At 42.4% G+C, this 1,153,433-nt stretch overlaps 4 protein-coding genes and 1 pseudogene across 5 annotated transcripts; 1 reads left to right on the top strand and 4 right to left on the bottom strand.

Annotated features, from left to right (window-relative positions):
* Positions 1–56,939: 56,939 nt before the first annotated feature.
* On the bottom strand, positions 56,940–183,513 carry LOC126176413 (mucin-22-like). Its single transcript, XM_049923570.1, has 3 exons — positions 183,442–183,513; positions 144,147–151,490; positions 56,940–58,349 (listed from the first exon to the last, which is right to left on the bottom strand). The coding sequence occupies exons 1-3, from the start codon at positions 183,511–183,513 to the stop codon at positions 56,940–56,942; spliced, it is 8,826 nt and encodes a 2,941-aa protein (XP_049779527.1).
* A 97,967-nt stretch (positions 183,514–281,480) lies between these two features.
* On the bottom strand, positions 281,481–322,068 carry LOC126176784 (uncharacterized). The gene is made up of 2 exons (XM_049923955.1): positions 321,995–322,068; positions 281,481–283,274 (listed from the first exon to the last, which is right to left on the bottom strand). The coding sequence occupies exons 1-2, from the start codon at positions 322,016–322,018 to the stop codon at positions 282,633–282,635; spliced, it is 666 nt and encodes a 221-aa protein (XP_049779912.1). The 5' UTR covers positions 322,019–322,068; the 3' UTR covers positions 281,481–282,632.
* Positions 322,069–390,463: 68,395 nt separating this feature from the next.
* Positions 390,464–455,684, bottom strand: LOC126175365 (TIP41-like protein). Of its 2 annotated transcripts, none has more exons than XM_049922130.1 (6): positions 455,272–455,684; positions 454,983–455,180; positions 445,563–445,742; positions 445,269–445,488; positions 396,877–397,038; positions 390,464–391,868 (listed from the first exon to the last, which is right to left on the bottom strand). In XM_049922130.1, exons 2-6 carry the CDS (start codon positions 455,147–455,149, stop codon positions 391,755–391,757), a joined length of 843 nt encoding a protein of 280 aa, XP_049778087.1. In that variant the 5' UTR covers positions 455,150–455,180; positions 455,272–455,684; the 3' UTR covers positions 390,464–391,754. The 2 variants fall into 2 exon arrangements, with proteins under 2 accessions (XP_049778087.1, XP_049778088.1); XM_049922131.1 differs by having other exon boundaries at positions 455,388–455,684.
* Positions 455,685–456,117: 433 nt separating this feature from the next.
* On the top strand, positions 456,118–945,613 carry LOC126176412 (TWiK family of potassium channels protein 7). The gene is made up of 6 exons (XM_049923569.1): positions 456,118–456,337; positions 672,384–672,669; positions 828,441–828,613; positions 848,375–848,600; positions 853,568–853,803; positions 944,550–945,613. Exons 1-6 carry the CDS (start codon positions 456,212–456,214, stop codon positions 944,670–944,672), a joined length of 1,170 nt encoding a protein of 389 aa, XP_049779526.1. The 5' UTR covers positions 456,118–456,211; the 3' UTR covers positions 944,673–945,613.
* Positions 804,050–804,167, bottom strand: LOC126177707 (5S ribosomal RNA; annotated as a pseudogene).
* Positions 945,614–1,153,433: the final 207,820 nt, after the last annotated feature.

The following is a 1,153,433-nucleotide window of genomic DNA, read 5'->3' as shown; positions in this document are numbered from 1 at the left end:
CATATAACTAGATAAAATTTTGGCTTTGCACTGACCTTACAATAGCCTAATATATAAAATACAGTAAGGAATACAAATTCTTTCATACATATGACTTTACATAATAGTTTACGGAAATATCATGTGGTTAAACAATTCAATCGATAGCGTCAGCAATGACGAACATGAGCAGGTAAGAGTCTTATAACTTTTCACAAACAGTAATACACAAAAAATCAGTTTATACAAATATTCACATAAAATGTTTTCATAACAAGTGGTTGACAGTTCCAGCAGTAGCACCCAGCAATGTTGAGTAGGTGCAGACACCATCAGGTGACATCATTTCAGTAGAAGCAGTCCATCAGTGGCACCCAGCATTGTGGAACAGGTGCAGACTCCAACAAGTGACATCATTTCAGTAGAAGCAGTCCATCAGTGGCACCCAGCATTGTGGAACAGGTGCAGACTCCAACAGGTGACATCATTTCAGTAGAAGCAGTCCATCAGTGGCACCCAGCAATGTTGAAGAGGTACAGACAGCAAGAAGTAACATCATTTCAGTAGAAGCAGTTCCATTTGTGGTACCCAGCAATTTTGAAGAGGTACAGACAGCAAGAAGTAACATCATTTCAGTAGAAGCAGTTCCATTTGTGGTACCCAGCAATGTTGAAGAGGTACAGACAGCAAGAAGTAACATCATTTCAGTAGAAGCAGTTCCATTTGTGGTACCCAGCAATGTTGAAGAGGTACACACAGCAACAAGTCACATTTCTCAGTAGAAGCAGTTCATCAATGGCACCCAGCATTGTTGAGTAGGTGCAGACATCGACAAATTACATCATTTCCATAGAAGTGGCTCCACCTGTGGCACCCAGCATTGTGGAGTAGGTGCAGACTCCAACAGGTGACATCATTTCAGTAGAAGCAGTCCATCAGTGGCACCCAGCAATGTTGAGTAGGTGCAGACTCCAACAGGTGACATCATTTCAGTAGAAGCAGTCCATCAGTGGCACCCAGCAATGTCGAGTAGGTTCAGACAGCAGTCCATAATATTCACTATCACTGATCACACAGTTCATCAGCAGAAATTAAACATGTCCTAGTGGCACCAATCATGTAGAAAAAGTACAAGTAACAGTCCATAATTTCACCATCACTAATCAGACAGTTCAAGCATGAACAATAGTTTGAATGCACATACAAATGCTTTTACAATGCTCTTACACTAAACATACAAATCATAACAAACACACAAATGATATCAGATAATTGTCATATTACTATTACAAATACACAAACATCAGTAAACCTACACTCCTGGAAATTGAAATAAGAACACCGTGAATTCATTGTCCCAGGAAGGGGAAACTTTATTGACACATTCCTGGGGTCAGATACATCACATGATCACACTGACAGAACCACAGGCACATAGACACAGGCAACAGAGCATGCACAATGTCGGCACTAGTACAGTGTATATCCACCTTTCGCAGCAATGCAGGCTGCTATTCTCCCATGGACACGATCGTAGAGATGCTGGATGTAGTCCTGTGGAACGGCTTGCCATGCCATTTCCACCTGGCGCCTCAGTTGGACCAGCGTGCGTGCTGGACGTGCAGACCGCGTGAGACGACGCTTCAACCAGTCCCAAACATGCTCAATGGGGGACAGATCCGGAGATCTTGCTGGCCAGGGTAGTTGACTTACACCTTCTAGAGCACGTTGGGTGGCACGGGATACATGCGGACGTGCATTGTCCTGTTGGAACAGCAAGTTCCCTTGCCGGTCTAGGAATGGTAGAACGATGGGTTCGATGACGGTTTGGATGTACCGTGCACTATTCAGTGTCCCCTCGACGATCACCAGTGGTGTACGGCCAGTGTAGGAGATCGCTCCCCACACCATGATGCCGGGTGTTGGCCCTGTGTGCCTCGGTCGTATGCAGTCCTGATTGTGGCGCTCACCTGCACGGCGCCAAACACGCATACGACCATCATTGGCACCAAGGCACAAGCGACTCTCATCGCTGAAGACGACACGTCTCCATTCGTCCCTCCATTCATGCCTGTCGCGACACCACTGGAGGCGGGCTGCACGATGTTGGGGCGTGAGCGGGAGACGGCCTAACGGTGTGCGGGACCGTAGCCCAGCTTCATGGAGACGGTTGCGAATGGTCCTCGCCGATACCCCAGGAGCAACAGTGTCCCTAATTTGCTGGGAAGTGGCGGTGCGGTTCCCTACGGCACTGCGTAGGATCCTACGGTCTTGGCGTGCATCCGTGCGTCGCTGCGGTCCGGTCCCAGGTCGACGGGCACGTGCACCTTCCGCCGACCACTGGCGACAACATCGATGTACTGTGGAGACCTCACGCCCCACGTGTTGAGCAATTCGGCGGTACGTCCACCCGGCCTCCTGCATGCCCACTATACGCCCTCGCTCTAAGTCTGTCAACTGCACATACGGTTCACGTCCACGCTGTCGCGGCATGCTACCAGTGTTAAAGACTGCGATGGAGCTCCGTATGCCACGGCAAACTGGCTGACACTGACGGCGGCGGTGCATAAATGCTGCGCAGCTAGCGCCATTCGACGGCCAACACCGCGGTTCCTGGTGTGTCCGCTGTGCCGTGCGTGTGATCATTGCTTGTACAGCCCTCTCACAGTGTCCGGAGCAAGTATGGTGGGTCTGACACACCGGTGTCAATGTGTTCATTTTTCCATTTCCAGGAGTGTATAATATTTATGGGTGTCAGTGCAAGCCACTACAAACAAATAAAATAATATTTAGGAGATAGGTGGGTAGGATTAGGAAAGGAAAACACACAAAACACACTCACTCATCTTTCATCCACATTAAGTACTACTGTGTAATTGAATAGTGTTAACTGTGTGAATCCACTTCTGTCAAAATTTCATGTTCATCATGTGTATCAAGAAGTAGTGACAGCAATGTATAACAGTCAATAATAGTTAAGTCAACGTCATAGTCATCATGTCAAGACCAATGTTTGCCAAGCCAGATCAAAATGTATGGTTGCTGAACAACTGTCAGTGTGCCAAGATATACAACTTCCTCTCTCCAAAAAAAAGTACATACTGCTTAGTGATTTAACAAAGTGTGTGTAGACAATCTTCCTTCCATTTTAGTGTTCTAGTCTGCTATCTTCATCCTCCTTGTTCCATATAGACCAACAACAAAAAAAAAAATATGCACCTCACTTATTTTACCTCTTATACACCATAACTCCAATCAACTTCATATAATCTCAATACCTCCATAATACCTCTTCAATACGTCGATACATATAAACCTTATTGCCAGTATCATTTCACTTCCATAACAACTCTTTCCTCTAGTCAGTCTACTCGATCGAGTACAGATAAAATCCTAATGCAAACCTCCTCATCCCATACAATCCTAAGACACACTGTCAACACACAACCTCTGTGTAATCCATCTGACCAAAATCTTCTACTCATTATGAATTACAAACAAAGAATGCATACATGACCTCTAACAGACTTAGTTCGAATAACTCTCAGTAATTAAGTACGATTACGGAGTGTGAATGATCCTAATATTTCACAGTGTGTACACCACTTCAAGAATTATGGCAAACAGAAGCAAACATGTGGAGTATTTCTTGTGTCAAGTGTCACTTCCTATTTCAATTGCTCACGAAAAATGCAGTGTAATAACTGTGTTGGTATGTCATGTCGTTAGCTTCCTTCCTATTGGCATACATTTATACAGCTTTCATAAAACCTCCAACTCATGTGACTTCTATGATGTTTCTTGTACTAAAGTCGCTCGTCGAATTACTGCAGTTCATTTTCTTATGTTAAAATATAAAGCACTGAGCGTAAGCAAAACAAGCAACAGCGAGTAAATATACCAGTAGTGAACAGAATGTCAACAAGTGGATGCAGCTCAATTTCTATAACGAGGCTTCGCCAAGCGAACAATCCGTAACCCATACCACATCGTAACCCACACTCCATGTCCGTACACTGTACATCAGCATTGCTATATACCAAATTAAAGTATAGTTATGACAACAAACGGCCTTGCTGTGCTGGTACTGCGAACGGCTGAAAGCAAGGGGAAACTACAGCCGTAATTTTTCCCGAGGACATGCAGCTCTACTGTATGATTAAATGATGATGGCGTCCTCTTGGGTAAAATATTCCGGAGGTAAAATAGTCCCCCATTCGGATCTCCGGGCGGGGACTACTCAGGAGGACGTCGTTATCAGGAGAAAGAAAACTGGCGTTCTACGGATCGGAGCGTGGAATGTCAGATCGCTTAATCGGGCAGGTAGGTTAGAAAATTTAAAAAGGAAAATGGATAGGTTAAAGTTAGATATAGTGGGAATTAGTGAAGTTCGGTGGCAGGAGGAACAAGACTTTTGGTCAGGTGATTACAGGGTTATAAATACAAAATCAAATAGGGGTAATGCAGGAGTAGGTTTAATAATGAATAAAAAAATAGGAGTGCGGGTTAGCTACTACAAACAGCATAGTGAACGCATTATTGTGGCCAAGATAGACACAAAGCCCATGCCTACTACATTAGTACAAGTTTATATGCCAACTACCTCTGCGGATGATGAAGAAATAGATGAAATGTATGACGAGATAAAAGAAATTATTCAGGTAGTGAAGGGAGACGAAAATTTAATAGTCATGGGTGACTGGAATTCGTCAGTAGGAAAAGGGAGAGATGGAAACATAGTAGGTGAATATGGATTGGGGGGAAGGAATGAAAGAGGAAGCCGCCTTGTAGAATTTTGCACAGAGCATAACTTAATCATAGCCAACACTTGGTTCAAGAATCATAAAAGAAGGTTGTATACCTGGAAGAACCTTGGAGATACAAACAGGTATCAGATAGATTATATAATGGTAAGACAGAGATTTAGGAACCAGGTTTTAAATTGTAAGACATTTCCTGGGGCAGATGTGGATTCTGACCACAATCTATTGGTTATGAACTGCAGATTGAAACTGAAGAAACTGCAAAAAGGTGGGAATTTAAGGAGATGGGACCTGGATAAACTGAAAGAACCAGAGGTTGTACAGAGTTTCAGGGAGAGCATAAGGGAACAATTGACAGGAATGGGGGAAAGAAATACAGTAGAAGAAGAATGGGTAGCTTTGAGGGATGAAGTAGTGAAGGCAGCAGAGGATCAAGTAGGTAAAAAGACGAGGGCTAATAGAAATCCTTGGGTAACAGAAGAAATATTGAATTTAATTGATGAAAGGAGAAAATATAAAAATGCAGTAAATGAAGCAGGCAAAAAGGAATACAAACGTCTCAAAAATGATATCGACAGGAAGTGCAAAATGGCTAAGCAGGGATGGCTAGAGGACAAATGTAAGGATATAGAGGCTTGTCTCACTAGGGGTAAGATAGATACTGCCTACAGGAAAATTAAAGAGACCTTTGGAGAGAAGAGAACCACTTGTATGAATATCAAGAGCTCAGATGGAAACCCAGTTCTAAGCAAAGAAGGGAAGGCAGAAAGGTGGAAGGAGTATATAGAGGGTTTATACAAGGACGATGTACTTGAGGACAATATTATGGAAATGGAAGAGGATGTAGATGAAGACGAAATTGGAGATAAGATACTGCGTGAAGAGTTTGACAGAGCACTGAAAGACCTGAGTCGAAACAAGGCCCCGGGAGTAGACAACATTCCATTTGAACTACTGATGGCCTCGGGAGAGCCAGTCCTGTCAAAACTCTACCATCTGGTGAGCATGATGTATGAGACAGGCGAAATACCCTCAGACTTCAAGAAGAATATAATAATTCCAATCCCAAAGAAAGCAGGTGTTGACAGATGTGAAAATTACCGAACTATCAGTTTAATAAGTCGCAGCTGCAAAATACTAACGCGAATTCTTTATAGACGAATGGAAAAACTGGTAGAAGCCGACCTCGGGGAAGATCAGTTTGGATTCCGTAGAAATGTTGGAACACGTGAGGCAATACTGACCTTACGACTTATCTTTGAAGAAAGATTAAGAAAAGGCAAACCTACGTTTCTAGCATTTGTAGACTTAGAAAAGCTTTTGACAATGTTGACTGGAATACTCTCTTTCAAATTCTTAAGGTGGCAGGGGTAAAATACAGGGAGCGAAAGGCTATTTACAATTTGTACAGAAACCAGATGGCAGTTATAAGAATCGAGGGGCATGAAAGGGAAGCAGTGGTTGGGAAAGGAGTAAGACAGGGTTGTAGCCTCTCCCCGATGTTATTCAATCTGTATATTGAGCAAGCAGTAAAGGAAACAAAAGAAAAATTCGGAGTAGGTATTAAAATTCATGGAGAAGAAGTAAAAACTTTGAGGTTCGCCGATGACATTGTAATTCTGTCAGAGACAGCAAAGGACTTGGAAGAGCAGTTGAACGGAATGGACAGTGTCTTGAAAGGAGGATATAAGATGAACATCAACAAAAGCAAAACGAGGATAATGGAATGTAGTCAAATTAAGTCGGGTGATGCTGAGGGAATTAGATTAGGAAATGAGACACTTAAAGTAGTAAAGGAGTTTTGCTATTTAGGGAGTAAAATAACCGATGATGGTCGAAGTAGAGAGGATATAAAATGTAGACTGGCAATGGCAAGGAAAACGTTTCTGAAGAAGAGAAATTTGTTAACATCGAGTATAGATTTAAGTGTCAGGAAGTCGTTTCTGAAAGTATTTTAATGGAGTGTAGCCATGTATGGAAGTGAAACATGGACGATAACTAGTTTGGACAAGAAGAGAATAGAAGCTTTCGAAATGTGGTGCTACAGAAGAATGCTGAAGATAAGGTGGGTAGATCACGTAACTAATGAGGAGGTATTGAATAGGATTGGGGAGAAGAGAAGTTTGTGGCACAACTTGACTAGAAGAAGGGATCGGTTGGTAGGACATGTTTTGAGGCATCAAGGGATCACAAATTTTCATTGGAGGGCAGTGTGGAGGGTAAAAATCGTAGAGGGAGACCAAGAGATGAATACACTAAGCAGATTCAGAAGGATGTAGGTTGCAGTAGATACTGGGAGATGAAGAAGCTTGCACAGGATAGAGTAGCATGGAGAGCTGCATCAAACCAGTCTCAGGACTGAAGACCACAACAACAACAACATGACAACAAGCAGAAATGTGTAAATGTGCAATCCATACGCATAGCAGTAAACATATATCTTACGTACTAAACAGGTCATTAGCATCGTATCTTAATAAGTAAACATGAAGGCGCAAGCAGATAAATCACAAAGTATAGCTTACATACCTAACCACATCAGCACAATTAATCAGGTGACAATTATAATTTAAATAAATAGGCACAGCAGGCACATAATTAAAAATATGACATCAGTGAAAAAGCAGTGCAGCCAAGCGATGCATAATATACACAAGTAACAATCCAGTTCATTAATAATCATTGTCAAAATCAGTTAACGTACGCAAGCACGTCGCTTCACAAGTAATTTCATTGAACATGTAATTAGCACAAAGTATGAATCACGTAATCGCGAGCAGCAAATTACGTCTAAAGTACGTACCTAAGTGGAAATATGTTACCTGAAAAATAAACTCAATTAATAATTACCTTTTTAGTTTATCACTTTCTTCTTCGAAATGACAGTTTTCCTGAAATTTTCTCGATAGCAAGTCGTCTTAACGTCGGACACGCACAGAATTTACCTGAAGTTCTTAAATATTTTATAGAACCGTATCCTGAAAAATACTGAATGTTAGTAACAGAATTCATCAAGTCACTATAGCTTTATACTGAATTTAGTCGGAGAAGTTAGACTGTGTATTTATTTACGGCTGTCAGTGCATTCGCACTGAGCGCTCAATCAGCTGTAGGCGCGTGACGTAGGAAGTGATTGTTTGCGGTCAACGACTGCCTTGTGCGGCGCGCAGACTTGACTGTTGCTTTGAGTATATGCCGCCGCCAAAACACAGCGCGGTATCCTTGTACTCTCCGTGTGTTTACATACAACTATTAGTTTCTCAAAAGTATGTCATTCTACAAAAATTTTTCAAAAGTATATCATTCCACAAAAATTTTAACGTTAGATATTTGATGTATTCCCTTAGAGCGTCGTGATTTAAGAGTTTCTACTTCGACAGTGTTATCATGAATAATTTTGCGAATTCTATTAACACCTTCTGACCAACTGAAAAGATTTTTAAACGACCAGGACGCTTAGCTGATTTCTCTCTTCTAGCAGCCGCAGATGTAATATTTTGTAGAGCCAGGTTGACAACTTCAGAATGCCGCAGTTTCTGTGTAGGCGGAAAAAGAACGATTTCAGAAATGCGATTTGTCTGTGCTTTGTTTTTTAATATCAGTATAGGTGGTAAAGAAGTTGAGTCGTTAGGAAGTTCATTCAGAATGTTTTGAAAAATATGAAGATACTGATCCCAAGTTCTGTGATTCTGATGACAATAAAGACGACACAATTTATTGATTTCCTTCATCCATCTCTCTGAAGCGTTAGATTGAGGGTGAAAAAGTGAAATGAAAATTGGTTTAATTTTACGACACTGTAGAGTACGAAGCCAAATTTTAGAACGAAACTGTGATCCATTATCTGATATAACCTTATCAACATGACCCACTTGTTTAAGAAAATGGTTAATGAAAGCATTAGATACTGAACGAGCTGTTGCTTTGCGTAACGGTGTAAAACACACATATTTTGATGTCAACTCCACTGCTACGAAAATGTACGCAAAACCATTAGTAGATCGAACCACTGGACCGAACAAATCAACTGCAGTCATGTCCTTTAATTTTGCTGGAATGATAGGAAACAACGGTGCTCCGAGAGAAATAGTTGGCGGCTTTTGACATAATTTGCATAAACGAGGTGTGGCCAAATTGTCCAATCTAACAAAGCGTTTAAGAAAATTGCAGACACCAAGGAAACTACGAACATCACGTTTTGTGGTAGGAACAGCATAATTACGAATAGCGTCTAATTTTTCTGGATCAGGAAGAATACCTTCTGTAGAAATAATGTGACCGAGAAATTTCACCTGAGAACGACCAAATTCAGATTTTTCTAAGTTCACTGTAATGCCATCTCTTGCAAAAATACGTAATAATGAATCCAAAATTTTGTTGTGCTCACTCCAAGAACGTTTAGCAATAAGAATATGGTCAACATATGAAGTTATATTGTCACGAAGAGAAACAGGTAAAATTTCGTTTAAACTACAAATGAATGCTGCAGAAAATATAGTAAGTCCAAACGGTAAATTCCAAAGTCACTTTTGGGTAAAACAGTCATATCCGGTTATTGTTTACACGATTTCTAGATAGATTGATAGTCGAAGAGTTGTTTCGATAGATGCAAAGAATAGTAAAAGAGTAGGCAGCGGTACAGAAAACTAAAAGAGAAATAGCACCACTACAGCTCGGGGCCCTATGCTCGCTACGGCACATATTCACTTAAGAGTAGTGAATCCCCTGAGGACTTTAATAGCTGCACATAAATTTCAGTTTGTGACTTAATGGCAAATTTGGCGGGGGTGCATACATAAATTGATCTAACCATGCACATGGATGTATGTCATTCTTAGAATTGCGGAAGATCTTAAATTTCCGAACAGTCAAAAAGTGTTTATAGTCAAAGTTTTCGCCTCGTGGCGATAAAGACCTATCGCGTCTGTCCCAGTCCCAATGCCGATTATTGTCAAGTTCGCGCGCCTGGCGCTCTCTTGTTGCATCCCGTAAATGAAACAAATTATTTTCTTCAAACCCCTCTGGTATCTGTGATTCTAAATTTCTTTTGCCGTCTTTTCCTACGATTTCGCCTTCAATTTGTTTGACTTGCTTTTTTAATGCCTCAAATTCCCTTTTCACGCGTTCATTAAATTTTCCCTGATTTTCAACATGTTTACTTATGCTCTGGTACTCTTCGGTTTCTGAAAATGGCAATGGAGCTGTGTCATCTGAATCTCTGTCCCCATTTAAACTACGATTTGTCAATTTATCTGAAATCTCCTCCACTCTTTCCGATAAGTCACCAATTTGTTCTTTCTGTTTATTTACGTCTTCCGTAAGTGTCGCGACTCGCGTTTCAGTATTAACGCATTTAGTAGTTAACTGTTCATACTGTTGTGTTAGGTTATTTAATCTGTCATTTGGTACGGATTCCTCGATTCTCTCAAATATTTCTTCCTTATCTTTTGCACATTGTAAATTTAACTCTGAAAATTTCTGTACTATCACGCGATCTCTTTCTTCCTGTTCTCTATCCTGTTCCCTTTGTCTAATCTCTACTGCACTTAATCTATTATTGTGAGAATTCAAAATCGGTTGTACTTCTTCTCTGATTTCTTTCTTTAATTCATCTTTCATATTTTTGAAACATGTCCCTATTCGTGAGTCTAACCGTGTTTCCATTGTTCCCATCTGTGTTTTTAATTCAGATTTAAACTGTGTTTCCATTGTTCCCATATCATTTTTTAATTCAGATCCCAAAGTTCCCATCTCAGTTTTTATAGTTCCTATTGAAACGTCCCCTTTGAACAATTTTACATGTGAAACGCCTACTTAGAACTATTATACAAGCCTGTGCTTAACCTGACACACAATATTATTTAGCGCAACGCAATCTGTCTTTCAATAACCCCTACAAAACAATGGCCCTGACTAACTTTAACCTATACCTTTTACAAATCACTTACCTCACAAAAATCTTCGCTACTCAAGCTACTGCAAAACAGCGAGCGCCACTACTGCCAGCTAAATAAAAGATTCAAACTACTGAAGGTACTAACTACTGATAGGGATAGTTAGCAAATGAAAGATATTAATAGAGAACAAACAATGTATTTACCTTAATATTCATAATTGACATTCACTCTTACAGATTATCAAAACTCCGCCATCTCTCTCCCCACGTCCACCACTGCTGGCGGCTCACCTCCAACTGCCCAACGCTATCTGCTGTTCACATCCAGCTATAGCAGTTCATGACAACAATGGCAGGCAACAATGCAAACTAGCCACATACTGCACACAGCACAGCCAGTGATTTTCATACAGAGAGCGCTATGTAACGTTGCCAATAAGAAAACATAAACATCAAACTTACATAAAGAAAACATAAACAGCCTACTTACATAGCCCCCATGCTCCCCACAAAAATTTTTACAAATGGTGTTGGGCACTGGCCAATACAGATTTGACAAAAATTTTTCACAATTACAGTAACAAAGATATAAAATGCACACACTTATTTATACAATGTTGGTCAACAGCTAAAATTTTCTCACAGTCCATAAAGACAGTCCAGATTGTTCATCATAATAGTAATTACAGTTTTTGTTTTTCACAAAGTCTCATTAGTAAAAGAAATTGCACATAGAAGTAGTGGATTTCCATGCAGTCTTGAAGAAGTAGTGTTGTCCTTCCAACGGAAAGACAGTGCTGACTCTTGAAATGCTGACAGGTAATGGGCCACAATGGAGCAAACCCACAGCAGAGTCATTCTAAGTTCTGACGAATATTGGTAGGTAGGTCATCACTGAGCAGACCCACTGCAGTCCTGGTAGAGAGTATGGTATTGATGGGCCACCAGAGATGCAGACCCACTGTAGTCCTTGTAGAGATGGCCAGCAGCCATCTGTTGTGACTGTGCAGGTGCACAATCACCATTGAAGAGTCTTGCGGATAATAGAGCAAGTCCATAACCACCACTTGTGCATTCACAAAGTTTTTGGGAATTGTCCTTAGAACCAGCAATGCTGTTATCCAGTCCCTTGCTGAATTATTAACACACGTGCAAACACTAACAGTCCCTACTTCTCACATATTGTCCATATACTATGACCAACAGAAATGTGTGCAGTGAAATGAATGCTTACAAGTTACTTAATTTGAGTAACTGGTGTCAATTACAATTATATAACATAAGAATACAATTACAAAGATACAAAATACATCATTAAAAACATAACAATACAGATAATATTTGTAGTGCAGGCTTTACAAAACAATAGAAATAAACATATACATCAGTGTTACAGGAATGATGACATGAGTACATACATAAAAGATCAGAATCACTTTTAAAAATTCAACTTCACACATGAGCATTAAAACAAAACAGAATAAATAAAGTCTAAGCATCTTTACAAAGAAAATAACAGAGTATTAGAAAAATTCTACAACATAGCTCTCATCAGCTAAACACATAAAGACAGGAAAACACTAATACACAAGGGTACACAAACACATAGTGGGATAACACCAAAAGGAAAGGACAGGGTTCGTTTTCAATGTAACATTTGGTACTGCAGTCCACCCCAAAGTTTCATTCCATATATGTTTCCTCGTATTTCATCCTTTGTTTCCACCAAAAAAATCCTATCTAAGCATGCTTTCTGTATTTATATGTTCACATATTGCTTACCTCATCATTTATTTACAAGAAAATCCTACCTATACCTCGTTCCTGTATTCTATTCATATTTCTTTTAAAATAATTATTTCTGATTGTACAATACTCATTGGGGCCCAAATCTTTCTTCACAATGCATTCTTTACCTATTCTCCATAGTCAGTTTCTTATATAGTCTACCCCCTCTTAAGCTAACTTAAATCTACTGAGCTCAGATATATATACCAAGGGACGAGGCAATGCAGCATCACAACAAATCAACACAAACAGAAATGACAAAAAATGCAAATTGGCAAAGCTAGCAGCATAAATTAGCAAAAGTTAAATTCAATAACACTATGCCTGGCAAACAGCAGCAACTTATACCTAAACATGACATAGCTCAAGCAGAAAAAATATTACAGTAAAAACAACAATGCAGACAAGGGAAATGCATATTCACATCTTAATGTCTATGTAATTAAAGTGGTCATCTTAATGTCTATGTAATTAAAGTGGTGCACCATAACAACTTATTGTAAAAAAAATATTACCATGTACTTGAAAAGAAAATTTTGTTTTACTGTTGCTAGTTCCTTCTTATTGTTCTTTCCTTTCCAAGTGCTCCTTTTTAAAGAATGTGGATCATAAAATAATTAATTAATAAATCTGTTGACAGAAAGAGTTCACATTAGCAAATGCATTTCATTTTATAAGAGCAATGCTGCAATACAGCTGGAAACCAGACATCAAATGAAATAAGCAACTACGAAAAGCAAAGCATAAAAATATCATTCAGTAGTCATGTGACATTTCATTTCATAAGTTAATTGCTCTCAATTCTCGTACAAAGACTCTTGTCATAATCAGGTGTGCAGATGTAAAAATATTTCTTGTCAATTCATAAGCATTTCAATAATTAGCACAAAGTGCGAGTAATCATATGTTTTTAAGTAACGAGGGTGTCGCATTAGCGATGAAAGGCACGCCCTAATGGCTTGTTCTCCAGGTGTTTGACACAGCTGTGTGCCCACAACGCATTACAAAAATCATATGTTTTCAAGTAGCGAGCGTGTCGCATTAGCGATGCCCTCTACAAGGAAATGTCATTAACAGTGGTGTAGGCCTCTCTTTGTCCTTCTCTTCCACCTGTGCCTCTGGCACACCCTAATGGCTTTCTTTTCTACCTGAGCGTCTGAAAAGGCTTGTTCTCCAGGTGTCTGACACACCTGGGTGCCCACGTCACATTATGTGCAGGTGGTCACTTAACTTTCTTACGGAAATATTTACGACAGTAGTTTCCGCTACAGTGACAGTCTCATATAAAAACATTTCACAGGTCAAGAATTTTATTGACATAAACATACCTCAACAGCATAATACACATCGTCGTCGTAAAAATAACATCATAACACCTCAGTCAAATGTCAAAAACGTCGTAGCTTCCTGCAATAATTTCAAAACCTAAAGAAAATTCTCTGCTCATTTCAGTAGTGTCATCTACCTCAAACGTACTTTAAAAATTATGATCTCATACCAAAATACATCATTCAAAGCTCTCATAGTATCACAATGGTACCAAAAAAATATGAACAGTGCAAAAGGTACAGACAAAGTACAATTTCTTAAGTGTGAAGTAATCCAACTCTGTAATTGCGTAAACATGTGTCACTGACGTAGTAAAAGGATGTTTGTTTCTCTGTTAAATGATCAGATAGGTGTGTAATTTATGTGTTAGAGAAATATGGTACCGATGTGTAAAGTTGTATAAGCAAATACCATATTAGCTAGGGCTCCTTGTGCTTGCCAAACACATGGTACACAAAGTAGGCGTGTACCCCCCTGAGGTTTGTTGTAATTATACCCTCAGGTGTTACAGATTACAGCAATGGAATGAAATGTATCACGAAAAACTTTCTTTGTAATTCAAAAATCTTTAAAAATAAATGTTTTAAGTACAAAATTAATCACTCAAATACGTGTCCAGTAGCGCTAAATATGCGTCTTGCTGTAAGATAATCTCTGGGAAGTGTCGTAGTTATTGTCCTCCGAAAGCTAAGTTCTGCAGAAGTCAATGTACTTACCTCATGATACACAAAAGTGAAATGCTTTGCGTATAGATAACTTAGTTATTATGCTTATTGTTGCGATGAAGAAATTAGTGTGCTGTAAAGTATTGTTGTGCTACGGAAAAGGCTGTCTCATTGTAGCTATACCACAAAAGTTACTACTAAAACATGTTTTACTTTCCAGAATAATTCAGAAAAACTGTGCAGATAAAAAACAGATACACCACAAAAGCATCATTGTAAATTGTCACTCATTAGTAACGTCGTGATATAATCGTGTAGCTGTCACACAAACCAACCACTGTGTCATCTGGCATTTCACAGAAAGCACCTCAAATCCAGAATCCACTCGTAAGCAAACCAAAATGTTGCATGTTAACAGTTTCTTAAGTCTGACAAATTGTACAAGTAGCGTGAAGTGAAAATTGCAAAGACTAAGTTAAAAAGCAGATTATCTGTCAATAAATGGTTTTACATGAGAAATGTGGTGTAAACCTTTACTCTTCCTAGTACGCAGAGTTTCAACTTCAACGCAATTATCATGTGGTATACGTCGGATTCTGTAAGGTCCATTGTAAACTAGAAAGAATTTGTGACTCAAGTGTTTCTTCTTGTGTGACAATGAATGAGCTTTAATGAGAACTTTCTGACCAATACATAATTTCTTTGCATTTGCTTTACCGTGTAGTTTTCTCCTTTTGTCTGCTGCAGATTTTATATTTGTAAGAGCCAAATCAATTATGTCTTTGTGTCGAAGTTTACGTGTATTCGGGAAAGGTACAAGCTCTCTGATTCTGTTCGGAGGTTCTACATTCTTCAGTACAAGAGTAGGTGGTAAAGCAGTCGAATCATGAGGCATTTCATTCAGCACATTTTGAAATAAGTGTAAATATCTGTCCCAATGCTGATGCTTTCTGTGACAATAAAGTCTGCAAAGCTTATTGATTTCTTTCATAATCCGTTCAGACGGGTTACAGTGTGGTGAATACAATGAAATAAAAACAGGTTTGATTTTATGATTCCGAAGCATGCGTGACCAAACAGCAGATCTGAATTGCGGTCCGTTATCTGAAATGACTTTACTAACGTGTCCCACTTCACGTAAGAAATTTTTAACAAAGGCGTTGGATACAGACCGTCCAGTGGCTTTACGTAACGGAGTGAAAGAAACAAATTTTGAAGTAAGTTCAACAGCGACTAGAACGTATGCAAATCCATTAGATGTTCTGACAAGCGGTCCCAAGAGATCAACAGCAGCAAATTCTTTTAATTTAGAAGGAATGATTGGAAACAACGGGGCACGATGTGAGATAGTAGATGGTTTCGCCTTTTGACAAAGTTTACAAATAGACAAGACTCTTCGAATTCTCTTTTCCATATTGTTAAAATAACAAGTCGTTCGAAGAATATGATAACATTTTCGTGGACCAAAATGTGCGTAGCTGAAATGAATGTACCAAATGAGCTTATTAACAAAATCGTCTGGAATGCAAAGTACCCATAGCTTGTCATCAACAGTGCAGCGTTTGAAGAGTATGTTGTTTCTAACCAGGTAATAATGCCGAATCTGAGTGTGTGTCTTTTCATGCCATTTACTTTTGATATCTTTCCAAATCGGATCTTTATCTTGTTCATGAGCAATGTCCTTTAAAGATGTGGTGATGAAGTTTTCAAAGGCGACTTTCTGAATGTAAAGAATACTGAAATTTTTCTCGAGGTTGCCTTCTGTGTTACTTTTCTCAAGCCCAGCCGGTGCGCGTGACAGCGCGTCCGCAACAATGTTCTCCTTGCCGGGAATGTAGACTATTGTGAAGCGGAATTCTTGCAGAAACAATGCCCAACGTTTTAACCTATCATGATTTAATTTTGAAGACATAAGAAATTGTAATGCACGATGATCACTGTATACTTTTACGTGCTTACCAGAAAGAAAGAAACGGAATTTGTTAAATGCCCAAACGATAGCTAAAGCTTCTAATTCAGTAACGGAATAATTTTTTTCAGATTTTGTTAGCACTCGGCTAGCAAAAGCAATGGTTTTCTGTATGGTAGTGTCATTTTCTATGGCTTCTTGAAATAAATGGGCACCAAGACCAACTTTGGAAGAATCCGTGCTAAGGCAGAAATCTTGTGACAGATCTGGATGGGCTAGTATTGGCGCGTGAAGTAACGCTTCTTTCAAAGAATTGAATTCCAACTGTGCTTGTTCGTCCCAGTTCCAAATAGTATTTTTTCCAGTGAGAGAACAAAGTTTTGGTGTAACTAGAATTTGCATATTCAGAAAACGACGGTAAAAATTTACGAGACCTAGAAAACTGCGGACTTGTTTTTTTGTGGATGGAACTGGAATGGCTCTAATTGCTTCTAACTTTTCAGGATCCGGCTGAATGCCTTCAGAAGAAATAATATGTCCCAAAAACTTCACCTTTGTCCTACCGAATTCAGACTTTTCCAAGTTAACTGTAATTCCAGATTCTGCAAAAATACGTAACAAACTGTTGAGTATGCGGTTATGTTGTTCCCATGAAGCTTCTGCTATTAGAATATCGTCCACATATAAGGTGATGTGACGTTTTAAGAACTCAGGTAATATGGAATTTAACCCGCGAATGAATGCTGCTGAAGAAATGTTCAAACCAAAAGGAAGTTTCCGAAACTGATAACAAACGCCGAAACAAAGGAAAGCTGTGTATTTTCTACATTCTGGATGAAGTTCGATCTGATAAAAGCTGGATCTGAGATCAATGGAAGACAACACTTTTACACCATTAAAATTTTGAAGAAGTTCTTCCATCGTCTGTGGCCTGTCTGTTTCAGGAATAATGATAGTATTGATTTGTCTCGAATCTAAGACAAGTCTGATCGATCCATTTTTCTTCTCAACAACATGTAACGGATTGTTGTATGAGCTTACTGCAGGCTCAATAATGCCCTCGTCAAGCATAGATTGTATTTCTGTTCTAACACGGTCCCTATAATGTGCTGGAATTACGTATGGTCTAACACAAAATTTAGTATGCTCACGAACACGAAATTGGTATTGAAACCCCTTGATTGTTCCTGTTTTGTGAGTAAAAACTGTGGAATGTGCTTGTAAAATCTCAAAAAGGTCCTGCCTATCAGTGTCATTACAATTCTCAATTGTCTGAATTTTATTCTGAATTAACTCATTAATTTCAAATATGCCGTCGATGTCATCCCTGTCAGTACTTGCAGAGTGATTGTTAGTGTCTAGTTCCGTAGAAAATTCCGAACTGTTGTCTAACAGAACGTAAAGCCGATTAATTTCCTCATCATGGTTTGAGAGCCAGTCTTCAAATTTCAAAGCTATTGACTTACCTTCTTTCTCTAAACTTATTTCAGCATCGTGAAAGCTTAAGATTGCTTTATATTCATTCAAAAAGTCTACTCCCAGTATAATTTCCGTCGACAATAATGGAACAATAAGGAAGTTCATAGAGAAGCTGTGGCTTTGGCAAAAGAATTCTAAATTGGTTTGTTGGCGTACATCTACACTTTTTCCAAAGATTGCACCTTGTAATTTAATCTTACGTAACGGAAGTGTGGGGCAATCGTTCGATTTGTTGCATTTGCTAAAAGCTGTTTCACTAATTACTGAAATAGGACTGCCAGAGTCAAGTACTGCCGTAAATATTACGTCATTTACAGTAATGTGGATCACAGGATATGCAATGTTGTTATGTTTTACGTCGTGTTCCTGGAGTAAGATGTCTCTAATGTCTTCCATTTTTACGTAATTACTAGCTACGGCAGCAGCGTCATCAGTTTCATAAGTACATATTGTGGCTGCCAGCAGTGTGAGTCATCGCCTATTGTCTCTTTGTTGGCGCGCGTCGTTATTGGGATTTGGAGACCTAACTTCCACAAATTCGCCTTGCCCAGAGGGCCCAGCTCTGTTTAAAACTCGCCAGTTCTGATGCAATTCAGGTCTGTCGTTACGATCATATCGTCTGTCGTCATGTCGGTAGGTTCGATAGTTTCTTTCTTGTCGGTCATGTGGTGGAGAATTTCTGCCTGAGTCGTAACTGCGTGCTGGACCGTTGCGTCTAAAGTTATTCTGTCTCCCTTGATAATAGTTATTTTGGTTCCCATATTGTCTGTTTCTCTGATTGTCTCTGTGATAGTCATTACCGCGGAAAGGTGATCTTTCCCTGTAAATATTACTCTGCCAGTGGTTATCATATGGGTGGTGTCTGTTTTGGTCACGATTTACGTTGTAAGAATAGGTTTGTCGTGGCCATTTATTGTTTCTGTCGTCACGGAATTGAGACGGATGTGACCTGTAGTGATTGTTTTCCTGTTTTCGCATCCCGCGACTGTCTGTGTCAATTTCCAGTTCTTGTAACAATCCCTGAAAAGCTTCAATGTCGTCTTTGCAACGTCCTGCCAAAATAATATGTCGTAAATGTTCAGGCAGTTTGATTAAGCAAATGCGGATGAGTTCTGAGGGGCTGTATGGGTTTGATAGGTACTGATTCTTGTGCAACATGTCTTCAAAATATTTGACAAGACTGGAAAATTCAGATTGTTCAAAGTGTTTCATCATCATGATGCTATGTTTTACGCGATCTTGTGTAGCTTGTGACCAATATGCTGAGAGGAACGCATGGTAAAATTCTCCTTCACTGTGACAATCGTGAATGACCGATCGCATTCTTACAGCTGGTTCATTTTCTAAGTAGCCACACATAAATTCTAATCTGTGTTCTAATGACCAGTTGGGAGGAAAACAATGAGAGAATTGATGGAGCCACGCTTGTGGATGAATGTCGTTGGCAGAATTCTTGAATGTTTTGAATTTACGTGTAGTAATGAACAGCTTATAGTCAAAATCATCATGTCGGCGAGTCACATATCGGTCATTGTTACGTCGTTTCGGCGGTTCCATCTCAAAATTCGGTGTACCTTGCCAATTTCTTTCATAATTACCGAAATGCCCTGTGCTATTATTTTGTGGCTTTTCCGTATTTCTAAGTTCCTCTTCCCGTGTTGGAGCGCGAGTATCCTCTGAAATATGTAATTCTTGTATTACCTGTGTCAACTGATCTTGTACTTCCCGGATTTCTCTTTTGTACTGTGTATTGATTTGATTTTGATTTTGTTTGAATTTTCTAATTTGTTCATAGTCTTCTGTGTCAGTGAAGGCTACGGGTCTTGTGTCATTCAGATCATCATCTACCTTTGTAGATAAGTTAGTGACCTGATCCGAAAGTTCGGCTACTTTCTCCGATAGTGAACACATTTCCTCAGTGTGTTTTTCTGAACCAAGTTTCAGAGTGTCCATTTGTGTTGAAATCGAATCTACTGTGTTCTTTAAGTTTTCCTGAGTTTTTGCCAGTTGCGTAACCGAATCGGTAGATGCAACTGAGTCAATTTTAGCCCACAAGGTCTCATGATTTTCATGAACAATGGTTTGCAGCTCTTTTATGGCTGCTTCGTGATTCTGTAATACATTCTCATGACGCGAAAAAATAGGTTGGAAATGCTCACAAATTTGTGTTTTTACGTCATTACAGACTTTCTGACATTTCGATTCTATTTTATGTAACTCAGTAGTTAAATCTTCACGTGTTTGTTCAAGCATATGTTCCACTGAGTCTAACTTTTGAAGCTTTTGTTCCATTGTGTCTAACTTTAGAAGATTTTGTTCCATTGTGTCTAACTTTTGAAGATTTTGTCCCATCTGTCTCTGATTTTGTTCCATTTGTTGCATTAATTGCAATAATAATGTATTAGTGTCTGGAATCTGTTTCTCTATGCTTTTTGGCAGTGCGTTTTCACCGGCAGCATTCACATTTTGACAAGCAGAAAATGTGTCTTGACTCATTTGAGAAAACGGTGAGGACGCAAAACCTGAATCTACAGTATTTGCAAAATTGTGTCCTGTCATTTCGGATTCCTGAGGCGAGCTGTTGCCGACCGATCGATCGATAATGCTTCCCTGTTCACTACCTGTTTCACTGCCTACGCCATTGTCTGACGCCCGCTCCATTTCCCTATGCACAGTTACCAAATTACTACTTTGAATATTAGTTAACTCATTACATGGTGGGGCCAACACACTGCTTTCGTCTTCACTGTCATTTCTCAGTTTACTTTGGAGTCGAGTGTTACGTTTTTCACACGCCATTATTTTCACAATATTTCACACGATAACACAGAAAAGCACAATTTGAATAGCAAAAATAAGAGAACACATTAACATAGCACTGAAAATAATATCTAGTTAATTGCAGCTGCGAAATACTTGGTGCAAATCTACATGCATGCCACAACTGTTTTACTGTGCAACAATGAAAGTCTGCAACTACCCAGGAGATTCTCTCTACAATTACGCACTAGCAATAAACAAAAGCTACATTAAATACACAAACTACAAGAAAAAATCAGAAGATTCCAGTGAGGTATCCTAGGCTAAGGGTCGACATATGAAACGTCCCCTTTGAACAATTTTACATGTGAAACGTCCACTTAGAACAATTATACAAGCCTGTGCTTAACCTGACACACAATATTATTTAGCGCAACGCAATCTGACTTTCAATAACCCCTACAAAACAATGGCCCTGACTCACTTTAACCTATACCTTTTACAAATCACTTACCTCACAAAAATCTTCGCTACTCAAGCTACTGCAAAACAGCGAGCGCCACTACTGCCAGCTAAATAAAAGATTCAAACTACTGAAGGTACTAACTACTGATAGGGATAGTTAGCAAATGAAAGATATTAATAGAGAACAAACAATGTATTTACCTTAATATTCATAATTGACATTCAGTCTTACAGATTATCAAAACTCCGCCATCTCTCTCCCCACGTCCACCACTGCTGGCGGCTCACCTCCAACTGCCCAACGCTATCTGCTGTTCACATCCAGCTATAGCAGTTCATGACAACAATGGCAGGCAACAATGCAAACTAGCCACATACTGCACACAGCACAGCCAGTGATTTTCATACAGAGAGCGCTACGTAACGTTGCCAATAAGAAAACATAAACATCAAACTTACATAAAGAAAACATAAACAGCCTACTTACACTATCTCTGTTTTTAATTCAGATCGAAACTGCTCCATTGTTCCCCTATCTGTTTTTAATTCAGATCGTAAATTTAATATTGCACTCATCAACTGCTCCAGATTAACTTGTTCGAAATTCTTTTCGCCCCTAACATTTCCCGTAAAACTAACTTCCTTCGTCATAGCAGTAAAGCTATCTGAGTTCGATACTATTCCAGAATCTTCTGTCGTTAATCTCGGATTCTGTGAATTTTCTGATTGAGAAAAATTTTGAAATGGTTCCGGACTATTTTCCCGACTTATTACATTGTTTTCCACTTCATTATCCATCATACTGTTTTCCTCTGTTGGCGAGTTCGCCATGTTAACAATTTCGTCATTCTCACTATTCATCATTTTTGCCTTTTTCATCGATCGCGTAATCATTTACAAAACATACAAAACTCGTCACTATATGAAAATTACACACAATGACTCTTTATCTTCAACAATACCATTCACACGAAATATTTCCCTCAAACACGATTAATCGAACAATTGAAATAATTGCACCAAATCGTCAAACGCGTATACAAGGCAATAAAAATTAAATTTTGAAAAATACCATTAGAAGAATGCCAATTACCAAATCTACACATGCAAAATAGACTACAATTACTAAACTACAAATTACTACAACAATACTACTGTCTACTATTTTTACAATCAGAAGAATTCCAAGGGACGATCCGAAGCAGCGGTCGCCACGTGCATGGGGGCTTATTTAAAATAAAGATATAAGAATGCAATGCAAATACTTTTTAATTTTCTGTCGCTGTATGTCCGATTACGCTGTTTCGTAAACGGCTGGCCCTGACTAGTTTTTGTACGCAATCTGACTGCATGTAACAACCACAAAGAATGAAATGAAAATTTCAGTTAATACAATTAATTAATTAAGTCCCCAGCAACTATAAAACCTACGAAACCAACAAAGCACAAGTGTAGCTGTTCTGTATGTGGTAGTATGTCTCAACGCACATCTGGCACGGTTCTTCTTCAACAAGACAAGAATTTTTAAATACCAATTATACTGACGTGATAAAAGAAAATTACAAATACTATAATTGTGCAAGAAAACCAAAATTACACTCTAATACAAGAACACACGCCAGATGCTTTGTTGACTGAACCTGTAATGACACATTATTCAGGTCACTGAAATAATGAGAAAGAAGAATAAAAATAGTTTGTTACCTTAATTTATATTGACGAAATGCACTCTGATCATTACAATGTCTCCATTAGAATAACATCTGATATCTCTCCCATCACATAGCTGCATAAAACATGGAACAAACACTCACTACTACCCCATCTCACTCCAACTTCAGCTACAAGCAGTGTCCACCACAACTTCTCGGCAAGAACTGCTTGCCGCTACGTCTCAATAATCACTGCCAGTGGAGGCGGCGGAACAATACTCTCTGGCGCGATTTCTGGCGCTGTGGCTCAGTGTAGCCACCTTTCACACCTAAGGGTACAATTACATTAATCCTCAGGGGGGTACACGCTTACTTTGTGTACCATGTGTGTGGCAAACACAAGGAGCTCTAGCTAATATGGAATTTGCTTATACAATTTGCTTACACATCGGTCCCATATTTCTGTAACACATAAATTACACAGCTATCTGGTCATTTAACTGAGAGAGACAAACATTTTTTTTGCTACATCAGTGACATGTTTACGTATTTACGCAGTTGGATAACTTCACACTTATGAAATTGTATTTTGTCTCTACTTTGTGAACTGTTCATATTTTTTCGGAACCATTGTGGTACTATGAGTGCTTTGACTGATGTATTTGGTATGGGATCATGATTTTTAAAGTACGATTGAGGTAGATGACACCATTGAAATGAGCAGAGAATTTTTTCTAGGTTTTGAAATTATTGCAGAAAGCTACGACGTTTTTGAGATTTGGCTGAGGTGTTATGATGTTATTCTTACAACGACGATGTGTATTATGCTGTTGAGGTATGTTTATGATCAATATGTGATATGAGGAATCTGATTATGCTACGTATTTATTAAGATGAAATATTGAAGTGTTGACACAAGACTGACGTGTCGGTGAATATTTACATGTGTTATGAGTATTGGTTAGGGACTGTGGTTTGTGAAAAATGATGTTGGAAACCAAGAATCGTACTTTAAGAGTTATGAAATGTGTGTACATGCGGGAATGTTTCACAATTCCGGCGAAAAGTTTTTGGACACTATTATATTTATAGGATTTTGTTTCTACACATTTGCAACGCAAATTCTCGACCCGTGAAGTTTTTTATATGAGTCTGTCACTGTAGTGCAAACTGATGTCGTAAATATTTCGGTAAGAAAGCTAAGTGACCTTGATGTAATGCGTTATGGGCGACCAGCTGTGTGAGTCGCCTGGAGAAAAAGCCATTAGGTGGAGAAAAAAAGAGACCATTAACCTCGCTATTGACATTCCTTTGTAGAAAGCATTGCAAATACGACACTCTCATTACCTGGAAACATATTGCACTTTGTGCTACTTACTGAAATGCTTATGAATTGATGGGAAATATTTTTTACATCTGCATACCTGAATATGACAAGTGTCTTTCTACGAGAGTTGAGAGAACTTCTACTGGCTTATGAAATGCCACGTAGCTATTGAATGATGTTTTTATGCTTTGTTTTGCATAATTGCTGATTTCATTTGATATCTGTTTTCCAGCTATGTTGCAGCATTGGTTTTATAAAATAAAATTAAATGTATTTGCTAATGTGAATACTTTCTGCCAACAGATCTATTAAATAATAATTTTATGATTCACATTCTTCGAAAAAGGAGCACTTGGAAAGGAAAGAACAATAAGAAGGGATTAATAACAGTAACTGCATACATAACTTTTCAACTACTTGGTAATTTTTTTGGTAGAATAAGTTGTTGTGGTGCACCACTTTAATTACATAGACATTAAGATGTGAATAGACATTTCCCTTATCTGCATTGTTGTCTTTAGTGTACTATTTTTTCTGCTTGAGCTTTTTCATGTTTAGATATAAGTTATAGTATTTGCTGCTGATGTTTGCCAGGCGTAGTGTTACTGAATTTGACTTTGTGTTACTCTTCCAGTTTTACTACTGATTTATTTTTCTTGTTGCTGCACATTGGCTCATATTAGTTGTAATGTTGCATTTGCTTTGCTAATTTAGATATACTGCTGCTTGCTTTGCCAATTTCCATTTTTTTGTCATTGCTGTTTGTGTTAATTTGTTGTGTGTTGCTGCATTGCCTTGTCACTTAGTGTATATACCTGAACTCAGTAGATTTAAGTTAGCTTAAGAGGGGGTAGGCTATATAAGGGAATGAGTTGTGAAGAATTGGAAGAAATGCATTGACAATCTATAAAAAAAAAAGTGAAATAAGAGGAAACATCTATTAAATGAAGTTTTGGGTTGGACTGCAGTACCAAATGTCACACTGAAAACAAACCCTGTCCTGTCCTTTTGTGTTATTCCACTAAGTGTCTGTGTACCTTGTGTATTTGTGTTCTTGTTGTCTTTATGTGTTTATCTGATAGGACTTATGTTGTAGAATTTTTCTAAGACTCAGCTACATTCACTATGAAGAGGAATACTGATATCCTCAAATATAATTTGCATTTATAATATGTTGTTTACTTTGTAAAGATGTTTAGACATTATTTATTCTGTTTTGTTTTAATGCTTATGTGTGAAGTTGATGTTTCGAAAGTTATTCTGACCTTTTATGTATTTACTTATGTCATAAATCCTGTAACATTGATGTATATGTTTATTTATATTCTTTTGTAAAGCCCGTATTACTACAAATGTTATCTGTATTGTTATTTTTTTAATGATGTATTTTGTACCATTGTTATTGAATTCTCATGTTATAAAATTGTGATTGACACCAGTTCATCAAAGTAAGTAACTTGTAAGCATTCATTTCACTGCATACATTTCTGTTGGTCATAGTATATGCACAATATTTGAAAAAAAAGAGGACTGTTAGTGCTCGCACATGTGTTAATAATTCAGCAAGAGACTGGTTAACAGCATTGCTGGTTCTAAGGACAATTCCAAAAACTTTGTGAGTGCACAAGTGGTGGTTATGGACTTGCTATATTGTCCGCAAGGCTCTTCTTTGGTGATTGGGTACCTGCACAGTCGCAACAGATGGCTGTTGGCCATCTCTACAAGGACTGAAGTGGGTCTGCACCTTTGATGACCCACCAATACTATTATTTCTACAAGGACTGCAGTGGGTCTGCACCTCTGGTGGCCCACCAATACTAACTCTCTACCAGGTCTACAGTGGATCTGCTCTGTGATGACCTACCTATCAATATTCTTCGAAATTTCGACTGACTCTGCTGTGGGTTTGCTCTGTTGTGGACTACAGTATTACCTGTCTGCATGTCAAGAGTCAGCATTATCTTTCTGTTGGAAGGACAACACTACTTCTTCAAGACTGCATGGAAATCCACTAATTCCATGTGCATTTTTTTTTACTGCTCAGACTTTGTGCATAAAATTGTAATTAATACTGGCATGAATGATCAGGACTGTCTTTATGGACTGTGAGAAAATTTCAGCTTTTGACCAACATTGTATCAATAAGTGTGTGCATTTGATATCTTTGTTATTGTAATTATGAAAATTTTTTTCAAATCTTTGTTGGCCAGTGCCCAAAACAATTTGGAAATTTTTTTGTGGGGAGCATGGGGGCTATGTAAGTAGGCTGTTAAGGTTTTATATTGGTAATGCCACTTAGCGCACTGTATGAAAATCACTGGATGTGCTGTGTGCAGTCTGTGGCTGGTTTGCATTGTTGGAATCTGCTATTGTAGTGTTGGGCAGTTGGCTGTTAACAGCGCATAGCATTGCGCAGTTGGAGGTGAGCCGCCAGCAGTGGTGGATGTGGGGAGAGAAATGGCGGAGTTTTGAGAGCGGATGATCTGGACGTGTGTCCATCAGAGACAGTATATTTGTAAGACTGGATGTCATCAACTGATATATATATATATATATATATATATATATATATATATATATATATATATATATATAATGACTTTTGAACACTATCAAGGTAAATACATTGTTTGTTCTCTATCAAAATCCTTCATTTGCTAACTATGCCTATCATTAGCTAGTGCCTTCAGTAGTTTGAATCTTTTATTTAACTGGCAGTAGTGGCGCTCACTGTACTGCAGTAGTTCGAGTAACGAAGATTTGTGTGAGGTGATTTGTGAAAGGTATAGTTAAATGTTAGTCGGGGCCATTCTTTTGTAGGGATTATTGAAAGATTGCGTTGCGCTAAAAATATTGTGTGTCAGTTTAGTGTTGATCAGAATAGGTAAAGAGCGAAATGTCTGAGTACATTCAGTTCTGCTCAGCTGTTTGAAAATTAAATAATGTAAGGGGTTTACCAGCACAATCATTCATAAACTTTTCAAAGGGGACGTTTCAGTCACGATGGCCAAATGTGGGATGCTGATAGGGAATTTAAACATTTTGCTACCAACGAGAAGACGAATATTGAAGAGTAGTTTTTCTGTGAGGCTGCATTGGACTGTTGTTTTGTTTCTTTGTTTCTGTTCACCGTTAGAATTGTGTATATGTGTTCTCTGTTATAGTGCGTAACTGTAAAGGAAATAAACAGTTTATGTGAAAGTCCGACTCATTGTTTTTCCTATAGCAGTTTTTTTGCAGTCATTATGGCGCAGTCACAGTAAAATGTCTGTTTATTTCGATGGCTGCAGCACCATATGCTGTATTCTTCGTTTCTATTACAATTATGACAAAAATGTTTACTGTTCTTAGATAGCAATGTCAAACTAAATTTTAAATGAAATCATAAATCTGTGTATCCTCCAGCGACGTTATAGGATCCTATTAAAGTGATTATTTTCGTTGTAATTTGCCTTTCGCTTCATAATATTTAAAGGAGTTAAATAATTAGAATTGCAGACCAATGTATCATGTTCCTCTTGGCATATATTTGACCCATTAAATTTCGGAATAGGAACTGTAATACTGAACACCTGAAACGACCATTAACGGTATATTATGTGATTAGAACTCATCTTAGGAAGACTTTTCTGTAGCTTATTTAGGAACTGTAGTATTAAGTAGCAATAAGTATATTATTTCTCACTTGCTATAACACACTTTATTTCGGAGAAGAACATATCATACTCAGATGATTCCTACAATAATATTATTAGTGGTAAGAATAATGCAAAACCATTTATTTAGCTACATGAGCAGAAATTTTAAAAACATTGTGTGTCACATACGAGCAACTTAACAGTTAACACTCGACGATGCGCTGCACTGGGTTGTGTTTTAGTCGTAAGCTGATGCCGGAGGGCACTGATAATGTATCTGATAGAATCCCCCGGATGATTTTGGTGAGCATAGGTAGTATGATTTGCAATCATCTGGATCCGCAAAACGTCCAGATTCTTCGTAAGTAAACGGCTGTGATGTTGTAGTGGCTATTGTTGAGACTGTGTTGCTTGGATTGTCAAGTAATTCTGCAGTAGAACATGTAAAAGTATCAGAACATTGTTGCGTGCTAGGATTATACAATGACTGTGGAGAACAAGAAAAGTGCATCGTGTAGAAGCCACCTGAAGACTTGGGAGAGCAGACGTAATAAAGACTGCAGTTAGCAGGATCAGAAAACCGTCCAGTCTCTGAACAAACGAACGGTTCTGCAGTAGTAGTTGGTGGTAGCGTCACTGTCGATGTAGGTAAAGCTGTTGTTGACGTTGAGGGAGGTGCTGTGGTTGTACAAGGAATATCTGTCCAGCATGGGTTTGACAATCCATACTGCAGTATGTGTTTGTAGGACATGTGAAAGCATCACCACTTGGTGGCCCTGAATCAAAACATAACTGAACCTGCGATGTGGTGATACAGTAGAATCCAAAATCATTGCATGATGGAGTAATACACGTAGCATTTTGAGAACATTTCTTAGTCACAGAATGAAACTGAGAACCATCTGGGCATGAAAACATTATGTATACAAAATCTCCTGAAGAGAGTGGTATGCAGAGGTAAAAATTGCTACAGTTCCCGAGATCCTGAAATTCTCCTGCTGATTCACATGTGAATGGCGCTTCAGTAGTTGTGGCTTCTGTTGGAACAGTTGATGTTGCCATACCGGTTGTTGTTTGCTTGGTTGTTGTTGTTGTTAATTCTGTTGAACTGCTTTCTTCTGTAGTCAATTCTGTGGTCGTCTCTGTCGTTGTTGATGTCGGCATTGTTGTAGTTGTTAGTTCTGTAGTTGTTGTTTGGCTTCTTCTGTAGTTAGTTCTGTGGTAGTCTCAGTCGTCGTTGTTGTCGGCGCTGTTTCTATTTCCGTTGTTGTCGTTCCAGTTGCTGCCGGAGCACAGTCTACATCAATCTCTGCGCAGGGGTTTATACAGCTATCATAACAGTTCAAGGGGCTACATGATTGTATAAAATCAGGGACTACATTGCCATTTAAGCAATATGCGAATGCCGTTTCATTTACACAGACATAATCCACATTAGAGACACAGGTTTGTCCTTCAGTTTGATGTAACATTGCATGGAACATCTGTAAACATACAAAACAGTGAAATTAAGTCATTTTGTTCAGCAACAGAAGTATTAAAAAACTACATCATTGATTTCTGTAACATAATAAGACATAATGGCAGTTTTACACACACACACACACTTACATACATACAAGCGCGCGCGCAAGAGACAGAGGAGTGAGAGAGAGAGAGAGAGGGAGGGAGAGAGAGAAGGGGAGGGAGAGAGATAAACAAATGGAGAGATACTCTTCGCCGCATAGTTCTACAGTCTCTCTGAAGCTACATATAGAATTATATCTAGATAGATACTCTGTAAATCATATTTAAGTGCCTGGCAGAGGGTACATCGAACCACGTTTACAATAATTGTTCAAATTCCACTGTCGAATAACTCGTGGGAAAAACTAACACCTATCTTTACTTGCGAACACTGATTTCCCTTATTTTATTATAAAGATCGTTTTTCCCATGTAAGTCGGCGTCAACAAAATATTTTCAACAAAATATTTTCGCATTCGAAGGAGAAAGCTGGTGTTCCTTATTTCGTGAGAAGATCCCGCCGCAACGAGAAACGCCGTTGTTTTAATGAGGTCCACCATAAATCATGTATCGTGTCCATGACAGTCTCTCCCCTATTTCACGATAATACAAAACGTGCTGCCCTTCTTTGAACTTTCTCGACGTACTTCGTTAATCTTATTTCGTGCAATTTTCCAGTCTTTGGGTACGCATCTTTCGACCAGCGCGCGGTTGAATGTGATTGTTAAGCATGGAGCTATTGCTGCAGCATAATCTGAAAGGAACCTAATTGCTACACAGTCTGGACCGGAAGACTTACTTTTATTAAGTGATTGAAGTTGCTTTAGCACTCTAAGGATATATATTTCTGAGTTACTTGTGTTGGCAACTGTTCTTGATTCGAGTTCTGTAGTATTTACTTCGTCCTCTTTGATGAAGGAGGTCGGAAGGCTGTGTCTAGTAACTCTGCTTCAGCAGCGCTGTCATCGCTGGTATTTCCATTGCTATCGCGCAGAGAAGGCAATGATTATGTCTTTATTTTACATACGACCAGAATCGCTTTGGATTTTCTGCCAGGTTTCGAGACAAAGTTTCGTTGTGGAAACTATTATAAGCATATCGCATTTAAATCTGCACAAAATATCGAGCTTCTGTAAAAGATCGCCTATCTTGAGGATTTTACGTTACTTTAAATTTGGCATGCTTTTTTGTTGTTTCTGCAAGAATGTTCTGATCTGTTTTGTGCACCACAGGCGATCAGATCCGTCGTTAATTTATTTGATATAAGTCTCTCAACTACTGTTTGTTCGAGTTCAAGCCAAGTCTGGTCTACACTTACAGTATTGATTTGGAACAAGTGGAATTGTCTCTCAGAAAGACGTCAAGCGAATTTTTATCTGCTTTTTTGAATATATATATTTGCCTTTTATGTTTGGAGGATTTGAAAGTTACGGTACTCTGTCTCGGTACGACAACCCTGTGTTTACTAATCCCTGCATCCGTTTTGATGCTCATGGTTAGCTCAGGATTATTTGTTATTAAGAGGTCAAGTGTGATTTCACAACCGTTTACTATTCGAGTGGGCTCATGAACAAACTGCTCGAAATAATTTTCAGAGAACGCGTTTAGCACATTTTCGGATGGTGTTTTATGCGTATGCCATGATACCTACCTACCTCAATTTCGCTGCAAAATAAAACAAACACACCATCGCCAACTGTGTTTAGCCTATCCTTAGTGAACAACGTTGGGTCCTTCGCAAAAATTTCAGCTCAGCTTATCTCCAATTTTAATCAGCTTTCAGTGCCTTTAACGATTTAAGCATCACTGCTTTCTATTAGCGCTTGGAGCTGTGATACCTACTTTCCCAACACAGCTACGACAATTTACAACTGTTATACAGATGGTTCCTAAATCTGCGTTCTTCCTGTGTCGACCTGCCCCTTTGAGACTGACGCCCTTTTTGTGTTTCCCCGAGACCCTCTAACCTAAAAAACTGTGCAGTTCATGCCACACAGATCCGGCTACCCGGGTAGTCGCCTCCTGTGTATAGTGGACTCCTGACCTGTTTAGAGGAAACCGAAACTTGAGATTTTGCCATGGAAAATGACTCTTAGTTCTCAATGCAAATAAATTGTGAAAATTGTACCTTGAGGCAAGAGCACTTCTGTGAACCCAGGATGCTGTCTCCACCGTTCCATGGTGAAAGCATAGCCTACTGCCATGGTTTGCCTACTGCGAATCCAGACAACATCAAAAAGGGATTCTCACGCGACTTCAGCATAGCACTGCTTACTTACGTTTTGCACATAACGTAAGTAACTCACGTATCTGACCCGGCTTTACAACTGTTTGTTTTTAACTACAGAGAGAATTTACTGTTCTTGCTATGGCTGAAAAGAGAAATACATGAATGGAGAAACAGCCTCTTTCATATTAACGAACTACAAAAGCACGTGATTATAATTATCATACTATTTAGATATCGTTTATACTAAGCAAGCATTTATCTGTTCATAGCTTTAACCTCAATCCAAATTTAGAGTGCTAATTGTTCAGAGCACTTCAAACTCTTGACCTTTGTTGCAGATGTTTTAACACTTTACCACTAGGATTTTAATACTCTCACCTGTGAGAGGCATTTCTTTCGAACTTACACTGATACTTTGGGGTTTCCTACAGCTATCGTTATCTGAACTAGATGGAGAGACGCCTAACCTAAAAAAACCGTTATGTGCACCCCACAAACTGTCAGCTACCTGAGTGGCAGCCTCTGTTGTGTAGTGCACACCTGACCCATTTAGGTTGACCCTACAGTTCTCAACTCCATGGCACAACTCCAAGAAGCCGCAGCCTAGCTTGTCACAGATCACTCGAAGTCTCTCGTTCGGTGCTTCCATTCGACTCAGGACCAAAAGCCCACGATCAGTTCTGGGGTCAATGCTACAAATTGTGAACTTCACTGAAAATCCATGCACAAAGCTGGTCTTCTCAACCTTCTCAGCCAGTCGCTGCAGTGACCATAGAATGACCTCATGTCCTTAATAACAGCTCTGTGTGTGACGGCTGGTGTTGCTTATGGTGCTAATTGGAACTAAACTCGCATCGATTTAGTTATGCTGTGTACGTATGTTCCAGCATGCTACCCTCTAATGCTTTCACACAACAAAGAAAATGTGGAAATAGTTAAAAGTCTCGCAGACAACATCAGTTGTTCTGTAAAATCGCCACATCACTTCTGTCTCGCATGCGATTGTAACCAATATAAACTCAGTTTCAACAATCTTAAAACTTCTGCTATACTCTGGACGGCGGAAGAAGAGGTCTGACAGTTGAAGTGGCCTTGGCGCACATGCTTCGTGCGTCCACGACGGCCAATCACATTTTGTGTACGTTACCATGGTAACGCCCCAGTGTTGCTGTTTGCTGTAGTGCTAGGCGACCCCTGCTTTGTCAGTTTTACTTGTAGAAGAACGATATATATATATATATATATATATATATATATATATATATATATATATATATATATATGCTTCTTTACGTTAATGTGTGTAGAGTACAGTGAAGGTATATACTTAGCGCCAATAACCAGTTTCGTCCAAACAAACACAAACAAACAAATTTTCCATTACAACAATGCACAACTGACATTTCATACATTCTCCTTTTTTGTGTACTTCTCTTCTGCTTTAAGTTTGCGGCATTCATTTCTAAATGAAACGAGAATTAAACGATCGTAAGTGTAGCTGGAGGTTATGGGAGAACAGTGTGGTGCACTTGCGACTGCTGGTGGTCCCGTCACGTGACACATGGGCGCCAGAGTCCTGCAGTAGGGCTATTCTGCCTCGTTCAGTTCTCCCTAGCGACAAGGATGTCTTCTGTGGCTTTAGTTCCGCCACTCTGGCCCACAGAGGAGTGCTCCCAATGGTTATTTTAGGCACTGCTCTGTTTCTTTAACAAATTTATTCCGTGTGGTTTCATACTCCTACAGAAATATATTATGTTGATTTTACACATAAATATACCGTTACAGTCATATCTATTCGTATTTAACAGTTGTTTAAATGCTTAGCAGGAGTTCGAAAGCTTGATTTCTTAAACTTGCCTCTTAATATCTCCACCAATGCTGCGTTCTTCTCAGGTTGGGTGAAGCACACCTCTCTCTTTCTGCATGTTGCGTGTAAAAGGTTCGAATACGTCCATGTTTGTATCTCTTAAGTAGTGTGACGCATTATTAAGTAAATAAAACACTGAAATATTTAAAACTCTTATAACAACACAAAAGTTACGAACTGTGATTTCAGAATCTGAGAATGTGATGTTCCTCCCCGACTGTCGGGAGGTGTATATATACACACTAGTGGCTCCAATCTCACTAGTAGGAGGTTGAGGCTGCAGACAGAAAGCGTATATAAGAAAATAGCGGCCAGTTTCAGGCAGCATCATGTTTTTAGTTGACTTGTAGCGTTACAAGGTGGAATGCAGTCACCTACCGACAATAACAGTAGACGAATGTGATAAGTGACACTAAAGCAGCACTTTTACTGTTTGAAAATAGTTTAAAGTAAACATCAGACGTGAATGGTTATACATACATATTGTAAAGAGAGAATAGGTGAAACAATCTGTCAAAAAGGAGTGTTTAAGTCCAATGGACAGTTGAGCTAGTGAATATTGGTCACACAATACACTGTTCTGGAATTCAAGAGACCGAAAAGAAAAATAGGTTTCTTTGCTTTATTTCAGAGAGACTAAGGGGATTTAAATTTGTCCTATTGTTATATTTATATATGATATTAGTAATCATTATACTTTGAAAATTTCCTGCCATCTCCGAACAATGAATGCTCGATGTATCATTTTGATTCTAATAACTTTCGTTGTCTGAGGACTTCATAAAATGTTTTCCTATATTTACATTTAGAACCATATAAGAGTGAAAAATTTACAAATCATTTTATTATGTCCATGGAAACACCTAGAAAGGTCGAAATACGATTTCATAACTCAATGTACACCTACACAGAATTAATTTTGCATGAGCTGCAGTGATTGAGAAACGATTTTAGCAATCTTTGTACTTCTAAGGTTGCAGTGTGACGGCAGTTCGGCAATGAAAATATGGAACTGTTTGTTTCGTGTCCGAAACTTAAAATTACGCACTGTAACATTACTATGTTTTTTAACAATAGATATTACGAAACATTATTGGTTATTTATTACTGGTGAATATATTGGGTCAAAATAATTACTTCATACACAAAAGAATTATTTGTTACAATTCACAAAGCGTCTTAAAGATTCTTGTCTACCCATTTCATTATTATTGCCCTCTGTTTCTGTCGTAATCTGCTGGATGCACTACCATCATGAAGTCATCTTCACTTTGTAAGCTGCACTCAATGTTCTTTCTTTCAGACTGTAAGTTCTCTCATAGGCCGCGACTTGTGCTGTAAGGTCGCTGAGTCGTTACAGAGTTAAATAAGATTTTTACTTACGTTTTGTTATGTTGTTTTCTTCAAGTTGCGTTAGTGGCGGATTTATCAGCAGGCAGGGTAGGCTGGAGACTATGGCGACAGATTTTAGGGGATACAAATTTGGGGCGAATTTTCTTTATGTCTTACAGAAATTAAAAAGTTCGTATATATGTACATAAGCGTTATTAGGTCCACACCAACAGTTCAACATGTACTCTGTTTCATCACTTACATAAATTTTTCTACAACTTTCGTAGTCACGTTCGGTTCCGGTGCGGGAACGAGTGACATGACCGTTCACAAAATGTTTCCTACCGAAGAACTGACTGCACGAGCGCGGCGCGGCCGCCGCGGGATCCGAAGCGGGGTTCTGCTGATGTAGGAATATGCTGCGTGGCGACATTGCGTTCGATAGACACTGGTACAGAGCGGCGATACAAACTGGGAAGTCCGCCAGTATTCACTCCAAAAACAAAAGAAAACCCGATTCGGTTGATTACGCCTACAATTTCTAATACATTCTAGTTACGATAACTTGACAATTTGCGCGATGATTGCTGGGAACGGCCCTACCCCAGATAAAGCTGTCGAGGGGAGAGGGCTGGTAAACGGAAGGCAGCGTCTGCTGCCTGCAACAGTGCTAACACCATTCTCTTAACAATGTGTACAGTACCACTTCGCGTGTACAGGCAACTGAACATTGGCAGCGCTCGTAGACAAATGAATAATCTTTCAACTAGTGCCGATTTTCTCTGCTTGCGTCAGCAAAACGTAATCGTCAAGTGTTTGTAGCCAGGTAATACGTATGAATGTTTCTCTGAGATATTTTTCTGGTTGCGTACTGTATTGTTTCAAAGAGTTTCGTGGATTGTTTGAATCCATGATCGGTGCGTACAAATTTATAGTAGGTAAGTAATCATAATAAATTATAATAAATCATCCATAACGTATCAGTAAGACGTAATTTAACTTCATAAATAGCTGTTTCGGTAGCTATGCAAGGAAATTTCGATATTTTGTTATATCATACTTAAATAAATTTCTTGTACTTATGTTAGGTAATATTCAATGGAGCAGAGACATGGACCATGAGAAAGAAGGAGAAAAAATACTTAGAGAGCTTTGAAATGTGGTGCTGGAGGAGAATGGAAAAGATCGACAGATCGGATATAAAATGACGTACTGCGAAGAGTAGGAGAGAAGAGACGTATTCTGCGTACAATTCTTCAGAGAAAGGCCAACTGCATTGGACATGTATTTGGAAACGAGGGACTCATACGTGATGTCATCGAAGGGAAACTCAGAGGGAAAGCAGGACGAGGAACAAGAAGAATTCAACATCTGGACGAGATGAAAGATAGAAGGAGATACAACAGACTGAAGGAAGAAGCTGAAGAAAGGGAACAGTGGAATCAGAAATTCTCCGTACGAAGACATGGACCTGCCACTAGGCAGAATACTACATAATAATAATAATATTCAGTGTCCGAAATGTGAACAAAGGATTCTGATAATTACGTAAGAGAAATAAAACTGCCAATGCAATCTTTTTCATATCAGTTCTTGGATAAAAAATTGTTACAATGAGTCATGGGAGAAAGCGATTTAGTGGCGCTCAGCATAAAAAGAAGGCCAAACTGAAAAAGAACAAGAAGAGATTATTCGTAAAACGATAAAAAATTACAGGTTTTTTTTTTTAAGCGGAAGTGAAAGCAGTGTTGGAAGACCAGAAACTCCAGCGACATGCACTGACACAATACAATTTGGTAAAGATGAAACGCATTTGAACTCTGCGGCCCTACAACAACAGTCGCCTGTTGACGAGTCTACTTTTGAAAAAACGGATATTTATGTTTTTGACGAAGAGGCGGCAGCGTCCCTGAATTAGACGTTAAGTAATGATCAAGTGCAAACAACAGTAAACCTAAACAAAGAACCAGCTTTATGAAGAATCAATGGTACGTTAAGGGAGATTATCGCAAGGTACTGCTTCGATTAAAACAAGTCTTGTGACTTCTCTAAAAGTGAAAAAATATATGCTGATCAGCATCATTTCTTGCCAGTGAGTATCTTCCGAAGAAAAACGAAAAATAATGAAGTGAATGATCGATATTGGATGGTTAATTCTGAAACTAAAAGATCTGTAAAACTGCGGGCCCTGTTTGGCTTTCGTTCCATTGGAGAATAAGACTCAGTTTGAGAACGAAGGATTTAATGACTGAAAAAATGCAGAACACAAAGTGGCTCAGCATTGATGGCCGACTCGACAATTTGCTGCATGTCAGGATTGATGAAGAAATTACTTCTTGGAGAAACGTTCTGAAGAGAGTTGTTGTCGCAGTGAATCATCTGTGTTCAAAAGGCCTCACTTTCAGAGAAAAAAATGAAAAGTTCGGTTTCTGCATAGTGGAAATAATTGTATGATTTGGGAACTGTTAGCTGAATTCGATCCTTTTTTAGCCAGTCACATTGAGCGATTTGGAAATCAAGGATCTGGAAGTACCAGTTACTTGTCAAAGACCGTTTGCGATAAATTTATTTTCTTGACGGGTCATAAAATCTTAAAACATGTTGGAGACGAGATAATAATGGCGAAATATTTTTCCTGAATTATCGATTCAACACCAGATATAACGCATTTGGAGGAGCTTACCCTCGTCGATTCTTCACGTTGCATCACGAAATCTAAGGTTCTTTTTTTTTCTAAGTTCGGCACAACTCTTGTAAAAATTAATGTCTGAAATCTAGTAAATCTGACACGTTGTTCAGGTAAAGAGGATGCATGTAGAAATTTGAGAGATTCTTGACGCTAAGTTCTTCAGAATTAATCGAAGATGATTATACCGAAAAACCTGTAATACGAATCGAAGCGACGAAAATATTTTTGAATCTAGAGAAACAGAAACGGCGGTAATGGTTGTTGTGTGGATTTTTTTTTTTTTTTGAAAGAATAAACGAACTGAATCTTCAAATTCAGGCTTCTACCGTTGATTTGGTCATTGTTGCCGATCTTGACGAACCTTTTTGCAAGTTTTTCGTAGCTCAACGAGAAAATTTTGAGCATTTGGAAGAAAAACAATGGTATTAAGCGTGTCGAAGCAGTATACAAAAGACAGCCGAAAAGGAAAGAAATTTTTGATGAAACACCCTATGCAAAAATGAGAATAACTGCGAGGGATACTTTCTGTGGTGTCACCGCCAGACACCACACTTGCTAGGTGGTAGCCTTTAAATCGGCCGCGGTCCGTTAGTATACGCCGGACCCGCGTGTCGCCACTATCAGTGACTGCAGACCGAGCGCCGCCACACGGCAGGTCTAGAGAGACTTCCTAGCACTCGCTCCAGTTGTACAGCCGACTTTGCTAGCGATGGTTCACTGACAAATTACGCTCTCATTTGCCGAGACGATAGTTAGTATAGTCTTCAGCTACGTCATTTGCTATGACCTAGCAAGGCGCCATTATCATTTGCTATTTATCTTGTGATGCATGTACCGTCAGACCGATGTTCACCAATTATGGATTAAAGTTAAGTATTCCAGCAGCAACGTACCTTATTGGCTATATTAATTACATTGTCCTGTTCCAGACCTCACGCCAGCCTGCGTGAGCTTAAACGCGTGCCTTTCGGCTACCAATCATAGTGGCTTGGCTGTCTTGCCAAGTCACAACACTTTCAGGGAAATATTTTCTTGTCCTCATTGATAGACTTGTATCAGAATTTAAAAAAACCGGCAGGAGGCTTACAACAGGTTCAATGAAAAGTTTTCATTTCTGACGAAAATGAGAGAATTGTCGTCATCAATACCTACGGAGAAAGCCCTCTTCTTGGAAAAAATGTATCATGATGATTTAGACTTAGTTCAAGAATTCGCACACTGTAAATCCCACATTACTTTTGAAAGAATTTTGGTAAAACCAAATTCTGGATCATTGAAAAGTCTATCTTCTTTCTTGCGAAAACAGGATCTGCAAAACGTTTATCCAAGCTTGGATATAGCAGTTTGCATGGCTCTGTATACACCAGCGACAAACTGTTCACTTGAGAGAAGTTTTTCTTTGTTTAGAAGTGGTGAAAAGTAAGATCTAGCTTAAGCCAAGAAAAGCTAAACACTTTAACTCTTTTTTGCACAGAGTAAGAACTAATGAACAAGATTTCATACGACGATATAATTGATTATTTTGTGAATATAAAGTCGAGCAAAAAGGTATCGTGAAACTTTCACAATTTAATTGAGTTTCATCGTCATCATCATCCGGGTTGTTAGCAGACAAGTGAATATATTGTTTTTAGACTGCAAGTAAGCGCAATAAAAATTATTGAATTATGTTTACGGAATGTACATTATTGTGTAAGTACTATGAAGCATACCTTACCCCGCCTTGTTAGTAGCACGTGATTGAGCTTTTTTTAGCTCAAAAATATACCCAAAAACTGTTTCTTGTGCAATCATAACTAAATCGTTGGGTTGCAAAAATAATCTAGGAACTGACACCTCGATACTTTGTTCACAATCATACTAGTTACGGGAAAAGGTGGTGTAATTCGGACGATAGCGCACAAATCATTAAGCTACAGTTTCATTGACAAAAAAAATGTAATTAGTATGATTTTGAAATAGGGTATCGAATTGCAGAGGTCGGTAGGGCCTGCCAAATCTGAATAGCCTGGTGGCAGCAAACGTGTAAATCCGTCACTGACTTGCGTTTTTTCCCACGTTCTGTGTCTCGCGTAGTTTCAATTTGATTAATTGTCTCTGTTGTTGCTTAATTAAATAAAAATGCTTTTACTTTGGAAAGACATCGATATTTATTAGCTGGTAGGTTGATTGCTACTCGGCATATAAATTGCATCACTTTCACCAGTGCTGCCAAACATTAAATTTTATAGAGCGTTTCACTTACGTCTGGCCACTAGCATGCAAAAATTTCAAGCGACTTTTGCTTCAGGGTGGACAAAGGTCTTTGGAAATCGTACAGTATTAAACGATCCATTACAATATTATTTTCATACAAATGTGTTTGGAAAAAAATCATTGTCGGCTTAAAATTTGGTATAGATATTACTGTTTCTTTTACGTAAATCACCTGTTATAATATCGGTGGTTAAATACGGAAATATGATTGTACATCCTTTTTTGTTAGCAGTACATGTAATTTGACTATGGTGTGATATTTTGGATTATCTCGTCAACTTTATACTTTTATTATAGTTTTCTCAAACCTTGGATGTTTCGAGTGCTATATAATTAACTTGACAGAATAAAATTATATGTGTTTTGCTCTTGACATCGAGATTCATTAGTTGCGTTTGGGAATGTGATTTATGAGTTAATATAGTTCTTACTTTTTTCGAATAACACTCAGTCTAGCTAGTTTGATGAAAACTGGGAGTCTTTCCGGGTTCTCTGTCGCCTGAGCTTTCTGGTGAGATATGAATTCCAGAAAAGGTAAATAGTTTCTGTAACAAGAAATTTCGTAAATGATATGTTTCTTGCATTTCAATGTTTCTTTCATGTTTCGGTGATTTTGAAGATTGTTTACAAGTTGTCCTTTGTAACAGACTAGATTGAGAATCATTAATTATGCAGGAACAAGAGTGATTTAGTCGCTTACTGCCCGGGCGAAGTCAGGCTTCTGCATGGGCCCTGCTGTACTCGTTCACACTAAATTGGCAACTGTCGGCAAGATGCACCGGGCCGGAAGAAATCGACCCCTGGTGGCTGCAAGTAACTTGTCGCTGGCATAACTCATCCTCTTTATCCATCTGTGTATTACATTTTATTTGTTAAATTATTTCGTAACTTACTGACGTAAAATGAACGTTTTAACGGCGCAGATTAGCTTTTATGTAACTCTAATTTCATTTTTTAAATTACTTCGTAATTTACTAAGAAGCAGCTTCCACTATCAGTTAAAAGCATGTTCGATAGAATTAGGGATTTGTCTTCTTCTATACTCTCCCCATAATCATTTTCAGATCATCAACTGTCCTACTGCCATAATTTAACGTACTAACATTCTTTTGTATGGTTTTAAACTTTGTTTTAATATGATAAGTTTTATTATGTAACTGTTCGTACAGTGGTGCCCTCTAGCAAATGCACACTTCATCTTAAATAGCAGCATCACAAAACACACCGTACTATTATGACTCAGTACTTCAATGTACAACATGTGAGTGCTATACTCCTTGTAACGATATTTTATGGTATGTTTTTTATCCCTTTCTTTTCATTCCGTATTCTAACTAGGGCAAACAGAAAGATCTTTTTTCGAACAATATTTTTTGTCTATTTTAGTTATGAAGATTGTTGTTAGCACAACCGAAATCGGTAATATTTTATGAACTATCGAGCTAGACAAATAAAAGTTGTATTAAATATCAAGATCGCTGTTCCACATTCTTGTCCATGTTAAGCTACTGTATAAAGGAAATTTAATTACACCCTGATATTGTGGAAGAAAGATAATGGAGTGTAGTCGGCTTAAATCAGGTAACGTTAAGGGAATCAGATTAGGAAACGAGACACTTAAAACAGCAGATGAGTTTTGCTATGTGATGATGGCCGATGTAGAGAGGATATAAAATGTAGATTGGCAATGGCAAGAAAATCATTTCTGAAGAAGAGATATTTGTTAACATTGAATATAGGTTTAAGTGTTAGCAAGTCTTTTCTGAAGGTATCTGCCTGGAGCATAACCGTGTATGGAAGTGAATCATGGACGATAAACAATTTAGATAAAAAGAGAATAAAAGCTTACAAAATGTCGTGCTACAGAATAATGCTGAAGATTAGATTGGTTTATCACGTAACTAATGAGGAAGTACTGAACAGAACTGGGGAGACAAGAAATTTGTGACACAACTTGATCAAAAGAAGGGATCGGTTGTCAGGACACATTCTGAGACATCATGGGTTCACCATTGTAGTATTGGAAAGAAGTAGTGGGTTTGGGGCAGGGTTGGGGGGAGGGGGTAAATATCGTAGGAGGCGAAGAGACGAATACAGTAAGCAGATTCAGAAATATGTAGGTTGCAGTAGCTATTCGGAGATGAAGACACTCGCACAGGATAGAGCAGAATGGAGAGTTGCATCAAACCAGTCTTCGGACAGAAGACCACATCAGAACATATTATAGATAACTTTCTAAAAAGTAATATCTATAGTTGGTACAGAAATAACTTACAACAGACTGAAGACCACATCAACTACATATTATGGATAACTTTCTAAAAAGTAATATCTCAACTGGGTGCAGAAATAACTTACAATAATGTCATAACATGATAATGGACGTCAAATGGATCAAAATTTTCCGGATAACCGTGGACAGATATTCACCCTTTTGCAGCTACGACTATAAAAACGTAGTAGTGTGATGAGAGTGTGAAAGTGAGTGCATTTCATAACTTACCACACACAATTCTTGTTATGCCATACAGCGCAGCTACTGGTTAAATTGGCTCTAGGTGATTGTTTAATAGCATTGACTGACTGTTCCGTCGTTATTCTAATTGTAGAATACTACACCAGTGCCGTGTGTGTTTTCATCAATAATGTGTGCCAACTTTAAGTAGCTGTCCACAGCTAATAGGCCCCCTAGACGTAATTTTTGCGTGCTGTTCACTGGTTAAGGCTTGACTGTTAAATCAGCTGTACTAAGAGTACTTTAAGGCCATTGATATTCCCAGATAGTAAGCTGCACTACAGAAAAGGCGTTGGAGAGAGACAGCCGTCATTTGGAAGTACTATTATAAGATGCCATTTTTTAACTAAGGCGTGTAAAGACCAAGAGTTTTAATTTTTCTAATCCTCATCTATAGCAGTTCACAAGAATGGTGAAAATAATGAAATAGCTAAGTTTGAGGCTTCGCTGAGCAGTGTATCAAATACTGAAGTTCAAGACGTTAGTTCGTGGTTTGTAGAAAATACATTGATGCTAAATCACAGCAAGATTCAGTTTTCACAGTTTATAACATACAGTGCAATTACAAACGGCTCTGAGCACTATTTGATTTAACTTCAGAGGTCATCAGTCGCCTAGAACTTAGAAATAATTAAACCTAACTAACCTAAGGACATCACACACATCCATGCCCGAGGCGGGATTCTAACCTGCGACCGTAGCGGTCGCTCGGCTCCAGAGTGTAGCGCCTAGAACCGCACGCCCACTCCCAGTTCAATTACAACTGACATTTTCCCAACCCAGACTTGCCACATGATTAGTTACCCTGAACAATTCAAATTTCTAGATGTTCAGATAGATACTAGACTGTCATATGAAGTCCATATTCAGGATATTTTTCTAAAACTAAATGCTGCCGTATTTCTATTGAGAACAGTGTCTGCAATAAGTGTGGGTCCAAGACGAAAATTAGTTTACTTTGCTTTTTTTCATTCGCTTCTGTCATAGAGCTTTATATTCTGGGGCAACTCTTCTCATTCATAAGGCGTATTTTTAGCTCAGAAACTGGTGGTTCGAGCGATATTTGGTGTAAATTCGCGAACCTCTTGTCGATGCCTGTTCAGGAATCTGAGAATTTTAGCACTGATCCCTCATTATTTGTTTTCTTTAATGTCGTTGTTAACAATATGAAGGAAAAATCCAATCTGTATTTGGATCGCACCTCCTTGACTGTTGTGCATAAAGGTGTGCAGTATTCTGCCCCATCAGTTTTCAATAGGCTACCACAGGAATCCAAAAATCGTAATAGTAATCCTCGCACATTAATTAAATCCAAACTGGCGAATTTCCTTATGGATCACTACTTCTATTCTGTTGAGGAGGTCCTGGGAATATTAAGCTAATTCCTGTGTTATACTGCTGACTACGTTGACTTATGCTCGCAGCTTGTCATCCACAGAGGATTCGTCACCATTATAGTTTATCTTTGTTAATATCATGCACTACCTCGTCTCGTGACTTTCTGCCTCTTAAATTGCTTCTATGGAATTAGACGTGTAATATAAAGTTTAAAAAAGTAGACAGAGAGAGGCGGAAGATCTAACGACAGAGTTGAATGCTGGTGCAAGCACGAGTGTTTAGAAGTATTTTGTTCGAAGCACATTTTAAACTTGGGGCTCGATGGCAGATGGTTCCTACGTGTTGCTATATTGACCCAATGACATCGTCAATTACTACAGTAATTGGCACAGGATCATCGAGACTGGACCGTGGATAAAATGGAAACATGTCGCCTGGTCAGGTAAACCACCTTGCTTGTTGCACCATATTGATGGTCGTTGCAGAATATTCCGTTACCCAAGCGACTGGCGCAATGAACATGGGCCGCTTCGCGAACGCAGACCGGTGATGGCAGCAGTATTGTGGTATGTGGGACAATCACCTGGGCTTGCATTAGATCTGTGGTAGTAATCGAAGCCATTGTGATAACTGAGAATTGCATGAACATTATTGCGGACCACTGGCATCTCTTGACGCTCGATGCCTTCCCCGACGGCTTCCGCATTTTCTTGCAAGATGTCCGTGTCGCAAGGCCAGAATTGTGCTTTACAGTGGTTTGAGATTCAGTACAGTGAAGTCACGTTGATATTTTGGCAACTGAATTCACTTCATATGAAAGTGATGGAAATATGTAGGACATTATCGGCTGCCAGATCCGAACCCACAAGCGATCGGCCTATTATATACTGGAAGTGTGTGACATGTGGATAGGCATCTGGTGCCACATACCTCAAGAAACCTACCAACAACTTGTCGAATCAATCCCGTGCGGAATCACTGCTGTACTGCTTGCCAAAGGTGGACCAGCATGCTATTGAGCAGATGGTCGTAATGTTTAGACTCAGCAGTGAAGCCGCTTACTTTTCGCTGAACATCCCATAACTCAAAGGAAGCTTATCTGTACAATGATTATTAGTTAAGCGTTCCACTTATACATAGGCGGAAAAAAACGCAGCACCAAAAAGTAATTAATGTACAGTAATGAAATTTCGGAAATACGTTTGGCTAGATAACGTATTTCAGTGATTAACAACGCAAGGTAACAAGTTAATGTTAGTGCAATATAAATGCTTGCAAATGTGAAATGCTGACACATTGACAACCGGTGAAACAGCCAGAATGTTGAATGCAGGCACGCAAACGTGCGTACGTGTTGCACAGGTGCTGGATGTCAGTTCGTGGGATAGAGTTCCATACTCGTTGATCCCCCGATCGGTCAATACAGAGACGCTTGACGCTCTTTGTGGATGGCGCTGGAGTTGTCGTCCGATATGTGCGCAATTGGAGACTCATCTGGTGATCGAGCAGGCCAAGGCATTATGTCGATACTCTGTAGGGCATGTTGCGTTAAAAAGGTGGTATGTGGGCGATCGTTGTCCTGTTGGAAAATCAATGCCTGAATGCTGTTCATGAATGGCAGTACAACAGATCGACGTACTAATTTGCAGTCACGGTGCGTGAGATAACCGTTAGAATGCTCTCGCTGTCATATGAAATCGCGCTGCAGACCATAACTCTAAGTGTAGGTTCAGTGCATCTGGGTCGTAGACTGAGTGAACTCTCACTTGACACCACTGAAACCACAAATGGCAGTGGTTTGGGGTCAGTGGAATGCACGCTACAGGGCGCCTGACTCAGAGCTGTCCTTGAAGTAACCGATTTGTAACAATTCGTCGTGTCACTGTGCTGCCAAATGCTGCTCAAATTGCTGCTACAGATGCAGTACGGTGCGCCAGGGCCATACGCCGAACACAAGGATCTACATCTACATCTACATTTATACTCCGCAAGCCACCCAACGGTGTGTGGCGGAGGGCACTTTACGTGCCACTGTCATTATCTCCCTTTCCTGTTCCAGTCGCGTATGGTTCGCGGGAAGAACGACTGTCTGAAAGCCTCTGTGCGCGCTCTAATCTCTCTAATTTTACATTCGTGATCTCCTCGGGAGGTATAAGTAGGGGGAAGCAATATATTCGATACCTCATCCAGAAACGCACCCTCTCGAAACTTGGCGAGCAAGCTACACCGCGATGCAGAGCGCCTCTCTTGCAGAGTCTGCCACTTGAGTTTGTTAAACATCTCCGTAACGCTATCACGGTTACCAAATAACCCTGTGACGAAACGCGCCGCTCTCCTTTGGATGTTCTCTATCTCCTCCGTCAACCCGATCTGGTACGGATCCCACACTGTCGGTCGCGTCACGTGACCGTGCAGAGACCGATCTCCTTACGACCGTACCTTACCGTGACCACCGCTGCCAGCAATCTGTACAGTGGTTACATTCGTGCCAAGTCTTTCTGCAGTATCACAGAAGTAACATCCAGCTTCTTGTAGCCCTATTACATGACCTCCCCCAAACTCAGTGAGGCGCTGACATTGGCGTCTTTGTTACTTAAAGACATTCTTGACTAACATCAGCTATTTGTTCAATCTCAAAGGTAACTAACACTCTCGAGCGCTCCAAAGAGGAGGAGGAGGAGATTGGTGTTTAACGTCCCGTCGACAACGAGGTCATTAGAGACGGAGCGCAAGCTCGGGTGAGGGAAGGATGGGGAAGGAAATCGGCCGTGCCCTTTCAAAGGAACCATCCCGGCATTTGCCTGAAGCGATTTAGGGAAATCACGGAAAACCTAAATCAGGATGGCCGGAGACGGGATTGAACCGCCGTCCTCCCGAATGCGAGTCCAGTGTGTCGAGCGCTCCAGCTTATATTTAAAGCAAACCTGATTTACACGCTCATAATGGCGCTACTAGCGCCACTCTTTGCGACTGGCGCGAAATGTGAGCAGAAGTCATCTTTCAGATGTAGAAACACGCCTACCACCTTTTATTTATGTCGCACAACTCCTTAGAGTTGATAGTTTTTTCTGCCACTATACTTGCAAAATACTAAAGAATAATGTTTCATGTAGTTAATAATGATCAACATGTAGAAGGGCGTGGAGTTGACAAAAAGTCTTTGAAATAGTAAAAACGACTGTTACGAATCTGAGGCGGTGGCCTGCTTCAAGCCCTCTACTCACATTTTTATATTATTTCCATACTGCGTTTGCAGATGACATTCTTCTTACTCCATTTATTCTCAATCCTGTTTTTATATGTTGGCATTTCACTTTCATTATGCACTGATTACATGAGTGGTTAGGACACAGCTTGTAGCAATGCAGATAACTCATCTCTCTGTACTTAATTTAACATTTGATACTTATAGTAGCTATTTTTCTTTAATGTATATGGCATGGTTTCAAGGAACCAGCCATCACTCAGAGCGCGGATTTCGCAGTAACAGATCACATAAACAGCCTGCTGGTATTCGGGACATTAGAACGGAGTGACAGTTGGAGAAGCGTCCAGCGATTTCAGTAACAGAATATGAGACCAGTAGCGGTAGGTGCGAGAAGTCTGCCTATTAGTAAACGTTCGGTGCCGACTTCAGCTGATGACTTGCCAATATCCCGCTATATTTGGACTTAAGACTCCGTCCCAAAAGCTAGATATATGACACGTGTGCATCTGTAAAATTTCCTAACTCTGCCCTTCTGTAGGAGTGCAGTGCAAAGCTAACACCAAATTTCCAGAATTTTCTACAGGCCAGTGTAGCCATAGGCCTGTGGAAGCAAGAGCTTACAAAGCTCATTGAAGGGTATATCATTAACTTGCGGTTGGGAGCTAGTGACCTAACTTACAGATACCTCATTGGAGGAGCACTTAGGCAATTTCTGGCATTGGCTAGAAAGATTGTGCGGATGGACTTTTCTAAGGCCTCGAAGGAAGGCTATGATATATTCGTGGACACTTACTCCTGGTCAGGAGGCAACTCATGATTCTCCACTCTTCCCTGTTTTCTTGACCTCGGCCTTCTGCCGAGATTTCAAACCGTAACGTTGACCTTGTAAGTAGGCTGTGTAGGTTTTATGTTGGTAACGCCACGTAGTAGAGTTGTGGCGATTCGTGAATGAGTCGTTCATTTGAACGACTCTAAGTAAAGAATCGTAATAATCGAATCGTGATACAGACGAATCGTCGTTCAAAAGAATCGTAAGAACGTTTGCATGTTTCCGAGTCGTGACGATTGCAAGTTCCAACGATTCATCGATGCTTAGTTCGCTATGCTTCGAAGGCAACTGCCAAATCATGCCGAGTCGTGCCGAATGATTAGGACCGCCAGATGGCAGTCAAGTGGAGGATGCGTGTGAACAAATGAAGCTCGGAACGAACAAATGAAGTTCGTGGGTCGTAATGTTACTCGTGAAAACAAAGCTGACACTTGGCGGTGGCTGACGGGAACGAGCGTGAAGGCATTTCCCATTTACTATCCCTACCGTCAGCCACCGCGCCGACGTCAGCTTTCATCAATTAAGGCATTACACGTATAAATCGAGAATCACACTTGTAACGTCATATGTATGTTTACTCATAAATAAACTATTTCTGGCATATCTTATCATGGTACAGTTCGATTCTAGCCCCATTGACAATTTCAGACAAGTCCTGCCATCTGTGAGTAAGATGTAGAACTTTTTGCATTCCGTAAGAATCGTGCCATCGCAGACTAGAATGAATCGTGAACGAATTGTAGGAATCGATTCGCAATGTGAGATTGAATCGTAGGAATCGAATCGGGAAAAAGAATCGTGTTGACCAACTCTACCACGTAGCGCTCTATATGAAAATCACTGACTATGCTGTGTGAAGTCTGTGGCTGGTTTGCATTGTTGGAATATTTGCTATTGTAGTGTTGGGCAGTAGGATGTGAACAGCGCGTAGCGTTGCGCAGTTGGAGGTGAGCCGCCATCAGTGGTGGATGTGGGGAGAGAGATGGCAGAATTTTGAGAGCGTACGATCTGGACGTGTGTCCATCAGAAAGAGTAAATTTGTAATATTGGATATCATGAACTGATATATACAGGGTGAGTCACCTAACATTACCGCTGGATATATTTCGTAAACCACATCAAATACTGACGAATCGATTCCACAGACCGAACGTGAGGAGATGGGCTAGTGTACTTGGTTAATACAAACCATACAAAAATGCACGGAAGTATGTTTTTTAACACAAACCTACGTTTTTTTTAAATGGAACCCCGTTAGTTTTGTTAGCACATCTGAACATATAAACAAATACGTAATCAGTTACCACTCCTCAGCTGTTCAATCGTGTGTATCGGAGAGCACCAAATTACGTAGGGATCCAAAGGGAACGGTGATGGATCTTAGGTACAGAAGAGACTGGAACAGCACATTACGTCCACATGCTAACACCTTTTTATTGGTCTTTTTCACTGACGCACATGTACACTACCATGAGGGGTGAGGTACACGCACACACGTGGCTTCCGTTTTCAATTACGGAGTGGAATAGAGCGTGTCCCGACATGTCAGGCCAATAGATGTTCATTGTGGTGGCCATCATTTGCTGCACACAATTGCAATCTCTGGCGTAATGAATGTCGTACACTTCGCAGTACATCTGGTGTAATGTCGCCGCAGACTGCCACAATACGTTGTTTCATATCCTCTGGGGTTGAAGGCACATCACGGTACACATTCTCCTTTAACGTACCCACAGAAAGAAGTCCAGAGTTGTAAGATCAGGAGAACGGGCTAGCCAATGTACGCGTCCTCCACGTCCTATGAAACGCCCGTCGAACATCCTGTCAAGGGTCAGCCTAGCGTTAATTGCGGAATGTGCAGGTGCACCATCATGCTGATACCACATACGTCGACGCGTTTCCAGTGGTACGTTTTCGAGCAACGTTGGCAGATCATTCTGTAGAAACGCGATGTATGTTGCAGCTGTTTGGGCCCCTGCAATGAAGTGAGGAACAATGAAGTGGTCGCCAATGATTCCGCACCATACATTTACAGTCCACGGTCGCTGTCGCTCTACCTGTCTGAGCCAGCGAGGATTGTCCACGGACCAGTAACGCATGTTCCGTAGATTCACTGCCCCGTGGTTTGTGAAACTCGCTTCATCGGTAAACAGGTAGAACTGCAACGCATACTCTGTTAATGCCCACTGACAGAATTGCACTCGATGATTAAAGTGATCACCATGTAATTGCTGATGTAGCGACACATGAAACGGGTGAAAGCGGTGACGATGCAGTATGCGCATGACACTACTTTGACTCAGTCCACCGGCTCTCGCAATGTCCCGTGTACTCATGTGGGTTCATGGCAACAGCAGCTAACACACCAACTGCACCCGCTTCTCCTGTGACGGGCCTGTTACGGATCCGTTTGCGTGCTACGACCATGTCTGTTGCATACAGTTAGCGGTAGATGTTTTGCAATGTGCGGCACGTTGGATGCTCTCTGTCCGGGTACCGTTCTGCATACACCCTGCAGGCTTCAGCTGCATTTCGTCGCCACTCGCCATAGATGAGTATCATCTCCGCCTTTTCAGAGTTCGAATACACCATGGTCACAGTTCCTACAACACTACACTATCACAGACGTCTGGTAACACGGTGTACAACAGTTGGTCTGCGTGCGGAGACGAATGCAGAATAACAATAGCAGCAAGCGCTACATGCGGACACTGCGACAGCTAGACCAAACCACAACAGTGCACTACAGCCACACTCGTAAACACGGTCGTCATCGTAAACATGTCCCTGCAGATGCTGCTCGCCGACCGTGGCCCGTGTTTGTTCAAAAATGGTTCAAATGGCTCTGAGCACTATGCGACTTAACTTCTGAGGTCATCAGTCGCCTAGAACTTAGAACTAATTAAACCTAACCAACCTAAGGACATCAGACACATCCATGCCCGAGGCAGGATTCGAACCTGCGACCGTAGCGGTCGCTCGGATCCAGACTGTAGCGCCTAGAACCGTACAGCCACTCAGGCCGGCGCCCGTGTTTGTTACAACACGCAACTGAACGTCGGAGGTTTCAAGCGTCAACTTTAGGTTACAATATCTCCGGATGTAATTAACATTTTACAATGCAACAAACGGCACTGATTACGTATTTGTTTATATGTTCAGATGTGCTAACAAAACTAACGTGGTTTCATTTAAAAAGACGTAGGTTTGTGTTAAAAAACATACTTTCGTGCATTTATATATGGTTTGTATTAAACAATTACACTAGCCCCTCTCCTCACGTTCGGTCTGTGGAATCAGTTCGTCAGTATTTGATGTGGTTTACGAAATATATCCAGCGGTAACGTTATGTGACTCACCCTGACCTCTTCTGCCCGTGGACACTTTCGACATCTGTCAGACAGTTCAGGAATGCAACCATATGACTGAGCAAGTTGCAACACTTCCACAAACTTTATTTTGATGTATATGAAGTCCAAGACCGATTACGTCTCAACAACGATGCTGTCAAGAACAATATTATAGACGTTGACATAAACACACCAGCACCAGCACCTCGACCATGTACACCAAATGCCTCCACTCGTCACCTCCTCCTCTCTGCCTCACACAAAACACACTAATGTAGTATCTCCGTCGCCACCAACGGAGATGCCCAAAACATCGCTTCCAGCAGTAACTACAAAGGTAATTACAGCACAGCTCACTCGCTCCCCGGCATGTTGTCGTGTGGTGTCAGACAGATTGCCATTACAAACGAAATAGCCCTTAAAAATGTGTGGCCCCCGGTGTGTCACCAACCATCCAGACTGCTACCTGACCTACTAAGTGTTGCCAGAGCATCAGTGCAGGAGTTCTCACAAATATGTTTAGTCCATGCATCTAATGGCTCCTGGGCTTCACCCATAAAACTGGTCCCAATGAAAGATGGTTCCGTCAGCTTATGTGGTGACGTAGAATTCTTAACGCTTGCACCATCATAGACAACTACCCTACTCAAAAAATGCAGGACTTCACTGTTTGGTGAATCTCTTTTTTTGTTGTTATAGATTTAAAATGGCGTGTCTACAAATACCTATACACTCTGACAGCCATAACCATGCCTTTTGGTCTATACGAAATTACGCTCATGCTGTACAAACTCAGCTCAAATTTGGCAATGCTTCATTGATAGAATACCCTTCAAGCTCCCATTTTTCTGTGTGAAATCACACAACAGCCACCTTAAACAAGTTTTCGACATCCTCACTCACAATGGTGTCATAGTGAAGAAAGACAAATGACAATTTTATTGCAAAGAACTCATCTTTCTTGGACACATCGCAAATGCATCAAGAATTAGGCCCATAAAACTATGTGTTGAGATCATCAGGGAACTGCCTCCACCGTAAGACTGTCAGGTATTATACAGATTCATATGTGTGATAAACTTCTGCAGGCGACATTTTCCGTAAGCAGCATTGTTGCAAGCATCCCTAACGCAAGCCCTGGCCGGCAAGCATACCTCTGTCAAGCTTAAACTCAGCAATGGACCAGATACAGACAGCATTTGAGCACATCGAGTGCTTCGCACATGCTGTCCTCTCGGTACTCCCCGCCCTCCCCAAAATTCACAGTTAGTCAAAACAACAGAAGTGATTGCAGTATTACGACGAGAGACAGAAAGCATACCGCTGCCGCTCCAGTTCTTCGCTCGTAAACTAACGTTATCCCAAAGCAAGTGATCGGCTTACGACACAGAGCTCATGGTGTTCTACGAGGCAGAACGATATTTCAGGCAGACGGTGATGGCCGCCCGCTTACTGTTTATCTTGATCAACACCTACTCGTTAACTCAGTCTCTAAACCACCCAAAGGTTCATGTCCGCAATGTTATCGGCACTTGAACTCTGTAGCTCAGTTCATAATGAATGTCCTCTACATCATAGGTGCAGAGAAAGTCGTGGAAGATTATTTTTCACACATCAACTTCTTGTCTTCCACTGTCATTTATGAGCAGTTCACTGATGCACAACGAAACAACTATCAATTACAAACCCTACTCACGATCTGGACACGGACCTTAGGAATGAACTTCATTATATCACTCACACTACCCTTCCCATACTATGTGATACTTCTAAAAACAGGATCTCCGCTCTCATACCTGAATGCTTTCATCGAGCCATCTTTGAAAAGCTGCACAGTCTTGCACAACCAGTCATTCTACTTACCATCTGCCTAGTCATGGACAGCTACATTTGGCCAAATATAAAAAAAAAGACTGCCAACTCTGAGCTCATGCATGCATAGCACGTCAGCAAAGTAAAGTTTCCTGCCACACACATCCACCAATAGGTTAGTCTGACATTCCTAAAGGATGCTTGCAACACATTCACATCAACCTTGTCGGTCACTGCCAACCTCTGATGGCTACGCTACATCATCTTGGTTATCGCCCGAGTCACATGACGGATCAAAACGATGCCACTTAAAGAAATTATTTATCAATCAATAGCTTGTGATCTTGAAGCTAAGAAGTCATTTATTGCAGCGTCATTTTAGAACCATAATTGGGAGAACCTGGAAAACATTTTTTGTAGATATTGGGACGAAAAACGAAATGACTACCGAAATTTGCTGTTATTTATCGAAAACTTCCAAACTTATGTTGAAAGTTAATGACGACATAGAATGTGAGTGATGTTTATGAGGAAGAGGATGCCGCCCAAATGGGTAGCGACGAAAGACTGGATTTGCTGGAAAAGATATCGAAAAAGGATTCAGATTCAGAAACAGACAATAGAAGCAAGACACAACTCTCACTACTTTCGCAGAATCAATCGAAGGTTTTTCTGTCGTGTCGTGACGTTGAGTGCGCTATGAATTCATTTAACGGCAGTGACTGATATCTAAGTAAAAAGTGAATGATAGACTTCGAGGAAACATTCTTTTTAATTGGTTGGAACCAGCTGCAATTGCTTAATTTCGCAAAAAAGATTGCTTGACAGACTGGCTAAGCTTTTTATACGGGGCTTGAAGGCACTTACATCACGGACTGCACCGAAGAAAGGTTTGAAAGATGAATTCGACGTGAAGACAAGTGCCGCAGAGATTCACAAGCTGCTGTCCAGATGGAAAAAGCGACGAGAAAAGTCTTCAGAAACATTTTCTCGCAATGAAAGAGATTGCCAGGCGTGCTAATACGGATACAGACTCATTATTCCAGTACGTGATTTACGAGACAGAGGACAATTGAGGCACAAACTGTGTGCCTTATTGCACTCGAAATGTGAAAGAGTATGAGGAAAACATGAAGCACTGTGAAAGAGCTGTGAAGTCCTTAATGAAAATAAATAACAAATTTTACAGAAAAGGACATCTAGGAAATTCCAGTAACAAAGATGCCAAGAACTCAAGTAAGAAAAACACAGTTTGGGATCCACACAGAAAGTGTTTCAACTGTGGTTCTAGTGGCCACAGGTCAAATGGTTGCAACGACGAGAGCAAGAGAAAAAGACGCTTCAATTGCAACGCGTTTGGCTGTATCCCATCTAAACGCGCGAAGAAAAAAATAATCTAAAGATGGCAATGAATGCAAACGCTACAAGGGAGAATAAATTTAAAATTTTTCGAATTAGTAACCAGGAGGTGAGGGCACTAATTGACTGTGACAGACAATTTAATTGTTACAAGATTTTTATGACACAATGGATGCTCCCAGATTGCAGAACAATTGTATGGTCTTCATGGGGATTAGGAGAAACTTGTTCCTCCTAAGGTTGTTTTACAGCTACTGTTGACTGATGATTTAAAAGTTTTAAGGAGATATTTATGCGCACCTTCTGTGTCTCCACATAGCAGACAAACCAGAGTTACATACTGAAAGCCCCCTTACCAGTGAAGGAAAATTACTATTTAAGATTTAGTGGCAAATGACATCCCCAATAAGTTCATAGATGTCCCCATAAGTTCAAATGGTTCAAATTGCTCTGAGCACTATGGGACTCAACTTCTTAGGTCATTAGTCCCCTAGAACTTAGAACTACGTAAACCTAACTAACCTAAGGACATCACACACATCCATGCCCGAGGCAGGATTCGAACCTGCGACCGTAGCGGTCTCAGGGTTCCAGACTGCAGCGCCTAGAACCGCATGGCCACTTCGGCCGGCCCCCAGAAGTTCACGGATGTCAAAATGAAGACTGTGAGAGAGGGGCAACCTCCATGTAGCATACTGAGAAGATCGTCACCAGGAGAGAAAGAAACTGTTAACAACCAAGTCCAGGCTTGCCTTGACCAAAGAATGATAGAAACAAGCTCATCTGAATAGGTCTTGCGGGCAGTAGTTGTAAAAAAGAAAAACGGAGAGTATCGCCACTCTACAGGCTACAGAAAATTAAATAAATTTATCTTTTAGATAAACTACAGAGTGCTTACGTGATTTGCTCAGTACATCTCAAGCATGGATTTTTTCACATCGACGGGAAAGTTCAAGAAAGTTCCATCCTCACTATCAGATTTGCCTCCAATGTTCCATTCCTTTATCAGCACTGTTTCTTGGACAAAATCTCAAGAGAAGAATAATGGTTAGGTGCAATTGGAAACATGCTCACAGAGAAACTCTCTGACAATTTTTAGCCAGAGATGCTATTCTTTTCAAGTTCAATGATAAAACATAGACTTTAAAGATTCCATGAAATATGCAGTGTGAAATCATCGTGCTTGTGCTTGATAAACGACAGTAGGCTCTTAAGCGAACTGAAGTCAAACAAGATTACTACATACTAGAGTTGACCGACGAGGTGAAAAATGTTTAATTGTAAATCACTAATCAGGAAAGAAGGTAGGTTTCCTTCACCCGTTATTTAAAGAGGGTAAGCTATTATCTGCTTATCATATAGATCATATTGGACCACTTAAAGCTACTCACAAAGGATACAACCACATTCTAACTATTATCGAAGCTTTTACCAAATGAACCTGACTGTATACTGTAAAGACTAGTAAACAGTGGAAGTAATTAGTAAGATGGAATTGCAGAAAACTAAATTCGGAAATCCAGTTCAAGTGATTACTAGAGAAGGACTGACTTTACTTCTCAAGAATTCAAGGTTTACTGCACGACAGAAAGCACTGAAGGCATTTTAGTGACGACAGCACATTCTAGAGACAATGGACAGACTGAGAGGATCTATTCTACCTTGGCAACGATCATCGACGAATGGTACAACCTAGTATTAACAGATCAGTATGCCATGTGTTCAACATACCGTAGAATTAATGGGAAAATACCATTTGAATTTTTGATAGGAGTTAATATGCACACACAGACTGAGCTTCGCATTACGGAATTACTAGAAGAAATTAATTCATTTGAGGAAAGACGCAATGAACTGAAGGAATGGGCTAACTACAAATCAGTAAGGGACAAGAGGAAAGTCATGCTAGTTAGAAAAGAAATAGGAAGAAAGGTTCAAGTACGAAGCTGGTGATCTTGTGCTGATAAAACGAAAACAGACTGGATCAAAAAACTGAATGTCAAAAACGTTGATCCCCACTAAGTTGAGAAGCTGAAATAAATGACACATACGATGTGTACTGAGAAGGTCCCAGGACTACAGCAAGTGCTGAATTCATGCAGCCCTGGCCAGGAGGCTATTCGTCATCCGACTCAGATGATTGTCAGAATGGCCAAATGTGGCATGCTGACGTGGAATTTAAACATTTTGCTACCAACGAGACAAGGGACGCACTAGAGAAGACGAATATTGAAGGGTAGTTTTTCTGTGAGGCTGTATTGGACTTACTGTTTTTTCGTTGTTTCCGTTCATCGTTAGAATTATTTCTTTGTGTTCTTTGTTAGAGTATGTAACTGTAAGGGAAATAAATAGTTTATGTGAAAATCAGACCCATTGTTTTTGCTATAGCAGCTGTTTTGCAGACGTTATGGTGAAGTCACAGTAAAATGTCCGTTTATTTCAATGGCTGCAGCGCTATATGCTGTGTTCTTTATTTCTCTTACAATTATAACAAAAATGTTTACTATTATCAGATAACAATATCAAACTACGTTTTAAATGAAATCTTAAATCTGTGCTTCCTCCTGCGACGTTATAGGATCCTACTGAAGTGATTATTTTCGTTGAAATTGCCTCTTGTTTCATAATACTTAAAAGAGTTAAATAATTAGAATTACAGAACAATGTATCGTATTTCTCTGGGCATATATCTGAACTATTAAATCTGGGAAAAAGGGACTGTGAATAATGAGTACCTGAAACGGCCATTTATGATATATTCTCTGATTAGGTCTCAGCTCACAAAGACTTTTCTGTACCTCATTTAGGAACTGTTGTATGAAGTAGTAGTAAGTATATTATTTCTCACTTTCTATAACACTCTTTATTTCGGAGCAGAACTTATCATAATCTGATGATTCGTACAATAATATTATTGGTGTAAAGGATAATGCAAAAACGTTTACTTAGCTACATAAGAAGGAATCTTTTCAAAAATTATGTGTCACATACGAGCAATTCAACAGTTAACACTCGACGATGCGCTGCACTGGGTTGTGTTTTGATCATAAGCTGATGTAGGAGGGCACTGGTAATGTATCTGGTAGAATCCCCCAGATGATTTTGGTGAGCATAGGTAGTATGATTTGCAGTCTTCTGGATCAGCAAAACGTCCAGATTCTTCACAGTTAAACGGCTGCGAGGTTGATGTGACTATTGTTGACACTGTGCTGCTTGAATTGTCAAGCAATTCTGTAGGAGAACATGTAAAACTAACAGAACATTGTCGCGTGTTAGGATTATACAATGATGGTGGAGGACAAGAAAAGTGCATCGTGTAGAAGCCACCTGAAGACTTGGGAGAGCAGAGATAATAAAGACTGCAGTTAGCAGGATCAGGAAACCGTCCAGTCTCTGAACAAACGAACGGTTCTGCAGTAGTAGTCGGTGGTATCGTCACTGTCGATGTAGGTAAAGCTGTTGTTGATGTTGAGGGGGATGCAGTGGTTGTACAAGGAATATCTGTCCAGCATGGGTATTGACAGTCCATACTGCAGTATGTGTTTGTAGGACATGTGAAAGCATCACCACTTGGTGGCTCTGAATCATAACATAACTGAACCTGCGACGTGCTGAGACAGTAGAATCCAAAGTCATTACATGATGGAGTAATACATGTTGCGTTTTGAGAACATTTCTTAGTCACAGAATCAAACTGAGAACCATCTGGGCATGAAAACATTATGTATACAAAGTCGCCTGAAGATAGTGGTATGCAGAGGTAAAAATTGCTACAATTTCCGAGATCCTGAAATTCTCCTGCTGATTCACATGTAAATGGCGCTTCAGTAGGTGGGGCTTCTGTTGGAGCAGTTGATGTTGCCATAGCGGTTGTTGGCTGCTTGGTTGTTGTTAATTCTGTTGAACTGGTTTCTTCTGTAGTCAGTTCTGTTATGGTCTCTGTCGTCGTTGATGTCGGCACTGTTGTAGTTGGTAATTCCGTGGTGGTTTTTTCTGTTGTACTGGTTTCTTCTGTAGTTAGTTCCGTGGTCGTCTCTGTCGTCGTTGATGTCGGCATTGCTGTAGTTGTTAATTCTGTGGTTGTTTCTATTGTACTGGTTCCGTCTGTTGTTAGTTCTGTGGTAGCCTCAGTCGTCGTTGTTGTCGGTGTTGTTGTTAATTCTGTTGTAGTTGATGACGATTCAGTTGTAGACGTTTCAGTTGCTATCGGAACACAGTATTCCTCACTCTCCGCGCACATGTTTGTACAGCCATCATAACAGTTTAAGGGGCTGATACATGTCTCTATAAAATCAGGAACTACATTGCCATTCAGACAGTATTCGAATGCCGTTTCATTTATACAACGATAACCCGCACCAGGGCTACAGGTTTGTCCTGCAGTTTGATGTAATACTGCATGGAACGTCTGTAAATATAAAAAAAATAAATAAAAGTTAGTCATTTGGTCCAGCAGCAGAAGTATTAAAAATTACATAATTACATTCCGTAACGTAGTAAGACGCATGACTGTTTTACACACACACACACACACACACACACACACACACACACACACACACGCGCGCGCGCACGCGCGCGCGCGCACGCACGCACGCACGCACGCACGCACACACACGCGCAAGAGAGAGAAAGGTAGATAGATAGATAGAGAGAGAGTGACAGAGAGAGAGAAGAGGTAAAGGGAGAGATACTCCTCGCTGAATACGTTTTCTACGATCTTTCTGAAGCTACATCTACGTCTACATGAATATTCTGAAAATCACAGTGTTCATCGATCCACCTTCACACTTATTCTCCATTACTCCACTCTCGAAAAGCACGTGGAAAAAACGAACACTTATCTTTCCGTGCGAGCTCTGATTTAGTTTATATTATTATAATGATCGTTTCTCCTTATATCGGTCGGCGTCAACAAAATAGTATCGCATTCGGAGGAGAAAGTTGTTGATTGAAATTTTGCGAGAAGATCCTGCCACAACGAGAAACGCCTTTGTTTTAATTATGTCCACCCCAAATCATGTATCATGTTCGTGACACTCTCTCCCTTATTTCTCAATAATACAAACGTGCGATCGGCTGAATATGATTGTTTAGTGTGAAGCTACTGCATCAGCATACTTTGAAAGGAACTTAATTGGTATACAGTCTGGACCGGTACACTAGCTTTTATTAAGTGACAGAACTTGCTTCAGTACTCCGAGAATATCTACTTCTAGGTTACTCATGTTGGCAGCTGTTCTTGATTCGAGTTCTGTAGTATTTACTTCATCTGCTTTGGTGAAGGAATTTCGGAAGGCTGCGTTTAGTAACTCTGCTTCAGCAGCCCTGTGATTGATAGAATTTTCATTGCTATCACGCAGAGGAGGCATTGATTGTGTATTTACTTTACATACGACCAGAATCTCTTTAGATTTTCTGCCAGGCTTCAAGACAAAGTTTCGTTGTGGAAACTACGAGAGTTGACTAAAAAGTAATGCCTCCACCTTCGTAACTCTTCAACAGTATGCAGCATTGGTATGCAGCATTGGTATGTGGCAGGTACTGGCTTGTTCCGTAGCCTGTTCTCTACAGCTCCAGTTGGCGGGAAGCCTTGGAAATGAACGGTTGTGTTGTTACAGTGTAAAGTATGGAACCCTGCGCAGACGGTCGGTCAATGCGATTTAAGCAACGTGCAGTCATTGAATTCTTGACAGAAGAAGGTGTAACCCCAAATGAGATTCATCAGAGAGTGAAAGAAGTTTATGGTGATTGTGTTGATGTGGGTACTGTGCGTCATTGTGCGACTAAGTTTAAAGATGTTGATGCGGGAACATCTGACCTGCGTGACAAAAAAAGAGTTGGCCGTCCTGTGACAGCAACCACCGAGTTTCACAAGCAAAATGTTGACAGATCAATTCAGGACGATCGTCGTATAGTTACATCACAACACTGCGAACTCTGAAACGACGGCTAACAAGGGTCCGAAAGGAAAAGGGAAATGTTTTCCTGCAGCATGACAATGCCAAACCACACCCTTCACGTGCCACCACAGCAGAACTTCAGAGACTGAATCTCACCACCCTACAGCATCCTCCATACAGTCCAGGTTTAGCACCGGCTGACTTCCATCTGTTCCCTATAATGAAAGGCGATCTGCGAAGACATCATTATGCTTCTGATGAAGACGTTGAGAGAACAGTGAGACTGTGTTGCGGAAACAGAGTGTCGACTTATTCCATGACGGGTTCAGAAAACTTGTTCATCGTTGGCAGAAATGTATGCAATTGGTTGTTGAGTATGTGGAAAAGTGAATCTTGGTAATTAAAGACCACATTCTAAGGATTATTTCTGCGTTTGATTTATTAAAATATTCCCATCCAAACCCAATTAAAGAAGGTGGAGACATTACTTTTTATTCAAACCTCGTGATATAAGTATCTCGCATTGAAGTCAGCACTAAATTTCGAGGTTCTGTAAAAGATTGCCAATCTTGAGGATTTTGCGTTCGTTTGGATTTGGTATGCTTTTTCGTTGTTTCTGCGACAGTGTTCTGATCTGTTTTGTGTACCATGGTGGATCAGCTCCGTCGTATGTTAATTTATTTGATATAAATCTCTCAATTACTGTCGATACTGTTTGCTTCAATTCAAGGCACATCTGGTCTACAATTACAGAGTTAATTTGGAACGAGTGGGGATTGTCTCTCAGGAAAATGTCAAGCGAATTTATCTATGATTTTTTAAACAGATATATTTTTCGTTTATTTTTGGAGATTTGGGAGTTACGGTATTCAGTCTCGCTACAACAACATGTATACACTAATCCCTCTATCCGTTTTGATGCTCGTTATTAGCTCAGGATTATTTGTTATGAAAGGTCAAGTGTGTTTTCACAATCGTTTACTATTTGAGTGAGTTCATGAACTAACTGCTCGAAATAATTTTCAGATAATGCGTTCAGCACAATTCCGGATGATGTTTTATCCGTACCTCCGGATTTAAATATGAATTTTCGCCAACATATTGAGGGTAAATTGAAGTCCCCACCAACTACAACTGTATGAGTCGGGTACATTTTGCAATTAGACATAAGTTTTCTTTGGACTTTTCAACAATTGTATCATCTGAGTTGGGAAGTCGGTAAAAGGATCCAAATATTATTTTATTCCGGTTGCCAAGAATGACTACCCACACTAACTCATAGGAAATACCTACTTCACTTTCGCTACAAGATAAAACAAACACATCACCGCCAAATGTATTAGGTCTAGCTTTACTGAACACCATTAGGTCCTTCGCAAACATTTCAGTTGAAATTATCTCGTCATCAAGGTTTCAGTGCCTATAACGATTTGAGCATAACTGCTTACCATTAGCACTTGGAACTATGGTACTTTCTCAACACAGTTTCGACAGTTTACGACTGTTACACCGATCGTTCCTTGATCTACGTTCTTCCTGTGTTCGACATGCACCCTTTGAGACTGGAGCTCTTTTTGTGTTTTCCAGACATCCTGCAACGTAAAAAACCGCGCTGACCACGCCACCTTGCCCTCTCTACCCTCATAGCTGCCTCATATGTGTAATCGACTCCTGACTTATTTAGCGGAACTCGAAATTTTAAATTTTGCTATTGTGGTGTGTACGAAGAGTCAGTTCAGTTAAAAACCATTTTGAGCTTTTGCCATGAAAATGACTCTTTAGTTCGTAATGTAAATGAAATGTGAAAACTGTAACATCTTGCGGCCAGAAAACTTCTGTGATTCCAGGATGCTGTCTTCACCTTCCCATCGGAAGGTCGTATGGAAAAGATATCTCTGGTGAGAGCATAGCCTACTGCTATGATTTGCCTAATGCGAATGTAGTCAGCATCAAGAAGGGATTCTCACGTAACTTCGGCATAGCACAGCTTATTTATGTTTTACACATAACGGAACCTGACCCGTCTTTGGGGACGTTTGTTTTTAACTACAGAGAGGAACCATTGTTGCTGCTGTGACTGCAAAGAGAAATACACGATTAAAAAAACAGCTTCTTTCACCTTAAAGAACTACAATGACGCGATTACAGTTATCATACTAATTAGAGATCGTTTATACTAAACAAGCGTTCATCTCTTCATAGATTTAATCTCAATCCACATTTCGAATGCAAATTGTTCAGATACAGATGACACGTGTTGGAATACCACATAATTTATGTCTAATATTCTGTAAGAAAGACAGTGGAATGTCGAATACCACTTTTTATGTGAATTTGATGTATATATTGTATAAGAGGAGACTTAGAAGTGAATGTAACTTAATCTCTATCGTACTTGATCCCTGGTATACACTTCAGGTGTCTGAAATTGATGTGAATGCGGGAACGTTTAGTCACAGTTGAGAGTCAATAAAATTAGTACAGTCAATATGGGCTACTGACCTCTCTTTTTAAAAAAATATTCCTACTCTGTGCAGCTGTGCTCGCTGCTGTTACCAACAAAAAGTATTTTTATATGAACTAATTTTAGATTGTTTTATCTATTGACCACATAAATCTTGATGTAGACAACAATTTGTTCACAATGAAAACTACACGAATGTTTTTCGGTAACACTCTACATCACTGCGAGACACCCAAAACAGTTTGTTGATTCTACCAATAAATTACAAACGAAAGTTAAAAATATCGTTATGAATACCAGAGAAATGACCCTGAGGGCTTTCTAGAGCAGGGCTTCCCAACCTTTTCTGCTGGCGGACCCCTTCTTCAGTCGAAAGTCCATGGCGGACCCCTAGTCAGTCAGGAGCATAGTAACTTTAAATTTCAGAGCGAAACCCATGGGAACTGAAAGCTTCTTAATGGAAGTGCCATGTTCCCAATGACCCCCCCCCTCCTCCCCCCCCGAAAGTATCAATAGTCTTTGGTTTAGAGATGAATGAAAACAACTTGAAATTAACGACCAAATTTGAATTCCCACTGTATCCAGACACTTACTAGTGGATTTACTCCCTTTGTTCAACACACTATAGCCTGATTAAAATTACCTGGTAATTGAAATTTCACACGATGGAGCTGTCTTCCTCCAAGAGCAATCAACTCATTCCTTTCACCTGGAAACTTCCCTTGTTGTGAAGGCGTTAGAGAAACTGCACCCTTCTTCAATGATCCTGACTGCAGCCACCGATCCATGTTAGAAGTAATAAACTGGTCAAAAATCGACTTATGAAATAGGTAGTGCACTGACAAAGCAAGTTTAATATTTAATGATGCCTGGGGCTGCATACGTGCCAGCGAGCGCTGTGATTGGTCGACAAAGCTCGCTCTGCGCATGCGTAAAAGGTTTCAGTGCATCTAGCGCCGTGAGCCGGGGCACGAACGACCCCCGTATTGTTCCATAAAAACACGGGAGAACTGCCGGATATCAGTAACTTCCTGCCACGATATTTCGGCGCAGAGTCTTCTGGCCATCTTCACGTGAATGCCACTGTAGTAGTACTGGCGAGTACGCGCTGAGCTCCGCTATTTAAAGCCTTCTGAGGTGACATTGCGCATGCGCTGCTCTGTGTGCGAGTTCATAACGACTCCGTGCGCTGCGCCTCGCGCCCTCCACTGCGAAAGCCTGGCGTATCGGTGTCAGGTCGATTTCCATCTTTATGCAGATAACTACGTCGACTACGAAGTTTCTCTATAACAGGATTCCAAGCAGAGTTCAGCTGATAACCGCTATCTCGATTGATGAGAGTCTCGTTGTCAGACAATCTTATTTCCACAGATTCATTGATAATCGAGCTCCAAAAGTTTGATGTATGGGCCAAAATTTTTGTGTCGTTGTAATTCATGGAATGGTCTGTGGAAATACAATGTTCGGCGATTGCGGACTTGGTGGGTTGGAGAAGGCGAGTATGCCGTTGGTGTTCCACAATGCGTTCCTGCACAGTTCGTGTTGTTTGCCCTATATATGATTTGCCGCATTCACAAGGAATTTTGTAAACACCTGGTTTACGCAGGCCCAGGTCGTCTTTAACGGATCCCACCAGTGATGAAATTTTGGAAGGAGGGCGAAAGATGACTCTCACTTGATACTTTCTCAATATTCTGCCTATCTGTGAAGAAATATTCCCAATAAATGGTAGATAAACAGTCGACCTGAAGGCCTCTTCCTCTTCCTTGTTCCGTCGTTTGTAGGTCTTCATCACTCTGTTCACTTGCCTAGGTGAAAAGCCATTCTTCAAAAATACTTTTTGCAGGTGTTCCAGTTCCGCTTGAATACTGTCGGCGTCAGAGATAGTATGGGCACGGTGGACCAAACACGACATCACACGACCCCCGTATTGTTGCTAAACAGTCGATCAGAGAAGCCGCATTCTCCGGCACTAAACTGCGTATACGTTCTCACTTAGGAACCGCAAAGGCTGCTTGGGGATACGACTTGAAGTAAAAGTATACTTGTTTTTCACACACAAAAAAAACAGTGATGAATTAGATTTTCACATTTTTCTTCAATAATTTTACTCATTATTTTACACGATTTGGTGAAAGGTGGCCGCGGACCCCCTAGACAGAGCCGGTGGACCCCTAAGGGGTCCGCGGACCACAGGTTGGGAAGCCCTGTTCTAGAGAGTCACTAAGTGCATATGCTGCAATAAGCTTGGATGAATGTTTTCCTTGTTCTATAAATATGCACATGTTTGTGAAGAGTGTACTCTTTTGGACTAATGATTTACTGAAAAATTTGTAGAAACAGAAGTCAGTGTAGGACGTAGTTACTCAGTGCTCGAAACAATTAAGGTACCTATCACACTGAGCAACATATGCCGTCACGAAGAACATGGAGAATAGCAGCTCAAAATTCCCAGAGAAGGAGGAAAATGACTGTTACGCCCACCTAGGCACGCCAACTAGACACACGACTAATAAATGATGGATTGCTCAAGCGTTAAGGCCTCAGGAGCTAGCATGCATGTGTTATTTTTGCCGTTGTTCTTGTAGTCATGTTTCAAGACTAGTCTGATGCAGCTGCTCAGTGTAGTCTATCTTGTGTAGGTCTTTTCATGTCTACACAATTATTGCACTCTACATCCAACTGAAACTGCTTCATGTATTTACCGTTCCCTATCTCTGTACAATTTTGACCCCCTCCCTTCCCTTCCCTACATTTCCGAATTAACCATTCCTTGATGTCTAAGGATGTGCTCCACCAACTTATATTTTCGCTTAGTCAACTTGTGCGTTATAGCTCTCTTTCTCATAATTCTGTTCAGTACCTCTTCACTAGTTACTCCATCTACCCATTTCTTCTTCAGTGTTCTTCTACAGCGTCACATTTCAAAAGCTTCTATTCTATTCTATTTTATTCTGTTCTTGTCTGTGCTATTTATTGTCCAAGTTTCACCTCCATATAAAACCACACAAGTCAGTCATAGGACATGATTACAACAACAAACAGCCCACATCAACTTCCTATATATGTATTACCTATATGTGTCAGGCTATATTCCAATAACATACTCCCAGAAAGTAAGAAATGCCCACTCATTCCGGCCACAAGGTACGTCCACCTCATGCTCCACACACCAGGCCTTGTCGTTCTAGGAATCCGGCCACTGTAATTACAATTAAATGTTCTGATTGCAACCCCGATCTAATGACATTCAACAGTGAGTGAAGTATCAGAAATACCTCCTTATGACAGCTGTAGTTCTGGAAATATCAAGAGCTATATCCCCTTTATGACTGAACATAATTTTCCATGTAAAATCCTTCACTCCCCTTACGGCTATTGGTCAAGTACGTATCTCCCTTACGACCAGACATAGTCATTTTCTTTGCAAATGTCGGAACAATGATCACAGTAACTTTACACCCCAACACAAGCCTTATAAGCCTACCAATAACAACGAATCTATCACACATCGCCTATTAAGTACAGTACTTCGCAAATAACTGAATGTTGGTGGCAGCAAACAATATTGAGCGAAAATCCTCGATGGATGGACGTGCATGATTCTGTTTCCTTATGAGTGGTACCAGTGTGTCTTAGGAAGAAAGGCATAATCGTTTTATAAGCGACCAGGTGTTAAAAGCACGATGGAAGCGCCCATGTTACTGTAACACTGCATAAAAAGTGGTCTTGGTTCTACGGTATCACTAACGATATCTACGTTAAGAACTATACATGCTTTATAAATCGAGGTATGGTATTGCTTTCTTATGAAGTGGTCTTCCACACAAATGCCACTACACTGAATATAGACAGTGATCGCGGGATGTGTATCAACAGACTGAAAGTGCGGGTGCACTTTGCTGGCAGCATAAGCTTGTAATAAAACCAACCTTATCACCGAATTTAGAAAGTGATTCAGCTAAGGAATGTGGTATTAAGCCGATATTTGTAAATCTCTCTTGTAACTGCTCGACATTTTTCACACTAAGAAGCAGTATTTGTAATGCATTTTATCTCGATACCATGTAGACACAGTTTCTGCGATATTTCCACAGGGTTATAGGCGAGGGAGGATGATGGTTGATTGAGAGTGATCACATACAGTTGAAGCTGTGTAAGGAATCAATTAAAAAATGCAACACTAGATTGAAGTCACAAGAATTGTACAAAATCCTATTACCAATACAATGGCTTTTCAGATATATAGTGTTACACTTTCTGGTATAAATGCTGTCTGCAATTTGGAAACAAGTCTCGCCATGAACCACATACTTGCATTGGTTCCTGTGGAGCTGTCTTTTAATGGTTACAGCCACTGGTGAATCATATTCGTGGCACTCTCATGTCTCTAAACGAGTCACCTTTTACGAACCTGTCTGCTAAGGACCCCATACAGCAAGACACCAGCCTTGTTTTAGACAGCCCTCTGCATCTTGTAACTGTTCCTCGGTCCCTGCCCTGACCTTCTTCCAGCTTTTTCCATGTGATCCGTCCAATTTAAGTCGGAACTGAGCAGAAGTCGGAGGACGCTATATCTAAGACATTCTGCATCCTCAGGAAAACAGGGTAAGTGGAGTTGATGCGATAGGACCGTGTTTTGACCACTCAATGGAAATGAGAACACGTTGTCATAGCTCCATCAACTATGTACAATGTGTAAGACCTGCGCTAAACAAAGCTTTCTTCTGCAACATGAGGGACCAGACAAGACAGTATGAGCAGTTCTGGGAACTGGAAGAAGATGATGATTTTGCTACTGCATTGCAGTATGTCTCCAAACTACGTACAGGTACTGCTGTCGAGAGGATATCTTCATTCCTCAGGGTGCACCCATTTCTGTCACACATACATTCTGTCTATCCTCATTATTTTGTAACATCCAACAGAGAAAAACTACAAACTATAAAAACTCCACTAACGTCATCCAGCAGAGACTTCTATAACATATTACCATGTCCCTTTCTTAAGATATATTGAAAGCAAATACCGTCTGCAATCTGACACTGAGCACATGTGGCGATCCTGTTAAATATACAGGTGTTGCTCTATTGGAGCAGGTGGGCGGTGACTAAAGTTGCTTGCAAATACCATTGTAAAGCTTAGCCACCCGTACTGTAGGAGGACCATTTCCCACAGACTATCAATCGTGAGAGAGTGTCCTTGTGTTGCTCTTTCGTAAGCAATTTGATATATTGTTTTTTTTCCTAATGTAACACATCCAAGCAATGTATGACTACAGTGTTCTACTCAACCATACATAAGTTTTTCCACCATGATTTCAAGGTCTGTGTCAGGTGCTAAACTGACATTATCATCAAACCCAAAAGAATTTTATTGGCAGTGTCACATTTCAATCCATTAGCTCTTACAGAAATCTGAACATTGCATGATGTGAACTATGCTGCTCCCACAACACAGGATGGTTGAAATAAAAGACAGAGGTGGTGTTTCTTATTGACAAAAATGTGGAAGACATCGCAAACTGGAAGCCACCTAGCTAGTCAGTTCTTGCCTGCAGCTGCAGGGGCAAGTCCCAGCAGTGGAACCCTCTGGTTGGGTGAATAGCGAACTAATACTCAGTATGCATTTGACTCCCTCTGAGACTGCGTGTGCTGTATGTATTCTCCATGGAAAATTGACTGATTCAACGTCGATCACTACATAGAATTGGCGCTGGATGGATTGATAACATTTGAATTTCTACCACTCCAATCACGATCCATGGCCAAGGTGGTTCACTTTGACATACACAAATGTCGACGACAGTGGCAGCAGCTGCAGCGGCAGTTTTCTCCAACGTCTGAGTGTTGCTGCTGGTGGTGTATAAAGAGATTGCCGTGCTGTGTGTGGACATCGAGACATTTGTGTGCAGGATGTGCAAGTGTTTCAGTGATCTCCAACATCTAGCTATGACAGTTAATGCTACTATAGATTGGATCATGGTTTAAGTATGTTGTGTTTAGTGCTTCTCAGTACATCACAGTGGACTCCGTCTTGCAGTGGTATTTACCCTTGTCTCTATTTCATCATGCAGTCGGCCCTTCCTCCTCATCCTTCAAAATGTAGTGGAGAGAACGAATTTAGGATTTCTATAGCGCTTCGAAACCCCACGCATGATGTCAAATTCCTGACTGATAGCGATCTCTGACATCTAGCCATGACAACTACTGCTACCACAAACTGGATCGTGGTTTAAGTGTATCATGTTTAGTGCTTCTCAGTACATTGCAGTGGACTCTGTCTTACAGAGGCACTTGTTATTGTTTCTATCCTATCACGCAGTTGACCCTTCTTCCTCCTTCCAGATGTCACAGATAGAACTAATTTAGGAATTCTACAGTGCTTCAAAACCCCAGTCACAACGACAAATTCCTTATACATCAGTTTATTGTTTCTGACAGTGATATTCCGAGCACACAGACCAGTTAAGCCCCTCCTGCAAATTGTTTTAGAACATTTGAGCTGCAATTTGAAATTTTCAGCTATATCCAACGTAATGGACTTACTACGAAAAATCTCCCGTAGGTTTTGGAAACTGGGCAGCTGCAGGATCGAATTCCACCAACTAATTCAGTCCTAGTATCCACCAGGAGGGTGCAAGGAAAGGCTGGCTGCATGCAAAGAGTATCAATTTAATTAATTAGTCAATCAGTTTGATAGAGTGAGAGAATATTTCCAAGACATCCACAGCCGAAGAGGTTTACCAGGTATCCACTACTTTGTTCCGTACAAATGTGGGGTTAGTGTGGCAGATGAAGGATGCAACCTACTTATTCTTGAATGTTTTTGTTCCATCTGTTACAGATTTCCATTGCAGTGGAAGCATGAAAACAAAGGGATGTACCGACTACCAATGCCAGGTCTGCATGAGTGGTGATGGGGACAGGGGAGTGGGATGCAAAGTGGGAGAGGTGGGAGGGGACATCTTGGTCTGTGTGTGTTTGCATACAATTGTTCACACAAGCAGAAGCATGCACTTCAGAAAGAGAGAGAGAGAGAGAGAGAGGGAGAGTGAGGGAGGGAGAGCATGTGTTTCAACAGAAATTTCTCAGGTATCAAATATCAAAGGGTTGCTGCCATCTGAAGCTTTTGTTGGTGGGGTTAGTGCAACATCTAGTATGTGTGCTGCACTAGATTGTTGTTGCAGGGACTGAGCATGCATAGTGCAGGAATACACACAGTGGCTGTCTCGGTGGAGCAGTCGGTGTGTGGGTGTGCAATGCCCTGTGGTCAGTGTGACAGATTTTTAATAGTGTAATTCCGTGTGGGGAGTTGTTAACAGTATTCCTCTTGTCGTCAGGAAAAAGCAATCGATTTAATGACTTCTTTTCTATGTGTTTTACAAAACCTGCAACTTCCCAAACATCAGGGAGTGATGAGCAAGAGAGATCCAACCCCTGAAAATAGAATTTTATAGTCAAACAATATACACTGTGCTATGCAATTGAAATTCCTGTTATAAGATCCTTCCTCTCAGGCACAGATCCTCCAGTTTTCAGGTGGAGGAGGATGAGGGGTGGGTAACAGGATATTCCATCAGGGGAGGGTTTAATTGACTGATTGACTTAATTAATTAGTCAATCAAATTGATAGAGTGGGAAGGGGCTATTCGAAAACTAAGGCCTGAAAGTGTACTTGTATTGTGAGTGGGATTGGAGAGGTTTGGAGATTTCCAGAGGGCTGGCATAGAAGGAAGTGGATAAAGGGGTGGGGTGGTGGGGTTTCTTGGAAGCTCAGATTATCCCCAGTGTATCATAAATCAACCACAGGGGTCACAAAACATCAGAACAATAGGTTAAGGTGAGTGGTAGGGGGTCATAAATCAATCAGCTGTCACATTTTGATTAATTTGATATCAATTTGATATAAAGTGATATATAACAATAGGTTAAGACCTGTCAATCAAAAGAGACCACTAAGTTAAGGGCTACATGGAGCAGAACAATAGGTTTGCTCCTGAATGTATGCCTGCCCATAAATGATGCAACATGCACTAAAGAAGTGGCATAGAACGCAGTTTGTCCCACTATACACAAATATGGAAGAGTATAAAACGTAGAACAACCCATATGGTGGTGACAGAGGGGTGGTGTGAACAAAAATCTGTATTGGCGATTTGATGGAGTAGGTATGTAGTTTTCTGTGTGGTCCTGCGACGGTCTGGCAGAGGCTAATCGAAATTTTGCTTCACGTTGAGGTTAAACTGCATATTGCAAACAAAATTCTTCGTCAGATTTTTCAGGGACTGTCAATTAATCACAATTCAGTGTACTTTATTTGTCATGATTTTGCTGACTCACAACGGATCTCTTGTCTGCGAGGTGGCAAGGTCAATCTTTAGTAGGCTCATTTGTAAGTGTTGTGTTAACAGTTATGACAGGGAAAATATTATCTGTTAAACGACTCACTATATGCATCAGGAAGACGACAGAAAATGACTGTTTTGAAGATACAGATACACTGTGAGATCAAAAGTATCCGGACACCCCAAAAACATACGTTTTTCATATTAGGTGCATTTTGCTGCCACCTACTGCCACGTACTCCATATAAGCGATTTCAGTAGTCATTAGACATCGTGAGAGAGCGGAATGGGTCGCTCCGCGTAACTCAAGGCCTTGGAACGTTGTCAGGTGATTGGGTGTCACTTGTGCCGTACGTCTGTATGAAATTTCCACACTCCTAAACGTCCCTAGGTCCATTGTTTCCGATGTGATAGTGAAGTGGAAATGTGAAGGGACACATACAGCACAAAAGCCTACAGGCCGATCTCGTCTGTTGACTGACAGAGACCGCCGGCAGTTGAAGAGGGTCGTAATATGTAATAGGCAGACATCTATTCAGACCATCACACAGGAATTCCAAACTGCATCAGAATCCACTGCAAGTACTATGACAGTTAGGTTGGAAGTGAGAAAACTTGGATTTCGCGGTCAAGCAGCTGCTCGTAAGCCACACATCACCCCAGTAAATGCCAAACGACGACTCACTTGGTGTAAGGAGCGTAAACATTCGACGACTGAACAGTGGAAGAACGTTGTGTGGAGTGACGAATCACAATACACAATGTGGCGATCCGATGGCAGGGTGTGGGTATGGCGAATGCCCGGTGAACATTATCTGCCGGCGTGTGTTGTGCCAACAGTGGCAGGCAGTGGTGTTATGGTGTGGTCGTGTTTTTTATGGAGAGGGCTTGCACTAATTGTTGTTTTGCGTGGCACTATCACAGCACAGGCCCACATTGATGTTTTAAGCACCTTCTTGCTTCCCACTGTTGAATAGCAATTTGGGAATGGCGATTGCATCTTTCAGCACGATCGAGCACCTGTTCATAATGTACGGCCTGTGCGCGGAGTCGTTACACGACACTAACATCCTTGTCCTGCACGGAGTCCTGACCTAATTCCTATAGAACACCTTTGGGATGTTTTCGAACGCCGACTTCGTGGCAGGCTTCAGCGACCGACATAGATACCTCTCCTCAAAGCAGCACTTCGTGAAGAATGGGCTGCCATTTCCCAAGAAACCTTCCAGCACCAGATTGAACGTATGCCTGCGAGATTGGAAGCTGTCATCAAAGCTAAGGGTGGGTCAACACCATACTGAATTCCAGCATTACCGATTGAGGTTGTGATGAATCTGTAAGTCATTTTCAGCCAGGTGTCCAGATACTTGCGATCACATAGTGCATGAACCTTCCATGGAATGTATTACGCTTCACAAAACGGACATAAACAAAATTCAAGAAATGTTCAAAACAAACCATTAACTCGAACCACGAAGTCCAAATGAAAAGTGGTGCGCCACAGTGGTCACAAAGGTTCCCACCATCATGATGAATGCGAACCCCTTGGGAGCTACAAATCGTGCGGGACGTTCAGCTAGGTATCCACTGTTAAAGAATGCATACAGAATCATATTCATATAACAGGGTGATGAGAACAGATGAACTGAGATGCCATGCAGTCAAATGCGGTAACAACCTGTCATGGAGCAGCTTATCATGAAATTGGCTATCCTTTAAGGAGTAGCTGCAGATAGTGGGACAATATATTTTATAGGCACGGAAAAAACAAGCATCCAGAGGCGGAATTTGTCCAGTGGTTCCAGATGGTATGAACTGTGATGTCACACACATTTCAGGAGGGTTAGTTTGTTCTAATGGACTATGAGTTTTATTTGCAGACTAGAAATCAAGCAAAAGCAAGCTATTTTGACCAGCTATTGGCCGCAAGCAGTGCTCTCTCACGCCCATTTCCCCACTCATGCTTGCTGTGGCGTAAATACTCCCTAGAGCTCTTGCAAGTTTACGTACATGAGAAAGAATAGTAGGCTGGCAGAGCATCTTCAACTTCTGGCAGCGCAATAAATAACTTTCTAGCAATTTACCATCTAGATTAACAGTCGGAATAATTGTCTAAATGCGTTAAAGTATTTATGTTAGTTGGCCTCGATACAACTACCTTGGTACCCCTAATCTCCAGAGCTCCATTTACTTGCATTTACTCTTTTCGGCACTCAAGAATATCCGTAGCTTTTCTTTGGAACTACACGGTCATATTGCTGTAGACTTACTCTAAATATGTTCGTAACTTTTTTTTACTATGTTGAGGATGATCTATGTATGTACGAATAATTTTGTTCAGTACCCGTTCCTTGGACAACAACTGTCCTTCACTACGTTTCGCTGGAGATGGGATTTGTGGCTCCCTGTCCGACAAGGATGGTGAACTACACGTGTTTCAGCATCGCTTACACCTTTTAACCATGTATCATCATCAATGTACTCCTCATGTACATTGTCCGCACAGTTGGGCGTATACAACACCACGTATTTCACCGACTCATCTTGCAGAAGCACTAATATTTCATCTACCGCTTCTTTCTCATTGTGCAAAATTTCTTGGGTTGCTTTCTGAATACTTTGACAACTGTTGTTGTAGGGGTAATGCAATGTTTGCTTTGTTTATCGTTGCGATTGTTCTGTTGCACTGTTGTAAGCTGCTCATCGACTAAGCAGTTCAACTACGCTCCCTAGCCTCATGCAGTGCTTTCCATTGGATATCTCACGTCCTGCCCCCCTGAAGCCATTAGCAGTCGATATTGTGACCGCGTGGGGCCTAAAATGCTGTAAAAATCATTGGCCTTTTACGACCTTGCATGCATAGGGTTCCATGTCAGGAGGCGGTGTTGCAAATAGTACTTTGGTTCTGATGCATAGCATTAGCAATCCAATTTGGCTCCCCCACTGGTACCAGACTCCCATCATATGAACCCACCATTCTACACCATTTGAGAAAGTAGGATGCACACTAGTGATGGTGGTTACATGATACGTAAGAAGTTTACGTTGTGGTAATACCATGGTACACTGGTTTCTGTAGGATGAGTTTGTGACAATGCCATCCCCTTGCAGAATATGCGATTCAAACAAAGTTGCACTACTTTCTATTGAACGCTCACAAAAACGTTTTAGGATAGTGCATTATGGAAAACATGAAAATGACAGTCAAGGAAGCTGTCGGTGTAAAGTGTATAGCGGCAAACACGAAGTAGATCATGAAGAGGACCACCATCTTGCAGACACTAGTGCACTGCCTAAAAGAAGCATTACTGAGACCCTTGTCGCAATGTAGAGAACCACCAACGCCACCACTACTGCCATTACCACCACTACCACGACCACTATCAATGCTTCGGCTGTCTATGCATTGTTGTCAATCTTTATGTGTCGGGGAGGGCTGTGGCAGCTGTCTGGAGGCAGTTATGTATTACATGTTGAACCCTCTTAGATTACGGTCGACATGTTAACAACGTAACTTATACAACCTCGTCAGGGAAAAATTTAGCAGTCCCCTTAACCCTGTGGTACGCATGGTCACTGGAGTGGACAGCTGTCAATGGTCGTTTCTTTGACGTTTTCAGCAAGTTCTGAACTGCACATGCACGCAGGATACAATACTATCAGGGAGGGTACACTAGAGTGGACTGCGTGCGTTCGCAGTCTCATGACTGACTGAAAACGCCGAACAAGCTATATTAACAGCTGCCGTTAGTAAAGTAGTCTGCCGCTGTTGTGGTCTCGCGGTAGTGTTTTCGCTTCCCGAGCATAGGGTCCTGGGTTCGATTCCCGGTGGGGTCAGGGATTTTACCTGCCCTAAGATAACTAGGTGTTTTTATGTCGTCTTCGTCATCACCATTCATCCCCATTACGGTCGGAGGAAGGCAACGGCAAACCACCTGCACTATGACCTTGCCTAATACAGTGGTGTGGGTCTCCCGCATCGTTCCCCTATGCTCTGTCAAGAAGCATGGATTTCATTTCCACTGCAGTTGAATTGGTACCAAGCGGTCAGGCGATCCTCTACTGCTGACGTAATGCAAGGCAGTGATGTGGTGTGTGTGTGCCAGCCGGTTGTATGGGATCAGCGCAGTAAGATGAGTCGAGACGTGACTGAATGACAGAAAGAAGCAGTCGGGTCTGGAGGTGCTCATGACCACAACATGAATGAAGTTGTCGAATTATTTAGGTGTATCAACGCGAACTGCTCAACAGCCTCGCATCCTTGCAACGCCGCATAAGAACAGTAGTCATGGAAAGATCCTAACCGACAGGGGCCAGAGACGTAAAGTGAGGCATTTAATCGGTAGTATATAGTGTGTAGGGCAGAGGTGGCTCTCTGATGTTTTGGGGTTGATTTTAGTTCTATGATTTGGACCTACGCATTCATATTAGTTTGAACATGAAACATGACGTTAATTACAGCGTTCACGGTGACCAATTGTTGCCCTTTCTTCTACATCTCTTTCATGAGTATTATATTTACAATCATGGCTTCCAGAATTGCAGCAGCCATGTTCACAGCGCAGCGACACATACATCCTTTTTGACGAACATTCAGATACTCCATCGCACAGCGAAAGGCCCGCTAAATCGTCCGATCTTAACCTCCTAGACCAGTTATGGGACTCTTTGGAACAGAGGGTGAAACGTAGCAATAAAATATTCCCGTAAGACGATGGCTTGCGGGCAGGAAGCACAGAGCGCGACCCGCCATTAACTTGATAGCGGCACGCTCCTCACCGATCATTCTTGTAATTTTTTTAAACACATCTTTAATACCCTCCCAAAAAGGAGGGGGCGGACCCTTGTACAACTTAGTTTGTTTTGAGCCACGCCAGCCTAGCTAGTATTAGGGCATAGATACCAAAATTTGGAATAATACCTTCCCTCATAGCAATTAAAATCACTCCACTCCATGACTACCGCAGTGGCACTAATGCACCAACCGTAATACAGTATATCTTTAGAACAGAAAAAAAAACAGTCTTGTTTGCACAAGATAGCTTTAATTAATCTTAACATATGACGCGTTTCACCTGTTCTAGAAATCAGCAGACAACCTGGGAAATTACAAACTGATATAAGTATAAATTGCTATTAAAGGCAGTTTACACTTTGTAATTTCCCCAGACTGCCTGATGGTGCCTAGAATATGAGAAACCGTCACATTTGAAGATTAAATAAACCTATCTTGTGCAAATAAGACTTGTTACTCTGTTCTAAGTTGTCTCACAGCACGTTATTTTTTATCTTAACGCAACAATTAGGAATGGCGGTTATCGCTGAAACAACCTGTTTTCGGCTATATATTTTTATTTTTCAACGCTAGTTTAATCTGAACGTTAAAACCACTCAAAATAACTGGTTTTTGAAACAACTGATTTTCGATTTTTAATCCTTTTATTTCCTGTAATAAACGTAGTAATAAAGAAAGATTGAAAAATTTTAACTCCCTGTGTTTCAAGATGCAAAGAATCGAAACATTAAATTAAATAGACAAAAGAAAACTTCGTGCGTTCAGCGTTTTTTGCTTATTTCGGAAAGTGATAAGTGGTTAAATGACACAAAAAAACTCCAGTATTTATCTACTGATGCTAAATTTTTGAAACTGTGCTCAAAAATTGTGTTGTAATCAAGGATCATACCATCATCTATGCAGTATGAATAGTCAGTGTTGAAGGGTGAAACCTGAGTATGGAGAACTCTACTTTTCTTTTTTTTTCTACTCCGATTTCCAAGGGCTGTAAGTAAATAAAGGCATATTATGTAGACACAATCAAGAGATCAGCTACTTATTATTTTTATTGTTAGCTATTGGTGAATTGTTAAGCTCTCTCCTTCTATGATGTCGTAATTTTATTCTGGCTCCCCCCATTCTTATTTTTTTTAAAGCAAATGAAGCGTTGTACTTCACTGACACTGCACTTCGAACAATACTTCCACAGTAGGAATGGTGCTACTTTGTAACACAAAATTCAAATGGTTCAAATGGCTCTGAGCACTATGGGACTTAACATCTGAGGTCATCAGTCCCCTAGAACTTAGAACTACTTAAACCTAACTAACCTAAGTACATCACTCACATCCATGCCCGAGGCAGGATTCGAACCTGCGACCGTAGCGGTCGCGCGGTTCCAGACTGAAGCGCCTAGAACCGCTCGGCCACTCCGGCCGGCACTCTGTACCACAACTGATGTAAAATATGCTAGTCGCAAGACATAGTCAATGCCTTCTCTGCGCGATAGCAATGGAATTACTATCGACGATTGTGCTCCGAAAGCGGATTTACAAAACACAGCCTTCGGATATTTATTCACCAAAGAAAATGAAGTAGATATCCAGAATTCGAACCAAGAACAGCTGCCAAGGTAAGTAACTTAAAAGTAGATACAAAGTGGTTAAAAAGGCTCTGAGCACTAGGGGACTTAACTTCTGAGGTCATCAGAACCCTAGAACTTAGAACTACTTAAACCTAACTAACCTAAGGACAGCACACACATCCATGCCCGAGGCGGGATTCGAACCTGCGACCGTAGCGGTCGCGCGGTTCCAGACTGTAGCGCCTAGAACCGCTCGGTCACCCCAGCCGGCCAAGTTGATATCATCGGAGTGGTTAAGCAACTAAAATTATTGAATAAAAGCAAATCCTCTGGTCCAGACTGTATACCAATTAGGTTCGTCTCATAGTAAGCTAATTCAATAGCTCGATACGTAACAACCATATACGACGAAAGACTCGTACTGGAAAGTTGCACAGGTCGCACCAGTATTCAAGAAAAGTAGTACGAGTAATCCACTAAATTACAGACCCATGTCACTAACGTCGATATGCAGCAAGGATTTCGGAATATATATTGTGTTCGACCGTTATGAATAACCTCGATGAGAACGGCCTGTTGACACACAGTCAACACGGATTTAGAAAACATCGTTCTTGTGAAACACAACTAGCTCTTTACACACTAAGCGTCGAGTGATATTGAGAAGGAATTGCAAATTGATTCCATATTCCTAGATTTCCAGAAGGCTTTTGACACTGAACCACACAAGCGACTTGTAGTGAAATTGCGTGCTTATGGAATATCGTCTCAATTATTTGACTGGATTCGTGATTCTTGTCAGAGAGGTCACAGTTCGTAGTAAGCAACAGAAAGTCGTCGAGTAAAACGAAAGTGATATCTGGTATTCCCGGAGATGGCTGTTCCTTTTTTATATAAACGATTTATTAGGAAATCTGAGCAGCCATGTTAGGTTGGTGCAGATGATGCTGTCATTTATCGTTAAGTAAACTCATGAGAAGACCAAACCAAATTGCAAAACTATTTAGACAAGATATCTGAATGGTGTGAAAATTGGCAAGTGGCCCTAAATAACAAAAAGTGTGAGGTCATCCACATGAGTGCTAAAAGGAATCCGTTAAACTTCGGTTACACGATAAATCAGGCTAATCTAAGGGCCGTAAATTCAACTAAATACTTAGGAATTACAATTACGAACAATTTAAATAGGAAAGAACACATAGAAAATATTATGGGGAAGGCAAACCAAAGACCGCGTTTTATTGGCAGTACACATAGAAAATGTAACAAAACTACTAAGGAGACTGTCTACATTACGCTTGTCCGTCCTCTTTTAGAGTACTGCTGCGCGGTGTGCGATCCTTACTATATAGGGTTAACAGAGTACATCGAGAAAGTTCAAAGAAGACCAGCACGTTTTGTATTATCGCGAAATGGGTGAGATAGTATCTCGGGCATGATACAGGATTTGGGAAGGACACCATTAAAACAAAGGCGTTTTTCGCTGCGGTGGGATCTTCTCACGAAATTTCAATCACCAACTTTCTCCTGCGAATGCGAAAATATTTTGTTGTCGCCGAGCTACATAGGAGAAACGATCATCGTAACAAAATAAGGGAAGTCAGAACTCGCACGGAAAGACATTGGCGTTCGTTTTTTCCGCGCGCTGTTCGAAAGTAGAATAACAGAGAATTTTTGTGAAAAGTGTGATTTGCAGAGTATCCATGCAGATGATATCTGGTGACAGCAGTGGAAAATTACCATATAAACCAAATATGGCGTGCGTACCAGCCAATAGGCCACACCACATGACATAAGGTACATAACTGTCTCAGCAGTGCTCTTCAAATTATTATCTCATGTGTTCGTTGCCCGTTTCTGTCGATATTGTTGTCAAAATAACACTGATTGCTTTCCCCATTTTATATAATAACTCAGTATTTCAGGCAATGGAGATTTTACGGATAAAAACTGATCCTTTTTTAAAAATGGTTTATTTAAAAACAAAAAATTTTAGCACTGCTGCTATGGCTAATTGATATTTGCCCGGTTATTAGTAAAAAATAAACATTTGCTACAACCGTGACCAATCAAATACCGAACAATAGCGGTTATCCAGAGCTAAGACATCGGTATCGGTTTTAATCGTCGGTTATAGTTATTTCCCACCCCTAGCAACAACGCGGTCACGGCAACAACAGCTGCACGTGGCCTGCAACGAACATTATTTAGTCGTCAGTGGTCCGTTTACCCTACAGTACACAACTTGCTTCAGCGAGCTTCGCCAGCCTACTCACTGGTTCGTTGAACTTTTGCGACGAAGGTAAGTAACAATGTTATGTATTTGTGTGAACCCTGAAGAATTTCACCAGTTAATAATAATACAAGAAATTTTTTACAGCAAACATTTTTTCTTTCTTTTTGTATGCAAACATTTTACTTTTTCTGTCCATAGACGTTGTTGCGAGGACTCAATACCACAACTTGGAGAAAGTCTAAAATCAATCCCTAGAACGATTAAAGCAAGCCCAAGTACATCAACGTCTACGTGATTACTCTGCAACTCACAGTTAGGGCCGCCGGCCAGAGTGGCCGAGCCGTTCTAGGCGCTTCAGGCTGGAACCGCGCGATCGCCACGGTTGCAGGTTCGAATCCTGCCTCGGGCATGGATGTGTGTGATGTCCTTAGGTTAGTTAGGTTTAAATAGTTCTAAGTTCTAGGGGCTGATGACCTCCGCTGTTAAGTCCCATAGTGCTCAGAGCCATTTGAACCATCTGAGCCACTCCAACTTAAGTTATTCTTAATTGTTATTTTTTAGTGATTTATCGTGTAACCGAAAATCAGAGGATTCCTTTTAGTATGCATATGGACGACTCCACACTTTTCATGCTTTAGCACCAATTGCCAATTTTTCACCATACAGAGAGCGTGTCTAAACCGTTTTGCAATTTGTTTTGATCATCTGAAACTTCATAAGACGGTAAATAAAAAAAATGGTTCAAATGGCTCTGGGTACTATGGGACTTAACATCTGAGGTCATAAGTCCCCTAGAACTTAGAACTACTTAAACATAACTAACCTAAGGACATCACACACATCCATGCCCCAGGCAGGATTCGAACCTGCGCGCGTAGCAGTCGCGCGGTTCCGCGCCTAGAACAGCTTGGCCACCGCGGCCGGCAAGACGGTACATAACCGTGTCATCTGCAAAACAGTCTAGGAGTGCTACTCAAATTACCTCCTAAATCGTTTACTTAGATCAGGAACAGCAGGACCTATAACACTTTCTTCGGGAGCGTCAGATGTTACTTCCGTTTTACTTCATGACTTTCCGTCAAATACTACGAACTGTTACCTTTCTGACAGGAAATCACGAATACAGTTGCACAAGTGAGACGAATCCATAAGCACACAATTTGATTAGAAGTCGCCTGTAAGGGACGATGTCAGAAGCCTTCTGGAAATCTAAAAATATGGAATCAATATGAGATCCCTTGTCAATAGCACTTATTATGTCGTGAGAATAGAGAGTTAGCTGTGTTTCACAAGAACGATATTTTCTCAGTTCGTATTGGCTATTTGTCAATAAATAGCTTTTTTTCGAGGTAATTCACCATATTCGAACACAGTACATGTTCCGAAATTCTACTGCAAATCGACGCCAACGATATGGGTCTGTAATTTAGCAGATTACTCCTACGTCCTCTTTTGGTTATTTGTGGGACTTGTGCAATTTTCCAGTCATTGGGTACGGATCTTTCAACGAGCGATCGGTTGTACATGATTTTTAAATATGGACCTACTCTATCAGCATACTCTGAGAGGAACCTCACTGGCATACAATAATGACTGGAGGCATTGCCATTATTAAGTGATTTCAGCTGCTCTGCTCCACCGAGGATGTCTACGTCTAAGTTGCTCATATTGGCAGCTGTTCTTGTTTCCAATTCTAGAATATTTACTTACGACGCACAAATTATGGGACGAGAAGCCGCAGTTTCGGGTTAGCTGTACCGAAAATTACTTTTTTTGTGCAGTCGCTGATTAATGTCATTTTCTTATTTGCCAAGTGTTGTAGCCGTCAAAGAGTAATATAACTTAAGGAGACATAAAGAAAGTTTGCATCTGCATTTTCTAAACTGCCAGAAGAACTAAGTATATAGTAAATTTGTACCGTGAAACGAGAACTGATATGTCACCAAGTGATGTTCCGAAACCTGTTAAACACTCAGAAAAATTCAACAGAAATATGTTTTTCTGCCTTATAGCAAAAAGCTGCTGGTCATTTAAGGATGGAGATTATTCAGAAATTTTTCGAGGTTTCTGCTAAAAAGATTTGTCCGGAGTCAGTTAAGCATTTTGAGGAAATTCAGTTAAATGGATGACTGTGCAGAGGAGAATTATTATAATGGCGGCAGATGTAAATCACCAGTTTAAAACTTGCTCTTTGGCTATTGATGCATCAACTGAAATCACCGCCATATCCCAACTGTATTTCAGTGTGGGATAACGCATAAGTCTGAAGTTTGTGAGGAGATGATTGGAGTGAATTCACTGTTGGAGCAAAGTAGAAGTGATATGGTCACTGGGCTCTTAGAACACTGTTTGAACATGGATTTAGATCTGACTAATTTAGCAGGAACTACGACTGACAAAGCGATTTCCATGGTAGGAATTAAGTCTAGATGGTACCATTACTAAAACATTATTTAGGATTGCACTCTGATGATTCGATATAACGCTGTACAGTCAACCAGGAGACTTTATGCCCAAAGAAAATACTTTTTGAAGATGTCATAAAAGTTGCGGTTGTAACAATTTATTTCACAAAACTTCATGGTCTCAACCACAAACTCCTTAACACTTTCCCTTGAAGACACTGTCAGCAAATACGGTGATCTGATATTTTACAGAAGAATAAGATGGATAAATCGATGTGAAACATTGAGTGGTACCTGAATTTAAGTGATAAAATTGAAATTTTCATCACTGGAAGGAACAGAAATATTTCTGAACTTAAATACAAATTAGTCACGTAACGTAGTATTTTTGACTAACAGGCCAATCATTTAAACACTTTAAATCAGGAGCGCGCCGCCCATGTGTGCGGCGCACACAGGGGCCAACTACACAGGGTCGCCTCGAGGCGTGCCGGACAGTGATTAGGTAAACCTGTCGGCACCTTTTAATGAAATGAAATATTTGAAAATGGCATAAGTCGCCTAGGGGCATTATGAATCATTACTCAAATGTATACGATATAAAGCTGAGAAACATGCAATTTTTCAATATGCATGAAATGCAAAAATAGTTGTCTAGAGGGCCGTAGTGCGGTTTAGTTGCATATCGGTTCCTTGCAGGGGCCCATTTCTGTATCATTCATACCGATCGGTACAGTAGGTTAGCTTCAGTAGTGACGTCATTTTCGGTTCTTTATCCGAAGTTCCTATTCAGTAAGCTTCTGAGACCTGTTACCGATCGGTTCTCCTGTCGATTTTTCGACAACTGTACCGAGAGATTTCGGATTTCGGTATGGCCCTCTAGTTCGGTTCGGTGTGGTTTATTTACACCTAGAATTCATTATTTTAAACATATTGAGAGGTTTTAGCTTCGGATTTAGTGATTGTGTTACTGAAGAATCAAAAAGACATCTGGGTGGAAAATGAGTTCATAACAGACTATTTTCCTTTGTTATAAATATGGTTTGTATTGTTGTTACTGTGAATCATTATAACATTTAAAAAAACAGTTTCTGTCAATATTCTCACAAAATACCTGTAATTTTTACGTAATTAAGAGTTTAAAAATCATTTAACTTCGGAAGGTCGACCCTGCTTACGTATATCATGAGTGTTAGCAAAAATTACTAGTGACTTCACTACTGTTTTCCGCAAATGGTTCATTTATTAACTATCGAAACGCATTTAAATCTTTTAAGTAAGAATGCAGAGGTATTTTGTGAAGCCTGACAGAGGAAACCTCTCAAAATCAGATACATTTACAGCTCTAGCCTACATCATTCGGCAACGAAGTCAGCCTGCGACTCTCTCGAGTGGAATTATGTGGAATAAATCGCTGAAGCACCGGCACGGTAACTCAGCGTGTTCGGTCCGAGAGTTAACTGCCCTCTGTAATAAAAGAAACCTGAGTGTATGGATCACTCATGACCTTGAAAAAGCTTCACGGGACGTCCGCCTCCAACAAACATGACGGCCAATGACGATCAAATTGAGATTTAACAAAAAAATAAATTAAAAAAAATTGGTAAGGCAACGAAGTGCCGTATTGTAGGACCTAAGTTCGCATACCACTGGTATGAATTTTTTTTTTTTTTGTTCTTCTTCGTGTTTGTAACATACTGTGGGACTCTGTTAACCGTCAAAGTTAAGCATTTTTACACGTAAGATCGCGCTTTCTCAGTAACGAGTATCTTCGATTTCGTGACTTCCATATGTTTAAGAAATGTAAGATGAATTTGATGTGCGTGAGACAACGCACAGTGATGTTTATACTTTTTCTTGTCACAAATAATTTACCATTTTTTTTCTGAATACGTAACGATTTCCGGGAGTGTGGTCAGACAGATCTAAGAGCACAAATTACTGCGAATGAAACTAGCAGTAATCGTCTATATATTCTAGTTTGTCACGATTATTTATCTGCGATCGAGTCCTTAACAACAGTAGACGGAGATGAAAGATCCCCGCCACAATATTTTCAGACTATACCACCATATATAAAACATTTTGATTCATCAGATGCATCTTATAAATTAAAATGAACTTCTACAGTTGCACTCGCCAGACGCTCTCGAAAAGTCGTTTTTTTTTTAATTTTGTTTTTATGAACCAAATCGTTGATGTATCATATAGGGAAGTAGGCTACTTCATCATTTGGATCTCTAGGAGCGAGTTACAACCACATTCTATGCATTTCCATATTTCTGACACTCTTTGAAACAATTTTCCAGGTTCCTAGAGATGTGTTCCGTCTATGCAACTAATTGAAAGGAGTGAAGATGCTTCATAAATCAAAGAAGCGAAACGCGTATGGCAATCTTCACAAATAAAAGAAGCGAAACACATATGGCAATAAACAAACTGCCTTCAATTAGTTGCATAGATGGAACGTACCACCATGAATTTTGAAGCAACTAAGGAACGACGGATAAGAGAAAAAAAATGACAAATTTTTCGGGTGTTTCTATAGATGTATTTGTTCAGTGTGGTACTACGCTTCATTCCTAACTCATATTCTGAAACGTAAAATCCAAAACAAGACGTCGATATGAATGAGAATAAAATGACATGATGTGACATTTATGACAGTTTCCAGATCACAGTCAACATTCTATCGTTGTCAAAATGGTTCAAAAGACTCTAAGCACTATGGGACTCAACATCTGAGGTCATCGGACCCCTAGACTTAGAACTACTTAAACCTAACTAACCTAAGGACATCAAAAATGGTTCAAATGGCTCTGAGCACTATGGGACTCAACTGCTGAGGTCATTAGTCCCCTAGAACTTAGAACTAGTTAAACCTAACTAACCTAAGGACATCACAAACATCCATGTCCGAGGCAGGATTCGAACCTGCGACCGTAGCGGTCTTGCGGTTCCAGACTGCAGCGCCTTTAACCGCACGGCCACTTCGGCCGGCCCCTAAGGACATCACACACATCAATGCCTGAGGCAGGATTCGAACCTGCGACTGCAGCAGCAACGCGGCTCCGGACTGATGAAGCTCCTAGAACCGCTCGGCCATAGCGGCCGGCGTAAGGCGAGTTACATTTCCATGAGTTTCACTTAGATATGGTACTTCTTTGGTTTTAAACGAAAAAATGTAGTTGGCATACGACGAGTTACATGTAAATAGTAGTTCAGCAACCATAGTTTTTAATTTCAAACCAAAAAATTCTCAACCTAAATCGCGGAGATGTAACTCGCCATGCCCCTATCGATATATATCGCTCTGACCACCCCCCTACGTCTCAGTTCACAATCACCAAAATTTGATTAAACGAACACTTATTCTTGAGTTAGTCTCAAAGCAATGCCTTGTTCAGTTTTGGTTTAATACTTTTCTTGTGGTGCCTGTGCAAACAAACAATCAGACAAATAAAAATTCCAAAAAGTCAATGATTTCGCTTCTGTTGATGTCATAAGAATTGCTACTGTGATTTTGCTCAATTAAACGTAGAAACAAGGGCACTATACAGTTTTATTATATGTGCGGTACAGATGAGGTCTTTTTTTTTTACTATCGAAAACTGGAAAAATAAGTTGTATCTGTTAGTTTGTTATTGTATGTGGTATATGACTGGTTAGTTATTTACTATTTCCTGACAGATGCGATATTATAACAGTATGGTGAAGTCTTGATACAGTAGGTACACGTACCAAACGCTGGAACATTTTATATTATTTTTGACTTGAGCATAGCTGCTCTAAAATCGGATCATTGCGTTTTCGCAATGTAGTTTTACGTAAGTAACATTTGTAATTCATGAAAATTGTCACCTTGGTAAATGTGTTTTTGTCACATTAAATTTTTATAATTTTATCATTTTATTTCATTCTGACGAAGACACCCTTAGTAGGTGTCGAAACCTAGATCAATGTATCAAACAGTAATCTGCAATCGGTTGGTTGTAATACCCTAAGTTGAAGTCTGTACGTCAGTTGAGAAATAAATCAATAGCATATAAGTAATACACCTGAATACGAACGATCTATAAAGCGCTTTCATAAAACCTTGTTACTTGTGTGCAGTTTATACTATAGCTGCTGGTCTACTGCGCCTTAATGCAGCATTATTTGAGAAACCGACAAAACATAACCTTCGACAAATCATTCTTCCTATCAAGTTCCCACACTTCGCAACAGCCTGACACTTTTAACAATAGGTAGCCGGGGACTTTTTCCTCGCGAAAATTCCACACATTCTTAACTTACAACATTTCAACCATCAGTACCATAATCACAATGGCAGATATCTTTAAATTAGTTGCAAAATTTTGAAGAGGAGAGCTCGAAGTTGAATCGGATTAGCAATTCTGGTTTCATAAAATTCAGAGTACCTGTCACATTATAGCAAATAAAATTCATTTTTTGAAAATACGCGCTCAACACAGCAGTTAGATGTTAGTATTCTTCGTATGAAGGGTACTACTGCAAAGAAGATTTCTGTGTGTTTCTTTAGAAATAACTTTAAGATCTGCTACAATTACTGTAATGATGGTGTTGTGTCAGACTTTCGTGCCATTGCGTCCATTGAAGACTTCAACAAGCTGAATTCCTTGTTTAACATCAATCGAAACTTTTATGAAATCAATCAGGAAAAGCATTCTCAGCGTCTCGAAACTCTCTTTTCCAAATTTATCAAGAATCAAATGTCGCCCACTTCCCTGTGCAAATCCATTGTTGGATTATTATTTCAGCATGTCAGTATACACTTCTCAGGCAACACCGATTTACATTGTCGCACATATTAATGTTGGAAAACTCGAAGTGCGTTACACTACAAACATTTCATTCTGTTGCACGTAGTAAGCTGTATTCATATAAAAATATCATTAGATTAAGGCAATGGGAGATATGAAAGCAAGACATCTTTGAGGAATGATAATGCTAATAAAATACTATAAAGTTTTGTCTGCGTGTTTGAGGAGGGAGGGAGGGACGCTTGAAATTACCGCATGGGGATGAAAAATCGCCTCGAACCGGCTCTTCATGTCGGCACCATTCGGAGCGCTTCAAATAGACTAGGTATCTTCTGTTTACGATTGTTACCAGACACTGCGATCACTAGTGCCCATATTTCTCATACTTACTGTCTTGTTCAGCAGACTTAATTTAGTTTCGCATCCTCCGCTACAAACGAGAACCAAACTTGAACGTGATCAGGTCTACAAAGGACATTTGCAAATCTATGTTACCGACTGAAATTTGTACCACAGCAGTTGATCTGTAACGCACGCCTGTTAGTTAAAGAGTGCTGAGCAAGAAACACCTAACAATTTGTGCGTTTACGTCTCCCCCCCCCCCCCCCTCCCCAGCGGGTAAACTATGTTAAAACCACATCCCGCCTATCCCTTCATGTAATCAGCCTACTTTTCACGTTCTTACAACACTTGTTCGGGATAAATCTGCTTTGTATTTGTGTACTTTATGATTAAAGCTTTAAACTATCGACTATCGTTCCCTTTGTGCACGAGGGCGTTTTAACTCCCAAAATTATTCAAATTCATCAAGTCATCTGCAAAGCAACAAAAAAGATTTCTTTCTGAAAGTTTTAAACTGCATTTAAAGAGCTAGTAGGACACTATCGCTTACAAATTAGCCTATACGCCGCACTGCGTGTACTAATGCCTAATATCGAAGTTCGTACATTGGGGTTTGTGAGAGAAAAAAAGTGAGAGATTTTGAAACAATTTCTTCATAAAATAATAAATATTATAACAGATGAACTGTCTGAGCTAAACACACAGGAGACTACGATAAAAACCACATTCAAGCTTTCATAAAAATAACGTTTCTAATTTTTGAGAAAATGGTATCTATAGAGGAATAGATTTTTATGATTCATATTTATTAAGTAATTATTTTTTATATTTTGAATTTCAAACCCTAGAACTTCGAAAACTTACATCAATGTTGCTTGAGATATTCATTAAAGTGCGCTGAGAACTTCAAGAGGTACAACAATGTATGTTCCGAACTGCAAGTGCTAACATGTGTATCACACCCGGTTACCTTGTACGACATTATTTTAGAGACTAAAAAATCTTCTGTTTGATGTTGAAAGCTAATTATTTGCAGCTGAATTGTTAAAAACTGTAATGGAGTATATAATACATAGTATCCTGTGCACGCTAACGGAACAAAGGTAGGAAGGAAGTTTTACGTTCGGTTGACAGCTAAGGTAATTGGAAATACAGCTTTGTTTATTGAAAGAGAGGGAAGGGAATGTGCATAGGCGTTTCATTGACTCGTTCCGGTATTTGTCTAAAGTGGTAGAGAAAATCAGGAAAACCCAAATATGGTGGCTGGTCCAGGGATTGAACCCAGGTCCCTCAAGTGCGAGTTTAGCCCCTTTGCCACAGTACCAACCTTAGTCGGTTACTCATACACGTATAAGTGTGGCTGCGGCTTTACGTTCTCTTTATCTTTCTTAAAATACTCGCTAATAATACAAGTAAAACTTAATTAATATCGCCGTATTAAATTTCAAATATGAGCTAGAGCGGCTTTTTCGTAAATTATATCAAAATGTTTTGTGCCAAATGGTGCTAGGACATGCTTTTCTCGTCCTATCAGTTTCAGCATAGTGAATTATTTAAAAAGTAAAGAGAAAAATTGTTTTTCAATTTTGCAGATTTCTTGACTACTGACGAAGATAAGTCAGAAGTCGACACCGTTGAAATGATGTCTGCGGCTTGTATAAGTATACAAAAGCTGTCAAGACAACTGTCTCCAAGGATACTAAGTATTTCTAAAGATGAGACTGGACTTTAGCCTGCAGTTTTAAATTCTGAAGTGGTTCGGTATTTGATAAAAAATCCACCCAGACACATCAGAAAGCGTGTTTATCAGCGTGACATTTCAAATCGAATTTTTTAAACCTACTATAATAAAAGGTATTTAAAAAGGCAAGAAGTGTCGCAAAGAATGGCTACTCTATTAAGATTCGAAAAATGCTGTTTTCAGCTAGTGTAGTAAGCACTTCGAAACAAAACATAACAAGTATTGTGGGGGAATCAGTGGCGGATACAGAAAAACCTGAAGGAGGGGGCGCTAAAGATATCTCGAGCTCCCTTTACTTTTACCGTAATAAAAAATAATCAAGTCATATGCCAAATTTTTAGGAATCTTTCCGAAAGTCACTATTAGCGGAGATATACGCATCAATAGTTTCCATGAAGCTTGCAATACGATGGCCGAACCCCGAAGGGGATAGCCCGGCCAATAAATGCCATACGATCATTTCATTTACCATCCTATTACGAGTTAGGTATGGGGAAACTATTGTTACGTTATTATTAAAAATATTGTTACGCGTCTCGTAATAATATTTTTACTAAGAAATTACTATGAATTACTATTACTAATACTTCACAATCAGCTGATCACTCTCACTATTGACTAATCTTCACACTTGCATTTGCTACAACTAGGACTTCTTCCTTATTCATTCTTCAGTCTTAATATTTCTGCTTCTGAATGTGAACTAGTTTCCTATTCGGCGAATAGCCTGTATTTATAACGCTACGTATAGAAGGTTCTCTGCACAAGAACACAGTAGGATATTCGTATTCGCGACTTTTCTCGAACAAATGTCAGATAGAATAACGTATCGTCATCACTTCAATGGCCGCGACTTTTCTAGGTGGTATGTAATTTTTCCCGAGGGCATGCAGCTTCACTGTATGATTAAATGATGATGGCATCCTCTTGGGTAAAATATTCCGGAGGTAAAATAGTCCCCCATACTGATCTCCAGTCGGGGACTACTCAAGAGGACGTCGTTATCAGGAGAAAGAAAATTGGCGTTCTACGGAACGGAGCGTGGAATGTCAGATCCCTTAATCAGGGAGGTAGGTTAGAATATTTAAAAAGGGAAATGTATAAGTTAAAGTCAGATATAGTGGGAATTAGTGAAGTTCGGTGGCAAGAGGAACAAGACTTTTGGTCAGGTGAATACAGAGTAATAAATACAAAATCAAATAGGAGTAATGTAGGAGTAGGTTTAATAATGAATAGGAAAATAGGATTGCGGGCAAGCTACTACAAACAGCATAGTGAACGCATTATTGTCGCCAAGATAGACACAAAGCCCACGCCTACTACAGTAGTACAAGTTTATATGCCAACTACCTCTGCAGGTGATGAAGAAATTGACGAAATGTTGTTGTTGTTCTGGTCTTCAGTCCCGAGACTGATTTGATGCAGCTCTCCATGCAACTCTATCCTGCGCAAGGTTCTTCATCTCCCAGTACCTACTGCAACCTACATCCTTCTGAATCTGCTTAATGTATTCATCTCTTGGCCTTCCCCTACGATTTTTACCCCCCACGCTGCCCTCCAATACTAAATTGGTGATCCCTTGATGCCTCAGAACATGTCCTACCAACCGATCCCTCCTTCTAGTCAAGTTGTGCCACAAGCTCCTCTTCTCCCCAATCCTATTCAATACTTCTTCATTAGTTATGTGATCTACCCACCTAATCTTCAGCATTCTTCTGTAGCACCACATTTCGAAAGCTTCTATTCTCTTCTTGTCCAAACTATTTACCATCCATGTTTCACTTCCATACGTGGCTACACTACATACAAATACTTTCAGAAATGACTTCCTGACACTTAAATCTATACTCGATGTTAACAAATTCTTCAGAAACGCTTTCCTTGCCATTGCCAGTCTACATTTTATATCCTCTCTACTTCGACCATCATCAGTTATTTTGCTCCCCAAATAGCAAAACTCCTTTACTACTTTAAGTGTCTCATTTCCTAATCTAATACCCTCAACATCACCCGAATTAATTCGACTACATTCCATTATCTTCGTTTTGCTTTTGTTGATGTTCATCTTATATCCTCCCTTCAAGACACCACCCCTTCCGTTCAACTGCTCTTCCAAGTCCTTTGCTGTCTCTGACAGAATTACAATGTCATCGGCGAACCTCAAAGTTTTTATTTCTTCTCCATGGATTTTAATACCTACTCCGAATTTTTCTTTTGTTTCCTTTACTGCTTGCTCAATATACAGATTGAATAACATCGGGGAGAGGCTACAATCGTGTCTTACTCCCTTCCCAACCACTGCTTCCCTTTCATGTACCTCGACTCTTATAACTGCCATCTGGATTCTGTACAAATTGTAAATAGCCTATCGCTCCCTGTATTTTACCCCTGCCACCTTTAGAATTTGAAAGAGAGTATTCCAGTCAACATTGTCAAAAGCTTTCTCTAACTCTACAAATGCTAGAAACGTAGGTTTGCCTTTCCTTAATCTTTCTTCTAAGATAAGTCGTAAGGTCAGTATTGCCTCACGTGTTCCAGTATTCCTACGGAATCCAAACTGATCTTCCCCGAGGTCGGCTTCTACTAGTTTTTCCATTCGTCTGTAAAGAATTCGTGTTAGTATTTTGCAGCTCTGGCTTATTAAACTGATTGTTCGGTAATTTTCAAATCTGTCAACACCTGCTTTCTTTGGGATTGGAATTATTATGTTCTTCTTGAAGTCTGAGGGTATTTCGCCTGTCTCATACATCTTGCTCACCAGATGGTAGAGTTTTGTCAGGACTGGCTCTCCCAAGGCCGTCAGTAGTTCCAATGGAATGTTGTCTACTCCCGGGGCCTTGTTTCGACTCAGGTCTTTCAGTGCTCTGTCAAACTCTTCACGCAGTATCGTATCTCCCATTTCATCTTCATCTACATCCTCTTCCATTTCCATAATATTGTCCTCACGTACATCGCCCTTGTATAGACCCTCTATATACTCCTTCCACCTTTCTGCTTTCCCTTCTTTGCTTAGAACTGGGTTTCCATCTGAGCTCTTGATGTTCATACACGTGTTTCTCTTATCTCCAAAGGTCTCTTTAATTTTCCTGTAGGCAGTATCTATCTTACCCCTATTGAGATAAGCTTCTACATCCTTACATTTGTCCTCTAGACATTCCTGCTTAGCCATTTTGCACTTCCTGTCGATCTCATTTTTGAGACTTTTGTATTCCTTTTTGCCTGCTTCATTTACTGCATTTTTATATTTTCTCCTTTCATAAATTAAATTCAATATTTCTTCTGTTACCCAAGGATTTCTACTAGCCCTCGTCTTTTTACCTACTTGATCCTCTGCTGCCTTCACTACTTTATCCCTCAAAGCCACCCATTCTTCTTCTACTGTATTTCTTTCCCCCATTCCTGTCAATTGTTCTCTTATGCTCTCCCTGAAACTCTGTACAACCTCTGGTTCTTTCAGTTTATCCAGGTCCCATCTCCTTAAACTCCCACCTTTTTGCAGTTTCTTCAGTTTTTATCTACAGGTTATAACCAATAGATTGTGGTCAGAGTCCACATCTTCCCCTGGAAATGTCTTACAATTTAAAACCTGGTTCCTAAATCTCTGTCTTACCTTTATATAATCTATCTGATACCTTTTAGTATCTCCAGGGTTCTTCCATGTATACAACCTTCTATCATGATTCTTAAACCAAGTGTTAGCTATGATTAAGTTGTGTTCTGTGCAAAATTCTACCAGGCGGCTTCCTCTTTCATTTCTTACCCCCAATCCATATTCACCTACTACGTTTCCTTCTCTCCCTTTTCCTACACTCGAATTCCAGTCACACATTACTATTAAAATTTTGTCTCCCTTCACTATCTGAATAATTTCTTTTATTTCATCATACATTTCTCCAATTTCTTCGTCATCTGCAGAGCTAGTTGGCATATAACTTGTACTACTGTAGTAGGATGTGGGGGATTCGTATCTAACTTGGCCACAATAATGCGTTCACTATGCTGTTTGTAGTAGCTTACCCCATTCCTATTTTTCTATTCGTTATTAAACCTACTCCTGCATTACCCCTATTTGACTTTGTGTTTATAACCCTGTAGTCACCTGACCAGAAGTCTTGTTCCTCCTGCCACCGAACTTCACTAATTCCCACTATATCTAATTTTAACCTATCCATTTCCCTTTTTAAATTTTCTAACCTACCTGCCCGATTAAGGGATCTGACATTCCACGCTCCGATCCGTAGAACGCCAGTTTTCTTTCTCCTGATAACGACATCTTCTTGAGTAGTCCCCGCCCGGAGATCCGAATGGGGGACTATTTTACCTCCGGAATATTTTACCCAAGAGGACACCATCATCATTTAATCATACAGTAAAGCTGCATGCCCTCGGGAAAAATTACGGCCGTAGTTTCCCCTTGCTTTCAGCCGTTCGCAGTACCAGCACAGCAATGCCGTTTTGGTTATTGTTACAAGGCCAGATCAGTCAATCATCCAGACTGTTGCCCTTGCAACTACTGAAAAGGCTGCTGCCCCTCTTCAGGAACCACACGTTTGTCTGGCCTCTTAATAGATACCCTTCCGTTGTGGTTGTACCTACGGTACGGCTATCTGTATCGCTGAGGGACGCAAGCCTCCCCACCAACGGCAAGGACCATGGTTCATGGGGGGGGGGGGGGTGATGAAATGTATGATGAGATAAAAGAAATTATTCAGGTAGTGAAGGGAGACAATATATTTAATAGTCATGGGTGACTAGAATTCAACAGTAGGAAAAGGAAGAGAAGGAAACTTAGTAGGAGAATATGGATTAGGGATAAGAAATGAAAGAGGAAGCCGCCTGGTAGAATTTTGCACAGAGTATAACTTAATCATAGCTATCACTTGGTTCAAGAATCATGAAAGGAGGTTGTATACATGGAAGAACCCTGGAGATACTAGAAGGTTTCAGATAGATTATATAATGGTAAGACAGAGATTTAGGAACCAGGTTTTAAATTGTAAGACATTTCCAGGGGCAGATGTGGACTCTGACCACAATCTATTGGTTATGAACCGTAGATTAAAACTGAAGAAACTGCAAAATGGTGGGAATTTGAGGAGATTGGACCTGGATGAACTGAAAGAACCAGAGGCTGTACAGAGTTTCAGGGAGAGCATAAGGGAACAATTGACAGGAATGGGGGAAAGAAATACAGTAGAAGAAGAATGGGTAGCTTTGAGGGATGAAATAGTGAAGGCAGCAGAGAATCAAGTAGGTAAAAAGAGCAGGACTAGTAGAAATCCTTGGGTAACAGAAGAGATATTAAATTTAATTGATGAAAGGAGAAAATACAAAAATGCAGAAAATGAAGCAGGCAAAAAGGAATACAACCGTCTCAAAAATTAGATCGACAGGAAGTGCAAAATGGCCAAGCAGGAATGTCTAGAGGACAAATGTAAGGATGTAGAGGCTTATCTCAATAGGGGTAAGATAGATACTGCCTACAGGAAAATTAAAGAGACCTTTGGAGATAAGAGAAACACGTGTATGAACATCAAGAGCTCAGATGGAAACCCAGTTCTAAGCAAAGAAGGGAAAGCAGAAAGGTGGAAGGAGTATATAGAGGGTCTATACAAGGGCGATGTACTTGAGGACAATATTATGGAAATGGAAGAGGATGTAGATGAAGATGAAATGGGAGATACGATACTGCGTGAAGAGTTTGACAGAGCACTGAAAGACCTGAGTCGAAACAAGGCCCCGGGAGTAGACAACATTCCATTAGAACTACTGACGGCCTTGGGAGAGCCAGTCCTGACAGAACTCTACCATCTGGTGAGCAAGATGTATGAGACAGGCGAAATATCCTCAGACTTCAAGAAGAACATAATAATTCCAATCCCAAAGAAAGCAGGTGTTGACGGATGTGAAAATTACCGAACTATCAGTTTAATAAGTCACTGCTGCAAAATACTAACACGAATTCTGTACAGACGAATGGAAAAACTGGTAGAAGCCGACCTCGGGGAAGATCAGTTTGGATTCCGTAGAAATGCTGGAACACGTGAGGCAATACTGACCCTACAACTTATCTTAGAAGAAAGATTAAGGAAAGGCAAACCTACGTTTCTAGCATTTGTAGAGTTAGAGAAAGCTTTTGACAATGTTGATTGGAATACTCTTTTTCAAATTCTTAAGGTGGCAGGGGTAAAATACAGGGAGCGAAAGGCTATTTACAATTTGTACAGAAACCAGATGGCAGTTATAAGAGTCGGGGGACATGAAAGGGAAGCAGTGGTTGGGAAGGGAGTGAGACAGGGCTGTAGCCTATCCCCGATGTTATACAATCTGTATATTGAGCAAGCAGTAAAGGAAACAAAAGAAAAGTTCGGAGAAGGTATTAAAATCCATGGAGAAGAAATAAAAACTTTGAGGTTCGCCGATGACATTGTAATTCTGTCAGAGACAGCAAAGGACTTGGAAGAGCAGTTGAACGGAATGGACAGTGTCTTGAAAGGAGCGTATAAGACGAACGTCAACAAAAGCAAAACAAGAATAATGGAATGTATTCGAATTAAGTCGGGTGATGCTTAGGAATTGGATTAGGAAATGAAACCCTTAAAGTAGTAAAGGAGTTTTGCTATTTGGGGAGCAAAATAACTGATGATGGTCGAAGTAGAGAAGATATAAAATGTAGACTGGCAATGGCAAGGAAGGTGTTTCTGAAGAAGAGAAATTTGTTAACATCGAGTATAGATTTAAGTGTCAGGAAGTCTTTTCTGAAAGTATTTGTATGGAGTGTAGCCATGTATGGAAGTGATACATGGACGATAAATAGTTTAGACAAGAAGAGAATAGAAGCTTTCGAAATGTGGTGCTACAGAAGAATGCTGAAGATTAGATGGGTAGACCACATAACTAATGAGGAGGTATTGAATAGAATTGGGGAGAAGAGGAGCTTGTGGCACAACTTGACTAGAAGGAGGGATCGGTTGGTAGGACATGTTCTGAGGCATCAAGGGATCACCAATTTAGTACTGGAGGACAGCTTGGAGAGTAAAAAACGTAGAGGGAGACCAAGAGATGAATACACTAAGCAGATTCAGAAGATGTAGGCTGTAGTAGGTACTGGGAGATAAAGAACCTTGCACAGGATAGAGCAGTATGGAGAGCAGCATCGAACCAGTTTCAGGACTGAAGACCACAACAACAATATGTCTTAGCTGTCCATGTTTCAGACAGAAACGAACAAAATACGAGGACGCGGACGCGCGTGCTACATAGGAAAGTGCAACTACTCGATAACTCGATTCAGTCGAGTCGACTGACAAAAGAAACGAACGAATGGTGTGCGGGCTGACTGGCGAGGACGGCGCGGGTGCCAATGCGGGCGCCCCGCAAGGGGCATATATGTCCGCCACTGGGGGGGAATCAGTGACAGGCAGCATTCAGCTTTATATCAAAACAGATACGAGGAAAGTCCTGTACATTGCAACAATTATAAGAAATTGATTTAGGTGAATAAGTCTGTAAAAAACAAAACAACTATTGACAGTGCGTATCAAAGACTTGGAGATGCTGGAAGGAGGCTCTCGTACAATGGTATTAAAAGGATTATGTATGTGGTTCAGTTTTTGAGTTTACAAAACATGGCGTTTCGTGGAAAGAGCTGAAAGTAATATGACTGGAACAGTGCTAATTTTTTGAAATGCACTGAAATGTTAGTAAATCTCGATCCAAGTATTACAGAAAACATAACACGTGTGATGAATGATACAGGATGACACCGGAGAATGGGAACATTTCCACAATCCAATAAAACTAGGAGTGACGAAGGAAAGAAATTGCATTCATAGTAACTGAAACCTTACGACTTTTTCATTTACGAAACACTGACGGCATTTATTTTTTTTTAAAATTGCATCCTTTAGATGGCGCCCTCCTGTACGAATATAATCGTGAAATCTGTTATTGAGATTCCTCATTGACCGTTGCAACATCTCAATTGGGATACTGTGAACTACATCCCGAATTTTCTCTTTTAACTCATCCAGGGTTCATGCTCGAGTCGTGTGGACTTTGCCCTTGAGGTAGCCCCACAAGAAAAAATCACAAACGAATAAATCTCCGATCTATGAGGCCAGGGAATGTTACGGAATCGTGAGATGACACGGTTGCCAAACAATTCTCGCATATATGTCATTGATTGCCGTGCAGTGTGTGATGTCGCTCCGTCCTGTTGAACCCAGGCTTCTTAAACTTTTGGAAAGTTGTTCAATGCACGTGTATCGAAAGCTCGTAACATCTCCAAGTAACGATAGGCATTGACAGTTATCGTGTTTCCCTGTTCATTTGCGAAAAAACACGGTCCGATAATCCCGTGTGATGAAACACCACACCGTACTGTCACTTTACTAGCGTGTAAAGGGCGCTCAAGAACGTTGTTAGGATTTGTGTTTGCCCAGTAGCAGTAGTTCTGTTTATTCACATTACCTGTGAGATGAAAATGTGCCTCATCTGACATCCACAACTTGTTTAGAAATTCATCGTCATTGTTTATTTTTGTTATCATTTGTTGACATAATACTAATCGTAACCGTTAATCGTTCTCCTTCAATTGTTGCACCATCTGTAGTTTTACGGATGAAGTTTAAAATCAAGATGAATAATTCTGCGAACACTCTCTCGGAACATTCCAACCCCTGCTGCTTGCTTACGAATTGAATGCCATGGGCTCTGTAAGACAGACTCTCGTACATCAATGTTCGCTGGAGAACGCACACTTCTTGGTCGTACAGTTGGTTGCTTCTTGAGAGCAGATCCAGTCTCTTCAAAGTTATTAATCCAATATTTTATCGCGTGTTTCGACGGAACGGCATCATGACGTCCTAAATTATAAAAACGTCGAAACTCCTGCGCCGCTACCAAACTGTCATTATTTTTATAAAACATTTTTATGTCTAACGCACGCAGTTGTTCGTTCCACTGATCCATGGTTACTGAAATGGCAGACTGTTTACTCGCTAACTGTCATGAACCCGCAGTGCTGTCGCCTGTCCGTGGCTGTCACTACTCATTTCAAATATTCCTGTTATTCTGTGTCACCCTGTACAAGTTTCACGAATATGCCGACATATCTCGGAGACAAAACTGAAAATTAAATAATTTCTGTATTTTCAACCCATATCCAAAGTCATATTTTAAATATATGCTGAACTAATAAATTTCCCGATTATTCTACATGTGGAACAAATTAGTATTATTATTAGATTCATTAATTTAAAAAAAACCACTTATGACAGTTGGAAACAAGAGAGCACTTCTTAGCTTCCTGCCCAATTTTTGATGCCAATGGCGCCGGTTTGACTTCTCCCTTATTACAGAAGACCTATAAAAACGTAATTTGGATATAACTAATTTAAGGGGGCAAGGCTACGACAATGGTTCAAACAAGGGTGGCAAAACAGTGGTTTGCAAAAGTGATTGTTGACCCACGGGCTTTTTATGTACCATGTGCTGCCTGTAGTTTAAATTTAACTGTTAGTGTCACAGCTAATTTAAATTACTACACTACATGTTTTTTCAGTATAGTGCAAGAGGTGTACAGTTATTTGTTATTGTCCACAAAAAATGAGATTTATTACAAAACCACATTACTGTTTTTAAAACAATTGTCCGGGACAAGATGGACAAGTAGAATAAATGCCGTAAGACAGTTTGATAATAATGTACTAGAGATTTATGATGTTTTGTACAAAATAACCATCATTTGTTCTTTTGACCAAAAAGTATGCTATGACATGGAATGTCTAGCAGACAAAAATATGTACGTTTTCATTCATGTGCTCAATATCCGTGTGGAATGATGTACTGACAAAAGTAAACTTTGTTAGGAAAATTCTTCACTCTATTGATGTGAATATGCAGATTGCTTTAGACGCTTTACGAGGTGTAAAAAACTTTTTGAGCGACTGTCGAACTGACCCAAAATTTGAAATAGCTGTAAATCAGGCTGTGTAATTAGGAACAGAAACTTCGTTTGAAACTTGCAGACTTCTACAGCACCGAGAAACTCCAAAAAATTTTGATTATGGGCACGAAGACCAGGCATCTCAAATGGACTCGAAAACCTCTTTCGAAGTTAAGGTCCGCTTTCACATTTTAAACCGGGATTTGACGTCAGTAAAAGAAAGATTTGATTTATTACTTAGTCACAGCAACATAATTAGTTTTTTGTTTAAACTCAGCGGTGTTAAGGGTAAAAAACAATTTAAGATTATTTTCAATAATTTAAAATAAGGATTTTTGTAAACGATGCTGGAGATTTGTGCAAAGAAATTATTTCGTGTCGGTCCCTTTTTAGAGATTTACACAACGACATAACAAAAATTCTGCAATTTATACTTTTAAATAATTTAACAGCATATGCTCTAATCTCACAGTTTCACTGTGAATTTTAATAACGATGCCAGTCATAGCAGCAAACGCAGAAAGATCCTTTGCAAAACTCAAATTTTAAAAAAAAAAATACTTGGACTCAACAATGAGTCAGGAAGGACTGAATCATCTAACTATGTTTAGATTTTCTAACTGCATCAGATTTTTCAATTTTAGTTTTTAACTTTCGAAGTTAAGGTCCGCTTTCACATTTTAAACCGGGATTTGACGTCAGTAAAAGAAAGATTTGATTTATTACTTAGTCACAGCAACATAATTAGTTTTTTGTTTAAACTCAGCGGTGTTAAGGGTAAAAAAAATTTAAGATTATTTTCAATAATTTAAAATAAGGATTTTTGTAAACGATGCTGGAGATTTGTGCAAAGAAATTATTTCGTGTCGGTCCCTTTTTAGAGATTTACACAACGACATAACAAAAATTCTGCAATTTATACTTTTAAATAATTTAACAGCATATGCTCTAATCTCACAGTTTCACTGTGAATTTTAATAACGATGCCAGTCATAGCAGCAAACGCAGAAAGATCCTTTGCAAAACTCAAATTTAAAAAAAAAAATACTTGGACTCAACAATGAGTCAGGAAGGACTGAATCATCTAACTATGTTTAGATTTTCTAACTGCATCAGATTTTTCAATTTTAGTTTTTAACTTATATTAAATATTAAACTCTATATACACGGTGATAACTGACAAGGTAAAAACAGGGGAAACAGCTAGAAACATTTTGCTGTTTACACATAATGACATAACTTTTTTATTATTTTCTATTAAAAAACGGTTGAGAGGTGTAATATTTGTCATGACCCTATAAATATATATAACGTTGTGAAACGTTATGGCTAAAAAACCGTGTCCAACAAATATTCAAAAATCCTTAATCTCGTTCAATTTGTGGTTAAGATATTTTAGCAGGTAAATAATAAATACTTGTTATGTAATATGGGTTTTCTTTTTGCCATCTTTATCCAAATGGTAATAAACTGGTTCAATCATTTACAAAACTGAAGGGCGCTTCCTTGGTTTCGCACACAGGCACTGACTGTGGTCGGTGCGCCACTGATTTAAAATACACAACTTCATGGCCATATTACATGTTTTCAATGTAAGTTAAACTTGTTTCAAAGCCATCTGAAGTTGGTCACTTACACTCATTTTCCTAATTACAAGAAACTGTCAGGAAAGTTAGAAGAGAACTTTAACAGCAAGTACGATAGAAAAATTGGTAATTTGATACCAGTATTCTACATTCCTTTCACTGATTATCACAAGGTGAAGCTTTTCCTAGATTTGTTTAGCAACCCTTTTGCCATTTCGCCTGAAAATGCACCAGAAGTTTTGCAGCTGGAACTCATCGACATGTAAAAAGATGAGAAACTGCAAATTAAATTCGATGAAAGAAAACTGTTGAATTTCTATCACTGTGTCGATAGAAACGATTATGAGTTATTGCTGTATAATGCATTAAAGTACGCTAGCCTCTTTGGGTCAACATATATATGTAAACAAATGCTTTCCATAACGAACATTAGATGCTTGCAGATTGGGGATTTTGCTCTGTCACACTGGTTCGAGAGCGCCGCTCTCGAGAATGTCTTATTGGAATAAGAAGGCTGGGAGTGGGCAGGTTGTGGTCAAACGAGTCGCTCTGACTTTGTGTCTCGCCGCTCTGATGTCTACATCTACATCCTGCAAACCAGCGTGATGTGCATGGCAGAGAGTACGTCCCACTGTACGAGTTATTTGGGGTTCAATATGTTCCTTTCACATACGGAGTGCTGGAAGAATGGTTATTTGAATGTCTCTGTGCGAGCAGTAATTATTCTAATCTTTTCCTCACAATCCCTATGTGAACGATAAGTAGGGAGCTGTAGTACATTCCTGGAGTAATCATGTAAAGCCGGTTTTGAAAATTTGTTAATAGCCTTTCTCGTGATAGTTTGTCTATCTTCATGAGTCTTCAAGTTCAGTTCCTTCAGTATCTCTATGACACCCTCAAACATATTAAATAAACCTGTGGCCATTCGTGCTGCCCTTCTCTGTATACGTTCAGACTCCCATGTTAGTCCTGCCTGGTATGTGTCCCACACACTTTAGTAATATTCTAGAACCGGTCGTATGAGTGATTTGTAAGCAATCTCCTTTGTAGATTGATTGCACCAATAAACCGAAGTCTACCCACCACTAAATATATGTGACCATTCCATTTCATATCCCTACAAAGTTTTACACCGGGGTATTAATATGAGTAGACCGATTCCAGCAGTGACACACTGAGATTATAATCATAGAATACTACGTTTTTTTCGTTGTGTGAAGTGCAAAATTTTACATTTCCGAACACTTAAGGCAAGTTGCCAATCTCTGCAACACTTTGAAATCTTATCAAGATCTGACTGAATATTTATGCAGCTTTCTTTCAGATAGACAACAGCATCATCTGCAAAAAGCCTGATGTTACTATTAAAATTGTCTGCAAGGTCATTATATACAACATAAACAGCAAGGATTCCAACATAATTCCCTGGGGCACACCCAACGTTACTTCTGCATCTGACGGTGACTCTTCATCCAAGATAACACGCTTTGCCCTCCCAACCAATAAGTCCTCAGTCCAGTCACAAATTTCACTTGGTACCCCATATGGTCATACTTTTCACAACAAGCGTAGATATGTAGGTATGGTACTGAGTCAAATGCTTTTCGCAAATCAATAAATACAGCATTTATCTGATTGTCTTGATCCAAAGCTTCTAGTATGTCATGTGAGAAAAGTGCGGGTTGGGTTTCACGTGACCGATGTTTTCAAAATCCATACTGGTTGGCATTGAGGAGGTCATTCTGTTTAAGATACCTCGTCGTGTTTGTGCTCAGAATATGTTCTAACATTCTTCAACAAATTGATATCAAGATATTGGAAGGTAGTTTTGTGAATCAACTCAACTATCCTTCTTGTAGACGGGTGTGACTTGTCTCTTTTTCGAAAAACTGGGCACGGTTTTTTGCTCCAGAGAGATACGTTAGATTATGATTAGAAGAGGGGCTAATTTAGCTCCAAATTCAGTATAGAATATGACAGGGATTCCATCGGGCTGTGGAGCTTCGTTCAGTTTTACGATTTGAGCTGACTCTGAACACCACTGACACTAATACTTATTTCATTCATCTTTTCAGAGATACGAGGATTAAATTGGCACAATTATCCTGGGTTTTCCTCTGTAAAGGAGCATTTGAAAATGGAGTTAAGCATTTCAGCTTTCCCTTTGCTACCCTCAGTTTCAGGTCCTGTCTCATTCACTTTGGTCCCACTAACAGCCTTTACATGTGACCAAAATTTATTTGGCTTCAGTGAAAGTTCACTTGGCAATATTCTGCTACAACAGTTACTGAAGGCATCACGCATTGCTCTCTTGACAGCCAAACGCGTTTTATTTAGCATCCATCTATCTATTGACCTAAGCTTTGTTTTACACTTTTTATTCAATAATCTCTGTTTCTTTAGAAGTTTATTTACAGTGACTGTATCCATCCCATTACGGACTATTCTACTGGGTACATATCTGCCCATTGCATGGTCAACTTTTCTATTAAACTTGAGCCATAGTTCCTTTATATGATCCTGCCCTGTGCTGAAAGTTTCAAGTTCCCCATTGAGATGTGACCTATTGATTTTTTATCTAGGTTACTGAACATATGTATCTTTCTGCTTATTTTAGTTGTCCTTTGTACTTTAGTTATAATTGTTACCACAACCTCGTCATGATCACTGATCCCAGTTCTGATGTGGACATTCTCAAAGATGTCAGGGTTGTTTGTTGCCATTAGATCCAGTACATTTCCGTCATGTGCGGGGTTCTTAAATATCTGTTCTAGGTAGTTTCAGAGAAGGCATGTAGTAAAGTCTTCCAGAATGTCTTACCATGCCCAGCATTAACAAAACTGTAATTTTCCCAATTAATTGTTGGATGATTAAAGTCTCCAACGATGATTACAGTATGATTGGAGAACTTACGTACGAGCGAACTGAGAATTTCTCTAAAGTTTCTGTTGCATCGGGAGATGAGTATGGTGGGCGACAGAAGGATGCAAGTATCATTTTGTGCCCACCCCCGATATCGAGTCTTGCCCAAAAACTCTCACATGCAGCTTCAATTTCTACCTCGATTGATTTTAGTTTCTTGTTTACTGGGACAAATACACCACTTTCATTTCCCATTTGCCTATGCTTTCGATATACACTTAAATTTTCCCCAAAAATCTCACTGCTTTTCATGAGCACTTCAAACTCTTGCCCTTTGTTGCATATGTTTCAACAGTTTACAATTAGGATTTTAGTACTATCACCTGTGAAAGACATTCTTTCGAATTTACACTGATACTTTGAGGTTTCCTAGAGCTATCGTTACCTGAGCTGGATGGAGAGTCGCCTAACCTGAAAAACCGTTGTGTGCACCCCACAGACAGTCAGCTACCTGAGCAGCAGCCTCTGTTGTGTAGTGCACACGTGACCCATTCAGGTTGACCCTACAGTTCTCAACTCCATGGCGCACCTCCAAGAAGCCGCAGCCTAGCTTGTCACAGAACCTTCGAAGTCTCTGGTTCAGTCCTTCCACTCGACTCAGAACCAAAGAGCCACGATCAGTTCTGTGGTCAATGCTGCAAATTGTGAGCTTCACTGAAAATCCATGCACGAAGCTTGTCTTCTCAACCTTCTCAGCCAGTCGCTGGAATGACACAAGAATGACCTCATGTCCGCAATAGCAGCTCTATGTGTGACGGCTGTTGTTGCTTCTGGTATGTTCCCACCAGCTAATGGAACGAAACTAGCATCGATTTAGTTATGCTGTGCACATATGTTCCAGCATGCTTCCGTCTAATGCTTCACACAACAAAGAAAATTTGAAAACAGTTAAAAGTATCGCAGAGCACATCAGTTGTTCTGTAAAACCGCCACGTCACTCCTGTCTCGCATGCTATTGTAACCAATATAAACTGTTTCAACCATCTTTAAACGTTTGCTATACTCTGCACGGCGGAAGAAGAGGCCTTGGTGCACATGCTTCGTGCATCCACGACGGCCAATCAGATTTTGTGTACGTTACCATGGTAACGCCCCAGTGTTGCTGTAGTGCTAGGCGACCCCTGCTTTGTCAGAGATGGCGCGTGCTTCGGTCAAGTTTGTGTGGGTACGAGTGCATTCTGCTAATTGTGTCAGTTTCTTGCTGCGTGTGTGGAAAATGGCTTCCAGTACTGCAGAGAATAGGATTTTTGGAAAAAGAGCTACACTGAAATCACAAGCACATGAATTTGTATTCAGATTATGTGTTTACTTTGAAAGGGAACTTGAGAATGGTGAGCCTTTGATACCATTGAGTAAAGTGACTGTCAGGGCGGCACAAGAATTGAATATCTCTACAGCGACCGTTAAGAGAGTCACAAGGATAAAGATACTGCCAATTCAGCTGGGACACCTGTTATTGTGACGCCTAGAAAGTCAAAGAACAGATAGTGTCGTGAGACTGAAACAGCCAACTTTGACTAAAGTGCTATCAGGCAACGTACCGTGTACGAGATCTGTTAGAAAAATTCCAGAACATTCGTAATTTCGCGCCAGTGGCGTGTTAGAGCAAAGTGCGGTTGCCATTCCTGTACACTCCCGTGTTTAATGTGTAACTGCTGAGAGTTTCATTGTTCTATATCTGTTAGTTAGTGTTCAGTGCTGTATTGGGTAGAACATTGTCACACAGTTTGCGAATTTCGCGTCTGTATTAAATTTTGCGCGAAACTCAAGAAAATCTTCGCACAGACACGCCAAATGATGCAGGAAGCTTAAGCCGTACTCGGTGTTAAGAATCGTTCACACGATTTAAAAACGGCCGGACGGATGTTAAAGGTGACCGTTCAGGACGCCCTTCGACATCTACCAACGACTCTCATCTCAGGAACGTCAATCGAGGACTGACAGTCCGAGAGATTGTAGAAGAATGTAAAATTTCAGTAGGACCATGTCATGAAATGCTGACACAGCATCTTGAAATGCATTGTGTTGCAGCCAAGTTCATCGCATAGGTCATGAGTCAAGACGAGAAAGACTTTCGTCTCGCAGTATGTGAAGAGGCTTTTGGATCGCGCAAATGACAGCGAGATATCCTTTAAGAGAATCATAACTGGCGATGAGACGTGGGTATATGGCTATGATGGTAACACCAAGGTTCAGTCTTCACAATGGGCCGGGAAAAGTTCTCCAAGACCAAAAAAATCTCGTCGGCTCAGATCAAATGTCAAAGCCATGCTGATAGTTCTCTTTGACTTTGAAGGATTAGTTCATCATGAATTCGTGCCACAGGGACAAACTGTTTGTTAATCGAGGGTACTATCGGGACCTGTTGCGACGCCTGCGAGAAAACGTGGGAAGGAAACGGCGTGAAATGTGGCGAGACAAATCATGGCTCTTGCATGACGATAATGCACCCGCACATTCATCCCTGTTGGAGTGTGACTATTGCACAAAAAACGAAATCACTGTGCTGCTTCATCCTCTGTAGTTAAATAATGCACCAATGGCTGCTGCAAGGAGAGATGAAATAATCAGTTGGTTGATAGATGACAAAATAGGCTTTGAACAGAATATGTGACAAGCAGAACCTCTGGAATTAGCGAAATCTTGCAGAGCACAATAGACGACGTAATATGGAATTGATACGTTAGCAGAAAACCACGGCCACAAAGTCATACGTCTTCCACAGTAGCACTGCCATCACACCATCTAACTTGTCTGGGCTAAAATAAAAGCAGATGTCCAGCAGCGAAATAAACCTTTATGTTAGGAGACACAGAGGGCCAGGTAAATGAGGTTGTCATATTAATAACGTCAGAAAATTGGAAAAACGTCGTGAGTCATATGCGGAAAGAGATTACAAGGTGGACTGTAGAAGAAAGCATAAGAGAAGAAACCATAGAAAATACCGTAATTTCCTTTTCAGATGAAGAGGACGTCAGTAGCGAAGACACCGAAGCCTGGTCGTGACGAAAGGTATTCAATCGGATGACGATGATCTTGGGGTTTCCATTCTCCCACACGAAAAATGAAGGTAACTTTTCCATTCGATATTTTACACTTAACATTTGTGCATGTTGCTGTACCTTGTTAGTGTCGAAAATCTACTTGTGTGTGTTCGTGCATGAGTAAGACCGACACTGCTAGCGCATGAGGAAAAGCATTTGATCAAGGAACACGTGGCTCAGTAAAATGCTACCAACAATAATGCTGCAATGAATAGTGCGCCATTGTTAGGCTCTGTATCCTGTGGCTACTAGAGGTGGGCTGGGGGGGGGGGGGGATGGGGCGAATAAGGTTCTTCTCCCCACTCCCCACCCTGCCAGTCACAGCGCTGGCCCACTGCACTTCCACGTCGAATACTGGCAACGGCGCTGAAAGATGTCGGAGCTCTTCTCTCGCTCTAGCCATTTTTTCATACATTTTCTGAGTTTACGAATAGCTCCTCTGCAGTGTGACGTGTTAAGGATAATCTTAGCTTTTAGAAAATCTTTATCTTTAATAGCTACTATTTTTCGTCGTTTTGAAATTAACCTGAAAGTTACGTGGTATTAGTGGCTATCAAGTATGGGCTAAATTTGGGCTATAGCCAGATTTTGCACCATTTTATCAGTATGACTAATCTGTAACGTTTTCATTCTAGAACACCGAAAAGAAAGCCAAAATATATCCCACTAGGAAAAAGGAAGAAATAGAACAAAACAAATATGACAAAGGTGACTCATGCAGTCATAAATAAAACTATGTGGAAATTGACCATTGCTAAAAAATTTTATGTGCCACAATCGATACTACAGGCATTTAGCAAAGCTGAAGTTTCCCCTTAAATATTAATTTCACAGAATACTTATACTACATGGAGAAATGGAAAAGAGCTAGTGTCTTATCTGCTTCACATAGAAGAGAATGTTATGGCTTCACAAGCTGTAACCAACATCGAATGGCTTACCAGTTATGGAAATGGACTGGTCTAAAACATCCACTTGAGAAAGGAGAGGCAGGAAGAGCTTGGGTGGATCTATTTTTGCAACATCATAAGAAATAAACAAGAATTAATCGCTTTTATGATATAACCTGTAGGCTACTGTAAGACTGTCACGATGATTCTTCAGTGTAACTGGTTGTTGCTGAGCGAAAAATTCATATATATTTGGCACACGATGATTAAAATTACATAAAGAGCCTGATACTAGCCCTGCATTGATTATGAGGTATATCAAAGCTAATATCTTAGGATGCTGGTTCTCATGTAGTCAACCTCCTGATGTGATATTGCCTCATTGCCTCAGATGAATGTATGTTGCCTTTTTAATTAGATGCCAAATAAGGTGATTGAGGTTACCTAATTTTTTATTGATCGATGCATAGGTCATTTACTTTCTAGCTTTTCATGAATTGGTTAATTACACTACATGACTGCCCAAAAGTCAATTACTATATAATGGCAATATCTTTATATTTTCACTTAGCAAACTGTATTTGTACTCCAATTTAGTAATTTTTTTGTGATAATGGTATTGTTAGTAAGGCACTCTTGACATAAGCACTTACGACTATTGTCATAAGTTCTTACTTATGATCATGTGACTGTATACTTTTTGCTAATTTGTTTGCCATTATTGTATCACTTCTGAAGGATTACAATCCTAATTATACCACTGGATAGCTCCATAATGGCTCATACCTGTTATTATCGTTTCACTTGATTGTTACTATGATAATTTCCAATACTCTTTGCTAAAGATATGTCAGATATGGCGTTTAATAATTATTTTGTTATTGGAAAGTACTTTTTTTGTAAAAAAAATCTGTAACTTGTGTTAGTACCTTTTAGCTGTGTATGTTAGCATCAATCAGATGTTTGCAGTATGGTATTTATCCCATTCTGAGAACTTTGTTGTATTTTATTGTAAAGATGTTACGTTTTAGTCTTTTTGGCATCAAAGGATGTTATTATCATAGAATAAGTGTGTTGAAACCCTTATTTAATGTAATTTATATGTTTATTACTTTATTTTCTTGAAAATGTTTGGTTTGAATACAATTTTGGCACAAGATGAATGATAACTGTTATCTTCACCCTGGCTACGAATGTAATACCTTCACAGTACTTGATCTTCGAACTGCTTGCTATGAGTTCTGGCCCTGCAATGCCAGTATGTCTCATGTTGGTTCTCTTCAGTTAATTGCACTTCACGAAGACACCATACTTGTTATGTTCGAAATGAACTATACTTATAATTTTGAGCTGTAATATTAGCTGTAGATTATTTTTCGATGCAAGTAATTTTTCTGGTGTTACATTCGAAATAATTTTGTGACCTTGAAGATCGTTTCACTTCTGCGTTTTGACGTGATTTTTGTTTTGTATTTTGTGCAGAACTGTGAACATGATTTATGAACGAAACTGGTCGGAATAAAATATAAATAAAGTCAGCATTTGTGTGTCATGAATTTTATTAAAAAAGTGATAGAAAATTATTTAACAAACACTAACAAAAGTCGAAGCAGGATTTAATAGGTCATTCTTTTCCCACATAGCTTTAATTATCTGTGAGCTGCTGTGCTTTATGCAGTAAATGAGAAGTGATGGAAACAAACTGTGCACTACTAAGAGAACAGTGTGACAACTGTTTGGCAATAAAAATATGGAATTGTTGTTTTCCTCTTACCAACACTTCACTGTAACACAAATAGGATCTTTAACAACACTTACTACGAAATACTACTGGTTGAACGTTACTGATGCTAGGTAGCCGGGGACTTTTTCCTCGCGAAAATTCCACACATTCTTAACTTACAACATTTCAACCATCAGTACCATAATCACAATGGCAGATATCTTTAAATTAGTTGCAAAATTTTGAAGAGGAGAGCTCGAAGTTGAATCGGATTAGCAATTCTGGTTTCATAAAATTCAGAGTACCTGTCACATTATAGCAAATAAAATTCATTTTTTGAAAATACGCGCTCAACACAGCAGTTAGATGTTAGTATTCTTCGTATGAAGGGTACTACTGCAAAGAAGATTTCTGTGTGTTTCTTTAGAAATAACTTTAAGATCTGCTACAATTACTGTAATGATGGTGTTGTGTCAGACTTTCGTGCCATTGCGTCCATTGAAGACTTCAACAAGCTGAATTCCTTGTTTAACATCAATCGAAACTTTTATGAAATCAATCAGGAAAAGCATTCTCAGCGTCTCGAAACTCTCTTTTCCAAATTTATCAAGAATCAAATGTCGCCCACTTCCCTGTGCAAATCCATTGTTGGATTATTATTTCAGCATGTCAGTATACACTTCTCAGGCAACACCGATTTACATTGTCGCACATATTAATGTTGGAAAACTCGAAGTGCGTTACACTACAAACATTTCATTCTGTTGCACGTAGTAAGCTGTATTCATATAAAAATATCATTAGATTAAGGCAATGGGAGATATGAAAGCAAGACATCTTTGAGGAATGATAATGCTAATAAAATACTATAAAGTTTTGTCTGCGTGTTTGAGGAGGGAGGGAGGGACGCTTGAAATTACCGCATGGGGATGAAAAATCGCCTCGAACCGGCTCTTCATGTCGGCACCATTCGGAGCGCTTCAAATAGACTAGGTATCTTCTGTTTACGATTGTTACCAGACACTGCGATCACTAGTGCCCATATTTCTCATACTTACTGTCTTGTTCAGCAGACTTAATTTAGTTTCGCATCCTCCGCTACAAACGAGAACCAAACTTGAACGTGATCAGGTCTACAAAGGACATTTGCAAATCTATGTTACCGACTGAAATTTGTACCACAGCAGTTGATCTGTAACGCACGCCTGTTAGTTAAAGAGTGCTGAGCAAGAAACACCTAACAATTTGTGCGTTTACGTCTCCCCCCCCCCCCCCCTCCCCAGCGGGTAAACTATGTTAAAACCACATCCCGCCTATCCCTTCATGTAATCAGCCTACTTTTCACGTTCTTACAACACTTGTTCGGGATAAATCTGCTTTGTATTTGTGTACTTTATGATTAAAGCTTTAAACTATCGACTATCGTTCCCTTTGTGCACGAGGGCGTTTTAACTCCCAAAATTATTCAAATTCATCAAGTCATCTGCAAAGCAACAAAAAAGATTTCTTTCTGAAAGTTTTAAACTGCATTTAAAGAGCTAGTAGGACACTATCGCTTACAAATTAGCCTATACGCCGCACTGCGTGTACTAATGCCTAATATCGAAGTTCGTACATTGGGGTTTGTGAGAGAAAAAAAGTGAGAGATTTTGAAACAATTTCTTCATAAAATAATAAATATTATAACAGATGAACTGTCTGAGCTAAACACACAGGAGACTACGATAAAAACCACATTCAAGCTTTCATAAAAATAACGTTTCTAATTTTTGAGAAAATGGTATCTATAGAGGAATAGATTTTTATGATTCATATTTATTAAGTAATTATTTTTTATATTTTGAATTTCAAACCCTAGAACTTCGAAAACTTACATCAATGTTGCTTGAGATATTCATTAAAGTGCGCTGAGAACTTCAAGAGGTACAACAATGTATGTTCCGAACTGCAAGTGCTAACATGTGTATCACACCCGGTTACCTTGTACGACATTATTTTAGAGACTAAAAAATCTTCTGTTTGATGTTGAAAGCTAATTATTTGCAGCTGAATTGTTAAAAACTGTAATGGAGTATATAATACATAGTATCCTGTGCACGCTAACGGAACAAAGGTAGGAAGGAAGTTTTACGTTCGGTTGACAGCTAAGGTAATTGGAAATACAGCTTTGTTTATTGAAAGAGAGGGAAGGGAATGTGCATAGGCGTTTCATTGACTCGTTCCGGTATTTGTCTAAAGTGGTAGAGAAAATCAGGAAAACCCAAATATGGTGGCTGGTCCAGGGATTGAACCCAGGTCCCTCAAGTGCGAGTTTAGCCCCTTTGCCACAGTACCAACCTTAGTCGGTTACTCATACACGTATAAGTGTGGCTGCGGCTTTACGTTCTCTTTATCTTTCTTAAAATACTCGCTAATAATACAAGTAAAACTTAATTAATATCGCCGTATTAAATTTCAAATATGAGCTAGAGCGGCTTTTTCGTAAATTATATCAAAATGTTTTGTGCCAAATGGTGCTAGGACATGCTTTTCTCGTCCTATCAGTTTCAGCATAGTGAATTATTTAAAAAGTAAAGAGAAAAATTGTTTTTCAATTTTGCAGATTTCTTGACTACTGACGAAGATAAGTCAGAAGTCGACACCGTTGAAATGATGTCTGCGGCTTGTATAAGTATACAAAAGCTGTCAAGACAACTGTCTCCAAGGATACTAAGTATTTCTAAAGATGAGACTGGACTTTAGCCTGCAGTTTTAAATTCTGAAGTGGTTCGGTATTTGATAAAAAATCCACCCAGACACATCAGAAAGCGTGTTTATCAGCGTGACATTTCAAATCGAATTTTTTAAACCTACTATAATAAAAGGTATTTAAAAAGGCAAGAAGTGTCGCAAAGAATGGCTACTCTATTAAGATTCGAAAAATGCTGTTTTCAGCTAGTGTAGTAAGCACTTCGAAACAAAACATAACAAGTATTGTGGGGGAATCAGTGGCGGATACAGAAAAACCTGAAGGAGGGGGCGCTAAAGATATCTCGAGCTCCCTTTACTTTTACCGTAATAAAAAATAATCAAGTCATATGCCAAATTTTTAGGAATCTTTCCGAAAGTCACTATTAGCGGAGATATACGCATCAATAGTTTCCATGAAGCTTGCAATACGATGGCCGAACCCCGAAGGGGATAGCCCGGCCAATAAATGCCATACGATCATTTCATTTACCATCCTATTACGAGTTAGGTATGGGGAAACTATTGTTACGTTATTATTAAAAATATTGTTACGCGTCTCGTAATAATATTTTTACTAAGAAATTACTATGAATTACTATTACTAATACTTCACAATCAGCTGATCACTCTCACTATTGACTAATCTTCACACTTGCATTTGCTACAACTAGGACTTCTTCCTTATTCATTCTTCAGTCTTAATATTTCTGCTTCTGAATGTGAACTAGTTTCCTATTCGGCGAATAGCCTGTATTTATAACGCTACGTATAGAAGGTTCTCTGCACAAGAACACAGTAGGATATTCGTATTCGCGACTTTTCTCGAACAAATGTCAGATAGAATAACGTATCGTCATCACTTCAATGGCCGCGACTTTTCTAGGTGGTATGTAATTTTTCCCGAGGGCATGCAGCTTCACTGTATGATTAAATGATGATGGCATCCTCTTGGGTAAAATATTCCGGAGGTAAAATAGTCCCCCATACTGATCTCCAGTCGGGGACTACTCAAGAGGACGTCGTTATCAGGAGAAAGAAAATTGGCGTTCTACGGAACGGAGCGTGGAATGTCAGATCCCTTAATCAGGGAGGTAGGTTAGAATATTTAAAAAGGGAAATGTATAAGTTAAAGTCAGATATAGTGGGAATTAGTGAAGTTCGGTGGCAAGAGGAACAAGACTTTTGGTCAGGTGAATACAGAGTAATAAATACAAAATCAAATAGGAGTAATGTAGGAGTAGGTTTAATAATGAATAGGAAAATAGGATTGCGGGCAAGCTACTACAAACAGCATAGTGAACGCATTATTGTCGCCAAGATAGACACAAAGCCCACGCCTACTACAGTAGTACAAGTTTATATGCCAACTACCTCTGCAGGTGATGAAGAAATTGACGAAATGTTGTTGTTGTTCTGGTCTTCAGTCCCGAGACTGATTTGATGCAGCTCTCCATGCAACTCTATCCTGCGCAAGGTTCTTCATCTCCCAGTACCTACTGCAACCTACATCCTTCTGAATCTGCTTAATGTATTCATCTCTTGGCCTTCCCCTACGATTTTTACCCCCCACGCTGCCCTCCAATACTAAATTGGTGATCCCTTGATGCCTCAGAACATGTCCTACCAACCGATCCCTCCTTCTAGTCAAGTTGTGCCACAAGCTCCTCTTCTCCCCAATCCTATTCAATACTTCTTCATTAGTTATGTGATCTACCCACCTAATCTTCAGCATTCTTCTGTAGCACCACATTTCGAAAGCTTCTATTCTCTTCTTGTCCAAACTATTTACCATCCATGTTTCACTTCCATACGTGGCTACACTACATACAAATACTTTCAGAAATGACTTCCTGACACTTAAATCTATACTCGATGTTAACAAATTCTTCAGAAACGCTTTCCTTGCCATTGCCAGTCTACATTTTATATCCTCTCTACTTCGACCATCATCAGTTATTTTGCTCCCCAAATAGCAAAACTCCTTTACTACTTTAAGTGTCTCATTTCCTAATCTAATACCCTCAACATCACCCGAATTAATTCGACTACATTCCATTATCTTCGTTTTGCTTTTGTTGATGTTCATCTTATATCCTCCCTTCAAGACACCACCCCTTCCGTTCAACTGCTCTTCCAAGTCCTTTGCTGTCTCTGACAGAATTACAATGTCATCGGCGAACCTCAAAGTTTTTATTTCTTCTCCATGGATTTTAATACCTACTCCGAATTTTTCTTTTGTTTCCTTTACTGCTTGCTCAATATACAGATTGAATAACATCGGGGAGAGGCTACAATCGTGTCTTACTCCCTTCCCAACCACTGCTTCCCTTTCATGTACCTCGACTCTTATAACTGCCATCTGGATTCTGTACAAATTGTAAATAGCCTATCGCTCCCTGTATTTTACCCCTGCCACCTTTAGAATTTGAAAGAGAGTATTCCAGTCAACATTGTCAAAAGCTTTCTCTAACTCTACAAATGCTAGAAACGTAGGTTTGCCTTTCCTTAATCTTTCTTCTAAGATAAGTCGTAAGGTCAGTATTGCCTCACGTGTTCCAGTATTCCTACGGAATCCAAACTGATCTTCCCCGAGGTCGGCTTCTACTAGTTTTTCCATTCGTCTGTAAAGAATTCGTGTTAGTATTTTGCAGCTCTGGCTTATTAAACTGATTGTTCGGTAATTTTCAAATCTGTCAACACCTGCTTTCTTTGGGATTGGAATTATTATGTTCTTCTTGAAGTCTGAGGGTATTTCGCCTGTCTCATACATCTTGCTCACCAGATGGTAGAGTTTTGTCAGGACTGGCTCTCCCAAGGCCGTCAGTAGTTCCAATGGAATGTTGTCTACTCCCGGGGCCTTGTTTCGACTCAGGTCTTTCAGTGCTCTGTCAAACTCTTCACGCAGTATCGTATCTCCCATTTCATCTTCATCTACATCCTCTTCCATTTCCATAATATTGTCCTCACGTACATCGCCCTTGTATAGACCCTCTATATACTCCTTCCACCTTTCTGCTTTCCCTTCTTTGCTTAGAACTGGGTTTCCATCTGAGCTCTTGATGTTCATACACGTGTTTCTCTTATCTCCAAAGGTCTCTTTAATTTTCCTGTAGGCAGTATCTATCTTACCCCTATTGAGATAAGCTTCTACATCCTTACATTTGTCCTCTAGACATTCCTGCTTAGCCATTTTGCACTTCCTGTCGATCTCATTTTTGAGACTTTTGTATTCCTTTTTGCCTGCTTCATTTACTGCATTTTTATATTTTCTCCTTTCATAAATTAAATTCAATATTTCTTCTGTTACCCAAGGATTTCTACTAGCCCTCGTCTTTTTACCTACTTGATCCTCTGCTGCCTTCACTACTTTATCCCTCAAAGCCACCCATTCTTCTTCTACTGTATTTCTTTCCCCCATTCCTGTCAATTGTTCTCTTATGCTCTCCCTGAAACTCTGTACAACCTCTGGTTCTTTCAGTTTATCCAGGTCCCATCTCCTTAAACTCCCACCTTTTTGCAGTTTCTTCAGTTTTTATCTACAGGTTATAACCAATAGATTGTGGTCAGAGTCCACATCTTCCCCTGGAAATGTCTTACAATTTAAAACCTGGTTCCTAAATCTCTGTCTTACCTTTATATAATCTATCTGATACCTTTTAGTATCTCCAGGGTTCTTCCATGTATACAACCTTCTATCATGATTCTTAAACCAAGTGTTAGCTATGATTAAGTTGTGTTCTGTGCAAAATTCTACCAGGCGGCTTCCTCTTTCATTTCTTACCCCCAATCCATATTCACCTACTACGTTTCCTTCTCTCCCTTTTCCTACACTCGAATTCCAGTCACACATTACTATTAAAATTTTGTCTCCCTTCACTATCTGAATAATTTCTTTTATTTCATCATACATTTCTCCAATTTCTTCGTCATCTGCAGAGCTAGTTGGCATATAACTTGTACTACTGTAGTAGGATGTGGGGGATTCGTATCTAACTTGGCCACAATAATGCGTTCACTATGCTGTTTGTAGTAGCTTACCCCATTCCTATTTTTCTATTCGTTATTAAACCTACTCCTGCATTACCCCTATTTGACTTTGTGTTTATAACCCTGTAGTCACCTGACCAGAAGTCTTGTTCCTCCTGCCACCGAACTTCACTAATTCCCACTATATCTAATTTTAACCTATCCATTTCCCTTTTTAAATTTTCTAACCTACCTGCCCGATTAAGGGATCTGACATTCCACGCTCCGATCCGTAGAACGCCAGTTTTCTTTCTCCTGATAACGACATCTTCTTGAGTAGTCCCCGCCCGGAGATCCGAATGGGGGACTATTTTACCTCCGGAATATTTTACCCAAGAGGACACCATCATCATTTAATCATACAGTAAAGCTGCATGCCCTCGGGAAAAATTACGGCCGTAGTTTCCCCTTGCTTTCAGCCGTTCGCAGTACCAGCACAGCAATGCCGTTTTGGTTATTGTTACAAGGCCAGATCAGTCAATCATCCAGACTGTTGCCCTTGCAACTACTGAAAAGGCTGCTGCCCCTCTTCAGGAACCACACGTTTGTCTGGCCTCTTAATAGATACCCTTCCGTTGTGGTTGTACCTACGGTACGGCTATCTGTATCGCTGAGGGACGCAAGCCTCCCCACCAACGGCAAGGACCATGGTTCATGGGGGGGGGGGGGGTGATGAAATGTATGATGAGATAAAAGAAATTATTCAGGTAGTGAAGGGAGACAATATATTTAATAGTCATGGGTGACTAGAATTCAACAGTAGGAAAAGGAAGAGAAGGAAACTTAGTAGGAGAATATGGATTAGGGATAAGAAATGAAAGAGGAAGCCGCCTGGTAGAATTTTGCACAGAGTATAACTTAATCATAGCTATCACTTGGTTCAAGAATCATGAAAGGAGGTTGTATACATGGAAGAACCCTGGAGATACTAGAAGGTTTCAGATAGATTATATAATGGTAAGACAGAGATTTAGGAACCAGGTTTTAAATTGTAAGACATTTCCAGGGGCAGATGTGGACTCTGACCACAATCTATTGGTTATGAACCGTAGATTAAAACTGAAGAAACTGCAAAATGGTGGGAATTTGAGGAGATTGGACCTGGATGAACTGAAAGAACCAGAGGCTGTACAGAGTTTCAGGGAGAGCATAAGGGAACAATTGACAGGAATGGGGGAAAGAAATACAGTAGAAGAAGAATGGGTAGCTTTGAGGGATGAAATAGTGAAGGCAGCAGAGAATCAAGTAGGTAAAAAGAGCAGGACTAGTAGAAATCCTTGGGTAACAGAAGAGATATTAAATTTAATTGATGAAAGGAGAAAATACAAAAATGCAGAAAATGAAGCAGGCAAAAAGGAATACAACCGTCTCAAAAATTAGATCGACAGGAAGTGCAAAATGGCCAAGCAGGAATGTCTAGAGGACAAATGTAAGGATGTAGAGGCTTATCTCAATAGGGGTAAGATAGATACTGCCTACAGGAAAATTAAAGAGACCTTTGGAGATAAGAGAAACACGTGTATGAACATCAAGAGCTCAGATGGAAACCCAGTTCTAAGCAAAGAAGGGAAAGCAGAAAGGTGGAAGGAGTATATAGAGGGTCTATACAAGGGCGATGTACTTGAGGACAATATTATGGAAATGGAAGAGGATGTAGATGAAGATGAAATGGGAGATACGATACTGCGTGAAGAGTTTGACAGAGCACTGAAAGACCTGAGTCGAAACAAGGCCCCGGGAGTAGACAACATTCCATTAGAACTACTGACGGCCTTGGGAGAGCCAGTCCTGACAGAACTCTACCATCTGGTGAGCAAGATGTATGAGACAGGCGAAATATCCTCAGACTTCAAGAAGAACATAATAATTCCAATCCCAAAGAAAGCAGGTGTTGACGGATGTGAAAATTACCGAACTATCAGTTTAATAAGTCACTGCTGCAAAATACTAACACGAATTCTGTACAGACGAATGGAAAAACTGGTAGAAGCCGACCTCGGGGAAGATCAGTTTGGATTCCGTAGAAATGCTGGAACACGTGAGGCAATACTGACCCTACAACTTATCTTAGAAGAAAGATTAAGGAAAGGCAAACCTACGTTTCTAGCATTTGTAGAGTTAGAGAAAGCTTTTGACAATGTTGATTGGAATACTCTTTTTCAAATTCTTAAGGTGGCAGGGGTAAAATACAGGGAGCGAAAGGCTATTTACAATTTGTACAGAAACCAGATGGCAGTTATAAGAGTCGGGGGACATGAAAGGGAAGCAGTGGTTGGGAAGGGAGTGAGACAGGGCTGTAGCCTATCCCCGATGTTATACAATCTGTATATTGAGCAAGCAGTAAAGGAAACAAAAGAAAAGTTCGGAGAAGGTATTAAAATCCATGGAGAAGAAATAAAAACTTTGAGGTTCGCCGATGACATTGTAATTCTGTCAGAGACAGCAAAGGACTTGGAAGAGCAGTTGAACGGAATGGACAGTGTCTTGAAAGGAGCGTATAAGACGAACGTCAACAAAAGCAAAACAAGAATAATGGAATGTATTCGAATTAAGTCGGGTGATGCTTAGGAATTGGATTAGGAAATGAAACCCTTAAAGTAGTAAAGGAGTTTTGCTATTTGGGGAGCAAAATAACTGATGATGGTCGAAGTAGAGAAGATATAAAATGTAGACTGGCAATGGCAAGGAAGGTGTTTCTGAAGAAGAGAAATTTGTTAACATCGAGTATAGATTTAAGTGTCAGGAAGTCTTTTCTGAAAGTATTTGTATGGAGTGTAGCCATGTATGGAAGTGATACATGGACGATAAATAGTTTAGACAAGAAGAGAATAGAAGCTTTCGAAATGTGGTGCTACAGAAGAATGCTGAAGATTAGATGGGTAGACCACATAACTAATGAGGAGGTATTGAATAGAATTGGGGAGAAGAGGAGCTTGTGGCACAACTTGACTAGAAGGAGGGATCGGTTGGTAGGACATGTTCTGAGGCATCAAGGGATCACCAATTTAGTACTGGAGGACAGCTTGGAGAGTAAAAAACGTAGAGGGAGACCAAGAGATGAATACACTAAGCAGATTCAGAAGATGTAGGCTGTAGTAGGTACTGGGAGATAAAGAACCTTGCACAGGATAGAGCAGTATGGAGAGCAGCATCGAACCAGTTTCAGGACTGAAGACCACAACAACAATATGTCTTAGCTGTCCATGTTTCAGACAGAAACGAACAAAATACGAGGACGCGGACGCGCGTGCTACATAGGAAAGTGCAACTACTCGATAACTCGATTCAGTCGAGTCGACTGACAAAAGAAACGAACGAATGGTGTGCGGGCTGACTGGCGAGGACGGCGCGGGTGCCAATGCGGGCGCCCCGCAAGGGGCATATATGTCCGCCACTGGGGGGGAATCAGTGACAGGCAGCATTCAGCTTTATATCAAAACAGATACGAGGAAAGTCCTGTACATTGCAACAATTATAAGAAATTGATTTAGGTGAATAAGTCTGTAAAAAACAAAACAACTATTGACAGTGCGTATCAAAGACTTGGAGATGCTGGAAGGAGGCTCTCGTACAATGGTATTAAAAGGATTATGTATGTGGTTCAGTTTTTGAGTTTACAAAACATGGCGTTTCGTGGAAAGAGCTGAAAGTAATATGACTGGAACAGTGCTAATTTTTTGAAATGCACTGAAATGTTAGTAAATCTCGATCCAAGTATTACAGAAAACATAACACGTGTGATGAATGATACAGGATGACACCGGAGAATGGGAACATTTCCACAATCCAATAAAACTAGGAGTGACGAAGGAAAGAAATTGCATTCATAGTAACTGAAACCTTACGACTTTTTCATTTACGAAACACTGACGGCATTTATTTTTTTTTAAAATTGCATCCTTTAGATGGCGCCCTCCTGTACGAATATAATCGTGAAATCTGTTATTGAGATTCCTCATTGACCGTTGCAACATCTCAATTGGGATACTGTGAACTACATCCCGAATTTTCTCTTTTAACTCATCCAGGGTTCATGCTCGAGTCGTGTGGACTTTGCCCTTGAGGTAGCCCCACAAGAAAAAATCACAAACGAATAAATCTCCGATCTATGAGGCCAGGGAATGTTACGGAATCGTGAGATGACACGGTTGCCAAACAATTCTCGCATATATGTCATTGATTGCCGTGCAGTGTGTGATGTCGCTCCGTCCTGTTGAACCCAGGCTTCTTAAACTTTTGGAAAGTTGTTCAATGCACGTGTATCGAAAGCTCGTAACATCTCCAAGTAACGATAGGCATTGACAGTTATCGTGTTTCCCTGTTCATTTGCGAAAAAACACGGTCCGATAATCCCGTGTGATGAAACACCACACCGTACTGTCACTTTACTAGCGTGTAAAGGGCGCTCAAGAACGTTGTTAGGATTTGTGTTTGCCCAGTAGCAGTAGTTCTGTTTATTCACATTACCTGTGAGATGAAAATGTGCCTCATCTGACATCCACAACTTGTTTAGAAATTCATCGTCATTGTTTATTTTTGTTATCATTTGTTGACATAATACTAATCGTAACCGTTAATCGTTCTCCTTCAATTGTTGCACCATCTGTAGTTTTACGGATGAAGTTTAAAATCAAGATGAATAATTCTGCGAACACTCTCTCGGAACATTCCAACCCCTGCTGCTTGCTTACGAATTGAATGCCATGGGCTCTGTAAGACAGACTCTCGTACATCAATGTTCGCTGGAGAACGCACACTTCTTGGTCGTACAGTTGGTTGCTTCTTGAGAGCAGATCCAGTCTCTTCAAAGTTATTAATCCAATATTTTATCGCGTGTTTCGACGGAACGGCATCATGACGTCCTAAATTATAAAAACGTCGAAACTCCTGCGCCGCTACCAAACTGTCATTATTTTTATAAAACATTTTTATGTCTAACGCACGCAGTTGTTCGTTCCACTGATCCATGGTTACTGAAATGGCAGACTGTTTACTCGCTAACTGTCATGAACCCGCAGTGCTGTCGCCTGTCCGTGGCTGTCACTACTCATTTCAAATATTCCTGTTATTCTGTGTCACCCTGTACAAGTTTCACGAATATGCCGACATATCTCGGAGACAAAACTGAAAATTAAATAATTTCTGTATTTTCAACCCATATCCAAAGTCATATTTTAAATATATGCTGAACTAATAAATTTCCCGATTATTCTACATGTGGAACAAATTAGTATTATTATTAGATTCATTAATTTAAAAAAAACCACTTATGACAGTTGGAAACAAGAGAGCACTTCTTAGCTTCCTGCCCAATTTTTGATGCCAATGGCGCCGGTTTGACTTCTCCCTTATTACAGAAGACCTATAAAAACGTAATTTGGATATAACTAATTTAAGGGGGCAAGGCTACGACAATGGTTCAAACAAGGGTGGCAAAACAGTGGTTTGCAAAAGTGATTGTTGACCCACGGGCTTTTTATGTACCATGTGCTGCCTGTAGTTTAAATTTAACTGTTAGTGTCACAGCTAATTTAAATTACTACACTACATGTTTTTTCAGTATAGTGCAAGAGGTGTACAGTTATTTGTTATTGTCCACAAAAAATGAGATTTATTACAAAACCACATTACTGTTTTTAAAACAATTGTCCGGGACAAGATGGACAAGTAGAATAAATGCCGTAAGACAGTTTGATAATAATGTACTAGAGATTTATGATGTTTTGTACAAAATAACCATCATTTGTTCTTTTGACCAAAAAGTATGCTATGACATGGAATGTCTAGCAGACAAAAATATGTACGTTTTCATTCATGTGCTCAATATCCGTGTGGAATGATGTACTGACAAAAGTAAACTTTGTTAGGAAAATTCTTCACTCTATTGATGTGAATATGCAGATTGCTTTAGACGCTTTACGAGGTGTAAAAAACTTTTTGAGCGACTGTCGAACTGACCCAAAATTTGAAATAGCTGTAAATCAGGCTGTGTAATTAGGAACAGAAACTTCGTTTGAAACTTGCAGACTTCTACAGCACCGAGAAACTCCAAAAAATTTTGATTATGGGCACGAAGACCAGGCATCTCAAATGGACTCGAAAACCTCTTTCGAAGTTAAGGTCCGCTTTCACATTTTAAACCGGGATTTGACGTCAGTAAAAGAAAGATTTGATTTATTACTTAGTCACAGCAACATAATTAGTTTTTTGTTTAAACTCAGCGGTGTTAAGGGTAAAAAACAATTTAAGATTATTTTCAATAATTTAAAATAAGGATTTTTGTAAACGATGCTGGAGATTTGTGCAAAGAAATTATTTCGTGTCGGTCCCTTTTTAGAGATTTACACAACGACATAACAAAAATTCTGCAATTTATACTTTTAAATAATTTAACAGCATATGCTCTAATCTCACAGTTTCACTGTGAATTTTAATAACGATGCCAGTCATAGCAGCAAACGCAGAAAGATCCTTTGCAAAACTCAAATTTAAAAAAAAAAAATACTTGGACTCAACAATGAGTCAGGAAGGACTGAATCATCTAACTATGTTTAGATTTTCTAACTGCATCAGATTTTTCAATTTTAGTTTTTAACTTTCGAAGTTAAGGTCCGCTTTCACATTTTAAACCGGGATTTGACGTCAGTAAAAGAAAGATTTGATTTATTACTTAGTCACAGCAACATAATTAGTTTTTTGTTTAAACTCAGCGGTGTTAAGGGTAAAAAAAATTTAAGATTATTTTCAATAATTTAAAATAAGGATTTTTGTAAACGATGCTGGAGATTTGTGCAAAGAAATTATTTCGTGTCGGTCCCTTTTTAGAGATTTACACAACGACATAACAAAAATTCTGCAATTTATACTTTTAAATAATTTAACAGCATATGCTCTAATCTCACAGTTTCACTGTGAATTTTAATAACGATGCCAGTCATAGCAGCAAACGCAGAAAGATCCTTTGCAAAACTCAAATTTAAAAAAAAAAATACTTGGACTCAACAATGAGTCAGGAAGGACTGAATCATCTAACTATGTTTAGATTTTCTAACTGCATCAGATTTTTCAATTTTAGTTTTTAACTTATATTAAATATTAAACTCTATATACACGGTGATAACTGACAAGGTAAAAACAGGGGAAACAGCTAGAAACATTTTGCTGTTTACACATAATGACATAACTTTTTTATTATTTTCTATTAAAAAACGGTTGAGAGGTGTAATATTTGTCATGACCCTATAAATATATATAACGTTGTGAAACGTTATGGCTAAAAAACCGTGTCCAACAAATATTCAAAAATCCTTAATCTCGTTCAATTTGTGGTTAAGATATTTTAGCAGGTAAATAATAAATACTTGTTATGTAATATGGGTTTTCTTTTTGCCATCTTTATCCAAATGGTAATAAACTGGTTCAATCATTTACAAAACTGAAGGGCGCTTCCTTGGTTTCGCACACAGGCACTGACTGTGGTCGGTGCGCCACTGATTTAAAATACACAACTTCATGGCCATATTACATGTTTTCAATGTAAGTTAAACTTGTTTCAAAGCCATCTGAAGTTGGTCACTTACACTCATTTTCCTAATTACAAGAAACTGTCAGGAAAGTTAGAAGAGAACTTTAACAGCAAGTACGATAGAAAAATTGGTAATTTGATACCAGTATTCTACATTCCTTTCACTGATTATCACAAGGTGAAGCTTTTCCTAGATTTGTTTAGCAACCCTTTTGCCATTTCGCCTGAAAATGCACCAGAAGTTTTGCAGCTGGAACTCATCGACATGTAAAAAGATGAGAAACTGCAAATTAAATTCGATGAAAGAAAACTGTTGAATTTCTATCACTGTGTCGATAGAAACGATTATGAGTTATTGCTGTATAATGCATTAAAGTACGCTAGCCTCTTTGGGTCAACATATATATGTAAACAAATGCTTTCCATAACGAACATTAGATGCTTGCAGATTGGGGATTTTGCTCTGTCACACTGGTTCGAGAGCGCCGCTCTCGAGAATGTCTTATTGGAATAAGAAGGCTGGGAGTGGGCAGGTTGTGGTCAAACGAGTCGCTCTGACTTTGTGTCTCGCCGCTCTGATGTCTACATCTACATCCTGCAAACCAGCGTGATGTGCATGGCAGAGAGTACGTCCCACTGTACGAGTTATTTGGGGTTCAATATGTTCCTTTCACATACGGAGTGCTGGAAGAATGGTTATTTGAATGTCTCTGTGCGAGCAGTAATTATTCTAATCTTTTCCTCACAATCCCTATGTGAACGATAAGTAGGGAGCTGTAGTACATTCCTGGAGTAATCATGTAAAGCCGGTTTTGAAAATTTGTTAATAGCCTTTCTCGTGATAGTTTGTCTATCTTCATGAGTCTTCAAGTTCAGTTCCTTCAGTATCTCTATGACACCCTCAAACATATTAAATAAACCTGTGGCCATTCGTGCTGCCCTTCTCTGTATACGTTCAGACTCCCATGTTAGTCCTGCCTGGTATGTGTCCCACACACTTTAGTAATATTCTAGAACCGGTCGTATGAGTGATTTGTAAGCAATCTCCTTTGTAGATTGATTGCACCAATAAACCGAAGTCTACCCACCACTAAATATATGTGACCATTCCATTTCATATCCCTACAAAGTTTTACACCGGGGTATTAATATGAGTAGACCGATTCCAGCAGTGACACACTGAGATTATAATCATAGAATACTACGTTTTTTTCGTTGTGTGAAGTGCAAAATTTTACATTTCCGAACACTTAAGGCAAGTTGCCAATCTCTGCAACACTTTGAAATCTTATCAAGATCTGACTGAATATTTATGCAGCTTTCTTTCAGATAGACAACAGCATCATCTGCAAAAAGCCTGATGTTACTATTAAAATTGTCTGCAAGGTCATTATATACAACATAAACAGCAAGGATTCCAACATAATTCCCTGGGGCACACCCAACGTTACTTCTGCATCTGACGGTGACTCTTCATCCAAGATAACACGCTTTGCCCTCCCAACCAATAAGTCCTCAGTCCAGTCACAAATTTCACTTGGTACCCCATATGGTCATACTTTTCACAACAAGCGTAGATATGTAGGTATGGTACTGAGTCAAATGCTTTTCGCAAATCAATAAATACAGCATTTATCTGATTGTCTTGATCCAAAGCTTCTAGTATGTCATGTGAGAAAAGTGCGGGTTGGGTTTCACGTGACCGATGTTTTCAAAATCCATACTGGTTGGCATTGAGGAGGTCATTCTGTTTAAGATACCTCGTCGTGTTTGTGCTCAGAATATGTTCTAACATTCTTCAACAAATTGATATCAAGATATTGGAAGGTAGTTTTGTGAATCAACTCAACTATCCTTCTTGTAGACGGGTGTGACTTGTCTCTTTTTCGAAAAACTGGGCACGGTTTTTTGCTCCAGAGAGATACGTTAGATTATGATTAGAAGAGGGGCTAATTTAGCTCCAAATTCAGTATAGAATATGACAGGGATTCCATCGGGCTGTGGAGCTTCGTTCAGTTTTACGATTTGAGCTGACTCTGAACACCACTGACACTAATACTTATTTCATTCATCTTTTCAGAGATACGAGGATTAAATTGGCACAATTATCCTGGGTTTTCCTCTGTAAAGGAGCATTTGAAAATGGAGTTAAGCATTTCAGCTTTCCCTTTGCTACCCTCAGTTTCAGGTCCTGTCTCATTCACTTTGGTCCCACTAACAGCCTTTACATGTGACCAAAATTTATTTGGCTTCAGTGAAAGTTCACTTGGCAATATTCTGCTACAACAGTTACTGAAGGCATCACGCATTGCTCTCTTGACAGCCAAACGCGTTTTATTTAGCATCCATCTATCTATTGACCTAAGCTTTGTTTTACACTTTTTATTCAATAATCTCTGTTTCTTTAGAAGTTTATTTACAGTGACTGTATCCATCCCATTACGGACTATTCTACTGGGTACATATCTGCCCATTGCATGGTCAACTTTTCTATTAAACTTGAGCCATAGTTCCTTTATATGATCCTGCCCTGTGCTGAAAGTTTCAAGTTCCCCATTGAGATGTGACCTATTGATTTTTTATCTAGGTTACTGAACATATGTATCTTTCTGCTTATTTTAGTTGTCCTTTGTACTTTAGTTATAATTGTTACCACAACCTCGTCATGATCACTGATCCCAGTTCTGATGTGGACATTCTCAAAGATGTCAGGGTTGTTTGTTGCCATTAGATCCAGTACATTTCCGTCATGTGCGGGGTTCTTAAATATCTGTTCTAGGTAGTTTCAGAGAAGGCATGTAGTAAAGTCTTCCAGAATGTCTTACCATGCCCAGCATTAACAAAACTGTAATTTTCCCAATTAATTGTTGGATGATTAAAGTCTCCAACGATGATTACAGTATGATTGGAGAACTTACGTACGAGCGAACTGAGAATTTCTCTAAAGTTTCTGTTGCATCGGGAGATGAGTATGGTGGGCGACAGAAGGATGCAAGTATCATTTTGTGCCCACCCCCGATATCGAGTCTTGCCCAAAAACTCTCACATGCAGCTTCAATTTCTACCTCGATTGATTTTAGTTTCTTGTTTACTGGGACAAATACACCACTTTCATTTCCCATTTGCCTATGCTTTCGATATACACTTAAATTTTCCCCAAAAATCTCACTGCTTTTCATGAGCACTTCAAACTCTTGCCCTTTGTTGCATATGTTTCAACAGTTTACAATTAGGATTTTAGTACTATCACCTGTGAAAGACATTCTTTCGAATTTACACTGATACTTTGAGGTTTCCTAGAGCTATCGTTACCTGAGCTGGATGGAGAGTCGCCTAACCTGAAAAACCGTTGTGTGCACCCCACAGACAGTCAGCTACCTGAGCAGCAGCCTCTGTTGTGTAGTGCACACGTGACCCATTCAGGTTGACCCTACAGTTCTCAACTCCATGGCGCACCTCCAAGAAGCCGCAGCCTAGCTTGTCACAGAACCTTCGAAGTCTCTGGTTCAGTCCTTCCACTCGACTCAGAACCAAAGAGCCACGATCAGTTCTGTGGTCAATGCTGCAAATTGTGAGCTTCACTGAAAATCCATGCACGAAGCTTGTCTTCTCAACCTTCTCAGCCAGTCGCTGGAATGACACAAGAATGACCTCATGTCCGCAATAGCAGCTCTATGTGTGACGGCTGTTGTTGCTTCTGGTATGTTCCCACCAGCTAATGGAACGAAACTAGCATCGATTTAGTTATGCTGTGCACATATGTTCCAGCATGCTTCCGTCTAATGCTTCACACAACAAAGAAAATTTGAAAACAGTTAAAAGTATCGCAGAGCACATCAGTTGTTCTGTAAAACCGCCACGTCACTCCTGTCTCGCATGCTATTGTAACCAATATAAACTGTTTCAACCATCTTTAAACGTTTGCTATACTCTGCACGGCGGAAGAAGAGGCCTTGGTGCACATGCTTCGTGCATCCACGACGGCCAATCAGATTTTGTGTACGTTACCATGGTAACGCCCCAGTGTTGCTGTAGTGCTAGGCGACCCCTGCTTTGTCAGAGATGGCGCGTGCTTCGGTCAAGTTTGTGTGGGTACGAGTGCATTCTGCTAATTGTGTCAGTTTCTTGCTGCGTGTGTGGAAAATGGCTTCCAGTACTGCAGAGAATAGGATTTTTGGAAAAAGAGCTACACTGAAATCACAAGCACATGAATTTGTATTCAGATTATGTGTTTACTTTGAAAGGGAACTTGAGAATGGTGAGCCTTTGATACCATTGAGTAAAGTGACTGTCAGGGCGGCACAAGAATTGAATATCTCTACAGCGACCGTTAAGAGAGTCACAAGGATAAAGATACTGCCAATTCAGCTGGGACACCTGTTATTGTGACGCCTAGAAAGTCAAAGAACAGATAGTGTCGTGAGACTGAAACAGCCAACTTTGACTAAAGTGCTATCAGGCAACGTACCGTGTACGAGATCTGTTAGAAAAATTCCAGAACATTCGTAATTTCGCGCCAGTGGCGTGTTAGAGCAAAGTGCGGTTGCCATTCCTGTACACTCCCGTGTTTAATGTGTAACTGCTGAGAGTTTCATTGTTCTATATCTGTTAGTTAGTGTTCAGTGCTGTATTGGGTAGAACATTGTCACACAGTTTGCGAATTTCGCGTCTGTATTAAATTTTGCGCGAAACTCAAGAAAATCTTCGCACAGACACGCCAAATGATGCAGGAAGCTTAAGCCGTACTCGGTGTTAAGAATCGTTCACACGATTTAAAAACGGCCGGACGGATGTTAAAGGTGACCGTTCAGGACGCCCTTCGACATCTACCAACGACTCTCATCTCAGGAACGTCAATCGAGGACTGACAGTCCGAGAGATTGTAGAAGAATGTAAAATTTCAGTAGGACCATGTCATGAAATGCTGACACAGCATCTTGAAATGCATTGTGTTGCAGCCAAGTTCATCGCATAGGTCATGAGTCAAGACGAGAAAGACTTTCGTCTCGCAGTATGTGAAGAGGCTTTTGGATCGCGCAAATGACAGCGAGATATCCTTTAAGAGAATCATAACTGGCGATGAGACGTGGGTATATGGCTATGATGGTAACACCAAGGTTCAGTCTTCACAATGGGCCGGGAAAAGTTCTCCAAGACCAAAAAAATCTCGTCGGCTCAGATCAAATGTCAAAGCCATGCTGATAGTTCTCTTTGACTTTGAAGGATTAGTTCATCATGAATTCGTGCCACAGGGACAAACTGTTTGTTAATCGAGGGTACTATCGGGACCTGTTGCGACGCCTGCGAGAAAACGTGGGAAGGAAACGGCGTGAAATGTGGCGAGACAAATCATGGCTCTTGCATGACGATAATGCACCCGCACATTCATCCCTGTTGGAGTGTGACTATTGCACAAAAAACGAAATCACTGTGCTGCTTCATCCTCTGTAGTTAAATAATGCACCAATGGCTGCTGCAAGGAGAGATGAAATAATCAGTTGGTTGATAGATGACAAAATAGGCTTTGAACAGAATATGTGACAAGCAGAACCTCTGGAATTAGCGAAATCTTGCAGAGCACAATAGACGACGTAATATGGAATTGATACGTTAGCAGAAAACCACGGCCACAAAGTCATACGTCTTCCACAGTAGCACTGCCATCACACCATCTAACTTGTCTGGGCTAAAATAAAAGCAGATGTCCAGCAGCGAAATAAACCTTTATGTTAGGAGACACAGAGGGCCAGGTAAATGAGGTTGTCATATTAATAACGTCAGAAAATTGGAAAAACGTCGTGAGTCATATGCGGAAAGAGATTACAAGGTGGACTGTAGAAGAAAGCATAAGAGAAGAAACCATAGAAAATACCGTAATTTCCTTTTCAGATGAAGAGGACGTCAGTAGCGAAGACACCGAAGCCTGGTCGTGACGAAAGGTATTCAATCGGATGACGATGATCTTGGGGTTTCCATTCTCCCACACGAAAAATGAAGGTAACTTTTCCATTCGATATTTTACACTTAACATTTGTGCATGTTGCTGTACCTTGTTAGTGTCGAAAATCTACTTGTGTGTGTTCGTGCATGAGTAAGACCGACACTGCTAGCGCATGAGGAAAAGCATTTGATCAAGGAACACGTGGCTCAGTAAAATGCTACCAACAATAATGCTGCAATGAATAGTGCGCCATTGTTAGGCTCTGTATCCTGTGGCTACTAGAGGTGGGCTGGGGGGGGGGGGGGGATGGGGCGAATAAGGTTCTTCTCCCCACTCCCCACCCTGCCAGTCACAGCGCTGGCCCACTGCACTTCCACGTCGAATACTGGCAACGGCGCTGAAAGATGTCGGAGCTCTTCTCTCGCTCTAGCCATTTTTTCATACATTTTCTGAGTTTACGAATAGCTCCTCTGCAGTGTGACGTGTTAAGGATAATCTTAGCTTTTAGAAAATCTTTATCTTTAATAGCTACTATTTTTCGTCGTTTTGAAATTAACCTGAAAGTTACGTGGTATTAGTGGCTATCAAGTATGGGCTAAATTTGGGCTATAGCCAGATTTTGCACCATTTTATCAGTATGACTAATCTGTAACGTTTTCATTCTAGAACACCGAAAAGAAAGCCAAAATATATCCCACTAGGAAAAAGGAAGAAATAGAACAAAACAAATATGACAAAGGTGACTCATGCAGTCATAAATAAAACTATGTGGAAATTGACCATTGCTAAAAAATTTTATGTGCCACAATCGATACTACAGGCATTTAGCAAAGCTGAAGTTTCCCCTTAAATATTAATTTCACAGAATACTTATACTACATGGAGAAATGGAAAAGAGCTAGTGTCTTATCTGCTTCACATAGAAGAGAATGTTATGGCTTCACAAGCTGTAACCAACATCGAATGGCTTACCAGTTATGGAAATGGACTGGTCTAAAACATCCACTTGAGAAAGGAGAGGCAGGAAGAGCTTGGGTGGATCTATTTTTGCAACATCATAAGAAATAAACAAGAATTAATCGCTTTTATGATATAACCTGTAGACTACTGTAAGACTGTCACGATGATTCTTCAGTGTAACTGGTTGTTGCTGAGCGAAAAATTCATATATATTTGGCACACGATGATTAAAATTACATAAAGAGCCTGATACTAGCCCTGCATTGATTATGAGGTATATCAAAGCTAATATCTTAGGATGCTGGTTCTCATGTAGTCAACCTCCTGATGTGATATTGCCTCATTGCCTCAGATGAATGTATGTTGCCTTTTTAATTAGATGCCAAATAAGGTGATTGAGGTTACCTAATTTTTTATTGATCGATGCATAGGTCATTTACTTTCTAGCTTTTCATGAATTGGTTAATTACACTACATGACTGCCCAAAAGTCAATTACTATATAATGGCAATATCTTTATATTTTCACTTAGCAAACTGTATTTGTACTCCAATTTAGTAATTTTTTTGTGATAATGGTATTGTTAGTAAGGCACTCTTGACATAAGCACTTACGACTATTGTCATAAGTTCTTACTTATGATCATGTGACTGTATACTTTTTGCTAATTTGTTTGCCATTATTGTATCACTTCTGAAGGATTACAATCCTAATTATACCACTGGATAGCTCCATAATGGCTCATACCTGTTATTATCGTTTCACTTGATTGTTACTATGATAATTTCCAATACTCTTTGCTAAAGATATGTCAGATATGGCGTTTAATAATTATTTTGTTATTGGAAAGTACTTTTTTTGTAAAAAAAATCTGTAACTTGTGTTAGTACCTTTTAGCTGTGTATGTTAGCATCAATCAGATGTTTGCAGTATGGTATTTATCCCATTCTGAGAACTTTGTTGTATTTTATTGTAAAGATGTTACGTTTTAGTCTTTTTGGCATCAAAGGATGTTATTATCATAGAATAAGTGTGTTGAAACCCTTATTTAATGTAATTTATATGTTTATTACTTTATTTTCTTGAAAATGTTTGGTTTGAATACAATTTTGGCACAAGATGAATGATAACTGTTATCTTCACCCTGGCTACGAATGTAATACCTTCACAGTACTTGATCTTCGAACTGCTTGCTATGAGTTCTGGCCCTGCAATGCCAGTATGTCTCATGTTGGTTCTCTTCAGTTAATTGCACTTCACGAAGACACCATACTTGTTATGTTCGAAATGAACTATACTTATAATTTTGAGCTGTAATATTAGCTGTAGATTATTTTTCGATGCAAGTAATTTTTCTGGTGTTACATTCGAAATAATTTTGTGACCTTGAAGATCGTTTCACTTCTGCGTTTTGACGTGATTTTTGTTTTGTATTTTGTGCAGAACTGTGAACATGATTTATGAACGAAACTGGTCGGAATAAAATATAAATAAAGTCAGCATTTGTGTGTCATGAATTTTATTAAAAAAGTGATAGAAAATTATTTAACAAACACTAACAAAAGTCGAAGCAGGATTTAATAGGTCATTCTTTTCCCACATAGCTTTAATTATCTGTGAGCTGCTGTGCTTTATGCAGTAAATGAGAAGTGATGGAAACAAACTGTGCACTACTAAGAGAACAGTGTGACAACTGTTTGGCAATAAAAATATGGAATTGTTGTTTTCCTCTTACCAACACTTCACTGTAACACAAATAGGATCTTTAACAACACTTACTACGAAATACTACTGGTTGAACGTTACTGATGCTATATCACTGGACAAATAATTGCTCCAAGTACTGTACAAAGGCATTACTTGTCGGCGTCTGCAGTAAGACTTCACGATTTCTGGTGAGCCGACTGATTACTGTTATACAATGGTTCGATCCGTATTTGGTATTAACACTTCCACTTTAACAGCCAACAGAGGAAGGACCTAGCATGGTTCTAGATTGTCGTTCACAATTATTTAAATCACACCAAATGTAATCACTAAACCACCTTCAGCGAAAATCTAGCCTATGAAAACTTCAGTGAAAATCTAATTCTCATACTACGCCACTGGCCCAATTTACAGTGTTTATCAATGTAAGCCCCTCCATGAATCATGGACCTTCCCATGGTGGAGTTGCTTGCGTGCCTCAACCATACAGATAGTTGTACCATAGGTACAGCCACAACAGAGGGGTTCGGAGGCGAAACAAACGTGTGGTTCCTGACTAGGGGCAGCAGTCTTTTCAGCTGGTGCAGGGGCAACAGCCAGCGTTGACAGATCTGGTCTTGTATCATCAGACAACACGGCCCTGCTGTGTTGGTTCTACAAACGGCTGAAAGAAATTGGAAACTACAGCTCTAATTTTCCTGAGAGCATACAGCTCCGCTGTGTGGTTAAATGATGATGGCGTCCTCTAGGGATAAGAAAAATTCATTTCTTAGAAATGACAATGTGTAGAAGTTCACTATATAGGACATATGTGAAAGAGAATATTTAACTGAATGTGATGCAAAAACTGTGCTGGTTATGCTTAATAACACTTTAATTTCGTCACAAGCAATGTATATAATATTTTCACTGAACTTCCCTCACCACAGTTCCTATAATTTCGCTTGTTGGGTTACACTCACTATTTACATACTGAAACATATTAGCCCAGTTGCAATGTACAAATAATTATTCAGAATAAAGCACCAAATTTGAAAGTGACTGGCTTCACAAAATAAAAACTTAACTTTGCTTAATGGCTTCCTGAGAACCTGTACACTGATTCACAACACATATGATAAAAAAATACTTAAGTCTGTAGTTACATCGGTGAGCAGTTAATTTGTGTTTACCTCCCATTTCCTTAACATTTTACTTTCTTGGTCCACTAGCAGTTGTCACAGGTCCTACATGTGAGTCCTTTCCATTTAATGTGTATCAAATAGAAACAAGAATAGGGCTTCACTTTCCATCAACTGATGAGGTCATCAGAGACAAGATTTGAGAAGGATAGCACAGAAAATCGGCTTTGCCCTTTTCGAAGGAACCGTTTCGGCATTTACTGTAATCGATTTAGAAAACCACAAAAAACTTAAGTCTGGATGGATGGCCGAGGATTTGAAGCGTCATCGTGTTGGATACGAGAAAGGTACTTTGCCCTACAACACCACATTTTGTTGTAACTAGCAGAACGACAGATGGCACTAGCAATAATCAATAAAAGTTCCTGTCCAGTAACGAAAAGGAAATATCGTTTACAGAAACTGCAAGTGGTTCTCTGCATATGATGGCTTCTTCGATTTTCAAAATGGCGATATTGACTTCTTTGCAGTAGTGGGCCCCATGCCATTGGTAAATAAGGTATGTAGTGAGTACTAACAAAATGGAGAATTTCACAAAATCGTAGCTTGTGCACGTGCATGAAATCTTGAAAACTTAGTGACTATGTTCAGTAAAGCTGGCACTTCGTTTCGCAGCAAATCCTAGAGACAAGCAATGAAGATAACACACTTTATCAACCTACTTTCGGTTACTACTTACTGAATAATATTCTGGATCAAATCAAGCACAAAAAAGAGAGCTTACTACGAAAAAAGATATCATGTTAAACCAAAAATACACAGACTTACAAAAAAAAAGAAGCATCCAAAAGACGCTGTCAGATGTTGTGTAGCTTCGAACACTGATCTGTAAATGATTTAGAGTTGTAATTTTCTGTGACAGGCAGAACGATCACCAGAATGTATTAGCTTTGTTCATGTTTGGTGTTACGTAAGAAGCGAGAACAGCGTCATATGTTGAGTAATCATTCTGAAAAGCGCAAAGATACCGTGAGACCACTTTGTCAGCACCTGACAGTGTTTGAAAGGGGCTTCACTGCAGGCCTCCATTAGGTTGGCTAGATGAATCGTGCACTACACAGATTTGATGCGCATTCGTATGTGACAGTGGTCCAGCGTTGGACTATATGAAGTTCCACCACGAGGGGGGATCTGCGTATTATGCACCAAGCACGTCATAACCCATTTGCACCTGTGTCTGCCATTCGAGAACAAGAAGCAGAGTGCACGCAACATACTTCATCCCTAAACATTAGTCCGAAACTAGCAGAATCTGAACAAGGGAATTACCGTCTCATGTGTTGGTTGCTGTGAAAGCTCCAAGAGGACAATACACGTCCATATACATGGCAATTGTCTCTATGAACTGTCTGCATGATGCTGAGAACCTCCGGTGGCCAGGGAGATCTAAATTATTGAGACTTCCATGGCGACTTGTTCCGATCTGCCTGGCGGCATCTGTTTCAGGTTCTTTGGCCGACGTCTGTTCAATGATTTTTCTGACGTTTCACAGGCCCGAGTGGCTGGCAATACCCAAGCTTCACCCTCTATTCCCATCAGCAATGGAAGCTGAAGGTTTAACAATGCCATCCATTTGAGCTTGCGAAACGTCAGAAAATCATCAGCAAACGCTGGGCAAAGAACACTAGACATAAGCCGAGAGGCAGTTTATCCCCAGATCTGTACATGGTAGAATATGTGTTGGACCAGCTCGGATGCATATTCCTTCCCAGTAACAGTATCCAGGACATCAAGGACCTCTTAAGACAGTTACCCTTACCCACCGAATTAGTGCATGTATCCACACCAGAGGGATCCATAATTTTGACTCTATTTCATAACTGCAGAAATAACACTTATTCTGTATCATTAACCCCTTTCAGGTGCTTCACTTTTTATGTACTATAAATGCCTTTTTAATATGGCATTCCCCACGTCTTGAATGCGTATATATATATATATATATATATATATATATATATATATATACACTCCTGGAAATTGAAATAAGAACACCGTGAATTCATTGTCCCAGGAAGGGGAAACTTTATTGACACATTCCTGGGGTCAGATACATCACATGATCACACTGACAGAACCACAGGCACATAGACACAGGCAACAGAGCATGCACAATGTCGGCACTAGTACAGTGTATATCCACCTTTCGCAGCAATGCAGGCTGCTATTCTCCCATGGAGACGATCGTAGAGATGCTGGATGTAGTCCTGTGGAACGGCTTGCCATGCCATTTCCACCTGGCGCCTCAGTTGGACCAGCGTTCGTGCTGGACGTGCAGACCGCGTGAGACGACGCTTCATCCAGTCCCAAACATGCTCAATGGGGGACAGATCCGGAGATCTTGCTGGCCAGGGTAGTTGACTTACACCTTCTAGAGCACGTTGGGTGGCACGGGATACATGCGGACGTGCATTGTCCTGTTGGAACAGCAAGTTCCCTTGCCGGTCTAGGAATGGTAGAACGATGGGTTCGATGACGGTTTGGATGTACCGTGCACTGTTCAGTGTCCCCTCGACGATCACCAGTGGTGTACGGCCAGTGTAGGAGATCGCTCCCCACACCATGATGCCGGGTGTTGGCCCTGTGTGCCTCGGTCGTATGCAGTCCTGATTGTGGCGCTCACCTGCACGGCGCCAAACACGCATACGACCATCATTGGCACCAAGGCAGAAGCGACTCTCATCGCTGAAGACGACACGTCTCCATTCGTCCCTCCATTCACGCCTGTCGCGACACCACTGGAGGCGGGCTGCACGATGTTGGGGCGTGAGCGGAAGGCGGCCTAACGGTGTGCGGGACCGTAGCCCAGCTTCATGGAGATGGTTGCGAATGGTCCTTGCCGATACCCCAGGAGCAACAGTGTCCCTAATTTGCTGGGAAGTGGCGGTGCGGTCCCCTACGGCACTGCGTAGGATCCTACGGTCTTGGCGTGCATCCGTGCGTCGCTGCGGTCCGGTCCCAGGTCGACGGGCACGTGCACCTTCCGCCGACCACTGGCGACAACATCGATGTACTGTGGAGACCTCACGCCCCACGTGTTGAGCAATTCGGCAGTACGTCCACCCGGCCTCCCGCATGCCCACTATACGCCCTCGCTCAAAGTCCGTCAACTGCACATACGGTTCACGTCCACGCTGTCGCGGCATGCTACCAGTGTTAAAGACTGCGATGGAGCTCCGTATGCCACGGCAAACTGGCTGACACTGACGGCGGCGGTGCACAAATGCTGCGCAGCTAGCGCCATTCGACGGCCAACACCGCGGTTCCTGGTGTGTCCGCTGTGCCGTGCGTGTGATCATTGCTTGTACAGCCCTCTCGCAGTGTCCGGAGCAAGTATGGTGGGTCTGACACACCGGTGTCAATGTGTTCTTTTTTCCATTTCCAGGAGTGTATATATATATATATATATATATATATATATATATATATATATATATATATATATATATAATGAAGTCGTGACAGGATAAGGGTTCAAAAATTGCTATATAACCACATGCACAGTTCTGGAGTTAAGGCCCTACAACGGCAGCCAGTCAACGACGAGTTAACTTAGCTCAGGTAGTACTTGTCATGCTATGGAGCGTAGTTATTGGTTAAATAAGTTCAAGGTAGTTTTAGGATTCCGTGCTGCAATCGGTAAAAGGGAACCCCTTTAGGATCACTTTGTTATCCGTCTGCCTGTCTGTTTGTCTGTCCAGATATTGAAAACCCATTTGCTCAGGATCGGGTAGACGTCTCAAGTTGAAATTTATGCCATATGCTAATGTCTATAATCTTTTGGCGGTGTAAAAAAACTGAAGCGTCTGAGTCAGTGCAATCAAACGATACGGCCATTTATGTCACATATTTTAATACTCGAAAGTTCACTCATCAAAATCTTCCCGTTGACCTAGCATCATGAAATTTGGCAAAAAGGAAGGTTCCAAAGTACAAACAAAAGAAAAATCCAAAAACTGTACATCTATAATTATGTTGTTGTTGTGGTCTTCAGTCCTGAGACTGGTATGATGCAGCTCTCCATGCTACCCTATCCCGTGCAAGTTTCTTCATCTCCCAGTACCTACTGCAGCCTACATCCTTCTGAATCTGCTTAGTGTATTCATCTCTTGGTCTCCCTCTAGGACTTTTACCCTCCACGCTGCCCTCCAATACTAAAGTGGTGATCCCTCGATGTCTCAGAACATGTCCTACCAACTGATCCCTTCTTCTAGTCAAGTTGTGCCACAAGCTCCTCTTCTCCCCAATTCTATTCAATACCTCCTCATTAGTTATGTGATCTACCCACCTAATCTTCAGCATTCTTCTGTAGCACCATATTTCGAAAGCTTCTATTCTCTTCTTGTCTAAGCTGTTTATCGTCCACGTTTCACTTCCATACATGGCTACACTCCATACAAATACTTTCAGAAAAGACTTCCTGACATTTAAATATATACTCGATGTTAACAAATTTCTCTTCTTCAGAAACGCTTTTCTTGCCATTGCCAGTCTACGTTTTATATCCTCTCTACTTCGACCATCATCAGTTATTTTGCTCCTATTTTAGCAAAACTCCTTTAATACTTTAAGTGTCTCATTTCCTAATCCAATTCCTAAGTATCACCCGACTTAATTCGAATACATTCCATTATTCTCGTTTTGCTGTTCTTATACCCTCCTTTCAAGACACTGTCCATTCCCATCAACTGCTCTTCCAAGTCCTTTGCTGTCTCTGACAGAATTACAATGTCATCGGCGAACCTCAAAGTTTTTTTTTCTTCTCCATGGATTTTAATACCTACTCCGAACTTTTCTATTGTTTCCTTTATTGCTTGCTCAATATACAGATTGAATAACATCGGGGATAGGCTACAATCCTGTCTCACTCCCTTCCCAACCACTGCTTCCCTTTCATACCCCTCGACTCTTATAACTGCCATCTGGTTTCTGTACAAATTGTAAATAGCCTTTCGCTCCCTGTATTTTACCCCTGCCACCTTCAGAATTTGAAAAAGAGTATTCCAATCAACATTGTCAAAAGCTTTCTCTAAGTCTACAAATGCTAGAAACGTAGGTTTGCCTTTCCTTAATCTTTCTCCTAAGATACGTCGTAGGGTCAGTATTGCCTCACGTGTTCCAACCTTTCTACGGAATCCAAACTGATCTTCCCCGAGGTCGGCTTCTACCAGTTTTCCCATTCGTCTGTAAAGAATTCGTGTTAGTATTTTGTAGCTGTGACTTATTAAACTGATAGTTCGGTAATTTTCACATCTGTCTACACCTGCTTTCTTTGGGATTGGAATTATTATATTCTTCTTGAAGTCTGAGGGTATTTCGCCTGTCTCATACATCTTACTCACCAGATGGTAGATTTTTTTCAGGACTGGCTCTCCCAAGGCTGTCAGTAGTTCTAATGCAATGTGGGCTACTCCCGGGGCCCTGTTTCGACTCAGGTCTTTCAGTGCTCTGTCAAACTCTTCACACAATATCATATCTCCTATTTCATCTTCATCTACATCTTTCCATTTCCATAATATTGTCCTCAAGTACATCGCCCTTGTATAGACCCTCTATATACTCCTTCCACCTTTCTGCTTTCCCTTCTTTGCTTAGAACTTTGGTTTCCATCAAAGCTCTTGATATTCTTGCAAGTGGTTCTCCTTCCTCCAAAGGCCTCTTTAATTTTCTTGTAGGCAGTATCTATCTTACCCCTAGTGAGATAAGCCTCTACATCCTTACATTTGTCCTCTAGCCATCCCTGTTTAGCCATTTTGCACTTCCTGTCGATATCATTTTTGAGACGTTTGTATTCCTTTTTGCCTGCTTCATTTACTGCATTTTTATATTTTCTCCTTTCATCAATTAAATTCAATATTTCTTCTGTTAGCCAAGGGTTTCTACTAGCCCTCGTCTTTTTACCTATTTGATCCTCTGCTGCCTTCACTATTTCATCCCTCTAAGCTACCCATTCTTCTTCTACTGCATTTCGTTCCCCCATTCCGGTCAATTGTTCCCTTATGCTCTCCCTGAAACTCTGTACAACCTCTGGTTCTTTCATTTTATCCAGGTCCCATCTCCTTAAATTCCCAAACTATATCATACGAAGTTTTTTCCCATTGTTTATCTGTCTGCCTGTCCGTCCGCTTGTTAAGATCTCTTTTTCTCGGGAGCGGGTAGACACATCACGTTGAAATTTGTGTCTCGTATAGAGGTCTACGGTTCCTAGGCGATGTAAAATGACGCTTTTAAGTCAACGAATTGAACGATATGGCTGCTAAAGTCACAAATTTTAATAAGCACCAGCCCATTCATCAAAACCTATAGGGCTCTTTCCGTTGGCATAGAATCATGAAGTTTGGCAAAAAGAAAGGTTTCACATTGCAATCAAAGGCAAAAGCCGAAAATTGTAAAACTGTAACTATACCGCATGAAAATAATATTTATTTTATCATTTGTTATCCGACGTCAAACTTGAAACTAAGTCAGTAGTTCTGCATTCAGACTGACTGGGTCATAATGGTGAACGTCAAATATCAGGCAAGGAATGATTTTATTGCTCATACGACGTGTTTCGGAATTTATCCATCATCAGATATCCACGAGCGATTACTGCACTACGAATGTTTGTTTCGAATACAACTTGAAACACCATATCTACGTGCAGCAATTGCTCCTGGTATCTGATGGATAAATTCCTAAATACATCATATGAACAGTAAGGTCATTCCTTGCCTGAAGTCTGACTTTTGCCTGTGCGATACAGTCAGCCTGAATGGAGAACTACTGATTGTTGTAATAATGGCCGCCTACCTCCTGAATGACTTTATGTCACATTTATATTATTGCAGTTAAAACGTTCTTGAAAATCTTGGAATCCCTGGAACAGATATCTTGCCAGTATCAATATCGACAGCAGAAAAATGTGGTCGAGATTCTCGGTACCCGGAATGGATGAAATGCCTATAAAGGGTGTTACAAAAATGTACGGCCAAACTTTCAGGAAGCATTCCTCACACACAAATAAAGAAAAGATGTTATGTGGACATGTGTCCGGAAACGCTTAATTTCCATGTTAGAGCTCATTTTAGTTTCTTCCACCTACGCTCAATGGAGCACGTTATCATGATTTCATATAGGATACTCTACTTGTGCTGCTAGAACATGTGCCTTTACAAGTACGACACAACATGTGGTTCATGCACGATGGAGCTCCTGCAGATTTCAGTCGAAGTGTTCGTACGCTTCTGAACAACAGATTCGGTGACCGATGGATTGGTAGAGGCGGACCAATTCCATGGTCTCCACGCTCTCCTGACAACCCTCTTGACTTTCATTTATGGGGGCATTTGAAAGCTCTTGTCTACGCAACCCCGGTACCAAATGTAGAGACTCTTCGTTCTCGTATTGTGAACAGCTGTGATACAATACGCAATTCTCCGGGGCTGCATCAGCGCATCAGGGATTCCATGCGGCGGAGGGTGGATGCATGTATCCTCGCTAACGGAGGACATTTTGAACATTTCCTGTAACAAAGTGTTTGAAGTCACGCTGGTGTTTTCTGTTGCTGTGTGTTTCCATTTCATGATTAATGTAATTTGAAGAGAAGTAATAAAATGAGCTCTAACATGGAAAGTAAGCATTTCCGGACACATGTCCACATAACATATTTTCTTTCTTTGTGTGTGAGGAATGTTTCCTGAAAGTTTGGCCGTACCTTTTTGTAACACCCTGTGTATATAGTGAAGTTTGTACAATACCATATGTGCACGACTCTTACTCGCATCTAGGACAATTGTTTTTAAGTTTAAGAGCCTAAGAAATGCATTCATTAGGTTCGTACCCACAGCTAAAATCACTAGATGTGATTTTCCTGGGACGTCTACTCGTCAAGGTTCAACTATCGTATCAACTGCACTAGGAATAGTGCAAAATCATTAGTTTGTTAGAGTAATAAGCTGTACTACAGCATTGGAGTAGAGTAGCCGACCATATGGTACTATGAAGTGCAAATTTTGGTTCAAATGGTTCAAATGGCCCTGAGCACTATGGGAGTTAACTTCTGAGGTCATCAGTCCCCCAGAACGTAGAACTACTTAAACCTAACTAACCTAAGGACATCAGACATATCCATGCCCGAGGCAGGATTCGAACCTGCGACCGTAGAGGTCGCGCGGTTCCAGACTGTATCGCCTAGAACCCCTCGGCCACTTCGGCCAGCTTGCAAATTTTGTTTATGAAATATAAAGACCACGTGTTTTTATTTTTAGTAATGGACGTCAATATCAAAAGGATAATGAATGGCAAGGAACATGAAATAACTACATTTGAAGCTTGGCTAAAGTTGGTAAAAGACTGTCCCCCAAACTACGATTGTGGGACAGTGCAGATGTTGTAGTGCTCATCTAGATTGCGAACAGCCAGTGAAATGCGACGAGGGCTGCTAACCAAGATTACTCCTACATTTGAAAGACAGGAACAGCTTACAACGTGTAAACAGACCATCGAGAGTGTTATGTACAATAATAATAATCCCCTACGTTTGGCTGTTCATTCGCAGTATGTCGTGTCTTCCTAGGTATTTCTTGTGTTCAGATTTAATAGCACAAATTAAATTACTGAGACTGAAACGAGCTGCAATGATATTTGCTTTCATTGTTATCACTTGCATTTGGCACTTCTTTCGGAATACACATACGTCCCAGTTCCGTTAGGACTGTGGCTATGAAAAATAACTTATGAATTAATTCATAAAATTACGGTATTTATTCAAAACAACCTACCACGGAATCAGTATACACCTGAAACCGTTTTAAGCGTTTTGAAGCGGTCACTGTAATCCTTTTTAGGAAATGCATTTAGTAGTGAAGTGCAATTTTCTTGGATGCCCTTAACCGCGTCATAGCAGTGTCCTTTCATTGCTAACTTCAGTTTGAAGAACGATCAGAAGTTGGCTGGGGCCAAATCTGGCAAATATGGCGGGTGGCCTACGACTGCGATCTGTTTGCTGGCGAAAACCTCAAGCACGATCTTCACTTTATGGGCTGGGGTGTTGTCATAGAGGAGAGACTAGAAACCTGCCTCTCGGCATTTGGGCCAAATTCGATGAATTCTTGCCCACAAGCACAGAACTTAACATAAATCTGGACTTTGCCGAGCTGCTCCACGCCATTATCCGACGAGTGTCAGACACATCCTGTTGCATTCGTGGCCAGGACGCCTGCTGTAGCTTAAACCTTCTAGACGGCTGTTGTTGAAACTTCGAGGATCGTAATGTCACAACTCGCCAAGAAATAGTGTTGCAGTTTGGAATTTCACGCAAGTAGACGTAACAAAACTGGGACACTGTGTATGGAGCATGCTTTTCTGACAGAAATCGCTGGTGGCGTACGGCGGACAAATTTTTCACAGCTAATACACGGTGTCACTCCTAAGAGTCGTCAGGCGCATTTTCTCTGGCTTGTCCGCAGATATTTGCAATTGTCTGTCTGTAATATGTTTTTAGAATCAGCCCAAACAAATAAAGCTCATCACATCTTTTATACGACGCCCATTGTCGAAGGAAAGCGTCGTTTTGCTTTCCGTCACAAGCGAAATGAATTTTAAACTGGAATTTTACGTGCCATTATGGTCCCAAATTAGTATAGTGTGATAACTGTTTTAGCCACATTAATTAACAGGAACAATGAAACATGGAAGAATAAAGAAACCGACGCTTCTCTACGACAGTAGGCATCGCATGAAAGATGTGGTGAACATTATTTTTTCGCCTGATTCCAGTTACACGTTACAAAAGCTAAATTTCAAACATCTACCGAAACGTCAAAGAAAACGATTATGTGGACACTTATGTTTCATGCAACCTCCAGTGTCAACGGAAAGCGTCAGTTTGTTTCCTCTTACAAACAAAATTACTTTTAAAGCGGACAGACAGAGCGGTTCCAAATTAGTCTAGTGTGATACCCATTTCATCGGTATGTATTCCCAATGATAGTAAAGCAGGGAGAATAAGCAGTACTCCAACAACGACTGAGTAGCCCCCTTCGTGGTGGTAGCAGTCAATGCGAGCCATCGTGTTACATGAATCTCTGTTGATTTACTCGTTTTTCTTTGTGTCTTGTAGTTCCTGTAAATCGTTAAAGCAACAGCAAATCCTGTTGTAATTCCTTATACGTTTCACACGTTTAAAATGTGGGTGACAATTAGCCCAGCATCAGCCAAGCTTCAGGCTGTGTTTAGTACAGCAACTGAGGCTGCAGATTCAGCTTGGAAGCAGAGACGGTATGTACTTGTGCACCAGGCAAGAAGGGAGGTGGTCTCCATCGACAGTTTTTTTTCATTGAACATTAAGAAACGTTTACCTATCAAAGCAGAGACGAAGAATACAGGCATAAAGAAGCAGGATAAAAGTATTATGCAGTTAATAATCTACCGCTGCATATCCCAACTTGTTTCGCAGAGTTTAGCTAACCTTGAAACTCAGAGTATCGACTATCTTCTTTGATTTGGGTCTGAGATTTTCATGAAGTTATTCAATAAAAGATTCTAAATAAAAGGCTTATTTCGTTTTCTCCACAAACATGTGAAACCTACAATAAAGTGGGAATTGTATTAAAATAAACAGTATTTCTGTAGTTATTACAAGTAACATTTGTAACAAAAGCAAATTTAAAAAAGTAGGTTGTCCGAAATAATTTAGTTTCATGTGATTCTAAAACTCAAGTTCTAAAACTCTTAGTGACGGTAAAATTTTCATTTGCATTTGCAGTTGTGGTTCATGACGTGTTACGTCTCTGCTATACCATATGTGGTATTCCTTCTACCTCTCATAAATATAATAAAATGACACTCTATATTTAAGTGAATATTAACTTCAGACGTAGATTTTCAGTTGTGGCGTGACTGGACTGCACTGAAGTGATCATAATCATTGTAATTCAGTATGTTAGCTTCTTGATTCACAAATGTAACAAGAGTTAAATACTTCCAGAATGAGATTTTCACTCTGCAGCGGAGTGTGCGCTGATATGAAACTTCCTGGCAGATTAAAACTGAGTGCCCGACCGAGACTCGAACTCGGGACCTTAGCACTGGAAACCACAGTATCTCATACCTCTAGGAATTTATTTAAAATATTACATCTTGGAATCCAGACGGTGACTGCTGAATACCTTAAATAGCCATTTATAGTTTTTTTGTGATTACCTCTCAGCTCACGAAGATATTGTTCAGAGCATTTGCGAACTGAAACGTTAAAGTAGTAGTAAAGAAATATCTCTTACTTCCTGCAAAACTCTTTAATTCTGAACAGAACATAACACACTCTCATGATTCACACAATAATATTATCAGTAGAATCATGAAAAAACATGTTATGTCGTTATGTAAATAGGAATTAAATACAACAGTCAATATCAATAAAACATTTCATGTGTCATTAATAAGCAGCTCCACAGTTAACACTCGATGCTGTGGTACACTGGCTTGTATTTTTATTGTAAGCTGTTGATGGAGGACACTGATAATGCATTGTATAGAATCCCCCAGACGATTTTGGCGAGCATAGATAGTATGATTTGCAGTCTTCTGGATCAGCAAAACGTCCAGACACTTCACAAGTAAACGGACGTGATGTTGACGTGACTATTGTTGGCACGGTGCTATCAACCAACTCTGTGGTAGAACATGTAAAATTATTAATACATCGCTGTGTGCTAGGATTATACAGCGATGATGGAGGACAAGAGAAATGCAGTGTATAGAAGCCACCTGAAGACTTGGGAGAGCAGATATAATAGAGACTGCAGTTAGCGGGGTCAGGAAACCTTCCAGCCTCTGAACAGACGAATGGTGCTGCAGTAGTAGTTTGCGGTAACGTCACTGGCAATGTTGGGGAAACTGTTGTGGATGTTGAGGGAAATTCGCTGGTAGATGGAGGCAGTGTAACTGTTGTTGCTGCTAAAGCTGTTGTAGACGCTGAGGGGGACTCAATAGTGGTTGGTGGTAACGTTGTGGACATTGCAGGAGATTCAGTAGTCACTATACATGTAAAACTGTCAGAACATTGTCGCATGAGAGGATTGTACAACAATGGTGGAGGACAAGAAAAGTGCATCGTGTAGAAGCCACCTGAAGATTTGGGAGAGCAGACATAATAAAGACTGCAGTTAGCAGGATCAGGAAACCGTCCAGTCTCTGAACAGACGAATGGTGCTGCAGTAGTAGTTTGCGGTAACGTCACTGTCAATGTTGGGGAAACTGTTGTGGATGTTGAGGGAAATTCGCTGGTAGATGGAGGCAGTGTAACTGTTGTTGCTGCTAAAGCTGTTGTAGACGCTGAGGGGGACTCAATAGTGGTTGGTGGTAACGTTGTGGACATTGCAGGAGATTCAGTAGTCACTATACATGTAAAACTGTCAGAACATTGTCGCATGAGAGGATTGTACAATAATGGTGGAGGACAAGAAAAGTGCATCGTGTAGAAGCCACCTGAAGATTTGGGAGAGCAGACATAATAAAGACTGCAGTTAGCAGGATCAGGAAACCGTCCAGTCTCTGAACAAACGAACGGTTCTGTAGTAGTAGTTGGTGGTAGCGTCACTGTCGATGTAGGTAAAACTGTTGTTGATGGTGAGGGGGATGCAGTGGTCGTACAAGGAATATCTGCCCAGCATGGGTACTGACAGTCCATACTGCAGTATGTGTTTGCAGGACATGTGAAAGCATCACCACTTGGTGCTTTTGAATCATAACATAACTGGACTTGTGAAGTGCTGAGACAGTAGAATCCAAAGTCATTACATGATGGGGCAATACACGTTGCATTCTGAGAGCATTTCTTAGTCACAGAATCAAACTGTGACCCATCTGGGCATGAAAATATTATGTACACGAACTCCCCTGATGACAGTGGTATGCAGAGGTAAAAATTGCTGCAGTTCCCGAGATCTTGAAACTCTCCAGCTGATTCACATGTAAATGGCGCTTCAGTAGGTGGAGCATTTGTTGGGGCAGTTGATGTTGCCATACTGGTTGTAGCGGCAGTTGGAAGCCTTGTTGTTGTCTGCTTGGTTGTTATCCTTGTTGTTAATTCCATTGTACTGCTTTCTACCGTAGTTGGTTCATTCGTATTCTTAGTTGTTGGCCTTGATGTAGTTGTTAACTCTATTGTGCTGATTTCTCCTGTATGTAACTGTGAGGAAGTCTCTGTTGGTAGCACTGTTGTACTTTCCAATTCTGTAGTAGTTTTACTGGTTTCTTCTGTGGGAGAATCTGTAGTAGTCTCAGTACTCATTGTTGCCATTGTAGAAGTTCTTAATTCTGTAGTTGTTGTTTCTAAGGTCAGCTCTGTGGTAGCTTCTGTTTTCATTGTTGGCACTGATGTAATTGTTGTTAATGTTGTACTGCTTTCATCTGCTGTTAATTCTGTGGTAGATTCTGTTTTTGTTGTTGTCAGTACTGTTTCAGATGGTAATCCTGTTGTTCTTTCGGTTGTACTGGTTTCTCCTGTAGCTATGCTTGTGGTTGTCTCGGCTGTTGTTGCTGGCAATGAATTTGTTGTTTCTGTTGTACTGGTATCTTCTGCAGTTAATTTTGTGGTAATCTCTGCTGTCGTCGTTGTCATTGCTGTACTTACTAAATTTGAAGTTGTTAACTCTGCTGTACTAGTTGCTTGTGTACTGTGTTCAGTTGTAGACTGTGTTGCCATTGTAGGTATTGATGTAGTTGTTAACTGTGTAGTTATTTCCATAGCCAGCTCCGTGGTACCTTCAGTTGTAATTGCTTGCACTGATGTAGTTGCTGTTTCTGATGTAGTGGTTTCTTCTGTACTCAGTCCTGTGCTCATCTCTGTTACCTTTGTTGTCAGCTCTGTTGTAGTTGGTAATTTTGTAGTAGTTGCTATGGCAGTGCTGATTTCTCCTGTAGGTTGTCCTGTGGTAGTCTCTGTAGTCATTGTTGTTACCAATGATGTTGTTGTTGTTTCAGTTGTACTGGTTTCTTCAGCAGTTAACGGTGTGGTACTCTCTGTTGTTGTCACTTGCATTGTTGTAGTTACTAACTTCGTAGTTGTTGTTTCTGTTGTACTGCTTTCTTCAGCAGTTAGATCTGTGGTAGTCTGTGTTGGGATAGTTGGAGTTGTTACTTCTGTAGTTGTAGTATTCATAATTATCTCTGAGGTAGTATCTGTTGTCACTTCTGTTGGTACTGATGTAACTATTGTTTCTGTTATACTACTGGTTTCTTCGGTAGTAAGTTCTGTTGCGGATCCTGTTGACGTTATTGCCAGCACTGTTGTAGTTGGTAACTCTGTAACTGTTGTTTCAGCTATGCTGGTTTCTCCTGTAGGTTGTTTTGTTGTAGTTTCTGCTGTTGTTGTTGGCAATGGTGTAGTTGCATCAGCTGTGCTGCTTTCTTCAGTACTTAATTCGGTGGTATTCTCTGCTGTTGTTGTTGTTGGCATGGTTGTAGTTACTACTTTCATAGTTGTTATTTCTGTTGTGCTGCTTTCTCCAGTACTTAATTCTGTGGTAGTCTCTGTTGGCACTGTAGTAGTTGCTAATTCTGTAGTTGTTTTTTCCGTATTTAGCTCTGTGGGAGTGTCAGTTGCCATTGTTGTTACCAATGCTGTAGCTGTAGTTTCTGCTGTACTGATATTTTCTGTAGTCAGTGCTGGTGTAATCTCTGTTGTCGAAGTTGCCAGCATTGTTGAAGTTGGTAATTCTGAAGTTGTTATTTCCATACTTATCTCTGTTGTAGTCTCTGGCGCCATAGATGAAGTTGTTAATTCTATAGTCGTTGTTTCCCTACTTAGCTCTGCTGTAGTCTCTGTTGTCATGGTTGTCAGCACTGTTGAAGTTGGTAGTTCTGTAGTTGTTGTTTTGGTTGTACTGGTTTCTCCTGTGGTTAGGCCTGTGGTTGCCTCACCTGTTGTTGACAATGAAGTTGTTGTTTCTGCAGTACTGGTTTCTTCTGCAATTAATTCTGTGGTAGTCTCTGTTGTCGTCATTGGCGTTGTTGTACTTACTAAATTTGAAGTTGTTGATTCTGTTGTACTGCTTGCTTGTGTACTAAATTCTGTTGTAGACTGTGTTGCCATTGTAGGTATTGTAGTAGTTGCGAATTGCGTGGTTGTTAGTTCCACTGTCATCTCTGTGGTTCCTTCAGTTGTAATTGTGTGCACTGATGTAGTTGCTGTTTCTGTTGGAGTGGTTTCTTCTGTAGTCAGTTCTGTACTCATCTCTGTTACCTTTGTTGTTAGCTCTGTTGTAGTTGGTAATTCTGTAGTGCTTGCTTTGGCTGGGCTGGTTTCTTCTGTAGGTTGCCCTGTGGTAGCCTCTGTTGTCATTGTTGTTGTCAGTGATGTTACTGTTGTTTCAGTTGTACTGGTTTCTTCAGCATTTAATGTTGTGGTACTCTCTGTTGTTGTCACTGGCACTGTTGTAGTTACAAAATTCATAGTTGTTGTTTCTGTAGTACTGCTTCCTTCAGCAGTTAAATCTGTGGTAGTCTGTGTTGGCATCGTTGCAGTTGTTCCATCTGTAGTTGTTGTATCCATACTGATCTGTGTGGTAGTCTCTGTTGTAGTTTTTGTTGGAATTGGTGTAGTTGTAGTTTCTGTTATACTTCCAGTTTCTTCTGTAGTCAGTCCAGTTGTACTCTGTGTTGTCGTTATTGTGAGTACTGTTGTAGATGGTATCTCTGTAATTGTTGTTTCAGTTGTGCTGATTTCTCCTGTAGATTGCCTTGTGGTAGTTCCTGCTGTTGTTGTTGACAATTGTATCATTGTTTCTGTTGTGCTGCTTTCTTCAGTTCTTAAATCTGTGGTAGTCTCTGTTGGCACTGTAGTAGTTACTAATTCTGTAGTTGTTTTCTCCGTATTTAGCTCTGTGGGAGTGTCAGTTGCCATTGTTGTTACCACTGATGTAGCTGTAGTTTCTGCTGTACTGATATTTTCTGTAGTCAGTTCTGGTGTAATCTCTGTTGTCGAAGTTGCCAGCATTGTTGAAGTTGGTAATTCTGAAGTTGTTATTTCCATACTTATATCTGTTGTAGTCTCTGGCGGCATAGATGAAGTTGTTAATTCTATAGTCGTTGTTTCCCTACTTAGCTCTGTTGTAGTCTCTGTTGTCATGGTTGTCAGCACTGTTGAAGTTGGTAGTTCTGTAGTTGTTGTTTTGGTTGTACTGGTTTCTCCTGTGGTTGCCTTGGCTGTTGTTGACAATGAAGTTGTTGTTTCCGTTCCACTGGTTTCTTCTGCAGTTAATTCTGTGGTAATCTCTGTTGCCGTCATTGGCATTGTTGTACTTACTAAATTTGAAGTTGTTGATTCTGTTGTACTGCTTGCTTGTGTACTAAATTCTGTTGTAGACTGTGTTGCCATTGTAGGTATTGTAGTAGTTGCGAATTGCGTGGTTGTTAGTTCCACTGTCGTCTCTGTGGTTCCTTCAGTTGTAATTGTGTGCACTGATGTAGTTGCTGTTTCTGTTGGAGTGGTTTCTTCTGTAGTCAGTTCTGTACTCATCTCTGTTACCTTTGTTGTTAGCTCTGTTGTAGTTGGTAATTCTGTAGTGCTTGCTTTGGCTGTGCTGGTTTCTTCTGTAGGTTGCCCTGTGGTAGCCTCTGTTGGCATTGTTGTTGTCGTCAGTGATGTTATTGTTGTTTCAGTTGTACTGGTTTCTTCAGCATTTAATGTTGTGGTACTCTCTGTTGCTGTCACTGGCACTGTTGTAGTTACAAAATTAATAGTTGTTGTTTCTGTTGTACTGCTTCCTCCAGCAGTTAAATCTATGGTAGTCTGCGTTGGCATCGTTGCAGTTGTTCCATCTGTAGTCGATCTGTCCATACCGATCTGTGTGGTAGTCTCTGTTGTAGTTTTTGTTAGAATTGATGTAGTTGTAGTTTCTGTTATACTTCCAGTTTCTTCTGTAGTCAGTCCAGTTGTACCCTGTGTTGTTGTTATTGTGAGTACTGTTGTAGATGGTATCTCTGTAATTGTTGTTTCAGTTGTGCTGATTTCTCCTGTAGGTTGCCTTGTTGTAGTTTCTGCTGTTGCTGTTGACAACTGTATCGTTGTTTCTGTTGTGCTGCTTTCTTCAGTACTTAATTCTGTGGTAGTCTCTGTTGGCACTGTAGTAGTTACTAATTCTGTAGTTGTTTTTTCTGTATTTAGCTCTGTGGGAGTGTCAGTTGCCATTGTTGTTACCACTGCTGTAGCTGTAGTTTCTACTGTACTGATATTTTCTGTAGTCAGTGCTGGTGTAATCTGTGTTGTCGAAGTTGCCAGCATTGTTGAAGTTGGTAATTCTGAAGTTGTTATTTCCATACTTATCTCTGTTGTAGTCTCTGGTGGCATAGATGATGTTGTTAATTCTATAGTCGTTGTTTCCCTACCTAGCTCTGTTGTAGTCTCTGTTGTCATGGTTGTCAGCACTGTTGAAGTTGGTAGTTCTGTAGTTGTTGTTTTGGTTGTACTGGTTTCTCCTGTGGTTGCCTTGGCTGTTGTTGACAATGAAGTTGTTGTTTCCGTTCCACTGGTTTCTTCTGCAGTTAATTCTGTGGTAATCTCTGTTGCCGTCATTGGCATTGTTGTACTTACTAAATTTGAAGTTGTTGATTCTGTTGTACTGCTTGCTTGTGTACTAAATTCTGTTGTAGACTGTGTTGCCATTGTAGGTATTGTAGTAGTTGCGAATTGTGTGGTTGTTAGTTCCACTGTCATCTCTGTGGTTCCTTCAGTTGTAATTGTGTGCACTGATGTAGTTGCTGTTTCTGTTGGAGTGGTTTCTTCTGTAGTCAGTTCTGTACTCATCTCTGTTACCTTTGTTGTTAGCTCTGTTGTAGTTGGTAATTCTGTAGTGCTTGCTTTGGCTGTGCTGGTTTCTTCTGTAGGTTGCCCTGTGGTAGCCTCTGTTGGCATTGTTGTTGTCGTCAGTGATGTTATTGTTGTTTCAGTTGTACTGGTTTCTTCAGCATTTAATGTTGTGGTACTCTCTGTTGTTGTCACTGGCACTGTTGTAGTTACAAAATTAATAGTTGTTGTTTCTGTTGTACTGCTTCCTCCAGCAGTTAAATCTATGGTAGTCTGCGTTGGCATCGTTGCAGTTGTTCCATCTGTAGTCGATCTGTCCATACCGATCTGTGTGGTAGTCTCTGTTGTAGTTTTTGTTAGAATTGATGTAGTTGTAGTTTCTGTTATACTTCCAGTTTCTTCTGTAGTCAGTCCAGTTGTACCCTGTGTTGTCGTTATTGTGAGTACTGTTGTAGATGGTATCTCTGTAATTGTTGTTTCAGTTGTGCTGATTTCTTCTGTAGATTGCCTTGTGGTAGTTTCTGCTGTTGTTGTTGACAACTGTATCGTTGTTTCTGTTGTGCTGCTTTCTTCAGTACTTAATTCTGTGGTAGTCTCTGTTTCCACTGTACTAGTTGCTAATTCTGTAGTTGTTTCTTTTATACTAAGCTCTGTGGTAGCGCCAGGTGTCATTGTTATTAACACTGATGTAGCTGTAGTTGTTTCTGTGGTACTAGCTTCTTCTGTAGTTAGTTCTGTGGTAGTCTCTGCTGTCAGCATGGTTGCTACTTTTGTTGTAGTCGTTCGACTTGGTGCTGTGACACAGACAGTGTTAAGCTCCACACAGAAATTTTCACAGCCGTCGTAACAGTATAAAGGGCCACATGACTGTGCTGGAAAATTAGGTACTACACTGCCGTTCAAACAGTATTCAAATGCCGTTTCGTTCACACAACGATAGTCCAAATCAGGCTCACATGTTTGTCCACGAGTTTGAAGTAATAATGCAAGAAATGTCTGTAAACACGCAAACAATAAAAGTAAGTGCATTTGTTCAGCAGAGGAAATGTAAATAGATTACATTTATTTGGATTCCGTAACATACGACTGTGTTAGCAATAAAAGTTTCTAATCGCCTACCGGTTTCAACATAATTATGATTTGCAATGTAGAGAAATAATTTTACTTTATGAAACTTATAAATTATAGATTCAGCAAGATAAATGTATAATAATAATTTATTAGCAAATATTTTATGTCAAAATTTTATGAACAGCCAATGAAAATGTGTTAAAAACCCCTACCGCCTGCTGTGAAAGCTGCGACACCCACTAGTGAGCGGTAATGATCACGCTGGCTACCACTGCGTTAGACTGTACCATCGGACTGTAGTAGAGTCATCTCTGATGAAAGCATTGCGTACTGTCGATCTGACTTCTGCGGACTTAGTCGACATCAAGCTGCGATTGTCACGTGATTTCGACAGAGCGCCGCTTTTTTACCTTTTCTACATACCGAAAATTAAGTATGTCTGGTATCTGAGCCGGTTTTCCGTATGTTTGTTTCTAACAGTGGTGATGAATGACTATCGCTGCTATGACTGCAGAGATATTTAGGGCTGAGTGAATGAAAAAACAGTCTCTCTGGATGTTACGCTACTGCAAAAGTCTGATTGTAGTTACCATATTAGTTAGCGTCTCTTTATATAAAACAAGAGAAATTGTCGTGCATCTATCTCTTCAAAGCTTTAAGCTAAGTACGATCCAAATATCGAACGCAAATTGTTCGTGTACAAAATTCACATAATTTGTGTCTGATCTTCTGTACACAAGGCAGTGTAATGTCGTAATTCGCTTGTTCAATGAATACGGTATAAGTCGCTTTGGATAAGAGGATGAAAAAATATCGACAAGGCTCTTAATCCAGACTGTGACTGCTCATCGATATGCAGTCCTAGGCTCTGAAAACATTGTAAAAATCTGAACTGTCAGTCATAGTTGAGAGTGAATAAAAACATTTAGAACAGCCACTATTGAACAGTAGCTTCTTTTTTAAAAAGTATTTTTGGTCTACAGAGCTGTGCCCAAGCCGCTGCTGGAAACACTAATAACCCCGTCGTGTTTTGATGTTATCACCAACAAGTGTCTTTGAAATGAACATCGCAATAGACTAAAGACAGACCACTATCTAAATTTACGACTTTAAGTTTCACAATGAGAACCACAAGAACATTTCCCGATGACATTCTGCATCATTATGAGATACCCCAGACGCAGTTTTTGTTGATTCCACCAATACATCAGAAACGAAACTCGAAACTTTGTTAGAAAAACCAGAAAAATGGCACCAGAGTGCTTTTGAGAGAAACACTAAGTACATATGCTGCAGTGCGCTTGGCAGAACGCGTTTCCTTGTATAATAAGGTAACACGAGTTTGTTAAAGATTAAATCCTTCGGAGTAATTATTTGGCTGGTGGAAAATTTAAAAAAACTATAGCCAAAGAGAAGGACATTCTGTCATTCATTGCTCAAAACAATTAGGCTATCATCCTGAGCAAAATTTACAGTCTGCGTGGAGTGTAGAAGCTCAAAATTCCCGCTGAAGGAATAAAATCACTGTTACGCTCACCTAGACACGACAACTGGACACGTGACAAACAAACTAGGGATTGCTGAAGTATTAGAGCTTCAGGAACACTCGTTGATGTGTGTTTTTTGTTGTTATCATTACAGTCGTGTTTGGTGACTAGTTTGATGCATCTGTCCGCAGACGTCTGTCTTGTGCAGCTCTTTCCATATCTGCATGACTATTACACCCGACATCCAAATGGATCTACTTGCTGTGTGTGCACCTTGCCGTTTCTATGCCCGTTTAAACTACACTGGACACACAAAATATTATGACCACTTCCCACCGCTACGCTGGATACCCCCTGGTGAAATTGCGGCCAATGACGCAGTAACAAAAGTATGTAAGCAGAGCAGACACGGACGGGGATCACCGTAGCGAAGATATGGGCTGCAAATAGGGAAATCCGCTGAGATAAGCGACGTTAACAAACGGCAAATTATTATTATGCAGAGCCTGTTAACGAGTACATCGATAACGACGAAGCTAGTCGAATGTTCACGAGCTTCTGTCGTGAGCATCTATGGAAAGAGGCAGGACAGTGAGACTACCACTTGGCGCTAAATGGTTGGATATCCATCACTCTTCACAGAACGTGGGGATCGGAATATTGCCTGCTCTGTAAAGTAGGATGGATTGTGATCTGTGCATCTCTGCCGAAAGAGCACAATGCTGGTGCACGCACAAGCGTTTCACGGGACACCAGTTCATGGTACATGGTTGAACACGGAGCTCTGCAGCAGACCAGCCATGCGTGTTCACATGTTGACCCAACGACATCGTCAATTACGACTGCAGTGGGCTCGCGACCAACGGGATTTGGCCGTCGATCAACGGAAACGTGTCGGCTCTTCCGGTGAATCGCATTTTTGTTCCACTAGGTCAATGGTCGTCTCCACAATTGCCGTCATCGAGGTGAACGGCGGTTCAAAACGTGCAGCGCGCCACGGACGCAGGTTGGTGGAAGCAGTATTATGCTGTGGGAGACATCCTCCTGCGAGTGCTTGCATGCGACCTGCGGTAGTAATCGAAGGCACGCTGACAGCTGCGAAGCACCTGTATCCCTTCATGCTAGATATCTTCTCCGGCGGCGATGTTATCTTGTAGCAGTATAATTGTCCGTGTGTCGGAGCTAGAACCGTACTAAAATGGTTTGAGAAGCATTGTAGTGAACTCACTTTGATGTCTCGGCGACCAAATTCACCTAATGTAAATCCTATGGTACCCATCTGGGTCGGTATCGGCCGCTGTCACCGCCTACGCACGCTATTAAGCGGCCCGTTATTTACACGAATTAGATGACCTGTGAGTAGACATCTAATAGCACATATATCCACAAACCTACCAACAAAGTGTCGAATCCCTGATACGCAGAGTCGATTATGTATCTCGTTCCAAAGACGGACAAACAAGTTATTAACCAGATGGTCACAATGTTTCGGCTCATGAGTGCATCTTCCACTTCCCTCTGTTGCCAGATTAACCATTCCTTAATGACTAATGATGTGCCCTATTAACCTACCCTTCTCTTTAGTTGAGTTGTGTCATAAACTTATTCCTCTCCCCAACTCCATCAGTACCTCTTCATTAGTCACTCGATTTCAAAAGCTTCTGGTCTCGTCTGTGCTGTAAGGCTACATTACAATTAAATACTGCCAGGAAAATCTTCTTGATACATAAATTGTAATAAAGGTTGTACAGTAGCTCAGCAACGCTAGTTACTAGAATGATAGGCAAGTACGAAGGAAACTAGTCAGTCATTGTGTGAGGTATTAGATACCAGACGAATTTTCCTAGGTATAGTACCTCCATTATAGCGTTGCATTCAAGCATTGCAAGGTATACAAAGCAAATCAGGGATAAGTCATCCAAGACCAAATACCTCCTGACATGCTCGTTACCTCTTGCACACAGCCTCCTGCAATGTGCGACAGACTGCATCTCAATTGCAGTGAATCGAAGCCATCGCTTCTCGTTCAAGTATTTCCTCACCTGTCTTCGCAAATTTCGATATTTTTTTTACAGTTTTTTATGGATGTGACAATTCACCATACGAACACACGGCTAATTTACAGCCACCTACATTAAAATTTTCTACCGCTGTGGTTACATGGTGTTGAGAAAGACAGATGATATCAGTTTCTTTCTAACTACTAAGATCTTGCCAACAACTTAACAACTCATTTACTTTGCTTTATACCCCCTAATATTCTGATGAAGTAAGTTGATTACACTTTTACCTACATTATTGTAATATGAACTGGGAGTCTTTGTCACATTATATTCCTTTAACACTGTCTGTCTCTCTGTCACACCTAAATTCGTTGTCTCCCATGACCTCAGTAACCACGGAATTTTTTTTTTTTTTTTTTTTTTTTTGTATATTGACGGACCGCCTTATGTTTTCAGCTAATACGCTGATAACCTTGCCGTTGAGCGTCCATAAGTTCCTTTTCTGCTGTATTTTTGTTAACTTGTCTCTACTCCTCCTGTTCAGGTTTACAATGAGCCTAATTCTAGCTCTCAAATCGATATATTTCTTAATAATATTTTTTGAATAAAACCGTCTAGATCGCTAAATAATATCTCTTTATTTACTCGTGCCACCCAGTTTCTTCTAGTGTCACCATCTGATACCAAAAAGCGTACAATTTCCAAAACAAGTATCAGTGCCAGTATTAAAAACCTGTGCCTAATACGAGAATTGACGCTGACACTGACCTTGTTTTGACAGTTCTAAGCTTTTTGATATCTGATGGCGTAATAAAGAAAGGAATTTACTAAGCGGTCTAGACGGTGTTATTCACAAAATATTCACAACGATCACGGACACATGTAGGAACTCCAGCTACTTCACTAATTTCTTAATGAATGTGTGTGGGAATTTCTAAGGGACGAAACTGCTGAGGTCCCTAGACTTACACACTACTTAAACTAACCTATGCTAAGAACAACACACACACGCATGCCAGAGGGAGGACTCGAACCTCCGGCGGGAGGGGCCGCGCAGTCAGTGACATGGTGCCTCTAACCGCTCTTAATGAATTTTTGTCCATTTTTGAGACTGGTTTCCTTAAGAAGATAATTAAATGTGATGGTGGATAGTCATTAAAAAACACTTGTCTCAGTACAAGTATCAGGGTATAGTGACAACGAAACAGGGAGTATGAACAGTAATGATCCAGCAATATATTCAGCCAGCCGATGAAGGCCGAGCGGTTCTAGGCGCTTCACTTTGGAACCACGCGACCGCTACGGTCGCAGGTTCGAATCCTGCTCGGGCATGGATGTGTGTGATGTCCTTAGGTTAGTTAGGTCTAAGTAGTTCTAAGTTCTAGGGGACTGATGACCTCAGATGTTAAGTCCCATAGTGCTCAGAGCCATTTGAACCATTTTGAACCAATATTTTCATATTATACACAGTAACGTAACGCATTAAGAAAGTTGTAAACATCCAGACGTGCGTACTTCTTGTATCAAACTGACAAACCAGAAATTGAGATGAAGTTAATATGTAATTCTTAAAATTAAGTGAGAAAATTGGTACCAATACCTCAGAAACAAAAGTAGAACAGTATAACAGTATACTGCAGAAGCAGTTCAGAGGACATTGAGTGAAATAAAAATTAATCTCGCAAACCTATCTGAAATAAGGAAGATAATGATGAACAAAAGTTCGTATTGCATGAATAATATCTTTAATGAGAACCTATAAAGGTGTGGCTCTGCAAGAACTACTGTTCTTAGTCACTTAAGTAGCGCATCAGCAATTCAGCTAGAATGAAATACGCCATTTTTAGGTCTCTCTATAGAAAGGGCGTCTCCACAGATGTCAATAACTACTGCTCAGTGTTGCTCCTTACATCATTTTTCCAAAATTTTTGAGACGATCAAGCATTCCAAGCATGTGACTCACCTGTATAATAATGGGGTACCAATTCACTCACAGTTTAGACTTCAAAAGGATCACTACACTCAGTCAGCTATTTATACAGAGGACTTACAACATGAGTCCCGCAGTGTTCGATCACTGTCCCACTATTATTCTTCGCTTCATGTTAATTTTTCGCCGTTTTATTGGAGTTAGGAGGCAGAATTAGTGCTGCAGTGAAGCCGAGAAAATAGTAAACTATGTTTTTGTAAAAGTCAGTGTCTGTATGTGTGTTAATTCCTAAGGGACCAAACTGCTTAGGTCATCGGTCCCTAGACCTACACACTACTTACACTAACTTATGCTAAGAGCAACACACACACCCATGCCCGAGGGAGGACTCGAACCTCCGGCGGGAGGGGCTGCGCAGTCAATGACATGACGCCTCAAACCGAGCGGCCACTCCGCGCGGCTAAAGTCAGTGTCTGGTTTGTACATATGGGCTAACATGAAACCATGGAACACAAAATAAATCCAGTTTTGTGCTGTCAGAAATATCCCATCTCAAAAAATGGTTCAAATGGCTCTGAGCATTATGGGACTTAATTTCTGAGGTCATCAGTCCCCTAGAACTTATAACTACTTAAACCTAACTAACCTAAGGACATCACACACATCCATGCCCGAGGCACGATTCGAACCTGCGACAGTAGCGGTCGCGTGGTTCCAGACTGTAGCGCCTAGAACCCCTCGGCCACTCCGGCCGGCTATCCCATCTCCAGTTAACCTAGCAATTCAAAAAGAAATAATAAACGGGGTTAAAACTGCTAAGTTCTTAGATGTACGTATTGATAAAAACTTAAAGAAAAAAAAGAACAGACTTGGTGAAACGTGTAGATTCGGCTTTTTTGCCATACGAGTTATTGTCAACTTTGAGGATATATAACTTTGTGAGACAATATACTTTGTACATTTTTATATACTGATTATCTTATTTTTATAATTATTGAAGGAAATGCGCACAATGTGCAAATACAAAACTGAGTTACATTCCTCTAGTTCTAGTTTTATTCATTACCATATCTCTTTTTCTGAAGTTTTTGTCTGAAATCTTTCGCAGTGTTCATTGCACAGTTCTCACACGTGGTTTTCATTCGACTGCTGGAATCTCTTGTTTTTTTCCAGAACTTCTAGTGGAAACCACGTGTTGCCTATCCTATTAGTATGTGAAGGTAATCGCAGTTCGCCTGTTTCCATTCCTCCGTCATTATGGCGTCGGTTGAGTAGAAGTCGTTGCAGAGAGAGCTGTGTTTTTCTATGAGCATTTGTCGTGTGATTTCGTATGCTTTGGTGTTCAGCAGGAACATCTGCAGTCTGATTTCTTCCATAAAGAAGGTTTCTTAAGTTGAGATATAACCAGTCTTGAATACACTGTCTTCCTAATGGCCAGCATTCGTTTCATAAAGCGGGAGCTGACTTTCTCTAATGTTACGAAGTCGTTGACTTTTAATTTGTCCCAAATTATGGGGATTCCGTAAGCTGCTGTTGGTGCTATGACTGTTTTACACAGTGCCGTTCCATGAGAGTTTTAAGACTGTTTGATGTAGTAAATTGCGTTTTTTTTTACTGCTGTTGCTCTTTCTTTCACATTTGTCTTAAACGATATTAGCGTTGTTTGCAGAGCAACTCCAAGATAATTCTATTTGATGCCACTTATTGTGGTTTATTTTTAAAGGCCAGCATGTCTTTCAGTGTTAGTTTACCTCCTGTTCTGAAATCATCTGTTTGATTTCGCAGCGATATATTTGTAAGTCATTTTCCACAGCAAAAGCTGTGAAACTGTTTAGCATCTTTTGAAACTCTTCTTCATCTTCTGAACCTATTATTATGTTGTCTCACTTGGGCAAAAAGTATTCATTGGAAAAAAATAAACAATTAGAATTGTCTGTTGGGTTCACAAATTTACATCTTTCAGGAATCTCTTTAAGCAGCTGATAACTTTAACCTCAGCCTCACAGTACATTTATTCATTTATGAAATTTTCTAACAGCAGTCAGTCTCAGTTTGAGGGTAATACAGGTATTCATAAATAGAGCACTAGAAGGGAAAAATGACCTGCATTATCCTTCTATAAAACTAAATTTGGTTCAGAAAGGGTTATGTATACAGCTGTAAAACTCTTTGACACTTTACGCTCTGAAATAAAACGTCTGACTGATGGCAGAATTGCTGTTTTCAAATGTATAATGAAGACATTTTTACTTAATGACTTCTTTTAACCATAGACGAACCAGTGCCGGATTAGCCACGCAGTAGGAGTTAGCAAATGCTAGGGGCCCCGCGCCTGCGTGTAGCAAAAATAAATAAATAACTAAATAAATAAATAACTAAATAAATAAAAAACTATCAAGTTAGGTGTGAATAGCATTCTGCCTACCGTCCAATGGAAAGACGACGGTGTCAAAATCTTCGAGTAGCAACGATTTTGGCTCATTCCTAATAGCGAGCTCTGGCCACACCATACATTATGTGTCGTAAGTTGACAACACCGCAAAACTAACCTTCTCTGAGTTAGTCGTGGTAAGCCAATCAATTAGAATATGGTTCTACTGATTACTAATACGAAAGTAATACAGGGATACTGTTTTCACTTTTGTAAGTCTCCTATTACAGTCATCTATTCCCCTACGGTGTATTTACTTTTCTTACAGTACTTTTGATACAAGCCACCTAGAGCGAAGGTTGCTTTCTTGTTGGTAGTTTATTCTTGCAGTTTCGCGCTTCCTGCGTTTCTTTTGTGTCGTTTTTCCTTCGTCTGTCGTAGTGGACTTATAGGATATATTTAATGGTTAACAGCAGCAGAAGATATTAAATGAGCGAAATATAATTTTATGTAATGATTGCGATATTTGGCGACAGGAAAACAAGAAGCAATGAAGGAAAAAGTAAGCTTACTTGTCTCGTTTACAGAAGCTACGAAGTTAAAAAGAATAAAAAAAAGTGCCACGTATAGATTTCAGTTATCGGCGTTTGATCTGATAATAAAATGTTACTGTTTTAATTAATTTACTTCCAAATACACTGAAAATCTATTTGCCGCTGAGTCATCATGAGGTGGGACTGATTTTTTTAATACCAACCACACAGTGGTGTAGAACTGGGTGCAAGGTTTTACACTGTGCAGCCACCCATCCTGGTGGACCCTAGATGGTGACAATGTGACGAAAATTATTCCTCGTAAGACACTAAACCATTAACAAGAAGATAAGCTTTCCCTGTAGCTCAGTAGAATAACGGCTAAGACTCTAGGCGCCTAAGCTAAATGTCGCGTGTTCAGTATTTTTTTTTTTAAATTGTTGTCGAAATGATTGTCATCTTTATTTTCAGTTATTTAGTTTTAAATATAATTATTTTCTTAAATTTAATTTCTGATCCTTGAATGTCTCATTTCAATCACTGTATTAAGTTTATTATTTTTTTACAAATTTAATGAAGTGAACTGTATTTTTTTTAAAAAAATGAGATTGCAGTAAGGTATTGTTTATGTTTTCTCATGGCGCTAAAGGAATTTTTGTTTTAAATGTTTGTATGACGATATCCAAGGAAATGTGCATACCATTTTGGAACCATAATGTAGTGCTGTTTTATTTTATATCGTAAAGTTTGAGGCCTAAATTAAACGAAGGACTCCTCTTAGCATTTGTTACGGGCCCCTGCGCTAGTTTAATCCGGTATCGAGAGAACCCCTTTAATAGAAATAGTAATTTTGACAGAAAAATCCTGCAAGGAGCCAGCATGAGGGCATGTAGGCCCTGGCCTAATGTAGCAGCGCAACACAGTCGTTGCTAGAGCACTCGTTATTGTTGTTGTTGATAATGTATCGATAACATGAATATCACAGTAGACTACTTTGCGACCGCTCTATGGAACGGGCAGTTGTGTGTAAAGGGAAACAAACAGCAGACGGTTTCCGTCAGCGCTGGGCGTCGCATGAAAAGACGTGATGAGGAGTGTTTTTTTTTTTTTTTTTTTTAATGGGTCCAACTACACATTGCAAAAAAGAAATTACAAATATCTGCAAATATCTGCCAAAACACTGGAGAAAATGCGTCTAGCGACTCTCACGAGGGATACTCTATATGTACGTATATTCTGTGTTGTTCTGTTGGCACGTTGCACATCATGACGTTTATTGTGAATATGATCCGTGGAACAAGTAGCTAACTAACAGACTAACCACGCACCACGTTCCCGTCCTCCCCCTAAGTAAAGTGAGGTCAGGTTTTCCGTACAACGCACATACACGCTGAATCCTGACCTGCAGAGACAGGTGCACCAAACGCAACTGTTTGTCACTCTCTGGAATGTGCAATTATGAGCATACTCTTGAGTTCGAATACAAAACATTTCCTTCAGAATAAAATGTATCTGGCCGCAAACCAACACGGGTTTAGAAAACATCGGTAGTATGAAACTTAGCTCACTATTTCTCGCACGATATCCTGGATTTCGAGAAAGCGCTTCATACCCTGCCACACTATAGATTGATAACGACAATCTGAGCGTGCAAAATAGTTTCCCAGATTTGTGAGTGACTAGAAGACTTTTTGATTAATAGGGCGCAGTACGTTGCCCTGGATGGGAAGTGTTCATCGGAGACAAATGTGTCATCAGATGTGTGATAGGACCGTTCTTGTTCCCTATGTACATAAGCTATTTGAGCGGATAGGGTACGCAGCAACCTCCGACTGGTAGCTGGTGTTACGGGGAAGTGTCGCCGTTGAGTGACTGTAGGAGGACACAGGATGACTTGGACAGAGTTTCTGTTTGCTTTGATGAATGGCAGCTTAATCTTAACGTGAAAAGATGTAAGCTAGTGCAAACGTGTGGGGAAAACAATCCTATAATGTTCGAACACAGCGTTAGTAGTGTACTGCGTGACACAGTCACGCCGATTAAATGCTTAAAACAACGTTGACTGGAATACTCTCTTTCAAATTCTGAAGGTGGCAGGGGTAAAATACAGGGAGCGAAAGACTATTTACAATTTGTACAGAAACAAGATGGCAGTTATAAGAGTCGAGGGGCATGAAAGAGAAGCAGTGATTGGGAAGGGAGTGACACAGGGTTGTATCCTCTCCCCGACGTTATTCAATCTGTATATTGAGCAAGCAGTAAAGGAAACAAAAGAAAAATTCGGAGTAGGTCTTAAAATCCATGGAGAAGAAATAAAAACTTTGAGGTTCGCCGATGACATTGTAATTCTGTCAGAGACAGCAAAGGACCTGGGAGAGCAGTTGAACGGAGTGGACAGTGTCTTGAAAGGAGGATATAAGATGTACAGCAACAAAAGCAAAACGAGAATAATGGAATGTAGTCGAATTGAGTCTGGCGATGCTGAGGGAATTAGATTAGGAAATGAGAAACTTAAAGTAGTAAAGGAGTTTTGCTATTTGGGGAGCAAAATAACTGATGATGGTCGAAGTAGAGAGGATATGAAATGTAGACTGGCAATGGCAAGGAAAGCGTTTCTGAAGAAGAGAAATTTGTTAACATTGAGTATAGATTTAAGTGTCAGCAAGTCATTTCTGAAAGTATTTGTATCGAGTGTAGCCATGTATGGAAGTGAAACATGGATGGTAAATAGTTTGGACAAGAAGCTTTCGAAATGTGGTGCTACAGAAGAATGCTGAAGATTAGACGGGTAGATCACATAACTAATGTGGAGGTATTGAAAAGGCTTGGGGAGAAGAGGAGTTTGTGGCACAACTTGACTAGAAGAAGGGATCGGTTGGTAGGACATGTTCTAAGGCATCAAGGGATCACCAGTATAGTATTGGACGGAGGATAAAAATCGCAGAGGGAGACCAAGAGATGAATACACTAAGCGGATTCAGAAGGATGTAGGTTGCAGTAGGTACTGGGAGATGAAGAAGGTTTCACAGGATAGAGTAGCATGGAGAGCTGCATCAAACCAGTCTCAGGACTGAAGACCACAACAACAACAATGTTGTAAAGCAATATGTAATGAAACGAGCGTGTAAGATCGGTTGCAGGGAAGACAAATGGTCGACTTCGGCTTTTTATTGGGACTATTCTAGGAAAACATAGTTCAGCTATAAAGAAGACCGCGTACAGAAAACTTGTGTGACCTGTTCTTGACTACCACGCGAGTGATTGGGATCTCCACCATGACGGATTAAAGGAAGACATCGATTTAATTCAAAGGTATGTTACTATATCTGTCACCGGTAGGCTGATCAAAACGTCTCCCAGCCGGCGCATGGGTATCTCCCCCCTACCCTTCCCTCCCTTTACCGCTCCACCAAACTGCCTTATTGGCGGGAATTTCGAATTTTGGGCAGAACTTCGAATTTTGGCGGGGACTTCAAAACGGTGAGGCTTTAAAAAGTGGCGGGAATTTCTTTGCCCCAAGGCTTTGTTGACATCTACCCCACCACAGACCTGGGAACTGACAGGAAATTCAAAATGGCAGTGCCCTTTCCGGGACTTGAACCCCACTCCTTCTGGGTGGCAGCCCAAGTGCACAACCCCACAGAAGGAAACTGTCCAGATTCAGAGAGGAATGATAGGGTAGTGTACTTTATTTAGGTTAGGTGAGAAACTGAAGTAAAGATCGCTCTTAATTTCTTAATTAATCATAAAAATCGAGTCCAATTGCACATCTACATGCATAGTGCTACGTAAGGAGTGCCTAATATTGCAATATAGCTCAAAAATTGACGCTGTCATACAGCTGGTGTTATCCTGCTCGAAATTACTGGCAGATATACTCACACTCTACACAGGATGATCCCTTCGGCTACGAGCTGGCGGGAAATAGGTTGGAATCCATTCAATGACGAGATGTTGGTGTTAGTCAGAGAGAAGTTTAAGAAGTGTATTACCTGTAAGCATACAGCTGAGGACCGTGTCTATCTCCGTTTGATGTTGAAGTTATTCAGGAAGACCAATATGTACTACCACAACTGATGGAATTTGCTTCGCTGTTCTTATTACACATCGAAATTGACATGAAAAAACCAGCACTCGCAAACATGTCATAATGCAACACATGTACTGGGGATTGAGAAAATCATCGTAATAACGCAACTACTGCAAAAACGTGGCCCCAAAACATTGCACCAGGATAGACGGACAGCAGTTGCATGTGTCCTCCTGTGTGGTCACAGACTAACCAACTTACAACCAGTCTTACCACCCCTGCCACCCCTCATCCCTCTCGCTCCTCACTGTAGGCAGGGGTACAAGCCTATTCTATCCTGTCGCTGATGGTGCACAAGGAGATCCAACGGGTGAGGCAGTGTTGTAATGTATCTGGTCTGTGGAAATCAGTCACAGATAGATAAAAGACATCACAGCAGGATGCTTCCTGCACGCCATTAAAAAAATTCTTATTAAGGACTGGACCTCCCTTCGAACAGAAACGAAATTTCAGAGAACTATCCAGAACAGTTTTTCAAGCATCTGCTGCTTGGGAAACAGGCAGCTGCTACTGCTTTTGCATGCAGCCGTGCAACCAGCCCCTGCTGGCAGGCGCGGTCGGCCGTAGCTGGAGGCCCAGATGGTTGAGGTGGTCAGCGCTATCGATGCCAACGTACACAGTACGCCACGACGCCTGTGGGCCATAGAACAAAGCTTGATAAATGAGGGATACTCTGACCGCGAGTTGCTTGTTTAAAACTGCAGCTGTGACAGCATCTAAGACACGTCCCCACATCGCCAGCAGCCATCCCCACAAGCGCACGCCGTTCTGAGAGGGAAAACACTTCAATGTAACAATTATGTTTAATTACAACGCACCTCTTATAAGCGAGCATCTATTGAAAAACAGCACAATCGCAACGACAACAAAAAACAGTATTGTATCAGTGACAATAGGTGCAGTCCATTTTGTTTTAGACCTATGAGTGAAATAAGTATAGTTTGAGAGCATTCATCATGTTCAAATTACGTATTGCTGTGCACGAGGGCATTACATTCTTTTCAGATGATGGAATTATCAATATAGAACGACATCTAAAAGGCCATTCTTTTACGTCTGACTGTAGGATTAAGTTCAAATCTCTCTCTCCCTCCCCCCTTGCCCACTCCCCCTTCTGTAATTTTGTGACATTCAGAAAAGTAAAAGAAAAAATTACAACAATGCCTCTGGTTACAGACGACCAAACTGCAGAGGACGGAGCTCGATAGTGTTACATCTGACAGATGTATTAACTTAACCTCACATCCCCTACCGATGTACACTCTGCATAAAAACGTAAAAACTTCCACTATTTCGCTGCGAAAACTACCGGCAACTGCAGAATGCCCTTATCATTTCAAATCTTTCATCAGAGTAAATAAAAAGCGAGAATTTAAGCTCCGAAATCAAAATATTTCTTAAGTGAGTTCTTTCGGTTTGGAGGACAAAATTACATGGCTTGAGAGAATTCCTGCTATTCGAATCAGCGTCTGTAAATCAATTGTTATGTATGAGTGTATTACAAATATTTCAGACACGTGAAATAATATTACAGAATACAGCCTTTCATACCATTTGCTCACATGTCGGAAGAAACACCAGCATTTTAAGTACGGCAACAACACGCTATAATTCAAGAAAACATTATTGTTTTTTCCACTATGGCAGGTCCCGTGTTTCCAATGAAAAGCTATATCATACTGGCATTTATGAAAAGTTAAAAACAAATTGTGAGAGCATGCCTTGTAATAGAACCTCCTAACGGCACCCAGTAGAGAACCCTATGAGTCCACCGATACAGCGAAAACGAGTACCGTATGTGTGCTGACATCTGACAATTTTTCTGCCTAACTCGTCTCTAGCAACCCGTGAGTAAAATCTCTGTCACCCAGCAGACCATCATTCGCAATAGCACCGGATTCTTGTGTTGTAGTTTCGAAAGCAATTTGGTCATCACAGAGCAGCCTGTTTCACACAATCTAGTAGTAATAGTAGCAGTAGCTTTATTCATCCATAGATCTCTTTTCACAAGGATATAAGACATATCAGAGTATTTACAAGTTAAGACCAATTTAAAATAAGCTAATTCATACACACCAACATTTACAGACTTCTAGTTAAACCCAATCATTAGATTTACTCCTGGTACACATTACTTTTTTTACAAATTACTTATTGAATAATGTGATGCCACACTGTTCACTCATATCTCACCATCAGTCACTGCACACACTATACACTCATTTTTTCATAACACTTCACTCACTACACACACAAACACACACACACTGATGATCTCTACCCCATTTTCTGTACCACTACTTCCCATTTGCTATCCTGAAAAACTGAGTCACCGTCCCTCTATAAAGAGTGAGATGTTGAGCTCAGAAAGAGGAAGAGGTGTTAGTATAGTGCAATGCATTGCTTCGGGCTAAGTTTCTCTAGAAAAGGAAAAAGAAGGAAAAGAAACATAGTGTGAAGATGTTATATGGAATGTTGGATGTTTTATAATCATTATTATTATTATTATTTATTTGTATAACCTTTTTTTTACCAAACCCCTACTCTGTTTTATCTAAGTAAATCCTCAATGAATAAAATGAATTGAATAACAGGTACTTTTAGCTGCCTTTTTAAATAAATGTATTTTTGCAATTTCTTTTATTTCTTTTGGTAATTTACTGTACAGTTTTATTCCTTGCTAGAAAATACTGTTTTGAGTTTTATGTTTATTTCTTCTTGGCAAATGTAAGTTAAAATCCTCAGTGTTTTGAACAGATCTTTACAGTGAGCTCAACTACCATTTTTGGTTATGATTCTTATGGCTCTTTTCTGGAGTTTGAAAACTGTGTTCATATTTTGAGCATTTGTTTCCCAAAAAAGAATGCCGTAGCTAAGAACTGAGTGTACATATGAATAGTATGTAACTAAAAGACACTGCATGTTACACACTGATGATAAGATTCTAAGGGCATAACATGCTGACATTCTGTTTGAAAGTACCTTTGTGTGTTCACACCACTTCAACTGGGAATCAATATTCATTTCCAGAAATGTAGCATTTGTTACAGTCTGTAGAGGTGCCATTTTCCCTCTTCGAACTGAAATTCATGGCATTAGTTCTCTTTATGTTCAATGACGTTTTGTTGCTTATTGACCAATCATAAACTTCCTTGAGAGCTTCATTTGCTTTCTCTGCAAGAAGTTCTCTTGTTTTCTCAGTGACTATAATATTAGTGTCATCAGCAAAGAGAATTCTTTCACCATGAGAAACACTATTGGGAAAGTCATTGATGTATATCAGGAATAGTATTGGTCCTAATATGCTACCTTGCAGAACCCCTACATTGATGTATTTTGGTTCTGATAAATGTTTTACTAAATGCTCAGATCTATTTGAAGTATGTGTTATCTCCACTCCTTGGACCATATCTGCTAGGTATGATCGAAACCAGTCATTAGCTACCCCTCTTATTCCTAATGTTTTTAATTTAGTTCCAAAAATACCTAATGCTTCTAATTTAGATCCAAAAATATGCCTGTGACACCCTCATCTTTGTCAAGAGCATCAAGTACAATCTTTGAGAATTCTACTATGGCTGACTCAATATTTTTGCACTTCGGAAACCAAACTGTGATTCGCTTAAAAATTGTATTTATTCAGGTAATTCATTAATCTGTCTTTCATTATTGCTTCAGTTATTTTTGAGAATGGTGACAGCAGGGAAATGGGCCAGTAATTTTCTATGTCTTCTGCATTACCTTTCTTAAGCAAAGGTACAACTCTTGCCTGTTTTAACTGCTCTGGAAATGTCCCTGATGTGAAGGAGTCATTTATTGTATTTGTTAAAGGGCCTTGTATAATCTCTATGCATTGTTTCAGGACACACATTGGTACTTCATCTAAGACTACTGACTTTTTTGAACAGTTTTATTGACTTCATTTTCTGTGGTTGGAAGTAAATCATTGTATTTGGTGCAACATTATTTACAGGTGTTGTATTTGTTTTGGGGACGTTTTGCTGTAACTTCTCTGCAATACTTGAAAAATGCCCATTTACATAGTTTGCTAAGTGTTGTGGATCATTTATTCCCTTATCCCCTTCCCTTAGCAGTATGTTATTCTGGATTTTTTTGCCTCTCCCTGTTTCCTTTTTTATAACATGGCAGACTGCTTTGCTTTTATTCTCTGTATTATATATTATTTTGTCATTTAATGACTTTTTTGCAGTAATCAACGCCTTCCTATAGATCTTTTTGTATCTGTGATAGAAATTTAAGAATTCTAGATCACTGTGACTCTTTCTCATGGAAAGGACTTCTTAATACCTCCTGTTATCCATTTGTCTTTGCAAGTTGTTGATACAGACAAGTATACTTTTGGAAATTCTTTTTCAAAGTTCAGTTTAAATAATGTGGAGAATTTTGAGAATTTCATGTTCACATTGGTTTCCTTATACACTTCATCCCAACTTTGTTTTGCTAGTTCCTTTGAAAAAATTTAATTTTGATTTCTGATAGATGTCATTTGTAGGCTTGTAGATTAGGGAGTGATTCGATGCCTGATTTTACTGTTGCTATTTGACAGAGATGGTCTGATAGTCCGAGATCTTTTACAGCTACATCACATTTTCCCTGCCCATATTTGCTGCCAAATGGTCAATTACTGATGCAGTTTTTGTACTAACCTTTGTTGCACTATTGACCAATAGGAACATGCCAAAACTTTGAAGGATACTTATGAGGGTGCTGCTGGATTCATTTATGATATTAGTGTTGAAGGTAATGTCCTCACACAGAATTATGTTGAACTATGTATCTGAGACTTTATATAGAAATTTCGTTAATTTATTGAAAAAAGTGTCCACTCTACCACTGGGAGATCGATACACACATAAAATGATTAATTTCTTGGTGATATCAAGGCCTGTGAATTCTACAGCTGATACTTCAAAGTGTTTGTCTTCACTTGCTGTATTGAGGTCATGTCTTGATTTGAACTGTACTCCTTTTCTGATATAATTGCATGATCCTCCACTTCTTGAAGCAGTTCGGCAGTAAGAGTTTGCCCTTTCATACAATGATAACAATACATGTTGGATTTCTGTCTCTCCACATCAGTGCTCAGTAACACAAACTACTGTGCATTTCGAAGACTGGAGCTCAACTTCTAATAGTTGTATTCTATTGTTTATTTATTTCATTTTTTGAAGGAGGATTGTTAAGTCTGTGAAATGCCTCATGTTACTCTTTCGAATTGTTTGTTTTTATTTGTGACATCTGGTATCTTTGACATTTGGGGTGTTAAAATCTGTCTTGTGAATGATTGTTTCAGTGTTTTTTTAAAGTGCTGGAGATATTATTTAGGCAGCGGAACCTGTTGTCTGGATTTATCCGAAAAAAGACTTACTTTACCTACCAATGACAACAGGTATTTGACCATGTGTGGCCCAAGATCCACCCCGTATTCTTTCATGAACCAGATGTACCAATCTCCCCTTCCCAGTCCTGTTTAGGTGTAGGCCATGCCTGGTGAAACCCCATCTGTTGATAGGCCCAACGAGCACCAGAGAAACATGAGCAAAGTTGGCTGCCCTCAGAGCCGTCCCTAACAACACATTGATTTGCCTAACAGCTCCAACAAGGTGTGGCCGATCATGACGCTGGAACAGCTCAACAAAGTGTATGTTGGTGGCATGCATCAGGGAAGCTATCTTGTTCAGGTCACCACCTATGTCACATGCCACATCCCTGTCCAAACTGTTTCCCATCCCACCCACTTTTTTGTAAAGTCCTTACATAAAGACCCTAAGTCCTCGATCACATACTTAGCTCTGCATTTGGCTTGAAGATACTGGTGGCCTGATATGCTGCCCCTAAACTTTCCTGTAACTGATGGCCTACACCTCGCCCATGGCTACTGTCTAGCAGCATCACTTTTTTCTTCCTAATACTTTGTACACTCCTAGGCTTCTTGGCCTCGGTTGAAGTGTGCTGCACATTTTCTGATTAGATTAGATTAGATTATATTGGTACTTGTTCCATAGTTCATGAATACGACACTTCGTAATGATGTGGAACATGTCAGGTTAATAAAAGGTGTCTATACAAGATATTACATTAGACAAAATATTACATGACACTCAATATTTTTTTGTGGAGGTTGGGAAATTACCCACTTACTATATCCAAAAATTCATCTAATGTGTAGAAGGAGTTGCCATTAAGAAATTCTTTTAATTTCCTTTTAAATGCTATATGGCTATCTGTCAGACTTTTGATGCTATTAGGTAAGTGACCAAAGACTTTTGTGGCAGCATAATTTACCCCCTTCTGAGCCAAAGTTAGATTTAACCTTGAGTAGTGTTGTAGCCATGTACACTGCTATTACTTTTGAACTCGTTCAGACTGTTAATAACAAATTTCATAAGTGAGTATATATACTGTGAGGCTACAGTGAAGATTTCTAGCTCTTGAAATAAGTGTTTGCAGGATGATCTTGGATGAGCTCCAGCAATTATTCTGATTACACGCTTTTGTGCAATGAACACTCTTTTAATCAATGATGAGTTACCCTAGAATATGATGCCATACGAAAGCAGAGAATGAAAATAGGCGTGGTAAACTAATTTACTCAGATGTATATCGCCAAAATTTGCAATGACCCTAATAGCATAAGTAGCTGAACTCAAACGTTTCAGCAGATCCTCAGTGTGCTTTTTCCAGTTGAACCCCTCATCAATGAATACACCTAGAAATTTTGAATATTCTACCTTAGCTACCGATTTCTGAACGAAGTCTATATTTATTAATGGGGTCATTCCATTTACTGTGTGGAACTGTATATACTCTGTTTTGTCAAAGTTTAATGAGAGGCCATTTGCAGAGAACCACTTAATGATTTTCTGCTTCTCGTTGTACCTGAGGCTCTTCTCCACTTAACTCTGGCAGTGGTAGATACCTGTTTTTGGTGTTGATGATGAAACTGTCAGATCGCGTTCTCTTTCTTCCTATCCTCCTAACAGCTGCCAGTTCCCAACCACCCTCCTCACCCCGACCTCCCTTGATCCTTCTCAGTTCCTTCCTTACTTCCAGATTTTCCTTCCCTGTTCACCAGTCAAAATGTTCCTACTGCATACACTGGAGTTCCAGGAGAGATCCTCTTCTGTTCTCCCAACATTCTCCCCACTGCATTCCCCCCAGAGAAAATATTTCCTTCGAGATTGGCAACAAATCCCTCTAATCACTACCCTAGAACAGCTCCCACATTTCTCACTCATGATCAGTTTCGAAAGAACAGTTATGTTTTTATTAGGTTTTAAATTTGTCAAGGACTAGTTACATGTCAGGAAAAACACTCTCGTTCCTAGGTTCCACAACGAGCTATAATTCAAATGATGGCTACGTTACAGTTACAGATTATAAAGTTCGAAGTAACACAGGACTTGTGGTAATACGTATTTTTAAATACACAATCGTTATGATAATAATAAAAGCAGTCATGATTCCACGAGAATAGACGTATTCTATTTCTATTACTTTTATAAGCGAAATCGATGTACACTGATGCTCATAAATTAAGGTTAACTGCAGAATGTGGTGCCACACAACGTGGCACCACACAAAACAGGCGCTAATAGCATAGACACACACATAGGGAACACACACGACACAGATCTGTAAGTCCACAGTATTGGTGACAAGGTGAGAAAACTGTCCCGAAATACATGTGCTACAAAACGCCATTGTTTCCTGAGTATGTACCTCGACATCAATATGGGATATGATCACCATGCACACGTACACAGGCCACACAGCGGGTTGGCATATTCTGGATCAAGTGGTTGAGCAGCTGCTGGGGTATAGCCTCCCATTCTTGCACCAGTCCCTGTCGGAGCTCCTGAAGTGTCCTAGGGGTTTGAAGACGTGCAGCGATACGTCGACCGAGACCATCCCAGATGTGCTCGGTGGGGTTTAGATCTGGAGAACAGTCAGGCCACTCCATTCGCCAGATACTTTCTGTTTCAAGGTACTCCTCCACGATGGCAGCTCGGTGGGGCCGTGCGTTATCATCCATCAGGAGGAAGGTGGAACTCACTGCATCCCTGAAAAGGCGGACATACTGGTGCAAAATGACGTCCCGATACGTCTGACCTGTTACAGTTCCTCTATCAAAGACATGCAGGAGTGTTCGTGCACCAATCATAATCCTACCCCACACCATCGAACCACGACCTCCATACAGGTCCCTTTCAAAGACATTAAGGGGCTGGTGTCTGGTTCCTGGTTTACGCCAGATGAAAACCCGGCGAGAGTCACTGTTCAGACTATACCTGGACTCGTCCGTGAACATAACTTGGGACCACTGTTCCAATGAGCATATACTGTGTTCTTGATACCAGGCTTTACAGGCTCTCCTGTGACCAGGGATCAGTGGAATGCACCTTGCAGGTCTCCGGGTGAATAAACCATGACTGCTCAGTCGTCTGTAGGTGTGTGTATGGAGACAACTATTCCAGTGGCTGCGATAAGGTCCCGAGCAAGGCTACCTGCAGTACTCCGTGGCCATCTGCGGGAACTGATGGTGAGATATTGGTCTTCTTGTAGTATTGTACACTGTGGACGTCCCGTACTGTAGCTCCTGGACACGTTTCCTGTCTGCTGCAGTCATTGCCATAATCTTGAGATCACACTTTGTGGCACAGAGAGGGCCTGTGCTACGACCTGCTGTGTTTGACTAGCATCAAGTCGCCCTTGTATTCTACCCCTCATAACCTCATCAATTTGTGTTCTTTGAGCCATTTTCAACATACAGTCACCATTAGCACGTCTGAAAACGTCTGCACACTTACTCGCTGTACCGTACTCTGACATACACCAATATACCTCTGCGTATGTGGATTGCTGCCAGCGCCAACGTGTGACGACCTCAGGTCAAATGCACCGCATGGTCATACCCCGTGGTGATTTAAACTCGCAAACCACCCACCAGAGCGTTTTTCACCATGTATCAGCATTATCCTTAATTTATGAGCATGAGTGAAGTTTGTGAGCGTTTCGCATGTTAAAATTACAAATTGTCATGCACGAGAGCTTTACATTCATTTCAGACATATGAAATACTGATACAGTTCAGCATCTACACAGACATTTATAACATTCAAAAGCACTTGTCATCGTTATTTTGTAACACCCAAAGTAGGTAAAAAACTATGAACTATCTGCACCGAAATTTTAACCAGTCGTACCACTCCTTGTAATAGAACCTCCTCTAACATCACCCTATAACATTTTACGACATCCGCCTATTCTAATATATCGAAAAACAAATACTGTCTATGTGTTGACATCGAGAATATTACATATAAATGTATTCGTCCATAGACACACCTGACCAGTGATCCAAGTCACTTGCGCAGACCTGTGTAAAGTTCTGTCATCTTTACACCATCGAGTGTCAGTCACAATAGAGGGTTTCTGTGTTGCTTTTTCATAAGCAGCTAGATACATTCTTTTTCAGTTGTAACACATCAATGAAGTGTTTGACCACTGGCTTGTACATCACCATGCATTTTGTTTTTCTACCTTGACTTCGAGGTCTGTGTCAGGTGCTAAGCCGAGATTAACACGTTTTGATCCATTGGCTCTCACAGAAAGCTGGACATCGCATGACGTAAGCCTTGCTGCTCCCACAACACACAGGATGGTGGAAATAAAAAAAAAAAAAACAGAAGTGATATTTCTTACTGACAAAAATGTGGAAGACATGGAAACATATGAAAACTGCAAGAGTTTGCAGCATCGGAACCTTTCCAAACAGCTGTCCGAGGGCAATAATATATTCATTTAATCTCATCTTCCACGATGACAGAGTAACAGATGTGCCGGTGTTCCGTTTCGAAGAGCATTGTTTCCTGATTTTGTAGTTAGGTACAGGATCACTGCTCCAGTGTTGCCTATCTCTGGAAGGGATGCATGGGATAGTAGAAAAAAAAAAGAATTACTGTTATCTTATTTGTGAAAAAAAAGTGTGGAGGGCACCGCAGTGTATGGAAAGAGGATGAGTCTGCAACACTGAGGAACATCACCGAACAACTGTCTGAAGGTGATGACCTCTACATTTAATCCCATTTTCCACAGTGACAAGTAGCAGATATCCATCATTCCATCAAGGCTCTCTCCATCTCAAGCAAGTGGTGTCAATCACTCATTATGTGGTAATCAACAGCGTACCAGTGGAAGAATTGGATGTAAAAGGCACCGTCGATATGGCACGATGTACTGTAAACACCGCAGTTGATAGCGCTATCAGTTTTAACAATTTTACCAGTTGTCCTGTAATTTCAACGCCAGCCAGTGACACATGAGAACGCTTACCAATTTCTGCATCATCGCTAAACCACTCCTCCACTACTTTGTGAGTACCATATACTAGACAGTGAATGCCGGTAGACGACAGTTCAGTTCATCCATTTGGTCACATAAACCAAAGTATGCCAGACAGCGCCCTATACTGGTGCAGGTGGTTATCTACATATTTCTAGGATATCAATTATAGTGCGAAATTTACGATTACGACTGGCCATTTTTCCCTATATGGATGAGAGTCACAGGGTATTCTTGCATTCGTAAGTTAAAGCCGGAGATTGAAAGATCTCTTCGTGTTGTCCTTGACCAACCCCCCCCCCCCCCCCTCCCCTGCAACACGGTTGCCGATTTAATCTACAACTAACCAGAAGCAGAAGGGTACTATAACCATTACATTCCACATCTCCTGAAGAAACAGAGCGAGCTGAGTGCATATCTGCTGTTCAACGAAGACTGTTCTGCCCCAGTCTTACTCACGGCAGCCATCCAAGTACAAAATATATCTTCAGATGCGTGCATGTCAAGGAGGTTAGCACCTCTTATCAGTGTACAGTACACATGAGAACGTTGTGGTGATATAAGAGACGGCCAAGAAGAAATGCGTGGTTTATGCAAGACCGGACTCTAGGCGAATGGAGTTTGAAACATTTTATGTAAACCAACTATGCTATCAATTCTGGAGTGTTATTTCAATGTTTGTAGTCGTTACCTTGAAGGTACCGGAGAGAGAGTAATGATCGTAAAACATAAACATGTACTCTCCTAAGGCTAACGTATCTGCAAATGAAAACGATATATTGTTAACGCCATTGGTTTCCAAAGTATCTGTTGTGCAGAATGCAATGCTGGTAACTCTCTAATGCAGGACATATGTATCCATCATCTGCTATACAACTACCTTGCATGTTTCCTACCCCAGTCACTGCGGTGACAAACTTTAAGATGATAAAACTTCTTCCTTCTACACTATTCTGATGTCCTAGGTGACCTAACTGTTCCTCGCTATGAAGGTACTGTCGGTTTATATCTGCTGCTCGAACTGCTTATAAACCAACTAGAATGAAGTCAGGAACAACTGTTTTGTCTCTTAGGAAAGTGACGGATTTTATACGTCTTTTTAAGTCGGAAATGTATGTACCTCAATAACATTTCCCACGTCAGTAGTGCTTATTATTGTTAGTGGTAGTAGTAGTAGTAGTAGTAGTAGTGGTTTCTACGGACATGGCTATGCCTCATTGGGAAATAGAATGAGGAAAAACGACATGAATATTTTCGATAGCTGATGCATTGAATTACCACCCACACCGTGATGCACGAAAGTGCACATGAAGAAACAGTGATTTCTTAAGAGGAAGTAAGCACCACGAACAGTAGCCAAAGGAGATGAAAAGTCTTATTGCTCCTTACAGCAGCGTACCCACAGCCCTGGTAGCATTCCTCTCGCACACAGGAGTCATGATCTGATGTTAGATAGTTTTGCTTGCATGTAGGATAATTTAACAATTTCGTCCTTACGCCACGTCTCTAGAGTACACCCTCCTCACAATATTATTATTATACATGTGGTATCCACGTTCCTACAGAATTTCAGTTAATTTACGTAATTTTGCAGATTTTCGCGATTTTACGTATTTCGTCTTATTTCCCTCAATTTTACGTATTTCCCATCAGTTTTTCGTAATTATTTTTACCGATTTTATGTCATTTTTCGTATTTTGTCGATAGTTTCCCGTATGTCTATCGTCATATCACTAGCATGTCATGCTAATAAAAAATCCTAAGAATTCCCCTCTTGGCAATGATCTACAAGCAAATATTTTGGATAGGACGATTATGAAAATTATAATAACACTCGCTTCTTACCTAGATGAGACTCAACGAGTGGTGCAGACTGGGAAACAATTCCGTGTACGACACATCAGAGAGCTTGTCTGCGGACTCATGTAGTGATGCACTTCATGGAAACTCAGTGTCTAGAAACATTTCTACAGATTTGCTGCTGCTCTGATATTTTTCCCATAATATATGCTCTTAAGGCTTACCAAATGGGCTTAGTTACTTTTGTTTACACTGTCAAGGATTTCTTTTGGTGAGAGGACTGGAACGGGGTGCACTCAGCATCATGTGGCCAAATGAGGAGCTACTTGACGAAGAAATAGCGAGACGAGGCCACGAAAACTGATAACGGCTGGAAGAGCGTTGCTGATCTCACGCCCCTCAATATCGCTTCCAATGGAGTCGCTGGGAGAGGCTGACATGGCGGTCGGTCGGTTACGATTCACCCGCCAGGGTCTGTGGGTGGAGTTTGCATTAGGTTACAGATTAACGATCAGGGAAAAGAAATGAACAAATAGGAAAACTAATTAAGAACTGAGGATACGAAATAAAAAACTTTAAATTGCAGTTGATTCAAAGAAAATGACTTTCTTGCATGCTGCACATCGAAATTTTTATTTTTATTTATGCATATGATTGTGTGGGTGTGGGTGTGTGAGGGAAGGCATATAGGACAAACCAGCAGAACATTTGACCCCCCAGTACAAAGAAGATATCAGAGCATGGAAATACGGAATGAGCCACTGAACTTTTGCAGAATATTTGAGAGAAAATAACCACAAACCTACTACAAGAGAAAATGATATGAAAATAATTAGAATAAACAATGAAAGACATCTCCTAAAATTACAGGAAAATTATCATCTATACAAAACAAAGGCTGAAAAGAAACAACTACTAAATGAACAAATAAATATGACTAACAACCCACTGTTTACAATGATTGAATATACAGGGTGATTCAAAAAGAATACCACAACTTTAGGAATTTAAAACTCTGCAACGACAAAAGGCAGAGCTAAGCACTATCTGTCGGCGAATTAAGGGAGCTATAAAGTTTCATTTAGTTGTACATTTGTTCGCTTGAGGCGCTGTTGACTAGGCGTCAGCGTCAGTTGATGCTAAGATGGCGACCGCTCAACAGAAAGCTTTTTGTGTTATTGAGTACGGCAGAAGTGAATCGACGACAGTTGTTCAGTGTGCATTTCGAACGAAGTATGGTGTTAAACCTCCTGATAGGTGGTGTATTAAACGTTGGTATAAACAGTTTACAGAGAATGGGTGTTTGTGCAAAGGGAAAAGTTCTGGACGGCCGAGAACGAGTGATGAGCACTTCATCACTGGCCTCCAAGAAGCCCTGATCTTACCCCCTGCGATTTTTTCTTATGGGGGTATGTTAAGGATATGGTGTTTCGGCCACCTCTCCCAGCCACCATTGATGATTTGAAACGAGAAATAACAGCAGCTATCCAAACTGTTACGCCTGATATGCTACAGAGAGTGTGGAACGAGTTGGAGTATCGGGTTGATATTGCTCGAGTGTCTGGAGGGGGCCATATTGAACATCTTTGAACTTGTTTTTGAGTGAAAAAAAACCTTTTTAAACACTCTTTGTAATGATGTATAACAGAAGGTTATATTATGTTTCTTTCATTAAATACACATTTTTAAAGTTGTGGTATTCTTTTTGAATCACCCTGTATAATAGACAGAAATCCCAACAAATGATTACACATCTGATTCCTCTCATAAGTATATACAGGGAAATATAATAATAATAATAATTATTATTATTTTTAAGAATAAATAAATGAATAAAAATAGTAATAACAATAAAATAAATAATTTTTATTTTATTAAAAAAAAGAAATCTCTCTCCCCTCTCTAATTGACACACATACACACACACACACACACACACACACACACACACATTCACAAAACAGTTGAATGCAGAAAACTGAGAATGTTGGTAACACTTAGAAAAACAAGTGAAACTCTGTATCAAAAAGATCGCAATTACGGTGATGTGTAACATAAACAGTGAACTGAAAGTGAAATGTAAGATGTCCACCGGGTTGCCAGATGAGAAAAAGCCGTTTGCTTCGATGCAATGAACTAGAAGTTACCTGTAAATACCTTTTCATGTCATAAAAAAAGTTAAAGAACTGTTTTTAAATGTATAACCTAGATGTGAAACCATAACCTATGTGTAAAAATGGATAAATCATTTAATATTTCATGACGCTCACTGAAGATGCCTTGTAAAAAAGGCGAAACGCATCTGGGTGCATAAATAAAAATAAAAATTTCGATGTGCAGCATGCAAAAAGGCATTTTCTTTGAAAGAACTGCGATTTATATACAGCTGCTTCGAAAATGGACACTACAAGAAACGTGTTAAAAAAACTTTAAGGTTTGCCAATGACGTTCTAATTTTGTCAGAGAAGGTCTTGAAAGACCAGTTGAACGGAAAGTATTGTATATTCAATTGAGATTATAAAATGAACATCAATAAAGTAAAAGAATGTTAATGGAGTGTACCTGTAGTTGAATCAAATCAAGAGCAACGTAGGTAGTTACGTTAAGAAATGAAACGCTAAAATTAAGAGACAGTATTTTCTACTTGAGCAGCAAAATAACTGAAGAAGGTAGTAGTAACGAGGATATTAAATGCAGCATGGATTTAGCAAGAAAAGTATATCTGAAAAAGATAAATATGTTAACACCGAATTTAAAATTGAGTTTTTGTGAGACTTGTCTGATAGTATTCGTATGGAGTGTAGCCGTACGTGGAAGTGAGACATGGATAATAAACACTGAAGACTAGAATAGAAGACAAGCTTTTTAAATGTAATGCAGCAGCAGCACTTTGAAGATCAAATAGGTAGATCGCCTAACTGATAAAGAAGTACTGAAATGATAACGAAAGAAAAGAAATTTATGGCTCAAATTGAGTAGAAGAAAGGATCAGTTAATAGAACACATCCCGAGGCCTCAAGCAATAATTAATTTCGTAATGGAGGGACATATGGGAGTAAAAATTGTACAGGGAGACACAGGCTTTATTTTGTGCTAGGCTGAAGTACAGCGTCACCGGGGGATCTCGGTCTTACTGTCTTTGTGTGAAGGTAAAATTGTTCTATCGTGCAATGATGTCATTCCAAGGACGTCACTGGAGTGGACGCTGAAGGTGTGGCGGTGCGGCCTGAAGTCCGATATCACTCTCCGACGGTGGAAGTTCAACCGCTGGCTTGACCAAAGTAAGCAAATACAAAGGTGCATACACTGAAGAGTCAAAACATTATGGCCAACTGATTGATACCGCGTTTATCCAGCTTTGCTATGCAATACGACTGCGATTTTCCGTGGCATATATATAACAATTCCTAGGTAGGTTTCTGGAGGCATGTGGTACCAGATGCCTACGCTCAGGTCACACAATTTCCATAAATTACAGGTCGGCGGATACGAGTCGACAGATACGAGTTTCATCGGCTACAAATCACGAGAATTTTGTAGCCAAGACATCAACCTTAATTCACTATCATGCTGCTCAGACCATTGTAGCACAGTTCGGTCTTGTAAAATGTTATCTTGATGGAATTTGCAAGCACTGTCTGGGAACACATCAAGCATGAAGCTATGCAGGTTGTCCAAAATAACATTCAAGAATCCACATTTGTCATGGTGTCCCCATTTACCATCACTGGCCCCATAGAAACTCCCCATAGCAGATCACTGCCCCAACTGGCCTGTGTCAGTGGTGAGTAGCACATTTCGCTTTAATGAGAGAGCATCTGGACGCCGCCGTCGACCTGGCATAACAAGAAAAGTGATTCATTCGACCAGACCACACATTTACATTGATCCACAGTCCAATCTCGATGATCCCCTGCCCACTGCAGTTGGTTGGTTGATTTGGGGGAGGGGACAAACATAGAGGTCATCGGATTAGGAAAGGATGGAGAAGGAAGTCGGCAGTGCCGTTTAAAGGGTATCATCCTGCATTTGCCTGAAGCGATTTTGGGAAATCACAGAAAACCTAAATCAGGATGGTCGTTCGCAGGTTTGAACCATCGTCCTCCCAAGTGCGAGTCCAGTGTGTTAACCACTGCGCCACCTCGTTCAGTCCCACTGCAGTTATAATTAACAATGTCACACGGTCAACATGGGAATCCAAAGGACTCCCTGCTGCAAAGCCCCATGTTCAGCAATGTGCTCTGAATGATGAGGTCCAAAAGATTCTTTTGCGCCCAGCAGTATTGTACTCTGTTGCCTGATCTGCCACAAATCGCTGCCTGTCCAGCTTTACAGAGCGTGCAAGCTTCAGATGTCCACATTCTGTGACAACATATGGACGTGTACACCCTGTCACGTATTTTTTGTTTCACCATCCGTTAACCACTTTCCATTGATGTTCATGATAATAGCAAGCGAATAGCCAAGCACCTCACCGTTTCTGAGATGCTTGCTCACTGGTCTCAGACCATTAATACCTGGCCTCTGTCAAAGTCGCTTATGTCAGTGGATTTTCCCATTTTCGCCCCGTATCTCGTTAGAGTGATTTCTCATTCGACTCTGCTCCACGTATACACAATGATCAGAAACAGCCTGAAAAGCTTGTAAGGGTGTTACTGGGTGGGTTCTGCTGAGAAATAATTGTTAAGAAAAAATTCGATACGTTGCACCATTTCCGAGTTAATTAGCATTGAAATTAGCCAATCAGGTCCTTGCGCACGTAAATTCAAGCAGCCCGCCAGAGACGGTGTCGCCAGACATGTTCTTCGTTTAGTTTTCTAAAACCGAACAACAGCGCGATATAAAAATTGGACATGGTACGATGGTAAGGATCGAGCTCAAGCAAAGACTGAGCACCGTCGTGCGCTGTCATCTACGTTTTCAGAACAAATGACACTAATTGCACCTGGCGGGCCGCTTGAGGTTGCGTGCACAATGGCCTGATTTGCTAACTTAGATGCTAATTAACTCAAAAACGGCACAGTGTATCGCCTTTTTTCCTTTGCGATTATTTCTCAGCACAACCTACCTTGCAACACCCTTAAAAGCTTTACAGACTGTTTCTGACCAGTCTGAATGCTTTTCTTACCACCACCAAGTGGCATTCAGTCTCGCGGTGGGCAGTTATATTTATTTATTTATTTATTTATTTATGCATTTATTTTACCTGGCAAGATTAGGGCCTTCAGGCCCTCTCTTACACCTAACCAGGCATATTCAGATTCAACAAATTTCAGTTTCTACAGAACATTAAGGACATATAACATGTTATACAGTATTAATGTTACAGAAAAATTAGAGATTATAAAAGTACTACAATGATAATTATAACAATCAAAAAGTAATTATAATGATCAAGAATAATAATAATAGTAATGACTATGTATAGGAAAGTGAACATATTTTTTCTTTTATGAATGTCAGTCCTATTGCTAGTTGGGAATTTTCTCGTTATATTCTTGCAGCTTGTGAGTTATTCTCATCAAGCAGAGACATAAGACGATAGAATGGGGTGAAAGAGATATAGAAAAGGTAGATAAGTTAGAGGAGGAGAAATAGAATGGTAAAATTCGAAGCTATGATGGAGAGGAGAAAGAAAAAGATGAAAGGGGCACGACAATGGTGGCTATACCGTCCCTAATATGTAAGTCTTGAGTTCCCTCTTGAATGTTAAGTGGTTCTGGATAAGACGCAGATCACAGGGGAGCGCGTTCCATAGTCGTATGGCTGAGATGGAGAATGACACAGAGAAAGATTTTGTGTTATGTAAAGGTACAGCCAAGATGCTAGCTGTATCCGATCTGGTATTGCGGTTGTGGAATGATGATAGGTGTTTAATGTGAGAAGATAAGTATTGGGGGCACCAGTGGCTAAGAAATCGTTGAAGTAAGCACATCGTGTCGAGATCGCGTGCCTTATGTGGGTGTATCCAACCTAGCTGGGAGTATGAAGGACTGATATGATCATACAACCGTATATTGCATACGTATCTAACGCAAGCATTCATCACTAGCTCGAGGCATCTCGAATTTTCACTATTTGTGCCGTGTTGAACTACATCACAGTAGTAAAGATTAGGCAAGACTAGTGTTTGGACTAATTTTTGTTTAACATGGGTTGGAAATATTTTTCTAAATTTTTGAATTGCATGTAGGGAGGAGAGCGATTTCCGGCAAGCTGTGACTGTTTGTTCTTCCCAGTTTAGGTGTTCATCCAAGATTATTCCAAGGTCTTTTACTGTTTTTTGGTATGGTAGTTGGGTACCATTGAGGAGTATTTGAGGGACTGTTTCGCGAAAGTACCGACTGATTAACTTTGGATGAGATATAAGTATGACCTGGGATTTCTTGGGGTTTAGTTTCAGACCTAGGTTCTGTGCCCATCGAGAAACAGAGCAAAGATCTGCGTTCATACTCGCTACTGCGTCAGCAATGTTCTTGGGGCTTGCACTTATGTACAGTTGGATGTCGTCGGCATATAGATGGTAGTTGCAGGAGTGAATCACTGAAGAAATATCATTAATGTACAGTGAGAAGAGTAATGGACCAAGGACGGAGCCTTGGGGAACTCCAGAGCGCACGTTTTTCCATGATGACTTTTCCGACCCACAAATGACTTGTTGACTTCTGTTTTTGAGGTAGCTGTCGAACCAGTGTATAGCGCTGTTTGAGAAATTCAGCTGTTTCATTTTAATTAGTAATATATCAAAGTCAACTGTATCAAAAGCCTTGCTAAAGTCAAGCAGTGTTAGGATGGTAGCTTCACGTCTGTCCATAGCATGTTTAATGTCATCAGTTACTTTGATTAATGCAGTTGCTGTACTATGGTGCTTTCGACAGCCTGACTGATATTTGTTGTGGATGTTATGAGTTTTGAGGTAATCCGTCAGCTGTTCATGGACGATGTATTCTAGGGCTTTAGATATTGCAGGTAGTATGCTGATCGGCCTGTAATCACCTGGCGACTTAGGGTTGTCAGTCTTGGGTATAGGTTGAATTAAACTTTGCTTCCACTCAGTAGGATATGTACTACTGACAAGAGACAGGTTGAAGATGTCTGTTATATCGTTTTGGCTCAACATTGTAGAATGTAGCAATTATTCCGAGATGAGGAAATTAGCTTAGGATAAATAAATGTGGAGAGCTTCATTAAATCAATCTTCGAAGTGAGGACTACAATAACAGATATAAGTCAACTTTGTAATTCCCTCAGCAATGATAACTTACTTGTCTGCAATATACCATTATAGCACTCCTACATCAACATCAGCTACTGTTGCCAGATATTCAATCAGACCACTCTTATCTACTCTCTTGAAGACAGTGCACATTTTCACTTAATAGAAATCAGGAAGAATTTTTTTAAGTAACGAATCATTCGAATCGTTAGTCATTAAGAGATTATGATTTGAAATATTTACAGCCTTGTAACAGTCGAAATATATCGCAAATGACGCCAAACAAATATTATGACGAGTATGCTAGGCCTAAAAAGTTCATTCGCGCGAAACACAGCGAAAATGTGTTTGAAGTGCCATTAAATAAACGTTTTCAGTGTTCCAGCGGCAAACAAAGGTAGAGAAAAATATGTGCAAATGAAATCACAGACAAAGGTGCGCCTTCAAATATGACGTGAAAGACAGGAAAGAAATCTTTCAATATAAACATACACTCAAATATTCACGGACATACATTCGCGAAAATCTTACTTGAGGAACATAGTGCAAACGCTTGTAGTTACGGGAAACCAACTGCACCTATGTATCAAATCGCAATAAACATAAAAGCCGGATCTCCGTCAAATACAAACGATTGTGCAGTGGGGGACACCTACGATGTTCACAGGAATAAATTGACAACTGTGGTCCAAAACTTGAATGTAGTATTGGACATAAATATGAGCAAAACTATGGTCGTCATTGGTATACCATATAGACATGACTTTACAAGTGACTCATGTGTAAATATAGAAATGATTAAAGCCGGCAAACAGTTCGAGAAGATCTGCAAAATGTATCAGTTTTCACCTGTTGACTACCTGCTGAGAGACAGTTTCACATGAATTGCACCAAAACCGAAAGGGCAAGAGATTTCTCAGTTATAAAATTCTGGAAATGTGGCTAAAATGACTTTAGCTTGCCAACCACAAACAATAGGACAGCAACCACCACTGTCTCCAGAAGTACAACCATCAAAAATTACTGCAAATGTCCAGCTATCGGTAGTGGAACCACTACAATTATCAGTAGCAGAACCATCAGAATCACCTGCTACAGCAGAGTCATCACCAGTGGCGGCACGACTAGTATCAACTGATGCAAAACCATTATTATCATAAGCATCAGCCACAACAGAATCAGCAACATAATTATTCCAGGCAGCAGCAGAACCACCAGCAACAATAACAGTAGCAGAGCCACCTCTACAAATAACACCAGCATCAATATCTCCAGAATCAGAACCATTATCATCAGAAACACAAGCAACACGGGAACAAGCAACTGCAACAATAGAAGAAGCAACATCAATAATGGAAGAACCAATAGGATCCATTTGTCCTCTTAACAAGAGAAGAATTTCACTATCATACCAACTGAAGTATTTTTAATGGAAATTGGTATCAAGGAAATACTGAGCTAAGAAATCTGGTTCACTTCAAACGGTCTGTCACTCAATGTGAACAAGACTCGATTCATTCAACTTCAAACAACAAATAAAATACCGGAAAATATTGAAATAAATTTTGATAACAAAGAAATATTGACAGTTAAGCCTTCCAGATTCCTGGGGTTACACATAAACAACAATCTAACCTGGTCAGTGCACATCAAAGACCTATGTAAAGGACTGAATTCACCAGCTTTGCCATTTGCTCAATTTCATCTGTTTGTGGCTTGAAAACAATTAAAGCTACATACCTAGGATATTTCAATTCACTTTTGACATATGGCATCATATTTTGGGGTAGCCAGACATGAGCAAACAAAGTTTTTGTTGCACAGAAAAGATTCATCAGAATTATGGCTAGAGTGCACCCCTTTCGAACAGCTTGAGATTCTCAACATGGCACCTCAGTATATTTCTTCACTAATGTGCTTTGTGGACAATAAACATACAAACAGTGAATATCATGATCATGATACAAGAAATAAACATGTTCTTCGCAAAGATATAAAAAAATCTCAGCATGGTACAAAAAGTATTCATGGATAAAAGTATACAACAAACTTCCATTTCATGTTAAATCAGTCATTGGGGATGTGACTAAATTCAAAAAAACACCTTAAACTTTATCTTTTGGATAATTCTTTCTAATCATTATAGCAATTTTTGACAGTGTGTAACAATTGGTACAATGTGTTTAATTTGAAGCATTCTTATAAGAACTAACTATGTAGCACTGGCATATCAATTGATGACATAATGCTTTGCATATGTATTAGAATGTAAGACATTTAATTTCTTTGTTTAATCATTATTACTACTATAACCTGTGTTGTTTAAACACTTGAATGACATGTATCTGTTTACATATGATTTAGTTGTAAGCCTAATGACCATTTAGATATGGTTATTACTGTAATAATCTGACACGTTCTACATCCTAGCATTACACTCGAATCAAAGGATCTATTGAACACGAAAATAAATAAATAAATAAATACGAAAAGCTGTGCTTAGGCCGATAAACAAAAATGAAAAAAATTACTTAATGCACTAAAATATAAATGGTATGGAGGCAAGTGGAACCAAAATAAAAAGTAAAACACATCAAAATCATCTGTTTAAATGGACGTTGGTTAGCTAGTGACTGTATAAAAAATTTAAATAAAGTGGAATATTTCAATGTAGCTAGCAGATTTTGCAGGAAAGAGAAGTACCGTGGAGGCCTGCTTAAAATATGAGACATAAACTGATTTTAATAACTCAGATGTGGAGAGCTCTTTTGAAAGTTGCATTGAACTAAAAGAGATGAATACAATAGTCACTTTACAGGATCCCAGAAAGCACTCTAACTAAAAGTTCCTGTACAAACTCCAGCAACCATGTTTACATGCGACATATCTTGAGGAAGACGAAAATCGAATTATGGTAACCGTTTTCAGATGTCGTGTTTACACTTCAAGGTATGAAGTATTTACATGTCAAGGTATGAAGCGGATTTGCTAGCCCAGTCTAATATGACGTCTGGAAGACAGTTATTCCAGTTTCTGATTTAGTCGGCACAATCACTATTTCTCTTCATTTAAATTCTAGAAGTAGACAGCTTCGTGTCCCATGTAGTATTTCTACTTCTTCTTCATGTGTAAAAAGTCAGTCCATACATATCAGCCGAAATTTTTTAAAACAAGTCGTAACCTGATATCCCAAGCACGTTTCAAATACGGTTGTGTCTTTGCACGGTAGCGAAAATCGATTGTGGAAGTGGAAAACAGGCATCAAGAAGCGGATTTCCAGAATAGATTTTGGAGTATTTACATGACCAACCAAAAGCGGTATTGGGAAATCGGTTTACGAAATCCGGTTTTGAGAGCCCATCTAAATATAGTCTCCTAGATAAACTTTGGAAAGACAGGAAGAAAATTATTATCATACCAGCTGATTTGAATGTAAATGTGAAAAGTCATGACAATAGTTCATTGACCTAATTCAGAACTCTGATTTTAAACTAAACTTACTTGAACTCACTAGAGAAAATGCCCATTCAACTACTTATGTAGACAGTGTTTTAACAAATTATGTGATTGACACTGAAAACAAGTTACACTTAGGCTTAGGAGTTTCTGAACATTCTGCATTGTTTTATTCAGCTGCCAGAAATATTAAACCAATTGGTAAGAGAGGTTATAACAAAAAGAGCAAAAATAACTCGAACATGTTCTGTGACAAGACAGATGCACCAAAGTAGCCCTTAGATTACTGTGTGTCAGGTAATGATAACTTTGATAAATTTCTAAGAAATTTTCTACAGGTGTTCAGTGAGCCATTACCACTTAGGATTTGGCACCAAATGGTCAAAAGTAAACTAAACTAGATTATTCCAGCCTTAAACATATCTAGTGCAAGAAAACAATAGCTACATAAAGAGCTGAAACCCAACAAAAACTCTGGCTTCATTAACTATGTGACATGTTATGAAGCTATATTTAAAAATATTGTTAATACTACTAAACGAATGTCAAATATTTTGTTCAGTTTAGGACATAGGAATAAGTGTAAGGCAGTATGGTCTGTTTAGGTACAACAGTTATCCACCAGGAAATTTCAAAAATTAAACAAAACAAAAACACTACAATGAACCCTGTTCAGATATCTCAATGCTTCGATAAGTTTCTCATAAATGTAGATGTGATTACTCATCAAAACGGTGTAAATTTCTTTGGCCTGGACCAGATAGTGGCCCCCTTGTGACATTTATTGAAGTTTCATCTGAAGATGTGATAACTATGTAAGTCACCACGTGCGGATGTGCGTTTGTTGCACTCTTATGTTTCACATTGTTTTTGTGAGATATACTCAAGGAAGTCGGAACAGGATATGCTCTAGCTGCGGTATTCGTCTTCGGCACACTAGGGTAAATGGGAATGCAAAATCAACAAAGTGGCAAAATCTGTGCTATTCGCACATTTATTTACTTATGTGTATAAGCCGACTCCTGGGATTTCCTTTGTCTTTGAGTAAAATCACGTACCCTAATTTCGAAAAACTACGTAAAATAGCTTGACATAAAGTTTAAAAGTAATTTTCATGTCGATTTTATCGAAACAATTTAAATGTATTTTTCATGTTGATGTTATCAAAGCCTGTGTGGGTGTAGTGACATATTTTGTAGTATTAAATCGTCAATTGTAAACATAACCTGTTTACAGTTGACGATTTTCAGGAATGTGATATACTGTGTAGTATTACATTGTCAACGGGAAATTTAACATTTTAGAAACTTGGTCACAGTATCCTCCTTCACAACTAACAATTCCCAAATTTTAATATATTATATTCGCGCATTAGTTAGTAGCGTTTTAGTTTTGCATGTTCGTATTCCTGTTGCTATAAATTTATCGACAGTCTGTTTTTATTTATAGTTCACTGTTGGTATTTGAGTTTACATATTGTCATTTTGTCATTTGGGGATAGTGAGTGGAGCTGTGCCGCTAGAAAATGGAGTACCAGTCGGAGAAATCGGACCATTCCGACACATTCTTCTGTTCAGTAGAGGCCTGACAGCAGTGGAGACAGCCAGAAACATTGGCGCCGTGTATGTGGGCACTGCCTTTGGACAGAGCGCGGCAACAAAATGGTTTTCTCATTATAAGTAGAATCGTTTTGGCAAGCTCTAAGTCAAAATCACAAAGATCAGTGGGTGGCTATATGTGTATAACTACTTGCCCGTCATCAGTTGGTTCATGGGCAACACCGACCATTCCTATCCTGTATCGTTAGCAGTGACGAGAGAAGGTTTCTTTATACTAACATGAAGAAAAGAAAAGAATAGTTGAGCTCACACAAAGCAGCAACTCCCCGAAAAAGAACTTGCATGCTTTTACAAAAGATAATGTTATGCTTGCGGTTGAACAGTGGGAGCGTGGTGTACTATGAATTACATTACTGGCTATTAAAATTGCTACACCAAGAAGAAATGCAGATGATAAACAGGTATTCATTGAACAAACATATGATACTAGAACTGACATGTGATTACATTTTCACGCAATTTGAGAGCATAGATCCTGAGAAATCAGTACCCAGAACAACCACCTCTGGCCGTAATAATGGCCTTGATACGCCTGGGCATTGAGTCAAACAAAGCTTGGATGGCGTGTACAAGTACAGCTGCGCATGCAGCACGATATCACAGTTCATCAAGAGTAGTGACTGGCGTATTGTGACGAGCCAGTTGCTCGGCCACCATTGACCAGACGTTTTCAATTGGTGAGAGATCTGGAGAATGTGCTGGCCAGGGCAGCAGTCCAACATTTTCTGTATCCAGAAAGGCCCATACAGGACCTGCAACATGCGGTCGTGCATTATCCTTCTGAAATGTAGGGTTTCGCCGGGGTCGAATAACGGGTAGAGCCACGGGTCGTAACACATCTGAAATGTAACGTCCACAGTTCAAAGTGCCGTCAATGCGAACAAGAGGTGACCGACACGTGTAACCAATGGCACCCCATACCATCACGCCGGGTTATACGCCAGTATGGCGATGACGAGTACACGCTTCCAATGTGCGTTCACCGCGATGTCGCCAAACACGGATGCGAACATCATGATGTTGTAAGCAGAGCCTGGATTCATCCGAGAAAACGACGTTTTGCCATTCCTGCGCCCAGGGTCGTCCTTGAGTACACCATCGCAGGCGCTCCTGTCTGAGATGCAGCGTCAAGGGTAACCGCAGCCATGGTCTACATTTACATCTACCTTTATACTCCGCAAGCCACCCAACGGTGTGTGGCGGAGGGCACTTTACGTGCCACTGTCATTACCTCCCTTTTCTGTTCCAGTCGCGTATGGTTCGCGGGAAGAACGACTGTCTGAAAGCCTCCGTGCGCGCTCGAATCTCTCTAATTTTACATTCGTGATCTCCTCGGGAGGTATAAATAAGGGGAAGTAATATATTCGATACCTCATCCAGAAACGCACCCTCTCGAAACCTGGCGAGCAAGCTACACCGCGATGCAGAGCGCCTCTCTTGCAGAGTTTGCCACTTGAGTTTGCTAAACATCTCCGTAACACTATCACGGTTACCAAATAACCCTGTGACGAAACGCGCCGCTCTTCTTTGGATCTTCTCTATCTCCTCGGTCACCCCGATCTGGTACGGATCCCACACTGATGAGCAATACTCAAGTATAGGTCGACGAGTGTTTTGTAAGCCACCTCCTTTGTTGATGGACTACATTTTCTAAGTACTCTCCCAATTAATCTCAACCTGGTACCCGCCTTACCAACAATTAATTTTGTATGATCATTCCACTTCAAAACATTCCGCACGCATACTCCCAGATATTTTACAGAAGTAACTGCTACCAGCGTTTATTCCGCTATCATATAATCATACAATAAAGGATCCATCTTTCTATGTATTCGCAATACATTACATTTGTCTATGTTAAGGGTTAGTTGCCACTCCCTGTACCAAGCGCCTATCCGCTGAAGATCTTCCTGCATGTCGCTACAATTTTCTAATGCTGCAACTTCTCTGTATACTACACTATCATCCGCGAAAAACCACATGGAACTTCCGACACTATCTACTAGGTCATTTATATATATATTGTGAAAAGCAATGGTCCCATAACACTCCCCTATGGCACGCCAGAAGTTACTCTAACGTCTGTAGACGTCTCTCCATTGATAACATGCTGTGTTCTGTTTGCTAAAAACTCTTCAATCCAGCCACACAGCTGGTCTGATATTCTGTAGGCTCTTACTTTGTTTATCAGGTGACAGTGCGGAACTGTATCGAACGCCTTCCGGAAGTCAAGGAAAATAGCATCTACCTGGGAGCCTGTATCTAATATTTTCTGGGTCTCATGAACAAATAAAGCGAGTTGGGTCTCACACGATCGCTGTTTCCGGAATCCATGTTGATTCCTACAGAGTGGATTCTGGGTTTCCAAAAACGATATGATACTCGAGCACAAAACATGTTCTAAAATTCTACAACAGATCGAAGTCAGAGATATAGGTCTATAGTTTTACGCATCCGCTCGACGACCCTTCTTGAAGACTGGGACTACCTGTGCTCTTTTCCAATCATTTGGAACCTTCCGTTCCTCTAGAGACTTGCGGTACACGGCTGTTAGAAGGGGGGCAAGTTCTTTCGCGTACTCTGTGTAGAATAGAATTGGTATCCCGCCAGGTCCAGTGGACTTTCCTCTGTTGAGTGATTCCAGTTGCTTTTCTATTCCTTAGACACTTATTTCGATGTCAGCCATTTTTTCGTTTGTGCGAGGATTTAGAGAAGGAACTGCAGTGCGGTCTTCCTTTGTGAAACAGCTTTGGAAAAAGGTGTTTAGTATTTCAGCTTTACGCGTGTCATCCTCTGTTTCAATGCCATCATCATCCCGGAGTGTCTGGATATGCTGTTTCGAGCCACTTACTGATTTAACGTAAGACCAGAACTTCCTAGGATTTTCTGTCAAGTCGGTACATAGAATTTTACTTTCGAATTCACCGAGCGAGGTGGCGCAGTGGTTAGCACACTGGACCCGCATTCGGGAGGACGACGGTTCAATCCCGTCTCCGGCCATCCTGATTTAGGTTTTCCGTGATTTCCCTAAATCGTTTCAGGCAAATGCCGGGATGGTTCCTTTGAAAGGGCACGGCCGATTTCCTTCCCAATCCTTCCCTAACCCGAGCTTGCGCTCCGTCTCTAATGACCTCGTTGTCGATGGGACGTTAAACACTAACCACCACCACCACCACCACCACCACTTTCGAATTCACTGAACGCTTCACGCATAGTCCTCCTTACGCTAACTTTGACATCGTTTAGCTTCTGTTTGTCTGAGATGTTTTGGCTGCGTTTAAACTTGGAGTGAAGCTCTCTTTGTTTTCGCAGTAGTTTCCTAACTTTTTTGTTGAACCACGGTGGGTTTTTCCCGTCCCTCACAGTTTTACTCGGCACGTATCTGTCTAAAACGCATTTTACGATTGCCTTGAACTTTTTCCATAAACACTCAACATTGTCAGTGTCGGAACAGAAATTTTCGTTTTGATCTGTTAGGTAGTCTGAAATCTGCCTTCTATTACTCTTGCTAAGCAGATAAAACTTCCTTCCTTTTTTATATTCCTATTAACTTCCATATTCAGGGATGCTGCAACGGCCTTATGATCACTGATTCCCTGTTCTGCACTTACAGAGTCGAAAAGTTCGGGTATGTTTGTTATCAGTAGGTCCAAGATGTTATCTCCACGAGTCGGTTCTCTGTTTAATTGCTCGAGGTAATTTTCGGATAGTGCACTCAGTATAATGTCACTCGATGCTCTGTCCCTACCTCGGAATCGATAGTGCATGCTGCTGCAAACATCGTCGAACTCTTCGTGCAGATGGTTGTTGTCTTTCAAACGTCCCCATCTGTTGACGCAAGGATCGAGACGTGGCTGCACGATCCGTTACAGCCATGCGGGTAAGATGCCTGTCATCTCGACTGCTAGTGTAACGAGGCCGTTGGGATCCAGCACGGCGTTCCGTATTAACCGCCTGAACCCACCGATTCAATATTCTGCTAACAGTCATTGGATCTCGACCAACGCGAGCAGCAGTGTCGCGTTACGATAAACCGCAATCGCGATAGGCTACAATCCGACCTTTATCAAAGTCGGTAACGTGATGGTACGCATTTCTCCTCCTTACATTAGGCATCACAACAACGTTTCACTAGGCAGCGCCTGTCTACTGCTGTTTATGTATGAGAAATCGGTTGGTAACTTTCCTCATCTCAGCACGTTGTAGGTGTCGCCACTGGCGCCATCCTTGTGTGGATGCTCTGGAAAGCTAATCATTTACATATCACAGCATCTTCTTCCTGTCGGTTAAATTTCGCGTCTGTAGCACGTCATCTTCGTGGTGTAGCAATTTTAATGGCCAGTAGTGTACTTCCCCAAGTGCAACTATCACTGCTGACATTTGTTGTCAACAATTGAGGTGTGTTTCAGGCGCAATCCAAGCACAACGACCGCGAAGACTGCGTGAAGTGATGTCATGCCACGATAACGGCCACATGCATTCCGGTACACTGACAAAAAACGCTACACAGGAGTTGAACTGGGAAGTCATTGCGAACCCATCTTATTCATCTCCTGCGAACCTTGCAGAACTGGTGAGTTCTGCAAGGTTCGCAGGAGAGCTTCTGTTAAGTTTGGAAGGTAGGAGACGAGATACTGGCAGAAGTACAGCTGTGGGGACCGGGCGTGAGTCGTGCTTCGGTAGCTCAGATGGTAGAGCACTTGCCCGCGAAAGGCAAAGGTCCCGAGTTCGAGCCTCGGTCGGGCACACATTTTTAATCTGCCAGGAAGTTTCATATCAGCGCACACTCCGCTGCAGAGTGAAAATCTCATTCTGTCGGGAAGTCGTTTCTGAAAGTATTTGTATGGAGTGTAGCCATGTATGGAAGTGAAACATGGACGATAACTAGTTTGGACAAGAAGAGAATAGAAGCTTTAGAAATGTAATGCTACAGAAGAATGCTGAAGATTAGATGGGTAGATCACGTAACTAATGAGGAGGTATTGAATAGGATTGGGGAGAAGAGAAGTTTGTGGCACAACTTGATTAGAGGAAGGGATCAGTTGGTAGGACATGTTCTGAGTCATCAAGAGATCACCAATATAGTATTGGAGGGCAGCGTGGAGGGTAAAACTCGTAGAGGGAGACCAAGAGATGAATACACTAAGCAGATTCAGAAGGATGTAGGTTGCAATAGGTACTGGGAGATGAAGAAGCTTGCACAGGATAGAGTAGCATGGAGAGCTGCATCAAACCAGTCTCAGGACTGAAGACCACAACAACAACAGACCTCCATGCGTTGTGGACGTTTACGCCAGTCGCAGGTTCTGTCAGCCGCAGACCACATGGGTTGACTACAACGTGCGCTCCCTACCAACACGTTTACGAATTTTAACAGGTGTCAACTGTTCACTCTGCCCTGTCGTGTCTGCGAATTAACAGCGCCCTGTGAGACGAGAGGTAATTTGCGCATTCAGCCAGACACCCATTCTTTGTGTCTCTGCAACCAGGAGACCATACTATGTGCTCAATCACTGAGGAGTGTGCATCCTTTGGGATCAGTGATAGAGCTATTTACCGCAGTCACGTGACCCCTGTATGTGAACTTTTCAGACAGTACCTCTGCAAGTTTTTAGTGTACTGACCACTGTCAATAAATGTACTCTTATGTAAATATGTTCTTGGTCACCACATGAAAGACTTGGAAGTGGTAAAAACCACTTGCTTCCTGCTTCACTGGTGACCCCGGTGTGATCTGTAGGCAAAAAACGTGTTGATAGACTTGATCAGCGGATGTGTCACGGAACCTCGAGTGGACATCTGGACAAACGTTTCTATGTTTGCCAGTAGCCATGAGTGCGCATGGTTTGAATGTTGAACGTTTATTCTTTTTGTGTACGTGTCTTCTTAGTGCGTGTTGCATTACCCTATGTATGTGTTTTCCCCTGTGCATGAAGGCTTAGTGCATTATGATGACTATGGAGGAACGCTAAAAGGCGATAGAAGAGCTCTTGGCGTGCAATTGGCTCCTGGGTAGCAAGCTACAGACACAGCCTGCATGCACAGACCAGGCTCACTTGGAGCCAGCTCATTAAAATGTGCCCACGCAAAAAAGCGTTACACCGACATCACCTAACATCACCAGGGTGACGACTAGTGCAGAACATGTATTGGTTAGGCTGCTCTCTTTCAGCCTCATCACCCGCTTATGAGGTTTAGCCAAGCTGAGGCGGTTTTAAGTAACAACGTCACTCGCGAGTTCACACAAATTTGGGTATGTCATGAGCCAATTTTATCAAAACTACACAGCTCAAGTGTGGGACATAATCACCACCCCACTGACACAGCCTTTTTACAAACAGGAAGGAGAAATTGATTGGACACATTTCGTTGTCCAAAGAACAATGGGTGCACCAGCTGCTGCTCCAAGAACAATATGGCGACCAGAGACCTCAGTCTCTGTGCCACCTGCGAAGCCTCACACAGTCTGACATGGTCCGGACTCACTGTTGTGCACTATCTCAGTGCTCAGCCTCCCCACACAGGTGCAAGCGGCAATATCCACACAGACAGATATGCAGCTGGATGCCAATGCAATCTTGGCCCATCAGGTACATAAGGCACTGGCAACGGTATCTAGTACCACGGCTGCAGCAGCCTATGACACAATATTCCCAACTCCACGGCTGCACCACCCCCTCAGACTCTGATTTGCACCAACTAGTGCAGAACTTGACCACCCAGATGGCAGAATTAACCACACAAGTAAATCAGGTCAGAGGACAGCAGGCATCGCAGAAGCAGATCTGGTTACAGGTGATCCAGATCACACAATTGGGAACACAGAAACAGCCATTCTAATGGTACCCTGCCAACAGCAGAACCAACTCTGAGTGGTTACTGTTGGTACCATGCCCATATCAGCAATGAAGCGACCAAGTGTCATTCGTCATACTCCAACTGCCAGTTGCAAACTGGCGTAGCAACACACACTGGCAGTGCAGTATCAAAGTGTCTGTTCATATCAGAATGGGATGGAGGCATGAGATATCTGGTCGACACTGGTTTAGATTTAGCCATTTTCCATTGGATGACATAGTACTACTAAGTGAATCAAAGCACAAGTTGAAAGGAATGTACCAGAAAATGGACAATTATGCACAGAAGGTAGTGCTCAAAGTGAATCAAAACAAAACAGAGTTCATGCAATTAGGAAGAAGACAACAGCAGGAAGAATTTCTTGAGATAGATGGCAAGAGGTTCAAGAGAGGGCATCAGTTCAAATACTTCATGCAATTAGGAAGAAGACAACAGCAGGAAGAATTTCTTGAGATAGATGGCAAGAGGTTCAAGAGAGGGCATCAGTTCAAATACTTAGGATCTTAGTTTACCACGGACAACAACATAAAAATGGACATCAAGGAAAGAATAGCAGTGGGAATGAAATGCATGCAATCCCTCAGAGAGACGCACGGCTCTAAATCGATCTCAGTGAACACTAAGATGAAAATCTACAAAACAGTAATATGCCTAGCAGTAATGTACGGTTAAGAAACATGGAGCACGACAAAGTGAGAAAAGGAAAAACTATTAATATTTGAAAGAAGATTAATGAGGAAGATATGGGGCCAGTTTTAGATAATGGAGAATGGAGGAGGAGGAAAAACGAGGAAATCTACCTTCTGATGCGATAACCAGCTAACCTACAGAAGCAAAAGAGCAAAAGAATACAATGGGTGGGCCATGTGTCCCCTATGCCAGATGGAAGACAGGAGAAGATGGCACTGAAGGGGAATCCAAACACCAAACGCCCCATTGGACGACCAAGGCAGCGCTGGATGGACGACCTAGCGAAAGGCCTAGCAGCCCTGGGAACTGAAAACACCTGGAGGAACCAGGCACAAAACAGGAAGGGATGGAGGCAGTTTGTGGAAACAGCATGTGGTCTGCAGGGCCTGTGATCGCTGGATATCTATCTATACCTGATGTTAAGAGACCATATGAAGGCGGAAACTCTGTGTCTCAAGGTGGCAAACAACTCTGCCATGAAAATTTACGGCACTCATCGCTGGAGTGTGAACCTCAGACTGTACCACACATTCATGAGGAGGTTCACAGCAGCCAATGTCAACGAACTGAACCTGGGTGTAGATTTCCTCATCCACTACAAGATGCTTTCTAACATCGCAATCGCCCAACTGATCAACCCTACAATGAGTTTGAGGATAGATAGAGAGCAACAGCAGGCAGTGTTCTTCAGCGTACACCCATGGCATGCTCAAGATCGTATGTAAACATGTTGGAGAAATTTTCAGAGCTTACTCACCCATCTGAGGTACTGAGGGAAGGCAAACAGGCGACGCTCCACCACATTATCATGACGCCCAGCTCTCCAACCTCATGCTGCCAATTTCGCCTCATGCCTGATAGGCTCGCAGTGGCAAAGGCTGAGTTTTTGGCCATGCTGCGAGAAGGCACCGTGCGACAATCGAGCAGTCTGTGGTCTTCTACATTACATTTAGTACCGAAAAAGGACAATTCATGGCGCCCATGTGGAGACTACTGCACACTCAATCAAGGGTGCTGCCCGACAGACCCCAGTGCTGCATCTGCTGGATTTTAGCTATGCCTTGGTGGGCTCAACTGTATTCAGACAGATCAACTGCGATACCCATACCACCAGAAGATATTCAAAAAACAGCGATCATCACCCGCTATGGGCTCTTTGAGAGCAAAAACATGACCTTCAGTCTTTGGAATGCAGCTCCGACTTTGCAGAGTTTTCAGAATGGTGCTTTATGAGCTTTTCAGGTTTTGCATACCTTGATGAGATCCTTGTGTTCTTGAAGTTGCCCAAGGTTCACCACAGCCACCTAACGACCGTCTTTCGGCGTCTCAGCGAGGTTGGCATCCTTATAAACACACTGAAAGCGCATTCAGGGTAACGGATATCAAATTTATAGGGTATTTTATCACCCCTACCAGATCCAAGCCTTTACCAGACAAGGTGTGGTCTGTCTTGAACATGCTAAGCCCACAGATCCACAAAGGCCTCCGCCAATATCTCAGCATGATCAACTTCTAATGGCAACATATGCATAATGCTGCTACCTCTGACTGTGGAACCATGCGTCCCCACTGACAAAGAAAGTGCTCCTGTTACCTGGCTGGACAGACACAATGGAACAAAACTTTGCCGAGTTCAACAAGAGCCTCACCAAAGTGACGCTGCTCACCCACTCAATACATAACATGGAGTTAGCCATAGTTGTGGACACCACTCAGGCCGCTATGGGCACAGCACTCCTTCAACACATTGGCAGCAGCTGGCAGCCACTCGGTTTCTTTTCATGCAGATTATCAGTGTCGCAACACTCTTGGAATGTGTACAATGGCAAGTTGTTTGAGGTGTACCAGGTGATGCAATACTTCTATTTGTCAATAGAAGCCCACACTTTCATTATTTTCACCAACCACAAGCTGACAGCTCATGTGTTTCGGAGCAACAACATCAACTGTACACTGCATCAATTACAGCAGCTGGAGTACATATTACAGTTCACAACGGATATTTGCCAAATTTCTGGAATGGACAGCATCATCGCCAACTGTTTGTAGCACGATTGTGCTGATATCTCCTCTTCCTTAAACTCTGAGGATGTCACCTAAGAACAGGAGAGTGGTGAACAAATGGACAGCTTCTGCCACAGCACCTCCAGTCACCTATGCTGGAACTAGTTCGTATTCCTGGTTCCCACCACAAGATTTGCTGTTGCATTTCAATAGGTGCACATTGCCCATTTCTCACAGAGAAATTCTGGCACAGTGAATTTGATTGCATCTGTGGGCTATCACATGCTAGTGTAAACACCACTGTGATGCTCACAGCCATGCATTTCATCTGGACAGGACTCCAGAAAGACTACTGGCAATGGGCACGCACCTGCACTGCTTGTCAGCACGCCAAATTCAGAAGACATATCCATGCCCTCATCAGCACCCTCCCTGATGCCACACACCATTTCACACATCTCCACAGGGACTTTGTGGGCCCCCTTCCTCTGTCCAAAGGCAAGTGGTATCCATTGCCAATGATGGGCCATTTCACACACTGGCCAGAGGCAACATCAATTTGGAACATCACTGCCAAGATCATCAACACCACCTTCATCGACACCTGGGTGACGTACTTTGGTTGCCCCAGTCACATAACAACAGACTGTGGCCACTAGTTCGACAGTACACTGTTTATGCACATCATGTGACAGTGTGGCATGTGGTTACTTCAAACGACCTGCTACCACTCAGCGTCTAACAGCATGGTTGAACGGCTCCATTGGACGCCGAAAACGTCCCTGACATGTCATGACATTACCTGAATGGAGACACTCCTCCCTTGCTACTTAGCTTTCGAGTAGCACAGAAGGACGAAATCGGAGTTTCACCTGCAGACTTTGTCTATGGTTAATCGCATGCCTCCTCCAGTGAACTCATGCAGGAGGAACCACCGCCATATGACACCTCAGCCCCATCTACTGGCAGAACGTCTGTCCAGTCACATGCCCAGCCTCTGACTGCATGCGCTCACACAGCATGGCACTGGCAGAGTATTTGTTCATGCTGATTTACTGTGCTGTATGCATGTTATGTTGCACATAGATGCAGTACAGCACCACCTAGGCCACCGTACTTGGGACTGTGCTGCATGATCACCTATGACAAGAAGACTCAGCAGATCAAATGTAGTGGCAAGCTGACTGTAGTCTTGATCGACTGAGTCAAGCTGGCTTATGTCTTGACTGCTGCAGCCACCATTCAGTTCTTTGACCCAGTGGAGGACCTATCGATGGACAATGCTCCCCATTCAGTGGTCAAGAAGGGCTTGTTCCAATAGCTGCTGGTGGTGCATGGTTGCTGCCACCTGTCACCACACAGTCACATGTACCCCAGCCTGTCCCCACCCTGCCCTGGCAGCCACCCAAACCACAGCTCACACAGGCACACCAGCCACCCCCACCACAGCAGCCAGTGGATTACATCACATGAGCTGGCCACTGCGTCCATTTAAAACACATGTGCTGTGTCACAATGACGTCATGCCACATGATGCAGCCAGCACACACCCCACCTGCTTCCTGCTGTTGAGACACCTCACCAGCTGAAAGCTTATCTCCAGTCAAGCCCCAGACATCACCTCCCATCTCCCCAGCTGTTTCTCTGTCGTAGCTCCTGGACCCACTGTCATATCTCTGTGCCTCCAATGAGTCAGGCATTGAGGCCAGCCAGACTCTCGCACCAGTCTCCTCATCATGTCCTTGTTGGACTCTGGCCACCACCTGCCACACCTCTGGGCTTGTCCATCACTGTTCCATGAGCCACATTCAAATGTCAGCAACACAATGTTCACGTGAATCTAGACTCTATGCAATTTCCGCATCCCTTGCTGCAGTGTGCACTGAAGCTGTATCGAGTGCCACACTGTGTTTCCCTGTCAGATCACTCAACAACTCAGTAAATAAATATTTACAACCATACATCACCACGGACAGCTCCCAGACAGCGCTCCCTATCACTACTGTCACTAACAAGCTGTGCGAGAACACATCCATTGCACTCCAGACTAGCCATGCATGACATCATGCCCCACCTCCCAATCACTGCTGACCAACCTGCCATCATTGAGCTCACACTGATGTCAGCACGAAGTGTGCAAGGCCCATATGTATGTTGGCAGCAGGCAGATCACTTTCGCTTCTCTAGGCTGTGGACAGCGGCATGCCAGTATCCACCTGTAAGTGCAGATTTTGTGGTTAGGTCAACCTTTGACAATAGTGCTGTGTCCATCGGTCCAGAAGAGACAAAATCAAAAACCAGTGAGAGCAAGCCCTCCATGCCCTGTGGACGTTTATGCTGATCGCAGGTTCTGGCAACCACAGACCACGTGGGTCAAGTATAATGCTTGCTCCCCATGGACACATTTGCAAATTTGAACAGATGCTGATCCTTTGCTTCATCCCATTGTGTCTGCAAATAAACAGCACCCTTTGAGACGAGAGATAATTTGCATATTCAGCTGGACGTGCATTCTTTTTCTACCTGCAGCTATGAGAGCATACTATGTGCTCAATCACTGAGGACTGTGCACCCTCCAGGATCAGTGGTCGAGCTTTTTACCATAGTCATGCGATTGCAGTGTGTGAACATTTCAAACGGTAACTCTGCAAGGTTTTTTTGTATACCAACCATTTTCAGTAAATGTATTATTAAGTAATCACATGCTTGGTCAATTACTGTCACCTGAGCCTACCCCCTGAACTTAGTGTCTGGGCGTGGTAGTAAAAGCCAGCTTATTGCACGATGGACTTGACAGCAGCAAAAACCACCTATTTCCTGTTTCAAGGTCTAATGGCAACAAACGAAACTGACCTCTTTGAGGAAGTACCCATCAAAACTGGTATCAATGACCATGAGGCAGTTACAGCAATAATGAATACCAAAACACAAAGGGCAACTAAAACAAGCAGAAACATTTGCATGTTTAGCAAACTCAACAGAGAAACAATAGTGTCATGCCTCAATGAGGAACATGCTCAGAACAGCAGCATGTAGAGCAACTATTGCTCAAGTTTAAATGAATAGCTCACTATGTACTGGACAGATATGTACCCAGTAGGATAGTTCATAATGGGGAAGATCCTCATGCTATACAGTTGCTGTAAAGAAACTTCTAAAGGAACAGAGTACTGCATAATAGGTGTAAAGCAATGCATATGCCCATTGATCGAGAGAGATGCTGTCTGGCATTCAAGAGAGCAACGCTAAAGCTTTTAGTGACTACTGTAGCAGGATACTGTCAAATGATCTTTCACGAAACCCAAAGAAATTCTGATCATATGTAAAGGCTGCTAGTAGCACCAGTTAGTGTACAGTCAGTCACGAACGAGACCGGCTCTGAAGTTGAGAGTAGAAAAGCAAAAGCAGAAATGCTTAAGTATCTTTTCAAATTTCCTCTACAAAGGGAAACCCAGGAGTATTGCACCAGCTTAAGGTGACCACACCCTGCCTATCTAACCCATGTTAATTTAGGCAAGTATTTGACCCATTTCTGAAACAACTATTTGATGCAGGAGTTTAATATTTTTACTGTTTGTTACATGATGCTAATAGAGTCAACTGTACTAAAATCTACTTCATCCATTTTAAAGTTTTGAAGAAATAATTTTTTAAATTTATTAACAAAAAATATTAAGTATTTCTGCACAAAATATTTTTGTGAACTTCCTAATGGGGAAATATTAATGAATGTAGTACAAGAGGTGGATTTTTATGTTATGCTGAGTCTCTGAAAATTTCATTCATTTATCTATGATAGTTTCTGATAAAATGGGGCATATGTACTGAAAATTTTAGTTTGCATGAAATTAACTTTAAAGAAAAAAATTTTGAAATTTGTTACTTATAGTTAATTAAAACTGTCCTGCTGCACATGATAGCCCTTCTTTGGCCTTTAGCAGGTCTTCCAGCTTCTTTTTCACCTTCCTGGATATCTGTCTTGCTTCCTTGGCTATATTAGATGCAGACCTGTCTGCATAGGCTATCCTCATTTTATCGCAATGTTGCATCCCAGCGATCATATTTTCACCAGGATTAATTCCCAACGTTTTCAGTACCCAACACTTTCCAGTATTACCACAACTGAATGTAATAATAACATCATGAACTCATAGTTTCATTGTATGCTTGCCTACAAATACAGTTTTAGGAAGGCGGTTCCTAATTATGCTGTTGAAATATTCATTTGGGCTCTGTGTCTGCCCATGCAGACATTTCCTTAGAAGGTCAGGATGAGCCAAGTCTCTAAAAACAGGTTTAATTGCCCTAATAACAGAAGTAGGAAGAGAATGCTGGTGAGAATAAGATTCTCCAGTTGCCTGAGTCCTATTGTATCTGCACCACGAATTTTCACCTGATGGACACAATCCATGCCATGGCTTATCATCAGTAGAGGACTTATGGAAGAATATGTCCCAAACATCTCTCTTGATTGCCTCCAGATTTTCTTTATTTCTCCTAATTGCCTACACGTAGTATACCTGCAAGGTTTCTATTTCAGTTTTAGTTAACCGACCCTGTCCAGTCCACAATTTTCCATCATCTAATTTTTTTCCTCTCATATCAACAGTTAGTTTTCTCAGCCTTGTTCCCAGACGTTTATGAACATGGCCTACACATTCTATTTTGCTAATAATGGCATTTCCATATGGTTTAGAATTCACAACATGGTTTATGCCTTATTGTCACCATCCCCCAAATATTTGGTGTACTGTACGTCCCTTGTTTCTACAGAGCGATGAAATATTTGTTGTACTCCATGGACTTCCATACCACCACTTGTTCTTCTAAATTAGCCACACAGTTGTGTTCTTCATGTTCATTGACTTCACAACTTTTGCAATATTTAGACATTATCTCCACATCTAACACTTTACCGGAGTCTGCACTCGTGGCATTCACTACTCCATTCAGAGAAGTATGTCCTCTTTTCTGCCAACTTCCATCACGTGCCACTGCAATAGCCACACATCCATCATTTTCTTCCACTGCTTTCCTAGCAGCCAGTTTCATACTTTCCTCACTGACCTTACATACAGCTTTCTCTAATATTGCAGTCAGTTTTTCAAATTTATTTGGTGGTTGATGCAAGTTCATCAGTGAACAAAATGTTCTCCGTGCAGCCATGCCCTTGCCAATGGATCGTAAGGCATAAACTAATCTAGTATTGATTTCATAAGGGCCACGTGCACCTGGTTTTTAAGAACTCATAAATGAAATCACAGCTGAGCATTTAGTGCAAACCAAATCCAAAGCATTTGCTAGGCCTTTTCTCTCACTGGCACTCTCGCAAATTTTCACACTCTGAGACTCACCACACTGTCTACAATGTACAAATTTAGAAATTACATCTGATAATATTCTCAAATTTATAATAATGTTACTGCACCCCTTGTAACTTACTGTAAATTCGTTGTAACTCTCTTGAAACGGTGAGAGCTTCTTTGATGATGCACTAGTTGAAGAATTACAATTAGAAACATCGTTGCCAGGTGACATAACCTCTTGTACAGAAAGCTTTCTAAACTTGTTTCCTCCAAATTGTAGTTTCTTGAAAATGCCTTTAAGTTTCGTCATCTTCAATAAACTAAACAAAACCCACGTAAACAAGCACTGCAAACGTAAGTATAACAACCACTTGCAATCACACTTGAACAAAACTAACCGCGTGTTTGAAAGCGTGTTGTTTGCAAATAGCGCCGGCCTTGGTGGCCGAGCGGTTCTAGGCGCTACAGTCTGGAACCGAGCGACCACTACGGTCGCAGGTTCGAATCCTGCCTCGGGCATGGATGTGTGTGATGTCCTTAGGTTAGTTGGGTTTAAGTAGTTCTAAGTTCTAGGGGACTGATGACCTCAGAAGTTAAGTCCCATAGTGCTCAGAGCCATTTGAACCATTTTGCAAACAGCAGAAACAAAAGAATACCAACCGTTGCATGCCAAGGATAGGCAACACACTCTGGAGTAAAAAAAGTCCCTAACGTGCAATGTAGGGGATATAAAGATCTAAAACATATGCACGAAAGTGGGTGACAGAAAAGTGGGCGTAGCACGTACACGTGGTAGGAAAATGCTCTTTAAATGCTCGAAAAAAAAAATTCTGCAAAATCCTTTTCAGAGTACTTAAATAAAACCTTAATCTATTGAAATATGATGAAAACCGAAAATCGATTTTTTTCGACCTTAACCACTGTGTGGTCCCCTTAATTCTAATACCACTGAAAAGGTGAGTGAAATAGATATTATTGTCAGTGATATTGAGAAGCAGCTAAAATCATTAAGATGCCCCAGGGTCTTATAGAATCCCTGTCAGATTCTATACTCAATTCACAGCTGAGTTAGCCCCTCTGTTAACTATAATCTGTCATAGAATCCCAGAACAAAAAACTGTGCTCATTAGTTGGAAGCAATGAGAGGTCACACCTACCTGCAAGAAGGATAGCAGAAGTGGTCCACAGAACTACTGTCAAAGATCCTTGACATCTATTTGTTGTAGAATCTTAAAATAAATTCTGAGATGAAACATAATGAGGTATCTTGAGCAGACAACCCCCTCCATGCCAAACAGCATGGATTTCTGTATATCGAAAACATAGATCATATGAAACCCACCTCGCATTTTCTCACATGACTTCCTGAAAGCCACGGATCAAGGCAGTCAGGTGGACTCAGTGATTCACGATTTCAAAAACCTTTGACTTGGTAACAGATCTACACTTATTATTAAAAGTATGATCATATGGGGCATCAGATGAAATATGTGACTGGATTGACGATTGTTTGGTAGGGAGGATGCAGCATGTTATTTTGGATGGACAGTCATCAACACATGTAGAAATAACTTCAGGTGTTCTACAGAGAAGTGTGTGGGGTCTCTTGGTGCTCGTATTGTATATTAATAATCTTTTGGGCAATATTAATAGTAATCCCAGACTTTGATAGATGATGCAGTTATTTAAAATGAGGTACAGTCTCAAAGACTCTGTAGGAACATTGATACAGACATTGATAATATTTCAAAGTGGTGCAATGACTAATGGCTTCCTTTAAATGTTAAAAAATATAGAACCATGTACTTCATAAAACAAAATAACATAATATTCTATGAATATAATATTAACGAATCACAGCTTGAATCTATAAACTCAAACAAATACTTGATTGTAACACTTAGTAGGGACAAGAATGGGAGTGAATACATAGGCTCAGTCACAGGTAAAGAAGGTAGTAGACCTCGGTTTATTGACAGAATGTTAGAGAAATACAATCAGCCTGCAGAGGAGATTGCTTACAAATCACTTTTGTGACCCACATTAGAATTCTGCTTTAATATGTAGGATCTGTACCAAATAGAGCAACAGGGGATATTGTAGTTGTAGTGAGAGGGCAGCACGAGTGGTCACAGATTTGTCTGACTCGCAGAAGAGTGTCAGTGGGAAGTTGAAAGAGCTGAACTGGCAGACTCTTGGAGGTAGATAGAAACTATACTAACAAAGTCTGCCATCAAAGTGTGCTGGCGCACACCTTCGCCAGCACATCTGCGGCACTAGATAACACTGTACAGCAGGCGCTGAACTAGGCGCGCCTATGACAAGAGAAGACCAAGACACACCCCCAGGCTACGCGCCGATAACGCCCCCTGGACGGCGTGCATATAGGCCGCCGCCGACCGAGCTTCGCCTCAATCTCAAAATCTCACAAGGGGAAGGCCTCAGACACGGCCAACCGATTCGGCTCCAATTTGGCAGGTCGCTTGTGTAAACCTAAAACGAAGGAATCTAAGATATTTAGGGTCAACACCCCCGCGTTTTTGAGAAAATCACCCCTAAAGGTTATGACGAGCAATCGACTCAAAATTGGAGGGATCGATAGATAATTGTAAATAGAGCATTTTTCATCATCAGGTACGGGGTCCGAAAACGCATACTTTTCCAGAAATCGAGGAAAGAAACTTTTACAACTGCCGCTTCTGTACCCACATGGTAAATGCTCGTCGCCAACAGCACCGACAACGCAACGGCCAAGGTAAACCGGCACGGTAGCTCAGCGTGTTCGGTCAGAAAGCTTTGTTGGCCTCTGTAATAAAAAAACTGAGTGAAAGGATCATCAACGAACTTGAAAGGATGTCATGTGAGTCATGTGACGTCCGCAACGACCAAACACAACGATCAACGACGAAAGAAAAAAAAACAACAACACTGTAACTGGCTGGAAATAGGAGAACCCGGGTTCGAATCTCGAAGAAACCTAGCGGCTGTTCTTCTTTTCGCTTGTATTTTTTCATATTGATAGGGATAGGAGGGTTAATAAGGTAAGTAAATCAATAAGGAATGATAATAATAAGGTATGCAAATACATTTCTCAAACCTCTTGGGATAGTAAACAACTAAAATGTTACTCCAGGTCACTTTACAATGGCTCTTCCAGTCACTGTTACGTGTCCTCACTTTTCTTCGAACAACTAGATGGATGGTACTTGTCATATAAACATTCGAAACAAACATATTCACGGCACCAAGAACATGTAATGAATACAGTCTTTTGACAACCACACTGTTCCTTCCGAAGAGTCAGCGGAAAACAAACTTGGTTTACATTTAAAAATATGTCTTTTTGGGGAATTAATTTTGATGCGTACCACGCATACGACATCGTTGCCTGAAAAATCGGTGCTGAAACTTGGTTATGGAATAGTTATTGCATCCGTGCGTTTGTGCAATTCCCGCTGGGTTTCCAGAAGCACACTGCAATTCTTAAGCCTGGAAATAAAGTTTTTACCCTGGCGATAGAAATAAACATCCCACGGCTGGCACACAGATGTGCAGTATGGCGGTATTTTACTGTGCACGTCGGCTGACCCTCACCATCTATTAACATTGTGTCATCTATTGTAGTATTAATTTGTCCACTCCATGAATCCAATATTAGACAAAACTTGTTATCAGAAACGTATGGTTTGAAAACATTCTCAAGAAATATTCTGTAAATCGCATTCATCAGTTTTCCCGGATTTGGAGCAGGTAATGTAAACATTTTTCAACGAGTCGGTTAAGCGATTGACCTCTTCCACTACCCGAGGACCAAATGCAACATTCGTTTCCTGTAAACACAGGAAAACCTTAGGCAACACATTTCCAGAGGCTGTGATGGCATATTGCGCCGTGTACGAAAGTGTTAGTTTGTTTTTACTACTAACTGCGACAAGGGTTCGTTTCTCTCCCTTATGCGATAACGTGCGTAGAATGTTCACCCGATACTCACACCCTGTTTGATCGGTGTTGATCACGTAATCACGATTAAAACCGGTCATAAGTTACGCCGTTTGCGTGCTGAAAAGAGCCGCCACTTTTTGTATATCTTCTATATTTTGTACCTCCTTACGAGAGACGTATTTAGTGACGTGCCGTTGATGAATTTTATACTCCGATTTGAAATTTCTTGCCCAAGGTAATGATGCAGCAAACGTAAAATCCATGTTGGCCGTATATTGAAGCGCTGCACCTGCAGCCCACTCCTGAAGTATTCTCGTTGTTACATTCTCGTTATGACAACGAGATTCGACAAATCGGTCGTATGTCCACTTATTTCAAAAAATGGCTCTGAGCACTGTGGGACTTAACATCTATGGTCATCAGTCCCCTAGAACTTAGAACTACTGAAATCTAACTAACCTAAGGACATCACATACATTCATGCCCGAGGCAGGATTCGAACCTGCGACCGTAGCGGTCACGCGGTTCCAGAATGAAGCGCCTAGAACCGCATGGCCACACCGGCCGGCTCCACTTATTTATCGCCTGATATTTGTCGTATCTTGTTTCTCCTTTAACGATATCACTTTCCTAAAATTTCAAGTCCTCCTTCCTTTTCAGGGCTGTTGTTGCTCCAGTCTTTTGCAGTATTTGTTTTAAGTTCCAATTTGGATGATTCCTGGCTAGCGCTATCGCCTTCACTTTTACTTCAAGGGGTATAGCGCTGTAGTTCCATCGTTTAGTAACCGGTTCGTAATACTCATCGGGAACAGATGAAGCACATATTCCCAGTGACGTGCAGATTTCCGAAGTGTTATGACCATTTTCACTAGTCGGGATGTCTTCCACTGAATCACCTTCTGCTTCGTCTTCATGGTATAGTACTCAGTATCAGCAAAAGTCATTTCGTTCGTCAGCTCCAAAAATCGCTCGACAATAGCCGCTCCTACCAATCTGGAACGCCGAGAACCAGAACTGCCTGCTTCCGGTAGTCTATTGATAATGCATCTGTCTTGCAACACTTTTGCCGGCCGCGGTGGTCTCGCGGTTCTAGGCGCGCAGTCCGGAACCGCGCGACTGCTACGGTCGCAGGTTCGAATCCTGCCTCGGGCATGGATGTGTGTGATGTCCTTAGGTTAGTTAGGTTTAAGTAGTTCTACGTTCTAGGGGACTGATGACCACAGCTGATAAGTATCATAGAGCTCAGAGCCATTTGAACCACTTTTTTGCAACACTTTTAAAAACCAAAACACACCGACGGTAGCTTCCCTGTTGCCATCGTCTGTGACAGGCTCCCAACTATATATTACAGCGCTAGTCGAAGGGTGTACATCTTCCATTATTCAGATTATGCACCCGAAAGATATGACACGACAAACACTAATTAGTTATTACGGCATAAACAGGCGAGCTAATTACTACAAACTACTTACAGTACTCGTCATATGTTACTTACGGAAGAACACTGTATTCATTCACAAAACGTATTCCATTCGGCGCATTAACGATGAAAAAATCACTACATGTATCCGCGAGGTTCGCGGCAGCCTAATGACGGAAAAATACTCTTTCTATTGACTTCTATAAGGCCCCTGCTGGACACCTTCACTCTACCAGGTTCTACGTAACTCTCACCACGTGCATTTCGTCCCGTGCCTCGCTGTAAACAAGCGTCGCTCGGTTGTCTATCTGTGATCCCTCGTGAGGAATTCGCAGCACTCTTACTCGGAGTTGTTTTCATGTGACAAGACTTAAAAGTTTAATACTTAACTAACTCACGGCGTTTGGGAAATTAGTTTGCCTACCTTATTATTATCATTCCTTATTGATTTACTTACCTTATTAACCCTCCTATCCCTATGAACTGAGATATGGAAAAATGCAAACGAAAAGAATAACATCCGCTAGGTTTCTTCGAGATTCGAACCGGGTTTTTTTTAATTCCCAGCCAGTTACCTTGGCCGTTGCGCTATCGGCGCTGTTGGTGACAAGCGTTTACCATGTGGGTACAGAAGCGGCAGTTGTAAAAGTTTCTTTCCTCGATTTCTGGAAAAGTATGCGTTTTCGGACCCCGTACCTGATGATGAAAAATGCTCTATTTACAATTATCCATCGATCCCTCCAATTTTGAGTCGATTGCTCGTCATAACCTTTAGGGGTGATTTTCTCAAAAACGCGGGGGTGTTGACCCAAAATATCTTCGAGTCCTTCGTTTTAGGCTGTACACAAGCGACCTGCCAAATTTAAGCCGAATTGGTTGGCCGTGTCTGAGGCCTTCCCCTTGTCAGTACCTCAGTACGTCGCATCGGGACTCAGTTCGCATTACACCTCAGGACGTGGTACTGTGCTCTATTCTTCCACAGTGATAGTCATCGCCTATTTCCAGCGACTGCCCCACTTAGCCGCCACAACGAGCGCGCACGCAGGCGTGCAGACAGCCTAGTAAACAAGTAGCCAGGCCTGTAAATCTGGCGGAGCTTTGCCCTCCCTGTTTTGCTCGCCATAAGCGGCAAGATTGCCTGTCGCGCAACGCGACATGTTACGGATGTGGAAAGAAAGACCACGTCGAGGCAGTTTGCTTACAACGGCAAAAGAACGACAATTCTGCCCGCTCTCGCAACAACAGGTCTCAAGCACATTCTGTGAAGGCAGTGTTTTCAAAACCGACTAGATTCTAGCATTAATTCAAGTAATGTTGTGCCCTCAATGTGACGCCATTCCAAAAAACTATTTGTAACCCCACAAATTGATGGCCGTCGTGTGGACTTTCAATTGGACGCAGGTGCTTCTGTAACATTGCTTAATCATGCCACGTACGCACAGCAAGACTGACCAAGCCTGTCAAAGTCTAGCACGCACCTCACTGCATACAACGGATAGGAAAGCCCAGCAGTTAAACAGCGTTGTTTGCCTGCCAGTTACAAATCTCACACAAGGACAGTAAAATTTACTGTGTTGCAATCAAGAAACAGTGAAAATATTGTTGGCTTAGATTCGTTTGACTTGTTGCTAAGCATCCACGACAATGTACTTTCAGTGACTGTTTTTAATCCAAAAGACAGTGTAGCTAATTTGCTTAAGGAATTTCCTGAACTCTTTTCTGATTGTCTTTGAAAAGCTAATAATTTTGTAGCGCATTTTACCCTGAAAGACAATGCCCAGCCAAAGTTTTTCCGGCCACGCCCCGTCCCCATTGCATTACGAGACAAAGTAGCCAGTGAATTAAAGGAATTGCAAGACAATGGTGTGATTGCTGCAGTACAAGCTAGTCAGTGGGCAAGTCCATTGGTTTTGATGCCCAATCCTTCTGGTCGCATTCACATTTGTGTTGACTTCAAAACTAGTCGGTCTAAAGACAATAATTGACACTTATCCATTGCCTTGCCCTGGGGAACTTGTGGACAGGCTTGGCGTACGCCGTTACTTTTCTAAGACAGATTTGCGTGATGCTTATTTGCAAATAGCACTACATGAAAAATCACAGGACGTTTTTGTTGTTAATACACACTTAGGCCTTTTCAAGTATTTGCGTTTGCCAAGCAGCAGTGCCTCCGCGCCAGCCATTTTTCAATGTTACTTGGAACAGCTGACTGCTCAAGTGCACTTCTATTCGAACTACCTTGACGATATTGCCATCTCAGGTCGTACGCCAGAGGAACACATTGCCAGTTTGCGTACTCTTTTTCGAGTGTTGTCAGATGCAAGACTTAAGTCTCGTCTCGAAAAGTGTGACTTTTTTGAGACGGAACTACAGTATTCAGCTCGTGTGATAAACAGTCAGGGCATACACTCCCTCCAGTCCCATTTGCTTGCAATCCGTGACCTTCCTGTTCCTCGCAATGCATCTGACTGCAGTCAGTGCTAGGTAAGTTGACATACTATATTCATTTCATTCCGAACGCTTCACAGTTCGCGTTTCCATTGCATTGCTTGTGTCGGAAAAATTGCCTTTCGTGTGGACCAAAGAGTGTCACGACGCATTTCAGAAACTCAAAAATGCCTTGCTCAGTGACAGATGTTTAGTACATTTTGACGCTGCCAAACCAGTGATTTCGCAAGTAGATGCTCCCTCTTACGGAATCGATGCTGTGCTTTCGAACAGAATTGGTGTACAAGAGAAACCTATTGCTTTTCCCTCAAAGTTGTTAATTATTCGCATATTGAAAAAGAAGCTCTCGCTATTGTGCATGGTGTGACAAAATTCCATCGCTATCTGTCTGGTTGCAAGTTCTATTTAGTTACAGATCACAAGCGTTTTCAGTCCTTGTTTCATCCATCAGAGCCGATTCCTACACGTACTGCTCAAAAATTGCAACGTTGGGCTTTGTTTCTATCCTAGTATCAGTACGAAGTTGTGTACAGGCCTACGGCACAACATGGCAATGCTGGCGCCATTTCTCACCGTCCGATCGGCCCCGACTCATTTTGATTCATCTGACGCATCTTGTTCGTAGATCGATGTGCAGGACCCTGAATAGCTGCAATCTGTTCCACTGAATTGCAGAAAAGTTGCACAGGCCACAGCGGCGGACCCTGATCTGAAGATTTTGTTGCATTACATTCACACGTCTTGGCCTCTCTCATTGAAAAGTATTCAGAACTCCGTAGTGTGCCGATACTTTGTTCGTCGGCATAACCTTTCCGTACAACAAGGTTTGATCTTAGGACCATCTGACAGTGGACAATCGCGTGTGCCCATTCCTAGAGTGATGCAAATGGTTGTATTACAACTGCTTCACCAAGGACATTGGGAAATTTTTCACATTAAACAGTTAGGGTGCCGGCACTGTACTTGGCAGAGCATGGACGCCCACACTAAACAGATGACGTCACAGTGTCGCGCATTCACGGACAACCAATCAGCTCCATCACAGTCATTCGCAGCTTGGCCGAAGACTCAACGAGTGCACAGTTCATTTTCTGTGGTAGACTCTTTTAGCAAGTTTCCATTTGCGGTGCCTATGAACTCTTCCACATCACATAGCGTGATTCGAGTGTCGTCATCAATTTTCTGCATTAAAGGATTGCCTGAAGTCATTGTTACAGGCAATGGAGTTCAGTTCATGTGACCCGACTTTAAACAGTTTTGTGAACAAAGTGGCATTTGTCATCTAAAAAGTGCTTCGTTTTTCCCCAAATCCAATGGAGAAGCAGAACGCTTCGCACGCACTTTGAAACAACAGACGGCCAAGCTTTGCACCTCCTACACACAGCAACAGGCACTGCAACTCTTTCTCGCCTCCTATCGCTCCCACCCACGTGACGGACCACCACCGGCGAAACTTCTGCATGGTCGCCGCCGTCGGACACTGCTTCACTTGTTGCACCCACCACAGCATTTGCCACCACCGATGGTCTGCAAGTATCACTTTCCACCAGTGATCTTGATTTTAGCCTGACGTCAGTGCTGGGAACGAGGTGAGATCCAGAAAAGCACTGCCACATGTATATATCTAATTGCAGGTCCCAATGGTTTGCAGTGCCGTCACCAGAATCAAATTTGCATTTGTTGTTTGCCCTGTGATTCTGCTGTTTTTCTTCCCCCAAATTCACGGCCTCACAGGACCACGCGACCTTCGCAGCCACTTGCTGGTGCCGCCACGGCACCTCAGGACGAGCCAATGGACGTCACGCCCTGGGGCCCTATTCTGTATCGTTCATACCGATCGGTGTGGTAGGTTAGAATCGGTAGTGACGTCATTTTCGGTTCTATATCGAAATATCCTATTCAGTAAGCTTCTGAGACTTGTTACCGAACGGTCCTCTACCGATTTTACGACAATTGTACCGAGAGGTTTTGGATTTCGGTCTGGCCTTGTCGATCGGTGAGCTGTGGTTTATGTACACCTATAATTTGTTATTTTAAACATATTTATCGGTTTTAGCTTTGGATTTAGTGATTGTGTTAGTAAAGAATCACCAGAGGACGCATCCAGTTGGAAAGTGAGTTTGCACTAGACTATTTTCCTTTGCTAGAAATTTGGTTAGGTTAGGTCGTTACGGTGAATGATTACATAAAAAAAGTTTTCGGTCAATATTCTCTCAAAATACGTGTTATTTTTATGCAAATAAGAGTTTAAAGATCATTAAATATCAAGACATCGGCTCTGCTTACGTATATTACATGAGTGTGAACTGACGTTATTAGTGCCTTTGTGTACTTTTTCCCACAAGTATGTTGGTTAGTAATTATCGAAACGTGTTTACAACTTTCAAGTAACAATGGAAAGCAATTATGTGATGCCTGATATTGGAAACCTTCCAAACTATCACGCATTTATGACTTACGCAGCACTGTTTGGCAACAAAGTCAGCCTACGTTTCTCTACACAATACTACAACAAATGAGCACTGTGTGTCTATTGTTTGGCGTGGCCAAGTGGTTGCCGGCACGGTAGCTGAGCGTGTTTGGTCAGAGGGTTTAGCTACCCTCTGTAATAAAACGACTGAGTGAACGGATTAAAGACCACCTGGACGAGTGTCCTCGAACGTCCGCCACGAAGAAATTCAACGAACAATATAGAACAAATTGAAATCTAAAAAAAAAAAAAAAAAAAAACAAAAACAAAAAAAAGTGGTTAGCGCGTGCGAATGCGATACCTAAGGTCGCAGGTTCGCACATGGGTGGAGGTTAAAAAATTTTTTTTTCCTCTTCATATATGCAACACGTTCTGAGACATTGTTATTCGTGTAAGTTAAGATTTTTCTGCAATATTCGTTATTACTTACACGTAAGAGCGAACTTCCTCAGTAATGATTTCGTGATTTCTGTATGTTTAAAATACGAAACATGAAATTGTTGGAGATGAAATTGTTGTGAGTGAAAGAACCGACAGTGACCTTTATACTTTTTCTTGTCAGAAATAATTCATTTTTTCCTAATATGTAGCAATTTCCGAGTATGTTGTTAGGCAGGAATCTAAGAGCAGAACTTAAATTACTGGGAATGTAACTAGCAGCAGTCATCTTCATAATCTTGCTTGTCACAAGTATTTATCTGCGATCAAATCCTCAACCACTGTAGACAGGGATGAAAGATCTCTGCCGTAATATTTTTGGATTAAGCACCATATACGAATCATTTTCATTCATGAAATGCATGTTATAAACTTCGACGAACTGCAAGAGCTTTCGAAAATGCGTTTTTTCTTCAATTTTTGTTTTTAAGACCCAAATTGTTGACGCATCATATAGGGAAGTGGGCTACTTATTCATTTGGATCTCTAGGAGCGTGTTATAACGACATTCTGTTTATGTTCTTATTCTTTGAAACTCTCAGAATCAATTTTTCGGGTGTTTTTATAGCTGTATTAGTACAACGTGGTACTACACACTATTCCTAACTCATTTTCCGAAACGTAAAATCCAAAACACGATGTCAGTGTGAATGGGAATAAGATGACATAATGCGGCATTTACGACAATCTGCAGAATACAGTCAAATACGCTATCGTTATTATGCATGCATGGAAACATGTGGTCAGAGAAACTGTAAAAATTTTTATGCATTTCAGCTGAGAATTGTGGAAATGGATATACTGCGCCTGATACTCTTAAGGAGGAGCAAGGGCGATGAAGGCGGGCACGTCAGCTCGATGGAATGCGGCGTCATGCGTTATGACAACGTTAACACAATTTTCGGTACTTGGAAGGATAGCGCGCCTGTGTTCGTGGCGCTGTGCGCGCTGCAGTGCGCATGCGCCGATTTGCGGCCGCTTGCTTTTGATTGGCTTGCGCGACACGAACCGACAACAGCGCTTCGGTTCTCTAGACCCAAACAGTATTGCTACCGAAATGCATACCGAATAACGTTGAGACTCTAATTCGAGTACTAGACCGTTCAGTGCTATTGAGTACCGAAAAGATCGGCACAATGGCGGAAAGGTACAGAATTGGCTCCCTGCCCTGGTCTTCGCCGTCGCCACTCTCTGGTTCGATGGACCTCTAAATTTCCCGGCTCACCTCTATGTCCAGCTTTCTGCCTCCCCCCCCCCCCCCATCTCCATTGTTGTTCGAATCTCCAGTACACGACAATGGTGTGGCGTTTTGGAGGAGAGGAATATGCTGTCATATGCCTTTGCCAGTACACCGGTCGGCACTAGGAAGCATTATTTAGCAGACACTGGACTAGGAGCGCCATGACAAGAGAAGACCAAGACAGCCCCCCCCCCCCCCCAGGTTATGTGCCAATAACACCCTCGGGCAGTGTGCATACAGGCCACTGCCTCCGACCAAACTGCCTCAATCTCTAAATCTCAGTACCTCAGTACAGTACATCGGGAGTCAGTTCGCATTGCATTTCAATACATCACACTGTGCTCTGATCTTCCACAGTGACAGCTTTCAACACGCATCTTTCCTAGTTGTGAGGAAACATTAGTCATTGTGTATATTTGTGATATGGACATGGACAATGGTCAAGATTAGTACATGTTATTTGATTGTGCTTAACCACACAACTTCAGATAGGACATCACTGCAGTTAAGTGCTCAATTGGTTCCTGTAATAAATTTTAACTGTCTGTGCAATTTGTGTTGTAGTGAAGGAGACAGGTCATCCATCTAGGGACCACAAAACATTACAAGAGGGCACAGCCATAACACAAAGTTTCAACAATTGGCTCTGAGTGATGACTCTAGGAATATACTGCAACCTGTCACATATGGATCATGAGGATAAGGTTTGATTAGTTAAAGCATGTACAAAGGCATTTAAATACACATTTTCCCCATGTGCCATATGTGAATAGAATGGGAGCAAGCCCATATAACTAAAGCACGTGTCATCACCTCACAGTGGTTCACGGAATATAGAAGTAGGTGCTGATGTAGATCATTTGCTTCAGGATCATAAAGTCTGTAGCATATTGTAGTGTTGGTGTATCCCACTAAGACATCTATTATGACTTCTTATCCCATTTTATCCCATTAACTTTTGTAATACGCATCATGACCTAGCTTGCATCCTGAGTTGACTAATGTTTGATTTCTTGTCAGTCCACAGTACATAGGGTATTATATTTTCCAAGCTCAAACTTATCATCCTATTTCACAAATATATTGCACTATTAACAGCTCCAGTGCAAGTCTACCTTCAGATAGCATACATATTGCCTTTTCCATCACAGTTCTGTCCAACTTTTCTGCGGAACCATTTTGTTATGGTGTTAGTCAGTTAATGTACATCCTATGATTTTTCAGCACACTGCCAAAACTTACACAACAGAATACTTTTACAGTACCTGTCCTCAGTGTGTTACTTTTCCTCTCTTGCTGATTTTCTACCTTTTTTTTATATTCTCAAAACATTTCACAATTCTCGTCCTTTGTGCTTAGGAAAGATGCAGATACCATTTCACTATAATCATCTTCAAAGATGAAAAACTAATTTACACTATCTAATAACATAACGTCCATTGGTCCACAAAGATGTGCATGAATAATTTCAAATGGTTTAGTAGTTCTAAAACCTTCATGTGGAAAAGTCTCACTTGTTCATTTGCCTTCATTTTGTACCATAATATTTTGTGTACTGGCACCTTCACACACCATCTCTTCAACAGCACCATTTTTTTTATAAGATCCTATGCATTTAAATGACAATTAGATGCAGTAGTTACTTTCAAAAAATTACTTCTTCTATCAATGTTCTGTAAACATAGTTAATAAGAGCTTCTGTTACAGTTAATTCATGATTCTCGTTGAAAATGTTACACTTCTCACTATCAAACTCAACTGAGTTTCCAAGTTCAGTTAATCTGCACATACACAGTACTTTTTTTTAAGTTCTGGAGTCCACACAACCTTTTCTACTGCGATACAGAAACCCTTTTCCCACTACAGCTGTTACATCACCTTCCTCAGATCATAACAGCGGAATTTCAGTCTGATTTGCTGCCACAATTTTTTTCTTTTTTTTGCATGTTAACATTGTTCGCTATGTATTTCATCCTATTTTATTGGTTGTGAGATGTGCACTACGACCCAAATTAACATACCAGTCATTTCTATTAAAAGATCCACTTAAAACACTGCACTGAAGGCATCCCACATTTTGTTTTATTTGAAATAACTATTTCCAAAGTTAGGTCACTTACTTTTAAAGTGTCCTTAATTTTTACACTTACAGCAAATAACTTCTGTTTTGTTTTGAGGTTGACAACTCACATGATTTGACAGTATAGGTTGTGTGTTATTTTTCAAAGACAACCTTCCCATTTCTGTGAAAAAACTGTTGTTTGCTTTACCAGCTTTTCATTCTAAAAGCACTCTCAGGTGTAATCTCTTCTTGACTGTCGAGAAGCTTCCTAGGACTTGGATCTATTGTAATAGGATTTTCTGAATGTTCAGTGACCATAATCCTCAAAGAGTATTTTTTCTGGTAATCCTCCTAAAAATAACAACCCAATCCATTCATCATCAATTGCAAAATCGGTTTGATATAATTTTTGACCAGTGTCTATTACTTGATGTACATAGCTTGTGATTGAATCACATTTGTCTGGACAAGTTGATATTCATGTTCTCAATAAGTTTATTTTTCTCGCAAAACTGTAGTCATCAAGCAATTACTTCAGTTTTTTCAAGTTTTCCCACTGGATCGAATATCCCAGATGCTTTCCCAAAAACTAATGGAATTATTTCAGTTTCTGCCGTAAGTCCTCTATCATTTCTGCTTCTTTTATATACACATATACCTTGTCAGACGTCCTTTTGCCCAATGTAGCACAGAAACTTGATCTGGTATGGACTCAAAAAGTCATTGAAAGTTCTCTGCAGAAGTATAGAACCATGCTGCCTTTATAGCTGTCTGTGATTGCTATAATTGTGAAAGCGTTGCTGATGCAGGATTTTGGGCACAAACAAACCCCTTAATTATGTCCCATAAATGTTCAATTGGATTCATGTCAGGCAATATGAGTGACCAAACCATGTATATGAATTGTCCAGAACGTTCTTCAGACCAGCTGTGAACAATTATGGCCCAGTGATATGATACATTGCCATCCATAAAAATTCCATCATTGTTTGGGGAGTATGAAGTCCATGAATGGCTGCCAATGGTCTCCAAGTACCCAAACAGAACAATTTCCAGTCAATGATCTCTACAGTTGCACCAGAGGACCCAGTCCATTCCATGTAAATGCAGCCCACATGACGCTGGAGCCACCACCAGCTTGCACCGTACCTTGTTGACAACTACTGTCCATTGGCATCGTGGGGTCTGTGCCACACTCGAACCTTACCAACAGCTCTTACCAATTCAAATTGGGACTCATCTGCCCAGGTCATGGTTTTCCAGTTGTCTTTGATCCAACTGAAATGACCAAGAGCCAAGGAGAGGCGCTGTAGTTGATGTGCTGTTAGCAAAGATGCTCATGTTGGTCATCTGCTGTCAGAATCCATTAATCCCAGATTTCACTGCACTGTCCTAATGGATACATTCATCGTACATCCCACATTGTTTTCTGTTGTTATTTCATGTAGCGTTGCTTCTCTGTTAACACTGACAACTCTATGCAAACGCCACTGCTCTTGGTCATTAAGTGAAGGCCATCAGCCACTGTGGTGTCTATGGTGAGAGGTAATGCCTGAAATCTGGTATTCCCAGCACACTCTTGATACTGCGGATCTCAAAATATTGAATTCTCTAACCATTTATGAGATGGAATGTCCCAAGTGTCTAGGTCCAACTACCATTCCACATTCAAAGCCTGTTACGTTCTGTAGTGCAGCCATAATCACACTATCACACTGCAAATCTTTTCATGTGAATCACCAGAATACAAATGAGAATCCCACCAACACGCTGATTGCCCTTTTATACCTTGTATACTAGACACTACTGCCATCTGCATGTTTGCATAATACTATCCCATGAGTTTTGTAACCTCAGTGTAAAGCTCGATAGTAAGAACTATATATTTTTGCTTTGGTCTTGAAATCTTCTGTTTCACACAGTTTTGTAGACTTTCAAAAAAAAAAAAAAAAAAAAAAAAAAAAGCACATTATTGACTGCAAATCTCTAATCTTCATAGCTAACATTTCCTCTCATCTATAGCACGTTAAACAAATAGTTTGTTATCACATTTGTTCATTAAAACAATTCTTCTTTTGGACAACAATATGTTTTGGTCTTCAAATAATGACACATTATTCCTAATCTTTTAAGTGATGGTTGCCTGAGTACCTGGCCCCAAATCCTGTTGAGAGTTCTGTTACATTTTGAGGATTCCACTGCTATCTAGTCATACTGAGAACACTTTTGGACATATTACTTAACACTTTATTAGAACACCTCATGTGAAAAATAACTCACACATCTTACAGCTCTGCATGATGTGCAACAAATGTTTCATGCTTGCCACAAGCAAAAATAAGAATGTACACATTAAACGAAACAGGACATACAAAATCATGGCTCACAGCATATTCAATGGCATCACAGAATTCATTAAAATGCATTGACCAAGCTTAACAGAATCTTATATAACTTATTATAGCTGTCACTTGATTTTTTAGGTACCAACATCCTCATCATCAGACTGTTATTTCACATATTAAAGGAAAAATAAGATACAATGGGGCCTCCCTTAATGAGCACCTCCCCAAAACAAACAATTCGCACCCAATGAGCAAAACAAATTGTAAAAAAAAAGACTTGCTTAACGAGTGGAATTTCGCATAACAAGTGATGACGATTTAGTGTGATGTCACCAGCCATTTGCTCACAGCAGGGAAAATATTCAACAATGTGAGTAGAGGGACAACTTATGTGTCAACCCACTCTGCATTGTTGCCAAATTTATTCAATATGGCAGCGATGACGTCATCCAAAATGGCCGCTTCTGGTGGGAAAATAGGCCAATTGTGCTACGTCCACTAACCTAACCTCCAGAAAAAAATGGCGGGAATTTTGAATTTTGGCATGAAAATAGACCAATTGTGCTATGTCCACTAACCTAAGCCTCCAGAAGAAAAAATGGCGGCAAGTTTGGATTCCAACAGGATAATGCATGCAAAACTGTACTTGTCTTTATTATTATTCATTATCATTTATTATTATTATTTATTGGTCTATTTAAACAATAATAATAATTGGTCTATTTAAATAATAATAAATTGTTGGACTTCAAACTTGCCGCCATTTTTTCTTCTGGAGGCTTAGGTTAGTGAACGTAGCACAGTTGGCCTATTTTCCCGCCAGAAGCCGCCATCTTGAATGACATCATGCACTGTTGCCAACTCTACATGCCGCCATATTGGATGACGTCATCGCCGCCATCTTGAATAAATTTGGCAACAATGCAGAGTGCGCTGACACATAGGTTGTCCCTCTACTAATGTGAACACCTTTCATTGTTGGCAGTGGCCCGTGAACAATGTCATTAGTACAGACTGCAGTCTTGGTTTAGTGCTCTTTCTGCTACAATCTTAGTTCAGTTTGTGATCACATATTTTTCTAAACTTGCTTGCAAACTTTAATAACCCTCGCAGAAATAGCCTCGAAGATAAAGCTGCAACAAGACGACCATAAGAGAAAGAAAATAACCTTAGAAATGAAACATAAAGTCACTGAAACATGTGACTGTGGTGTGAGCATTGCTGATTTAGCATGGATGTACAGTCGGTCTACATCAACTATTTGCACTATCCTCAAGAACAAGGACAAGATTAAGGAGATACATGCTTCAAGCATCTAAACAATAGATTTGTATTCTGGATGATGTCAACAGGATGCTTCTTTTAAGAATAAATGAAAATCAATTGCAAGGGGAGATTATTAATGAGATATCATTTGTGAGAAGAAAAGAATGAGTTTCGCTGATCTCATTAAGAAGACGCCCATGATCATCAGTGGCCGAAAAAGTGTTTAAGGGAAGCCTAAGGTGGTTCAAGAAGTTTAAGAGAAGAACTGGCATGCACACCAGTGTGAGGCACAGCGAAGCAGCCAGCTCTGACACAAAGGCAGCAAAGATCTTCATCAGCGACTTCAAGATATTTGTAGATTCTGAGGGTTATATGCCGCAGCAGGTTTTTAATTGTGACAAGATGCGTGTATTCTGAAAAAAAGATGCTGAAGCATACCATTACAACAGCAGAGGAGAATGCATTGTCCAGCCACAAGCCAATGAAAGATCATCTCACACTGCTGTTGTGTGCCAATTCGAAGGGATTTAAAAATTCAATCACTGCTTGTTTACCATTCAGAAACTCCATGAGCCTTCAAGAAGTAAAAAGTCCAGAATAAGTTAAATAAGACGTGGAGGTTCAGTATCAAGGCTTGGGTTACACATGACCTTTTTTGTGCTAGGAGCAATGAAGTGTTTGGTCCTTTAGTGAAAAAATATTTGCTTGAGATGAATCTGTTGCTCCATGTCTTGCTTTTTGTGGACAATGCTCCTACCCATTTTCCATGCCTACAAGACCACCTCCTTGAATAATTTCAATTCATGAAGATCCAACTTCTGTCTCCCAACACCACTCCATTACTTCAGCTTATGGATCAGCAGATTATTTCTAACTTTAAGAAAAGGGGTTACCAAGAGAACTATCACTTCTACTTGAAACAAGCTTTGGTCAGTGCGTATTGTTAAATGTGACTCTAAGTAAGTACCTGTGGAGTCTGTATTCAATGAGATTGTGTCTTAGGCCAAGAGTGTGGAACTTGAAGTGGATAACAATGATATCAATGAGCTTGTGGGAGATCACGGCCAAGAAATTACCATCGATGAATTTATGGAGTTGCAGTGTGTTTCACAGTAGGAAGTTATGGAGAGGAGTTTCTCAGAGGAGGAGGAGGAAGAGGAGCAGGCAGTAACATTAAAACAGAAATCTTCTGGTGCAATAACAGAAATGCTGAAAACATGGGAATCAGTTGCACTGTACATTGAAAATCATCACCCCAATAAAGAAGTGGCTATCCATGCTGCAAAGTTTTTGACAGTAATGTTGTCTTGCTTTTTCACCAAGTGTTGAAGCGTCAACAGAAACAAATGACTATAGGTAACTTCCTAGTAAAAAAGAATTAGTTATGTATCGTGAATAAAAAAGTGTATAAAATGTATGTATAATTTTCTTTGAATAAAGAGCATGAATAAGATAAAACTTTTAGTACTTTTTCTGCATGGAATACATTATCTTATTTTACATGAATTTATATGGAATAATTTTTTTCACTTAACTGTTGTTTCGCATTATGAGTAAGATTCTGGAACGAATTATGCTCGCTATGCGAGGTTCCACTTAGTTTTAAATGTTGAAAAACCTTATAATTCTGTGTGAGTCACAAAAATTATTTTTATATACCAAACGTTTCGATTGTTAACAATCATCGTCAGATAGAACGTGTCTCCCACGTGGCTGTAGGTAATGAAAAGCACTGGTGATTTTGTACTGTAGCTTATAAGGTGACTACGAGGCTATGTTGTGATTTGCAAGAGCAAGTAAAGCAATATTTCTGCAAAATTGCATTTGCTTCCACTGTACATCAGTCACAAAATATTGTTTGTGTATAGGAAAGTTGTCACATTTTTAACCAAAAATGTAAATTCACAAAAATCTATTCTTATTACAAATTTAAGTCTCTCACAACATTTTTCGTTTTGTATGTAAAGGCTAATCTTGGGAATTACTGTAGGGGTTTTGATGTAGTTTTCACTGGGAGCTGCCTGTAATTATATTTTCCTAAAAATCACAGACCAGAAGCAACTCTGAGTCAGTTAACAAAACACTCTTATTAGAACCAAAGTTTCCATAATCACGATGACAAAGCACTCAGGAAGCAGTTTTATACATTGACCACAACATCTCAGCTCAGAAGTTTTAACTGAAGAAGATGCCAGGCATGAAAGCCTACGTTGTCTGATTAAACAGCTTTATGAGGAGGCTGTGTCAATTTTGGTTCGGTGACTGGAGGGACTGCACAAGGAGAAAGCTCAACAACTGCATGTGCTCACTAGTAGGCAGAAGAGGAAGTTTGATGGCTTACAGAGAGGCAGACATAAAACATCAGTAGCTGACAAATTTGAATGGTTATTAATTTGTCTGAGAAGGAGTTAAGCAAAGAAGAAAGTTCAGTTCTATCAAAAGAAGGTAATTAAGCAGTGACGCCATTAAAGATTCCCACAGAGGACATTATAGCATATGTGCCTTGTTGTTGTTGTTGTGGTCTTCAGTCCTGAGACTGGTTTGATGCAGCTCTCCATGCTACTCTATCCTGTGCAAGCTTCTTCATCTCCCAGTATCTACTGCAACCTACATCCTTCTGAATCTGCTTAGTGTATTCATCTCTTGGTCTCCCTCTACGATTTTTACCCTCCACACTGCCCTCCAATGCTAAATTTGTGATCCCTTTATGCCTCAAAACATGTCCTACCAACCGATCCCTTCTTCTAGTCAAGTTATGCCACAAACTTCTCTTCTCCCCAATCCTATTCAATACCTCCTCATTAGTTACGTGATCTACCCACCTTATCTTCAGCATTCTTCTGTAGCACCACATTTCGAAAGCTTCTATTCTCTTCTTGTCCAAACTAGTTATCGTCCATGTTTCACTTCCATACATGGCTACACTCCACACAAATACTTTCAGAAACGACTTCCTGACACTTAAATCTATACTCGATGTTAACAAATTCCTCTTCTTGAGAAACGCTTTCCTTGCCATTGCCAGTCTACATTTTATGTCCTCTCTACTTCGACCATCATCGGTTATTTTACTCCCTAAATAGCAAAACTCCTTTACTACTTTAAGTGTCTCATTTCCTAATCTAATTCCCTCAGCATCACCCGACTTAATTTGACTACATTCCATTATCCTCGTTTTGCTTTTGTTGATGTTCATCTTATATCCTCCTTTCAAGACACTGTCCATTCCGTTCAACTGCTCTTCCAAGTCCTTTGCTGTCTCTGACAGAATTACAATGTCATCGGCGAACCTCAAAGTTTTTACTTCTTCTCCATGAATTTTAATACCTACTCCGAATTTTTCTTTTGTTTCCTTTACTGCTTGCTCAATATACAGATTGAATAACATCGGGGAGAGGCTACAACCCTGTCTTACTCCTTTCCCAACCACTGCTTCCCTTTCATGCCCCTCGACTCTTATAACTGCCATCTGGTTTCTGTACAAACTGTAAATAGCCTTTCGCTCCCTGTATTTTACCCCTGCCACCTTCAGAATTTGAAAGAGAGTATTCCAGTTAACATTGTCAAAAGCTTTCTCTAAGTCTACAAATGCTAGAAATGTAGGTTTGCCTTTTCTTAATCTTTCTTCTAAGATAAGTCGTAAGGTCAGTATTGCCTCACGTGTTCCAACATTTCTACGGAATCCAAACTGATCTTCCCCGAGGTCAGCTTCTACCAGTTTTTCCATTCGTCTGTAAAGAATTCGCGTTAGTATTTTGCAGCTGTGACTTATTAAACTGATAGTTCGGTAATTTTCACATCTGTCAACACCTGCTTTCTTTGGGATTGGAATTATTATATTCTTCTTGAAGTCTGAGGGTATTTCGCCTGTCTCATACATCGTGCTCACTAGATGGTAGAGTTTTGTCATGACTGGCTCTCCCGAGGCCATCAGTAGTTCAAATGGAATGTTGTCTACTCCCGGGGCCTTGTTTCGACTCAGGTCTTTCAGTGCTCTGTCAAACTCTTCACGCAGTATCTTATCTCCCATTTCGTCTTCATCTACATCCTCTTCCATTTCCATAATATTGTCCTCAAGTACATCGCCCTTGTATAAACCCTCTATATACTCCTTCCACCTTTCTGCCTTCCCTTCTTTGCTTAGAATTGGGTTGCCATCTGAGCTCTTGATATTCATACAAGTGGTTCTCTTCTCTCCAAAGGTCTCTTTAATTTTCCTGTAGGCAGTATCTATCTTACCCCTAGTGAGACAAGCCTCTACATCCTTACATTTGTCCTCTAGCCATCCCTGCTTAGCCATTTTGCACTTCCTGTCGATATCATTTTTGAGACGTCTGTATTCCTTTTTGCCTGCTTCATTTCCTGCATTTTTGTATTTTCTCCTTTCATCAATTAAATTCAATATTTCTTCTGTTACCCAAGGATTTCTATTAGCCCTCGTCTTTTTACCTACTTGATCCTCTGCTGCCTTCACTACTTCATCCCTCAGAGCTACCCATTCTTCTTCTACTGTATTTCTTTCCCCCATTCCTGTCAATTGTTCCCTTATGCTCTCCCTGAAACTCTCTACAACCTCTGGTTCTTTCAGTTTATCCAGGTCCCATCTCCTTAAATTCCCACCTTTTTGCAGTTTCTTCAGTTTATATGTGCCTTACCACGACTTATTTCCATTGCATCAATGGATTTTATGAACAAATCAATGGTGTGGCTATTGACAGCCCTCTTCGTCCAGCTAGTGCCAATTTATTTACGGAGTTCTTTGAACGGAGTGTACTACTGAGGGCCAGTAAAAGAGCAGCTAGGTATTACGGCTACGCGAACGATACCCTTGTAGTTTGGAATCACAATGAAAAGGGACTCGATGTCTTCTTGGTGCAACTCAATGACGTTAACGAAAAAATACAGTTTACAATGGAGAAAGAGAACAATGGTCATCTTCATTTTCTGGATGTGTCTGTAACTAAACAGACGGACGGTAGTATGGGCCGAAGGCATATAGAAACGGCAGACATACACAGTGGCGGATTTACATACAGGCCCTCTAGGCACGGGTCTTGGGACGACACCTTAAGGGGGGAGGCATTTTTTGCTTTATACTCATTTTAACCTTTTACATTTCAAAATAACTGCACTTACAAACGACAAAATTTTTTAATATTGTTAAACAACTTGCTAGCTTAAATAAGCCTTGAGAACGAAATTCGACAATACAAGCTTGGAAATATACATAGTTTACTTGATGACTGAATGAAAATTTAACGTTGGGTTTCTGTCAGGTATCATCTTCATGACTGTTCAAAATATTTTGAAGTAAGCTGTCAGGAAGGCAATCTACAATAGTGTTCGAAACGCTATTATTCCGAGAATGTTGTCGGCTTCTACTGAACCCTACCATATTTTCCCTGTGAAAATACCGGGACCCCTGAAAAGCTGTGATACGCTAATCAACCGTCTCTGAAATACTGAACATGTGTGGACCTCTGTATGTAAAACCCGACTCCACTTATTTTCTTGTAGAAATTACGGGGAAGTATCAAGTCAACCCTCCATTACTGTAATTAATCTGTAAGCTCTGTGGTCTACAGTAGAGATTGGTCGTTCGCGAACTAACGGGTCAAAAAGGAAGAGTTCATCAAGGTAAACGGAAAGAGCGATGAACGAACTCTAAGGAACGATCTTTCATAGTTCAGTTCGGTCGCCGCTTTCCACTTATAGTTCCCGGGAATGGGAAACGGTAGGTCTCGTTCCCGCAACTGCACGTCGGCCGGTCTCGTTCCAGCCTCGGTCCTGTTCCCATCTGCCTCGGTCTCGCTGAGCCAGACTCGTCCTTCTCCGCGTGGACACTCGTGGCAGCTTTATTCTATGTTCCTTGGCAGTTCCACTGCCGACTGCTCATAGTTAGTTCAATATAGAGTTGTTCGTTTCGTCCGCTGCGCACGCTCATTCTAGATCTGTTTCAAACTTTTTTTTTAACTCTGAACTTCTGATTCTTTTCGTATTTTATTCAGCGTCCATGACCGGTAGTTAAAATGTATTTTATAATTACTAAATCACATAAAATTACGTGGTATGTAATACATACATCCTTTTAGGTAACAAAACGGCATATCAGTTTACTTCACTATTTCGATAAACAGCAGAACAAATGCTTGTAAAAAGGCAATATTTTTTGTTATTACACATGCGAAGGAAGTCGGCACGGCACACACGAGTGACATATTTTTTTTTTTTTTTTATCCAAGGTAAAAGAGCATGTTCATAGTTATGGATGGCAGACCGACTTACAACCAAATGAATTGAGCGTCTGGTGTCACACTTTGTAAAGAGAATATGATAACTTCAACCATATCATTTCAGTGGTACAGGGTGGCGCAGAAAAATCGGCCCCGAGTACTAGACTGCTCATTGTCGCCTACCAATCGTCATCTATTGTTTCGAAGTTCTTCTTTGCATTAGTTTATTTTTTATTTCTTCACTACCTAATTATTGCATGTTTATCTATTCTGCTCGTAGCAGTCGACAAATCTTGCGTGATTGGTGAGCAGTCTGTACTCGGGGCCGGTTTTTCGTGCGCCGCCTTATGTTATTTCACTGCGATCAGCCACATAACGCTACAGTTGGCTAAACGAGAGATTTTGCAGAATCAGTAAAATTACTTCTACAAGTGTGTGAAAATTCTGTTATGAATAAAACATCCGTACTCCAGGGCTGAGGCGAGTGCCCCCTCTTGGCGCCTTCCATCTTCAGTCACCTATGCTACTAATTTTCAGTTTTTCATAAGAACCGTATACCAAGCGCAAATGAACGGTGAACGAATAAAAATGAACGGTTTCCAAAAAAGAGCGATCACCAGTGAACTAGTTCCCAAGGACTGAACGAGTTTGCGCATCTCTAGTCTTCAGTATCAGAGCTTTGATTTAATGACACCCGTTTAACAAAACATGTTGATACTGGGAAAGTTTTACATTTTTAAACACATGTTTATACGAAAAGAACATAAGCATAATATCTAATATTGTGTGAAATACACTTCACAACAGTTTAAAAATTTTATTTATTTATTTACTTAGTTACTTTTTCTGGCGAAAAAAGAAGAAACCAACTTTAGTTTGCCTCATTTATTGTGCTGCAGCCTGCATGTTATCAAAGTTCCCACTCTGTGCAGTCGAATAGTACCTGGCGCTACAAATTTTACATTAAAATTTTTAACTAAACTTTTTTTCTTTGAGGAAAGGTTATTTTTATTTTATGTTGGAACAAAAGGTGCACTTGAGTGTAGACATAACAGCAGTGTTTACGCAAATGACAACACATCACATCAACTGCCATCAAGACTACGTAAACTTTGTAGTCTATCTTCTCTGCCCACAGGAACCGCTAAAATGTTAAAAGAATATGTGGGATAAGAGTCGATCCAGCACACCTCACTGCAAGAAATTGCAAAAATCATTTGTTTTTAAATTAGAAAGACAGTGTCAAGAATATTCAGAACATATTTGGATCCCAGTTAAAATTCCGGCGACGCGGGAAACAGAAGCCAGGAGAGCGACTCTCCCGTTTTCTCTACGAGACAAATGCCAGCCAGCATGTGTGCTTCTACTGTTCACTGACAACAGAAACAAACGAAATGAAATTAAACTATTCTGCATTGTTGTTCTTTCGTAGCACAGTTACGTCGAGTAATCCGAGTTGGTCAGTTCATCGCTCCGTGTTTAAAGGAACCTTTTATAATTTTTTTCTTTTGTTTTGACTGTTGGTTGGCAGTTTTGTAAGCGCCTTGACATGAATAACAATGAAAAGCGTGCAAAATTAAGTGGGGGCGGCATTTAGGAAATTATCGAAGGAAAGGCGAGAATGAGAAGTCACTCTTCTAAAAACGCTTGGCAGAGTAGGTAAAATTTTCGCAAAAAATGTTGCTGGTTCCACTTCAAGTAGTACGCATGATATTTCTGCCATTGCAGCTGTTGTAAAAGAAGTAAATACAGACGAAATAAAAGTTAAAAATGAAGAAAAGCAAATTATTTCTGATTTCGAGTTTCACGAAAAACTACGCGTCGAGTCAGACATTACAAAAAGAAATAACCTCGTTAATGATGATCCTTCAGAATGGTGTCAGTGAATCAACAATCGACATTCTCATGCAATGTAGGCTATTTAAACACTGCCTGACGACAGCTTATTTCCAGCACAGCAACGAGTTTTACGAACAGATCGACGGGGTGGCGATGGGAAGCCCTCTCAGACGAGCTGTTGCCAATTCGAACAGCGAGCGCTGCAGACCGCCAATAAAAACCCAGGTAAATGGTACCGCTCTGTTGGTGACACATTTGTAGTGTGGACTCATGGTGAAGAAGAGCTGGATGTCTTCTTGGTGCATCTGAACAGTATTAATCCGATGATACAGTTTACGATGGAGAAAGAGAGCAACCGTCGAGTCAATTTCCTGGATGTGTCGGTAATTAAACGGGTGGATGGGACGCTGGGCCAAAGTTATATAGAAAGAGCCCGCATCTCGTGGTCGTGCGGTAGCGTTCTCGCTTCCCACGCCCGGGTTCCCGGGTTCGACTCCCGGCGGGGTCAGGGATTTTCTCTGCCTCGTGATGGCTGGGTGTTGTGTCATGTCCTTAGGTTAGTTAGGTTTAAGTAGTTCTAAGTTCTAGGGGACTGATGACCATAGATGTTAAGTCCCATAGTGCTCAGAGCCATTTGAACCATTTATATAGAAAGAACACTCACACGGATCGATACCTCTACAAGGAATCAAACCATCATCCTACTCAAAAAAGAGATGTCATGAAAACCTTGGTGGACAGAGCCAACAAAATCTACGAACCGGCTTACTTGCCTTAATGAAAAACGGATATACCAGCAAGGAAATTGATCGAGCCCTCCATCAAAGAAAAAAAGAAGCCAGAACTCAAGAGCAACAACGGTCACCTACTGGAAAAGTTTTCCTGCCGTTCATTAATAAAGTCACGGACCGTATCGAGAAAGTTCTGGCCAGGTATGGGATCGAAACAATCTTCAGACCCACCAAGAAGATTAAGAAATATTTAAGAACTACAAAAGTCACCCGTCTACCCCCTAGCAACATCTGGGGTGTACAAAAATCCATGCAGTTGTGGACAAGTATATATTGGAACAACGTAAAGAAGTGTAAAAACCCGCTTAGCCGAACATAAAAGAAACTGTCGCTTAGGACATATCGAAAAATCGGCCGTAGCTGAGCATGTTTTCGAGATGGGAACCACGAAATTAAATTTAATGAGACAAGCGTCCTAGCACAAACATCCCATTATCCTGCGCACATGTATAGAGAAGCAATAGGGTTTCACAAACACCATAATAATTCTAATAGAAAAGAGGAAGTTTTAAAGTTGGACAAAATATGGATGTCGACGTTGCGCCAGCAGAATTACAATCGATTACTCTTAACCGAGAATGATGACGCCTTCCAAAGATAGGCATACCGTCGGCATCAGGTTTCGAATGGTGGTGCCCTCTATGCGATCTATAAATGCGAGAGTACCTGGAGCCTCAGTGGCATTAGCCAGACGACCTCAGAAGATGTCTCCCGCAGATGTAGACGAAACGTTAGGTGGAAATTTTAAACATAGACCACGGCCTCTCAGCCCGGAAGTTTCAACTGAAGAATCGATATTCTCTTACAACGTGGTATTAATGAAAATTGGAACGGTGACTTTTCTAATTCAAGAAGAACAGTAGGCGATAAAACCAGATATTTGAATAAAAATGTGTTTTACTGTAAACTTTTAAATGGTGAATCAACTTTGCGTGATTTAATAGTATACTGCTGTAGCACCGGTCCTGTTTTACGTGCCCCATGTAAATTGACTGAGGTAAAGCTGCGATTGCAACTAATGGTATTGCAATTTGGAAAAATGTTTCTAATATTTTATCTCATCATGAGAATTCACTTGAACACAAAAATTGTGAGTTATCACTTTTAGCAAGAAAAAAGTCACTTGGAAAAATAGATAACCATTTCGTATCTTATGTTGAGACAGAAAAATGTACTGGTGCAGTATGTTGAAAAGGTTGTTTGCGGTAGTGAAGAAATTAACAAGTCGTGAACTTCCCCTACGTGTACATGTTGAAAGATTCCATTCATTACATAATGGTCAATTTATGATGTCTCTTGAACTTATAGCCGGGTTTGATCCTTTTCTTGCAAAGCACATTGAGCAATATGGAAATCCGGGCAGGGACATACAAGTTATCTTTCAACAATCTGTGGTGAAATAATAGTTTCTTTATGAACAAATAAAAAGAATTATCATAAGTGAAATAAAGCAGGCCAAATATTTCTCTGTAATAGTAGATTTTACTGCGGACATTTCACATATTGATCAATTATCTTTCATATTAAGATATGTGAACGAGAATGGTGAACCTGTTGAATGTTTCCTTATGTTTTTACCAAACCCGGAACACAAGTCCGAAAAGTTAGCTGAGGCCATACTAAAAGTCCTGTCTACAAATTCCAATGATATTACTGACTGTAGAGATCTGTCATATGACAATGCAAGCAATATGCCAGGAACCTACCTAATATGTTTGCAGGCACGCATTAAAGAACGAAATCCGAAAGCGCATTATGTGCCTTGTGCAGCACATTCTTTGAATTTAGTCGGCACTAGTGCTGCAAGTTGTGCCCGGAAGTATGTTCATTTTTCAATGTAGTACAAAACCTTTATAAGTTATTTCTCTGCTTCTACACAGTGCTGGGATAAACTTCCTTATATTTTCATGAAACCAGGAAGCAAAACGGCAGAAGTTTATAAAAAAAACACTTTGGTGAGCAAGAGATGAAGCATGTGTAAGTCTAGATGAAAACTGGGAGGGCGTTATCATTGGCCTCACACATATTGCCAATAATATATTTGAGAAACCATTTGTGCGAAATGAGGCTTTATTGAGTCAACTCAGCAGACTAGAAACAGGATTCATGATGACAGTTTGGAAGGACATACTCCAGAGATGCAATAGTGTAAATCTGAAATTACAAAGTGTAAATATAGATACTAAACTAGTGCATGAATTATGTGAATCACTTGTAGGATTTACTGCATCTATTCATGGCATGTTCGACTATTATGAAAATAAATCCATGGAGATTGTGACTGATATAGACTATGAATGCACCTATAAAAGATCACGAAAACGCAGACTTCATGATGACGAAGAAGCGGACTCTGAAGAAGTTTTTCTGACTGGAAGGGAAAAATTTAGAGTCGAAACATTTCTCCCAATACTCGATAACTTGTACACCGAATTAGTGAGGAGGAAGGAAAGCTATAGAACACTGTTGGATTCCTTCACAGTTTTTAGTAACCTTAAAAACAGTCCACCTGACGATATTGCTGAACGTGCAGCGAAACTTCAAGCGTCATATGACACAGCTTTAGAGCCTTCCTTCCCTAGTGAATGTGTACATTTCGCGGAACATTTGAAATCGTCTGAGATTAGTGATATACCAGTCGAAATGAGTAAATTTTTACAAAAAGAGAGGTTACAGTCCGTGTTTCCGAATGTTGACATAGCTCTTAGAATATTTCTTTGTATGCCAATTATGAAATGTTCAGCAGAACGCTCGTTTTCGGCTCTTAAAAGACTGAAGTCTTACCTATGTTCTACGTTATCAGAGGATAGATTGAACGCCTTGTCCATTCTTCACATCGAAGCCGACCTCCTAACTGATAACCGTGTGCACTATGAAGATATGTTAACGACTTTTCTACCGTCATAGCCAGACGCAAACTTTGCTGACTGGTGAGTTTTTTTTTCATAGACTATTAGTTTTAAAAATCTAAGATTATAATGCGATTTTTATTATAACGTAGAGCACATTCATTGGATTTACAAACAACGTATTACCCGTTTATTTTACAATTGCCGATGGCAGAGCGCGGAACTAAACCTTGTTTACGTGCAGACGTGATCGAAGGCATCCGACTAGACTTGGTCACTGTTTCACTGTTTCTATGTTTCGATACAGTGTATCGGTACGTGGAACTGTTTCAGTGTTTCGGAACGGCTGTGGTTCACTGTTTCGAAACAGTGGTGTTTCATTCTGCCCCTGTCTCGGATAACCGCACCAGATTCGATCTCGAGCCAAACACAGAAACTGTATCGTTGTTTCAAAATAAGACTGTTTCAGTCCACCTGCGCTTGGAACGGACTAATTGTATCGAAACAGTGATGTTTCATTCCGCTCTGTGTCGTACGAGATTCGGGCTCGGCACAGATACTGAAACACAACACTTCATGAAACACTTTCAAGAGTGTCGAAATCTTTTTGACAAGCAATAGAATGAAGCTTAAGGTATCCGAAAATAAAGCTTCGTTTCTAGCTGACTGTCCTATTACGAAATGGCGTAACATCTGCTTTATAAACACTAACCAAACAATGAAACAAAGCATACTATTCACATTCAAAATAATAAATATGTGAAAATCATTCGATTAAATTACACTTTTTTTTTATAACATACACTTCTCTTTCGTGTACAGTAATGGTGTTAAGAAACGCAAGTAAGACTTCAACATTTTGAATAAAAAAAGGTGTAGAGTGACAGTTATTAGACATATACATAAATTTGATCTAGGTATAGTTGCAGGCAATCTGTTTGACATATCACTGATAGTGTAATGGTGAACGGGAAGGGCTGGGAAGCATGATGACTTTATAGTAACGGTTCGAAACACCTTGAAAGACAAATTTTTTTCTGTTATATTTTGTTTTTTATTCGAATTATTTGGCGTTATTTGTGAGTCTATAGTCACTGTGCCTATTGTCCACAATGATTCCCTTTGTGTGCATCGAAATTAGCAAGATGGGTATGTTACCCATACTAACGGAATGTGGGAATCCCAGTACCATATCCGTTGTTTCTGCAGATTGCTCATACCTCCAGTTCCGTTCGTGGTGGTTCTTCTGTCTTCAGCTATGGCTGTCCTCAGCCAAGTGAAAAGTAAGAAAGTCACACCACACGAAAGCAGCGCATTTGCTGCAGGAAATACGAAACTGCCAAGACGCCCAAGTGACTGTTTCATACTTTCTGCGAAATGATAAGCGCTCTCGCGCCTCATTTGTGTTTATATGGACATACTTATAAAGAAGACATTCAAGATTATAAAATGTGTAGGTGTATTAGATTACAAAACACAAACTGTTTCACTGTTTCGAAACAGCGTATCGAAACATTACATTGTACTGTTGCATTTGTTTCGAAACGGTTAAGTGTTTCAGTTTGCCCATCTCTACATCGGACAATACTAAACAATCCCCGAACGACCCAGGCCGCTCGGCGCTGTACAGTCAAGTCATACTGATACTGTTGTATATTATAACTGAGGCGTATTCTTGGCGTCTGTTGAAATGTATAGCCCGCATCTCGTGGTCGTGCGGTAGCGTTCTCGCTTCCCACGCCCGGGTTTCCGGGTTCAAATGGCTCTGAGCACTATGGGACTTATCTGTGGACAGCAGTCCCCTAGAACTTAGAACTACTTAAACCTAACTAACCTAAGGACATTACACACATCCATGCCCGAGGCAGGATTCGAACCTGCGACCGTAGCGATCACGCGGTTCCAGACTGATGCGCTTAGAACCGCACGGCCACAACGGCCGGCTTCCCGGGTTCGATTCCCGGCGGGGTCAGGGATTTTCTCTGCCTCGTGATGGCTGGGTGTTGTGTGCTGTCCTTAGGTTAGTTAGGTTTAAGTAGTTCTAAGTTCTAGGGGACTGATGACCATAGATGTTAAGTCCCATAGTGCTCAGAGCCATTTGAACCATTTGAAATGTATAGTTATCGCGGAAATATACATTATCGGTGAGTACCCTCAGATGAAAAAAATGTTAATAAATAACGTCGTTCAGTTCTGTCGATAAATACGTAAAAACTTTGCTAATACCGTTAGAAAGAGCTATGGTGAGAGCAGTAGCTGCAGTACAAAACTGTTCAGCCCTTACATGGATTAACGGTATTGCGTACACTTATTACGCAGCTTCTAGCTACCCAGACCCTAATGCTTTACACTTTAACTATCATATTATAAAACCAATTTGATTTTTCCGCACTAGTTTGTAAAATTATGTAATAGCAAATCCAGTTCTGTGTTTGTTCGTCTGTATTTACAGTAGTTATAGCATGTAGTTATTAGTTCGTGCACCAAAATCTCTATTTCATTTTCATTTCTTACGTTTTCCTTCACGCATTAATGCCGAACGTGGTCTTTTTTTTAAAAATCTGTTATACATTCAAGTTGTTAGATCGTAAAACCACAGTTTAATTTTAATTTTGAACTCATTTCTGTAAAAGTACGTTTTAATTTCTAATGTATGACACGTTCGCTTCAATTTTTAGATCGTAACACAACTTTTTATATTCATTTTTAACGGTTTCGTGTAAAAGAACATATTAAAAGTGAATGTATAACAAAAATCTGTTGTCTCCTACACGCTCTGCTGAATTTTTAGGCCATAAAAGAAAAGTTACTTTCCTTGTTTTGGTTTATGTTGACTTTCGACAAAAGAATGTGTTAACACAATGCAGTTTTAAGTTTGTTTTATACGCTGCCGTACACCAAGTACAGTTCAAGAAGCATATCACATTTTGATTGAGCGCGACTAGACCGCATACGCATCCTTCAGAGCAACGAATAGCAGAGCACTGAAACAGCTCACAGCGCTCCAACCCAAAATGGCAATTGTGAAGTGATCGGGTAATAATTATTATTTAAAACAGGTTTTTTCTGGAGGGGGGGGGGGGCGGGGGGCATACAATATGGTGTGCCTAGGGGCGCAAAATTTTTAAATCCGCCACTGCACATAGCCTACACTGATCGATACCTCCACATGGAATCAAACCATCATCCTAGACAAAAAAGAGGTGTCATTAAAACCTTGGTGGACACAGCCAACAAAATCTGTGAGCTGGTTTATTTACAGGATGAATAAAATCACTTATGGTCAGCCATCAAGAAAAATGGATTTGCGATTGCCGAGCAGACCATCAATGAAGAGAAGAACGTTTTCCCCCTATTCATTAATAAAATTACATATCACATCAGGAAAATTTTGGTGAAGTATGTGGTTGAAACAATCTTTAGACCCACCAAGAAGATGAGCGAATATTTAAGAATGGCAGAAGATGCACGACACCCTCTAGAAACACTTGGGGCATATAAAATTCCATGCACTTGCAAACAAGACTATATTGGAACCACAGAAAGAAGTGTCAAACCTGCATAGCCAAACACAAAAGGAACTGTCATCTGGAGTGTACTGAAAAATCAGCCATAGCAGTACATGTTTTTCGAGATGGGAAAACTCAGTAAGATGAGCATTTTAGCAAGGATAGTGGGTTACCATGCTCCCATGTATAGAGAAGCAATAGAGATTCATAAACACCATAGTACCTTAAAAGAAAAGAATAAGGTTTGAAGAACTTGATAAAATAGGGTGTCGACTTTGCGTCAGCTGAATGACAGCCTTTTTTTTAAAGTGAGAATGATGACACCATCAAGAGATAGTTACGTAGTCAGCATCACATGATCTATGTTGGAGCCCCAATGAACTCTCTAAATGTGAGAGCCCTTCAAGCCATGGTGGCAGTAGCTGTTTTACCGCAGAAAAAGTATCTCGCATTTGGAGACAAAATGTCAGGGAGCAGTTTTATATATCAAGCATGGCATCTCAGCCTGGGAATTTTAACTCTATTTTCAAATGTTGCTTTACAAATGAAAATTTAGAGTATTGTCCCCATGTGTTTATTGTATCAGGCAAAAAATTACTGACAGTGGAGAAACAGCTGAAATCATTAAAATTGAGCAAACTCAAGGGCTTGATGGACTTCCTATCAGTTTATATACCAAATTTTTGACTCAGTTAGACCCTCTTTTAACTATAAAGCATCATAGATCCCTTGAACAAAACAAACTTGGAAAAAAGTATAGGTGACACCCATCTACAAAAAGGGCAGCAGAACTGGTTCAGAAAACTACCACCCAGTACCCATGACATCCATTTGTTGTAAAATCTTAGAATGTATCCTGAGCACAAATATAATGAGGTATCTTGAACAGAATAACCTCCTCCGTGCCAACACGCATAGATTCCAAAAACACTGATCATATGAAACCTAACTCGCATTTTTCCCACATTGTTGTTGTTGTTGTGGTCTTCAGTCCTGAGACTGGTTTGATGCAGCTCTCCATGCTACTCTATCCTGTGCAAGCTTCTTCATCTCCTAGTACCTACTGCAACCTACATCCTTCTGAATCTGCTTAGTGTATTCATCTCTTGGCCTCCCCCTACGATTTTACCCTCCACGCTGCCCTCCAGTACTAAATTGGTGATCCCTTGATGCCTCAGAAAATGTCCTACCAGCCGATCCCTTCTGCTGGTCAAGTTGTGCCACAAACTTCTCTTCTCCCCAATCCTATTCAATACTTCCTCATTAATTATGTGATCTACTCATCTAATCTTCAGCATTCTTCTGTAGCACCACATTTCGAAAGCTTCTATTCTCTTCTTGTCCAAACTATTTACCGTCCATGTTTCACTTCCATACATGGCTACACTCCATACAAATACTTTCAGAAATGACTTCCTGACACTTAAATCTATACTCGATGTTAACAAATTTCTCTTCTTCAGAAATGCTTTCCTTGCCATTGCAAGTCTACATTGTATATCTTCCCTACTTCGACCATCATCAGTTATTTTGTTCCCCAAATAGCAAAACTCCTTTACTACTTTAAGTGTCTCATTTCCTAATCTAATACCCTCAACATCACCCGACTTAATTCGACTACATTCCATTATCCTCGTTTTGCTTTTGTTGATGTTCATCTTATATCCTCCCTTCAAGACACCATCCATTCCGTTCAACTGCTCTTCCAAGTCCTTTGCTGTCTCTGACAGAATTACAATGTCATCGGCGAACCTCAAAGTTTTTATTTCTTCTCCATGGATTTTAATACCTACTCCAAATTTTTCTTTTGTTTCCTTTACTGCTTGCTCAATATACAGATTGAATAACATCGGGGAGAGGCTACTACCCTGTCTTACTCCCTTCCCAACCACTGCTTCCATTTTATGTCCCTCGACTCTTATAACTGCCATCTGGTTTCTGTACAAATTGTAAATAGCCTTTCGCTCCCTGTATTTTACCCTTGCCACCTTTAGAATTTGAAAGAGAGTATTCCAGTCAACATTGTCAAAAGCTTTCTCTAAGTCTACAAATGTTAGAAACATAGGTTTGCCTTTCCTTAATCTTTCTTCTAAGATTAGTCGTAAGGTCAGTATTGCCTCACGTGTTCCAGTATTTCTACGGAATCCAAACTGATCTTCCCCGAGGTCGGCTTCTACTAGTTTTTCCATTCGTCTGTAAAGAATACGCGTTAGTATTTTGCAGCTGTGGCTTATTAAACTGATTGTTCGGTAATTTTCACATCTGTCAACACCTGCTTTCTTTGGAATTGGAATTATTATATTCTTCTTGAAGTCTGAGGGTATTTCGCCTGTTTCATACATTTTGCTCACCAGATGGTAGAGTTTTGTCAGGACTGGCTCTCCCAAGGCCGTCAGTAGTTCCAATGGAATGTTGTCTACTCCGGGAGACTTGTTTCGGCTCAGGTCTTTCAGTGCTCTTTCAAACTCTTCACGCAGTATCGTATCTTCCATTTCATCTTCATCTACATCCTCTTCCATTTCCATAATATTGTCCTCAAGTACATCACCCTTGTATAGACCCTCTATATACTACTCCCACCTTTCTGCTTTCCCTTCTTTGCTTAGAACTGGGTTTCCATCTGAGCTCTTGATGTTCATACAAGTGGTTCTCTTATTTCCAAAGGTCTCTTTAATTTTCCTGTAGGCAGTATCTATCTTACCCCTAGTGAGATAAGCCTCTACATCCTTACATTTGTCCTCTAGCCATCCCTGCTTAGCCATATTGCACTTCCTGTCAATCTCATTTTTGAGACGTTTGTATTCCTTTTTGCCTGCTTCATTTACTGCATTTTTCTATTTTCTCCTTTCATCAATTAAATTCAATATTTCTTCTGTTACCCAAGGATTTCTACTAGCCCTCGTCTTTTTAACTACTTGATCCTCTGCTGCCTTCACTACTTCATCCCTCAAAGCTACCCATTCTTCTTCTACTGTATTTCTTTCCTCCATTCCTGTCAATTGTTCCCTTATGCTCTCCCTGAAACTCTGTACAACCTCTGGTTCTTTCAGTTTATCCAGGTCCCATCTCCTTAAATTCCCACCTTTTTGCAGTTTCTTCAGTTTTAATCTACAGGTCATAACCAATAGATTGTGGTCAGAGTCCACATCTGCCCCTGGAAATGTCTTACAATTTAAAACCTGGTTCCTAAATCTCTGTCTTACCATTATATAATCTATCTGATACCTTTTAGTATCTCCAGGGTTCTTCCATGTATACAACCTTCTATCATGATTCTTAAACCAAGTGTTAGCTACGATTAAGTTGTGCTCTGTGCAAAATTCTACCAGGCGGCTTCCTCTTTCATTTCTTAGCCCCAATCCATATTCACCTACTACGTTTCCTTCTCTCCCTTTTCCTACACTCGAATTCCAGTCACCCATGACTATTAAATTTTCGTCTCCCTTCACTATCTCAATAATTTCTTTTATTTTATCATACATTTCTTCAATTTCTTCGTCATCTGCAGAGCTAGTTGGCATATAAACTTGTACTACTGTAGTAGGTGTGGGCTTTGTATCTATCTTGGCCACAATAATGTGTTCACTATGCTGTTTGTAGTAGCTTACCCGCATTCCTATTTTCCTATTCATTATTAAACCTACTCCTGCATTACCCCTATTTGACTTTGTGTTTATAACCCTGTAGTCACCTGACCAGAAGTCTTGTTCCTCCTGCCATCGAACTTCACTAATTCCCACTATATCTAACTTTAACCTATCCATTTCCCTTTTTAAATTATCTAACCTACCTGCCCGATTAAGGGATCTGACATTCCACGCTCCGATCCGTAGAACACCAGTTTTGTTTCTCCTGATAACGACATCCTCTTGAGTAGTCCCTGCCCGGAGATCTGAATGGGGAACTATTTTACCTCCGGAATATTTTACCCAAGAGGACGCCATCATCATTTAATCATACAGTAAAGCTGCATGCCCTCGGGAAAAATTACGGCCATAGTTTCCCCTTGCTTTCAGCTGTTCACTGTACCAGCACAGCAAGGCCGATTTGGTTAGTGTTAACAAGGCCAGATCAGTCAATCATCCAGACTGTTGCCCTTGCAACTACTGAAAAGGCTGCTGCCCCTCTTCAGGAACCACACGTTTGTCTGGCCTCTCAACAGATACCCCTCCATTATGGTTGTACCTACGGTACGGCTATCTGTATCGCTGAGGCATGCAAGCCTCCCCACCAACGGCAAGTTCCATGGTCCGGGGGGGGGGGTTTCCATATGACATCCTGAAAGCCATGCATAAAGGCAGTCAGGTACAGGCAGTATTTCTTGATTCCTGAAAAGATTTTGACTCAGTACTACATCTATGCTTATTATTAAAAGTAAGATCATAAAAATTTGTGTGCTGAGGATTTTTTGGTAGGGAGAATGCACCATGCTATTCTGAATGGCCAGTAACTGACACACTTCGAAGTAACTTTGCGATGAGTCCCGGGGATCCTTGCTGTTCATGTTGTGTATTAATGACCTTGCAGTAAACATTAATAGTAATTTCGGAGTTCTCACAGATGGTACAGTTATCTATAAAGAAGTACTGTCTGAAAAAAGCTGCACAAATGTTTAAGTAGCGTTTAATTACATAATAAAATGGTACAAAGGATGACAACATGCTTCAAATGTTCAAAAATGTAAAACTGTACAGTTCAAAAAGTGAAAAAGTATAATATCATATGATTACAATGTGAACGAGATACAATTGAGCTATATCAACTAACACAAATACCTGGGTATAACACTTTATAGTGATATGAAATGGAACAATCATATAAGCTATGTCATAGGTAAATCAGGTGACAGACTTTGGTTTATTGGTAGAATACTAAAGAAATTCAATTAGTCTATAAAGGAGATAGCTTACAAATCACTCATGCAGCTCATCTCAAAATATTGTTCAACTGTGTGGGACCTGTATAAAATGGGACTAACAGGGGGTAGTGAATGTGCACAGAGAATGCCAGCACAAGAAGTCACAGGTTTGTTTGACTCTGTGCGTTTCACAGAGATTCTGAACTAACTGAACTGGTAGACACTTGAAGATAGAAGCCAACTATCATGAGAAAGTCTACTTACAAAGTTTCAAGAACCAGCTTTAAATGATGACTCTGGGAATATATTACAACCTACTACATATCACTCCCTTAGGGATTGTGAGGGTCTGATTAAGTTATTTACAGCATCCACAGAAATTTTGAAACAGTCACTCTTCCTGCAGTCCATATGTGAATGGAATAGGAAAAAGCTTAAGTAACTGGTACAATGGTAAGTACCCGGTGATGAACGCCATGTATTTCACATTGGTTGCAGAGTATGGTTGTAGATAGGAACTGAACGAACTGAAATGTCTGGGCATTGTTAAGGGTTTTAGAGGAAGTATTAGGCAATGATTGATGGAAGCATTGTTAAGGTTCTTAACAGAAGATGACAGGGTAGCATTGAGACATGGCCGTAACGTACTGTATTTAACTGACAAAACAAAGAATTCATGAAACACAGCAAATGAAGTAGTGAAAGGGAATACAGATGGTTTAAAATTGAGATATACGGAAAGTGAAAATGGCAAAGCGGAAATGACTGGAGGGCAAATGCAAAGCTGTAGAAGCTTGCATGACTATGGGAAACACAGATGTTGCCTATTGGAATACTGAAGAAACCTTTGGAGAAAACAGAAGTGCCCATGTGTAATTTAAGAGCTCAGATGGAAACCTGGGACAAAACAAAAAAGGGAAGGTGGAAGGAATATACAAACGACTATATGAAGGAAATGAACTAAAACACAATGTTATGAAAAGAGAAGATGAAGTGGATAAAAAAGACATAAGTTAAAACAAGACAATCAGAGTAGACAATATTCAATCTGAGTTATTGAGATCCATGGGAGAACATACAATGATGAAACATTACTGCCTGATAACATATGCAAAATGTATGACACAGGTGAAACATCTCCAAACTTCAAGAAGACTGTAATAATTCCAGTTGTAAGGAAGACAGGTGTTTACATGTGTTAATATTAGCAAAACCCTTAGTTTATAAAGGTCATGGTCACAAAAAACTGACATGAACTATTTACAGGAGAATGGATAGACCAGGAGAAGCTGACTTGGATTCCAGGGAAACATAGGAATATGCATCGCAGTATTGCCACTACAACTTATCAACAAAGGCAGGTTGAAAAGAGACAAACATATGCTTAGATGAAACTTCCTGGCAGATTAAAACTGTGTGCCCGACCGAGACTCGAACTCGGGACCTTTGCCTTTCGCGGGCAAGTGCTCTACCAACTGAGCTACCGAAGCACGACTCACGTCCGGTACTCACAGCTTTACTTCTGCCAGTACCTCGTCTCCTACCTTCTTTATCTCATTCTTTATCTCTTTATCTCATTCTGGAAACATCCCCCAGGCTGTGGCTAAGCCATGTCTCCGCAATATCCTTTCTTTCAGGAGTGCTAGTTCTGCAAGGTTCGCAGGAGAGCTTCTGTAAAGTTTGGAAGGTAGGAGACGAGGTACTGGCAGAAGTAAAGCTGTGAGTACCGGACGTGAGTCGTGCTTCGGTAGCTCAGTTGGTAGAGCACTTGCCCACGAAAGGCAAAGGTCCCGAGTTCGAGTCTCGGTCGGGCACACAGTTTTAATCTGCCAGGAAGTTTCATATCAGCGCACACTCCGCTGCAGAGTGAAAATCTCATTCTGGAAATATGCTTAGATAATTTGTAGGCTTAAAGAAAGATTTTGACAATGTTGGCTGTAATACACAAAAATTCTGGAGATGACAAGGATAAAATACAAGAAGGGAGAGATTCTTTATAACTTCACTTAAACCATACTGCAGTTATAAGAGTCAAAGGATAAGAAAAAGACCAGCAGTTGACAGGGGAGTGAGGCAGGGCTGTAGCCTATCCCTCTAGTTATTCAATCTGCAGATTGAGCAAGAAATAGAGGAAATCAAAGAAAAATTTGTAGACAGAATTAAAGTTCAGAGAGAAGAAATTAAAACTGTAAGGTTTTCTGATGACATTATAATTCAGTTATAGACAGCAAAGGACCTGGAAAAGTAGTTGCTTAGGATGGATAGTGTCTTACAAGGTGGTTACAAGATGAATATGAACAAAAGTGAAACAGTTCCATAGAATGTAGTCAAATTACATCAGATAAGCTGGAGGAATCAGATTGGGAAATGAGACATTTAAAGTAATAGATGAATATTGTACCTTGGCAGCAAAATAACTCATGATGGTAGAAGCAGAAGGGGTATAAACTGCATACTGACAATAGTAAGGAAAGCATTTTTGGAAGAGAAAAAAGCATTAACATCAAATACAGATTTAAATATTAGGAAATATTCTCTGAATATATGATTCTGGAGTGTAGCCTTGTACAGAAGTGAAATGTAAATGATGAACCATTCATACAGAAGAATGCTGAAGATTTGATAGGCAAGTTGCTTAAGTGATAAGGAGGTACTAATTGAATTTGGGAGGAAAGAAATTTGTGGCATAACTTGTTTAAAATAAGGGATTGGTTGATATGGCACACTCTGAAGTGTCAAGCAATTGTCAACTTAGTTATAGAAGGAAGTGTGGAGGGTAAAAATTGTAGAGGGAGACAAGGCTTGGATACAGTAAACAGGTTCACATGGATGTAGTTTGTAGTATGTATATACAGTTGAAGAAGCTCGCACAGGGTAAACTAGCTTGGAGAGCCTCATCAAACAAGTCTTCAGATTGATAACCACAACAATAATAACATACATAGAATGTAGATGGCATTTCCTGTACATATTTTGTGTAGTTGTGCTGAAATAGCAACCATTTGCATCTCCAAGCACAGATTATATTTCATGGAAATTTTTTTGTTTCTTGCATACCTTATTTGTGATGTAATTTTAATGCCTAGCTGTGTACTTACAGCTGTGCTGAGCAAAGTGGTACAGTGAAAACACTGGACTTGCATCCTTTTTAAGATTGGTTTCTGACAGAGGGAAACAATCGGTATTTGACTGGCAATAGCATGATTCTGGCTCAAGTGCTAACACCAGAAACATTCATATCATCTGATCACTCACCAGAAGCACAAATAATTATTGTCTTGATTGATATACAAATAACAGCATCAACAGAAGAGGAGCAGTAACAAGAACTTTGTAATCATCAAGTATGGCACATACTATTTGTGCGGGAAACAAAAAGTAATGGGAGCATGTCTTGCCATTGAGAAATGCCATCATAAAGCTGGGATTTATATCTTTAACCATTTTAAATGTCAAGTATTATTGTTGCTCTTCACAGGATAGCATTACATTGAAATCACTATTTTAGAGAATCATCTGTGCATTTTTGCTTCCAGGTGTAAGATGTAAAATACATATAAATTCTTTATCAAGATAAATTCTCATTTCAAGAATCACCACACACAGAGAGTTATTACTGATTTTAATCATAATATTATTGTTTTGAATTGTGAATCTGGTGATCAGTATATCTATATTGCATGAATGAGAAATAAAGTGTCTCTCATACCTGGTGCAAACCTACTGTTGCCTTTATTATTGGTAGATATGGATGGGGTTGTAACCCTGATTTCATACTGATCAGTGGTAACATTATGAGCAATTGTTGTTGTTGTTGTAGTGGCCTTTGGTGGAAGAGCACTTTGATGCAGCCCTTCATGCCAGACTAACCTGTGCAGTGCCTTTGTTTCAGCAGATCTACTATACCCTACATCCTCTTGAGCCTTTTTACTATAGTCAAGTTTTTATCTTCCAATACAATTTTTACACCATTTCTCTCCTTCCATTAACAAATGAACTATTCTTTGATGTCTCACATCATATCCCAACTTGTTATTACTTTCAGGCAAATGAATCCACAACTCTTTCTCCCCAATTTGATTCAGTACCTCTTCATTAGTAATCCAGTCTACCATTTAATCTCCAGCATTCTTCTGTAGCACCACATTTGAAAAACTACTGTTATACTGGTTGTCTGTACTGCTTGTAAGTCATATTTTGCTTCCTTTTAAGACTGCACATTAAACATATACTTTCAAAATGACTTCCTAACAAACTTATATTAGAAGTTAACATATTTATCTTGTAAGATTTTTCTTTTTTTTTGCTAATGTGCATATTAAATCATCTTTCTTCTGTCAGTTACATTGTTGCCCAAGTGGCAAAAGTTGTATGATACTTTTAGTGTCTCATTTCTGAAACTGATGTATTTTCATGTATTTTCTTCTACATTTACATCTACATCTATACTCTGCAAACCACCATGGGGTGCACAGCAGAAATTATGTCCCATTGTAACAGTTACTAGGGTTTCTTCCTGTTCCATTCACATATGGAGCACAGGAAGAATGATTGTTTGAATGCCTCTGTGCATGCAGTAATTATTATAATCTTATCCTCACGATCTCTATGCGAGTGGTACATAGGGAGTTGTAGTATATTCCTAGAGTAATCATTTAGAACCAGGTCTTGAAACTTTGTTTATAGACTTTCTTGGGATAGTGTACATCTATCTTCACAAGTCCTCCACTTCAGTTCCTTCAGTATCTCTGTAACACTCTCCCATGGATTAAACAAACCTGTGATTGTTTGTGCTGCCCTTCTCTGTATATGTTCAATATCCCCTGTTAGTCCTATCTGCCATGGGTTCCACACACTTGGTAAACATTCTAGAAGCAGTTGCTGAATGATTTGTAAGCAATCTCTTTTGTAGACTGATTTCACTTCCCCAGTATTCTACCAATAAACCAAAGTCTACCAGCTGCTTTACCCATGACTGAACCTATGAGATCATTCCATTTCATGTTCCTACAAAGTTTTACACCGAGATAATTGTATGAGTTGGCTGATTTCAGCAGCAGTTCATTAATATTATAGTCATAGGACACTACGTTTCTTTTCATTTTGTGAAGGGAAAAATTTTATGTTTCTGAAAATTTAGAGCAAGTTTCCAGACTCTGCACCACTTTCAAATTTTAAGATCTGACTGAAAATTTATGCAGCTTCTCTCAGACAGTACTTCATTATAGATAACTGCATCATCTCCAGAAAGCCTGATTTTACTATTAATATTGTCTGCAAGGTCATTAATATATAGCATGAACAGCAAGGGTCCCAACACACTTCCTTAGTGCATACCAGACGTTACTTCCACCTCTGATGATGACTCTCCATGAAAGGTAACATGCTGTATCCTCCCTACCAAAAAAGTTTTCAATCCAGTCACAAATTTCACTTGATACCCTATATGGCCATACTTTTGGCAATAAGCATGGGAGTGGTACTGAGTCAAATGCTTCTTGGAAATCAAGAAATACTGCATCTACCTGGTTGCCTTGACCCAAAGTTTTCAGTATGTCGCCACAAAATAATCATTCTTTCCTATGTTTATCTGAACATTGGCTTAAGCCAAAACAGAATACTATGAACCAGAAGGTTATAAAAATGTAAACAATAATTGCAGATGTCAATACTGTAGTGGTGGTACTGTTATCTATGTTTCAAATGAAATAGGGTTTAGAGCACTACATCTCAGTTGGGCATGTGTAGAGAAACACTTTGAAATTACTGGAATCATATGTGATGTAATGAAGCTTATCTTAGTATGTATTTACCATTCCCCTGACTCGTGAAAAAAAAACCTTTTTAGATAATTTAGATAGTGTACTTTGCTACAATACAAAGTGGAAGCAACAGGTAACTGTAATTGGGTGAGACTTTAATTCAAGCTTTGATGTAACATGCAACAAAGCCAGTGTAAATAAGGTACTGAATAAGCAAAGGCAGCACAACTTCCATCACGTAAATTCTGAACTGACAAGACTAAAAGCATGCTTAGATAATGCTTTTGTCAACTGTGCTCATCATATGTGCTCCACCAGTATAAAGGAATTTCATTTCTTAGATTACTTCATGTTAACAGGAGAGTTAAGACATTTTATAAAAGGGGATGAGAACAAGGTTTTACAAAAGGTATCCAAATCTAATACCTTAACACTAATAAAAAAATATTTCAGAAAACTAATAAACCAGCTGAGCATAACTAACCGAGGACAAATTATTTCAAAGATGTGATTCCAATGCCCAAACAATTTATGCAGCATTCCACAACTACTTAATAGGTATGTTAAAAGCTCATCTTCTTCCAAAGAAATATCATAAAACAAGAAAGGTAAATTGTGGTACACCAAAGAGTTGGAGAATTTAAAAAATAAGCTGCTGCTGTTAAAGTGTCTTGGCAAAGTAAATAATTCTAATGAAATTAAAGACCTCCAAATAACCACTAATAAACTGTATAAGAAAGATCTACAATTGGCTAAAGAAAGATACAACACTAATCTCATAAAATAGTAAAAACACAGTGCAAAACAACCTGTTCAGTAATTAATATTGTTAAAGGTGAAATCAGAAATTTTGAAGACACTCCCAATACTGGCAGATGTGTTCAACAAATATTTTGTAAGCTGTGCTGCTGAAATGAAAAAGTTGGTCAGTAAGCCCAATGTAACATACAAATTATTTCAAGGGCACAAAATTAAATCAAAATCAGGCCAGACTTCCATTGGCACACTTCAAAGAGGCTTGCCAAGATGAAGTTCTTAAAACTGTCAAAGAAATGAAAACTTCACATAGTAAAGATATTTTTAATATGTCAAACAGTCTACTGAAAGAAATAATACATTACATTGCAGCACCATTAACATATTCTATAAACTTGTGTCTCATAGAAGGCTTTTTGCCTGATCCTCTCAACCTATCCAAAGTGACTCCTTTAAGTAGGGTAGCAAATCTGATCCAGCAAATTACAGACCAATTTAACTAATTCCAGTACTAGCCAAAGTCTTTGAAGGGATAATGTATGAGAACTAAATGATGTGCTAAGTACATCAGAGTTCGGTTACAGAAAAGAAAATTCAACTATACATGCCATAGAACTCTTAGTGCGAGACAGTTTAGCAGCATTTGAGGACTATGTTCACATACAGATAATCTTATGCTGTCTGAGCAAGGCCTTTGACTGTGTTGAACATTCGCTGTCTAAACTTGAGTACTACGGAATATATGACAAAAGTTTAAAACTCTTCAAATCATACATTAATAAAAAAAAAGGAAGCAAGTGGTGAGTTCAGGAAGTCATCTGTCAAACACAGTTGAGGCTCAACACGAAGTGCCACTGGGATCTAAATTAGGACGACTTCTATTTCTTGTGCATATAAACAACTTGCTGTGAAACATAGACGTAAAGACATATATGTTTGCAGGTGGTATAACTTTTCCTCTGTAAACCATGTATTTGATAACCTTGTTAGTAGTCTGAATTTGGCAAAAAAGTGCAATATCGTGGTTTAAGGAGAATGGTCTACTATTAAATGAAAAAAAGACTTAGAGTATGTTGTTCAGTCTCTCAGAGACTGTAAAAATAGAAAAACAATATGCCAAATTTTTAGGTATCATACTTGACAGTAAACTAACATGGAACTCTCATGTTGAACACATAGTGGTTAGGCAGACGACTTACATATCTGCTAAAGAGACAGATGCGCAGTGTGACAGTGGAATATGTAAGGACAGTGTACTTTGCTTTTTTTCAGTCTCTTTTAAGGTATGGGTTAATACTCTGGGAAAGAGAAAAAAATGGATGATCCAGAAGTAATTAGAGTAATGACAAAGGTAGATAATAGGACACATTGTAAACAATTGTTCATTAAATGTAGAATATTAACAGTTATTAATCTATATACTCTTGATAGTGTTAACTATATACTTGCTGAACTTCCAAATTTTGGTGTAATGGATCACAGGCACAACTACAATACAAGAATCTCTGCTCTTGCCACAAAATAGATTGGCAAAAATTAGCAATAGTCACAAGTACATCGCAATTAAAATATATAACATGCCTCAAGCATGCCAATCAAAGTATTTAAGGAAAAGTTACATGACTTCTTGTCAACTAACCGTTTTCATTCATTAGAAGAACTTTTAGAGATGCTCAATATAAACTTAAATATATAAAAATGTATTTTATAAAATTAATAGGTTAAGTGGTCTGACAAAGCCTATTGCATGTAATAATGCTGAATGACTCATATAAAATATGAATCTGATGTTGGACAGTGGTTTTGTGGATCACTTCTACTACCCTTCTTCTAGAAGAATGTGGCATATGCCTTTTTTCCAAGAACTTGGCACAGTTTTTGGTCCAAGGGGTTGTGATGGGTTATAGAAGAGGGGCTAACTCAGCTGCATATTAAATATAGAACCTGGGAGGGATTCCAGCATGCCCCAGAGCTTTGTTCAATTTTAACGATTTCAGCTGTTTCTCAACACCCTTGACAATAATACTTATTTCATTTATCTATTCAGTGGTATGAGGATTAAATTGGGGAAATTCTCCTGGGTTTTTCTTTGTAGAGGTTCATTTGAGATTGGAGTTAAGCTTTTCAGCTTTTGCTTTGCTACCCTCAATTTCAGTTCCTGTCTTATTTGTTAGGGACTGGACACTAACTTTAGTGCTACTAACAGCCTTTACATATGACCAGAATTTCTTTGGGTTCTGTGGAAGATCACTTGACAATATTCTGCTATTGTAATCAAGGAAGGCATCACATATTGCTCTCTTGACAGCCGAACACGTTTCATTCAGCATCTCTCTATCTACAGTCCTACACTTTCTTTTTTACCTCTTATGCAGTAATCTCTGTTTCTTTAGAGCTTTTTTTACAGTGACTGTTTACCATGGAGGTTCCCTCCCATTTGAACTATTCTACTGGGTACATATCTATCCAGTGAATGGTCAACTATTCTTTTTAGCTTGAGCCAGAGTTCCTCTAGATGCTCCTGACCTGTGCTGATTATTTCAAATTCCTCGCTGATGTATGACAATACTGATTTTTTTATCTAATTTACTGACATATATATCTTCCTGCTTGCTTTTGTTGTCCTTTGTACTTTGGTAATCATTTTTGTCACAGCTGTGTCATGGCCACTGACACCAGTTTCGATGTGGACGTATAACATTTGTTGTGGGTGCTAATTTGAGTATTATTTGAAGCTAAATTTATCTGGATGTGGCACAGAAGTATAAATCTGCAATCTTTTAGAGCATTCTAGAAGCTGTGAGATATATGGATTTGTATTTCTAGTGAACTGTGCAGTCCAGATACACTGAACACTGCATCCTGTGGAACACATCTTGAAAGTTGCGAGCAAATTTGCCCCAGATTCACAAAATATTTTATTCATGTATTCCATTGAGTTCAAAATGAAGAGCCCACAGTCATATGTAGTGCTATAGACAATGGACTTGATTGAAATTTCATGGCTCAGAAGAGACATAATTGACAAATTGGTAAAACGATGAAAGAAATAATAATAGTAATGACAATAATAGTAATAATAATAAAACACTGCTGAATAAACTTAAGTAAAATTCAAGTCAATCATATCTGGTTTAAGTATTCTATTAAGAAGTATGCTTCAGTCAGAAGCTGATAGACAAAGAAGGTGAGGAGGACAAGGTAGCAGAGATTATTAGAGAATAGCTCCAAAAAAGCACAACTTAATAAGCTATGTGGAATGAATTAGTAAAAGTTTTTTTAAAATCTGGAAGAGATATAGTAAATATGAAGGAATCTATGTGCTGTAACAGTTGCAAGAGTAATGCCCTTTCATTGTGATGCTGCATTTTGAGTACAATGTTTGCAAGAGAATTTTAAAATTGAATAGTTGGCTTATACTCAGAAAAATAGAATTTCAATATATACTAATTTTAATTCTCTAATATGAACAAGAAAAAGAGTTAGGTGGTAAAAATTTGTATGTTTGTTGAAAGACTGATAGGGTGAAACATCACAAAAGAGATTTTATCATGTGGACTGAGAGTTATCATGCTACAGCTATGAAATCAAATTGAAAATATAAAGAAGGCCAGTTATAACAAATTACAAATTAATTATCTTTACAGAATTAATGGGTGATCTCTATTAAGTATTGAGCTGATAGGAACAAACAAGGCAGTTACCACATAAGCATTGGTGTAGATTGTTATAAACTTCAGAATTAATTCTAATAGTATGTAATAATATTATGATGACAATTATATTTTTGTCAAATTTGGCAGCTATAATTGTCCAACAGTATTACTGTTGGGTACTAGATAGCAAAAGTCTGAATAAGCTATACTGTGTACTTAAATATTACTTGACATTATTAAAAAATAGTGCCATGTTCATTTACTTACCAATACTAAGAAAATAAAATATGATATAGACGGCATTCCTGTTAATTAACAACAGCTACCTTACATCTAAAATTGAAAGACACTGTGAGGATTTATGCATTTTAGCTCCGGGAAGGAACTCTTATCATCTTATCTTTCATCCTGACCTTGTGATGAATTTAAGTATGCTCTGAAAGAAGCTTTAAGACTTTGTGAGATTATGAGTGAGAAGGAAAGCTGTGCGTAGGTGAAAAAAATGTTTTCTTTTGTGTGCAAAGCATGTGATCCAAACACTGTCTTACTGAAGTATCTGTTATCACCTTTTAATGAAGGACCAATGGATACATATGAATGGAATCATTAGTGTCAGGATCTAGGGGTATGATTGAAACAGAGCATTTCAGACAAGGAAAAATGAGCTGCATGTGATGTACTGAGCTCAACCACTTCAAATAAAACTGGAAAGAATAAACTAAAGTGAATAAAAACACCATTATAATCACTTGTTGGATATGTTTAAATGTACTTGAAGGATTAATGAAGAAATTGAAAGTGTCATTAGTAATTATGACAATGTGGCAACTGGTATGCATTTTGCCAGAAGACAATGTTTGTGCTACACAGAAACATTTCTTTATTCCTTCCTCACAGCCTCTTCCTCTGTCTCCCTCTGTCACAGTTTTTTTTCTTTGTTAAAAAAAGAAAAGAAATTTTATGCCTTTTGGCACTTGTGACTATGTCATTGTATAGTTAAGGAATGGATTGCACCAAAATTGTGACAGATAAATCATCTTTGGTTAATCACAAAACTATTGCCAGTATTTTCATACAAATGAAACAGTTGAGACACTTCTGCAGCTAGTATGTGGGCAACAGCCTACTGACAAAATTTCCAAGGAAAATGTAGAAACAAACACACTTTCAGTAAATTATGTTAAGGTATGAGAGTCAACATCAATGACAAACAGGCTCATGAGCTTAAGTAGACTTGTTGTTTCATGGCTCATAGTAGTGGAGCTGAAGTGATCTATTACATAAGTGGCTGACTACAGTCACACAAACTGTTACCATGAACAACACATTGAATGTTGTGCTGCTGTAGTGAAATTGTAAGCATAGTCATGTAAAGTTTCATTTTTATTCATCCCATGGATCAAATTATTACAATACTGTGTAAAGTTGAAAATAGCTCATCCTGAAGAAGCTCTTCAAAAATATTGGAATTATTAATATACTTCCCAGAGTATTTACTCTTTAATGATACTTTTTGCTAAGAACAAACAATAACTAAGTTCACACCATGCCATTTACCAGTTAATACAGCACAAGATTTGCTTGGCAATAAACCAAAACATTTTATGTCAATAATACACACTTTCAGATGACTGCAATGTAATTTGTACCAGGAGATGGCTAATAATGCTGGAAAATTAGTCCTCTTATCAGTTTCCATCCATGGATGTATCTCCTGTGATCCATCATCTCATCATTATCATGCTTACAGACACTAATTAAAATCATTCTGTACAGAGTAAGACAGTCATACTGTACCCTCTTCCAATATGTAACCAAGGCACACTTTAAAAGATTTAAGTACAGTTTGTATAGGATCTTTACACACATGTCGCTCTACGTCCATGCATCTGAAATTATAAAATGTTTGAAATCAGTTATATAAAATACCTTAACTAAGACTCATCATCATTTATAACATATTTTTACAATAAATCAGACAACTTAATCACTTCACTACAAAGCATTGTCCTCATAACAATTTTTCTTAAAGTTATTACCATAATTACACAGAGCCTGGGCATCAGCTTTCTTCCAAGTACAACCTACGAAGGAAATTGTTTGTGGCTAAATATCTAACTGGTGTGGTTAAACTTAATGACTGTATGGGTGGAATTTTACTTATAATAGGTATGTAGAATACAACAAATAAGGAATAGAACACCACTGTATTCAGAATGTTCACAGTTCTTGAAAAGTGCAAAGAAAAGGTCTGTTTGCAATCAGAGATACGGGGAAAGTGGACAGATATGTTAAGAAAGTAGACGTATTATTTAACAAAGAAATCTGAGTTGACCTTGAAAGGTGTGACAGAATTTAATACTGGATGTAATGTAAAGTGTAGGTTCTTAGTCTTTACTTGAAATGAGAAAATTCATCACATTGTATTTTAAAAGGTTTTAAACAAACAATACCATCCTCTTAGTGGGACAAAAGTAAAATTAGTTTTGTTATTGATCTTCTTGAAAGTGATCACACACTGTGGGAAATTTTGCGATCTGATAGTTTTGATTGAGGAGAGCCAAAAAGGAATGACATATCAAACTACTTGGAAGAAAATCCTATAGTCCTCATTGGTGAGTTAATGCGATTCTGATATCAGATAGCAATGTGATGTATTGATTTTTTCACATAACAGTGCATTAGGTTGCAGTGTAAAACCATAGTCATTATGGCTTATTCATTTATAGGGGCAGCATGTGTAATGGCACTTAATATGCAAATGAATAAATTTTCGAATGCGTGATTTTCATGCCAACAAAATACCTATACCTACAATCTGCAAAGCCAGCTTATAGTATGCCAAACGGTACTTTGTATTCAGTGGCCACTTACCTCCTTTCCTGTTCGAGTTGCCAAAGGTATGCTGGAATAATGATTATTGGTAAGCCTCCGTGTGAGGTCAGGTCTCTCCAATTTTATTTTCAGTTCTTCGTATGAGACATGCATAGGAGGAAGCAATACACTGATCGATTCTTCTAGGACTTATGCTCTCTGAATTTTAACAGTAAAACCACATCATGGTACATAAAACTTCTCTTGTAGCATCTCTCACCGTATATGGATGAGTGTCTCTGTGATGCTCCCACACTTATGAAATGAACCTGTCACAAAATATGCTTCTCTTCTTTGGGTCTGATCTCTTTCCTCTATCAGTCGCCCCCAGGGGCTCAGCATTGATTTGCTGGGTACGGGCTTGACGACCCCAGGGTTCCTGAGCTGGGGACTGGTAAGCACCGCTCAAGGTGTGCTGCACGCCGATGAGATGCATGGCTGTTGAGGTGGAACGGTCGTTAGCGGGCAACCTCTGGGGAACCTGCCGCACCTCAGTTGTATAAGGCTTACCTAGGCACGTGGGGCTCTGTCTAGGTGGACTTCTAGTTCCCTAGCTGCTCGTGGGACCGAGATGGAGCCCTCGAACTTTTGTTCTTCTCCTCCCAGTGGAAAGGGTGGGCCGCTGGTAGGTTCCAACACCCAATCCAACAAGAGGGCTCATGTAGCCAGTCCTCCTGATTCAGTTATTGGTAACAGAATGCAAACTGCTTCGCAGAATGTGTTTCTTATAATTAAAAGGAAAGAGGGGAGTTTCGATAAAGTTTCACCATTTTATATACAGAAAGGCTTAGAAGGCATTGCTGACACCTTAAAATCTGTCAAGCACTTGCGAAATGGAACCTTGTTGGTTGAAACATCTAGCTTCCAGCAAGTCAGGAACCTTCAGAAGGCACAATTTCTTAAGAAGTTTGCGATAGAGACTGAATTTCACAACACCTTGAACTACAGCAAAGGTGTTGTAACTTGCAGAGATCTTGTTGACATTCCCCAAGACGAACTGAAGGCTGAATGGTCCCAGGAAGGAATTGTCAACGTGCAACACGTTATGAAATGGGTGGATGGTGCTCTCATGAAGTCCGACTCATTTATCCTTACTTTTAACGGCACCAAATTTCCAGAGCATGTGAAGGCAGGTTTCCTATGTCTCAGTGTACGGCCTTATTACCCCAACCCCATGCAGTGTTTTAAATGCCAACACTTTGGACACACTACTCTCAGCTGTAGAGGGGAAGCCACTTGTGGGAAATGTGGTAAAGTCGCCCATAAGGGAGTTGGTTGCTCCTCTCCTCCCAAGTGTGTCAACTGCTCTGGGTATCACCCTGAATGCAGAGTTTTCCTTGAGGAATGGAAGATCCAGGAACTTAAAACCACAAAACACATCCCGTATGGTGAGGCAAAGAAAATATACAAGTCCATGCAGCCGCCCATGTTCGCTGCCTCTCTTTCTTCCATTCTGAAACAGCTAGTCTTGACAACTGATGCCGCTACACAAATGGAGGTTGCTACTGTGAGCACTAGCACCTGTGTTTGTCAATGTACATGTGCTGCTGCAGTTCCTGTGAAGCCTGCTGCTCCCCCCCCCCCCCCCCCCCCCCGCCCCCCGGCCTTCTGACCAGGCTGTGGTAGCTGACATCATGGACCTTCCTGCCCCTTCCCGGGTCCAGTCTTGTGCACTGCCCAGCGTTGCTACACCCTCTACTGCTTCTGAGGTTTTGGCTCCAATGTCACCTCAGACCAAAACATCTAAGCCAAAGCCAAAGGTAAAGACTCGCACACTGAAGGAGACTGAAGTTATATAGTGCACCCGACGTCCAGAACGGGTCGTCCTCGTCGGAGGAGGAGGAGGAACAACGTCAGGAGGTGGATGTTGTGCTGCGTTGGGCGGCGGATGTTGAAGAGCCGGCGCCGGAGATGTGGCGTCAGTGTCTGGAACAGCGGTAGGTGAATGCCCGCGACGAGGTGCCGCTAGTGGGGTGTCAGGAAAAACATACGCAGGTTTAACCCGATTCAACGCGACATTCGTAGCTTTGCCGTTCACTAGGATATCCATGGTGTGGGCACCGCGCCGTAGCACTTCATATGGACCAGAATAAGGAGCTTGTAGAGGCGGTTTGACGCCCTCAGTGCGGAGCATGACGTGACGACATTGTTCCAGGTCCTGGTGCACGAAAGTGGGCGGCTTGCCATGACGTGTGGCTTTCGGAGGGCGAATCTTTGATACATGGTCCCTCAATCGTCGCAAGAAATCCGGCTGGCCAGTAGACACTGTCTCTGTGGCATCAGCGTCTACAAAGTCACCAGGAAGGCGCAGTGTTTCTCCACAAACCAGTTCTGCCGCTGACGACCCCAGGTCTGGTTTGAAAGTCGTCCGTAAGCCTAACAAGACCACCGGTAGTGCGGTTGTCCAGGTTTCTTCGTGGCACATCAGCGCGGCCTTCAAACAACGGTGCCAGCGTTCGATCATTCCGTTGCTTGCTGGGTGATAACTTGTGGTCTTATGGTGGGTGTAACCACAAAACTTGGCCAGCTGTGAGAACAGGTCTGATTCAAATTGCCGTCCGCGGTCAGTGGTAATATGTAGTGGGCATCCAAATCTTGCCAACCAAGTCATTGCAAAAGCGGAAGCTAATGTGTCTGCTGTGATATTATCCACCGGCACTGCTTCCGGCCAACGTGTAAAACGGTCGATCATTGTAAACAGATATCTTTGCCCGTTCGAAGGTGGAAGTGGTCCGACTACATCTAAATGAACGTGGGCAAAGCGGGCGGTGGTATCCGGAAAATCGCCGATCGGTGCGTGTACATGGCGGTTAATCTTGCAGCGTTGGCACTGAAGACAAGATTGGACCCACTCGCGGCAGTCTTTTTGCATGCCTGGCCACACAGAACGTTGCGATACTAGGCGGAATGTCGGGCGTACCCCGGGATGGCACAATCCATGTACTATATCAAAGGCTTGTCTTCTAAAAGCCGGCGTCAGAAAGGGACGAGGTCGGCCGCGAGAAACGTCGCAGTATAGCTGTGTATCTTCCCCCGGAACATCAACGAGTTTCAGTTGCACTGCGGAAGCCGTGTCTTTGACATAGGCAAGGAGTTCTTCGTCGTCTCTCTGTGCCTGTGCCAGTGCAGGAAAGTCTATGGTACTGGAAACACTGCTGATCCGTGAAAGGCAATCCGCAGCAATGTTGTCGATCCCAGAAATATGTCTAATGTCGGTAGTAAACTGGGCCACGAACTCAAGGTGACGAAATTGACGGGGAGAGCAGTTGACACTATTCCGACGGAAGGCGAACGTGAGTGGCTTGTGGTCTGTATATATCGTGAAAGTTCGCGCTTCCACCTGGGGGCGAAAATATTTCACTGCCTGGTATACTGCCAGGAGCTCACGGTCATATGTGCTCCATTTTGTCTGTGCAGGCGAAAGCTTGTGGGAATAATATGCCAGTGGCTGCCATGCGTTGTCGGACCATTGTTGTAACGCGGCACCGATCGCCGTCTGGCTCGCATCTACAACAATTGCTAATGGCGCGTCGAACCGTGGGTGTGCGAGAAGCGCCGCGTCGGCCATGCTCCTCTTTGTTGCCTCAAACGCAGAACACATGTCCTCTGTCCACTGTATCAGAGACTTGCTATTTACTTTAGGGCCCGATAATGCCGCCGTCAAAGGTTCCTGCAGCTCCGCAGCGTGAGGAAGGTGTCGTCGATAAAAATTGAGCATCCCCAAAAAACGACGTAATTCTTTGATCGTAGTTGGTCGGGGTAGCTGCAAGATAGTGTCCACCTTCTCGGACAGAGGAAGAGAGCCTTCAGCAGAAATCTTATGGCCAAGAAATGTCACCTCTGACTGCCCAAAAACACACTTGTCCACGTTCAAGACGACACCGTAACGCTCCAACCGCTCGAAAATCTCTCGCAGATGTTGTCGGTGTCGATCGTGGTCAGCAGAGAACACTAACACATCGTCCAGGTAGGCGAAACAGAACGGCAGCCCCTGGAGAACCGAGTCTATAAACCTTTGCCAGGTCTGAGCGGCATTGCGTAAACCGAAAGTCATAAATTTGCTTTTGAACAAACCGAAAGGCGTTATTATTGCAGTCTTTGGAATGTCGTCATTGGCCACCGGAATCTGTGTATACGCTTTAGCGCAGTCCAGAACTGTGAACACCGTGGCACCATGTAGAGCGTGATTATAATCCCTCAGTAACGGAACGGGATATCTGTCCGGCACTGTTCGCGCGTTAAGCGCACGGTAGTCACCGCATGGGCGCCAAGCTCCACCCTTCTTCGGAACAAGATGTAATGCGGAGGACCACGGGCTCTTAGATGGCCGCATTATGCCCTCGCGAATCATAGCGTCAAATTCTGCCTTCGCTATCTTCAATCGGTCCGGAGCGAGACGCCTAGGTCGGCATGCTACTGGGGGACCGTCCGTCGTTTGAATGTGATGCACCGTGTCATGTGGTATGAACCTGGGAGCGCCGGGCGGCCTGGTCAAGTTCGGATAGTTAAGCAGTAATTCAGTGTACTCACCCTCCGTAGCATGGACCAACTTGGCACTGTGCGTGGCGGTGTCGCGACGGAAACCCGTGACTGCTAAGCCAGTGACGCTGTCCACCAAGCGTGCGTTCGCGACGTCCGGCAGCAGGTGGTAGTGTGCGAGAAGATCAGCCCCGACGATCGCCTCCGTGACGTCAGCCACTGTAAAATTCCACCCGTACGCGCGACGTAGGCCGAGATTAAGCCCCATCCTCTGTGTGCCATATGTTGCGATGGAAGAATTGTTGGCAGCCGTCAGACGGAAGGCAGTTGGCGGCCGGCAACGATGTATGGCTGTTCGTGGTATGATACTCAGGTCCGACCCCGTGTCTATTAAAAACTTAACGACGGAACTCCTATCGGTAACGAACAGGCGCTTGGAGGATAACTGGCAGCCGGTTGCACCTATTGTCGACCGCCGGTGGCGTTTGGGTGCGAGCATGGCGATGTGCACTTCCTTGCCTGATCGTCGAATCGTCGGTGGTACCAGCACAACGGTACCTCGCCTTGCGGAGTGGTAGTACCGCCGGAAGATCTGCTTCTCGAACGCCGCCGTCTGTATCGGCTTCTTCTATTATTGTCGTCGTCACGTGCCAGCAGCGCACTGACCTGGGTGCACAAAAGCTCAACCTTGGCAGCGAGAGAATCATGGTCGGCTCGTGCTACAGACGCGGTACTGTTTGCACCGTAGTCCAACGCCGCGACTGCGCTGACCGGAGCCGGTGTGATCGCATCCTGTATCCGGTCTGCTAGCTGTGCCACGTCATCCAGCGGCATGTCCGTTTGTGAGGCGATTATGGCTTTTATTTGCGGCGGCAACCAACTGCTCCACAGTGTTCTGAGCAGACTGTCTGGCACAGTAACGGTGTCAACTTTGCTGCGTAGATGTCGCAGGTATTGAGAAGGCTTCCTGTCGCCAATTTCTTCCTGTGTCAGAACCTGATGTATCCGGTCCTCTTGTGACGCGGCCACCCGTCGAATCATCTCTGATTTTAGCCTGGCATAAGCTCCAGCCTCGGGCGGTGCTGTGATTATGTCCTGCACCTCGGCTGCATAACGTTGGTCGAGTTGGCTCACAACCAGCGCAAATTTAGTTGCTTCGACCGTTATTCCAGCGCAGCTAAAACTTGCCTCTGCCTGCGCGAACCAGAGTACCGGATTGTCGGGCCAGAACGGCGGCAAATGGACTGCAATCCGGGAGACGGCCTGCTGTTCGGTCATTATGTGCTCGTTACTTACGTAGCTCACGGCTGCTTCTCCTTAATCACGTCGGTCTCTGCTTGTATCACGTCGGGGTCACCACTTGTCGGGTACAGCTATACTGGTGGCTGTCCGACCTTTGCTTAACGTGATTCAGAAGAATGAAGACCTTCAGTTGAGTCACAATAACTTTATTGCGAACGCGTATCTTGCGACGCCCGGCATGTATGGACAGATCGGAGCTATAAAATTTGCTTCCGGACTAAGCAGAGTATCCTTAATCCTCGGAAAACTTCCGTAATTAGGAGAGGAAACAGTACTCGTCCACACAAGTCAGGAGGCAAGGAACTACTAATTACTCAATAAAACAAGGAATAATAACAATAAACCGAACGTATATAAAAGATAGAAAACACAGCGCCTCTAGAGGCTGGGCGCGGAACTACACCAACGTCGCGTAGAGTAATTGCTACAGCACCACTGCACTGACACACGCGCACAGCACACACACACACGGCGAGCTTGAATTAGCGCGCTGCAGCGTCGCTACAACTCCACCAATGCACAAAAGTGAAAGAATCTCACTTGCACTACACTCTGTAAAATGCTTTTCACAAACTAGTGTTCAAAATTACAGAAAATACACAAAACTCTATCCAGCTCAAATAAACCTTAACTGATCTTTACAAAATTTATCTGTAGTGTTGCTCGGTAATAAATATGCAAAACAAACTGTTTTGCTCTAATGACATAGAGTGTATAATTATTTCAACTGTTGTATCACAGATCTTGAAAGTAAGTATTAAGTCAAAGCCTATAATCAAAATTTTGATCTGTATATGGTTGCAAAACAAAACTTTATCTGACTGTAAAACTCAGCAGACTACCACATAATTATGTATCCTTGCAGGAAAGGTTAATAGGTGAAAGTTTCTTATATATTTAAACTTGTGTTCATAAGTGTCAAGTTGGTATCAGGGAGATGCATAATAAATAGTTTTGATACCAAAATATGGAAATCTCAGTGCAGGGCAATAGACCTATGTGAAAATTTATCTTTGAATGGAGACATATGGAACTCATGTTACACAATGCAAAACCCAGACCATCCGGCACACCAAACAGAACATGGCGGAAAAGCAATCCACCATCAACAAAACCTACATAGTCCATCCAACTGCAAAGGAAAAGGAATCATTTCAAAATATTTGCCTGGAATATTGCCAATCCCCAGTCCTAGTCTTGCAAACAATCACTTCACCAGAACTGTTACTGCAACTACACAGCAAATGTAAATAAAAATGAACACATCTGACTTTCTGATAATCAACAATGTAGGAAAAAATAGACTGCAACTTACTGTAAAGAAGACACATCAAACTGTAGACAGGCATGATTAAAAGGCTCTCACTTGTAGCTTTCAGACACAGCCTTTGTCAGTAAAGAGAGACATACACGCAACACACACACACACACACACACACACACACACACACACACACACACACACACACACACACACACACACAATCATGCATACCTCACGCACACATGACTGCCAACTCCAGCATCTCAGGCCAGAATGCAGCATCACATGGGATGCAAACAGCAATCTGGAGGGGGTAGGAAAGGGGAAGGGGAAGGCATAGTAGTGTACTCATGGGGAGATTCATTTCTTGGGATCCTGCCCCTCCTTTCACAATGGCCTACATATTTTAAGATTCTGCCAATCCCTGGCCCTCACAAATCTGGTAATTGTAAAAACACTTCTCCATGGCACAGGCATCCCAGAACCACCTCTGCTCCCTACACAAGATACTATTACTCTGCCATCCCTACTCCATACATCACATCTCCCAAATTGAATCCCTTGCCCTCCAGCACCTGGAGAAGCATTCCAGTCACCTCCATAAATTATCCAACCTGCTGACAACCTACTGCCACCTCGGGGCATGGCTATCCAACTCCCATTGTACCTACGGTGTTCCTCCTTGTCCACCACTCACAGCAGCTAAGCACTGCCTAGCTAACCTTTTCAATTTGCCACCTCCCCCAAAATTCTCTACCACTCCTCCACCAAATCCAGAGCCAAAACATTCCTGTAACTCTGTTGTTAACCTTTCCACCAAAACCCTCAGCTTCACAGAAGTTACAGTCCTATCCAAAGGCCTCACCTTTAGCCCCGTACCCAAATTTAACTGTGATGGACTTGTCAAAGATCTACTCTCCTTCTCCTGATCCCTGCAATGGAAGCACTTCTTTGCCACCAATCCCTCCAACCAAAACCACTCTAATTCCAACATTGAACCCTGCCCGTTCCAGTTTGTGCCACCATCCAACCGTGATCCTTCCCCCTCCCACCTAACCACCCACAGGTCACCTTCCAGGAATTCCTTACCTTCAACTTAGCCTCACCGTCTTTCCCCAGGTCCCTTCCTCAGAACACCAGGCTTTCAGTAGAATGAAGAACAGCCATACACAACCTCAAAACAAATCCTGACCTAATCATCCAATGTGCAGACAAAGGATCCACCATTGTTGTGATGAATCACAGTGACTACCTGGCAGAAGGTCCCCACCAATTGTCTTGATTCCTCCACCTATTAACTTTGCCAGAGTGATCCCGTCCCACAAGTCCAACAAAAGCTCCAATCCCTGCTCAAGGCCTTAGGCCCTTCCCAGAACATCTCCCCTGAATCTGCTTCCCTCCTCATCCCTATGACACTCTGTACACCTATCTTCTACATGCTCTCCAAAATCCACAAACCCAACAATCTTGGATGCCCCATTATGGCTGGTTATTGTGCCCCCACTAAAAGAATTTCAGCACTCATTGACCAACACCTCCAACCAATTGCCCATAATCTAGCCTCCCACATCAAAAACACCAACCACCTTCTTCCCTGACTCTCCATCATCCCCATCCCTTTACCTCCTGCATCCCTACTCGTCACTGATGTTGCCATCTTCCTATAAACCAACACCCCTCATGCCCATGGTCTTACCGCTTTTGAACGCTTCCTTCGCCCGGGGGGCTGATGTAGCGACACTGCAGCGCGCTAATTCAAGCTCGCCGTGTGTGTGTGTGTGCTGTGCGCGTGTGTCAGTGCAGTGGTGCTGTAGCAATTACTCTACGCGACGTTGGTGTAGTTCCGCGCCCAGCCTCTAGAGGCGCTGTGTTTTCTATCTTTTATATACGTTCGGTTTATTGTTATTATTCCTTGTTTTATTGAGTAATTAGTAGTTCCTTGCCTCCTGACTTGTGTGGACGAGTACTGTTTCCTCTCCTAATTACGGAAGTTTTCCGAGGATTAAGGATACTCTGCTTAGTCCGGAAGCAAATTTTATAGCTCCGATCTGTCCATACATGCCGGGCGTCGCAAGATACGCGTTCGCAATAAAGTTATTGTGACTCAACTGAAGGTCTTCATTCTTCCGAATCACGTTAAGCAAAGGTCGGACAGCCACCAGTTTAGCTGTACCCGACAGAGTTATGTATTTGCTTAGAATAAGTGATTCTGACATTCATCTGTTATTTTGCTGATGATATATTCCCATTTAAAAGTGTTCTTGTTAACTGAAACTTTAAGTATTATTTGGTCACACAGACAGTGTTCTTTACTGATATATAGCCATTTTACTGTAAAGTGATACTATCAAAAGCTTAACTTGCATCTACAGAGTAAACTCTATCAGTAGTAACTTAAATATTTTCTCACTTTAAATGATATTTATAGGAAGTGTTTTTGGTAGTTACTTGTGTAGTGTAGATTTTCAGTGTGTGTGAGTTTTTCCTTTTGTTTAATGTGTTACTGTAATTTGATTAAAATGTCAAAAACCACCAGAGCTATGTCAAATGCCAGGGCTGCAGCTGATGTAACTTTTGGTAATTCTGTAAACAGAGAATGGACAGTTGACCATGGATCCTTCCGCGATACTGGTTTAACTCAAACAGATAGGACTATGTCTGACCAGACTGATCAGGATAATTTTTTGGTATCAAACATGGAACGAGGAAGTGTAGTTTGAGATTATGCTTTAGACAGCAAGTCTGTAGGATGTAATTTGTTGCAACAGCGAACTCTTGTTGATCAAGATTCAGGTTTTTCACCCATACAAACTCAGCCAGTCTCTCCTCATTTTGGTAGTAATGCCAAAGCATGGATAACAACCTTTTACAGCTAGCGTACTACGATCAGATTTTAAAAGTGTTAAAGAAGACAATAAAAGTTTTAGAGAAGAAATTAAAAGATGTGTCAGGCAAGAGATTAAGTGCTTCAAGGATGAGATGAAACAGATTAGGCAAAATGTACATGAAGAGTTCACCCTTGTAATGAATGAGTCATGTCTGGCAAAAAGACACATTTGTTGATACAGAGAATTCCTCCATTCATACCATAAAAATCATACATTGTGAACCCATTTGTGAACAAAATTAACAGTGTGAGCCTATTAGAAATCAAAATGAGGAACAAATGTTAGATGAAACTGACCATAATCCTGTTAATATGGAGATTGTTGAGGACAAATAACTAACACAAGGGGAATCAGTGTCTTTGATGGGGTAACTGATTTCATGCCTTGGTCAGTTGATGATGGTGAAAGTGAAACAGATGTACAGCCACAAGCAATAGGGAATGTGACTAATGATATGGTAGTGGATTTTGATGACACTTCCATAGGAGAAAACTTCTGTAACATGGATTCAGAGGAGAGACGAATAAATTTTGTCCAGTTTGGTAATATTAGAGACACCTTTTTGAAAGAGAAGGAAGACAATCAGAACATCTTACTCCATCCCATAGTGTCAGTTTATGGTGGACAGGTATCTTTAAGAGCTGTATTAGACTTTGGTAGTCCTGTTTCAGACTTGGGTAGTCCTGTTTCAGTTATCAGTGAGGCAGAATTCAGTAAATTTCAGGGGTCAACTGTTTTAGAGGTCAGAAACCAAATATGTTTGGATTTCATTTGTCAAGATCATCAGTGCTCTGCTAACTTCTTAATAGTGCCTCTTCTTACAACACAAATGGTACTGGGTGTCAATTTCTAGACTGAATACAAGACCATGGTCAATTTTCATGATGCTCAGGCAAATACTGTCATCAGTGGCAAGTTAATACATTTGCAGCTTGGAAGATTGGATTATTAAAAAAAAGGGAAACATCAGCTGTTTCAAATTTTGACCTTCATTGAAATCACAACCTTCCACTGAAAATAGGAAATAAATCAAATACTTCTCAGAAAATGGAACAATTTTTTGATATCTCTGAATTGTACCTGATAAAGTATACAGTGTAGAGGACCCTTCTGAGTAACATAGGCAAGAGTTATTTGATATCTGATAGTCACATTCTGAAATGTTTGTCAACAAACCTGGAACCATACAAAATATTCTGAATGAACTTAAAGTCAAGGAATATACAAAGTTTATGCTATTACATTGGTATACAGGGAAAAAGTAAAGAATGAGACCCAGTCCATCTTAGCTGAATGTGTCATTAAATCTATCATAAGTTTGTCCAACCATCCACTTCGTGCTGTTGAAAAATGAGTACATGAGTACAGTATGTAGAGCATCCATATCTCTGATGGGTACATCTACTGGCAACTGATGTCTCCTTAAGCTGCGTGTTACTATGTCTAATAAGTGTAAATAACTCTCCTACTCTCCTAGTGCAGATACACTGAAGCAGTTCTGAGACTGGTTGACTGTTCACTACAAGAAATTATTTTCCTAACTGCAGATAAATCTAATTTGCTATGAATTTTTGGTAATTTGTGAATGATGTTCTAGAAGTCTACTGTATTGATCCTCAGCTATTGACTACTTGCAATACAGAGAAATAACCTTTCAGCTTTGAATGAATATTTATATTGCGCAAAACTGAATGCAATGTAAAGAATGACAGAGAAATTGTATTGAACGTCATTTGTGTAAAACAAATATTTACACCAAAAGGTAAGAAATGATGTGCTTATGTTGTAGCTGTATTTGTGTGATGAAATAAGATGTAGACATTATGCAATAGCATAAATGGTACTTGTGCTAAGCAGTAATGAAAGAATAATGTATATTGAATTATTATGGGCATCTACGTGAGGAGACATTTTTAAGAATAAGCCAATGAGGAGGAGAAGATGTTATTTCAATAATGATGATGTATGTGGATGCCTTTATGGATTATCATTGCATATAGCCAATGAGGAGTACAGGAAGATTTTTGTCACGGCAATGATGTCATATGTGGTTTGATATTAACTTTACAGGTACACCGGGTAGCAGTGGAAAAAAGAGCCAAAATACATTTAACATGCACATTTTCTTTCAGAACTGTACTCTGTATATACACTGAAGTGCCAAAGAAACTGGTAAAGGCATGCGTATTCAAATATGGAGATATGTAAACAAACAGAATAAAGTGCTGTGGTCGGCAATGTCCATATAAGACAACAAGTGTCTGGTGCAGTTGTTAGATTGGTTACTGCTGCTACAATGGTAGGTTATCAAGATTTAAATGAGTTTGAAAGTGGTGTTATAGTTGGTGCATGGGTGTTGAGACACAGCTTCTCTAAGGTAACCATGAAGTGGAGATTTTCCCATACAATCATTTCACAAGTGTACCATGAATATCAGGAATCCAGTAAAGCATCAAATCTCTGACATCACTGGAGCTGGAAAAAGATCCTGCAAGAATGGAACCAACAACAACTGAAGAGAATCATTCAACACGGTAGAAGTGCAAACCTTCTGCAAATTGCTGCAGATTTCAATGCTGGGCCATCAACAAGTGTCAGTGTACATATCATTCAACAAAACATTGGACTGTTGGTGACTAGAAATATGTTGCCTGGTCAGACGAGTCTCGTTTCAAATTGTATAGAGAGGATAGATGTGTGCACATTTGGAGATAACCTCATGAACCTATGGACCCTGCATGTCAGCAGAGGAATGTTCAAGCTGGTGGATGCTTTGTAATGGTGTGGGGCATGTGCAGTTTGAGTGATATGGGACCCCTGAAATGTCTAAATATGACTCTGACAGGTGAAATATATGTAAGCATCCTGTCTGATCACCTGCATCCATTCATGTCCATTGTGCATTCCGATGGACTAGAGCAATTCCAGCAGGACCACACAACACCCCACATCTCCAGAAATGCTACAAAGTGGCTCCAGAAACACTATTCTGTGTTGAAACACTTCTGCTGGCCACCAAACTCCCCAGAGATGAACATTATTAAGCATATCTGGGATGCCTTGCAATGTGCTGTGCAGAAGAGATCTCCACCCCCTCATACTCTTATGGATTAGAGATAGCCCTGCAGGATTTATGGTGTAGTTTCTCTCCAGCACTACTTCAGACATTAGTCAAGTCCATGCCACATTGTGTTGTGACACATCTGCATGTGGGGGGGGGGGGGGGGGCTCCTACATGATATTAGGCAGTTATACCAGTTTATTTGGCTCCTCAATGTATATGTCTACAAGGAATTTATTCAACAGATAATAGAGCTATTTTGTGGGTCACACCTGATTTTTGAATTTTCAGGAACTTGCAGCTTTTTAATGAAATTATATAATTAACATGTTACTCTTTCATCATCAGAAATGACAATGGTTTTGTAGTCATAATGATACCAGTGAGTTTGACCAATGCTAAGATGATGTTACAACAAAGATATTTGCTACAATAATATAAGATGTTCACTGATGCATCACTGACAGTAATAGTAGTCTAATAAGGTTTTCTATTGTAAGTGTGTGTATACAATAGTTACTTACTTTTGTGATCACCGTTCTTATTTCTGATCTTATTTTACGTGAGGTATGTGGTACTTACCACTCTGGCCAGATAGACAATTGTATGTAACTTAAGAAACTGGATACAACTCTTTTTATTTATGTGGAGTACTTTAAAAATGGAGATACTCATTCAAGACTGACATTTGATACCAAGTTGATAATTTTTACTTTTTTAAGCAATTGGTTGCAATGACATCAGAACTTCACTTTTCAGTAAAGCCTTATATGCAATTTATATGAGGCCCATGTTATAAAAACAACCATTTCTACTGCAGATAAGGATTTTTGAATGAGGGACATGCACAGCAAATTACCATATTTATCACAGCAGTTCATTTAGACACTAAAATGTATGTATTACATTTTCATGCAATTTGGGTGCATAAATCCTGAGAAATCAGTACCCAGAACAACCACTTCTGGGTGTAATAATGGCCTTAATACACCTGGGCATTGAGTCAAACAGAGCTTGGATGCCATGTACAGGTACAGCTGCCCATGCAGCTTCAACACGATACCACAGTTCATCAAGAGTAGTGACTGGCGTATTGTGATGAGCCAGTTGCTCGGCCACCATTGACCAGACATTTTCAATTGGTGAGAGATTTGGAGAATATGCTGGCCAGGGCAGCAGTCGAACATTTTCTGTATCAAGGAAGGCCCATACAGGACCTGCAACATGCAGTCTTGCATTATCCTGCTGAAATGTAGGGTTTCACAGGGATTGAATGAAGGGTAGAGCCACAGGTTGTAACACATCTGAAATGTAACGTCCACTGTTCAAAGTGCCGTCAATCCGAACAAGAGGTGACTGAGACGTGTAACCAATGACACCCCATACCATCACGCCGGGTGATATGCCAGTATGACGACGACGAATACACGCTTCCAATGTGCGTTCTCCGCGATGTCACCAAACATGGATGCGACCATCATGATGCTGTAAACAGAACCTGGATTCATCCGAAAAAATGACGTTTTGCCATTCGTGCACCCAGGTTCGTCATTGAGTACACCATCGCAAGCACTCCTGTCTGTGATGCAGCATCAAGGCTAACCACAGCCACGGTCTCTGAGCTGATAGTCCATGCTGCTGCAAACGTTGTCGAACTGTTTGTGCAGATGGTTGTTGTCTTGCAAACATGCCCATCTGTTGATTCAGGGATCGTGGCGTGGCTGCACGATCCGTTGCAGCCATGCGGATAAGATGCCTGTCATCTCGACTGCTAGTGATACGAGGCCATTGGGATCCAGCACGGTGTTCTGTATTGCCCTCCTGAACCCACCGATTCCATATTCTGCTAACAGTCATTGGATCTCGACCAACATGAACAGCAGTGTCACGATACGATAAACCGCAATCGCTATAGGCTACAATCCGACCTTTATCAAAGTCGGAAATGTGAAGGTATGCTTTCCTCCTCCTTACACGAAGCATCACAACACCATTTCACCAGGAAACGCTGGTCAACTGCTGTTTGTGTATGAGAAATCGGTTGGAAACTTTCCTCATGTCAGCACGTTGTAGGTGTCGCCACCGGCGCCGACCTTGTGTGAATGCTCTGGAAAGCTAATCATTTGCATATCCTAGCATCTTCTTCCTGTCAGTTAAATTTTGCATCTGTAGCATGCCATTTTTGTGGTATATATATATATATATATATATATATATATATATATATATATATATATATATATATATATATATATATACCTAAAAACAAAGATGATGTGACTTACCAAATGAAAGTGCTGGCAGGTCGACAGATACACAAACGAACACAAACATACACACAAAATTCAAGCTTTCGCAACAAACTGTTGCCTCATCAGGAAAGAGGGAAGGAGAGGGAAAGACGAAAGGATGTGGGTTTTAAGGGAGAGGGTAAGGAGTCATTCCAGTCCCAGGAGCGGAAAGACTTACCTTAGGGGGAAAAAAGGACGGGTATACACTCGCACACACACACATATCCATCCACACATATACAGACACAAGCAGACATATTTAAAGACAAAGAGTTTGGGCAGAGATGTCAGTTGAGGCAGAAGTGCAGAGGCAAAGATGTTGTTGAATGACAGGTGAGGTATGAGTGGCGGCAACTTGAAATTAGTGGAGATTGAGGCCTGGTGGATAACGGGAAGAGAGGATATATTGAAGAGCAAGTTCCCATCTCCGGATTTCGGATAGGTTGGTGTTAGTGGGAAGTATCCAGATAACCCGGATGGTGTAACACTGCGCCAAGATGTGCTGGCCGTGCACCAAGGCATGTTTAGCCACAGGGTGATCCTCATTACCAACAAACACTGTCTGCCTGTGTCCATTCATGCAAATGGACAGTTTGTTGCTGGTCATTCCCACATAGAATGCATCACAGTGTAGGCAGGTCAGTTGGTAGATCACATGGGTGCTTTCACACATGGCTCTGCCTTTTATTGTGTACACCTTCCGGGTTACAGTACTGGAGTAGGTGGTGGTGGGAGGGTGCATGGGACAGGTTTTACACTGGGGGTGGTTACAAGGGTAGGAGCCAGAGGGTAGGGAAGGTGGTTTGGGGATTTCATAGGGATGAACTAAGAGGTTACGAAGGTTAGGTGGATGGCGGAAAGACACTCTTGGTGGAGTGGGGAGGATTTCATGAAGGATGGATCTCATTTCAGGGCAGGATTTGAGGAAGTCGTTCCCTGCTGGAGAGCCACATTTAGAGTCTGATCCAGTCCCGGAAAGTATCCTGTCACAAGTGGGGCACTTTTGTGGTTCTTCTGTGGGAGGTTTTGGGTTTGAGAAGATGAGGAAGTGGCTCTGGTTATTTGCTTCTGTACCAGGTCAGGAGGGTAGTTGCGGGATGCGAAAGCTGTTGTCAGGTTGTTGGTGTAATGCCTCAGGGATTCCGGACTGGTGCAGATTCGTTTGCCACGAAGACCTAGGCTGTAGGGAAGGGACCGTTTGATGTGGAATGGGTGGCAGCTGTCGTAATGGAGGTACTGTTGCTTGTTGGTGGGTTTGGTGTGGACGGACGTGTGAAGCTGGCCATTGGACAGGTGAAGGTCAACATCAAGGAAAGTGGCATGGGATTTGGAGTAGGACCAGGTGAATCTGATGGAACCAAAGGAGTTGAGGTTGGAGAGGAAATCCTGGAGTTCTTCTTCACTGTGAGTGCAGATCATGAAGATGTCATCAATAAATCTGTACCAAGCTTTGGGTTGGCAGGCCTGGGTAACCAAGAAGGCTTCGTCTAAGCGACCCATGAACAGGTTGGCATACGAAGGGGCCATCCTGGTACCCATGGCTGTTCCCTTTAATTGTTGGTATGTCTGGTCTTCAAAAGAGAAGAAGTTGTGGGTCAGGATGAAGCTGGCTAAGGTAATGAGGAAAGAGGTTTTAGGTAGTGTGGCAGGTGATCGGCGTGAAAGGAAGTGCTCCATCGCAGCGAGGCCCTGGACGTGCGGGATATTTGTGTATAAGGAAGTGGCATCAATGGTTACAAGGATGGTTTCTGGGGGTAACGGATTGGGTAAGGATTTCAGGTGTTCGAGAAAGTGGTTGGCGTCTTTGATGAAGGATGGGAGACTGCATGTAATGGGTTGAAGATGTTGATCTACGTAGGCAGAGATACGTTCTGTGGGGGCTTGGTAACCAGCTACAATGGGGCGGCCGGGATGATTGGATTTGTGAATTTTAGGAAGAAGGTAGAAGGTAGAGGTGCGGGGTGTCGGTGGGGTCAGGAGGTTGATGGAGTCAGGTGAAAGGTTTTGTAGGGGGCCTAAGGTTCTGAGGATTCCTTGAAGCTCTGCCTGGACATCAGGAATGGGATTACCTTGGCAGGTAATATATATATATATATATACCTAAAAACAAAGATGATGTGACTTACCAAATGAAAGTGCTGGCAGGTCGACAGACACACAAACGAACACAAACATACACACAAAATTCAAGCTTTCGCAACAAACTGTTGCCTCATCAGGAAAGAGGGAAGGAGAGGGAAAGACGAAAGGATGTGGGTTTTAAGGGAGAGGGTAAGGAGTCATTCCAGTCCCGGGAGCGGAAAGACTTACCTTAGGGGGAAAAAAGGACGGGTATACACTCGCACACACACACATATCCATCCACACATATACAGACACAAGCCTAGTCTTTCTGCTCCCGGGACTGGAATGACTCCTTACCCTCTCCCTTAAAACCCACATCCTTTCGTCTTTCCCTCTCCTTCCCTCTTTCCTGATGAGGCAACAGTTTGTTGCAAAAGCTTGAATTTTGTGTGTATGTTTGTGTTCGTTTGTGTGTCTGTCGACCTGCCAGCACTTTCATTTGGTAAGTCACATCATCTTTGTTTTTAGGTATATTTTTCCTTCGTGGAATGTTTCCTTCTATTATACACCTAAAAACAAAGATGATGTGACTTACCAAATGAAAGTGCTGGCAGGTCGACAGACACACAAACACAAACGAACACAAACATACACACAAAATTCAAGCTTTCGCAACAAACTGTTGCCTCATCAGGAAAGAGGGAAGAAGAGGGAAAGACGAAAGGATGTGGGTTTTAAGGGAGAGGGTAAGGAGTCATTCCATTTATATATATATAAAAACAAAGATGATGTGACTTACCGAACGAAAGTGCTGGCAGGTCGATAGACACACAAACAAACACAAACATACACACAAAATTCAAGCTTTTGCAACCAACGGTTGATTTGTGAGGAAAGAGGGAAGGAGAGGGAAAGACGAAAGGATGTGGGTTTTAAGGGAGAGGGTAAGGAGTCATTCCAATCCCGGGAGTGGAAAGACTTACCTTAAGGGGAAAAAAGGACAGGTATACACTCGCACACACACACACACACACACACACACACACACATATATCCATCTGCACAGACACATCTGTCTGCTTGTGTCTGTGTATGTGCGGATGGATATGTGTGTGTGTGTGTGTGTGTGTGTGTGTGTGTGTGTGTGTGTGTGTGTGTGCGAGTGTATACCTGTCCTTTTTTCCCCCTAAGGTAAGTCTTTCCGTTCCCGGGACTGGAATGACTCCTTACCCTCTCCCTTAAAACCCACATCCTTTTGTCTTTCCCTCTCCTTCCCTCTTTCCTGATAAAGCAACTGCTGGTTGCGAAAGCTTGAATTTTGTGTGTATGTTTGTGTTTGCTTGTGTTTCTATCTACCTGCCAGCACTTTCGTTCGGTAAGTCACATCATCTTTGTTTTTAGATATATTTTTCTCACGTGGAATATAAACACACACACACAGAAAACTTGATGGAAAGAGTTATGCTAGATGGCTTCATGCTATTTGCTGTGGCACTGTGGCACTTAGTTGAATGTTGCACCATGTCTCAGCTTATGAGAGATGGACCTATGGAAACACTGCTCATTGTGGCAATTCTACAGCAATGATTGTAGCTCTTCACATTCTGGGTTGTCAGTGGAGGTTGTGGCAAGACAATTAATCCTCCATGAGTTTGCCTGGATAACAGAGCTCTGAGCTCTGTAGTTTGTCAGTGGAGAAACTGAAGGCAAAGTGTTATGCTCTCTGACTCTGCCCCAGCAATGTGTTCATTCTACCATCTTGCTTCAACTGTGATAAGTGTGTATGTGTGTGACAAAACAGTAATGAATGTGACATTTTGTTGTGACATTTTTTCCTCCCATTGCATGATGTTGTCCTCATAGGTTTTCTCAATAATTTTGAACAGACAGTTGTTAGCATTTTTGTACCATACCGTAAATGTGTGTATCTTTCTTGTTTTATTTGAACTGACAAGAATATTCATGTGTCTTCATAAGATTTTCTTATACATTTGTACAAACAATTACAACTGCTTTGCAAAGTTTTGTACCATGTTGCATGAAGAGTGTTTATCTTCCTTACTTCATTTGAATTGAGAGGAATTCTTACTTATAGTTACAGGTTTTTTAAAACATTTGTACAGCTAATTGTAAAGACTTTGCAATGCTTTGTACATAAGTGTAAAACTGTATGTATTTACATCACTCTATCTGACTGAACTAGATTACTGATTTACCACAGCAAACATGTTGTTATGACATGTACTTTGTATCCTCACAGTGACTTAGTACTGGAAGCTCTGTACATTTGTTTGAATGTATGCACTGTTATTACTAATGCAACTCATGTACCATATTTGTATCACTTTGTATATGTTAACATACATTGTCACCCAGGGCCAGGTGTTTGTCACCACACATTTTGTACCATGCTTTTGTGATTGTTTCCATTGTGGAATTTTTTGAGCACCTCCTATTATTGTATCAGCTGAAAACATTCTGCAGATTCTTGTTTAATCGGTATGGTGTGATGAAAGAGGGCTGTCCTATTTGCCATGGTGATTTTCAGGAAGTTTCGGCCACAAATGTAAAAGAAGTTGTGAATCTGATAAACGTCCTCAACCTCTGTAATATCAATATAACCATTTTCTTTGTAAGACTGTGGTTGAGACCAGAAATGTTGGTCAGAGAGATTAACTTTGCCTTATCAGAGTAAGTCAGAGAGTAGCAGTAGCAGAGTGTGCTGGACACTCTATCAATGTACTTGGTTTAAAAAGAATGGTAGCTGGCCTGCTGTGTAAAGTAGGCAGCATTGTTTAAAAAGGATTTTGTAATAAAATGTTTTGAGAAAACATAATAATGATAAGAGCCAAGTTTTAACGCAATCTACAAGGTGTACAACTTTGCTTCCACTGTTTTTTCCCCAACATTTTAGGCTTTAATGAAACAAATTCCTTACACATGTATCATTAAAAGTATTTTCCATCACTGGCCACTACTTTCTCCCATCTTTCGGGCAGTGTACAAATCCCGAGTTGAAAAAATTGTTCATCTTTTGAAGCAACCCACGAATTGATCCAATTTGTGACTTCTTCATAAGATCGGAAGTGTTGGTCAGCCAGTCCAGGCGCTATTGATCTAAACATATGATAGTCAGAGAGAGCAATGTCTGGAGAATACGGCGGGTGGGGTAGGACTTCCCATTTTAATGTTTCCAAGTATGTTTTGACCTCTTTTGCAACGTGGGGTCGAGGGCTGTTGTGCTGCAAAATCACATTATCATGCCTCTCGCTGTATTGCAGCCATTTGTCTTTTAATGCTCTGTTCAAACACATTAATTGCATTTGATAATGAGCACCTGTGATTGTTTCATTTGGTTTTAACACCTCATAGTACAGGATACCAAGCTGGTCCCACCAGATGCAGAGCATGATCTTGGAACCATGAATATTCAGTTTGGCTGTCAACACGAAAGCATGGCGGGATATCCCCATGGTTTTTTTGTGTTTAGGGTTATTGTAATGAACCAATTTTTTGTCTCCGGTCACAATGCAATGCAGAAATCCCTTCCATTTTTGCCTCTGAAGGACCTGTTCACAAACACACAAACGCTGTTCAATGTCTCTTGGTTTCAGCTCACATGGAACCCAAGTTCCTTCTTTATGAATCACACTCATAACCTTGAGACATTTTGAAATGGCTTGCTGTGTCACTCCCACTAATCATGCCAATTCTTCTTGAGTTTGATGCGAGTCTTCACTTAGCAATGTCTCCAATTCTGCATCTTTGAAAACATTCTCCCTTCCACCACTATGCTGGTCTATGACGTTAAAATCACCATTCTTGAAGCACTGAAACCGCTCATAACATGTTCTTTCACTAGTAGCGTCCTTACCATATGTACTTTGGAGCATTCGATGAGATTCAGCTGCTGTTTTCTTCATATTGAAACAAAACAGTAACACCTCCCACAAATGACAAGAATTAGGCTCGTAAACTGACATTTTCAATCAAGAACAGCTTTATGATGCAGACACAAATCGACTAATGTTTGAATGAGGTTATGTTGACGGAGGTCCAAGCTAACTGCCTGACATCTGCGATCTGTTTCTTTTGACTGCTATTTACTGTTGTCGCCACCTATCGGCAAACGGCGGAAACAAAGTTGTACACCTTGTAGTTTTCTATGTTTGTAACTGTGTAGCTACTCATTGTTAGAACATTGCATACAGTTGTAGTTTACTGTAGAAATTTTGTAATGAAGCATATGGTATGCCTTATAGTTGAAACAAGTGTCAAGTGTGGCAATTGTACACTGGAGAGCTATTAAGAGATATTTTGCCAACTTGTCTAGGTGTGAGAACTATTTGAAAAGGTGTATTGTTGTTATGAGTTAATGAAGCGCAGTTAAACGTGGAGCTTTCTTCTTGTTTATCAGTCAATAGGACTAGTTCCTCATTTTCATTTACTTTCATGCCTCTGTCTGTACACTCGCTTTGCACATAGTGAGTTGTGTACTGAGAAGATATCATCTTGCATTGCACATCACAGGTGTTGCAACTGAACTTTGATTTTTTGACAGTCATCATTATTCCTAATAACAACAAGTTACAAAGCAGATGAGCATTCCATGCACACAAGTATGCCAATAAATTTAATTACCATCAAAGTTCATGTCCATTGTAAGGCACAGTGATTGGCAGAGTGTATCTGTGAAAATAATATCAGTACCAGTTCAAAGGCTTAATACCAGTAAAAAAATTCAGTAAAGACCTATATTGTGAGTTTTCAAGCAGTTTTATGAGAAATTTAGATGTGTTCATTATTATGTGAATTTGCTGTGTTGTTGCAATAACGGTTGTGGTATAGTGATTGCAAGACTAGGGCTAGAGATTGGCAATATTCAGGGTGAACATTTTGAAATGAGTCATTTTGTTTTGCAGTTGGATGGCATTTGCAGGTTTCATGAGGGCAGAGTGCTTTCTCAGATACAAGTTGTTTGATGTGCTGGCTGGTCTGGATTTTGCATTGTATAGCGTGAGCTCCACATGTTTCCGTTAAAAGATAAATTTTCACATAGTTCTGTTGCCCTTCACTGAAATTTCTATATTTCAGTATCAAAAATATGTTTTACACATTTCTCAGACACTAACATGATACTTATAAACATGAGTTTAAATATTTTAGAAACTTTCTAAAGTTTCACAAGACACCAAGACAAGTGATACGGAAGGTGATAGTCACATGCCTTTGGTGTAGTGTAGTGTATAAGGAGATGTATTAGTTGAAGGAAGCAGGATTGTATCACACAATATAATAACTGGTTTATTTACTTTTCATCTTGATGTCTTTAACTAATTCTCAGACTTTCTTAGGATTGTAGCACAAGTATGTTTTCCAATATTCAATGTTATATACATATAAAAGTATGATGTGTGAGGAATGAGTTACTTTTTTCTTCCTTATTAGAAAACAAATGATGAAATAAATATTTTGCTCTTTAATTCTGAATATGTGATGGTTTCTGATTGAGTGTTTAGGTGGGAGCCTAAAAATTCACATTTTTCCTTGTCAAAAATATATTTCTCTTTTTTTCCAAAACCAAAGATTGTTAAGAGACAGATACTTCACATGTTACACACACATCAATGAAAATAACCAATTTTTGAAAACATAATGTAGTTGGATAGATGAAAAATCTTCTCACCAATTGGTGGCAGGAGAACGCACATATAAAAGGTATTACATATGCAATGTTTTGGAGCCTGTGGCTCCTTCTTCTTGCAGTAGGGTTGAAGGGGAAGGAGGAGGGGTAAAGAAAAGGGAATGTGAGGTTAATAAAAAAGGGTAGAGTTCAGAAACATCACCCAGAACCTGGGTTAGGGGAGACTTACTAGATGGGATGAGAAGGAAACACTGATTATTGGGGACTGCATAGGCAATATTTGAAAACCTGAGAATGTCTCCGTCAGTTGCTGGAATGACCCAAGTATGACCTCAGAGCCCAGATGGCAGGCATCATTTGATGCAATGTGCACCACAATCTGCAGTTGGTTGTACCCTGTTCCTTCAATGGTTGCTAGAGTAGCCTCTTCACGCATCCACAATGAGTGCACCTGGTGTCTTTTTCTTTCTCTTGGTGTTACTTCCTTAAGGGGCACCATCATTCGACATACATTTGAACTGCTGATGATTAATAGAACCCTACCCATTTGCATTTCCCTCCTCTTGACACCAGACAAAACGGGTTTGCCTAAAACAGCTGCAGTGAGTCCCACTGGCTTAGTTTCAGTTTCAGTGAAAGTGTACTTGTTGGTTACTGGGATTGGTACTACAGCATGAGTCCTCCCTGGTCCCTGTCCAACCTGTGAAGGATGCCTAGATCTACCACTGACAATCCACTCACAGTCAAGTGAATGTGTAATGACAGATCTTGTACTTTCTGCAGAGGAAACTGGATTCACAAGGGGGGATAGCACCTGAGGTACCTCTGGTACAGGTATCACAGGTAAGTGACTCTCAGGACCTCATCCAACACACCGATTCACAGCAGCTGCCAATCACTTGACGGTAGTCAGAATGATTTCCAGCTGCTTATGAATGTCAACAGATTTTTCCCATGTTTGAAGACAGCATTCACAGTGGGGCTGCATTATGGCTGGTGCAATGAGTTACAAGGCAGCGAACAAATAACTTCAAATTAAGCCCACTGATTATCTTTTAATCTGTTAAGCTAAAAAGTGTCTAATTCCCTTTAAGAATTGAAGCAAATACATGAACGTGATTTCTGTTAAGACAGCAAAACCCTGTGGTAAAGATTATCAGTTTCCTAAAACGTTTTGAGGTTAATTATAATTGTTAACAAACTCAAAAACAGAGTTAATTTATGATAAATAAAGATAATATATAAGATACTCCTCTTTAAGAGAAAACTAGATGTAACACTATATGGTGGAAAATCTGCTACAGTAACTAAATCACAAATGCCGATGTACTACAGATTGTTCTAATATTATGCAAAGGACAATGGTAGCTTCCAAAAACTCTCAAAAACACACATTTCTTTGTGTTGATATACAATGAAATTCAGGGATGATGTATTCTTTGGCAGAACTGCAAACCACAAACGCTGATTTGCAATTAAATCCAAAACTTTCGTACTGGTAATTTATGAAAATGCAGTACTGTAAGTGTCCAAAAACTCTCAAAAATAAACTATTTCTCACGTAATTGCACAATTAAATCAGAGAACAATTGTTTTGAATGAGGTTAGGCCTATTGTTCTCAAAAATTTTAAAAGAGCACCATTAAGTTTTAGCCTACAATTGACAATAATGTATGAGTTTATTGTGGCACTCCTGAATGTTCAAAATTTTGGAATATATCACAATACAAATGAGTATTGATACAATCAATGAAAGATCATGCAGAAGTGACACAAATGGTAAAATATGTGAATTCAGAACTTCAAATCAGGACATGGATCTTGTACACGCAGTCTCACACAAATGAAATTCTGAAGTCGGCTTTTATATACAAATAAACATTCGTATTATACAGATTTTTCACTTTGTTGATTCTGTGCACACTTCTGCTCTGGTGTGTTGAAGAGGAACACTGCCGCATGAGTTTATCTTGGTCAAAATTGCTAAAATGTGCAGCACCAATGCAGCACGTCTTCTGCCTGTTGGAGCTATTAAACAACATGACTGTTAAACAGGACGTTACTAATGCAGTATCTGAACATTATGGGTTCATTTTTCCTACTCATCCACATTAACTTACATTTCTCTACATTCAGAGCCAAACTTCCATTCATCACACCAACTAGAAATTTTGTCTAAGTCATCTCTAGTTACTCATCTTTGACACCTTTCTGTGCATCACAGTGCATCGCAGTGACTTTGTCAAGCACAAACACAGGTGGCAAGGTTGCAGTATCTGTCCAGACCAGTTCTCACCACAAAGGAAGAGAGAGTAATAAAATTAATCCTTTATTCAGAACACAGATTCAAACTCCAAACAAAATTACAACTAAACTGATATCTAACTCAGACCAGTCAACTAATTAATTAACATTTCAACAAACTTAATTACTGAAATGATGCTACTAAATTAATTTCTTAAGTCCACATTCACTACTGAGGCATTGTATGCGTAGAGGCCCATTGGCTGGACAGGAAGAACAAATTTAACATTTCCAATTTAATTAATATAGAAAATGCTCAAGATGGTTAAATTTTGCTTGGTTTTCTGGTCATTATTTTAGATTGTCATTGAAGCCATGTAAAGGCAGAGGCATACACTTTTCTTCAGTGTTCTGAGAATTCACGCCAGTTCAGGTCACCCAACTTGAGGGCCAGAACTCAGCCACTCCAGGCAGCCAGGAAGCAGGAACTGTTCCACCTCTCACCTCTTTTAGGTTGCCTACAAAGACCTTTTCGTGTACCATTGAGGTGCACTATAGCTCTCCGACAGAGTCTTTAAGTCAATAGAGGATCAGTTCTCCAGCCTATTCCATTGCAGTTTGTAGAGGTGCCAGGTTTAGTGAGCACCCCGTCACTGCCAATTAGTGGCTAGTGCTTCCCATTATCTTGGGAACAGCCTAGGTTAGTCATCTGTGAACCAATCATGATGTTCAGAGTTATTAAGCCCATTGCAATTACAGTAGTAGTGACTGTATTACCACTATGCCTCTGCCGCAAGATATTGGCACTGCAGGTTGACATGTGGCTTGGTAAGTTGTTTTGGCTGAACCCTGTTCCTGTCATCATAAATGTGAATGATGGTTTGTTTATTCTATTGTGGTGGTACATGTTATTTAATTTCTGTGCTCTCTCAGGGAACTAGTCTATATTCTGAAGACGGGTTTGTTGTGTGAACTTGTGTACTTTCAAGTTGTTCAATAGCAAGTCTATTGCTTGCCAGCAGCTACATTCTTTGAGTGATAATTTATGGAAACTCGTAGCAGGGTTATATATGTGTTTATTTCTGAATATATGGTTTTCCAGATTATCCCCACTTTCATTGTCTGTAGCTTCTCCACTGCCCCTTTTGTAAATCAGATTTTTACCGTACTATGAAGGACATGTCATAAGGAATGAAGTCCAGTACCTAGATAAAGAGGTGAGTGATCTGCTAGGGAACAATGTAAGTCAGTGCTTCTTTGCTAATTTGCTACAGTTACATCCACCGATACCCAAAGGTTCAACAGCACCAGGAGCAAACAACTGCAATTGCTGGTCACCCTGTCTGCCAGATAACTTACGTATATAGAAAATAACAGCAGTTACATCACACTTGCCTGTGGCACTCCTGACAATAACCTTGTCTCTAATGATCACTTGCCATGAAGAACAACACGCTGGGTTCTGTTGCTTAAGAAGTCTTTGAGCCGCTCACATATTTGGGAACCTATTCTGTATGCTCAAACCTTCATTCACAGTCTGCATTGTGGCATCATGTCAAATGCTTTTTGGAAACCTAAAAATATGTAATCTGTCTGTTAACCTTCATATATAGTTTGCAGTTTATCATGTGAGAAAAGGGCAAGCTGAGTTTCACCTGAGCAATGCTTTCTAAAACTGTGCTGATTCATCGACATTAGCTTTTCAGTCTCTAGCAAATTTATTATATTCAAACTCAGAATATGTTATAATATTGTAGAACCCTGCAGTAAACCAATGGTAAGGATACCAATTTGTCCTTTTTTGTACAGGAGTCACCTGCACTTATTTCCAGTTGCTTGGGACTTTGCACTGGGCAAGAGATTTGTGGTAACTGCAAGTCAAATAGGATCACCAATGACTCTTAATTCCTGGACCTTCTATTTTTTGTAATTATCAGAAATTTAAAAAATTTTGTATGATTATAGTTGTTCAGTTTACATACCTCATACTGCGTTGTGATTGCAGAAATAGGTTTTTCAAGAAAAGATTGTGCTCCAATGTCATTTTTATTGTGTGGAATCTACAGTTCTTTGAAACAATACTCTTAAGAATGAAAAAATTAACGCTATCATCAACTAGGGTATCATTACCCATGATGTAATGAAAACTCTGGCTGCCACTTCTACTGACTGTCAATCACTACCTATCACCACTCAGAGTCTTAGTTTTTTTTTCTGCCTCACATGTTTCTGGCCAATTGGAGGGACAAATATGCCTTGTGTCTGCAAACTAACTTTCCACACTACAACAAGTAACAAAAACAACATACATTTTAATACAGTCGCTTCAGCCAGTTTTACATAGAATTACAAGGAGGTGGATCATTCCCAATTAAAATGAACATCATTTTTAAGATATGGATGGCTTATATTTACTTCAGACAGCTTTGAGAATTTGTGACTTTGCAACTGTTATGTCTTTTTAGTTGGTTTCAGATACAGCACATCATTTCCTGTCATTGTGACAATCTGAGGTACAATACATTATTTAAATGGCTGATGTAAAAGCTAACATGCCATTCAACCATTATCCAACTGTGTTTATGGAAATGTGAATTATGTTTTATAATTTTTCATAACCTTTCTGTTCATTTTACAGATATGTCAGAAATTCAAAATACAATAAACACTTTTGATGTTTTGTGAATAGTTAAGAAATTGAAAGTATTTGGATAAGTGACCACAATAAAAGGACAATAATTTTTTGTTCATTTTATTCAACATTATTTGAGAATTATGTCCTCCAGAATACAAGGAGAGTTCAATCTTTAAAAAGCAGAAACCTATGCCTCGCTCTTTCCTCAAAACCATGTATTTTATGCTAACTGAATGTATGATTTAAAAATTTAAAGACTTACATGAAATTCAGACTTATCACTACTATACTAAGAATAAAATAGAAATGCAAGCGTTAACCCATCTTATTGGATAACATGCAGATACTATGTAATATACTGGAATGAATCTGCAAAACCAAATTTTTTTAGGTATAAAATCTCACAGGTTTTCAGTAACTCATGTGAAATGGTTATATGGTGCATCACGGTACACATTATTGTATACATTTTCATCATGGTAACTGAATGAAATGTATTCCACATACATTACAAATTCAATCATTAACATAAATAACACGTGTACAATACCAATTTCTAACTTTTGTTCATAAACTAGGTTTGTGCCACAAATAAAACTGAACTAATACATTAAAAATACACTTCATACTTAAATTTTGATCTACTAAGTATATTACCTTACATGACCTTAGTAATTATACAATTTTTAATGTAACAATAAGTGCTTTTCTACACACAAGTGGTGGAAGCTGTGCACTGACTGGTTGCTGAGTTAAAGGCTGCTCCTTGTGGGCAGTCATATAAATATTGGTAGAAAGTACCATTTGCACTGAGGGAACACATATAATATTGAAAGCAATCAAGTGGGTTTATAAATCGGCCTACACTTGTGCAGGCAAAAGGTGCAACAGTAGTTGTTAGAGTTCCAGTTGGATCAGTTACTGTAGGTGATACAGAGGTGCTTGATGTACCACATGTAACATTTGTGGAAAGTGTACAAAGTCTTCTCACTGAGTCAAAAAGAGAGCCACCAGGGCAGTTATACAGGTATTGGTAAAATCCACCAGTAGATATAGGAGAGCACATATAATAATTAGAGCAATTTGTTGGATCAGGGAACCTTCCAGTTGAAGTGCACACAAAGGGTTGTTCTGTTGTAGGGGAAATGGTTGTTGTTACACATGGAACTGTTTCCAGACACTCTAGGGAACAGTCAGCACTGCAGTAAGTTCCTGTTGGGCATACATTGACAACAGGAGTTGCTGGAGGTGTGCCATCTATGCAGGTAACACTTGCAGTATCATTTACACAGTAAAAGCCATCAGCATTACAGACTTGTCCTTCCACTGGGCAGTACAATGCTACAGCAACCTGAAAAATAGTTACATTTCATACAGAAAAGATTCTTCTGTTGTAATGGCCAATGTTAAATATGTATTGTATTGTCACCACCCAGTTTTAGTGAAATTAGTAAGCAGTGGTAAGAAAGCCGCACGATGTATTGCAGTAGCAACTACAGGATGGTAGGCACAGTATGGTAACACGGGGATCGGAATAACATGTACACAGAAGGATTGCATGTCAGGCTAGCCACACTCAGTGGGAAGTGTAACCTTTGGTGGTAATAGTTGTAGCAGACAGGATGATGTAACCACACCAGGGCAAGAGACTTGTTGTGAGTCATGTGACTGGGTCCAGGTTTCTGTGTAACTGAAGTGCATCAGAACCATACAAATAGGTCTGAATTTTAAAGCAGATTCATTTGAAGCCCAGCAGCCATGCCAAATGAGAAGACAAATGTGGTCCATGGGCTGGTGGCTGTCATTCAGCCTGCCATCAGCATCACAGGTAGCCTATGCAAGCATCTCTTTGCTCGGGCAGAAGCAGCTATTTGTGAGCAGCGCAGGCTAGAGGGACCAGAGTGAGGCATATTTGTTTCACCTAGCTACTGATGCATTCTGTATTTAAAGTCAAATAAAGCATTTCTTTTAGTCAGCAATACATCCACTGGGCCTTCCAGCCCATCATCACCACCACTCCTCTACTGGGTGCTGTTGCACTCAAAGGAGTGGTACTAGAAGTGGGATCTTCAAGCCTGTGACTACACTATTTTGTGACAGCAGGGGGAGTAAACAGCACCTGCATTGACACAGGGTGAGGTGAGTGTAGCCTTTTTGTTTTCGTTTCATTTGGTGGAGAGGTCATAGCAAGTCAGTGGTTTTGCCAGGTGGTACTGTGCTTGTGAGTTCAGTATGAGACAGAACAAATTTTTTGAAAAGGTGTAAATATGCCTTAGCTTCCACCTGGTTGCTATGGGCAATATGGGTGTCATGAATAAGAGTTGTGGCTTATTGTCTAGTAGTATATAATATGTTAAGTATGAGTAGTGATTCAGAAAATCATTATTTTCATTTGTAGTAATAATTATTAGCAGATGCTCAGGCAAGTGCAATAAAGTTATAGTAAAGAGTAATATGATAGTGTTACAGTTAAGTATTCTCTGCTCTCCAAGTGGCAGCAAGAGAACACACATACAAAAGATATTACAGTTTGCAAGCTTTTGAAGTCAGTGACTACTTCTTCTGGCAGAAGGGTTGAAGGGGAAGGAAGAAGGATGGAGGAAACGTACCAGTGAAGTTTAGGAAAAGGGGTAGACTTCAGTAAAGTTGCTCAGAAGCCCAGGTCAGGGGATGCTTACTGGATGGGATGAGAAGGTTATTTTTGCTGAGTTAAGTGTTCTCATAATTTGATTTTGTTTTGTGCAGAGCAAGGAAAATAGCTTGGGTTTAAAGCATGTAAGGTAGTGAAAAGTGTTTTCAGTTATGATTTTTTAACTGATAAGAAGTAATCATGGTGTCGTCAGTACCACCAGGAGGAGGAGTTTTGATATGACACAGAGCTACCAGAGAGGAACTGTTTAAAATTTAAGGAGTAAAGTAGATAAGTTGCTAGTAGAAAAGATAGAGCTCTCTAAGGGGTTACAAGCAGTTGATGATGAGATGAAGGAAACAACTTATGGCAAAACTCCAGAGTACAGGGAGAACTTATGGAGAGAGCACAAAGACTGGTTAATGGAAAACATGCCTCATGATGTGAGGAATATATTTATTATGCATTTGATGGAAAAAAGTGAAAGAGAGGAAGCAGGATGGCAAACTGCCATTAATGTAGTTAAACTTGTCAATCGTGAGAAAAGTATGACTGAGTGTCCTGATTGGTTTGATGAACTTTTTTGTGGGAAGATTAAATTAGTCATAGATGGTGTCTTAATTCAAGTTCCTGGGAATTTAAGGAGGGCACAGTGTAACAATATTGTTGAATGTAAGGAGATTAATGTAGAAGTACCAGCTCCAATACCAAGTAGAATTGTGGAGTCTGATGTAGCAGGAATGAGTGTGGGACATACCAAAGTGATTAAGTGTGGGGATAGTGACTTAGGTGATTTAAGTGCAGTAGTATCTACCCCACTGGGTGATGATGGGTGTTGTGTTGCGGCTGGAGAACCTGAGCCAGATGCAGAGGGAAGTGCATGTGTCAATTATTTATGCATTGTGCAGAGTGGAAGTGCAGACGATTTTGTTGTTTTAGATACTACATGTAATGCACAAGAAATTGCTGATAGTTGTGTTGCAGATGTTTTGACAGTAATGGTACAAGCACATATATTTCTCATAAGCAGAGCAAACAAAGCAAAAGGAAGAGAAAATGACTTCGTAGATTGGATAATCAGATCAACAGGGCTGAATCTGTGTATGTGTATGCCAGAGGTTCAGAATGTACCATGAGTGTAAGTACTGGGTCACAGTCTTGCAGGGCAAACAGTTGATGTACAGACATGCTATTTACTGCACAGTCACAGTCTGATACATGTCAAGTGTGAAGTGGGTGAAGGATACAATGCAAGGCTAAAAGTAAACGTTCTAACTGAACATCATGCCAAAGTTAAACTTCAGTGATAGAAAGTTGTTGCCAGTGTGGAGCTGTCATGAAGTACCTCTGTTGTACAAACAAACCAGTTAAACCATATACAAATACACCATGGTGCAAATCATGTGGTATAGTGCCACCAGGCAGTAGGAAGTTGTTTTGGGTAAACAGGAGTAGCAGAAAACCCAGCATTTTGAGAGGAATTCAGTCCTTAATGATTGCTACAGTGGGAGGAATAAGTGAGACTACTTGTCAACATATTGTGAATGATAGTAGTGTATGTGGTTTTCTTGTGACAGTAGTTTTGGGAGTATGTGTGCTGGGAAAGTGTAGGGGGAACTGTTATCGCAAGGACAAAGTTCCCAAAGTTATTCCAAAACAAGTAGTTAAAAAACCACCAGATAGACAGATGAGATGCAACAAAGCATAAGGATTCACTGGAGCCAGACCATGTTGTGTTGAAGCTGATATGTTAAGGGTAATTGATCAAGAGAGAAAGAGTGTCATTTTCAGCTTGTAAGTTTGGAATGTAGAGTTAGAGGTTTTTGTTGCATAAATGTGGGAAGAGGTCTAGCAGTGAAATATGTTTCATAGTATCTGAATCAATGTACATGGAAAAGGTCCCTTGAGAGATGTTGGAAGATTAAACAATACAATTGAGAAATGAGAAATAAATTTACGGAATGCAAGGAAGACAGAGTGCAGTCATAAGAATTAGGGTAGTAGTTTTGTGGCATTTAAGAATAGCCAGTCTAGTAGCATGTACTTATTCTGTGGATTAAGGTTGCAAGAAGTTACAATTGAAAACTGGGCCTGAGCAAGACCTAAGGGGCTAGATCTTCCCCGTGCAGGGAGTAATGTAGTGTCACTACCCATTTTTACTGAAATTAATAAGAAGTGGTAAGAAAGCCACAGGAAGTATAGAAGTAACAACTGTGGCCTGGTAGGAATAGTACGGCAGCATGTGAGTCAGGATATCATGTACACAAAGGAGTGCATGTCAGTCTACCTGTGCTCAGTGGAAAACTAGACAGTGAAGCAGTAATAGTCAGACTGGGTGGGACAATGTCACCACAGCAGAACAAGACTCTTGTTGTGAGCTATGTGATTGGGGGTCACATTTTGATGTAACAAATGTGCCTCAGAAGTGTATAAAAAGATCTGAATTTTGAGACAGGTTCATTCAGAGTCCAGCATTACCTCCATGATGCCAGAGTCATGCCAGATCATGAAACATCTGAGCATCACCTGTTGCAGCCGTGGGTTCAAGACCAGTCAGGTCAGCCACCACCAGCACTGAGTTCCTTCTGGGATTTGGTGCCACAGCACTGCTGACTTACCGTTTAACCTGCTGCCATCTGACTCCAGCCACAGGGCAGTGAGTGAGGTCCCATGCACAGCAATCTCTATGTGGCACCACAGTGAATGCATGCAGGACTGAATCATCAGAGTGGGCATTCCATGGGGGGACGTTGTCACAGGAGAAGTAGTGTGCTGCTGATTTTGGGGGCTGTGATCTAGTGACAGGCTGTTGCCCATCATTCAGCCTATTGTCAGCATTAACCATTGACCTACATGAGCATCTCCTGACTCGTATGGAAGCAGCCGCTGAAGAGCCAGTGCTGGCCAAGGTCACCAGGGTGAGACAAGTTTGCCTCACCTAGCTAATAATGTGATGTGTATTTATAGTTGAATAAAGCATTTCTTGGCGTCATCAGTGTATCCACTGGGCCTTCTAGCCTGTCACCACCACCACCATTAATTCTCCCAAGTGCTGATGACATGTGACTGACATATTCACTGTCTTTTATTTTCCATTTAGACCTCTGTCCATCAATCCATCCACCTGTATCTAACTAGGTTATGCAGGAAGCCAGTCAGTTCTCTGTTGCATTCAGTCAAATCTTTTGTCATATAACCCAACAGTTGTATTGTCCAGCTTCCCCCCTGCCATATGTTAGTTGCAATAGATACTAGCTACCTAACGGGTGAGCAAGGGCATAAATATTTGACACAATTTTTTATTTAAATGAGAAAGCAGCTCATTTGAAAGGTCAGAAAATATATTACACTGCTTGGTTTAGTCTGTTTGCTTCAGATTACATATTTATTAGACAATCTGTACTTGTTGAAATGGGTCCTACACATTTGAGCAGTATTCTAGGATGGGTCACATGAGTGATTTGTATGTGATCTCCCTTGAAGACTGACTGAATTTCCCTAGTGTTCTATCAATGAAGGACAGTCTACAACATGCTTCACCAATGACAGAGCCTAAGTGACTGCCCCATTTCATATCCCTTCAAGCTGTAAAAATGTGGTATTTGTATGAGCTGAGGGATTCCAGTTGTGACTCTCTGGTATTGTAATCATAGGACACTACTTTTTTTTTTTTTTAACATTTGTGCAGCTTTTCTCAGACAGCACTTTATTATAGGTAACTGCATAATCTGTGAAAAGTCAGAGGTTACTATTAGTATTGTCCACCAGGTCATTAATATACAACATGAATAGTAACACATTGTCCTAGGGCATATCTGAAGTTACTTCTATATCTATTGATGAGTCTCTTTCCAAGATAATCACCTGTGCGTCCCGTACCGTAAAGTCCTCTATTCAGTGACAAATTTCCCTTGATGCCCCATGTGATCATACTTTTGGTAACAGGCATAGATGTGATGTTGAGTCAAATGCTTGCCAGAAATTGAGAAATACTGCATATACTTGACTGCCTTGAACAATGGCTTCAAGTATGTCATGTGAGAAAAGTGCAAGATGGTTTCTTGTGACTGATGTTTCCAGAAGCGTTATAAGGGGAAAGGAGAGGAATGAAGGGAAAGAACTGGAGAGGTTTAGGACAATGGGTAAAGTTCGGAAAAGTCACCCAGGACCCCAGATCAGGGGGACTAACCGGATGGGATGAGAAGGAAAGATTGATTGTTGGGGACTGCACTGGATGAGATTTGACAACCTGAGAGCTTAAAAGTGGAAGACACAGTTATATACAAGACCATGACTTTCTAAAATCATGCCCCAAAATGAGGTCCATTCTGTCTGAAATTTTGCCCACCACACCTAGAATAGCTTTTCATCATCCTTCCGATCTCCACAAATCCTTGTCAGGCTCTATGCTACTTCTGCACCCATCTCCCTACCCTATGGTTCCTACGACTGAGATCATACATATTGCAAGACTTGCCCTATGCACCCTCCTGCCACCACCTATACCATCCCTGTTACTGGCAACATATATACTGCCAGAAGGAGAGCCACCTGTGGAATGACACGTAATATACCAGCTGTTATGTAAACACTGTTTGGCCTTTTACATCAGCATGACTACCACTGAGTTATCAGTTAGGATGAATGGGATAGGTAGAGGGTGGATACCAGCAACACACAGTATCCAGTTGCAGAGCATGCTTTACAACATGACAGTCATGACCATGGTGCCTGTTTCACCATATACGCAATCTGGATTATTCCCCCAGACAACAGTTTCTCAGAACTCTACAGGTGGGAACTAGCGCTGCAACATGTCCCTAGTTCTGGACACCCACCAGGACTTAATTTACATTACTTTCTTCTGTCTCAGAATTTCTTCACAGTAACTACTGCTTTCTTCACTCCATTTTAGTTTTATATATCTTTCATTTTCAGATCTGTCTATTTTCTTTTGCCCTCTCCCAGCTCTGTTACATACAATGCACTTAACTTTTCACTCTTATTAACTCATACATGGTGTTTTAGCAGTAATCTCAGTCTTGCACATTACCCTGTCTTACACCTTTAAGCTCTCAGGTTTTCAAATCTTGTCCCGAGCAGTCCCTGACAATCAGTCTTTCTTTCTCATCCCATCTGGTAAGTCTTCTCTGACCTGGGGTTCTGTGTGACTTTTCTGGACTCAACTCCTTTCCAAAAACTCTCCAGTTCCTTTGCTTTCACCCCTCTTTCTTCCCCTGCAAGCCTTCTGTCAGAAGAAGGCACCACCGACTCCGACAGCTAGCATAACTAAAACATTTTCTTCTATGTGTGTTCTCCTGCTGCCACTTGGTGAGTGGGTTTTTTATGTATCCAATTACATTATATTGTGAAAACTTGATTATTTTCATTGTGTGTGTGTGTGTGTGTGTGTGTGTGTGTGTGTGTGTGTGTGAAGGTCATTCTGCTCAAGGTACCTTATTATGTTTGAGCTCTGATTATCTTCTAAGATTCTACAACTACTAGATGTCAAGATTATTGCAAGGTGGTTTTGTGAATCACTTCTGCTACCATTCTTGTAGAAGGGTATGACCTGTGCTTTCTTCCACCTTTTGGACACTGTTTTTGTTCAAGTGACCCATGATAAATTAAAGTTAAAAGAGGGGCTAACTCAATTACATTCAGTACTGATTCTGATAGGGACTCCATCAGGTTATGGAGCTTTGTTTAATTTAATGATTTCAACAGATTCTCAAAACCACTTATGTTAATACTTGTTTGACTCATCTGACCAGACATGTGCACTGTAGCAGTAATTGAAAAAATGTCATGATAATCTCTCCAAAGGCAGAAGATTCTGGATTAGTTACCATTCAGATCTCTGCGAGGGAACTGCCAAGGAGATAACCATGAGAAAAAGATTGATTAAAAATGGAAAGGGCAAAATTTTATGAATCAAATTGTGAAATGTCAGAAGTCTGGATGTGCTAAGGAAGCTAAATCATCTGAAAAGGGAAATACAAAGCCTCATTTAGATACAGAGGCAGCCAGTAAAGTGAAAAAAAAGATAAAGATTTCTGGAAAGATGAATATATGGTAACATCAACATCAGCAGAAAATTGTGTTGGAAATATGATTTTTCCCAAATAATAAGGTAGAGCAGTGATAGGACTATTCTCATCAGAATCAGCACAAAGAAAGTACCAGCAACAGTAACTTAGGTATTCATGCTGGTATCACTTGCAGAAGATGAAGAGATAGAAAAGGTTTATGAAATATTTGAAATATTTATTTATTCCATGTGATCTGATGGTACACAGTGTGTTGCAGATGTCAGAAAATATCATTTCACATTGTTAACATATATTAACATAGTCCTATAGTGTCCTAATGTATTATATTGCTCAATGTTTTCAATTTAACACAAACAGCAAGATTACTGTTTTAAGTATTCATTTACAGAGTAAAAACAGTGACACAACAAATATGACTTCACGGCTTTGCTAAATTTTATGTTGTCTTCGATGGACTTAATACTAGTGGGAAGATTGTTGAACAGTTGGAGGCCCATGTGGAAAGCTCCCTTTTTACACAGTTGAGTGTTTGTACATATAACATGCAGGTTTGCGTTTTTCCTGGTGTTGTGTTCATGTATTTCATTATTTTTTATGACTCTGGGGTCAGTTTGCACTATGTGGTTTCAGAAAAATTTTAGAGTCTCAAGAATGTAGAGGCAAGGCAGTGTAAGGATTTACAACTTTCTGAAGATGGGTTTGCAGGAGTCTCTGGGTTTGCTCCTAGTAATAATCCTCATTGCTCTCTTCTGGATTCTGAATGTGCTTATGTTTTGTAGCATGGTGCTTTAGCAGGCCACCTATGCCATCATAAGGCCTCTTCCCACAGCCAGTAGCACTGTATACCCACTCAGTTGGCACAAGTGACTTACTCAATTCAAACAGCTGGTAACGATTTTTAAAATGACTAGGAGCACCATCAGAAATAATGATGATCTTCTTTGCCCCTGTTTACAGTTGGAGAATTTTGATCATTGTACTTCTTATGCAAGAATTACAGACTAGTTCTTAGCAAAAACACAGTGAATCACTTAACATAGCTCTTCAGCCTGTACACACCCTTTCACTTCTACAATGTGTTGTTGTTGCAATTTCTTCAGATGCTTGCATGTTACTGCTTTCACTGAACATGTACCAAGTTCATCAATGAAACTGTCAAAGGTAACAGTTTTCTTAATTATTTTACTTCCTATGTTGCATATGTAATTTCTGAAGAGTTATCTGCTATGTACTCCAGGACAAGAGTCTGTAAAGACAGGTCTCCCTTTCCAGAGCAGTCCACATTCTTGAAACAAACAAGTCTCTCACTTTACATCACAGACGACTAACGACTTCACATGCCCAAACAAGGTGTCATATGTCACGTGCTCCAGTAAGTTCTTTAAATTTACCACACAAAGTTCAAAATCCATGCAGTACACACATGAACAGACATCTCTAGGTGGATGTGAAGTGCATAAAATTTTGATCTTCCAATATGTAAAGTTGTGTAGTTGTTCTTATAAATTCCAAAATTTTCTTTAATATTGCAAGTCATGTACCTCTTCACTTTCACAATTTTAATCTGCCAGGAAGTTTCATATCAGCACACACTTTGCTGCAGAATGAATATTTCTTTCTGGAAACATCCCCCTGGCTGTGGCAAAGCCATGTCTCCACAATATCCTTTCTTCCAGGAGTGATAGTTCTGCATGGTTTGCAGGAGAGCTTCTGTGAAGTTTGGAAGGTAGGAGGTGTGGTACTGGTGGAAGTGACGCTGTGAGGGTGGGTCATGAGTCTTGCTTGGGCAGCTCAGATAGTAGAGCACTTCCCTGTGAAAGGCAAAGGTCCCAAGTTTGAGTCTTGGTCCGGCACACAGTTTTAATCTGCCAGGAAGTTTCATATCAGCATGCACTCCACTGCAGAGTAAAGATTTCATTCTGGAAGCTGAATTGATATTTGTGAAAAATTTGTGAACAAGAAGTGCAAGAGTGTTTTGTTTAATTTCCTTCTCAAGATAGAATTTCTACTTTGAAGAGTGAGGTCAGTTTTTCTGTAGTATATTCACCCATAGCTTTAGTAATTTCTCTGTACTTTCTTGATGCGTAGAGCTTATGACTCAACTTCACTGGCGGCAGTTTTTTAACAGGACTAACACCTACCTCTGTACTTGACTGATTCAGGGTATTTAATTCTGCCTCTATTGATGCAAGATCTGCATCATCTGCACCATGGGAGGCTTCACCTTGTTGAAATACTATCATTGTTGTTATTCTATCAAAACTTTTAGAACACAAAAAATCGTCACTTGAAACATCTTCACATTGAAACAGAGTCTTCAAATGAGAAACATTATTCCCAACATGAACAAAGTGTGTTTTTTGCTTATTTGTCTTAAATATCACTCTTTTATGGATAGTCAAACAGTCAGCATACTTCACTCTCTTGTGGCCCCAGTCAGAAGACATTTCAAACAGTCCTTTTCACAAAACACACTGCAACTGTGTCAATTGGCAAATTTCTCAAAAAACACAGAACTCACTGGATGGTCTCAGATTTCTTAGAAGCCTCTTCAGTAAACAAATTAATGCTGATAAACTACAGTACAGAAACCTGCAACAGACAACCGTGACAAAGAAACTGACAAGAAACTACAACAAAGTGTAAGAAATATCTGCAACAATGACAGTGAAAAAAAGTAACTGCAACAAAGAAAGTGATAAAAAATAATTACAGCAAAGAAAATAGAAATAAACACCGTAACAAAGCAATTAGTAAGAAACAACTTCAGTTAAGACATAAATTACTCTTGATAGTTAAAAAAAAAGATTTTTTAAAATAAAACCTGTCCAACTTAAAAGTGGAAGCTCTCCTTTACAGAGAACATAGTAAGTACTACAGAAAATTTAACTTTTCTGGATTGGCATTTTTGAAAAAAAAATTTCTGTAAATTATAAAAAAATCCAAAAGGCGAAAGTAAATTAAGTTTGACAGATATGTCCAAACAGAGGATACTATTGTAATGATAAAGCAATTATCTTTCAAATAAAAAAATCTAACAAAATATCTATAACTGTTATAGAGATACAGCATTTTAAAAAATTTTCCGAAATTCGCATCTTCAGAATGGTGTTCACAGAGTCACCTTCGGAGGCCTGTATCGCGGGGCAGAAATGTTTTTGTAGAAAACAGAAAAATATGTGTTTCTTACTTACTCCTGAATTGCATATGCTAAATTCAATAACGTCTGAGACTATGAAGGTAATCCCCTGCCTGAGGTGATATGGATTATGCCCATTCTAAAGTTAATTTCAACTCTTAACAGAAAATACACTGTTCAAAATTCACGAGAGGGCTAAGTATATTTGGTAAAAGCCTGTAGACACAGGAAGATTGCAGGTAGATTACATCATGGTCAGACAGAGATTATGATATTAGATATTGGATTTTAAGGGGTATGCAGAATCTGATATAGGCTCTGTTAACAATTTGGTAATGGTGAGGAGTAGAGTGAAGGGTAAGAGAATCATTCAAAAAAATCAAGATGGAAAGAAATGGATACTTAAGTACTGAGGAATGATGTATTGTATTTGAAGGCTGTTGATACTCTGATAATGAGCACCATTTGAAAAGGTATGAAATTTCTAAAAAAAGGGGAGGCAAAGAAGCTGACCTGAAAATTATATGTATGAGGAAGGTAATGCAAAGAAACTATGGATAATTGAAGAAATTCTTCACTTGATCAATGAAAGAAAGAAGTAATTACAAAAAGGTTTAGTAAATGGCAAGAATACAGAAATATGAGTAAGTCACTTGGGAATGAGATAAATAAAAAGTACCGGGAAGCCAAGGCAAAATGGCTACAGAAGTAGTGTAAAAAAAAATATATCTGAAGGGCTGATTCAATGTATGGGGAAGTCAAAACAACCTCTGGTGAAATTAAAAGCAAGACTATCATCATGAAGAGAGCAATGGAATCGACCTGAACACTACAATGGTAATCCCATTGTTAAATGTAGAAGAGAGAGCAGATGGTGCAAAGTGTACGCTGAAGGCTTCTACAAGGGGAGGAACTGTCTGATGATGTAATAGAAGAAAAAATGAGAATCAAATGGATGAATATGGGACTCAATATTAGAGTCCATATTTCACAGAAATTTGCATGACTTGCAATCAAATAAGGCAAATGCATAGATAACATACCTTCAGAACTTCTGAAATCATCGAGAAATGTGATGAGGACATAAAAAGCAGTCTGCCATTGGCAAAGAGGACAAATTCTCTGCAGAACTGATTAGAAGATTAACATCTAAAAACAATGGGAAGAAGAAGGGACAGAATGGTAAAACATTTACTAAAATATCAAGAAATAACTTTTTCTATTTACAGAACAGAAGATGGAGGAAAGAAGGATGTACTAACACTGAGATAATCTAGTATAGAAGAATTCATGAGACTTGTGGTTTCTACACTCTACAATACTGTAGATGGTAAAAACTGCACAGAAGTGAAATATATCCTACAAGTAATTGAGAATAGTGGCTGCAAGAGTTACTTTGAACATAGGTTGGCACAGGAGAGGAGTATGTGGTGGGTCTAATCAAACCATTCGAGAAGATATATTGGTGACTGGCAAGGGGGGAGAAGGTAATGTTCGGTTAAGTAAACCACATCAGAAGTTGTGCAGGCACTTATGCCTGGCAGTTTGAACACTATTGCCTCTGTCATTGCCCCGTTCTTGCTTTTATCAAGTTATTGTTCCTCTTAAGCATTCTTTCTCACAGTTTTTGACTGTTTTCATGATGTACTAACCCATTTTGTGTAATTTTTTTGTTTTGGTAGTTTTGTTGGTCTTTTATAATCTGAGAGTTATTTCCTTCTAGAGTGTATGTCATTATCTCTCGCAGCAATGTGGTACATATTACTCCATAATTATGAGACATATATAGTGTGACAAGCAGTGGAGTCAAGGAAGCAGACAACGTACTTAGAAATACTGTTGTCACAAACCCCACTTTTGCTGCTATCCAATTTATTGCTGACATGACTAAAATTCTGTTTGTAGATGATTTTAATCTCTGAATGACTTTCTACTTACATAAGAGAAGATGGAGGAAAGAAGGATGCACTAACACTGAGATCATCTCGTATAGAAGAATTCATGAGAATTTTGGTTTCTACACTCTACAATACAATTGACATGAGACCAATGTATTTTCTCCCCTTTTCCAGTAAGTATTTGCAGAGAAATTTTGTTTTTCACTTAAAAAGAGGTGGATTTGTTTTAAAGAATGCAAAGACAGACTCTGTTTAAGAAATCAAGTTACTGTCAGTTCAATGAGACATTTAAAATATAGGCTGCTTCTGCACTTTTTACTCATGTGAGTACTTGCAGTATAGGCATCCCCATATTCTTGTCTTTGCCTCATGAAGTGTGATTTCTTGATGCCTAGTGCTTTTGTTGGTTCTGGTACCCGTGTTTGTGCTTAGCTGAATTAGGTGCTACATGTCTGCTGAATCACTGAAGCAATCTCGTTGGATTTGAAGATTTCCACTGCCATTCTTAGGCTTTTGAAATATGGACAGACACACTTACGGTGTTTGTAGTGCAACATTCAATGCCAGCAGCAACTTGCCAAGACATATTAATCACAAACATCTGAAGAATGGGATTTTGAATTTTAAATGTAATATTTGTAATTAAAACACTTATATATGACAAGTTCAGGAGGCATAATTCTGAATGCTAAAAGGCTTTGCGGGTGACATTTTCTGTCCAGAGTGTAAATACAAATGTGCAGAATGATATGTAAAGCACCCACATACTCTGTTCACCATGAGACACTCACGGTACACAAAAATCTTGAATTTTCCAACACAAATAAATGAGAAATGTGAAAATTTAGAGTGAAAAGGGAACCAATGAATCAGTCCATGCACAGTATAGAGCAGTCTTTTAGAATCACAGGTAAAAGTACCAAATTATTCTTTCTCTGTTATAATGTTGTTTACAAACCTAGAGAAGCATACAGGCATCACTAGAAGCTGTTAGATAGTAACAATGTGGAGGCTACTGCCTAACTAACATGGAAGCTATTTATCATTCCACTGGTATTATTATTTTTTTATTTGATCCATGTGATCAGATATTACACAGGGTGCTATATACTCACCCTGCATCGAAGATGCTGAGTCGCCAATAGGCACAACAAAAAGACTGTCACAATACAAACTTTTGGCCACACATGGCCTTTGTTGAAAACAGACTACACACAAAATGCAAATGCAATTCACACATTCACGATTGCAGTCATGTTTGTGTGTGTGTGTGTGTGTGTGTGTGTGTGTGTGTGTGTGTGTGTGTGTGTGTGTGTATGCTGTCTTTCGTGTATTTTCAGCAAAGGCATTGTTGGCCCTAAATGTGTATTGTGACGATTTTTTGTTGTGCCTATCTGTAACCCAGCATCTCCGCTATATGGTGAGCAGCAACTTTCCTTTTTATAATATTGTTAAATTCCATTCTGGATTTTCCAGTGTGCTGTAGAGTCACACAAGATGTATTAGTATTTGCAATCATATTTCACCTACAATACTTTTTGTAGGTTTATATAAGGTTTGCTTCACTCAGTGGTTCATGTTGTACATTTAAACACAACTTGTAAATTTATTGTTCTATGAAGACTTTTATAGAGTAAAAAAAAAGTGACACAGAAAATAAGGCTTCATAACTCTACAGAACTGTGTTTTGTGATTCACAGAATTTAGACTTGAGAGCAGCTTATCTAACAGCTGGGGGCCCATGTGTAATGCTCCCATTCGACAGAGTTGTGTGTTAGCTTGTAACATATGCAGATTTGAGTCTGGTGTAGTGTGATGTTTGAAAATTTCACTGTTTGTCTTAAGTCTGCATTCTGATAGAATTAGGAGCTTTTTTTAAGAATGTATAAGTAAGGCTATGCTAGGATCTCCAGCTTCCTGAAAATGGGTTTGCGAGAGTTTCTACTTTTTCTTCCATTAATGATCATCTTGGTTCTCTTTTGGTGTCTAGAAGTGGGAAAATTTCACCAGATTATCACACCATATCTCAGGTGATCCTGCATGTATGTGCAGTATGCAGTTATTACTGTTACATGCTAGTGACTGCATGCAGCACACTCAGTGAATAGCAGTCTGACTTATTCTACCATTTATCTGCTCATATGTTTATTACATTTAAGGTCAACTTATAACAGATCCAGGAATTTGAGAATTCACTGTTAGCCTTTATTAGCTGATTATTTACTATTACAAGTGGTTAGCAGGGATTTGTATTTTGTGTGATCTGGAAGGTCATTGAAACTGTTGTTTCAGCGTGGATGGTTAATTTGACTGTCTGCTGCCAAGTTGTTATGTCGTTCTATAGCCAAATTCATAGCCTTCTGTTCTGTCTCTGTGTTTTCCCCTTTGAGGAGCACAGTTGTGTCATCTGAAAAAATAATAGTTCTGTCAGCACTAACTTTCAAACAGAAATTATTGATAAGCAAGAGGAATAGCAGAGGTCTCAGTACTGAACCCTGAGGCACACCTAGTAGTGTGGAGTGCGGGGGATAGGGGTGCATCAATGAGTGCAGAGAAGAGTCAAGTAGGCCATGTTGCTATCTTCTGGTACAAGTAAGATAGAACGTTTAGGATTCTTGTCTGGCCGTGAGGAGATAGGTCACATGGGAAGGTGGACCACTGCTTGGCATCCTGTGGAAGGCAGTAGTAGTAGTATTAGGATGATGTAGTGTCTAAGCCAAGATGGAGGTAGAAGGGATTGAGCAGTGCAGGAGAGAGGCGTGGCAGAGGTATCGTGGTGTGGAGATGGCCATTGGTCAACAGTGTGGCCAAAACATCATCCTCACTGGCATTGGGTGGCAGTTTGAAAGACCAAATGAAGATGATATGGATGATTGGTGAGCTGTCCTGTGAAGGCTGCAGGGTAGTGCACACAAGGAGAGTGCTGTTGCAGAGTTGTAGAGAAAGGTCTTCAGGGTATAAATCTGACATGTCAACCATGGACATGGCGCTGTTGATGTCTGTAGAGGGAGGAGAAGATGTTGAGTATTTGCACTAACTTGGCTCATCTACCATTGATGGTTGAACATTCATATAGGGCGCTTCATGGCACACCATGGATGGGAGAGGAGGATCACTATCACATGGGAGAGAGGTGTGGTGTGAAGAGCCTCTGTCTGCACCCAGGAAGGAAACAAGGTGAAGTATCCTGGTCGATTTAACCCTATAGAATGAAAGTCTTTGTAGCTTACCATTAAGGAGGATGTTGATGGTGTTATCACTTTGCGAGAATATCTTGTAAGGACCAAGTAGGGGGGCTAAACAGCCAATTTGATGTGTCATACCATAACATCACTAAGTCACAAGAGGTCAGTTCTTCATGGATAAACATGTGCAGTAGCAAGTGTGGTCATAGAAGAGGGGTGTGCAAGTTTGAGATGTGAGTGTCAACCTACTTGACTAGTACCAGGAGTTCATCCTGACATGAGAGTGCAAAATCTTCAGTGAACTCAGCTGGTAGTACTAATAGCTCACTCTACAGGATCTCTGCTAGAGAAGCATTCGGATCCTCCTTGTATGCAAAGTGAATGGCAAGTAAGACCCACAGCAGGGTCTCGGACAACAAACTGCAGTGACATATCAGCACCACCTTGAATGTGCGGTGCCAGGGCTCCATGAGCCCTTTACTTTGCAGGTGATAAGTAGTAGTATGGAACTTATCCAGAACACTCATGGTACACAATATGGCAAAGAGGGAGGACTCAAACTGGCTTCCCTGATCAGTCATTATTGAAGAGGGGCACCCAAAGTGTGTGACCCATGTGACAACAGAGGCATGGGTGGCAGCATCAGCTGTGGTGTCCGTCAGTAATAAGGTTTCATTCAATTTGTCATACAATCAACAGCTGAAAGTATACAGGGTGGTCCATTGATCGTGACCGGGCCATATATCTCACGAAATAAGCATCAAATGAAAAAACTACAAAGAACGAAACTTATCTAGCTTGAAGGGTAAAACCAGATGGCGCTATGGTTGGCCTGCTAGATGGTGCTGCCATAGGTCAAATGGATGTCAACTGCATTTTTTAAATAGGAACCCCCATTTTTTATTACATATTCATGTAATGTAAAGAAATATGAGTGTTTTAGTTGGACCACTTTTTTTGCTTTGTGATAGATGGCTGGGGTTGCATATGGCATCCCGACACTTGTGGTGTGCTGGAGATGCCAGGAGTAAGTCACTTACTCCATAGGGTCATAGAGATGGCTCACAAGACAGACAAATGTGGCATTGTTGGTCATTATCTAGTGAATGTCCAAGTTTTGGGATTGTCTCTCTGAAGTTGAGGTAACCATGGAAACTTGAACAGTGAGACATACTGCATCATGGTAGGCAGCATGAGTTGGGGTTGAATCACAGGCTGAGGCATAGCAGACAGGGCCTTGTCCATGGTATCTTGACTGAGTGATATGGACATCAGGTCGTAGGGAAGTGACATTTCACCTGAGGTCATCGTGCCTTGGACGAAGTGGTAGCTGCAGTTGGTACATGATGCAGTAACCACTGATACAGTCTAGACCAGCATGGAAGGGGTGACAATGATCATTGGGTAGTTGTACAACACATATGTGAAGGGCAAAATGTTTGGCCAAATGGAAGCTGTCGACATGATCTGTGCATAACTCTCCATTTACTGATGTGGTTGAATAGCCACTGGGAACACAGTATGAATGGCTGAGGAGTGTCAGAGAGTAACCCTGCTTCAAATGAAGTGGGCTACAGTCCTGTGCAAAAGAGAACACTCAGTTATAAGAAAGTCTTCGAGTATGCATTGCTCACGTCATGTACATTTTACACCACTGCAAACCGGTAGAGGTTAAGTTAGCTGTTAGTGGTGTGGTCGAATGCAAGTGCATATTTTCACATTCACTCACACACTCTGTCATTGCCAGAATCTGTGCTTCACAGTCAAATGTCAGTGGGTGACTAGAAAACACATAATGAGAATTATCTAGTGCCAGATGCTCCACTGTTGACATTACTGTACACACAAAGGACAACATGTGTTTGCTTACCAGAAGGCTCAAAATGGTTCAAATGGCTCTGAGCACTATGGGATTTAACTTCTGGGGTCATCAGTCCCCTAGAACTTAGAACTACTTAAACCTAACTAACCTAAGGACATCACACACATCCATGCCTGAGGTAGAACTCAAACCTGCGACTGTAGCAGTCATGCAGTTCCAGACTGTAGCGCCTAGAACCGCTCGGCCACCCCTGTTGGCCGAAGGCTGAAAGACTTGGGGTCAACAAAGTGGGTTTTGCTCCTAATGTGATGATGAAAACCAATACAGTATTTCAATACACATATTTTTTGATACGTTCATGCAGTATCAAGCTACATACCAAGTAAACAGTGGAATAGAACTACGCAAGTTAAGGTACTTAGTCTCACAAAGTGTAAAGTTCATTTTCTTGGATTTATAGTCATCACAAGTTACTGAATTGAGTTTTTTGTAATTGTACTTCAATCTGACCTTCTGTGTGTGATTACATGGGAATAATCCAATTCATCTGTTTGCAAGTACTCCGATACTGTACTGCTATATTTTTATTAGAAGTATTTTTTAATCCACTGTTGTCAAAAGCTTTGATAGATGAAGAAATATGCCTGTAGTGGATTGTTTTATATCTAATAGATCTCACATCATATTAATGCAGTAATATGAAGTTGTTTTTGTAGATCTGTTCTTTCTAAACCTGTTTTAATATATACTCAGTATACTTTATTGGTCAATGAAGCCCATAAGTTTTTTTATGCACAACCTTTTCATATACTTTAGAGGAGCAGGATAAAGTTGTGGTAAGCCCATAGTTTTTGATGTCTTTAATATCAACTTTATTGGAAATAGGAATTACTTTTCAGATTTTCAGTGACTCTTGGAAGGTACCTTCCTGGAAAGGACAGTCACAGAAGTGATTGTGGTTCAGCAATAGTCTAGGCACAATTTTTGATTATTGTTACTGGAATTACATCAATGCCAAATGAACAGGAATTTTTTAAACCTCTGACTGGTTTTACATCTTTAGTGACTGTAATAATGGAGACTGAATGTGTGCATGCGTGAGTTTATCATTTCATTCTTGTGTTTAGTGTAAATTACATTGTTTTCCCCTCTTCCCCTTTTTATAAAATTCAACATTGCTTTTACTTTGTTGTTGGATTTGTCAATGTTCTCATCATAGGGCATCCTTTTATTTGAGTCTTATCACTATTCTCAGAATATATGAGTAGTTTGAATAGCATTTAAGTGGTTTAAGGATGTCATCAATTTGTTTAAATTACTGTATCAATCTGCAAGTCAAATGTCAGCTGTCAGTCAGACTTAGGTCATTTAAAGCTTTCAAGAGATAAGAGAGAGGAAATCACTTAAAAAATTGAATGTAAATTCTTTTTGATGATGTCCTCAATTCTGTGAGGGACTCTATTACAAATAATGAACTGTAATATTGTCACTTGTGTCAAGAAAAGGTCCTTACTATGCATCATGGACTGTGACCTCAAGATTGAAGCAGTGAGACATACAAATGACTGCACTAGAGTGGAAATATGGGTGCAATATATACTAGAAGTGGATTCTATAGAGAAAATCTACAAAGCTCAGGAGTCAAACTCACAAATGTATCCACAGTTGCCATGTGACAATTTCGTGGTAATACTAATGGGTGAGGCCCAGATAAAAATGTTGCCATTACTAACGTGTGCGGTTACAAACTTATACTTCCAAAGAATGCACCGAGACCTAAGTAACTTCTCGGTTAAGATGTTACTTTCCTTCTCCCTAGTGGAGATAGCCCAGCTGTGTATTAATAGGAAAGGAAATTTCTTTATGAAAAAGGTAGTTCCACACTGAAATTCTGTGTCAGTTCTATGCTAATTGCATGTCGCACTCCGAGAAGTGGCCTCCGAATTTTCATACTACGTATAGCAAAACACATATACTTAAATGGAATGTTCATTGATAAGGCAAAATATTATGACCACTGCCCACCGTGATGTTGGATGCTGCTTGGTGGCATTGCAGGCACATGACATGGTAACAAAAGTATGTAAGCAGAGCAGACACAGATAGGGGATCGCCCTAGCAAAGATATGGGCTGCAAATGGGTAAATCCTTTGAGATAAGTGACTTTGACAAAGGGCAGATTATTATATGCAAAGCTTGTGAATGAATATCTTGAAAATGGTTAAGCTGGTTGAATTTTCATGTGCTACTGTCATGAGTATCTAGGAAATGGGTGGAAGGACAGCGAAACAACCAGTAGGTACTAAATGGTAGGATGTTCATGACTCTTCACATAACATGGGGTTTGGAGGCTTGTGTGCTCTGTAAAGTAGGACAGATCGTGATCTGTGGCATCTCTGCTGAAAGAGCACAATGTTGGTGCATGCACATGTGTTTTCTAGCACACCGTTCATCGTGCATTGTTGAACATGGAGCTCTGAAGCAGATCACCCCTACTTGTTCACATGTTGACCCAACGACATAGTCAATTACAATTGCAGTGGGCATGGGACCATAGGGATTCGACCACTGATCAATGAATAAATGTCAGCTCTTTGAGTGAATCACATTTTTGCTACACTGGGTCAATGGTTGTCTCCACAAACGCCATCACTGAGGTGAACTGTGGCTCAAAATGTGAACCACGCAACTGATGCAGGCTAGTGGGAGCACTATTATGCTGTTGGAGACATTCTGCTGTGCTTGCATGGGACCTGTGATGGCAACTGAAGACATGCTGCCAGCTGCAAACCAGCTGCACCCCTTCATGCTTGGTGTCTACCCTGACAGCGATGTCATGTTTCACCAGTATAATTGTTCATGTCTCAGAGCCAGAACAGTGCTACAGTGGTTTGAGGAGCATTATAGTGTACTCATGTTGATGTCTCAGTGGCCAAATTCACCTGATCTAAATCCTACAGAACCCATCTGGGTCACTAATGGGTGCTGTCACTGCATACACAAGTCAGTGGTCCATTATTTATATGAATTACATGATCTGTGCATAGACATCTAATGACACATATCTCCATAAACCTACCAACAAACTGCCAGATCACTGATATACAGAATCAGAGATGTTTGATTCCAAAGACTCACAAACAAGCTGTTAAGCAGGTGGTCATATGTTTCAGCTCATTCACACACTGTTACTGTACTGATGACACAAACTGCATGATTAATTAATATATATTAAATTATAGCATAATAACATCAATGCTTTCAGTTATAGGGTGGCATCACTGACTGTCTTTATAATTTATTTTTAGAGATGTGGTACCAGTATGTGAAAATGATGTAAGGAAGCCATGACCACTGACATAAGTGATGTAATGCTGCACACATAGTCTTCACACGCATGGTGAAACAAATTTCAACTGGCATGTAAATAGCATCATGTTGCTCTTGTAGTAGTAGTAGCAGTAGTAGTAATAGCAGTTGTAGCAGAAGCAGCAACAGGAGTAGTGATATTAGCAGTGGATCAAATTATTCATATTATCAGCTATCACTCAAAGATTAATATCATTGCATAATATATGTATCAATTAGGCTAATCAGTGGAACACATGGATCTATCTATGGACATGGCAGTAACTGGGTGTGGGTCAAGTACAGGGTGACACATATTGAACTATATGAAATAAAATCATCATAACTTCTGAACGGTTTGCATTAGGATGTTTAAACTGCACAGATGGCCATGGGACACAATGGGAATTAGTACATGCATGTGCACACCCCTTGTTGTTGGCCATTTGCACATGAAAATGTCACGGTACAGTATGCCTGAGTATATAGTGCTTGTGAAGGCCTACTATGGAGCAACAACAGCCCAACTGTGACTCAAAGGAAGTTTGTGACCGAGTTCAAGCTGAAGACATCTGGTCATAGTGTGCTAACAATCAAGAATTTGATTCACAAGTTTGAGATAATGGGCAGTGTTCATGAGGGCAGTGGTGGCAATGTTGGTCTTTACCAAAAAGGGTGAAAATGCCTGAAAACATTGAGAAGACACGTGCTTTGCTTGAATCCAGCCCCAGGACATCGATCAGACAAGCTGCACAACAGGTGGAAATCAACCAGGAGACACTGCGACATTGTTGTTGAAGATCTCCATCACTTCCCATACAAAATTCAAACCCTCAGCCATTAAGCACCAGGGCCATGGAACAGTGGTTGTGTTTCACCAACAATATTGTAAACAGAATTGGACTTTGGTGTGAATATGGTTTGGTTTAGCGATGAAACACACTTTTATTTGGATGGGTTTGTCAATACGCAAAATTGGCATGTTTGGGGGTCTGAGGATCCACGTTTCATGATCAAAAAGTCTCTTCAGCCTCAATAGGTGACTGTGTGGTGTGCCATATCTAGCTGCAGAATAATGTGTGTGATATTCCTTGATGGTACGGTGACTACTGAATGTACAGGTGAAGGTTTTGGAAGATAATTTCATACCCATTATCCAAAGTGACCCTGATTTCAACAAGATGTGGTTCATGCAAGATGGAGATCGACCCCATCGAAGCAGGAGAGTGTTTGATGTCCTGGAGGAGCACCTTGGGGGCTGCATTTTGGCTCTAGGGTACTCACTGGGGTGCCACTGGCACGGGGTTCAATTGACCACTATATTCTCCAGACCTGAACAGATGTGACTCCTTTTTGTGGTGCTGTATTAAAGACAAGGTGTACAGCAATAGCCCCAAAACCATTGCTGAGCTGAAAACAGTCATTCAGGAGCTCATCGGCAGCATCAATGTTCTGACACTTCAGCAGGTCATGCAGAATTTTGCTATTTGTCTGCACCACATCATTGCCAAGGACGGCAGGCATATCGAACATTTCATAACCTAAATCTGAATATCTGTAGTGACATTTACATGCTGAATGAAGTGTGCAAGCTGTAGTTTGCAACTAATTTATATTTTTTTCATATAGTTCAATAATTGTCACCCTGAATGTAGCTGATTTTGAAAATATAATGAGCTCATTAGTGCACGAATCCTCTTGATGTACACCTGATGAAATTCTGTTGGGGGAAAAGTCTAAAACGTTGGTGGGGGGGGGGGGGGGGGGAGGATAAATTTTGAGTTCACACTTAGTACACAATGTGACTTGGGTTTTACAAATATGGGTGAGTAACTCAGTAGAGGCTGGAGTTAGACAACAAAATGAAAAGCTTAATCTTCAACAGTCATGAAGGTGCTCAGAGCAGCAAAAGCAGTACTCAGCTGCATGGAGCTGCTAAGGTAGGCTATCAGCCTGTCGCCACAGGCAGCACATCACCTGGCAGCATGTGACACCTAGTGAAGTGATGGGACTCAAGGTACAAGTGACAGCCTGGGCTAACATCTGCACAGAAGGATTCCTCTAGATGGCCCATGAATAGGTTAGCATAGAATGATCCATATCAAACCTACTAACCACCAGCAATACCTCCACTTTGACAGCTGCCACCCATTCCATACCAAGAAGTCCCTTCCATAACACCTAGCCACCCACGGTCATTACATCTGCTGTGATGAGCAGTCCCTCTCTAAATATACCGACGGTCTCACTGAAGCCTTCACTGACCGTAATTATCCTCACATCCTGTACAAAAACAAATCTCTCATGCCTTATCTTTCCTGTCTCCTACCACCTCTCAAAGTCCCACAGTCTGGTCAGAGAGGAGCATTCCCCTCGTAACTCAGTACCATCCAGGACTGGAGCAACTGAATTACATTCTCCGTCAGGTTTTTTATTACCTCTCGTCATTCCCTGAAATGAGAAATGTCCTACCCACTATCCTTTCCACCCCTCCTACCATGGTATTCCACCATCCACCAAACCTACACAATATACTCGTCCATTCTTACACAACCCCTGCTCCCAATCCTTTACCTCATGGCTCATACCCCTGTAATAGACCTAGATGGAAGACCTGACCCACACATCCTCCTACCACCACCTACTCCAGTCTGATCACTAACACCACCTATCTCATCAAAGGCAAGGCTACACACAATGTAACAATTTAGAATAGAATAACATTCAATTTAATGACGCCAGAGCTGACCACTGTTGAATGTGGTGTTCACTTGTGAGATGGATTATTATAAAGACAACTTTCATATTTCTCATTTCAAAAAGGGGAAACTAATTCAAATAGCTGCTTGTTATGGAGTAAATGTTTGAAACTTCAAATAACTGTATGAATAAGACTAGATCTTAAACAATGGAAACTCAACATTAACAGTATTAGGGAAAAATCAAACAATAGAAAGTCCAGGATGGAATGTAACTGCATCAATACAGAAAAGTTTCCTTATCCCTAGTCAGAACCCAGTCCCACGTACTGTTCCTGTGTTGTTGCTTGGCTAGTGGAATCCCCCCCAAATGGCCTTACCATCGAATTAACCATCCTCAGCTGCCACCCCTCCTTCCACAATGACCTCCGTCTGTTCAGGTTCTGCCAATACTTAGCCCTCACCAACATAGTCCTGCAAAACCATATCAACCAAGCCCAAACCTCCTTGCAGTACCTTCTCTCCCTCTGCAGAATTCTCCTGCTATGCAATCCAAATGCCTGGAACCCCTAACACACATTGAAACTCTTGCCCTCTATGAACTAGAGCAACATGCACAATGCCACCTCAAAAAGCTCTCCACCCAGCTCACTTCCTACTCCACCTTGGAGTACCACTGTCCACCATCTCTGCAACAACCTCCAAACCTACTCCCTGTCCCCTCATAGCTGACAAACCTTTCTCACTGACCTACTAAATTTACTCCACCTTCCAAAACTCCCACCACCACACAGAATCCAGAACCTAAACAGACCCTAAACACTGTCATGAACCTTTCCTACAGAAGCCTTAGCCCCACAGAAACATCAGACTTTTCCAAAGGCCTTACCTTTTGCTCCACCCCCAAATTCAACCATGACTTGTTAAAGACCTTCTCTCCTTCTCCTGGTTGCTACAGTGGAAAGACTTTTTCACCACCAACCCACCAACCAGACTCAACCAAAGATCAATGTTGAACCCTGCCTAACTGAGCTCACTCATGAATCCAACTGTGATCCGCTGCCACTGCCACCAAATCCCTGAACATGCAAACTAACCTTACATCTACAAAAAGATTCACATTCCACCATCTAAAAACTGATCGTGCCTTATAATCATACCTGCAGACATAGGCTCCACCACTGTTGTCTTGAACCACAAGGATTACCTGGCAGAAGGACTCCACCAGCTGTTAGATACATCCACCCACAAATGTCACAGTGGCCCCATTCCAGAAATCCAGCAGGATCTCGAGTCACTCCCCAGATCCTAGGCCCATCCCAGAACATCTACCCGGAGTCCACCTCTCTGCTCACTCCTACCACTCCCCACACTCCTACCTTCTACATGCCTCCTAAAGTCCGTAAACCCAACTATCCAGGATGCTCCCCATTGTGGCCGGTTACTGTGCCCCTACTGAGAGAATCTCTGCTCTAGTAGATCAACACCTTCAACCTATTACCCAGAACCTACTCTCCTGTATATAAGATACCAACCATTTCCTCCACTGACTCTCCACAGTTCCTGTCCCTTTACTAAACAGTGCCCTGCTCATCACTATTGATGCCACCTGCCTTTAATCAACATCCATGATGGCCATGGTCTTATTGCTATTGAACACTACCTTTCCCAGTGCCCGACAGATTCCAAACAGACAAGCTCCTTCCTAATAGCCATGATTAACTATATCCTCACCCACAATTACTTATACTTTGAAGGCATTATCTACAAACAAATCCCAGGTATGGCTATGGGGACCCACATGGCACCATCCTATGCCAACCTATTCATGGGCCATCTAGAGGAATCCTTCCTATACATCCAGAATCCTGAACCACTCACCTGGTTCAGATTCATTAATGACATCTTTGAAATCTGGATTGAGGGTGAGGACACCCTATCCACATTCCTCCAGAACCTCAACAACTTTTCCCCCATTTGCTTCACCTGGTCCTACTCAACCCAACAAGCCACCTTCCTAGATGTTGACCACCACCTGAAAAATGGCTCTCAGTAGCTCCGTCCATATCAAACCTAGTAAACACCAGAATTACCTCCACTTTGACAACTGTCACATATTCCATACCAAGAAGTCCCCTCCATACAGCCTAGCCACCCGTGATCATTGCTTTTGCAGTGACAAGCAGTCCCTCTCAAAATATACTGAGGGGCTCACTGGAACCTTCACCAGACCTTAATTATCCTCCCAAGCTTGTGACTTATCTTTTCAGTCTCCCAGCACATCCCAAAGCGCCACCATCCAGTCTCAGACCATTCCCCTTGTAACTCAGTACCACCCAGGACTGGAGCAACTGAATTACATTCTCTGCCAGGGTTTCAACTACCTCTCGTCATGTCCTGAAATGAGAAATGTCCTGTCCAGTATCCTTCCCCCCCCCCCGTGTGTGAAGCTAGTCCTGTGATCTACAAGTTAAGCTGCAACCACTGTGCTGCATTCTATGAGGGCATGACAACCAGCAAGCTGTCTGTCCACATGAATGGGCATCAACAAACTGTGGCCAAGAAACAAGTGGACCACCCAGTTGCTAAGCACACTGCCAAATATGAAATCATTCATTTCAATGACTGCTTCACATCCTGTGTCATATGGATCCTTCCCACCAACATCAGCTTTTCCAAAATGCATAGGTGGGACCTTTCCCTGCAATATATTCTACGTTCCCGTAACCCTCCTTGCCTCGACCTTTGTTAGTCATTGTCCTCACCTATCTAGCTCCATGTTCCCATTCCAGCACTATACAGCCCTCATTCCACCATCACACTCAGCATTTTTACTTCTCTCCTTTCCCATTATCCCCCCCCCCCCCCCCCCCTCCCAAAAAAAAATCTCTCTCCTGCCCTCCGCCTAACCTCCCAACGGCACATAGCTGCCCTACCCTCTCTCCATCTCGACTCTAGGCACTCCCCAGCAGCACTGCACTGTCCGCCACACCTATCCTACTATCCCTCCCCCTCCATGCCCCAGCCTCCTTCTTACCACTGCCCACTTGCCACTTCCATCATGCACTGGTGCTGCTGCTTGCAGTGTGGCTACAGTTGTCTGAGACTGCAATTATGTGTGTGTGAGTTGTGTTTTGAGTGTGTGTGTGTGTGTGTGTGTGTGTGTGTGTGTGTGTGTGTGTGTGTGTGTGTGTTTTGTCTGCTTTGGAGAAGGCCTTCTGGCCCAAAGCTTAAGTGTTTAATAGCATTTTTGTCGTGCCTACCTTTGACTCGGCATTCCTGTTATATGATGAGTAGCAATCTATCATTATCACAATATTTTTGAAAAAGGTAGATTACTGCTCACCATAAAATGACCATTGAGTTGCAGAAAGGCACAAAAAAAACCATTGTTACACATTATAGCTTTTAGCCAAAGCCTTCTTCAGCAAAGAAAACACACACACTTTCACATAAGAAAGCACATTTCACTGACACATGGCCACTACCACCACCAGCTCCAACTGGAACACAACTGTCACGTGATCAGCAGTCTGAAGTGGGCTGGGGAATGGGGATGGATAGCAGAATATGGGTGGGGGAGAGTAGAACACTGTCTGGTGGGTCATGCACGGACTAGAGACTGCCAGGCACAGCTTTGGGAGGTGGGCTGTGGAGAAAAAATGGGGAGTGGAAAAGGAGAGAAGCAGGGAAGGAAAGGACAAGTGGATACATTGCCAGAGTGAGGCACACAAAGAGGGTTGGGGAATGTGAAAAGGAAGGAGGGACAAATAGGGGCAAACTGTTACTGGACGATGTGGGAAAGTGGGTTACCATAGGTTGAGGCTGGAATAATTTTGGGAGCGGAGAATGTGTTGTAAGGATAACTCCCATTTGCACAGTTCAGAAAAGCTGGTGGTGGAGGATAGCATTCAGATGGTCTGGGTTGTGAAACAACCATTCAAATAAACCACATTATGTTCAGCTGTGTGTTGTGCAACAGGGTGGCCTACTTTGCTCTCGGTCACAGTTCAGTGGTGGCATTCATTCTGGTGGGCAATTGGCTGGTAGCCATACCAATATAAAAGGCTGTGGAATGGTTGCAGCAGAGCTGGTATACAACAGGGCTGTATTCACAGGTGGCCTGACCTTTGATGGAGTACAAAAAGCCTGTGACAGGACTGGAATAGGAAGTGCTGGGTGGGCGGATAGGGCAGGTCTTGTACCTGGGATCCTTGTGGCAAGGGGGTTGGGATTGGGAGTAACACAGGGATGGAATAGGGTGTTGTGGAGGTTGGGTGGGTGATGGGACACCACTTTAGGAGGGGTGGAAATGATCTCGAGTACTATATTCCTCATTTCAGGGAATAATGATAGATAATCAAAGTCCTAGTGATTGGTGTGGTTAAGTTGTTCCAGTCTGGGTTGGTATTGGGTGACAAAGGGGGCACTCTTTTGTAGCTGGCTCTTGAGGGTGGTTGGAGGGTTTGGGGTGTGTAGGGAAATGGCCCTGGAAATCTGTTTGCATACAAGATCTGTTTGACAGTGCCTTTCTGTGAAGGCCTTGGTGAGACCTTCAGCATGCTGGGAAACAGAGTTCTTGTTACTGTACATATGCCATCCCCATGTGGCATGGCTGTGTGGGAGGAATTTTTTGGTATTGAAGGGATGGGTAGTTGATGTGGACAGAGGTGTGGATGGAGCCATCAGAGAGGAGGAAGCCAACATCTTGGAAGGAGGGCAGGAAAACCATGTGAAGCAGATGGGAGAGAAGGTGTTGAGGTTGTGAAAGAATGAGGGTAGGGTGTCTTGGCCATGAGTCCAGATCATGATGATACCATCAATGAAACTGAACCAAACCAGTGATTTGGGGTTTTAGGAGGCAGGTTTTCCCTAGATGGCCCATAAACAGGTTGGCATAGGAGGGTCCCATGCAGTTGCCCATGGCAGTGCCAAGAATTTGTTTGTATTGTTGAGTGGTACTTAAGTAAATAAATTAGTGAAATCAAAGTGAAGTAGAAATTAGAATATAAATGAAAAACTTGGTTTACTTTAGAGAGTTACATACTGGCATTCAGCGGGCAGAACAGCAGAACAGAAGAGACAATGACCATGAAGTCAGCAAGTTCCACATAAGCGGGCGCTGTCGATTCAACCGTCAGGGCATCGCCCGACTGGCTCACGTGTTTCTCAGTTATCACATGTGAGCAAAGGCCCTTGCCTACATCCCAAGAGCCAATGACCAATGTTAAGAAGATTCTTCGAGAAGCTTTTCAACGTGACAGAAGAGGCAATGGCCATGAAGTCGTTCACCTCCAGTGAACTGAAGTGAATAAATACACGAGACGCGGTGGGCCCGACAGAGGAAGACGAGACGAAGACGGAGACGAGAGACGGAGACGAGAGACGAAGAAGACGAAGAAGTGAAGAAGCGCAGCAGTTGTTTTCAGTCAGTTTTGGTGCTGAAGACCGTCATGCAAGAGGAGACTGCATCATGCACAGACGCACCAAGTCTGCCGCTGTAATGGAATAGCAAGCAGCAGCCTCGGCACCAGAAGACAGAAGTTAAAAGGTATTTGAAGTCTGATTTTTACGTACCCGGGTGACTCGTGAGGACAGGAAGGAGACGGCCTCACATCAGCAGTCACCTGTGAGCTGGGATGAAGACCTGACAGCCAAAGACTGGCAAGCGGGAGTCCGTGGTTCAAGTCCGGGACACTGGCCTTCCCCCGCCGCAATGCTCCGCTGGCTGACGCACATCACACGCGGCCGCTTAGAGAAGAGAAACACTGAGACTCCACATCCAAGGTATCACCATCCGATGCACGACTTTGCTCGCAATAATTAAACGGGCCACCTCGTGCTGCGCGTCTCCAGTCAGCTGCGCGAGACGGTGACACGAGATACACACCGCTACGCGTAATCAGACGCCGCCGCCGCTGCCGCAGCAGAAGGCTATGCAAACGACACGGCTGCCGCTCTCCGAACCAGAACATCCAGTAAGATACAGTTGTATTAAACTTTCAATAAAAGTTATCTTATGTAAAAATGCTGTTTCACTCTACCTCATACCCGAGCCAAGGAAGAACCCACCCCTGCCCACATGTTGGTAAGAGAGAAAAGTTAATTTATTTGATATTTCCACCCTGACAGAATGCTTTAGAATGCTCATCCTGACAACTGACAGCATCAAAAGAGAAAACCCAGTTACATTTAGTGATAGAAGTGTTACATTTAGTGTCACAACTGTTACATTTGGTATCAGCGAAAAACCCTTGGCTCAATATGAGGTGTGAATGACAGTCGCTAAAGGTCCACAGTTAGTATTGTTTAATGTGTGAAAGGATAGAGGTTTGCATAGCAGTCGTAATATTTTCTTTATTTAGAAGTGTATTTTCTCTCATGATTTTAAGAGTTTGTCGAAAATATTTAAACATCTTTTGCATTCAGTGTAGTAAGATTGTGTAACTAACAGTTTGTAAAATGATGACACGAAATCGTACAAAGTCAGAGTCAGCACCACAAGCAGTTTCTACTGATGAAGCTATTCAGAGCTTAGTTAATCAAATAGCACAGCTTAAAAATGATAATAATGCATTATTTAAACAGTTGTGTGAGGTTAGGCAAACCAGTTCAATCCCTCCCACCCTATATTCCTCAGCAGCAGCCTTGGTAACTCCTTTTTCAGGTAAACCTGGCGAAGACATAACAGCCTTTTTTGATGATTTAGTAGCAGCTGCAAAGTTAGGATCATGGTCAGATGAACAGCTCTTGCAAATGACAAAGTTAAGATTGCTAGGAGAGACAAAAGCACACGTATTATACCATGAAGAATTACGGAATGCTACAACATTTGAGGAATTGAAGAAAGGATTACTTAAACGTTTTCAAAAACAGAACAGCTGTAGATTTTATAGGGAACAGTTAAACACTATCAGTCAGAGGCAAAACGAGTCGTTAGAAAGCTTTGTAGATAGGATTAGAAAAGTTAATATTAACACGTATCAGTTGACAACTAGTGATGAAGCAAATAAATTTATTTTACAAGAGGCAGAAAATAGAGCTCTGGATACATTTTTACGTGGGTTGCCTCCTGAAACGTCCCGTCGTGTCAGGGCAGAGTTTCCTAAAATTTAGCGGAAGCTGTATCTGTGGTGACGGCTTTTGAAGAAATTGACATTGCCACCAGATACAAGGAGAAGCGAAATGTATTTTCTGCAGGAGTACGATGTTTTAGGTGCGATTGACAGGGACATATAGCAAAAAATTGCAGACAACGTAAATGCATTAATTGTCAAAGATTAGGTCACACATTCAAGGAATGCAGGTCTAAGAAAGTTTTTGGAAATAGAAATCAGTTAAACTCAAACGGGAATGTCGGAGCCGCCGCCAGGCATTCCCAATAAAATTTCATGCCATTAAGGCGAATGTGAAGGTGGAATGCTGGTTATCTGCTACCATACAGGATAAAGAGGCAAGGATACTGGTGGATACAGGCACAAACGTATCAATGGTGAGTAATGAATGCATTGGAGAAAAGAAATATGACCCTCCCAGGTATAGATTGAGTGTAGTAGGAGGAGGTACAGTGAATTCATTAGGATGTACATAATTGATTTTCTATATTCACGGTGTACAATTTCAAGAAGATGTAGAAATGGTAACAAAGGTAACTGATGGGTACGACGTGATCCTAGGGTTGGATTTCCTGAATAAACATCACGCTAAAATCGACCTCAGACAGCAAATTGTAGAACTTAGCGGAATAGTGTTTCAGCTAGGTGACACCGCTGCAAACGGCCCGCTGCCGCAAGATTTCCCTAACCGGAAGGTGAAATCAACTACACTGCGTGCAACATCCTTGAAGGTTGATTCGCGGGATCAGATACCATCTGGCTCAGGAAAACTTCTCTGGATGACCGTTGACCCCGAGGTACCTACAGATACAGTGTGTCTAATAGAGCCATTAGAGGAAAATGAGGAATTAGACGTATCACATTGTTTTGTACATAGGAGTGTTGTACGGGTTCAAGACATTGAGGGAGAAAGAAAAGTACCGGTACATATTGACAATTTCGGAGTGGAGGACAAAGAGTTGCATAAGGGAATATTAGTAGCTACAGTCAGTACTTTTGAAGAAGAAGATTTCATTTGGTCAGATATTGCTGATGGTCAGAAACCAGACATCTATAAAACCGCATTACGCCAGAAGATTGAGCATTTGAAAGGAAATGATAGAGACATGATAGAAGCAGTTTTAGTTGAGTTCCAAGATTTATTTAATGCAGAAGGTCCACTACCAGCAACAGATATCACACAGCATAGGATCCCAACAGGAAATAGCCCCCCAGTTTATAGGAAGCCTTATAGAGTTCTGCATCACTTACAGCCAGTACTGGATGAATTTTTAGAACAGCATATAAAAGATGGAATTATAGAATATTCTGATTTGCCTTATAATTCAAATATCGTAATTATTCCAAAGAAGTCTCCCAACGGTACGAAACGATATAGATTTTGTTGTGACTACAGACACCTTAACAAACAAACTATCTCAGATGTTTATCCTCTTCCAAACATTACAGATATCATTGACAGTTTGGGTAACAGTAAACACTTTTCAACAATCGATTTACATAGCGGATATCATCAATTGGAAGTTGCACCTGAAAATAGGCATAAAACAGCATTTTCTACCCCTGGAGGCCACTGGCAATTTAAAAGAATGCCTTTCAGTTTGAAAAATGCACCAGCAACTTTTCAAAGACTACTCGATGGAGTATTGCGAGGATTCAAAACTTAGCAATGTTGTGTATATCTAGACGATATCATTGTATTCTCCAAAGACATTAATGAACATGCTGTGTGTCTGCGTAATGTTTTTCAGAGACTTAGAACAGCTAAATTAACATTAAATATGGAAAAATGTAGTTTTGCGTTGACAGAGGTTACATACCTAGGGCATGTCATTAGTGAAAAAGGAATTAGAACAAATCCTCGATTAATTTCGGCAGTTAAGGACTTCCCAACACCACAACGCGTTAAGGAAGTACAAAGTTTCATTGGTCTCGCATCGTATTACCGAAAATATGTTCAAAATTTTGCTGAAATTGCCCGACCCTTAACCCAATTATTGAAAAAGGGTGCAAAATTTCATTGGTCTGAAGATTGTGAATCTGCATTTCAAATCCTTAAAGATAAGTTAACACACAGTCCAGTATTAGCCTACCCAGATTATAATAAAGAATTTATTTTATCCTGTGACGCAAGTGGTTATTCAGTAGGAGTTGTTTTGAGTCAGAATATTAATGGCGCGGAACACCCCATAGCCTACGCTTCGAGACAACTAACAACAGCAGAAATAAATTATTCCACAACGGAGAAAGAATTGTTAAGTGTTATTTATGGTATCAAATACTTTAAATGCTACTTGTATGGTAGGAAATTCAAGGTCATTACAGACCACGCAGCTTTAAAATGGTTGCTTGGGTTAAAGGATCCATCTAGTTGTCTCACGCGTTGGGCCCTAGGTCTTTCCGAAATGGATTTCGAAGTTATCCATAAACCAGGCAAAAAACACATGAATGCAGATTGCCTAAGTCGGAAAATAGCACTTTTGGAAGCAACAGGCCGAGATACTGAGGACTGGAGAAAGGCACAAGATGAGGATACAGAATGCAAAAAATACACAACTCAAAAAAAATTTTGCTTTGAAGATGGTGTATTATGCCGTAAAACAAAACTTGGACTGCGAATTGTTGTTCCCCAACACCTTAGACATGAAATAATGGCAGAGGCCCACAATCATATCCTTGCAGGACACGGTGGACAATGGACAACCAAAAGACGTGTAGCAGAGCAATTTTGATGGCAAACCAGAAAGCAGGATGTTGCGCAGTACGTTCGTAATTGCATTGCGTGCGCACAACGAGCTGAACTTTCTCGTTCAAAAATACCCTTACAGAGGCTCCCCGAGGCTTCATGTCCATTTCAAATCTGTGGAGTGGATCTCTATGGGTCATTTCATAAAACTCCTGCTGGTAATAAATATGTTCTTACGATTATAGATCACTTTTCATGCTATCTAGCTATGGTGAGTCTCCCAGATCAGCAAGCAAATACAGTTGCCCAAGCTTTAGTTAACAACTGGATACTTAAATTTGGCATACCTGAAGCTATTATCACAGATCAGGGATCTAATTTTATGTCTGAACTAATGAAACAGCTATGCCACTTACTAAAAATACGCAAATCACGCACAACTCCGTTACACCCTCAGTGCAACGGACGCACAGAAAGAGTTCATCGGACAATTGGCAATATGCTTAGTTATTATATTAACGAACAAAATTCTAATTGGGATACATATTTACCAATAATCGTGTCGGTATACAACGCCAAAACGCATGAAGCAACTGGCATGTCACCTTATGAAGTAGTCTATGGGAGAAAAATGCCGTCCCCTTTTGATGTAATTAAGCAGAAAAACGGAAAAGCCGGAGAAACAGTAAGAGATTTCAGTCGAATGATGAAAGATGTATGGAAAAAGGTTCAAAAATCTAATACAAAAGCTTTGGAACGACAGGAAAGGTTAGGTAATACCCAAGCTAAATATCCAAATTACAAAATCGGACAGTGGGTGATGCTGCAACTCCATATGTTGCGAAAGGAAAAACGAAGAAATTTGTAACAAACTACAGAGGTCCTTATCAAACTATTGAGATCACGTCACCAGTCAATGTTAAATTGCAACTGCCCACCCGAACTACTATTGTCCATGCAAGTCGGTTAAAACCTTTTAAGGGCGCTCCAGATGTAATTCCTTCAACAATAGTGTCTGCTTTTCCGAAGGGTGGAGGAAGTTCCCGAAAAGGAAAAAGAGTGGCCACGCCAGCACAACATACAGACGTGGCACCATACAATCTTCGACCAAGAGTGCGAATGTCCTAGTGGAATCTCAGTAGACTGTGGATAGTGTACATATGTAAATAATTAATAAATGATAATGGTTTATTTTTTAAGAAAAAAAAGTTGAATGTAGAAACAGGTAGATCTTGTAGTTAACAATGTATTCCTTCTTTTCTTTGTTTTTGTTTTTACTGGGTTGGTAGGCCCATAACCATGTTGTTTGCTTTTTTCAGAAAACGCCATGCAAAGCATTTCCTACACAAAACCTATCCTACCTCAATGACTCCCTTGACAGTTCCCTTCTGAAGTCATTCGATATGTTCGATAAACTCGCAGCAAGGCTAAATTGATGCCAATGTTATGATGCAACATGTCTTAAAATTAAAAGGTGAACACAAAACTAAAATTATAATGCTAGGAACGGGTATATCTGGAACCTTTGTGTTGGTGTTTCTGCTTTGTACAGTTTTCTTTTATTTAAGACAAAAAAATAAGCCAAATAATAATATACCACTTCATCAAATCCCTGTTAACTGGATACCACACTCTTAACTGGTGTACTTCAATGGTTACTTTTCGGCATTAGTGTATTAATTTTGTTTATTGCACTTCAGTCTTTACTAAACAGTCTTATGTTAAAGTAAACAATACTGTAGAATAGATATTCTTGCATTAATACAGGGTAGATTAAACAGGTGTTGCTATGTAATTTTCTAAGTGAAAAATCTATTTTTGTTTATTCATTGTCATCAAGATTTGTTACACTTATTACAACGATTTATGTGTGAACTACGTGATTCATGAGCGTACAGTGCTTTTGTAAAGTGATAAAGTATTTTCAACATACTTAATGTGAAGCATGTGTAATCTTCTAAGTCGAGAGTTTTCATTGCTTGTGTTAGTGCTTTTGCCGTGTGAAGAGTGGAGGAATGTTGAGTGGTAAATTCGAGGGCGAATTTCTCCGAAGGGTGGAGGAAAGTTGAGTGGTACTTAAGTAAATAAATTAGTGAAATCAAAGTGAAGTAGAAATTAGAATATAAATGAAAAACTTGGTTTAGTTTAGAGAGTTACATACTGGCATTCAGCGAGCAGAACAGAAGAGACAATGACCGTGAAGTCAGCAAGTTCCACATAAGCGGGCGCTGTCGATTCAGCCGTCAGGGCATCGCCCGACCGGCTCACGTGTTTCTCAGTTGTCGCATGTGAGCAAAGGCCCTCACCTACATCCCAAGAGCCAATGACCGACGTTAAGAAGATTCTTCGAGAAGCTTTTCAACATGACAGAAGAGGCAATGACCGGCTCACGTGTTTCTCAGTTGTCACATGTGAGCAAAGGCCCTCGCCACATCCCAAGAGCCAATGACCAACGTTAAGAAGATTCTTCGAGAAGCTTTTCAACGTGACAGAAGAGGCAATGGCCGTGAAGTCGTTCACCTCCAGTGAACTGAAGTGAATAAATACGCGAGACGCGGGGGGCCCGACACAGGAAGACGAGATGAAGATGGAGACGAGAGACAGAGACGAGAGACGAAGAAGTGAAGAAGCGTATCAGTCAGTTTCGGTGCTGAAGACCATCATGCAGGAGGAGACTGCATCATGCACAGACGCACCAAGTCCGCTGCTGTAATGGAATAGCAAGCAGCAGCCTCGGCGCCAGAAGACAGAAGTTAAAAGGTATTTGAAGTCTGATTTTTACGTACCCGGGTGACTTGTGAGGACGGGAAGGAGACGGCCTCACATCAGCAGTCACCTGTGAGCTGGGATGAAGACCTGACAGCCAAAGACTGGCAAGTGGGAGTCCATGGTTTGAGTCCGGGACACTGGCCTTCCCCCGCCGCACCGCTCCGCTGGCTGACGCACAATACACGCGGCCGCTTAGAGAAGAGAAACACTGGGACTCCACATCCTAGGTATCACCATTCGATGCATGACTTCGCTCACAATAATTAAACGGGCCACCTTGCACTGCGTGTCTCCAGTCAGCTGCGCGAGACGGCAACACGAGATACACACCGCTACGCGTAATCAGACGCCGCCGCCGCCGCCGCCACCGCTGCCACAGCAGAGGGCTATGCAAACGACACGGCTGCTGCTCTCCGAACCAGAACATCCAGTAAGATACAGTTGTACGAAACTTTCAATAAAAGTTATCTTATGTAAAAATGCTGTTTCACTCTACCTCATACCCGAGCCAAGGAAGAACCCACCCTGCCCACATGTTGTTAAGAGAGAAAAGTTAATTTATTTAATATTTTCACCCTGACAGAATGCTTTAGAATGCTCATCCTGACAATTGACAGCATCAAAAGAGAAAACCCAGTTACATTTAGTGACAGAAGTGTTACATTTATTACCTAAACTGTTACAGTATATCTTCCCTTCTGAGGAGAAGAAGTTATGTGCTAGGATATATGGGTGGGTTTAGTGACTGGAGGACATTGGAAAAGGTAGTGTTCAGTTGTGGCAAGACCATGAACATGAGGGATGTTGCTGTTCAGGGAAGTGGCATTGACAGTGACCAGTAGGGAACCAGGAGGAAAAGGGGTGGAAATGGTGGAGAGTCAATGAAGAAAATGGCTGGTATCTCTGATGTGGGAAGCTGGATTATAGACAATCTGTTGGAAGTGTTCGTCAATGAAGGCCAAAATCGTTTCAATGCGGGAACAATAACCAGCTATAATGGTAGTTGAGTTTGCCTGAATTTTGGGGAGTATATGGAAGTTGGGTGTGCAGGTGTCATAGAGATGTAGAGGGAAATGGATTCATGGAAGAGGTTCAGCGATGAGCCTCAGACTTTAATAAGGGACTGAAGATTTTGTTGGACTCTAGGATAGAATCACAAGGCAGAGTTTATAGGTGGACGAGTCGAACAACTGGCAGAGGCCTGCTGCCAAGTAGTCTCTGTGACTCACCATACAGTGATGAAGCCTTTGTCTGCAGGGAGAATAATTAGGTCAGGATCTGTTTCTGAACTGTGTATGGCTGTCATTTACTCTCCTGAAAGGTTGGGGTTCATAGTAAGGGACCTGGGGTGCTTATTTGAGTGAATGTTTGTGTGCTTTATTTACTGGAGAAGGCTTTTGCTGAAGCTGTAGTGTTTAACAGTATTTTTGTTGTGCTTGTTTGCAATTCAATCTTTATGGTGAGTAGCAGTCTATGCTTTTCTTTATATTGTTGAGGCTAGAACTTCATAGGAGCATACCAGTTGTCTTACCCAACCTAAAAAATCTATCATCAGTTATGTCTAAATTTAGTTTGTTGGAGACAAGTTGTTTACACACTACATTTTCTTAGGTAAATAAAGGTTATGACCTGATTTTAAGGTGCCCCCCCTCCCCCCCTGCCTTTTTGTTAAAATTATCACTGCCCTTCTAAACAGTTAGCAAACTTAATACTAGAAAGAGAAGAGGAAAATTAGAAGTTGACTCTACACATGTTACACATCCACAGTAAGAAAGACACCATGAGACATAAAGCAACAGAAAAAATATGGGTGACTGTTAGGCAGTGACAACAATAAGGCTGTATGTGTGGGCAAAACTGAACTGTGAAGGGAACAGGTAATATGAAATATGAAGAAACTACACAATTTGACATAGAATAAGTGACAGAAAAAAGATTTACAGTGCTTCTGTGTACATTATCAGTTTATTAATTCTGTAGATCTCAGAGTGAAGGAGAACCTCCAGGAATATTGAATATATCAAGAAATATTTTCACAAAGTTGAACTCTTTTAGAATTGCATTAATAATTACTGATAAACTGCTGTAGGTGTTGTGTTCACTCAGGTTATACTTGACACAGGAAAATATCTAGAATGCTGCTACTTCTGCTTCTTCCTCAGTTACATTCTATGGACATTTTTCACCTCATATTGTTAGCTAAATATCTACATGAGTACATTTACATTTCTATTAGAACAGCATTTATCTATGAGTTAATGAAACAATGACATGTAAACAATAATAACTGCTACTTGTCATGCAGTTAATAGAAATCTCCAATCCATTGTAGAAAGCACAGATAATCATGTACTAATTTCAATTTCTTTTGAATTTGTATGATATATCAAATTTCTTGGCGGATGTCAGAGACTTGCTGAAGTTCTTTGTGTCATGTTCATTTTTTTAAGTATGCTTTATTTACTATACCTGTATTCCCACACTAGATGGGTCATTAAAGCAGCAGGAAGTGAAACAGTACAAACCACCATATTAATCTTTAAGTGATTTGGAGTTTTATGCAAATTAAGTGATTAAACCTGTTTTAGTTAGAGGTGTTAACAGGGACACAATGTATTTATTGCATTAACAAGATACTCTTTTCATTACATGTGTGAAACTACTGAGTTACAGGGGAATGAAAGAGTGTAAATGACTTTCAAATAAGCTAATACTTGATAGTAATTACCAAAGAAACAACTGTCCAAAGCATATTGGAAAACAAGCTGGCCCTATTTCACACTACAGCTGCACACAAAACATCTGATAGACTACTGAGTGAATAAATAGCCCCTCTCATACCTTTTTGCAAATTGAGGACACACACACACACAGACACACACAGACACACACACACACACACACACACACACACACACACACACACACACACACACACACACACACACACACACTCATACATATAGATAAGAAGTGTTTAATCAGGAAATCCAGTTACATAATGTGATGAATATATGATGAACATAAATATTTCATGATGCCCTAGAATAAGGAAATATACAGCTGTGAGTGCAAAATAAGATTGCACGACAAGGCATTATCTATAAGCAATACTATCAGCAAATTATTTCCATCATTTGAGGACAGCAAGAATTGTCAGTGTAGGCAAAGAATGAAAATATATAATTCTTCTTGATCATTATTCTAAAGGAGGATAAAACAGGTGTCACAACTTTCAGAAATATGTTTCTAATTATTAATTCTTGTCTGTAATACAACCTGTAAGATTTAATGTCCATTCTGTTTTCATTGAAACTTATTTTACAAAAAGTGTAGCATATGTGTTATTTCTTTTTTATATTAGAAGCATTATTTTTCCTTTGTAGATCATATCACTTTCAGTATAAATGTAAGTGCAAATAATGTATGAAAAACTAACTTTATAAAACTTCAAATTTATATTTCAAAAATGTTTATCCTTTCAACATAAAGCTAAGCAAAGGTAATTAATTTGTATGAAATCAATCAAGGACAGAACCTCGTAATATTGACAGTTCCTTATAGTGAGAGGGTTATATCACTGGTAATAAACAGTTTGTGTGGTTACATTGGCCAACAACAAAACTGCAGTAAGTCTGATACCGAATGAAATAAAAATGCCATGTAATCCTGATTCAGGTTGATGACAGAAAATTAATAGAAATAACAGGGAAAATATGTTTTCAAACCAGCTCAATTAAACTTCTTATTCCATCTTCAGTATTTTATTGAGATTTTGTAACTAGTATACTTTTAGACAACTGAATTTGAAGGTACAAAGGGAGAAGCATGATAAACATTTGAGATCAAAATATTGAAGAATAGGAAAAATAGGACTTCAGTTATTTATAATTACTGTCATCAGACAAGATTTGAAACCATGCTAGATAAATAATACAAAAAAATAGTAATGTCTGATATAAAAAGTCAGGCACAATAACACATATGATCTGGAGTGTTATTATTTACTTGCCTTTATTTATTCAAGGATCATCTCACAATGATATAGGCTTTGTCAAGGTAAGACAGTGTCAATCAATATATAAAACACAGCATATATAACATGCTTTAAGAGGATTGGACTGGTAACCTATGGGTACAGAGCAGGTGTTCAGCCTTAGTGATCCATGAAAACCATGGAAAACTCAAGTCAGGATGGCTGGACAGAGCAGCTTCACTCTTCTGAATATGTCAGTGTGTTGATAGCTGCACTACCTCATCTGGTAATTCTCTACTGTAAATGTTCCTTCATTTACAAACAAATTGTTTCATATAACTTACTAAATGAAACATAGTTTCCTTCCTCACTGCCTGTAAAACATAATTCCACTTTCCATAGTGGCTCACACTCGGACACTCACCAATGACTCCTGGGGTAAGAAGATGCTGCTGTGCTCTTCTCTTGATTCTCAATGCCACATTCAACTGCCCGCTCAAAAAACTATGCCAATAGACATTTCTGCCATGCAATATGCATCTTGACATATGATCCTTGTGAAAGCAACAGGAAACAATTGTGACACAAATGATATCCATTACATTAACAGTCTGTGAGTTAAACGAAAACAGACAGATGTCATCAAATGTAAACTAAAACAAATTCTTCCCAATAGTAGTAATGCCTAAAGATTTCAAATTAAAGTATACAGTTCCAGAGATCTTTTCCAGACTCAAACATCTATGATGCACATATGCAGACTAAAGTGACGAATGAAAATTTGTACAAAGCCTAGAATTTGGACCTGGACCTCTCACCCAGTTTGCAGATGCACTAATCACTATGCCATTCTGGTACAGTGGCTTTGCACAACCAAACAGAGCAGCCTAGCACACCTACCTCCACAGTCCAAATTCCCATTAAACCCTCAGCCCACTTGGTATTTCTGTTCAGGTTTATGGGAAATATCTAGTGGGCTGAGGTGTGAATGGCAATTTGGATTGAGGAGGGAGGCATGCTAAGATAGTCCATGCAGTTGTGCAAAGCCACAGTGCCAGGGGGGAGTAGTGGTTAGTGCATACGCCTAATTAGCAGTAGACCCAGGTTTGATCTCTTGCATTGGTGCAAATTTTCACTTATTGCTTCGCTCTGAATATATACAGCCTAAAGATTTACTACAAAACAAAGGTGTATTGTATGAACTCAGACTGATGTGACTTCCACCGTGAAGGGATATTTGTTCCAAGAATCCACTAGAGACTTAACAAACATCACTAAATATAAGAGCCCATATGATTACTTTTATTGCAAGAGGGCTAAGAAAAGAACTTAACTTACTGTAGGCTGCAATGTACAAAATGCTGAAATTCACAAAAAGTAATGGATAAAGGTTGATGATCATCAATTAAGTAACTATATCTACATCTAAATCTACACTCTGAAAACCATTGTGAAGTTCATGACAGAGTGTATTTCCCACTGTAATAATATTTGGGTTTCTTTCCATCCCATTACATGTGAAGCATGGGAAAAACAATTGCTTTTACACCTCTGTAAGCAATATAATCAGTCTAATCTTTTCCTCATGAAAACCTACAGGACCAATTAAATGGCACTGTGGAGTATTCCTAAATTCCTCAGTCAAAGCTTGTTCTTGAAACTTAGTAAGAAAGCTTACATGCATCCACACAGACAAAGGTCAATGACCGGGTAGGCTTTAACTATATAAGAAGATAGTAACTGTTCTCGAAAGAACAGATACCATTGATGACCATGTAGTGTCTCTAGAATAAATGGTAATTAATTGAAACCCTCAGCTGTCAACACGTGTTGTTGATATACCTTGATGGGGACAGCTGAAAATGTGTGCCCCGACTGGGACTCGAACCCTGGATCTCCTGCTTACATGTCAGATGCTCTATCCATCTGAGCCACTGAGGACACAGATGAATAGCATGACTGCAGGGACTTATCCCTTGCATGTCTCCTGTGAGACCCACATTCCCAACTGTGCACAATCTACATACCTAATGTTCCTAATAGATATTTTGCCCATCCATGCGCACAGGTTGCCTGAACTCTTACGGGAACCGTCACCTTAGTGTGTGCCGGTAATGAGTGGATGGGCAAAATATCAATTAGGAACATTACATATGTAGGTTGTGGACAGCTGGGAATGTGGGTCTCATGGGAGGTGCGCAAGGGATAAGTCCCTGCAGTCGCACTAGTGATCTGCGTCCTTGGTGGCTCAGATGGATAGAGCATCTACCATGTAAGCAGGACATCCAGGGTTCGAGTCCCAGTCGGGGCACACATTGTCAGCTGTCCCCATTGAGGTACATCAACAACACCTGTCGGCAGCTTAGGATTTCAGTTAATTAGCATTTATTCTAGAGAAGCTGCAGTCATCAATAGCATCTGTTCTTTCAAGAACAGTTACTATCTTCTTATATAGTTAAAGCCTACCCGGCCATTGACCTTTGTCTGTGCAAATGCGTATAAGCTTTCTTAATAAGTTTCAAGAACAAGCTTTGACTGAGGAATCCAGGAATACTCTACAGTGCCGTATAATTGGTACTGTAGGTTTTCATGAGGAAAAGATTAGACTAATTATATTGCATAGAGATGTGTAAAAGCAATTGTTTTTCCCATGCTTCACAGAAAACAAGTATCCCTCTCTTTGGTGGACCTATATAGGTCAACTGAAGGACAGGACATTAATGCCAGTGGGTGGGGTGGGGGGGTTGGGGGGGGGGGGGGGGGGGGAACATACGTAACACTGTGATCAATTGCCTCAGTTGACATACACACAAATTTTACTTATGTCAGTTTTTTCGCCTTCACTTGTACTAGAATCGACTGAACAATAGGATACTAGTACTAGCAAAGGCAAAGAAGTGACAAACATAAGATTTTATGTGAGTGCCTGCTTTCTCAGCGAATTTCATATATGAAGTCTTCACTGGTTGTCAGCCGAGTAGCGTCATCATTGTCTCATAGCGTTTCGATGGAATGCATCTCCATTATCTACATGTAAAGTGTCGGTATATCATCAGTCATGGGCTGATATCTCACAGCGCCATAATGAACACATCAGGCATGTACACTTGGGTCAGACCAATAAATCTGCTGTGGCAGAACATAGTATCGATGAGAAGCACACCTTAAATTTTGAGGACACAAAGAAAATATGAAGTACAAATGGATTTTGGAACTCAGTAACCAAAGAGTAAATAGAAATACGGTTACACAACAACCTGATCAACTGTGACAGTGGCTACCATCTCAGCACAGCCTGGGAGCCTGCAATCAGGAAAATCAGCCGGCTGACAACCCATGAAGACTTCATACATAAAAACCATATGATTTGTATCCTGTACTTCAGTTGACCTATGTAGACTAGTACTAGTGAAGATGAAGAAAAAACACTAACGTAAAATCTGTGTCCTTTACTTCAGCTGAACTATATAGGTCAACTGAAGAACAGGATACAGCCTTCAGAGGTCATGTGAGGTACAGAATGCCAGTTTTACATACGTCATTTGTTTTGCTTTCACTAGTGCTAGTACTAGTATCATATTCTTCAGTTGATCTACATAGTACATGATAGGAATCAATTGCATGGGTAACAGCAGCTGGAACAACTTACTATCAGGTGAAGGTATAATTAAAAACATGTACACAAATGATTTAAAATTACCACAAGCGACAAAAAGTGTACACAATATCTGTCTATTCATAACACATTCATTTATTTCTATTTACGTTTATGATGCCTTGTCACAGAAGACAACAGATTAATTATCTATGGCTCAAAAATAAACAGATTAATAACTTTGATTAAAATATGACGTCATTAATCAAAGCTGATGAGTTGTATCCCATTCTTCAGTTGACCCTTAAAAGCAAGAACACAATAAGAAATCACAACCAGAAGGTAAGGATCAACTGCAATCAATCTGGCTTCTCCAGAATGAGATTTTCACTCTGCAGCAGAATGTGCACTAATATGAAACTTTCTGGCAGATTAAAACTGTGTGCCGGACCAAGACTCAAACTCGGGAACTTTGCCTTTTGCCGGCAAGTGCTCTACTGTCTGAGCTACCCAAGCATGACTCACACCTTATCCTCAGAGCTTTACTTCCACCAGTACCTCATCTCCTACCTTCCAAACTTTACAGAAGCTCTCCTGCAAACCTTCCAGGACTAGCACTCCTGAAAGAAAGGATATTGCGGAGACATGGCTTAGCCATAGCCTGGGGGATGTTTCCAGAATGAGATTGTCACTCTGCAGCAGAGTGTGGGCTGATATGAAACTTCCTGGCAGGTACTGGTGTAAGTAAAGCTGTGAGGACGGGGCGTGAGTCTTGCTTGGGTAGCTCAGACGGTAGGGCACTTGCCCGCGAAAGCCAAAGGTCTCGAGTTCGAGTCTCAGTCTGGCACACAGACACAGGGGTGGCAAATGCTTTGATGAACATCTTGTTGCAAGAGAGTTTGCTCAAGTATTGTCAATTTCGGATGTACCTCCCAGACAAGAAAGGGGGTCAACACCCCACTGTTTTCAAGAAGAGCTTCAGGATACTACCCTGAGCCTGGGCACCCACCTAAAGAATATAATTTGTTGCCTCACTTGTACAAGGTGAAGGTGCACTGTGGGCATCAGAAATTATAGTGAAATGCAAAACATATGTACAATTGAAAAGAGCATTTTTATCAAAGTACTGGTCTCTAGGCCAGCAGGAGAGATTAAGAAAAGAAGTGTACTTACCTGAAGTTTACAACAGTAAACAACGTACTCTGCACAAGTACTTTGAAAAATAGTATATCAAAAAGAGAAGATACTAAAATGAGTCTGTATCAGTGAAAGATTTTATACAAATTTTAAAGGCATTTATGACAAACTCACATAATGAAAGACTTTTAAATGAAAACAAAACTACTGGTATATGATAAAAGACTCTTGTTGTTGTTGTGGTCTTCAGTCCAGAGACTGGTTCGATGCACCTCTCTCTGGTACTCTATCCTGTGTAAGCTTCTTCATCTCCAAGTAACTACTGCAATCTACGTCCTTCTGAATCTGTTTAGCGTACTCATGCCTTGGTCTCCCTCTACAATTTTTACCCTCTGCACTTCCCCTCAATACTAAATTGATGATCCCTTGATGCCTCAGAACATGTCCTACCAACCGATCACTTCTTCCAGTCAAGTTGTGCCACACATTCTTCTTCTCCCCAATTCTGTTCAGTACCTCCTCATTAGTTATGCAATCTACATATTTAATCTTCAGCATTCTTCTGTAGCACCATATTTTGAAAGCTTCTATTCTCTTCTTGTCTAAACTATTTATCATCTGTGTTTCACTTACATGAAAGAATTGTTAAAAAACTGAACATTTTATGTAACAAACCTGTTTGACGTGTTATCATGAACATTTTATGGACTTCAGAATTTAATGTGTTTTCAAAATGACATGACAAAATGCCTATGAATTTGTGCAATATTTGTACTGTCTTGTAACATGTAAAATATCTTAGTACTTTGCTATCCAAATATTCAGATAATTTTCAATCAAGAAATAGACTCAGGACTGTATGTCCATTCCTTGGTTTTTTACCTTGTTTTCCTTAGGACCCCACCCGAATAGGTGGACAAGTAATTACAGTCAGAGTACTAGTAAGAACACAGGCCTCAGTCAAAAAACAAAGGCAACAGTAAAATGTAAATGTAAATGTAAATGTAAATGTAAATGTAAATGTACTCAGATAATCGCCTTTTTTCTGAAATGAAAGAAAAGGTATTCATGTAACCTGCAAAACTATTAACTATGTAAAAACAAATGAAGTGACTTTAGTTAAATATTGATATCCAGCAGCCAAAGCAGTATGATCTCAACATCAAGGGGTCATTCTGGCACTGCCCTCTTTTGTTCTGCTCTTTTGCTCTCCTGCTTTTGCTCTTTATGCTCTTGCCGTTGCGCTTGACTCTCTTGGTTAGCTTGTGTAATGTTACACAATTAACCCTGCAGATTTAATGAAAGTTGTCAAAGGAGATCTTTCTTGGGCTGTTACTTAATTATTTGCAACTGTAACTGTTATTAGTAATCAGAATATCAAGTGCGTACATTTGAATATTCCACATTTCATGGAGATCTTTTGTTTTAAATATTAGGCATCAAATGTGTGCTGTGTTTTATATCTTGAAAATATACGTTAAAGTTTAACCATATTTCATTTACAAATCTATCCTTCCTTTACAGATTCATAATTTTGAGTGTTTTCTTAAATACGGAAGCATTATTGTATCTCACAGAACATTAGCTTGATGAGGACAAGTTACATATTGTGTCCCCATCTAACTTTGTACTATGTGGTTATTTCTGTAGAAAAATTCTTAAACATGGTGGCAGTTGTATAAAGTTTGTAAATATAAAATTTTCTGTTGAAATAATGAAGGAAAAAGGCGTGGGGTATCAGGATTTGTAGTGGTGGACACTAAAGTAGCCATTATTCGTTTATACGGAGCTCCAACTGGTGACGTAAATACTTTCCTAAAAAGTCTGGAATACAAATTTGTCAGACTAATACAAGGAAACAGAAGAGGTATTATATGTGGTGATTTTAATATAGGCTTTGCAAAGGACACAAAAGAAAAGAATGAATTATTGAATTTCCTGCAAACTTTTAACATGAAATCTATCACAGAAATAGCAACTCTCCTTTAGTTCTACGTTTCCAAGCTTGGCAATAATGTTGCACAAAGTATGTTTTTTGTTTGCATGTATCTGCAAATATGTTGTTTTGTTTCCATTTACAAAGAGATTGTTTTCCTGAAATAATTGTTTCCACTTTTCATATTTAGCAAAGCCTCCTCTTGTAGATTATCCTTTGTAGAACCGGTAACAATAAATGAAGTGTCATCTGCATACATGCTACACTATCACATACTGTTTTTGTCATATCATTGACATACATAATGAAAAGTAGTGAGGAATGCCCATATTTTGCAATTTCAAAATTTGAAAAGACAATTGTAATATTATTTTTCACTTTTAGCTTTATTGCTACACACTGCTTTCTATTTTCAAAAACAATTTAAATTTTCCCCCTTATACTGTAACAATGAAGCTTTTCTAATAGGATGTCATGGTGTACACAATCAAATGCTTTAAATAAGTCCAGGAACATACTGCAGACTTTCTTCTGTTCACCAAGCACTTTAGTTACAAGTGTTACAAATTCAGTTATTGCTGTTTGGATACATTTGCCCTTTCTAAACCCATGTTGTTCATTGTTGACAATATTGCATGTTCATATAAAATGTAACATTCTGCCTTTTATTATGGTTTCTGTTATTTTAGAGAGTATGGATGTAATAGTTATAGGTCTGTACTTTCCTACATCTTTTTGCAACCTCCTTTATGTATAGGGATTCCTTCACTCTTTTTCAGACACATTGTGGAAATTACTCTTTATTGCTTGTACATATTTTGTAAATGTTCATTCACTTTTTTCTTCTTATTAGTTTACTTCTTTTATTTTTGAATTACCGAAGTGGGACATAAACTTGTCAGTTGTGACATACTGAATTCAGATCAGGTTTTTTGTGTAATGTTTATTGTGAAATTTTATGTTAAAAGAACTTTTTAGAAGTGGGGGGGGGGGGACAGAGAAGTTATCTATATAAAAAAGATATAACTGATGTCATAGGTAAACTTATCATTTTGATTTGCAATGTCATGTCCCATTGAGCAAGTAAACAGCTAAATGAAAACTTTTTCTACTGTTTCCAAGAAATGCAGAAGTTAATTTCAGAGTCAGTACTCATAATGTCACACTGCTTGATAATTGCTAGGGACCAACTGACACTCGCTTAGGAACAACTGCCAGTTGCTGTGGAACAACCGACGATTGCTATGGAACACCCAACCAGGGTTAGTAAAAAGAAATGTATAGGGTGGGACATGTTAACTGCAGCGAAGCCTGTGCAGAAATGCTGTATATTTATTGGATAGTTCATGCAGTATGATGTTTGATGAAAATGATTAGTTGCAACATTCTGTGTTGTATGGCAATATATCTGAAAGACACTGTTTGAATGCTTACAATCGAGGAGTTGGATGACTTGAGGCTGGTCAAAGTGTTGCTATTGTGGGCATAGTAATAGGTATGTCAGAGCATCATCTCATGATCAAAAATGGCTGATAAAGTTGGAAATGCTATGTGAAAGCATGCCCGTGGTCATAAACGAATCACCACACTGCAAGAGGTTTGATATGTAGCCCTAGTGGTGAAAAGGCAGATTGCTGCAGTCCATTTGCAGCCACTAATGGTACAAGTGTATATGCCAGAACCATTTCATGCTGATTAAATCAGGCTGATTTGTATGCTCGGAGGCCTTTTAAATGCATACTACTTCAACCATGCCATCATTGAGAAAGAGTTCATTGGTGAAGGGAGCATGTTGATAGGGATCAGCAACAATGGTGCAGAATGATGTTCTCTGACAAATCCTGCTTCCGTGGGGCAAGTGCTTCTGGTCACCAGTTAGTGTGGAGAGACAGAGAGAGGGGAAATCTTACATACCACAGAATGTTCAGCAATGTCATTGGGATGGCTTAGGCATTATATTGGAGTCAGGCATTATGCACAATGGCCGAACATCACTGCATATCTTAGCACGAGGTACTATTACAGCACAGAAGTATTGCAGAGAAATTATTCTGGATCATGGCCATCTATATAATGGAACAGTAGGTCCCAACTTTCTGTTTATGGGTGACAGTGCCCACCATCACAGGACCACTGTTGTGTCAGACACACTGGAAAGTGAAGATATTGAAGGTACATGATGGCCTGTGTTCCTAGAATGTTCTTGGTAGATGTGATTCTCAAAGAAAACCCCTTCCCCAAACCACACAAGAATTGGAAACTGCCTTGAGAGAGCAATGGGAAAGGACTCCTCAAAAGTTTGGTAGCTAGAATGAATAACAGATGAAAAATGTGCATTAGTGGCTGAGGAGGGGATGTTTTTCATTATAAAAATACCACTCCACCACTATTATGTATGTACTGTGTTTCATATTGTACACCATTACCTGTGGTTATTCCTATTTAACCATGTCTCTGTTCCTTAGCATTTGTCAAACAGTGTAAATTCACTACCTTATGAGAAGTTTTTTTACTTTTTTTGAAAGATATAAAAGCTATTTGAATCATAAATCCTAACTTTTTACCATCGTTCTCTGTAGAAGAGAAAATGACCTAATCTGATTACAAATAACACCATTGCTACGTTGAAAATGATCTAGGTTGTGTAATTTTTCTGCTTTTCAGAGCAAAATTCTTTTAGGTGTTGTATATTGTGGTAAATAGGTAGGATAACTTCTCTGACCTGCAGATTGAAATGCCTCTCTTCAAATAAGAATATCACTAATAGGATAAAAGTGTTATGGGTTGTACAACCATTTTGCTTTTCACAGTGAAATTCCTCAACAAAGGTAAAAAGAAATATTGTAAGAGTATTATCTAACTTTCTGCTAAATTTGATATTATATTTGTGTATTTAAACTTCTGTTTTGTATTCATATGTGAAAATCTTAGTAGTGGACTCTATGTACATTTTTCTATGTTAATTTAGTCACCCTCTGGAATGCCAGTTGCACTAAAATTTAAAATATTCATTACAAATGCATGTCAGTACTCAGCTATTGGCTGTAAAAACAAACTGTTCCAGACATGTATGGATTCAAGTTTGAAGAAAAGACAAGACAGTCAGCCAGACAATGACTTAAAAGAAGCAAAAATCACACTAATCCAAAAATTATACACACAGAAAAGAAAATTTCTTTTATGAAGGGATATGGAATGAAATTTTTACACTCAAACAAACTTTTTATACAAAGTATATCTAAAAACAAAGATGATGAGACTTACCAAACAAAAGCGCTGGCAGGTCGATAAACACACAAACAAACACAAACATACACACAAAATTCAAGCTTTCGCAACAAACGGTTGCTTCGTCAGGAAAGAGGGAAGGAGAGGGAAAGACGAAAGGATGTGGGTTTTAAGGGAGAGGGTAAGGAGTCATTCCAATCCCAGGAGCAGAAAGACTTACCTTGGGGGAAAATATCATTATATTTTTATACAAAGTAACTTATTTGCATAAAAACTGTTTATGAAATACAAATCATTAAATTTCTGTCAAATATGCTTCATTATTTGTAAATTTTGTGAGTTTGCTTATTGTGGAGAGTAGAGAACTGAATGTAACATCTTTCAAGTGTGCCCGATTATTAGTTAATTTTGTCAGTAGTTGATTATTGTGGTAAATGGTGAATTTAGTGTTATTTCCTTGTAATGGATTTATTAAGTAGTTAGTCTGTCATTTCATTTAAGTTTTCCTGTAACAATTAATGTCATGCTGCGAATTAGTTAGAATCATCTTTGGAAAAGATGATTCTATAATGATGGCACTATGTGACAGTTTAGTCAGTGTACAAGCAATATGTCTGCTTGTGTCTATTATGTGCGGATGGATATGTGTGTGTGTGTGTGCGAGTGTATACCTGTCCCTTTCCCCCCCCCCCCCCCTTTTTCCACTCCTGGGAATGGAATGACTCCTTACCCTCTCCCTTAAAACCCACATCCTTTCGTCTTTCCCTCTCCTTCCCTCTTTCCTGATGATGAAGCAACCGTCGGTTGCGAAAGCTTGAAAGTTGTGTGTGTGTTTGTGTTTGTTATTGTTTCTATCAACATACCAACGCTTTTGTTTGGTAAGTTACAGAATCTTTGTTTTTACATATATTTTTCCCACGTGGAAAAGGTTAACTACTGAATTAGGGTGTTGTGGTTCCAGATTGTGTTGATTGGAATTTTGAGGTTTTGGAGGGAGTGGAGCTGGAAGTGGGAGATTGAGTAGATGGGAGAGGCTGGGTTTGTGTGCAATGAGAGGAGGTAGAGGATTGTTGGAAAGGTTGTGAAGGGTGAGTGAGTTGCCTTTCCGGAGGTGGGAAACCAGGAGATTGGATAGTTTTTTGAGGTGGAGGGTGGCATGCTGTTCTAATTTGCAGTTGGCCTGTAGGAGGATGCTCTGAACAGCCGGTGTCGATGTGGGAGAGGAAAGACTGTGGACTTTTATTTAGGATAGGAGTTGATGGTTGTGTTCGTTGGCTGAGTTGATGTTTAGGTGAACGATTAGGTGGGTGAGGGCAATGGATTGTTCAGTTTGGAATTGGTATAGGGACTGATGGAAAGAAGGGTTGCAGCCAGAGATGGGAACTTTAAGTGTGAGGCCTTTGGGGGTAATGCCAATGTCAGACAAGCCTGGGAAAATAAAATATCCCCTCAAGCCCAGAACCACCCACAGAAGAACCACAAAAGTGCCCCACTTGTGACAGGATACTTTCCGGGACTGGATCAGACTCTGAATGTGGCTCTCCAGCAGGGAACGACTTCCTCAAATCCTGCCCTGAAATGAGATCCATCCTTCATGAAATCCTCCCCACTCCACCAAGAGTGTCTTTCCGCCGTCCACCTAACCATCGTAACCTCTTAGTTCATCCCTATGAAATCCCCAAACCACCTTCCCTACCCTCTGCCTCCTACCCCTGTAACTGCCCCCGGTGTAAAACCTGTCCCATACACCCTCCCACCACCACCTCCTCCAGTCCTGTAACCTGGAAGGTATACACGATCAAAGGCAGAGCCATGTGTGAAAGCACCCACGTGATTTACCAACTGACCTGCCTACACTGTGAAGCTTTCTATGTGGGAATGTCCAGCAACAAACTGTCCATTCACATGAATGGACACAGGCAGACAGTGTTTGTTGGTAATGAGGATCACCCTGTGGCTAAACATGCCTTGGTGCACAGCCAGCACATCTTGGCACAGTGTTACACCGTCCGGGTTATCTGGATACTTCCCACTAACACCAACCTGTCAGAACTCCGGAGATGGGAACTTGCCCTTCAGTATATCCTCTCTTCTCATTATCCACCAGGCCTCAACCTCCACTAATTTCAAGTTGCCGCCGCTCGTACCTCACCTGTCTTTCAACAACATCTTTGCCTCTGTACTTCTGCCTCGACTGACATCTCTGCCGAAACCCTTTGCCTTTACAAATGTCTGCTTGTGTCTGTGTATGTGCGGTTGGATATGGGTGTGTGTGCGAGTGTATACCTGTCCTTTTTTCCCCCTAAGGTAAGTCTTTCCACTCCCAGGATTGGAATGACTCCTTACCCTCTTCCTTAAAACCCAAATCCTTTTGTCTTTCCCTCTCCTTCCCTCTTTCCTGACGAGGCGACCGTTGGTTGCGAAAGCTAGAATTTTGTGTGTATGTTTGTGTTTGTTTGTGTGTCTATTGACCTGCCAGCGCTTTTGTTTGGTAAGTCTCATCATCTTTCTTTTTAAATATATTTTTCCCACGTGGAATGTTTCCCTCTATTATATACATATACATATATATATATATATATATATATATATATATATATATATATATTTATATATATATATATATATATACACACACACACTCCTGGAAATGGAAAAAAGAACACATTGACACCGGTGTGTCAGACCCACCATACTTGCTCTGGACACTGCGAGAGGGCTGTACAAGCAATGATCACACGCACGGCACAGCGGACACACCAGGAACCGCGGTGTTGGCCGTCGAATGGCGCTAGCTGCGCAGCATTTGTGCACCGCCGCCGTCAGTGTCAACCAGTTTGCCGTGGCATACGGATCTCCATTGCAGTCTTTAACACTGGTAGCATGCCGCGACAGCGCGGACGTGAACCGTATGTGCAGTTGACGGACTTTGAGCGAGGGCGTATAGTGGGCATGCGGGAGGCCGGGTGGACGTACCGCCGAATGGCTCAACACGTGGGGCGTGAGGTCTCCACAGTACATCGATGTTGTCGCCAGTGGTCGGCGGAAGGTGCACGTGCCCGTCGACCTGGGACCGGACCGCAGCGACGCACGGATGCACGCCAAGACCGTAGGATCCTACGCAGTGCCGTAGGGGACCGCACCGCCACTTCCCAGCAAATTAGGGACACTGTTGCTCCTGGGGTATCGGCGAGGACCATTTGCAACCGTCTCCATGAAGCTGGGCTACAGTCCCGCACACCGTTAGGCCATCTTCCGCTCACGCCCCAACATCGTGCAGCCCGCCTCCAGTGGTGTCGCGACAGGTGTGAATGGAGGGACGAATGGAGACGTGTCGTCTTCAGCGACGAGAGTCGCTTCTGCCTTGGTGCCAATGATGGTCGTATGTGTGTTTGGCGCCGTGCAGGTGAGCGCCACAATCAGGACTGCATACGACCGAGGCACACAGGGCCAACACCCGGCATCATGGTGTGGGGAGCGATCTCCTACACTGGCCGTACACCACTGGTGATTGTCGAGGGGACACTGAATAGTGCACGGTACATCCAAACCGTCATCGAACCCATCGTTCTACCATTCCTAGACCGGCAAGGGAACTTGCTGTTCCAACAGGACAATGCACGTCCGCATGTATCCCGTGCCACCCAACGTGCTCTAGAAGAAGTAAGTCAACTATCCTGGCCAGCAAGATCTCCGGATCTGTCCCCCATTGAGCATGTTTGGGACTGGATGAAGCGTCGTCTCACGCGGTCTGCACGTCCAGCACGAACGCTGGTCCAACTGAGGCGCCAGGTGGAAATGGCATGGCAAGCCGTTCCACAGGACTACATCCAGCATCTCTACGATCGTCTCCATGGGAGAATAGCAGCCTGCATTGCTGCGAAAGGTGGATATACACTGTACTAGTGCCGACATTGTGCATGCTCTGTTGCCTGTGTCTATGTGCCTGTGGTTCTGTCAGTGTGATCATGTGATGTATCTGACCCCAGGAATGTGTCAATAAAGTTTCCCCTTCCTGGGACAATGAATTCACGGTGTGCTTATTTCAATTTCCAGGAGTGTGTGTGTATATATATATATAAAAACTAGAATGATTTCACATCGAGTGTGCATAAAAAAGAAGGATGAGTAAGGAAAGAGAACATAAGCCAGAGATATCAGTTTAACAAATATTCTGATGAACTGTAGGATGATAGTGGGAGTCTTATAGCTTGAGTAAAATATATTGAATAAATTATATAGGCATGGTTAGAAGTTGTTGAGTTAAAGAGGACTCTAGGGTATGAAATGAGGTATTAAGAAGCAAGTGTAGAGTGTAAAGTAGATTTATAATTTTACCAGAGAATATTTATTTATAGAGTACATAAAGATGTATACTAGGGCAAGGAATCATGAGTATAAGGGGGGTATAAGGGGGTGCACCCTACATTTATTGTACATAGAAGGCAGATAGGCAGACCTAAGAAAGGCTGACCTATACTGTGTGGACAGGGGCACCAAGAAGGGGATTGACCTGTACCATAGGAGAATAGGAATTAAGAGGGGCATACCTACCAAAATGGAAGGAGGAAGGGCACTCATAGGGTCAACCCATGTGTAAGGTATAGATGCTGATACAAGGGGAAAAGGACAGTATCGTGACAGAAGTCACACATTTTGTAGGAATTATTCTGGTAAGTTTGGATTCTATATACCACTAGCATTATTGGGTTTTATGAATGTTGGAAAGAACATGTTAATTTTTCCCTGTGTCCCTACAGATTGCAGACGGTGATAAATAATGATACTAGTTGATACTGAGAAAAAAATAGTACAAAAAATTAGAATAAAGAATGAAATATTTAAGACTGGAGCTGAGAGAGAGATTCCTCACCATTTATAAGTACGAGTAATGTGGAATGAAATCATAAACAGAGGCTTATGTTCTAAAAACAAAGTAAGGTAAGAATGAGTGGAAAGCCAACATTCGGAACCTGCTCTATAGAGTACAAGGATTTATGGGAAAAAAAGGAAATGGTGTATATAAATTTATGTAGTAAATGATTACTTTTGAAATGTGGATTGTTACTAGGTACAATATTAATGTACATAATGGTTATGTATAAAATACCGCGTGTTAAAAAATCTAAGGGGAAAGATATGTAGTGCTTCAAGAATTTACATATAAATTCTGGAACCACTCAACCTTCTGCCACCTTGAACATGTGATATTTTAAAGATAAGTGTGAGAGAGAGCCTATTTACTGTGCAACACATGTCTGTGTGTGCAGGATGGACGTTAGTCATGGGAGGACAGGAGCTGCGTCAGACGAGCAACACCGACAAGTGTTTGCCGCTTGCGCCGTGGAACCTGTATGGAAAGTACAAGGCATAATTACATGTTATTCCTTGATGGTTGAATAATTGTAATTGTTATAGATAATTGAAATATTATTCGTCTAGAGACTCTTACTTAATCTTGGTGTTAGACTTGCTAGAAGCAAGACCTGTCTTTGAACTTCTGGTGGTTATTAAACCCACCATTTTTGTAATTATATTTAATAGTATCTAATGGTTAACAATGCAGTTGACTTGCAAGAGTTTGTATGCTTATGTGAAACTTGTGGAAATGAAAATATACCTGAAGAGAACTGAAAGTATTATGAGGATACCGAGTTATTTCAAGAGAGAGAGTCTTTTTTAGTTCTTCTAACCAGCATTATTTCTTCAGAGAAGAAGTTGTGGAGACTGACACAGCCACATATCCAGGGGAGAGGATTGGCTAAATGTTTCAAATAAGTCAACTGTAGTGAGAGAAGTGTGAAGTTCACAATCCAGTTTTGAATTGCTTCTCTTGTCACTGAAACTGTTAGACACTCATATATTGACACATCTCAACACCCCTTCAGAATATTGCAGATGGGGAAAAGATATGATAATCTGTCAAAAATTAATCTTCAATCAATTGCCAGAAACGTAGCATAAAATTTCCCAAAAGCACAACAGCACAACATGAAGTTGACTTCAGATATCTGTAAACATTATATGTAACGGTGAGTGTAGCAGATCAAAATATGCAATAACTATGAGTTTGTACACAAAGCATAGCTTGGCAAAATGATCCAGATTTTAACCATACGTATTTCCACATTATTTGAAAAAGAAATAAAAAATTGTCTTCAGTAACTTCTGCAAATACATACAATTGCCTTTTGTTCACTATTCACCACTCCAACACACACAACATATTGTAGAAAGAAACAGAACACAGAAACAATTATACATGAATATACATTGGCTAGTTTCTACTCTGTGCTGGAGCATCCAGGACATAGATTCACTACAGTATTGTAGTCATGGAATCAAGTGTTATTGTTATGAATGCCATCAATCTCAACGATCAACTCATGACAGTTCTGGAGAGCTGGAGCATTTAAAGGAGCTAGCATGAAGCAATGATGAAAAGCTCAGTTCATACTGACCACATGTATCCTTATTCTGCTACATTCACTTAACAGACTGTTAACAGCTGTATTGGTTTCTCACTAAGTACTCTTATGAAATAGATACAGTATCGTGCAACATACCCTACATGCTAGTGAATATTCTTGTCTTGTTTCCTTTGGTTTTCCATCCTCTTTTGTGGTGCATACTTATTCATTACTTGGCAGTCAGTATCATTGACCTGACCCACTTGCAATATAATGGCTCACTTGTTGCTCCCACTTCTGTCTCTGGCTTGGCTTTTGTGTGTGCGTGTGTTTTTTTTTTTTTTTTTTTTTTTTTTTTTTCCTCCTCAGTAGATGGTGCTGTAGGCACAAAATATGCAAAATAAAAGACATGGGGTACATGGCTGTTCCTCAGTTTGTGTCTGAGATGTTTCGCAAGATTGTCTCAATGCATGTTCAGGTGCTGTTGGTAAAACTCTTGTACAAGAATGGTGAGTGTGTGCCAGTAGCTCTGCAGAAGTTGCAGTCATTCAAGGGCATGCAAAGGAGATTTGGTCCTACATCTTCCAAGGCTCTGGAAAAAAGGCAGGTTCTTTTGCTTTGCATTGTGGCAGAGAAAGGAAAACAATTGAGCCAATGTCAGCAGAAGATACGGCCACAGCACTGCAGGAAGGGTCAAGCAGGTGGCAGGCAAACATGCAGTGCATGGGAAATTGCCCACAGTTTGAACATGCTCATGAGCATGGTGCATTAAATTCCATAAAACATCTTGCATTGTTACCATTGTTCAGGAGATGTTTCATGTTAACCTGCCAGTAAGACAAGCACTAATGTGAGATTTTCTCGCTCACATGTAAGTAGAGAATGAATAGCCTGGAAACATTCTGTGTACAGACAAAGCCCATTTCCATCTCCAAGGACACGTCAATGCAAAGAATTGCAAAATATGGGCAATGGGGCAACAGAAGATACACTCACGTAACAACTGGTGCTGCTTGACTCTGCAAAGGTAACTATGTGGCGTGGGTTGACAGAATCGTTTCTTGCAGGGCTACATTTTTTTCAAGGAGATGGATCCCACAGATCCTGTTACATATGTCTTTGGTGCACCAATGTCATTCCAATCCCTCAACAATGTGGACATGTGGGAAGGATCATTTTTATGCAAGATTGTGTTCCTTGGCACATTGCACAGCCAGTGAAGCAGCTCCAGCAGAGGCATTTTGGAACTGCTACAATTATCAGCTGTCATTTCCCAACAGCTTGGCCATACAGACCACTTAATCTTAATCCATGTGCTGACTGTGGGGTTGTTCGAAAAATGCTGTATCCAGTGCTCTGATTACAAAGGAAGTTGAACTGAAGGCATACATTGCACAACACATTCTGAACTTGACTTCTGAGATGCTCTATGATCTGTTGTGGAACATGCTGTTTCTCAGTTTCAAAATGGTGGACAGCATACTGAACATGACTTGTGCCATTCTCATGGCTAAAACAGATTTGCTTTTTGACTAATGGAAACCAGTACATTACACAGGTCAGTGAATATCCCACCAAAATGGAAGGTATATTGGGTGTGCTCCAAGGAAATGTAATAGGACCGGGATTGTTGTCAGTACATTTGAACAATTTATTAGATAGGATCATGAGCAGGAATGTATCATTGTTGGATGATCATAAGGATCTGCAGAAAGATTTGGACAGAATTTGCACTTGGTAATGAATGGCAGCTCTTATACTGTGGGTAAATGTGACATAATGCTTATAGCAAAGACACAGAATCTGATAGTATCTGATTACAAGAGTGGTGGTGAATAGCTTGAGCACATCACACTGCTTAATTATATAGGAGTAATATTACGATATGATGTGAAATGAGATGATCACATAAGATCAGTATTAGAGAAGCTGAATGGAAGACTGACATTTGTTGGAAGGGCTCTGGGGAAGTGTGATGCCTACATGAAGGAAATTGCAAAGAAGGTGCTAGGATGACCTATTCTGGAATACTGTTCCAGTTTTTAGAATCCTTATTAAGTAGGTCTAGTGTTATACTTTGAATGAATTCAGATATACACAGCTGAGATCATAACAGGTCCGTATAACCCATATGAAAGTGTAACAGAAATGCTTGGGGGAATCAAATGGAAATTCTTGGAAGAATTCTTGGAAGTCCTCACAGACCCCTGTTAGTTAATTTTTAAAAAATCTGTATTTGAGGAAGACTGTTGACAATTATGCTGGCACCAACATATGTATTGCATAGAGATCTACACCTACAACTACATGCGTACTCCACAAGCCACTGAACAGGGCATATCTGAAAGTACCTGATACCACTACTAGTCATTCCCTTTTCTGTTATACTCACTAATGGAACAAAGAAGAAAAATTTGTTTGTATGCCTCTGCATAAGCTATAATTTCTCCCATCTTGATTTCGCAGTCAGTACACAAAATATATATTGACAACAGTAGAATTGTTCTGCAGTCACCTGCTTATGGCAGTTCTCTAAATTTTGTCAATAGTGTTTTGAGAAAGAATGCCATCTTCCCTCCAGGGATTCTCTCTTGACTTCATGAAGCATTTCTGTAATACCCACATGTTGACTGAACCCACAGGTAACAAATGTACCAGCCCACCTCTGAATTGCTTTGCTGTCTTTAGTAGTTCTCAAGAACAGGTGACCTAGTGTTCTATATATGACCTCCTTTACAGATGAAGCACACCTTCTTAATTCTGCCAGTAAACTGACAGCAACCATTTGCCTCCCTTGCTAACATCTTTCATGCTTGTTCCATTTCATATAGTTTTGCAGCATAATGCTGAGATACAAGTACTTAATTAATGTGTCTGTGACAAGCAGCAAACTAATAATGCTGTATTACGGGGTTGTTTTTCCTACTCATATCTATTAATTTATATTTTTCTGCATTTAGAGCAATCTGCCCAACTAGAAATTTTGTGTACGTCATCTTGTATCCTCCTACAGTAACCTGATGACACCACCTTCCCATACACCATGGCATCATCAGCAAACAGCCACGACACCCTTGTCTCTGATGAAATCTCCCCTTTGAGGAGAACTTACTGGGTACTATTACTTAAAAAGTCTCCAAGCCATACACATATCTGAGAACCTGTTCCATATGCTCATATCTTCATTAAAAGTCTGCTGTGGGGCACTGTGTTAAATATTTTCTGGATATCTAGGAATACAGAATCTCTTTGTCAACCTTTATCCATGGTTTGCAGGATATTGTGTGAGAAAAGGGCAAGTTGAGTTTTGCAAGAATGATGATTTCTAAATCTGTGCTGATTTTTGCACAGAAGCTTTTGTGCATGAGAAATTTGTCATATTCAACCCAGAATTTGCTCAAATATTCTGCAGCAAACCAATGTTAAGGATATTGGCCTGTAACTTTGCAGGTTTATTCATTTACTCTTCTGATGCAGGGTATCCCAGAAGGAATGGTCAGTATTCAGGGATAAGACAGGAATGATCATTTGAAGCAAAAAATATCATATGGACTCTACTCTGAATGGTTTTCAATACAGAATGCATTCCATGTATGTTGTTATTTATTTTCTGTATTATTCAAAATGCTGTCAGGTTCACCCATGTACAATGGTTAGTAAACATAACAACATGCATTTTGCAAAGTATCAGTTGAAAAATATATATTTTTAACACATGTACCTCATCTCCAAGCATTATCGAAAACATCAAATTACAGCTGCAGTACAGTGTTCACCTTTTGTTTTAGACTTCATCCAACCCACAAACAAAAATGTTATTGCATTTGGTCTGACGACCTTGGTGGCCAGTTAATTGTACTACAATGACCAACACATCTATTATGGTTAGAACACACATGTGCACAAAACCCAAAAATAAATGTACATTAAATGTGTTCTATCTCAGAATCCTTCCATAATAGGACATATACCCTATGAGCATTCCTGTCATATCTCTGAATACTGACTATTCCTACTGTGACATCCTGGATACAGGAATTAACTGAACTTTTTTCCAGTCACTTGGGACATTTTACTAGGAAAGAGATTCATGATATATGCAAGCTAAGTAAGGGGCCAATGTTGAAGAGTACTGAGATTCCTTCCAGAACTGGCAGCTTATCTGTTTTCAATTTTTTAGTTACTTCTCAATGCCAGAGATGCCTATTTCTATATCCTCCACATGGGAGTCATTGTTACAGTCAAATGATGGTACATCTGTCTGATCACCCTGCATGGATGATTTTTAAACACGAATTTAAAACTTCAGATCCCCTTTTGCTGCCTTCTATTGCCATACCTGAATGGTCAACAAGGGTTTAGATAGAGTCCTTCAACCCACTTAGCGATTTTACATAGGACCAGAATTTTCTAGGGTTCTCAGCAAGATCTTTCACTCAGGTATGACAATGTAAGCTGTTGTATGCTTTGTGCATTTATCATTTTATAGGTGCACGAATTTATTTTGGATTGAGAGTGGAACAATCTCTTCTTCCTCAGGATAAACCATGACAGTCCTATCCCATCTGAAACCCACTTACTTGGCATATATTTCTCTAGAGTGAGATTTACAATTAGTTTAAACTTTGCCCATAATTCCTCAATGCCTCTCTATGTGGAACTAAATAATTCTCCATTGTTGTCTAAGCAGGATGCTAACAGCTGCTTTTCTGCTCTTTCCAGCTCAAAAGCTCTCCTAACGTTCTTGATGAATTAATCAATTTGACTAACTATCACCGATATGATGGCATCATGATGACTAATTCCTGTCTCTACAGTGATACTGTGATAAGGTGATGCCTGTTTGTAGCTAGAAGATCTAAAATATTTCCATCTCATGTGGGTTGTCGAACTAACTGCTCAAGGCAGTTCTTGGAAAATATGTTCAGAACTACTTCATAAAATTGACTGTCCATACCACTTGCAATCAATCCCTAGCTGTTCCAGTCTATACTTGATATGTTAAAGTCACTTTCATGTAATACTGCATGATCGGGTACTTCTGTGCTACTGTGTGTAGGCTTTCTTTCAATGATTGTACAACTGTTACAGCTGAATCAGGCAGCTGGTAAAAACTTTCAATAACTGTGTTCAACTATGGCAATCACATCTGTCTAGGCAACTTCACAGTAAGATTCAATTTTGACCTTGATGGACATAATATTTTTGTTGATAGCAATGAACAATCCCTGTCTTCTTAATGTACATTAAATGGCTTGCCAAATATTTTGGATGTTGCTACTTTTGCTTTCACCCATCTCTTGGTTCCAAGTGTAATTTGAGCATGATAGCTTTACTGGAGGGTGGTAATTTCAGGAACTCTCTTAAGAATGCTTCAGCAATTTACTGTTACAATTTTTACAATCAAAGAGTCTTTACTTTGCATGAGATCTGATTTCACTCTTTTTACATATCAACTGATAAGCATTTGCCATAGGACTTCAAACAATTGCTTAGCCCAATGAAAGCCCACATGCACTTCACAAGCACTCTGCTACTCAAGTAGCTGCTTCCTCTACGTAGAGCACCCCTAACCAACAAGGGGAGTCCTATAATCTCCAGCCCATAATACAGATCCAGATATCTGGAACCAAGACTGTCACATGATTGATGGGGCCTTTGGTTGAGACACTCTACTTGACTCTAAACCAAAGGACTCCAGTCATTATGGATACAATACTGCAAACTGTAAGCTGTGATTGTACCCTCTGGGTGAGATGAACAGTCTCCACCATTTCTGCCAGCTGCCCATTTTAACTGACAATGGCCTCAGAACTGAAATGACAGGCATCACCCAAGTGGCAGAACAACTGAGAGAAAATTTGGAATACATTTCACATAAATTTTCTCAGCATGTTATAGTCTTAGGTGGAGATTTCAATTTACCAGATATAGACTGGGACACTCAGATGTTTAGGACGAGTGGTAGGGACAGAGCGTCGAGTGACATTATACTGAGTGCACTATCCGAAAATTACCTTGAGGAATTAAACAGAGAACCGACTCATGGAGATAACATCTTGGACCTACTGATAACAAACAGACCCAACCTTTTCGACTCTGTAAGTGCAGAACAGGAAATCAGTGATCATAAGGCCGTTGCAGCATCCCTGAATATGGAAGTTAATAGGAATATAAAAAAAAGGGTGGAATGTTTATCTGTTTAGAAAGACTAATAGAAGGCAGATTTCAGACTACCTAACAGATCAAAATGAAAATTTCTGTTCTGACAGTGACAATGTTGAGTGTTTATGGAAAAAGTTCAAGGCAAACATAAAATGCGTTTTAGACAGGTACGTGCCGAGTAAAACTGTGAGGGACGGGAGAAACCCACCGTGGTTCAACAACAAAGTTAGGAAACTCCTGTGAAAGCAAAGAGAGCTTCACTCCAAGTTTAAACGCAGCCAAAACCTCTCAGACAAACAGAAGCTATATGATGTCAAAGTTAGCGTAAGGAGGGCTATACGTGAAGCGAAAGTAAAATTCTATGTACCGACTTGACAGAAAATCCTAGGAAGTTCTGGTCTTATGTTAAATCAGTAAGTGGCTAGAAACAGCATATCCAGACACTCCGGGATGATGATGGCACTGAAACAGAGGATGACACGCGTAAAGCTGAAATAGTAAACACCTTTTTCCAAAGCTGTTTCACAGAGGAAGACCGCACTGCAGTTTCTTCTCTAAATCCTCGCACAAATGAAAAAGTGGCTGACATCGAAATAAGAGTCCAAGGAATAGAAAAGCGACTTGAATCACTCAACAGAGGAAAGTCCACTGGACCTGACAGGATACCAATTCGATTCTACACAGAGTACGTGAAAGAACTTGCCCCCCTTCTAACAGCTGTGTACCGCAAGTCTCTAGAGGAACAGAAGGTTCCAAATGATTGGAAAAGAGCACAGGTAGTCCCAGTCTTCAAGAAGGGTCATCGAGCAGATGTGCAAATCTATAGACCTATATCTCTGATGTTGATCTGTTGTAGAATTTTAGAACATGTTTTTGGCTCGAGTATCATGTCGTTTTTGGAAACCCAGAATCTACTCTGTAGGAATCAACATTGATTCTGGAAACAGTGATCATGTGAGACCCAACTCACTTTATTTGTTCATGAGACCCAAAAAATATTAGATACGTTCGATACAGTTCCGCACTGTTGCCTGATAAACAAAGTAAGAGCCTACAGAATATGAGACCAGCTGTGTGGCTGGATTGAAGAGTTTTTAGCAAACAGAACACAGCATGTTGTTATGAATGGAGAGATGTCTACAGATGTTAAAGTAACCTCTGGCGTGCCACAGGAGAGTGTTATGGGACCATTGCTTTTCACAATATATATAAATGACTTAGTAGATAGTGTCAGAAGATCCATGCGGCTTTTCGTGGATGATGCTGTAGTATACAGAGAAGTTGCAGCATTAGAAAATTGTAGCGAAATGCAGGAAGATCTGCAGCGGATAGGCACTTGGTGCAGGGAGTGGCAACTGACCCTTAACATAGACAAATGTAATGTATTGTGAATACACAGAAAGAAGGATCCTTTATTGTATGATTATATGATAGCGGAACAAACACTGGTAGCAGTTACTTCTGTAAAATATCTGGGAGTAAGCGTGCGGATCGATTTGAAGTGCAATGATCATATAAAATTAGTTGTTGGTAAGGCGGGTACCAGGTTGAGATTCATTGGGAGAGTCCTTAGAAAATGTAGTCCATCAACAATGGAGGTGGCTTACAAAACACTCGTTCGACCAATTATACTTCAGTATTGCTCATCAGTGTGGGATCCGTACCAGATCGGGTTGCGGAGGAGATAGAGAAGATCCAAAGAAGAGCGGCGCGTTTTGTCACAGGGTTATTTGGTAAACGTGATAGCATTACGGAGATGTTTAGGAAATTCACGTGGCAGACTCTGCAAGAGAGGCGCTCTGCATCGCGGAGTACGCCAGGTTTTGAGAGAGTGCGTTTCTGGATGAGGTATCAAATATATTGCTTCCCCCTACTTATATCTCCCGAGGAGATCACAAATGCAAAATTAGAGAGATTCAAGCACGCACGGAGGCTTTCAGACAGTCGTTCTTCCCACGAACCATACGCGACTGGAACAGAAAAGGTAGGTAATGACAGTGGCACATAAAGTGCCCTCCGCCACACACCGTTGGGTGGCTTTCAGAGTATAAATGTAGATGTAGATGTAGATGCATCTTGTATGGGGACCCACAGTAGTCATACCAAGTGCATATTAGACTTCCTTGGAGCCATGGACAGTATTTCTGTAAAGGGCTTCATAATGTACCTTACATTGGAGCACCAGTAAGTAGCAAACCTCTTCCCCTGTGTGCTTGCTTGGACCCTGCTAAAGGAGTGGCCACTTGTTCACTCACAGGGAGAATGGGCGAGGCCAGATGGCCAGTTCTCACACTGACTTTCAGCCTCCTCATGTCCCATGGAACATGTTAGTTTCTCTGCCACTGCTGCACCCTAAGGCCTGCAGATTGCTGACTGCGGCCAACAACACCTTCAGGTGTTTGCAAACTGTGGCCAGCTCCTCCAGTGTCTGCACACAGCATGTACACACCCTGTCCATCCAACTACTAAAATTTTAACAAAAGTGGGTAAAAAATAAGAGAGAAAAATAAACCTTGACATCTTTCAGACAAGAATTTGCACTATCAGACTTCTTAAAAACACAAAAACAAGTTACTTGATAACACTGAGCCTGTCACTGACATTAATTCACTGCTTGCCAGCAGATATAAATAAATAAGAGAGGTTAGGGAGCATGCAGAGACACACAGACATTCAATGTTCCATAGCTCAATACGCAAATTGAATAGGACACAAAGTCAGTAACATAGGAATGATATACCCTCTGCCTCTGCATTGCACTTGCAGATTATATATGTAGATGCAGTAGCCACATACACACACCAACACTAAAACTACCAACTGATAACTAACCATTTACTATTGAATTATTGGTGACCAATTAATGCCCTTTTCCACATCTCTTAATTACTGTGGGACTGTAGAAATGATAATTAAAAGTTTATGAAACAAGGGCACTACTTCATTACATCATTCGTTATCTCACAATGGAGACCTATGAAAGGGGACTTCCCTATGACTACATTGTTCCTAGCACCTCCCATGCTATGGAAGGGCAACATACATGACAAAGTTTTAAGAACATTCTGGAAATACTGTACACAACTTGTCACACATCCATTATGTGATCTAACTTCTGGCTACATGCCTACTTGAAAAACTCAGTAAAGAAACAAGAAAAAAGATAGTAATAGCTGCTGACTTCAATATTAATATCATAGCTGAAACCAATGACATGTCTAAATTCACTGACTTAATAAAAAACTTTGGCTTCAGAATAAACTTCATGCAACCCACTAGAGCAAATGTACAGTCAGCTATCTGTATTGATAGTATTCTAACAAATTATGTATTTGAAGATGTTTATAAATCTTGCATGGATTTAGGAATCTCTGACCACTCTGCTTTGTTCATTGAACTACTAAAACTTAAGAGAGAAATTTCATGTAACAAAGGTATATGAAAAGGAACTTCAATGAAAAAAATTCAATTACACTTAGAAATAAGTTAAGAGGGGTTGAATGGCATTGCAACAGCTGTATTTTGAGTAATAGTAACTTTAAGAATTTTAAGTAGCTTTCTTGAAATATTTAATGAAACTTTTCTGTTTAGGACTGCATGCAACAAAATGATTAATAAACTTAAATGGATAAACCAGGGTATAAAAATTTCTAGTAACAGGAAGAGGAAATTCCACAATGAACTGAAATATAATAAAAACAGACATTTGCTGAGTATGCTCATCATTATAAAGTTATATTTAAAAAAAATTGTGAAGGCAGCCAAACAAGTGGCAAACAAGAAGTTCATTGTTCAACATAAAAGGAAAACAAAAGCAGTGTGGCCTGTTGTCAAACCAGTGTCAGGTGTTGGAGTTAGCAGTAATGAAGTATCTACGATTGAAGTAGATGATAGCTTTATTGTAAACCTGGCTCAAATATCAGAGTGTTTAAATGACTTCTTCATAAATGAAGCAAAGTCAGATGTTGATGTAGCAGAGTATCAGAGTAAAGTAAAACCCTTTGGAATCCATCAAGGAGCTGAGTAAATTACAGACGTTAAAAAAGCCACAATAAAGGATATGGAAAATGTTGTATTATCAATAAAAAAGAAAAACTCTACTGGGTGGGATGGAATACCCACTAAAGTGATTAAAACAGCATGTGGCATAATAGCACCTCCCCTAACTAAAATATTCAACCAGTATTTTGAACAGGGCAGTTTTCCCAATGTTTTGAAGTATGCCAAAGTCAGACCTCTGTTCAAGAAAGGCTCGAGGGAAGACATGGGAAACTATTGACCTATTTCTATTCTTTCAGTCAGAATACTGAAATTGAAAAAGAAAAATGTCCACTACATGTGTACTGCACAGCAAACAGAGTCTTGTCACACAATATCTGCAAATCCTAACTGTTCCTTTCATATACATTTATGAAATGATAATCTACCTACACAGAAGACAAAAACTGTTTGAGGAGAATCATTTTAAGCATACATGTAACACAAGAAATAAAAATAATTTTATGCTACCCACACACCAGTTGAAATTATATGCACAGACTCCACAGTATATGGTGTTGACAATATACAAAAAGTTAATGGACAAAAACATATTTAATATGAAGCCAGAAATTTTAAAAATGAGCCTACGCAGATTCTGTGGGATAAATGCTACTATTCAACAGAAGAACTCATATAGGGTGAAATGATCATCATAAGAGCAGCGCCGTACGTCACACTTCCTGCTGATAAATAAGCAGCCAACTGGGCATGGCAGGAAGTAGCGCGCTGATAAACCGCAATGGCAGCATCGGAAGGGACTTTTCCAGGGGATCGTACTAAGTTAAAACTTAGCGTGATCCTCCGCGGCGCCTCGTACAGCGGCTAAGTCCCGTTCAAGGTCACCCGCCTTGATTAAGCTGTAGCAGTGTTGCCAACACAGCCATGCATGAATACCCACCCACCTCCCCAGGAGTCGGAACTCCCGCACCCATCGATATGTTCTGATTAATAAATAATTAATAAATAGATCTAAAAGATAAGATTTTTAAATGGGCCTAGATATATACTTAAAAAAAAAAAAAAAGCTCACGAGATAGATAAGGATGCTTCGCAACTTTAAATTGAACAATAAAATAAAGGCTAAATTTAAAATTATAAACAATTAAAAAAAACATGATTATGTACAATAGAGATAATCTCAGACTGGCAGACAGAGCATCCCAGAGTGCCCCAGAGAGCATCCCAGAGAGCTAAAACACCTAGAAGAATTGCTTCTCGGCTTTTGGCAAGATTAATGTGTAGTAGTATGTATTAAATCATAAACTAATGCATGGCTGTGTTGCCAACACTGCTACAGCTTACTCAAGGCGGGTGACCTTGAACGGGACTTAGCCGCTGTATGAGGCGCCGCAGAGGATCGCGCTAAGTTAAAACTTAGCGCGATCCGCTGGAAAAGTCCCTTCTGGTGCCGCCATTGCTGTTTATCAGCATGCTACTTCCTGCCGCGCCCAGCTGTCTGCTTATTTATCAGCAGGAAGTGTGACATATGGCGCTGCTCTTATCAGTACTTGCAGGCAGCTACAGCATGTTTGGAGGACTTGTAGTGCTCATATATAACGAAGCTGCAGCACTTGATTTAACTCGAGGCAACTGCATGTTTTACACAGCCATGCAATGTTGTTGTTTATTATTAATGATTATAATTATATCTTTGTCTATCTTATTGTTGCAGGAGTTCTGACTCCTGGGGAGGTGGGTGGGTTATTAGTATTTGAGTTTATGATTTAATACATACTACTACTACACATTGATCTTGCCAAAAGCCGAGAAGCGATTCTTCTTGGTGTTTTAGCTCTCTGGGGCACTCTGGGGTGCTCTCTGGGGCACTCTGGCATGCTCTGTCTGCCAGTCTGAGATTATCTCTATCGTATATAATCATGTTTTTTTTTTTTTAAATTGTTTATAATTTTAAATTTAGCCTTTATTTTATTGTTCAATTTAAAGTTGCGAAGCATCCTTATCTATCTCGTGAGATTTTTTTTTTTAAGTATATATCTAGGCCCATTTAAAAATCTTATCTTTTAGATCTATTTATTAATTATTTATTAATCAGAACGTACCGATGGGTGCGGGAGTTCTGACTCCTGGGGAGGTGGATGGGTATTCATGCATGGCTGTGTTGGCAACATTGCTACAGCTTACTCAAGGCGGGTGACCTTGAACGGGACTTAGCCACTGTACGAGGCTTGGTATTTTAGTTTATGATTTAATACATACTACTACACATTGATCTTGCCAAAAGCCGAGAAGCGATTCTTCTTGGTGTTTTAGCTTTCTGGGGCACTCTGGGATGCTCTCTCTGCCAGTCTGAGATTATCTCTATCATATATAATCATGTTTTTTTAAATTGTTTATAATTTTAAATTTAGCCTTTATTTTATTGTTCAATTTAAAGTTGTGAAGCATCCTTATCTATCTCATATCTAGAATATGTTTTCGTATGTTTGCCATTGGAGTAATACCTAACAGGAATTATGGTACTTGTGTAGTAACCACAGACAAGCCATTTTCACTGTACACAAGGAACAGGAGGAAGATCAATGCTAATGAGAGACTAAATGTATGGTGCAAGATTAGTGGTGTTCTTACAAAATATATTGTTCTACACGGAGACATTACTTTGTATTATCATTCCTAATAAACGAACCATCCTTATCTATCCCGTGAGCTCAGCAAGTTTAATTTAGCTTGCATATCAGTCAGCCTTTGAGCTAATAAAACTATGTTGTCTGCAAACTCCAAATCCTGTAGACGTTCATGGATCCCCCACTGGATTCCTCAGCTCCTGCCTGCTGTGACTCTAGGCTACAGCTCATTTAAAAGCCAACATTCTCCACTTTTAAGTAAATGTTTTACTTTTTCCAGGAACTTCATGTTTCAAAAGTTGTTAGTACTCAAAATGTTCCAACTTTGAAATGTAATTATTTCAAAACAGATCAGTACCTTGCTTTTGTAGATCTGATTTTTCTGTTTCCAAGAATGAATACTTTCATTTAATTCATTGTCAGTTTGTTAATTATTCCTCTTAGAAACTTCACTTTCTCGAAACTTTTTAGTGGACTAAGTGAAACCTCTTTCACGTTAAACTGATCTTCCATAAAATAGTACAAATAATTTTGTCATTTAACAATTAGACAGATATTGCTTAACCTCACTTGACTGTGTATTATATCTTTGTGTCTTTTAATTTTACTCCCTTTTACACAGGGTGGGCCATAAGTCAGTAGTAAAAAATGTGTTTGTTGCAGTAATACTAAACAAATGAAAACATAGATTTATTGTCAACACAGAAATACATGTGGAGCTCAATGAACCTAAAAAAAGATGCTTGAATTGGTATCTATGCTGTTATAAGCAAACACTGCATGTTTACAGAATGAGATTTTCACACTGCAGCGGAGTGTGTGCTGATATGAAACTTCCTGGCAGATTAAAACAGTGTGCTGGACCGAGACTTGAACTCGGGACCTTTGCCTTTCACAGGCAAAGCTGTGACGATGGGGTGTGAGTCATGCTTGGGTAGCTCAGTTGGTAGAGCTCTTGCCCGTGAAAGGCAAAGATCCTGAGTTCGAGTCTTGGTCCGGCAAACAGTTTTAATCTGCCAGGAAGTTTCATATCAGCGCACACTCCACTGCAGAGTGAAAATCTCATTCTGGAAACATTCCACAGGCTGTGGCTAAGCCATGTCTCCGCAATATCCTTTCTTTCAGGAGTGCTAGTTCTGCAAGGTTCGCAATAGAGCTTCTGTAAAGTTTGGAAGGTAGGAGACAAGATACTGGCAGAAGTAAAGCTGTGACGACAGGGTGTGAGTTGTGCTTGGGTAGCTCAGTTTGTAGAGCACTTGCCCGTGAAAGGCAAAGGTCCCAAGTTCGAGTCTCAGTCCGGCACACAGTTTTAATCTGCCAGCAAGTTTCATATCAGTGCACACTCTGCTGCAGAGTGAAAATCTCATTCTGGATACATCCCCCAGGATATGGCTAAGCCATGTCTCCACAATATTCTTTCTTTCAGGAGTGCTAGTTCTGCAAGGTTCGCAATAGAGCTTCTGTAAAGTTTGGAAGGTAGGAGACAAGATACTGGCAGAAGTAAAGCTGTGACGACAGGGTGTGAGTTGTGCTTGGGTAGCTCAGTTTGTAGAGCACTTGCCCGTGAAAGGCAAAGGTCCCAAGTTCGAGTCTCAGTCCGGCACACAGTTTTAATCTGCCAGCAAGTTTCATATCAGTGCACACTCTGCTGCAGAGTGAAAATCTCATTCTGGATACATCCCCCAGGATATGGCTAAGCCATGTCTCCACAATATTCTTTCTTTCAGGAGTGCTAGTTCTGCAAGGTTCGCAATAGAGCTTCTGTAAAGTTTGGAAGGTAGGAGACAAGATACTGGCAGAAGTAAAGCTGTGACGACAGGGTGTGAGTTGTGCTTGGGTAGCTCAGTTTGTAGAGCACTTGCCTGTGAAAGGCAAAGGTCCCAAGTTCGAGTCTCAGTCCGGCACACAGTTTTAATCTGCCAGCAAGTTTCCTATCAGTGCACACTCTGCTGCAGAGTGAAAATCTCATTCTGGATACATCCCCCAGGATATGGCTAAGCCATGTCTCCACAATATTCTTTCTTTCAGGAGTGCTAGTTCTGCAAGGTTTGCAATAGAGCTTCTGTAAAGTTTGGAAGGTAGGAGACGAAATACTGGCAGAAGTAAAGCTGTGATGATGGGGCATGAGTCGTGCTTGGGTAGCTGAATTGGTAGAGCACTTGCCCGCAAATGGCAAAGGTCCCGAGTTCGAGTCTCAGTCCGGCACACAGTTTTAATCTCCCAGGAAGTTTCGTATCAGTGCACACTCCACTGCAGAGTGAAAACTCATTCTGGATACATCCCCCAGGCTGTGGCTAAGCCATCTTTCCACAATATCCTTTCTTTCAGGAGTGCTAGTTCTGCAAGTTTTGCAGGAGAGCTTCTGTAAAGTTTGGAAGGTAAGAGATGAGATACTAGCAGAAGTAAAGCTGTGGCGATGGGGTGTGAGTCATGCTTGGGTAGCTCAGTTGGTAGAACACTTGCCCGCGAAAGGCAAAGGTCCGAGTTTGAGCCTCGATACGGCACACAGTTTTAATCTGCCAGGAAGTTTCAAACACTGCATGTTTTCAACACTGATTTACAAATTTTTTCACAGATCTTCTGGGACTGTAGGTTTTCAAATACTGATTGCGATTGTTCCTTCGAATCCTCATTTTTTAGTACATCCAAGACTGAAAAATCCATGGGTGTGATATCTGGAGATCGTGGAAGTCACTCAGTACTACCCATTCTGCCAGACAATTTATCAAAATTTACATTTAAAAATATGTGTGGGTGCTCAATCTTTCTACCATATCAGCTTTTCCTTAACTGACAGCAGATGTTAAGAAAGTGGACTATTTTCCAGGTGTAAAACCACTTCTTGGCACATATTTAGATAATTTATAGAACTGATGGTACCATTAAAAAAAATAATGTCCAATTAGCCCCCTGCTAAGAATCGTAGCCCATATGCTCACACCAACAGAATCTCATTCTGTCTCCATCACCACTTAGGGATTCATAGAATCTCAGTACAGATCTGTCTGTCTGCTCACTCTGCCATTCAGTTTAAAAGTCACTTCATCACTCCAAATAATGTTTTTGTAAAACTTGACATTCCCTTCTGTATACAACACACAGAATTACATAGGCCTGCCAACAGCAACTTCTTTTAGGCCTTGAAGTAAAGTAGGCCTATATGTTCTCAATTTCATTTTTTTCTGAATCCTTTGTAGGCTTGTTCTTGCCATTCCATACTCCTTGGACTCTTTTCTTTGAGACATAGTTGGTGATTGCATGAGACACTGTGCAACCACCTTACGATTGTCTTCTGTAGTAACAGACTTTTTCCCTATATGAATAATCAAGCTCTGTTTCTGACCCAATGCTTGCAAATCTTAAATTTAATACGCAAATTATATGTCAAGACAGAGGTTGGATGTCTGGAAAATGTTCCAAAAACACTTCACAATCATTACTGTAATTAGCATATGATCATATTTCTGCCATGTTTGGTAAACAAATACCAGTATACCCTGTTCTATAGTTGACTCTATTACTTATTTCTCAGATAACAACAAACAACAGAACTTTAAACTGTTAGTGTGAAGTGAAAAATGGTTCAAATGGCTCTAAGCACTATGGGACTTAACATCTGAGGTCATCAGTCCCCTAGACTTAGGACTACTTAAACCTAACTAACCTATGGACATTACACACTTCAATGCCCAAGGCAGGATTCGAACCTGCGAGCGTAACAGCAGCGTGGTTCTGGACTGAAGCACCTAGAACCATTCGTCCACAGTGGCCGGCAGTGTGAAATGACTTACAGGTGTTATGCACTATTCATGTTGACAACTGATTACCATTGTAGTAGGTAAATAAAGCCTAATGATCACTAGTGACAACTGATTTATGGTTCATGCTATATTATTATTATTATTATTATTGTTGTTTCTTTCCTTTTTCAGACATTATGTCTGGTTAAAAATGGAAAGTGACACGGACCTTGATCAAGCATGACTTCCTTTTAACAGTATGGTATATGTTACATTGTATTTAGGAACTTTCGGGTAATTGAACATGTATCAATAATTACAGATTTCTGCAGTTGTATATATACGTTTGGATGTAGCTGTATTGCGTTGTTGTGCTGGTGGATATTGTGTGGTATGACTCCTGTAGTTGATAGTATAATTGGTATAATGACAACTTTATCCTGATGCCACATGTCCTTGACTTCCTCATCCAGTTGGATGTATTTTTCAATTTTTTCTCCTGTTTTCTTCTGTATATTTGTTGTATTGGGTATGGATATTTCGATTAGTTGTGTTAATTTCTTCTTTTTATTGGTGAGTATGATGTCAGGTTTGTTATGTGGTGTTTGTTTTATCTGTTATAATGGTTCTGTTCCAGTATAATTTGTATTCATCATTCTCCACTACTTTTTGTGGTGCATACTTGTATATGGGAACACGTTGTTTTATTATTTTATGTTGTATGGTAAGTTGTTGATGTATTATTTTTGCTACATTGTCATGTCTTCTGGGGTATTCTGTATTTGCTAGTATTGTACATCCACTTGTGATGTGATCTACTGTTTCTATTTGTTGTTTGCAAAGTCTGCATTTATCTGTTGTGGTATTGGGATCTTTAATAATATGCTTGCTGTAATATCTGGTGTTTATTGTTTGATCCTGTATTGCAATCATGAATCCTTCTGTCTCACTGTATATATTGCCTTTTCTTAGCCATGTGTTGGATACGTCTTGATTGATGTGTGGCTGTGATAGACGATAAGGATGCTTGCCATGTAATGTTTTCTTTTTCCAATTTACTTTCTTCGTATCTGCTGATGTTATGTGATCTAAAGGGTTGTAGAAGTGGTTATGAAATTGCAATGTTGTAGCCGATGTGTTTATATGAGTGATTGCTTTGTGTATTTTGCTGGTTTCTGCTCATTCTATAAAGAATTTCCTTAAATTGTCTACCTGTCCATAATGTAGGTTTTTTTATGTCGATAAATCCCCTTCCTCCTTCCTTTCTGATTAATGTGAATCTTTCTGTTGCTGAATGTATGTGATGTATTCTATATTTGTGGCATTGTGATTGTGTAAGTGTATTGAGTGCTTCTAGGTCTGTGTTACTCCATTTCACTACTCGAAATGAGTAGGTCAATATTAGTATAGCACAAGTATTTATAGCTTTTGTCTTGTTTCTTGCTGTCAATTCTGTTTTCAGTATTTTTGTTAGTCTTTGTCTGTATTTTTCTTTTAGTTCTTCTTTAATATTTGTATTATCTATTCCTATTTTTTGTCTGTATCCTAGATATTTATAGGCATCTGTTTCTTCCATCGCTTCTATGCAGTTGCAGTGGTTATCCAATATGTAATCTTCTTGTTTAGTGTTTTTTCCCTTGACTATGCTATTTTTCTTACATTTGTCTGTTCCAAAAGCCATATTTATATCATTGATGAATACTTCTCCATGTATAGCAAATGTGTGATTTTGTGTTGGTATGTTCCAGTAATATTGTATACATAATTTGTATTGTTTAGCATGTTGGATAGTGGGTTCAGAGTAAGGTAGAACCAGAAGGGACTTAATGAGTCTCCTTGGTATATTCCATGCTTAATCTGTATTGGCTGTGATGTGGTGATATTTGAATTTGTTTGGATATAAAGTGTGGTTTTCCAATTATTATTATTTACATTTTATGGCCTTCATTGGACCACTCTAGCCAACTTTATAAAGAATTTTTCAGTTTCCTCTCAGCCCAGTACTTCTCCATTCTCTTAGATTTCACCCTTCCTATTGTGTTTGTTGATTCTCATTTGCAATCTGGTTTGTTTGTCTGTGAGTTTTCTGATTTTGTCAGTTTTGTTTCTTAGGTCTTCCAATGTAATCTGTAGCTCATCTGTATCTTCCTTGATTTCTGTAATCCTGTTAATATTGCACTTATTATTCCACAATTTTTCTATTATTCTCCTGATGAACCTGTTCTCTGGTGTTCTGATTAGATGTCCAAAAAATGAAATGTGTTTCTTCCTGATTGTACTCATTACTGGTTCTGTTTCCTTGTAAACAGTTTCATTTGTAGCTACTCTCCAGTGTCCATCTTTTTGGTACAATTTGTTAATGCACGTTCTGATGATTCTTCTCTCTATTTTAAGTATTTTGTCTATTTGTGCAGTGTTAGTTGTTTTGAAGATGGTTTCACTTGTGTGTGCTATTTCTGGTTGAGTGACTGTTTTGCAGTGTTTTAATTTTGTTGCTAGTGACAGGCTCTTTTTGTTGTAGGTGTTCTTGGAGGTATATTGTGCTCTAGTCAATATGGATCATGTGAAAAGCCCTTGTCAGTTCCCATTCAATAGTATGAATATTACATCTATGTGAGTCGACAATGAATAACTAAAGTGTGCAGTTTTCTAAGTAGCAGTCAGTTTGTAGTTAACTATCAAAATGAGAACATGTATGTGAGTCAGTCAGTGCCCAATAGTCTGAATGTGTGAGAATGAGGCCCTAGCTGTGAACTTGCACACAATCTATGTTTTATCATGTAATGTTTAGTTAGTTCACATCATCTACTTGTGGAGTACAGGTATGCTGTATCCAGCAACTAGTGCATGTAAGTATGAGTGCAGCAAGGGTAGCATTGCTGCATGTGTGTATGAAAAGTACTTAAATCAACCACCAACTGTATCAGCACAGGCGGTATAGGAGGTGTGCATATGACATGGTCTCTGCTGCACCATTTACTGGTATCTTGCACCTATACACATTTAGAGCAGCAGTGACTTACACTCACTATGTTCTTTTAGTTTGTATGACTCACATCAGTTGTTCTGTGTATCGTTTATGTTCTGTATGATTCTTTTGTTTTGTTATGCATGGAGCCATGCATTTCCATTATTATTCAAATGTTTATTAACAAATTAGTTAATTTGTATTTACATGGATTGGTTTTGTATATTACTTGGTTATCACACAATTGGCAATGAGTTTGGAATCATTTCCACATGTGCAGTCTTTAATTGCAGTTTCATCAGGTTTAGTCATTATGGACGCCATGCTACTGGCCCCGACTGACCAGTTTACTTTGGCAGTGACCATTTTGTTGGTTTCCATTATCAGACAGTGTACCATTCTACCAACTATCCACCTATGTTTCCTCCATATGACAATTCAGCTGAGGATTGGGAAGTTTACAAAAAAAGACTCATTCCTCAGGGAGCTGACCAAATTGAAGCATGGGGCAATGTGGCAGTAGTGTCACAAGATGAGCCAACTAGGATGACAGATGGCGTGTAAGAGGATGCAGCAGTGGCAGCAGTAAACATGTGGGCCCAGCGCCAAGCACACCAAGGCCAGACCAAGCAGACGCCACTGCCACAGCACCAGCACCAATGTTCTGTGTTTCCATCTTGTCCTTTTTGTTTTCCCCAGTACGAATGTTTGGCATGCCCTATGTGCTGGGCTATTTGTAATACTCACCAGAAGAAAGTCCACATTGCCTATGCGTGTTGCCCATCAAAGGTTGCTCAGTATTGGACACGGACATAAACCATGTAACTCCAATGCTTGCGACTTCTACAAAATTGTTTTTTGAGTTTAGTGTTTTTTGCTGAGTGCCCTGGCTACATGTTGACACAGGTGATACTATTGAATCCTCTAAGCTATGGAGGTTCAGCTCACCACCATTGACACCAGTCATGTGGAAGCTGGTCAGTTATAACAAACAGGACTCTGCACTGTTGGCACAATTTACGGCATCTGCCTCTTACAAGTCAGTTGTTTGTCCCATTACATTTTTAGTGGTTGCTGGCGCTGGCACTGAGAACTTGTTCGGGATGGACGCATTTCAGGTATTTGGAATTTCTCCCACAGATGCAGTTCACCTTGTGTCCAATCAGGTACCATATTCTCAATTGTAAACACTGTGTGAGGAGTTTTTGCACTTGTTTTCAGAATGTATAGGGAGTCCTACGAATTTTTCTGCTCATATTTCTTTGAAATCCATGGCTTGGCCTCATTTTTGTCATGTGCATCCTATTCCTGTAGGCCTGAAAGATCAAGTGAAAGCAGAATTGGACAGACTTCAATCTCCAGGTGTGGTGTCACCTGTTATGGCTAGTGACTGTTCATCTCTGATGGTTGTAGTACAGAAGTCATCAGCCTCTGAGGTGACTTCAGTACTATTGGCAATGCACGGTCAGTCATGGATATGCCAGGGGGAACTGTTGGCAAAAATATTGTGTGGCCAGTATTTCTCTAAAAGAGATTTGTCTGAAGCTTATCTGCATGTGTCTAGGCACAAGGAGTCATGGTGAGTTTTGGTTTTGAATACTCCTTTTGGTTTCTATCAACATTTGCGCCTTCCTTTTAGTGCGCCTAGCACCCCTGCTGTTTTCCAATGATTTTTAGAGCAATTGATTATGCCTACTCCAGGTTGCATTAATAATCTAGACAATATTGTTGTCAAGAGCTCCTCCATTGCCCATCACTTGAAAAATTTGCACACATTTCTTCTTTCTTACAGTCTACAGGCTTAAGGTGTAACCTCATGAAATCTCAGTTTTTTCAACCTTCTATTGTTTCTTTGGGGCTTGAGGTCTCACAGGAATCATCAGAGGCTTATTTCCATTATTTTTCACAGGTTTATGAATAAAGCCACATTTGTTACTTGGATTGGTTACTTCAAGTTACTATGTCAGAGTTTTGTGAATTAATACCTTACTCTGACACAAGTGAACTTTGTGATATTTTACTAACTGCTGTAGCAAATATTGTGGCTCCAGCTTGTTACTTAGTGGATCGTAAGAAGAGAACACTGTATAACAATAAATATGAAGAGATCAAAAATCAAGTCATTAATAACAGGGGTTTGATTAAATGAGAAAGGCCAAGAGTCTTCAAACGCATAATCACATGTCCACAATGCTACAAGTACACTTTTTGCTTGAGAATTCAAGCAAATGAACCGAGAGATGACAGGAAAAAAAAAATAGTTTCTGAGGGGACATACTAACACAATGTGCATTAACTGTGCCCACCTTTATGTTGAGGCAATGAGTCAGTGGTAAGCAGAATGAGTGGCATTACTGGACAAGCTGTGGTTAGTGAAATAAATTGACTGGTGCTGGGTTGTAGGATCCATATGGCATGGTTTGTAAAGCACCCATTGAAAATAAGCATATTGTGTTGACTAGCATGTTCTAACACTGGATGGTCAAATCTGCTCTTGACCACAGTTTGGTAGTGGCCTTCCATTCAGGTGAACAATTGGTTAGTGGCCATTCCCATGTAAAATGTTGTGCAGTAATTGCAACAAGGCTGGTAGACAACATGGATGCTTTCATAGGTGGCACTGCCTCTGGTGGGACAGGTTAAGTCTGTGACAGGAATGGAGTAGGATATGCTGAGTGGATGAATTCTACAGATCTTGTAGTTGGGTCTTCCACAGGAATATGACCCACATCACAAGGTGTTGGGAGTTGGTGTGGCATAGGGGTGGGCCAGGATATTGTGTAGGTTGTGTGGATGGTGGAATACCATTTGAAGAGGGATGGGAAGGATTTTGGATAGGATGTCCCTTATTTCCAGCTATGATGATAGATAACTGAAGCCCTGGTGAAGGACACATTTCAGCTATTCCAGTATGGGCTCCTTTGCAGCAGATTCTTGGGGATGGTAGCAGAATAAGAAGTTTGCAAGGATATGGAATGGGAAATCTGTCTTTGGATTACGTTTGGAGGATAGTGTCTGTCCGTGAGGGCATTAGTGAGTGCTGAAATTTCTGCACAATATTTTGTATGGGAATGGCCACCAACAATGACCATCCAAATGAAAGACCACCACTAAACTGTAGCTAAGAACAGAGCTGACCTCCCAGTAGAAGAACACGATGGTGAACACAACATGCTTGACTTCAATGGCTGCATTACAACCTATGCTATGTGGATCCTTTCTCCCAGCATCCATTTTTCTAAACTACATAGATAGGAGTTATCCATATAATACATCTTTATTCCTGTGTTACTTCTAGCCCCAATCTCACTAAAACCCCCTGCAACGACACAATCTTTTCCACAGTCCCCCTCTGTTCTGTCACCCTGTTTTCCAGTGTCATTGCTACAATGTGCTGCAAGAACTTAATGGTCCTGGTGGCCCTGCCTTGCATTCCTACTCCATCTGCCAGTTGTCTCCACCTCCTACAGTCCTATCACATATGTCTGCCACCTTTCTCCAATCCATCAACCATCCTTCCTCAATGTTCCTTCGTAATCACATTTTTTTTTTCCCTGCCCACACACTTCACCAGACACATCATCTTACCCTGCAGCAGACACACTGTTGTTCTCTCTCTCTCTCTCTCTCTCTCTCTCTCTCTCTCTCTCTCTCTGTGTGTGTGTGTGTGTGTGTGTGTGTGTGTGTTTATGGAAGAGCTTTGTCATGGTTGACTATCCTAAGGTTGTCTGTAGTTCTGATGGATGGTCATCTACTCCTTAGGCCTTGTTTTGACTTGGTCTTTCAGTGCTCTATCAAATTCTTCTCACAGTGTCATATCCTCCATCTCATCTTCATCTACATCCTCCCCCAGTTCTATAAATTGCCTTCAAGTTCATCTCCCCTGTACAGAACCTCTGTATACTCCTTCCACCTCTCAGCTTTCCCTTCTTTGCTCAGGACTGGTTTTCCATCTGAGTGCTTGGTATTCATACAGCTACTTCTCTTTCCCCCAAAGGCCCCTTTAATTTTTCTGTAGGTGGTAGCTACATTTCCCCTAGTGAAATATGCTCCAAATTCTTACGTTTGTCTTCTAGCCAATCTTGCTTAGCCATTTTGCACTTCCTCTCAATCTCATTTTTTAGACATTTTTATTCCCTTTCATTTGCTTCATTTTTATATTTTTTCCTTTCATCTATTAAATTCAGTAGCCCTGTCTTATCCACAGATTTCTACTAGACCTTGTCTTTTTATTCATTTGAGCCTCTGCTGCCTTTACCATCTCATCTCTCAAAGCTACTCATTCATCTTCTACTGTAGTCCTCCCCCCCAGTCTGGTCAACTGTTGCATAATGCTCCCTCTGAAACTCTCAACAATCTGTGGTTCTTTCAACTCATCCAGGTCCCCTCTCTTTAATTTCCAACCTTTATTCAGTTTTAATCTACAGTTTATAACCAATAAATTGTGATCAGAGTCCACATCTGCACCTGGAAATGTCTTACAATTTGGAATTTGGTTCCTAAATCTCTGTCTAACCATTATACAATCAATTTGATGCCCTCCAGTTTTTATAGGTCTCTTCCACCTATACAGCCTTCTTTTATGATTCTTAAACCAAGCATTAGTGATGATTAAATTATACCCTGTGCAAAATTGTACGAAGTGGCTTTGTCTTTCATTCCTTTCCCTCAGTCCATTATTCACTATAATTTTTCCTTTGCTTCCTTTTCCTATTATTGAATAACAGTCCCCCTCACAATTAAATTAACATATCCCTTAACTATATAAATAATTTCTTTAATCCCGTCATAATTTCTTCAATCTCATCATCATGAACCAAGAGTGCAGCAGCCTTGGCTTTATCAACTTTTCTGAATTTCATTGTAACATCCTCACAATTAAAACTTTTGGCCATTAAAGCCTTCATCAACAAAACACACACACACACACACACACACACACACACACACAGAGATATGCAAATGTGGCGACTGGGTGGAAGTAAGGAGGTGGTTGGAGTGGGGAGGGGGAGGGATAGTATGCTGGAGGTGGCATCAATAGTGATGAGCAGGGCACCATGTGGTAAAGGGACAGGAACTGTGGAAAGTACTTCTCTCTACTCACCTCCACCACTCCCCACACTCCTACCTTCTACACATTTCCTAAAGTCTATAAACCCAACCACCCAGGATAGCCCTTTGTGGCAGGTTACTGTGCCCCCACTGAGAGACTCTCTGCTCACATACACCAACACCAACACATTCAAACTATTACCCAGAACCTACCCTCCTATAAAAAAGATACCAACCATTTCCTCTACCGACTCTCCACAGTTCCTGTTCCTTTACCACATGGTGCCCTGCTCATCACTACTGATGCCCCCTCCCTGTACACTAACATTCCTAATGCCTATGGCCTTACCACTATTGAACACTACCTTTCCCAACATGCGACGGATTCCAAACCAACAACCTTCTTCCTAGTTTTCATGAGCAACTATATCATCAGCCACAACTACTTCTGCTTTGAAGGCCTTATCTACAAACAAATCTGGAGTATGGGTGTGGGCACCCGCATGGCACCATCCTCGGCCAAGCTATTCATGGGCCGTCTAGAGGAATCCTTCCTATACACCCAGAATCCTAAACCCCTTTCTTGGTTCAGATTCATTGATGACATCTTTGCTACCTGGATCCTAGGTGAGGACACCCTAACCACATTCCTCCAGAACCTCAACAACTTCTCCTCCATTTGCTTCACCTGATCCTACTCAACCCAACAAGCCACCTTCCTAGTGTTGACCTCCATCTCAAAGATGGCTACATCAGCATCTCCATCCATATCAAACCTACTAACCACCAGCAATACCTCCACTTTGAAAGCTACCACCCATTCCACACCGAGAAGTCCCTTCCGTACAGCCTAGTCACCTGTGGTCATCGCACCTACTGTGATGAGTAGTCTCTCTCGAAACATACCGACGGTCTCACTGAAGCCTTCACTGACCATAATTATCCTCCAAACCTTGTACAAAAACAAATCTCCCACAGTCCCACCATCCAGCCACAGAGGAGCATTCCCTTCGTAACTCAGTACCATCCAGGACTCAAGCAAGTGAACTACATTCTCTGCCAGGGTTTTGATTACTTCTCATCGTACCCTGAAATGAGAAATGTCCTGCCCACTATTCTTCCCACCCCTTCTACAGTGGTATTCTGTTGTCCACCAAAACTGCACAATACATTTGTCCATCCTTACACAACCCCTGCTCCACATCCCTTTCCTCATGGCTCATACCACTGGAATAGACCTAGATGCACAATTTATCCCATATATCCTCCCACCACCACCTACGCCAGTTCAGTCACAAACATCACCTATCCCATCAAAGGCAGGGCTATCTGTGAAACCAGTCATGTGATCTAGCTATGCTGCAACCACTATGCTGCATCCTATGTAGGGATGACAGCCAACAAGCTGTCTGTCCACATGAATGGCTACCTACAAACTGTGGCCAAGAAAGAAGTGGACCACCCAGTTGCTGAGAACGCTGCCAAACATGATATTCTTCATTTCAATGGCTGCTTCACAGCCTGTGCCATATGGATCCTTCCCACCAACACCAGCTTTTTCTGACTTGCACAGGTGGGAACTTTCCCTGCAATACATCCTATGTTCCTGTAACCCCCCTGGCCTCAACCTTCATTAGTCACTGTCCTCATGCATCCAGCCCATTATCTGTTTCCTTTCCAGCACTATACAGCTGTCATTCCACCATCACACCCAGTTCTTTTATTTCTCTCCTTTTCTGCTACTCCCCCCCCCCCCCCCCCCCAAAAAAAAAAAAAATCTCTCCTGCCCTTCGTCTAACCTGCAGCACTTCACTGTCCACCACCCCCACCATACTATCTCTCCCCTCCCCTCTCCAGCCTCTTCCTCACCCCCATCCTGTTGACACTCCCATCATGCACTGGTGCTGCTCCTTGCATTGTGGTTTCAGTTGCCTGAGACTACAGTCATGTGTGTGAGTTGCATTTTCGTGAGAGAGAGAGAGAGAGAGAGTTCTTCATTGTTTGATCATTGTAACCTCCTTAATCCACTTACTGTGTACATACTAACAGTCTGTTTTAACTTCGCCCATAATTCCTCAGTGTACATCATACCAGAAGTAAATTATATCAATTCATTAGTGAGATGCTAACAGCTGCTTGTCTGCTCTTTCTAGTAAAAACACTCTCTTAGCATTCTTGACTGATATATTAATTTTTTGTAACCATAGTTGCTATGGTAACACCAATATCACGAAACCCCATCTCTATAATGATGCTCTCAGTAAGGTCAGGCTGTTTGTAGCTTCAAGGTCTAAGATATTTCCCTGGGCTGCTGAACTAGTTGCTAAATGCAGTTTGAGCAACAAACCAATATACAGTAGACTCTTGACCATCTGGCTTAATGTGGTGGAAAGTCAACTGGATGCTAAAAAAGCTGGAGTTCTATAAATTCTTTCTACTGACCTTAGCTGTACCATTAAAATGCCATTTTTTTACGTCAAAACCCAGTTTTGTTATCATTTTCAGATTTCTTACCTAATAAATGCTACTCGTAAGTGACTGCTATGTACATACTGCACCCTTAAAAAATTATTAAAGGAAACAAAATGATCTGAATTGGAAAATATTAATGTATGATTACACTCATGTGAAAAGTCATGCCTAACCCAAAAAATAAAGGAAGAGAAGAGAAGATGAAACTTACAGGTTTTAAAGAAGTCTTTGAAAGATGACCATTTCCCTCCTTTAGCCCTCCTCAATGTAGCAACATCACTCCACTTACACAAACAGATGATAACAGCTGGTGTTGCTTCATTCTGCACGGTAATGTATTGCAGTGGTGCTTCAGTTGACTTGAACCCTTCTGAATGTAATTTCTCATGTCATTTAAGTCTGCTTTTGCCTCTTGGGTTAATTTCCCATATCACAATTTCTACAATATCACAGTCAGTTATTTCATCAGCTCCACCTTTCTTATTTATCATCATTTCCATCTTTGGTTTTGGTTTCACACATGGATTCAAAGTTAAAATGTCCACCTTCAAGTCTAAAAAAAATATCCCAAGACCTTAAAAGGGACATGTACAGATTCTCTTCCCACTTTTCGACCAACCACCTAACAATACCTAGCAAGTCAATACTCTTCAGAATGGTTACACAGTCTTCATTATCACCTGTCAGCGATATCTAAGAACAGAGAAGACATCGGCAGTACATCTCCTGTAGTATTTCAAGAATGTCCTGGTCCACTGGCTCACAAAGAGCAGTCACATTTGGTGGTAAAAATGAGGCATTGGTATCTCCAGCTTTGTGTTCGTCACTGGCAGGTTGCAAAAGGCGCATTATCAACAAGCAGCAGAGCTTTCCTTAGTAAACTGTTGTTTTTAAAATATTTCTGTGCAACCAGTACAAATTCATTATGGAACCAGGTTTTAATGATTTCTGTACCACATCTGTCCATTCTTTCGATGAATGTAATGCAGGGTCAATGAGTCTTGAATTTTCATGTTTTTGAAAGCTCTAGGCTCCACGATTTCCCTAGTAATAAAAGCCTAGTCTTGTGGTTGCCAGTTGCATTACTGCAAGCCAATATGATGACTCGTTCCTTACTTTTCCTGTATTCAGCTGCAGCAGGTTTTTAAAGGAAGCTTTTCGTAGGGAGCACCCTGTAATTTAAAACACTCTCATCACAACTGTTCATCAGAAGTGCCATCATCATCAATTACCTTTGAAAGATTGTCTTTAAACAATGGCACAGATTCTATGTTCAGGGATAATGCCTCTCCATTAATGGTAACATGTCGAATACCGAATTACCCGACCCAACCATTCTAAACTGGCAGGAAATTCTAAGTCTTCTATTTTTTTGCTGAAATTGCAATGCTTTTTCCTGTAGTATCAGCCCAGTAATGGGCAAACCTTTTCCTTTTAAATGTTTGCCACACAAATAGAGCTGATTCAACTTCTTTATGCTTACCTTTCAACATTGTCTCCCTTCTTTTATTCCATTTCTATCAGCTTGGGGAGCACACAGCTTTTCAATTCCTGCTCGATTTTTTCTTGTCTCCAACAATATTTTCACTACCCGTAGCTCCAAAGCAACAGTTTTGGTTGCTGTCTCAGAATCCAGTTACATTACAGCAGATTGTTTCTGATCCACAGTCACTGCAAGTTTTTTATTTATTTTTGTTTAATCACCAATTTTTGACTCTAATTAAACCATGAGGGACCACACAAAACAACAGTGTTATAAAACATGTCCTTTGGACATCCAATACAAAACTGAAGAAATGGAGAACACAGGATTGTCAACAGAGTTGCTCTCTATTGTGATGATTGTCGTATTTGAGCATCGGAAGAGTGTTTCCAAGAATTGTTTGTTGAAGAGTGGTTTTGATTATTTATTCAGTATTAAGAATATAGGATGTACATTGTAACTGTGATTCCAAAATTGTTAGAAATACAAAAGACACAATGAACATTTTCAAAGCCCATACAGCATTGTAGCCAGCATCTGCTTGCTAAAGCTTTGGAAAAATACAGTACACACAATGAATAATCCTCATTTTATTAGAGACAGCTATTATTATGATATTAATTGAGTAGGCCAGTTAGTACGGAGCCAGAATAGTCAAGAGTCTACAGTACTATGCAATGGAATATAAATGGTTTATATGTGCTTTAAATAACAAAGCTCTAAAATACACAAACTGGTAATAGTTCCATCAGAACATGATAACACTCGAGTTATTTATCTAAATGAGCACTCGTTTACTGAGGACACAATTAAAATTTTAAATAGAATCAGAAATTTCAAGAAACCAGTCATGTGGAGGTTCATATGTACTTCTTTATGCTAATAAAAATTACGATACCAGAAATTATTTAAATGAAGAATCCAGAATGAATTACCACTCCGCAGTGGAATGCACATTAATTTGAAATTTCCTGGCAGATTAAAACTGTGTGTCACAACAGCATTCAAATCTGGGATCTTTGCCTTTTGGGGGGTAGTGCCACACTACAGAAAAATAGTGTAATTGTAGCCTTTCAGCGCATACAGGAGAGCTCCTGTTAAGATTAGAAGTAGGAGAAGGGGTGGTGACAGAGTATAGCTGTGAGGGAGGTTTGTAAGTCGTGCCTGAATGGAGCTCTTGTCCACGAAAGACAAAGTTCCTAGTTTCAAGTTCTGGTTTAATCAGCCAGGAAGTTTTATATGAAGAAAGTGTATTTACAACTGCTGCACGAAGATAACATTTTAGTAAATATATTTAAAAAGAAAGATGATGAGACTTACCAAACAAAAGCGCTGGCAGGTCGATAGACACACAAACAAACACAAACATACACACAAAATCTAGCTTTCGCAACCAATGGTTGCCTCGTCAGGAAAGAGGGAAGGAGAGGGAAAGACAAAAGGATTTGGGTTTTAAGGGAGAGGGTAAGGAGTCATTCCAATCCCAGGAGCGGAAAGACTTACCTTAGGGGGAAAAAGGACAGGTATACACTCGCACACACACACATATCCATCCTCATATACACAGACACAAGCAGACATTTGTAAAGGCAAAGAGTTTGGGCAGAGATGTCAGTCGGGGCGGATGTACAAAGGCAAAGATGATGTTGAAAGACAGGTGAGGTACGAGCGGCGGCAAATTGAAATTAGAGATTAGCGGAGATTGAGGCCTGGCGGATAGCGAGAAGAGAGGATATGCTGAAGGGCAAGTTCCCATCTCCGAAGTTCTGACAGGTTGGTGTTAGTGGGAAGTATCCAGATAACCCGGACGGTGTAACACTGTGCCAAGATGTGCTGGCCGTGCACCAAGGCATGTTTAGCCACAGGGTGATCCTCATTACCAACAAACACTGTCTGCCTGTGTCCATGCGAATGGACAGTTTGTTGCTGGTCATTCCCACATAGAACGCTTCACAGTGTAGGCAGGTCAGTTGGTAAATCACGTGGGTGCTTTCACACGTGGCTCTGCCTTTGATCGTGTACACCTTCCGGGTTACAGGACTGGAATAGGTGGTGGTGGGAGGGTGCATGGGACAAGTTTTGCACCGGGGGTGGTTACAGGGGTAGGAGCCAGAGGGTAGGGAAGGTGGTCTGGGGATTTCATAGGGACGAACTAAGAGGTTGCGAAGGTTAGGTGGACGGCGGAAAGACACTCTTGGTGGAGTGGGGAGGATTTCATGAAGGATGGATCTCATTTCAGGGCAGGATTTGAGGAAGTCGTATCCCTGCTGGAGAGCCACATTCAGAATCTGATCCAGTCCCGGAAAGTATCCTGTCACAAGTGGGGCACTTTTGGGGTTCTTCTGTGGAAGGTTCCGGGTTTGAGGAGATGAGGAAGTGGCTCTGGTTATTTGCTTCTGTACCAGGTCGGGAGGGTAGTTACGGGATGCAAAAGCTGTTTTCAGGTTGTTGGTGTAATGGTTCAAGGATTCCGGACTGGAGCAGATTCGTTTGCCACGAAGACCTAGGCTGTAGGGAAGGGACCGTTTGATGTGGAATGGGTGGCAGCTGTCATAATGGAGGTACTGTTGCTTGTTGGTGGGTTTGATGTGGACGGACGTGTGAAGCTGGCCATTGGACAGGTGGAGGTCAACGTCAAGGAAAGTGGCATGGGATTTGGAGTAGGACCAGGTGAATCTGATGGAACCAAAGGAGTTGAGGTTGGAGAGGAAATTCTGGAGTTCTTCTTCACTGTGAGTCCAGATCATGAAAATGTCATCAATAAATCTGTACCAAACTTCGGGTTGGCAGGCCTGGGTAACCAAGAAGGCTTCCTCTAAGCGACCCATGAATAGGTTGGCATACGAGGGGGCCATCCTGGTACCCATGGCTGTTCCCTTTAATTGTTGGTATGTCTGGCCTTCAAAAGTGAAGAAGTTGTGGGTCAGGATGAAGCTGGCTAAGGTAATGAGGAAAGAGGTTTTAGGTAGGGCGGCAGGTGATCGGCGTGAAAGGAAGTGCTCCATCGCAGCGAGGCCCTGGACATGCGGAATATTTGTGTATAAGGAAGTGGCATCAATGGTTACAAGGATGGTTTCCGGGGGTAACAGACTGGGTAGGGATTCCAGGCGTTCGAGAAAGTGGTTGGTGTCTTTGATGAAGGATGGGAGACTGCATGTAATGGGTTGAAGGTGTTGATCTACGTAGGCAGAGATGCGTTCGGTGGAGGCTTGGTAACCAGCTACAATGGGACGGCCGGGATGATTGGGTTTGTGAATTTTGGGAAGAAGGTAGAAGGTAGGGGTGCGGGGTGTTGGTGGGGTCAGGAGGTTGATGGAGTCGGGTGAAAGGTTTTGTAGGGGGCCTAAGGTTCTGAGGATTCCTTGAAGCTCCGCCTGGACATCAGGAATGGGATTGCCTTGGCAAACTTTGTAAGTAGTGTTGTCTGAAAGCTGACGCAGTCCCTCAGTCACATACTCCCGACGATCAAGTACCACAGTTGTGGAACCCTTGTCCGCCGGAAGAATGACGATGGATCGGTCAGCCTTCAGATCACGTATAGCCTGGGCTTCAGCAGTGGTGATGTTGGGAGTAGGATTAAGGTTTTTTAAGAAGGATTGAGAGGCAAGGCTGGAAGTCAGAAATTCCTGGAAGGTTAGGAGAGGGTGATTTTGAGGAAGAGGAGGTGGGTCCCGCTGTGACGGAGGACGGAACTGTTCCAGGCATGGTTCAATTTGGATAGTGTCTTGGGGAGTTGGATCATTAGGAGTAGGATTAGGATCATTTTTCTTCGTGGCAAAGTGATATTTCCAGCAGAGAGTACGGGTGTAGGACAGTAAATCTTTGACGAGGGCTGTTTGGTTAAATCTGGGAGTGGGGCTGAAGGTGAGGCCTTTGGATAGGACAGAGGTTTCGGATTGGGAGAGAGGTTTGGAGGAAAGGTTAACTACTGAGTTGGGGTGTTGTGGTTCCAGATTGCGTTGATTGGAATTTTGAGGATTTGGAGGGAGTGGAGCTGGAAGTGGGAGATTGAGTAGATGGAAGAGACTGGGTTTGTGTGCAATGAGAGGAGGTTGAGGTTTGCTGGAAAGGTTGTGAAGGGTGAGTGAGTTGCCTTTCCGGAGGTGGGAAACCAGGAGATTGGATAGTTTTTTAAGGTGGAGGGTGGCATGCTTTTCTAATTTGCGGTTGGCCTGTAGGAGGATGCTCTGAACAACCGGTGTGGATGTGGGAGGCCAGACATACCAACAATTAAAGGGAACAGCCATGGGTACCAGGATGGCCCCCTCGTATGCCAACCTATTCATGGGTCGCTTAGAGGAAGCCTTCTTGGTTACCCAGGCCTGCCAACCCGAAGTTTGGTACAGATTTATTGATGACATTTTCATGATCTGGACTCACAGTGAAGAAGAACTCCAGAATTTCCTCTCCAACCTCAACTCCTTTGGTTCCATCAGATTCACCTGGTCCTACTCCAAATCCCATGCCACTTTCCTTGACGTTGACCTCCACCTGTCCAATGGCCAGCTTCACACGTCCGTCCACATCAAACCCACCAACAAGCAACAGTACCTCCATTATGACAGCTGCCACCCATTCCACATCAAACGGTCCCTTCCCTACAGCCTAGGTCTTCGTGGCAAACGAATCTGCTCCAGTCCGGAATCCTTGAACCATTACACCAACAATCTGAAAACAGCTTTTGCATCCCATAACTACCCTCCCGACCTGGTACAGAAGCAAATAACCAGAGCCACTTCCTCATCTCCTCAAACCCGGAACCTTCCACAGAAGAACCCCAAAAGTGCCCCACTTGTGACAGGATACTTTCCGGGACTGGATCAGATTCTGAATGTGGCTCTCCAGCAGGGATACGACTTCCTCAAATCCTGCCCTGAAATGAGATCCATCCTTCATGAAATCCTCCCCACTCCACCAAGAGTGTCTTTCCGCCGTCCACCTAACCTTCGCAACCTCTTAGTTCATCCCTATGAAATCCCCAGACCACCTTCCCTACCCTCTGGCTCCTACCCCTGTAACCGCCCCCGGTGCAAAACCTGTCCCATGCACCCTCCCACCACCACCTATTCCAGTCCTGTAACCCGGAAGGTGTACACGATCAAAGGCAGAGCCACGTGTGAAAGCACCCACGTGATTTACCAACTGACCTGCCTACACTGTGAAGCGTTCTATGTGGGAATGACCAGCAACAAACTGTCCATTCGCATGAATGGACACAGGCAGACAGTGTTTGTTGGTAATGAGGATCACCCTGTGGCTAAACATGCCTTGGTGCACGGCCAGCACATCTTGGCACAGTGTTACACCGTCCGGGTTATCTGGATACTTCCCACTAACACCAACCTGTCAGAACTTCGGAGATGGGAACTTGCCCTTCAGCATATCCTCTCTTCTCGCTATCCGCCAGGCCTCAATCTCCGCTAATCTCTAATTTCAATTTGCCGCCGCTCGTACCTCACCTGTCTTTCAACATCATCTTTGCCTTTGTACATCCGCCCCGACTGACATCTCTGCCCAAACTCTTTGCCTTTACAAATGTCTGCTTGTGTCTGTGTATATGAGGATGGATATGTGTGTGTGTGCGAGTGTATACCTGTCCTTTTTTCCCCCTAAGGTAAGTCTTTCCGCTCCTGGGATTGGAATGACTCCTTACCCTCTCCCTTAAAACCCAAATCCTTTTGTCTTTCCCTCTCCTTCCCTCTTTCCTGACGAGGCAACCATTGGTTGCGAAAGCTAGATTTTGTGTGTATGTTTGTGTTTGTTTGTGTGTCTATCGACCTGCCAGCGCTTTTGTTTGGTAAGTCTCATCATCTTTCTTTTTAAATATATTTTTCCCACGTGGAATGTTTCCCTCTATTATATTCATAACATTTTAGTAATTTTGATATATAGAGTTTCCAGGAAGTTAAAAGCAGAACTTTTCCCACCTAAGTTTCCAAACATTCAAAAATACATTTCAGAAAAAAAGGAAAAGATCTACAAAAGCAGTTGATTTTAACATTGATATCAGAAGTCAAATTAGCTTGGCTCCAAGATTCACTCAGTACACCAAAATAAATAAATAAATAAATAAATAAATAAAAATAAATAAAATAAAAAGACATTGTTTCAAAGTGAATGTCATTGACTCTACCAGAAAAAAGGCCAATCAGCAACCTGTACTGATAAGATTTTAACTAATTACATATATGAAGGTGTGTGTAACTTTTGTGGGATTTTATGTATATCAGATCATAGTGCATTGTTCATTTTGAGCTGATCATTGGGCCAGGAACATCTCAGGTATGAAAAACCCAAATTAAAAGGAACTTTGGGAAATAAAACTTGTTTATCATTGTACCCCAAATAATACAAATATTGACAAATTCCTGAGTAGCTTTTAGATGTATTTAATGAAAACTGCCACCTATTAAAATATAATTAGAAATACTGAGTTCATTGAATATGTTAGATTTTGTAAACTTACAAGCCTCTTCACTCCAGCTTTGTTCGCATACACATTCAATGCTATACTGCATACCTCCCCCTCCCTCCTCTCTGTGTCCACCTCTTTGTCCCTGCATCTCTCTGTTCACTTCAGTCTCACACCTCTTTCTGTCCAGCTCCTCTTTCTGTTGCCCCATCCCCTTCTCCTCTCTTTGTCCACATCCTTATCCCTCTCCCTGTCCCCATCCTCCTCCCACTCTCTCTGCTCATCCCCTCCAGTCCCCCCCCCCCCCCTCTCTCTCCCTGTCCATCTCCTCCTCTGTCAATCTCAACCTTGCCCATTCCATCCCCATTAGCACGTGTAACCCCTCCAAAGGTCAATAAAGCAGGTCAATACCACAATAACATGCCTGTTGTGTAGGACTGCTACATGCCTTGAGCTCAAAAGTGTTTCTTGCTCCTGATGTTTAGGCTGCCCTGCAAAGCAGGTCGATAAGATAAGCTGATACCATTCCCACACAACACACTCACTGTCGAGGGTGGCCTACAGCAAGGGCTAGAAAACTCGTTTTTGTCCATATCTGTGATCCTATTGGAGCTGAGAGATTGTACAACCCATAGTGCTGATACTCATGAAGTTTGCTGTTTGTGTGCCAAATTTTGTTGAGATTGATCCTGGGGTTTGGGAGGAGATGCCTGATGTACTTACAGCCTGCTTTTATATTAAAGAGTTGGCAAGGCAGTAAAACAATTTCCAAATATTAGGATTTTAAAATATAAAAGTAAGACAAATCTTAATCAGATGTTAAAAGTCTGTAAGCAACAAATTTCAAAAATTAACCTCAAAAGAAACTCTATCACAAGTCCAACTCAAATACCAGAGTGCTTCAATGAATTATTTCTAAATGTGGTAAAGTCAGACATCTATATAATGGATTATCAGAACACAGTAAATCCCTTTTACATTGATACAATTCTGAAAACCTTATGAAATTTTTGAGCTTCCATTAAGGATGTATAAAATGTACACAGAGTATAAAAAAATCTACTAGTTGTCTGAAACATCCACTAAAGTTATCAAAGCAGTACAAATTGTTACTGCACACCAATTAGTTTAAGTAACTAAGCAATGTTTTGAATAGAGCTGATTTCCAACAGTACAGATGTATGCTGAAGTTAAACCTGTGTGACCTCACAAAGGCTATTGAATCTGTGAACTCTGCCTTGCTTCTTTGCAAAGTTGACAAGAATGTAATTATTTTACAAACCTGAGAAGTAGGGCATTAGGGCCAGTGCCCTACAATGGCTTAAATCCCACTTACAAGAATCAAAGAGTTTGCATTACTTTAAATGGGGCAAACTATTATTCTGACTGGAAGGTAACATCTGAGGATGTCCCATGTTATATTCAACCCTGTTTTTGTCTTATGTGAATGATTAACCATGGAAAATCAGCTCCGTATTAGTTCTGTTGGTAGACAATACTTTTATGTTAACTGAAAATCATGATGCACAATACCTCCTATGTCACTGATCAACATCTTCAGCAGGCTACTTCAGAAACTTTGTTACAGTGGAATCTAATTAGCACTTCTTGAAAGGACAAATAGATTTTGAACATCGTTAAGTGGGAAAATGTAATACAGAAAAACACCTAATTTGGTAATGATTTATTTATCTATTTTTTGAGTGTGTGTGTGTTACTAGTACTATATTTGGGGTAACATGGAACCACATAATGCCACACTTCCTGAAATGTTATAGCAATAAACTATAATTCAAAATGCATCTTTCCAAGGTCACATTTGGAATATCAAACCCGGAAACACTCAAAATCCTCTCCGGGTGACACCACCTTGACGAAGCACTGTCCGTGCAGGTGGAGAGGCTTGCGTATCCTTGGGAAGCTGAGGGCTATGGCGAAGGTAGAGGACCTACTGCCGGAAAGGCCTCAGCCGATGGATCAGACTAAGAGTGTCCCACAACATCCCATGTTCCCTATCCACTCCTAGTTCTACCCTATTCCCTGACCCAACCCATGGTGTGATGCGATCTGTGGTGAGGGGTGCATGGCACATGGGAAGATATGTTGCATACGGAGCCTCAGGGATACTGAGCAACCTCCCTGAGTAATTAGCCTTACACTGCACGGGGCACTCGTGGTGTGGACCTTCTAGATCCCCAAATCTCATGGGACCAATATGGACACAACTATAGAAAATAAAGAAAATGAAACTGAGGGGCAAATTGAGACCTCAGATACCCAAACATCAGGGACAGAACCGATGGAAAGCATTGCCATTACTGGATCAGTGTCTAGACCTGAACCAGAAGTGGGAACTGCAACCGAGAAGCTAGACCAGATTACGATCAGAGGCTTGTCTGGGGCCCAGAGGAAGAAGCTACTCAGGGAATAGAAGAAAAAGTAAGGGAAAGAATGGCTTCCTAAAAACAAGTGGGGGGGAGGGGGAGAAGTAAAGGAACTAGAACCTAAGATCCCCAGGAAAAAACTGTCTCAGGATGGAGGGGACACACAGACCCCCACAACGTCAAAGACAGGTAGTAAGTGGATAAGGAAGGAATCAAAGACTCCCTCCTCCCTGGATAAGCGAGTCCAGAAAAAAATGAGGCAAGAAATAGGGAAACAGACCTATCAGTATTGCAGTCTTGGTTTTTAGGATCGCAGTTATTCAGGAAGGTTATACACTGGTGGCCACCCATCACCTTGCCTCAGGAGGAACTAGTACAGATGGCCCTCCTTGAAAAGATAGGGAGGGGGTGGGGGAGGGGGGGGGGGGTGCTGGCCCAGGTCCCAACTTCAGGAGGGTCTATCTAGATTGTGGTGCATTCATTTTCGTCTGTGAGGGGGTGCACAGAGTAAAATGACTCAAGGACAAGGTGCCCACAATATCCCTGTGGGAAGATGCAAAGCTGCTGGTCAAGATGGCAGCGGAGCTTCTTAAGACCACAAAGATATCATTATGGGTACCTAAGATTCTTAAGGAAGTCATTCCCAAGACTCTGTTCAGGAAAATAGGGGCCCAGAACCCAAAAGTCCCAGCAGAAGACTGGAGAGTGATTAACCAGAAGGTTGCTCCGGTTTTTAGGGTTCTCGCAGATCACCGTCAGGGTTCTCAAAGACCTCAGCAATGTGAGGAAGGTATCACAAGGGAAATTATTTTGGCCTAAGCATACATTCCTTACGAAGACAGCTCTCTGCCTCCCTTGGAGGTGAGGAGACTGGTAGAGACTTGCCATCGGCAAGGTGATCAATTGCTGGTGGGATGTGATGCCAATGCCCACAACCTAGTGTGAGGCAGCAAGGACACCAACAGTAGAGGTGAGTACCTTCTTGAATTTCTCTTAACTAACAATTTAGAGGTCCTGAATAGGGGCAATGAAATTACATTCAGAAATAGCAGAAGAAAAGAAGTAATTGACATAACATTTGGTTCCATGATAATGGGTAGCTATGTCAAACAATGGCATATGGTGTTGGAGCCATCCTCATCGGACCACATGTACATTAAATTCAAGGTTGGAATGGGAATCAGACAGACCATGACCTATAGGAATCCCAGGAAAACGTACTGGGAGACATATAGGAGGGACCTTTACTTAGGCTTATTGGAAATTAAAACCTCGATAAGGAAGCCAGTAGAATTTGAGGAAGTAGCAGAGGCTGTTAGCTCTGCCATTGTTGTTGTTGTGGTTTGATGCAGCTCTGCATGCTACTCTATCCTGTGCAAGCTTCTTTATCTCCCAGTACCTACCACAACCTACATCCTTCTGAATCTGCTTAGTGTATTCATCTCTTGGTCTCCGTCTATGATTTTTACCCTCCACGCTGCCCTCCAATACTAAATTGGTGACCGCTTGATGCCTCAAAACATGTCCTACCAACCGATCCCTTCTTCTAGTCAAGTTGTGCCACAAACATCTGTTCTCCCCAATCCTATTCAATACTTCCTCATTAGTTATGTGATCTACCCATCTAATCTTCAGCATTCTTCTGTAGCACCGCATTTCAAAAGCTTCTATTCTCTTCTTGTCCAAACTATTTATCGTCCATGTTTCACTTCCATACATGGCTACACTCCATACAAATACTTTCAGAAACGACTTCTTGACACTTAAATCTATACTCTATGTTAACAAATTTCTCTTCTTCAGAAATGCGTTCCTTCCCATTGCCAGTCTACATTTTATATCCTCTCTACTTCGACCATCGTCAGTTATTTTGCTCCCCAAATAGCAGAACTCCTTTACTACTTTAAGTGTTTCATTTCCTAATCTAATTCCCTCAGCATCACCCGACTTAATTCGGCTACATTCCATTATCCTTGTTTTGATTTTGTTGATGTTCATCTTATATCCTCCTTTCAAGACACTATCCATTCCGTTCAACTGTTCTTCCAAGTCCTTTTCTGTCTCTGACAGAATTACAACGTCATCGGCAAACCTCAAAGTTTTTATTTCTTCTCCATGGATTTTAATACCTACTCCGAATTTTTCTTTTGTTTCCTTCACTACTTGCTCAATATACAGATTGAATAACATCGGGGAGAGACTACAACCCTGTCTCACTCCCTTCCCAACCACTGCTTCCCTTTCAGGTCGCTCGACTCTTATAACTGCCATCAGGTTTCTGTACAAATTGTAAATAGCCTTTCGCTCCCTGTATTTTGCCCCTGCCACCTTCAGAATTTGAAAGAGAGTATTCCAATCAACATTGTCAAAAGCTTTCTCTAAGTCTACAAATGCTAGAAACATAGGTTTGCCCTTCCTTAATCTAGCTTCTAAGATAAGTCGTAGGGTCAGTATTGCCTCACGTGTTCCAACATTTCTACGGAATCCAAACTGATCTTCCCCGAGGTCAGCTTCTACTAGTTTTTCCATTTGTCTGTAAAGAATTCGCGTTAGTATTTTGCAACTGTGACTTATTAAACTGATAGTTCGGTAATTTTCACATCTGTCAATACCTGCTTTCTTTGGGATTGGAATAATTATATTCTTCTTGAAGTCTGAGGGTATTTCGCCTGTTTCATACATCTTGCTCACCATATGGTAGAGTTTTGTCAGGATTGGCTCTCCCAAGGCCATCAGTAGTTCTAATGGAATGTTGTCTACTCCGTGGGCCTTGTTTTGACTCAGGTCTTTCATTGCTCTGTCAAACTCTTCACGCAGTATCGTATCTCCCATTTCATCTTCATCTACATCCTCTTCCGTTTCCAGAATATTGTCCTCAAGTACATCGCCCTTGTATAGACCCTCTATATACTCCTTCCACCTTTTTGCTTTCCCTTCTTTGCTTAGAACTGGGTTTCCATCTGAGCTCTTGGTGTTCATGCAAGTGGTTCTCTTTTCCCCAAAGGTCTCTTTAATTTTCCTGTAGGCAGTATCTATCTTACCCCTAGTGAGATAAGCCTCTACATCCTTACATTTGTCCTCTAGCCATCCCTGCTTAGCCATTTTGCACTTCCTGTTGATCTCATTTTTGAGGCGTTTGTATTCCTTTTTGCCTGCTTCATTTACTGCATTTTTATATTTTCTCCTTTCATCAATTAAATTCAATATATCTTCTGTCACCCAAGGATTTCTACTAGCCCTCGTCTTTTTACCTACTTGATCCTCTGCTGCCTTCACTACTTCATCCCTCAGAACTACCCATTCTTCTTCTACTTTATTTCTTTCCCCCATTCCTGTCAATTGTTCCCTTATGCTCTCCCTGAAACTCTGTACAACCTCTGGTTGTCAGTTTATCCAGGTCCCATCTCCTTAAATTCCCACCTCTGCCATAGTGACCTCATATCAGGACAACTGCACAATCACCAGGAAGTGCACAAATAGGAATGTTCCTTGGTGGAATAACAAACTGGAAACGCAAAGAAAACAGATACAGAGACTGTTTAATATTGTGAGACGTAAAGGACAATGTGCTAAATATCGTGAGGCCCTTGTCAATTACAGTCTTGCAATACGACAAGCAAAGGAGGCATCCTGGAAGGCATTGTGTGAGGAAGTGGAGGGCACGGCTGCATAAACCAGACTTCACAAGATTCTCACTAGAGTACCAACCAAGCCAGGAGGTATGTTGAGGAAGGAGGATTGGGAATATACAAAGGCAGCACATGAGACACTGGAATTGCTCCTCAAAACTGACTTTCCTCAATATGATCTGCTGGACAACACAGACCAGTATGTGACCCCAGAGAGACAACGGTTCTCAGGCACTTGAAGAGAGGAGTGGGAATCGGCCAAGGAGTGTGTGAACTTCAACAAAATCCAGTGGGCGGTGGGAACATTCCAACCATTCAAGTCACCTGGCCCAGATGGAATTTTTCAGCTCTTCTGCAACAGGCAGGAGGAAAGCTTATAAGAGTCCTATACAAGCTATTCAGGGTTAGCCTAGCAGTAGGAATCATTTCCAATGGTTGGAGGCCAGTGAAGGGTGTCTTCATCTCAAAGCCAGGGAGAATTGATCATACCAAGGCCAAGAATATGAAACCAATCAGTCTGTCCTCCTTCCTTTTAACATTGGAAAAACTGGTTAATGTATAAGTTGGGGAGAGGAGGCTAAGTAGGGTCCCTCTACACCTGAACCAACACGCATACCAACCAGGTAAATCATGTGAGACAGCTCTCCACCAACTCGTTGGGAAGGTGGAAAAAGCACTTCACTTCCAAGAAATAGCCCTCTGCATCTTCCTGGATATCGAGGGGGCCTTCAGTAACATGACCTTCGATTCCATGGTAAGGGCAGCAGAGGTGCATGACCTGGGGATCACTATATGTAGGTGGATGAGGGTCATGCTTAGTGGAAGGAAGGTAGAGGCTACCATGATGAATGAAAAGATGGTAATTAAGACCACTAGAGGCTGCCCACGAGGAGGAGTTTTGACTCCTCTATTGTGGAATCTAGTGGTGAACGAACTCATTGAGGAACTAAATTCCAGACAATGCTTCTGCCAAGGATATGCAGATGACATCGTCATAGTAATACTTGGCAAATTCACTGACACACTCAGGAATATGGCACAAGGAGGGTTGGACATTGTGCAAGAATGGTGCACTAAACAGGATCTGAGAGTTAATCCTAAGAAGACTGTTGTGGTGCCACTTATGAAGAGACATATTCAGCATGTAAGTTGGAATCTACAGCTCTTCAATGAAACTCTACCTGTGAAGAGGATAGTGAAATATCTAGGGCTAGATTGGCTAGGATGGGGGCAACAACTCCATTTATTGGACCGGAACCTGTCCTGGCAATCACCAAGCCTATGATCAAGTTAGAACTAAGAAACTGGCTTAGGGAACAGCATGTAGGATATTGGACGAAGGTCCATAAACAAAAACATGGTAAGGTAATGATGCCCAAGCCATGTTTTAAAAGAAGCTCTGTAATCCTGGGACTGAACAGGAAAGAGATCAAACTCGTGACTGGACTGATGACCAGCCATGGGAATTTCAAAAAACACCTACACACAATGGGTATAATGGAAGAGGACCCTAAATGTAGGAGCTGTGATGAGGGTGAAGAAACTGCATCACACCTAATCTTCGAATGCATGGAATTGGAGAGTAAAAGATACAGACTCTTCGGGACAACTAGACCTGAAGAAATTGTGTCTAACAAAAAACTGGGAGAGGGACTCCTTGCCCTATATAATGGCACTGATTGGCTTTACTAGATATACAGGGAGTGATACTGCTCAATAAACCCAGTTTCGGTGCGGGCAGTGGCATGTCAGAACTAAGCTGTTTTAGCTCCCCTGTTAAAATCAATCAATCAATCAATCAACACTCAAAATTGTGTGTTAGTGTAGAAGGCACAAAATGTGTTAAATATGATGATACTGGCTAAATCCAATGTATCAGACATGTACATGTGTGCCATCAGCCACCTGGAATGCAGGTGTAACGTTGATAGGTCACATCAACCACGTAAAGCATGATCTTTGAACTCTAACTGCCATGTTAATGTTCCAGTCAGCCTTTGTACCTTGTACAGCTTACGCGTGTAACTTTCTTTATGTACAGACATTTATGGGTACAGTTTGTTGAGTATACAGTTATCCGTTTTCCCGTTTCCCATATTGGTGACCCCGAAGTTTCTATGTCTTCTGTGCTGGCTGTGTAGAATCAACAGGTTTTACGTTCAACGCCATGGCTGCCTCACCCAAAGTTTTATATGATCATTTGGAGGCTCAGCTACTACTACTAGGCCACTCCAATCCCCTGCCAATGATCGTTTCGCTGCTAACAGACAGTGATTTGCGATCTCCAACTAAGTTAACCTCGAACTTTGCAGTTCTACAATGGGTGAGTGTTACGCCGTTACCTCAAACAATGGACTCCAGGTTTGGTGTCCCGGACTGTGCACGCCAACATGTGAAAGGTGTAGTGGACATTTCCAGTATCGTGTAACGATCGATCACTCATGTAGAGTTCAAAGGGACCAAAATTCGTACATGTGCTTTGATCCTGTATGCGCCGCAATGTCAGTTACAGTAGTGTCGTGTGCAACGCTGCCATTCCTGCAAAACGCACACACGGTCAACTGCTATCAAGCTATGCCAGTTTTGCCATCCTCACAATTTAATAATGGACATTTTTATACATCTAGCTCACCAGCCTCAACCACCAGATCTGTCACCCAGTGTCTCGACCACATGGGTTCGAGCACACCCAACTGCGCTTCACCATCCAGGAACATTGTACCACGACAATGTGCCCACCAGCAGGTTTCACCAATGATTTATGGACCTACCACATGGGGTGCACCTGTGATGTGCACAGAAAACTCTCGCTGTTGCCACACCAAGTACCACCCCCCCCCCCCCCCCCACCCTCCCTCCCCCACTACCGGGGTTCCCAATTCTGACCATACAGCCGCTTGCTCCTTCCGCAGTACCATTTGCGACTGCCGCGCCAGCCTTCCGCATCATTTCTGAGGTGGACAATTTAAGTACTGTGCCTGTAACCTCTGGTCCAGTTTACGGGCCTACCTCACATACTGCTCATCCATTCGTTCCCACGGTACTGACCGTGCCTGCTGTGTTGTGCTTCTGTGACTCATCAGGGACATTGCAACCAGCTGTTGTTTGGAACGTGTTTGCTAGTAATACGCCATGCCAATAGTGCCGAGTTACTGGACAGCCTATCCTACCGCGGGACAGCAGCAGGCCTTCCAAGATATGTCAAAGCCACCCTTCTCCCCCCCACCCCCACCCCCCACCCGCCCCTCGCTTTCTGCTGAAGCTACCTCCTTTATACGAGGACAACCCTGTTTCATGGTTTGTGCTTGTGGAGCAACTTTTCGAGTTAAATCAGGTGACCGACGACAACTCTAAATTTCTGTCTCGTCACGCACCTCCATGACCACTCAGATTTAATTTGTGACCAACTCCTTTTGCCACTGCCGCCACCAAAATAGGAGTTCGCCAAGAAGACAATATTGGACCGACTCACCTGCTCGCCAGAGGAATTAATAATCAAGATCTGTACGAGGAACACCTGGGGGACGGCACTCTGTCACAACTCTGGTGCCGCCTTCGGCTACTTGTGAGTGAACACACGATGCCAAACATTACCCTGTGGGCGGTACGGTCTGCCAAGTTACCTACCGACCTGCAGATACACCTGCTACCGCATTCCTTCGAGTCTATTGGCTCTGACCTTCGCATCACAGACCAGCTGTATGCACTACTGTGACAAAAAGAACCAGCACACCTCTCACTGCTGGTTGGCACTATGCCGCCTGTTTACTGGCCATCTGCGGGCAGAGGCAGGGCTTGTTCCACCTCCACGCCAACTACACCACCGGGCAGTACTCGTTTGCTCTCTCCTCTTTCCAAGCACTCACTCAAGAATCGCACATGGACCAGACATCCCTGTTTACATTCCGGAACAGATCAATGAGGACAAACCTCCACTGTCACAATCACCGCCACCGCCACATCCAGCTCATCTGTACTGTTGGTACCACAAGATTTTTGAGGATGAAGCCAAGAAGTGCAGATAACCTTATGAGCACCCAAACGCCGACCACAGGATCTAAAAGATGCTGAGTCCTGCGGAGAACTTCACAGGCATCCTCAAACAGTGCACTCCGTCCACTCGGCCGAGAGGTCGTTTATACGTGACCGACATTTTGTTGCGGCTTGTTTTCCTAGTCAACACAGGCGCTGACGTGTCCATCATACCTACATCATGGGCTCCTTCCGATTTTTCACTGACAAAGTTGCTTCTATGCGCCGTTAACGAATCAACAGTGCAAACTGTTGGCTATGCTAAAGTTATGGTGCACCTATCTCCTACGTTTCCCATGGACTTTTTACATTGCCGATGTTGATGAACCAATTCTTGGTATGGATTTCTTGTCTCATTACAATCTCTCCCTGAACATAGTCCAAGGTTCAGTGGTACACCACCTTTCTGACATTCAGATACCGTGCTGAGGCACTTACGCTCGTCGTTCTGTTTCCGTCGCGACATGTGATTTGGTTTGCGAGTGCTCCATCTTCATGGACAAAATTGTGACCTGCGACACTAATCTACTGTCAGAGTACGACGCAGCGGCACAACTCCGTCAGCATAATGACGAGTTGAAACAACGCGTTGCTCACACTTTCGAGGAGCTCACTGCGGCTCGTACTTCGCTGCTGCAACTACAATCCACAGTTCCTTCACCTGATCGACCTTCATCAGCAGACACCAGCACGGACACTCATCAGGTTAGTTCAAAAACATTCAGTGTGCAACGCTGCCATTCCTGCAAAACGCACACACGGTCAACAAAACATTCAGTGATCTCTGCACCCGCCACACGCCCGCTACATGCAGTGCAATGTGTTTCAAACAGTGCTTCTAATGACAGTCGTGCATGCGACGTGAATAAGTCCACCCCACATGCAGCCGCCCCACGTGTTGGTAAACATTCCCCCTCTCTCTCGCATGCGAACCATGTGATTTGGCGGCCATCATCATTCCCCATGCGATGCCAATGCCACTCTAGCCAGTGCCGGTCATTCAAGGCAAAGATAACAACAGACAGTCTCTGTGTGCCCTGATCCGCTCCGTGCTGAACGTGCAACCGACCTCTCCAAACACACACGCTGTGCTCACGTAACAGGCATGTGACTTTTGTGCTGCCTTTTCCCACTCGCACTAACGGCTATGCCTCATTGCGCCCCACTCATCCCTTAACTTCACGTCAGGATGTTACTCAGCCTCGTGTGCAGTTCTCAGTCTCTTCCGTCACTGACGGAACAACACACAAGATAATTATCACTGCCAGCCCTCCTATTAGGCACAAGGTTAGACGCCTCAACCCCATTAAGTTGGGCATGGCCCGGCAGCAAATTAACAAACTTCTTGAGGCAGGCATTCTACAGCCACCAATTAACCTCGTCACGAAACACAACGGATTTTTTGGAATGTATTGTGATTACAGATGCTTAAACCACTCGTACCATCATGGACAATTACCCTTTGTTGAACAATAAATGATTTCACCCATATGTTATTGGGCACCACAGTGTTTAGTGTGATTGACTGTAAACATGGCTATCACCAAATTCCCATAGCACCGGAAGACATTCCAAAGACTGCTATCATCATGCCGCTTGGTTTGTTCCAATACAAATTCATGCCATTCGGTTTAAAGAATGTGGCACAAACGTGGCAACATTTCATTGACTCAATCTTCCAACAGTTTGAGTTCTGCTTTGCATACCTGGATGACATCCTCATTTTCAGCAAGTCTACTGAGAACCACGAAGATCATTTATCCCCATCCTCCAGACCATGAACTCCAATGGTGTCGATGTCAACAAAGACGAATTCCAATTGCGCCAATCTTCTGTGACATTTTTGAGTTACACCGTCTCCTCAGATGGAATACAGCCTCCCAAATCCTGCGTGCAGGCTATCACATCACTGCTACACAAAGAACTCTGATGTTTCCTGGGTACTATAAATTACTACTAATGACATCTACCTTCTGCCTCCGCTGCGCAGGCCCCGCTGACGGACTCGCTGTCCAGCAAACAGACTTCGGGCCTTAAGCCAGTCCGTTGGACTGAACCTATGCTAGAGGCCTTCAGGGCTCTAAAGACAGTGTTAGCTCACGCCATCGTATTGACACACCCCGATCCGTTTGCCGAGTTGTTCATCACTAAGGATGGCAGTGACATCATGGTCGGGGTAGTATTACAGCAACACAAAGGCGACACAGTTTCACCCCCTCATTTCTTCTCTATAAAATTGCCTACAGCACAGAAGAAATATTCCGCTTTTGATAAGAGAACTTCTGGCACTCTATGAAGCTATCAAATGCTTTTGCCCTGACATTGAATGCCGTTCTTTCTTCATCCTTACTGACCACAAACCACTGGCGGATGTGTTCTGCAACCCTCCTGAGGACCCACCCCCTCTGCATTTATGCCACTTCAACCTGGTCTCACAATTGACTACGGATGTGCACTACATCAATGGCACAGAAAACGTCCCTGCTGATTTCTTTTCACGGATCAATACTATCTCACACATCATCGATTTATCCAAGCTTGCCACTCTCCAGGCCTCTGACGAGGGACCTCAAGCTCTCCTCATGGATCCTCAGACATCGCTTGCGTTTACCAAAACCAAGTTCCCCAGAATTTCAGACGAAGTGTGGTGCAACTCTTTTACTGGCACTCTGTGGCTGTTGCTCCCTCCCACGTGGCGCTGATGAGCCTTCGATGCCTTACATAACCTCGCCCACTCTGGTGTCTGTGCCACTTTTTTTTTTTTTTTTTTTGGAAAAATGTTAAGCAGGAATGTCAAACCTAGGCTCGCAGGTGCATTTCCTGCCAACACAACAAAATCTGACACCACACCTCTCCCCCTCCGTGGCAAAATTGACATTCCTCAAGTATGTTTTCGTCATGTTCATATCGACCTTATCGGCCCTCTTCTACCGTCAGAGGGCCACAAATACATCCTCTCCACAATCGATCGCATGTCTCATTGGGTGGAAGCTGTTCCATTACCCAACATCACAGCAGAAACTGTGGCCATGTGATTTGTCTCATCATGGATCACTAGCTTCGGTTGTCCGTCCACCATCACCACGGACCAGGGTTGACAATTTGAGTCTCCACTTTTCACGATTCTATGTAACCTTTGCGGTATTAAAAACATTAATACAACAGCCTACCACCCAAAAAGCAACGGTTTAGTGGAACGATGGCACCACACCCTTAAAACAGTACACAGGTGCCATGACTGCCTCTAGTCTGAGGCGCTTCCTTGGGTGTTACTCGGTCTCCATTCGACCTGTAAACCTGACTACGAATTTGTTTTCGGCGAGAACCCAGTTCTACCCAGGGAACTTATCCTGCCTCAAGCACCCAAAGATTTCCCCACCTCCCCAGACTTTATTAGTAGAATGCGCACCCACTTTAGACACGTATGGCTACACCCGCCTGTCAGTCATTCCCCGACGGATCCTTACATGAAAACCGCACTCAACATGTGCTCCCACATTATGCTCAGGGACGATTCTGTTAGACAACCCCTTCAACCCCCATATCTCGACCCCTTTGAAGTACTCCGGAGGGGCCTGATGACGTTTGACATTATGGTTAAAGATCGCCCGCGGACTGTTTCACTACACAGGCTCAAGCCTGCTTTCGTGGACTCCGACGCCCCTCTGCTGTCCCAGTTGAACCATCCGGATGAATTTTCGATTTCCGAACCAAATAATAAGTTAGCTCATCCCATGGTAGGGTCTTCTCCTTCTGATGATTCGTCACCATAGTTCGCGGGTTTCCCAAGGATATCGTCATCAACCCCATGCGCAGGTTTTGATGAGGTTTCATCTATTGGAGAGACTTGCTCCCCGACTTCCAACTTGAACTGCAATATACCACCTAACTGCATCGACGATGTGCCAATCATCGCTTTCGATGACCGTGTTCTCGTGCTCCTTACAGATACTGCAGACTTGACACTCAATGAGGAACTAGATGTCAAGATAGTGCATAGCCTCTCACTTCCCTGAGAGTGCGATCCATCATCTGCGACGCATCGTCTGCCCCTACGGGCTGTCTGGTTACAATGTGGACCTGCAGCCGTCACCGTACCTTCGCACACTGCCCTGACCGAGACGGAGCATGTAGTCATATGCCTGCCACCTCACACTACTCACTCTGACACCCACATGACCTCTCCTCAGTGTCAGCCTTTGTACCTTGTACAGTGTATACATGTATCTTTCTTTGTGCTCAAATATATGTATGTACAGACATATATGGGAACAGTTTGTTGCATATACAGTTATCCGTTTTCCCGTTTCCCATACAGGAAAGTCACGTGGCTTGAGACCACACTCTCTGCAGACCAAAATACATACCCCACATGAGATGAAAAAAAGAAATAAAAAAACATGAAAAAACACTAAAATTGCAGTTTTTATTATACTTCTGTAAACAAATGAAACATTGTTCACTTCGCATCTCTCCATCAGTGAATCACTACAGGAACTAAATCAATGTTGTCATTTCAGCAAACTGTTGGTATATTGTACATTTGTGAGACTAATTACACTATAGCACGATAATGAGGATATCATACAGTGCACAGTTCTATCTTCACAGAGGTTTGAAAAGCATGTCAATAGTTGTTTGATTTTTTTGGTCCTGATTTTAATATTGTATTGTGCATCTTAGTTAATGTGTTCATCACTTCTTTGTCAACTTCAAAATTTAATGCTTAGCTGTGTTTACTGTTTCAATAGAAGGCATCCCATACGGTAAGTCTCCACTGACCCGCAGTTCTGGGTGACTTTTCCAAAATCTATCCATTTCCTGGACCTCTTTAGTTCTTTTCCTTCACCCTTATTCCTTCCCCTTCAACCCTTCTGCCTGAAGAAGGAGCCACTGGCCCCAAAAGCTTGCCAATCGCATGAGTCTTTTATAAGTGTGTTCTGCCGCCATTTGGTTTTTTTATGTATCCAATTAAATAATTCCAGTGAATGTGATACTCATTATTCACAGATAAAATGAGATGTATTAACTATTTGTTTCAGAACAAAAACATTCTCAGTTGTGAAATTATTATTTTTTTTTTTTGCCTAATTTCGCAACCGAGACTGTTTTTATTCTGAAACACTTTTAAAGCAGTTGTTGTAACAACCTGCCACGATGAAATGAGGAAATTTTTATGTGTGTTAACAACAGAGAAACTCTCTTACACTTTTCAAAGGACTTAAAAAAATTATGTAAAAGGTGGGAAAATTTAAAATTTGGGAAATAATGTTTTATGCTGTAAAAGTTATGTATAGGATACCCCCTTGCCCATAATGTAGGATATATGTACAAAACAGGCACCAAAAGACTTGTCAGAGACATGTTTATTATCTAATGAAGGTTTATTATCTAATAAAGACTGCTGATGTAAGTGGAACTGATAACTGTCTGGGAAGTAGGAATGTTTGATTCAATTTCATATGTCATAACTGATGGAGTCGTCATTCATTATTTAAATAATGAAATACTGAACTAGTTATATATTTTTTCATGCTTAGCACAATGCGCTTCTAGAAATTTTTCTTGTTGTCAAGTGTAAATATGTACACAAGTATTTTGTGTGGTGTTTGAATACATGTTGTTCCACATCTCTTGCACTGTAGTTGTCTTTTTGAGAATAATTTCCAGAAACAAGTTTTGCTCAAAATGAATAAAATATGTGGTGTCAAGAAACTTAACCACATAATGTTTGTAAACACTACTGGACGGCCAACATCATGCCAGCATCATTTTTTCACCAAGAACATTTTTTCATAATGCGTAAATCATGGGAAAATTATAAATATGTTGACGCAAAATCAGGTGCAAATTAACATTGTGGGCATAGGAAATTTGATGGGACCAATAAAAAATGTCATAAATGGTGGGAAAATGTTAATTCTGGGAACGTAAAAGCCAGATTACACTGTATTCCAGTAACATAAAATTTAATAATATTATTTAGTATAGGCATAGCAGTTTCATTTCTTTTATCTCTCTTATGTTTGGAAAAGGGATGGGTGAGTGGAGGGAAGGGATTAAATTTTTTAAAATATGTATTTTACTTTTGAACACAGTGTTCTGAATTACTACACTAGGACTGTAGGCCTGTTAGTTTCTCATTCTGACATCACAGTTGGCAAAAATGGAAATATACACGAATGTTGAAATATGACACTTCTATTAAATTTTAATAAAATAAAAGCACATATATACTTTTCAAAATTTCACTTTTTTAATGTATATTGATAAAACATGATGTCTGCTTTCACACACACACACACACACACACACACACACACACACACACAAGGTTGGAAATGAGCACAAAGTATAGTGTCTCACTAAAGATTATGTTTACATAATTCTGTGAACACTGGTTCAATGAATACCTATTCTGTTCAAAATATATTGTACTAGTTAACAACTTTTCATGATGTACACACACACACACACACACACACACACACACACACACACACACACACACACGTGATGGGAAATGAGCACAAAGTACAGTGTCTCACTAAACATAATGTTTACATAATTTTACAAGCGCGCACATGCGATGGGAAATGAGCACAAAGTACAGTGTCTCATTAATAATAATGTTTACATAATTTTAAAAACACCTATTCAATATGTACCTATTCTGTTACTGTAATGGTTAACAACTTTTTTGACGTCCTCAACAGCGCTCACAAAATTTAATGCTTTCACAATTAATTGAGAATATGGCAACTAATTATGATTCTACATATATACTGGTAGATTTCTGAAATACTAAATACATTATATGGGGTGTAGGAAAGATGTAAAAGTTCTCTCATTACAGACAAATGCACAGGCAAAAAACAGGATAAAGAAATGAAACCTAAATCATTTCATTAAGTTTGCAGCTCTAGAGAAGCAATATACACCAATTATTCAATTTCCTCAATTCCTTGGAATGGATTGATCACTTTAGTAACAATGACAGCAGGTCTCACTCATTATTCAGGGCTTAATCAGTATGAGCCACATGTTTTTACACGTGTTCATAGACTCGATTTCCCTTGCATTTTACATTTTAACTACTGCTAAAAAACCATGTACTTGACAATATAAACATACCTCAGCAATATAAAGTACATCAATTATTTAAAAAAAAAAAATACACACACACACACACACACACACGCACCAAAAATGACAACATTGGCTTTATCACCCATTCTGAAAATTATTTTATTCCTGAAGAACTGCTTTCTGGGAAGCTAAGTTTAGAATAATGAGACTCAATTAATGGAAGAAGTGGTGTCACCTCATTTGGCTCTCTGAGGACAGAAGGTGGAACCTGAAAATGAAGACTTTTAGTTATAATTATAAACACTAAAATGAGAAATTATAATATAACAAAAGAAAAGAGAGCATTTAAGTGTTCAACAAACTCAGGGTGGGCCAAGATTTCGGCTCCTGGAACTGAGGGCCAAAGCACTCAGCCTCATGTCAATAAGTTACATCTGCACATGCACATGGGTGCTTTCAAATGAAAAGGCAGAGTCTCGAAAACAGATGTAAGACTGAGAGCATCCTCCTAAAAACCTCTATGAAACTACCAGCGTAATTCTGGCAGGGCCACAATGAATTCTTCATACCTCACACTTTCTTTAACACTAGTGAGCTTAAGGAACTGGATTGTCTTTGTCACAATGTGTCCCTTCTACAATGTGATTTTCTTTCTAAATGCATCCCCATCAAATCAGAAAGAAGTTATCTTACAATGCCTTACAGTGGACAAAAATGGTTCACATGGCTCTGAGAACTATGGGACTTAACATCTATGGTCATCAGTCCCCTAGAACTTAGAACTACTTAAACCTAACTAACCTAAGGACATCACACAACACCCAGCCATCACGAGGCAGAGAAAATCCCTGACCCCGCCGGGAATCGAACCCGGGAACCCGGGCGTGGGAAGCGAGAACGCTACCGCACGACCACGAGATGCGGGCAGTGGACAGTGTGCAGTCAAGTCCACTTAAAATGCGAAGTCTGCAATCCATATCGGATGTTCTAATTTTTGTTCCTGCACTGCTTTTTCCTTCATGAATGCTCCCTTGACTTAACCAACATACTTTGCAGTAGTATATAAAGTTTCAATACTCTTCGTTCATTTATGAAAACTTCAAGTGGTCCACGCCTGCAAGGTAAACACGAGTTGCTCCTTGATCCACAGAACAATGAATCATGTCTGTCGATCATTGTAATTTATTCTTCTTTGATTGTCATGTAAACATTTAAATTCTTTCTGCATAGTACTATAATGTCATTTCGTAGTAAATACGCAGTGTCCATTGCTTATTTGAATTCAGAATTCTCATCCATCTCTTCTGTCATTCCTGTTCATTTTAAAAGACTGTAATATAAGACTGCTAGACTGCCCCTTTCTGTGTAAACAGCCACTTGCCCTGTGAACGTTCTTCGTACCATGGACAAACAGGAAACGGTAAACATCAATGATACCAAGATCTGCCGAACTCACAAAAGTTGTACTGACCACTAAATGCTGCACTGGAGTGCTTTAATGTCTTGCTGTTCTGGGTACTTCTAAGAAGGACCGAGCAAAGCTGAGTCACAGGCAGGGCCTTGGTATGCGCACGTTGCACACATGAAGTTTGGCATGCCATTGTCAGCCCTGAACTAACTGAAGAGGAAACTTTAACAGGAAAAGAATGTAGACATCATCCACAAGATGACAGAAATGATACTCATTTACATACAACAGACAAACGTTACTGTCTCCTTTAGAATGAATGTAAATGGACTTACTGTTGAACTGAGTGGAAATATTACTCAAAATGCCCAATTCTTTCAACATTTATAGCATTTAATATGTTATGTTGTAGTTATGGTATTCAGTCAGGAAACACATTAATCTTTTTCGGGGAACTTTTTTTTGCTACTGCCAATCTGCCCTCTTTACTTCTTCCACCATCAATTATTTTGCTGCCCAAACAGCAAAACTCATCTACTCTTGTTGTGTCTCATTTCCCAATCTAATTCATTCATCATCACCTGACTTGACTTGACTATATTATCCTTGTTTTATAACTTTTTAAAACACTATGCATTTCACTGAATTAATCTCCCAAGTCCTGATAGTGCCTCTCATGGGGAAGTTTTTATTTCTTCCCTCTAGAACTGCAGTTTTATTTCGTAATTATATAAGCAGCCCTTTATGATTTAGGTAGCTGTGTGAAGTTTATTTTGACTTTTAGTGAACTTTCAACAGTGAAAAAAGGAGCTTGAGACTGATTGGCTCTTTGAATAGTTTGCTTCTCCCAAGACCAAGCAAGTGCACCTAAACCATGTGCTTTGTCAATGTGGTTCCTGCTTCTGAATCTGATACTGCTGATGACCACATGAAAGCGATGCTGTATTGTTTGTGATTGCAAACTATTGGTGCAATTTTGTGAAGTAAACTTTTTATGGAAGTTTTCTCTAAAGTTCTGTGTGGCAGAAAATGTCTTTTTCATCAGCAAGTTTCAATGCTCACTGCTGCAAAGACTATATGTGCCTTGTGAAAATGCAATTTATTTAAGCACACAATGTAATGGTTAATTACAATGTGTAATCTTAATCGTAAGACTGCTAAGAATGTCTATATCTATGCTTTGTTTTTAGCTCAGAGGCAGTGAGAAGGATCAAAAAGTTGTATAGATGAACTATGTTCCAGGAAATTCACTATTTATGTACTGTCCACATCACCCTTACTCCTGTATGAGTTAAGTTGAGAAGAGATGAAATTGCTTGGTTGCAAAAAACAGCCATAATGAGGGGTCGCACTTCTCACCGATACAGCACAGTAAAGCACTATGTTTGAGCTTGGTATTCGGATATCTGGGTTCATTGATGCTATAAGCCCGATGAGGCTTCAAGGGATGCCTTCAGCTCACTGTCTCCTTCCTGGGTGTTGGCAAGCTGTACTATGAGTAAGTCACATTCCTTCATGACGGAATCAGCGTGAGCTAGAACATCTGTTGGTCTATTCTGCTCACCATCAACATGCTGAATATCTGTAGTAAATTGTGCAATGAAGTCCAAATGTCATAATTGGCATGGTGATGCCTTCCTGACTTCTGATGGAAAGCAAACATAAGGGGATTATGGTCTGTGAGAAGTGTAAAAATTCTACCTTCACACATCTGGCCGGTACCTCATCATCAGTAAGGTGTGTCCTCATGTTGGAGAATGTGGCCATGGGTGAGCCAAGTGTGGCCAATGCCTGGCCGATGAAGAGCAGTGGATTCCCTGCAAGAAGTGCAAAGGGATGACTTCCACATGGATGTGGTCTCCTTTACTGCCCTCAGTTTTTTTGGGGAGTCCAGGGCAGATCATTCTGAGTTCCAGACCTCTAACAACTAATGGTGTTGAGGTTCAATTTTGTGACCCCCATTTTCAAAATCGGCATCCTGGTGGCCAACTTTGCCAAATGGTTGACATGTTCATTCCTTGAGATCTCAACATGTCCAGGAGCCCAAACAAAGATTGCTAGCCATCCAGCTTGATGGAGGTCAGCAAGAAGATCCTGGATACTCTTGACTACTGGGTGATGAGGGTAGCACCAGCCTACAGCTGAAGGCTGCTCAAGGAGTCACTGCAGATTAGAAGCATCTTGCCAGTGCAACAATGAGCATGGCAGATGGCTTGTCTGATGGTCACCAATTCAGCAGCGAAGACACTGCATCCATTTGGCAGGGAGCATAGTTCAATGTATCTTGCAGGTGTGTATACATAACCAGTTCATTCATCGACCATTGAGCCACCTGTATACCATTTCCGAATGAGGAAATGCCCTGAGGAGAGCCAGAAACAGGCACAAAAACACCACATTGGGTGAACTGAATCTTTCGATCAAAAGCCAGAAAGAGATCCTAGGTCGGAGAACATGCCATGTGGGTGTACATGATTGCTCCTTGACAAAAGGCAACAGTGGGAGAAGCTGGCTTCAGGGCAGAGATACTGTAGTCAAACTGCAGTTGTGACCCCAGTTCTGGGTCTCTGTTGCAGAAGGTGGATCTCCCTACTAGAAAAAAGGACATGGTAGTTTGGATGCCTAGGGGAGCTGCAATCACTTCTAGCATAATTGAGTAGTAATTGTTGGTGCCTGATCTGTAGTGGAGGGACCCCAGTCTCCGTGAGTAGGCTATTCACAGGACTAGTTCAAAAGACTCCTGTTGCAAGTCAGACCCCACAGTGATGTATAGGGTCCAGTAACCGCAATGCTGAGGGCCATACTGAACCATCTGCCAGAGTCCCACAACCAAGACGAGACATAATCAGGCTTTGTAAAGCTGCAGAAGGGTAGTGTGGTCTGCACACCAGCTGGTGTTATGCAGGCAGCAAAGTGTATTAATGTGTAGCCAGCACCTTTGCTTAAGTTGGCGAAGATGGGGAAGCCATATCAGCAGGGCATCAAAGACCAGTCCCAAAAAGTGATAAGTCTCCACCACATTGAGTAATTGGTCACTGAGGTAAAGTTGCAGATCAACAGTACGAAGATGACAGTTGTGCATGACATGAGTAATGGTGGCTGAAAACTGAAATCCATGCACATTTCAAATGGCACATTGCAGTCCGTATTCAGCATTACTCACACTAAAGAAGCAATAGTAATTTAGTAAATACAAAACTCGTCAGCATACAAGGAGGGCAATAATGAAGACTCTACTGCTACTGCTAGCTCACTGACGGCCACTAGAGAGAGAGAGAGAGAGAGAGAGAGAGAGAGAGAGACTTAATATAGAGCCCTGCAGGGCCCCATTCTCTTGGATATGTGGAATACTGTGGGACGCACCAACTCTTAAGCTGGAAAGTACGGTGCAACATGACATTTTGGACAAATATTGGAAGTGAACCCCAGAGACCTCACTCATGTAAGATAGTGAGGATGTGGTGTTACCATGTGATATGATAAGCCTTTTGTAGGTTGAAGAAGACAGCAATAAGGTGTTGACATGAGTCAAAAGCTGTCTGGATAGCAGACTCCAGGCAGAGAAAATTATCAACAGTGGAATGGCCGTGGCAAAAATCTTTCTGGGACAGAGCCAGAATGCCCCAAGTTTCAAAGAGCCAACAATACCACTGGCTCGAGCAACTTACAGCAAACATTGTTGAGATTAATTAGGGGATAGCTGTCCCTCTCTAGGGGATGATTACCCCTTTCTCGCCTGGAGATGGGAACTCCCCCTCGCTTCAAGATGTTTATTGCATGATCAGCATATAAAAAATTTAGGAATTTTTGTGGAAGTATTCCATATTAATAGCAAGTCACAATCTAAGCACAACTATGTAGTACTTACATGTTTTATTTCGGATGCCTGAGCTGCTCTAGATGTATATTCTCTCAGTATAAAATCTGTTCCAAATTCATGATACAGCCGAGTATCATTTGTTCGCAACATGACATTGTCCACCCTCAGGAAGTACCGCAACAAGACAAAGAAACTACTTGGCATTACCCTCTGTAAAAGAAAATATAATTAATATTTAAAATTATTCATGCTTAATCGTGTTTAGTAAAATATTGTATTTTCTGATTTTTACAATTTATGAAAATCAAAAATACCCTGTTAAAGTATTTTATCTGTAAGTCAATGACAAGGCTAAGTTTTATCCTTATCACACCAATTGAAATCTTACTAGGAGGAAACTTAAAAGAATGAGAATTTTATTCTTGTGGAGGCAGAAAGGAGTGGAGCAGGGGGTGGGGGGGTGAAACAGCACAAAAGTATTTTTATTGCACTTCTGTGCCATCACTAGCCAAATACTCACAAGTTAAGACTGCTCAGATATTTTATTCTTTTTGAGCGAAGTCTATGTAGAGCCATGAAAGTCAGAGAAACTAATTGTTACTGTTATACAAACCATGACATAGCTTTTTTCCCTACATATATTAATTTATGTTGCAGAGTTTTCAGAGTAATGTTATATGGCAAGTGATGCAGCAGTGCATCTCACGAATTTGTGCTGCACATGCCTTCCACGGGCTTTCCAGCACTCTGGTCACCCATCTTCAAGTTCTGAAAGCTGCATGAAAAGGATAAGATTCCAAAGGAGGGTTATTCTATGTGAAAAATATTTTTTATGTTATTAATGTTCAGTACTTTGGTCCAGTAAGATCAGTGCCAGCTACCAACAGCTGAATAAATCAGTCCACTTTTCATAGATACTCTTTCTCAGACTAATTTGAATTAGTTAAATGCCAGATACTTTTTCAACAATCACGTCCGTATATATTTGATACAGGTTTGGCAAGAAGAAGAGAAATCAAAATCACACTGGTTCCAATCTTTTTTTTTTTTTTTTTTTTTGTGTGTGTGTGTGTGTGTGTGTGTGTGTGTGAAAATAAAGCAAATCTACAATCCACAGAGGGGCATCGTACTTGCCTTCCACCATCAGATGACCCTTTGCCAACTTCGGCTTGAAAATAAGAGTACCTGACAAAGAAGTCTGTCAAGCATGAACAAGAGAGAAGCTGATCGGAGGTATTGATCCCAACTAAGTGCTAACTAAAAGAAAAATAAATAACCTTTAATCTATATTTTGACGATTTGGTGTCTGAGTGCACACTAGGGAACAAACAGTTACCTAATCGACAGCAGTTTGACAATAATGCAGGTGGGGTGGGCCACGTTTGTTCCCAGCAGATGACAGCATGTAAGTTGAAGCCAGTAGGCGAGATCACAGCATCTTATATGGGCATCTACTGATAACAATCAGGCTGACAACACCAGTGAGCAGCATCACTTCACTTCAGATTCAGCAACAATGGTGGAACTGTTTGGAGGTGTTAGCAGAATCACTAGGGCTGAGCAATGTAGAGTCCATTTGTGTTAAATTTAGTATGTTGCATGTAGAGGAATTTATTCAGTGATAATACTTTGTATTGTAAATGACAATGATTGTAGGTACTAATGATAATGAGAGAATTTCTAAATTTGTGGAAATAATGAATGATGAATTTAGCCATTTAAATGAAAGGTCAGACAAATTAAATAAAAATTTAGACAAAGTAGAAAATAAAATGGATGGAAAATTTTCTCAAATAAATGTTAATTTTACAAATGAATGCCAGAATGAGACTATTACTGCACAAATAAATGGATGGATGGACCAGTTAAGACAATAGACAAATGTTGTAATAATGCATGAGAGCTATCTTGAGACTGAGGAAAAGGTAGCCAGTGGCTTAGAGGTGGTGGAGGACTTGGAGGTGAAAGTTATTTGTAACAAATTTGAGATGACTATACATTTAGACAGAGAGAGTGACTGGATAGGCAAATACAGCAGAAGATAAATAATATGAAGGGAAATGTTGCTAGAAAATTAAAGGATCAATTTTCAGAAAAAAATGATGGTCATTAATCACAGTAAATGTGGTGGAACTAGGAGGACGAAGGATTACAGAGAAGAAACATTCAAGAATTTACCACTAGGTGAGGCAAACGATTAAAGACAAGCCTGTCTGTGCTGAATTGTCAGAAAAGGTGGATTCTTATATGTGTTATACAGAAAAAATGAAACTGGACACAGAAACAAAGTATTCATACTGGAAGGTGCCACAGGTAACTACAATGGGGAACAGTACATGAGAGTCAACCTAAAAGTGACAAATGTAGGGAGGAATGGTGTTTTCAGTGTGGGAGGAATCAGAGCCATCACTTTCAGGCATTTGGACCTGAAGGTGATGAATAACCAATGTCATTTTTAAAGCATTTAAAGACTTATTACCTGAAGCATGGACAGATAAATTACAAATTAGATGTGTGTTGAGTCACTTTGAAGGGGGAGCTGCCCAATGGGTTATGTTACGCATGGATGATTTTGGAACATATGAGGAATTTGCATTAGCTGTTAACAGTAAACACTGGCTAGAGAAGGTTCAAAAGAAACCGAGGTTGGAATTTTTTAACTTTATGCCTTATGGATTTCAATGGAGGGGATATAAAGATTTTGCTGAATAGCATTTTAACAAAGCAAGACATTTAGATGAACTGATAAAAGAAGTTTATTTAGCAGAAATATTAACTGAAGTGGTAGAAGAACAAGATTACTTGCTACACTACACTTTAAATTTTTTTAAATACATTAGTAGGCAAGATTGTACAAAAACTGATTATTGGATTTTCTGGAACACAGGGATGTATTAGAGAGAATGGGGCTTAAGCCACCCATAGAGGAGATGGCCTCTTGTCATTTTAAATGAAAGGGCGTAAAGAGGAGAATTCAATGAAAGAAGGAATGATAATGGAGGAGTAGAAAATGGAATAGTGGATGGAGGTGGAAAAACTACACAGACAGAAGAGAAGCAAGAAGGAAAACTGGCAGTGTGGGACCAACCATCAGAGTCCACAGAATAAGTTCCGACAATTAGTGTTAGCAGATTAATCAGACGTCACGCAGAAGACAAATTGTGTAATGACGTATTAGAAGAGTCTGAAGACCCACATATAACAGAGTAGACAGGGTGACTGGAGTAATAGAGGGGAGGGTAGCTGATATAATTTTAGATTCAGGCAGTGGAGCACCTTTAGTAGACCAAGCTGTTGTTTGGGGTTGTGGGTGGCAATACACATATTCTGCTTTTTCTGTCTGTGTGATATGGATTATGAGAGTGCTGCCATGAAAGTTACCAAGTCAGAAGCTTTAGTGGTAACGATTGTTGGGGGATATTACTTTGAGTAATCCACATTAGTATTTAGAGATTTGCCAATCCCTGTGATGGGAGCTGATTGCATAATGAGTTCAGAGTTCAAACTGATTTGGAGAAATCACTTTAGTATTTCCGTATGAAGGTTTAACTACAGAAATGTACCTAACAAAAGAAATACAAACATGAAATACTAATAACTAGAGCAAGTGTGTATGATTAAGCAGTCAAGAAAATCTGCAGGGTAAAGAGAAATAAAATGGGACAGATGATGAGATGGGGACAGACTACAAGGATATTTCTAAGCTGAACTGTTGGAAGGAAGAGCAGTTGAAGCTACTGTTAAGCAAGCATCATGTATTTTCTCAAAAACCATGTATGATAAAAGCATGCTGTTGTCAGTTGAAATCAAAGCTCTTGTCCCCTTTTTTTGGTATACCTTATTATATGCTCATTGCATACAAAGAGGCTGAGTGTCACGGACAAAAAGAATGAAGTGGGGAATTATTGAAAGGTTCAGTAGTTATTGCAGCAATCCTTTTGTGGTGGTGGTGGTGGTGGTGGTGGTGGTGGTGGTGGTGGTGAAAAAGGCAGATTCGTGTGTTAGGATGGTGTTAAGATGCTATAAATTAAAATAAAATTATAATTATGCAAAGGAACAGACCATACATAATTGAAGAGTTAGTAGTCAAGTTTAAGGTGATAAAATATATGAGCACAATGGACTTAATAGATGGGTTTTGGCAAAGTTCACTTGTTGTGGAGGCAAGGCCTTTTACAGCTTTTTACTTGAAAGTCTATATTTTCAATATAGTGTGTACCTTTTTGACTGAACCTATCAATTTCAGTATTCGTTCAGGCATTAGCCCAGGCCTTAAGGAATGATTGCAGGGATAAAATTATTTTGTACGTAGATTATATTTTTGTAATTTTCAAAACATGGGAGGAGCACCTACAAGTATTAGACAGATTTATAACTATGTTACATGAAGAGGCAATACATTAAAGCTGATGAAGTCACAGTTTGGCAGGAAAGAAATAATAGACAAAATGGGGATGCATCTGGATCTCACAGAATTACAAGCAATTCAAACAGTTTTAAGAAAGGAGTCTGATATTTTATGGGCATGGGATTGTGTCATCTTTTGTGTTGGGGATAATTTTGTACCATTTTTTACACTTTAATACCACGAACAGTATTTCTTTTATTTTTATAGGGGTGGCTACTCTGTAGTTTGTAGGATTAGTTGACCTGGTATGTGACTGGCAGTTACTTTACCAGCACATCTGGGTTTACTTTTTTATATTTATCAGGTCTTCACAAATCTAGAGGACCTAGTTGCTGACAGTTTTTGGATAGGAAGTGGAGGAAGAATATTCTATAGGATCAATGAGGAAGAATATTCTATAGGATCAATGAACAACATTATCCTCCAGCCAACCAGTGAAGTATGACACTGGGAGGGAAGAGGGCTGTCTTGAGGTTGGGGGGGGGGGGGGGGGAGGGAGGGATTCTGTCCTTGGGGTATGTCTCCTGTGCTCCTTTGGCTTCAGTTTCCCTGACTTTCTTTTTCCTTTCTTACTGCTTCTGACTCAGAGAAACATCAATTTGTTATCTGCTTTCCACAATGCAAATCAAGGAAAGCTTATAGAGAGCAAGGAGACTGAATGAAGAAAGGAGGAGAGGGACAAGGAGTAATAATGTTAATATTAGTCTATGACACAATTATATTTAGTTATGATTATAAGTGCTAACTTAGTGGTAGCATGATGTATTTTGAATGAAGATGTAGCATGGAGGGCACACATGGTCAAATCTGAATGTCTTAAGACTGAAACCATGGAATGAATTTAAAATAAGGGTATGTTCCCTGAAAGTACCCGAGTTGAAAACTCACGTTATCTTTGGACAATTTTTGCTGTAAAACTGTTCTCTCTAGAAGTTACACTGGACAACTGTTATTAAAGCTTTCCCTAAAAGTTGTGCCGGTAGCACCTGTAATAATTCATGTGTTACATAGAATGACTGGATTAGGTTAATATTAAGCAAAGCTCATTGAGTTACAATGGCAGCTTGTCTAATGGCACAAAATTAGTTTTATTTCACTTTTGCACCATCTCTGGACAAATACTTGCAAGTTAGCTCCCTTAAATACCTGATAATAATTTATTGTGGTCTGTGCAAAGAAATTAATGTTTACTGTTATAGAAAATACTAGATACGGTTTCTTGTGTGTGCATTAATTTGTGATGCAGACTTTTTGCAGCAATGAGGTGTGGCCATGAAATGTGGCAATGCATCTTGTTAGTTTGTGATGTGAGGAATGCCACAGAATTTACAGCACTCTGGCCATCCCATTCAATCCAAAGGCTCCACCACAGTTACCAAGAATCATTAGAATGGTTATTCTGTATGGAATGATCTTATTATTATTATTATTGTTGTTGTTGTTGTTGTTCTGTTCAGGACTTGTTTAGTAAGTTATTTACAAGCTACCAATGAATGAATAAATAAGCCCAGTTTTCATGGAATTCTCTTTTCTCAAACTGTTAAAATTAATTAATTTACAAACATTATTTTGAAAAAGGTGTCCATGGATATTCAATACGAGTTTGGCGACTAGAGAAGAACTTCAGAAACACTTTGAATCTGAGTAATCAAATTATATAAATATTAAAATAATGAGCAATGATCCAAAGAGATGCTTTAATCTTAGTATAAATTAAATACAAAATCACTAGCAAACAATAAAAATGCATTTAACAATAGCACATGCTACAGTAAAATTATTCAATGTTCCACATATTTACTATTGGTAAACTCCCAATGAACTGGAAAGAAATTAATGTATGAGAGTCCAGAATAACAGCCTTGTATTCAGAATTACAAAGTTAAACCAAGATAGCCAAGAATGTTACATGAACGACAACACACAATATCAAAATATAAAGACCAGTATAAACATGTTAGAAAACAAAACACACAACATACTGCAAATGAAACACAAAATGTTTCCACAAACTTAAATTCATGATTACAAAAGCAGCAACTACAGCTACTAATAGCAACTTATTTCATAAAAGATATGTGATAGCTTTTGAAAGATAGTGACTTTTTCACCAATAAAAACCAACTACAATTTGAAAAGCATATCCTATATCTAACATAAATTAATGGCATGCAGAGTGACATTTAAGCAATTGTCCCACTATATCCATACTTCTTTGAACATCATAATATTTATTGCTCATCTTCCCTTTTAATGATCAAGAATTCTTTGAATATTTCTACTGTATATTTTTGTACTCAGAACATACCAATTTTTTCTCATGAGCCTGTTTAAAATGTGAACATGCAATAGCTCTTTCTGATGAATATTTAACTGCTCTTGCATCTAAATATAGCAGACATAATGTAAAAAAAATGTGTGTTCTTTCAGAATCTCATGAAGGACCGAATAAATGTTATGTATTACACATCCAAAAAACAATGAACTCTCACAAGATCTATTTGTTAACACACTGGAAATAATATACTGGGTTGAAATTTGCATCTATCTCTTGTGTTCAAACTATTGACATAAAATATAAGATATCACAGAAAAAGAGTACAGATGGCAATTTTAATAGTAATTAAAACTGCAACATCAGTTCATCTGGGAACAGGTAAGGGGAGGAAGTGGTCATATGTGTTCTTACACATTAGGGTCAATGGACACTTTAAACTGAAATGCTTCTGCCTTGTTTTGGGCTGATACACTTTGTTTCTCACTGCTATTGCACCAATTTATAAAAATATGTATGATGATTTTAATGATTCATAGGTATTTGTGCATTGGATGGAGGGTCTGGAGGCAGCAAGTTATCAGAGATTGAGGTCACAATGAACACGGGAGTCAAGGACATGATGTAAGGATAACTCTCATCTGTGTACGTCAGAGAAACTGGTGGTGGAGGGAAGGATCCAGATGGCCTACGTTGTAAAGCAGCTACCGAAATTGAGTGTATTATGTTCAGCTGCATTTTGTGCCACTGTGTAGTCAGCTTTGTTCTTGACAACAGTCTGGTGGGGGTCGTTCATCCTGATGGACAGCTGGTTGGTAGTAATACTTAAATAAAAAGCTATGCAGTGTTTGCAACCCATCCTTCTTTCCTGTAATCATACTGGCCTAAATTTTCAGTGATCCAGTGCCCTCACACCCTCCACCCAACAGTTGCCCCTCCCTCCATCCTATCACCCACTCTCAATACACATCCCCTCCTTACCTTCTGTGTGCATTGCTCCTCTCTGGCTCTGACCCCCATGCATCACATGCAAAGCACGTGCATCTGACATCCCTCTATCCTGCATTTCTAGTCAGCAAACTGGCTGCCTGCCTCCGAGTTGCTAGCCACCTACCCCCAACCGCTCTCCAAGCTTCCCACTACTCTCCTCCTCTACACATCCAACATGACACAAACCCCACCCTAATCTAGTCCACAGGCCAAAATACAGCACTGGCACTGTGCATCCAGTGTACTCTATCTTGAGAAAAGCTTAATCCAAACAGCTACGAAGTTTTGTTTCTTTTCTGTGTGTGCCTGTAAATGACTCAATGCTTCTACCTCCTATACTCACCAAGTATTTACACATCACAAGTAGTGAGGTTTATGCATAAATGTATGCACACAATACTGAAGTACAATATGATAATAGTGACTCTCAATGCAAGATTCTTGAGACTAATTTACAACTCATGACTGACCCGTTATGGCCACATCAGATGGTTACAATAAGTGAAGAAAGCTTTTCGGATGTTCACCCATACCTGACAGGACACACATCTTGAAACAACACCAATCGCTTGTGGCAACCTCAACTGGATCACAGTGAAATTTTTCTACCACCATAAATTACACAAAATACAGTACTGTTCTATTGGGATCTGTATCAGACTGATACTTCTAATTTTACCCAATGCCTTCCTCTTGGAAGCTAGGGAGATACTACTTCATATCCAGTGGCAGTTCCTACCAGATACAGTTATACGGAGAATATAAATTCTAGAACCCCCATAGTCCAGACATTAACTGGGCTATAGCCTCTTCTTTGGTCAATATATTGTTTCTCTCTTGAAACAAAAGGTACGCTGTTTAGTAGCAACATTTGCTCAACAGGAGCAGTTCCTTACTACCCAGTTCACATTAACCAGCATCAAAAATACTTTTCATCAGATACTTGGTTCAGGAACATTCTTCTGCTACGCAAAAATGAAAACACCAAATATTAACAATATTTTCTAGGTAATGCTGCACCTGCAGTGGCTATATGCAATTAAATTTACTAATAGGTTAAAAATATTTGTTAAACTACATGTGGGTACTCCCTTCTTCTGTCCCAATCTCCAATGAAAATTATTCTTACACACCCCACCATCTCAGAATGAATCATCACAGTTTATGGTAGGGGAAGTGGAAATCATGCAAGCTTTCCCGTCACCTTGGACTGAATAAGATGTTAATCACATCTGACTTTTTAAGTACACTATCAGCTATCAGCACTCTAGCCATATGGAGGGCCAAGGAAGTTCATATTTGAACATAATGCAGAAGGTGATCGAGTTGCAGCTGTATCAAACTTTTCTGAACTTTCAATGAATCACATTGTACCAAGTCCTACAACAGAACGAGTGCATGGACCACCTTAGAAAAGACACAATAGTGGCACTTACTTGTCCTTGATTTCAATACATCAAACCATATTGCAGAGGGTGAATAATGCAGAAAGGAGAGAATCATGACGATCGAGGGAGAGTCAGTAATGTGCAACCAGCATTGGATACAACTTCCCCAGTCGCTTACCTGGGTAGGTATATCGATTCCCCATACTGATTGTGGCAGTCATCACTAGAACATTATTTAAATGGCATCTTGCAACTGGTATGGTAATAAGTAACTTTGAGGAAGAGTGTAAGTCACCAGAAGTAGAAATTTCCAACTAGTGTTACCACTATATTTACATCAGAAGATGCAATACTTGCGAAGTAATCATGGCCTTGATAAAGAATTGTAATCTAGGTAGATACCAGCAACTGTGTGATCTGTATGTACTAACATAAATTTGTTGAAGTCAATGGATATGCTGGTAATATGGTGAATTTGGTATGTTCACCACATGACATCAAAATTAAATGATGGTGGCGGTTGTTTTATTTTGCATCAGCTGCTGTGCTGCATTACTATATGCCTCCTTCCTCTGTTCATATGTATATTTAAAAAAAAAAATGAAATTCTGGTAATATGCCTTACAGACAGCTTGTCAAATATAGAAACTTAAGAATTCTTTGATAACAGCCTAGAACTAAGCAATATTTTGGATAAAAATAGTGAATTTTCAGAATATAGTGATTTTTCATGTCTGCTGTAGAATGAAAATTTTGCTAGGGATAAAAAAGCAACAAAATTATGTATATAGACTTTTGCATTTCTATGAGCCCTATTCTGAATGTAATTATTATTCATAATACCAAATGATCTAAAATATATGTACAGTAAACTCTCATTTATGCGAATCACGTTTATCCGAAATTCGCTTTACGAACAAATTTTTCTGATTTTCACAGCTCACATTGGCACTGTCTGATGCATCGTGCAGTTACGTTTTTGGCTAGCTAGACTGACACTTCACAAGTTTCAACTTTCTGCATCTGGAGCCGTGCATTTGCTAGTGTTTTTGGCAATCTACTATTAAAGGGGGGGGGGGGGGGTTACTATTTTTTGGCTCAAAAAATCAAATTTTTTTTTTTAAATTGCATTTTTGGAAAAGTGTTTAGAATCCACCCACGAAACGGTTTTTCCGAATACGGAAGGGAAATGTTTGTTATTCACAGTTGAACAAAAAATGCACCTACCTGAAATCAGTCTTTTTCACGCACCAGTTTTTTTACCCAGGAATTTCGACTTTGTAGCGCGAAAAATTATTCTATGTGCTTGACCATGACTAAAACTGATAAATTGATCAAGGAGCTTACGATGTACTATGGCTTGGCAATCCGACGGCATTTCAATTCGATGGAACAGACGAAGAAGGCAATTTGGGCAACGTGTTTCCACAAGCGTTTGACGGATGACCACCCACAACACCAAAATTGTCCAGCTGGGGAAACTAGTTGGTGCAAGTCGCGCATTGCAGAGGCTACCGGACATTTGGACGAATACCAACACTACCAGCGGCTCTCCAAATAAGTTCAGAAAGTGATTCATCCAATCTACGAGGCCCTTTCAGAGGACAAGTTATTGTACTGGTGCTTGGGGGGAAACACACAAAATTGAAATGAAAGTTTGAACGCGTGTGTTTGGAAGTTAGCCCTCAAGCATTTGCATTCTGGTGCGAAGACTGTGGAGATGCGACTTTCCTGGCAGTGAGCTGCTTCAACGAAGGGTATTCAGCAATTCTGAAGACCATGACAGTGATGGACATCACCCTGGGACTCTATTCGACGCAGTTCGCCAAGCATTCAGACGACCACCGAATTCAAGCGGCCGAAATGTGCTTGTCACCGGCCATATGACTGGCTCTGGAGCAGCGCAGGATGGGCAAGATCGAGCAGAACGCAAGTTGCATATTATTACATTTATATGTAGTTATAACTTCAAACACGTTTTTCTCAAAATGACTTTTTCTTTATCACGCGGTATGGTAACTTCAAATCTACTGAAACAATTGGCATGATTCTTTGTTTCTGATGAAACTAACTAAATTGTCTAGGAGTTGCACCACTTTTATTCCAATCCATCAACTATAAATATTTTTACTTGGCCGATTAAGTCGAAAAATCGACAAAAAAACACTATTTTTTTTCAAATGGCCGCCATTTTCTTTCATATGGTCCAAATAACTTAAACGAGGTACAACTCCTAGAGAATCTTATATACTTCGCTTATGTTGACTCAATTTTGATTTCAGATGAGCCGGCTGACCTGTGACATACCACACATGGAGGTCTACATCGAAATTCTATTTCGTTCCAATGGCAATTCCGCCTTTGCTCTTCAACATTTCCGGTCAAAAAAAATTCAGTTTGTAGAGGAAATATCAATAAACATTTTGACCAAATTCGACATTGATATCTATAACACATCCCGAGAAAAAAATTCTCAGAGAACATGCTTTTTTTCAGGCCAAAGATAGAAAACTTCCCCTTAATCAGTACACTAGCATGTGTCAAGAGCCTGAGTGTCGTCAATTCGTGCGTGTGTTGGTTGAAGTTTTAACATGTTTCTTGTTCATACTGCATGGTTTCAAACCATTGCCATCTACTGTATTGGAACTCTTTGAAGTGCAGTACGTACAATATTGCTCCATGCAGCGCAATGTAGCCCCGTCGAAACTAAAAATGAGTTTGGCCTGTTGTCGGTACATCAGAAGAAGTCAAGCATTTAACAATTTAACAGTGAATGTACAACACACTGTTGTGTGGTCGTGTGGGCTTGGGTAGGACAGGGGAGAGAGGGTAGATGTATCGAATGTTTACATTCGATGGCTGCCACAGCCAGGTTTCAAAAGTGAAAACCTTTGTCTAGTGTGTCTCGAGTGTTGTCAAGTCGTGCATCTGTGTGTTTTTGATTTAACATTTCATGCTCACGCTACATGCTTTAAAATGTCCAAAGATAAAAGTGGCAAATAACCAAAAAAGAATCAGTCAAGTGTCAAAAACATGCTTAATGTGAATAAGGGCGCAAAACGAAAAAAGAATGTGATCTCATAGGAACAAAAGCTTCGCGCTTTGCAGAGAATCAATACTGGTGAGCCACTCACAAAAGTTGCTGCGGATTTGAACATCAGTAATAGTACGATTACTGATTGGAAGACAAATCGATCAGAAATTGAGAAATTTTGTTCCATCCAAGCATCAGGCAGCACAATGAAATCTCGAAAAACAATGATAAAAGATGCACATCCTCAGTTAGAAGAGGCCTTATTTTTGTGGCATGAACAAATAAGAGCCAAAGATGTACTAGTTTCAGGTCCTCTACTTTGTCAAAAAGGTATGACTTTTTATGAGCTGACTGAAGGAAAGGAGCAAAAATTCCTCTGAAGTGATGGCTGGCTGGATCGGTTCAAGAAGCAGCATGGCATTCGTGAAATTGCCATCACTGGCAAATTATTATCTGGAGATGATGTTGCTATCACTGATTTTAAGACGAAAATGCACACAATCATTGACAAAGGAGGTTACACTGGCAATCAACTTTACAAATGTGATGAAACCGGGTTGAATTACAAAATTTTGCTAACAAAAACCTTTGCCCCTAAACAAGAAAAAATGGCATCTGGATATAAAAAAGCAAAGAAAGAGTTACTTTCCTCACATGCAGTAATGCCACTGGCAATCATGAACTGCACCTTACTTTAATTAGCAAATCCAAAAAACCAAGAGCATTTAGACAGCAACCAACTGATAAACGTTTGCCATTGTAGCACACGAATCAGTGTAAGGCATGGAAGAACAGTGCTATCTTCAAAGAGTGGTCCAAGGCAAAGTTTGTTCCAGCTCTAGAAAAATACATGGACGATAACGGACTTCCTCGAAAAGTGCTACTTCTTGTGGATAACGCTGATTCTCACCCAGATGATCTACAAGATGGGGATATTAAAGTTGTGTTTCTCCAGGCCAGACGTCACATCTCTATGTCAACCAATGGACCAAGGTGTTCTTGAGGCAATGAAAAAAACATTACACACGCAAGCTGCTGGAATACTTATTTGGTTTGATTGATGCTGAAGAAGATTTTGTGCAAGCTCTTAAAAATAAAATCAATGTTTTAAGTGTCATTCACTGGCTTGTTAAAGCTTGGAATCTAACTCCTCCAATTTCTCTCATTAGGTCTTGGAAAAAAACTCTTAGATCATAAGGCAACTCATCAGTGGTGGAAAGAAGGAGGCAACACCGAAACTCAAGCTGACATGCCAAAAACAGCTGAAAATGAGTTAATTTTGGTGAATTTACCAGAGAAGCTACTGGACTGTGAAGACGCGTGGATGGAAACCAACTTCTTTGATTTGACTGATGAAGAAATCATCCAAACTGTAACCAATCAGAAAGCATCAGAATAAAATGTCTCTGATGACGAAGCAGACAAAAAGATTCCTCACACAGTTGGTTATGAACCACCCTGGAGTACATCAGCCAACAGGAGGAGGCAATTTACCCCAAAATCGTTCCAACATTGGAAATGTATTCTCACAACAAAAGTTTCTCAAGCCAAAATACAAAAATCTATTACGGACTTTTTTTACCAAAAAATAAATTCTAATGAAGCGTCCTAGACCTTCAATGTTCATAAGTTAAAAGTTTTTTTTTTTTTTACTTTAAAGTTCCTCTAGGCAAACTTTTTGTTCCATTGAGTAATCTCTAGATTTGTTTCATAATTCTTTACAGTAGTTTATTTTTTATTCAAAAGAGTAGGTAAGAAAATTAAAACTCCTATTTTTTCCTGCTGCCAAATAAGATGGATTTTTTTCTGTAAGAACACAAAGTCAACAAGTTTTGTTTTCAGCACTTAAAAACTTTGAGATTTCACTCATACTTTGGCACCTTTTTAACATGTCAATACAATTTTTTCAGTCAAAAACATGCATGCTTATTCACAACCATATCAATAACATTCTACATACCCTAAGCACATTTTAAGATCATATTTCACCGTATTGACACAATTTGGGGTGTTTCACACGTGACAACAAGGGGACTTCGGTTTACCGGCTGCCGTAGTGTGAGTGATTTTGGTGAATCTGCACTTACAGTGTCTGCACCTTTTCCATTGCATCCTGCTGTTGGTAATAGTTTGTGTGATGAGTGGTGTGAAGTGAAAACAGCGAACCATTGGTCAGATGCAGGTAGCCAATCACATTAATTGTTTGTGATTTCCTATGCTTTGTAAATGAAGTTAGCTGGTATTTCGTTTCACTCACACCAAATGTTGCAGAACTATTAGGTTCCACCCTAACCTCTACCTCAAAAATCGAAATACACTACAGAATAACATTTATGATAAAAGTAATTGTAAACATATTTACTGATCGTGGTGTGGTCTCAGGTCCCACCTTAACCAAAAGCAAAACCACAATAACTACCACCACCACCACAACCACAGAAATTGCGACACATTCTGGGGGGGGGGGGGGGGGGGAGCGGGAGGGGGGGGGGGAAGGGGGCCCGTCCGAATATTTGTGACAATCTAGATTATTACATTAAATGATTTTCAATGACTACCCTACACTATCACCCGATGAGGTACACCCAACAATAAACAACTGCCAACTGCAGCACACAACAGAAGATCTGTGGACACTTAAGTGCACTTCACACATGGTTTCAATTCAAGTCTCCCCTTCCTTATTCAAGGTGAAAAAGTTTACATATCCTTAATGTGTGAAGTGCATTAGAAAAATTTGTAAAATATACTAAACTGCTGTAACTTTGTACAGTAACATGGTTTTATGTGGAATGGCAAACCACTAACCTCCAGAATTGGCTTAATTCATAAAAACCGCAAAAAATTTAAACAGTATGGTTCAACAAAGATGTAAACCCAGCCCTTTCTGAACACAAATCCCTTATCATAAAAATATTAACACTGCACTCAATACATATCACAGTCAACTGATAGGTGAAGAATGTCAGTGCATTCATACATTTTAGGTCTTAATGTACTAAAAGAATTGCTGTGGTTAAAAAGTCAAGGCACTTGAAGGAAAAATTCAGCCTTAGGAATCCTCAAGTGCAGTAAGTTTGTCATAAAGCCTGCCAGTCCAGAAAACTCTGACACCTGTGTTGACATGTGCATAAAAATGGGATTTTTCCAGGGCTCATACCTCAGATTTTATTGGTGATAGAAAGGTACGGTAAGCGCTTTGGATATCCCTCGCGCATGGGACCATTTCTATGTCCAACAGAAGAATCACCTTATTGTAACTATCCTACAGTACAGAGTCAACATTCGAATATTACACACTTCCTCCAGCTTAGGCAAGTGGACCAAATCAGATGGTTCTGGTTCTTTTTGCATTAGATATGGTCTACAGCACACTATAAGGCACCATTTAGCTCATGGGCGATTCCTGGGGGGGAGGACAGTTTTCAGCTGTATATGACAGAGAAAATCTGAAAAAATTGAACATGAGATGTGATGTGCATGCACACAGTACAAGAAACAATCACCTGCTGGACTTGCCTTCCACAAGACTTGCTGTAGTCCATAATAACTATAAGCACTTAAGCATAAAATTTTTCAATAAGTTACCATGCTCAGCTCGTACAATACCACTAAATAATTATAAGAATACACTGCAAACTTGGCTAAAAAACAACGAATTCTATACAACTGAAGAATTCTTAGAAACTAATCATCAAAATATATGTTTTACCTAAGTTATGAAGAAAATGTTTTGATATTATATAAGCTAGTTATTTACTGTGATTCTTTTCTTATGTGTGTATTTAATTACTGTATAAAACATTGTTTTACATAATGCTGAAGAAAAGGTGTTTAGTTCCTTTTCTCCCCTTTCTGTAACTATTTGAATATCGTACTGAAACTAAAACCCTCTGTAAACTTTGACAAAGCCAATTGTATGAAAAATACTGAAAGGCTAATAAAAATATTCTATTCTATTCTATTCTACTATTCTATTCTATTTCGCTGTCAGCAACCTATATCTAAATACCTAACACCAGCAAATGGTTCAAATTTTAGTGGTATTTTCTATACACTTTAGTCTATTAGTGCCATCATCCCATTTTCAAACATGTTTATCCATTATCAAAAAACATACCAAAAACATGTTTCTTGGGTACCAAAGCTTAGCCGTGAATTCCAAGATGGTTATGCACAGCAAATGACTATAATTTTTATGATATACTCCTAGGATCACTATCTCTAGAGCATGCGTCACGTATCTTGGCGGGTGGTGAGGGAGTTCTGCGCAGTCAGCTGTTAGTAGTGGAGGGAGCCAGCTGCCAGCCATGGCAGTGCAGCCACACTATGCGTTACCGCTTGATTAGACTGTTGGCTACTGACCGCCGTGCACTGCAGTAGGCGCGCGTGCAGGAAAGGTGACAAGCGCAGTAATACCTACCATATACGTCTTTGTGAGAAAGGCGCTGTCATCGAATCGTCTGCCTTTAAAATATGAACATTGGCGAGAATAATAGACAGACTTGCATTGTTTATTGTGTCTGTCGATCAACACAAGAGTACCGTTTTCAGTAACTGGGAAAACTGCTGCACATCTATCTATCTTTCCTACTCTAACTCAGAAAATACAACCTTCTTGTGCTGTCTTCAAAAGTAAAATTTAAAAAGCAGAAGAAACCTCGTGAAAAAATGTATACCTACTAATACTCAAACAGTTTTTATAATACGCATAAAATGTTTTGGAATACGTGTGAGTACTGGGAAAAATCGAGGCACATACAGGGGTATTTCTGTCTCTCTTTCGAACTCAGAGAATACGTTCACCCTGTGATGGCTTACCATCTGTAGTTAAAATTATTTATTTGGATTGCAGGGGAAATATTCGCACATGTGAAATTTTTACATGCCAGTTTTTCAAGTGACCTAAGCAAACGTCTGAGCAGTCTACATGTAGAGCATCTTTTCGGCACATAGCTGAAGGAATCATATTTCAGAAAATATAAAAAGAGCCTGTCATACAATAAAAATCATTATTAAAAGGACCAAAGGCACTTTCTGCTTCTAGACACCTCACTAATTTGTAGTTGTTGATATTGTGTCTATTTTACATAATTATTGTCATACATAATTAAGTCTCCACATGCAAAGCAAGAACAATTACTTTTTCAGAAATGAAGACAGCAGTCCGACTAGCATAAATACAAACGAAATTTTGGGATACCTGTGACAGTACTGCAGTGGTGCAGTAAGCATTTAAACATATATTGTAAATCATATTTTGACAGATAATTCAATAAGAAAATCGATTAGTGTAATCACTGAAGACAACCTTTAAACCAAGTACACAACAAAATTGCATAAGAAACTCAAACATTTTTATAATTACTTTACCAGCCAGGCAAACCTAGACTCAAGTTATATAATAATAGGCTTATGATTTACAATATATGTTTAAATGCTTACTGCACCACTGCAGTACTGTCACAGGTATCCCAAAACATCGTCTTCATCCTCGCTGTCTGATAAAGATGAATCCAAATCGTGAAGATTAGTTATGAAAGGCTCCATCACCGAGTCTCTGTCGATTTCTTTTTTAAAATCTTTCTCCTGGAGTGTTTCCAGATGTCTGACGCAGTTTGCCCATGCAGATATGCTTACGTTGTTCCCTGCTTCATGTGTGAGTCTTTCCACATCAGTAATTTGGAATGTGCTGTTTCTTTCTGAGATATGGGCTTTAACTTGTGCCCATACCAGCTCAACAGGATTGTAGTGGCAGTGATATGGTGGTAACCTGATCACTTGGTGACCATGCTGTCTTGCCAGGTCATCTATCTCGTAAGTGCGGTATTTAGGCTTGTATGCATTTATGGGCATAAGTAACTCTGCCCTAGTCTGTGATGCTGTGTGAGGAATTCCATTCGACAACAATCATAAAATAATTTCATCCTTCCTGGTATTTGAAGTAGAAGCCTTATTCACTTGTACAGAGTGCATGCTTGTGTTGTCCGTGACAATAACAGAATTCTCTGCCATGTACGGAAGTAGCTGTTGCACAAACCACCGTTTGAAGACAGCATAGGTCATTTCAGAGTGATAAGCATCCGATTCCTTCATCTTTGATGCTTTAAATATTAATTTACTCTCCACTATGAAGCCTGTCTCTGCAGAACCAGCGTGAAGCACAATAAGGCATCTCCCTTTTCCCACAGGAACCTTCAGGCCACCAACGTCGTCACTTGTCTTCCAGCACATTGGTCTTGAATGGTTCCGGTGAATGTATGTTTCATCGAGATAATAAATACGTGCTTTTCTGGCTTGTTTTATCTCGTGCATTTCTCTCAAGAACACAGTTCTTGCTGCTACAATGTCACTTCTCTCTAAGAGCAGTTTTCTTCCGTCATTGCTCTTTCTGTATTTAATTCACATTTCCCTTAATATTCTGTGCATGGTAGATTTTCTGCCGTTGAAACTTTCAGCTTATTTCATGTAGGAACGTAATTTATCTGCCGTAGGATATTCACCTTGGCTATACATGTCGAATATTTTGCGCCGTAACACATTCTTGCTGAAATCGTCGAGCTCACTTAAGAATTTCTTTCGATTTCAACACTTACCAGGCGACTTAAAAATAGGCGATTCGTTCTCTTCAGTAAGATGCTTTGGCTTCGATGGCGATCCGTTGTACAGTTCTCAAACTGCTACCACACACCTCAGCTGTTCGTTCTTGGCACTTGGCGACGCTTTTTTGTCAGCTATGGCTGCCACTTCCAGCTCCCGTCTAAAGAACTGATACACGCAAAATATTATTTCTCTCACCTGCCTGTGTAATACTGGGTGAGATTTGCTGTTGCCACTCATATTACCACAATGCCTTGCAATAACTTCCGAAAAAGCACCACACACAATGCTAAAACCAGTTGTAAACTTGCTCCGCACAGAACAACATTAAATCGGGCACTCGCTACGACTGACTGACTCCTACTGGTCGGCAGGTCACGTGACTTCCATGCTACTGCGCATCCAGTCCTCACCTGCCAAGTTACATGATGCCCGCTCTAACAATGTGTTTTCTTGACATTTGTATCTGTTTCCAATATACGGAGGATCAAAATTTCCCTATTTGTACATGTAAAATCCGGTGTGTGGTTAGAATATGGTTTATAAAAAGTGAGATAGCATGGACAAATATGCTGTAAAGTGTCTCTGCTGTCATCAGAAGGGTTCTGGGAATCCCACATTGTAGTACTGAATCACATGCAAAATTTTTGCGCATGTATATTCTGATGTGAGATCTAAAATTAGTTTTGTATTATTTAAGTTTCACACAAGTTAACAATCAAAATTTTACTCACCCATAAATTTCTTTTCACATGTGACAACCCTGCTGTAGCAGGGCAAAGAAGACACCAGTGGAAAAATGCTCCTGTCTCAATAGAAGAAAGGCAAATGTGTTTCTGTTTAATAGACTGGCTGAAGAGGAGATACCAGCTGCCTCATTCTACTTTCCTCAACACCTTTAAAAATCTTCCCAAAATTTTTGGCATGTGAACATATTCACACTTTCTCATGCGCAGAGAGAAGGAGAAAGTGGCAATGGGAGAGAGATGGAAAAGTATTAAATACTCTAAGGTAGTAGAGAGTGGTTTTGGCATAGAAAAAGTGAAGGAGGCACTGGCTGGCAGTGTGTGAGAAAGAGAGACACAGTGGCAGTGGAACACAATGTACAATTACAGATCAGTGCTAGGAAAAGAGTGAAAGAGACAGTCCCAGTGGGAGAGGAATAAAGAGAGAGAAGAATTGGAAGGGGGTGAGAGCCAGTGATAAAAAAAGAGAAAGTATATAACAATGACAATGAGACTGATAGTGACACTGGAAAGAGAGAGTAGCAGTGGGAAGAAATGAATGAATGACTTAATTAATGCTAGCCACTAGACCACGAGCTGTGGACAGATAATGATGAGTTGAGCTGAATGAGTGAGTAAGAATAGGCAAGTGCGAGTGAATGGGTATGAGCAACTTACAGTGATGGACTAGGTGTGAGCGAGTTATGTGTAGGAGAACTTGTGGGAGCGAGAGGTGAGTTGCATGTTAAGAAAAGCACAAACACGTTTGCATTATATAATTTTTGCAAAAATTTTCAAAGATGCTCAGAAAGGTAGAATGAAGTAGCTGGTACCCCACTTTTCAGTCACTGTCTTTTAATAAGGGCATGCTGGTATAAATAGAGGGCACTGAAAATATCCAATGAAATGCAGCTCATGATATCACAGGTTTCATTAGTAAGAATGAAATAATCAAGCAGACACACATCCACACCATTCACAGGTGTTTCAAGAGAGGAGTTTTACATTACTGTGTGATTTACAATGAAAATTCCAAGAGTTTACATTCCTAGAAGAGACAACACATCTACAGCTTCCTCTCACATACAGTGTCCCCCAAAAAAGGTTAAGCATGCAGAACACATGGTGAAATGTCAATGTGACTTCGCAAACATAGACACCATTGGCAGTTAAGTACATGAGTGGAGCAGCAATTTCCTGCAACAAGTGAAATGGCCACCACAGTGCATTAATGTCGTTCATGTGTAATGTTGTTAACAGACCTAGAAAGGTATATACGGGGTATGAACTACGTCAGATGTAGGGTGATCACTGTAAAGGACACGGAGATGCCACCTACTCATATGAGATGGCATTATCAGTGTCTGACCCACTCGTCTGGTGGACAGTTAGTTAGTTGTCTACCGACATAATAAGCTGTGCAATGATTCCAGCAGAGGTGGTAGCCGAAATGCATTCCCAGTATTGTGTGTCCAGCAGGCACAACGTAGGGACACTGGAGTGAGTGAGTGTGCATGTATGTATGTATGTATATAATAGAGGGAAACATTCCACGTGGGAAAAATATATCTAAAAACAAAGGTGATGTGACTTACCAAAAGAAAGCACTGGCAGGTCGATAGACACACAAATAAACACAAACATACACACAAAATTCTAGCTTTCGCAACCAACGGCTGCTACATCAGGAAAGAGGGAAGGAGAGGGAAATTCGTCTTTCCCTCTCCTTCCCTCTTTCCTGACGAAGCAGCCGTTGGTTGCGAAAGCTAGAATTTTGTGTGTATGTTTGTGTTTATTTGTGTGTCTATCGACCTGCCAGTGCTTTCTTTTGGTAAGTCACATCACCTTTGTTTTTAGATATATGTATATATGTATGTATGTATGTATGTATGTGTGTGTGTGTGTGGGGGGGGGGGGGGGGGGGAGGGAGTCAGAACCAACATTCCACATGAAGAGTTGCAAGTTTAAGGGATTTTTTTTTTTTTAATACTTGTCTTAACAACTAATCAGCATCTTTGCCTCATGACATACATGTTTACTACTTCTGTTATTTGTTTTCAATCCATAATTGTATTCTTCAGAATAGTGTGACTCAGTAGACCAGTGTGTACGTGTCACACAACCGCAAATGTTCAGAGATCTATCTCCAGTTGGCCCAATGAATTTTTCTGTTGTATATTGCTTCTCTCACCTTTGCAAATTGCTTACTATTGTGAAAAATGCAAAGCAGTGCTATACTTCAGAGTCCACGTTAGACTGTATGTCTCCCTACAACCGTTTGGGTCAGTCAGTTCAAGGGAAGGAAAGAGTGTGCCACTTCTGATAGGGCCATGCCTACTAAGCAGATGAGGAACTGTAATGGGCAGTCAGATGAAAGTGAGACAGATGGGACAAAGTAAACTATTTATTATTTCAAAAGTCATTGCCATAACTGTTAATATATTCATCCCACTGTGAGACAAGATGGCTGATGCCTTCATGGAAAAATGTTTGCAGTTGGCTATGGAACCAAGATTGTACCCCAGCGTGCACCTCTTCATCCAAAGCAAACCTGGCACAAATGTTTTTCTTCAGGACTCCAAAAATACGAAAATCTTATGGGTAGAGATTGGGACTGGAAGGAGGATGTGTAAGGTCTTCCCAGTGTAACATGTGCAGCATACTCTAAACCTAGGCAATGTGTGGGCAGGCACTTGACTGGCAGCTTGCTTCGACGAGGCTGCAGAAATTTGGCAGGGAAGCCCTTACTCATCCTTCATACAGTCTCATTCTGTCTCCATGCAATTTTCCTATTTATGGAGCCCTGAAGAAAAAAAATTTTGATCATTGATTTGCTTTGGACAAAGAAGTGCATGTCTGGGTACAATCATGGTTCCACAGCCAACTGCAACCATTTTCCCATGAAAGCACTGATTATTTTGTCTCTGGGTGGAATAAATGTATTAACAGTTATGGTGATTACTTTTGATACAATAAACAGTTTATTTACTTTTTTCCCAACTGTCTAGTCTTCATTTGACTGCCCCTTACAAGTTCATTTTACTGATACAGACTTCAGATGCTCTGTAACTGTTTCATTTATAATAGTATGCAGTAATGTAATATAATACACTAACAGTTGAATGCAGTAATGTATTGCTAATCTGTTTATTGTTTATCGTGAACATTTTTCTCCTGGAGTACAAAATTGACACCTTCACTGAATAAATGGTTTACCAACACTGCCTCTATATGGATGTCTTACTGTCTTCTCCACTGGAAATTAAGAAAACAGAGCAGATCTGGATTTTACAATGTTTCCAGCAGAGAATTAAAGTAGAGCTTGAAACTACTGCTTCAGTTGTAAAGCTCTTTTAGGCTCTTATAAGCCCATCTTCAGGTGTCGCTCTGAAAATAGCAAGAGACAGGAGATTATTTTTACGTGTAACAATACACAAAAGAAACAAAAAATTTCATAAAAAAAGTTTTAAAACATTTGAAAACTGCCGGTCGGGCTATGAAACCTATGTCAATGCGAAAGTGACACCAGACAGTACTACAGATGACTGCCTGGGTAGAGAAATATACAAATAATACCAGGACACTTGGGTGCTGTGACCGAGTGTCATGGTGGACTTGTATTGTACTAGGTGCGGCATGCTACCTACTGCAGCACTCGGGGTCACAGCACCAAAGTGTCCTGGTATTATTTGTATATTTCTCTACCCAGACAGTCATCCATAGTACTGCCTGGTGTTACTTTTGCAAAGACATAGGTCTCACAGAACCTAGCCTGATTGGTAGTTTTCAAATGTTTTAAAATTTTTTTGTTTGTGTGTGGATTGCTGCGCATAAAAATTATCTCCTGTGTCTTGCTATTTTCAGTATGACACCCAAAGATGGGCTTATAAGAGCCTGAAACCGGTCTTGTGATAATAAAATAACTTTACAACTGAAGTGGTATTTTCAACAAGAATGAAATTTTCGCTCTGCAGCAGTGTGTGTGCCAATATGTAACTTCCTGGCAGATTAAAACTGTGTGTTGGACCGAGAATCGAACTCAGGACCTTTGCCTTTCGCTGGTAAGTGCTCTACCAACTGAGCTACTCAAGCACGACTCACGATCCATCCTCACAGCTTCAATTCTGCCGGTACCTCGCCTCCTACCTTCCAAACTTCACAGAAGAGCTTCTGTGAAGTTCGGAAGGTTGGAGACGAGGTACTGACAGAAGTGAAGCTGTGAGGACAGGTTGTGAGTCGTGCTTGGGTAGCTCAGTTGGTAGAACACTTTCCTGTGAAAGGCAAAGGTCCCAAGTTCGAGCCTCGGCCTGGCACACAGTTTTAACCTTTCGGTATTTTCAACCTCTGGTATAATGCTCAGTTGTGGATGTTCCACCAACAGGATTGTTTGTAGAGAATTTTTCCCATGTAATAGAGATGTCTTTTCTGATGTATGTAATGTGTCATTAACCCAAGGTATTTTTCCAGAGAGATTGAAGAATGCCATTGTTAAATCTCTTTGTAATAAACGTTATAGAAATGTCAATAACTACTGACCTGTTTCACTAATGACATAGCTTTTGAGCAGGTGATACATTCTATAATAGTACTCCACCCAAGGAACAATAATATCCTCAGTAATTCACACTTTGGATTTCAGAAGACTTGGGCAACAGAGAATGTTGCATGTTCACCCAGCAAGTTTTACAAGTTTTAAATAAGAAAACAGCAGCAGTTGGTACTTTCTGAGATACAACAAAGACCTTTGACTGAGTGAATCACAATATTCTCATAGATAAACTGAAGCTTTATGAAGCTGATGGTATAGCCAACCAATGAATAATGTCATGTATATCCAAAAGAATGCAGGAAATTTTGTTGGCTAATTCAAGCGATATAAGCAGAATAGTTTCTCCTGAATGAAGAGAAATCACTTATGGGGTTCCACAAGGCTCAATTTTAGGCCAACTATTGTTTCTCACATATGTAAACAATATTCTGTCTAATATACAACAAGCGAGAATTAGTTATTTTTGCAGATGACATTATTACTGTAACCATTCCGAGCATACACACAGCAGAAGAAATGGTAAATAATGTTCTTGGAAGTATTACCCCAGATCACGTAGGAAACAGATTGACCATCCTTACGGCGGGACAGGCAACTGTATAAATAGTTTTCCCATCAGTCAACAGATGTCGCAGGTGACGCTACAATACTAACAGACTTGTCCTTGTCATGGAATTGGCAATGCTGTATCTTCAGTGACATGAATGAGGGTAGATTTGTGTTCTGCTAGAGCACTGCACATGAAGTTCATTCGTCACACAACTGACTGTAGCTCTAGATCGGCTGTGGTTTTTCCCGAGTTTTCAATCGAAGAACGTAGATTAGCTTCTGTAATTCTACAAACGAAGTTTATTTTTACTGTAGGTATGTTTCTGACAATTATATGTGAAATGAAATAAATGAAAAGTAACAAACAAACATTTCTCGCGAGTTACTTTTTACATGCAGACTGTATTGCAGTCGCACAGTTTTCACTCTCACTTTCCATGCTGTCTATTTACTCTTTGTTATACAGCTCTTCTGATATGGATTAGGGTGGTTAAAAAAAAAAAAACTCCATGTGCAGGTTAACACTAGAAAGCTTTCAATATCTTTGGAATATAAACAGTTAATTTACTGATAAATATTGCACCGAGCAGTGGGTTTCGTGTCCTAACATTATAGACATAATTCTTTATTTTGCATACAGTATGTATAGGGATTAGGTGAGTTATAAAGACAATATATTTTTCACAATGAGACTGTAAGTAAGTTTAAGAAACAGATTTTGCTTCCTTTCTAAGTATTTCTGTAGGCATTCTTAAGTACAACCACATTTTGCATTTGATTACTGCTAGTTGTAACCGAACATCATTTCATGTACACACTTAACAACAATATCTTTGAAAAAAATAAATATTGCGAGACTTTAAATATCTTGAGCAAAAAAAATTCTGAGACGGTAAACATCTTAACTTTGTGGTCAGCACATCTACTGTTTTGCTCAGATTTAACACATTATTTCTTTCTAGTTAAATATGGTAGAGTGATCAAGGAAAGATTTTGTTGTGGTCTTCAGTTCAGAGACTGATTTGATGCAGCTCTCCATGCTACTCTATCCTGTGCAAGCTTCTTCGTCTCCCAGTACCTACTGCAACCTACATCCTTCTGAATCTGCTTACTGTATTCATCTCTTGGTCTCCCTCTACGATTTTTACCTTCCAGTACTAAACTGGTGATCCCTTCAAGCCTCAGAACATATCCTACCAACCGATCCCTTCTTCTAGTCAAGTTGCTCCACAAATTTCTCTTCTCCCCAATTCTATCGAATACTTCCTCATTAGTTATGTGATGTACCCATTTAATCTTCAGCATTCTTCTCTAGCACCACATTTGGAAAGCTTCTATTCTCTTCTTGTTCAAACTATTTATCGTCCATTTTTCACTTCCATACATGGCTACACTCCACACAAATACTTTCAGAAACGAGTTCCTGACACTTAAATCTATACTTGATATTAACAAATTTCTCTTCTTGAGAAACGCTTTCCTGGCCATTGCCAGTCTACATTTTATATCCTCTCTACTTCAACCATCATCAGTTATTTTGCTCACTAAATAGCAAAACTCATCTACCACTTTAAGTGTGTCGTTTCCTAATCTACACTACTGGCCATTAAAATTGCTACACCAAGAAGAAATGCAGATGATAAACGGGTATTCATTGGACAAATATATTATACTAGAACTGACATGTGATTACATTTTCACGCAATTTGGGTGTATAGATCCTGAGAAATCAGTACCCAGAAGAACCACCTCTGGCCGTAATAACAGCCTTGATATGCATGGGCATTGAGTCAAACAGAGCTTGGATGGCATGTACAGGTACAGCTGCCAATGCAGCTTCAACATGATACCACAGTTCATCAAGAGTAGTAACTGGCATATTGTGACGAGCCAGTTGCTCGGCCACCATTGACCAGACGTTTTCAATTGGTGAGAGATCTGGAGAATGTGCTGGCCAGGGCAGCAGTCGAACATTTTTTGTATCCAGAAAGGCCTGTACAGGACCTGCAACATGCGGTCATGCATTATCCTGCTGAAATGTAGGGTTTTGCAGTGATCGAATGAAGGCTAGAGCCACGGGTCGTAACACACATGAAATGTAACGTCCACTGCTCAAAGTGCCGTCAATGCAAACAAGAGGCGACCGAGACGTGTAACCAATGGCACCCCATACCATCACGCCAGTTGATACGCCAGTATGGCGATGCCAAATACACGCTTCCAATGTGAGTTCACCGCGATGTCGCCAAACACGGATGCGACCATCATGATGCTGCAAACAGAACCTGGATTCATCCAAAAAAATGACATTTTGCCATTCGTGCACTCCTGTCTGTGATGCAGTGTCAAGGGTAACCACAGTGATGGTCCCCGAGCTGATAATCCATGCCGCTGCAAACGTCGTCGAACTGTTTGTGCAGATGGTTGTCTTGCAAACGTCCCCATCTGTTGACTAGGGATCGAGACGTTGCTGCATGATCCATTACAGCCATGCGTGTAAGATGCCAGTCATCTCAACTGCTAGTGATACAAGGCCGTTGGGATCCTCCTGAACCCACCGATTCCATATTCTGCTAACAGTCATTGGATCTCGAGCAACGCAAGCAGCAATGTGACGATACGATTAACTGCAATCACAATAAGCTACAATCCGACATTTATCAAAGTCAGAAACGTGATGATACGCATTTCTCCTCCTTACACGAAGCATCACAACAACGTTTCACCAGGCAACGCCGATCAACTGCTGTTTGTGTATGAGAAATCAGTTGGGAACTTTCCTCATGTCAGCACGTTGTAGGTGTCGCCATCGGTGCCAACCTAGTGTGAATGCTCTGAAAAGTTAATCATTTGCACATCACAGCATCTCCTTCCTGTTGGTTGAATTTCGCATCTGTAGCACGTCATCTTTGGGGTGTAGCAATTTTAATGGCCAGTAGTGTAACTCCTGCAGCATCACCAGATTTAATTCAACTACATCCCATTATCCTAATTTTGCTTTTGTTGATGTTCATCTTATACAATCCTTTCAAGACACTGTCAATTCCGTTCAGCTGCTCTTCAAGGTCCTTTGCTGTCTCTGACAGAATTACAATGTCATCAGCAAACCTCAAAGTTTTTATTTCGTCTCCATGGATTTTAATTCCTACTCCGAATTTTTCTTTTGTTTCCTTTACTGCTTGCTCAATATACAGACTGAATAACTTTGGGGATAGGCTACAACCCTGTCTCACTCTATTCCCAACCACTGCTTCCCTTTCATGCCCCTCGACTCTCGTAACTGCCATCTGGTTTTTGAACAAATTGTAAATAGCCTTTCGCTCCCTGTATTTTACCCCTGCCACCTTCAGAATTTGAAAGAGAGTATTCCAATCAACACTGTCAAAAGCTTTCTCTAAATCTACAAATGATAGAACTGTAGGTTTGCCTTTCCTTAATCTATCTTCTTAGATAAGTCATAGGGTCAGTATTGCCTCAAGTGTTCCAATATTTCTATGGAATCCAAACTGATCTTCCCTGAGGTCGGCTTCTACCGGTTTTTCCATTTGTCTGTACAAGGTGCATTCAAGTTCTAAGGCCTCCGATTTTTTTTCTCCGGACTGGAAAGAGATAGAAACATGCGCATTGTTTTAAAATGAGGCCGCGTTCATTGTCAATACATCTCAGAGGTGGCAGCACCGTACGGCAGATGGAATTTTACCGCCAGCGGCGAGAATGAGAACTGTTTTAAATACTTAAAATGGCGACGTTTTCCTTACTTGAACAGCGTGCAATCATTCGTTTTCTGAATTTGCAAGATGTGAAACCAATTTAAATTCATCGACAGTTGAAGGAGACACGTGGTGATGGAGTTATGGATGTGTCGAAAGTGCGTTCGTGGGTGTGACAGTTTAATGAAGACAGAACATTGTGTGACAACAAACCTAAACAACCTTGGGCTCGCACAAGCCGGTCTGACGACATGATCGAGAAAGTGGAGAGAATTGTTTTGGGGGATCGCCGAATGACTGTTGAACAGATCGCCTCCAGAGTTGGCATTTCTGTGGGTTCTGTGCACACGATCCTGCATGACGACCTGAAAATGCGAAAAGTGTCATCCAGGTGGGTGCCACGAATGCTGACGGACGACCACATGGCTGCCCGTGTGGCATGTTGCCAAGCAATGTTGACGCGCAACGACAGCATGAATGGGACTTTCTTTTCGTCGGTTGTGACAATGGATGAGACGTGGATGACATTTTTCAATACAGAAACAAAGTGCCAGTCAGCTCAATGGAAGCACACAGATTCACCGCCACCAAAAAAATTTCGGGTAACCGCCAGTGCTGAAAAAATGATGGTGTCCATGTTCTGGGACAGCGAGGGCGTAATCCTTACTCATTGTGTTCCAAAGGGCACTATGGTAACAGGTGCATCCTACGAAAATGTTTTGAAGAACAAATTCCTTCCTGCACTGCAAGAAAAACATCCAGGAAGGGCTGCGCGTGTGCTGTTTCACCAAGACAACGCACCCGCACATCGAGCTAATGTTACGCAACAGTTTCTTCGTGATAACAACTTTGAAGTGATTCCTCATGCTCCCTACTCACCTGACCTGGCTCCTACTGACTTTTGGCTTTTTCCAACAATGAAAGACACTCTCCGTGGCCGCACATTCACCAGCCGTGCTGCTATTGCCTCAGCGATTTTCCAGGGGTCAAAACAGACTCCTAAAGAAGCCTTTGCCGCTGCCATGGAATCATGGCGTCAGCATTGTGAAAAATGTGTACGTCTGCAGGGCGTTTACGTCGAGAAGTAATGCCAGTTTCATCGACTTCGGGTGAGTAGTTAATTAGAAAAAAAATCGGAGGCCTTAGAACTTGAATGCACCTCGTAAACAATTTGCTTTAGTATTTTTCAGCCAAAACTTATTTGTGCAGTCTAACAGAAAATCTTTATTTGGTACATAAATACAATATGAATGAACTACATATTTTTTGTAACCTTCAGTTTTGAGACAGTTCTACCAAACTTGTCTCTGAACATTGTTCTGCAGCTGTAATACAATTTGTATTTCACAAGATGATTCAAAATGAAAAATCTGTGTTCTCCACATTCCTCATTGTCCAGCCACTGAAAGTTTTCAAGTTTTGATTTCATGTAGTTAACAATCCTAAACTTTATATTTCTATTATAAATAAACTGTAAAAAACAGGACTCATTTGCCTGTAAAGACATTTCAATAATATTGCTAAACTCAACAGACCGAGCGAGGTGGCGCAGTGGTTAGCACACTGGACTCGCATTCGGGAGGACGACGGTTCAATCCCGTCTCCGGCCATCCTGATTTAGGTTTTCCGTGATTTCCCTAAATCGCTTCAGGCAAATGCCGGGATGGTTCCTGTGAAAGGGCACGGCCGATTTCCTTCCCCATCCTTTCCTCACCCGAGCTTGCGCTCCGTCTCTAATGACCTCGTTGTCGACGGGACGTTAAACACTAATCTCCTCCTCCTCCTCCTCCTCCTCTTTCTCTACCGACCGGTACTCAACAGTAGGAGCACTGAGTACCACTGAAGAATGACACAAATTCCCAGTTGCGTATTTTTTATGGAGAATAAATAATTCCCTCTTCTCTTGAAGCTCACTGCTACAAGTAAGTGTCTCCTTACATCTCTAACAACCATACCTTTCGATGCATGTGTGTGCTAAGTAGCCAGCAAAATATGCTACTGAACGCTATTTAGAGGAAAGGTCTTGCTGTGAGACAGGAAAATACTCATCAGACTTGATAGTACTCCCTTCTTAATCCATAGAGGAGCCAGGAGTGTTCAGAATTTCGACATTTCCAGAGTTATCCAACAGCTGAGGATCATCACCTTCCTTTTGCAACACACAGTTGTTCAGTAACATGTTGTCAGTGTCATTCTCACAATTTTAAGTGTCAGAAGGCTTCCTTAGTGAGTTAACAGTGCTTGTTCAGAACAAGCACATTAGTGTTCTATGTGTTGGATTACGATTGTAGCCTCCTTTCTGACGGTACACAGAAAATAAATTCTCAAGAGCATCTTGATTCAATCTGGTGGCCAGTAAAAACTTAATGCACAGTTTGTTCCTTGAGAAAAAACTGAGCAATAGCATTAACAGTCTGGATTAAACCCATAATGCATGGTGGTGTCGTTATTTTACCGGTCTTTTTGTCAATTTTATTTATGGTACTTAAGACATCCTTTGCATTCTGTAGCGTTTCCATTATTGCTGGGCATTGTTCTGATAATGCACACCTGTATGGATTACAGGAAAATGGTGTCCTGATATTCAAAACATCAAACAAATAGTTCATAAATTCTATAAAAGTAGCCGTGTTCTCTGCTGTATCACTCTGCAATTCTTTAGTCACTACACAAGTTCTGAGATTTTGCTCAACAGAAGACCACAAACATTTTTTGCTCTTGCACTGCATTGCAGCCAGTGCCCCGGAGTAATCAGATGGGAAACAAAAACTGCTGAACACAAGGGCAATATTATTTGAGCTCCTACAATGCAGCAATCTATCCTTAACTTTTGACAAGTAGGAAGTTTTGTTTTTCAATTATCTGTTCATATTATGGATTTTCTGTTTCAGTTTTTGCTTTCTAGCAGTATCCTCATCTTCACGTAGCATACAGAGTTTTCTTTTAACTTGTCTCACCGGCATTTCTATGATTTCTTTCAGGTCCGGAAATGTTCACACTTTTGTGGTGTTGCATTTGTTTCTGCCAGAAGGTGACTAGCTGCATTGTATGTTCTTCTTCTTGCGTTACGGCCTCTATAGGACCACAGGTAGTCGCTTCATGGACTGCATTTTCCTCTTCTTCTCCCAGATCCTCTTCATTCGTTCTCTTCTTCTCTCCCGCTCTTCTTCGAGATCTTCAGTTTCCATTGCTCCTGTCGGCTCCACTGGTGACACTCTAATCTTTTCCTGTATTCTTCTCTGTCATTGATCTCCGGCATATTGGTCGGTGTATACTTGTTCCTCCAATTTTCCTTTCCTTCAACCTTGATCCCCAATTCCAACCAGTCCTTCCGAAGTTCAACAACCCACTTGGTTCCTGTCTTTCCCCTTGTCCTCCCTGTTGTTTCCCACACTCTCTTCGTCATTCTGTCCATACGCTAACTACATGTCTCTCAAATCTTGCCATTTTGAGTCTGATTCCCCTGGGTATTGTTCTCATGTTACGGTACAATTCTTCCCTAGGTCTTTGTATCCACCTCTTTCACCTCTTTTGGGACCTAGTATTTTTCTCTCTTCTTTCTCTAGTTGTTGTGCCCCATTTCTCCCTAGTGTCATCGTCTCAGCAGCACATAATACTGCATTCCTCACCATTGTCTTGTATGGCGTATCTTTGCCTCTGTGGATATATTCTTTTTATTGTATATGTCTATCGTCATGCATACGGCTGACCTCATCTTCTTTATCCTCTCTGTTATTCCCTCCTTGCTCCTGTTCCTTCCTGTTATAAATTCTCCCAGATATTTAAATTTGTCCACAATTTGCACAGTGCCTTCCGGTGTTTCCCAGTCTGCAGTGGTATTTAATGTCTTTGTCTTGTTATAGGCGATCCTCAGTCCCACCTTTCTGGCTACCTTACTTAAGTTGTTGAGTTGTGTCTTTGCGTCTTCTTCCGTCTCACTTAGTATTGCTATGTCATCTGCAAAGGCTAGGCAGTCCACTTGAGCCCTGCTGTCCTTTATGTCCCCCACATGGGTCTTTGGTATTCCCATTTCCTCGTTTATTGCTCTCCACTGCCTGATCACTTCGTCCAGTGCTATATTGAACAACAATGGTGACAATCCATCTCTCTGTTTAGCACCAGTCTTGATCTCAAATTCTTCTGACAGTGCTCCTCTGAATCTCACCCTTGCTTTTGTGTCTGTCAGAATTTCTTTTATGAGTGCTTGTGTAGTTCCATCAAGTCCTCTGTTCTTCAGGGTCCTAACAAGAGTCTGTCTGTCGATGGAGTCATATGTCTTTGTGAAGTCCACGAAGGTTATTACTGTCTTTTTCTTTTTTTAAGGCCCTATGTTCTACCAGTTGCTTCAGGATAAATATCTGTTCTACACAGCCTCTTCCCTACCTGAATCCCGCTTGGTAATTGCCAACTGTACTTTCTACCAGTTCTTCTACTCTCTTGAGCAATAGTTTTGACAGCACCTTGTATCCGACCTCTAGTAGCGATATTCCTCTGTAGTTGTTTGTATCTCTCTTGTCCCCCTTCTTGTGTATTGGTACTACAATTGCGTTCTTCCATCCTTCTGGCAACTTCTTTGTTCTCCAGATCTGGTGAATTATGTTGGTCACGTTGTCTATTGCTTTGTTGCCTCCCTACTTTATCATCTCGGCTGCTGTCCCATCTTCTCCAGTTGCCTTATTATTGTTTAGATAGCTTATGGCATGTGCGACTTCATCCCTGGTTGGACGGCGTGGCTCTCTCTCTTTTGTGTCAGTCCCCAGTTCCAGCTCTTCTTCAGGTGGTTCACAGTTGAGCAGGTCATGAAAGTCCTCTGCAAAAATCTGACAGTTATCCTTTGCACTAACAGCCAGCTCCCCTTTCTTACCTCTTATAAACAGTTCTCCACCCTTGTATCCAATCAGACTCTCTTTGAATTTCCCGAAAAAGTGTCTGCTGTTGTTTTTCCTGAAGTTGGTCTCAATCTCGTCCAGTTCCTGCTTCATCTTCTGGGCCATCTTATCGTTCGGGCTGCTTCCTTTCTAGCTCCTAAGAAAACTTCCCATTTTCTGGGTCCTTCTTGCTTCTCCAGTCTCTCCAGGCTTTCCTGCAAGTCTTTACCGCTTCCTCACATTCCTTGTTCCACCACCAGTGCTTCCGTTTCTTTTCTTCCTTTCCCCATAGTTCAGCCTGTTTCGCCATATTTCGCTTCATGTTGTCCCATTTATTGAATGATTCAATTCCTTCCTCATATCTGGATCAACTGTGTCCTAATTTGTCTCTGTCTATCTTTATGTTTTCTGTTCTTCTATTCATCTGTGGTAGTCTGTCCCTGTTTGGAATCTAAAGGCACCTAACTTCTGTAAGATAGTGATCCAATTCTATTCTTGTGTTCTTCCTGACCTTTGTGTTCATGATCTCTTTAGCATTTTTCCAGAGGATTGCTATGTGGTCAACTTGGAATTCCCCAAGGCGAGTGCATGGGTTTGCCCATGTATTTTTCTTACACGGTTTGGCCTTGATGTGTGTTGTCATCAATCTCATTTTGTGTTCTCGACACAGTTCAATTAGTCTTCCTCCATTTTTGTTTGTCTGCTGGTGTGCAGGGTACTTGCCCACTACTCCTTTATGTTGCTTCTCTCTTCCAATCCGTGCATTATAATCTCCTATGAGTATCTTTACACGTCTTTATGGTATGTTTTTCAGTGTATCATCTAGCTCTTGCCAGAAACTATCTGCAACTTTCTTGTCATTTGTTGGTGCATGTCCATTTATTATTGTATACTTTTTGTTCCCTCCTTGAGATGTCAGTGTTGATATCCTTTCTGACCCGCTCTTCATTTCAGTTATGCCATCCTTGTATCTCTTGTCTACTATGAACCCTGTACCAAAGCATCTAGGGGCATGTCTTTCCTTTCCCACTTTAACTCCTGGTTTTCCCTTCAGTATTATGAAGCCTTCTGACTCCACTGTATCTTCGTCAGTGTATCTTGTTTCTTGCATCACTAATATTCCAATGCTTCTCTCTTTCATCGCATCTATTACCTGTTTAAGTTTACCAGTCTTAATCATTGTCTGTACATTTATGGTTCCAATTCTGAAAGTCTTTTTAGTTTTAATCTTCTTTGAGGTTCTTGGGAGCTTCGACTCTTCCCTTATGCATTTTTGGCAGGTTCCCCAGAAACCGAATGCCTGCTTGCGTCGACCTTGGTCAATGGGGGATTGTCCCCCTGGGGTAATCTCTCGATGCCATAGTGCGATCCATTCCATGTGCTAAAAATTTTTTTTGATGGGACGGCTCATGTCCGTCCAGTTATACAACTGAAGTTGTTAGCCCCAGAAGATGTGTTCAGGCCGCGCTCCTGACATGGGGACACAGACGCCTTTGGTAGCTGCCCCTAACATGGAGTACAGCCGCTACCTGATATGTTTCAGTGGCTCTTCCACTCTCTCTGCTGTTGGGAAGCGCCATTCCTCTTCCACCTTCGAGACCGTTGGCCGGGCTTCGCCTGTAACCCTAGGTAGGGGCCCTAACTGGATGCTACCATCCGGAGCCAGATGGACCCAAGTTTTTTTTTACAAGGTTGTTACTCCTCCTCCTTGTTCTCCTTGGAATATTCACTTTCAGGTCAGGTGATGACAGATTAATCTTATCACTGGTTCTCTCACATACTGCTGAAGAACTAGTATCAGATGTAAAATTTACAGGAACTGCTGTGTATATAAGCCATTGTTTCGTACTGTTCATGAATGACTTTTCATCAAAACGGGTATCACACAGCAGTCTTGTGCAGTTTTTCTGCGTCCATATCCAGCAGTTTGACGTTGCCTGTAACAATAACTATCTATCAAAAAATACAATATATGTATATACCATTAACACATTTAGTAGCTCAGTCTACATTAGCTTGATAGAAAGGAATCTTTCATTAAACATTTGCTAAGAGAGCTTTTTGTTTGCAACCTTTTTTGGAATTTAAATGTTACGATTAATTCTGGGAATGTGGTCCTATAGCAAGGACGTTTTAAGCCTGGTCAACACTGAGTGAACTAAATCAGGGAAAACTGCATTCTCATATGTGTAGACAAAATTGAGAAAATGACAGTCAGTCATGTTTGGTTCGTGACCTTCACTCGCTGTCCACCATGCCTCTGAAGTTCCTGCAAAAGTTAAGAAACACGTGATTTCTAATCTCTTCTTCCGAGTGACATTACTTGCCTCATAATTGAAACAAACCTTGTCTATAATGTTGTTTTCCCTTTAGTGCTTAGCTTTTTCACAGTGAGAAACAATTTAGTAGCGAAAGCATAACCTCAATATTTGCAAGTGTTTCTGTTACGAAATGCTCATTCTGCAGTGTTAAATTCCATTCACCACTGTGAGAAAATAACATTCAGTCTTGTTCGATATGCATTCGGTGGTGTTCGTTAGTGTTCAGCTGGTTGTCAGTTTTTGAGCAAAGCATCAAAAGAAGTTCGCTACATCTCCTTTTTGGTACTACCAGCACAGAGAGTATTCGTCTGCATGCGAACTGCTTTATGTTGCTGCTAGTAAATTTCCTCATCAAGTGTAATGAGGAGCACGCGAAAGGCACCAACTGACATATGTGCAAAATTTTGGAATAAATCTAAAGAAGGCTGGAGCTGCAATTCAATGTTAAGTGCTCTGGCATTACTTCCATGTGTTTCACATCTATGTACAAATTAAGCCACCAACATACTTATTTTCCTATGCCACTTTGCCTGCTTTGTCAAAACCAGTGGGCAAAATAATCCTATCTCAATATCAAAGATTTACATCGTAGCTGTAATTAGAGGTCTGCGTGGACAAGAAAAATGCCATCCGTATGTGCACCGCATCCACAAAATCATTATCCACATCTGCCAAGTTGTGTATCCGCATTCTCAGATATCAACATTTTGTAAAGCAGTTTAACCTTCCACTGTTCTGACAAAAGACTTGTGCCTGGCCTGAATTTTTGTCTGATGATGTCCGTACTCGATTATGATGCGAATTAAGGCTGGACACATTTCACTGACAGTCATTTCAAATTTAAATTCTTTTACTTTGTATGTAACTTATTGTAAATGATATAAGAGTGGTACAAAACATATTTGTTCCTTATTTTTAATTAGAAAGGCAGTTGATGAGAAGACATTTTGCACCTGATGAATTTTTAATTGTTGCTGAAAGGGGGCTACAAATGCGTAACATACAAGTGAAAGTCTGCTCTTCGAGCATATTTTAGTGATGTCAACTTTGAAGAGTCACAGACAGCAAACCATAATTACGTTAAAAATGTACTTTGTACAGTTTAAAGATAATCCACAGGTATCTACAACAGATGTAGGTTTTTATCTGCAACACAATTATTACTGGGCATATTCGCACCCGCGCACACCTGTTGCTGTAAGTAGTGTTGTTTTCAAGTGAAAGCTGCATGAGGATTACTGCCACGTAGATAACAAAGAAATTAAAATAGGCAGCATCTATAGTTTGTATGCTATGCTCATTCTCTTCTATTCTCCTCCCTTCATTCCCTCTTGTTCATGGGTATAAACAAATGGCAGTGAACATTGGCGAATTATCTACGAACACTCGTTTGCAGCATTGTAAATGAGTTTTTACACTTGTTCACTTACATACACTTCACTCGCTCTAGTATATAACATGATTTAGATCATGGCTATTATTCATTTATTTCACTGTGGCGATTTCAGCTCTAGAGCCATTTTCAAGTGCCAATAGAAAGGTGTTGTAAAGTAATGCTTCTTAAATTGTATTTACCAAATGTTATCACACTATGCTTTGCATTTTGTTATTCATATCTTATATTAGTTTCAGTTTTCACATTGCACACAAAAATGCCTCTACAGCCAAAATCACAATAGTGAAGTGAATAAACAGTTTTAAAAAAGGACAAATTGCAGCAATGATTTTATTTAAAAATTCTACAACATTTAGATAGAATCGAATGCTTAGGGCTCTTTATCAATTCTTACTCTTAACTAATTTATTAATTTACTTGAATTTAAAATTCACTTTGATAACCTTTCTTTATCTTTGACGGGAAATCTGAACATTTTTAGTTCAGGATTTGTCCATCTACTCCTTCCACAGCTGATGTACTCGCACGCACTCGGCATGAGGACTCAATCCACTAGCAACGGTATGTCAGAAACAGATGTACTTCATAGAGACCAGACGATGGAAAGAGACTAGTCGCTTCACGCGTATGGATGAGGTTTGCCCCATATTGCACATCTAATGATGGGTGCCACAAGTAAAGGTGTGATGTCACTGCCTGGTGGCCGTTCCCTAACAAGTGTTGCCTGCTACACCAAGCAATTGGGCAATCTGTTTCTTACGTGATCTGGGGTATTACTGAGTGGTTTTCTGCAAATGGTCTCACTCTCAATTCCAAAGAAGACAACACATTCAGTTCTGTACATTTAGAGGTACTATGCTGATGATAAGTTTAGCACACAACGAAGAAATTTCAAAATGTATAAGCAACCATACTAATGAGAAATTAAACTAGGGAAAACATGATCATTTTTTAACTTCAAAAACAACTTAGTTCAGTCACATCTGCACTTCAAATCACTGCAAATCTTTGGGAGAAAAACAAAATATTTTGCATATTTTCATTCAACGATGGAAAATAACGTTCTGGGGCAACTCATTTTTAAGAATTGCTTAAAAACATGGTGCAAGAATAATATGTGGTGCCCACCCATGGTCATCTTGTAGATGTCTGATTAAGGAGTTTTGACTACTGCAAGTCTATTTATTCCCTCATGAAGTTTGTTGTAAACAGCCCAAGATAATTCAAAAGGAGCCATGATGTACATAATTACAGCACCAAAAGGAAACAATGGCATTCATGGATGTACAATGTTGCCACAAAAAATTTGATCACTAACCCAATGACAATAAAATATCTGACAGATAGCAAAGTTAAACCTGAAAGGAAATTGAGAAAGTGTCTCCTTGACAACTCCTTTTACTCTGTAGAAAAATTTCTATCTATGCAATGTGTAAAAGATGGTGAATAGGAATTACAAATTGTAATTCACATCTGTACCTTTTTTAAAAAGAAAGAGTGAGAGAGAGGGAGGGAGGGAGGGAGGGAGGGAGGGAGGGAGAGGGACAGGGAGGGTGAGGGACAGGGAGGGTGAGGGACAGGGAGGGTGAGGGACAGGGAGGGTGAGGGACAGGGAGGGTGAGGGGGAGAGAGCTATTATAAATGGCCAGCATGTAGTCCTATTAACATATGAATGTAAAATGACTCATTCCACATTATTATGATTAATTCTACAAATGATCTACCAAACATGAAAATAACTAGAATGACATTTTCACTCTGCAGCAGAGTGTGTGCTGATATGAAATTTCCTGGCAGATTACCGTATTTACTTGAATCGAATCCGCACTTTTTTTCCGGATTTTGTAATCCAAAAAACCGCCTGCGGCTTAGAATCAAGTGGAAAGTAGGAGGAAGTTCTGAAAAATGTTGGTAGGTGCCGCCACAACTAAGTTCTGCCGTCAAATATATGTAGCGTTACACAGGCATGCTTTGCAGGCACAAAGATAAATACTGGCGCCAAAACCTCTGCGTCAGAAAAAAAAAAAAAAAGGTGGAAGATGAGCTTTTTTCTCTGCCCTGAGTTTTGACCACTACATTTTCATACATTATCCAACGGAGTAAATACAAATTCCGTATTGTTCATTTCGAATGTAGCAGCATTTCAATGTACTACGAAAATCCGAATGGCAAGACTGTTTGGGATGTTTGTCAATATGGCCAACTCTATGTTCTGAATTTTTTCCTACCTGTGAGAAGAGATGGTTGCTAATAGGAACTTTTATGTATTGTGAATCGCATGCAGTATTCCCTTCACCATAAGAATATTACGAATACAAACATTTTTCCATGTATTGTTTCGTGTTTGCTGCTATCTCATTTAAATCCTGTCTGCCTAATAAACTACGAAGCTAGAGTGAGACAACAGCAAATGCGGAAGAATATATATATAATATCATGTCATGTTTATATTCGTACTATTCTTATGCCTAATAGTGGTACAATCAGAAATGAAGCATGGCAATTGACTAGATTTTTAAATCTAAGATGACTCTAATTTCTGTGTAGAATGTAATGTACTAAAGAGGCGTCTGCAAAGATTTTCAAATGGAGAAAAATTTTCGCTAAACTCTCGTTCAGAACATCTTCTATCATACACAGTCTATTATTTGGTTCTTGTTGATTATTTTCGAAGAAAGCAGCAGTGTAAGTAACAACAAATAGCAGTCTCTTGCCATTGTTTCGCTAATGACACGATTCCTCTCTTTTGTTTAATTGTAAGCGGCAGTAGCGTGCACAAAAGCAAGCCATGCCGCGAGCGGCAACAGGTCGTAAACACACATTATCATAATGCTACAAACAATGCATGACACAGTACAGTAATGCATTTTCAGCTTAGAGTGACGTAAACGCCTATAACAAAGAGAATGGCACTTATCAGATCAACGAAAAATAAGCAATCAATTCTAACCAGACGAAGCACGTGGAAAAGGAAGGGTACCCATATAAATACGGACGGAGCACCTGACGCATAGCAATGGCTACCTGGTAAAGCTTAACTGCTAAGCTTACGACTTGAACCAAACTACTGTAGCTGTATCGTCATTCATTCGACCTAAATTGTGTCTCATATTACAATGGACCAACTTTGTATTGATTTGGTGGTGCGGCCTAAAACCTTTCTCTCCCCCTGAATTTCGAGTCTCAAGTTTCAGATGCGGCTTAGATTCTGGAAAATTTTTTTTCCTTGATTTTGAGTCTCATTTTTCAGGTGCGGCTTAGATTCGAGTAAATACGGTAAAACTGTGTGCTGGACTGAGGCTCAGACTTGGTACCTTTGCCTTTTGCAGGCAAGTGCCCTACTGACTGAGCTACCCAAGCATGACTCACAACCCGTCCTCACAGCTTTACTTCCACCAGTACCTCGTCTCTTACCTTCCAAACTTCACAGAAGCTCTTCTGCGAAACCTGCAGAACTAGAACTCCTGGAAGAAAGGATATTGCAGAGACATGGCTCATCCCCAGCCTCGGGGATGTTTCCAGAATGAAATTTTCACTCTGCAGTGGAGTATGCACTGATATTCAAATGGTTCAAATGGCTCTGAGCACTATGGGACTCACCTGCTGTGGTCATAAGTCCCCTAGAACTTAGAACTACTTAAACCTAACTAACCTAAGGACAGCACACAACACCCAGCCATCACGAGGCAGAGAAAATCCCTGACCCCGCCGGGAATCGAACCCGGGAACCCGGGAGTGGGAAGCGAGAACGCTACCGCACGACCACGAGATGCGGGCTATGCACTGATATGAAAGTTCCTGCCAGATTAAAACTGTGTGCTGGACTGAGATTCAACTCGGGACCTTTGCCTTTTGCAGGCAAGTGCTCTACAGTGGTAGATCATTTGCCCGGGAAAGGCAAAGGTCCAAAGTTTGAGTCTCGGTCCAGCCAGGAAGTTTCATGAAAATAACTAAGAATAGATAATTGATTTGTTGATGAATAAATTCGTAAATAAGAGAAATGTGTATCTATCTCACTCTAAAAAGGCTCTTGTTTGAAATTCTCTCTCTCTCTCTCTCTCTCTCTCTCTCTCTCTCTCTCTCTCTCTCTCTCTCTCACACACACACACACACACACACACACACACACACACACAAGTGCATGCAATACACAACTAAGTCAACCTCACTTCCAATGCCAAACACTTACATGTATTTTATTTTTTAACATTTTAGTTTGCAATATACTCAGAATTTTAGATTTATAATCTCTGCTGTAATAAATCTGATGTACTATGACAATGATATATAATTTTGAATTTATACTTATTTTAACAAAAATATATGGTAGGAATAAATGTCTTAGCCATTTGCATCCAAATACCTAAAGCTACAGCTGCATACATATTGTCTTCTCCACAACCAATTACGTATCCACGCAGAGACGTTTCAGACTTTGACTTATAAAAAACTAATAGTGAAGAGCTCATCAAATTAACTGTATTTTTATACCAAAAGTAAGTTGCTGTGCCTTCAGAGGAAGAATCCCTATTTTTGAATGAACATTTGAACAAAATGAAGCTAAAAATATGGGAAGTCTGAAAGATGAAAAAAATTAGTAATTACTGTTTCATTTTAATATTAGATTACTTACATCTGCAGATTTCACATATCAAGTCAGCTCACAAGGCCGAGCAACTTCCAGCAAAATCTCACAGATGTGTGACCATGTCATGATGTAATCAAAATTTAATCAACCTCATGTAATAGTCACACAGTCATAATAATTTTACTCAGGATACATTATTATCTGTCAAATCATTTTGAAGTTGAGAGACTTTTTGGGTTCTCAGCACAGTAACTTCCCTGAGGATTGTTGTTGAATGACTTTATTACCTATTATGATAAAACAACTACTATAAATAATTTGTATTCATTTAAGTAATGTTGTCAGGAATGCAAGCAAACAGCAGCATTGTCACTGGTATCCGCACACAACTAAACATAAAGGCAATGCAAATAAATTAAGAAAAACTGAAGTTGGACAACTAACAAATACTGAAAAGTAAATATCAACTCCCACGTTTCTTTTTCTATAGACTGATGATGAAAAAAGACACTCTTCCTGTTGCAGTTTTGTGTTAATGGTTGGTTGGTTTGGGGTATAATGGGACCAAACTACAGGATCATCAGTCCCTTTTTTCTGACACAAGCAAGGCTCAACATACAAAAAACACCCAAAGTACTTTTGAGAAAGTAGAAGGGGAAAAGGAAAGGGGAACCACACCTAAAAAGAAAACGAATGGAGCGAACAATAAATGGGGAAAACATACACCACAAGGAAAAGTAGAAGAAGGAAACCATAGAGCAGATGGTCTGGGCTGGCTGATCACAATAATAAAAGAGGATGAGCCGGCCACTCTGCAACACGTTAAAATGACCACCCCAAAAAGAAAGGCGAGATGAACCCATGTAGGGAAAAGAAAACTACCAGGACAAACAAATGCAAAGAAAGTGCAACGGAGTTAAAATAGAGGGAGGGTGGTGGCCTCAGAAGGAAGGCTAAATGCCCATCCATAGATGGTACAATAACCCCCCCCCCCCTCCACAACAAAACGTAAAACTAAATCTGCTGTTGAGGCATTGTCGCCCAACACTGAAGGTAGGATGTTGGGAAGGTTAAAAGTCCACCGCAGAGGGGCTAAAAGTGGGCAGTCCTGCAAGATGTGGATGACAGTCATGTGTGAACCACAGTGACACCAAGGTGGATCCTCGCAACCGAGAAGGTAGCCATGTGTTAGCCACATACGGCCAATGTGGAGCTGGCAGAGAACGACAGAGTCTCTGCAAGAGGCCCGCATGGAGGTGTTCCACACATTCATAGTCTCTTTAATAGCATGTCTATTTGTTGTGTGTACTGAGATTATGCCATTCCGTCTCCTAAAGCTGAAAAACCTCACGGCGTAATAATGATCATAGGTCAGTTACGGGGTGCCGATCTCCGGAGCGGTTTCCTTGTAGCCTGTTTGGCCAGCCTGTCGGCAAGTTCATTTCCTGGAATTCCGATGCTGCCTGGGGTCCACACAAACACCACAGAACGACTGGACCATTCCAGGGCATAGATGGACTCCTGGATGGTCGCTACCAAAGGATGGCGGGGATAGTACTGGTCGACATCTTGCAGGCTGCTCAAAGAGTCAGTACAGAGAAGAAACGACTTGCCAGAGCATCAGCAGATGTGCTCAAGAGCAAGAGAAATGGCCGCCAGCTCTGCAATGAAAACACTGCAGCCATCTGGCAAGGAGTGCTGTTCAGTACGTCCACCATGAACATTCAGTACGTCCACCATGAACATCGCGAAGCTAAAGTGACCATCAGCCTTCAAGCCATCGGTGTAAGCCATTTCATGGTGCCGGTACATGTTAAGAATCGAGAGGAAGTGACAGTGGAGAGCTGCGGGGTTAACTGAGTACTTAGGACCATGTGAAAGGTCCAGGCGAAGCTTCGGCCTAGGTGTACACCATGGAGGTGTACGTGAATGGACCTCGGGTATAGGTGGTAAAGGCAAAGACTCCACTTCAGACAGAAGAGATTGGACGTGAACCGTAATCATGAGCCCTGACCTGGGCCTCCGATGCAGGAGATGAACTGCCGTGGGTGGGAAAAGAAGACAGTAATTTGGATGCTCAGGAGAACAATGAGTGTGTGCAATGTAACTGATTAGCAGTTGTGCACAGCTAACCTTCAATGGAGGAACTCCGGCCTCCACCAGGACGCTGGTCACCGGACTCATCTTAAAAGCTCCTGCTGCCAGTCGAATGCCACAGTGGTGCACTGGGTCGAGTAAACACAATGCTGAGGACGCTGCCGAACCATAAACCAGACTCCCACAGTCAAGGTGGGATTGAACAAGGGCTCTGTACTGCAGCAGCGTAGAGCAATCTGCACCCCAGTTGGTGTTGCTCTGGCAGCAGAGGGTACTGAGGTGCTGCCAGCACTTCCACTTCGGATGATCAAGATGAGGAAAGCACGTCAATCAGGCATCAAAAACCAGTCCTAAGAATCGAAATGTCTCCACTACAGTGAGTGGATTGTCATTAATGTAAAGTTCTTGGTCTGGATGAACAGTGCGATGCCGACAGAAGTGAATAACACACAACTTCACGGCTGAAAACTGGAAGCCGAGGGCTAGAGCCCGTGACTGCGCCTTGTGGATGGCTCCCTGTAGGCGCCGCTCAGCAACACCAGTACTGGGGGAGCAGTACGAAATGCAGAAGTCACCTGCATACAGAGAAAGTGAGATGGGCAGTCCAACAACTGCTGGTAGACTGTTAATGGCCACTAAAAATAGAGATACACTCAATACAGAGACCTGCAGAAGCCCCATTCTCCTGGATGTGGGGGGAACTATGGGAGGCACCAACTTGGACATGGAAAGTACGGAGCGATAGGAAATTTTGGATAAAAATCGGGAAAGACCCCACTCATATAATGTGGCAAGGATACGATGTCGTTAGGTCGTGTTGTAAGCTTTTCATAAATCAAAAACGACTGCAACCAGGTGTTGGCATCTGGAAAAGGCTGTTCGTATGGCAAACTTGAGGGAAACTAGATTATCGGTGGTAGAGCGACCCTGGCAGAAACTGCCCTGGCATGGAGCCAGTAGGCCACGGGACTTCAAGACCCAATAAAACCACCAACTTACCATACATTTTAACAGCTTACAAAGAACGTTGGTGAGGCTGACGGGCCAATAGCTATCCACATCAAGCGGCTATTTGCTGGGTTTGAGCAATGGAATGATGGTGCTCTCTCGCCAGTGCGATGGGAAGATGCCGTTGCACCAGATCTGGTTGAAGATGACAAGGAGATGTTACTTGTAGTGGGACGAGAGGTGTTTGTACATCTGACTGTGTATCCGATCTGACCCAGGAGCTGCGTCGGGGCAACATGCAGGGACACTGAGGAGCTCCCATTCTGTAAATGAAGCATTATAGGGTTCACTGTGGAGTTCAGTAAACAAGAGGGGTTTCCTTTCCATCCACCGTTTGAGGGTAGGAAATGATGGGGGATAATTCTCCGACATGGGGGCTCGAGCATAGTGCTCCGCGAAGTGCTTGGCAATTGCATTTGCATCGGTAACATGCCATTGATATTAATGCCAGTGACACCTGTCGGGGTCTGGTACCCACAAACACGTCTGATCTTCATCCAGAATTTTGGAAGATGACATATGGCTCCCAATGGTTGAGACATACCTCTCCAAACATTCCTGCTTTCGTCTTTTTATAAGCTGGTGAATGCAGGAAGGGAGCGGTTTAAAAGCTATTAGGTGCTCTTGGGAAGCATGCCGCTTATGTCGCTGCAGAGCTCAGCAACATTCTTTAATGGCCCCAGAAATTTCCAGTGACCACCATGGCACAGACTTTCGCTGGGGTCACCCTAAAGAATATGGGATTGTGTTTTCCACTGCAGAAACAATCGTTCTAGTGACCCACTCAACTACCACATCGATGGTACCATGTGGGGGAGATTCAACAATGACAGCAGAGGTATAAGCTCCTCAGTCTGTCTTGTTTAAAGCCCATCTTTGCTGACATCTGGCTGAATGGTGCTGGGGGAGTGACAGGAAGATAGGAAAGTGGTCACCACCACACAAGTCATCGTGTGCTCTCCGGTGAACAGATGGGAGACGTCCTGGGCTACAGAGGGATAAATCAATGGCCGAGTAAGTGTCATGAGTCACACTGAAATGTGTGGAGGCCCCAGTATTTACGAGGCAGAGGTTGAGTTCAGACAGGAATGTTTCAACATCTCTACCTCGGCTAGTAAGCCCTGTGCCACGCCACAAGGAGTTTTGGGCATTGAAATCTCCCAAAAGTAGGAAAGGTTTAGGGAGCTGATGAATCAGTGCAGCCAATTCATTCAGGGGTACTGCACCATCTGGAGGAAGATATAGACTGCAGGCAGTTATTTCCTGCGTGGTCCTTATCCTGACAGCCACAGCTTCAAGAGGGGTTTGAAGGGACTCAGGTTCACTGCATACTGAGTTCAAGACAGACACAAACTCCACCTGACACACTATGTTAGTCACTACAGTTCCTGTAATATCCCCTATAGCCGCAGAGGACAGGGGTCCGCATTGCCAGGAACCAGGTTTCTTGGAGGGCAATGCAGAAGCAGGTGTACAGCTTAACAGTTGCCGTAGCTCAGCCAGGTGGTGGAAAAAACCACAGCAATTCCACTGGAGGATGATGTTATCACGAAGATAGGAAAGCATGAAGCATACTAGGAGGAAGGTTACGCCTCAGTGTCACCTGCTGCCACCGATTGAGTATTTGTATCCATTCTTACTGTGGATGATGCGTCAGTGAGATCCAGGTCCTCAGGTGATGCGGAGATCTCCACCTCATCCGAAGGTGTAGAACTGGTAGGGAGTGGTAGTGTTGGAGCCACCGGAGGGTCCTTTTTCTTAGACTTCTTTGTTTGCTTGCCCTCTCACTTCTCTTTAGGGGCTTGCTGGGAGGACTTCTCTGAAGTAGCTTCAGACACAGAGGAAGACCATGAAGCTCTTCATCCAGCAGCTTTTGGCTCCTTTAGCCACAGATGAGTGTCCTCTGTGGCATTAGTGGAGACCTTGGGAGAGAGGGTCCCAAAGGACCCCTTCCGCACAAGAGGAGCCAGAGGAGGCTGTTGCTTCTCTGGCTGGGGGGAGGGGACCGATGTCCCCTGTGTTTGGGAGGAGGGGCCTTGCTCCCGAAGTAGGTACTTTGGGAGCAATGGAAGGAGATTTTCCCCCTACTACCAAGAGGGCAGATGTACTTTGGAGGCCCGGAGGGCCCACTGTTTGTGGCACAGTGTGTGGTACGACTGGTGAATGTGACAGCGATGGTAATGTAGCTGCAGCATATGTGGTTGTCAATGAAACAGGGTGTAATCATTCAGATTTACGTTTAGCCTCTTGGTCAACTGGTCCAGGGTCTTGTACTCCATGATTTTCCACTCTTTTTGGAGTACTGTTCAGTCTGGTGAGGAGGGGGTGTGCTGCTCTCAACAGTTGATACAAGTGGGAAGAGGTGCACATGGAGTATCTGGATGCAGTGGACGTCCGCAGTCTTGACATGCGGCACTGGAAGTGCAGCGGAAAGACATGTACCCGAGTTTACAGCACTTAAGTAACCACATAGGAGGAGGGACATATGGTTTAACATCACAGTGGTTAACCATCGCATTGACCTTCTCATGCAATGTATAACCATTAAATGCCAAGATGAAGGTACCGGTAGCAACCCTGTTGTCTTTGGGTCCCCTGTAAATGTGCAGGATGAAATGAACACCCTGCTGTTCTAGATTGGCACAGAGCTCTCAGACTGCAAGAGGATGTCGCGATGGAAAATAATCCCCTGGACCATGTTGGGGCTTTCACGAGGAATGACAGAAACAGGAATATCAGCCAGTGAGTAACGTCTGGGATTAGGTTGGGAATGCTGTCTGAATCAAGACTGCTCTGCTTCTAATCTTGGACAGTGCTGTCACTTCCCCAAACTTATCCTCAAGATGTTCAACAAAAAATTGAGGCTTTGTAGGTAGAAATGAGTTTTCGTCCATTCTGCTACAGACTAAATACCGAGGCGTATATGGCTATCTTCTTTCTGTAGCCCTACGTTCCTCCCATGGTGTAGTGAGGGAGGAAAACGATTTAAGGTCATATCTGTCAGCATTGTACTTGATCTTGCCCTACGGTCACCAGCAAGAGATGACTTAACCTGCTTCATTGTGGATCATCTGCCCTGATACCACCCACTCCAATCAGGGGCTCTCCTCATGGGTGCTACCCAGCCACAGCAAAGGCCACCTGGCATGATGGCCATTGTTGGGAGTCCTGATGTCCCAGGAAGATAGGCATCTACTCCTTGGCATACATGGGGAGTTTACAGCTCAGGCATCAGCAGTGTGATCCCTGTGTTGTCAGGGGGCTACTACCAAATGGGTACATGACAGCCCCACCACAATGGACTGGCTACCACGCTGGATATTGGGTGCAGAGAAATCCAATATTGTCATGGGGACGAAAGAGGACAGGAGACAATGGAAGAAGATGACATACCCAGAAAGTGTCCTTGTCCAAATAGCTGAATTGCAGGTGGAGATGCAAAACCATGGCAAGAGGTTCAGGAGATCGAATCTAAGGGCAGTATGGATAACTTGTGCACCACATAAGGTGTCCTTCCCCATACGGTCTACACTTCTGTAGAATTTGGAAAGTGGCAGGTCGGACCATAAAATGGGACCCGAACTTCCTTTATTTCAACATGTGCCCAGAATAAAAACTATTCAGTCACACACGCTTGAGATTTTAATATTTATTTTTGAGTGTTTTTGAATGTAATACATTAGATATCAGTTTCAATAGTACACATCCTAAATTACTTTCTAATCCAATTAGTCAAATAAAAATATTTGACACCACAAAATGTTGTAAAGTGAAAGACACTAAACCAGTCGTTTTAGTGACTGTGGCTTGATGACCATTTCTGGTGTCAAATCAACATTTTAAATTTCATTCAGTCACACTCCTTGATGACAGTTACATTGAAATAGATGGTAAAATAAAAGTTTAATTTTGAGTAATAACATTTCATACTTACCACTTTCACTGAGCAAACTGCAATGCCATTATCATGTAACTCATCTTCAAATAATGTGAGATCATTATAAAATAATATTTGCTCCCTTTGCCGTAGTTTCTCAATATTTATCCTCTCATCTGTTTGTCTGACAATAAAATTTCCCAACAATGTGCCCATGTAGTCCGTGGTAAATGTCCAGTCAAATGGCTTAACTTCATCAAGATTTCCATGCTCCTGTCTACATAAAAAATAAGCATTTTTCTCTACAATAGAAAGGTAGTTTACATTAACTTACTCAAGTGAAATTTATACCTTGATTCTTTCCATTCCTCAGAACAGGCAACTTTCAAAGATAATTTTCCATTACTGACTCTTCGCAGAGCATCCAAGGCATTGAACTCTATTCCACAACCATTATCGTGCTGTAGCACCATCACATTGTTGGGGAACACCATGTCAGGCAAATGTGGAAGCTCTAGTTCACTGTTGTAACTGTGAAGAAAACATTTATTCAATTTTATTTATGTAAACTGTTACCAATGCTCTAGGTCGGAGAATGTGACATTGTCTCTAGAACTAGAAAAAATTCAGACTAATAAATCTCTGAACAACATTCTGAAGGAAAATACACTGCTTGACAACTGCTAAGGAAAAACTGACACTTGCCAAGGAACAAATGCAAATTGATATGCCACAACTGGCAGTTGTTATGGAACATTCAACCAATGATAGAAAAGGAAATGTAGAGGGCATGACATGTTAAGTGTAATGAAGCCTGTGCATGAATGCTCTGTAACCATTCCACAGTTCATACAGTATGGTGTTTAACAAAGGCTGTTGTGGAATTAATGCATCATTCGGTGTGATACAGCAACACATCTGCTTGTGATCATGGATGAGCAACGGGACAGCTCGAAGCTGGTCAAGTGACACTATTGTGGACACAGTACAGTGTGTGTCCAAATGTGTCAGCTCGCAATTAAAAAGGCTCCTGAAGGTGGAAATGCTATGCAAAAGCACGGTGGTTATTGTAAATGGACAACCATACGATATGAGGATAGATATGTAGCCCTACTAGAGAAAAGAAACAGTCATCTCATTCTAAGGTAGATCACTACAGAGCTTGCAACCATTACTGGTATGTATGTCTCTGACAGAACCATTTTGCGGTGATTAAATCAGGCTGGTTTGTATGCTTGCAAGACTGTTAAATGCATCCCCCTTCAACTACACAATCATCGAAAAAGAATTTTTTGATGTAGGGAGCAAGATGGTTGGCATCAGCAACAGAGGTCCAGAGTGATGGTCTCCGACAAATCGAATTTCACTGTGGCAATTGCTTCTCACCACTAGTTAGAGTCTAGAGAGAGGGGAACACATTATGTACCACAAAATTTTTATGAACGTCATCAGTAAGGCCTAGGTGTTATGGTGTGGGAAGGCATTATGCAGAGTGGCCGAACATTGCTGGGTATCTCTGTGCGAGGAACTATTACAGTGGCAGAGTGGTACTGCAAGGAGATTATTCTGGATTATATATGTTTAGGACTGCGGTAGGTACCAACTTTCTGTTCATGTATGACAATTCCTGCCCACATAGGACCGTTCAGGTATATGACACATGGGAAAGTGAAGATATCAAACATATGGAATGGCTTACATACTTTGTGGACCTAAACCCTGTAGAGTGTGCCGGGGATGCTCTTGGCAGACGTGTTTTTCAATGAACACACACTCCCTGAATCATGCAAGAACTAAAAACTGCCTTGAGAGAGGAGTCAGACAATATTCCACAAGGAGTCCACGACAGTTTTGTATCCAGCATAAACAACTGGTACAAAATGTCCATTATTTCCCAAGGAGAGCATATTCCCTCCTAAGAGTCAAATATCAAACTTTATGTTTCGAGCCTAACCTGTGGCAAAACTGAACATTATTTATGTCTTTTACCCTGTTATCCCACATGGTTAAGTCTGTACCATTTCTCATTATTCATATACCACTACACCTCTATGACATATGTACTGTGTTTCATGTCGTCCATCACTGCCTGTGATTATACCTGTCTGACAATATCTCCATCCCACAACAATGTGAACAAGTGTAACAATGAGAGGAAAAAATATTGCATACTGTGCTACTAACAGAGAGAGAGAGAGAGAGAGAGAGAGAGAGAGAGAGAGAGAGAGAGAGAGAGATTACACAATTAAACCTCTGAATCACATCAAATCAGTCCTAGTCAAATACCACAACATGTATGGAGGGCAAGTAGTACATTATGGCAAAAGCACAACCATTTCCATTTGTACATATTATTAAATTCAAGTGAATGTTTCATAACACTCATTTCATATTTTAACCACTCATTTGTAATTTATATGCATTATATTGGCTGGAAGATAATGCAACATATTACCTGATGTTGGGAACAGAAATGTGATGATGGCTGAAAAAGTAGGTGGAAGAATATATTAAGTAGCACAAGATTTGAAATTTGGAGAGAGATGTATATTTTCTGTTAACACATAAGAAATGCCAATAAAAATTAAAAACTTTACGTTGATTTGGGGTCCAAGCATCTCACAGTACCACAACTCAGTCAATTTCAAAAAAGAATGTGCTGGATAATGATATGTTCTATCATCGTGAAGACAATTTGGGCAGAAATAGGCATATGAAATATTATGTTGTGACAAAAGAAACACTATTAAAATACGATTGCTGTACTCATTCTAGTAACATGAAAGATTAAAGTTCAAGTGTCAAGTATAATAGTGCCACGTAATACCTCTTCCTGAAACAAAATATACTGTCTTCAATCATAATATTACATTTTCCTAAAGTACAACGTGTTCCAGAACACCACCTCCATTTTCAAGGACGAAACTGACTCTTTTGGCCTTTACATCTGCTTTGATTTGTCACTTAAATACAAAATAAATGACAGATGATAATTTTACAAGAAAAAGCATCTCAAATGAGATTAACAAACAAATGAAGCATTATTTGTGGGTACCTTAATTTGGGCATTATGAGTTTCTCTTCTAGATTAATGGAAAACTTCCGCATTTGCACTTACACTTAAAATAACCTAACATGTTTATAACTCGACTATATTATTCAAGTGACACTAATTTGTGATTCCGAATGCATTAAAGTAGCAAATTTCATGTGCATAAACTAACGAGATAAAAGAAAGTTACACAGAGAATTTGCAGCTGATTTGTTCTATTTTATTTTATTTTTTTATTTTTTATTTTTTTATTTTACATGCATTGCATTTAATATGGTATGTTTATTACCTAACTCTGCAGCTTTAATAATTCATTACAATTTGCTATTTCAATGGATAAGTATGTAATTTACAATCTGACCATGTGTTCAAGCAATATTATCATGCTATTTTTAGACTGAAAACAGATGAAATGAAATGGCCTGTTATGGAGAAGTGCCATTGAGTACAGTATGAGTGCAAAATAAGGTGGAGCATGACACGTTAAAAGTGAAAAAGCGCCACAGGGAGAGTGACAGAAGAGAAGAGAGGGTGTATTTATGTTTTTGTACGGGTGAAGGATATTAAGTTCAAGGCTCCTGCAGTGGGCAGCAGTCACTGCTCATGTAAAATGTACTATTAAGGAACCTGTCATAAGTACAACAGATATTTGACATTGTTTCAAAATATTTCATCAAAATAAAAGAAGATAGATAGATAGAGAGAGAGAGAGAGAGAGTGTGTGTGTTTGTGTGTGTGTGTGTGTGTGTGTGTGTGTGTGTGTGAGAGAGAGAGAGAGAGAGATAGAGAAAGAAAGAGAGAGAGAGAGAGAGAGGTGGATACATATGTACTACTAAAGTAATAGGTAGTTTTGAGCATTGTGATGTCCACACCTCGCATCTGTCTAGTGCTAGTATGTAGCAAGATGCTTCTGGGCCTTTGAGAAAAATATTAAGGACCATGGGGTTCATATACAGAATGCTGAGAGTAGACACATGGAGTGGCATGTGTTTCACAAAAATTACATCAAACCACCACCTTCTTCAGTCCAAGAATGTCTCAAATAACTAACTATGTTGTTTTTTACATTACAGACATTTTTTTGAAACATTATATGCACCACAGTCATTCTGCAGGTTTTTACATGATTTGTACATAGTGGGGAATATATGCCTCAGAAAATTTCATAGACTGCAGAAAACATTGGTGTATGGTATGTCAAAACAATCTTCCAATGTTAAGTTGATAACTTGGGTGTGATATTTCATGTTTTTCATTGTCAGGAAATAAATGTGTGTTGCTGCTGAATCATTATACTTTTTCTGTAACAGTCAACCTGGTGAAAGTGTTCTAAAATTAAAATTTTAGCTATGAAAACGTATTAAGTTCACATGAAAACATGGACCTTGTTAGGCTTGTGGGGCACACGATATGAACTCTGTCAGCTCAAAATTTTTTTGGTAATGAAAATGTATTATTTATTACAAAGGAAGAAAGTTTTTGACGTCTTATTTTTCAAATATATGCAAAATAATTTTTAAACATGAAAACTTCGTAGCAATAACAGTAAGATTTTTGTGTGTGACAATTTTAACATTAATCTTCTTTCAAATCATAAATTGTAAAAAAAATGGAATTATTATTGTCTATTTTCAACCTACTCCCTATGATCTAATTCCCAACAAGATTATGCGGACACAGCAAGACAGTAACTAGTAATTTGTTACTGGACCCAACAGATTACAGGGAAAGGCTGCAATAAATGGTTGTGTCTCATTATGACGGACAAATTACAACCTTAAATCTTGCCAACAGAAAATAGTAAATGGCCACATCCAAGTTGAACATAGAATCATAAATACTGAATCTACTACCTTGTCTGCAAATATTTCACATCAGAATTATTTGCAAATATTTTACATCAGAGATAATGGAGGAAGTGTACCAGGCAGACAAAGTGAATGAGAAATTCATTTCAGCCTTGAACTTATTTTTCAAACATTTTGAAGCATACAATCAAACCACCCTGCAGAGGAAGGAAAGAGTGGTTAACAACTGGCATTAAAATAACACATGTCAAAAAGAGAGAGAGAAATTATATAAATCAAGCAATGAAATAACAAGAAATGATGTAAAATTCTAAAATGTACAATCAGGAAGACCAGACACATACATTGTGCACAAAAAATTTGCTGGTCAAACAATAAAGTAAAAACCATTTGGAATCATAATAACTGAGACAAAAAGAAACATACTTTTGGAGGCTGACACATATGATGGCGATGACAGTCCACAAAGATGGAGAGAAGAATGTAATACTCAATTATCAGCCCACCTCTCTACTGAGATAGGATATTGAGTCATAAGGCTTGCATCTACGCTACACAAAATGGTTTACTGACAGATATACAGTTCAGATTTTATAACAGAGAGAGCTATATTAATTTATCCTAACACATGAAATTGTATGTGAACTAAATTTCAGAAGATACTCAACAGGGATCTTTTGTGACCTCACTAAGCCATTTTACTGGGTAGATCATAACATACTGATAAAAAACTACCATTGTGTGGCATCAAAGACAAATTTTTGACCTGGCTAGAATCTTATTTACACAACAAAAAACAAAGAACTGTTTTAATGGAGGTAAGTGTAACAAACTCAGACTGCCACTGATTTTTCTGATCTACCTTAACGATCTACCAATTACATTTAAAAACACAGCAAAAATAGTAATGTTTGCTGGTGATCCAACTCCACAATGCAGGATAAAGCCCTGACAGTCACTATCCAAGTGTACAAATAGTTCACTGAAAATAGCCTAATCCTAAATTTTTCAAAAACTAATATTTCACTGTTTCATGCAAAAAATAAATAACTTCATGTCTCTGAAATGAATATCAATACTCACAAAATTACTGGAACTTTACATTCACAATTGCTAGGCATAAAGATGGGACAGTCAGTTAAGATGGAATGAGCAAATTGATCAGCTGGTCGAGGAATTTAACGCAGCTTGCTTTGCAGTGAGAGCCATTTCTCACTTTGTTGACAAAGAAGTAGTACTGTTATTTTATTTTACATATGGTATCTCCCTTCTATAGTCTCCTGTAATATAACAATCTGGGGAAATACTGCGGGAGTTTTTAAACCCCAAAAACAAGCAGTGACATTAATATATGCGATCTCTTAGCGAAATCCTGCAGGGGTCTCTTCAAGTGTTTAAGAATATTTACTGTTTCAGGTCAATATATACACTCACTGATGTTTGCAGCCAACAGTGGGGAATTATTTTAGACAAACTGTGAGATTCACAACCATGACAATACAGGTGAAAAATTTCCATCAAGGAAATGCAATATTTATTAAACTACACAAGGGGGATGCCAAGTCAGATATAAAAGTACACAATAAAGTTCCCACCAATAAAAAAGAGGAAATTAATAATGTACAGGTATTCAAAAGAAAAATAGAAACATCATCAAATATCAATCTTTTCATAAAATGAATCAGGCCTTAGAGTTATAAGGTATCCCTTAGTATAAGCATGGAGGAAATTATGGCAATATTATAAATAAAAAGATATATCTAAAAACAAAGATGCTGTCACTTACCAAACGAAAGCGTTGGTATGTTGATAAGAGACAATGAAAATCACACAAACACACACACAAATTTCGAGCTTTCACAATGCAAGGTTGCTTCATCAGGAAAGAGGGAAGGGGAGGGAAAGACGAATGGATGTGGATTTTAAGGGAGAGGGTAAGGAGTCATTCCAAATCCGGAAGTGGAAAGAAACAAAAGGATAGATTGCTACTCACCATATAGTGATGTTCAGTAACAGATACAGGAAAAAACTGTTAAACAAATAAGTTAGCTTTCAGCCAAAAGGCCTTCATCCGAATTACACACACACACACACACACACACACACACACACACACACACACACACACACACACACACACCCCTCCTGAAAGCTAACTTACTTGTTTCATAGTCATTTTTGTTGTGTTCATCGGCAACTCAGCATCTCCACTGTATGGTGATTAGCAATGTATTCTTTTTCATAATATTGTGATTATTCCATCCTGGATTTTCCAATGGAGGAAACTATTTAGGTAGAAGTACACTACTAAAAGAAAAAGACAAAAGACAGGTACTTTAACTTATGGCATCAAAATAACAATATTGTATTTAAATTTAAATTATGATGATAAAATGTAAATTTAAGTAATTAGGATAAATTTGTGTAGTGCCACTTATTCTACCTTACGCACTACAATTTAGAAAGTAAGTCAAATAGTATACACAGTATGCGATAAGTAAAATGCTCAGGTAATAGTGTATTATTCCATTAGGACTGTCCTATATTACTCGGTGCACTATTTGTACAACATGAAAGTGAATAAAGAGGAATATTTGATATGAGTCATCAGCACTGACCAGTACCATAGAAAACGTGACAAACACCGTAATCAACATGGCAACCATAACCTGATACCAGTGGAAATTTTTTCAAATCGGCTAAGCTACGGGTCAGTCTGTCACCACAACCAGCTGGTTTCTGCTTTCACATTCGTTGGCTTCACCGACTAACAACAAAACTATGACTATATGCATGCAAAGGAGACATGACAGCAGGCATTAACATTATGTCCCTGGTCAAAGTAGACTCATACTGAACATTTTTCTTGATGCCAAGTAAACAACAGAACAAATAAACATCAAATCACATAATGCATAAAGGAGTCTGTTATATCCTGTTATATTCACTGTATGTCTGTTCACTCACTGCCACCCAGTTCCAAACACATGAGCATTAAAATGAGCTACTACAAAAACAATATATGTTCTTCCTCCCAGTTGCAACAAAGTTGACAAACACAACTCAAGTATGTCAGCTGGTATGCAATACAATATTTATTAAACAATGAACACATATCTGTTATAAGTTTCAATGTACAACTTAAGTCTGAGACACGAATTCACCTCTGTTACAGCAAACACAATCTGCCAGATATCACCACTGATCTTCCAGTCGTCTGGTACAGACATTAACATACTAGAGGCACAAGAAATAGAGACACACAGGTTTTTGAATCAACTGAGATAATGAATGAATGAATGAATGAATGAACAGATGGTGAATATACCAGATACAGCAGGCTCATAAGGATGTATGAACATAATTCCCTTTTCTCTAATTGAAACTTGAATATCTTCACTTTTCTATCACTTTCATCCTCTCTCCATGCCTCTCTTCCACTCTTAAAATGTCACACCTCACCCTGCTGTACACTTCCACCCCCATACCATAACTCAATGTCTCCTCACCAGATAATTTTACTTTACTTCATCTGTTCCCAAGAACAAAAAATAGTACCATAATGTTGCTTGATTAAATACTTAGTTGTATACATTATACACCTATTAATATAGATAGCAAACTGTAATGAGTGCTCTGAGTTACGCAATGTCCCAATGAAATGCTAACTCTAATGCAGTGAATACAATAATGAAAATGCTAATTCATAACTGACACCTGTCTTTGTATTTTTCTAAATGTAAATGTAAGTGAGGAAGATTTTTATCAGTGCAAAAGATGAACATTTCATAGTCAAATGGGGGTAACCACTAATAATAATTCAGCCTTCCAATAATCTCATCTAATACACTTTCTGAGGCTAAAGTTTACAATGGGCCACCCACATGAAGGTGTGTGGAAGATCCATGCATGTATGATTATGAGCAAATATGATATTACTTTTGACAATAAAAACTGATCACTTATTTTCACGCATCCACCTTCCCAGCCCCACGATTCAATTAAAAACTATGTGAAACACTGATTCACACTTCTGCTGTTCCAACACCTTAGATTTCCCCGATGGCCCTTTGTAAAGTTCTTTCTAGCTGATAAACTTAAGCAAATATAACATCTGAGAAATCAACAGTCCTTGAAATTGAAGATTTATCTCTGAATCAGATCCGAAATTAAAAAAGTAAATAAATTATTACTAGTGAATATAGCAATTACTAGCAAAATATCCCTAACAGTGATCTGCAGCACAGCACAAGGTTGTTTATGTCATCAGCAACATTCACTAAATTAAACAGCTACAAATATGTTGCACTGGCTGTACACATGTAGGCTTACGTTCAAGGGGGCATATCATTTTCTAATTAGAGCTCATTTCAAGCACTGTAGTTGGACTGGGCTCCATATTAGTTAAACTTTATTGCTGATTTTGAAGAGAGATGTTGATGAGCAGTGAGATCAGTTCATGGGAATTTGTGTAATGTGGTTAGTTTCATGATTAAACAGAAAGGAATGGGAAGAGGGAGGGATTCACAAGTTAATCAAAATTTGCATTCCAGTCTTAGACCTTTCTCAGTGTGTGTGAATTCATCACAGAACAAAAATTGTTAAAAGTGTGAGACATACTGTAAAGAGAGATTTTTACATGAACGACCTGTAACACTGTTTCAGGGGGGGGGGGGGGGGGGGGACCCTCTGTAGAGGGAGAACAAAATTTGCACTAACAAACAGTGCAGCCTATTTCTTACCAATATTTCCATATCATTTCAAATGAATGTAACAATATTTCCAATAAATCAATGATATAACAGTTCCTCATTAGCACAGGCAGGAAGGTTTATATGTAACTAATATAAACTTCAAATTCACTTAACCACGTAGTTACCTACTGCATGCAGGAATATGTGACTAACTTACATGCACAACAAGCATTTATTTTTATCGTCTTCGCAAGGTCCATTGACACATTTTGAGTGTAGTATGTGACTTTTCTTGTATTTTACTTTCCATGAGTTAAACTTGTGTTCCTCTGAATCCACAGGCAATTTCTGGATGTCAATTTCACCCTTCAATGCGGAAATCATTCTTCTTCTCTAAGTGATCTTCCACTAATTGCTAAAAACAATCATTTACAAGTATTCTGCGCATGTACCTTCCTTATAATAAAACATAAACAGTGAGTATAATGTCAGGATGTAGTAAGTACCTAACTGAAAACAAAAAAGAAACTATTTCTTCGAGTGATTACATATCTGGTTTCAGGAAAATACACAGAGACAAAGAGACATTGATATTGCTGCATACGAAGTCTGTCATGTATACCTGGCATGCACATAATTTAGAGAGACAAGCAATATTTCAAACTTCACTAGCTTATCATAGGCTACATATGTTTCTGAAAAAAGTGGAGGATGACACTGAAGACGTATAATCGAACAATTAACGGTGTGAGCTTCTATGCTATCTTCAGAACTGTCTTTCAGTTACATGTTTTTGGAGGAAATACAAACAGCGTACACATAAATAATACATTTCGACATTCACTTGTCTTTCCTCTTAAGTTTCTAGCCGCTAGCGTCTCACCACGGTGAAAGATAATAGAACAGAACACCAGTCTTTCGCCAAAGACTCTTATGATGAGAAAGTAGCCCACCTAGTGCTGCCATCTGTCTGAACCACGTTTTCCCGCTGAGTGTTCGAATTTCATTTCAAGTAAGTGGTATTACATATTACCTAAAAATACAATTAGCGTGACACATTAATGTAAACAAAGTCCCGAAATACTTTCTGCAGTGTGTAAGTCTGATATCCATATACAAATCAATTTCTATCATGAAGGCACTGAAAAATATCAAATGACACTTCTTCGAAGCAACCTATCGTAGGACTATTCTTGTATGTTATTACAGTGATGTTAAATATAAGTTATCCATAACAGTCTATTATATACTATATGCAGAGGAACTACTGTTCCAAACAATGCCTTAGGCTCCTCGGGTTCGGACTAAATACGTCCTTAGCAGTGTTAGTGGCGCACCGGGTCGCGCTGAGCGCTGTGCACCCTTCACTCCGCTACAGTCCACTGATGTGATCGGAGGGCTACAGTCTCAGCAACGTAACTATGTGTGTGTTTTAGTGTTTGTGAAATGTCTGGTGAAGTTAACAAAGAAACTGAAGGAGGGAAGACCTCAAGAAACAAGAGACTCAAATCGGCTCTTGGTCATGTGGGTCTTTTGGCAGCGCTAATGGTGTATGCAGCTGCAGGAGGATTGGTATGTAGCTATAAGTTACTAAATGCTACTCGTGATATTTATCTATCGAGAAAGCTATAACAATAATTTGTATATACACGACGTCTAGCTAAAAGATTATTACCATGCTCATATTGAACGTACATCTGCAGCGTAAACATGATTGTTTTTTTTTTTCCTTTTTCGTACAATAATGCAGGCTATTATCCTACGTTTTTTGGTATCCACTGTCGTAAAGAACAACCGCAGTTAATATTTTTTTTATTCAAGCAGACGGAGGTATAGTTTGAGACTAGCAACAAGCCAATGAATGATTTCAGCAATTGTCTTTAATGTAGCATATTCTGAAAACTAAATTTATATGTCATTGTGAAGTATTACAACGATATGCTGGCCATCCTTGGAAATTAACAGTACTCTTAATATAAGGAATCCATCTCTTAACAGCAGTAGGGGAAAAATGTTGTAAATATGGTTGCAGGCGGTTAAGATGATTTTTGTGTGCAATTGTTGTTGTTAGTTATAATGAAAATGTTGGTACGACATTTACCTACCTATTTTCAGATAATAAATTAAAAGCACAGAATATGTCTCTATCAAAAATTAAAGTTATTTACTTGGAAAAACTCACTTTTTCGCCAGTTGTTTCATAAAGTGGCAATACCTGCGTTTTCTTTTATCCTCCCGCTTCCTTCAGTTAATCACGTTTCATCAAATAACTACAGTGAAATCAACAAAAATTATTACGCGATATGCAGGCTCCATTAACCATGTTTGCAATCAGAAAGTTTTTTTTTTTTTTTTTTTTTTTTTTTTTTTGCCTGTGTGACATATTTACTGAGTTCGGCACTTAGGGGCTAATGAGGACTGTTAGGGGTGCTTACACATTGAATGTCTCTCATAATTCACATTGGGAAAGTAGTTGTCTCAGTTGCTTTATCACACACGAAATAATTTGTTAGAGTAGTGCTCATCATCGAAAGAACCTGATGTTTTACCTTTGCGATTGCTACGGACTGAGGAAGACACTGAGATCTGTATGTTGTCGACGATCCCGACAGCTTATTAGCAAAGATAGAAGGTAAACATTCAGCTTTTCTCAGATGTTCTTTAGAGTATAAAAAGCGTAATAATTTGTCCTGTTCTAAAGAATAAATGTCTGAAGTCTTGGGTGTGGATTCTTCTCATAGTGTTCAAGTCACCGGGTGCTGCTGTAGTATTCTGCGACTGATTTGGACAGCAGAACATTATATGTTTAGTTGTTAAAAAGAGGTCAGCATTTTCGATCAAATATAGTCACTCTGGCTGGCCAATCACCACCTTAACTTATATATGTGTATTCAGAGATGTGAAATACTAGCATCCATTTAATCAGCGCAATTCTACGCCCTGTTTTCCCCCCTTCCTGTTCTCGCAGATAAAAATGTTTTAAATTACTCGGTAACTACTTTAGAGGTAGATTCAAATTTCTGAGACACTGTGCTTTAGTATAAATTTATTAGATACCATATATATTTTTTTAATATGTATCAGACGCTGGCATAGAACAGTTCATTCATACCGCACTGCTTTAATACTGTATGCAGAAACATCATTTACGTGCTACTGACTGCTAGAATTTATATGGTACAACTTAGTTCCCTACTCGAGGTACAAGCTTCGGAGGCAAATGCAAGAACTGCGCGTTGTCCTCTTGGGCACAGTCCTTGTGAAAGTGGTTTTAGCCTTGCCTTCCTCATTTTTTATGAACTGTCAGATGTGTTTATATGGGTGACTGTGACTGTACAGTGTGGTGTTACGTTTGTGTTGTGGTTTAAGGAAACGGGGAGGGTGGACGGGTACCGGCGCATAACTTACTCATCTCGAACACCACTAAGGTGGCTGCACAGCTTCAACATGTCAGACAGACTAATGTCACTGTGGCTGTCACATGCCCTCATTCTGTGGCGCACCGGAGAGAGGATTGGAATTTCGCCTAGGCCAATGGTGCAACGTCTAGTGATCGGATCTTGATGCCCCCACCTCTCCCTGCCCCTCCCCACTTGCCAGTCAAACAATGACTGTGAAAATTTCTTCTAGTCAGGATTCGAACCTGCTATCTCTTAACTGAGTGCCTCCGGGGAAGTGCACATTAGCGACTTAGGTTACGGAGTCGGTTTCCCTGTGCTTACTACGTAGAAAATTACTCACAGGGCAATGAAATATCATCACAGATGTGAAATGAAACAACTATGTTTATATCTGAAAGCCATTAGACACCGTGTGACACTGTGTCTATGCACGCATCAGTATCGTCTGCCACTTCTTACGGCATTTGTGCTGTAAGGAAGATTGCCGGTAAGCCGCCGCGTAATTAAATTAAAAAAAAAGTAAGAACCAGTACATTCAGATCTGATGTCTGTAGCCGAAATGTATCACTAGGAATAATAAACACATTGCAATCCAGACAAATTCTGTATATAAATACTAAGAATGACCATCGTCTTCTTTAACAATTTTCTAACTACTATAGCGAATTTTCTGTAATATTACCGTGTTGCTCATTGTACGGAAAGTATGAGGGACGACATCGTCAAACGTCAAAGTAATTTCGAGTTTGCCCTGAGGGGGTGTTATAGTGTCTTCATAGTTCACAATATATGCAAATGATCTGATGGATAACATCGGGATCTCAGTGAGACTGTTCGCAGATGATTACGTCGTATACAGAGAAGTTACACGTCTAGAAAACTGCAGGGAAATGCAAGAAGTTCTGCAGAGGGCCGACACACAGTGCAGGAACGTGAAGTAATTAAATAGGGAAGAAAGATCCATTATTTTTCTATGACACTATTGGTGACATAAATCGCTGGAAACGCCAGCAACCGTCCGAAGCGTTCTAAAACGTATTGACCACATAACATTAGTTTGGGGAAAAGCTGATAGGCTGAATGTCACTGGAGGAATCTTAACGGGATATAATTCATTCACGAAAAAAGGGGCTTACAAAATGTTCATTCCTGAGTATTCCTTATCAGTCTGGGCGCGTTATAGGGTTGAATTCAGAGGATATACGGAAGTCTAGAGAAGAGCGGTGCGCTTTCTCACGGGATCGTTTAGTAAGCGTCAGCGTGTTACGAAGAGGCTCGCCTTAACTTCAGTGGGAGGTCCTACGAGAGAGGAGTTATCTATTATGGAGAGGCTTACCGTTAAAAGTACGAGAACGGAGGTTAAAAAAAAAAAACTCGAGCAACGTATAACTTCCTCACACATTCATTTATAGGGACAAGATCAGATAAATTAGAGCTCGTACGGTACACACTATAAGGGAATGTCACACGAAAGTGAACTATACCAGAAGAAGTGTCCGCCAAACGGCGCGAAGTAGCTCCTGGCGTACAAATATACGAGGAAGTGCTGAAAAGTGTCTCCAAATTTATGTGAAAACTCTTAAAACTTCGTAAATAAATCAAAAGTTATTAACATTGTACAACTTCATTCTTGATCTCTGCCGGCCGTTGTGGCCGAACGGTTCTAGGCGCTTCAGTCTGGAACCGCGCGACCGCTACGGTCTCAGGTTCGAATCCTGCTTCGGGCATGGACGTGTGTGATGTCCTTAGGTTAGTTAGGTTTAAGTAGTTCTAAGTTCTAGGCGACTGATGACCTCAGATGTTAAGTCCCATAGTGCTCAAAGCCATTTGAACCATTCTTGATCTCTACGTATTTGCTGCCTTCTGTAGCTAGAGGGCTCAGAAATGTAGCTTGTAACTTGGAGTGAAACATAACTATGTCGGTGCGTGCAAAACGGCTCTCTGTAATCGAGTTTCGAATTCTAAGAGTTCGTTCACCCTTGGAGCACCCTCTTCTTCAGCGTGACATTGCTAGACCCCACACGAGCGCTGCCACATCTCCAGTAACCCGATGATCTGGGTTCACTGTCATCGATCTTCTTCCATAGAGTACCAACTTGGTCCCATCTGATTTTCATCTGTTTACAGAACACAAAGAACATCTTCGAGGGCTTCACTTTGATAACGACGAAGAGGCCCAAGCAGAGGTGGTGTTGTGGCTCCGCCAACAAAGTCATTCTGCAGTGACGGTATTAACAAACTGGTCTCTCGCTGAGAGTAATGTGTTCGTCACCAGGGTGATTATGTTGAGAAATAAATATGTGGATATGGAGAATAAAGATTTAGAATGTTAATAAAGTCTGTTTTATTTAAAAAGCTGTAATAGTTTTCATATGAAAACGCGTAGGCTTTACTTTTCAGCATTCAGTCTTAGATTTAAGGGAGGTAATGTTTTTCTCGATGCCTATTGGAAGATTCGCCTTTGGCATGTTAGGAGCAAACGTTTCTGTGATGGTGCACATGTTGCTAGTAATGTCTTCAACGATATTTTCATTATTTCTGTGTCTTTCTTTCACATTTCTTTTAATCCAACAAGAGTCCTAGACTGACAGAAAAGAGTACAGAATCAATCGGATGACAATTTCGTAAGCGTCATAGTTCACCGCAAATTACATCTTCTGAGTATACTTACTCTGTTAGGCCACAGCCTTCGCGACATGAGAGTACTTGTGTCGGATCGAAAATTTCTGTCGCACCTTGACTAGCCTTCTGCGAGCAATGCTTTTACTATTGGGCTATCTATCTACGTTTCGCGACCTATCTCAGAGCTCCACAATTTCGAAGAATTCACCTAGCTGGAAGCCCTAGAACTTCATAGCAGTCCAGCTCGCTGGAAAAGATAACGAGTTCATGTACAGTTTTGAAATGTGGTCTGTCAGTAAGCTACAAGTTATGGAGACACTTGTTACAAATGTCACCATAATTTTACGGCGAGATATCGACGCTCTTGGGAATGGTTACATAGGGTCGACCACGCTCTGGCCTATGAAGATCTAGTCGCTTTTCTCGGGACCGTTGCCAGAGCTAAACATTGACAGTGGCATGTTTAACATTGCCCTGACTATAGTATATCTGACATGTTTCCTGTTGTCAGAGTGTTCTGTCCTAGAAAGACCTGAGCTGAAACAGCTCTGCGTGGCATTCATTTTCTATTTTCTATCGTTCCTTGATTCTGCTTAACTTTTGGACAAAAGTGATAAAGGAAGTGTACAGCACATACAGGGCTACACACGACCTTGGAGTCACACAGTTTGGTGTTGAAGGACTGCACGGCTATCTCGTGCCACGCTGTCTCATTACCTCGTGCAGCTATCGAGTCGCACTTGACAAAGCACACCGGATGGTTTGTATGGTATGACAGATATTCAGCTGGTTAAAGGTACGGAAAATTCAAGCTACTCAACATTGCCTGCAGCAGAACTCGCCACACTACTCCTCTACCGGCGGACAGCGACCTGGTGTTTCAGAAGTTCTCACTGGAGCCAAGTGTAGCATGCAGATCTAGAGTCTATTAGTGGTCTTCTGCGTGGTAGCGTTTGAGAATCCAAGAGTTCGGGTCGTGTTGTCACATCGTCTTCATTATGTTGAGCATAGAACCTTCGCAAACATAGAGTCCACCTTTAGTTTCCTCCGCAATGTTGATCTGCGCCTCAGGACCATTGTAAGACTTCACAATGGAAGACACGGACGATGTCTCTGTGCTTCGATCTTCATGATGAAGGGTCATAGTCCCAGACTTCGTATGTGACGTCCCACAAGGCTACTATATGGACCATTGTATCGTTTTACTAACTTTTCCTATAGCACCACTTACCTCAGAGTTGTAAAAATGCATGCGAATGCTCTTGGGCAGTTTCTCACTGACCAGTACTTCTTGGTGTTATAGCGCTCACGGCCCTTCTGGTTCAAATGGTTCAAATGGCTCTGAGCACTATGGGACTTAACATCTGAGGTCATCAGTCCCCTAGAACTTAGAGCTACTTAAACCTAACTAACCTAAGGAAATCACACACATTCATGCCCGAGGCAGGATTAGAACCTGCGACCGTAGCGGTCGTGCGGTTCCAGACCGTTGCGCCCAGAACCGCTCGGCCACTCCGGCCGGCCACTGAGTATCATTTGCTTGAAACGAGACCAGTGTATACATTGCCATTTCGGCCACGCGACCATGGAGCAGAAAGAATGGTGTGAACGTCAATTGCATTGCTTCACTGTTTTGTATCTGACTGTTACGACAGACAGTATTGCGTCCCAATCTCTCTTTTCAACATCAACGTACATTGAGAGCATATCTGCTAATATCTGTGAGGCCATTCGCCTGGGAATGATTGGCAGATGTCATCCCGTGACTGATGTCATGACATGTAGTTATATCTGATGCTAGTCCCGATTGGAAAATTTTTCCAAAATCAGAGATCATCACACAGGCTGCTCTATGCTTCAGAATGATGTCTTGTGCAAGGAATCTTGCAATTTCCAGAGCTTCGGCAGTCGACATAGCTTAGGTGACAGCGTAGCATATGAGTAGTCAGTGCAGACTATTATCCATCACTTTCCATTTATCAACAGAATCCTCTCAAAGAGGTAGATTCCAATCCAGAAGACTAGCTCTGCTGCAAGCGGAGGTGACACGGATGCCCTGGAGATAATTGTGGCACGCGACTCCGTCACAGGCATTCCTCATAGTGGATCACAAGTGTCTAACGGATCGACGGAGGCCTAATCAGTGTTAGTTGCGTCTGATTTTGTCTAGTCTTCGTGATCCTAGGTGACCAAATGTTGCAGCACCATGGAAATACTTCACGGTAGCTGACTAGATGGGGTGGGGGGATGACCAGCAATCATTTCTGCCCCATTCGATCATAGTAGCTCTTATACACTTTTACGTTTATTAATTAGAATTCTCATTTGGTCGGTTCTTCCTTCTTAGAAGCTTCTATGATTTCCAGCAGTAGTATCGTTCAGGCCAGTAATGACTGAGATTTCATCCCCGCTGCTTTGCTCCGCCAAAGGATTGCTTCAAAGGCAGTCGGCGCCCTTGTCTTTGCATTCTCTTTTGTATACTACTGTGACGTCGTACTCCTGAAGCCGCAGCATTTATCTCGCCTGTCGACGCGACGGGTCCTTCAGGCTAGCCACCACAGAAAATCAAAGTCCATCACAACAGTCAATGGTTTGCACAATAAATAAGGCAATAACTTGTCGATGGCCCAAACAACTGCAGCGCATTCTTTGTCGCACTTCCGGAGTACTCTTGAAGTACTTCTCATATCATGAATGTGCAGAGGTGTCGGAAATTCTGTGGTTGCTGTATTTTCACTCGATCGGTACTGACTCCGTTGCTATTAACTAGATACGCCAAGAGATTTGTTTCTCGGGCGACGAAGAGGCACTTCTCAGATTCAGGAGGCGGCCTGCGGTCTGAACACACTTCAGCATGATTGTCAATATTCTTCAAATGCCTTTGAGAAAACGAAAATGTCATATAGACAGCAAAGACACATCGTTCATTTAAGGTGGTCCATCATACACTAGAAAGTGGTTAGGACGTAACGTAGTCCAAAAGGCATAATTTTGAACTCGTTAGGGGCTCCAGCAGTTACGAAAGCAGTATTTTCCCAGTCATCGTCGTCAACGTCGATTTTCCATTAGTCTGTCTGGGTGTGTATAGTTGAGAAACATTTTGGCCCTTTACAGCCGTCTCGAATGTCATCAATGCACAGCAATGAGTATATACACTCCTGGAAATTGAAATAAGAACACCGTGAACTCATTGTCCCAGGAAGGGGAAACTTTATTGACACATTCCTGGGGTCAGATACATCACATGATCACACTGACAGAACCACAGGCACATAGACACAGGCAACAGAGCATGCACAATGTCGGCACTAGTACAGTGTATATCCACCTTTCCCAGCAATGCAGGCTGCTATTCTCCCATGGAGACGATCGTAGAGATGCTGGATGTAGTCCTGTGGAACGTTCGTGCTGGACGTGCAGACCGCGTGAGACGACGCTTCATCCAGTCCCAAACATGCTCAATGGGGGACAGATCCGGCGATCTTGCTGGCTAGGGTAGTTAGCTTACACCTTCTAGAGCACGTTGGGTGGCACGGGATACATGCGGACGTGCACTGTCCTGTTGGAACAGCAAGTTCCCTTGCCGGTCTAGGAATGTAGAACGATGGGTTCGATGACGGTTTGGATGTATCGTGCACTATTCAGTGTCCCCTCGACGATCACCAGTGGTGTACGGCCAGTGTAGGAGATCGCTCCCCACACCATGATGCCGGGTGTTGGCCCTGTGTGCCTCGGTCGTATGCAGTCCTGATTGTGGCGCTCACCTGCACGGCGCCAAACACGCATACGACCATCATTGGCACCAAGGCAGAAGCGACTCTCATCGCTGAAGACGACACGTCTCCATTCGTCCCTCCATTCACGCCTGTCGCGACACCACTGGAGGCGGGCTGCACGATGTTGGGGCGTGAGCGGAAGACGGCCTAACGGTGTGCGGGACCGTAGCCCAGCTTCATGGAGACGGTTGCGAATGGTCCTCGCCGATACCCCAGGAGCAACAGTGTCCCTAATTTGCTGGGAAGTGGCGGTGCGGTCCCCTACGGCCCTACGGCACTGCGTAGGATCCTACGGTCTTGGCGTGCATCCGTGCGTCGCTGCGGTCCGGTCCCAGGTCGACGGGCACGTGCACCTTCCGCCGACCACTGGCGACAACATCGATGTACTGTGGAGACCTCACGCCCCACGTGTTGAGCAATTCGGCGGTACGTCCACCCGGCCTCCCGCATGCCCACTATACGCCCTCGCTCAAAGTCCGTCAACTGCACATACGGTTCACGTCCACGCTGTCGCGGCATGCTACCAGTGTTAAAGACTGCGATGGAGCTCCGTATGCCACGGCAAACTGGCTGACACTGACGGCGGCGTTGCACAAATGCTGCGCAGCTAGCGCCATTCGACGGCCAACACCGCGGTTCCTGGTGTGTCCGCTGTGCCGTGCGTGTGATCATTGCTTGTACAGCCCTCTCGCAGTGTCCGGAGCAAGTATGGTGGGTCTGACACACCGGTGTCAATGTGTTCTTTTTTCCATTTCCAGGAGTGTATTTTGTCGTGACTTTGTTTAGTCGTCGGTAGTTGACGCAGAAACGCCTCGTACCTACCTCTCTTCGTCTTCAAAAGAATTCCCTGAAGGTAAATCATGTCGTCTTACAGCATCTTATCTGCTTCCTCCCGAATTATTCTTCGTTCAGCTGGCGAAACCCAATACGAGTGTTGGCTGATTGGTGGATGATCCCCAGGGTTTATATAATGTGTAACCTTGGGCAACTTGATTTTTCTCCATTCTGAATTTGAAAGCACCTGAAAACTGGTGCAGAATGGCTGTCACTCAGCGACACTGATACTCCGTCACGCCAGATCCTGCTGCAAGATCGACAGTAGCCTCAGCCACCTCACTGTCTGAAGTGATGCTGGAGCATGAGTCTTCGTCGACGGCACTAAGCTGCGCATCATGGATTGGTTCGGTTGTTTCTCCACATATACTTTTAGCTACGAGCTGTGCATGCTTGTGATAAACAGTGATCCAAAGTGGCCACACAGCTGGAACGACCAGCTAATGAGACAGTTTTCACCAAATGTGTGTCAGAGTAACTGAGTGACCGCGAGCAATGCGTCGATACTCACGAAGAGCAGCAGCACTATTATTGCTGTTGCTTTGATGAAGAAATAAAAAAAAACTTTACGATAAAGCCCTGCGCATCGTATCCAGTCTCATCGTGACTGCCTCCAACTGCAATGCATATTGGTGCTTGTGTTTCGGCACTATGTCACCGTATCACTAACAGCACCTAACGGCGAGTCATGACAATAACACTACTGACAATGCAAGCCCTGCAGCGCCCACTCTGAACATAATTCCTGTTAAGTTGGGTACCTGCATGTTAAATAATTTTCCATCTACACCGGATAAATAGCAAAAGTTTGGTTATAACCACCCTGTACTCACGGAAGAAGTTCCCAAACTCCGCACAGTTCAGTCACTTTAATGTGACCACCGCCTGTGTTCGACGTCAACGTGTTATAACCACTCGTAGACGGCAGGTGGAAGACAAGCAGTGGAGGGTACATATAGCGTGTTGGGGGATGCGGAAAGCAGTGCAGTCGTTGCAGCAATGCGGAAACAGAGCGATTTATCTGACGTCCAAAAGGGGGCACGATCGTTGGCTTTTGCGCCAAGGGTGGAACCATTTTCTAAATGGCTACGTTTGTAAACTGATCGCATAGCACGGTGATTAAAGTATCCCGTGCATGGCAAAATGGCGCTATCCAAAACTGGAGCTGAGGCAATTGTGGTGCACCACAGGCCATAAATGACAGGGGTGAACGACCGTGGCGGAAGCTTTACGGGCGAGTAGGTGTGCAACTGTTGAGCAGCTGATCGCCCAGATGAACCAAGGGCTTGGCAACAATGTCTCCTCAACAAGCATTGCTGCGTATGGGCCTCTGCAGCAGGCACCTGGTTCATGCACCCATGCTGACTGCTGTTCACTGCCGACGAAGGCTGGAATCTGCACGCTAGTATCGCAATCGGATGTCTACGGAGTGGCGACAGGCAACATTTTCAGAAGAATCAAATTTTATGAACGGCATAAAACGCCTGAAAGCAAATACCCTGCAACTATCATCGGAAGGGTTCAGGCCGGAGGAGGAAGCGTTATTGACTGAGGAATGTTTCTGTGGCATTCCGTGGGTGACCTCGTCATTCTAGAAGGCGCAATGGATCAATACAATTATGCATCTATCCTTGGGGACCATGTCCACCCATACAAGCAGTTTGTTTTTCCTCCGCATGATTACATCTACCAGCAGGACAATGCAATGGGTCACACAACTCTCAGTGCTCGAAGAGCGCCAGGATAGGTTTACCCTGTTTCACTGGACACCACATTCCCCAGATTTAAATTGGGCTCACCTCATCGGTCTGTTCGCGCAATGGATCCTCAGCCGAGAAACCTAGTGCACATGGCCACAGCACTGGAGACGGCATGTCTCCACATCCATGCCAGTATCTCCAAGTACCTTATAAACTCTCTTCCTACACGTCTCGCAGCGGTCCGCGCTCCAAAAGGTGTTTGTTCTGTCTTTTTACAGGTTGTCACGTAATGTGACTGGACAATGTACTGCAATACTGTGCTGTGACCAAAAAATTTTATGTTCTTAATTGTGTCGAAATATAGAGCTATTTCTTTATTAGTATCTTAGCCTCTACAGTGTCTTTAATGATTAAATTTAAAGTATGACTTGATTCTTCTTTTTTGCGCATCATTGAGTACACTACCCACGACTGGTGCTTTGCCATACCCTTGGCCGAAATACTCGCACAAGTCTAGTCTCTTTCGTTCTTCACATATTCGTATCATAATGCAGATGGATCCTTGTCCTGGGTAAAGGAGGTAAATGATTCCAATATCTTTCCGTCAGTCCATTAGGATCCTGTGTTATTTTAACACAGAAACAGACTTCTCTTGATCGATGGGTTTACTAAATTTTCCACTTTTCCTTCATATTTTAATTTTTCCAATTTTTATTAATTACTGAGGCACATTATCCTGGAGGATATTGCACCGATCACCCCAGCATAGCTATTCCACTATTATTATCGCTGGATAATTTCCTAAATTGTTCGATGATTGCATATCGTCTTAGAGTAAACAACACGTGGAGTCGTGACGCAGTTCGCAACAATGCAGCGGTCTCTTCAATGGCCGTTGCTTAGCGTCAGTTGGAGATGAAGCGACTGGCGAGCAACATGACTCTTTCCGTTACAGTCAGCAAAATCGTAAGAAAACTATGAAATGCAGAAAGAACGCGGAGTAACGATAGCATTCAAAAGGTAAGCCAGCAACCTACATGTGAGTTCCGCCAATAATTTGAAACCTAAACATAGACATTAACTCCGACTGCACCTTCCTGCAGGCGCATAACTTAAACTCTTAGACATATATGCTTAGTCAACGTGGAGAACTTAGATTGTGCAGTTACATTCAGGCTAATTTGATTTTACAAACCAGTTATACAGTCTGTTTCTCAAGGTTTGTATTTGTTGGAGCAGCATGGATTTTATAAATCTTTTAATTACAGAAAAATCAGAATATTACAAATTATACATTTCTATGAAGTTTCTGTACAAATGATATCTAGATTCGCTCGAATAGAAATTGTTCGTTGAGTGTCACCGTGACGTCTTGAAATACGTTTTCAGCAAAAGAAGTAATACATTTTATAAGAATTTCTAACGCGTTCTAGACGAATTCCAAACATTAACGTGTATTTTTGTCAGAAAATTAATTTGCGTTTTAAATAACATGTGTATTACAAACGGAGCCAACTGCGATTTGAAACTTGTTTCTTCCTACGTACGGTTAAATAAGCTTTCTTCTTTGTGCAACTGTGGTTCGTATCCTCAATTCTAGTAGAGTTCTTGGCTTTCCGTCTCCGTAATACTGAATCGACAGATATCGCAGGGTTTCGAGCTGCTAATATTTCGGGTCTAGGGAAGCAGGGGATACAACCTGTCGGCTTTGACCAATGACGTCAGAATTGGCCAGAGAGTATTTATTACACAGATGAAAGAGCTGACAAGACTATTCAGAAACAAAGGAATGCGAGAGACGAAAAATATAGTTGACATATATCAAGGCAAGTAGTATTTTCACGTTAAGGGTATTGTGTGTTTGTATTGTGTTATTTCTGTAGGAAATAAAGGGGATAAAATGGATGGAAATATTGGTAGCATACAATACTTCACGTCACATATATGTGGGTTGTATCTCGAACCTCATTCGAACTGTATTGGTTAACTACATTACGGGATACAAGTTTAGTGTAAGTCGATTTCTTCGTTTTCGTTAGCATTAATAACCTGTTGTTCAAGTGAACTATAGAGGTCGACTGAAACACGGGATACAAATTTTACATGTGTTGTTAATTTCACCTTCTCCACCACTAATAGTATGTTCTTACACAGTAGTACTACCGATGGCAGAAGGAGCTACGTACATAATATTTGTATCCCCTACCTCTGTTGACCTATATATACTGCCAACGAAAACGTGGTAATTGACGTACATTACGTTTGCAACCTGTACCTCAGTTGAACTACGTGATGAGGCAATAAGACGACACGTATATAATTTGTATCCCGTACTTCACTATGGGATACAGTTTTTTCTTCGCCTTCGATGCTAATAGTGTCGACTGAAAGTTATAGTTTTGATCATAGCAATGACAATAGTATCCCATTCTTTAGTTGAGCTGTTAGCTATACACAACATTTGTATCCTGCTCTCCAGTTCACATATATAGGTAAATCTCATCAATGAGACATATGTCATTCTTTTCGAATAGGTAGTGTCAGTGTATAGGTCAAATGAAGGACGGGATACAAATTTTAGTTGTTTCGGGTGTTTCGCCTTTAATATTGCTAGTACAGATTCGAAAAAATCCTACTGATAGTAGTGGTGGGAAACGAAAGAAGAACGACAGCTGCGAAATTTCTATTACTTACTGGACTACACTAAAACATACATAATGAACATTTAAACGAGCAATATGTTTGGGGAATACTACACCTCGATGAATATTCGTCTAAGTGACTTTGAATTGTGGAAATCCAGCGTTTCCCCTTCCCTACAACAGATTTCACACCTGACCAATAACACTCTACGCTATTTGTCCAAGTCCCTGTGGATAATATCTGAACTCAGTTTTGTGATTAACTACGAGATACTGACAACCCCTTTCCCCTAAATCCCTATATGAAGAAAAACCATCTGAAATTACAATGGAACCCTCTGCAATGTGATCTTCAATTAAACTGACCGAAACTTCCTTCCTTCCTTCGATTGAGTACTACTTTAAACATTGCATCGTCACACTCTTGTCCTGAAACTACAGCCCCCCAAACCCATAATCCCACCGGAGGTTCCCCCCTATTGTACTTCCTTTTGCCAAAATGCGACTAGTCAATTTCTACCCCTCACCGCCTACGGCCCCCTATATTTCATGTATTCCCCACAAACTTCCCTACAAAAAGGGTACCAATCCACAACTGTACGCTTACTCACACGATATTTCAAACACCAACAGTACGTGATTTTCATAATGTCTCTCAAAAAGGTGAGCTTAAATTTTTCAAACCATGTCCCTCGTCGAATGGACCGCCACAACCGATCTTTGCTGCAGCGTGAGTACGGCGACGAGATACACTTGTGAGGCGCATATGTTCACTGTATTCACGACATCGAACAGACTCGGCAATGAGACCACACATTTGTAAAAAACAATTCGTGTCTATGCCCATAGCCTCTCTCAAATCATCCAGGTTCATCAGAACAGATTAATCCATACTTACAAACCAAAATGATATACTAAAAATTGTCCTAAAATAAGAAACTAATACTCCAAATTACCTCAAGATCACCAATAAAGAAATTAAGTACCGAATGAATTGCAAACAACCAATTATTTAAATAAATTCACACGAAGAATATTTTGAGCAATACGTGGCGATCTCTTTTAAAATCAGACTCAATTATTTTAATGTACAATGATAGCGCTTATCCGACACATAGAACTGTTTTATTATCTATGGCCGAAAGTGAAGATATTTTTATCTATTTGTAATGTATGAAGTCATTGGTCAAAGCCGACGGGTTGTATCCCCTGCTTCACTAGACCCAATATTTCGATTCTTCTCATTACCAACTATCATGATCAAATGCTAACGTGCGCGTTAGCACTGACGCTGTAAGCATCATCGTTTAATGCTGTTTTATTCCAGTGATAAGTAATTTGCTGCAATATCATTTGCACCCGACCTCTTGCGCCATCATATGCCACCTAATTTGAACACAAGAAGTATTAACCGTTCACTGTAGGATGACTCTTCAAGCAGTGGCTGATGAGAGCAGCTCTTTCGATAGATATCGAAAGACTGTGTGTGCCTTAGGACTGATATTCGCATATTTCTAGTCTTTACCAATCTTAGCTTTCAGTATTCTGTGCAGAGAGAATTTTCATTGAGCGTATCAATAAACATAAACTATTACAAATTCAGTTACCCCTGTTTCCTTTTACGTGTACATAGGTTCACTGAACCAAGCTTCGTCTGCTAGCTAAAGTTAACAAAATGTGTTTACGTCAAAATGACATCCAAAACCAGTTTTGACTATTGCAGTATTAGCTGAGTACCAGGCGCTGTCTGGATATGTATTTCTTCCATCTCCTCCTTTCTCTGTTCCTCTCTGCCTGTTCCTCGCTCTGTCCATCTCCTCTCGCCTTCTCTCTCCACTTTATCCCTATCCCAATAGGCGGATGGTGGTTCTTACCTCCCAAAGTATTTCTTTCCAGATTGTATCATTTGATTGAATTCGTTCCAGGAGTTCAGCTTTCTACACGTGGCTTTCCCCAAACGCACGTGACAAATATAATTCAAATATTTAACGTATTTCACACGTATTTATACACTTTACTTCACCTCTGTCCCTAGCGAATTTCGCCCTGCATTATGAAAAAACGCAACTCAGCGTTTATGACGTCTTATGTCCTGAACTATGTGTCGTATAGTGATATAATCTGACAGGTGTATTCAGTGATAAATTTAGATACTGTATGCAAAGTGTGTTTAGAACAGAATTAGCAGTAAAAAAGTAATAAAAGGTCATGCACGAACAGCGAAATTGCAGTAAGAGATAAATATTTTGCCTTTCATCATTTTGTGGGCATTGTCGGCGAGAAATGGTTTCGTTAAGGTTTGAAATAATGTATTAAATTTATTGTAAGTCACTAATTGCTTTCATTCTCAATCATTGGATGAATAAAGTATGGGTCTCCGCGCGTCGTGGGTTGTACTACTTTTTCACTCCTTCCCCTATTCCTTTGATAAGAAGGTAGGTCTTACAACACAGAGATTATATACAGATAGTGAGTGATATGTTCGCCAAGTTTGGTTGAAGTCGGTCCAGTGGCTTACGAAACGTGGAACACGCATACATTCTGTTATTAATGTAGGGAAAGGGAAATACTTCATTTGACTGATCGATTTTACTAGTTTTTCCAGTTTAATTTTTCCTTGTTTATTATTTTTCTTCGTTTCTCCTTCGGACACCAGGACCCCTCATCCTGTTCTGCCCTGTACAGTAGACGTTACTTTAGATCAATCATGAATGTATTCCTCTGTCTCGTGTGGATTTCTGTGCCACAAACACAAGTTATGAAGATTCACCTTTCCAGACGCATAAAACTTGGCTCTGTCACTGGAAACCATCTACTCTGAAAAACGTTTTCCTCCAGTAGCCACTGCATGTTATTGTAAAATCACAAACAGTTTATCTCCCCGAGCCGTCAGCAGACATAACAACGGCAGTCGGTATGATTTTTACACGCAAACTTTTGCGCAGAACACGTCATACAGTTGACTGTGGTACCTGCAGTTCTTTTCTCACATGTCCTGTCGATTTTTTTCGTGCTCCTGGCGGATGATTCCCTCACACATTCCACCTTCTGTGCCCATTTCCCAGCTGGCCTGCTTCCCTGACACCATACATGCAGACATTTTAACGGAATATATTGTATCACCCATGGATTGTTTTGTCTATTGGAGTTTTACTCGATATTTGGTACGGATTTGTCTCTGAACCGTCACAACTGGCTCGCATTTAACGAATGCCAGGCCACAAAACACACGCATTGCTCCATTATACGACAAGTTCTGACACGCCTTACACGTGATTGTGCGCTTTGATCAAAACTTGAAGAGGTGTTCTGTTCAGTGATAGATGTCATTTTTCTGTATGTCACTTAGTCTTTGCGCAGTCGTCATCTGAAACTCAAGAGGTACTTCTTCTTCTTCTTCTTCTTGCGTTACGGCCTCTGTAGGACCACGGGTAGCCCCTTCGTGGACTGCATTTTTCTCTTCTCCCAGAACCTCTTCATTCTTTCTCTTCTTCTCTCCCGCTCTTCTTCCGAGATCTTCAGTTTCCATTGCTCCTGTCGGCTCCACTGGTGACATTCTAATCTTGTCATGTATTCTTCTGTCATTGATCTCCGGCATATTTGTCGGTGTATGTTTGTTCCTCCAATTTTCCGTTCCTTCGACCTTGATCCCCAATTCCAACCAGTCCTTCCGAAGTTCAACAATCCACTTGGCTCCTGTCTTTCCCCTTGTCCTCCCTGTTGTCTCCCACACTCTCTTCGTCATTCTGTCCATACTCATCCTAACTACATGCCCAGCAAACCTTGCCCTTTTGAGTCTGATTTCCCTGGGTATTGTTCTCATGTTCCGGTACAATTCTTCCCTAGGTCTTCGCATCCACCTCTTTTGGGACCTAGTATTTTTCTCAGCATTTTCCTCTCTTTATTTCTCTAGTTGCTCTGCCCCATTTCTTCCTAGTGTCATCGTCTCAGCAGCATATAATACTGCATTCCTCACTGTTGCCTTCTAGTGACTTATCTTTGCCTCTTATTCCAGAGGTACTTACAAATAACACTGCACTTTCCTTACCGCTGCTGCACAGCAGAAGAATTTCATTATGCAACCTTAATTTTTTTAATTTAAGTTCTGTCAGGTGAACTCGGATACGCCTACGTAGCAGAATGGTCAATGTGACAGACCCTCATGAAGGGGACCGGGGTTCGATTCCCAGTACTGCTAGGGATTTTCCTTGGTGGGAGGACTGGACTGGAATGCATTCAACCTCGTGATGCCAACTGAAGAGTACCTGATCGAGAGGTAGCGGCTCCAAGGTTGGAACGTCGACAACGGCCGGGAGTGCGGTGTACTAACCCCATGCCCCTCCATACCGCATCCGATGTTGAAGACAGAGAATGGCTTTGCGGTCGGTCGACTATCGCGTGGTCTTCAGGGCCCGATCGCGGGATTTCCTTGTTCCAGCTGATCCGCGAACGGTGTAGGCTGGAGATGAACTGAGGCATCAATCGTTACGTCGACATGGCATACCTCCAATACAACAAACTTCAAGAAACAGGACAGACGGAAACATCTCTGGTTTAGTTAGCAAGGCACTGTGAGGTAACACTAAGTAACACTGCATCGAGCACAGCTAAAAAGTCAAACGTCAACAGAAGGATTGAGCTTGACAGCCCAGAATCATTATCGAAATTACCACAGCGAGGCAGTAAATGGGGACAAATACGCTTATCTAGGCAACCTTACGTTTCTAGCATTTGTAGACTTAGAGAAAGCTTTTAACAATGTTGACTGGAATACTCTCTTTCAAATTCTGAAGGTGGCAGGGGTAAAATACAGGGAGCGAAAGGCTATTTACAATTTGTACAGAAACCAGACGGCAGTTGTAAGAGTCGAGGAGCATGAAAGGGGAGCAGTGGTTGGGAAGGGAGTGAGACAGGGTTGTAGCCTCTCCCCGATGTTATTCAATCTGTATATCGGACAAGCAGTAAAGGAAACAAAAGAAAAATTCGGAGTAGATATTAAAATCAATGGAGAAGAAATAAAAACTTTGAGGTTCGCCGATGACATTGTAATTCTGTCAGAGACAGCAAAGGACTTGGAAGAGCAGTTGAACGGAATGGACAGTGTCTTGAAAGGAGGATATAAGATGAACACCAACAAAAGCAAAATGAGGATAATGGAATGTGGTCGAATTAAGTCTGGTGATGCTGAGGGAATTAGATTAGGAAATGAGACACTTAAAGTAGTCAAGGAGTTTTGGTATTTGGGGAGCAAAATAACTGATGATGGTCGAAGTAGAGAAGATATAAAATGTAGACTGGCAATGGCAAGGAAAGCGTTTCTGAAGAAGAGAAATTTGTCTACATCGAGTATAGATTTAAGTGTCAGGAAGTCGTTTCTGAAAGTATTTGTATGGAGTGTAGCCATGTATGGAAGTGAAACATGGACGATAACTAGTTTGGACAAGAAGAGAATAGAAGCTTTCGAAATGTGGTGCTACAGAAGAATGCTGAAGATTAGATGGGTAGATCACATAATTAATGATGAAGTATTGAATAGAATTGAGAAGAGGAGTATGTGGTACAACTTAACAAAAAGAAGGGACCGGTTAGTAGGACATGTTCTGAGGCATCAAGGGATCACAAATTTAGCATTGGAGGGCAGCGTGGAGGGTAAAAATCGTAGAGGGAGACCAAGAGATGAATACACTAAGCAGATTCAGAAGGATGTGGGTTGCAGTAAGTACTGGGAGATGAAGAAGCTTGCACAGGATAGGGTAGCATGGAGAGCTGTATCAAACCAGTCTCAGGACTGAAGACCACAACAACAACTCAGAGGCACCACATCATAGGCGGGAGCCCGGCTCCCGTAAATAACACAGCTCTTAGAGAACAAGGCACATTCTATCATACTGTCATTCTGTCTGTGACGAAGAATCGGAGAGGACAGTCTAACGAATTTCAATGAAACCAGAATGATCTGTTCGTTAATGGCCAGCCTGCTTGTTAACTTCAACACTGGGAAAACCACATCTCCCGCTTGCCACAGCCGTGGTCTACCGTTGTAGCCTACAGGGTCAACATGGCTTAGTAGACTGGTGAGCAGCCAGCCCCCTCCTCCTCCTCCTCCTCCTCCTCATCATCATCATCATCTGAGTCACTGCGTATGACGCACGAGCTGCCTTCTTGGTACTGATCAGTCGAGGCGCGTCCGGAGTCACTGCGGATGACGTACGAGCTGCCTGATCAGTCGAGGCGCGTCCGCGCAGCTTTCTGGCGGACTGATGAACATCTACTGCAGTCTTGATCGATCCATGGTCGGCGAACGGGGCCTCTGTGCACGACAGCCGGCATCCCGGACCACAGTCGACAGACTCCACCTGAGCGCATGACGGGGCGATCACCGAGAGCGCTGACGTGGCAGCCGATCTGGGACACCGTACTTCGTCCGGCGGGCCGCGCCTGTGTCGCTCTCCACCGTCGCCTGCACCGCACGTAGCCGAGACGCTGACTTGCGGCAGCGACTTCACGACACGCTGACAAGGCATCGGAATTCCTACGCGGTACGTCCGCTCGCGACCGTCCTCTGCATGCAACACTGAAAAGAGCTAAACCTTTGTAATCTTTGCTCGACCAGTAAATGTATTTGCGGAAGAAAGCTGGTTGTAAAACATCGTTTGAAATCGGCGAAAGGAATCACTCGTGAGCTCCAAAGTGCCACCAGCAGTCCACCGGATAAGGTGCTGTAATGAGCAACGCCAAGAAGCAGTGCACGACTCGAAACGAATAATTTGGATTAATGTATTACGCTACACGCTCTGGCAATCCGACGAAAGAGTTTCGGATTGACGAATGGATGGAGAACGTTACCTGTCATCATGTGTAGCGCTAATAGTTAATTATGGACGGTGGGTATTCATAGAGTAAGGGTTTGTTTTTCGTGATAGGTGCGTGTTCCTCTTTTTGCATTTAACAAAATTCAGAAGGATATGGGCACATTTTACTGGACTGTTGACTGCGTAGATTAGAGGAACGATGCAGAGACGACTTACTGTTTGCATCAGCATGACAATGCACCCTCTCATAGAACATGTGTGGGGAAATGGTTTGCGTACAGTAACGGTCCTGAAATGGAGTGACCTGTCCGGAGTCCTGAACCACGGACAACGTCAGGGATGAATTAGGACTTAGGCTTTACTGCAGAACCCAATGTTCAACCTTCCCTGATTTCGGCTCTTGAGGAAAAATGCGTTTCCGTTCCTCCGCAGGCATTGGGACTCTGAACTGAAAGTGTCCCCATCGAAGTTCCAGCCGCCATCAAGGCGAAAGGTGGACGCAACCCATATTAATGCCCACTAATAGGCGTCGAATATCAGATACTGTACATAGACGATCGTCAGTTTTTATTGTCAACAGACGCAATTTTTTCCATTTTCTCAGACGATAATTACCTAAACGACAACTAACGAAATATTTGAAGACGAAAACAACGTAATTGGTTTCTCATTAAATTTTGATAAACGTTATTTCATATAATTCAGAACTCCTCAGAGTTTACGTTAAAATATCCACTCAAATAATGAACTACAAGTAGATAGTGCTCTGTTTCTGGGGCTACAAACAGATAACGATATAATTGGAAAAATTGCCTCAGTTTAGTTTTCAGTACACAAGATTACTTTTATAGGTCACTAATGAAGAAACTAGTGTGTTCTGCATGTTCTACATATTGCTATTCGCTAGTGAGTTACAAAACAGTTTTTGAGGAAACTCCTCTACGAAGGATAATTTTTTCAGAATAGGTGAGTCTGTTACAAGAATATTATCCGGTGTTGCTTCTAGAATTTCCTTAAGGATCTCTCCACAAAACTTGACAACTGCTTTACACTACAAATATTCATTGTCTTTTGTCATTACAACTGTTCTCGTGTCAAAAAAATAGTGCAAAACTTGAATATAATACTGGGGCCAAAAACAGCCTCTACAAAGATTTCAAGGGCTTTATCTGAATAAAGGAAGGAAACATGAAGTTAACAACGGAGACGGAGAAGGTTGGAAACTATCCTCCTAAGACGTTATTGTTGAATGGAAGTTAGACAGTCGGCTTGGTCATCTTGTGTCGCAAAACCGAGCCACGCGTTGCAGTGTCTCTACGAGAACAGTTTCCGTTATCATGTTCAGAGCTTAGATGAATGACGTACACAGCTAAAAGTGTATAGCCATCGGCATCGAAACAAACCATGAAACCTCTATGTTCTGACAAAATGGCTTTCGGACATACGACTACATATCAGGTCTCTCCGGTAGCCGCACACCAAAATCCTGCCAATCAGTACAATATTGCCATACGACGTTCTTCCGTTCCACGGTGAAACATCAAATAAAATCCTAAGGGCCTTAAACAGAGATGGGGTTAAAACCATCTTTCGGCCGCCTAAGGAAATCAGATATTTTGCGTCTTGTGAAGTATAGCCGTGCCTTATCCCCCCCACCTCCCACCCCGTGTTTAAACGTTCCATGCGTTATAGCAGTTGATAAAGCGGGACAGTTTAATCGTTTCTCAGCCGAACTGTTTTCCAGCGCTGTAGTGAAAACCATCGGCATATCGAATAAAAAACTTTTGAGGAATTTGCTGGTACTGAACACAGTCTTAGCACAAGCAATTGTCAGTCTGTCATTATTAGACGCATCTCAACAATTTTAATATATATGAGCTACGCGATCGGTAATGGTTGGAAGCGATAGCTTGATGATGAGAGGATACATGTATGTATGGATGGATGGAAAAGAGGACGCTGCGGATTTCATCTTTGTTTCCAGTGTAATTCGTTGCCGCAGTGTGCACAACTAAAGCATCTGCGTGATTCCGTTGCTTCTTAGACAGTTAGCTGCTTTCCTGAAAAATACAATGATGAGCATTGTCGGAGGCTCGGATCCTGACAGAGAAATGACGCAGTAAGTTCTCTAACAACATTCAACAAAATATAGAAGAGAGTCAGATAAAAATTTAACAACGTGACAGGGCATACTGCCTTACGGATAATGTGCTAGAGTTTGAGTAAAGTAATATTCTATTGGGAAACTCCTTGTGAGCCATTGAAGAGTATCTCTGTCAAATTATAATGAATCAAAAGACACTTAGATTCCTGATAAGGAGAATATGCATTCAAATAGATTTTTTTGCTCTTTAGGGTATAGTGCTGCCATCAGTTTGTTTATATACAAAATACCTCTGTCTCAGTGGATGTCAACGAGCAGCGTCACAGTTGCGTGGAAAACAAGCATTTCATCAAAATTGATGAGCTGGACCACTGTTAGTCTTGTATCTGTTATACAGCCCACGTGACGCTTGACAAAAACACACACACACACACACACACACACACACACACACACAAATTATATACGAGGGGAGTTCAACCAGCAATGCCACGCATATTATCATTCTTTTTTCTGAAAGCACGTTGTTTTTTTCACAGGGTTCCACTACACCACATTATTTCCCACTCTTTTGGCTACAAAACTCTATTTTTCAAAATAATCTCCGTTCATTGCGACGCCATTACGCCACCTTACTGGGAGTGCCTGTCCGCCCCCAGTAGCCTGTCCGCCCCCGGTAGCTGAGTGGTCAACGTGACTAATTGTCAATCCTCTGGGCCCGGTTTCGATTCCCGGTTAGATCGGGGAATTTTCTCTGCCCGGGGACTGGGTGTTGTGCTGTACTCATCATCATCATCATCATCGTATCATGCTCATCGACTGCAGGTCGCTGAAGTGGCGTCAAATTAAAAGACCGGCACCCGGCGAACGGCCTGCCCGAGGGGGGGGGGGGCTAGCCATAAGATTAAATTACAATAAAAAACTGGGAGTGCCCTTGTGTGAGCATGGTACCACTCTACTGGTTGACGACGGAGACGACGGCTTGCTGCTTAAATAACCTCCCCACCGTCCACGTACCGCTTCCCGCGCAGTGCATACTTCATTGGGCTACACGGAAGTCGGAAGGGGCGACATCCGGCTTGTAGGGTATGAGGAGGAACAGTCCCATGAAGCTTTTTGAGGTCCTTTCGGGTGCGCAGACTTGCGTGAGGCCTTGCATTGTCTAGGAGAAAAAGTTCGTATGCATTTTTGTGGCGACGAACACACAGAGTTCGTTTCTTCAGTTTGCTGATGATAGCACAGTACACTTCAGAGTTGATCGTTGCGCCACGAGGGACGAAGACATGAAACAGGATAACCAGAAGACTGTCGTTATGGCTATACCGGCTGTCTGCGCTAATTTGAACTTCAGGAGCAGTGGTGTGGCGCCAGTCCGTGGATTGCCGTTTTGTTTCCAATTCGAAGTGAACAACACTAGTTTCGTCGCCTGTGATTATATTTGACAAAAAAAAAATGCGACTATCAGCCTCGTAACGCGCAGGCAATTCCGCACACATGGTCCTTTGTTGCTCTTTATGGTTTTCTATTAAGCGGCGAGGAACCCAGCGGGCGCACACACCTCTGAGTACCCCAACTGGTGGAAGAGTGTGTCAGCACTAGCAACAGAGACGTCAAGTTGTGCAACGAGGTGTCTGATAGTGATCAGGCAATCATCTCGAATGAAAGTGTCTCTACGTTAAAACACCGCAGCAGTCACAGCTGTGCGCGACCCGCCGGCACACGGGAGATCGAACAGGTTTGCACGACCCTCTTGACAGGCGCGTCGCCCAACGACTCACCGTGCTTTTGTTCACTTCCAGGTCACAGTAGACATTCTGCAAGCGCCAAGGCTAACTCTGGTTTTCTGCCAAAAGAAACTCAATGACAGCTCTCTGCTTGGAGCGTACCTCCTTTACAGACGCCATTTTGAAGTCTTATCTACAGTGCTGCCAACTGTCGCAGCTTCATGAAACTGTCGGGGCTGAAGCAGGAATATTCCATGATATCTCACAACAAATTCCGTATTTCTTAACCGAAAATGGCCGAGAAGAAATTGTGTTGCATAACTTACCGTACGACTCCCGTAACACGCCAGAGAAAGGCAACTGCAAACCACTTTCGCCAGGACCTCTCCTAGCCTGTGTGTGTGTGTGTGTGTGTGTGTGGGGGGGGGGGGGGCGAGATAGGGGGCGCTCAAAGACAAGGTGCAGCATTCCTGGATCTGCTCCGCTACGCTCATTTCCTGAGTGTGGGACTACTTTGACTTTCGAATTAATGGCTACGTCCTGAGTACATTATAAAAGCTAAATCAGTAGTGGCACGTCTGAAAAATCGACATGAACTCTGTTAAACAATTTGATTTGTTTAGACACTTATTTCAAATTTCACGTACTTGATTAATGTAGCACCTTTCAATGCATCTTATTGTTCTGGACGACAATGGAATATATCACTAAGCATAAGTGAAATAAAGCAGATTTAATATTCCGATCGGCTTGCTCATATTAGACCATCCTACAGTTTCGAAATGATACTGAAGAACTGTTCCAGTTTTTTCACTAGTTTTGAAACCTCCTCGTTTTGTTGCTCTACATATCTGGATCTTCGGATGGAATAGGCTAATTTGGGAGCAGAATAGGAAAATATTTTCTTTTGGGTTCAAGTGACAGTGCATGGTGGGCTCGTTTTAAGTTCTTCATGTGACAAATATAGCAATGGTTCCGTAACAAACATCCCATACCCATAGATGAAGTTGCCGCAGAGAGCGTTCGGTTTACATTTGGTTATAACGATCGCAAAGGAACTCTCTCCCCCTTCCCTATGAGGGAATTACAAAACACCTTGTCTACTGCTAAGGACCAGGTCCAATGTACAAGATTATGTATAATTTATGGAAAGAGTCGAAAGAAATCCTCTTTGATCTTTGAAACTTCATATGAGCGGGAGGGATTGTACGCAGATTCATGGAGTGAACCCAATACATTGTGCCCTTTGCAACATCAAGATAGGATGGTACCGCGAAAAGTGGTAATTAACAAGAAAAACACTTGAGCGGACGATATATCGCCACCTAGAGTGGGTGTTAGGTAGGAAAAGACTCCGTCCGCTTACATTGTGGGTTCATGATGTGTGGATCTACCCTAGGTCTGCTGTCTCCACTGGAGGTAGCTCTACGAGAAGCTTTCTTACGCAAGTCTCTTCGCATGGAAGTTACCTAATACTAAAGACGTACACTACTGGCCATTAAAATTACTACACCAAGAAGAAATGCAGATGATAAACGGGTATTCATTGGACAAATATATTATACTGGAACTGACGTGTGATTACATTTTCACGCAAATTGGGCGTATAGATCCAGAGAAATCAGTACCCAGAACAACCACCTCTGGCCGTAATAATGGCCTTGATACGCCTGGCCATTGAGTCAAACAGAGCTTGGATGGCGTGTACAGGCACAGCTGCCCATGCGGCTTCAACACGATACCACAGTTCATCAAGAGTAGTGACTGGCGTATTGTGACGAGCCAATTGCTCGGCCACCATTGACCAGACTTTTCAATTGGTGAGAGATCTGGAGAATGTGCTGGCATTTCTGTATCCAGAAAGGCCCGTACAGGACCTGCAACATTGGGTCGTGCATTATCCTGCTGAAATGTAGGGTTTCGCAGGGATCGAATGAAGGGTAGAGCCACGGGTCGTAACACATCTGAAATGTAGCGTCCACTGTTCAAAGTGCCGTCAATGCGAACAAGAGGTGACCGAGACATGTAACCAATGGCACCCCATACCATCACGCTGGGTGATACGCCAGTATGGCGATGACGAATACACGCTTGCAATGTGCGTTCACCGCGATGTCGCCAAACACGGATGCGACCATCATGATGCTGTAAACAGAACCTGGATTCATCCGAAAAAATGACTTTTTGCCTTTCGTGCACCAAGGTCCGTCGTTGAGTACACCATCGCAGGTGTTCCTGTCTGTGATGCAGCGTCAAGGGTAACCAAAGCCATGGTCTCCGAGCTGATAGTCCATGCTGCTGCAAACGTCGTCGAACTGTTCGTGCAGATGGTTGTTGTCTTGCAAACGTCCCAATCTGTTGACTCAGGGATCGAGACGTGGCTGCACGATCCGTTACAGCCATGCGGATACGATGCCTGTCATCTCGACTGCTAGTGATACGAGGCCGTTGGGATCCAGAACAGCGTTCCGTATTACCCTCCTGAACCCACCGATTCCATATTCTGTTAAGTTATTGGATCTCAACCAACGCGAGCAGCAGTGTCGCGATACGATAAACCGCAATCGCGATAAGCTACAATCCGACCTTTATCAAAGTCGGAAACGTGATGGTACGCATTTATCCTCCTCACAACAGGCATCACAGCAACGTTTCACCAGGCAACGCCGGTCAACTGCTGTTTGTGTATGAGAAATCGGTTGGAAACTTTCCTCATGTCAGCACGTTGTAGGTGTCGCCACTGGCGCCAACCTTGTGCGAATGCTCTGAAAAGCTAATCATTTGCATATCACATCATCTTCTTCCTGTCGGTTAAATTTCGCGTCTGTAGTACGTCATCGTCGTGGTGTAGAAATTTTAATGGCCAGTATTGTATATTAAATTATATAGCTTCATAGTGTAAGGTGACCAGTTTCATTGAAATCCTCCATTGCAAAGCAGTCCTGCGTTCCCGAATAGGCGTCACGTTCGAGCACTTTAATACGTGGCAGTATTAAGTCACCCTCTTCTCCATTGGTACAAACAGCATAACTAGAATCGTGAAGTAAAGTGAAGACGACATTGTTCGTAGATAATTTTATGGTGTAGCGCTTCTCCTCCTGCCTGCATCTCTACCTCTTCGGTTATAGTTGTCTGCTGGAGGATTAGACACAAAAGGCAGATTTTAAACAGATAAAATAGAGTGCATTTATTTTAATCTTAGTCCTAGAGCAGCGTTTTAATATCACCATTCTTCAATATAGTCTGTCAATCAGGATCGTGGGGGTCATGTCTGAGCAAAGCCTCACGTGGCTACTACTCCAGTGGAAAGTTGAAGCAAGAGCACTTGAAAGCCTTAGGCATTTCAAAGTGTCACAGTGGAAATGTCTGGACTGCAGACGAGTTCAGTTTACGACAATTTCATAACGTATTCATCCTGTCCCGTCTAGACTAAGGTTCCACATTTATGATGAGCCCAGAGCCACATGCAGCCATCAGACTGATGACAGAATCTTACCGAACGAGATCCAGCCACAGCGTCTGTGCCAGATACTGAATAAGGCAGTTGGTCTAAGAGTCTCCAGCAGGCATAATCATTGTCATTGTTCACTCCCCATCAGAGCGACCGCTGTTGAATTGTGCGAGCCACAAAACCATAAGAGAAACAGAAGATACCAAAGTTTCCACACAGTGTCAGGCCAGGTGGCTGTATTAGCTGATAGAGAGAACCACGAAAAATTTTTAAATTAATGGTGTGTAACAAGTTGAATACTGCAAATTTCATATATTAGCACACAGTCCTGTGTATTTTAAACCAGCAGTGATACAGATGTTTATACAGAAGGCTACAGTCAAGGCATTCCATCACTCTTCCAGAAGTTGTCCTAGGAATTCGTCTATCAGCAGAATTCAGTATCTTCGATGGAGGGTTATATGCCAGTATGATGTCTCTCAAATGAATAAAATGTACCCACAGAAAGGGTCTCATCATCTGCTCCGACTTGCCGTGTTCTTTGCATCTGTAACGTGTACCTAGCAAAGAATTTTGCATAGAACGTCTATATCTACATCTATATTCTATGAAGTACATGGCATCATATCAGGTAGATGGCTTCTTCCCTTGCCATTCAAACATGGTGCGCGGGAAGAATGACTGCTTAAACGCCTCTGTGCCCACTTGTTTACGATATGCCTATGAAAGCGATACTTACGGGGCTGCAATACCCGTATATTCTTAGATTCATCACTTGAAGCTGGTTTTTGAAACTTAGGGTTTCACGGGATAGTTTGTGTCTTCCAACAGGCGACTGCCGGTTCAGTGTTTTCAACATCTCAGCGATGCTCTGTAACGAATCAGACAAACCTGTGACCATTCGTGCTGCCTTTCTTTGCATGTGTTCGGTATCCCCTATTAGTCTTATTTGGTGCAGGTCCCACACGCTTTGGAAATAGCCTAGGATGAGTCACACGAGAATTTCATTAAGGCACCTCCTTTGTAAACTTACTGCATTTCCCTTATATTCTACCAACAAACCAATTGCTTGACATGTGAATGAACTTACGTGTTCATACCATTTCGGATCCCTACCAGCTGCTACACATAGGTATTTGTGAGAGTTTACAAATTCCAGTTCCGTCTCTCTGATATTGTAGTTATACGTTATTATGTCTTTTATTTTTACGAAGAGCGCAACTTTTACATATCTGAACATTTAAAGTAAGTTGCCAATCTTTGCACCACTTCGAAATCTTACCAAGATGCGACTGAGATTTGTGCAACTTCTTTCAGACAGCAGTTTGTCATATACTTGCTGAGGAACCAGGCGCTCGCCAAGTTTTTACTTACAGATGTGTCCAGTACTTCATAAACGTGGAATTTATTTTTGACTTAGTTCCCTCGTATACGATGCTTGACTTGATATGATTGGAGACTTGAACAAAGAATTTGTTTGCTTCACTAACACACGAGAGACCCACGTGGAGCTGGCAGTTTGAAAAGCACCTGACACTAAAGTCGACACCAGTAAAACGCAGCGTCTGGCCTTGTGCTTCGTTTATGGTCATGACTAGAGACCGGATTATATGCATTTGCGTGTTGCATTTGCATGTTTGGCACCTTTTCACCGGTTATTGCATATTTTAACTGGACACTAGTGACGATGCATATTTTCGCTCTATGTTTACAATATTTTAAAAATTTAGACGGTCGGTCTCTCGCCCGACCTAGTTTAGATGTCTCACAGATTGACTGCGACCTAGAACTGCGTGCAGTTGCTAACAGAGAGATTACTGCCTAGCGAAATTATTACAGAAGAGGAACAGGACCAGACAGACAAGTCAATGCTCCTGCACCCACGCCCCCGGTTAGTCCCTTCCGCTTTCATACCGTAACTCTTTATACCTTTGTAAACTTTTAGGCATAAACGGGATGCAAGGTATGAAAGCTCGCTCGCCTACACCACTTTCCGTCATAATTTCAGCTTCTACACTCCTGGAAATTGAAATAAGAACACCGTGAATTCATTGTCCCAGGAAGGGGAAACTTTGACACATTCCTGGGGTCAGATACATCACATGATCACACTGACAGAACCACAGGCACATAGACACAGGCAACAGAGCATGCACAATGTCGGCACTATTACAGTGTATATCCACATTTCGCAGCAATGCAGGCTGCTATTCTCCCATGGAGACGATCGTAGAGATGCTGGATGTAGTCCTGTGGAACGGCTTGCCATGCCATTTCCACCTGGCGCCTCAGTTGGACCACCGTTCGTGCTGGACGTGCAGACCGCGTGAGACGACGCTTCATCCAGTCCCAAACATGCTCAATGGGGGACAGATCCGGAGATCTTGCTGGCCAGGGTAGTTGACTTACACCTTCTAGAGCACGTTGGGTGGCACGGGATACATGCGGACGTGCATTGTCCTGTTGGAACAGCAAGTTCCCTTGCCGATCTAGGAATGGTAGAACGATGGGTTCGATGACGGTTTGGATGTACCGTGCACTATTCAGTGTCCCCTCGACGATCACCAGTGGTGTACGGCCAGTGTAGGAGATCGCTCCCCACACCATGATGCCGGGTGTTGGCCCTGTGTGCCTCGGTCGTATGCAGTCCCGATTGTGGCGCTCACCTGCACGGCGCCAAACACGCATACGACCATCATTGGCACCATGGCAGAAGCGACTCTCATCGCTGAAGACGACACGTCTCCATTCGTCCCTCCATTCACGCCTGTCGCGACACCACTGGAGGCGGGCTGCACGATGTTGGGGCGTGAGCGGAAGACGGCCTAACGGTGTGCGGGACCGTAGCCCAGCTTCATGGAGACGGTTGCGAATGGTCCTCGCCGACACCCCAGGAGCAACAGTGTCCCTAATTTGCTGGGAAGTGGCGGTGCGGTCCCCTACGGCACTGCGTAGGATCGTACGGTCTTGGCGTGCATCCGTGCGTCGCTGCGGTCCGGTCCCAGGTCGACGGGCACGTGCACCTTCCGCCGACCACTGGCGACAACATCGATGTACTGTGGAGACATCACGCCCCACGTGTTGAGCAATTCGGCGGTAGGTCCACCCGGCCTCCCGCATGCCCACTATACGCCCTCGCTCAAAGTCCGTCAACTGCACATACGGTTCACGTCCACGCTGTCGCGGCATGCTACCAGTGTTAAAGACTGCGATGGAGCTCCGTATGCCACGGCAAACTGGCTGACACTGACGGCGGCGGTGCACAAATGCTGCGCAGCTAGCGCCATTCGACGGCCAACACCGCGGTTGCTGGTGTGTCCGCTGTGCCGTGCGTGTGATCATTGCTTGTACAGCCCTCTCGCAGTGTCCGGAGTAAGTATGGTGGGTCTGACACACCGGTGTCAATGTGTTCTTTTTTCCATTTCCAGGAGTGTATAATGTTACGTTGGAGAGAAATACTTGTAAGCATATGTGAGTGTAGGGTTCTGAGGAGCGAGATAATGCATAACGCTCTCGATCAGAGTGACCTATACATCCTTTTAGCTACTAGACAACATCCATGACAACTTGTCTTTCTGCAGAAGTACAGTAAGGAGGATTTTTTTAATGAGACCATGCTGAAAGTGCCTCTTGATCGTGCTGTTACTCTGCCCGGCTACCCAGGTGAAACGAGGTCACATTAGGGCACTGACATCTAACACACCGCTTCCCTCTGCGCCAAGAAGAGCACTTAGAATGAGATGCATGTGGCGTCACTATACCCGCATCAGAATCACAGCGAAGCACAGTTGAACGTGGAATGGGGCGATGTCGTCGGTTTGCCGGTTCGTGCGTGTGCACTATGACTCTAGCAGCAACAGCTGTGCGGTTCCTTACTGGACTACCCCCTCACGCCACCTTTTAATGTGCGGTATCGAGTTCATTTTACAGGATCGGCATATCCTTGTGGTTTAACAAACACGCTCCCGTGTGTAAAATGATACCGTGTTTCTATTTGTATATCACAACAGAAAGAGCACTGTTTTTACAATAATCAAAATGAATCATTCATTTGTCGTATTAGATACATAAGGAGTATTAAAATGGACCTGAATCGTTCATGTAAATACAATAACTGACATTAAAATATTATAAGCTGCATGAGTACTTACCAATAGCTGCAGTGTGCATGCAGAGTGTCGTACTTGTGCAGAGGAGTATTTCTTAATAATGAAGTGAGATTTATTGTGTAACTGCAGTACACACCATTCAGTCAAAAATACGAAATGCAAACGCCAAAATAAAGACGAATTAAGCAAGGGTAAGTGCCATTCGCAGGCTGCTGTGGCCGAGCGGTTCCAGGCACTTCAGTCCGGAACCGCGCTGCTACTGCGGTCGCAGGTTCGAATCCTGTCTCGGGCATGGATGTATGCAATGTCCTTAGGTTAGTTAGGTTTTAAGTAGTTCTAAGTCTAGGGGACTGATGACCACAGCAGTTAAGTCCCATAGTGCTCAGAGCCATTTGAACCATTTCGAAACTGCGCAAAACAATCTACATACAAAGGAATTTTAGATTTCTTACATTGTTTTGTTGTGTTCTTCTTGCACTGGCCACATCTTAGTTGTTTGCCTAATGGTACAATCAGATGATCTTGTCCATCGTAGCTTACATCATTGAGCACCCTTTTATGTAAGGCTTTTGGATTTCGCACTGGATGTGCAGGTGACTGTTGTGAGCTGTACTTTCGAAAGTAGCAGTTGACCACATACCTTGTGCAGCTAAGAACAGCGAGTGGATTGCCTTTATACTGTATTGTTTGTCTATACAGCAACCAAGCATGATTTATTGATGCATTTAGTGGAATAGGAAGAAGTTGGTAGTACCATTTCTTCGTTCTGAAATTAATCCTGTCCTATCCAATATTTTCACAAAGTCCGTCCACTCCTCCCATGTAAGTGTTGCAGCTACAACTGCAGCAGGAGTAATTATATCAATAAACTTTTTCCCAATCCTACCGTATCGTTTGGATTGTCCACTTGGTTGAACTTCTTCTGTTTGAGGCGATGGTAACAAGGCTGTTGTCATGGTAGCGAATCAGAATCAATCCACATTTATTATCGATTACTTGGACATATGTTCCTCTTGGAGCTTTTTTCATTTTATGAAGGTCTTGCACAGGAGTACCCTCTGTTCTGTTTGAGCGAATTGTTCCTGTTCCAGTGCAGCCCTTCTCTTTTAGTGCATCCGAAAGTGGCAATGAAGTAAAAAGTTATCAAAAAAGAAATCGTATGTCTGTTCATTCTCAAATGGTAGTTTTGATACTAGGTCTAACACAACTGAATCACCTACATCAAGCTCAGGTCTTGTGTTTCCTGTTGCAGCACACTGGTATGGTTCAGCTTGAACTAGGTACCCTAGTCTTGTGCAAAACCTAACCTAATCTGTTTACCTGCGGCGGCCGCAGTCGTCATGCTGTTCTAGGCGCTTCAGTCCGGAACCGCGCGACCGCTACGGTCGCAGGTTCGAATTCTGCCTCGGGCATGGATGTGTGTGATGTACTTAGGTTAGTTAGGTTTAATTAGTTCTAAGTTCGAGGGGACTGATGACCTCAGATGTTAAGTCCTATAGTGCTCAGAGCCATTTGAACCATTTGTTTACCTGCCATATGATACTTTGTTCCATGTCTACCATAATACAATATCATAGCCTCATCAATACATAGCAGTCTTTCGTTAATGAAAGCTCTTAGCCACCTACCATTCAAGAGTTTCCAAAGGGGTCTCACTTTCGAAAATCTGTCATCCTTGGATAAGCTGTTGTTATCACAGGCACCTATATTTTTCACAATTTTTTTTCATATTTTCCTTTTGACTTTGTTCTTGACACAGCTAGATTATGGCAATCGTCGCTCATTTCCCAGCACATTCTGTATCTTGATAAAGGGTTGTAACCTGTCAGAAGAAATATGACTAGTAATACTCTCGTTTCTGCACTTGACACATTGCATGTTGTATCTCTCTGCTGACAAGTGTAAATATTTGTGTAATTGGCCAGCATGCCCACAATAATGTCATCACAAATGGTTCAAATGGCTCTGAGCACTATGGGACTCAACATCTTAGGTCATAAGTCCCCTAGAACTTAGAACTACTTAAACCTAACTAACCTAAGGACATCACACACACCCATGCCCGAGGCAGGATTCGAACCTGCGACCGTAGCAGTCCCGCGGTTCCGGACTGCAGCGCCAGAACCGCTAGACCACCGCGGCCGGCAATGTCATCACAAAACAGTTCAAATAGCTGTACTGGTGACATTTCTTCCGTCAAAAATTCTGGAGGTGTTCATGTCTTCATCTTCACTCCATTTATATCACTCTGAGTCCATCTCCTATCAGCCCTCTTTCTTCTGCCGGTAACAGGAATAGTATTTGATGTAGAACATTCGGTACTGAGAACACTATTAATATGCAGCACCAGAAGTTTAACATGATTGCTCATTAGACTCCCTAGGACCTAGGTTTAATATAAAACATCAACTTTCTAGAAACTGTAAATAATATTTATATAGTTGCAGATAAATAACTTAGAAAATTCTAATAAGCGTATTTCCTAATCAAAATCTTCAATTCATAGTACTGTCTAATATTTACCTCTTAGGTAACAATTTCCCCATCACAGTATTTTGTAAGTTTTTCTTCTGCAACAGATCTTAGCTGGTTGCCACTTTAATTATTTACATCACTTTCATACTCGTCACCTGAATCTTTATCTAACTGCCATGGGTCATCAGTTGGATCTATGTACAAATGATCATAAGAAAAAACATAATCCTCTTCCAATAATGCTATAATTTCATCGGCAACTAACCTAAAATGCAAGGGCTTTACTGTTGTTTCAGTACACCCATTCAATAGCATTGTTCCAAACCCCTTTGGGTTCGGGGTTTAGAATAGGCCTGCGGTATTCCTGCCTGTCGTAAGGGGGCGACTGAAAGGACTCTCAAACGTTTCGGCCTATATGTGATGGTCCCCTCTCTGGTTTGACCTCCATATTTCCAAATTCTTCCGAAGAGCGAGCCAATTGGGGAAGGGCACCTTACATGGTGCATTGTGTCCCTCGTGCATTGAGACCTTTAGCCACCTTTCTCGTCGTCGCATTGCCATCCTGCTCCTTCTCCATCTCTTGGGCGAAGACTCATTCCTGGGTGCGATTTCCACCATGCACTGTGCAGTGTTGCTTTTTGTGGAGACGACGACTATGGACTTCCTTGCACCTAGCTAGTCCGTTGTGGTAGGGCCGCCATGTACCCTGTTGGGTGTAGCCCCCTGACAACACAGGGATCGCTCTTCTGATGCCTGCACAGTTAATTCCCCATATATGCCAAGGAGTAGATACCTATCTCCTTGGGGCATTGGGAGTCCTGGAAATGGCCATCCTGCCAGGTGGCCCTTGCTGAGGCTGGGTGGCGCTCGTGGGGTGGGTCCTTGGTCGGAGTGGGTGGCGTCAGGGCGGATAACCCACAATGAAGCGTGGTTCATCATCTCTCGCTGGTGGCCAGCTGCCAGCTGTCTCTAAGCGTTCTTGGGCTCAATTCAACGCTCATAAATACGATCCCAAATCGTTCCCCTCCCTGGCCACACTGTGGGAGGAGCGTAAGGCACAGGATGGCAGTGCCACTTATTCGCCCTGGTTCTTAGTTTGTAGGAGAGCTGATGGGGAGTCTTTCATGTCAACAAAGCCTCAATTCTTCGTGGAACATTTAGAGGACAAGTTTGGGGAGGTGGAGGGCTTGTCCAAAATGCGCTCTGTGTCAGTAGTGATAAAAACGGCATCTTCTGCCCAGTCAAGAAGGTTACTTGCTAGTGACAAGTTTGGGGATATTTCAGTTGCCATCACACCCAATAAGAGTTTAAATATGGACCAGGGTATTATTTTCCATAGGGATCTCCTTTTGCAGTCTGACGACAAGCTGCGCGCCAATTTATAGTGTCGAGGTGTTCATTTTGTCCAGCACGTTCATCGGGGACCAAAGGATAATCAGATTGATACTGGTGCCTTCATCTTGGCCTTCGAAGGTGATACATTACTGGAGAAGGTCAAGGTGATGGTCTACTGCTGTGATGTCAAGCACTATATCCCTCCCTTGACGCAGTGCTTTAAGTGCTGGACGTTCAGCCATATGTCTTCCCGCTGTACTTCCAGCACATGTCAAGATTGCGGACACGCATCACATCCCAATTCTCCATGTGCCCCGCCTCCCATCTGTGTCAACTGTGGAGAGCATCATTCAAATTGCTCGCCAGACTGCAGGATCTTACAGAAAGAGAGGAAAATCATGAAATATAAGACCCTGCACCGACTGACTTATACTGAGGCTAAGAGGAAATATGAATGACTCCATCCTGTGCGCATCACTTCCTCATATTCCGTCACTATGACAACTGTGATAGCCCCATCAGTTCAGCAAATTCCAGTCGGCTCAATGAGCCATGTAACTCCACATGCCCCCTTGACCATGGGGGGGGGGGGGGGCACTAACCACCCTGTTGCTCCTGAGCCACCTACCTCAGGAGCAACACCCCACCCCCAACTATCAGGGACGTCCATCCCCACTTCTCAGCTGGAGAAGCGTCCAACTTCTTTGGCTCCTCTCGCTTGCATGGGATCCCTTGGGTCCCTCCCTTCCCAGGTTTCCGCAAGTGGGAAGGATGACACCCAGCAGTGGCATAAGTGCACACAAGCAGCTGGTTGTAGGGCTTCACGATCCTCCTCTGTCCTGGAGACTGAATCGGTGAAGCCCTCCCACCCAGTGAAACCCAAGGGGCAGTGAGATAAGTCCAACAAGAAGACCTCTAAGATGAAAGAACTTGTGGTGGCACTCACCTCACCACAACCTACAAGTTCTGCATCTGAGGGCAAGGTAAAAATTATGGCGTCTGCTGAGGACCTAGATCTCGTTGTTCTCTCAGACACAATGGATGTCACTCGCACAGGTACTCAGTCAGTGGCAGAAGGTGGCCCAGTGGCGTAATCTGCCTCCTCAGTCCCTTCACGCCTTTCTCGGTCATGGACAATGTCATCCTCCAGTGAAACTGCAGCGGTTTTTTTCCACCATCTTGCTGAGCTCAGACAACTTCTCAGCCTTTACCCTTTCCACTGCAATGCTCTTCAGGAAACTTGGTTTCTGGCGATGCGAACCCCTGCCCTCCGTGGTTATCGGGGTTATTATAGGAACCGGGCAGCTTATGAGAGGGTATCTGGTGGTGTCTGCACCTACATTCTTCACTCCCTTTACAGCGAGTCTGTCCCTCTACAAACACCTTTAGATGCTGTTGCTGTTAGTGTGTGGATGCCTCAGGCTGTTACTGTCTGCAGTCTCTATCTTCCACCGGATGGTGATGTCCTGCAGCATGTCCTGGCTGTGCCGATAGCCCAATTGCCACCACCTTTTCTGTTACTGGGTGACTTCAACACTCATAACCCTCTGTGGGGTGGATCAGTGTCAACAGGCTGAGCCAGCATCGTTGAGCATGCATTGGCATAACTCGACCTTTCTCCTTTAAATAATGGTTCCTTCACACATTTCAGTGTGGCGCAGGGCACATACTCAGCCATTGACCTTTCGATCTGCAGCCCTAGCCTATTACCATGTGTCCAATGGAGTGTGCATGACGGCCTGTGCAGTAGTGACCACTTTCCGATCTTTCTGTCACTGCCACAGTGTCACTCTTCTGGGCGCCCCTGCAGATGGGCTACGAATAAGGCTGACGCCGTTGATGTGGTGGTTCACTCGGTCACCACTGGCATCGTTACTGCCACAGAATCTGCCATTCCCTGTTCTTCTGGGTCCCCTCGGCGGAGGACTGCTCCTTGGGGGTCACCCGATATCACTGGGGCTATTAAAGATCGCAGGCGGGCAGTCCAGCGTCATAAGCGGTATCCCTCATTGGAACACCTCATCACCTTTAAATGGTTCTGTGCACGAGCCCGCCGCCTCATTCGACAATACAAGCAGGAGTGCTGGGAAAGGTATGTCTCCACCATTGGTCTCCATACCTCCCCATCGCAGGTTGGGCCAAGATTAGGCGACCCTATGGCTATCGAACACCCATCAGTGTACCTGCGCTTTCACTGAATGGAGCAGTCTGTACTGACTCTGATACAATTGCAAACCACTTAGCGGAGCATTTTGCTCAGAGTTATGCTTCTGAGAATTACCCACTGGCCTTCCGCTCCGTGAAAGAGCGGCTGGAACGTCAGAGCCTTTCATTTCACATGCGCCACCCTGAATCATACAATGCTCCATTCAGTAAATGGGAATTCCAAAGTGCCCTGGCTGCTTGCCCTGATACAGCTCCTGGGCCAGATCACATTCACTGTCAGATGGTCAAACACCTCTCGGTGGTCTGCCAGCGACGCCTCCTAGACCTTTTCAACCGTATCTGGGTTGAGGGTGAGTTCCTGTCGTAATAGCGGGAAAGCGTCGTAATCCCCATGTTGAAACCGGGCAAGAACCCAATGGAGGTGGACAGCTACGCCCCATTAGCCTCACCAACGTTCTTTGCAAGTTACTCGAATGCATGGTGAGCCTGAGGCTGAGTTTGGTACTTGAGTCTCAGGGCCTTCTGGTTCCATCTCAGGGTGGGTTCCGTAAGGGCCGCTCTGCCGCCGATAATCTGGTGTGCCTGGAGTCTGCCATCCGTACGGCCTTTGCCGCCTTCAGCATCTGGTCGCCGTGTTTTTCGTCATGCGGAAGGCATACGATATGACATGGCGACATCACATCCTCCATACACTTCATGAATGGGGTCTTCAGGGTCTGCTCCCCATTTTCATACAAAATTTTCTGCCTCTTCGTTCCTTCTGTGTGAAAGTTGCGGTCTCCCATAGTTTCTCCTGAGTTCAGGAGAATGGGGTACCGCAAGGATCTGTCTTGAGCGTCTGCCTCTTTTTGATTGCAATTAATGGGCTCGCTGCGGCGGTGGGAACGTCTGTCTCATCTTCCTTGTATGCTGACGACTTCTGCTATCCACAAGGCGCAGTTTTGGGCTATAGCGCATGGCTTCCAGTTTTCGGCGGCCAAGACCTGCGTTATACATTTCTACTGCCGACGCACTGTTCACCCTGAGCCATGGCTTTATCTTGACGGCGAACCTCTTGCTATGGTGGAGACGCATCCATTTTTGGGATTGGTTTTCGATATCCAGTTGACTTGGCTGCCTCATATTCAGCAGCTTAAACAAACGTGCTGGCGGCATCTTAACGCTCTTCGTTGCTTGAGTGACACCCACTGGGGTGCCAATTGGTCTACTCTTCTACGGGTGTACCAGGCGTTAATTCAGTCCCATCTAAATTATGGGAGCCTGGTTTATGATTCAGCATCCCCCTTCTGCATTGCGGTTGCTGGACCCCATCCTTCACAGCGTGACCCAACTCGCCGCTGCAGCTTTCCAGACAAGCCCTGTCAACGGCATACTTGTGGAGGCAGGTGTCCCTCCACTGCAGTTCCGGCGCCAACGATTATAGGCCGCTTATGCTACACATGTTCGTAGCTTACCCAGGCATCCCAATTACCGTCTCCTGTTCCCTCAGTCGGTCGTCCATCTTCCGGAACGGTGGCCTCGGTCAGTCTGTACGATCGCGCGGTTCGTGTCAGAGCTCTTCTCTGGGCTTGAGGTTTTCGGTCTTGCACCTCTCTTTCGGGCCCCTCTGTGTATACCCCCGTGGTGTGTGCCTCGCCCGTGCCTTCGGCTCGATTTGACACAGGGCCTGAAGGACTCAGTCCCTCCTGAGGCCCTCCACCTCCGCTTTCTTTCAATCCTTGCCGCATTTCTAGGCTCTGACGTTGTCCATACTGACGGTTCGATGGTTGGTGGTCATGTCGGTTGTGCTCTTACTCTAGGGGATCATTATGAACAACATTCATTGCCGGCTGGCTGCAGTGTTTTCATTGCCGAGCTGGTTGCCATCTTTCGCCCCCAAGAGTATATCCGCTCCTGCTCAGGTGAATCCTTCGTTATCTGTAGTGACTCCCTGAGCGGTTTACGAGCTATCGACCAGTGTTTCCCTCGCTCTCGTCTGGTGATGGCTATCCAGGAGTCCCCCCATACTCTTGCCCGTTGCGGCCGTTCTGTGGTCTTTGTGTGGACCCCGGGTCATGTAGGGATCCTGGGAAATGAATGTGTTGATACGCTGACCAAACAGGCTGTCGGTGCACCAGCCTTGGAGATTAGCCTTTCGGAGAGTGACCTCGGGTCAGTTTTGCGGCAGAAGATACTTCGCACCTGGGGTGAAGAATGGCGCGCCCTGCCTTCACGCAACAAACTTCGGGCCATCAAGGAGGTTATCGGTGCGTGGCGCTCCTCCTTGCGGGTCTCTCGCAAGGACTCTGTTGTCTTCTGCCGGCTGCGCATTGGTCACACCTGGATAACGCACAGCTATTTATTGCGGCGCGAGGACCCACATTTATGTCGCTGCGGGTCAGCTTTGACTGTGCTCCATATCTTGTTGGTCTGCCCGCCTTCAACTCCGCTCAGGCAGACGTTTGTGCTTCCTGATACGCTTCCTGCACTTTTATCAGATGACGTTGCGATGGCAGATTTAGTTTTGAGTTTTGTTCGTGCAGGGGGTTTTTATCGCTTGATCTAAGTGTTTGTCCTTTTTTGGGTCTTGTCTGGCCTTTGGCCTACGATTTTAGACTGGGGTTTTTAGTGCGTTTCTTGGTGGCTGGCTTTTCCTTTTTTGTTTCTATGGTCGCCCAACCACTGTCAAACTCAGTGTGATTTTAATTCCTTTTGTCTGGTCTCTGTTTGAGTCTTTCTTGTCCTGTGTCGTCTCTTGTCATCTTCATTGTTCGTTTTTCTTTCTTGTGGGGGTTTCAAGTTCATGGAACAATGGACAGATGGCCCTAATAGTCTGGTCCCTTCAATCCCACAAACCATTCAACCAACCATTGTTCCAAAAATAGAACACTCAGCTCTAATGCATTATAATCCATTGTTGACAACAGATATGAACAAATAACACACACACACACACCGTATCATTCTTGTATTTACAAGTCATATTTAGAAACTGTAATATCGTTATCCACTGTCAAATATAGTGATACTTACTTACCCTTTCTTTGTGCTCATTTTCCATAAACAACAATTACTACAGCACCAAAATGTTACTATGCAGATGCTCGCAGCACAACTGGCAGTTTTGTGTAAAAGCAAGGAGCATGTAGAAGACCAGCGGTTTGACGAACTTACCAAAAACTAAAATCCCTGTGCACAAAAAAATTACAAACTTTTGTTCCAAAACTGAAACAGTGGGATAAAATGGGTTAATAACTGAATGGTATGGGGCATTATCCATTATGTAACAGACGGCCGATTTGAGTTTCCCAGTAGTTGCCCCTTGAACCACTTCAAAAACTATCGTCGTTCATCTCCTCGTGGCAGTCGTTTGTTTTCCTCGATTTGTAAACGAGGAGACAATTAGTTTTGAAACCAGATGCAATTCCAGCATTTAAGTCAGACAATAATTCTTGCGCCCTTCCCCACCGGAACAGCAGAACTTCCACAGGTGCTGACATCTGTCCAGTCTTTTCTGGCAGAATGACCGGCGTTTATCCAAGTTTCATCGAGCCACACGATGTCTTCAAATGGCACATTAACGATAGTTCTTAAAAATCGACAACGCCATGTTACGATGTCGCCTCTCTCCATTGTAGCTTTGCGTCCATTAATTTTTTTATACCAAAACAGAAAACACTATTTATTTATTTATTTATTTAATCGTATGGCTAGGGCCCCCCACGTCGGGCAGACCGTTCGCCGGGTGCCGTTTTCAATTTGACGCCACTTCGACGACCTGCAGTCGATGATGATGATGATGATGATGATGATGATGATGATGATGATGATGATGATGATGATGATGATGATGATGACAGCTCAACACCTAGTATCTGGGCGGAGAAAATTCCCCGACCCAGCCGGGAATCGAACCCGGGCCCAGGCAATCCGTCACGCAGACCATTCTGCTTCCGTAGGTGGACACAGAGAGAACTAACTACAGTTGCCAGTGAATAATTTTGTCTCGCGAAGAGTAACGCACGGTTTTATAATAGTTGGGTCTTCTTTTCTCTCGTAATATCAATTTATGTGTCGACGAACAGCATCTTGTCGAAAAGTGCAAGTTTGTTACACGTGGTTCTGTCCTTCTCTTCTTCCCGTATGTCCGCAGTTTCAATCAACCAGGCTCTTCCTCTTCTGCACAGTAGTTCTCCTTTCAAATACTGACGACAGTATCTTTGTGTATCTTCAAGCCGTCTGCAGTTCTTTAGGCTACCTTCGTTTGAGGCAATTGGTTGCACCTCTCTCTCTCTCTCTCTCTCTCTCTCTCTCTCTCTCTCTCTCTCGAAATATTCTCGCACTAAGCACACAAATTCGCTTGTCTGACCATGCAAAACATGAGTAGATCGCTGAACTTTCCGGTTAGTAGCTGCACTTTTTTTGCACACTTCCATTACAAGCTTCAGACATTGTGTTGCGCAAAATAAACTCGCTGCTCAAAGAAACAAAACACACAACGAAACGGACCATAACTGTTTACTTTAACGCCGCTAGTGTCGTCTACAAAAATGGTTCAAATGGCTTTTTTTTTAGTTCGTTTCATCTGCGCGGGGCGGACGTCGTAAGACACCCGTTTCAGTTCGTCGTTTATACCTTAACTCAGTTTTCTTATTACAGAGGGCTGCTAACCCTCTGACCGAACACACTGAGCTACTGTGCCGGCTGCTCTGAGCACTACGGGACTTAACATCTATGGTCATCAGTCCCCTATAACTTAGGACTACTTAAACCTAACTAACCTAAGGACAGCACACAACACCCAGTCATCACGAGGCAGAGAAAATCCCTGACCCCGCCGGGAATCGAACCCGGGAACCCGGGCGCGGGAAGCGAGAACGCTACCATATGACCACGAGCTGTGGACTGTCGTCTACAACTGGCTACGGGAGCCGCTACAGGCAGTAACAGAGATTTGACAACGGTGAACAGAAAAGGAGGAACGGCCAAGTGCGTTCAGCGATTAAACGCTGTGAGTAGTCAGAATTTCACCCTAAATTGCCCGAATGGTTGGTTCTTTTTCATTATTTATGTTAGAGGTGAGCCAGGCCTGTGTAAATGGCAAAAAGTTACTAATTATAATCCAGTCAGTTTTCGTGTATTGTGGAAGTATTTTATGACTATAAAATTTCTGTTTGACCGCAAGGATATTTTCTTGAGAGTGTCCACAGAAAATTATATTTTATTCTTTGTTTTAATGTGCTTATAAATGATTTTAAATTATGAATAATTTTAATTATTTAGAAAAGTCTCTTATGTGTTTCATGCTCTTTGTTGTAATATATTTATTATAGACACTGATGTTTGGGGTAATAACTGTATATTAAGTGTTTTGTTGTTAAGCGTTTATTGATCAATAAAAGTTTGTCAGTGATGACTCAAGTAGGCCTGTTCTTAAAATATCAGTTCAGACAATGTGTAGATTCATATTGAGCAAGGGCACTAATAACCTTTCGTTGCATGTTTAAAAACCAGTGTTAACATCAAGGACTTGTTCAATAACACGTTTCATTTTTCGTCCCTATTTGCTTAGTTTTGCATTTGTCGTCATTTTTCAGTTTCTCCTTACATCTCCTCAAATATAAATGAATAAAATAAATTATATGCAGTTAACTGAATAAGCAAATTAAATAAATAAGTTAAACTATTTCACAGTTTTTACTTACTGGTTTTCTTTTCTTATATTTTTTACTTTTCTCGTTAACCTATTTTCTTAATATAGTTAGGTTAGCAGCTTTCTATTCCGACTATCATTTTTGTTTCAAAATTGATCTCCATCTGCTACAAAAAAGTTTGAAATAATCAAAATTTGCTGTAATTTGCATGAAAATGCTGTGAGACGACGCGGCAATCTGGATGCACTTCTAATAAATTTACTTACGTTATGTCTTGACCACACTTTTTGTTTTTCACCAACCTTACACGTTTCGACTTCCCGTCATTTTCAAAAGACAGTGCTATCTCAGCACTTGTCTCGTGCTCGAGAATGTTAACGTGATAACAATATATCTAATGTTTTTGTATGACTGACATATCACTGCCTTTGGAAATGACGGAAAGTCGAAACGCGTAAGGTTGATGAGAAATGAGTGTTGCCAAGACATAAGTAAAGTTATTAAAAGATAATCAAATGTAGTACACGGTACGGTCCACTACAGAATTGAAAGTCAGTCAGTTTTACTATTTGTTTACAGAAATTACAAATAAAATGCAAGAGGAGAAGAGAAGCTTCTTTTACGGTCACAGTGTGCAATGACTGCGAATTTTGGCGACGCAGAAAAGCTATTTAAGCACTTAGGTTTATTACAAAAACTTATAGATCTACATATTAATGGAAATGGCTGTGCTTGAGTTCATGGTAGTGTTTCGGAATCAACGTGCAGACATACATCTGATATAACATTCTGTGTGTTTAGAAATACTGGCGCTCGCGGAACTTTTCGTTTACTGGTGTAACCTCAAGAGGAAGTGTTGCTTTCTCCTGGGCTTCCGTGTCACAATATCATAACCGTTCCAGCGGCCGTTTTAGTAATTGGTGCCGTGCCGTACCAGCTGATTCGTGCAGCTGTGGTTATACGCTGGTTGGCATTGAGACGTCCCGGATGCACATGCCAGACCTGTAGTAAGAAGTAATTTTTGGCTGCTTATCTGAAATGCAAACTGGCTGTCGTGCACTGCAGCAAATATTAGCGGGGAGCATGTTTGTGGTGAGAACATTCAGACATCTGGAGTGAGAAACAGGAATGTTAATTATTATGTTCATCTATAGAACGGGCCTGAAGAGAGGCTACAGCTTCTGTCCGTAATTAAGAAAGCAAACAGGACGGGAAACAAATAAGCAGCTTTGCAGGCGTCAGTCGTCGAAATACGTGAGTTACTGTGGACAATAAAGATGCTAACTCGTTTCAAATGGTTTACTCAGAGGTCTTTCCTTCTTATTCCTTGGGAATTAAGACAAATGAATTTCTTTGTAGCCCGCTCTTAACATGTGAATGTAATATACCGGACATTATATCTGCGGCAGCATGACTAGTTATACGATATTTTCTGGCGTGCTTGAGTATAATATACTTGTATATTCTGATAACAACTGTACTGTGTGTTATTTGTTTGAAATACTTAATAACAAATGCAGCGCGGTCAACTATTTTTAATGAAAACCGTGTGGCCGCTGCAGTCTCAGCAAATGTTGTTTAGGTTAATATACTGTGTGATTTAACTCAGCTGTTCACCTCAAATATTTCTGGAACCGTTAAAGATATCGTAATTCTGTTTTTACCCAGATGAATAGTGAGAAAGTCCTACTAAACGACGCATCATCTCGTTCTAAGAGCTATATTAATTAGAGATATTAGTATCAACCTCGCTTTTCCAAATGACACTATAATAATTTCTGTTGTTATTATTGTAATTCTAAAAAAATAAACTGCCTTTTACTCTTCAAAAATACGATCACTAGTTTCGAAGCAATCACAGTATTTAGAACTTAGAATTTATGTGTTTTGTACATGAAACTGATTACTATCTAATATATAGTTCATACCCAATTAAGGAAATAGTTCACTTCGGACTGCGAGGAAACAATTGTACCATCGCTACCGCAGTACTGTTATACAAGGGTCACAGAGAAAATTTAACTTTCATTCCGTATGTGTCGCCAACATGTGTCGACTGCTGGTTAGCTCGAAAAGAATAAATGTTTTTCACAAACCAAGAGAAACTGTATGTGATAATTCTTCAGAGATTATTAGAACAACACGAAGAGAACACCTGAAATCTAAGCATAAAGTTACCCCGACAGACAGTTTCCAACAAGAAAAACAATTTTGCAAATGTACAAAAAATTGTTATTGGGGTAGCATAGGAATATTACATAGAGGATAAAGAGCAAGCGTGCAACGAGCGGAAGGAACAAAATAGTTGCTCATGTTAGCTCCAGAGAGATAACGAATGTTCCTGGAATAAGTCATTCCAGTGTTGTTCGCATTTTGCTCGCAAACAGCTTCCGCGTGTATCATGTGTCAGTTCATCAGCAGATCAACCAGTGGGGTTGCAGAAGGCGTGTGGAATTGTTTCGCTCTGTTCTGGTTTGAAATCAGGATACTTGTTTCTTCAAGGAATTTCCTTTCCGATGAAGCTGCCTTTACAAATAATTGCAGGCTGAATGTGAGAAACATGTACTATTGGGCCATTGAAAATTTGTACTTTCTCAGGCAAGTTGAACATCAGAGGCAATAGGATGAGAAGGTTTTGTGTGGGATTGTTGGAGACTACGGGGTTGATCCTTACTTCAGAGAAGAAACATTGGTGGGTAAAAGATATGCACAGTTTCTTACCGAAGTGCTACCGGCTCTCCCAAAGGACACGTAGATGTATGTGGTACCAGAACGATGGGTACCAGATTCACTACTCGCTTGTGGTCACGAAAGCGCTCTCTCAGGCCTTTGCTGGTCGCTGAATAGAAGGTGAAGTCTCTATTAATTGCCTGAATGTTCTCCTGGTTTGACGTAACTGGACTTTTTTCTCTGGGGCAAACTGAAAGGCGAGGCTATGCACGAGTTTTGACGACCAAACAAAATCTGAAACGTAGCATTGATGCTGCACACGCAATTACAGGTATATCTAAGAATCTCTTCAGTCTGTTCACAAGCCCTTGTACTGCGACTGCCTACCTGTGTTGCAATAGATGACAGCTTCGAGCACTTGATGACATTATAGAACGTGGGTTTGTTGATGACCATATTCTTTTGTGAATTCCTTTTTGTCGCTGTTGCAGATGTAACTGTAAAATGTTATTTGTCTGTCTTGACATTAACTAATGATGCCTAGTCTTTATTCAGTAATCCTTATATCATTAATCCCATCTTTACAAATTCATTAAATTTTTTATGCGCTCCTTTCTTTCTAGTTCCTCGCAGGAACAAGAACAGAAGTGTTAACTTAGTTGACTAGTGAATCATCCTCACATGCCATGTCCTTTATCTTCTAGATGTTTTGTCGATCCAGTGACATGTAGCCAAGTGTGATAAATATCTTTTTCCATTTAAACTTTTCTCCGCTATTCCGCTTTTATAAGTAGACTCCCTTACCTGCGTCAGACTGGAAAATCCAGACTGACATTATAATTTCGTATAACAACTCCCACACAGGCAGCAGATTGTTTTTTATTCAAAACAGATAAATCCTAAGCTGTAAATGTTACAATTGCGCCGAAATTATAATCTAATTCTGAAGTGTGAAATGGCGTTGGGCCTTCATGGTCTGTTCGGGAGGGGGAGAGAGAGAGAGAGAGAGAGAGAGAGAGAGAGAGAGAGAGAGAGAGATTGCGTTGAATTCGTTCCTTTTGGAACTACAATGATAGAAACAGAAATTCATTTGGAAAAAATGGATCTCTCTGTAATTAATATAGCCGTAAAGAGAGACTAAGCGTCATTTAGTGATGAATATTTCACAATTCATTAGAAGAATTACAATGTGTTTAACGATTGAGGAAATATTTACAAGAACAGCTTGGCTGAATGACCTGAACCAAATTTGGCATAGAAACAGCAGGATTCACGATTATCAGCACTGTGATGTTTATAACCACCTGGCTGCAATAGGAGCGGAAATATGAGGAAAAAACGTGTTCGTTGTGTTTGGACTACTCTGGACGACAGGCATCTCGTTTGGGAACATTATCGACCCTGCCAAATCAGCCAACTTTGCAGAGCAGCCTACATGTCAGGGACAAGAAACAGTTTTCTGGGCCTCGGCATGGGGAATTCTCTGCATGACAGGCATCTTGTGTTGTCCTAGTATTGCTCTGATTTATTGGCCTGCTTTGCATGGTGGCCTGTACAACAGGCGCAAATAAATAATTTACCGGCCCCCAGTTGCGCAGCCTGTCCTGTATGACAGGTGTGTTATGGAAGTAGTATTAGCCTGCTTTATTGAACTGTATTGCAGGGACTACACATACTGACTGGGGATAGGTTGCAAAGGATAGAGGAGGGAATGGACAGAGTGAGGGGGGGGGAGACAGAGGTGAGGAGGGGAGATGGATGAGGCACATGGAAGGTGTAGAGTGGCAGTGGGCAGGTGGAAAGGGAAGAGGGGGAGATGGAGACAGAGAAAGAAAATGAGAAGGGGTGGATGATATTATCAGAGGTAGGGGGAAGGAAAATATGGTCAGTGACAGGGTAGAGGGAATGGATAAAGGGAGTAGGAGGAGGAATGGGGAGAAGTTGATACATAGAGGTGAGAGGATGAGGTGGACAGACAGGGAGGCAGAAGTGGACACAGAGGGGGGGGGGGGGGGAGGGGCTCATTACATGTCAAACGCATATGTGGGTGAAGCCACGAGCAAACGGTTAGTGAGTCAACAAAGCTGAATCTAGAGTCTTATTATTAAATGAAAAGGATGGCATTTTTCTATGCTGAGTCGAAACGTATTGTTACTAATATAGTTGAGTTAGTTTTTAATTAATTGGTGTTTGGTGTACACACTAATGGACTTTTTATTACATAGGTGGTACATCGGAGGATTAAAATAATTATTAAAGACATGCAAAAACAAAACAACTTAACTTGATAAGCCACCAGTAAGCCACAGTGCCTTTATAAGCAGCGGCCAGGAGTTCCACATCACATCGTTCGCTTAGTAAAGCACTGTAACATCGTCCTCATGACATACGATTGGAACGTGGCTGCCTGGTACTGAATTGGGCTTAGGATTTGCCCTGCAGACTATTTGTTGCTATGAGTTGGACGTCTTTGCTAGGATTTTATGGATATTCTGGTATAATTCTTCCATTATAAAGTTTACGCCCTCACCCCAAACCAGCTCGTTCAGGTCTTTTGAGCACTGCATCTTGCACTATGGTTAGTTCATTGTGAGTTAATGAAAGCTGTGCGGATTTGTCGCAGGAACCCAAACAAGAAACTATAAAAATAACTTGTTAACTGACAACAAATACAATTCTTTGATCAATGAGAATAAAATGGCGAACAGGGATATATTATCTTATTCTGACACAAACTCCTGGTAATAATACTAATGCCGCACGATGCAACTGCCTGGTGCAAATCTTTCAATTAGATGTCACGTCGGCGGCTTGGGTGTCCCTGAGGCAACGGCACCTGGTAGTTCCCAAGCGGTTACGCACCCAAGAGTTAAGCGGGCCCAACGCTGCGTAACTTCCCCCCCTGCGGGTCCGGGGATTAGAATAGGCCCGAGGTATTCCTGCCTGTCGTAAGAGGCGACTAAAAGGAGTCCATCCCCCTCACGGGGGTAGTTAGCGCCTGCGTCCGGAGACGGACGGTTCCACGACCTATAATCGTGGTCTTCTTGGTTTTTCACTTCTCGTCTCTTCCTTCCTTTTGTTGGTTCCTTTCTTTGCTCTTCTCCACCTCACTGTCTTCCTTACTCTTTCCCTTGACTTCTCCTTGCCTTCTCATTGGCTTTTTCTCCTTGCCTTCTCATTGCCTTTTTCTCCTTGCCTTCTCATTGCCTTTTTCTCCTTGCCTTCTCATTGCCTTTTTCTCCTTGCCTTCTCATTGCCTTTTTCTCCTTGCCTTCTCATTGCCTTCTTCTCCTTGCCTTCTCATTGCCTTCTTCTCCTTGCCTTCTCATTGCCTTCTTCTCCTTGCCTTCTCATTGCCTTCTTCTCCTTGCCTTCTCATTGCCTTCTTCTCCTTGCTTTCTCATTGCCTTCTTCTCCTTGCTTTCTCATTGCCTTCTTCTCCTTGCTTTCTCATTGCCTTCTTCTCCTTGCTTTCTCATTGCCTTCTTCTCCTTGCCTTCTCTGGTCTCCGCCTCGGCGTTTGAGACAGTCTGTCCTCTTTCTCCCTCTCTCTCTTCTTTTTCCTCTTCTTCCTTCCTCCCTGTGCATGCCTGAAGGCCGACCCACGCGTTCGCACGCGTAGCCGGTGACGGGTTAACGCGTAAGTCCCCGCCCTGGGTAGACATGTAAGGCACGCGCGTACCCCCTGGTAAAGGCCAGGCCCGGGGAGGGGTGATTGCCTGAGCTGATACCTTCTGACCATGCCGATTGGTCCCTCCGTCTGTTTCTCGGGAGGTGTGACCTGAGGTGTAAACATTCACCTAAGGCGGGAGTGCCCTCTGAGAGGGTCCCCACAAGGAAGGAGCGCGCCATCGGAGACGCTGGCAATCATGGGGGATTCCTCCGCAATGGATTCTACTCCATCTCTCTCGACTTCGTCCCAAAAACGGAAACGTGACCAGCCAACACTGACAAAAGTACTACCGCCTGCCCCACAGTTCCTCGTAGTTTCTCGATCTGAGGACGGAAAGGATTTTTCCTCTGTCAACCCTTTCGTTATTCAGAAGGGCGTAGATGCCATAGCCGGATCTGTCAAATCTTGTACCAGGTTGCGTAACGGCACCTTATTACTAGAAACTGAGAGTGCCTTTCAGGCACAAAAACTGCTTCGGGCCACCCTCCTGTACACGTTCCCTGTCCAGGTGGAGGCCCACCGAACTCTGAATTCGTCCCGTGGTGTAGTCTATACTAGCTCCCTCGACGGATTGACTGACGAGGAGCTTCAATCTTTCCTCGCTGAGCAGGGCGTGACGGCTGTCCATAGGGTCATGAAAAAGGTCAACAATGACCTTGTACCGACCCGGACACTTTTCTTGACCTTCGATAGTGTTAAGCTGCCATCGCGCATCAAGGCGGGCTACCAGGTTATTTCTGTTCGCCCCTATGTCCCGACACCTACGCGCTGCTACCAGTGTCAGCGTTTCAATCACACTCGACAGTCTTGTTCCAATGCGGCTAAATGTGTCACTTGTGGCAGGGATGCCCATGAGGGTGACTGTCCACCTCCGTCTCCGCATTGTGTGAACTGTCAGGGTGACCATGCCGCATCCTCCCGCGACTGTCCTGTCTATAAGGAAGAACGCTGTATCCAAGAAATTCGGGTCAAAGAGAAAGTGTCCACCTCGGCTGCTCGCAAGCTATTGGCTAGTAGGAAGCCCACGCTGCTCCCAGCGGGGAAATACAGTACTGTCCTCGCCTCTCCTCGGACTACCCGGGAGGTAGCAACCCAGACATGCGATCTGACCTTCAGCACCATGGTCGTCCGTTCGGCCAGTGCTAAGATCGTGCGGTCGACGTCTCCTCTTCCTCCCATCACCCCACAGACACCAGCCCCTTCCTCAGCTTCTGCTAAGATGAAGACCCCGAAGTCGGATGCACGGGCCTTCAAGACGGAACCATCCCGTGCAGACTTCCTCCGTACCTCGACCTCCCAGCCTTCGACCGGTACTTCCACCAAACGTCCTTCCAAAAAGGCGCATAGGAAGCACAGTTCTCCTTCTCCGCCACGGCGCATTTCTTCTCCTGCGCCACCCAGCGGTTGCGGCCCCAGGCCGTCATCCGTTTCGCCTGGCCGCACCGCTGGTAGCCGTACATCTGGCCGTTCACCGACGGAGGAAGCTCCCCCTCCCGGCCATCCTCCCGAGATGGCCGATGACCCTATAGACCCAATGGACGCTGGCTGTCCGCCTACTGATAGCGGCGGCAGTGCTCGCTCGAAGCCAGGCCCTAAGCGGCCTTCGAGGTGACCCCTTTTCTCATCTTCCTTTTCTTACGATGGCACTTATTCACTGGAATATTCGCAGCATTCGCTCCAACCGAGAGGACTTGAAGTTGCTGCTCCGCTTGCACCGTCTGCTCGTCGTAGCCCTCCAGGAAACGAAGCTACGCCCATGCGATCAAATTGCCTTGGCACACTACACCTCTGTGCGTTTTCACCTACCCCCTGTGGTAGGTATCCCAGCTCATGGAGGGGTTATGTTGCTGGTCCGGGATGATATTTACTACGATCCCATCACGTTGCACACCGGCCTGCAGGCAGTTGCCATCCGCATTACTCTCCCCACTTTTACGTTTTCCTTTTGTACCATTTACACTCCATCGTCATCTGCCGTTACCAGGGCAGACATGATGCAACTTATTGCTCAGCTACCTGCACCATTTTTGTTAACTGGAGACTTCAATGCCCACCATCCCCTTTGGGGCTCTCCAGCATCCTGCCCGAGGGGCTCCTTGTTAGCAGACCTTTTCAACCAGCTCAATCTTGTCTGCCTCAATACTGGCGCCCCTACTTTTCTTTCGGACACATCTCACACCTATTCCCATTTAGACCTCTCTATATGTACTCCCCAACTTGCTCGCCGGTTTGAATGGTATGCCCTTTCGGATACATATTCGAGCGACCACTTCCCGTGTGTTATCCATCTCCTGCAGCATACCCCCTCTCCGTGCTCCTCTAGTTGGACCATCTCCAAGGCAGACTGGGGGCTCTTCTCTTCCAGGGCGACCTTTCAGGATCAAACCTTCACAAGCTGCGATCGTCAGGTCGCACACCTCACGGAAGTCATTCTCGCTGCTGCTGAATATTCCATCCCTCACCCTCCTTCTTCTCCACGTCGCGTACCGGTCCCCTGGTGGACCGCAGCATGTAGAGACGCTTTACGTGCTCGTCGACGTGCTTTACGCACATTTAAACGCCACCCTACAGTGGCGAATTGTCTCCAATGCCTTCGGCCGCTTTTTCGCAGAGGTTTCGAGCTCCGCTCATTACCACCCTGCCTTCCTCCCCCGCAAACAGGCAGAGGAGGCTAGGCCACCTAACTTCCGCTCCTCGAATTGTGAAAGTTATAATGCCCCATTCACCATGCGGGAACTCGAAAACGCACTTGGCCGATCACGGTCCTCCGCTCCAGGGCCTGATTCTATTCATATTCAGATGCTGAAGAACCTTTCTCCTGCGGGTAAAGGTTTTCTTCTTCGTACATACAATCGCATCTGGATTGAGGGACATGTTCCCGCATGCTGGCGCGAGTCTATTGTTGTCCCGATTCCTAAGCCGGGGAAGGACAAGCACTTGCCTTTCAGTTATCGACCTATCTCGCTTACCAGCTGTGTCTGTAAAGTGATGGAGCGAATGGTTAACTCTAGATTGGTTTGGCTGCTCGAGTCTCGACGCCTACTTACCAATGTACAATGTGGATTTCGTAGGCGCCGCTCTGCTGTTGACCATCTGGTTACCTTGTCGACCTTCATTATGAATAACTTCTTGCGGAAGCGCCCGACCGCGGCTGTGTTCTTTGATTTGGAGAAGGCTTACGACACCTGTTGGAGGGCGGGCATTCTCCGCACCATGTATACATGGGGCCTTCGCGGTCGCCTCCCTCTTTTTATTCGTTCCTTTTTAATGGATCGACAGTTCAGGGTACGTGTGGGTTCTGTCCTGTCCGACACCTTTCGCCAGGAGAATGGGGTGCCACAGGGCTCAGTTTTGAGCGTCGCTCTCTTCGCCATCGCGATCAATCCAATAATGGATTGCCTCCCAGCTGATGTATCAGGCTCCCTTTTCGTGGACGATTTTACCATCTATTGCAGCGCGCAGTGTACACGTGTCCTGGAGCGCTGTCTTCAGCGTTCTCTTGACCGTCTTTACTCCTGGAGTGTCGCCAATGGCTTCCGTTTTTCTGCCGAGAAGACGGTCTGTATTAACTTCTGGCGCTACAAAGAGTTTCTCCCACCGTCCTTACGACTCGGTCCCGTTGCTCTCCCAATCGTGGAGACAACCAAATTTTTAGGCCTTACCTTTGACAGGAAACTTAGCTGGTCTCCACATGTGTCATATTTGGCCGCCCGTTGTATCCGTTCTTTAAATGTCCTCCGTGTTCTCAGTGGTATGTCGTGGGGAGCGGATCGAACCGTCCTACTTTGTCTATATCGGTCGATCGTCCGCTCCAAGCTGGATTATGGGAGCTTCGTATACTCCTCTGCACGGCCATCCATCTTACGCCGCCTCAACTCCATACAACATCGGGGTTTACGACTTGCGATCGGAGCATTTTATACCAGTCCCGTAGAGAGTCTTCATGCTGACGCTGGCGAATTGCCACTCACTTACCGGCGCGATATACTGCTTTGTCGGTATGCCTGTCGGCTACTGTCAATGCCCGACCATCCGTCTTATCGTTCCTTTTTTGACGACTCTCTTGACCGTCAATACGGGTTGTATGTCTCTGCCCTGCTACCCCCTGGAGTTCGCTTTCGTCGCCTCCTTCAACACCTTAATTTTTCACTCCCTGCAACCTTTCGAGTGGGCGAGAGCCGCACGCCACCTTGGCTCCAGGCTCAGGTCCGCGTTCACCTTAACCTCAGCTCGCTCCCAAAAGAGGTCACCCCCGGTTCGGTCTACCACTCCCGTTTTTTGGAACTTCGTTCGAAGTTCATCAACATGACTTTCATTTATACAGATGGCTCTAAGACCAATGACGGGGTCGGGTGTTCCTTTATTGTCGGGGCACAAAGTTTCAAATACCGGCTCCATGGCCATTGTTCGGTCTTCACAGCTGAGCTCTTTGCCCTCTACCAGGCTGTTCTTTACATCTGCCGCCACCGACATTCTGCTTACGTCATCTGCTCAGATTCCCTGAGCGCCATCCAGAGCCTCAGTGATCCGTACCCGGTTCACCCTTTCATACACCGGATCCAACGCTCTCTTCAGCAGCTGGTGGACGTCGGTTCTCCGGTTAGCTTTATGTGGGTTCCTGGCCATGTCGGTATCCCTGGGAACGAAGCTGCAGATGCCGCGGCCAAGGCTGCGGTCCTCCAGCCTCGGACAGCTTCTTGTTGTGTCCCTTCGTCCGATTTTAGCGGGGTCATTTGTCGGCGCATCTTATCGCTGTGGCATGCCGATTGGGCTGCACTTACCGACAACAAGCTTCGGGCCTTAAAACCTCTTCCCGTGGCTTGGACGTCCTCCTCACGCCCTTCTCGGCGGGAGGAGGTCGTTTTAGCCCGGTTAAGAATTGGACACTGCCGGTTCAGCCATCGCCATCTGCTGACGGCTGCGCCGCCGCCGTTCTGCCCATGTGGGCACTTGCTGACGGTTAGACACATTTTAATGTCCTGTCCAGATCTTAACACACTGCGCCTCGATCTTAACCTGCCAAGTACTTTCGATGCCATTTTAGCGGATGACCCACGAGCAGCTGCTCGTGTTTTTCGTTTTATCAATTTGACAAACCTCTCTAAGGACATTTGATGATGCTGTTTTTTAATCCTATGCCTGTCAGTCTGTCTTTTATCGTGTTTTCCCTTTTAGTTGTTGTTTTAAACTTGTGCCTCGCGGTGCATTCTTAACGTCGTCAGGGCGCTAATGACCATTGAAGTTGTGCGCCCTAAAACCACAAAAAAAAAAGCTGCGTAACTTCGGTGATGAGAGTACTAGTGTATCCAACTTGGCAAGGCAACTGGTAAATTTCTGTATATGCCATGGCTTCTATAAGGTAATGATTAAAAAATACATAGATAGGGCACAAACGGCCGACAGTCCACGGGGTGGTACAAAAGTTTGTCGTTGCTGCCGGCACTCTGTTATATTTACTTGTTACAATTTTTTAAAAAGTCCATGATGAAGCTGTGCTTGGATTGCATTTTATACGCAGACGACTCCACGTCGCCGGCAGAGAATGGAGATGATCTGTAAAGGGAATGCATTTATTAGGAAATATCTATGAGGAGTAATATTTGACGATTTCAGAAAAGAAGAAAAAATAAAAGCTTTCTAAACTAAGCACCCTGTACGTACAAAAATTTTGATTAACAACGGAATAGCAGAACACGTCAAACATTTAAATTGTTAGGTTGCGATGCCACATATGAGTATGACAAAGATACGGAGAATTAATTTACAAAGTTTGGGAATATATGTGGAACAATAAACAGATCTATAAATAAAACGAAGACAGAAACAATACTGATATTTTATAAGAAAGTGGCTTTTTGAAAGCTTGTTTACGGAAGTGAATCGCGGGTTACAAGTAAACGTCAAGAAAGTCACGCACATGCATCAGGCAAGAGATTTCTAATAGCAGTAAAAGGATGCACAAGAGCTGACAGATTTTGAAATTCGGAAGTTCGAAAATTAGGGAAGAACTGAATATATTTAATATCGTCAATAAAATACAAGAAAATAGTAGAAACTGGAACGTTCATCTCGAAAGAATGAGTGGAGAAAGTTATCTTTCGAGGTAAGGTGATTTAAACCAATTGGGAGTAGTCAAGGAAGACCTAAAATCAACAAAACAAAGAGCAGGCGTCAATTTCACCAGTGGAAACAGTCTGAATGATGAAGGGGCCTACTGTAATAGAACAAAAACTAAGATACTGTAGTACTGTTACTATACATACAAGAGATGTTACTGTTGAAAAAGTTACATAATACTAGCTTCTATATAAGTTTTCAAGAATCGTTACTGTTTATTTGCGGCACAATGTTGCAGACATTGCAGACCAAGCTAGTTTTTTTCTATGCAAGCCTTACGAAAATAATCGCAAGTGGGAAACACACGGCTGAGCTTACACACGTCGTCAGGAAACTGCCAACGAAGCACAGCAAGTTATACACTTGTAAGAAAACAAGCGCGTGCTGGTAAAAAAAGCGCCGAACAGCACGTGGCCAGAGAGAGGCCTGAGCACGAAGCTTCTCGCATGCACTGTTCCGGAATCCCACGTGAAATTAAATACAACTGATTAAATGCTAACTATGATAGCGTCTGGAAATGAGTAGCGCTGATGTATCGAAAAAACAAACTACTCAATAAAACTGGAATTTAGGCAAAACTAAGATGAACGCCTGGCATAGACAGGTTTGATGTAGCTCTCCACCCTTGTCTCTGCTGTGCTACTCCCTTCATCCAATCTACATCTACTTTTGCTCTCAATCAGGCCGTTCAGTATGTCCGCCGCCACCGCCATTCTCCGTATGTACTCTGCTTTGATTCACTCAGTGCTCTTCAGAGCCTTGGAGCTCCATATCCGGTCCATCCCTTGGTGCAACGGATCCAGCAATCCCTCCATTCTTTTACTGATGATGGCTCTCCTGTTAGCTTTGTGTGGGTTCCAGGCCATGTAGGAGTGCCTGGGAATGAGGCTGCTGATGTTGCGGCCAAGGCTGCAGTCCTCCTGCCTCTGCCAGCCTCCCTTTGTGTCCCATCGTCTGACATTAGTGGGGTTGTTTGTAAGAGGCTTGTGTCATTATGGTGGGATACTTGGTCGTCACTTCAAGAAAATAAGCTCCGGGCCATAAAACCGTTCCCAACAGCTTGGACAACCTCCTCCCGACCATCTCGGCGAGAGGTGGCCCTTTTGGCCAGGTTGCCGATTTAGCCACCGCTACCTGCTATCCGGTGACCCCGCCCCGCAGTGCCCTTGTGGTCATGCATTGACAGTGCGCCATGTTTTATTGTCGTGTCCCCGTTTTAATCAATCTCGTGTTGTCCTGTCTCTGCCACCTACTTTACAAGAAATTTTAGCTCATGACGCTCGAGCAGCTGCTCGTGTTCTTCGTTATATTACTTTGACGGACTTGTCCAAAGACATCTAACTCTTTTAATTATTTTATCTGCGTCTTTGTAAAAACTTTCTGGTGTCTCCCCCCCCCCCCCCCCCGCCCTCTCTTGAGTTTTACCAGATTATATGTGCACTTACATTTGTGACTGGGCGCTAATGACCTCAGTAGTTGAGCGCCCTAAAACCCCACAAAAAAATCTACATCTACTTGAAACTGCTGACTGTAGACGAACCTTGAGCTCCCTCTACAAAGTCTTCCCACCGCCCACCCCAAGCCCATCTACCCACTCTCACTTTGACTAGAAAATGAGCTATTCTAGGATGTTTCAGGAAGTGTCCTCTTAATCGCTTCTTTATTTAGTCAAGTTATGCCATAAACTTCCTCTCACCAATTAGATTCAGAACCTCCTGGCAATTTTTCGAGCTACCCATCTTCAACATTAATTTGTAGCACCTCACGTTAAACTCATCTGATCTCTTCTTGGCTGAACAGTTTATCGTCCATATTTCACTCCCGAAAAAGTCTACAGAAAAAGCATTCTGACACTGTAACTTAAATTGAATGATAAATTTATGTTTCTTTAAAAACCACTTTTCTTGCTATTTGCATTCGGCGTTTTGTATCTATTCTCTCTCACTTTGGTCATCGTCAGTTACTCGCAGTACGCTGCCTAAACACTAAAACACGGCTCCAACTTTAATCGTCTCATTTCCTAATCTAATTGCCTGAGCAATTTCTGATTCAATTCGATTACTTTCTATTTCCACTGTTTACTTTTGTTTTTAATTAATCTGGTGAACTGTTCTCGTTTGCCGTGCGGGGTAGATGTGCGGTCTGAGGCGTCTTGTCACCATTCGCATGGCTCCCTCCGTCGGAGGTTCGAGTCCTCCCTCGGGCATGAGCGTGTGTGTTGTCCTTAGCGTAAGTTAGTTTAAGTTAGATTAAGTAGTGCGTAAGCCTAGGGACCGATGACCTCAGCAGTTTGATCCCATAGTCCTTACCACAAATTTACATTTGTTTCCGTTTACCAGGATCTTTCTAGGTTCTTTGCCATCTTTGTAGTGATTATAATACCGTCGACAAAGCGTTAAGTTTCATTTCTGCTCCGTGAACTTTAATTCCGTTCCAAAATTCTATTTCATTTTCTTTGGGCCTTCCTCAGTGTACAGATTGAATGACATGGAAGCTAGGGGTCCAACCTTGTCTCACTCTCGTCTCACCTACTGTCTCCCTTTTATGTCTTTAGATACTTCTAACTGCTGCCTGGTTTGTGTACAGGTTGTACATAACCCTTCGCTCCATCTACTTTAATCCTGCCACCTTCATGATTTCAAAGAGTGCCTACTTGTCAACATTGTCAAAAGCTTTCTCTGAATACACAAATGATATAATGGTGTATTTGTTTACTTCCATTTCTGCGAAGCCGAAACTGATCTTCCCTCAGGTCGGCATCCAGCAGTAACACACACTCTACTGTCAAACCAATGTGATCATCTGTGAAAAGCCTGAATAACAATATTTTGCAGCGCGGAAGTTCTGGAAATCACCGATAAGGACATGGAGCCGTACCGACTCCTGAGCCGTAGCCAGCTGCGATAGGTTTCTCGGTTGAGGATTTTCGGAGCGAAAGCCCGATCGAGGTGGTCCCACAGATTTTCCACTGAGTTTAAAAAAAAAAAAATGGTTCAAATGACTCTGAGCACTATGGGACTTAACATCGATGGTCATCAGTACCCTAAAACTTAGAACTACTTAAACCTAACTAACCTAAGGACAACACACAACACCCAGCCATCACGAAGCAGAGAAAATGCCTGACCCCGTCGGGAATCGAACCCGGGAATCCGGGCGTGGGAAGCGAGAACGCTACCGCACGACCACGAGATGCGGGCTCACTGAGTTTCAACTCGGGGAGTTTGGTGAACAGAGGAGTACAATAAACTCGTCCTGGTATTTTCAGACCACGCCCATACAGGGTGACAATTATGGAAGTATATGAAATAAAATCGTCATAAGTTCTGAAATGTCTGCTTTAGGACGTTCAAACTGCATGGTTGGCCGCGGGGCAAGATGGAAATTAGTCCCCGTCAATCAATTTGGTTTAGCGACGAAACCCACTTCCATATGGATGGGTTCGTCAATAAGGAAAATTGGCACATTTGGGGTCTGAGAATTCGCATTTCACGATCGAGAAGTCTCTCCACCCTCAACTGGTGACTGTGTGATGCGCAGTGTCCAGTCACCGAATAATTGGTGCGATACTCCTTGATGGCACACTGACTACCGAACGGTACGAGAAAGTTTTGGAAGATGATTTCATCCCTATGATCCAAAGTAACCCTGATTTCGACAAGATGTGGTTCGTGAAAAACGGAGCTCACCTCATCGAAGCAGGACAGTGTTCGATGTACTGGAGGAGCACTTTGGGAACCGCATTCCTACTCTGGGGTACCGAGAGGCCACTGGCATGGGCCTCGATTGACGAACAGCGAAATTCTGCATGACTTGCTGAAGTGTCGGAGCATCGATGCTGTCGATAACCCTCGTAGAATGTACTAGAGACCAGCACAGGCTTCTCACGCGTGACACGAAATTTCTATAACAGGGTGCCACGCAGGAATTCAGTTCACCATTAGGATGAATTTTTCGAAATCTGTAATAACTAGAAATTGACATCCCCACCCCCTCTCCACCCACCCCACGTCTTTGGTATTGCTCAAAGCTTATCTGAGGAGAGAGCCTGTGCTGGTCTCTAGTTCATTCTACGAGGGTCGTTCAATAAGTAATGCAACACTTTTTTCTGCCAATTCCGGTTGAAAAAATTCAGAATTTGTTGTGGGACATCGTGGAATAGTCCCGCTTCAGCCGCTGTAGTTTCATGAAGTTCCGATAAATGGCGGCGCAATGTATAGCCTTCAAACCGCCGTCTGTAAATGAGGTGTGTTCGAAGTAGAGCTCTCACTGAGTTTCTTTTAGCGGTAAAGCAGAGCAGTGCAGATATTCATAGGTGCCCGTAGAACGTCTACGGAGACCTGACAGTGAACAGAAGCGCGGTGATTGAGGCGTGTGGCATCATCGCAACAAGGTCCCGCAAACCTGTCCGATCTGCCGCGTCCTGGCCGGCCGCACACTACTACGACCCCTTCAATTTTCGAACATGCGGACATTCGTTCGAGGTGACTGACGGATCACAAACAAACAACGCGCTGCGCAACTGGACTTCTCTGTTGGTAGTGCTGACAAATTCTTCCAACAGTTGGGGCATTCAAAGATTTGTGCCCGCTGGGTTCTCCACCGCCTAGCACATGACTGTAATGAGCGATGAAGAATCATCTGTGCGGAAGCGGTACTTCAATGATGGGGAGATCATCGATACAGCAAGACGTTGACTCCGATGTAGACTAGTAGAGTGGTACCGTGAGGTCATAAAGGTCCTCCCAGTAACGCGGCGTAAGGTCTTCGCATTCAACGGAGATTATACCGGAAAATAGGGGTTTATAACCAAAGAGTGGGGAATATGTGGTGTATTGGAATACTGAATAAAATAAACCTGCTTTTAAAAAAAAGCAATGTGTGCATTACGTATTGAACGCCTCTTGTATTTTTAACGCGGATCATTCATCCTTAAGTTTAAGGTGAGTTATTTTTGTGGAAGCTTCAATTTCGATTGGAAAACTATTTTTCGGTTTGAAAAACTAATGTCTTTACCACAATGCGATTGCCTTCCGAACAACGCTGATGTATTTTGGTGAGGGGAGGAAGTTTGTTGGCTCTAAAACGGGACATAGAGGACGCTGTAAAATTGATGGCCACACGGAAGGCCAACATCCGCTGTTGCCAATACGCCGTGAGTGCGACCACTGCCACGTGCCTACAGATGTAATTTCTAGACGTTCCCTCATTTTTATACGATAAGGTCTCTCAGTTCCACGTGAATATCCCTGCAGACGACAACATTTGAAGAAAATATTTTCTGCAAAGAATTACGTAAGAAAAGTCTTCTCATCCCCGTAAACTGAGAGCGATATCTTTACAGTTTAAAACTGGATTTAGACACTCTAGGGTGGCGAGCTTTATAGTTTGCTTGTTTTTAGCGCAGCTTCTCGAAAAATGTGCAAATGTGTGTGAAATCTTATGGGACTTAACTGCTAATGTCAGTCCCTAAGCTTACATACTACTTAACCTATATTATCCTAAGGAGACACACACACACACACACACACACACACACACACACACACACACACACACGCCCGAGGGAGGACTCGAACCTCCGCCGGGAACAGCCACAGCTTCTCGAGAAAGGATGATTTCATAACGGCTATCGTGATATTTCGCGAAAATGATCAATCTACATAATTTAATCAGATAGCTAACAGTTGTTGCAAAGTATACTGACAAGGTCTTCATGTGCAAGTGGTTTTCTTATTGTCTCATCGTGGGGCCAAAGATTGCATTCATTTAGTAATTTGTGGCGGTTTCCAATAATTAACTATCTTCTTTTCGTTAAAATTTTCGAAATCACACTCACTTTCCTTCTCTTCTGAAAATATTGTCAAGTATTGTACGGCTGAATTTTACCTTCTCTCTGTTTTGTTTGTTTGGATTTGTGGCGGTACTGGGCAGCAGGACTGAAGGCTGAGACCGTTTAATTGAGGTGAGTTACAAACAGCCAGAATCTGTACATGTATTTTTTACAATAACATTTAAAGTACATAACAAATGACGACAATACAGCATACAGTGGTACAATTCGATTAATCAATTAAGAATTTACATACTTAGTTATATCAAAAATGTCAGATAAAAAAGGAGGTAGCACCATATCAGCCACTATTAAGCAAAGCTCACTAATGATTTATGAACAATTAAAAAAAGGTAATAACTGTTACAATGCCGTATTTAAAAATTAGATCACCTCAAGATAAACGGCTTACTGGTACTCTAGATCAATACTTCGGTGATTCCACATTAGTTTAAATCCATTACAGTCTCGCTCCACTTAGCTGCTATGACATCCATCTGCTTCCGTTACACATGCACACTGATAAACAACCAGTCCTCAGAAGCATGTATAGTTTACATACTAATTAACCACTAAAATGTTTACCTGAAACAATTCAGTGTTTTCAGTAGGATACAACAACATTTTACAACGTCAGGTTAAATATATTGAAGTAATTACTTATTTTGAAGAATTGCACCTATGAACATGCAAGGCAACCTGTGGCATATAACCAGGCCAGAAAATACAAAAAAGTTATACCAGTTACCATGTAACCAAAACAGGACAATCACTGTAGCTAAGCGAAGGCAGAATCAGCTAAGCGTCAACATACGGTATCCGATCGAAGCACTACCTCTCCAGGCGCACGGTAATCACATTTACTGTGGGCTCTCAGCGAGACAGTGTATGTCAGATGCAACATCACCGCTACAACCACTTACCCTACATCATTGAGCTGCGCATTTCAAACTCGCAAGACTGTACACTGTGACCAATAGGACATGGCGCCTCCTCCACTGCCGACGTTCTTTGCCGCTCGCACTTCGCAGCCAACAGTCCACTCGGCTCATAGCCAAGTCCCTGCAATGCCCCGAGTAGCGGCATATCACCGTTTGCGCCAGAGGACGCAAACACCATCTTTGGCCTGCGAATAAAAGAACCAGTGTGGTGTGCCGATCTTGTTACGAAAACAAAAATCGTTGTACCGTTGGTACATATTAGAAAACTTTTTTTTTTATAAACTATTTCAGCCTCTTCTTAAATTTCTTCAGTTGTTACCTGCACGAACACAAATTGTATTACTGTCAATTTTATAGTATCAAAAAATTGAGTATCATATATTTAGTACCTGCAAACTGCAGAACTGTGGCTTGTTAAACTTCTCACTGCTGTTAAAGATGCATCACAGCATAGTCGAGTCAAATGTAAGTTTCAATCTATTATCAAGTTTTAAAACGGAGCACGCCTTACTGCCACTAAAATGTTCTCTCTACAAATATAAATAACTTAGCGTTATCTATACAGTTCGTGAGGATCGAAAAGTTTTGACCTTCCCGCAATTAGTTCATATAAAACACAGTTTGCGGGAATTATAACGCAATGAAGGAAGAATGCAAAGGATATTTATTTATTTAGCGTATGGAAATACGAATTGAACTGCAACTTACATAATTGCATAACATTACAAAATAAATAGAACTAAGCGACTAAATCTACAAAATCGTCTAGATTTTGAATTCATTCAAGGGCTGCCTGGATTTACTGAGTAAGCTCGTCTACTACGGCTTGTTAAAATATGTTTGATGGTCTGTTCTTCATTGTCACAGTTACTTTTAGGAGCCAAAGCCTTTCCCCGTCGCTGGAGACTGCGCTGATGCCATGGCCTGTACGAATCCTGTTACTTGTTTTCCAATCAAGTCGTGGTAAATCCATGCTGGCTGGTCTCGTGCCAGGTCTTATGAGGAACTGATATTCCTCGTGGAGAATATTATTCCATTTTTCTGACTGAAATCCACTGTTTGCAGCGATTCTGCCAATACGATAGTTGACTATCTGGATTTTAAGTGGCTTATTTAAAGTGCAGGCACTTCAGAACGGACTGGGAGTTGGGAAATTTTAATCAATTTTTCATTTTCCTTGAAAAACGGCATTCTGTCCTTGAAGATCTGATGGCGCAATGTGGCTCCGAGGTGGTAACCAGTGATGAGGAGCTTATCTCATGCAACCTGTAATTGTCCTCTTATCTGAACATCGAATTTTCTCACACATGAACTATTAAGCCACACTGTACACAGTACTCGGCAGCAGAACAGACGAATCCTACGAAGAATATTGTACCGCACCGCAAGAGGGATCTCTGAGCCTCCGTATGATGTTATTGTGCGATCTCAGCTTTGCTGTGGTGTTTTTTTTATGTTTTTATTGTACGACAAGAGTTACTCCTAGGTATTTTGGGAAGTGTCTGTGGTGAAGGACTTCACTAGTAAAGGTGACCTGTAGCTTTGCGTTGGCCATTCTATTGTTAAGATAGTTAAGGTTCTATTGCAGCCGGATCATGTTGGCTTCTTGCCACAATATTTCGGCTAGCGACCGTACAGCCATCTTCAGGTGATTGGCCGCCACTGAAGACTGCACGCATGCGCATAAGCGCCCATCACTGGAGCGTCTTCTATCGAAATCCGCGCCCTCTGCAAATACGGTTCCACCTGTGGCGCGCAGGTGCATGCCTTAAGGTGAAACTTCATGTCCGCCCTCTATTGGAACTCGCGCTCGCGGCGCTAAAAACAAATGTGAGATGCTGCCAGACGTGTCATTATTAATACAATGTTTTCTCTCATAAGAAGTTAAAGAGGTCACCCACAGGATTTACAAAATTTCTTGCCAGTGTGACAAAGCTTACATAGATCAGACGATATGCCCAGTACATGAAACGTGCGTTGAACATGAGCGCCACACTCGCCTTTCGCAGCCTAGTAAGTCGGGTCTAGCTGAGCATTGTATTACCATAGGACACTCTATGTATTATTGTCTCAAAAATCGAGGCCCTAGAGGGATTCTATTGCGATTCAGTAATTGAAGAATCTGTGGAAACACGTCCAGCGCAAGAGCTTACAAATCGTGACGGTGGCTTTCAGCTGAATAAGGCTTGGGACCCGATGATCTTTCTAACTTCTTCTGAGAGAAAACGCTTCATTTGTAATGACACGTCTGGCGACGTCTGACATTTGTTTTTAGCGCCGCGAGCGCGCATTCCGACTGAGGGCGGACACGTAGTTTCACTTTTACTGTTGTCTGCGCGCCACAGGTGGAACAGTATTTGCAGAGGACCTGTATTTCGATAGAGGACGCTTCTGTGACGGCCGCCAATGTACGTGTGTCTCCTCGCCAATTTTTGCTATAAAGCCGACGCCATGAACTAGCAGTAAAGACCAACTCCTTAACCTCGTCCACCTTATCTCCCTCCAACTTAGCTCCCACCGCTCCGCCATTTTTGTTTCCCTTGACCTCCAAAATGCCTACGACCGCGTATGGCATCCCGGTCTCCTCTTTAAACTCCAAACCCACGCCATGCTTATAAATTTTGTCCGTGTGGTCACCTTCTTCCTCTCACACCGTCCTTTCTATGTCACACTCCACGACACCAACTCCCGTATCTTTTTTACCACTGCTGGCGTCCTGGCGTCCCTCAGCGCTCCGTCCTCTCGCCTCTCCTCTATCTCCTGTACACTGCCGATATGCCCCAGCCACCCCCACCTGTTCACCTCCTCAAATATGCTGATGACATCGCCTTCCTGGTTCTCTATCCTACCCTTCAACGGTCCATACGCACCCTCCAAACCACCTTGACCAGTTCACCACTTGGTGTAACCAGTGGTTACTTCGTATTAACCCCTCCAAAACCCAGACAATCGTCATAGGCTGCACCACCCACTCCTCCCATCTCCATGATTTCTACCTAACCATTTATGGTCGTCCCATCCACCTCACCCCAACCCTGAGATACCTTGGCCTCACCCTTGACCGTCACCTCACCTGGACCCCTCATTTCCTGACCATCCAGCAGAAAGCCCATTCCTGCCTTCGCCTCCTGAAACTTCTGTCTAGCCGGACATGGGGATTGCATCCTTTCACCATCCTCCACACCTACAAGTCCCTCACCCGTCTTATCCTCTGTTATGTGCCTCTGTGTATGTGCCGAAAAAGTGGGTTATGGACGGAAAAGACCCATCGTGGTTTAACAGCGCAATTCGGAGATTGCTCAGGAAGCAAAGACAGTTGCACTCGCGGTACAAAAAAGATCGGTAGAATGAGGACAAGCAAAAGTTAGTACAGATTTGTGCTGCTGTAAAAAGAGCGATGCGCGAAGCATACAACCACTACCACCATCATTCCTTAGCAAAAGATCTCACTGAAAACCAAAGGAAATTCTCGTCTTACGTAAAATCGGTAAGCGGGTCGAAGGCTTCCATCCAGTCACTCACTGATCAGTCCGGCCTGGCAACGGAAGACAGCAAGACGAAAGCTGAAATTTTAAATTTGGCATTTGAGAAATCTTTCACGCAGGACGATCGTACAAACATACCGCCATTTACGTCTCGTACAGATTCCCGTATGGAGGATATAGTGATAGACATCCCTGGGGTTGTGAAGCAGCTGAATGGGTTGCAAATAAATAAATTGCCACGTCCTGATGGGATTCCAATTCGGTTTTACAGAGAATACTCTGCTGCATTGGCTCCTTACTTGGCTTGCATTTATCGCGAATCTCTTGCCCAACGTAAATTCCCAAGCGACTGGAAAAAAAGCGCAGGTGACGCCTGTATATAAGAAGGGTAGAAGGACGGATCCTCAAAATTACAGACCAATATCGTTAACATCGTTTTGTTGCAGTATTCTGGAACATGTTCTCAGTTCGAATATAATGAATTTCCTCGAGACAGAGAAGTTGCTGTCCATGCATCAGCATGGCTTTAGAAAGCATCGCTCCTGCGAAACGCAACTCGCCCTTTTTTCACATGATATCTTGCGAACAATGGATGAAGGATATCAGACATATGCCATATTCCTTGACTTCCGGAAAGCGTTTGATTCGGTGCCCCACTGCAGACTCTTAACTAAAGTACGAACATATGGGATTGGTTCCCAAATATGTGAGTGGCTCGAAGACTTCTTAAGTAATAGAAACAAGTACGTTGTCCTCTATGGTGAGTGTTCATCGGAGGTGAGGGTATCATCTGGAGTGCCCCAGGGGAGTGTGGTAGGTCCGCTGTTGTTTTCTATCTACATAAATGATCTTCTGGATAAGGTGGATAGCAATGTGCGGCTGTTTGCTGGTAATGCTGTGGTGTACGGGTAAGTGTCGTCGTTGAGTGACTGTAGGAGGACACAAGATGACTTGGACAGGATTTGTGATTGGTGTAAACAATGGCAGCTAACTCTAAACATAGATAAATGTAAATTAATGCAGATGAATAGGAAAAAGAATCCCGTAATGTTTGAATACTCCATCAGTAGTGTAGCGCTTGACACAGTAAATATTTGGGCCCAACATTGCAAAGCGATATGAAGTGGGACAAGCATGTAATGGCGGTTGTGGGGAAGGCGGATAGTCGTCTTCAGTTCATTTGTAGAATTTTGGGAAGATGTAGTTCATCTGTAAAGGAGACCGCTTATAAAACACTAATACGACCTATTCTTGAGTAATGCTCGAGCGTTTGGGATCCTTATCAGGTCGGATTGGGGGAGGACATAGAAGCAATTCAGAGGCGGGCTGCTAGATTTGTTACTGGTAGGTTTGATCATCACGCGAGTACTACGGAAATGCTTCAGGAACTCGGGTGGAAGTCTCTAGAGGAAAGGAGGCGCTCTTTTCGTGAATCGAGAACCAGCATTTGAGACTGACTGCAGTACAATATTACTGCCGCCAACTAATATTTTGCGGAAAGACCAGAAAGATAAGAGAGATTAGGGCTTGTACAGAGGCATATAGGCAGTCATTTTTCCCTCGTTCTGCTTGGGAGTGGGACAGGGAGAGAAGATGCTAGTTGTGGTATGAGGTACCCTCCGCCACGCACCGTATGGTGGATTGCGGAGTATGTATGTAGATGTAGATATGCCAGCGTTGCCTGGATCTCTGCCCTTCCCCCCCATCCACACACACTTTTACAAGGCCCTCCAAATCCTAGAATGCCACACACTCCACTGTGCCTTTCATATCTGCCTTCCTTCCCCCACACGACTCCTGTATGACCTCATCCCCTTCCCCACCTCCTCCTTTTCCTCCAACATTCCCGCATCCTGTCTGCAGGTGTGATCCCACACCCCCTGGTTTCCTTCTTCCTCTCCACCCCCTGCCCATAGCCACACTTCTATCGCTGTATCCCTCCCTCTCTCCACCTCCACACCCACCATCTCCTCCATCGGGGAAATTTCCAGCTCCTCCCCCTCCCAGATGTTGAACTTTGCTGTGGCATCTACCTTTCCTACCAACTGTAGCCTGGCCTTGTTCCCCTCCCCCTCCCCAGGGCCCCTCTTTTCCTCTCCCCTCCTTCTTCCAGAGCAGATTTTCCTCCTCCACCCCCTGAGTGACAGCACCCCATCCTCAACTGTTTCCCTCCCATGTCCTTCCCTCCCCGGCCCCCTTCAACGCGCCCGCCACGTCTCCTCCCCTCTCCATCCCTTCTTCCTTCTTCCCTACTCCCTTGTATCCATCCCCCTGGCAGATTCTCTCAGCTTGTTCATCGACATCAGTGTGCTATGTCAGTGTTGTTTGATGCCATTCTCCCATGCTGTCAAGAGCTGAGATTTTAATTGTGAACTGGATACTGTTACTGTCAGTGATTATGTGCTGAGCCGTCCATCGCTACTTTCATGCTCTGGCCATACTTCGCCTTGTGTTTCTTATAATCGTCAGAGTGTGTGGTTTCTTGTGTACAGTTTTTAGCTTTTTATCACCATTTTACAGTCACCCCCTTTTTTACGCTATCTTCTATTATGTTTCCCCCTTTTATATGTCTGTTTCGCCGTATTTCACCCTTTCTGTTGTTTTTCAAATGTCTCCGTGTTCTGTACGAAAAGTATAGCCAACACAAGGCGACAGATCCCTCACTCACATAACAGGGACAGTCCATATACCTTAATTGAAACTGATGGTTCAGCTGTGAAGACCAGCAAATATATGTATCAATATCTCCTCCCACAGATGAGTAGTGTATTCTGCATTCAGACGTCCCCTTGCACACTTTCATCCTGAAAGTAAACTCCGGACACCCCCAGATATATCGGAATTCTCATTGTGGGCAATAGATTACAGATTTATGCTTTTCTTGCTAATTGCAGAGGCGCCTCAGTACGTGTGAAGTGCCTTAAGGGTGACCACTGCATATGGCTCACTACCCGGTGCCATATCGCAAGATTCTCTGAAGCTATGGGCCAAAGTAAACCCAGCTGATCCAAAGTGTAAATAATAATCCAGTGATGGCTGTACCAGGGAAGACCTGAAGTCTCGTTTGGTACCTCTCCTTCACTGAATTCTTGAAGATCTGTTTTAAAAATCACTGCTTCTTCTCTTGTTGAAAGGGAACGTAAAGATGTGTGCTCTGTGGTATAGCCTGTGGTTCTATACCGTGATGTTAATCTGCCTGACATGTTTCCCCATGCCTAATATTTTGTCTGTTGATGTCTCTGGTGGTTGTTCATATGTAATCAATATCGACACAATGAGGAGAATTTTTTTACTCCGATGACAATCACTCATAATCCTATTTCTCAGGCAAAAATAAGATAGATTGGTTCACTGACAAGCGATGTAGAGGTTTTCACCGACGACTTTTTCAGATATTGGAATGAATTTGAACAAGTTTTCTCCAACTGATCCGTATTTTGAACTATGTGTTCGTATCATGATAAGTAACTTGTTGACATGGTTTCGCTCATGTCTGGTGTGTGGAATATTTCCAAACAGAGTATTTGTGATAATGCTTTCAAAATCCCCTCGCTGCACTAAAACAATACAAAAATTTCTCGGTTTAGCCGCGATTCCGTGGTATAGGTGACATACAGTATAGCTCGTCATGCCTTCCCGTCCGAGACTGCGCTAGTTCGTGGACAACATTCCATATCGATTTCCTCGCACATGCTTTATGTGAATCTCTCGCAGATGTTGTACCTCGAAGCGGTTTCTGCAGCACATTTTTCCTCCAGAAGATGCGAGCAGGGTATCTGTAACTATAAGTGGACATGGGAATATCTAATTTTCTTTAAATAAGTGACAGTAGGCTATTACAATGCATTTATTAGCAAACACCGTAAAACAGGAACTAATTATGTGAAACGATTCATCTAAAAAAAAACTAATAAATTTCGAGAGCACGATAAAGCTATCACATGAGAAAAGGCCCCGAGCACATCGTATCGCCGACTGACGAGATTGGTTCGCGGCCGAAATCTCTTGCTTGTATCCTAAACATTCCATACCTCTTTGTACGACCTCCCTAATTTTACAGTATTCATTTTTCTACTGAATTCACTGGTTTACTGCAGAGCGATATTATTGCATTAAAGCCCTGATGGTCTGTAGGCTTCTCCTAGTATTTCCTATGTCAGAAGTGGATTTTAACAACTAACATTTAATAAAGAAAATTCTGAGTTTCGAGACAGAAGACTTGTGGCTATTCTATATGTTGGCAGGCAAGCAAGATTCACTCTCAGTGCTCTCGTACTTGCCCCCACTCCTACGGTTCACTACAGTGTCGTGTGGTGTGCTTGTTACCACTACCTTCGTGAGGACCAGCTTCCTACTCGCTGCAATTCTGCAGCGCTGCGTAAGGCAGTGCATTACTTCTGCTATCTGACCATTTCTAGTAAACGTAAAGTCTAGAAAATAAAATATTTTCCAAAAAAAGGAGGCACCTCAATGCTTCTTTATCCCTCTTTTGATTTAATAAAATACTTCTGGATGCTATGTCGTTCTGCAAAACGAAATAACTAAGAACGTGCAAAGTTTCGACCGATTTTCAGCAGTCTTCTTCCTGAAACTTAAGCTAATAATGCCTGGAATGAGTTACTCTGTTTATGATTTTCCTTCTGCCAAGTACCCGAAATAAATGATGGAACGTTGCAGAACCTTTCTCTAGCGCGCAAGCACTTTCTCCTTCATACGTATAATCGCATCTGGGCAGAAGGCACGTTCCCCAGATGCTGGCGTGAAGCCACAGTCATACAGTCCAGCAAGGACAAACACCTTGCTTCTAGTTATCGCCCCATTTCTCTCACCAGCTGTGTTTGCAAGGGGATGGAACGTATGATTCATGCCCGGCTGGTGTGGTGGCTCGAGTCTTCCAATTTACTAACCATTGCACAGTGTGGATTTCTAGCGCGCCGTTCTGCAGTTGACTACCTCGTCACTTTGTCAACCCATGCCATGAATGGTGTGCTGCCGAAATACCAAACTGGCCTTGTTTTTCGATTTGGAGAAAGCCTACGACACCTGCTGGAGGACTGGTATCATGCGTACTCTCTAAACGTGGGGCTTCCGTGGTCGCATGTCCTTTGTTTCCTTCGGGAATTTTTAAAAGACCGATTTTTCATGTTACGTGTGGGTTCTGCCTAGTCGGACACCTTTATCCAGGAAAACACTATGCCTCAGGATTACGTCCTGAGCGTCGCCCTCTCTGCTGTCGCCTTTAACCCTATAGTGACCTGCTCCCGCCGGGCATCTCCGGCTCCCTTTCCGTTGACGACTTTGCGATCTATTGCAGCTCTCCACGGGCTAGTCTCCTTGAGCGGCGTCTTCAGAGATGTCTTTACTTGTATAGAATCTACAATGGCTTTCCCTTTCCCGCTGACAAAATACACTCCTGGAAATTGAAATAAGAACACCGTGAATTCATTGTCCCAGGAAGGGGAAACTTTATTGACACATTCCTGGGGTCAGATTCATCACATGATCACACTGACAGAACCACAGGCACATAGACACAGGCAACAGAGCATGCACAATGTCGGCACTAGTACAGTGTATATCCACCTTTCGCAGCAATGCAGGCTGCTATTCTCCCATGGAGACGATCGTAGAGATGCTGGATGTAGTCCTGTGGAACGGCTTGCCATGCCATTTCCACCTGGCGCCTCAGTTGGACCAGCGTTCGTGCTGGACGTGCAGACCGCGTGAGACGACGCTTCATCCAGTCCCAAACATGCTCAATGGGGGACAGATCCGGAGATCTTGCTGGCCAGGGTAGTTGACTTACACCTTCTAGAGCACGTTGGGTGGCACGGGATACATGCGGACGTGCATTGTCCTGTTGGAACAGCAAGTTCCCTTGCCGGTCTAGGAATGGTAGAACGATGGGTTCGATGACGGTTTGGATGTACCGTGCACTATTCAGTGTCCCCTCGACGATCACCAGTGGTGTACGGCCAGTGTAGGAGATCGCTCCCCACACCATGATGCCGGGTGTTGGCCCTGTGTGCCTCGGTCGTATGCAGTCCTGATTGTGGCGCTCACCTGCACGGCGCCAAACACGCATACGACCATCATTGGCACCAAGGCAGAAGCGACTCTCATCGCTGAAGACGACACGTCTCCATTCGTCCCTCCATTCATGCCTGACGCGACACCACTGGAGGCGGGCTGCACGATGTTGAGGCGTGAGCGGAAGACGGCCTAACGGTGTGCGGGACCGTAGCCCAGCTTCATGGAGACGGTTGCGAATGGTCCTCGCCGATACCCCAGGAGCAACAGTGTCCCTAATTTGCTGGGAAGTGGCGGTGCGGTCCCCTACGGCACTGCGTAGGATCCTACGGTCTTGGCGTGCATCCGTGCGTCGCTGCGGTCCGGTCCCAGGTCGACGGGCACGTGCACCTTCCGCCGACCACTGGCGACAACATCGATGTACTGTGGAGACCTCACGCCCCACGTGTTGAGCAATTCGGCGGTACGTCCACCCGGCCTCCCGCATGCCCACTATACGCCCTCGCTCAAAGTCCGTCAACTGCACATACAGTTCACGTCCACGTTGTCGCGGCATGCTACCAGTGTTAAAGACTGCGATGGAGCTCCGTCTGCCACGGCAAACTGGCTGACACTGACGGCGGCGGTGCACAAATGCTGCGCAGCTAGCGCCATTCGACGGCCAACACCGCGGTTCCTGGTGTGTCCGATGTGCCGTGCGTGTGATCATTGCTTGTACAGCCCTCTCGCAGTGTCCGGAGCAAGTATGGTGGGTCTGACACACCGGTGTCAATGTGTTCTTTTTTCCATTTCCAGGAGTGTAGTTTGTATGAATTTCTGGAGGCGCAGTTAGTTTCTTCCAACGTCTTTACTACATCTTGGGCCTGTTGCTCTACCGTTTGTTGAAACTACAAAATTCCTGGGGCTCATGATCGATATAAATCTTTCTTGGTCCTCCCACGTGTCTCACCTAGTCGCCCACTGTACGCGGTTCCTCAGTGTCCTCAGCGGTACTTCCTGGGGAGCAGAGTGGACCACCCTCCTCCGTTTGTATCAGTACCTTGTCCGTTCGAAACTAGACTATGGTGTTTAGTTTATGCATCTGCACGTCCGTCCCTATTATGCCGTCTCAATACTATCCTCTACTGTGGCATCCGTTTGGCCACTTGCGTCTTTTACACTAGCCCAGTTCAGTGAACGCCGGAGCTGCGGAACTAACGCTGTCACACCGCCGCGACTTTCTTCTCGGTGGATACGCATGCCGGTTGTCTGCCTTGCTTGGCCACCAATCCTACGCCTCCTTTTTCGATGACTCCTTTGATCGCCAGAATGGGGCGCGTCCCTTTTCTGTTACCTCCCGGAGCTCGCTTTCGGCTCTTTCTCCGACAGCTTAACTTCATGTTACCTGCCACTTTCCCGATGGGTGTGAACGCTTCATCGCCTGGGCTTCGTGCTGCGACCCGTGTTCTCTTTGGCATTCATTCGCTTCCTAAAGACACTATTCCAGCCTCGCTTTATCGCCTTAAGTTTCTCGACCTTCGCACGGAATTTTGCGATAGTGCCTGTGTGTGTATACACTGATGGCTCTCGGTCTGACCTTGGTGTCGGGCGTGCTTTCGTCATTGCCACCGACGATTTTCGGTATCGGTTTCCGGAACACTGATCAGTATTTACAGCAGATCTCTTCGCCCTGCATCAGGCCACACAGTACATCTGGCGACACAGATTTTTCAGTTGCATCTGCTTTGACTCTCTGTATTCTTCAGAGCCTCAGTATACTGCACATCGTCCATCCCTTAACGCAACGGGTCCAGGAAAGCTGTCACTCACTCTTGATGGAGCCTCTGTGATGTTTGTGGCTTCCTGGTAACGCCGTCTGACGGGAAACGAGGCCGCTGTTGCTGCTGCCAAGGCTGCAGTTCTCGTACCTCGGTCCGCCAGTTCTTCCGTTCCCTCCGATCATCTCTGTTGCCATCTGTCAACGGGTGGTGTCACTTTGGCATCACCACTGACGGGAACAAGCTCCGGCTTGGACGACCTCCTCTCGGCTGTCTCGCTGCGAGATCGTTTTAGCTAGGTTGCGCATTGGGCACTGTTATTTGCCATCCCATTGTTAAGCGGTGCTCCACCACCACCATGTGATCATTGCCTTCAACCTCTGACGGAATGGCCCTTTTTTAACCATTTGTGTTCCCGTTTACGTTTGCCGTCTGAGTTATCGGCCGTTTCAGCGAACAACACACGGGCTGTCTACCGCGTTTTACTTTTTATCCGTCGTAGCAATATTGCGAAGGACATTTAATCTTTATTCAGGACCTCCTTTTCTCTATGGCCTATTTTATGGACCTTTCTCCAAGTCCCTCTTTTTAGCTGTCTCTCCTTCCTTCGATTTGGCTTAACGTGTAGTCGTTTTTAACTCCCTTTTTTTTCTTAGTGTTCTACGGTTCTGACACGGGCGCATATGACCCTAGTTGTTTTTCCGCCCTAAAATAAAACATACTCTGACAGCTTCTGGTATCTCTACCTCACACCAATTCTTGACATCTTCGTGTCTTTTACAGTGATCATTCAAAATCTGACGCTGTTTACGTCATCTTATGTACCCTACCAGGCGTGGTAAGAACAGTAAACACGAATGACAGTAATGCATTCTAGTCAGAGATATGCAGCTACAATCATTTACATACCATCTGATGGTGTGGACATGTATGAAGTCACACAGACATCTGATCACATCTTCTGGGTGTTTCTGTATTTTTGTCAGGTATATATTCATAAAGGGGTGGAACGCATTGTTTACAAGAGATGTCATATGCGTGTCATTTTGGAAGACTCTTCACGTGATTGGGTGAACCAGTACAGAAGGCTCCTTTTTTAATCGCCATTTATCTGCACATGTCTCATTAAGCAGTCGGTTGGCTGTGAACTGCGTCAGTTCTACAGTAAAGTCTTACATATCATCTGTCAAGCACTTCAAATTACAGAAGCAGCAAAAAAAGGGAAGAGTATTGGCATCTTATGTTCAGTCAACGATGAAGCCGTTAGAGACGAGGCAAAAGTATGGATAGGGAGAACGCACCAGAATACAGAAGAGTACGCTGTGAAGGAAAAACTACAGGATTGGCGTTAGTAAGTTACGGAAACCACGGGAGATATTTGAAGTCTGCTTATCATAATTACAACTATATTGTCTTAATCAGTGTGCCATCTAGCTCAGAGACGTGAAAGTAAAACATATCAACAATGCACGCAACATACTCCTTACAAAAATGGACAACCATGTCCCAAAAGTAAATTAGAAATAGTTTCTCAAATGTTCATATGTGTGTGTAATCTTATGGGACTTAACTGCTAAGGTCATCAGTCCCTAAGCTTACACACTACTTAAGCTAAATTATCCTAAGGACAAACACACACACCCATGCCCGAGGGAGGACTTGAACCTCCGCCGGGCCCAGACGCACAGGAAATACAGGGTTATTACAAATGATTGAAGCGATTTCACAGCTCTACAATAACTTTATTATTTGAGATATTTTCACAATGCTTTGCACACACATACAAAAACTCAAAGTTTTTTTAGGCATTCACAAATGTTCGCTATGTGCCCCTTTAGTGATTCGGCAGACATCAAGCCGATAATCAAGTTCCTCCCACACTCGGCGCAGCATGTCCCCATCAATGAGTTTGAAAGCATCATTGATGCGAGCTCGCAGTTCTGGCACGTTTCTTGGTAGAGGAGGTTTAAACACTGAATCTTTCACATAACCCCACAGAAAGAAATCGCATGGGGTTAAGTCGGGAGAGCGTGGAGGCCATGACATGAATTGCTGATCATGATCTCCCGCACGACCGATCCATCGGTTTTCCAATCTCCCGTTTAAGAAACGCCGAACATCATGATGGAAGTGCGGTGGAGCACCATCCTGTTGAAAGATGAAGTCGGCGCTGTCGGTCTCCAGTTGTAGCATAAGCCAATTTTCCAGCATGTCCAGATACACGTGTCCTGTAACGTTTTTTTCGCAGAAGAAAAAGGGGCCGTAAACTTTAAACCATGAGATTGCACAAAACACGTTAACTTTTGGTGAATTGCGAATTTGCTGCACGAATGCGTTTGGATTCTCTACCGCCCAGATTCGCACATTGTGTCTGTTCACTTCACCATTAAGAAAAAATGTTGCTTCATCACTGAAAACAAGTTTCGCACTGAACACATCCTTTTCCATGAGCTGTTGCAACCGCGCCGAAAATTCAAAGCGTTTGACTTTGTCATCGGGTGTCAGGGCTTGTAGCAATTGTAAATGGTAAGGCTTCTGCTTTAGCCTTTTCCGTAAGATTTTCCAAACCGTCGGCTGTGGTACGTTTAGCTCCCTGCTTGCTTTATTCGTCGACTTCCGCGGGCTACGCGTGAAACTTGCCCGCACGCGTTCAACCGTTTCTTCGCTCACTTCAGGTCGACCCGTTGATTTCCCCCTGCAGAGGCATCCAGAAGCTTTAAACTGAGCATACCATCGCCGAATGGAGTTAGCAGTTGGTGGATCATTGTTGAACTTCGTCCTGAGGTGTCGTTGCACTGTTATGACTGACTGATGTGAGTGCATTTCAAGCACGACATACGCTTCCTCGGCTCCTGTCGCCATTTTGTCTCATTGCGCTCTCGAGCGCTCTGGCGGCAGAAACCTGAAGTGCGGCTTCAGCCGAACAAAACTTTATGAGTTTTTCTACGTATCTGTAGTGTGTCGTGACCATATGTCAATGAATGGAGCTACAGTGAATTTATGAAATCGCTTCAATCATTTGTGATAGCCCTGTAGTTTCGGCAAAGGTTTTCGGGTGGTTTCCTTTGCTGTGTAAGTTAACTGCTGGAACTATCAATTGGGACTCCTTCGTGTCTCACTACCAACGTGCTCGTTATTTGATTGAAACGAATAGAGATTAAACACCGTTAAGCCAAAACATTATGACCGTTGCCCAACGCGACGTTGGCTGCCACCTGGTGGTCTTGCGGGCACGTGACGAGGTAACAAAGGTATGTAAGCGGAGCTGGTACGGACGGGGGATCATCCCAGCGAAGATATGAACTGCAAACAGGGAAATCCATTGAGATAGCGGCTTTGACAAAGGGTAGATTATTATTACACAGAGCCTGTCAACGAATATCTCGAAAACGGCGAAGCTGGTCGAATATTCAGATGCTACTGTCGTCAGCGTCTGAGGAGACAGGTAGAAGGACAGTGAAACTACCATTAGGTGCTAAATGGTTGGATGTCCACGACTCGTCATAGAACGTGGGGTTCGGAGGCTTGCCTGTCCTTTAAAGTAGGATAGATAGTGATCTGTGGCATCTCTGCCGAAAGAGCACAATGCTGGTGCACGCACAAGTATTTCGGAGCACACCGTTCGTCGTACATTGTTGAACACGGAGATCTGCAGCAGACCACCCCTACGAGTTCACATGCTGACCCAACGACATCGTAAATTACGACTGCAGTGGGCACGGGAGCATCGGGACCGTCGATCAATGGAAACGGGTCGCCCATAGGAGTGAATCAAATTTTGGTACTCTAGGTTTATGGTCGTCTCCACGGACGCAGTCATCTAGGTGAAAGGTGGCTCGAAACTTGAAGCGCTCCACGGACGCAGGGTGGTGGGAGCAGTATTATACTATGAAAGACATTCTCGTGTGCTTGAATGGGATCTGTGATAGTAATCGAAGACACGCAGACAGCTGCGAACCACCTGCATCCCTTCATGCTTAATGTCTTCACCGACGGCAATGTCCCCTTCCAGCAATACAATTGCCCGTGCCTCGGAGCCAGAACCCTGCTACAGTGATTTGAGGAGCATTGCAGTGAACTCAAGTTCATCTCTCAGCAACCAAATTCGCCTTATGTAAATCCTGTGGAAACCATATGGGCCGCTATCGCGTACGCAAATCAGCGGCCCGTTATTTACGCGAATTACAAATGGTTCAAATGGCTCTGAGCACTATGGGACTAAACAGCTGAGGTCATCAGTCCCCTAGAACTTAGAACTACTTAAACCTAACTAACCTAAGGACATCACACACATCCATGCCCGAGGCAGGATTCGATCCTGCGACCGTACCGGTCGCTCGGTTCCCGCGAATTACATGATCTGTACATAGACATGTAATGTTTCATACCTCCACAAATCTACCAACAAACTGTGAGATCCCTGATAAGCAGAATCATTTATGTATTTCGTTCCAAAGACGACAAACAAGCTATTAAGCAGATGATCACTATGTTTCCACTCATCAATGTATAATAATATGGATCTCAAACAACCCACTCTAATATTTAGAGTACTGCATGAATAGTGAAAGAAATGTAAAGAAAGTGAGAAAGTGGTTGTTAATGGATGATGACTTTGAGCCTTAACGACGGCTTCTTGTCAATTCTTTCCGGCCTTCCGTAGTCGTATGTGTCCATGGCACCACATTTCCCTCTCTGTATCAATTCTCCTTGTGAAACAATATCTCTGGCCGTGCATCGAGGAGGCGACGGAACGTGGAGGGATTGAGTAGTAAGAGAACAAGCGAACAGTTGGGACCAGAACAACTACCACGAACCCGGACTACCAGCGGCAGCTATATTTCTCCGGTGCTTGTTCTGGTCGAGGCCTTAGCGTTTCTCGCCTGCTGCAATTTTTGGAGTCACGGCGTCCGCTTGCATGGATTCCATTCGTCTTGACGTCCGTTGGGTTGTGATTCAGACGATTCAACGCTGTGTGTGACTGTCCTGACAATATTCAACTTGCCTTGCCTTTTGCAGATTTTATGCACAGTGGTCGTACTAAGAGCTCTTCTGGATTTGCCTGGTCCTGTTGGCTTCCTGAAGGGCTGAATTTAATGTGATTACTGATTAAGCCCTTTTCTTGTTGATTGCTATTTTTTTAGTAATTGTGTATTTGTGCCTTTCAGTGCCTCTCTAAGGGTAGTTTTCTGATTTTTTTATTGTATGTGTAATTTGTTCGCTGAAGTCCAGTTACAGTGGCCGAAGGCAGCTATTTAACTAATGTTGTTTATACTTTTATTATATTGGTGATTACTTTGAGGGTTGCCATGTTTTATTTAATTGCTGGTGGCCACCCCCTTTTTTTAAATAAGAGTGTTGTTAATTCAAGTTTAGTCCTTTAGTATTTTTGAAACAATTTTGTCGTGTAATTGCGTCTGAGTTTTCTTATGGGTGGCTACGTGAAATTCTGATTGCACTGAAATGTTTAATTAGCCATTGAACACCTCAGTCTAAAGTGAATTAAATTTACTGGTTGTTTTTTCTGCTGCTGGTGATTTTAGCAGTTGCCTTCGTATTTTTTTATTTATGGGGGAGTGGATTTAAACCTTGCATGTCCAATACGAACGCAAATTGTGTTATATATTTCCTTGCTTAAAGTGTTGCATAAGCAGCTAATGGACATGAGAATCTGTTTAATTCCAGTTCTGTAGAGGTAAGCTCGTTCCTTCTTGCCTTACTGTAATACGCCAACAAATGGCTTGGTGGCCTGACAGTTATCGGCTGTATTTGTCGCTGAGCCTCTGATTTTAATTGTGACTAGCCAGTTGATTAAAGCATGAGGCTGCCTTTAATTCTGATGTTATTTTTTCTTGAATAGTGATCTTTGTTACGAGAGTAAAAGATAAGTCACTATTCTTTGGTATATTCTTCCAAGGACTTGATTTATAAACGTTAAACCGCTTCTTTGGTACTCATTTATTTAGTGCCTTTTGTTAACAGCACTAGCTTGCCTCAGCTTGCGGCCGACTTCTGTGCCTCATGGGTGCGAGGACCTGTTGATATTACGCACCGCCTTGTTGTTTGTTGTGTCGTGGCGCCGGGGATTGGCTGAAGCACAGTAACTGTGGCTGTCTGTTGGAACCAGCTACTTAAATTCATTTGTGTATTTTACACCCTATATTCTTGTTCAAAACTCTACCCTTTTCCACGCAACATTGTGCTTTGAGTTTTAGATTTTACTGTAATGTACCAGCTTTCTCTCAACCATTAGAGATTCATAGTTTATTTGAAGGTCTTTTTCTTAACTGGCTTTAGCTTAAGCTAATGTACTGCCTTCACCTTGTATTCTCTAGAGGCACTTGAGTCTTATTTATTAATTTATTTTAATATATTAAAAAGGGGGAGGGGAGATATCCTGCTTTAACAGTATATTCGCTTCCTTTGTTGGTATAAGGAACTGTTAATGTAACTAGGAAATAACTTGTTGCCTTTTATTAAATTACTGATTGCACTATAAATTGTGGCAGTTTCTGCATTTAGAAACATCGCTTCGTGGAGTGTAGACTGAGTGTGGGAATAGGTCCCGAGGCATCATTTTTACCATTTTCTTAATGTGAAATGCTAATGTTCTTTATTGTGTGTATATCTCTATTTTACGTTTTTGACATATTTGCCCTTTGGTTGTTGTGTGTTAAGAGGGACCCAGATCATTACTGTGTTTCGTATTATTTATTATTTGTTGTTATTTGAATACATGTAACAAAGCGACATATAACATTACTACGCTGGGTTGCCCATTCACGCTTCCTTATCCTTCAATCCTTTGTAAAGGGGTTGTCAGAGCTGGTGACTGAGCATTCATTGTTTGTATCTTTTCTGGGACCGGTAGTGGAATAAAGTGGCGAAAACAATCTGTGTGATAATGAACAACGGAAAACCTTTAATGTTCGACGTTTGTTTCGTGAAGACCGGTCGTAGCTTGAGGCTCAATATAATTCTGCACCTCACCCAGTAGGTCGTCGTGGCGTATCACATTTCCCAGACGCCTACTGCTTCCCGGTAAGAAGACGTGACTCACAAGACGCGATAAATCCCAAAAGCGCGACTTTTATGCAGGCAGCTGCTCCCCGGGTCCCTCTGGCGCAAGTTTTAGAGGAAACTGCTCTGGTACATGTCCTGTCTGACTATAATTATACACGGCGGTCCGTGGCGGTCTCCGGGAAGCTCGGTGCTCTAACAAGAAAACCAGCCGCAACTCATTGTGTGTTGTTCAGCGCTATCAGATTCACGCTGCGAGTAGTTTGTCAAGCCAGAGACTAGGTATTCTCTTCGATAGAGAAGGAAACTTTCTTAGAGAAACAACTGTCCACACACAGATTCTAATGTGTACGCTACACATGTGTTAAATGTTCGGTATGCTCAGGCGAAAATGGCTTTCGCTATGAATCACGTCTCTAAAATAGCTCTCTTCTATTCATTTAAGCCGTTTGTTTTTATTTTCGTTTCTTGCCTGTGAGTACATCAGTCACGTTCGTAAAATTTATCGACCTGGAGGAAGCTTCGACAACGTAAAACTGTGCAAGATGTTCCAAATTCTCAAGAAAATATAAGTAAACTATAGGGAAAAACGGGTAATATGTAATATGTGAAAGATCCAAGAAGGGAGAAATAAGAAAGGCAGACGGAGAACGAGCTACTCGGGTTGGAAAGAGCACAGGCACGGATGTAGCCTTTCGCTCATAATGTTCGGTCTATACCTCGAAAACAGCAATGAAGGAAATAACAGAAAGAATGAAAGGATATCAATGATAATATTCACTGATGTCATTACTATCTTCAGTTGAAGTGAAAAATAATTGTTGTTGTTGTTGTTGTTGTTGTTGTGGTCTTCAGTCCTGAGACTGGTTTGATGCAGCTCTCCATGCTACTCTATCCTGTGCAAGGTTCTTCATCTCCCAGTACCTACTGCAACCTACATCTTTCTGAATCTGCTTAGGGTATTCATCTCTTGGTCTCCCTCTACAATTTTTACCCTCCAAGCTGCCCTCCAATACTAAATTGGTGATCACTTTATGCCTCAGAACATGTCCTACCAACCGATCCCTTCTTCTAGTCAAGTTGTGCCACAAACTTCTCTTCTCCCCAATCCTATTCAATACCTCCTCAGCCGGCCGAAGTGGCCGTGCGGTTAAAGGCGCTGCAGTCTGGAACCGCAAGGCCGCTACGGTCGCAGGTTCGAATCCTGCCTCCGGCATGGATGTTTGTGATGTCCTTAGGTTAGTTAGGTTTAACTAGTTCTAAGTTCTAGGGGACTAATGACCTCAGCAGTTGAGTCCCATAGTGCTCAGAGCCATTTGAACCATTTTGAACCAATACCTCCTCATTAGTTATGTGATCTACCCATCTAATCTTCAGCATTCTTCTGTAGCACCACATTTCGAAAGCTTCTATTCTCTTCTTGTCTAAACTATTTATCATCCACATTTCACTTCCATACATGGCTACACTCCATACAAATACTTTCAGAAACGATTTCCTGACACTTAAATCTATACTCGATGTTAACGAATTTCTCTTCTTCAGAAACTCTTTCCTTGCCATTGCCAGTCTACATTTTATATTCTCTCTAGTTCGACCATCATCAGTTATTTTGCTCCCCAAATAGCAAAACTGCTTTACTACTTTAAGTGTCTCATTTCCTAATCTGATTCCCTCAGCATCACCCGACTTAATTCGACTACATTCCATTATCCTCGTTAGGATCAGTTAAGTTCAATGAACGGTAACGACCAGCGGGGAGAGTGTAAACAGAGAAAGGAAATAATGAACAGCGGCAGAAATGAGATTAGCGATAAACTTAACGTCAGAATTTGAGACAAAGAACTAGACGACGTGAAGAAAGTATGGTGACTTGGAAGCAAAACAGGATATGACGGACGATGCAAGCAGGGCCGGCTCGAGAACATTTTTCCACACAAGCAACTCATCATTTGACGCCCCCTCTTCACCCCTTTCTCTCGATACTTTCAACCTTACTAATTTTCGCTGGTAGTTGTGATACGCAGTGCATACAGATCTTGCACTTCGGCGTCCCTATCAGCTTGGCGCCCCAAGCAACCTCTGTTAATTGTGTTACGTCATGTAAAGAATTCTTACAGTTACAGTGCCTCTGACGCTTCTCCCAGCTTGGTGCCGTGAGCGACAGCTTGTGTCGCTTGTGCCTTAAACCAGCCCTGGACGCAAGAAGGACATATAAAGCAGATGAGCAGAGTCAAAGACGACTTTCCTGAGAAAAAGAAGACTGCTGGTATCAAATATTGGTTTTAATAGGAGCAAGCAATTTTCGAGACTTCGCGTTTGGATCACAGCATTGTATAATAGTGAATAACGGTCTATGGGAAATCCAGAAAAGGAAGTCGAAGCATTTAAAACGAGATGCTGTAGTCGTGAAAATTAGATGAACTCATCAGAAATGAAGAGGTTCTCCATAGAAGAGACGAGGAGAGCAAAATGAGCAAAATACAGACGTGCGTAAGGGACAGGATATTAGGACATGTGTTAAGATACCAAGGAGTTACTTCCATGGTACCAGAGAGAGATCAGTAAAGGGTAAAAACTGTAAGAGAAGGCAGAGACCGAAACATATCAAATAAATAACAGAGACTGCAGGGTGCAAGTGCTATTGATGAAGAGGTTGGCACAAGACATGAATTCGTGACGGGCTACATGGAATTAGAAAGAAGACTGTCTACCTCAGTAGCTAACTACGGACTGTTATTTTTCAATAATATTTCGCGATAAGGGCAATACTGTGTACGGTGTGCATAGATTACGCGTTTCGGTAGGGAGAGAATCTTGACATTTTGAGTCGATGGATCCTGAAACGATAGAATGACAGCAAATATCCTGCGGCACAAAATAAAGAGGACAATAAAGGTAACGGAATCTTTAAAACTGGAAATGGACATAGCACCAGACGAACTCCCTTTCAGGTTGCATGGACAAATGAAGAGTCAATTACTTTCACTGTCGGTCATAGTTTGTCACTGAATTCCTCAGAAGATCAGCCTTCCCAACATTGAAAAAGAGCATACCATAAGTAGAGTTGGTCTACATGATTACTGTGTTTTATGTAAATCTAATACAGCGAAAGGCATTGCACAGAGCATCGCAGTTCGAACAGCAGGAATTGAATGAACGCCGTCAGGATTGTAACAGTTTAATCTAGCCCAAGAAGAAATTTAACATATATTTGGCAAACTTAAATAAGGGAATATTTGGAAGGAAGGCGAAGTTGTTCTCATCAAATTCTTTTCGGTAAATACAGATAAGCGTCATTTAATAAAGAATGTGTTGGAATTCTGCTGCCACTGCTAGATTTATCACTGGTGGGTTCGATCGTCACGCGAGTATTAAAGAAATGCTTCGCGAACTCGGACGGGTAGCCCTGCGGGGAAGAACACTGCCGTTTTGCGAAACACTGTTGAGAAAATTTAGAGAAGCGGCATTTGCTACGGGCTGAAGAACACCTCTACTGCCGCCAACGTATGTTTCGCTCAAGGATCGTGAACACACAAGAAATAGGGGCTTGTACAAAAGCATACAGACATTTGTTTTCCCCCTCTCGATTTGAGACTGAATCAAGAAAGAGAATGATTAATAATCGTACCCTCCGCCATGAACAGTATAGTTACGGAGTACGTATTTAAATGTAGACGTATATCTCGCGTAAGAATCAGGTGAATAAGATAAGAAAAATCAGAGCGTATGCAGAGATATACAGGCACTAAATTTTCCGTCGCTCAATACTCGAATCGAATAGGGCAGAGATTCGCTAATATTCTTACCAACTACCGTCTACTGTGGCCAGTACAGTGGCATGCGAAGTACACTCCTGGAAATGGAAAAAAGAACACATTGACACCGGTGTGTCAGACCCACCATACTTGCTCCGGACACTGCGAGAGGGCTGTACAAGCAATGATCACACGCACGGCACAGCGGACACACCAGGAACCGCGGTGTTGGCCGTCGAATGGCGCTAGCTGCGCAGCATTTGTGCACCGCCGCCGTCAGTGTCAGCCAGTTTGCCGTGGCATACGGAGCTCCATCGCAGTCTTTAACACTGGTAGCATGCCGCGACAGCGTGGACGTGAACCGTATGTGCAGTTGACGGACTTTGAGCGAGGGCGTACAGTGGGCATGCGGGAGGCCGGGTGGACGTACCGCCGAATTGCTCAACACGTGGGGCGTGAGGTCTCCACAGTACATCGATGTTGTCGCCAGTGGTCGGCGGAAGGTGCACGTGCCCGTCGACCTGGGACCGGACCGCAGCGACGCACGGATGCACGCCAAGACCGTAGGATCCTACGCAGTGCCGTAGGGGACCGCACCGCCACTTCCCAGCAAATTAGGGACACTGTGGCTCCTGGGGTATCGGCGAGGACCATTCGCAACCGTCTCCATGAAGCTGGGCTACGGTCCCGCACACCGTTAGGCCGTCTTCCGCTCACGCCCCAACATCGTGCAGCCCGCCTCCAGTGGTGTCGCGACAGGCGTGAATTGAGGGACGAATGGAGACGTGTCGTCTTCAGCGATGAGAGTCGCTTCTGCCTTGGTGCCAATGATGGTCGTATGCGTGTTTGGCGCCGTGCAGGTGAGCGCCACAATCAGGACTGCATACGACCGAGGCACACAGGGCCAACACCCGGCATCATGGTGTGGGGAGCGATCTCCTACACTGGCCGTACACCACTGGTGATCGTCGAGGGGACACTGAATAGTGCACGGTACATCCAAACCGTCATCGAACCCATCGTTCTACCATTCCTAGACCGGCAAGGGAACTTGCTGTTCCAACAGGACAATGCACGTCCGCATGTATCCCGTGCCACCCAACGTGCTCTAGAAGGTGTAAGTCAACTACCCTGGCCAGCAAGATCTCCGGATCTGTCCCCCATTGAGCATGTTTGGGACTGGATGAAGCGTCGTCTCACGCGGTCTGCACGTCCAGCACGAACGCTGGTCCAACTGAGGCGCCAGGTGGAAATGGCATGGCAAGCCGTTCCACAGGACTACATCCAGCATCTCTACGATCGTCTCCATGGGAGAATAGCAGCCTGCATTGCTGCGAAAGGTGGATATACACTGTACTAGTGCCGACATTGTGCATGCTCTGTTGCCTGTGTCTATGTGCCTGTGGTTCTGTCAGTGTGATCATGTGATGTATCTGACCCCAGGAATGTGTCAATAAAGTTTCCCCTTCCTGGGACAATGAATTCACGGTGTTCTTATTTCAATTTCCAGGAGTGTATTTATGTAGATATTGGTTCAAATGTTTCAAATGGCTCTGAGCACTATGGGACTCAACTGCTGTGGTCATAACTCCCCTAGAACTTAGAACTACTTAAACCTAACTAACCTAAGGACATCACACACGTCCATGCCCGAGGCATTATTCGAACCTGCGACGTAGCGGTCGTGCGGTTCCAGACTGTAGCGCCTTTAACCGCTCGGCCACTCTGGCCGGCTGTAGATATTGATTTCGCTATCTTTTTCTTAATTTCTGACTCAATGTCTTGATGTACCGTAGCGAATCTTGATAGGAAAAAGTTGACTAATTAATCGAAAATAGAAGTTCAATTTATGTATATTAAAAATTTAAGTGGGCGATCAGAAACTTCCCGCTGGAAAACTACAGTCCTAAGTCGGTATCCAAATCAGGCAAAATAGCTCTGAGCATTTAGCCAATCGTCCTACTGACTCGCTAGGTTAAAGATAACCGTTTGGAAAAATTCTGAGTGCTGCTGTATGAAGAAGTCCGCAACTGCCTGCTGTACATCCTGGTCAGATAGGAATCGTCGGCCCTTCAAGGCCTTTTTTAATGGATCGAAGGCTAGATAATCGCATGGGGAGAGATCAGGATAATAGGGCGGATGATCCAGTGTCTCACACTTGGATGAGGCTGGGCTCCCTGAGCGACCGACGTCTTGTGTAGAATCGCTATCAGCTCGAAACTTGGCGCACCATTCCACATCTCCAATGGATGTCTACCGGTGTTAGTCTTTCGGCAGCAAGAAAAGGATAACAGCCCGCTGGTCCAGTTTGGACGCATTTGGTAATAATGCCACCATAGTTCGCGTTTCGGGATTTACTTTTGGAAAGACACGAATGACACACTAATCCCTTGCCTCTATGTCGGAGTTATCTACACACATCGGAGTCGCGCTGCCTTGCACGTACGCTGCAGCAACGCACCTAAACGGAAACACTTTTATTGCGCATTATAACTGATGATAAATTGCTGTTAAGAACAAACTGAAAACTGGTAAATTGAACAGAAGTAATAAGAAGCAGAAAAACACCTGGATAACCGATCGCCAACAAACCCAAACGTTACCCCATCTTGAACCACCAGTTTAAAGTGGATTTGCACACCAGTTTATAGTGGATTCAGAATGATCGTAGACCTTTCATTGACTTGCCAGGTGTCAATTGTACCTAAACTAATCTACACTCCTGGAAATTGAAATAAGAACACCGTGAATTCATTGTCCCAGGAAGGGGAAACTTTATTGACACATTCCTGGGGTCAGATACATCACATGATCACACTGACAGAACCACAGGCACATAGACACAGGCAACAGAGCATGCACAATGTCGGCACTAGTACAGTGTATATCCACCTTTCGCAGCAATGCAGGCTGCTATTCTCCCATGGAGACGATCGTAGAGATGCTGGATGTAGTCCTGTGGAACGGCTTGCCATGCCATTTCCACCTGGCGCCTCAGTTGGACCAGCGTTCGTGCTGGACGTGCAGACCGCGTGAGACGACGCTTCATCCAGTCCCAAACATGCTCAATGGGGGACAGATCCGGAGATCTTGCTGGCCAGGGTAGTTGACTTACACCTTCTAGAGCACGTTGGGTGGCACGGGATACATGCGAACGTGCATTGTCCTGTTGGAACAGCAAGTTCCCTTGCCAGTCTAGGAATGGTAGAACGATGGGTTCGATGACGGTTTGGATGTACCGTGCACTATTCAGTGTCCCCTCGACGATCACCAGTGGTGTACGGCCAGTGTAGGAGATCGCTCCCCACACCATGATGCCGGGTGTTGGCCCTGTGTGCCTCGGTCGTATGCAGTCCTGATTGTGGCGCTCACCAGCACGGCGCCAAACACGCATACGACCATCATTGGCACCAAGGCAGAAGCGACTCTCATCGCTGAAGACGACACGTCTCCATTCGTCCCTCCATTCACGCCTGTCGCGACACCACTGGAGGCGGGCTGCACGATGTTGGGGCGTGAGCGGAAGACGGCCTAACGGTGTGCGGGACCGTAGCCCAGCTTCATGGAGACGGTTGCGAATGGTCCTCGCCGATACCCCAGGAGCAACAGTGTCCCTAATTTGCTGGGAAGTGGCGGTGCGGTCCCCTACGGCACTGCGTAGGATCCTACGGTCTTGGCGTGCATCCGTGCGTCGCTGCGGTCCGGTCCCAGGTCGACGGGCACGTGCACCTTCCGCCGACCACTGGCGACAACATCGATGTACTGTGGAGACCTCACGCCCCACGTGTTGAGCAATTCGGCGGTACGTCCACCCGGCCTCCCGCATGCCCACTATACGCCCTCGCTCAAAGTCCGTCAACTGCACATACGGTTCACGTCCACGCTGTCGCGGCATGCTACCAGTGTTAAAAGACTGCGATGGAGCTCCGTATGCCACGGCAAACTGGCTGACACTGACGGCGGCGGTGCACAAATGCTGCGCAGCTAGCGCCATTCGACGGCCAACACCGCGGTTCCTGGTGTGTCCGCTGTGCCGTGCGTGTGATCATTGCTTGTACAGCCCTCTCGCAGTGTCCGGAGCAAGTATGGTGGGTCTGACACACCGGTGTCAATGTGTTCTTTTTTCCATTTCCAGGAGTGTACATATCTACTATTAAACATATTTATCAGCGTTCTAAGAATTTAGTTTATTTGTTTATAGTGACTTCATATCCTGGTCTTATAAAATAATGGGAGTTTTGATGCTACGTAGCGTCATGGCGTTGCTTTTTTTGAGAGGTCTTGTGATGTAGCTCTTGTGTTGCCACCGTTGCAAGGTCACGCTTGACGTTGGTCTGCCTCGATGTGACATTACTGGCGATAGGCGAGAACGCAGCTTTGTCGAACGGGTCTGGGAGTCACTTACGAGAGAGACTGCGAGTTGAAGTTAAACGCCGGGGCCTATGACAAAGACAGGCCGCGGCGCGTAAGTCACGAAGGTAGTCCTGCGCTCAAAATCAGCAAACTGCGTTTCTACACCTGCTAACTCGTAACTAGGCGTGACCGTACAAACTAAAACTGAATCTTCTACTGGAATCCGCTATTATGGAATTTTTCTGTTATTAGTCCTATAATGATGGGAAGTCCATGGGGCCACTTAAACAGTTTATTACGGCTGTACTGGCGCACAGTAAAATAAAACCATGATAAAATGATTATCAGTTGCGTAAGGCACCACTTCCAGCATGTAATGAGTACTGTTAAGCAGAAGAAGGCTATAAACAAGCCGTTACACTGTTTGTATCGTAAATTGATCTTAAATTAAATTTTGCTGTAGCACTGTTAATCAGTGAGACTTTATAATATCAGGTTCCAGTGGAAGATGCAATTCTCGTTAGTACTTACAGGACCAACTGCGAGTTAACAGGTTTAGAAACGCATTTTCTCTGCTGAGCTGAGCGAGCGAGTGAGTTCAGGACTACCTTCGTGACGTACGCACCGCGGCCTGTCTTTCTCGTGGGCCTCGTTAATCGCGAACTGACAGCAGAGTCGGCCATTAATGTCGACCAACAAGATACTTCAGGACGAAAAGCATTTTTTATGTGGGCTTATCTATCTTCGGGTGGACAGGCTGGTCTCCGTATGTTGCACATGGAACTGCTTGAGCGCAAATATACATACTTGTATGTTTGATAATCACGTACGTTCTGTGTCAGTGCTGTAGACGACGATTTCATCCTACATGGCGATAACGTCCGTAACAAAGAATTCTTCTCGTAGGTCAATATCTTCAACAACACCTATTAAATGGCCGGCCGGTGTGGCCGTGCGGTTCTAGGTGCTTCAGTCTGGAACCGCGTGACCGCTACGGTCGCAGGTTCGAATCCTGCCTCGGGCATGGATGTGTGTGATGTCCTTAGGTTAGTTAGGTTTAAGTAGTTCTAAGTTTTAGGCGACTGATGACCTCAGAAGTTAAGTCGCATAGTGCTCAGAGCCATTTTTCGATTTCAAAAAATACATCTGTTTAGAAGGGCAACCACCATTTTATATCTTATTTTTTTTGGGCCACAGTCATGTAATGATGTCATATTTTCGTGCTTTAAGCACATTGTTGACACGTTGTGTTCACAGGTAAGACTGGCCTACGAAAGATTTATTCACAAATAAGTGTTCTTCCAAGGATTAGGAATGCGTTTGAATCTTTTATGTACCTGTGATCTTTGCATAACCATGCAATGTGCAACATAGACTGACAATCATAGACATACGTTACTAGACTGGCAATACTGTATGTAGTGTCACTGGTGTCCCTGAAACAAGCACTTTAGAATAGCAATATGGCGGCGAGCGCAAAGGACCTGTAAACAGCTGTTTATTTACTGCTAAAACAGTGGTTGCCTTTAGAGTTTTTACAAAATGTTTAATACATGGGTCGTGTTTGGCTTTAATTTCTCGTACAGCAGATGGAAGATGAAAGAAAAGACACATGGCACAACTCAAGAATAACTAGAAGCATCTCACGTATTTTTGCTTTTGTGCTGTATGTAATCTCAAATAATTACATTAGAGTTTGCTTTATCTGAAATATCGGCACTTTTTAAAATAGTTTGTATACATTTCATTGGGTTTCATAAATCTAGTAATAACAGATGTAGCTTAATAATGTGTTTTCAGCCAGTTTTTATCAACTTCGGCTTTTCTTCGAATAGTATGCTCGTTATGAAAGAGCTCCTACAAGTAGAACGTGTTATTTGTCGTTGATAACAACTGTCTTCATTCATTTGAGTGTTCTTGTGAAAACTACGCTCTGCTTCAAACGTGTGTGTATGTAACTTGATGTTATTCTCATAACACGATTCTACAATGTATATGTTAACCTCAAGTAGTACGCAAATATTTGCTAAAATGCAGAACTTGATCAGAACACCCTTAAAGGTTACAATGTCAGAAACTCGTAGTAGTACCATAACAAAGCTTGAGGGCGTCGCCTTGTTGCGTAGCCGAACGTCAGGCTTCAGTAAAAGATGCATTTCGTCACTCCAGTAATCTATACATCTGTGCTTAGACCTACGCTACTCACCCCTGCCCATTCGGCAATTAGTAACTTTGATAATGTATTTTCAGACCATGTTCACTGCAGATGTAACGAATCTACTGATGTTTATTCTGTGGCTCAATAATTCTATGGTTGGAAACATGTTTGCTACCTGTCTCTCGTCTATTTCGTGCTATCTACACGCTGGCGCACACAGTTTAATGAATCTAGGCAATGACTTCAATTAACAAATTCTAATTATACCGAACATGTAAGTAGAATTATTTCGATAATTTTTAATCTGACTGTGGAATGGCATAATGATTTTAATGCTTTCTATGCATTCGCGCAATAATTTTTTCAGTGTTGTGCTTGATAATGACTTAAGACCGAAATCGTAATAGCAGTATAAGATAGTTTTTACCGAAAACAGATAATGCCTTCGTTCCTCAAAGTTATTCCATCTTGTCTAGGAGGCTCTCTAACGACAGATGAAAGCATTTCACAGCCTTAGCGTGCGTGGAAAACAAAAAAATTAATTAAATAAAATTAATCGGGAGGATCGCTTTGTCGGCATCTTTAGCTGTTGCATATGTCACCAACGCATCGTTCATCTCTACGTCACTGCACGCTCAATCCAATGAAGTGGCATTCACTCCCGAACAATAATAATTATGATACATAGCTTGTATTGCAAAAACAAACTGAAATCGTAATACAGAGACCGTCACGTAATTATTAACTATGAAGTAATCGTGCAAGCTTCTAGTTATTATCGTCTCGGCTAGACGCATAATGGGTAACGAACGAGCGAGCTGACAAGCTAGCAAGCTAGTTGCACCATGGAGTCCCCTAACGACAAACCAAATCACAATAAACGGCACTTTTGCAATTGCCTCGAGGTAAACTTTTACTTTCGATGTGTAGGCTAAAATACACCTCATGTTTCTCTCGTGATTCATTTAGAAGATACAGTTTGGTGAAAACGGTTGAATCATCTTGTAAACGGAGTATTTGAACGGTGGTGTTGCTCATATGTGGCCGGTTCTACATCTACTACATCTTCATACATACTCCACAATCCACCATACGGTGCGTGGCGGAGGGTACCTCGTACCACAACTAGCATCTTCTCTCCCTGTTCCACTCCCAAAGAGAACGAGGGAAAAATGACTGCCTATATGCCTCTGCACGAGCCCTAATCTCTCTTATCTTTGTGGTCTTTCCGCGAAATATAAGGTGGCGGCACTAAAATTGTACTGCAGTCAGCCTCAAATGCTGATTCTTTAAATTTTTTCAGTAGCGATTCACGAAAAGAACGCCTCCTTTCCTCCAGAGACTCCCACCCGAGTTCCCGAAGCATTTCCGTAACAATCGCGTGATGATCAAACCTACCAGTAACAAATATAGCAGCCTGCGTCCTCCCTCAATCTGACCTGATCGAGATTCCAAACGCTCGAGCAGTACTCAAGAATAGGTCGTATTAGTGTTTTATAAGCGGTCTCCTTTACAGATGAACCACATCTTCCCAAAATTCTACCAATGAACCGAAGACGACTATCCGCCTTCCCCACAACTGCCATTACATGCTTGTCCCACTTCATATCGCTCTGCAAAGTTACGCCCAAATATTTAATCGACGTGACTGTGTCAAGCGCTTACACTACTGATGGAGCATTCAAACATTACGGGATTCTTTTTCCTATTCATCTGCATTAATTTTCTTTTATCTATATCTAGAGTTAGCTGCCATTCTGTACACCAATCACGAATCCTGTCCAAGTCATCTTGTATCCTCCTACAGTCACTCAACGAGGACACCTTCCCGTACACCACAGCATCATCAGCAAACAGCCGCACATTGCTATCCACTCTATCGAAAACATCGTTTATGTAGATAGAAAACAACAGCGGACCTACCACACTTCCCTGGGGCACTCCAGGTGATCACTTAAGGGAGATTTTGGATGAACCAGCCACTGAAATACACGGTACAACAGTGAAAAATGTTCGCAGGCTTCACGCATAGCACTTAATATAGATGTACTAATTGCTGTCACGTTTTCTGTATCAACAACATGAAATGGAGTAGGCTCAGAAGCAACGTCTGGTAGGCCCCACTGCTGACGCAATGTGCCAGTGATTGGCGGCTGTCAACAGAACTGAAGAGCTGTAGAGAAAAACGGCTGTTCCTCCTAAGAGGACGCAAGTGGCAGGCCGCGGGCGGCGTGGTGCGGCGTGTGTCCGCCATGTGCGGCGGCCAGGAATAGTCCAGCGGCTCCTGGAATAGCGGCCGCGGCACCAGACGTGGCGCCTGCGATCGCCGCCGTGCACGCGCCTCAGGGGAGGCGGCGGACCCGCGCCAGAGGAGCGCGCGCCGCGACGGCCTTGACCGGCCCGCAGCCTGGCCAGTCCGCAGCGCCTGTCCCTTCAGACATTCATCCACCTCCAGAGGAACATTGCATTGCAGTTTGGAGTAAGACAGCCACTGCAGTAGTGTATACTCAGAGGGGTGGCTGAATGCCCAGCGCCGGCCACCAGCGATGTACAGGCAAGGCTGGCGTGGTAATGACCAAATAAGATTCATGTTTTTACACGGGCGTCTTCACAGATATTTACTCAACAGGAAGGGGTTAGGGAGCAACAGTCACAATTGGAATTTTTATGTAACTGAGTTGGTGAGATCGGATATGTTTTGTGCTACAACAAAAAAAGAAACGTTTCATAGGGGGCAGTGAAAGAGCGAGTTGATACTGTCCGCTTTGTGACTAATGAAGGTTTATGCTGTTTAATTAAAACTGAATCTCTCGATACCACTTTTCTTTAAAAATTTTTAAGCCACTTCAACCGAGAATTACGAGATACTTGATTTTTGCTGGAGATATCGATACGATGAACTACTTTATGGTTGTTTATATAGCTTTATTGAACTCGCCAGGATAGCGAGAGAGCTAACGCGCTGCTTCCTGGACTCGGGTAGGCGCGCTGGTCCCGGATCGGTGGTGATGGTGGTGGTGGTGGTGGTGGTGGTGGTAAGCGGTTCGTTGTATCAGTTAGAAGTAGAAGTAAGGAGATGGCACATACTGCCAAGACGAACAGGTCATACTTCACGATTTTATATTTGAAGGCTGTTTGAAATGAATTTATTCTTCTGAAAATTGAGTGTAGTTACGTGTTGGTGTAACAATTTGCTTATGAAAATCTTTTGAACTGAATTTTAACTTTCGTTTCGGGCATCTGTGTCAAACAGTTATTACTGTTATTATCAATAACGAAAAAGTATAAAATTTGAAGATATTGTATAAATGTAAAAACTGCTTTATGTGATAAACATGACACGTACCGCAATGACCTGATTATTTTCAGCGAGCGTCATTTCAACGAGGAGTCAAAAAGCAGACGAGTACTATATATTCTTAATTTGTGTCACTTCCTTTGCCAGACGTTCCACCTACACTACTGTAGAGTTGCCAGAGCTACGAAGGCATGCTGGAGAGTAATGTGTCCGAATTTCTGTGAAAAATCTTAGTTTTCTAAATAAAACCAACGTTACTAATACGATAAATTTTTATCCTTAATATCTACATACGTATCTGTCAACATAGCCTGGCGACGAATAAATTTCTCCTAAGAAAAGAACAGTTTGTTGATACCGCCACTGCAGAATGTTTGACTTTCTTAAGAGCCACAAGCTTAGCTCTGCTTGCACCTCTTCATTGCTTTCAAAGTGAAGTTCACGAACGTCTCTTTTAAGTTTTGAAAACTGACGGGAATCGGATGGCCCCAAGTCGGGAAGGAGGGTGATCGATGACAGTGAACCCAAGGGCGTCGGATTGCTGCGTATGTCGTAGTGCCTTTGTGTTGGCTGTCGTTATCATGTTAAAGGAGATAGTGCTCTTTGTGTGGACGAAGTTTTCTGCGGTTGGAAGGTTACAGCACGCTGTTCCTAACGCACCGCCATGTTACGCGCTGCCATTCGAAGCGCTCTAACGGCAAAGGCGTGCAGCTGGCGTGAGCGAAGCGAAAAAGTTGGCCGAGTAATATCGGTCTAACTCACGGCTTTCCGGATTGGGAAGGAGCGCCTGGTCCCCGGCACGAATCCGCCCGGCGGACTTGCGTCGAGGTCCAGTGAGTCGGCCAGTCTGTGGATGGTTTATAGGCGGTTTTCCATCTGCCTCGGCGAATGCGGGCTGCTTCCCCTTATTCCGCCTCAGTTACACTATGTCGGCGATTGCTGCGCAAACAAGTTCTCCACCTAGGCGAACACCACCAATACTGTACCACGCAAACATAGGGGTTACACTCGTACACTCGTCTGGTGTGAGACGTTCCCTGGGAGGGGGACCGGAGGCCGAACCCCACAATATCCCTGAAAGAGTGGTTCGGTGTGGAGCGGCGGAGGAGTGAAGTGGACTGCGTAGTCGTCGTGGGGTTGTGGACCACTGCGGCTGTGGCGAGGACGGAGCCTCTTCATCGTTTCAAGGCCCCCAGTTAACATACAATACAATTAACATACAATATCCATGAAGGTAATAGCTCAACCGATATGAGAACAGAATAAAAAATTCAGAGGCTTTACTTCCCAGCACGCCCTCTTAGAAAAGTGCACCTATATATAAACAGTAATATTATTCGCTATTCTTCAAAGAAAGATTAACCATTACTGCGGCGTGGGCGATTATAACTTGTACTTACTCCGTTAGTAGTAGTAGTAGTAGTAGTAGTAGTAATAATAATAAATCCCGTGGAGGCCCAGGAAAAGAATAGGCCTCCGGTATGTTCTGCCAGTCGTAAAAGGCGACGAAAAGAACAAACCACTAATAGGGCTAACCCCCCTTTTAGTGTGATTAGTTGGTTCAGGACAGGACTAAAGAAGCCTCGAACAAGCCCCGTCATGGTCGGGGACGACGCTTGAACCCTATGCCCGCCCACAATGGTAACGACACTGCTAGCCAATTGGAAAATGATTTAAATCCAAATAGAGGTGTTTTGCAGGATATGCTTCCTGCAACCACCCTAGAAGGAAAACAAAGACAGAGGATGAGGTAGTCAGATGAAGTTAATCGACACCACATGTTCTGTTATTACCAATCAACAAACCTAGGAACCAACACAACTGGATACAGATCACAAGTATACACAACATTTATTACCAGATACCCAGAATTAAAATTTTTAACAGAACAACGTCTAGCTGTTCAGATTCGTGTAATAATCAAAAATAACAGGATACCCCAGTCAGAATTAGTAAACATCAAACAACAAGTACAACAAATACTAGAACAAAATAATGTGCAAACAGAAGAAGAAGAAAATACAGTAATGGACTCAAACATCCCAGAGCAAACAAACAAAGACCAACACGCATCAATTAAACAATCAGAGGAAAACGAAATGTTAAGACAGCCACCAGAACAACCACAAATAGAACACGAGTTGACACACATGTTAGATATAGAAGAAAAATTTCAGTTGACATATATAGAATACAAAGACACAAATACAGACATTAGACCATTCTTGCATAGACCGCCAAATAACCCACAAGTCGAAACAACAATAACAACCATCAACACAATCATACACAACAAAATAAATGAAAACACAACTATGGAAGAGTTACAACTACTGGTTTATATAGGAGCACTCACTACACTAAATATACACACTAGGCAGAGATCAGAACCAACCAACAAACCCACAAAACCAGCATGGCAACACAGGCTACAGATCAGAATAGAAAAACTGAGAAAAGACATCGGACAGCGAACACAATTTATAAGAAATGAAATGTCACAAAAAAACGAAAAAGCTTAGGTAAAATCTCGCAACAAGAAGCGATAGAGCAATTAGATGAAAAGAAGCTGAAATTACAAGCATTGGCCAAACGACTTAGAAGTTACAAGAAAAGTGAAAATAGAAGGAAACAAAACCAAACATTCAACAGAAACCAAAAGAAATTTTACCAGACAATAGATAACACACACATTAAAATAGACAATCCACCAAACATATCAGACATGGAACACTTCTGGAGCAACATATGGTCAAACCTGGTACAACATAACAGGCATGCACGGTGGATACAAGCAGAAACAGACACATACAAGATGATACAGCGGATGCCGGAAGTGATAATTTTGCAACGTGAAGTCACCCAAGCAATTAATTCTACTCACAGGTGGAAATCCCCTGGAAAAGATAAAATAGCAAATTTCTGGCGAAAGAAGTTCACCTCAACACATTCACATCTAACTAAATTATTTAACAGTTACATTGCAGACCCATACACATTCCCTGATACACTTACACATGGAATAACTTATCTGAAACCTAAAGATCAAGCAGACACAGCAAACCCAGCTAAATATCATCCCATAACATGCCTACCAACAATATACAAAATACTAACTTCAGTCATTACACAGAAATTAATGACACATACAACACAGAACAAAATTATAAATTAAGAACAAAAAGGCTGTCGCAAAGGAGCACGAGGATGTAAAGAGCAACTGATAATAGATGCAGAGGTGACATATCAAGCTAAAACTAAACAAAGGTCGCTACACTACGACTACATTGATTACCATTTTGACAGTGTACCCCACTCATGGTTACTACAAATATTGGAAATATCAAAGTAGATCCTAAATTGATACAGTTCCTAAACATAGAAATGAAAAACTGGAAAACCACACTTAATATCCAAACAAATTCTAATAATATCACATCACAGCCAATGCAGATTAAGCGTGGAATATACCAAGGAGACTCATTACGTCCTTTCTGGTTCTGCCTTGCTCTGAACCCACTATCCAACATGCTAAATAAAACAAATTATGGATACAATATTACTGGAACATACCCACACAAAATCACACATTAGCTATACATGGATGATCTAAAACTACTGGCAGCAACAAATCAACAACTCAACCAATTACTAAAGATAACAGAAGTATTCAGCAATGATATAAATATGGCTTTTGGAACAGACAAATGTAAGAAAAATAGCATAATCAAGGGAAAACACACTAAACAAGAAGATTACATATTGGATAACCACAGCGACTGCATAGAAGCGATGGAAAAAACAGATGCCTATAAATATCTAGAACACAGAAAAAAATAGGAATAGATAATACAAATCTTAAAGAAAAAATAAAAGAAAAATATCGACAAAGACTAACAAAAATACTGAAAACAGAACTGACAGCAAGAAACAAGACAAAAGCTATAAATACTTACGCTATACCAATATTGACCTACTCATTTGGAGTAGTGAAATGGAGTAACACAGTCCTAGAAGCACTCAATACACTTACATGATAACAATGCCACAAATATTGAATACATCACATACATTCAGCAATAGAAAGATTCACATTAAGCAGAAAGGAAGGAGGAAGGGGATTCATCGACATAAAAAAACCTACATTATGGACAGGTAGAGAATTTAAGAAAATTCTTTCTAGAACAAGCAGAAACTAGCAAAATACAAAAAGCAATCACTCATATAAAAACATCGGCTACACCACTGCAATTTCATAACCACTTCTACAACCCTTTAGATCACATAACATAAACAGATACGAAGAAAGTAAATTGGAAAAAGAAAACACTACATGGCAAGCACCCGTATCATCTAACACAGCCACACATAGATCAAGACGCATCCAACACATGACTAAGAAAATAGAATATATACAGTGAGACGGGAGGATTCATGATTGCAATACAGGATCAAACAATAAACACCAGATATTACAGCAAGCATATTATTAAAGATCCCAATACCACAACAGATAAATGCAGACTTTGCAAACAACAAATAGAAACAGTAGACCACATCACAAGCGGATGTACAATACTAGCAAATACAGAATACCCCAGAAGACATGACAATGTAGCAAAAATAATACATCAACAGCTTGCCTTACAACATAAACTTATAAAACGGCACATTCCCACATACAAGTATGCACCACAAAATGTACTGGAGAATGGTGAATACAAATTATACTGGAACAAAACCATTATAACAGATAAAACAACACCACATAACTAACCTGACATCATGCTCACCAATAAAAAGAAGAAATTAACACAACTAATCGAAATATCCATACCCAATACAACAAATATACAAAAGAAAAAGGAGAAAAATTGAAAAATACATCCAACTGGCTGAGGAAGTCAAGGAGATGTGGCATCAGGATAAAGTTAACATTATACCAATTATACATCAACTACAGGAGTCATACCACGCAATATCCACCAGTACATCAATGCTATACAGCTACATCCAAACTTATATATACAACTACAGAAATCTGTAATTATTGATATATGTTGAATTACCCGAAAGTTCCTAAACGCAATGTAACATATACCGTACAGTTAAAAAGAAGTCACGCTTGATCAAGATCCTCATCACTTTCCATTTTTAACCAGACATAACGTCAGAGAAAGGAAAGATAATAATAATAATAATAATAATAATAATAATAATAATAATAATAATAATAATAATATAATTTTTATGTTCTGAAGGATACTTAAACGATAATTGCATAAAACGTTTATTTCATTATACAGGCCTTAATCCCCGAAAATTTGTTATTCATAACAGAATATTTCGATTACTGATGACAACAGGTTAATCAACCTATGTGGAACAATTTTGACACTTTGAGGCGTTCGACAAACACGTGGAAATGGGATTTTAACTGAGCTAATAAGTAAGTCTGGATTTACGATTATATCAAATCTGACAGCACTTAGGTTCTTATCAGTAAACGTATTTATTTTTCGGAAAATTTCCTGTCTAAAAAATTAGTCGGTTAAAATTTTAATCTTCTGTACCCTTCCATTTTTACCTAGTGCTTATTTTCGAAATTAAGTCAGCTACTTTTTGTATCCCTATTGTTTTATTGCTATAATGGTCACCTGTACTATGAAAATTGTTAGTTTGCTAATTATTCTATTTATAAAATTAAGTTAATTTGCCAAATATGGTGGGAACTTAGAATTCCTGCAGGAGTACACACTGTATTCAGTTATTCACAATATAGAAGTTAAATTTTGCCAGTTTTCCCGTTATTAATTGCAAAGTTACACCAGATAACTTCTGGACTCAATGCAATTCTATATTCATTAAGTGTGCTCTTATCCCACTGATAAATGAAAAGTTAGTTTCCAAGTTCAATAGTTATTCATAAGCTGCTCTATAAGTAGAACCAGTGGAAAATTATCCACGCAGTTTTCGTTTAGCCTCTAACACGTGAACATGTCCGTACAAATGTCAGAACTCAGTTGTTGTTCAACCACCAAAACACAAACTTCCCCGCGTCGAAATCAGCCAGCGAGTGGTTTGGTGTGTAGTCTCTTCTGTGTAGTTTCTTCATTAGAGCTGTATAGAGAAAATGAAAATTTGTAGCCACTGTCAAATATTTATAGGAGACGTGAGTGCGCAATTGTGATAAATAAACTATATTATTGTGCTCAAGCTGATCATCATGGCTCTACTTGGGCTAATAAATGTGGAAAATTGTCAAGCTAACTCATAAAATGTTGCGTGCATTATTTCGCCCTTGTCATTGATCCAAATTACAGCAAGACACCAGATATCAACAGCACAAATGACAAGGGTTAATGCAGTCGAAGGCGAGGCATGTCACAAGCCCCAGAAAACGTACTATATCCTGGAGAATTCATAGCTACTTACGAGACTCTGATTACTCAAAGGAGCCCTGAAATCGCGCATTTATTGGCAATTTTTTGTCTAACGCGAATGTAAGAAACACCTGTTTTATTAACAGATGTTTCAGTTTACGGCACGAAGAATACCATCGCGTCTTACAGCCGTACCTAGTTGAGTCTGAGCCCCCTGACAGAACTGCCAAAGCTGCATCTTCCTCCCTCCCTCCCTCTCACCACAACACTACTTTTTGCAATTTTTTCTGCGCCCAGACACGTGCCTAGGAATGAGACGTCCACATTGATATGACTGGGAGGCACAGCGCAAACGACTGCTGACCACTGAGATTTGATGAAAGAAATAAATGGGTTAAACATTTATCATAGTGATTAGCAAAGAAACGACAGCGCATAGAGTATGTCAGAGTTTCTTCACGCTTGAGTAACAGTAAGTACCTCATACATCAGTAAGGCTTAGTTCCAATTCCTAAGAAAACAGATGCTTCAACAATGCAGCCTCTAACAAGTGGACAGAGCATAAGTTTGTTTACACGAGGTTTCAACCAAGTGTTTGATGAACAAAGTTCAGTGTCTACCGGCACGACGACTAACAACTCCCATAATATTATTAATAATATTTTTCTTCAGTTCTTTTTTTTTATTTACGTGGCAGATCAACCGAAGCTTGTGAGCAGAAAAAGTACTCGCTGGAGTGGCAAGTGGATTACGTATTCCTCCACGTTTTTTGCTCGTTTCCTCGGTCATCGTGTCTCGCTCCAGTCCTCTGTCGGTAGATACCTGGGGTACAATACTGTAGTGAAGTGTCAGAGGGAACTTCTCTTAAATTGAAATTGATACACAAATCAAGCCACAGTGGAAAGAAATTAATGGATTATTACAAGGAAACATTTACGTTCGTTGTTATATCAACAATACAAATATAAATCTCAGGGCCGACTTGACTGGGCACATGTGTGGCCCAGTAATTTGGCAGTTCGGCGGGAACTGGACTATTTCCTCTCACTACTCGACTTTGTTTGGCATGAAGGCGTGTTCGGCAGGTGAGAGGTCGGCGCAACGTGTCGGTCGCTCCTCGTTGTATGGCAGTGGTTTGGCAGCTGCCATTTTTCACCTCTCGTGTTCTGTGGCTGTACGACGATGCCCTGTGTGGCTTAACTTGTTGCGTCTCGTTCCCTTAGGTGTAGCGTGCTCGATGGTTGACGTGACGTTCCTGTGATCACATTCCCGGTGACTACTGTTAGTGGTGATCATCTCGTACAAGCAGTGTTAGTGTAGTATTTGGAGGATGAGGTCAGACAAGGAAATGCACGAATGTTTAAGCATTGGAATGCGTCAGACTGCAGAGGATGTCCATTCAACGTGGAGCTGAGAAGCAGTGAGTGTATTAGAAAGTTATCATAGACGTCTGAATGAACGCATAGATCTGACTTAGTCTGAAGACTGAGTCGACAGTAGGTCGGCTTGCCTGCAGAAGGTGATATCGCTGTATCTTTTCTACTCTTCGATTCCTCTCGCGCTGCGTTGCTATCTGACGTCGCACGGATTATTCGCTGTCCCATCTTTACATTGAGTGTCAGATCACTGTGTCGTCACTGTTCCCATCTCACTGCCAGCTGAGTGCCTCAGCCCTTGGCTGCTACTGGCCTGACGGTTTCTTTACGCGTCTGCTTCACTCTGTCCCCCAGGACGCTGAATTTTCCTTCGTATCGTTTTTTCCCATTGACTGGGCTCAATGAACGATCGACGCTGCATAGCTTCACAAAGGATGAAAATTTACGATCTTGCAGCAAGTGGTGAAAATCGACACACTCCCGCATCGTTCCCATGCTATTCTTCATAATGACAGTCCCTAGCGCTTGCTACGATCTGCTCAGCGAATTGTACGTAGCTAGGCATCGCTTCAAGTGTTCCACTGCATTCCTGAGTTGTCAAGGAAGCAGTTCGCAACAACGGGAATGCCTGTGCTTTGCTCAAGTGTCCCCAGGAGCTCATTACTTGGCAGCATCCCTCTTACTGTCTGTCAGATTTTAAACAGAGCAGCCCTTTCCGAGTCAGAAAAATATACAGATTCAGCTGCGCCTACTGATATGTTTCATGCAACCTGCACTACATCTCTAACAGAAACGGTATCCAGACAGGAGACAGCAACGTAATCGATATAAATTCCTTATCACAGCTTTCGGCAACTGTTGGCAAACGGAATCATACTTTAAAAATGTAGAAGTGAGGACTGGCCATGAGTTACATTGTATTTTTGGACCAAGATATACCTTATTTCTCTCATACTTGTCAGTCTCCGATATTTGTGATATTCGTGTACTTAGAAGTGTAGTCATATGGGTTTTGGATGCCTCTAAAAGTTTATTGCGTTTATAGTATGTAATCTTTCGTAACTGGTTTGGAAACCTCTTTCACTATCGGAAACAACGAAATTAACAGGAGATATCAAAATAGGAAGTGTGGAAGTAACAACTTTCGGCATATAACCCGATGAAAACATTAACATATGACTTGCCATGTTAATGTGCTAAAGTAGTTTCGTTAATAATATTTGTACAATAGATCTAGTATGTCTCCGTATATTTTATCAGTTATTCTTAGACATTTTGACAATGTGCTTCATGTCTCCAGAGCAAATTGGCCAGCAATATTGCTCTGTCTGTGCGTTGTACAAAAAGATATCGGTAGGGGAAGCTGACTCACCATGTATATTAATCTTTCCAGTGGGTTCTACATCGGAAAGTTGTTACTTCCACACTTCCCATTTTGACATCTTCTGTTAATTTGGTCGTTTCTGATGGGGTAAAATACACTTTATAAGGCAACGTTTCTAGAACATTTGCGAAAAGTTAAGTACTATAAACGGAATAAGCTTACAGAGACACCCAAAACCGCTAATTGTATGAAGAAAGATTCTAGACTGTTAGACAGCTATGGAGAAGTAAAGTGTATCTTGGTCTAAAGATACTATGTACCTCACGACAAGCCCTCACTTATATTTTTTACAATATGATTCCATCAGCTAACAATCGCCCTAAGCTCTGAGAGGGAGCTTAACATCGATTATGTGACTGTCGCCTGTCTAGGTATCGTTACTCATACAGACATAGTGTGGGTTGCATAAAACGGATCGGTAGGGGCAGCTGAATCCCGCTATACAGAAGCCAAATTTTGAGTGGCATTGCTGAATGTACCTTCGATTAACTACAGTGCGACTTTCCAGCATACTTCATCTCACTGCTACAAACGTTACGAACTTTAAGTTAAAATGAATCATTTTACGTAACACAAATAACTGAAATGATATGAAAGCAATTCCATCATTAGTGAAACATCAGAGGATGGAAAGCACATTGCAATAAAATGTTGCATTTGACCATTTATGAGTGGGGTGACATACAATCTCCTTCTCATTAGAGTGTGTTTTGGCATGTTCAGAAAGGTTAGATGAGAAGTGCTTGGAGAAAACAGCCGACACTTCACAAAAATTAAAACTTTTCGGCACATAAAAATACGAGTATATTTCGTTATCTAATAGATAAATAGCGCTTAAGAAGAGGGAGAAAAAAGTTATAATTTTATTGTTTGTGAAGGAATATGAGTGATAATTATTCAGCTGGGATAGCATCATCGATACTCTGGAGAGGGCCATCAGCCATGTACAAGTGTTCCGATAAACTTGGATGGTTGTATGGAGTTAAAATAAATTTTTTACTTTTTACGTAGCTGAATTCCAATAATGAAAACATTCGGCACAATTCCATTTGCAGCTTTTATCTAAATAACGTGATCAGTACTCTTCAGTTGTATCCTTTGCGAATTATTGATAGTCGGAATCGAAGAAGCCACTTACAATTCTATTTAAGGTGCAAACATTACTTTATACGCTGCAAGTATGCGCTATATTAAATTGAATAAGAAGACGACTACGCCATTACTCACTAACACAAAAGAAAAATATTTACAGAATGAATATTCAAAGGTTTAAGATTCGAGTCCGGCCCAGCACACGGTTTCAACCTGCCAGAAAGTGTCAAAAATAACACTGGTAGCGCACTATTATTTTCCAGCCGTTAAACTGTTTCTTTAACAGCCGCTCCTATGAAACGCCAGTAAATTATTCCTGGCAGCTTGAGAGTGTGTTCCACAGCGCTAGCAGCCATTTATCATTTCAAGAGTTTCTTGGCGGATCTTAATGCATGCCCATAGCTTCAAAGCTTTCAGCGGGCGAGGTTACCCTGGCTGCGTTAAGTGGACGCAGGAGTGCCTACATGGGCGGTTGCTAACAGCTTCCCACAAACATTTAGGAACTACTTAGCTACGAGCAGTTTTACAAGTGTGGTCTCCACCAACACTTGCTAGTGCTGCAGCTGGTAACGAACTCACAGCTGGCGTAGCCTACAGCTCAGAGGAGACAAGAAGGGTAGCAAACTGCCAGCCCAAGGTGACGGAATTATTACACTGCGAAGAATGAACGAACGATAGGCTTCAGCGCCACATCGAGACTGATGTATTTAGAAGCGGAGCAGTGTCTAGAGTGGACGAAGATCGGAAAGGAAATTGGTCGTTGCTTTATGTGGGCAACAGTCCTCGCTCGTTCGGAGAAAAACTCTGTAATTCTAAATCGGACGTGAATTTGAAACTCGATACTCCATATTATGCGTCTGTTCTCGTAACCACCCCGAAGCTATGAGTACTAAGTATCTCGAAACGCCAAGGCACACTAGCTATTACCTTTACACCTGCAATCGCATCTGTGGCAGACACACCAATAGAAATTTATTTCTAAAACTGAAAACTACGGTCCGGAAAATTATTTTGTGGTAGGGTACTTTCTCGTTATTTTTTATTTTATTTTTTTAATTTCTTTTTCTTTTTCTGCAATCTTGCAGCTTACGCTAAAACATCTTCTTTACGGACCCGGTGTTAGGAACTTACATGGAATTTAAAAAAATAAAATCAAAAGACTCGGGTTTTCATTAGTGTTGGAAATAAGTAGTGTAGCTACATGTTCCATCCTTTGCTCTCCATCGTTTACACAAAAATAATTATATCATATTTACTCAAAGAATTTCAATTTTCAGTTGAAAAATTTCTTACCTCCACGAGCTCCGCACACAAACGAACTAAATTTCACATTCATTCTCTTTTGCGATGTTTGCATCAAAACGAATATGAAATAATGACTTTACATTGTATTGTATATTGTAATTTGCCGACTTCCAACGTAATGAGAGTTGGTAATAAACAAATCTAAAGTACTGTAGTACCGTACTACATATACCCGTATTACAAATACAACACTGTTGCAATTACTGTTCCGCTAATTTGCATTTGCCGTAGACGAATAGCATTTCTACCTTCTCTTCGTTGATGTACATTGTACCCATATGCATCTTGAACTATAGTCGGTTGACTAAATCAGCGGTTTTCATTTTACTTGTGTTTCCATACGTTTACTGTCAACTCTTCATATAGAAGAGTTACGTTACTTCGAGTAGTTACGCTGTTTGTTAGTACGGGGTGGTCAGTCAGTCAGTTTCATGTTGCATTTTTTAATGTAATGTTTACATGAATGGTACACTATAGTCCTTGAACAGGTCTTGAGAGGAGGAAACGGATTACCGAATTAAAAAATAGTAGGTTCTATTTAAAAAAAAAGCGTACTGTTGCTCATATCTTTGTAACGAACAAAGTTCTAAGAGAAGGGAATCATTCATTCTGGTTAATATGTTCCTGGCAGGAAAACGAAGTTTGCATGATATAATTTTTCCTACTTCTGGACAATAATATGGTAGCGGTGATAAAGATAAATGGGACCCCCCACATTTCCAGCTAACAATCTTAATACATAAAATTTTACTGCTATTGTTGTTTTGACGTTTGGGGCCCAAACGCTGGGCAATGCGATGTACAGTAAAGGGCATTTCTGAGCTTTATTGTATCTTCTGATTTTGGCCCATGTCCCTTTCATTCTCTCAGAACGGGCTCTGTTCCCATCGTGAGACCAAGTTTTTCTGGTGTTCTTTGGGTTTTTGTAGCAGACTGTCAAACCATGAATTTACTGCCTAAATATTTTTCTGTCTGGTATATCATGTGCTATTGGTGCTTGCTTCAGGCCTTTCTTAACTACACAATTATACAGGGTGATCAAAAAGTCAGTATAAATTTGAAAACTTAATAAACCACGGAATAATGAAGATAGAGAGGTATAAATTGACACACATGCTTGGAATGACATGGGGTTTTATTAGAACAAAAACACAAAGTTCACAAAATGTCCGACAGATGGCGCTGGATAGCAAAACGTCAGTGACTGCGCGTGACAATCGTGTATAAAAGGAGCTGTAATGAGAGAGAGAATCAGATGCGCCAGCAGTCGCAGCATGTTGACGTTACCTGAAAAGGCTCTTTTAGTGAAGCTGTATTATCGGACTGGGGAATGTGCTAGTTCAGCGTTACGATCCTATCGCCATAGGAAGGGGATTCGATCGGGTTAAGATCCGTTGGCAAATGCAGCTGTGGCAAGAATGATTTCGAGGTTCAAAGCCACGGGTTGTTTAGATGATAGACCCCGTAGTGGCCGACCGAGCACAAGGCGTAATGCTGCTGAGACAGTTCAGGAAGAAATGGAGACTGTAGCGGGTTCGTCTATGCACGGGGAAGTCAGCGCTCGTGCAGTCGCACGTCGCACCGGCATTCCATACACTACTGTTTGGTTGGCACTTAAGCGTACCCTCCGATGCTAACCGTACAAAATCCATCGGCATCATGAACTGTTACCTGGCGATTTAGTGAAGCGGAGGGCATTTGCGGTGTGGGCGTTTCAAAAGATGGCGAAAGATGACGGTTGCTTGCGTAACGTGATGTGGACCGACGAAGCTCATTTCACGCTCCGAGGGTCTGTCAACGCCCACAACTGCAGAATTTGGGCTACCGAAAATACTAGAACTGTCCTGGAAACTCCATTGCACGACGAGAAAGTCACGGTATGGGATGGATTTACCACATATACCGTTATCGGGCCTTTTTTCTTCTAGGTATGCGTGATTCTGGTTTTGTAACTGCTACCGTGACGGGTGAGAGGTACGCCGATATGTTACAGAATCGCATCATCCCCTGCCTGGCTGATGAACACTTGCTGGAACTTACGATGTTTATGCAGGATGGCGCTCCACCCCATAATGCTAGACGCGTGAAAGATCTATTGCGCACGTCGTTTGGTGATGATCGTGTGCTCAGCCGCCACTTTCGTCATGCTTGGCCTTCCAGGTCCCCAGACCTCAGTCCGTGCGATTATTGGCTTTGGGGTTACCTGAAGTCGCAAGTGTATCGTGATCGACCGACATCTCTAGGGATGCTGAAAGACAACATCCGACGCCAATGCCTGACCATAGTCCGGACATGCTTTACAGTGGTGTTCACAACATTATTCCTCGACTAAAGCTATTGTTGAGGAATGATGGTGGGCATATTGAGCATTTCCTGTAAAGAACATCATCTTGTTATGCTAATTATTTCTATTCTGATCAGATGAAGCGCCGTCTGTCTGACATTTTTTGAACGTTTGTATTTTTTTGGTTATGTGTGTGTGTGTGTGTGTGTGTGTGTGTGTGTGTGTATACACTCTTTGGTTGAAATGGTTCAAATGGCTCTGAGCACTATGGGACTTAACATCTGAGGTCATCAGTCCCCTAGAACTTAGAACTACTTAAACCTAACTAACCTAAGGACATCACACACATCCATGCCCGAGGCAGGATTCGAACCTGTGACCGTAGCGGTCACGCGGTTCCAGACTGAAGCGCCTAGAACTGCACGGCCACACCGGCCGGCTCTTACATCTAACCAGGCATTCTACTTATTTTACATTCATATGTTTTAGTAGGCATGTTAAACTACATCTAGTACAAAAAGTGAAATAAACAATTAGAAAGGTACACCTGGAAAAATACATACATATAGAGTTTATATTCGTAGATCATAAGTACTGTTATAATTAGACATTAATGAAGAGATAGATTTTAGATAGGAGTGCTGGTAGCAGGCAGTATGGGGGAGACTCATGGTGAAGGAGGAGAATAATAGAGAGACATGATGAAACATAATTAAGGAAATATAAAGGAAAAGAAGATTGCGTGGCTAATAGAGATGGATGAAGAGGAAGGCATCTCAGGAGCAAGATAAGAGACGCTAGCTTTGCTATTTGACAGATGAGAGGATTGCCATTGTACATTAATTTTGTGGAGAACTTTATGAGGATGATAGTAGGAAATGCTTCAACTTCTTCTTAAAATCAGCAGGAGATTGAATTTTGCGCAAGGTAAGGGGCAGTTTGTTAGAGGCGGACAGCGGCAACTGAGAAGGAGTTTGCAAAAGTTTTCGTTTTGTGAGTGGGCACAATTAGGATACCAAATACGAGTGACCTCGTGTTTCGATTATGATGGCATGACAGGTTTTTAATCTCTGAAGCAAGGTACTGGGATGCTTGCGCGACGAGGAGTCGGTGAAGTAGACAGAGTGTGGTAGTCACGCAATTTGTCCAGCCGCAGCCACCCTAGCTCGGAGTATGAAGCACTAACATGATCATATCGGCGAATGTTGCAGGTGTAACGCACACAGGCATTCATGGTTAGCTCTAGCCGTCTTTTGTTTTCACTACTCATGCCTTGTTGAATCGCATCATAATAGTGGAGGTTCGTTAGAACGAGTGCTTGCACGAGCTGGTGTTTCAAGCCCTGTGGAAATATGCTCCGAAACTTTTTTAGCGCATAGAGACAAGCAGACGTCTTTCGGCACACTGAGACTGTATTCTCCGCCCAGCTGAGATGCTCATACAAAGTTACACCCAAGTTCTTCACTGTTTTCTGATTTGGTATTGGAGTACCGTCGAGCAGAATAGGAGGTAGCCGTTCGCGGAAATCTGAACTTATTAATTTCTCATGGGCTATTAAGATTACTTGCGTCTTTTTTGCATTTAGTTTAAGCCCCAGGTTTTTCGCCCATGTCACTACTAAAGACAGATCATCATTCATCTGAGCGATTGCAGTGTTTACATCTTCAGGTATAACGCTTAGGTAGAGCTGGAGGTCGTCGGCATAGAAATGATATTTACAGGAGGACAGAACCGACGAAATATCGTTGACACATAAAGAAAACAAGTGGTCCTAAGACTGATCCTTGTGGCACTCCCGAGGAAACATGTTTCCAGGAAGATTTTTCATTTATGCAGACAACACATTGCTGTCTGTCTTTTAAGTAGCTTTCAAACCATCTCATTGCACTATCAGAGAAATTAAGCTGTTGCATTTTTCTGAGCAATATGTCAAAGTTACGTGTCAAAAGCTTTGCTGAAGTCCAGTAGCGCCAAAATTGTTGCTTTTCGATTGTTGATGTCATATTTCAGGTCATCAGTTACTTTAATTAGAGCAGTGTTTGTGCTGTGATGTTTGCGGAAACCGGATTGAAATTTGTCATATAGGCTGAATTCATGCAAGTGTTCAGTGATTTGGTCATGAACAATATATTCAAGTGCTTTGGAAACAGCAGGCAGTATGCTAATTGGTCGGTAATCACTAGGCAGGTGCGGGTTTTCGATCTTAGGGATGGATCGAATTATGCTTCTTTTCCATGCAGTGGGGTATATTCCGTTCACGAGGGAAAAATTAAATATGTCAGTTTAGACAGGTACTAAGATATCGGCAACATTCTTAATCATGGTTATACCGATACTGGCGTTGCCTGTTGCATCAGAAGAGATTCTCATTATTGCTTTTCTTGCCGTATTTGTTGTTACATGTTTTAGATGGAAGGTATCATTGTTAGTTATCCTTTTTGGGGATTCTTGTGGACGGTAATTATCAGCCGTGCTCCCCCCAGGGGGTTCACAACTCTTTTGTGGACACGTGCGTAGCGAGCACGGGACCCCGAGCTAATGTGGCCCTCCTTCCTTTCTGGGCTGCATACCTTCCCTTTCCTCTTCCTTCCCCCTCCCCCATCTTCGCCCCCCCCCTCACCTCTGGCTCTTTCCTTCCCTTTCTCCCCCTCTGGGAGTATGGTTTGTGCCTACGTCTGGAGACGGACGCTCTAAACTGTTGCAAATTCCTTGCTTTCTATACTTGCAAGTCTTCGTCCTTCCTCTGTCCTTCTCTTTTCCTTCCCGCTTCCCTCTGCACTTTTCTCCACTGCGGCGTTTGAGACCCCTCTTCTTTCCTTTCCCTTTCTCTTTTTTCCTCCCTGTGCGTGTCTGAAGGCCGACCCACGCACTTCCATGCGTAGCCGGTGATGGGGTCACGCGTAATTCCCCACCCCGGGTAGACAGGTAGGACACGTACGTACCCCCTGGTAACGGCCAGGCCCAGGGAGGAGTGATTACCTGAGCTGATACCTTCCGAAAATGCCGATTGGTCCCTCCGTCCGTTTGTCGGGAGGTGTGACCTGAGGTGTGAACAATCACTTAAGGCGGGAGTGCCCTCAGTGAGGGCCCCCACAAGGGAGGAGCGCGCCATCGGAGACGCTGGTAATCATGGGGGATTCTTCCGCAATGGTTTCCTCACCTTCCACTATGTCTGCTCACAAACGTAAGTTCACTGAGTCTCAGCCACAGACAGTTCTTCCATCGTTGCCACAGTTCCTTGTTGTTTCTCGGTCTGACGAAGGTCACGACTTCTCCACGGTCAACCCATTCAGAAAGGTGCCGACGCAATTGCAGGTCCTGTAAAGTCTTGTTCCAGATTACGGAATGGCACCCTGTTGTTAGAAACAGTCAGTGCCCTCCAGGCACAAAAATTGCTGCGTACTTCTCTGCTCCACACCTTCCCTGTCCGGGTGGAACCGCACCGTACCTTAAATTCCTCGCATGAAGTCGTTCATACACGCTCCCTCGATGGATTGTCTGACGAAGAAATTCAGCACTACCTGTCTGACCAGGGCGTAACAGCTGTTCATAGAGTTATGAAAAGAGTTGACACGAACATCATTCCAACCCGCACTGTCTTCTTGACATTTGACAAAGTTCAACTCCCATCGAAAATCAAAGCAGGCTATGAGATAATTTCCGTTCGCCCTTATGCCCCAAACCCTACGCATTGCTATCGGTGTCAGCGGTTCAATCACACCAGCCAGTCCTGTTCCAATCCGGCCAAATGTGTTACGTGTGGCAAGGATGCCCATGAGGGTGCTTGTCCACCTCCATCCCCTCGCTGCATCAACTGTATGGGTGACCACCCTGCTTCCTCTCGAGATTGCCCCGTTTTTAAGGACGAAAAGCTCATCCAGGAAATAAGAGTGAAGGAAAAGGTGTCGACCTTTGCTGCTCGAAAATTATTCGCCAGTCGCCAGCCCACCGTGCCTCAGACAGGAAAATACAGCACTGTCCTTGCTTCTCCTCGGCCAACAAAGGAGGCGGCCACGCAGACTTGCGACCTCACCTCTAGTGCCACGGTCGTCAGATCGTCCAGCGCAAAGATCGCCCGTTCAACCTCACCACTTTCGCCTGCCCAACCTCACCACTTTCGCCTGCCCACTCTTGGTTCACCCTTCGTCGGGTTCTGCTAAATCTCGAGCCCAAAAGTCAGACACCAAGCCTTCCAAAAAAGAGCATACTCGTGAAGAGTTTTTACGTACCGCAACTTCCCAACCATCGGTTCCTCCTTCATCTAAACATCATACTTCTAAGAAGGCTACAAAGAAACCCAGTTCCTCTCCTTCTCCGCCAAGGCGTGTCCCATCTACAGCACCACCTGGCGGAAATCGCCCTCGGCCGTCTTCTGTGTCGCCGAGGCGCACTGCTGGTGGCCGGTCAACCGGCCGATCGCTGGTGGCAGGAGCTGCTCCTGACCAACCTATGGATCAGGATCTCCTGCCTTCGGCTGAATGCCATTCCATGCTCTCGGTCGCTAGCTCCGAGCAGTCTTTGAGTTGACAGCAACTTTGGTCACATTCCTCCATTTTCTGTTCACCCCATGTCCATTATCCACTGGAATATCCGCGGCATTCGAGCCAATAGGGATGAATTGTCGATCCTCTTACGATCCTACTCGCCGGTCATCTTCTGTCTTCAGGAAACAAAGCTGCGTCCCCATGACCGCATTGTTCTCCCTCATTTTCAGTCCGTCCGATATGATCTCCCCTCTGTTGAAGGCACTCCAGCCCATGGAGGACTCATGATTCTTCTCCATGATACTCTCCATTATCACCCAATCCCCTTAAAGACTTCCTTCCAAGCTGTCGCCGTCCGTCTTTCCCTTTCCGGATACACGTTCTCTCTTTGTACTGTATACATTCCATCGTCCACACCAATGGCACGAGCTGATCTCCTTCATCTTCTTGGTCAGCTTCCACCCCCCTATTTGCTGGTTGGGGACTTCAATGCACTCCACCCGCTTTGGGGATCTCCACATCCTTGTCCACGTGGCTCACTATTGCTAGACGTCTTCCACCAAGCGGATCTAGTTTGCCTCAACACTGGGATCCCTACATTTTTATCTGCCTCCACGACAAATTTATCTCATTTGGACCTTGCGGTCGGTACTGTTCCGCTAGCTCGGCGCTTTGAATTGTTCGCCCTTGATGATACACACTCGAGTGACCACTTTCCATGTGTCCTTAGACTGCAGCCTCAACTGCCATACATGCGCCCGCGACGATGGAAGTTTGCCCAAGCTGATTGGACACTTTTTTCGTCTCTAGCGACATTCGATGACAGTCACTTTCCCAGCGCCGACGATGAGGTCACACATATTACCGACGTTATTCTTACGGCTGCAACACGTGAGCGGCGACGTGCTCTCCGCGTTTTCCGCCACCATCCTACTTTGGCCAACTGTATCCTCTATAAGCAGTTCCGTGCGCGATGCCGTCGTGTCATCCGCGATAGCAAGAAGGCAAGCTGGAAATTCTTTATTAGCTCATTTAACACCTTCACTCCCTCCTCGGAAGTTTGGAATCGGCCTCGACGGTTCTCAGGCGCGCCTAGTTTCTCGCTGGTCTCTGGGCTCACTGTCGCGCATGATACATTCGTGGACCCCGTCGCAATTTCTAACTCGTTGGGTCAGCACTTTGCTGAGATTTCGAGCTCTTCCAATTACCTGCCAGCGTTTCTCCCGAAGAAACGTGCAGCGGAAGTGCGACATCTTGCTTTCTCCTCTCAAAATCGCGAAAGCTACAATGCTGTTTTCTCCATGCGGGAACTCAAACATGCACTCTCTTCTTCTCGCTCCTCCGCCCCAGGACCGGATGGTATCCACGTCCAAATGTTGCTACATTTATCAATCCATAGTCTGCATTACCTCCTTCGGCTTTATAATCGAATTTGGACCGACAGTACTTTTCCCAGACGATGGCGGGAAGCTATCGTCGATCCCGTTCCGAAACCTGGAAAGGACAAACATCTCCCCTCTAGCTATCGCCCCATTTCTCTCACGAGTAGTGTCTGTAAGGTTTTGGAGCGTATGGTGACTTACCGTCTAGCGTGGTGGCTGGAGTCCCGCAGTCTTTTAACACCTGCCCAATGCGGATTCCGAAAGCATCGTTTTGCCGTTGACCATCTTGTTGCTCTCTCCACTTATATCATGAACAATTTTCTCCGGAAACGCCAAACAGTAGCAATATTTTTTGATCTGGAGAGAGCATACGATACCTGTTGGAGACGGGCATCCTCCGCACACTGTTCTCTTAGGGCTTTCGAGGTCGGCTGCCCCTTTTTCTTCGCGAATTTATGGCAGAGCGCACATTTAGGGTGCGGGTGAACACTACTCTCTCCCGCACTTTCTCCCAAGGAAACGGGGTACCTCAGGGCTCCGTGCTGAGTGTTGTACTGTTTGCCATTGCCATCAATCCAATTATGGATTGTCTCCTTCCTGATGTCTCGGGCTCCCTCTTTGTGGACGATTTTGCGATCTACTATAGCTCTCAACGGCCCAGCCTTCTTGAACGGCGACTTCAAGGATGTCTCGATCGCCTCCACTCTTGGAGCATCGAAACCGGCTTCCGTTTCTCTCCCAGTAAGACCGTTTGTGTTAATTTTTGGCGACGTAAGGAGTTTCTTCCGCCCTCCTTACATCTAGGTCCTGTCAACCTTCCGTTTTCAGACGTCGCTAAATTCTTGGGTCTTATGTTTGACAGAAAACTATGCTGGTCCTTCCACATTTCGTATCTTTCGGCTCGCTGTCTGCGATCCCTCAACACCCTCCGTGTCCTGAATGGTACCTCCTGAGGACCGGACCGAGTGGTCCTTCTCCGCCTCTATCGCGCCTTAGTGCGCTCGAAATTGGACTATGGAAGCATAGTCTACTCCTCTGCTCGGCCGTCTATTCTTCGGCGTCTCGACTCTCTCCACCACCGTGGATTACGTTTAGTGTCTGGAGCTTTTTACACCAGCCCTGTGGAAAGCCTTTATGCTGAGACTGCTGAACCTCCGCTGTCCAATCGGCGAGCAGTCCTTCTGAGTCGTTATGCCAGCCGTCTGTCTTCCATGCCTGCTAATCCAGCCCATGATATATTTTTCGACGCCTCCTTTGATGTAGGGTATGCAGGCCGCCCCTCCTCCCTACTACCACCGGGAGTCCGCTTCCGTCAACTGCTCCATTCTCTTTCCTTCCGCTTTCCTAAAACCTTCTTGACAACTTGGGGTACAGCACCGCCTTGGCTCCGTCCCCGGATCTGCCTGCTCCGTGACCTTTGTCGATTTCCCAAGGATGGTACCCCTTCACTTGTTTATCGTCGGGCATTTGCTGCTCTATGTGCACAAATGACGGAAGCCACATTTATTTACACCGATGGCTCGAAAACATCGTTAGGTGTAGGGAGTGCCTATGTTGTTGGCGACACCCCAAATCACTTTCAGCTTCCCGACCAGTGTTTGGTCTATACTGTGGAGCTTTACGCTGTTCTCCAGGCTGTCCACTACATCCGCCGCCATCAGCGGATACAGTACGTTATCTGCTCCGATTCTCTCAGCTCTCTCCTCAGTCTCCAAGCTCTTTACCCTGTGCACCCTCTGGTCCACCGGATTCAGGACTGTCTGCGCTTGCTCCACCTGGGGGGCGTCTCGGTGGCGTTCCTTTGGCTCCCGGGACACGTTGGTATCCGTGGAAGTGGAAATGAGGCGGCTGATATTGCAGCCAAGGCTGCAGTCTCTCTTCTTCGGCCAGCTATTCCATCGATTCCTTTCGCCGATCTACGGAGCGTTTTATGTCGTCGTGTTGTTCATTTATGGCACGCGCATTGGTCAACACTTCCCCATAATAAACTGCGGGACGTGAAAGCTCTCCCTTGTGCTTGGACCTCTTCCTCCCGAACGCGTCGTCGGGAGGAGGTAATTTTAACTAGACTCCGGATAGGGCACTGTCTTTTTAGCCATCGACATCTTTTAAGCGGCGATCCTCCCCCACTCTGTCCCCACTGCTCTCAGCTGTGGACGGTAAGACACCTTTTAATTGAGTGCCCCTATTTTAATCCGTTACGCTCCCGTCTACAGCTATCGCCTGATCTATCGTCGATTTTAGCAGATGACACGCGCTCAGCCGACCGCGTTCTCCAGTTTATTAGTGCCAGTGAAATGACGTCAGTAATTTGAAGCTATTTTTGGGGACAACCAACCCCTTTCTATAGTGGATTTTTACGCCCTCCTTCTGCTTTTAGTTTCTCCAATTTTATGACTTTGTTCCCATTGCTGCAGGTTTTCAAATTCGTTTTTTTTTTTTTTTTTACTGTTTCCTAAGTCACGGGCTGGGCGCTAATGACCATAGCAGTTTTGCGCCCTAAAACCAAAACACAAAACACAATCAGCCATGCTGGTATTCAGAGGTGCAGAGAAGAATTCATTTAATTCGTTAGCTGACACATGAAAAGTAGTTTCCGATTTTGCCTTTCCGACCCCCAAGCTACGGAGATTCTTCCATAGAGCCGTGGGCGTCAGATCGCTACATACAAGGGAGCGAGCGTGCCTGATTTTAGCATTGCGAATGCGTTCTCTCACTCTGTTCCGTAGCTTTCTATATTCTTCGATACGCTCGGGTTTCGGATCCGCCTTGAAACGCCTGTGGGCAGCATCCCTATTAGTCATTAAAAAAAGTGGTTCAAATGGCTCTGAGCACTATGGGACTCAACTGCTGTGGTCATAAGTCCCCTAGAACTTAGACCTACTTAAACCTAACTAACCTAAGGACATCACACACATCCATGCCAGAGGCGGGATTCGAACCTGCGACTGTAGCGGTCGTGCGGTTCCAGACTGTAGCGCCTTTAACCGCTCGGCCACTCCGGCCGGCTATTAGTCATCATTTGACGCAATTCATCTGTCAGCCATGGAGCAGGAGATTTTCTTACACGGATTGTGCGCACAGGTGCATGTTTGTCATAGAGGGCAGTGAGTTTATCACAAAGTTCATTAATTTTGCCGTCGATTGTAGGTTCTCTGATTATTTGATGCCATGAGATTTCTGAGCAATCGGCTGTTAGTGTCAAGGTCAATACGTTTCATGTTCCTACAAGTTATGTAACGCGATTTGATCCTTGGGGGCTGCACAGAGTAGGCCAGGAATATTACATCACGTGCTGAGAGGCCAGGGGCCGATGTTTGACCAACATCTCTTACTTTGTCAGTCTGTTTCGTTGCTATTACGTCTAGAAGAGTATGACTGTGCTCCGTATGGTGTGTAGGTTGTAATGGAAGAATGTTCATGCTATTGCAACTAAACAGTCTTCTTAGGTTTATTGCGGAGGGATTGTCTCTTAGCAGGTCTATGTTCAAGTCACCCATTACATTCACTTCAGTGTCAATACGAACATGTCATCGTAATTCCGACTGGAAGGAACTCATTGAGTTTATTTTTGGCGGCTTGTACACGACGCCAGTCAAGAATTTACGACTTTGTATATTTATTTCAATGAACATGAATTTAGCCTCTTTTTCTTCAGCAGGATTTGACGTACATAAGACTTTCGCTTTGAGATCTGTTCGTATATACGCGCCGACCCCGCCACCTCGCTTTTTTGATCTGTCTGCCCTAAGAAATGCGTACCCTGGGAAACGAATAGATGCAGAGGATATGTGTGGTTTCAACCACGTTTCGGATGAGAGGATTACGTGGTAGTTTAGTTGGTTGAAGAGGAGGCTAAGTTCTTCGTAATGTGCACGTAAAGACTGGATGTTGCAGTGAGCTGCTAAAAGCTCTGACGCGTTCCGCTGAGCAGCCTGGAGTAGGGTGGCATACTGGTTTGTCCCTTCGTTAGGCACTACCTGCCGCGAGGGGCACTGGCCGGTGCTTCCGCCTGGTGACATAAAACAGGGGCGTCCGAGATTTTGCGCGCCTGTTTGTGACTCCGAGAGTGCCGAAAGAAAGGCGACTGCAAGAGATTTCCTGAGGTTGTGGGAGTATAGAAAATGGATTAGTGGTATTTGGTGCAAGGAGAATATGACCAAAATAGTGACGGCTGTCTGTCACTGTGTATCCTATGTCGTAAGAGGAGAAACGTAATTAGCGTATTTGAAACAGGTTAGGGTGGAAATAAGGGAAAGGGGAGTGATTTAAGAGGCCGATGCTGCCAGCAGAGAGAAGTAAGCTTAATAATTAATAGATTATCGTAGGAAGCTAGAATTAAATTGAAATTTACTAGATGTTAAATACGCGTAGAACCAACGTCATGCTACTCAACGAGTGTTCGGGATAACTCGAAAGTATCACATTGCTGTTCTACTGGTCACTGTGAACGTTGTTTGCGAATTTTGACCTCAGATCTGTGACGGAATGCCAAATGTGGTATGTACCGAGTGGTTATACACTGAAGCGCCCAAGAAACTGATATAGGCATGCGTATTCAAATATGGAGATATGTAAACCGGCAGAATACGGAGCTGCGGTCGGCAACGCCTATAGAAGACAAGAAGTGTCTGGCGCAGTTGTTAGCTCGGTTACTGTTGCTACGATGGCAGGTTATCAAGAGAGGAGTGTGAACGTGGTGTTACAGTCGGCGCACGAGCCATGAGACACAGCATCTCCGAGGTAATGATGGAGTGGGGATTTTTCCGTACGGCCATTTCACGAATGTACTGTGAATATCAGGAATCCGGTAAAACATCAGATCTAAGAGCCTGCGAGAACGGGACCAGCGAAGACTGAAGAGAATCGTTCAGCGGGACAGAACTACAACCCTTCCGCAAATTGCTGCAGATTTCAATGCTGGGCCATTAACAAGTGTCAGCGTGCGCACCATTCAGCGAAACATCATCGATATGGGCTTTCAGAGCCGAAGGCCAACTCGTGGATTCCCTATGACTGCACGACACGAAGTTTTACGCCTCGACTGAGCTCAACTCCGACATTGGACTGTTGATGACTGGAAACATGTAGTCTGTTCGGACGAAAAATGGCTCTGAGCACTATGCGACTTAACTTCTGAGGTCATCAGTCGCCTAGAACTTAGAACTAATTAAACCTAACTAACCTAAGGACATCACACACATCCATGCCCGAGGCAGGATTCGAACCTGCGACCGTAGCGGTCACGCGGTTCCAGACTTAAGCGCCTTTAACTGCACGGCCACATCGGCCGGCTGTTCGGACGAGTCTTATTTAAAATTGTATCGAGTGGATGGACGTGTACGGGTAGGGAGACAACCTCATGAATCCATGGATCCTGTATGTCAGCAAGAGACTGTTCAAGCTGGTGGAGGCTCTGTAATGGTGTGGGGCGTGTGCAATTTGAGTGATACGGCACACCTGATACGTCTAGATACGACTCCGATAGGTGACACATACGTAAGCACTTGTCTGATCACCTGCATGCATTCATGGCCATTGTGCATTCCGACGGACTTCGGCAACTCGAGTAGGAAAATGCGACACGCCACACGTCCAGAATTGCTACAGAGTGGCTCCAGAAAAACTCTTCAGAGTTTAAAGACTTTCGTTGCCCACCAAACTCCCCAGTAACGTGCTGTTCAGAAAAGATCTCCACCCCCTCGTACTCTTACGGATTTATGGACAGGCCTGCAAGATTCATGGTGTCAGTTCCCTCCAGCACTACTTCAGACATTAGTCGAGTCCATGCCACCTCGTGATGCGGCACTTTTGCGTGATCTCGGGCGCCCTACACGGTATTAGGCAGGTGTATCAGTTTCTTTGGCTTTTCAGTGTAATTAAAGTGCAGCTACTCATAGAGGTCCAGGGTGGGGTTTAATTGTTGTACTGCAGTGAAACTATGTGGGTATTCTAATGCGTCAATGTGGAACCGATTTACTTTGGAAAAATATTAGTTCCAACTTGAGCCACCAAGTACGAATCTGGCGCTGCGAGTATAAGAAAAACCTACAGAAATTTTTCCATATGTAGCTGAATAGGAACGGGAAATGGGCAAAAGGAGGTCAAACTAGTGAGTAAGGCATAATGTTGATTATATTACTAACCTCCTCTTAAACAAGTTGTTCAGTTTGAGCACCAGGGACGTCGACGAGTTGTTGCATCAGTAGGACGATGCAATCACTAGTTGCTCGCAGCAGGTTTCAGTGGAATACCAACAACATTTTCCTGTATACTGGCCTTCAGATCAGGTAGAGACTGAACATGTTCCTGGTAAAAGTGTTCTTTTAAGTATCTCCACCGATACCAGTGTTACAAGGGTGGTGAAACTTTGTGAACGGTCAGGCCTCATCCCTAAACTGGTGGCGAAGGGCGGCAGACTTTAATACGTTATAAACTGCTCCGCATGTGGAAACATCCTTCGCCCTCACCCATGAGATTTGCATGTTGACTTTTCGTCAGGGCGCTGATGACCATGATGTCGAGCGCCCCCTCAACCCAAATCATCATCATGTACCTCCAGAGCCAAAAGTCGTACGGATTCAGATCAGATGATCTTGCAAGCCATGCATCTGGAATGTGGTGTCACCGCCAGACACCACACTTGCTAGGTGGTAGCTTAAATCGGCCGCGGTCCATTAGTACATGTCGGACCCGCGTGTCGCCACTGTCAGTACTTGCAGATCTAGCGCCACCACATGGCAGGTCTAGAAAGACGGACTAGCACTCGCCCCAGTTGTACGACGACTTTGCTAGCGACTACACTGACGAAGCCTTGCTCTCATTTGCCGAGAGACAGTTAGAATAGCCTTCAGCTAAGTCCATGACTACGACCTAGCAAGGCGCCATTAGCCTTACAGTGATTGTAATTAACCGTATCTGGAGATAGACTCATTTGTATCGTCAATAGCGATGTACCACAACGATGAATTAAAGTTAAGTATTCAAGGAGCTGCATACTTTTCTTATAGCATTAATTAAGTATCCTGTTCCAGAAGTCACGCCAGCCGGCGTGTGTGTACGCGTGCCTTTCGGCTACCTCAAAGTGGCGTGGCTGTTTTGCTACGCCACAACATGGAAAACCTCTCGAGATAACACGTTCGTGTAATTTGCATTAAGCAGTTCTTTCACTGTGCGAGAGGCGTGAGATGTTGCCGCATCTTGCATAAAAATGAAAACAGTGATTTAGACACACATGCTGTCCAAGGAGGTCTCGATAACGTGTAGACATCTCGATAACGTGCAGACGTCACGGTACACTTGACAAGCCCTCTGTGTGTATTCTGTTTAAAAAAGAACGGACGGTGAGTAAAGGTGTTTGTGAATCAACACCACACATTCACATACGGCGAAAGTAATGGCTCTTCGTACGCAACACGTAGTTTAACAGTAACCCAAATCCGGAATTTCTGTGTAACTACTGCACCCTGTAGTGTAAAAAGTGCCTCATAACTCCGTTGAATACTGGCCGGCCACATGTCATGATCTTCGATCCGTGCCAAAAACCGAAGAGCACATTTAGAAACGTAGCTGCGATTCACGAGGTTTCAGTTGCTGCATCCTCTGGATATTGTAAGGGTACCAGTGTAAAACAGACCACAAAACTTTCCGTAATATTGACTATAGTAAGGATAATTCTTGTGACACTGCACGAGCACTTTTTTCAGGGAAATACCTGGATGGTTTCTTCTAATAGCCGCGACCGAACTCGCCCAACTCCGTCCAGGTGTGATAATATTCTGATGCTTCGAACTTCAACGACTTTACTCTTCCTGGTGATCTCGGTCTCGATCCTTACTGTACAAATGTCGGACACGTTTCTTTTGCGCTACTGAAAGCGGATCGCCTTCGTGTTGAAAACTATTATGCCAACGTGATAGCCGGGATCATTAAATAAGCAGCATATGCAAAATCGCATTATACTGAAGAGATTTTTCTGTAGTTAATCTCTACCATCGATAGCAAACTGACGTATCAGTTCTCATTCTGGCAGACATAAACGCCGGTATTAACATAATCTTCATTATGGAGTAAATTACCATAAGCGTATTTCTAATACGAAACACACTATCTCGAATAGATGCTTTGTTGTACATTCATAAACAGGTTACTTCACACAGAAAAGAATAATTAGGAGTCTTGTGTCGTAAACTTTCGAGGCTTTTATGAGGATGCCAAATAAAAGAACAGCTAAAGCAATATTGGAATCACACTGAAAGAGTACAGTGACAGCTCGCCTTCAAATATATGCCTGATTGTTGCACAACCCGCAACGCAGAGGTGGTGTAGCTATAGCATACACGGCAGGCGCAACTGTCTCTTGCTTCGTGTTTACAAGAAGTTGGTTCGCAATACTTCACTGAGTCCTTCGATAATAATTGCATAGGCCAGTGACAGAATAAACTATTAATCTTTATATTCTTCTATACATTTTAGGCACTGTTAACACAAATTATCTTCTTTCCGCATGCCTTTCCCTCCCGCAGTACACTAAGATGATTGATGTTTTTCAATGGAAGCCGACGTTTGTTTCTCTATACTGAATTTTACGAGAACATACTTTTAAAAAAGTAACAGTTATTGGGCTTTTAAGCGTTTTTCTCAATGCTGTATCAGCCAGATACGGGTGTTGAGATAGCCGAACGTCTGTTTCCATTAAAGGCCCTTTCCGCTACTGCCCAGTGGGCATTCCACTGCAGTGACTGAAATATAGTCACCGTTTTTCCTTAGTATCAAGAAAAAGGCTACAAAATATAAGAGATACTGGAAGTGGACTGTGTATTTAAGATCTTACTATCACACCAGTTGTTGCCTACAACATTCAGAAAATAAAACATTTATGCGATGAGACTGTTTTCAAATCCAATGTAATTTGAAATTTCAAAAAAGAAGCCCAACTTTTAATGAACTCACAGGAATCGTAAACACGCTACTTGATTACTTACGAGAACTCATAAATTCAGCGAACCTCTGATCTTTCTTGGAGAGAGATGAAAAAAATGTAAACAGAATTGCTGTGCCCTGTGAAACGCCTTTGCATCGTTTTTATCAACTGAGATTTCTAGGCACCTTGATCACAGTACAGTGTGTCCTTGTCAAGGTAAAAAATCTTAGTGTGCCTCCAGCTATCTTCGTCAGCCGGTTCTATACCTCCATCTAGATACACGCATACCGAGTCACCCCTAAAAGTTTCGAGACCGGATTAATAAATCACACAGGAAAATTAAGATGCTTTTTTTAAAGTTTTAGGTCGTCTTCTACACATTTTCCCTCTCCCCCCTTTCCTCCCGGAACATTCAAACAACCCGTGTGAAACTGTCAGTAAAGTCTTATCGGTTATCTCGTCAAAGCGTTGATTCTTCATACGAGTTTCTCCACTTCATCATTTTGTGGTAGACTTGTTTCGATAACACCAGACTTCATTCTCCGCCACGGTTCTTTCCAGAAAGAAACAGTCTGGGTCTGCATTTCAGTCAAGTCATGGCAGGCGTCCGCACGTCGTTATTGTTCGGGAGTCAAGATCTGTGGGACAAACTTTTCATGCAGTGTTTTCTTCTTCAGAACATCCTGGAGAATGTCTTGAACACGAGATTTACGGATGTTACTCCATTGTGATTGTTGACACAACGGCGTTGATATACTACGGTCGCATGTGCACAACTTAACACTACCTGCTCATAACTGACTGCTCGAATGCACGTCTACTGTTCAGTCGTTAGTTCTTGCTACCGCCGTCGTTACTGCACTGACGTCATTTGCACGCCAGAAATAAATTAAATCGCAGAATGTTTTGGACGGGCGGTGTATTACGTACGTACAGAAGGGGCGGACAAATGAAAACGAGATGATGTGAGAAATGTAAGTAAACTGTTTGTTATTTCAAAAGTAATCGCAATATACAGGGTGTTACAAAAAGGTTCGGCCAAACTTTCAGGAAACATTGCTCACACACAAAGAAAGAAAATGTTATGTGGACATGTGTGCGAAAACGCTTACTTTCCATGTTAGAGCTCATTTTATTACTTCTCTTCAAATCATATTAATCATGGAATGGAAACACACAGCAACAGAACGTACCAGCGTGACATCAAACACTTTGTTACAGGAAACGTTCAAAATGTCCTCCGTTAGCGAGGATACATGCATCCACCCTCCGTCGCATGGAATCCCGGATGCGCTGATGCAGCCCTGGAGAATGGCGTATTGTATCACAGCCGTCCACAATACGAGCACGAAGAGTCTCTACATTTGGTACCGGGGTTGCGTAGACAAGAGCTTTCAAATGCCCCCATAAATGAAAGTCAAAAGGGTTGAGGTCAGTAGAGCGTGGAGGCCATGGCATTGGTCCGCCTCTGCCAATCCATCGGTCACCGAATCTGTTGTTGAGAAGCGTACGAACACTTCGACTGAAATGTGCAGGAGCTCCATCGTGCATGAACCACATGTTGTGTCGTACTTGTAAAGACACATGTTCTAGCAGCACAGGTAGAGTATCCCGTATGAAATCATGATAACGTGCTCCATTGAGCGTAGGTGGAAGAACATGAGGCCCAATCAAGACATCACCAACAATGCCCGCCCAAACGTTCACAGAAAATCTGTGTTGATGACGTGACTGCACAATTGCGTGCGGATTCTCGTCAGCCCACACATGTTGATTGTGAAAATGTACAATTGTTGTTGGGTTGTTTTTGGGGGAGGAGACCAGACAGCGAGGTCATCGGTCTCATCGAATAAGGGAAGGAAGAGGAAGGAAGCTGGCCGTGCTCTTTCAAAGGAACCATCCCGGCATTTGCCTGGAGCGATTTAGGGAAATCACGGAAAACCCAAATCAGGATGGCCGGACGCGGGATTGAACCGTCGTCCTCCCGAATGCGAGTCCAGCGTGCTAGCCACTGCGTGAAAATTTACAATTTGATTACGTTGGAATGAAGCCTCATCCGTTAAGAGAACATTTGCACTGAAATGAGTATTGACACATTGTTGGATGAACCATTGGCAGAAGTGTACCCGTGGAGGCCAATCAGCTGCTGATAGTGCCTGCACACGCTGTACACGGTACGGAAACAACTGGTTCTCCCGTAGCGCTCTCCATTCAGTGACGTGGTCAACGTTACCTTGTACAGCAGCAACTTCTCTGACGCTGACATTAGGGTTTTCGTCAACTGCACGAAGAATTGCCTCGTCCATTGCAGTTGTCCTCGTCGTTCTAGGTCTTCCCTAGTCGCGAGTCATAGGCTGGAATGTTCCGTGCTCCCTAAGACGCCGATCAATTGCTTCGAACGTCTTACTGTCGGGACACCTTCGTTCTGGAAATCTGTCTCGATACAAACGTACCACGCCACGGCTATTGCCCCGTGCTAATCCATACATCAAATGGGCATCTGCCAACTCCGCGTTTGTAAACATTGCACTGACTGCAAAACCACGTTCGTGATGAACACTAACCTGTTCATGCTACGTACTGATGTGGTTGAGCAATACTGTAGAGCAATGAGTCGCATGTCAACTCAAGCACCGAAGTCCACATTACCTTCCTTCAGTTGGGCCAACTGGTGGTGAATCGAGGAAGTACAGTACATACTGACGAAACTAAAATGAGCTCTAACATGGAAATTAAGCGTGTCCGGACACATGTCCACATAACATCTTTTCTTTATTTGTGTGTGAGGCATTTTTCCTGAAAGTTTGGCCGTACTTTTTTGTAACACCCTGTATATTAATACATTTATCCCGCTGAGAGGTAAGACAGTCAGTGCCTTCACCGAAAACAATTCGACCGCCACGAGTGTTTTTCTTCAGGGCTCCAAAAATGTGGAAATCGTAAGGCGAGAGATCGAGGCTGTATGGGGAATGTGTAAGGGCTTCCCCATTTCTGCAGAATAGTCCAAACAATCTTGGCAACATGTGGTCATTATCCTATAACAGAATGATTCTGTCCGTCAACATTCCTGGGCGTTAGTTCTTGTTTACAATTGTGCGCTAATTACGACGCCGTTATCCAGAAAGTCAATAAACAGCAGGCCCTTGCCGTCAAAGAAAAATGTTACCGTGTCTGTCTCGGAGCTGAAGCGCACGGCTTTGGATTTTTTCGATAGGGCGAAACCTTGGGCTTCCATTGTTGTCTGGGACGTTCGCTCTCCGCCTCAAAATAGTGACACCATATTTCATCCCTCGCGACAATATGCCACAGGAAACGAAATTCTCCATCTTGATACTATTCCAGGTGCCGCAGTGATGTCGATATTCTGTTACACTTCCGCTTTTCTATCAGGCTACGGGGACCCACTGCGCACAGATTGTCCGGAACTTCAGATGCTATCTTACGACAGCGTGAGCGTTACCGTGACTGATGCTCAACATAAGCGGAACGTCTTCCATCGTCCGCTGTCTCTCATTTCTGACGGCAGCATCCACCGCAGCAATGACAGTAGGGGTAATCACAGGATGAGCCTGACCTGGCCGACTGCTGTCCTTCAGTGACACCCAACCTTCTTGTGTTTACGTGAAATAAACGTATTCCACGCAAAAACAAGCGCAGGTGGCAGTGTGTTTTCCATACAGAGCAGACATTTGGGTGTGAATTCCACTTCCTGACCCTCCTTCCGTAGTCAAAAACACCACTACACCTCGCTCTTCTTTTTTCTCGGCCTCCGTAATGAAGTCGGATGCATACACGACTCGCTGACCTCGCTGACCTCGCGTTGACTTTTTTAACAGATAAATGATACAGCGGTGAACGTTCTCTCTGCTTCCAATTCCCAATAGAGAGCCCTTTTATACACACGCCTATCGGCGTTACCGTGCAATGGTTGTTATACAGTCTGTCTTGTTTGACTGTCCCTTATACATTATCTGCACAATATTGTGAAATTCACGGCAAAGGGCACACACTATTGTACAACATTTTGTTGTTTATTCCTGTTACACTTTCATATGGAGCGCGGCAGATAGCTTAAATGCCTGTGTGGTCCCTTTAATTAGTGTAATCTTGTCCTCATGGAACATAGGGGAGAGACACTTAAGGCGATGAAGTGTGTTAATAGAGTATTCATTTAACATTGTTTCTTGAAAGTTTGTAAGTAGTCTTTAACAGGGTAACTGGCGTCTGTTTTCAAGCGTCTAGCTATTCAGGTTTTTCAACGTTTCTGTGGCAGTCCTTGAGTCACACCCGTCTGTGACTTTGCTGTTACCCTTGTCCGTATAAATTCAATATCCTCTGTTCGCCCTATTAGGTACGTGCCATAACAAATTCTCCTGAGGTATTTTAATACTTTATATATCCAGAGGAGCCTAAAAGTTCACAATTACAAGCCTGTTTTAGTGTCAGTCATAATTTTTTGGTTTGTCGGCTCAATTTGCTGACAAAAAGATTGTCCTTAATTGTGTGACTGACTGTAGACTGTAACAGAGAATATTGTAGGGGTGCCGAGCACACACACCTTTACGTTGTCGGGACGGTATTGTGGAACTTGTCGAGCGTCTTTTGGTGCTGATAAAACATCATTAGCAATTTATTAAATGATTCAAATGGCTCTAAGCACTATGGGACTTAATATCTGAGGTCATCAGTCCCCTAGACTTATAACTACTTAAAGCTAACTAACTTAAGGACATCACACACAGCCATGCCCGAGGCAGGATTCGAACCTACGACCGTAGCAGCAACGCGGTTCCGTACTGAAGCGCCTAGAGCCGCTCGACCAAAGTGGCCGGCAGTAAGTTATTAAAGTTATTATTTATTCATTCAGATTTACGGTTCTGTGTCTCCTCGTCAGCATTGAATATAACCAGTAACACGGGGGGAATACCACTGACTCCTGTTGTCGGCTCGACGCTTCTAGTCAGCAAGGACGCTACTCCAGCCATTCAGCTGAAGTCTGTCGGGCTGCGGTCTGGCAGGCGAAGATGTGGTGTGAGAGTGTGGCCCATACTAGGTTAGAGCGTCCTCGATCACGTTCCACAATGTGATGATGACCCACGGTACCTCATAGAGATGTACCACCCTGTCGGAAGTAGTGTAGTTGGGTGATTCTGGCCCCACCGGCAGGTAGCTCATTGGCACCTGGAAGTGCCTGCAGCGTCGATCAGGAATAGAGGCCCCGTCGCCCAGCAGAGACGATGACCTTAGTGCGACAAGCCCCGCGAGATGTACTGTACAACGAAAGACCTTCAGTCTCCCCATCAGCGATGTGGTAGGCGACCACTGCGAAGTCCCAGTAGTGGAAGGTCGCTGTTACTTGGATACTGTCATCTCGGAACAGCAAGCAGTGTGTTTGCGAGAAGTGCTGGAGCATCTTTTACACGGATGTCACTGCACCGTGATAATCACCGAGTAGAGTGCTTCAGTACGAATTCCATCGCTCCTAATGACGGACTTAATTCAAAACTGTGGATATTTATTGGAACTGGTGCGAGGCTATGACGTGAGCTCTGTTCGTTATGACAGAAAGTCGCTCGCTTCTCTACTAGTTGTCAGCGGTCTGCGTCCCACTGTGTCTGCTTAATAATTCGTTCCAGTCTTTTAACTGCACTGTTAACTCAGTGGTAGGTGTTATTGAGTCCTATGTATTGCTTGTTGCTAAACGTAACAATAGCTAACGAATATATTTTCTGTCTCACAGTTGACGTTTCGCTGAATGTGATATTTATGCTCGGCGGTTGTTGCCCATGTAGCAATGTGTGTTCGATTCCGCGACCGTCACAATAGTGTTGTTTCTCTCTGTTGCATAGCTATGTCACCACATCTGTCTGGTGTCGCCTGTGGCTGTGTTAACAAGAGCTTAAAGATTTTAATTTCTTCCCTTTTTTTATTCTCTGGCGTAACAATATCAATAATTGTTGGCTTCGTGTTTTCTGAAAAAATTAGTACAATTCGTAACATGAAACGTCTGTTCTGTTGTCAACTGGTGTTTCTGTCTACTGACCCAGTACTCAGAAGGTGCGTATAACTCTACAATAAACAAACGTGTCTCAATAATTTCAGTTTGAAAGGCACAATGTCAATATTTGAGGCATGTTCAAGAAAGTTCGTCTCCAATAGAAACCTGTTCAAAGAACTATAAGTGTCTTGAGAGCAGTTTTTAATGAATGCTGTTGAACGTTATGTAGATTAACGCACAGTTGTTGCCGTAATGATGTCAGGGCACTCAGGAAAGACTTAGTCATTGATTCATTCAGTCACACTCGTACAGTATGGCGATCTGGGATAAGTCACCTGTTTTTCCTTCGTCTCCAGCAATAGGTTACAGAATCTAGTCTTGGAAAGACTAGCTAGGTAGAAACTGAAAGAGAGAATTCCCCAAGCTCCGCTGAAAAACTTTTGTAGAATAAATTTTCTGTACGGAAGTCACAGTGGAATTTCTCTAGCAAAGGAATTCGCCTGCAGGCTTGTTTGCATATCACAGAGAATAACGACCGGGCGAGTCGTAACATAAAAACCCAGCGAGCCTCAACGCAAAGCCCCGAGAACTTGGCCGCAGTGTATTTTAAGCGGGCCCCCTTCTGTGTGGCCATGTGCCTGCGCTGTGTAATGACCCAGACGTGGTCTGTTAAGCCCGCATTAGCTGTCGTTCAGCGCTGCCCGGCGGCGGCAAGCGGTGGCAGTTGGCGCTCTCAAGACGTCTCGGGCTGATTTAGTATCTCTGTAGCGACTTCATGGTGGGGTGTAGGAGCCAGTGCTGCATGTAAGCTACTGATCGAAAGGAGAGGCAGTAGAGGCAGTACCAATAAAGAATAGGTCCAATCTAAGAAGAATGTGTGCCAGTAGTAAATAATTAATATTTAAATTTGAAGTAATTACGGCGCTGTGGAAGCCCCATGTACACCATGGTATCTTACCCTAAAATATTGTTTATGCCAAGTTAAGTCAGTCAAAATCTGTCAAACGAAAAGCAAAGCTGAAGCAAGTGCCAATATACCACAGTGAAGATCAGTGCGTGCAAATGTTAACATGTGTGTTCCCAAATGGCGGAATTCTTGGTTTCCGTGAAAAGGATTCGCCATACCATGACTTCATAGCTCTTGCAGTACATACTTTTGTGGTTCAGTGAGCCGGCCGGAGTGGCCGAGCGGTTAAAGACGCTACAGTCTGGAACCGCACGACCACTACGGTCGCAGGTTCGAATCCTGCCTCGGGCATGGATGTGTGTGATGTCCTTAGGTTAGTTAGGTTTAAGTAGTTCTAAGTTCTTGGGGACTTATGACCACAGCAGTTGAGTCCCATAGTGCTCAGAGCCATTTTTTTGTGGTTCAGTGGATAGGAAAATCTTCGAACAGTGGATCTCAGTGCCTTTTCCTGGACGCCAAACGCCCAATAGGTGGGTCAGGAGCAACTTGATTTTTCGCGGATGAAGCAGTTACCTATTGGAAAGTATCGTCGCTGGATGCAGGAAACGTCCGCAGCTCGTGGTCGTGCGGTAGCGTTCTCGCTTCCCGTGCCCGGGTTCCCGGGTTCGATTCCCGGTGGGGTCAGGGATTTTCTCTACCTCGTGATGACTGGGTGTTGTGTGATGTCCTTAGATTAGTTAGGTTTAAGTAGTTCTAAGTTCTAGGGGACTAATGACCATAGATGTTAAGTCCCATAGTGCTCAGAGCCACTTGAACCATTTTTGGTGCAGGAAACGTAGAACGATTTAGGCACATATGCATTTTGTGTGTGAATGTCAGTTCCCTTTAAATGTGTTTAAATGGCATATAAAGCCCATAACGATGGTAAAGAAGCCGACAGCACCAATTATAGCACCAGTAGCAGACTCTTGTTGATTTCTACGTCGTTTAAATAACTAAAGGAAATTCTTCGAAGCGTTATGAAACGGGACCAACACGTGACATTGGTAGTAGTGAAGAAAATGAAACACACTTTCTGGCAGTAATCCGCAAATATGCGGAGTATCTATAAAGAACATACACGGCGTTAGTGCGGCGTTTGAAATCTTTATCTAGTAATAGCAATAGTCATGGTATGAATTCGGAGACTCGCTGCTAGCCCATGCAAAAGAGCAACAGAGATTCTCAGACAGCAAAATGTGGATCACTTAAAGTCAGTGTTGTTCTTACGAAAGCCTACAGCGTAAATTTAGAATACGGTATTCGAGAAAGACTGAGTAGCAATTCTGCTGTCTCCAGTGTAAATTGTGTGTAAGGAGTGTGAGAATAAAATAGGAGATAAATGCTCATACAGGAATATATATATATAGAGCGTCGTTTTTACTTTTTTTACTAAACAGGACGAGGTGTGACTAATATAAGTGGGAAATACCCTCCACCACGCACTGCAGGGTGTATACGAAGATGGATATGCACACACACACACACACACACACACACACACACACACACACACACACACACACACATGCGCGCGCGCGCGGCATGGTAGTGAAACACGCAATGCGACTAAAACACTGTGTGAACATGTTGTTTCCTGCATGTGCTCAAAAGGCTGAACAATATCGCGAACTAGGTTTGCTCAATGCTAGAGCGGGTTACTGGGCATATACATAACTGTGTCTACATCTACATCTACATTTATACTCCGCAAGCCACCCAACGGTGTGTGGCGGAGGGCACTTTACGTGCCACTGTCATTACCTCCCTTTCCTGTTCCAGTCGCGTATGGTTCGTGGGAAGAACGACTGTCTGAAGGCCTCTGTGCGCGCTCTAATCTCTCTAATTTTACATTCGTGATCTCCTCGGGAGGTATAAGTAGGGGGAAGCAATATATTCGATACCTCATCCAGAAACGCACCCTCTCGAAACCTGGCGAGCAAGCTACACCGCGATGCAGAGCGCCTCTCTTGCAGAGTCTGCCACTTGAGTTTGTCAAACATCTCCGTAACGCTATCACGGTTACCAAATACCCCTCTGACGAAACGCGCCGCTCTTCTTTGAATCTTCTCTATCTCCTCCGTCAACCCGATCTGGTACGGATCCCACACTGATGAGCAATACTCAAGTATAGGTCGAACGAGTGTTTTGTAAGCCACCTCCTTTGTTGATGGACTACATTTTCTAAGGACTCTCCCAATGAATCTCAACCTGGTACCCGCCTTACCAACAATTAATTTTATATGATCATTCCACTTCATATCGTTCCGCACGCATACTCCCAGATATTTTACAGAAGTAACTGCTACCAGTGTTTGTTCCGCTATCATATAATCATACAATAAAGGATCCTCGCTTGATGAGTCTAGATTGGTCACATTCATGCTGTTCCTTCGGAACACCGTGCACAAACGCTTTAGACAGCGATGGGCACACTGACGTTCAAATCCTGAGCAACAAAATATGTTTGGACGAGGTTTGTTTCAGCTTGCTCAACTGTAATGCTGAATACGTATTCAATGCTACCACGCTAACAGTAATCTGGTAGCATGTGTTGTTCAAGCGGATTAGTGTACAAACGCTGGATACCTTATGTATTCTCGACTCCTGCGTAAAGAAGACAGTGAGAACAGCAACCAGAATTTCTTTAAGCAGTTTCACATGCCTTATTTTACAAGGATAACGCGCGGCTACATGTTGCGAGGAAAGTCAGTGTTTTCCGTAGATCATTAGGCAGAAATACTTGAATGGTTTCAATGTCATGTCGCCAATCGGACATGTGTAAGACATGCAGGTAGAGAGAATTTTTTCGGCATAGCCATCCAACAATACTTTTTATGCTTTGTCAACGCACATAAAAACCACGTGGATGTAGATTCCCAACTTATCTAGGCCCTCTTTGATTCTATGGAAGGACGTTTATAGGCTGTGATAGCAACATTTGCCCTCCCTCCTCCTCAATCTCCCCTGAGTCTACGACAGAGGTGCGAAGGGCTCTACAGGTTAGGACTGCAACGTGTGGGAGAGGCGAGAGCAGACGCTACTTGTCGCACCTCACACCAGCCCGTTCTCTGCGAGCAGCTACCGGTAAGGTAAGTTCAGCTTCGACGCGAGCCCGATAGCGCTGACGTCACAGCGCGCTGGGTGGAGCGGGCAGCGCCAGGAAGGAAGTGGCCGTCTCTCCCAATATTGACGGCCGCTGCGCTGGACGCGGAAGCCGCCAGAGAGCCACTCATTAGCTGATGGCGACTCACTCACCGTTCCCACCACTATTCCCCCTCCCACAGGCACGCAAACACTTTACAATAGTATACTGCTTTCTTTTCTGAAATATAGAGCTAATATTCTTCCTCTTCCTGACCTTTACTCGTATCTCCATTGTGTTAGCATGTTGGGTTTGGCAGTGTTAGTAGTAGAAAGTGGCCGGGTACCCCCAGCCTCCGCCGCCCAGTACGGAAGTTGCATACCCCAAGTGCCTGCCTCTAGTGTTGTCTCATGTGAAAGTGTGCTAACGGTTTCTGAATGGATTGCCAATTGTGTAACTGACTCAGGATGTGCCAAACCGCCTAAAAACTACCTCCAGGCTGGTCAGCACACCGCCGTTAATCCGCCGGGCGGATCCGACGCGGGTCCGGCGCGCCTCGCCAAATCCCGGAAACTGCGTGCTTCTGGGCGCAGCAATCCGGGCGCGGCGCCATTCACCTAGTTGGCAACGTGTCATGAAACGACCATCCGTCTGGTATAACAAGAAACGTCACTCATCCGACCATGCGACAAGTTTGCATGCTTCACGGTTGAATCTCGAAGATCCCGTGTCACTGCAGGCGTAATTGATGATGTCGTTGGGTTAAAACGGGAACACTCAGGGATCATCTGCTATGAACTCCCTGCTCAACGATGTGCGCTAAACGGTGTGATGTGGAATACTTGTGTCTGAATCAGCATTGTTGCCTGTCATTGGGTCTGCCACAGATCGCCATCTATCCTGCTTTACAGAGTGGCACTCTGTGATGTGTGAACGTGTAACTTGTGGCCGTCTCGTGGTACTGCCGTCAGTAGTGTGTGTACAGTGGGCAAGCTTCCCCGTCTGAGATGCTCATTCCCTGGAGTCAGATCATGATAATCTGCTCTCTGTCAAAGTGGGTTATGCCAACGGATTTCCCCATTTACCATTCGTATCGTCTTCAGGATGATTCTCCCCATTCGTGTCTGCTTCGCTTACATGCCAGGTGGTTATAATTAAAGTGGAGTTACTCACAGAAATCCACTTTGGGCTTCAATTATCATATGGCAGCGAAACTTGGTAGATATTCTAAAGCGTTAATGCGGAACCGATTTACGCTGAAAAAAGAAAGTAGTTCCAATTTTGACCACCAGGAGCAAATCTGGCGTTGTACAGCATCTCGTTGATGTTTACGGCGCTCATATTGAACGACTTGTATAAGTGGCAGTTAATAATATTAACATCATACCTTTGTTATTTTTTTACCTTTACTGCCCACATTCCGTCCATAATCCAAAACATATGAAAACATTTATATAAGTCTTTCTTGTATCCACAGCACAAAATTTGCCTTGGTGGCCAGAACTGGAATTAATTGCCACTATTTGAGTAAAACATTGTTTCACTGTGTGGGATCGCTTAAGAAACATATGTATCAGCATTTACAGGGAAACCTTGCCTTAGATGTCAGTAAGTGAGAATAACAGGCAGCGGCAGAATATTTGATTTTAAGACTTCAACCTCCCACGATCACTACGCAACCGTTCACATTCTTTTCTAGCTTTGGCGATTTGCTGACTTGGTGACATGTACCACACATTTTCCGGTGGTGGAACGTATGCTGGCACAGTTATGTGAAGACAGTAGCATACCCTTAGTCACTTACTTGTGAAGTTGAAGCAAAGCATAAATATTTTATTAGTGAGTTTATTAATTTCAATTCATAATGCGCTCTGGAATATTTCACAGTATGTCCACTGTTCTGAGACTGTAACCAGTAATGCCATCTGATAGTAGCGTAAGGAACAGTTTGCATAAATATTGTCATTTCTTCTGAGCACTTAAGCATTTGCGGATTATAATATCTGTGTAACTATTTATTTCAAAAGTTAAACTATACGAAATAGTAGAGTGAGTATTAAAAAGAAAGAAAATATGTAAACGTTTATTGTTCTTGTACGGGAACCGCACTAGTTAGGCAAAGACTTCATTTATCGTAACAACTTTGAGAGTGGAAGTTGTTTCGTCGTCGTAGTGTTTTCTGTGCGCAACTGTGAGTATACTGTGATGATCGTTCAAATACATATGGAGAAATATTTATAATGTGGCTATATATGGAGTTACTAGAAGAAAAGGTGTGCCATTATGTAATAGTTAACGTAACATGGAAGTAAAAGGAACGAGGAAGGATATGGAAAATATTTAACTGTCACTGAACCTAAATGTCACAGTGACAATCCAGCTAAGTGCTATTTAGTTGTAAAACGCAGTTTCTCACTAACAGTCTGCGTTCGCATTCTGCAGTTCAAGAATTAAAGACAATGTCAGCAACTAATTTCTTGTATCAAATATTAACACAAGCCTTCATTATAAAATATTTTCTCACTCAAGTATAACATGTTATTACGAGCGTCTTGTTTCTGCCATTGAAGTAAATTATTTAGTTTCGTAACTGCACTGCATTATCTGTTCAAATACTTACATTCATTAGTCCACGAATAGTATTTTAATGTGCATGTATGATGGTGTGAATTATTTTTGTAATTGCTACGTTATTAAATTATTACGTGATTTAGTGATGCGAACAACTCGTCGTTATCTGCTCCATGTCGATCTTCCATTTATCATAGCTGTTTCCTTTCGTTTTAATTGCAAATTACATGGATACAAATATGAAATATTATTACCACGGGTATTGAGATTTCGTTATAACACGGCGCGTTGAAAACAGGGCTCGAAAACTTACACATTCAGGAAGTGAGTGAACACAATTGGACAAAAACTGCTGGACATACGTTCACATTTAGCTGCTGCAAACGTGACCGACACAGATACGACGGCAATCATTGTTTCCATACCTACAGTCCCCTCCAGGCGGCTCACGGTTCTTTTGTGAGTTCGTGTGTGGCGCTCACGGCGCCTCGAACATTTGCAGCCCATTCTTCCTTTCTGGGCTGCATTTCCTTCTCAATGCCCCTCCCTCCCTTCGCTCCTTTCCCTCTGCCCCCTTCTTCTCCTCTCTTCTCCTCTCTCCCCTCTCTCGATGTTCGGCCTGGCTATCCATCTGGTTTCTTGTATTTCTTGCGGTTTTGTTCCTCTTAACATTTCTTTTTCATCCTTTCTCTTTGGCGGTTTTGGTCCCCCCCTTTGGGGTTGCCGGCCGAAGTGGCCGTGCGGTTAAAGGCGCTGCAGTCTGGAACCGCAAGACCGCTACGGTCGCAGGTTCGAATCCTGCCTCGGGCATGGATGTTTGTGATGTCCTTAGGTTAGTTAGGTTTAACTAGTTCTAAGTTCTAGGGGACTAATGACCTCAGCAGTTGAGTCCCATAGTGCTCAGAGCCATTTGAACCATTTTGAACCTTTGGGGTTTGCTCTCAATTTCCAAATTTTCTTTCTGTAGTGTGAGCCATTTGGGGAAGAACTCCCTTCCTCTAATCTGTGGAATGGTTACCTCTCCTACTTTCCTTCCTCTCTTCCCCCTTCCCCCCTCCCCCCCCCCCCCCTCACCATAGTCCACTCTGCCCTGCAAGGTCTCTAGCACATGTAGCTAGCCTGTGTAGCTGAGCTATTACATACCCATCTGGCTGAGCACGCTGACAACACAGGGAACACACTTCTGATACATGAGCAGCTGCCTACCCACATATGCGTAGGAGAGTGATTACTTATCATTCTGGAGCATCAGAACTCGTGGCAGTGGCATAGCGAGAGACCATGATCGGAGTGTGTAGTATTAGGATGGATGCCTTGCGTATGAAACGTATCAAACCCCAAAAAGACTGGTCGTCGTTCTATGGCCGTCTCTTCAGTTGGTAATCGATCATTTGAAGCTGCCTCTTATGACCCTGTGGCCTTCCCTTCCCTGTCTACTCTGTGAGATGAGGGCTGGCTTGTGGCTTGGGGTGGTACAGTTTCTCCGCTACTTTATATGCACTAGGACGGATGGGGGACACGTTCACTGTCATAAAATCGTTAGTATTTGTGGAAAATACGGAATACAATTTGGCGAAGTGGAGTCTCTTACTAAGATGCGGTTGGGTTCACTGTTGATCAAACCTTCTTCTACCGCCCAATCTGCAGCCCTTCGTGCTTGAGATCATCGTGGCGACGTCCAATTGTCCACTACTCTTCACCAGTCTTTGAATATGGTTCAGGGAGACATTTTGCTTAGGGATCTCATCCTTCCAACTGATGAGGAGCTGCAGGCCAATCTAGAACGACGGGGAATTCATTTTGTTAGGCGTGTTCAGAAAGGTTGTAAGGACAATTGCACAAACAATGGTGCTTTATTCTGGCGTTTGAGGGAGATATCCTTCCAGAGACGGTCAAGGTTATTGGGGTGATGTGAAGCAGTGCAACCCGCCATCCTTGAGATGATTTTGGTGTTTACGTTTCTCCCTCTATGTTGTGAATGCGAACACCCACTCGATGAGGGGAGCCTCGTTGTTATTAAATGTCCAGTCTTGCAGGTTTTTGAGTCATCAGTCTTCTGACTGGTTTTATGTGGTCCACTATGAATTCCTTTCCTGTACCAACCACTTCTTCTCAGAGTACAACTTGCAACCTACATCCTCAATTAGTTGTACCCCTACAATAGTACCCCTCGTCAGCTCTTGCAGTCTTTTTGATGTTTTGCCGAAAGTCACGTTGTATGTCACCAGACTCATACATTCTACACACCAACGTGAATAGCCGTTTTGTTGTCACTACCCAGTGATTTTATGAATTCTGATAGTATTATATATTCCTTCTGCCTTGTTTGATCTTAAGTCCTCTAAAGCTCTCTTAAATTCTGACTCTAATATAGATCCCCTATATGTTCTAAATCGACCCCTGTTTCTTCTTCTATCACATCAGACAAATCTTCCACACATAGCGGCCTTCAGTGTACTCTTTTACTCTTTCCACCTATCCGCTCTCTCCTCTGCATTAACCGTTGAAATTCCGTTGCACTCTTAATGTTACCAACCTTTCTTTTAATTTCACCGAAGGCTGTTTTGACTTTTCGTATACGCTGAGTCAGTTCTTCCGAAGATCATTTCATTTTCGATTTCTTCACATTTTTCACGCAGCCATTCTGTCGTAGCGTTCCTGCACTTTCTGTTTATTTAATTCCTCAGCGACTTGCATGTCTGTATTCCTGAATTCCCCTAAACATTTTTGTATTTACTTCTTTCATTGAGTAACTGAAGGACGTCTTCGGTTACCCATAGTCTCTTCGCAGTTATCGATTTTGTACCTATGTTTTTCTTTCCAACTTTTTAAAGATGTCAATTCTTCTTTAACTATACTGCCTACTGCGCTATTATTTATTGCTGTATCTACAGCCTTACAGAGCGTCAAGCGTAACTTCTCATTCCTTAGTACTTCCATATCCCACTTCTTTGCGTATTTGTTCTTCCTGACTGATCTCTTCAACTTCAGCCTACTCTTCATCACGGCTACATTGTGATCCGAGTCTATATCTGATCCTGGGTACACCTTACAATTCAGTATATGATTTCGGAATCTCTCTCTGACAATGATGTCATCTAACTCAAATCTTCCCGTATCTTCCAGCTTTTTCCAAATATAACTCCTCCTCTTGTGATTCTTGAACAGAGTATTCGCCATTACTCGCTGAAATTTATCACAGAACTCAATTAGTCTTGCTTCTCTCTTATTCCCAGTACCAAGCCCATGTTCTTCCATAACCCTGCACTCTACTCCTTCCCCTGCAACTGCCTTCCAGTCCCCCTGTATTAATAGATTTTCATCTCCCTTTACTTACTGACTTAACCATCCAGTATCTACGTATACCTTATCTCTCTCTTCATCCTGTACTTGTGACGTCGACATGTATACCTGAATTATCGTTGTATCGTATACTGTTGATTCTCATGAGAAAAACCCTAGCACTGAACTGTTAACATTAACACTCTCTCTGCCCTACCTTCCTATACATAACGAAACCTACTCCCTCATACCATTTTTTTACTGCTGTTATTGCCCTATACTCATCTGAACAGAAATGCTTGTCTTCTTTCCATTTCACTTACCTGACCCCCACTATATCTATACTGAGTCATGCATTTCCCTTTTCAGATTTTCTAGCTTCCCTATCATATTCAGCCTTTTGACATTCCATGCCATGACTCATAGAATGTCAATTACAGGCCAAACATTCTGTGGATACACTATGCATATCTTTAATGCAGTGGTTTCAGTTGCCTTGCTCATCTTCATGCCGTTGTCTCTAAATTCAGAAGACTCAGCTGTGATAAGTTTCCCACCCCAAAGGCATGAGAGATCCCTGAACCTCTGTCTGCTCCTCTGCCCTCTTTGACAAGGCCACTGGTAGAGTGAGGGATTATAAGAAGGTAAACAAGAAACAGGAGTGTAATTCCTTTGATTGTTCATCTTACACTTAGGCTCATCAGAAATAAGACCGACTTCACCCTGGGACGCTGACTTGTCTCTTTGCCCCTCCTCCCTCTTCCTTACCCCAGTCCCACCTCCTCTCCTCTCTCCCTCCCTCCCCTGTGGTTCCCAAGCACTCCCTTCTGGATGCCACTCCCCTCCCCAACTGGAGAGTTGTCCCCTTTCTTTGTCCCACTGGTGATGGGGCACCCTCCTGGGACCCATCCTTCTGGCATGTTATAAAGTTGCTTTCTTTGAGAGCTTCTTTGAGGTAGCTTCTTTGAGGTAGCTGCGCAGGCAGTAAACAATGTGCAAGTATTGAAATGCGTAGAGCCACTATATGTTCTACGTCTATACGACTCTGGTCGCAGTGTACTGCCTGTTACATCTCATAGTTTGCTAATGGCCATGGAGGTGGTCGAGTAGTCCACTGTTTGATATGTCGGAGTAATACAATGTTGCAAATGGTGTTTCCAATTCGAACTTATGAAATACTGACCTGTCCTACCCTCACAGCAAGGAGATAGTCCCACATGACATTGAATATTCAAGAAACATTGAGTGGCATGTCGTACATTACGGTCGTATACCAGTTTCTATTCTTTCAATTACAGGGCCACTGTGGGAAACGAGGAAAATGCCTCAGACAAAACGTATGTAATTTTGCCATAGAATCTTAAACTTCAATAAAAAATATGGGTTTCCATTGAAGATTTTGAAGCTGTCTCTTCTAACACATAGGGTAGGGTGTGGGGACCAACGTGATGTCGTTGGATGTTCCCCTCTGAAAGAAACGTATTGGAATGACAACTTTTTTTGTCAGAGGTGTAGTTTACGAGATATTTACTTCAATTCAAATGAACACCTTGTATGTAAAATTTGATTGAAATTGCTCTGGCTGTTCCTCAGTTACGCATTTGTCACACTCTTTCACCGTACCCTCACCTATAAGGGTATATTACAGCCACAGTAATCTTATCAGAAAACAAGTCATACGTATGCCAAGTTTGGTAGAGACTACTTCACGCATTACGGAGATATGCTCATATACCACTGCCACTGTCCATCTCCTCCTCTCTCTGATCGTCTCCATTCCCCTCTCTTTTTGTCTATCTCCAGTTTCCCCCTGTCTGTCCATCTATTTCTTCCCCCCGTCTGTCCATCTCTTTCTTCCCCCCTCTGTCCATCTCTTCTCTTCATTCTCTCTGTCCATCTCCTCCTATCCCTTCGCCATCTATCCATCTCCTATGCCCACTCTGCATGCCCATTTCTTTCTCTCCCTTTCTCTGTCTGCATCTCTCTTTCTGCCCCCATCTGCCACCCCCGTCTCCGTGCCAGTCTGCCACCCCCGTCTCCGTGCCAGTCTGCCACCCCCGTCTCCGTGCCAGTCTGCCACCCCCGTCCCGCCACATGTGGTAACTGAAAGAAATAAGCAATAAGATGAACATAAATGTGCTCAATGTCATTTAAGTCCGGGCAAAGGGAAGGCCAGTTCTTTTGCAAATATCCTCTCGTCCAAAAGTTCCTCGCTCTGCGCTGTTCGATGCGGTAGCGCATTGTCATCCATAAAAACCAAATCAGGAGCGAATGACCCACAGAAAAGACGCGTGTGGGGAAGGAGTGCAGTGTCACAATAGCGTGGACTAGCGAGTAATCGTGTTCGAAGATTCCGTGACCAGTACACCTATACAACATTATGCCTTAAGTTACACCTCAATCAGCAAACCAGCATGTTTGACAGTGTTGCTGTGTGCATTAAGTGTTACCACCTCTCGCCGAATGAGGTTACGTCAAGAATTGTCGAATATGAGCTTACTGGTGATCCTTATGTAATGGTGCAGGGAGTTATAATGTTGCATGGACGTACTGACCTCCAAATCTTCGAACGCATTACACTGAATGGTCACCGTTATTGTGACACTGGGCTCCTTCCCCATGTGCTTATTTTTAGGTGTGCCTTCGACCCCTGCTTTATGTTTATGGAGGCAGTTGTCAGGCGCGCTGGTGGAGGAATAGAGCGTTCTGCCACAAAAACTGCTTGACAACTTTGTGGCCAGCATGGGAACACACTGCGGAGCAGGTATCGCTGTCCTTGTTGATCAGACACCCCATTACGTACCAAGGCCCGCCTTTCCTCCAGGGGACTGTCGTGACTTCAGTGTAATAATGGTTTTTGAATAAAGGTGTCATTTCTGTTAGTCTCACTGCGCATTTCTTCCAGTTATTTTCTGTACTGTAGTAGTTATTTCTGTGTATGGTGCAAGTTTCATTGAGCTGTGTTACTTAAGTGACACATCTTGCGAATGTGACTTTTTCCTCAACTTTTTCCCGTCACTGTATGTATATCATATAGACATAGATTTTTTAAAATTAATTCAATTCTATTTATCTTGTTTCTTTTCTGTTATAATCGCGGTGTCGTGCCAGCGACAGCTTCCGGTATCTCCCAGTCTCTGCAGTCTCTTTAGCGATACAAAATTTAAAGAGCATGTTAGCTGTAATTGGTCGATATCTGCTGCAGACTGCAGAAGCTTTCGTTCCTACTCATTAGAGGAGACCTACATGTGTACATCACAATCCATCCAACAGTTTTTGTAGGGGGCTAGTTAAAATTTCACCGCCGCAAAGTGTTTCTTTTGCCAATGATTCACGGGAAGAACGACTGCCTGTAAACGTACATATGTGTCCGAATTCTCTCGTTAGCCTGTTACTGTCGTTTCTTTCTCTAACAGGCAGTAATTTGTTGCCTGATCGTTGTTGGACTTACCGCTCTCAGAATCTGAACAGTAAACCTCCGTCACGCGCAGTGCCCTCTTGTAGCACCAGCCGCTGGAATTTGACGGGCAGCTCCATGACGCTCTCATGCTTGCTGAGCGATCCCATTCCCCCCCCCCCCCCCCCTTCTCTTCTGTGGTTCGCCTCGGTCCCTTCTATTAACTGAATTGTGTCCGCTAAAGATCCCTTCTGATAACCAATACTCAAGAATTTTTAGAACAAGGATTTCTTCAGCACTCTCTCTCCCGGTTGGGTTGCGTTTCTTTAGGATTCTTCTAATGATTCCGTCTGTCATTTGTTTTTTCCCAGTTCTACATTTCCGATTACTCGCCGTTCTTTCCTCTTTCGAGACGGTGCCTAGAAGATATGTATGTTCCATTTCAATTTAGTTCTTAATTTCTCAGTTTTCTTATTAATTTTAACTATTTATATTTGTAACATACGAAATGAAAATTCAAATTTCTAGTGTTTTGAATGGTGACAGTTCATTAGTGCTAGCAGGGGAGTATATCAGTCGCTAGCAGGGGAGTATATCAGTCGTTTTATTGATGGTAATGATTCACTCTGAAACCTACTTTTCTACTGATAAAGGCTACAGCTGCTCTTAGAACTTGCAATTGACCGACCTGAAATAGCTTTTCTTTTTCCATTTCACTCTAGAGATTCTTGCTGCATCTGATTTGACTGTATCAATCAATTGCTTCAGATGTTATACATTTACTTACACCATTTCACCATTCAACATGCGAGGATTCTGATGGGTCATTGATAACTGTTTTCATTCTCTTGTAATAACCGGGCTTCTTTCTTTTCTGTTTTTGCAAAAGGAAAGAAGATTAAGAAGATTGTCACTGGACGCACTTTACCTTGAATGTAATAATTTTCATTACTTCCCGTAATCTTGATGCTGATGTTGTTGTTCTATTCTGATCACTATGAAGAAGCTTCTGTCAAACCAGAGAGATTTCATATCCTGCAAGAACTCTGGGTTCCTCCAAGATGTCTGCAGTTATGGAGATCTGTATGTGTCCAATCGTTAATGGTCAATAACACTGATCAGTAGTGCATGGAACCACAACGTCAGATAACTTCGACATGACCAAAGCGATAATGGTATGTCACTGAACTGCATTGTGAGCGACATTTATCCACACGTGTCGTAAAGTTTAGCGTACGACCAGAGAGATCCATCTAGCGGAGATCTGTCTGTTTTGACCACCAGATAAACGAATAATATGTAAATGTAACTAAAGGAATGTCCAGTCCGATGTGCGAAACCTGTCCTGGAACTCTTAATACAGGAAAAATACACCGAAAGAAACACAGTGTAAAATTTTTTGTTGCTAGGACACACAGAAAATATTTTAAAAAAATGTTTAAATTTGTAGCTCGCCAGACTGCTGGAGAAATGCACACCCATGCTTCAGCTGTATCAGACATTGCATGCCCAACATGACTGGCTCATATCCTTGGTTGATCGAAAATTCGTAAACAGATATCATGGTACAACGTCATCGTAATTTGTAAAGCGAATTTCAGTTCCCGTTGATAGTTTCCCTGACAGATTCCACAGTTTCATAGTAATGTGGAATCTAATCAATGTTTTTAACTTTACAAAGATGAAATATTGAAAACGTGTTATGCAATCAAAATCGCCTATTTCTCCTGAAGACCTATATATCTGTTACTTATCGGTTAATTTCTTGGACAGTCATTCCAATGATGTTGATATTCCGTTAGAAATTGTGCAAACGTTAGAAGAAACAGGAAATAACTCGGACGATTCTGTGAATTGTGGTTCAAACGATGTTTGTTGTGCTACTTAGTCTTGAATAAAAATAGTGGACCTTCGAAGCCCAAAAAAATATGTACAGTATTGGTTTCCAGTCAGAAAGAGAAGGCTGTAAATTATTATCGTTAAACGAGGGAGGGAGAAAACGTTTAAATTTAAGCAGTGCGCAAGGCCGGCTTATTCGCAAAATCTGAACATAAATTATATAAATGGACGAAAAATTTTCACGAAGTACACGTCAAAATGAAACTGAAGCTTCTTCGTTCTGATCAAATAGATTCGGAAAAATATATCGAAAATTACATGGTAAAATTATGAAGTTTATCGCAAGTAAATGTTTAGAAGAGATACCTTAAACAGGTAATAATATGCAGTAATTCCTAGCTCATGTGAAGACGAAGCTGTCAGTCAAATTTCGTGCAGACCGCACTCCATTATTTCAAGCAATAAATAAATAAATAAATAAATAAAGAGTGGCAGTTGATGAATGCTGTGACACACTTATATACACAATGCCAGTGATTAGTAAGAGTAGAGTACTGTTAGTGTAGTTCCTCTCTCTCTCTCTCTCTCTCTCTAAGAACATCAAGGCAAGTTAGGACCAAAAATTTAAAAAAGGCAACTTGCTTGCAAAAATCTGTTGATCGAAAATCTGGAAAAACTGGGAAGACCGATTTTCATTGTTACATACGAAACTTTTTATCATTTGCAGAAAATAATTTATTGCTTTTGTTGGGCTCTTAACCTGGACGTAACACTTCTATAATCGATGGCGAAAAGTCTGTCAATATAATTTGGATCTCACCCGGAACTAATAGTGTGATTCAGTCTCTTGATAATGAAATGCCTACAGTGTGCACAATATTTCAGGAAACTGTTGGACAACATAATTTTCGATAGCTCTTTGTCATTTCAGGTTTATCAGCGGAGCATTATTATTAAACTTCAGTCATTTATGCATTGTCAGTAGGCATCGCCACATTTTGCGAATTTGACCAAGTATGCCTGGTATGCAGCACAGTAGGCAGATCGACGGCCACGACCAGTTCTTACTCCATTCCAGTTCTAGTAAAATATGCATTATTCTATAATTATCATAAGAGTTTTACTATAGAAATTGTTAAAATTGTTTAATGTCACCAAATTAAATTATCGGTTGATGGTAGTCATCTGTAATGAAACACCATACACTGCCTTGATTTTCTCTCCTCTTCTAGTCACTTAAGTAACAATTACGTCTGCAACAATTTAGATGTCGACACGAACAGCAAATTAGTCGAAAAATTATCGATTTTAGGCATTTCTGTTATTGTTTAAGTGCTTAAAATTCGATTGTGTACGCTTTGGACGACGCGCTAAGCAGGAAGGGTTTACAAACCGCTGTTACAAAGCGGTTCGTGCGGCAAAAATGACTAACTTTCCGTCTTAGCAGCTGAAATTTTGACAGTGCATTTCTTTCCATGTATTCTTCCTGTGTGAAAATTTCAGGGTAGCTTTCATTATGTCGAATTGGACATTCCCTTGTAAGTTGCAGATTTAAAATCCCTATGTAACTAAGCTATTACCTCACTTATAAGCTATTAAGACATGTAGATAAACATATAACGGCAATGCATATTGTAGCTTAAGTTTACCAATTTCATGCAGTTATACTGACAGTATTATTTAATACGCAAATGTGATCCACGCTTTGACTTGACGTTCCGTAGTATATAATGTCAGAGTCAAAAGTGTGCATGAAACTGTAGATGTGAAGTAAATTCCCATTGTTTCGTGTCGTCTTATCACTTCGAGGAAATCTAATTGCGACGTCTTTGTATCAAGAAGCACATAAAGTTCATTATACTCTTGGACCCGCGTGACACAATTAAGAGTCAATAAACACTCCAGCGGCGTAATTCTTGAACTTACGTGGTAACGTTAGTGTTCCTTGTTTGTGTCTGTATGAGTGCACCTATGTCAATGACTTGGTTGGCGAAGAAATGGAACGTTCCAAATGGCACAGAGGACAGTATCTGGCAAGCTGAAACGGTGCATTCACATTGTATGCTGTGTTCACTATTAGGGACACATTTGTCTCTTACAGAACATTTTTAATTAGGCGGTTTAAGGATTTTTCATCGTGAAGTGCGCATTGTTTATATGTTGTAAATTGTAGCGACGGTTCTTGGGTGTTTATTTTGACTGCTCGTGTTCTCAACGTCCGACTGCTACCAGTATGTACGACATTGGCTAGAAATGATTCATTTTGCCTCTCTTCGTGCCAACGTAGAATGCTAACGACAGGAAACTGTAAATTTATGATGGAACACCGTCACTACAAAGCATCTGGCCCTAGCAAACCGAAAGTAGAATCGAAAGACTTAGAATATAAAATATTATTTCTCAAGAATAATGAGACTCCCTGTATCAGAAGTTGGCAACGCGGTTAGCAGTTTCAAATAGCTGTTTGAACGTTGTTTAGTGCACATTCAACGGCGCTAATTCTGCTCAAAAGTTTCCACGTTGGGGGAATGACGTAATGCGATATTATTTCTGGTTTATGGTCTGCTCAAAGAATTTGAAATTATGAATGTTGAAAACATAGTGACAGAGTTCTGAAAATCAGTTGGCCACTTTACTTGTAAATTTTGTGACAAATTGTGAATGCGTCAAGAAAATATAGGTCTCACTTGCCGCCCAGCCAGTACTGAACATATCAGACCTATCGATCACGGACTCGTCTGCATGAAATTAATCTCTTTTACATCCTTACTAGATGACAGAATTGCCGTACGATTGAATGAGTCACTGGCTATACTGGTTGAATTAATGCTCCGGTAACTCTCTCAGAATATCAAGCCGACAATTCCCTCACGTATTTATATTTGATAACGACATAAAATTTCAAATATTCAAATTTGTTAATGAAATTAGAGTTAACTCTTAAAGGGACGGATGTAGTACCTAAAGCGACATGCGAGAATTTATGTCGGACCGATACTCGACAAAGGATTTCTCGCATATCGCGAGCAGTCAGTTGAGATGAGTATCAGGAATTAACTTTACTTCCCTGATGTATTCTCCTTGTTCAACTGAACTGGGGCTCAGTCCATAACGACTTCAACGTCAATGGAATAACTGTAGCTCACATTTTGCGAAATATTTACCCCACCCTCTCTCTCACTCCCACCCACCCTCTCTCCGTCCTCCGTCTGTGTGTGTGTGTGTGTGTGTGTGTGTGTGTGTGTTTGTGTGTGTGTGTGTGTGTGTGTGTTTTTTTGTGTTTGTGTGTGTGTGTTTTTGTGTGTGTGTGTTTTTGTGTTTGTGTGTGTGTGTGTGTTTGTGTTTGTGTTTGTGTTTGTGTTTGTGTGTGTGTGTGTGTGTGTGTGTGTGTGTTTTTGTGTGTGTTTTTGTGTGTGTGTGTGTGTGTGTTTGTGTGTGTGTGTGTGTGTGTGTGTGTGTTTTTGTGTGTGTTTTTGTGTGTGTGTGTGTGTGTTTGTGTGTGTGTGTGTGTTTGTGTGTGTGTGTGTTTTTGTGTGTGTGTGTGTGTGTGTTTTTGTGTGTGTGTGTGTTTTTGTGTGTGTGTGTGTTTTTGTGTGTGTGTGTGTTTTTGTGTGTGTGTGTGTTTTTGTGTGTGTGTGTGTGTGTGTTTTTGTGTGTGTGTGTGTTTTTGTGTGTGTGTGTGTTTTTGTGTGTGTGTGTGTTTTTGTGTGTGTGTGTGTGCGCGTGTGTGTGTGTGTGTGCGTGTGTTCCGTGTGCGTGTGTTCCGTGTGCGTGTGTTCCGTGTGCGTGTGTTTGTGTGTGTGTGGCCTTAGTTACACTTCTAAGCCAAGACAACCGATCGCTGCCCACCACGTGAATGGATGCTACCTAATGGCGTTGCTGGCACACTGCACAGTAAGAATGCACCTAAACCGAGAGGAGACGAAAGGGAAATCATGCTGGTCATCTGTTCCTGTGCTACTGTCGTGAGGATACTTGGCAAGTGGTTGAAGTAATGAGAAACGATGAGTAGGCGACAAGGCGTTGGACGTCCACGCTTTGTGACTGAAGGTGGAGATGAGAAACTTGCCACTCTGTAAAGGAGGATAGGCGGCTATTTATAACAAATGTGGCAGATTACCGTCCTGCTGCTGGCTCACCTGTTTCTGAGCATACTGTTTAATGCACATTGTTGAACACTGGGCTCCACAGCGGACGACATCTACATGTTATCGTGTTTAACGAACGCCAGTGCCACTTAAGACTGCACTGGACACAAGATGGTCGAGATTGGACCGTGGATCAATGGAAACGTGTCGACTGGACTAAAGGTCCACGTCGATGGTCGTGGCCGGCTACACAGTCATCCAAGTGAATGGCTGGTCGAAACAACTGCCACGCTATGGGTGCATGCAGGTAGGGCAGTGCTATGCTGTGGCAGACATTCAGCTTGGTTTACATGGGACCTGTGGCAGTGTTCAAAGGCACTACTACAGCTGTGATCTACGTGAGCATTATTACTGACCATCTGAGTTCCTTCATGTTTGATGTCTTTCCAGACGGCGGTGGCATCTTCCAGTAGGATATCTGCCCTGTCACAAGGCTGTCAGTCGCCAGTGGCGCCCCAGCCCTTAATTTACGGGAACGGCGTGACTTGTGTGTAGACAACTGGTCCACGTAACCCCTGTAAACCTATAAAGGATTCGTCGAATCCATGACTGAATGAATCGCGGCTGTTCTGCCTTCCAAAGGTGGATCAACACGCTACTGAACAGGTGGTCATAGCGTTTTGGCTCATCAGTGCATCTGCGGCTTTTCTGAGCTGTCTGCCTGCTTAGATGAGTGGTGACGTGCTTGCCTACCAGGCAGCGGTCCCGGGTTCGATTACCGGCCGGGATGGAGATTTTGTCCTCCCGTGGACTTTGTGTTGTTTTCATCGTCATCTCATCATCCCCGACGCGCAAGTCGCCCGGTGTGGCATTACCTGAAATACGACCTGCAACCGGCTGCCGAACTTCCCCGGACGGCGCCTGCCAGCCAACAATGCCACACGAGCATTTCATTTCATTTCTTCTGAGCCTTAACAAAAACTATTTATTGCAGAAAGCATTCAAAATAGAGTTTAAACAGATCGTATCGTTGCAGTAACGCAACCTGCAGATTTTATCACCACAGTACTTATTTTGGCATGGTCCTATTGGAAGTTACAGAACGTTGTCTCCCTCGGTCCTCTACACTGACTTACCTGGCCAACTGTAAGGTGACCAACAATTCATGTGCACCCCGAACCACGATACAAACGGCATTTTTTTATAATGTCAAATAGTTGCCTCCTGTGAAAGGAGATATAAGTGACAGAACAAAATTCTAGGAACGACTGAGGAATGACTCTTGCAAATTTGGATCTTTAGTTCGGCACTTTTCCGCTGGACTACTTAGGTGTAAAGGAAGAAGCCTGGTCAGATTATTTTCACAAGGCATAGGACACAATATTTTGGTATTTGTTATACACACTACAAGATGGCTTAAGACGATGTAATACACATTTACTTGCCTGTCGGTCATTTGCCTGTTTAATAACAAATTGGGGGGGGGGGGCTGTGGGGGGAATGAGGAGAGCGGGGAGACGGTGCACGGTACAATATCCAGTCCGTGAATAAACAGTCATGCTTCTTCTATCTTTATCTAGTGCATGTCAGCTCTTACTCCGAAGGTTTACAAACACTCTCTAAGTAAATTGAATTTATCAAGTTTTGTGGGACCATGTGAGCAAGGTCTAGGTGATCAGGAGTCACTACATAATTCATAGACTGTTGACAAGAAACTTCAATATAAAACGAAGAATGATATAAAAACTAAAAAGGCCATTAAAATGATCTACAATAAGATATGCAACGAATTATACTTCACTCTGTAAATCTCTGAACTATTATTTAGCTCACTCGAATTTGTCAGTTCCATTGAAAGGTTATTGAATTGAAATTAGCAAAGTGATGCAAGCCTTTCTCTACAGTCTCTGGAGAAGTGTTATCCAAATAGTATTTCCGTCTAGACTTCACTGAGTGAACGACGTAATTCCTTTTCAACGAGTCCAGGTTATTAGCCACGAGTATACGGATACAAATTGCAGAGCTAGAAATCAGAAAAACTTGAACAACACCCTGATCGAAGTTCACGATCTGACACCATCATTCTGTATGACTGTCCTTTTCTGAACTAAGATTATTATTTGTGAGTTCATGCGACTGACCCAAAATAAGATATCGTTGGATATAAGAGTGAAAAATTGCGAAGCAAAAAAAAATTCTCATTCTGATGTCACAATATTCTTGTAGTTAAGGCAGCAGCGTTGGTTTTCTGCACAGTATCCCGAACGTGATACTTCCCAGGACTTTTCATTTGTCTTCAGTCTTAAGAATTTAGACTGTTGGTTCTACAAGATTCCGAAGATAGAACCTTAAGCTCTGTATTGCAGTTACCCGTTAATCTGTTTTCTGTAAGGTACGAGCTAATACTCTTCTGTAACATATTTGCTAAATTACTTACTTCACATTCCACTTCTTTCACACAGTGACCCTGTCATCAGAAACTAGAAAAGAATAAGTCATTAGTTATGTTTAGAGACAAATAATTGATATATTATCGAATACCAATAGATCCAGAGCAGCCAGCCAGAGTGGCCGAGCGGTTCTAGGCGCTACAGTCTGGAACCGCGCGATCGCTATGGTCGCAGGTTCGAATCCTGCCTCGGGCATGGATATGTGTGATGTCCTTAGGTTAGTTAGGTTTAAGTAGTTCTAAGTTCTAGGGTACTGATGAGCTCAGATGTTAAGTCCCATATTGCTCAGAGTCATTTGAACCATTTTTTTGAAGATCCAGAGCAGAATCCTGTAACACACCATTCAGAACAAAGTATGTCCTTTACTTGTTGGGACTGGTGGAGAATCGTCCTACGTATACAGGGAACAATTTTTCACCGCTTTCCCTAATTTCATAATATTCCTACGTATGCGAAATACGGTATTTCCACACAGTCAAACCCTCTCACTAATTCACATAAGTTACTAATTTTGCTCAGCTTATCACATGGTCTTGCAACTGCAATACTCATAAAAAATTAATTCCATTTTATGTTTGTTTTTCTTGAAGCTAACAAAAAATCTTGAATCTACAATTAATTAAATAACTGATTTAATTACCTTCTTCGTTGTGATTGAAATGAATCATGAAAAACAAGCGACGTACGACCAACAGAAAAGCCACTGATGTCAGAATGTTGTATTTTCTCTACAACTTAATGTTGCTTTATAGTATTCTGTAGTAACATTATTTGTGTGATATATAACAGAATATTTATAAATTACAGGCTCTATCACAAATATAAGTATTTTAAACTTATTCGTGCTGACGTTTCGGATCCATCTTCTGGCGCTTAGGGTTTAGTAATCTTTTCAGTATTCGCCAGGGCCATTCCTTACAGTATTCTTTTCTCATTTCCCTTCAGTAATTGTCTATGCGAATATTTTGGATTCTGAAATCATCTCAGATATGTCTGGTCTATAATACACACCAAAAAATATATTGCATCAGCCCGGTTCCCAGAACTCCTGAAGACAGACGTTGACTGTGGATATTGTATCGCACACAAAGTCCCTTTGACTGTTCAGAGAAGTCACTAAACCCGCCCAAAGATGCAAACAACCACGCATGATCAGCACCTATTAAACGGAGGGAGTCCGACACCCGATCAGTTCCAGTCATTCCACCAGAAAGGAGGTACACGGCTCGAGTTGTCTGTAGTTCAACCATGCCTAGACGGTCAGTACCGCCGTTCGATCGCGTCCGCATTGTTACTTTGTGCCAGGAAGGGCTCTCAACAAGGGAAGTGTCCAGCCGTCTCTGAGTGAACCAAAGCGATCTTGTTCGGTCATGGAGGAGATACAGAGAGACAGGATCTGTCGATGACATGCCTCGCTCAGGCCGCCCAAGAGGTACTACTGCAGTGGATAACCGCTGTCTACGGATTATGGGTCGGAGGAACCCTGACAGCAACGCCACCAAGTTCAATAATGCTTTCGTGCAGCCTCAGGACGTCATGTTACGACCCAAACTGTGCGCAATAGGTAGCATGATGCGCAACTTCACTCGCGACGTCCATGGCGAGGTCCATCTTTGCAACCACGACACCATGCAGTGCGGTATAGGTGGGCCCAACAACATGCCAAATGGGTCGCTCAGGATTGGCATCACGTTCTCTTCACCGATGAGTGCCGCATATGCCTTCAACCAGACAACTCGTCAACCAGGCAACCCGGTCAGACTGAACGTGATAGACACACTGTCCAGCGAGTGCAGCAAGGTGGAGGTTCCCTGCTGGTTTGGGGTGGCATTATGTGGGGCCGACGTACGCCGCTGGTGGTCATGGAAGGCGCATTAACGGCTGTACGATACGTGAATGCTATTCTCCGACCGACAGTGCAACCATGTCGGCAGCATATTGGCGAGGCATTCGTCTTCATGAACAACAACTGGCGCCCCCATCCTGCACATATTGTGAATGACTAGAGTAGCCAGTATGTTCTCCAGACATGTACCTTATCTAACATACCTGGGATAGATTGAAAAGGGCTGTTGATGGACGACGTAACCTACCAACCACTCTGAGGGCTCTACGCCGAATCACCGTTGAGGAGTGGGACAATCTGGACCAACAGTGCGTTGATGAACTTGTGGATAGTATGCCACGACGAATACAGGCATGCTTCAATGCAAGGGGACGTGCTGCTGGGTACTAGAGGTACAGGTGTGTACAGAAATCTGGACCACCACCTCTGACGGTCTCGCTGTATGGTGGTGCAACATGCAATGTGTGGTTTTCATGAGCAATAAAAGGGCGGAAATGATGATTATATTGGTCTATATTCCAATTTTCTGTACAGGTTCCGGAACTCTCGGAACCGAGGTGATGGAAAAGGTTTTTGATCTGTGTGAAACTAGACACTGTGTGATCCTAATTTTACAGTTACGAGTACACTAGACCCGACAAAACATTTGGATTTGTAGTGCTCTTTCTTATTAAGAGACACTGTTTAGCGGAATTAAAGTAATAATCTAACATTAGTTAAATTCTTAAAGAAGTCGCTTACAAAATATTATAGAGCATTTCAGTTCTGTCAAAATAAAGCTGAAATACCAGAAAGCTGTAGCTCCCTCTGTACCTACAGGAACTTCTACACGGCGACAAGGGCGCGTCGATAGAAAGCATTCGATCTCATCGGTAGAGGTCAGTTTCGCAGTGCATCTGTTAATTTCGGAACGTAATACTTCCTCTGGTGGTACGATATAGGTTAGAATGATCACGCGGTTCGTATTTCATGTCGGTTGCTGAGAGGAGGGCAGAGGAAAAACAGCAAACAGATTGCCATGAGGATAGCTAGTTGAATATCAGCGCGAAATAAGGTCGGAGTTCAGTGTCATCTATAGCGACATATTACATCCGCGGAGAAGAAACCGGTCAGTGCCGTCATTCTTCTGTTACACATATAGGCAATGCTTGTAAGTCAGACAATTGCTAAAAATCACTTTGCCTTATACGATCACTAGTCTTCTGACTGGTTTGATGCGTCCGCCAGAATTCGTCTTCTGTGCCAACCTTTTATTTCAGAGTAGCCCTTGTATCAAACATCCTACAATTATTTGTTGGGTGTATTCCAACCTCTGTATTCCCCTACAGCTCCCTGTAGTACCATGGAGGTTATTCCCTGATGCCTTAACACATGTCCCGTCATCATGTCCGTTCTTCGTGTCAATGTTTTCCACAAGTTCGTCTCCTCGCCGACTTTGCAGAGAACTGCCTTACTACTTACAAAGGATAGTTATAACTAAACTTCCACTAGTTGAGCCGGTGTAGAAGGAAAACTATTTATCGTATGAGTACCCAGTGATGTTCAGACTGTGCGCTGCAGTATTAGCGTTGTTGGTGGTGTCAGTGTTGTGACTCGCCGTTAGGCGCCGGACTTTCTTTGTTCTTCTTCGGTTAATCGCAATCTTTATTCTGTGATCAACATACTGTTCATTCAGTTCAACAGGTCTTGCAGTTCTTCCTTACATTAATTGACAGTAGTGAATTTTATCATTCATATCTCATCACCCCAAATTTTAGTCCCACTCTTGAACCTATCTTTCATGGATGTAATTGCCTCTTCGATGTATAGAGTGAACAGCACGGGCGAAAGATTGCTTTCCTGTCTTATATCTTTCTAATCTAAATACTTCGTTTTTGGTCTTCCATTCTTACAGTTCCTTCTTAGTTGTAGCACACAACATATATTACACGTCTTTGCTTGTAGCTCCCACTTTTTCCTGAGAATTTCGAACATCTTATACTATTTTATATTATCGAAAGCTTTTTTTTATAGGTCAGTAACTCCTCTGAATGTATCTTGGTTTTTCTTAAATCTTGTTTTCATTGCGAAGCGCAACATCAGAACTGTCTACTGGTGCCCTTACATTTCCTAAAGCCAACCTAATCATAACCATCATTATCATCATCATCATCTAACAACTCTTGAATTTTCTTCACCATTCTTCTGTATAATATTCTTGCAGCGACTTGCGTAAGATGGTAGACTGATTTTGCGATAGTTGTCGCGCTTATTGGTCTTGGTATCTTCGGGAGTGTGTGAACAATATTTTTCCGAAAGTCTAGTGGTATGCACCCAGGCTCATATATTCTGCAAGCCAACTTGAATAGTCACATCGTTGCCACTTGACCCAATAAAATTAAAAATTACGAAAGGAATGTTATTTATGTATGCCTTCCACATTACCTGATCGCAAGTCCTCCAAAAACTCTGTTTACCTCTGACTCAAATACTCGATCCCATACGTCTTTCATATATGCACTGATTTCTTCATCTTTCACATCAGACAGTTCCTATTCTTTATAGAGGCTTTCTGTGTATTCTTTCCACCTCTCTCTCTCTCTCTCTCTCTCTCTCTCTCTCTCTCTCTCTCTCTCTCCCTCTCCCTCTCCCTCCCTCTCTCCCTCCCCTCCCCCTTCTCTCCCTACCTCTCTCCTTTACGTTTAACAGAGTAATTCCCACTGCACTCGTATTATTGTTAATGTCTTTACTTTTAATTTCACCAGTTTCTCATATGCTGAATAAATCTCTCATAACCATTTCATTTTCGATTTCTTCACATTTTCGTCCAGACGTACGATTTATTTCATATGTAAGGACTTGCATTGTTGTATACCTGCTGATCATTTTCAAACTTTCTTCTTTCGTCAGTTAACTGAAGTACTTTTTCCATTAGCCGAGGTTTCTTCCTTACACGTATATTTGTCTGTCTTCCCTTTTTATAGAGGTCTGTTCTTCTTCATATGACTGCCTAGTGTGGTATTCGTTATTGCAGTATCTACAGTCTTAGAGAACTTAACAAGCACATCATTTTTCCTCATTATGCGAGTATCAAGTTTCTTCACACAATGATATCACGCCGGCCGCGGTGGTCTAGCGGTTCTAGGCGCTCAGTCCAGAACCACGGGACTGCTACGGTCGCAGGTTCGAATCCTGCCTCGGGCATGGATGTGTGTGATGTCCTTAGGTTAGTTAGGTTTAAGTAGTTCTTAGTTCTAGGGGACTGATGACCTCAGATGTTAAGTCCCATAGTGCTCAGAGCCATTTTGAACCAATGATTTGACCTAGCTATTATCTTAAAGTTCAGTCTACTTTTTAGCATTACCGAATTACGATCTGGGTTTATATCTTCTTCTGGATACGCCTTACAATCTAATAAGCAATTTCGGAAACACTATTTGTCCATGATATAACAGAGGTGCAACATCCCCGTGTCTCTCAGCCTTTTCCGACTGTACCTCCTCCCCACGCGACTTTTGAACAGTGTATTCGCAGTTAGTAGACGAAATTTATTGCAGAACTGAATTATCTTTTCTTCTCTATTATTCGTACTATGAAACCCATGTTGTCCAGTAACTATTTGATCTATTCCTTCCCATACAAGCGCATTCCTATCGCCCATGACCATTATTGTTTCATCTCTTTTTACATACTGAATTGCGTGTTCAATATTCTCATATACTTTCTCTCTGTCTTCATCTTCTGCTTGTGACGTCGGCATGTGTACCTGAAGTATAGTAGTTAGAGCTGGTTTCCTACCGATTCTGAGGAGATCAGTTCTCTCACCGGTCTCATTCTCTGCTCCGCTTTCCTGTCCATGACGAATACTGTTCGCGTTACACCATTTTCTGCTGGTGCTGCTATTACCCTACATTCGTCTGATCAAAACCTTATCTTCTTCGTGATTTCCCTAAATCGCTCCAGGCAAATGCCGGGATGGATGGTTCCTTTGAAAGGGCACGGCCGACTTCCTTCCCCGTCCTTCCCTAATCCGATGAGACCGATGACCTCGCTGTTTGGTCTCTTCCCCCAAACAACCCACCCCCTTATCTTCTTCCCATTTGACTTCACCCACTCGCATGAGCCTTTGCATTTGTCTTTTCAAATTTTCTAACTTCGGTACCACATTCAGACTTCTGAGATTCCACTCTCAGAGTCCTAGAATTCATGGAACTTTGCTCGTCGACTTTCGTTGGTTGTTCAATCTTTTCTCGTAGTCATCTCCACTTTGTTAAGAAATTGAATACTGACGTAATGAGGAAAGATGGCGCGCGTTTGAAGTTCTCTAAGGCTGTAGATATTGCGATGATGAATACCACAATACCTTTCCAATTGCCTCCCTTTGATCTGGATGGGCACTAATTCGGAATCTTTTGGCTATGTAGGGATCATCATGACACTGTTTGTTATATTACTGCATGTCCTCTATATATAATTGACATCAGTGCAGTAGTATCCATTGCCTCCTGAATTCTCATGCTGTTGATCATTGCTAAGTATTTTTTCACTTTAAGGGGCAGTTTTCCACCCCAATGGGTGGCCAGAAACTCTGTTCGCTCCTTCGCCGTCTTTGAAAAACTTCAGTAATGGCGGCTGAAGAGTGCACCCTAGTTCTGCCAACAGAATTTCACTCAGAATTTAAGCATTGTTAGGGCTCGAACCCATGATTCCCGACGTTTTTATTACTGGTCTTAGGGGTTACCCTTCCCTTCAGCACTAGAAAAAGCACAACCAGCACAGTGATTCTCATCAACAACTGGTTACTTTATTTTCCGTTCCACTGTGCATCATCAGGTTCCAGTGATTTCCGAATATTATATGATATGCAATGCATTCTCGTCACACAATGGTACTGTGGGGATCAGAGAACGGGGTGTATTTGACTCCATGAGTATATCTAGGAACAGTTAGTAGCGTCCCATTCACACCTGAACATCGTTTAACTTGAAGATATATTCATCTGGCGCACATCTGTCACAGATTAAATGTTTCTAGTATTGTGGACAGGGATGATAAGTTACCTCTTCTAAGGCAACATGAAGTTAGGAATGCATACATCATTGTTGTTTGTCCTTTGTGTACTATGACGACCGTGGTCTGTAAGAATGACATCTTGTAACAATATCTGAACGTTCCTCGTGGTGCATCCGGAACTTGTTTCCGTCTAATGGATGATAATGCCTCACCACATAGTGCTGACTTGTTGGACGAGTACTTGCCGTGCAACATGTAAATTCCAAAGAAGAGTATTTCCATCGTCCCTATCTTAGCACGCTGGACTCGCATTCACGAGGACGACGGTTCAAGTACTTGCCCGGACAACATGATTTAGCTCTAATGTAGCTTTTAGCCCTAAATCGCTGAAGGCAAATGCCGGGATGGTTCCTTGAAAGCGTACGGTAGTAGATATCCTTCCCCATCCTTTCTTAATCCGAGCTTGTTCTTAGTCACTAATGACCTCTACGCCCTTTACCTTTCGTTGCCATCAGCCGCAACTTCGGAGAACAACGAACCATAAAGCAACTGCTCTGCTGCTGGCGCTATCTCGCGTCCTGCACTGAAGAAAATCTGCATTAAGCAGCTCCAAATGCCCTTCAGGGTGCACACTTTTGATAGTCCATTGCGTAATTTTACAGTCACATAAATTGAACACCTTTACTTTATTTTACTAGTTCTTTTAAATTCTGTGACAACTTTGTTATTTTGTACTGATGCTTCCGACACGAATTAAAAAAAAACCTCTAAAAGCTAACTCAATATCGATGGAAGGGTATTTGAACACAGTTCGTTTCTTTATGGAACGACACTGTCGAACGTAACGGACATTCCTCCCATTGCGATTTCGACTTCAGAGAAGTTGAACTGTGTTGCCTATAAGCTCCATTAAGGGGATAGACCAGGGTGGAAATTTTTCTTTTAGCCTTTTTTTTCTTTTACTTTAACGTTCATCCTTAAGATTTATTCATATAAATTGTGCCATAAGTGTCAAAATACGTTAAAATCGCAATTTACTGCGTGGGGGTAGGTGTATCCGAACGCTAGAATGCAACCCCACTCTGACAGTTACAGACGGAATAGGGGTTCTCTTAGTTTCGCATAGTACTACAGAGGGCATTAGCATCCACTAAAATACTATTCTCAACAAGATTTCTCTTTGTGACAAGATTCGTTTATGGTAGACAGTCTGAGAGAACGTGCTTGTCTCTCGTCGGTTTAACTTGTCATGTCGCTTCTTGTTATATGTAGTAAAACACGATCGCTTGAAAATGACAAATTTATTTACACAGATAGAAAACGTTCGGAAAGTAATCCCAGTCACCCAACAAACGCTTAAATTGGTAAACGGAAGCTAGTTAATCGATGCGATTTTGTTAAATGAGTGTCTTCAGCGAAAATAAAGACGGAATGTACGGTGCTGGAATGGTCGATTAAAGGTTCGTGTAATATTAAAAAATAAGTTGAACCTTTAAACCCAGGTTTCTTCAAGTAGGCGGGAGCTATAACTCATGAAAAATATATGTGTAATTACATTACTCATTCTTGTCAGTTGCGAGTCACCGTTTTTTCTACTGTAATAATTAGCATTTTTGCGAAGTATTTCAATTTTGATTTTGCTGCATGTATTGACTCTTATTTGAGAATGCCACCAGTTAGTTAAAAACCATTTCTGAAATATCCCTACGTTCTTGCTTCAAATGTTCAAAAATGCAAAATTGTGCACGTCACAAAACGAAAAGAACATGGTATCCTATGATTTTATTATTAATGAGTCACTGTTGGAATCGGCCAGCCCATACCTCTTATGAATATGAAATGGAATGATCACATAGGCTTAGTCGTGAGTAAAACCGGTGGTGGACTTCGGTTTATTGGTAGAATACTGGGGACGTGCAGTCAGTCAGCAAAGGAGATCCCTTAAAAGTCACTCGTGCGACCGGTTCTGGAATATTGCTCAAGTGTGTTGAACCCATACCAAATAGGACTAACAGGGGAGACTAAACGTATACAGAGAAAGGCAGCACGAATAGTCACAGATTTGTTCGATCTGTGGGACAGTCTCACAGACTGTACTGGCTGATTCTTGAAGACAGACTTAAACTATCCCGAGAAAGTCTACCAACAAAGTTTCAAGAACCGGCTTTAAATAGTGACTCTGGGAATGTACTAAAACACTCTACCTAACGCTCACACAGGGATCTCGAGGACAAGATGAGAATAATTACAGCGCAAACAGATGCACACAAAGACTCATCATTCCCGCGCTCCGTACGTGAATGGAACTGGAAGAAACTTTAATAACTGGTAGAATGGGACGTATCCTGTGCCATGTACTTCACGGTGGTTTGGAGAAAAAAATGTGTGTGAAATCTTATGGACCTGCTAAGGTCATCAGTCCCTAAGCTTACACACAAGTTAACCTAAATTATCCTAAGGACAAACACACAGACCCATGCCCGAGGGAGGACTCGAACCTCCACCGGGACCAGCCGCACAGTCGATGACTGCAGCGCCTTAGACTGCTTTTTTTAAAAATCTCATTCCTTGTTCGTTTTCGTTCGTTGTACCTGCTCGGGGCGGACGTGGCAAGACACCCGTTTCAGTTCGTCGCCCGCATCTCGTGGTCGTGCGGTAGCGTTCTCGCTTCCCACGCCCGGGTTCCCGGGTTCGATTCCCGGCGGCGTCAGGGATTTTCTCTGCCTCGTGATGGCTGGGTGTTGTGTGCTGTCCTTAGGTTAGTTAGGTTTAAGTAGTTCTAAGTTCTAGGGGACTTATGACCACAGCAGTTGAGTCCCATAGTGCTCAGAGCCATTTGAACCATTTCAGTTCGTCGTTGATCCATTAACTCAGTTTTTTTATTACAGAGGGTAGCTAACCCTCTGACCGAACACGCTGAGTTACCATGCCGGCTGCCGCTCGGCTAATGCCGCGCGGCTGGTTTCGAGAGTACAGATGTAGATGCACATGCAGATGCAGACAGCATCATCAGTTTCAAAGCAGTTTTTGAATATTTGTTCTTGGTTGAAAATGGTGGCTTTGCAACAACAGCCGTCGCACTGCACGAATGCTTTTCGTCGATGTCGCGTAGTGTCCCCTGGGTGCAAGTTTTTTGCTTAAAAATCACATATCGCAATCTTAACGGTGAACAATGAAGGTCCAAAGTCAGTTTTCATTTGCGTGATATTTTCTTGAATAAAAAATCAGGAATATCCGTTCCAGAATCGAGCGTCACCCTGGCGCACCTTCCGAGCCACGCGGTCCACCCCGTTTGCTAGCCGGCGCGCTGCGGCAGGCGGCGCGGGGTTGTAGGACAGGCGGGCCGAACTGGAGGCCGGTATTGTTGAGTTTGGCAGCGGCGCGGCGTTTGGCGGGCCTCGGCCTAATGTGTTTACCCGCGTTGCGTCATGGGAATGCCTGGCCACGTGCTCCGCCGTAATGGGGCGCCGCGGAATGCCAGCCGCGGGCGACAGGTCCTGCGCAAGTGTATCCGCGCAGCCCAGAGCGAACCCTCGGCCGATCGCGTCTCCTTCGACACGAGAGATACCGACCGAAACGTGACTTGAGATGCACTCATTCGTGAAATTGCCTACAAATCAAACCCGAGCCGTCTTTCGAATCTCCTACACCTCTGGAGTTGAAGACGTAAACTGTGTACTCTGGTAGGACATACTGAAGAGCAGGAAATCCAAAAGAGGCATCGGGTTTACTTGGATCCTGCTCTTATCGTCTTGAATGTCTCTGTAGTTCTGTACCAACTGTTGTCCCCTCATTCTGATGCATTTCCCTGCTAAATTTCTCCATAATTCTTCCTCGCACTTAAGTGGGGCTTGGCTGCCTTGTTTTACAAACTGGGAATAATATCTCAGTTAAGGCTGCAGGCTTCCAGACCGTTGTTATTGAGCCTTATGTCTTGTAGTTTTTTTGAGTCATCGGGCTTCTGACTGGTTTGATGTCCGCCCCCGGCATCTGAATGGTCAGTGTGACGGATTGTCAATCCTCTGGGCCCGGGTTCGATTCCTGGCTGGGTCGGGGAATTTTCTCCGCTCAGGGACTGGGTATTGTGCTGTCATCATCGTCATCCTATCATCCTCATCGACTGTAGGTCGCCAAAGTGGCGTCAAATTGAAAGACCGGCACCCGGCGAACGGTCTGCCCGACGGGCGGCCCTCGCCATACAACTTTAAAATTTGGTTTGATGCGACCCGCCACGAATTCCTGGCTCTGAGCACTATGGGACTTAACTTCTAAGGTCATCAGTCCCCTAGAACTTAGAACTACTTAAACCCAACTAACCTAAGGACATCACACACTTCCATGCCCGAGGCAGGATTCGAACCTGCGACCGTAGCGGTCGCGCGGTTCCGGACTGTAGCGCCTAGAACCGCTCGCCCACCCCGGCCGGCACGAATTCCTCTCCCGTGCCAACCCTCTCATCTCAAAGTAGTACTTACAACCTACGTCCTCAGTTATTTGCTAGATTTCTTCCTCTATATTCGTTGTAATTTACAGTACCACCTAATTCTACGGAGGTTATATCCTGGTGCCTTAACACAATGTCCTATCATTGTCAGTGTCTTCCATATATTCCTTTCCTCGTCGATTCTGCGGAGAAGCTACTTATTTCTTATCAGTCCACTTAATTTTCAACGTTCTTCTGTAGCATCACATCTCAAATGCTTTGATTCTCTTCCTTTCCGGTTCTCCCACAGTCCATGTTGACTACCGTAAAATGGCGTGCTCCAAACTTACATTCACAGAAATGTCTTCCTGAAATTAAGACGTATGTTTGATACTAGTAGGCATCTGTTGGCCAGTAATGCGCTTTTTCCAGTGCTAGTCTGCTTTCTATGCCCTAATTTCTCTGCTCATCATGGGTTATTATTATGCCTAGGTAGCAAAATTCCTTAACTTTGTGTACTTTGTCACCACTTCTGATGTCAAGCTTTTCGCTGTTCTCATTTCTGCTACTTCTTATGACTTTCGTTTTCTTCGATTCTCTCTCTGTCCATAGTCTGTACTCATGAGAAATCTCATTCCATTCAGCAGCTCCTGTAATTCTTCTACACTTTGACTAAGGTTAGCATTGTTATTAGCCAATCTTATCACCGATACACTTTCATCCTGAATTTTAATTCTACTCCAGAACCATTTCTTTTATTTCTGTCAATGCTCGTCGATGTATAGATTGAACAGTAGGGGTGAAAACAGTTGGTTACGGAACCAAATGTCTGGTCGCCGTTGTTGCGAGCTCTGGATTCATATTCCTCATGAAGACTATCAAAATTCAGCGGAAATGAAAGTTCTGGTTTCCGGGCAGTGTTAGTAATCATTCATCCCTGTTGACAAGAATGCTGTACGGATAAATGTGGGCGCCTTAAAAAAAATTCCAGAGGCGGCCATACATATCCGTACGACAGACAATGTTGTCAACAGAGATCGGGATTTCAATTAAGCACTACCTGGAATCTAGCAGCATCGAGCGAGGTGGCGCAGTGGTTAGCACACTGAACTCGCATTCGGGAAGACGTCGGTTCAAATCGCCGTTCGGCCATTCTGATTTAGAACTTTCCGTTTTCTCCCTAAATCGCTTCAGGCAAATGCCAGGATGGTTCCTTTGAAACGGCACGGAAAATTTCGTTCCCTAATCCGAACTTAGGCTCACTCTCTAATGACGTTGTCGACGGGACGTTAAACACAAATCTCCTCCTGGAATGCAGCACTTTCTGCCATTAAATTAAAACAAGAGAAACAAGAATATCCATTTTAAGACCTCTTGCAGCGCATTCTGACAGTTAATTCATTTTTAACCCCAGGAGCGTCCGGTAGCACCGTCACTGCCCACTGTACACTCGCAGAAGGCCTACTTTCTGCGTTCCGGCAGGGAGCACTTCGAATGCGATTTTGCTCCACCTGCGAGCGCCTATCTGCGCATGTGTAATTTCTGGCCCTGGTCTGATAAATTTCGACGCTGCTACGCGACTTGTAGCAGTGACAACAGCAACTACAACCACATGAAGATATCAGACAGTTCTTTCGATAAGCTACTGTGGGACTTGCACAGTATTATCTTGCCTCATGCCGGAGGAGTGTATTTGTAGCAGATCCAACGGGGAAGCCGGAAAAGTGATAAAGACGATGCCGTAGGTTGTAAACAAACCGTTTCACTTTTAAGTACCTTTAAGATATTTTAAGGAAATAGTGCAATAATTCTACTGTCGTTAATGTTTGCATCAAATTTTGAAAGATCCAACGCAATCCTCGTTGAGCTGTGTTTATGTTACTTCAGAGGTAAAAGATGAATCTGTCGCTAGCTTTCTCTCTCGCATTTCACTGTAACTAACTCTCATGCTGCCTTCTAGTGTTCGTTAACGCTTTTAAATAGAATAGAATTATGCTATTCTGTTTAAAAAAGAACATTCTTGTTTCATTATCTCAGAAGCTTTTTACGTATTGGAAATTAGTTAACAAATCACAATTTTTTCCACATATATGACGTGTGACGGATCCCTATGTCCATTTAATTGGAACAGATGGCCTCGATCTAAAGTGCTGAAGTTCAGAATAAATTTTATGTATGCCTTTACAATTCTGCTTGCATAAATCAGTGTTATTACGGGACCTACTGAAAGTCCCTTGGAGGAACAACTTATACCAGTGCAAAAAAAAAAAAAAACTAATTCGTTACTGGGCGCTAAATGAACACTTGACTGCGTAATGATAGTGTTCCGCGTCTGCAAGGAACCTCTCTCTAGAATTTGACATCCAAATGAATAAATACCTGCTTTGTCTTCTAAATGCCGATTATGACTTTTAGGTTTAAAACTTTGTCTCTCAAAGGAAAATGTAAACGCTGAAAGAACAAGTGTCTCATCAATTCATACACACCAGCATCCACACCACCAACAATATGAGTATAATGGTGGTAATAAGATAAACAGTTGGTATATTCTTCAATAAAATTACAAAAACTGCACTTAGTTGTATATTTACTGCTTTATATTCCGAAAAAATAGAATAAATAACGCAACACTTTCGAATAAAATAATTTTGGGTAATAGGCCGCGTCATTATCAATCAGTAAAGGAACAAAATTGCCGACGTTTCGGCCGACTTGCTGTGGTCCTCCTCTGGGCTGTTCATGTCCTCCCCTATATAATATTTCAGTTATGCGGTAACTACCGATGTCACGTATCTGGGATGTCACTAGACAATTTGAAGAAAAGTTGCTATAGAGGGGGATGGCTGTGGTACTCTGACGGCTGATCGGAGGGAAACACTAGTAAGTGATGGGTAGGAAACAGCTTATCGGCACGTTATTGCCTGTGCCACGGTGTAAAATGATTGTTTGGCAACTGTCGTTGGCAATTGGTAGACAATAGCAAATCGCTTGCTTGTTTTTCTATGGGTTAGCATTTTCCTGCAGCAAAGCGTTAACATGACATTTCTGTATGGGCCGCTTTCATACGGTTGAACCCGGTTCAAGTGGTGCTGCTGGCTGGCGAACACATGCGGCTCACTGGGCTGGAATTGCTGGCAGCCAGGTTGTACGTAACTTGTAGCCGTCCTACCCGTTCATGCTGTTTAGGGCAGATACGAGATATGTTCAGGCCCACTGAGGTCCCGTGAACGCTCTCCACACTGCAGGCGTCTACGAAATTCGGTATGAATGCCGCTACGTTTACGTTGGTGAAACCTGGAGACCCATTAGCACGTGAGTGTCAGAGCATGAATCTCACGTACGGCTGGGACAGAACGAAAAGTCATCAGTATCTGAATACTATCAGGAATGTGGCCATTCTGACAATTTTCTAGAACCTCGCGTACGTTACCGGCAGCCACGGATGCAGTGGCGAAAAGTAAGAGAGACTATTGAAATAATCAAATGTCCTAACAGCATGGTTAGGGAGGATGGCTACAAGTTACCTACGGCCTGGCTGTCAGCGATTCCAAGTCAGATGGATCGTGTGTTTGCCAGTTAGCAGCATTATCTGACTTAGGTATACAAGAGTTTACAAGAGAACTGCAGTATGGCCTTAGCACTTTGCTGCAGGAAAACACTATCCATGGATAAAAGCTACAGATTTCTTATTGCCCACCAGTACTGTCTACTAGTCAGCCACTACACCAGTATAGGGAGTAGCCCATCGCCTCCACAGTAACCTGTCTTCAAATTGTCCAATGCATATAAGATATGTGACGTCGGTAGCCACTAGATAACCGAAACAAGCAGTATAGGTGCCTATAAGGGAACATGTTCACCAGTACCCAGCAGTTAACAGCCCTGAAGAGGACACCAGCCAGTGATTAAGTTTGGAAGGAGATGATGTGCCCATAGGCCCAACAGCGCCTTCTTTTGTGTACCGGACAAGGTGGTGCTGACCTACACTCAGTTCGTGCAGAGCTGTCAAATGAAGTGGGAATCGGACAGCAAGTGTTGATATGCCTCGTTGATGTCAAAGGACGCATTATCTGCATGTGAGTGAGTAAGAGCGGTGCGGAATGACTGGTCTCTGGGAAATGGCATTATCGTACCGTAATACTGTGGCTCATACGGGGCACGCGGCTGCAACAGTGATACGTGTGTGGGACCAGGGGGTAGCTAGTACAGAGCGGCGAGCGGATATTGGGCGCACAGTGTCGCCACAGAGCTATACGACCGCCATCGTCTCTGCATGGCCATTAACGACAGAAGAGCTTTTTATACATTCTGTGTCGACTTCAGAGCACTGCAACGGGTGTGGACGTATGTGTCGACTATTTGACGTCGCCTGCTGAGGGCTGGCCTGGTGACACAGATGACGTTGAGTCGACTTCCACTCACCAGAAATCGTCATTGCCTCAGACTGCAACGACCACGTGAATGCTGATTGGCAAAATTTTGTCTTCGGACGTGTCCCACTTCAAGTTGTCCTACAATGACAGCTGTATATGTCTTAGACGCCGCCTTTCTGAACGCAGTCGTGCAGACTGCATTGTTGAGTGACACAGCGGACAAAGGCAAGTGTGGTAATTTGTGGCGCCAAAACAATAGACTGGCTGGGTGAGATTAAGATATGTGAACACAAAATAAGCAGTCTCGCATATGCGGATGACTTAGTTGTGATGGCAGATTCGAGTGAAAGTTTGCAAAGTAATATTTCAGAGCTAGATCAGAAATGTAAGGACTATGGTATGAAGATTAGCATCTCCAAAACGAAAGTAATGTCAGTGGGAAAGAAATATAAACGGATTGAGTGCCAAATAGGAGGAACAAAGTTACAACAGGTGGACGGTTTCAAGTACTTAGGATGCATATTCTCACAGGATGGCAACATAGTGAAAGAACTGGAAGCGAGGTGTAGTAAAGCTAATGTAGTTAGCGCTCAGCTACGATCTACTCTCTTCTGCAAGAAGGAAGTCAGTACCAAGACTAAGTTATCTGTGCACCGTTCAATCTTTCGACCAACTTTGTTGTATGGGAGCGAAAGCTGGGTGGATTCAGGTTACCTTATCAACAAGGTTGAGGTTACGGATATGAAAGTAGCTAGGATGATTGCAGGTACTAGTAGATGGGAACAATGGGAGGAGGGCGTCCACAATGAGGAAATCAAAGAAAAACTGGGAATGAACTCTATAGATGTAGCAGTCAGGGCGAACAGGCTTAGATGGTGGGGTCATGTTACACGCATGGGAGAAGCAAGGTTACCCAAGAGACTCATGGATTCAGCAGTAGAGGGTAGGAGGAGTCGGGGCAGACCGAGGAGAAGGTACCTGGATTCGGTTAAGAACGATTTTGAAGTAATAGGCTTAACATCAGAAGAGGCACCAATGTTAGCACTGAATAGGGGATCATGGAGGAATCTTATAAGGGGGACTATGCTCCAGACTGAACGCTGAAAGGCATAATCAGTCTTAAATGTTGATGATGATGATGATGATGATGATTGGCTGTAATATGTGAGCTTGGTTCCTGCATGTTGAGGACAATCTGAACTGCAACCACTAAGTCAGCCAGATTTTAGAGCCGGAGGCATTGTCACTCCTGCAAGCAGCTCCACATGCCATATGTCAGCAGTACAATGCCCATCTATATGGCGCCTTCTTCGAAGAACGAAAGGTACCACTGCGCCCCTGGTCTGAACGTTCGATTGACTTACAGCCTATCGAACGTGTCTGGAATATGACCGATCGGCGATTTGTGTGTTCTGGTCCTCCTGCAACCGCTGTCGATGATTTGTGGAATCTCCTACAAACTGCGTCGCAGTGTGTTCTCTAGCGGCACAGTCACACCCCATCGATTCCGTACCACGACATCTAGAGACTCTGATTGCAATAGTGCACACCATACTGAATTATCATGGTCAAAGTGCACGCAGTTTCTGTGATTCTAACCATTTGCGTAGTCTCATGTCTTTAATCTGTGGAATAAATTTAGTTGTAATCCCATGTCTTCTTCTTGATGTTGCTGTTCTCACGGACAGTTGTGAAACTCTACTCAAGTGTAACCAAAACTCGTCATTCCAGTTCGAATACAAGGCAAGAACTGACGGCGTCCGTCGGAGCCACATCAGTTTCCCGCGTGCTCAGTCCCACAGTGAGATGCTGGGTGACGGCTAAGGTGCTCCTTGACCGCCAGTGATACGAAACATATTTTAACACGGATTAATAAAAGGAACTTCAATTTCTGTCACTTAACACTGGATCTAGTTTATCCACCTTTGCGTTTTAAGTTCTTTCTTAGGGAGAATAAAAGAATCGAATTTAAATGGACCGTTTCAGGCTGTTTAAGAAGTGATAAACGCTTCCAAATTTATCAGACATCCTGTATAGTTGTTCTGAGTCAAATAAACAGCAGCGTGATAAGAGTTTTAGCTGACAAAAACAGAATTGAAAGATCGTGTAGTGATCTAGATCAGTGGCCGTCGAGATGCAGCCCGCGGGCCGCATGTGCCCCAATCAAGTTTCTCAGCGGCATCTAGATTACCAAAACGCTAGCTCGGAACCCGGTACCACACGCAGCGAATGGTCAACAAAAATTCGATTTTCACAATTTCGCATAATTAATGACCGAATTTAAAATGATGACGTAATCTCGCATTAAGCGGTATAATCTTAAGCTATCCAACACAGTAAGACAAGTTAGAAACTGTGTGTTTGTCTCGGGGTAGCTTGGTCGAGGGCACGTGAATAAACGGACTTCATTCATCGAGTATCTGAGAATGAGAGCACCTAGCACTTTACACATAATTTTAAACTTCTACGAAACCTTTTCTGCTTGTCTCTCCCCACAGAATGATGACAGGAAAAAAGTTTTTCGTTTTTACATTTGCGCTGTTCACGCAATCGAAGTTCAGCATAAGGCACGACGTTTCAATTTATTGCTTCGTTACTAACTCTATTCGCAGCACAGTTTGAGTCAATATCCACTTACACCACTGAATGTCCCTGCAACATTTTATCATTGCACGACACATAGTTCAGGGGGTATGACGTCATAAACATTAAATGCGCGAAAAACTACCTTTTGCTTAAAATCAAGCGCATATTACCCAATTTATATTCATGTGTTTCATAATGAGTGCACTTAGCGACGTCAACAGATCTTAAGCATAATTTCAAACCCTTCCTAAACTTTTTCTCGTTTGCATACTTAAAGGCAAATTTTTAATATATTAAAACTCATTTAAAGAGTAGTCAGACTTTTGAAGCTGTTTTACACAAGGGAGTTTGATTCTTTAAGGAATCAACGATTTAATGGTTTTATAATAGGCATCTTGCAACCACCAGCCGATCTAAAATGTGATCTAATGTCAAGAACTTCTGAAGAGTGTTGTTTCCGTTTACGAGTTCAGTGACGAACAAAGCTACTTACAGAGACAGTAATATTTTAAGATGTGCTTACTTTTAATTGATGTTCGTGAAATCGGCCGTGAGCTAATTAAAGTTGCCCGCATAGCTTATGGCCAGATGGGTAGGTAGCGTGGCCACAGGGTTCGAGGATGAAAGAGAGAGAGCGAATGTTTTCTTTTTTGTGACAACTCATTGGCATATGTGCCTCGTACCAGTCATCTGTAATGGTATATATTTGAAGCGTAAGTAACATTGATTCGTAAATGTGCATTATACACTCCTGGAAATGGAAAAAAGAACACATTGACACCGGTGTGTCAGACCCACCATACTTGCTCCGGACACTGCGAGAGGGCTGTACAAGCAATGATCACACGCACGGCACAGCGGACACACCAGGAACCGCGGTGTTGGCCGTCGAATGGCGCTAGCTGCGCAGCATTTGTGCACCGCCGCCGTCAGTGTCAGCCCGTTTGCCGTGGCATACGGAGCTCCATCGCAGTCTTTAACACTGGTAGCATGCCGCGACAGCGTGGACGTGAACCGTATGTGCAGTTGACGGACTTTGAGCGAGGGCGTATAGTGGGCATGCGGGAGGCCGGGTGGACGTACCGCCGAATTGCTCAACACGTGGGGCGTGAGGTCTCCACAGTACATCGATGTTGTCGCCAGTGGTCGGCGGAAGGTGCACGTGCCCGTCGACCTGGGACCGGAGCGCAGCGACGCACGGATGCACGCCAAGACCGTAGGATCCTACGCAGTGCCGTAGGGGACCGCACCGCCACTTCCCAGCAAATTAGGGACACTGTTGCTCCTGGGGTATCGGCGAGGACCATTCGCAACCGTCTCCATGAAGCTGGGCTACGGTCCCGCACACCGTTAGGCTGTCTTCCGCTCACGCCCCAACATCGTGCAGCCCGCCTCCAGTGGTGTCGCGACAGGCGTGAATGGAGGGACGAATGGAGACGTGTCGTCTTCAGCGATGAGAGTCGCTTCTGCCTTGGTGCCAATGATGGTCGTATGCGTGTTTGGCGCCGTGCAGGTGAGCGCCACAATCAGGACTGCATACGACCGAGGCACACAGGGCCAACACCCGGCATCATGGTGTGGGGAGCGATCTCCTACACTGGCCGTACACCACTGGTGATCGTCGAGGGGACACTGAATAGTGCACGGTACATCCAAACCGTCATCGAACCCATCGTTCTACCATTCCTAGACCGGCAAGGGAACTTGCTGTTCCAACAGGACAATGCACGTCCGCATGTATCCCGTGCCACCCAACGTGCTCTAGAAGGTGTAAGTCAACTACCCTGGCCAGCAAGATCTCCGGATCTGTCCCCCATTGAGCATGTTTGGGACTGGATGAAGCGTCGTCTCACGCGGTCTGCACGTCCAGCACGAATGCTGGTCGAACTGAGGCGCCAGGTGGAAATGGCATGGCAAGCCGTTCCACAGGACTACATCCAGCATCTCTACGATCGTCTCCATGGGAGAATAGCAGCCTGAATTGCTGCGAAAGGTGGATATACACTGTACTTGTGGCGACATTGTGCATGCTCTGTTGCCTGTGTCTATGCGCCTGTGGTTCTGTCAGTGTGATCATGTGATGTATCTGACCCCAGGAATGTGTCAATAAAGTTTCCCCTTCCTGGGACAATGACTTCACGGTGTTCTTATTTCAATTTCCAGGAGTGTAGAAATGGTAATCTTCAAATGTGATGCATACATATGAAATTAAATTAAGAGTCTTTTAATAAAACGCAGCGAGTAGAAAAAATGACTTTCAAAACATTTAGTGATAGTCACCATGTCTTCCACTGTACAATGCATTTATGTATAAGTGCAGCCACTGTTATTAATCAGTTAATCATCCGCTCACACTGACAAAACAACGACACTTCGTCAGGTAATGGCAGCGTCATTACTTTGGTGTCTCTGACCTGGCGGTGACAGTAGTCTGAAACAGAGAGCAGTTGACATGAGATGTTCCAAATGGTGACGATTTTTAACGATCTCCCAATTTACAGCAGCCTCGATGTAACTACTCTATTGGAGCCTCATAACATATTAATTTATGTGGCTTACCAAATAATAGGAAGACCCGTACGTATGTGGCCCGAGGTGTCGCTCCATGATGTTAATATTGTCTCTCGAGCAACGCAGTTTAACGACCACTGAGCTAGATGACTATGCCACTCTACATTTAAAACCTGATGTGGTATTCACTAATTGTGTGATGTTTACGTAAGATTACGGGAGACAGCTGACGCTTTCACCAGAGCTTCATGTACTGTTAGAGACACCAAACATGAGTAGTTTCAGTGTACTGTAATACTTCGTCGCCGGGCGTTAAGAACAAGAGGGGATGCTTAAGCTGCTGCAGCTATGAGAGACTTTCGCAGAAACCAGACGGGGATGGCTTCTGTAGTGTTTGTCTTACTGGGGAAGGAGTTAACCCCATTTGGAGCCCGACGGACAGCAAGGAGGATATCACTACGCCACGAACACCTGCCGACACTTGAATGAATAACTGGCATTCCAGCTAAAAATAAGTAGCTTTGTTGTGGGTGGCTACTTTCTTGGGGAATGTAGACAAACATTTGAAACAATTAGCTGGGGAGAATGCAGCTAGCGCTGGGAGTACCACGAAATAGAACACGTGAGAACAAGATATGAGTTCCTGGCTCAAATGCCAAGCGCCGCTAGATCAGAAATTTTTATTCTGCACAAAGAAAAGGAGGCGTGGTCACGAAACGTCTGTCGACAATTGGGTGGTATTCCAAATTCAGCCCACTAATGACAAAGCTGATGCGACAGAAATTTCAGCGCTCTGCAAGAGGGATTGAGGGAGACGAGTGACAAATCTGCGAAGCAGGAGCAACCAAAGGACATTCATTCGGGCAGGCAGTGAAAGGATCTGTCGGGTGGGGCAGTTAGCAAAGCAGAGTCAGGAGAACCAGACAAAGAGAGTGCCTTCTGGAGGCATGCCAACCTATTGTCGACTCTGTCTTCGGTTTTTGACTCAGATCCTGACTTTTATTTCAGTGTTTATCGTCACTTTGTGATATATTCATTTTCGCTTCACGTTTAATGGACGAACCCTTTACAGTCCAGTGCTTGGGTCTTCAAGCATCCGACAGCCCTCTCCTCGTCTGACTTCACCTCCCAAATATTGTGCTAACACTGTTTCTGTGAGACCATTGCCGTGGATAACAGACGTAGGGAACGAGAGCATAATAGCACCATTTCGATAGCCAAGCGTGTGCTCCCTGGAGGGGATTAAATTAGACGGTGCAGAAGAAGGGCGGGTTAGTCATCTCGGTCGTCGGTTAAAAGTCGCAGAACACGGAAGGTGAAAGCTGCCAGCTATCAACCAGCAGCCACACAAACAAACAAGGGGGATCGACACGTGGCGCTGACCTCACGTCTACCACAGACGCCTTCGTGCAACACTGTCAAGTGGCGAGGTAATCTATTCCCCCTCCCCCTCCTACTTACCCAATTGCTGAGTCGTGCCTATGCCCAGTAAAAAGGGCGATGATATTTATATTTGTATTAATGCTGTAACAGTAAATACGACTACCCCATGTTTTAATGCGTTAATTTATTCGTTTGACTTGCATATTAATTTCAAGGACGTACCGCAATCTGACGCTAATCTCGGAGTCGATTTACAAAGTAACTTCCATGATTCTCAGTATACATAAATTCTGGGACCCACCGTGGGATTGTTCTCATTTTTCATTTTAATTTTACTACATTACATTTCAGTCTAATTGTAATAGAAGAGTCACTTCGTTGTAACTTTCGACTGCTAAAAGGGATCTGACAGCTGTCTAATATCGATTTCGAACTATCCAATATAGAAACTTCCTTATCGACATGAACTTCGATCTTCCAAATGTTCCTGAAAATTTTCAGCTACAATACGAGAGTAGCTGCTCTTAACAATCGTTTTGTTGTCGAATATAGCAATCTTTCGGCCCAGCAACTGGTGTATATAATTCGTTCAAATCTTCGTAATGAGAGCATAGCACTGATTCCTGCGAGACACAATCAAAGCAACTTTTATAATATGAGGTGCATCTCAAAAGAAAAGGTTGATGTACTAAAACCAAGAAAGAGCCCCGAACCCTGAAATATTGTATATTCTACTCCCCCCAGGGGGCCCACAGTCCCTATTGTGGGTATGCGTGTGGCGCACACAGGGCCTCGAGCTATTGCCGTCTCCTTTCTTTTTCCAGACTGCATTACTGTCCCTGTTCCTCTCCTTCCCTGTCCTTGCTCCTTTCTCCCTGCCCCCTCCTTTCGCTCTTGGTGGACTTCTTTGTATTCTTTTTATCGACCTGGCTATCCTCCCGGCTTTGTTTTGGTATGTGCTATTGTTTAGTTTGCTGTTTCCATCTCTTTTTTGGCTTTTTTTGGTCCCCTTGGGGTTTGACCTCCATTTCCAACGTTTTCCGTTCAGTTTGAGCCATTTGGGGGTGAATTCCCATTCTAGTTTCCATGGTGCAGGCTCTTCTTCCCCTCCCCTCCCTTTTCCCCTCGCAACCTAACCCTCTTCCTGCTAGGTCACCAGCACGGTAGCCAGTCCAGGAGGTGGGACTGTACCCACTTGGCTGAGCCCCCTGACAACACAGGGATCACACTGCTGGTACCTGAGCTGTTAACAAGACATGTATGCCAAAAGGTCGATACTCATCACTTTGCAGCATCAGAACTCCCAGCAATGGCCGCCGTGTCAGACAGCCCTTGCTGTGGCTGGGTGGCGCCCACAGGGCGAGTCCCTGGTCAGAGTGGGGAGTGGGTGGTACAAGGGCAGACACCTTGCACATGAAGCGACAAAAGCTTCAACATCCTGGCCATTCTGTGGCTGTCTCTAAGAGTGATAGAAGACATGACATTCATTCTTCTGATTCTTCAGCCTTCCCCTCCCTGGCAACCTCCTGGGGAGACAGTCAAGCTCGCCGGCTTGGGTTGAAACCTTTTCCTCGGTACCTGGTTTGTATCAGGACAGATAGCGATAGTTTTGCCATGACCAAGCCTTTGTTTTTCGTGGAGACTATTGAAGATAGGTATGGCGAAGTGGAATCCATGAGTAAAATGCGGTCTGGTTCTTTGCCCATAAAGACATCTTCTGCTGTCTAATCTGAAGCCCTGCATGCTTGTGACCATCTCAGTGACCTCCCAGTCTCCGTCGCACCCCACCAGTCTTCGAACTCGGTACAGGGCACAATTTTTCCCTGGGATCATCTTCTCCAAACTGACTAGGAGCTCCGTGCAAAACTTGAGTGGCGAGGAGTCCGATTTATCCACCGTATACAGCGAGTCACTAAAAACAATCGCACCGATACAGACGCCTTTATCCTGGCCTTTGAGGGGGATACCCTCCCAGAGGAGGTAAAGGTGATGGTGTATCGGTGTGATGTAAAAACTTACATTCCACCATCAATAAGATGCTTTAAATGCTTACAGTTCGGACACGTCTTCCCACTGCACCAATGACCCCTCTGCGGTGACTGTGGGCGCCCCCTCCATGAGGGGAGTGCCTGTGCTACCCCGATAGTGTGCATAAATTGTAATGTGCAGCATCGTCCACACTCACCAGCATGCCCAGTTTATGTGAAAGAACGACAGATTCAAGAGTACAAGACCTTAGATCGACTTACTTACACTGAGGCTTGTCAAAAGTATGACCGGCTCCATCCTGTGCCTGTAACTTCTACTTTTGCTTCAGTTACATCCATTCCCCCTCCTACCCCCTCCTCTTCCCACCCCCACCCCATTAGCCCCACACCTTCCGCCTCACCCTCCCTCTCCTACTCCCCCTCCCACTCCTTTCCACATGAGTACCCCTACCCATCCCTTTGAGTGCTGCTCCACCCCTCCCACCCCCGCCGGTGAAGTGCTCCCCTTCTTTGGCAGCCACCGGTACTAGAGCTTTCTCCCGGGACTCCTCTTCCAGGCATCTCTCTGAAAGGCGATCTACAACTCCACATCAGCTGCCGCAATCCACGACCGGTGGGCACTAAGATTTCCAGGTGTAATTCCGTGCCCGACCTCGCTGCAGTCTGCCCTTCTCTTCCCTCACAAGAGAAGAAGCAGAAACACAACAACAAGGGCAAGGCCCTTCCAGACACACTGAGGTGCTGCCTTCCCCTCCTCCAGCCAGTGAACCAACAGTCCGACCTCACCTATATGGACATTAGCCCATCCTTATCGGTGATGGATGGTGACTCAGCGGTGTGACCAGCTCCGCTACATTTGCTTCACATTTGGACTCCAGCTTGAGAATTCTCCAGTGGAATTGTAATGGCTATTTGTCCCCTCCCAGAGTTGCAGCCCCTTCTTTCCTCCTACTCTGCTGCCTGCATTGCTCTCCAGGAGACCCATTTTGTCAATTCTTACTCACCCACCCTTTGTGGGTTCCACTCTTTTTGTCGAAACCAAATTGGTCCCTTGCAGGCTCCTGGTGGTGTTTGGACCTTTGTCCACAAGGACATTGTTAGTAAATGGGTTCCCCTCCATATCACTCTGGAAGCAATTTGTGTCAGGGTCCATCTGGCCACTCCAATCATAATCTGTAATCTCTACCTCCCGCGTGAAAGGCCGCCCACATTCGTTGCCCTAACCACCCTTCTTCAACAACTCCCTTCTCCCTTCCTGCTTCTAGTGGACTTTAATGCCTACAACCCTCTTTGGGATAGTCACACGACTACTGCCCTGGCAGGACAGTTGAAGCTGTTCTGGCAGGTCTTGACCTCTGTCTCCTAAACAACAGTGCTCCCACACACTTTAGTGTGGCACATAGCACTTTTTTGCCATTGACCTTTCCATCTGCAGTCCCGGCATTGTTCCCTCCATTCAGTGGGGTGTCCTCAATGACTTAAGGGACAGCGATCATTACCTGATTGTTTTGACCTTCCTTCAGTATAGCTTGCTCTGTCACCCTCCCAGATGGGCCTTCTCTGCTACCATCCCCCCATACTACCACAAAACAGTATTGATGAATCTACACAGACTTTAACTGCGCCATTCTTTCCACAACTGTTTCAGCCATCCCTTCTTCCTTGGGTCCCCCCCCTCCCCCCTCCCCTCCGCCGGAAGATGGTCCCTTGGTGGATTCCGGAAATTGCTGTGGCCATAAAAGACTGCTGCTGTGCTCTTCAACACTTCAAGCGGTACCATTCTACAGCTCTCCTTCTGGTCTTCAAATGATTCTATGCCCAGCCAATCAAATTTCAGTAATGGGCTTGGTGGGAACGATATGTGGCTGCCATAAGACCACACACCCCCTCTTGAAAAGTCTGGGCAGAACTCAGGCGAATTTTTGGCCATCGTCCTCCCACCGGTGTTGCAGGAATTTCTCTGCCCGGTGTTGTCCTTACCCATCCGGACTTTGTCGCAGAGCATTTCGCTCAACACTTTGCCCAAGCCTCTGTATCGACTCAGTATCGGCCCACATTCCTCCTCCTGAAAGAGCACTCGGAACGACTGCCTTAGTCTTTCATTTCTCGCTGCTTGGAGCCTCATAATGCCTCATTCAGCGAGTGGGAAGTCGCCAGCGTAATCGCCCTTCGTCCCAACACGGCTTCTGGACCGGATTGGATACATAACCAAATGCTCCAACACTTACTGGTGGCTGGCCACTGTTGTATACTGACCGTTTTCAATCTGTGAGGGGGTATTTCCTACCCAGTGGCAGGAAAGCTTTGTTATTCTGGTGTTGAAGCCTGGGAAGCCACCTCTTCAGTTGGATAGCAACCGTTCAGTTAGCCTTACCAGCACCCTCTGCAAGCTCCTTGAACGCCTGGTCAGTTGGCGCCTGTTTTGGATCATTGAATCCCATGGCCTTTTGTTATCGACTCAAGGTGGTTTTCACTGTGACCACTCTACGGTGGATATCTTAGTCCACCTGGAGTCTGCTATCCAGTCAACTTTTGCCCATTGGCAACGCCTCATTTTAGCCTTCTTTGACCTGTATAAAGCCTACAATGCCACCTGGCGCTACCACATCTTCACCACCCTTCACGAATGGAGCCTTTGTGGCACTCTGCCCGTTTTTATCCATAACTTTCTTTCTTGTTGCTCTTTCCGGGTCCAAGTTGGTTCCTCCTACAGCACTTCCCATCGGCAAGAAAATGGGGTTCCACAGGGTTCTGTGATGAGTGTCCCTCTCTTCCTCATCGCCATTAATGAACTGGTGACGGCTGCTGGCCGACAGTGTCCCGCTCTTTGAGTGCTGACGATTTTTATATCTACATCGCTTCATCCCTCATGGACGCTGCAGAACGCCGTCTACAGGGGGCAATCTACTGGGCACAACCTTGGGCTCTCTCCCATGGCTTTCAGTTTCGGTGGCCAAGTCGTGTGTCATGCATTTCTGCCGTCGCCGTACAGTCCATCCTCATCCGGACCTGTTCCTCGATGGCCAATCCCTCAAGTTAGTGGACACCCATTGCTTCTTGGGCCTGGTCTTCGATGTCCAGTTGGCATGGCTCCCTCATCTTCGCCAGCTGAAAAGGATGTGCTGGTTACATCTCAATGTGCTTAGATGTCTGTGCAATGCCACCTGGGGTGCAGACCACTCTATTCTCCTGCGATTGTACAAAGCGCTGGTCCAGTCACATTTAGACTACAGGAATCCTGTCTATGGTGCTGCGTCACCTTCGACATTGCAGATACTAGACCCCATCCACCAATGTGGGGTACGACTTGCGACTGGTGCCTTCCAGACTAGCCCCATGAGTAGCCTTCTTGCAGAGGCAGGGATTCCACTGCTGCGAGTTTTTCGCCAAAAACAACTGATACCTTAAGTGCCCCGTATTCGCTGCACCTCAAAGCACCCTATTATGGTCTCCTTTATCCAGACATGGAGATCAAGAGATCAACCTTCCGCGGCAGCGGCCACGATGTGGGCTTACTATGGCTGCCCGAATTCAGCCGCTTTTTCTTCTGAGTTCCAGCACTCCCTTTAACGCCCCTTTTCTCCGCTCACGCATTTACCTCTCCATGGTACATCTCTCGGCCACAGCTCTGTCTCTCTGTCTTGATCTCTCCTTCAATTCAAAGGATTCTATCCCTCCAGGGCCCTTCGCCACCAATTCTACTGACTCCTCAGTTCATTCCAGGGTTCAGAAGTGATCTATACTGATGGCTCCATGGTTGCTTGTCACACTCGTAATGCTTACACCTATGCGAGACACGCGGAATGTATTTCCTTGCCTGATGGATGTAGTGTTTCTACTGCTGAATTGGTAGCCATCTTGCGCGCACTGGACAATGTCCACTTCTGCTCAGGATTGTCCTCCAGTGTCTGTAGTGACATCTTGAGTAGTTTGCAAGCTATCGGCCAGTGCTTCCCTCTCCACCCGTCGGTCATAGCTATCCAGACTCCCTTTCTCTCCTTGATCAATGTGGATGCTCAGTGGTTTTAATTTGGACCACAGGGCATGTTGGACTCCCTGGCAATGGACTTGCCGATTGACTGGCTAAATTGGCTACAAACGGGCCATCTCTTGCTATTGGCATTCCGGAAATAGACCTTCACTTGGCATTACGTCATCGGGTTTTGGGACTTTGGAATGCAGAATGGCACACTCTTTCTTCACCAAACAAGCTCAGGGCGATGAAGGATTCTAAGACTATGTGGCGGTCCTCATAACGGGCCTCTCGTAAAGCCTCTGTCGTCCTTTGCTGGCTCCTCATGGCCATACTTGGCTGACTCACGGTTATCTCCTGCGTTGTGAGGACAACCCTCTCTGTCGTTGTGGATCAGTGTTGACTGTGGTTCACCTCTTACTGGACTGTCCCAACTTAGTCGCCCTACGATGGACTTTTAGCTTTCCTGACTCGTTACTCCTGGCGTTAGCTGACAATGCCTCAGTGGCTGATACAGTTTTACGATTTCTTCTTGATGGGGGTTTTTATCGCTTTATGTAAGGGTGGGACCTTCAACCTTACCGGTGGGTGGAGGGGATGGCAGGTTGTCTTGCTCTCCCCTTCACCCCGATTGGACTGGCTTTGACTGGGCTTGGTGGTTCACTCCCACCCACTGCCTTCCCCTCCTTCCCTTATGCGGTCTATTTTATCTTGAGTGTCTGTCTTGTCTACCTTCATGCCCATGTCATTAGTCACTTTCTTTCCCTCCTCTCTACTTCCGCCTTCTTCCTTCCTTCTGTGTCAATAATTGGTAATTTTATGGCCATTTTAGTTCCCTCTTATAGTGTGAGGTTTTATCGGTTTTAGTTCTCAGTTATTCCACCCCCCTCCCTCCCATGAACCAAGGACCTTGCCGGTGGTGGAGAGGCTTGCGTGCCTCAGAGATACAGATGGCCGTACCATAGGTGCAACCACATTGGAGGGGTATCTGTCGAGAGGCCAGACAAACGTGTGAATCCTGAAGAGGGGAAGCAGCCTTTTCAGTAATTACAGGGGCAACAATCTGGATGATTGACTGATTTGGCCTTGTAACACTAACCAAAACGGCCTTGCCATGCTGGTACTGCGAACGGCTGAAAGCAAGGGGAAACTACAGCCGCAATTTTTCCCGAAGGCATGCAGCTTTACTGTATGGTTAAATGATGATGGCGTCCTCTGGGGTAAAATATTCTGGAGGTAAAATAGTCCCCCATTCGGACCTCTGGGCAGGGACTACTCAAGAGGACGTCGTTATCAGGAGAAAGAAAACAGGCGTTCTACGGATCGGAGCATGGAATCTCAGATCCCTTAATCAGGCAGGTAGGTTAGAAAATTTCAAAAGGGAAATGTATAAGTTAAAGTCAAATATAGTGGAAATTAGTGAAGTTCGGTGGCAGGAGGAACAAGACTTTTGGTCAGGTGAATGTTGTTGTTGCTGTTGTTGTTGTTGTGGTCTTCAGTCCTGAGACTGGTTTGATGCAGCTCTCCATGCTACTCCATCCTGTGCAAGCTTCATCTCCCAGTACCTACTGCAACCTACATCTTTCTGAATCTGCTTAGCGTATTCATCTCTTGGTCTCCCCCTCCGATTTTTACCCTCCACGATGCCCTCCAATACTAAATTGGTGATCCCATGATGCCTCAGAACATGTCCTACCAACCGATCCCTTCTTCTGGTCAAGTTGTGCCACAAACTTCTCTTCTCCCCAATCCTATTCAATACTTCCTCATTAGTTATGTGATCTACCCATCTAATCTTCAGCATTCTTCTGTAGCACCACATTTCGAAAGCTTCTATTCTCTTCTTGTCCAAACTATTTATCGTCCATGTTTCACTTCCATACATGGCTACACTCCATACAAATACTTTCAGAAATGACTTCCAGACACTTAAATCTATACTCGATGTTAACAAATTTCTCTTCTTCAGAAACGCTTTCCTTGCCATTGCCAGTCTACATTTTATATCCTCTCTACTTCGACCATCATCAGTTATTTTGCTCCCCAAATAGCAGAACTCCTTTACTACTTTAAGTGTCTCATTTCCTAATCTAATACCCTCAACATCACCCGACTTAATTCGCCTACATTCCATTATCCTCGTTTTACTTTTGTTGATGTTCATCTTATATCCTCCCTTCAAGACACTATCCATTCCGTTCAACTGCTCTTCCAAGTCCTTTGCTGTCTCTGACAGAATTACAATGTCATCGGCCAACCTCAACGTTTTTATTTCTTCTCCATGGATTTTAATACCTACTCCGAATTTTTCTTTTGTTTCCTTTACTGCTTGCTCAATATACAGATTGAATAGCATTGGGGAGAGGCTACAACCCTGTCTTACTCCCTTCCCAACCACTGCTTCTCTTTCATGCCCCTCGACTCTTATAACTGCCATCTGGTTTCTGTACAAATTGTAAATAGCCTTTTGCTCCCTGTATTTTACACCTGCCATCTTTAGAATTTGAAAGAGAGTATTCCAGTCAACATTGTCAAAAGCTTTCTCTAAGTCTACAAATGCTAGAAACGTACAAATGCTAGAAACGTAGGTTTGCCTTTCCTTAATCTTTCTTCTAAGATAAGTCGTAAGGTCAGTATTGTCTCACGTGTTCCAGTATTTCTACGGAATCCAAACTGATCTTCCCCGAGGTCGGCTTCTACTAGTTTTTCCATTCGTCTGTAAAGAATTCGTGTTAGTATTTTGCAGCTGTGGCTTATTAAACTGATTGTTCGGTAATTTTCACATCTGTCAACACCTGCTTTCTTTGGGATTGGAATTATTATATTCTTCTTGAAGTCTGAGGGTATTTCGCCTGTTTCATACATCTTGCTCACCAGATGGTAGAGTTTTGTCAGGACTGGCTCTCCCAAGGCCGTCAGTAGTTCCAATGGAATGTTGTCTAATCCGGGGGCCTTGTTTCGACTCAGGTCTTTCAGTGCTCTGTCAAACTCTTCACTCAGTATTGTATCTCCCATTTCATCTTCATCTACATCCTCTTCCATTTCCATAATATTGTCCTCAAGTGCATCGCCCTTGTATAGACCCTCTATATACTCCTTCCACCTTTCTGCTTTCCCTTCTTTGCTTAGAACTGGGTTTCCATCTGAGCTCTTGATGTTCATACAAGTGGTTCTCTTATCTCCAAAGGTCTCTTTAATTTTCCTGTAGGCAGTATCTATCTTACCCCTAGTGAGATAAGCCTCCACATCCTTAAATTTGTCCTCTAGCCATGCCTGCTTAGCCATTTTGCACTTCCTGTCGATCTCATTTTTGAGACGTTTGTATTCCTTTTTGCCTGCTTCACTTACTGCATTTTTATATTTTCTCCTTTCATCAATTAAATTCAACATTTCTTCTGTTACCCAAGGATTTCTACTAGCCCTCTTCTTTTTACCTACTTGATCCTCTGCTGCCTTCACTACTTCATCCCTCAAAGCTACCCATTCTTCTTCTACTGTATTTCTTTCCTCCATTCCTGTCAATTGTTCCCTTATGCTCTCCCTGAAACTCTCTACAACCTCTGGTTCTTTCAGTTTATCCAGGTCCCATCTCCTTAAATTCCCACCTTTTTGCAGTTTCTTCAGTTTTAATCTACAGGTCATAACCAATAAATTGTGGTCAGAGTCCACATCTGCCCCTGGAAATGTCTTACAATTTAAAACCTGGTTCCTAAATCTCTGTCTTACCATTATATAATCTATCTGATACCTTTTAGTATCTCCAGGGTCATGATTCTTAAACCAAGTGTTAGCTATGATTAAGTTGTGCTCTGTGCAAAATTCTACCAAGCGGCTTCCTCTTTCATTTCTTAGCCCCAATCCATATTCACCTACTACGTTTCCTTCTCTCCCTTTTCCTACACTCGAATTCCAGTCACCCATGACTATTAAATTTTCGTCTCCCTTCACTGTCTGAATAATTTCTTTTATTTCATCATACATTTCTTCAATTTCTTCGTCATCTGCAGAGCTAGTTGGCATATAAACTTCTACTACTGTAGTAGGTGTGGGCTTCGTATCTATCTTGGCCACAACAATGCGTTCACTATGCTGTTTGTAGTAGCTTAACCGCATTCCTATTTTCCTATTCATTATTAAACCTACTCCTGCATTACCCCTATTTAATTTTGTATTTATAGCCCTGTATTCACCTGACCAAAAGTCTTGTTCCTCCTGCCACTGAACTTCACTAATTCCCACTATATCTAACTTTAACCTATCCATTTCCCTTTTTAAATTTTCTAACCTACCTGCCCGATTAAGGGATCTGACATTCCACGCCCCGATCCGTAGAACGCCAGTTTTCTTTCTCCTGATAACGACATCCTCTTGAGTAGTCCCCGCCCGGAGATCCGAATGGGGGACTATTTTACCTCCGGAATATTTTACCCAAGAGGACGCCATCATCATTTAATCATACAGTAAAGCTGCATGCCCTCGGGAAAAATTACGGCCGTAGTTTCCCCTTGCTTTCAGCCGTTCGCAGTACCAGCACAGCAAGGCCGTTTTGGTTATTGTTACAAGGCCAGAACAGTCAATCATCCAGACTGTTGCCCTTGCAACTACTGAAAAGGCTGCTGTCCCTCTTCAGGAACCACACGTTTGTCTGGCCTCTCAACAGATACCCCTCAGTTGCGGTTGTACCTACGGTACGGCTATCTGTATCGCTGAGGCACACAAGCCTCCCCACCAACGGCAAGGTCCATGGTTCATGGGGGGGGGGTCAGGTGAATACGGGTTTATAAATACAAAATCAAATAGGGGTAATGCGGGAGTAGGTTTAATAATGAATAAAAAATAGGAGTGCGGTTAAGCTACTACAAACAGCATAGTGAACGCATTAATGTGGCGAAGATAGACACGAAGCCCATGCCTACTACAGTAGTACAAGTTTATATGCCAACTTGCTCTGCAGATGATGAAGAAATTGAAAAATTTATGATGAGATAAAAGAAATTATTCAGGTAGTGAAGGGAGATGAAAATTTAATAGTGATGGGTGACTGGAATTCGAGAGTAGGAAAAGTGAGAGAAGGAAACGTAGTAGGTGAATATGGTTTGGGGCTAAGAAATGAAAGAGGAAGCCACCTGGTAGAATTTTGCACAGAGCATAACTTAATCATAGCTAACACTTGGTTCAAGAGTTGTACACATGGAAGAATCCTGGAGATACTAGATCAGATAGATATAATTGTAAGACAGAGAATTAGGAACCAGGTTTTAAATTATAAGACATTTCCAGGGGCAGATGTGGACTCTGACCACAATCTATTGGTTATGAACTGTAGATTAAAACTGAAGAAACTGCAAAAAGGTGGGAATTTAAGGAGATGGGACCTGGATAAACTGACTAAACCAGAGGTTGTACAGAGTTTCAGGGAGAGCATAAGGGAACCATTGACAGGAATGGGGGAAAGAAATACAGTATAAGAAGAATGGGTAGCTTTGAAGGATGAAGTAGTGACGGCAGCAGAGGTTCAAGTAGGTAAAAAGACAAGGGCTAGTAGAGATCCTTGGGTAACAGAAGAGATACTGAATTTAATTGACGAAAGGAGAAAGTATAAAAATGCAGTAAATGAAGCAGGCAAAAAGGAATACAAACGTGTCAGAAATGAGATCGACAGGAAGTGCAAAATGGCTAAGCAGGGATGGCTAGAGGACAAATGTAAGGCTGTAGAGGCTTATCTCACGAGGGGGTAAGATAGATACTGCCTACAGGAAAAGTAGAGAGATCTATGGAGAAAAAAGAACCACTTGAATGAATATCAAGAGCTCAGATGGAAACGCAGTTCTAAGCAAAGAAGGGAAAGCAGAAAGGTGGAAGGAATATATAGAGGGTCTATACAGGGATGATGTTCTTGAGGACAATATTATGGAAATGGAAGATGTTGTAGATGAAGATGAAATGGGAGATAAGATACTGCGTGAAGAGTCTGACAAAGCACTGAAAGACCTAAGTCGAAACAAGGCCCTGGGAGTAGACAACATTCCATTAGAACTACTGACGGCCTTGGGAGAGCCAGTCCTGACAAAACTCTACCATCTGGTGAGCAGGATGCATGAGACAGGCGAAATACCCTCAGAATTAAAGAAGAATATAATAATTCCAATCCAAAAGAAAGCAGGTGTTGACAGATGTGAAAATCACCGAACTATCAGTTTAATAAGTCACAGCTGCAAAATACTAACGCGAATTCTTTACAGACGAATGGAAAAACTGGTAAAGCCGACGTCGGTGAAGATCAGTTTGGATTCCGTAGAAATGTTGGAACACGTGAGGCAATACTGACCATACGACTTATCTTAAAAGAAAGATTAAGGAAAGGCAAACCTACGTTTCTAGCAGTTGTAGACTTAGAGAAAGCTTTTGACAATGTTGACTGGAATACTCTCTTTCAAATTCTGAAGGTGGCAGGGGTAAAATACAGGGAGCGAAAGGCTATTTACAGTTAGTACAGAAAGCAGATGGCAGTTAGAGTCTTGGGACATAAAAGGGAAGCAGTGGTTGGGAAGGGAGTGAGACAGGGTTGTAGCCTCTCCCCGATGTTATTCAATCTGTATACTGAACAAGCAGTAAAGGAAATAAAAGAAAAATTCGGAGTAGGTATTAAAATCCATGGAGAAGAAATAAAAACTTTGAGGTTCGCCGATGACATTGTAATTCTGTCAGAGACAGCAAAGGACTTGGAAGAGCAGTTGAACGGACTGGACAGTGTCTTGAAAGGAGGATATAAGAACATCAACAAAAGCAAAACAAGGATAATGGAATGTAGTCGAATTAAGTCGGGTGCTGCTGAGGGAATTAGATTAGGGAATTAGATTAGGAAATGAGACACTTAAAGTAGTATAGGAGTTTTGCTATTTGGGGAGCAAAATAACTGTGATGGTCGAAGTAGAGAGGATATAAAATGTAGACTGGCAATGGCAAGGAAAGCGTTTCTGAAGAAGAGAAATTTGTTAACATCGAGTATAGATTTAAGTGACAGGAAGTCGTTTCTGAAAGTATTTGTATGGAGTGTAGCCATGTATGGGAGTGAAACATGGACGCTAAATAGTTTAGACAAGAAGAGAATAGAAGCTTTCGAAATGTGGTGCTACAAAAGAATGCTGAAGATTAATGGGTAGATCACGTAACTAATGAGGAGGTACTGAATAGAATTGGGGAGAAGAGAAATTTGTGGCACAACTTGAGTAGAAAAAGGGATCGGTTGGTAGGACATGTTTTGAGGCATCAAGGGATCACCAATTTAGTACTGGTGGGCAGCATGGAGGGTAAAAATCGTAGAGGGAGACAGATAGATGAATACACTAAGCAGATTCAGAAGGATGTAGGCTGCAGTAGGTACTGGGAGATGAAGAAGCTTGCACAGGATAGAGTAGCATGGAGAGCTGCTTCATACCAGTCTCAGGACTGAAGACCACAACAACAACAACAACAACATAAATCTTGCTACTTGCTTTAGTTGCCGTTTTTATTTCGGTAATTATTGCTGCCTCAACCACCTGATTTTCGTAGGTACCAGTTTCTATGAGGACCTCCTCAAGGATGGTGTAATATATTTCAATCAGCGTGGTCTGAGCATTGTAGCCTTTGACAAAGTGCAACGTTATACTGTAGACTCCAGTCTTTCGCAATCCCAGATCATCCTTTAGCGAACAGAGAACAGCACAGGCCACTCTAGACGGCCAGAATATTATTTTAACGTTATGTTTCAGAAGGTTCCATATTCTTACATTGTCGGAAAGTATTTAACACGGTACCAGGCTGCAGACTGGCAACGAAGGTACGAGCATACGGAATAGGTACGCAGATATGTAACTGGCTCGAAGAATTTTCAGTAGGAGAGTGCGTTGTCCTGGACGGCGAGTGTCCATCAGGGACAATGCTATCATCAGGAGTGCCCAGGCAAAGTGTGACAGGATCGCTCTTGCTCTCTATATACACAGACCACCTGTCTGATATGGTCAGCGGCAGTCTTCGACACACAGTCAACATGGATTTAGAAAACATCGTTCCTATGAAACACAACTAGCTCTTTATTCACATGAAGTGTTGAGTGCTATTGACAAGGATTTCAGATAGATTCCGTATTTCTAGGTTTCCGGAAGGCTTTTGACACTGTACCACACAAGCGACTTGTGAAATTGCGTGCTTATCGAATATCGTCTTAGTTATGTGACTGGATTTGTGATTTCCTGTCAGAGAGGTCACAGTTTGTAGTAATTGACGGAAAATCGACTAAAACAGAAGTGATTTCTGGCGTTCCCCAAGGTAGTGTTATAGCCCTGTGCTGTTCCTTATCTATATAAACGATTTGGGAGACAATCTGAGCAGCCGTCTTAGGTTGTTTGCAGATGACGCTGTTGTTTATCGACTAATAAAGTCATCAGAAGATCAACACAAATTTGCATAACGATTTAGAAAAGGTAATTGAATGGGGCGAAAATTGACAGTCGAAAGTAAATAACGAAAATTGTGAGGTCATCCAAACGAGTGCTAAAAGGAATCCGTTAAACAACGGTTACATAATAAATCGGTCTAATCTAAAGGCCGTAAATTCAACTAAATGCCTAGGAATTACAATTACGAATAACTTAAATTGGAAGGAACACAAAGAAAATGTTATGGGGAAGGCTAACCAAAGACTGCGTTTTATTGGCAGGACACTTAGAAAATTTAACAGATCTACTAAGGAGACTGCCTACACTACGCTTATCCGTCCTCTTTTGAATACTTCTGCGCGGTGTGTGATCCTTACCAGATAGGGTTGACGGAGTACATCGAAAAAGTTCAAAGAAGGGCAGGAGAGTGAGTCACTGAAATGATACAGGGTTTGGGGTGAACATAATTAAAACAAAGGAGTTTTTCGTTCTGGCGGAATGTTTTCAGAAAATTCCAATCACCACCTTTCTCCTTCGAATGCGAAAACATTTTGTTGACACCGACCTACATAGGGAAAAACGATCACCATGATAAAACAAGGGAAATCAGAGCTCATACGGAAAGATATAGGTGTTCGTTCTTCCTACGCACCATACGAGATTGGCATAATAGAGAATTTTGAACGTCGTTCGATGAACCCTCTGGCATGTACTTGAAAGTGATTTACAGAGTATGCATGTAGATGAAAATGTAGGCGCTGTGGTATACAAGAAAGGATCGTCTTTGAGTGACTATAGGAGGAAAGAGGATGACTTCGATAGAATTTCTGTTTGTTGTTCCCAATGGCAGCTTGATTTGTATGTGAAAAAACAGTGCTGTAACGTCAGAGTACTGTATTAGTGATATTCTGCTTGACACATTCATGTCGATTAAATATCTAAGTGTAAAGGTGCAAAATGGCGTGACACGAAATGGAATAAGCACATAATATCGGTTATAGGGAAGGCGAATGGTCGACTTCGGTTTACTGGGTGAATTTTCGGAAAGTGTAGGTCATCTTTATCGTAGGCTGTGTATAGAACACTTGTCTGACTCATTCTCGAGTACTGCTCGAGTGCTTAGGATCGTAGACAGGTTCGATTAAAGGAAGAGATCGAAGCAAATTCAAAGGCGTGATGCCAGATTTGTTACCGGTAGTTTAATCTACCAGCGAGTGTTACAGAAATGCTTCTTGAACTCGCACGGGAATCCCTGCAGAGAAGAATACTTCCTTTTCGCGAAACACTACTGGCAAAGATTAGGGAATTGGTATTTGCGACAGACTGCAGAACGATTTTATTGCCACATACGTACACGAAATGCTAAGGACCACAAAGACAAGATAAATCAGACTTGTACGGAAGCAGGGAGGAATCATCTTTGCGAAAATAGGGACGCGTAGGGATCTCTTACTGTAGAGCTAAAGGTTTGACAGGACCTGGCTTCCCTGATACTATCTGAAACAGAAAGATATCATATTTCTTCTCGCCTTTCACCCTGGTCACGCCGGAGCAGAAGTATTCAGATATTTGTCTCGCATATTCGATATGGGCGCATTCAACCAGAAATCTTCGACGTAATGGAGAGATTGCAGCAAACAGCGAGAATTCCGGCTGCATTCACATATTTGGGAAGCTAGATATCACTTCAGTTAGGTAAAATAATGCTCTTTTCGCGTTATATTTGGCATCACGTGGTCTTGACGTGCAGGATGTAGGGTCTTCGTTGTCCTGTCATTTACTTAAGAATACGTGGTTACTGATGTACGCCTCAGAATAACTGTCAGTAAATTCGAGTGACTTACTAATACCCTCACTTGCAAGCAAAGTTCTTAACATCGTAAGAACCTATTTTACTCAACTTTGTATCATGATATTCTGAGATTACGTTTCTTCGTAGCCACAACGGCTTATATGTGTATCATATTTGTTCCCGAATTACATCGGATTTTTCATAAAGCTGGCATTCGTGGATTTATTAACTCTTATATTTCCTTTAATCTCAAGTTATACCACGTGTACGTTGCTTCCATGTTCGGCTATTTAATCTTGTTTTCGTACAGAACGTGCTCCATTCACTTACAACTGCATTTTACTGTGAGGCTAAGCTACGCGTGCTCGCGCTGCGTACACTCATTATCCGTAAGAAATTTAAGCAATATGTATAAGGCGACGCTGATGCAGGGTTTCCAAATGTGGGACGACGGAGCCGGCGTAATCGTAAATTATTCCTTTCTTCACACAAGCTCTTCGTTTTCAGGGTATTGGGTAGTGTAGGTAAGAGAAGACAAATGGTACTTGTCCTTCCACAAATCGGGAATAGAAGGCGAATTATCACACTTCTGTGCCGTGTAGTATGAATTTTCACATGAACTGCAAATTTCAATGTTCGGTTGGGTTACTACCCTCCTTTTGGTTTCGGTTTGCGTAGACTTTGCTAGTCCCTATTCTTAATCCAAAGTAATATCGTGTTATTAATGGACCTTATTCAGCGTGTTGGGGCATATATCGGGTCATAAACCGGGTTCATAATTTTGTATGAAAACTAGGGCATGTTTTAGAAAGTAGTGACGACTTACAAATGCTACGCACAAGGGGAGGCCACGACGTTCGGGTTACGGATTTACTTCGAGCTTTGTATATTTTCAATCATCCTTTAGGGCAACATAATGACCAAGTAGTAAGGCATACTACTTGGGCGATTTCGAGAAAATCGGAAGAGAAGTTTTACGTGCCAGTGATGGACCGGTGCGTTGCGACTCTGAGCACGAGACTGCGGCGGTCATGAGGTCAGCGTCAAAGATCGTAATCGGTGGATCGCTGGATGAAGTCTTTCTCATATTGTTTTCTTAATCTCTATTTTTTTCACCATTAGTCATATTGTTACGTACGTATTACATTTGAAACTAATAAGACGAAAAGATATGTCTATTTGCATGAACTTTAATTGAATTTCCAATGTTATTTTGCTGTTTACTAATTTCTAGTACTACAACAAATGTTATGCGATTTTTATTGGTAAGTTAAAAACTTAATGAAGCACCTTCGAACTTGTTCATATTTGATTGTTCAAGAACTCGAAATTGCTTCTCGTGAAGATGCTATTAAAGTACATTCAATTGCACATCGTCCATTTTCGTCACCGATATTTACTAAAATGTTGTGTTACGCATGGTTTGCATTCAAATAGTAGGAAAAAAGATAAATTTTTCAAAATGTCAACGACCCTTGTTTTTACTAAGAAACTCCGAAGATCCCTTGGGCGTGTGGGGAAAATTGCATTCATTCGGTGTAGTAGGTGCCGTTTTAATTTATGTTCTCCGTGCCTGTATGAAATACATCTTGCAAGTCGTAATGTCGGAAGCACATCCAATGATTAATCGTGCATTGGCCTCATATGCGTGTTGTAAGTCACTGCATTACTAAATAAATTTATTTACAGCTTTATTTATCGATATTTGACTTGGGCATTCCAGGGCTGTCTCTCGTCCTTGAAGCTTGTATCTGCAGATCGAGACGTTCTTAGTATCTTCCCCGATTACATGTATGAGGGATTTCGGAAATCACGACAGGTATACGTTTTCGTCTAACGTCGTGCGTTTGGTCGTTTAATTGTCAATTGTTAGAATATTTGTTGTGATACTAAAAACTAGCAAACAATCAAATAACATCGAATATTCAACAAAAGTTCGTTCAAAAACATTTGTCTTCTCATCATATTACTTTTCAAACCTAATACGTATGAAATAATATAACTAGTTTTGAACAAAACATAAATTAAGAAAAACATGATCGGACTCGATCCCGTGATCCACCAGTTACACAGCTTGAACGTTATCAATGACTGTCGCCTTCTCGCGCTCAGGGCCGCAACGACTAGACGTCACGGACGTTTAAAATTTTTCTTACGATTTTATCGAAATCACCTAAGTAGTACGCCTTACTACTTGCACATTATATTGTCCTAAAAGTATCATTAAAAGTTTACAAAGTTTAAAGGGATCTGTATGTCGAAAGTCGTGACCTCGTCGTGGCAGACGAAGATATGACAGTCACATGTTGCGCTGAAGTAGGGGAGACGATTGCTCTGTAACGAGCTTGGCAGCTATCTTAAGTTGCTCACTCCAGCAAGTCTGACATCAGCCAGAGTCACCAGCGAAAAATAAATATTCTCAGAAGAGGATTTCATTATTTTTGGCGCCGTATGATGTGCTGTGCTTAAGTTATCAACTTTCCACTGTAAGATGTAAGAAAGACAACCTAGAAGCTTCCGTGCATGATGTGCGTGTGATACTCAACACTTTGGCGTAGTTCTCTCCCACGTATCGCACGCCTCCATTCAGTTGACTTGACGTTTCTGACTAGTTATTGCACGCTGGCAGCTCGAGCGTCAGCCTGTCTGAGAAGTGACACTTTCATTTGTTTTCCTGCCACTCAGCAAGCGTTTGAGGCGCTCACACAGAGTTGCAGGCTTTGCGCCCTGTTTGGTTTCCGATTACAGCCGGTAACTGAAATCATCTTTGCTAACAGCGCATAGATGAACACGGAAAAGGCGGCGCTGCTCACTTGGCCTCCGAGCGCAGATTCCTGTATTTGGATTGTGATCTGAGCGGCAGAGGTGTCAAGCTGTACTTTTCATTGCCTTCAACCTGACGCAGTATAGAATTTTAGAATTATTACTCCTTTCGTATCACAAAAGAGAGCGAACATGACTATTCCTGCCGGTGGTCGAGTGCGGAATTCTTTGGTTTCAGCCAAGACGTGTGACACAGTTCGTTGTTCGATATCGTCGTTTCAGTTTCGTGGTAGTGCACCCAGGTTTCATTCCCTGTAACAATTCTGTCCAGCAATCCTTTGCCTTCAACCTGGAAACGACGCAGAAGTTCCTTACAAACATGAGAGAGGCAGCCGTCTTGCGGACACTTCACCATGGATAATATTGTGTGCTCAAACGACACTCATATCTACACTCCTGGAAATTGAAATAAGAACACCGTGAATTCATTGTCCCAGGAAGGGGAAACTTTATTGACACATTCCTGGGGTCAGATACATCACATGATCACACTGACAGAACCACAGGCACATAGACACAGGCAACAGAGCATGCAAAATGTCGGCACTAGTACAGTGTATATCCACCTTTCGCAGCAATGCAGGCTGCTATTCTCCCATGGAGACGATCGTAGAGATGCTGGATGTAGTCCTGTGGAACGGCTTGCCATGCCATTTCCACCTGGCGCCTCAGTTGGACCAGCGTTCGTGCTGGACGTGCAGACCGCGTGAGACGACGCTTCATCCAGTCCCAAACATGCTCAATGGGGACAGATCCGGAGATCTTGCTGGCCAGGGTAGTTGACTTACACCTTCTAGAGCACGTTGGGTGGCACGGGATACATGCGGACGTGCATTGTCCTGTTGGAACAGCAAGTTCCCTTGCCGGTCTAGGAATGGTAGAACGATGGGTTCGATGACGGTTTGGATGTACCGTGCACTATTCAGTGTCCCCTCGACGATCACCAGTGGTGTACGGCCAGTGTAGGAGATCGCTCCCCACACCATGATGCCGGGTGTTGGCCCTGTGTGCCTCGGTCGTATGCAGTCCTGATTGTGGCGCTCACCTGCACGGCGCCAAACACGCATACGACCATCATTGGCACCAAGGCAGAAGCGACTCTCATCGCTGAAGACGACACGTCTCCATTCGTCCCTCCATTCACGCCTGTCGCGACACCACTGGAGGCGGGCTGCACGATATTGGGGCGTGAGCGGAAGACGGCCTAACGGTGTGCGGGACCGTAGCCCAGCTTCATGGAGACGGTTGCGAATGGTCCTCGCCGATACCCCAGGAGCAACAGTGTCCCTAATTTGCTGGGAAGTGGCGGTGCGGTCCCCTACGGCACTGCGTAGGATCCTACGGTCTTGGCGTGCATCCGTGCGTCGCTGCGGTCCGGTCCCAGGTCGACGGGCACGTGCACCTTCCGCCGACCACTGGCGACAACATCGATGTACTGTGGAGACCTCACGCCCCACGTGTTGAGCAATTCGGCGGTACGTCCACCCGGCCTCCCGCATGCCCACTATACGCCCTCGCTCAAAGTCCGTCAACTGCACATACGGTTCACGGCCACGCTGTCGCGGCATGCTACCAGTGTTAAAGACTGCGATGGAGCTCCGTATGCCACGGCAAACTGGCTGACACTGACGGCGGCGGTGCACAAATGCTGCGCAGCTAGCGCCATTCGACGGCCAACACCGCGGTTCCTGGTGTGTCCGCTGTGCCGTGCGTGTGATCATTGCTTGTACAGCCCTCTCGCAGTGTCCGGAGCAAGTATGGTGGGTCTGACACACCGGTGTCAATGTGTTCTTTTTTCCATTTCCAGGAGTGTATTTCAGTTACAATAATGCACCTGTTTCCCTCCAGAAGCTCTGTCATTGCGGCAGTGTTATCATTCGTCACAACGCGGCTTACAGGTCCGGGCGCGGACCGTCTTCACGCAATATCTGTATTATGAAGTTATTCGCAGAAATAGCTAGCTGATCCCTACTAATAACAAAACTGTAAAACTGTCGTGTCTGATGTTTCTCTGTTAACATGTCATCCTCCAAAACTACACTACTAGCCATTAAAATTGCTACACAAAGAAGAAATGTAGATGATGAAAGGGTATTCATTGGACAAACATATTATTCTAGAACTGACATGTGATTACATTTTCACGCAATTTGGGTGCATAGATCCTGAGAAATCAGTACCCAGAACAACCACCTCTGGCCGTAATAACGGCATGATACGCCCGGGCATTGAGTCAAACAGAGCTTGGATGGCGTGTACAGGTACAGCTCGCCATGCAGCTTCATCAATAGTAGTGACTGACGTATTATGAGGAGCCAGTTGCTCGGCCACCATTAACCAGACGTTTCCAGTTGGTGAGAGATCTGGAGAATGTGCTGCCCAGGGCAGCAGTCGAAAATTTTTTGTATGCAGAAAGGCCCGTACAGGACCTGCAACATGCGGTCGTGCATTATCCTACTGAAATGTAGGGTTTCGCAGGGATCGAATGAAGGGTAGAGCCACGGGTCGTAAAACATCTGAAATGTAACGTCCACTGTTCAATGTGCCGTCAATGCGATCAAGAGGTGACTGAGACGTGTAACCAATGGCACCCCATACCATCACGCCGGATCATACGCCAGTCTGGCAATGACGAATACACGCTTCCAATGTGCGTTCACCGCGATGTCGCCAAACGCGGATACGACCAACATGATGCTGTAAACAGAACCTGGATTCATTCGAAAAAATGATGTTTTGCCATTCGTGTACCCAGGTTTGTCGTTGAGTACACCATCGCAGGCGCCCCTGTCTGTGATGCAGCGTCAAGGGTAACCGCAGCCATGGTCTCCAAGCTGATAGTCCATGCTGCTGCAAACGTCGTCAAACTGTTCGTGCAGATGGTGTTTGTCTTGCAAACGCCCCCATCTGTTGACTCATGGATCGAGACGTGGCTGCAATATCCGTTACAGCCATGCGGAAAAGATGCCTGTCATCTCGACTGCTAGTGATACGAGGCCGTTGGGATCCAGTGCGGCGTTCCGTATTACCCTTCTGAACCCACCGACTCCATATTCTGCTAACAGTCATTGGATCTCGACCAACGCGAGCAGCAATGTCGCGATACGATAAACCGCGATAGGCTACAAGCCGGAAACGCGATTGTACGCATTTCTCCTCCTTACACGAGGCATTACAACAACGTTTCACCAGGCAACGCCGGTCAACTGCTGTGTGAGTATGAGAAATCGGTTGGAAACTTCCCTCATGTCAGCACGTTGTAGGTGTCGCCACCAGCGCTAACCTTGTATGAATGCTCTGAAAAGCTAATCATTTGCATATCTCAGCATCTTCTTCCTGTCGGTTAAATTTCGCATCTGTAGCACGTCATTTTCGTGGTGTAGCAATTTTAATGGCCAGTAGTGTACTAGAACGACTTCTATGGGGTTTTAAATGGTAAGTTCATCATAGCTAGGTGCAACTTATAGGCTTTTCCATCGAAATCGTATCACGGAAAAAAAATACATATAACCATACATTACGAGGGGTGTTCAATGGGTAACGTAACAGTTTTTTTTTTTTTTTCTGAAACCAGGTTGGTTACTTTCTGGATTCCAGTACACCATATAACACCCACTCTTTTGGTTACAAAACCCTATTTTTCAACATAATTTCAATTAAATGCGACGGCCTTACGCCACCTTACTGGGAGGCTTGTACGCCTGCTTGGTACCACTCCACTGTCCGATGTCGCCACTGTGTTGCTGCATCAGTAACCTCCCCACCATCCACGTACTGCTTCCAGCGGAGTGCATCCTTCATTAAGCCAAACACATCGATGTCGGAAGGTGCGAGATCCGGGGTGTAGGGCGGATCCCAGTGGGCACGCATCTTTGGGTACCCCAGATAGCTGACAAGCGTTCACCACTAACAACAGATACGTCCAGTTATACAGCGAGGTGTCTGATCCGTCGATCACCTCGAATGAGAGTGTCCGCACGTTCCAACATTGCTGGAGTCACAGCTGTGTGCGGCCGGCAGGCACGCGCGAGATCGAACAGGTCTGCGCGACCCTGTGCCACGATGACAGACGCCTCGCCCAACAACGCAACGTGACTTTTTCGCTGCCATATTTCCGTAGTCATTCTCTAAGTGCTTGCGAAAATTTGCGATGCTCTGGTTTTCCGCCAAAAGAATTTCAGTGACAACTCTCTGCTTCGAATGCACCGCCGTTATAGACATTTTGAAGGCTACGTACGGCACCAACACATAGCGGAACTTCATCAAAACTGGCTCAAATGGCTCTGAGCACTATGGGACTTAACATCTGTGGTCATCAGTCCCCTAGAACTTAGAACTACTTAAACCTAACTAACCTAAGGACCTCACACACATCCATGCCCGAGGCAGGATTCGAACCTGCGACCGGAGCGGTCACGCGGTTCCAGACTGAAGCGCCTAGACCGCACGGCCACACCGGTCGGCGGAACTTCATCAAATTATACAAGCCGAAGAGGGAATAATCCACGATGTCCCACAACAAATTCTGCATTTTTTCAACCGAAAATGGCAGAGGAAAAATGTGCTGCATTACTTATTGAAAGCACCTCGTAGGAAAAAAGAACACATTGACACCGGTGTGTCAGACCCACCATACTAGCTCCGGACACTGCGAGAGGGCTGTAGAAGCAATGATCACACACCAGGAACCGCGGTGTTGGCCGTCGAATGGCGCTAGCTGCGCAGCATTTGTGCACCGCCGCCGTCAGTGTCAGCCAGTTTGCCGTGGCATACGGAGCTCCATCGCAGTCTTTAACACTGGTAGCATGCCGCGACAGCGTGGACGTGAACCGTATGTGCAGTTGACGGACTTTGAGCGAGGGCGTATAGTGGGCATGCGGGAGGCCGGGTGGACGTACCGCCGAATTGCTAAACACGTGGGGCGTGAGGTCTCCACAGTACATCGATGTTGTCGCCAGTGGTCGGCGGAAGGTGCACGTGCCCGTCGACCTGGGACCGGACCGCAGCGACGCACGGATGCACGCCAAGACCGTAGGATCCTACGCAGTGCCGTAAGGGACCGCACCGCCACTTCCCAGCAAATTAGGGACACTGTTGCTCCTGGGGTATCGGCGAGGACCATTCGCAACCGTCTCCATGAAGCTGGGCTACGATCCCGCACACTGTTAGGCCGTCTTCCGCTCACGCCCCAATATCGTGCAGCCCGCCTCCAGTGGTGTCGCGACAGGCGTGAATGGAGGGACGAATGGAGACGTGTCGTCTTCAGCGATGAGAGTCGCTTCTGCCTTGGTGCCAATGATGGTCGTATGCGTGTTTGGCGCCGTGCAGGTGAGCGCCACAATCAGGACTGCATACGACCGAGGCACACAGGGCCAACACCCAGCATCATGGTGTGGGGAGCGATCTCCTAGACTGGCCGTACACCACTGGTGATTGTCGAGGGGACACTGAATAGTGCACGGTACATCCAAACCGTCATCGAACCCATCGTTCTACCATTCCTAGACCGGCAAGGGAACTTGCTGTTCCAACAGGACAATGCACGTCCGCATGTCTCCCGTGCCACCCAACGTGCTCTAGAAGGTGTAAGTCAACTACCCTGGCCAGCAAGATCTCCGGATCTGTCCCCCATTGAGCATGCTTGGGACTGGATGAAGCGTCGTCTCACGCGGTCTGCACGTCCAGCACGAACGCTGGTCCAACTGAGGCGCCAGGTGGAAATGGCATGGCAAGCCGTTCCACAGGACTACATCCAGCATCTCTACGATCGTCTCCATGGGAGAATAGCAGCCTGCATTGCTGCGAAAGGTGGATATACACTGTACTAGTGCCGACATTGTGCATGCTCTGTTGCCTGTGTCTATGTGCCTGTGGTTCTGTCAGTGTGATCATGTGATGTATCTGACCCCAGGAATGTGTCAATAAAGTTTCCCCTTCCTGGGACAATGAATTCACGGTGTTCTTATTTCAATTTCCAGGAGTGTAATATATATATATATATATATATATATATAGTGTGTGTGTGTGTGTGTGTGTGTGTGTGTGTGTACGTATCCTCTGAAACCACTGGACCGATTTTAACCTAACTCGGTTCACATATCTGCAAAGAATTGCTGTGGGGGTAAGAACCACCTACCCATTATAGGGATGGTGGTGAAAAAGAAGTTTAGGACACGATGCGCGAATACTCGAATTTTTTTCATCCGGTATTTGAGAAAAACAGCACTACGTGATTTGCAGAAAACTTCAAAAACGTAGCTTCAAGCATTTACGAAAATTTTCCTCGCTTACAAACCCCCAGAATCATGAAAGGAGGAAAGAGCACTTACTGCGATAAAAATCTGTCGTATCAGACACGACGCATGGCATATAAATTTTTTACTTCTTTGCTACCAACTCTATTCGTAGCACATTTAGCAGACAGTATACACGTTTTACTACCCAACGTACCTACAAAATAATTTCTTTGTACGGCACAGAGAGGGGTGAGGAGGAGATGGACAGAGAAAGGGGAGAGGAGAAGGTGGGCAGGGAGAGGAGGAGGAGGAGGAGGAGGTGTACAAAGATAGAGGTGGTGGATGGAGAGACGGGAGAGGGAGATACATATGGGGGGGGGGGCAGAGCAGGTGGACAGAGAGAGTGTGTGGAGGAGGAGATAAACTAATAGAACTGAAATGAATACATTCCCTGTTAACGCCGTGTACTTAGCTAGTATTGCATAAATCAGTTCGCATGTCAACAGTCGTCAATATACACATACAGGGAATGTGAATTTTCAAATATCAATATAGCGCATACAGAAATGTGAGACTGATATTTCACAGCTCCGTCTGGAGTGGAGTGCAATAATTCTTGAAAAGCTGCTCTCACGGCGGCGACAATTTGAGGACTGTGAACGGCAAGCAGCCTCCTCAGAGCTTCCCAAAGAGCGATTGACACCTGACCGCTCTCCGTGCTGAATTGTTTGCTGCTAAGACATTGCCCCACCTGAAATGCCCGAGAATTTCATGTATCTATAAAGTTGCGCAGTTGCGGTTCTATGAGGAACGTCGTGGAAGCTAGTGCATTTCTCTAAAAACATGTCACTTACAGACACGCCTTGCCTTGTCAGAAGGTGTTCCATTCATGGCTTCTCGACAGACTAGAACACAACTGTTGCCACTGCGCATGCTAAACGGAAGGTTATCTGCGACAATAATGTCCGTGAAGCGATTTTAATCACAATACAGACGGAAGCGAGCTCAATAGACATGCTCTTTCCCACAATAAGGAGTGACCTGATCACCTCGAATGCCTTCGTGAAGAAATCCGCTGTCAGTGTTCGATGACATTGCTATCCATCGACAACATCAAGAATATTTGATAAGGGCTGGCATAACCACTATTTTCAATCCATCGAGCTGAACCTTTCTGACGATGAATCTTCGCTCAGCATTTATTACAACTGTCTACAAAATAAAGAAGTAATTTCAATCACCTGGCTATCTCTGACTTTGTTTGACGTGCCTGCGACAAGTAAACCTCTCGTTTGCTTGATCGTACATGGATCTTACTTAAGCAATCTGGAAATTCCAACTGTCTTTTTACCCCGATCCCCAAATACCGTAATGTTGTCAAACTTATAGTTGTGTACTACGTACTGACGAAACAAGCGAACTGCAATGCTGTTGATTTGAATGAGGTAGCTTTGTGCAGTACCGTCGCGGTATCAGGGAAATCAGCTTTCGTGACAATTATTTTATGGTTTCACGAGTTACTATTGTTACTAGTAATCTTTCGTTATATACAGAAGCCTGTGAAGTTGTGCATCATTTTAATGTTAAAATTAGCATCATTGAGCTCTTTCATTGTTTTCTTGGCAGTACTAAAGGAAAAACCGCTTGTTCTGGACTATCTCAGATCACTCTATCACATTAGTAAATTTAACTACGGCTGAAATGGTTCCCTGTCAATTTTAGCCTCTTATGGTGCTGTAGTAAAACGCAGAAATGAATGAGAATCAAGGAGGGAGAACCTGATGACAGAAAATGAACTGCTCTTACAAATAAGTAACGTGCCTCCATCGTTCGTTGTCTCATACTTATGAGCTACAGTGAGCTTTCGCACTTAATCGGAACAAGTCGTTATGTTCTGCTTCCGCATCTCGTTAGTCAAAACGAACAGCGTCAATAAACATTGTTTCTGATGGTCGCTAGACATTTGTCTTGATTACTTCCCTCCCACGTTTAGTCTACTACCCCCCTAACGCCCCCCTCCCCCCTCTGTTTACCACAACAGCGATATTCTCACATAACTTTTGAGAGTTTCGTGTCGAACCTATAAGCCCCAACAAACTTGCTTTCCCGCTTAAGATAACCCAATGCTAATGCGTGTGACGCTGCCGCATTTTGGTGTCTGAGTCGAAACGTCGGAATCCATCTACGCAGGTGAAGGAAACTGCTCGATAAGCATCACCCAAGCTAATCAGTTAACTCAGGTTGTATTGTATTGCATTGTATTGTATTGTATTGTATGTTAACCGGGGGCCTAGAAACGACGGAGAAGCTCCGACCCCGCCGCAGCCGCAGTGCTCCACAACCCCACGACGGCTACCGCAGTCCACTTCACCCCTCCACCGCCCTACACCGAACCCAGTGTTATTGTGCGGTTCGGCCCCCGGTGGACCCACCCAGGGAACTTCTCACACCAGACGAGTGTAACCCCTATGTTTGCGTGGTAGAGTAATGATGGTTTATGCATACGTGGAGAACTTGATTGCGCAGCGCAATTGCCAACATAGTGTAGCTGAGGCGCAATAAGGGGAACCAGCCCGCATTCGCCGTGGCAGATGGAAAACCGCCTAAAAACCATCCAGACTGGCCGGCTCACCGGACCTCGACACAAGTCCGCCGGGCTGATTCGTGCCGGGGACCAGGCACTCCTTCCCAATCCGGAAAGCAGTGCGTTAGACCGCACGGCCAACCGGGCGGGCCTTAACTCAGGTTACTCGCATTTGGATATGTTCCGCCATGAGCAAACAAGATGTTTGCTTATTTTCTAGCTAGACATATATCACTGAAGTTGCAGCATCATCATGTTATTATTGTTTTCTGTATAATGTTTTCGATGGTAGCAGGTGACAAATTGTGAAAAATTAGCTATAACACAAAGTACAGTAAGCCAAAAAAGAACAGCTTTTGTTAACAAGGTCTATAAAAATTTCCGTTATCAAACTCGTAAGTGCTTCATAAGAAAAAGAAAGTTTTATACGTAAAGATAGCAAAAAAATTAATTTCCCTGTTATTTAACTGAAAGCAACTAGAAAACACTGATGAACTGAAACTTCAGCGAAACATGTCTATGTAAAAAGGACGAAAAAATATAGTTTTCCCAAGGTGAAACCTAGATGCAAACGAATTTATTTGTTAGTAAAAACGAGCACATGAGTGATCTTCAACCTCAAGACCAGATACGCTCTTTAAGAGTGCGTATACTGGGTTCTACAAACTTTTCTCTGGACAATGCCCACCGAGAGACTTAAAATATTGCCCGTGACTGGTACGTAGTGTCGAATGGCTAACCATTTTTCACTTATCATTGAACTGAGAGGGGGGCACCGTTTTATTGCTGTTAAACTAAAACTATTCTGCGATTTGGGAAGCAAACTATTCTCTGTTCAATCTTTCTGTGGTACACACAATATCACTTTTTAGTGTTTTCGTAGAGTACACAACTCTGAACGTGACAAGGATTTTAGCTTGCATGTGAGAGCAACTGTCGCACAAGTAAGAGTGAGTGAAGTAGTGTACTATAAAGCAGTTCAGTTCGGTGAGAAAATATGCTGTTTTTGTGTTCTACTTTTTTTTAAATTCACCGGGATGCACAGTAGCCGCCGAATAAACATATGCAGAAATGTGATTCTTGAGTTTCTCCCGGCGTATTTGATAATCAAAATATCCACGGGTATGCTGCCGGTCTATAGTGTCCAACGGGCACAATATTTCGGCGATCAAACATGTCGCCATCATCAGGTGAACTGACGGACTGAGCTCCTGTGAACGTGCCGGCACGGAGATCCGTACGCTATGGCTGCTCAGAGGGAACTGGGTTCGGTCGCGGCGGCGGCCGATTTAAATACCCTCCGCCCGCGGCGCGCTCCCTCCGCCGTCCGCGCCCAGCGCCACGGTCGCGCGGTGGAACAGATTGCGACGGCGTCTGAGATGACGTCGGTGTGATGGCTCTGTCCGCCGTGGTCGTCACAACTATACGTCTGCTCGATTTACTCTTGATTAACCCGATCGCTGGTTCCCAAGCCTTGCTAAGATTATAGCCACAGTCCCGGTTTATGAGGTCGTCATTGGTGCGAATTTCGATGGCCTCTCTAACAACGCTGTCCCAGTATCTCGACGTCTGTACCAGAATCCTCGTGCGGTCATACTCCATGACGTGATTTTCCGACAAACAATGTTCAGCGACCGCCGACTTGCTCGGATACATCAGTCGAGTGTGCCTCTGGTGTTCACGGCATCGATCCTCGACGGTACGCATCGTCTGACCAATATACGACTTGCCACATTGACACGGAATCTGGTACACGCCGGCCTTCCTCAAACCGAGGTCATCTTTGGCGCTCCCCACTAGTGCACGAGTTTTATTTGGAGGACAAAACACAGTTCCGACCCGGTGTTTCTTCAGAATGCGGGCGATTTTCCCCGAGAGTGCGCCTGTGTATGGAATAAATGCAGTGCCTACCTCCTCCCTCGTGACTTCATCCATCTCAACAGGTTGTGCTGCAGTGGGGTATTTAAATCGGCCGCCGCCGCGACCGAACCCAGTTCCCTCTGAGCAGCCATAGCGTACGGATCTCCGTGCCGGCACGTTCACAGGAGCTCAGTCCGTCAGTTCACCTGATGATGGCGACATGTTTGATCGCCGAAATATTGTGCCCGTTGGACACTATAGACCGGCAGCATACCCGTGGATATTTTGATTATCAAATACGCCGGGAGAAACTCAAGAATCACATCATACACCTTTACGGGGAGGAGATGTATCGCAGCATGAAGAAATTTGAAAAGTTGCGCCACCGTAGATGTCGTTTGCTAAGTACTCTTGCCTTTCTAAAGAGATGTCGTTCCGAGAATGTTGTTCCAAATTTTGCTAAGGTTATGCATCACATCGATTCTGCAGCAGCTAAAAGAATCAAGAAACGAGCCAGCCTCGCATTGGTACGTGAGAGAGTGCAATTCACCCGCCGGAGCCTTGAGTTTATCTCACAGGAATTACTCAAACTACATTTGCAACTGGCTAGTAAGTTCACTTCTTGTTCCTGGGATTGGATTGATGGTGTCACCTGGGTGTCAGCTGATTCCGCCCATAAGAAGGCTACAGGACGTCAAACAGCTAAGTTCTCACGTCTCCTTGACAAACCACCCCTGCAGGTTCCGTGCAAGACTGTCATCAATTTGAGTGGCATGGTGTTGAGTGATGATGCGGTCTCGGTTTTGCAGAGAGTTCTCAACTTCGCTCCCACCCCCAAGTTCACTCCGGTCGCAGAAATTGTTAGTGCTGTTGAACAGGTTGCAGCTCGACTTCCGCCAGAATCAGCCGAGGAAATACGTCGTGAAACTTGTCGTGCGTTGACGAAATCCAAGCCGATGAAGTCAAATATCAGCAGTAAAGAGAGGGCGGCCATTCGTGATCTGAGGGAGCGCTCTGAAATTGTTGTCTTACCAGCTGACAAAGGCAATGCTACAGTTGTTGTCTCCCATAAGGACTACACTGATAAGATGCAGAGCCTGCTAAATGACGATTCCTACCGGAAGATCAGCGTTGACCCTACAAAGAAGGTGGAGAACAAGACGAGGGCGCTTCTCAAAGACGCAGATTTACCGGAGGGTGACGCTAAGAAATTGTTACCCCAAGGTCCGGTACCGCCTAGACTATATGGACTCCCGAAGGTTCACAAAGAGGGGGTACCATTACGCCCCATTGTCAGCAACATCAGGGCACCTACATATTTGTTGGCCAAATACCTGACGGGAATATTAAGTCCTTATGTGGGTAAATGCCCTCATCACATCCGTAATTCCGTGGATTTTGTTAAACGCCTTGATAGCTTCAGGTTGGATGAGTCAGATATCATGGTGAGTTTTGATGTCGTTTCCTTGTTTACGAGGGTACCCCTGCGAGAGTCACTAGAATTGATTAGTCAGAAGTTTGATGAGAAGACCACTGAACTTTTTAGGCATGTCTTGACTTCCACGTATTTTCTTTTTAATGGAGAATACTACGAGCAAACGGAGGGAGTCGCCATGGGTAGCCCACTCTCACCGGTGGTAGCGAATTTGTACATGGAGAACTTCGAGGAGGAAGCCCTGTCGTCATCCGTATGGAAACCTACTTGCTTTTTCCGTTACGTGGACTACACGTTCGTCATCTGGCCACATGGTATGGATAAACTCCTTGACTTCCTTACACATCTAAACTCCATACGCCCCAACATCAAATTCACTATGGAGACTGAAACGGAGGGTAAATTACCTTTCCTTGACGTCTTGGTCAAGAGAAGGGCTGACGGCACCCTAGGTCATGGGGTGTATCGGAAGGCTACGCACACTGATCTGTATTTGCATGCAGACAGCTGCCACCACCCTTCACAGAGGAATGGGGTACTTAAAACTCTAGTACATAGGGCGCGCACTATCTCTGACGCAGAGAGTCTACCCCAGGAATTGGAACATCTGAGAACTGTATTTCGAAAAAATGGGTACTCAGAGTGGCAGATTCAACGTGCTCTCCGCCCAACCACTGCAGCACAACCTGTTGAGATGGATGAAGTCACGAGGGAGGAGGTAGGCACTGCATTTATTCCATACACAGGCGCACTCTCGGGGAAAATCGCCCGCATTCTGAAGAAACACCGGGTCGGAACTGTGTTTTGTCCTCCAAATAAAACTCGTGCTCTAGTGGGGAGCGCCAAAGATGACCTCGGTTTGAGGAAGGCCGGCGTGTACCAGATTCCGTGTCAATGTGGCAAGTCGTATATTGGTCAGACGATGCGTACCGTCGAGGATCGATGCCGTGAACACCAGAGGCACACTCGACTGATGTATCCGAGCAAGTCGGCGGTCGCTGAACATTGTTTGTCGGAAAATCACGTCATGGAGTATGACCGCACGAGGATTCTGGTACAGACGTCGAGATACTGGGACAGCGTTGTTAGAGAGGCCATCGAAATTCGCACCAATGACGACCTCATAAACCGGGACTGTGGCTATAATCTTAGCAAGGCTTGGGAACCAGCGATCGGGTTAATCAAGAGTAAATCGAGCAGACGTATAGTTGTGACGACCACGGCGGACAGAGCCATCACACCGACGTCATCTCAGACGCCGTCGCAATCTGTTCCACCGCGCGACCGTGGCGCTGGGCGCGGACGGCGGAGGGAGCGCGCCGCGGGCGGAGGGTATTTAAATCGGCCGCCGCCGCGACCGAACCCAGTTCCCTCTGAGCAGCCATAGCGTACGGATCTCCGTGCCGGCACGTTGACAGGAGCTCAGTCCGTCAGTTCACCTGATGATGGCGACATGTTTGATCGCCGAAATATTGGGCCCGTTGGACACTATAGACCGGCAGCATACCCGTGGATATTTTGAATATGCAGAAATGCCTGAGAAGCCAAAATACTGCAGATCTGTACTAAGAAGACGAGGAACGACAAATTCAAATCGACAAGTTAGATTCGCGATTCAGTTACTTCTCTGTACTCAAAACTGGCATTGTGTCTGATTCTATTTTAGTTATTTGTCGACAACAATTGACGTAGTAGAAAACACTGAAATTCACATAGAATTCTACGGTACGAGGCTATGGCGTTCCTTAAACTTGGATGGAGATGAGATCTAGCAAACTGCTGCTAGTTAGAGAACTACTGATTTTACGGCATTTACAGGGACTGAACAAAACTTTGGAAACAACGGGAGACATGTATGCTTAAACATAAATGTTGATGCTAGCCACACCTGCAAGTTGCCTTGTGGTATTTGACCACAAACGGCACGTGTGAATGTCCTCAATAAGTTCCAAGTATTAGTAGTGGGCAGAACGGTGTTCTGTGCAGTCGTGAGAGCATTACGTCGGAGCTAAGCGAATTCGAACGTGGGCTAATTGTTGGTGGGCGGATAGTGGGTGCTTCCACAACGAAGGTAGCCGAAGTGTTCGCTGTTTAGAGAGACACCGTACCGAAGATTTAATTTCAAACAGGGAAAACGAAAAACATGAGAAACTAAGTCACAACAACGTTCATGAACTTTTGAGTCGAGTGATCGGATGGACAGTCAATGAACAGAAGTTTGACGAAAAACAAAGAGGACGGCGACACTTTAAAAAGTCGCTGAAGGACTAAATATTGCACTCGCGAACCCTATCATTCCCAAACCAACACGAAGGGAGCTCCGAAAGCAGGGAATGGCAGGATGAGGTGGAATTCTGAAACCACACATCAGTGATGAAAACGTTCGTAACAGGAAAACGTGGTGCCGAAGCCAGGAAACCTGGACCTTGGAGCGAAGGAAGGAAGTCATTTTGATGATGAATCTTATTTCACACTGTTTTCAGCTTTTGACCGATTTTAAGTCCCAAGAGTGAAATATGACTGTGGTGTGGTAATGATTTGGGCAATGATTTCGTGATATTACAACTGCCCCGTGGTCACTCCGCAAGGTCGCATTACTGTCAAGGTTTATCTGACCATTGTGGCCGATCAGGTCCGTTTAATTGCACAATGTCCGTTCCCCAGTGGCAATACTGTGTAGCAAGACAACACCACCACTGTTAACACAGCTGGCACGTCCAGGACTGGTTTTGTGAGCACCAGGATGGATTGTTGCATCTTTCCTGGTCATCGCAGCCACCAGATTTCAATGTTATTGTGCCTTTGTAGTCTGCTTTGGAGAGAAGTGTGCGTGATTGCTATCCACCTGAGCTGGCTACTGCTTTGCAGTAAGACTTTTATAAGATTCCCTTTAAAACCGGACAGGACCTGTATCTATCCATTCCAGGACGACCGGAAGCTGTTTTTAATCCCAACGGGTTTCCCACACCGTATTAAGCTTGGTAATTTGTTGTGTCCACTCGACTCAGAGGGCCATAGACACGGGTTCTCAGGTAGATGCCGTGTTTCTTGACTTCAGCAAAGCATTTGATACAGTTACCCACAGTCTTTAAGGAACAAAGTAAGAGCTTATGGACTATCAGACCAGCCGCGCGGGATTAGCCGAGCGGCTTAGGCGCTGCAGTCATGGACTGTGCGGCTGGTCCCGGCGGAGGTTCGAGTCCTCCCTCGGGCATGGGTGTGTGTATTTGTCCTTAGGATAATTTAGGTTAAGTATTGTGTAAACTTAGGGACTGATGACCTTAGCAGTTAAGTCCCATAAGATTTCACACACACTTTTTTTTTTTTTTTTTTTTTTTTTTTTTTTTTTACTATCAGATAATTGTCATTGGACTGAAGAGCTCCTAGAAAACAGAAAGCAGCATGTCATTATCAATGGAGAGAAGTCTTCTGGAGTAAGAGTGATTTCAAGTGTGCCGCAGGGGAGTGTCGTAGGACCGTTGCTATTCACAATATGTATAAATGACCTTGTGGATAACATCGGAAGTTCACTGAGGTTTTTTGCGGATGATGCTGTAGTATACAGAGAAGTTGTAACAATGGAAAATTGTACTGAAATGCAGGAGGATCTGCAACGAATTGACGCATGGTGCAGGGAATGGCAATTGAATCTCAATGTAGACATGTGTAATGTGCTGCGAATACACAGAAAGAAAGATCCTGTATCATTTAGCTACAATATAGCAGGTCAGCAACTGGAAGCAGTTAATTCCATAAAATATCTGGGAGTACGCATTAGGAGTGATTTAAAATGGAATGATCATATAAAGTTGATCGTCGGTAAAGCAGATGCCAGACTGAGATTCATTGGAAGAATCCTAAGGAAATGCAATCCGAAAACAAAGGAAGTAGGTTACAGTACGCTTGTTCGCCCACTGCTTGAATACTGCTCATCGGTGTGCAATCCGTACCAGATAGGGTTGATAGAAAGAGAAGATCCAACGGAGAGCAGGGCGCTTCGTTACAGGATCATTTACTAATCGCGAAAGCGTTACGGAGATGGTAGATAAACTCTAGTGGAAGACTCTGCAAGAGAGACGCTCAGTAGCTCCGTACGGGCTTTTGTTGAAGTTTCGAGAACATACCTTCACCGAGGAGTCGAGCAGTATATTGCTCCCTCCTACGTATATCTCGCGAAGAGACCATGAAGATAAAATCAGAGAGATTAGAGTCCACACACAGGCATACCGACAGTCTTTCTTTCCACGAACAATAAGAGACTGGAACAGAAGGGAGAACCCATAGAGGTACTCAAGGTACCCTCCGCCACACACCGTCAGGTGGCTTGCGGAGTATGGATGTAGATGTACATGTAAATGTTTTTGGTGTTCCATATTTTCGTTCATCACCTCTAATCCACATCGGAAGATCAATTATTTTAGTTCTCTATTGAGTGCTCAAGCCAACTTTCGTTCACGAACAACTGAAATCACATTGAGAATACAGATTATGTTCAGATAGGTTTGCATCTGTTTTTTCATAAAATAATTCGCGCTACAAAAAGTAATTGAAGAGTTATAAAAAAAGTTAGGAAAGTTCATCCTCTTAATCTTTGAATGATTCTTTTAGTAATGATAAATGTTCGAATAAACAAGAAATATTACAAATGATGATGAGCAATAAACAGTTACTTATTGCCGTGAGACACGAATGACGATTTTTGCGCAAAGCTTCATCTTGAGCACACAGCATGGCACAGTATTCTACGTGAAACAGGATCGCACACCTTCAGTAAGCAGAGCGTAACGCTTTTCCCTTCCGAGAAATTCGAGAATGCTTAAAAGCCTGCAGAAATTAAACTGAGCAAAACTTGACAACTGATTTAGCAAAGTTCACAAACAACCTGCACATCTGGTCTCCATAGTGTCCACAAGATAGTATTTCTCATACACAACGCATTCTGTCAATGTTAACGGATAGCGGAATACAAAGCTCTGTAACATGACACGACAGTTCCAGCACACATATATCCTTGTTACCGTTAGCCTTTCATCTGTGTTACCGCATTTGCATCACAGTCCTTTTTCTTCAACCTGAGTAACGAAAGACATAACTAAACAGCTTAAATGACCTCGCTCTCGTTCCCACATGTTTACTGCGATAGTCGATTCTCGTAAACTGTTTGAAATTCCAGTTTATGGCTCTTCTCTACAGATTAAGTTCAGCTCATCCTTTACGGACTAGACTAAATACTTTTCCATGCCAAAACATACCATCCACCAAACATCCAACCTTATGCTATTTTCACGAGATCACTCACTCGAAAGCTATCGATTTAAGAATTGCTATACAGTACAGCTCGCGGAATTCTCGAAAGCCATTAAGTACTGTGCAATGATACTTTGCTCCTGGTTTATTTTAAAGGGGAATCCAAGATATTTTATGATCCGCACAAGTTTCACAGCTAGTGTCCATTTGCTGGTATGTGAATTATTTTAAGCAAGTCGACCAACCTCATGGCATTTTTCTATTACAATTTTTCTTTTATGTGATATTTAAAACTATCAATGTCACTGGAAAAGCAGTAGAACGAAATTGTAACTGTGTTCTCAGTTGTCATTTATTACAGTTATAATTCTCCGGAAGCCTGTTGTAGGCAAACACATTCACGTTAAGTGTCTGCAGAGGCTAAAGTGTCCAACATTGTAAGTAAATTGAAATTAATAGGGTTTATAAATCACGACATTGCAGCAATCAGCGAATCGTACTCGGTGTCAATTTCAGTCAGTTGTTACTGAAATATGAAGCGTGATTGCCTCTTACCCTCAGTGTATTAGTCTTCAATAAAAGAGGTACCGTTTATGGCACAGGTTGCCCGATCGTTATATATGCTATCGATGGTCGTGGTATGAAGGGTCTTCATTCCGTACTGATTAATAAGTGTTCCACAGAAGTCAATTAACTACAAATTTTGGATTCTGATCGAAGCAGCGTGACACAATACTTCAGGAAAACTTATGGCGGTCTTCGATTTAAAATTACTACATGGGCCGTGGAACTGAGTATGCGGAGACTGTGTACGTAATGTAAATAAGACAAATGAATTAGTCTAATCTGTGCTCAGATATTTCGAGAATCAACTGATCTAAAGACAACCTGTGATGACTTGACAGACAGGAACGAGTACTCCAAATGACGAGTACTCCAAATTTCTGTCAGCTCGGGCCATATTTCATGGCAGTAGTCGCTGAATGCTGTGTTTCGCGGATAAATTCTTGACTTATCCACATTGCTCACAAGAACGATACGAACCAATGTAAAACAATAATAAAAAGAAAACAGGCGATTCCCTAGTGTCTTCGCCTTTAGAAGACTTTCTTACTGTGTTTTATAGTGGAAGTGTCATACTGGTTGCCTGTGCACTTTGTTGCGTTATTTAAATTGCTGCAGATTGTTCTGGAAATAAATAAACGGGAACCTGACAACACAATATTGGCTGCTCGTCTCTAATAGGGAGGGCTTGGCACAGATATTCGATCAACCTTATGTTGACCGTGCTGTGAACTTAGTACCGGGCTTGAGAGAGCGCTGATGATTGTTAACAAGGAACTAACTTCAAGGTGGCAGTTACAACAATCCACAAATCCGGCTGTGGCAGACATGGCTTACATCTGAATAGGATTTGGAAGGGATGGTTGCGAAGCTCATAGCTGACAATACACTATGCGAGTTTTGGCTAATTCAGGGCCTAATTTCCATGACAACATGTCGAAGGGCTCTAGATGTTTTTCGGATGTAGTCAGGTAGAGCGTGTCCTTGCTTGACGAGGTTCCGTTAATCCTGGAAGTTCAGTAAATGGGGAGTGCAGATCAGAAGGCACAGTAAGCTTATTTAATCACAATATTAGGGAATTGAAAGGTAAGGTAGTTAAATTGCTAATTATCTTCAGAATGGCAATATCTGTATCTCAGTGCTTCATTTACATAGCGAAGGAATACTGAAGTTGAGCCTTGACACCCAAATCCAGCTTACTATACTTTGTCCCACCACTTCTGTTAATTCGCTTGCCATTGGCTGCCACTGTCCTCTCTTCCATACCTGATGACAGACTGTTCTAGTGAACTGTATCACGTTCCAGTTTAATAATACACATTTAACCAATCGGGTAACAATAGTAAAAAATTTTTTGGTAGGTAATCTTTTTGAACGTGGATAAAAAACAATATTTACCTAAATGGTTTACTTGTCATAAAATGACAGGTTAAAAATTCTGTTTTGATGCGTTAACCGATGTTCATGAATTAGTTTCTGTACCTGTCATTCAGTCACAAAGCTTACTCAACGTGATAAACATACTCAAATTTAATGCCCAATACTAGATACTTCTCAGTTTATCATCAAATCATTTCGTTAACATGACATATCTCAACATAGATATTTTTAGTATCAAGTAAGAATGGAGTTTAAAAATAAGGTGACCTACTTTTGTGTGCTGTGCTGTGTGTATTAAATGTTCGTAAGTTTCCTTTTGTGAAAACTCCACCACAGCCCAGTTATGACTGACGCTTCTGTATGCTAGTGTAGACACTGATAGTCTGTACCTATCCATGGCCGGCTAAACTCGGTTACTTCCATTCTCGCTAAATGGTCTGTACCTCTCTTCGATGCTTACCAGAGTGCGTCCAATATAGCAGCACCCGTGCCCGCTTTCTATGCTGCGAATTCCTCGGTCTCGCTTCCATTCAGAAACGTCTAGTCCTGCAGTATTCCTACAGTAAACCGCCGAAAATAGGCTGCAAAGCTCGCAGCTTAGGTTCGTTCTCTCTGTTGTATCTATGTATCCTGCAAACTTGGTTCGGTAGACAAACAATTAAACAACTCGTATTAATGAGTTTTATTACAACAAGACAAATACAAGTAACACAACTGGTCCTAGCGGCCGCTACTAACAACAGTCTGTCAAATGAACTGCCATGACTGCTGATCTCTAACTGAGCTACGTAGAGATTGGTAATGAACAGGGCACGATGCGTCGGCTAATGAAGTGGCTAACGTTGAAGCTGCTATCGAAGTGGGCCACCGCCAGTCGGGCCGCTGCTGTCGCGTTGTCGTCCTGGAGGGTGGTCGGTCAGTGTGCGATTGGCTGACCTCTTCTCACGCCCTTCTCTACTCTGATGGGGCCCTTCAGCGGGTGTGACGGCCATGCATCTTCGCAGCTCAATGTGGCTGTGGACTTCTGTCGGAGACTCAATTCTCTCGATCAGTGAAGGTGCGCTTAGGCTCGATCCCACGATACTGCGTAGCCCTGTAGTTACCAGCATGTGTGGTATTTCGAGGATACAGTTAGTAAGGTGACACAGGTGCCCAGCGCCCAAGAAGAACAGTTAGCAGACAGGCGGATCGGTGCTTCATCCATGGAAGATCGGACTTCATATGAAGCATCTCCACAACGATTGAAATTAAGGATACCCAGTTTTATGGCGCTATACGATAAGTATCAGGCCCGAAGATGGCAAAATGAATTTCCGAAACTGGTTTAAAGTTTATTGATATTGAAAAGAACGTACCAGCCGATGTCACCCCCCCCCCCCCCCCCCCCCCCACACACACACTGGAGCGCGCACGATTTTTAAAAATCAAATAATAATTTTTTAAACAAAATACTTTTTAGTATGGCACGTGTTTGAAACGGACTAAACAGTAGAAGATATTTTATTCTAGCCTCATACAGACTCCTAACCCCGTGCAAATAGTGCTGAAAATTTGTGCTTGTGAATCGTTTGTAGCTGTGGCAATACTTTTAAAATTTAAAGAGAAAAAAATAGCAAGGAGTGCAAAGCGAAGCTGTCGTTGAAAAACAATTTACAACAGAACATACCATTTGCAGTGCAATAAGATTGTTAGTGACCTAGTTGAAGTATTCATGCATCATTTGTTTATTGCATGTGGCCCACGTTTTTCGTTTTAAATTTTGTAAGTATTGACATAGCTACTAAAAATTCACAAGCACAAAATTGCTGGACTATTTGTTTACTGTATGCACTAATAAGACGTTCTTCCTTGACGTCATCTTCCAACTGGCTTAAACGCTACTGTCTGGAGAGGAAATCTCTCTCCACTCCTCATTTCGAGATGTTCGTTCCCGTATTTCCTATTATTATATTGAAGATATTCAGTTTCCTCCTTTTATTTTTTAGACATCTGTCTGTTGTTCCACACAAGTTCCCAAACTTTACAAATTTCTTCTGCATGTCTTTGTTATATAGTACGTACCGTAGCAACCTAAATAGCTGAAAATGTTTGACATGTTATACAGTTAATCACAGTTTCTGTTTGTAGAGGATGTTTTTGTTTAAAGCATGTTCATTTTGTCTTCTTTTCTGAAATCGTCAGATGATACTATTCACAACTCTTGCCTAATAAACGAAGTCCCATTGTTGCTTATCTTCATCCTCTGCCAACAACTTCTTGTCGTATACATACATAATGCAATTCAAACGGGAATTTCTGTTAACCTTATTCCCCGTTAATATCTCCTTCCATTTCCGGATTGCATCATCTAAATAAATGTTAAGAGGTGTTCGTGAAATGCTGAAGTCTTATCTAGCTCCTTTATTTGTGGTTATAGGCTGTGTTAGAATAAAATCTGTATCTAAAACAACACCCGTGTGTTTGTACAGACACTTTTAACTATTCATTAGGATCTCAGTTGGTCCATTACGACCAGGGGACATCGGCTGGTACGTACTTTTCAATGTCAATAGACTTTACCAACAGCCATACACTTTAAGATATTTGATTTTATTCTGAAAGCAACCAGTTTCGGCAATTAATATTGCCATCTTCAGGCCCCATTGGCTTTTTTTGAAATCTACGAACATATCGTATAGCGCCATAAAACTGAATATCGTGAATTCCAATCGTTGTGCAGATGCTTCATATGTAGTCGTGACAGTTGGAGGCTATCTTCAGATCATATAACATTCATGATTAATGTTAGTGCCATTACAGCTTCACACATCGTTGAAATCTGGCTTAAAATGGCAACACCATTAACGACATAGTTAAAAACAGCTTTTCATCTTTCGTGGCCAGTGTAAGTGAATGGCAGCCATAAAACAAACGCTTTATGACTTTAAAACTTCGTTGATGTAAATACAGATTGTGTCTATTATTTAGTTTTAAGGACATAACTACTTTCGTTTTATGACAGTCGTTCTGTTACACTCGCCATGAACGACGAAAAGCTGCCTTCGACTATGTCATGTACGGTTTTGTCATTTTAAGATAGATTTTAACGATTTTTGGGACTGCAGTGGCACCAACACTAATCAAAATTGTTTTATGATCTAACGATGGCTAGAGTGTTCGCGCATCTAGTAATACATCCAAATACAGATGATTTCATGTGCGATCCTGACGTGATGGGTTTTCAGTCCCTCGCATAAATTTAACAAAACACGTAGTTCTACTTCGTTTTAGATCTAGCGATTATACAGAGAGATGAAAACACGCCACGTATTTAAAAATGTGCAACTGAGACTTGTTTTAAGCATAAATACAGTTGCTATTTTCTCGTGATGAATACGCAGGTTATATTAGTATGACAAGTTATTGGAATGTTCCATTCTTTTTGCTTCCTAGATATTATTTTTTGTGCAACTTCTCTGATAATAATAAAATATTGATGAAGATGATAGTTACTGTAATAATAAACTACTGGCCATTAAAATAGCTACACCAAGAAGAAATGCAGATGATAAACGGGTATTCATTGGACAAATATATTACACTAGAACTGACATGTGATTACATTTTCACGCAATTTGGGTGCATAGATCCAGAGAAATCAGTACCCAGAACAACCACCTGTGGCCATAATAACGGACTTGAAACGCATGGGTATTGAGTCAAACAGAGCTTGGATGGCGTGTACAGGTACAGCTGCCCATGCAGCTTCAACACGATACCACAGTTCATCAAGAGTAGTGAGTGGCGTATTGTGACGAGCCAGTTGTATGCCCACCATTGACCAGACCTTTTCAATTGGTGAGAGATCTGGAGAATGTGCTGGCCAGAGCAGCAGTCAAACCTTTCCTGTATCCAGAAAGGCCCGTACAGGATCTGCAACATGCGGTCGTGCTTTATCCTACCGAAATGTAGGGTTTCGTAGGGATCGAATGAAGAGTAGAGCCACGGGTGGTAACACATATGAAATGTAACGTCCACTGTTCAAAGTGCCGTCAGTGCGAACAAGAGGTGACGGAGACGCGTAACTAATGGCACCCCATATCATCACGCCGGGTGATACGCCACTATGGCGATGACGAATACACGCTTCCAGTGTGCGTTCACCGCGATGTCGCCAAACACAGATGATACCATCATGATGCTGTGAACAGAACCTGGATTCATCCGAAAAAATAACGTTTTGCCATTTTATGTACCCAGGTTCGTCGTCGAGTACACCATCGCAGGCGTTCCTGTCTATGATGCAGCGTCAAGGGTAACCGCAGCGATGGTCTCCGAGCTGATAGTCGATGCTGCTGCAAACGTCGTCAAACTGTTCGTGCAGATGATTGTTGTCTTGCAAACGTCCCTATCTGTTGACTCTGGGATCGAGACGTGGCTGCACGATCCGTTACAGCCATGCGGATAAGATGCCTGTCATCTCGACTGCTAGTGATACGAGGCCGTTGGGATCCAGCACGCCGTTCCGTATTACCCTCGTGAACCCAGCGATTCCACATTCTGTTAAGTCATTGGATCTCGACCAACGCGAGCAGCAATGTCGCGATACGATAAACCACAATCGCGATAGGCTACAACCCGACCTTTATCAAAGTCGGAAACGTCATGGTACACATTTCTCCTCCTTGCACGAGGCATCACATCAACGTTTCACCAGTCAACGCCGGTCAACTGCTGTTCGTGTATGAGAAATCGGTTGGAAACTTCCCTCATGTCAGCACGTTGCAGGTGTCGCCACCGGCGCCAACCTTGTGTGAATACTCTGAAAAGCTAATCATTTGCATATCACAGCATCTTCTTCCTGTCTGTTAAATTTCGCGTCTGTAGCACGTCATCTTCGTGGTGTAGAAATTTTAATGGCCAGTAGTGCAGTAATACCAGCACACAGGGAACGATAGAACGTAAAAACGATGAAGGTATTACTCCATCATTACACTAGATCGTGAACAATAAAATTGTGGAAGGGTGATGTAGTTTGAAGAGCTGAGGTACATGTTTGTCCTGCACTGCGTGGCAGGTGTTCCGGGAGCTGGAGCAGCCAGCGGAGGAGGCGCGGCTGCGCGCACTGGCGTCCACGGTGCGCGAAGAGCGCGCGTGGCTGCTGCAGCGGCTGCACAACTTGACCGCGGGGGCGGGGGCGGACCAGCGCGTGGAGGCGGCGCTGCAGCGCTACGAGGCGGCGCTGGCAGACGCGGTGGGCGGCGGCGTCTCCGTGCCCCCTCCGCCTCCGGGCGAGCCGCTCGTCAGCCGCTGGAATCTGCTGCAGGCCGTCTTCTTCGCGTCCACCGTCCTCACCACCATAGGTGGGCTCGCCAACAGTACTCCTTACTGTCGTAATCTACAGGTCGGTTGTAATTGAACTTTCGCTACTTGGGAAGGCCCTCCACGAAAAACAAGTCATCGTATGACAGTGAAATTTTCTGTAAAAAAACTGTAAGATCATGGGGAAGTGAACTAACGAGTAAACCATCCAAAGAAACACATTTTAATTTACACGAAAGTGGGTAATATTTCTTAACTTCGTACCACGTTTATGTTCCAGGTGACAAATGTTACTAAATGTGACGACCATCCACATCCACGGCAACCTGGAATCGCAATAGAGATTCCTTCCAACAATTGTTGTTACCGAGCGAAGTGGAGCAGTGGTTAGCACACTTACAGTCGAGAGGACGACGGTTCAAACCCGCGTCCAGCCATCTTCATTTAGGTTTACCGTGATTTCCCTAAATCGCTTCGGCTAAAGGTTGGGATGGTTCCTTTGAAAGGTGCAAGATGCCCTCGCTTCTAAACTGATACTGTTATTACTCAGCTTAGCCGCGAGTCCGTAGAGGGTGCTATATGTGACGTACAGTATAACTGGTCAGCATTTCCATCCGGAATTTGCGAGTGTAAGTCGGACATTCCTTGATCCGCCTTGGTGGGCCGTGTCGTCGGATTTCCTCCTACCTGTGCGCGGTGCAGTTCTCGTAAATGTTGTCCCGTGCAGAGTCTTTATTGGCGCATTGGATGTCTCTGTCGGTGGAAGCTAATTATCTGAAATTGCTGTCGATAAACTTTGGGGTATCTATTTACTCAAATTTAACATTCAGAATGCCGTAATATCACTTTTTTTCCTATTTGGTCAATAATGAAACACTCATATCACAAACTACTCCTAACCGAGAGCATGGCTACCAACGAACAAGACAGGAAGAGCTCTTAACGCCGACTGCTAGTTTCGTCATAGTTCGTAGATTTCCTATCAAGTTCGTACTTCCTAAGATATGCATTTGTTAATGAGCAGGTGTGAATTTTAACGAGGCAAAATTATGATGAATAGTTTTAAACATCTAGAGGCTCCTCCTAGTATTCATGTTGTCATAAAAGACTTTAATTACTAAACATAAGTAAACAAAATCTGTCACTTTGGCGCCAAGATGACGGTATTTCCCGTCATGTATATTTCCCAGGCTGACGCTTGTTGCTACGGTCCAGCGCCGAGCCCCACCCCACTACGCGCGATATATGGTCGCTTCGTCACCTAGCCAGCCAGCGTGGGAAATGCTCTCCGACTCATGGCCGGCTACGGACTACAGCACGTCCTAACTATCGTGAATACATCAAATAAGAGACAATAATTTTTTAAAACTGGTAAAAATGTCTTCCTCACGTAAGAGGCACCTTACAAAGGGCACGTTCGACTTTCTTCACCATCTTTCCCTAACAGGATGGGACCGATAACCTCTCTTTTTGGTTCCCTCCCACAAATCAACCAACCAACCAACCAACCAACAATCGTTCGCGGCTTTTTTCGAACGATGGACCATGGAATGTTCGGGTGTAGTGACAAAGCTCGTGGACTGCTTGAAGATCGCTCATTGCGTCCAGCATTCTCAGTCATGTCTTCTGTAACTTCAACAATTTAGAGGCGCTATTGACCGTCGGCCTTTGTCAGGAGCAAATTCCAAAATGGCCAGTTAATTCCCACTTACGAATCATGCTCTTCAATGCACGGTGCGAAAAGTGACCTCTGCGTATTCCTATAAGGCGTCGATAATATCGAAGAGCGGCAGCACTATTGCTGTTTCTTGTCTGGTCGCATGTTGAATGTCCGCAAATGTAATACACTGATGCTCGTTTCAACCCTTCGTCGCTATAGCAGTACCGGCGCCTAAAGGCAATTCATGGCACTAACACTACTAACAATTCAAATCCCTCAGCGCATATTCTGAACATAATTCCTATAAAGTTGGTTCCTTCTTTACTGGGTCAAGAAGCGAAAGGTTAATTAGAACCACCTTGTATATTACTAAATGGCTAACCCATTTCATGCTTCAAGTCCAAGTTGCAGACTGCCTACCTGACTCTTCCAGGGCCAACACAAATTTGATTTTCAGTGTTTCGTATTATTACTAACCGAATTTAAAAATTTAATATGCTGTCATAATCTAGTCATTAAGATGTATAGACTTACGTTAAAGGTTCAATTTATCAAAAAATATTAGTTAGAAAACGTGTATGCGTCGAGGGGCAGCGTAACTTGTGACGCGGTAATTACCCAGATTACATGACCCACTACCAGCTATTTGAAGTTAAGGACACTTTGAGGCTTCCAACAAACTTTGCACATTATTTCAATCCATTACGAGACTTCCCCTCCCCCCTCCCACCCCCATCATCCACAGAACCATAGGAGGAGATAAGCTAATCGCTTGCTACATTCTTGTTGCTCTTGCAGTACAACCTAGCATTAGACATTACATATTAATTTATTACTTCTTTATTATTAACTGTCTTCGGAGGGTATTTTGCAGACAGTATTCAAATATGCCACTGAATTAACATGCGAAATTAATAACTGTACGACACATAGATCAGGAGATGCGTCATCAGCATTAAGATGCATGAAAAACTAGCTTCTGCTTAAAATGAAGCGCAACCTGCCCGGACGTTACTGATCCATTGTTTGACAATGAGAGCACTGAGCGACTTCCAGCAAAGCTTAAACATAATTTTAAACTTTTTATGAACTCTTTCCAGCTTATATGCTTAAGGTAAAACACCCAACTCATTTGTAAAGTAATTAAACGTTTGAAGCTGTTTTACACACGAGGGTTCGATTCTTTATAACAGGCGGGCTCTATTCACACAATTAAGCTCGCAGACTGCGTCGTCACGTGTCGTAACAACAGCGCTCATGGTCCGTACACTCAAACCTACAGCGTCCGTGAAGTTAATGTTTACGAGGTGACATACCGATGTGAATAGCACCCTGCTGCCGTTGTTCAAATCGACACATTTTACGAGTAGTGGTAATTCTCGTGCCATAGGCGTCCACTAGCAACGTTGGCGATCTATCAACAGACGTAGGCAGTAAGCAGCAAGTAACGTGTGTGAGTTGCCAGCACTGATCCAGAGGCGAAAATACTTCTCCTCGCACCCCTCGAACGTAGCGAGCTGTTTCCTCCATTCTCCGCAAGCACATGAAAACTTCACGCTCAGACTAGAAACCTGTTTCTCTTTGTTGTTCAGATCCATCGGCGGCAAAATGGCACTGCGCACGCACGGGGTAAGCTAAACTTTCACTGGTGTGTCTAATGTGCTGCAAACTCGAGGCGAGCCGATCGAAGGCGGATATAACCGAATATACACTCCTGGAAATGGAAAAAAGAACACATTGACACCGGTGTGTCAGACCCACCATACTTGCTCCGGACACTGCGAGAAGGCTGTACAAGCAATGATCACACGCACGGCACAGCGGACACACCAGGAACCGCGGTGTTGGCCGTCGAATGGCGCTAGCTGCGCAGCATTTATGCACCGCCGCCGTCAGTGTCAGCCAGTTTGCCGTGGCATACGGAGCTCCATCGCAGTCTTTAACACTGGTAGCATGCCGCGACAGCGTGGACGTGAACCGTATGTGCAGTTGACGGACTTTGAGCGAGGGCGTATAGTGGGCATGCGGGAGGCCGGGTGGACGTACCGCCGAATTGCTCAACACGTGGGGCGTGAGGTCTCCACAGTACATCGATGTTGTCGCCAGTGGTCGGTGGAAGGTGCACGTGCCCGTCGACCTGGGACCGGACCGCAGCGACGCACGGATGCACGCCAAGACCGTAGGATCCTACGCAGTGCCGTAGGGGACCGCACCGCCACTTCCCAGCAAATTAGGGACACTGTTGCTCCTGGGGTATCGGCGAGGAACATTCGCAACCGTCTCCATAAAGCTGGGCTACGGTCCCGCACACCGTTAGGCCGTCTTCCGCTCACGCCCCAACATCGTGCAGCCCGCCTCCAGTGGTGTCGCGACAGGCGTGAATGGAGGGACGAATGGAGACGTGTCGTCTTCAGCGATGAGAGTCGCTCCTGCCTTGGTGCCAATGATGGTCGTATGCGTGTTTGGCGCCGTGCAGGTGAGCGCCACAATCAGGACTGCATACGACCGAGGCACACAGGGCCAACACACGGCATCATGGTGTGGGGAGCGATCTCCTACACTGGCCGTACACCACTGGTGATCGTCGAGGGGACACTGAATAGTGCACGGTACATCCAAACCGTCATCGAACCCATCGTTCTACCATTCCTAGACCGGCAAGGGAACTTGCTGTTCCAACAGGACAATGCACGTCCGCATGTATCCCGTGCCACCCAACGTGCTCTAGAAGGTGTAAGTCAACTACCCTGGCCAGCAAGATCTCCGGATCTGTCCCCCATTGAGCATGTTTGGGACTGGATGAAGCGTCGTCTCACGCGGTCTGCACGTCCAGCACGAACGCTGGTCCAACTGAGGCGCCAGGTGGAAATGGCATGGCAAGCCGTTCCACAGGACTACATCCAGCATCTCTACGATCGTCTCCATGGGAGAATAGCAGCCTGCATTGCTGCGAAAGTTGGATATACACTGTACTAGTGCCGACATTGTGCATGCTCTGTTGCCTGTGTCTATGTGCCTGTGGCTCTGTCAGTGTGATCATGTGATGTATCTGACCCCAGGAATGTGTCAATAAAGTTTCCCCTTCCTGGGACAATGAATTCACGGTGTTCTTATTTCAATTTCCAGGAATGTAGGTCCCGTGCGGGGTACGCCTTGCTGTCTCCCACGAATTCTTCTGCGGGACGGACTGAAACCAACCCTTGGCCGAATCCGGCGCACGGGTCGCCGGTTGTCCACCCGTACCTTAAACACTCGGCAGTTTACTGCTAGCACAATAGGAACCAATGCGAAGAATTTGCTCAGTAGACGAACTTCTATTTCAAGAATGGCAACTTCAAATCCCCAAAAGCTACTGTCTCGATATGTTTTGCTTTTATTTACGACTGGCTTCAGCCAACACGAGATCGACGTAGCAGTTCTTTGCCGAATGGCCCAAAGTCATGGGAAGGCGTTGTGACAAGATTCGGTTGTCGCTTGCCAAAGCCCCTGCGCAGATCTGTGTTCAGAATTCAGAATCATCAGTGCCATAGACCGAAACTGTGGTGCGGATGCTATAAGAGAAAATTTTGTACTAACTAACCAGTAAAACTTGCATTCTAGAGCAATTAAAAACCCAATAAGCAGCGTAAAGGTTTACCGTTTAATTGTACAAAATTATACTATTAATGTAATGAACTGATGAGAAATGTGATTAAAAAATATGTATTTGAAATCATAAAAGCGTGAATATTATTCATTAGAGAGAGAGAGAGAGAGAGAGAGAGAGAGAGAGCTGTATGACCAAGCAAAAACCACTTTTTTAATTTGAACAATTATCAGCCTTAACTACATATAAGGACAACTGAAGGACGGTAATAAAGAACCAGATTTAAATATACTGCCTTCAAATACAGTAATTACGGACAAAATCTCATTTACGAATAGTCATTTGAAAATGGTTTTGCGCACCTTCATTTTAATATTCACGCCAGCAGACGATGTCAAATGCGGCATGAAACCATTACAGATCATGGCTAAAGAGCGCCACCAGAGACGCGGAAAGCATGTCTTCTGGCTCACAACAACGGACTAAGCAAGCAGCCGCGACTTTGTGCTACATAGTGTGCCGTATGAGTAAAACCTAATCTAACTTAACGACCTACCACACCTAGTTGCTTTATGGAGCCCGACTTTGTTGTGACATTTGACTTTGTCTTTCATTTTAGCATTCCATCACTGTCCTGTTCATCACGAACTTGGCTTCGTATAGGTTTACATGTTAATAACGAGGTCGGACGCAAAATTCAGAAACTCAAGACAGAGTAAAATAATTTAGTAATTCCTGCTTGGATGAAATGAGGTATGCAAGAAATCGACTTTCCGCAAAATAGAAATCTCTTCAAACTACCGAAATTCCATTAAGGATTCTTTTAGAAAGCTTAGTGATTTTGCTGATTGCCACTGGGAATTCAACACTATGGAGTGCTGAGGTGAACGCTGATTTATTTCACAAGAGCTGTCCAGTGAAAAACTCTGCCGAATAATCCCATACAAAATACGAGGGCGTGGCGAAAGGTAATGCCTCAGAATTTTTTTTATTCAGTTCTCAATGTAGGTTGAACTATTACATGTCATGCATATTACTCGGTCGACTTTCCCGCCTCGCTGATGCAAGCTGCAATCCTCTGCCGCTAGAGGACTCCCAATTGTAGTGCGTAACATGGCGGTGTGTAGCGTAACTGTGAGAGGCCCTCAGAGAAACGAAGACAGGAATTCCAATAATTCGTCCACACATGAAGCACCCTCTCCTTCAGCACGAAAATACCAGTCCACACACGAGCGCGGTGATATCTATAACAGTCCGACGCCTTGGGTTCACTATCATCGATCGTCCCCCATACAGTCCCGACTTGATTCCATCCGATTTTCGTCTGTTTCAAAAACTTTGCTAGTGATGAAGCGGTGCAAGCAGAGTTGAGTTTGTGGCTCCGTCAACAAACTCAAACATTCTACAGTGACGCCATTAACAAACTTGTCCTCCTTTGGGAGAAATGCGTTAGTCACCGCCTGTCGCGGTGGTCTCGCGGTTCTAGGCGCTCAGTCCGGAACCGCGCGACTGCTACGGTCACAGGTTCGAATCCTGCCTCGGGCATGGATGTGTGTGCTGTCCTTAGGTTAGTTAGGTTTAAGTAGTTCTAAGTTCTAGGGGACTGATGACCTCAGAAGTTAAGTCCCATAGTGCTCAGAGCCATTTGAGCGTTAGTCACCAGGGTGACTATGGTGAGGAATAGGTGTAAACATGGAGAATAAACCCGTAATATGTTAGCAAAATCTTATTTTAAAAGCTTCATAAGTTTTTTACATAAGAAATTCAGAGGCAATACTTTTCAGCACAGCCTCGTAATACCGACTGAGTCTATTAGCATTACGAAATCACAGCATTACAACAGTCTTTTTTTTATTTCTATGATGGCGGCTCCTAGGTTGCTGCCTAAATATCAGTCATGCCTATGCGGTGTATTGGTCTCCTTGGAGACCTGCATTCAAACTAGCGACGTTATGATCCACAGCAGACCGTCAATCGCTCAGTGAAAGTGACATGATGTCGCCCTATATGGCGATTTAAGATTGTGGAAATAGTCTCTGTGCGGTACTACAGATCTTCGTTAGATAAATCACGTACGTGCTACCATATTGATTACACACCGGACTGTAACAGACCGCTCAGATATCGTGTTCACACTTGCAACATATGCAACGTCTAGCCTGTACGTTGGGGGTCACATACAGTAATTATTCAAATGGGACAACTTTTCCGTGAATATTGGCTACTCATTTCCAATGTAACATTGAAGGAGAATTCATTAACATGAGATGCACAAGCACGATAAAAAATCTCCTTGTACTGAGCATCATGGGTCTACAAATACGGGGTGACCCAGAATAACCATGGGCAGGTGGCAGCACTGCGGGTTCGTGGCAGCGAGCAAACAGTCCGCCATTTCAGTAATCATGGATCAGTGGAACGGACAACAGCGTATGTTAGCCATAAAACTGTTTTATAAAGGCAATGATAGTTTGGTAGCGCAGAGGGAGTTTCGACGTTTTTGAAATTTAGGACGTCATGATGCCGTTCCGCCGAAACACGCGATAAAATGTTGGTTTAATGACTTTGAAGAGACTGGATCTGCCCTCAACAAGAAACCAACAGGACCACCAAGAAGTGTGTGATCACCAGCGAACATAGTTGTACGCGAGTCTGTCTTAGGAGGCTGCGACGTTGAATACGTAACTAAGCAGCAGTAATGGAATGTCCCGAGAGAGTGTTCGCAGAATTCTTCATTTTGATTTAAAATGTCATCCGTACAAACTATAGTCGGTGCAACAATTGAAGGACAACGATTATCGATTACCATTCGGGTTCTGTCAACAAATGATAACAATAATAAACAATGACGATGAATTTCCAAACAAGTTGTGGATGCCAGATGAGGCACATTTACATCTCTCAGGTAATGTGAATAAACAGAACTACCGTTACTGGGCAAACACAAATCCTAATGACTTTCATGAGCGCCCTTTACACGCTAGTAAAGTGACAGTATGGTATGGTGTTTCATCACACGGGATTATCGGACCGTATTTTTTCGCAAATGAACAGGGAAACACAATAACTCTCAATGCCGATCGTTGCTCGGAGATGTTACGAACTTCCGTCACATCTGCATTGAACAACTTTCCAAACGTTCAAGAAGCCTGGCTTCAACAGGACGGAGCGACATCGCACAGTGCACAGCACTCAATGGCATATGTGCGAAAATTGTTTGGCAACGATGTGATCCCACGATTCGGTAACATTCCCTGCCCCCTAGATTGCCAGATTTATCCGTTTGTGATTTTTTTTTTTTCTTGTGGGGCTACCTCAAGAGTAAAGTCTACACGACTCGACCAAGAACCCTGGATGAGTTAAGAGTGAATTCGGGATGCAGTTCACAGTATCCCAGCTGAGATACTGCAGCGGTCAATGAGGAATCTCAAGAGCAGATTTCACAAATGTATTCGTACAGGAGGACGCCACTAAAGGACGTAATTTTTAACAAATGATAAATGCCATCAATGTTTCGTAAATGGCAATGTTTAAATTACTATGAATGCAATTTCTTTCCTTCATCACTTCTAGTTTTATTGGATTGTGGAAATGTTCCCGTTTTTCTGTGTCACCCTGTACTTCCGTACGTGTAGGTATGATTTAAAACAAGTTATGAATGCCCACAGTATTGCGTATAGCCTACAGTGTGCCCCTAATTAAAGCTCCCACGTGACTATTCTGCAATTCGCCATCACTGACAAGTGTCTGGCTGACTGTGGGAGAAATGTTTTCCTCCAGGAACGTCACAAAGAGGTCTGCGTGAGAATTCGGAAAGAACTAACCATATTTTAGGTGAGATTTAAAATGGCATGAAAATTACCCATTCCACGGATAAAGGCCCTTTGATAAATCTCTCGGAAATACTGGAAACTTCCGTAGAAACGAAGAAAAACCTGAAAAAGTGGACAAAACGAATGTCATTTACGTGAATTCTTCCCGTTATTCGAAGAGAGGCTGTAGATAAGCAAGCACTCAAGTCGTAACTCATCTACCGGCCGTATTATCGCAATAAAAGTATTAAAAACTGCTTCTTGTTGTCACGTACCTCAATTGATAAAAACGGAACCCTTTTTAGGATCACTTTGTTGCCCGTCCGTCCGTCCGTCCGTCCGTCCGACTGTTAAAAAGCCCTTTTTCTCAGGAAGGGTAGACGTATCTATTTTAAATCTATATCACACACCAAGATATATGGTCCCCTGGCGACATAATAAACGTTAGCTTCTAAGTCAATGCAATCAAAACGGGGGGCCATTTATGGCGCATAGTTTGTTACCCGCAAACTTACGCGTCGATACTTATAAAGTTGTTCCCGTTAATGTAGAATCTTGAAATTTGGCGAGAATCAATGTTTTACAGGTGCAAGAAAAAAGAAAATAAATCAGAAAAAGTTAATTTGTAATTATATCACAAGAAAAATATTTTCTTTGTCATTTATAATCCGACTTTAAACTTAAACTAAAACATTCTCGAAAGTCTTGGAGTTAATAGGAGTGATACCTTGCTTGTATCAACGTGGGGAACGGGGAAAAATGACCGTGATTCTCGATTGCCGGAATGGATGCACTGCTTCTATACATAATTAAGTTTGTATGAAAGCCCTAGAGCGCGGGTACTGTTCGCACCTGTACAATTTTTCTTTTTTTTTTTTCCTTTATTGAGTTTCGATTCCCCCCGAAGGGGGCGGGCTGGCAGCAGCTTAGTACGCTGCTCTTCAGCCTACAGAATTTCTTTTAAAAAGATGAAGATAATAGATAATAAAAACAGGCGATAAAATTGGTGATTTAAGTGGTAAAATGGCGGAAAATCGTGGAACTTAAAACATAAGACAAAAGGTTGATGATGCTAATAAAATACATAAGAAGCAGACAGGTAAAAGAATAGACGTACAATTAAGAAAACAAGGCGACAGTCTGGTTTCTGTTCGCAAGAGATATAAAATTTACACTCAGCGACAGCATGGTTTCTGTTCGCAACACTTTGGAAAGACGAATAACACTGAACATTCACTTAAACACTGCACTAAAAAATTTTCACGAATATGATATACCACAGCCGAGGGCATTTTTGGGGGGGGGGGGGGGGGGACGACGACGGGACGACGGGACGACGGGAAAGGAAAGGGGGGGGGGAAGGAGAGGAAAAAACGAAGTGGGGGGGGGGGGGGGAAAGAGCCGATGGAGGACGAGGACCCATAAGAGGTACAATTCTTTCGTGCACATTTTTGGCGACATATTTGTAAAGATATATTAAAGATGTATTTTGACAGATATTGCAGCACAATGAAACTCAGTCCAGTGCAGTGCAGAGATGACTCTCTGTATGCACGTCCACAAAAGCGGCTAATGTAAACTTCTATTTCACGTAGCTATATAACGGTAATAGTTTACCACATTTCGATTTTAGTATAGTAATTGAAACGCATTGGTTCTACGTGAGGTAAATTCATGGCGCTATGGTTGGCCCGCTAGATGGCGCTGCCATGGGTCAAGCGGGTATCAACTGCGTTTTTTTAAAAATAGGAACCCACATTTTTATTACATATTCGTGTAGTACGTAAAGAAATATGAATGTTTTAGTTGGACCACTTTTTTCGCTTTGTGATAGATGGCGCTGTAATAGTCACAAACATATGGCTCACAATTTTAGACGAACAGTTGGTAACGGGTAGGTTTTTTAAATTAAAATACAGAACGTAGGTACGTTTCAACATATTATTTCGGTTATTCTAATGCGATACATGTACCTTTGTGACCTTATCATTTCTGAGAACGCATGCTGTTCAGCGTGATTACCTGTAAATACCACATTAATGCAATAAATGCTCAAAATTATGTCCGTCAACCTCAATGCATTTGGCAATACGTGTAACGAAATTCCTCTCAACAGCGAGTAGTTCCCCTTCCGTAATCTTCGCACATGCATTGACAATGCGCTGACGCATGTTGTCAGGCGTTGTCGGTAGATCACGATAGCAAATATCCTTCAACTTTCCCCTCAGAAAGAAATCCAGGTACGTCAGATCCGGTAAACGTGCGGGCCATGGTATGGTGCTTCGATGACCAATCCACCTGTCATGAAAAATGATATTCAATACCGCTTCAACCGCACGCGATCTATGTGCCGGACATCCATCATGTTGGAAGTACATCGCCATTCTGTCATGCAGTGAAACATCTTGTAATAACATCAATAGAACATTACGTAGAAAATCAGCATACATTGCACCATTTCTATTGCCATCGATAAAATGGACGCCAATTATCCTTCCTCCCATAATGCCGCACCATAGATTAACCCGCCAGGGACGCTGATGGTCCACTTGTCGCAGCCATCGTGGATTTTCCGTTGCCCAATGGTGCATATTATGCTGGTTCACGTTACCGCTGTTGGTAAATGACGCTTCGTCGCTGAATAGAACGCGTGCAAAAAATCTGTCATCGTCCCGTAATTTCTCTTGTGCCCAGTGGCAGAACTGTACACGACGTTCAAAGTCGTCGCCATGCTATCCATGGTGCATAGAAATATGGTATGGGTGCAATCGATGTTGATGTAGCATTCTCAACACCGACGTTTTTGAGATTCCCGATTCTCGCGCAGTTTGTCTGCTACTGATGTGCGGATTAGCCGCGACAGCAGCTGAAACACCTTCTTGGGCATCATCATTTGTTGCGGGTCGTGGTTGACGTTTCACATGTGGCTGAACACTTCCTGTTTCCTTAAATAACGTAACTATCCAGCGAACGGTCCGGACACTTGGATGATGTCGTCCAGGATACCGAGCAGCATACATAGCACACGCCTGTTGGGCGTTTTGATCACAATAGCCATACATCAACACGATATCGACCTTTTCCGCAATTGGTAAATGGTGATACATTACCCATGTTGAAATGGACCAAGCAGATACCGTACGCACTGGCGGAATGTTACGTGATACCATGTACTTATACGTTTGTGACTATTTCTTTACGTACTACACGAATATGTAATAAAAATGGGGTTCCTATTAAAAAAAAACTTAGTTGATATCCGTTTAAACTATGGCAGCGCCATCTAGCGGGCCAACCATAGCGCCATCTGGATTCCCCCTTCAAGCTAGACGAGTTTCGTTCTTTGTAGTTTTTTCGTTTGATGATTATTTCGTGAGATGTTTGGCCCGGTCACTATCAATGGAGCACCCTGTATATCGCTCAATAAGAATACTGCATTACCTAGGGATGCACATTACCATGGACGTTGCAAACCCTGTTGCACATCCAACCTAATCTCTGGCACCGGCAACGTAATCAGCCAACTACTGTACTAAAAACGTTATTTGCCATACTGTAAATGGAATACGTTCATTAATGTCAACGAAGGATTCCACATAGTCACATTTCATTGTATTTTTCACGCTGTAAATTGCAGAGATTCTGACGACGCCTTTGAAATAAAATCTACTGAGTGCGAGTTGTGACTGCCTACTCGTTGTCTCCGATTTCGTCTACATTGATGGTATTTGCAGGACTTGGCCAGAAATGAAAGTGACAGAAGTGGGGGCTCCAGACGGCCAAGTCTTACGGAGCAAAAATAGTATTGCTGTTGTGGGTCGGGCAAGACCTGAACCATTTGGGGGGGGGGGGGGGGGTCGTAGTTTCCAACGCAGCGGAAAGAGTACTGAACACTATGCGGAATTTTTTTATTTTTTATTGTACTTTTTACGTTACTTGCACTGAAAATAAACCCATATAATGCTAAATATATTAAATTCATTAATATTTTCATGATATGCATGACAAGGAAAGGCAAGCGAAAATTTGGGACTGCAAATACGTTTCTAGGAAGGAATTGTAAGGCGTACACGAGACATTAGTGTATAAAACTACTTTTACTGTCTTACACCGAGCGAGGTGGTGCAGTGGTTAGCACACTGGACTCCCATTCGGAAAGTCGGGAAGACGACGGTTCAAATCCGTGTCCGCCCATCCTGATTTAGGTATTCCGTGATTTCCCTAAATCGCTTCAGGCAAATGGCGGGATGACTTCTTCGAAAGCGCACTGCCGTCCTCCCTTCCCCATCCTTCCCTAATCCAATGGCACCGATGACCCCGCTGCTTCCCCTCTCCCAAATCGACCAACCAACCAAATATCTTACAGGTGATGATTTGCGCGTGCTAGGATGATATTCACCGTAAAAACGGGGAAGCAGTAATTTTATCAGCATATTCACCGGGAATCTGTTTTTAGCACGCAGAAGCCGAAGACTGCTCGAAGGTCAAAGTTAAACTAACGGAATAGGAAGCCCTGTACGCTTTAATTAGTATCTCTTCTTGGAAAGTTACTTGCAGAACCCTCGTGGACGTTTTAAGTACAACCTTTTGTAGGAAATTTATGTTCAATCCCAAATTTCCCTCTGCTTTTCATTTCATGCGTTCAATGATTATGTTAGTAAATATCAAATGTTGAGCGTTATTTAGGTTTATTTTTGGTGTAATTAACGTAGAAATTGGAAAAAAAACCCTAAGGAACTCGACCTCATGGCCTTAGGATTACCGTTCTGTAATCTTTCCGCTGCACCAACTACTGTCTGGAAACTCTGCTAACATAAATGGCTCATGCATCGTCCGACCCGTACGCAGAATGCTACTTTTTCGAAACTCTTTGCCGTCATCACTCCCACTTCTGTGACTTCATTTCCGGCCAAGCCCTGCACATACCGTAAAGCTGGAGATCGGCGACGACGATTAGGCGCCGTCCACTTGGCAGTTCGCCTTTATTTTACTTCTTTTCTCGTAACTAAAGCTGTGAAATACAAACAGTTATTTTACATTTCGGAAAATTGCTCCCGAATTGTGCTGTACACTGGCTCCTAAAACTACGAAATCTGATACTGCATATAAGCTAGTCATTGTGTCAACTTCCGCGGCATCAAGTTTATACAGGCAACGCCCTTCGCAAAGAAGTACATATTCGCCTCACAACTCGCTCTCTGTGGCTATTGCGGTGTTTTCAGTTTGATCATAGAACACCTCGAATAAAAACATGTTCATTTTGCAACGAACAGGTCGTATCAAGTACATAATAACTTAAATAATTTCTCTGTGATGTCGACAATTAATCTATACAGTACCGGTAGCTGTGTTCATTTCAGTTTTGTTTTGTTTTGTTTACTGATATTGCAGCGTCTTTGCAGTATTAATGATCTTAGGCACTTAACCGATTTTGATTGAACATACATCAAGTTAGAAAAATTCAGTGAATTCATCCGTTACATTTTGTGATCTAGTCATTAAATGCTGGAAGACACATTTGCGTATCTATGTTATTGGGAGCTCACGCCTTCGATAAAGCTTTCATCACTGTCTGCAGCTGTAATCTTTTCCATTTTAGGAGACAATTGAGAAATACGTTAACGATATTCGACATTATCAAGCCCCGTTACAGAGTCTGCTACTGCCACATCTAGAAATACTCTTTCTTGACCCTCTCGGTAAATCCGTGTCAACGAAAGAAATAAATTATTTAGAAACCAATAGACTTAATGTACTCACATCAGCCTTATAGCTAGTATTATGTATTAGCATGTCGTTACAGAGCGAGAGAGTTTAGTATATTCTGACATTGGGAAGACGAGTTCACTGTGTTGTCCTGGGTCCACAAACGTCGATAGTATGTTCATTCCACCTCTGAAGCACTCTAAGTCTGAGTAAGTGAGGTTTTAAGACGGACGTACTGTCACGTATTTATGGTTACTTTCAAATTAAGGACATACCAGCACATTAGAGTTCAGATCGAAATTGATAAGCAGATTACAGAGCAAATTAAGTCATTTCAATATTTAGGGGGCAAATAATGAAATACAAATTTACTTACACTTATTCAACTATTTCTGTGAAACTATACGCAGAACGTTGGGAAAGAAAGTCCACAAGATACTCCGCCGATTTTCTATAAGGCTATGGCTATACCTAAACTGATCTATGGATGCGAAACCTGCCCATGAACAGGAGTGACGAAAAGGGAACAGAAGAGAGTGGAATGATCGTCATTAGATACGTGGCTGCTATACTCTAATGGACTATAGCCAGCCACATTACTGCCGTTGTTTTAAACTATTACATGTGGATTTAATATGCTGCTGTACAGCATGATACTTGTTAATAGTTAACGATTTGTCACGCATTTGGTTAATGATATTACATCTTACAGTGGTGCGTTTCTGACCGAAAGTGATGGCCAAATAAAGTGACAATACAGCTGAGTGCAAACGATGATTTTTCCACAAATATTTGCGCAGTATTTTCCGAAGAGAACAGTGCTCTGTAATTTGAACAGTGATTTAATTATTATTTATCACAAAAAGGTGATGTAAAAGATTTTACGTTCTCTGCATTTGTGCAAATTATTCACTGAAGTTATTATTAACCACAAGGAAAAAAAATGAACTACTTTCAAACCATGAGGTAAATTGCAGAAGGGACCAAAAAGTGTAAATTTCTGCTTTGTGTGGTATCCATGGACAGTTCGGACTCTTCAACTCTGTTTCCGTAAAATCTACTCAAATCTTCCTGAGAAAAAAAGTCATTGCTTCAATCTACGATGCACTAAATCTGAACACAGTTTTCGAATTGCAGGCAAGAGCCATAAGAGTAAATACCAAATATAGTAATCGAGCTCAATGTAAAGATATGTTTAAAACATGGGGTATTCTAATTACACCATGCCAATATTACGCAACAAAAATAAGCAGGATTATTATTGCCCATACAGCACTATCCATGACGGTAGAACGAGATACAGATTCAAGTTAGATTTACCAAGAAAGAATAAACATAATTGTTTAATAATGACTTAGTAAACACGGGTTAAAAACTGAAGGAGAAATGTAACGTAACAATAATAATTATAACTGAATTTGCCTTCGGTGCTTGGCAGAACATGATAATAATAATAATGAGGAAAAACTTCCTAATGTTTTGCAAAATCATATTTATTTGGTCACATACCAGCTTTAGACTTCTCAGGTCATCTTCAGGTGACAGTTGAATGTCGCAAACACGGATAAACATGAGGTGCCACGTACACGGATATTTTTTATACAGAAGAGACGCAAATGATAGAGAGTTTACATAGAAAACCTTTAGAAAATATGACGCTTTTTGACACATACAAATGATTATATAAACTAAAAAAGGAGAAATAGTTTTTATGTAGACACAAAAGTAACAGCTGATGAAATGTAGAAAGTATTTGTATTTTGGTCACAGTATTCGTAACGAAAACTTAATTTAGCCAAGGGGAAAAAGGAAACTGAATCTGATCATTTAATACTAATCTGGCATTCTAGGTCATGTGTTTGATGATGTCCCGTAGGGTACTTTTTCTGCTTGTGTTAACATTATGTAAAATTTCATACTCTAAATCATATGAATAGTTTACTGTTAATAGATGAACAAAAGTTGAATCTTTATTCCTTAATCTCCAGCTCCTCTCATGTTCATGTAGCCTAATTGGCACCGTTCTGCCTGACTGACCAATATAAATATTTCCACATTGCTTGCACATGTTTTTGTACTCACCACTCTATGCCACGGGCTATAATTTGTCTTTACGATTGAATAAAATTTTTGATATGCTGTTGCTATCACAAAATGCAGGTCTATAGTAACGAGACTTTTAACTGCTTTGAAGACTTCCTGAAATGTTGCCTATAAGTGTGATTTTGCACCAGGCTTTGTAAGTAGTCATTGAATGTTGTTGGCCAGCGTAGAGAAGAATGATGCATTTTCTTTTTTCGTAGTATTTTATCAATCAGAGCAGAGCCATGGTCATTGCTCGAAACGATATGTTTGATGGTTTGTAGTTCTGTTTGAATGGCTGATTCAGACAATGGAACAAATATGAGGCGGTAAAACAACGAATGAAAAGCTGCATGTTTATGGCTGTGCAGATGCTGGGAGCTTGCAGGGATTACCGTATCTGTAGCTAGGTTTCTTTTTTTCTCTGGATTGTAAATTAGTGTTTTCTTGTAGTTACGTCTACATTAAGATCCAAGACATTTATAGATCATCTCCCCGCAGCACCATTGTAAACTGAATTTTCTTATGTTTAGAGTTGAAATGACGTAGTAATATATGTGTCTAACGGTATTAATCCAAAAACACAGTACATGATCCATATACCAGAATTATTACCAGATACCCAGAATTAAAATTTTTAACAGAACAACGACTAGCTGATCAGATCCGTGTAATAATCAAAAATAACAGAATTAGAAAACATCAAACAACAAGTACAACAAATACTGGAACAAAATAATGTGCAATCAGAAGAAGAAGAAAATACAGTAATGGACTCAAACATCCCAGAGCAAACAAACAAAGAACAACACGCATCAATTAAACAATCAGAGGAAAACGAAATCTTAAGACAGCCACCAGAAGAAGCACAAATAGAACACGAAGAGACACACGTGTTAGATATAGAAGAGAAATTTCAGCTGACATATATAGAATACAAAGACACAAATACAGACATTAGACCATTCTTGCATAGACCGCCAAATAACCCACAAGTGGAAACAACAATAAAAACTATCAACACAATCATACACAACAAAATAAATGAAAACACAACTGGGGAAGAGTTACAACTACTGGTTTATATAGGAGCACTCACTACACTAAATATACACACTAGACAGAGATCAGAACAAACCAACACACAGAAGAAACCCACGAAACCAGCATGGCAACACAGGCTACAGATCAGAATAGAAAAACTGAGAAAAGACATCGGACAGATAACACAATTTATAAGAAATGAAATATCAGACAAAAAACGAAAAAGGTTAGGTAAAATCTCACAAGAAGAAGCAATAGAGCAATTAGATGAAAAAAAGCAGAAATTACAAGCATTGGCCAAACGACTTAGAAGATACAAAAAAAGTGAAAATAGAAGGAAACAAAACCAAATATTCAACACAAACCAAAAGAAATTTTACCAAACAATGGATAACACACACATTAAAATAGACAATCCACCAAACATAACAGACATGGAACACTTCTGGAGCAACATATGGTCAAACCCGGTACAACATAACAGGCATGCACGGTGGATACAAGCAGAAACAGACACATACAAGATGATACCACAAATGCCTGAAGTGATAATTTTGCAACATGAAGTCACCCGAGCAATTAATTCTACACACAATTGGAAAGCCCCTGGAAATGATAAAATAGCAAATTACTGGCTAAAGAAGTTCACCTCAACACATTCACATCTAACTAAATTATTTAACAGTTACTTTGCAGACCCATACACATTCCCTGATACACTTGCACATGGAATAACCTATCTGAAACCTAAAGATCAAGCAGACACAGCAAACCCAGCTAAATATCGCCCCATGACATGCCTACCAACAATATACAAAATATTAACTTCAGTCATCACACAGAAATTAATGACACATACAACACAGAACAAAATTATAAATGAAGAACAAAAAGGCTGCTGCAAAGGAGCACGAGGATGTAAAGAGCAACTGATAATAGATACAGAGGTGACATATCAAGCTAAAACTAAACAAAGGTCCCTACACTATGCATACATTGATTACCAAAAAGCCTTTGATAGTGTACCCCACTCATGGTTACTACAGATATTGGAAATATACAAAGTAGATCCTAAATTGATACAGTTTCTAAACATAGTAATGAAAAACTGGAAAACCACACTTAATATCCAAACAAATTCAGATAACATCACATCACAGCCAATACAGATTAAGCGTGGAATATACCAAGGAGACTCATTAAGCCCTTTCTGGTTCTGTCTTGCTCTGAACCCACTATCCAACATGCTAAATAATACAAATTATGGATACAATATTACTGGAACATACCCACACAAAATCACACATTTGCTATACATGGATGATCTAAAACTACTGGCAGCAACAAATCAACAACTCAACCAATTACTAAAGATAACAGAAGTATTCAGCAATGATATAAAAATGGCTTTCGGAACAGACAAATGTAAGAAAAATAGCATAGTCAAGGGAAAACACACTAAACAAGAAGATTACATATTGGATAACCACAGCGACTGCATAGAAGCGATGGAAAAAACAGATGCCTATAAATATCTAGGGTACAGACAAAAAATAGGAATAGATAATACAAATATTAAAGAAGAACTAGAAGAAAAATATAGACAAAGACTAACAAAAATACTGAAAACAGAATTGACAGCAAGAAACAAGACAAAAGCTATAAATACTTGTGCTATACTAATATTGACCTACTCATTTCGAGTAGTGAAATGGAGTAACACAGACCTAGAAGCACTCAATACACTTACACGATCACAATGCCACAAATATAGAATACATCACATACATTCAGCAACAGAAAGATTCACATTAAGCAGAAAGGAAGGAGAAAGGGGATTTATCGACATAAAAAAACCTACATTATGGACAGGTAGACAATTTAAGGAAATTCTTTATAGAACGAGCAGAAACCAGCAAAATACACAAAGCAATCACTCATATAAACACATCGGCTACAACATTGCAATTTCATAACCACTTCTACAACCCTTTAGATCACATAACATCAGCAGATACGAAGAAAGTAAATTGGAAAAAGAAAACATTACATGGCAAGCATCCGTATCATCTAACACAGCCACACATCAATCAAGACGCATCCAACACATGGCTAAGAAAAGGCAATATATACAGTGAGACAGAAGGATTCATGATTGCAATACAGGATCAAACAATAAACACCAGATATTACAGCAAGCATATTATTAAAGACCCCAATACCACAACAGATAAATGCAGGCTTTGCAAACAACAAATAGAAACAGTAGATCACATCACAAGTGGATGTACAATACTAGCAAATACAGAATACCCCAGAAGACATGACAATGTAGCAAAAATAATACGTCAACAACTTGCCATAAAACATAAACTAATGAAACAACACGTTCCCACATACAAGTACACACACAAAATGTACTGGAGAATGACGAATACAAATTATACTGGAACAGAACCATTATAACAGATAATACAACACCACATAACAAACCTGACATCATACTCACCAATAAAAAGAAGAAATTAACACAACTAATTGAAATATCCATACCCAACACAACAAATATACAGAAGAAAACTGGAGAAAAAATTGAAAAATACATCCAACTGGCTGAGGAAGTCAAGGACATGTGGCATCAGGATAAAGTTGACATTATACCAATTATAATATCAACTACAGGAGTCATACCTCACAATATCCACCAGTACATCAATGCAATACAGCTACATCCAAACATATATATACAACTACAAAAATCTGTAATTATTGATACATGTTCAATTACCCGAAAGTTCCTAAATGCAATATAACATATACCATACAGTTACAAGGAAGTCACGCTTGATCGAGGTCCGCGTCACGTTCCATTTTTAACCAGACTTAACAGTCTGAGAAAAAAAAGTCAATAATAATAATAAAACTATCACTTCACACAATGTTTTCTTCTTTATTTTTATTTCCGGAAAACTTTACTCCCAAATGTCTGCAATATATAACACTGACACCCTTGTCCTCTTTTTGAGCCCACTATCTCACTCGTTATAGAGAGATGCTAACTCCGGTTTTCAAAAAGGAAATGAGAAATTGTGAAACGGAAATGAAATATCGCCACTATAGTCATGATGGCAGAATAAAGCGTGTGTAATTTTACATACAGAAAAAGGAAACGATCATATGGCATTACTGGCCGGGGTTGTTCGGTCGCTTGGTGAGAGTCTTTCTGTTTCACGCAGAGTTGGCGACTTGCACGCCGACGAGGACGAAATAAAATGATAAGGCCAACTCAGACACTAACATCCCTGGCGAATAAAATCTCCGACCCGGTAGCGAATCAAATACGATACCGAGCAATCTAGGGGCAGCGACAGTAACTAATTCACCATGAGCTGCGGATGTTACATTACAAATAGTGTATGTATAGTGTTGGCACTGATTGGTAATGAGAGACGATTGGACGGTGTACCACTAGCTATCTGCATTATTAAAAACTTCTTCGCAAAATAGTACTGTGCGCTAGGGATACGCAGAATGAGGTTGCGCTGTCTTAAAATGACTCGCCTTGTATTCGGAAAGATAGATGTGCGCATATCCATCCAATCATCCTAGATAGGTTTTGTGTGGTTTGCCTAAATTTCTTAAGGCAAAAAGTTGAATAGTTACTACTATCACACAACGGCTGACTACGTGTCCCATCCTTGTCAGACTAGAGGCGTAAGTGTGTAAAAATTTACATATAGAGGGTGTGTCTCCTCAGAATCGTCAGGCGCATTTTCTCTGGTGTCCCAACAGGTAGTTTCGCTTTCGTTTTTGCGTGATGTAGCTGAATTCATCCCGTATACATAGTGCTCAGCACGTCTTTCTTGCAACGCCCAGTATCGACGAAAAGCGTCGGTTTGTTTCCTGTTACAAACAAAATGATTTTTAAGCGAAATTTCACGCTCCTATTTGATGGACCGTTTCGTATGAGTCTAGTGCGATATTTGTTTTATCGTTACATATTAACAGGGACAGTAAAAGACGAAGAATGAGCGGCACTGCTACCGCCAATCAGGCAACGCTTTTTGGACGCCACTGGATTGTTGTTTATCCTTCGTGTTCTACTGTCCCTGTTAATACGTAACGCTAAAACGAATATCGGAATAGTCTAATTTGGGAGCGGTCTATCGAGTAGGCAGATAAAATTCCGTTTGTAATGAGGAACAAACCGATGGTTTCTGTTAACACTGGGCGTTGACTGAAAGATGTGATGAGCAGTAATTATTTGGGTTGACTACAAAATATTACACATTGCAATAACGAAATTGCAAATGTCTGCTGAGACACCAGAGAAAATGCGTCTGACGACTCTGAGGAGAGAGACCTGCTATATACGTAAGAGTGCATTTATATATGAACTATGTTTTTATTTGTTTGTTAATGGTGGAAGAGACAGGAAGCAGCAAATGGAGCAGAGACGACGACCTAATGGAAGATAAGGACAGGAAAAACTCAAGAGGAACGTGGATGAGTGAATGTCAAATATCTGATGACGATGACGGGGACACTAGATTTCCTGAGTTGAGTTTATGGAAGCAAAGAATGAAACTATACAAAATAACCACCTGTTAGACACAACATTGCAGGTGGCATAGATTTCTACCGTTATAATAAACTGAGCCAGCGAGTCGGTTGATAATGAATTCAGACTGCTCTGTAAAGGGAGGAGACAGTGCACCGTAATAATGAATACCCTCAACTGCTTGAAGGTTTTTAAAATGTGGGTTCACTGGATACCCAGAATCACCAAAGACTGCGTTTTATTTGGAGAACACTTAGAAAATGTAACAGACCTACTAATGAGACTGCCTACACTACGCTTGTCCGTCCTCTTTTAGAATACTGCAGCGCGGTGTGGGATCCTTACCAGATAGGACCGACGGAGTACATCGAAAAAGTTCAAAGGAGGGCAGCACTTTTTGTATTATCGCGAAATATGGGAGAGAGTGTCACAGAAATGATACAGGATTTGGGCTGAACATCATTAAAAGAAAGGCCGTTTTCGTTGCGACGGAATCTTCTCACGAAATTCCAATCTCCAACATTCTCCTCCGAATGCGAAAATATTTGTTGACACCGACCTACGTAGGGAGGAACGATCACCAAGATAAAATAAGGGAAATCAGAGCTCGTACGGAAAGATATAAGTGTTCATTCTCTCCGCGCGCTACACGAGATTAGAATAACAGAGAAGTGTGATGGTGGTTCGTTGAACCCTCTGCCAGGCACTTAAATGTGATTTGCAGAGTATCCATGTAGATGTAGGTGAATCCTACACAATTCTGGAAATAATCACCTCTCTAATGAATGAGAACTTTGACAATAAGAAAAATACTAACCTGTATAAGTCCCTCCCCCGTGTTTTTTGTCCGTATGTGAAAGTATTGTTATCCGTCGCATACGTAATTGGCGTTTAGAGTGACACCTCTTGGCAGGACGCGGCATCTGGCGTGGAAAATAGTAAACAGCCGCCACAGATCCAAATAGCAGCGAAGCTTGACCAGAAACTCTGTCGGGCGTGTTGGTCTGCACGTAAAATGAACGCGTGGTTACAGAAAGATCACTTCATTTAATTCCAGTCGGACAACAGATTTTTCACTCTACCTGTTAACCAGGCTTCCACCTTTCAGTGGTGCGGAGATGCATCAGGCATTAAACATGATTCGGATTCCACGTTGCACTGTGTGTACCTTTTCTCCGACTAGATAACTAGGATAGGTTCGACACACACAAGTTGAAGTGATGTCCAATTGAAGTACTTCCAGCAGGCCATTGTGCCACACGAAATTACTGAAGCTATATGTCTACATAGATCTCCCTTTTTTTATGTATATAAATTTAAGTCCATCACCATGTTTTCGGTTTGTAAGCGAAGGCAAATCTCAAGAACTACTGAAGAGATTTCGATACTACTGAAGAAATTTAGATACGGTTTACATTAATAGATGAATTGATTCACGAGGAAGATTGGTAGAAATTTTACCGGCAAGTTGTTCGGCCCTACATACCTAGTGATTCCGGTGCGAAATAAGTGTCGTAAATTCGCTAATCGCTGACACGTTTACATCTAAATCTACATGAATAGCCCGCAAGCCATCTGACGGTGTGTGGCGGATGTTACTTCTGGCACCACTAACAGATCCCCCTTTCCCTATTCCACTCGCGAAAGGTGCGTCGAAAGAATGGTGGCCTCTGTATTAGCTCTAATTTCACGAATTTTTTCATCGTGGTCATTTCACGAGATGTATGTGGGAGGAGGTAATATGTTGTCCGACTCTTTCGGAACGTAATCTCTAGAAATTTCTATGGTAAACCTGTCCGTGATGCACAACACCTCTCTTGTAACATCTGCCACTGGAGTTCGTTGAGCATCTCCGTAACGCTCTCGCGCCGACTAAAGGACCCCGTGATGAAACGCGCCGCTCTTCATTAGATTCATTCTCTCTCCCCCCTCCTCCCCTCCCCCCTCCCCCGTTCCCCCCTCCCCCCTCTCCCCCCTCTCCCCCTCTCCCCCCTCCCCCCTCTCCCCCCTCTCCCCCTCTCCCCCCTCTCCCCCCTCTCCCCCCTCTCCCCCCTCTCCCCCCTCTCCCCCCTCTCCCCCCTCTCCCCCCTCTCCCCCCTCTCCCCCCTCTCCCCCTCTCCCCCCTCTCCCCCCTCTCCCCCCTCTCCCCCCTCTCCCCCCTCTCCCCCCTCTCCCCCCTCTCCCCCCTCTCCCCCCTCTCCCCCCTCTCCCCCCTCTCCCCCCTCTCCCCCCTCTCCCCCCTCTCCCCCCTCTCCCCCCTCTCCCCCCTCTCCCCCCTCTCCCCCCTCTCCCCCCTCTCCCTCCCCCCCTCTGTGTGTGTGTGTGTGTGTGTGTGTGTGTGTGTGTGTGTGTGTGATCGGTCCTGCCTGGTAAGCATCCCAAACAGCTGAATAACACTCAAGAATTGGTCGAACAACAGCCTTATTAGCCACGTATTTCGTGGATGACTTAAGTTTGGTTCAAATGGCTCTGAGCACTATGGGACTTAACTTCTGAGGTCATCAGTCTCCTAGAACTTAGAACTACTTAAACCTAACTAACCTAAGGTCATCACACACATCCATGCCCGAGGCAGGATTCGAACCTGCGACCGTAGCGGTCGCGCGTGAGTTAAGTTTCCGTCAGTTTCTCCCCATCTCAGTCTAGCATCTGCTTTTCCTACTATTTGTTTGAGCCGCGATGAGTGGCTTCGCGGTTAAAGGCGCCTGTCACGAATCACGCGGCCCGTCTCGCCGGAGGTTCGAGTCCTCCCTCGGGCATGCGTGTGTATGTTGTCCTTAGTGTAAGTTAGTTTAAGTAGTGTGTAAGTCTAGGGACCGATGACCTCAGGATTTTGGTCCCTTAGAAATTGACACACATTTGAACATTCATTCCACTTGAGATAGCTCTGAATAGTTAGTTACTCGTAGATATTTTCCGGTATATACTGTTTCCAGAAATTTGCCTCCAGTAGTGTAATTTTACCGCAGTGGATTTCTTTTCCCATGTATGCGCAATACATTGCATTTGCTTACGTTCAGGGTCAGCTGCCAGAGTCTGCACCATACATCAATATTCTGTTGGTAATTTTGCAAATCGATACTGTCTTCTGGCATTACTTCTTTCTTATAGTCACTCACATCATTTGCGAACAGTCTTATTGAGCTTCCGATGCTTTGTACTTGATCATTTGTATACATCGTTAAGCGTAATGGTCCTACCGCACCTGCTTGGGGTACTCTGGAAATTACCTTTACATCTGCAGATTTTGTGTTGAGTTCTGTCTGCAAGGAAGTCTTGAATCCGGTCGCAAATCTGGTCCGATGCTCGGTAAGGTCGTATTTCTTTCCCTAAACGGGAGTGACGAACGGTGTGAAATGCCTTCCTGAAGTCAAGGAGCACAGCATCAACCTGAGCGCCGTTGTCTACAGAGCTATGAAAGTTGTGCAGTAACTGAGCAAGCTGAGTTTCGCAAGGTCTCTGTTTTGCGGAATCCATGTTGGTTTTTAGAGGGAAAATATTCATTCTCCAAAAATGTCGTAATTGTTGAGCATAAAACATGTTCCAGAATTCTACAACAGACTCACTCCAACGATACAGCCTTATAATCACGTGCATTTGTCCCACCACTCTTCTTGAAAATGGGTCTGAGCTTCGCCTTTTTCCAGTCGCTAGCAAACCTTCGTTGCTCCAGCAGTCTACGAGGGCTGTTCGGAAAGTAAGGTTCAATAGGTCGCGAATTGAAAAAGACAGTGAAAATCCGATGAAGCTTTGCACAGATATGTCGGGCGGTACGTCTAGCATGCATGTCGATCGCGTCACGGCGCTCTTTTCAGTTCTGGGCACACAGTGAGCAAGTGAAGATACGTAGAACAATAGTGCCCCCCACACCCCCACCCCGGGCAAGCATGGGTGCCAGCTGAAACATTTCGTCAGATTTCATGCAACTCCACATAATGTAAGTGTCCTCCGCGTACTGCAAGGGCAATGTGGACGCCCCGGCAGCGTTTTCGCTGGGAAGTGTTTCACCACTCACCGTGCAACCCGGACTTGGTTCTCTCTGATGTTCATCTCTGTTCACATAACCTAATGGCTATGAAGACAACATTTTGGCGCAGATAACGAACTGCAGACCAGCATAGAGATATGGTGGAAAACACAGGCGGCTGTTTTCTATTACGAGGGTACTGCAAATTTGATACAACACTACGGCAAATGTCAACGGCGACTATGCAGAGAAGTAGTTGGAAGGTGTAGCAAACTGTTGCAAATAAAAAGTTTTGTTTTTCACTGTGGTTCCGATTTTGCGACCTATCGGACCTTACCTCCCGAATAATTCTCGCACGATAAACTCCTTGTGGAAGGGGAGCAAGGTCTTACGCATAATCTTTGTAGATTCTTACAGGTATCTCATCTGGTCCTGATACCTTTTCACTACTAATAGATTGTAGTTCCTTTTCTGTTCCACGATGGGTTGCTTCAGTATCTGAAATTTCGATGTTCGTACGATGGTTGAAAGGAAGGACCATGTTAAAATCTTCCGTGGTGAAACATTTTCGGAAGACCGACTTAGTATTTCGGCCTTCGGTGGCAGTATGTTCACTGAATGAATGGAGGATATCGAACAGCTTACTATTGGTATGTAGGACCAAATCCTCTTAGGTTTTCAGTCAGATCGGTTGCAAAAATTTTACTTTCAAAGTCATTGAACGCTTCTCTCATTGATCTCCTTAAGCTCGTTTTCGCCGCGTTCAGCTTTTGTTTGTCTGCTAGGTTTTAGTTTGTCTCGAATGCATCTTATTCCGAAAGAATAGGTTCTGTGCAAATGAGGCATTGATCGAGTGCTGATCTTAACAGCATCAGGACTTGAACTGGAATTTAAACAACTGATGAACTCTTCAGACTGATGAAATATACAGGGTGTTTGCTTTGACGTGAGGTAACTAAAAATTTTGAAAACGACACATCATAAAGAAGATATTTTAGGTGAAGAACATTAGTAAAGGGGAAATCTTTCTGTGCTACAATCGGCCACCTCCTAAACACCCCTCCTGAGTGGGCGGGATCAACTTTGTATTTTCAAACGTGAACACCCTCCCCCACTCCCTCCCTCCCTCCCTCCCTCCCCGCCGCCGTTTTTATTGCATATTCGGAGTATACACCAAAAAACTACGTACGGTTTACCCAGACCATTGTTTTCTATTGATGATAGAGGGCGGTGTAATCAACAAATACCAAGCGTGCCCGTTTTTGCAATTAAGAACCTCCACATTTGAGTCGGCATTTAATTTACGATGTAAATGTAAATCGTTGTATTCTGACGGTTGATACTGATATTAAAGTGTTACTTGAGTGTTGCAGATGTAATTGCATAGTACAAATAATATGGCTAGATATTGACATTTCTCGCAAGTAATCTACTTTTTTTGTAACGTAATTTTCTGTCCCTTACGGTGTTGATTCTGGCGAGACCCTAAAGCATTGGAATGCTTGATTTCGGTGGCAGCTCTCGAAGTCCGCGATCAGAGTGAATGATTTCGGTGTATGTTTCCATCTAACCGCCGCAGCACTCTTGCAGGTCGCTACGGCTACCGGCGCCATTCGAACCACAACCGTTGTAACAAGATAAAATGTCCATGAAGTGATAGTGACATGTGTACCTGCCATGGGTACTCCCAGAAACCAAGTACATCAGCGGTGAGAGGCAAAGGGACTCACCGATATCGAGCATCCACGTGGGAACAGAAAACCATTAAATGCAAACCTCCAATCACAAGGATGGACTTGCAAAAACTATTACATCCAGGTCGTTGTTCCTGGATAATAATGAACGTAGTTTCTAACCAGACTTAAATACGGCTAACCATACTGTGCTGTACAATCAAATTTGCTACACCAAAGCGAATTTCGAACATAAATACAAATATCACCGTTAGAACAGAAAGGTTTACATTTACATCGTAAATGAAATGTAGAATCATATGCGGTGGCTCGTAATTGCAAAAACAGCCAGCCACACTTCACATTTTGTCGGTTACAGCGTCATCTACGGCGAATGGAAAACTACGATTTGAGCGCCCTGTACGTATTCTTTGGATTAGAATCCGAATATGCAACAGAAATGGGGGGGAGGGAGGGAGGGAGGGGAGTTCCCATTTGGAAATATAAAATTGTCAGTCTCAATGCAGGAGGGTAGGTTAGAAGGTGGCCAGTGGTAACACAGACAGTTGTCCACTTCACTAATATTAACTTTTCATCCAGAACTTTTTTTTTACGATGCGTCGTTTTCGACATACATAATTATGTCAACTAGAAACAAACACTTTATGTACAGTGAGTTTCATTAGGGCGTGCAAACATTTAACAGCAAATATAGGAGAGCTCCACTGAAAAATATGAGATAAGGAACCTGTGGTCGGAGAAACCGCCTTAAGGAAATAATAGGAATAAAATCACATTACTGTGTACTTTTTTATTTACAGTAGTTAACTGCAGATACTATCATTGCCACAATGAACGTACCACTTATACTGTATCTTACAAAAAGTACTGAAACGGATGGCCATAACCTCAATGAAAGCATGACCTCGGCGAACAGGATTCTGACGTGATCTGACAAATATTCCTGGTGTGTTTCGAATCACATCACGGTCAGCTGCAATTCTGGCAAGTAATTCCATCTCCGTATCCACTGGGGTCTTACACACAGCTGACTCTGGGTATACCAATATGAAATAATCATGGTAATTCAGGTTAGGTGACCTGGCACGCCATGAAATAGGACATACGCTATTTAATCCAGCGACCAGAAAATACTGTACCGGTACTGCTTCATCGTATTGTATTGTACATGTGAATACCACTGAGTAATGAATCGGTCTGTCGTTGATTGACAGAACGTTCTGTCACGGTACAATGTAAATACGATGCAACAGAGCCAGCTTATGGAGAAGTAAAGTAAATAATACGTGCATCATGACCGTCAGGTAATCAGACTCGTCGTTCAAATGGCTCTATGCACTATGGGACTTAACATCTGAGTTCATCACTCCCCTTGACTTAGAACTACTTAAACTTAACTAACCTAAGGACATCACACACCCATGCCCGAGGCAGGATTCGAACCTGCGACCGTAGCAGCAAGGCGGTTCCGGACTGAAGCGCCTAGAACCGCTCGGCCACAGTAAAGAATTTACATGTAAATAAACAGCCCAGTACGTGTAAACTTGTACGCATGTTAGTTGTAAATAAGCTGGAAAACAGTAATGCTAGACAAAGCGGTAGACAAGTTTACTTCCGTATCTCCTTACGCTGGCTTCTCCGACCCCAGGTTCTGTATCTCAAATTACTCAGTGGAGCACTTTCTATCTGTTGTTGCAGCTTTGCACGCTCTTACGGAAGCAACCTGTGTGGTATCCTGGTAGTTAAGTGGCTCAACCGCGCGGGATTAGCCGAGCGGTCTAGGGCGCTGCTGTCATGGACTGTGCGGCTGGTCCCGGCGGAGGTTCGAGTCCTCCCTCTGGCATGGGTGTGTGTGTTTGTCCTTAGGATAATTAAGGTTAAGCAGTGTGTAAGCTTAGGGACTGATGACGTTAGCAGTTAAGTCCCATAAGATTTCACACACACACATCCAGAAGTGGCTCAAATGGCTCTGAGCAATATGGGTCTTAACATCTGAGTTCATCAGTCCCCTAGACCTAGAACTACTTAAACCTAACTAACCTAAGGACATCACACACACCCAAGGCCGAGGCAGGGTTCGAACCTGCGTCCGTAGCGGTCGCGCGGTTACGAACTGTAGCGCCTAGAACCGCTCGGCCACTCCGGCCGGCGGTAGTTAAGTCCTATCGCTTCTAAAGGAGGAGAAGACTTGACGGTCGTTCAAACAGCCTCTGAGAGTGGTTTTTTGAGAAACCAATGACGTTTCTGTGATTGCCTCCATCCCCCAGTGGCGGTATGCCCCTTAGCGGTGAGCAGAAGAGTTGCATCTTTGCAGCATATTTTGCGCGAGTAACAGGCGTCACGTTCGCTCGGACGTGAAGCTACGCACCGCCGCGCTGGCCAGTTGTTGCTCTTTGTCCTTGTCCCTCCGCTCTCGCTTCCCGCCTCGCGGGACACGGGAGGGCGAGCGGGTGGGGAGGAGTGGCGGGCTATTTCCAAGACACCGCAGGCCGCTCTCAAATAACTGCCGGCCTTTCGAAAGCCGTCAAGTTTACTACAGTGGCCGCTGCCAATCCCCGGCGTAGACAACGGCGTCTAATAACAGAACGGAACGACGGCGGGGGCGTGCGTGGCGGCGGCGTCTGCGCCCGCTGCCCGGCGCTGCCGCAGCACTCAGCGGGCTCATAAGCCAGCCGCGCGTCGCGTCGCGCTGCCAGCCGGCCGACGCCTGCCCCGCTCTCACTATTTCGCAGCTGCCAAAACAAATCCTCGCCGATGATAGCGGCTTCCGACACGTAACGCGCGCCCCTCGCACGCTAAACGCGCCGAGCTACTCCGGACGCGGGCAGTACGCAGTATATACGACCAGCGCAAGAAGAAAGATGGACATGCGCCTCAGCTGCGTCAAAATATTTTCGCTTTATTTTATCTGGACCGAGAAGACGTTGCTTTGCCACCAGATGTTCTCTGTCAATAGGCACTGCAGGTCGTAGTGAGCATTGCTCGCTGCTCATTCTACGTACCAAATAGCACATGGCTACGTACGTGTTCACCGACTGCCGGTAGAAAAAAAAAATTGCATTACTCTAACGACACTTTCGGCACCAAGTACTGATCCATCATCTGGCCATATTCTACACTACTAGCCATTAAAATTGCTATACCAAGAAGAAATGCAGATGATAAACGGGTATTCATTGTACATATATAATATATTAGAACTGACATGTGATTACATTTTCACGCAATTTGGGTGCATAGATCCTGAGAAATCAGCACCCAGAAGCACCACCTCTTGCCGTAATAACGACCTTGATACGCCTGGGCATTGAGTCAAATAGAGCTTCGATGGCGTGTACAGGTACAGCTGCCCATGGAGCTTCAACACAATACCACAGTTCATCAAGAGTAGTGACTGGCGTATTGTGACGAGCCAGTTGCCCGGCCACCATTGACCAGACGTTTTCAATTGGTGAGAGATGTGGAGAATGTGCTGGCCAGGGTAGCAGTCGAACATTTTCTGTATCCAGAAAGGCCCGTACATGACCTACAACATGCGGTCGTGCATTATCCTGCTGAAATGTAGGGTTTTGCAGGGATCTGCATCTGAAATGTAACGTCCACTGTTCAAAGTGGCGTCAATGCGAACAAGAGGTGACCGAGACGTGTAACCAATGGCACACCATACCATCATGCAGGGTGATACGCCAGTATGGCGATGACGAATACACGCTTCCAATGTGCGCTCACCGCGAGGTCGCCAAACACGGATGCGACCATTATGATGCTGTAAACAGAACCTGGGTTCATCCGAAACAATGACATTTTGCCATTCGTGCACCCATGTTCGTCGATGAGTACACTATCGCAGGTGCTCCTGTCTGAGATGCAGCGTCAAGGGTAACCGCAGCCGTGGTCTCCGAGGTGATAGTCCATGCTGCTGCAAACGTCGTCGAACTGTTCGTGCAGATGGTTACTGTCTTGCAAACGTCCCTATCTGTTGACTCAGGGATCGAGACGTGCGGATAACATGCCTGTCATCTCGACTGCTAGTGATATGAGGCCGTTGAGATCCAGAACGGCGTTCCGTATTATCCTCCTGAACCCACCGATTCCATATTATACTAAGAATCATTGGATCTCGACCAAAGCGAGGAGCAATGTCGTGATACAATAAACCGCAATCGCGATAGGCTACAATCCGACCTTTATCAAAGACGGAAACGTGATGGTACGCATTTCTCCTCCTTACACGAGGTATCACAACAACGTTTCATCAGGCAACGCCGGTCAACTGCTGTTTGTGTATGAGAAATCGGTTGGAAACTTTCCTCATGTCAGCACTTTGTAGGTGTCGCCACCAGCGCCAACCTTGTGTGAATGCTCTGAAAAGCTAATCATTTGCATATCACAGCATCTTCTTCCTGTCGGTTAAATTTCGCGTCTGTAGCACGTCATCTTCGTGGTGTAGCGATTTTAATGCCCAGTAGTGTATGTATGTGCCGTGCGTACTTTGGTAAGCAAGTTTGAAGATTGTGCTCCAGGGAATGGCCTGATGTTTGTACTCGGTATCGAAACCAATAGTTATTAGACATAATAAAACTGCGTATAGTTTTTTCAGATTTTGTTCGTCGCTGTTCCAATGGGCTCTGTGTAGGAAATATCTAAGCTGTCAGACTGCTGTACGGAATTCTAGGTTTCTGAAAGAAGTACCGAGCGATGTGACGTAGTGGGAAGACGCTGGTTTTCGATTGTTGTAAATGCATGTATGGTTCTGTTGACATAAACAAGGCTTCCTGCAATCTTACGTCCATTACAGACGTAGCACAATTTGAGATTGCAGGAAGCCTTATTTATGTCAACAGAATCATACTTGAAAAAAAAATGGCTCTGAGCACTATGGGACTTAACATCTGAGGTCATCGGCCCTCTAGAACTTAAAACTACTTAAACCTAACTAACCTAAGGACGACACACACATCCATGCCCGAGGCAGGATTCGAACCTGCGACCGTAGCGGTTGCGCAGTTCCAGACTGAAGCGCCTAGAACCGCTCGTCCACTTCGGCCGGTGGTAGTTAAGTCCTATACTTGTCCCATACTTGCATTTGCAACAGTTGAAAACCATTGTCTTCCCACTACGTCACTGAGATTGTGCCATTCCGTCTCCCAAAGCTGAAAAACCTTGTGGCGTAATAATGATTGCAGGTCAGTTACAGGGATGCCGATCTCCAAAAGCGGTTTCCGTGTAGCCTGTTTAGCCAGCCTGTCAACAAGTTCATTTCCTAGGATTCCGATATTAATGTTTTGTTTGTCTCTAAGCTCGTTTCTACTAATCCTCAATACATCTTTCTTTAGTTTACAATCATCGCGCGTTCTGTCTTCAACAGACTTTATTACATTTCAACACATCCTGTAATTTTACATCACTTTCGCAGACAATAGTAATGACTTCAACAAATCTTATTTTTCCCTAGCTGTTACCAGCACATGCGCTCGCATAGGTACCATACATTAATATTATACTTAAAAAACAGGTAAGGAGGACTGATAATGGGTTATGAAACTATGCACTGTGTGTGTATAGTTATAAAAGTTTTTTGTGGAATAAACATTCCAGTGTTGTCCTATACACAAAATGTTAATCGAAATGCGAGAAGGGATAGATCCGAGATACTAAGACAGTCTTACATGTGATCCAACCAAAGGCTTCCATGGAATTAAAGTAATATGGTTGCTCTTGTTGAAGTATACTATTAAACAAGGATATTAACGGTAGTATTGCGGACTATTTCTTTCCTAAGGAAGTATCGTACATCCTCTGTAACATGGCCAACGAATCAGTTAGATGAATAGTCAGTTATCAGCTCCCTTCCACCTTTAGCACATGTTCTGTTGAAACAGCGTTCTTGTAATACATATACCTGAACTATTATAGGTATAAGCAGTTTTGTTATGTTAAGTGACTGTAAGTAAGTGTGCTACTGTGCGTGCAATACTGTAATGTCATCTACCCTCACGTGTCTCCATGTTCCGATAAGCATAGCTCGTGATGTGCGGCACGCACAGTGTCGCTGCCTAGGGGTGTGTGCAGAGAAGCATGGGCAAGAGCGCGCATCTGTGCATCCTGCTATTGAAGTAGCTATGTATTATGCAACGCAACATTATGTAACAAATAGTGTTGACGTGTGGATTAAACACAAAAGACTGGAAAGCATTTTCTTATTTACAATTACAATGTATGGTACTGCATCCCGTCATTACCGAATATTCCGTTAGATGCCGCGTCCTGCCAAGAGGTGTCACTCTAAATGCTAATTACGTATGCTATGATGAACCTACACACAGAGAGAAAAACATTAATACAGTTGAATAAATCTGTAATTTAGGATGAAATTGTTGATATATACAAGATATGTATAATACGTAAGTGATATATTTTAGCTTGGTGTGTACATGTTGTGGAAGACAGTAAACCACAGCTTCCACTGTGTTACAAGAAGCGTTACAGGGAGAAGGCAGAGACTGGAATATGCACGGTGGACAAAAACACATACAGACAAATTTCGTCCCGGGCATATTTTCGATGGGAAATGTACGTAGAATAAGAACTTCTTGATAACGGTGTTGTCACAGGTATGACAAGTATACCCATTCACTACTATTTAATTCTATTGCCCAGTTGGTTGAGTGAGTAGAGTTTAATGGTTTAATACTCGAGTCGAGAGTTCGATTCCGACGCTATATGTATTCTTTTCTCTAGACTGCATTATGAGGTATCTGGCTTCTTATTCGTCATACAGCAGTTAAAGCAGGTCTTCTACAGAAATGTGCATTTCTGTAATACCAACACACACATGAATGGACAATCGTTTTATTATTAAGCGTTGATCTTGGATGCCTGAGTCGTTGGAGTCGCGTTAAATTGCACGAGAGGGTCTATGAGATCCGTACCTCAGGGTAAATACGATAAAGCTATTTACTATAACAATATTACAAAGTCATAAAGTGTCTGGTGACGCAAAATGAATAAAGAATTTATTATGATGTTGTGACATTAATTTTAATTTTATTTTCCGTGAAATTGGCCAGTTTCGACTGTGGGCAAGTTTCAAGCACCTTGAGATGACTGGAGTTTGTAGAAATTTCTGATCGAGTTGGATACATTCGTTCATCCTTACTATTTTTGTTAATGTTAAGACGTTTGGATTCCTCCTAGAGCGACGTAACCGACCTCTGTGGTTTGCTTGTATCACATAGATTTGCGTAGAGTAAATCATAATAGAACCTATTTCGTATCACTGCAAGACGCCAGCAGATGGTTTACCATGTAATGCAGCGCGGTTAGAGGCTTCATGTCACGGATTCTGCGGCCCTTCCCGCCGGGAGGTTCGACTCCTCCCTCGGGCATGGGTGCGTGTGTGGTGTTCTTAGCATAAGTCAGTTTAAGTAGTGTGCAAGTCTAGGGACCGATGACCTCCCTTAGGAATTCACACACACATTACCATGTAATTGGCTCTACGTTTTACATGACTGCGAGTTGAATGTGGTATAAGTTTTAGCATTGGCATGTCGCTTGTTATTAAAAAAATTAAATTGTTTATTGGGCTCATTATTATTTTACTCAATGATCAGCCAGCCACCGTACATGTAAGAGTTTTTCAGATAGTGTAAGAGGAGCGTTTGAGAAGTCCGTGTAAAGTCCGAGAGATGCACCACCGGCGCGTATCGAGGTCATGTTTAATTAGTAGCACTTTTGGAAAGAACGCACACCAAGTTTTAGTCATATTGATCTATTTGTGTTTGGCATTCGTGTGAATCAAGGAAGTCGAGTGATTGTCAGAAAATAGACGAAAAAAAATTTCGTGTGGTAAATAAACATTACTTTATGAAAGGCATAACGCCTCAGGAGACTAAAGAGAAACTTGATAAACATTACAATAACTCTGCGCCTTCGATTAGAACAGTTTGTAAGTGGTTTCAAAGTTTTCGGAGTGGCCGTTTAGGCACAAGTGATGCTGAACGTTCTGGACGCTCTGTGGAGGTTACGACTCCAGAAATCATTGTTAAAATCCATGATATGGTGATGGATGACAGAAAGTTAAGGTGCGTGAGATTTTTAGTGCTGTGGGCATCTCGAATGAATGGGTACATAATATTTCGTATAAACATTTTGACTTGAGAAAGCTATCCGCAAGGTCGGTTCCGCGATTGCTCACGCTTGACCAAAAACGGAATCGTGTGAAGTGTTGCTAGGATGGTTTCCATCTCTTCAGGAAGAATCCGCAGGTCTTTAAGCGTCGCTTCGTCACTGTGGATAAAACATGGATACATCACTATACTCCTGAGACAATACAACAATCTAAACAATGGGCTACCAAGGCAGAATCTGCACCAAAAAAGGACCATTCCTTCGGCCGGAAAGGTTATGGCTCTCTTTTGGGATTCTCAAGGGATAATCCTCATCGACTATCTGGAAAAGGGTGAAACTATTAAGGTGAATATTATTCATCGTTATTGGACCGTTTAAAAACCCAGCTGCAACAAAAACGCAGGCGATTCGACCGCAAAAGTCTTTTTGCGTCATGACAATGCACCAGCACACTCCTCATCAGTTGTGGGCGCAAAATTAATGGAAATAGGATTCCAACTCGTTCCACATCCCTCCCCTATTCTCCAGACTTGGCTCCCTCGGACTACTATTTGTTACCCAATTTGAAGAAATGGCTGGCGGGGCAAAGATTTTGTTCAAACGAGGAGGTGATAGCAGCAACTAATAGCCGTTTTTCAGACCTGGACAGTTCCTATTATTCGGAAGGGATCAACAAATTAGAACAGCGTTGGACGAAGTGTATAAGTCTAAGGAGACCATGTCGAAAGATAAAGGTTTACTCCCAAACACTAAGTAGTTTTTATTTTTGCACGGACTTTTCAAATGCCCCTCGTATTGCTATTCCGAAACGCTGCTTCGCCTTGCTATTCTGAATCACTCCTTCGTGTCGCCCTTGGAGATGCCGTAGCGTCGCTCCAAGGCTGACTCGTGGTTACGGCCGGAATCTACGCGCTGCTAGCGGTGCTTTTGTGTGTGTCGCAGAACGGAATACGGGAATTATGTCACCGACTGGTTCACAAGAAGACTTATTGTTTCACTGTTCAGTCATAGCTACTGTACCTCTTTCTTTATTATTATACCACACCTGTTTGTAGCCGGCCGGAGTGGCCGTGCGGTTCTAGGCGCAACAGTCTGGAGCCCAGCGTCCGCTACGGTCGCAGGTTCGAATCCTGCCTCGCGCATGGATGTGTGTGATGTCCTTACGTTAGTTAGGTTTAATTAGTTCTAAGTTCTAGGCGACTGATGACCTCAGAAGTTAAGTCGCATAGTGCTCAGAGCCATTTGAACCAACACCTGTTTGTGTGTTTCTTGGGCCCTGTTGCAAGGCCACGAAGTAAGTCTGAAGTGTATCACACCTAAACCAATTTATGATTCAAAAGAGTTTCCACTAGAAGTGAAAACCTATAAAACAATTGCATACTGAATCGCAAACTAGCTGCATGATTGTGAATACGACACTTGTTGCTCAGTATACAGGATGATCAGAAATTGCCCGAAAAGCTTCTGAGGGTGCTTCAGGGTAGGCTTTACTGAGAAACAACTGTTCAAAAATGAATTCTATACTTCGCGCTGTTTCCAAGGCAATTGGCATTAAAGTTAGCCGATCATGCCGCTGCACGCACATATTCAAGAGGCCTCTATATAAAATAACTTATCAATTGTTCTCCTATCGTAGACGATAGCGCACAAGACTGCTCAACATATGACTCGGCTTGGATCCTTCCAACCGCCCCATGTCCAATTTTTGCATTGCTCTCTTGTTCGGTTTTGGGAAACCAGACGAAGAATACGTTTCGTATCGTTCTCTCTGGTGGGCCGCTTCTACTTCCGTGCAACGGCCTCATTGGCAAAATTCAATACTAAGCGACTCGGAAACGGCGCAACACATTACAGTTTTTCTCATAACAATTGTTTCTCAGCACAACCTACCCTGCAACACCATTACAAGCTTTTCACACTGTTTTTGACCACACTTCGCAATAACAAATCACGTGCCAAAGCTTATTAAGCTTGTTCACGATGTAAATTAGATAATACAATAATTTATTTCAAAGACATGCTTGCGAACAAGCTTAAACAATAGTACACTTAGTGATGTACTTCTGAGAGTTACTAGCAGTTTCATGATAAACAAGTTAAATAACAATAAAATTCGCCATACACATCGTGTAGATAATTGAAATCTGACAAAGTAAATGGCTCTGAGCACTATGGGACTTAACTTCTGAGGTCATCAGTCCCCTAGAACTACTTAAACCTAACTAACCTAAGGACATCACACACATCCATGCCCGAGGCAGGATTCGAACATGCGACCGTAGCGGTCGCGCGGTTCCAGACTGTAGCGCCTAGAACCGCTCGGCCACCCCGGTCGGCGAAATCTGACATTTACTTAGCCTATGGTATCGCTCTTAATGAGCCCCCAGGTGGAATGTCATCCGGTTATAGCATCCAGTACCCAAGACCGGTATAAAGACCAAGTGACGTATGGGGCGCCAAGCTGAGAGGGTCGTCAGAGGGGTATGATACAAGATGTATCACAATTATCGAGGAAACAGGGAGGGGTGAAAGTATACAACAATCAATCTACGTACATATCATACTCCGCAGCCCACTTAACGGTATGTGGGGGCGGGTACCTCTGGTAACAGTAACTGATCGCCCTTTCCCTGATCCACTCGCGAATGGCGCGTGGGAAGAATGACTGTCGTTAAGCATCCGTATTGGCTCTAACTACTCAAATTTTTGGACGTAGTCTTTTGGCGAGTTGTATGTGGGAGGGAGTAATCTGTTGTCCAACTCTTCTTGGAAAGTGCTCACTAAATTTCAGTAGTAAACATCTCCTTGAAGGGCAGAACCTCTCTTGTAACGTTTACCATCTCTGTAACACTCGTACCGACTACACGACTCCGTGACGAAATGCGCCGCTCTTCGTTGGATCTCCTCTCCCCTCCCCCCATCCTCTCTCTCTCTCTCTCTCTCTCTCTCTCTCTCTCTCTCTCTCTCTCTCCCTCCCTCCCTTCTCTCCCTTCTATCAGCCCTACTTGATAAGGGTCCTACATTGATGAACAATACTTAAGAATCGGTCAAAAAAGGGCCTTGTAAACCACTTCCTTCGTGGATAAGGTAATCTTCTTAAGGTTATTCCTATGAAACTCAGTCTGACATCTGTTTTCCCTAATATTTGTTTTATGTGGTCATTCCATTTAAGGTCGCTATGGATAGTTACTCCAACATATTTTACGATATATACTGTTTCCAACAGTTGGTCATCAAAAGTTCAATTATACCTAGTGACTTTCTCTTCCAATGTATGCGCAATATGTAACACTTATTTACGTTCGAGGTCAACTGCCAGAGACTGCACCATCCATCAATACTCTGCAGGTCATTACGAAAATCTATACTGTCTCCTGGCTCTCTACTTTCTTCTAGAGAACCGCATCATCTGCGGACAGTCTTAAAGACCTTCCGAAGCTTTCTCCTAGATCATTTGTGTGCACTGTATCACACTTCCTTCGGGTACTCCGGAAATTACCTTTACCTTTGTCGATTATTTTCTGATAAGTGACTTGTTGAGTTCTACCTGTCAAGGAACTCTTGAATATAATCACAAATCTAGTCCGATACTCGATAAGCTCGTATGTTTTTCACTAAGCGGCAGTGCGGGATGGTGTCAAATGCCTTTCTGAGGTCAAAGAACATGGAATCAACCTGGGCACAGTTATCTACGGCCCTGTGGATTTCATGGAGGAACAGAGCGAGTTGAGTCTCTCAAAATCTCTGTTTGCGGAATTCATGTTGATTTTTATACAGAGATTATACAGGGTGATTAAGCTGCCCCTACAGATAGGTTTTGTGCCTCCTGTAACACCTTCAAAAATCATGTGAGAGATTTTCATATTCTCTCGCTCGCTATGTGCAAACTGTTAGTTCTACATGAAAAACGAACAGGACATTTTTGTAGGACATTTAATGAATTAAATTTTGTGCTGTGATACGTTTTCGTTGGGATCCACAGTTTTTATGTACTCAAGAAAAACGCGTTTGAAGGTCAATTTTGCACGATTTTCTTGAATAATTCGAAAACTATGGCCTCCAGCGAAAACTTGTCCCGATACAAAATTCAACTACATTAAATTTGCTACAAAAAGGTCCTGTTAATTTTTTTCTGTAGGAATAATACCTTGTCTGTAGCGAGCAGGAGAATATGAAACTCCTGTACATGGTATTTTAAGGCGTTACAGGTTGCATGAAACCCAGTGGTGGAATCACCCTGTGATATACACATACACACCTATTTTACCAAGAAATACAACATTACTTCAGCACATTAATGGCTGTAAATTACTGTTCACGCGTACCTGTTAAGGATGTTTCCCACACATCCTCGCGTTTGGGGGCAATGTAGCATTCATTTCTCCACCGCGTTACATATTGTTTCAAACGCATCCGGACGTCCTCACAAATGTTGACAAGACTATACAATTCGCTACTCTAGTTGTTCCACCAATCTCAAAGTTAACTAACGCTCACGACCGTTAAAGTGTGCATTTGAATCAAACCTGATTTGAATTCTCATATTGGCGCTACTAGCGCCACTCTTATGCGATTGGCGCAAAATTTGGATAGAGCTGCAGAAACACGCTTACCAACTTTCGTTTACGTCGCACAACTCCTTCCTGTTGTTGCGATTCCTTCCGCCCCTCCCTTTCCCCCCCCCCCTCCTACTACACACACACGCACACACACGCACACACACACACACACACACACACACACACACACACACACACACACACACACACACACGCACTTGTGTTCTGCCACCGCAGATGTAGAATACTCAGCAAACCATAAATGCTGCTCGTGTTCTGCAATACATGTACTGTATTAACACCACGTCCCCTCTCGTCATCACAGACAAGCTCACAACTGTATTTAATCTCGTAAATTCGTGACATGTGAAGCTTATATAAGGCGTCTTCACTGGAACTCAGGGAGTTTCTTATTTTATTCTTGCTATAGTAGACTGGCGTGATTACCCCTTGGCACAAAATATTTTCTACCGTGACACTAACATCTCGTACTTACCGTAGGTACGTGATTGGCCAGGACTATTTCCACTGACCGCGTCTGTTATCGCCGTTGATTTCCATACGATACTTTCTCTATATCCACTTACCTGCAAATGCTGAACACTGTCTGTCACTGATTCGGTGTGATTTCCTGGTTGTATTGTATTGTATGTTAACCGGGGGCTTAGAAACGACGGAGAGGCTCCATCCCCTCCGCAGCCGCAGTGGTCTACAACGCCACGTCGACTACCGCAGTCCACTTCACCCCTCCGCCGCCCCACACCGAACCCAGGGTTATTGTGCGGTTCGGCCCCCGGTGGACCTCCCAGGGAACGTCTCACACCAGACGAGTGTAACCCCTATGTTTGCGTGGTAGAGTAATGGTGGTCTAAGCGTACGTGGAGGACTTGTTCGCGCAGCAATCGCCGACATAGTGCAGCTGAGGTGGAGTAAGGGAAACCAGCCCGCATTCGCCGAGGCACATGAAAAACCGCCTAAAGACAATCCATAGACTGGCCGGCTCACCGGACCTCGACCCAAGTGCGCCGGGCGGATTCGTGCCGGGGACCAGGCACTCCTTCCCAATCCAGAAAGTCGTGCGTTAGACCGCACGGCTGATCGGGCGGGTGCTTTCCTGGTTTGGGTATGAATCACAAAGTTGTTCTACTTTGGACGGCGTGAAGGGTGCCTGCATAGCAGCCGTAACGTTGCTAGTTATATCATAACAGTCACTCGCTTGCGTATTCTGTTAAGGTCTCAACACTAACCGAGTAGCTTCGCACATCACTAACTGCTAGGGGTGGATAAAAATTAGAGGCAACATTGCTGTAACATGAAGGACGTGCATCCAGTGGCATGCGCTCTGTCCGTAGCTGATAGGTTAGTTGAATTAGTGCAGTGAGCGGCAACGGCCCTGTTAGTCAGTAGCAGTGCGTGAGGCCAGATCAAGCGTCCAAACAATATGTTTAGGAAACACAGTCAATATGAATGGGCCAGGACTGAAGTGGCATGTGGTCGGAGCACACAACAATGTTTTCAGGCACTGTGTGAGACGTGTAATGGTGAGGCATTGCCATATCAGACGGTGGCGAGATGGGATGAAAGTGTTTTGGGATGGCAGGGATGTCAAAGATCGGCCCCGTTCCAGACGTCCCCCCATGGACAACATGGCAACTGAATTCTTTGTCTCCATGCCGTATTTGGATCGCCGACGAACTGCATTACATCACCCTTCATGATAATGCACGGTTCCACAGGGCGAACGCCGTGCAGGGGCTCCTGCATACGTGGACGAGGGAGATACTGGAACATGCACCGTATTCACCCAATGTGAATCCGCGTGGTCGCGTCCTATTCGCCAAAATTGAGGAAACTCTTCGTGGCTTGCGCTACAACACAAGAGACTCCATCCGTGCCGTAGGGGCAATCCTTGCAAGACACTGGCAGAGATGGGCACGCTAACGGTGTATGACGCCTTCCATCTGAGTGGGGAAAGGTGATAGAGTTGCTAGGCCATTATATTGACGGCATTTAATGCGGTGCACGTCTGTCATTAAAGTCTGGTATGAACTGTTATAGTGTTGCCAGTACTTTTTATCCAACCCATGTAATAGTAAACAACGTGAGAACAGGCCTTGGAAGGTCCAACGGTGCCGACCAACCGGCATGTCATCCTCTGAGTATAGGCATCTCTGAATATGGGTATGGAGGAGCATGTTGTCTGCTTATCGGCTCTCCCTGCCGTTGTCAGTTTTCATGATGGGAGCCGCTACTTCCCAGTCAAGTAGCTCCTCAGTTAGCCTCACGAGGGCTGAGTGCACCACACTTGACAATAGCGCTCGGCAGCCCGACAGCGCTTAACTATGCTGAGATGACTGGAATCGGTGTTATCAGTAAGGCAAGGCCCTTGTCAAGGGCCGCTATCTCCTAACTTGAAGTTCACAAAAGTTTGTGGTATCATCTTCGTTCCACAGGGCCCATGACATGATTCTAGAAGCTTCATCATTGGTCATCCTCTCCTCAACGTTTCTCTGAAACGTTTTGCCTCCGTCCCAAACTTCTCTCCAGGTAACATCTAATTTAAAAAGTGCTCAAAAATGCCTGACAACCTGGGAAATTCTTCTACCTTTCAAGTTCGCCTGCCAGAGTCAGGTCAAAAAAGTTAGTTTCAATTTTCAATCTTCCCTGCAGCCCACTTTAAGCGGATTAGGGAATCCCACCCCATCAGGTCCTGCGAGACTACAAAGTGAGACTTCTAGCAAACGAGGCTCATGTAAGACCCGCTGGTCGTGGCCTCTTGTATCTCTAACAAGCGAGATCACACTTCCACGGCATGGCCGGAAACCAGGACAGAATCAAAAGTACAGGGTGTTTCAAAAATGACCGGTATATTTGAAACGGCAATAAAAACTAAACGAGCAGCGATAGAAATACACCGTTTGTTGCAATATGCGTGGGACAACAGTACATTTTCAGGCGGACAAACTTTCGAAATTACAGTAGCTACAATTTTCAACAACAGATGGCGCTGCAAGTGATGTGAAAGATATAGAAGACAACGCAGTCTGTGGGTGCGCCATTCTGTACGTCGTCTTTCTGCTGTAAGCGTGTGCTGTTCACAACGTGCAAGTGTGCTGTGGACAACATGGTTTATTCCTTAGAACAGAGGATTTTTCTGGTGTTGGAATTCCACCGCCTAGAACACAGTGTTGTTGCAACAAGACGAAGTTTTCAACGGAGGTTTAATGTAACCAAAGGCCCGAAAAGCGATACAATAAAGGATCTGTTTGAAAAATTTCAACGGGCTGGGAACGTGACGGATGAACGTGCTGGAAAGGTAGGGCGACCGCGTACGGCAACCACAGAGGCCAACGCGCAGCTAGTGCAGCAGGTGATCCAACAGCGGCCTCGGGGTTCCGTTCGCTGTGTTGCAGCTGCGATCCAAATGACGCCAACGTCCACGTATCGTCTCATGCGCCAGAGTTTACGCCTCTATCCATACAAAATTCAAACGCGGCAACCCCTCAGCGCCGCTACCATTGCTGCACGAGAGACATTCGCTAACGATATAGTGCACAGGATTGACGACGGCGATATGCATGTGGGCAGCATTTGGTTTACTGACGAAGCTTATTTTTACCTGGATGGCTTCGTCAATAAACAGAACTGGCGCATATGGGGAAGCGAAAAGCTCCATGTTTCAGTCCCATCGTCCCTGCATCCTCAAAAAGTACTGGTCTGGGCCGCCATTTCTTCCAAAGGAATTATTGGCCCATTTTTCAGATCCGAAACGATTACTGCATCACGCTATCTGGACATTCTTCGTGAATTTGTGGCGGTACAAACTGCCTTAGACAACACTGCGAACACCTCGTGGTTTATGCAAGATGGTGCCCGGCCACATCGCACGGCCGACGTCTTTAATTTCCTGAATGAATATTTCGATGATCGTGTGATTGCTTTGGGCTATCCGAAACATACAGGAGGCGGCGTGGATTGGCCTCCCTATTCGCCAGACATGAACCCCTGTGCCTTCTTTCTGTGGGGACACTTGAAAGACCAGGTGTACCGCCAGAATCCAGAAACAATTGAACAGCTGAAGCAGTACATCTCATCTGCATGTGAAGCCATTCCGCCAGACACGTTGTCAAAGGTTTCGGGTGATTTCATTCAGAGACTACGCCATATTATTGCTACGCATGGTGGATATGTGGAAAATATCGTACTATAGAGTTTCCCAGACCGCAGCGCCATCTGTTGTTGAAAATTGTAACTATTGTAATTTCGAAAGTTTGTCTGCCTGAAAATGTACTGTTGTCCCAAGCATATTGCAACAAACGGTGTATTTCTATCGCTGCTCGTTTAGTTTGTATTGCCGTTTCAAATATACCGGTCATTTTTGAAACACCCTGTAAATACAATTTCTGCCACAATTAAAATCCGAATCAGATAGTCATTGCTGCAGACCTTCGCCTCGACATTGTCTGAAAAGATATTTTAAAATTTTGCTTATATTTGAACAATTACTTTCCTAAAATTACTCTAGAATAATTTTAAGTATTGTGTTTTATGACTTGTTCGTATTGTTTGAATCTGTATGTGAAAGTGACTTTGAGACAGAACGGAGTAGAATTTAGTTTAACCGGATTTGTCTCTAAATGTTTTCGTAACTGTGCTTGATGTTGAACGCATCATGCAAGAAAAAATGGCTCTGAGCACTATGGGACTCAACATCTTAGGGTATAAGTCCCCTAGAACTTAGAACTACTTAAACCTAACTAACCTAAGGACATCCCACACACCCATGCCCGAGGCAGGATTCGAACCTGCGACCGTAGCAGTCCCGCGGTTCCGGACTGCAGCGCCAGAACCGCTAGACCACCGCGGCCGGCATCATGCAAGAATCACAGAGTTAACAGTAGCGTTTTTGCCGTTTCGATGACTGTATGCCATGCAAACAGAACGTGCATCTGGGTTAATGGAAAATTGCCAACGATAACAGGTGCAAACAGCTGTGATTCGATGGAAGGAAGATACAAATAGTCTCTCGGAGCAAGTTTCAAACTCTAGTAAATATTTCTCAAGACAGCTATAATGCCTAGCGAAATGACGACTGTAGAAACAGTTTTTTATTACTGTGTGCGAGAGCGGTTCCACCTGTCGAATGCGAGACCCCGAATATACTGCGTGCCACGATACGCCATGACGCGTCGTGTGTTCATCGCGCAGAAATGTACACGTCCCGTCAGGCTAGGAATGCGTTTCAGTGATAGGTGCTGTCGCACTGGCTCCTCCCCCTCCAAAACTGGCAGCACGGAATGTGTTACATCAACGACGCAAGAAGATAGCTACACAAGAAGCTCGACTAGCATTTTCGAGGAGCTGGATTCGAATCCCATCCGGCTATTTTAGGTCATTCGTGTTTTCCCTAAATCACTTGAGGCACTTTGCAGGACGGTTCTGTAAACTATTTCCCGGTCTTTCCAATTTCAGCGCTTGATCCGTCTCTGATGTCTTTAATATCAATCAGATGTTACATATTAAATCTGTATTCCATTTTTTTTAGAAACAAGAACAATCTTCTCGTGACAGAATGGCAGCCATATCTACATATCAGTGGAAATTGTCATGCATGTGTGATAGCTACTGGAACAATCACCCACGAAAATCACAATACACAATCCACGACCAACTAATCGAGGATATTACGTTTCCCTGCCTCTACACTTTCATCCACATTTATACCTATACTTCTACTAACTATTTTTCTCATTATGTGCGACATAATTATCAACAGCCATCATCATCATCACCATTCATTTGTCATCGACTGTTGGATAAAGGACTCCTCCAACTTGATACTTGTCTTGTTTTGCATCTTAAAGAACATAAACACTACGAAAACCATCATGCTGTGCACGGTGGACGACACCTTGTACCACTACTTGCTATTTCCTTCCCGTTCTACTGGCAAATGGAGCCAGGGAAAATCGACTGTCTGTATGCCTCCGTACGAGCCCCGATTTCTCTTACCTCGTCTTCGCGGTCCTCAGGCGATCAGGCGAAGTGTACGTTGGTGGCAGTAGAGACGATTTGCAGTCAGTCGCAAAAGCCGGTGCTCTAAATTTTTTTCATGTTGTTTCGCGACAAGAATGTCGTCTCTCCTCCAAGTTTCTGACGTGATCCTCCAGGTCATTTCCGGATATCGTATGCACTAACGATATTAACGCACTTCTGTGGAGTACGCCCGAAACTACGCTCAGACAGGAGAAATTTCTTTCTATTGAGGACGACATACTGATTTTTATCTGTCTACTCTTAACTGCAATCACAAAGATAGTCAGATACTCTGGAAGCTTTTATTGTGTTTATTTCAAGAGTCCAAAACTTTCTTCAGAATGACTTCCGAAAACCACGGAAGACAGCAACAACCTGGGTTTCGCTACTTACTGTTTTAATTATATCATGGACGAATAGAGCGATCTGGATTTAACACGATCACTGCTTACAGGACTAGGGTTAATTGATATAGAGGATTTGTCTTTTCTTAGAGAGAAATTACTGAAAGAACACTAGAAAGAGATTTATAAGGCGGACACTGCAAGTGAAAAACACGATTCTTTCTTAATGTACTCCTACAGCTCTTTGTAGATTGTTTTATACTCAAACAAATACGTGCATAATGGAATAGGAGAAAGGACAAGGTATAGATAGCTCTCCAGATACAATTATATGGAGAGGAGAAAGATAGCTCTACTTACACTCAGGTGACGGAAGTCATGGGATACCTCCTAATATTGCATCGGGCGTCGTCCTCCCCGGCGTAGTGCAGCAACTCGTCATAGCATGGACTCAACAAGTCGTTGGAGGTCCCCTGCAGAAGTATTGGGCCATGCTGCCTCTGTAGCCGTCCATAATTGCGAAAGTGTTGCCGGTGCTGTATTTTGTGCACGAACTGACCTCTCGATTATGTCGCATGAATGTTCCATGGGATTCATGTCGGGCGATGTCGGTGGCCAAATCATTCGCTCAAACTGTCGGGAATAGCATTCAAACCAGTCGCGAACAATTGTGGCCCGGTAACATGTTGTTATCCATAAAAATTCCATGTCGCTCATCAATGGTTTCAAATGGTCTCAAAGTACCCGAACGTCATTTCCAGTCAATGATGGACCAGTGGACAGAGTCCATTCCATGTAAACACAGCTTACACCATTATGGAGTCATTACCGGCTTTTACCAGCTGAAATCGATACTCATCTGCCACGTGGAGTGGCCGCGCGGTTAGAGGCGCCATGTTACGGTTTGTGCGGCCACTCCCTCGGGCATGGGTGTGTGTGTTGTTCCTAGCATAAGTTAGTTTAAGTAGTGTGAAAGTCTAGGGACCGATGCCCTCAGCAGTTTGATCACTTAGGAATTCACGCACATTTGAACATTTGATACTCATCTGACCAGGCCACGGTTTTCCAGTCGTCCAGGGCTCAATCGATATGATCAGTAGCCGAGGAGAGGCGCTGAAGGCGATGTCGTGCTGTTAGCGAACGCACTCACGTCGGTCTTCTCCTGCCAAGACCATTAAGCCAAATTTCACCGCAATGTCCTAACGGATACGTTCGTCATACGTCCCACGTTGATTTCTGAGGTTATTTAATGCAGTGTTGCTTGTTTGTTGGCACTGACAATTCTACGCAAACGCCGCTGCTCTCGGTCGTTTTGTGAAGGCCTTCGGCCACTGCATTGTCCGTGGTGAGGTGTAATGCCTGAAATTTGGTATTCCCGGCACGGTCTTGATACTGTGGATCTCGGAATACTGAATTCCCTAATCATTTCCGTAATGGAATGTCCCATGCGTCTAGCTCCAACTACCATTCTGCGTTCAAAGTCGATTAATGCCCTCGTATGGCCTTTATCACGCTGGAAACCGGTTCACTTGTAACATTACAGTACAAATGACAGCTCCACCAATGCACTGCCCCTTTATATCTTGTGCACACGATACTACCGCCATCTGCATATCGCTATCGCACGACTTTTTGTCACCCCAGTGTACTTCAGAGCACGAGTTGGAGTGTGTTATTAAAAGAGCGAAATACATGCACAATGCTAAAAACACCCCAAGGCAGGAGAAAAAATATTATTAAAAAACGAACAATAAAGAAATGCAAATCAGTAACTGCAGTAAGAATGACATCAATCGTGACTTTAATCCATTGAAATGAAATATTTCTTACACCATTTTATATAACATTTCCTGTAACCAGTTCTTATGGTTTTTGAATAATGCATATATTAGCAACAATGAAACAGTTTTTTTTCATTCCCTATAGTCGTCAGAATACATCGAACTGTCATTTACATGATGAAAACATTCTTCGTACATAAAGCACAACTGGCGAAAGAAAAACTAATGCTTCCAGGCGCGTCGCAGTAACTACTAGATTTATTTAGACAGAATGGCGATGGTGTAAGAAATGGTCCTGACCGTTGTTCTAGTCATTATGCTGTATACCGAGCATCCTTATAGCAATTCGTAACATGCACCGATGCAGACTGATATTGCACAAATGACTGAAATTTATGAATACTGTTCTCATGATAAACCTCAAGTGACAATGAGCTGTTGGAAATTATACTATCCGACGATTTCCTTGAAAAATACTTTTTTACGGTCGAAAAAATTCTTTATCGAGAGTTACATTGTTTGGTCTGGATTGAAAGTGAATTACATCAATGGTCTTTTAGTTGTCCACCTGAAAGACAGAGGTACTGCTACGTCCATCCCAAGAGTCCAACAAAAGCGATGAATTAATTTCTGAAATTGCTTAGAAACCGTTTCAAATAAAATGCTAAAAATTCTTTTCTGTTCGCCAAATTTGATAGGTCCGCCACTAAAAAATCTTTTTTTAAATTTTTGGACCCAATATGTCTTGAGGTCTCGAAAGACAGTGTAACTGGACGGTAGGTTCTCTGGCTAACTTTGCCCGTTGTTTGAATATAGGTTTAGGCCTATCTAAAATTTAGGAAACAATCCCTTAACAGATTGAGTTTGAAAAGATCGCAAAGGGATAACGCAATGATTTACTATGGGGCAGTCAGAGAACACTACGTCACGTTAGCTACACTTGTCCCAAGAACTACGTATTTTAGTAGCATGGTTATCAATGAAACAAAAGTGGCACTATTTTTTTGCCGTATAGGAAACAATAAATTAAACGAACACGGAAATAGCTTCAAATGATGAAATGTTTATTTTGGCTAAGTTTTCGCATGTTAACAGTAGTCTTTTGTATTTAATGGATAGACAAAACATTGATACATTTTTATAAACGAGCCTATGGCCTCATGTTCACCTTAGGCTGGCGAGTCCTGTGGGGTGGGAATATCTGGGGGGCACGTGGTTACTGCTCAGTTTCGAAACACACACACACTCACGTGCACTAAATACACATGCCAAACAAAATGTTGATAGCATTTTTGTAAGAAGTATTGTATGTACCTTGTGGTTGGCATCGAGCAGGATTTTGGGTGGCTGCATAGCCTTGCGTGAAGCGCTTCGAATTAAATAGTCTCATTCTTTTCCAAATGTACGCTCGATACAATTTTACTGATAATTTAAAAGTCCACCACAAATAAAATAATACCGCAAGCTGAAATTGTTAAGGCTTGAGCTACGATTTGAGTCTATAGACCGCTTGGTCGCGCCTAACGGAAATCATCTTATAATTCCACTGATTAACTGAACCAAAAATTGTAACCAGAACCTAAATGGTAATACAAAAACAACTAGGAAAAGAAATTGATGAGATTAGAAACTATTAACACATTCAAATACCTCTTTGTCCTTCGTTCGACACACACGTTCTGAAGGAACGTCTGGTCGCTTACCTGTCTTCCGAACAACTCCCTGTAACCGTCGCGCGGAGCTTCGTCCGAACCGCCCGAGGTGGAGGGGGAGGCCCATGACCAACCTCTGCTACGTAAACGTTTCAGCTTTGCTCATAATTGGCCAAGCCCTCCTGTTCCTGCTCTCTGCTTTCCACCGACACCGTTTAGGTGTTCGTCCGCTACTTCATTCACACTTGGCCACACACTTTCAGGAAGGGTGAGAAATGGAAATCAGGACACAGGACGTGCACATAAGAGTGAAAAGAAACGTAACGACCCATATTGATTTTACAGGGATGCAGTTGTTGGAGCAGAGATTAATTAGTTGCATGAAGATTGATTTAATTTTACAATTTTGTATGTCAGGTAGTATGGAGATTTGTTTTGCCACTCATTTAGTCATGTAACAACACCTATTATGGTGTTACAACAGATACAAAGCTGCGAAAACGATAATCCACTCATCCGCATCACTGTCATTGTTGTATATGAATATGTTGTTGTTGTGGTCTTCAGTCCTGAGACTGGTTTGATGCAGCTCTCCATGCTACTCTATCCTGTGCAAGCTTCTTCATCTCCCAGTACCTACTGCAACCTACATCCTTCTGAATCTGCTTAGTGTATTCATCTCTTGGTCTCCCCCTACGATTTTTACCCTCCACGCTGCCCTCCAATACTAAATTGGTGATCCCTTGATGCCTCAGAACATGTCCTACCAACCGATCCCTTAAGTTGTGCCACAAACTTCTCTTCTCCCCAATCCTATTCAATACTTCCTCATTAGTTATGTGATCTACCCATCTAATCTTCAGCATTCTTCTGTAGCACCACATTTCGAAAGCTTCTGTTCTCTTCTTGTCCAAACTATTTACCGTCCATGTTTCACTTCCATACATGGCTACACTTCATACAAATACTTTAAGAAATAACTTCCTGACACCTAAATCTATACTCGATGTATACAAATTTATCTTCTCCAGAAACGCTTTCCTTGCCATTGCCAGTCTACATTTTATATCCTCTCTACTTCGACCATTATCAGTTATTTTGCTCCTCAAATAGCAAAACTCCTTTACTACTTTAAGTGTCTCATTTCCTAATCTAAGTCCCTCAGCATCACCCGACTTAATTCGACTACATTCCATTATCCTCGTTTTGCTTTTGTTGATGTTCATCTTATATCCTCCCTTCAAGACACCATCCATTCCGTTCAACTGCTCTTCCAAGTCATTTGCTGTCTGACAGAATTACAATGTCATCGGCGAAACTCAAAGTTTTTATTTCTTCTCCATGGATTTTAATACCTACTCCAAATTTTTCTTTTGTTTCCTTTACTGCTTGCTCAATATACAGATTGAATAACATCGGGGAGAGGCTACAACCCTGTCTCACTCCCTTCCCAACCACTGCTTCCCTTTCATGTCCCTCCACTCTTATAACTGCCATCTGGTTTCTGTACAAATTGTACATAGCCTTTCGCTTCCTATATTTTACCTCTGCCACCTTTAGAATTTGAAAGAGAGTATTCCAGTCAACATTGTCAAAAGCTTTCTCTAAGTCTACAAATGCTAGAAACGTAGGTTTGCCTTTCCTTAATCTTTCTTCTAAGATAAGTCGTAAGGTCAGTATTGCCTCACGTGTTCCAGTATTTCTACGGAATCCAAACTGATCTTCCCCGAGGTCGGCTTCTACTAGTTTTTCGGTTCGTCTGTAAAGAATTCGTGTTAGTATTTTGCAGCTGTGGCTTATTAAACTGATTGTTCGGTAATTTTCACATCTGTCAACGCCTGCTTTCTTTGGGATTGGAATTATTATATTCTTCTTGAAGTCTGAGGGTATTTCGCCTGTTTCATACATCTTGCTCACCAAATGGTAGAGTTTTGTCAGGACTGGCTCTCCCAAGGTCGTCAGTAGTTCCAATGGAATGTTGTCTACTCCGGGGGCCTTGTTTCGACTCAGGTCTTTCAGTGCTCTGTCAAACTCTTCACGCAGTATCGGATCTCCCATTTCATCTTCATCTACATTCTCTTCCATTTCCATAATATTGTCCTCAAGTACATCGCCCTTGTATAGACCCTCTGTATACTCCTTCCACCTTTCTGCTTTCCCTTCTTTGCTTAGAACTGGGTTTCCATCTGAGCTCTTGATGTTCATACAAGTGTTTTTCTTATCTCCAAAGGTCCCTTTAATTTTTCTGTAGGTAGTATCTATCTTACCCCTAGTGAGATAAGCCTCTACATCCTTACATTTGTCCTCTAGCCATCCCTGCTTAGCCATTTTGCCCTTCCTGTCGATCTCAGTTTTGAGACGTTTGTATTCACCTTTTGCCTGCATTTTTATGAATATGTCATAGCATAAATCGATTGAACCGCAAACTCTTTTTCCACTTCGAATACATCCAGAAAGAAATTTGTTAAAAACGCTTGTTCATGTTATTTATTCAAGCTTAGGGGTATATGCTTGTTATTAACGAGGGTATCCGGACATTGCGCCAACCTGTACAGTAAATCTTTCAGACAGGTTTTCTTCCACAGTTTCGTGTTTCATTTGGCGCATGTTTGTAACTTTGTGTAAATCTTTCTTCCATTTATACAGTTCACTGTCACTGGAGACAAAACCACCAAGCGGGGTAGCGCAGTTGTTAGCACACAGGACTCGTATTCAGGAGGACAACAGTTCAAACCCGCGTCCGGCCATCCTGATTTAGGATTTCCGTGATTTCCCTAAATCGCTTAAGGCAAATTCCGGGATGGTTCCTTCGAAAGGGCGCGGCCGCTTTCCTTCTCCATCCTTCCCTAATTCAAATTTGTGCTCCGTCTCTAATGACTTAGACGTTAAACACAAATCTCCTCCCTATCTCTCACTAAGCAAAACCAAGTTACCACACTGCTTAACGTTAAGCGTTTAACAAAATTGATATTACTTAAGTTTCATCTCCGTTGTTAGCACTTACGCTACAGCAAAGTAACGGGTAATTATTGTGGATAATAAATTAGTTGCAAATTCTATTCATCAGTTACTGTGGATTACTGTTTCAGAGAAACCATCAACGGAAACTGAAATTCGGTTTGCAAATTACAATTGCGCCAAGTCGTGTCACTTGTTTGCCGATGTACGTTCAAACAAGAATATGCGCCTGACATGATCCATATGCGTAGTCAACTACGAATGGTTCAAATAGCTCTAAGCACTATGGGACTCAACATCTGAGGTCATCAGTCCCCTAGACGCAGAACTACTTAAACCTAATTAACCTAAGGACAGCACACACATCCATGCCCGAAGCAGGATTCGAACCTGCGACTGTAGCAGCAGGGCGGTTCCGGACTGAGGCAGAACCACTCGGCCACAGCAGCCGGCGAGTCCGCTACAGCTCTGGTAGGGGTGTTCAATTCTCCAGCCACCTGAGCAGCTACAAATTTGGCAGTTTTCAATATTTTTTTTAAGTACTTGCAGTGCGTCTTAGAAGCTAAAATTATGACGAGGTCTTTTTTTCGGTGTATTCTTCCCGTATAAAAAATTTCAGGGCATGTTTCGACATGTAGGATTGGACTATTCCCTAGTCAATTCGGCTTTTGCAAAAGTTTCTCACCATAGGAAGCTATACAAGATCTCAGAAGTTAAGTCCCGGCAGAGCTAGAGAAATGGTCCTGATGGTATATTTCGTGACGTGGCAAAGGCTCTGATTGTGGGGGTCACCCTGTTCTACTTGCTAGACTACATAAAATTTTTAAGACATTAGTGGCATCCGTCTTACGTGGACCAAATTTTACCTTCATAACAGAAACCATAGAGTCATTTTGGTTGACAGGGGATAAATTACCTTCCGAATGGAGGTACTCCACAGGGATCGATAGTGGTTCGTCCTCGTTCTTAACTTACATAAATTACCTTACACTGATTTTAAAGGGCAGTTAAAAAAGGCAGGATGCCGCAGATAAAAGTAGCTCTTGTAGGTATAAAGAAAATGCACTTACTATTAACTTACAGTGAAACATAAGGTGAAAAATACATTTGTAGAAGATGTTGAAAGTGACCCTCTGCAACATCAGTACACAGCTGTACACGTCTAAGCATATTCAGATACACTCGGCGTAAAGTTCGGGTATCGATGGCCACAAATTAAGGGCTGACGTTGTCTTTCAATTGCTCTTAAAGTGCTTCACAGAAAAAAATGACATGTTGTTAGACCCGACGAACGTGGTGGCCGTAAATGTTTGCTGCCAGTTCGTTTCTCAGTGGAGACATCATGGACTCGTTCCAGGGACACATCAGACACGTGACATGTGGCTGGAAGGAGTAGTATTGTCTTTAACATTCAGTGAGGTGCTCATAAAATGTATCAAAAATTTCCATATACGGAACCACGTTCAGGATATTGTCAAGAAATATCAGTCCAGCGATGAGCGTTCCTGTCACCCCGCACCGAACGCTTATTTTTTTCATCATGGAGTAGTTGCTGATACACAATGCTAGGGTTATTCGTTGCCCAGTTCCTAGTGTTCTGTGAATTCACAGGACTCTTCATCGCTCATGATGTAATTGAAATGGTGTAACAAACGATCGTTGATATTATTCAAAAGCCACGTGCAGTAATCTACGCGTTTCGGACTGTCAACATCCCATAATTGCTGCGCAACCGGCACACGATACGGCTTCAAATTAAGGCTTTTCAATTTTCGCTGGCAACTGGTCCTTATATGTGCCTGTTGGGCTAATTTAGGTGTACATTTGTTTGGGCTCTGAATAATTCTTTGGCGAATGTCTGCAGTAACTTCTGGTGAGCGAATTAAAGGAATTCTTCGTCGTTTTACACTTTGCACAGATGCGTACGTGCGCCAGTTTTTATACAGAGCTCTCTTTGCTGGAAATCCTCCATCCGGATACATCACCCTAAAAATTTCGTGAGTCTCCTTAATTGAACTTGTTCTCACATGTGCTTAGACAGTTGCAATGATTTCTCCTGTCGAGAAAGTCATTTTCCGACCCCCAAAAAAAGTCTAACTTCACTGATGAAATAATCGAAATGCTGACAGAATAATGCTAATAATCGGTTATTGGATAAAACTGCTCGTTGTTATAGCTGTTCGTTTCAGAGGTCGAGATATTGCATTCGCTTTTAAAGGGGAGGCGGGCTTCTTTTAACTTGCCACCATTCAACTGAACAGGCATACAACTGGTTGACAGCCTTAAGCCTCAATCTCACAAATACTCACGATATGAAACAAGCAAGAAAGACCAGTTAGCACTAGAAGTAAACATCAACGGTCACACACTAAATGAAGCATTGCGTGTAAAATTTCGTAGGATCTGACTGGATAATACATTGAAACGCCAAAGAAACTGGTATAGTCATGCGTATTCAAATACAGAGATATGTAAAGAGGTAGAATACGGCGTTGCTGTCGGCAACGCCTATATAAGAAAATAGATGTCTGGCGCAGTTTTTAGATCGGTTACTGCTGCTACAATGGCAGGTTATCAAGATTTAAGTGAGTTTGAACGTGGTGTTACAGTCGGCGCGCGAGCGATGGGACACAGCATCTCCGAGGTAGCCATGAAGTGGGGATTTTCCCATGCATCCATCCCACGAGTGTACCGTGAATATCAGCAATCCGGTAAAACATCAAATCTCAGACATAGCTGCGGCCGCAAAAAGATCCTGCAAGAACGGCACCAACGACGACTGAAGAGAATCGTTCTACGTGACAAAAGTGCAACCCTTCAGCAAATTTCTGCAGATTTCGATGCTGGGTCAGCAACTGTCAGCGTGCGAACCATTCTACGAAACATCATCGATATGGGAAAAAATTTGAAATTTGTGGTAAGATATTATGGGACCAAACTGCTTAGGTCATCGGTCCCTAAGCTTACACACTACTTAATCTAACTTAAAGTAACTTACGCTATGGGCAACACACACACACACCCATGCCCGAGGGGGGAGCCGCGCGGACCGTGACAATGCTACCTGAAGCACAGCCTTCTTCTGATTGGCAGTGAGCAGGCGGGCGCTATCGTGCACCAGGATGATTACGTCAGACAGCATTCCGCCAGCCTCAGTGCAAATGGCAAAGCCAACAGTAGAAACATACCACACCTCCCCCGCCAATGAAATCCAAAGCTGTTCACACAAGTTCCAGTAAGACCATGATGACCTCCTGCTTCGACTGCAGGGGCCCTCTGCCCGTAGAGTTCCTCGGTCGTAGAATACAGTCAGTGTACAGCGCTTCGAAGACGCTTTCCAGAAACTTCAGTGCACCGTGAAGTCGAAACGTCTAGGATTTCTGTCAGACGGAATCATGCTGTTGCACGTTGAGGCACGCCCTCACACGACCAATCGGACGACTGCTATGCTTCAGCGATTTGTCAGGGAAAACACTGCAACATCCTCCATGTAGCCTGGATTTTTCACCGTGTGATTTTCTCCTCTTTCGCGAGCTGAAGAGAGACATGCATGAACGTCTGTTTCAGATGGACGCGGAAGTGAAAGAGTGGGTGCGGTTTTGGATCCGTCAGCAGCCGACGGCGTTCTATGAACCTGGAATTGATCGTTTCGTCTCCCAGTGGGATAAGTGTCTTAACGCGTATAGTGGTTACTTTTGGATGGAACCATTCCATGGTCCCGCTGTGGCCAATGTTCGGTTTTCATTTGACTGCCCATTATGTACGTTGACTCGTTTTACATCCAGGAAGACCCCTCTCCTTTATGGGGTATGTGTGGCACAGTGAATAAATGGGTGAATGAATGCAGTGAACTGCAATGCAATACCAGCAAAAGACATAGGTTGACGAAGAACGGTATGAAAGTCGTTATAGCTAACCTGTGACTGGAAGAAGAAATAGCCATACCCACAGTGATTTTAAAAATTTCTTCACGATTTATTCCAAAACGTATAACATCCAAGTTTCAAAAAGTTTTGTAGCTGTTCCGCAGTGCCTCTGAAGTTACGATGTGCTACTACATTTTGGCTGCTTTAGAGGAACTGCAGTCAACACAGTAGGGCGTGAAAGTGTTACGGTCTGCATACACAGTAGCTCGTATAACTCGTCTTCAGATAAGCAAATTCATAACTTTTAGTGAACAGTTGCACAACAAAGTGGATCACTAAATCTGGCTTTATTTGGCTCCGGATCGCAATACGTCATGTGGGGAAATAAGCCGTCCATGTTATATGTTCTCCACGGCGTGCTGAAACTAAGCTCTACGACTACGGCATTACGGAAAGAGCGATTTGACCTTACAGAGGTGCACGCGAAACGAATTAGTGATTTCACTGAACTCTGGTTGAAGTCCAGGCAACACAAACTCTGGTTGCGGAAATACCACATACGTATCATCGTATGCTCTCGATTTGTACAACTTTACTTTCAGGTTGTACTTCTTTAACACACGAAAAGGGGGTGATAAACTAATAACGTGCTCTTGTAACTGCTTCGATAAATTTTTTTTACAGATATAGCAGAACTGTTGACAAATAGCTATTGCTCCAAATATTTGTTTTATGTGCCAATGACAAGATGCGAACCAACAACTTCCTTATTCAGTAATTTTCAATTTGTAGTCTTTTCTTTAATGTCCAGAGAGACTTACGAAAGAATAGTTATGCATTTTTTCGTACGGATTCCGAATGAAGAAACTCTATCACAATTCTATTTTACTCTAATCTCCTCAATAAACATCCGTGAGTGCACGTGAGAAGCACGTTTTATGTTGGCATTGGGTTAATACTAGCGAACCCAACAATGCTTCGCAATTGATTAATATGTCTGGGCATTGGATATATGTCCTCCTCCTTTCCGATCTCTTTGTCTGTCTCCTCCCCCTCCCCCTCCTCTCCCTGTCCGTTTCCCCATCATCCCTCTCTTCCTTTCCCAACCACTCCCCATCTCCTCCTCTCTCATTATGTCCATGTCTTCTTCCTTCTCTGTCAATCTCCTCTCCCCCTGCCCTCTCTGACCATAAGCCTTGTTTATTGTTACTGTCAACAAAACCTTGACTGAGAAATGAGTACGCGTAAATAATGGATACATTTATCACGGGTATGAGAGACCTCGCTTGCTGCTGGATCTGTGAATATAGTAGCTTTACGGCAGTATTTCGCATCATTTTAATGCCCAAATGGGTAGTATTACGTTTGGAAGTTCCAGATTCCGTTGTAGTGTTCTACTCATAACACGATAAGCCATAATACAAACTTTCCTGTTTTCTGTTGAAATCGGCTGCGAGGAGGGAGGTCACGTAGTTGTGTGAACAATTTTTGTTGAAAATTGCGTATGAAGAGAGAGTATATACATGGAAGAAACAATTTATCTAATGGTTTAAATTCCCGGCTATTGTAGTCACAAATGACTGCGTGAAAGAAACCGAAACCAGCATTTCCTCTCTCTACGCTGGTGTTTAAAAAAATAGCCTATTTCCTCTTGAATGTTTATTACTGTGTAAAAATTTGAAGTAAGTCGGTCAAGAACGTTTTGAAATTTTTGCTAACAACGTTATATATGGCCAAATGTGTAGGATAGTGTGTAAAAATTGAAAGTAAATCGGTCAGGAACTAACCTTGATTTGTTCTAACAATACCTTCTTTTACATATTATATATGTATACCATATATATTTAAAAAATATCGCCTATGTTTGTCCGAATGTTTCTTTGCGTTATCATGCAAAAATCTGAAGTAACTCGGTCAAGAAATTTTCAAGGTTTTTCATAACAGCTTTAAACAAACAGCGACCTGATATTTGAACAAATTGTATATTTGGTGAGGAGTTTCGAAGTAAATTTTGTGTTCTGTTGACAAAAGGAAGTTAGTAGCAGCAATAAGTGGATGCAGAAGTAGTGACTTTTATGACTCGTTACCAGGATTCTAAAGATCAGAATTTACATTAGCGAACAGTTCTGAACAGTTATGTATTTTGGTGATAGACAATTTCATTGCGTTTCTATTTTTTTATATATTATTTTGATTTTCATCTCACATGTATATATAACTATAGATTTACAATGTTGTCACCTTAAGGTTCCTAAGCAACATAAAGCACACCCGTGCTCACCTACATTATGTTCTTCATTATTGATGTAACTTCATATACTGGTCAATTATCCATGCTATTCCGTCCTGTGCAAGCCTCTTCATCTCTGAGTAGCTACTGCAACCTACATCCTTCTGAATCTGCTTAGTTTGTATTCATCTCTTGGTCTCTGATTTTTACCCTTCACGCTTCCCTCCAATACTAAATTGCTGATCCCCTGATGCCTCAGAACGTGTCCTATCAATCGATCCCTTCTTCTAATCAAGTTGTGCCACAAATTTCTCTTCTCCTCAATTCTGTTCATTACCTTCTCATTAGTTGCGTGATCTATCCATCCAATCTTCAGCATTCTTCTGCAGCACCACGTTCCGAAAGCTTCAGTTCTCTTCTTGTGCCAACTTTTTATCGTCCATGTTTTACTTCCATGCAACATTGCTGTATTACACTACACAAACCCAACTTGGCATTATGCTGTACGGAAATAGTAGCTACACCCCAAACAAATACTTTCAGAAAGAACTTCCTGATACTCAAATCTATACTCGATGTTAAATTTCTCTTCTTCAGAAACACTTCCCTACCCATAGCCCGTCTATATTTTATATCCTCTCTACTTCGACCACCATCAATTATTTTGCTTCCCAGATAGAAAAACTCATTTACTACTTTAAGTGTCTCATTTACTAATCTAATTCCTTCGGCATCACATGATTTAATTCGACTACATTCCATTATCCTTGTTTTGTTTTTGTTGAAGTTCATCATGTATCCTTCTTTCAAGACATCCATCCCGACCAATTGCTCTTTCAGGTTCCTTGCTGTCTCTACCAAAATTACAATGTCATCGGCAAACCTCGAGTTTTTTATTTCTTCTCAATGGATTTTAATTCTTACTCCATATTTTTCTTTTGTTTGATTTACTACTTGCTCAATGTACAGATTCAGTAACATCGGGGGCGGGCTACAGCCATGTCTCACTCGCTTCCCAACCAGTGATTCCCTTTCATGTTCCTCTACTCTTAAAACTGCCATCTGGTTTCAGTACAAATTGTAAATAGCCTTTCGCTCCCTGTATTTTACCCCTGCCACCTTCAGAATTTGAAAGAGAGCCACGGTAACCGAGAGTCATATAAAATAATCACAGATAATAACAGCTATACAATTTGTAGAAAATATCAGTTTTGTCATATCCGTGTATATATCTGGATTATAAGTCGACCTATAAAACAGTTTACTTATCTGAAAATTGTGTCGCTACAAAGTTTTTCAACGTGAAGTTGGTTAACACGGTTTTCAGAGTGCACAACGCTGTGTGGAACTCAGATACATAGTGATGGCGAATAATAGCAGACGCAGTGATATGGAGTTCACAACACTCTTTATTTTATAGAAACTTGACAGAGGCAAGAATACACGACATAACACGCGCGAGTCACAGAGCGAATTGAACTGCTACGGTCAACTGCCAGAGACAGGACTACGAGGCGTTTACTCTGGTCAGCGATGGTAACGTTCCCACAACTGTCTTAATTTTTATCTATCAATGCTGAACATCTCGTGTGGGGATAACCCATTCGTACGCCGCAGTACGCTATGTGAGGGATGTATTATCTTTCGTCTGCTCTCGGAACGTCTGTAAAGTCAGCCGAGATAAAATACGCACACGTGAAGTATATGTACGCCACTTCGCAAACGACTGTTTTCTGCATTTCTTCTTGACGAATGTAGACGCTGTCTGAATCCGAGAAAACAGCAGACTACCTCACCTATCCATTAATGGTTATGTATCATCGCTCGATGTTGAAATGCCTTGTGAGGCGACCTGTCCCGTTATTAGCACCGATGATGTACTTGGGCTGTGTACTCCCTTACTTGGGTAATATGGATAATTGAATGCTTCCCATCTTCAGTGTCTTACAAGATTAAGCCGGTTTCTTCTGGATGTGAAAAGGCGCTGTATTCTTCCTTCGGATGCAACAGAAATTGGTTAATATTCTCCAGCTAGCTTCTTTCGTTGATCTTTGTTGGCGCTAATATTGTAACCTCCACACTATATTTGTTTCTGTATGCAATTAAGCCCAACTTTACCTCCCACTCCATAAAAAATCTACGTACTACCACAACTATGTCCGCACAAACTGTTACCCAACTTACACTCGTATGCTAACCTTTGCCTAAACAGAACCTAATTTGGATTGACCTGTAACTGGTCTCGATACGACTTCTCTTTGTATTAGATGCACAACTGAAGTAAACAATTATTTGGCCCTAATCAAAACTTCCACTTACGTCGCATCTCGACAACATTGTTGCAGGTTTCTCGAAACCATAACGGCAAACAGAAAGCAGGCAGCGACTAACCTAGATTTCTATTTCTAAATAAAATTTCCAAATTATATTCAAACTGGTGCATACCACCTCGATTTTAGAATGAAGTATGTATGCAAAAAGACACAGTGAAACTTCGCGTGACCTTCACACATAACATTGGTCTGTGCAATACTATCGTTAACAAAGTGAACAACGATTTAAAGAGGGTACAATGTTAATAGAGAATTTCTATAAAAAACCAACAGCTTAATCAGTTGAAATCTTAACATGATTCAGGTAAGTGGGGTGGTGTCTCTCTCTCTCTCTCTCTCTCTCTCTCTCTCTCTCTCTCAGCTCTGAGCAAGTGAACAAAGTTAACTAGGTGTCAACAATCATTTCTACAAATTAGGTGCGCAGTGCCACGGATTTACATCAAACTACTTCTCTTCAAAAACAATAACATTATTCAAAATTTATATTCTCTTCGTTTTACAGTACATACATCTTTTCCATCTTTGCTGCCATTTACAATAAATCTTTCTTCATCTAACACATACAGTCACAAGTAAACACAGCACTACTGAATACGTCCATTACCTAGACACTTCAGCTAAGAATGTATCAGAGTACACAGATGCAAAAACTTGACCACGACAAAAGCAAAGATAGTTTAACATAACATAACCTGCTCGCTGTCTGACATACACATCGGTAACCTACAAAGATCAGAATGACATGCCCACCTTACACAGCCTCCATATTGCCAAAGTAAAATTTTGTATGGGAGTCATTTCCGATGGGGATGGGAGGATGTCAAAATTCTGAACATTATGGATAAGAACATAAAAAACATGTTACAAATACAAAGTGGAAAAATAGCTCGATAAGAACGTGAGTTGAACTATAAGTAAAAACATCATACAAAAGTTAAAGAGCATGTGGATTAAGTGGTCAATAGAATTGACCACCGGTAGGTTATGTTTCATGATATCTACGAGAATCTTCTAATTATGTGTCACATTTTTTATTGACGTAGTATTGGTAAGCTACTCTGTTCTTGTTACACACAAGGAGGAGGTGAATGTCTGTATCACACAAGGCCTACATTTCTAAAGCACATCACATAAGGGAGTAGTAATTTGCACAATGAAATTAAGTATAAGAGTGTCCTTGTCACAATCGACCAAACTGTCTTTAGCTGGTTGCAATAACGTCACTGTTGTGGTAAGTTATGTGGGAGCAGAGTCAGCGAGACTGAGCACAGTTCTCAGCTGACACCACCACTCGCGCACAAACAGTAAAAATATGTAGTATTACCTGCTTGAAGCAGACTCTAAATTCATCTTAAAATATCGAAGAGTTCGTTATAAAACTCAGTTTCAGTGTCTATCGGTGAAGTACGCCAACATTTGACAGAATATCTGGTTTATAATCAGTAGATATATTTCTTCTGACCTGACAAGTCTGTCATTTGTGGTGAATGGTCAATCAGTCATTATTATTTTTTTACTTTTGCAGCATACAATTGCCTGTATTAACACAGGAGTAATAAGATTTTACGTCGTTGTGCATATGGAATGCACATGTAGTGTAATAGTAACAACAGATTTCTATAACTATACAAAAAGTGAGAAAAACTGCCATCATGGTTTTACAATAATGAACTGTAGAAACATCAGACAGGAAAACCTTGTAAAGCAGTGTACCGTAATAGGCACGATAAGAATGGTTCGTTTGGCGTATAAAGGGACCAAACTACAGGGTCGTCAATCCGTTTTTCCTGGAGCAAGCAAGGCTCAAGGTACAAAACACCCAACACCACACCTAAAAAGAAAACGAATGGAACGAGCAAAAAACGGGGAAAACATACACCACAAGGAAAAGTAGAAGGTATGAAGCCATAGAGCATATGGTCTGGGCTGGCTGATCACAGTAATAAGATGATGAGCCAGCCACTCTGCAACGTATTAAAACGTCCACCCCAAAAAGACAAGGCGAGATGAACACATGTCTGGAAAAGACGACCACCAAGACAAACAAATGCAAAGAAAGTGCGACAGAGTTAAAATGGAGGGAAGGTGGTGACCTCAGAGAGAAGGAAAATGCCTTAGATGGTAAGATAAAAACTCCCCTCACGAATAAAACGCAAAACTAAATCTGCTGTTGAGGAAATGTCGCCCAACACCGAAGCTAGGGTGCTGGGGAGGTTAAAACTCCACCGCAGAGCGGCTAAAAGTGATCAGTCCAGTAAGATGCGGACGACAGTCATATGTGAGCCACAGTGACAATGAGGTGGGTCCTCGCGACGGAGGAGGTAGCCATGTGTTAGCCACATATGGCCAATGCGGAGATGGCAGACAACCACAGAGTCCCTGCAAGAGACCCGCATGGTGGTCTGCCACACATTCGTAGTCTCTTTAATAGCACGCAGTTTGTTGTGTGTACTGAAAGTATGCCATTCCGTCTCCCAAAGCTCCAAAACCTTGCGGCGTAATAATGATCAGTTATAGAGATGCCGATCTCCAGAAGCAGTTTCCCTGTAGCTTGTGTGGTCAGCCTGTTGGCAAGTTCATTGCCTAGGATTCCGACGAGGCCTGGGGTCCACACAAACACCACGGAACGATTGGACCGTTCCAGCGCATAGATGGACTCCTGGATGGTTACTACCAAAGGATGTCGGGGGTAGCACTGGTCGATAGCTTATAGGCTGCTCAAGGAATCAGTACAGAGAAGAAACGACTCGCCAAGGCATGAGCAGAAGCGCTCAATAGCACGAGAAATGAAAACACTGCAGCCATCTGGCAATAAGTCCTCCATGAACATACGTGAAGCCAACGTGGCCATTAGCCATCGAGCCGTCAGTGTAAACCACTTCATGTTCCCGGTACATGTCAAGAATCGAGAGGAAGTGATAGCAGAGAGCTGCGGGGTTAACGGAGACCATGTGAAAGGTCCAGGTGAAACTTCGGCCTAGGTGTACACCATTGAGGTGTACGTGAATGGACCTGGAGTATAGTTTTATCACCTATAATCGAGGCAAGGAGTCCACTTCAGACAGAAGAGATCCGACACCAACCGCAAACTTAAGTCCTAACCTGAGCCTCCGATGTGGGAGATGAACGCCACAATGGTGCACTGGGTCAAGTAAACGCAATGCTGAGGGCGCCGCTGAACCATACACCAGACTCCCATAGCCAAGGAGGGATTGAATGAGGGCTCTGTACAGCTGCAGCAGCGTAGAGCGATCTGCACCCTTGGTGTTGCTCAGGTAACCGGGTGCATAGAGTTGCTGCCAGCACTTCTGCTTCAGCTGACAAAGATGATGAAGCCACGTCAATTAGGTGTCGAAATCCAGTCCTAAGAATCGATATGTCTTGACTACAGTGAGTGGATAGTCATTAAGGTTAAGTTCTGGTTCCGGATGGACGGTACGACGCCGACAGAAGTGCATGACACACTGCTTAACGGCCGAAAACTGGAAGCCGTGGGCTACAGCCCATGACTGCACCTTGTTGGTGGCTCCCTGTAGGTGCTGCAACACAAGTACTGGAGGAGCAGTACGAAATGTAGAAGTCGTCTGCATACAGAGAAGGTGAGACCGACGACCCGACAGCTGCAGCTAGACCGTTAATGGCCACCAAAAATATACACTCAATAAAGAGACCTGCGGGACCCCTTTCTCCTGGATACGGGGGGAACTATGGGAGGCACCAACTTGGACACACAAAATACGGAGCGATAGGAAATTTTTATCCAAAATCTGAAGTAGGTCCAGGAGACCCCATTCATGTAATGTGGGAAGGATATGATGTCGCCAGGTCGTATTGTAAGCTTTTCGTAAATCCGAAAAGACGGCAAACAGATGCTGGCTTCTGAAAAAGTCTGTTCGGATGTCAGTCTCGAGAGAAACTAGATTATCAATGGTAGAGCGACCCTGGCGGAAACCGCCCTGATGTGGAGCCAGTAGGCCACGTGACTCCAGGACCAAACACAACCGCCGACTTACCATACGTTGTAACAGTTTACAACGAGCGTTGGTGAGGCTCATGGGCCGATAGCTGTCCACATCAAGCGGGTTTCTACCGGGTTTGAGTACTGCAGTAATTGTGCTCTCCCACCATTGTGATGGAAAGACGCCATCGCACCAGATCCGGTTGATGATGATGATGATGATGATGATGATGATGATGATGATGATGATGATGATGATACGTCGCTTGTAGTCGGACGGGAGATGTTTGATCATCTGACTGTGGATCCGATGTGGCCCAGGAGCTGTGTCAGGGCAATGTGCAAGGACGCTGAAGAACTCCCACTCTGTAAATGGAGCATTATAGGGTTCACTGTGACGTTCAGCGAACAAGAAGGCTTTCCTTTCCATCCGCCGTTTGAAGGTGCGAAATGCTGAGGGATAATTCTCTGATGCGGAGGCTTGAGCATAGTGCTCAGCAAAGTGCTCGGCAATTGCGTTTGCGTTGGTAGATAACACGTCATTGATGATAGTGCCAGCAACACCTGTCGGGGTCTGGTACCAACAAACACATATGATCTTCGTCCAGACTTGGGAAGGTGACATATGGCACCCAATGCTCGAGACGTACATCTCCCTACATGCCAATTTCCGTCTTTTTGTCATCTGGCGAACGCGGCCACAGAGCTGTTCGAAAGCTATTTGGTACCCCAAGGAAGGATGCTGCTTATGTTGCTGCAGAGCTCGCCGACGCTCTTTAATGGCCTCAGCGATTTTTGGCGACCTCAAGGTACTGAATTTTGCCAAGAGTACTCTAAATAACAAGTGATTGTGTTTTCCGCCGCAGAAACGATCGTTGTAGTGACCTGCTCAATTACCACATCGATGGTACCGTGTGAGAGAGATTCAATGGTGACAGCAGAGGTGAAAGTTTCCCAGTCTGCCTTGTTGAAAGCCCATCTTGGTAGACGTCCGGGGGAATGGCACTGGAGGAGTGGACTGATGGAAAAAGTCTTGGGCTGCAGAGGGATAAATCAATGGCCGAGTAAGTGCCATGAGCCACACTGAAATGTGTGGGGGCCCCAGTATTTAAGAGGTAAAGAACGGGTTGAGACGGGAAAGTTTAGACATCTCTACCTCAGCCAGTAAGCACAGTGCCAGTGCACAAGGGGTTATAGGCATTAAAATCTCCTAAAAGTAGGAAAGGTTTAGAGAGTTGATGATCAGTGCAGCCATTGCATTCAGAGATACTGCACCAACTGGAGGAAGATACACGTTGCAGACAGTTATTTCCTGTGGCGTCCTTGTCCTGACAGCCACAGCTTCGATAGGGGTTTGAAGGGACACTAGCTCACTGCATACTGAGTTCATGACATAGACACGAACTCCACTTGACTATTATAGTCGCTATGGTTCTTGTGATATCCCCTATAGCAACGAAGGGCATGGGTCCACATTGCCAGGAACCAGGTTTCCTGGAGGGCAATGCAGAAAGCAGGTGTAAAGCTTAACAGTTGCCATAGCTCAGCCAGGTGGTGGAAAAAACCGCACCAGTTCAACTGGAGGATGATGATGTCATGAGGCTGGAAGGCATGAAGCATGCAAGGAGGCAGGTTACAGCTCAGGATCACCTGCTGCCACCGATTGAGTATTTATATCCATTCCTATTGTGGATGAGGCATCAGTGAGATCCAGGTCCTCAGGGGATGCTGAGATCTCCACCTCATCTGCAGGTGCAGAATTGGTAGGGAGTGGAGGTTTTGGGGCCACTGGAGGGTCCTTTTTCTTAGCAGGCTTCTTCGTTTGTTTGCCCCCACGCTTCACTATAGGCGCTTGCTGGGACGACTTCCCTGAAGTAGCTTCAGGCACAGAGGAGGACCATGAAGCACTTTGTCCAGCAGCTTTTGGCTCCTTTAGCCAATGGCGAGTGTCTGCTGTGGCATTAGTGCAGACCTTGGGAGAGAGGGTGCCAAGGGAACTCTTCTGCACGAGAGGAGCCAGAGGAGGCTGTTGCTTATCTGGGGGGACCAATGTCACCTGCGTTTTGGAGGGCTTGCTCCCGAAGTATGTACTTTGGGAGCAGTGTAAGGAGATTTTCCCCCTATCACTAAGGGGCAGATGTAATTTGGAGTCCCAGAGCCCCCACTGTTCGTGTCACAGTGTGTGGTATGGCTGGTATGTGTGATGGCGATGGCAATGTTGCTGCAGTGTATATGGATCTCAACTGAACGGGGTGTAATCTTTCAAATTTACGTTTAGCCTCTTGGTAAGTCAACTGGTCCAGTGTCTTTTACTCCATGATTTTCCGCTCCTTTTGGAGTATTGTGCAGTCTGGCTAGCAAGGGAAGTACTGCTCTCCACAGTTGATACAAGCGGAAGCAGGCGCACAGGGGGTGTCTGGATGCAGTGGACGTCCGCATTCTCGACATGTGGCATTGAAAGTGCAGTGGGACGACATTTACTCGAATTTCCCGCACTTAAAACACCGCATAGGGGGAGGGACGTATGGTTTAACGCCACATGGTGAACCATCACCTTGACCTTTCCAGGCAATGAATCGCCTTCAAAGGCCAAGATGAAGGCACCAGTAGCAACCCTGTTGTCTTTGGGTCTCCTGTAAATGCACTGGATGAAATGAACACTCCGCCGTTCTGGATTGGCGCGGAGCTCATCGTCAGACTGGAAGACGAGGTCGCGATGGAAACTAATTCCCTGGACCATGTTGTTTTCATGGGGAGTGATGGAAACAGGAAGATCACCCAACTGATCGCAAACGAGTAATGCCTGGGATTGGGCTGGGGATGGTGTCTGAATCAAGACGGCACCGCTTCTCATCTTTGACAGCGCTGTCACTTCCTCAAAGTTATCCTCAAGATGTTCAACAAAAAATTGAAGCTTCATAGGTAGTAATGAGTGGCTGTCCATTCAGCTACAGACTAAATACTGAGGTGAATATGGCTATCTTCTTTCTGTAGCCCTACGTTCCTCCCATGGTGTAGCGAGGGAGAGAAATGGTTTAGGGTCATATCTGTCAGCATTGTACTCGATTTTGCCCTTCTTGGAGACTGCTGGCTCCGTACGGTCACCAGCAAGAGATGACTTAGTCCGCTTCATTGTGGGTCATCCTCCTTCATGCCACTCACTTCGATCAGGGGCGCTCTCCACGGGTGCCACCGAGCCACAGCAAAGGCCACCTGGCATGATGGCCGTCGCCAGGAGTCCTGATGCCCCAGGAAGACAGGCATCTACTCCTTGGCATACGTGGGGAGTTTACAGCTCAGGCATCAGCAGTCTGATCCCTGTGTTGTCAGGGGGCTACTACCAAATGCGTACATGACGGCCCCGCCACAACGGACTGGCTACCGTGCTGGATACTGGGCGCAGAGAAATCCAGTACTGTCATGGGGGCGAAAGAGGACAGGAGACAATGGAAGAAGATGACATACCCGGAAAGTGTCCTCGCCCAAATAGTTGTATTGCAGGTGGAGATGCAAAGCCATGAGAAGAGGTTCAGGAGGTGGAATCTAAGGGCAGTATGGATAACTCATGCACCACGTAAAGCGTCCTTCCCCATATGGCCCGCACTTCTGTAGAATTTGGAAAGCGGCAGGTCAAACCATAAAATGGGACCTTAACTTACAGGGCCGAAAAGTGTGAGACTCGTCTTAGTCGCCTCTTACGACAGACAGGGATACCTCGGGCCTATTCCAACCCCCAGACCCGCAAAGGAAGACACGATAAGAAACAACTGTTATATGTACAGGATGATCTACAAAAAATTCTAAATTTATTTGAACAAATATCTATGCATAAAAGCAGTAAAATACACGAAAATATAGCGAGTAAGGTAGAAACAAACATTTAAGGATAGTGATCGCACACAAAGATAAGGAGAACACAAGTATACAATTAGGATAAACATGGATTAGGGAGTAACCAAGATTCACATCAAAGAAGACTTAATGTAGTCAGTGAAACGTCTCTCGATTATTATACCTAATATGGGCACTAATTAGCATGCTATCCAGTTGTATTTCATCCTTCAGTTTGTGTACCTCTTAATCATTTTACTCAAAATTTCATCAAACTTCCAACAAATACCACTGTTTACTCTATCTCTGCTTCTTTCTGTCATACGTTTCATACATTCTCAGAAGTTCATATTATTTAACCTCATTGCCCTACCTAACCGTTTGTCGTCTTTGTCTTGTCTAACCATTTCTCATCTCAAATCCATCTTTATAAGCATTTCTTTGTTAATTTATGTGTTGTGCAACTTCCTTTCTTACCTTTTTCTCTTTGATTTCTCCTTATACATCTTTCTCGATTTCTTACACATCTTTCTTTACTTTTAAGAGTTCCCTACTGTGCTACACTTAATATATTATTATACTAATGGCGCCGCATCCTATACTAACAATTCGTACAGATAATATTCATTTTAAAGAAACTCAATAAATGACATAAGCGTTAGAGTCAAATACAATCTGAAAAATCCTTAAGCTAAAGCAAAGCATGTTATTATGTTACATAATATGTAAATAAAAGAAGACAGTTAATCTGCAATGTCACATATGTTATTAGAATATGTCTATAAAAGAATATTACCCTATGCTATGGCAAAAAGAATAAAACTGAAAAGTAAAAATAATTTCATTAGTATTCCTTACACCTTCAGAATGTCGTTTCTCTTATTGCAGTGTAGTGTCTACCCATGTCGTCATTTCCAAGTTTTCCAAACACCTAGACTTGTAAATAATATTGTTATGTCTTTGCATGTATGTGTAAAGTTCATCTTTTAGACAAAGAAAAGGCAGACTAGTTCTACAGAATTGAGTAAGAGTTAAATTTTGGATGCATGTAGCTATTACAAAGTAGGAAAAATGTCATTCACGAGTATAAACAAGAAAATAGGGACTGGCACAAAGAAAAGTCACAAAAAGTTCAGTGACGTACCATATCTGAAATAATGTGTCACAGTACAGAATAATTATGTGCTGAGCAAAATATTTGCAGAACATTTTTCGTGCACAGCTGAAGACAAAAACATACACCTCTGGAATCACTGTAAAATTGGCGTAATTGCTACATGTTGCGTTGTTCCGATGAAAAAATTGACACTGTATGTTAATAAAAGGTTGAATAATTTGCATCAGATAAGTATAAACTCAACAACAAAGAAATAATTGTTGTCTCAAATAAGTTACTTTCAGTCACTATTGTTCTCTACCCACATCTTTTCAAAAACTTACCTCCTACGCTTATGAACACGAAATGCATCAATATGGCATAACAATTTCTTCGTCTAACAGCCACAGCCTCAAGTAAACACAGCACTACTGAATACATCCATCACCTACCACACAACTAAGAACGTTATCAGACTGCGCAGAGGCAAAGAATATGCCATGACGAAACCAAAGATTGTTTAATAGTAACATAACTTGCTCTCTCTCTGACATGCACATTGATGACATACAAAAAAAAAAAAAAAAACAAATGACTTGCCCACCTTGCAGTAAGTTACCAACAAAATCAAACTTCAGCTTTGGCAATGAAATGGAACTATTTCGATAGACTAGTCAATGTTATCGCTTTAAAGAAATTAAGTTTTCACTCTTTCTGATTTCCCAGAGTTCTAATTTAGCCTCTGCTTCTCAAATAGATGAAACTCTCAGTATATTTTCTGGGCGACCCGAATATTTCCACACTGACATGCTCACTAATAACTTCCAAAGTAGTGTTAAGACTGAAAGACCTTATATATGTAGTTATAGGTCAACCATAAGCTTTCCCGTGTTATTCAGCTGTCAGTACTTCTTTCTTGCTCGTTAGTGGAGTCACTACGCTACTCAACATACGTATCTACCGCACATTTAAATTAATACACAAAGTTATAACACTTTGGTGTCCTACAGCGATCACTACATGTTCACAAACTTTTGTGGACTGATACAATTCATATAATAGGTTACAAACATAAAATTTATGAGACGGCGCAGAGAAGATTTGACATTGGTGACACTGTTTTCTCACGCTGTGCGACATGAAACAAACAGAAAAAAACAACGGCTTAGTACATGAATCGTACGCAAAGTACACAACTAAATCATACACTCTTCTTTACCTACCTGATGTCACTCAAGCAAAAACTAAAGACGGTGCTGTTCACTAAAATCCGGAGCACCACTGTATTAGAAACCTACTTTGCCAGAATAAAATTTTAGTCAGTAGTTGGTGGTGTTCCAGTACAGTATTCACAATTCTATTCTTTCTCAGATACATCGGTGCAGATGGTAGTTATAGATGCGTTCTTGAGTTTTCAGTTGTATATAAATATTTGAACACTCTTTGATGAGATTCTTTAACAGTATAACTCCAGTCTTTCTACGAATGTAATCCGTTATATGCAACGTTCGAGTTACATACATTATACAGCAATCGAAGTGAGGGTTTCGTTGACACTGCGCTATGTGATTCGTCACGAGAATCGAAAGTGTCTGATCTGGGCTTCTAATCAGTGTGTAATCAGAGATTCACTGTTTCCGTCACCGAAAGTTCACAGTTTTCGTATGCAAGCTGCCCATTGCGCGACTGATAAAAATCCTAACCGAGTAACTGCTACTCAAGTTACATACGGACTAGTTATAGCCTTATCTTCTTACTGAGGCGTGAACGAAATCTTAAACATATTGTCATTTGTATAACATCGCCCAAGCTTTGTGCAAAGCGAATAGAAATACATTTAACATGAGAGACTAAAGAATTTATTTAATTTTTCCGTCGACCTCTGTGTCAGTGTCTCGATGGCATAGATTTTCCCAGAATACACACATTGCCCCGACATACACACATTGTCCGACCTAAGAATGGACCTTGAAGGGCGTGCAAGTTGTCTACGTGGCGTCGTGCGGAAAGAACTTGCAAACAGGCGGCTGAAAATCCCTTGTGAGGGGCTCCGAGCCAGTCATGGCATACGAATTTACATTAATAAATAGAATATTCAAAAGTGTTTTTCAGTAGCGAGCTCCGGAAGTACGCTGATCATGACTTTCGTATGAACGACGTTTATAAAACCGACGGTAGTGCGTCATTTTGGACGTGCAATACACGTTTCTGCAGAATATGAATAAAATCTTGGTACTTCAGAATCATTTCTGTTTATTCAAACCCTGATGATTATACATAACCATCGTCTATCGTCTATGCCATCACACTGCAAAACAAGGGCTGCTCACACACGTCGAGCAGACTGATGCTACCGCAGCTCGACATGTGCGAGCAGCCCATAGTGGCTTGCCTTCCAAGCCTTCTATTTCAAAATTTTCTGACTACAGCTTTGGCGCTTGATATTTATTTTATACGTGACATGCCAATTTCAATGTTTTATTTCTGATGAAGGCACTCTTAGAAGTGGCTGGAACCTAAGTAAAATAAGATTACATTTTTGCGACAGAGGGCTGTTATTGCTTTAATTCTACGTCGTAACTGTCGCTGACAACTAACATGTTTAAAACTTTAAAAGTATTTGATGTCCTCGACTCACTATGAAAATGGCAACACCAGATTCTCTGTTCTGCTCGCTTATCCATGTTACAGCACATCCACCAAAGTGTTCCTACCGTAAGGCGGTAGACACCGGTCACATCATCTGCCCTTTCGTGGCATTTTTAAAGTAAGACGATGAATTCATGTCCAAAAAAATGTTTGTTTTTATAATCGAATCCTGAGTACTTTCAAAGCGCGTCTTGTGTAGGAATAAGGTGAGGGATAGGAGCTAGACTCCAGAAACGCCTTGCCTGTTGATTATGTTCGTAATATTAGTGGTTGTATCCCAAAAAGCTTTATAACTGTTACCTCCTGTCCTTAATATGGAGAAGACTATTAGACTGGATAAAATTAATTGACCCTTATAGTCAAATATTGAGCACATTTTTTGTCTGAATAGGTCAGTCTTTACGCTTCCAGGTACAGCCGTTAAGCCATGACGATTGCTGTAGTCCAGTGGTTCGCAATCTGTCTGCAATTACCCCCCGACGGGTAAAGTGTGATTTTTCTGAGCGGTAAAAACATGAGAGTTCAGTTATATTACGTTTTTCCCGCGCGCTGTTCGGGAGTGGAATGGTAGAGAGATAGTATGATTGTGGTTCGATGAATCCTCTGCCAAGCACTAAAATGTGAATTGCAGAGTAATCATGTAGATGTAGACTAAATTATTTTTAAAAGATCATTACTGTTATCACTATTTCGAAAAACTATAATACTGATTACAAAAGATACCAGTAATTACTTTTTTTTGCAAATGCTAGCATTAACGCGTGACACAATGTAGCGGGGGTTACAGTTGTGAATGCCTGAATAACATCTTTCTCACGTAGTACAGTCCTACATGCATACTTTCTACTTAGTACGATGTATCTGTGACAGTAAAATTGAGATATATGTCACTTACCTTAAAATATTTCGTGAAAATGTCATCTCCAGGTAATACTTATTTCCCACAATATACCAGCAATTGCTTTATTATTCACTTGGCAACAATAAACGAACTACACAGACGGGAAAAAGTCGCAACACTAAGGAGGAGTTGTGCACGTAAACGAAACTTGTTAGGTGCGTTTCCACATCTGAAAGATGATATCTATTCAAATTTCACACTAGTCAGATAAGAGTGGCGCTAGTAGCGCCAATATGAGGATGCAAATCAGGCGTGCTTTAAATGCACGTTGCAACGGTCGTCACCGTTGGTTACCTTTGAGATTGGACGTGGTGAGTTGATGTTTGTCAAGAACGCCTGTAACGCGACTACGACGACATCATCAACACCTCGCGAAGTTTGAACGAGGTCGTGTAACAGGACTAAGAGAACTGTATGTTCCTTCTGCGATATAGGAGAAAGTCCTGGCAGAAATGTGGCCACTGTACATGACTGCTGGTAGCGGTAGTCACGGAAATGTTCGGTCGGGAGAAGACGGCTCTCCGGAAACCCACGTGGCACTACCAAGAGGGAGGACCATTGTGTTCCGCGTATGGCTCTGGCGCATTGGACTGCATCTGCAGTAGCAATGTGAGGAGCAGTTAGCACCACAGTGACACAACGAACTGTTACAAATCGGTTATTCACAGACATCTCCGAGCAGACACCCAGTAGTGTGCATCCCACAAACCCCTAACCACCGCCCTTTGCTTATACAGTGGAGTCAAGCGAGAGCTCATTGGAGGGCAGGGTGGAGCTCTGTTGCGGTTTCTGATGACAGCTGGTTCTGCCTCAGCGCCAGTGATGTCCGGTTGTTGGTTACAAGGAGGCCACTTGGGGGCCTGCAGCCAAACTGTCCGTGTGCTAGAGACGCTGGATCTACACTCCTGGAAATGGAAAAAAGAACACATTGACACTGGTGTGTCAGACCCACCATACTTGCTCCGGACACTGCGAGAGGGCTGTACAAGCAATGATCACACGCACGGCACAGCGGACACACCAGGAACCGCGGTGTTGGCCGTCGAATGGCGCTAGCTGCGCAGCATTTGTGCACCGCCGCCGTCAGTGTCGGCCAGTTTGCCGTGGCATACGGAGCTCCATCGCAGTCTTTAACACTGGTAGCATGCCGCGACAGCGTGGACGTGAACCGTATGTGCAGTTGACGGACTTTGAGCGAGGGCGTATAGCGGGCATGCGGGAGGCCGGGTGGACGTACCGCCGAATTGCTCAACACGTGGGGCGTGAGGTCTCCACAGTACATCGATGTTGTCGCCAGTGGTCGGCGGAAGGTGCACGTGCCCGTCGACCTGGGACCGGACCGCAGCGACGCACGGATGCACGCCAAGACCGTAGGATCCTACGCAGTGCCGTAGGGGACCGCACCGCCACTTCCCAGCAAATTAGGGACACTGTTGCTCCTGGGGTATCGGCGAGGACCATTCGCAACCGTCTCCATGAAGCTGGGCTACGGTCCCGCACACCGTTAGGCCGTCTTCCGCTCACGCCCCAACATCGTGCAGCCCGCCTCCAGTGGTGTCGCGACAGGCGTGAATGGAGGGACGAATGGAGACGTGTCGTCTTCAGCGATGAGAGTCGCTTCTGCCTTGGTGCCAATGATGGTCGTATGCGTGTTTGGCGCCGTGCAGGTGAGCGCCACAATCAGGACTGCATACGACCGAGGCACACAGGGCCAACACCCGGCATCATGGTGTGGGGAGCGATCTCCTACACTGGCCGTACACCACTGGTGATCGTCGAGGGGACACTGAATAGTGCACGGTACATCCAAACCGTCATCGAACCCATCGTTCTACCATTCCTAGACCGGCAAGGGAACTTGCTGTTCCAACAGGACAATGCACGTCCGCATGTATCCCGTGCCACCCAACGTGCTCTAGAAGGTGTAAGTCAACTACCCTGGCCAGCAAGATCTCCGGATCTGTCCCCCATTGAGAATGTTTGGGACTGGATGAAGCGTCGTCTCACGCGGTCTGCACGTCCAGCACGAACGCTGGTCCAACTGAGGCGCCAGGTGGAAATGGCATGGCAAGCCGTTCCACAGGACTACATCCAGCATCTCTACGATCGTCTCCATGGGAGAATAGCAGCCTGCATTGCTGCGAAAGGTGGATATACACTGTACTAGTGCCGACATTGTGCATGCTCTGTTGCCTGTGTCTATGTGCCTGTGTCTATGTGCCTGTGGTTCTGTCAGTGTGATCATGTGATGTATCTGACCCCAGGAATGTGTCAATAAAGTTTCCCCTTCCTGGGACAATGAATTCACAGTGTTCTTATTTCAATTTCCAGGAGTGTATATCTGGAATTATGGTCCGGGATGCGATTTCGCATGACAGCAGGAGCACTCTCCTGGTTATCCCGCGCACTCTGACTGAAAATTTGTACATCAATCTGGTGATTCGACTTCTTATGCTGCCATTAATGAACAGCATTCCAAGGGGCGTTTTCCCAACAAGATAACGCTCGCCCACATACCAGTGTTGTAACCCATCATGCTCTATAGAGTGTCCACATGTTGCCCTGACCTGTTCCATCACCTGTCTCGAATCGAGCACATATGGGACATAATTACACAACTCCAGAGTCGTCCACAACCAGCTTTAACCGTCCTTGTATTGACCCACCAAGTGTAACAGGCATTGAACTCCATCCCACAAACTGATATCCAGAACCTCTGCAAAACAATGTATGTACCTTTGCATGCTTGCATTCAACATTCTGGCAGCTACATCGGTTATTAACCTACCAGAATTTCACACTAGCAATGTCGTATCTCGCTCTTCTAAATCTACATGGTTACTCTGCAATTCACACTTAAGTGCTTGGCAGAGGGTTCATCGAACCATTTTCATACTACTTCTCTACCATTCCACTCTCGAATGGCGCATGGGAAAAAGGAACACCTAAACCTTTCCGTTCGAGCTCTGATTTCTCTTATTTTATTATGATGATCATTTCTCCCTACGTAGGTGGGTGTCAACATAATATTTTCTAATTCGGAAGAGAAAGTTGGTGACTGAAATTTCGAATATAGATCTCGCCACAAAGAAAACCGCCTTCGTTTCAGTGACTGCCACCCCAACGTGCGTATCATATCAGTGACACTCTCGCCCCTATTACGCGGTAACACGAAACGAGCTGCCCTTTTTTGCACTTTTTATAAGTCCTCCGTTAATCCTACTTGGTAAGGATCCCATACCGCGCAGCAATGTTCCAGCAGAGGACGGACAAGTGTAATGTAGGCTGTCTCTTTAACGGGTTTGTCGCATCTTCTAAGTGTTCTGCCAACAAAGCGCAGCCTTTGTTTCGCCTTTCCCACAATATTATGTATGTGGTCTTTCCAATTTAAGTTGCTCGTAATTGTAATTCCTAGGTATTTAATCGAATTGACAGCCCTTAGATTTGTGCGATTTATCGTATACCCAATATTTATCGGATTTCTTTCAGTAACCAACTGGCTGAGCTCGCACTTTTCTTTGTTTAGTGCCAATTGTCACTTTTCGCACCATACAGAAATTATCTCTAGATCATTTTGTAATTGGAATTGATCGTGTGATTTTTCTAGACGGCAAGTTACAGCGTCATCTGCAAACAATCTAAGGAGGCTGCTCAGATTACCACCTAGATCATTAATGTAAATCAGGAACAGCAGAGGGCCTATGATACTACCTTGCGGAACTCCAGATATCACTTCTGTTCTACTCGATGATTTACCGTCTGTCACTACGTACTGTGACCTCTCTGTGATCTCGCAGTGTTAGTCAATTAAATAAGTTACCTACAGAAATGTATTCCAGTAATTTTATTGCTCTACATAAATTATTTTTTGCTGTTTCGATTTTTTCCGTCAGTGTAACTGATATCACAATGCAACAGTAACTATTTAAAGGCTACGACACTGCTGTTGGGCCTTCACGATATTATTGTTATTATCATTATTGTTATTATTAGTACCAGTGGTGACACGAAGCACTGGTGGCTTACAATCTTGCAATTATTGCTAAATCTGTAATCAAGTAGTTCACGAACCGTAGGTTCAAATGGCTCTGAGCACTATGGGCGAGGTCATCAATCCCCTAGAACTTAGAACTACTTAAACCGAACTAACCTAAGGACATCACACACATCCATGCCCGAGGCAGGATTCGAACCTGCGACCGTAGCGGTCGCGCGGTTCCAGACTCAAGCGCCTAGAACTGCTAGGCCACTCCGGCCGGCTATAAATAAACAGTAGCAATTGTTTCAATGAACCATTACTTCGTGATTTAAAAAATAAACTTTTTACTTTAAAAATGAAACTGTTCTAAGAAAATTAGTGTCACTTTAAAGCTTAGTTAGACGTTAATGTTGATAATGGGCGAGGGGGGCGGAAGGGGAGAAGTACTTCATAACATTTGATTACACTTAGGGATAACAGCCTCACGAAGGTTGGGAACACTGTTATAGTCAGTCGCAGCAGACTCCGACACTGCTGCGAAGCAAAGCCCTGCGGGACATCCGCCGTGGAGTGTGTTATTGCAATGGAAGCGATAATAATCGAATCCGGGGGTGGCGCCGGGTGATTCACGCGCCGCAGTATGTCAGCTTGTGGGCGTCGTGTTATTTCAGTCGCGACGCCGACGCCGGAGAGCGGCAAGCGGCTAGCGGCAGCTCGCGGTGCCGGCGGGCCGTGCGTCTGCCGCTGGCGTCGGCGTCGCACCAATAAATATGCGCCAAGTGCCGCTCTGTTTGTTGGCGCACGGCGCCGCGCGGCCCTGCGTTTAACGCCAGACATCTGCTGCTCGTCTGTAGTCGCCCTGCCTTGATTCCGCGTCTGCACGCGCCGCTTCTTGCGTTCCTAGAGGTATTCATCATCGTGACGCACGCACTGACAGCAAGAGTAAAGTTTTGGCGCAGTATCTGGGACACTAGTTTTTAAATACCAGGGTGGGTGTCTGCAACTTGGATCGTCATTAATGCACTACACATATGAAACATTACATCATTCAATCAATTATGAATACAGAAAAGAAAAAGTAGAGTAAATATGGGCGTTGGACTGAAAAGTCCAGATAGGCGGCCGCGTTACAGCGCCGTTTCGCGGGTGGGGTTGTGCGCCGACTGCTGATCTAATCAACTCGGCCTATTAACAGCTAGGGGCAGTCTGAATACCGAACTGGTACCCAACTCCCGTCTCAGTTATACGATAAACTTTCGCCCACTTTTCGGATGACTAACGCTACATGCAGGCAGTTGGCGTACAGAAATTCCGTTCCGGAAACGAGAGGGGGGGGGGGGGGGGGGGCAGGGGCGGTTAACGGGACAGCACAGAAGGGGCTTCTGGCCACACTTTAATTTAAACATCCCAAATCCATTAATAACCATGCCGATCCTGTGCCAACGTGGAGCAAAGAAGAAGATAATCTGAGGGGTAAGTCTAATGTTGGTGCAGAATGAAAACAACTAGTAGTTCGATTGACCAAGTAGCGTGCTCTACGAGAAAACAATTGCCCGTAGTTTCCTTCACAATATGGATTTTTTTTCGTCTAATCGTAAACATTTTCAACGAAATGGGAACAGAAAATGGCTCTGAGCACTATGGGACTTAACATCTGAGGTAATGAGTGCCCTAGAAATTAAAACTACTTAAACCTAACCAACCTAAGGACATCACATACATCGATGCCCGAGGCAGGATTCGAACCTGCGACCTTAGCGGTCGCGCGGTTCCAGACTGAAGCGCCTAGAACCGCTCGGCCACACCGGCCGGCGAATGGGAAAAGGCTCTGTTAGTAAATCGTACTGGAAACATTGAGTCATTCAGCAAATGTTTTCTGTTGTGTTAAATTCTCCCAATTTATTTATAGTTCAACCGCTTAACCATGCACAAAAATGTAACAATTTGTTAAAAAGACTGAAAATCGTATGTGGAACTTGAGCAATTCTATCGTATACTAAATACACTGTCCAGTTATGTTATTTGACGACCTGTCAGAAACTCGAATATCCACCTTTTGCAGCGAGCACCGTGCTGGAAGAGTGTCGCTGAGGTCCTGGAAGGTACCAACAGGGATGAGGAGCCAAGCCAACTCCAGTGCCATGGACAGCTGCACTAGGCTTCTCGGTTGAGGATCCGCAACAGCCCCATCGAGGTGGTCCCATAGATTCTCCAATGGGTTTAAATCCGGGGCAATGGTGGCCAGGAAAGTATGGTAAACTCATTCTGGTGCTCTTCGGACGACGCTCGTACACTGCGAGCTGTGGGAAACGTTGCATTGTCCTGCTGGCAAATGGCGTCATGTCGAGGAAGATCAAACCTGCATGTAGGTGTGCACATGGTCCCCAAGGAGAGACGCATTCGTGTGTTGATCTGCGTAGCTTTCCAGAATGACAAGACCACTCACAGAATGCCACTATAACGTTCCCCACACAACACCGCCGCCGCCTCCGGCCTGGATCCTTCCGACGATCTTTGTAGTGTGTTTGGCTTTGAGATGTTTCATGCCGTACACGCCAACAGCCATCTGTCTGATGGACTTCCAGTCGCGGTACTGGTGTGCAAATTTAAACTTTCGTCGCTGATGAACAGCAATCAGCATTGGTGCATCAATCAGGCGTCAGCCGCTCAGGCCCATACGCATCAGTGTTCGTTGACCAGTCGTTGAGGAGGCACTGTTGATACCCCTTGGTTGGTCTTGGCGGTCAGTAGCTAAACAGTTCCACGTGGCCCGTACACACATCCGCGGCGGCCGCCGTTCACCCCTGTCAACCCCTGTCATCTATGGCTCGTGGTGCACCACAGCTGCCTCAACATTAGTTTTAGATAGCGCCATTTTGCCATCCACGGTATAGTTTAACCACAGCGGCATTCGAACAGTTTAGAAAGCTAGCCGCTTTGGAAATGCTTCCACCACTGGCCCAAAAGCCAATGATCATGCCCTTTAGGACGTCGGATAACGTCCCCTGTGTCCACATTACGACAGCGACCAGCGACTGCACTTATTTCCGGTGTACATGTTGTACACTACTGGCCATTAAAATTGCTACACCACGAATATGACGTGCTACAGACGCGAAACTTAACCGACAGAAAGAAGATACTGTGATATACAAATGATCAGCTTTTCAGAGCATTCACACAAGGTTGGCGCCGGTGGCGACACCTACAACGTGCTGACATGATGAAAGTTTCCAACCGATTTCTTATACACAAACATCAGTTGACCGGCGTTGCCTGGTGAAACGTTGTTGTGATGCCTCGTGTAAGGAGGCGAAATGCGTACCATCACGTTTCCGTCTTTGATAAAGGTCGGATTGTAGCCTATCGCGATTGCGGTTTATCGTATCGCGACATCGCTCCTCGCGTTGGTCGAGATCCAATGACTGTTAGCAGAATATAGAATCGGTGGGTTCAGGAGCGTAATACGGAACGCCGTGCTGGATCCCAACGGCCTCGTATCACTGGCAGTCGAGATGACAGGCATCTTATCCGCATGGCTGTAACGGATAGTGCAGCCATGTCTCGATCCCTGAGTCAACAGATAGGGACGTTTGCAAGACAACAACCATCTGCACGAACAGTTCGACGACGTTTGCAGCTGCATGGACTATCAGCTCGGAGACCCTGGCTGCGGTTACCCTTGACGCTGCATCACAGACCGGAGCGCCTGCGATGGTGTACTCGAAGACGAACCTGGGTACATAAAATGGCAAAACGTAATTTTTTCGGATGAATCCAGGTTCTGTTTACAGCATCATCATGGTCCATCCGTGTTTGGCGACATCGCGGTGGACGCACATTGCAAGCGTGTATTCGTCATCGCCATACTCCCCCTCTGCGGGTCCGGGGACTAGAATAGGCCCGAGGTATTCCTGCCTGTCGTAAGAGGCGACTAAAAGGAGTCCATCCCCCTCACGGGGGTAGTTAGCGCCTGCGTCCGGAGACGGACGGTTCCATGACCTATAATTGTGGTCCTTCTGGGTTTTCACTTCTCGTTTCTTCCTTCCTTTTGTTGGTTCCTTTCTTTGCTCTTCTCCACCTCACTGTCTTCTTTACTCTTTCCCTTGACTTCTCCTTGCCTTCTCATTGCCTTTTTCTCCTTGCCTTCTCATTGCCTTTTTCTCCTTGCCTTCTCACTGCCTTTTTCTCCTTGCCTTCTCACTGCCTTCTTCTCCTTGCCTTCTCACTGCCTTTTTCTCCTTGCCTTCTCACTGCCTTTTTCTCCTTGCCTTCTCACTGCCTTCTTCTCCTTGCCTTCTCATTGCCTTCTTCTCCTTGCTTTCTCATTGCCTTCTTCTCCTTGCCTTCTCTGGTCTCCGCCTCGGCGTTTGAGACAGTCTGTCCTCTTTCTCCCTCTCTCTCTTCTTTTTCCTCTTCTTCCTTCCTCCCTGTGCGTGCCTGAAGGCCGACCCACGCGTAGCCGGTGACGGGGTAACGCGTAAGTCCCCGCCCTGGGTAGACATGTAAGGCACGCGCGTACCCCCTGGTAAAGACCAGGCCCGGGGAGGGGTGATTGCCTGAGCTGATACCTTCTGACCATGCCGATTGGTCCCTCCGTCTGTTTCTCGGGAGGTGTGACCTGAGGTGTAAACATTCACCTAAGGCGGGAGTGCCCTCTGAGAGGGTCCCCACAAGGAAGGAGCGCGCCATCGGAGACGCTGGCAATCATGGGGGATTCCTCCGCAATGGATTCTACTCCATCGCTTTCGACTTCTGCCCAAAAACGGAAACGTGACTAGCCACCAGTGACAAAAGTACTACCGCCTGCCCCACAGTTCCTCGTCGTTTCTCGATCTGAGGACGGAAAGGATTTTTCCTCTGTCAACCCTTTCGTTATCCAGAAGGGCGTAGATGCCATAGCCGGATCTGTCAAATCTTGTACCAGGTTGCGTAACGGTACCTTATTACTAGAAACTGAGAGTGCCTTTCAGGCACAAAAACTGCTTCGGGCCACACTCCTGTACACGTTCCCTGTCCGGGTGGAGGCCCACCGAACTTTGAATTCGTCTCGTGGTGTAGTCTATACTAGCTCCCTCGACGGATTGACTGACGAGGAGATTCAATCTTTCCTCGCTGAGCAGGGCGTGACGGCTGTCCATAGGGTCATGAAAAAGGTCAACAATGACCTTGTACCGACCTGGACACTTTTCTTGACCTTCGATAGTGTTAAGCTGCCATCGCGCATCAAGGCGGGCTACGAGGTTATTTCTGTTCGCCCCTATGTCCCGACACCTACGCGCTGCTACCAGTGTCAGCGTTTCAATCACACTCGACAGTCTTGTTCCAATGCGGCTAAATGTGTCACTTGTGGCAGGGATGCCCATGAGGGTGACTGTCCACCTCCGTCTCCTCGTTGTGTGAACTGTCAGGGTGACCATGCCGCATCCTCCCGCGACTGTCCTGTCTATAAGGAAGAACGCTGTATCCAAGAAATTCGGGTCAAAGAGAAAGTGTCCACCTCGGCTGCTCGCAAGCTATTGGCTAGTAGGAAGCCCGCGCTGCTCCCAGCGGGGAAATACAGTACTGTCCTCGCCTCTCCTCGGACTACCAGGGATGTAGCAACCCAGACATGCGATCTGACCTTCAGCACCACGGTCGTCCGTTCGGCCAGTGCTAAGATCGCGCGGTCGACGTCTCCTCTTCCTCCCATCACCCCACAGACACCAGCCCCTTCATCAGCTTCTGCTAAGACGAAGACCCCGAAGTCAGATGCACGGGCCTTCAAGAAGGAACCATCCCGTGCAGACTTCATACGTTCCTCGACCTCCCAGCCTTCGACCGGTACTTCGACCAAACGTCCTTCCAAAAAGGCTCATAGGAAGCACAGTTCTCCTCTGCCACGGCGCATTTCTTCTCCTGCGCCACCCAGCGGTTGCCGCCCCAGGCCGTCATCCGTTTCGCCTGGCCGCACCGCTGGTAGCCGTACATCTGGCCGTTCACCGGCGGAGGAAGCTCCCCCTCCCGGCCATCCTCCCGAGATGGCCGATGAACCTATGGACCCAATGGACGATGACTGTCCGCCTACTGATAGCGGCGGCGGTGCTCGCTCGAAGCCATGCCCTCAGCGGCCTTCAAGGTGACCCCTTTTTTCATCTCCCTTTTCTTACGATGGCACTTATTCACTGGGATATTCGCAGCATTCGCTCCAACCGAGAGAACTTGAAGTTGCTGCTCCGCTTGCACCGTCCGCTCGTCGTAGCCCTCCAGGAAACGAAGCTACGCCCATGCGATCAAATTGCCTTGGCACACTACACCTCTGTGCGTTTTGACCTACCCCCTATGGTAGGTATCCCAGCTCATGGAGGGGTTATGTTGCTGGTCCGGGATGATATTTACTACGATCCCATCACGTTGCACACCGGCCTGCAGGCAGTTGCCATCCGCATTACTCTCCCCACTTTTACGTTTTCCTTTTGTACCGTTTATACTCCATCGTCATCTGCCGTTACCAGGGCAGACATGATGCAACTTATTGCTCAGCTACCTGCACCATTTTTGTTAACTGGAGACTTCAATGCCCACCATCCCCTTTGGGGCTCTCCAGCATCCTGCCCAAGGGGCTCCTTGTTAGCAGACCTTTTCAACCAGCTCAATCTTGTCTGCCTCAATACTGGCGCCCCTACTTTTCTTTCGGACACATCTCACACCTATTCCCATTTAGACCTCTCTATATGTACTCCCCAACTTGCACGCCGGTTTGAGTGGTATGCACTTGCTGATACATATTCGAGCGACCACTTCCCGTGTGTTATCCATCTCCTGCAGCATACTCCCTCTCCGTGCTCCTCTAGTTGGACCATCTCCAAGGCAGACTGGGGGCTCTTCTCTTCCAGGGCGACCTTTCAGGATCAAACCTTCACAAGCTGCGATCGTCAGGTCGCACACCTCACGGAAGTCATTCTCGCTGCTGCTGAATATTCCATCCCTCACCCTACTTCTTCTCCACGTCGCGTACCGGTCCCCTGGTGGACCGCAGCATGTAGAGACGCTTTACGTGCTCGTCGACGTGCTTTACGCACCTTTAAACGCCACCCTACAGTGGCGAATTGTATTAATTATAAACGATTACGTGCTCAGTGTCGTCGTATTATTAAAGAAAGCAAGAAAGCAAGAAAGCCAGCTGGGCTGCTTTCACAAGCACCTTCAACAGTTTTACTCCTTCTTCTGTTGTCTGGGGTAGCCTGCGCCGGCTATCTGGCACTAAGGTCCACTCCCCAGTTTCTGGCTTGAAGGTCGCGAATGACGTCCTTGTGCCCCTGAGGCGCTCTCCAATGCCTTCGGCCGCTTTTTCGCAGAGGTTTCGAGCTCCGCTCATTACCACCCTGCCTTCCTCCCCCGCAAACAGGCAGAGGAGGCTAGGCCACCTAACTTCCGCTCCTCGAATTGTGAAAGTTATAATGCCCCATTCACCATGCGGGAACTCGAAAACGCACTTGACCGATCACGGTCCTCCGCTCCAGGGCCTGATTCTATTCATATTCAGATGCTGAAGAACCTTTCTCCTGCGGGTAAAGGTTTTCTTCTTCGTACATACAATCGCATCTTAATCGAGGGACATGTTCCCGCATGCTGGCGTGAGTCTATTGTTGTCCCGATTCCTAAGCCGGGGAAGGACAAGCACTTACCTTCCAGCTGTGTCTGTAAAGTGATGGAGCGAATGGTTAACTCTCGATTGGTTTGGCTGCTCGAGTCTCGACGCCTACTTACCAATGTACAATGTGGATTTCGTAGGCGCCGCTCTGCTGTTGACCATCTGGTTACCTTGTCGACCTTCATTATGAATAACTTCTTGCGGAAGCGCCCGACCGCGGCTGTGTTCTTTGATTTGGAGAAGGCTTACGACACCTGTTGGAGGGCGGGCATTCTCCGCACCATGCATACATGGGGCCTTCGCGGTCGCCTCCCTCTTTTTATTCGTTCCTTTTTAATGGATCGACAGTTCAGGTTACGTGTGGGTTCTGTCCTGTCTGACACCTTTAGCCAGGAGAATGGGGTGCCACAGGACTCAGTTTTGAGCGTCGCTCTCTTCGCCATCGCGATCAATCCAATAATGGATTGCCTCCCAGCTGATGTATCAGGCTCCCTTTTTGTGGACGATTTTACCATGTATTGCAGCGCGCAGTGTACACGTGTCCTGGAGCGCTGTCTTCAGCGTTCTCTTGACCGTCTTTACTCCTGGAGTGTCGCCAATGGCTTCCGTTTTTCTGCCGAGAAGACGGTCTGTATTAACTTCTGGCGCTACAAACAGTTTCTCCCACCGTCCTTACGACTCGGTCCCGTTGCTCTCCCAATCGTGGAGACAACCAAATTTTTAGGCCTTACATTTGACAGGAAACTTAGCTGGTCTCCACATGTGTCATATTTGGCCGCCCGTTGTACCCGTTCTTTAAATGTCCTCCGTGTTCTCAGTGGTATGTCGTGGGGAGCGGATCGAACTGTCCTACTTCGTCTATATCGGTCGATCGTCCGCTCCAAGCTGGATTATGGGAGCTTCGTATACTCCTCTGCACGGCCATCCATCTTACGCCGCCTCAACTCCATACAACATCGGGGTTTACGACTTGCGATCGGAGCATTTTATACTAGTCCCGTAGAGAGTCTTCATGCTGACGCTGGCGAATTGCCACTCACCTACCGGCGCGATATACGGCTTTGTCGGTATGCCTGTCGGCTACTGTCAATGCCCGACCATCCGTCTTATCGTTCCTTTTTTGACGACTCTCTCGACCGTCAATACGGGTTGTATGTCTCTGCCCTGCTACCCCCTGGAGTTCGCTTTCGTCGCCTCCTTCAACACCTTAATTTTTCACTCCCTGCAACCTTTCGAGTGGGCGAGAGCCACACGCCACCTTGGCTCCAGGCTCAGGTCCGCGTTCACCTTGACCTCAGCTCGCTCCCAAAAGAGGTTACCCCCGGTTCGGTCTACCACTCCCGTTTTTTGGAACTTCGAAGTTCATCAACATGACTTTCATTTATACAGATGGCTCTAAGACCAATGACGGGGTCGGGTGTTCCTTTATTGTCGGGGCACAAAGTTTCAAATACCGGCTCCATGGCCATTGTTCGGTCTTCACAGCTGAGCTCTTTGCCCTCTACCAGGCTGTTCTTTACATCTGCCACCACCGACATTCTGCTTATGTCATCTGCTCCGACTCCCTGAGCGCCATCCAGAGCCTCAGTGATCCGTACCCGGTTCACCCTTTCGTACACCGGATCCAACGCTCTCTTCAGCAGCTGGTGGACGTTGGTTCTCCGGTTAGCTTTATGTGGGTTCCTGGCCATGTCGGTATCCCTGGGAACGAAGCTGCAGATGCCGCGGCCAAGGCTGCGGTACTCCAGCCTCGGACAGCTTCTTGTTGTGTCCCTTCGTCCGATTTTAGCAGGGTCATTTGTCGGCGCATTGTGTCGCTGTGGCATGCCGATTGGGCTGCACTTACAGACAACAAGCTTCGGGCCTTAAAACCTCTTCCCGTGGCTTGGACGTCCTCCTCACGCCCTTCTCGGCGGGAGGAGGTAGTTTTGGCCCGGTTAAGAATTGGACATTGCCGGTTCAGCCATCGCCATCTGCTGACGGCTGCGCCAGCGCCGTTCTGCCCATATGGGCACTTGCTGACGGTTCGACACATTTTAATGTCCTGTCCATATTTTAACACACTGCGTCTAGATCTTAACCTGCCAAGTACTTTCGCTGCCATTTTAGCGGATGACCCACGAGCAGTTGCTCGTGCTCTTCGTTTTATCAATTTGACAAACCTCTCTCAGGACATTTGATGATGCTGTTTTTTAATCCTATGCCTGTCAGTCTGTCTTTTATCGTGTTTTCCCTTTTAGTTGTTGTTGTCCACTTGTGCCTCGCGGTGCATTCTTAGAGTAGTCAGGGCGCTAATGACCATTGAAGTTGTGCGCCCTAAAACCACAAAAAAAAAAAATCGCCATACTCGCGTATCACCAGGCGTGATGGTATGGGGTGCTATTGGTTACACGTCTCGGTCACGTCTTGTTCGCATTGATGGCACTTTGAACAGTGGACGTTACATATCATATGTCTTACGACCCGTTGCTCTACCTTTCATTCGATCCCTGCCAAACCCTACATTTCAGCACGATAATGCACGACAGCATGTTGCAGGTCCTGTTCGGGCCTTTCTGGATACAGGAAAGGTTTGACTGCTGCTCTGGCCAGCACATTCTCCAGATCTCTCACCAACTGAAAACGTCTCGTCAATGGTGGCCGAGCAACTGGCTCGTCACAATACGCCAGTCACTACTCGTGATGAACTGTGGTGTCGTGTCGAAGCTGCAGGGGCAGCTGTACCTGTACACGCCATCCAAGCTCTGTTTGACTCAATGCCCAGGCGTATCAAGGCCGTTCATTCTGCCAGAGGTGGTTGTTCTGGGTACTCATTTCTCGGGATCTATGCACCCAATTTGCGTGAAAATGTAATCACATGTCAATTCTAGTATAATATATTTGTCCAATGAATACCCATTTATCTTCTGAATTTCTTCTTGGTGTAGCAATGGTCAGCAGTGTATTTATCCTCAATACCCTTCACTTCTAGTGCTACCATCTGCGGCCTGATATATTGCACGTAGACATCGAACATACGCGGTGGTCACGTTAGTGTGACTGGAGAGTGGAAAAGTAAAAGTAGTTGACCCGCCGACTGTAATCGCTCCTCCAGCAACCGAAGGTACAGGGTATTAAAAATTTGTAAATTTGTGGTAAGATCTTATGGGACCAAACCGCTTAGGTCATCGGTCCCTAAGCTTACACACTACTTAGTCTAACTTAAACTAACTTACGCTGTGGACAAAACACACACACACACACACACACACACACACACATACACACACACACACACCTATACCCGAGGGAGGACTCGGACCTTCGACGGGGGGAGCCGTTCGGACCGCGGGGCACAGGGTTTAGTGTATTCTGGGTACAGACGAAAGGGACGAGTAGAGGGGAATGAAACTAACAAATAATCCTAATTAATATATGACGCGGAAACGAATGCTTTCCCTGATATGAGGTATCACGACTAACCTGTCGTTTTTCATTTCACCTTAGTTCCACGACATCAACCCAGGAATTGTTATTTTTACTGTTTGTTTTTGAATTTCACTTCTTATTTAACTCTCACGCACTTGACTGCTAGGGGAAGGGCGGGCATAACGGCCACTGTAATGTTTATCGATTTTTTCTTTTTTAGCTGAGATGCCATTTATCCAGAAAAGTCAAAATCGTAGGTGGTGCAGGCAAACTATCCTCCTACCTGTCTAATTTGTTTTGTTTGCTTGCATTCTCGGTGGGGAGAAGGATAGTACCTAAATAATCAGTAATCCGAAAAATAAACAAGTGATCAGTTGGTAAAAAGGGACTCCGTAAATTGAGAAAACCAGTCTAAACTTGCATAAAGTGTCTGACAGAAAAGACATAACATTTTGAAAGTAAAAAATTAGTTACATAATATCACTTTTTCGAGAAAGTCGTTATTACTAAAGAGAGAAAATAAAGTGATTTGAGTCACAAAATTTTAGAGGCAGTTATCGAACAAATATGCATCATTCCAAGATTTTGTTATTACTCGCGCCCTGAGGGTTCCGTACAATTATGTTTACAGGGTCGTCAGAAACAGTCTGAAAGGCTTGTAAGCATGTTTCAGGGTAGGTTGTGCTGAGAACTAATTAATAAGAAAGAAATTCAATACATTGCACCGATTTCCAGGTAATTAGCATTTCAGTTAGCCAATCCGACCGTTACGCACACACATCCAAGTACCCCACCAGATGTAATTAGTGTCTATTATTCGCAAAGCGTAAATGATAGCGTACAAGACTGTTCAGCTTTTCCAATTCTTGCATCGCTCTCTTGTTCAGTTGTAGGAAACCAAACGAAGAACACATTGAACGGCACTGTTTCTGACTGACAGCTTGATTCTTCGTGCGCAGCGGCGTGATGGCTAACTTCATTGCTAATTAACTCGGAAAAGGCGCAACGTATCGAATTTTTTTTCTTAACAATTATTTCTCAGCACAGTGTACCCTGCAACACCTACACAAACTTTTCAGACTGTTTGTTGCCACCCTTATTCACAGTTCGTCCATCCTAGGACTCGAAAACCTCGACGATTTTTGTGTCTTGTCGACACTGATACTGGCAAGACATCGGTATCGGGAATTCCAAGACTTACAAGAAACTTTAATTTTCGTTTGGAAATTGATAACAAATGACAAAAATATTGTTATCATGTGATGTAACAACAAATTAACACTTGCCGAATTTTTTTCCTTACTTGTGCTGTTAAACTTGCTTCTTGCGAAATTTCATGATTATAGGTCAACGGGAGGTATCCTACAGGTTTTGATGGGCGAATTTACGAGTATCAAAATAAGTGACGTAAATAGCCCTATCTTTTGATTAAGTTGACTTAGAAGGTAATTTTTTTTTTTTTTTTTTGCACCGGCAAGTGACAACAGACCTTTACATATGACAAAAATTAAACTTGATACTTTTGACCGTTCCAGAGAAAACAGTAACCCCAATATATGAATGAAAATGGGCGTGGAAAACGCTCAAAGAAACATTGACCTCACTACATTACACGAAAAACTGGGAGACGTTTTTTGTAGTTCTTTCGCTGGTTTTCACGCATTCACAGAGAGTTTTTAACCTAAAATTATATAGAAAAGGGGAAAAAAGGAGTTTGAATATATTGATATTCTGAAAAATATCAAGAGGCGTTGCCGGTCGCTGTGGCCGAGCGGTTCTAGGCGCTCCAATACGGAACCGCGCTGCTGCTACGGTCGCAGGTTCGAATCCTGCCTCGGGCATGGATGTGTGTGATGTCCTTAGGTTAGTTAGGTTTAAGTAGTTCTAAGTCTAGGGGACTGATGACCTCAGATATTAAATCCCATAGTGCTTAGAGCCATTTGAACCATTGTTTTCAAGAGGCATTAAAAAATTTAAGCCATTACCTAGGGAACGTGAAGTTTGTGAGACTCTAGAAAACTTTGTGCGTCATCTGTTCGGCTTCAAAAGTCTCAATTCTATTAATGATGCAAGATTAGCAACTTTTCACTAACGTGCAATTTAAAATGCGGTGATACAGTCTGGAAATTACAGTCAAGAAAGTTGATGCCACTCTACTAGAAAGAAGTCAACAAACAAACCGAATAAACAGCAGGACATAGGCGCGACGTTCATTGCACCTGAATTTTCATTTTCTGCGTTGCTGAGTGTCTGAGTCCCAAAAGATATCTATTGTATTATGTTCTTAAATGAGTATGATGGGAAACGAAGCAAAAAACGAAGGTTTCGAAAAGTATAAAATGGTTGCTCCGTACAGATTTTTTGAAATATTGAGAACGTTGCTGACGGCTTTAGTCCCAACTGCGTGCTTTATGACTTTCTCTGTCAACAGTGTAGAATGCTAATAAAGCATAAAAAAGTTGTAATTAGTATAATGTAGCTTTCGGACATTGCATTTCACGATACATTCGAAAGTGCGTGGGCGTCGCATGTTCCAGAATCCAAACCTTATGACAATGGGCGTCTTTTGTTAAGCAGTCAATAGCAACATACAACAACTCCAAAGAGTACGAAATAGTTGCACATTTTTGTCATGTGCCGCCAGACTATTCGCGATAGCCTCCAACGAAGCAATCGTTGAGATAGGATTTTGGTGCTAAGCAAGCACTCTTTCAACATACACATGTTCCTAAATTCTTATGTAAATTTGTAATAAATACAAGATGTAATCATTTTAGTTAAGAGGGCATCAAAGCCGTATGAAGCGTGTCTGCAAGACTACACGATGCCCTTGTTCTCTCAGGTGACTGTACGTAACTGAGAAGTTTATGCAGTTAGCGTACGACTGCAGCGCTGCGCGGACTCAGGAATTTAAACGTGCGTTTTGCCCGCAGTGGCCATTATGCCCACCTATCTCCTAACTGTATTTCCCACAAATGACGTACAGAATCTTTATTCTGTTGAGGTCCGTGATCTACGATAGTGGACTGCACTTATATTTTTATAGCATTCACTTTACCAACTTCACCATTAGGTAATGTTTAGGCAAACAACAGAGTATCTGGAGTGGATCATGGACGATCATACGATATGAGTTTCACATTCTTCGCGAGCACGTTTGTACAGGTATTCAGACTGTGGTTAACAGAATGGATAAGTATGACATGTAGGAGACATTTGTTTCCACGACTCTGAAAACTGCACGTATTAGGAATTACTGTTTTTCTTGCAGAAGATATCCGATGAAAGGTATTCCGGTAGCTTACCTAGGCGCGTATGTACTCGAATTCTGCTTCTGTCTGTGTACCAAGCGTGCCTCTTGCATGTGGCATTTTAGTTCTGCACTCAGAACCAACTCTGCAGATCAAATTTTGGCACCAGATGTTCTCTGAGAGCACACGGGTCTTCTGTTTGCTTGCTCGGATTTATTTCCGCCTGCTGAGATGGGACGCAAACGTTTAAAATGAAATCCTTCATATAAATAAACGAACTAGTGGCATACCGCGAGGCTCTTTCGCAATATGAAAAACAAGATTTGCTGACGCACTACAGTGTGTATTTCGTAGTAGCGTGTAAGTATATCGGATGAGGTAAGGCGACTGTCACGCTGGGAATGATATACTGATTTTTTGTGTTTCTTGTTAGTAGATTACATTCACGTTAATTTGCCCTTAAATTTCGTAAGCTCTAGATGGAAACGATGTTAGGATGAAAAAGGTAATAAGAAGTTACAAAAAGGTAGTTGGAATGCGGGAACAGTGAACGAAAAAGGAAATCTTGAGAATGCAAAGAAGAACATAGTTGAGTACAAGTTTGACACCCACGGACTGAGTGAAGCATGATAGGAAAGAGAAGAAAAGACTTAATAAGGAGTCATCATTCTAGGCGCTTCAGTACAGAACCGCGCTGCTGCTACGGTCGCAGGTTCGAATCCTGCCTCGGGCAAGGATATGTGTGATGGCCTTAGGTTAGTTAGGTTTAAGTAGTTCTAAGTATAGGGGACTGTTGACCTCAGATGTTAAGTCCCATAGTGCTTAGAGCCATTTGAACATTTTTTTGGAGCCATGGCGTTTCCACAAGATGTGACAAGCAAGACAAAGCTGTGGGAATTAATTTGTGGAAATTACTTAGGAAAGTAGATCAGTATAATGCCAATGTTCGCTGATGAACCAATATACACTACTGGCCATTAAAATTGCTACACCATGAAGATGACGTGCTACAGACGCGAAATTTAACTGACAGGAAGAAGATGCTGTGATATGCAAATGATTAGCTTTTCAGGGCATTCACACAAGGTTGGCGCTGGTGGCGACACCTACAACGTGCTGACATGAGGAAAGTTTCCAACCGATTCCTCATACACAAACAGCATTTGACCGGCGTTGCCTGGTGAAACGTTGTTGTGATGCCTCGTGTAAGGAGGAGAAATGCCTACCATCACGTTTCCGATTTTGATAAAGGTCAGATTGTAGCCTATCGCGATTGCGGTTTATCGTATCGCGACATTGTTGCTCGCGTTGGTCGAGATCCAATGACTGTTAGCAGAATATAGAATCGGTGGGTTCAGGAGGGTAATACGGAACGCCGTGCTGGATCCCAATGGCCTCGTATCACTAGCAGTCGAGAGGACAGGCATCTTATCCGCATGGTTGTAACGGATCGTGCAGCCACCTCTCGATCCCTGAGTCAACAGATGGGGACGTTTGCAAGACAACAACCATCTGCACGAACAGTTCGGCGACGTTTGCAGCAGCATAGACTATCAGCTCGGAGACAATGGCTGCGGCTACCCTTGACGCTGCATCAGACAGGAGCGCCTGCGATGGTGTTCTCAACGACGAACCTGGGTGCACGAATGGCAATACGTCATTTTTTTCGGATGAATCCAGGTTCTATTTACAGCATCATGATGGTCGCATCCGTGTTGGGCGACATCGCGGTGAACGCACATTGCAAGCGTGTATTCGTCATCGCCATACTGGCGTATCACTCGGTGTGATGGTATGGGGTGCCATTGGTTACACGTCTCGGTCACCTCTTGTTCGCTTTGATGGCACTCTGAAAAGTGGACGTTATATCCAGATGTGTAACGACCCGTGGCTCTACCCTTCATTCGATCCCTGCGAAACCCTACATTTCAGCACGATAATGCACGACGGCATGTTGCATTCTGGATACAGAAAATGTTCGACTGCTGCCCTGGCCAGCACATTCTCCAGATCTCTCACTAATTGAAAACGTCTGGTCAATGGTGGCCGAGCAACTGGCTCGTCACAATACGCCGTTCACTACTCTTGATGAACTGTGGTATCGTGTTGAAGCTGCATGGCAGCTGTACCTGTACACGCCATCCAAGCTCTGTCTGACTCAATGCCCAGGCGTATCAAGGCCATTATTACGGCCAGAAGTAGTTGTTCTGGTACTGATTTCTCATGATCTTTGCACCCAAATTGCGTGAAAATGTAACCACATGTCAGTTATAGTAGAATATTTTTGTCCAATGAATACCCGTTTATCATCTGCATTTCTTCTTGGTGTAGCAATTTTAATTGCGAGTAGTGTATTATGACGACTGCCCACCGCGAGACTGAATGTCACTTGGTGTTGTTGCGAGCACGTGACGCCGTAGTAAAGCTTATACACCATATCATGAAAAGTACCCCGACAACTATTAGTGGACATTAATATAGGGTGTCCACATTAGTCCTTTTTGTGGGCATAGGGGCTATTGGGGACACTTTCAATGAGATGGCTGAATGATTGTAGAGAAATAGCAGACAGTCCCTCAAGTACCGAAATCCGAGGACGCAGCCATTTTGGTCACTGGTATCCGAACTGTTCCTCTATTGTACTCAGTACACAATGCTGTAGAAATCTGTTCATATCGTTCTCCACGTAGCGTTTTCTTAAGCGCAGTGAGGAGACCACACCCTAACCATGATACTGTACACCACCACCACCACCACATCCGAACTTAACTGTGAGCGCTGAACAAGATGGCAGCTAAAGTTCTCCAGGCATTCAACAAACCCAGGGTACAGCGTGATTCATCACTCCAAGTCACCCGTTGCCAGTCATCCACTGTAGGATGGCGTCAAATGGCTCTGAGCACTATGGGACTTAACATCTGAGGTCATCAGTCCCCTAGGACTTAGAACTACTTAAACTTAACGAACCTAAAGACATCACACACATCCATGCCCGAGGCAAGATTCGAACCTGCGACCGTAGCAGTCCCGCGGTTCCGGACTGAGCGCCTAGAACCGCTAGATCACCGCGGCCGGCTGTAGGATGGCGTCGTTCATTACACAACCACGAGCGCAGTTCAGCACTGACTACTCGACCAATATACGCCAATCTTTTTAACTCCTTACGCACAGTCGTGCTAGCTGCACTGCTGATAACACCTCAGAACTCACGAGTGTTATCTTCCGCTGACCCCATCCAATTTTTGGAACCACCCTCCGCAATGCTCGATGGTCCCTGCCCGTCAATACATTATGTCTGTCTGGTATTGTTTTAGCTGTGTTTGTCCTTCGCGTTTCCACTTCATTGTCATATCACCAGCTGTAGACTATGGTAGTTTTAGAAGGTTTGAAATGTCCCTGATTGATTTGTTACTCAGCGACATTCAGCTGACTTCACAACGTTCGAAGTCACTGAGCTCGCTTGGTCGACCCATTCTGCTGTCACTTCTTTTCTGCTGACAACTCAATACTCCTCACCTCCATCCATACTGGCGGGACCATCACTTGTAACATATAGTGGCAATCCCGCATTACACTGGGCTGTTGAGATACTTTTGATCAGATAGTGCAAGGTGAGCAGCGATGAATAGATAATCATTGGATATGTTTGCAAAATCCAAAAGTGGCCAGAGATTGCCGGCCGCGGTGGCCATGCGGTTCTAGGCGCGTTCAGTCCGGAACCGCGCGACTGCTACGGTCGCAGGTTCGAATCCTGCCTCGGGCATGGATGTGTGTGATGTCCTTAGGTTAGTTAGGTTTAAGTAGTTCTAAGTTCTAGGGGACTGATAACCACAGCAGTTGAGTCCCATAGTGTTCAGGGCCATTTTTTTTTTGGCCAGAGATTGATGTATAGCTCCTTGGAGACCCGTCGCATGCATGCGTAGGGAATAATCCATTGACGTAACCCGAGCGAGGCGGCGCAGTGGTTAGCACACTGGACTCATTCGGGAGGACGACGGTTCAATCCCACGTCCGACCATCCTGATTTAGGTTTTCCGTGATTTCCCTAAATCGCTCCAAGCAAGTGCCGGGATGGTTCCTTCGAGAGGGCGCGGCCGATTTCCTTACCCGTCCTCCCCTAACCCCATGAGACCATGACCCAACAACCCATCCCATTGACGTAAATGACTCTGATGAAGGAGAGATTTTTGCTCCGTCGTGGAAAGGAGGATCCCGAAAAGGTGGTGTTGTTTGCATGCAGCTGTTATGAGCATAAGTGGAAAGTGGTTGAAGGACGGTGAAACCACGAGTAGGTAAGAAGGCTTGCCCGCCATTGAAAGCATGATAGGAGGCGTTCTTTGGCGTATGACGATTGAGTACCATTCTGGTACAGACACAAGTGTATCGGACCACACTGTTCAGCGCGCAATTATGGACGTGGGACTGCACAGCAGACGACACCTATGTTCTCAAGCGGATCCAACGACATGGTCATTTACGATTTCAGTGGTCATAGGATCATCGGGATTGAACAGTCGATCAATGGAAATGTCTCACTTGGTCGGATGAATCCAGGTAAACTATTTTTCCAGGTCGATGGTCGTGTCCGGGAACGCCGTCATCCAGACAAATGGCTGCTCGAAACATGCGGCATGCCATGGACGTAGACCGGAGGAGATAGTATTACACTATGGAGAACAATCACCTGGATTTTCATGGGACCAGTGACAGGAGTCAAAGACACCATAACTATATGACCAGTATTATGGATCACGTGCATCCCTTCATGCACATTGCATTCCCCAACGTCGATGGAATCATCCCGCAGGATAACTGTACGTGTCACAAGGCCAAAATTGTGCTACAGTGGTTTGAGGAGCATGCTACTGACGTCTTATCCCTCAAATTTGCCTGTTCTGAACCCGATTCAACACACCTGGGAAACTACCAGTCTCAAATTCCGCGCCCCCAAAGCACTGGCTCGTGGTTTCTAGGTACTGCGTGTACTGTGCAGAGACATCTGGTACCACATATCTCCGGAAATCTACCAAGGACTTGTCGAAATCATCCCACCCAGAATCGCTGCTACTTGTGTTCCATAAGTAGACGTTCTGAGAATAATATTCTGGTTCGTCAGTGTTTCGAGGAAAGCCGACAAACCCAGAGAGACTCTGTCAACATGACGGTGACCCAAGCATACGTACAGCTTCAGATACTGATAAGAATGATATTTGTCATCGAACAGCAGAAATAATGTAATAAAATTGAAAACGAAAGATGAGTGACCTCAACAGTTTTACTGACATATGAAGGTGATTCTGAGGAAATGCGGCACTGGTAAGAGAAATGAGAGTGCCACTATGTTAAAGTACAGTATTTAAGCAAATGAAGATGCCTATGGTCAGCAAATACTTGGTTATAACACATGGAAAGACTCACGGAAGAGAAGCTGACAAACAAATTTCACCAGTCCATAGAAACATTCAAAAATAGCGTAAAACAGACAGATTACGATTTTGATCATAATTTACTTTAATTACGTAAGAGGGCAAGACTGAAAACATTGTCCTTACATCCACATCATACTATTATATTCCGTAAGTCATCTAACGGTGTGTGGCGGAGGGTACTTCTGATGATGATGATGATGATGATGATGATGATGATGAGGATGTTTGGTTTGTGGGGCGCTCAACTGCGTGGTTATCAGCGCCCGTACAATTTCTCAACCTTTGCTCAGTCCAATTGTCCGCCGCTCGTGGTCTCGCGGTAGCGTTCTCGCTTCCCGAGCACGGGGTCCCGGGTTCGATTCCCGGCGGGGTCAGGGATTTTCACCTGCCTCGAGATGACTGGGTGTTTGTGTTGTCCTCATCATTTCATCATCATCCAGGAAAGTGGCGAAATTGGACTGAGCAAAAGATTGGGTAATTGTACGGGCGCTGATAACCACGCAGTTGAGCGCCCCACAAACCAAACATCATCATCATCATCATCTCAGTCCAATTTCGCCACTTTCCTGGATGATGATGAAATGATGAGGACAACACAAACACCCAGTCATCTCGAGGCAGGTGAAAATCCCTGACCCCGCCGGGAATCGAACCCGGGACCCCGTGCTCGGGAAGCGAGAACGCTACCGCGAGACCACGAGCGGCGGACGGGTACTTCTGGTGCCACTAACTGATCTCCGCCTTCCCTGTTCCGCTCTCCAATGGCGCGTGAGAGGAATGATTATCAATAAGCCTCTGTATTAGATCTTAATTTCTCGGTGGCAAGTAGTATGTTGTCCGACTTTTCCTGGGAAGCGCCCTCTCGAAATTTCAGTAGTAAACCTCTCCCTCTCCCAGTGCTGCCTGGTAAGGATCCCAGACAGATATGGTCATTCACTTAAGGTCGATCTGGATAGTTACTCCTAGATATTTTATGGCAGATACCGTTTCCAGCAGTTTCTCAGTACCCGAAATATGTTACGTTTATTTTTCAGGATCAGGTGCCTGAGCCTGAAAATTCATCAATCCTCTGCAGGTTATTCTGCAAATCGATACTGTCTCCTGGCGTTGCTACTTTTTTATAGACAACCGCAATAGCTGCAAACAGTCTTAAAGAGCATCAGACACCTTCTACTCGCTAATTTGCAAACATTGTAAACAGTAACAGAACCATCACACACCCTTGGGGTTCTCTGGAAATACTTTTACACCTGTCGATTATGTTAGGTTAAGAGTTCTATCTGCAAGGAAATCTTGAATCCACTCGCAAATCTGGTCTGATAATCCATAAGCTGTTTTTTTTTTTTTTTCACTGAATGGCAGTGCGGGACGGTGTCAAATGCCATCCTGAAGTCAAGGAACGTGGCAGCAACCCGAGCTTCGTGGTGTACAGCTGTATGGATCTCGTGGACAAATAGAGCAAGCTGAGTCAAAAATGTTGATTTTTATAGACATTTTCTTTTTCCTCGAGAGCACAAAACATCATCTATGATTCCACATCATACTGACGACAACGATATACGCTTCCTATAATGTACATCTGCCTCACGAACCTTATTGAAAACGGGAATGACCTGTGCTATTTTCCAGTCGCAACGTACCCGTCGTTGCTCCAGCAACTTACGATAAACTGCTGCTAGAAGAGGAACATGTTCATCGCATTATCTTCATAGTATCTTGTAGGTATATCAGCTAGTCCCGACGCCTTCCCACTACTAAGTGATCGTAGTTGCTTTTCTATTCCGCGATCGGTTACCCCAATGTCTGTTACTAGTGAACAAGAACAAAATGGCAATGGAATAGTTCAGAACTACAAGGAAAGACAGGCAATTTCATCTACAAGATAACTGAAGATATTACTCAAAACTAAGAGAAGTCAATGTGAATACAGAGCGAACAAACATAGGAGAAGCTTCCTGAAAGCATTAGAAGCTACAGGGAAAACAGAAAGCCATAAAGCCAGAAAGGAGTCTGTAAATTGAAAAAATGTCAGTATCGATCTTGGAAGAAAATAGAACACTAATGTTAGAAGGGTGGAAAAGTGTGTCAAGACCTAATAGAACCAAAGTGTAAAGCGATGAAAGAATTGGATGAAGTGGTGAAGATAGCAGATTTGCATAAAGGAACCAGAACTTTACATAGAGTGACACTTAGAAAACTAATACGACAGAAGTACAAGATGTTCTTGAAACGTGGCTTCAGACGCAGAAAATATTTAATATATTAGGATTCACTACGCCGGCCAGAGTGGCCGAGCGGTTAAAGGCGCTACAGTCTGGAACCACACGACCGCTACGGTCGCAGGTTCGAATCCTGCCTCGGGCATGGATGTGTGTGATGTCCTTAGGTTAGTTAGGTTTAAGTAGTTCTAAGTTCTAGGGGACTTATGACCACGGCAGTTGAGTCCCATAGTGCTCAGAGCCATTTGAACCATTTTTTTTTGATTCACTACGTAGAATAGACACGTACGTTGGAACTTAAATAGTGGCAACACTGCTGTGGAGACACATGCAATGGAATTTAGTATTGTCGCTGATAGCACAAGCTGTTGGCATACCTACCTTACCTCCGAGCAAATGGACTCGTCCGTCCCACGTCCCTAGCGTGTGCACAATCGAAGGAAACACAGTCACTTGTGGGCGAGCGGTCTAACGTAACGGTGTCACTGTTTTCGAAACAGGAACAACGGAGTTGGACGAAGATTGAATGTGCCAGAGGTCGTACAGCACGACAGTGTCATCAAGGTCTTCAAGAGGCGTGCGGGGAATCGGCATTGCCGTACAGAACAGTGACACGTTGAGTAAAAGTCTTCAACGAAGGTCGGCAAACTGCGGCAGACATGCATCGGGCAGGTCGTCCTAGCGTCTCTGAAGAAGTGCATGCTGTTGCGCGTTAGTGGACAGTGATCAACGCCATACGATTCGTGAGCTCGCCCATGAAACCGGATTAGCGCATACGACTGTGCTTCGCATCCTGAAGGAACGTATGGGCATGCGAAAAACTGCATCACGATGGGCTCCGCATGACTTGACGAAAATGCAGAAACGGAAGCGTTACGACGCTGCTCAGACGCATTTGGAGCGCTATAAGCGGGAAGGAGAGGCTTTCTTACGTCGTAACGTAACACTGGATTAGACATGGGCCACATCGTACGAGCCAAAACTGAAACGCCAGTCCAACGAATGGCGTCACTATGGGTCGCCGCGAAAGTCGAAAGTGTGTCAGAACCCCAGTATGGTGAAAGTTACGGTGATTCTCGTGTACGACTGTGATGGTGTTATCCGAACGCATTACGTTCCTCCACGGCAGACCGTCAATGCACAGTATTACTGTTCATTTTTGGAGCATTAACTGCTACCAGCTTTGTGAAAGAAGCGCCGACACTTTCTGCCCAACTCACCCATAATTTTGCACGACATTGCGCGTTCGCAGGATACTGCGCAAGCTGTGGCTGCTCTGTTCGGTCGATGGGACTGGGAAGTACTGCACCATCCACCATACTCCCCGGACGTAACTCCTTGTGACTTTGATTTGATTCCGAAGATGAAGGAATCTCTTCGCGGCATTCGCTTCACAACCGTTCCAGAGAGTCGACAGGCAGTAAACCGCTCCATTCGCACCATCAACAGAACAGTCTCTGCTAACTGTATACTACGCCTTCCACATCGCTGACACGGGTTCTACACAACGCTGGTGACTACTTTGAAGGACAGTAACAGGTGTAGACACGTAACTCTTTTGTATCGGTTGTGAATAAATAGTTGCCATTATTTAAGTTCCAACCCTCGTACATGACAACCAAGTTTCTGTGGGTGAGCTCTGTGAATAAGGAAAAGACGAGAAATAGGACAGGAATGGAACTGACCCAAGAAGTAGTTGATACAGGCATAATAGTGAATGTATCAAATGGCCTATGAAACTTACTGGTGGAGTAATTGTGTGTCCCGGAGCCGGAGTTGAAACATCGTCTATAATTAATAATGATTTTTAAGAGCCCAATAACCATATCGCAGAATGAGATTTTCACTCTGCAGCGGAGTGTTCGCTGATATGGAACTTCCTGGCAGATTAAAACTGCGTGCCCGACCGAGACTCGAACTCGGGACCTTTGCCTTTCGCGGGCAAGTGCTCTACCATCTGAGCTACCGAAGCACGACTTACGCCCGGTCCTCACAGCTTCACTTCTGCCAGTATCAGCGCACACTCCGCTGCAGAGTGAAAATCTCATTCTGGAAACATCCCCCAGTCTGTGGCTAAGCCATGTCTCCGCAGTATCCTTTCTTTCAGGAGTGCTAGTTCTGCAAGGTTCGCAGGAGAGCTTCTGTAAAGTTTGGAAGGTAGGAGACGAGTGGTGACTTAGCCCCTAATTGCATCTGGAAAATGGATGCTTGACATCTGAAAAAGGTTTTTAAATAAACTCTACTGTGTCAGTGAGGCTCACTATTACGTTATGTACAGGATTTGTAAATTAAGCTATCTCAGCCAGGGAATCTGAAGAAGCCCCTTGAAGGGCAACATACGCTAGAAAGGTAGACCTGTGTTTCACTTCATCATGGCGTGAACCTGTGACGTCAGTGTTCATTCTCATTCATTTGACACGCAGCGATTTGTAATTACTTGGCGGGGATCTTGTATATAGCTACTTGAAGCATAGTGCGGTATTTATACGGTGACCTTCCATTCACTTAGTTTATGAGATTTCACCAAACTAGAGGGAGAGTGTGTCACATTACTAGGCGCTTAGCCTATCATTTTTTTTTCCTCTAACTGATGTTCGTTGAGGCAAATCATTTTGGCGATGAGCTGAAGTTGTTTTGCTCTGTGGGGGAAGAAGATATTTCTCACACCGAGCACGAGCGTGCTTATCTTAATTCTCATAAATTACAAAGACTATGAACTTCAGCTAAGGTGAAAAAAATTCTCTCGTTTTGCATATAGAACTTTCATTCCTTACGCGGTCTTTTTCACTTACACAAGATTTCTAAAGACATCGCTACATGTGGACCGCACAGCATAAACCCGGGGTGGGGAAATCATTATTAGAAAGGTTCCGTTCAAATATGGACGACTTAATTGTTAAAATAATCATCACTTCGTTCCGAATCAATAAAAGCATCTGCGTTTGCTGAACAATTTCACGGGAGTTAGGGTCTGCCTTTTATGCAAATTTCTGTTCTTCTCAATGTGGCTGTGTTTGTTGCAGCAACATAAAAACTGTGCTTTTTGAAGTTAGAAGTGTGTTACTAGTGTGTAGTTACCGAAAACATATCGGCTTTCTGTGTGAATTTCTAAAACAGATGAGCAAGCAGACGATGACACCATAAACACTGAAATACCTGAAAAACTGTCGCATGAAGTTTATTACGTTTACGCTACTAACTCTATTTGCAACATATTTTTCAGACAGTACCCACATGCGCAGCTGAATGAATCTACACAAATGTATCATTTTGTGACATATTTTTGAAGAGATAAGATGTCATAAACACAGATGTGTGAAAAAATGCCGCATCCTGCATGATGTTTTAATACATTCTTTTCTTTACTGCTAAGACACTAGAGTCAACTTAAGCAAATTCCTGACACCTAGCAGCTTTTATCCACGAAGCGCAAACTGCCGTAAGCGAAAACTAGCGCCATCTATAAAGCTACGAAGAGACTCTGCCGCAGACACGTTTACAAAATCGTGTTGTGGACACGCGAAGCAGCTACACGTAGCGTACACAAACCCCGGGGATATTACTCTACAAACACAGTTCATTTTTTGCTTCCATTTTTAATAAAAACTGAGAAAATGAATACCCTGGCATGCCGGATTTGTCAGCTAGTATTCCATAAAACAAGAACTAAATAGAAGCACTCGCCGATGTTGGCGCAAAGATGCCGATACATGTTTGAGTTTAAAAAGAACATCTGTTTGCATAATATGCGGATCTGAATTCCTGTAACTTTACTGTTGGCTATTCCTTCCTGAAATTCATTTAGTGTAAGTAAGCACAGGGAAAACAAAACTGCCACATCTACGAAGAGGAGGCAGGAATGTTACCTCCCTTAATTGGATAGGTAAGTTCCACCAACGCTTCTCAACCGTCGTATCGCGATACAACCGTGTGTCGCGAATACACGTCAAGAAGGTCTCGAGATCTTTACGTTCCTGCATAAGAATAATAAGTTTTTTTGATTGCATGCCTTATGCTTATGTTCATGTGTTCCCATTCAAGAGTCTTACGTAATAAATTTCTAAAATTTGTATCTCATAGTCGTTTCATAATTTAAAAAAATTATTGTACATAATTTGTGTTTGCTTTTCTGTATCTGGGGAAAAATACAGTGTAGGGGTGTCTAAAATGTATGAAACGCACTTTGTTGTGCCCTATAGGAAAAAGGTTGAGGTTAGATTTAGTGGGAATTACTGAAATGCGGCGCAGGAAGAACAGGAATTCAGTCAGTTGAGTACAGGGTTACAAATAAAAGAACAGCTAGGCGTAATGCAGGATCCGATCTAATCATGGCTTTGAGCACTATGGCACTTAACATCTGTGGTCATCAGTCCCCTAGAACTTAGAACTACTTAAACCTAACTAACCTAAGGACATCACACACATCCATGCCCGAGGCAGGATTCGAACCTGCGACCGTAGCAGTCACGCGGTTCCGGACTGAGCGCCTAGAACCGCTAAACCACCGCGGCCGGCAGATCTAATCATGAATAAGAAAATAGGAATACTAGTAAGCTACTATGGACAGCATGGCGAATGCATTATCGTAACACATTATCGTAACCACGATCGACACAAAGCCAAAATTTGCGCTATCAGAGTCCGTATTGGAGCATTCATATAGACTCCAACTGACGCTCTGTTAGTAGAAGTGAGAATAAATGCCATTAGAATTAAGTAGGAAATACTTCACCGTGAAATTCACCTTGAACGTTTTCACTTGTTAAATGACAGTTTATTAACAAAGTTTAGTGACCCCACTGCGAAGTGCTATGCAGGCAGGTACTGGATTAAGAAGAAATAACCGTCCTTAACAAAATTTTACTACAATGCTTCGTCTTTTGTGAATGCGTCGCTGCTTTCCCAAATTTAAGCTGTTTAAGCACGCAGTACGATACACCTTAGCGAAGCGGAATTTCAAGACTCACCTTCCATTCATTCAAAGGTACACTGAATAAGAAAATTTTATCTGGCGACCTAGCAGCATGGTCATCCTTAAGACAGATCTACGCAGGTGGGTCCAAACAAAATGACGGGGCTGGAAGTGCATTCGTAGATGGCAAGATTAATCGAGGAGGCAAAGTCAAGCTCCCTAAAGTTGATACCATACTAACTGCAGAACTCATAGCTTTTTTTGGAGGAACTTTAGCACTCAAAATAAGTGTAAGAAGAAACTTCGATAATTTTATCAGACCCAAACTCAGCACTCATGTTTTGAAAATGCTACGATGGCAACAGTACCAAAAATTATGCCCTATGTCGCATTATAGAAGCAGTGCAGGATCTTTCCCAGAAAAATAAGACGACTTCGTGTCAGGGGTGACGGCGAACAGCGGAATAAAGGGAAATGAAAGAATAGCTACAATGACCAAGGAAGTTGCGTATACTGGTTCAGTGAAATGTATTAAACTGCCACCCCACGATATTCATATATAGCGTAATGACTACAATCACAGCCCGATGGAATGAAACTTTTCAACGATCTTGCGAAATTAAAGGGGAATACTATGCCACAATGATGCCTAACCCCTCATCACATTCTTGGTACCAAAATTCCAGATACAGCGGAAACTTTAGAGTGACAATTGCACGATCTTGGTCAATCGCGGCAGATTCCGGCAACACCTCTCTCGCCTCAACACCATCACATCTTCGTGTGAATACAACAGAGAGAAGATGTGAATCACATATTCTTCAGCTGCCACAGAAGGTATCAAGAAACGACAAAACTAATACAGCGTCTGATAAACTCTGCAAGTGCCCTACCAATAAATATTAAAACTCTTTTAGCAACAGAGGACATAAAAGTGAATAATGTACTACATGTTTTTATAAAAGAGGTTCAAATAAGAAATAGGTAAATTTAATTTTTTGCATTGTAATATAGTAAATTTGTGAATTTGCTTAGGGTATTAAGTTCAGTTTAAATGGATGTAACAAATAATTATTTTTTATGGTCTGAGACAGGCTGTACACTTGGTTTAAGAATCATCAAAGAAGGCTGTATACGTGGAAGAGGCCAGGTTTTAAATTGTAAGACATTTCCAGGGGCAGATAAACGGTTGACAAGAACAATGGAAAGAAGAATAATGGGTAGCACAGAGAGATGAAACAGTGAAAGCAGCAGAAGACCAAGTAGGTAAAAAGACGGGGGCTAGTAGAAATCCTTTGGTAACAGAAAAGATACTGAATTTATTTGATGAAAGGAGAAAATATAAAAATTCAGTAAATGAAGCAAGCGAAAAGACATAAAAACGCCTCAAAAATGAGATCTACGGGAAGTGCAAAATGGCTAAGTAGGGATGGCTAGAGGACAAATATAAGGATTTGGAATGATGTATCACTACGGGTAAGGTAAATACTGCCTGCAGGAAAATTAGAGACCTTTGGAGAAACCACCTGTACAAATATCAAGAGCTCAGATGGAAAACCAGTCCTAGGCAAAGAAGGGAAAGTGAAAAGGTGGAAGGAGTATATAGAGGGTCTGTATACAGGGGCGATATACTTCAGGGCAATGTCATGGAAATGGAAGTGGATGAAGATGAAATGGGAAATATGATATTATGTGAAGAACTTGACAGAACATTGAAAGACCTAAGTCGAAACAAGGTCACGGGACTAGACAGTATTCCAGAAGAACTACTGATAGTCTTGGGAGAGACAGCCATGACAAAGTCCTTCCATCTGGTGAGCAAGATGTATGAGAAATGCGAAATATTTTCGGACTTCAAGAACAATGTAATAATTCCAATCTCAAAGGAAGCAGGTGTTGATATGTGTGAAAATTATCGAACTAGCAGTTTAATAAGTCCTGGTTGCAAAATACTAACACGCATTCTTCATAAACGAATGGAAAAACTGGTAGAAGCGACCTCGGGGAAGATCAGTTTGGATTCCGTAGAAATGTTGGAACACGCGAGGCAATACTGACCCTAGGACTTATCTTAGAAGATGGATCAAGGAAAGGCAAACCTACGTTTCTAGCATTTGTAGACTTAGAGAAAGCTTTTGAAATTGTCAACTGGAATACTCTCTTTCAAATTCTGAAGGTGGAAGCAAAGGCTATTTACAATTTGTACTGAAACCAGATGGCAGTTATAAGAGTCGAGGGGCACGAAAGGGAAGCAGTTGTTGGGAAGGGAGTGAGATAGGGTTGTAGCCTATCCCCCACGTTATTCAATCTGTGTAATGAGCAAGCAGTAAAAGAACAAAAGGAAAAATTTGGAGTAAGAACTAAGATGCATTGAGGAGAAATAAAACCTTCGAGGTTTGCCGACGACATTGTAATTCAGTCAGAGACAACAAAGGACCTGGAAGAGCAGCTGAACGGAATGTACAGTGACTTGAAAGGAGTATATAAGATGAAAATCAACAAAAGCAAAACGAGGATAATGGAATGTAGTCGAATTAAATCAGGTGATGCTGAGGGAATTGGATTAGAAAATGAGACACTTAAAGTAGTAAATGTGTTTTGTTATTTGGGGAGCAAAATAAGTGATGATTGTCTAAGTACAGAGGATATAAAATGTTGACTGGCTATGGCAAGGAAAGCGTTTCTGAAGAACATAAATTTGTTAACATCGAGTACAGATTTAAGTGTCAGGAAGTCGTTTCTGAAAGTATTTGTATGGAGTGTAACCATGTATGGAAGTGAAACATGGACGATAAACAGAGTCGGCAAGAAGAGAATAGAAGCTTTCGAAATGTGGTGCTACAGAAGAAAGCTGAAGATTAGATGTATAGATCACGTAACTAATGAGGAGGTACTGAATAGAATTGAGGAGAAGATGAATTTGTGGCACAGCTTCACTACAGGAGGGGATCGGTTGGTAGAACACTTTGAGGCATCAAGGAATCACCAATTTAGTATTGGAGGGAAGCGTGAGGGTAAAGATCGTAGAGGGAGACCAAGAGATGAATACACTAAGCAGATTCACTAGCATGTAGGTTGCAGTAGTTATTCGGAGATGAAGAGGCTTGCATAGGATAGAGTAGCATGAATAGCTGCATCAAACCAGTCTCTAGATTGAAGACCACAACACAACATTCAATTTCTGAGCAAAACTGACTTTTTGGTGGTCCTGTGTTGCACATGTTCACTTGTCGTGATATAAAATTTTAAACTTCATGAAATGCAAAATTTGAAATAAAGAAAATGAATGTAATTAAACACCGAAAGAATCTAACTATGTGGTCATTGAAAAATATATAACTGAAGCACATTATGAACGGTGAGTAATACAAAGTGCAATGTTAGACTAAGAATATCCACAAACATACATAACTGCGAAAACAAGTGTAATCCTGTGTTTTTCTCAGTGACGTTGCTTTAACATACGTTACAGTAAGATTCTCACAGTGGAAATGTTCCTTGGAATTACTAAAGTTGTAACGTCCCCTTAGAATAATTAATCAATTACTGTGCTGATAAACATCTTATGTTACTTGATTTTCAAACAGCTGGGCAAAACTGAACGTACTCAGACATTCACTAAAGTGACACACAATATTTTTAGCGCAATCTGACTTTCAGTAATCTCTACAAAAGAATGGCCCTGACTAACAATAACCTATACCTTTCATGAATTCTTACGTCACAAAAATCTTCGTTACTGGAACTACTGTAATACAGCGAGCGCCAATACTACCAGCTAAGTAAAATATTCTAACTACTGAAGGCACTAACTACTGATAGGCATAGTTAGCAAATGAAAGATGTTGATAGAGAACAAACAATGTATTCACCTTAATAGTGTTCAAAAGTCATAATATAAATATCAGTTCATGACATCCAGTCTTACAAGTTTACTGTCTCTGTCCAGATCATCCGCTCTCAAAACTCCATCTCACTCCCCACGTCCACCACTGCTGGCAGCTCAACTCCAACTGTGCAACGCTACGCGCTGTTAACATCCAGCTCCCCAACACTACAATAGCAAAGCAAACACCCCTTTCTGTAGTGGATTTTTAAGCCTTCCTTCTGCTTTTAGTTTCTCCAATTTTTTGAGTTTCGTTCCCATTGCTGCTGGTTTCCATTTTCGGTTTTTTACTGTTTCCTAAGTCAGGGACCGGGCGCTAATGACCATAGCAGTTTTGTGCCCTAAAATCAAAACAAAAACAAAAAAAAACTACAATAGCAAACAACAATGGAAACCAGCCACAGACTGCACACAGCACAGCCAGTGATTTTCATACAGAGCGCTACGTGGCGTTACCAATAAAAAAAACCTAAACAGCCTACTTAAAAAAGTGTTCATGGGTTTATAGATGATGATGCATTACGTCAGTTATTTTTGTGGTAAGTTACCCATATTATAAAATAGATCACTAATGTCATCAATTAGATAAAAAGATAACACGGATAAAACAAATACTTTACACTCCTTTCTCAATGACAAAGGGGAAGCAGCCATATTAATATCGAGAGCTCAAATGGCAAGCCTGTACTAAGCAAAGAACGGGAATGTAAATGGTGAAAGGATTTTATAGAAGGGCTATAAAAGAGAAATGAAGGTGAAGGTAACACTATAAGATGGGAGGAGGAAGGAGATGATCAACTGGAAGATACGAGACCGCGACATGAATTTGACAGAACACCGAAAGACCTAAGTTGAAACAAGGCCCATGAAAAACAAGGCATTCTCTCAGAATTATCGGAATATCCGAGTCAAAACTGTTCGACTTGGTGTGCAAGATGTGAGACAGACGAAACACTCCCAGGCTTCAAGAAGAGCTTCCAGTCCTGAAGTAGTGAGCTGTTGATGGGAGCGAATGCCAGCGAACTGTTAGTTTAATAAGTCGTACTGCAAAATACTGACACGAATTATCTACAAGTGAATGGAAAACGTGGTAGAGGCGGACCTCGGGGTAGATCAGTTCGTGTTCTGGGAAAAAAAAGGTAGGAAAATGCGAGGCAATACGGACCCTACGAATTCTCTTCGAAGACAGGTCAATGAAAGGCAAACCTACGTTGTAGATTTAGAAATAGCTTTTGACAATGTTGAATGGAATGCATTCTTTGAAATTTTGAAGGTAGCAGGGACAAAATACAGTAAGCAAAAGGTTATCTACAACTTGTACAGAAACCACACTAAGCATACAAGAACCTGAGGACATGAAAGATAAGCAGTGGATGAGAAGGGAGTGATGGAAATATTCTTTTTCACTTGTTCTGAATTGCCGTTTGTAGACGATTTTCTCGAATCGCTTGTCCACTTGCTGAAAAACATCGTCCATTGATACCCGCTTCCTTAAATACCTGGCCGCCTGCGTCAGGAATCTCTGTGCGCTCCATCCGACAAAGCCATTTGGGATACGAGCTACAGAATGTCTCAAGGATCTGGATCTATCGTGCATCAAAATACACAGCCAGGAATGGAAAGCACTGCTGCCTTGTCTTCAGAGACCCAAAGTGATTTTAAGCCTGATAAAGCACAAGAAAACTAGTACTCCAGAGGATGTTTTTAAAACTTTGTCTTCGTCCATTGTAAGAACGTACCACAGTTTTATTGTTGTTTATACAGATGGATCCCAGCAAGAGAATGTACTCCGTTGTTCTGCTGTTTTCCCTGATAGGGTTTTTAAAGCGCGTCTTCCGGAACAATTTGTAAATTACGATGCGGAAGTATATGGCATTCTGATGGCACTGGAAGGGGTTCGCAGACATCACCATACAAGTTTTCTTGTCTATTCAGACTCGCTTAGTGCACTAGAAGCACTTCCGAAATATATCCAGTAGATAGCTGGTTCAGCTTATCCATGACTCCTTACAACGGCTGCAACACTGTGGCAAGGAGGTGATCTTTTGCTGGGTACTTGATCACGTTGGGATACAGGGCAACGACATGGCCGACAAAGCCGCCAGGGAAGCACGTCGGGATGGTGCTGTCCACCAATGTTCCATCCCGTTGCAAGCAATCATCTCATTTTCTGACGGAAAACAAACTGCGGTCGCTCAAATTCGACCACAAAGACATGTCGGACTTTGTCAACCTCACCGCTGGAAGGAGGTTCTGCTTACCAGACTGCGCATCGAACATAACCCTTGAACACATTGGTTCCTTCTCCGGCGGGAGGATCCACCACGGTGTGAAGTTCGTGGCGTGCCACTTTTAGTGCACCATATTGTGGCAACGTGTGCACTATATACTGATGTTAGGGCAGCCCTCAGTCTCGACGGAGACCTGCCCACCATTCTCGCAGATACTGATTCCCGTGTTACAATGGTGGTGACATTTTGTGAACTGTCAGGGCTTATTCCCAAATTGGTGGGGAAGAGAGGCAGACTTAAATACGTTATAAACTGCTCCGCATGTGGCGGCAGCCTTCGTCTCCACCCATGCGACTGGGGTGCTGACTTTTTGTCAGGGCGCTGATGACCATGATGTCGAGCGCCCCTCAACTGACCCCATATCATCATCATCACAATCTTTCGCATGCTGCTTCAAAGTTTCTGCACCATTTCCGCAATTTGCTGCCACCCATGACAGTCTCATCATGTGGGCTGCGTGAAATCAGTGGGGAACCCCCAGGTTGAAGAACTCGAATGATAGCACACACTTCACGCTTGGCGGCAGAGACTGTTCTTCCATGCATCTTTGTGATCACTATGCACTCAGGATTGAAAAGTGGTGCTTGGTGCTATCAACGCTTATACAAGAGATAACTGTGCAACATATATATGCACAGCTTCACACTGGCTCAATTTCGTACTTCGACAACACAGTAACTGATCGCCAAAGAAGAGAGTATTAGGCAATAACAAAAAATGCGTTTCTGATGAACTAGGTTTTGTTAACATTTAATATAAACTTCCATCCTATACAGCGTAGCCTTGTACGGAAGTAAAACATGGGTGATAAGCACTTCACACAAGAAGAGAACATGAACTTTTAAATTTTGGTGCTACAGACTAATGCTGAAGATCAGATGGATTGATTAACGAATGAGGAGGCACTGAACCGGATATGGAAAAAAGAAATTTATGGAGCAAACGAAAAAAGAGATGGGTCGATAGAAAACAATCTAAGACAGGGTGGAAACGTCAGTTTGGCAAGGTAGGAAAGTGTGGGGTGTAAAAAGTGTAGAGGGAGAACAAGGGACGAATGAGGTAAGCAGAGATGCAGAGGCTTGCACGGGATGGGTATGCGCGAAGAGCTGTATCAAACCAGTCTTGAGACTCAGGACCACAACAGTAAGGTACAGGCATTCTGATTTTTCGAGAGTAGTAGTATTCTTTTATCCCGTTAACGAAAAATGGAAGGAGAGAAAATTAGGATTTAGTATTTCGACGGTGATAAGGCATGCAGTGACGGAATCGTTTTGCGGCTACTCCATTGTGAACCCCTAATACGACACCGATGCTGTTGCCTTTACAAATAGAATTTGTAAGTTCTGTAGCAACCTGAAAAAACGCGCGAGCTTTTATTCTTATCAGACCGGAAATTCATTGTATACTCCTATCGTTTCTAATATTGCTGTTGGATTTTTGTACAGGGTGGGCGAGAAGTCCCCGTACCGCTAGCATAGAATGCTAATTGATTTCATTTTTTCAGCACAAATATTTACTTACGTATTACGTGTCCAGTATATCGGTATGTCCACCAACATGCTATAAAACACATTTCCATACTCCTCCATACCGATCGAGATTGCGCAGTGGTTAGCACACTGGATCGCATTCGGGAGGACATTTCAAACCCACGTTCATCCATCCTGATTTTATGTTTTCCATGATTTCCCTAAATCACTTCAGGCAAATTCCGGGATGGTTCCTTGGAAAGGGCACGGCCGATTTCCTTTCCTAATCCGATGGCACCGATGACCTCGCTGTTTGGTCCCCTCCCTCAAATCAACCAACCAACTCCTTCCATATCCACATCAGATGAATTCGCAATTACGAATAATGATTACCATCAGCTGTAGAATAGAATCATCATCATCATTTAAGACTGATTATGCCTTTCAGCGTTCAGTCTGGAGCATTGTCCCCCTTATAAAATTCCTCCATGATCCCCTATTCAGTGCTAACATTGGTGCTTCTTCTGATGTTAAGCCTATTACTTCAAAATCATTCTTAACCGAATCCAGGTGCCTTCTCCTTGGTCTGCCCCGACTCCTCCTACCCTCTACTGCTGAACCCATGAGTCTCTTGGGTAACCATGCTTCTCCCACGCGTGTAACATGGCCCCACCATCTAAGCCTGTTCACCCTGACTGCTACATCTATAGAGTTCATTCCCAGTTTTTCTTTGATTTCCTCATTGTGGACACCCTCCTGCCATTGTTCCCATCTACTAGTACCTGCAATCATCCTAGCTACTTTCATATCCGTAACCTCAACCTTATTGATAAGGTAACCTGAACCCACCCAGCTTTCGCTCCCATACAACAAAGTTGGTCGAAAGATTGAGCGGTGCACAGATAACTTAGTCTTGGTACTGACTTCCTTTTTGCAGTAGAGAGTAGATCGTAGCTGAGCGCTCACTGCATTAGCTTTGCTACACCTCGCTTCCAGTTCTTTCCCTATGTTGCCATCCTGTGAGAATATGCATCCTAAGTACTTGAAACCGTCCACCTGTTCTAACTTTGTTCCTCCGATTTGACACTCAATCCGTTTATATCTCTCTTCCACTGACATTACTTTCGTTTTGGAGATGCTAATCTTCATACCATAGTCCTTACATTTCTGTTCTAGCTCTGAAATATTACTTTGCAAACTTTCAATCGAATCTGCCATCACAACTAAGTCATCCGCATATGCGAGACTGCTTATTTTGTGTTCACATATCTTAATCTCACCCAGCCAGTCTATTGTTTTCAACATATGATCCATAAATAATATGAACAACGGTGGAGACAGGTTGCAGCCTTGTCTTACCCCTGAAACTACTCTGAACCATGAACTCAATTTACAGTCAACTCTAACTACTGCCTGACTATCTATGTAAAGACCTTTAATTGCTAGCAAAAGTTTGCCTCCTATTCCATAATCTTGTAGAACAGACAATAACTTCCTCCTAGGAACCCGAGCGGCACATTCATATGTAGAATAGAATGACAATGAAAATTAGTGCCAGACCGGGACTCGAAGCCGGATTTCCCGATTATAGCGAGCCATCGCCTAACCATTTGGCTACCCGTGCACGATTCACAGCCAGAATCAAACTTCCATATGTCGACAACGGCACGTTGTCGCGCAAGGATAGCCAGATGGTAAGGCGACCGCTCGCGATAAGCGGTTCGAGTCCCGGTCCGGCACAAATTTTCACTGTCGTCATTCCGTTTGAAACGTCCCCTTAGAAAAATTATACATGACTGTGTTTGAACTGACACACAATATTTTTAGCGCAACGCAATCTGACTTTCAAAAATCCCTACAAAAGAATGGTCCTGACTAACATTAACCTATACCTTTCACAAATCACTTACCTCACCAAAAACCTTCGTTACTCGAACTACTGCAATACAGCGAGCGCCACTACTGCCAGCTAAATAAAAGATTCAAACTACTGAAGGCACTAACTACTAATAGGCATAGTTAGCAAATGAAAGATTTTGATAGAGAACAAACAATGTATTTACCTTACTAGTGTTCAAAAGTCATAATATACACTCCTGGAAATTGAAATAAGAACACCGTGAATTCATTGTCCCAGGAAGGGGAAACTTTATTGACACATTCCTGGGGTCAGATACATCACATGATCACACTGACAGAACCACAGGCACATAGACACAGGCAACAGAGCATGCACAGTGTCGGCACTAGTACAGTGTATATCCACCTTTCGCAGCAATGCAGGCTGCTATTCTCTCATGGAGACGATCGTAGAGATGCTGGATGTAGTCCTGTGGAACGGCTTGCCATGCCATTTCCACCTGGCGCCTCAGTTGGACCAGCGTTCGTGCTGGACGTGCAGACCGCGTGAGACGACGCTTCATCCAGTCCCAAACATGCTCAATGGGGGACAGATCCGGAGATCTTGCTGGCCAGGGTAGTTGACTTACACCTTCTAGAGCACGTTGGGTGGCACGGGATACATGCGGACGTGCATTGTCCTGTTGGAACAGCAAGTTCCCTTGCCGGTCTAGTAATGGTAGAACGATGGGTTCGATGACGGTTTGGATGTACCGTGCACTATTCAGTGTCCCCTTGACGATCACCAGTGGTGTACGGCCAGTGTAGGAGATCGTTCCCCACACCATGATGCCGGGTGTTCGCCCTGTGTGCCTCGGTCGTATGCAGTCCTGATTGTGGCGCTCACCTGCACGGCGCCAAACACGCATACGACCATCATTGGCACCAAGGCAGAAGCGACTCTCATCGCTGAAGACGACACGTCTCCATTCGTCCCTCCATTCACGCCTTTCGCGACACCACTGGAGGCGGGCTGCACGATGTTGGGGCGTGAGCGGAAGACGGCCTAACGGTGTGCGGGACCGTAGCCCAGCTTCATGGAGACGGTTGCGAATGGTCCTCGCCGATACCCCAGGGGCAACAGTGTCCCTAATTTGCTGGGAAGTGGCGGTGCGGTCCCCTACGGCACTGCGTAGGATCCTACGGTCTTGGCGTGCATCCGTGCGTCGCTGCGGTCCGGTCCCAGGTCGACGGGCACGTGCACCTTCCGCCGACCACTGGCGACAACATCGATGTACTGAGGAGACCTCACGCCCCACGTGTTGAGCAATTCGGTGGTACGTCCACCCGGCCTCCCGCATGCCCACTATACTCCCTCGCTCAAAGTCCGTCAACTGCACATACGGTTCACGTCCACGCTGTCGCGGCATGCTACCAGTGTTAAAGACTGCGATGGAGCTCCGTATGCCACGGCAAACTGGCTGACACTGACGGCGGCGGTGCACAAATGCTGCGCAGCTAGCGCCATTCGACGGCCAACACCGCGGTTCCTGGTGTGTCCGCTGTGCCGTGCGTGTGATCATTGCTTGTACAGCCCTCTCGCAGTGTCCGGAGCAAGTATGGTGGGTCTGACACACCGGTGTCAATGTGTTCTTTTTTCCATTTCCAGGAGTGTATATAGCAGTTCATGCCATCCAGTCTTACAAATTTCAAAACTCCGCCATCTCTCTCCCCACATCCACCACTGCTGGCGGCTCACCTCCAACTGCGCAACGCTACCAGTGTTGCCAACTCTATAAAGCCGAGTCTCTAGATTCAATATCAAACGTCGCTAGAAAGTCGGTAAAACTGATTTTACTAGGGGTGTAACGAAAATTTCGTGCTGTGAATGGTGCAATAAGCCAGTGGGGGGGGGTTAATAAAGTATTAATAAGAATTGTCTCATATGTAAATTTCGTGCTGTGAATGGTGCAATAAGCCAGTGGGGGGGGGGGGTTAATAAAGTATTAATAAAAATTGTCTCATATGTAATTGCTATATTGTCTTAATTAAATGATGCATCGCTTGCAACAACATACATATAAAATACGCTAACGTTTAATTAAACATGTTATCAACATTGACGCAACACATAAATTGTTGTTTCAATCACAGTAGTTAAGTATACAACTATACTTGTAACAAAAGAAAGCAAGAACTCAAATCAGGCTACAAAATATATACATACTGGTATGTGAGCTATTCATCGGCGTCACTCACAAGATCGAATAACTCTTCTGTTTCATGCTCTGACAGAACTATAGTTGATGTAGAGGGTTCAACGTCGCTCTAAAGATGATGTTAAAGTTCGACTGGTTTTGTCGCAAAAGAGTAATTTTTGTTCGTTCCAATAGGCTCCAATACGTCTGACGGTATGTCAAAAGATGCACAATCTTTATTTTGTTTCTTCAGCTGGTCTCTCAATATGATCAAAGCATTAATTGTGTTTAACGGTAATCTGTTACATTGTTTGGTTTTTATAATCTTCATAGATTTGAATATTCTTTCCACTTCTGCATTTGAATGCGGTAGGCATAGAACAGTCATTGCTAGATGTGAAATCAAAGAAAAAGGATTCGCCCCTGCGGTATTTTTATACTGCAAAACCTCACTCCAAAATCGAACAGTGTTAGTAGTGTTATTCCACCTAATGAAGTTGATATTATGCCATTCTTGCAGCATACCGTCTATGAAATCGCCACTAAAACCCAATGCTTTGGCTACATCCGCTACAGCAATATTTTTATTCACTTTTAGTGTTTCTTCAACATTCAGCATTGACATTTTTTTCAGGATCGTAACGTAGCTTGGCAGTCTTTGTTGAATTTAGATATTGATACATCTGTGGATTCATCTATTAGTACACTGTATTTTTGGTTAACTATATCTTCAACCAATGATTGTGTAAAATATGGAGCCAAAGCTTCAGTTATAATGTTGTGCACTTTGTACGATATAATTGCATGTTTTTAGCGCCCTCATCACCGGAAAACACCTTCTTGCACAGTATTCCTAAATCACCCACAGCTAAAATAGAACAATGTTCAGCAATAAATAAAGAAAGGGCGCCTTCCGCTCTGCTTGCTATTCTAACTGTAGTTTTCGGGACAATTTTCACAGGTAAGGTGGTTTGTGTTTTTTTAATCAATTTTTTGTTTATGCTTAATAGTTTTCGAATGCTTTCTAATATCACACAATGTAGCATAAAAACTGTTGCACATACTTGACATCTTGCCTTTGATAAGTCTCCAACGACTGGTTTCAACCACCCATTGAATTCAGGTTCTGCTTCCCACGCATCCCGATATTTTTGAGCGTACTGCTTCTTCTTCTGCGGTAAATCCATTATGTAGGCCACCACAACATAAGTTTCACCAATTTATAATCACTGAAAATACGTTAAAACTCAGGCGAACTAGAGGTCATGAAACAATCTACTCACTCAGTAACTCGATATCAGTCCTATTGTTCATTGTTTAAAACGTAATGTCTGAGATACCCCTACCGAATTGTTCTTGCGTTACCACCGTGCATGTGGTAATAATTTGACTGCAGGTTAACATTTCGAAAAATTAGAGGTTGCTGGACAGAATTGTATTTTATTATACTTAATATTACGTATGTTTTTTGTCAATTCGAAAAATAAAGGTAGTTCAAAAGTTAAAGAATTATAGACCGATACGCTATCGACAATAACAGGCTAGGGGGTAATGAAAATCGATTGTTCTATGGTCAAGGTTTGCTTACTCTGTAGGCAATTCCCACATTCAGGTTTACTAAATGCTGAACAATGCTACATGATCTGCTAATAACTTAACTTAGTAATCTAGAACAAAGTCAGTGTAGTACCCATTCTATAGTTAAAACCTTAGTTTTTTTAATGAAAATACTGGCCCAAAATAGTTTTGATTTGTACTTCAAAAGTCGTCAGTACTCCAAAAGTCGCCAGAACAGTCGCTAAATAATTTTTGTAGCTAAAAAGTTTTTTTTGTCGCTAAGACGAAGGCAAAAGTCGCCATTTCTAGCGACAAAGTCGCTAAATTGGCAACACTGAACGCTACGCGCTGTTCACATCTAGCTGCCCAACACTACAATGGAAGACAACAATGCAAACTAGCCACAGACTGCACTCAGCACAGCCAGTGATTTTCATACAGAGCGCTACGTAACGTTGCCAATAAGAAAACATATGAACAGCCTACTTACACGTTCTACAGCTGATGGGAGTCATTATTCGCAAATGCGAATTCATCTGATGTCTTTAGTAACGGCTGTGGTCGCCGCAGTGCATTGTCATCAGAATAACATCGGCGCTGCAAAGTCGCCTTCCATATTCTTCTCGATATATTTTTTTGCACGTCGGGCGCTGTAGTGCGTAATGCATCCTCAATGATATTGCGCAGTTCTTTGCTTGTGGCGTAACGACGTGCAGATACATGCGCTTTGGTGACTCTCCATAACAAGTTGTCAGGTGTGGTGAGGTCAGGACTTCTTGGTGGACACTTCAAGGGAGCTGGTGTTTCTGATGAAGCAACCGTCCTGGAAAGTGTTCATTTAGGAACTCGCGAACTGCAAGAGCGCATTGAAGAGGCGCTCCGTTTTGCTGCAACGGTATGCGATCTGTGAGGCCCCTTTCCTGAAGCTGAGGTGTTAACCATGTTTGTAACAGGTGTAAATAATTTGTGCCATTCAGTCCCCTCAAAAACATATGATCCAAGCAGGTGTTGTGATGTCGTCGCTGCCCATATCACTACGTGAGGCGGGTTCCTTTCTAACTCGACGGTAAAATGAAGATTCTCTTTGGTCCAAACGACAATATTTCTAGTATGCGAGCTACGATATATGGTTTCCGGTCTGTTTCCGATAACTCGTTTACGAACGCTGGTCGAAAAAGTCTGACGTTAAGATCTTTTTTCTACTAGATATCTTTCTTGTCCTCGGTATACCGAGTTCCTAACGACGTTTACGTGTCGAATCATAAGAAATTGTTCAACCGGAGCAGAGCCTTCGTCACATGTTTCTTCCCGTGTCTTCTTTCTGCCACTACGTGGCCTGCCTTTAATACTACCAAAAGCGAAAGCATGTCTTTTCCAAACCAGAAACGTTACCTTTCGTGGTGGAGCCTTATTAAATCTTTCCTGGAATGTCCCCATAATCTGTGTCTCTGTTGGCTGGTATGTACTCACATACTCACCACTAAGCGCTCCTCAGTGGTTGTAACCATGATCGATCACCTTACGGCAAGAAAAAAGGAATAAAAGTGAGATAGTGTTAATACTTTCATCCTTCTTTACCTCCTCTGCATTACTGCAGATGACGTGTCACTGAGCACATTTGTACTGTGCATGCAGTGCACGTGAGGTGCCTAGTTGTTTCCACTGCCCTGTGTGGAATACATAAGTTCTTGTACACTTCACTAACCTGCTGTCTTCATGATGATGTCCCCAGTGCAGAAAACAACATGCAGGTCGTGGATTCTTTTTCTTGAGGCTGAAATTAACTTAGTAAGGAACTGCTGCTACGAATAAACTATAACTCATTTGGGATGCCACTCGCGTTTTTATTGATATAGACACGAGAAACTATTCTTGATCACAACGTATTGAACATATCTTTCCACAGTCATTATATCTGGCTAAAATAACATGAAATACATCCTGCCACAGATAACACATCTGTCTACTGGAACCGTCAGAACTGGAGAATAAAATGACGTGAATAAAACACTACTATTACAGACAACATGTCTGTACCTAGCGACGGTCGGAACTGTAGTTAATAAAATTGCATGAAACAAATACTGCTATAACAGACGACATGTATGTCCACTGGAACGGTCAGAACTGGAGAGCCGGACTGCCCGAGACACTTCGCGCGCCAAGCCAGCAAGGCGTGACCCGAACGCCACCGAAGTGCATCGGCAGTAATATCGTCAGTCTTTTGTTTTAGTGATACTTTGATTTTAATAATTTTGAAATGACTAATTGATAGCTGGCTGTTGAGAGATGTTTATTTAAAAAATGAAGTAACTTGGATGACAGGTTTAATTAATAATAGCAACTAAAGTTTAACATTTTGGTGCCCTACCGCCGAACACAGCAGCCAATCACAGAGCAGCAGCATCATGCAGGCGGTCTTTCTCACGGGAATGGTACCGAATCTAACATCTTTCACCGGTACCTCATCCCACATTGCGTCATCTCTATGCTTCTTGCATCTCCACTGCCCTGGGAATAGCTTCCTGGAGCCTAATATGATGGCTGAATAAGCCAGAAATATTACAACCTGTGCCATGGCTACAGACTGAAACTCGACTGCTACTGCGAAAACATGTAAACATGAATTCCAATAATTGATCCCAAGAATTGATAAGAAGCACCAAAACTACCAGCTTGCATCATAACATTTGATACTAAACAAGGGTTACAGGGGTACGAGAACTTCTCGCCCATTCTGTACATTAGTGAGTGTGTTTCCATATTTGTGAAATACCCAATAAATTCGTTGGCGAAGTGAACCATTACAATGAGGACGATTTGATTGACATTTATACGTGAAAATCAGTCGGTTAAATTTAATTTTTACCAGAGGTTGTGCAATATAGTCAAGATAAAGTCACTGATATCCTCATCAGAAAGATTAGTACACCATTGGTAAAATTCATGGTAGTGCATGACTTTTTTCTTGTTTTCTGCATTCTGTTCGTTATTTTTTTACTGTTCTAATGTCCTAAAACGACTGCGCTTCACCACCTGATTATAACCAAACAAATTTTGTTTCAGAAACTAGCAGCAGTTTGCTGCGTTCTCAAAGGCTGGTTGATTCGTGGTCATTCTCATCTTCGGTTCTTCGTATTCTTCTTGACTGAGGCCTCACCCTTTTTCTCTTCTGCTGGGACCTACCCCCTGTTCTCTGCGACCCCTCTGGGGATGGACTTGCGGCTACACATAAAATCCCTTTTCGCTCACTCGTGGAATTACTCTTTGGAGGAAAGCCCCCTTTCCAATGAACATGGTGCCATCAAGGAGACTCCAACCCCGTGGCGTTCTTCACTCTGACTCTCCAGGCAGGAATCTACCACCCTCTGACGTCATCGTATTGGCCATACTAGGTTGACCATGGGTTTTTACTACGCAATGAGCCCTTTTGTAGTTGCGGGGCTCCGATCATGGTGATCCATATTTAGCTGGACTGCCCCTATCTTCTTGCCTTTAACACCAAATATGCCTTCTCATCTTCCTTGTTTCGGGACAACCCTCACATGGTCATGTGTGTCCTCGGTTTTCTTCGCGAAAGTGGTTTGTACTCTAAGTGCAAGTCCTTGAACGTTCCTCTGCAATTTGAGTCCTCAATAATCGTAGGCCTTGGTTATGGAGACGTTGTCCTTGCCTCCTTACTAGCCAGGTTCTCCCCGCATTCCCCTTCATTCTGTCTGGTCTGTTGTGCTGTTTTATTTCCCCTTTTCTTGTGTCTTCTTCACTTGCTGGTGTCTCCAATGTATCGTGATAATGGTGTGGTATGATATTGTGTGGGTGGCGGGACGGTTCTGTGGCGATGATGGTGCCCCACCACGCGAAACGTTTCTGAGGCAGCCCTGTTATGTCCGTTTCCACCCGTCTCCCTCCTGTTCTTTCCACTTCATGCTGGCCCGACGTCCCTTTTCCCTCTTTGTTTGCATGGTATCCTTTCCATTTGATTGTATTGTTCTGTTTGAGTCGTTCCTCCCTTGATTTCTGCCATCGCAGCTCATGAGACCAATGACCTCGGTGTTTGGTCCCCTCCCCTAAATCAACCAACCACTCAACCAAACTTAGGGTTGTCTACAGCGCTGCGCTGTGTCTGATAGGATATCGTCCGCATTCACGATTCCTTGCCCACTGATTGTTACCTGTTTGGCTCTGAGCACTATGGGACTTAACTGCTGAGGTCATCAGTCCCCTAGAACTTAGAACTACTTAAACCTAACTAACCTAAGGACATCACACAATCCACGCCCGAGGCAGGATTCGAACCTGCGACCTTAGCAGTAGCGCGGCTCCAGACTGTAGCGCCTAGAACCGCTCGTTCACCCCGGCTGGCGTTACCTGTTTGTTTGGGGTAGTGCAGCCTGACTGAATGCTGGAACAGCAATGAATCTTAAATCAATGTTCAACATAAACAGCAAGTGCATTGTGCACCGCTTACTGGTCAACTGCTCTGTTTGGACTGTCGTTTTTTGAGTGTAATATGTATTCATCTGCATATGTGTTACGTCATTGGAGATTTGGGTTAAAACGTTGCATATTATAGCTGTTAATGAATTCGAAGAGTCATCGATGGACTTACGCGCCACTGAAATTATAGCGTGCGGCGAGAAGGTGCATATATCAAGATATCAATGGAATTGCTTTTGGAAGTAACAAAAAATAGTGAAGATATTCGTTAATGAATGATGGCCGTGAGGTACGTAGGTGGACAATGCTAGTGCAGCAGTGAGACGAGTTCAATGTTATTTTCTCTTTTGAAACATCTTGAAATTCTGAAATGGGTTAAAGAACTTCTTCTTGAAGTTTTCTGATGAATTATTACAAATGTGGCGAATGAGTTCAATACTATGAGGAGTGAACGTTCCTATCAGCATCGTATGTCTCCGGAAGCTAATGTCCACAGGTAAAAGTTGAATTTAAGTGCATACTGCTATTGTACCTAGATCCTGAAATCATGACAACACATTGAATGAATGTCTTGTGTAGCAACCTCCACAAATAAAACTGATAGCATATCTTATGGCCGCACTATTGGAAATAATGACGTTAATTTCCTAAACTTAGTATTGTTCTTCTTCGGCTATGTTTGAAGAATGAAATCTTTAATAATAATAATAATAATAATAATAATAATTTGTTTCGGAGTTATTTTCCATTACCAGTGTTGAAAACAATATAGTGTTGCTCTTTCATAGTTGAATAAATAATGCAAAAGTACGGTATCAGACGAATAAAGAAATGCATTATTCACAGATACCCAGAAACAGATGAATTATTAAGTTGCAGAATAGTCTTCAGTTATGGTAACGGAAAATGAGAAAAACAATATTTCTTTCCACAGCAGTTCCGCTTGCGTGTCCCGTGGTATTGTGAAACGAATTTATACATAGATTTCAGGGCAATATTCTTGGTAATAGAAGTTATTGGAGATACGTATTGTGTGGTTGGCGGATATTGAAAACCATTCCTTGGCGACAGTCAGTGATACGGAAAGTCCGCCCCCCCCCCCCCCCCCTTTTCGAAGAGGACGTACGAGGCAGCCAGCGTCGTAGTTCCATGTGTACCGAGAGATGGCACCAGCAGGACCTTATTCCGCTACTGAGGTCCGCGGGCCGCATGCGGCTCTAATCAAGCAATCGTGCGGCCTGCAGTACTCAACCGTATTTGATAATATTATGCCTATAGCAACAATCAGCTAAATCCTAAAACGTTAACTAACGGTAAGAGATTTTTAAGAATGCAGTTTTTCTGCTCAGTAACAAACAAAAATACTTGCGCAAAAATAACAATTTAAAATGTGCTTAATTTTATTTGACGTTGGTGAATTCGGCAGTGAGCTAAATTTAAGTTGGGCAGAAGGGTAAATGGAGGGTTTGAGAGGGTTAATGTTTTATTGTTTGTCTTCCAGCACTGACAATTCACAAGAGTGCACGACTCGTACTGACAAGTCTGTTGTGGTATACACTTTGACACGTAAGTAACATGGATTCGTGAATGCGCGTTATAGAGTGTCATCTTCAAATGCGGTACTTATTTATAGCAAGGAACATTCAGTTGAGGCTGTTCTAATAAAACGATGTGAATAGAATAAAACCGGCATTTGAAGCATTTATGAATCTTCTGTTGTGATGTCTTTAGCACATTTAAATATAAATTGAAAAACTGTGATTAATCTATTAATCATCCGCTCACTTAGACAAAATGCCACCACTTCGTTAAGCAATTATAGTGTTACAGATCTGGGTTCGCTGAGGATGGCAGCAGTCTGAAACAGTTAAGTTATTATAGCTAGTCTATTGGGGGGCTCATAACATGTTAATTGATGTAGGTTAGCAATTAATAATATCGGTACATACGCAAACCGAGATACTGCAACACAATATCAGTATTGGCCCTTGAACAAAAAAATCCGATAACTATTGCGCTAAAACAAGGCATCGCCCCCAGTACATGCACACCTTCTCCGAAATATGTCGCGAGTTAGAGAACCTTTAAAGATTCAGCGCTTTCATTTCTGAAACATGAAGAACCGCCAACTCGACCAACTGAAACAAAATAAAATTATTTTAAAGTAAGAAGATATGCTCTAACACCAAGCAGATTAAATATGCAAGAATGTGAAACTTAAAAACTTTGCATTTATGTACATTCAGTGTTTAAAGGCTAACGGATGTAAAGACTACAGAATTAGAAATTGCTGAATGAATAGGCCGTTATAATCAGCAGATCCACAAGGCTTACATAAGATATTATGTGGCAAAAAGCTAGAACTTTTGCTTCAAACAATGTAAAGGGTGAGTAAGGAGGAAAAGTACATGCTTTGAGAGGTGAAAGAATTTGTGATTTCTAACAAAAAAACTTCAGACGGTCATACTCCCTATTGCGAATGGTTTCTGAGATAGAACACATCTATGGGAAACGATCGCAAACTGGCGCATAAGAACTACCTGAACTTTAAGCGCATGGGCATCGCGCGGTGCTCCCTTCGTGCAAATCATTAGTACTAGAGAGAAAAAAATGAATAGGACGTTTTTGTAGGAAATTTAACGTAGTTTAATATTGTACGGTGACACGTTCTGGCTGGAGTGCAACTGTGGAGTTTCAATGAAGGAACAGCTCGAGGCAAAGCTCTGTACGGAGGGTTTCTCACTGTGGCTTTGGATTTGGACAACTGCAATGTGGAAACGGCGAACAATATGTAGCACCCCCACATGTTGCGCATATTAAGCGTATGTGCGGGTCCATTAAGCTGCATGTTGATCACTTCAATGTAACTCAGCGGTTGATTTCAATAATGAATAAAGAAAAAATACAACTTCTTTTATGGGAAATGCTGTTCTATGAGTACCGCAGGTACACTGTCCCGTCACGTTGTGACCACATGTCAGAAGCCAGAATAACAACCTTTTGCAGTGCGGATACGCAGGAATGGAGTCATTGAGTACGTGAAAGGTACCGACAGGGATGTGGAGTCATGCCAACTCTACTGTCGTGGCTATCTGCGCTAGGTTTCTCGGTTGAGGATTCATGGTGCGAACTGCCCGATCGAGATGGTCCCATAGATTCCCGATTGGGTTTGAATCTGGGGAGTTTGGTGACCAAGGACATACGGTAAATTCATCCTAGTGCTCTTAGAACCACGCACGTTCATTGACCGCTGTGTCATACGTTGCGTTGTCCTGTTGGTAGATGCTGTCGTGCAGAGGAAAAAGCAAACCCCATTTAGAGGTGGACACGGTTGCCAAGGATAGATGCATAGTTGTGTTGGTCCACTGTGCCATCCAGAATAAAGAGATAACCCAGAGAATGCCACAAAAACATTCCCCAGACCAGAACGCTCCGACGATTGTTGCAGGAGTTTAGCTTTCAGACGTTTCACACATTACACGCTCACGGCCATCTGTTCGATGGAGTATATAAAACGTGATCACTTGTACAGACCACCTGTTGACTCTCAGCCGACGTCCAGATGCGGTATTGGCGTGCATATTCCAACCCTCGTTGCTGATAAACAGCAGCCAGCAGGGGTGCACGGACCAGCCGCCTGCTGCGGAGAACCATATAGGCAGCCACGTTCGCTGAACGGTCGTTGAGGAGACACCGTTGGTAGCACCTTGTTTCATCTGGGTGGTCAGTTGCTCAACAGTTGCATGTCTACTCGTCTATACACATCTCCAGAGCCGTCGTTCACCCCTGTCTTCTATGCCCTGTGCTGCACCACAGTTGCCTCGGCGCCGATTTTAGATAGCGTCATTTTGCCATGCACGGCATATTTTAACGATGGCAGCACGCAAACAGTTTCCAATCGTTGTCATTTCTGAAATGGCACCTTTAGCTCTAAAGCCAGTGATCGTACGCTTTTGGAAGTCAGCTAATTCACTCCGTTTCCACATTACGACAACACAGCCCCCCATACCTCCCCCTCCGCGCCCTCCACCCTCCCCGACGCACTTTATGCACCCTCCACTGTTAGCGGTGCCACCCATCCTCCCCGACACACTTTATGCACCCTCCACTGTTAGTGGTGCCACCCACCCTCCCCGACACACTTTATGCACCCTCCATTGTTAGTGGTGCCACCAATCCTCCCTGACACACTTTATGCACCCTCCACTGTTAGTGGTGCCACCCACCCTCCCCGACACACTTTATGCACCCTCCACTGTTAGTGTTAAGTGACTTAAATTCCCAATCAAGTATTTCTTTGCAATAACAATAAACAAAACGCAAGATCAAAGAGAGGAGGCAAGAGGAGATGGACAGAGAGCGGCGGAGAAGGTGGACAGAGGAAGGGTGGGGGGGGGGGGAGATGGGCACGGAGAGGGGGAAGAAGGCGATTATGGCGTACGTATATCCAGTTTCCTTACACATTTAGCAATTACAACAGAGTCAGCTGTGTGTTTTCGTTATTTATGGCTCGGCTGTCATTTGTAGGATAACGAACGTGTTATATTGACCGAGACACTGACGTTTCTGCGAGGAGTGTGGTTAATTTAATTTGCCACGAAAGCGACACAAGAGTTTCCAGAAAAGTTTTCGATAAGATGAGATACTGTCCACTTGAGGCAATATCAAGCTGTTGACCTTTTTGAAGTGGCTGTAATCTCGATCAATTGTCTCTTTGCTGTATCAGCTGGCAAAATGATAACCAAAGTAGTTTCTCGTGTAACTGTCACTTTATGTTTTTCACGTCTCGGAACTAACTAGAGCAACTGAAAGCTTCCTTAAATGACGTCGAAGGCAGTGTCATTGTAACAAAGTACCGCCGTAAAGAAATTCTTCTTACCGTCTAATTAGTGCTTTCAACATAGTTTGTGTCTCCATAGGGTCTCCATGTGAAATATCGCTTTCTTTTTCTTTCTTTTTCATATTCATTACTTTTGATTTGATGCATCATGCCAACACTAAAGTTAACGGACCAGTTTTGCGATTTGTGAAGGAAAACAACCGACGATGTCAGAATTGAAGATGATGTAATGTGCAGATTGTCGAAACAAGCAAAACTTTCCAGAAAAAATAGAAATTTGTTAACGTATATAAATTTAAATGTTATAAAGTGTTATATAAAAGTACTCCAAAAAAATAAATAAATATAAAAAAATCGAACTGGACAGAAATAGATAGAAGTGATGTACGTGGCCGGCCTTAGGCGCTACAGTCTGGAGCCGCGCGACCGCTACGGTCGCAGGCTCGAATGCTGCCTCGGGCATGGATGTGTGTGATGTCCTTAGGTTAGTTAGGTTTAAGCAGTTCTAAGTCTAGGAGACTGATGACCTCAGAAGTAAAGTCCCATAGTGCTCAATGCCATTTGAACCATTTTGATGTACACGTACAGACAAAAAGTCAGTAAAATTGCAGAAAAATTGGATGATTTATTCAGAAGAAAAAGATTCATAAATTAAGCAAGTCAGTAAGGCGTTGATCCACCTATGGCCCTTACGCAAGCAGTCATCCAGCTTTGCATTGATTGATGAATGTCCTCCTGAGTGACATCGTGCCAGATGTCGGCGTGGAATCTCAGTGAGGGAGTGGAATTGCCTTCAGTGGTGATTCCCTCTTCGAAGTGAGTCCCGATGACCAGCGAAGACCGTGTCTGGAGACGCCCGGGACGGCGTTGATACACCAGCCAGACTGCTGCCCGCCTTACGTCCCGACAGCCACAGTAACGGTCTGGGGTGCCATCTCTTTTCATAGCAGAACCCCTGTGGCTGTCGTACGCCGCCCACTTACACTACAGCGTTACGTAGACGATATTCGACGCCCCTTTCTGTTGCCTTTCATGGGAAGCCATCTTGGGCTTACATTTCAGCAAGATAATGCCTGCTTGCACATAGTGAGAGTTTGTACAGCTTGTCTTCGTTCTTTCCTAATCCTACCTTGCCCAGCAAGATCGCCGGTTCTCTCCCCAACTGAGAACATTCGGAGAACTATGGGCAGGACCATCCACACAGCTCAGGGTTTTGAAGATCTAACGCGCCAATTGAACAGGAAGTATGTTACAATGAAATAAATACCCCTACAGGCGTTGATATGTCAACGGGGACAGTTGAAAATGTGTGCCCCTACCGGGACTCGAACCCGAGATCTCCTGCTTGCATGGCAGACGTTCTATCCATCTGAGCCACCGAGGACACACAGGATAGTGCGACTGCAGGGATTTATCTCTGGCACTCACAACTTATTGTCCCGCACTATTATTACTCGCGGCTGTTTGCCGATTCCCCTGAGAGTTCGGGCACTGTTTGGGAACCCGCACAGAAGAAGATGGTCAAATGGCCGGTGAGCTTTAACCATATATATATATATATATATATATATATATATATATATATATATATACACTCCTGGAAATTGAAATAAGAACACCGTGAATTCATTGTCCCAGGAAGGGGAAACTTTATTGACACATTCCTGGGGTCAGATACATCACATGATCACACTGACAGAACCACAGGCACATAGACACAGGCAACAGAGCATGCACAATGTCGGCACTAGTACAGTGTATATCCACCTTTCGCAGCAATGCAGGCTGCTATTCTCCCATGGAGACGATCGTAGAGATGCTGGATGTAGTCCTGTGGAACGGCTTGCCATGCCATTTCCACCTGGCGCCTCAGTTGGACCAGCGTTCGTGCTGGACGTGCAGACCGCGTGATACGACGCTTCATCCAGTCCCAAACATGCTCAATGGGGGACAGATCCGGAGATCTTGCTGGCCAGGGTAGTTGACTTACACCTTCTAGAGCACGTTGGGTGGCACGGGATACATGCGGACGTGCATTGTCCTGTTGGAACAGCAAGTTTCCTTGCCGGTCTAGGAATGGTAGAACGATGGGTTCGATGACGGTTTGGATGTACCGTGCACTATTCAGTGTCCCCTCGACGATCACCAGTGGTGTACGGCCAGTGTAGGAGATCGCTCCCCACACCATGATGCCGGGTGTTGGCCCTGTGTGCCTCGGTCGTATGCAGTCCTGATTGTGGCGCTCACCTGCACGGCGCCAAACACGCATACGACCATCATTGGCACCAAGGCAGAAGCGACTCTCATTGCTGAAGACGACACGTCTCCATTCGTCCCTCCATTCACGCCTGTCGCGACACCACTGGATGCGGGCTGCACGATGTTGGGGCGTGAGCGGAAGACGGCCTAACGGTGTGCGGGACCGTAGCCCAGCTTCATGGAGACGGTTGCGAATGGTCCTCGCCGATACCCCAGGAGCAACAGTGTCCCTAATTTGCTGGGAAGTGGCGGTGCGGTCCCCTACGGCACTGCGTAGGATCCTACGGTCTTGGCGTGCATCCGTGCGTCGCTGCGGTCCGGTCCCAGGTCGACGGGCACGTGCACCTTCCGCCGACCACTGGCGACAACATCGATGTACTGTGGAGACCTCACGCCCCACGTGTTGAGCAATTCGGCGGTACGTCCACCCGGCCTCCCGCATGCCCACTATACGCCCTCGCTCAAAGTCCGTCAACTGCACATACGGTTCACGTCCACGCTGTCGCGGCATGCTACCAGTGTTAAAGACTGCGATGGAGCCCGTATGCCACGGCAAACTGGCTGACACTGACGGCGGCGGTGCACAAATGCTGCGCAGCTAGCGCCATTCGACGGCCAACACCGCGGTTCCTGGTGTGTCCGCTGTGCCGTGCGTGTGATCATTGCTTGTACAGCCCTCTCGCAGTGTCCGGAGCAAGTATGGTGGGTCTGACACACCGGTGTCAATGTGTTCTTTTTTCCATTTCCAGGAGTGTATATATATATATATATATATATATATATATATATGGTATCTTACCTGTTCTTTCGGGCATACCCAAGTTGGTTTGCATGGCCGCCAGCTGGTCTTCGCAGGGCAGAGTCGCGATCGCATAAAGGTAAATATGCCAATTTAGACGTAGATCGACAAGATTTAGGAAGGAAACACATCCTAGCTAGCTGGATGCCGGTGACGGAGAGAGCTTTTGCCATAGAGCCGCCACTCTGTCAACAGCCAACACGCGACTCCTCTGTTGCGTACCCCATAGGCTATACACAGGGAGCACGTAAAGAGGAGACTGTGTTCAGTCTCGGTTGCGAAGGGAAACCAACAACCTCCGCTGACCTGTTGTCACATGGTCGCCCCAGAATTCACATTGATCCAGGAAAGAGTTCGTGTCTTAATTCCAACTCCACAATATATTACACTCCATCTTCAGGCCACGAGTGGCCTACCGGGACCATTCGACCGCCGTGTCATCCTCATGGAGGATGCGGATAGGAGGGGCGTGTGGTCAGCACACCACTCTCCCGGTCGTTATGGTGGCATTCTTGACTGAAGCCGCTACTAATCGGTCGAGTAGCTCCTCAATCGGCATCAAGAGTGCACCCCGAAAAATGGCAATAGCGCATGGCGGCCCGGATGGTCACCCATCAAAGTGCCGACCACGCCCGACAGCGCTTAACTTCGGTGATCTCACGGGAACTGGTGTATTCACTGCGGCAAGGCTGTTGCCACAATATATTACAGCTGGTAATTAATTTCGGACTTCGATGACTATCTTCAAGATCTGAGTACAAATAATTTTCCATTCACGTCGAGCCAACGTATGTAAATATGATAAAACCAGAAAATAATAAGCAAAAAAGGCTTCGTCGTTTCATATAGAAATGGAAGTACTATATCTAAACTTTCGAACCAGCATTTTGACTCTATGCAGAATTTTAGTAGATGCTCCATACATTATCGGGTGAGATATTTGCTAAACTTTTAAAACTGGCTGCAATGGACTGAGATATAGGTTGTGAACACAACAGATAAACTGGCGGCAACGATTTTCTCCGAATCGAGACAATCGTGGCCCACAGTTAACAATGGTCACGTTCGTGGCCCAGTTCTTTTACACTGCCTCGATAATAATGTGTACCGTGCGTCAGACATTCAATGACGCGTAAGTGTAAATACAGTAGTAATCATTAGGGGATGCGCGAGACCCTTCGCTAAGTAATAGCGGTCTTCATATCCTCTTCCCCATCGCATGTTTTACTTTCTAGTTAAAACTTTTATTTCTTCTCTCTTTTATCCCTAATTCCTTTGCTCCCACTCTATCAGGCTTGTTAGGTGGACATCTTCATGACGAGTCCGAAACTACTTCACGACGACTTTGGCCTTAGATGGCACATTTAAGAGGCTGAAGTTGCGCAGAAATTAAACACAAATGTTGCACACAAGTAAATAAGTTTACATTTACCCGTTGACAAATCATAGTCATGAAGCCCTTTCATGTTCTATGGCTGGACATCGACTTACATATACGTTTCAGACCCGATTAATGGAGTAAAGAAGTAACTCAATTACTTTCTTCTATGTCACTAATATTTATTATAAGTAACTAGTGAACTTGGCAATTCTTCGCAAGTGCCAGACATCTATCATGGGAATTGGATATAAATCCTAATCTAATTCGGCATCCTGTCTTTTCCATCTCCTCCTCCTTCTTTACTCCTCCGTCATAACCTCCTCCTGCCTCTCTCTCCATTTCCTCTTGCCATTCTTTCTGTCTCCTTCTTCCTCCTGTCTTTGCCCGTTTCCTCCCACCCCCTTTCTTTGTTAATCTCCTCTTCCACCCTCTCTCTGATCTTGAGTCTTGTCTAATGTTATTGCAAGAGAAATCTAGACTGAGAAGTGAAGTCGCTTAAAATGAATGGGTAAATCGGTTGGGATCACTGGTACACTGGATATAAGAATGACCTCCGCAGCTTCTAGATCTGTGGAGATAGTAGCTTCAATGATAGTATTTTGCGTAGTTTTAATCTGTGAACAGGTAAGATTACAGAGTTCCACCAATCAGATTCCGTTGTAGTATTCTAATCATAAGGCAATAATTCCTGTGAACTACTTTCCTAATTTCTATTAAAACCGACTGCGAGGAGAAAACAAAACAGCACATTACTGTGTATACGTCTTTTGTTTAAAATTAAGTATAAAGAGGAATAATATATTTGAAGAACGCATTTACATCAAGGGCTAAATGCCCTGATATCGTAGTTAAAACTGACCCTGAAAAAGGTAACACACGTTCTCAGAACAAAGCACAATACAGCGTAGCATTCTCTTCCTTGTAGTCTGTTCTAACAGAAAACCAGAAATTTATTCTTAAAAAAAATATTTAGCCTATATCCTTCAGAGCATTTAATAGAGTATCGTGGAAAAATTCAACGTAAGTCGCTGAAGAACTTTGAGATTTTTGATATCTACTTTTAACTACGATTTTTCTTTTTGTACGGTGTACATTAGTCAGTACACTTTCTAAATGGCTAGACCGAGCGAGGTGGCGCAGTGGTAGCACACTGGACTCGCATTCGGGAGGACAACGGTTCAATCCTACGTCCGGCCATCCTGATTTAGGTTTTCCGTGATTTGCCTAAATCACTCCAGGCAAATGCTGGGATGGTTCCTTTGAAAGGGCACGGCCGACTTCCTTCCCCATCCTTTCCTAATCCGATGAGACGGATGACCTCGCTGTTTGCTCTCTTCCCCCAAAAATAACAACAACAACAACCTAAATGGCTAGTATGTACTTAAAAAGAACTATGCGAAACTTGGACGAAAGATATGTTGTACGCAAGGCCACGAGGATCTGTGTGGCTAACACTTTGTTCTGACAGCATTAATGGTTCAAAGTCCCACTTCACCACCCAGATTTGCTGTTGTTTAATTATGTTGTTTAAGGTTGATCTTCGGAAGATTAAGCAAAATTATCCAAATGATGTTACTAAGTCAACAATTAATGGCTTTTTCCAGAGGAGGAAATTAGTTTAATGCAAAATTACCCTTAGAACGATTAACAAAGACACATTAATCCTGATAGTGAATTGAATCGGGGAATACAAACAGGAGTAAGGGTAGTGAATGAAATGTAGGACAACCCAGAACTAAAATTTAAAATTTTGTTATTCAGACCCCTGAGTGGCGTCCTTAAAAGTCGCTGGAATACGCAGACCTTCGAGAGCGTCAAACGTTTTTCGTTTGTGAACAAGTTAATTAGAAATGATGGTAGGATAATATATAGTTTATTTCTTCCTGAGAAATATGTTATCACTTGTTTGTAAACAGTATTAAGGACGAAATAAAAAGGGTTAGAATGCTACAGACGAGGGAGAATATCGTGAGTGAATATTGTTAAGGAATAGACGAATTGCCGGTTTTAAAATTTTTGTCTAGCGACAAGCAATAGTGGTCTTGCAGGCGTGTGCAACAGCTCGTTTATGTAAGAGCTCACGGTATCCTCTTTGTTTCCCACACGTGTCCATTCGCTCACTGTTGATGATCCATAATTTCCTGTTGCGTTTGATGTATACCGTATCAACTGTTTGTTGCAATTAACATTCACTGCAATCGTCCTAAATTGGCGTTCCACTACAATGGCAAAAGTCTTTAAGACAAAAATATTCCATTAACATGTGAGAGTCGTGGTGAATGGTACAACTTCATTTGCTCTTTAAGCATCGTTATCAACGAGCGAAACGACAAAAAATAACCTGCTTGACTAAGCCTTGAAGGTTCAAGGTTTGCAGCCATTTCTCTAAATCATCCGAAGTGAATTCCTGTATGGGTACATACAAATCTTTCAAATACTGTTTTAGCATTATCAGTAGTACTTATTTGGTTCAAAAATACCCAGAAACTATGGCCGCGTCTGAATTTAAATATTTCGATAGTACATAATCATCCACAGGTCGTGACCCAAAGGAATCGTGTTGTACAGACGGCGGACTCTTCATGTTATGTAAAAACCGAGCGATGTGTCAGTACGGTGCTAAGATACTGGGCTCGCATCCGGTAGGGTGGTGGTTCGAATACCCGTATGGCAATGCAGATTTAGGTTTTCCATGGCTCCTCAAAATCGATCAAGGGAGGACACGTGATGGTATGAGACCTCCAGACCACGTGGCCGATTTCCGTAAACATCCTACCCCAAACCTATTTTGTGTTTCGTCTACAGTGACCTCTTCGTCGGCGAGATGTTAAATCCGAACTTCATTCACGCAGTAGATTTCCTTCGTTTTCTGGGAGGCTGTAGGAGAGGGTGGTGGTGGTGGTGGTGGTGGTGGTGGTGGTGGTGGTGGTGGTGGTGGTGGTGGTGGTGGAGGTGGTGGTGGTGGTCGGTTTTCCAGTCAAGTGATCTATCATTATTCTTCTTCTTCTTCTTCTTCTTCATCATCTTCTTCTTGTCAGTGTTTCCACATGTTCCTCAAATGAGCAATTCTTCGGAGAACGTTCTCATTTCTCAACAGCCCACATGATTTTTAACATTATTCTATAGCACCTCATCTTACACACTTAGTTCCTCTTCTTTCCTGATTCTACCACAAGCAGTACTCACTTCCATACAATGATGTGCTCCAAACACACAGCTTCATAATTTTTTTCTGAAATTAAAGCATATTTTTGATAAAAGTACACTTTCTCTGCGCAGGAAAACACTCTTTGTCAGTTTTAATCTGTTTGTATGTCCACCTTCCTTCGTACATCATATGTCATTTTGATTCCAACATAACAGAAAACTTTCACTTCGTTTCCTTCCCAGCCCACAATTTTGATGTTAAATTTATCGCTAACTTTATTTCTGCTACTCCCCATTATTTCCATATTTTTTCGTTTCACTCTCAATCCATAACTGGTGCTACTTACACTGTTCATTACATTCAACAGGTCCTCTAATTCTTCTTCAAGTCCACTGAAGGTGGCAATGACACCAGCGAATCTCATGATTGATAGCGTCTGTCTCTGAAATTTAATCCCACTCGTGAAACTGCCCTTTTACTTCCGCCATTGTTTTTTCAGCATATAATAAGTCCCTGTCGTACACCCTTCCAACTGGAGCACTTCATCCGTGTTCGTCAATTCTTACTCTTCGCCGTGGTTCTTGTATATATTGTGTATTAACAATCTTTCCTCATAGGGTACACCTGTTATCCAGAGCATTTCGAACGACTTTCCCCATTTTACATTGTCGCACGCTTTTTATAGCTGGACATATCCAATGAATGTGTCTTCATTTTTCAGGAGTCTTGCTCCCATTATCAAGCGCAGGTTCAGTACATCCTCTCTGATGCCTTCACCTTCTCTAGAGGAATATTTTACTCTAAAAAATACAACAAAGGATATAATTTGCAGAATGATCATATTTTGGTGAGATTAAGGCATATTTTTCTTGTTATTTTGTACGGCGATATCAATAAACTCTTCGTTAAGCAGACGTTAAAAATTCTTCTATTTGCTTTATCTGCAGATACGTTAAATATCGTTTGTCTCTCATTTTAAGACAAGGTGTGCGGAGGAGTTCGTAATAATGTCGTTCCATTATAATGAGTACTGATGACAGATAATTTCCATTATGAGGGAGAATCCGAACACAATTATTGAAACGTCAGTTTAACTTTTACTTCGCACTTTCTCCTGATTAAGATGTTTGTCAATTTTCCTAGTTAATACCTTTCAAAAAAGGCAGCAGTGATGTCTTTCTCCGATCATGTTGCACCCAAATAACGTGTGTGTATTTGAAACGTTATCAATCAGTTGCAGGATTCCGGATTTACTGCTCCTTAATTTTATAATTTAGGATTTTGATTTTGAATTACATATTTTGACTCCAGAATTGGCATATTTGAAGAGTGCCAGAAGTGGCAGTTTTAAGTTCGGAATTCTTCCACTGTCACTTTTTTGCTGACTGCTGTGTGGGATATGCGTAGTATTTTCTGCACTTGTCTTCCTGGCAATAAACACAGGTTAATTTCAGGCGCCCCAAACTTGGTATGACCTTAAAGTGCAAAATTCCGGGCCCACGAACGCGAAGTTAATAGCTGGAAGGCCGGATGGTGTGGCCGAGCGCTTCTGGGCGCTTCAGTCTGGAACCGCGCGACCGCTACGGTCACAGGTTGGAATCCTGTCTCGGGCATGGATGTGTGTGATGTCTTTAGGTTAGTTAGGTTTAAGTAGTTCTAAGTTCTAGGGGACTGATGACCACAGAAGTTAAGTCCCATAGTGCTCAGAGCCATTTGAACCATTTTTTGAATAGCTGGAAACGAAGATCTGCATGTAGTGAATTTTGTGCGATAAGTAATTTCTCTCAGTCTGCCCTAAGAGCGCAGAAAATACTATTCTTGGTGAAGACTCCAGCGTTGCTCTTCACTCATGCCACTAGTGTTGTAGCATCAGTCGTGTCGCAGATTAACTAGTAGCGGTCTGATTTGCGACGGCTCTTGCGCCAGTAATGAATATGAATAGCACTCTCTGTTGTTGACAAGCGAAGCTCCTTCCTGTTTTGCACCGTTCAATGTCATTTACATGATAATGAAGCTTGCAGAGATTTGCGCAACATTACGTTACGGGGGGACAGATTGGCACTGAAGTAGGTTTTAGTTCCTCATCAAGAAAAAAAAGAGTTAAGACTTTCCTCAACAACTAATTACACAGTATATCACCAGGATTATCATCCGTGTCGCAATTTTGCGATTTTCCATTATCGCGATCATAACTCCGCGTCAAATCGACTTAATTTCTTAACTGAATACATGCCGCCGAATTGGACACAAGACGGTTTCTGCGAACGCTTTTGCCGATTTCCAAATACAGTTTCTAAATACAGGTTGCGCTAAAAAAAAGCGTCACTTATTCCTACAGGAGGTAGTATTGGTCAAAACTAGGACGAAATTTCCTGTAGTTATATGTTCTCAAACGATTACCGGTAAGATATGGGTCGTTTTGCTTGTGACGTGTAAGGGTTAGTATTGGGTGGTGGAGGCCATGTTAATGTTGAAGGCCAATGTGCATTACCGTAGTACAGTTCTGTAGACAGGTACAGATCCTCAGCAGTCAACGAGGTGAGGCATCAGGATCGCTTCGGTGTCATTATGTGGTAGAAATTGTCGGTGACAGGCTCATAGGTCACTACTGATAGTGACTGAGGGAATCTGATGGCCTAGCGGTACGACACGACGTCCACTTGTGTAGCCTCTCATACGAGAGTATAGTTGTGCCGTTTTTCAACAGGACAATGCTCGTCTACACATGGCACATATCTCGATGGATTGCCGGCGCTATGTTGAGGTACGCGCATGACTAACAAGATCCCCCAGGTCTGTCGCCTATTGAACAGTAACAAGGTCCTCAAGTCTCACACCTCTTGAAGATGTGTGGAATCAGCTCGGACGTAGACTCTTTCCCAGTGCCAATGTCCGAGATGCCAAGCGCCAGTGACAACAGTAGTGGGCCAACCTGCCTCAGGAGAAGATGCAATGGCCTTACCACCACCACCTTCCCAACCGAATAAGAGCATACATACAGGCCAGAGTGGATGTAACATCGTATTGATAAGTGGGCTAATACTGCCAAGTTCTTTGTAAATTAGATTCGATTTTGTAATCACTGAAATAACATCACATACCTTCTCAACTCGTGGAGTTTCCATTCGTTTGGTCCTGCTGTTCTGGGTGCTTCACATTTTTTGTCAGGCATTCTATAAGGTAAGGTGATTTATATAGTAGTATGTTATTGATAATATCGTATTCCATCGTGAACGTCTTTCAGGTTTTGCGGATGCGGTGTGGAGGGGCATGGAGTCAGCATACCGCGGTCTTGGCTGTTGTTGGCTTTCCAACCCTAGGAGTCGTAATTCTCAAAGAAGCAGCTCCTCACTTCGCCTCGCGATGCAGAGTACTCCCTCTTCCAGTCTTCCCACCAAAGAAAAATCCCTGGCAGTGTCGGTGGTTGAAACTGGGTCTCTGCAAGGCAACTGGCGACGTTAACTATTTGGCCACGGAAGAGTAGGAACTTGTCTGATATTGCAGGAGATGGCAGAAAGCGAAAATTGTTGGTGAAAAATGAATAGAGGATGTATTGAATTTTCAAGGGCCGGCCGGTGTGGCCGAGCGGTTCTAGGGGCTTCAGTCTGGAACCGCGTGTCCGCTACGGTCGCAGGTTCGAATCCTGCCCCGAGCATGGATGTGTGTGATGTCCTTAGGTTAGTTAGGTTTAAGTAGGTCTAAGTTCTAGGGGACTGATGACCTCAGATGTTAAGTCCCACAGTGCTCAGAGCCATTTGAACCATTTTTGAATTTTCAAGTTAATACAGAGAGCTTGAACAAAAATATGAAAATACCTCGAGGAGTGTATGCCTGGACGTAAACGCAAACGCTAGACAACTCTGCAGATTGCGCTCTGCAGGAGAGACGCTCAGTAGCTCGGTACAGGCTTTTGTTGAAGTTTCGAGAACATACCTTCACCGAAGAGTCAAGGAGTATATTGCTCCCTCCTACGTATATCTCATGAAGAGACCATGAGGATAAAGTCAGAGAGATTAGAGCCCACACAGAGGCATACCGACAATCTTTCTTTCCACGAACAATACGAGACTGGAATAGAAGGGAGAACCGAAAGAGGTACTCAAGGTACCCTCCGCCACACACCGTCAGGTGACTTGCGGAGTATGGATGTAGATGTACATGAGTGATGTGGATTCACAAGCCCCCTTATTCCCAGTCCGTCCTTCTTTGAAGAGAATACACTCAGAGGGCGTGTCAGATGTACCGCGACGTTTGCACGTTATCGAGCATGTGATACTTGCTTTGGAAGAGCGCAGATGTGTGGAAACCACTGTTTTCATGCTAGATGGGGCAACACACATCGCTCGGCTCGCGTGAAAAATCTGCTTAATGCACCCTCCCACGAACGCGATATCTCCAGAGCATTTCCAGATGCATCGCCTGCAAGATCACCTGATGTGAATCCGTGTGATTTTTGGCTCTGGGGATGTCTAAAAGAATATTTTTACCAGGGATGTCTAAAAGAATATGTTTACCAGGGACACATTCGCTCAACCTGATATGAAGGCCAGTGTACAGGAACACGTTGCTCAGATTCCGCTGGAACTGCTGCGAGCAAGTCTTGGTCACGTCGTTTTACGGATGCAGCATCTCGTCGACGTCTCCGGTACTCATACTGAACAAATGGTGTGAGCGTTTCTTAATTACCAACATTGTGCCTTTCTCACTTGCTTGACCTTTTCTGCCCACGTCCCTATCCCTGCTCCATTATATATGTAAACATCCCTATAGATAATTTTCGGATTCAAAGATCCAGATTGGCACCTAGTGGCCAAAATTGGAACTATTTTTTTCAGCATAAATTGGTTCCGAATTAATGCATTAAAATATCTACTAAATTTCGCTTTCCTACAACTACACTCCTGGAAATTGAAATAAGAACACCATGAATTCATTGTCCCAGGAAGGGGAAACTTTATTGACACATTCCTGGGGTCAGATACATCACATGATCACACTGACAGAACCACAGGCACATAGACACAGGCAACAGAGCATGCACAATGTCGGCACTAGTACAGTGTATATCCACCTTTCGCAGCAATGCAGGCTGCTATTCTCCCATGGAGACGATCGTAGAGATGCTGGATGTAGTCCTGTGGAACGGCTTGCCATGCCATTTCCACCTGGCGCCTCAGTTGGACCAGCGTTCGTGCTGGACGTGCAGACCGCGTGAGACGACGCTTCATCCAGTCCCAAACATGCTCAATGGGGGACAGATCCGGAGATCTTGCTGGCCAGGATAGTTGACTTACACCTTCTACAGCACGTTGGGTGGCACGGGATACATGCGGACGTCCATTATCCTGTTGGAACAGCAAGTTCCCTTGCCGGTCTAGGAATGGTAGAACGATGGGTTCGATGACGGTTTGGATGTACCGTGCACTATTCAGTGTCCCCTCGACGATCACCAGTGGTGTACGGCCAGTGTAGGAGATCGCTCCCCACACCATGATGCCGGGTGTTGGCCCTGTGTGCCTCGGTCGTATGCCGTCCTGATTGTGGCGCTCACCTGCACGGCGCCAAACACGCATACGACCATCATTGGCACCAAGGCAGAAGCGACTCTCATCGCTGAAGACGACACGTCTCCATTCGTCCCTCCATTCACGCCTGTCGCGACACCACTGGAGGCGGGCTGCACGATGTTGGGGCGTGAGCGGAAGACGGCCTAACGGTGTGCGGGACCGTAGCCCAGCTTCATGGAGACGGTTGCGAATGGTCCTCGCCGATACCCCAGGAGCAACAGTGTCCCTAATTTGCTGGGAAGTGGCGGTGCGGTCCCCTACGGCACTGCGTAGGATCCTACGGTCTTGGCGTGCATCCGTGCGTCGCTGCGGTCCGGTCCCAGGTCGACGGGCACGTGCACCTTCCGCCGACCACTGGCGACAACATCGATGTACTGTGGAGACCTCACGCCCCACGTGTTGAGCAATTCGGCGGTACGTCCACCCGGCCTCCCGCATGCCCACTATACGCCCTCGCTCAAAATCCGTCAACTGCACATACGGTTTACGTCCACGCTGTCGCGGCATGCTACCAGTGTTAAAGACTGCGATGGAGCTCCGTATGCCACGGCAAACTGGCTGACACTGACGGCGGCGGTGCACAAATGCTGCGCAGTTAGCGCCATTCGACGGCCAACATCGCGGTTCCTAGTGTGTCCGCTGTGCCGTGCGTGTGATCATTGCTTGTACAGCCCTCTCGCAGTGTCCGGAGCAAGTATGGTGGGTCTGACACACCGGTGTCAATGTGTTCTTTTTTCCATTTCCAGGAGTGTATTACAGCCCACAATGTACCTCTGTGAGTAGCTGCAATTTAATTATAACCACCCAGTACCTACCGCAATCTATCTTTCATAGCTACAAATTGGTAAAAAAACTAAAATAACTGGCCGATCCCCACATGGTGTTCAGAAGAACGAATGAGGATTTTGTCGTAGAAGAACCTTTTGGCGTCTCGCCAGGCGGATTTGTTTCTCGTATTTAGAACATCTACTGTCATAACACAACCTAGCGTGAGGTTAAATCTAAATATATTGAAGCGGAAAACATAAGTAGCATGTTAGCTATCCTTTTTTTGTCCAACAAGCGGTGCAATACAAGGAGACCAAGTTTGCGAGTCCTCTTTAATTTTGTGCCATCAGTTTTTATACGGCTTAGGTGGATAGGAAACAGACTTATAAATTAAACGTGAATACTTAAAAAAATTAAATAGAAGATAATGTGTTGCCACTCTCTCATACGTACTGACATTGATATATAGAGGTGTAATTTTCACACTGACAGGTAGTTACGTTACCCTGCAAGATTTCTCCCACAGTGCCTGGAGCTGACGATGAACGCTTGGCTACGATATATATGTGGCTTTTATCGTTTCGATAATTTCCATTATGTCGTCTATTGCTACAAGGAATATGTGGAGAGAAGTGCAGAGATTTCCTTACGCGCCGTCTGCTTTAGCGTCTACGTGGTGTAGTCTCAAAGTCCTAATTATTACGTGAGAAAAAAAAAATAAACAGATGCTAGTTCTTCCGTATTTGTTCGCTACTCAGAACAATAATTTTTCCCAGCGATGAATGAATTGACGAAGACCTTGGTTTTAGAAATCTGCATTTTGGCTGTTCGGGAAACATTATTTCTAGAAATGCCACAAAATCCTTTTTTCTTCCGAGGAGAAGTCGATGGGAAAAAATCGGTGGCTGCCATGTCAGGACTATACAAAGGTGAGCCAAAATTTGATAGCCCATGGAACTAACAAGTATGACTTCGTGCTGTGCAAAATGAGCTAAAGTGATGTCGTGGAGCAGCTTCCCACAATACTTTAACAGGAAATTTCAGTAGAATGCTCCTGTGGCGGTTAACACCTTATAAGAATATTTGGTTTACACCACACCATGTCAGTTTCAACTACATGGAGCATCAAATTGCCCATTGATGGATCTCTGCCTGTTTTAGCGGTTGTAAAATCACAGATCTGCGCTATTCGCTTCGTTTCCTTTCCTCGGGGTCAAGTGTTACAAGGCAGCTTTTCGAAACTGTCAGGCAACATACGGAAATTCACATAAATTCATAACAGAGACTCACCTATCTGAATAAGTTATTGCCATCAGAAAAATACGTCAATATTAAATAAATGAATGAATGAGTGAGTATCAGTTTCCGTTGTTGTGTAAAACAGTAGAAACAGTCAGGGGCCCCGCCAAGTCATTCTTAGAAGGCCAGTGAGAGGATGTAGTCATTGCCATGGCTGGGCTCAACAAGCACCTATATGACACGGCCAAGGTGCCGCCGTGCAGATGGACAGCAGTTAGGGCATCCTGTAGCGACCGTTTTTACGAAATGGAGTGAGGAGGAATATTTAGCGAAAGTCGCTGTTGTCAGTCAAATGTAGAAAGTCGATTTTTTGGTCGGATGCTGTAGATCGCTACCTTGTAAGTGTAAAAGTCGCAGGTTAGGATTTTGAAAGCTGAGAGATGCTGCTGATCGCGTAGCTCTTACAAAAAAACAAAACAAAACACTATAAGGATGCAAGACCTACAGACATTGGTTCATCTGAACTTTATCCTGAGAGACAGGGAAGCACGACAGTGCTGGAGGGACGCTGCCTCATTGGACGACGAGAGAGGCAGAAATAGCGAGTGATGACCTTTTTCAGGGGAGAATGATAGAAGAGAAATCATTAGTTAATCAAGTAAAAAAATAATCCATAGTCAGTGACCCACACTCGCCGATGAACATTTTGATGGGTGGAAGCTGCGAAGATCGAGGGCCCAGCCAGTCAGGTTGAGCATCCATCTGAGAAAGTGACAAAGCAAGTTTCCTTGTAGGATGTTCTCACACAGGAGACACTGACTTGTTCTTCTGCTTGCTTGTTAGTCAGCTTCAGATCTTGTCATCTCTCGAAACCTGGCGCCGCTCCGCTAGCCACCTGATCTGATGCATTCGGAGACTTAAAATTTTTTGGGCTATCCAACACTTAGCCGCAGGAGAGGGCCACTGGCGCTGCATTTCACTGATGCTGCAGTACTTCAGTCACCGACAACTACACTGCGGTAGACCAAGCTGATGCCACATTACATGTAGGGAAGTTCAGTCAAGCTATAATTTCTTAATCTCAGAGCCTCAATCTGAAGATTTGCCTTGTAAATACAGGAACGGTTTGTTTCCAAAACACGCAACGAGTGTGCACATTACCTTCAATAATTGTTTGTATTACCTTCATTATTCATACGCATTACCCTCAGTAGTTCTACTCCATGCTAACCAGTTTCACGACAATCACTTGGCACCTGCACAATTTACCCTCAGTTACCCCCGTCCCCCAACCCTCATGTTACATACGTCGGATTTGCGATCGCACAAGTTGCTATAATTAAATGTTTATTCAGAAGTTACCACAGGCTCCTGTGTATGAGGAATTAATTATCACTGACAATATCTAAACATCACTTTGTCTTAACAGTTAACTGTCTAACTTAAAAATATGCAAATAAATCCAAATAATTAGAATATGGGTATCAATTAACAGCTTACTGGCACTCCCCAACAAGGTACCTTACACAAGATAGTGCATCCAACAGTCATCTACCGTTGTTAGGCGACTAAGGAAGTGGTCTGGATTGGCGTCACGTAGCTGTAATATTTCTGCTGCTGCCTTGCTTCAGTGGGCTTTGTCTGGGTTGGTGTGAGCAGTCACTGACCCAAGCAGGAAGGGAATTTTATCGTGGTCAATCTGTAGAGCAAGATGCTGGAAACTGATGCATAACTAATTTTCCATTTGTTCTACTTTCACCTCGGTTTTGATACACAGGTCTCGAGCGCCAGGGCCCAACGCACTCTTGTATTTTCCTGTCTTTCACAGAGAGATTATGTGCGCCTCTCTTCTTTGTCATTCAGACTGAAATGTCTGCGCCACTGTGATGTACGGGGGTGCGTTGTAGCCGTAAACTTCCATCAAATTAGCGAGGATTGTTGTATAGCCCATCAAACGAAGAAAATATATGCCAGCTCACTACCCCACTTTATCAGTGGGCTGCGCTGTTCGCACCTCTAGTGACATGCCGCGGTTCTATGGCATGGGATATCCATGCGTACCAGGGCTGCAGCCGTAAGCCTGCAAACAGGAGATGGCAGTTGTACGGATTTTTTTTCATTTCCAGTCTAACCAGACTGTTACAATCGCTCAAAATAAATGGTTTCTCAAATAACCGATTTTCGGCTTTTTATTGGTGTCATTTCCACTAATGAACATAATCATCGAACAAAAATTGAAAAATTCTTAACACCCTCAGACTGCCACATTACGCGATTCAACATTTTTGAGCAGAGTTTCAAAGAATTCGTATCAGCAGGTTCGCAGGAGAGCTTCTGTAAAGTTTGGAAGGTAGGAGACGAGATACTGGCAGAAGGAAAGCTGTGAGTACCGGCCGTGAGTCGTGCTTCGGTAGCTCAGATGGTAGAGCACTTGCCCGCGAAAGGCAAAGGTCCCGAGTTCGAGTCTCGGTCGGGCACACAGTTTTAATCTGCCAGGAAGTTTCGTATCAGCGCACACTCCGCTGCAGAGTGAAAATCTCATTCTGGAATTATTAAATGGTTCAAATGACTCTGAGCACTATGGGACTTAACGTCTGAGGTCATCAGTCCCCTAGACGAACTACTTAAACCTAACTAACCTAATGACATCACACACATCTATGCCCGAGGCAAGATTCGAACCTGCGACCGTAGCGCCGCGCGGTTCCAGACTGAAGCGCCTAGAACCGCTCGGCCACTCTGGCCGGCAATGAATTATTAAGTTTTCAATTTACTTTTGTTGCTTTAATTTCCTTTCACTTTTATTACTACGTAGAAACGTGAGACAGGTAACAAGCTTCTGTGTAAAATGTGTAGCGTCGTTTTCCTTTAATTATTTCGAATGACACACCCGTTTTACAGGCAAATATATTCATTAACTTTTTAATAGGAATTTGAATACAATTGATTTGTTGCTCACAAAACTGAAAATGCTCTTCCAAAAAATTCGAATGAACAATTTAAATAGTAGGCAAAATAGAATATTTACCAGAAACAGTCACATGACAATAGTTATAATTTCATTAATGAAGTAATCCAATGGCCAATATTTTGTGACCACTGTGTTCATAACTACTCGTTCTATCTGTAAGTCGACTCCTTTCATCATAAACACTGTCATTCAAACATGATACCAATCTTCCAGAATCCACAGAACTTCCTAACAACAATAAATGTTGTTGGGCTAAAAATGACAAGCCTGGCGTAAACCTTGTACTCCGCTCCCAAGAAACTAAAGGTCACTGCTTTGGGTAATAAAGAACAACAGCTACATTGTTCTTCCGATTCTTTTCTCATATGTGTGCTGCTCGTTATATACTGTCGATGTTGTTATCAAAATAGCACTGATAGCTTTTTCTATTTGTATAATAACTCAATATTTCAGAGCAATTGAAATTTTGCGCATCATCATTACTCGCTACAAAAAGTAAATAAATAGATAATGCTGCTGCGACAAACTGATATAGCTGGTCTTTACCCGCTTATTAGTAAAAAATAAAAAGAACCCATGATAACCGTGACCAAACAAATATCAAAAACTGCCGGCTATTCGGAACTAAAGTAAAAGTGTTGGTTTAAATCGGTTGATTTTTCCCATTCATACCAGAAACGAACAAAAATTAATTACGTAACTTTGTTTTAGATAGGATGGTGAAAACTTCGACTACCCTATGTGCAGTCATATTTCTTCTCGACCTGTACATCCTGACACGAAACACTGCAGAAACATTCATTCCCGTCAGAGATCATCCTTTGTATCTCTTTCCATCAAACGAATATCATTCCCAAATCATTTTCTCTGGCGAGAACACGACTTTCGAATGATCTCATTCAATACAGCAGAGAACTGGATCGCATCTCCAGCCACCCAAGATAGCTAATTGATCGGTCGCCTAAAACAACTACTTTTTGAACGCAATTTTTACTCCATATAACCAGGAATGCGCTGTTACAATCAGCGACATTTTTTCTAAAGCCCCTAGTAAGGGCGGTCAGAAAAGAAAAATTGGCTATTTGCGATCTAGCCCTCAGTTTTGACCTCTTACGTAATGGTAATTGCTGTTGTGACGTCACTTCTTGATGAATTCTGCGAATCGTGCTTCTCGGTAGCGTTGTCTGGTTTGCTTTCATTATTTCTCTGGTTTCATTAGAATTTTTTAAAAAAATCTCTAGCATGTATCAGAAACAAAATATTAACCTTTCTGTATCGGCGCTGTTCGTAAGATGCTAAAATCTCGTCGGATACTCAGTCTTCTTTATTGCGAAATATTGAGGCGGTCGCGGATCTGAGTTCTGCTGCCCATTCTGCAGATATTTTTGAAGTAGTATTGAAATCCGACAGCACATTTCGCTATTTTGTAATGAAATGATGGAATTAGTAATCAGGTGACGCATTAACTTCTCAAGAAAGTATAACTTCATATTGCAGTAACTGTTAGGTGTACTTCTGAGGTACATGCGAACGACTTTGCCTACAGGTGGATTCGTAAATGCATGGTATGTTGGCGTAATAAAACGTTTCCATTTAACAGCGTTGTTAACAGAACAAATGGCTTCACATACATATCCTTCGCCCAGTGCATTTCTCTGCTTCTCCTGAGCAACAGCAGGCAAATATTTTCCTTTAACTAGATAACTGATTGCCTTTCCATCCATCTGAAACTGTGTTAAAGCTGCATTCTTGATGATATCCACGCCAATGGGACGTTAAGTTATAGCCAGCGAAGGCCTCAGTATGTAACAAATACCAATGAAAACTACCTGAATTACTTTCATTTTGATGTTAACGTTGTACTATTTGCATGCAGTGAAAATAAAATCAGTTACAACAAAACTAAAATAAAGTGCGATGAACGAATGGAAAAAAAGATTTTATAAATTAACGAAGTATAATATCCCGATGATTAGTATTTGTATTTATGGCAGTTAAAGGCAATGATTGTGCAGACTGTCAAAATTTCGCTAGTCGTTCAGCAATATTTTCTAAGTATTTTGGTACAAGGGACCCATGATCTCCTGCTGCTCTTTACAAAACAATTGCACTTCTTTTGATTTCCTGCATCCGTTCGACTTCGTATGTGTAGAGCACTGAAAATGCCTGCACCACAGTGTTATGCCGACGGCATGTGTTGGAACCAGACATGTTCCATTCACTCACGATACTTCTTGTTAACATTACTGATAATTTTATTGTTCGCCAGGAAGCTTGTGGGTAGTGCTTTTGATTCTATCTCCGGTTTGATTTTCCGGCAGTGTTACTTGTACGTTAATATTGGTATACAAGAGTATGAGCAGATTTACTGATGGCGGTTGACGTGCACCTCGTGTGTGTGCGGGTCGCTAAAAAAAAAAAAAAGTGCAAGAACGGCCTAACGACGCTACACGTATGCTGAGCTGTTCCAGCATCGACGCAACCACAGTACAGAACTTCTGCACCTCAGGGTTGTTGCATTAATCTGTGTTGTGTGTTTGTTTTGGTGAGTGCACAGTACAGACTTTTTTACTGTCGTGAAGATATTCCACATAAATAACGCGAATTGGGGTAAAAAGCAGAATTAGTCATTATTGTTTAATCTTAGTCTTGTACTGTTGTCGGATGTCGTCATTACATTTTCCTCTGTAACGAGCCACATGACACCACTGGTCTCTTGTACCAAAATACCGAAAGCGTGATAATCGCATGGGGAGAGATCAGGAATATAGTGAGGGTGCTCGAGTGTCTGCCACATGAGTTGGCGTAACTCCTGTGTTACAAGATTTGCGATACGAGGACGTGCGTTGTCATGAAGCAACACGGAACTTGGCGTACCATTTCACAACGGTGGTTTTCGACAGACGTGCAGCCCCATTAAAATTCTTAATCCTCCGACGGACTTGTACCGATGTTTGTCCTTCGGCAGCAGCCAAGAAAAGAAATGCAGCACGTTGGTCCTGTTTAGGGCATTTGGTAATAACTTCGCCATAGTTCATGTTTCTACACGAACACCGGAAAGATGTTACTGCCACACTAATCCCTTGTCTACATGTCAGTGCTTATATACCCGCTACTTTACATATACGCTGTAGCAAAACCTTCAAACGGAGACTTTTTGATCGCTCCTCATATTTTTAACTTGAGATACTTTACTCAGGTTTACGGAAACGTCCACTCCCTTCACTGTTAAAATATGACCAAAGGTATGCCGGTGTAGTCGTCACGTTGGTTTCGTAGAGTGATGAACAGCTACACTGTTCATTACGTTACTGCTCAAAATGTACGTGTCATATCACAGTCTTTCCTTCATGTTGGCAGTCTACATTAATTTCTCTCTCGCAGAATTCACAAATGCATTCATGGATATATAAAGAGTGAAATATTATGACTCAGTATCTTCTACTCCTGATAGTTAGTTACTTCGATAGTCATCCATCTAAGCACTACGATAAGCTTTCAGTTATTCTGACTTTTTCGTTTAAACCAGAGACTTTTCATCAACGTGCTGAGTCGAACAAGGCGTTCATATCATAGCATTAGTCGTTGATTGATCAACCCGGAAAGTCACAAACGTCACTGCGGCTGTACAGAAGATGTTTCGGTTTTGTGTGACTTCAGGTTGTATTCCCCTTTGCTCTATTTCTGTTTAGATAATCATCTACCACAGTAGTCTGTTTTAGTTTTGAAGTAAAAAAGTTGTTATAGAAACTTTTCATCCACCTGAGGACATTGATTCTTCTTACGTCATCATCAGATTCAACTCTGCGTTTGCTAGTCATGTCCGCGAGTTTTTCTACCTCAGAATGTATTTCTTGTTTCGACTTCCTTCGTAAATTACATTTTATAATATTTACCCAGTATATTGAGTAAGATAGATCTCTGTTTTCTGTCTAATTCTGTCTAAAAACATCACTAATGCAGAAAGTCATGTGACTGAGTTTAAAGATGGACTTTGATATTTATGGAAAACACTTTGTTTTAATTGTTTCATGTAATTTTGAAAGTTATTTCCTTTCTTTAAAGTTATCACTTGCAAAGCTCTCTTGTCTAGTCCACTGGCTGCAATCATTGCATTTCTTGTTCCGTGTCCGGTGTTTAACTCTGTTATATTGTCCCTGATATTTGATGTTCTTATCGGTTTCGTTAAAAAGATATTAGTAAGCTCGTCTGTTGTATTACGTCTTTAGGTACAGTCGAACTCTTGTACTGATTTCGAAAAGTTCAGAGAAAACAACGTTGGAATTTAATTTTGGTCATGGTGTGAATGAGTGTTGTTCTTAGAGTTTATGAAGGTGAGTAACACCTAGGGACTATGTCATTGTGTTAAGCAGCACATCACGATCTAGGCATTAATACGCCTTTCTAGAATTTAAGATGGTGGACACAAATATTTTCTTAATCTCAGAATACCAATAATTCGTCTCAACATATAATATGTTATTAATGTTTTCAATTTCGGTATTTATTTTACTGTTAACCGACATTTTCGGGATGGACGATACAGAGGCTTGTACGTTGCTGGAAGTAATGAGATGTCACATCATTTATTCTTCCTGTAATGTTTCCTTTCTTAAGCAGAGGAAGAACTAAGCCTAATTTCAGATTGTCTTAGAGTTCTCCTTTGTCCCAAACGTTTACTATGTTTTTGTGTGGAACCTGTTGCTATTTAACGCAAAAACTTAGCTAATTTGGCTATTATGTAGTCATCTATTGTTTTTCAGTCTGTGGATATTATATTTTATCTCATCGCAACTGTTGTTCATAATTTAGAAGTTTCTTAAAGTATCCAGCAAGGATTTCACAGTTCTCTTTTTTAGATGTTTCCAAGATACCATCTTTCTTTCCAACACGGAGGGAGGGGAATTTCTATCCGTCTACCGTCTTTTAAAATTTGTGTAATATTCGTGGGTGTCGTTTAATTGATGGTTTTACTCTAACTTGTTCAATAATTCCTTTAAACACTTTCGTTTCTCATTGCGTGTTTGCTTTCGCAATTGTGTTCGTTAGAATTAATATATGTCCCATTCTCTTCTTTCTTGCGCGTCTGAATTTTTTTTTTTTTTGTAACAGTTAAACGAGTCTTCAATGTTTCCTTGCAATTACCATTCCACCACACATGTTTTTCTTTTTTTGATTCCTGAAGCTTGAACCTACTGCCTTTCTGTATTTTCAAAGTGTCTCCTTACTGGTCGAGGTAATTGTTTGAATTCATTTTTCTTTTCTGACGATAATTACCTGTGCACATTATTATTATTATTATTATTATTATTATTATTCCAGAATGAGATTTTCACTCTGCAGCGGAGTGTGCGCTGATATGAAACTTCCTGGCAGATTAAAACTGTGTGCCCGACCGAGACTCGAACTCGGGACCTTTGCCTTTCGCGGGCAAGTGCTCTACCACTTGCCCGCGAAAGGCAAAGGTCCCGAGTTCGAGTCTCGGTCGGGCACACAGTTTTAATCTGCCAGGAAGTTTCATTATTATTATTATTATTATTATTATTATTATTATTATTATTTGTAGTAATAGCAGTGTATTGCAATTGTCGCTTTTAGTTGCTACTTAGTATTATTTCTCAGAAGGGGCTTACATGTGTGCAAGTCTTGTTTAAGATCATTATTTTACTTCCATTATTGCCTCATTATTTACAGCATTATTATTACTATCGCCGTGTGAACAAACTTTGATACGAAAAAGTGTTGTATACATAAGACAGTGGTTCGACAGAAAAGAGGGTTTGAAGGCTTTAATCTTACCAGATTAAATAAATAATAAACGTAAACGTCGAAGCAGCACACGGCTGTGTGATCTTACAGTGTGGTTCCGTCTTACACAACGACCTCCTTGGACAACCGTGGAGCAGACGGCGAACGGTGTGCTGCAGTACCAAACGTACTGTCTTTCTCGATTCGCAAGTGTCAGACTGCAGTATAACTCTTCTGGTTGCTATCATTATTTAACTCTCCTGTGGGACTGAGGGGCAACAACGCTGTGTTGCTTTTAAAATGTACAGAATATGAATGTTACAGATTTAGAAATAAAAACTCGAGAATATGAAAAAATTGTGCTTAAGAGAGTTAAACGGCCCCAGATAATTTCAATGACTTTTCTATGAAATTATGTGGAACGGTTCAGCTTACAGAATATCTAAACGCAGTTGGTTTCAGTGGATGGCTACATGCTGGGTAGTCACAGTCCAGAAGAACTGAATTTAGGTTAGATGTAAAGTTTGTTTTACTAACATTTTAAGTTACTGGGAAAAGGTCAAAATTTTTTGTGATGCACATTGAACTCTTTTCTGAGCAACAGGCAGCTTTAATAATGAGTAATAAAGGTCAGTTTTTCGCCTAGTGTTATAGCTGTGGACATCGCCATTCTTCTCAAATTCTGATGGATTATTTGTGACGAATTTGATTAGTATGTGTGTATGTTGTGAAGATGTAGTTAGAATGCCTAGCTGCGTGAAGAGGTACCTACAAGATGACTGCGGTTGAACAGTACATATCGTCCATGTTGTTCACTTTTGTGTAATCAGTACTTTCTTTTTAAGCGATAAGTTACCCCAGAAAATTGTTCCATAAGACATTATTCAGTGGAAATATGCAAAATATGTTGAAAGGGTAATTCGTTGTTCCTAAGACCAGCGATTATAAGAAGAGCGAAAGTACGTGAACTTAACTGTTTGAACAGCTTAGAGTTATGACTCTGATACGAATATGAATGCTCGTGATTGTGACTCTGATAGGGCTGGAGTTGTCACGTTGTTGAGGGAGTTGTAGGAGCTGTTTGGGCTAAGCTGGAAACACGTGGTGTGTCTGGTGAAACACTATCATTAGGCTTTAACGCTTCATATTAAAATTAACCGTTATTTAAATGCATTTTCCCCATACAAGAAATGCCAAGTATAACACTATCACAGGACACAGAGGAATGAATGTTAGAAATATCGTCTGTCACAATATGTACACGGCGACGCACAATGACGCTGCGTGTGATTTACAAATGAAAGTCTAGTGCGTCCACCTCCAACTGTTCGTAACAGAATTGTAGTCAATTTGCTTACCTCGCGTGTTACAGACGTTGCCCCAACTGGTTTCGCCTCCGTCGGTCTCGAGTTCTAACGCTTGTGTAATAAACAGTACATAGTAATGTGGCAAGTGGGTAGATTTAAATGCTTAAGCATAATGAGCCTCGCAAAATATTAGGGTGCCAACTAATTTCGTTTTATTTCACCAATCGGAAAATTAGTAAAGCTATTTGTAGAGCCAGTCCACCGTTAATATTCGTAACAAGATTCCCGGTCATTAATCATTAGCTCCCGGGCATCGCAAAAATCAAAAAGTGCTTCACACGTTCTTAGAATACAAGTGAGATCGCACAAGTATGTTTTCCGATGCAACTTTAACAACTGATTTCGTCTTTACGGGGAGTTGCACTTCACACACTGGTTCGCGTGTTGCCTCCTTGAAAACCGATCGTAGACTACCTTGGATTACTACAACATCGCTTAGGCGGACTCAGTATTACTTCATCGGAAACCGGTCGTAGATTAGTAATGAGCTATCTTAGCAGTTTGTCGCCTGCCTTTTCAGGGTGCAGTATGATAGGTCCATCTTTTCAATCAGTTAGCATTGACAGTAATTAAAGTTTGTAATTAGAATTTCCTGATGAACTGAGATGATATTCAAATTATTAGTAACAAGTTCTCAGAGCAAGTGACGTCACTAGCACGGCTGCAGCAGTATATTAATATTTAACAATAACTATAAATACTAAATTAATCGCTACTTGGCGATCAGCGTTGTAGGTTCCTACAGCCTCTCTCTGCTCCACTACATGTTTCTTGCTCGTCCAGCCGTTCTCACGCTATGTGACAACCTGGCGCGTCGTTCCATGAGACTCCCCTGTGATCCTACCCACTCCGTAGCCTCCCGTAATAAAATCTTCCTGTACTGTACAGTAAAAGATAGCAACAAAAATTTAATAAATGTCGGTCGGGATGCGACGTAAACGTAAGTTTGAAGATGAGCCATGGGTAAACTGTAGGAAGAAAATTGGCGATGAAATACACTATGTGATCAAAAATATCCGGACACCTCCAAAAACATACGTTTTTCATATTAGGTGCATTGTGCTGCCACCTACTGCCAGGTACTCGATATTAACGACCTCAGCAGTCGTTAGACATCGTGAGAGAACAGAATACGCGGAGCGCACGGACTTCGAAAGTGGTCAGGTGATTGGGTGTCACTTGTGTCATCAGTCTGTACGCGAGATTTCTACACTCCTAAACATCCCTAGGTCCACTGTTTCCGATGTGATAGTGAAGTGGAAACGTGAAGGGACACCTACAGCACAAAAGCGTACAGACCGACCTCGTCTGCCCACTGACAGAGACCGCTGACAGTTGAAGAGTGTCGTAATGTGTAACAGGTAGACGTCTATCCAGACCATCACACAGGAATTCCAAACTGCACCAGGATCCACTGCAAGTACCGTGACAGCTAGGCGGGAGGTGAGAAAACTTGGATTTCATGGTCGGGCGGCTGCTCATAAGCCAGACATCACACCGGTAAATGCCAAATCACGCCTCGCTTAGTGTAAGGAGAGTAAAAAAAAAATTTAAAAAAAAATGTTCAAATGTGTGTGAAATCTTATGGAACTTAACTGCTAAGGTAATCAGTCCCTAAGCTTACACACTACTTAACCTAAATTATTCTAAGGACACACACACACACACACACACACACACACACACACACACACACACACACACACCCATGCCCGAGGAAGACTCGAACCTCCGCCGGGACCAGCCGCACAGTTCTTGACTGCAGCGCCTGAGACCCCTCGGTTAACCCAGCGCGGCTAAGGAGCGTAAACATTGGACGATTGAACAGTGGGAAAACATTGTGTCGAGTGACGAATCACGGTACACAATGTGGCGATCCGATGGCAGGGTGTGCATGTAGCGAATGCCCGGTGAAATTATCTGCCAGCGTGTGTAGTGCCAACAGTAATATTCGGAGGCGGTGGTGTTATGGTGTAGTCCTGTTTTTCGTGGAGGGGGTTTGCACCCCTCGTTTTGCGTTACATTATTACAGCACAGGCCTACACTGTTGTTTTAAGCACATTGTTGCTTCCCATGTTGAAGAGCAATTTGGGGATGGCGATTGCATCTTTAAACACTATCGAGCACCTGTTCATAATGCACGGCCTGTGGCGGAGTGGTTACACGACAATAATACCCCTGAAATGGACTGGCCTGCACTGTAATGGATTGTCCTATAGGACACCTTTTGGATGTTCTCGGACGCCGACTTCCTGCCAGGCCTCACCGACCGACATCGATACCTATCCTCAGTGCAGCACTCCGTGAAGGACTGGCTGCCATTCCCCAAGAAATCTTCCAGGACCTGAGTGAACATATGGCTGCGAGAGTGGAAGCTGTCATCAAGGCTAAGGGTGGGCTAACACCATATTGAATTCCAGCATTACCGATAGAGGGGGCCACGAACTTGTATGTCATTTTCTGCCAGGTGTCCGGATACTTTTGATAACATAGTGTACATACGCAGAGCAGATGAGAGACTAACCATGTGAGCATAATGTGGGTGGCTCTAATGAGCCAGGCCAGACAGTTGTGTTTTTGGGGACGAATGCATTAGGACTGGAGATGTTGGGCAGGATAGTGTGGTTTCATTACCTAGGCGGGAGAAAGTGAAGTAAGTTTTACGACGCATGTGGCGGTGGAATTCATGTAAATCATGGAACAGGTGGCTAGTGTTTTTTTCTTGTTGACGATATGAGGTTGATCGAAGTAGTTGCTTGATGCGGTGCGCTGTGCCGGCAGGTTACGGCAACATCGTGCCGGTGACGTTCTGGGGGCGTGTCTTCTGCATCCTGTTCGGGCTGGTGGGCATCCCGCTGACGCTGACCGTTATCGCGGACATGGGCAAGCTGTTCGCCACGGCCGTGCAGCTGCTGCTCGCCAGGATACGAGACGGTCTGCCCGCGCCCCTGCAGGTGCGTACTGGTTGCTCTCCGGAACCTCCGCTCCACTGCTTCTTGATGCCTGATTCACTAACCATATTGAGTATCTACATACTGTGAGTCTCCTAATTCTTACAGCTACGTTTCTATAGGTGTATAAAAGTTAACCGCGCACAACTTTCGTGCCTTTTATTCCACGACGTTGCTAAACAAATTAAGAAGGAGTACCGAAAAGTAATGCCTCCGAATTTTTCATGTGAAAACTCATAATGCTTTTTAAACAAAACTAATATTGTTAACAATCTACATCTTTATTCTACATGTCTATAGATTTGGGGCCCTCTGCCGCTAGAGCGCTCGGAATTGTAACGTGTAACATGATGGGTGTAACGTAACTATCTATGTCAGTGCGTGAGTATCGGCGTGGTGTAATAGAATTTCGAACTTGAAGAGTTCGTACACTCGTGGAGCATCCTCTCCTACAGCATGACAATGACAGACTACAGACACGAGTGCTCCGACATCTGCAACAACCCGACGGTTTGGGTTCCCTGCCACCTATCATCCTCCATACAGTCCCGACTTGGTCCCATTCGATTTTCGTCTGATTCCAAAACTTAAAAAACATCTTCAAGAACTTCACTACGTTACGGTGTCAACAAACTAGGCTCGCTCTGGCAGAAATGTGGTAGTCGCCAGAGTAACTATGTTGGGAAATAAATATGTAGAAATGGAGAATGAAGATGTAGTATATTAATAAAGTTCGTTTTATTTGAAAATCTTCAATGGTTTGCACATAAAAAATCAGAGGCATTACTTTTCAGCACCCACAAGTAGTCGTTTTCGAAAATAATGGAAGGAGCATGGGAGGCATAGTCTTGGAGCGCCAGCATCGCATTTAGCAGCCGAGTGGCTTTTTCATTGTACTCACGAAAAACTACACAGTTAACGCACAAATCAAATTTTTGTAATAATGTAAGGAGGTAACACTGCCCAGCTACAAGTTAAATGAAAATCCTCACACGGTTGGAAATATCTCATTACATGAGACAACATTTTCCGTACTAGGTTCTATATATGTGTTCTCGTTCAGATAAGCTGTTTACAAACTAAATAACCTAGCTAGATACACCTTATTCATTATTCTACGTTACTGTTTTAAGAAAGATTTTTACAGCTGTATAAGATTCTATTTAATAACGAATCGTCTGCATTTAATCCTGATAGATTTCAGCACTGACCATGTTATTGAGATGTAATGTCATAAACAAAATTAGAAACAGTGCTGCATACAAGAATATATACCAGGGGTACTCAACCTTTCCTACCTACCGATCACTCTATCTCTGTTAGTAGTAAATTTACTAACCGCCCACCGCTTCCACAATAATTGTGTGCTATAAAGCAGAAATGTATGATGAAATAAAAGAAATTATTCAGATAGTGAAGGGAAACGAAAATTTAATAGTCATGGGTGACTGGAATTCGTCAGTAGGAAAAGGGAGAGAAGGAAACGTAGTAGGTGAATATGGATTGGGGCTAAGAAATGAAAGACGAAGCCGCCTGGTAGAATTTTGCACAGAGCACAACTTAATCATAGCTAACACTTGGTTTAAGAATCATGATAGAAGGTTGTATACATGGAAGAACCCTGGAGATACTAAAAGGTATCAGATAGATTATATAATGGTAAGCCAGAGATTTAGGAACCAGGTTTTAAATTGTAAGACATTTCCAGGGGCAGATGTGGACTCTGACCACAATTTATTGGTTACGACCTGTAGATTAAAACTGAAGATACTGCAAAAAGGTGGGAATTTAAGGAGATGGGACCTGGATAAACTGAAAGAACCAGAGGTTGTACAGAGTTTCAGGGGCATCATAAGGGAACAATTGACAGGAATGGGGGAAAGAAATACAGTAGAAGAAGAATGGTAACTTTGAGGGATGAAGTAGTGAAGGCAGCAGAGGATCAAGTAGGTAAAAAGACGAGGGCTAGTAGAAATCCTTGGGTAACAGAAGAAATATTGAATTTAATTGATGAAAGGAGAAAATATAAAAATGCAGTAAATGAAGCAGGCAAAAAGGAATACAAACGTCTCAAAAATGAGATCGACAGGAAGTGCAAAATGGCTAAGCAGGGATGGCTAGAAGACAAATGTAAGGATGTAGAGGCTTATCTCACTAGGGGTAAGATAGATACTGCCTACAGGAAAATTAAAGAGACCTTTGGAGATAAGAGAACCACTTGCATGAACACCAAGAGCTCAGATGGAAACCCAGTTCTAAGCAAAGAAGGGAAAGCAGAAAGGTGGAAGGAGTATATAGAGGGTCTATACAAGGGCGATGTACTTGAGGACAATATTATGGAAATGGAATAGGATGTAGATGAAGATGAAATGGGAGATACGATACTGCGTGAAGAGTTTGACAGAGCACAGAAAGACCTGAGTCGAAACAAGGCCCCCGGAGTAGACAACATTCCCTTGGAACTACTGACGGCCTTGGGAGAGCCAGTCCTGACAAAACTCTACCATCTGGTGAGCAAGATGTATGAAACAGGCGAAATACCCTCAGACTTCAAAAAGAATATAATAAGTCCAATCCCAAAGAAAGCAGGTGTTGACAGATGTGAAAGTTACCGAACAATCAGTTTAATAAGCCACAGCTGCAAAATACTAACACGAATTCTTTACAGACGAATGGAAAAACTAGTAGAAGCCGACCTCGGGGAAGATCAGTTTGGATTCCATAGAAAGACTAGAACACGTGAGGCAATACTGACCTTACGACTTATCTTAGAAGAAAGATTAAGGAAAGGAAAACCTACGTTTCTAGTATTTGTAGACTTAGAGAAAGCTTTTCACAATGTTGACTGGAATACTATCTTTCAATTTCTGAAGGTGGCAGGAGTAAAATACAGGGAGTGAAAGGCTATTTACAATTTGTACAGAAACCAGATGGCAGTTGTAAGAGTCGAGGAGCATGAAAGGGGAGCAGTGGTTGGGAAGGGAGTGAGACAGGGTTGTAGCCTCTCCCCGATGCTATTCAATCTGTTTATTGAGCAAGCAGTGAAGGAAACAAAAGAAAAATTCGGAGTAGGTATTAAAATTCATAGAGAAGAAAAAAAAAACTTTGAGGTTCGCCGATGACATTGTAATTCTGTCGGAGACAGCAAAGGACTTGGAAGAGCAGTTGAACGGAATGGATGGTGTCTTGAAGGGAGGATATAAGATGAACATCAACAAAAGCAAAACGAGGATAATGGAATGTAGTAGAATTAAGTCGGGTGATGTTGAGGGTACTAGATTAGGAAATGAGACACTTAAAGTAGTAAAGGAGTTTTGGTAATTGGGGAGCAAAATAACGGATAATGGTCGAAGTAGAGAGGATATAAAATGTAGACTGGCAATGGCAAGGAAAGCGTTTCTGAAGAAGAGAAATTTGTTAACATCGAGTATAGATTTCAGTGTCAGGAAGTCATGTATGGAAGTGAAACATGGACGGTAAATAGTTTGGACACGAAGAGAATAGAAGCTTTCGAAATGTGGTGCTACAGAAGAATGCTGAAGATTAGGTGGGTAGATCACGTAACTAATGAGGAAGTATTGAATAGGATTGGGGAGAAGAGATGTTTGTGGCACAACATGACCAGAAGAAGGGATCGGTTGGTAGGACATGTTCTGACGCATCAAGGGATCACCAATTTAGTATTGGAGGGCAGCGTGGAGGGTAAAAATCGTAGGGGGAGACCAAGAGATGAATACACTAAGCAGATTCAGAAGGATGTAGGTTGCAGTAGGTACTGGGAGATGCAGAAGCTTGCACAGGATAGAGTAGCATGGAGAGCTGCATCAAACCAGTCTCAGGACTGAAGACCACAACAACAACAAAGCAGGGTAGTAACTTCACTTTATGAAAGTAATAAAGAACAGTTAGAAAAGTTAAAGCCAATAATAATAATTAATAATAATAATAATAATAATCCCCGTGGAGGCCCGGGAGAAGAATAGGCCTCCGGTATGTTCTGCCAGTCGTAAAAGGCGACGAAAAGAACAAACCACTAATAGGGCTAACCCCCTTTTAGTGTGATTACTTGGTTCAGGACAGAACTAAAGAAGCCTCGAACAAGTGCCGTCATGGTCGGGGACGACGCTTGAACCCTATGCCCGCCCACAATGGTAACGACACTGCTAGCCAACTGGAAAAGGATTTAAATCCGAATAGAGGTGTTTTGCAGGATATGCTTCCTGCAACCACCCTAGAAGGAAAACAAAGACAGAGGATGAGATGGTCAGATGAAGTTAATCGACACCTCATGTTCTGTTATTACCAAGCAACAAACCTAGGAACCAACACAACTGGATACAGATCACAAGTATACACAACATTTATTACCAGATACCCGGAATTAAAATTTTTAACAGAACAACGACTAGCTGATCAGATCAGTGTAATAATCAAAAATAACAGGATACCCCAGTCAGAATTAGAAAACATCAAACAACAAGTACAACAAATACTGGAACAAAATAATGTGCAATCAGAAGAGGAAGAAAACACAGTAATGGACTCAAACATCCCAGAGCAAACAAAGAAAGACCAACACGCATCAATTAAACAAGCAGAGGAAAACGAAATCTTAAGACAGCCACCAGAACAAGCACAAATAGAACACGAAGAGAGACACGTGTTAGATATAGAAGAGAAATTTCAGCTGACATATATAGAATACAAAGACACAAATACAGACATTAGACCATTCTTGCATAGACCGCCAAATAACCCACAAGTCGAAACAACAATAAAAACTATCAACACAATGATACACAACAAAATAAATGAAAACACAACTATGGAAGAGTTACAACTACTGGTTTATATAGGAGCACTCACTACACTAAATATACACACTAGGCAGAGATCAGAACAAACCAACACACAGAAGAAACCCACAAAACCAGCATGGCAACACAGGTTACAGATCAGAATAGAAAAACTGAGAAGAGACATCGGACAGTTAACACAATTTATAAGAAATGAAATATCAGACAAAAAACGAAAAAGGTTAGGTAAAATCTCACAACAAGAAGCAATAGAGCAATTAGATGAAAAAAAGCAGAAATTGCAAGCATTGGCCAAACGACTTAGAAGATACAAAAAAAGTGAAAATAGAAGGAAACAAAACCAAACATTCAACACAAACCAAAAGAGATTTTACCAAACAATGGATAACACACACATTAAAATAGACAATCCACCAAACATAACAGACATGGAACACTTCTGGAGCAGCATATGGTCAAACCCGGTACAACATAACAGGCATGCACGGTGGATACAAGCAGAAACAGACACATACAAGATGATACCACAAATGCCTGAAGTGATAATTTTGCAACATGAAGTCACCCGAGCAATTAATTCTACACACAATTGGAAAGCCCCTGGAAATGATAAAATAGCAAATTACTGGCTAAAGAAGTTCACCTCAACACATTCACATCTAACTAAATTATTTAACAGTTACATTGCAGACCCATACACATTCCCTGATACACTTGCACATGGAATAACCTATCTGAAACCTAAAGATCAAGCAGACACAGCAAACCCAGCTAAATATCGCCCCATAACATGCCTACCAACAATATACAAAATACTAACTTCAGTCATGACACATACAACACAGAACAAAATTATAAATGAAGAACAAAAAGGCTGCTGCAAAGGAGCACGAGGATGTAAAGAGCAACTGATAATAGATACAGAGGTGACATATCAAGCAAAAACTAAACAAAGATCCCTACACAATGCATACATTGATTACCAAAAAGCCTTTGATAGTGTACCCCACTCATGGTTACTACAGATATTGGAAATATACAAAGTAGATCCTAAATTGATACAGTTTCTAAACACAGTAATGAAAAACTGGAAAACCACACTTAATATCCAAACAAATTCAGATAACATCACATCACAGCCAATACAGATTAAGCGTGGAATATACCAAGGAGACTCATTAAGTCCTTTCTGGTTCTGTCTTGCCCTGAACCCACTATCCAACATGCTAAATAATACAAATTATGGATACAATATTACTGGAACATACCCACACAAAATCACACATTTGCTATACATGGATGATCTAAAACTACTGGCAGCAACAAATCAACAACTCAACCAATTACTAAAGATAACAGAAGTATTCAGCAATGATATAAATATGGCTTTTTGAACAGACAAATGTAAGAAAAATAGCATAGTCAAGGGAAAACACACTAAACAAGAAGATTACATATTGGATAACCACAGCGACTGCGTAGAAGCGATGGAAAAAACAGATGCCTGTAAATATCTAGGATACAGACAAAAAATAGGAATAGATAATACAAATATTAAAGAAGAACTAAAAGAAAATTATAGACAAAGACTAACAAAAATACTGAAAACAGAATTGACAGCAAGAAACAAGACAAAAGCTATAAATACTTCTGCTATACTAATATTGACCTACTCATTTGGAGTAGTGAAATGGAGTAACATAGACCTAGAAGCACTCAATACACTTACACCATCACAATGCCACAAATATAGAATACATCACATACATTCAGCAACAGAAAGATTCACATTAAGCAGAAAGGAAGGAGGAAGGGGATTTATCGACATAAAAAACCTACATTATGGACAGGTAGACAATTTAAGAAAATTATTTCTAGAACGAGCAGAAACTAGCAAAATACACAAAACAATCACTCATATAAATACATTGGCTACACCACTGCTATTTCACAACCACTTCTACAACCCTTTAGATCACATATCAACAGATACGAAGAAAGTAAATTGGAAAAAGAAAACACTACATGGTTAGCACCCGTATCATCTACCACAGCTGCACATCGATCAAGATGCATCCAACACATGGCTAAGAAAAGGCAATATATACAGTGAGACAGAAGGATTCATGATAGTGATACAGGATCAAACAATAAACACCAGATATTACAGCAAGCATATTATTAAAGATCCCAATACCACAACAGATGAATGCAGACTTTGCAAACAACAAATAGAAACAGTAGATCACATCACAAGTGGATGTACAATAATAGCAAATACAGAATACCCCAGAAGACATGACAATGTAACAAAAATAATACATCAACAACTTGCCATAAAACATAAACTAATAAAACAACACGTTCCCACATACAAGTATGCACCACAAAATGTACTGGAGAATTATGAATACAAATTATACTGGAACAGAACAATTATAACAGATACAACAACACCAAATTACAAACCTGACATCATACTCACCAATAAAAAGAAGAAATTAACACAACTAATCGAAATATCCATACCCAATACAACAAATACACAGAAGAAAACAGGAGAAAAAATTGAAAAATACATCCAACTGGCTGAGGAAGTCAAGGACATGTGGCATCAGGATAAAGTAGACATTATACCAATTATACTATCAACTACAGGAGTCATACCACAAATATCCACCAGTACAGGGTCAACAGAAACATCCGATCTCACGCGTCGGCTTTGACCCGTGACGTAAGGGTGTTGTGGTGTGTGACGTCATTTCAATCTTTATGGTCTATATGTTTTGTCGCTACTCGTTATGTCTAATGAATCAATATTGTTTTTTTCTTTTTTTTATTTGTTTCTTTTTTTTATCTTTTGATTGACCTACACATTGATCTGTAGTGTAGCCCTGAATACGAGGTTAGGTTGGGAGTTTTTTTTTGGCGGGGGGGGGGGGTCAGGGGGGGGCGCAGCCCCCCCCTGCCTGGCCTTGAGCACCACTTTTTTATTATTATCTTTGTTTGCTATCAATGTTAGCAGATTGTTCTTGTGAAACCTTTGTGTGTGTTCTTTTTCTATGTGTATTCGTCTTTGTGATACGTATGCAACGTTTCTATATCCGCCATATTGGAATTGTCGTTTCCGCTATATTTGTGACGTCATGGGTCAAAGCCGACGGGTTAGATCGGACGCTTCCGTATTTCCCCAGTACATCAATGCAATACAGCTACATCCAAACTTATATATACAATTACAAAAATCCGTAATTATTGATACATGTTCAATTACCCGAAAGTTCCTAAATGCAATATAACATATACCGTACAGTTAAAAGGAAGTGACGCTTGATCAAGGTCTGCGTCACTTTCCATTTTTAACCAGACTTAACGTCTGAGGAAGTAAAGAAATAATAATAATAATTCTTACATACCAGATACGTTGCGTCAGACTTTTATGAAAACCTTACGAAAATGTTTTTAAAATCTCTACCGTCTACCGCCCCACATAAATGCTGGAACGCACATTAGTAGATAATACAGGACCATGCTGACTGCTACTGATGTATACGGAAGAGTGAATTTACATACGTCATTTGTGCGATTAATTTCAGAGATTATCTCTTGCAGTTAACAAAGATTTTCCTTCCTGTTCCCTCTGATATATACGTTTTAATTGTTTTAAAAAGTTAACTTATAATTAAATAAAGTAAAAATAGGAATTACGTAAAATATATCTCTGGCGCGACATATAAGATCGTTGGGAGCAGCACCGAGCACGTTCGTAGGTCTTTCGTTAATAAATGTCACACGTCGTGAATGCACAGTCAATATTATTGTGCTGATGGCATGAATTCCATAGTGATTATTACAGTAACAAGATGAGATAATTCGATCTTAGATACATGGTTTGAAACAATTTTCTTGTTTTAAGGATGTGCTAGTTTTTATATAAATCAGTAAGACCCCTGTCTTATTTTCTATATGGAGTATGTGAACATGATTGACAAGACGTAGAAAGAGCTATTATTCGTTGAACATCTCTTTTATATATATTATTTCGAGAACAGGTTGTATTTTTACAGTTGAAATCGTCTTTAAGCAATCTCAGTTGCGAATAAAGACACTTAATAGGAGACTTCGAGGAAAAACTCGTGATTCCTAAAACAAAAATACACATAAAAAACGCTTTGCATCACCTCGATTACGGAAACTGTACAGAAAACCGGAATAGAGATCAACATTAACACCGTTTCCGATCTTTTTATTGCTCATGAAAACCGCATATTGCATGTTGTACCACCATACAGCGAGACCTTCAGATGTGGTGGTTTAGATCGCCGCACGTACCGGTACCTCTAATACACAGTAGCACGTCCTCTTGCATTGATGCATGCCTGTATTCGTCGTGGCATACTATCAACAAGTTCATCAAGGCACTGTTGGTCCAGATTGTCCCACTCCTCAACAGTGATTAGGCGTAGATCCCTCAGATTGGTTGGTAGGTTACGTCGTCCACAAACAGCCCTTTTCAATCTATCCCAGGCATGTTCGATAAGGTTCATGTGTGGAGAATATGCTGGCCACTCTAGTCGAGCGATGTCGTTATCCTGAAGGAAGGCACTCACAAGATGTGCACAATGGGGGTGCGAATTGTCGTCCATGAAGACGAATGCATCGCCAATATGCTACCGATATGGTTGCACTATTGGTCGAAGTATGGTATTCACGTATCATACATAGTTTGTGGCTCAACTTGACTAGAAGAAGGGATCGGTTGGTAGGACATGTTTTGAGGCATCAAGGGATCACAAATTTAGCATTGGAGGGCAGTGTGGAGGGTAAAAATCGTAGAGGGAGACCAAGAGATCAATACACTAAGCAGATTCAGAAGGATGTAGGTTGCAGTAGATACTGGGAGATGAGGAAGCTTGCACAGGATAGAGTAGCATGGAGAGCTGCATCAAACCAGTCTCAGGACTGAAGACCACAACAACAACAACATCTGTTACGGCGCCTTCCATGACCACCAGCGGCGTACGTCGGCCCCACATAATGTCACCCAAAAACAGCAGGGAGCCTCCATCTTGCTGCAGTCGCTGGACAGTGTGTCTAAGGCCTTCAGCCTGACCGGGTTGCCTTCAAATACGTCTCCGACGATAGTCTGGTTGAAGCCATATGCGACACTCATCGGTGAAGAGAACGCGATGCCAATCCTCAGCGGTCCATTCGGCATGTTGTTGGGCCCATCTGTACCGCGCTGCATGGTGTCGTGGTTGCAAAGATGGATCTCGCCATGGACGTTGGGAGTGAAGTTGCGCATCGTGCAGCATATTGCGCACAGTTTGAGTCGCAACATGACGTCCTCTGGCTGCACGAAAAACATCATTCAACATGACGGCGTTACTGTCAGGGTTACTCCGAGCCATAATCCATAGGTAGCGGTTATCCACTGCAGTAGTAGCCGTTGGGCGGCCTGAGCGAGGCATGTCATCGACAGTCCCTGTCTCTCTGCATCTCCTCCATGTCCGAACAACATCGCTTTGGTTCACTTTGAGACACCTGGACACTTCCTTGTTGAGAGCCCTTCCTGGCACAAAGTAACAATGGAGACGCGATCGAACTGCGGTATTGACCGTCTAGGCATGCTTGAACTACAGACAACACGAGCCGTGTACCTCCTTCGTGGAGGAATGACTAGAACTGATCGGCTGTCGGACCCCCTACGTCTAAGAGGCGCTGCTCATGCACGGTTGTTTACATCGTTGAGCGGATTTAGTGACATTTCTGAACAGTCATAGGGACTGTGTCTGTGATACAATATCCACAGTCAACGTCTAACTTCAGGAGTTCTGGGTACTGGGGTGATGCAAAACTTTTTTTGATGTGTGCACTTGATTACAGTAATCAGGTTACTAATATAGGTCATGTAGGTGACTAATTTAAAAATGATATTCTGAGAAGAACACTCGCTTTATTGACGCAAAGTACAATACAAACAAATCGCAAATCCAGTTCTGACCTCACAAACGCTGACATTAGCCTCCAATAATCCGTAAATAAACAGTATTTGAACTAACTGTCAGGGATAGCCGTGCAGTGAATTTGTTTCGTTTAAAAAGAAATTGCCATAAATTACGGGTCGGTGATTCGTGAGCGCGAGGCTGATATCCCAAATGTGTTCGATTGGGTTCATATCAGGCGAATTTGAACACAACATTGTCAGTTCAGCTGTAATTCCCCTCAGACCACTGTATCACGAATTTGGCTTTGTGGCAGGGACGTATATCGTGCTAGAAGAAGCCTTAGCTGTTGGGGAAGATATTAAACAAGAAAGGATACAGGTGGTCCGCAGTAGTGTCCACGTAGTCCATGGCTATTATTGTGCCATCGATTACTAACACAGGCCCCGTAAAAACCTAGTAAGTGTCCCACGGAGCGTAGTACTGCATCCACCAGTCTCTGTCCGTAGTGCGGTGCATGTTTCAATTATCCGTTTACCAAAGGCGTGTCGTAACAGCAAGCGTGATTCACCCGAGCAGGCAACACGCTTCCGTCGATCCAAGGTCCAGTCTCGATGTTCCCGTGCCTGTTGCAGTCGCAGATGTTGGTGAGTTAACAGGTGAACTGGTAGAGGTCTGCTACAGCAGAGCCCCACGTTCAGCGATGTGCGCTCAGTGGTGTGCCTCTAACACTTGTCTCTCCACCAGCATCGTACTCTGTCGTCAGAAGTACGGACAAGACCCCGACCTCCACGTGCCATGATGCGGGGCAGACGTTCCAAAACCTTGTCTCCTACTCGTGGTTTCACCATCTTTAAAGTACTTTCCATGGATGTTCAAGGCAGTAGCATGCGAAGAGCGGAACAGCTTCACTGTTACCAAAATACTCGTTCCCAGGTGCCGCGCAGTAACAATCTGCCTTCTGTCAGTGTCGCTTATTTCATATATTTCCCGATGTACATACATGTCCAAAGGAACTTTCCATCGTAATCAGAATAACATAGGCACTGAATATCGTATCATTCCTAAAAAGTTCAGTACACGAAGGGAAATACTTATCCATCTAAAATGGCTCAAGGAACGAAAGTTTAACTATAAACACTCAGATGTAAGGCAGCTGCTGGAACAGTGGAAGCGTACTGGACAAGTAAAAGTTGTGGAAAAACCAGAAATAAGAGCACGTTGCCATCTTCAGCTCTTGGAGCTGTCAATCACGCATGTACGCATCCACGGGCGCTGTGCGTTGGGAAGGATGTAGTCGCACTCTGTCCTGAATGGGATTACGAGGACGATCGATGACATTGGTGAAACGTATTTGCAACGATGGGCGTATACAGTATAAGCACCGACCATTAGACAAGGGATAGGCCCCTAAGTGTGGCATACGTGTCATTCCAATGAGCGTGCCGTAAATATGAAAACGTGAACTATAATCACGTTATTACCAAACGCTTCCAAATCAGAATAACGTGGCGTTATTCTTTGCTTGGTTGCCGAAGGACAACCACCGGTAGACAACCATCACAGAATGAAGAATGTTTGTGGCGCAGCATGTCTGTCAAAAACTGCCGTTGTGGAATGGTATGCCAAGGGGTGCTGCTGCATTTTGGATAATGCACGTCCCTATATCGCAAATTTCGTAACGCAGAAATTACGCCAACTCAAATGGAAGATACTCGAACACTCACCCTACGGTCCTGATCTCTCCCCATCATCGTGCCTCCGGTCCCTTAAAAAAAGCCGTTAATGATCGAAAATTCCTGTGGGACGATGATGTGTAGCAGAGAGTTACGGACTCCTACACGCAGCAGGACACCACGTGTAGTCCCAGGTTACAAACGTTGCTCAATGTGCCGACCATCTGCACCTACAGCTTGGATATCATTTCACAACTATCAGCAGCACTTTCAAAATGGTTAACCATGGACAGTTCAGCTGGCGTTAAAACTCGTGCACTGCTTGGAGATCTTCGACTTGGTGTGTCGGTCGGATGATTACCTGAAAGCTAAACGATGATTTTGCCTAATTGCTATAGCGATTCTAGACTGTACGGCCTTAGAAAGGAAACTTTTTGATAGCTTCCATAATAATTACTATCGATGGAATGTAACACAAATAGACGACAATTGTGATACATTGTTCCGTAACTTTCAACGACAAAGTAATTATTATTATTGTTATCTGCAGCTGCACCCAATGACATACGTATTGGCGCAGCATTTTACCTGATAAGTAGGCATTACCGTGTGCTGCGTTATTACCGCTGTTTCCTCGCATTACCTTCCACTTAAATCAGAAATTATGTCTTCTGGAAGCATCATTTGAACGTTGTTAGACGTGAATAGCAGAAACGGCGCTGGCAGATGCATGACTTGGACTACTCGCTGGCTCTCGCATTCGTGTGTCATACAGGTTGGCCGCACACCTGCAGTTTAATGCCGTTGTATATACATAATAAATGATTCATCGACTAAATAATCTATAAGCATCTGAGCGGATTATTAATATAAAAAAAACGTTGATTGACACAGAAATCAGAGAATAGTGGCCTCACACAAGCGCGAGTTAAAATTGAAGTTAATAACCAAATAATAGCCTATAAAATGCACCCATAGATCACAAACACGGAACGCGCGTATGCAGAATTTTTTTCTCAAAACATTGAATAACAAATACGGAAAAAAATCTTAAATGTTTAGAAGCATTGTTACTTCACTATACTCTAGGTCAGTAGTCGTCAAATTGCGACCCGCGGGTCGCACGCGGCCCGAATTAAATATTCTTGCGGCCCGCGGCTCTGAGGCGTATTTTATAATACAGTAATATGAATCTGGCGACTAATAGCCGAATCCAAAAACTTCATTGTAGTTTCCTGCTCAGCGGTAAACAAAATAGTTACGGAGGTAGTAATATTATTTTCATACACACTTCTGAAAGAGAGTTTAGAATCTACACGTGAAGAAAGCTGTAGTTGCTGTCAGAATGGCGCGCACTCGACTCCACTCGTGTGACTGTGTACGTCGAAATCCAATTGTCGACAAATACAAGGCAATCTAAAATTCTTATTCCCAATGTTTGAGCATTTTAATTCCACGGACATGGCTGTTCATCATCTGCAACTGCACAATAATTTTATTTGCCGAAATAGCTAGGTACAGCCGACAGTTGCGGATGGTAAATATTGGTTCTTTAGCGGTATCGAATATTCGTTTCGATTTGCAACGGGTGCTAATGTTTACTGCCTTCAGAAAAAGGATAACTCCTGAACCAGTAAAGAATAAATTGTTACCATTTTCAACTGTTGGCCGTATCTGATAACTTCGTCGAATCAAAAATATACTGCAAGAATTACAGTAGGCGTGCGAAAAGTTGGCCGGTCACCTTAGAAGCGAAGCTTGTGGGGAGAGGGAACATAAGGAGATTGCTTTCTTGTTTGCCTTCCAGTGCCTCTTACCGATCAGCTGCTACGCTATAAATTTCAGCCATAAGTAACATGGATTCGTGAATGCACATTATAGAGACGGTCTTTTTTAAATGCTGTATATATTTATAGCAAGCACTATGATATTAAATTACGGCTGTTGTAGTATAACGCAATAAGCAGGAGAAAAATGGCACTCAAACATTTAGTAAAACATTTACGTTAGTGATTAATACTGCGTAATGCTTTTAAATATAAGTACATTTACTGTTGCTAATAAATTAAACATCCGCTCGCCCAGACAGCACAACAGTTTCTCAGGCAATTACAGTGTCACAACGTCTGAGTCGCTGCTAAGGGTGATAGCGATCTGAAACAGAGAACAATGGACACAGAGTATTCCGAATGAGGCCGACTTCCAACGATCCGGGCTTTGGAGTCGACGGCCAACGTATTAGACCTGTAATATTGCTAGTTCATTGGGAACTCATGACATGGTAATTTATGTAGGTTACCAAATGGTAAAAAGATACGCACAATGTCAGTATTGACTCTTGAGGAAAAAATGTTTGACGACCTGTACTCTAGGTAATCCGTCAAAACAAACAATCGTGTTTATCATGCGCACGATTTACATGTTCTAAGTTCACTACTGTCTCGATTGTCGCAAGCGTAAAGTTGAAGTTCGCACAAGCATCCCAAAATCAGTCACTGCAACTGCGTTCAGAACGTTCTAAGACCTGTACAATGTTAAAGCGTAAGTTTCAGCTCAGTTAAATTACGATAAGTCCAGCGTTTTGGATCAGGAAAAAGTTAGTGATAACTGGTGCGAACTTAACAGAACCGTTGCCACCAAAGAAAGACCACTTGCACTCCTACTCGCGCCCTTACTACTGAATTCAAGTTTAATAACGACCATCAGTCAAAAATTAAGTCTATTGTCACGTATATACAATATATAAAATGATCTGTAATGGTGTCGTGGAGAATGCAGTGAGCGAGTTCATTACATATGAGAAGTGTGTTACATAAACTTATAAGAATAAACGTGGTGAGCACCCTATTCAGAATTAGAGTGCACCATTCGCATAATCAGTAAACATGAAGATGACACGTACAATCTATTTTGAAGGAGTGGTGCTGGAACGTGTAGCAGTGGACCCCAGTATAAGGACTCGTATTGCATGTGAGATGGGAGCTGCATACACTAGCGTGTGGCGAATACTCCACGAACAACAATTATACGCATATCACCCACAAAAAGTTCATTCAATGCTTTCGACTGACTTTGCACCAGGGGTCGCATTGTGTCAGTGGTTGCTCCAACAATGGACTGATAGACACGATTTCCTCCAAATCGTGTTGTTTTGAGACGAGGCCTCATGTGATCATGGTGGCATTTAGGACAACTGTAATAGCCATGAGAAAAACCCTCAGGTTGTAGTAGAGCCACGTCGTCAAGTAAGTTTTGCTGTGAATATCTGGACCGACATTATGGGCGACAATCTCATTGGGCCACATCGTCTCCCTGGCCGTCTGAATGGTCACATGTACTTGAGGTTCGCGCAAAGAAGTCTACCTGTTGTTGGAGAACGTACACTTTGCTGTTCGTGAGGGGATGTGGATACAAATTGATGGTGCACCGCCTCAAATGAGTGTGGATGTCCGCAAGCATCTCAGAGCTGTTTCCTGGTCGCTGGATTGGAAGGGGGGGTCCTATTCCATGGCCTGCGAGGTCATCTGACCTGAATCCCCTTGATTATTTCCTAAGGGGACATCTGAAGTCACTTCTGTATGAGACCTCTGTGGATACGTAAATGGAATTACTTAACAGAATTGTAGCTGCTGTGATGTGAGTCGAAACAAACCAGGGATACTTGTTCGCCGATGTCATGCTTTGCATTGAGGTTGATGACCGTCAGTTTCAGCATATTTTGTAAGATACAGTACAGACGGTACGTCCAGTGTGCCAGTTACTGAATTTGAAGTTAACGTTAGCTAATACAAATAAAGTACAAAGTAATGTGATTTCATCGCCGTTATCTACTTCGGCTGGCTTCTCCGACCCCAGATACCCTACCTCAGATTGGTCAGTGAAGAATCCTCTACGGCCTGTTAAATTTTTGCACGCTCTTGCGGATACACAATGTATGTCGAAAGGCTGCAACATACATGTGGGTTATTTGACATTTAACAGTAATAAATTGTAGCAAAAATGACGGGCTTTTGATATATGATTAATGTGAAGCACATTGAAATGGCATACTGTCGTGGTGCTAAAGTTATAATACAAAAAAGAGTCAAAGACGAGCTATGAGGAGCTCTTATAGTCTGATTTAAAGTAGTTGTCACTTGACGTTTGCGCTGCGAAGTTGCGGCGTTGTCACGTCAAGCACTGGCTGGAGGCAGCCGCCTCAGCGCATCGCTACCCCCGGCGATAGAGAATCGCTTTAAAGCCTGTTATCTTCTACAAAAAGTAAGTAAAAAGTTTCAAACCCACATATGATGTATATCTCTACAATGTCTCTCAATCTGTCAAATATCTATTCTTAATTTTAATTAGGACAAGAATTACGTTATTTTGTTTGAAACCATTTAAATTCTCGTTTTCGCATACAGCTTCTAACTTATCACGTCATTACTGAAAAACTATTCGTGTCACAGCAAAATATTTTTTCCATTCATTACCAAAATAATGCACTCGGCGAAGAATCCTTAAGTTTTCGTAGTGCATTACGTTTGCTGTATATAAATTTCTGAAAACAGCGTTTTTAAGCAACACTATCCGTACTAAACTCGAAACAAGTATGACGTTTAAAATCTGTATCTCCTATAAATATTATGTAAATATTTTGAAATTTACGTACAGTATCGGTCTCAGTGGTATATATAAGCGTATCAAATATCTTTTCTTAATTTTAATTAGGGCCGTTGTTACATGAACTATTGAAGTGTGAGAAATTTTCGCTTCCGGAAAAGTTTTCTTCTTTAGACTGCAAATATCGAAAACTTACGCACATTGAATAACATCTTGATGTATATACAAAATGAAATAGAATTAAAATTCAGTCTAACTTACAGTAAGGAGACGACAAGAGCTGGCCAAACAGTATTTCTTAGTTTCACAACAAGAATAAGAATTAATCGAAATAAATTCACAAACACAATATTTAACGGCAGTAAGTACACTACACACTAATCAGACAGTGCGAAAACACCGCCTAATTCAGAGTCAGAGTCAGTGGAACTATCCGTGTCGCTGCTCGTATTGACAGATATAATCAAGTCTTCGACACGTTGTTGTAAGATACCGTCATTGTTCCATGCGTCCTGTATCACTTCTTTCACGTGATGCACTACCTTCTGCCAGTCTTCCGATGTCACAATTTCAACTGCCTCTTTCAAAAGGCTTTCCACTTCGCTTAATGTGAATTTCTTATTTTCTGCAGCAATGTGCCGTTTAACCTGAGCCCAAATCAGCTCTATTGCGTTGAAATGGCAATGGTAAGGAGGCAATGTGAGCACTTTGTGCCCGTATTTTTTGCTACTTCATCCACAATGTAAATAGAGTACTTTGGCTTGTGTTGCGATACAAGTTCTAATTATTCTGGCCTTGTCAAATTACTGTCGAACTGTCCCTTATGTTTCTGTAACCTGCTAACAATGTCGTTTATCCTCTTGCCTTTGTGGGTGCTTTATCTTGTATTACTGAGTGATAAGGAGCGTTATCCATTGCAATGATAAAGTTTTTTGTTAAGTTCTGGAGCACACAGTCTTCAAACCATTTCACAAAAGTATTGTGGTTCATCTCTTTGTGGTAGTCGGAGGTCTTATTTGAACTGAATAGTAGCAGACAATTTGGAATGAAACCTTTTGAATTTCCGGCATGTACTACAATTATCCTTTTTCCTCTGCCGATCGGGGCTGCCATGCTACCGTTGATGGTACCGTCTGTCCAGCCTTTTTTTTAAACTGTGTCCTGCATTCACCCACGTTTCATCAAGCCAAACGATATCATCAAAATTTGTCCCTACTAATTCTCTAAGAAAGCGGCATCGCTAGGCTGCAATATCTTGGCGTTCTATTAGTAACTTTCTGCCAGAGATGGATTTATAGCGGAATCCTAACATTTTCACGAGTCGTAACAAAGACTATTTACTACCCTGGAACAAGACAGCCGCTGTGAGGGTAGCATGTAGTTTTTTGAGTGTTGGATACTACTTCCTCGAATAAAATGCGTATATCTTCCTGAAAAGAGTCAAGTTTTGTGACCCTCTTCTCTAGTCGCCTCTTTTTCCCAGGTGTCTCCAGTTTAGATGATTCATTTGAGCCTTCTTTCGTGAATTTCTCCTTGCAGATTCTTATTACTGATCGTTCGTTAACTTGCAGAGCAGCTGCAGTTCGCTCCACCATCTTATCCAAAGGAATGAGAGGCCCTCCTGCATCCCTCTCTCTCAAAATACTCCCTTAAGGAACACACGTATTCACGCGTACAACGACGCCATGTCCGCCACTCTTTGGAGGTTTCCGAGGAGTGTGTAGCCTCGGCCTCCCTCTCTTGCGACTGCTTTCATCAGACATCGTAAACACGCGAATCTATGTCACTCAAATCTCTCACCCGCACGTCTACAACGGCTCGCTAAGGACTGGCTGTCACAATGCCTTAGTCAGCTCAGAAGAGCGAAGTGGCAACGCAGTTGCAGCCGACAGCGCCGGCTGCTATTTGTTTATTGGTAGCGGGAGCACTGCAGCCCGTTGCCTGTCAAGTGACAACTACTTTAAATCAGACTATAACTACCAATATGTAGCACCTCATCATTTTATTATAACAAATCATACCACAAAACGACGCGTTTTTATTTTATTTTATTTAAGAGATCCTCCCGCACAGCTTGTATGAATAGCACGATGTTATAATATAAAACCCACCAAATACAGAGTTAAAATCCATATGACTTAATCCAATATGACGTTTCCTAAGTTTTGCTGTCAATATCATTGTCCACGTTTCTCTCCACGAGACAAAAATTCGATTCGGCGGATTTTTCCTTCACAATGTAGTGGAACGTGAAATTGCGTGCTGTGACGTCACTAGACTCGAACAGCTCCTCGTTCAAGAATGCTTTCACGTCGCGTGAAAGGAAGCCCGATCGAGTGCACACAGCAGCTCTTAGAGCTGCAGATCAGGTTAGGACTGACCTCTTTGTGATGAACAGATGGCTATGATACTTGTATCGATCTGCGTGATATTAACATAACCTCCTATCTTTCCATGATGTGTCACAGGCAGGAAGCAAATCGCTGCTGCTCCTGCTATCCGTGCAGGTTGACGCAGAGGTTTTTTGCCATGGCGCTTGCCGCGATACTTCTTTCCCCTCTGCCCTAAAAACGGCTATGTTTCAAACGCTTTCATCCTGTTTCTACCTCTCTATGGGCCATACGACGAAGGTGACAGTCCCGCATCTTGTGGTAAGCTCGATTCAAATAACTGCCTCATTGCAGAGGTGAAGCAGAACTTCTGTGATGGCCACCATGCCCGCAGGAGGTGCTGAGCTCCTGGAACTCGGCTGGCAGTGGCGCCGGCGGCGGCCTGCAGATGGCGGGGCGGCGCTCGCTGACGGCGCTGGCTGCCGTCGCCTTCCTGCTGCTCTACCTGGCGGCCGGCGCCGGCATCTTCACGCTCTGGGAGGACGAGTGGGGCTTCCACGAGGGCTTCTACTTCTGCTTCATCACCATGACCACCATCGGCTTCGGCGACCTGGTGCCCCGTAAGTGACTCGCCCACCTTATCACCTCGTGTAACTAACACAACCAAATTTTATGGGTGACTTGCTGCAGATACAGGCACATTATCGCCCATCATTTGACCAAATTTCACAAAATTAAAACACATGATGCTGAGGGAATCAGATCAACAATGAGACACAGAAAGTAATCGGGCAGCAAGATAACTGACGAAGACCGAACTAGAGCGGACGTCAAATGTAGACACACAATAATCAGGAAAACGGCACAGAGAAAGAGGAATTTAACATCCTACATCGTACAACATCTGTTAGAAAATCTTTTATCCAAGTAAACAGAATTAGGAAAAAAAATTGAGATTATAGAGAGCGATCATGATGTACATAATTGTTATTTAACTGTCCTGATCGCAAAGTGTTTTGAATAAAATTATTGGTTTGGGCTATGCAGTAACAATCTTCAGACCATTAAGAGATTAAAAACGAAGACAGTAGTTATAACAAAAACGCGGTGTATCTCTTATTCTGCTGCACTGCAACAACTCATATAACATAAAAATAACGATTCAAAACGGTCATGCATACTTCAGCCAGTTACGTACCCCTATAGGATGCAAGGCGATCCTAGAGGTCATTATGCATAAATAATGTAGAAATAATTACACAAAGTAGTTAAAAAATGGTTCAAATGGCTCTGAGCACTATGCGACTTAACTTCTGAGGTCATCAGTCGCCTAGAACTTAGAACTACTTCAACCTAACTAACCTGAGGACATCACACACATCCATGCCCGAGGCAGGATTCGAACCTGCGACCGTAGCGGTCGCCCTGCTCCAGACTGTAGCGCCTAGAACCCCACGGCCACTCCGGCCGGCCTCAAAGTAGTTAAAACAAAGTTTATCTAAACGTACATACACTCCTGGAAATTGAAATAAGAACACCGTGAATTCATTGTCCCAGGAAGGGGAAACTTTGACACATTCCTGGGGTCAGATATATCACATGATCACACTGACAGAACCACAGGCACGTAGACACAGGCAACAGAGCATGCACAATGTCGGCACTAGTACAGTGTATATCCACCTTTCGCAGCAATGCAGGCTGCTATTCTCCCATGGAGACGATCGTAGAGATGCTGGATGTAGTCCTGTGGAACGGCTTGCCATGCCATTTCCACCTGGCGCCTCAGTTGGACCAGCGTTCGTGCTGGACGTGCAGACCGCGTGAGACGACGCTTCATCCAGTCCCAAACATGCTCAATGGGGGACAGATCCGGAGATCTTGCTGGCCAGGGTAGTTGACTTACACCTTCTAGAGCACGTTGGGTGGCACGGGATACATGCGGACGTGCATTGTCCTGTTGGAACAGCAAGTTCCCTTGCCGGTCTAGGAATGGTAGAACGATGGGTTCGATGACGGTTTGGATGTACCGTGCACTATTCAGTGTCCCCTCGACGATCACCAGTGGTGTACGGCCAGTGTAGGAGATCGCTCCCCACACCATGATGCCGGGTGTTGGCCCTGTGTGCCTCGGTCGTATGCAGTCCTGATTGTGGCGCTCACCTGCACGGCGCCAAACACGCATACGACCATCATTGGCACCAAGGCAGAAGCGACTCTCATCGCTGAAGACGACACGTCTCCATTCGTCCCTCCATTCACGCCAGTCGCGACACCACTGGAGGCGGGCTGCACGATGTTGGGGCGTGAGCGGAAGACGGCCTAACGGGTTGCGGGACCGTAGCCCAGCTTCATGGAGACGGTTGCGAATGGTCCTCGCCGATACCCCAGGAGCAAGTGTCCCTAATTTGCTGGGAAGTGGCGGTGCGGTCCCCTATGGCACTGCGTAGGATCCTACGGTCTTGGCGTGCATCCGTGCGTCGCTGCGGTCCGGTCCCAGGTCGACGGGCACGTGCACCTTCCGCCGACCACTGGCGACAACATCGATGTACTGTGGAGACCTCACGCCCCACGTGTTGAGCAATTCGGCGGTACGTACACCCGGCCTCCCGCATGCCCACTATACGCCCTCGCTCAAAGTCCGTCAACTGCACATACGGTTCACGTCCACGCTGCCGCGGCATGCTACCAGTGTTAAAGACTGCGATGGAGCTCCGTATGCCACGGCAAACTGGCTGACACTGACGGCGGCGGTGCACAAATGCTGCGCAGCTAGCGCCATTCGACGGCCAACACCGCGGTTCCTGGTGTGTCCGCTGTGCCGTGCGTGTGATCATTGCTTGTACAGCCCTCTCGCAGTGTCCGGAGCAAGTATGGTGGGTCTGACACACCGGTGTCAATGTGTTCTTTTTTCCATTTCCAGGAGTGTATCTTCAAAAATATTTTCAATTGCATATAAAAGCGAAGATTTTTAAATCATATTTAATGATACGAAAAATGAATGTGTCTTCTTGCAGTTTAAAGCAGGTCAGCATTTAACAAAATGTTAAAAACTGCTTATAGTAATCATTCTAAAATTCAATGCATAATGATGGCTTTACAATTGCTTTAACAATTGGAGAAGAACTACGAGTAACGTGCGCCGTCTGGCGACAACCGCTCCACTTCATTGCCTTCCCAGTATAAATCATGGCATGTGTTATTTATTTCAATGAGATGTTCTTGTAATTAACGTAGTTTCGTTACTTTACGTCCATACCTGTTTCATTTTTGTTACTTATTGCTCTAATCAAAACATAAACTGGAATACGAGAAACAGGACAATATGCACGTCTCTGAATATTATTACGTCTTCATCCGTTATAAGACCAATTTTACAGGCATCACAATTTTAGGGTAATTTCTGTAATCAAGTTTTATTTTTTGATCATTTTGTTAAATTCTTATCGGCTTTAAACTGTTAGAAGAGGAATGCACTTTTCACATGACGAAACACGTTTTTTTCTAATTTAGCTTTCTTATACACAGCTGAGAATATTTTAATGGTCTTTACTTTTAAATGCATCAGCGACGTCTAGGACCACTTTGCATCCTATATGTAACTGGTTGAGCCATGCGTGACAGTTCTGACTCGTGTTACTTTTACATTTTATGACATTTGCAGTGCAGCACACTGAAAACTATATTGTGTTTTTGTTATAGCTACTGTAATTTGTCTGTAATCTCTTAATTCAGTAGCTAGTGATGTGCCTTCTTTTATTTTTATTGTAGAGTTTGAAGATGGCTGTTGCATAGTTGCAACCTGGTTGTTTTATTCGAGAAACTTCGCTATCAAGATTATTAAATACAAATTATTTTATCCAGGCATTTGTCTGGATGATACGGAAGCGAAACGTGGACAATAAACAGTAAGGGCTAGAAGAGACTAGAAGCTTTCGTAAAGCGAAGTTACAGAAGTGCACTGAAGGTGAGGTGGCGATGAGAAACCAGAAATCAAAAGGTGACGCTGCCATCAACCGATTATACATTGCAGAAATAAGCAACGTTAAGGGGAGGTTTTCTATCTTTTGGTTCAAAAAATCGATTTTTTAAATTGCATGTCTGGATCCATAAAAGTGTTTAGAATGCACTCCTGAAACGGTTTTACCGAATACGGAACGGAAACGTTTGTTATTCACGGTCGAACAAAAAAATGCACCTGCCTGAAATCGGCCTTTTTCTCGCAACAGTTTTTTTTTCGGGAATTTCGACTTTGTAGCCGCGAAAAATTATTCTATGTGTTTGCCCGTGACTAAAAGTGACAAAGTGATCAAGGAGCTTATGACGTATTACGGCTTGGCAATCCGCCGGCGTTCCAATTCGGTGGAACAGATGAAGAAGGCAATTTGGGCAACGTATTTCCACAAGTGTTCGACGGATGATCAACCACGACACCAAAACTGTCCGTCTGGGGAACTAATTGCTGCAAGTGGCGCATTGCAAAGGCTACCGGACATCTCGACGAATATCAACACGACCAGCCGCTCTCGAAAGAAGTTCAAAAAGCGATTCATCGGATCTACAAGGCCCTTTCGGAGGACGTGTTATTGTGCCGGTGCTTGGGCGGAAACACACAAAATTCAAATGAAAGTTTGAACGCGGGTGTGTTTGGAAGTTAGCCCCAAAGCATTTGCATTCTGGTGTGAAGACTGTGGAGACTGCGTCTTTCCTGACAATGAGCAGCTTTAACGAAGGGTATTCAGCAATTCTGAAGACCGTGACAACGATGGACGTCACGCTAGGACTGTATTCGACGCAGTTCGCCAAGCATTCGCACAACCACCGGATTCAAGCGGCCGAAAACCGCTTGTCCCCGGCCGTAGGAGCCGCTTTGGAGCAGCGCAGGATGGCCCAGATCGAGCAGAACGCCCTCAATGAGGAAGAGGAAGGACTAGTTTATGCGTCCGGAATAGCAGATTGAGCGTAAGTTGCATAATATTGCATTTATATGTAATCAAAACTTCAAACCTGTTTTTCTCGAAATGGCTTTTTTTTTTATCACGCGGTATGGTAACTTCAAATCTACTGATCCGATTGGCGTGATTCTTTGTTTCCGACGAAGCTACCTAAATTGTCTAGGATCTGTACCATTTTTATTCCGGTACATCAACTATAAACATTTTTACTTGGCCATCGAAGTCGAAAAATCGACGAAAAAACCCTATTTTTTCAAATGGCCGCCGTTTTGTTTCCTATGATCCAAATAACTGAAGCGAGGTACAATTCCTAAAGAATCGTATATACTTCGCTAACGTCAACTCAGTTCTGATTTCAGACGAGCCGGCTGACCTGTGACATAGCGCGCGTGGAGGTCTACATCGAAATTTTGTTTCGTTCCGACGGCACTTCCGCCTTTGCTCTTAGACATTTCCGCTCGAAAAATTTCCAGTTTGTAGAAGGAATATCAATAAACATTTTGGCCAAATTTGACATTGATATCTATAACACATCCCGAGAAAAAAATTCTCAAAGAACATGCTTTTTTCGGGCCAAAGATAGTAAGCCTCCCCTTAATACTGAGCAGTGACGAGTGGTCCGTTGCCGGCAGGCAAGCCCAAGTACATGCTGCTGTGCACGCTGTACATCCTGGTGGGGCTGGCGCTGACGTCGACCATCATCGAGCTGGTGCGGCGGCAGTACGCGCAGTCGTGGCGCCAGCTGCAGGCGCTCTCCGGCCCGCTGGCGGACGCGCTGCGCAGGATAGGCGACCGCGGCACCGGCGCCATCGACGTCAACGCCCTCTCCAGGATGCTCACCGTCATCTCCGTGCCCAAGGGATTCAAGGTGCGCCCGCGCACAGCACACCCGTTCGTATTAGTACACCTGCAACCTAAAAATAACCCATAAGCAGCAGATCACACTGGTAGCCAACGATGTCCACTTTACTACACTACTGGCCATTAAAATTACTAGACAATGAAGATGACGTGCTACAGACGCGAAATTTAACCGACAGGAAGAAGATGGTGTGATATGCAAATGATTAGCTTTTCAGAGCATTCACACAACGCTGGCGCCGGTGGCGCCACCTACAACGTGATGACATGAGGAAATTTCCAACCGATTTCCTGGTGAAAGGTTGTTGTGATGCCTCGTGTAAGGAGGAGAAATGCGTACCATCACGTTTCCGACTTTGATAAAGGTCGGATTATAGCCTGTCGCGATTGCGGTTTATCGTATCGCGACACTGCTACTCGCGTTGGTCGAAATCCAATGACTGTTAGCAGAATATAGAATCGGTGGATTCGGGAGGGTAATACCGAACGCTGTGCTGGATCCCAACGACCTCGTATCACTAGCAGTCGAGATGACAGGCACCTTATCCGCATGGCTGTAACGAATCGTGCAGCCACGTCTCGATCCCTGAGTCAACAGATGGGGACGTTTGCAAGACGACAACCATCTGCACGAACAGTTAGACATGGACTATCAGCTCGGAGACCATGGCTGCGGTTACCCTTGACGCTGCATCACAGACAGGAGCGCCTCCGATGGTGTACTCAACGACGAACCTGAGTGCACGAATGGCAAAACGTCATTTTTTCGGATGAATCCAGGTTCTGCTTACAGCATCATGATGGTCGCGTCTGTGTTTGGCGACATCACGGTGAACGCACATTGGAAGTGTGTATTCGTCATCGCCATACTGGCGTATCACCCGGCGATCTTTATTTTACACGTCTCCGTCACCTCTTGTTCGTATTGACGGCACTTTGAACAGTGGACGTTACATTTCAGATGTGTTACGACCCGTGGCTCTACCCTTTATTCGATCCCTGCAAATTCTACATTTCAGCAGAATAATGCACGACCGCATGTTGCAGGTCCTGTACGGGCCTTTTTGGATACAGAAAATGTTCGACTGCTGCCCTGGCCAGCTCATTCTCCAGATCTCTCACCAACTGAAAACGTCTCGTCAATGGTGGCCGAGCAACTGGCTCGTCACAATACGCCAGTCACTACTCTTGATGAACTGTGGTATCGTGTTGAAGCTGCATGGGCAGCTGTACCTGTACACGCCATCCAAGCTCTGTTTGACTCAATACCCAGCCGTATCAAGGCCGTTATTACGGCCAGAGGTGGTTGTCTGGGATTTCTCAGGATCAATGCACCCAAATTGCGTGAAATGTACTCACATGTCAGTTCTAATATAATATATTTGTCCAATGAATACCCGTTTATCATCTGCATTTCCTCTTGGTGTAGCAATTTTAATGGCCAGTAGTGTAAATGTTCATACTTCCATTGCTGTTGTTACTCTAGTGTAGCCTTCGGTAACCTTAATTAGCTTATACTCTCTTCCTGAATTTTAGTCCATACTACGTCATTTACGACCAGCCAAGTACCTGGCAGCACCCGGTACGTATTTATTTCTATTCTATTAGTCAGTCTCCTCCGCCTCCCTCTTCTCATTCTCCTTCTCCTCCTTCTCCTCCTCTTCCTCCTTCTCCTCCTCTTCCTCCTCCTCCTCCTCTTCCTCCTCCTCTTCCTCCTCCTCTTCCTCCTCCTCTTCCTCCTCCTCTTCCTCCTCCTCTTCCTCCTCCTCTTCCTCCTCCTCTTCCTCCTCCTCTTCCTCCTCCTCTTCCTCCTCCTCTTCCTCCTCCTCTTCCTCCTCCTCTTCCTCCTCCTCTTCCTCCTCCTCTTCCTCCTCCTCTTCCTCCTCCTCTTCCTCCTCCTCCTCCTCCTCCTCCTCTCTATCTCGTACGACCACCCAGTTTCATAGTTACATTCAATGGTTTATATGAACGCTGTGTGCAAAATGTGTCTTGAATACAGTTAGTAGAAAAAAAGTTATAAATTAAAACGTCGCGCTGATATTGAAATTTGACTGCATGAACAGCGAAAATGTAGTAAGGTATAAACATTTTTCTTCTCATCATTTTGTGGCGAATGAAGTGCGAAAAAGTTTCGTAAGGATTTGAAATTATGTGTAAAGTTTATTGCAAGTCACTAAGTCCTCCTGACCTTAAATACTGGATGAATAATGTATGGGTATCAATGCGTCGTGTGCAACACTTCTCTCTCATCCCCACCCTCACGCCTACGATAGGTAAGTGGGTCTCACTCCCATAGCGATGGACTGTAGACAGTAAGTGATATTTGTACAAAATTTGGTTGAAATCCGTTCAGTGACTTAGATGCGTAACATTCGTCCATACATTTTTATAATATGTATGAACGTTTTTTGTGGCCCAATTTTGATGAAATATAGCCTGTACGATGTCCCTAGGTATGCTGAAGTTAACAGCGAAAACACCATAAAAATCTGTCTAGTACTTTTGCACATTAACCTGTTCAAAGACAGATACAGACGACTGTTTTACATATTTATTGTTACTATAAATATCTATGTGGGAAAAGGAAAGCAGATTATAGGATTGATTACCTCCTATAAGCGAACAGTCCACTAACAGAGACCATTGGTTGGTCTCGTATCTCAGACTAGTTGCAAATCTCAGGAAACTGTCACAGAGAGTGTAGTGCTGTTGATCATTCACAGATCAGCGATGAAATGGTTTTTAAACTTGAACTGGCTTAGTTTCTGCTTATTAGTATGTTGAGTCCAAACATGAAAAAAAGGCCATAAAAACGGTTCAAATGGCTCTGAGCCCTATGGGACCTAACATCTGAGTTCATTAGTCCCCTAGACTTAGAACTGCTTAAACCTAACTAACCTAAGGACATCACACACATCCATGTCCGAGGCAGGATTCGAACCTGCGACCGTAGCGGGAGCCCGGTGCCGAACTGAAGCACCTAGAACCGCTCGGTCACAACGGCCGGCCAAAAAGGCCTTACATCCACACTTTACAATAAACATTCTGTACTCCAACATATTTTTAACAATTTTAACGATATGCATTTCATGTATTACATCAGTAATATGAAGCTGAAATTTCAGTCGAAATGTTGGTACTGGTTAGTACATACTGTTGAGCCTAAACATTATCACTACTTGCTTAATAGCGTGTAGATCCACCTTACTAACGCATTATAGCAGCCATTCTGCCTGCCATTAATTCGTAAAGTCCTTGGTATGTTTCCGGAAGTATGTGGTACCAGATTTCTATACGCACAAGTCACGCAGTTCTCGAAAGTTAGGGACCGCTGGTTAGTGGGCGCGGAACTAGCGTCCGATAGCGTTCCACCTGTGTTCCATAGAGTTCAAATCAACGGAACTTGATGGGGAAGACATCAACGTGATTTCACTATCAGGCTCCTCAAACCATTGTGACACATTCTGATCTAGTGACACGGACCGTTACCCTACTGGAAGATGCCACTGCCATCAGCGAAGACATTCTGTATGAAGGAATGAAGGTGGTCCGCAATAACATTCATGTAGCCCACAGCAGTCATGGTACCTTCCAGAGCTACGACAGGTCCGGTGAAAACACAGCATAATACTGCCCCAAGCGGTCTGCGTCCATGATGCAATGCATGTTTCCCATAGCCATTCCTCTGGATGATGTATCCGGACACAGCTGACATAGAGTAACAACGTAGGTGATTGATATGACCAGGCGACACTTTTCCATTCATCCACATTTCATTCTCAATGATTCTGAGCTCAGGGCAATGTAATTGCCGATGTCATTTCATCACCATAGTAACATGGAGACGTTATCTGCTTCAGAGTCCACTGTTCAACAATGTGCTTCTAACACTTTTGCCTGCCACAGATCGCCAACTATTCTGATTTGCAGTCCAGAGAAACGCCGACTGACACATTGTGTGATGAAGCGTAAAAGTCCAACACCTTGTCACCCTCTCGTTATTTCACCGTTCTTTACCATTTTCCATAGCTCCTCACAACTCTAGCATGAGAACAGCAGATTAACTTTACTGAGATACTCGTTTCCGAGCATCGTACCGTAAATATCTGCCCTTTGTCCAAGTCGCTTACGTCAGCAGATTATTCAGTTTCATTTCTTTTTGGGTGATTTTATTTCTATTTCAGTTCCCAATGAAGGGGCGGGCTGGCAGCTGTCTTTAGCCGAAGTTTACACATAGATAAACGAAATTTTATAATAACAAAAACATATTTTTTTAAAAGACACGTTGGTGGACAATAGTTTTTGAAACTTTCAAATGGTTTTATGTTGCCATTAAAATATAATCATCGCTGATTAGAATGCTGCTACAGTTAAAATATGATGACTGTGGTGCGTGAAAAAATCGTATTCATGATGGAGCTCCGCGGGACTGCTACGGTCGCAGGTTCGAATCCTGCCTCGGGCATGGATGTGTGTGATGTCCTTAGGTTAGTTAGGTTTAAGTAGGTCTAAGTTCTAGGGGACTGATGACCACAGCAGTTAAGTCCCATAGTGCTCAGAGCCATTTGAACCATGATGGAGCTGGAGTGATGAGTGTGACTATGGGTTCTTGTTGAAACACAGAAAGCAACTAAACGTCGTTGAGGAGAGGAAGGGGAAGGAAGGAAGGAAGGTTTAACGTGAGGAATTATGTAGGACTGGATAGAAGGTTATCTCAGGACAGATTTAATCGTTGGGCAGGGGGGATGGTTTCAAATTCTGACGGGAGAAGATGGATAAGCCATGAAGGTATATGGAAGGCGGGATATGAATGTACTGGCACAGCAGTGTACCTGGATTGGCATTAGGACAGAATACTGTGTGACAGGGCTGGATTTTCCAGTTGATGTATTGGATGCTCCACCAAGAAGAGGAGTTGGTATATATTGCGAGTTGGGGGTGATAGTACGATGTTGAAGGCGACGCAGAGTGTGTGACATTTCAGGACTTCAAGGGATGTAAAGAAATCAGGAGAGACAGAGACCCAGTCAATTATCACAGAGGGTGACAATTATTGGACTACATGAAATAAAATCGTCATAACTTCCGAACGATTTGCGTTAGGACGTTCAAACTGCACGGTTGGCCGCGGGGAATGATGGGAATTAGTATGTACATGCAGCGACGAATTCCACTTTCATTTGGATGGGTTCGTCAATAAGCGAAATAGGCGCATTTAGGGGACTGAGAATCGGTATTTCACGATCGAGACGTCTCTCTACCCTCTCTGGATGACTATGTGGTGTGCAGTGTCCAGTCACGGAAAAATCGGTGCGATCTCCGTTGATGGCACAGTGACTACCGAACGGTACATGCAGGGTTTGGGAAATGATTTGATCCCCATTGTCCAAAGTGACCCTGATTTCGAACAGAAGTGGTTCATGGAAGACGGAGCTCGACTCCATCGAAGAAGGAGAGCGTTTGATGTCTTCGAGGAGGACTTTTGAGACCTCATTCAGGCTCCGGGGTACCCAGAGGCCACTGCAAACTGCCTCGATTGCCGCCATATTTTCCGGATCTGAACATACGCGACTCCTTCTTGAGGGGCTACATTAAAGACAAGGTGTACAGCAGTAACCCTAAGGCCATTGCTGAGCTGAAAACAGCCATTCAGGAAGTCATCGACAGCATCGATGTTCCGACACTTCAGCGAGTCATGCAGAATTTCGCTTTTCTTCTGCGCCCCATCATCGGCAGTGATGGGAGCTATATCGAAAATGTCATAACCTAAATCCGAATATCTGTGGTGACGTTTAAATGCTGAATAAAGTGCGTGCACGCCGTACTTTGTAAGTAATTTACGTTTTTTTCACATAGTTCAATAATTATCGCCCTGTATGTTAAGATACCGCTGATGAGGGATTTATAGGTGGGGTATTGGTAGAAGGATGAACATCCCAAATGCTACCTTTTATTTGGTTTCGGGATTTGTGTTGGTTGGTTAGGTGGTGTTCATTCAAGTTAATTTTCTGTCGAGGGTTTGTGATAAATAATTAACTGTGTTAGGCAGAGGAATGGATTGGTTTTAGATAGAGAAGTGGAAATGTGGACAGACCGAATGGTGAAGTAAAGAAGTTGGTCGTCAATATAATAGTTGTCACGAAAATCACATTTGTTATTAGGGATGGGTAGGTTTGTTGCAAGGTAGTGAAGCATTCGTTGGGTAAGGACGGTTTCAAGGATTTTGCTGAAAACTGATGTCAGGCTGACAGGCCGATAGAACGAGGTCCATGAGGATGATGTGTTAGGTGTAATGAAGATCGTTTTGTCAGCTTTCATGAATATCGGGTCATTGGATGTTTTACATCGCTCTGGGTAATGTAGTGAATGTATTCTTACTGGACTAGGGAACGTTCTTTAAAGTGGCGGTAGGTAATTGAGTTGTGTCTAAGAGTAGTATTTCGCTTTTTAGCTAGTGTTCGTGTTATGTCTGGAGCTGTTATTGGCAAGATAGTCCCGTTTGTAAAGTGCTGTACAAGCACCGATATTTCGATGTCAGAGAAGGGATACCTCTGTTCGTGCATTCGTACGATACGGGTCCATCGAGTTACCGAGTGTCTTCCAGGTACGATACGAATTACCTCGGGCCGGCCGGTGTGGCCGAGCGGTTCTAGGCGCTTCAGTCTGGAACCGCGCGACCGCTACGGTCGCAGGTTCGAATCCTGCCTCGGGCATGGATGTTTGTGATCTCCTTAGGTTAGTTAGGTTTCAGTAGTTCTAAGTTCTAGGGGACTGATGACCTCAGACGTTAAGTCCCATAGTGCTCAGAGCCATTTGAACCATTTTTTTTAATTACCTCGCTTTGGTGCGGTTGCTAGGAAGGGGTTGTGCTGTTGTTTAGGGTGGGATATATGGGAGTCAGGTTTTTTACCAGTGTTCCTGTGGAATCCTCCACAGTACCTTGTACAGTTTATAAGTGTCCTTCTTTTAGTTCAGTGCATGTCATGTGCCAGTCCCGTTGCTTACCTTGTAAGTGACTGCGAACATGTCGCTGGATCTATTGGTGGCCTGTGAGTATGTCATGGGCATGAAGGAATTCTCTGTAGAGACAGTGGGATTTTTACAGCAGAGGAAGAGGAAGTTGAGGGAAAGTTGGATGCTGTAGTAGATAGTTTAAAGTGGGATATGACTGAAAATTGCGTTTCAGATTATATGTTATAGGCAGTCAGCATCACCCTAAATGTCGTAAGGATTTTGAAAGCTGGAGTTGCAGCTTTCGATGAGGATACAGATTCGTGCTCAGCATGTATCGAATCATTAGTTTGGGTCGGATTTGATACATGGTATGAGATACGGAGGAGGATAGTTAAAGGATCACTCCCAGTTGGATCTAGGGCTTCTATGTGGTGCCCCTCAACAGGTTAGAGCAAACAATAATGCTATTGGAGTTAGTGTCTGTGTCACGTCGGATATAAACAGCGATGTGGATTTTGTGACCAATGAGGATGAACCTTGAATTTACTTTCAAAATCTTTTCTTAAAGAATTTACTTTATTTACTAACGATTTATCAAGAACATTAACACATTTAATCAAACTATGTGAGCGTAGAAGTAGTTGCCAGTGGGTAACTGATAAAAACAAATTATAGTTCGACAAATGGAAATTTTAATCAGAAAGCACCCCCTAAATATCAAGTTAAAATTTATTCAGAGACAGAAATTAAAAAAAAAAAAATTGACAGTATGAGCTTTCGGGCTGAGAAGCTTGCCGCTCCCTTTTAACACGGCCGTAGTCACGACCGCTCACAACAACCTCTGAAAGACTACACTGGTGCAAATCTGCAACACACCAGACTACTTTAAACAAAAAATTTTAAAAACGCACAGAAACACATAAACTATGCACCCCGTAGGAGGGATGGAAATGGTACAAAACACTTACATTAAAAAAAAAAAATTACTTGCCACCGAAACTGCAACTTGTTTTTGAAACAAAACTCATACGGTGGAAGGGTGGCAACTTTATATACTAAAATGACCATTTAAATAAAAACCCATGAAATGCAGTCTTACATAAAATGAACAAACATGCTCTACATTACACATATACCGCCTCTCAAGATGATAGGCAAGATAAAAACATATTTCAGGAATTCGGCCTTTACGCCTTAAGCAATAAATTCGTTAGCACCGAATCCGCAAACATGACAGAGGCAGCTATTAACGTACGGCAGACCAACAGACAGACACTAACTGCCTAACAAATGCGGACGGGAGACAGGCGAGCAAGCTGGGGACGAGAGACTGACCAAGAAAACAAGTAGAATTTAACAAGTAAATGAAACAACTTATCTCCAACCACTTAACTTTTAATAAACTGCAATGTCTGGCGAAGACCTGGCCCAGCACCCCCAAAACGCTCTCCCGAACCGTCCGCTGCCAGCCGCTTCAACGGACGCAGGAAGGCGCGCCGATCTCCCGTCTCACGGCGTCGCAGCTCGCACCGGCCAGCCGATGTCGTGGGTTGACTCCTGTTGCTCTCGTGTCGGCCGCGAAGCCACTACTCCTCGCTGTACGGCGCGGCCCACTGGACTGACGTGGTGACCTCACATGCGCCGACGCTCAAGACGGACAAGTCATCTTGTGTCCCAGTGCGCGACTGACCAACCGATCGATCCAACCTCGGTCGGACCCACCCCTGCAGAGGAAACATGTCCTCAGGCTACCCGACATCCCTGCCCCGGGAAGAGACCGACCGACCGACCGACCGATCGCTCCAACCGCCAATGACCGCTGCCTCAACAAACTCGAGCAGACTGGCAGCCTAACACAGACGACAGTCTGGACGACAGACAGACAGACAGACACTGACTGCCCCACACTGATCCGGCTGACCAACTGCCCAGACTCGCCCAGACTGACAGACTCACCTACTGCAGAGCTCATAGCGCCCCTTAAATGCACGTGAACAGGCAACTTTTCCCCTTTCCCACCAGAGGGAGACACCAAAGCTGCGATTGCCACAGCTGCGCCACCGCCAGAAACGGAAGGCGACTGCTTTACACTACGCGCTGCGGCGCGCTTTTCAAAACAGCAAATTTTACCACGGCTCAGAGGACCTTGATAAACAGACACCGCAGCATTTTTTCGGCAGGTCCGTGATAGTAAAGGTTAAGATTGCCAGAGGTTATGCGTATGTTAAAAATTCGGTCTACATGGGTTAGGAAATTATGATAGGATGGTTAGGGCAGATAAAGATAATGCCAAGGGTTAATGTGAGTATCAGGACAAAAATAATCAGGATGAGACATTAAATTGAATCAGTTAGGAGGGGTTGAAGGGTATAAGGAACATTTCGGAGATTGGAGATCGATACTGCGTCACTGGGAACAGGATTGTAAACTTCACTCATGTAGGTTGTAAGCAGATATGCATATGACGTGATGGCATTGGGGGAGGGTTTCATTTAGGGGAACATCCATTTCGTGTTGTCTAAGAGTACAGATAAGAATATGTTTATTGGTGAAGAGGGATCGGATGTTTTGGTATACATTATATTTCTGCTGCGCATTTTTCAGTCAGACAGGGAGGCGTTTGAGGGTTAGACATAAACGAATACTCCTACATGTTAAAAAATGAGATGAGTTTCATTTTGGAGATATGTATTAAGCTGGTGCAAGTGACTAGAGTTATTTGCTGTAGGAAACGGGGTCGTTCGAGAGGGTGGGTATTTTGGAGGCCTAAGGTTCGTCAATGGTGTGTAGTGGATGACGTGAGTTTATTTAATGAAAAGGGTGTGGGAACGATGAGTCCACGTATTTGGGAAGCTATTTGGATTTGCTCTAATGTCCCAGAGTAGATAGGATCAGATTGGTCAGAGGAGCTGCAAGTAATAGCGATTTTAGGTTGCGGATTTGTGAATGTGGCGTTGGTAGCAGTAAGGACAGATGGGTGAGTTCTTGATTTTTTGGTCAGGTGGCCATTACATTGCTGGCATCGCTGAAGTCGATATAGTTGTGTCTCTGTTATAGAAGTATATGCAGGATGTTTCCTGTGGTGAACCAAGGCGCCGTTATTATAAATATGTCTGTGGTGTCAGATGATTCTGAAAACGCTCCGAGTAGTGAGGTTCACTGTCATTTCGAATTCGTAGTGTCTTACATTAATTACTGGTAGAGAGTTCATTTCACTTCCAATTTCTTTATATGTGTATTTTATATCAACATTTTTAATTACTGCTGTGAACGTGGGGGGTCGTTGCGGAGCCTGTGATTGCTTTGGCAGAAAGTTAGTGAGAGGTGTTGTGGGAAGATTTTCTAGAAAAGAGGGGAGACTTCTGAATAGAGATGAATGGGAATGGGGGCATTGGTTCTGCCGACTGAGTGTCTCCTGGGGATGAGGAGATGGATCTGCAATGCATCGTTGAATGTAACTGAATAGTTTCTTGGGGTTTAGAAATTTTGGATCGCATCTGCTTGATAAAAAAGAAGTTTAAGGTGCTGGATTTGAGGTTCAGAACTTATTTCGACCTTCATGTGATCAGTGTCTGATACGGTTGAGTGAGTCCTTTTGATTTAACCATGACGCTCACTTGTTCTAGTTTTTGTTGTTTTTTGTAACAGATTTAGGTTGGGTATGGAAAGGAGGTTATGGGATGACAGAGGGTACAGAATGTTTATCTGCAGGTACCATTGTATGCATTGTAGCTGGTGTTGTTGTTAATGTTGGTGTGGCTACTGTTGATGGTGACATGACTACTGCTGTTTGTGGTGATGCTGTGGCTGATGATGCTGCTGGCAGTGATGGTGTCGCTGTCTGGGTGGTTGGTGGTTCTGTGGATGGTGCTAGAATGTTTCAGAGAGAACCAACTAACGTTAGACAGGTGGTCGTTTCCCATGTTGTCGTCCAGGTAGTATCGTGTAGATCGCGACTACTGTAGTAGTTGTTAAGGTGATGTCCTTACTCTGATGACTGCAGCGTGGAAATGGACGTGGCGGCCGTCCATGGCAGGAGTAGCTAATCACATGGCGTTAGTGTGGAAATGACACCGGGCGATGAATGTTGTGGCAGCCATGAGATTCTGATGTGATGGTGGAGTTTTAGCTATCAGATTTCGAATGAAAAATGAGCGTAGGGGAACGATGCGGGAGACCCGCACCGCCTTACTAGGCAAGGTCCTAATGGAGGTGGTTTGCCGTTGCCTTCCTCCGACCGTAATGGGGATGAATGATGATGACACAACAACACCCAGTCATCTCGAGGCAGGAAAAATCTCTGACCCCGCCGGGAATCGAACCCGGGACCCCGTGCTCGGGAAGCGAGAACGCTACCGCGAGACCACGAGGGCGGACGAGATTTCGAATATAGAAGAGGAATTCTCAGCTCTTCAGTGACCGAGAGTTAAGGGATTCCAACCATTTCTGTGTTGTTCTCCATTGGTCTCTGCCCCGCTTATATACTTTCCTTACCACCTCACGTGCCCTACGCTAACAGGCGGCATTCCGTCTTGCAGTGGGCAGTGGTAAAATGCTTTGGCTTGTTGGCATGTGCAGGGTGTAACTGGTATAATTGAAGATAGTTTTATATGGCGTGCCTAAATATGTACACATAACTGTGATGGTTGTTCTTTCTCTGTGGCAAACAATCTTCTCACAAACGTTACGATGTTTTGTTTCCTGCACGGCCATAACTGCACCACTAAATGGACTACGGCTGTCCGTGTAGATTAACCGTTTTGCATCCATGTGTCCAAACCTCAGTAGCTGACCTGCAGTCCAGGGGAAAATAAGCATTAATGGCTTCCCCTTACCACCCATTTTGGAGATACTACCCAACCTAAAACCATACAGAATGTAATATCTGCAGTTATTAGTTTACAAATGACGTAAATCCTGATGTAATGTTGTTCAGAACACCATCCTAGTGACCAGTAGAAGTATCTACACTTCTACTTCGTACATCCTGTATAGTAACTCTGTTGTGCAGCCATTGTAACCATTATGAGAGCACAGGCTCTGTTTGCCAGAAAATTTCATTATTTGCAATCATGACCAAGAATACATTGTAACTGTTGTAGTTAATGTGTGTTGCTCTTGTTGCTAACTGGACTGAACCAGTTTCCTATTCTTAACATTGTGTGTGTGTGTGTGTGTGTGTGTGTGTGTGTGTGTGTGTGTATTGTGATTCTGAACAATGTAACTGGTGTGATTATGTAAACACCACCTGATATAATGGGTCGACAAAACTATCTGAAACTGTATAGTAGCACTTGAATTAACGTTCAGGAAACGTGAATTGTATCCTAAACAAGCTGTCCTGTGAAATTCTGTACTGTGTAGTGCACAGAATGGTGCTTCAATCCGTGACGTAAAAATACGTGACTTGCTGTCTTAACACACACAAAAAAACTAACAAGAAAAAATTTACATAAAATCACAAATCTAATTTTGAAATAATAAAAATCCAAAATGTTTCTCTGAAAAGTCCTGTAAATTTTCGTACCAAAACTGACGAAATAAAATTGCAAACATTGAATGATATACATTTGAATGTAACGCTGCAATGTAATAATAAGACTGTCTGACAAAGAAATGAAATCTGAACTTCACCTAAACTGAACCATATAACAAAGGATCTTGTAGTGTCCTGCTGGTTAAAATGTTAAACTGATTCTCCCGAATTTTCGTGACTTACCTGACCTGTGGTAACGAAAACTCGGCACTGCTCTCGGAAGTGATGAACACTGCAAATGGAGCGCAGCAGGAAACCACTAAAGATAAAAAAAAGCGTTACGCAGCGGAGTGCAAGGGCATGCAATTATTCTAACCACATTAAGCTTTGGCTTTAACTATTGTCTTCCACGAAGTGCAATGTAGTAACTTACAATTACAAAATAAAATTTTCATGAGGAGTTGGTGGAAGATATTGCATTTCCTGAATGAAAAACTATATTGTGAATAATGAAACTCATTCCTCGACAGTTACAACCATCTTAAGAAAAATTATTTATTATTAGAAAAATATTACTCTGCAATGATTTTAGGTGATAGAATGGTAAAGGAGTGGTGTATCTATGAGTTTGAACAGATTATCTTACCTTCTCGACAGTCAAACTAAGTGACCAGAACCAATAAAAATAAAATTGCTAAGTATTTATCCTTCTCAAACTCACATAAAATTACGCAAGAGCAAGAAATGCAGTGACAAAATTACTCGTAAATCTTCACAGTTCTCAAATCAGTCTTTAAAAAATCACGTTTCCAGAATTTGACGTCCTCTCCATTTATGCTGTGCAAGATGTTTCCAAACCACTAAGTAGTGTGACTAACACCCGACTTTCTCACTTACTTCTCACTGAATGCTACTGGCAATGGCAGTGGCAATACATCTGACAACCAAGGATCACATTGTTGTACTCAGAACCTCTGTGGCGTAAAATACCTACTACTAAGGACTTCTGTTTGAAAAGTATCCAGTGTACAAATGTAATGTATGATACATCGAATAAAAATAAAAATGAATACCAAAAATATGCTAGATACCTCACAGCATATGAAAATACTGCGGAAGTGACGTTTTAAGTGAAACGGATACTGAACTTCCTTCCCATAAAGGAGAAGTAGAGATATTCTTACACGAAGCACTCGTGGACAAACCGTATTTTCCACTGGATATGGCCCAGATAAATGCCAGGAAAGGAAAGAGTTGCGTAATGTTAAAACGATGTGTCCAGTGTCGACTACTGAAAAAAAATGGAGTTTCATTCAAATTTCCAGTAACAGAATGGGTTTACATGAGGGGAATAGCTACTATATGTTGTAAGCTGGAATATCTCTGATCAAAGTTGAAATAGGGCGGACGACTCGTTTTGTTCCCGGCAGCTTTTCCGTATTATTCTAAAGGCTCCAAATTCGTCTACGTTTAAAGTGAGTAACAGAAAAAATTCAAAACCTCATCAAGATTACCAAAGGGGATAGGAAACCCATCCCTTCGTAAACGAATTCAGCTTCATAAACAATGCGCCGGCTCCCTCAAACGGTATATGTAGTGTTTGATTTTAGTTCTTGGACTGTTTTCAGTTCTACTCCAAGTTGTATGCTGAGTGAGTGTTTACGGGGGCACGAAACGCTCGCAGGGAAAGTGTGGCGTTTTAAGACATTTACACCATTGTGCGTGCACATCTGCACGCGCCTTGCAAGTGCCTGTGGACAGGGTGACGTCAGGTGTTGACGTACCCCACGAGATTTGAGGGAGGTAGCCTGCAGAAACAGCAGTCGTAAACGCCTCCACGCTGCTGGCGTTCTGTCCGACTCGTTAAAAGAGCATTTCCTCCTAATAGCAAAACCTTATCTCTAACTAAACGTCATTCCCGATGATGTAATATTAACTTCTAACTAGTATTTGAAGAGTAGGGCGTTGTATGGGCACAGAATCAATAATTCCAGAATATGATGAAAGTGTAGGTCTCCTACGCAGGTCCTGACTAAACATTTGGATCAACAACCCGGAAAGTAGAGTGTTCCGGAGTTCGCACTAACGTCATCACATTTGGAAAAAAAGTTTCGTGTCTTTTTAAACTCCGTGGTATATAAATTGAGAGTTATGGAGTGGAATATTGCGGGTTGTGGGACAATTGGCAAAAAAAAAATCATGCGTTATAACGCATATTCAGTTCACGAAAGGTGAGTGGTTTTATTCGCTAGGAATATGTAATTAAGCAAAATGCATGCATGTCAAATGAATACAAACAGGTCTGTGTCGTGTGTGTTCCCTATGTGCCGATGCTATTAGCGCCAGTTTTGTGTAGTTCAAATGGCTCTGAGCACTATGGGAATTAACATCGGTGGTCATCAGTCCCCTAGAACTTAGAACTACTTAAACCTAACTAACCTAAGGACATCACACACACATCCATGCCGGAGGCAGGATTCGAACCTGCGACCGTAGCGGTCATGCGGTTCCAGACTGTAGCGCCTAGAACTGCACGGCCACAACGGCCGGCTTTTGTGTAGTGCCACGTTGTGTGGCACCACATCCTGAAATTATCCTTAATTTATGAGCATGAGTGTAGTAGAAAGCGTCGGATGCTCTTTAAGACTGTTCGCAGATAATGCGGTTGTGTACAACAAATTAGCAACGCTGGAAGACAGTATCGATTTGCACACATGCAGATAGTTGATGAATGGTTCAGGCTCTGGCAGTTGACCCTGAGCGTAAATAATTGTAACACATTGCACATACATATGAAAAGAATGCCACTAATGACCAACCAAACTATTGATGAGAAACTGTTGAAAACAGTTTCTACCGCGAAAAATCTAGAATATCCAGAGCGACCTTAGGTGGAATGTACACTAAAACATACAGTAAGAAAGGCAGTTGCTAGGCATAGATTCGTAGGAAGAATATTAAGGAGATGTAATTCATCTGTGAAGGAAGTGACTTGTAAGGCACATGCTCGACCGATTCTTGAGTATTGTTCAATGTTACAAGAGAGACGTTGAGGATCACTATTGAAATACCGAGAGAGCACTTTTCCAGGACAACATATTACTTCCTGCCACATAAACCTCGCTTAATGGCGACGACGAAAAAATTCGAGAAATTAGAGCCAATATAGAGGCTTACCGATAATGATTCTTCCCAAGCACCGTTCGCGAGTGGAACGGGATAGGAGAGATCAGTTTGTGGTATCAGAAGTATCCTCCGCCCCATATTATGAGGTGGCTTACGAAGTGCGAGGTAGACGTGGAGATGAAGAGAGACTAGCGTGGGGTGCTGCGTCATGCCAATCTTCTGGCTGAAGAGAACAGTGAGAGAGTGATGAAGAATATGACGCGCCCTAATCACCTAGAAGATTTTACCTTCAAACAGTTGCGACGTTTGCTGTTAAAAGTAAACCTATTTGCGAACTTGAACGGTGATTAGCGCGTGAGTACACTAAAAAGGTCCGGCTCCGTAGCTATGTGGTCAGCGCGGCGGACTGATAAGCGAAGGGACCTGGGTTCGACTCCCAACCAGGCCTGAGATTTTTCTCCGTTCGGGGACTGGACGTCGTGTCGTCCTTACATTTGTTTCGTAATGAGTGACGTTACTATTGAGATGGCTACATGGGCATGGCCTGAAAACCGATCAAGGCGATAGTGTCTGGCAACCCAACAGTTCTAAGCAGTTTCCAAAAGCTGTGAAAACGATCTCACTTCGCCCGTAAAATATAACTCTTCTCTGGAGAGTAGACTCTTTTATTTGAGCGCTGAAGTTTTAAATGATACCGAAAGCCAGCAGTCAGTCTCATTTGGCTAGTTTGGTCTTCCACAGAGAAAACGCAGCCTTTGCGGTTAGAACAGTCAGTCTCCAGGACACATGGACGTACAAGCATGGGCATCATGTTGCAGTAGTTTATCGGAGTGCGTAAAGGGCTACACGGTGTGGCAAGGCTCTCGGTTTTGTCGAGGAAAACCGTTCCCAATGTGGTTGCTCGTTTGTTATGACTGTTTGGTACGTTGGAGTTACGATGGCAACCTCCAATTATGATTGTACCCGAACCACAGCCATCGCTAAGGTAATCTTCGACATTATACTGCCGTGTATCATCATTACACCAAACGTCCCTCGTTCGTCGTCAGTTTTTACTCTTAGTCTCTACTATATGCCTGTACCTTCCAGGTGTCTAGCGTGTGGTGTTTCCTTATCGACCGAGCTCCGCCTGCCAATCCCTTAGCCATTGTGTTTTAACACACACTTCAGTCCTCTCTAATGTATTAAATGCCTGAGCGCTGTTGTAAATGTATTCATTGGTTCCAATAAAACAATAAACTTATTTATTTATTTATTATTCAGCCTCGCATTCGGAAGGACGACGGTTCAATCCCGCGTCCGGCCATCCTGATTTAGGTTTTCCGTGATTTCCCTAAATCACTCCAGGCAAATGCCGGGATGGTTCCTCTGAAAGGGCACGGCCGACTTCCTTCCCCATCCTTCCCTAATCCGATGAGACCGATGACCACGCTGTCTGGTCTCCTTCCCCAAACCAACCAACCAACCATTATTCAGCCTGACAAGACGTTTCCCGTTAAAAGTAAACCTATTTGCGAACTTACGTGTGACCAGGAACAACACTTACCAAAGATATTACAAAACACTCACAATAATAATAATAATAATAATAATAATAATAATAATAATAACCCTTTAGATCACATAACATCAACAGATACAAAGAAAGTAAATTGGAAAAAGAAAACACTACACGGCAAGCACCCGTATCATCTAACACAGCCACACATAGATCAAGACGCATCCAACACATGGCTAAGAAACGGCAATATATACAGTGAGACGGAAGGATTCATGATCGCAATACAGGATCAAACAATAAACACAAGATATTACAGCAAGCATATTATTAAAGATCCCAATACCACAACAGATAAATGCAGACTTTGCAAACAACAAATAGAAACAGTAGATCACATCACAAGCGGTTGTACAATACTAGCAAATACAGAATACCCCAGAAGACATGACAATGTAGCAAAAATAATACATCAACAACTTGCCATAAAACATAAACTAATAAAACAACACGTTCCCACATACAAGTACACACCACAAAATATACTGGAGAATGATGAATACAAATTATACTGGAACAGAACGATTATAACAGATAAAACAACACCACATAACAAACCTGACATCATACTCACCAATAAAAAGAAGAAATTAACACAACTAATTGAAATATCCATACCCAACACAACAAATATACAGAAGAAAACAGGAGAAAAAATTGAAAAATACATCCAACTGGCTGAGGAAGTCAAGGACATGTGGCATCAGGATAAAGTCGACATTATCCCAATTATACTATCAACTACAGGAGTCATACCTCACAATATTCACCAGTACATCAATGCAATACAGCTACATCCAAACATATATATACAACTACAAAAATCTGTAATTATTGATACATGTTCAATTACCCGAAAGTTCCTAAATGCAATATAACATATACCATACAGTTACAAGGAAGTCACGCTTGACCGAGGTCCGCGTCACGTTCCATTTTTAACCAGACTTAAGTCTGAGAAAAAAAGTCAATAATAATAATACTGTAATAATAATAGTAGTAACAATAATAATAATTATTATTAATAGTAGTAGTACCTGTAGCAGCAGTAGTGTTATAAAACGGCATTTAGTATGGTATAGAATAACTTACCACAGTGTAGGTCATGTCTAGTACTGTCAGAAGCGGAAGGAATAAAGAGAAAGGAAATTACTGAAACGACAGTGACAGTGGCTGTTAGGAAGGGAACAGAATATAAATAGAGAACTCTGCCGACAAGGGGTAGAGACAAGTTCTGGGAGAGCGGAACTGACGAGAGTGAGCTGCACAGAATGTGGAAAACATGACTACTGAGATGGATGGTGGACCATTATCTCTCTTTTGAAGTATGGAAGGAATGTAATTTCTCAAGTATTTTGAGGAAGATTGCTCCAAAGTCGGGTTCCTGGTACAGATAATGATGTAGAAAACGTGGCAGTGTCATGTGTCTGTACGGAGAGGATTTTACGTCGTTGAGAACGAATATTTCTGCTGTACTGTTCAGATAGTAGAGTAAGACAAATAAGAGAGGAATCAACGATTAAGAAGACCATAGATAGAACTTAGAGAATGATAGCCTCTACGCTTACCGGCACATAGCCATGATAACTGTCGGTACGCAAAAGTGATGCGGTCGAAAAAGCGTCCTTCAAGAATGTATCTTACAGAGGCATCCTGAGAGAGCTTTTGTACGAAAGTCCTTCGAGAATACCATTACAATAGTAAAGTATGAGGAATATTAGCGTCTGTACGAGCTTCTTTTTAAGCTCGGGAGGAAATACTTTAAGTTACTGTAGTGAGTGAAGCGACGCTGACACCTTCTTAGAGACTGCAGTTGTGTGTTCAGTCCAGTCTAACGCAAGTGATGGTCCAGAATTATCCCCCAAGTTCTTTTCAGAAGAAGAAAAGGCTAATTCTGTGCCGTATAGGATTAATGGTGGAAAAGAATATATGAACTGAGGGGGTGATAAGTCTTCCGTGATCGATTAAGACTGCTTGCCTTTTAGACTGGTTATGTTTCAAACCTCTGTTCTGCACCAACTCTGAGAGAGTAAGTTAATCATATCTGCAGTGGGAGAGAATAGCTGACACATCATTAACGTAAATGAGAAGAATGCTGGACCAAATACTGCTCATTTTGGGAGCCCCGATACTACATCCCTCCATTGTGACTTTTATGTTCCAATCATTACACACTGTTGGCGAGATGTAAGATATGAATGGAACCACTGTACAGCACTTTAATAAAAATTGTGACTTGTCGTTTAGCAAGTACAATGTTCAAGTCGACAGTAGCGAGTGCTTTGATAATCATACAAGAAGCACATACACTATGTGATCAAAAGTATCCGGACACCTGGCAGAAAATGACTTAAAAGTTCGTGGCGCCCTCCATCAGTAATGCTGGAATTCAATATGGTGTTGCCCCACCCTTAGCCTTGATGACAGCTTCCACTCTCACAGGCATACGTTCAATCAGGTGCTGGAACATTTCTTTGGGGATGGCAGCCCATTCTTCACAGAGTACGGCACTGAGTAGAAGTATCGATGTCGGTCGGTGAGGCCTGGCACGAAGTCGGCGTTCCAAAACATCCAAAAGGTATTCTATAAGTTACAGATCAGGAGTCTGTGCAAATCATTCCATTACAGGAGTGTTAATGTCGTGTAACCACTCCGCCACAGGCCATGCATTATGAACAAGTGCTCGATCGTGTTGAAAGATGCAATCGCCATCCCCAAATTGCTCTTCAATAGTGGGAAGCAAGAAGGTGCTTAAAACATCAATGTAGGCCTTTACTGTGATAGTGCCACGCAAAACAACAAGTGGTGCAAACCCCCACCATCAAAAACACGACCACACCATAGCACCACCGCCTCCGAATTTTACTGTTGGCAGTGCACACGCTGAAACATGACGTCCACCGGCCATTCGCCATACCCACACCCTGCCATCTGATCGCCACATTGTGTACCGTGATTCGTCACTCCACACAACGTTTTTCCACTGTTCAACCGTCCAATGCTTACGCTCCTTACACCAAGCGAGGCCTGGTTTGGCATTTACCGGCGTGATGTGTGGCTTATGAGCAGCTGCTCGTCCATGAAATCAAAGTTTTCTCACCTCTCGCCTAACTGTCAATGTACTTGCAGTGGATCCTGATTAAGTTTGGAATCACTGTGTGCTGTTCTGGATACAGGTCTGCCTATTACACATTACGACCCTCTTCAACCGTCGGCGGTCTCTGTCAGTCAACAGACGAGGTCGGTCAGTAAGCTTTTGTGCTGTACGTGTCCCTTCACGTTTCCACTTCGCTATCACATCTGAAACAGTGGACCTAGGGACGTTTAGGAGTGTGGAAATCTCGCGTGCGGACATATGACACAAGTGACACCCGATCACCTGACCATGTTCGAAGTCCGTGAGTTCCGTGGAGCGCCCAATTCTGCTCTCTCACTATGTCTAATGACTACTGAGGTCGCTGATATGGAGTACCTGGCAGCAGGTGGTAGCACAATGCACCCACTATGAATAACGTATGTTTTTGGGGCTGTCCGGATACTTTTAATCACATAGTGTATCTGCTGATGAACGTACTGCATGATGGACAGTGGTGCGTTACTATGGGGATAAGCATACCTTTGTCATCCACATATATTTAAAGTATTTCTGCCTTCAACGTTTCGAGTGGCAGTAGTCGCAACAGTAATAAATTATCAGATAAATGTTCGTGAGCAGGCAAACACGTGGTTACACGACTAAACCGAAACAGAAGACACCAAAACAGAAGACTTACAGCCATGACTGGTCTTTATTGTTGAGTTGCTAAGGCAAGAGTCGTAGCACCAGAAACCGTTTATCCATGCAGAGCAAGATTCGCTCGTACCCCTGACTAGTAAGACAGCAGTCTGAAGCCGGCCGGAGTGGCCGAGCGGTTCTAGGCGCTACAGTCTGAAACCGCGCGACCGCTACGGTCGCAGGTTCGAATCCTGCCTCGGTAATGGATGTGTGTGATGTCCTTAGGTTAGTTAGGTTTAAGTAGTTCTAAGTTCTAGGGGACTGATGACATTCAGAAGTTAAGTCGCATAGTGCTCAGAGCCATTTGAACCAGCAGTCTAAAGTGTATTGAAGAAGCTTCATGTATCGGTACACGACGAATACGTAACATCAGTATGTGATACTTCTCATGGTATTGCTCAGGAGTTAATTCTCTGGCAGTTCGCGTATTCGCTTCTTCTTCAGCGACTGCAAGGCTTGTTACTTTCAGATAACTGTATCCAAACCACCAGTCTGTTAATTGCAGCTTCAGCCCAGTTTTCAGTTGAGGTATCATTTGGAAGAGGTGGAATAACAAATTTTCACAACCAAAATTTGTTTTTAAATGTAAGTTCCCATAGAATAATGAGGCTAACAACAAGAACAGCTGAAGATTAATATGTGGGCTGGAGTTTGGAGTGGGTCCATATGTCCTCCCAGCAATTCTTAGAGACACTGTCTATAAAGACTTCTCACACCATTCCATTCTTCCTACATGATACGCCTCTGCAAATAAGAAAAAAAAAACATGTTTTATGCGTGAAGGGACTCTTTCACTTCTGTTAGTTGTTCTAGATGAACTGGATGAGATTTACAATGACAGAGGGTTAGGTAGTTGCGGACCCGTTTCATGGCAAGGACATTTCTCCGATTTTAATCCTCTGATTACTATATTCACCCTCACATACGGCAGTTAAATTATTCATCAGATATTACTAATTTAGAGACGTAGCACTTTGCAGAGGACTTCGAAAACGTGTTAATGTTTCATAAACGAAGAATTATTCGGATGTATTTACCCGGGGTGTTCTGAAAGTATTAGTTCAAATTAATACAGGAGGTAGAGTGCATCAAAACAGATACATTTCCATAAGGAACATAAGGTCTCTGAATTCAATTTGTAATATTAGCGAACATTTTGTTAGCGGTGCTGCTGTGTCAGTGTCGCCGACTGGGAATGTGAGTACTGTTGAAATATTCACAATTCATATGATTGGGCACCTGTGAATCCGTGAGGTACCCGACCTCGTGCTCATCAACAGCGATTCGGTGCCCCATGTGTTGACCGGCATTCTCGGTGATACGTTGATTGACCCTCTGAGTAAGTCTTCTAGCGTAAGAAACCAAACTTACCCTAAGAAATACATTTGTTTCACTGTTCTGTGGTTCCGATATCAACTTCAAGGAATAGTTTCGAAACTGAAATTTGTGGTAAGGTGTTATGGGAACAAACTGCTGAGGCTATAGGTCCCTAAGCCTACACAGCTGAATCTAACTTAAACTAACTTACGGTATCGACAACACACACACACACACACACACACACACACACACACACACACACACACACACGAGCCCGAGGGGGGACTCGAACCTCCGAAGGGGAGGGAGGGGGGCGGATAGTGACAAGACACCCTTTATAAATATGGATTAAAAAGGAAAAGGTAACATGTATAGACTTTTCTCTTTTGTTTTTGTCAGAATGCTTTTTGCCAAAAGGCTGCAAAAGTATTTTGGATACATCCTGTTTTTCAGACTTCAGCACAGTGGCTCGCACCCTGATAATTGGTCTTCGAGGGTACAGTCTGAAGTACGATCCTTGAAAAAATTCGTTGTGATAATAATTCTTATTGTTGTTTAGAGAGCTTTTCGTGGAAAACATTAAGGCACTCGTATTCCTCTCAAACGCAGATCATAATAAACAACAAGCTAATTAGTGCCACCGTTTTAAAATATTGAATGTAACCATCTTAAGATAATCGTTGTTTATGTGTTGAGTACAATACTGAAGATAATTTACCGTCGTATCTATCTCTCATATGACTATCCAAACAAGGGATACTGAGAATCCTCTCTCGGGCTGGCCGCGAGTCTTATTCAGATTAAGAGCTACTTGTTGTTTTAGATAACCAATCTTCGTCATTTCCCGTTATGGTCACTGCTCTTGTAGAGTCTGCTATTATCTCAGACTTAGTCGAAATTTCTAGAAAACGCTGACTGGGAATACTGAAGTTCAGTAAGACCGTTTCTATTTATATTTAAGCACGTGACGCAAATGAGTGCAATTACAGTATCTTAACTAGGATATTTGCCTTCCGGGAACAATGATACCCTAATAGGCAATCCAGCTAGCCTACCTGAGCTGCAGTCTGGTAGTACTTGTGACAGAATGAAGCTTTGAGTCCTTTTAGGTAGAGCTATTTAAAAGCTATAAAGCTAGAGTAGTGCAGCAAAGGAGCTCGGAGTGTAGTTTTATCGAGATAATTGGCACAATGCATAGGGTAACTCACACGGGTTTCACATTCTCTTTCAACTGAATAAAATTTTCCCTTACTTCACTAAACCAATTCCTGTAACTGCGTGGATAATTTCTTTATCGAAGCCCTTTCTTCTTCGATAGGGCTGTTGCTACGTTTGTAACTCTTTCATTCGTCATGATTCTTTATTTCAGGGTGTATTCACCGGGAGCACTTTTGTGATGTTAAGCTCTATGGAAACCTTTTCAGTAGCGGATGTGTCTTGTTCTGACTCCCTTTCTTTGTTAATAAGACTCACTCCCTGTTCTACTAAATAAAATATTTCTTTATACAGCAGTGGAAATCGGTATAGAAGCATGGATATTTGCAGGAAAATTGACATTGGAATAGTTCTGCAAAACGTATTTGTAATAGTATGAAATCCAGTATACTGACAAATGCAGTCAAGCAGTATCACAAACGACGTCAGTGGCACAGTATACAACAACATACCAACGATTCAGATGGTGGAGGGTGGAATCTGTGTAAAGGCAGTCTCCTCTGTGCGGTGTCAGTGTGCGCCTACGTGTCTCTGCTACAAATAGGAAACTTACACGGGGAAACCACGGCTGTGACAATACCACACGGAAATTAGTTCTCATATGATGAAAAAGCAATAATTGCTACGAATAAGGAAATGGGACTCTCTAATCCCCAAACTTCCATGAAGTTGAACTGTAAAGTGCAATGACTAATAATTTCGTTTGATTTGGCGCACGAAATGGACAGAACGGAATATTATCTGGGGCATAGAAAGGGTTCCTTTTGCGCAAAGCAAGGGGCACAAACCGTTATTCTTCTTAACGTGTTGCTGATTCACAGGCACCAGTAATTGCCTGACGTGTACGATAATTTTGTGACGTGACAGGAATAAGCACCTTGCATCCAAGAAACAACTGCAGAAAGCCGCTCATGGGCAGCATGGATTTCAGTATTATGCACATGATCTGAGAACGGAACAGGTAAGAATGAGCTGAAATCCTGATGGTGAAAGTTTTATTTTTTGGGGAGCCTTCTGCGCTAAAGATAAAAAAGATAAAGATAAAAACACTAGAATGAACTCTAACATGTACCCTGAGATACCAGAGACGGAATTGATTAGACTGCATGATGACTTAGGGGACAAAAGTCTAATGGTCCAACAAGATAATGCGTATGCGTATGTGTATGTTTTTGTTACAAGCAACAGTGATTTTAAGATAATGATATCGATGTCTTTCCTTGACCTGCACGTAGCCCAGATCTGAACCCCGTGAAGGACCTTCGGGGATATTTGCAAGGCGTGTTTATCACAATGGAAGACAATTTGAAGGCATATGTGAGATGAAAAGAGCGATACGAGAAGAGTGGGCCACAAATTCACTGCAGGAACCACAAACCCTTACAAAATGAATGCAGCAGAGAATTTTTGAGGTAATTAGGAATAACGGTGGTTGGACAAAGTACTAGCAATGCAGTAATATAACAGTACAATGAATGCCTTTATGACTATTTCCATCCAGGAAATGCAAGTGCATTTTCTTGTCACTCGTGTTATGAAATAAACTATGTAATTCCGTCATGATTTTTCATGTCTTACATGTGTCTACTACTTTCAAATGGTTCAAATGGCTCTGAGCACTATGGGACTTAACATCTGAGGTCATCAGTCCCATAGAACTTAGAAGTACTTAAACCTAACTAACCTAAGGACATCACGGACATCACACACATCCGTGCACGAGGCGGGATTCGAACCTGCGACCGTAGCGGTCGCGCGTTTCCAGACTGAAGCCCCTAGAACCGCTCGACCACACCGGCCGGCCTACTACTTTCATAGTAAATTCAGCACATGTATGCTTCAGACTTTGTACTATTACTTTTGCGGGACGCTGATATCCTCTATTGTTAGAGTTCAATGCGGACATACGATTAGTCCGCTCATACATACCGCTTTCTTCTAGAATGAATTCCGCCTGTTTTAGAGAAACTCTATTTCTTCTAGACTCCTTGTGTTGAGAGCATCCACGCCTCATTACTGATGTTTTGTTTATTGTATATATAAGTCCTCCTCGAGACAGCGGCCAGCGTCTTCGCACACTGAGCCGTGCGGTGCCCGAAACAAAAAAGACGCAACGTATTGCTCCGAAGACTTACTCGAAAACGTTTCTCGACGGACACGTGTTATTTCTATACGCTGCCTTACGTACATACTACCATGTTAAATAAGAGTCGTCAGCCTCGCTCTGACTAGCGAGGATGGTTTAAAATAATGACTTCTATACCACTAATCAATACCATGTGGAAATCCAACTACTTTCAGAAGACTCCGGTTCGACCACTGGATCGGAAAACAAGTACCGTAAACAGTTACCACAGTGTGTTCAACCCGTTTATAACATCATCTCCAGAATCAAAGGTGTATAAGAGTTTAAAGTTAGTCGGCAGAAGGACACACACGAAAACACAATTTTCCCTTAGAAAAAGTGGAATTTTATTTTCTTCTATAAGACATCGTCAAATCCTTTACCTTCTTATCGAATACCACCTAAAGGTAGCTGATGTCTCCAGGCTGTCAAATGAGACCTCTGCCCAAGTAGGAAATCTTCGCTCGTTAAGTCGCTCCTTTCCTCACAAAATCCGGGAAACAATTAATTAGTCACTGATGATTGTTCACTGCCAGTTTCATACACGCAATACTTTCAAAATATTAGCTCCATTCCCACTGGGAGCTGTAACGAACCCGTCTATCCGGGTGGCTACGCTTCGGGGTAGACAAGAAAACTGGTGAGGTGAAACAGGGGTAATATTGGTGGTTGTCTATTCAAGCAGCCCTGTACAGAACGCTCGCCGGCCTCAGGGCCACTCTGTGTTGGTGCAGACGCAGCCGATTGCGGAATACGCTGACACACCGACTGTGACGTTCGTTGTCCTGGGCCGCGGCCAGCATCTACCGCGGTGCCGTGTTTGTCGCCAGCGGCGAAGAAGGTGCGCGACCCGTCCAGGTCCTCCAGAGTTGTACCAGCTAGCTACCGATGCGCGTACTCCTTGTTCCCACGTCGTCCGCTTGGGCGCGACAGCCGACACTAGTTGCACGATGTTGATGAGCAATGCCCAAGTCACTGCCGAGGAGTCGACCCGGACGATGGCCGAAGACGTCTAGGCAGTTAGGAGGCCGCAAGGCCGTGCTTCTCGCAGCCGGATTGTAGACAGCTTGCAGTCCGTCGGCCGCACACCAGCTTCACACCTCTGTGAAATTTCCTGAAGTCCCCCAGCCGCCACGCCATAAGTATGACGAGCCTGCCGCCAGAACTTGAGGAGTTAATCAGTGAGTAGAAGATCTTTATCAGAAAGGGTCAATCTTGGTTTACCTGAAACTCGAAATCGCGTCATTCTCTCCAGTTCAAGGCGCAGACAGAATGGCGGCATGACTGAATACCGTGAGCACCTAAGGGTGATTTCTACCCTTATACACTCCTGGAAATGGAAAAAAGAACACATTGACACCGGTGTGTCAGACCCACCATACTTGCTCCGGACACTGCGAGAGGGCTGTACAAGCAATGATCACACGCACGGCACAGCGGACACACCAGGAACCGCGGTGTTGGCCGTCGAATGGCGCTAGCTGCGCAGCAGTTGTGCACCGCCGCCGTCAGTGTCAGCCAGTTTGCCGTGGCATACGGAGCTCCATCGCAGTCTTTAACACTGGTAGCATGCCGCGACAGCGTGGACGTGAACCGTATGTGCAGTTGACGGACTTTGAGCGAGGGCGTATAGTGGGCATGCGGGAGGCCGGGTGGACGTACCGCCGAATTGCTCAACACGTGGGGCGTGAGGTCTCCACAGTACATCGATGTTGTCGCCAGTGGTCGGCGGAAGGTGCACGTGCCCGTCGACCTGGGACCGGACCGCAGCGACGCACGGATGCACGCCAAGACCGTAGGATCCTACGCAGTGCCGTAGGGGACCGCACCGCCACTTCCCAGCAAATTAGGGACACTGTTGCTCCTGGGGTATCGGCGAGGACCATTCGCAACCGTCTCCATGAAGCTGGGCTACGGTCCCGCACACCGTTAGGCCGTCTTCCGCTCACGCCCCAACATCGTGCAGCCCGCCTCCAGTGGTGTCGCGACAGGTGTGAATGGAGGGACGAATGGAGACGTGTCGTCTTCAGCGATGAGAGTCGCTTCTGCCTTGGTGCCAATGATGGTCGTATGCGTGTTTGGTGCCGTGCAGGTGAGCGCCACAATCAGGACTGCATACGACCGAGGCACACAGGGCCAACACCCGGCATCATGGTGTGGGGAGCGATCTCCTACACTGGCCGTACACCACTGGTGATCGTCGAGGGGACACTGAATAGTGCACGGTACATCCAAACCGTCATCGAACCCATCGTTCTACCATTCCTAGACCGGCAAGGGAACTTGCTGTTCCAACAGGACAATGCACGTCCGCATGTATCCCGTGCCACCCAACGTGCTCTAGAAGGTGTAAGTCAACTACCCTGGCCAGCAAGATCTCCGGATCTGTCCCCCATTGAGCATGTTTGGGACTGGATGAAGCGTCGTCTCACGCGGTCTGCACGTCCAGCACGAACGCTGGTCCAACTGAGGCGCCAGGTGGAAATGGCATGGCAAGCCGTTCCACAGGACTACATCCAGCATCTCTACGATCGTCTCCATGGGAGAATAGCAGCCTGCATTGCTGCGAAAGGTGGATATACACTGTACTAGTGCCGACATTGTGCATGCTCTGTTGCCTGTGTCTATGTGCCTGTGGTTCTGTCAGTGTGATCATGTGATGTATCTGACCCCAGGAATGTGTCAATAAAGTTTCCCCTTCCTGGGACAATGAATTCACGGTGTTCTTATTTCAATTTCCAGGAGTGTGCTACACTTCTGACGTAGCCCTATTTGTCCCACAAGGTTTGCCATTGCCTACTTGCCCTGGCACCATGCTGCGAGCATGGTTTTCATAGGCCCAGTTGCTTCACTCCTGGTCGTACTGTGTTGTGGTATTAGTGGTTCTAAGCGCATCGACCATTACCGGTGTCGCAAACCCTGTCTGTCCAGAGTGTTTTGTTGTGTCAACAATACTGCCCAGTGGTTTACTTGATTGGCACATCAGCCGAAATGGCTTATACTGCTCAACCGCGGCTGGAAAAACATAAGTTCAAACATGCGCGCCATCCGGTGTGGCCGTGCGGTTCTAGGCGCTTCAGTCTGGAACCGCGTGACTGCTACGGTCGCAGGTTCGAATCCTGCCTCGGGCATGTATGTGTGCGATGTCCTTAGGTTAGTTAGGTTTAAGTAGTTCTAAGTTCTAGGGGACTGATGACCACAGATGTTAAGTCCCATGGTGCTCAGAGCCATTTTAACCACTCAAACACGCGTGCCAAATTTTTTCGGTGCCAGCAGAGCGTATGACTCCCATCCTACTATCGTGAGAGCTGCCAGGCGACTCTTCGGTTTCTCGAGCTACTAAAACTGCTCCAAGAACTTAGGTTAGCATGTAGACTTTCGATCAATCAGCCACCAGAGCAGAATGTACGCACTTAAGTTTGTTATTTCCTGCTAAGCTCATAATACCGAGTGATTCAAAAATTTGAATAGATTTCAACTGTTTATTACAAACAAACTGTTAAAGGTAGAAACACGTTCCGCATGTTATTGGACAGAGAAAGGTTCAAAGTTTTGACATATCTGCGCTGTAGTTTGTTTGTAGCAAAATGGAGACTACACCACAAGAAAAATCATTTTGTATGTTGGGATTTGCGCGAATTCAATCCACTGTTAAGGTGCAACATGCGTTGCGCTGTCGATTCAGCAAGAAACCACCTGTGCACAAGCAGATTTATGAATGGAATACGAAATTATTGGAAATTGATTTCACATGAAAGAGTAAGAGCACTAGTCGGCCACTCTCGTCTGGTCAAAATTTCGAGCGTGGCCGAGATGTATTCACACGGAGCCCTCAGAGGTCCTCAAGGCGGGCGGACCAGGAGCTTCAGCTTCGTCAAAACAACGGTGTGGCGTGTTCTGAAACCGCGCCTGCATGTGAAGCCTTACAAGTTGCAGTTACTGAAACAGCTGCGTCCCCGAGAGCATAACAGAAAGTACAAATTTTGCATTTCATTTCTCCAAGATGTGGCAGAGAGCCCTTTTTCCGAACGACTCATTTGTTCGGACGAATTGACTTTTCATATATCGGGTAAAGGAAATAGCCATTTTGGAAGAATTTGGGGATTACAAAATCCAGGCGTCATCGTCGGACGTAAGACACTCACCGAAATTGGATGTGTTTTGTGACGTTTCTGCTCACAAAGTTTATGGACCTTCTTTTGCGGAGGAAACTGTGACTGGAATGTCACACTTGGACACGCTGATCTATTGGTTGTTTCATCAACTTCACGGAGATTGCAATTATTTCACTTTTGTGCATGACGCCGCCCCGCCTCACTTTCATCTTGAAGTGCGGCGTTATTTTAACAATATTGTCCCACAACGTTGGATTGGAAGAGTTAGACAACGATATCTTGTTCATTGCTTTTGGCCTCCCACGCAACAGACCTCCCATCTTGTTATTTTGTCTGTGAGGTCAGATAAGACAGTCTTTTTCACACCTATGGCATTTTCAATTGAATGAGAAATCGGAATTGTTGAAGCTGTCTATTCAATGAACAGGGATCTGTTGATTCATGTATGGAATGAAACGCTCTACTGTTTCAGTGTTTCTCGAGCAACGCTAGGTGCTCATGTTGAGTGTATGGTATAATGTCTGTGTGAACATGTGACGTTAAACCTTCCTCTATCCAGTGAAATGCGGAAAAACATTTCTATCTTTCATAGTTTGTCTATAATAAACAACTGAAATCTGTTTTCTTCTTTCACAAATGGCTTAATGGGACTTAACATCTGCCGGCCGGAGTGGCCGTGTGGTTCTAGGCCCTACAGTCTGGAGCCGAGCGACCGCTACGGTCGCAGGTTCGAATCCTGCCTCGGGCATGGATGTGTGTGATGTCCTTAGGTTAGTTACGTTTAATTAGTTCTAAGTTCTAGGCGACTGATGATCTCAGAAGTTAAGTCGCATAGTGCTCAGAGCCATTTGAAGTATTTTTGAACTTAACATCTGAGGTCATCAGTTCCCTAGACTTAGAACTACTTAAACATAACTAACCTATGGACATCGCACACATCCATGCCCGAGGCAGGATTCGAACCTGTGACCGTAGCCGTTGCGCGGTTTCAGACTGAAGTGCCTAGAACTGCTCGGCCACACTGGCCGGCTTCTTCTTTCACGCTATACTTGCTGTAAGGCTCTACTTCCTGCTAAAACTTTGAGTGGTTTCTTTCCCAAGGGCTGTTAGGAAATACTGGCCATCCTGCAAAAATCACTCACTTTTGAAACCAACAGGTTCAGCTGTGACGACAAGAGACTTAGCTGGATTAAAGGAAGGAGGATCCATTACAATCAGGCTGGAGCCCCAGCCCCACGGCACTGGAATTCACAATAGTGGCAACCACTAGCTGACGGGCGCGGCAATTCACAGACATCTTACAATAGTTACCAGTTTGTTTGGTTTGTGGGTGGTTTATTCACTTTTGGTGGGTAGTCATAGACGCAAATCAACTAACAGCAACTACGCGTGCAAGGTTGAAGTAATAATTTTCGGCTTCTCACCAGATGCTGTTCTCCTACATTTGCCTGGCGAGTGTTTTGCCCAGCCAGGTCACTCTGTCGTTGTTGGCTTTCACTGTACCTCTCATGTCGTCCTGACACAGTGGCAAGTGAGAAGCGCCAGTGACTGCAGGGCCACGAGGATGAATTATCCCCTGCGTCGATCCAGCCACAATCAAATGTGTCCTATCACACCGACAGCATGTAGAAAGTGTGGCGGTAATCCAGTCACGGGAGCACGCCCGCTTACAGCATTCATCATGGCCACAAGAGCGTTTTCCCTCACACACACCGGCTGTTTGTGTTTGAACCAGTAAACTTTCACCTCCTATTCTTTAGAAGATGCAACACTCACATAAAACATCGTGTCTACAGAGCTATGTGTTGTACAATAATATAATTTCGCAGATGCATTCAATGGTATATGAAGGGTACATGGAAATAACGGTCAAGGTCTGTTTTACAAAAGCCTGAGGAAAACTGATTTTATTCACTCAGTGCCCATTTCTAATTAATGGAAGTAGACGTTGGGAAATACAAAGAATGACTATTTCTTAGTAATAAAGTAGCACTATAGGCTTAAGGAGAGACAACGACGATGGAAAATGCAATAAATGAAAGAATGTGGATATATCCAAAATAAGGACCTAATGAATAACAGCTTAAACAAGTTGTATAACCTTTATCGTAATTGTTTTCTGATCATTTAACGCGTAGTTGCAAAGTGTAGTCTCACCATTAAATATTTCTTCTGAGACACTTCTCCTGAACGCTGATATTTACTCACCAAGTTTTTGATTTTCTTCCATTGGTAATGAGGTAAAATACTCCTGTGTTGCAGGACTCTAGACTGTTTCATTATTTACAAATCATTGACCTTTGCTCTGTTAATATATTATGACATCACACGCCACTGTTTGTCTTCACATTTATTTTGAGTGACGTAAAACAAATTAAAGTAGTGATGAAAAATTACTGTTTAGGACTCCAAATGATGATTCAGTTGCGTGAAGATATTTTAATAAATAAAATAATAAACTCAGTAGGTAGCTATCGTAGAATCCGTTGTTCGACTTCCTCAGAGACACAAGCTTAGAACTTTAATGGATGTGATATACTACAATGGACCTCTGGACACATGGCTTTTCTTCCTGTAGTATCTATTCAGAAATTCTCCCCATCTATAGCATATTTCGTTCTTGCAGTTAATAACGACGAATGCTTCAGGTTTCTTCGTAGTATTAGCAGTCCCATGCCTTTAGTTATCCGTCAGTTCACGGGTTACCTTTTAATTTATAAGGTTCATATCCTTATCGCACTCGAGGTACGAATGGCCTCTTTCTGGAAGTGTCACGGATGATCAATGTCTTCTTCATGTGCGCTAAGAAATGACAAAATCGGAACACAGTGCTTATGCTCAACTTTCTGAGAATAACCTCTTTTTCCGCCCTGTTTTGTATCAGCACTGAGCAATTTTATATCTGTCTCTGCTTTATTACTCAGCAATGTAATAGTTCTAACTTCGTGTACAATGTGTGAGCGACTGGCAAATATTCTTGGAAGGCCAGTAACATGAAGCTACAGCATTATAAGACAAAATTTTTACAAAAAAAAAAAAAAAACAACATTATAGTACTCCCATTTCCCTGCAAGCTGGCATTACTAACTAAATTCTAAATTTTGATTGACAGAGATCGTTATTTATGCGTAACTTCCCTAGGTGAACAGTGTCTGCAATATTTGTCGCGAATAGAATAGCAGTAAAAAAAGCAATAAAATAAAACGTTGTCTGATCCTGCAATTTTACTGCATGAACATCGAAAACGTAGTAAGCGATCAACTTTTTCCTTTCATCATATTGTGTGTGTCTGTGCGGGGTGTGGGGGATGTCAGCGAAGAGAGATTCCGTAAAGATATAAAATTATGTAGGTTTGTTCCAAGTCGGTAAGTGCTCTCACTCTTAGATATTGGATGAATGTAATCAGGGTAATATGCCTCAAGACTCACACACAGTGTCTAGCCGTAATAGTTGATTTATTGTTGTGTTCAAATGTGTGTGAAATCCTATGGGACTTACCTTCTAAGGTCATAAGTCCCTAAGCTTACACAGTATTTAACCTAAATTATCCTAAGGACAAACACACACACCCATGCCCGAGGGAGGACTCGAACTTCCGCCGGGACCAGCCGCACAGTCCGTGACCGCGGCGCCCAGACCGCTCGGCTAATCCTGCGCGGCTTGATTTATTGTGTTAAATGTTTAACACAAGGTTATAGTTCTTGAGGAGTGGATTATGGCAACATTTTTAATTTTTGCATTCGGTCGATAGCTGTATGAAATATTGACAGTCAACTTTTCTTGCTCCTGAAGGCTTATAGATAGGTAATCTGCAACATGGACCATGCCCCGGGCTGCAGTTTAGTAATACAGATTGGCGCTTCAGCCTACGTTTCACAGGATGATACTTACACTAAACTTTCTGCATACAGATTGTCAGCGATTTCTGGGAACACAAGTTTCAGTACACAAAAAAATGAAAGAATAAACGAACAATGGACCGATTTCAATTTAGAACAGTCTTCATTTTTTACAATTCTAAGACCGCTCAGTACTGAACTCTCCCATAGTGGATTTGGGGCTCATGTGAAAAATCATGCTCACCCACCAGGGTGGACTCAGGTAGCCGCGTCGGCCCCGGATCGAATCCGCCCGGCGGCTTAACGACGACGGCCAGTGTGCCGGCCAGCCTGGATGTGGTTTTTAGGCGGTTTCCCACAATCCTCTAGGTGAATACTGGGCTGGTCCCCACGTCCCGCCTCAGTTACACGGCTCGCAGACATTTGATACACATTCACACTATTTCACGATTTACACAATGGGGCACACTAATTCCTTCCCAGGGGGTATGGGGTGGCGGCAGGAAGGGCATCTGGCCACCCCTTCCATTAACCATGCCAAATCCGTACTTAACCCTGCCGACCCTGCGCACAATGCGGGATAAAGGCAGTAGCGAAAGAAAGAAAGAAAGAAAGAAAGAAAGAAAGTGAAAAATCGTGCTCAGGAGTCAGTAAAGAGGAGATGTCGTTAGGCTGTGATTCAAACGCTTTAGCACGTTCGCAGAACATTATGGTCCCTACTCTAATTGGAAAGAGGATGTCAAGTGCCAGGTGGAAAAGGGCGTGCTGCGATTTAAAAAGAATATAGTAGGTGCTGCATGTTCCAACAAGTGGCTCGGTTTACTTCGTGCGTGAAGAAAGGAGGAAGCCGCAGATACAAACGATAGTTTGCAACAGCCAGATGGCAGAGAAATATATCGTGGAAACTTGAAAGCTGTGTCACCTGCTCAGTTTGTAAACAAAGGGCTGCTTTGCGTACAGAAACCGGCCACGGCGTAGTTTATTGAGAAGCCATCAGCTTCAGCTGCAGTATGAGGATACATTAACACTTCACTGAACTCAGTAAATTACCAGCCTTAGACAATGTTGAATTTGCGAAAAGGATTTTCAGAGACCGTTACCAGTCACAAAATTTGTTGCCTGATTTAAATTGTTTAACAAAGCAACATGTTTTGAAGTATAAACATTATCACGCTACATTTAAGAAAATTATACACAGGTATTAAAGTAGTTCTGTACAGTTCTGGCGTGTGCTGTCGTCATAATGCCGAGAAAGTGAAGGAAAATGTAATACGAGGGAATACTCAGTGCGTTTGTTGGTCTTCTGACCATGTGGTGAATTTTAAGCAGTCACTCAATTTGTCCACATGAAATGGCTATCTTCTTACGGTGTGTGTAGCTATGTCCATTTCTACGGTTTCTTGGATTTTGTTAATCACTGTTCTTAACCTGGCAATGGACACTTAAACCACGCATCAACTCTGCTTCTCCGTGGAAACAATATGGCGGTCAAAACAAAGCTTGTTTTAACTATCGATATGTCGATCCAGGTGGTGATGTCTGGTTTGTGGTCCGCTCAATTGCGCGGTCATCAGCGTCTATACGAAGTCCATGTTTTTATACAATCCAAGTTTTCCACAATAAAATCTAGCCACTCTCAAGAATGATGATGAAATGATGAGGACAACTCAAACACCCAGTCCCTGGGCAGAGAAAATCCCCAACCAGGCCGGGAATCGAACGCGGGACCTCGTGATCCAGAGGCAGCACCGCTAGCCACTTTTTTTTCCCCCTTGTGTTTGGTCGTTGCGGACGTCGCAAGACATCCTATTCAAGTTCGTTCTGCTGATCCTTCCACTCAGTTTTTTTTTATTACAGAGGCCAACCGGCTCTCTGACCGAACACGCTGAGCTACCGTGCCGGCATCACTAGGCCACGAGCTGCGGACGGCGATCCCACTATTATCAATCACTCGTAATGAGTTCTGCACGACTTTCTGTCGCCTCTATCACGTCTGTCGACGAAATACGCCACAATAAAAGCGACAGTGACAGTTTGATGTTAAAAATGACAGTATAAAAATTATTTTAAGGAATGACGAAGGTACAGCTGTTGGAACGCAGATTCACAAATATTCTTATGTGTTACGTATTTTCTGATTTAAAAGTTTTAAATTGAAGTTGACGGAGAAATGCGAGTGCTTGAAATCTAAAAATTCGTTTAGGCTCACGTTTTCCCACTTTTGGCCATGGATGAATATTTCTTTTTCCTCCAAGATTCCCATTTTCTAGCGCTTCTCTAAAGTATGCGAAACTTTCAGATCGTTGTCAAGTTTCATCTATGGATTTAAAATGATGCGTTTGCTTTGTATTTAATTAATAATTTCACACCTAAGAAAATAAATTAACTTCAGATACTGCTTCCTCACACAGCGAAAACAACAGTAGCATTCATAACTATAATACTACAAGGAGACATGACAAATTACCCATCACTCAACATGTGTGCGGCACAGAAAGAAGTGAGGCATTCAGTCATAAAGATCTTTGACCACTTACACAGTGATATAAAACATTATAAAATTAACTTCAAACGAAAACTGAAATAAAATGTGACAACTCCTCCAACTCCACAGAATAATTTCGGATTGGGTAATAATATATCTTTGGTAAAAAGTCAACATACTGCTATATTTATTTACAGAGAAGGTACACTGTAATTGTAAAACAGACTCGCTCCACATTACAGAGAGAGATCGCAGTAATGAACCGTAAAAATAAATGAATTAGTCGTTGTCTAGAGATCTGAGATTCGTCCTCGTAGAGCACTCCAGCGGTAGAACATGAGGCGTTGGCCAGCGTTGACACGAGCGAACCAAGAAATGTCTTGCACGCCGACAAACTGAGAGAGCCTTTGGCTAAGAAAGTGCTATTCTGTTCAAGCAAAAGGGCATAGGCAGATGTCACATAAAAATAATTTTTTCCACCTTTCTAATAGGCAATCTTCCTGAGTCTAATTATTACAGTTTGAAACGGATAGATGGACAGAAAACTTAGACGTTTCGACAATTACATTCCACATTTTTGCTCTTTTGACAGAGCCTCAATTCTCGTTTGGAAATTATCTATGACAGCCCAGACAGACAGCTGCACCACCACGATATTACACATGTCGGATTTCTCACTCTCTCGCCATCCCAAGCACCAGTTTCTTCCCATAAATGGTCGTGAGTAACGTGTTAGATGTGTGAGAGCTCACTCCTATCAGAAGTAGTCGAATGACAGTGAAACAGTTTGTAACCTTCCAACAGATAAGTTCCAAAACCTCCCAACAGTAAAAAATATAACATTGACATTTAGCGTAATCTCCCAATAAATAAATTGCGTAACCTATCAATAATAAAATGTAACTAATCTCTCAATAAAAAATTGTGGCTCACTTATAACCTTTCAATAATTGACTGTGAATTTAAACTGGTAAATTTTGGACGTCAGCAGCGCTGCGTCATTTCCCTGAAAGATCATTCTGAAAAAAATGAAAATTCTTACCTCAATGAAGTCGCCAAATAACGCATATATATCTGCTCTTACAATAAATTTTTGTGGCACAGCCCAGTGCAATGCTGGCCGATAGATTTGTCATGTAAAAAAAAAAAAAAAAAAAAAAAAAAAAAACTGACTTTTCGTTACAATAATCGGGATGACCATGGATTGGAGAAATTAGTAAAATCTTTAAATTGAGATGAATGATTGTCAAAAGTTAATTTTTATATGAGAGATTATTATTAAGAGTTTTTTAAAACATTTACATGGGACTTGATATAACACTAGTATAGATGCGCCAGGCTGCTTTTACCTTATACTACAACGCTCAGGCTCCGCCATCGCTCCGCACGACCGGCCCAGCCAACTCGATACACACGACTGATAGCTACTACTTACTACAACTGCTACACAGTTCCTACTGCTGGGGGGGGGGGGGGGGGGGGGCGGGCGGTCAAAAATTTGGCAGCGATGGTTAGTCAATTGGACTTGCCATGAGCAACAAATTTTTCTATAATCTCTTTAGTTTACTAAGTCTAGTCACAGAGTATATACATGTATATATCATTATTGATAAATAATATAAGTACAGAACATATTAAGAAATGACAAAATGTATACGCAATGTGTACAGAACATATTCAGAAGTGAAATAGTTTATACGCAATGAGTACCAAATATACTAACAAATGAAATGAAGTGCACACGCACTGTAGAAGTCTTTAGCATTTTTTTACAAGAACTGAATACATTAACAAATGAAATAAAGTGCATACACACTGCAAAAGTCTATAGTATTTCTACATGAATTAAATATATCAGGGAGTGAAATAAAGTGCACTCGTACTGTAGAAGTCTTTAGCATTTTTACAAGAACTGAATACATTTGGAAATGAAATAAAGCGCATACATCTGTATAAGTCTCTAACATTTTACAAGAACTAGGAAAGGAATGGGAAGGATAGCATCATGGTTGTAGCACAGTGGGTTGCACGTAGCCGCACTGAAAGTCCATTCTTTCTACAGAAGCACAACACCAAGTGAGACAATCTGAAGTTCTCTACCCTGAAGTATTTATCAGTGTAGCCAAGACACTGAAATGTTGTATTACTATTCTATATTATCATTTTGGTAGTACATTAGGTACACCAAACAGTAGGATCATAATAACATCTCCATAGTTCAAGGTAGTGGACAGCTTGATTGGTCAACACCACATTATTGTAGAATCCATACTCTTACATCAACGTAGAATTAGTGCAAAAACCAAATATAGTGCTCCATGTTGATGAGGATTGACAGGACATACGGATATTGCAGTAATTGCTGCAGCAGGTGTAGGATACATTAAGTCTTATGCTGGTCACCATTCAGAATTACACTAGTGTATCAACTGATCTGAATAATTATTGGCACTCATTGACTATTTACTAAACATTTATGTACTATGTATGGAGTATTACAGAACATTATTCATAAGTCATCTCATTACAGTAATTATTGGTATAGCATTTATGCATAAGTCATCATATTACAGTAATCATTGGCATTATAAGACATCTCATTACAGTAATTATTGGCATCATGTCATCTCATTACAGTGATCATTGGCATAGTATTTATGCATAAGTCATCTCATTACAGTAATCATTGGTATAGCATTTCTGCGTAAGTCACCCCATTACAGTAATTATTGGCATAGCATTTATGGAATTCAACAGAACATTATTAATAAGTCATCTCATTGCAGTAATCATTGGCATAGCATTTATGCATAAGTCATCTCATTACAGTAATCAGTGGCATTGATTTATGCATATGTCATCTCGTTACATTAATCATTGGCATTCACTGGCCAGTTACTAAACATGTAGCAAGTATTGAGTATTACAAAACACTATTCATAACTCGTCTCATTGCAGTAATTATTGGCATTCATTTATAGAGTATAACAAAATATTATTAAGAACTCATGTCATTGCAGTAATTATTGGCACTCATTGGCCAGTTACAAAGTATTCATGTAGTTTTACAAAACATTTTGAGTGTTATTCACAAGTCATCATTGAAAACACGAGGTACTGAGTGTAGCATCAAGCTACTGGTGAACACATATTTAAAATGTAAGACATAGTAACTATTACTCAAGGTCTGTAGTCCAATAATACATAGACATAAGGGAATCAATACATCAGAAAAATTTGCATTATATTTAGGACTAGAAATATATCTTAAACTGGTAGCATTATTTAGTTGCATACTGGTAATAGTTGGGACTGATAATAATTGTTTTTGTGTGTGTTAGCAATGCATTGCGTTGGAATCGATAGTCAATTGCTGGGGCATGAAAATATTTGCTTTTGACTTATTGCTGGAAATAAGGATTAATAACATCATTCATCATGAGTCAGCTGTAGCAAGATTATGAAACAAGTAGATATGTCATCACATTCATAAATGATACACACAAGTGGATAAAAATGCAAGTATTAGAACAGGTTTCATAACTAAGTTTTTATAGCATATTAATATCATGAAAGGCTTATCCTGAAAAAAATACAAAATGGATCATTCAGCTGAAAGAAAAATGTATATTATGCTGAAAAGTAGTGAAATTCGAATCAACAGGTAATGAAACATGTACTTAATATGTATTTACTCTGTCTTTCCCAAAACATTCAGTCATTATACTATGCGACATAAGACATACTGTCAAAAGGAAGTGCAACAAATACTTAAATAACTACATAGTATTTCTTAACTAACAGAAAATATATAACTTCATCATTATCATCATCTGCAAAGAAAAACTTCATTATTCATATTACCATATTCTTCATACAACTATTCACCATCATTTGTTATCATCTGCAAAAAAAAAAGACACCTCATTATTCATATTAATATTACCATTCTCCTCATACAACTATTCATTATCATTCATTACTTCATATATTATAGAGTTTCTTACTTCTAGCATATTTCATCACTAAAATTAACATGTGTAGTTCTGCCTGACAGCTTGCATCAATCGCCTCGTATCCTGAAAGAAAAATAATTAGTTAAGACTGCAATTATACAGTGTGTATAGTATATTCTTGTTAATGCTTGTTAATTCTGACCCATTTACTATTCATGACAAGGTATTACATTTTCTTTCTTTCATTCCGATGGTGAAATTTCCATATCATAGTAGGCCACTGTGGTTGTATAATTATTTCTTTTACACGTCATTTCTTTCTGAAAATGATGAATATGGATTGATATCTTGCATTTAAATCATAGGTCAAAAACATAGACAGTTTTCAAATGCAAAAATGTACAACAATATCATAATGTAGGAACAAAAAATGTAGAATAGTCAAGATATCGAGATATCATAACGCAAAATTGTCAAAGCCAACTTGTTTGTTACATCTTAAAGATTTCATATTGCATACAGACAAAATTCTACTTTTGATAGGAAAACAATCATACATACACAAAAATGGAAAATGTGCACAGTCTGATATGTATAACGACAAGAAAAGCGACCATCAAGCCTTACCTTGCCGAGCACTTGTCAAGAAAAAATACGATCATCGTCAGAAAGTAGTCACATAGATATAATTGCATAGGTTCATCATCAGTAAGTGGTCATATAAATATCTGAAAATGGCATTACAGTGTGATAAATCATAAAGTATGTTCACTCAATAAAGGGTTTAATATTGGAAATGTGGTGATTGCGCTTGCTTTTTCGGGTTCTCAAAGTTTCGACGTGTACTACATTGGGGCGAGGAATGCTGCGAATTCGATATGGACCTGCGTATAGAAGCTCAAATTTACTACATCTACTCTTTCCTCTGTTGGATAAATAATGTGTGCGTACTAATATCTTCTGTCCAATGTGAAAGTCACGGCGTGTACAAACCTGTTTTTGCTGCCTTCTCCGGCGCTCTGCGGCACGTTTGATGTTGTTCAGCGCAATGTCAATTATTTCATGGTGTCGTAGTCGACGAGATGTAGGAAAGGTTACTAATTCTTTAATTTTGTTAGGTGGTTCAACATTTTTCATTATAACAGTCGGAGATAGCATAGTAGATTCATTTGGTATCGAGTTAATTACATCCTGGAATGACAGTATGTGTGTATCCCAATCAATATGTTTTTTATGGCAGTATATTCTACATAGTTTACCAATTTCTTTCACTAGTCGTTCACAAGGGTTCGAAGAAGCATGATACCTGGATATATAGATCGGAGAAATGTTTCTAGCTAGTAACATACGTGTCCATATAGCAGATCGAAACTGTGATCCATTGTCGGAAATTACTTTCAATACATGCCCTACATGAAATAGAAAATGTTTTATAAATGCTTTCGAAACAGATTTAGCAGTTGCTTTGCATAACGGAGTGAAGGTAACAAATTTTGAAGTGAGTTCAACGGCGACAAAGATGTAGCAAAAACCTCTATTAGTTCTGGGAATCGGACCAAAAATGTCTACAGCGGCCATGTGTCTCAATTTAACAGGTACAATGGGATGTAACGGAGGAATATGTGAAGTCGTGTCTGACTTAGCTTTCTGGCAGATTTTACATGACGCTAAAACTCGTCGAATACGTTTCTCTATATTGGCAAAATAACAGTTCTGTCTCAGTATAAGAAAACATTTTCTGGCTCCGTAATGTGCGTAACTTAAATGAGTATACCAAATTAATTTGTTAACAAGCTCGTCAGGAATGCATAATAACCAATTGTTGCTGTCAGGGTGAGAGCGGCGAAACAGAATATTATTGCGTACAGTGTAATGGTTTCTAATGGTAACATTATTCCTATATTGACAAAGATGTTTAATTTCCTTCCACACGTTGTCTTTACTCTGCTCTTGTGCTATGTCTCGTAATGACGACGAAATGAAATTTTCAAATGCAACTTGTTGAATATACATGACGCTGAAATTTGCATGGCAGAAGTTGGTTGCGATGTCTTGCTGATTGTTGCTGAGAGAACGGGATAGTGCGTCTGCTACAACAATTGTAAAATTAAATTCCTGTAAATAAAGTTTCCATCTGCTTAACCTGTCATGTGTAAATTTAGCGGAAAGTAAACACTGTATAGCTCAATGGTCTGTGTAAACGGTGGTGTGTCTTCCATAAAGAAAATGCCTAAATCTGGTAAATGCCCATACAACACATAATGTCTCAAGTTCTGTAACAGAATAATTGCGTTCAGCAGGTGACAGAATGCGACTTGCAAAGGCGATGTATTTAATTACTGTATTACAGTCTTCTTCAATTTCCTGAAAAATGTGTACGCCTAAAGCTGTGTTAGAACTGTCGGTGGCAATGGAAACATTTCTGGTCGGATCAGGGTGTGATAAAAGTGGTGCGTTCAACAAAGCTTGTTCTAGATTGAGAAATTCAGACTGTGCTTGGCTATCAAATGGCTCTGAGCACTATGGGACTTAACATCTGAGGTCATCAGTCCCCTAGAACTTAGAACTACTTAAATCTAACTAACCTAAGGACATCACACACGTCCATGCCCGAGGCAAGATTCGAACCTGCGACCGTAGCAGTCCCGCGGTTCCGGACTGAGCGCCTAGAACCGCTAGACCACCGCGGCCGGCATTGTGCTTGGCTATCCCACGACCATATACCATTTTTATCCGTCAACTGGCACAATATAGGGGTGTCTAAAGCAGAGTAATGAATAAATTTACGGAAAAAGTTAATTAAACCCAAAAAGCTGCGTAGTTGTTTCTTCGTCGTAGGAACAGTAATGTCACGTAAAGCTTGAAATTTTTCCGGGTCAGGCGCAAAGCCTTCTGCTGAAATTACATGTCCAAGAAATTTTATGGAAGTTTTGCCAAAGTGCGATTTTCTAAGATTAACTGTGAGTCCTTGTGCACGAAAAGTTTGCAACAGTTGTTCAAGAATCACATTGTGTTCAGACCAGTTAGCTTCTGCGATAAGGATGTCGTCTACATACGTTGTGGTTCTGTCTTAAGTTCTGTCGGAAGTATAGTATTTAAACCGCGAATAAATGCTGCTGAAGAAATTGTTAAACCGAACTGTAATTTGCAAAATTGATAACAATCACCAAAACAGAGAAATTCCGTGTAGTTTCGGCAGTTCGGGTGGAGCTGAATTTGCTAAAATCCCGATTTCAAATCTAATGTGGAATAAACAGCAGTACCATGAAATTTCTGTAAAAAGTTCTTCTAGTGTCTGTGGGCGATCTGTTTCATTAATAATAATGTCGTTGGCATGACGCGAATCAAGTACGAGGCGAAGTGAGCCATCCTTTTTCTTAACAATATGGAGCGGTTTTATGTACGAACTAACTGCCGGTTCAATAATTCCTTGGTCTAGCATAGCTTGTAATTCTTTCCCAACCTGCCCTCCGTAGACATACGGAATAGGATAACGTTTGGCTTCAAATGTGTCACGCTGTCCAACTTGAAACTCACACACAAAACTAGACATAGTACTAGGGATGTTGTCAAAAACAGGAGCCTGCAGTAAAAGAATTTTGCGTAGTTGCGTACGTTCGTCGTCTGTATTTGCGCTGCTTTGTTTTACTTTATCAGAAATCATTTGCATAACGTCATAGTCAGCTTCGTCTGATGTATTATAGTTGTGTACGTACGTATCTGTGAACAATGTGGAATGACATTCCGTGTTACGCGATGTAGAAATGACCTCTATTCCATTAATTGCCTGTTCATCTGCAGATAAAGCGTGCTGAAATTCTAATGCCAGTAGTACATTCTCATCCTTTATCATGAAATAGGAATTTTGAAAGTCAATAATTGCGTCATGTTGTACCAGAAAATTCGTACCTAAAATAAAGTCTGTCATTAAGGGAACAATCCAAAAATTTGAGTGGAACCTATGACCTGCAATACAAAATGATAAGTGTGTCTGTAATTTTACATCTACTTCTTTACTAGATACTGCTCCTTTTACTTTCGTTTTGCCTAACGGTAACGTAGGATAAATATTCTCTTTGTTGCATTCGTTGAAGGTTTCTTCATTTATAACTGACATACGTGATCCAGAATTGATTACTGCTGAAAATGTGGATGATCCAATCTTTACTTCAATGACAGGGTGGGAAATGGTTTTTTGAATAACTGGTTTTTCATGCAAAAGAGTGTCTCGGATGACAAACTGCCTATTGGCTTCTGTCTCGGGTTCTTCGGCCGACATTCATTTAATGATTTTTCTGACGTTTCGCCAGCACGAGTGGCTGGCATTGTCTACGTTTCACCCTCCATTGCCGGTGGTGAACTGGAGCCGAGCTCGCGGCCGCAGACTGTATGTCCCTGGCGCGCCAACGTCCGAGGGCTTCTCAACGGTCATTTCCGGTGCGGTTCTCCTGTTGCTACCTGCGGCGGTCATTGGCTGCAGTACGGGAAGCCAGGGTCCGTTTACCTTAAGGCTTTCCTCTTTCTTGTTGAAACTGTTAGAGTGTTTTTGTACTCCTACAGCTTCTCTGAACAAGCGCGTATGATAGTGCTTCTGTACAGCCAGAACTTCCGTGTCGGCGAATTTTATTACGTGGTCGGTCTCATTCAGTGCGTGCTCTGCCACGGCCGATTTCTCCACCTGCCCCAACCTGCAATGTCGCTTATGCTCTTTGATCCTGGTGTTAATTGATCGTCCAGTCATTCCGACATAAGCTTTCCCGCATGTGCATGGTATACGGTATATTCCCGATATTGCAAGTGGATCTCTTTTCTCCTTCGCCGATCTAAGACACTCTTTGATCTTCCTTGTCGGTTTGAAAATCATCTTTACGCCATGTTTGCGCAATATACGGCCGAATCTGTCCGTCACTCTGGGAATGTATGGCAGAAAGGACGTACCCGACATTTCTTTTTCCTTCATGCCAACATAACATTTACCATGGAAGTAGAAAAGGACAAGAAACTGCCATTTCTAGATGTGCTGGTCACAAGGGACGGCGAAAACCTGGGACACAGCGTGTATCGAAAACCGACACACACGGACCGATACCTGCACAAACTGTCAAACCACCACCCGAGCCAGAAAAGAGGCATGATTAGTACGCTCGTAACGAAAGCAGGACGAATATCTGAGCCGCAACACCTCAAACGAGAAATGCAACACCTGGAAACTGTTCTGAGGATCAATGGGTACTCCACAAGTTACAGTAGAAGTGTAACAGAGCCAAACACTCGGCGAAGTAAGGAACCAGAAAAAGAAATGTCTGGTACGGCCTTTCTGCCATACATTCCCAGAGTGACGGACAGATTCGGCCGTATATTGCGCAAACATGGCGTAAAGACGATTTTCAAACCGACAAGGAAGATCAAAGAGTGTCTTAGACCGGCGAAGGAGAAAAGAGACCCACTTGCAATATCGGAAATATACCGTATACCATGCACATGCGGAAAAGTTTACGTCGGAATGACTGGACGATCAATTAACACCAGGATCAAAGAGCATAAGCGACATTGCAGGTTGGGGCAGGTGGAGAAGTCGGCCATGGCAGAGCACGCACTGAATGAGACCGACCACGTAATAAAATTCGCCGACACGGAAGTTCTGGCTGTACAGAAGCACTATCACACTTTCCGTACTGCAGCGAACGACCGTCGCGGGTAGCAAGAGGAGAACCGCACCAGGAATGACCGCGGAGAAGCCCTCGGACGTTGGCGCGCCAGGTACATATAGTGCGGCCGCGAGCTCGGCTCCAGTTCACCACCGGCAATGGAGGGTGAAGCTTTGACAATGCCAGCCACTCGTGCTGGCGAAACGTCAGAAAAATCAGTAAATGAACGTCGGCCGGAGAACCCGAGACAGAAGCCAATAGGCAGTTTGCCAACAAGTGGCCACGAAAGCCTTAACAATTTTGTAGTGTCTCGGATGTCGTCAAAAGTAATAATATTTTCGTGAACAAGAGTCTGTGTGTCAAAAGTATTGCTTACGTTGCTGGAAGATTCAATCTGTACTGTATCTCGTCAAATTCTTTCTGACGTGCTGTTATTTGCGGGAGGATTCTGTGGCATCTCGACTATTTGTACTGTTCTGTTATTTCTTTCTGACGTATTAGGTTCGGGATGATACCGACTGTCTGGTTCATTCATAATAATCTGTTGTTGTGGATGATTCTGATGCTAGTAAGACCGACTGTTACGCTGAAAACTGTGCTCATTACTTTTACGTCTGTCATAATAATCATTGCTATACGGCGCGTTGCGATAGGAATTGAAATGATGGGTTTTCTGTACGTACTGATTTCCTTGTTGCTGCACGTTACTATTTGGTGGAGCCGACGCTATACGTGTAGGCGGCGAAACATTAAAGCTTGGTTGACCTTGCAAATCACATTGTTGGTTAGGTATCCTAACCGGTTGGTTTTGTTGCTGTTGTGGGGAATTGCCTCTATTGTTACCAAAATACGTTTACTGTTGCTGATAATTTTGACGGTACTGATAATTAAAATTTTGTCTGTTATTAAAATTCTGATGGTTGTCATTCCTAGATCGTCTATCACCTTTGCTATTAAAATAGCGTGGCTGGTCATAATTACTGTATGTTTGTTGGCCTTTGTTATGATGTGAAAAATTTTTGTTTATGAAAGAATAGTCTGATTGCTGAACTTCCAAAAGCTGTAGCAGATCTCTAAATGCCGAAATATTTTCTTTCTGCTATCCTGTTAAAAGTGATACTCTTAACGATCATGGTAATTTGGAAACACATAATAGGATCCAAAAATCTGCAAATAAATTCAAGTTTGTATGTTACGGGCCAAGTTGGTGGAAAAGCAAAGCTAAATTGTTGTATCCAATCCAAGGGGTGGATCTGCGTTCTGTCATTCTTAAATACCTTAAATTTTCTCACGAATAGAAAGTGCTTATAATCAAAATTATCGTCTCTGTATGTCTGAGCAGGCTCAGGATTGTATGATAATCCATTTGTCTGTGACTGTTCGCAATCTAAGTCACGTACACTCTGTAAATTACCTAAATTACACTGGCTGTGTGAATGTGACAAATGTTCACAATGTCGCGTATGCTGTGACGTGTTAGAGGCTGAAACATTTTTCATTTCTGTCACTTCTTGCTGTAAAGACGACACTTTTCTACGCTGTGTATTATTGGACGAACTTATCTCACTGATTGTCTGCTGTAAATTTTGGAATTCAGGTATTTGATTGAAAGAAATTGGTGACGTATCGTCTGATTTGGTGTCATTGTTATTTTCGATAACGTCAATACCACTGGCCAATTAATCAAATTTTTCAGTCAGTGCTTTTGCGTAATCGTCGTTTTTAGTGTCACAAGCATTAATTTGTTTTTGTATTTTACGCGTGGTTTTGTTCAATTTCTTAACGTCTGCTTTGATGGCATCAGGATCCTGTATTAATTCTAATTGTTCAAGTCTGTTCGTCACTGTCTGTGTGTGTGTCTGTTTTTGTTTTAAGATCGGAGATTTCATCATGCAATTCGGTGTTCAACTGTTTGATTTCGTCTGATACTGTAGCAATATTGTTGTCTACGTATGTGTTTGCCTTCGTAAACATTTTACGCTTATCTTCCTGTCTCTGTGCACTAATTGTTTACATGACTTGTTTCTTTACTTTGTTCTGTTCCTGTATGAATTTACGGTAACGCGTTTCACTGTTTTGTAGGTGGTGATTAAAACGTTCGTCAATTAGGCTGTTTTTTTGTTCAAATTTCTTGTCGACTTTCGCATCCAGGGTGTGTGAAGGTTCTGCTGACATTAATTTAAACTCGTCGCGTAACTGTGTTGCGTTTTCAGAACATTGTTTAGCGACTGCACTAATTTCATCTCTAAGTAATTTCGTTGTGGCTGCATGTGTATTGCGTATCTCTTCACTATTATTCCTGACACAGGCCTTAATTTCCTCACGTAATTGTTTTTTAGTTTCACTACATTGCTCCGCAACGGCTGTAATCTGTTCAGTAAGCTGTTCAATAATGGTGTCAAGTTTTTCATTAATTTGTTTGAACGACCTGTCGTGTTTTTCATTCGACTGTTTGAAATTTTCATTAAGATTGTCTTGTTTTTCATTAAGTTGTTTGTTCGATTCATTAAGTTGTTTGAAATTTTCATTAAGTTGTAGCAATATTGCCATAACTTGATCCATGCCAAAATTAGCGATTCTATTTTCTTTGCTGTGTGATGGTGTATCTGCATTTGTCGCGTTTTGTGTAACCATTAGGTCATTGTCTGATTCACAAAAAGGTTTGCCGATCGGATGTGCACTGTTGGTCACTACATCGGAATCAAATAAATCTGACATGTTTTGAGTACATTGTTCACCTTCGTTAGACACATTTGTCTGTTCACTGTATAAATTTTGCAAATCAGGTGTGTCAAACTGGGCAGCGTTCATTGTAACGGAACGTGCCGCGTCATCAATTGTTAAATTAAGTGTGGACATGATTGAATTTGTTTGTTCATCATTTGAAATAAAATCATTACTAGTGGTCGGTACGCACTGATTATCTGTAATTAGAGGATTATCATTATGACACTGAGTGTCGCTAGTATTATCGGTCAAATTATTAAAGTCGGCTTTTTCACTCATTACGGATCGCGATGTACTGTTAGCAGTTTTTCGCGCCATTTTCACAAGACAAAGTTAAGCACAAAATCAAACAAAAGACAAAGCAAAAATGGAACAAATACAATTCTAACAAAGAGCAATAAATTGTCGATGATCTGTGAAAGAAAGCGTGACAAGTTAGTAAATGCGTTGCGCCAGATGCAAACTACATTTAATATTAGGTAAATAAGAGCGGATATATAACTGACTACTTCTCAGAAATTCACAAAAATACGATACTGGCAGGGTCGCAAAGTGTAACCTTCCAACAGATAAGTTCTAAAACCTCCCAACAGTAAAAAATATAAGTGTAACATTGACATTTAGCGTAATCTCCCAATAAATAAATTGTGTAACCTATCAATAATAAAATGTGACTAATCTCTCAATAAAAAATTGTGGCTCACTTATAACCTTTCAATGGAAATGGAAATGTCGCGTGGCTAGGGCCTCCCGTCGGGTAGACCGTTCGCCTGGTGCAGGTCTTTCGATTTGACGCCACTTCGGCGACCTGCGCGTCGATGGGGATGAAATGATGATGATTAGGACAACACAACACCCAGTCCCTGAGCGGAGAAAATTTCCGACCCAGCCGGGACTCGAACCCGGGCCCTTAGGATAGACAGCCAGTAACGCTGACCACTCAGCTACCGGGGCGGACACCTTTCAATAATTGACTGTGAATTTAAACAGGTAAATTTTGGACGTCAGCAGCGCTGCGTCATGGCCCTGAAAGATCATTCTGAATAAAAAAAATGAAAATTCTTACCTCAATGAAGTCTCCGGATAACGCATATATATCTGCTCTTACAATAAATTTTTGTGGCACAGCCCAGTGCGATGCTGGCCGATAGATTTGTCATGTATAAAAAGAAACAACTGACTTTTCGTTACATTAATCGGGATGACCATGGATTGGAGAAATTAGCAAAATCTTTAAATTGAGATGAATGATTGTCGAAAGTTAATTTTTATAAGAAAGATTATTATTAAGAGTTTTTTAAAACATTTACATGGGACTTGATATAACAATAGTATATATGCGCGTGGCTGCTTTTAACTTATACTACAACGCTCAGGCTCCGCCATCGCTCCGCACGATCGGCTCAGCCAATTCGATACACACGACTGATAGCTACTACTTACTACAACTGCTACACAGTTCCTACTGCTGACAACACTGCTCTCTGGTCTGGGATTCTCTTATACCTTACATATCGCAGGCAGCGCATGAGCAATCCATCGAAATTACATCTGCTCGAGTGCGCTAGCAACAAATTGCTTAATCATGGACCTCTTACAAGTTGACAGACGACAACCACATGTAGTGGAGGGTACTTCTGGTACACCACCTCCCGCACCTCCCTTCCTCTTTTGCCTATCCCATTCGCGAATGGCTCACGGAAAAATATCCGTTAAAGCTCTCAATATCCGTACGAGCTCCTATTTCATTGATCTTCTCGTCGTGGCTATTTCGCGAAGTGTATGTGGAAGAAAGTAAGACGTTGCACGACTCTTCCTCGAACGTACGTGATGGGAAATTCAACAGTAAACTTATATATGATTCACAACGCATTTCTTGTGGCGCCTGCCACTGGAGGTTTTTTTGAGCATCTTCATAATTCACTCGTTAGTAACTTGAGCTACTCATCTACTCTCAAGAATTCTTTTACTTTCTTCTTGTCTGAACTATTTAACGTCTACGTTTCACATTCATGAAACACTGCACTCCAGGAAAATACTTTCAGAAGAGATTTCACAATAATTATATTTACATTAGATGTTATCCTTTATCCATTTATCAGTGTTTTCTTGATGCTGTCACTGGAATTTTACAGCTCCTATACTTTGGCCAACGCTAGTTATTCCCCTCCACGAATAGCAAAATTCATTAACAACTTTTAGTGTCTTCTCTCAATATCTAATAATCATCTTGTGGGTATTGCAGTTCTTATTTCCGTGTTAGATAAGAAAAGCCAGAAAGAAATACCACCTTATGAAAGACCGTTTTATAGTTCTGTTTTCATCCTGACACGTTTCAGCACTTTCTGTGCTATATTCATTGGTTTATTTGTTTATTTTCTTTCTCACATTAAGCAATTAGTTATGTGTATTGATAGCTTTAAATCAGCTCCACAATCTATAGTGTGTTATAGTTTCTGATGTTGAGGTGTTCGTTCCCCTGGTTTGTGTCGAGTTAACAAATTTATTTTTTTCGCTGTTGTCGTTACTCACGATTTTTGTAAGATTTGTTAGCCAAGCAAAATGGCGTAAAAATGTATGTGCCTAGTTAACAATCCATACAAAAAAGCGTGTGTAAAAAAACAACTGTCCAAACTCGACATAAACGAGGGAAAACACCACATCAAAAACTATGACAAGCTGTAGTTTTAAAGCTACCGTCATTAGTCCAGTCAACGAATGAAAATAAGAGGAGAAAGTCTCAGTTTTTTTAAGCAATGGTAGGGAGAAATGAAAGAGCATACTAAAAATCCTGACCCTTCGGGTACGAACGTGTGGTTCGGGGGCGTTTAAAGGCCACACTATTGGATGTTTGACTATTTGTTTCTTCTTGACTCGAAAAATGTGCCTTCTAGCGAAAATTTTTTCCTAATACAAAATTAACCTGCGCTAAACGTCCTACAAAAAGTGTCCTATTCATTTGTTTCTGTGTTGCAGGGGACGGAAAGATCGTAGTTATCGTAGTTTATTAAAAATAGAATTTTAGTGGTATAAAGTTAATGTATATTAAATAACATGCTTAAGAAAATTTTTAAATATTTGTACCATAGCTAAGTGCGGTGTTAAGGGATAAAGTGTGTTCTGGGGGTGTAACATGGTGGAAAGGCGGCAATGGAGTGTGGTATGGAGAGCAAAGGCTCGTCACCTGATTGTAATCAGAAATCTCCATACTTCATAGGCCTGCAAAATGAAGAGCGAGCAGGCAATTTCCATTTACTTTACCCCATTGCGTCACAAAAAGCAACTGCATGGTGTTTCACTAAGTTATACCAACCCTTCCGCAGCTCACCTTACGATTCACTGGCGACGCAGTGCGCAGACATTCCCGAGAGGTTTATTTTATACAAAGTGTGTCAACACTACAAGGAATACAGATGTGAATTACCAAGAATACTAACACAGGAAACGCATATGGACAGAATCTACGTAAATCTCTGCACACTGTTCTATAACGCTAGAGGGAATTTGACTGTTAGTGATCTTGGACGGGAAGGGCAACTTCCTCCACCACGGGTGCTCCATGCTTTTCTGTTTGCAGATAGGTTACACTTCCGCGGAGTGTGTGTCCAGTTCTCTCATGTGAGTAAACAAAATAATTTTAATGAGCTTGTGTTTATGTAGTGGAGATATTTTCAGTTTACGAGTATTAAGTCAGTATTTATCTATAGTAGCGGCTCCGTTGACGAAAATTGTTAACGGCCGGGAGAGCGGTGTGCTGACCACATGCCCCTCCATATCTCCTCCGTATCTGCATCCAGTGACGCCTGTCAGCTGAGGATGACACAGCGGGTGGGCGGTGCCGTTGGGCCTTCCGAGGCCTGGAGAGAGAGAGAGAGAGAGAGAGAGAGAGAGAGAGAGAGAGAGAGGGGGGGGGGGTGTTACATGAGCAATTATGCAAAAGAAGCTCAACAGGTGGAGCTGTCAGCTGTCTACCAAACGGAACAGCATGTCTCAAGTGTAACAAGTTGTCGGCATGTATTTGACAATGCTGATGGATTTTCTCCACTGGAAAACTCCACTTTGAAAACTTTTCCCAGTTTGACGGTATCCAACGCATGACCCAAGCCACAGCTCTCCCAACATCCGAAGTGGTCCAGAGGCTTAGACTGGCTTCCTCTGAAACAGAAACAAGTCACCTAGTTGTTATAGAACTTCGGATATTTCAACATAAGTCAAAGAATGCATTACAGCAGATTACTGTTCTAGATTTAAATATGATCAGTCCAAGTTGTCAGACTTCCTGACACCCAACCTGCAACGTACACTTTGACGTGTGATAAGTAGCTACACATGGTACAGCCCACTCCACGAGTGCCAGCGGTTCCTTAATGGAAGAAATTTATGCAGTCTACCAGTAACACCATTAAAGGAGAGAAAAGTGCAGTATCTTCCCTGGCCATTCATTAAGTCACCACCAAATGACTTTAACATGGTTACAAGGCTTTACAATATGCAGCCAACGACAAACAGCGACAAGATGCCACATTTACCAATCCATTCCCTTTCTTACCAACTCTTACATAAGCCACTGCCAACATCACACTTAGAAATCTAGCACTTCTCAGCCGCTCAGCATCTGTGCATAAAAACACTTAAAAACTGCAAATAAGTACTTGCTTAAGTAACTGAAAATAACTCCACAGTATAAACACAACCTCAGTGAGTTAGTTTGTCTACTTATGTAAGAGACCTGGACAGGAAATACTGGGGATACGTAGTCTGCCTGTAAACTGAGAATCGAGCCACGCTCATAGTGAGGAACTTTCCGTTCCCGGAAGAACGCTGCAGCTGCTGTGCCGGGTGACTGATAATCAGTTTCCCCTCCATCTGCGTAGAACAGTGTGCGGAGATTTACGTAGATTCTGTCCTTATGCGCTTCTCTGCATTAGTATTCTTAGTAATTCACATGTTTTTCGTGTAGTGTTAAGTGCACTTGTAGAAAATAAACACCTCCCCGGACGTCTGCGCACTGCGTCACCGTTGATTCCCAAGGCCCGCTGCGAAACGGGTGGCATAACTTTGTGAAATAATCTGTAGTTCTTTTTCGTGATGTAGTAGGGTAGAGAGAACGGGGAGTCGCCTACTCGCTCTTAAATTGCAAAGCAGTGAAGGAGGGAGGTGCGTGACCAGAATTCAGCGACATACCTTTCCTCACTCTTCTAAACTTCACTCCGCCTTTACACCTTTCTACACACCCAGAACACAATTTATCCCTTAATATGGCTCTACTGCATTTAGATGCGAAACGCGCACTTAAAATTTGTACTTGACATATTTCTTTTAATAATGCCAATTTTATACAATTAATATTTTTTCACCTCGTGCAATGCGGAAACTATTTGTCCCAGAGCCTATTTCTTATGAAATTTAATGTAGTACAATTTTTTACTGTGAAAAATTTTAGCTTGCAGCCGCAGTTTCCGTTGTAAGGATTTTTAGTATTTTGTTCACGACACTTCCTTATAAAACGGTACAAAAATTTCCGGCTACACGATTTTTTTCACCAGTCGGTATTTTTTGGTCTTCACTAACTGGGCTACATCCTCAACTAATAGCCTCGTGTGAGAAAGAAAGTAAACAAATAAACCCACTAAAGATAGCAGTACAAAGCTATAAAACGGTGCCTTGCGTAAGTCAGAATTATTACTCACTTCCTCATTATCTAATTTCCTCAGAATTGCGCAATTTATGTCGGCTACACTTATTTTCCTTTGCATTACTTTTATCGATATTAATCTGATTATTGCTTTTCAAGATAGTGTCTATTCTATTAAACTGATGAATCATGTCCTGCAGAAGAGTCCCCGATAAAATTACACTACTATTGACATACCTCGGGTCTTTTTCTTTCTTTCTTTTTGTATTTTTTTTGTTTGTTTTATGGCTTCTCCCTCAGATTCAATTTCCTTTCCAAATTCTGCCCATGGTTTCCTTTACTGCATGGTCTGAGTACAGTCAACAGTGTGGGCTGCGAGCTATAAGCCAGACTTACTCCTTTCTAATTTCCTCCCTTTTACGTTCTTAGACTCACAAGTGCAGCCTTGTTTCTGTACAAGTCGTAGACAGCCTATTGATCCCCGTCTTTCACTTCTGATAACTTAAGTATTTCAAAGAGTGTATTCCAGTCAACTTTGTTAAAAGCGTTTTCTGTGGCTCTGTCTTTCTGCAAAATATCTTCTCAGGTCGATGTTCAACCTTAGAAGACAGGTTGCAGAAAGACAGAGCCTCATATATTCATCTTCTTGATCTGCATATGTTGCTTTTCTTTCCGTGTCTGCAGTTAAATTATAGGATATAGGTTTCGCCTTTTATGAGAGAACACTGTTTTTCTTGTTACCCATGGGTATAAAGACATAGTCACATTTATAGCATTTGTAGATTGAGAAAACGCTTTTAACGAAGTTGACTGAAATACACTCTTGGAAATTCATATGTTATCAGAAATGAATGGAATACTAGGGGGAGGGGGGAGAGGGGAGGGGGCCAAAGGCTATCTACGACTTGTACAGAACGTCAAAAAAAGCAAAACGAGTATAATGGCATGTAGTCGAATTAAATACAGTGTTGATAAAGGAATTACATTACGAAACGAGACACTTAATGAAGAAGATGAGTTTTGCTATTTGGACAGCAAAATAACCGATGATGGCCGACGTATATAGGAGGTAAAATGCAGACGGACAATGGCAAGAAAAAAATTTCTGAAGAAGAGAAATTTGTTGACATCGAATATGAATTTATGTGTTAGGAAGTCTTTCTGAAGGTATTTCCGTAGACGATAAACCGTTTAGACAAAAAGAAAATAGAAGCTTTTTAAATGTGGTGCTACAGAAGAATGCTGAAGGTTAGATGGGTCTATCACGTAACTAATGAGGAGGTACTGAATAAATTGGCAAGAAAAGAAATCTGTGGTACAACTTGACTACAAAAAGTGATCTGTTGATAGGACACATTCTAAGACATCAAGGAATCGCCAGTCTAATATTAGAGGGAAATGTGGAGGGTAAAAATCGTAGAGGGAGACCAAGAGATGAATACAGTAAGTAGATTGAGAAGGATGTAGGTTGCAGCAGTTATTAGGAGATGAAGCGGCTCGTACAAGATAGCCACATGGAGATCTGCATCAAACCAGTCTTCGGAGTGAAGACCACAAACAGTATCATCTTCTATGATAATTAAGATGATCCACATTGCTTCGTCTGTTTCTACATTTCTTCGGGAAACAAACTCATCTTCCTGGATATCTGCTTCTAACAGCATTTCCATCCATCTGTAGATACTTCATGTCAGTATTTTGTAACCTCGAGTTGTGAAACGGATGCTACCGATCTAATTTTCATAGTAAACAACGTAAAGTAATATACATACAAAACATCTCACAATTAGTTCCAGTTACGTCTAGTAAGGGTTTGTTCTTCAGCTTTCCAACGTCCCCACGCCCACCTATCCATTTACCGGTTCCGGCAGCTTTTTAAACATTGACCGAAGTGTATTGTAGGCAAATTATATTACTTCGACGTCGAATAAAAGCATTGGCTTGTGTCTTCTAGTTGTGAAATTTCATTCGCAATATTTTTTAAACACAACTTGTGCTGTATGCGCCCGCGCATTGTCGTGCAAAATGATGGGCGGGTTGCGCAGAAAGTGTCGGCGCTTCTTTAGCAAAGCTGGTCGCTGGTGGTGCTCCAAAAACGAACAATAATACTGTGCATTGATGATCTGCCGTAGAGGAACCTAATGCGTTAGGATAACACCATCGCCGGCCCGCTGTGGCCGAGTGGTTCTAGGCGCTGAAGTCCAGAAACGGGCTGCTGCTGTGGTCGCAGGTTCGAATCCTGCCTAGGGCATGGATGTGTGTGATGTCCTTAGGTTCGTCAGGTTACAGTAGTTCTAAGTGTAGGAGACTGATGACCTCAGATGTTAAGTCCCATAGCGCTCAGAGCCATTTGAAGCATTTGATAACACCATCACAGCCGTACACGAGAATCACCATAACTTTAGACCGCTCCATTCGCACCATCAACTGAACATGCTTTGCTAACGGTATATTACGCCTTCCACCTCGCTGGCAACGGGTTCTACACAGCGCTGGTGACTACTTTGGAGGACAGTAACAGTTGCAAACATGTAACCCTTTTGTATCGGCTAAGAATAAATAGCTGCCACTATTTAAGTTAGAACCCTTTACAGTCAAGAGGAAAGGCTAGCCATTTGAGAGGATTGTAATGGATTTACACTCCTGGAAATGGAAAAAAGAACACATTGACACCGGTGTGTCAGACCCACCATACTTGCTCCGGACACTGCGAGAGGGCTGTACAAGCAATGATCACACGCACGGCACAGAGGACACACCAGGAACCGCGGTGTTGGCCGTCGAATGGCGCTAGCTGCGCAGCATTTGTGCACCGCCGCCGTCAGTGTCAGCCAGTTTGCCGTGGCATACGGAGCTCCATCGCAGTCTTTAACACTGGTAGCACGCCGCGACAGCGTGGACGTGAACCATATGTGCAGTTGACGGACTTTGAGCGAGGGCGTATAGTGGGCATGCGGGAGGCCGGGTGGACGTACCGCCGAATTGCTCAACACGTGGGGCGTGAGGTCTCCACAGTACATCGATGTTGTCGCCAGTGGTCGGCGGAAGGTGCACGTGCCCGTCGACCTGGGACCGGACCGCAGCGACGCACGGATGCACGCCAAGACCGTAGGATCCTACGCAGTGCCGTAGGGGACCGCACCGCCACTTCCCAACAAATTAGGGACACTGTTGCTCCTGGGGTATCGGCGAGGACCATTCGCAACCGTCTCCATGAAGCTGGGCTACGGTCCCGCACACCGTTAGGCCGTCTTCCGCTCACGCCCCAACATCGTGCAGCCCGCCTCCAGTGGTGTCGCGAGAGGCGTGAATGGAGGGACGAATGGAGACGTGTCGTCTTCAGCGATGAGAGTCGCTTCTGCCTTGGTGCCAGTGATGGTCGTATGCGTGTTTGGCGCCGTGCAGGTGAGTGCCACAATCAGGACTGCATACGACCGAGGCACACAGGGCCAACACCCGGCATCATGGTGTGGGGAGCGATCTCCTACACTGGCCGTACACCACTAGTGATCGTCGAGGGGACACTGAATAGTGCACGGTACATCCAAACCGTCATCGAACCCATCGTTCTACCATTCCTAGACCGGCAAGGGAACTTGCTGTTCCAACAGGACAATGCACGTCCGCATGTATCCCGTGCCACCCAACGTGCTCTAGAAGGTGTAAGTCAACTACCCTGGCCAGCAAGATCTCCGGATCTGTCCCCCATTGAGCATGTTTGGGACTGGATGAAGCGTCGTCTCACGCGGTCTGCACGTCCAGCACGAACGCTGGTCCAACTGAGGCGCCAGGTGGAAATGGCATGGCAAGCCGTTCCACAGGACTACATCCAGCATCTCTACGATCGTCTCCATGGGAGAATAGCAGCCTGCATTGCTGCGAAAGGTGGATATACACTGTACTAGTGCCGACATTGTGCATGCTCTGTTGCCTGTGTCTATGTGCCTGTGGTTCTGTCAGTGTGATCATGTGATGTATCTGACCCCAGGAATATGTCAATAAAGTTTCCCCTTCCTGGGACAATGAATTCACGGTGTTCTTAGTTAAATTTCCAGGAGTGTATTAGTATGTAATGATCATTTCCTAAGGTCTGTGAACAATATGTGACCGGAAATTCATACATCAAGAAAAGATTTGCATCGTCCTGGTTCCCAGAACTCCAGAAGATAGACGTTGACTGTGGATATTGTATCACAGACACAGTCCCTTTCACTGTTCAGAGATGTCACTAAACCCGCCCAAAGATGTAAACGACCATGCATGAGCAGCACCTGTTAGACGGATGGGGTTCGACAGCCGATCAGGAAGGAGGTACATGGCTGATGTTGTCTGTAGTTCAACCATATCTAGACGGTCAATACCGCGGTTCGATCGCGTCCGCATTGATACTTCGTGCCAGCAAAAGGCTCTCAACAAGGGAAGTGTCCAGGTGTCTCGTAGTGAACCAAAGCGATGTTGTTCGGACAAGGAGGAAATACAGTGAGACAGGAAATATCGATGACATGCCTCGCTCAGGCCGCCCAACGGCTACTGCTGCGGTGGATAGCCGCTACCTACGGATTATGGCTCGGAGGAACCCCAACAGCAACGCCACCATCTTGAATAATGATTTTTGGTAGCCACAGGATGTCGTGTTGCGACTCAAACTGTGCACAGTAGGCTGCATGACGCGCAACTACACTCCAGACGTCCTTGGCGAGGTCCATCTTTGCAACCACGACACCATGCAGCGCGGTACAGATGAGCCCAACAACATGCCGAATGGACCGCTCAGCACTGGCATCACGTTCTCTTCACCGATGTGTCCAGCGAGTGCAGCAAGGTGGAGGTTCCCTGCTGTTTGGGGTGGCATTATGTGGGGCCGACGTACGCCGATGGTGGTCATGGAAGGCGCCATTACAGATGTACGATACGTGAATGTCATCCTCTGACCGATAGTGTAATGTTATCGGAAGAATACTGGTGAGACATTCGTCTTCATGGACGACAATTCGCACCCCCATCGTGCACATCTTGTGAAAGACTTCCTTCAGGATAACGACATCGCTCGACTGGAGTGGCCAGCACGTTCTCCAGGTATGAACTTTATCGAACATGCCTGGGATAGATTGAAAAGGGCTGTTTACCAACGACGTGGCCCACAAACCACTCTGAGGCACCTACGCAGAATCGCCGTTGAGGAGTGGGACAATCTGGACCAACAGTGCCTTGATGAACTTGTGTATATTGTGCCACGACGAATAGAGGCATGCATCAGTGCAAGAGGACGTGCTACTGGGTATTAGAGGTACCGGCCTGTACAGCAATCTGGACCAGCACCTCTGAAGGTCTCGCTGTGTGGTGGTAAAAGATGCAATGTGTGATTTTCATGAGCAATAAAAATGGCGGAAATATTTATGTTGATCTCTATTCAAATTTTCTGTACAGGTTCCGTAACTCTCGGAACCGAGGTGATGCAAAACCTCTTTTGATGTGTGTACATTATCGTGATTCCTGATGGGAAGCCATGAGGAGTCACTCACTGAGCGAACGCTGGACAGAAGTCTCGAGCAGTAATCGTAGAGTCGTTGTTATATGTCCTGAAGATTCTCTAGATGTCGACTTTTATGGAAAGTGTAATACAGAGAGCCTCGGTTGTGCATTGAGAGGGAAATCTATTTAATATACAGTCTCATCTAGATGCAGACGTTAGTAAAATAAGATTTCTTAGGAAGATGAGCTATAAAAGGTAGGCTTTCCGATTTGCAAAGTCATATACTACAACACTGGGTTCCAACTCCTGTTAAACGTGCGAAAATTTCTTAACTTATTGTTATGGTTTCTTTTAAAGAGCCACACTGTCGTTACAGATTCTGTGATTCATTGCTGCATGTTTGTCCTCGTGAGAACCATTCCTGATTCTCATGAACAATAACATATCTTTAAACGTAAATACCTATTAATCTTGTTTTAAAAGAAAAATATAAATCATATAGAATCAGCAAAGCTAATAAAAGACAACATATTTAAAAAAAATAAGTAATTCGAAAAATCAAACTTAGAAATAAAATATTATAAATAAGACTGTACCAAAAAATTCCAATTGACAATATCTTTCCTGTGAAGTCAAAAGGGCTTGAGAACCCTTAAACATAGGTTTTTTTGGGAGAAAAGCGTGTATTTTTGTGGAAAATGTGTTTTAGTTTAAACTGTCATCGCTACAATTTTTAGACAGAGATTCTGATTCTCATATTTCATGAGAGGACTAATCGTAGGACGTATTTTAAATACGTCAAGTACGTATTTGAAGTGTCTCATTCAGATAATCGTACTAAATTTTACCAGTCCAAGGTATGTGGGTATGTGGGGCTACGACAGGTCTGATCGTGGAGGTCTAACTTCCGTTGAACATTTAAGACGAACTGCTATATGACAACAGCTTACACTGAGCTAAACAAAAAAATGGCACACTCAAATTACTGCTTTGTAGTTAGTAAGGCTTCTTCTGTGGCGGATACTAACAGTACCGTTGTCACCGCGTTTACGTGCTTCTCTATACATTTCCGTCGCCCTTTTATCCTCTGCATTGTTCGCATAAGTATCCTACCTGGTTGTAGGGAAGGGCCAAAATTTTTTAATTCACGGACTATATTTTGGATGGGATGTTAAATTCTCATTCATAAATTTAGAGCAGCACGGTGTCGTTAAGCCAGATTTGCTGTAGAATGCATCTTCAGGATTCGTCTTGTAATGAAATCTGAACATCTCGCAGTGAAGCAGATGAGTGTGAAACTGGAGCCGAATTTTTTCATTAAATATGGATCTTGTAGATCGTTAACCACTTGTACCCATCGGCTAAGAAAGTTTGCAGTATAGAAAATAGCCTTTCCTCCTCGTACTGCAGTACAATGAAGGGTAATCTTGTAGAAATTCAAGAAATGGAGGAACCCAAGGAACATGCTTACGTAGCACATCATATGTGGATTGTTGGCAAAATGTGCTTGCATTAATTGCCATCCATATTTTCATAAGTTCGTTGTTGAAACAAAAATTCAGTTGGAATTAGGAGAATCTTCGGTTGGATATGCCTGACAAAAGTACAGGACAAAAATTAAGAGCTACGACTGTACAGATGTGTTAACTCGTTGTCACGAGGATCACCTCCGAAGAATAGGTGAATCAGTCCTCCATGTCAGCCGACAGTGTAATAAGCGGGATCGTCGTATTGAGTTACTGGCTGGGAAGTGAAGAGAGATGACTAAACCTTCCAAATAGAAACGTTTCCTTCATTAGCGCTCACAGATACCCTTCACTTCCAAGCGTGAGGATACTTCTCACTAACGTTACATCAATTTTGACCGCAACATCTGTTTCATATTTTCCAAGTACGTCAAAAATTTAAACATAAATTCTTTGTCTGGAGGTGTGTTATTTATGGAGACTTACGATCCCATACTTCTGTCTAGACTTTCATAATATTCTAAAATAATTGAGTTAGTGTGTTTATCCCAATTTTTCGTGGAGCTATGACAACAGTTGTTTCGTCATTGTATTGGTGATTTCCTAAGTTAAGAATTTTTAGCTGCGAGTCACGAAAAAACACCACAGTATGACAGTCAAATTAACAACTTGCAAAAAATAATATCGCATATCTATATCAATCGGAATACATTATATTCCACCGAGCGAGGTTTCGCAGTGGTTAGCACACTGAACTCGCATTCGGGAGGATGACGGGTTCAAACCCGCGTCCGGCCATCCTGATTTAGGTTTTCCGTGATTTCCTTAAATCGCTCCATGCAAATGCCGGGATGGTTCCTTTGAAAGGGCACGGCCGACTTCCTTCCCCGTCCTTCCCTAATCCGATAAGACTGATGACCTCGCTGTTTGGTCTCTTCCCCCAAACAACCCAACCCAACATTCTATTCCCACAAGAAGAATGTCAGTATATAAAGCCGGTTTTGACTGTGAAAATTACGGTATTCGCACTTCAGAATGCACAGGTATTTGCGTACTTCATCTCGTTGTTTCCTTCGCCATTTGATGTGTCAGAGTAGCTTAACTTTTAATCAAAACAGTTGGAATTACAGTGATATCCTGCTGTAATATAACCGCAACGGCAATTTCCGTCCAAGATGGCTCTGGAAGCTGTTCAACCGGTTAGTTTTACGTAAGCGACCTCTGGAGAAGGCTAAGCTCTTAAAAATCAAGTTTCCTTCTTCCACGGTAAAATCTGGATCCTTTTTCTAAGATTAATGGCGCACTCAGGATCAAGATTAAAAATGGTTGCTAAGCATACATTGATAGTGATAATAAATGATGGTACTGTACAGAGCGTGGTATGAGTACGGATAACATCTATGCACGAAGGATCCTCTAGTCTTTCGAAAACAGATTACTAACAGCTATAGGTGAAACGCGCCGTGTTCGAATGACTCAAGCTGTCATTAATATTTTAGTGACGTAACTTTCTATAACCGTCAGACACTTAGAGAACTGCATTTTTAAACATCAGCTTTTTAAATAAACCTTTATTCTCTACAGGTTCCGATCAATCAGACCGTCATCATTGGAAAACAATCAACAGAAGAAGGAAAATGCAGTGTACACACTATGTCCAACATACAATATTAACACAAAGTAGCAGACGTAGCCTCTAATTTACATGGCCACTGATTTAAACGTAAGGTATGAGCTATAAAGGTGCTGCGTGATTACGTCTGGAATTATTCTCAAGCAAGAGGACCGTTTTGCTCTTTCGTTGCCTTAACCGTGAATTAATTTTATCAAATTATAAATATTTAGTCCGTTGCCTCATCTTGACGATATAGGCCCATTGGAAACTGTGGCTGCAGAAACATCGTTATATCAACGACTCAACGCGGATGCGGATTCTGCTCCACTCTGAGGATGGCATCACAGTGTGGTGGCACTTAACTGCGCAAAGATATTGAGTACTGACAAAAGACGTACATGAGACAATGTATTCACATTATCGTTCGAAGCCTGTGCTCTTTGGAAGAGAATCTGCTATCTGTACAGATGTTACATAATGAATTCCTTTGGCAGTGGTGTTGGAAATGCGCCAAAGAAGACGCGCTTTTAAAAATATTTCTTTATTTTCACATTAGAGACCATTCCTTTCTCTCCACTGATCTCGATGAAAGCCACCACGTGTACGTATGTTTCAGAGCAGAATGAAGCAGTAATCAAAAAATCATGTGATAAGTTTGAACATTACAAGGAAAGTCCTTGAGCCATGTAATCGCCGGGAAAAAACTGTTGCTTCCCATAGTTAGTTTAAATATTCTCGTAGTAAATACATTGTGTTCCAGTATGGTCAACAATACTAGGAGTCCTACACGTGGGCAACGAGATTAGTATCCACAGAATTTGGGGACCAGAAAAGTACTTTGACGTCGGCAACGAGCGTTGTAGCCATTTATGGACAGATGATGATGTTATGGCTCTAGATTGCTTATCTATGGTTATTATGTATTGTGTATACGTGTCTTAGCGGTTGCATTATTTCTCCTAATTTTCCGTTCGAGTATTGTTTCTTAGGTGTTCTCGAAGCTCAGTGCTTACAGCAGTCTGATAAGGTTTAGACAGCAGTGGTGTCTTGTTATTGCGATGAAAGTATTTTATTAAATTTTTTTGCGTTGGAAAAGGGGGGGGGGGGGCACTACTCCGTATGAAGATATCAAGTGTACGGAACCAGTCAAGCATTGGCTTCTTTTTTTCCATAATTTCTTTTAGCAATATGACATGATGCTTTCACAAGCAGTATATTAGGCACGACGAATATTAATTAGTGATGCTGTACTATATCCAGACACGAAAACCACTTTGTGGCAGCGTTACATTGGCCCACTCATCCTTTTCATCAGTTGAATTTCCTGTATCCGTCTTTTCCCTTGATATTTAGTGTAGTCTTGCCTCCTTTCGATATTTAGGATTTGTTGATTTTTGTTCTTAAAGGGTTGTTCAGGTCACATATATACTCTCCTCCCTCGTTGAAGACGTAGTTTATAAAATTATACATGAACCATGTGAGTGTTCTTGGCGTGGATGCTGGAAACCGTTTTACGTCCATATAAATTTCTTTTCCCTCTGGGTTTTTTTTCTTTCGTCAGCAGTGGATAACAGCAAACTTTCTGGTTAAAACTTTATCCGTTTCCACTGACCTGGAGCAATCTACTGTTCGGCGTATGGCAGTATCAACCAATAGATAGTAATGGCAGTACAGATGAGTAGTCCGTTTTATTCTGTGGCGCCGTGCAGCTGCCGGGATCAAATGATTTATAAACATTTAAGCTGCTAAGAGCAACCTTGACCTTCCGGATTTGTCTACAAAATTTGACCAGATCGTCTTCTAGTTTGTCTTTGTGTTTCATCTGCTTTGCTGGAGGACATAGTTTCCTGGAAATGGTTTAGATTATTTTCGTTGTCGTACAGACTCTTACATTTGGAGTCTTCTCATGATGCAATTTTGCAAGTTACGAATAATATTTACATGCATCCTTCTGTCATCCCTATTTTCTGTTACGGTACCCCAGCCCGCCTTCAGTAAGTGAAGTCCGACTGAGTAGCTGGTAATTTGAGGGGACGAACGGGATTTTTCACTATAAGAACTGAACATCTTGCCTCTCAGTTTATTAGGCCTGGGTCGCCATCGTTAGTGGTTCCGTCAGTTGATCCTTGGCTGTCCGAAACAAGACACCTTTCTAAATTAACCAGCCTATGTACTTTTTGATTTGTCCGATGCGTTTTATGTCTATATGCATGATTTGTGCCACATACCACATTTCGGTTAGGGTCAGTATGTTTACATATTAAATGTTTAACTTTCTTGTACTATTCGCTATCAGATCATATCTTACCTTTTCTACCACTCCTTTAGAATTGGCGTCAATTTACTTGTTTGCGTTTTCCCTAAATTTCAGTTTTTCAATTACTTCTATGAATTACTTTATTTGGCTATTTTTATGAATTATTTTATGTGACTATCGGTTTCAGTGCCTCATTGGCACCATCTTCAGGCCGCTCTATACATGTAGCAAGAAACGTCATCTAAACGTCTGTGCTGTTATAGGGATCACTACTTTCAGCTGGCTACTGTAGATTTCTGTAACTGCTCTGTAGGTGTGGAGAGTCCAAGTCTACAGAGAAGTTTCAGAAATCCTACTGAAGCCAGTTGAAATTAGCGATACCTTCAGTGTAGGGGTGTAACATGGGGTGAGTACTTCCATTTAGCCACAGTTTATTTGGCTGAGTTTTATCGTTGTTCATCGTTGCCCTGTTGCTCCTATATAATCATCCATTATTTATGACACTTTTTTGTGGACTTAGGGTTCTGTAATTATGACGGTAACATTATCAGCGAAGGCGTTTACAGTGAATCGTTGTGCACCAACATGGAATCCTTGTATTGAGGTGCTGACTGTGCGGATTAATGGTTCTAAAGAGATCACAAACGGTATCATTGATAAGGGACCACCCTGTTGCACAGAACGTTGGACTGCGAATGCCTCCGTGAAACGTCCATTGATTTCTATCTTCGAAAAAATTTGGTACTTTCTTTGGTAACAGTAACTCTTTTGTTACTTGTGGAAATCTGAAATGCTCTTGCACACCCTACACGTATTGATGACTGACATTATCGCAAGTTTTCTGTAAATCGATGTTTCAAAAGCCCTAATGTTGTTACTGATGCTTCAGTAAGTAGTAGGTAGGATCTCTTAAGAAGCACTTTCCACCTATAATACTATTGTTAAGTATGCTACAAGTCTGTTCCGCCCCGAGGGTTTGCTGCTACGGCAAGAGAAATTATTTTCGAGTCTGCGCACAACAGCGTTATGGGGCTGAAATCAGTTATTCTTCGTGGGATCGGTTTTCTAGGAACGAGTACGAAAATTTCGGATCCTTTTTGGAGTATAGTTGTCCGCATTCCTGTCTCTGTCTCGCTACTTCCGTGGGTTCTTTTTTAATAACTTACCAGAAGGATTTACAGAATTCATAGGGGATACCTTCACCTTTGGACTTCAGCGTTTTGGCAAACTTTTGACATCATCAATCTATCCCTCAGATATTAGTTCTGACAACATAATGATACTTATGTTGGTTAGATGTGACGTGCAGTTTCGTAGTAGCGGTGCTGTTTCCGAGTATCAGATGGATGTGCTGTCCTTGGAAATGTTCTTTGACCCATTCCCAGCTAGTGTATTCGTTCCCATCTACAGACAGTGTATTACTTAAATATCTCTGTTTGCACTTTTTTCGTTTTCTCGTGAGGTGATAAATACTCACTTCTCTTCTGTTACAAGACCATAATCTTTGCACTTGATGATTTTCTCATCTAGTTCACACTCCTGCAGTTCTAAGACTTTGTACATAATTTCCGAATACCGGGTTTTACAAGGTTCTCCCAGCACCCAATCGCGTTACGGAAGAAGCTTTTCCCGTTAACCCACGATTTGTAAGTAGCAGTGAACTCAATACTTACCCATGTTGTGTGGCGCAGGATAAAATTTAATTTCCAGTATCCTCGGCAAATAATTTTGGGACGAAGTAGACTTCTGCTTTGACACACGCAGCATTATGGTCGCAAAAGGTCATAGTTATTACGTCATAGTTTTGTACAGTTACTCCCGTTGTGTAGGTTCTGTCAAGCCTTGATGCTGCTACTGCAGAGACATACGTGTAGTGAGTACGGGTAATGGGAAGTCGGTCAACTACATCCTTCATGTTCAGATCTACAGTCGTACTTTGCAGCGTAACGGAGAGGGGTGTTGTGCCTTTTGCCTGTCTCAGAAAATACGGGACTTCATCGTGGAAAAACTTTCCCCTTCCAGCTCTGTTATTTGATCCGGAAAAAGCGTAGAGATTTAAAAACGTTTCCGTTTAGGACAGTGCGGAGAAATTTGGTGTTGATGGACTATGACAGCAGGCAACCGACGAGAATACCTTCGCTAATAGCACGACATCGCCTGCAGCACCTCTTTTGGGCTTGTGACCATATTGGTTGAACGCTAGACGACTGGAAGACCATGGCCTGGTCAGATTAGTTCAGATTCCTGTAGTTAAGATCTGATGGTAGGGTAAGTGTGGCGCAGACCTCACGAAGCCATGGACCCAAGTTGTCAACAAGGCACTGTGCGAGCTGGTGGTGTCTCCATAATGGTGTGGGCTGTGTTTACATGGAGACCATTTGCACCAAACAATGATGAAATTTTTATGGAGAGGCAGCATGACTCAATGTTTCTGCAGCAGACTTCCAACGAGTCCATGCCACGTAGAGTTGCTGCACTACGCCGGGAAGGAAGTGGTCCGACACGGTGTTAGGAGACATTCCATGACTTTTTGTCGCGTCATTGTATACATCTGAAAGAAATCTTCCTCTTCGTAGACGACTTCTTGCAAGAAGGCAATATCAGTGTAATTTGTTCTAAGAAACTTTCCCACAGTGTTAATCTTGTCCTTTCTAATCTCACAAATATTTAACGTTATAAGTGTGAGCAGTCTTCTGTTTTCCATGCAGCTAATACTTAATATTTTCTGATTTCTTTATGTGTTTTAGTTCTCTGTTCGCATTCAGATTCTGTTTGTTTACTTTCCGTACCAGTCTTCCCTCCGTTTTCGTGTTATGCTTTCTCCTATTTATTCTTCACTTTATGGTGTGCCGCGGTTAAGTTTTGTTTGGCGTTTACCTTTGACGATTTTGCTCCACTTTCGTGTTTGAGAGACTTATGATTGCCAGTAATTTTCTCTGTTTCACTAACAGTGCACTCAGCTAGTTCGTCAGTGAGCGTGAGAGTATTTTTCAAAGCGTATTTCTCTTTGCATCCTTGCTTGTTGTTTTCATTTTCATTTACAACTATTGAAGACTAAGTCAGCCGTTAATGCATTGTAGCCTGTTGTGTTCCTTCGTCCATCAATTGTTATTTACCTACTTGTTGGTTGGTCTCACGTGGTCTGTTATATCTAGTTGATGTTACTGATGAACCACAGCTTGCATTTCATTTTCTGCTTCCATCTCAAATTCGGTCAATAAATTTACTGGTTTATCAGACTTCTGGTTTCTTGGTGTCTCTGATGGTTTCCCACCATCTTTTTCTTCTGAGTTCGAACTTTCCTTCTCTAGTGTCCGCTTTTTGTTCTTCTGACGTTCGTTGGGAGTGAGATAATCCTCCACTCTCGTTTCTGGGGCACTACCTTTTCGATAAATCTCCACGCCAACCGCTTTTATGCTGTTAACTTGCATAGTAGTTGCAGGCTGGAAATGGGTACTCCTTCCGCTTATCCCTCTATCTGTCCGTTCATCCAGTGATGCTTTTCTCGTTTCTTTAATCAAGGTAAAGTATCCTCAAATGAGATCAGCTGTCGTTCTGTACATTCTATTGCCGTGGCTTTACTTCTATTCTGTACATCAACAGCAGATGTAAAACCTTGAAGTTGTTGCCTAATAAGCTGTCGTAGATTATTGCTCAAAGCAAACATCCACCGCGGACAATTTTCGCGAAGATGTCCCGGCTGGCTGCACAGGTCACATGTAGGGTTCTGTCCTTAGTAGATAAAATGTGTCGTACATCCAGATACAGTAATGTGAGCGGGGATGTCAAGTTTTATGAACATCTGCACTCACCTTATGTCGTTATAACACTGGATCTTGTACCTACTGGACCATCTTTCCAATTTAATGTTTTTAACCTGACCATATTTAGAAAGAACCTGTACTAAATCATTAATTCCTAGTTGTAGGGAAGATTCAAAACTCTAACAGTTTTCAGTTCACTGTTTCCATTTCAAATATCGATCATGTAAAAAAAAAAATCATCATGATGGCAAAATTCATCAAAACAGTTGAAACGTCCCCTTAGAAAAATTAACGAATTACTGTGCGTAAACGGACACACAATATTTTTAGCGCAACGTAATCTGACTTTCAATAATCCCTACAAAAGAATGGCCCTGACTAACAATAACCTATACGTTTCATGAATCACTTACCTCACAAAAATCTTCGTTACTCGAACTACTGGAATACAGCGAGCGCCAATACTGCCAGATAAATAAAGGATTCTAACTACTGAAGGCACTAACTACTGATAGGCATAGTTAGCAAATGAAAGATTTTGATAGAGAACGAACAATGTATTTACCTTAATAGTGTTCAATATATCTCAGTTCATAACATCCAGTCTTACAAATTTACTGTCTCTGATGCACACACGTCCAGATCATCCGCTCTCAAAATTCCGCCATCTCTCTCCCCACATCCACCACTGCTGGCGGCTCACCTCCAACTGCGCAACGCTACGCGCTATTCACATCCAACTGCCCAACACTACAATGGCGAATATTACAATAATACCAACCAGCCACAGACTTTACACAGCACAGTCAGTGATTTTCATATAGAGCGCTACTTGGCGTTACCAACATAAAAAACTAAACCGCCTACCTGCACAGTATTATATAACTAAACAAACACACAATAATATTTGTCAGCTTGGGTGAATTCAGCGTTATCTTCTGGAATACCGAAGCACGTAACAAGTCATGGATTTCCAAGGGAATAGGTTGAGCATGACGAGTATTCTTGTCAAACAAGAACATTAATGTGTTTTTCCTGAGACATTCAGAAGACATGGTGAACGTGTGGGAAGCGGAAAACCCGCTTCTTCGATGAACACAAAGGAGGCTTAATTAGTAAGATTCAGTACTTACAACCTCGGAAATCTTACACCACATCCACTAAGAACGCTCGATGACAGTTCCACACCACGAAGCACCTGGTGGGAGCAAAGCCGGTTGCAGTTGGCAGCACAAACGGTCACTCAGGACGTCTGCCGCAACCATGCAGAAATTGTCAGCTGCTTTGCTGTGAAGTGTTTCACTCAGACAACATAATTAACAGAAGAACTCTTTATAATTAATCTATATTTCTCAACATTTTTGAGAGGGGCCGGAAAACAATGTTACTACCGTTGCTATCCAAAAGACGACGCTGCATAAAAGTCTGTTTAGATTCAACGTTCATTCGCGTGATCATCAGCTATAGTGACGGGAGAAAAATAACTCCTTTCATGCCTTTAGTGTCCCTATTTCACACGTACAGTAGATGGAGTGTTCATTTTTGATGTTATTTGAAGTCGGTGTTAAATAAACAGAAGCAGCAACAGCGTTAGAGAATATTGCTACTATGACGTTTACCAATTAACAAGTTACACTGATGTTAAAATTATTAACAAATCCCAAAACTTCTCCGACAGGGTCCTCATATGTTACAAAACATGCAGGTCAGGTACCTTTATTTGCATTCCAGCTCCTGCTATCTTAGTTCAATAATTAACCTTGTTTGCATAGCTTTTCCAGGGAGCCTGTGGAAACAAATTATGCAAACGACCTTGAAATAAGTGTTTCAACATTGCCTGTCCTAAAGATATTTTTGTTTTAAAATAGGTGTAACTCTTCCTATGGTTGGAAGCAGTTCTCTATTTCATTCTGTCATTTCATAAGGTACAAACTACACCACCCATCCTCATTTCATTGGAATACACAACTTCGCTAAATTTCCGCTAAAGTTTCTGATCTTCCGCAGTTTCAATCAGATGTAAAATTTCCTCCTTGTGTGCACGTGCGCACAGGCGCCACTACCTTGTCCTCGTTTACGGTAAGAGTTTTGCTCTACTGTTAGTGACGTAAAGAGTTCTTTGTACCGGAGCAAGTAGCTGTAACTCGAAAGATTCACTTCTTCGTGGCGTATTATACATATTCCTCGTAATTTCGTATCCAACGTCTGCACTTTATGTTCAATATTATTCACTAGCGTTAGATTTTTAAATGCTTGCATGTCTACATATCATAGTTTTATATACTACCCAGCTCCATTAGTCCGCAGCTCGTGGTCGTGCGGTAGCGTTCTCGCTTCCCACGCCCGGGTTCCCGGGTTCGATTCCCGGCGGGGTCGGGAATTTTCTAGGCCTCGTGATGACTGGGTGTTGTGTGGTGTCCTTAGGTTAGTTAGGTTTAAGTAGTTCTAAGTTCTAGGGGACTGATGACCATAGCTGTTAAGTCCCATAGTGCTCCGAGCCATTTTTGAACCAGCTCGACTTCGACTCGTTGAGATGTTAAAAATGTTATTTTAGAGTCAAATGGGTTAGTTTGAAGAGAGATTTCAAAATGGTAATTTTATTTGGAGCAGTACCAGTTAATTCCTTATTATTTTAAAAAATCGAACTCCCATATATAACACATTTTCAGACTTCCGATTACTTACTTTACAAATTAGCTAATGTGATAAATATTCGACGTTAAGCACTTTAGTAGGAATACGTTTAGAGGAGCACTGAAATTATATTTAAAGTTTGTTGGAAGTAGCTAGTTATTAAACAGTGGTTGAGTGTAGTCTGGGTCGTTTGCGCCTAATATTGAGCAAAACCTAGTTTACTTTTTTTTCACGCATGTAATGTTCATGACATCATATATCGTGAACTATGTGTCGTATTCAATGACATAACATTGCAGGACATTCACTAGTAGATGTGCATACTGCCTGTGATTGTGTTGCGAATATATTTAGTAGTAAAGAGGTAATAAATTAAAACATCATACGTGATGCGGCTGTTTTGCAGCATGAACAGCGAAAATGTAATGAGCGATAATTTTTTCCCTTTCATTACTTCGTGGGGGATGTCAGCGATAAAATGTTTCGTAAAGGTTTCAAATTACGTGTAAAGTTTGTTGCAAGTCACCAAGTGCTCTCATTCTCAAATAATGGATGACTAAGGTCTAGATATTTGTGCGCGTCGAGTTCCACGGCCTCAAGCCATTTGCACAGTTTCTAACAGTAATACTTGCTTTAGTGAGTTAAACCTCTAACATAAGGTTATACGTATTAATGATCAGATCGGTAGAGAACTTTAATTTTTTTAATTCGGTCAATAATCATACGAATTACTGAAAATCAAATTTCTGTTGCTCTGGAAACCGTCAGATAGGTAACCTACAAATGGGACTGGGTGTCATGAACTAGGTTACATATTCAGTTGTATATATTACTTTAGCTGTGTTGGAAACCTTTTAATGTTTGGCGCAAATCATTTATACCATCTTTAGATAACAAATTCCCTTGCCTTCTTTAATAATTGTTTCTTTCCCAGTTTTACGTGGATAGTTCGATTTTTTTGTTTCGAATTTACGCCAAAGTATTTGTCTTTTTATTATTTCCAGCGAACCCGGCAATGCTTCACAATTGTTAAATATGTATGGCAATTGTATGTACGTCCTACGTTCCTTGTCCCCTCCTCTCTCTGCCCATCTTCTCAGCCGCGCGGGGTAGCCGAACGGTTTGAGGCGCCTTATCACGGTCCGCGTGGCTACCCCCGTCGGAGGTTCGAGTCCTCCCTCGGGCATGTGTGTGTGTGTGTGTGTGTGTGTGTGTGTGTGTGTGTTGTCCTTAGCGTAAGTTAGTTTAATCTAGATTCAGTGTGTAATCTTAGGCACCGATGGCCTCAGCAGTTTGGTCCCAAAAGACCTTACCACAAATTTCCAAATTTTTCCATCTTCTCACATCACCCCCCCCTCTCTCTCTCTCTCTCTCTCTCTCTCTCTCTCTCTCTCTCTCTCTCTCTCTCTCAGTACATCTCCTCCTCTCTCCATCTCTGTGTGCATAAACTCTCACCCCTCACTCTGTTCATCTCCTGCTAACTCCTCAGTTTTCCGATTTCTGTCTGCATCTTCAGTAGAATAGCATTTAAAAAATTTGAAGTAAATCACTCAAGAACTTTACGAGATGTGTGGTAACAACGCTTCCCATTCATATACGGGGTGAGTCACCTAACGTTACCGCTGCATATATTTCGTAAACCACATCAAATACTGACGAACCGATTACACAGACCGAACGTGAGGAGAGGGGCTAGTGTAACTGTTTAATAAAAACCATACAAAAATGCACGGAAGTATGTTTTTTTAACACAAACCTACGTTTTTTTTAAATGGAACCCCGTTAGTTTTGTTAGCACATCTGAACGTATAAACAAATACGTAATCAATGCCGTTTGTTGCATTGTAAAATGTTAATTACATCCGGAGATATTCTAACCTAAAGTTGACGCTTGAGTACCACTCCTCCGCTGTTCGATCGTGTGTATCGGAGAGCACTGCAACATACATCGCGTTTCTACAGAATGATCTGCCAACGTTGCTCGAAAATGTCCCACTGGAAACGCGTCGACGTATGTGGTATCAGCATGATGGTGCACCTGCACATTCCGCAATTAACACTAGGCTGACCCTTTACAGGATGTTCGACGGGCGTTTCATAGGACGTGGAGGACGCATAAATTGGCCAGCCCGTTCTCTGATCTTACACCTCTGGACTTCTTTCTGTGGGGTACGTTAAAGGAGAATGTGTACCGTGATGTGCCTACAACCCCAGAGGATATGAAACAACGTATTGTGGCAGCCTGCGGCGACATTACACCAGATGTACTGCGGCGTGTACGACATTCATTACGCCAGAGATTGAAATTGTGTGCAGCAAATGATGGCCACCACATTGAACATCTGTTGGCCTGACATGTCGGGACACACTCTATTCCACTCCGTAATTGAAAACGGAAACCACGTGTGTACGTGTACCTCACCCCTCATGGTAATGTACATGTTCGTCAGTGAAAAAGACCAATAAAAAGGTGTTAGCATGTGGACGTAATGTGCTGTTCCAGTCTCTTCTGTACCTAAGGTCCATCACCGTTCCCTTTGGATCCCTACGTAATTGTGCTCTCCGATACACTCAATCGAACATCGGAGGTGTGGTACTCAAGCGTCAACTTTAGGTTACAATATCTCCGGATGTAATTAACATTTTACAATGCAACAAACGGCACTGATTACGTATTTGTTTATATGTTCAGATGTGCTAACAAAACTAACGGGGTTCTATTTAAAAAACGTAGGTTTGTGTTAAGAAACATACTTCCGTGCATTTTTGTATGGTTTGTATTAAACAATTACACTAGCCCCTGTCCTCACGTTCGGTCTGTGGAATCGGTTCGTCAGTATTTGATGTGGTTTACGAAATATATCCAGCGGTAATGTTAGGTGACTCACCCCGTTTAATGCATACATACATATTACAAAAGCATATACTCTATGTGCGTCAGAACGTTCATTAGTGTGTCGTGTAAAAGTTGGTAGTAAAGCGGTCAAGAACTTTTCGAGATGTTCGTTAACAACGTTTCCGCTCCGAAGATATGGAATGCAAAATGTCACACGAGAAACACCTGGGTGAAGGAAGTCAGAGATGACTGGAAGACTGTAGGCATAAAAGAAACGAATCTGCAGGCAGTAGTAAAGGACAACGAAAAGTATAAGGGTTGGTGGATGGTCACAGGTGGCCGGACGCCAAAATAAAAAGTTATCTTAACAGAAGAAGAAAGAAACAGAAGATGCGAGAGAATAGAGGTATTTGGAAGAAAGAAGACGTGCAAAACAAGCCACACGTGATTCTGAAGGGCCCTAGCGAAGAATAAGAATAATATACTGTCACACTACTTTTTCTTGTTATGAAAATACGAGGGTTGGGACTGAAATAGTGGCAACTATTTATTCACAACCGATACAAGAGAGTTACATGTTTGCACCTGTTACTGTCCTTCAAAGTAGTCACCAGCGTTGTGTAGAACCCGTTGCCAGCGATGTGGAAGGCGTAGTATACCGTTAGCAGAGTCTGTTCTGTTGATGGTGCGAATGGAGCGGTCTACTGAGTCGAATCTCTGGAGCAGTTCTGAAGCGAATGCCACGAAGTGGTTCCTCCATCTTCCGAATCAAATCAAAGTCACAAGGACTTAAGTCCGGGAAGTATGGTGGATGGTACAGTACCTCCCGGTCCCATCCACTGAACAGAGCAGCCACAGCTTGCGCTGTAAGCTCCCGCGCATTGTCGTGCGAAATGATTGGTGGGTTGCGCAGAAAGTGTCGCCGTGTCTTTCGCAAAGCTGGTCACAGGTGATGCTCCAAAAACTAACAGTAATACTGTGTATTGACGGTCTGCCGTGGGGGGCCGTAATGCGTTAGGATAACACCATCACAGTCGTACACGAGAACTACCATAACTTTAGGCCGCTCCATTCGCACCATCAATAGAACAGGCTCTGCTAACGGTATAACACGCCTTCCACATCGCTAGCAACGGGTTCTACACAGCGCTGGTGACTACTCTGAAGGACAGTGACAGGTGCAAACATGTAACTCTTTTGTATCGGTTGTGAATAAATAGTTGGCACTATTTAAGTTCCAACCCTCGTATGTACAGCAGAATTGTCAAATTTAACGCATTTTTAATTTTTTTATACCAACAAATACCGTTACCATCCACGCTTACTGAAAAAAGAAGAAGAATCAACGAAATCGATAGAGCCGCACTGAAGACATCATCTTTCACAACTGATTTTAGTTTCCAACTTTTACGGTAGAATTTCCAATATTTTTATTTCATACCATCCTAGTCCTGATAAGAACGAACACAGACAATCAACCAAATCAGTCAAGCCGTTCTCAAGTGAAAATCCTTCATTTTTTTTATTTATTTAGATGAAACACGTAACTTTCCTTCGAGCAGTATGTTACCATTATCTTCTTCCTGTGATGGTGTGATTTTAAATTTATGCGTGCTCAGTAATTCTCTTTCGTTTCGATCATTACTCGTTCAGATACCCAGCTGTGCAAGACGGCTTACTTGTTTGGCTCTTCCATTAATTTTGCGACCACAACTGCTGAGGCGTGTGCTGGTGCATTGTCGTGATGGAAAACGACTTTTTTGCGGTCCAATCGCCGGCGTTTTTCTTGCAGCTCGGTTTTCAAACGGTCGAATAACGATGAATAATATGCACCTGTAATAGTTTAACTCTTTTTCCAGATAGTCGTGAGGCTTATCCCTTGCGAATCCCATAAGACAGTCGCCATAACGTTTCCGGCCGAAGGAATGGTCTTCGCCTTTTTTGGTGCAGATTCTCGCTTGGTAACCCATTGTTTAGATTGTTCATTGGTCTCAGGAGTATAGTAATATATCCATGTTTCATCCTCAGCGACGAAACGACGCTTAAGGCCCTGCGGATTCTTCTTGAACAGCTGCAAACCATCCTTGCAACACTTCACAAGATTCCGTTTTTTGTCAACCGTGAGCAATCGCGGAACCCATCTTGCGGATAGATTTCTCATATCGAAATGTTCATGCAAAATTTATGTACCCGTTCATTCCAGATGCCCACAGCACTAGAAAACTCACGATCCTTAACTCTTCCGTCATCCATCACCGTATCATGAATTTTATCAATTATTTCTGGAGTCGTAGCCTCCACAGGGCGTCCAGAACGTTCAACATCACTTCTGCCCATATGGCTACTCCTAAAACTTTGAAACCACTTATAAACTGTTCTAATCGAAGGTGCAGAGTCACCGTAATGTTTATCAAGCTTCTCTTTAGTCTCGTGAGGAGTTTTGTCTTTCATAAAGCAATGTTTCATCCCCACACGAAATTGTTTTTCGTTCATTTTTTGACAAACACACGACTTCCGTGATTCATACGAATGCCAAACACAAAGAAATGGACCAATATAGCTGAAACTTGGTGTGCGTTCTTTCCAAGATGTTACTAACTAAAGCTGGCCGGTGTGGCCGAGCGGTTCTAGGCGCTTCAATCTGGAACCGCGCGACCGCTACTGTCGCAGGCTCGAATCCTGCCTCGGGCATGGATGTGTGTGACGTCCTTAGGTTAGTTAGGTTTAAGTTGTTCTAAGTTCTAGGGGACTGATGACCTTAGATGTCAAGTCCCATAGTGCTCAGAGCCATTTGCACAATTTTTTTTTTTTTTACTATCTAAACATGACCTCGGCGATACGCGCCGGTGGTGCCATCTCTCGGGCTTTGCACGGACTTTCCAAACGCCCCTCGTAATTCTTGTGACACTGAAATTCAAACTTCCAGCCTTCTCCTTGATACTTCGCATTTCACTGACTTTGTACTGAACTCCTCGATCCACAGGCTCTATGTTTTTGCGGGATTTGCTCTTAAAAGTCTACCGCAAGACACGCCTCATCCAGCGCAACGGAACAGTAAACGGGGGTCCCCTTCTTTTATCACTGACTACTCGACTGGGAACGTACCATACCTACAGACGTATAGCTATGGATTAGACAGACATAAATCTCCCAACACCTTCTGCGCCATTAGACGGTTCAGTTTTACTTCCTTATCCTTCAAATATGGAGGAAATATCCACATGAAGATCATTCCGTGATTCAAGACAAAGTTCCTCCCACTGCGCTGCTGACGAAAGGGGATGCAGCTCCAGTTTTTTTAAAATAATATAATGATGATGATGATTCTTTCATCTCCCTAGTTACTATAAATTAATTAAAATATTAATAAAATAATAATTCAAAATGTCATGTGTCGAATGAGAGAGAACTTAGCCTAAGACTACAGTAGGGCCTACATGATACGCCACAAAAAATGGAAACACTTTTTCAGACAATGAATTTGTTTCAGGACCTGGAAGATGTCTGAAATGTACAAAGTGATTGTCTCTCCTTGTTTGTTGTTGTTGTGGTCTTCAGTCCTGAGACTGGTTTGATGCAGCTCTCCATGCTACTCTATCCTGTGCAAGCTTCTTCATCTCCCAATACGTACTGCAGCCTACATCCTTCTGAATCTGTTTAGTGTATTCATCTCTTGGTCTCCCTCTACGATTTTTACCCTCCACGCTGCCCTCCAATGCTATATTTGTGATCCCTTGATGCTTCAGAAGAAGTCCTACCAACCGATCCCTTCTTCTAGTCAAGTTGTACCACAAACTTATCTTCTCCCCAATCCTATACAATACCTCCTCATTAGTTGCATGATCTACCCACCTAATCTTCAACATTCTTCTATAGCACCACATTTCGAAAGCTTCTATTCTCTTCTTGTCCAAACTATTTATTGACCATGTTTCACTTCCATACATGGCTACACTCCATACAAATACTTTCAGAAACGACTTCCTGGCACTTAAATCTATACTCGATGTTAACAAATTTCTCTTCTTCAGAAACGCTTTCCTTGCCATTGCCAGTCTACATTTTATATCCTCTCTACTTCGACCATCATCAGTTATTTTGCTCCCCAAATAGCAAAACTCCTTTACTACTTTAAGTGTCTCATTTCCTAATCTAATTCCCTCAGCATCACCCGACTTAATTCGACTACATTCCAGCTTAGTGTAAAATAAATGACGTGCACATTAAGCGTGATAAGCATGAGGAGCAATACAGTACACGCACTTAAGTAGGTAGTCTATCACATCCTTAGACTTGAGGAGTCACATTATTACATGGAAAGGCTCGAAAATCTGCACACCCGCTCAGAAATGTACCACCCCACAGGCTGTGCTTGTCTAAATACATTCCGTTCAGGGAGGTTTGATAAATGGTATTCCTTAGGCTTCTCCTTCGATCGAAGTCGCTCTCGCGTCACCCTTGGAAGTGAACTGGTACGCGAAGAGAACCATCCTCCATTGATCTGAAGTTTCCAGTGCAGTTCTCGATCCTCCACATTCCTGTATTCCTTGTTGTGGGAACTGTCGAGAAATACACATTTGGCTTGCCTCCTCGCATATAAACGACTTTCATATGAATCCTTCTGTGTTTCAGTACGCAGTGGTATCATTCCGTTGTTAAGGCCACGGCAGACTGCAGCTCAGATAGATACAGTCTTGTTCTTCTTAGAGAAAAAAGATAATATTTGTAATAAACACTTGTGCAACTTATTCTTTTCATTTACTCATCAGTGCTGGACCATTTCAAGGTTGAATTAATAGAAGGGGGAGATAAGATGCAACGAATAGCAGCGCGTTTCATCGCGTGATCGTTCGCTAAGTGCGAGAGCGTTCGAGGAGGTGCTCAACGAACCCCAAGGGACAGACGCTGCGGGAGGTTTGTTACGCACCATGTACAGGTTTACTGCTGAAACTCTGGCGACTACGTTCCAAGAGAAGTCAGACAACGTATTACTTCCTCCAACATAGGCATAGTAAAATGACCACAACGAGAAAAGTGGAGGAATTAGAGCTCATAGATCGGTGGGGATCCGTTCTGTGCGAGGTCGCAAGTTCACTCTTTAGTAAGGCTTACTGGAAGTGTTGTGTTAACAATTAGGACAGGAAAAACGGTAGGTGCTAATAACTCACCATGTGCATCAGGAGAACGACGGAAAATGAGTGTCCGGGAGATGCAGAGATCAACGTTCTACAGAGTGTAAGCATCACACTTCACAAAACGGACATCATCGACATTCAAGAAATGTTCAAAGCAAACCATTGACTTGCACGATGAACATCGAATGGAAAACGGCGCGCCACAGTGATCAGAGACGTACGCAACATCAAAGGCGAACTTCTTGGGAGTTACAAACCGACCTGGATGTTCAGCCAGGTATCCACTCCTCACGGTTCGAGGTGGTATGAATTGCAAAGACACGCAATTTTCTGGAGGGACAGTTTGAACTAAAGGAGTACGATTTTTATTCGCAGGTCAGGAATCGATCAAAGGCAAGTTATTTCGACCAGCTGTTGCCCAAAAGCAGTGCTAATATCATAGTTGTAACTCTCTTACGCTCATTTTCCCGCTCTTGCTTGCTGGGATGTAAATATTTATTGCCTTTTCAAGATCACGCACTCGAGTAAGAATAGTAGGGGGCAGAGCGCCTCAAACTTCTCGCAGCACAATAAATAACTTCCAAGCCAGTTTACCATCCATATTAACAATCGGTATAATTTTATACGAATGCGTTAAGGCATTCATGTTAGTTGAACTTGATGCATCTGTCTTGGAACTTCTAAATTTTAGGCTTGCTTTCATAAGCATTTCTCCTTGAAATCCCGGTTGGTCGGAATTAATGACAAATCTCTTACTGAAAGATAGGATAAGTTCGGTTACATCATCTACAAATTTTCAGGTGCTTCAGAGGTTGGCTGTGCATCGCCAAGTTGACGCTTTGTTTAAAATTTCGTTATCGCATGTCTTCCAGTTCCGTAGCACTATTTGAAGTTATGCAACCACCCACTGTTTCCCTTGAAATCACTGTAACCTATGTCGCACGCAGTTTGATGTGCATACCATAGTAGGCCATTGTCACACACATGCTGTAAATTGTATCGAGCGTCCTCGAAACGCACCAAAACCGTTTTTGCAATAAGCGCACCTTCTCCTCCCTGGAATATCTGTAGTTTTTCTTAGCAGTACACGATATTGTTGCTGCGGACTTAATCGAAATCTGTTCATAAACTTTTATTTTTTTTATGCTAAGCATGATCTTCCCGTACATAATCATGTTTATTGTCCGCTAATTGGACAACGAGTGTTCTTTACTACATTACACTGGAGACGGGCTTCGTGACTCCCTGTCCCACAAGGCTCGACACCTGTTTCAGTACCACTTTCAGTTGTTAAGCACGTATCGCCATATCGTACTCCTCATGCACGTTGTCTGCACAGTCGAGAGTATACGACACCACACATTCCACTAATTCAACTTGCAGAAGCAATAATATTTCATCTGCCACTTCTTTCTCACTCTGGGAAATTCCTTGGGTTCCTTTCCGACGAAATGTCAACTTCGGCAATTGTTGTTGCACATATAATATAATGTTTCCTTTGTTTATATTTGTCAAGCTCTGGTTTGTTCATGTGGTTCAAATGGCTCTGAACACTATGGGACTTAACAGCTGAGGTCATCAGTCCCCTAGAACTTAGAACTACTTAAACCTAACTAACCTAAGGACATCACACACATCCATGCCCGAGGGAGGGTTCGAACCTGCGACAATAGCGGTCGGGCGGTTCCAGACTGAAGCGCCTAGAACTGCTCGGCCACACCGGCCGGCCCTCTGTTTTGTATCACCACCACTGGCACTGCAGCACTGCTGTTACTCGCGACTAACCAGTCTAACCAGTTCAATTACACTCCGTAACCTTAAACTGTGCTGACCATTGGATACCTCCAGCGCCGTACCCTGTTGAAGTTGTGTGATAGACAATATGTGGGGCGTCGTGTTCCTTGAATACGTTTGGCCTTTTGCGACGTCGAACTCAAGGGGTTTCTCATCAGTGCTTAAGTGCCAATCTGTGAATCTAAAGACACGGCTTTCGATATTCGGTCTGACCTGGGATTATTACATCGTGCATCACTTATTCCACCTCTCAAAATTTTTGTTAATGTGAGAACAACAGACCTGCTTCGTGATTGGGCGTCTACATTAATCTGTAATTCCCCCTACCGTAACTGGCTGGGTAAGTTCATTCAGAAGCCGGAGGAAGGCAAGGGCGTACACCTAACGCGTGGTAAATGGTGAAGCGCAACACCACGCGGTGAATTTCGGAGTATAGATGTAGATTTTTATATATCGTACCAACGTGAAAAGTTTTGGGACTGCGTTAATAAAAAGTAGAAAAAATTATGGTTGTGGTTTTAAACAGCCGTTCGGACCCCCCCCCCCCCCCCCCCCCCTCGGAGTACAGCGCTCAGAAGGCTCATACAACCACGTGAAAGTGTTCTTCTTTCGGATGTTTTTCAAGTCTTCGGTCATATTGGCGTGAATGTCGCTTACGTTATCAAAGCTTTGATCATTTACGTGAATTTCTGCGATTTATGTCGTTTTGTGGTAGGTTTGTAATACCAAGTCTCGTCATCGGTTATGACTTTTTCCACAGAATGATTGTCCGCGTTTTGCATTTCTATCAAGTTGCGGCAGGTGTCCACGGGTCGTCGTTTTTGTTCTGAAGTCAGGTTGCGGGGCAGACTTTGTACACACTTTTCTCTTCTTCAAAACACTCTGGAGAATGTCTTGAGCACTTCATATACAGATGTTTTTCCATTATGATTAGTGACACATCAGCGTTGAAGCACTACTTGACAAAAATGGTTCAAATGGCTCTAAGCACTATGAGACTTAACATCTGAGGTTATCAGTCCCCTAGACTTAGAACTACTTAAACTTAACTAACCTAAGGACATGACATACGTCCATGCCCGAAACAGGACTCGAATCTGCGACCGTAGCAGCAACGCGGTTTCGGACTGAAGCGCCTAGCCGGCCGGTGTGGCCGAGCGGTTCTAGGCGCTTCAGTCTGGAACCGCCCGACCGCTACGGTTGCAGGTTCGAATCCTGCCTCGGGCATGGATGTGTGTGATGTCCTTAGGTTAGTTAGGTTTAAGTAGTTCTAAGTTCTAGGGGACTGATGACCTCAGATGTTAAGCCCCGTAGTGCTCAGAGCCATTTTTTGAAGAGTCTAGAACCGCTCAGCGGCCGGCACACTACTTAACACCGTCTTCTCACAACTGACTGGTCGAGTGCACATTTGGCGCTTACAGTAAATGTTTCAAGCTGCCGCTGTAGCTACTACGCCTATAAGCCAAGAGTAAAATCCGTCTCGCAACTTTTTGGACGGACGGTGAACATACCTCAATATTTTATAAACATTTTAATCGATTTCCGCCGTTCCAGTTGCTGAAACCCGGCGAGCAACTGGGCACCTGCTACTTGCCCTTTTCCCGAGACACATCATACTGAGTAAAGTATCAAACAGGACATTTGTATAACCTTCTATACAAATAAAAATGTAGACGTTCGTTTATTCAAAATCTTCAATCTTCGAAAGCTCTTCATCGATTACTTCGAAATTTTAACACAACGTTGTATTCGAACACGAGCATGTTTTATATAACTTATATATATATATATAATCTCAGCCTTTTCCCACGCCATGTGGTGTCGGCGTTGCTTTGCTGGATCCTTGTTTTCCATAAATGCCTATCCAGTACTTCTCTGAGCCATCATTTCTCCCGTAGGTCCCCTGCTACCTTGTCCTTCCATCTCAGTTTCGGTCTTCTATGGTCTTTCGATATCTAGTTCTTCAATTCTTCTCCCCACGTAGTACTTCGCTCTTCTCTGCACATGTCCATACCATCTTAGCCTACTTTCTTGGATATTCTTCCCTATGGGCCTCACTTTCACTGTTCCCCTGATGTACCCATTCTTTAATCCATGCTTTCGTGTCAACCCACTCATCCACCTAAACATTCTCATTTCTGCCACTTACATCTCTCTCTCTCTCTCTCTCTCTCTCTCTCTCTCTCTCTCTCTCTCTCTCTCTCTCTCTCTCTCTCTCTCGAGAGAGAGAGAGAGAGAGAGAGAGAGAGAGGAAACGTTATTGCGTAAAATCTTGAAGAGTTTTTGTCCAATTTACTTCATATTTTTACGCGATACTCTAATGAATATCCAGACATAAAAGGGAACATTGTTACCAAGATTCAAAAATAGTACTCGACCGATTTATTTCGGTCTGAATTTGCAAACAACAATAGACAAGATACAAGGTCAGAGAGAAGAGGGAGAGGGAAGAGTCACAGAGGACGGAATGAAGGAAATGGACAGAGAGAGGGAGCGGGTGGCAGGAGGAGATGGAAAGCGAGGGGAGGAAGGAGAAGATGGACTGAGGAAGTGGAAGGAGATGATGGGCAGAGAGATGGGGCACAGGGGGGGCTCGAGGACAGGGAGAGAGAGGGGGAGAAGATGATCAACAGAGAGAGGGGGAGGAGGTGAAGTAGGAGAAGACAGAGCCACAGCAATGCTTGGCTAGGTACAGCTAGTACACAGTAACATTACTCTGAAGGTGACTGATTCTTTGTTTTTGCTGTGATTTTTCCGTAATTTACGGACCCAACGTCAGCGTGTCGCTATCTATTGGTTGTCATTAGCATGTAATGGTTTTACAGTTTTATAATCAGTGTGTAACAGTCACTGTTTTAGTTACATACTATTCATACGCAACCTCGGAGCTCAGCTATGGCGTTCTTTTCTTCGAAACAAATACACATATCATGACCACAGTTTCCAAACTGCAGAGAATAAAAATAAGAACAATAACAAAAATGTAGTCGACCTCATTGTGAATTCCAGTTAAAGCACTGGGAAAACTAACGACATTACGTGAGTATATTTCTGCTGCTGAATGTATGTGATGTATTCTATATTTGTGGCATTGTGATCGTGTAAGTGTATTGAGTGCTTCTAGGTTTGTGTTACTCCATTTCACAACAGAAAGATTCACATTAAGCAGAAAGGAAGGAGGAACGGGATTTATCGACATAAAAAACCTACATTATGGACAGGTAGATAATTTAAGAAAATTCTTTATAGAACGAGCAGAAACTAGCAAAATACACAATCACTCATATAAATACATCGGCTACATCACTACAATTCCATAACCACCTCTACAACCCTTTAGATCACATAACATCAACAGATACGAAGAAAGTAAATTGGAAAAAGAAAACACTACGTGGTAAGCACCCGTATCATCTAACACAGCCACACATAGATCAAGACGCATCCAACACATGGCTAAGAAAAGGGAATATATACAGTGAGACGGAAGGATTCATGATTGCAATACAGGATCAAACAATAAACACCAGATATTACAGCAAGCATATTATTAAAGATCCCAATACCACAACAGATAAATGCAGACTTTGCAAACAACAAATAGAAACAATAGATCACATCACAAGCGGATGTACAATACTAGCAAATACAGAATACCCCAGAAGACATGACAATGTAGCAAAAATAATACATCAACAACTTGCCACACAACATAAACTAATAAAACAATACGTTCCCACATACAAGTATGCACCACAAAATGTACTGGAGAATGATGAATACAAATTATAATGGAACAGAACCATTATGACAGATAAAACAAACACCACATAACAAACCTGACATCATACTCACCAATAAAAAGAAGAAATTGACATAACTAATCGAAATATCCATACCCAATACAACAAATATACAGAAGAAAACAGGAGAAAAAATTGAAAAATACATCCAACTGGCTGAGGAAGTCAAAGACATGTGGCATCAGGATAAAGTTGACATACCAATTATACTATCAACTACAGGAGTCATACCACACAATATCCACCAGTACATCAACGCAATACAGCTACATCCAAACGTATATATACAACTACAGAAATCTGTAATTATTGATACATGTTCAATTACCCGAAAGTTCCTAAATGCAACGTAACATATACCGTACAGTTAAAAGGAAGTCGCGCTTGATGAAGGTCCGCGTCACTTTCTATTTTTAATCAGACATAACGTCTGAGAAAGGAAAGATAATAATAATAATAAACGTCTATCATTTCACATAACATTTTCACATTCTTTTTGGAAAATCTTCCCTTCAAAGTTCTGGAATGTATGATACTAGCACGGTGACCACTTTTAGAGCTCAGCACATCACTCGTTATGTTGTCACGGTGTCTGTTTTTTCCTGCAAGCAAATGGGAAGTTGCTGTACAAAACAAATGGAAACCACACATCATCGCTGTGGTCCTAATGTCAGCTGGTAGTGTGCATATTGTTACTATCTGACATAACGTGTGTAATGTCTACAGTCATTGGTAGAGACAAATGAGTGAACAGTGTAGCAATAGCTTTTTAAATTATTAAAAATCTTGTTTACAAACAATATTGTACGCTTCGGATAAACCGAATGAGGTTGCTTGGTTTTAAACAGACTGCCCTTACCGTCTGTGGATGGAAGCTTCTGTCTTCAACGGGCGATCCTGTTCTACGTTTTCCTTTGATTCTGTAAATTACTTAAGGCGAGTTGTCGGCTGTTACAAGCCATAAGACCACAGCCAACTTTTTGTCTCAGCCTTGTGAAACTTGACCTGTTAGTATGTAAATGTTAGTATATATGAATTATGTTTTTTTTATTGTTCTTAAGTTGTAATGGCAAGGCACGGCCAATATACTTGTAAAAGTGGTCTAGGGATGAATAAACAAAACAACAACAACAACAACAACAACAACAACAAGTACTACTACTACTACTACTACTACTACTACTGCTTTTACATAAGACAGGGAACTTCAACCAGTAACTTTTCAAAATATTTCTTTATATCCATCATTCAGTTATTGGACCTTTTAGGCTCATCTTCCGATGGGGCAGATGGAAGTTCAGTCTGAAGATAAGCCTAAATAGACTCGAAAATTAGTTCATAGGAATAAACTAATACAGAGCCTGACAAAAAAAGTTAAGCATCCAGAAAGGAAGGGAGAAACGAAACAGACTTCATGGGCTAACACAGTATTTGATGTTATATCAGTGATTACTACACTCCTGGAAATGGAAAAAAGAACACATTGACACCGGTGTGTCAGACCCACCATACTTGCTCCGGACACTGCGAGAGGGCTGTACAAGCAATGATCACACGCACGACACAGCGGACACACCAGGAACCGCGGTGTTGGCCGTCGAATGGCGCTAGCTGCGCAGCATTTGTGCACCGCCACCGTCAGTGTCAGCCAGTTTGCCGTGGCATACGGAGCTCCATCGCAGTCTTTAACACTGGTAGCATGCCGCGACAGCGTGGACGTGAACCGTATGTGCAGTTGACGGACTTTGAGCGAGGGCGTATAGTGGGCATGCGGGAGGCCGGGTGGACGTACCGCCGAATTGCTCAACACGTGGGGCGAGAGGTCTCCACAGTACATCGATGTTGTCGCCAGTGGTCGGCGGAAGGTGCACGTGCCCGTCGACCTGGGACCGGACCGCAGCGACGCACGAATGCACGCCAAGACCGTAGGATCCTACGCAGTGCCGTAGGGGACCGCACCGCCACTTCCCAGCAAATTAGGGACACTGTTGCTCCTGGTGTATCGGCGAGGACCATTCGCAACCGTCTCCATGAAGCTGGGCTACGGTCCCGCACACCGTTAGGCCGTGTTCCGCTCACGCCCCAACATCGTGCAGCCCGCCTCCAGTGGTGTCGCGACAGGCGTGAATGGAGGGACGAATGGAGACGTGTCGTCTTCAGCGATGAGAGTCGCTTCTGCCTTGGTGCCAATGATGGTCGCATGCGTGTTTGGCGCCGTGCAGGTGAGCGCCACAATCAGGACTGCATACGACCGAGGCACACAGGACCAACACCCGGCATCATGGTGTGGGGAGCGATCTCCTACACTGGCCGTACACCACTGGTGATCGTCGAGGGGACACTGAATAGTGCACGGTACATCCAAACCGTCATCGAACCCATCGTTCTACCATTCCTAGACCGGCAAGGGAACTTGCTGTTCCAACAGGACAATGCACGTCCGCATGTATCCCGTGCCACCCAACGTGCTCTAGAAGGTGTAAGGCAACTACCCTGGCCAGCAAGATCTCCGGATCTGTCCCCCATTGAGCATGTTTGGGACTGGATGAAGCGTCGTCTCACGCGGTCTGCACGTCCAGCACGAACGCTGGTCCAACTGAGGCGCCAGGTGGAAATGGCATGGCAAGCCGTTCCACAGGACTACATCCAGCATCTCTACGATCGTCTCCGTGGGAGAATAGCAGCCTGTATTGCTGCGAAAGGTTGATATACAATGTACTAGTGCCGACATTGTACATGCTCTGTTGCCTGTGTCTATGTGCCTGTGGTTCTGTCAGTGTGATCATGTGATGTATCTGACCCCAGGAATGTGTCAATAAAGTTTCCCCTTCCTGGAACAATGAATTCACGGTGTTCTTATTTCAATTTCCAGGAGTGTATATAAAGTCAAGTTCACAAATAACTTGTCAGAAAGAGACAACACTTCAGTACGACATTGCACTCCCTCTTCCCTGGACATATGTACCGATTCGGTTCGGCAGAGTGTAGTTTAGCCTCTCCTGCAAGAGGGGCAACAACTGTTGTAACTGGCCATCAATGTCATTGGTACTGGCATTGGGATGGAGTTGATCTGAGCTGGTCCCAAGCATGGTCGATCGGGGACAGATCTGTGGATCTTGCTGAACACGGAAGTACCTACGCAGACATTTCATAGGAGACATGTGCCGTGTGTGGATGAGGATGATTCTTATGAAAAATGGCATCATGATGTTGTCATATGAGATAACAAATGAGGACAAAGGATGTCTGTGATTTCCATTATGCTATCACAGTTCCCTCAGTCATTACCAGTCGTGACCTGATTTCATAGCTGATGACTACCGGCACTAGGTCACCAGCAGTAACACTACTGTGCCTCTGGAAAACATTGGAAGAATGGGCACTTGCCACACGTCGCCGCTATACTCGCCGACGACGGCTATCTGGGGCACCGCAGAGCCGCTAACCACTGCTGAACACAGTGGAACACCATTCATCAGCATTTCGTCTTTCCTGGTCATGGCACCACTCCAAACGCAGTCGTTTGCATGGTGGTGTTAATGGCATCCTTGCATTGGGACGACATTTCCAAAGTCCTACAGCTACTAGTTTTCGGCTAATAATGGTGCGGGCTGACAGAGAATTTGACAAGGAGTGCGTTACTGTCCTTTTCTCGCATGGCACGCGCAGATGTGGACGGATTACTGTATGACTGGTGTACAAAACGGTGTCGAACAGAAACTAGATGATGAGTATGCATGTCATGACGTTCCCGTGCAGTCCAACCTGGGGCCACTGTCACATCCGAGTGCCCCACAAATCTAGATGTTTCACTACCCGACCAAGTGGCCAAGTGGAGTCCCACAATGACGACCCTTTCACTGTCTGTCAAGTGCTGATAAAGCTTTCTTACAGGAATATGCAGCATCACCGTATCGTTCACAGTGATCTGACTTTCACGCCTCTTACATACCCTGCAAGGCCTGGTAACAACGCAAGCGACAAAAAATGGTTCAAATGGCTCTGAGCACTATGGGACTGAACATCTGAGGTCATCAGTCCCCTAGAACTTAGAACTACTAACCTAAGGACATCACACACATCCATGCCCGACGCAGGATTCAAACCTACGACCGTAGCGGTCGCGCGGTTCCAGACTGAAGCGCCTAGAACCGCTCGGCCCGCAAGCGACACTTATGCACCCTTGTGGCAGTTGTTTCCATCACAGAGAATTGCAATCCTAACCATTATCTAACAAACCTGCCAATGGCGCGTTCATGTTCAAAGTTACACTGGTATCCGAGCACATCTTCTGGATACTTCAGTTTTTTGTCAGGCTGTGTATTTCAAAAAGGTGAGTGAGTGGTTGCAGTTTTCTGGATTTATAAACTGCTCAAAAGAATCAGAGGAACAAGACTTAAGGTGTCTACCATACTCCTCTGAGCAACAGGTTGAGGACTGAGTGTGTTGCAAATTATACCTTTATACTTCACAACTTTAGTTCACAACAAAACAACATTACGTCCTCGTTCGTTGCATTAAAAAGAACTTAAATGTCCGACAGGTGTCGAAAAGAAAGTGGAAACAATCTTTCATCCTGTTATCCTGGATGCTATCAGTCTGCGTAGGTCAACCTATGGTATTCGTTCCCATTTTTCAATGAAAGCTCATGGAATTCTTGGGGAGCCTGTGGTGGAACAGGACGACCAGGAACACGTCTTTCTAGCATGTTTTACATATGAATCATGGAGTTTGTCAGGATTCACCGCCAGCCATTCTATTACTTGAACGTCCAGGCTTCACAAGACATCTCTGCTGACATCAGCCACATAGGTCCTAGCATTAGTAGGAATTCAGGGTCACCACAGTATGCAGCAACCAGAACATGGTCCAACTGGATCTGTTTGATGCATTGCCTGGCAGTGAAGCAGTCATGGGCAACAAAATCCATATGGCTGTCAACACTAAAGCATTCCCACAACTTGGCCGAACTTTTGGCAGGTACTGCTCACCACGCGAACACGACCGTCACCTTGCGTCATCGGATATGTGGACCCATCTGTAAATAACACTTTTTGCCAGTAATGAAGTTGCCAGTTGACATGGGGATGACAGAACTGAAAGCGAGCTGCAAGATGTCGTCATTTCAAATGAAATACTCGAACAGGACGTCTGCGTCGTACATTACTTTCTCAAAACTCATTACAGTATGATCGGCGCCAGTGGTCCTTCTGAGATCGTGCTCTGGTGGTATGCATACAACGCTACCCAGATATCATGTGGGCCTGTAATGCGTCGGCGACCTTGGCCAACTCGCCTTATGTAGTGACGTGTCTTCCTGTAGCGTGTCCACAACCTATGCATAAAGAGGCATTCGCATCTTCAGCAACACGACCGAATGTTCATACTTCCTGGATAAAAAAGACCGCTCTTTCAACTTGCACTGTTTTAAGATGCCGCATTACATGTGCTTGGTTGAAAACAACATCCACAAATGACAACTACCATCTGTGTACCTCACAAGATATCACTGGGACACCAGTACTCACTTCCTTATGAGGGATCAAAAATGGCTCTGAGCACTATGGGGCTTAACATCTGAGGTCATCAGTCCCCTAGAACTTAGAACTACTTAAACCTCACTAACCAAAGGACATCACACACATCCATGCCTGAGGCAGGAATCGAACCTGCGACCGTAGCAGCAGTGCGGTTCCGGACTGAAGCACCTACAACTGCTCGGCCACGACGGCCGGCTGTGAGGGATCATTTGACACTATAATCATAACACGGCCAATAGATGGCCAGTGACTTTGGTGCCTACATTGAAAGCGCACATCTCAAACCATGCAAATAAGACGATAGGTACTACCTGTATCAAAACAGATTTAACATACCGGACGTTGATACATGTATTCCCCTAATTCTGTATTTAGTACACTGTCACAGGTTCTGGAACATCCATAAGTGATAAGCTCAATACTACTTCTAGTACTACTTCTACTACTGCTGCTATAACCTAGGCTATATGCTGTGTTCACAGGGCGGCGAGAAAGGTGCAAAGGAGCGAGCCGAGTGGGAGCAGGCGATGGCCGTGGTGCTGCGGGACCTGGCGCGGCCGCAGCACCAGCCGCCCGTCATCGTCATCTACGAGTCGACTGTCTAGTGTCTGGGCCGCAAGCCAGCTCCCTAGCCAGCCACCGTTGACCTGCTGCCGCGTCTCCACTTCCTGCCACGGGGCGCAGCACTGCAGCGCTCGCTGTTGCGTAACGTCTCGGCCTTCGCTGCAATTGACACTTGCAGTGCAGACTGTGGTTTTGGTACTGTCAGAGCACAAGGATTCGAGTGTTAGATTACTTGCCGGCACATCATCATATGTTGTAACGCGTCGTGTTCCACGCGTTTCTGCGAACATTTATCATATCTTGTACTTACAACATCGGTACATGTTTACACGAAGTCACAGATAACGCACTTTGTCGGAACTCCCTGTGCCGTGTAGTCCACCCACCTTCGAGGAAATCTTGTACACTCGAGTGGGGCGATACACGTGTAATCTTTGACAGCTGTAAGATGCTTGTACCGTGCCGTCAAGAAAAGGAGAACTTTTCCTCTATGCCCGTGGCTTTCGATTTCCTGAGAGCAATTGAAGAAAACTCTTCTGATTGCGTTCCGACGTCATTGCGCAAAACCTTGCAGTGCTATGTCACTTCTGCGGGCATCTTCATTAGGTTACTACTCGTGAAGGGTTTACTGACTATTGTAGAACAGTTATATGGTGTGATAACAAACTTACGAAAATTTCTAGCGTAAGTAAATTTGGAGTCGTGATGGGTTTCCCACAATATTATCCTCAAGTGAAAGTGACGAAATGGCAAGATATTCAATGAATTTCCAATAAACACGATGACAGACTACGATCGTCTTCCCGTTAATCGTGAACGACAGAGTGATATTAATAGTGTAATGGTGAGGTTATTACACTGTTAATATTATTTTTTACAATACCACAACTCATATCACCCACTATTAAAACATGAAAACAATAAAACTGCAATTGTGCTCCTATTATTTAATTTGTAGGTAATAAACAAGTACTGAAAACTAGCCTTTTTCTTAAATTGTCATGAAATCCACTGTGAGACATTCTAAAATAAAACGTGACTCACGGAAAATACAAGGCGTCTTGAAAACTGCTTTCGAAACTGAAGAATTCGTTAAATGTTAATATTTTACAGAAAAACGGTACATCCAGAAAAAAATCTGTAACGGTTCAGTATTAGAAGAAATTGACTTACTGATCGTAGGCAAAAAAAGGCCTCACTGTACAAAAAGATGAGTTTTTCCATCCATATGTCAACGTAAACTTTAATAAACGGCTAGAAATTTCGCTGTGAGGAAGCGTAACATTTCGGTAATGAGAAGAATGTTACTACAGAAGGCATAGACAAGCGAGCTGTACTGCAAATTAAAAAATTGTAATTCATCTTAATAACTATCTTAATATCGGGAGAGGGAGGGGGGGGGCAGGAGGGGTGACCTATTTTTTTATCTAAAGGTAATAATGAAATATGAATTTTAAGAAATAAATTTATTTAAAGGCTTTCTCTCAGCATCTTTGCATCGTAATTCTTCATTATGTTCACCTGTCTTTTATAGTTAACATTAACTTCTTCCAGTGAGATACAATATTCAGAAAGTGCAAGATGTGTTTAAGTGCTTAGTCATTTTCTTTCTACAAAATGTCTTATCTTTATCAGAGCGCCCTCAATGTTCGTGCAAATCGCCCTTCGGTCGTCACGATTTAGGTTTCCGAAATTCACTTTGGCGATCAACAAAGCCACAGTCAATTCCCTCTCCAGTCACTGTCCAACTGAGCTAATGCTCTACATCCAGTGATCCAGATATCAACGACGTAACAGGCAGTGAACTTCCTTCGTCATTCTACATTTAGCCGAGTTACTTGAAGACTCCAACATATTGCTGTTATACACTTTCTGTGCCATATTTTAGATATTCTACATACATCATACAACAGAAAAAAATTCCAAAGATTTTGATGATGATATCTTTGAGTATCGAAGCCACGGTACCCCGCCATCCTTTCTACTAATTTCGCTCTCTCATCCACTACCCCTCCTCTACTCTTAATTTTTGCGTCGCAATTGCTATATACGGGGTATTTAAAAGACCTTGCATCAGACATGTAGGGGTGACAGATCACGCCATGGGAACGAACTCTGTGAGAAACCAAATATTCGCAGACGCCTCCCAGCGATGCTAGGTGTCTTGTATTATTGGCTATGCCCCTGAGAAGCGGCAGGACATAGTTAATCTGCGACGTGCATACAGATTATACAGTATGAGCTGCCTATAGTCCAGTCATCTGCTATGCATGAAAGGACAAAATTGGAGTTCCCGATTAACTTGAAGTATCTTTCTCTGCTTACAGAAACTGATCCTTCAGATTTTCTTGTTGAAATTCACTCGATCAATTCACTGAGACATGTACTATGCAGTTCCAGCACCTCTAAATCAACGAAATCTCGTCTCTCCCAGAGCCAGTGAACTCAGTTAACAGACGCCGGGAAGCGTCAGCGAACATTTTCTCTCTAAAAAAAGATATTCCCCACGCCGTGGTCTGTCACGAAGACTTTGAAACACTATGTATGTAAATACTTAACCATGGTTAAAAGAAGACTCACAAACTCTGAGATGGGGTCATAGTCGATCCTGATGCCTGCAATCACCCTCAAAATGGAGAGTATTTTTCTATAGGGTTAACATACGGAAATTTCTTATCTACGGCGGTATAGTAGGAGCTATTTTTATTTTATGTCTTCCATCTAGTAACGTAATTTTTTAAGAGTCTTCGACGGCTGTTAAAATAGAATTTACTTCAGTGAAGCCGGCCGCTGTGGCCGAGCGGTTCTAGGCGCTTCATTCCGGAACCAAGCGACTGCTACGGTCGCAGGTTCGAATCCTGCCTCGGGCATGGATGTGTGTGATGTCCTTAGGTTAGTTAGGTTTAAGTAGTTCTAAGTCTAGGGGACTGATGACCTCAGATGTTAAGTCCCATAGTGCTTACAGCCACTTGACCCATTTGAACTTAGGTCAAAATAAACGCGAAGTTACTTTTCTTATATTACAGCAGACCGACACACTGAGTTTTTCCATTAGATATAGACCATTCTGGTCGCCTACTGGTTGTTTAATAAGACACTGTTTCAAGATTTGTCACAACAGTTATTTGCAAAGTGAGTTTGTGCAATTTGTACTGTGTTTTGGAATAAAAATGAAGCCTGTCAAAAAGAGAAATGTGGCCGTTCCTAATAACTGATGAAACTGCTTCAAATGAGAAATGGTTAACAATTCCGACAAAAATAAATCGCCAATTCTGTTGCAGTTTTGGTGAAATCCTGTAACCCACCATATTTTTAATAGTGAACAACTGGAATGGAAACTTACCAAAGGATTTTCTCTCTGTCCTTCACGTGAAAAGTGTGAAAATAATTCGTAGCAAATGGTGTACCGCATTTCTGTTCCTATCCGCACTCAGAGTGAAGTGGTGAACCTCTTCACCATCTGTTAATTGTTAAAGATGGATTACACATATTTGTAATCTATTTTAACCTTAATGAGTAGTCTCAAGCAGTTCATAAAGTAATGAAACAGCGTAATTTTTAAGGGCCATCGATAGGTGGTGAAACGAGATTTGCTATGGGTTTTTGCAACAACATAAATGAAGAAACTGCATATTTATTTTAATGTCTAAGATATACTTCTTGATAAGATGACCTGATTTGTCTTCCTTTCATCACGTAATAAACCACTTTTTCAGTATTAAGGTGCAGAGAGATAATAATTTTCTAAGTTTCAGCACACCTGTTCCTTATTAAAAAGACACTGGATTATTAGGTTACTCTGAAATTACAACAAAAGAGACGATTCATTATCCCCTGACTTGTTTACCTTCCCTCTTTCCGGAAAGTCTCATCAGTGACTAGTTTTGGCTAAAAAATTTAATAACTCAGATGAAAATAATTCGCCAGTTCTGTTGCAATCGCAGGGGAATCCTGTAGCGCAGTGTATCTTTGATAATGAATAGCTGGGACTGAAACTTACTAAAGGACTTTCTTTCTACACCACAGTCATATTTGACGCATCAAAGAGGACAGCAAATACCGTACAATAGGGAGTGAATCTTCTTACTACAAATATTTTTTAATTCATCAGTGATATTGGTTTTGACGAATAATTGGTAAGATCGTGCAAGTCGTCAGTGTATTCACAGCTAAGTAGTTACGAAAGAGTTTTATTGGGCCATTTCTACCTTACAGCAAAAATGCTGCATTTTTCTATTACAAATAAATTTGGTGCCTGTGTATCTGCGGATAAGTGTGTTACAAAAAAATGATAATCATTACTTTATGAACCTCTTAGACTACTCATTAAAGTTAAATTTAAAGATAATTATGATGGAGAAATTCATCACTTCACTCTAAATGGGAACAGGAACATAAACATAGTACACTAGTTGCTGTGAATCATTCTCGTACTTCTCAGATGAGGAACAGGGAGAAAATCCTATGGTAAGTTTCCATTCCAACCGCTCACTATCAAAAATACGGCGGATTACAGGATTCCGCCAAATCTGCAACAGAACTGGAAATTTCTTTCTATCTGAATTGTTAAAGATTTCCCATATGAAGAAGCTTCATCAGTCATGGGGAATGGATATATTTCTACTCTTGAAAGTTTTTATGCTTTTTTAGCCAAAACCACAGTATAAACTGCTCAAACTCACCTTGCAATAGCTATTGCGACAATCTTGAAGTAGAGTGTGGTATTAAACAAGCAAGGCGACCAGAATAGTCGGTACCTTATGGAAAACCTCAGTGTGACGCTTTGCTGTAACATAAGACAAGAAATTTCGCGTTTATTTTAATATCAAATTCACTTTTCAATATCTGTCGAAGACTTAAAAAATAATTACATTACTGGATTGAAGAAATAAAAACATAGCTTCTGCATTATAGCCGTAGATAAGAAAGTTTCGTATGTTACGTTATAGAAAAATACTCTCCTCTTCGCGTGGTATCGTTTGACAAACTCCCGTACTGATGTCACGAACGGTTTAAGGAGACATGAGATATGTTACGAATATTTCAGTCTCGCGCCCGTGCGCTCTGAGGTGTATAAGCTACAGCAAACCCATTTTCTCGAGATTGTTGACTGACAGAGACCTCCCAAGTCTAAAGAAAAATTCCTTATCTTGGCTTAACTTCACTCGCAGCAAAAATGGAGTAACATGCACCAAACGGAAAATCATAGCGACTCACATCTTTCATTGAAAACTTTTTCGAACTTCGGGCAGCGACTTACTTAAATTTGAATATTACAATAAATACGACGTTTATCGAAATTTTGGGCAAATCGCCTTGAGGATCACATATGAAGCTATAAGTAACGTGAAAATCCAATTTTTTTTTTTTTCCGATTAGTTTTTGTAAAATTGTTTGACAAGGATTGCAGGGTTTGCGCCCTGCATCATCGCTAAAGCCATAATTACGCCTAACACACCATACTGTTCGTTTACTAATTTCTTTGTTTTCCTTGTCTCTCGTACTAGTTACCAAGTTGATGAATTTCTCCATTTATCAATGAATTACCCACAGTTTCTGAAAAGTTGTCGTAACCAGAATTCAAAACCAGTAATACACAATAATTGTAAACCTTCCTTTTGACTTACTGGAACATTAGTTTTGAAAACTCTGTTTAAAGTTTATCAAAAGCAGTCTAGGTTGTGTTCACATTTTTTTTCATTCGTCTTGAACTACTCCAAATACAAATATTCATCAACTGTTTACGTGGCTTTTTTGTTACTTTATTTTCTTTCGAATTTGTTGCTTATCTATTTTTTGTCTTATTGTAATAGATTTTCGTGCCTACTGTCTATCTTTTAACATTACGTGGTTATAGCATTTTAGTGTATATTCAGCAATATACTAAGTTGAATCAATGCTATATTTATCAAGAGCTGTTGGTACAAATTCAATTCAAACGCAGCAATACGCTTTCTGTAAACCTTACCAGATGCAATGGTAATCCATACTCAATTCTCCGATCTATAATTTCGTTCCCTACTTGAAAGTGATCCAATTGTGCTATATCCGCTTCTAAACCAATGTATATTACTGCTTGATTCAAATCAAATTTTTCCCACTTTGGTATTTGCAATTATTTCTTTCTTTCACTTTCCCCTACAGCAGTTTCAGACTGTAGATGACTTCTTTGGGTCTGAAGGAGTTCCTTCATCCTCTTCGCGAGTATTGCTGAATCCCATGATTCTCAAATTAGTGTCTTCGATTCCTCTAATTTGCTGTTGATTTGCTTTTCGAGGATTTTGATCCTCTGCACCGAAAGAGTCACTGTTAAAAGCAGCGTGTAGTAAGAATGCTAATTATCACCTACTGTTGGCGAGCTTAGGATGATAGCCTTGAAGATTATGTTGACTGTATATTAAAGAAAAATTCTGTGCCTCTTAACTTATTACACACCTTTCCTGTACAAACTGGCAGACAATCCCAGGACGCTCTCATATTCGTGATAAGCTGACAGAATTTTCTCCATAGAATATGGTGCAGGAAAGTTCAGTTCGTGATTACTTATTGGTGTCCCACTCCATAAATGATTTATATTATAAGAGTTCTTATTTATCAGTTAGTACCAGCGGAACTGTTTTATTATATTTTTACCAAATACAGGTCAACTTTCACGGCAGTGTGCTCCCAAAAATTAGTTTTCCATTTATTTTGGAATTTACTAGACTAGGTAAGAACGTTACTTTTTAATCTAAAAACTACAGTGTCCCATTAGGAAATTAAGGACTGAATTCAATGCAAAGGCTCACAGAAAGAAACTATGTTTGGGTTTCAAAGTAAAGTTTCGGGCTTGCTGTCTTAGTTAACGATACCGGCAGCAAGCCCGTAACTTCTTTTTCTCAGGAAAAATTTTAAAACTTACATTTTGTAGTCAAGGCCCAAAAGCTTAAATAGTATGGCTTGGTAGCTCCAATTCTCTGAAAGTCCAAAGCCACCGCTTCACTAAACGGTAACACGATGACATACAGTGCAGAGCTCCTAAATACTGAATTTCTGTGACGAATTGAAACTTTATGGTGCAACTAATAGGGAACACATTTACTAACAGCCCACTTGCAGAAGAACTACCCGAACTCGTCCCACCGACTACCATAAAAGTGTTCATACGATTTGCAGTGTTCGCCATCTAGATAATCTACGGAGAGCATGATAATTCAGTTTACCTCAGAAATATTTAACGGATACGTGTCTGCACGCACGCGCGCGCCTGTGTGTGTGTGTGTGTGTGTGTGTGTGTGTGTGTGTGTGTGTGTGTGTGTGTTTTTGTGTGTCTAAATATTTGTGTCTGTGATTAATAGTTTTAAGTTTTGCACTAGAACATCAAAGTAATATCAGTATTCTTGTTCATTGTTTATCATCAGTAATGTAATCTCGTGGATAAATTTTTTTTTTCTGATTGGAAGTTAAAATTTCTACCATTACAAGTGGGAAATTTTTAGTTTTTTCATCCATGTTTAGGAAAATTACAATCTAAAATTTATGAAAGCTTAAACGCTATCCTGTATGTTCCATTGTTACCAATATTTAAGAAAAATAGCTAATTTTTGTGTTATCTTGAAATACAATATATCTGAAGTACAAAGTAGATTTTTTGTCTTCACTATTCCTTTTCCTCAGTTGATTATTAATGCAATTTTTAAGCACCAATCCATTTTAAAACAACAGATGTTGCTTTCATTAACACTTTATTTCAAGTAGATTGTTCTAGAAGAGTTTCTTCGCTCTTATCCTCATTTGAAACAGCATGCGGTTAATAACGAGGATTTTAGGCATGCACAATTACAGCAGCAACGGATTTTGTTTTAATAATGACATGCCCTACGTAATACCAAACTGCATAGAAAGCAAGGTACGTGTAGCAAACTTACATGCATACACAAAAACAGCGTCGCGGCTACCACGTAGTAATAAAGATACAGTGGCGAGTGTAAATTTGTCTTACTGTAAATTGATATCCTCGCACTCTTTGTACATGTTCCTACAGTTATCGGCATCTAGACTATCTGCAGTGTAGCCAGTCAAGAGTGGCTTATCCTGGACGATGGCCTCGCAGAACGACATGCAGTCCTGCTGTAGTCACCGGTAAGTGAGAGAAACAAATTAGTAGTGACGATTGCTTAAAAGCTAAAGTATGCAATGTATAACATACATCCATATTTGTTCGCTGTATTTTTACTTTTTCGTGGCTCTTCCGATAAAGACAGTAATTTTGTTCACCACCGGCACTGCAACTAATTTCAAGAAAATTTAGTTAGATTAAGACGAGGCTCCAGATCAGTCTTCCAATTTCATTCATTCTCAGTCCATCAAATCACTCAGCTGGAACTCCAGTTTTGTTAACAGGGGAATTACTGCATTAAGAGATGAGAAAAAATAGTTCATAGTGTTACCACAGTAAGGGCAGCAGTATACTGTCCACCATTAGGGGATGATCATTTCATTTAGAAATTTGGATAAATATCTCTCTTGAGTGAAGATTACAGTAATGTGAAAGGCAAAAATACACCAGCGCACTTTCTTCCTCAATATGCCTCACAAGGCGTACATACATTATTAGCTACTCGTTGAATATGAGGTTGTCATCAGTGCGGAGTTTCCGAGATTACATTTGGGGATTTAACTTTTTTAAAAACGCTACATTTTATTTATATTAAAAGGCAAGAAAATTATTAGCAAAAGCAGGAAATTATATTAGATTTCCTCTGTACTGGTGCGTTTGTAAATGGTATGTTGGTATTCTTTTTAGGTGTCACGGCAGCTAATCTCAGTCTTTTCGAAACTAGAACATCGACCTGTACAATATTATTGAAATCGTTTCGCATGTGAATGTTAAGAGCCGAGGAAATAAGTAAGTCTCAAGTGGTAAGATTTTAAATACATTTCCAGAAGGTTCTGCTTTCATTGATGCACAGTTTTGTCATAATGTCGTTTGTTCTACTCGATACACAATGTTGAAGAGGTAAAGGTGAAGTGTGGAATTCTATTAGGGATTCAGAGTCGTAATGAATCGCAAAGTTGTACAGAGATTTTCGAGAGTCCCTAGAAGAAAAGAAATGCGCAGCTTCTCTTGCCTCTGATAAAGTTAACTGCATATCAATACTCGTCAGTGAATGTGAGAGGGGATTTCTACAAATGAATCTCGTTGTAATCCCAGTAAGAGCATCACTCCACCTGAAGTCTGCTGGCAACTTGATGTTAATCAAGCTAGTCGGACTTCCTTTACAACTGTTCAACCGAAACCTTTATGTGGAGACCTGGTTCTTGAAAGGAAGACACCTGGCTATAATCAGAAGCGAGAACTGGAGAAATATAATAGTGATATTCTGATACCCATTTGGAACCTGGTTTAAACAACCAGGTTCATCTACAAGGTATCTCCTTTAACCTTAATTTTAGATATTATATATAAATCTTAATTATGTGCTTACTTCACGGTATGCCTTAAAAGTATTTAATGATTTCTTACAGTAATATTTTGTAAACGCTACATATTGGCATCAGGAAACTCAGAGTACCACTTAACTTATTTTCATGAAATCAGCGCTGGTTGTCATCACAGTGCGACAACACAGTGTTAAATGTATATTTATTTTGTTAGCGCCAGCTGGTTCCGTTTGTATTATTCCTAACTTAATTTGTGCTTGTTTGGTTTCAAACAACTTACGCAAGACTCCGTCACATAAATTTCAGAGACCAGCAGTTAAATAATAGATAGGTAAGCAAGTTTTAGTATCGTCAGAAATAGTCGTCGTGGCCCACATCACAAACTAATAGAAAGACTACGATTTATTTATTTATTTGCGTGAAAGCATCAAACTTCAGCATACATATTCATACACAATGAAATTTGTATACTAATTGTTAATTTTTTTAAAGAAGTGAAGATATTGTTACATATCACATTAAAATAAAGTTAAACAAAAGAAAAAAAGACAAAGTCACAATGTAAGCAGCTTTAGCCCAGCGTTTGGCAATCTCAGCAGCTTCAATGCTGGTGGACAACGGGTCATCAGTGGTACTTCTTGCAGTACATATTCGACATTGGTAAGTGTGCTCTTTAATTTGTTGAACTTCGCATAGGATTGGTATGTGGGATAACACCATTTCTGAAAATTGTCTTCTGATTTAGCGACCACAGTTCTGAGCCTGTTGAAAGTTTTTCACATAGGTCATTCTTCAGTGCAAACAGCAGCTATACTGCGCTCATCTTGGTATGATAAAATCAGAATTCTTAAGATGATTTTAACGTATGAGGAGTACAAAGCTTTTGCTAGCCAGGCTAGCAACAAGAAGACAGTCCTTGAGAGGAAAGTATTTTCTTTGCTGGTAGGCGTTCCCTAGGCTGGATCAGCGTTTAGAACGGAGGACACTATGTTTCTTGAGGGCTGGCGATTAAGTCAATGTGCTACCAAAGACCATCACATCACTCACCTCATAAGTGAGGTAATAACGAAATAGATTGTTTATGTGATTGTCAATCGCACCAAAGAACTTTCGATTACAATTTATTTTACAAATTTGTCATCGAAGAGTATTTAAAATGTAAAATGTTTCCTTCACATTGAGTTATAGCGCGATCCATATAAACTGAACTACTTCAATAAGTCATAACATTTGAACCTATAAAAGGAAACATTTGCAATTTTGGCAGATGATTATACACAATTGGGAGCTTCCATACACACCTAGCTATCTACATACATACATACAAAGTCTTGCAGCAAATGTTGGAAGTGCCCTCCACCAGTATTGATGCACCATTTTCCTTGACGTTCTGTGAAAAGTACCCTCGAAAATGTTGCTTTTGTTTCGTGTGTAACGGCCTTGTGGGGTCCTGCAGTTGTCAGAGGTCTATTGATGTGCACTTCTCTTTTAATACACCCCACGAGAAATAATCCAGTGGAGTTCTGTCAGGTGACGGGGGGAGGGGGAGGAGCACAAATTTTTTGAGATTATTCTATCACCAAAGAAACTGGTTACAAGTTGAATGGAAGCGTTAGATGTGTGACATGTTACTCCATATGTTTGAAAATATCCTTCTATGAGTCCGACGTCATCCAGCTGCTCCACAAATGTATTGAAGATGCCCGTATAAACTATAGTATGTACGGTCGTATCCAAGAAAATGGAGCCAACAATACTGGAAGCTGCCACCAAGCACCACACTCCAAACTTTTCCTCCTGTAGTGTTTCGTGAATGATGTCTGGGCTTTGAACAAGAAACACCTCAAACCATCGACAATAACGCATACTTTTCTCCTGATGTGATTCTTGCAATGCTCGCATCATGTGCACTCTGTACGGTCGCACTGTTACTTTGTTCGGAGCTCTCTGACTTGTGTCATATGAAATGCCTGTCTTCTGTCTCAATCAAAGCAATAATTTTCTTGGAGATTTCATCAATCGTCTTCGAACATTATCAACAACCTCTGCACTCAGTGATGGTCTATGTTTAGTAGACCAGTTGTCTCCAGCTTCCTTCCAATCGATAAAATTGTTGACTTCGTTAGAATGTCGCACACATTGAATTCTTTCCGGGATGTCCGTTTTGTTGTAGCCAATGAGACGGTCCCAATATGTTTTCACAATCAAAACCCGTTCTCGAAGTGTGTACTGAATTTTCTGCCGCGGGCCGCGGAGGGAGGGGATTTAAATCGGCCGCCCGCCCTCAGGAGCTCACTCGAACATATCCGCATCCTCTACACCTCCCGCCGTCTTGAACCCCCTCACCCCCTGGTTGCTCCTCTCCTCTCCCATCCTCGCCCCCTGCCACGTCTTCACCGTTGTGTCCCCCCTACCCTCCATCTCTACACCCTCCATCTCCTTTCCCAAGGTGGCTTCCGTCAACTCCCCCTCCCGGATGATGCCCTCTCTCCCTCCATTTATCCTTCCTATCAACTCTGATCCTCCCTCCCCCTCCTTTCCTCTGTCCTTTCCCTGGGCTCCCTCTTCCCCCCCCTTCCGTCCTGTTTCCTCCCCACTACACCTCTCCCTACCTCCCTTCTCCCCCCCAGTCCTTTTGTATTCCCCTCCTCTGCCTACCCCCCTCCCTGTCGCGTCTGCCCCCCACCCCTCTTGTGGGTCCTCATCCTCCATCAGCTCCTTTCCCAGTTCCCCCCCCCCCCTTCGCTTTTACTCTCCTTTCCCCCCTTTTTTGTTTTCCCATCTCCTGTTCAGTTTCCCCCCACCTGCTCTCGACTGTGGTGTCACCTTTGCCAACTTTTTCGTGCTGTGTTCTAGTGACTATTCAGTGTTGCGTTGCGAACAGAAACCATGCTGTCGCTGGGTGTGAATTTTATATACTTTGCGAACAGAATCCAGACTGTCGCCGTGTTTTTTTAATTGTCTATTGTTTTCCCTGTCTGCTCCGTATGTATTTTTATTCGCTTCATCATCCCTCTGTTGCTTGTTTTAATTTCCCCGTTTTCTTTTCACCTTGTTACTCACTAAGTCCCCGATTTTATCGCCTGTTTTTTTTTTATTATTATTTATTCTCCTGTTCTTTGTCAGAAAATCTGTAGGCTGCAGAGCGGCGTCCTAAGCTGCTGCCAGCCCGCCCCCTTCGGGGGGAATTGAAATTCAATAAAGGAAAAAAAAAAAAATCAGGAGCTCAGTTCGTCAGCGCACCTGACAATGGCGACATGTCTGATCGCCGAAATATTGTGCCCGTTGGACATTATGAACCGGCAGTATACCCGTGGACTGTTCGAGCAACAAATACGCCGGGAGAAACTGAAGAATCACAATAATAAATTTACCAATAACTTCTGAGTCTCTCAGAGCTACTGAGATAATTAAAACAACTTTCAGAGGGAAATTAGGACCCATTGAAGTAGTTCAGGTTTATATGGATCGCCCTGTATTTCACTGGTGTAAATTCTGGTGGAAGTGTAATGTACAGTGGTAAGTCGTGCGCAGGCCTGTTCATATCGGAAGAAATGGTCGTGGCGAATTATTTTTGATGCCTTAAGCATTATTGCGTTAACTAAGTGAGAAAGAAAACTTTGGCTTTTCCCGAGTAATCTTTCATAATTTTGTTTCTCAAACGAAGTTCAACAGCAGTGATCGTTAGAAATTAAAGCACTTTAGTTGATGGTGCAGACTGGCAGTAGTCTGAAAGGCGTTACTAAAAATGAGAAATCTGTTAGGATGTGTTTTCTGAAAGTGTTTGTCTGCCTTGTGGTCTTGTACATAAGTGAAATTTGGACGATAAAACAGTTAAACGAAGAGAATAGACGCTTTTGAATTTTGGTGTTGCAGAAGAATGTCGAGGGGGTAGATCGAAAAACTAACGAGGAAGTACTGAACGAACTGGAGAAAGAAGAAATTTATGGCACGACATGACTGAAAATTGCGGTTTGATTATTGGCACACAACCTGAGGCGTGGAGGGATCGTCTGTTCTGTAATGGAGAAAAGTGTGTGCCGGGGGAGGTGAGCACACCAAGGTTTATATCAAGTAAGCAATTTAAAATGGACTGGATTACTGTCAGGGCTGTCATCCGTCCCGATACATTGGCCCCACCGTTATAGACCTTCTTGAAATTACAATGAAATGAACACCCTTAGCTGCTTACAGGCGTTGACATACGTCAACGGGGACAGATGAAAATGTGTACCCCGACCGGGACTCGAATCCGGGATCTCCTACTTACGTGGCAGACGCTCTATCCATCTGAGCCACTGAGGACACAGAGGATAGCGCGACTGCAGAGATTTCTCTCTGGCACGCCTCCCGCGAAACCCACATTCTCAACGTATTGTCCCGCACTACATTCGTAGTGCCCCTGCCCATTATACTCATTACTCGCGGCGCGTTGCCGATTCCCGTAAGAGTTCAAGCACTGTTTGTGCATTCGCGCTATCCTCTGTGTCCTCGGTGGCTCAGATGGATAGAGTGTCTGCCATGTAAGCAGGAGATCCAGGGTTCGAGTCCCGGTCGGGGCACACATTTTCATCTGTCCCCCTTGACGTATGTCAACGCCTGTAAGTAGCTAAGGGTGTTCATTTCATTGTAATTTAATTCTAACGAGCTGCATGGTCACAGATGGTATCTGTTCTTTCGGACATGTCTGAAAGGACAGATACCATCTTAGTATACATAGACCTTCTTGTCCCAGCGTTGCGACAAGGCCAAACTTCTTCCCGATTCTACAAAATACTGTTACGAGCTTGGCTAAAGTAGTGGATTAACGCCCTCTGCAAAATGCAGCTTCAGTTAGTTTTATTTGCGTCAACAAGTAGTTGTTAACAAGGCCGTCTCGCAGATGGCTTTGCATGTTGCGTATCCTGTATCGACGATGCAGACACCTTCTAGATCTAACACCATCATTCGAGAAAATATAGGACTTCTCCAGAGGTACGGGGCTAGAACTGTTTAAGCAGCGCAACGCTTTGAAGAGAATTCTGGTAAGACGATTCTTTCTAACGTAATACGAACCACAAGTGCAAGTTTGTTATGTCTGAAGTGTTTACTGCCAGTATCTAGGCTGTGTGTAGTGACGCGTACTTAGATTACCAACGTTTTATTGTCGACTGTTTACCGTCTAATAAACTTATCATAGCTTACGAAAATGCCTGAGGATGGAAAGAGAAAGTGTCACTTTTTTTATGATAACACAAAAGAGTGGTCTTTTGTTAAGAAAGGACGTGCGGGTCAGGAAGAGTTGCACGAGATTTGTAACTGTTTCATATCAGTAACTCACAGAGGTAATGCAGATACGAGGAATCACATTTTTACGAAGAATCATACAAATAGATTCGCGATAGCATCGACATCAAAGCCTATTTCTACATTCATGATTAAAGAAGATACCCAGGAAGAATTACTCGTTGCTGCTGCTGCTTATAGCTTATAAAGTCGTCAAGCACCATCCACCCTTCCGTTCTCCTGACTGTACCGTAAAATTGAATGTTTCCTCACTCCAAAGTCACCGATTGTCCTAAATATCCTCGCACCACACTCCGTGTTCGAATGCATAAAACAACTGCAAAAAGTTTCATTTTACTGCATTGGCACAACGCATCGAACCACAAGGCTGAAAACATGTTTCCTTTAGTTGCTCAGTACATTACTGGAACTGACGGACTCCAACATAAGGTGACGCAGTTTCATTCGCTGAATAACGAAACATCGGAGACAGCTGCAAAATTTTGTCTAGACACTTTAAGACAAATGCAAAATCAATTAGATAACTCAATCGCTTTTTGTGGAGACAATAGCAGTAGGGCTTCACTGACACGGACAGCGGAATGCATTTCACCAAATTAACGAATAACTTAGAAAAATATGAAAGGAATTCAATGCCCTGCCCACGTTCCTCACAATACTGTATCCAGAGCTGCTGATAAAGCTGAGAGTTCTGCTTATACTGTGATGTCAATCATCAGACTCTTCTATCTCAATCAAAAACAAAATGGCTGTCGTTAATGGCCACAGTTGAAAGACTTGTGAATCTCTGGAGTCCATTAAAATGTTTTTCTGACGCCGAATACAGGCCCCACCTAAACAAATTTCAGATTTTTTTCAGAGGTCTCTCTCTCTCTCTCTCTCTCTCTCTCTCTCTCTCTCTCTCTGTGTGTGTGTGTGTGTGTGTGTGTGTGTGTGTGTGTGTGCGCGCGCGCGCAGAAAAATAAAGTCTTCATAACTGAAATAAGAAATATATTAATCGACACTCAGAGATGTCTGAATAAAAGAGAGAGTGGCAAGTTTATTGGTATGCAAGATAAGATGAATTTCAACAAATTAAAGAATGAGAACCCAAACCAAGAACAATTAATTTAATAACGAAATTTGAGGAAGTGAAAATGGCGTTCTATACCATAGCGTTTGATTATTTGGGAAAACGTGCTATTTCTAAATCCGAGCTAGATAGCGCAATGATTAGCACACTGAACTCGCATTCGGGAGGACCACGGTACAAACCCGCGGCCGGTCATCATGATTTAGGCTTTCCGTGATGTCACTAAATCGCTTTAGGCAAAAGCTGCAATGGTTACTTTGAAAGGGTACGGCCGATCTCCTTCCTCATTATTCCCTAATCGGAGCTTGCGCCCCGTCTCTAATGACCTCGTTGTCGACGGGACGTTAAACACTAATTTCATCCTCCTCCTCCGCTATTTCTAAACATCAAGTATTTGATGGCTGACGCTATCTCAAAGCCCAAACTGGGTAATGATTGAAAACACTGTTATATACCTGACTAAAATTCAGGCGACAATTGTTTTCGGGAATGTACGTATCTTAAGAACTTTTTAGAAACCAATCGTGACTGGGAATAATGGAAGTCTAAACACTCCGTGGAAGAAAGGTGGACTTGCTTTCTTAAGGAAAGTGAAACTCTTGAACGCAAATGCCAACTGCTAAAATTAAGTGAGTATTTGTTTTCTATTGCCGCACACAGCCCCAATCTTTAGAGAGTATTTCGCTGAGGTTGGCCCAGTAGAGTGATGAAAGAAATAAACTGCTGCCAGAGACTGTGGGGTCATTCTTACTGTAGCAGTTTAACTACAAGCTGAGTTTACGTAAAAGGGAAGAAGACATGGTGAAAAAGACGAAATCTTCCGAAAAATAAGGTGTACCAATTACTTCTTCCGCAAAAAGTTACATCTAATTGTGTTCTAAATAAAACGTAATTACATTAAATAAATTTTTATTTAATTTCTACATTTCCATCTCAGAGTACCGCGACGAGATCCCAGCAAGGTATGTAGATATGTAGCGATGGCGAGATTTGCACAGGATAGACTAGAGTGGTTCGGACTGAAGACCACAACAATGATAACAGTAATAATGACAACAACTACAACAAATAAATCAACGAAACAATATTGGATGTTCCCGAAACCGCCGATATAGACTAAAGAAACACAACAACTTACATGACAGCATCGAATGGAACGGGCTTCGAATAAACCCTCTAGAAATGATCTCCTGTTTAGATTATATTTTTTCTTCGTGATCGTCATAGGCGCACTGGACAGTGGAGTTGAAAACCCCGTCTGGCCATCGTAATGTGTAACTTATATTGTTTCCCTAATGTACTGACACGAATATCTGGACGATTGCATTGCGTTAAAGTCACTTCCACCCTTGTCCAATTCGAGTTCGTGCCGTATGTCCATTGGCCTCCGTGTCAATGACACTCTGAGCTTCGTTGCTTGGACTAGCTTTACGAGCGAGCCGCCGGTCGAGGAAATCTATAACATCTTGAGTGGTCGACGTACAGGATGTTTCACAAATGGTTCCTCAGCTTTACAACGAAGTGACTCGAGGAAGGTGATCGAAACTAGGTTGCCACAAATGATCGTTTTATTCACTATAGTATAAAAGTCGAATACAGAAATGTGAAAATTATTCGCCATGATTGTCCGGAAAGTTGCCATCTTGGCAAGGTGCGAGAGAAAGCAGTAAAGCAATCCATGCCCATTTCAGCAAATATGGAGTAGTCCAAAGCAACAACTCCAATACCTAGGTAATCGTTCTTAAACATACTCTGTCAAAAAACGATGCACGATGAAGGAAACATCCAAATGAGAGTGAAACTGATAGATGTGATGTACATGCGCAGACACACAAATGATTACAGTTTCAGAAAAATTTAATGGTTATTAAAGAAAAAGAGCTCCACAAATTGAACAAGTCAATAACACGTTGGCGTTCCTCTCGCCCAGTTAATCGGCTTAGCATTAACAGATTTGTTGGATGTCCTCCTGAGGGATATCGTAGTATATTGTGCCCAACTGGCGCATTAGGTCGTCAAAATCCGGAGATGTTTGGAGGGCCTTGCCATAACGCATCAAGCCTGCTCAGCCCTTCTCAGCTGAGGGGAGATCCGGCCACCTAGATGGCCGAGATAGGGTATGGCAAGCACAAAGACAAACAGTAGAAACTCTCGCTGTTTGAGGGCGGGCATTATCTTGCTGAAATGTAAGCTCACGTCAGCTTGCTGTGAAGGGCAACAAAAAGGAACGTAGAATATCGTCGACATACCGCAGATAAGAACCAAAGAGGTTCTGTTACCAAAATAAATGGCATCTCAGACCATCAGTCTTGGTTATCGGCCCATATGGCAGGCGACAGTCATTGTTGGTATCCCGCCGTTGTCTGGGACATCTCCAGACACTTCTTCGTCCTGGAATCTCATTGACTGGAGCATAGCTTTCAGTGGCGAGTCCCGCTTCGACCTGAGCCCCGATGACCAGCGAGGACGTGCATGGCGACGTCCTGGACTGTGATGGGATACTAACCTACTTCTCGCGTGCCATACGGTCCAACAACCTGGAGTGATGGTTTGGGGTGCCATTTCATTTTATAGCAGGATGCTTTTGGTTGTCATCTGCGGCACCCTTAGAGCACGGCGGTACGTCAACGATACTCTACTCTCTCTTTTGTTGCCCTTCATGGCAAGCCATCCTGGGCTTCATTTCGGCAGGATAATGCCCGCCGGTACACTGCGAGAGTTTCTGCTGCTTGCCTTTGCGCTTGTCAAGCCCTATCTTGACCAGCAAGTCGCCGGATATCTCTCTAACTGAGAATTACTGGCAGAGCCCTCCAGCGACCTCAGGGTTTTGATTATCTATGCCAGTTGGACACTTCTTGGAACGATATCCCTCAGGAGGACATCGAAGAACTCTGTCAATCAATGCCAAGCCGAATCACTGCTTGCGTTAGGGCCGGGGATTGACCAACGTGTTACCGACTTGCTCAATTTGTGAAGCTGTTTCTCTTGAATAAATCATCCAATTTTTCTGAACTGTAATCATTTGTTTGTTCATGTACTACATCACGCGTACCAATCTCTGTCCCATTCCAATTATTCCTACGTGGTGCGTCATTTTTGTTCTTAGAGTTTATTTACAGCGTAGCGAAAAATTTGTTTCAGAACCACTGTGTACCACTCACTGTCGTGAGGCTACAGTCTAATTATGCCTTTGCTAGATGCTGCAATCAGAATGCTTAATTTTGAGGAAAGCAGCTGACAGTGCTTGACAAAAACGTTGAGCTTTGACGTCTCAGATGCATTTTTGTCCGCTCAGCAACCATCCTATTAAAAATCAGTCTCGTCTTGTGTTGTCAACGAGCCGACACTCACTTCACAAGCAACGCCGATGACTGGCAGACAATGACATGGAAGGTTCATCGCGCTTCTACGTATAATCCATGTACGCGGGTAGTATGATTTCCAGCCCCACGTGTTCCGTTTTGCCGTCTAATTTTGCACTGTCTACTAAGGTTATCCCTCATAATTACATCCATAGCCTCCTGGTCTTTTTTTTTTCAATTTTTATTTACTACTAGCTATGAAACCCAACATTGGCCCGATTTTTATTTATTGCTCTGCCTGAGACTCCGTCCACGTCGACGCGGTATCTATCGTTGACTTATAAATCTTCTTTGTATACGAAGTTTGAAATATTACAACTGTGGACGTGAACGAAGAATTTGTTTGCTTCACTGACCTCGGAGAGCTAAAAAAATGGTTCAAATGGCTCTGAACACTATGGGTCCCCTAGAACTACTTAAACCTAACTAACCTAAGGACATCACACACATCCATGCCCGAGGCAGGATTCGAACCTGCGACCGTAGCGGTCGCGCGATTCCAGACTGAAGCGCTTAGAACCGCTCGGCCACCAGCGGCCGGCCTCGGAGAGCTGGCGGAGCGAAAAGCAACTGACACCAAGCTCCACGCAGCAACACGCATCGTGTGGCCTTGTGCTTTGCGGTCATAGTAAGAACACTGGAGACTGTACGCGTTAAAGCCAAATCGTAAATTATTAGGAATAAATTTTGTGTCTCATATTCTATTCTGATTGCCACTGAGTATCATAGCATCTGCGTACAATCTTCATTTACACTTCTACAAATAGTTGTGTATGTTCCGAGAGATATTGACGTAAATAAGTGGATGGGGGAAGACGACAACAACATGAAATATAAAACAATAGCCACCTACGGGAGCATTCCAATGATAAAAATCTTCCCGATTGATCAGCCGAGTGGTGGAAACTGGAACACAACACGATTAGCACAACAATCGTTCGCTTCATATCTGGAAAGTAGAAAGCAGAAGGTAGTCCTCCAGAGTGAACAAACAGGAAAGAGGTTTCAGTCTGACGGAGGAGACGTAATGTGAGAGGTGCCACAGGTCTCTGTTCTGGACCAATCGCTTTTCTTGATATATACCAACGATCTGCCACGTAACGTAACAAAAATTGTTCTGTTCGTGGAACATCATATAAATGATGAAGCTAATATGGATGACTGTAACATCAACACGTGGCTTTCAGAGAGTAGATAAACGCATAACTGTAACAATACGCAATGTTTACAGTTTCTGCACAGAGACCTTGTAAAAGCGAAATTTTACTGTCCGCAACGTGGTCGAACAGCCAGTGAAGTCGGCCACTTTAAATTCTTAGGACAGAGGACAGATGAAAGGCTTTCTTGTGCAGAATCTGAATGCTGCCACGTTCACTATGAGAATGATCTCCACTGTGTCCGACACTGGAACACAGTGGCTTATTTACTTCGCTTGCTTTCACTCTATTATTTTGTCTGGTCTTATGTTTTGGGGCAACTCACCAAGAACAGCCTTTTCCCAGAAAAGGGCGATCAGGCTGGTCTTCTGCGTCAGTTCGCGAAATGCGTGTAAATCGTTGATCAGGTGTCTATGAATTCTGTCTTCGTAGTCGCCGCACATAGGATATGTTGTTGACGTTACTGATTCATTCAAATGACACTGCAATATTTTTTCATTGAACACTAAACAGAAAAACGATAAAGACTTCGATAACACTACCGTGATGGTACATTCTCCTCAGCCAGCCTATAAAATAAGCTATTTTTACGATTTTTTTTCAACAGACTAATGAAGCAATCAACGCAAATCTTTTTGTGCATTATTTATAGATTCTTGGACAACATTTTCTAATTTTTTAAAATAATTTCAGTCATTATTAGTCCTTTAATTTTTTTGTTTGCAAATTTTTTTATCAGTATTCCGCAAGTTATGTACTAGCTCGTTCCATGACCAAGTAGCTCTGGTTCGCATGGTCCCACGGATCCTAATAAATAAATACGTCGTGAGTATTGTAATTATTTACTATTTTTACGTACCGTGAAAGTCTTATTCTTGCTGTAATGTGTTTAATTAGAGTATTTTATGAAGACGTTCGATTTGATGCTGAGACTTAAGAACATTGATGGTTTTTGTTGAAAATCTCAGTGTACATTACCACATAACGTGGAGATCAGTATCCCTGACCACTGAAATTTTTCTTATGCTGAGGACATTGGCTACCTTAATCACATTCACAAAGAAATTTGACCGAGACTAGGATTAAAATCAACAACAAATCGCCGTGCCGCGTGATTGTTCATTGATTTCATACTGCCTGGCAAAGAGGAATCACACAGTATTAAATCAACGTCTCTCAGCGTTAGTACATAGCCCTGAAAAACTGCTGCTAAAATTATATTGTTTTTTGTGCAGTAGGGCTGATGGAACAACTTGACGAATACTTTTTTGTCACTGTCCGTACAATTTTCCGACAGAAACATTTTGCACTGAGTGACCTCAATGATTTCACAGTTTTTAAACGAATTCAGGGATATTTTCTGAATAATTTAGATAGAAGGTCCTCCTTACTCTTTACTTTTGTACCTACACTAACCTGAAAATATCTACACAACATTGTAGATGTCAAAAGAACGCGCTGTGTATCTTGTTTGGAAACGATGTTGCTCCACTCGTTCACATTATACTTGCTGTTGACAACAGTAATGCCCACTTTACTCTTCGTCTGCATTCTGTATTACTCGTATCTGTCTCGAGTTTGCTTTTACGGTAGTGTTAGTGGTATGTCAACTGTGATACAATGTAGTGAATCATAGTTAGCGAATCACGATATTATTATACCTGGGGGCGAGGGCGTTTCAGTCGGATTATCGTGAGTTTTTATAGTGATGTTTCACGAGGCTACGCTGAAACACTTGATAGTATACGCACAGATGTGTTGAACTAATTCACAGTGCGATGCGTTTTCCTTGGTAACCACTGTACTCGTTCACTGCAACGTCACCGCGTGTTTCCAGTAACGGTCATGGGAGACCGGGTGCGATAATATCGTGGTCGGGTAATACTGTCGAAGAGTTGGCCGATTGCACCGTGTGTATGGGTCCACTGAATACAATGGAACAGCAGCACAACGGCACTATGCTTAGCTGTTCCTGAAACGACTTCACGTTTCGTACTGTAGGTGCCGACGGGAAACGGTTCCTTCCGTCTGCGGACAATTGCATACTAACACGAGTTTTCACTTGTATTTTCACAGAAACGAAGAGTAATTGGGGCTACAAACCGAATAAGTCATAATTACTTTATTTCTCTGTAACAAACCACTGAATACCACGGGTCCCTCACAGAAAACTACTCAGAAAATTTCCCTGAAGAATTCAAGAAATTTTATTGCTGGAATTCAGGTTCAACCTGTACGTAGCTTCTAGGTTGTAACGTTGCGATTGTGTTGTTATTCACAAAGGGAAACGGTGAAGCCTGTTGCGTGGTACACAGTTTACTCGTGGTGAAAAGCACAAACTTTACCTTATCCATCTTAAAGATAGCTCACCATTACGTCAACCAATCTACTGAATCTAATAAACGATACTGACCCACGGTCTGATGATTTTTTTTTTATTTCATTTTCGTTCGTTTTTCTTTCGTTGTATATGTGATCGCGGCGGACGTCGTAAGACACCCTTTTAAGTTCGTTGTTGATCTATTAACTCAGTTTTTTTATTACAGAGGGCGGCTAACCCTCTGACCGAACACGCTGAGCTACCGTGCCGGCTTATGATCGACGGCTGTACGTCACCATCTCTCCCCGTTCTTCAGGGTAAATAACGGTGGAAATAATTATTCCATGTTAAATGGTTACCTACAAGTCAAATTAAACTTCCAATCTGCTCCACAAGCTATACAACTAAGTGAAAATTTTTAAATAATATGAACACTTGACGTAACCTTTCAGTAGCAGTTCATGCAGTACGTAGGAATTTACGACTAGTTTCGGAAATCAAGTCTCGGTTCCATAGGTCATAAATTTGAATGCCTACACAATTAGATGCGTCTTATTCAGTTCCTGGACAGGCATTGCGCCAAAGTTGAAAATGCTGCAGGTGCTTCCGTACTGATTATTCATGCTAAGTAAGTGCACTTTAACTATCTAATATACGATATACGTATTTTACAACTCTACCCATCTTCGTGAGCCTGAAACATAATGCGGCTGCTTCTGGGTTTAACTGTCAGTAGAAAACACTCATCTTCGTTTTTCGGCGATCACCGATGCTGCAATGGCTGAAAAAGAATTACGAGTATCTGCTCCACCAAATTTGCAGCAACTTCCTGAGCTGTTCACAGTGTAGCTAACGATTTGACATGTCAACAGAAATTTTAAGTAAACAGATAGACGCGATGTTTCACACAATTACATGCTATTTACGCAAAACAGACACAAGACTCACTCTCTCTAAAACTGTCACCCCAATTGTTGATTCGCCACTGCTTGTATATCGTTTTCACAATCACTGGTTACGTCATCAATTTTAACAAAAAGAAAGTTATGGATTGCAATCAAAAACTTGCTAGTGTGTACAGACTGACATCACGGAGTTATATGTTAATTGCAACATAAAGTTTTACTCAGATTTTAGCTTTTAGTGCTCAAAATCGTAATATCAGTTCATGAACAACGTTTTCTATAAAGTTGCTTACGTCATGAAAATTATTAGTTAAGAAATGTTCCTAACATGTTCATGTGTTCTTTATATAAATGGCAACGAAAAAGCAGTTTCACTTCTTGTGAAAAGTATTCTGAAATTACATAATGAGAATTGTTTATGTTTTATGTTCAAGTATCCATTAGTAACAGTCGAACCAGAGCAGAGATTTAGTGTAATTAATGACAGTATAATACATTTAGCTTTAAAATGATCAGATAAATGAAATAAGAATGTTATAATATTTATATAAGCCAGTAAATTTGTCAACGAAACACCCGAGGTCTACAGTTCATGTCATACTTATCCTACCGACGACATATATTGGTGCGTTCGAAGTCGTTAATGCACACTAGTAAAACGACACTCAGCTTGGTGGTTGCAGATTCGATTTCCGGTGGGGGAAGAAATTCTATCCTCGCTAACTGGACAAAAAAGAAGAGGGGAGGTAATGGCTTGGTAGTGGCTTACACTTCCTGGTCGTCAGACTCTCGGCCAGTATCCTGGATAAAATTTCAAACCTCTCTGCAGCGTGTCATGGAATGACGGAATGTGGCACTGTTGAAGATGATCCGCCTGTCAGTCGGGAGCGTTATGCCCGGCGACACTCTTTGTCCTACACGAGTGAAGTAGGCTATTTTGCCGGCTATGTTACCTGTTCCTTTTGTAATTATCAACTACCCCAGAGCCAAAGAAACTGGTACACCTGCCTAATATCGTGTAGGGCTCCCGCGAGCTCGCAGAAATGCCGCAACACGATGTGGCATGGACTCCACTAATGTCTGAAGTAGTGATGGAGGGAATTGACACCATGAATCATTCAGAGCTGTTCACAGATGCGTAAGAGTACGAGGGGGTGGAGATTTCTTCTGAACAGCACGTTGCAAGGCATCCCAGATATGCTCAATAATGCTCATATCTGGAGAGTTTGGTGGCCAGCAGAAGGTGTTTAAACTCAGAAGAGTATTCCTCGAGCCACTCTGTAGCAATTCTGGACGTGTGGGGTGTCGCAGTGTCCTGCTGGAATTGCCCAATCCATCGGAATGCTCAGTGGATATGAATGGATGCAGCTGACCATACAGGATGCTTACGTACGTGTCACCGGTCAGAGTCATATCTAGACGTATCAGGGATCCTTTACCAATTCAACAGCAAACGCCCCACACCATTACAGAGCCTCCACCAGCTTGAACAGTCTCCTGCTGACATCCAGGGTACATGGATTCAAGAGGTTATCTCCACACACATACACGTCCATCCGCTCCATACAATTTGAAACGACCGGACAGCATGTTTCCAGTCATCAACAGTCCAATGTCGGTATTCACGGGCCCAGGCGAGGCGAAAGGCTGTGTCGTGCAGTCATCAAGAGTACACGAGTGGCCTTCGGCTCCGAAAGCCCATATCGATGATGTTTCGTTGAATGTTTCGCACGCTGACACTTGTTGGTAGCCCAGAATTGAAAACTGCAGCTATTTGCTGAAGGGTTGCACTTCTGTCACGTTGAACGATTCTTTTCAGTCGCCGTTGGTTCCGTTCTTGCAGAATCTTTTTCTGGCTGCAGCGATGTCGGAGATTTGATGTTTTACCGGACTCCTGATATTCACGGTACACTCGTGAAATTGTCGTACGGGATAATCCCCACTTCATCGCTACCTCGGAGATGCTGTTTCCCATCGCTCGTGCGCCGACTGTAACACCACGTTCAAACTCACTTAAATCTTGATAACCTGCCATTGTAGCAGCAGTAACCGATCTGTTGAACTGTCCCAGACACTTGTTGTCTTATATAGACGTTGCGGAGTATGCTACATGAACATCGGTTGCATCCGTACCATATTTCTATGCATGGCGACGACTTTGAACGTCGTGTACAGTTCTGCCACTGGGCACAAGAGAAATTACGGGATGATGACAGATTTTTTGCATGCGTTCTATTTAGCGACGAAGCGTCATTCACCAACAGCGGTAACGTAAACCGGCATAATATGCACTATTGGGCAACGGAAAATCCACGATGGCTGCGACAAGTGGAACATCAGCGACCTTGGCAGGTTAATGTATGGTGCGGCATTATGGCCCCCATTTTATCCATGGCAATCTAAATGGTGCAATGTATGCTGATTTCCTACGTAATGTTCTACCGATGTTACTACAAGATGTTTCACTGCATGACAGAATGGCGATGTTCTTCCAACATGATGGATGTCCGGCACATAGCTCGCGTGCGATTGAAGCGGTATTAAATAGCATATTTCATGACAGGTGGATTGGTCGTCGAAGCACCATACCATGGCCCGTACGTTCACCGTATCTGACGTCCCTCGATTTCTTTCTGTGAGGAAAGTTGAAGGATATTTGCTATCGTGATCCACCGACAACGCCTGAGAACATGCGTCAGCGCATTGTCAGTGCATGTGCGAACATTACGGAAGGTGAACTACTCGCTGTTGAGAGGAATGTCGCTACACCTATTGCCAAATGAACTGAGGTTGAGGGACATCATTTTGAGCATTTATTGCATTAATGTGATATTTGCAGGTAATCACGCTGTAACAGCATGCGTTCTCAGAAATAAGTTCACAAAGGTACATGTATCACATTGGAACAACCGAAATAAAATGTTCAAACGTACGTACGTTCTGTATTTTAATTTAAAAAACCTACCTGTTACCAACTGTTCGTCTAAAATTGTGAGCCATCTATTTGTGACTATTACAGCGCCATCTATCACAAAGCGAAAAAAGTGGTCCAACTAAAACATTCATATTTCTTTACGTACTATACCAATATGTAATGAAAATGGGGGTTCCCATTTAAAAAAAACGCAGGTGATATCCGTTTGACCTATGGCAGCGCCATCCAGCGGGCCAACCATAGCGCCATTTGGTTTCCCCCTTCAAGCTGGACAAGTTTCGTTCTGTGTAGTTTTTTAGTTTGACGCTTATTTCGTGAGATATTTGGCCCGGTCACGATCAATCGACCACCCTGTATATCTGTGCTACATTTTTCTATATGTAGTGCAAGTTTCATCGAGCTGTGGTACTTGTATACCAATGTACTGTGGCGAGAGCCTCCCGGCGGGTAGGCCTGATCGCGTGGTGCAAGTCTTTTGAGCTGACGCCATTTCGGCGACTTGCGCCTCGGTGAGGATGAAATGATGATGAAGACGACACAGACACCCAGTCCCTGAGTAGAGAAAATCTCCGACCCAGCCGGGAATCGAACCCGAGCACCCGGCATGATAAGCTGGTGCACTGCCCACTCAGCTACAGCGGCGGACTCCAGTGTAATTAAAACACACGACACACAGGGCGTCCAAGTGTCATCATCTACAGAGGATTGAAGCAGGCCGTGAGGCGCCAGAGAAGCAAAGCGAATAATGTTTGGTGACGGCACAAGGTGAAAAAATTTCGAACGAAAACGCATTCGTCGACATAAGAATGAAACGACAGTTTTAATTTGAAAATTATTATTTCTAACATTAGATTCGGTAACTGCGACGGCGACACTGTCATTGTAACTCGGCAACTTGAGTTAACATTTGGACTTATTACTTTAAGAATAGAGTGTTTAAGCACCATTCTGATTACTGACGCTATCACGTTAATCTGAAGCAGGCGTTGTCCCCTACTGTCATTCTGTACTTCTTTATCTGTGTTAACTGTATTAGCTCAAGAAGAGAGGTGCTTCATAACCATGGGAATATTTCCTACCGTCAAGTACTTTCTGTTTGGTTGATTGACGTGAATTGGTTCTTCGGCGAGATCAGATATTTTGATGGACAGATGATGAAACAGAAGCTATAAGTATCACAAACGAACCGAACGCGCCGTTTCTTTCTTATCTTACCGTTATCTTGACACATGAAGTCTTTCCCCGAATGAATACTCAAGATTGCCATCGATATTGCTATCGTACTCATCGAAATAATAATTATCTCGTTTCTTATCTATGTCCCGTATTCTGACTGATTGTTCTATGATCGCTGCGTAGCGTATATAACGCGAGTTAAACAGTGAACTAGAGCGATGAAAAACTTCATAGGTTCGAACTGAAATTATAAAAAGGACAATTAACTTAAAATCACTGTGTTGTTTCATAGGAAATCTCAAATTTGAATGTGCACAGAAACTGTTGTACAAACATCCTAGACCTAATGCAGTGCATGGCAGCGTGCAGATGTTGGTGAATGTGAGGGAACGTATTCTGAGTTGTCAAATAGCACGTGCGAAACGCCTAGGACAGAATAAAGACAGTAGCTCAATTAGTCACATTACACGAAACATGTCCCAAGATTGCCGGCCGCTGTGGCCGAGCGGTTCTAGGCGCTTCAGTCTGGAACCGCGCGACCGCTGAGGTCGCAGGTTCGAATCCTGTCTCGGGCATAGATGTGTGTGATGTCCTTAAGTTAGTTAGGTTTAAGAAGTTCTACGTTCTAGGGGACTGATGACCTCAGATGTCAAGTCCCAGAGTGCTCAGAGCTATTTGAACCATTTGTCCCAAGATTATAGTATGTTATGAGTTCCCAGTAGGCTAGCTAGCTATAATTTGGTCGTCGCCCCCACCCTCCCTCCCCCAGATCACTAATCATTTGAATTCGGCACCATTCGTTCGAAACACTTCAAGTCGACTGTTTCTGTTTTTGACTGTTTCCACCCTCAGCGACGGCCCGAAGTTGTGACACTGTAATTGCCTGACGAAGTGTTGGTGTGTTGTCTGTGTGTGTTGAGGCGTAAAGTCAAGCGCCGGCACGCCAGTCGTGAACGACGGAGCAGAGAGGGCTGTGGAGAAGACGCCAGCCAATTGGACGCTGACCGACCCCTCTGCAGGACGACAACGCGACAGCAGCGGCCTCTATGCGAAGAGTGGCTGTGGCCCAGTTCTACAGAAGCTTCTCGACTAGCGACCTGAATAGAAGAGTCAACTGTATTACTTCACTTGTATTAAGAATTGTATGTAAAGAAATTTCTTATTTGCATTTGCTTGCGACACTTCTGTGTTATTGTCAAAGTTAAGCACTATCGTTGTTCATTTCGTAATAAAGCTCATTAATACGATTTGTTTGAATGTTGTCTAGCGATCCGGAAGGCAGGCTTCCTAGACCCCACATATTTGTCGTCAGGGCAAGATTTAACGGTGTGAGCGAATGATTGATTAATAACAATAATGGTACTAAAACTTAAATGCGTTATACAGTGTGAGACACGATCAAAAATGTCTTCCAGATGTCTTGAGTCACTTTTCTTCTACTCATTGCGTTTTATTAGAATGACCTTCATTTAATTTCATATTTCTTGTTACAAATAAGTACCGCATTTTAAGTACCGCATGATAGTACTGGGTGATTTAAAAGCACACGTTGGAAGAGAAGAGACAAGGCTGCGAAAGTGTGCTTTGACCAGAGGGTTGGGGTTGCCGAAATGGGAAAGGTGGCAGACTGTTAGAGTTCTGTCAAAGGATTGGCTTGCTGGTTGGGAACTCTTGGTTCAGGAAAAGAGAGAGCCACAAGATTATCTGGTACAGCCAAGACTTAAAGAGGAAGTCGATAGTTGACTACTTCCTGTACGATAGTGAGATGAATAGGAACATAATTGACATTAAGGTAATACCCTTGGATAGCGACCACCGTTTGCTGGTAATGAACCTGAGAGGGGCTAAGGATAATAAAGGGACAGAAAACCAGGAAAGACGTATAAGAGTATGGAAGTTCAAGGAGGAAGAAAGCAGGCTACAGTAACTACCTCATCTGGGATGGTCAACGGTCTGGAAGACGGAAGAGGGTGATTAGTGCCTCTCCGGGTGGCGGATAGGGGAATGTCTCCCAGATATGGGTGATACTGGTGAAATGAAATAGCCAGGGTGGACCAAAACTAGTAAACTGTAGCGTCTGTCTCAGAATGAGCGGCTGCAAACAGCGTCTGACCCAGAATGGGTGGCTGAATTTCACACACTGTAGGGCTCACTACCTCATCAGTCAAAACCCCATTATCCTTCGGGATACCCAAAATTTCCTTATTTTTATTTCTATTCTCTCTTTATGATGGAAACATAACCTCTTGGATTACATACCCCAGGTGGTAACCAATCCACTCCCGTTCGTGGGACAAGTAGACCTTTGGATTCTGGGGAATCTAAAACATCATAAGAAACCTAAGAATTTGTTGGCAACCATAACTATAAAATCTCTTCTTCAAGTTGGAAAATTGAAACAAACGCTAGACATACTAAGTGAAAAAAATGTAATGATATCAGCTGTACAGGAGACCAGATTTACAGTTGAATGTTCTTTTGAATCAGAAGGCTTTAGAATATTCAAAGGAAAACCTGGCAAAAGAGTCACAAAAGTATACCACATCTACGCACTTGCTTTATTGTCAACAAGAAAATGATCGATTCAGGCTTTATTTCTCTTCAAGTTGTGGAAGAATGTCAACACTGTCTTTCAAATCTATAAATAAAGCTTGTACGATAGTAAATTTCCATGTTCCCACAAATGAATGAAACAAAAAAGAATCAGAATCAGTCGACAAAATTTGGGAAAAGCTTGAAGAAACAATTGACAAAGTTCAAAACACCATTCCATAATTTTGATGGGCGATTTTAATGCACAAATTGGTAGAGGGAAAAAAAGCATAAACAAATTGTTGGTCACTACCCTGCACATAAAAGAACAAATAAAAATGGTGAGCGACTAATTGATGTTTGTAAGAACTGTGATCTTCTTTTAAAATCCACAGCCTTCAAGCGTCTACCTCGAAAAGCCAAAACTTTGAATCAATGTTTGGAGACTTCCAGCTGGACCATCAAGCGTCTACCTCGAAAAGCCAAAACTTTGAATCAATGTTTGGAGACTTCCAGCTGGACCGTGTAGCTATTTCTAAAAATTCCACCAGGGAAATTTCTAATGTTAAAGTTTTGATGGATGCAACATTAATTCTGATCATTACTTGTCTCTGGTAAAAATGGATATCATCCCAGATAGCCGAAAGAACCTTTCCAATACTTCAAGAAAAAATAGACCTCCAAAATTTGATACAAGTAAACTGAAAGATGTCAACAACAAATTTACAGAAACTCTACACAGCAAACCAAATAAAACAGACTGGAACAGAATTAAAGAAGCCGCAGTACAATCAGCCACTGAAACTACACTGACCAATAAAAAATATGAACACCTGTGGTGGAAAGAAGATTGTAATGAAGCAATTGAGAAACGAAGACAGGCTTAGATAAAATGGAATAGCAAGAAAACCTCCGAAAATCACGAAAACTTCTTGAAGGTTAGGAAAGATACATCGAAAGTATTGAGAACAAGTAAGAGTCTCTTCAACAAAACCAAATCGATGAAATAGAAGCGAATTTTAGAAGATACCACACTCGGGAATTTTATAAAGCCTTTAACTCACAACTATCGAAATTTAAACCTCCTAAGTTACATATAAGAGTACTCGATGGAAAAGTAAATTTGAATAACAAATCATGTTCTGCAGCTTTTAGAAATTACTTTTCATTCCTACTGAATGCTGGAAATCCAAATGAAAAGCTTGATTTCTATCCTGCTGTTCCTCCTGCAGATAGTCCCCCCCCCCACGTTAGATGAAATCATGAAAACTATACAAGGCTTGGAAAATAACAAAACTGGAGGCGAGGATCGCATCTTGGCTGAAATGTGGAAATACGCAGATCGTGATACAATGAAACATCTCCATGATACCCTAGTGAAGATTTGGGAAACTGAAACTCTACCTCCAGCCAGATTAGACCGTAGCAATTTTTCACCCACTTCATTAAAAAGGCGATAAGAGTGATCTGAATAATTACCGAGGAATCTCTTTCCTACCAACGACATACAAGATCTTTTCCAGACTGTTGTTAAATAGAGCTGAATCAGTCTTAGATCAACAATTGGGCGAATATCAAGCTTGTTCCAGAACTTCAAGACACTGTGCAGAGCAGATCCATAGCTTGAAATCTGTTATATCATACGCCAAATCAAGATAAAAAACATTTGTTGTGACCTATGTCAACTTTCAAAATCGTATGACTCAATTGACCGAGAAACAATAAAGAACACCCTTGCCGAATTTGGTCTACATAGGAAAACAATCAATCTGATAAGCACCACTTTAAATAACACAGTGTCAAAGGTCAAGTCAGAGGCGAACTATCAGAACCATTTCAAATCTGTACAGGGGTGAGACAAGGTGACCTGCTGTCTTCATTGCTTTTCAACTGTGTCTTCGAAAAAATAGTCAGAGAGTGGAAAACAACCGTACCGCCAGGTTACGGGATTCAAATTGGACACAAAAGATATAGCCTCAGTGCAAACTGTTTGGCTTTTTCTGATGACCTGGCACTCATTGCAAATACACTCCTGGAAATTTAAATAAGAACACCATGAATTCATTGTCCCAGGAAGGGGAAACTTTATTGACACATTCCTGGGGTCAGATACATCACATGATCACACTGACAGAACCACAGGCACATAGACACAGGCAACAGAGCATGCACAATGTCGGCACTAGTACAGTGTATATCCACCTTTCGCAGCAATGCAGGCTGCTATTCTCCCATGGAGACGATCGTAGAGATGCTGGATGTAGTCCTGTGGAACGGCTTGCCATGCCATTTCCACCTGGCGCCTCAGTTGGACCAGCGTTCGTGCTGGACGTGCAGACCGCGTGAGACGACGCTTCATCCAGTCCCAAACATGCTCAATGGGGGACAGATCCGGAGATCTTGCTGGCCAGGGTAGTTGACTTACACCTTCTAGAGCACGTTGGGTGGCACGGGATACATGCGGACGTGCATTGTCCTGTTGGAACAGCAAGTTCCCTTGCCGGTCTAGGAATGGTAGAACGATGGGTTCGATGACGGTTTGGATGTACCGTGCACTATTCAGTGTCCCCTCGACGATCACCAGTGGTGTACGGCCAGTGTAGGAGATCGCTCCCCACACCATGATGCCGGGTGTTGGCCCTGTGTGCCTCGGTCGTATGCAGTCCTGATTGTGGCGCTCACCTGCACGGCGCCAAACACGCATACGACCATCATTGGCACTAAGGCAGAAGCGACTCTCATCGCTGAAGATGACACGTCTCCATTCGTCCGTCCATTCACGCCTGTCGCGACACCACTGGAGGCGGGCTGCACGATGTTGGGGCGTGAGCGGAAGACGGCCTAACGGTGTGCGGGACCGTAGCCCAGCTTCATGGAGACGGTTGCGAATGGTCCTCGCCGATACCCCAGGAGCAACAGTGTCCCTAATTTGCTGGGAAGTGGCGTGCGGTCCCCTACGGCACTGCGTAGGATCCTACGGTCTTGGCGTGCAGCCGTGCGTCTCTGCGGTCCGGTCCCAGGTCGACGGGCACGTGCACCTTCCGCCGACCACTGGCGACAACATCGATGTACTGTGGAGACCTCACGCCCCACGTGTTGAGCAATTCGGCGGTACGTCCACCCGGCCTCCCGCATGCCCACTATACGCCCTCGCTCAAAGTGCGTCAACTGCACATACGGTTCACGTCCACGCTGTCGCGGCATGCTACCAGTGTTAAAGACTGCGATGGAGCTCCGTATGCCACGGCAAACTGGCTGACACTGACGGCGGCGGTGCACAAATGCTGCGCAGCTAGCGCCATTCGACGGCCAACACCGCGGTTCCTGGTGTGTCCGCTGTGCCGTGCGTGTGATCATTGCTTGTACAGCCCTCTCGCAGTGTCCGGAGCAAGTATGGTGGGTCTGACACACCGGTGTCAATGTGTTCTTTTTTCCATTTCCAGGAGTGTAATATTGACGAAGCTAAGGTTCAAGTGCCCAGCCTGTAATCAATTGCTGCAAGACTGGCCTAAAAATAGCTTTTAACTATACTGAATTCATCACAAACATCAAACACGCTCCTCCCCATATTGAAATACAACAAGAGAAAATCGAGCAGTCGAAGAAATTTAAATAACTTGGAGAAATAATTACACCTGACGGTTCAGAAAATGCAGCTGTAGAAAGTAGATGTTCTAAACTAGAAGGTGCTTTTCATCTGTGCAAAGACTTATCCAAACCAAAAGTCTGTCTTTAAACATAAAGCTTTGTCATTATAACACCGTAATCAGACCGTCAGCTTTATATGCATCAGAATGTTTAAACATGACGAAGAAATGACCACTACAAAAACTTGAAATAAAAGACCGGCAAATTTTGAGGAAAATCCTTGGCCCTATCAAAGAAAACGGAGAATTCCGTCGAAGGCACAACTGTGAATTATATGAACATACAGAAGACATTGTTACCAGGATTTGGAAGCGGAGAATGATGTTTTTTGGTCATCTGGAAAGAATGAACCCGCAAAGACTTACTCATCGCATACATTCATCAATTTCAAAAAGAAAATCCTATTCAAAATGGGCAAGCCAAGTTAAAAAGGATTTCCAGGAAGCTGAAATTTCATTTTATGACATCCAGGATCGAGAAGTTTTCAGAGAAAAAGTCAAAATTACTAAAACCCTTATTTCGCTTATTACGCCTGTTCCACGTCCTGCCTGCAAATGGTCAAAACAGAGAAAAGAAGCAGAGTCATCCGAAATGAAATTCTACTGGCAAAAGAGGAAAACACAATCAGGGAGGAGATAAAAATCTTCGTGGCCCATAGCAGGCCGAAGCGATAGAAAAAAAAAAAAAAACTACAAGTTGTAAAAGAAAGCATCCCAAAGAACGAACCAAAGAAGGTAGAAGAGGAATGGGGTACATTCAAGGAAACATTAGTAAGTGCGGCGAAAGCAGTATGTGGGAGGACAAGCAACAAAAAGAAATGGAAAGAAATACCCTGTTGGAATGATAAAACAAAGGATATAGTACAGAAGAAGAATAGAGCCTTTAGGGTATGGTTCAGAAGAGACAAGAGAAGGGTGTCAGGAAAGAAAGAAGCGAAAAGAGTGGTGGCGAAGGAAAGAAGAAAGTGGATGGAACAGTGGACCAGAATGACGGAGGTCTAGTGAAGGTTAAAAAAAGGAGTTACATGGGATGATTAAAACTAGGAGGAAGAACGGTACGACAGATTATGCTCGAATGGTGAACAAAATTGGACAAGATGTAGAGAATAAGGAGAAACTCAAGAATATGTGGAAGGAGTATTTTGAAGAACTCCTGAACCCAAATGGAGACCTAGGTGAGGAGGGACAAGCCGAGGAGAAAAAAAGAAGAGGAACAGCCAATACAAAAAGACTTTACATGTGAAGAAGTGGAAGAGGCATTGGATAAGATGAAGGGTGGTAAGTCACCAGGTCTTGATGAGCTAAGTGCAGAGATGGTGAGAGCAGCAGGAGAGGTGGGGATACAATGTCTATATCGAATAATGGAAATTGTGTAGAGACAGAAGACGATCCCAGAGGACTGGAAGAAGGGAATATTTGTCCAGATCTTTAAGAAGGGAAATAGAAAGGAGTGCAAAAACTATTGGGGGATAACATTGATGAGTCACTGTGCAAAGATTTTTGAGAAAATTTTGGAAACAAGATTTGGGGCAAAATTAGAAGGAAGAATGAGAGAAGAGCAACATGGCTTCAGAACATGAAGGTCCACGGTGGATCTAATTATTGCTGTAAGACAACTGCAGGAACAGCATTATGAATATGGAATGGATCTAGTAATGATCTTCCTGGACGTTGAAAACAGTACGATAGTGTATGTAGAAGCAAAGTGTGGAAAGCCCAGAAGAACAGAGGAGTAGTAAACCAGATTATTTGGAGGATACGGGAAATGTACCATGGAAGTGTGAGCTGTGTGAAAGTGGGAGGAGAGAGATCAGCTTGGTTTCAACAGAAGAATGGCTTGAGGCAGGGAAGTGCACTTTCACCATTACTCTTCATTGTAGTAATGGATGGTATAATGAGTACAGTAGCACAAGTAATTGGTGAAAGGGAGATGAAAGCTATAGTGTTTGCAGATGATATGATGATTTGTGGGAATAAGGAGGAGGTAGTACAAGAGCAGTTGGACGTATCGGAGCGAACAGTACAAGAATATGGGATGAAATTTAGTATAAGTAAGAGTGAGATGATTATCACAACAAGAAAGAAGGAGAGAGGAACAACTGGAATAACAATTGGTGCATAACGATTGAGGAGAGTTTCAAGTACCTAGGAAGCCTGATACAGGAAGATGGAAAAAACGACAGAGAAATAAGCGAGCGGGGAGAGAAAAGCAGAAGCATTTCGGAAGAGTGTCAGAAGCCTGATATGTAGCAAGGATCTACCCCAAATCGGTAAAAAGGTTATATACCGGTCATACCATGTCCCGAGCCTGGCATATGCATCAGAAACATGGGTTATGAAAGGAAGAGAGAAAAGCAAAGTACAAGTAGTGAGATAAAATTCTTGAGAAATAGTATTGGAGTGACAAAGATAGACAGGTTAAGAAATGAGAGGATCAGAGAGTTAATGAAGGTTGAGAAATCAAGGCTAAGATAGTATGGACACGTTAAGAGAATGGAGGAGAAGAGGATACCCAGGAGGATACACGAGATGAAACTGGCAGGAAAGAGACCAAGAGGAAGACCGAGAGACAGATGGCTGAAAGGAGTACAGGAATGCGACCAGAAGAAAGGAGAAGACTGGACCAAGGTGAAGACGGAGAGATGGTGGCAAGACAGAAGACGATGGAGAGGCCTATGTTCCATACAAACTCGACCAGAGGCTGGAAACTGTTGATGATGATGATGATGATGATGATGATGACGACCGCATTTGAAGATGACCGTTTCGATAACGTGCATTTACGAATCCATGTTACTTCCGTGTCAAAAAAACGACAGCAGATGATCGCTACGAGTCACGCTGCTGGAAGACAAACAATAGCACATTCTCCCCTCTCACATCCTCTAGCCCGTAGTGGCTGCGCTACTTACCCCTCTACCATGAGATATATGGTCGATTTTACTTAGCTCACGGCCAAATTCACCAGAGTCAACTCAAATTAAGCACATTTTAAAATATGAATGTGCCTGTAAGTGTTTTGTTTGTTGGAGAGTGGGGAAACTATACTCGTCCCGTTAGTTGACGTTTTTGGATTCGGCTGCTAGTTGCAAGATAACCACGGGTCGCAAGAATACTTGATTCCTGCCGCATGCGGTCCGCCGGCCCCAGTTTGACGACCACTGTCCTAGATGCTCGGGCATTGTTCGTACTTAACAACATTAAAAGAATGAATAAGTGTGGCACAAATGGACGTTAAACGCAGGCATGAAGCAAATAAAGTAACATTTTAAAAATTTACAGCTAGATGTTGTGCATTATCCTCCAATTTGTGCACGAGCGGGAACACGGTGTAGTTTTCACATAAATAGATTTGAAAATCGATGATGCCACTGCTTCAAATGCGCAAGATGTGGAAAACTTATCCATATTAAATTTTTGATGGTTGGAAAACAATTAATTGAAGGGATAGAATTTACGAGGGGACCAACAGAAAACTTACATCTACGTTACATAACTTACGTAGTGGGAAAACGAAAAATATGGGACTGTTAAAACCAGATTTCGGTGTAATTATACTGTTAATTTGTTCGTGTTTATAACATTGGCCAGGTACGAAACACGTACTGTAGAAACTAACAGGAGAAAACGATGGTCAGATAACAATGAGCTCAAAATTTGTAAATCACGTACATGGAGAATACGTTTCACCCGCATTCCCATGGAAGCTTGCCGGCGCCCATGGTACTACAGCATGGGTTTTTTAAGCCTGTGTGATTACGCCACTGAAATGCTCGGGTACTCCGCGGGAGACGTTGCAAGAGGACACTGTCGATGGCTAAGAGCGCACATTCCAATATGAGATGAGAAATGAAAGTACACCAGTCGAAATTAGCCCACTCCCCCCCCCCCCCCTCCCAGAACGCGCGGGGCCTTCAACAAGTAATGCGACACATATTTTTTCTCGGCCAATTTCGGTTGCAAAAGTGCAGAATTTGTTGTGGACCGTCGTGAAATATACCTGCTTCAGCCCCTATAGTTTCATGAAATAGAGATGGCTGGCTGCACTATACGTAGCCTCCAAAATGATGTCTTGATGGAGATGGGTTTCAAGCAGAGAGCTGTTACTGAGTTTCTTTTGGCGGAAAACCAGAGCATCCCAGATATTCACAGGCGCTTGCAGAATGTCTTCGGAAACCTTGCAGTGACCAAAAGCACGGTGAGTCGTTGGACAAGATATCTCTCGTCATGTCAACAAGGTCGTGCAAATTGTTAGATCTCCCGCGTACCAGCCGGCCTCATACAGTTGTGACTCCTCCAGTGTTGGAACGCGCGGCACACTCAGTCAAAGTAATGGATTGATCACAGTAAAATACCTCGCTGTTCGACTGGACGTCTCCACTGGTGTTGCTGACGCAGTCGTCAATCAGTTGGGATACTCAAAGGTATGTGCCCGCTGGGTTTCTTGCAGCCTAACTTTTTGAAGGGCAACGAAGGACCGATTACCATCTATTTGATCCAATGAAAGATGCACTTCACGGGAACCACTACGTGGGTGACGGGGAGTTTTTTGATGCAGCAAGACGCTGCCTCCGACGTCGACCATTTGAGTTAAACCGCGCGGCCGAAAAGGCCCTCTCAGTAAGGCTGTCGCATTGAACGGAGATTCTGTTGAAAAATAATATCTTATAATCAAAAGAGCGGGGAATAATATGATGAACTGTAATCCTGAATGAAATCAACCTGCTTTCAGAAAAAAAGTGTATTGCATTACTTACTGAACTCCCCACGTACATCTCGCTCACACCCTGTAACACCGCCTCTATATTGACAATGACCTCAGTTCGACCAGAGAGAGTCCACAAGTTTCTTCTGGTATACCATATCGACAAGAAGCGACTCAATAATGATTAGATCCCATAGAGCTACCGAACTGCAGATGTGTTGACTGCCAAAATCCAGTACCTGTTTTCAAATAATGAGACATTTTGTGTGGAATTACGATCGGTGATTTAGTGTTACAATCGAGTCTCGTGAACACGGCTGTAGTCATCTTGGAATATTTAGGTGCTCACAGCTTTCTCACGATGAAGATGTAAAAGAAAGAGCGACATTTGATCACTGAAAATATTGAAGTCTTCTCCTTAATCATTGTCGCAACAACTTTAATTAGTGGGTCCAAACGATGGTTCGAGACCACCAAAACGTCACAGAGCCACCTCCAGTATGAAATACTTCGTAACTGCCTCATTTCATGATTTAAAAACAAGCAAAATCGTGACTAGACTTTACCCCCCACCCCCCGTGAGCTAATGCCAAGTTTCTGATAGTTTGGGCCCGTGAAATCGTTCATCTTTATGTGTCGTTGTGGGCAATAGCCTTTTGCAAGGTATCGTTTCCAAATATTCATTATGTGCAGTTCCTTTCGCAGTGTTCGCAAGGAACTGCTAGAGATGGAAATTCATGTCGTACATGAAACAGATAGTCATTGAGAAGACTTGACAGTCATCCCAACTCCCGTCGATTACTTTCTTTTTAGGATCACTGGTCTTAACGCAATGTTATAAGACACTACGAGTGGGGCCGGGTGGTCTAACAGTAAAAAGCGCGTGCCTGGCAACAGAAATCGATCGCGGTATGGAAACCCTGTCGTTTTTAGTCTGGCAATAACCACCCCCATTTACAACGATATCAGGAGACGCAAGAATCGATAAGTGGATCGGATTCAACCCGGAATCCGATTGAAGTATAGGTCACCTTTCCCTGGTGGGATAACTGCATCAGATTAGCGACACGCAAGTAGCACAGGTGGCGTTCAGTTGAACAGACTTGCACCTGCTCACTGAGGTGCACACGATGACTGCGAGTCGCACACTATTTCTTGTACACGCATTGCATGGTCCGCGTTGACACAGCAATGAACAGTGCAACTTCATTAGCGGTATGGATTTACGAACGTGTAAACATGAGTGCTACCATTCTGTCACGTCTCTGCGTTGATCCAATTTTCAAGTGTCTGTCCAGTGTCACTCCTTTTTTTACTTCGACGTCGAGCAGTGCTCGACACTGACAATTTTGTTTTCCAATCTACACAATTTTTCGTATCTCTCACATGGCCCATTCTCTACGCTGACCATATTAGGCATCAATGACCTGACGCTAAACTTACGATACGCATCTGCTCCAAACGTAAGCGACGTAAGAAGCACCTCACGTTGCGCACGCGCAAAGCCTGCTCTCCCCTGCTTTTCTCAAACAGCTAAATATTTGTGACAACGAAGAATATAGATACCATTGTTACTCGTTTGAATCGCAGCCATTTAAGCTGTCCTCTAAGGTCCCTGCGTAAGCACGCACTCATAAATGGCCACATATCCGAAAATAATGATTCAAGTATTTATTTCAGTCTTAGTATTCTCATCAGACAGATACATAAATAATACTGAATATTGTAGTATTACATTAATAAAAAAGTCCCAGAATGTATTAGTGTTAACAACGCTACAATGACGCGAACCTGCTTTCTTCAGCACTGTAATCTAAGACATTGCCCATTACACTGCGCACAGTTACCGTCTTCTGTCTTGGGTGACTTGATGTCTCTTGAACTCTTGAAGGCTTATATCGTTGATGCGCCATTAACCGACATTTAATGATAAAGATGAGGTGTCAGTGATAAACCTTCAGTGAGCCGTTATCTTGAATCCTCATACTGCAATTTATAATACAGAATAGCTAAGTGTGGCAAAATAAACATTGCGTCTGCCGCGTAGTCACTTCCGCTTGGAGCAGACGTCTGTTGTTATTTTAACGTCTTCAGCATCAATGCTGCGTAGTACTGCCATCTAGGATAGCCAGTGTTAACTCTGTGTCGAATTGTAGCAGTTGTATTGAAAGAAAGGTTGTAATTATTACGTTCAAGTTAGCAGGCGCGAAATAGTTACTTCTTCACGCACGGTTCTTTCTAAGGAAGAGACTGTACAGCTTTTAAACGAATGTCTAAACGAAAATGAGGAAAATTTCAGGAACCCGCAGACATGCATTTAACTTACAGCACACATTATGCAATACCTGGAACGCAGAACGAGTGTTTTATAACAGGTGTCGCCCTGTTTGGGAGAACTGTATCGTCGCGGGCAGAAACTTCGGAGCAACTCAGTCATTTAAGCCATAGAGAAATGGCCAAAGTTGTCAGCCGAGAACTTTTCGCACGTTACACTTTGAGGATGCAGTGTCGAAATGTACACCTCGAAGAACACAAAGAGGGCAATACCGGTGAAGCAACGATTACACAACTATCATAATATAGTATTGCCAATTGAGACAAACGTTTTTGATTTCTATTAATACATAACCCAGCGTGGTACTGCGGTACCGAACTTTCCACAGTTTGTACTGTTCACGGATGTGGCCTCTTTACTGCGACGGAGTTTTCAACTTCCGCAGTAATCTTCCCCGGGCTGTAAAAACCCATTTGTAACGTTCGTCTCAGATCATTAGCTACGGCTAACAACTCGTGGGCAGTTTATGTCTGAGATCAATTAATGGAGGGTTATTTGCTGTAACCCAGCGTTAATGGTACACCTTACATGCCGTTAATTCCAGAAATGCTGCCACAGTTGTTGGAGACTGTACCTCTTGTCGTCCGCTAGATGATGTGTTTTCAATATCGCATTTAGATATTAAATGTCCGTGAAAACATACACAAATGGTCATCGTTAGAGCGGAAGGGGAAAGTCCCATCTCACGACCACCGTAGTTTTCCCTCCTTACTCCTATGAACCTCCTATAGATTTTTAGGAAGTCGTTATTGGGTGAAATCCAAGTACAAACTGGCCGCCGACCGGTGTAACCGAGCGGTTCTAGGAGCTTCAGTCTGGAACCGCGCTAGCGCTATGGTCGCAGGGTCGAATCCTGACTCAGGCGTGGATGTGTGTGATGTCTTTAGGTTAGTTAGATTTAAGTAGTTCTAAGTTCTATGGGACTGATGACCTCAGATGTTAAGTCCCATAGTGCTCAGAGCCATTTGAATCATTTTTGAACAAACTGGCCATAAATAACTCATAGGTTCTTAGCTGTTAGTCACATTGTTTAACAAACGACAAGGGATATTTAAAGGAGATTGGCCATATTTCGTGTATCGTTGCATGCAGTGACACTGACAATGACCTTAAGATTTTGTTATAAGGTGTAGGTGGTTTACTTCGATAAAAAGCTAGGTATTGACTTCCGATAAATGTATTGTTATCGCAAAGTACTAAGTTTAGTATCACACACTCTATATTTTACTTTGACTCTAAACGTATGCGACACCCTGAACAGCACAGAAGTCATATTTCATTGTATAGACTTCTTTTCTAACAGCAGGCTCCCTTTTGTTACCGTATACTTTAACAAATTCAACGTACCTGAATTTGTCCTCCATGATGGGATCTTTCCAGCATGTTAAGCGAACGAACGATCGAGTTGATGTAACAAAGTCTCATAAAACGAAAGGAATGAATATGTACGAATTAACTATAGGTGTCTTTTAAAAAATGTGTCACGTATTTCTACAGGACGTAGTATTGGTCGAAACTAGAAGAGAGAATTTACGATAACGATACGTTCGGTCGTTGAAAACCCACTGTTCCCAACCTGCGTTTTATTTACATATGAGGCAGGTTTTATAAGAAATGGTACAGTAAGGCCGGCCGCGGTGGCCTAGCGGTTCTAGGCGCTTCAGTCCGGAACCGCGCGACTGCTACGTTCGCAGGTTCGAATCCTGCCTCGGGTATGGATGTGTGTGATGTCCTTAGGTTAGTTAGGTTTAAGTAGTTCTAAGTTCTAGGGGACTGATGACCGCAGATGTTAAATCCCATAGTGCTCAGAGGCATTTGAACCATTTTTTGGTACAGTAAGCTTCAACAATACACAAATTTGGGTCGAGGGGAATCGTCGATTAATCATGGTACTGATGCATCAGAGTCATTACAGTACCAAGGTATGTGTGGGAATTGTCGGTGACGGACTCATAGTGCCAAGTACTTAACCATTCTTTTCCTGCGCGATGAATTACCAGCACTACTGGAGAAATTTACACTTGCAGAAAGACAACGACTGTGATTTATGCACAACGGGACGCCATCCGATTTTCTACGTATCTTGCGACACTACCTCACCATAACATTTCATGGGCGGCGGGCGCTCTAGACGTCTGGTAGCATGGGTTCGGCGTCCATGGGATCTGAATCCTTTCAGTTTCTAGGTAAGTTTACATTTAAAGGTAATGGTCTGTGCTCAACCCATCGACTTTGTTCAGATGTTACAGGAGCGTGCGACCAACACATGTGACAACATCCGATTGGAGCCAGGTATGTTTAAAACAGTACGTGAAGAAGGGCTGAAGAATGTTTCAGGACCCGTGGCTACCACATGCAGCACTGTCGACATGTACTTACACGTAAGAGACTGACAGGAATATGAGGACAGTTTGGTATCCGGACATATCATTATAGGAACTAGTCTTCTAGTTTTGACCTATACTATCTCCTCTAGGAATATGGTTCAAATGGCTCTGAGCACTGTGGGACTTAACTTCTGAGGTCATCAGTCCCCTAGAACTTAGAACTACTTAAACCTAACTGACCTAAGGGCATGACACACATCCATGCCCGAGGCAGGATTCGAACCTGCGACCGTAGTGGTCGCGCGGTTCCAGACTGTAGCGCCTAGAACCGCTCGGCCACCCCGGCCGGCTAGGAATATGGACCCTTTTCTTTAATGATCTGGATAACAGCAAGCAATATGTGTTACTTACTGCATTTAACGAGACCAAGTCCGTTAAGTAAGCGTTTTGAGTAAAAATGACTGTGTATGAATTTTTATCTGAGCGGACATGACTATGTATGAATTTCTATCTCAGCGGACATGTGTGCCTGCTTAAACGACTGCTTGGATGTTTTTAATTATATCCTTCGGGTGATAAGTTTAGCCGAGGTGGAGATGAAATGACGAAAGTCAGAAGGACTTTGTTATCTTTTATAGCTTACTCTTTTATCTGTTTATCATCTCAGATTTGGCAATTGCTTGCATGAATATTTCGTCATATTTTTTAGTGTTTTGCAACGATCCATAAAAACAGAGACTACTTTTTGCAGTAATCATAAAGTCCAAAACATGTCACTGCACCTGATCCTGGTATGCTGCAGCTTGTCCGTCGAGAGGCAAAAGAAAATAATGATGTAATGCGAGATTTTATGGATAAATGCAAATGCGAAACACCTTGTTTATAGATTTGAACAGCAAAACAACTGGCGTTAATTCTCAACCTTGATGAAGTACGAGGCTTCCCGCGGATACGCGGTATTACATCGCTTTTTTGTACTCATCATTGCAGTTGCTTTGAGGGGTTTTCCTACGTTTCATTGCGTGGCTTATTTACAGACTCCTGAGTTTTGGCCGCGTATAGTCACGAGCGAGTGTCTTCGGGCCGTAGAATAGTACTGCTGTTTCTGGCACTGTAAGATACCACTTTCTGCCATTCGCAAAACTGTACTTCAAAGCGTAATGTGTTGTTAGCTCTTGTGTCTTACGTTAAACCAGTACACGAACTAAATATGTTGTTCAAATGTGTGTAAATCTTATGGGACTTAACTGCTAAGGTCATCAGTCCCTAAGCTTACACACTACTTAACCTAAATTATCCTACGGACAAACACACACACCCATGCCCGAGGGAGGACTCGAACCTCCGCCGGGACCAGCCACACAAACTAAATATGTTTCGGAATACACTGAGGCCACAAAAGTAGTGCGACAGGGATGTGCAAGTATACAGATGGTGGTGGTATCAGGTACAGAAGGTATAAAAGGGCAATGCGTTGGCGGAGCTGTCACTTGTACTCAGACGATCCATGTCAAAAGGTTTCCGACGTGATTGTTGCCGCACGTCGGAAATTAACAGGCTCTGAACGCGGAACGGTAATTGAAGCTGGAAGCGTAGGACATTTAATTTTGGAAATCATTAGGGAATTCGATTTACCGAGATCCACAGCGTAAAGAGTGTGCCGAGAATACCAAATTTCAGGCATTACCTCTCACTGAACAATGCAATAGTCAACGGCCTTCACTTAACGACCGAGAGCAGCGGCGTTTGCGCGGAGTTGTCAGTGCTAACAGACAAGCAACACTGCTTGAAATAACCGTAGAAATCAATGTGGCACAATATGACGGACGTTACCGTTAAGACAGTGGGGCATAATCTGGCGTTAACGGTCTACGTACGAAACGTGTACTGTAGAAACTAACAGGAGAAAACGATGGTCAGGTAGCAATGAGCTCAAAATTTGTAAATCATGTACATGGAGAATACGTTTCACCCGCATTCCCATGGAAGCTTGCCGGCGCCCATGGTACTACAGCATGGGTTTTTTAAGCCTGTGTGATTACGCCACTGAAATGCTCGGGTACTCCGCGGGAGACGTTACAAGAGGACACTGTCGATGGCTAAGAGCGCACATTCCAATATGAGATGAGAAATGAAAGTACACCAGTCGAAATTAGCCCACTCCCCCCCCCCCCCCCCCCCTCCCAGAACGCTTGGTGCCTTCAACAAGTAATGCAACACATATTTTTTTCTCGGCCAATTTCGCTTGCGACAGTGCAGAATTTGTTGTGGACCGTCGTGAAATATACCTGCTTCAGCCCCTATAGTTTCATGAAATACAGATGGCTGGCTGCACTATACGTAGCCTACAAAATGATGTCTTGATGGAGATGGGTTTCAAGCAGAGAGCTGTTACTGAGTTTCTTTTGGCGGAAAACCAGAGCATCCCAGATATTCACAGGCGCTTGCAGAATGTCTTCGGAAACCTGGCAGCGACCAAAAGCACGGTGAGTCGTTGGACAAGATATCTCTCGTCATGTCAACAAGGTCGCGCAAATTGTTAGATCTCCCGCGTACCAGCCGGCCTCACACAGTTGTGACTCCTCCAGTGTTGGAACGCGCGGCACACTCAGTCAAAGTAATGGATTGATCACAGTAAAATACCTCGCTGTTCGACTGGACGTCTCCACTGGTGTTGCTGACGCAGTCGTCAATCAGTTGGGATACTCAAAGGTATGTGCCCGCTGGGTTTCTTGCAGCCTAACTTTTTGAAGGGCAACGAAGGACCGATTACCATCTATTTGATCCAATGAAAGATGCACTTCACGGGAACCACTAAGTGGGTGACGGGGAGTTTTTTGATGCAGCAAGACGCTGCCTCCGACGTCGACCATTTGAGTTAAACCGCGCGGCCGAAAAGGCCCTCTCAGTAAGGCTGTCGCATTGAACGGAGATTCTGTTGAAGAATAATATCTTATAATCAAAAGAGCGCGGAATAATATGATGAACTGTAATCCTGAATGAAATCAACCTGCTTTCAGAAAAAAAGTGTATTGCATTACTTACTGAACTCCCCACGTACATCTCGCTCACACCCTGTAACACCGCCTCTATGTTGACAATGACCTCAGTTCGACCAGAGAGAGTCCACAAGTTTCTTCTGGTATACCACATCGACAAGAAGCGACTCAATAATGATTAGATCCCATAGAGCTACCGAACTGCAGATATGTTGACTGCTAAAATCCAGTACCTGTTTTCAAGTAATGAGACATTTTGTGTGGAATTACGATCGGTGATTTAGTGTTACAATCGAGTCTCGTGAACACGGCTGTAGTCATCTTGGAATATTTAGGTACTCACAGCTTTCTCACGATGAAGATGTAAAAGAAAGAGCGGCATTTGATCACTGAAAATATTGAAGTATTCTCCTTAATCATTGTCGCAATAACTTTAATTAGTGGGTCCAAACGATGGTTCGAGACCACCAAAACGTCACAGAGCCGGCCGGCCGACGCAAGTTCCTTCACTAACACCACGACATCACCTGCAGACCCTTCCTGGGCTCGTGACCATACCGATTGGACCCTAGGCGACTGGTTAACTGTGACCTGGTCAGATGAGTTCCGACTTCGGTTGGTAAGATCTGATGGTAGGGTTTGAGTGTGGCGCAGACCTCACGAAGCCATGGACCCAAGTTGCTGACAAGGCACTATGCAAGCTGGTGTTTGTATTGGTGTGGGTTGTGTTCACATGGAATACACTGGGTCCTCCGGGCCATTTTGGTCGATCACTGACTGGAAATTTTCGGCTACCTGGAGACCATTTGCAGCCATTCATGGACTTCATGTTCCCAAACATACACCGATGCAATTTTCATGGATGACAATGTGCCATATGACCAGGACACAATTGTTCGCGATTGGTTGGAAGAAGATTCTGGACAATTCGAGTGAATGATTTGGCCACCCAGGTTGCTCGACGTGAATCCTATCGAAAATTTATGGAAGGCAATAGAGAGGTCAGTTCGTGCACCAAGTCCTGCATCGGCAACACGCAATTACGGACGGCTATAGAGGCAGCATGGGTCAACATTTCTACAGGTGACTTCCAACGACTTGTTGACTCCACGCCACATCGAGCTGCTACACTACGCCAAGCGAAAGGAGGTCCGACTCCACATTAGGACTTTTGCCACATCAGTGTACGTCAGCGCAGGATTCAGTCCCTAAAAAGAAGCCTTCTGAACGTGTATTTATTCTAATGCTACAAGGCCGCTATTTATGCGGAGTGCTTCACGCCTACACACGTTTCTAGTAGAAATATAATCATTTTAAAATGCTTAAGAGGCTACTTTCGAGTAAAATTATCGCCACCAGAATTGTCTCGTCGATAACGCATTAATAAGCAGCTCTAGAATATCGCGTACTGCTACGAAGGATAGTGCAGCGAATGGGCAGTCAATTCGGTGCTATACAACAACAAGCGAGCATCCGTATAATGCAGAATTACCTTCCAGTAACTGGCTACAATAGTTTCAAAGCACTTCGCACAGCACAAACATGAGCATCAATGGCTGCTTATACTAGGACGTGCGGAAAAGTAAGGCCTCCGAATACTTTACGTGAAAACTCTTAAAGCTTTTTAAATAAAACAAACATTATTAACATTCTACATGTTTATTGTCCATGTCTAATCGTAGGCACCCTGACGACAAACACGTTTCTACCGATGAGAGACTAGTTTGTTGATACCGTTACCGTAGGATGTTCGACTTTGTTGACGGAGCCACAACCTCATCTCAGCTTGCATCGCTTCGTTACTATGGAAGTGAAGTCATCGAAGGTAACCTTTAAGGTTTGGAAAGAGATGAAAATCGGATGGAGGTAAAGTCTGGACTGTATGAAGGTGATCGATGACGGTGAACCAACGGCGTCGGATTGCTGCAATATCACAGCGCTCGCGTGTAGTCTGGTCTTGTCATGCTGAAGGAGAGCGTGCGTGCTCCATGTGTGGACAAACACTACGAATTAGTGCTTTCATTTTTATGAGGGGTCACAGCACGATGTTTCTCACGCACTGACATAGTTAAGTTGCACACCGCCTTTTCACACGTTAAAATTCGGTGCACTCTAGCGGCAGAAGGCTGGAACTTGCATCAGCGAAGCGGGAAAGTCGATCGAGTAATGTGGATGTCATGTAATACGTCGACCGATATTGAGAACAGAATAAACAATGAGGAGGGATTACGTTTCAGTACGCTCTTGTGCCATGGAAGAAGATCGTACTGATTGAAGAGTCACTGTATAGATTCATAAACGCCGATGGTGGGGTATCAGAACGTCAAAAAACATGTCAGTCTTCGCATGGTATTTTTCCATGCAGTCAAAGCAAATATTGAAGGTATTTTCCTCTGGGCCACGGTGACGTAGGAAAAGAATGTGGCTCCCTGTTTTCCGCCATCGTCTCTCGCCACCGAACTATTTAGGAACATACTGTCGGATTTTCTCGCCTGCAGCACCCCGCTAATGACTGGTGCTCGATGATTGCTGGTACACTATTTTTCTCAAGTGTACCAACAATCTCCGTGAGCTGTGAGCAGTAGTTGATCGCTCATAGATCATGATAACTTGCAGAGTCTTTCGATTGCTCACGTAGACGATATCACTACGTGTCAGCGTCTTCGTCGGCAAACGCAATATTACAAGCTAATACGTTGGTTTCTCTAATTCAGTTATTGATGAGTGCATTTCGTGACCTAATGCAGATTGAGCCTCTTGAAGTAGAACCGAGCTGATGAAGGGAAAGAGTAGACGATGAAGACATACGAGTCACTAGAATTGGGAGCAGGACGTACAAAGTGGAGTGGTCGTGCCATTTTCGGAACAGAGTCTCCAGCACAAGGTAACGGCAGATAACGCCATTATGGAACAGAAATTCCGGTACTGGTAGTGACTCATAATAAAGGGTGATTCAGCTGCCCCAACCCATGTGGTGTTATGCCACCCGCGATGTTATATCTGACCTTCAACAACGAAGGGCAAATTTTTCATATTTTCTAGCTCGCTATACACAAACTATTAGTCCTATGGAACAGGACCTTTTTGTAGGATCTTTTTGTAAGAAGTTTAGTGCAGATAAATTTTGTACTGAAATACGTTTTTGCTGGAGGCCACGGTTTTCGAGTTATTCAAGAAAAACGTACAAAAATGACCTTCAAACGCACCTCCACTCCCACACTCAGTCCTCACCAGTGAAGATTTCTAGTATGCTGTTCGTGGCACTCCCTCCTACCACTGTTCAAAAATGGCTCTGGGCACTATGCGACTTAACATTTGAGGTCATCAGTCGCCTAGAACTTGGAACTAATTAAACCTAACTAACCTAAGTACATCAACACATCCATGCCCCAGGCAGGATTCGAGCCTGCGACCGGAGCGGTCGCTCGGCTCCAGACTGTAGCGCGTAGAACCGCACGGCCACTCCGGCCGGCCTCCTACCACTGTTCAAAAGGTTTCGACTACACGTCTGGCCCTAATATTAGATCTTATTTAGTGTCAATTGATTGGGTTATTACACCACCACCACCATAGTCGGCTATTTCGTGAACATTATTAATTTGAATTTGCCCCTGAGAGAAATGAAAGAAAAAGGACTTTTGTAAACGTTACGCTAAAACTAATTTCTTTGATACTTCGATCCAAAATTAACACTTACAAGCACATTAATTACGACGTCAGAAGGCCTGACGAATACTATGATGTAATTGTTAGTTTTATGCTGTTAAAATTTACAAAACGACTGGGTAAAATGTCCACAAACGCCAATTTTACAATTTGTAAGCGCTCGGATAAGCTGATGACGTAATAAGGCCAGTTAATGAAGACCAGAGAGGCCGGGTGTGGGAAGTAATTCCTGCTGTCACAAATTTTTGTACATTGGTAGGAAGGAATGTCACAAACAACGTATTAGAAAACCTGACTTGTGAGGGATGAGTGTAGGGGTGTAAGGGCGTCGTAAGGCCACTTTCGTACGTTTTTCTCGAATAACTCGGAAAACGTGGTGTCCAGCGGAAACGACCCCCATTACAAAATTTAGCTCCATTAAATTTCAACAAAAATATCCTGTTAGGTCCTGTTCATTTTTTCTCTAGGACTAACAGTTTGCCCTTAACGAGCCAGAGAATATGAAAATCTCGCGCGTGGTTTTTGGAGGAAGGTATAAAATTGCGGGTTGCATAAAACAAAGTAGGTAGGGGTAGCTGAATCACCTCGTATAAAAGACAATGGCAACATAAAACATGAGTCTGTTGACAATAGTTTAAAATTACAGGATGTTTCAGGATCTCATCGACAAACTTTGAGGAATGATACGTCATAGAAAGACCATCTTTTTTGTTAAGGAACGTATAGTTTTGGTCCGCCATTTTATGAATTATGTGCGAGGTCATGATGCCTACCGCCACCTAGAGACCTGATGCGCAGCTCCCTAATCAGACTATTATTCTGTGGAGTCGTACCAATCCTGTCACTCAGCTTATCTTGTTGTGATACCATATCTACTGACGATTCTGTCTTACCAGTGCTGCATCCAGCTTGTGTTGTCATAATACTGTACGTTCAATTGTGTACACCTTGCTAGTCATGATTTCAGGTTCTCTTACTGTTAGTACTCAATGAAACGTGGAGAATGGATTTTATGAGCTTACTGACATGATAACGTGTTATGGCGAGGTGAGGCTAAGTGGAAGAACACCTCTTTGTATCTACGAAAATTGGTTCCCTAAGAGAAAAAAATCTACACTGCAGCACCTTCATTGCAATTCCTGAACGCGTACGGAAAACGGGGAGCTGGCGTCCACAGCATGTTGGTTGTGGTGGGCGTATCGTGAGAATACCAGATTTTGAGACAAGTGATCCATAGATTCAGCAACAAAACTTCAAGCCGCACGCATGCTATATCCCATGTTATAGGAACAGCTCATGAATCTGTTTGGAGAGTACTGCAGGTGTACAGCCTACTTGCATGCAATCTTCAAAGTATGCAGGTTTGGGATCAGATGATTTACCCACATCGCATGCAGTTTGTGCAACGCGGTCCGTACACCAAAGATCGAAAGATGATGTCTTCCGCGCACATGTTTTATATTACAGATGAGGTCTCCTTTATAGGTGACGGGTATTTTAAGAGCAGGAACGGCTACATCTGGGTCTACGCTCCGCATGCAGTTGCTGTTAGATCACGCCAACGAATATTCTCCATAAACGTGTGGACGGAAATTGTCGGTAATCATCTGCTAGGACATGTAATACTGACACCTGGGTTAACTGAGCAGCTTGCTTACAGACCCTGCTGACCGGACTTCCTGAATTTCGGGAGAATCTGTCGCTAGCTGCGTTGAGAGATCTCTCGTTCCAGCAAGATGGGGCTCCAGCGCACTTCAGTTCTGATGCGGGAGCGCAACTAACTGTCGACTTTTGGGAACGTTGGATAGGACGCGGAGGACCCGTTGCGTCACCAGCACACTCGCTGACTTGACGCACCTTAATTACGTCTTTGTGGGCATGTCAAGTGTGTGGTTTACGTTACTCCAATTGCCACATGAGCCGAGCTAATACAGGGTGGATTGTTTGAACCGTTCATGTAAATTGCATTCAGGACATGTCTGATAATGATAATAATAAACGGCACTTTTCTCTCAATTGTAGTAACTCATTATTATAAATTAAGAACCAGTTAAAGACTATATAGTCATTGATTAAAAAAAACTATCCTCTCTGTGTGACCTGTCATTCCTCAATGTTTGTCAGCGAGGACCTAAAACACCCCGTATAAAGGTACCCTTTGGGAATTATCCAGTAAACGAAATCTCACGAGATGAGATTCAGATCAGTTTTTTTCAAAGTCTAATGAGTTTATATAGCACTTTCTGTAAGTGGGCGGCTTCTGCGTTGGCAGCGCTGTGTAGCGCTTTGCATTGGATCTCTGACTGTGCTTTCTTTGTAAGAGACTATGGTTGGTCGGACTCGTTGTTGGAAGTTAATCGCCATTAGTGTTGGGCAGTTGGAAGTTAGTAGCCAGCAGTGATCGAAGTACTGTTGGGCAGTTGGAGGTGAACAGCCAGCAGTGATGGATGTTAGATGTGAGAAGATAGCATTGATGGAGGGTAGAGGTCTGAAGTGTTAGCGTAGGCTAACGATCTGTACATGTTCGACTTGGAAATTGAATATTATTCATGATATATACCTTTGTACTAGATATCAATGACGATTTACGTATATTCGTGTCTGAACTGGATGTCACATTATTAAGGTAAAAGACAAATACATTATTGCAACAAAATCTTTCCTTTGCTAACCACATGCCTATTACTAGTTAGTGGCTTTAGTAGTTAGAATCTTTTATTTAGCTGGCAGTATTGACGCTCGCTGTATTTGAGTAGTTCGCCTAATTAAGATTTTCGTGAGGTAATTGCTTAATAAAATATATAGTTTATTGTTAAGATTCCTTTTTAGTCAGGGCCATTCTTTTGAATTAATTATTTGAAATCAGGTTGTAATTTTTTTGAGCAGTCAAATTGCGTGGGTCGGTGTTGACATTGTAAGTAGGCTGTTTAGGTTTTTATATTAGTAACGCCACGTAGCGCTCTGTATGAAAATCACTGGCAGTGCTGTGTGCAGTCTGTTGCTGGTTTGCATTGTTGTTGGCTATTGTAGTGTTGGGCAGTTGGCTGTTAACTGGGCGTAGCGTTGCGCAGTTGGAGGTGAGCCGCCAGCAGTGGTATATATATATATATATATATATATATATATATATATATATATATATATATAATGACTTTTGAACACTATTAAGGTAAATACATTGTTTGTTCTCTATCAAAATCTTTCATTTGCTAACTATGCCTATCAGTAGTTAGTGCCTTCAGTAGTTTGAATCTTTTACTTATCTGGCAGTAGTGGCGCTCGCTGCATTGCAGTAGCTTGAGTAACGAAGATTTTTGTGAGGTAAGTGATTTGTTGAAAGGTATAGGTTAATGCTAGTCAGGGCCATTCTTTTGTAGGGATTATTGAAAGTCAGATTGCGTTGCGCTAAAAATATTGTGTGTCAGTTTAAGCACAGTCATGTATAATTTTTCTAAGGGGACGTATCATAACATGATAAGAAAAAGTAAAGAGAAAGTAAGCTCAGTACGTTCAGTTTTACTCAGCTGTTTCAGAATCATCTTCCAGTCATTCAGAAATTTAAGTACAAACACAGTCATTTTAAAGAAAGAAGCTTCATTTCTTGTTGAAACGTATGCAATACACATGTATACTCATCAATATTAATTTTTCGTTCTTACAGACATGAACACAAACGCCACATTTAAACTGCAAACTCATTTTCATACGAGCGCGTTCTGAAAAGTAATGCCTCAGATTTTTTTGTGTGAAAATTGTTGAAGCTTTTTAAATAAAGCCAAATTATTGACATTGTTCAGAAAGGGATTTCTTTTCCCATGTAAGCGCAATATGTTACATTTATTTACTGCGAGAGCCTGCACCATTCATAAATCCTCCGCAGGTCATTCTCCAAAGACATAGTGTCCTCTGGTGGCGCTGCTTTCTTATGGGCAAATGTATCATTTGCGAACGGTCTTAGAGCTTCCGACGCTTTCTGCTAGATCATTTATATACAAAACGGTCCTGTCACACTTTCTTGCGGTACTCAGAAATTATCTCTGTCGATTTTCTCCCGTTGAGAGCGACGTGTTGAGTTCTGTCTGTAAGGAAGTCTTGAACCATGTCGCAAATCTGGTCCGATAATCGTAAGCTCGTATTTTTTTTTCACTAAACCCTTTTGTGGGACAATGTAAAATGCTTTCCTGAAGTCAAGGAACACGGTATTAACTTTTGTGCAGTTGTCTACAGCGCTATGGATCTCATGCAGGAAGAGAGGGAGCTGAAATTTGCAACATCTGTTTGGGGAACCCCAATTGATTTTATAGTGGAAATTTTCGTTCTCCAAAACGTCATAATTCTTTAGCGCAAAACATGTTCCATAATTGTACAACAGATTGACGTCAACGATTTAGGTCTAGGATTAAGTGCGTCTGTCCTACGACCCTTCCTGAGAATGGACGTAAAGTACGCTTTTTTTCCGGACGCTAGGTACCTTTCATTGCTTCAGTGACGTACGATAAACTGCTGCTAGAAGGAGAACAAGTTCTTTCACATAATCTTTGTAGAATCTTATAGGTTTATAATCTGGTCCTGATGCCTCTCCGCTAACAAACGATTGTAGTTGCTTTTCTATTCCGCGATTGGTTACCTCAATATCCGACAGTTGTTTTCAGCCAGGTACCAGACCAACTGGTAATAAAGGCCCCTATTGGAAATATTTAAGAAAGGATGCCCCATTTCGCCCTTTGCCGTAAGACATTGGAAAACGTTGCGAAAACTTTCGTTTCGCTATTAGATCTGTTTTTAACGTAATTTTGGTGTATCACGTTTCAAACAAGCATGTGAAAGACTACCGAAAATCCAGGTAATTCACTTGATACTTTTAGTAACGTTCTCATAAATAACAGACAGCGAGTATGCGAACTATGTGCGGGAAAGTTAGGCGTACCCTTTGACGATTTCTGTTTTACTTCATTTCAGAGGGCTTCGATAAGTTTTCACAAAAAGAAAACTGAATGATCTTACCAAACTGTTTGCATAGTTCTATAGTATATGAATGATTACAGAACTAATGGACAAATTGATTGATTGTGTGATTGACGGAGTTCCGGACCCTCTGAGGTCACCGCAGCGATCAACTTCAGCAGTATATGAGCGGCTTTGAAAGCAACATGGCAAATATGAGAAGATATCCTACTACCAATGCTGAACACCCTATTTTCCCACAGAAGTATCTTCCAGCAGTCACGTGTTCCGCATATCCACGGGGCCGTGTGTGTGTGTGGGGGGGGGGGGGGGGTAACCGGGAGCAGCAGCCGGAAGTGGACGGCACACATGTGACGATACGAGGAAAGTGGTGACACTGAGCGCGACTACCGCGAGCCGTTCAAAGCCAACGAAAGCGCTGCGGAGAAAGCTGTGACACAACAGATTGCGACATGGATGCAGAGTCCGACCCGACACATCGCGTGCGAAGGAACGCCGACCCCCAGCGTGCGGTCATAAAGCGCTGCAAAATCCTTACGTATTCTTAAGGAAACGGTTTGTGGGAAAACTGTGTACTCTTCAGACACCATCGCCTAACCAGAATATGAAGAACCCGTGGAACACGGTGCATGTAACTTAGTACACGTACACGCCACTGGCGCATATGTAAATGATTGAGTTGCAATTCATTGCGAAAGGTAGAACGGCCATCAAAGTGTAATAGTGTTTGGTGTTGTTAAAAGGTCTGCTACGGTACATAAGGGGTGTGAATAGCCTCAGAGTCTGAGTGATCACTGTGAAGGACACGGAGATAACGCGTACTCGTGTGGGACAGTGTTAGCAGCACTTGACACAGTCTGGAAGGTTCCTTGTTCGTTGTTGGTCTCCATTTGACCAGCTGGTCGAATTGGGCAATATGCAGATATCTGGAGCAATTAGACATGACAGCGGCCCGAAGCAGAACTTTGTGCCAATATGAGGGCAGACATACTCGTCGCGAAGATTTCGGTCGACTACATCTGACCACCACAAGGGATGATCGCCTTATTGTGCACCAAGCACATTGAAACCCCTTCACATTTGAGCCTGCCATCCGGGAACGATTAATGGACTCCCTGAGACATTGTCTCGTCCTGCTCCGTTGTTCGAGGACAAATAACAGCCGGACTAGAGAATTACGGTTTCATGCGTAGGCTACCATTTACACCACAACGCACACTGGACTGGTGCTGTGACCAAGAAACATGGACTGTTGATGAATGGTGTCGCACTGCGTTCTGGAATGAATCGTGGGTCTGCACTAATCGGATGACCATCTACAGAGCCCGCCTCCGGATGGCACAACGCAACCTTACTTGACGTCACTTCTCTTCTATTCTCTTCTTGTCCAAACTATTTACCGTCCATGTTTCACTTCCATACATGGCTACACTCCATACAAATACTTTCAGAAATGACTTCCTGACACTTAAATCTATACTCGATGTTAACAAATTTCTCTTCTCCAGAAACGCTTTCCTTGCCATTGCCAGTCTACATTTTATATCCTCTCTATTTCGACCATCATCAGTTATTTTGCTCCCCAAATAGCAAAACTCCTTTACTACTTTAAGTGTCTCATTTCCTAATCTAATACCCTCAACATCACCCGACTTAATTCGACTACATTCCATTATCCTCGTTTTGCTTTTGTTGATGTTCATCTTATATCCTTCCTTCAAGACACCATCCATTCCGTTCAACTGCTCTTCCAAGTCCTTTGCTGTCTCTGACAGAATTACAATGTCATCGACGAACCTCAAAGTTTTTATTTCTTCTCCATGGATTTTAATACCTACTCCGAATTTTCCTTTTGTTTCCTTTACTGCTTGCTCAATATACAGATTGAATAACATCGGGGAGAGGCTACAACCCTGTCTTACTCCCTTCCCAACCACTGCTTCTCTTTCATGTCCCTCGACTCCTATAACCGCCATCTGGTTTCTATACAAATTGTAAATAGCCTTTCGCTCCCTGTATTTTACCCCTGCCACCTTTAGAATTTGAAAGAGAGTATTCCAGTCAACATTGTCAAAAGCTTTCTCTAAGTCTACAAATGCTAGAAACGTAGGTTTGCCTTTCCTTAATCTTTCTTCTAAGATAAGTCGTAAGGTAAGTATTGCCTCACGTGTTCCAGTATTTCTACGGAATCCAAACTGATCTTCCCCGAGGTCGGCTTCTACTAGTTTTTCCATTCGTCTGCAAAGTATTCGTGTTAGTCTTTTGCAGCTGTGGCTTATTAAACTGATTGTTCGGTAATTTTCACATCTGTCAACACCTGCTTTCTTTGGGATTAGGCATGAAGTACGGCAGCGACATGGGGAGATGCCCCATTCTTCCAGTAGGTTGGAGAGCCACAGTGCTGTTACTCCTGGCCTTACAATTTGGAGAACTACTGGTAATGATTTCAAGTCACGGTTGGTAATGAGAGATAGAACTCTTACTGCACATGTTATGTCGCGGAGAACCTGCGCCCTTGTGTGTTACCTCTCACATGACTGCACTGTGGTGCCATTCTCCAACAAGACGATGATTGTCCTCACATTATAATTATCTCAGTGAGCTGTCTGCGTGATGCTGAGATACTCTCGTGGCCAGCAAGATCGCCAGCCTCGGTAGAGGCTATAACGCCTTTACAGCACTCTCCCCAACCGGATCCGTGCATACATCTAGATCAGAAGGGGTGCACCGAGTAATCTCCCCCATCCTTTCTAATTCAAGCTATTGTCCACAATAAGCAGTCTTTTATGAAAAAATTGAGAGGAGTGAAGATTACAATACACTTTGTAGACCGCTCGGTGTGGCCGCGCGGTTAAAGGCGCCATGTTACGGATTGCGGGCCCCTCCCGCCGGAGTTCGAGTCCTCCTCCGAGCATGGGTATGTGTGAGTTGTTCTTAGCATAAGTTAATGTAGTGATTAGGAGCCAATGACCTCAGCAGTTTGGCCCCTTAGCAATTCACACAAACATTTGATCATTCTGAACACTTACTAGTTTACTTAGCTTTTCGTGTAGAGTTGGCTCCAGTTCTTGTCTAGAGGTCTGACTCTTGAAGCTGAAGTTCTCGTATTTTAGGTCCTCATGGTTGAAGTGATCTAAATAAATTTGAAGATTGTTGTTGCATAATTTTTGTTATTACGTTAATATGTTTTGTCACATTTCAGTAAATCATAGTCTTTTCAATTTTCACATTAACAAAGCCGAAATTATATTATTCGCCCAAAATACAAAAATACACCCGATCACATCAGTGGCGTGCTTACTACTCCTTCATTCTGCGGTTATAACAATATTCTAGAGGGTTTGCAGTTTTTCTCGACAAATTGATTTCTATTAGTTTCGATTATTAATTCATAAAAGAATCCAGAAATAAATACAATATACAGTACTAGATTGCATAAATAAAAATAGAAATTTTAAGTTTGCCAAATAAATCGTAATTTCAAATGTTTCCAAACAAAAATTTTAACTGTACATTCAGAGCTACTATTTATCGATCATAACATCCAAAATTCCTTTTCATAAATTTCAGCTTGAAATGTAACGTATTGTGTATAAAATTATATGAAAGTTTTCAGAAAAGCAGCTGAGACAATACTGACCCGTCCAGAATTCCAAAATAATACTGGAATCGACAAAAGTAATGCTAGAGGGGGATGTCCCGTTGCAGCCGTCAGACTGTTAAGTGGACTCACGCTGCCATGTTCGTAAATTTGGCTCGATTTTGGAATCACTGAGCTAATACCATATACAATATCAGCCCTTACGGTTTCATTTCGTTTACTCCTGCCCTTCTGACTCCGTCACTTTTTTGTTGTCCCGTACATGTACTTACGTCATAATAATCGCTAACAACTAAAATAAGGAACACGTCGGAATGCTTTCGCCGGAAACTAAACAAGGATACGTCGATTTACAAGAGCCGTTGAAAAGTTAAACAGTTTCCGCAATACAGGCTGAACCATTAGTGCACCAAGGGTGCAGATGGTTGTGGATAGAGCTGAACCCAGAGAACCTGCATTACTTGGTAACTTCAGAAAAGATATTTTGGTCACTAGTATGCTAAAAGGAAGTGTGATCAGGAATGGGTGGCCAAGAACCTAGTATTCCGATTAAAGAGGATGTAAGACAACGTTGCAGTCTACCGCCTCTACGCTTTAATCTGTACATCGTAGAAGCCATGACGCAAATAAAAGTTCAGAAATGAGATCAAAATTCAGGTTGAAAGGATATCAGTGATATGATTTGCTGATGACGTTGCTAGCCGAATGAGGAAGGACTACAGGCGCTGTTGAGCGGAATGAAGAGTCGAGGGAGCGCAGAATATGTGTTTAGAGTTAAAAAAGGAAGACGGAAATAATAAAGAATAACAGAAATGAGATTAGGGCTAATCATCGTAATTGGGGACCACGGAGTAGACTAAGTGAAGGAATTCTGCAAAATAACATATTACAAACTAAGCAGACTAGCACAACCAAAGGGAGCACTTGTAACGCCGGAAATGCATATCCTCCTATTTCCATCTATTGTACTATAAATTTTTTTCCTTATTTTGTTACCTGAAGATATGACGTTTCTGTGTCTATATATATTGTAATTGTTTTACTATTTGTATATATATGTTTATGCATTTATGTCGATGTATAATTGGTTTGTTTTGTAAATACTATTTGTATTTTTACGCTGGGTCTTGCCTAGGGAAAACTATGCTATCGAACGAATACATCGATAGGTCGTGTGGAGAACCAAAGTGTTTAGGATCTTTGGTAGTGTTAACTCTGCCGCGTGGAGCGCGGGCAGGGCAGAGGGAAAGTCTGGCTGGAGGAGGGCAGTGGAGCAGGTGTGTTGTGTGACGCTCCCACGAGTTGCCGCGCTTTCGGGGTTTGGCAGCATGTAATTGCGCTCGACTTGCTATGTTAGTTACTGACATGGTGTCGCGGACGGGAAGCGTTAGCTGGCACACATCAAGAGCCCGTTTCGGCTGGAGACCGTGTCGAGAAGAAGGCGCGCCAACATCCAGCTTCTGCAACAGCGACGGCCGACAATGAGTGACTGTCGCCACCCTCCTCGATCGACGACTTCAAACCTTCAATAAACCAACAAGGAAGACTGGTAGCACGTAAAGTTCTAGAACTGTATGGCAGACCTCAGCTTTTCAAACTGTTAAATTTTTCTCACTGAATTACAGCAACGTAGCATGAACCTTTGTTGCTCATTGTCCCAATTGCATTACCAAGCAGGGTCCCTTCCTTTTCCGGAATGAACCCGAGTGTCGTTGAAACTCAAACGCCAGCATTAAAGTAATATCATTCGATTTCACTGCTTTAATTTCAAAGTTCAGTTAAGGTATTCATAGCTGGCTACAATGTTTAGATTACACAAGCACAAATTAAGAGTGCGAGTTTTGTTACCGTATTTTAGCTTACCCGTGGCTGCAGCTCAGCTTGGTACGTACTAAATTTTACTATTGTTAATTGTTCAGAATCATTTAATTCAAGCTCAAAGTTAAATCTCTTATTTCTAAATTGCGTAGATTCAAGTAGCTTTTGAAATGATTGTTGAGGTAGCCCAAGACTAACCGTATTTTACGGAATTTCGATGTGCTTCACAAAGCTCACTATTAATTTCAGTCACTAAATTAACTTTCAATTTTCCGGTTTTATTAATTATTTTGCTAAATTAAGTCAGAGTGTAGCGAAATTTATTACTTCTGACAAACTTTCAGTTTTCACACTACACGTGTCAACCTTCAGTTGCCACGCTTCTAGTGCTAATTATATGTGTAATAACCTTTCTTTTTCAGTTACTATAGTAATTTTCCATAGGACTGGCGGCCGTAATTTCCCCCACATCTCAAATATCTAATTACTGCTAGTTAATTGTTAACGTAACGGCCGCACATTTACTTTCTTTATTAACTTTACCCCTTTTCAAAATTAATTTCCACCACTTTGATTTGCATTTTTCCTTTAATTTAGATGTAACCCTTTCCTCCCTCTTCACCGACAGATTAACTTCGGTGACGATTGCTTTTCCCAAATTTCCATTAGGTACACCCGGTTTAATTTTTCACTGTCATTAAGGTCGATAAGTGAGGAGGAGGTTACACACTACTCAGCAAGTCCGCTAGTGTCAAGCTAACGCGTGATTTCCCTACCTCGCTTACGACAAATGCAGGGATGGTTCCTCTGAAAAGGACAGGCCGATTTCCATCCCGAGCCTTTCATGATACGACACTGTGCTGCGTCTCTAATGACTTCGATGTGACGGGGCATTAAACACTAATGTTCCTTCCTTCTTTGCTTTAAATATAGATCTTAACTAGGGAAAGAAATTGCTGGGAATGAGAGTTTGGGCACAGCATTTTGAACTGCGGCAAAACCGAAAAATAACAGAATCGGAGACCAGATCAGACTAATTAAGACAGTTAAGCAGTCGTGCTTCTCGCACTCCACACTCGAATGGAACGAGAAGAAGCCATTACCAGTCGTCAGATGGGAAATCCTCTCTGTCGGGCACTTCACTGTTGTTTTCAGAGTACGAACGTAGATGTACAAAGATGTAGAAAAGGGAACTGCAGTAAGTTCGTGGATGCCGCTTGAGGCGAAATTCATGTGGACGTCTTCGTGGACTCTCAGTTTTAAAAGAGCTATGGAGCTTTCAGAAGTAAGGCATTTCACACTGATCGAGGATATCAACAGAAACTAATATTGTGGAATCCGTATTTTACAGATGATAAGGAAGAAAACAAAAGTAGACACATAGATCGAAATAGAGAGAGTGCTGAATACACCACCAGACACATGGAGGAACGAAACGTTAATACTGTTGTGATGACTTCGTAGAGAAAAAATATGCGTGGAAAAAGAAGTACTGAATAAAGTAAGCACTGCATTGTATTATTACCGTTAATTAATTTTTAGGTGGAGTACAGCATCGATTATCCGTACTAATTGGGGGACGTGAGTGTTCGTTTACCAGTTTGTTCGAATAATCGAACTGTATACTTTTATTTCCCAATTTAGCAATAAAAACTGCATATATTTATGTTTCGTAATTTCATTACAGAGGCAAATACAGTAGGAATGTACAAAGTAGAGCCTAGTAAACAAAAATAGATAATAGATAATAATCTTTCATAATATGTTTACGATAAACTCTTCAAAAAATCCTTCACTTTGATCTGTCTAAGCAAGCCTACCCGCTTACCAGCTAAGTCACACATTGTTTTCAGGACACAGATCTGACAGAGTTTGCGCAGAATAACGAGGCCGACATATGCAGTCGGCAGCGTATGCGTGGGGACAGCGGTACTGATAGTTGTTGCGGGCGGCCGCTGTAGGGGAGATGCGTTCTAAACTAAAGACTACGCTCACGTGTTTCGTAAATATTAAGTGGAGCCCCTCCACGGCCGCACTTGCATTGTGACCATTCAAAAGGTCTATTGCCATCTCTGCTTAGGTTAGTATCTAGAAATAATTCCATTGACAATGCAACAAAAGCAGCGATTTATTTTCGCTTCACTAACATGTTATGCATTGGCAGCTGCGAGAGAATTCTCAAACTGTTCTTTACTAAGTATATTAGCTGAGGAAATGAGGAAAAGTAAGGTCAATAGCTCATGAAAAAGCACATCTCCGGTACGAACATAAACGTGTAATGTCTTCACTTACGCTGTTCCAAAAACCCACAGCTTTTTCACAAGATAACGACGCCCCTTAAACATTACATTCTTTCATCGAAAAAGTCTGTAGTTAGTGGAATAACCGGGAAGTAATAGCCATACGGCAAGAACTCTCCTCTTTAGTGCTACCATATTGCAAAATCTCATTTCGATTCCTTAAACTGGTTATAAACTATGAGAAATTTTGGGAGTGTTTCTTCTAGCTTTATTGCTAACGCGCACGATAGCAAACGAGTGCGCTACATCAGATTAATTTTCTCGAGATCGGTAACAGACAGAGACCTCCACTAAAGTGTAAGGAAAAATTCAGTATCTTAACTAAATTTTTGAATTTTTACCTACACTTACTACAATTCAGTATCATAACTAAATCCCCCCCCCCCCCACATGAACCATGAACCTTGCCGTTAGTGGGGAGGCTTGCGTGCCTCAGCGATACAGATAGCCGTACCGTAGGTGCAACCACAACGGAGGGGTATCTGTTGAGAGGCCAGACAAACGTGTGGTTCCTGAAGAGGGGCAGCAGCCTTCTCAGTAGTTGCAGGGGCAACAGTCTGGATGATTGACTAATCTGGCCTTGCAACACTAACCAAAACGGCCTTGCTGTGCTGGTACTGCGAACGGCTAAAAGCAAGGGAAAACTACAGCCGTAATTTTTCCCGAGGGCATGCAGCTTTATTGTATGGTTAAATGATGATGGCGTCCTCTTGGGTAAAATATTCCGGAGGTAAAATAGTCCCCCATTCGGATCTCCGGGCGGGGACTACTCAGGAGTACGTTGTTATCAGGAGAAAGAAAACTGGCGTTCTAGGGATCGGAGCGTGGAATGTCAGATCCCTTAATCGGGCAGGTACGTCAGAAAATTTAAAAAGAGAAATGGATAGGTTAAAGTGAGATATGGTGGGAAATAGTGAAGTTCGGTGGCAGGAGGAACAAGACTGGTCAGGTGAATACAGGGTTATAAATACAAAATCAAATCGGGGTAATGCAGGAGTAGGTTTAATAATGAATAGGAAAATAGGAATGCCGGTAAGCTACTACAAACAGCATAGCGAACGCATTATTGTGGCCAAGATAGATACGAGGCCCACGCCTACCAAAGTAGTACAAGTTTATATGCCAACTAGCTCGGCAGATGACGAAGAGCTTGATAAAATGTATGATGAGATAAAAGAAATTATTCAGATAGTGAAGGGAGACGAAACTTTAATAGTCATGGGTGACTGGAGCTTGATAGTATGAAAAGGAAGAGAACGAAACGTTGTAGGTGAATATGGAATGGGAGTAAGGAATGAAAGAGGAAGCCACCTGGTAGAATTTTGCACAGAGCATAACTTAATCATAGCTAACACTTTGTTCAAGAATCATAAAAGAATGTTGTATACATGGAAGAAGCCTGGAGATACTGGAAGGTCTTAGATAGATTGTGTAATGGTAAGACAGGAACGAGGTTTTAAATTGTAAGACATTTCCAGGGGAATCTACATCTACATCTACATGACTACTCTGCAATTCACATTTAAGTGCTTGGCAGAGGGTTCGTCGAACCACACTCGTACTATCTCTCTACCATTCCACTCCCGAACAGCGCACGGGAAAAACGAACACCTAAACCTTTCTGTTCGAGCTCTGATTTCTCTTATTTTATTTTGATGATCATTCCTACCTATGTAGGTTGGGCTCAACAAAATATTTTCGCATTCGGAAGAGAAAGTTGGTGACTGAAATTTCGTAAATAGATCTCGCCGCGACGAAAAACGTCTTTGCTGTGACTTCCATCCCAATTCGCGTATCATATCTGCCACACTCTCTCCCCTACTACGTGATAATACAAAACGAGCTGCCCTTTTTTGCACCCTTTCGATGTCCTTCGTCAATCCCACCTGGTAAGGATCCCACACCGCGCAGCAATATTCTAACAGAGGATGAACGAGTGTAGTGTAAGCTGTCTGTTTAGTGGACTTGTTGCATCTTTTAAGTGTCCTGCCAATGAAACGCAACCTTTGGCTCGCCTTCCCCACAATATTATCTATGTGGTCTTTCCAACTGAAGTTGTTCGTAATTTTAACACCCAGGTACTTAGTTGAATTGACAGCCTTGAGAATTGTACTATTTATCGAGTAATCGAATTCCAACGGATTTCTTTTGGAACTCATGTGGATCACCTCACACTTTTCGTTATTTAGCGTCAACTGCCACCTGCCACACCATACAGCAATCTTTTCTAAATCGCTTTGCAACTGATACTGGTTTTCGGATGACCTTACTAGACGGTAAATTACAGCATCATCTGCGAACAACCTAATAGAACTGCTCAGATTGTCACCCAGGTCATTTATATAGATCAGGAACAGCAGACGCTTCCCTGGGGAACATCTGATATCACTTCAGTCTTACTCGATAATTTGCCGTCTATTACTACGAACTGCGACCTTCCTGACAGGAAATCACGAATCCAGTCGCACAACTGAGACGATACCCCATAGGCCCGCAGCTTGGTTAGAAGTCGCTTGTGAGGAACGGTGTCAAAAGCCTGACTCTGACCACAATCGATTGGTTATGAACTGTAGATTAAAACTGAAGACTTCAAAAAGGTGGGAATTTTAGGAGATGGGACCTGGATGAACGGAAAGAACCAGAGGTTGTAGAGAGCTTCAGGAAGAACATCCATATTCACCCACTATGTTTCCTTCTCTCCCTTTTCCTACTCTCGAATTCCAGTCACCCATGACTGTTAAATTTTCATCTCCCTTCACTACCTCAATAATTTCTTTTATCTCACCATACATTTCATCAATTTCTTCATCATCTGCAGAGCTAGTTGGCATATAAACTTGTACTACTGTAGCAGGCATGGGCTTCGTGTCTATCTTGGCCACAATAATGCGTTAACTATGCTGTTTGCTGTAGCTTACCCGCACTCCTATTTTTTTATTCATTATTAAACCTACTCCTGCATTACCCCGATTTGATTTTGTATTTATAACCCTGTATTAACCTGACCAAAAGTCGATCCTCCTGCCACCGAACTTCACTAATTCCCACTATATCGAACTTTAACCTATCCATTTTTCTTTTTAAATTTTCTAACCTACCTGCCCGATTAAGGGATCTGAAATACCACGCTCCGATCCGTAGAACGCCAGTTTTATTTCTCCTGATAACGAAGTCCTCTTTAGTAGTCCCCGCCCGGAGATCCGAATGGGGGACTATTTTACCTCCGGAATATTTTACCCAAGAGGATGCCATCAACATTTAACCATACAGTAAAGCTGCATGCCCTCGGGAAAAATTACGGCTGTAGTTTCCCCTTGCTTTCAACCATTCGCAGTACCAGGACAGCAAGGCCGTTTTGGTTAGTGTTACAAGGCCAGATAAGTTAATCATCCAGACTGTTGCCCCTGCAACTACTGAAAAGGCTGCTGCCCCTCTTCAGGAACCACACGTTTGTCTGGCCTCTCAACAGATATCCCTCCGTTGTGGATGCACTTACGGTACGGCTATCTGTATCGCTGAGGCACGCAATCCTCCCCACCAACGGCAAGGTCCATATGGTTCATGGGGGAAGATGAGACGCTTAAAGTAGTAAATGAGTTTTGCTATTTAGGGAGCAAAATTACTGATGATGGTCGAAGTAGAGAGGATATAAAATGCAGACTGGCAATGGCAAGGAAAGCGTGTCTGAAGATGAGAAATTTGTTAACATCGAGTGTAGATTTAAGTGTCAGGAAGTCGTCTCTAGAAGTATTTGTATGGAGTGTACACATGTATGGAAGTGAAACGTGGATGATAAATAGTTTAGACAAGAAGAGAATAGAAGCTTTCGAAATGTGGTGCTACAGAAGAATTCTGAAGATTATATGGGTAGATCATATAACTAATCAGAAGGTACTGAATAGAATTGGAGAGAACAGAAATTTGTGGCACAACTTGAGTAGAAAGGGATCGGTTGGTAGGGCATATTCTGAGGCATCAAGGGATCATCAGTTTAGTATTGGAGGGCAGCGTGGAGGGTAAAAATCGTAGAGAGTGACCAAGAGATGAATACACTAAACAGATTCAGAACGATGTAGGTTGCAGTAGGTACTGGGAGATGAAGAAACTTGAACAGGATAGAGTAGGATGGAGAGCTGCATCAAACCAGTCTCTGGACTGAAGACCACAACAACAACAACAACAACTAAATTTCATACACAGTAAAATATTATGTAATATGTACCAATGCTAAATCATAGCGACCCATATTTTCAATTGCAAACTTTTTACAATTTCACATAGTTTCTTATTTAAATGAAAATATCACAGTAATTACGGCCGTTAACGACTCTAAGCGTGCGTATTCATGAAGCTGACATATAAACCAATAAGTAATGAAAAACGGTATTTTCTTACCAAATAGTTCCCGTAAAGTCGTTTGACAAAGATTGCAGGGCGTGCGACTTGATTCTGTTAGCGCAGAGCGTCGCCGACCGGCCAAAAGTGGGCAAACAAATTTCTGCCTCCCCTTCCGAACAGACGATTTAACTCTCCCAGCGCTTCCGAAAAAAAACTGGCCACTGCGAATCGGCCACCGTCTCTCGCGAGGACTCGACTGGTCGCTTTCATCTTGAGCTTGAGACCATCGCAAGGCAGTACCTAAACAAGCAAATGTTTCAGAGTCATTCCATCTTCATTTTGTGGACTCCTAGTTAAAGAGATTTGGCGACGACAGCTTTATCAGTGACGACATTTACAATCTCCTGTCCAGCATGATATTGTGTCCTGACCCCGGGTATGAACCCATTCTTGAAAGTCTTGTTCATCACATTGATGGCAATTGAGTTCTTTTAGCACATCGAGCATTTCAGACATATGATTCTGCTCGTCAGTTTCAGTTAGACTTTGAAAACATTCCACTACACCTAAAATTTTATTCCAGGTTTTTTTAAAACTCTGTTCATTTGCTCCATACCTTGCTCCTTCGGTCATGAGTGACCCATTTTTCAAATCAAAATTTCTGTGATTCCTTCACAGATTTTCATCTCCCTCCTCTATCTAGCAGTAACATACGTAACACCTCTTTTCTGTAATACCGTTTGAAAGTCTCAATAACTCCTTGATCCATGGGCTGTAACAAGGAGGTAACTTTAGGTGGAAGAAACAGTTTTACGAATTCGTCCGATTAGTTCTAGATATCACAAGATGGACGACTTAGTGCGTTGTCAAGGAGCAGTGCTGTTATCTCCAATTTGCCGTCCTTTAATTGACAAACTTCTACAGAGGGTACGAAAACTTCTGTAGATCATTACGTGAAAATCGTACCCTTCATCCAGGCGCTCTTTTCTGAGGATTAAGTCATAGACATCGGAGACATACTAACTTGTTTCTAACAACGTGGTTTCTTACATTCACCAATGACGATAATCGGTGGCTACCAGTAGTAGTAGCTTAGGATAGAGTGCTGCTAATGCCCGTCGTTTTTCTTGGAAAAGCTTTCCAACTGAGTACAGTTTCGTCAGCATTGTGAGCGTTTTCGAGAGCATAATCTCCTTGTCTCAACAACCGTAATTTAAGCTCACGAATGTCATATCTTGACCTAAAGCGTTTTAACCAGCCCCTGCTTGCTTTAATATTCCACAGTCTCCAGATTTTCATTGAGCTGAGTTGCCTTCCCACACAGAATGGTACCAGAGATGCTATGAGCACCTGTTCATCTTCGGTACTTTGGAATACAACTCTTCTAATGAACAAGTGCTCGTAACTTTTAAGGTATACATTTTAGAGCACATGTTTACTGGAAATTTTTTTCTTGTTTTGGTCCATACTGCCACTTCCCAAAATATGGAAAGCAAAGAGCTTGCACCAAAAGAGATTTGTTTCACAGTATTGAAAATCAGTAATATCACATAGCTCTTAAGGTATGCGTTTTAGATCCCATGCTTACTTGACATTTGTGCTTCTATCATCGTGTATTTTCAGCCATATAAGTTGGCGCCATCCTTTTTGATACACGCTGTATGCTTACATTGTCGGCAACTCACCATTTGTGCGATGTGGTGAGAAAGGAGGGGGGGAGGAAGGGGAGCGTTATGACTAGGGGAAGAGTATGTGTGTAGTGTGTCTGTGTGTGTGGGGGGGGGGGGGGGAGATAGGTCCTAGTCCTAAGCAACAGTTACGTTGACCGGCTTTCGGATAACCGATGCTTACTATTTTTAACTTTATAAGATTATGAATTCTGTATGAATCTCACTTGTTATTTATAAATTAAAAGTACTGCCATTCCGGATGTTTTCGACATCAAGAGGAGTCATGCGTTAATCATTAAGTACGATAAGACATAATGAGAGCTTTCAAACGGAGATTTGTGGTTAGTTCCGGCGTGTCACGTGTTACCATAGTGCCGACTAAGTTCCACAATTTAAAAATGCACCTGCTTCGCCAACAACGCCTTACATGCCGTGAGAGAGATGGGAGTGGGTGGAGCCAGTGTCTGTCTGCCCACTGTATTTGTACATTCTGTGTCACATAGGCCTGTGACACAAGTGTATTTGAAATGAAAGCGGTCGAACCATTTTGATTTTTGATTAATAACTTTATTTTTGAATTGCACATTACAAAATATACTGGGCGTCCCAGGAGGTATGGTCAATATTAAAAGATATGACAGAAACGGCCATACTAAGTAAATACCTTCGTATGGACATACACACTTTTCCGAATGGTTTCCCAGACAGAACACATTAAAAGTACATTTGTTTTCGTGGTAGGATGCACACGTATGTGTCTTACCTATCCAACCTCTCTGACTTTTTATTCTAGCTCGACATACCTCATTGCTTTCAACCTCTTTGCTCGGAATTAGGGTTGCAATCTGTCCCGAGAAGGCCCAATTTTGTTCCTATCTCGCAAAATACTGTGACAAGGTTGGCTCAAGTACTGTAATAACGCCATCTGTTAACGCAACATGTAAATGCACCCTCATTTATTTACGTCAATAATTGTGTGTTGGCAAGGTAATCTCACATAAGGCATTTCATGTTGCGTATCCTGTCTCGACGATGTTTAATGCAAGCACCTTCTAGATCTAGCGCCATCATTCGAGAAAACACCAGACTTCTCCAGTAGCACGGGGCTGGAACTATGTAAGCTGCGCCACGCGGAAGACTCAGGCAGTTCCCATTTGAACAGAGATCTGATTAGACGGTCCTTTCTAAACGTAATATGAACAACGAGTGCAAGTTAGTAATGTATGAAGTATTTACTGCGGGTATATAGGGCGTGAAGTGAATAGTGACGTGTACTTCGATGACTAAAGTGCTATTGTTAACTGTTTACCGTTTAATAAACTTATCATAACTTACGAAAATGCCTAAGGATGGAACGAGAAAGTGTTACTTTTCAGATGATTACACAAAAGAGCGGTCTTTTATCAAGAAAGGATATGCAGATCAGGAAGCGATGTGTGAGATTTGTAGCTTTTCCATCTCAGGGACTCACAGAGGTAAAGTAGATGTGGAGCATCATATCTCTACGAAGAATCGTACTAATAGATTCATTGTAGCATCGACATCTAAGCCTATTTCTACACTCATGATTAAAGAAGATACTCATGAAGAATTCCTCGTAGCTACTGCAGAACTAACAGCAGCTTACAGAGTTTTCAAGCCTATTAGTTTCTCAGTTCTCTTGAACCGTAAAACTAAATGCCACAATGTATCCTGACTCCACTCAGGACGAAAGCTACAGCGAATGTTAACAATATTCTTGTACCGCACTCCTGTCCAAACGCATAAAAAAAACTGCAAGAAGTTTCATTTTAGGGCATAAGCATCGACGCTTCGAAACCCAAGGCTGAAAAGATGTTTCCTTTAGTTGTTGTATACTTTACAGAAAGTAATGGAATCCAACAGAAGCTATTGAAGTTTGTTTCGATGAATAACGAAACATCGCAGACAACTGCAGAGTTTTGTCTACACACTTTCCGACGACTGCGGATTCCATTAGATAAATTAATCGCTTTTTATGTGGAGACAATACCAACACGAACATCGGAGGACTTCACCGACACAGCCAGCGGAATGTGTTTCACCAAATTAACAAGTAACTACGAAAAAATTTTGAAGGAATTGGACGCCCTGTCCACATCCTCCACAATACCATATCAAGCGCTGCTTGTCTTAACTGTCGGCACTGAAATATTTGTCGTGAAAATATTTAATTAATTTTTACTATACGTGGTAAGGACAGAAAAACTGGAAGAGTTCTATTTATAAGTTGATGTTAGTCGTCAGACTCTGTTACCTTACTCGAAAGTAAGATGGCTGTCGTGAATGCCAACAGCTGAGAGAATTCTTAAGCTTCGGATTCCATTAAAAAGACTATTAGACGCCGAAGACAGGCCACCTAAAATAATTTCAGATTTTTTCAGCAGTCCGACAGTGAAATTTTCTTAATGTTTCTGCTGTCAAACTTGCCTCTGTATGAAAAAAATTATAAAAAAAACAATAAACTCTCGATGACTGAAATAAGAAATACATTAACAGACACTCAAAGATGTCTGTGTGAAAGGAAGACTGCCAGTTTTATCGCCATACAAACGGAGATGAATTTCAACAACTTATACAATGAGAACCCTAACCAAGGAACAATCAATTTGATTTTGAAATTGAGGAAATGACAATAGCTTTCTATACCATAGCATCCGATTACTTAGAGAAATGGACTATTTCTGATAATAAATATCAAGTATTTTATTGGATAACGCTATCTGAAACCGCAGATTGGGTGATGACTGAAAAACGCTATTATATACCTGAGTATTTATGGTGTGAAGATGTCGGACTACAATTGCTTTCAGCAATATATGTACCTGAAGAGCTTTTTAGAATCTAAGCATGACACGGAAGATTGGGATTCTAAGCATTCCGTGGAAGAAAGGTGAATTTACTTTCTGAAGGAAATTGAAAATCCTGAACGCAAATGCCAGCTGCTAAAATTATGAGGGTATTTGTTTACTATCCTCGCACAGAACTCCACTGTGGAAAGAGTATTTTTGCTAATGTCGGCCCAGTGAACTGATTAAAGAAATCGACTGCTGCCAGGGACAGCGGAATCAATGTTTCTGTGCCAGTTTAACTAAGAGCTGACTTGCAAGGAAGTTTTATAAGTACGTGTTGTTGTTGTTGTTGTTGTTCGAAAAGTATGGTGTACCAACTACTCCTGCTACTACAAGTTCCATGTAACTGTGTTCTAAATAAAAAGTAATTATAAGACACAAACGTTTTACTTCATTGCTACACCACGTGTCAAAGTGTTCTGACGTGGCATCTGCTAGATATGTGGCAGCCCGATTCGGAATGTCTTTCTGCCATTACATTGTTCCATTGTCAATAGTGTGTTGCGAGTGAAGTAACGCGACTGTAACTGAATTACAAAGAGGCATCGGTGAACTGTGTTTGTACGTGCGCTGGCCGCGCCGCCATACATCTGCACTAATGAAGAATACGCAGGTATGGTGTATGGCTTCTGCGATGGTAATGCTCCTGCTTCTGTCGAAGAATACTGTCGGTATCTTTCTACACGTCTAATTCCTGACAATAGAGTTTCACCACAAATTTCAGCACATTTGGGGGAAACTAGTATTCTTCCAAGTTCGCATTATTCTCCTGAATCTGTAATTCAACGACCTGTGCAGGAACAGCAACACATTGTTGAAATAATGAAACGTAGTTCTCCTAGCAGCACATGGCAAAAGTATACGACAATGCTTGTAGGTGAATGTGTTAAAAATACGCTTTTTTCAATTACTACTTTGTAAAACCCATGTTGTAATGTTTACAGACTGTTGTAGATATTATGTGTACGTATGTGAACATGACAATGTATTGAATAATATAGAAAAGGAATAACAACGTACATTTCATGACTTCTGTCTGGGATATTTGAGGCGCCATGTCACGGATTGCGCCGCCCCCCTCCCCCCCCCCCCACGCTGGAGGTTCGAGTCCTCCCTCGCGCACGTGTGTGTGTGTGTGTTGTTCTTAGCGTAAGTTAGTTTGAGTAGTGTGTAAGTCTAGGGACCGATGAACTCAGCAGTTTGGTCCCTTAGGAATTCACACATATTTGAAAATTTGGGAAATCATATGCAATAGGGCATATGTCCATATGAAGCTTTTTGTTTCGAATTATCGTGCCTGTCCTACCCCTGAATATCGACCATTCCTCCTGGGACACCCAGTATGTGCAGTGTTCAGTGTCTATATTATAGGAAAGATTTTTTTAAAAAAAGAAACCTTTACTAGTTCCTTATGTATCTCCCTTGCTATCTTCGAGGCACAACACACAGAATTTCTCAAAGTAGATAATATTCCTTAGTCATTTCTAAAATTAGTTAGCCGTAGATTTTCCTCTGCTTCTTTTTCTTCAACTACCCACCTAGATGTCATCGCAGGCACATACGTAAATGTGGTATTATGAATACAACAGTCAAAAATGTCTTTGGTTGCAAAAAGAGTTGGTTCTTCAGTATAGTACCATTATTGTTTTAATGTTTTCCGCTACACTTAAAAGTTCTTCCCAGTGAACTTTTTCCGTATGTCTGAAAAGGAAAGGTTTCCTGATTCTGTGAAAGCAAAAGCAGAAAACCTAGAACTTCTCATTGTGCTTGAGCCTCTGTGCTTTGTAGGTGCAGGGCTGGCATGGTTATTGATGGATTTTAGTGTTGTTAGTTGGGATAGAGTAATAGACTAATTTTTTTATCTAATTTATTGAATAGTTGTAGCAAAAAACGTGACGAAAACATACGAAAAAACTATAGCTGTGTTTCAAACATCCGCAAATCTATTATTTTGTCAAATTTCTAAAAATTGCACAGTGTCCCACAGATTAAGAAAATCGTTTTTTTCTGATTTCAGATACGATTTGCAGACAACAGGACTTCCGTCATGGACATACCTCATTTTGGACCTCATTTTTTCCAACAAATCGTAAAAATCGCTTATATTATAGGCTGACTGAGGAGAATAGAACCTTAATACTAATTTGACGATCGTGCCTCCCTCAGGTCTATTTTAAGGGCCAGCTGAGTATTTTCTAACTCCAATGTTTAACTAGTCTTGATAAATGCTTCGCAAGCGAAACACAAAGGCATTTCATTTTAGACTGTGTGTTGATGATACTAGAGTGTTGTACTCGCAACGTTCTGTATGCAACCAACGTACAATGAGGAGAAGACATTAGAATACCATTAAATCTTATGCCACCTATGCGGAATCCTTAGAACAGATATTGATTTTTGTTACTGTGTAGGAATTTCTCCCTACCACAAACTAACACAGCGTATTTTCTATGATACATGATATATAAGGTGGGCTCAAATGGTTTCCGTTCGAGAGCGTTGATGCAGCCTATAAGCAACGTAGCGCGACTCCGATGCCGTTATACAAACACCGACATCTAGGCAAGGGATTAGTATAATATCCGAGTCTTGCCAACGTGCGCGTGGTTAAGTGCGAAAACGTGAAATTGGGGACATTATTTTCAAATGACCCCAAACAGGACCAACGCGCTCTTACTCTCTGCCGAAGGGTGAACATCAGTAGACTTCCATCGGAGACGTTAATGGGGCAGCATTTCTGTAGGAAACCACCATCGTGGAATGGTGACCCCATGTTCCGTGCTGATCGCGATTCGACGCAAGACGCTGGTCGTTCTGGGAGGCCAGCCTCATCCATTAACCACAACAAGAAGCGGAAGGTTGATGATGCAGTAGTGTCACCCATCGTCCCCTCGTCCCAAGGAGTTCAAGACCCACACATCTGCAGAACAACGCTCATCGATGTAAAGGACCACTGTGTCTCCGTTACTGCGGAATTACGGCGTGCAATTATGGCATAACGTCTGAGAAAACTGCGACAAGGAATGCTGCTGCTTCATGACAAAGCACGTCCCCATATCGTGTATGTCGCAACGTAGAAGTTACCTTAAGTGGGAGACAGTCGAAGAGCCGCCCCATAGTCCTGATCCCGCCCCATGCAATTATAAGGCCTTCGGTCCCTTAACAAAAGCAGTGAAGGTCGACAGTTCCTGTCTGACGAGGATGTGCAGCAGGTAGTTACGGATTTCTTTAGGCAGCAAGGCACGATGTTTTAACAAACGGGTATCTTCAACCTGGTGCGTCAATGGGATAGTTGCTTCACTGTTCAGTACGATTTTGCCTGATTGGCATACCGACTCTGAACTCTACAGCCTTCGCAGGGAAACTTTTTGATGGTGCCTTATATATAACATTGGATTAATTTAATTTGAACGTTACTAATGCTTTTTGTGTAAAAGTAAACGAACTAAATGTATTCTGTAAATATGATGTTATGTTTTATGTAACTTTGTGTAATGGAAAGGAGAATGCCTTGGTCCAGTCGGAGAAATGTAATGTGTGCAGAAATTTTACTAACAGGAAGTGACAAATGAAGACAAACAGTTGACGTCGGGAAGCAGAAGTGTAAAGGTGCAAGGAAGAGTCATGTCCGTTTATTAATGCTAAATTGAACCGAATTTTGTGAAAAGATGTTTTCTTGGTAGCAACGCATGGACGGTGAAACGTAACGAGGAGAATCGAAGTATGGGCATGTGACGAAGATGAAGCTGTGACATGGATATGTAAAGGCGGAGACATTGAACGTTGTGGAAAACAATGACAATTTTGCCAAAAGTGGCAGTTTGCTTTGTAGTAACAGTCGGAAGATGTAAAGTGAAGAAGAGAATTATGGTAGTGAGATACTGGAGGCAGTTACAGAGAGCAGAGATGGAAGAAACGAACACATAATTTATCATAGTAGTATTGGTGCAGTAATATCAAAATTTAAGAGAAGACCACGATTTTTTTCGAAACTATAAGCGGGGAAGAGAAGACAGAAGAGGCAAGAGTCAAGATTCAAAATTCAAAAACTGAAAATTCAGGAGGAGATCGACGCAGAAGACAGAAGTTATTAAGACGAGAACTTAAGACATCGTAAGTATGAGCAGAGTTCAGCAGAGTAGTCACCACAAAACGCGAGTACACGCTGCCCAAACAGAGACTGTGTAGGAAACCAATAAAGCCATTGTTTTGACTAAGACAAGAGGAGGAACTATGAGCTACAGCAGTGGCAAGGACTCTGTTATGTAAGTGACTGTGTTCAGTCATTCAATTTTGAGAAATGGGCTGTGATTGAGGAACTATTTTTTGCTTTCACGACCAAAGCAGATGTTTGACAGTAAAATATTAATAAACAGACACCACTTACATTGGTGTTCTTTGCTGTGCTGAAGACTACAGACCCAGCACATCCGTTCCTTCTACGGAGCACGGGCGGTTCTAGAAGACGGTCAAGAGGGGGGGGGGGGGGGTGTTGGGAGAATGGAATATGGCTTAACAAAAGGAGAGTTTGGGTCCTCTACCGATAAATTAGTAAAATTTGGTGTTGCTTAAAGTAGTTTTTGGTAACTGTTTTGGAGTTCAGGGTAAAAAATGTGTATTAATAAATAATAAGACGCCTATTTTAAGTTAAATGATGTTTATTGGTTTAGGAAGTAAGCTATTTGCCGCTTTTATTATTTTGTTAAAATGTGTTTGGAATATATTTCAACCTATATTTCTACATAATTATAAAAAAATAATGATTGAAACTGTTGGAGCAATATATTCGCTGATTTCTGAAGTAATTTTATCCAGTGTAATATGATACTCCATTGGGAGGGGGGGTTATAGCCCCCATAGCCCCACCCCTTTGCTACCGCCCCTGCTACGGAGTGTTAAAAGGGTTTATCAGCGAATTTTACACAGAAAGACGGCGCACGGGAGCAGTAGTGTGAATTAACAGCATTATTATAAATCAAATTATTCACTTTGAAAGACTCATCGCAATCTTATCGTCGTCCTGTGGACAGCAGAACATCTGACGTATTACAGCTCATGCGACAGTCAACTGCTGCAGTAGTAACAACTCAGGGTGACGAAGCAGTTGCCGGCCGGTGTGGCCGAGCGGTTTTAGGCGCTTCAGTCTGGAACCGCGCGTCCGCTACGGTCGCAGGTTCGAATCCTGCCTGGGGCATGGATATGTGTGATGTCCTTAGGTTAGTTAGGTTTAAGTAGTTCTAAGTTCTAGGGGACTGATGACCTCAGATGTTAAGTCCCATAGTGCTCAGAGCCATTTGAACCATTTTGAACGAAGCAGTTCATTCATGGTGGGTGCTATTATTTCCGGTACACCACTAACTATTTACGTAAGAATTAAACATCATGTACCAGATTTGACATATAGATAAATGATTCTGAACAACATTGAAGTCGAATCAATTATTTCGAAACAAAGACAAAAAATCCAAATACACTCCTGGAAATTGAAATAAGAACACCGTGAATTCATTGTCCCAGGAAGGGGAAACTTTATTGACACATTCCTGGGGTCAGATACATCACATGATCACACTGACAGAACCACAGGCACATAGACACAGGCAACAGAGCATGCACAATGTCGGCACTGGTACAGTGTATATCCACCTTTCGCAGCAATGCAGGCTGCTATTCTCCCATGGAGACGATCGTAGAGATGCTGGATGTAGTCCTGTGGAACGGCTTGCCATGCCATTTCCACCTGGCGCCTCAGTTGGACCAGCGTTCGTGCTGGACGTGCAGACCGCGTGAGACGACGCTTCATCCAGTCCCAAACATGCTCAATGGGGGACAGATCCGGAGATCTTGCTGGCCAGGGTAGTTGACTTACACCTTCTAGAGCACGTTGGGTGGCACGGGATACATGCGGACGTGCATTGTCCTGTTGGAACAGCAAGTTCCCTTGCCGGTCTAGGAATGGTAGAACGATGGGTTCGATGACGGTTTGGATGTACCGTGCACTATTCAGTGTCCCCTCGACGATCACCAGTGGTGTACGGCCAGTGTAGGAGATCGCTCCCCACACCATGATGCCGGGTGTTGGCCCTGTGTGCCTCGGTCGTATGCAGTCCTGATTGTGGCGCTCACCTGCACGGCGCCAAACACGCATACGACCATCACTGGCACCAAGGCAGAAGCGACTCTCATCGCTGAAGACGACACGTCTCCATTCGTCCCTCCATTCACGCCTGTCGCGACACCACTGGAGGCGGGCTGCACGATGTTGGGGCGTGAGCGGAAGACGGCCTAACGGTGTGCGGGACCGTAGCCTAGCTTCATGGAGACGGTTGCGAATGGTCCTCGCCGATACCCCAGGAGCAACAGTGTCCCTAATTTGCTGGGAAGTGGCGGTGCGGTCCCCTAGGGCACTGCGTAGGATCCTACGGTCTTGGCGTGCATCCGTGCGTCGCTGCGGTCCGGTCCCAGGTCGACGGGCACGTGCACCTTCCGCCGACCACTGGCGACAACATCGATGTACTGTGGAGACCTCACGCCCCACGTGTTGAGCAATTCGGCGGTACGTCCACCCGGCCTCCCGCATGCCCACTATACGCCCTCGCTCAAAGTCCGTCAACTGCACATACGGTTCACGTCCACGCTGTCGCGGCATGCTACCAGTGTTAAAGACTGCGATGGAGCTCCGTATGCCACGGCAAACTGGCTGACACTGACGGCGGCGGTGCACAAATGCTACGCAGCTAGCGCCATTCGACGGCCAACACCGCGGTTCCTGGTGTGTCCGCTGTGCCGTGCGTGTGATCATTGCTTGTACAGCCCTCTCACAGTGTCCGGAGCAAGTATGGTGGGTCTGACACACCGGTGTCAATGTGTTCTTTTTTCCATTTCCAGGAGTGGATATTCGATTTTGCATTCAACTGCAGATCTTTCTCGCAGTTTTGTTCCATTATTTAAGTCAAGCAGTAAATAATACTACATTATGTACATATTTGCATACGCAATGATTCAAAATGAGTTCATTTGATCTTAACAGCTTGAATGTTAGACCGCATTATCGCCAGATAGCCCTATTATGCAAATCCGAAATCATAGTATATAACAAGAGCAGGATTCAAAACAAACGGACATAGGCTATAGAACAGGAATTCGCGAAATAGAAACAAGAAACACTGCTTCACATTTGGGACATGGAACGTCCGTAGTCTTAATAAACCAGCTGCAGCAGTGACTTTGATATCTGAATTAAAATCATACAATACAGATATTGTAGCTATACAGGAAGTTAGGTGGCTTGGAGGATAATTGTGTCATTTATTATGGGCGATATGAAAATTCATGAATTTAGTACTGGTTTTGCTGTTAAGAACAGGCAAAACAATAAATCAGATTGACCATGTTATGACAGATCAACGTTTCACTTCATTTATAAGAGATGTCAGAACGTACAGAGGAGCTGAAATTGGCTCAGATCATTTCCTAGTGGTAGGAAAGATGAAAATCAAGATGATTTGGGAACAACAACGAAAAGTCACACCAAAACGTAATTTAGACACCGAACGACTGAAGGAACTGTCTGTTAAAGAAGCCTATGTGATTGGAATAAATAACCGATTTACAGCGTTGCAAGAAGCTGAGGAGGAAAATAGTGTCAAATGCTGAGGTCATCAGTCCCCTAGAACTTAAAACTACTTAAACCTAACTAACCTAAGGACATCACACACATCCATGCCCCAGGCAGGATTCGAACCTGCGATCGTAGCGGTCGCGCGGTTCCAGACTTAGCGCCTAGAACCGCTCGGCCACTCCGGCGGGCAAAATAGTGTCGGGAAGGCTTGGGAAAGAATAAAGACTGTAGTAACAGGTGCAGCACAAAAACACTGGGCAAGAAAAAGAAAAGGAAGAAACAGAAATGGTTCAACGAAAAGTGTCAGCAGTAGAAAGGAGAAAAGAAGCCAATATGCTGTGGCTGCATAATAGCGAAAGTGATGACAGGAGGGAGACGTTCAATGCGGTTAGAAAAGAAACAGCAAGAGTTCTACGAACAGAGAAAAGGAAATATGTAACTGGAGTCCTAGAATCTATAGAAGTGGAAACCAGGAATGGAAACTCAAAGAGATTGTTTCATTATACAAAGAAAAGTAAGAGAGGTTATCAAAGTGAAAACCTATTCATAAAAGATAAAAATCAAAATATGCTAACGCAGCTGGAGAGTATCCTAGAAAGATGGAAAGAGTATTTCTCAGAAATGTTAAATTGCACTGATCCGCACATAACCTTCAATTACGCAATGTCTGAGAGTGACAGCATTAATAATGACGAATGTAGACTCACAGAATAGGAAGTGATCCACTCCATTCAAAAGCTCAAAAACAACAAGGCAGCAGGCGAGGGCCAGATATCAGCAGAGATGTTAAAAGAGGGCGGAAGCAAACTACACAAAGAAATTTATAACCTTATCACAGTGATCTGGAAAACTGAAGCATTGCCTGAAGATTGGAAAACTGCAATAATTTGTCACATACACTAGAAAGGAAACAGAATGGAATGTGGAAATTACAGAGGAATCAGTCTGCTGAACATAACTTACAAAATCCTGTCAATGACCATTCTGGAAAAACTTGAACCTTACGCAGAAAATATTATTCAAGATTACCAGGCTGGATTTCGAACAAACCGTTCCACAACTGATAATTTGTTTACTATAAGACAAGTCTTTGAGAAATACTGGGAATTTAACAAAAACATCTCCTGTCTCTTCATTGACTTCCAGCGAGCCTACGACAGCATCCACAGAAGTAGCCTCTACAACACATTACGAGAATTTAGTATACCCTGTAAAATCATTAGGATGATAAAACTGTGCATGGATGGCTCCCAGACAGCAGTGAAGTTCAGAGGATCCATATCCCCCACCTTTCCAATTAAAACAGGCTTACGACAGGGAGACGCTCTTTCATGTGTCCTCTTCAACCTTGCATTAGAGAAAGTGGTTCGGGAGAGTAATTTACATCTATACAATGGTCTCCGATTCGAACACAGTGAAGTAAAACTCCTGGCTTATGCAGATGGTGTAGTGTTGCTGAGTGAAACTGAAGAAGAACTGAAAGACATGTACAGATCTCTCAGGCACAGTGCCAGCAAAATCGTGCTTTTTATTAACCAAGAGAAAACCGAATATATGGAAATAGGTTGAGTCATAAACCAAAATCCTTACTTTGAAACTGACCAGCATTCTAAATTCAGAAAAGTTATCCAGTTTAAATACCTTGGATCACGTTTCAACAATAAAAATATCGTAACAATAGATATAAATGAAAGAATAGCCTCAGGGTCAAGATGTTTGTACTCACTAAGCAACCCACTCAAAAGTAAAACCCTGTCAATCACCACAAAGATGAAGATTGTTGTTGTTGTTGTTGTTGTTGTGGTCTTCAGTCCTAAGACTGGTTTGATGCAGCTCTCCATGCTACTCTATCCTGTGCAAGCTTTTTCATCTCCCAGTACCTACTGCAACCTACATCCTTCTGTATCTGTTTAGTGTATTCATCTCTTGGTCTCCCTCTACGATTTTTACCCTCCACGCTGCCCTCCAATACTAAATTGGTGATCCCTCGATGCCCCAGAACATGTCCTACCAACCGATCCCTTCTTCTAGTCAAGTTGTGCCACAAACTTCTCTTCTCCCCGATTCTATTCAATACCTCCTCATTAGTTATATGATCTATCCATCTAATCTTCAGCATTCTTCTGTAGCACCACAGTTCGAAAGCTTCTCTTCTCTCCTTGTCCAAACTAGTTACCGTCCATGTTTCACTTCCATACATGGCCACACTCCATACAAATACTTTCAGAAACGACATCCTGACACTTAAATCTGTACTCGATGTTAACAAATTTCTCTTCTTCAGAAACGCTTTCCTTGCCATTGCCAGTCTACATTTTATATCCTCTCTACTTCGACCATCATCAGTTATTTTGCTCCTCAAATAGCAAAACTCATTTACTACTTTAAGTGTCACACTTCCTAATCTAATTCCATCAGCATCACCCGACTTAATTCGACTACATTCCAGTATCCTCGTTTTGCTTTTGTTGATGTTCATCTTATATCCTCCTTTGAAGACACTATCCATTCCGTTCAACTGCTCTTCCAAGTCCTTTGCCGTCTCTGACAGAATCACAATGTCTTCGGCGAATCTCAATGTTTTTATTTCTTCTCCATGGATTTTAATACCTATTCCGAATTTTTCTTTCGTTTCCTTCACTGCTTGCTCAGTATACAGATTGAATAACATCGGGGAGAGCCTACAACCCTGTCTCACTCCCTTCCCAACCACTGCTTCCCTTTCATGCCCCTCAACTCTTATAACTGCCATCTGGTTTGTGTACAAATTGTAAATAGCCTTTCGCTCCATGTATTTTACCCCTGCCACCTTCAGAATTTGAAAGAGAGTTATCCAGTCAACATTGTCAAAAGCTTTCTCTAAGTCTACAAATTCTAGAAACGTAGGTTTGTCTTTCTTAATCTAGCTTCTAAGATAAGTCGTAGGGTCAGTATTGCCTCACGTGCTCCAATATTTCTACGGAATCCAAACTGATCTTCGCCAAGGTCGGCTTCTACCAGTTTTTCCATTCGTCTGTAAAGAATTCGCGTTAGTATTTTGCATCCATGAGTTTTTAAACTGATTGTTCGGTAATTTTCACATCTGTCAGCACCTGCTTTCTTTGGATTGGAATTATTATATTCTTCTTGGAGTATGAGGATATTTCGCCTGTCTCATACATCTTGTTCACCAGATGGTAGAGTTTTGTCAGGAATGGCTCTCCCAAGGCCGTCAGTAGTTCTAATGGAATGTTGTTTACTCCCGGGGCCTCGTTTCGACTCAGGTCTTTCAGTGCTCTGTCAAACTCTTCACGCAGTATCGTATCTCCCATTTCATCTTCATCTATATCCTATTCCATTTCCATAATATTTCCCTCAAGTACATCGCCCTTGTATAGGCCCTCTATATACTCCTTCCACGTTTCTGCTTTCCCTTCTTTGCTTAGAACTGGGTTTCCATCTGAGCTCTTGATATTCATACAAGTGGTTCTCTTTTCTCCAAAGGTCTCTTTAATTTTCCTGTAGGCAGGATCTATCTCACCCCTAGTGAGATAAGCCTCTACATCCTTACATTTGTCCTCTAGCCATCCCTGCTTAGCCATTTTGCACTTCCTGTCGATCTCATTTTCGAGACGTTTGTATTCCTTTTTGCCTGCTTCATTTACTGCATTTTTATATTTTCCCTTTCATCAGTTAAATTCAATATTTCTTCTGTTACCCAAGGATTTCTGCTAGCCCTCGTCTTTTTACCTACTTGATCCTCTGCTGCCTTCACTACTTCATCTCTCATAGCTACCCATTCTTCTTCTACTGTATTTCTTTCCCCCATTCCTGTCAATTGTTGCTTTATGCTCTCCCTGAAACTCTGTACAACCTCTGGTTTAGTCAGTTTATCCAGGTCCTATCTCCTTAAATTCCCACCTTTTTGCAGTTTCTTCAGTTTTAATCTACAAGATGAAGATATGCAACACTGTTATCTGCCCCATAGTACTATACGGTTCATAAAGCTGGACGCTTACAAAAAATGAAACAGAAAAACTGAATGTTTTCGAAAGAAAAGTAATGAGAAAAATCTGGGGACCTGTGTTGGAGAATGGCGCATGGAGAACTCGAAAGAACAATGAAATTTATCAGTTAATGAAGCAACCCACTATTATCCAGCAATTAAAAAGTAGGAGACTGCAGTCAGCTGGACATATGGCTAGCATGGAAAACAACAGAATCATCAAGAAAGCATTTGAAGGAACTCCCCAGGCAACAAGACCATTGGGCCGACCTCGTAGAAGGTGGAAAGATGACATAGAGAAGGACATTGCAGCATTAGGAATTTCCGCAGGATGGAGAGAGGCTGCGAGAGAGAGAAGGCAGTGGAAACAGATCGTTGATGCAATGCGTGGTCTACAGGGCCTGTGATCGCTGAGAAGAAAGAGAGAGAGAGTGGGGGGGGGGGGGGGGGGGGGGCGGGGCGTAGTATTGGCTCAAGTTCGAGACGACACCGCCTTACTTGCAAGTAGCAGTAGAACGACCGTTGCTATAATAAGGACGCAAAGACAGCTAAACAGTATAGAAGAATGAGCACGCGAAAACAATGTCAAATAAAACGCGGAAGAAACACAGACAATAATGAGTTCCAGGAAGAGGCCAGAACTACAGGACCGATTACTAATAAAAGGGACACTCATAAATGGGATAAACCAGGTCAAATAGCTTGGAATCAGACTGGACAATAAACTGACCTTTAAAGCACATGTCATATATAAAAAAGATTAAATGATAAAACTAATACATACACTATTCTCACTTTGGCCAGCACTGACATGGGAATCCGAACAAAATTGATCCCGTATAAAACAAAAATAGAAAAAATGAACCTGTTAAGAAATACAGCCAGGCACCTAGAGTATGCTGGACCAGTAGAATTCGGGAATGATATAGTGTGAGAGTTCCCAGAGCCGTAAAAAGTAATTAATGAAAAGAAAAACCAGTAGTAGTCACCATATTAATATTAGGCTTAAACGGCGACACAGCCCAAATGTTCTAATAAAGCGAAATAAAGTAAAATTGTGGCATTATAAAGCGGCTTTAACCCACAAGAGGCACCAGAAACTTTGAGTGACGAACAAGAAACGCGTATCGTTCACACCATTGGGCTGAAGCTTCAAAAATCTTGAACGCTTTTGTGAAATTCGCTGTGGCTAGCTAACAATACAACGCACGCACCTGTAGTTATGAATCTGCACATCGTACAAAATTATTTTTGTCGAAAAAGAGCTCAAACCGAGAAACAAGTCAGCATTTATGCGATGTTCCAGAGTGCTCGGAAGGAAATTTCAGCTAAACCATCATTGGTAGGTAACAGTCCAACAAATTCCACGCCCTCTACGATGTCAGATGTGTGTGCCACTTCCTAAAGATGCAGATTCCAATTCAATTGCACCAAATTCTTGGTAACAATTTTTATTAATTATCTTGTTTACGATCTTTTCAAATAAATGGTGCTCATTTTAATTCGTAACTGATGTACGAAAATTATTTATGTATATTGAAATTTTCTAAAACTTTGATCCATAAACTGAGTTAATAGAGCAGTACAGTATTTGACTTTTAGTTCTGTTGTGTTTTTACAGAAAAGTAATACATATTTTCAATTTTTTGTGCTGTAATCTCTCCCGTTGTCTTTAATAAGTAAGTTACTAGTTGCTGTACGTTAAAACAGTAGGATTGGCGTATATCCTTTTTTTAAACCGTGCTTTTAAAAAGACCTTGATAATCCAGCGTATTCGGTATCGACAGATCCCCGAGCATCCCGGATTATCAAAGTCTTACTGTAATTATTTCAACTGCCATTATTAACTTCGCAATTTAATAGTGATTTATGAAGATTCGTTGGTTATATCACTTCACATCAAAAGATATCATCGCAAGTGAACTTGACCAACACGATTCCCTGCACTGCAGTCGTAATCTCTTGACTGATAACACATGAGAGTTTCTATCTGATCTTCACTTGTACCTACAGATAACAGATTCAAAGTATTCACAGTGATTCAAATTACACGACAAATTCCATTATAGTTACAATGAAGCACAACCATTCAGTCAAAACGGAGGAATAATATATGAATCCAAATAGATATATAAACATTATTGTTAGTCTATATTTGTACCTGTTTTACGTAAGTGTGAGTGTGCATATATGCGAGTGTGTAAATAGGTCATTTGTCATAGGCAAGAGCGAAAGTGAGGCTAGCCTCATAAACATTTGTCCACTGCTGAATTATTTTGGCGAAACAGCAGCAGATTTGATGGTAACAGTTCATCAGTTTTTATCGACAGTGTACTATGTCAAGTGATATACAGGCAATCTGTCAGGGTTAATAATTTTATTACTGTTATTAAATTACCTTATGACTATTTTATGAACTACATTGCTTGAAAGATATATGTACCTTGTTATTTAGAAATCAAATGACGAACTGAATACCCAAAGCGTAACAAGCAAAGCTGAACGAGAAATAAAACAGGAAAGAATATTTTAAAAATATCCGAAGATGGCCTTGTAAGCCTTGTTGTTGTTGTTATGGTCGTCTTTCCGAAGAGCGCAGTGGTTAGCACACTGTTCTAGCATTCGGGAGGACGACGGTTCAAACGAACCTGCGTCCGACCATCTTGATTTAGTTTTTCCGTGACTTCCCTAAATCGTTTACGAGAAATGCAAGGACGATTTCTTTGAAAGGCAACGGACGATTTCCTTCTCCATCCTTCCCTAGTCCCAGCTTGTGCTCCAGCTCTAACAACCTCGTTGCCGATGGGACGTGAAACACTAATCTCCTTCTCCAGTCCGAAGACTGGTTTAATGGAGCTCTTCACGCTAGCCTGTCCTGTGTGAGCCTCTTCATTTTCGAATACTTACTGTAGTGTACATCTGTTTAAACCTGCTTATTGTATCCATCTCTTGGTCTCCTTCTACGACTCCCCCCACATTTCCCTCCACTGCTAAATTGACACCTCAAACGTGTCCTACCGAATAATCCCTACTTTTAATCTAGTTTGAAGTTGTGCTTTGACATCTCAGATTGTGTCCTTCCGAATTATCCCTTCTTTTAAGCAAGTTTGAAGTTGTGCCACAAATTTCTTTTTTCCTTAGTTCTATTCAGTATCTGGTGATTAGTTACGTGATCTACTCACATACTCTTCAGCATTCCTCCGCAGAACCACGTTTCAAAGGCATCTATTCTCTTCTTCTCTGAACGGTTCATCATCCACGTTTCACTTTTATACCCTCAGAAAAGACTTTCTAGCACTTAAATTTTATTATGTAAATTGAAAATGGGGGAGGAAAGGAAGGGAAGAACTAGTGATATACACTATGTCATCAAAAGTATCTGGACACCTGGCTCGTGGCGCCCTCCATTGGTAATGCTGGAGTTCAATATGGTGTTGGCCCACCCATAGCCTTGATAACAGCTTCCACTCTCACACGCATACGTTCAATCAGGTGCTGGAATGGTTTCTGGGGAATGGCGGCCCATTCTTCACAGAGTGCTGCACTGAGGAGAGATATCGATGTCGGTCGGTGAGGCCTTGCACGAAGTCGGCGCTCCAAAACATCCCAAAGGTGTTCTATAGGATTCAGGTCAGGACTCTGTGCAGGTCACTTTATTACAGGCCGTGCATTATGAATAGCTGCTCGATCATGTTGAAAGATGCAAACGCCATCCCTCAGTTGCTCTTCAACAGTGGGAAGGAAGAAGATGCTTATAAAATCAATGTAGGGCTGTGCTGTGATAGTGCCACGCAAAACAACAATGGGTGCAAGCTTCTTCTATGAAAAACACGACCACACCATAACATCACCGCCTCCGAATTTTGCTGTTGGCACTACACACACTGGCAGATGATGTTCACCGGGCATGCGACATACCCACACCCTGCCATCGGATCGCCACATTGTGTACCGTGATTCGTCACTCAACACAACATTTTTTCAATCGTCCAGTGTTTACGCTCCTTACACCAAGCGAGGCGTCGTTTGGCGTTTACTGGCGTGATGTATGGCTTAAGAGCAGCCACTCGACCATGAAGTCCAAGTTTTCTCACCTCCCCCTAACTGTACTTGAAGTGGAACCTGATGCAGTCAGGAATTCCTTTTTGATGGTCTCGATAGATATCTGCCTATTACACATTACGACCCTCTTCAACTGTCGGCGGTCTCTGTCAGTCAACAGATGAAGTCGGCCTGTAGCTTTTTGTGCTGTACGTATCCCTTCACGTTTCCACTTCACTATCACATAGGAAACAGTGGACCTGGGGATGTTTAAGAGTGTGAAAATCTCGCGTACAGACGTGTGACACAAGTGATACCCTATCACCTGACCACGTTCAAAGTCTGTGTGTTCTGCGGAGAACCCCATTCTGCTCTCTCACAATGTCTAATGACTACTGAGGTCGCTGATATGGAGTACCTGGCAGCAGGTGGCAGCACAACGCACCTAATATGAAAAACGTATGTTTTGGGATGGGGGGGGGGGGTTCGGATACTTTTGATCACATAGTGTAGCTGCATCGGGACTCTAGGCGGAATAAGCGGTGATAAGTGAAAATGTGTGTCACACCGGGACTCGAAGGCTGGATCGCCTGCTCACTAAGCAGTTTTGTTAACCACTGCACCACCCGGACACAGCGTTTATCGCAAAAGCGCGGACTCTCTCGAGACGCTCCCAGGGCCGACCCACACTCCCATCCAGCGCCACCTTTCCGCAGACCCAGCCAATGTCCTCTACTCTCGCTAATTTTAAATTCCCACTGGAGGTCGGACGTAACTGTGCTTCCGCGCTGAAGATTGTGGAATCATTGCCCTTCGAGGCGAATCAGTTGCTTGAATGCATTGTGTCTGTTCTTTTGGACATGTTGGAAAGGCCCAGAAACCACACTTTCGTTTATTAAAATTTTGTGTTCGATGTTAACAAAATTCTGTTATTTGGAACACTTTTCTTGTCCCTGCCAGTCCGCTTTTTATATCCTCTCCAATTCCGTCAGCACCATCTGATTTAATTTGTCTGCATTCCATTACCCCTGTTTGGTTTTTTCATCTTCTGTCCACCTTTTAAGACATGTCTAGCCGTTCAACTGCTCTTCCAGGTACTACGCAGTTTGACAAAATTACATTGGCTCGGCAAACCTTTAAGTTTTATTTCGTGTCCTTAATCTGTAAGTGCTTCTCAAAATTTTTCTTTGGTTTCCCTCACAGCTTGGTCAATGGACAATTTGTACAGCATCGGGACTGGAGTACAGACCCGTCTCACTCCCTTCTCAATCACAATTTCCCTTTCACGACCTTCGACCCTAATAACTGCCGTCTGGTATCTGTACGTGTAGCAAAGAACCGTTCGCTTCTTGTATTTTACCCCTGCTTCCCTCGGAATTTCAAAGAGTGTTTTCCAGTCAACATAGTTATCTGAAATAGGGTCAGTTTGCCTCACATGTTCCTACATTCCTCAAGAATCCAAAGTGATCTTCCCAGAATTCAGCTTCTACCGCTTCTCCATTCTTCCGAAAAATAATTCGTCTCAATAGTTTGAAAAAAAAAGTTTTATTAAACACATGGTTCGGTTATATTAACACCTATCAGCATCTGCTTTCTTTAGAGTTGGAATAATTATTAGAGACAATCAAATTAAGACGGACAGAGGGAAGGAAAGTAAGTAAACTGTTTATTATTTCGCACGTAATGCTATAAATGTTAACAAATTTATCCCTCTGTGCGAGAAGACACTTTACGCCCTCGTGGAAAAATACATGTGGTACGCCACTGTAACAAATTAACATCAAAATCAGAAATGAAATTGACGCTATAGTACTACGAATGTGCATGATCGTATTCAGTATTTTTTTAAATAATTGCGGCACTAAACATCTCGTACTCTTCACCTATTTCTTGCCTCTTCCATCATGTAAGCACGACATTCTTCATGTTTTCTGTAATTTTGGTATAATATAAGATTAATTAAGCTGAGATAGGTTCTATTTCTTAGAAAAAGTATCGATATCCTCTACCAACAATATGTGAAGCCTTTGTCTACGTTCCAGCATTTCAATAACGTTGGGAAACGATTGTTTTGGTGATGTATTACGTGCCGTCCGCGCGCTATTGCATAATATATTGTTTATACGTCGAACCCTGCAATCTTTATTTCTTGTCACGAAGTCCGATTACTGCTTTTGCGTGATGCAAAACACACCTTTGCATTATACGACGTACTATCATGGTCTGCCGTCAGCAAGTAGGAGGTTCCATGTTAATGAACACGGAACACTGATATTGTAATGATATATATTTCCTTACTGTACTGCTGTGGTCACTGTGATGTATACCGACTTGAAACAATTAGGTTTTTCAGGACTGGATTTCAGTCATTTTCTTTCACAAAAACTACTCTCTTCGGGGAATACATTACACCACGGAACAAGGATTGTACACCTCCTTGGCCTCCGTCCACGAATGTCTTTCTTGAGGGCTCCAAAAGTGTAGAAATCGCATGGTAAGAGATGAGAAATGCATGGTGGATGTATAAGGGCTTCCCAGTGAAACTGCATCGTAGTCGAAGCAACCTTGGCAACATGTGAGAGCACCCATACACAGAACAAAGACTGCACAATTCACAGACAGGTAGAGCACACGAGGTCTCCCCCCCCCCCCCCCCCGCCTTCTCCCCTCATAGGTAAATGACTGCTGCGGCGTCAGGAAGGTCATCCGCAAATTTAAGTAAAATAAATTTGCTAAATCCTGAATTCAGCGGACCACATAACTGACGGGATTAAAGCTAAGAAAGAACACCTTGAGTGAGAGGTAGCAATAGTCCGATGATGTTTACGGCATTCGACGCCCAACATATTGTCTACCAGGCAACCACAATATTGGCTGCTAATAGCAATGATGTACAAAGCGAACATTACATTATATCTACAATAACTGTTGCTGAAGTTGACATTCCGTCAAAAAGGAACCAAAAGAATTTCACAGATTGAGAGAGAAGTGGCAGGTGAAATAGTAGCGTTTCGAAAAGATGAGTCATTGGAATGTGTGGTGTTGTATATGCTCGATGATGATGATGATGTTTGGCTCGTGGGGCGCTCATCTGCGCGGTTATCGGCGCCAGCACAAGTTCCCAACCTTTGCTCAGTCCAATCTCGCCACTTTCATGAATGATGATGAAATGATGAGGACAACACAAACACCCAGTCATCTCGAGGCAGGTGAAACTCCCTGACCCCGCCAGGAATCGGACCGGGGACCCTGTGCTCGGGAAGCGAGAACGTGACCACGAGCTTGAATACGCTGGACTGTACGGACTGTGTACATGAGGAGTACAGTGATGATACGTGCTTAACACGTGAAAGTGATATTGAAACAGGTGTCGCACCATGTAGTGCATCATCAACGTCGAACAGGGAGCCACAAAACCCGTCTCCCGTGTAACATTGTCCAAGGACCGGGTGCTAAACACTATTACGTATGGGGAACATCATCTGCAGCATTGTAAAAAGCTTTATGAACGGATTTTGAATAACTCCACAGCAACATGACGGTGTAGTACTACGAAAAACTACGGACATTCAAGGGTGGACGAGGCGCACTTATTACAAAAAATGGTGTTCGCGCGTTTCAAGGAAGACCGATACAATTTACAGGATGTGTATGACAGTGACATCAAATTGCGCTTGACATAGATTACAGTGATTTAAAGGAAAGCAGTGGATGGTTGCATAATCACAAACAGTGCTACAGAATTGGAAGACGTAAGGTAACGGAATTTAGAACAGAGCATAAACTTGACGATGTACCGCAGACTACGGAATCGGCCCGAAAATTTCTATGTAGGTGAGATAAACATACTTACCCCATCGTTCAGTATGGAATTTGTCTTCAATTCCAACCAATGGGGCTTGAAGGGGAAAAGCATATGAAGGGTATCCAGGAAATTAGGGACATCAAGAGAGATGTATCAAGATCAACTAACATCAGTGCCTTAACGCACTTTTATGCAATTATGCTACTCTTAATCTAGATGGCAAATTGTATGGGAAGATATTTATTGTGCTGCGAAAAGTTGGAGGTGCTCTGCCTCCTACGACTCTTTCTCGTGTGCGTGAGCTTGCAAGGGCAGTAGGGAATATTTACGTCAAAGCAAGCAAGTGCCGAAAATGGGCTTAAGAGAACTGCAATTATTTGCATGTGCACTGCTTTTGGCCAATATCTGGTTAAAATACTTTTCTTTTGCTTGATTCCTGGTATGCTTATGAAAATCATACTCTTTACGAGCAAATTATCCCTCCTGAAATGTATGCGACGTAGCTATTCATACCACCTAGAACCATTCGACAAACCTCACTCAGTTCTCATCACATCTTTCCACCTATATGATTCTACACTACTGACCATTAAAATTGCTACACCACGTAGATGACGTGCTACAGACGTGAAATTTAACCGACAGGAAGAAAATGCTGTGATATGCAAATAATGAGCTTTTCAGAACATTCACACAAGGTTGACGCCGGTGGTGACATCTATGTGCTGACATGAGGAACGTTTCCAACCGATTTCTCATACACAAACAGCAGTTGACTGGCGTTGCCTGGTAAAACGTTGTTGTGATGCCTCGTGTAAGGAGGAGAAAAGCGTACCATCACGTTTCCGACTTTGATAAAGGTCGGATTGCAGCCTATCGAGATTGCGGTTTATCGTATAGCGACGTTTCTGTCCGCGTTGGTCGAAATCTAATGACTGTTAGCAGAATATGGAATCGGTGGGTTCAGGAGGGTAATACGGAACGCCGTACTGGTTCCCAACGGCCTCGTATCACTAGCTGTTGAGATGACAGGCATGGCTGTAACGGATCGTGCAGCCGCGTCTCGATCCCTGAGTCAACAGATGAGGACGTTTGCAAGACAAATACCATCTGCACGAACAGTTTGACGACGTTTGCAGCAGCATGGACTATCAGCTCGGAGACCATGGCTGCGGTTACCCTTGACGCTGCATCACAGACAGGAGTACCTGCGATGGTACACTCAACGACGAACCTGGGTGCACGAATGGCAAAACGTCATTTTTTCGGATGAATCCAGGTTCTGTTTACAGTATAATGATGGTCGCATCCGTGTTTGGCGACATCGCGGTGAACGCACATTTTGGTCATCGTCATACTGGCGTATCACCCGGCGTGATGGTATCGGGTGCCATTGGTTACACGTCGCGTCCACCTTTTGTTCACATTGATGGCACTTTGAACAGTGGACGTTACATTTCAGATGTGTTACGACCCATGGCTCTACCCTTCATCCGATCCCTGCGAAACCCTACATTTCAGCAGCATACGCACGACCGCATGTTGCAGGTACTGTACGGGCCAGCACGTTCTCCAGATCTCTCAGCAATTGAAAACGTTTGGTCAATGGTGGCCGAGCAACTGGCTCGTCACAGTACGCCAGTCACCACTCTTAATGAACTATGGTATCGTGTTGAAGCTGTATGGACAGCTGTACCTGTACACGCCATCCAAGCTCTTGTTGCACTCAACGCCCAGGCGTATCAAGGCCGTTATTACGGCCAGAGGTGATTGTTCTGGGTACTGATTTCTCAGGATCTATGCACTCAAAGTGCGTGAAAATGTAATCACATGTCAGTTCTAGTATAATATATTTGTCCAATGAATACCCATTAATCATCTGCATTTCTTCTTGGTGTAGCAATTTTAATGGCCAGTTGTGTATATACATTCCTTAAGACTGGATGCCTACCTGAACGTCCTGCAGAGTTTGTAACTCCCACGAAGTTCTCCATCTATCTTGATGGTGCGTATCTTTGTAATCACTGTGGTCCGCCATTTTTCATTCGGAGTTCATGGTGCAAGTTAATGGTTTGTTCTGAACGTTTCTTGAATATGGGCGATGTCTATTTTGTGAGGCGTAATTCATACACCCCTTAGAAGGTTGACCTCTGAACCTGCCGGACGCTCCTTTCCTGTCACCGCCCTGACGCACATGGTGAGTCATTAACAGTTAACATTTTTCCTGTCGCAATTGTTGACACAATAATTTCAAATGAGCCTTCCTAACGATTGAAGTTGCGACGACCACGCACTCAGAGGGTTGCTTGTAAGAAGAAGAAGCACACGAAGAAAGTATTCCACATTAATCCTCATACAGTTTTTTCTACCAGTGAGGGGACGTATGTCTGTACGGTACCTTGCGACAGAACTCTAAGCTGTAAGTCGCACTTGTCACTAATTCCGCCCATATGTTTGCTCAGTGTTGGCACGGACACTGGCGCAGGGCTTGTCCGCTCCACTGACCACACATCCTTGAGCAGATGCGCACGTGGAGCGTGCTCGCTTCCTGAGCCGTTCGCGAACATTCTGTACACGCGCGTGTAGCAATCCTCCGGACGGACAACACTGTTCTCTCATTACGCCATAGGATTGCAATCTGAATACCGACATACAGTTCATGAAATTCGTCTGAAATCATGTCTGTGCTACCATGCTTTCAGTTTATGGACGAGAGGGTTTCGTATGGGAAGTGTTGTTGTACGTGAAATGTACTCCCACTAATTTCGTTGGGTTCAATGACGACTTGAGAAACGTCACAAAAGTTCCCAATACAGTATGATGTAGAGCATAACTGATGTTAACGCTGTCTTAATACGTCTCACACTGTCGCTGGTATTTACGTCATCTGACAAAGATATGCACAGCGGCAGATAGTCTCCCACTTTATGTTCAAGAAGCCGCACTGTTCTACAGGGGAACGAAGAGGTAGTTAGCCCATGTCTTTCAACGCTGATAATGATGTACTATAATATGTGTATTGCCGAACAATCAATGGATACAGATCCATCGAATATCTGGCTGTTGACGTAGGGAGCGATTTAAACGTGAATAACCACTTCAAATTAATCGTAAGATAAACAGATGACAGGGATCCGTAGGACGAATCCTCAGAAGGATTAGTCTCACAAGGTTTTGCGATTTGGTTTCGCTGTTAGTATTTTGTCATAAGCGGAGACTCGAGAATGTAAAGTACAGAATCAATCTGTAGTAAACGATTGTACTGTGATGCTGATAAACTGAAATAGTGTTTGGAGAAGAAATCGGGTATAGGGTAATCTGGATTAGAAAAAGCGTTTTTCTGCTTTCTCTAGTCCGTCGTACGTATTCGCAACAACGACACAGCTGTTACATTTGTTGTATCACGTAACTGCGATAGCACGTTGCTCGACGTGGCTCTCTTTTCCAGAACAGTTTCCGTATTTTCATTACGTAATGCAAATGGATAAGTACTTGCGTCGGATCAAATTATCCAAGAGACTTTTCTTTAGCCTATTCTGAAACTTTCTACTGCGATGTATTTTCTTCTATTGCCTGCATTTTTTAAATAGTGTAATCGGAGTGATTGTTGGTATTATTGTTTCACATTAAACTGCCATTATTGTGCGTCTGACCTGAGGTGTTGGCTTTCTTCAGTAACCGCGCGTGGTCTAACGAGAATGATTCTGCCACAAGATGTAGTCTGGAGAAGATCGAATAAAATATTTATTCATTTGTATGTAATTAAATGAAACTATTTACGAAATTTTTTTCTATATAATTTTTTCTCCTCTTAGTCATTAGTAAGATGGATGAGTGGATTATTTTTTCTCTATACAAAATGGGTGAAAATTCTTGCGAAATTGCTTTGCATCGATAACAACGATGAATCTGTGAGATGTTTCTTTGACGTTGAACACAACAAGATTGAATAATACAATATTATTTACTGACATATTACTGCTACTTCTGGTGTGAATAATGGCTCCTTTTCTTCTGATTTGAACAGTAAAGCTAAATGAAAGAAGCAGCCATTTAGTCTTGCTATAAAATACAGCACTATTAGCCTACCACACATTTACAGCAGCTAGAGCAGGGTTATCAAATCATTCTTAGAGTAAACAGGGACACCCCCTCTCTTCCCCCACCACCAAATGCACCCATTTTTTAGTTTTTTTAATATTAATGTTTTATTGATACATTTAGTTAACCTGATGATAGACTATAAACAATTTGTAAAAGAGATAAAAACCAATTTATTCCAATTTATTCTTATAATATCTGTTTAATTAATGATATTTAACGTACATAATAAAAATTTATCATCATTTTTTAAAGTGTTACAGCCATGGGATTTTTAATAATATGAAATTAACATATGATTTTAATATTACTGTGCATTTGTAGATGGGGTTGATAGTCCTTGGAGAAAAGGGAATTTTTCGCTGATTGCAAAGTTCTTTACCATGTCTTTGTTCTTTTAGACAGAATGGTAAAATTTTATACAGTCGATTTTGTAGTTGTACAGGATGTGTAGAATTTCTTCAAGAGAGTCCACGTCTGTTCTGTTCCTTTCATCAGTCCAGTAGATACTTATGAAAGAAAATATTCTTTCTACAGTGTCTTTATGGACTCATATTGCGAACAAATACCTTGCAATTATTACCATCTGAGTACTGCTGAAGATGGTCACAGCTTTTTAAAAATTCACCCACTCCTCATGGCACAGCAATGGTTTTTTCATTGTTCCCCTTGTGAAGATTTTCTTCAGAGACCTTTATTGCCCAAATTGATAAAGGAGAATATAATCATCAATTTCGATTTATTCCTCATCAAATAAGAAACTGTCTCTTTAAGACATCCCTATTAGCACTCGCTTCAATAACACCCTATCACACACCGACAATAATGTTGAAAATGAGGTATTCCACTTGCTCAAATGTTCCATATAAGTGTCACAAAATTTGTCAACTTCTTCTTTAAAGTCCGTTGCTGTTAACTGAGTTACTTTTGCTCTTTTAACAATGAATTTAACCTTAAAAGAAGTGAACTGCTGATCTTTTCTCTTAATCCAGTTTCAGGAGAGTTTTTCAGGACATCTTTTATCTCTGTCATACTTTACATGCTCCTTCAGATTACTTTATCCCATGCTGTAAAGTGCTAAGATGGCTGTAAATGAACGCTAAGTTGACTTCCCTTAAAGAATTACTGAAAAACTGAATCAGTATTTTGGGAGCTTTGTATTCATTTAGGAAGGGTTCAAACAGCCTGATGATTTATTCAGCTGCTGGAAACAGTGATAACCAGCGGATTTCGAGTGACGCATTACATTTACATATACTGTCCCTACGTAATCGCAAAACTCCTTAAAGCTCTGTGTTCTAGCTGCGTTTACAGAAAATTATGATAATACCTTCACAATGATATTTTCAATATCACAGCTCATTAGTACCACAGCTTATTATTACAATCACTTGGTCTAAAGTTTTGGCGATGTTTTATCGTGCGGTATGCCAGTGTAAGCTCGATCTTTTACATCGTCATTTGATTGAGGGTTCACAAAATAATTCTATAGAGTTGTATTACAGATCGTTGTACTAAATCTGTTAATGTATTTCTGTGACTTGATGTGTTTAACTATGGCAGAACATCTACCATGACAATTACATACGAAACACTGCTTCGTAATCAGATCAACGTTTCTTGATAAAATTCCACTCCTTACAGTAGCAGTCACTGAATTTGGAGGCAGGTTTCAGTGTTGCGTTTAGCAACTCCACGGATCAATACGACCATTACGAGAAGCCACAGGTACCGCTTGTCTAACATAACATCAACAATTACATCATTTTGCCAATGACAGTTGTAAGTGGCACGACAATCGGACAGTTTTCACAACTCTTCTCAAGTTGCAATGCCCGGAACACAACTACTCTTTAGCTACAGTAGCGCAAAAACTAAATTATTCTTCTAATAATTTCCGGGTATGCAGCCGGATCCCGTCGACATTCTGCCACGATATTTCGGCCCAGAGACGTCCGGCCATCATCAGGTGAGTACACAACTACTGAAGAGCCCAGGTGCAGTCGCGGTATTTATGCCGAATGCGCGAGAAATACGCCGGGAAAATTTCAGAAGTCACAACTAAATTATTATTTCAGTATATCATTACTGATACTGAGATTACCTTTGCGACTATGTACGTTAGAGAAAAAACTAAAATTTATTAATTTATCGTGTCGTATTCCGTTCAATTGAGAGAAATTTCTAAAGTCTTGTAGAATTTCCTATAATATATTTGAAAACTAGTATTGTACTTCATTGTGTATAGTGTAACAATAATATAGTGAGAATTACAAGAAAACACAGTATTTGTTGAAAAATGCAACTGTCAGGCCAAATAGTGGTGTCACTACCGTGATTGTGAGATGAAGAAGAATTGCTTATAGCTTGCTATTCGCGAGTTTCTCACCCTTATAGGAAAAAACACAGGAAAGTATATATCCCTAAGAGTATCAGACCATTGATGAGTAACTTTTTCATTTAGGAGGAGTTGCTCATTGAAGCAGTATCTGTCCAAAAATCCAAACGACGTTGGAGTAAAAGGTAGATGGCCTAGTAGAATATAGAAACTTCTACACACACTTGAGATGTATGCAGGAATGCACTCTGATGGTTGGTTCAGAGAGTCTAATCGTCTTCCATGTGTTATTAAACATCTTATAACTCACATAGAAGACTCGGAGGGAAACATAAGAAACACTTTCTACAGTTGCACTAAGGGAGAATTGGACACGTGCAAACATCTTTCGAGTCTAGTCTCTGATGCGCGTAAAACAAGGTCACTTGCTGTGTTCTAATATTTAAACGTCTGCACATGAAACTGCTACGTCATTTCCGAAATGTACGCAACTAGCAAGACGCAAAGATGAGTTCTTCTCAAGGAGTTCAAAACTAACATATCATGGGAAGAGTTGTCAGAAAATTTGTAATAGCCATATATACCACGTTATTAGAGAGAATGAAGTTGTTCCGGGTGGTCAGAGGAGTAAAAGAATCAACTCAACAAAAATACGAGGAGGAAATTAGCAGACGTCACATGTGCCTCAGTACAAACGTTAACTAGCATTCAACACAGCGTTCTCCTTGCAAGGGAAGTGTGTTCAAAATTATTTCCAGCGTTCTATGAACAATATGTGAAGCGAACTGAAGTATTTTAATACTACAAAAAGTTTTGTGTTTAATTATGAAACACTGTTTGTGTACTAAGTTAGATTTCCTTTATTTTGCACCAATAATTTCAGTGTCATTAAGTGCTGATAAGTAAATGTTGTTTATACTTAATGAATTAACAGTTTCTGTGTGTTTCGTTTTATGAATAAGCAACTGCTTATTGAGTAAATTAAATAATTTTGTATCATAAAATTTATTTCTTGTTATACACATATATTTTAAATGATTTCACGAACATGAAGCAACATTGCCCAATTGGGGCACAACAGTGGAAAAGACAGAGGGTCAAAGTTTTCGAAAACCAGTCGCTGATCAGCTTTATGTTGAAATTTGGTAAAATTTCTACATCAGTATCAATTATTCAAAAGCACCGGACCAAAATGACATGGGAGAAAATGAAAAATTATCTCAGTCTAAGAGCGAATTTGTAGGTAACGAAAAACCTGGCAGAAATAACAAAAGAAAAGAAACAGAGTGTACGTTCATGAAAATCCTGAATAGCTCAAAAAATGTAGAAAATCTTGGAGATAAATGGAGTTTAAATGAAAATATTCTGGTAGACAGCGCATCATTTGAAAAGGGAGCAAATGAAGAAGAAAACAGTGAAATTAGTGGTACCATTCTGTGTTTCGACTTAGTGCTCCTGCCCTGTTCCAGAAAAACTAAAGATTGACTTAACTGAAACAGGAAGTGAAGCTTTTCGAAACATAGACGGTCCTTTTGTGTCTGTTAACAGACAAGACATTAAGGATAAGACGAAAAATGCTGAACGATAGTTGCTGTCTGGCGTTCTACATCAGTCAGCCAAATGGTGAGAGAATTCTGCGGACGCAATTGTCAACTGAAAACCAAAGTTTTTACTGTATTTGCTACAAGCTCTTTAGCACAGACGCAAGGTTGAACAACAGAACTAATTTGCTACTAATTTTCAAGTTCGGTGGAAACTTTGCCCGAAAGTTTACAAGCACGAGATCTCAGAAAAACCACCAAACTTATTTGTTACTCAGACAGAAACTGACACAGAAAAAGATAATGGAAAGATATTTTACAAAGACTGCTGGACTTCGCTAACTGAACAAAATTTTCCATCCCGCGGTCACAGAGAATAGGCTGCTGCGAAACAAAGAAAATTTTCTGCAGCTGATTAGATCGTTATCTAAATGTGACGCTGTGGTAAGAGGATACTTGATCAAACTAAAGCAGTCCACTCAGTCACAATCGGGCGAAAGATTTACGATCTATTTATTCCCCAATATACAAAATGAATTGATCTCTTTTCTGGACGGAATTATTAAGGAAAAGATTTCTAAATGATCCGAAGCAGTTTTGTACTACCTCTGACAGCATACCAGGCATATCGCACATAGACCAAATCAGTGAAATCGTTTGTTATGTTAACAAAATGTAGAAGTAAAGGAGTTATTCTTACGTTTTTTTCAGCAATCTGAAAAGAAAGTCGTCTACATAACGGAAGTTATTTTACAGGTTATTGAACAGGGTAGTCTTTATGTAGCACTGTGCGAAGGACGAGGATACGAAATGGCTGGAGTGCATTTAGGGGCTAAAGCAAGATTTTGTGATCTTAAACCCAAGGCGTTGTTTGTACACTGTACAATAAACTCTCATAACCTGTGCTGATTGGGTACTTTTGCAACAGTCCCGTCATGTACGACTTGTTTCAATGTTTATAAAAAGATTATCGATGGCACTGACGAAATGTCTGATTTTCAGGAACTACAGAAACCAGAATAGCTGCTCGAACCTTATTGCCATTAGTTTCGTCCTCAGAAACGGAACTTCTCACGATTCTGAATTTATTGCCTAAACTTGGTATTCTTGCAAAAATTCCGCACTTAAGAAGGTTTCCGCAATCTGCCAAATTCCAAAAGAAGAGTCTCTTTGTTGGACACGTTTAAAATTCTTACAGTTCGTGACCGAATATAAATTTTCTGAATTTGTTCACAACCTTATTTTGGCGTTAAGAGTTTTCTCTGCTTTGTGTGTTTCGGTGTCGTCATGTGAGAAGAGTTTTTCATGAAATGATAGTTGGTTGAAACCTATGTGTCTTAGTGGTTCCAATATGAAACATCCTTCTTAAAACAGTTGATTGTTTATTTTATGACAATTTCTTCTTGTATTAGTTGCTACTTGCGATAACAGAGGTTAATCCTGTGAAAAATTTTAAAGTTACGAGTATATTCCGAAGTGAAACCACGTGCTTAGAACAACTGAAGACAAGCGTGGAAAAATGTCTAACTCTCAAATGTAAAAGCTTAGAGATAACTGTTGCCATCTGTTGCTGGGCACGTGAACTATCAAAACTGATATTGGTCTCACCCCTGAATATCACTTAGGGGCGAGATTAATGTCAATTTTGATAATTCCCTTACCCAGCAACAGATAGTAACACTTATCTCCAAGCTTTTACGTTTGAGGGTTAGACCGTTTTTCCGTGAATGTCTTCAAGTGAGAGTTTACTTTTAGCCAATTTTCTCTTGTATTCGATGCTTACTATGACAATAAAAGTTACTTTTGTGAAAAACTTTAATATCATATATTTCTTGATATTGCTGGGACTTGAAGGGTTGAATTCTGCACTAGGTGCCAAACTGAGTAGCTACACTACAGCTCGTAAATGCATTGATGCAACTTCTAAATATTCTGCCAGTCTTCCGCACAATATTTTCGGTGTGGTTGTTCCGATTTAAGTTGTTCGTAATTATAATCCCTAGCCATTTAAATCGACAATCTTTAAACATGTGAAATACAACGGAATTATTATAGTACTCATGTAGGAGACATCATACCTCTTATTGTTCAGTCAGTTGCCACATTTAGTACCATGCAGATGTCTAAATCATTTTGCAGTTCGCTTTGATCTTCTGATGACATTACTAGACATGAAATGCACAATTTTGCAAAAAGTCTAAAATGGCTGTTCAGATTGTTTCCTAAATCGTTTATATAGATTAAGAACAGCAGGGGGATCTATAGCAGTTGCTTGGGGAACCCCATGTATCACTTTTGTCTCTTTCGATGGCTTCTCGTCAATCACTACAAACTATAATGACCTCTGTAACAGGAAATTACGAATCCAGTGACACAACTGAGACGATAATGCAAAGACGAGAGCGGAATATGATGTGATCGGTTTAGATTGGTCTGCGTTACAGGCAACATCTGATGACGCAGTGTCACAGCAGACAGAAGCAACTAAAAACACTATTTCCCAAATTATGGCTAAAGTACACTCCTGGAAATTGAAATAAGAACACTGTGAATTCATTGTCCCAGGAAGGGGAAACTTTATTGACACATTCCTGGGGTCAGATACATCACATGATCACACTGACAGAACCACAGGCACATAGACACAGGCAACAGAGCATGCACAATGTCGGCACTAGTACAGTGTATATCCACCTTTCGCAGCAATGCAGGCTGCTATTCTCCCATGGAGACGATCGTAGAGATGCTGGATGTAGTCCTGTGGAACGGCTTGCCATGCCATTTCCACCTGGCGCCTCAGTTGGACCAGCGTTCGTGCTGGACGTGCAGACCGCGTGAGACGACGCTTCATCCAGTCCCAAACATGCTCAATGGGGGACAGATCCGGAGATCTTGCTGGCCAGGGTAGTTGACTTACACCTTCTAGAGCACGTTGGGTGGCACGGGATACATGCGGACGTGCATTGTCCTGTTGGAACAGCAAGTTCCCTTGCCGGTCTAGGAATGGTAGAACGATGGGTTCGATGACGGTTTGGATGTACCGTGCACTATTCAGTGTCCCCTCGACGATCACCAGTGGTGTACGGCCAGTGTAGGAGATCGCTCCCCACACCATGATGCCGGGTGTTGGCCCTGTGTGCCTCGGTCGTATGCAGTCCTGATTGTGGCGCTCACCTGCACGGCGCCAAACACGCATACGACCATCATTGGCACCAAGGCAGGAGCGACTCTCATCGCTGAAGACGACACGTCTCCATTCGTCCCTCCATTCACGCCTGTCGCGACACCACTGGAGGCGGGCTGCACGATGTTGGGGCGTGAGCGGAAGACGGCCTAACGGTGTGCGGGACCGTATCCCAGCTTCATGGAGACGGTTGCGAATGGTCCTCGCCGATACCCCAGGAGCAACAGTGTCCCTAATTTGCTGGGAAGTGGCGGTGCGGTCCCCTACGGCACTGCGTAGGATCCTACAGTCTTGGCGTGCATCCGTGCGTCGCTGCGGTCCGGTCCCAGGTCGACGGGCACGTGCACCTTCCGCCGACCACTGGCGACAACATCGATGTACTGTGGAGACCTCACGCCCCACGTGTTGAGCAATTCGGCGGTACGTCCACCCGGCCTCCCGCATACCCACTATACGCCCTCGCTCAAAGTCCGTCAACTGCACATACGGTTCACGTCCACGCTGTCGCGGCATGCTACCAGTGTTAAAGACTGCGATGGAGCTCCGTATGCCACGGCAAACTAGCTGACACTGACGGCGGCGGTGCACAAATGCTGCGCAGCTAGCGCCATTCGACGGCCAACACCGCGGTTCCTGGTGTGTCCGCTGTGCCGTGCGTGTGATCATTGCTTGTACAGCCCTCTCGCAGTGTCCGGAGCAAGTATGGTGGGTCTGACACACCGGTGTCAATGTGTTCTTTTTTCCATTTCCAGGAGTGTATTTGTGATCGGATGCATGCCTAACTGTATCACTGTTGATGGGGAGCACTAAACAAGATACTGAAATGGCTACCCAAGACACTGGTCCAGATCTATGACTGTGCAACCGTAGTCAAACAACTAACAGCTTTATGATAAGTGAATAGCGCTACATTCATGTGGCATTATTGCATCTTTGTATCAGTGTATTCATTTTCATCTCCTTCTACCGTAATACAGTAAATATTTCATCGGACTTTTAGCCAGCGCTCCACACCATTTTGAAATATCGTAATCCCATCCATATGTTGCCAAGGTCGTTTCGACTACGCTGCAGAAGTTTCACTGGGAAGCCCTTACACGTCCTCCATAAAGTCTCGATCTCTTCCCATGCGGTTTCCATGTTTTTGGAGACCTGAAGAAAGACATTCGTGTCTGTCGATTTGCTTCGGACGAAGAGATGCACACCTGGGTACAATCAAGGTTCCATAAGCACATGTAAACATTTTCCGTGAAGGCATTGACCATCTTGTTTCACAGTGTATTAACAATTATGGCGATTACTATTGAAATAATGAACAGTTTACTTACTTCCATCTGCTTCCTTTTCATTTAACTGCCTCTTATAGCATTTGGAGTAACTAAATACATGGTTTATTAAGTATGCACTAGCGACGTATGTCTTTCTCGTCACTTCCTCGGCTGTACGCCCACCGAATGCTACAACAATATCCTGGTAACACTTCCAGTGTGTTAGTAACTAAGCAAGAACTCTATTAATTGCAAGAGGTAACTCAGAACAACTTCAAAACAAGATATATGAAGGAGAAAGGTCTGTAAGACCTCCAAAACAAACACTGACTATGAATTTGAAGCAGAATAGAAACGCGGATATATTTTGTAATTCCACACAAAATTTAAAAATATAGTGGAATTAGAGGTGCAAGATGAAAACTAGAACAAAAACTAGTGGAAGATGATTATCCAAAATCTTGTTGTTATGCACATCATGTGTATTAAAACAATGTATGGTCACACTGGGAAGTAATACATTCTAATGTGCTTTCTAGAGAGCATACGATACCATGTACATTGAGGGCATTCGTCAGTACTGAGCTCTTTGTATTATACGCTACGATGTCACGATAAATAATTCCTTTTTTATGTTTAACTATTGACCTGCCCCAACTTCGCATGGCTATCACTAAGTGTCTATGACCAGAAAACTTGTTTATAATATCTGGGGATGTACACAAACCTTCCTCATGAATCAGTCTCTCTAATTAAAACCGTACGAAATCTCTACAGTAGTTTCTGAGAGAAACCATAACATATAGACAGAAAAACGCTTGTCGGACTTTGATTTATATTGTGTATAGTTATTGGTTACAGGCTAATGTGCACGTCAAACAAACCCTCACTAAAAAGTGAAACACTGCACATGGTCACGATAGATTTACTTCTTACCACCTCAAGGAATGTTCTAGAGCCTATAATGCAACACACACCATCGTTTACAGGTCCATATTCTCTACAGCCTATTACCCAGAGTCCAAAATCCTCCTCTTCCTCAAACGTGATAAACCACCCTCACAGACCTCATCGTAAAGACCTACCAGCCTCACGTCAGTTTTTAGCAAAATCCCTGAAACTATGTTTACCCAACAAATCCATCAGCATCTTGCGATACACCCTCCCATCTCCAACCTCCAATGTAGTTTTTATCCCAACTATTCTATCGACCACCAACTTCTTTCCCCAATCACCTCATCTCCCATCAAATAAATAAAAGGAAATCCACCAGCCAACTCCCATTCTGACCAACACAGTTAAGTATTGACGACTAACCCTCGACAGAAAACTCACATGGAAGTGCATCACTTTCATGTATCACCAGCATCACCATCACACCATTGCGTCATTCACATTATTGTCAGTGACTGTAGTTCAACTGTAATATAAAATCACCTTGAAAGTTTGAAAAATCATCAATATTGTACACTGTGCTTTAAAAAAGTCTCAGCTTACTATTATCTGTTTTTAAGCGCAATTAGTAGAACTTGTCCAGCAATGTGTTCTTTAAAAATCGTCTTTATTGCCATTAGTTTTCGTGTATTTTAAACAATATTTTCGTTTGTGTAAGCTTTCGTAAGCAGCAATTTTATCTGCTTCCATCCCATTCCTTCGCAGGGAATTAAAAGAGAAAAAAAAGGAAAACTTGTGAGTAGAACTCTCACTCTCAGAGTACAAACTTAATTATTATTTCGTATCGTTCAATGGCCTGGTGCAAGTCTCTCTACTGCATGCCACTTCGGCGACTTGCGTGTTCCTAACCTACCCCTGTTATCCAACAGGGGAAAGGGACCTACAGTTTGATGTGGAATCCGAACCACTTGTTGTTTTTGGCGACTCCTCAGCTCACCTCACCAAGGTTAGGTTAAAACGAAGACTGACAAATCAGTGTTTCGGCCGGGATTCGATCCCGCACCCTCTCGCTGTCCAGGCACACACTTTATCACTTTTTTCTTCATTTTGTTCGTCATTGTTCTCGGCATTTTGTCTGGATGGACTCCCATTCAAGATCATCGTTGAATATTTCGGTCAGCATTTTTATTACAGGGGGCAGCCAGTCCTCTCGCTAGACCACCGTGCCCCACATGTACATGCATAGTTCCTCGATAAATTTAGCAGTTATCAAAATATATGACATATATGGCCGTATGTTTGATTGTATTGACTTTGAAGCTTCAGTTTTTTACACCGCCAAGGGATCATAGGCCTAGTTAACGATTTTCGAATTTTTCTTTTATTTTTATTGCTGGCCACTGTGACGGAGTGGTTCCAGGGGCTTCAGTCCGGAACCGCGCGACCGCTACGCCCGCAGGTTCGAATCCTGCCTCGGGCATGGATATGTGTGTGTCCTTAGGTTAGTTAGGTTTAAGTAGTTCTAAGTTCTAGGGGACTGATGAACTCAGATGTTAAGTCACATAGTGCTCAGAGCCATCTGAACCATTTTAACTGGTAAATCCTGCTTCTTGTCCAATTTCATGATTCTAGGTCAACCTGCCCTATAGATTTTGATGAGTGACATAAATGTCTGTGTCGTTTGGTTGCACTGACTTAGGAGCTTGAATTTTTTACACCACAAAGGGACCATCGACTTTAGTAACTGACATAAATACACTCCTGGAAATGGAAAAAAGAACACATTGACACCGGTGTGTCAGACCCACCATACTTGCTCCGGACACTGCGAGAGGGCTGTACAAGCAATGATCACACGCACGGCACAGCGGACACACCAGGAACTGCGGTGTTGGCCGTCGAATGGCGCTAGCTGCGCAGCATTTGTGCACCGCCGCCGTCAGTGTCAGCCAGTTTGTCGTGGCATACGGAGCTCCATCGCAGTCTTTAACACTGGTAGTATGCCGCGACAGCGTGGACGTGAACCGTATGTGCAGTTGACGGACTTTGAGCGAGGGCGTATAGTGGGCATGCGGGAGGCCGGGTGGACGTACCGCCGAATTGCTCAACACGTGAGGCGTGAGGTCTCCACAGTACATCGATGTTGTCGCCAGTGGTCGGCGAAAGGTGCACGTGCCCGTCGACCTGGGACCGGACCGCAGCGACGCACGGATGCACGCCAAGACCGTAGGATCCTACGCAGTGCCGTAGGGGACCGCACCGCCACTTCCCAGCAAATTAGGGACACTGTTGCTCCTGGGGTATCGGCGAGGACCATTCGCAACCGTCTCCATGAAGCTGGGCTACGGTCCCGCACACCGTTAGGCCGTCTTCCGCTCACGCCCCAACATCGTGCAGCCCGCCTCCAGTGGTGTCGCGACAGGCGTGAATGGAGGGACGAATGGAGACGTGTCGTCTTCAGCGATGAGAGTCGCTTCTGCCTTGGTGCCAATGATGGTCGTATGCGTGTTTGGCGCCGTGCAGGTGAGCGCCACAATCAGGACTGCATAAGACCGAGGCACACAGGGCCAACACCCGGCATCATGGTGTGGGGAGTGATCTCCTACACTGGCCGTACACCACTGGTGATCGTCGAGGGGACACTGAATAGTGCACGGTACATCCAAACCGTCATCGAACCCATCGTTCTACCATTCCTAGACCGGCAAGGGAACTTGCTGTTCCAACAGGACAATGCACGTCCGCATGTATCCCGTGCCACCCAACGTGCTCTAGAAGGTGTAAGTCAATTACCCTGGCCAGCAAGATCTCCTGATCTGTCCCCCATTGAGCATGTTTGGGACTGGATGAAGCGTCGTCTCACGCGGTCTGCACGTCCAGCACGAACGCTGGTCCAACTGAGGCGCCAGGTGGAAATGGCATGGCAAGCCGTTCCACAGGACTACATCCAGCATCTCTACGATCGTCTCCATGGATAATAGCAGCCTGCATTGCTGCGAAAGGTGGATATACACTGTACTAGTGCCGACATTGTGCATGTTCTGTTGCCTGTGTCTATGTGCCTGTGGTTCTGTCAGTGTGATCATGTGATGTATCTGACCCCAGGAAAGTGTCAATAAAGTTTCCCCTTCCTGGGACAATGAATTCACGGTGTTCTTATTTCAATTTCCAGGAGTGTATTAGAGTGATACCTATATCTGTTCCTGAGGAAAATGGGTCTGAAGAGACGGACGGACAGACAGACGACAAGGGTTCCGTTTTTACCAACTAAGGTGCGTAACTGTAAAAAGAAGCTAATCTGGCTGACGGGAGAGCCTCAGCGAACCAAATGCAAATCTGAAATGACAGATAGGGATGTCTTTTATCTCGTGGAAACATACGTACAAGGAATGTAGAACCTACTTCACGTCAAACACCTAAAACCGAACAAAAATGATTTTTAAATAGACAGATATATGTGTGATACCATGCACCAACGTTGTACAACTTGTCATTTGGGTGCAATTGATGTTTGAACGAGAACAGATCTAAAGAACTGAGTAACGAAAACTGCTGGAGAAACAGTACCGTGTAATAAATAGATATTAGGCGATACATTTGCTTGAAACAGTAATTGTTAACACATGAGAGATATTTCATCATCCGCTTCAGTTTGTTATCTGTTTTGTACGTCGAGATACTGATATATGTGAGGCAAGGGTCTGGTTGCGAATTTGTAATTTCTGTTGCATCAGTTTATAATGTGATAAGTGTGGCTTTTGATGTTCGACTCCTGCAGTGGGGATACATAAAAAATGATATTGCTCGCGCACATGCTGCGCGTGTCGAGTGTGCATACTGTTCCATTACGTTGTGTTTTAATACTTCATTGAAAATCCACATTTGTACGTAGATAACGACAGTAAAGCAAAGGTTATTTTGGGAAATATGACTGCATGTGTTAACACAAAATTTTTTATACAATTATAAATAAGGCTGTACGCAAATAACACCTTTGAACAATGGACCTTACCGCAGCAGGGTGCCTTGTGTGCCCAACGATACAGATACCCGTACCGTACGTTCAAGTATAAAGCTGGGCTATCTGTAGAGGGATTTGGTTAAGCTGATTACCCTGTACTTCCTGAAGAGGGGCAACACTCTTTTCAGTAGTTGCGATGGCATCTATCTGAGACATTCATTGGTGTGGCCTTGTAACACTAGTCAGCATGGCCTTGCTGTGTTGGTACTGCGAACGGCTGAAACCGTTTTTTGTTTTATTTGTTTTCTTTTTTGTAACACTAATCAGCATGGCCTTGCTGTGTTGGTACTGCGAACGGCAAAAACCGTTTTTTGTTGTTTTGTTTTTTTTTTTTTTTTTGGGTGGGGGTATTCATCTCTACAATATGGTTAAATGATGACACTATACTATTCGGTAAAATATTCTGGAGGTGAAAAATTTCTCTCACTCGGATATCCGAACGGCAACTACTTACGAGGATGTTGTCATAAGGATAACCAAAACTGGCTGATACAGTCAGGTCGTAGAATGCTATATCCCCTACCAGGCAGGTAGGTTAGAGAACTCAAGATGGGAAATAGGTAGGCTGAAGTTAGATATAATGGTAATTAGTGAAGTGCAGTGGCAGCAAGAACACAGCTACTGGTCTGGTCATCATAGGGTTATTAAAATGAAATCAGTTAAGGGTTGTGCAGGAGTATGTCTGATAATGTATAGGTATGCGGGAAAACTACTATGAACAGCATAGTGAACGCATTATCGTAGTGAAGATAGACTCGAAAGCAATATCTACCACAGTAGTACATGTTCATGTGCAACTGGCTTTGCAGATTCCGAAAAGGCAGAAAGAATGCAGGAATGTCTGGTGTGATAAAAGAAATCATTCGGTTAGTTAACGGAGATGAAGATTTTATTATTATGATGCGGGACTGGAATTCGATAGTAAGAAAAGGAAGAGAACGAAACGTTCTGGGAGAACACGAACTGTATGAGACACGAACGAAAAACGAAGTCGCCTCATGGCATTTTGCAGTAGCATAATTTAGTCATAGCTAAGACTTGATTTAAGAACCGTGTAACAAGATTGTATATATGAAACAGAAACGCAGACCCTTGAAGGTTTCAGATTGTTCATATAAGCATAAGACAGAGATTTCGAAATCTGGTTTTAAACTGTAAGACACTTCCAGAACCTGTTGTGGCGTCTCACCATAATTTATTTGTTAGGGACCTCAGACTGGTACCCGTGGTCTAGGGGTAGCGTCTTTGATTCATAATCAAAACGCCACTGCCTAAATTTTGATAAATAATCAGCATTGGCGGGCGAAGACTTCTGGCATAAGAAGTCAGCCTCATTCTGCCAACGGCCTTGTCAAAGAGGGCGGAGGAGCGGATAGAGGTTCAGGGCACTCTGTTGTTCTAGGGGTGGGAAACTGCCCCTAAAGACGGAAGAATCAGCAATGATCAACAACATGAGGATGCAGAAGGCAATGGAAACCACTGCATTAAAGACACGTAACGTGTATTCACAGGACATGTGGCCTGTAATTGAAGAAGTGTCATGATGATCTCTCCATTGGCAAAAGATTCCGGAATAGTTCCCCATTCGGATCTCTGGGAGGGGACTGCCAAGGGGGAGGTTACCATGAGAAAAAGATTGAATAATCAACGAAAGGATAACGTTCTACGAGTCGGGGCGTGGAATGTCAGAAGCTTGAACGTGGCAGGGAAACTAGAAAATCTGGAAAGGGAAATGCAAAGGCTCAATCTAGATATACTAGGGGTCAGTGAAGTGAAGTGGAAGGAAGACAAGGATTTCTGGTCAGATGAGTATCGGGTAATATCAACAGCAGCAGAAAATTGTATAACAGGTGTAGGATTCGTTATGAATAGGAAGGTAGGGCAGAGGGTGTGTTACTGTGAACAGTTCAGTGACTGGGTTGTTCCAATCAGAATCGACAGCAGACCAACACCGACAACGATAGTTCAGGTATACATGCTGAAGATGAACAGATAGAGAAAGTGTGTGAGGATATTGAAAGGGTAATACAGTATGTGAAGGGGGACGAAAATCTAATAGTCATGGGCGACTGGAATGCAGTTGTAGGGGAAGGAGTAGAAGAAAAGGTTACAGGAGAATGTGGGCTTGGGACAAGGAATGAAAGAGGAGAAAGACTAATTGAGTTCTGTAACAAGTTTCAGTTAGTAATAGCGAGTACCCTGTTCAAGAATCACAAGAGGAGGAGGTATACTTGGAAAAGGCCGGGAGATACGGGAAGATTTCAATTAGATTACATCATGGTCAGACAGAGATTCCGAAATCAGATACTGGATTGTAAGGCGTATCCAGGAGCAGATATAGACTCAGATCACAATATATTAGTGATAAAGAGTAGGCTGAAGTTCAAGACATTAGTCAGGAAGAATCAATACGCAAAGAAGTGGGATACGGAAGTACTAAGGAATGACGAGATACGTTTGAAGTTCTCTAACGCTATAGATACAGCAATAAGGAATAGCGCAGTAGGCAGTACAGTTGAAGAGGAATGGACATCTCTAAAAAGGGCCATCACAGAAGTTGGGAAGGAAAACATAGGTACAAAGAAGGTAGCTGCGAAGAGACCATGGGTAACAGAAGAAATACTTCAGTTGATTGATGAAAGGAGGAAGTACAAACATGTTCCGGGAAAATCAAGAATACAGAAATACAAGTCGCTGAGGAATGAAATAAATAGGAAGTGCAGGGAAGCTAAGACGAAAGGGCTGCAGGAAAAATGTGAAGACATCGAAAAAGATATGATTGTCGGAAGGACAGACTCAGCATACAGGAAAATCAAAACAACCTTTGGTGACATTAAAAGCAACGGTGGTAACATTAAGAGTGCAACGGGAATTCCACTGTTAAATGCAGAGGAGAGAGCAGATAGGTGGAGAGAATACATTGAAAGCCTCTATGAGGGTGAAGATTTGTCTGATGTGATAGAAGAAGAAACAGGAGTCGATTTAGAAGAGATAGGGGATCCAGTATTAGAATCGGAATTTAAAAGAGCTTTGGAGGACTTACGGTCAAATAAGGCAGAAGGGATAGATTACATTCCATCAGAATTTGGCTTTAGGAAAAGTAAAGGGACGAGAGAGGTAACTCTGACGTTACGGCTAATAATGGAAGCAAGGCTAAAGAAAAATCAAGACACTTTCATAGGATTTGTCGACCTGGAAAAAGCGTTCGACAATATAAAATGGTGCAAGCCGTTAGAGATTCTGAAACAAGTAGCAGTAAGCTATAGGGAGAGACGGGTCATATACAATATGTACAACAACCAAGAGGGAATAATAAGAGTGGACGATCAAGAACGAAGTGCTCGTATTAAGAAGGGTGTAAGACAAGGCTGTAGCCTTTCGCCCCTACTCTTCAATCTGTACATCGAGGAAGCAATGATGGAAATAAAAGAAAGGTTCAGGAGTGGAATTAAAATACAAGGTGAAAGGATATCAATGATACGATTCGCTGATGACATTGCTATCCTGAGTGAAAGTGAAGAAGAATTAAATGATCTGCTGAACGAAATGAACAGTCTAATGAGTACACAGTATGGTTTGAGAGTAAATCGGAGAAAGACGAAGGTAACGAGAAGTAGTAGAAATGAGAACAGCGAGAAACTCAACATCAGTATTGATGGTCACGAAGTCAATGAAGTTAAGGAATTCTGCTATATAGGCAGTAAAATAACCAATGACGGACGGAGCAAGGAGGACATCAAAAGCAGACTCGCTATGGCAAAAAAGGCATTTCTGGCCAAGAGAAGTCTACTAATATCAAATACCGGCCTGAATTTGAGGAAGAAATTTCTGATGATGTACGTCTGGAGTACAGCATTGTATGGTAGTGAAACATGGACTGTGGGAAAACCGGAACAGAAGAGAATCGAAGCATTTGAGATGTGGTGCTATAGACGAATGTTGAAAATTACGTGGACTGATAAGGTAAGGAATGAGGAGGTTCTACGCAGAATCGGAGAGGAAAGGAATATGTGGAAAACGAATATGTGGAAAACACTGATAAGGAGAAGGGACAGGATGATAGAACATCTGCTAAGACATGAGGGAACGACTTCCATGGTACTAGAGGGAGCGGTAGAGGGCAAAAACTGTAGAGGACGACAGAGATTGGAATACGTCAAGCAAATAGTTGAGGACGTAGGTTGCATGTGCTACTCTGAGATGAAGAGGTTAGCACAGGAAAGGAATTCGTGGCGGGCCGCATCAAACCAGTCAGTAGACTGATGACCAAAAAGAAAAAAAAAAAGAAATGAAGAAGATGGGACCGGGATAAAATGAAGGTAGCATAGGATGTTGAGAGTTTCAGAGATACAACTTGCAACGTTGTAAGACGTGTATATTTCTATTGTCTGTTGTCGAACCACAATTTATGAAAGATGTTTATATTTTATTAATAGGATTCAGTAGGAATAATTAATATTTGTCATATTGGAAATAATTGTGGCAGCAGGGAATGTCTGCACCTAAGTATTGTTGGCAGGAGAGACCGCACTTTAGCTTTCGTAGGAAGTCAGTAGTTGGCGAGAAGTGAAGCGAGTCGGTAGCAGGTCTGAAGCGATAGGTTGAGAGGAGCTGTGTCCCTGCCAGCCACCAGATACGATTTACAAGTGATTATAAACGGATGTACAGAGACATCAGCTAACTATTATCATAAGAGGAACTAATATTATTGAATTATTTTTTTGAGAAACTCAAGACTACTGAAGGTATGTTTGCACAATGCTAGTTGTAAGATTATTGTAAAAAGTAAGTCCCACTTGAACGTTTGTAAAATCATTTCATTCAGAATATAATTAATTTTTGCCAGCAATATTGCATTACTGATTATAATCCATCCCAAAAACCATCAACGTAAAACTCTGCAAAAATTATTGTTGTCAAGAAAAAGTGTAACTATGAATTACGTAACTCCAGTCGAATTAATTAAAGAATAACGTCAGCTTCGCTATTAAAAAATAATGTCAGCATTGGTAATAAATACAGCCACTTATTATGACAGCCCACCAGCAGTTAATAGAGTAAAGTAAACCAGAGTAAGTATATTCACATCGCAGTTCGATGTAGCAGTCAGATGGCGATCCAGTAACAGTAAAAAAGGTAAGGAATAGTTTATTGCAGATAACGACTGAGGGCCACGACGAAATAATCAGAAAATAACTTTTAATAAGCAGCATTTAAATTTTTATGCGAGGATTGAGAAAGACAATTAATTTCAGAGGGAAGATTTCATTTGTTATTATTAAGCAAGAGATAGAAATCCAAAGGGAAGGTTTCATAGGATATTGTAGAAGAGAAGGTTGCGTAACAAAAGAGATATAGAGGAGACGGGAAGGTTTCAACGTTTGACTGAAACAGGGTATAGGAAGGAAATGGAAGACGAATGAGTAGCTTGGCAGGAACATACAGTGAAGGCAGAAGAGTATCGAATACATAAAACACAAGTCCTTGTAGAAATCCTTGGATAACACCGGATATGTTGAATTTAATTGGTGAAAGGAGAAAATACAAAAAGGCAGCAGATGAAGCAGGCCCAAGGAAATAATCTGAATGGCATTAAAATGCGTAATGCCTAAGTAGGAATGACCAGAGGACAAACTGAAGGCTGCAAAGGTCTGCATAACTAGGGGAAAGATAGATAGCGCCTATAACAAAATTGAGATGAGAACTTTGGAGAAAAGAGAAGCAGCTGTATGAATCATAAGATCACAAATGGAAAGCCAGTACCAGGCCAAGCTTTTGACAATATGGATAGAACTCCACTCTTCGAATTTCTGAAGGTAACAAGGGTAAGAAGCAGGGAGCGAAAGGCAATTTACAACTTGTACAGAGAGCAGAGTGTTGTTATAAGAGTTGGAGGACATGAATGGGAAGCTGTAGTTAAGTAGACAGTGAGTCAGGGTTGTAGCACATAGCTGATGTTAATCAATCCGTACACTGAGCAACCAGTAAATGGAATCAAGAAAAAATTTGGTGAGGGAATTAATGTTGACGAACACAAACTTTGAGGTTTTGGAAATGACATTGTACATCTTTCACAAACGGCAAAGGAATTGGAAGAGCAGTTGAACGGAATGGACAGTCTCTTGAAAAGAGATTATAAGACGAGCATAAAGAAAATCAAAACAGGAGTGATGGAATATAGTCGAATAAAGTCAGGCGATACTGAAAGAATTAGATTACACTAAAAACAGTAGATGCTTTTCCTATTTGAGCGGTAAAATAACTTATGATACCAAAGTAGAGAAGATATAAAATGTAGATTGGCAATGGCAAGAAAAATGTTTCTGAAGAAGGGAAATTTGTTAACATTGAATACAAATTTAAATGTTTGGAAGTCTTTTCTGAAAGTATTTGTCAGGAGTATAAGCAGGTCAGACAAGAAGAGAATAAAACCTTTTGAAACATAGTCCAACAGAACAATGCAGCAGATGAGATGGATAGATCGATTAATGAATTAGGAGGTACTGCATCGAACTGAGGAAAGAAGAAATATATGGTCTGAACTGACTAAACGAAGGGTTCGGTTGATGAGGCAGATTCTGTGATATGAAGCATTCGTCAGTCTGGAAGTTGAGGGAAGTGTATGTGCGTGTAGGTCAGGGGAGTGACGGGGGACGCGTTGAGTTGCAGAGGACGACGTGGTAATGAATACACTACGCAGTTTTAAATAGATGTAGGCTGCAGTAGTTATGCAGAGATAAACAGGCTTGTACAGGATAGACTAGCGTGGGGAGCTGCATCAAACGATCATCGAGCTCAAGACCACAACAACAACAACAAACAGTAACTGATATGTAATAGTTTTCACTTTGCTGGTCTGTTACACAATATTTTTGCTGCAGTGACTTGTTCCTCTGTAGTTAATTAGGCTTAAACATGAGTCGTTCACAATTGCAGAGTTTTACTGGTAAATGATCAAGATGGGTGGTAGAACATGACAGCTCCGTATACGAAAACTACTTTTATTCGGTTCTTTTCTGTCTGAGTTGTAATATTTCTGAGCCGATTCACAGTCGGTCCCTCGTTGATGCGTGGTGTCGCTGTCCGCTGGGATGTGGGAGAATGGCGCCAACGGTAGTTGAAGTTGGTGCACGGTCCAGCTCAGAAAGGGTCTATCGGCACTCTCTGACTTGTGCCGGTCTTGAATGCATTCGTTTTGAGTTGATGAAATCGTATCAAGCCCATCGTGGTGTGGGCCCTGTACATAGGGCACGATGCCCTGTGCATCCAATGCCACGATGAACTTTAGACGGGGCCAACCAGTATAACCGCATCTACGTCTACATCGAGATGTACATGATTACCTTGAAATTCGCAGTTAAGTGCCTTCTCTACCGTTCTACTCTCGAGCAGCGCACGGGAAAAAAGAGCACTTAAATCTTTCTGTGCCAGCTCTGATTTTGCATATTTTATCATGATGACCTTGATCATTTCACCCTATGTATTTGGGGGCCAAAATTTTTTTTTTCTCACGCTCTGAGGAGAAAGTTGGTGAGTGAAATTTGCCGGCCGCTGTGACCGGGCAGTTCTAGGCGCTTCAGTCCAGAACCGCGTGACTGCTACCGTCGCAGGTTCGAATCCTGCCTCGGGCATGAATGTGGGTGATGTCCTTAGGTTAGTTTAGGTTTATGTAGTTGTAAGTTCTAGGCGACTGATGACCTGAGATGTTAAGTCCCATAGTGCTCAGAGCCATTTTTGATTGAAATTTCATGAGAAGGTCTTGCTGCAGCGAAAAACGCCTTTGTTTTAATGAATGTCAACGTAATTCGTGTGTCATATCCGTGGCTCTCTCTTCCTTATTTCGCGGCAATACGAAACGAGCTGCCCTTCTTCGAACTTTTTCGATGTCCTCCGTCAGTTGTATCTGACATGGATTCCACACTGCGCAGCAGTACTCCAGAAGATGGCGGACAAGTGTAATGTAAGGAGACTCTTTAGTAGATCTGTTACATTTTCTAAGTGTTCTACCAATAAATCGCAGTCTTTGGTTTGCTTTCCCCTAACGTTATTTATACAGGGTGTTTCAAAAATGACCGGTATATTTGAAACGGCAATAAAAACTAAACGAGCAGCGATAGAAATACACCGTTTGTTGCAATATGCTTGGGACAACAGTACATTTTCAGGCGGACAAACTTTCGAAATTACAGTAGTTACAATTTTCAACAACAGATGGCGCTGCAAGTGATGTGAAAGATATAGAAGACAACGCAGTCTGTGGGTGCGCCATTCTGTACGTCGTCTTTCTGCTGTAAGCGTGTGCTGTTCACAACGTGCAAGTGTGCTGTAGACAACATGGTTTATTCCTTAGAAAAGAGGATTTTTCTGGTGTTAGAATTCCACCGCCTAGAACACAGTGTTGTTGCAACAAGACGAAGTTTTCAACGGAGGTTTAATGTAACCAAAGGACCGAAAAGCGATACAATAAAGGATCTGTTTGAAAAATTTCAACAGACTGGGAATGTGACGGATGAACGTGCTGGAAAGGTAGGGCGACTGCGTACGGCAACCACAGAGGGCAACGCGCAGCTAGTGCAGCAGGTGATCCAACAGCAGCCTCGGGTTTCCGTTCGCCGTGTTGCAGCTGCGGTCCAAATGACGCCAACGTCCACGTATCGTCTCATGTACCAGAGTTTACACCTCTATCCATACAAAATTCAAACGTGGCAACCCATCAGCGCCGCTACCATTGCTGCACGAGAGACATTCGCTAACGATATAGTGCACAGGATTGATGACGGCGGTATGCATGTGGGCAGCATTTGGTTTACTGACGAAGCTTATGTTTACCTGGACGGCTTCGTCAATAAACAGAACTGGCGCATATGGGGAACCGAAAAGCCCCATGTTGCAGTCCCATCGTCCCTGCATCCTCAAAAAGTACTGGTCTGGGCCGCCATTTCTTCCAAAGGAATCATTGGCCCATTTTTCAGATCCGAAACGATTACTGCATCACGCTATCTGGACATTCTTCGTGAATTTGTGGCGGTACAAACTGCCTTAGACGACACTGCGAACACCTTGTGGTTTATGCAAGATGGTGCCCGGCCACATCGCACGGCCGACGTCTTTAATTTCCTGAATGAATATTTCGATGATCGTGTGATTGCTTTGGGCTATCCGAAACATACAGGAGGCGGCGTGGATTGGCCTCCCTATTCGCCAGACATGAACCCCTGTGACTTCTTTCTGTGGGGACACTTGAAAGACCAGGTGTACCGCCAGAATCCAGAAACAATTGAACAGCTGAAGCAGTACATCTCATCTGCATGTGAAGCCATTCCGCCAGACACGTTGTCAAAGGTTTCGGGTAATTTTATTCAGAGACTACGCCATATTATTGCTAGGCATGGTGGATATGTGGAAAATATCGTACTATAGAGTTTCCCAGACCGCAGCGCCATCTGTTGTTCAAAATTGTAACTACTGTAATTTCGAAAGTTTGTCTGCCTCAAAATGCAGTGTTGTCCCAAGCAAATTGCAACAAACGGTGTATTTCTATCGCTGCTCGTTTAGTTTTTATTGCCGTTTCAAATATACCGGTCATTTTTGAAACACCCTGTATGATCGTTCCAGTTTAAGTTATTCGTAACTGTAATCCCTGTGTTTTGCTGAGTTCGCTGCCTTTATATTTGTGTGGTTTATCGTGTAACTGAAATTTAATGGATTCTTTTTAGTGCTCATGTGGATGATTTCACGTTTTGCATGATTTACAGTCAATTGCCACTTTTAACTCCATGCAGATGTCTTTTATAAATCATTTTGGAATTACTTTTGATTATATGATGACTTTACATGACGGGCCATGACAGTATCCTCTGGAAACAATCTAAGAGTGCTGCTCAGATTTTCTCCTAAATCATTTGTGTAGATCAGGAATAGCAGAGGGTCTAAAAACATGGAATCAATCTGATGTCCCTATCGATAGCATTCATTACCGCAGTCTTGGTAGCGTTTGGTGGGTTCAGTTTGGATAAATGGAAATGTCTGATAAATCCTGTCCTCACGGTTGTTGAGAATTCGCGGTGGATGGATAACTGGCTTATGGAAACTATTTGTGCAGCTACAGCGCTGCATTTTGAAAACGGTGAGCGTCGACCTGTTTACATGTAAATGGTTTCCTGCCTGCTCCATTAGATAACTGGTTGAAAGTGATGCTCTCCCTCAAAGTCGCCAGTGTTACGCTCCGACTGTAATGTGCTGTTAGGAACTTGCTGCATTGTAATGTTATGGCACCTTGTTGTGCTGCCTGTGCAGCGCTACAGCTTCTCGAAAATTTTATTGTTCGTTTTGATATCGTAAAGTAGTAATGACATTCCGCATGCAGCTTTATTTGTCTGTTATTAAAGTATATTATGGCTCATTTAACTCACAGCTATGCTCGTAATATGTTTGAAACCAGAGCAGCTAACGGTTAGTGTAACTATTTAAAATTTTAGATCTGAGCCGTCAATTTTAATTGCTGTACTCTCTGGCTTGGTTTAAAGCTACATTTGTTTTATTCATAATTTTTTAAGATCATTGATTTGGTCAATTTATGTGCTTTATCACATTTAGTTGATGTTAATTATCTGTCAGTTATTGGTTAAAAGCCACACATAATCCCGAGCTAGGATTGGTTTTCTTTTAAAGAGTATTTTATATTAACTCAGTGTTTTTTTACATATTTCATGTACGGTAATTGTTATATTTTATGTGTGTTTCACAACTGTCATGACTGTTGTCAATTGTTTTTGAAAGCTGATCTCAAGTGAGAGACGTTAGCTGGTTTGTTTTACATACAGAATCATCTGTAGAATGCAATGTTGTAATAATTTAATTTCATTTGTTCCCATTTTTAATTAATTTTGTTGATGTTTCGAGTAGTAAATTTTTGCATTCAGAATTAGCTTCCTCTGCATGGTCTGTTCAAGCAGCTTACGCTACCAAGCCTGAGTGTTTATATCTGTGTTCCTTTTCTGGTTAATCCTGTGTTTCTGTTTATGTATTTTCTCTTTGCAGTAATTTTTTATGATTGTGATTAACTGAAGTAAATAAGCAATTTAAGGAGAGCATTATAATCTAAGCACAATGTAATGTTATTCTACAGCTTAAAGTAAATCGACCACAGGGCAACTTCCCTCAGTAGAGCATTCCAGAAAAGTTTTCAGTTTAGGCCTGACGAATTCTTTAAAGTACAATGAATATAGACAATAACATTTTGCAAAGAACAGTAAGTGTAGGAGTACTTATACTTCCCAAGTTCAATGCATCGATGGACCAAAGAAGCTTGAAAATGTCTGTTATATATATATATATATATATATATATATATATATATATATATATATATATATATATATATAAAGAATGGTGTTTGTGTTTATGTTTGGGATCTCCTCCCAGACCTCGGAATCGATTTCAACCGAATTTGGCGCAGAAACAGCAGGCTCCAGGAGTATCAGCACTGTGGGGCTTATAACCTCCTGGTTCCAGTTTTAGCAGAGATACAGGCAAAAATGTGTATTTTTTTGTCAGCCCTTAGTGTATGAGCTGCTTGCATGAAAAGCACATTGTATGGGAACAATATACAAGCATTAAATCAACATGATTTTCAGGGCAGCCTATATGTCAGGGGTAAGGATGGGTTTTTCTGGGCCCCAACATGTAGGCTGACTTGCATGAGAGGCATATTGTGCTGCTGTAGTATGAATGCACTTTGCAATGCAGCCTGTACATCAGAGGCAAATAAATGGTTTTTGAGGCCATGATGTGTAGCCTGCCTTGCTACTTTATTTAACCATATTGCAAGGGCCCCTCAGCATGGCTGGGGATAGATTGAGAAGGCTTGAAAGAATTGTGACATGCCCAAACAACAGGGCACTGACAGGCATTGATACTATGAAGTAGTGCATTGATAATGGCTAGGCACTAGCTGAAATCTGGATCTGCTGAATAAAACCTGCAAAAAAAGGCAACTGATTGCTGTGCTCTATCATTTGTAAATCATATCACAGTCGCTGAGTGCACCTATGTCCCTAATGAAGGGTAACCTGATGCAGATTGAGATGGATAAAGGACAGGCTGGACAGCATGAAGGGGATGAGGAAATGCACAGAGAGATTGGAGGAGGGGGAAGTGTATGAGGTAGGTGCAAGGTGTAATGGGGTGCTGGACAGATGGAAAAGGAAGAAGGGGAGGTGAAGATGAAAGGAGAAAGGGGAATGAGGATATGGTCAGAGGAAAGGTAGAGGAAGATAGCGCCAGAGAGAGGTGGTGGAGGAAATGGATAGAGAAAGGGGAGGACGAGATGAGAGAGAGAGAGAGAGAGAGAGAGAGAGAGAGAGAGAGAGAGAGAGAGAGAGAGAGCAAGATAGAGAGGGTGGGGAAGAGGAAACAGACAGAGGTGGGAGGACGAGGTAAAAATTGAGATAGAATTCGAAAGTCTCTGGGTACATATAATGGCTACGAGAGGAAAAATAGCAATAAATAAACAGCCACAGGTTTTTAGACATTTATAATGGATAAATTTAATGTGTTTCTACGCCAGAAAATAGTTATATTTAGATTCATCTAGAGGCCACCAGATTCATCTCGAGAAGTAACTGGTAAACTCTGTTCCCTTCTATATTGTTTTCAACTAACGCTGTAATACTTGGAGAATATTTTAATCATCCCACAAATGACTGAGAAGACTGCAGTGGTGGGGTGGGGGTGTGGGGGTGGGGCGGGGTGGGGGGGGGAGATAAAACGGCCTGTGAAATTTTTATGAAAGATTTCTTTGAAAATTACATAGAACTGATGGTATGGTATTCTACCCATGCTGGAAATATACTGGACCTTTGAGCAGATCTGAACTGGTTTTTTAATAAAACAATAGTTTTTTACTTCAGTTATGTCACTGAACCAGGAAAGATTATTTCATATAAAATACGGGAAGCAGTCGCAGACGTCATACCGTTGCATGTAATATGAATCAATTTAAGGTCTGACCTCTTTAAAAATGTTCATATTGAGACTGGGACTAGTGACGATGATTCAAGTGTAGCTGCAATGGGCACTAAAGCTATCTGTGTGCACATTCTATCCAGCAAAAGCTGCAATTATGTTAGGTTTTATCACGACAAAATATTAGTCACAGCCAGATCTGTATTCTACAAATCACTCCAACGTGCATAACAGGGGGCACTTCTCAATGTAATACGGTGTGAGACTTTCTACCGTTCCGCTAGTGTATGGAGCACGGAAAGAATGATTGCTTGAATGAAAATACTAATCAGTCTTGACCGCAAGGAATTATTAAAAACTAAAAATCGCATGTAAGATGGGAAAAGGTTTCGATCTGATCAAAAGCCATATTCAGACCTCGTTTCTGAAACGTTGAACGTTAATTTAAATTGAAAGTGGAGGAGGAAGAAAAGGAAGGAACTCATGATGTCAGATGCATTGGAATCTTATGCGGAATCAGCGGCGCCGAGTGTAAATGTGAGTCACACCGGGATTCGAATGCAAGATCTCCTGCTTACTAGGCAGCTGCGTTAACCACTGCGTCACCAAGACACAGTGCCCATTTTATTGAGGCGACTCAGTTATATGAACGCGTGGTGTCTGTTCTTTCGAACATATGTAAAAAAAAAGAGACACCATGCATTCATAATCATAACTGAGTCGCCTCGATGGGCTATGTATCCACCACCTTCAGTGCGAATGCACGATAACGTCCGCCCTTCTGTGGGAATCTTAAAGTTGGCATGGAGGACATAGACGGAGACTGCAGATAGGTCGTGCTAGCTGGAAATCTGCGTCGGCCGAAGGGTGCACCGAGATAGCTCCGCACAACTGCGATAAACTCCGTGTTCAGGAGGCGTACTGGTTAACGCAACTGCCAAGCAATCAGGAGGTCGCGTGTTCGGACCCCAGTCCGGCACACATTTTCACTTGGCGCCAGTGGCCGTACGTAAAGTCCCGATGCAACTGACCTGCGACCGTGGCAGTCACGCGGTTCCGGACTGAAGCGCCTAAAACCGCTCGGCCACCGCGGCCGGCGACGCCCCACATATTGTCTACCATGCACCATGCATCCACAATGTTAGCTGCTAATGGCAACAGTGGGCGGGACAGGAGGTATCCAAGCATGAGGCTATGGAGCCCAGATGAACTGCTTAACCTGCGAGTACCCCACAATATTGCTAAAGTGCTAGTGGTGTTGATACAAAGTAGAGCAATGGCAACGATAAACAAAACAAACCATTGCATCAACAACAACAGTTGCCCAATTTGACGTTCCGTTAGAAAGGAAACCAGGAATTTCGCAAAGACGTGGCTGCTGAAATATCAGCGTTTCTGCGAGATGATACAGTGGAATGTGTGATGTCATATACGCTTCAGTATGTGAAAAATGTACATTATGAGTACAATGATGGTGATCAGTGCATAACAAGTGACAATTAGATGGAAATAGGTATCGAAATTAGATGTAAATAGGTATCAAGCCATGTAGTTCACCATCCTTGTCGGGCAGGTAGCCACAAATATCGTCTCCAACGAAACAGTCCTTGTCCAAGGAGCGGGTACTAAACATAATTACGTAAATCATAGATCTTCCGCATTATAGGAACAACCTATTATGAACACATTTAGAATAAGACCGCAGCAGTATGACCATGTACTGTATAATAAAAACTACGAATATGCAAGGGAGGATAAAGATTATTTGTTATCAAAATTGGTGTTCTGCGCGTTTCAAGGATACTCAACATAATTTACAAGATGTTCATGATAGTGACCTACTACGTTATGCACATCAAACTGTGCGCGACGTAGATTACAGTGATTTGAAGAGAAGCAGAGGATGGTTGCATCACTTCAAACAGTACTACAGAATTGGAAGAGGTAAACTAACGAAATTTCAAACAAAGCGTCAACTTGACGATGCACAGCACAAACTGAGGAATCGGCCCGAAAATTTGTAGATGACGTAAACAAAATTATCCCACGATTCAGTAGGGATTTTTTTTTTCAACTCCGGCCAATCACGATTTTAACAGAAGATGCATCTGAACGGAACCCTGGAAATTAGATGTACCAAGAGCATTTTATCACGATCAACTGACGTCAATGACTTAACGCATTTGCGTACAATTATTCCGACTGTTACAATGGATGGTAAATTGGCTGGCAAGTTATTTATTGTGCTGCAAGAAGTTAGAGGTCCTCTGCCCTCTACGATTCTTTCTCGTGTGCGTGATCTGACAAGGGCAATAGAGAATATTTACTTAGCAGAAAGCAAGAGAGGGAGAAAATGAGCGTGAGAGAACTACGACTATTTGTATGAGCACTGCTTTGGGGCAACAGTTGGTCAAATAACTTGCTTTTGCTTGATTCCTGGTATGCGTATGAAAATCATAATCCTTCAGAGCAAATTATCCCTCCTCAACAGTGTGTGACATTGCAGTTCATACCACCTGGAACCACTGGACAAATTCAGCCTCTCGATATTTGTTTTTTTCGGTGCCTCTAAAACATATTATCGGACTATCTGCAGCTACGGCTTAAAGGATAGCCAGCTCACATTCCATCAGTTCTCATCACCTCGTTGCAATAATACTGCATACTCTCAGAGTGGATACCTAGCTGAACGTCCTGCACGGTTTGTAACTCCCAAGGATTTCGCCTTTTATCTTGATGGTGCGAACTTTTGTGATCACTGTGGCGCGCCATTTTTCATTCGGAGTGCAAGGTGCAAGTTAAAGTTTTGTTTTGAACATTTATAGAATGTCGATGATGTCCATTTTGTGAAGTGTGATACATACACTCCTGGAAATTGAAATAAGAACACCGTGAATTCATTGTCCCAGGAAGGGGAAACTTTATTGACACATTCCTGGGGTCAGGTACATCACATGATCACACTGACAGAACCACAGGCACATAGACACAGGCAACAGAGCATGCACAATGTCGGCACTAGTACAGTGTATATCCACCTTTCGCAGCAATGCAGGCTGCTATTCTCCCATGGAGACGATCGTAGAGATGCTGGATGTAGTCCTGTGGAACGGCTTGCCATGCCATTTCCACCTGGCGCCTCAGTTGGACCAGCGTTCGTGCTGGACGTGCAGACCGCGTGAGACGACGCTTCATCCAGTCCCAAACATGCTCAATGGGGGACAGATCCGGAGATCTTGCTGGCCAGGGTAGTTGACTTACACCTTCTAGAGCACGTTGGGTGGCACGGGATACATGCGGACGTGCATTGTCCTGTTGGAACAGCAAGTTCCCTTGCCGGTCTAGGAATGGTAGAACGATGGGTTCGATGACGGTTAGGATGTACCGTGCACTGTTCAGTGTCCCCTCGACGATCACCAGTGGTGTACGGCCAGTGTAGGAGATCGCTCCCCACACCATGATGCCGGGTGTTGGCCCTGTGTGCCTCGGTCGTATGCAGTCCTGATTGTGGCGCTCACCTGCACGGCGCCAAACACGCATACGACCATCATTGGCACCAAGGCAGAAGCGACTCTCATCGCTGAAGACGACACGTCTCCATTCGTCCCTCCATTCACGCCTGTCGCGACACCACTGGAGGCGGGCTGCACGATGTTGGGGCGTGAGCGGAAGACGGCCTAACGGTGTGCGGGACCGTAACCCAGCTTCATGGAGACGGTTGCGAATGGTCCTCGCCGATACCCCAGGAGCAACAGTGTCCCTAATTTGCTGGGAAGTGGCGGTGCGGTCCCCTACGGCACTGCGTAGGATCCTACGGTCTTGGCGTGCATCCGTGCGTCGCTGCGATCCGGTCCCAGGTCGACGGGCACGTGCACCTTCCGCCGACCACTGGCGACAACATCGATGTACTGTGGAGACCTCACGCCCCACGTGTTGAGCAATTCGGCGGTACGTCCACCCGGCCTCCCGCATGCCCACTATACGCCCTCGCTCAAAGTCCGACAACTGCACATATGGTTCACGTCCACGCTGTCGCGGCATGCTACCAGTGTTAAAGACTGCGATGGAGCTCCGTATGCCACGGCAAACTGGCTGACACTGACGGCGGCGGTGCACAAATGCTGCGCAGCTAGCGCCATTCGACGGCCAACACCGCGGTTCCTGGTGTGTCCGCTGTGCCGTGCGTGTGATCATTGCTTGTACAGCCCTCTTGCAGTGTCCGGAGCAAGTATGGTGGGTCTGACACACCGGTGTCAATGTGTTCTTTTTTCCATTTCCAGGAGTGTACATCCCAAGAAGGTTGATTTCTGCACCCCCTGGACGATCATTTTTTGTCACCCTCCTGATGCACACGCTGATTCATTAGCACCTAATAATTTTTCCTGTTGTAATTGTTAACATACACTTTCATATGAGCCTTACTAAAGATTGAAATGGCGAACTCATTCTGAATGGTTTCCTTGTCAGTTGCAGAGCAACGAAATGGCTTGCTACGATTCATTGATAAGGTATTGAGGGAGCTGAGGTTTGTCCATTACAGGGATGGGGTACAAAATAGTTCTATGACCCGACTACAGTGATGGTGGCTCTTCCGCTGCATGCTGCTATTGCTAATTCGATTCCCTTGGTCGTAGCCAATCGCGTGATAGAACGCGATAATCAGTGAGAATCACTTAGTCAGATGACTTGTTTCGGCGGGAGACATGCATTGATTAATTTTATATTCGACATGAAGAGCGCGAAACTGACGTTTATTGATCTGGTTATTATGTATTATAAGGTTGGTTATTGGTTTTTGTATTTATTTCTTGTATTGTATGTTTCTTCGTTGAAATATGATAGCTGGTCGGAGTGGCCGAGCGCTTCTAGGCGCTACAGTCTGGAACCGCGCGACCGCTACGGTCGCAGGTTCAAATCCTGCCTCGGGCATGGATTTGTGTGATGTCCTTAAGTTAGTTAGGTTTAAGTAGTTCTAAGTACTAGGGGACTGATGACCACAGCAGTTAAGTCCCATAGTGCTCAGAGCCATTTGAACCATTTTTTTGAAATATAATAGGATTTCTTGGGATATTGTTTCGTATTCCAATGTTACAGTTCGTTTGTGAGGTGGTGAAGCCAACGATCGTGACTGGAGGAAAACTGACTGTGGTGACGGAATGATCTGTGGCACAGCCCGATGGTCATTTCAAAAACTTCGTGAGATATTTTCAGGATGTCCCGATTACCGAGGTGGTGGTTAGATAGAACCTAACAGTACAGTTTAACTTACAGAATTCTAATCAAAACATCCACGGGTGTACTGCCGGTCTACAGTGTCCAACTGGACACTGTGGACCGGGAGTACACCCGTGGATATTTTGAATATCAAATACGCCGGGAGAAACACAAGAATCGGACTTACAGAATTCTGTTTAGATGATAGCGTTCTCCACAATATATTCCATTAAGCCCCACCACGCAATTTCATACACTCGATATCATGACCACGTTTATCGAAGACTGTTTTCTTATTGGCTCCGCCATCTTGTCTACTGATTCGACTCATGATTCGTCTTGTTCACTTCGCATCATATACCACAAAAAAATGTTTCCAACTGCAGCATGCAACGGAGAAGTCACCGACACCGTTAAGTGCCCTTTTACCACGTCGCACTTATTTGAATACAGCTCAAGCGTTTGTGACCCATATCAGGGCAGATAAGAGACATCGGCAGTACACATAGAACGACGATGCGAATGGACAAAGAGTTGTTTGACTGGTGAGATAGTGTAATACATATGTTGCGAAGTCGTAACCTGTCGATGTTCGAATGAATGCGCCGTTCATATCGCGAGACTCTGCGTAGAAAACTTCAAGAACCACCACGCAGGATGGAAACAACGAATACTTTTTATCGGTACGTATTTATCACGTACGGATAAGACGGATAACATTAGACGTAACAGCCCGCACAGAGGTGTACAGGCAGTCATTCTTCCCACACTCCATAAAACAGAAAAAACCTTAACACGGTATATGGTACAGTAAAAATAATCCTATGCCACGGATTTCACACATGTTCAGCGAATATAGTACAGATGTAGAAAATGTTTGTACCTTTACTCATCGGTAGAGATAAAGAAAGAAATACTTTTTGACAAATGTAAGTACACTACTGGCCATTAAAATTGCTACACCAAGAATAAATGCAGATGATAAATGGGTATTCATTGGACAAATATATTATACTGGAACTGACATGTGACTACATTTCCACGCAGTTTGGGTGCATAGATCCTGAGAAATCAGTACCCAGAACAACCACCTCTGGCCGTAATAACAGCTGGTTCTGAGCACTATGGGACTTAACTGCTGAGGTCATCAGTCCCCTAGAACTTCGAACTACATAAACCTAACTAACCTAAGGACAGCACACACATCCATGCCCGAGGCAGGATTCGAACCTGCGACCGTAGCGGTCGCGCGGTTCCAAACTGTAGCAAGGTACCGTACAGACATACGTCCCCTCACTGGTAGAAAAAATTATATGAGAATGAATGTGGAATACTTTCTTAGTCCGCTTCTTCTTCTTACAAGCAACCCTCTGAGTGCGTGGTCGTCGCAACTTCAATCGTTAGGAAGGCTCATTTGAAAGTATTGTGTCAACAATTGCGACAGGAAAAATGTTAACTGTTAATGACTCACCATTTGCATCAGGGCGGCGACAGAAAAGGAGTGTCCGGCAGGTTCAGAGGTCAACTTTCTAAGTGGTGTATGAATTACGCCTCACAAAATAGACATCGCCCATATTCAAGAAATGTTCAGAACAAACCATTAACTCGCACCATGAACTCCGAATGAAAAATGGCGGACCACAGTGATTACAAAGATAGGCACCATCAAGATAGATGGAGAACTTCGTGGGAGTTACAAACTCTGCAGGACGTTCAGGTAGGCATCCAGTCTTAAGGAATGTATATACACAACTGGCCATTAAAATTGCTACACCAAGAAGAAATACAGATGATAAACGGGTATTCATTGGACAAATATATTATACTAGAATTGACATGTGATTACATTTTCACGCAATTTGGGTGCATAGATCCTGAGAAATCAGTACCCAGAACAACCACCTCTGGCCGTAATAACGGCCTTGATACGCCTGGCCATTGAGTCAAACAGAGCTTGGATGGCGTGTACAGGCACAGCTGCCCATACAGCTTCAACACGATACCACAGTTCATCAAGAGTGGTGACTGGCGTATTGTGACGAGGCAGTTGCTCGGCCACCATTGACCAGACGCTTTCAATTGGTGAGAGATGTGGAGAACGTGGTGAACAGGGCAGCAGTCGATCATTTTCTGTATCCAGAAAGACCCGTACAGGACCTGCAACATGCGGTCCTGCATTATCCTGCTGAAATGTAGGGTTTCGCAGGGATCGGATGAAGGGTAGAGCCATGGGTCGTAACACATCTGAAATTTAACGTCCACTGTTCAAAGTGCCGTCATTGCGAAAAAGAGATGACCGAGACACCCCATACCATCACGCCGGGTGATACGCCAGTATGGCGATACGAATACACGCTTCCAATGTGCGTTCACCGCGATGTTGCCAAACACGGATACGACCATCATGATGCTGTAAACAGAACCTGGATTCATCCGAAAAAATGACGTTTTGCCATTCGTGCACCCAGGTGCGTCGTTGAGTACCCCATCGCAGGCGCTCCTGTCTATGATGCAGCGTCAAGGGTAACCGCAGCCATGGTCTCCGAGCTGATAGTCCATGCTGCTGCAAACGTCGTCGAACTGTTCGTGCAGATGGTAGTTGTCTTGAAAACGTCCCCATCTGTTGACTCAGGGATAGAGACGTGGCTGCACGATCCGTTACAGCCATGCGGATAAGATGACTGTTATCTCGACTGCTAGTGATACGAGGCAGTTGGGATCCAGCACGGCGTTCCGTATTACTCTCCTGAACCCACCGATTCCATATTCTGCTAACAGTCATTGGATCTCGACCAACGCGAGCAGCAATGTCGCAATACGATAAACCGCAATCGCGATACGCTACAATCCGACTTTTTCAAAGTCGGAAACGTGATGGTACGCATTTCACCTCCTTACACGAGGCATCACAACAACGTTTCACCACGCAACGCCGGTCAACTGATGTTTGTGTATGAGAAATCGGTAGGAAACTTTCCTCATGTCAGCCCGTTGTAGGTGTCGCCACTGGCGCCAACCTTGTGTGAATGCTCTGAAAAGCTAAGCATTTGCATATCACAGCATCTTCTTCCTGTAGGTTAAATTTCGCGTCCGTAGCACGTCATCTCCGTGGTGTAGCAATTTTAATGGACAGTAGTGTGTTAGTCATCAACCTCAAGTAGGCGATATCGAAAGTGAACAAGTTTTGCATGGAGATGGGCGGTCGTGCACATGGAGTCATTTTTAGCGTCGCTGACCAGTGACTCGGGTGAGCAAGGACCAACCATGCAATCTACCCCTCCCCTCCGCCCCCCCTCCTCCCCACCGCTCATTAATCATATTACATTAGTAAAGTATGGAAAGTGTAAGGTAACGTAACTATGAGGGTTTCTTGTGTGTTGTATTTCGCAGTAGTAGCTCCTTAATTAGTTTAGCATAATACATATTCTACACTGTTCCACGGGCTCCTAAAGCAATGTTTAAAGAAGGCCCTGTTTCAAATCAACTGTTAACTCTGGAGAGTGACATAGATATGGTACAAACAAATTAAATATAATGTAGGAGGTTCGTCACTAGACATCACAGCTTTGGAAAGAGAGAAGTAAATCCTGATGCTCTTCTTGTCTAAGTAAGAGCTGCGGTTACCTACCCTAACTGCGGGAAGCTCAGTACACTTTCTGACAAGTTCCAATGAAGCTCTCGGAACCATCAAGTATTGTAAGACATTCGTTGATGTTTAATTTAAATAAATTTATTATGTTATGTGTATTGGAAAATACCGTTATACAAATAACACACTTGACAACATGTCTATTCTACTACATTTACTTTCACCAAAATGTTACTCTTGTCATTTACTACGAGTTCTTACAAAAAATCCTACAAAAGTTACACAAGTAAAGAAATGACATCTATGTGTGCCACAGTCCGTCCGTTGCCCATCCCCTGCTGTACTCGTGGAGCAAGTAGAGCACGTCCTTAATCTAATTACATCGCTGCCAGGACTTAAGTCTCGCGCAGTAACTTAGCGGCCTAACGTCTGATTGCACTCAAATGCTCGATTTTGAATTGAGGCAGTAGACGTTCAGCAGATCCTACACCATATGTCTAGCCACCTCCCCTTGTTGCAAAATACTTACTTATTAAGCAGTATTCATACAATATAATAGTCGCTCATTGTAAGAGTAATCTGTAACTCACGACTTGCCATTTCGCGTGACAGACATTTCCTAAGGTTGTTCTGTTCGTTCAAAATCGCCAGCTGGCCTCTATTCGAGGATTACGCGGGGAGAGGTGAGACGAAGAGCAAGGCCCACTCCGTAACGACTCCTTTCTCTGGCCAGAAATGCATCCCCGACTCTTCGATCCCAGGTGACCGGGACAGCTTCACCATTTTATTCGGATTTGTTGCCATCTCGTTTCCTTACAGAGACATGGGGCGGCGAGGTCTACTTAATCGCGAGAGGCCATGTTGGAGGCTGGTTTGAGAAATGAGTAGCGATACTTACATGATGGCGGAAGGAACAGCGTCTGATCGAAGGACTTGTAAGTGAAAGTCACACATCTATTTATTGTTAACACGACTGATATATTTCTGCCATTAAGGGGTAAACGACTCCAATAGTCGGTCGGCGAGGAGTAGTCTGACAACTTCACAACAGGGGGAATGAAGGTGACGGTCGTTGCTTTGCCTCTTTACTTAGTGTCCTCGTTACGGAACATACTCACGTAGACATATGCTGATGGGGCTTAGCTGTGGCTGTCTTGCAACAAAGCGACCTACAGCGACGCACAGTTACCAAAACAAATAATTCAGTTAGGGACCAAGTGCTAATTCATCCCAGAGAGGATAGAGATTCTGCTCGAGTGTTGCGTTGGGGAAGAAGCCACACACGCATTCGCCTAAAGTAGTTCCGCATAACCACAGTAAATCTAAATCTGTGTGACATCAGTGTTCTGCATATCTTCCTTTCTGATATTAATCGTGTTTTGAAATATAAATGGCAGAACTACTGAAATTGACCCTTTAACCTTCCAATAGATCCGTTCCTGAACTAATTCGGGTTAACCTGGTCGCTTAAAATCTGAGGGTGACCATTTGTAAAATATTTGTTCTATTATCCAAATCATGAGAAAATTGTGAAAGAGTTTCTGTGCGTCTACCGTAAAGTAATCTGTCACATAAACAGTGTCAAAGGCGATTCTTCAGAAGGAATTACCTTTTTCTCTACTCGTCAAGAAACCTAATCCTATCATTATAGTATATTCTCTTACTCACTTTATTATTGTCTCCGATAATGAGGTGCGCAGCAGATGAAAAGTTTATGAAGCAGCTGTAAAACACATTTCGTGGAAACGATTCTTCCACAGGTGCATTAGGGCCGCTCATTCATTTGCAGCAGTAATTTTGTCTCTCTGTTACACAATACCACTCAACTTCGCCGATGCCTTTCGGACAGTCTTCTGTCTCACGTTCTTGGTATCTTCCATGAGTTGAGTGCTCTGCCATACATCTGCTGCCTATTGTCCATGAATATCGAGTATCGGTATAGCCCTTTTCTTTAGGAACCCCAACTGCGTCGCTTTATTTTTATTTATAAGAAAGTTTCTGTTATGCTTGCTACAATGTACCACAGTCTTTATTACATAGACAATATGGATGAATATGGATGCAGTATAATTTCTTGATAGCTCACAATTCCAGTCCACACTTATCAGTGATAGAACACGACAAGAGAATAATCCAGATAGTTCAAGGTCAAACAAATTTGTCAATAATACATAGAACAGCAATCCAAAATACAGTCTAGTTGACATCCAGTGAATAGCCTGGTCACAACAGTAAAGACAGGTCTTGCAGCGGCGTGGCAGCCGTGTGTATCTTCGGCTTCTTCTTATTTGCCGCCGGAGGAGACGTTGACCGAGGGCATAGCCGGGTATCGACAGTGCAGTCGAGTGGCTGAATACTGCAGTTACGATACTGGCACCGTCAGATCTGTAATAGATTAAAGTTATATAAGAATGACAAGTGATACTTGCATTATCCGCCGACAAATGCAAAAATTCACCCACCTCAACTTACAACTTGTAAAACGAAGTTCAGTATTGGTTACTACAAAACCTAAGCGTGGCGTCAACTATAACAGTCCTTGCTGGGATGCATATGACATGATGCCTTTTCGAATGTTCGGCCTACACACTAGTAGTATATAAGCAATTGCATAGTTCGCTGCTACCTTCAACAACTAAAAATTCTGAAAAAGTATGAAGGTTAAAATTACAAAGCCAAAAACAAAAGTAGGAGTTTCGGAAGGAAGATCCCACCGTCTTACTCAACATCAACAAATACCTAAGCAGTTTCATGAACAAACGGGCGTACGTTAACGTTTGCAGTCTCGACCATTCAGAAGGGGAAACATCGTATAAACGTATGCCCTGCTACATTGTATAAACGTATGCCCTGCTCTATATGGTTTCTGATAGGCACATATATTTGAAACAGTCATGAGAGGTAACGATGCAGATGATAGTAAATTAACATATGCTCTGTTTTACTATCACTTTTGCTCTGTAATCCATCTCCTAAAAAATTTGATTGTGATAACCATGAACCCCGTTGAAGATCAGAACATTTATTTTTCTAGACAAGTTTAGTGAGAACATGTTACTCAAGAAATCCATTGCAAGAGATTACAAGATTAAATTTGTGTATGATTTGGGGGTGTACAGGAAGCGAAATTTACCACACGAAGTTGCCATCTGTGGCAGCAAAAGTGACTTTAAACTGTGAAGAAACCGGTTCTAAGACGTTTATTTTGCGACATTTTGATCGCGAATTTATCTGAACATTTGACTTGGAAAAACGTAATGAGTTACACTGCGATTATTTTAGATTCAAAAGAACGCGTTTCTCCACTGAAGTTTCGAAAATGAATTGTATCAGAATTTGGTTAACAAACTCAAATGTAAATGTAAAATTTTGTAGACAGTAGCGGAACAGGCTGTAATATTACTCGGCTCACCCGTCGGAGATTCGAATCCTCTCTCGGGCCTTGGTGTGTGTGTTGTCCTTAGCGTAAGTTAGTTTAAATTAGATTAAGTATTGTGTAAACTTACGGAGCGATGACCTCAGCAGTTTGGCCCCATAAGACCTTACCACAAATTTCCAAAATTTGTAATATTGCTCAGATGTAAGCACGAAAAACAAATAAACCCGCATTGGATCCTGATTATGCCGTAACATGACGATCTATAGAATGAAAGCACAGTCCTCGTACTTAGGCAGTTGTCAGGTTTAATGTTCCCACAGTGGTGCGCCAATAGCGAGCGAGTAGCCTTGCTACTATTGGTCGGCGCTCAGAAACTAATGGCGGACGGAGGAATCACAAAACCTATTACCTACCACACAAATACACCGAAATGTGCTTACTAGAAACACTGCACACACACACATACATAAAAACGCGTCACTCCAAAATATACGTGCAAACACATGCAATAACAACTATAATAAAGTAAAAGACAAAGAATAGCAATGGGCACGCAACAGAAAGATCAATGTGAACACTAATGATGAACACTCTCCCGAAAAACTACATTTGTTTACAGTAAAATCAATTATTGCCAAATTTGGTTATAAAGAAAAGAAATTACAATAGATACTGATTGAGAGATAAGGATTGAGAAGTTTGCCATGCAACTTATCTTGTTCGTGTGGTGGTTGAGTTACGGCGTATTTAAAATAGCTCCATTGATTTTCATTACACCGGAGAAAAGTAAACTTCGGATAGAAACCCGTGTCCGAAGCTGCCGAGGCAACAGAGCATCGCATTCACAGTAGACAGGGCCTTCCCATGCAACAGTTAGCTCCCTGTCCTCCACTGGCGACCGTGGCAATCAGTCGCGATTACTGAAAGCAAACATCGCAAGACGTTCCGACCACGGACCTCAGCGAACAAAGTCTCGTTTGCTGCTGAAGGACTGGACTAATGGCGGGGGTCCACGCTTATAACTCTGACGCTCTCTGGCGTCGGTGGATGACGTTTCTGGACACGGGTTCCTATCCTCAATTTCTTCCTTAAGACACTTTCTACAGTCCTTCGAAGTTTGTCGGTATTGTTATCTAATACCCTCTGGATTGAAGTTCGTATACACAATCCTGTAACGTCTCTTGCACGCTTAACAGTGGTAACACGGTACACGGTTTTCAGTCGGTTAAAATTCACTTTAACTCGCCTTTCGTGAAGCTACACTCCGTTCACTTTTAATTATCGTATCACAATCGTGTATTCTATATACATTTCAGGCAAATCAGTCTCAAATGTAACGAAGAGTTTAAATATCATCCACAACAACGGATAATGTATTAACCCGTGCGACAGTTCATTAAATAGCAAATAAAGTAAGAATCATAAAATAAATTGCCGGCCGATGTGGCCGTGCGGTTCTAAGCACTTCAGTTTGGAACCGCATGACCGCTACGGTCGCAGGTTCGAATCCTGCCTCGGGCATGGATGTGTGTGATGTCCTTAGGTTAGTTAGGTTTAAGTAGTTCTAAGTTCTAGGGGACTGATGACCTGAGATGTTAAGTCCCATAGTGCTCAGAGACATTTGAACCATTTTGTACTGGCGTTACTTGAGTTCAGCGCGCTGCGAGGAATATTTTTCTGTCATAGGTGCGGTGCAGTGGGGTCTAACAGTAGTAGCGGGGACACCAAAGGCAAAACATGCAGCGCAGTGATTGGTGTAAAAACCTGTTAATTTTGACAGCCCGAAAGTACATGAAAGTTTCAAAAGAGGAGGAAGATTGTTTATTATTGGGAAGAATACTCAGGAAGTGCAAAGCAGTCACACAAATGTTCTTGCATCGTGAAGAAGAACAGGCGTATAACACTTTGTAACAAAAAAAGTTGCTCGACGATGCTGAAGAATGCCAGTTCCCAATACCTTATCACGCAGACATATCACAAATTAATGAACTGCCCAAGGACAACGTGATACTCTTGGTAGGTGTCGGTGGTTACGCCAAAGCTGAGAAGCGAATTGACTGATTACTTCATCGGGTCGAATTGTAATCGTCGTTCACGGTATTTATCACAATAACAGCAACAAAAAAATGGTTCAAATGGCTCTGAGCACTACGAGACTTAACTGGTGAGGGCATCAGTCCCCTAGAACTTAGAACTACTTACACCTAACTAACCTAAGAACATCACACACATCCATGCCCGGGGCAGGATTCGAACCTGCGACCGTAGCGGTCGCGCGGTGCCAGACTGTAGCGCCTAGAACCCTTCGGTCACTCCGGCCGGCTAGTAGTAACATCCAACTCGTTATAGCTGTGGTTAAAGGTTCGTACAAATTTATTACACTGGATATAACCAAAGATATTTTTTCTTACATGTTTCATTCATTTTTCTTCGACTTCTGCCCAAATTAACTCCTTTTTCAGACAGACATGTTCCATAATATGTTGTTCGGAGACCAATTCGGTAAGCCGCTCGTCCTCTGAGGCAGAGGGGTGGTCAACCATTATTTCTGTTGAGTTTTTCATTAATTAGATCAGAAGAATTTACCGAGCGACGTAGTGCCGCTGTTAGCACACTGGACTCGCATTCGGGAAGGCGATAGATCAAACCCGTGTCCGGCCATCTTGATTTGGTTTTCCCTGATTTCTTTAAATCGCGTAAGGCAAATGCCTGGATGGATCCTTTGAAAGGGTACCGCCGCTTTCCTTCTGCATCCTACCCAAATCAGAGCTCGTGCTCCCTCTCTAATGACCTCGTTGTCGACGGGACGTTAAACACTATTGTCCTCATCCTCCTCCTCGGAAGAATTAGCTTCTCTGTTGCTTCCCGTGCGCGCGAAACAAATGCTTCAGCTGTCGCCTATTATAGTAGTTTCGTGCTCAGTTCGACTTCCCCCACTCCTCCAACCGAGTAAATTGCTGCGACGTGCGGGCCAGACAACACAAGCGATCCCCGCAGGTAGAGCAAGCAGTGGCACTACGTTGCTCGCACGCTAGGGAAACGGTCTGGTTTGTTTGTTTTGCGCGGGTTGGGAGCAAGGTCTAGTACGCGTTTTACGCAGCACGTTCAGGGAAATCCCCGCAGCTAAGAAAACGTAGCTTTACACGAGGGATAAGAACGAACAGCTCACAAACAAAATTATTAAAGAACGATTTATGAAAGAAAAACGTGCTCTGGAATCTTTTCTTATGTTCAGGTTGTAGATGACGTCAATCCTACACATTACGTGCGGCTGAACTGAAAGGCTAATCATTTGCTTATCAGAGCATGTAGTACAGCGCATGCCAATTTCACGTTTTTCGGATGCCACCTTCATGGTGTTGCAGTTTTCATTACCGGCAGTGTTTAAGCGGGTGCAGGAAATAGCCGAAGAAAATGCCTTTATTCTGCTCCTTATGTTGACTGGCCGAAATATCTAGAGTGTAAAACAATTTCATGGAGCCGATTGGAGCTCTGGAATCTAGAATGTGGGTGCGAGCCCTAACGAGTGGTGTAGACCCCTTGGGGCGGGGGTAATGTTTTAACAGGGTTTGGTATGTTAAGTCGGGAGAGAGTCATCCCCAGTGATCAGTAACGTTGCTCTACCTGTAGGGGAAGCTTTGAAAGCGTTTTCGGATGTATTCCCATTAACGAAGGTAGAAATATACTTAATGAAGCGCCGGCCGGTGTGGCCGTGCGGTTAAAGGCGCTTCAGTCTGGAACTGCGTGACCGCTACGGTCGCAGGTTCGAATCCTGCCTCGGGCATGGATGTGTGTGATGTCCTTAGGTTAGTTAGGTTTAATTAGTTCTAAGTTCTAGGCGACTGATGACCTCAGAAGTTGAGTCGCATAGTGCTCAGAGCCATTTGAACCATTTGAACTTAATGAAGCGGTTTTCCAAGCGTGTGTTATTCAGTCAAAGTACATAGTAGAAAAGCCGTACAGCACAGCATTGAGCAACTGGCTGCATGGAAGTGGTGTTTAACGAACGAGATGGATTTTTTGAGAACTAATTGATGGCAATAAATTAAATTTTTTTCACTTGGAAACTTGAGGTGAGGTGTTTGTGTGTGTCCTTTTTCCTATTCGACTTTCAGTATTTATTCTATTTTGTTCTTGGAGAACACTGCCGGGTAGAGTTGCCAGAAACGGGACGCAGGCTGTGTGATATCTGATTGCAGGGTACGTTCCTTTATCAAGCGGTCGGATGATCGGATCTCCCTGAAAGTTATTCCTGCAGGATATTTAGGGCTATATAGGAGCAGGGAAATGTCAGCCCTGTCTCACATTTCAAACTGCAGCTGGCGAAACTTGTTAGACTGATTTAATATTGTGACAGTGTAAACGTTTCCGAATAAATCTGCGAAACAGTACAGTTGGAGGGGCAGGTTAATTCGCAGCTGAGAAATGTTGTTCAAAGGGAGACTCATAACTCAGTAATATGCGCAAAAACTGAGAAACACGCTCAAAGATTTCCACCTGCTCATCGTGAAAAAGTTTTGAAGCCAATGAAGCTACCTATTGCACTTTTACAGAGAAAATAGCGCTAAAAGAAACACTACATAAAGAGGATGACTAATATAAGTGATATTATTACGCGCGGTCAGCGTACTAATTTTAGTAATTATGTGGTACAGACGAACCGCACGCTGGACACTAAGCGAAAAGTTTGCGAGTCGTTTCAAAAATAGCAGCTTGCCCATCTACGTCTACACTCTGCAAACCACTGTGAAGTGTATGGCAGAGAGTACGTTCCACTGTACAAGTTATTAGGTTATTTTCCCGTTCCATTCACATATGGAATACGGGTAGTATGAATGTTTAAATGCCTCCGTGCATGTTGTGATTAATCTAATACTGTTATCATGGCCCCTACGGGAGCGATACGTACGGGACTGCAGTACATTCCTAGAGTCCTCGTTTAAAGCCGGTCCTAGGAACTTAATAAGAGGGATTTCCAGGAGTAGATTACGTCTATCTTCAAGAATCTGACAGTTCAGTTTCTTCCACGTTTCTATTACACCTTCCCAAAGATCGAACAAATCTGTGACTATTCGTGCTGTCTTTCTCTGTATATCCCCTGTTAGTCCTATTAGGTACGGGCCAAAGGATGGGTCGCACGAGTGATTTCTTAGCAATGTCCTTTGTAGACTGATTGCATTTCCTCAGTATTCTGCCTATAAACCGAAATCTACCAATTGTTCTACCCGTGATTGGCCCTGTGTAATAATTCCATTTTATATCCCTACGAAGTGTTACACCCACGTATTTATAGGAGTTGACCGATTCCAGCTGTGATTAGTTGATGTCATAGTCATAGCATGCTACGTATTTTCGCTTTGTCAAGGGTACAATTTTATATTTCTCAACATGTGATAGCAGTTGCCAATCTTTGTCCCAATTTAAAATCTAATCAAGATCTGACTGAATATTTATGTAGCTTCTTCAGACAGTACTTCATTATAGCCAACTGCACCATCTACAAAGTCTAATGTTACTATTAATACACATTGGTAAGCCAAGTCATTATCACCACTGCCCACGACGACGTTTGATGCCACCTGGTGGCCTCGCGTAGCAAAAGCCTGTAAACGGAGTAGTCACTGACGGGGTATCACCCTAGCGAAGACATAGGCTGCAAATAGGGAAATCCACTGAGATAAGCGACTTTGACAAAGGTCACATAATTATTTCGCAGAGCCTGTGAACGAGTATCTCTAAAACAGCGAAGCTGGTCGAATGTTCACGTGCTACTGTCTCGAGCATCTACGGGAGGAGGTAGGAGGACAATGAAATTACCACTAGGCGCTAAATGGTTGGACGTCCACAACTCTTCACAGAACGCAGGAATCGGAAGCTTGTCTGCTCAGTAAAATGGGACAGAGGGTGATGTGTGGCATCTATCCCGAAAGAGCACAATGCTGGTGCACGCACAAGTGTTTCGAAGCGCGCCTCTCCTCGTACGTTGTTGAACATGGAGCTCCGCATCAAACCATCCCTGTGTGTTCACATGTTGACCCAACGGCATCGTCACTTACGATTGCAGTGGGCACGGGGCTATTGGGATTCGACCGTCGATCAGTGGAAACGTGTCACATCTTCGGGTGAATCATATTTTTGCTACAACATGACGCTGGTCGTCTCCACAAACGCCGTCATCGAGGTGAGCGGCAGTTTGGAACGTGCAGCGCGCCACGGACGCTGGCCGGTGGGAGGAGTTTTACGCCATGGGAAACATTCTCCTGTGCTTTAGCGGGACTTGTGGTAGTAATCGAAGACGCGATGACAGCTGCGAACCACTTCTACCACCCTCCCTGTAAACGGGGGTGACCTGTATTTTCTTCCAACTAAGGGTACGGTTTTTTTAGGGGTATCTGTGATACATTACATTTAAAAGGGGGTTAACTCAGGGGCAAATTCGGCATAGATGCTGACAGGCAATCCATCGAGTCCTGGAGCTTATTCAGTTTTAAGTGTTTCCCAACGCCACTGATGCCAGCTGTCTACTTCTTTCGAATTTTCAGAGGTAAGAAAATTTAGTTGGGGTAGTTCTCCTTGGCTTTCCTTTGTAAAGGAGGATTTGGAAATGGAATTAAGTTTTTCTGTTTTTTCTTTGTTATTCTTAACTTTAATCTTCTCTCGTCCATTAGCGTCTGGACACTAACTATCGTGCCACTAACAGACCTTACATAGGACCAGAAATTCAATGGTTTTTGTAAAAGATAATTCGACAAAATTCTGTTCTGGTAGCCATTGAAGGCTTCACGCATTATTCTCTTGACAGCCAAATACTTCTCATTCAGCATCTGTCTATGTATAGCTCTGTTCTTCGTTTTGCACCTATTATGCAACTGTCTACCTTAATTTAGGGAATTTCTGTTTCAGTGACTATATACCGTGGAGCGTCCCTCCCATTATATACGAGGTTCTACTGCGTACATATGTGGCCATTGTGTGGACAGCTATTCTTCTGAACTTGAGCTATAGAGCATCCACGTGCTTCTGTCCTGCGCTAAACTTTTCAAGTTCCTTGTTGAGATATGGCGCAACTACTTTATATCTAGTTTACTGAACATATATATCTTTCTGCTTGTTTTAGTTGGCCTTTGTATTTTGGTATTCATAGTTGGCACACTCGTGTCATGGTCACTGATACCAGTTTCGCTCACAGGGGTCAGGTCTACGTGTTGCCTGTAGATCTAACCTCCCTCCCCCCCCACCCACTAACAAAACTGAAATTTTCCCAATTGATTGTTGGGTGATGAAAGTCTCCACCGATGATTACAATATGATTCGAGAACTTAAGCACAAGCGAACTCAGGTTTTTCTGAAGTTTTCGGTGACATAAGCAGGTGAATTTCGTGGTCGATAGAAGGATACAATTACCGTTTTATGCCTATCCCTGAAGCTAAGTCTTGCCCAGTCAATCTCACATGCAGCTTCAATTTGTACTTCGGGGAATTTTAGTGTCTTGTCTTCTGCACCCATTTCCCGTTAGACTATCATTTCAATAAGCACTTAGATTTAGCAAAAAAATCTCACTGTCATTGGCGTCAGGCCCCAGCCATCTTTATGTACCTACTATTATGTGAGCTTCACTGTTTTCTAGAAGAACTTCGAATTCCGGCAGTTTGTTGCGAATGCTCCATCAGTTAACTACTGGGATTTTGCTACCATCGGCTGTGGGGGGCTTTTCTTTGGCTCTTACATTAATACTTCTGGGTTTCCAACAGATTTCATTATCTGGACTGGGTGGCGAGTTGCCTAATCTAAAACGTCCTTGTGTACACCCAAACACAGCTATCTGGATAGCAGCCTGTGATGTGCAGTGCACACCTGATCCATTTAGGGATACGCTACAATTCTCAACCCTATGGTGGAAGTCCAGCGAGTCGCAAATTAGCTTGGCACGGAACTTTAGAAGTCTGTGGTTCAGTCCTCCATTCGTCTCTGAACTAGGGAGCCCATATCAGTTCTGGGGACAATGCTGTATGTTGTGAAATTCGTTGAAAGTTCATACGCAAGGCTAGTCTTCTCAGCCTTCTCTGCCCGTCGCTGGAATGATCCAAGCACGACATTGGAGCGCAGATGTCAGCCATTATTGGTTCCAATGTGTGTTCCCTAGCCTAGTCAAAAAGTTAAATAAGTTTAATTTTGTTCATCATAATCGATGTTTTTGGAACATTTTTTAGTTGTTCATGTTGAGCACTGCGTGTTCCGCGAATTTATTCTCCCTTTCAAGTGTATTTTTTTACATATTTTTGTGATGTTTGTATGTGTGAGAGACAGAAATTCACAGATGCAAGCTACAAACCTGAACAAATAAATCAAGTTGAAAGTGAACTGTACATGTAGAGGAAAGCAACGTTATCTATGAATTCGTATTTGATGGAACTGACCTTAAGGTGCTGGACAATGAGAATCCATTGCTTTTAGATTCCCAAACTGAGTGGTGTGAACTGTCGTTTCACAGCAGGATGCTTCAAGAGCTTCAGTGTTTTCTTGCAGGAAGAGTAAAACCTGAAAAGTCACAGGAGAAAACGGAATTTGATAGAAAAGCAGTAATTAAAGATTTATTGTGTGATGAGTAGCCAGTGTCAGCTGTAGCTGACATTAATACTAATGCAACAGTACTAGCAAGGGGTTTGGAATAAGAGTTTCTCATCGATAGTCGTTCTGAGATTCTAGCGATTTCTGAATAATACTCTGAAGTCCTGCCACGCAAAATGGAAATGGTAGTCATGCTGGCATCAAATTTTAAAATGTTTAAAGCAACAGGGAAATTGTCAAAAGTGATCAGGCAAGAAATCGTGTTACCTGAGCAATTTAAGGATGTCATACTAGAGCACATGTTTTTCATCATTCTGCATCTGAGTTTCAACATGATTATGGGTGTAGATTCTTTGAATCTGTTTTATTGTGATGTGAAGTTCGATATGTGTTATGTAAAGATGTATGCAAAGGGACAAGTTGGGTGGAGCTAATTGTAAAGCAGAAGTGTGACAATGTGATGACTTTGGAAGTTATGTATCCAGAAGAAACAGAGGGAGAGGAATGGTGTACAAAGTCTAAGAGCAGACGGACAAGAAGGTTCAAACAGCTTGAGCAAATCAGAAGTAGAGGAGGAACATGCGTTCAGAGATAGGAGAAATAATTTCAATGAATGAAGAGGCTAGCCTGATGAAAAAATGCAGAAGGGGTTTCCTGTGCTTTGGGCAGCTTTACAGTTGGACAACTGTAAGCAACTGAGAGGTTTACAACAATTCTTCCTTTCCTTGGTCCATTTCCTTCAGCCGGCCGCGGTGGTCTAGCGGTTCTAGGCGCTCAGTCCGGAACCGCGTGACTGCTACGGTCGCAGGTTCGAATCCTGCCTCGGGCATGGATGTGTGTGATGTCCTTAGGTTAGTTAGGTTTAAGTAGTTCTAAGTTCTAGGGGACTGGTGACCACAGATGTTGAGTCCCATAGTGCTCAGAGCCATTTGAACCATTTCCTTCCTTCATCTATTTTATTTCCATCTGTTTAGGATTTAGTTAATATGAAGTATTCAGCGAAGTAGTTTGCATGCAATACATTAAATTGGTGAGAAAACGTGTCAGTTAAAAAAATATGGTTAGTATCTGCTATGTACCTGATGCGCTCGATCTGCCCTCTCAGGAGTGGCGGGTGGCAACGTGTTCATATCCTCAGATTGCAGCGCCTAGAACCGCTCGGTCACACCGGCCGGCTGAATTTCACACCAGCATGACAATGCACCATTTCGGATTTTGGAATTCCCCACCATTTTTTTAATTTTCCACAAAAATTTACGTTTCCCACTATTTTACACATAGGGAAATTTGCCTGTGTCAGAGGCCATGAGAGGGAGACAGTGTTAAAATCCTTTGAATCATGAGTGTCATCACAGGTGACTTGATGTGGTGCCAGCTCCTACTAATGAGTACCCGCTGGAGCAGCCAGTTTCCGGAAAAAGGCTCATCAAAAGGCTTAAACATCGGATAGAAATTTTCTGCAATAGTGACGACATTATCTCAGTTCACAAGTAAGATAACTATAATCGTCGAAAGGATCTGCAAAGAAAGCAGACTTTTCAAAAGTTATGTAGCAAACTGAAGGTGAAGGTTATTAAACAACTTGCATTCAGAGTGCGTATTTCCACGAATAATCATGTTCAAATTAAAGTTAATGTCTGCTATGTTGTTTCATGTTTACTGAAATTAATCGGCGCTGTTTTACGCGAAGGTCTCCGGAAGAATCTGTGAACAGAATTCAAGGAAAACAAGTTGCTTTACAACGCAATTCGATCTCCCACATCACGTAATGAGTTAGTAGTTTCACGCTACTGAATAGTTTTAACGAACAGTTCGTACGTCGGTTTTTTCCATATCAACACTGTGACGTCCCAGTAGTTTACCATCAACCTTCAGACATCAGGTTGCTTGGATAAAGTTAAAACCTACAATTCGTTGTTTTACGCTATTTCACAGTTATAATCATATCATAATTTTCTCTAGTTCCACGTTTTTAAGCAGGCCTTAGCTTAATAAACACTATCAGCGTATTGTGCCCTTTGAGTCCTACAGTCAGTGGGTGGCAACCATATATCACATAATATTGATATTGTAGTGTAACACTCCTGTCTCTGTTGCCTGAGCTACTGCAGGTAAGTATTCATATTATAAAGCATTTGCAGCAATTAAATTTTAATGTATTCATACAAATATATTGCTTTCTTTTATTTACCTGAAATTAACGCAAGGCGCGGCAATGAGTTATCCTCTTTTTAGCACGCTCCAGACTTCCGCAGTACACTCAGTGCTTTCTATTTGCCGGTGCTCACCGGCCGGGGGTAGATGTCAAATCAAAGGAATTAAAGATATTTGTTGCCAGTGGGAATTGATTTATAACAATCGGGCAAGCTGAAAATTTGTGCCGGACCGAGATTCGCATGTGGGTTTCCTGCTTACTAGACAGATGCGCTGACCACTACACCATCCCGAACACTGCTCACCATGACCGCAGGGACTATCCTAGCACGTCTCCCGTCGGACCCAATTGTTCAACTTAAACCACACACTGCTGATGTAATACCTCTGTTCATTAGCCTCATTAATCGCGGCATCTCGCCGATTTGCGTAAGAGTTCGAGCCTGGTGTGAGTCGGCACCGAAAGGATCATTGGCCGTCATCGCCTTCATTATACACTTGGTGTAAACCACATATATAAGATGGGAAGTACATTGTTCAGACGCTGAGTCTTATTGCTAAAAGAATTTACTCCCGTTGTAGTCATATTCTGTAACAATATGTAAAGAAAAAGAACATTCTAGGCGCTACAGTCTGGAACCGCGCGACAGCTACGGTCGCAGGTTCGAGTCCTGCCTCGGGCATGTATGTGTGTGATGTCCTAAGGTTAGTTAGGTTGAAGTAGTTCTAAGTTCTAAGGGACTGATGACCACAGCAGTTAAGTCCCAAAGTGCTCAGAGCCATTTGAAAAAGAACATATTTCCCCGTCTGTGGAACGATACAGTTCACTGTACATTGCACTAAATCAAATGGCGTGTGACGAGGGCCTCCCGTCGCTAATAAGTAACGAATAGCTACTATCTATAATACTAACAATAATCGACTGTGAGGAAAAAAAAGTTATTCAAAAGAAAAATAATTTGTGTCTACTTGTTTTTATTTATAATAAATTTTATTTGTTTGCAACTCAAAACTATTACTGTCTCAAACGAAGCGAGAAACTTATATTTGCATGAAACGTTGTAGAAAATCATTACAACCAGAGACTGTAGCATGCTTCTATATTATAATCATGAGGGGAAGTTGTTTAACTACAAAATTACAGAATATTTCATTGAAAATTTTATTGTTTTAAGAACACTTATATTGCGCGATTAAAGCAAAACTGTAAGGAAGAAAAAGAGAAAGAACGCAAAAATATTGAGAAAATAATTAGAACACATCATACAAGAGAAGAACTACTGTCTCTTTTCTTTCTTTGTTTTTGTGCACCAGGGAAGTTGTACAAGCTCCCATGGCAGGAATTTTATGTGGTTGCGAACGAAGGAGTGAGACCATATTATATGAGTGTGATTCTTGTGAGATGATTTTATATACTGATGTAGACAATGTGTATGATTCAGCCACAGTTGTGGTTTGTGGGGAAGGAAGACATACGTCTACCACAAGAAGAGCTCTTCCTGATAACTTCCCCTTAGCCGGTTGCCTGCCGAGAGCCTGACGTACGTGAGCATTAGTCTGTACACTTATGCACTCACAGAAAACGTTCAGGAACGACTTGTGAGTGGTTCGCTTTACAGCCGAGATCCACCAGTCTGCTGATGCATCCATCCACCAACCCAACCGTCAGAAAAAAAAACCAGCAGGCTATCTGTTCTTTGGTGAAAAGACGTCTGTCGCTTTGGACTCAGGAACTGGTGGGCGCTTTGGCTATGTTCAACTGGTGCTCCATGACTGAAAATCTCACAACTTCTCAAGTGGCGATGGCGAAGTCGAGAAGAACGATTACAGAGACTGCAAGATTTTATGAACATAAATAAATCCATATCCCCAAATAAAGTACATATATGAGGCCGTTAGGCGGTTTTCCAGGTGGCATTCTCGATCGCCAATAGCAACTGTATTATATCAACGGCGTTTTCAACTACAGCAGGGGACATCACCGGAACAACGGATGAATTTTTAAAAAAATGTTCAAATGTGTGTGAATTCCTAAGGAGGGACCAAACTGCTGAGGTCATCGGTCCCTAAACGTAAACACTACTAAAACTAACTTAACGCTAAGGACAACACTCACACCCACGCCCGAGGGAGGACTCGAACCTCCGGCGGGAGGGGCCGCACGATTAGTGACACGGCGCCTCTAATCGCGCGGCCACTTCGCACGGCTGATGAATTTTATGAGAATACTGTTGTCGACTACAACCTGGATCCAGATTACGTCTTTACCACACTGCACAGAAAAGGTGTGATTATGATTTACGATCTACCAACATCTCCATTTGGGAGCAACATAACTGCACTGCTCATGGCTCGCGACACTGCGTCCGGGGACAGCCAAATAATGTACAGGATGATAAAGCAGCTGAATCAGCAGTCTACTTTTTAATGAAATTTGGATGACGAGAATAATTCCCTAGAAGCTATTTTAACTCCAGTTTTAAAACCAGGAAGGACCGTATTTGCTCCAGTAATTATCGTGGCGTCAAACTAGGTGCGTAGGAAGGACGCTGGTGTGCATGGCCAACTAGCTGCTAGTCCGGGTTCTCTATACCTGGACGCTACTGGACACTTTCCAACGTGGTTTCAAGGCGTACCACTCCACACCTGATAACCTGACTCAGCTGGAAGCGGCAATTAAACATCGCTTCCTAGCACACAAACCAGAAAAAGCTTATCATGTGACACGCTGTTGCAGCTTTATAAGTGGTGTTTCGGTGGACTTGTCACCATCCTCATTTAGCTCTTTTTACTGGAAAGATTTTTGTAGACACCGAGTCGAGAGATTTTTGTGCGATCGTTTTAAACAGGGGACCGGCGTCCTTCAGGGCAGTGTTTTAAGTGTAATGACGTTCCACATAGTGATTAGCAGTATTACGACCACAGTAGAGATTGATATGTAACTTTGTAAGTTTCCGTCTGTGGGCTCAGGTATGTAATACGAATTTACTTAGGACGTCATCAAAAGCATGCTAGGTGATTGAGTGCCACGTTCGTTATACATCAGTTAAATAACTGGCCACAATATTTGAATATAAGCTGAATGATCGTAATTTGTTTTTAGAGGGTCGCCTTACCAGGATCAGATGTAGGACAATAGTTTGGTTTTGAGATTCAAGTCAAGTGTGAGTTTAATACATTATTTACGTGCTCTAAAATTTCGACAAGTGCCGCATGAAAATGACAGAGAATAGGTTTTCAACGGAATCAACATAAGGTTTCATAAAATTGACAATTATCAAAAAGTCACGTAAAATATTCAAACACAAATAATCGACCCATGTCCATGCCCAGTCAAATCGGCCCTGAGTTCTGTAATTTGTACAAACGGTTCTGTGATAAAAGTAAAAATCTCGTGTTTCAATTCTCTAATTAATTTGTTCCATTCGAATATGAGTCCCTTAATCTCATGACCTTTTGCTGTTCGATTTCAAATGGTTCAAATGGCTCTGAGCACTATGGGACTTAACATCTATGGTCATCAGTCCCCTAGAACTTAGAACTACTTAAACCTAACTAACCTAAAGACATCACACACATCCATGCCCAAGGCAGGATTCGAACCTGCGACCGTAGCGGTCACGCGGTTCCAGACTGAAGCGCCTAGGACCGCACGGCCACACCGGCCGGCTGTTCGATTTCACTTTACGATCGTAGTAGTTACTTAATTAATGGCTCCCAGGGTGTGATGATGTCATTAGTAATCTGTATGTCATTTCATGCAAGAAATGAGAGTTTTGACTTCACAATATTAGTTTTCTCTGAGAATAATATCGGATGTTCACCCAAGATAATTATAGACCCAACAGTTCAAGGATTGCAAAGTAAATATATTCTCTGATACCTTTGTTATAAATAATCAAAGCAATCATTACTATTCAGAAAGAATAATCATGTCTTTAATTACAAACGAAGAAGGAAAAATAACCTAGTTACTGTTTACTGAAATAGGTTTTAGATCAAGAATGGGTGAATAATGTTACTGTCATTTGACGAATGAGATAAAATGTGTAAACATGGAGCCAAGCTAAATTTTAAAAGAACATAAAATAGTTTTCTGAGCAAGTGTAAGGAAAGTATTTAGAACTTGTAGCTCATATAATTCAAAAAATGGCTCAAATGGCTCTGAGCACTATGGGACTTAACATCTGCGGTCATCAGTCCCCTAGAACTTAGAACTACTTAAACCTAACTAACTAAGGCCATCACACACATCCATGCCCGAGGCAGGATTCGAACCTGCGACCGTAGCGGTCACGCGGTTCCAGACAGAAGCTCCTAGAACCGCACGGCCACACCGGCCGGCCATATAATTCAAAAGAACTATATGTTTACTTATGTCATTCGAAGTATTATTTTTAATGTAGCAACCGTATGCTTCGCATGCGGAGAACACATCGACCATTTTAATTAATGTATAGGATACAGCATCAAGTCTCGTAGTATTTCATTTATTTTTATCGATTCCACACATCACGAGTACCGCTTCGCACCATCACCTACACAAAGTATCCACTTGGACAATGACTGTCTGAGAATGCTCACATCCAACGAGCGAAACCGGTGAAAGTAAGTTATATAATATGTGACATGAAACTGTATCATATACATTAATATTCTCCCGCACACTCGTCTATAAATGGTTCGCATGTGTTTTCGTGTTAGTAGGCTGTAAACTTATCCGTTTCGCTCATTACGAAATGTCGTAGAAAATCATAGAACATTCCGAGAAAATTTAAGTGTTACGTGATAACAGAATTTCTGGAAACATCTTTGACATCAAATTCTAACACGATCTTTCAGGTTCCTGGATACAGGTCATCCAGAAATAGAAAGCACAGGATACATTTTATTCTGGAGGTAAATGTACAGGTCTGTTTATTTTTCAGGTTTCTTTCGAAAGATAACGCCGAGTGGCAGGAGTAATGGCACTGACAGTTTCTTTTGATTTCGACGATTCACTAGGCACAAAGTTGCATCGTTGGATTCTCAGGCTGTACCGGTGTTATTATTTGAAAACAAGCTTTTCTTGGCGGGGGGGGAAATCAGTGCGGGGTGTCCATTTCTCTTTACCAACCCAAATAACTGTTCGTCCAGAAGCAAAATAAAAAGTATCAATAAAAAACTGTTGAGGTTCCAGTGAGACATTAACTGGCATGATTGTCTTTCTTGTAACTTGGTACGTTGCAAGGATATGAACAGAAGTGCATCTTTTAAATACTAACCTATATTTTTTATTCGGTTATCCACTTGCTCTCCTCGGGAACTTGTTAAAAAACGTATCACAGTGTAGCATTCACGTACATCTGATTTTATTAAAAAGGTGACACGAAACAAACCCATACAGATAATCACGCGTGTTAATGCGACCGCTTCCGGGACGGTCAGGTCTGACGGCCCTGGGTTGAATCTGCCCGGCGGATTAATAAGGCGTCGGTGTGCTGGCCAGCCTGGATGTGGTTTTTAGGGGGTTTCCCTCATCCATTGGTTTTAATGTTTCACCTCAAACACAAGCTATGCAAACATTTAGAGCACTTTTTCATATTTGTTCGCGTAATTTCGACACACGCAGACAGATTGGGTACTCTGCTTCTGTCTTCGTAGTGAGGGGGAGGGGGGGGGAGGGGAGGCGGAGGGGGAGGAGGCAAGAGGATAGAGGGGTGAATAGGAGACTGATGACCTTAGCTGTTGCGTCTCTTTAATAACTTCCTCAGCAGCAGCAAAACTGACTACACTACGTAATAGCACACAATACGGATCCTTAGGGTAACGTAACTCGTCCACTTGCTGGCGTTGACAGCAAGCAAATGGAAACACAAGAAAAACGCACACCCTTCATTCAGTCAATTGGCTTTAGTTTAAGGTTTGTGTACGTAAAATGTACACCTACGAAGAAAAGGGAAAGTGATACTTATCTATAGAGAATGTAAGTTTACTTTGAAACTTCCCGTTTCCTGAAACGTCTCAACAAGACGTGAAAACATCCGTCGGGAAGGTGGGTTCAGGACGCAGTGCTCTGTAGATTTCCTCCGTCTGAGTAACATTACGCCGACTTTCTACAACAATGAAAGTACATAATGAGGTGCCGTTTTTAAGGCGAAACGACAGGGTGACGTTCGAGAAAACTCTAAATACTTTTTATTACGGAATTCGGAAGTATATACATTGAAGGACTGTTTTTCAAAATATTAAGTGTGAACTCCAAAAATTAACGATCCTGTGAGCGTTAAAAACAGTGCGTGCACGGCACGTCCCGGCGTCAGAGAACCCGTTCCGCTCTCACGCTCTCTATTTATACGGATTTGAGTAAACCTGATTTTCTGGAGCGTTATTGGAGCGGTTTTACTCAAAATGTGAAAGGAAGTTTCACTAGTCTCATTTGGAGATACGCTCCAAAAATAATATACACCCGAAGCGAAATTATCAACATTGCTTCTAAATTTGGCCGTATGTCTATTCAATGTAGGTCTCACTGCATTAATGCACGTGGCAAATGCCCTTCAAATCAAAATCTGCTATGAAATGTGCCGATTCTGTGAAGTTAAAGACTCCAATGGCGATGCGCTCAGCGACGGAAAGGGCTTTAAGGACGAAAATGAGGGCTTATAAGGTCAAAGCAGTGAAAGCGGCCATCCACCAGGCATCAATGATATCTCGCAAGTTTCAGGCTTCGTCCCTTTTCTTATATGACAAATACTTGTCAAACGCGTTTTTCTCAAAACCATGATTTTCGGCATGGTTCAAAAGGTTCAAATTGCTGTAAGCACTATGGGACGTAACATCTGAGGTCATCAGTCCCCTAGATATAGAACTATTTAAACCTAACTAACCTAAGGACATCAACACATCCATGCCCGAGGCAGGATTCGAACCTGCGACCGTAGCAGCAGCGCGTTCCGGACTGAAGCGCCTAGAACCGCTCGGCCACAGCGGCCGGCTTTCGGCATGATTATCGTCGCCCACGCTACATTTGTCATCCTATTTTAATGCTTTTTGGTCTCCCCTGAAGCAAACTGAATTCTCTTCAGTTCACAGTAGCCGACTTTTTTATGCTGATACATGGTATTTTTTCCGCCAAAAAAGAGAGACCTAAAATGGCCAATATTTTTCAAATCCCTACAATTAACTAAAATTACATCTGTAAGGATCACGGTGATATGTTACTTTCATGTTTCAGATAACCAGAATCGAAGTTACTGCGACAACCATCGATGTACCTCCTTTCAGAGCTGCCTCGGGAATATCTCTATTCACAGTGAAGATATTAATATTTTTCAATAAAAAATACCAATAAAACCTTATATGTATGCTTTATTTATTGCAGCAAACCCCGTTTGTCTACTACATTCCGCTACGGAGAAAAAAAACCGTAAATTTGAGCAAATTTTCGTCCGTCACCTGTCGTTCTCCCTTTATCAGGGACAAACTTCACTGAACACAACGTATAGTGTAAAAGTACTGCAGCACCTGTATTGCTTATAAGGAAACATTACTGCCAGAAGAGGAAAGACGCAGTCAATATTACGTTTCGTCTACAATAACGTTATTTTTGCATGAATCGTGTCCTGTGACAGTTTCTCATCAGTTCTTCAGGCGAAGATGGTGATAACCGAATAAAAAATATTGCGTGCTATTTAAAAAGGTCGCACTAGTGTTCATATGTTCGTAACACACAAAGTTACATGAAAGGAAATCATGCTCGTTAATACTCCATTAAGTTTCGGGCGTACAGCCGCATGAATTCCATTTCTTCTTCTGATATTTCAGCTGTGTTCTCTTTAACCATCTTTCGAGTGAGCTCAATGAGTATTCGCTCGTTCCTTATAAAGTCACAGACAGCGCCACTGCGCATGTGCCCACAGACAACATAAGACACCAGAGATTGATTGGCTGCAGAGAGGAACAACAATTAGATCCATGGCTGAGCGGTCGATCCACGCTGAGATACCGATCTATCCACGCTGGGATATCGATGTATCACTGCGAGCTCTATGGCGGCGCCCTCTTTATAGTTTTGTTACAGAAAGTGCCGGATTCCACAATTTATCCAAGCTGAAGCCACTATCTCTGTTCAGTAAATTTGTAGCCAAGCGACCTTCAATTGGTTGTTTCACTAATGAGTCTAAGAAATATGAAGTCGATGCTAAAATTTTGATGTTGTCGTACATTATAGATGTTCAGTGTTAGTACAGTATTAGGTTGCATGAGCGGGGTGTAGCTGCGGTGTTTTGTGCGTCTTTCATGGACTGTTCGTGTCGTCTCTGCGATGTATGACAAGCCGCACTCGACAGGGGACCTAGTAAACACCAGGCTTCTGAAGCAGGAAATCATCTTTCATCGAACCGAGGAGTGCTACTATCGTTGGTGGAGGACGAAAAATCACTTTTACTTTGTGTCTAATGAGGATCCGTCCTGTTTTTGACGATAGGTTTCCCACATATGGCAGGAAATCCATTGAATTAAAATTTTCTGTGCCTTCTTTTGCATTCCTTATGCGTACCGTTGGTTTCATTCGTAGTGCCTTATGTGTCTACTGTGGAGAATACCCGTTGGCTCTCTTCAAGTGTAGAAGCTCGTCCCTGACGTTGCGTTCATCAGCAGTGATGTGTCCTCTGTGTCGGTTTCCGATATCCTGTGTGTCCCAAAGTGCCATCATCGTTGCGTCGTACCAAAACATCCAAAAATGGAAGGCATCCCTCCTTAACGATTTCCACTGTAAACTTGATTTGTCTATGGATGGAATTCAGATGGTTTAAAAATTCTTCCAATTTGTCTTCAGTATGGGGCCACACTACCTGAAGATGCACATTCTGGTTAATGTTCCCTCGGTAGCTAGACAACATTTGCTTGATACGTTTTGTTTGTTGCTGGAAACACGTTATTCAAATGGTTCAAATGGCTCTAAGCAGTATGGGACTTAACATCTGAGGCCATCAGTCCCCTAGATTTAGAACTACTTAAACCTAACTAACCTAAGGACATCCCACACATCCATGGCCGAGGCAGGATTCGAACCTGCGACCATAGCAGCATCGCGATTCCGAACTGAAGCGCCTAGAACCGCTCGACCACAGCGGCTGGCAAACAAGTTATTGGGGGGGGGGGGGGTCAACTTAAATTGGACACTGTATATGGTCGAACACACGGCGGTAACGGATCGTTAAAAACCGCTGGGCGGCTGTTACGGTATTGCTAGATCTTTAACAGCATTCCTTGTAAACAAATCAGTCGTCGCGCGCAGCGCAGTTGAAGGCGAAAGTGAATGGACGGTAGAACGAGAGCGCTGGCCAACGGCCGATCACCTTCCTGTACGTTTCCACGTAACAAACATTTGGGTCCAGACTAGGCGGCGGGCGGCGTGCGCGTCGGAATTTGCCGCGCAGGAATATTCCGGCACCCGCTGCAACGCCGCATGCCCGCTCTCTGGGAAAATGCCTAAGTGGTGCGCCGACTAAGGCAAAAACGCGGCCGAGAGATAACGCTGCATTGGGTGGCAGAGGCTGGCACAAACAAGGAGGGGAGTGGGAGCAGCCCGCAATCCGAACTGGTCGCGCCGGTGTGGTAAGCAACCTGTTCTGCCAGATCGGGTACCACTAACTGCGAAATAGGCTCCGCAAGGTCAGTTCTATGAGGAAGAGGGCGACACTCGTGTGAACTGCCGCGTGCCTGCCACTCTCGGCCGATGGTACGGCAGGGACAAGCGGCCGGTCGCTGACTCACGTTACTAAACGTGATACAATAAGTTAATGCGGTTATAGGCATTAGCACTTCGTTGTTGCGTCCTGGATTTACTGTTGGGTTCTGGACGGATACCAACGTTTCGGAAGAGGTTTGCTTTTCATGTGTACAAATGTACCACACGGATCAATATTGCATCCGCTCTTGTCATATACACTGAGGGGATACTCCTAATATCGTGTCGGACCTCCTTTTGCCCAGCGTAGTGCAGTGATTCGACGTGGCATGGACTCAACAAGTCGTTGGACATCCCTTGCAGAAATACTGAGCCACGCTGCTTCTATAGGTGCCCGCAATTCTAAAAGTATTGTCGGTGCAGGATTTTGTGCGCAAACAGACCTTTCGATGTCCCATAAATGTTCAATGGGATTCATGTCTGGCGCACCGCCAAATCATTCGCTCGAGTTGCCCAGAATGTTCTTCAAACCAGTCGAGAACAACTGTCTACTGGTGACATGGCGCATCTATAAAAATTCTGTCGCTGTTTTGAAATTTGAAGTCCATGAATGATTGCACATGGTCTCCAAGTATACGAACATAATCGTTTCCAGTCAGTGATCGGTTCAGTTGGACCACAGAAACCAGTCCATTTCATGTAAACACAGCCCACACCACTATGGAGTCACTACCAGCTTGCACAGCGCTAGTTGACAACTTGGGTCCATGGTTTCGTGGGGTTTGCGCTACACTCGAACTCTACCGTCAGTTCTTACCAACAGAAATCGGGAGTCATCTGACCAGACCAAGGTTTTCCGATCGTTTAGGATCCAAGTGGTATGGTCACAAGCCCAGGAGAGGCGTTGCAGGTACTCTCGTGTTATTAGCAAATTGCACTTGCGTTGGTCGTCTGCTGCCATAGCCCATTAACGATAATTTCGCCGCACTGTCATAACGGATACGTTCGTCATAAGTACCGCATTGGAGTGACAGTTCCGTCAATGCACTGCCCTTTTACACTTTGTGTACGCCATAGTATCGTCATCTGTACATGTTCACCATGACTTTTGACACCTCAGTATATAAAAGGTTTTCCTTGATATAGCCTAGAAGCAGAAATAATTCTCTTTCATTTATTATTCCAAGACTAAATTTAATATTACCTTAGAAACTGACCATGAATGAAAAATGTGGGAGTTATCATAACGTAGTGAGTAGGGGGGTTTGTTCCCACTTCTGTAGAAAATATTTCCACCGATGGGGACGTAGTGCGGAGAACACTGGGCAAATAGAAGAGGCTCTGTCCTGGAGCGGCAGACTATGCAGTTTGATTGAGGAATTGGAAAGGAAAATCTGTGGCCTTCAAGTAAGGCTAGAGGAAGGAAGGGAGGAACTAATCATGATCAAGGGAAACAGAGGGGAGGAAAGGTGGCTGGGAAATGGTAGTTGGTAGGAAGATAGGGAAAAGAGGAAGCGATCTGATGATTTTATCATCGACACTACATACAGGTACCTACTCCAGCCAAGGTTAAGTGAAGAATAGCATCAATTAGCTCCAGGCGCAGGAGATTTGCAGCACTCTTCAACCAAGATCAGGAAGCCTAGGATTGTGCTGCTAGGTAGTAGCCTTGGGCGATGTGCAGGCTCTCACTTACAGGAAAGCTTAATGGCAGCGTACCAGGCCACCAGCACTTTTAAACCAAATGCAAGGCTAAGTCAAGTGATGGAGGACTTAGAGCCTTTTATTTATAAAATAAAGAAATTGTAGAAAAAAATAATTTTTACAACTTCAGCTGATTTTACCACTGATGATGAATAGGGCCTAACATTTCTGGTGTCCCGCCAAGAGAAATGTATGTTTTTATGTAAGGATATTTCTGTACAAGACCATATAATGATAAACGTATGGGACGGGAAACAGTTTGGACAGGGATGGAGCAAATAACACATGTTGGGACCTAAACAAGATGACTCGCGGCACCAATGAATGTACACTTTGTTGAGCTATTCGAGCATCACGAGTGGTCACACCTTAACGGAGCTGTGAGGTGTATTAATGCTGGATTAGAAACAGCATTGATGGCAGCCGACTTCGCACACGTTGCTTTGGCGCCTGTCGGGACAGATGCCTGTCGGGTCGAGTTTCACTAGGCGTGGCGTACACCTAAACAAGACTTGGAAGGAGAGATCGGTACAGCTGATTGATGAAAATGTAGGGGGTGGATCTCCGGCCACGAAGGGTCAAATACCTGTTCCACAGGTAGGAGAAGTAGGTCTTTTTTAGGATAAATCCAGACAACTGGTTCCTGCACTTAAAGACTTTAAAAATTTCTGAAACAACTACTCACAAGAGACATTGTAACACCCCAAATGACACACATCCTACTTTGAAGAACGGGAACGCTTAGAGCATGTACTCGTAATGCGTAACAGGAGAAAAGGGATTAACACGGAAGAACTGAGGAAGAATCTGTAATGTGAGGAGGGTAAAAATTAGGATAATGACACGAATAGCGAAAAAATTTGTTCCTTGCGTGTGTTGTAAAATATGCAAAAATCCTATGTGCTATAAGTATGAGACAATTCAGTTAAAAAATACAAACCTAAAGTCATTTTCTTCATACAGCATAAAACAGACGATGATCATTACATTTCTGTTATTCCATCTCGATAGGAAGGAAAAGGAGTTACGACGTTCCTTCGAAATTTAAGACCCTAACTGATTTTTCATAACGACCTAATTAATATTATTATTAGTTACATTTAGATTTTCTGTTATAAATGAAATTCCTGGGTAACGTAATAAACCAACGCCACATAATGAAAACTTCACCTTTAACAGACGTTCGGCGCTGCTTCTCCATGCTACACGACATCTTCTTTTGCTATATTAGCATCTACTTTTGCTATAGTATCATCACAAAGCTAAAAGGGTAGTTATGAGGAAGCTATTTGAGACATTTTCATTATCCTTCAGCTTCATTCATAACTACATTTTCACAGAAAATATTATGTTTCTTCGTAAAATCTTGCATATAATCATCTTATAGGGCCATAAATGCATCTTATTAGCTGATGAGACAGTTATCACTTAGGCCAATTTTTTGGATGTATCTTCTTCATTCTCTGCGAGCAATTTCATGGTAGGCACTAAAAAGTTATAAGGATTAATAATTTGCCTCCATTCCTGTTTCATTGCGGGGTGCTTGTTTTATCTGCACATTTACGTATATCGCCTTGTCTCTTCTGCTACATACGTATCCGGGCAGTAACATATTCTTACACTATCCGTTATATTTGTTTCTGAATTTTAAAAATTATTTTTCAAATTATATACGACTCCTTTCACAGCACTATCTATTACATCAGCGAGGCATTGAACAAATTTTCCGACCAGGATGTGCGCCACACTTCTCGAAGATAGTAAACAGAAATTTTTGTTAAAATAAGATTTGGTTTGAGAAATATCTTGTCAACAATAATATCAGTGAAGCTTGCGTGAGGTTAACACCAGGAAGAATTTGCTTACAAGAAGAAATATTGCATGTAGAAATTGTTGCACTTTGTTGGGAATGTAGATGTCACATAAGACAGCTCATTTGCAGAGGTCCTCCAGCGGTGCATCTGGTTTGCTCTCGCTGCCGCGTGGCCTTGGCAGTCACCGTTACCTCATCCTTTTAAGCAACAGCGTCATGGCGCTTTCGGGACTGAGCCATCGCGTGCCGTCCGTCACGTTAGCCTACGTTAAGCTACCGTAAACAAAGCTCTACTAAGAACTGAGACCTCGTGGTTATGTTTTCGGGTGTTTAGCAGAGTTGACAATTACAAAAACACGTGATCAATCAATTACGCCAGGAAAGGCTCAGAAATCGCAACCAAAGTCTTTGCTTCTGCACATAAGAAGCGAGATTATCGACGTTAGCTGTCCGAAGAAACTACATTGTAAAAAAATTTTTAAAGTAGTTTACTCACACATCTAAATATGCTGGGAACCGCTGACGTAGATAATCCCGTTTCGCTTTGTGTGTGTGTGTGTGTGTGTCTGTGTGTGTGTGTGTGTGTGTGTGTGCGTGCGTGCGTGTGTATCAACAGGCCTAATTAGTAAAAAATTCTGTACAAGAAGGCCTGAAAAATATTTATATTTTTTATAAACAAAAGATTTTTATAATATTCATTTATCTGTGGCAACTACACGATACCTCAAAATCGAGTCTTCAATGTTAAAAAGAACTCTATGGTAATTTTGGCATTATTTGTCTCCCGCGAGAGAATCAATATCTCAATTAAATGTGGTTAGCTTTAGTCTCAAATCACTATCTACCTTCGGTATATCGCTGAATTTATTTTCGAAAAAAAGTTGGAAACGCTCATTCACACAGAGAGTTTGTCTGAAGGCCCAATAAGTGTCTCAGTCAGTAGAAACAAAGAGTATCTGCACGGGGATTGGGCGAAGTGGTGTAGTTGCTAAGGCCCTGAACTTCCATTCGAGAGATGCGGTTTCAGTTCTCGGATCGGCCATCCAGATATTGGTTTTGTGCGTTCACCATCCACACAATTGCAGGGTGCTTCCTTAAATGGGCCATGACAGCTTTCTTCCCCTCCAGTAGTAAGAAATCCCAGCAAAGCGCCGCCACTCTTAATCTTAGCTGTGGAATGTGTATACCTGTTAAGTGAGGAGATTCAAGCGAGTCGTTCTTATGAACATTGTGTACGAGAAACTACCAACGCGACAAATTACGATCGGATTGTGGCATTTTATACGTTTACGCGATGGGAAACCAGTCGACGCAGCGCCAATCCTGTAACAATCAGTATGGACGTATATTTCCAGCCGTCTGGTAGCGCACGACATCGGTAATTTTCAACATTAAAAAAAAAATACTGCCAGTCCGTCTTACAGCAGCAAGACAGGTTTCACGTGAGAGAATAGATGGCTCCCTTGTAAGTGGTACAGATTAGCAGTGGGGCTTTTCAACTCTTATTTAATACCGTACTCGCTGACCTTGACGACTGACGTGTGGAAACCCCTGAAGCTCCTGATAATTTTTATCATGTCTTCGTCACTCAACCGGCGTTTACGACCAAGTGCCTCGCTGCACTTGGCCCACGAGTGGGCCGCCGCCCATGTGTTGGCAACCACCGATCTCGGTGATCGTCCCATATGAGGCATAGCAGATTTGCTGTACGCATCGTTCAGGCCTTGTCATTTGGAACCGTGCACATATGTATCATAATCTTAGAGAATGGTCTGCTGCATTAATCAGGAGAAAATGGTCCACTGCAGCAAAATCGTATTTTAGTAATGATGGCACCAGATATCAAGCCGAGAATGTCAGCATTTCCAACTTTTTGGAAATGGTTTGTTTTAAACATTAAATTACATGTTCCTGCCAGGTATCTTGCTTATTTATTTAATTTACTTTGACCACCTGACAACAGTAAATGTTACACAGAACTCGCAGTTCAGAAGACATTTTTACAGTGTCTCATTGCAACAATAATTTTAAACACATGTGCTGTTGTGGTCTTGAGACCGAAGACTGGTTGGAAGCAGCTTCCCATGCTACTCTATTCTCTGCGAGTCTCTTCATCTCCAAGTAACTACTGCAACCTACATCCTTCTGAATACTTAGTGTATTCATCTCTTGGTCCCACTCTACGATTTTTACTCCCACACTTCCCTTGATGTCTCAAAATATGTCCTATCCATCGATTCCTTATTTTGGTCAAATTGTTGTCACAAATTTCTCGTCTCCTCAATTCCTTTCAGCACCTCCTCATTAATTACGTGATCGACCCATCTGATCTTCAGCATTCTTCTGTACACACCACATGTTGAAAGCGTCTATTCTGTCTTTATCTAAAATTTTTATCGTCCGTTTTCACTTTCATACATGGCTACGCCCGGCCAAAATCCTTCAGATAAGTCTTCGTAACACATAAACCTATATTCGATGTAAACAAAATTCTCTTCTTCAGAAACTATTCTTACCCTCGCCAGTCTACATTTCACATTGAACAGCCAAAGAAACTAGTACACCTGCCTAATATCGCGTAGGGGCCCCGCGAGCACACAGAAGTGCCGCAACACAACGTGGCATGGACTCGACTAATGTCTGAAGTACTGATGGAGGGCTGTCCATAAATCCGCAATAATATGAGGAGGTGGAGATCTCTTCTGAAAACCACGTTGCAAGGCATCCCAGATAAGCTCAATAATGTTCATGTCTGGGGAGTTTGGTGGCCAGCGGAAGTGTTTAACCTCAGAAAGTGTTCCTGGAGCCACTCTGTAGCAATTATGGACCGGTGTAGTGCCGCATTGTCCTGCTGGAATTGCCCACCTCCGTCGAAACCCACGATGATAATGAATGGATGAAGGTGATAAGACAGGATGCTTACGTACGTGTCACCTGTCAGAGTCGTATCTAGATGTATCAGGTGTCCCTTATCACTCCAACTGCACGCGTCCCACCAGCTTGAACAGTCCCCAGCTGACATTCAGAGTCCATAGATTCATGAGGTTGTCTCCATACCCGTACACGTCCATCCACCCGATACAATTTCAAACGAGACTCGTCCGACCAGGCAACATGTTTCCAGTCATCAACAGTCCGTTGTCGGGCCAGCGATGTCGGTGATTTGATGTTTTACCGGATTCGTGATAGTCATGGTACACTCGTGAAATGGTCGTACGGAAAATCCCCGCTTCATCGCTACCTTGGAGATGCTGTGTCCCATCACTCGTGTACCGACTATAGTACCATGTTCAAATTCATTTAAATCTTGGTAACCTGTGACTGTAGCAGCAGTAACCGATTTAACAACTGCGCCAGACACTTGTTGTCTTATATAGGCGTTGCCGACCGCAGTGCCGTGTTCTGCCTGTTTACATATCTCTGTATTTGAACACGCATTCCTAATTCAGTTTCTTTGGCGCTTCAGTGTATATGCTCTATACTTCGGCCATCATCAGTTATTTTGCTGCACAAATAGCGAAACTCATCTACTAGTTTAATGGTCTCATTTCCTAATCTAATTCCCTTAGCATCACATAATTTAATTCGACTACATTCCATTATTCTTGTTTTGCTTTTGTTGATGTTCATCTTTTATCTTCTTTTCAAGACACTGTACATTCTGTTTAACTGCTCTTTTAAGTCCTTTGTTGTCTCTGACAGAATTACAATATCATCGGCACACCTCAAAGTTTTTTGTTTCGTCTCCCTGAAGTTTAATTCCTGCTCCAAATTTTTCTTTCGTTTCCTTACAGCTTGATCAATGTACAGATTGAATAACATCTGGGATAGACTATAACCTTGTCTCACTCCCTTCTCAACCATTTCTTCCCTTTCATGCCCTCGACTCTGTCAACATTGTCAAAATGTTTCTCTAAGTCCATACATGCTATAAACGAAGGTCTGGCTTTCCTTAACCTATCTTCCAAGATAACTCGTAGGGTCAGTGTTGCCTGAAGTGTTCCTATATTTCTTCGGAGTCCAAACAGATCTCCCCCGAGGTCGGCTTCTACTAGTTTTTCCATTCTTCTGTAAAGAATTCGTGTTAGTATTTTGCAACCACAACTTATTAAACTGATAGTTCGGTAATTTTGACACCTGTCAGCAACTGCTTTCTTTGGAATTGGAATTACTACATTCTTCTTGACGCCTGAGGGTACTTGGCGTTTCTCATACATCTTGCAAGCTAGATGGAAGAGATTTGTCATGACTAGCTCCCCCAAGGCTATCAGCAGTTTTGGCGGAATATCGTCTACCCCCTGTGCCCTGTTTCGACTTACATCTTTCAGGGGTCAAACTCTTCTCGCAGTATCACATCTCCCATCTCATCTTCAGCTACATCCACTTCGCTTTCTATAATATTGGCTTCAAGTTCATCTCCTCTGTATAGACCCTGTATACATCCTTTCCACCTTTCTGTTCTTTCTTCTTTGCTTAGGACTGGTTTTTCATCTGAGCTCTTGATATTTGAACAGGCTTCTCTTTTCCCCAAGGCTTCTTTAATTTTTCTGTAGGATTTCTACAGGGCCTTGTCTTCCTACTAATTTGATCCTCTACTGCCTTCACTATTTCATCTCTCAAAGTTACCCATTCGTCTTCTACTGTATTCCTTTGCCCATTTCTGATCAACCGTTGCCTAATGCTTTCTTTGGAACTCTGAACAATCTCTGGTTCTTACAATTTATTCAGGTCCCTTCTCCTTAATATCCCACCTTTTTGTAGTGTCTTCAATTTTAATCTACAGTTCACAACCAATAAATTGTGGTCAGAGTCCACATCTGCCCCTGCAAATGTATTACAATTTAAAATCTCGTTCCTATGTCTCTGTAATACAATTACATAATCAGTCTGAAGCCTTCCGGTGTCTCCAGGTCTCTTCCACGTATATAGCATTCTTTTATGATTCTTAAACCACATTTTAACAATTATTAACTTAAGCTCTGTGCAAAATTCTACCAGACGAGTTCCTCTTTCATTTATTTCCCACAGTCCATAGTCACTATTTTCCCTTCTCATCCTTTTCCTCCTATCGAACTCCAGTCCACTATCGCTATTAAATTTTCGTCTCGTTTAACTACTTGAATAATTTCTTTTCTCTCATCATACCTTTCTTGTATCTCTTCATCATCTGCGGAGCTAGTTGGCATATAAACTTGTACTGCAGTGGCAAGCATGGGCTTCATGTCTATCTTGACTAAGACTATGCTGTTCATAGTAGCTTACCCACCTTGCTATTTTCTTATTCATTATTAAACCCGCTCCTTCATTATCCATATTTGATTTTGTATTTATAACTCTGTATGCACCTGACCAAAAGTCTTGTTCTTTCTGCCACCGAACTTCACTAATTCCCACCATATCTAACTTCAACCTATCCATTTCCCTTTGTAAATATCCTAAGCTACCTGTCCGATTAAGGGAGCTGACATTCCACACTCCGATCCCTAGAATGCCAGTTTTGTTTCTCCTGATGATGATGATGTTCGGTTTGTGCAGCACTCAACTGCACGGTTATCAACGCCCTATAAATTCCCAACCTTTGCTCAGACCATTCTCGCCACTTTCATGAATGATGATGAAATGATGAGGACAGCACAAACACCCAGTCATCTCGAGGCAGGTGAAAATCCCTGAACCCGCCAGGAATCGAACCCGAGACCCCGTGCCCGGGAAGCAAGAACACGACCGCGAGACCACGAGCTGTGGACTTTTGTTTCTCCTGATGACGACATCCTCCTGAATAGTCCCCGCCCGGAGGTCCCAATGGGAGACAATTTTACGTCCAGAATATTTTACCCAAGATGATGTCATCATCATTTAACCATACAGTAGAGTTTCATCCCCTCGGGAAAAATTACGTCTGTAGTTTCTCCTTGCTCTGAGCCGTTCGCAGTACCAGCACAGCACGGCCGTTTTGGTAGATGTTACAAGGCCAGATCAGTCAATCATCCAGACTGTTGCCCCTGCAGCTACTGGAAAGGTTGCTGCCCCTAGTCAGTAAACACGCTTTAGTGTGGCCTCTCAGCAAATACCTGTCCATTATGGCTGCACCTACGGTGCGGCTATCTGTATCGCTGAGACACGCAAGCCACCCCACCGACGGCAAGGTCCGTGGTTAATAGGGGTTATTAACAAGTAAAATAAAAATATTAGAGAATAATCTTAACGCTGCGTAAAGGACCCTCCACGAATTTTGGACATTATTTCTATTATTGTATTTGTTGCTTCAAGGACAAGGTGCATCGTCTACAGTAAATTCAAAGGTGGATTGTATATAGCTTTTGTAGGAGACAAATATTCGGTTCTTTCGTCAATAAGAACAAAATACAGCCTCTCAGTATTTATAGTCTGAATATATGTGATGCAGTTTGCACAGTCCAACGTTGACTGAATAAGAGCTGCTCTTGTTTTTGTATTACACAGTTTATTACTGTTCAGTTTAACATAACGCAAAATACAGGATGATTCCGCTGGCCCCTACTGATTTCGTTTTATGCAGTCAGAAATGTTACATTTACCCTCAAAAACACGAACTAGATTTGCATATTCTTTCACTCGCTACGTGCCAACTATTAGTCGTACAGAAAAAATTAACAGAACTTTTTTGTGGGAAATTTAATGCAGTTAAATTTTGTATTGGGATATGCTTTCGCTGGAAGCCGTAGTTTTCGAGTTGTTCAAGAAAAATGTACAAAAGCGACCTTCAAAAGAACCTCCAAACCCACCGCCGCACTCATCTCTCACTACTCACGATTTCTAGTCTGTTGTTCGTGGCAGTCCCTCCTAACATTGTACAAAACTTTTTGCCTACACGAACTATTTCTAGCATTCGATCTTTTTTGGTATCTGTTGATTGGTCTGTTATGCCACCAGGATACTCTACTATTTCGGTAACACTATTAACTGAGATGTAACTGGGAGGGTAATAAAAAATTGACTTTTATAAATGTTATGTTAAGACTAATTACGTTGACAATTCGTTTCAAACTTAACTCTTACAAGCACAGTAGTTTCGTGGTATAATAATGTCGTGTGACTAGGGCCTCCCGTCGGGTAGACCGTTCGCCAGGTGCAAATTTGACGCCACTTCGGCGACTTGCGAGTCGATGGGGGTGAAATGATGATGATTAGGACAACACAACACCCAATCCCTGAGCGGAGAAAATCTCCGACCCAGCCGAGGATCGAACCTGGGCCCTTAGGATTGACATTCTGTCGCGCTGACCACTTTTTTTTTCGTTGTATATTGTCGCAGCGGACGTCACGTGACTCCGATCAAGCTGATCGTTGATTTTATTTTAGTTTTTTTTTTATTACAGAGAGCACACAGCCCTCTGACCACGCTGAACTACGGTGCCGACACCACTCAGCTACCGGGGGCGGACAAGTTTCGTGGTCAGAAGGCCTGACGAATACAACGATGTAATTTCACGAAAGTGTTAGGCAAAATTTACAGAAACGTAAGTTTTACGATTTGTAACTGCTCCACTAAGCGGGTGGCGTAATAAGACAAGTCATTTAGGGCCAAAAGACGTCGAATGTGGGAAATAATTCATGCAGCAGCAAATTTTTGTACAGTGGTACGATGGAGTGTCAAGAACAACATACTAGAACTCCTGAGGGGTGGAGAATGAGTGTAGGAGTAGGGGTGAATTTGAAGGTCACTTTTATAAATTTTTCCTGAAAATCTAATTAACTACGGGCCACAGCGAGAACGTGTCCCAGTACAAAATTTAACTACATTAAATTCGTCATTTTTTTCAGTAGGACTAATAGTTTGTGCGTAGCGAGCAAGAGAATACAAAAATCTCGAGAGTGGTCTTTGAAGGGCAGGGATATAACACTTCAGGTAGCATGAAACTACGTCGGTAGGGGCACCTGAATTGTCCTGTGTATGGTAAATCTGAAGTAGTGCTTGGTGTCATCTATACTGCAACCATCCTTTTACGCGTGAATATTAGTCTTGCTATACTTTCAGTATCCATTTCTAGATTTCATTAAAAAGCTAATGAGAGAAAATAAAGAATTTAAGATGGTTGGGAAATATGGTATAATGATTCTCGCAGCTGTCGAAGTATGTGGCCTCTTAATATACAACGATCTTATGCCCTACACGTAGTTACCTACTTATTAAAAATAATTCTGCTTCTGCAGGTGTGGTTCAGACTCTGAAGATCTAGAGCAATGATCGTCATACTTTTTTGCTCAGGAGCCAGTGTTGACATTGCGGGCGGCACCTGACGTCGTTTATGTACCGATCCTATTATTAATTGGTAACCTATATAAATTAGTATGTTATGAGCCTCCAGGAGACTAGCTATAGTGAGGACTCAGTAAGTTTGCCGTCGATCGCCAATGCTGATCTTTAAGTCGGCACCATTAGGAAGACTCTGTGTCGACTGTTCTGTGCTTCAGACTGCCGCCACCCTCAGCGACGCCAAATTTGGTACACTGCAATTGTCTGACGAAGTGTTATTGTGTTGTCTTTGTGAGCGGATGATTAATTAATTCTTAACAGTGATTGTAACTATATTTAAATGCATTAGGCAATGAGATACAAGAAAACAATTGTTTACTAAATGTTTTCAAGGTCATTTTTCACCTACTCATGGCGCTGTATTACAACAGCCCAAATTTAATTTCATGTTGCTTGCTACAAATACCATGTTAATCCGTGTCAAAATTTATACCACAGCAGCTGATCGGTACGTCTCGCGAGTGCTCATGGACAAACAGTAAAACATTACCTGTCTTACATGCTTTTTTAGCGTTTTAGGATTCGGCTGTTAGCTACTTTCAGATGCATATTATTGGAAAACGGTTAAAAGCACGCATGAAGTACGCATGACGCATTTGACGACCGCTGATCTAGAGCCTTTGTTACTCTTCCGTGGCCCTTTGGTAGTACCAACCACGTAACCATCTTACCACCAAGATGTCATATAACAGTTGTTGCTAAAAACACAGTACTAATGTTGGTATGGAAATGGAAATGAGCGTTTGGCGTCATTGGCCGGGAGGCCCCTCGCGGGGCAGGTCCGGCCGCCTTGGCGCAGGTCTTATTACATTCGGCGCCACATTGGGCAACCTGCACGCCGGATGGGGATGAAATGATGATGAACACAACACAACACCCAGTCCCTGAGCGGAGAAAATCTCCGACCCAGCCGGGAATCGAACCCGGGCCCGGAGGACGGCAATCCGTCACGCTGACCACTCAGCTACAGGGGCGGACAATGTTGGTAATAATCCCTGCTAAAGAGTAGAGTGTCAGCTGCAGATTGTCGCCAGTTGCGAAGACAGCTCTTCTTCCTCTGTTAGAAAACGTCGTTGTTGTGAATGTTGATGAAGATTTGGATGCCTGATGTTTGAGGTGTGATCTCCGAACGTATAATATCACAAAGATTTTTATGGATGTTGGGGAGGAGAGAGTAAAATCGTCGGCCCTTGCAAGCTGGTCCCATTGCCTATACCAAGAATTCACTATCTAATGCTTTGGGTGGAGTCCGTCATACTGACACCAATCATCTTCTAAGCTGCCTTTGTTTAGCCAGTATAGAGTGGTACCTTACCTAATGGCGATGGCTGTCTGCTGTATTCCGATGTCTAATGTAATGAGTCAGCTGGAATGGCCGCGCGGAGTGGCCGCGTGGTTTATAGCACCATGTCAAGGATTGCGCGGTCCCTCCCACCGGAGGTTCGAGTCCTCCCTCAGACATGGGTGTGTGTGTTGTTCTTAGCATAAGTTAGTTGAACTACTGTGTAAGTCTAGGGACCGATGACCTCAGCAGTTTGGTCCCTTAGGAATTCACATACATTTAAACATTTCGCTGGAATGGATCAAAACGCCGCAGATAGTGTGTATTAGGAACATGCCTCTCTTCCGTCTGTGTGCAGTTCTTTCGTCCTGCTTAGCGCCGCGGCGCTGTTCCCATGCACCAGTCGCAAAATTGCTAACGATGTTAAGAAAAAGATGCTATGCTGTTCTCTCATAGCTGATGGTGGTATGCTAACCTTTGTGGTAGCTGCACATGTTAAAATAGGCACTATGTAGGACAGTCCTTGCTCGGTATTGTTGGTATACGTTCTCCAAGCTGAGTAACTTAAGATTGTCTTTGAAGATAAGCAGGTGTAGTCTTTCCTTTCTTGAATTCTAGTGCTGCATGGGTAAGTATAAATCATAAATGGCTCACGGAATCATTTGAGATTATGAAAGTATTATCGCGTTTCCGCAGTGACTGGTATAATTTCGACAACGTGCAGAATAGCTAAAAACTAGCGTAGCAGTTATCTGAGAGGAAACACTAACAACTGTTTGAGTGTCAAACAGCTGGCTGTTATAACGGGCTTCAGAGGTCCAAAAGAGAAGAGTGATCCTGAAGAGTGTCTATGGTGGAAAGTTGATGCCCCGTCTGTGGCAAAAATAATCTTGTAATGTATGAAGAAACCCAACGTACGATAACTTTTCCTCTTTGCTCTAACGCTGCTAGCACAGAGTATCTTAATGTGCTCGTCCGAGTTTACATAACAAATGACTATTATGTCATTCCCTATTACCGGAAACCAGATCGTTACGAGTATGTTTCCAAATAACGTTTCTGAGCTAACTGATTATGCGAGACGGATCCCGGTAAACAAATCTATAAGCGTATGTAAAAAATGGTTCAAATGGCTCTGAGCACTATGGGACTTAACATCTATGGTCATCAGTCCCCTAGAACTTAGAACTACTTAAACCTAACTAACCTAAGGACATCACACAACACCCAGTCATCACGAGGCAGTAAGCGTATGTAAAAATGTCTTCCTGAATTGTTTACCCTGACATTTGAACATGACCCTCACTTGTCATATATTCAACTAGAAACGCAGCAGGTCCTTCTCCAGTAATATAGGGCATTATTTTTGCTTAAAATTTTTTAAAGCAAGACAATTCAGCCGGTAGGTAGTACAGCGCGTTGATCCCCCGTGCCAGAATAAATAAAAGCAGTCACTACCTGAATCCACAAAATAAGATAAAAATCACAGTATTTCTCGCTTCTGAACTTAAACGAATACGACGGGAGACGGACTGCGGAACGGAAGCTCAGAAAACAGCAGACTCACATTATGCTTAGACATTGTTTTCAACAGTTAGTCATGAATTACGATCCTTTTACAGAAAAAGTACTGCATTCACTTTTCTGGGGACAGAAGCCTGGTGATTTATCACTTTATATCCGAAAGTGTTTATCTATTTTCTTAGAATCGAAAAGAGACATTATGAAGAGTCGGTAGTTTCAGGAATTGCAGAAATGTGATTAAGACGTATTGGAAGAAATTTCATGCTGTACCAACACAATTTTCCTCCACATGGATTGGATCCTCACGAAATGACAGATGCAAGACGGCAATGAAGATATAACACTCTTTAATATTACATCCTACCTTTCCTTTAGATTGTTATTGCTTATTTACTTTCCGAGCTCACAGCTGTTTTCATTGTAGTTATTTCCCTGATATGTTTGTAATTTGTACTTGGGATCGCAGTCCAAATTATCGCCTTGTCGCAGCAGTTTCTTTGGCTATGTGTTGAACGACTTTATGACCAGTAATCGCACTATTTCATTTCACTGATTAGAAATTAACTAATTTGCTTCGTCCTTGCATCAGTTCCTGCAATTCAGCAATCCTGTATACGATAGGGATTTCGGTCTTGTTATGTCCGTCAGTGTCACAAGGTGGATGAGCAGTCTACAACACATCGAACGCTATAGAATAATTATACCATATATACACTCCTGGAAATGGAAATAAGAACACCGTGAATTCATTGTCCCAGGAAGGGGAAACTTTATTGACACATTCCTGGGGTCAGATACATCACATGATCACACTGACAGAACCACAGGCACATAGACACAGGCAACAGAGCATGCACAATGTCGGCACTAGTACAGTGTATATCCACCTTTCGCAGCAATGCAGGCTGCTATTCTCCCATGGAGACGATCGTAGAGATGCTGGATGTAGTCCTGTGGAACGGCTTGCCATGCCATTTCCACCTGGCGCCTCAGTTGGACCAGCGTTCGTGCTGGACGTGCAGACCGCGTGAGACGACGCTTCATCCAGTCCCAAACATGCTCAATGGGGGACAGATCCGGAGATCTTGCTGGCCAGGGTAGTTGACTTACACCTTCTAGAGCACGTAGGGTGGCACGGGATACATGCGGACGTGCATTGTCCTGTTGGAACAGCAAGTTCCCTTGCCGGTCTAGGAATGGTAGAACGATGGGTTCGATGACGGTTTGGATGTACCGTGCACTATTCAGTGTCCCCTCGACGATCACCAGTGGTGTACGGCCAGTGTAGGAGATCGCTCCCCACACCATGATGCCGGGTGTTGGCCCTGTGTGCCTCGGTCGTATGCAGTCCTGATTGTGGCGCTCACCTGCACGGCGCCAAACACGCATACGACCATCATTGGCACCAAGGCAGAAGCGACTCTCATCGCTGAAGACGACACGTCTCCATTCGTCCCTCCATTCACGCCTGTCGCGACACCACTGGAGGCGGGCTGCACGATGTTGGGGCGTGAGCGGAAGACGGCCTAACGGTGTGCGGGACCGTAGCCCAGCTTCATGGAGACGGTTGCGAATGGTCCTCACCGATACCCCAGGAGCAACAGTGTCCCTAATTCGCTGGGAAATGGCGGTGCGGTCCCTTACGGCACTGCGTAGGATCCTACGGTCTTGGCGTGCATCCGTGCGTCGCTGCGGTCCGGTCCCAGGTCGACGGGCACGTGCACCTTCCGCCGACCACTGGCGACAACATCGATGTACTGTGGAGACCTCACGCCCCACGTGTTGAGCAATTCGGCGGTACGTCCACCCGGCCTCCCGCATGCCCACTATACGCCCTCGCTCAAAGTCCGTCAGCTGCACATACGGTTCACGTCCACGCTGTCGCGGCATGCTACCAGTGTTAAAGACTGCGATGGAGCTCCGTATGCCACGGCAAACTGGCTGACACTGACGGCGGCGGTGCACAAATGCTGCGCAGCTAGCGCCATTCGACGGACAACACCGCGGTTCCTGGTGTGTCCGCTGTGCCGTGCGTGTGATCATTGCTTGTACAGCCCTCTCGCAGTGTCCGGAGCAAGTATGGTGGGTCTGACACACCGGTGTCAATGTGTTCTTTTTTCCATTTCCAGGAGTGTATATATATATATATATATATATATATATATATATATATATATATATATATATAAGGCATATGTAACTTTGTATCGTGTAATTTTCCTGCGGTCTCTCTGTTCCATTTGTCCTGATTATCAATATTCACTAGAGTCGAGGCAGAGTCACTGGCTTCATACTAAGTTCACTGCACTTTCATCCGTAAGCTCGATGTGATTGGAGAGTAGCGTGATGATAAGCAGAAGATACTATTTGCAGCGTTTGTGTTTGACAATGTACTATGCAATGTGCTTCAAACGTGCACGTCTGAAGGAACAGACACTGCTACAAACTACAGCTGTATGAAATGGAAGAAATGTATTATTACGAATACGATGAGACTTCAGCTGCACCACTTTTTCGTAGCAGATTAAAATTTTTGCTTGACCGGGGCTCAAACCCGGATTTTCCATTTTACGCTAGCGGCCGCCGTAACAGCTTAGCTAGCTGAGCTCGCAGCCAGGACTGATCCAAATCTCCATAAGTCACTGAGTGTTCTGCACAGTTACTGCGATTCTCGCACAGGGTGAGATTTCATTATCACTATTAGAATTGTATATTAATGCCTTCAGCTACTGACGGGCGTTGATATATATCAACGGGGACAGGTGAAAATGTGTGCCCCGATCGGGACTCGAGCCTGGGATCTCCTGCTTACATGGCAGACGGTCCATCTGAGCCACCGAGGCACAGAGGGTAGCGCGACTGCAGGGACTATCTCGCGCACGCCTCCCGCGGGACCCACATTCTCACCTTGTATGTCCACACACTACATTCGTAGTATCCCTACCCAACACACTCATTACTCGTGGAAGACATTCTTACCAAGTCCCGTAAGAGTTCGGGTAAATATGTGTGCATCCGCACAGAAGAGGAAACTCATGGCCGGTATTGCCAGAACTATATACTTATATTGATATGGTGTCTGTTCTTTCGGACATCTTCGAAAAAACAGACACTATATCCATATAAGTATTCATTATCATTGTCGCGGTCCGTCCAGGCATGTAATACTACTGCAGTGTCTGTGGTTGATGATGCACTATGCAATGTCCTTCAGACATGCATGCACACATTTATACATTTTCATTTGTCACTAATAAATTGTGCAGCTGATGTCTGATCGTACTCATAGTTTCAAATCCACTTCTTCCGTTTCGAATAGGTTTAGTTTGTAGCAGCGTCTGTTCTTTCAGACACGCAAGCATGTCTGAAGGACACAACATAGCACATCGTCAAACACCCATTGCAAATAGTATTACCTACCCGGACACGCCGCGACAATAGTAATAAACCCTCTCCCTGTGCGGGAATCATAACAGTTGTGCAAGTGCAGGACAAGGAAGCTCAGTGACGTATGGAGAACTGAGTCGGTCCTGGAAGCGCTCTCGGATAGCCGAAGTGGTTAAGACGACGGCTCCCGTAAGGCGGGAAATCTGGGTTAGAGTCCCGGTCCGGCACAAATTTTGATACGTCATGGATAAATTCTGCAACTGAATTCTGATCATAATCACAATTCCGAATACATTTCTTTCAATATAAAGATAATCTGAGGCGGAGCTCTGAGTGTGCCTTCTTAAAAAGACGGGCGGACCAGTAGCAAATGCAGGCAGTGAAGTGATGTGAATTCAGCATCCTCTGGTGGCGTTATTAGCGCCACGTAGTTGCGTCTGGTGAGCCCCGTCTAGCATCGGCTCGAGGAGATGAGAACAATGCGCGACGTGTAGAGTACCGTCGACGAAGAAACTGTCGATACCGCATGTCTCACTGGCATTTTTTAATAGTTTTTTTGGTCATCAGTCTTCTGACTGGATTGATGCAGCCCGCCACGAATTCCTTTCCTGTGCTAACCTCTTCATCTCAGAGTAGCACTTGCAACCTACGTCCTCAATTATTTGCTTGACGTATTCCAATCTCTGTCTTCCTCTACAGTGTTTGCCCTCTACAGCTCCCTCTAGTACCATGGAAGTCATTCCCTCATGTCTTAGCAGATGTCCTATCGTCCTGTCCCTTCTCCTTATCAGTGTTTTCCACATATTCCTTTCCTCTCCGATTCTGCGTAGAACCTCCTCATTCCTTACCTTATCAGTCCACGTAATTTTCAACATTCGTCTATAACACCACATCTCAAATGCTTCGATTCTCTTCTGTTCCGGTTTTCCCACAGTCCATGTTAAACTAACATACAATGCTGTACTCCAGACGTACATCCTCAGAAATTTCTTCCTCAAATTATGGCCGGTATTCGATATTATTAGACTTCTCTTGGCCAGAAATGCCTTTTTTGCCATAGCGAGTCTGCTTTTGATGTCCTCCTTGCTCCGTCCGTCGTTGGTTATTTTACTGCCTAGGTAGCAGAATTCATTAACTTCATTGACTTCGTGACCATCAATCCTGATGTTAAGTTTCTCGCTGTTCTCATTTCTACTACTTCTCATTACCTTCGTCTTTCTCCGATTTACTCTCAAACCATACTGTGTACTCATTAGACTGTTCATTCCGTTCAGCAGATCATTAAATTCTTCTTCGCTTTCACTCAGGATAGCAATGTCATCAGCGAATCGTATCATTGATATCCTTTCACCTTATATTTTAATTCCACTCCTGAACCTTTCTTTTATTTCCATCATTGCTTCCTCGATGTACAGATTGAAGAGTAGGGGCGAAAGGCTACTGCCTTGTCTTACACCCTTCTTAATACTAGCACTTCGTTCTTGATCGTCCACTCTTATTATTCCCTCTTGGTTGTTGTACATATTGTATATGACCCGTCTCTCCCTATAGCTTACCCCTACTTTTTTCAGAATCTCGAACAGCTTGCACCATTTTATATTGTCGAACGCTTTTTCCAGGTCGACAAATCCTATGAAAGTGTCTTGATTTTTCTTTAGCCTTGCTTCCATTATTAGCCGTAACGTCAGAATTGCCTCTCTCGTCCCTTTACTTTTCCTAAAGCCAAACTGATCGTCACCTAGCGCATTCTCAATTTTGTTTTCCATTCTTCTGTATATTATTCTTGTAAGCAGTTTCGATGCATGAGCTGATAGTGCGATAATTCTCGCACTTGTCAGCTCTTGCCGTCTTCGGAATTGTGTGGATGATGCTTTTCCGAAAGTCAGATGGTATATCGCCAGACTCATATATTCTACACACCAACGTGAATAGTCGTTTTGTTGCCACTTCCCCCAATGATTTTAGAAATTCTGATGGAATGTTATCTATCCCTTCTGCCTTATTTGACTGTAAGTCCTCCAAAGCTCTTTTAAATTCCGATTCTAATACTGGATCCCCTATCTCTTCTAAATCGACTCCTGTTTCTTCTTCTATCACATCAGACAAAACTTCACCCTCATAGAGGCTTTCAATGTATTCTTTCCACCTATCTGCTCTCTCCTCTGCATTTAACAGTGGAATTCCCGTTGCACTCTTAATGTTACCACCGTTGCTTTTAATGTCACCAAAGGTTGTTTTGACTTTCCTGTATGCTGAGTCTGTCCTTCCGACAATCATATCTTTTTTAATGTCTTCACATTATTCCTGCAGCCATTTCGTCTTAGCACCCCTGCACTTCCTATTTATTTCATTCCTCAGCGACTTGTATTTCTGTATTCCTGATTTTCCCGGAACATGTTTGTACTTCCTCCTTTCATCAATCAACTGAAGTATTTCTTCTGTTACCCATGGTTTCTTCGCAGCTACCGTCTTTGTACCTATGTTTTCCTTCCCAACTTCTGTGATGGCCCTTTTTAGAAATGTCAATTCCTCTTCAACTGTACTGCCTACTGCGCTATTCCTTATTGCTGTATCTGTAGCGTTAGAGAACTTCAAACGTATCTCGTCATTCCTTAGTACTTCCATATCCCACTTCTTTGCGTATTGATTCTTCCGGATTAATGTCTTGAACTTCAGCCTACTCTTCATCACTACTATATTGTGATCTGAGTCTATATCTGCTGCTGGGTACGCCTTACAATCCAGTATCTGATTTCGGAATCTCTATCTGACCATGATGTAATCTAATTGAAATCTTCCCGTATCTCCCGGCCTTTTCCAAGTATACCTCCTCCTCTTGTGATTCTTGAACAGGGTATTCGCTATTACTAGCTGAAACTTGTTACAGAACTCAATTAGTCTTTCTCCTCTTTCATTCCTTGTCCCAAGCCCATTTTCTCCTGCAACCTTTTCTTCTACTCCTTCCCCTACAACTGCATTCCAGTCGCCCATGACTATTAGATTTTCGTCCCCCTTTACATAATGTATTACCCTCTCAATATCCTCATACACTTTCTCTATCTGTTCATCTTCAGCTTGCGACGTCGGCATGTATACCTGAACTATCGTTGTCGGTGTTGGTCTGCTGTCGATTCTAATTAGAACAACCTGGTCACTGAACTGTTCACAGTAACACACCCTCTGCCCTACCTTCCTATTCATAACGAATCCTACACCTGTTATACAATTTTCTGCTGCTGTTGATATTACCCGATACTCATCTGACCAGAAATGCTTGTCTTTCTTCTACTTCACTTCACTGACCCCTACTATATCTAGATTGAGCCTTTGCATTTCCCTTTTCAGATTTTCTAGTTTTCCTACCACGTTCAAGCTTCTGACATTCCACGCCCCGACTCTCAGAACGTTATCCTTTCGTTGATTATTCAATCTTTTTCTCATGGTAACCTCCCTCTTGGCAGTCCCCTTCCGGAGATCCGAATGGGGGACTATTCCGGAATCTTTTGCCAATGGAGAGATCATCATGACACTTCTTCAATTACAGGCCACATGTCCTGTGGATACACGTTACGTGTCTTTAATGCAGTGGTTTCCATTACCTTCTGCATCCTCCCACCCCTAGGACAAGAGAGTGCCCTGAACCTCTATCCGCTCCTCCGCCCTCTTTGACAAGACCGTTGGCAGAATGAGGCTGACTTCTTATGCCGGAAGTCTTCGTCCGCCAATGCTGATTATTTATCAAAATTTAGGCAGTGGCGGGGATCGAACCCGGGACCGAAGACGTTTTGATTATAAATCAAAGACGCTACCCCTATACCACTGGTACCAATCGTGGTATAAGACAGTACATCACTGTATACAACGTATGAAACAGCTATCATCTGCGAGCAGAGATTTTATGTTTCTAATATAGCCAGGACGGTGCAGATGATGCCAGTAGCTTCTTATACCTGGGATGATTGGAACTGCCCCTGTCATTAAAACTGTATGATCAAAGCAACCATTTAATCTTTCTAGAAATCCTCTGAATATTTAAGGACGCTAGTACTAAAGGAGGACTAGTCCTCGTAATACGCCAGCAGCCTTGTCGCAGTGGTAACACCGGTTACGTCAGATCACTGAAGGTAAGCGTTGTCGGGTTTGGCTATCACTTGATGGGTGACCGTCTGGTCTTCCGAGTACTGTTAGCAACTGGGGTGCACTCAGTCCTTGTGAGACAAATTGAGGAGCTACGTGATCGAGAAGTAGCAGCTCCGGTCACGACAACATACGGCCGGAAGAGCGGTGTGCTGACCACATTCCCCTCTAAATCCGCATACAGTGACGTCTGTCGGCAGAGGATGACACGGCGGTCTGTCAGTACCGTTGGGCCTTCCGAGGCCTGTTCGGACGGAGTTTAGTTTAGTTTTAGTTTTCAGTCCTAGTAATACATATGAGTTCTGTTAGGCATTCTCTAGTCAAATTTTAAGCAATAGGTTGAGAGAGCTTGATCCAATTGTGTCAGATTTACGGACGTCTCGCTTATAATACTGACTGCTGTCTCACATAAGTGAGCAACAGTTTTTGCCCCCACCCCTCAAGGGGGCAAATCACTCTTTGGCTGGTTCGTGCTTGGTTACCATGGGCCCCAGCACATCTTTTCCCTTATGTGCTGCAGATCTATCCTCCTGGTATTATTTTTCCCCTCACTTCGGAAACATGTCTGGGACATTTTTGGGAATGTTCTGCATTTTCAGTAGCCGATATCAGGATAGTCTCTCCAATGTTCTTCGTTCTCTTTTTTCTTTCTTCATTCCCCTTCTCCTATCCTTCCTCAGCTTCGGGGTTTGGTGAGGTTCCTCCTATTATTCTTCCTCACTGTGCGCTCCTGGAGGCCAACCCAAGCTTCTGAGGCGTAACGGGTGACTGGGTAACGCCTAAGTCCCAGTCCAAGGTCGAAAGGTAGGATTCGCTCGTACTTTCTGGTACAGGCCAGGCCCAGGGAGCTGCTACATTCCCAAATTGCCGACTGACCCCTCTGTCAATGTCCGGGACGGGTGATCTTAGGTGTGAACAGTCACCTGAGACAGGTCGAAAGAAGTGCACCACCGAAGACGCTCACAATCATTGGGGATTTTCTTGCAATGAGACAATCATCTTCCTCACAGTCAACGTTTACTAAACCTAAACGGAATTGGGCTAACGATTCAAAGACCCATCCAGCTCCACCACAGTTCCTCGTGGTTTCACGTATTGAAGATGTTAGGTCCTTTGCTACGGTATATACGTTAATTATTCAGAGAGGTGTTGATTCAGTTGCCAGCCCTGTGAAATCCTGCTCTCATTTACGCTATGGAACTTTGCTTTTGGAAACTACTTCTGAGGCTAAAGCACAACTCCTTGCAGCTTCTCTCCCCCACAGCTAACCTGTTCGTGTGAGCCCCTTCGAATGCTGAATTCTTCCCATGGTGTTAGTTACACTAGGCTGCACGATGGTCTGACCGAGGCAGAAATCCAAACGTATCTCTCCGATCAGGGTGTCTTTGCAGTCCACTGGCTGACGAAAAAGGTAGATGCATACTTAGTGCCCACACGCACAATTTTCTTCACATTTGATAGTGCTTCCATCAAGGATCAAAGCAGTCTATGAAGTTATCATAGCTCGACCATACATTAAGAGCCCGATGCACTGGTGATGATGATGATTATGATGATGTTTGGTTTGTGGGGCGCTCAACTGCGTGGTTATCAGCGCCCGTACAATTACCCAATCTTTGCTCAGTCCAATTTCGCCACTTTCCTGGATGATGATGAAATGATGAGGACAACACAAACACCCAGTCATCTCGAGGCAGGTGAAAATCCCTGACCCCGCCGGGAATCGAACCCGGGACCCCCGATGCACTGGTACCAGTGTCATCATTAAAACCACAGTCGAATGTCCTGTCGACACTCGCCCAATTTTTAACCTGTGATAGGGATGCTCACGAGGATAATTGTCTGCCTCCTTCTCCCCGCCGTATCAACTGCAATGCCAACCATGCCACCTCCTCCCGAGATTGTCCTGTTTATTACGATGAACGGTCCGTCCAGGAGATCCGGGTGAAGGAAGAAGTGCCTTACCTGGTTGCTCACAAGCTGTTGGCTAGCCGGGAACCCTGTGTTCTACCATCCAGTACTTACAGTACTGTTATTGCTACATCTGGCTCCATGAAGGCCATGGCCACGCACACATGCGACCTCCAATTCAGCAACGCGATTGTAAAATCGCCCACTGTCACGGTAGTATCCCCGTGTCCTCCACCAGATGTGCAAGAAGGCACCAAACTTTCGCCTCATGGGGCGAAGTCACCTGCCACACAACTGGCAGGCTGGAAAGGACAAAAGGAACACTCTCACGAAGAATTCTTGTGTCCCTCCAGTCATCAAATATCTGAATCTTCCCCTGCCAACAGGAAAGGCTCCAGAAATCAAACAAATGCTATTCACCTTCGCCGACTCGGAGATTCTTTTTGATGGTGTCGCCACATGATATCCTCACCCGGCCGACCTCCGTGTCGCCGGTGTGTACCGCCATCGTTTTTCTGCCCTGGACTACGTCGACTGACAGGAGGAGAATACCGACACCTCTTTAGATCTTCTGGAGTGGGATCTTCCAGCCTCTGCGCTCTGTAGCATTGAGTCTTCGAAGGCTGGCTCTCGGCATCTACCGAGGTCTAACCCCTTCATTTTTTCCCTCCTCTCCTTTCCTCATCATGACTTTCCTCCAATGGAATGTTTGCAGCCTTCGATCCAACAAAGAGGACTTACAGCTGGTCTTGGAATCGCAGTGTCCACTTGTTCTCTGCCTCCAAGAAACAGAATTGCGTCCCCACGACCGCTATGAGCTCTCTCATTTCTTCCCAGTCTACTTTGACCTTCCCTTTCGAGAACGGTATTCCATCTTACAACGGAGTCATGTTGCTCATCCGGGATGATGTTCATAGTTAACCTATCTCCCTGGCTTCAAGTTGTTGCAGTCTGCATTTTCCTTCCTCAATTCACCTTTTCCCTTTCTACCGTTTACATCCCCCCATCATTTCCAGGGCAGACTTTCTTCAACTTACTGGGCACCTCCCTCACTCCTTTCTGCTGATCGGTGATTTCAACGTGCACCACCCCCTTTGGGGCTCTCCGAGAACTTGTCAGAGAGATGCTCTCTTGGCTGACCTTCTGAATAAAGTTAACGTCACCTGTCTTAACAGGGGAGCACCGACGTTCCTTTCAGACTCCACGTACACCCATTCCAGTTGGATCTCTCATTCTGCACTGGCCATCTTGCCCATCGTCTCGAGTGATTTGTTCTCTCTGACACATACTCGAGCGACCATTTCCTGTGTGCAATCTGTTTCCTGACTCCTACCCCATCTACTATCACACCCAAATAGCACCTTTGTAAGACTGACTGGTGGCCTTACTCCTCCCTGGTGACCTTCGGCGGTTTCTCCAGTTGTGATGACCAGGTAGAATACCTTACGAACATTATCCTTGCCGCCACAGAAAGTTCCAATCCTAGCACTTCCCCTTGACTGCGACACATCCCGGTCCCTTGATGGACATATGCGTGCCATGACGCAATTCGCACATGAAGACGTGCTCTCCGCGTTTTTAACCGTCATCCTACGATGGAAAACTGCATACGTTATAAACTGTTGCGTGCACAGTGTCGTCGCATTCTTCGGGATAGCAAGAAAGCTAGCTGGATTTCCTTTACTATTTCTTTTAACAGTTCCGCTCCCTCTTTTGTCGTGTTGACCAACTTCTGACGGCTTTCCTGGACCATGGTCCACTCCCCAATTTCCAGCTTGACAGTAGCAGATGATGTCATAGTGGACCCTATTGCTATCTCCAACACTGTCGGCCACTATTTTACGGACATTTCGAGCTCCATCCACTGTCACCCTGCCTTCCTCCATCGAAAACGGGTGGAGGAGGCTCGGGCAATAGTCTTCTTCTCAGAATCGTGAGTGCTACAATTCCGTCTTTACGATGAGGGAGCTAGATCATGCTCTCACTTCATCGATTTTCGGTATTGGCTTCCGGAACACTGCTCAGTATTTATAGTAGATCTCTACGCCCCATATTAGGCTACACATTACATCCGGCGACACAGGCTTTTCAACTGCGTCATCTGCTCCGACTCTCTCAGTGTACTTCATAGCCTGTGTGTGCTGGACACCGTCCATCCCTTTGTTCAACGGGTCCAGTAAAGCTGTTACTGGCTCACTCTTGATGGAACCACTGTTATATTTATGTGGATTCCTGATGACGTCGATCTGACGGGAAACGAGGTCGCTAACGCTTTTGCCAAGGTTGCAGTCCTCGCATCTCAGCCCGTTAGTTCTTCCATTCCCTCCGATGATCTTGGTGTTGCCTTCTGTCAGAAGGTGGTGTCCCTTTGGCATCACCACTGGTCCTCCCTTCGTGGGAACAAGCTCTGGGGAATCAAGCCTCTCCCAGCGGTTTGGCCGACCTCCTTTCGGCCCTTTCGTCGTGAGGAGATTATTTTAGCTAGGTTACGTATTGGGCACTTTCTTTGTAGCCATCGGCATTTAACTGGCGCTTCCCACCTCTTTGTGCTCATTGCCCTCAACCTTTGACGGTTCACCATTTCCTGACGGGATCCCTATTTTTAACTACTTACGTTCTCATTTATATTTGCCGTCTGAGTTATCGGCCGTTTTAGCGAACGATACGCGAGCTATCGACCGCACTTTACTTTTTATCCGTCGCAGCGGTAAGGCGAAGGATATTTAGTTCAGGACCTCCGTTTCTCTGTGGCGTATTTTATGGACCTTTCTCCAAGTCCCTATTTGTAGCTGTCTTTCCTTCCGTCGACTGGGTTAACGTGTAGTCGTTTTTTACAGCTTTTTTGTCCTCGTGTTCTACGGTGCCAGCGTGGATGCTTATAAGCTCAGGCAAAAGAGTGTGTCTAGGAAACAGTACTGCATTTGATTTGATGTAGTTTATTTGGGTTCTGTACATGGAAGAGACCTGGAGACGTGGGCAGGTCTCAGATTACATAATGGTAAGACAGATGTCTCGGAACCAGATTTTAAACAGCAAAACATTTCAAGGGACAGCTTGAAATCTGATCATAATTTATTTGTTTTGAACTACAGATTGAAACTGTAAAAACGTTGGAAATTAAAGAGAAGGGACCTGGATAAACTGAAAGATCCGGAGGCTATTGAGAGTTTCATAGATAGCATTAGGCAACGATTGACTGACACGGGGGAAAGGAATGGACCGAGGACGAATGGGTAGCTTTCAGAGATGAAATATTGAAGGCAGCAGAGGATGGAATAGGCAAAAAGGCAAGGCCTAATAGAAACAAGATACTGCATTTAATGGATGTAACGTGAAAATATAAAAACGCACCAACTGAAGCAGGCAAAAGAGAATACAGATGTTTGAAAGTGAGACTGATGGAGGGTCAGAATATCTACACAAGAAATCAAAGACTGTAAATGAATATATCACTATGGTAGAGATAGATCTCACCTACAAGAAAATTAAATGTATCTTTGACAGAAAGAAAAACACCTTTATGTATATTAAGAGCTCACATATGAAACCAATACTAAACAAATAAGAGAAGATTGGAAGATGAGAGAAAGGTATAGAGAGTTAAATTGGAGCGACTTACCATTTCTGGCATTTACTTGTCTTCAAAGAAGAACCTTCCAAAAAAATTGGTCGAAAGTATGTGATTGGAACTATTTAAATTTATTTTTGGGATAAATTTACACAATATCGTACAAATATTAAAACTAAGTGGATGTGTACTGCACATGTACTTCGTCAGTCCAAAATGCGCTGAGATTGGTTTAAAAAAATAGAGAAAATTTAAGACAGTGGTTTTAATGCTTCAGATGTTCTACGTAAGCTACCCCTCTTCAGTACAATGCACAGACTGTTTGTACAACAATGGTAAACTGTCAGAAAAGTCCCTCTTTGGGATGTTGATCAACTCGCGCGTCACATTGGCTTGAATGTTGACATTGTCGTCAAGCGCAGAATCTTCGTGTGATTTTCTGCAGTTTATCATTTTGTGGTAGGTTCTTGTTAATGACTCATTCACACCATCCGTGACGAGTTTGTCCAGAAAAGAGGTGTTCGCATTTCGCAGTTGGATGAAGTCGCCAAAGGCGTCCAAGCGTCGTTTTTCTTCGGGAGTATAGGTGTACGGGACTAACTTCACACACACTTTTCTCTTCTTCGAAATGTTCTGGACAATATCTTGCAAACTTGATTTGGAGATATTGCTCCACTGCTATTTGTGATACAACAACATCGAAAAGTTATAGTCACACGTCTGCTGCTTAATGCTGCCTGGTCACAACTAGCTGGTTGAGTCACATGTGTTGTTTACAATTTGTAGTTCCGTCTGCCACCGTAGTTACGTCGCTAATACGCAAAGAATAAAATTAGTTTCGAAACTATTTGCATGCACGGTGTATGTTGTGTAACTGCGTTTGTTTCACTGTCTGTGTTGGAAATGCACGTAAAAGTGAGATGTAAGGTATGACACTGCAAGAATAATTTGACAGAACAAGGAAAGACCTAAAGTAAAAAAAGACCCCTATAGTTGACGAAATTATCTGACAATTGTTGAGATACCTGTGGGAGCAAGTCGCGAGCGCCATATTTCACCTGGTATTTAAGATGTATGACACACGCGAATTCAAAAAGAATGTAATGATTCCTCTTCCATACAGGGCTGATCCTAAGATTTGGACACTACCAAACCATCATTCTGAGAAGTCATGGTTTCAAAATACAGACACGAATTATTTATCCAAGAATGGAAAAACTGTTAGCAATCGGCTTCGTGAAGGTTCAAATGGCTCTGAGCACTATGGGAATTAACATCTATGGTCATCAGTCCCCTAAAACTTAGAACTACTTAAACCTAACTACCCTAAGGACATCACACAACACCCAGTCATCACGAGGCAGAGAAAATCCCTGACCCCGCCGGGAATCGAACCCGGGAACCCGGGCTTGGGAAGCGAGAACGCTACCGCACGGCCACGAGCTTCGTGATGGATCATTTTGTGTTCCGGAAAAATGAATGAACACTTGATGCATTGCTGACTCTATGTCTTGTCTTAGAAGACACAATGAAGAAAGGCAAACCTATGTTTTTGACAACATTGCTGCACAATCTACAAGAAATTTTGAATGTAGCAGGAACAAAATATGGGAATAGAAAGAATATTTACGGCTTGTACAGAAACCAGACTGCAGTTATAAGAGTAGAACATAATGAAACGGAAGCAGTAGCTGAGAAAGGAGTGAGAAAAGGTTGTAGCCTATTTCCCCATGTTAGTCAATGTACATTTGGCTAGAGTAAATTCTACCAGAGACGACAAAGGACTTGGAAGATCAGTTGAACAGAAAGTATAGTGTCTTGAAAAGAGATCATATGATGAACATCATCACAAATAAAACAGAGGTAATGGAACGTAGCTTAATTAAATCAGGCAAGGAGACATTAGTAGTATATATTTTGGTAGCAGAGTATCAGAGTATGTCCGAAATAGAGAGGATATAAAATTTAGTTTGGTAATTGCATGAGAAACATTTATGAAAAAGATAAACTTGTTAACAAATACGATTTTAAATTTTGGCGAGTGTTTTCTGATGTTATTTCTGTGGACTGTGATCTCGTGCAAAAGTCAAGAGTATAGAAACTTTTGAAATGTGGTGCAGTAATGGAATGCTGAAGATTAAATGGGTAGCTCGAACAAGTAACGAGGCACTGAATCTGACTGGGGATAATTGAGGATAAAAGAAATTTATGGTACAACTTGACTAAAAGAAGAGATCAGTTATTAAGACTATCCTGAGGCATCAAGTAATAGTTTGTTAATGGAAGAAAGATGAGGAGGCCTGGGTCGGGGATGGGAAAGGGGACCGGCGGCTGAGGCATATCAAATGTACAGGGAAACACGCACGAATATAGGTTCAAGTGGATGTGGGTTACAGTAATTATTCGGAGATGAAGATTCTTGCACCGAAAAGGGTAGCGTGGAGAACCATAGCGTGGAGAACCAAATGAAACAAGTTCTCGGATTGAAGACCGCAACAACAACAACAACAGAGCTGGCGGATGACGAAGAGGAAAGGCAAACATACACTATGGGATCAAAAGTATCCGGAAACACCCAAAAACATGTGTCTCTCATATTAGGTGCATTGTGCTGCCACCTACTACCAAATGCTCCGTCTCATCGACCTCAGTAGTCATTACACATTGCGAAAGAGCAGAATGGGACTCCACGCGGAACTCACGGACTTCGAACGTGGTCAGGTGATTAGGTGTCACTTGTGTCATACGTCTGTAGCGAGATTTCCAAACTCCTAAACATCCATTGGTCCACTGTTTCCGATGTGATAGTGAAGTGGAAACGTGAAGGGACACGTAAAGCACAGCCGGCCGCGGTGGTCTAGCGGTTCTGGCGCTGCAGTCCGGAACCGCGGGACTGCTACGGTCGCAGGTTCGAATCCTGCCTCTGGCATGGGTGTGTGTGATGTCCTTAGGTTAGTTAGGTTTAAGTAGTTCTAAGTTCTAGGGAACTTATGACCTAAGATGTTGAGTCCCATAGTGCTCAGAGCCATTTGAACCCATTTGAACGTAAAGCACAAAAGCGTGCAGGCCGACCTCGTCTGTTGACTGACAGAGAAAACCGACAGTTGAAAAGGGTCGTAATGTGTAATAGGCAGACATCTATCCATACCATCACACAGGAATTTCAAACTGCATCAGGAACAACAGCAAGTACTATGACAGTTAGGAAGGAGGTGAGAAAAATTGGATTCCATGGTCGAGCAGCTGCTCATAAGATACACATCACGTCGGTAAATACCAAACGACGCGTCGCTTGGTGTAAGGAGCGTAAACATTAGACCATTGAATAGTGGAAAAACGTTGTGTAGAGTGACGAATCACAGTAGACACTGTGGCAGTCCGATGCCAGGGTGTGTCTATGGCGAATCCCCGGTGAACGTCATCTGCCAGCGTGTGTTGTGCCAACAGTAAAATTCAGAGCCGGCCGTGGTGGCCAAGCGGTTAAAGGCGCTACAGTCTGGAACCGCGCGACCGCTACGGTCGCAGGTTCGAATCCTGCCTCGGGCATGGATGTGTGTGATGTCCTTAGGTTAGTTAGGTTTAATTAGTTCTAAGTTCTAGGCGACTGATGACCTTAGAAGTTAAGTCGCATAGTGCTGAGAGCCATTTGAACCATTAAAATTCAGAGGCGGTGGTGTTACGGTGTGATGTTATGGTGTGGTCGTGTTTTTCATTGAGAGGGCTTGTACCCCTTATTGTTTTACGTGGCACTATCACAGCACAGGTCTACATTGATGTTTTAAGCATCTTCTTGCTTCCCACTGTTGAAGAGCAATTCGGGGATGGTGACTGCATCTTTCAACAAGATCGAGCACCTGTTCATAATGCACTGCCTGTGGCGGAGTGGTTACACGACAATAACATCCCTGTAATGGAGTGGCCTGCACAGAGTCCTGACCTGAATCGTATAGAACACCTTTGGGATGTTTCGGAACGCCTACTTCGTACCAGGCCTGACCGACCGACATCGATACCTCTCCTCAGTGCAGCACTCCGTGAAGAATGGGCTTCCATTCCCCAAGAAACCTTCCAGCACCTGATGGAACTTAGGCGTACGAGAGTGGAAGCTGTCATCAAGGCTAAGGGTGGACCAACACCATATTGAATTCCAGCATTACCGATGGAGGGCGCCACGAATTTGTGAGTAATTTTCAGTCAGGTGTCCGGATACTTTTGATCACGTAGTGTAAATGTTGAACTGATGACAATTCCACGTAGAATAAGAGAAATTTGTGAACTTAATTTTATTGTCGATGCACTCGTATTCTGTTACACACTCATAACCAGTTGCGGCCTACATTGGCCATTTTCAGATGCTATTAGTCATCAGTGGCACGTGGTTTGATGTTTAGTCTCATAACGCATTTATGAACATAGTAGTCTCCAAATTCCATCCACGTCTAATAGTATGTGAAGATGAGCAATGTATGCCGAAACTGTTAAGACTGTGTCATAAAATGTGATTGTGCCAGAAATAAAAAGAAATTCCCTATATGTTAGTGACGTATGTCTTTTTTTCTGGCATAAAATTAATCTTCAGTCAAGTTATCACTCATAATCTTCTTTCAAAAATAATTCTCAAATTCTTTTGAAGTTACTGATTTAAGTGTTATTCACTATCTATGCAGAAGTGTCTGGTTACCACTGTCGAACGCGGAATTGACCATCAAATGACGCGAGTGGCAGACCCGCCAGTATAAAAGGAGGGGAGTATTGTGTTGTCAGTAGGGAAACAGCAGAATGGGCCGGACAGGAGAGCTCAGTGATTTCGAACGTGGATCATTCATTGAATGTCATCTGAATAACAAATCCCTCCTTAACGCTGTAACCTCTTAAAGCTGATCAAGTCGACTGTAGGTCATGTGACTATGAAGTGGAAACGCGATGGAATCATCAAAGCTAAACCACGACCAGGCAGATTATCGAGACAGGGACCGTCGAGCGTTGCAGAGGGTGGGTGTAAAACATTACATGAAATCAGCAGAAGGAATTACTTGTGAGTTCCAAAGTGTCACCAGCACACCAGGCAGCACAATGACTGTGCGTAAACAATGGGGTACAAAGGTCGAAAAGCTCCTCATAAGACACACATTTCTGCAGTCAGTGCTAAGCGACAATGAGGTGGCGTAAAGAGCGCCAGCGGATGACAAGAATAGTTGCCTTGAGTGATGAAACACGCTTTGGCCAGTGGCAATGCGATTGAAGCGTTTGGGTTTCGCGAATGCTTGGAGAACGTTCCGGCCATAATGTCCAGTGGCAGCAGTGAAGCACGGAGTAAGTATTGTTATGGCATGCGTGTTTTCGTGGTTAGGATGTTGTTCCCTTATTGAGCTTGAGAAAACGGTAAATGTGGAACGCTCTGAAAACATTTTACAGCATCGTGTATTGCCACAGTAGAGAAACAGAATGGATTTTCGTTCTGCAGCGGCGTGTCCGCTGATATGAAACTTCCTGGCAGATTAAAACTGTGTGCTGTGTCGGGACTCGAACGTCGGACCACAGCTTGGAGGATAGTTTATAGAATGCTCCAGAATGAAAATTCACTCTGCAAAGCGCCTCCCAGGCTGTGGCTAAGCCATGTCTCTTCAGTATCATTCAAATACCTCACTGAAAGTGTCCCCAGCAGAGTTCGATCCGTCATAAAAGAACAGGGTGAACACACCCGAACTATATCCACCGGTAGGTGTCAGGCCACTTTTGATCAGATAATGTCTGCGTGCCATGAAGTAGAAGGTAATTAATTGCAGCGTCTGTACGATATACAGGGTGTTACAAAAAGGTACGGCAAAACTTTCAGGAAACATTCCCCACACACAAAGAAAGAAAATATGTTATGTGGACATGTGTCCGGAAACGCTTACTTTCCACGTTAGAGCTCATTTTATTACTTCTCTTCAAATCACATTAATCATGGAATGGAAACAAACAGCAACAGAACGTACCAGCGTAACTTCAAACACTTTGTTACAGGAAATGTTCAAAATGTCCTCCGTTAGCGAGGATAACTGCATCCACCCTCCGTCGCATGGAATCCCTGATGCGCTGATGCAGCCCTGGAGAATGGCGTATTGTATCACAGCCGTCCACAATACGAGCACGAAGAGTCTCTACATTTGGTGCCGGGGTTGCGCAGACAAGTGCTTTCAAATGCCCCCATAAATGAAAGTCACGAGGGTTGAGGTCAGGAGAGCGTGGAGGCCAAGGAATTGGTCCGCCTCTACCAATCCATCGGTCACCGAATCTGTTGTTGAGAAGCGTACGAACACTTCGACTGAAATGTGCAGGAGCTCCGTCGTGCATGAACCACATGTTGTGTCGTACTTGTAAAGGCACATGTTCTAGCAACACAGGTAGAGTATCCCGTATGAAATCATCATAACGTGCTCCTTTGAGCGTAGGTGGAAGACCATGGGGTCCAATCAAGACATCACCAACAATGCCTGCCCAAACGTTCACAGAAAATCTGTGTTGATGACGTGATTGCACAATTGCGTGCGGATTCTCGTCAGCCCACACATGTTGATTGTGAAAATTTACAATTTGATCACGTTGGAATGAAGCCTCATCCGTTAAGAGAACATTTGCACTGAAATGAGGATTGACACATTGTTGGATGAACCATTGGCAGAAGTGTACCTGTGGAGGCCAATCAGCTGCTGATAGTGCCTGCACACGCTGTACATGGTACGGAAACAACTGGCTCTCCTGTAGCACTCTCCATACAGTAACGTCGTCAACGATACCTTGTACAGCAGCAACTTCTCTGACGCCGACATTAGGGTTATCGTCAACTGCGCGAAGAATTGCCTCGTCCATTGCAGGCGTCCTCGTCGTTCTAGGTCTTTCCCAGGCGCGTGTCATAGGCTGGAATGTTCCGTGCTCCCTAAGACGCCGATCAATTGCTTCGAACGTCTTCCTGTCGGGACACCTTCGTTCTGGAAATCTGGATACTCTGCAAATCACATTTAAATGCCTGGCACAGGGTTCATCGAACCACCTTCACAATAATTCTCTATTATCTCTATCTTGTACAGCGCGAGCTCTGATTTCCCGTATTTTATTATGATGATCGTTTCTCCCTATGTAGATGGGCGTTAACGAAATATTTTCGCACTCGGAGGAGATGGTGGGTGATTGAAATTTCGTGAGAAGATTCCGCAGCAGCGAAAAACCCCGTTGTTTTAATGATGTCCACCCCCGACACTCTCTTCCCTTTTTCGCGATAATACAAAACGTGCTACCCTTCTTTGAACTTTCTCGATGTATTCTAAAAGAGGACGGACAAGCGTAGTGTAGGCAGTCTCTTTAGCAGATCTGTTACATTTTCTAAGTGTCCTGCCAAAAAAAACGCAGTCTTTGGTTAGCCTTCCCCACAACGCTTTTATGTGTTCCTTATAATTTAAGTTGTTCGTAATTGTAATCCAAGGTATTTAGTTGAATTTGTGGTCTTTAGATTTAACTGATTTATCGTGTAATCGAAAATTAATGGATTCCTTTTAGCGCTCGTGTGAATGACCTCACATTTTCCGTTTCTAAAGCGTTTTGCTATTAGTTTGGATCTTCTGATGACTTTACTAGTCGATAAACGACAGCATCATCTGCAAACAACCTAAGACGGCTGCTCATATTGTCTCCTAAATCGTTTATATAGATAAGGGACAGCAAAGGGTCTACAACACTACCTTGGGGAACGCCAGAAATCACTTCTGTTTTACTCGATGACTTTCCACCAATTGCTACGAATCCAGTCACATAACTGAGACGACATTCCGTAAGCACGCAATTTCACTACAAGACGCATGTGTGGTACAATGTCAAAAGCCTACTGGAAATCTAGAAATACGGAATTACTTTGAAATCCCTTGTCAATAGCACTCTGCACTTCTTGTGAGTAAAGAGCTAGTCGTGTTTCACACACAACAACGATGTTTTCTATATCTTGTTGACTGTGTGTCAATAGACTGTTCTCTTCGAGATAATACATAATGTTCGAACACAATATATGTTCCAAAATATTGTTGCATATCGACGTTAAAGAATGGGCCTGTAATTTAGTAGATTACTTTTCTTGAATATTGATGTTTGACCTGTGCACCTGTCCAAACTTTAGGTACGGATCTTTCGTCGAGCGAAAGGTTGTATATGATTATAAAGTGTAGAGCTATGTTAATAATATCATTAGAGTCAATATTCTGTCAACTAGTTGCGATCGATTCATTGGTGTCGCCGTATCTTTGATTCTGTATAACGCTGGCGGTTATCTGTTAACAAGGTATGAGTTAGCTGTGATTAGAGTTCCAGACCTCTGTGCTAGAAACTGAATTGTTAGAACTGTTGGTGTTCCTTGGTTGTTATTGTTGCTCCTTTCCAAACCCCATTTATTCAATGCTGAATGGAAAGACAGTTGGCAACTAGTGCGATTGAGGTAATGATGGCGGTTATCGCCGAGACACCGATTTTCGGTTTTACCGGTTTATTTCGATGCCAGTTTAATCTGGCTGTGAAAATCGCTCAAAACAACCGGTTTCTGAAATAAATGATTTTTAATTTTTTTTCCTGTTATTTTCTGTAACAAACGTACGAAATGAAAACAGACTGAAAAATTTTGACTGTCTCAATTTCGTGAGACACAGAATCAAAATATTAAATTTAATAGGCAAACAAAAAGCTTAGTCCGTCCACCGTTAGCTGTTTTTATAGAAAAGTGGTAACTGGTTGAATAATACAAAAATTAACCTGTATTCTCCTATTGATTCTAATTTTTTGAAACTTTGATCAAAAATCATGATGTAATCGAGTATCAAATCACTATTTGGGTATTACGAATACTCGGTGCTAAAGGATGAAAAATGAGGGTGAACTCTTTTTTCGCAGTAATTTGTCCGCTTTCACGGGCTACAAGCACATAAAGGCTTTTTAAGTAGGCATAGCCAGTAGATCAGCTCCTTTCTATTTTTATGGTGTACTACGAATGAATTGTTAAGGTTTTAATTTATTATTGTTACCATAATTTTCTTCCTCTTTTTAGTATTTCATAGAAATGACAAAGAAATCCTTAATATCTGAAAGCAAATAGAGCAATGTAGTACATTGCTACTACACTCCGTAAAGATACGAATGGCATTTCTCGGCCAATTTACGTTGACGAATGGCGGAATTTGTTGTGGGACATCATGGAGTATTCCCGCTTCGGTCTCCACGGTTTCATGAAGTTCCGATAGGTGGTGGCTCAATATGTAGCCTTCAAAAAGGCGTCTGTAATGGAGGTGCCTTCTAAACAGAGTGCTGTCATTGAGTTTCTTTTGGCGGAAAACTAGAGCGTGGATATTCATGGGCGTTTGCAGAATGTCTACGGAGACTTGGCAGTGAAGAAAAGCACGAGGAATCGTTGGGCGAGGTTCCTGTCACCATAGCAACAAGGCCGCGCAAACCAGGCCTCCCGCGTGCCAGCGTGCCGTATACCCAGCTGTGACTCCTGCAATGTTTGAACGTGCGGACACTTCTTCGAGGTGGTCGACGCTTCACAAACTCCTCGCTGTATCGCTGCGCAAATGGACGTTTCTGTCGGTAGTGCTGACACACTCGTCTACTACACTCCTGGAAATCGAATTAAGAACACCGTGAATTCATTGTCCCAGGAAGGGGAAACTTTATTGACACATTCCTGGGGTCAGATACATCACATGATCACACTGACAGAACCACAGGCACATAGACACAGGCAACAGAGCATGCACAATGTCGGCACTAGTACAGTGTATATCCACCTTTCGCAGCAATGCAGGCTGCTATTCTCCCATGGAGACGATCGTAGAGATGCTGGATGTAGTCCTGTGGAACGGCTTGCCATGCCATTTCCACCTGGCGCCTCAGTTGGACCAGCGTTCGTGCTGGACGTGCAGACCGCGTGAGACGACGCTTCATCCAGTCCCAAACATGCTCAATGGGGGACAGATCCGGAGATCTTGCTGGCCAGGGTAGTTGACTTACACCTTCTAGAGCACGTTGGGTGGCACGGGATACATGCGGACGTGCATTGTCCTGTTGGAACAGCAAGTTCCCTTGCCGGTCTAGGAATGGTAGAACGATGGGTTCGATGACGGTTTGGATGTCCCGTGCACTATTCAGTGTCCCCTCGACGATCACCAGTGGTGTACGGCCAGTGTAGGAGATCGCTCCCCACACCATGATGCCGGGTGTTGGCCCTGTGTGCCTCGGTCGTATGCGGTCCTGATTGTGGCGCTCACCTGCACGGCGCCAAACACGCATACGACCATCATTGGCACCAAGGCAGAAGCGACTCTCATCGCTGAAGACGACACGTCTCCATTCATCCCTCCATTCACGCCTGTCGCGACACCACTGGAGGCGGGCTGCACGATGTTGGGGCGTGAGCGGAAGACGGCCTAACGGTGTGCGGGACCATAGCCCAGCTTCATGGAGACGGTTGCGAATGGTCCTCGCCGATACCCCAGGAGCAACAGTGTCCTTAATTTGCTGGGAAGTGGCAGTGCGGTCCCCTACGGCACTGCGTAGGATCCTACGGTCTTGGCGTGCATCCGTGCGTCGCTGCGGTCCGGTCCCAGGTCGACGGGCACGTGCACCTTCCGCCGACCACTGGCGACAACATCGATGTACTGTGGAGAACTCACGCCCCACGTGTTGAGCAATTCGGCGGTACGTCCACCCGGCCTCCCGCATGCCCACTATACGCCCTCGCTCAAAGTCCGTCAACTGCGCATACGGTTCACGTCCACGCTGTCGCGGCATGCTACCAGTGTTAAAGACTGCGATGGAGCTCCGTATGCCACGGCAAACTGGCTGACACTGACGGCGGCGGTGCACAAATGCTGCGCAGCTAGCGCCATTCGACGGCCAACACCGCGGTTCCTGGTGTGTCCGCTGTGCCGTGCGTGTGATCATTGCTTGTACAGCCCTCTCGCAGTGTCCGGAGCAAGTATGGTGGGTCTGACACACCGGTGTCAATGTGTTCTTTTTTCCATTTCCAGGAGTGTAGTTGGGATACTCAAAGGTGTGCGCCAGCTGGGCTCTTCGTTGCCTAACAGAAGACCATAAAGACAACGAAGCGCTATCTGTGCGGAATTGCTCGCTCGTTACGAGGCTGATAGTCACAATTTTGTGTGAACTATCGTCACAGGCGATGAAACGTGGGTTCACCGCTTAGAACCGCAAACAACCCAGCAATACGTGGAGTGGCGCTACACCACCTCTCCACCGAGAAAAGTTGAATGCAGCACCCTAAGCCAGTAATGTCATTTGGAGTTTCCGCTGGGACTCTGAAGGGGTTATTCTGTTTGATGTCCTCCCTCACGATATAACGATCAAATCTGAAGTGTATTGGGCTACTCCAGGAAATTGAAGAAATGACTTCAGCTTGTTCGTCGTCAGAAAAATACAAACGAACTTACTGGCTATGTTCGACGTCAACATGCAGTAATTACTAACAGACGGCAAGTGGTAGCACTAGTATTGGAGTGTATATAATGTGGACAAAAGTGCATTCACTGTCCTGATACGGAAACGGATCGGATAATCTGACGTCCAAAACCGCATGATCATTGGCATTCGGACCAAGAGTGGAAGCATTTCCGAAACGGCCAAGTTTGTCAACCGTTCGCGTGCCGCCGTGGTTAAAGTATACCGTGCGTGGCAAAATGGCGCTATCCAAAGCCGGCACCGGCGCATCTGCGGTGCACCAGGGGCCATAGATGACAAGGGTGAACGACGACTACGGAGATGTATATGGGCGATCAGACGTGCAACTGTCAAGGAACTGACCGCTCAGATGGACCAAGGAGCTACCAACAGTTTCTCCATAAAGACCGTACAGCGAACGTTATTGCTTATGGGCCTCCGCGGCAGGAGCCTGGTCCACGCACCCATCCTGACTGTTGTTCATCTGCCACGAAGGCTGGCATTCGAACGCCAATAACGCAGCTGGAAGCCCATTGCGTGGCGACAGCCCGCCTTTTCACATGAATCACGTCTTATTCTCCATCGGACAGATGGCCGTAAGTGTGTATGGCGTGAAACGTCTGAAAGACAACACCCTGCAACAATCATCGGGACGATCCCGGCCGGTGTAGAGAGTGTTATGGTCTGTGGAATGTTTTCGTGGCATTCCATGAATGATCTCATCATTTTGGAAGGTGCAATGAATAAACACAAACAAGCATCTACCCTTGGGGATGCATGTCCACCCCTACATGCAGTTAGTTCTTTTTTCCTCAGCACGATGGCATCTACCAACAGGACAATGCAACGTGTCACACAGCTCGTTTTTACGTTTGGAGACGGTTGCTTCTACACTCCATAGCGAAGAGGTGGTTCCAGAAGATACGCTATTATTGTCACCACTGAACTGATGAGTGATATGCCACATTATGACCTGTCTATCTGATATTACACTGCGTGATGGTCGAGAAATGTCTGTTTCATCAATCCATAGCTGCCCCTGGCAGTTGACTTTGGCCTAGCGGATTTCAACGGGTCAGGGTAATCAACAATCAAACGAACTTGTAAGGACTCGGCCGTCATGTCCACGCCCATTACAAGGTCTGACGTCATAGTCACACTGCCGTACCGAGGTGATGCTGCAACCCTGGCGGAGTTGGTTAACCACCGCTCCTATAAGACTACCTTTCGACAATTTTTTCTGCGTAGACTTAGCAAGTTTAATAGAAACGAAGCATTGTTGAAAAATATTAATTAAATGAACATCATTCATAAAAAATATTCCATAGATCAAATTCTCCGTATCATGCTACATAGGAAACACTTTCTAATGTTCTGCAAATCTGTATTTATTTGGTCACGCGTTGGCTTATGGTTTCTCAGGCCATCGCCAGATGACAACCGAATGTCACGAAGATTGATGAAATGACGTGCGACTCACTCAGATATTATTTGTACAGAACAACAAAAATGATACCACGTTTAGCGTAGAGTGTTTATATATAAAGGATTACATTTTTAATATCACGCGGATACAGTTATAGCAACTAAAATAGGGGAGCATAAAGTTTTCATAGTTCAAATGGCTCTGAGCACTATGGGACTTAACATCTGAGGTCATCATTCCCCTAGAACTTAGAACTACTTAAACCTAACTAACCTAAGGACATCACACACATACATGTCCGAGGCAGGATTCGAACCTGCGACCGTAGCGGTCGCGTGGACTGAAGCGCCTAGAACCGCTCGGCCACACCGGCCGGCAAAGTTATCATATGGAGATATAGTTAACAACGGATGAAATATAAAACTGCATTTATAATTCTGAATGTAGTATTTATCACCAAATCTTAATATAAGGCATTCCACAAGTGGCCCACCGTGATCATCCGACCGCCGTGTCATCCTCACCTGAGGATGCAGATAGGAGGGGGGCGTGGACAGCACACCGCTCTCCCGGTAGTTATGATGGTTTTCTTTGACCGGAGTCGTTCCTATTCAGTCGAGTAGTTCCTCAGTTGGCATCACGACGCTGAGTGCACCCCGGAAAATGTCCAACGGCGCATGGCAGTCCGGATGGTCGTCCATCCAAGTGCCGGCCACGCCTGACAGCGCTTAACTTTGGTGATCTGGTGGCTGTATCCACTGCGGCAAGGCCGCTGCAAATCTTAATGTAAAAGAGAGAGAAAAAGGAAATTGAATTTCATCATTTAATACTAAGCTGGGTTTCTGTGCCATATATTTGTTGACTCCTAGCATTTCCAGCAGCGTCATCTTCCTGCTTATTGTAAATGTATCTCAAATTTTGTAAACTTTTTAAAACATTGAAAGTAAAACAAAATATATTTTTTGTTGTTGTTGGTTGTATATTGGTTTTAGTTCAATGCGTAATAAACGACAGACTTTACTTGCTCGTAATCAATTATTAATAGCTCATGAATTATTAATTAGTTCTGTCTTGAGCATAGGGAGTTTGATTTCGAGACGGGCAATCAGGCCCTAAGTTGGGTGTTGGCTCGAGCCAGGAAAACTAGTAGGACTGCTACGTGGGCGGTCCGCATCTTCGCGTTTCATTTCAAGGTGCTACACATAAAAGGATCTGACAACCAAATCGCCGACACCCTCAGTCGCAAGTTATAGGTGGAGGGGGCTGTCGAGAATAAGAGTGTTAGTGAGTCTCACCCGGTTATGTGTACCGTTTTAGCTGAAGTTCTCCAGTTGTTTGTGGACTCTAAAACCAAACAGGATGAACATCCTTTGTGGGATCCATTAAGAAAGCAACTCTCATCTGGTTGTGAGGTTAGCGAGTACTCCATCAGAGTACTACGTAAACGAGTTTACAAAACCGGAGACTCTAAAATTTGCTCGTCTCAGGAGCTGGTGCCTCCCGTTTTTCATTATTTTCATAATTCTCAGGTGGGACGACATCTGGGCCTCTATAAAACCTTGGAAAAGGTTAAGGCTCATCTCACCTGGCCTACGTTGTATAAGGATATCAGGCGATTAGTGGGTGAGTGTGAAGCCTGTAAGAAAGCTAAACTCAGTAATGGTCCTCTAAAGGGGTTCTTACAATCCGAGCGCCAGGAGAACGCTATGTACAAACTTTGTCGATTCAGAGGGCCTCTTCCTCGTACTGAGAAGGGGAACCGATATATTCTGGTGATTGTTGGCGCTTTTTCCAGATTTTTATGGTAAATCCCTAGTCGTAGGGTCACGGCCGCCATTAGCATTGCACATCTGACCAACATCTTCAGCTGAGGCTCTTGTTAGCAATAACGCTCCGTTACCACTCCCCAACTCGCCAAGCTTCCAGACGCCCCGTCCGCCATCAACAACCTCGAGCAAAGATCTTAATGGCCTCAAACCAGAGGGACATCATACGACAGATCGAACTATGGCGCTAGGAATTCGAAAGGCGACGCCAGCAACCCCACCACGGCTCAAGAGGGAAATCTAATAGTACAGTTAATGTAAGATACGTAAAATACTACAAAAAATAAGTTATACAGATGACAGCAGGTGGTTGCAATGAACGGAGCAGGTATCTTGGTTGTATGAACATAAACTGCTGCTTGGCAGCTTAGGGTTAGAGGGGCTACGGGTTAAGTATTGGATGCTCCTTCCACCTCTCGTTGAATTACGTCAGTAACAGTACGTAGAAACAGTTATTACAAAACAGGTGATACAACTGTACAAAGATTAATAAAAAAGTCACATAGTATCACATAAATATCTGCTATGTAAAGCAACTTGTCAAATTGCATTTAAATAGATACATGGGAGTACCTAGGAGAACAGCCAATTGAAATCGCCTGAAAAATGCTTTAAAATATTTTTCTGTTGTTCCATCCTGACGCTTTGTTTCCATAGAGTGGAAACGTATCCATATGCACCATACAGGGCTATTGGATAAAGATTGCAAAGATGCAACAGCAACTGACCGCTACGATGTACCACCATACAAGTAAGAAAAGCAGTTTATGTGCATGAAAACCGCTAAACAACGTTGTGAAGTAACTATCATGATGACTAGCGAGAAACCCTAGATAATATGAAGTATAATGCCGTGTATTACATACAGATAAGCAGTACCACGACGAATGACGACAGAAGTGCACGTAATTCTATGTGTAAAGTGGCATATTACGTAAAAATTAGCGCTGTCGATCGGTGGATTGCAGCAAAAGCACCAAGGAAACATAAAACTAAAATGTAACAAGTTATAAAATAACAGGTCAAATATTAGAAATATAGACAGTGTCATTGTTAGTCATGAAATTGAAACTACATATAGCATAAAATACCATGTGAGAAGCGGAATAAAATACATACAATTTGAATTATAAATATGAAGTAAGAAATAATTAGTCGTTGAAATTAAAAAAAAACAAGAGAGCAGAAGCATTCTACAGTAAATCATAGACGAGATCGAAAAATTTCTCCATAAAGAAGTTTTCAAATATTGTCTATAGTTCTGCTATTGAAAGAGGTTTTCATTCCTAGTAAAACTGCTATATGGAAGCAGTAGCTGCGTAGGCTGCAAGGCGAACAACTCCAGACTCCTTCAAGCGTGACAGCCGGTCACGCTTGTACAACCTTGCCAGGTGTGTGGAAATTCCACTGGACAGCAGCTCTTTTGATCGCGTAAGACGTGTTACTCACAATGTCCACCGGCTAAAAGATTGCAGCAGCTCCTGGTCAGTAACAAAATCAGGGCAATGAACTAGAACCAGTTACACTGGCAGTGCTTAAGTGTCACGTTCATGGCAACTGTCCGAGTGTCAGCTGAAAGATGGTTCAGTACGGACACGTATCCGCAGGTATGTTGAAATTCCGCTACTCTGTAGTTGAGTTCAGTTTCAATATTCCTGAGGAAGAAAATATTTTTCTATACTTTTTTTGTGATGGCTAAGTAATCATTTTACATGTTACGGAGGTTTGTAATACGCTAATAAGAAGGAGAAAATTGTACTTTATTTTCAGAGCATTCAGAGGTCTAGATGTGACAACAGAAGAATTTTGGGAACATAAATACGTAGAGGTGAGTACAGAATATAGTGTGAATAAGTTATCATTTTTTATAACAGACACTGAAACACACATAAATCAACTGTGAAATCCGGATGCAACCTGCATTTAGTCGGGCCATAGAACGGTCGAAACCTAACTGGGAAACCAACTCGTCAAGCGACGTGAGACTAGGGATATCTAAACATACAGAATTTCCACAGACTTTACAAGGATTTGTTTTCGTCTCCATCACACAGTTCCTTGTGCCAACCTTTTCATCTAAATAATCGCGTGTAACTTGCACCATGTGTTAAAATCGTTTAAAATTTTTATAACTCTTTCTCTCGGTTGTTTCTTCGGTGTAAAATTTACGAGAGCGTGGTGAAAAGGAATGTATCTGAATTTATTACTCTGTTCTCAATACCGGTTGGGGTATGACATGTCATGCGTATTACTCGGTCGACTTTCCCACTTTGCTGACACAAGCTGCAACCTTCTGTCACTAGAGGGTTCCGAATTGTAGCATGTAATTTGGCGGTGTGTAGCGTAACCATGTCGGTTTATAACCGAAGAAAGCGTGCTTCTAATTGAAATGCATAGAAGAATGAAAGCCGTGAACGATGGCAAGTGATGAAAGCTAGCTTCACCATTTAGGTCTCAAGAACAAGAGAGCATCAATGATCACCAGCGCCAAAAAACTTTTAAGACCATGCAATCAGCCTGTGAAACCGTGTTCACAGTATTCTACGACGTTCAAGGTGTGATGCGTTAGGGATTAATGCCTAAAGGCACCACCATGAACTCTTCAAGGTACTACGAGTCATTCAGAAAACTGAAAGCACAAATTCAAAGAGTTCGTCCATACAACGAGCATTCTTTCCTCCACCATGACAATGCCAGACCACACACAATCGCTGTGATGTATGGAACAATCCGACACCTTGCGTTCACAGTCACTGATTATTCTCTGTACAGTCCCAATTTGGCCCCATCCGATTTTCATCTGTTTCCGAAACTTAAAGAACACTTCCGAGGACTTCACTTTCATAGTGATGAAGCGGTGCAAGCAGAGGTGAAGGTGTGGCTCCGTCAACAAATTCAAATACGTACACATTAAGAATAAAGATGTAGAATGTTAAAATTTGTTTTATTTATAAAGCTTTAAGAGTTTTCACATGAAACATTCCGAGGCATTACCTTTTAGCACGCCCTCGAACTTTTCATGGGTGACGTAAAGTGCCTACGACTAAATATACCTATCACTGGTAAGGACAACACCTAAATTTCTTTCTCGTTTAATCTTCATGTTCCTTCTGTGATTTATCTGTGCACCTAGTTTTTAATAAACTTCCATAGCATCACATTTCGTAAGATTAGTCTGCTGTTATCGTGTCGCCCATTATTTATTAAAAAAGTGTTCAAATGTGTGTGAAATCTTATGGGTCTTAACTGCTAAGGTCATCAGTCCCTAAGCTGACACACTACTTACCCTAAATTATCCAAAGGACAAACACACACACCAATGCCCGAGGGAGGACTCGAACCTCCACTCGGCTACATTATTTATTCCTGTTCATTACTCTGCACTAAATGATCAATTTCAGAAACATGATCTTTACTTCCATTCCTATAGTTAACACCAGTAGAACAGTTTCGTTGAAGAAACAATTCTTTCGTTGAAGAAACAATTCGGTCTTCTGCCTATGCCAGTCAATGGCTAATGTCCTTGTCCCTTCGGTTGTATTGAGGAACTGAAATTCAGTGCACCAAAAATTACCAGAGAACGGCAAGGTATCAGAGATCAGAATACAAGTAAACGCTGATGTAAACGGTTCACATACAGAGTCAAAAGCAGCAGTAACTCGGCTCAAAATAGGAAGTCTGCAACGAAAAATAGGATTCGTAATAAATCACTGAAGTATGGAGGATATCAAAAAATGGTTCAAATGCCTCTGAGCAGTATGGGACTTAATATCTCTAACATTCTGCGTGGTGTCTGTTGTTCTATATCGTGTCTCTCTACCACTTTCGCGCAACGACGCTCTGAGCGTGTTTTTTAGGGAATTGACTAGTTTGAACCTGGGACCTGTTGCTGGTAAGGAGACGTCAGACCACACATGACATGTGGAATTCAGAAGAGTTCAGTGAGACTAGCGATGATATAACCAAATACTTAATGATTTCAGCGTCAGCTCCACTGCACTCCCTGTAAAAGAATCTTAATACTAACTAAATTTAGTGGAAGGGGTTCAAGGCTTTCCTATTTTTAGTTAGCTGGTAAAATAACGTCGAAAAAGCAGTTAAGTTTACCATTGGAAATTTTATTCTACTCACAAAACTTTGCTTATAAATTCCACTCTAGATAAAAGGAAATGTTTTAATACAGGATGGTAAAAACCAACTGCGTTCAATAAAAAAATGTGAACGATTATTCCCTGAATAGGTTTCCAAGTTCTACAATGGATCGAAGGATGACCTATGCCATATCACATCTATAATCTAGGTTCAAATTAAGTTTCACAAGAGAGAAAACTATCAAAATGGTCTACAGTGACCCTCAATTATCTTTAATTACTTATCTAACTTGTCGTAAATTACAGTGGCTGATGTGGCTTCTCAATAACTATATAACAGAAAAATCATCGCGTTTCAGATTTTTACTTCAAGTGGCAAATGTGAACACCATGAGCTGTAATTGACGATCGACACTAGTATTACGCAAAAAGGGGGTGAAGCTTTATGCGCTGTTATGCAGCATCGCGTGCGTTCATTACCTTGTCGGTGTTTGTCAGGGGGCGGCGGGCAGCACAGCTCCGCTCACCTCGCCGTCTCAGAAGCAACTCTCTCCTAACTTCTCCTTACTACAATTTACCGAAGTTGGTTTAAAAAAATTATCTGGCTGTGTTTTCATCTGACCAATCAGGGTCTCAATGTTAACCATAAGCTCTGCCTACAAAAATTCTGTCTATCCAATGAGAACCGTTATACTTTTCGTGGTGGGGCAATGTTTTTAAAGTTTGCAACGTAACAGAAACGCGAAAAAGTCTCACGCTAAAACTTGCGGCTGAGGTAGCCCTTTTTGTGTTATCGTAAGATCTATACTGTTCTTCTGGAGGGCTCTAGCTTGTAACATGGACTGGGGGATGGTCCTAGCGGTTAGCTGGCGACGTGGGTGTCCGTCCCTTATCGTAGGGCCTTCTTGCTTAACACGGTTCTGCTCTCGGCTTCTGTTCTCGTTTCTCCCCTCGGAACTGCGTCTGTTTCACGGTGGGAAGGTATGACATGCATTTAGGCATTCTTGTGTTAGTCTGTGGCATTCCATTTGCTCACTCGTTACTCGTATTACTTTGGTTAATTTAATGTCACGATTTATTCGGAGCTATGTGACATACTACTGGATTTGCTTATCATGTCAGGGTTTTCATGGAAGGTGTTGGATTTGCCTCACACCTTACACATCTATGGTCATCAATCCCCTATAACTTAGAACTCCTTAAACCTAACTAACCTAAGGACATCACACAACACCCAGTATGGAGGATATCCACTAACTAAACAACTAACCAAGTTAGTTAACAATGTTACAAGTCGTAATAAAATTACGAATGTATTAGGTACTAGTATCACTATTCTGGTGTGCAAAAAAGGAAATTCGAAAGACCCATCCAATTACAGACGGATAAATATACTCATTTAAACTCTTAAGCCCGTGACAAATATAATACGAAAAAAATACTACAACCCTTGCAGAGGAGTAGTATGGTTTCAGATGCGGTAGGTCATGCGCAGATACAGTGTTCATCCTTTGACACCATATAGAGAAGTTCATTGAAAACAATAGACCAGTTTATCATTGCTGTATTGATTTACAGGAAGATTTCGATAAGATTCAGTCTATGGAAGTGGTAAACCTACGCTACGCTCAGGGGATTCCTCCAAAACTCAGTGAAAACAGCTGAAGACATTTTTTCGACAACTACATTCAGGCGAAAATTGGTTCCTGGTAAACTAGCTGTATATCAGTTAATAGTGGTATTAGACAAGATGGCTCTTTGAGCCTGCTACTTTTTAATATAGGCATGGAAGAAATGATAAAGAAAGTATTGGTTGGTAGTGGTTATAGAATGGAGGACGAATGCCGGCCGGTGTAGCCGAGCGGTTCCAGGCGCTACAGTCTGGAGCCGCGCTACGGTCGCAGGTTCGAATCCTGCCTCGGGAATTGATGCGTGTAATGTCCTTAGGTTAGTTAGGTTTAAGTAGTTCTAAGTTCTAGGGGACTGATGGCCTCAGATGTCCCATAGTGCTCAGAGCCATTTGAATCATTTTTTGAGGACGAATAACTAATATCATTTGTTATGCTTACGTTGCAGCTCTACTAGCAAACAGTGGAGAGAAGATGAATAAACTTTTATATGTACTTAACGTGGCTGCTAAAAACTTAAGTATCGTCATATACACTTAAAAATCCAAATATATGACTGTGTATGCAGAATAAGTTAGTTTGCAAACTGCAAAAGGATGGGAAAATATTCAGCAGGTAATGAAATTCAAATATGTTGGTGTTGGGCTATCCAGCAGTGGAAACGACGCAGAGGTAGTTAGAGGACAGGTAGCAAAAGTAAACAAAGTGGTACAGTGTTTAAATCATACTGTCGGGTAAAACCAACATGTAGGAAAAATGCAATGGTACGAATATACAAAACAATAGTGAGCTCATTTATAACAAACATAGCTGATACAAGACCTGTAGCAACAAAAACTAGAAGGTTTTTGGAAACTACAGAAATGAAAATGCCACGAATGACTGCAGAGAAGACACTGAGACACAGAGAGAGAGAGAGAGAGCGAGAAGCGAAAGCATTAGAAAAGGTTATAAAGCGAACTCCATTAATGAGTGGCTACATAAGAGAAAGCTTCAATGGAACTGACACACAGACAGGATGGATGAACGAAAGATTATAAAATCACAACATATAAATCACCCGCTGGTAAAAGATATATAGGCTGTCCAAGGAAAAGATGGAACGACAACTGCCGGCCGTTGCGGCCGGTTCTAGGCGCTTCAGTCTGATACCGTGCTACCGCTACGGTCGCAGGTTCGAATCCTGCCGCGGGCATGGATGTGTGTGATGTCCTTAGTTAGTTAGGTATAAGTAGTTCAATGTTCTAGGCGACTGATGACCTCAGATGTTAAGTCCCATAGTGCTCAGAGCCATTTGAATGACAACCTCAGGACAGACTTAGGTGTTCTGCAGGAATCAGGCTTTAGCCTAGGAAGAAAGGGAGAAGGAAAAGAATAAGGAGAAAAAGAAGATCAAATTTTTTAAACCTATTATACATATAAAAAAGGGTCATACGACATTGTTGGCTGGGAGACCCCGAGAGATCGTTCAGCCTCTAAATCGGGAATGATTTTCTTACTCCGCGTATATTAACCACTTTCCTCGTTGTTTGTACCTGTTGACTAGAGGTGGCTGAAACGAAATGTGTGTAGTGTGGTACCGTGTTTATGTAGTTTGATTACGAGAGAAGGAATACCGTGAAAACCGGTGCTGGCAGATAATATGCTCCTTTCAAATAGCACTTAACATCTGTGTTTTGAGCACTTGTACGAAGTGACGCTTGTACAGAGATGGAATGTGCTGACGTTTCTACGGATCCGTACCCTTCAGTAGCGGACCTCGGAACGGAGTGTTTCAGAGGTAGGATAAATGAGCCTGCCTATCGCTATCTGCAGCGTGCTACTGGGGAAGGTCACTTCCTGCACTACGAAACCTGTCCGCACACCAGTTCATTAACAGGCGGCTGTGGTGACTGGATTTCTCCCACTGTTTAGTACTGGAGTTGATCTCTGACTGGCGAACTGTGTTCCGTGTTTTAAGTATTGTGAAGATAGAGTTCTCCAACCTCACCAAAGTGAAGCCTTAAATGATTTAAAAGGGGCATCAGTATACATTGAAACGTCCCTTTAGAAAAATTATACAAGACTGTGCTTAAACTGACACACAATATTTTTAGTGCAATGCAATCTGACTTTCAATAATCCCTACAAAAGAATGGCCCTGACTAACATTAACCTAAACCTTTCACAAATCACTTACCTCACAAAAATCTTCGTTACTCGAACTACTGCAATGCAGCGAGCGCCACTACTGCCAGCTAAATAAAAGATTCAAACTACGGAAGGCACTAACTACTGATAGGCATAGTTAGCAAATGAAAGATTTTAATAGAGAACAAACAATGTATTTACCTTAATAATCATAATATATATAGCAGTTCATGACATCCATTCGTACAAATGTACTGTTTCTGATGGACACACCTTCAGATTATCCATTCTCAAAAATCCGCCATCTCACTTCCCCACATCCACCACTGCTGGCGGCTCACCTCCAACTGCGCAACGCTACGCGCTGTTAACATCCAGCCGCCCAACACTACAATGGCAGACAACAATGCAAACTAGCCACAGACTGTACACAGCACAGTCAGTGATTTTCATACAGAGCGCTACGTGGCGTTACCAATAAGAAAGCCTAAACAGCCTACTTACAACATACCATCAAAGAATATGGTGTTGTGTAAAAGTTATAAAGAATAAACGCAAATGTAGACCATCCACTTAAAATAAAACAGTTTTAGGTGAGGGTTGCCATGTTTGTATTCCAGATGAAGCAGTAAATAAACTGTGAACACATTTTATAGGTACATTAAAGCGCGCAAAAGAAACAATACAATTTCGTTAATTTATGTCGAGAAAGTACGGCTTTAATCGAGGCTATGACTTAGTAACATAGTTACCATCACATAGAAGCGCGAAACATTAGCTGCATCGCCTTATGAGAAAATACACTGTACCTACGCAAGATTCGACCGATTCTGGAGGAATGTACTTTAGAGAAAACAATTTACTGATAAACGATGGCAGCAGATTTTTATTTCCAGACGAAAACAGGGCACCCAATGAGAGAATATTGGTGTCTTCCATCGAAAGGGGAAAATGATGTTTATGAAGCTGTCAATCATTCTTTGTGGATTTTTTGGAAATTTGTGGTGAATTCCAGTCTAACGTAAACTAACTTACGCTAAGGACAACACACAAACCCATGCCCGAGGGAGGACTCGAACCTCCGACAGGGGGAGCCGCTCGAACTGTGGCAAGGCGCCTTAGACCACGTGGCTATCCTGTGCGACCATTATTTGTGGATGGAACGTTCAAAATTCCAAACAAATAATTTCTGACTGTTTATATACTTCACGCTCACCTTACAAGCCCTTAAGAGGAAACAAACACAATTACATCTGTCTACGTTTTACTATCGAACAAAAAACGAAAAACATATGATCTTTTTCTGTAACTATTAAAATTAACATGGTTGGATGGAAGCTTGCTTTTGCCATGATGGACTTCGAAATTACTGTTGTCCGATCAACTAGCAGTTTGTTTCTTGAGACAGAAATTACAGGTTGCAATTTTAATTTTAACCAGTGTTTGTGGAAACAAGTACAGTGTTGCGGCCCTGTTCCTGCCTATAAGGAAAAGGAAGAAATACACTGTTAGATTATAATGCTTTAATCTCTAGTATATTTTCCCATGGAAATGTTGGATAGTGGCTGACTATTTATTCAGGAGAGCATGTTTGAAATCCAAAAGTTTCGGGACCTACACGACTATTTCTGGACAAGTGGCTCCATCACACTAACAAGTCTTTAAAGGATGGAATAGAAGGATAAATACATTAATGTTTACTCAGTAGTAAAAAAAAAATCTTCAAGAAGATGCAGAGTTTCATATTCACTAATTCGACTGATTGGTTTCAACTTTCGACGGAAAAAGAAGAAAGAAGTCAGACTGCTCCAGAGATTTTAAAAAGATTCCAAATTGACGGTAACCTAAAATCAGTTCTTACTTGTGTGACGTACGACACAGAAACTACTCTGAAGAAGAAAATGGCACAACCACTGGAAATTCTGTAAATACTGGAAAGTAGTTCAATGCAAGTTATATTCATTGACAATCTTGTAAATAATTTATCAGGGCATGAAATAAGAACCCCTTCTCATGGTTTTACTTGGAAACACACAAAGTCGGCTAAATGTCTCTTGCAGTTCGTAAAATATTCGCTGAATAAGATCGGTAAGACTATCTCAAAGGCCATGCCTTTCCTAAGGATCATCATGAACTCCTCGTTGAGAGATTGTATGAGTAAAAGCCTGTATGGCTGGACACCGAAAATCGTTTGCGCAGAAACGCAGGCAAATGATATGCAGCAATTTTGGTCGTTCTCCCTACGTCTGAAGACGTCTCCTAGACTACTGCACGCTGTGATGTATTGCTGGATTTCTTAGTGTGTCTGTATCTGAAAAAAACAACGCTTTCTCAGCAATAGCCGCAGGCTCCCTAGAAGTGTCACACCGTAAAGTGTCATTCCGTGAAGGATGTTCCACCCCCCCACACACACCACCACCACCACCACCCTCCTCTCGATGGACGGGTCATCATCAACACTGAAGCCCTTTCTCAGTCCACGGCACACAGCAGTGAAGTTTGGAAATTAATCCATGACACTGCCACGAAGTCCGGTGATACTAGTACCTCTCCTCTTCTGGATGGCAGAACACAGAAGCTGAACGTTTCCTCTACCACCAGCATTCGAACATGTGGCTCCGAGCCGTGTTAACATCATCTCCTGCGGAGATAGGTTATGCATGAAGACACCGAATCATTATGATGGGATGTTAGCCCTCGTAAAAAGCGTCTTGCGCTATCTATGCAAATTAGTGTGATGGGGAGGGTGAGGAAGCTGTTGGAGTAACACACAATAGAAGACTCAGGAATGGTAACTAGGTTAAATGAGTGACGAGCTACTATAGTCTAAGAAACAGTTGTAATCTCAGTAGAAGACGTCGTTATCGCGTTGTCCACTGTTAGTGCACCAAGACATTTCTGCTGCAGCGATCTGTCCATCACTGTGGTCATAATGGGACTGCCACTGAGCCAGTGAGCCATTACTGCATTCACCACCTCTTCCATACATATAGTCATAATCAAGACTGATAAAGAAATTTTTAGAGAAAAGACAAGAAAATTTGAAGTGGATTTAGAACAACACTGTAGGAAGTAAGTAGACGTTCACAGAGTTACCGAGCACAATCTGAAACGTGAAAAACATGAAACTGCAGACTTTCATACTTGCTAAAATGTAAGTTTTCTGATTCTGGAGACTTTCTCGCATTTTATTATGTATAAAATCTCAGACAGTATCTACTGGTGAGACACAAAATATATTTCTAATTTTCAGTGCTTGGTACACTGTGCTTTAGGCAAGGAAGATAGTGAAATCTGGTAACAGCAGTGTTTTTATCTTGGCGAAAGCAATGCAGTATGAGCAAGTCTTGTTATTCTATATACTGTTATGCTTACAAGGTAATATAGTGGATTTTTCTGTAAGTAAACTAACTAAAAATTAATCTCTCTAAACCACATACACAGATCAATCCGCCCTCTGGAGGTAATAATAGCTATGGCGAAAATAAAATTATACTTGAGTTAAAGTTAGGGAATGCAAAACGCTCGAAATGTACTTACATCCAACACAAAAAAGGTTTTGTGATTAACCAGATCATTGCCTTGAATCTGAAAAAATCTGTTGTGATCCACACCAGCGACACAAAGCTAATACAATAAAAAATTCGTAGACGATTTCTTAGGATCTGGATCAAGAAATGCAAGATGTTTCACTCAAAAGAGGGTAATCTTTGTACTCTAATTATTCGGTAAGTTTCAACAGGTACTTCCTATTGTGAAAGAAAATTTTGATACAAATCTTTATGTCAGTGTAACGTTACAAATATGTGACACGTCAGATGACTTGCAATTTCCAATATTAGAAAATTTGATAAGATGTTGCAAAATGTGAAACTAAAACCATGGGAAAAAATAAAAATAATTTCATTTGTGCCTTTTAGTTAGCTATTGAAGGAAGTTACAAAACAATCTGGTGTCCGCAGGTAAAAAGAACGAGGAATAAGTGAACTAAAAATGAAATCTCCCCGAAATTCAGAAGAAAAAAGGCAAGCGTCTACCTGATGCTACTGTTACTACACTAATTAAATTTTATGAATTGATTAATGAACTGGTTAAATCCTCAAAAAAGAAAGGCTTTGTTTCTGTAAAACAATCTGAAGGACCTAATAGTGACCACGTACCAAAGAGGTTGCTGCTATGCAACTAAAAAAATTATTTGTTACGTTTAGGGAGTAAAAACACGAAGTGAACATTGGATTTTCAGAATTTGTAGAACTATCCCCCAACATTTGTATTCAAGCTTGTTCGAAGAAACGTTATTCTGTTTGTTTGAGCTTAATTCACCGACATATAAATCTTATAGTTGTAGAAGTAAGTTATCTTAAGGAACTCAGTGCAAGTAGCATTCGTAGTCAAATGGTTTGTTCAGTGAACGGCTTTGTAACAATGTGACAGCTGTCCTGGTCCTGGAGAATTTCCTGCTTCACTAGCAGAAAACCTAAAATCTATTGATGAAATTTTTAGTAAACAACAGAAGACGTCAGATAGCACAACAAGTGACGGTTTCATCTTCGGGACACTTTTTCAACAGCTTTATTAACTAAATTTGTATAACCTTGTGATCTTACTTCACACGAAGTCAGGCTCGGTTTATAAGCACAAACAATTTTAAAAGAACATGAATTCGGTATTATTTTGATAGATTGTGCCTAAAAATTTCCGGTTATCTAAATGACTTTATATTCCTCATTGAATGTACATCAATTACAATATTGCAGTTTCGACCTTAGATCATTTTCAAATGGTTATAGCTGCAGTAAATATATACATGAAGGTTATACGTATCTCTGACAATAATATATACACGTTTCATA

This window comes from Schistocerca cancellata, chromosome 3 (genome assembly GCF_023864275.1).
Source record: "Schistocerca cancellata isolate TAMUIC-IGC-003103 chromosome 3, iqSchCanc2.1, whole genome shotgun sequence".
Classification (NCBI taxonomy): domain Eukaryota; kingdom Metazoa; phylum Arthropoda; class Insecta; order Orthoptera; family Acrididae; genus Schistocerca; species Schistocerca cancellata.
Note: the sequence above shows the minus strand (reverse complement) of the source record. Positions and strands in the feature narration are given on the sequence as shown.

What these genes read in the sequence shown, in the direction of transcription:
- LOC126175365 (XM_049922130.1), bottom strand. Translation starts at nt 455,149, where the DNA reads ATGATTTCCGCATTGAAGGGTGAAATTGACATCCAGAAATTGCCTGTG. An exon ending in CAGTTTGCTCAGTGAAAGTG is followed by an intron (nt 397,039 to 445,268) that starts GTAAGTATGAAA and finishes TTTCTTTTACAG; the next exon opens with AGGGTAATGCCAAGTAGTTT. An exon ending in AGGCATCCGAAATAAAACAT is followed by an intron (nt 391,869 to 396,876) that starts GTAAGTACTACA and finishes CTTCATTTTCAG; the next exon opens with GTTCCACCTTCTGTCCTCAG.
- LOC126176412 (XM_049923569.1), top strand. Translation starts at nt 456,212, where the DNA reads ATGTCTGGTGAAGTTAACAAAGAAACTGAAGGAGGGAAGACCTCAAGA. An exon ending in GTCTGCCCGCGCCCCTGCAG is followed by an intron (nt 828,614 to 848,374) that starts GTGCGTACTGGT and finishes CCATGCCCGCAG; the next exon opens with GAGGTGCTGAGCTCCTGGAA. An exon ending in CTTCGGCGACCTGGTGCCCC is followed by an intron (nt 848,601 to 853,567) that starts GTAAGTGACTCG and finishes CGTTGCCGGCAG; the next exon opens with GCAAGCCCAAGTACATGCTG.
- LOC126176413 (XM_049923570.1), bottom strand. Translation starts at nt 183,513, where the DNA reads ATGTGCACTGTCTTCAAGAGAGTAGATAAGAGTGGTCTGATTGAATAT. An exon ending in CAACAGTAGCTGATGTTGAT is followed by an intron (nt 151,491 to 183,441) that starts GTAGGAGTGCTA and finishes GCGTGTTTACAG; the next exon opens with ACATTTCTTGCATTATTACT. An exon ending in AGTGTACCACAGCATCGAGT is followed by an intron (nt 58,350 to 144,146) that starts GTTAACTGTGGA and finishes TTATATTTACAG; the next exon opens with ACGTTCCATGCAGTATTACA.
- LOC126176784 (XM_049923955.1), bottom strand. Translation starts at nt 322,018, where the DNA reads ATGCTTTGGACAGTTGTTTCTTTG. An exon ending in TTTGGACAGTTGTTTCTTTG is followed by an intron (nt 283,275 to 321,994) that starts GTAATTACTATC and finishes ACTATTTTTCAG; the next exon opens with GTTGCTGTAGCATTGTACTG.